Source organism: Tinamus guttatus, unplaced genomic scaffold (genome assembly GCF_059628265.1).
Source record: "Tinamus guttatus ecotype Peru unplaced genomic scaffold, ASM5962826v1 Tinamus_guttatus_pri_ptg000138l, whole genome shotgun sequence".
Classification (NCBI taxonomy): Eukaryota; Metazoa; Chordata; class Aves; order Tinamiformes; family Tinamidae; genus Tinamus; species Tinamus guttatus.
The window spans coordinates 28,569-1,182,001 of NW_028288672.1; the positions used below are offsets into that span (position 1 = coordinate 28,569).

A 1,153,433-nucleotide genomic window follows, 5' to 3' on the forward strand; every position below is an offset into this window, starting at 1 on the left:
GGGTTTTATTTTATTTTGTTTTGTTCTCATTTGTAGAAGCTAGTAGCAGCAGATAAATTATGGAAGTGAGGGATTTGGATGAGTGTGAGCAGTCCCTGAGGACATGGAGGGGGCTCTGCAGCTTTGGAAGGCTCATGAACAAGGTATCTGTTGTGCATCTGTGTATTCCCTAATAACTTCTTAATTTAGGGGTTGAGTTATTCCAAATTTCTCAGAGAGGCAGAAGTCACAAATATAATTAAGTTTCTGAAAGTTTATGAAAATATGTGATAATTAGAAGACAGAGACCTTATAAATGTCCCAGCTGTGGGAAGAGATATGATGCTCATATGCTATTAAATCTAGAAAATCCACGCGGTCTTCAAAAATATCCAACTGTGAGAAATCAGAGCTTACAATCAATTAGAGGATGTGAACCTATAGGAAACTAGGCATCATTTGTTCAAGAATGGAATTACTTATTATTAATTTACAGCTTTTAACACTTAGCCAGTGTTTGCTGTGAAGTCCATCCCTGCATTATTGTTTTTTCGAATACATACTGAATAGGATTGTTTTTAATAAAGCTCCCATATGAAATAAAGATAGTGGAAATCTTTTCAAGATCATGATTTCTCAAGATTAATATTGCTTTTGGGCCATTTTTTGGCTTTCATAGCTATCCTGGAGAACAGTTTTCCCACATACCCTCCCTCTCTCCCCTGCCAGCTCTCTCTATAAGCACTGGGGATCAAATGGGGTTGATATTATCCTCTATTATACACATAAACACCATATACCAAAAGAATAGGCCAAAACAAGGAGAGAAGTAAGCTACACTATTCTAGGGCTGATGCAACTTGTTACAAAAGGAGCTCTGAGCAGCAACTCACAATCTTAACTTGCATTCACCGTTATCAGGCTCCTCCAAAGCAAAGCTTTTGTTTTCTGGGCTTAGCTAAAGACTCAACACAGCCATCTTTCCTTACAGTTCGTTATTATATATAGTAGTTGTATTATGGATTTCCTAATGAAATTTCCAGATATTTTAATAAGAGCTGATGCAGAATTGAAGTGTCAGTGAAGTTGAGTAAAGGAACTAAGTTAACAGCAAATAATGCAATGCTATTATTTTCTCTGAGTGTTTTATACCATAGCATCTCTTTCCATATTTTGGTTTATTCATGTTTCTATTTATTAGGCATTGTTTATGTCCTTCATTATCAAAAAATAAATAAATAAAATAAAATAAATCTTGGAACATTTTTGCATGGTAAAATAATACAATGACAATTAAATCTCTACCTTGCTATTCAAGTAGCTCCTTGAATTACTTTTATCTTCTTAAAAAATGGAAAATATTTTACCTTTTGTATGAAAATAATCCTCTTCTTTGATACACTGAGTGCATCACACAAACAATTAGGGTGACAAAGATGAATACAGATTGAACGAGCCATTTATGAAATAAAAGATGCCTGTCTACAAAACTCAGCTCTAATAGTCAACCAGTTAAAAAAGGGGCCACAAATGTGAATGTGAATATATCTCAGAATTGTTTTCATTTTGCATTGTGTCTGCCAAAAGGAAGATATACATCTTTACCCTTATATCTGGAAAGCAGTTAGACCTCCTCAGCATCTTGTATTTGTATTACTATGTTTTAATGACTCTCTTATCAAATTTAGACAACTTCTTGAGGCTGTTTTTCTATATGAGAAGCAGCAGAGTAAATAATCTGATGTATGACCAAAATGTAAGAACCTTTTCCTTATGGCAAAGTAAATTGTAGTGATTTTTCACAGTAGGAGGTGATTGACTCATATACTGATTTTATCTGCTTTGATAGGACAACAGTACTGATAAATACCTTTCTACCTATGGCATCTCTTTAGGACTGATGCGAGTTGCAGATGCTTATATCACTATAATGGCTTCTCCCTTGCTGATCGCCTTGGTGTCCTTAACCCTCAGGCAATGCTCTCCAATATGCAGTTAATCAAGATCTTACCTGTAGTTCTTGATATTTCAGCTACCTAAAATAAACATCTGCTTCTCATATCTTCGCTGTATTCTTTTGTAGCTATTATGAAGAAAACATATTTATTTAAAAAGAAACTGATGATACCAGAAGAAAAATCTGTTAAAAGTATCCTTAAAGAATACAAAATATTGGGATTTAAAGTAACATTGAAGAAACTGGATAGCTAAAATTCTCTTTTAAACATAACAGGTTTTCTAGTTAATTATACTGTCTTTTGCTAGTCCCTCTTTTCTAATAGTAATTGGCATGAGTTTTAGAAGTTTGATTTGTTCTTTCTGTTTAGAAGAACACCTTTTTTTTCTGTGAAAAAGATTTTCTGTCATTGTTCATAAAAGGCAAAGCAAGTTGTTTCTGCATCAAACCTTTGGTGGCACTAGAGCTTTAATTTTTTGTTTTTATTAAATATAGATGAGGTGTTACTAGGAAGGCAATAATTAGATAAGTGTTATGTGTAATATACTATCTTTCCTTTTTAATATTTATATATATATAAACATTTCTCTATTTTATATATATTTTATATTATTTATGTATGTAACTTTTTCTCTTAATAATGAGTGAGGAGGGAGAAAATAAGAGAGAAAGACCCTTTTATCTAGTTTCACTTATATCAGATGTCATTGGATATGCATTTGGTTAACTAATATCTAAACTGACCAAAAAAAATCCCCTAAATTAGTGAAGGGCAGTTTTATGAATAATGTTCTTGGCATCTTGAAGCAGCTGTTACGTATGGTAAGATGGTTACAAGGGAAAAATTGAGGTCTTCCATTCTAAATCTTCAGGTTTGTGTGCTGTTAGCTCTCTAATGTTGTAGTTTATTCTGTGTTCATTTCTTTTTGCATTTTCAGAAGTGATTTCAATTGAATCATTTATGGTTCTTCCATTCAGATTATAACAGCTATTTTGGAGCGGATAACCCTCAATGGCTGTATATGAGACATTGCCCGAGGTGCTTCCAAGATGCTTTTGAGCTGGGTAAGGAATACACTGAGCGTTGACACATTCTCGAGGCACTATAGCATGGATTGAGAGCATATGTCTTATAGAATGTATTACCAACCAATTATTCTGTGCAATATTGACAGAGGGGACTGTAATACCATTTTCTTTTGAAATGTTAAACAAAACAAAAGAAACATTAAAAAGTCAGGTATTTTCAAAAACAAAATAGAATATCTAATCTGCATGCTGTAATTCATACGTAAAAATGAAGATATCATTACCTGCTTATGATGTGTCTACATTTTCTACAGGAGCCATTCAGTGTATAATATTATACCAAGGTCATGCCATTAAATCACCAGCATACTGGTGATGTAAACTGTACTAAGATATTTACTGTGATTTCAAGGCCAAAGCTAAGAGTTTCTCTTTTAACCAATACATTACTTCAAGGCTAAAACTTGTGTGCAGCCACCAAAGACAGTACAGACATGGGGTGTTGGAGTGGGCCTATCAACTGAGTGTGCATTCAGTGAAGAATCAGAAGAAAACTTTCAGTGTCTTGTTGAAGAGCCTGTTGAGGAATGCAACGATCAGGACAGTCTGGCATAGACTGTGTGATGGCAAGAGCTCCCAAGAGCTGGCACAGAGATGGGTCCATGATCCACTTCACTCCTCTAAGGCTGAGCAATGATCAGGGGGAATGCATACTATGTCATAGAAAAGGATGCTACTCGTGTCTGTTTAATGATCTTTGTGATTTCCAGTCTTTCTAAAATCTGGCTGAATGGGCTGCAATGTCTCCAGGATTTTTACTGAACTTAGTCCACTCTGTGTGCTGTCCATAATTTCAGTTGCAACTTAACAAAGATAATAGTGCCCTGCGTGTGAAGGGCACTGTTTTAAAGCCTATTTTTTTTGTTAAATGCTCAAATCTTAAATGCTTCATCTCATGTTGCAATTAAAGCTTTCTATTTTAAAATAAAGTATGCAGGAAAAGGGTTCCTTTTAAAACTGCATAATTCAAAATTAAACCATAGAGGATGCTGCCCTTTAAAAATATTCTGTTTTGAGAGAAGGTGCTGTACAGTGGCTACTTCATTAACTCTAGTAAGTTATAGAATGCATGAGGCAAATAGTAAATAGAAAAAATAAACCTTACACAGGCAAGTAAATAGTAAGCATGTTGTGAATATAAGGGAAGCTATATTAATCTGCAGTTCCTGCCAGTGTCCCACCCCAGCTGTGTATAGATGGGCCTCCAAAGTGTTAATTCCTCATAGCAGTAAGTTCAGAAATAAATTTCAGATTAGCTTGCAGTAATCCACTTCATCCTCCTGAACAAAATGTGTCTTGTACCACTTAATATTATCTCGCTATACCTAGTAATAGCTAGAGCCTAGATTTTTTTAAAAAAAAAATATCAGGCACTAGTAGACTATATTATAAATGAATAGCTTATAAAAATATTGTTTTATGTTTTAGAATGACAAACAGGTATCTGTTCTGAGATATAATATAAATTTAAAAACAATTTGCTCCTTTACTTATTTAGGATTGTGGAATGAGGTGCTTAAATATAATATTTTAAATTCTGGGACTCGTGTTGCCATCTGATGCAGGTGTAGATCTATTTAAAATATAAGAGTTTTCGGGCTTAAAAGAAGACTGCCATAGTAGTAAAACCATTTTAATTTATACTTATAATGTAATCATTGCTTATTTTCTGCATGTAACAGTTTTCAACTCTTTATTTCAAGTTGTGAATAATTTTTAAAGCATCTGCATTTATCATTTGTCTGAAAAGTATTTGTTTTCCCCATATTAGTTTATTAGCAATAAAGATTCCCCATTATTGAAATAATATCACCCAGTATAGAGCACATTCTCTCTAACTGTGGAGATGCTTTGCTGTTTGCTCTGTGTATACTGTATTTTGGTGGTAGCTCCCTTTCCTGCTTTCTACAGGAAGAGTCACCAAAGGAACAGGTCAAAATAATCCATGGTGGCCTGAATGAAGCTCCTTATTATCAATTTTTGTGAATTTGTATCTTAGGACTTTTGCAGAATTTGCAGAATTTTTACTGTGGCTTCAGGATAAAGGCAAACAGTTTATGTGGGCATGTCTGACCCTTTATGAAGGAGGATTGACTTACTGAATTTAACTGTGCATTTAGGTCAGACTTTCAGAAAGTGATAATAGAAACTCTGTGATCCATAACTAAGTTTAATTAATGTCATGTGTTCAGTAATCCTAGTTACAAACACATCCTTCTTTGAAAATGGAGGAGTAAACAATTATGTGTTGAGTAGAGTTTCTCTTCCTTTAAATATTTGTATATTTCTTCCTCAGCAGTATGAATAGAAAATGAGGAAACGCTCATTAAAAGAATTCTGGAAGGCAAGAACGAGTTTCAGCCTTAACACACTGTCCCTGGGTGCCTCCTCATTCAATGCAGTGCATCTCAACTCTCATGTGCTCACTAGTTTTACTGGTTTGGCATCTGTGCTAGTTTCAAGTATCACCAGTGTAGGAGTTTGTAGGATCTCAGATTTGGAATCCCAGGTATACTTCTTTCCTAGGTAAGAGATTCCCCGTGTCATAATATTGTCATTATAACTACTCAGTAGAAAATCTCAGTTAAAGAGCTGGTTGGGCGAGAGCTGGAATAGCTGCAGTGCTGGTAGTCTGGAAGCTCTTCTGCTTGTGCAGTGTAATCTCTTCCCCTTATAACTCCCACCCCCACCTTGAGGATTCCTACTCTACTGCATTTGGTGAAACTCATATGTTTTCCCCAGCTACAAGAGCTGTGAAGGGTTCCTCCGGAATATCTAAGTATAAATATCAAAGTGTGCCTCCAGTTGCTAGGCTATTTTTAGTCAAAAGAGTGGTTACCAAGTCATGTATAATTGTGTAGCTAAATGTGTCAAAGCAGCTACTGCAAAGATAGGTGCTCCCTGTAGCAGACTGAGTGTACAACGATAAAATGGCCTGAGAGCAGCGTTCAAAGATTCGAATTGTAGAAGGGGCAATGGCTGGATAAGCAGGTATGAGGGATATGATCCATGACTACAACATGGAAGGAGGAGTTGGAAGGTATTTGACTATACTATCCATAGCACATGTGACTGGCATACGATGTCATTTTGGATTTGTGTTCCTTCAGAATTTACCAGTGGTTCAAGGGATCACAGTGATCTTAACAAAACTTCCATTTCTTCTTATCTAATTCCTATACAGCCTTTGTCAGTAGTGGCCAAAAGCTATTACCAACTGGTGGCTGCTGTGTGTGAGAAAGCGAAATGAGTTCCCAATGGGCAACTGTCCACATGACAGAAAATGCTGGCACAGCTCTTTCTCTATAAATAGAAAAGCGCAGCGAAATCAAACCAGAACAGAAAGTCAGAATGATGGTAGGAAGAAGAGCAAAATACTACAGTTGAAAAGTCAAAGAGAATAGACTTTTTTACAAAGACATCGAGAGTACTAAGTAGGTGTGATGCACTGAAATAAATGTGAATTATGTTGCACATTGATTATTCTAAAATATCCATGCCATGCTGTCCTTTTTATGAACCTGTTATTAGCAGAATGAACTGAAGAATGTGGTTTGGTCAAAAATGATTACAGCGTCTTAAAGTACCACTTGATGAGGTACATGAAGAAAAAAAAAATAGGTACTCATGGAACTCACAGAAGGAGATGATCAAATAGGTGCGATGTGGTGATTTTTATGTTAGCTGTGTCATGTCACAAAATAGAGAATTTAACAGAGTCTTTTTAGAGAATATCTTCTAGTACCGTGGTGCTGAGCTTGCATCAGCTGAAGATCTGGGGCAGATTTTGGGGACTACATGCAGCTGTCACTAGTCCAGTAGTAAAGAAATGTGAACCAATCGTTGGAATGCAGAGAAATTATTTGAAATTATCTGGAAAGAGTAATTAATGAAAATGTATCCATATGTATTCACGGAGTGTATGTATATTGAGTAACATATAATCTATTTTGGTAGATTAAAAATGGGAATTTTTAATGCCACCTCAGGCACATAGAATGGAATCATAGAATCATAGAATCTTAGAATGGAATCATTGAGTGGTTAAGGTTGGAAGGGACCTCTAGAGGTCATCTAGTCCAACCCCCTGCACACGCAGGGTACCATTAAACATAGGACGACTCGGCTGGAATAATCTGCTCAAGTGACTGGTGGCAGACGACCTCCTGAGTAACAAAAAAGTAGCAAAAATAAAACACAGTGAGCCAGTGCCCCAGTGGACATTGGCAAAAGTTTGGGAAGGATAACCTAATAATAGATATTGTCTTTTTTTTTTTTTTTTGTGATTAAAAGTTAGCAGTAGATTCTAAATTCATTAGTGAAAATGGCTAATGTCATCTCCTGTGCCACAGCATTTAGCATTTTTCTGTGATTTTATCATTGCTTTCTCTTTTATATCTCTCACACCTTTGCTTCTGCTTGACCATCAGAGAAATGCATTCATTCCTACTTTTCCAAACTGCAATCGAGGCATCTATTTCAACACCTTCACCAGCCATTAGCCTTGTCAAGGAGCTTTCAGGTGCTCAGCATCCCTCTTCTAATGCTTCACTGTAACAGGGATATTTGCTGAAGAGCTTCCCTGACAAAGCTATTGCTGGGACACAGCCAAATGGTACGTGCACCCCTTGTGTCTATGTTGCTGGAGATCTGTGGAGTTAGATACATGACCAAAAAAAAAGAAAAAAAAAAGTGAGATATTTCAGTAAATCTCTCTGGGGATAAGCAGCTTAGAAATTGTTTGGCATGTGCTATTCCACTAGTTGGAGATGGAATGCAAATCTTAACAGGCTGAAAGAAAAGGGGAATTTTTGTCAGTGGAATTTATTCAGAAAAATCTTTCAGGGAAGCCTGTGCTGGTAACTTGAGACAGCTTCAATATTTTATAAATCTTTATGCAGGTGACAAGTCAAAAAAAAAAAAAAGGCAGCTATTTTTGAACAGGACTCACCCTATTTGAAAGGTCCAAAGCTATTTAGAAAATACAAAAAGCACAGTGAACCATATTTAGTACAGCAAGCGGCGTTGCCAGGTACCACTGTCCTCCCAAATGGGAAGTCTTCTGGAATCCCTTGTTGCTATGAGACTAAATATCGCTGTACAGTGTGAGCACTGAACCAGATTTTGCTCCCACTTACACCAGCGTGCATGTAGAGGGACTCCCCTGTGGCCGGGAAGCACAGTGCCAGATTCTGATGTCTTGCTTATTAAAAGGTCTGATTCAAAGCCCATGAGTATTTTGCTAATTCAGGAGCTTCAGAGAAGTAAGACTAGTTTAAAAGTGAAATACATGGGAGTAGGGCTGTCATTTTGAACTTTGAAAGGAGTAAGCAAGAGGCTCTGACTCACTGGCAGAGTGACTTCACATACTTCCAGTCAAAAGAGTAAGTAATGTGTTGTGTAAAAATGTTTACAGCTTTTCTCTCCAAAGTTAGTGTTTTCAGGCTGAAAGATATATATTGTTTATCCTGGTCTGCATAAACTCTTAAGTCTGAGATAATTCAAAATCTGTTTATCGCTAGACATAAAAAAAAAAAGTTCCTTTTTTTTTTTTTTTTCTGTGATTGCCTAAGCATAAAATGTGTGGCTTTTCTCCAGACACTTGACACTTTTTCCTTTCCCCGAGAAGACAAATAAACAAATCCCAACTTGAACTGAACCCAAGTATGGCTAATTTCAGAATGAAAGATATACAAAGGGCTAACGCTGGTGTAGCTATGGCATAGCTTTAACATTGCATTGCTGTAATCTTCAAATGTAGAAAACACGGCGAATGGGCTTGTCGGGATTTGCGTGAAATTTAAAATTCAAAAGATAGTTGCTCTGCGTGTTTCTCTGTGCTGTCGGTGAAAAAAACCTCGGGTGGAACTGGACACAGATCAGCAACAGCAAAGGAGCTGTTCGTCCAGCTAAAATATTGCTCTTTTATTAATCCGTGCTCCTAAACATCTAGCAAATTCTCACTTTTTTCATGAATAATATAAATGGCAAGCATTAAATAAATAAATAAATAAATAAAGCCTTTAACGGAATAGCGCTGAAAGCAAAGCCACGACTGAACTCGCAGCCATTCCCTTACTTCATGTCTTCAAACCCCTCGGCTGCGCTCCGCTCCAGCGGGGCCGGGTAGCGCAGCCGCCCGGGGCAGAGCCGCGCTCTGCGGGAGCTGCGCGGCCCGCGGCGTCGGGAGCGCGGGGCTCCGCGCTGCGCCCGCGATCGGCGCCTCCCGCGGCCCCGCGCAGCTGCCCCCGCGCGGGAGCAGCGCGGCCGGGACGGCGCCGTCGGGGCCGCTCCCGGGCAGGAGCCGCGCGCCCCGCGCAGCCCCGCGCCGCAGCCGCCGCCGGGAGCTGCGCGCTGCGGCAGCCGCTGCGCGGCCGCGGCCCTCCCGGCGTGGGGAGGCGCGGAGCGAGCGGCCGGGTGTGTTTCGGGGGGCAGGATGATTTATGGCGTTATTTCCTCCGCGCTGCCTCCCGCGGGGGATGCGGGGCAGCCGCGGAGGCATCGACGCGCGGGCTGCGCTGGCTCCCGCCGCCGGGACGCGCGCGGGCGCGGCCCCGGGCGGGAGCTCCGCGGGCAGGAGCCGGGGGGCGGCGCGCGCTCCCGGCGGCTGCGCGGCCGCGGGCTGAGCCGCGGGAGGGGGCGCAACAAATTGCCGCCAGGCGGGAGAAGTTGCGGTGCGGGGAGGTCCCTCCCTCCCTCCCCCCCGTCGCCGCTTCCCTCCCCCGTTCCCTCCTTCGCTCCCTCCCTCCTCCCCGCGCCGTGGCAGGAGGCGCGGAGCGGCGCGGCGGCCCCGCGCGCGCGGCAGAGCGGCGCCCGCAGCCCGGCGATGCTGCAGCGGCTCCCGCGGAGCGTCGCCGCGGAGGGCCCGGCCCGCGCAGCCCCGCGCAGCCCCGCGCGGCGCCGCCGCCTCCTCCTCCTCCTCCCGCCTGCCCCCGCCGCGGCTCCTGAGCGCTGATTCATGGGGCCCCGGCGTCCGGGGGAGCAGAGCGCGGCGCTGCCGCCGCCGCCGCCGCCTGTGCGCGGGGTGTGAAGCCGCGGCCCCTCCTCCGCAGCCCGCGCTGCCCGCCCGGCCCCGCGCGCACCGAGGGACGCGTTGATGCATCGCCCTGGAAATTCATTGTGTGACTTTGTGGGCATTTACTGAGTTTCAGACCGAGATGCAGCTCTTGAAAGCGCTATGGGCACTAGCAGGAGCAGCGATCTGCTGTTTTCTTATATTTGTCATCCACTCACAGTTTCTTAAAGAAGGTAATTATATCTGCATGTCTGCGTACCCTGTTCTTTAATGCCAAGCTCTGTACGAGGTGTCTAATTATTTTTTACCGTTTCCAGTATGTTCTATTTACAGCAGTGGTTCCACGCTGTTATTTTTTTTCTTCCCTTTTAAAGCTTTCTCATTTTTGTTCCTTTAGCAAATAGGTAGCTTTAGACTTGTATTCTTGCTAAATGTGTGCGTGTATATATGTATCTATGTATTTGTATAATGTTTGCATCCTGTGTTTTAGGATCGGTGTTTCCTTTTCCTTATGGGGCATGGATAGTGTGTAGAAAATATTTGTTGCTATCAGATGACCAAAGAGCAGTAGTCATCATGGGAGTGTTAATAAAGCAAAAAATCCTAACAAGTAAACCTCTTATTTTTATACCAAATCAATAGGCATCGTCTCCCTGTTCCTCGCTCAGTGCGTTTTCAATAGATGGCACTAAAGTTCTATGGAAAGGGCAGGGCAGAGCAAATCCTGGGCATTCAGCAGCTTTCCCTGCTGCCCCGAAACTGGAAGAGGCCTTTGCCTGATTTCAGGGCTCCTGCTTTTTCCACCTTGCAGTGGGAAAATTTGGATTCCAGTTTACTGGAGAAAAGAATTCAGGTTATGGTGGTTTCTTCCCCCTTCTTTTTGCTTCTAGAGTTGGGCAGGAAAAAAAGATGCATTTAGTTCTGTGGTTAGATGAATTTTCTTGGGGAGTAACCCTCTTATTTTGTTTATCTTTTTGCTTTCCTTCCTCAGGAAATTTACTTTTTTTTCCCCCCTCTCTTCTGCTGATATAGCATTTCTGCGTTTTTGTAAAGCAAACCGAAATACAACTGTGAATCCCAGAACGTGTACATATATTTTGGTTGTGTGGGGAAAGAGAATGCTGCTTTTGAAGCAGTGTTAACAAAAACAACACTATTATATATGAGTTCTTTTTTTCCAACACTGCAGTGTAGTTCAGCTGATAACTGCCTGAACATTGAACACAGCCCAGCTTTGAATTCTGGCTGTGCAAAACATGGTAGTGGTGGTGGGGGAACTTCAGTGTGATTGGGACAAAGTTTCACTCAAGACTGGGCAAAGTGACAACCTTGCGGCCACGGAAGGATCGCTGCTGGTGTTCGATTCGGTGTCAGGGCAAAACCCCACGAGCTGCACATTTTCAATGATCTTTCTGCAAAATGAGCAAAACCTGATTTGCTTCATTCGGTTAATTAAGAAGAGTTGCCCAGATATCCACGCTGAGCAGTGTGCCAGAGATTTCTTCTTTAAGAAATAACCCATGCTTTAATTGCTCTCCGTGTGTAATGCCTCCCACATACTCACTTCCTTAACATGCTTTAAAATGCTCCTACTAGCATACTTACATATCTCTAATGAGATGACTCTTTTTAACAAGACTTTGAAGAAGGAAATATTGCCAGTCCTTTCAGGCTGCTTTTGTCAGTATTTGCCATTAGGTTTCGTATTTTTTGCTCTTTTTCATGGTTTGATTTTTGAGACCTCCATTACCGTAAATAATCTAAGCAGGAGGAAGCATTTTGTCTCACTTAAAATATTTCTTCTCACCCTGTAGGAGTAGAAAGCTAGGAAATTTATACAGAAAAGCAGAAACTGTGGCCACACACTAAGTGCTTTCACAAATTTCACAGTGCTTTTCCTGCAGCATTTATAGTCACTCTTACTGTGGACTGCATAAACTGATGTACTCCTGAGCTGCTTGGATAACTTAATTGCATCAGTTTGTTTATTTTTGTGAACAAAATGTTTCTGCTTTGTTTAACCCTGGGAGCTATATACTTACTGTAAATACAGATTGCATGTATTGGCTGAGTTGTCAGGCTTTCCTTGATGGGTGTTAATCTTCACAATAGCATTTTGAACCCCTTTGTATAATTTCTTCAGCAGTGTTTGTCTTCCTCGATGCAGTTTCAGGAATAACACTGAACAGTTTAGTGGAACTGATTGAAGCTCCATATGGTTTAACTGAGTTTTTCCTTTATGGAACTTTTTAATATCTAATAAAAATGATTTTTAGGGGTAATATATTAAAATCTAAGCATGTGAAAGACATAAAAATACATAGGAGATTTAACTGCCTATGTATTTTTTTAAAAATTGCAAAGATTTAAATTTTCTTTAAATACTTAATATTTAAATCCCTTGTAAGAAAACAAGGGAAATGAGTATGAGGAAAGGATTAACAAATGATTACATTTTATGTCTCCTTTACTAGTTTGCTGAATAAATATATATAAAGAAAAAACGTGTATGTTAGATGGCTGCAACCTTACTTTCAGAAGTTTTTTTTTTTTGGATTTTTCAGGAGATTTTTTTTTTGGATTTATGTTTACATTAAAATGTTATGAAAAGTTAACAATGGTATTTCTCATTGCATTTAACATTTTAGACTGTTGGTTTCCTGGCAAAAAGATTAATTTCCCATTGGAACCACATGGAGTACATGGGCTCATCGTTTGTAACTCAGATGTGTGGTCAAATTCCAAAGTTAAATGCTTAGGTTTTTTTTAATAAGTACAAAGGGTAATTGCCTGTATGACCCAAGCAACAAGCAAGTAAAACCGCAGGTCACCTAGTCTGGTCACTTTAGCTGATACTACACATCTCCTGAGACAATTTGACAGTACAAATTCACACACCGAGCATCTCTTTTTAGTGTAAGACAACTGATTTAAGAAGAATGGCATATCAAGTTAATTAAAGATATGTGTTAATTTACTAATAGACACTCTTTCCATTTTTGCATGTTTTGTAATATTTGCTGATAATTTTTCCAAAGGCAGGTGTTAATAGAAAACTGACATAATGTTCACTTTTCACAACATCTCAAAATGATGTAAATAGCACCTGTCTTTTTCTGTATATGCGTTTTACTCACTTGAAATCAGTGATGTTATCTGTTATGTTAAACTCTTGCCACTTACTAACGTAAGTTTTTTTTTTTTTTCAATATAATTTCAGTTGTTTTGCATGGTGGTATAATGTAGTAGTTACATTATATCCAGCTAAAACTTATTATTGGAACCACGTGCTGCCACTGTCAGGTGTAGAGTTTTTGTACCATTAATTACTCATTTTAGTTCCTATGTTGAACTTACATTTCTTCCAAGTAGACCTGTTCTTAAAATATTTTATATACATCTCAGAACTAAGGCAGTTTATGTAGTATTACAGTACTGAAGTTCAAAGCATGTGAGGAATAGTGAATGCCTTTTTTGAGATGAGTGGGAAAGAGCTGTTTAAATGTCTATTTTCATGAATATGTTTTTTTCAGGCAGCGAAGAATGGGTGACACAGGGTGCCATTTTTCCACACTTAGGCTTTTGTGTGGAAATACAGGTCGTCCTGTGGCTAATCCGTTCCCCTATGTCCAATCTGTCCTTCAGTGTTTCTAAAAGATGAATAGAGCTGTGAACCGAGAAAAGGGTATTGTGGTATGTAATTGCAGTCCCATGCCTGTCTGATCTCCCTGCAAAGCAGTTTAACATGCTGTAGTCACTTGCGCTCACTATGAAGAGGTGTCAAAATTTGAACGATTTAAAACTTTTTGCAAGGAACTGCAAGGAATTAAAGTAAGAGATTAGATTCATTACCTGCGTCTGATTTTAAATGATATAGAGCCTCTTTAGGACTGGGTAGCATATTTTTACCAAGAGAAGAACTGTAAATTTTTCCAAGTTGGTGATACTATACATCTTACTGGGGGAACTTTTTTGGCCCAAACAAATGTCCTTTGCTTCAGTACAACATTTTAACCACTCAGAGGGATGATGGGTTAAGAATACGTTTTCAGAATGTGTTTTTTTTATCCTGCATAAAGTAGTTGAGTTAGGGGATGACTTTGGAAGGGTTATATATCCAGCCAGGAGGCATGACAGATTTTAATGTACGTTAAAACAAAACTTGTTTATTTTATGAATGCTGATTAAGAGGCTGGAATGTCTAACCTAGGAGGGGTGATTCAGTATTTTGAATGGTTTATGACTTCCAAGTGCTTGGACTACACAGAAGTACGGATTCAGTCTCATGAATCTCACTTAAAGTTCAGAGGATCGGACATTCAGTTTGCAAAACCACATTCTCAGCCTGCTGGCAAGATACTCTCTAGTAAGCTGTGTAAAAAGGATGATTTTCCATTTATATCCTGCAGCAGTTGAATAGAGATAAGAGAATTCTGGTGTTGTGTTATGATTATAAACCAGAATTTTAGTATCACATGTACAAATTTAGTATATGCTTGTTTATACAAATAGGGTGTCTCTTTTATCACATCTAATTCCATATTTTTAACACATCTAATTTCATAATTTTATTATATATATATATTTATTTTGGGCAAAAGTTACACTCCTGTTGGCAATTTTCTGTCAAACACATTTTGACAACAGTGTCATGCTAGCAAAAAGAGATTTTGGCCCTCAAACTTTTGCTGCAAAGAATTTAAATGTGACTCATGATGGTTGATAATATTGCCAGCCTTCCATCTTTTAAGCATAGAAATGACTTGGATCAACTGAAGAAAGAAAGAGGATTGTTCCTAAGAATCTAGGGGAAGAAAGGGAGTTTGAGTTTATGATAGTGTTCTTTATTTCAGTTTGCTTTTTGAGCTTAAACTGTGTCTCAAAACAGTAAGATACTTTGCCTAGCAGATGTGCTGCATATGTTACCTATATATAGTAGAACTAAGTTGAGGACAGTGTGTCCCAGCTTCAGATTTTTTTAAAGAAGTTTTGTCTCTTCTGACATACTGTAATACAGTTCTTGTCTCTAGTTTGTGTTTTATACATTGTTTACCGGTTTGTGGAGAGGCGAATATGAATCAGATTTTCACAGCAGCATATCATACTAGAGAGGGACATTGTGTGCAGACATAGAATGTTTCTCTTGCTAGCCAGACAGCAGATTTGACAGGTTAAAAAGAAAAAAAAAAGCTAGAAAGAAATGTGTTATTTTGTCTTAGCAATTTTGCATAGTTTTTTGGCAAACCAAGTAAATTTACGAAGACTCAGGTCAGTTGCTGTTTGACAAGAAGGAGCCACAGCAAGACTGAAAAGAACAGAAGTCCTCCTTTGAAATTGTGAAGAACTTTATTTGCAGTGTGGGGGAAAAAAAAAAGGTGTTTTCAGAGTTTTTATTTTTTTAAAGACTAGCTTAGAGGTAAGGTAAGATTAGAGTGGCATAGTGATTAAAGACGTTATGCAGGCAAAAATAATCTTCTTTTTAGGGGCTGAGTGAGGGGTTATTTATCTGGCACTTGCTGTGCCAACGTGTGCCAAGGTTGGAGTGTATCATACTTTCTCCCCACAGAAGGCAGCTTTAGATCAGTCTTTGCTTTTGAGTAATGAAAATGGAAGATGTGCATGTTCTTTATAGAGAAGGAAATCATAGATGGAACAGAAAACCCTGCTTTTTCTCATTGAGTTTGATGCCAAAAGGAATTAGCCTTTTTGGTAGCCTTTTTATGACTGCCTATTTTTATGCCTGCAAAGCACAAATGAGGAATTATTGACCTTTTGCAGTATTTAGCAGCACGCTACTTATTGTTGCAGGCTGTGCTATAGGCTGGTATGATTCACATTGAACAAAAGTGCTTGCTTATTAGATATGTTGACAATAATTATTTTTCTTGTTTCGAAGCAGGCCTTCTATTCCCTTGGCGTATACTTTTGATTATTACTGTATCAAAAATAAAGGTGGAGTAAAACCAAGACACACATGCAAGGAGATCTTTTAAACCAAATCTAAAACAGGCCACAGGAAAAGTAAAGAAGAAGAAGGAAAAAAAAGGATTTTATCCTTTTCAATGTAGAAGCCAGTGTAGAATTGGAATGTAGAAGCCAGTGTAGAATTGGCAACTCCTTTGGTCTTTTGGTCTTTAGAATGAATTCACATATAAAATAAGAGGTGTTTTGGAGATATGTTAAAAACTTTCATATAATCATATTATGAAAAGGAATAACACAAGATTTTTTTTTTTTAACTAAGGATAATGATAGCATTTGTTTTTTGGTAATATTTAGATGTTCCAGATGAAGCTCACTGAGTATCACTGACCAACTTTAGTGTATTCTCATACAAGTCCAAGCCAGGGATCTATTACACTTAGTATGTGGATTTTCCTGAATATCTCTTTTGCTCAGCAAATATGTGTTCTCACCACTTGTACCTTATATTGGTAGAAAATTCCGCTTAAGAGCAAAATCTCTTTATTTACATAAATATACTTGGAAATCCGACACAGTATAATGAATCTACTCATTCATTTTATTTTACGCTTGGCAGTACATCAGTTCACAAGTAAATGCTTGTTGGAACAATAGATCTTCCTACTAATTATTGTTAGCCTTGTGAAAAGCAGTGAGTAACGTGTTTGAAATATATCCAAACAGCAAATTAACACATAAGTAACTAGAAGAAATAATGTAATGGATCAATACATGTTGAAATGTTTTCTGAAAGTAGTAATGTGTGTTTTCTTGAGGGTTATTTATTTTTTTGGCTGAATGGAGAAAAGTAAAAAGATTATGTTCATCTGTTAGATGAGATACTGCAGTGATAATAGACCAGCATATTGTGAACCTCAGATTCTCTCTGAGGTGCCACAAAGCCATGTAGTATTCCAAATTCTAGATATTTAATTGCAGTAACACAACTGAGGAAAGATGTAGGCCAATTGAAGTGATTCACAGGAGAGCAAAGGGTATAACTGAAAATTCTAGAAGATATGACCTAGAAAGGAGAGCTGAAGAGGCTGGGGTTATTTAGTTTAGAGAAGGGACTACTAACAGGCTAAGACTTTTCAGTGGGGAAAACACTGCCTCAAAAGTGTTGCATAACTTTTATGTGTAACTTGCATAAAGGCAAACTGTGCTAAACTAGCCAACAAACTAATTTGAGGAAGATTTAGGTTAGACATTAGGAAAAAAAGTGTAGTCAGGGGAATTTATGGGGAAAACTTACCAGTGGTGAGGATAGCTAAGCACTGGAAGAGATTACCTTGGGAAATTGAGAAATGATTCTGCTTTCAGGTTCCAAAATATATGTTAGGAATAACATAGGACAAGTTGAAGCAGAGAGGCAGACTGGGTGACCTCTTGAGGCCCCTTGGAGCCTTATGCTTTATACTTCTCCAAAATGTTGGCTTACCTGAAATGTATTTAGAAAACTGAAAGTTATTTAAACATCTGACTTCTGGGCAGTTTCCTGTTGAGTGCTGATGTGCATAAGCTCATAATAAGTCACACTGGGATCTGAAGGGGTTTAGGGGACAAAGCCGTATATAAAACTTAAAGAAACAAACAGTGGTTTAAGCTTTTTGATTAGCCAAATGAAGTCTAAAACATTTTCTTTTCTGGAGTTGCAGATGTAATGAAAAAGAAAGATCTCATAATTTATGCTACATTGTTTTGATATTAACTATGATATCTACAGGTCACTCTTTTTAAGTGTCATTTAGGTCTCTAGGACTTGAGGGCATCTTGAAGTAGGGCCTAGCTCTGTCCCTTTTGCTTCATATACAAAGAGTAGTGAAATTAGGCAATTACTGTCATTTGCTTGCTGGTGTCTCTGGTGTCATTCGCTTCTGGGGTGAGGATTTAGCTTGAGCATTGTTGAACTTTGCTGTTGGGTTCTTGTTATTACAACACCTGTGGTCCACACACGGATGGCATTAGGCTGCTCGGAGAGGGCAGCCCCGCAGCTAGGAGAGCAGCCAGAGACTTCTTGGAGGGTCCATCAGCCAGGGCCCATTTGGTGCTGTTTGTGGTTGTGAGCTTTGCATTCATTGCTGTCTCTAGTGGTGTACACCTTGGTGACAGAACAGTCAGTTTTTATAATGTCTGTGGGAATTTCCAAAAGTTATTCCGAAAGAATAATGAGCAAATGGTGCTGACAGAGGATGAGCAGGAAAACAGTAGTCACCAGCATTAAATAGAGGTGGCCAAACCTAGATATATTCTGTTGTTGGAGCTGTGAAGTGTCATACTCCAAAAGTGGTTCTTGAATCAATCCTGGAATTGGCTGGAATTCGTTCATGCTGCTGGAAGGGTTACACACTGCAAAGCTGTTCTGCTTGGAGATGCAGAAGAGCTGGATGCTAGTTACTGCTGCTGTGAGCAGTAATAACATTCTTCTTTTATAGAGGAGATAGAAAAGCTTTGAGAAGTTACTGTATCTTAAATTAGTTTTTTCTTTTTCTTTTTTTTTACCGTTCATATTAGTTTGCCAAAATGCACCCACATTTTATGTGGTTCTGAGGTGGGTGCTAATTAGTCATGACAATGACGGTGTATAGTATCTTTTGTACGTTGCTACAGCTCTTATTGTATTAAATTACACGGTTCTCTGCATAATTCTTTCAATACAAATTTATGTCTTTGAGGGGAAAAAAAACCCACTGCTGCTGCATTATTCAGAGTGGTGCGTGTTTTGGAGATGTGCACAGTGGAGCTGGGAACAGTCTTTAGCCTCAAGAGAATGAAACAGTTGTTTGATATGGTCGCTGCTTGGGTATCACCTTGCTTATGGCTATGAAGTAATTGAGATTGAACTGAAATGGTTGTGAGATGCTTCCTTTTTGTGTGCATCAACAGTTTCCATTATCTGTTAACACTTTTAAAGTATTATTTAGTCATTAAAAATAATACAAAAAAAAGTGTTTCGTCCATTCTGGTGTTTGCTTTTGATTTTCTAAATATGTGCTGGAGGATGAAATAAAGACTCTTCAGCTTCATTTATTGCAAGATCTCGTAACTGTTGTAAGCATTTTTGCATGCGTGGCTATAAAACATTATAGATTCTACCAGATGCTGTCTTAACTTATTTTATAGAATTATAATGGATGCTGACAAATCTTTTGAGTCAAGTCTTTTTTCTTTTTTTTCTTCTTTTAACTTTCCATTATTTAGACTTAAATTTTAGTAAGACTTCATAGACTTTAAAGCCTTTATAGCATGTTGTGCCTCTTCACCAAGGCTATAACCAAAATAAAAGTATATATTTTTTAATTATTTAAGTAACAAGAGGCATGATATTCAAGTGTGCTTAAAACCTCCAACCTCCCATTGCCTGCAATTAGAGATTGTGTGATAAAATACATGTTTTGAGCATTTTCTTGGCTATGTCTAATGACTGATTCCATGCCAAGGCCCAACAGGTTTACCACTATTACTGGTTAATTCATAACTAGAAAGTATCCATTTGATGTGTTATATATATATCACTTGCAGTGCTAGTTATTTAGAAATGTTGTATTGAATTGGGGCATAAATTATCAGCAATTTTTTCTTTTTCTTGAGCCCAAAAGCATTCTGCAAGCCATGCACCGCTCTTCAGTTTAAATAAACTGTTTCTGGTAACAGCTTTCAGAAAATAATCTCTAAGGTTTGAAAACAGAAGGAAGCAATACACTTACTTAGAGAAAGTAAGTAAAATGTTCGACATTAGGAATGAAATCTCATTTCCATTTAAGTTGAAGGTGAATTTCTTACAGTTTGTACTGAGGCCACCGTTTCTGCTGTTAGGTAGCATGAGGTTGTACTGGGCTTTGGCTTATTGACTTGGGAAAGCTACCTTTCCTATCTGTAAAATGTGTGGAATATAAATAACTTATCATTGAAAGAAACTGTTATGGAAGCTGTTTTCAGCTTCAAAGATATCATATTAAAAGATATACCTCAACAGATTAACAAGAGATTACAAGATATACCTCCCTGCTCAGGCTCTGCTTAGTATTGCAGTTCTTTGTGCCATATTGAGGCACTTCAGCTCCTGGTGACATTCCCTTGCTACTGGTAAAATGAGATTATTTTCCCTACTCTGCAGATGCTAAAAATTAGGTACGACTATTGTGTAATTGAATACTCCTGTGCAGTGAATTATCAGTGATAACCTCTTTTATCTCACACTGAAGCCCTACCTGGAGCTGGAGCCCCTAAATTAGTCACTTTGCAACTCTAAAAAAGTTTGCAGTTCGCAGGAGGAATGCAAAAAAAAGACTGTTAAATTATAGTATACATGAGAAAAGAGTCAAAATGATAGAAGTTAGGAGCTATCATTTCTCCTTGTCCCTTCACAGGCTTGATGCTTCTCTCTGTCCAGCTAGAGTTGCCTAATTCCTTCAGCATCCTTGTCCTTATCCCTCCTTGTCTCCCACACTCACAAAAGTGGATGCAACTTCAGCCTGAAAACATATGTGGGAACATGGGCAAAGAAGGGCAAGGGATCTCCTATGCTTTCCTGCCCAAGTTTTTAAGCTTTCTGAGGAATAAATAAATTATTCATTTTGTCTGTATGCTTGTGCAGATTTGAATATTCCTTTATCCCATATAAAAATCTCCCAGTCTGATTTTTAGGTTGGAATATGATTGACCATGTAATTCAGTCCATTGGGCTTTAGGATCACAATATTAGCTAACGAATTACTAGTGTTCAGCTTTAAAAGTGTTAGACACACCTGAAATTTTTGTTTCTAGTGCTTTTCCAGTACTAATAGACAGAACATTAACATGAACAAGGATGCACTAATTGGAATTTGTGCCCTTTTTGTAATTCTCTTTTCATCGCTGGATAAAGATTTTTCACTAGATCACAGAGAGCTGGTTGCAAACTACCAGGCAACTGGTCCCTTAGGAGAACAGGACAGATGCCCACGTTGGGGACACTCAAGTGTCTATATAGCTAAGCCTGTATATTTTCATATGTAGTTTATTGTTGTGTTGCCCTTAAGTTTTCTCTTGCAACTTTGTTAGCTCTGTCTTGGTGAGAGCTACAACGTATTAGATTGATAATAATTCTCAATATTAATTGTCGTTGACAGGAATTATGTATATTTAATCATTTGTATTATGGTGTAAGATGAATGCAAAGTCTATTTGTAACAAGTATTTTAACGAGTAGCTTGAAAAATGACTTTCGGTTCACAAGTGGGTGGGATTTGCAAACCTCCCTTTTTCAGCAGACAAATGATGAAAGTCAAAAGGAATAGCTTACCTCTCAGATTCATTCTAATGCTCTTACTTTGTGACATGATGTTTAAAGATGTCACTTCTGTCTGTAGCTTCATATAATTCCTGCTCCCTGTAACAAGAATTGCAGACACCTGTGCATCTTTAGGAAGCCAGGTTCCTTAATTCAGTAGAGCTGTCCAGTAGTAGACTGACCTGTCAAAACATAATTTCGGTGCTAAGAAAACAGGGCAATCACATTTTCTTCTTCAGATTATTCTTTTTTTCAGAGAGAGATGAAAAACATAGTTAAAATCTCAACAGAATTAACAGTAACAACAACAATAAAAAGACTGCCGTTTGCATCATGCTTTAATTTTCTAATAATTTATAATTATAAAAGTGAAACAGACAAGCCCTTGCCAATAGAACTACTTATTTATCTGACTGCTTCTGGAGTTTGATTATATTTTAAAATGGTCAGGGTTAGGCAGAGGTATGTTTGGTAGCTGTGGTTTAATCATGACCTCTTTCTGTAGCTTTGTCTTTTAGTATGGGCTGTAGCCATATAAAGTAAGAAGACCCCAGTCCACATTAGAGAAAAGATTATGTACAAATATAGTGGAAGTAAAGAATATATAATGTGGTCTCAGTCTTAGTTTATATTTTGAAAACCAAAAGCTTGCAATAGTAACATGTAAGTTGTAAAATCTTTCTGCATGATATGTGAGGTTTAAAAAACTCTTGCTTGGATGACAGGTTTCTCAAGTGTGGTCAGTAAGAGTGTATTTCTGACAGTTTCTAAGTTTGGACTCAAAATGTTTACAGTTGTGTACTGAATGCACTGTTAAGTTATGCACTGGTAAATTATGCAAGCCAAATATTTTCCAGTCAGATTTCTAATTGTGCTCTTCGCATTTTTTTTTTTAAACTAAAAGATAAGTAAAATGTGAAGATGTTTTGTAGTGTAAAAAATGGCTAATTCTTATTTCTAGAACAAACTTGCCAATATTATTTTCTCCTTGAAAATTCAGAGTTAAATAATACAGAGCTGTGCTAAGCAGACCAATGATACAGTTAAGTAAGATTCCTGTTGCTGTTTTACAAGTTCAGTTTTAATACTGTTCACGATAAGAGTAGGAAACTGTGATCTGTTTGCCACAAACTGCTTTGCTGTTGGCTTTCTAATTCCATGTGCAGCCAGACTGAGCAAATTACATTTGTGGAGCAATTTGCAGGGTCAGTTGTTTAACTAGTTAATTTACTACGTATCTGAAATCTCAGCAAGGAGCTCTTTTTTTTTTTTTTTTCTTTTTTTACTTTCATTGCTGCTTTTACATCTAGTTAAGAAATATGGAAAAACAGTAACATGTGCTGTTCCCAGCCATCGCTTAATGCTTTCTAGATATCGTTGTGTTCCAGCCAGCTCTACTGACAACGGCCAGTGGCTTTTGACTCGTGGTGCTTCTAAACCATTTCACTTTTGAGGATCAAGACTTTGGCTGATCTGCGATAGTTGAGTCTTACAACTTGAGCTATTCTTTCATGCAGGCATACTAGATTTAAAAATAGATCTTATCTTCAAATATATTAAGTGTAATAAGAGAAACTGCTTTCTGCTAGACACTACTAAGATGCGGAACATCCCTTTTCAGCTTCAGGTCTATTGCAAAGTCTCTGTGCTTTAGGATCTCTGATGATGGAGATGCCACAGGCTCCCTGGATTTTCATGCTGCTCTCATCTACAATGTCTGTATTTCCTCTGACTGGATGCTGTGATATCAATCACTCTGTCATGTCAGAAGGCTGGAGTAGAAAACACAGGCATGATGAGAGCTCTTTAAAATGCTAACATACTTAACACAATTAAATCTTAAAAGATAATACTTTGCATATGATTTCTAGCTTGCAGTAGCAGAATGCGTTGAACGGCAAATCGGAAGGTGGCAGTTTCTTGTCCGTAGTACAGAGGAGGAGGAGGAACTGCTGGGAGCCCCTGGGACTCACTGGTTCTACCCAGCCGTGTTCCTTTGGTGGTGATTTGTGTTTGCATCCTTGTGTCCTCTGCTGTCCTTCTGGTACTGCACCCTGTGCTCCTGCTTTGTTGCTCCAAAATGTCATAGATCAACACCAGGATTGTTCTTGAACAATATTAGAGTTTCCAAATGATGCATCCATGCCCATTGCTGTTCCAAATGATGCATCCATGCCCATTGCTGTTCAGCTACAGCAGTGTTCATGGAGCTCTTGACCACCACATGGAGCGCTTGGCCCAAGGATGGGCCAAGACTTGCTCGATGTCTTGGGGACACAGTTTGTAACAGTGTGTTCAGCAGACAGACTGCTGTCTCTTGTCATGTTGCTTTGGCTTCCCATTCAAAGGAAGATGCATAAAGGAGAATGCTTATTGATTTTCTGTTTTTTTAAAGGCATCCTAAAAGGCATCCAGATCTTTCTCGTATAAGTTAGAGAAGACATTCAAAGAAGTGTGCCTTCTGCAGTACAATTTCTGACAGGAGAGCTCTAAAGGAGAGCACTGTCAAATCTGACCATAGAGACAAAACTGGTAATGAAAAGCCAGGCTTTAAACCTTTTTGTTTGGTTTAAGACACAGGGTTCTTCCTGTAGTAAAAGTATGTCGAATGTTTCTGAATGTCATGCAGGTTGAAATAGCTAGTCTTTAAAGTCTAACTTTAAATGCCACAGATAGAAAGAAATCCAAAAGAGGGGATATGCAAAGTTGAACTATAATTAATCATCACTGGAGTGTCAGTTAGATGCTCTTTCTTAAAGCTGTGTCTGATGTGAAGGAGTCTGTTGCATTTTAGTGGTACCAGAAAGTTTTGAAAAGATCTCAAGTTGTCTTCAACGGCTGTGAGTCTGTAGAGTGCTTTGGAGCACTTCTCAAGTGACATTGATACCACTGAGAGATAATTTTAAAGAACTGCTTCCATCTCCTTTCCATCTCTTTCTTCCACATACTACTGCAGTGATGGAGTAACTCTGTAACATCGAATCTGGGGTACCAATCTACAGCAATGGACTGTTTTACCAGGACACAGAGTACAGATATCACTGTAGTATCCCACAGGAGAGGCTCGGCAGCAGTGAAAAGATAGTTAAACACAGTAATTTAAAAATAATTTATAGAACCCAAGAGCAAACTGTCCATGGTTAACCTGCCTTTTCCTCTAAATATCATGCTTATAATGGTGTTACAACAGTATGACTTGCATCCACAGAAGGAAGTAGAGGAATTCTTGACTGTATTTTATGAATGTAGATTGTATTGTCATCCATGAATTATATATGTAAATATAAATCACAGTTATGCAAAGAGTACTTTGTGTTCCTGCATATAAAAGACAGGTTGCTGGATAAATAGAAACATCCTTTGGTGAGAAGTAGTTTTCAGTTATGGTTTCTCTTTCAAAATGACATTTGATAGCACTGTGATGCATTGCTAGCAAATCAGTCGCCAGCACGCTTTTCTGACCCATCGAGCTATAATAGGGTGTACTTTTAAATGCTGCAAGAAGGTCTCTGCATACAGATATGTGCCACCAATCTGCTGGTGAAAGAACAGTTGTCTTTTCCTCCCTCCACGGCCACCAAAGCTTTACTTGGCATCTCAGTTGCATCGCAGTCCCAGCTGTCCTGAGCTGGGTGATGCTGCTGTGCTCATCCATGTAAAAAGTTTGCTATTTTAGTTCAGATGTTAAGATCAATACAATATTTTATACAAAGATGAATTTGTGTTCTGTGGTATTAGATAATTGTACATGTATCGTGAATATAAGGGAGAAAACTATTTCATAGTTCTGACGTGTAAGAGGCTAGTATTTTTTGATTAAACATTTATTAATATTCGTCATTAGATTTAAGGAATTTTGTATCAAGTGAGTAGTGATGGAAAATCATACACTTCTCAGCTAGTCAAAGATATTTGGTGTCTATCAATAATAGTAAACTATGAACTTGCATACTGAAACATATGCTGGTTAAAAGCCTTATATGTATTTATATGCTTCCTTTTAAGTGAAAAGTTACATAGTCCGAAGCACCATGGGCCCCATATATCTTTTGATCATCTCTGCAGCTGTTCTGTTGCTTCTCACCCTCTCTTGCCTTTTCCTCTTCCCACCTTTTATTCATCCAATTATAGTTTTCAGTTTAAACATCTGAAGTTCAATCATACCTCATGATAGTCGATCACATTATATTCTCTCTATATTCTCTCTATAAACTGAGTTTATCTTGTGTTTTTTTTTTTTTTTTTTCACTCCTGCTCCTATTAGAGGGTGTTCCAAAACCTTATTCCTGGAAATCCTTTTTTCTTTCTTTCTTTTTTTATTTCCCCTACCTTTTTTTTTTTTTTCCCAGCCTGAATGTGTTCATTACGTATGTCCATTTGTTATTTTGTGCTTTCCTTCTTTCCAGTGCTTATCCCTTCTGAGTTTAGGAATATGATCATCCTCCACCTCAGCTTCTGTTTTGCCACACTAAACAAAAAAAGGTTATTTTTAGGCTTAATTCATAATGTATACTTGTAGTTCTCATAATCATTTCAGCAGTTACTTAGTATACTTCTAAGTATACTCTAAATTTTAACAAAAGTATTGAACACTAACTTTTATATTTGCCTCCCTCTTTTCAGAAATAACTCCCCTATTCACACTTTTTAGGATTGCAGCTGTCATTTTACAGCCTTTTGACAGTGATAGTGTCTAGTTAATCTGTCATTAGTTAATCTTTTTAGCCCTTTTTCCTCTTCTGTCCTTTCCAACTAGTAAATTCCCAGTTTACAGTATCAGTTATTTTTAGTTCCTGCATACTTGGCTTCCCGCTTTATTGTTGTCATCCCATTTCTACTGGTCCAGTCATCGAAAACGCATTCGGTTTCTTTCTGCGTTGGGTTTTGCAGCTATCTCTTTACTAACAAAGCCTCTGAAATTTGTGTCTCGGAATTACTTTGAGCTTCTAATTTAGGTTTACATTAAAGAGAAATCAGCAAGAACGCCTGCAATAACATTTTATTTTGCACATAAAAGTGCAGGGCCAAAGAGTGAGATTTAAGATCTGATACAGGTTTAAGTTGACATTTGGAGGTTAGATTTCTAAGTTAAAATTGGTGGCTGTGTCCCTGAGAACTTAATCAGAGGTAATATCAACCTGTATGGCCAGCTATTTTTTTTTTCAGAGCATTTATCTTTTAAAATAATATTCCAGGCTTTCATTAGCTTTATTTCCTAATTAAATTAGATTTTTTTTCTGAATAGAACTGAAATTATAGGAGTTGGTTTAGATGTGGCAATTCATGTTTGAAACAGACACCTCTAATTCTGTATTCCAGATTTCTCCTTCCTGTTTATAGTTACAGAGCCATTCAAAAGAGTGTCTTGGTTTTCACGTAGATGGTTTAGGAGAACTATCTGCGTAAGAATTGCTGTAGTTATTTGATTTGTGGCTATTACTCAACAGGGGCTTTTTTCTTTGGTATCTGGTGTTATATCAATTGATATCAATGTTGATATCAGTGTTTATCAGTGTGAAATTAGATTTCCCAAATACCTGTTGTTCCTTTGGGAAGATTCTTTTACATTGCCCACATCTTTCATATGTGAAGGGGCGTCTCAGGTAGCACTCTCTTTTAGATGGGCTGCAGAAAGTAACATTTTGCTGGCTTTGCAATAGAGATTTTATGCAGTTGTGTGGTGTGAAACTGTCTAGTTTCCATTTCAGTAAGAGCCACTTTCCTGATTTGACATCAGTGCAAGGTTAACAGAAGTTCATGATTTTTTTAGGTGAACCTTGGCTTAGCTTTGAACCAAACACACCTTGAGGTCTGCCAAAATAAAGTGAAGGCCTGAGATTTTGAGATGTCTAAACCTGAAGCTCTCTGCACACTTTAGGGCTATGAACTTGTGTGAACTGCAGTAAGCAAAGAAAAAACACGTTTTCCTGTGAGCCATTTTCCATCTACACTTTTCTGATGTGGTGCATCCTTTATTCCATGGGCTGATCCAGAATTGTGTCCTGGTCCCATGGGTCAGAGACAGTGATGGGAACGTTAACTCCTGCTGGCGCCTTACATGTCTTCTCTGCCCTCCTGAGAGTTTCATGTCATGCCCTTTATAAGTGATGTTTGCTATCTTCTTTTGAAAATAGTTAATACACTTTTAAGTGGAACAGTCTTTACACATTTACAGCACAGTACAAACTATAAACTTGATTTATATGGAAGAACATATTTTACTGGAGAAGGCAGTGTACCCTAGCTGCCTATAATCTCACTGTAAATTCATAGGATTTTTTAATACTACAAACTAAACTACAATCGGGAGTTTCTGAAGAAGTATTTTGGCAGAGTTGTGTGCTCTCCTTTCATCTGTAAATGCATCAGCATATGCATTGCTTCACAGTCACTGCTGGTTAAGGCTTTCTGTTTTAGGTTGTGATTTTTTTTTTCTGTAAAGCATGTTTCACAAACGCTGCAGCCAAAACTGGAGTTATTTTTATGCCTTTCAGAGAGTTTCTTCTGTTGAAACCCTTGAAGGAAAAAAGTAAAATGGTGAGAGAGTTAAAATCCTGCAAGTGTGGTTTGCATATGCTATGACATTTTCATTATTTACTAACTAGAGAAGCTACAACTCTTTCATCGTTGGGATGAAACACTCGGTTGCGTGGCTGCAGTGGCAGCAGCAGCTCCGAGTTCAGCCAACCCGATTCTGGCTTGTGTTTCCCTGACTCAAACCCGTCTTGCAGGAGAGGAATATACAACAGGCTGGGTAAAATTTCCTCGTGTGTAAATATAATTTATCAGTTTCAGCAAGCAAACCTGCGAAACTTGATAAATGTCTACAAAAGACATTAAAAGGATAGCTAGAAAGCTTTCTTGGCCTGAAATTCAAGCAGCTTTGAACTTATCTATATGCTGTTTAATTGACGTCTTTGTGATACGACATTAAAATAATACTGTGCTCTAATCCTCTGAGAAGTAAGACTGTCTTTAACTACAGCTGAATTCCATGCTGCATAAATTAAAATGTGCAGTGCACAGTATCTTTTGTGGAGCTTTATTAAATGGCAAGATTATGCAAAAACAGAAAAGTATGAGAATAGATGTTCCTCTGTAATCATTAGTGCGTTGTTATCTTCCCTTTTTTTTGGACATTTAGGTCCAATTCCACTTACAATTAGCATATTATTGTTCAATTATTTCCTGCACCACTGTTAAGAAAAGCATACAAGGAATGATCTGTTGCCTGGAAGGGCTGAAATCACTGGCAACCCAGCTACTTCATACTGTCCAGAAGGGATGCGGGAGTATACATATATATGGGAGAACATACTACCTGGGCAAGAATCCCTCAGTAGAGAGAACTGCAATTGACCTCTGTGAGAATACTACCTATGGACTCCTTGTGTTCAGGAACAGAAAGACTTTTTGTCATTATTTTTGCTATTTTTATGGCTATTTTTGGAAAGTGTGAACTAGTAGGTTTGGTTAACTGTGAATATAGTTGTAGGAAGACACTGGCCCTCAAATCTGCTTCTGAGAGTCCAGCTGTGCACACGATGTCTCAGTGACTCGTATGCTGACCTTAATTCGTATTACAGTGCCCCTTGACAGTGTGCCAGCTGTGAGCAGGTACATGCAGTATAACAGGATCCACACTTGTATACTTGTCCTGGCAATGTAAAGCTTGTCAGCCTTCTTATAGTTACCTTTGCTTGTTGGGTACCGCATCAGCAAGATTTAATTGGTTAGTGTGGTATCTGTGTACTAACTGTATGTAACACAACCTATCAGAGAGGGTGGCGCAGAATTTCTCAACATATTTTTAAACCAGACCTCACAGTAAACCTCAGTGTATACACAAGAAATGATAGTTATCTTTTCATTAAATGGAAATAAGATTATAAGTTATTGACGTGAAGTATTATCAAAGAAGCTTTCATCTTCATATTTTACCATATATTTCAAGTATTTCTTGAGTTGGATTGAAAACAAGCAATATTAGGAAACAACTGGAATAATGTAATTACTAAAGAACTAGAACATTCCTCTGCCTTAAAAAAAAAAAAAAAAGTAATGGCTATTCCTTTGTTTAAGTGGAAACTTTTGCAGGGACAACAGGAAGGGACAAAAGTCACAAAAGTCACCTTGCTACACTATTGTTTGGTATGGGGACTGTCCTGTTCAGGTTCCAGTTCAAAACAGCCAGAATAATCTAGTGAAATGGTCAACAACTTCTTCACCATGGTTATGCTTCTTGGAGGGAAGCTGCTTATTTGGACCATACCCCAGCTTTGTAGCCTCTGGGGGTTACAGTCCCCCCCTCTGCTTTGGAGAGTTATCTTAGGATAGCACGCGGTTCCAAGACAGAGCCAAAGTATGTGATCCCATAAAAATACTACTTTTAATTTTGTTGTAAGATGAATGACAGTTTATGCTACCCAGAAGTAGGGATTTGCCTTTTGACATAGGCTTGTGGGGGGGAAGAAGCCTTTACTTCTTCAAACTTTAGTAAATGCAGTGCAGCATACTCAGGTGCTTTGAGCTGTGATATGGGAATGACTTCACAGATGTTCTCACATTGGAAGGGCATCCATTCATCCCTCATTTCCTTCTTCTGAGCATGGTTGAGTTGTATCTGTTATCTAGAGACTGCTTGTGTTTAACTTTGGTTTACATTAAAATTGCGAATAAATCTGGAAAAAAAAATGAAAAAAAACAGTCAATAAGTATGTATTTTATTTTTCGGCCTACTAATTACTGAATTCGAAGCTTGTGATAGCTATCTTTCCCTGACATTATTTAATGTGAAGATAATTGTTTGGCATTCATCTGTGGATTGATAGAAACAATGTTTCTGTCATCAAAGGTGCTAGTCTGAAAACAGGCAGACATGTCATGCTAAGAGAAAGCCATGGGCAAGCCATGGGCAGGTGAGTTTAATTTTCTTTGCCTCGTGAAGATTTGGGTATCTGAATAAGGAGAACAGAAAGAGCAAAGGAGTCATCCGAGTTCAGAAGGTCAGGTGAGGCCAGACTGCATATTCTATGTTTGAAAGGAAAAAGAGTGTATCTGATATTTCATCACTAATTCGTACTGCTAATTGGAACGACATCACAGTCTGGTGAGCAGCGTTTGTCAGTCACTGCAGGATACCACTTCATTTTTATCTCTTTTTTTTATATGTTGTTCAAAAAATCTTAAGAAGAAATTAACTGTGTGCCCCAAAATACTTAAACATATGAGTAATTTCATCCCTTGAGTGACTGTTTTTTAAAACTGTTTTGATTATCTATATTGAGAAAGATAACAGTTAGGACCTGATCCTGCAAACATTTAAAAGGGAACTTACAGTATGTATGCTCTTAAATGCTGTAAAGAAACAATATATAATTAAAAAAGACAAGAGATTATATTTTCAGTAAATAATCTGAGACCTTTTTTCTTGAAGATGTGTCTTGCCTGGCTGAGTAAGTGCTATGAAATTTTGTTCTGAGTAATATTACTCCCTCCATAGACAGATTTTTTTCCATTACCGAAACCTTTCTGCTAATTTTTATCCAAAGACTAGCACAAAAGGGATGAGGACTCTAAGCACTGCTATATTCCATCTAATTTTCATATTACATACACTTAACATATTTTTCAGCATCTTAATGAAACAAAATGCATCATCTATTACTTTGTAGTTTCAGTGAAGCACATAAAAGAAGAATAAGACAGATTGGTCTTGTTATTACAAAATATATATTTTCTGGTAGAGTAGATTTATAACTTTTTTAAAAAAATTCATGATTATTTATTATAAATGTTTCAGGAAATATTCATGTGTTTAAAGGAATGCCTATAGGTATTGCCTATTTATTAACCATCTGCTTTAGAAGTGGAAGCCTTATTGGTCATGTGCACAGCTAAAGTGCATATGGACCCACCACTGGGAAGTTCATCAAGCAAATCTATATGTATCCCCATGAAAGAGCCGGAGATGGGGTCCCATGAATTCTGCTTGCATCTCATTGTTAAGTATTTTGTCTCATTTGTGAAGAATGAATAAAATAGAGAAAATAATTACTAACTTGAGTAGATTGCATACTTTCAATCCTGTGGGGTCAAATCCTGGCTCTGGCTATACACATTATCCACACAGTTTGCAGATTTCACGAACCCAGACTTTTATGACTTTTCATTAGTCTTGTAATGGGCTCTTCCTGAGACTGTAATAGGTTTAGTGGCTTAGATGAAGAGGAAAATAGACAGTGCTAATTTAAACAGAAACCTGGCTGAGATCAATCCCTAGCTAGGCTGGAGCTCAACTGCCTTCCCCCAACTTGAATCCGCGCTGTCCTGGTGTATGTTCAGATAACTTAGCAGAGGGGGCTCAGTGTTGCACAGCCCTCTTGGAAGAATGCATTAAGTGAGTGAGTATCAACACTGCCTACTGTGCTTTGTCCTTCCTTCCTTCTGATTCATCTGTTGTTAAAGGAGAACGTAGATTGGACTGTGTCTAGGGTTTCCCCTGTGTAAGCAGGGAGAATAATCAAGTTGGCTCAGTTAATTAGTATTTGTGAGTTGCTCAGACTTTGCAGTGATAAGGTCCATAAAAATGCCAAGATACAAAATAAAAATGATTTACATGAAGGCCGTAATCCTCTCTGTCCTTTGTCAACATTTGCCTTGCATAGATTATTATGGTTTCATAGGGATATAAGATGTTTCTGCAGCTTTTCTCCTTGGAAGAATTTAAGATGCTTTATCGTGAATTAATTATTTTTCGCAGCATTTTATAAAGTTGATCTATATTTTTTTCTGTTCATTTTAACATCTTTAGAGATTAAACCACAATATATGTGAGTTGTCCATACAAACCTATATCCTGTAGGACATGGACCTATTACAGCTGTAGCCCTCTAACAGAAGGGTAATATTTTGCTTAGTCTTGTGTGGAGAGAAATTAGTAGTATCAGATAGATGTTTTGTTAAAGAAAGTTTAGGGAAAACTGTAAAGTGGGGAAAGTGTGTAAAGTTGGACTGAATTTGTCTTGGTGCTTTTTACTTACTTATAAAAGTAGCACTCCGAAGCTTCATGCAGTTCTCAGTAGATGTGTCTCCTACTGCAGGTTGGTGCCTCTTGACCCTTTTGTGCTCAAGTCACTGGAGGCATTGCAGAGACCTCGCGAATCCCATGTCCATTCCTTGGCCTCACTACCAAATTCTAATGAATTGTGGCACTCACAAATACTACAGTTGTACCCTAAACTCTCCCTGTGTACTTAGCGTAGGAGCCTCTGATTGCTCAATGTTCTTTTCTTTGAAAAGAAACTGTTCAGCACATCCTGCCTCCAGAAAGCATCTACCCTTTAAATACAATTAGCAAAAGTGCATTTCCAAGAAGATGCTTTTACTCTTCCCCAGTGCTGCAAGTTTGACTGCTCTAGCTATTGGCAATAGTAAGACCTTTCTCTGTCCCAATCTGAATATTTTCCATGCAGATTCAGTGTTATTGCTACATTCTGTAGTCACTGAACAGGCCAGCTTGTGAGGATGATAATGATGAGACATAAAGGTGACTTGTGGTCCAGGTAGGATATAGACATGGAGACCAGAAAGCTCCTTTTGATGCTGGTGATCAAGCTCAGCTGCTTGCACTGGTTCTGCAAGTGCTGCAGGTAGATGGGCACAGTCTGCCTTGGTGTCTGCCTGCAGGAACATTTTTAGGGCTGGTGGAAGTTGCCTTTGAAGATGCTCCTAGAGAGTTGTGTGCGTGCAGCCTGTAAAGCTAAGGTCATATTAAGCGGAAGGAGGAACAAAGAAAGAAGTAAAGCAGATATTAATGTGTAAGGATGAAGGTAAAGAAGCGCAAATAGAAGATTATGCGTTTGTTTGAGATTAGTATAAAAAGCTGTGCCAAATCAGGCTTTTATTTTTGTGGGACTTCACAGTTAAATTCATGTATAATTTATGTATGCTGTGGCTGTCCGTTTTATAACTGACTACTTAATATCTTTATGAGCCGTCAGATACTTTCAAATCATGTAACATTTTCATATGGTTATATAGGATTATGTAGGAGCCTCTAACAAATCCCTTATTAAATTAGTAAGTGCTTATCTGGATGTATGCAATGCATGTGTTGGCAGATTTTCACGCTTTGACTCTGTCTCAGAAAGTATGTCAGTCTGCAGAGCGATGAGTAAAACCGTTTGCTGCATAGTGTGTATGTTCAGAGACTGCATCCATTCAAGATTTTGTTTGTTGTAATATTGAGACATGTGTAGTGAAGCAGTGAAGTCTATATTGGAGAAGATTTAAAAGGTTCCCAAGAATGAAATGAAGCATTGGGCAATGGATCTTTTTGTTTCCAGAAGCCAATCTGAGAAATAATTTTTCTTGACAGTGACTTCAGGATTAGACTCTAGCCCTAGTCAATGCCTGGTCTTCTTCTTCTTCTTCTTCTTTTTTTTTTTTTTCTCAGATAGGTGTAATTATGTAATTGTGCATTTGTCATTTCCCGTCAAACACTTATTTTTTGACAGCATGGTATTATTGGGAGAAATTGTATCATAAGCACAGGTACATCTCTCTTTTAGATGGCATGTGCTCGATACATTTGCAGGATTGTGACAGGTCATAGAAGTTCAGTCTCTGAATACAAGATTCAGATTTTTTTTTATTCTTGAAGGATTTTTTTTATTTCTTGAAGAAAAAAACATTCACATAGGGAATTAGTTTTAAAATAAGAATATGTGGTGAAGCAAAGTACATTTGTTTCCATTTAATTGGGAAATTTAATTTTCAAATATAATTAATATATTGCCAGTATTTTTTTCTGCTTTTCATTAATTTGTAAAGAGTTTCTGATATATATCTGGATGTGGTTTTCTAAATAGAATCTTGGCAGACTTCCACTGCAAGCTAGTTTTTGCTGCTATTCATTAGCTGACTTATCAAAATAGTATAATCAATGCCTGTCATAACATAAATATATGACCCTTTTGAGTTGCCCAAGTGGCTATGTTTTCTTTTGTCTGAAACAAGTATTAAATTCCTAAGAGAATCAGAAGGTCAAATTAGCATTGGCACACTTAGCTTCTATCAGTTTGTCTATATGTTTTAGAAATATTGAATTTTTTTAGAGGCTCATTTTTCATAATTTTCCTTGTAACATCTAGGGACTTTTTTTTTTGCTGATAATGCATTACTGAAAATTAGATTCTGCTGAGACAAAAATACAGCATGGCTTATGAATACATAGTAATCAGTGGATGTTATTGAATGAGATGTATGACTTCTGTTACAGAAACTTAAAATATCTACTTAAGCATCATATTTACCTGGACAATGAATTGAAGGAAGCTGAAAGCTTTCAGAAAGACTTGTCTAACATTTAAATAATATCTAGAAAATGCTACTGTTAAATAAGCTCCTTAAAACACTGAAGTTGTGATTGATTATTGCATTGATTATAATTCTAAAATGATAGGGAAATGTACTGGATTCTTCAGGTTTTTGCATCTGGCCTATGATTTCCCAGATTTTTTTTCTTTTTATAGCTATGTATTTTTTAAAATACTGAACAAAGTGCTGCCTTGTTTAATTCTTTTCCTGCATTTTACTCTCATTGGCATAATCGGAGTAAAACTTTCTCTCAACAGAGCCTGACAATCCTGATTCTAACTTAACTGCCTCTTTTTCTCAGCCCATCATCTCTGTAATGGGACAAGGCAGTTGACTTTAACAAATTCCTGTTTTATTGCTTGCTTATATCTTTCTGTAGTTCTTGTTATGCACAGTGGCATAGAACAGCTGATCAAATTGTGTTGAATAACATCATGAAATTGAAAGTTAGTGTGTTTCACAGTTTGAAACCAATAAAGAGCCGCAATATTTCTGTTCACATGACTGCACTACTACTGAGTTTTTGGGAACCTTCTTGTATGTTTATTAGTATGCTGCATTGAGAGTAGGAACTTGTTGTGCTGTGTGATATCTGCAATTTTAGTGCGATATAGGCACATGATTATCTCATTTATTTTAATTTCATAGGCATTACTTTGCCAAAGGGAAAACATGTATTTATAAAGCCAGACTACATTCCTGAGGGCTTGTCAGAATATTCAGTACCTTATTACATTCGTACCTTCCTAACAAAGTGTTTGTGGCATGTATATAAAATATTTTTGTATTGCTGATATAAGGACAGTTCATATTATGAAAGGAAATCAAAAGGAATGATAGAAAATAGAGACAATATTGAAAACTTTAGAAAGTTCATGGATGCTTCTCTAAATATCTCTGAAAATACATGATTTGAGTTGTAATTTACATTGTTTTTTCCACAACTTAAATATATTTCAGAAGAAGCTGATATCTGAAAGACTATTTTCAATTTGAGACTTGAAAAATTGTTGTTTATTGAAACTTTGTTTAAGAAATGGCAAGCAATCTAGCAAAAAAGTCTGGTTAGAGAAATGCTGTGAAAAATAGGAACTCCTTAGACTAATATATTTATTTTATCCAGTATTGACCCCGCAGGACTGGCTACAGTCCTCCAACTAGATTTTGTGCCACTGATGACAACCCTCTGAGCTCTGCCTTTCAGACAGTTTTCAATCCACCTCACTGGCTGCTCATCTGACCCACACTTCTTGAGCTTGCCTATGAAAATGTTACAGGAGACAATATTCAAAGCCTTACTACAGTAAGTATGCAACATCCACTCTTATCCCTCGTCTACCATGATAGTAATCCCATGATAGAGAGCCGTCAAATTGGTTAAGCATGTTTTGATGTTTTGCCCTTGGTGAATTCATGCTGACTACTCCCGATCACCTTATTCTTCTTAGAGATGGCATCCATGACTAGCTGTTCCATCATGTTTCCAGGTGAGGCTGACTGCTCTGTCATTTCCTAGGTCCTCCTTCTTGGACCTTTTGAAGACTAGAATGACATTTACTTTCTTCCAGTCCTCAGGCACCTCTCCTGTTCTCCATGTCCTTTCAAAGATGATTGAAAGTGGCCAGCATTACGTCTACCAGCTCCCTCAGCACTCGTGAGTGCATCCCACCAGGATCAATTGACCCAGAGAGTCAAGTTTGCTTCAAAGATCTCTAACATAATTCACCTTTGTCAGGGGCATATCTTTTCTTCTCTAGATTTTCTCCTGGTCTTCAGGGTCTGCAGTTTCTGAGAACTAGTCTTAGCAGTAAGGACTGAGACGATTAAGACATTCTCTCTGCTTTCTCTGTAACATCCTTTGTCACCAACATCCTTACCTCGTTCCGTAGCAAGCCCACATTCCCCCTTTTGTTACTGATGTATTTAAAAAAGCCCTTCTTGCTATCCTTGTCCTCCCTTGCCAAACGAAACTCCAAATGGGTTGTGACCTTCCTATATTTATATAGGTCCTAATTTTTGATACCAATTGCATTTTCTAAGGGATTTAACATTTATGTTGATTAAAGAAATCTTCTAGAACTTATGTTGTAGTTAGAGAAGAGGAAACTGATATGCACTTTTACCACCTGTGTTTCTTCTGTAGTTTCAGGACAGGCAGGTCCTGTGCTCTTGTTTTATGCCTTATCTGACAAAGTGTACCAAAGTGAAATTAATGCTTTTTTTTTCTTTACTATTTCATTTACTTATTTATTATTTACTGTGTTGAAATCTCTCCCAAAATTTGATACCTTTAAGTTTCTACAAGTACTCTAGAATTACTTAACACAGCAAGACGATTCAGAAAAGAAAAAAAAGTAGAGGCAAAAGTTATATTGATATATTTGAGACCTCTTCTGTCCTTCATTCTAGCCATGTTTAGTGTCTGCAAAGATGTTAATGTTCAGGTTAGTTCTGTTCCTTCTGTGGAAAGGAGACAATTTAGGTGAGATGTGCGGAATTAGACTTCTGCATGTAGGTGGCAAGCTGATAGAAAGATAGAATCTTGAGAAACTTTACTCTTTTACTCTTTTACTGTTCTTTTGTAGAGATTGGCATTCAGTTTACAGAATAAGACATCTGCAGTGTTGACATGTAGCTATCTCTGTGTGATCTAAGATTCTAAGCTTTTATTATAGCCAGTGGAGATCTGGTTAATACAATCAGCGCAGTCCAAGGAATTAACTCATTTGAAAATATAAAGCTGTATTCAGTCAGTTTAATCTGTAAATTTAATCCTACCCTGAGTATATCTAATGTGTTTTCACTTCTGGCACTGATATTTTGAAGAAAATCTGGAAACAATGAACAGGCAAATAAAAAAAAAAAAAAGAGAGAGAAACAACCAGATTCCCTAGTTTTAGGCACTTCAGCAGCTACAAAGAAGCTGTCAGCTAGTTTATGCAAATGCAACTACAAGAATTTCTGTATAGTCAGTGGAAAAAATGGCTAAAATGCACGTGCTCGTCAAGTTCCAGCAGAAGTGACCAAATGTGACTATGAGGCACAGCCCGTGTACCAGGCACCTCTCTTCCTTTGAGCTGCCTGGCACTGGGGTGCTTCTCTGAGGTGCACGAGCAGAGTGGTGGCAGCCTCTGGAGGGAGCGTTTCTGCCTCTGCACACACGTTGCTTAGAGCAACTCCTTGTCCACCACTCTCCTCATCCTGGGAAAGTTGAATCCATTTTGTGAAAGAGTGACTGTTATGGTGTTTTTTGGCAGGGAAGGGGAAAGGCACCCCTTGTTCCTGGCAGAGCTGAACCCCAGTGCAGCCAGGGATTAAGGAGTTTTGGGAGCAAATCAAACATATAATGATCACTGCTTGATTTCAATCTAGTGGTTCAAGCAGTCTCTTGAAGCAACTGTTTGGAACTTCCGTCCCTGATCCTTTGATCTCTGTGTGCAACACATTAGTCACGTGGAGGTTGTCTAGGACCTGTTAGTTAGTGCTTTTCTAGTGACTGTTATTAGGTATCTTAATATTTACATTCCAAATTATATAAATATTGAACAGTGGTACCTTTATTTGTTACAATAAACACTGATCATAGACAGAATTAAACTACTGTACTATATTGGTAATAGCTTCAATGAGAGAAAAGTGTATAAATGGGCTTGTCCAGTAGATTAATATTTAAAGTTATTATTCTACAACAACTCAGAGAAAAAGTTCAGTACACCGTGCACTTTTTGTTTTAAACTGAGTACAGTTTACTGAAGTTGACAACTTAACTGTTTTTCTGTTAACATCAAGCTACACTTTACTCATATGCAAACACGCAATTTCAACCTTTCATCCATAGTATGCTGCAGAAGAAATCTTGGTGCTGCTAACATGCCTATGTCTCGTACTTTCTTAGGAGTATCAGGTCTGGGCAATTTCACCAGAGGTCTGCTAATTTTCAGGCCATTCATTCTTTCTCACTGCCCAATATAGAGCATCACTCCCTAAAGGTTAAATGAAAAGTACTTTGCTGCTTACAGTAAGTTATTGCTTTGCTGAAAATCTAGAGTCATTAAAAAGCTTTTCCAAACTCATTTTGCTGTATTTTGTGCTGCTTACGTAGTCTTCTAAGAGTTTTGCTACTAAGGCTGGTATAATTCCAAGTTATTTTCACAGCTTTTTTATCTGGATAGGATTTAGTTCTTAAGTCTTGTGACACAATTTAACCTAAAGTTTTGATTTAATAAATGTTTCTTATTAATGTTAATAAATAAATAATCTGAGACTTTCTTCTGTTGTGCCAATAATAAATACATGACATGTTATGCTTAAAATATTCTTTCTGGCAAAAGGCACACCATATACCTGAAGCCAAGAATTTATTGCTGATCTAAACAAAATTGTAGAAATTTAATCAAAATACAACAAACAGTTATTTCTAGTCTGCTTGCAAAGATACTAACAGAGAGTATAAATTGATACCAAAAAAAAAAAAGCCTCATTAATGGTAATACAGCTATACAGGAAAAGTTGCTCATTTCTGGTGCCCTTCCAATGTCAGTGTGTGCTGCCTCTCGCTGGGAACGGCAAAGTTCATAGTTAGCAGACCACATTTGAAAAATCTTTCACATTTTCTCCGGGCAAGGCTCAGATCCTTCTCAGGCCCTTCTGGCATGAATCTAGCAGAAAGGAGGGTAATCTAAAGGGCAGGCCAAAAGGTGAAATTTAAGTGAAGCTGTCTCAAACTAAAATCTAAGCTCAAGCATGTTGTAATTTACAGGAATGCATGACATCTTTTCAAACGGATTTTTTTAAAAGTAGTTCCTAGCCTGATCACAGTGGCTATTAAGGAGATTCCACTTTTCCTCCTCTTAAGAGACATTCAATATGTCTTTAGTGCTTCTTCATAATCATGATGTGTACGATAGATTATGATTCACACCAGTGGGCAGCACAGGAGCCTGGCCCGTGTTTGTTCCTGGGGCTCTGTCTCTGTTTTGGAATCACATGCTCCCTATCAGGGTTTTGGATCCCAATTAGTGATGATACTGATGTACCGAATGAGGAACTGGATTGTTTGGAAGGAGAGAGATTGCCTGTTGTCTAAAAAATTACAGCAGTTGTATGTTCAGCACATGAGGTTTGACAAGGTAGAACTGAGGCTACGTTTAACTGGTTAGTGAGAATTTTGCTTTGACTTGAAAGGGACCAGTAGTGCAGTGTAGCAGAAATGATAGAAGACCAGAGTAACCCGTATTTAACCACTTGGATCCTCCAGTAAATTGCTTGGTGACATATTTGTTATTTTCAAGTATTTTAGAGGTCAGGAACTTGAACATATGAGAGCACAAGAGAAGATGCAGGAGAAAAGGGGAAGACTTATAGTCACTAGTTGTGGAACATGTTGCCCTTCTACAGCAGCATCTGGAGTCCTTTGCTAGGAGGAGTAAAATGTTAAAGGTGAGTAAATGCTAAAGGAATAAATGTTCAAGGCTTCTTTGTCTGTGTCTCTCAGGAGCACTGTGATACTGACATTGTATGGTTTCCTCTTCCTCCCTCTAGAGTCAACTTGAAACTTTTTTTGCATGTTTACTGTTGTACGCTACCCCTTTTTTATTTTTCCTCCTTGGTCTGCAATTCCATTGCATCTGAATCTGTTGTCTGTGGAGTATTCTACATACTGGATACTTGTTCTTTCTTCTCTTTGTTACCCCTGCAACTGGTTTTGCCCACGTCTGCATTTCTTTTAGTGACCCTTGGTGGTTATTTTACAGTTATGGGGCTTCCGTTGTCCACTTTCTCACCATCTCAAGTGTTTACTTCTTTAGACCATATCCTGTGTCCCCATTTGCAAACCCTGTGCTCTCATACCAGACATATATTCCTCTGCACTGCGCTGTTAAGCTAGAATCACAAATATTTCCTTCAGCACAGAGTAACTACTTGTTACTCAAGTTGCAATTAAACTTATGTTTAGGGATAAGTTATGCCCAGATGTGAGCAAAATTGAAACAAATTGGGCAGCAGTCACCTGGGAAAAATGCTGTTTCCACTGAACAAGTTAAAACTTCAGGCAGGCCAAGGCGGGCCTAGACAAAGCAAGTCTGACAGATGTCAGTCCCAAGGCCATGTAAAGGTAGTGCAGGAACTGGCAGCAGCAGTGCTACCAGGCTGCTGAAGAGTAAAGAAAACAGTAAGTCTGGAAGAAAAATTGCTATGAAGAAGTAAGTCTTAGGAAGGGTGCATTGCGTATATTGTAGCAATAGCCTATTACTTGACATTTTATAGCCAATCTGTTTTACAGTTTGGGGATGTCTTTAGAATATTTCCTATTTTTCTCACCATAGCAGGAAGACTGTTGTCTGAAAAGTGTATTTTAAAATGTTTAAGAGATTGTAGTAAAGTCTCTTCACTGAAATAGATACTATCCTGGTTCAGTATTGAATTTATTTCAGTGATTATTCTGCCCGTAGTTATTCATGCTTTCTATTAGGCAACAGGGCAATTTGCTGAAAAATCTTCCAAGATAAGTGGTTTGGTGAGGGGGGGGCAAATTTGGTAAGAGATGAATCCCGTTGCGTTCCAGCTGATCCTCAAGGTTAGAGGGACTGGGAGTGGCTGGACTCAGCTCTTAATAGGGATAACAAATACTGTGTTAGCTATACACCCAACTCTGGTAGTATCGGATTCACCAACAGTCAGTCGACTGTACGTCCGATTGCCTTCAAAACAAGTGGCCAGGTTCACAAATAGCCCAATTTATTCAAATGCAACATTTGGAAAATAGGTTTCAGATGTTAGTATGGGATATTCTCTACTACAGTGTGGAGTTCTTAGCTAGTGCCTAGCGTACAAATGCACAGTCCTTACTCACCCAGAAGAGGAGAGAGGGCTCTCAATCTTGAGGAGTCTCCTCAGGCAATGTCCTGATCCGAGGGGAAGAAAGGGATCCAGCCTGTTGACTGATCCAGAAGTTACGATGGAATCATCCCTCTCTCCTCTTCCTTCTTCCTTAGTTCCTCTTCCTCTGTTCTTACCATACCTTTCTTCCTTCCTCCTATATCCCTCCTTAGTTCTCCTTTCATAGATTTTCTTTTACATTTAGGTGGAGCTTGAGTGACTCTAGTCATATTTATTTTTGTTATTCATTGATTTAAAAAAGTCTCCTGAGTTAATTGAAAATCTAGAGAACATGCTCAGTGAGATGGGTTTGTGTGTCAGTAATATAATGAGATTAGAAGGAGGAGAGTTTGAGCAAAGTCTATCAGAAGGAACTGATCTACCACCATTGTTTGTCCAGCACCAGACATCACACTATGTGGCTTCTCAGCTGCATAGTACCACCAGGTTGCCACCTCTGCAGGGAGTACAACAGAGTTTGGCCGCGGTGTCTTCACTCTGCTCCATCCACCATGCACTCATCAGCTGCATGGCACCATCAGAGTATCCCCTCCTCAGGGAAGCCAACAAAGGTTGGCCATGGTGTCTCTGTTCTGCTCCACTCTTCGTTCACTCTTATTAGTATGTGCTAGGAGGGCAGACTGTGTTGCCAAGGGAATCGTGGAGACGTAGATTCTGCACACACCAGCCATCCTGGAAGTGGTAACTGTCTCTCACCTCAAGCAAGCCTCTGTAATGCCAGACCTTCTGCTAGGCTCTATTTTTCTCTAAGTTCCCCTTTCTGGAGCAATTCTCTCACAACAAGAAGATGCTCTTCAAAATTATCATACAGAAAAATATACAAGAAATTTTACAGTTATTGGATTTCTGCAACTTTTTTACAAACTAGTGGGATCTATATAAACTGGTCCATCCAGTTTCATTCTTCCTTCTTATGTCCTACATGCATGTCTGCATAAAAGTGATTGTAAAAAACAAATTATAGTTTTGACCATTTAATTTAATAAGTGCTAGAATGTCAAGTTTTACAGCTTATTTATATTGCAGGGTTATGTGTTTAGTGCTCCTTTCCTGTTTCTCAGATGAGTATAATGGGACCCATTGAGGAAGATTTAAGTTAAATTAGAATATGAGAGAAAGTTTTTGTATTGAACAGCTTATAGTGTGACTAGGTGAAAGATATGAGGATGGGTAGAACAGGAATTTTAATAATCTCATTCTATAGCTGAGGGGACTGTATTATGATTGGTTGCAGGAAAGTTGTCAAGCATTATTTTAATTTATTGTTCTTGGAATAGTATCTTGGCTTTTCCATACTGAAAGCTTCATCTCCATCTGAGCTATTCCTTTAAAGGGTGTGTTGTCGTCACATATTATGGGTCTGGGACAGTTGCCTGTGATTATATGATTGCTCATGAATGCTCTGCTAATGGTATTTTTCCTGAAGAAAAATATTGACTCATTTGTTTTGAACTCCCACTCCACCCACATGTGGTAGTGTAGAATTATGTAAATTTTGTAAATGAGAAAAGTTAAGTTGTACCAAGTGTAATAATGTTTATTTAAATGTGTATCTCAGCCTGTTTTGATTAACGGTTGTGAAAGGCCTATTTCAGCACATATGTGAAGACTTAGGTTTTTATATTTGATCCTTAAAAATACCACCCTGTAAGAAATTGTAACACAACAGTGTGTAATAAGTAGGAGACCTTTCATTTCTAATTAAACAAATCAGCCTTACTTCCATTTATCAAATACAGAATTACCATAACATTGACATTCAAAGTTATTCATTTTAAGTTTTAACTGCAGTGCATTACAGTGCAGTGTACAACACATCTTGACTTAAAAGTCGTACTTTACCAAATCTAGACTAACGAAAGTCAGGGGTTTGTGTTAATTTTGTCCCATTCTAGCCTAGTTTGCTCTTGCAAGTGAGGTTTTATGCCTTTGCTTGATAAGAACTGCAGTGCACACTAGGAACATTCTCCACCAAGCTGATTTAAACTACACTTTCCTTTGGTTTGAAGTCTTTATAGATGGAGAGATATTATATTGAACTCAAGACATTACTGTATCAAAAAAATGTGTAGAATAGCTAAAAAAATGCTTCAATGCGCAACAAAAATGAGAATAACTTGGTGAGGATTTCTTCATGAAAGGCAGCAAAAGAAAGGAGGGAGTGTTGTTCTATTTCAGGACATCCTTTACTTAGGCTGTAAATGTATATTTATTATACTGTTTTTTATTTATAACCTTTTTTTTTTTTTTGTAGTGGCTATATTTATGGAAAAAAAAAACACAGAAACTTAACTACAAAAGATGCATTGCATTAGATGCTACTCCAGAAGTACAATACCCTGCATACAAAACTTAAATGAATGCTCATTTAAGTTTCAATATGGGCAAAGCTACAGAAAACATCAAGCTCTTATCATTACTATGTATATATGTATATCTGTATAAAAGTCAACTGTCTAAACAGGGCTAGTTAGCATTTGGGCACTTTTAGAAATGAAAAAGAATGAGTAAAAAGAGAAAATGCCTCCTCCTCCTTCCTCCATGTTTATGCCATTTGTGTCATTGCCAAGTTAAGAGTTGATATTCTCCCTCCTCTAACCTTGTTCTCTGTTTTTTTTTGTTTTTACTTCAGAAAAGAACTAACTTTTTTTCTAAAACAATTGTTTTTACTCAGTTTAGAAGACTTTCAAGTTGAATTGCAGCCTTTTTTCAAAGGACTGACTTTCCCGAGAATATATACTTATATTATTACATATATTTTTATATATATAAAATTTATTCTATAGATTATTCTATATATAATTATATATAGAATATATAATTATAAACTTTAAAGGATAAAACTGTGGCATTAGACTCTTCTGTTTACCTTTTAGTTTGAAACATTCACTTTTATGCTGGGCAATGTCATTCTGATATATGACTTTAGTGCCTGAAGGGAATCAGCAGGAATGAGTTGCACCAGGTGATAGAGGCGTGATGTAGAAGATTGAAATAGGGATTAGTGTTCTTAATTAGTAGGCATCTACAAGCTATAAATTAGAGCAAGCAGAACTAATTATAGCTACTTTTATATGGATTTGGTGATAAATACACCAAGGTTTAAGAGGCAATTTTAATGTGAAGAATAAAATAATATTGATAATGATACTAGTTTATATGATGTGATACAGATGCATTTCAAACATTCACAGATTAACTGATTTGATTTCTATTGTTATGCTTATTAGGGCATTATATTTTTTACCCAGTGAATGTTTTTGTTAGAGCTCTTTGATTTGCAGGATTTTTCTCCTTCTATTTTGATCTGGTGGTGAATTCTGATAGACAGTAAAGGCTGCTTACTTCATATTTCTAAATTTGGAGAGCATAGCAGAGAGTTTTTCCTTTTTTATATATCTGCATTGCTTTTTTGTTATGTCTTCTTGAGAATAAGTGTAAAGTAGGGGAAGTCAGACAGATGTGGAGCTTCTCCCTGATTTACATATCTTCACACTGGTTTTAGAAAAGCACCTACTCTTGGCAGATGTCTGTGGCCAAAGCCTAGTGGATACCACTGCCCAGGCTGTCTTGTTTCTCTGTTATGCTGGTCTATTCTGGATTAATAAGAAGTCATTGTGCATCATATAGCTTGAAAATGCATTGAGGTCTGGCTGTTGAGCAAATGTCTGGTCATTAGGGATCTCCTTATTTGATCTGTTTGATGACTTTAAGTGTGTGATTGTCTTCCTTATTTCTCTGTAACACTGTTATAAGAAACAGAGTAGTTTTGTAATGTGGTATGGCAACCAGATATTAGAAATTTTGTTGAGACCACTGTTGACTGATGTTTTGTCACAGCCGAAGCAGCCTGGGGGTGGAATGGAATTTCTCTTTTTTTGATTAGCAAGCTTTCTGCATTGCTTCCAGTTCTCCTTTACCTTCCTGCTTTAGCAATATACTTTAGCATCTTTTCTTCTCTTTTTTTTTTCTTTGTTTTGTTGTATTGAAACTCTACTGTAATTCTGACCCTCATTAAACTATAGGAGGCAAATATAGCTATATTAACACTGTGATCTGCAAGCACATCAAAATAACTTCTCATAACGCAATGGGCTGTTTAGGCACTTTTCATCTGGCCTAGTTCACATTCTGTGTCCATCATTCCTGTTGCAGAATCTATTGTTCATATTTTTTAATTGGAGCCTGTTTGATGGATAATGTATCTAGAGTTTGTTGAATCTCACTCTCAAGTTGAGTCAGTTTTAGTCCTCCTCACCCTCCTACTCCTCTTGACATTTCTGCATCAGAATGTAATATTCTCTGTAATATTCTCTGACTCATACTTTTTTTTTTTTTCTTAGGAGATCAAAAAGAATTCAATGTGAGGAAATCATATACACATGGAACAAACAGGAAACTTTCAGAATATTAGTGCAAGGTAGTGAGCACTTGTGGCCCCTTACTCTGTGGCTTCTGATAGTTTCCTAGGAAGTTATTTTTTTCCCTTGCTTGTCTCTTTGGTTCAAGAATCGGTAGATCTGAAAAGCAGACTGCTAGGGAGACTGTTCCCTTTGATTAATAAGTGAATATATTTGCTGTAGAGCCAAGAATGGAACATCTTGTAACTGTTGGCAGCGTTACTAAAAGAGTAAGTATCCTCATGGAATGGGGCAGAGCGTAATGAGAGTTTTGATGAAGAAGAAAGAAGACTGTCTTAGAAATGCTTTCAAGAGTTGCTGCATTACTGTAAACAGCTATCTATTTTCTTCTGGATGTGATCCAGTGACTGCAGGAACTAAACAAGTCATTTTCAGGCTCGTGTGATTCTGAAACTGGACAATTTTTTTTTTAGCTACTTTACTTCCTTTCTTCCTTTCTGACAGACTCTGCCTGACTTTATATGTCTAATGCCAGGAATGTGGCATTCATAATTTTTTAGCTCAGGAGCTTGCACCTGCTCGCATTTTTGATCCTGAAATGCTTGAGTTTGCACCACTAAAGAGAAATTTAGCATACCATGTAAAATGTAGGGGAAAAACTCTTTCAGTGAGTTCATTCCAAGATGAGCCATCACAAAGTCCTCATTTGAGTTCCTCCAAAGCAGAGGAGGTGGGAATTGACAAATGCTCCTGTAGTCTTTAAAATCTCCTAGTGGCTGTGGAGATAGTGGGTCAAGCCAGGTTCCTTCTTCTCCTCTACTAATTCTGTAAAAGAAGTAGCTGGAGCACAAAATGCTCTGGCTATGTCTGCAGTTGTGTTATGGCTGGGTGTCCTTCTCGAACATGACAAGTAAAAGCACCTCCTTGTGTTGGCCTTGTATTTTCTGAACTTGGGACAGATAACACTTCCTGACTGTGTGTCATCAGGGATCTGCTGCATCCAACAGATTTTGGAGGCTGCGGAAAACTTGGCAGCCTGTGTGGTTTCACACATCTCATCCTGCTCCTAAGCGTCAGAGCTAGCATGAGTAAAGAAAGCAGCGCTCTTGAGGAAACCGTTTGTCCACCGGTTCCGTGATCTGACAATATTAGCCATTTGATTCCTTCCCTTTTCAGGAAAAGCCAGGTAGGGAGATGAGGGAAAGCACAACCCTAAAACTCTCTATCTATCTAATCTTCTCTGAATTCTATAGATGTTTTTGATCTGGAACTACAGAACTTTAGCCTCTAAGATTCAGAGGTGGTTTGATGTGCATGTAGATACATGTCTTATATTTTAACTCAAAAATTTCTATTGAATATTTTTAAAAGTGTGGTACTATTAGGCAAAACTAGTAGTACAAATTTCCATTTGTAGAACCAGTGCCACTGGATTTATCAGGGGGGTTGCTAATACCTACATGTGACTTTCAGTGTTATCATAAGAATAAATGGGTGCTGTATATGTGGAAGAACTAATAAACCAGTATGAACTAGTAAGCCATTGTAACAGGTGTTATCAGTCTCATAATCTGAGTCAAGAGAAGTGACATTTTTTCAGATCAAGACTTTAAACATGCATCTACTCTATTAGAATTGTGGGGCTTTCCTGAATTAGGCCCTCTGAACATTAGAGACTTTTAGTGTCAAGGCACTGCCTGTTTTGATTCCTCCAAGCACTGCTGGAGGTGTTTTTGCACCAGTATGGTGCGAGCTGGTGGCGGGGGCTGCAGGGGCTGACGCGAGGCTGATGGACCTGGACTGTGTCCTCGACCTGTGTGTGGGGTCATGGGCTCCTAGGGGACATAGTCTCTAGTTGCTCACTTGGGATGAAGATCGGGTTTCCTGCTTGGCAGAAAAGACAAGAGTGGGAGCTAGGATAAATATTCGGTTTCCAACCTGGTGCAGCATTTCCATGTCCTTTCACCAATAAGAAGGACGAGTGATCTGTTCCTGAGGTGGCAGAACATTGGTGTGCCCTCCAGCTGATAGTCAAGATCTTCCTCTGGAGCTAGAGGGAAATGCTGTATCATTTTAAGGGGAAAGCAAAACAAAAAACAGCTTGCTGAGTGTCAGGCAGTAGTGTGTGTCCTCTAGCTGATACCAAATACTTGATTATCTCAGGCTTTTAGGAAGCTTTTACTGTTTCGGTTAGCACTGAAATACTTAATTTGTAGGTGAGCAGGTGATAGTTCCTGCTGTGTATAGAATAATGCAGAACTCTGATAAAACATGTTATTAATTTCTGTTGAAAATGGCTTAGTTCCTTTATAACACTGAAAAGAAAATTAAAGGCTGTCTAGTATGTTTTCTGCAAAATACACATATTATACCTTATCTTCTGTAAACAGATGTTTTGATGTGATTTCTTTTATCATAAATTAGTTTTCCAGTACTTCTTACATTCATGTATTTTTAATTATTCATAGTGTCTAAAACATTATTGTGTAACAAAATTAAAAGTTGATGAAACAAATAACCCCCACAAGCATCACTAATAAGAATCCCCCCTTCATATGTGGTTGGGTAGTCATCATGCTGATGAAAATAGTTGCTTTATCTTTGTAGCAAATGATAGTTGTGAATTGCTTTGACATATTATCTTCTATGGACTTAAAATGTCATTAGTTTAATATTTATTATGCTTCATTAACTAAACACAAGTTGCTAAATGATTTAATTTTCATAAATGGGAATTATCTTTGCATAATTCTAATAATTAGGACATATTACTTAGAACTTAGTTCTGTCTCTAAGTGAGAAGAATTTGGTTATTAATGAGAGAACCTGCTACTGTAAGGGAACTATTTAATGCAGTAGAGTATTTTTCTTTCAACTCAAGCAGATGGGGAAAGTGAAGTGGATAAAGATATAAAAGTGAGTAAGATGTTCTTTTAATATACATCTATTAATGTTGCTAATTTGGGTTAACATGACATATTTTATGTTTGAAAATCCTTTGGTGTCAGTTACCTTATTTCCTCAAATTGTTAGTTAGTTGTATATGTAGCACTTTATACCATAAGCACGTAAGCTACAATACACAAAATACGAGCTCTGATATTTAAAATAGATTCCCCATTAAAACATGCTTCCCTTTTAGAGGGATTATGTGTCTGTAAATGCTGTACTTGTCATGAAATACTGAGATTAACTTTCTCTGCAAGAAAACATTATATCATCCTCAGATAAAATAATTTCTTGCAGGTTGAGATACCAATAACATCAATGACTACTGATAATAAGGCTATTCTTGACTGTCTAGTAAATTAGCTATTTTTACTAACTAAGTTCCACCAGTCTATTCATGATGACCCGCCACATTTTGTTTGTTTGTTTATTTTTGGTAAATGCACCAAGTATTAGTGAGGATACAGAAACTTACAGTCCTCACTCACTGCTAGATTCCTTTTCTCACACAGCAGACAAGTATCTGCTTGGAATCATGATGGCTACTGAAGCCACGAAGGGACAGTGTCACCTTGAGTCAGACCTCACAAATAAGTTTCTGTGTAGCAAAGGGTTAGAAAATTTTGTTTATAAGTGAGGAATATCTTTTAGTTTGGCTCACAGTTTCACCTGTAGAATTTGGCTAGCACCTGACTGACAAAATAGAAATGCGATAATGAAATACAATAAAAGAGAAAAGGTTAGATAAGTCTTATTATTCAAGATGAATGTATAATGCAAAAACCAATAGTAATCAATAGCGAGATAAAACAAAGTTTTATACTGGCTTTAATAATTCAACAGTGTAATAGCATGGATAGAAACTTATGTTTTTAAAATGAGCGATTTTCAATTTACCCTTTTTCTTTAAAATATCTTTTATTTTTACCAGCCTCCAGTTGAGTTATAGACCAAGGAGAATAAACATTAGGGCTGCAATTGCACCAAACGTCCTTGCTGAGATACTGTATTTCATTTCTTGCAGATGAAGCTGTAATACGTGGGCTCAAATAACTCTTTAAAAAGTCACTGCTCTGAAGTCAGCAATAATGAAGTCTATGCTCTCTCATGTTTAGTGTATGTAATTTTCTGCTTATTATTAGGCAATACTGAGATAGAGATATTTTAAAGTATATTCTTTTGGAACTTCTCACATCTTTTCCCATATTCTTATAGGTTTTCATATACATATACACACATATATATAATCATTTTACTTTAGAAAACAAACACAATGAAAGAAAAATGCTCTCCCAGAAGTACAGGTATTTTAATTGTCCATCATTTTATAGTCAGAGCTTTTATTGATAGACTCATTCTCTGGCAGTAAAGGAAGAGGCAAAATGCTACTTGCAGGTGTCAGAGGTATATATGGGAAGAAGACCAGAACAGGGCTTCAGATGCAGAAGAGTGAGGCTTGCAAAGCATTCTGAGGCAGTATTGGTTTATTATGGGACATGGAAAGTCACAGTGATGTTGACACTTCACATGAGTCTGGATTCAGAAACCAAACTGTTTTTCACCTGAATTGGTAGACTTATTTGTTTGGTTCAGTAGTCACCTTGGCTTAATATTTCTATAACTCTGTTCCATAAAACTACCCTTCCCCCCAAATCCTTTCTTTTGGTAAGTAAATCAAGTAAGAAGTAAAATGTACATACTAGCATCTTCAAAGTGACTTAAGGTAGAATATTTTTTAAGTGAAGTAACACAAAGAAAGAGTTAACCAGAAAGAGAAGCAGTCAAACATATTTGCCCTCAGGCCCTTTATAAGGTCAAGACCACCTTGAAAAAAGCCCTGAGGCCTAAACTCTTGATTTTAGCCTCATCTTTCCTGAAAGGCTATTCATTAAAGAAACTAATTTTTTTTTTTTTCCCCACATGAAATAGTTGTTGCGATTTTCCTAAAGGGACCATTTGAAGTCTGTGTTAAGTCCCAAGTCTCTTGGACTTCCCTTGTTTTTGCAGCCTTTGGGAATTGTGGCTGACCTTGTTACATCTTTGAATAACTTGTTTTAATGTATTTTCCCTCCTGTATTTGAAGTGTGAGAGCAAAATTCTTTTCCCCTTCCCAGTGTGCTGCTCTTACCCTTTTTTTTTTCTTTCTTTCTTTTACCGTGAAAGGATCCCATGAAGTTTTCTGCAAAATATTCCAAGTCCTTAGTGGTTTTCCTGTTTGTCAAAAGCCAATACAGGGCAGCTGGTCCAAGAAGCAATTTAGGGGTGTCATATGGCTTTCCTTAGGTACTATTTTCTCTTTGTTTAATATATACGTCCCTGAAAGTTTTATAATCTTGTAATCACACGAAATGGGTCATGCTGGAGTATGCGCTTGCATGGTGGAGACTGATCCCTCTAAATCATAAATGTTTTCCAGCCCTAGCACCTCTTAAGAGAACTAACGAAGTAACAAATATCGAAGTTATTTGTTCATTTAAATGCAAACCAAGGTTTGATAGGGGAAAGAAAAGCCCTCCTTCATGAAAGTAGGGATTGACTTTTGATGCAGTCTGATATCTCTCCATTCTGGAAGAATCGATTTTTTGCCTTATGTAAAAGGACATAAACTTCACCCTTTTTGAGAATGAAGGCAGATTCAAGTTCACAGCAGTAACCTGTTTCATTCAGTGGCATGTTGAGCCTGTATGAATGTGTTACATTTTTATGCAAATATATTAAAATTTTTATAGACTAGACAGAGAATAAGTAAGCACTGTATGCTGAATCTGGTGATAGGGCTGTGAAAAGCTTAAGAGGAACTGAATGAAAAAGCGTGGACCTTTATCTGTCAGGCTACGTGGGATGCCTGGCACTAAAACTTTGTGGATCTTCTTGCTAATTTTATTCAGAATTTGGTATCCAAGTCCCTGTAAAATGTGCCTGCAAAAATAACAATTCTTTCTTAACAGACTGATTTTCTTAACAGACTGAGTAATAAGTACTGTTATTTTGCAGACTGCAATTGGAACTGATTATAACCACTGATGCTTTTCAGTTAAGTCTAGCTGAACTACTGGCAAGTTGTGTCATTTTTGTGCTTAAATGTTACCCTGGTAGATATGAAAGATATGATAATATGGTACCTTTGAGAGATACTGTATATTAGAAGACTCAGTAAACTATATAGATAGATACCATTTTACTTTTAAATATAGATCTTTTTTATTAGTGGTATGCAATTTGCACTTTTTTTTTTTTTTAAGTTGCTAGTGTTTCAGTTGCTGGCATAATACTGAAAAGTTATATTTCTTATTCTTTTATTTTTCTCTAGTCCGTTATGGGTAATTCTCTCTTTATTTATTTATTTTGGTTACCATGGTGATGGAATAATACATGAACTGTGATTACTGGAGCTGTAAATAAGGCTGGCTCTTTAAAAGAGAAATGTAGGTGGCTTGCACAGAAAGATTGTACCTAAAAAATATTCTTTGTGCTTGCAAAATAATACATGAATAAATGTATTCGAATAGGAGTTTCAGGGAAGACAATGGAAGAGCTAGTTTACCTGAGATCTTTAGCTAATTAAAGAAGGAACTTTGCAGTCTTTTGTTATTTCTTTATATTTCCACCTCAGGGTGCAAGTATGTATACATGTATTTTTAGTGAGTAATGCTTTGAAAATGATAGCTCACTGAAGGGAGGGGGGAAAAAAAGGGATTCTTTCTATACATCAATATCATGATAATGCAAATTTACGTGGTATCTGTGCATCCTACACCACACAAATTTAAACTAAGTTGAGTAAGTTAACTTTTCTTGTTATATACTTAGCAAAGCTATGAAGATAATTTCTTTGTCTCTAGACAAAGTCAGTGAGGGATATTTCTTATATTACTGTCTGTAAACTGCAGGGCCATGTGTTTGGCAAAGATAATCCAGTTAGCTTTTCATCTCCATTCTCCTTCCAATGGTACAACTAGAGACCGAGAAAAACATCTTTAATTCATATGCGCATGCATTAAAAAAAAGTTATTTTTCCAAATTGAAATTAGAATTTAAGTCCAATCTCAATTTTTATTATTATAACATCTTTGATACTTTATTCTGATTGTTTACTTTGCTTATATGCATGACATATAGTATTTAAATAAATGTAATTTTCCCTTAAGCTTTTTTTTTGTTGTACTACTCTGAAACTTTGAGCTTGGCGTAAAATGTATTGATAAAGAAGTATGTTCGTTATTCATGGGCCAGTAAGTCTTGGTGATTTCTCAAAATGAGTAACCATGGAAGCTTTATTGGCTAACATAAGAAAGTGCAACAGTAAATGTGTGTATGTGTATACATATAATGTGTATATATAAGACAGTTTTTAAAGGAAGCCTAAACTTGAGACAGACATTTTATTTACTTTTGTTACAGTCTTTTTTTGAATTTTATGATTCATTAAATTCTATTCAGAAAATCCATCAAATCTCCCACTTCATTTTTATTTTGTGTACCTTTCTTTTCTAACTGAGAGTTTGACACTTTTTCTGTGTTATATATTACATTTTAAAGGCAAATTTGTAAAGCGTTCAGTGATGGAATACTCTAGTAGGCACAGCATTAGAAGGATCACAGGTGGATTGCTGAACAAAGGTATCATAAAAATGTTACAACGGCAAGGTAAAGTCAGGTTTTTGGTACAGAGAAGAGCATGTTTTGTTTTTAATGTGATAAATTGCAAAACTGATAGGCTTTTGCATAGTATCTGGCACACATTCTGATTTCAGACTTTCCTATTTCTTGTGATTTTAGACTGAAAATGTATGTTAGCCTTTTTAGAAAAGTGTGCATCAAATATTTGCGGGCTATATCTTTCCTATAATAATCTGCTGCCTAATGTGTTTCTTCTGTTTGTCAGTATGAACCTCAGGCAGCTCTTTTCTTAACTTTTGAAATCCACATGAGGCCCTACCTCCCTATATGACAGGGAATGTATCCAGTTCTACGGAGTTAAAAGCTGCAATTTTTCTATTTACTCTTGCTTTCCCTCACTATCATCACAAAACCATAAGGTCAAATACATTAAGCATTATACAAAGGGGAGATTTCCAGCTTTGTGTCATTTAAACTTCTGAAATTTGGAGTCTACAAATTTCTTTCGGGTAGGAGCAGTGTTTTTCTGTCTAACTTCAGAATTTGTTTCAGAGGAACTCTTTTAGAATCCTTTTTGCCCTTATCTCCCTCACTTGTCTTCTCCTGTCATGCAGAGGAAATGAAAGAGGCAGCTAACTCCCAAAATGTATTCTCTTGATTTTGGTGCAACCTCTAAAATACATCAAATGTCAAGCTATGCCCACTGTGAGCAATTCATGAAGAAATTGCCTCAACGTTTGGATCACAGTCAGGCTTTTATTATGAAATAGCTGGCATAGAAAGACACCTTTAGAAGTGTGAAAACAAGCAACACAATAAAGTAAAAATGCTGAAATTGCACACAGCGCTTGGCATAGTGCAGCTCCTATCCCTTACGCTAACCGCTGTCTTCTACAACAGCCTCCAGCTGCCTGGAAAACCCCGCTCGCTATGGGGAAGTAATTTCTGTTGGTTAACTTTCATTTTAAGATGAAAAAAAAAAAATGTTCAAACTGGAATCCCATATGTGAGAAAACTCTGAAAGTTTTCTTAGTGTGTGTATGTGCCTATGGGTGTGCATAAAATCATCGTATGGAGCCCCTTTAAGAACTGCTTTGTAATGGAACACTTTTTATCCTATCACGGTCCATAAGTAAAATTCCTGTTATTGCCAATTGTTGACAAACAGACAGCTTAACAATCAAAAGAATATGTTCAGAGCTTCAAGCAAGAAAAAAAAAGAGAGAAGAAACCAAAAGTAAAATAGGTGTGCAAACAATTTATACTGCTGAAAGTTGTATTACTTCTACCTTTCTCAAGCTGTGGTGAGAAAAGACATCTCACTTTGGGTGTATATCTGTGATATGATAATACAGAAACACAGGTACTGCCTCATTTTCCCACAGTTTTCACAGAAAGTTTATATATAAAAGGTATGAGGACACAGACTACCACCTGTATCTCACTGAAGGATGAATTTAACTCCACAGATGTCGTCTTTTCTTGGAATTTTCTAAACTTGCTCAACCCATAAGAGGGCTCAGTAGCTCTTTACATATGAATTGCAAGAATCCTGTGTACTTTCTAGTATGTGGAGAAGCATATGCTGATATAATTGGATCTAAACTGCCTCCTCTCTTAAAACCAATGAGGGTTGTTGTTTGGACTTGGAAGTCACTATGGACCCAATTAGCTATCACCTGCTACTTCATATGGTTACTTATAGCTGTGTAAGAGGGTGAAAAACACTACCATGGTTTAAAGTCACCTCCTGCCTGACATGCTTATATGTCAAAGAGTATGAAATTTTGAAACAATCGAGTATCAAACAGTTGACAATTGGTATTTGTGATATCAGGTTTTGTAGGAAACTCCATTTTAATTTCAATGTAAATCTATCCATAGAAGCACTTAGAACCTTTCTTATTCTATTTTAATCTTCTAATGAGCTTGCAGAGGTAAGGACCCAAAAGCACTCATGTTATCATGAATTAAAAGTTTAACCCAGAATCTCATTTTGTCTCATGAAGATGTCAGGACAGAGATGTCAGGACACTTCCTACAGAAATCCCTACTCTAAGAAATAAATTACTGCATCATTACAGTTCTAGAAATAAAACATCCTAGCTAGATGGAGCTTGAACTTAGCCCTGAATGCTTTAGTGAAGACACAAATTTAGATACAACATTTGGAATATCTCTTCGGCTGAGCAGGGAATCTTTGTTTTTTTCAGCTAACCTCCATCATATGAATGTGTCTGTTCTTTCAAACAAGGCACTGAGACAGACTCACTCCGGTATCTGTTGATTTCTGCAGTTTTTGTAAACAGCATTTTCTTTATTTTATTCATTTGTATTTGTATGTTGATAACTTCTGTTACTTATATTTATGTATTTATGTATTTATTTGAAATAGCACTGGCTTTTAGCTACTGAGATTCACAGTTAGGGAGAATATATGTTATTGTAGCTCTCTTCTTGTTTTTTAAACCTGTCTCGTGAGAACATGGTGAAAAGATGCTCTCATATGATGTTTTCCTTGTTCACATTAAGTGCGACTTCATGTTACTTGCTGAGGCCAATGGATGAAAACCATTTTGACTGTTGGAAAACAGTGGAGTTCATTGCACACCTAGTCTTGTTATGGGCAAAGGGGATGCCCTGAAGGTAGAGATCTAAGAATTTGCTGTTAGTTTGATTAAAATCTTTGTAATCTAAATGCAATAAAACAAATAATTGTTGGCCCAGCCCACGACAGCCCCAGGGCTGGTCAGAGGTGGAAATGCAAAGAGCTGTGATAAAAGCTGTAGCTGCTTGCCTCTTGGCACCACATGAGCTCCCCTCTCTGTGCAAGATTCACATTTTTCTATTTTTTATTTTTATCATTGATAAAAATAGATATGATAATAGAAGCGTTTTATGGCCCTAATGCAGGATGATGCCAAGGAGGCAGGACAGCAATACAAAATGAATGGCCCATCCATGAACTGAAGGATGAACATGGGTCAGTGTCATCTCCTGCGGAGCAGCCAGAGCTGTATGCATTTTAGAGGGCATTAAACTTTGATTTTTCTGCCTTAAGTTACTGTACTTACATGGTGGCAGGAAAGAGGGTAGAGTTAAAAGGTCAGGAGATGACTAACCCTTTTCTCAGCCCCGTTGTGTCTTCCAGAAAAGAAAAACATCATGAGTTGGGGTTGGTGTTGGGACAAAGGGGTAATTTGTGATTTTTTGGTCTCTTGAAAAAATGGTGTTATTTTATCTAAGTATAATATTCTGAAATACCCTCTTAGATTCAGGGAAAAAAAAAAAAAGATTCTGGTGGCTTTCAGTGTGACTTGAATTTTTATGGTGTCTAAAGAAACAAGAAGAGCAATACATACTATCTTAAAAAAATATAGCAGAGCACAAAGAAGTCTTTTTTTTTTTCCTTTGAGGTATGATTAATGCACTAACTGACAGCTTAAAATTGTTCTTCAAGCCAAAATAGAGATCTGCTTTTTTTCCGTTTTTCATTGCTTATGGAGTCTTTATGTCTTGTTCGTAAGACAGAGGTAGTTTTGGTGTGAAGTTTTCTTTTAATATGAGAACAATGCTGAATTCTCATAAATTTCCAGAACAGGAAAATTCTCTCCTCAGTTAGCAATAGTCCTGGGCAATAGCAGCACTTCCTTCAGTCTGTGTTCCCAAAAGTAAATTATTGTGGTAAAACATTCTGCTGGAAATACTCTGTCAAGCTGCCTGCAAACAGACAGAAATGGTGTTTTGCCAATTAGACTCTGCACATTTTAAAATCAGAAGGACAAGAAAGACTTAGCATCCCAAATGGGTCTGAAGTACAGGTGAGTTTATCTTAATCCATCCTTCGCTGCAGAAAGCAGCAGCTTTCGCTCGCTGCACGGTGCTGCAGAGCAAATGTGCAGTTGTGTAGGTGGAAGCCCACGTGAGGCTGATACGCCAAGTCCTGCTTCTAAAGGGAATAGATGGGGCTTAACTACTCCTGTGTTAGTAAGCACTGAATTACGGAGAAGTATTAAGAATCAATGATCTATCAAATGGAGGACATGAATTTTCTATAAAGCTGTTTGTTCATTTACCTACTATATTTTTAGATTGATTTTTTTTCTGTAATGATCTATCTCTCTATATTAACTGCTTTATGGTTCCCATTGTGGAACAATCTTTCTGTCTTTTTTTAAATTCTCGGTTGGAATTGTTAATTTTATGAGTGTTTCTCTCATATGAGTGGTTGCAGAGTCAATCTTTTGTAATAAATCTGAGATACTTAACATAGAGACTTCTGAACCCTTCTCTTCTTCAAGTTAGTTAGGAAACCAGTTTGCAATTGGAGGGAGGAATTTGACTGGAATGTGACTCTCAAAGTTCAAGCGTGGATGAACTGTTCTCAAGGAATTAATTCTACTGTTGATTGAGTTAACTTCTGTTTTGCAGGGAGTATGAGCCAGAATGTTTGGAATCCATTTAGCGTACACAAAGTGCAACTGGCAGGATGTATGTGCATCTATTTTCAGTCCTGCCAAGCTTCAGTTGTGCACCTAGAAATGAATATTCTCAGCAAGTCTTTTATTCCAAAAGAGGTGGATTGTATTGCTCTGTTTGCATATCTAGTGGCACAGTTGAGGGCAGTTTGTGAAAACAGAATTTTCTGCTGTGTGTGTTGCTGTTAGCAGAACTGATCTTAAGAAATATTTGGAAAAGTGGAGAAGAAGGATGATGTTATAGATGAAGAGGAGGACTGGGATTTGGAATAGTTTCCTCCTGGCTAGTTTTGCCACATACATTGTGTGAGACTGTGAACAAGTCATGCTCTGTGTCTCTATCACCCATCTGTAAAGTGGCACAAATTATACTTACCTTGCAAAGATGTAGTAAAGCAAAATGAATCATATCTGAGTGGTATTTTGGGAGATTCAAACCAAAGATGCTATGATTTATCTTAAGTGTTGAGTAGGATTTAGGGTGGGGGATGTTTATTACAGTATACTGTGCTCATAGTGGAAGGAACATTTTGGCATCCTTAAATGTATTCTTTCAGTACTTGATTTCCTTATCTATTCTCACTCCTAGTCCTGTGCAATTCAAAAATCCGTCACCATACCCTTTTATTCAGCTACATTTCCTTCTCCAGTTGTTAAGTTTTCTCTGTTTCCTGCTGACCTTTGTGGATCAACAATCCTTTTCTTAAATGTGACACATAATGTTTGAGATGTTGACAGTTGTCCCTCATGAATTATCTTCTTCTGTCTCCTCCCTTATCCTGGAACAGCACAGTGGTGGAAGAAACTCAAGGTTGTATAAAATTGTCCCATTTTTTTTTTCTTAAAAGGAAAGCCTACCTAAGTTTTTTTTTTTCTTTTTTTTTCAGATTTTTTCTTTTTCCTGGCAATTCTTATCTATATATTTTTAAATTGTTTATGTGAAAAATGAAACAAATTCAGCGTTCTTAAATCTGCTTTAGCAGTTGTTTTGACACTTAATTGCTGATATATTTTTACAGCTGGAATTCCTTTTGGATCATACATATTCCATCATGTTCAAGACACTATGCAATGAAGAAAGTGCTTTTTTTTTTTTTTTTTTTTTTTCCTCTATTTGTTTGCTTGGTTTAATTTGTGGGGATTTCTATTTTCTTTGTCATGGATTATTAGTCTGTTTTTCTTTACCAGTCTCTTTCCATATATAGGAGGTCACAATATGTTTCTTTATTTTCACCACTGTATATCTGTGCTTTCTGAATTTGCATTATCCTCCTTTGTTTTTGTCCTTTGCATAATGAAATATTTGATATCAGTTCTCTCCTCATTGCTATATAGACTTCTTTGATTGCTATATAGGCACATTTGATTAGAGATTAAATATATGTATTACAACCTATGTGTTGTGTTTTAAAAACTGTGTATGTTCCATGAACTCAACCCTCAAAATTCATTAAGTTCAGAGAACTGTTTATTTGATACACTACTATAATTAGATAAAGTTAGTGAATGTTCAAAACATATCTTCATGTTGTAATATTAGTTTGGTGGCTAATATGAAGATGGAAAGAGTGCTAAGTAAGAACTTCTTAGAATCAAATTCAAAATGTTCTTGAATAACTGCAGGAATGGTTTGAAATCACTTACACGAAATTCAATAAAGACAAATGCTGACTATTACAACTTAGAAATGAGAAAACAAATGTTTATGTACAAAATGGGAAATCAATCTGTAGGCAACAGAACTATGTAAAAATATCCTGGTATTATAAAAGACAACAGATTGAAATTAATAAATTGTGTGCTTATTTTGTGTAGAAAGGGCAACTAACTCTATGGTATGAGACAGAAATGTTTGTAACACATGGGAGATAAGTGTTGAGTCCTCTTCAGGGGATGAGATGTCATGCAAGTATTTTGACTGGTTTTGGACATTATGCTTAAAGAATCAAATGGATAACTTGGGTGAGGTCCAGAGGAGAAAAAAAGTGACCAGCACCAGATATTACAAGGACAAAAGAAGGTGCACTGTTAACACTAAATAGAAAGGTTGAGATGTGTACCTGTTCGTAATAGGACAATATGTCTTCTGAAGTATGGAAAGTAGTTATAAACATTGATCAATTCTTTTTTCCATATTCATAGCGAATAAACCAAAAATAATTGCACAATTAGCACAATTTAAACAGTGATGATTTGAGTAGTATACAAGAAAACTCATCATATATGATGACATCTCATGTGTTTGTAGGGCATCTAAGTCTCTTTCAATGGAAGTTTAAAATACGTGAGGAAAATCTTTATCAATAATGGTCTAAGAATACAGTGTCCTCTCCCAGGGTAAGGGAGATGAGGCTTTTTTATTATGCATAGTCCTGTATTTTTATGATACTTATCTCCTCTTGCCTTATTAAGTGCTATGTGTTAGTGAGATGAGACATGATAAAGTAATCTTTGAACATACTTTAATAATTTTCCAAAGCAAGGTTCCTAGGGAGAAATGTTAAGAGGTTTTATCCATATATACAAATATATATACATATTCAACATGTACAAGTAAAATACCTATTCATACATGTAGAGGTAAAGCTTCATGCATATTTGTGTGTGTTTGTGTGGGGGTTTTATAAGTAAACAATGTTAGAACAAATACATGAGCTCTTGGATGCACAAATATTTCTTCAAGACTGAAATCAAGCAACACAATTGAATTATGTTCATTTAATATGCAGTTTAAGAATTTTTTTTTTAACCTGTGAGGCAGCAGAGACTGCTAGCAAATTTGAAGGTGTTAAAGTTAGCTCTGTGGGATGAAAAGAGACAGATAATGATTACCTGTGGAACATGGAGGAGTAATCTGGGGAGAAGATGTGAGAAAAATAGTGATGTGTCTCTGTGGTATCCATGATGTTCAGTATTTGACAGAGCTATGAGTTTTAGCTTCCAAGTTCATCTTCTAGAGATATTTGAAAAATCTCTGATGAGAAGCAGGTTAAGTGAAATGTAGCGGATGATTTGTGAAAAATCTTAACCTACTAAGTGGATGTCCCGTCTTGTACTGTTTTCATGTATGATTTCATTCTGGTATTGGCAGGTCTGTTCACTTTGACCTACATAACATTTTATTCAAACGATATTTGATGCCCTACATATTCATGCAAATGTAGGATTTATGAGTTTGGCGGCTCTGTTATGTGATACTCTTTGCCTATTAGTTGTGAGGAGGTATGCTGTATATTTTTTGTTCTGGGGGAAGATTTGTTCTCTGTGATGTATGTTGATATCTGTTTTGACAGCGAGTTTTTTGAGATGGAAAGTTGTTTTAAGGTTAGGCTTGGACCTGTATGAGAAGCTTTGAGTTCACCATTAGCTTTTTGTTGAGATGTGCGCTTAGGTCACACTGTTTTTGACAATTTGGTGACAATTCTTCAAATCAAGTTTAGTTCCTGAAAGTATTAATGTATAGCAGTTATTCTAGGAGTTTAGTATTAGCAGAGCATAAATGTTTTTGATGATAACAGCTTTTATAGATACTCCACTGCAACAAAAATAAAAGCAATCCCAGACTAAATATGACAAATTTGAATTAATGATTTCAAGAAGCAGCTATAGTTTACTGCAGCGATTCTTTTATTTGTGGATTAGGAGTCTTCAGTCTGGAGAATACAGTTGTGTCTCTGCCTTTCTAATTGTAATAAATGGAAGGGAGGCTCTGGCTAAAAGGCAGAAGAGTGTTGCTTTCAAAATAGTAAAAGTCACTATTCTATGCAATGGTAATAGGAGAAAGCTAGCATACAAGCATGATTGGTCCTGTGATGGTTTTTTGTCTGAATGTTGCAACTTTTGCTCTGTTTATGCAGCATTGCTGGAGACCACAGATGGAGACAAGGATGCAGCAGTGGTCCAACTGTCAAAGCCTATGGCCATTCTTGGAGCTCCTCAGAAAACTCAATGAAAAACCACTTTGAGACTGTAGCCACTGTGACACATAAAAATGGAGCTCAGGTTTGCAGGCAGGATTGGCCTTTCCGAAAGGAGAGTGCTCCCCTGAAGTGAGAAAACAATCTCCAGAAGACAGAGATTTTTTTACAGGAATATAGATCAAATCATTTATATTGCCATAACTCAAAGAAAAACCTATATAACATAGACCATATTGATGTGTAAGATTAATAAGCTTGGGTTTGTTTGAAGGCTTTTTGTTATTTTAAAATAATTTTCTATAATGCATTATTCAATTTGATAAAAAATGCTTCTAGATTCCCTTGCTTACTTGTTTTAAAAAGGCTATTCATCTGTGTCACAGCCACCTGAAGGAGAAAAGGGGTTTGCATTCAAACCTTCACGGTAGTACGTGCTTTGACAGACAAACGAGCGGGACTGTGGCTGTGGCCCTGTGAGATGTAGCAGCTCGCAGGTAGTAACCAGGCTGCTTTTGGAAGCTCCCGTCCATTGCAGGAAAACTGGCAGAGCCACCCCAATCACAGCAGTGTTTATTCGGACGATGCCAGCAATTTCCCTAACATTTTAGCTTAAAATGTCCAACTAGAGAGAGGTTTCTGTTAAGGCCCGTGTCTACACTGGTTTAGCCCCACTGGCTCAGCTACGAAGGATGCTCCTGCAAGCAGATCCAGCTGGGCAGGCAGCTCTAGCCACATCCTGCACAAACCCAGCAAAATGGGCATGTTTTTGGATCTGAAAACCATAGGAAGTGGTGTAAGAGGGCACATGAGGCCATTCTTTACAGGCAAGCTTGGGTGTAACTATTCATCTGCATTCACACTAGCGCTGTACTCAAATTTGGCTGTAGGATTTCTATAATGATATCCTATAGTACTTCTCTCAGAAGATTTGTTGGAATTAGGCTGCCTTTCAGGGTGGTGATAAATGGGGCCGAGTCTGGTTAGAGGCCTGTGGCCAGTGGTGCCCCGCAGGGCTCAGTACTGGGCCGGATGCTATTCAGATGTTCATCAGTGACTTGGACGAGGGCACAGAGGGCACCCTCAGCAAGTTTGCAGATGACACCAAACTGGGAGGAGTGGCCAACACTCCACAGGGCTCTGCTGCCATTCAGAGAGACCCAGACAGGATGGAGAGTTGGGCAGAGAGGAACCTTATGAGGTTCAACAAGGACAAGTGCAGGGTCCTGCACCTGGGGACGAATAACCCCAAGCACCAGCATAGATTAGGGGTTGACCTGCTGGAAAGCAGCTCCGTGGAGAGGGATTTGGGAGTCCTGGTTGGCAACAAGCTAACCATGAGGCAACAATAAGCCCTGGTGGCCAAGAAGACCAATGGAATCCTGGCCTGCATGAGGAGGAGCATTGCCAGCAGGTCGAGGGAGGTGATCCTCCTTCTCTCCTCAGCCCTGGTGAGGCCGCACTTGGAGTTTTGGGTGCAGTTCTGGGCTCCCCAGTACAAGAAGGACATTGAGCTTCTAGAGAGTGTCCAGTGGAGACCCGCAAAGATGATTAAGGGACTGGAGCATTTGTCATATGAGGAAAGACTAAGTGAGCTGGGCCTGTTTAGTCTGGAGAAAAGAAGGCTGAGAGGAGATTTGATTAACATGTTCAAGTACCTGAGGGCTGACTGTAGGGAGCATGGGGCCAGGCTCTCCTCCATGGTGGCTGGTGACAGGATGAGGGATAACGGGTGTAAGTTGAAACACAGGCAGTTCCACCTCCATGTGAGGAAGAACTTCTTTCCTGTGAGGGTGACAGAGCCCTGGAACAGGCTGCCCAGAGAGGCTGTGGAGTCTCCTTCTCTGGAGATCTTCCAAACCCGCCTGGATGCCACCCTGTGCTCTGGGTGTCCCTGCTGTAGCAGAGGAGTTGGACTAGATGATCTCTAGAGGTTACTTCCAACCTCAACCATTTTGTGATTCTGTGATTCTGTGACATGGGTAGGGAATCGTAGGAAGAAATTTAGGACTGACTTGTTTGCACTGGCACCATAGCTGAACGGTGGCCTGATTTAAGTCTGAAATGAATGCAAGCCCTAAGAATGACAAATGTGAAAAAATGCACAGATTGGAAAACTGGGAAACACTGTAACAGACAGCCTTGAAATGCTGATACGGGGAGTGAAAATAGCAATAATTAACAGCTTCAGTGGTATGTCAATCCTGCAGTTATGTGATCATCACTCTTTTATGAGTTTCCATGTATGAGAGTTAATTTTTAGACACCACGTTTATATATAGCATTGTGCATAATCATCACCAACTTAATGAATTTCATGCAGTTGAGGGGAGTTTGTGCTCCTGCTCAGAGGTACAGATGATGAGTACACAGGTATATGTAACTCCTTAGTAGTTACCAATGATGTAAATGTGTATGTAATCTGCAAGCTGTGCAGGTGGCAAATGAATTTCTGATTATAAAATTTATAAAATAAGTGAAAGAAAGCTTAGCCTACATTGTACTATGACTCATAGGAGCCTCTCTGTTTGCCTCAGTGAATGTCTATAGAGAGATGATCCTGGCTACATCTTCTAAAATTATAGAGCCAAATATACTGGGCGTCAGGATCTTTTCTAGACCTGTTCCTGTCACCAGAAAGGCGTTTTTTTTTCCTTTTTTTTCTTTTTTTTTTCCTTCTTTAACAACTGTCAGCATAAAATGTTAGAGAGAAGTTAGATATAAGATTGCCTAATGTTCAGTTTGATAAGTGCCATCAATTTCAAATATTCACAGGATTGTGTTCTGTCTCTACAATTAAAAAAAAGTAAGAAAAATGGATCACAGAACATTAGCATAATTGCTGTAATACACAGGCTTTGCATGCAGTCTATTAGTATTTTCCAAGCCATCCAACTTGTGATAATTAGCATCAGAGCTGTTTCTGTGTGATTTATTAGATAAGTACTGTGCTTCAAAACCCATATTTGTACAATTAAGGCCAGAGGTTCTCCAGCTCATGGAAGGCAACAGAAACTCCTTGCATTTACTGTACTTTGGGGACCTGAGAGAAAATAGTCACTAATGAGTGATAGCCATTTACTTTGAGACCGGAAAGGGACTGCTAGAACCTTGAGAGTCTTGACTTGCTGTTAAGGCTCCTCTGCTCTATGGTTGAATTAATTTGAACTAGCTGGCTTGAGGACTGGCAAATGTATAGCAGCCGTTAGGTTGGCCAGTCACAAAAACATTTACCTTGCCCTACAAGCCTTGAAGTCTGATATAGAATCCCGTTATAGCTTACATGCTCTTTTTTTCTTTTTCTTCTTACTATTTTTTCCAGTTAGGTAATACTAGCTGTGGCTGGGCCTTTGTACTGTACTGCAGTGTCTCGCTCACTATTATATCTGGATGCTGTAGCATTAAAAATAAATGAAGGCACAGACGGTACTAATCTCAGCGTATATTCCCACTGGGTCATTTTCTACACTGCTAACTGAGGCCATGTTTTAGGCCTGTCCCAAAGATGTCTGTTGAATTGAATATATGCTTGTTTGGCTACCGTTCCTTTGTACAGACAAATGAAGATCACCTATACATACATATATAGAGACAAATATATTTTTGCTGTTATTTTGCGGATGTCCAATATATTATTTTTACTTATATTACGACACCAAATGTGGTAGTTCAGCTCAGACCATAGCCTGTATAAATATATAAGGCACTTGTCAACATGGTTTGTTAACTTGGATACTAGACCATAGAGTGTCATTGAATCACTTCAGCTGGGGGGTGATTCTGATGTTCGCTCAGAGTGAGTTCACTCCCTGGCCACATCTCTGAAGATAATCAAACTGCCTTAAAAATCCAGAAAAAAAAAAAAAAAGTAAGAGTAGGAAAACATACCTGAGGTTGCACATTAGATTAGTGGTGAAGCTGTTTGTGTTAGTCTCTATGATGCTGTATTGCCTGCTCCTGGTTTAATTTTGCTTGGTTTAATTCTTCTGAACATTTGGTAAAACTCAGTCCCTCCTACTTTTTAGTAGCCACTCTCTGAATTGCTTGCAATTTCTCTCCCTCTTTCTTTTATGGAGTTCAGCTGCAAATAGTTTAAGTGATTTTACACTGGATATTGTACTGTAAAAGGAATATTATGTTGAAGTATATGATGGGATAACCTTAGGAGCGATTACTCTTTGACCGCTATAGTCTCTTATACACAAATACTGTGCTTACTGTTTACTAGCACTTCTGAATTTTTATTGCAGTACCACTGTTACTTCATAAGGCAAAATCATTTGTAAATCAATGTTCCAATAGTTTTCACTTTTATTTTTCTAGTTTTAATTTCCTTAGGTTGCTAGGTTTGTGTCTTGTTCGGTATATTGTTCTTTAGTTATCATCCAAAAATAATTACAGCTCTTAGTCTCTCATTTTTCCGTGTTGGTAGTGTTCCTACAGTCTGTTAGAGGATGTATTTAAAGAAAAATGGGTCTGAGTTTAATTCTGTGAAGTATAGAGTTGTATTATTATTTACATGGACATATTTGCTGTATAGATAACACATTAGTAAACTAATAAACCTAATAAAATCTAACAAATCTAAAAAAGTGAAGGGATAAACTTCATTGGATGCTCTCTTTTACTGTTGAAAAAATTCTTTTTGAATAGTGAAATTCTTTCTTCCGTGGTAGGGCATGTGCATGTATTCATAAATATTTATGTAAAAATTCACTTTAGCTCAAACTCACATCTTGTTATACTTGAGTGTTTGTAATATCGTACTGCCTAGCCTTGGCCCCAAATCATTTTGTGCTGTGCCAAACAGAAAAAAGAAAGAAAGAAAGAAAAAAAGAATTCCCACCCCAAATAGCTAGCAGTCCAAGATCAGAAAAAAAAAAAGATAAAGCAGGAGTAGAAGGAGACAGGGGGATAGTGTTACTTTGAGTGACAAGCTGTGGTTACAGCACATCAGCAGCCTATCAACTCTTTATGGAAAGGAGAGGAAGTATCTCTTACTAGATTGACTGATACACTTAGGAAAAAACAGATTTTCAGATATGCAGCAGATCTGAAACAGAAGCTAAGTACATGCTTGCTTGGAAGCTGAACAAGTATTTGATCAGATGGCTTGGGAGGCAACACTAGCTCGTGAGCAAGGTTTTACGTTAGCAAAGGGAGAATGGAGGGGTGTGACAAGAAGGTTTTAAGAAAACTTGAAAGGGGGCAATGAAGTTTTGGAAGGAGAGTTACTGCTGCTGCTGGTGGCAAACACCAGCATGTATGTGTTTGCAGCTTTGGACTTGTTAGGAACAAGAATTAAACTCTCTTTTAGTTTGAAAATCTGATATTTTCTCTTTGAGAGTCTGATATTTACATAATATTTTGTGAACAATTACAGTTAGTGTTCTGGAATATTTAGGAGTGCTTTTGCTTAGAGGCAGGTTTTATGTGTCCTGCTCTGAGCTTGCTGAAGCTGACAGAATTCTCTTACTGACTTCAGAGATTCAGGTCAGGTTACCTAGATACAGGGTAATGAGTTGCACAAAAGAAATATGGTTGGATCGTAATATATAATTGCCTGTCTACTGATTCCTGACAGTCTCTCTCTCTCTTTTTTTTTTTTTTTTTTTTTTGTAAAGAAGTCTGTTGAATGTTGCTGGAAGTCTAATTCCGTGGCCATGCTATCTGTTTTATAATTTTGTGTTTTATCACCTCAGTTTAGCACAAAGATTACAAAAGATGAATCTTTTTGCCATGCTGAATGGCTGCCAGATCTTCTTCCTAGGCTGCCTGCGTGAGTCTTGGTGCCTTGGAGAAGCAGCCCAAGTGCCCACATTGTTGTCCAGGGCTGGTTGTCTAAATGGGGAGATGGCCAGATCCACAGCGAGGCAATCCTGGAAAAGTCAGCTGGGATTTAGTTCACCGTGTAATTGCTGAGCAGACATAAACAGGACTGTTGCAGGTTGCCGTCTTCTTCAGTAGTTCAGAAATTTAGGAGCTCTGCTCTGCATCAGTCCTGTGCCACGTGCTCTAGGTGACCCTGCGTGTGCAGGGGGTTGGACTGGATGATCCCTAAATGTCCCTTCCAACCTTAACAATTCTGTGATTCTGTGATTTGCAAGCCGCTTGTGGGAGAGGAGGCCGTTGACAGGCAAGGTGCCTGCCAGCCAGAGCGAACACTCATGGAAGTAGCTACAGATCTTAAAATTTGAGATATCACTATATTTGTTTAGAAATTTTGGGTTACATTCGCTGCTACAAAATGGCTCACTCTGAAGATTTCTGAATATTTCCAGTTAGAAGAAAGAGTTACATTAATTCTATCATTAGTATACACATATGGAAGAATGTCCAAGGGCCAAGTGATGCATTTGGAGGGGAAATGACAAAGAATTTGTTATTTATTTTTATTTCTTTGTGTAAATTTTTCTCATTATTTCATGTTCGCATGATTTTTTTAAAATTATCATTATTTTGCCTGTGCTAATACCTGTATGTCTGTTAGAACTGTATTTGTATCCTAAAATTGAAAGAAGGGTTCATTTTCCTCCCTATTGAAAGAAGGGGAATATTTTAAATTATTTTCCTTTGCCCAGTCAGTAGAGCACCTCTGTGATCATGTATGATAAGGTAGATTAGAAATGGTTAGCATGTACCTGAACTATACATAGCTCAGGGAAATCACTAGTGCAACATAACTAACTCGAGTAATGCTGTTTCCATTTTAACTTTGATGCAGTCTTTGTGGACTGCAACTTCTAAATGTGCAACTTCTAGATATGGAAACTTGCTTACCCAATATTGTTGGATCTGTGTGGGTTCCCGGCGTTTTGCATAAATTCAAAGACTGTGTGAACGCTGAAGTATTATGACATTTTTAGTTACAGACAGACATTTGGAGACAATCAGACAAGTGATCTTCTTAACATGAATTGTAAAATGTGTTTAGTAGGTAAGGCTCAAATATAACCTCTGGACAACTGACTGAATGAAATGTCACACACACACACACACAGAATATCATTAAACTATTCAAGATATCCTGTCTTTGGACTACCAAAAAAAGTCTCGTAAGTGTGTTCACATCTGAATGAAATTCTTTCACATATTTTAAATTAGGCTATGAGTGTTCACATACTATTACTTCCTGTATAATTCTATTTGTCCCATAAATAGAATGAATATTTTAAAGTAGTGCATATGTAGATTTGGAAGAAAAACTGAGCTGTCACTAACATAAAATTTATTCTGGCAACTGTGATAAAAGTATCACATTTTAAATGATTTTGAAGGAGGGCTGTTTTGTTACTTTTTGAGTTTGAAATTGTGTGACTATGAGAACCACTGAAGCATATTGCACTGATTAAATGTAGTACTAGGGAGCCTCAAATGTCACAAAACATATGGAATACTAGGAACATTCCCCACTGTTTGAAAGGACTGTCTAAAGCCTTGATAGCCTGTTCTAACGATTGTGCCAATAAAATAGTCAGTGAATGAAATGAAGATTTGGTAGCTTGAAAATACATGAAACAAAGTTGGAACCGAAAGCTTGGGTTGCTGTGATATGACAGTTTCTTCTTACTACTCCTCCTCTTTTAAAGGAAGAATGAAGATTGTGGTCAGGGAAAGCCATTCACAAACAATTAGTCTTATTCTAGCAATAAACAAGCATCAAGGTTTGAATTTTTAAAAAAATAAGTTTGAGCACAGCTGATATTGTCATACATTTTATTTCAGTCAGGTCAGTCTTGCAGATGTGAATATTACTATTGTTAAATCAGATACATTATTTTCTCATTAAGTGTAACATTGTTCAGTCTAATTTTGGTGGAAAAAGAAATGACTGCTAAAACAACTTAATTAAAAAAAGTTATTTAGTTTAAAATGTCTGTAGGGTAGTGTTAAAGGAAGAGGGAGAAGACAGTTTCTTGGAAACAATCCACAAATACAAACAAGTTGCTCAGTCCCAGCACCACACTTCTCTTATGTATTGAGGGAAAGTGGAAAAAAGATGGGAGTTACTTATCAAATGTTTGAAATCCTTAAAGGAGATGCAGAGACAGTTGCTGAAAAATGTCCTAATGTTTTTAATTCTACTCTTTTCTTGCAGTTCCATTGCAACTTTACCTGATGCAAATGCAAAACCTTTGCACTGATTTATCATTCTTTGAAGCTGACTTACTTAGACTTTTTGTTTCATATTAAAAAAAATAATGAAAAGAGGGAGAAAAAAAGAGAAATAGTGACTGCTACAAGACAGTTTCTTAGAATCCTTAGAATAAGGTAACTAGCCAACTGCAAACCATTATAGCATTATAGCATTGTCATGTTTGTCAATTTAAAGATGTTCCATAAAAATAGATAAGTGCACTTTGGACTAAAATTTCTAAATACAATTTATTCATTGATTGAGGACCCTAGCATGTGATTTTGCAAATAGTTTTGGGCACAGATCCGACAAGTTCCTTTAATTTTCCTACAAGGGAATCTAAATTTCTACCCTGTCTTTCCCCAGAGAAATACCTCTTTAAATTCTTTTGTGTCTTGAATTGGCTAATGTTTCTTGGAGCTCTTAAGGTATAGACAGTTTGAGGACAGCATTTTACATAATCATTAAAAAATTAAAAAAAAAATACACCAATTATATGACTGTACTATGTGTGTAGGACTTACTGTTTGAGGATTTAGGCCTACTTATCAAATATTTATAGATTCAAAATACTATTCTGATTTATGTGACATAAATTATTGCTACTTATGCTTTAAAAAATTGAGGCATCATGTGATCTGGGGATTGTTTTGAGCCTAATCATCAAATCTTGTTTACACATGGAAGCTGTTGCAAAATAAGCTAGGATATGAAATTAAAATGTGGAAAGTGTTCTGTGCTCTCTTCACTTAAATTCTAAAGCGGACTAAATTACCCAGACAAAGAAATTTTTAGGACTAATGGAATAAGAGTGTCTGTAGGAAAAGCTATTATAGGTTGTTTTCCCTGGGTAGATAAGCCCTGAGTCAGTAGAGGAGCTGGGTTGAATCTGGGTCATCTGACTCCTGCTTGTGCAGTTAGTTGTCTAGGCTCTTTCTCTCCGCTAAAAGCCTCTTGTTGTGGAATTACTTTGTGATGTTTTATACATTTGCACTGTGATGTTAAAGATTATTATGGGATATCTGTAGTTATGATTTTATAGTATCCCACTGAGACATCTACTCAGCTAGGTTGCTGCTCCTGATAAAGAAATTACTGACCTACTGTTGGGTTATGGTTATAGTAATGCATACACTACATTTTCCTTATGTGCAAAGAACAGTCTTCTTTTTCTAATTTTATTATAATTTGGAATTAAAAAAAAAGTTATTTGCATTTTTCCTTTTTGAAAATAAGGTGACAATTGTGAATGGTGGCATTCAGGATTATGCAGATTTTAGAAGAAAAATATACTTGCAAAATCTGTAGATTGTATAGTATAGAAGATTTTTTTTACAGATTTTGGACATGAAAACTGTAAAATTCCATAGTTCACATTTAATAAATAATAAGTTCAAGGAATGGGAAAATGTTTTAGTAGCTAAATCTATTACCCTGAGTGAAGACTTCTTGGTTCCTTGTACTTCCTAGGGAAAAATCGATGCCTCACAGTGGTGTCTAAAACAACCAGGACAAACACCTTGGGATGGTCTAGAACTAGCCCAGATGAAATAATGAGCACAATTGGTATTTTTGAAATCCCTTCTCTCCATAACGATCAAGGTCCATGGTCAGGATGTCATACAGACTCCTCCCTCTGTGAAATGTCCACAGCTTCATAGCTACTACTGCACTTCTTTTGAAACATTGACTGACTCCTATTCTTGCCTTTAAAGGACTGCAAGCAGAGAAGGAGATATATGTTTATGTAAATGTGGGAGAGGAGATAATATATTTTCTAACTTAGAGATGATAAAAATAAAACTCTAGGTGACCATAGATCATTAAGGTGAGAAATGGCATTTACTGAGACATGTAAGAGCCTTTTGGCATGTGCATTTGGATTTTGAGGTCCAAATTCCTGGCTAGAATGCATATAGTTCAAATGTATTCTTATATCAAACTTCCTTTTAATTACCTAAAACATACATCTAAATTTTGCTCAATGACTAGGTTGTTCTAAGCAATGTAGATAAATTCTTTCCTTCCTTCACCCAGAAATATTGGATTTAGGAATATTTCTATAGGTTCTGAGCTTTTGATACTAATTCTCATCTTCCAAGTTTTTGTCAGAAGGATAAGATACTACAAATAAATGAAAAACTTCTGGAGCTCTATCAGAGCTCAAGCTCCCTGCTGAGACAATGTGAAAGATTTCTATGAAGTTTTTGCTTCTACCAATGGAAAAAGCTTTGTTCTTCCAAGTTGTTTATAACCAGTCTGATAAAGTTCATGGAGAATTTTAACTTTAAGAGAAAAAAATTGAAAAACACAATTAGCAACATGTGAGAACAACTCATTCTTCATAATGATGTTTTCTATATACTTACACAACTCAGTTATCAAACAGGAGTAGCATCTGCAAATTAGCAGGGTAGATGTAACATATACTACTTTAATACTTCTCTGCAATTCAGGCAATTTTACATGGTTATCCATATACAGGATGATGCATTTCTATAGTAGCTTGAGATTATAAGCAATGTTTTCTTCTGAAGAAGTAGTTAGGATTCTCATTCTATGTACTAAACAAATCTGTTGTCTGGGAGTAGTTTTTCAGAGGAATAAATGCTCTTAGAGTCTAGGAAAAAAAAAATCAGGCAATCATATTACTTGCAAACTTTACAAGCATTTGGTCAACAGTGTCTTAAAATACCTATGCCTCCTAACTGGTTGTTATGTTTTAAAAGAGAAAAAAAAATCTATCATCTTACACTTAGAAACAGGATAGAGAACCTTGTACTAAAGGCTTTATGAAGAAATGTATTTGAGGTCAGTTGTGATCAAAGATCATTATTTTGATGTTTATTGACTTATGTGACAGAAGCTTAGTAAACTGAAATAAGTGAAGACCCACATTGCATAATAAGTGTTACATGTTAAGAATTTACTTTTTTTTATCCTATTACAAAAAAGCTTTCAGTAACCAACTAATTCATTTCTTTGTTGGTAAATCTTGCAACATAGTCCAGATTACTGCAAGTTGTTTTTTAAATGGTCTGCCTTTTAAAATGGGAAACTGCTACAATTCTAGATGCATCTGACCAAAAAAGCTGGCAGGCAAAGTAAGTGCTTGCCAACTGGACTGTAAGGAAGACCGGGAAAACATTATCAGAGTTGTTGGGATCCTGGTTTCCTTGGGAGATCAGTGAGCATCACATGCTTGGGAACTGAAATTAATTCTCTGTGTGCGTTTGGATGTCCCATTGACTTGGCTGTTTGTTGGCAGGATTTGCCTGATTTTAGTCTTTTTCACATTAATGGGCCAAAAATGCTACATCACTGCTGTTTATTGCTGGACTGAACAACATGGGTAAGCTCGGCTCAGATTGTTAAGTAGTAACATTGAGTGATTTATTGGCCCCACCGAGCCTTGGGTACCAGAAAGTTCCCAAGGCCCAGCAGTTCTCCTGCAGGCACACAGCTTGTAAGTGCAGTACATGAAGGCAGTTTACAGAGGCCCCCCCCAAATTTATGTGACCAACTGACTTTTTATCTACATAGTTTTAGGTATTAGTTATTAAGCAGGTGCCCCTACTGTTTCCACAATTTCGTAAACTGCAAAATACTTATGTTTGAAAATATGTTTTCATCTTCTACTAATCCATGGATCATCTAAATCCATGGATTTCTAAGTACTTTTTATTTATTCTTTAATTGTTTGAAAGTATTTTTCCTTCCTTTGCTAATGAAAGAAATGTGTGTGTGTGTGTGTGTGTCTACATGCTTGTGTGCTAAAAAGAAGGATCAAAAGATCTGTTGTGTACTGCAAAGTGAAATTGGATGCTGGTTTGCTGGATTTAAAAAATGTTTCAAGTAGTTAACAATCACTCATGGGGATTCTCAGTAAACATTTGCAATATTTAAGACTTTGAATATTTAAGACTTAGCTTCTCTCTAAAATCCATGTTTCCTTTATAGATTTGCTCTCTTGATTTTAAAAACATATATCAAAGACAAAGCACTGATAATTTTTGCTTCTCTGTAGCTAGTTGAGGTCAACCCAACTATTTGTGTGCCCCATAGCTTCCAATTTTTGTGTGTTACCTGTTCCCCATACGGTAAAGTGGCATCTGCTTTTTGCTTGGAAAGGCCAAATTTGGTGAACTTGTTCAAATCAAAGTTTCAGAAGAAGGGAGAAATCTCCTTTCTTTCATGATGAGGCTTGGAAATTGAAGGTGAATCAAGCCCATCAGTGAATCAATGCTGTTCTCATGAGAGGGAAGGACTTTACCCACCTTCCTCTTCCTTTGGAGGAAGGAGGTGAATAAAAAACAAAAGTAATACAGAGGTAAAACAGAGATTAAAATCTATCAATTTCATCTTAATTTCATACAATTGTAAACACATTTGGGCCGTCAGCAGATTTTTAAGTTTAAAGCAATAGCGCTTATTTTGGACTGCATATTTTAAAACTTTTTTTTGCAATTTATGTAGTTAAAATAATGCAATTAGAAAATTCTATCATCACATTCATAGTTTCTCCGTTTTTTTCTGTTTTTTTTTTTTAAATACATTATTCTCATTGATGCTTTCTTTTTGTTTCAACTGATTAAACTTACAGTCTTTCATAAGACTCTAGCCATACTGGCATACTGATATGGAGAATGGATTGTTAAGCCTGTGGTTGTTAGATCACCTTGCTGCTGCTTGGTTCTTCCAGGCTGGAAGAGTGTAGATTTAATGAGATCCAGCTTTTCTGAATCCTCCAGAAACCTGAGTTCTTGTACATTCTTATGTTTTGCCTACTGAGATCAATCTAACTGACTGGTAGATTACAGTGATAATTCAGTTGTCATGCATGTATCTGGGCTGTAAACTATCCAAGGAAGATTTTACTGTTCTTTATCATTTACTAGTAGCATGGGGAAGGAGCAAAAAGAAATTCTGCTGTGTTATATCTAGTATTTTGAAATAATGTCTTTTTTTCTAGATTTCAGGTGTTTAAAGTTAGATGGGTTGTCGGTTGATTTTAGCACTTTGACAATGTCTTCTGATTATGAAAATCAGAACTATTTCTCTCTGGTATATTATTCTCTGCAGTACTGTAAAAATAGAGCCCACTGGAGTAGAAACATATTTATGAGGAAACTAGGAAAGATTTAATACACAAGGTTCATGGTAATAGATAAAATAGAGAACTGCATAATCTATGTGGTAAATAGCAGGTTTCTGCTATAAAAATGCTCATGTAAAATTCCCATATTCTTCTCAAAGCAACAATATTTTTATTCCTAGTGCTGTAACTAGATGTGTATTTCACTGGAATGAACTGTTAGATATTTTGAAATCCGATTTTTTCTGACCACAGTCATTTCCTGATTGCCAGTTATTTTTCTCCCTCCTATCAGTAGCTTTCTGAAGTAGCAGTCTGCTGAAGGCTGTGCTGTACCCTCATAAAAGAAGATTGCTAAACACCAGCCTCTTGTCCCATTTCTATCCCTGAAGCATACCTATTATTCCTAACTCCATGAAAAATATATTCTTTTCTTCTGTGCCCATGTGAAGCTAATGGAATTGCCTTCGCCTAAAAGGAGAGCAAGGGACATAAAAATGAAGCTATTTGAATGCTGTACTATCTATCTTCAAGCAGGTGATACTCCTGCAAAGTGTCCTTCCCTTCCTGCAAGCCCTGCCGTTGCAGTTATCCTTGGTGACTAAGATAGATGTGTTGATATTGGCTAATACCCTGCCCACAGTCTGCAACATGGATTTACTCCCAGTTTTATGAGTGGTAACTTGTGAGATGTTTTCTGCATAAGAAAAGATGGAGCATGCTGTGCTTAATATCATTTCCTGACATTTCCCAATGTCCTCATTTCCTGAATATATTCAACTTCGTTGATCTGTGATCGTCTGTTTTTCATGCATAGCAGCTTCTATGGCCTTTGAGTCAAGGAGAAATCTGCAGCAGAAGTACCATGTGTGTGCAGTTTATTTTTCTTCTCTCTGTATTTTTTTCTTCCAAAACATAGCACTACTGCTGTGGGGAATATTTGAATAATAACTTGAATACTTTAATAACAAACTGAATGTGTTCTTGAATACTGACCAGGCACAATATTAATCGTTTTGGTCTGTGCATTTTTCATATTTTATTGCTCCTTGAGTCCTCCTCTCTAGAATGGGATTATCCCTTCTAAAACAAATAACATGCTGCAAGTTGCTTTTATTGAAGTCCGCTTTAATTGTAATGAACTGCAATATAATTAGAAAGTGTTTATTGTGTTATGGCAACAAAGTACCAATCATGAACTAAAGTCTGACATTGGAACAGGCAGTTTGTGATTATTACTGTATGTCAGGATCTTCATTAATATGCACATTAACTGAGCATAATTGACTATAAGGCAGCTGGACAGTGGTAAAATATTTAGTAATGAACCTCTCACTGCAGTATTTTCTGCCTCAAGGAGAACAATAAAAGTGTCCACATTTTCTTTTAATACCCTTTAGTAAATGCTGGCACATTAGCTAGCAAAATGGTATGATCATGTGAGGACTTTGCAGTTTCTACTTCTCCAGATCACTAGGCTATTAATTCCAAGGCTGAAGATTTATGAAGGAAAGAGAGCAAAGTGTTTGCTGGAGCTGTGATCTCTGGTGCCTGACCATGTCATTTATAATCAAAATTAAAAGAACAAACAAATAAGGTAAGGCAGCTGGTTTTATTCCATTAAGAGTTAGGCTCCAAACACAGTTTTCAATTCATTTTAAGGTAACAATGTGTACTTCTAGGAAATCACTACCCATGGGAACAGAGGCTTTTTTGTCAGCATCTTTTTTGAAACTGATACAGAATCAGAGAAAGTATATCTTAGTGTATTGTTTCATTTTTCATTATTTTGATAAATAATATTTTTTCATTATTTTCATTATTACAAAACTAAACAATCCAATTCTAGTATTTCACAGTTTTTTAATGGTGTCTTACCATCAAACTGTTTACACTTTGTCATACCAGATATATGAATCTACATTTCAGTGATGGTAACTTAAAAATACACGTTAATAATAATGCCTCCAGTTTATCCTACATCTATTAGTTGCTTCAGAGTTATCAAAGGAATAATGTATTTTTTGTGTCTGATTTTATATGAGTTTTTATCGCATCCCATCACAGAGATCATATAGGTGGAACATAATGGATTAGATGCAACAAATTTATAATTAGTGGCTTTTTGTATTTTATAAGAGTTAAACCTCTCAACAACAAAGGACTGAAGATCTCAATTTCCTTCAAAAATCATAATTATTTAACTGCACATAAAATTATCTTGCGACAAATGAGAAACAATGTAATAGTATTGTGTTTATTATCACCAATTTCCACTGTAATCTCCCTTGTGTACTTTCATTATAGAGTGTTATCAGCATAATATACTAGAACATTACAATGGTTGTATTCTCTTAAAGTCTTTGGTGTTATTGCCCCTCAAGTTCTCGTTACCCAGAGCTATTGAGGTCTTTGTTTTGCACAGGCCTACAATATTCCAGTGTTAAATACAGAACAAATGAACTTTACCAAAGTACTTTCCAGTAGCCAATCCAGTTCAGTACTCTGAGTTTTGAATGGCTTTTAATGGATTTTGCTATATTTTAAATCTTGATAGGAATTTATTCTTTTAGATACAGCAAACTGTCATCAACTTTTTCTTTTTTTTAATGTTCTAAGGCTTAAGGAAAGGTATGTTCCTTCCTTTAATGTAGATTTTGAAGGATATATAGGAAAAGATCCTATATAGGAAACTATTTGCTCTGGTATTCCAGGCAGATTGATGCTAATAGTTCTATTTAGTAAAATTAAAATGAAAATAAATAAAATGTGTTGTTTTTCCTCCTGATTTTGTAATTCTTTCGGCTGAGAAGCTTCAGTTCAGTTGTACCATCTATAGGTATTTCCCAGATTTACTTTTTTTAAGTGGGATTTTGGTTTAAGCCTTGTTCAGCTCTTTATGTTTTCTTACACATGATTTATTTTCACAGAAGGGTCAGATGATTGGCCTCAGGTCACTGAGTGTGTCAGTGGCATCAGAGCCCGAGACTCTTCTGCTGCTCCTTGTGCTGCTAATTGGCAGTAACAGACTTTCTTATTTTGTGTTACTGCATCTAAAGAGGAGTTGCATCCTCAGCCATCCCCTCTTCCAGATGTGTTTTGTTGTCATGTGACTCATGTTGTTGCTACTAGTATGGCGGGAATGCAAGTGATAAGATTTTGGAGAATTTAAGGTCACTATCTTAACCTGTGAAATAACCAATGAAAAGCAGTCAGCTTAGTGTTTGTGTGTGTTTCTTTAGATCCTATATACTTACAAATAAAATATATCTTTCCTAAAATATGATGGTCTGACATTTAGATACTGAATTCTTAACAAATTTTATCTCTGTAATAAATTCTTATCTCCATAATGCATATATATATATATATATATATATATATATATAATGTAGCAGCTTTTAAACTGCATCTTTCTGTTAGAATTTTCTCTGGTTTGCCAAAGTTGCAGTTACCTAAGAAAACTTTGCAGGAACAGAAGAGACCTTCATTTCTTTCAGTTGTTACAGTGCAAGTCCTACTGTTTCCTGTCTATTTGCATGAAGTCAAGGGAGCTCCGTGGTGTTAATGAAAGGCTTATAAAGCCTGTCACGTCTTCCATCTGCCAGGAAGCTTAGGTAGGATTGAGCACAGAAAGCTCTTTCTTTGTCCCCTTCACCCTGTCCCCACACAGATCTGATCTGATGCAAGTTTCACAACCCCTAGATCCTAAGGACCCTTCAGAGGATGCATAGATTGCACCAACTTCTCTGCTAGGCTTATTAGAGCTATGCTTTATCCCTTCAGACCAGCAATAAAACCTGAGCTATGGAAATCAAATAAAGAGTTGTAGCATTTGGGAAACTAGGAGGTAGGAGGCATTACCCTCACATTTTCTCTTCCATAGCTCCATAGCTCATAGCTCCTTAAAACATGTTATTTCCATGTGTTCTTGTGAGAATTCTGTACTCTGTATCATAGAATCATAGAATCATAGAATGCTTGAGGTTGGAAGGGACTTCTAGAGGTCATCTAGTCCAACCCCCCTGCACACGCAGGGTCACCTAAAGCACGTGGCACAGGACTGCGTCCAAGCGGGTTTTGAAGATCTCCAGAGAAGGAGACTCCACAACCTCTCTGGGCAGCCTGTTCCAGTGCTCTGTCACCCTCACTGTTAAAAAATTTTTCCTTAAGTTCATGCGGAACTTTTGGTGCTTCAGTTTGTGGCCATTACCTCTAGTTCTGTCAGTGGCCACCACTAAAAAGAGACCAGCACCATCCTCTGCACTCCCTCCCTTGAGGTACTTACAGACACTGAATGACATTGACTTGTATGACAACCTAGATATTAGTGTTGGTTTTAAAAATTTGTCTTTGTGTTTAGTGTCTGTCTGATTTCTGCCTACTTTGGATAGCAAAGAGAGCCTGGTTATCTGCAATGTGGAAAAAGTAGTGGACTTTTCATCCACTATCTCCTCCTCATCCCGTGGATATCTGTCCTGATTTAGTGCTTAAAAAGATTAGCCTTTCCTTGAGATAGACATATACTGGGGAAGTAATTAAAAAATGAAGCACAGACCAGGCACTCTTCCCAGAAAACAATTGGAATTGCCCAAAATAACTTCCACCATGATTTTAATGATTTCGCATCTTGTGTCTGTCAGTTGGTGGGTGTTTATAGGGTTTGGTCACTACTAATTCATTTTCTCATAATATTTTTACTGCATAATAGTATGGTAATCTCTTTAAACAGTTGATCCTGAATGACCTAATTTTTAAACTGCTGGGCATTTATTGCTCATACTGAAGAAAATCTGATTAAAAAAATGTCTGTTCTGCAGCTGTGTGGGGGGAGGCTGTTTGTGTTTGTGTAGATCTGTCCGTCTCAAATACAGGCTGCCTCCTGTGTTGTTAGTGAGATTCAGGATTGTTCTTGAATTATTTTTTTTCTTTGTTTTTCCATCTGAGGAGTAAAGAATAGCACTGCTTTTATTCTGGAAAGAATAACAGCATTTCTAGAAGGGTTGGGTAGAAAAGGACAAATTTTCAAGTTGTCAACTGAGAGTTTCTTTAACTATTGCAGACCTTTTCTGGCAGTCTTATGTTTGCATCTCCAATTAACAAATAGGAAAATTAAGAATTTGAGCTCAGTGCAATCTTGTTGTTGTTGTTTCACTTGAGAAACACTTATATAAGAATCTGGGAAAGTAGCCTATCTGTCTATGTCTGTGTTTGTGCACCTGTTTTAATCATATGTTTCTTATGAACACATATTTATGTAGTTCTACAATAACAGTATTTTGAAGTGTACTTTAAACAGGAAAATCTGTTCCGTTAATAGATGATTTAACAAGACATTTTTACACGCGATAGCACTAAAGGCTAAATTTATCAGGCAGTGCACATAAAGATTGTTTCCAAAGTTCCTTTATCTGAAGTGATATGGCAAAAACTCTTGGCAAGAAAAAAACAAAACAAAACAAAAAAACTTTGGGAGAGTTGTGGCATAATTTATTGAAGTGCTCTCGCATTTTTCTGTCAAGTTGGCTCACAGGTTGTGAGTCTTCGGTATGTGAATTACTTACCAGGAAGAGAACAGCTGTTTCCAAAAAAAAAGCAATATGGCAAACACATAAGCATTATATGTAAGCATTAAGACATTATAGGATTACAGGGACAATTCTGCTCTCAGCCTGTGCATTTTAAGTACTGTTGCCACCATTCTGATTCCTTTTGCATGGTTCCATGCACGGCATGGAAATATCTAGTAATTGTTTATTAAAAACATAAAACTTTCAGCATGGGAACATTTTTCATCAGCTTATCACACTCAGTAGCCAGCCACTAAATATGATCAGTTTATATTATAAGTAAATCAACAAACCAGAATCAATAAAACAGAATTATGCCTAGTTTACTCTTTCTAAGCAGCTGTTGTTCAAGGATAAGATTTTTTTTTTCTCTTTTTGGAGAAAAATGGAAAAATAATTTAATCTATGCCTGAATTTTATTTTTGTTCTGCCAAATTTGTATACATGTAGTATTGTATGCATATATATAGTATACATATAGCATAGTATATATTTGTAAGAGTCTGCTCTTACAAATTTACATACATATATATTTATTTCTTATCTTTATTTCTTATCTTTTCTTAGAGAGTATCTGTGAATGAGCTTAGTAACAATCAACAGTCATTGTTGGACCTAGGTTCATGCTGTGTAATTTCTTTTCCACCCTTTTGCCTGATGAACACAGCTCCTGGGCATATGATACAACATATCTAGGTCAAGCAGTCAGATTAATGATATAGTCATGAAATTAAAGAAACATTTTATTTTCTTTGTTTATGTGTAGTCTCTCCATATCATCATCTACACGAGGGCAAAGTTGTTTTATGGTATAATCTAGTATTCAAGAAACACTGTAATTGTGAATCATTTCTGTGACACGATGGTAAAAATATGGAGCCAGCATAATCCCTCTTCAGATTATAAACAAATACTGTAATTGCGAATCACTTCCGTGACACGATGGTAAAAATATGGAGTCTACATAATCCCTCTTTAGATTATAAACAGAGATGTTCATCTAGCAAGTGATTGAGCATTTTTAGCTTAGTTCATCCTCACTTTGAGTTTGAAAGAAAGCAAATTAATCTTTGTCTGTCAATATTCTTAAATATTTTAAGTGAAAAATAAAACAAATCTTCTTAACATAGATTTGTTTTCTACCCTTTGGCTGTGCTCATTTTAATTAACATCAAATGTTAATTCAATGGCAAAGCACTGAGCTGGTCATTTTTTTACAAAAAAAAAAAAAAGCAGAAAAATAGATTTTTCAGTAAAAAGTTCTGGTATAGGATATTATGCATGTGTGTGCATAGGCTGTTTCATTAGCATGATTTCCAGCACTTAAATATGAGAGTCAGAAATAAATACTTTGCATATAAATATGCAGTATTATTGAGGTCTTTGGAAGCATGAGCGCATACTTTATCAGTCTGGTGTTAATCTCGAGGAAGAGAAAGTGTAAGTCTCCCTGGTTTTCCTGAAAAAAAGAGGTGTATTCTTTTTTTGAATTATTTGGATGAGGCTTTACTTGTGTTAATTAGAAAGGCAGAATCAATCTCATAGGAATCACAGAGCTGTAAACAATCCCTTGTCCTGTCCTTTTTTGTTTGCCCACATTTGAAGTAGATATTTCTCCTACCTAGCTGAGGCAGTTTGGCTGTTGGATAAAGATAAGTTAGAGTGAGCTCAAATGTTGAGCTTTGTGTTCATTTTTTCAAGTATCGTGATTATATATATTTAATTTTTTACTGTGGATTTTGCAGAGTGAAAATAAGACCTTCAGATTCACATTGATTTTTTTTTCATATGGCATTAAAAAAAATCAGAAATAACTTTTTAAATGAAGCCACTTCTTGAACTAGTTAGTTCAACATGAGCATCAGCAGTGACACAGTTGTAAGAGAGGTGCCACTCAAGGAATACGAAAAGTAATAAAAATGATAGTGACATTATTTTGCCTCATTATAAAGCAGTATCAGGACTAACAGTGCACTATGGCTGTTCTTAATACGGGAAATAAAGAAGGTAAAAAAAAAAAAAAAAAGAAAAAAAAACACTGAACCTGAACCTCTGGTGGGAAAAAATGACATACAGTCAGAATATGTGTGTTAGCTTCTTCCGGATGTGACTGAGAGGTGGTTTGCTATCTGTGTCTAAAAAGCTTAGTAATAAAAGGCTCTTTAATTTAGCAGAGCAAGTTAGTTGAAACTGAAGCCAGAAATTCAAATTAAATATGTGGCAAATACTTTCAGTAGGGAGGTGATTAACCACTGGGACAAATTGCCAAGAGAAACAAGTGATTTTTCCATCACATGAGATTGTCAAGTTAGAACTAAATAACTCTCCGGAAATTATTTGACTCTTGCCAAGAACAAATTACTGGTCTCAGTGCATTGTTAACTAGATGAAATTTTAAAGCAGGTGGTTGGACTAGCTGATCAAATAATTCTTTAGTTTTATAACGTAAAATCAGGAGGAATATTTTACCTAACTCCCATTTGTTGAAACATCATTTTGGGAAATTCATTGCAAGTTAAAACATTTCAACCTGACATATAGAGAAACAAAGCATTATTTTTTATGGCATATTCCCATTGATGCTATACCTCATTCAGAAGATGCTCTCTTGTGACTAGTCAGTCACATCACCTGGTTTTATTGAAAAACTTCATTTGATTTTTTTAGGTGAATTACATTTGGAGAAGCAGCTGTTTGGAAAGAGTCAATAACATTGTCAGTAACACTAAGCTCAGGAATCTACTCCAAGACAAGACTGTTAAATATTGACTTATAGAAGCAGAATCACTAAGTATCAGCAGAATTTAATACTGGTTTCATGGATCAAATGAGAGAAACTGGCGTTTAGACTGAGTGAAGAATCTTGTTTACTATGTAACCAACTAATTTACTCTCCCCTCTCCAATATGCAAAACCATTATACAGACATAATTGAAAGAAGGCACTTAGGTACATGGTTTTGCAGATAGAGTGTTGAAGGGTTTACACTTGGACTTGATGATCTTGAAGGTCTTTTCCAAGCATAATGATTCTAATTGGTATAGAAATCCTGCAGTACTCTTTAAACTCTCCTTTTATGTTTGTATGTGTATTTCAGTTGGCTGCCATAGGATTTTCTTCAGTACTCTCCTACACCTTCATGTACCTGTCATCTGCAGTTCATGTACATTAAGAATGTTTACCTGTTTGATAGATTCAGTGAAAGGGAGTCTATTAGGTTCATGAAAACATTTAAATATCAGGTGATGGTATTGTATTAGCGATCACTTGGGAAATTCCCGATTGAATTTGCTGCTGAGCATCCGTGTGTCCGAGTGTCCAACAGGAATGTCCTGAGCAGTATATTCTGAAATTGGCTTTTCAGTGATGCTTCGGCAGGCATCATAAAACTGATTTGAGTATCTTTTATGTTTTACTGCAAGGGTATTAATAGTAGAATTGAAGTTCTCAACCATTTAAGTTAAATGTATTATTGTGAGTAAGGTTTTATATACTTCCAAGATGCAAGAGTATTGTGTCACGTTGAAAAGAAACATGAAAGTCATGCAAAGTGAATTGCATTCTAGTCTGTTGGCCTTAGCAGTCACACGCCTGTGCTTTACAGCCTATTAGAAAAATTAATAAACTCACTCTCTGAATTAATGGATGCATTTGCAAGACACCATTGGACATAAATTTTGAAGCCGAATAATATTTACATTGCTATTTGTACTGTAAAATTAGTAGAGGTTATTAATTCTATCTGGTCTTTGTATTACTGGTTTTATACCATAATTACATGCACAGACACACACAGCCTCTTCAGAAGAGTGCTGAAACGAAGGTACTTAACAGTATATGAAGGGCTGAAGCAAATGTACAGAAGTTACCCTATCTGTCTATGTTAATTTTTTTTTCTTTTGCCTTTTGGTTGCGGTGCTCATGTGGGTGGCTTGCAGGAATCACTGCTTTTGCTATGATCATGCAGTTTTGCTCAAAGTTCAAGGAATATGACAGACCCTTTTTACTCTGCTAGGGCAGATGCTTTCAAAGGCAGAATGCCACTTTTTTTTTTTTTTAATATTGACATTTTCTTAGCTTGTGAAAGATGACATTGATGTTGCAATTCTTTTTCCCATGATGATGTCATTCTGGACAGGATGTCAGATTTTGTCACGAATGCTATGACATACATTTCTGTCATATGCATATGACATACTGTTATGAGAGATGGAGTGTGTACGGAAATGAAAGAGTGGAACAGAATTATGTATTAGTATGACTTAAAGATCCCTTATGATAATTAATATCTAAAACATGCACAATCTAACCTTTTTCTTCCTTTTTTCAGTGTCTGTGGCACATTTAGGTTTATTTCTTATTGTATAAGGCAACTTCCCCAAGACCTCTGTGTGTAAGTTCCTTTACTTCTTGGCCATTACCTTGGGTGAGGAGTAATTTCTAGAATCTTACACATTGCTGGAAGATTTTTTTAATATTTATTTTGAGTAATTATTTTCATGATTTGGGAATGACCTGGACAGAGTTAAGTTAAAACAAACCCAATCTCCTTCTATGACCAGATGACCCACCTAGTGCATGAGGGAAAGGCTGTGGACATGGTCTTAGACTTTAGCAGGGCCTTTGACACAGTCTCCTACGGCCTTCTCCTGGAGAAGCAGGCAGCTTGTGGCTTAAACAGGTGTCTCTTCACTGGGTGAAGAACTAACTGGATGGCCAGGCCCAGAGAGTGGTGGTGAGTGGAGTTAGATCCAGCTGGTGACTGGACATGACTGTTGTTCTCCTGGAGTCAGTGTCGGGGAGGCATCAGTTTACTGATGATCTGGATGAGGGGATTGAGTGCACCCTCAGCAAATCTGCAGACGAGACCAGGCTGTGAGGAAGAGTAGATCTGCTTGAGGGTAGGAAGGCTCTATAGAGGGATCTGGACAGGCCGTATTGATGGGCAGAGACCCACTGTATGAGGTTCAGTGAGGAAAAGTGCTGAGTCCTGCCCTTCAGTCACAACAATCCCATGCAGCGCTACAGGCTTGGGGCAGAACAACTGGAGAGCTGTGTGGCAGAAAAGGATCTGGGGGTGTTGGTCGACAGCCGGATGAACATGAGCCAGCAGTGTGCCGAGGTGGCCAAGAAGGCCAACAGTATCCTGGCTTGTGTCAGGAACTGTGTGGCCAACAGGGCCAAGGAAGTGATTGTTCCCCTGTACTTGGCGCTGATGAGGCTGCACCTTGAATACTGTGTTCAAGTTTGGGCCACTCACTCCAAGAAAGACATTGAGGCACTGGAGCATGTCCAAAGAAGGGTAACGAAGCTGGTCAAGGGACTAAAGCAGAAACCTTATGAAGAGCAGCTGAGGGAGTTGGGATGTCTGGAGGAGGCTCAGGGGAGACATCATCATTCTCTACAATTACCTGAAAGAAGGTTGTAGTGAGGTGGGAGTTGATCATCTCTCAAAAGAGCTACCTTTCAAATAGGAGAAGAGGAAGTGTCCTCAAGTTGTGCCAGGGAAGGTTCAGGTTAGACATCAGGAAGAATCCCTACATGGAAAGAGTACCCAAGCATTGGAACAGGCTGTCCAGGGAAGTGGTGGAGTCACCATCTCTGGAAGTGTTCAAGAAACATGGAGATGAGGCACTTAAGGACATGGTTTAGCAGGCCCAAGGGTTGTTGAAGGGTTTAGGGGTCAGTTCAATGATCTTAAAGGTCTTTTCCAACTCTAATGATTCTATGATTCTATGAAATAAATGGTAGTGCTCTTCAGATCAAAGAAGATGCAAGAAAACACATTTTAAACATATCTTTATGTCTTATAATTTAGTTTTAGAAATCTCATCCTATTTAAATCAGTGGCCCTTATTCTGCTTCAGTCACAGTGTGTTGAATATTGATCTTGAAAGGATTCACTATCTCAGAAGTGCTGAAGGGGCAGAAGGTGTCCCAGTTAAAAAATATTCAGTTTTTCACTGCCTGATGTTCCCCTATTATGGTAAAAGGTGTGCTGAAGAACGATGTGAATTTGCAATTCTGATGTCTTTTTTTTTTTGGCATTTACATCAGGGTAATTGAATGTAGATTGTACCCTGTAGAAATTAAAGATGAAAAAGATTTATTAGATTTTCAAGTGCACTTTTAACTGTATATTTTATACTTTTAGATCTCCCCAGGGAAGATGCTTCCAATTTCTGTGTCATGAAATTATAGTATAAACTTTATTAGAGATGTTTAAAAATGGGTTTTTATAGGATCTCCTGTAAACCCTCATATGATTATTAATGTTTCCTTGCATTGCTGTAGGTTTTCACACTTTCTTTGGCCTGAATGATCTATGTTATCTCATTAGAATGACCCTTGCACCCAAATCTGTACTCTACTATAAGAGAAAAGAACATAAATTCAGTAAACAAATGTGTGATTTTTCATATATCTTTTTAAGATAGTAGCATTTTTTGTTTGGTAATCATAAAATCATTAGGGTTGGAAAGGACCTTTAGAGATCATCTAGTCCAACCCCCCTGCACATGCAGGGTCACCTAGAGCATGTTACACAGGATTGCATATAGATAGTTCACTGATCTTTAATATGGGTATCCCAAGCCAGAAAATATCGTGCATTCTCAGTGAGTCATATTTGAAAAATAAATAATGGTGACAAGAAATTTTAAACTAAAATGTTGTTCTATAGTGCTATAAGAAAGCCTGTTTCAGTGACATTTTAAGATTATCAGTGAGAACACATCAATTTTTGGTGACAAGAACTGAACAGAAATGTAATCAAGAAAGTGTCTTTTTGGGTGTGTGTGTTTAATAACAGGTACTATTATTTATAGTATTTAGAGGAAATATACTGCAAAAATACAATATTTGTTTAGTAACACATAGTTGCTTGATGACAGTATGGCTGGAGTCATACTTTTATATCTTCCTTTTTTAATTTAAGTAATTGTTTATTGGTAGTAGGTGCTCTAAGCAGTTCCCAGTTGGTAGATGGAATCATCATAGAAAAGTAAAAGCTTGTTCTAGTGAGCATTCAAGGCCAGAGGCTGTTGCCTCAGAAATACGTGGGCAGCCTGCATTTAAGTGCTGCTCACCAGTGTTTGGTATCTGTTAGAGGAGTGAATATTCATCCTCAGTTCTTCTCAACCACATCTTTAAGACTAAACAGTGCGTTAAATAGTGGTAGTACAGACTGAGTCATTATCAATATCATTTCTTCCACAGCTGATCAGAATCTTTTACTCATACTAGCTTATTCTATCTCAGAGGAATTCATGGTTGGAAAAATCACACCATTTAGGCTATTTTGAATTTTGGACAGCACAAACACCAAGAATATCTGCTGTGAAAATATGCAAATAAGTATGATGGAACTGAGTAATTAATAGTGTTCTGCTTCAGTTCCTAGATCTCCCAGAAGCCTTTAGGTAAGCTGTTTCTCCCAGAATGTGCTATTATAGGAAAATCCTCCTTAACTTACTGGCCAAACAGGTGGGCATCCTGCTTCCCACAGATTCTAGTCTTAACTGATCAATGTGGTGACAGAGGAGTAATCACTTCCCTATCACTGGTGCCATTCTGTCATATATGTTCTCTCGGGATTGAGCCTTGTGCTCATTCATGATACAGCTTTGTGGGAATGTCATTAGGCTCCTTCCATTAGACCCCTTCCAACTCAAGTGGAAACACTTTCAAGTAGTTGTCAGCTCAGCCCTTTCACCGATAAATGTGGTACTGCAGGTAGTAAACTGCATTAGTCATTTTATTCCTCAGCTGTGATAGGTGGTGATGTGCCTTCCTCTATGCCACTGGTTCTTTCTACATCTAAAAAGCTAGATAAAGAATTGTCTCCATAACTTGCTTCAAGGTGTTTCAAATGCCAGAAGAACCGTCAGGGATCTTGTCAGGAATGTTCCTATATTTCCAACATGTAGCCAGGTTTTGAAAGAAGATGGAGTAGCTTAACCTCTTTTTTTTTTTTTTTTCTTTTTCCTGTAATTTCATCCTTTTTATACCTCATCTGACATGACAGCAATATACTCTGGGCTTGTGCAGTCTTGATATGGCATTCCATGTGCCTTCTTTCTTATTGGTTTCATAATGCTCAGAAAGATTATCTGTATTGTAAACATTCTTTGTTCTGCTGCTCTTGGGCATTGGGCTTGTCGGATGCCAAAGCGGTCTCTTATCTGTTTATATAGTATGTGCTGTGTAGCTCCTAATGGTTGATTTGCCTAATTGTCCTTTCCTGACAGGGTAATGAAGAACTCTGCAAGCTCTCTCCATCTGTGGCAGATAGTAGGTATAGACATCAGTCTACAGTTCCACTTATCTCTTTGAAGTTAATAGTGATGAATTCCTCTTTCCTTGGATAGGTATCTCACTTCACTGATCTCACAGATCAGAGCTGGTTGTCGACCTTGGCAATCAGTATATATATCATTGTCTCAGAGCTCACGGTAGTGAGATGACTCAGGCTTTCTCTGCACATTTAGGACCTCACATACCAATAATGCACACCAAATACATGTTCTACAGCTCATTCTAGAGAAAAGAACACAATGCAAGATCTCTTTTGGCTATGTAGTTCAATACAAATCACTAGCTGATTTAAGGAATGCTGCAGCAGTTACTAATCACCATTGTCAGGGGTTTACCCTTGAACTTCACTGTAAACCATGTGAGCCTTTTAAAACAGCAACTTGAATGGAAGGTGAAGAAGGAGGAGTTTCATGAAGTTGGTGTCTTTAATTTGAATGTCCAAAGGAAATGTCAGCACCAGAGCAGCTTTAGGGGTTCTGAAAGCTCTACCTCTCAACCCTCTGTCAGATAGAATGACCTTCCTCCAGTACGCTAATGCAATCCATACCTTAACCTGATTCATAAACTTACGGTGAGATAGCCCTTTGAACCTTCAGCCAACTTTTCCCCTATCATCTTTCTTTGAAGATACCTTTCTTCAACCAAGGGAGAAGGAGACACTTGGATCTTTGTGGATGATTCTTTATATAGGAATACAGTGTGTATACGTACACCCTCCTCCCCCATGTTTTTCTGTGATATGTCATTCTCAGAAAACATCCTTCCTTTTCAGAGGCACTGGTATTTTATTTAAGCCAAGGCTGCTTATCTTTGCTCCAGTGTATTTGCTAGTTCTTTTTACACTTTTAGCAGGCAAGCTGTCTCTTCTTTACATTGCCAGGATGGGCCTTTCAGGAAGAATCCTTGTTTGTCCATATGACAACAAAGTAAGCTAGATATCATCTGTTTCAACAGATTGTCTAACTGGGTAGCTAACTGTGTGAGAAAGTGTTTGTCTCCTGAACTGGAGCCACCATGGATTAACGTAGCTGTCTGTCTGTCTTCCACTACCTCCATCCGTGGCATCTGCAGGCTCCAGAACTAGCAGTCTCCTGGAGCTGTGCTTAGGGCTGCATCAAGCACCATAGGTTTGCTGAGTTAATCCACATCTGAAGGAGATTTCTTTCAGTCATTCTTCAATTTTGGATCCTGAGACTGTCCTTCAAAGAGTTGTTTTGTGGGGAATACTGCTTGGAGCAATGCCCATATAATAGAACATGAGAAAGAAAGATCACTTATCTCACATATTTCTTTCTTGGGTGATGTATCTGACTGTAAGTTCACTCTTTTGTTTCTTCCCCTTGGAGATTTTAAATTTAAGAGTGGAACCCAGGTTGGGTGAGGTGTCGTTTCACTATCTGTGCTGGAGAGGGAATGCAGGGAATGGTTTTCATTTGCACTGAACACTTCTGAAGCAGCACGGCCAAACAAAAGTGTTTTGAAGCAGAAATTACAGCCTAAATAACTTTTTTATTCTTTTGCTGTGGGTTTATGAAAGCAGTAAACATACATAGTGCTCCAAAGTTAGAGAAGATCCTTTGAGCAATTCAAGTTTGTCTGAGCTCTTGTATACTAACAGTGGTACACTGAATGCATACCACTTACTTAATAAAAAATAAAGTAACATATGATGTAACAGGAACTCATATAACATCAATATCTTCATTTGAGGAAGAAGAATTTGTTTCTGGTTGTAGCAGGGTGTTTTTTTTCTTTCTGTGTCAGTAACAAAAAAAAGAATTGTATGAAGTATAATGTAGAACATTTTACTTGTAGATGTTAATGTAGACATTAACTGAGTCAAGATCATGTAGTTCCTTACTTTTACTTGATGTAACAGTAAGAGAAGTCTCAGAATTAATTAATTCTCTCTTGGAATTAAGACTTTTTGTTTTTTAAAAAATCTATTTTTTGCCTGAGTAAGACAGTGATAAATTCCAAAGGGAGATGTCAGAGCATTTATGGGACTGAAGATGTTTCCTACTGAAATAAGCTCATATTCAGCATTAGTGGATAGTGTATAGCCCTTAAAGTGCAGAGACTTATGTCTAAATCTCTTTTCATTTATTGTTCTATTGGATTATGTTCATAATCTCTTTACCTGACCATTGCTTCAGTTGCTAGCAATAATGTCCTATGCAACTGTATAGGAACAGAAAAATAAATGCTGATTTTCTTAATTCTCAAAGCTGTCATTATTGCTATTATCCATCATAGTCAAAATCTTTCCTTGTACTTTTTTTGCTTGCCTGAACTATGCATAAGAATAGTTAAAGTTTAAATAAATATTTCAAATTTAATGAAATAATGCAACTCACACTATTTATGATGATATGAGCCTCCATTCCATTATTTGAAAATGTTCAAGGCATCTGAATGACAAGGACAAAAAATACAAATTGAATTTGAGCATAATCATACTAGGGAGTGCATTATGTGATGGAGAAATAAGGAAAAAGAAATTTGGTCAGTCAAGGCAAATTAGAGAGGAGAAGCTCCAAAAAATGTGCTGGAAGCCTTCAAAAGTCAGCAAAAAATAGTATACTCTGTTCGCAAGAGAAAAGTAAATACAGTGAAGAAATTAAATTGCCCAAAGTGATATTTGCATTCTATCCAGATATCTTAATTAAACAGAATGATTGTAAATGCTTATAATAAAATAACCTCTGGATATCGCTGGAAAGAAAATTTTATTTTCAGTTAAATATTTTTTAAATACTGTTTCTGCCAGTCAAGAAGCAGAGGACATGAAAATGTGGTATATGTTTACAGAAGTTGAAGAAGAGGTATACCATGTCTGTGTAGAAGCAGAATTAATACTGAAGTATATACAATTCTGCATTTTTAATCTTTCCCTCAAAGACATCAAATTAGTGGTTTCGTCATTTATTTTATTTTAATAGAATGTCACTGACTTATATGAGATGGAATCTGGGACAGTTTCCTGTAATAATCTTCAAAATTGAGCAATATAGCAAAGGGTAAAGTTTTCAAAATATTATTGTCTAAAGTATTGCCCAGGAAAGAAAGATAGGATTAGTGATGTGGTTTTTGGTTTAAGACCTTAATATGAAAGAGGAAATAATCTTTTTTTAATTTATGTGTTTATGGCATATATTAATATAACATTTTCAGATATCAAAAAAGTGGTTCTCTTCATGCTGATGATTACTGATTTTGTCATAGTGTTATAGAAAAGATCTAGGTTTCTTCTGAAGTCCGTGATTTAAAGTGTCATTTTAATGATAACGATAATGGGAATGGGATTAGACCCACTTAGTGTAGATTGGGTTTGATATGTAAGCTACTCTGTAAGAATGGCTAACATATATATAGGATATACTAAACATATATATATAAGATATTACTAAATTAATTGGGGAAAAAAGGATGGATCCAAAATTCTATAGATCTTAAAAAACCTCCTAAAAACAGCAAGATATTTATGTGTGCTTTATCTGTTCTTTATCTCCATCTCCCTTTTCAAGAGATTTGCTGAAGAATACTTGGCGAGGTCACTGCCAGTATTCTCTTGAGTGAATAGTAAGCAGGTATCTGGCCTTGTATCTGCAGTTCCCTTCAAGCATTTTGTGTAATGTTCATTTGTTTTAGCACTTACCATTTCTAGCCTTGAACTATTTGGGGTTTCACAGCAGTTTTTGTTGATGAAACGGTGGAAAACCTCATGCAATTCAACAAGGCCAAGTGCAAGGTTCTGCACCCAGGGAGGAATAACCCCAGACACCAGTACAGGCTAGGGACTGACCTTCTGGAGAGCAGCTCTGCGGAGAAAGACCTGGGTGTCATGGTGGATGACAAGTTGACCATGAGGCAGCAGTGTGCCCTTGTGGCCAAGAAGGCCAATGAGATCCTGGGCTGCATTAAGAAGAGCATCTCCAGCAGGTCGAGGGAGGTGATCCTGCCCCTCTACTCAGCCCTGGTGAGGCCGCATCTGGAGTATTGTGTCCAGTTCTGGGCTCCCCAGTACAAGAGGGATGTGGAGCTGCTGGAGAGAGTCCAGCGCAGGGCTACACGAGTGATCAGGGGCCTGGAACATCTGCCCTATGAGGAGAGGCTGAGGGAGCTGGGCCTGTTCAGCCTGGAGAAGAGAAGGCTGAGAGGGGATGTAATAAGTGTCTATAAGTACCTCAAGGGAGGCAGTGAGGAGGATGGTGCTGGCCTCTTTTCAATGGTGGCCACCGACAGAACTAGAGATAATGGCCACAAACTGAAGCACCAAAAGTTCCGCATGAACTTAAGGAAAAATTTTTTAACAGTGAGGGTGACAGAGCACTGGAACAGGCTGCCCAGAGAGGTTGTGGAGTCTCCTTCTCTGGAGATCTTCAAAACCCGCTTGGATGCCACCCTGTGCCACGTGCTCTAGGTGACCCTGCGTGTGCAGGGGGCTGGGACTAGATGATCTCTAGGGCTCCCTTCCAACCTTAAGCATTCTATGATTCTATGAAACTACTATTCATTGATGACATTGGCTGTTATAAAACGTACTACTCCACAGCAAACTTTGTTCTAAAAAAAATACTTTTGCTCTCTTGAAGATTCAGTGATTCTTGGCAGCATTTAGCAACTACAAAATTAATCATTATCATAAGGGCTATCTCAGTATGATGGAATAGCGATTGCCTAAGGCATCATATAATGTATTTTGCATATTTTTGTTTGTATAAGACATATAAAGATGTTGCTGCATCATCAGGCCTTTGCCTCATAAATTTTCTTCAACATCAGCTAATTTCTGAAACTCTGAAAAGCAAAGTCTAATAACTCAACAATATGATGTACTGGATTGTTGTTTCATTGGAGCAATATGTGGAAGAGTTTGCCTTGCATTGTGGCAAATTTCACAAAACCAAAGCTGTGTTCTAAATAAACTTACTGTGGCAGGCCAGATTAGCCAGGGATTCCCAGCTTTGGTCTGCAGTCATCACTGGTCCACTGCACAGTGGAAAGTAATTTACAGCAGTGAAACCATACTAAAGTATAGTTTAACATTTATTTTCCTGTGGCTATGCTGAGTGCTTGTAGAAAAAAAAAAAAAAAAAAAAAAAAAAAGTGCAGTGATAAACTAGTCCAAAGAGTTGGAAACTGCTGGCTTAAGTTGTTGAGTAGAGCTGTTATGACAGGTGTCATGTTGAGATGTAGATGTGTTGTTTGCTTTCCGTGTCACAGTCAGGGGAACACACATTTTGAGTAGACAGTTTTCCAAAGTTTTGTATCTCTTCCTATATGGCATTGTGAAATAGTGATGGCAATAGTTTGTCTTTTGAAGTATTGTTTCGTGTTGCCATATATCTTCTTTTATTGATATCTAGTGATACATATTTTTTCTAATAAGAGGGGGTCATTAGAATGCACTGATTTTAAGGGAGAATGCCAGCCTTCCTTAATTCAGTTAGTTTAACAAAGTTAGGTTATGCTTCCATGTAAGATAGTTATCGTGTTATGGACCTGATTCCTATGAGTGCCACAAATGCACTCAGTGTTCCTTTAATGTTGTATTTTGCATTTAGAGCTCAGATTTAGCTGGCAAATGTGAAAAATCACATGTTGCCAGAAAACTCTCAAGAGACAAGCTGCAAAGTCTAAAGAACACAGGTTTCCAACTAAGGTTGACATTGACTTCTTCTTAGAGGATTTTCTCCGAGAACATAATTTTTAAACTTGTACTGCAAAATGTAGGTTAGTGTTCTTGTGATATAGACTTGTATTCTGCTGTTTTATTGTGTAGAGGGAATGCTACTTTTATTTTTATTCATCCTCTTCCAGTGTGACTCAGAAGCTTGTGAGAGGACCCCAGCAACTGAAGAACAAGACTAAATTGGAATTGTATCATTTTTGCATTTTTTTTTCCATACTGTGGTTTTACATATGCAAATTAGTACAATAGAAGGACATGTTAAAGATGGCATTCAACCACTTGAATCAACAGCAATGACTTTGTAGACTAGACTTTTTGTTGAATCTGGACAGTTTATGCTACTAGAGAAGTATTATACAGGGTTCTGGACAGTTCCCACCGAAGGCAGTGGAAAAATGGCATTGTCTGAGTGAGTAATTCTGAAGAGCATTCTGCACTCTTGCTCACAAATTCTGTTTATATATCATCTGCTTTGACTGCTATCAATGTATTACAACACACTTCCTCTAAAAATACCGTTCCATTCAGTGATTAACATGTGGCATGTTGTGGCATATCCTGTACAATTAGCTATTTAGCTTTATTCAGGTAGTTGCACAACTTCATTCTGGGAACTAAATCTCTCTCCTGTCATTAACCTTGCCATCAATTGGAATTCAGACCGATGACAGATTTTGTGCATGGCATCAGAAAGGAGAAGGTGACAAATAAGACTACACATCGCTACTATATTTGAAGGGGGAAAAACAAAAATATTTTAATGAACTGCCTGCTTTTTGTTAATTAGTTAATTTGAAAGGCACAGCAAGTATCTTTATATGGCTTTCAATAGAACAGAGATGTGTGATTCAAAATGCAAACACAATCTTTGTGAAACATTTAAATAATCAGACTTTATTGGATTCGTCTGTACAGCAGTGAGAAAACTTTCCAACTAAAGCCAAAAGAAATGTCATATTGATTAACATCAGCTACCTCTGAAGTCTGATAACTTAAAATGTAAGTTTACCCACAGTTAAAATGACTTATTATTCTGTTGCCTTATATTTTTTTTCTGGAGTGAAAAGAAAGAAATGGAATGAAATGCCACAGATTAAAAGAAATAATGAGTCATTCAGGCAATTTCTATTAGCCTCTTTGCTATATGCAAGGAACTTGTGTGTGGATTGGAGGTAGCAAATGAAAATGCTGAGTATAATTTGTTTTATGGCTCCTCATAAGGTACAAGGCAAAATGTGGAGTCTATTACATTTTCATTCAAAGTACACCTTCAGGGCCATTGCTTCAGATCCTCATTAAACTCATTCAGAGTGGATTTCTTTTTAACCAAGGTCGCAACAGTTTTCTTGCAAATCTTTGGACACTGTGAATGGGAATTCATAAATCCTGACACTGGGAAGCAAAATTGTACTTGTCCTGCATTTAATAAGGAAATAAAATTTAAAAACAAACAAGCAAACAAAAAAACCCCCAAAAACCCAAAACCAGCAAACTTGTTTGGCTTGATGGTTTTAGAAGTAGGATAAAACTTTTCCAGGATCAAAAAATAAGGCTATTTATTTATTTATTTATTATAAAGCAGGTCATAATGCACTGATGATGTCTCCTGCGATACTCATCATTTATATTTCCAGTAAGCTGGCATGTTGCCTGCAATCGCTTGTCAGTTCTCCTTTCATATGGTCTGTTAGTCTTAGGTACTCACCAGTTAAAATACATCCTAAATTGCTTCCACAGAAAACATAGTAATGGTTATGTTAAGAGACCGATTTAAGAGACCTTTTTATTTTTCTTTTAGTGTATTTAACTTCTTGGAATGGAAACCTATTATTTTTAATTAGGGAAAAATTTGGTATGAATGCTAGTCTGAATATTTTGGAGTGTGTTCTGAATTTTGTGGTGTTTTGTGGTGATGACATTCTCTGTTTTGAAACAGAATAAAAAATCATAATGTGAGCTGGTATAGTTACATCATTTGATATTATTGACCAATTATTACTGTTTTACTTGTTTTCAGAGAAGCTAGAGCCTGCACAGAAGGCAAGGGTAGTATATGGTATCAGTCTTCAGCTGATGATTCAATGAATTTACACAAGAGTAGAGGTGAAGTCTTCATAGTTTGCTTTTTCATGAGGATATGCCAGTTACAAGATTTTTTTTTTCTGTTTTAATTAAATAGACATTGAACCCATATCCTTAAGGGTACATAATACAAAAGAGCACTTAGAAGTTAAAAGTGCCGAGTTGTTTGCTACTGAGTGAGTACCAAAAAGCTCAGGAGGGTCTTTTCAAATATTTTCTTAGTTTTCCGCTTCTCCAGTGCTGTCTTTGGTAACATTTTAATCACAGAGTGTTTCATATGCTTTGGAAATTTAGCAGACTTCAATGCAAGTTTCTGGGTATATGGGATGTGTAGAAGATGCAGAATTCATTTTCTTTTCTGGAGACAGATGTTGATTCCCCTCTATTAGGTGGTGATGGAGTATTTTTCCCTAAAAGATTTATTTTAGCTATTCCAAGGATATTTCTTTTTCTCCTTGCGAATCCACAAAGTTCATGTTTTCTATCTCCTTCACTCAGTGACCTGGTCTCCAGATTTCTATTCAGCCTATCAATTGTTCTTTACTTAGTTGAACGAGATGGTGATGAATGTTGCATGAACAGGTTTTTTTTTTTTTTTCATTCTCTCTACGTCTGTTATGTTGGCTGCGCAGTAACTCGTTGGCAGCGGATAAAACTGAATGCAGGAAAGATGGCATCTCCACGTCTATAACAGGCACTCTGGAACCAGCTCTCGCAGATCCCTGCCCCACTTATTCCTGATCGCTGAGGGAGGCCACATGCCTCTAGTCAGCTAAAGTGCAGATGCTTCCCCATGTTAGCCAGGCTGGGGAGGATTAAATGCTCCTCTGTGGTGTTTTGTTTGGTTTAAGATTACCTCTTAAAACATTACAACAGTTGTAATCATCAAACAACATCAATTTCAATGCAAAAAGTAGGCGCAAAGCAGAGATAGAGTTTCTTGTAAGTGGTTGGCAATTTCAGAGAGTTTGGCACGCTGAGCATGAGGACTGTGAGGCAGACTTCTTGAACAGGCCAGGCACATTTCACCAAATCTATGAAATGTTTTAGTATAAGGAAGGAGGAATACAAAATCAAACTTGTTTTGCAGCACGAGTGTCACATCAGCAAAGCAACCAATGCACTGTCCTGTACTAGCAGTCGCAGTGGTTGTGACTTGCTTACTGGCTGTACATGTGTAACTCACTTAACTTTACAGTGATATTTTTAAGGTGTCGTTTGGACCTAAAGCTGTTCAGGACCCTCAGCACCTGCTGGGTGTAAAACTGAGACAAAATCAGGGAACTGGCAGAATGGATCCATATGAGCTCTTCTTGGCCAAACAGTGAGTGATATGCAACAAAATCACAAATAAAAATAAGTGGTGAACCATCATATCTTTAACAACAGAAGAAATAGAATTAAAATTCTTTGCAATATCATAATAAGGGTGTTATACATTATGTTTTACAAACATGTGCCTTTGCCAATTATGGAATCATTGCATATATGCAATTTTTTTGCACAGAATGCAGCAGAAAAAAAATAGTATTAACTATAAATTTACCTTGCTTTGTTTTAAAGAAAACTACAGAGGCAAAGTGAACTTGGCATGGTTCCCTTTGGGCAAATAATGATGCTCTGACAGTCTTGGTAGCAAGACAGTAAGTTACATCTATGTTTCCATGTTTAAAAAAAAAAAAGAAAAAAGAAAAAAGAAAAAAAGGAGAAAAGAAATAGATACTCTTTCCCACTTTAAATACGTAACAAGCATGCACCCTGCAGTCATGGGATTCCAAAGGAGGGTGGGCAAGGAAGAATGTCAGAGTGTTTATCATACAGCTGTGCCAAAAGTAAAGGCTGAATGAATGAGATGGAGATTAAAGCCAGTAGTCTGAGCCTGTATTCAATCACTGCAGTCACTCCGTTTGCCTCCTGCATGCTGATGAAGTGTCATGAATGGTCCCATGTACTTTCGTTCCAATATATTTCGGGCAGTAGTGATTATTGCTTGTACTCAACTAAAGCTTGAAATAACTGGCAAACTCTTGCTTAGCAACACAAGACCTCATCTTCTCTGTTTTGGGGCCACTAACTCAAAATGCGTTACGTCTTTTTATAGTTAGTGTTAGGAGGGGTAGGTACTTTATATTCATTGCTTTTCTTGATAATTTAAAGAAGAAAACAACAAACTGAAGTCCACAAATAACTCTGTTCCGTAAAGAATTATTGACTGGTTTATGAAGCCCAAATCCAATTTCTTTTATCGTACATTAAATGTTCTACAGTTGGACTGCATGGCAGCTTTTGTAAAGGTATTACCTTTATATGTGTTGAGAAAATAGAAGCACTCTACTTTCTTAAAAACAAACAAACGAACAAAAAAGACTCATAGTGTATTTTGATAAAATTCTTTAGAGGATATTTCTATGTTATTAAATAATTTCATATCTGTACTTATTTTAGCTGCTTAGACTTTGGTTTATATTCCTCAGTGAGCTCAATCTTAAAAGAAAATGAATGCACATTTGTTAAGTAAATGACAAAATAGAAAGCTTGGTGTGCGTTGTAGATCTTCAGCATGTGAACTGCAGAATTCATCTGAAAATGAAACAACTCTGTAGATTTCTAGGTTTCTATTTTTGGTCACCACAAGATGGCAAAAGAAATGAGCACAGAAATGCAAGGATGAGCGCGTTTCATAATGATGCACTCGGCATTCACACTTTATGCACATCAAGAGAGAATCCAGGCACAGCAGGGGTGACAATCACTCCAACAGGCTTTTGAAATCGAAGTACTTCCTTGAGAATGTCTTCCCAGTGCTAATTACACTCCTCTGTTGTGGTTCTTATATTGTGCAACGTAAAATGTTTACACTGTCACAGAATACAACTCTATCACTGGAAAAAATGGAAGGCAAAATAATCAGATTATCAAATAGATTTATTTTCTTTTATGTTTTGATGATTTCAAATCTTTGTGTGCTAAAATATCAAAATCTGTCTCCTTTGTCACTAGGGGACTTTGGCAAAGATGCTAATTTTTCACCAAAGCCAAAGTCTCTCCACTCAAGAGAGCTGTTAAAGTGGGGAGAGGATTGGTTACCTACATATCTTGAGGATTATTTTTCCTTTTTACTGATTTTTTTTTTGCTTGTGCTGTAATCACACGGTAACTACTGTCAATGATATTTTTTTCAACAAGAGGAAGGCAACAAAATTTGCAGAGACATTTCCTATGTCAAGATAGATACAACCCATTTATTAGTGCAAGTGTATGTACAGGCACACACTTATGTGTATATAGATGTATATACAAGCTCAATAATCACTATGAAAGTCTCAAATAGGAGAGGATACATAATGCCACTTAAGTCCTATATCAAAGGAGGGGACAGTATTCTTTTTTTTCTAGTCTGTGCCTAGCTATGGCAAGGTTTAGATAAAGGATTAACAAGCCATTCCAATCTTCTAGTCTTGATCTTCTAGTCTTGATCTTTTTTTTTTCCTCATTGTTAGTGTTGTTGAAAATGATAATTGATAGAAAGAATTGTTAAATGTAAATGCAACTGGGAAATTATTAAATATTCATTGTTCAGAGCACAGCCAAATTTCTCTTTCCTTGCAGTTCAAAGGCCTGCTTTTTCACTGCTTTGTATTTGTTCAGCCATTTACAACTGAGCACATAGTATGGGAAATAGTACTGCTGATCTGAATAGAAAAATTTGACCTAGTAATACTGTTTATTTTTTCATGCATAATGTAAATATATGCACAGAATGCAAGGCAGTAACTACACATCAAAGCATCCTTTCCTGATCTATATATTTCACACATTAGTTACTCTTTTCCTTCCTAGATATCTTAACATATACATATGTATGAACACACACATATATTTATACACACACATAGGTATGCAGGCATATGCATATATATGGGTGGGTGTACAAGCACACAATATGTGTGTCTATCTGGACATGCAGAAGCATCTGTATCTACATAATATATACACACAGACATTTATATACACACATGCATATATGTATGTATGTTCCTTAGACAGTAAGTTTACCTGCATGTTCTCTTTGTATACTACTGCAGATTTCAGTGATATGATATGATATAATAATGATACTCCATTTTCTCTGATGTTTCAGACTATACAGAATAGCCCAGAAGAATTTTAAAGTATGCCTAAATGGCACCAAGTCTAGTTGGAGGCCTGTGGCCAGTGGTGGCCTGCAAGGGTCAGTACTGGTCCCAGTGCTGTTCAATTTACTCATGAATGACTTGAATGAGAGCACAGAGTGCACCCTCAGCAAGTTTGCAGATGACACCAAACTGGGTGGAGTGGCCGACATTCCTGCGGGTTGTGCTGTCATTCAGAGGGACCTAGACAGGATGGAGAGTTGGGCAGAGAGGAACCTCATGAGGTCCAACAAGGACAAGTGCAGGGTCCTGCATCCCTGGGGAGGAGTAACCCCAAGCACCAGTACAGATTAGGGGTTGACCTGCTGGAAAGCAGCTCTGTGGAGAGGGATTTGGGAGTCCTGGACGACAAGTTAACCATGAGGCAGCAATGTGCTTTTGTGGCCAAGAAGGCCAATGGGGTCCTGTCCTGCATTGGAAGGAGCGTTGCCAGCAGGTCGAGGGAGGGGATCCTCCCCTTCTACTCAGCCCTGGTGAGGCCACACTTGGAGTATTGTGTGCAGTTCTGGGCTCCCCAGTACAAGAGGAACGTGCAGCTTCTAGAGAGTATCCAGCATAGAGCAACAAAGATGATTAAGGGACTGGAGCATCTGTCTTATTAGGAAAGACTAAGCAGACTGGGCCTGGAGAAGAGAAGATTGAGAGGAGATCTGATCAATATGTATAAGTACCTGAGGGGAAAATGTAGGGAGGATGGGGCCAAACCCTTTTCAGTGGTGGCCAGTGACAGGGCAAGGGGTAACAGCTACAACCTGAAACACAGGAAGTTCCACCTCCATATGAAGAAGAACTTCTTTTCTGTGAGAGTGACAGAGCCCTGGAACAGGCTGCCCAGAGAGGTTGTGGAGTCTCCTTCTCTGGAGATCTTCAAAACCCGCTTGGATGCCACCCTGTGCCACATGCTCCTGCATGTGCAGGGGGGTTGCACTAGATGATCTCTTGAGGTCCCTTCCAACCTCAACCATTCTGTGATTCAGTGATAACTTAAACCGCATATTATAGAAACAGATACATTCACTATTTCTCCAATACATATGTTTTATATTATTTTAAGCAGTTTGCGTACTTAAAAATAGCTTATGTGTACACTTTTATTAAATTCTTATGATTTTGTACTTGTACATTTGCTTTTCTAGCAGCGATCAGCTTTGTTTGATTAAAGAGATCAGAATTCAGGTATTAAGTGGAATGAGATTGGAATAAGCTTATCTCATATCAGCAGAACAGTGTTGTTATGGTAAGTTGATAATAATATATGAAATCAAGAGCCAATAGTAAACAGAAGCTGAAATTGGTAGATTAGAAGTGGTGAAGCCAGTTCAAATATTTAAAACATCAAATCATTGTCAGCCATAAACAAGCACTTATGTAAACTAGTGCCTATACTAGTTCCAATTACATAGTGGAACATGGATTTGTATATAACTCTCTCTTTTTTTTTTTTTGAATTTGCAACTTCTTCAGTTCATCCTTACTGTAGTATTCTTTAAAGTAACAAATTCTGCGGGATCTGATCTTGGCATGTTGTTTGGAAAGTGAACCATACAATCATAGAATGATTTAGGTTGGAAGGGATGTATGGAGGTCATTTAGTCCAAGAAAAGATACAGACACAGTGTAACATGGCAGTGGTGTACTGCTGACTTTACTTGATTATTGTCCTTGCAGCTTAGGACTGCTGAAAATCAGTGAGATGATTTACAGCTTCAATAATAATTTGTAGTTGCAGGACTATGAGATTTTAGGAGTGTTGTTCATGAGTAAAACTTAAAACATCCCAAAGAGTTAGGTAGATAACATCCCCTTTTGACACAGAGTTAAGAAATAAGGTAGTTAAATGACTTTTCAGAATTCTTACGAGAATTTCAGTACATTGAGCAGAACTAAAGCCATGTATTCCCCCTTGAAGTAACACCACTGCTGTGGCGTGAGCTCTTGTACTAGAGTTATTTTACAGTGTGATCCAGGGTCTCACTGAAAGCTGCAGTGATCTGTGGAAGCAGAAAGGAGGACAACTTCTGTCATTATACTTCATTCTGTGTTCATGCTGTTTAGAGTTAGCCACATACATGTCTCCTATGATTCCTTGTAAGCGCCCCAAATTGTGTACATATTCTTCAGACATTTAGAAATAGTAACCCAGTCTCTTCAGATAAAATGAATGGTTCTTAAAATAGAACTTTCACTTTAATATGAGTTTATTTGACAATGTCAGAATCACAGTCATTTAAGATGCGACACAGATTTGCTAAAGGGCTGATGCTGGGAACGTGGAGACTTTTTCGTGCTGTTGAAATTGCTATCTGTGAAGTTACTGGTAAAACTTCCATTGATTTTACTCGTAGCAGGATTAGCCATTGTGCAAAGATTCATGTTGGTAGAAAACAGTACAACTGTTCTTCAATAGATCAGGAAACATTTTCACTTAAGACTAGTGAAAGATTGTAGTTGTTTAATCTATGAGATTTCAGCAGGTTAGAATAACTGGATTTTGGTTAATACTACAGTTTTCTGCTTGATTTAACTCTGGGTTGCTTGAATTTGATGGTGATGTAGTGAAATTTCTGGTGATATAATCTCTAAAAATTAATTACAAGGTCAATAGCTATCACCTGTTGTTGTTGTTATTGCCCTGAATTAAATTTAGAGTTCAATATTTTCAGTTCTCTCTTGCACACTGACCTTATTTTTGTGAATATTGATGCACTTTGGTGGAATCATAAGTAAAACTACTTAAGCAAAAATGTTAAAAATAGTGTCTCAAAAACTCAACCATTCTTTTGAGTTTTTTTTTTCCCTTCTGTGACTTTCACAATAGTATTTTTTTAAAAGAAATATGTTCTGTTATGAAGGCATATAATACTTACATACTTACAGCAAAAGATAAGAATTTAAACATTTCTGACTCTTTTTTATTACTATTATCATTATTTTTATTGTCAACTTTGCCTGACCCTGTAAAAATTGAAGCCTGGGACTAGTTTCCTTGATGGACACCCACAGAATTGCCAGTGTCCCTACACGCTTGCAGGTTGTAGGTCTCCTATCTAACAAGAGTGTTACTGTTAACACAGTACTGAAGGTATATGGCAGTATCATACTGAATTCTGTTTGGGCTGTTCCTGTTTTTAAAAAGTGTAATTGTTATTTAACGGATTTCTCCTTCTCAATAACAAAAACACTTTTTTATATGTACACCTGGCTTATTTACATATTTCTCCTGTAATGAGGTTAAGTAATACTCTCTTGGTTATTCCAGAATGCCTGTCTGCCTATACTCTTCTCCTCCTAGCATGAGACAGATATGCACATTTGTGTGTGTAGACACATACGCACAAATAATTTGAAGCATGAGAACTGCTTACAGCTGTGATTAATGATTCAGTTCACTACCCCTAGCTGCCCCTTAGGTAATCTACACTTGTGTTGGCCTGTTTTCTCTGGAGATAGAGAAAATATGCCCTTACCTAGTCTTTGGCCTGAATAATAGGATTTCTCACAGTGTCACAATGAGTCTCCCTTTCAACAGCTTCAATATAAATTCAGATTACCTATACCTAATTAAAACAACTTTATTTGTTTGAACCTAATACACTTTGGATTTGAAGCATTCAGACAAAAGGTTATATGGCCTTTCAGAAACTCTTTTTAATGCAATATTTATTGCCAGCTTTTCTCTTCTGATTTCTATCAGCTTATCCTCAGTTTTCATTCAAGCTGTTATATTGCCACTGGGAAAATTAAAATAAGAAGGGCAGGTCATAAATGGTCAACAAGACCATGTATTTCTCATATACGTACATGGATTGTTTGATATCATTCAAGTTTTATTATATCGGTTGAGTGCAAACATTCATTCAATAAATCTCCTTTTTTTTTGCTGCTTTCTGCCTTGTCCCTGTGGGATCATTCTCCTGTCTATGAATTTTACACTTTCTTCTGCCTACGTAGTATTACCACAAAAACAGAGTACTAGAATCACTGTCCTAGTCATATAAATATATTCAACCAAAAAGAAGGAAGAAAGTGTTCTCCTTAATGTTAATGCTAATGATTCTTCTTTAGTATTTCCTCTGAGTGAGGAGCTGCTTGTGATTTATGATACACTTTATTGCAAATTTTAGAGGATAATATGCTACACTCAGAGAGCTACAATCAATATTTTCATGTTAAACGTCTAGGAAGTAGGTGGGGGAAAAAAAGCAAAACAATGCCAATTAAGGACATATCATGATTTTTGTTTTTCTTTTTTTCTTTTTTTCTTTTTTTTTTTTTCTTACAGAAGTTTTTCTTTTGAAAATAGAAGAACCCTTAGAAATCAGTGAGAAATCTCCTAACATAGGGAGATTTTCCATAGATATTTTTCCTTGGGTCGGACTAGGGATTATATATTGTAAACTAAAATTTATTGCATCTACTATGGTATTATAAAGAGCAGACTGACTAATTTGGCATTAGTATAATAGCAACTGTCAAGAGTCTTAGAAAATTTCTGTATCTTATGATTACTTCGAGAATCTTATGTAATCTTATGCTTCCATTTTGAAGTATCTTCATCCTTGGGATTGTATAGTCCAAGATACTTTTCTTTGACATACATGCATGTGTGTATTTACCTAATATATTTTGTATGTTTAGAAAAATTGTTACCTACAGTCTGTTCTGTAACAGTAGACTTACCAAAATGCTGAACAAAACAATGACAAGTTCTCATTTCAGTTCCTTTTTATTAAGGACCTTGATCTGAAAAATTATTATTTATTAGGCATTCATCAGGAAATTGATAGCATAATTTAACTTTTTATTTGCTAGTAAAACTGATAAGCAGTACATAAAAAGATGGACCTCATTATGGAGGGAATAATAAAAAATAAAAGGTTAATTTAAAGTTTTTTAAAAGGTCATCAATGTAAAGACTTTTTTTAACATTGTCTTCTGTATGAACTCTTAGCAAGTTTTGAAGCTTTACTTGCTCCGGGTCTATAAAGCAGAGGAGGAAATTAGCCAGCATGCTCATGCTTCTCTGTCCTGTTTGTGTAAAGCAGTCAAACCTTTAAAATTAGAACCATGATTCAAACTCATCATTTAAGCAGCTTGTCAAATTCTCTTTGGTGCTACGGCAAGGATATATTTATTTAGTGCTTTTTTTTTTTTTTTTTTTTTTTTAAACACAATGTGATTGTCCAAAACCCAGTGGTTTTGGACACGCAAAAAGATCCCCAAAACCCACAAACCCACAAATGGTTTTGTGGTCCCCACAAAAAGGCTTGTGCTTAGGGCTTTCTTCAGGTGCTGCTTAAGTGCTACAGTTATTAAAACCATACCACATCCTCAGCATAATTCCTGAATTTGGGAATTCAATTCTTTATGCAATAAATGTGGAAAGGTAGATACCTTTGAGGAACACTGCAGTGTTTCTGTGCGCTCAGTAGTGAAAAATCTGAATGCTATCCAAGAAGAAAAAGCAGACACGGCAAATACATACTATTTGTTCAGGCCCTTATGTGCTTGATTTGAGACTTCATGAAACCATTGGGATTAATTCAACCAGGTAACTGTCTTTATAGTCTGGCAAGAGAGAGGCACTTCCAGAAGTGCCTGCAAATTCAATCTCCTGAAGCTGTTGGCCTGAGATCTGAGTTTGCTCAGGCTTCTCTGCACCTGGAGGAGCAAGGATCTGATTTACTTCTGTCCATAGGACTTAAAAATGAGTCTGCTATGTTTTTCAGTGGGATTATTTATCTTCGAATCTAGTAAAATGTCCAAAATCATTGAATATTCTTGCCTCCCTGGAATTCCATGCTTCTTGAATAACTCTGTCTTTCATTCTTTACTTTCAAGGTATTACTAAGATAAGTTTTTATTTCCATGTGCTTATGAGTAAGCTGATGTATTCAGACGTTCTCAGTAAGTGCAGTACCACAGACCACAAAGTTATGAGAGACTGTTTTGGATGGAGAATCTTTATTCACTCTTTCCATGAAAACAATGGCAGAAGATTGACTTCAGCTGCTGGAACACTTTCTCCACTAATCATCTAGTGATTTTAGGGCACATCTGCCATCTACATTATGAAAAATATATGTTGCTTATTTTGGATTAAAATAGCAGTGAAAATCAGGTAGTTTTGGTTTATATTTAGTTTAGCAGCTTAAAATAAAACTTCCAGGAGCAAGTGAATTGAACTTAATTTTAAACACAAAGAGCATCTTGTTCCCTCATTGTTTTAATGCAAATTAGCAACACAAGAAAACATTTCCTGCACTGGATCATTGCCATCAGTGAGTGGAAAGAGAGTACATACTTGTAATGGCTTTTGCAAAAGGCATAGGCAGTATACAAAATAAACAGGTTTATTTTATAGAAATTACTTAGGTTTGTTATGTGTATAATTGATGATTCAGTGTATTTGTCCTACTAAAATGACAACCCTTCCAGAAAACTTTTGGATCATTTGAATATGGTCATTTAAATCTTTTCTTCATTCACAGGTATCAGTTAGCATGTGACACGTCTACAAGGTTAAAATATGAGGCAGCAGTTGTTTTTCACAGTATGTTTTGGCCTTCTGGTTTTCAAAACATTGTTGCAAACACTGAGTAATTACATTGTTCTTGTTGGGTACGCTCTACCTTTCTTCCTGCTTGATGATAATCAGAACTTGTGAGTTATTACTTCTACAGAGGTTTAAGGGCTAAGAAAGATTGACAAGATTTAATGAAATAAAATTTCCCATGAGACCTCTACTGAACTGTATTTTACCTCAAGTTATTGTTTATCTCAGGATCTTATCCAGAGTAGAACTGGATGCCAATAGGAAGGGCATTTATATGATTTTTTGATGTGTGTATTGTATGTCTAATTTTCATATTATCCTAAAATAATAAATAAGTCATAAAAAAAGGCATCTGAGAAGTTAAAAACACAGTTTACCTGTGCTGCTACATTTTACCTTCTGTCTACCTATGCTATGCAACTTGGAATGCACATTCCCTTTAACCGACTTCATGCTCCCTGCAGTGACATATTTTGCTAACATGACAGATTTGTTCTTTCACTATATATGGCTTCTGGCTCCAACAAATGTCAGTGGCATTTTAGGCAAATTTGTACTTTTATTCCTGTTTTTCTCAAGAGAAATATCAACATTTCACCTAATAACATCTTTTCCTTGTGGCTATTCCATTTGTTTTTTAAGCAGGTTAGCTTTTAATTTACATGTAGGGCTTGGTAAAGACTTGCTGGTTTATTTTAGCAGGGATTTGTTCATTTATTTATTTATTCATTTAAAAACTATTTCTCAATGTATGTAAATAAACATAGCTGAGTTTAATCCTAAATTCATTCAATTGTTTCCTGTTTTGAAATATTAAACCTCTATGAACCAGAGCAAACATTAGGCCTTTTGAGCTTTAGATTCTTCTTAGAGGAGCTCTGCGCTGATGACATTTACGGTTCATACCAAGAGTTGCAAGATTTCTTTAAAGAAAGAAGGGTGTGAATTTGCATGAGTCTCTCAAAACAGTGCTGCAGCAATATATATATGTACTTTTTTTTGTGTGTATGTGTGAAATGCAGAATTATCACATAAAACTGATTAGGAATATAAGAAATGACGCTGCCATTTTTTAAATCCACTGAATCTATATGAGTTTTGTTTTTTTTAATAGTGTGCTGAATAAGAAAATGAAAACTAGCCTTATGTATAGAAAATACTTTTTTCCTTATTTATTTACACATCATTGATCTGTTTTCCTTGGTCTTTTGTAGCCTGAAATTTCCCTTTGTATCAATTCTAAATGAGAAGCATCTTCAGAAAAAAGTCCTTTATTTTGGGATGAAATTTGTTTCTGTTTTTTTTTTTTTTTTTTTGTCATTGTTATATTCTAAATAATAAGTTTTACAGAGGATTATGTCTAGTTTAAAACAAAAAAATTGCTGTTTACTATAACAATATCAGGTGCAATAAATTAGGGCATTAGTCTTAACTAGAAAAAAAAATCTGAGAATGGATAGATTAATCTTCTGAGTGAATTTTGAATCTTTGCAGACTTTATTTTCTTTCCTGTGTAATTTCTTTCCTCTTAATGTCTGTGCTGTTTATGTTCTTGAGATGGCTAAGTGGTAGCCTGAAAATTGCAGTAAGATTAGTAATTACTAGGGGGACATAATGTACTGTTTTATCGCAGTGGAACTCTGAAAATACTTAAACTGACTCTTGAGAAGGCATTCATCATATTTTTCACCTGTTATTCATAATATTTACTTCACTATGAGTTCTACAGTGTGTTTTTCTTCAGAGCATACACAGTAAAAACACATGCATTAAGTCAAATTCTGTTCTTTTGCATCTCTAAAATCCAGAATTACTGCTTTTAAGATTGGGAAGATGCAGCAATCACATATTGCAGCAGAATATGACTTGAACATGAAACAGAATGTGAAAGTTCTGAAAAGCTCAAATGTTTTCAGCTCAGTAGGACACCTGTGGGTTACATGAGTAAATTACGATTATCCGATTCCAGTAAGAATAACATCTATACTCTATTGGCAGCATAATAATACCCTCAAGCAAAAACATTACAGACTTTTAAAAAAATGTTATATAAATGTGCAACCATGAGGAATTGCTGTGTGCAATCTATTAATTAAATAGCCACAGCATCTATATGTTTCAAGAAACAGATTTGCATCATATGAGGATCTTAAATGATTTAGTAAGCATCTTTGGTTTTTATGTCAGAGACTTTTGTAACCAAAACCTGTATTTGAATGAATATATTATGCTGAAAAAATGAAATATTCTTCCATGGCATAAATTAAGATTGGAACAATATTCTTATTTGGAATTTATTTTGAAGTCATGCTGATTCATTTGAACATACTTTTTCTGTACTGAGTTACAGAAGCCGAGCCAATTCTACTGTTAGTTTAGATTAGATAAGTTTTTTCAAAAGCTTTGTTGGAGTTGCTTGCTCATTTATACTGCTGAAAGTTTAACAAATTTTGCTATTGTAGCTGAGAAGTGTGGTTCTTTGGGACAAACCAATTCTTTGCCATAATCTCTTGCATTCTGAACTAAAATTGAAAAAGGAAAGGTAATTGGACTGCCTGAAATAGGATGATGTTCAAGGCAAGGCATCTTGTTTCAGGACATTTACCTTGAGGAAGGATATGTAATTTGAAAATATTCAAGTAAATCCTACTTAAATACATGCTTTTCCAAGGAAAAATAAATAAATAAATAAATAAAATTTGATATTTCGTTATTGTCTACTGCAAATAATGAGAGATACAAAGTCCTTACATTCCCACTTATTTCTATAGAAATGGTGGGTATTCAGCTCTGCTTAGGAGTTTTCATGGTGTTGTTGTCAGAAAGACTTCAGTATTGTTATAGAAAACTGCTGAACATATTCCTATGATCTGATTCTGAAAAAGCTCCTGCATTGTGTTCAGCCACAAAACAGTGGTTGAACCTAGCCAAGATTTTTAATAACATCTTACTTTATGCGTTTTGAACTAAAAGAGCTGGTGTTGCTAGGCATAAAATTGGTAGTGCGTGGAAAAATTATTCAGTGAAACTACAAAATAAGCCTGCATGTACAATTCAGAAGTAGAATTCCTGGATGAACACAGAAGCTAAAACCCTAAAAAGAACCATCTCCTTAGATCAATTTTTATTTCCATTGTGTCCACAGATGCAAAGAGAGGTTCATCTGATTTTGTTTCTTTAAATGAATTTGAGGCAAATGTGCAGCTTTTCAGTATGCATCAATTAAATATTCATAATATCTACAACTTGCTTGGTGTAATCAATATGGATTAGCTGGATTTTATTTTCTGTTATAGAACAGGGATGTTTTCCTCCACAGAAAATTAAAATATTATCCTATATATCTTCCATGTACTATTTGAAAGTTGTTCTTATGACAAATAATAAGCATCTTTTAAGACCTTTGTACTTTTAACCATGGCAAATAGTTAATAGCTGGTTTCAGAAATATGTATAAAAATACATATTTCATTTTACATTTTCAATAAGAAGATTTTTTTTTCTGTCAAGAAGTAAAGATCTTTTAAAGATATAATTTTACCTTGAGATACTTCCTGTATCACTTGTTAAATTTATATGCCTGCACTCACTGATTTGTAAGACTTCCCTGAAAGTTTTGAGGCTGAGAAGGGATATATCTCTCGCAGAAGAGAATTGAAGAACCGGAGTTGTTTCTCTGCTTTGTAAACAGATGGTGACAACACAAAATCAATTAATTTCCACTGAGATCTTCACTACTGAAATATACTTATAATAAATAAAATAAAAAACTGAAAAAGGAAAAAAAATAGAGAGGGAAAACTTATTTGCTTGGAAATATGCATCATTACAACTCTGAAAGCACCTTTATGCTAGGTCCATAAAAAAAAAAAAAAAAGATGTTTTGTATTGAAAAAAAAACTTTCAGGCAAGGATGACAAGGATGTGATGAATCAGAGTTTCTGATAATGCTTGCCTGATTTTCCCCAGGTTGTTTCATTCAGGCTGGCTGGTGGTGAATTGCTTTGTTTATTGCAAGTACATAAATAAGATCTTCCAGTGGTATTGAGTCTTTATGATGGTTCCATAGACTGTAGCCCTTAAATCTCTTGACTGGAAAAGTTCCAGGGAAACACTATCCGTCACTGCCTTCAGGTTCTTCTCTGCACTTAGGAGCAGAAATGAAGAATATTCAGAGGCTCACAGAAAAATGGTCCTTTGTTATTAATATCCTTGACCAGGAAGTATTTATATGATGGAAGCGGGAAGAGCTGTTGCAGCTCTACAATAACTACAAATTCTGTTCTGCTGCAGGACCAAGAGTAGTGAAAGAGAAGTGATCTTAAAAACAAAAACAACAGCAGCAAAAACTATGGAAGTTCTGAGTTTTTTTTTTTTTTCTCTCTCTTTTTTTTTTGATAGCTGCATGAAGTTTGGTGGAAGGCAGCATGACATTATCTTTGTGTACTAATTGCTCTCAGTTAGCTATCTCCATTTTCCAAGTTCCTCAAATAATGAAGGATGGCATTGTGCCTGGAAGAAATTATAGTCTGTGAAAATGAACAAAAGAAACAGCTAAAAACCAAAATAAGTAACAAATCGCCCAGCTACCTCAACTTGAGACTATGTAGAACTAAAACTGGGCAGATTCAGAAGCTGACAGGTGATTTGTAGACATGGGCACTGTTTGCATTTCTTGGAAAGCTTTTGCATTCACCAGTTATCTTGACATAAGGCTTCAGTGTCCTTTCCCTCTGAGTTTAGTTCCTACTCACCTTCAGCATGTTGTAAAATGTGATCCTTTCCACGGAGATGGGGTTTAACACAGTGATCTGCACACACTTCAGTCCTTGCCTGCATTACATGATTTACCCTGTCTTTTAGTGAAGGTGTAGGAGCTTCCAGATGGTGAGGAATATGGTGGTCCATGCTCCTAGGAGTGCTTACACATATCATATCTACACTTCCCCTTTTTCTATGGTTTCCATTCAATTTATATTCTCCATGCAGGACCTTAATCGTAATGTCCAAATGCCTAAGGGGTCAAGAGCTAAATAAATCTCTGACTGGGTCTTCTTAACATGATCTACTAAGGCAGCTGATGTTCTTGGGAGCAATACATCCCCTGCAACCCAGAATGAAATATAGTGGGGTGGGAGGAGGGAAGGAAGAATGCTTTTACAATATGTTTCTGGGTTCCTTTTCAATATGTTTCTGGGTTCCTTTTTTTTTTTTTTTTTCTGAAAATCATGTGCCTTTTGGATTCTTGGTAAACCTTTGCTTCATAACCCAGGGTCTCTGAGGATGCATACTTTAAATAAAAAGCATGTAACTCATCATCAGTATGTTTATGCTACATTTTTGTCTGTTAACAGGATAGGTGGAAAAGAGCAGAAGGTTAATGAAACTCAAGGGATAGCTCACCTTACTAGTGTACTTGTCAGGAGCCATCACCCTGTAGGATGACTTTAGCCTTTAGGGTGATATGAAATTCCTACATTTAGAAATGCCTGCTAACTATATATGTCATATATTTGCATATGTATGTATTTTGTTTAATATTTGTGTTTGTACTGCAGTGTAGGAGCTAAAGCAAAATTTAGGTGGCTTAGCGGGATGCTTTTGATGGCCCACAGTATTTTGCTACTTTGATTCTTCCAAAGGACGATAGAACAATAGGAAATATGCTGATTCTAACAAGAATGTAGTAGCAAAATTGTATTTTAAATGAAAAAAAAAGGTAGAATGTAGAAATATTATTACACTTTTGGATGTTTGTGTTTCTTTATGTTTGACTTTTGGTTTGAAAACAGATTTTAAATTTAAAATGTCCAGGGTATGTCTCAATAATTTTCATGATCTCAGTAGTGTTACTGTGAATATTACTTACAATCATATCAGCACAATATTTCATTTTTTTCAATCTTCAAATTTTATAAGAAAAAAAAAAAAGATTTAGTCAGTGATTTGTAGACATATTTTTCATATATTCACTTGATTGCTCATAAAGACAAAACCCAATAAAAATGCTATCTAGTACTGTATCATCCAGAAGTGATACGATAATACATCTGCCCAGTGTGAAGTGATAGCTGGGGTTATTTTCAGTCTTAGTTAGCACTGAAATTCCACAATGTATCTTTCTTGCTTATAAAAGTTAATATTTTCCTATATTATTAGCATACTTTCAGTAGTACCAGAGGTAAATCATTTTAAATGTGTGACTTTCACCTCAGAGTAGTTTTCTAAAATATTTATTTTTAATTTCCTATTTTGTCTTTTACAGCATGATCCAATTTCTGATTGAGGTAGTATTGATTTTCTTAGTATTTGGAAAAAGCAACATATATTAGAGAAGTCAATAAAAGCAGAAAGTGTTACTGAACTAACCAGGCAGTGCTATTTTGCTGTCATTTGCAACCACATTTTGCAGTTAACCATGGTTACATGGCTAATTTACTAAAAGAAAAAAAAAAAAAAAAGCTACTACCAATATGAGTCAGGTAGGGAATGAATTATTGTTCTGGTTAGATGAGGTAAGGGCCAAAGGACTGACAATCAGATCAAATGTGGGCCTAATGTGTTGTAAAGGTATCTTTGCAAAACATCACACAAATTAAGACAATTATATTTGTGGGCATTTGGAGAAGGACTTTCAATATTTTGTATTTTTTCTGTTGCCCATATATTTGCCCATTGCTTTTCAGAAGGTGCATCAATCCCACACCTTTTAAATCCCACTGCTGTAGAATCAGGTTGTTCCTTTACCCAGCCGACATAAACGTGAATGTCACCAGTGCGACCTCGAGTCTCCAGCTTTTATGGAACAGTAATCGTTTTCTGACAGAACCAGTTTGCAAGGTTTTCATATATCCACCACAAAGAAAAATTGTATGTCATCTCGGGTGTATGATATCCATCAGCTGGCGTCCCATTTGCGGTGGAGCCGTAGGGCCACGGCTCTGTTCGGTGGTGACGGATTGCCTGGAGTACATTCAGTGACGCTGGTACCTGTTGCTGGTTCTTTTTCCAGGTCAACTGGCTGCAGGTACATGTGAGATTGTTACTTTGGACAGAGATAGCAGTCAGCCCCGAAGGACTATAGCCCGACAAACAGCTCGCTGTGCATGTAAAAAAGGACAGATTGCCGGCACAACAAGAGCAAGGCCAGCCTGTGTTGATGGTAAGAAGTAAAGATCTATTTGAATAAGTTTCTACAGATAAAAGGGTGGTTGCAACTGGTAGAGTCCCATCAATTAATTAAAGCTCCAAAGCAGAAATTTTCATATGTCCCAAATAGCAGTGCTAATACTGCTGAAGTTCCAAAAACAGAGAATAACTAATAGTATGGTTATTTCAGTGACAATGTTTTTATTTGCATTTTCTATTTGCTTTATCACGATACGCACTTGAATGTTAAGGGCATGATACTGCTATATGCTAAGAATGGATTGTTTTTGTATGTGATCATTGGATCAGCAGTGAAATTGCAAAAGATCCTCAAAGATTTTATGCCCCTAGGAGCTTATGTGACCACTTCTGTGTGAGAGTTAATGTTGTTAGGAAGAATACTAACTTTATACATGAATGTAGTGTATGAAATAATCATCTTACATGCCCAGCATTCTTTCTGGGAGCATTCTTTCTCTCCTTAAAATGATGATTCTGTATGATTCACTGCAGAGGCAGTGATAGTGTGCAGCCTGGAAAATTGCTGACATAGAGGGAGGTATGAAAATATTTCATTTTGAAATCATTTTGTGAGACAAATGGATTCCGGTGTTACTGCTAAATAAGCCATTAACAATGATGCAATCTTCAAGGCAAGTCTGTCAGTGCAAGCGTATTAGCAAGCATTCATATTATAATTAAAAGTAAAATTAGAGATATATTGAAAATAGTTGATGAAAAACGGCATGTGTTGATCGAGACTGTTAACAGCACTAAAAAGAAGAAGCGTTTATACTGGAAATAAAATAAATTCACAATTGCCTTTGAATACTTAGTGGATTTGAGTATAAAAATGTACCACTCTACCATTGCTTCAGAATATTATTTTGCCCAGTGACTATCAAAGTAGACAGCTCAAAGGGGATTTCAGAACCTACCCGCAAAGCTAAATATAGAACATCATACATAGTCTATTTTTGTATTTTGCTTTCACTGGTTTTGGTACTTTGTAAGACTTTGTTTTTTCGTATCTATCCTAATGTGAGACAGTATCCAGTAATTCTCTTTTTTATTTTTGTTGAATTATAAGATAATAAGATTTAATTGCCTAAGAAAGGATTGTTTTTAATGTGTCATTTAGAATTGCAACTTTAGCGAAACTACTTGTTAGCAATTAAATAATTCAACGTGTTTCCCATTTTAAAACAAAGTTATGAGGAAAATATAGGATTTCTTTCATCTGACTGGAATTAACACATTTTACCTCAGTCAGTTATGGGTCTAGTCTAGGGTGAGATTCATTTCCTGTAACTCAGATGTCCAAAGATAGTTGTCCAACTTAATCACTCCAAGTTTTCTTTATACTCAATGCAGACCTTCTCAGAGTAGTTCATGTCATCCTAAGATCAGCTGTATTGCTCTCTGGTACTCACTGTTTCACTTCTTTGCTTTAAAAGATACCTGTGGTGACTAAAACAGACTTCAGACAGCTAAAATCTATATGTGTTAATAAGAAGAGATGACTTCTCCTACCCTCCACTTTTTTATTAGCTTAGTTTCCAAGTAGAGAAGGTTTGAGGTCATTTAATATTTGAATGGTGTTTTTCTTTCTTTTCTTTTCTTTTTTTTTTTCTTTCTTTCATTTTATCTGGAACTCCTGTAAAGAGGCAATTTCAAATTCTGCTTTCAGTGTGCATGATCATCATTTTATGCAAATAGAGAGCTAGATGATTGGACTAATGGTTAGGTGGTGTTGTGTAATCAGAGAGGGTTCTTCATGTAATACTTCACTTTTGAAAAATACGTGGGAAGTACATCAGTTGAAAAATAGAGGTGCAAATTAACTTGTGTGTCCACATATTAGCCATCATTTTAAAGCTTTCATCCATATTACTAATAAAGTGTAACCACCCTGTTCTTTATTGTTATAATTAGGATGTTACATAATTAGGATGTTGGGTCTTTTGCTAGGAATGATAACCACAAGATGAGTAAGACATGATACTTTTGCTTTCCTGGATGCTGGAAAGCAACGTTCAAAAAGCTTCATGGTTCCTAGAGCTGCCTAGCAACTAAGTTAAAAAACACAGAACCAGTCTTTGGTCTGTGATTTTTACTTATCATGGTTATTATGAAAACAGAGAGAAGTTTTACATGCAAACAGGGCATTAGCAAAATAATAATTTGCCTTAGAGACAGTAATATGGGAAAGAGTAAGCAAGCACTTTCTCTTGTCTCTAGTTTTCTTCTGTGAAAGGAAGATCTAGATAAACTTGTCATTAACTAACAAATAAATATTCATAAATATTTATTCATATTTATATTTCGTATACCTGGCCAGGTTAAGTTTGAAGAATAGTTTAAAGAATGCAAGCTAGAAAAATACCTTAGAATATATTCAGGTCTGCTGTATATTTTTTGGAGCACAGAAATACATGTCAATTATTGCAGCGAAGAAAAGAGTAATTTAAGGGCTCTCAAGGCTTCACAAGCACTTTCTGAGATTGCATTTCATGACAGAGGTCTTAAAATAAGTCCTGAGTTGATTATCAAAATTCACTCTGATTTCTACTGCTACATGAACGAGGGTCTTTTCATGGGAAGTGTGAGACAATATGTGTCAGAACTGGAATTCTTAAAAATGACTGCACGTTGTGATCTGCACAGAGCTTTTCTTGAAATATTTTTCTATTTCTTATTTATGGTTTTCTTTTTGTTTGTTTGTTTGCTTGCTTGTTTTGTTTTCTTTAACAGCCTTTAAGTATGACAGACTGCTAATGTAGCCTGAGAAAATAACATCAATATTCAGCCTGGGTTCAAGCTTCTTTTATTGTTGGTTGTGTCATTCCTAGACGAAAAACAAATCGTGATGTATATTTGGTATGCTTGATTGTGAAGTATTTTGTACTTGTGAATGTAGAATTGGTGGTGTTATGGTTTATTTGCCTGCACTTAGTTTTGTTTTTATTATTTAGAACCTTCATTCCCTGGTCCCCTTCTCTGAGATCTAATTCTATAGCAATGACCTCAAGTGCACTACTCCAGTAAGATATAATATTTTGCTATAGCATCTGATACAGAGTAATTTAGTTTGCGTGAATATGAACTAAGCTTCAGCATTTTTTAAGCTGGATCCCATGAGAGATAGCAATTGGAAGATAGCAATTACTGGTTGTTTATGTCTAGGATCTTCACTAATTTTGGACTTGTTTTAAAGCAAGAGACAAAAAGTTTTTAATAATAGTGCGTGTGTGTATATGCACTCCTGTGAAATGTATAGGTTGTGTTCTTTCACAGGAATCGTATATTTCTGAACTTGGCAATCCAAGTATTTCGGGAAATATAAGTACATTAACTGAGAAAGATTGGATGATGTTTTAAATATCTAACGCTAAATATACAATGCTATTAGTAATTCTAATAGCTCAAATTAAACAACAGTTTTCTCCAGAACATAGAATCAGTGTATGAGAAGAAAAGGGGGCGTTGGAGAAGTGGTTTAATAGCCTAAGAAAACTAGAATAGCATGTCTATTTGCCTACCTGACTTCTGTGATTAGAACATTTGGCTGGCTTGTATCAAGGAAACCCCGACATTGATCCTGGCTTCCAAGATTCCTCAGTTCTAAAAAGCCAGAGCTTAGGTAATTCAAGCTTTCAGATTGATTTAACTTTTTTATATATACATATTTTTCTTTTTTTTTCCCTTTTTTTTCTTGCTTCTCCTTTCACAAGTGTTCTAACAGTGTTATAATCTATAGAATCCCGCTTGGTATGGATTGTTTATACATTATGATTAACATGCTTTTCAGCTGGTATTGACTGATTTTGTTTAACGCGGAAACTCAAGATCCTTGAGGAAGCCACATTAGTTTTAATCAATAATTCCCTGCTCTTCTCATTAGCTCTAGCAGTCTATAGGGATGTGTAGGGGTCAAAACTGATCATTAATTGAATCCTAGGTCATGCACTTGAAACAAAGCTCTTAACAGCCAGGGACCTACCGAGCTTTGTCATTCTAAATACCTCTAATGTCTTATCCACATTTCCCAAAAGGAAAAAAAATATATTTTCAGAAACAGAAAATTTAACTTTTCCATTTGGAATATTCCATGTGTTTATTCATGGCTTTTATGCGGATATTTGCAAATGTTTTCTCACTGTAAATATTACAAATCCAACTTTGTTGCATTTAAGATATGCCCATTTGGCACAAGCAAATCAAAAAGACAAAGTAGGTTGTATTTGACATTAAAAGGAGACTGAATATTACTATGTAGATGTTTTGCTGTTTGTCCCTGGATAAATAGTATTAATTACACTACAGTGGAAGCCAAACAATTAGCTATTTTGCTAGCTAGTTATGAAGTTAAGTAGGTTATAACATGTATTTAGTTTTGCTTGCCTTGTTCTTCATACTGGAAAGGGTAATAATTACTCCAAACTGGAGGAAATTATGCCTGTAATGAACATTTGGAAAGAAATATCCTAGCAAAATATTCCTTTTGTTCACTGGAATCCATAGTATAATATCATCCATTTTCTGGTTTTCCTTCTTTTCTTCTTTTTTTTTCCTGGATAGGCAGACCCTTCCCTGTACTCCCAGTATGGCCATTAAAATTAGCAGTACACCATCCTGAAAAAGTCAGTTCTCACCACAGCTTTGGAATTTGGATGCTGATTTGTGTTAGCAACTAGGGACTAGTGAGGCTTTAGCCTACCTGGATAGAGAATTTTACTTGAAGACATTTTTATTTACACAGAGAGCACACATGTATCACAAACCACAGTCAATACTAATAATTCAGTGGTAGAATCAGAGCTAAGATTAGAACTATTACATTTTTAAGGACTTTCACTGAATGGTTAACTCATTACATGTCCACTGAGTGCAGAACTCCTGTCTAGGACATGTCTAGCACCTTTAAAAGCTTAGCTTATAAGTACTCAATATTGTATACCTGAGCGTGAGGACAGATAGACTAGTGAAGGAATATGTATGCAATGATTTAATACTTGCTTGGGAATATGCACGGAGTGATCCTAAGTTTACGAAGAATAAAGCTATTTTGTTTATGATCAGATTTTTTAATTATTCCTATTCCTCTCTTAAATCAGTGGTCACATATAATGCTGTGCATGCTATTTTTAGGATATTATAGTGTATTACAATAATAAAATATCTTTCAAGAAATTCACACAGTATAAATACTGTGAAAACACAGTGTTTGTAAGAAATATGGAAAGATAAGTTAGGTTTCCTGTCTTGACTGGAGATATACAGCAGGAATATACTAAAGACATGACAAAAAGCACTGCTTAGAAATGTAAAAAGCAGATCTGGGAAAAGAATGATTAATTGGAATATTATCATCAAGAACAAGTGTAAGAGCTGCACTATATTTGGAACTTTAAGGAACTGGCTGTGGCATAAAGATGCAGAGCAAGATTTTCCAAAATGCCTGGTGATTTATGCAGCATAATTCATTCTGCAGCAGTCAGATTGCAGAGAGCGAGTGCTAATCAGCTTGAAAGTCAGGACCATTATGGGTTCTCAGACCCCTTTGGGAGCACCCAAAATCATTCATCATTAAAGAAAAATGAAATCCACAACCCTCTATTATATATATATATATATATATATATATATATATATATACATAAAAAAGGAAAGGATAAAACCCAGACCTGCTTTTTGTTGTTGTTGTTGTTGTTGCACAGCTTGCTGCTTTCTATCAGCAAGTAGCTCTGTGGTCTTCTTCCATGATCTAAGAACATTTATGGAGAAATGTGTCAGAGACTTGGAGAATTGAGGATTAAATACTTACAGAATAATTTAGCGGATTATTTGCTATGAAACTATGAAGGATAGAAGAAACACCACAAACTGTTAGGAAACAGTGTGAATATGTAACGGAGATAGATATGGGAGAGAGTCAATGTAATTAAACTGAAAATAAAATACTTTTGTAAGCCTTGCATCTATAACAAATTGTGGCCAACTTCAACCAGAGACTATTTTTCACTTGCCAGCACCCTCCTTTGCAGTCGAAACTGGCATCACTTGCAGGTTAAGAGATGACTGTCTGTCTAAACGATAGTGCAGGGAAATATTTAGGAGAGCAGAATTTAATTATGTGATTTGGAAGGTGGCCAGGAACCAGGGGTTAACACTGGTACTGTTGCAAAGAGTGCTGAGAGAACTTTAATTGCCTCTAATGCTTAGTGCCTTCCTTTCACATTTCATTTGAAAGACAACACCTTCAGCCTCCCCTGCTTCATTGGACGCATTAGTTCATCAATGCCAGCAGCTTCATTTCCTTTAGTTCCTAGCTGTTTCTGAGCAGTCACCCATGCAGTCAAATCCTTTTCATCTACGCCTGCTGATGGCAGCTCCAGCCCAGAAAGATGGTTGGAGGTTATGTGGCATTAGGTTGTAGAACAGTTTTCAGAGGGAGTGGCTGGAAGCCTAATTACTACAGACATTTTAAACTGCACTGGATGTAATAGTAGGGAATGTATTATGTATTATGCATTAGCATAAGGGTGCACTGCATCAGCGGGTGGCATTTCCAGATGTGTGCTGCCCATCCCTGCGTTCCTAGCTCAGGAGTGTGGTCACCGTCAGCTGCCCCTGGGGACAGGGAGGGAAGAGCTGCACGTGGGAGGGCAAGTAGTGCCAACGCTGGCATCACCTTCCGTGAGCTCTGATGTTTCTCTCTCTTTGGGGATTAAAGAGAACATCGGGTGACAAGCTGAGGAGGTTTTCTGCTTCAGTGTAATGTGTGTAAACACTCCAGGCTATCAGCTGCTCCCACTGCCTCCTGGAAGAGCCACTGTCTTCACTGATTAGAGGCAGTTTAAGAAAAAAAACATAATGTTTTTACATTGCCCCCTCTGCTTGTCATCCCAGGTTCTCTTTATCTCCAAAAGAGGGGAAAAGGAGAGGAAATTTCAAAGTGATTCAGGTGTGAAGGTGAGCTTTTGTGAGGGGAACATATTCTTAACAGAATCTGGAGATAATGAACTTTTGTAAAACCCCCTTAGATACCTACTGTAAACACTGCCAATTCATGCCCAAATTTAAGTGGGATAGAACTATAGCTGAATGGCATTTGGGGCACCATGTGGAAGTAGCGTGGTGAAAGAGTGCCCCCTCCCCCACCATCCCCCCCCACCACCGTTCTTTTCTTCCTCCCCTATATAATCCCCTTTAGCAAAGAAAACCACTGTTTCCTTAAAGTGAATCAAGGGTGTAATATGCCTAGAAATGTCATTTTACAGCCATATACCACCTTATTTTTAACTTACATTAGATTTAATATCTATGATGGTGTCAGAAGACTCATAGAAAATGTTAAAATTGATTGCTAAATTAGTGACAACATTAATAGCACTACTGCATCCAGCACCTGGAACACAGTCGTTAATGCTAGACATTTTTGTGTGCCTCTTACAGAGCACTCTGCACAGGGCTGATTCAGAGAAAATATCCTCCTTGAGAGGAAACCTTAGCAAGCTACCTTTTCAAGGTGATGCAAAGGAGTTGGATGTGATTAGGGATTCACATCGTCCTATAGCAGGAGAAAAAAACTATTGCATTAAATCTGTTGTCTTCATATCATAACTACACTTTGGATAGGACTGTGTTTTTGATTTGCCTACTTTTTGTGTCGGATTTACCGTTGTTTTATTTTGGCGCTACCATCTATATGCAAGAAGCTTCACAGATAGCTACAATACAGTCCTTGGCTAAAAGCAATAATCACAGATATGAGTCCTTGTTTGTGTCACTATGCAAGGAAGTTAGAATATTTTGATACTCTACCCTTGCTCACCTCCTTTGGAAAGGCCAAGGTTAAACCCCCACTGAATGTGATGGAAGAGCATATATCCCTAGGCAAAGTGGGATTTCCAAGGACTGGATGGGAAAGAAGTGAAAAGGGCTGAAGGAAAAAAAAAATGTCTCTCACTGAAGGAAAAGGGAGGAGATATCAGAGCTAGGTTATAGTAAGAAAGATAAGTGGTGGTGTGAAAGTTAACAGGAGTTTGAACGGGCACAATAAGGATGAGTCCCTATGAAACAGATTGCCATTTGAAGAGAGGGTTGCGCAAATGATGAAGAGGGAGCAGAAGTACAAACAGAATAGAGATAGAGAACTCAGATAAGCCAGAAGGTGGCAAGAATTTGATTATACTTTCCATATTTTCTAAAGTATCCATGAAATGCCCTATTTATTCTGTAATGGTATGGTAAGTTCATTTTAAGTAAAGAAATAAATGAAACTGACAATTACTGATCTCCTTGACTCCTACTCAACTTTCAGTCAATTAATTCCCACCTCATTCCTTGAACCTCTTTCCCCTATAACAAACAATAAAGAACTTTTTCATCACTAAAGGTTAGACAGAAGTGCACAATCCCTTTGATGTGTTAACAATCCCCACATACCCTGTATTATACTCTTCAGTTATTCAGTACTCAGAATATATATATATGTATACACACATATCTGTATATATATATACTTAAGCTATTTAGTGTGGACCATAAGACCAACAGGAGGAATGCAAAGAGCTGTCAGGCAACATATGAATGTGAGGTTTCTAGAAGGACATGGCAAGTGTGGAGCACAGCAATGACGGAGACATAGTGACACAGAGCTGCTTAACTCAGTGGTTGGAGAGAGCTAGAAGAGGTAAAAGGCAGAGACACTGGAGACGACAAGACAGAGTTGTGTAGGATGAGTCAGCTGTTGGACCCTGCCCAAAGACCAGAAGTTGCTCACCCCAGCTAGGAAAAGATGCACGAGTCCGGATGTAGATGGGCTAGACACAGTGTCATCTGCCATAAGGAAAGTTTCTTAACAGTGAGGGTGACAGAGCACTAGAACAGGCTGCCCAGAGAGGTTGTGGAATCTCGCTCTCTGGAGATCTTCAAAACCCGCTTGGACGCAGTCCTGTGCCACGTGCTCTAGGTGACCCTGTGTGTGCAGGGGGGTTGGATTCGATGATCTCTAGAGGTCCTTCCAACCTTAATGATTCTGTGATTCTATGAACACTCACAGATATTCTCCTCCGTGTTATCCCCCAGTTTTGCTCTGTGCCTGAGTGACTGATACCTGGCAGAGCCTCCCCTAGATGGGCCAGCTGCCTGCTAAAAGGGTATCAGAAATTCGTGTGTGGCCAGAGTGTGAGCTGCCCTTGCAAGATTGATGATGCTCCCCACTGAGCTGCTGGAATCTGACTTTGCTGTAATGTGCAACAGGATTAGGGATGTCCACGTATTAGCTAATGCCATCAGTGCTTTCTGTGTGCCTTTTATCTCCAAGGTCTCAGGAACTCCCATGGGTATCTTTTTATTCTTTTTTTTAAGTCTCAGTTTCTGGACACTAAAAAAATCTCTCTCTCTCTCTCTCTATATATATATATAAATAATAAAATAATAATAAAAAATCCCCCCAAAATCCTATGATTTATTGCTGTTACATGGCATTAGTGTAAATAAATTAGGAACTGAAAGTCCACAAAACTCTTTCACCAGCAGTGTCAGTGCCTGAACAAGGATGACTGAGCAGGTAAAAAAAGTCTTTATGGAAGAAACTGGACTGTTCTTTGCAAGATAACCTATCAGCTGTAATTGTCTTTATGCTAAACTGTTAATTATACCCATGACAGTAGCTTCCAGGAGAAGCCAGAGGACTTGACTCAGGTTTAAACAGTGTAAGAGGCCATCCGTCTATTACAATGGCTAAACTAATTTATTATGAATTAAGTGGTGCCAGTTCTTTGTGTAAGAAATCCTAAAATGACATTGTGTCCAGTGTGCAAACAAAGATTATGGAAAAGTTTCTCTACTTGAAGTAGTTCTTGCTTCTGTTTTAGATGTTGATGAGTTTTAACTGGAAAATGAACATAAGTTTAGATCCTATTATAGAATTAATAAAATAGCCTGCTCAGACAGGGAGACATGATTCCTATCTTGAGATTCTTATAATTTAAAGTTCACGTACTTTAACCTCCTAGTCAAATTAAGAATGCTATGGAAGCTAATGAACCTATTTCCTTGAATTTAAATTTACTGGATCAGTACTCTTTTGGATAGATAGATATAATAAAAAATGATGGAATCAGTGCAGTGACACACTTCCTGTAAAAATGTATTCGGGGAAGAGATCTGGATTCATGTATAGAATAGTTTTAATTTTGCAAGTCTTTCTGTTAATGGTTTTCATTCATTATCTTTTTATGACAGTTACTTTAAATAATTAGTACCTTTTTCACTTTTAAGAAACAATCTGTTGCAAACATTTGTTTGGAATTGGGAGAAAAATAATAATATACATGTGCACCTATGAAAACCTGGCGTTACTTCTAGATCTAATGTCCTAGATGAGCTTAGATGAAAACCAGAAACCAAAATCAGGAGACTTTGTTCTTTTTACAATGGGATCAATGAAGTTTTGTTTTCTCTAGGGATGTGACCATGGTCTCTAAACCCTCGCCACAGAAACGTTAAATCCCTACACATATTTCCTACTGATCTGACTTTAGAATAGTTTCTTTCTGAGGTCATATGCATCTATGAAACTATTAGCAAGAATGTGCTAGAATATGTATAAATATCTGTCAGGGAACAAGTGGTGGTGGGTGTGAGTGAGACAATGCACTTCACTCGTGAGAAAGAAATAGAAATAGGTTTTATTGATGATTACAATGGTTTCACAAGGATCTATGGCAAGGTCACTTATTATTTACTGCATGGAGGTTCCAGGTAATACACAGAATTACCAAGGATGCCCTCTCATTGGGTCACGAGGTTCAGACTGGACCCCCTTGCTTTCCAAACTCCTTCTAGCATATATTTTTATCACTGGAATTAAGATATTTATATTTTTAATTTCTATACCCTTGCAATGTAAAACAAACAAACAAAAAAAAAAACATGAATAACCTTTAAAAACTTTATAGCAATTTCAGGAAACATAATTTCAAGTTGTCCGTGAGAACGGAAAAAGCACTTCTTTCCAGAAAAGTTAAGATGTTATTTTTCTTTCTTTTCCCTAACCTGTCCATTCCTGGACAGTAATGGCTTCTTGAGCATACCAAAGTATGCCTTTCACAAAGCCTCTTATATCCCAGAACTGTTGAGTCTAAATACTGTATTATATCAGCTAGAAAATAGGCCTTGGCATTTGGCAACCTCTAGCCTTGATAACCATCTGTGTCCATAATACATCCATTAATAGGATGTACTGTCCTCATAGCAGAATTTCATTAAGCTGTAGAGACAGAGTGGCTGAATAAGTATAGATAACAAGCAGCCTATAGTAGTTCCATTAACAACAAACATAGACATTTTGAGAAAAATCAGGCGTAACTATTTTCAAGGTCCCTCCCTGTTTTCTGTGAGATATTCAGTAGCTGATGAAAGCAAATGACTATCATTTTATATGTTTTATAAGGATAATTTAGATGCCAAAGTTTATTATTATTATTATTATTCATGGATTGCAGTAGAACATCTTATTGATGAGTACAAGGCTTTTCCATAAGTAGCACATAGCTGCTGGATCCCTCTCTATCAGTGTTCCGTTGATATAACAACGAAGTAATACTTTCTATATGCAGAAAAAGCTTTGGACTGGAACAGTGTTCAGTTGCATTTTTGCATTAGTTTTGGTAAATGCATTTTAAGAAGAGCAATGGAGTGCTCATAATTTAGTATATTATTTTTGTTCTTTTGTCACCAAAGGGTGCCTCATCCCGTACAGAGAAATTAGACCAGGTTCAAAGCAAAGCCTTTGACTTCTTAAACAAGTTAAAATGAGTAATGATAGAAAAAAAAGGAGTGAATGTACTTATAAATAAATGACTGGCAAGATTCTTGCTGTTAGTATTACTCAAGGGTATTATGGTGATGCACAAGGACACACAATAATAGTCCTTTGTTATGCCAGACACTACAGAAATACAAAAGAGTAGTTAGTCCCTGTGCTGAAGAGCTTACAGTGAAATAGATGGTTAATGAGAAGATGGATAAAGGATCAGAACTTACCAGTCGTAGCAGCAAATATCTTTTTACTATCCAATTTTATTTATTTTTGTAGGGCTGTAGAAAATGAGTGTTTTGGTGAGAGATACTAAAGAATGGAGCAAGCTGACAGCAAGACATGAAGAGATACTGAAGGGAAAAGGGATGGAGGGAAATACGGAGAGGGTTTGTGAGCTTGCAGTGAACCTGAAGCTAACATGTAAGAGCGAAGGACTTAGAGTCAATACAGAACAGAGAAAGTCCTCCTAACATTGTAACAACATGTTTGAATGTTCAAAGATCCTTTCTTGATCTGTTTTTATTTACTTCTGATTGATTTAGGGTATCATCTTACGTTGTGGGGCTTTCGCTATGTCCTCTTTCCTTTCTCTTTCTGCTACTTGTTTGTCATTATGTAGGTAATAATATTTAAAGCATAAAAAGAGGGAGAGTAGGAGAGAAGGGAAGATATGGAGGGACACAAAGCGTGAAGAGAGGGTGGAGACAAGGACAAGAAGGTAAGTACCATGGCCTGTTTAAGTAAAATTAGAGGTTGGCTAATGAGGTGAATCAAAAGGCAATACAGAGGAACTGAATAATTGCAGTAGCAATAGCACGATTTCCAGGAGAGTAAAAGCTGTAATTAGCTTTGAATCCAGCTGTAGTAAAGAGAATAGGTATAGATTCACCTGTAGACAAAGAGAGAAGCCCATTTTGTTCTCATATTTGTTATGGATGTTAGAACCTTAACCAGGAAGGTGAAACAGAAGAAATCAATACTTCTACACATCTCTGAAAATAGTCTTCATTTTGTCTTCCACTGATCATCTTTTTTATGTTTTTTCTTTTTTTATTAGAAGAATACAGTTTCCTTTTGACCACCATGCATGTTCCAATCAAATGGACTAATTAATCTTTGAAAGAAAGACATTAGAAAGCTAGATAAGTTAGACATGTTGATGCAGCTCCAGAGTTTCCTAATCACAGGCTAATTTTTTTTATTATTATTGTTACTTTTTCAGCCTTAACTTTAGTGCTCATGCCAGGTGTTTTAAACTACATACACCAAAAAAAAAGAGAAAAAAAAAATGCCAATGAGAGATGAAGGGTGAGAGATGGGATGGTGGTGAAGGGAAAGAGTCATAAGAAGGCAGCAAGCATTTAACAGTACTTCCCTGCTCTGCCCTTTTAATTTTGGTAATCTCAAACATTTCAATGTTTTAACTCTGTTCTTTTTTCTTTCTTTTCTATTTTCTCACCCAGCTATATATTTTTGATTTTAAAGCAGTAGAGCAAGTAGTAGAGGTTAAGCCATGTACCAATATGTTTTTCTTTTTTTTTTTTTTTTCCTATATGTTCTTTCTTCTCGACAGCCACTGGGCACTAGATTGATGTTTCTTCTGAAACACTTCCAGTTTCATTTCTAAATATCTCCTTTAAATGATAACAGCTAATCTTAGAGTGCATTATTATGCATCTACAGTTTTTCCTTATGTTACTCTGTTTTTATTGACTTTGGATTTCTTCTGCCGTTTTATCATCTAGTTTAACAGCAGTGTGAGATCTTGTTGTAGCTTTCACATTTTCTTTTTAACCACTCAGAATAATCTGGTTCCATCAGCATGCACGCCTCATTTCCAGATCAATAAGCACGATGATATCAGAACTTCCAGTTGTTGGGGACACCGATTTTTGTTAACCTGTGTTTGTTTTTTTTGTTTGTTTGTTTGCTTGTTTTGCTTTTTTCCTTTTTCTTAGTAAACTGAATAAACTTTACAATTTCAAGGATTTCTCAGTTTAAGAAAGATTTTTAGACTTTGCGTTATCCGTGTCATTTTTCCACCTGTTCCTATATAGAGCAAGCATACTACAAGTAGAGAGAGTATACTTGTGATAAGTTGTTGAACTAGTATACAGAGAAAATACTGCCTCCTTCTCTCCGAAAGAAGGGATGTGTGTGTGTGTGTGCATGCACATATATATATATACATATATATATGTGTGTGTATATATATATTTTTAAGAGTATCTTCCTTTCAGCTCCAGAATCAAGAATTTTGCCCCCCATCGCCCCCCTTCTATTTTTTCTAGATTGATGTTGGTAGTCAAAGCTGTTGGAAAATTTCTCCTTCTTGGAAAATTATCAGTTGAATATGCAGACCAGCATTTTACCAGCTTACTTTCACCATGTGATATGTTTAGTTTAGTTTAGTTTTGTTTAGTTTTGTTTTGTTGGTTGGTTGGTTGAAGTAGAGAGACTTTTAATTGATTGCAACATGCAGGGGATTTGTAATTTACTTCAGTTGTTAAGTGTTTGGAAATACACATCAGGATGTCTATAAGATATGATAGTTCATTGAAAATTCACACACACACACAAAAAAAGTTCTGTCTGGCTCTAAGAATCCCTATCCATTAATAAAGATTCTATACCTGCCAATTCCATAGCAACAACATGAATCCTGCTTCAAAACCTTTCAAATCAGGATTGTTTCTTTTCTACTAAATCATAATACCCTGAGGTTGTAGGATTTTTGATCAGCAGAAAAGTTATAAATTATCTCACAATCTATTAAGTGCCTGGGTAAAATAATTGACTCTGTAAATCTGTGCTTCTAGCCAAAATGACTTCTGACCCCAAATCTCTAATATGGCATGTTGTCGTATTTCAAACAAGCTGATGAGAATAAAGAGAGTTAGTTTGTGAGGTTTGTTTGTTTCCCTGACTTTCAACAACTCTTTGGAGATCACCAGTGGAAATAAGTGAAAATAAGTGACTTCTTGGATTAATAACCAGTTGAAACATATTCTTCAGGAAGAGATAGTAGAATGGTTAGGATTGGTTGAGTTTGTATTCTAAAAAAAATCTTTCTTCCCTTGGATTCTAGAACTTTTTATTTTTGTTGTTTTTTTGTTGTAAATTTTTAATATAAATTCTACTATTCTTACATTATAACAATTCTATATTCTATACATTATTCTTTGCATTATAACAATGTAAAGAGTATTATTTTAATTCTGTTAGTCTAGAAAGACAAATTTTATAGATGCTTTGAAGAGAGGCATTGCAATTATTTCATATTTTATGATTACTGAATTTTTTGTATCCCTTTTTCAGATTTTTACATGATTTTTTGTTCATTACTGAATTAATGCTATTGTAACTTGTTTTTGGCTTTTCGAAGCATTGAAAGAGAATATAAAGCCTATTACTTTTGTGGCATCATCGTTTACTGCTGCTGATTAACAAAGATTAATATTATTTTAAATTATAATTTAATTAGATATCAAATAATACAAACAGGAAATCAGGTCATATGTATACTATTAATGTATGAATGTCAAACTCAATCCATGATATTATAATTTTGCCACATTTAGGGTAACTTTGAGAAGAAATACTTGAAATAGTTGGCATTTAGAGCACATATTATGTCTCTGCCTTTAGGCATAGCCTAAGGCTCAGAGCATTTTTAGCAAGTGGAACTCTAATAGAATCTATTTTCATAAATAAAAACAGAATTTAAGTTCCTCTTCCTGGGGATTAGCTATCTGGGACTATTCAGGAATGTATTTATATTAGTGTTAATTTCCTTAGCATGCTAATTTGATTTTATATCACATTTGTATGCTCAAGTAGAAACTCCTTCAGGACCATCCCTGCGTCAATCTGCACATGCAAATACTTTCTTTGGTTCTGTTTAAGCTACTCTTGAAAGAAGTTTAGAAGAGTAGATCTGTAAAGTATTTGCAAGGGATTTTATTTTTCAGCAGTTAGCTTTACATTTGTTATACGTATTAACAAAGTAACGTAGTCATGTATTCCAATAAGCTTATCTTAATTTTATATACGATGTTGGAAAATATGGGCCTCTTCTTAAATCATTAGGAAATGAAATAGCTTACTTTTTATAGTTGATAAGAAAAATTAGCCCCATGGATCTCCTTCTAAGTACTGTGTCTGTAGAAATCCTTTGACAATCCCATTTTTCCAGTAAGGTTGAAGGCAAAACTTTTAGAAAAGACAGTAATAAGGAACAGAGATTTGGAAACAATTTTGGAGAAAAAAAGTAAAGGCTAGCAGAGAAAGAGCTAGACAATGTAGTGGAAGAAAACATTCTGTTTAGAGGGTGTAAGATACACAAACAAGAGGAAATATCTCATGAAAAATGATTTAAAAAACACAGAAAAGACACCATGTTCTGTTTTAGATATTGTAATTCAATAAATATAAAAGATGGTATTCAAAAAATAAGATGCAATAAGCCACATGCAGAAACAAATTCTGTGCAATAAGCTGGGGGTGTGGAGTGTTCCTGTTAGCATCACTTAGATGCATATGAACTCCACAAGTCTGCAAATAAGATGTGGGTTGGTGACATATCAGAGCTATAAACATGAAAAAGTGACTACCAGTAACTCGCAGAGTATATGAATTTAAAGGTCTGTATGGAAAGAATACAATTATTTGACTTTCTTCGTCAATGTATTAATTTTTAATATCTCTTACTTGTGATTATATATTAAGTAGATTTTTCCAATAACTTTTTTTTTTAACATAGAAGTCCTTATATATTTAGTCTTCTTCCAAAGGTTGCTGTCATCCCTGTTTTCTTGGCATTTTTGGCAAACCCCAAAAGCTGGTGTTCGAAACAGAAAACCTTGTTTTGTGCAGTCTCCTGGTTGTATAACTAATCTAATGAAATGCATCTTGAACTGCTAAATGTGTGTCACTGAAGGTCACTCAGAACAGTCCAGCAACTTGCTGAATTACTGCTTGAAACATCGTGTTTTCTTCTATGATGTAGCGTGAAATGGAAATGATGCATGAATGTCGGCTCATTGTTAAAATTTCACCCAAAGATCGACACCCAAGGATCATATCCCTGGCTTTGGACACTGGGACAGCAGAACTGCCTCCTAATTGCTCCTTATTCCTCACAGGATTTATGACCCCGAAGATATTCTCAGCCTACATTTTCACTCTTGAAGTTTTTTTTTTTTTTTTTTTCCCAGCAGATGGGAGCAGGAGGAAGGGAGCAGGGCATTTTCTGTTTTTTAGTTCAAAGACTAAAGAGGTCTTCACGTTTTTACTTTTTTTTAATTTACAAAGAACCAAAGAACAGTTTCTAAAGATGGCTCTAGTGTCAAAAAAAAAAAAAAAAAAAAAAAAACCTCCTCTAACATCTCTAACATCTTCAGAGCCAGAAAATTGGATAACACATCTCTTTATCAGTCTTTATTTCATTGTTTCAGGAAACTTTTATCTCAGAAAATTTGTGGCTTTTGCTCTTGAAATGAAACCATTTTTTTTCAATTATGTTTCTATCGTTCAGTCACAGCTGTCATGTTGGCTTTGAAATATTAGTCTGTTTCTGTAAAATAATAATCCTTGATCTTTGATAATGATGAACGATGAAGTTACTGGGCAGAGTCTCCCTACATATATGGTAAGCTTTACTTATGGGCTGTAACTTTATTTATGAAGGCAGGGCAGGCTTTTCAATTCAGAACAACTTTGCTCAGAGATATGCACGTGATGAAGGGGTCCTCTATATGCAGATTCCAGTTCCTGTGCAGGAATCCTGTCGTACCTTAACCCTCCCTGTGCAATATACAATTCTCATATGAGAATAATGGGAAACTGTGTTCTAATCCATACCTATTTTCTTCTCTTTCAATACTTTCCTGAAATCATTTGGACTGTGGTTGTATTGTCAGACTGACTGTATTTGATAAGATTGTTCCTTGTCATTGTATGACAAATGAGCTAAAAATGGTATCATAAGTTCTTAATAATACAAAATACAAATATGACAGGATCTGAAATGTTTTACTCAGTTCGGAGCACTTTCCTTATTGAAGAAACACCAGTAATGTTTTTAAATGAAACATGAATGGTGTGTCCTTTGAAAGATGGAATGATCTGCCTGACTGTCAGTAGCTGGAATATATGGATAGTATTGCCATAAATCTCATCACAGAATGAGATCTGAGATTGGTGTTTGCTGATAATATTGATTACTACTTCATCCCTATTACCACAATTGACTGCTTTGGAGACCATAACAATCACTCAATGAGTTACCAGGATTCATCAGTCAAAATGCACCACAATTTTTGACGGATAAGGTAATTTTAATGCTCACGTTGTTTTACACACAGTTATTTTAATGTTTTTAACATTTTTTCTTGTTTTCAAATATTTTAACATATTTGATTGTTTGTATACTGGATTAAGTAGGATTCATTCCATGATACATGCTGAAGTGTAATTGTCTGTAACTGCAAAGAAAATTTAACACAATAATAGAGGACAATCTCATCTAGCGTTAGTTTTATTGGGTGAATAAATTGGGGAAATAATTATATTTCCCAACATTATTCATGCTCAGATCCTCCACAAACAAATTGGATCTGTGCATATGCAACAGTTTTACCCTTTTTCAAGCTGTTAGATTTTATTTTAGAATTTCAGAATTTAGGATATAGAAACACTGAATATGATAATTTCCTTTATTGTTAATTGATTGGATCAATTGAGATGGTGGATGTCTAGATGAATCTAGGTGTCTTTCAGCAGACACTGTTCTTCTGGGGTTAGTAGGTCTGATAACAGGCTGCTGGCGCAAAATATTTAACAACAGATACCTTGGTTCTCAAGCCAGAGGTACAGTGAACAGCAAAACAAAGCACTTGGCAAGCATCATATGTTCCATTTTCAGTTCTCTAAGGAGATATTACAAACAAGAATGAGGGAATAAAAACTATGTATAGCAATTATCAGTGTTGTTGTAGAAGAAAGACATGAACACCTATCTGCAGTAGCAATATGTGCGGCACCTGTGCTCAGCACTGCGCTAGCACATGCTCTTCCTACTCTGTCTGTTTTTATGTTATTCAGAAAATAGTAGCTCTTTTTCATGTCCTGCCATGCTTTTTTTTCATGCCTACTTGGAGCACTTAGGCTTTCTGTTTCAGTTGGGTATTTGTTTTGTTTTGTTTTTCAGTTGTTACTGCCAGTTGTGAGTGATTAAAATTTCTCCTTAAGTTAAATGTATTTGCTAATAGGGCTGGATTTTATCAGGTGATTTGGGGAGAATTCTCTTGGTCAACTGAAGCATCAGTTAGATTGAAGTGTCACTCTGCAACCGCATTGATTTTCAGAAGTGTCACTCAGGTTGCTTAAGAAGGAATCGAGGGAGTTGGAGGCAGGGGGCAAGTGAAGTTGCTGTAAATGCAGTGCAAGGAAGTCATCATGTCTCAGCACTGCCCAGATTAGCACACAGCTCACCTCTTACACAGAGTGAATGCGTGTGGAGTGAACCCAGCTTCTGCTGCTGCCAAGGACTGCAATGCAAACAAAGCCAGCAAGGCAGCTGGAGCCATTTAATCAGATCTGTGTCTCATCTAACCTTCGCCAGAGGTGCCACATAAACAGAGCTGAATTGTGAAGAATAAGAGGAAGGGCAAAAACCTGTTTAAACAATTTCTTTTCGAGGTCTACAGAAATACTATTATTTTTACACTGCATCAATGGCATTAGCTACAAGGCATAAATGCTAAAATTACTGTGCTTCCAAATGAGAGCGGGATTACTATGTATTGTGTGAGAAAACAACTATTTTTTGAGCTTGATGCAGCACTATCTTTACTCATTTTAATATTGGGTCTATTTAGTTTAATGCTTATTGCTAAAATCTACAACCTCTGATTGAAAACTGAAATATCTGAACAATTTCCTAACATAATATGATATTGATAACATTATGGCTATTCAGACATATCAGCAGGTACAGCATTGAGTTAAGGTAGACATTTCCATTATAAGAATCAAAATATTTCCTGTAATGTCCAATGCAATGGAAGTGAGAACAGGTAATTTTCATTCAATGCATTTCTGGAAAAACAGATGAACTTATTATCACTTTTCTTTCCTTACCATTTATGTCTCTAGCCACAATGAAGTATTTATTACTCTTATTCTTTTCATGTATTGTCCAGCGAAGCAGCTAAGTATATCATAATACTGGTGGTTTCTTAACCAGATTATTATAGACAGCTTGCAGAAAGCTAGGTTATATTATAGTAATTTGTCTTGAATTTCATACCTCTGAAAAGGATTGAAATAACCTTAGTATAATTGTGTTCATATGTTCTCTATGGAGTCACGCTTTATGATGTGAACAGAAATTCACTCTTGGATTAAATCATTTACAGTACCCTCATACGTGGTTTGAAAACTGAGACTGAAGTTCTTGGTGAAAGTATATATTGAAAGTAATGCTAGCGTCAGTTAAACATCTTCTATCAGCTTTTTGTTTTATGACTTTGTGTATGTGGGAACAAGATTTCCTGAGCAATCTTACAGTTTATGAGTAATTTACAATTACTCAAAGAAGTAAGGCTAGAATAAATAAGGATACAGTATGTACAAAGAGGTTACCTAGAGAATGCAAGTTCTTCACAGCAGTGTAAAGCAGGAGGACAACTGAAATGGTAATAGTTAAGACAAGATATAAGGAGAATTTTTTCCATGTGAAGACATTCAGGAAGTGGAATAGGTTGCCTGGACAATTTATGCAGACTCTCTCTTCTTACTTGGAGGCTTTCAAGACCTGACTGGATAAAGCCCTAAGCTGCCTGACTTCAGAGCTGACCCTGCTTTGAGACTAGAGACCTCATGAGGTTCCTTCAAACCTGAATTATCCTATGATCCTATGAAATCCTACCAGCTTATCTATATGCCTTCTTTGACTGTTAAGGAAGCCTCAGATTTAATCATGTAAACTTGTATATTACAAGTTGTCTGTTATAACATGTGATGAATTCCAGCCTCACGTTCTTAACATAACTATCACTGAAAAGCTATTAGGGGTTATTTAAAGTATAACTAATCTTACTTAAATTAACTGTTTAAAAACTAGAACTGATCATCCTGATCATTCACTGAGGAGAATGAGGAACCTCGAGATGTCTCATCTATTTTAGCAAGCTGTTGTTGTATGTATTGCATTGGCCCTGGAGAGGTTTTTTCTCTCCAGGCAAAAGTAGTTGATAAAAGTACTTTAGACCAGGTGTCAAATTTTATATGGCTTCAAAAAAAGATGAGATGAGTTCACACATCAGCCTACTTTTCTTTACACTTACTCCCTCTTCCCACTGTCCCATCCTGCTTTATAGAGTCTATACCTAAATATAATTTGTGAATATAATATATTTATAATATAATATAGTGAAACTTTCTTTATAACCTTCATATGTAAATTAGTAGTAATGGTAACACTAGTGTCAGGATGATTGTAAAAATTAAACATATTATTCATACTGTTTTGAACTTTGCCAAAAGCTAAGGTTGCAGTAATAACATTATCATTTTTAAGTTAAATTCTTAAGAAGAAATTTGCTTACCAGATTATCATAGAAGGAAAGGAATAGAAGAGAGCTGGGTTAATACATTTATGTCAGTTTAGGATATTTTCTTTTTGCCAATTAAAATAGTGCAAATGTTTTTAAAGGGAAAATATGATATATCTAAGTAACAAATCATCTTTTGCTTTTCAATCATTTGAAATCATTTGAAATCAATCATTTTGTGGCCACTGACAGAACTAGAGCAAATGGCCACAAACTGAAGCACCAAAAGTTCCACAGGAACTTAAGGAAAAATTTCTTAACAGTGAGGGTGACAGAGCACTGGAACAGGCTGCCCAGAGAGGTTGTGGAGTCTCCTTCTCTGGAGATCTTCCAAACCCACCTGGATGCCACCCTGTGCCACGTGCTCTAGGTGACCCTGCATGTGCAGGGGGGTTGGACTAGATGATCTCTAGAGGTCCCTTCCAACCTTAAGCATTCTATGATTCTGTGATTCTATGATGAACTTTGAAGTTCAAAAGCAAAGAAAGGAATAATATAAAATATTTTACTTCAAAGATGTTTAAGCAATGTGTACTTTTTCACCCAAATGAGGGCCAAATAACCTCTAAAAAGAGCAGTGTAGAATTATATTTCATCCAGTTTTCGTTTACTGAAACCAATAGAAAAAAATACAATTTGTCTTCAGAACACTGGATCCTTCATGAATATACCAATAAGTCACTCAACTTCAGAAATATTAGATTACATGAATATGTATCTTCTGTAGTAGATATAAAAAATAGCAACAACAAAAATAAAAAATTAGGCATGTTACTTTGATGTTGCTATTCTACGATTCTATTTCTGAGTTTTTGAGTATCTGTAAGTATAGCCCACTGAAATGTTTTGATCCATTGAGTTAGTGCTATAGACATCTTTTAAATTATTTTCTAGGAATCAGATTATACCAGTCATCCTAAACCACTGATGGGAACACTTTAGAGAGAAAAAAAGAGATGGTGCTGACATTATGCTAACATTATCTTATCAAAGTACTTCCATACCATGAGCTGTCATGTGTAAAAGGTTACAGATACCTGACACAAAAAAAAATGTCATTTGATAAAATAAATTGCCTTAGAATTTAAAAGCAATAATCACTGAGAATCAGATTGTCACCCAAGAGTGTCATTTCTATATCCTTTTTTTTGGCCTGTAATCAATCTTTGCATGCAATTCTGTAGAAAGGTTGGAGGTATACAAGTAATGCTTAATTCAAAACCACTATAACCCTTCCAAGATATGAATTAAATAGGGTAGCAGTATTCTAAATTTGACAGGTTACAAAATTTGGTCATCCTTCTATAATTTTTACCTTTACTGTTTACTTCTTGGATTCTGAGATTTCTTTACTTCTTGGATTTCTGAGACTTCTAGGTCTCAGAAAACTCACATCATTGTTTAATCTCTTTATCATCTTAATCAGTTATTAACTGGGCACAGTGTTTCACCAAAAATAGTATAATTCATTTCTAAACAAGGTGAGATACTTGTTTAAATGAAGGAGTAAAACCTTTTTTTTTTTTTTTCTCTCTCTATCTTTTGTCTCACATTCGGAGTCTATTTTCTGGACATAAGAAAAATGAGTCTGCTTGTCTCTTGTGGACAGTAGTCCACATCATAAAACATCATGAATTATTCAGTTAAACTGGCAGACCTTTGGCAAGACAGCCTAAATCCTAGCCAGCAGACAAGCTGATTTACTTCATAGGTACATTCAGGACACCTGCAGTGTAATGATATTAAGTGTATTGAAGGAGCTTATCCTTTCTTATATGCAGAAGTGAAATATAGATAAATGTGAGATTCTGTTTCCAGCATTCTTAGCTCCTTACCCTTAATTAAAAGTAAAACTAAGTAATTCATAAGCTCCTGGCAGGTTGCTGATCGCTTTCTACTTAACATTTCTTTAAAATCTGTTTGAGGTTTTGTATTTTAATTATTGCCTTTAATAAAATAATTCTACAGAAAATAAAGTGAAAGAACATAAAAACCTGAAGGGCACCAACACAGGAATTCAGGGTTTTCCTACTAGTAAAGTTGTATTTGTTCGCTTTCCCTGTCATTTGTCTTCAGTCTGTCTTTCTCAAAGACATTACCTACATCTGTCTTTATATGAGATCAGATGTAATAGGTTTTGATCAAATCACCTCTGTAAATGCCAAAGTTTAGAAGAGATGAAAGAAAACATTGAGAACCATAAAAACATTAGAACAATCATTTCCAACACAGTAACATGTTTCAGTATAAATCCCAAACAACTTAACTATTTTTACTTAAATCTTAGAATCATATTGGTAATTCAGTTTTCTGTTTTCTATTTCAAAGTCTAGAAGTAAAGTAAACTGAGGAAGTGAAAAGTAAATGAAAATCAAGCCTTACTGATAAGGGTAATTTTTTTTACTGAGAAAGAGCTTTAAAATAAGTTTGCCAAAGCGGGTTGACGCTGAACAAACTCATGTTCTATGGGTGGCATTCCTTAAGTGTCCAGAACAAATTTTATTAATCTTAAAGTTCACTATTGCGTTTAGTAATATAATATTAATTATTTTCTTAGCAAAGTGGAAGAAATCTTGCTACAAAAATGATCAGAAACTTAGAGTATGACTTACGACGACAGTCTGAGTAAGCTAAGGGGCAATCTAATAGAAGCCTATGGGTGCTTGAACAAGAATTACAGAGATGAGAGACTGAAACCTGTCTCAGCATCATCTCAGTAGTAGATTGAGGTGGAATAGGTCATCCTGAGAGGCTGCAGAAACTCCGTCTTTCAATATTTTCAAGATTAAGATACATAAAGCCACAGGTAATCTGATGTAGATGATGATAGTCCTCCTAGAAGCAGGAGGGTGAATTGTTCCGTGTAGGAAATAGCCAGGGAGAGATTCTCCAAGATGCACAGCATTTGAAAACTCTTTAGGCAGATCAAGTCTAGCTTAGCACAGTTTCTCTTTCCACTAGGCAAGTCTACAATATTTACATCTGTGTTTTCATGCTCCAGCAAAACTTTCCTGCAAGGTATTGTCACACTCTTTTCACTCTTTAGCTAAGCAGTGGAAGAACAAAATGGATCAACTTGAGTATAGAATACTGCACAGAGTTTAACAGTCTTTAAGAAAGATGGTCTCTATTTAACTCTGCAGGTGTGAATAGTACTATATTAAATTCCTCTCCAACTTTTTTCCTTTTGGCTTCCTTTATTTCATTCAGTACTTGTAGTCGCTGTTGTTGTTATTGTTATTATTATTATTTGTTTGTTCCTCCTATAAGAGGCTCCACTAATGCAGTGACTGTGTTTCCTAATGGTATTCTCTGTAGGTGCTAAATACTTCATGAGCAGTAACTAGTTTGTCAGGCAACACTGGTGTTTGTTTAACAGTTTATCCATGGAGAGGCAGTCGTTCCTACGTAGTCATTCCCAATTCCTATCACATACACTATAGCACCTCAAATTATGTTCTGCTCCTGATATTGGCAATTTGACTTTTATAATACAGGTGGTTGGATCTAATGAGTAGAATGTTGTGTATTTTTTTTTTCTCTTTTCATTAATATCCTCTGTCTATTTTTTCAGAAGTATCCTTTTCTCTACTTCTAAGAGGTAAGAAATCCCTTCAAAACAAATTATGCTTTGCCATCTGCACAGAGGTACCTGTACAACACCTGTTACAATTTAAAGATGATTCAATGAAAGTGCAGCAATCCACTCACAGAAACCTGATAGAGATCGATAAAATTTTTAAACAATGCCAAGTTAAAGAGAGAGTTAAGCATATCAGTCTGTATGCAGAAGTATCAATTAAATGTCCAAATGCAAAATGCTTTTTTATGCATCAAAGTCTAGTCTGTATGTTAGGCTCAAGAGAGCCTATGGGATGTAATAATTAGGATTTTCTGACTTTTTTTCTTCCTCTCTTTTCATTAGACTTTCCTAAAAGTCCCTTTTAGATGAGACCTTTCAACCATACTCAGTAAACTTCTCCAAGCCAAGAAAAATTATCAGAGATCAGTAATGGCTCAGCACCCTCTGTGATGGCTAATATGGAAGAAACAGTGCTACATAAGAGTAATAACATGTATTTTTGTTTTTTGAACTAGTATAATCAAGGCAGAGGTTGATTGTTCCCTAGTTTGAGGAGCTAAGCTGGCATATTGAGGCTACTATCTAAATGAAAAAAAAAAATCAATACTCGTTTACTGAATTAAGTTAATTAAAGGAATTATTTAGTGCTCTATATATGCTGAGAAACGATGTTATCCTATTACTTACAGAAGTGTAACTCCTGGAAGATGTATACACACCATAGCATCCGTTGGCTTTTCCAGTTTTTACCTGAATGAGCTGTTGATGTCAAAAGCTCGGCCTGCGCTTCCGTTAGGTGACTCCATCCTCCTGTGCAGTGAGAGTTCCCCAAGATGCTCTGCCTGCAACCATGCAGCAGGCACCAACACAAAAGCAACCTCACCAGCTTCCAAATACTCCTCTTGAGTGCGTCCAGCTCCGGAGTGGTGCCCATTCCTGAATCATTGCAACATTTTGCTCAGCCTGTCTGAGCAAAAGCCACCTGCAGTCTTCCGCACAGAATTGCTATGGAAGGGCAACGCAGAGCTGATTATGTGCAGGACTCGGCTCTTGCGTGTTACGAGTGCCCAGAAACACCGTGGTGTTGGCTGGCACATCCGGTGGCTGGACACATATGGTTAGCAGGAAAATCATGGTCTTGGCTTATGAGACAATGTAAAACAGAGGCTGCTACAGCCAAGACTGAACTTCACTAAAATCCAAAATTGAAATGGTAAATCTGGGATAAATTCTAGCAGGACAGCGAGACTGTAGTTATTTTACCCTCATCCTGATACGGTAGAAAGAAAATAATCTTCTCCAATCATCATTTGAAGCCATATCTATAGTACACAGAATCACATATTTTCTTTATTGTCTTTCTGACACAAACTGTGCTTCCCATTCAAGAATATGACATTCACATTTTTTTTTTCTGTTATTTTCAGCTTTAGAGAGAAAATATATGAAAGCCAGTATCCTAAGTCTGGATTAACATTTGGATTAATATTAAAACACAATTCTTGATAATTTTCCTTAGTGTTTAAAACTTATTTTTCCTTTTTGTCGCAAGTAATTTCAAATTTAAAAGAAAAAAAAAAGATGGAAGTAAAGGGTTTGATCTGTTTTAGGAGAAGGAAAAAAATGTTCATACGGTATTTCTGTTCCAACATAGAATAGAGAGACTGAAAAATTGTTCAATGGAAGAAGTGAAAGCTTAGTATTGCTTAAGGATCTATAGATCTTTATTCCTTACTTTGTTGAATGCAATGTACTGATAACTTGTTTAACACAAAACAATATTTTTCTTGATTTCCAGTTTCTTACTGTAAATGTAGATGATATTTAAAGCCAGCGCACAAAAGGATTATCTCCACGGAAAGAATAATTTGTTTGCGTAGCTGTCTTTTTCTTTGGAGACAGAAAATGTTACAAACATCTGAGTACAGGCATGGTAGGAAGGGATAAAGTCAGAGAAGAAATTGAGCAGTCCAGTGAGAGTACAGGATAGAGAAATATCATCGCCTAACATTTTTGCCTACATTAAAGTAGGAAAGATTCAAAGTAGAAGGCAGCGCTCATGGGCAGATTAACTTGTGCAGAGCTCACGCTTGTAATGTTTCTAATACCAGGCCTCGTTCAGAGCTAGTTTAAATATATTCATATAACACGTCGGTGAGCTGTGTGAATATCCTGTTGAATGCAGAGCTGTGTGGCACTCAGTGAGATTCTTAATGAACAATTATGTCCCAGCTGCTTTCACAGATCCAGGCTCACCTGCTGAGCACACGGCATTTGGCAGAATTGCAGTGTAAAGCGGAATGGCTGAGGCCATCCTTTCTCTTGAAAAGGGCTCAGCATGGATTTTTTTTTTCATCAGATGCTATCTGTAATTGGGAAACTGATAAATACTTACATAATCCTGATTTAGAAGTTCTCTTTCAGAGAACTTGTGGGTTAAACAGATACAAATCAGCAAACAAAATGCAATTAACAAGGTGACATAATTAAACAGATACATTCCAGTTTCTCTAGGCAGTAAAAAAAAACGAAGTAAAGGTGACAATGTGATGTTTACTCATCGGATGACAAACCACCACTGCCACCATCCTCCATAGGGCTGGCCTTAAAGGAATGGGGAGATCAGAAAGTCCAGCAAACAGATGGCTAGCTGCTATAAACACAGGCTCTGGAGAGGTAGGCCATAATGTAGATGACTTGCAACATCTGCCCGCTAACTTTAGACTTATCACGCAGGTACAACCTACTGTGTGCCCAGAGAGAGGATGTTTTGTGGGAAGCCATTATTAATAACATCCTGAACTGTAGCTATATGCAGTGTAGAAACTCAGAGATTAAATTATCCTGAAATAACATGCTTGGCAGATTGAGTCCACCCAAAAGAGGAGTAGGAGGGAAGGTGCTCTGTGGTTTTCCCCACTCATAACATTCCTTCTGGAAGTTTGTGTGCTGTATTTAACTTTGCACACTTTTATTACATTTGCAAAAACAGCAAGAAAGCAGTGAAGTGCCCTCCTTTTCACACATTACTAGTAGAAGGTAAGTGATGCTCTTCCAGAAAAGGTCACAGTCTATATCTAATTGAGTGACCTAAGTGTTGCTGAGACACCCACGGTAGCTCTCAATGCTTAGTTCCCACTGGAAGCAAGATAGCTGTCTTTATGTGGCTTTCCAGCCAATCTAATTTATCTTCCTGAGGCACTCTGTTCATTTTGATGTGTGGAAATGCTCAGAGTACAACCACTCTGCACAGTCACAGATGGAATAGCAAATTCCCCAGCAGAGCCTTTAAAATGATTCCCTCATTTTCAGCAGTCGCTTGTGATTTTGGGTGTCCAATTTGAGGAATTCTGGGAAAACAAGAGGTTAACTTCCAAAATATATCAGCATTAACTGTCTGAATTGTATGAGCTGTGTCAGAAGTTAAGCATTTGATCTTTACTAACACAAGATTCAAATTAGAGAATCATGTAATTTTAAGTTTATGTGATAATAGTGTCTGGGTTACACTAAGAGACATACTCCATAAGTTTGTAAGAATAATATCAGTATTTCCTTTTAGCAATTCAGTACCTAAAAAAAGCACAGAAATTCTAATACAACAAATTTATTTTATTTTAGCCTTTTCCCCCTATATGATGTGGAACACACCTGGCAGAATGCCAGAGACAAATGCAGTGTGTACATTGTTACAGTACACCAATGCTCGGCTATGCTGCCATACCTGGGATTAAAATGAAGGAGGCAAAGAACATGAGCTACTTCATTTTTAAGGCAGCTCAGCTGAAGAAGGCATTCTAGTCTGTTTCCTTATTTTCTTCTCACCTACCTCAATAGTAGTTCATTATTTATATAGATCATTAAAGGACACAGCAAGTTGCACGAGAGTTGATAGCAAAGGCTCATTTTCAGTGAAACGAAGCCATGATACTCTGCAATGCCCTCCCTGCTGCGGAAGGTCAGTTATTTTAGACTCATACAAATTTGCTGCCTTTTCATTTCTATTATTCAAAACTGTTTTGACCAAAACCACGGTGAAATGGGTAAATGCTGCATGCAGCAAATACATAATCCTGTAAGCAGTTTTGACATCTACCACATTTAATACTTTTAAGCCTAATTTTGGATCTCACATACATCTATGCCCTTGAAACATCTGGTGAGCACCTCAGTTTTCATTTACTTCATTTTTGGAGGCTCTTCATTACTTATGAGGATCAGAAACAACATCCTTTCTTAGCTGTCCTGATTTACCAAGGCTGCTCATGGTCTGTTTGCACAAAGAAAAATGATTTCTTAGGAACAAAGACCATTTTCATAGTGTTGTTAACAGAAGTGGCCTTTAGTTCTGGAAATCCTTAAACAAATTCAATGGCTCATGTTAACAGAGTTGAGTGAGACTAGCAAGAGAAAATAATCCAAATATGCCGGTGAGCAAGAGAGTCGATAGTTATCATAACATAGATCTACAAGCGCCGATGTTGGGTCCAATAAACAAACGTGCACCATTGGCTTATAAAAAACATATGTTTTGACATATGCCAGCACATAAATCTGATCAGATGATAGAAATGTTTTAACAGGAAATATATATAAAATGGCTTGAGTATCTAGTGCACAAACGGAGTATTTACTAACAAAACATGAATACTGAGAACATGTGTCTTTGCCATTTAGGATTGTTGTTTAAATCTCTTCCTCCCCCCCCCCCCCCCCCCCCGCCCCGATCTTTGCAACAAATACACATTAAAAACATACAGAGAAAAGAACAAATCTCTGGAAAATGTAAGAGTTCTGTTTATAAAGATATCAATATACAAGAAGTCTGACCTGTTTTTTTTGGTTCTCATGCTTTCTGCTTTCTACAGCAATTTTATTTCAAAAGTGTGTCATAGACAAAGGGCAAATGTCTAGTGCTTTGAAAAACTTGGGTATAACAAATGTTTATGTGTTTTGTAAGGGAGCTGGTAAGAAATAGTCTCAGCATTTTGTAGTGGTGGTAGATGCATCATTTTGACTTGGGTTTTCAAGAGTGTATTTCATGTACAGAAAACATATTCAAAATATTTGAAAATATGCTGCCAATACCCTTTTGCAATTTATCTTTCAAAACTAGTATGTTCCCTCCCCACCAGATTATATAAAGTGAAAGCACAAATGATAAAAGTGATTTATGGACAAGGAATGGAGAAATCAGTTCAGAGTTATTGTTTCGTGTCCATCCACCAATGTGAGCAAATGACTATGGAGATTTTAGTTATTATTCTCAGTCAGCTGTAGCTCTATAGGGCAGTTTTTTTATTAATTGCCTTAAGGTTATGATGGGAAAATGAGTAATTTCTTAGAAATGCTCTTTGGAAACATTTGGAGTTTTTATGATTGAAAAGCCTGTGCTTTACAACAGACTGAATAGGATGTTTTCCAAATAGATTGTCCTTTATAGAATAGTTTCTCTCAGCATTGAATTTATTTAAAATAATAGCTCGTTTCTCCATGTTTAAGCAAAAGAAAAAAACATTTCATCTTACTGAAATCTCAAGTTGACTGCTGAGATTTTTATGAAGACCCATTCAATATTTTTCAAGTTTTTTATTTAATCAGTCTTTCTAGTGTCTATTTTGGGTCATATTCTCCTTCGGCTTACTCAAAACAGATCATAGCAACAATGAATGAATAAAAATAATCAATAAAATAATATAATATAAAGGAATAAATAGAAAAAAAAATCACAACAGTAGGCTATGTGAAATGATGCTTGCTTGTGTGCCTCTGTGCCTCCGTGCTCTGTCTTCACACATATTACAGTGTAGAAGAGATGGTAATAGTTGCTTTTCAACAATATCTGTTAACCAATTGTGGATCAGGTATAGGCATTATAGCAGTGTATTTAAAACAAGAAGTTTTCCAAAAAATATTTAATATTTGACATGGTAAGCAAGAATTAATTTATAACTGCCCTAGATACAGTAACTGCATGTAGAATGCTCATCTGAAGGGATATACTGAGGAAAAGCAACTACTATTTTAGCTCCTTCACTGTGAGCTAAAAAAACTTAGGTTGTATGTACTGCGCACAGATTTTTGGGCTCCTTGCACATCTCCCTTCCTCTGTGGATTCCCTCCGCATACACCCGACTTTTATTGTTGTTGTTGTTATTTTCCTCTATCTTTGTGCTTTATAAGAAGTTCTGAGAATTATCTATATAGAATTCCAGTAGGTATTCACATTAGGTTGTGAACATTTGTAATCCATGTTTTCTTGTTTTCCATGCTTCCAGAGCAGGAAAAAATTCACTGTAAAATTATTTTAATCTAATAATGAATTGTAAAAAGATATGCCAGGAGGAGATGAAAGAGGTAGTTCACACCTCTGAGAAAATTGGAATCACTTTCTTTCCAGACTTAGGTTTCAGGAAATATACTTGGTTTATGTCTTGGAAGTTTTTATTGCACTATAGCTTTTAGGAGATGTTTGATGCTGATTTCAGGTTTTAAATTAAAACTGAATTTCAGAAGTGTAAGATTCTAAATTAAAGGTGGTAACAGTTATTCTCTGAGCCTCTGTCCATTCTTGAGCTTCTAGTATGTACTTTTAAAAACTGCTACATTTCCCAAGTTGGGAATATTATGAGATAAAATATTTGTAATTGATAAATATCATAATTTGTGCAAGATTACTAAATTTCACAAACATTACTGATTTACTGAAATTGCTTTCATACCTTTTAGTCCCCTTAACATAATTCCATTGTGTAATGCCATCTGGATTATGAGATAATCTTGGTGCATTCATGAGAATGCAGATCACCAAGGAGACAATGAAAATTGCACATGTAGACCATTTGCAATCTATGTCTCATTGACATGCTGTGGAAAGTAAGGGAAATGTTTTTAAGATATAGCAGAGCTAAAGCATTCTTTTAGCAATATATGTAAAACCACTATCTTACAGGATCCAATGGATAACATATTCCTCAATTCTTCTATCCTCTCTTACCCCTTTGTGTTTCCTGGTGCAGCTGTGCAGATTCTGAATTTAATGTTCACACTAACTTATGTGGATTTATTACATTCACTGAAGGATGAACTTTATGATGTTCCATTAATTTGATGGTTTTATATATGAAGTATTTAATTTTGACACTTTTGTTCTTCAGTTTTGTAACTTTTTTATGTATAGCGACTTACTATTTGTCATATCTAATCAGTTTGCTGTTCACCATTCAAGTTTTTACTTTAGCTAGTGCCACACAAGATGGTCTTTTAACGGATTAAAAACAAAATTCAGTGCATTAAAGCTCAGATCATTAGTATGTGCAGGTCAATGATGACTGTGAACTTCTGTACTAATCTCCTTACATTGTTTAATGTGAGATTCAGGTTTGTCTTAATTTGCATAGATATAAAATTAATATTTCTCCTAAGTTTTTCCAATCCACATAAAAATCTTCCCCCAGTGCTTTCTTCTACTGTTGTGGGAGACTGGATTTAGTATCTGATTTTACCAGGTGGTTTCACACTGTTTTAAGAAGAGTGGTCTTGGTTCAGAGAAATCTACTTTCATTTTCCCCAGTTTGTGGGAGAGTGTGATAAAAGAATAACTGATTTTTCCTTTATACAAGATCCGTTTGTGTTTTTTTTTTCCTATTTATTATAAATTATCTCAATTCTTATGTCAGTACTGCCAAATATTTGTCCTGTTTAGCAGTTCACTCAAAAACATGCTGAAGAGGAAATAAGTGTTATTTTTTCTATAGTGTGCAAAGATCCTTTGGACTCTGGAGAATTGCAGGGAAGGGTTTGGAGCATTAGGGGATTTGTGAAGCAGAAAAAAGTGTTCTTTTCCCCCTTTTTGATTACGTTATCCCCTTTGTAATTTTTCTTTTTTTAACATTTTCAGAATATTTTCCCTGTAGCCGTGTTTATTACTTTTGTTTGTTTTTGGTTTTTTGCTAAGATAATTGTAGTGTCCCATTACGAAATTTCCTTCCAGAAATTTGAATCTACCTTATGTGTTGTATGTGAATCTTGTATAATATCATTTTGGTGTCTAAGAAAGACTCACAAAGGTGGATCCTTCTTTTCAATTGTTTATAACTTTACTAAATTTTATCTTTTTAGACTGATTTGTTTGTTTGTTTCTTTAACTCCAGCTGCTTGCTTGAGGCAAAATATGGTTCATCTGTTCCCAAGAAAGAGGCTAGGGAAATAGTATATTGTTCTGCTTTGTTAAGCATCAGACTAAGGATAGACAGAAATGGGAGGAAATCGGCAGTGAAAATAGTGGAGGGAAGATGGGAACTCAGTGAAGAGAATGGGTCAATGCTGAAAACCTAGAAATTAATTAAAAAAAAAAAAGTTGGGTATGATGAAGACAATTAGTCATATGCATTTAATTCTGTGGAAATTTTTAGAAAAATATTATCATACAAAGATACTCATGATTCCCAATCTATTTTTCTTTCTCTGTTAGCCAGCATCGATGAAATTCATTAGAGAATTTCTCATCTGTCTCCAAGTTCTCTATCCATCCATCAGGTTTGGAGTTGCCATCTCTAAGTTATATCCAAGTTTATATTATAGCAGGGATGTATGTAGTAAGGAAAACAGGGTCTGGGCACCAGCTTTAGCCCTGACCTGCAATTGTTCATGCTACTTTTTAGTATGGTATCTTACACATATCTGGCTTTGGCCAGCTAATGCTTTTCAAGATGATACCCAAGGGAGAACATGCTGGAAGTCCTGCCCAAAGAAGCCATGGGAATATGACAGAACTAAGTTTAACTCCCTCTCCAGTTTTCTATCAGTATCTGAACTGGCTTTTCACCATCAAATTACTCATGTTTTATACTTTTCTTGCTACGTACTCATCTATGTTATAGGTTGATTTGGTGCTGTACAGTGACATTTCTCATTTTTCTAATAGCTAATGCTCCTGTTTCCCCCACCCCCTAGATTCCTCACCTAACTAAGTAAAATAACTAAGACGTTGAACTATGAAGTGAGATTTCCAAACCAATCTTCTCTCATGATAGGCTCAACCCTTTCCTTTCATCAGGGCATTCAGTTTCTTTCAATCATCCAGATGTCTGTTTTCCTGATATTTATTGAAATATTTATTGAAATATTTGCTAACTTTGGCTGAAGTCAGCCAAAGAACTTTTGGGTTCAAATATTGATAGTGGGGTGCTTATTCAGAATTATTTTACAAGCATCATTTCTTTTGGAAGCCAAACTAAAAAAGAAAAAAAAAAGCTGGAAGAATATTATGGAGAATTTTCTGAGACCAGGTTGCCTGTATGTGTGACTAGGGGAGTGTGAAATTACAGGAGCCCACACTATCATATTGCGGAATATTCAGTGTTGTCTGAGAACCCCCAGTTCATTTGTGAAGTTAAATCTTCAATATTGAATTAAATAAGGAGAAGGACTATAAAAAATAAACATTTCTTCAGTGATATCTTTGAAAATTGAATTTTATTCCTACCTGTGTCACAAATCTGTAGGTCATTTTAGGCAGGTCACATCAAACATTTCGCAAGCCTTTTTTTTTTTTTTTTAGCTATTCCTTATTTTCTGGATTAACCTCAAATCTGTGCATGTGCTATTTGTCAATATGTCAGCCTAGCTTCACAGAAGGCTGCCCTACACTGGCAGGGCAACTCTGAGGCAGAAAGAAGGCAGTAAACTCCAAAGAAGTGATGTTACAAAATGGTAAATTCCAACATTCCAGGTCTCCAAGGAATCTTCTCTTCTGCTGATTTCTGTTCAGAGGAAGGGTTTTCTTAACAGTCTGTCTTTTCTCTTTACTAAACCATCTCATTGTTTCTTGTATCTCCTAGCTGTGGATCTAACTGAGGTGCTGATGAGAGCGTGCCTCTTCCACAGAAGCACCTCAGTGACTTTTATACCCCGGTGGCAAAAAAAACAAACAAAACAAAACAAAACAAAACAAAAAAGTTTTTTTTATTACTTCATCCACCAACACTTGTCAAAATACTGGAAGTGGAATTTATCCATTCATATTCATAATTAACACTTCTGAAAATTGTCTTTTATCTGTCCCAGTTATTGGTAAAGAATAAAGTTTCTTAAAGCAATTGGTTTATAAGAATTCGAGAGATCTTTCAAATATTATATATTGTTCCAGCTATAACTTTAGCACTTTACATGTATTTATACATGCTTATACTTTGTCCAAAATACTGATTTCACCTAAAGAAGCGTGCTTGAAGAATTCAAAATTTCATACAGGAAAGTATCCACTTCAGTGAATCATTAGTTTCTTAAAGATACGAAATGTCTTCCCTAAGTCTGAATAGCTGTTTATAAAAACACAGTGTCTCTTTGCCAACAGAATATTCTCTAGAGACTAAAAACATTGTGCTTTCCATGTATGAAATTTTAAAACGCTCTTGGAGGCAGAAATTGGATGCGTTGGACTTTAAAAATATCTGTGGTTTATATTTTACAACTGGGTCTTGTCTTATAAATACATTAATTTGTTTTAATTATTAATTAAATTATATTATTTCATTATTGGTCATTTCATCTTATAGTCATTAAAAGCAACTGATGTGAGATCCTAAAACTTTTTTACTTGAACATCAGGTGCATGTTCAGAAGGGAAATTAGGAAATACTTGTCTGCATCCTTTATTTTCATGTACACACAGTATACCAACAGATGCCTTCAGAATTGATAGTTCCCAATTTTTGTACTTGCCATTATGTCACTGATGTATATTTATCTTACTAACTTTGCTCGAATAGCAATAGTTTTCAACAGTTGTACATTGCATTGAAGCCTGCTGCTCAGTTAATTCAACTCCTGTTACCTTCTGGCTTAGCTGACAAAAGTGATCTACTTTTGGCAGTCAGTAATGCAAAGCTTAAATTGGAAATTCAGATCCTCAGGTCTTAAAAATAATTCCCTAACAATTTAGATCTGCTAATCAGGTTATTGGAATTAGGATTTTGTACACTGTGATGTGGCCTCACCTTGCTCCCCTGATTAACTTACTTACATTGCCAGATTTTCAAGGAGATTCTGCTGCAGACGAGGTTTAAAGCATTAACTTTAATGGATTAATCAAAATGAAAGACAGAAAGTGATCTGTCTAAATGTGCATTGATTCAACTCAGAAACATTTAAAAATGAGAACGCTACCGAGGCCCAGCAGATGTAGATTTATCTGTATATAAAACCTGAGAGACCAGTTCATTCTGAAAATAACACTGCCAGATTAGTGGATTAGACGTCATTTTCAAACCCAATTAGATGTGTTCCTCAAACAAATAGAAAGCAATTTCTCTAAGGGCAGATTTTATCAAGTGCTTCTCAATAGTTTCTGGGATTAATAAGTAGATTTATCACATTATTAACATACTAATACTGTATCAAACAAGTATCACTCTCCTTTGCCCTGCTGTAATAGCTACAAGTCTAGTATCATGCTTATTTTTTTCGGAATGTTAATTAAAACTCCAGGCATAAAGATGAGAAGGTCTTCTTGCTTTATTAAGTTGTAGTTTTATTTAAATTTTAGCTTCAATATTCCTAACTTAATTTTACATAACTTGTGTCTCATATGCTGAAATGATACTACTATCTGTGGATGCACTTGCAGTTGAACGTCCGATTTTGCTTTTCGGCAGGCAGGTGGCTGCCTTGCCCTGACTGTCAGTCTTGTCTCTAAACATGAGCCGATCATCAGCCAGTATTAGGAAGAAAAGTCTTTTGGTGATAAAATGTTGCTTAGTTGTCCAAGGGAATAGGAGTGGAAGGAGGAGAAGAGATTTCGTAACTATTTTTCATAACTTTTAGACTGAGGCTGAACTAACAGAGAATAATTTTGGAGTTTGTATCTTTAGATAAGAAGCTTTCCTTTGAGAAGCGTATAGGTTATAAGTCTTTTAAATAGTTTATAAAGCAGGCAGCCTTCTGTGAATACTGCTGTTTTGCATTTCGAAAAAATGATTTTTTTACAGAAAGGTGAAGTACCAAACTGTTTCACAGGAAAGCCAAATTTCATACTAAGTCGAATTCTTTGGTGGCACAATGGAGATTCTTGGAAAAGAATGCAATTGGTATATTATGTGTATATATATATATATATATATAAATATATATATATATATATATATATATATATATATAATATAATATAATATATATATAAATATATATATATATAAAATATATGTATATTATTATTATGTTTTTTTTTTCAGATTTAGGTCAGTTCTTTCTCAGTTAAAAGGTTTAAAAAGGTTTTCTTATATTACTATTATATTTGGAATAGTCATGAGTCAGAGTAGTATGTCCATATGTAGCAAACGTGATGATTCAAAGAAATTGTTTGCTCTGCTACAAAATATTGTCTATTAACAGTCTTGAGAGATCTAAAAAACAGACAGAAAAATCCAAGAATGGAGGAATGATTAAAATAAATATTTGAGTCCCTAGGACAGCCAAATATTATTTTATTAGGAAGAAGGTAGGAAAATAGATGCCAAGCAGTAGCTCTTCTGCAACAGCGAGAAAGCTTTCTAATCTTGTATTTCATGGCTCTGCAATTTTGCCACCTCATTTAGATGCAGAATGTTGATTCTGAGTTACTGTATAGTCTGTCAGACACCCAGTATTAACACCTGAATTATGTGAGTGTATTTTTGTGTGGTAGAAATGGTGAAGCAACTTCTACTAGAGTGTTTTTAATTAGTCCTCTGTATCTGTACACTATATTGCAGTAATATAAATGAAAACAATAGCTGCTTAGTGGGCTGCATGTTTATGGCATAGTGTCTGTCCTGGCTGTGTTTTAGGTATTAATTATGTATTTAAAGATATAATTTCCCCCCTTTTTAACTCATTATAGGTTCTGTATTTGACAAATTGTCCTTTCAGGACAAGGTGCTCATCAATTTCAGAATCATAATCATGACCATAGCCATCATTGGAGGTATCAGAAGTAGGCTAGGAGTATCAGGATATTTTTAATAACATTATTTTGTTTGTTTACCTAGCCTCACAATGGGGCTTTAATACCCAGCTTCCCTCTCATATTAATCTATTATATTTTAGGACAGCAGTAGCTTTGTGAGGCTTAGGGTAGTGGGTAACTTTTTCTACTAGTTGACACAGGTTGTGTTATTTTCAGCATGGTGACAGGTAATCAACGAAAGGAATGGAGAACATACTGAGGCTATTTTATAAGGTGTCCTGAAGAGCAAGTGACGTATTTGAAGCATCACAGCCAAGACAAGTGTTTAATCTATACCTGGCTGGTTGCAAGACCATGTGGCAAGTGCTATGCCCAGTATGCAGTCCATCCCACTATCCATTATCCTCTTTTAAAAGAAAATAATTGCCTATATTGTGTTTTCTTGATATTGTGAGATTATACATATGCCTGTGTAGGTGTGTATACAGTTGCATTCCCTGTGTAATACTTAGATTTGCTTTGGAAATATCTGTTGTATCATGTAAGTCAGAATGTTCTGATTTAGGCATTTAAAATGCAGCAGTTGTGAGCACTGGGTGCCTATGGAGTTAGGTCGCAGCAGCACAGGGCTGCACAGCTCGGGTTATAGGATTGCCTCCTTGGGCCCAGCCCAGTGAGACTTAAGGTTGTCCTTAAGGCACTTTGATAATTCCTTTTCTTTTGTTTATCCTGAAGTGTAAATTATCCTCTGAGACTTTCACTTGGAAAGATTATACATCCTATGTATAATCCTTCCCAGCCTTCCAATGAAAGCAACTGGGAACTCATTGGAAAATAAGCTTAGATTAATGAATTATAGTGATTATTAATTTATTTTATGTTGAAGAATGTGTTACCCTCCAATCCCTTTGGAGTACATTAGTTGACTTGCGTTTGTTTTGTATGTTTGTTTTTCTTAAAGAACTTGACAGTATTTTAAGCTGTTTTGTTCTTTGTAGAATGATGCTGTAAATCTCTGTCTTCATGGTTAGATTTAAGCCATTTTTCTTTGCATCGGTCTTGCTTTTAATCTACAACATCTTAATGTGTGGCACTGGAAACACATGATTTATTTGTGATAGTCTACTGCAGTGTAGGGTTTTATTTGCTTTATTAATAGAAACTCATCACCTTTACCTTTGCTGTGGGAGGTGAAAATGCTTCATTCTCTCTGACTCAAACAGTACTAATCTGCAAGCGCAATGGAGGCAGGGGATGCTATTTGTCATTTCTCTGCATAAACTCACACTGAAAAAAGATAGATATTAATACTTCAAGATAAAAATACCTAACTAGGAGCCTATATTTTTTTCTTACCCCCTGAGGAAACTAAAAGCGTGTTATATTATGTAGCATTTATGGTTTTCTTTTTTATTTATTGCCATGACATTAACTATAGTAATAAACTAAAGGTCAGTAAATCAAAATTCCTTACCTTTTCTTGATTAGTTTATGACAATTCTTCTCTCTCAAAGGCTGTGACAGTATGGTGGAGAATGGAAACATCAATTTGTTTGCCATTTTTATTTTCTGAATAATGTTCTATAAACCTAATTATGAAAAAGTGACAAGTAGTGACTGTACATGCTTGTTATGTCTGTGATTAATTTGCAAAGAGAAAAGACAGAAGGAAGGAGAGAGAGAGGAAGGAAAGATAGAAAGAAGGAGGGAGGAAGGAGGGAATGAAATAAACCTAAGGCCCCTCATTTCTTTGTTGATGTAATAAACTGTCTACCCTCCTTGAAAGGCTGTGCCCAGGTGTGTGTTTCTTAACTGCTGTTTCCATGCACGAGACATTCATTTAAGGAAAAGAAAAAAAAAAAAGTTTCTGAAGATTACTCAATTTGTGTCTTGGAAAGATATACAAAAATCTGTATAAAAACCATTTATTTGAATTTTTTTATTTGAATTGAATTTTAGACATATCATTTCTCACCAGGTAGACAGTCGGGTTTTCTTTTATGTTTCCTTCAAATCTCATTTGCTTCCTGACTGTAAATGCGACAGATACTTTGCTGACTCTGTGGTCTGACGCAAAGGACTGCTGGCCCATTTATGATTTACCCTACCTTGGTTAATTCATCCTGCACAGAGCTCTTTTTCACCTTTGCTTTTATATAATGTGGCATCCCAGAGAATTGGCTCAGGTAAACAGAACAGTGCAGTTTCAGAGAAAGGAAAAAACTTTTCCTTGTGGCACATCGGAATAGTGAGGAACTTTCAAAAGGAAGGGACCCATCCATAAATGCGCAGCTCAAATAACTTCAATTACCAATACGAATGTCAACTGAGTAGTAGCATGGGATAAGCATCTAAGACTCCTACCCTGTTACTAGAACACTATGTTTATTTTATTGATGTACACATTTTGCAAGTCTGCATTTACTTGTGCATTGATATTTTGACTAATCCATATTAATGAAATTATATACAGAAAACTGTAACTTAATTACATGGTAAGCAGGAATGATGCATTGCAAAGTCATCTTAATGTACTTGCAGGTCCCCAGAGAGTATTGGCAGCATCTGTTAATTCAGCCACCATTGTTATCAGGAGTGATTGGCAAAAAAACAAGCCCTCCCTCCTATTATTTTTATAGTTCTAAGTACATATTGCAGTTTACTTTTACTTTACACATGGAAGAAACTTGAACTAGAAGTCCATGATTCCATGATACATACTTGACTGAAAACTGAAACCTTTTAATGTGTGTGTGGCTTTTTTTTTTTTTAACATTCTCATTATTTGAAAGCCAGCAATTCAGAGTAAAAGGATTCAGACTTAATATGCACATCACTGGGTCCTTCCAAACGACACATTTACAATACATTTCTATGTGAAGGAGACTGGTGCAGAAAAGAGGGGAAGTGTGAACTCTAAGCACTCATGTCAGTGTTGTGCCTTACTGACTGGAGTGACCCACGTATTGATTTCCTTATCCTCTTGGATGCATAATGATGACATAGGATGAATACCAAATTTGTTGTGTGTTTGGGGAATAACTACTAATATTTAGGTTTCTGTTATCAAGTTTCATAGACATATACTGAAAACTTGATATTAAAAAGGATTAGGACCTAACAGAGGTAAATCTAAACTAAAAAAAAAGGCATCTGCAAAAGTCTGTATAAGTGAAAGAGCATATACCACATTGTAACACTTAATACTCACTTAAAAACAAAATCACAGGGAAAATGGCAGTGATGTAACAGGGAAGCCTGAATCGAAGTTTGAACTGAATACTCGTATCACCATCTAGGAAACAGGATGGCCAAAAGGCATTAGCAATAGTTCATACTCAACACTTGGCCTATTTTTATTCACTTGCTGCATGTGTGCAGAGGTAGGATTTCCAAAAGTGGTTTATGATAGAAAGCTCTGTTAATATTTGTGGCATATATGTAATCCATAGTCTTATATTAAATCCAGAAATGGTTATTCACATAGACATAGACATAGTGGAACTTTTTGCTTCAAAATGTCTGAGCATGAAAATTGTTAAGGATAAGGTATCTTTCAAGTGGCAATATTTTTGACACTGCACTATGCAGGGTTTCTCTGAGGAAAGTTGCAAGATCTTTACTTAAAATGCTACTGACAGAAACCTCAAACTTTCTATGTGCTGCTGGTCCCAGCATTGCATAAAGTGGATGCAGAAAAAATAATAAATTTTAGGCAAAAAACAAAAAGCACTAATGTAGATGTCCCAGAGGAACTACAGAACCAGGCACTTGGATTCCCATCCTCTTTCCAGGAAATCACAAACTAGTTTTATTTTTTCTACATTGTCAGTGTCAGGAAAAGCTGAGAAAGCAAGAATATGTCATTAATTTCATTATGCATGGAAGATTGTTTCCCATAATCCACTCAGATTCTGTTTGTCAGAGAGGATAACAGACCTAAAGCTCTTCCCTCAAGAGTGCTCCACATGCTCCCTTTAACTAGCTCTGTCAACTTCCATGGATGTCAGCGCCAGGGATTCTTACAGTTCTGCAGCTATCCGGAGTATTACTGAGTTCTCCTGTAACAAATAGCTCCTTTCTGTTTCTCTGATGTCTTCAAATTCTATTTAATGGCGAACAAGCATAATTAAATTAAGCAACCATATCATAAATAATACGGTAATCCCGTAATAAGTTTGAATCTAGTAGGGTGGCAATATTTAAAATAGGGAAGCAGCTAGATTCCTTATCAATAAATAAATAAATAGACAAACAAACAATAGCACAAAGCCTGAAACAAAAACTATACAATGTTCTGACAGTGTTGCTATGCTTTTTGGCTTCTGGACTATCAAAATGAGCAGCCTTTTAGCACTTTTGAAGGCTGTCTAGGAGTCACTGCTCTATGCGCTTAGCACAGATAAAAAACCTGGTTCAAATCAAATTCAATTTACAGAGGTCAAATTATTTTACTAACTGTCTTTGGAATATTAAATCATCTTATGAAATCATGTTTAGAATGGCCAAAATCTCATCTGCATTTGAAGATGTATTTCAGCATAGTTTGAATTCAGATATGTTCCAGTTTGATAGTGCATGCCTAAACAGTCAGGCTTGCATTGCAGGGACATGTGAGAAAGTCAGCAAAGTCATAGTTATAAAAACCTTTGTGTTATTGAATCTAGAGGTAACTGTGATTGTAATAGGAACTGATAAACATCAGAGAATTTGGTTTTCTCCTGCCTGATTTACAAGGACTAAGAGTTGAAAGATGCTTATTCTCTCTCTCCTTTTCCATCTCACTGTCTTCATAATTTTTTTGAATGAAAAGATACTTCAGGATGATACATAAAAGAGAAAAAAAATACACTGCACAAAAAGCAATTTATGGACCTAGTTTATTACCCATCATCCATAAATAATAAAAATGATAATTATGAATTTTTAAAACATTTTAAAGTTTTTACATTGTCAATACAATGTTGAATATTAAAGTACAAAATTACAGACCATCACTTTTTTATAGTATGTCAGCATGACTGTTAAGTCCATTCTGGAAAAAAAATGTTCTTTTGTAACTTGCTGATGGCACTATTTATTGTTTCTACGCATATATCTTGACCTGGTCCTGTCTTGCTTTTAATCCTTTTTAAACACTGCTGTATACTGCAATCCTCAAAGTGATTCTGAGGGCAAATCAAGGTACGTGAAATGAAGAGGATGCTTATGATGGAGTTCAGCTTGTATAGAATGAGTGTGCATGTGAGTCTAAATTAACTACTCATTATACAAGCAGAACACGCTGTTTTGTTAGAAATAATCATGAAGACTGAAAATGTTACTCATCTCAGAACAGTTCCAGTGTTTTAGTATTCAGAAACACTGCATCTTTTTTTTTCTTTCTTTCTTTCTGAGGAAATTACAGGTTTTCTGAAACCGACAGCTTTTATTTACATCTTTTGGAGACTTGAATCTTTTCAATAGGTGTAGTTTAGAGAAGGCATGTATTTAATGGGTACTGACGTCTGTTCTCAGATTTTAGCACTGGTGAGTTTCACAAGAATTTAAAGAACATGATAAGAACAACCTCCTTAAGGTGCTATTCTATGAGTTAAATTGTCTTTACAAAAGATTTAAAGGAGCTTTCATCTTTTGAAGCATTATTGGAAGGTTGAAGTTGCAGCTTTCCTGATCTTTTTAGTGCTATGTAAAGTAAAATCTGTTTCATAAGAATCAGAAAAAAATGATGTCATAACTTTGATTCCTCAGCATGTGCCAAGGTCTTTTAAATGGAAGGGTGAATTATGGCTATTGTCTCTAAGCATGTGGAGGACAAGAAAGTGCTCGGGAGTCGTCAACATGGATTCACCAAGGGGAAATCATGGTTAACTAACCTGATAGCCTTCTATGATGGAATGACTGGCTGGATAGATGAGGGGAGAGTGGTTGAGGTGATCTATCTGGACTTCACCAAGGCTTTTGACACCGTCCCTCACAACATCCTCCTGGGCAAGCTCCAGAAGTGTGGGATAGATGAGTGGACAGTGAGATGGATTAGGAACTGACTGGATGGCGGAGCCCAGAGTGTGGTGATCAGTGGCACAGAGCGCAGAGAGTTGGAGGCCTGTAGCTAGCGGTGTCGCTCAAGGGTCAGTTCTTGGTCCAGTTCTGTTCAATTTATTCATCAATAACCTGGGTGAAGGGACAGGGTGTCCCCTCAGCAAGTTTGCTGATGATACGAAACTGGGAGGAGTAGCTGATACCCCAGAGGGCTGCGCTGCCATCCAGAGGGACCTGGACAGACTGGACAACTGGGCAGTGAAAAGCCTCATGCAATTCAACAAGGCCAAGTGCAAGGTTCTGCACCTGGGGAGGAATAACCCCAGACACCAGTACAGGCTGGGGACCGACCTTCTGGAGAGCAGCTCTGCAGAAAAAGACCTGGGTGTCATGGTGGACAAGTTGACCATGAAGCAGCAGTGTGCCCTTGTGGCCAATGGGATCCTGGGTTGCATTTGGCACAGTATTGCTGGCACACCCAGGGATGTGATCCTCCTTCTCTATGCAGCCCTGGTGAGGCCACATTTGGAGTACTGTGTCCAGTTCTGGGCTCCCCAGTACAAGAGGGATGTGGAAATACTGGAAAGAGTCCAGGGCAGGGCTATGAGGATGATCAGGGGCCTGGAACATCTGCCCCATGAGGAGAGGCTGAGGGAGCTGGGCCTGTTCAGCCTGGAGAAGAGAAGGCTGAGAGGAGATCTGATCAGTGTCTATAAGTACCTCAAGGGAGGGAGTGAGGAGGATGGGGCCAGCCTCTTTTCAGTGGTGGCCAGTAATAGGACAAAAGGAAATGGCCACAAACTGAAGCATCTAAAGGTCCACAGGAACTTAAGGAAAAATTTCTTGATAGTGAGGGTGACAGAGCACTGGAACAGGCTGCCCAGAGAGGTTGGAGAGTCTCTTTCTCTGGAGATCTTCAAAACTCACTTGGACACAATCCTGTGCCACGTGCCCTAGGTGACTCTGCGTGTGCAGGCGGGTTGGACTAGAGGATCTCTAGAGGTCCCTTCCAGCCTTAAGGATTCTCTGATCGTATGATTTTATGAAATGGTCATTAAGAAATTGTGGAGAACCTGATGCTAAAAGGGATGCAAGGGTTCTGCCACTGCAATTCTGACATCCCCTGTTAAGATTGTCATAACATATTATTTAATGTTTAGGGAAAAGTACTGTTTTAATAATTAAATGGCTGACATTTGATCTTCGAAGGGTCCTGAGGAATATATGCTTAATGTAAGTCGAGATTGGTTTGCCACAATTCTATACACTCATCTTTCACTGCACATCCAAAAATTCTCATTAAAAAATTTGATAGTCTTACCTGTTATTTATATGCACTTTTACAATGAAAGCTGTACAGAAAGTCATGGTGCGGGTAGGAGATGCTTAAGATTTCTTGGTGGCTATATGGTCCTAATATTTGCAAGTAGAATATTACTTAGAATTTTATAGTAACCACAGTAGAAAGGCACTAGAGTGATTCATAATATCAATCAAACAAGCAAACAACAAACCATTCAAAAATATTTATAAATAGTTTCAACCTTTAATAGGGGAGGACAAAAATATATGAATTTCCATTTGCAGTGCAATCATTCAGTTACGTCATCATGTTAGGCCAAGACCTAACCAGCAGGGAGTAAGAAACTGGCTAATTTGAAAGAAACAGTATCTTTAAAAAGCAATTACTTTCTGTTTACTTTTTGTTTTGTCCACTTTTAGCTATATATTTTTTTCATCCATCATTTGATGCCTTCTCGTATGTTGTTCAGCTCATTTTCAAAGGACTAGATTGGGAAATGCAACAGAGACACTAAAAACCTCAGTAAAAATACCAATTTTTAGAACAATTTTAAAGTGTCATAGCGGTTCTTACGGTGAACCAACTAACACATTTTTTGCATAAAAGTAGTTACAGCATGATCAGAATATGAGGTTCAGTTTAATAGAGACATTCTTTACTGCTATAAAAATAGAGTTGGTGTGAGCTTTCAGCAGCTCAGACCAATTATTTCAACAGCATTTAGATCCCTTCTTTTCATATGGTCATCCTTTGACTGCATCATTTTGTTTATTTTTAAGATAATAAATGGTTCTAAATGCAGGGCAGATATGAAATCTCTACATTCAACATTTAAAACACCATAGATTTTGTTTTAAGAGCAATTATTTCCCAAGATGGTAAGTTTTAAGAATTTGAATTAATAACATAAACCATAACTGTGATTTTTAAAATTCTGAACAGAATGAAACTAACTTAGATCAAATGAGATTCTAGGGCAGTGTCTTTTTCATTCCTGAATTATGGCATATATACATTGAAAATTTTCGATGGTAAGAACACTACTATACCATTGACTCTTTGTTTTTAGTTGGACAAATTTATTTCACCACCTTACCTTCTGGGTGTTGCAATATACAAAATATAAACCCTCAGGTTTAGATTTAGATGTAGATTGAAAATTATTTTCACAGTTCTTAGATGACCTTGGGCAAGTTGACTTAGATACATCTCTCTCGACTTCAGAAGTCTGTATCTTCAGCTAATCATCCTTAGCTCCCACTGTTCTTTGGAGAGAAACAGGTGCTACTCGGCTTGGTTCATCTGAAGTGTTTTAGACAGCCCCTTTAGACGAGATAAATGTCTGAACTTGCACAGGATCCTCTTTGTTGCACTGTCCTTCAGGGAAATGAAGAAAATGGTGCTGTTCCGTAACTGCCTTATCAACATTTAAGATGGGATAAATAATAGCAATAGGTGACTGAACCTTGATAGTCCATCAGCCAAAAAGGGTCCTGATTTATCTGTTCCTATGGATGCACAACAGTACGGGCAATGAGTCAAACAAGAGGAAAGGTTGGATGAAAAATATATGATCGTAGACCAGGAGGTGGATCTAAAATGCTGATGCTCTTGGTGACAGCATAGCAGTATGGGGGAGTTGGATCACCACCACCTCCCCATCCCCGAATAAAGATATTTGCTCATGAAGAATAATGATACAAGAAGTTGAAATGAATCTGGAAAAGAAACCAGTATTATAAACCTTAAATAAGTACTCGGCACAAGCAGAGATTGTATTGTATTAAAATATGATAATTTATTATTATATTTAGAAAGACATTGTTCATGTAGTGAATTTTTAAACTAACTTCTACAGCTAAGAAAAGTTACTTCTATATGTTACAGTGATCACAAAAATAAATGGCAACAGTCACTGGCCACTAAAGTCATGTGTTGCCCAGTAATGATTATTATTCTTTAAATAGATTGTTCTCTATTTGAAGTCATTCTATTACAAAACTTCTCTCCTGGCTACGCTGATTGTCATTACAGAAATCCTCTGTATAGTACTCAACCAAATCTGTCATTTAAAGATTAGCTTTTGGAGATTATTTTTATATGATAAGTTAGAAAGCACTATTTGTCTGCTCATATGGACAAGTGTTTTATGTTAGTTATTTAAAATGAGAAAATCGAACCACCTGGAGATCTAATAAAATACTAGTCTTTCAAAGTCTAGAGCATCCTGCAGTCCACATATCAATATGTATAATCTCAAAATATATGTGTCGCCCTGTACAATGTTTAAATTGGAATGTAATCAAAATGTAACATTGAGCATAGTGTGAAGACCTGTTGTATGGTATTTCATTTTCATGTATTACTAAGATCTGTGCTAACTGGCTACATTAAAAACACAGCTCTCATCTTTTGGTTATCATCACAGGAAACTCCACTATTAAAATGTGCTTTTTCACAGTTGGCCTTAAGTGATAGATGTTATTCAATACTAGAAAAAGTGTGAGACCTCCTGAGAATTCATGTGAAAAGAAACGTAAACCTCCTATGTAGTTAATAGAAAGAGGCAGGCTTCTTCAGAGAGCAATACAGAAGATTGGGTCCCCCTTTGAATCATACCCTGGGGGTCTGCTCTCCTCTGGATGGGGGCGAGATCAGTCTCCCAGCTGAAGAATCTGAAGTTAACAGCCTAAAGCTGCAGCTCTTCCTCTTCTTCATGCTTTTGTTACCCAGTGTTGTGAGAGGGTTTCTCAGCTAGTGTGATGTGCTCCTCAAGGAATATATAGGAAACTGTCAGGGGATCCTGTTACTTCTCCTTAAACTCTACTCTACAATTCCTCAGAAATTTTACTCTTTAATGTCAAATAATGAGTCTTGGATCTTTTTTACACTCACATATATTTTGAGGGCTTACTCATGTTAAGCTTTTAAAAAAAAAAAAAAAGCTATTGTAAATACATTAAGGGAGCAAAAAATTTCATCTCCCAAGGTCTAACACAGTGAGGCAACTAGGAATGATGGAAAGATTTTGAAAGGGTGGATTTTTTTTTCTCCCCTTTTTCTCTAACAGTGAAAAATAAATGTCAGTCATAGCTAAGGTTGCTGAAGCTGCCTCTATGACATTGATTGACTGACTCTCTTGTAATTGGTTGGTTATGTTTCAAGGCTAAAACTGAAGCTACTCTAGCGCGTATAGGAATTAAAACCATATATGTAGTGAGCCAAGGATTGCAGTTTAATAGATATTATATTATTTCCTATGGATGGTTCTTCAGATGTACTGTGTTTTGAAGATAAATGAATTACAAGAGAACTTTTTTGTTGTTAACAAATTCAGAGGTGGCTGATCAGATCTTTTCTCCTTCAGGAATGTGAGAGTAATTTCAGTAACATGCAATCAAAGTGTCAGATTAGCAGAACTGAAAAAGTGAATACTTTTTTTTTACCAAAAAAAAAAAAAAAGGGGGGGAAGGGAAGGGAAGGGAAGGGAAGGGAAGGGAAGGGAAGGGAAGGGAAGGGAAGGGAAGGGAAGGGAAGGGAAGGGAAGGGAAGGGAAGGGAAGGGAAGGGAAGGAAAGGAAAGGAAAGGAAAGGAAAGGAAAGGAAAGGAAAGGAAAGGAAAGGAAAGGAAAGGAAAGGAAAGGAAAGGAAAGGAAAGGAAAGGAAAGGAAAGGAAAGGAAAGGAAAGGAAAGGAAAGGAAAGGAAAGGAAAGGAAGGGAAGGGAAAGGAAGGGAAGGGAAAGGAAGGGAAGGGAAGGCAAGGGAAGCCTAAAGTCAGCCAGTGACTCAGTCGGTGCCAATCAGAAATTTTTCATGAAGCCAAACTTCTCTTTCTTGTGTCTTTTTTCATGCCATAGATGATAGCAATTTATTCTATTTGTTGGGATATCCTGTTGGAATTTGTCTTGATCTAGGTGTTGACCTTTGTCTTGACATTTGAATAGTGTAATAATTATTGCATTTGATTTTTGTAAGGATTGACTGGTGGCACTGGTAATGCTATATACATTTAAATCATCTATTTTTATTTATTATGGTTAATATATTTTTAAATATTTTTCCCAAGATACAAAATTCCTAAGATGTACAGAAGAGTATACCCATAAAATACACGATTGCTGTCCCACAAGGCACAACTGCTGCATTCTTATGAGATACTATCTTTGCTTATTAGTAGGATATACAGCATAAAGCTCTTTTGTATTACCTTCTAGCTAATTGTTAACAAAAAAAATGTAAGACTTAGTGTATTTGTAAAAATTAGCAGCATTTTAGTATAATTTCATAAGGGGCATGGTACCTGCAGTAAATGTGATTATTCATTCCTTATACTCTTCACTGTTCACTTAAGCAAATAGCCTGTAGTCATCATTGTAAAAGTAGATGTGAAGAAGATTGCATTTCCATAATTAAAAATAAAAATCAAATCCCTCTTCTGTCTTCATTTTTAAATTGCTGCTGTCAAATTGTACAAATGTGCCAAAGAAAAATGATTGAAGTACTTAAAAAAAATCACTCATAATCCTTAATCTTTGAGGAATAATAAAAAGGTAGAACATTACAAATTGTTATTTCCTCATTCTAATTAGATTATACAAATCCTTAGTGCTTTACATGGGTATACTATGGTACAGCAACCATAAATCACATACATTTTTACACTGTTAAGCATGTGTAGAATAGCTAATAAGTAATTCAACAATCAATCTAATCAAACGGCTAAATCTTGAGAAGTAATATATTTTCAGTAAAGCTGTTTAACAGAAAAATAATAATCAAGATTATTCTTGTTAAATTAAACTGCCTTCCAGTACAGGGAGAATCTGTCTTGTCTTGTGTTAAAATGGAACTTGTATTAACATGGACTGTACTCAGCAATATTTTTCTTCCATGTATCCAACAGCTATTTTTATTATAGACTGAAAGTGTTTTCTCCTTGTATACTTTATTTTACTCATGATATTTTCTTTGACTTCCAATTAACATTTATTTAACATTTCAGGGCTCACTGATATGTCCTTTAAAACACTTGCAACGTTAATAGGGCACAGAGCTGACATTTGTCTACAGATCAGAACTATTTCACATTCACACTTTTGCTTTCAAAATATATTTTCTGGATTCAATCATCTTGTCTATTTCTGTGTTTTTCTGGCTTTAGTAAGCATATACCAAAGATAGGATACTTCTGATATGTGTGCGCCTGTGTATTTTTATAGTTCATGCAGCTTTAGGAAATAAATATATTCCTGATAGTGTATTCCTGAAGAGAAAGAAATCCTGAGTGATATCTCTAGAGAAAAAAAAGGAATATAATTCAGCATGCCTATGCTCAGATTAGTGAGGTTAGTGAAGATGTACCTGCTGAGTTCCTGGCCATTGGGGATAACAAGCAAACTTTTTTTCTTCCCTTGACTTCTTTTGTGCTTTATTGTTGAGTGCACCATAAAGCATCCAGCATTTGGATTTAATGTTGAGTATAGCAGCAGTGGCATCGTGATTGACAGATATGGTTACTGCCTCCCCCACAAGTGCTGCTTCATGCTCAGACACACTTTCATCTGTAAGCATCTGCAAAATGAAAAACTTATGTATGAAGTATATATGCTTGGTATCAGAGCTTGCGGTCTTTATTCTATTCCATCGTAATTACCTTAGAACACTTCAATTTTTAAGCAGCATGTATTTTATATAACTTTTTTTTAAAACAGGAGGCACATCTGACAGCATGAAAGAAAAAAAGTGTTGCTTAAGTGCATCTGCTAGTATGCTATTTATTTATATTTTTCTCATTAAATTGTTTTTAGAGTGTAATATAAAATCCCTCCAAAAGATTGTAATATATAGATGGCAAAGAAGCAAAGCCAAGATGATACAGAGATCCCACAGGCATCTGAAACAGAGTTAAAAATTATGGTTTTAGGAGACGAGCCTTGGAGGTCTCTAATTGGGCATCCAGCTAATGTGCTGATATAGTGCTGATATAGTGTGGTATATATATAGAGAGAGCGTATATGTATATGCATATATGCTCTGAAGGAAGTTGCTTCAGTGGCTTGAGTCCTCTGATTTCTTTTATAGTAGATGGAATGATGTTCAGGACTTTCCTGTCCAAGGGCATTTACTGACTTGACTCTCATGCAAAACTGAATGCTGTGAATTGTGCAAAAGTAATTCCTAACTACATGGCATTACTTGGCATGACAATGGGTTTTCTCTGTAAGCAAAACGGACAAAAACAGAAATAAGAGTGTGGATGCAGGAAGTAAATAATAATGGCGTAACTATTTTGGTATGCTGATACCAGTAAATTTCGCTAGGCATCCTCCTGACAAAGTTGTGCTATATATAAACTGTCTTTGCAGTCACAAGCTGAACACATCACAGAGTATCTGGATTCATTAGAAATACAGTATCATCATAAAATTGCTCTGTTTTTATGTGATATATTTGAAAGCAGTTTCAAAAAATAGGAAGAAATATAGCTGTAGATTCTTCAATTTGAACCTGTCCTTCATAACTGCATAAACAAGCTGTAGTTTGTCAATAAATAAATAAATAAATAAATGCTATTTATTATTATTGCCCCTCCATAAAGCATGGTCAAGAAGATTTAGCTGACCAAAATTTTTACTAATATAAATATGGATTTTTATACACCCATCTATCTATGTATTTATCTTTGCTTTTTCATGCTCATATATAAACCTACATAGATGAATATATGACAGACAGGCAGGTGAGACAGAGCAGAAAAAGAGGTTTTGATTTTCTTAGCTAGATAGAGCAAATAAATCTCGCATTAGATAGCCTGATTCTGCACCTCCTTTAAGTTTCCAATTTTATACTTAGTTTTAGTATGTCACGGGTTCTCCATCTGCAAGTTTAAAAACTGCAGTTATTAAGTAGGAGCAGAGAAGTTCCAGGAATAACCCATTACAGAGAACCTCACCAGACTTTAAAGCCCAGGGGATTCCTTCCTTCGATCTGCTTGCCGCTGGTCACATCTGGAGCTCCAGCCCATGGAGAGGCTGGGGTGTATTCCAGATGTGCAGATACACGCACACACACACACACACACACGGTCACACAGAGTATCTGGCCTCAGTCACATGGCCTAAACAGAGGCTCTACCCTGATCCCAACAGCCTCAATCCCCTGTTTTCTCCACCCAGTCTTCTGCCAAACATGCAACCCGCTCCTCCTAACTTTTTCCCGACCAGTCTCAATTGTACAATTTTCATACCCAAATGTGGCATTTCTGGTATTGCTACTTGAGCAGTTTTGGCCTTTTATGGTTTTGCTGATATGGTTACGTGCGTGCTGTGGCCTTGACTCCTCTAACTCCAAGTGCTTGGGAGAGTTAGACACATGCTCCACATGTGTCTGTAGTCTGGCCATTTCTCACACGACTCCACCTTTTCTACCAGTGACATTTAGACACACAAGCAGCTCTCATGGTGCCCTTGTTACTTCTGTCAGCTTTTCACACTGTTATTTGTTATGTATGTCCAGCAATTTCTCATGTTATATGCATTAGTTTCTCATGGTCTGTTGAGTTAGCTGAACCTCAGGCCAGCGCATCTGTCTCCATTCAATAACAAGCTCACTGCATATTTGTGTACAGATCACATAGGCACAGTTTATTTTGCTTGATTGTCGTGGATAGTACCTTAATTGGACAGCCTATTTGCTTCCACATCTTGATATTACAGAGTGATGCCTGGTGTGTTATTCCCATGTTACCATCATCACCACTATTGGGATCCTTCTTTCTTACTGGTTCATTTCATATTTAATGTTCACTTTTTCTTTTTCCTTTTAAAGCAGTTTCTCTACTTCACTAACTCTTAATTCCAATCATCTTGTAACTTAGTCCCAGCCAACTGACAAGTGTCAGCAATTATGAAATCAATGAGATTTGCAAATGTTGCACTCTGTTGAAGAAGCTTTTCATTCCTCATACAATATATGCTAATCTAGCACCATCTCAAATCTCTCCTATGTTGAAAATATTCAGGGCATTAGGACCAGTCTTGTGTCTTCTACACTAGTGCTTTCTTATTCTCTGTTTAAGAGACATTTAGTTAGAAAAAGGAACCATTGGTAGTGATGTTTACAGTATGTCTTTGAAGCTTTTGGGGGAAGTTTGAGTCCTCTCTAAAATGTTTTAGAGTCCAACTTGCTAACAAATACTCTTAGAAAAACATGTCAGATCTCCAAAGAAAACATTCACCTCTCTGTGTGCAAACGCATTTGAGCTTCTATGTGCAGTAAATAAATTCCAGGTCATTAATTAATTTTAGACAAATTCTGCTTAATTATATGTCTACGTTGGTGAATCTCTCCATAAAATTTTAGGTCTTATAAGTCCTCTGAGATATTGCTGATTGAATTTGGAGATAGAGGATCTTACAGATAAACCCTGAGCTTTGGCCGCCTTTCTGTAAAAGTGCTTTTTATAACACCTTCAGAGATTCACTGTGATTATTTTCTGTCAAAAGGAGGTAGATTTAGGCAACTATTATTAACATTAGTTAGGAAAAGTATTACAGCTGCATTTGTATACCAGATAAACTCCTGTGTTACATGAAGACACTGTGTTACATAAAGGCACTGTGGTACTTAGAGTCAAAAGAGCTTTCAGTCCTTCAAAGCTGACTTTGTAAAAGAGGGCCTTAGGGAGAGTGGTAATACCATAAACAAGTTTTATTCAGCCAAATATATTTTCATCCTTTCTTCTTCGCTTTACATGTTTGTAATTAATCCAGACTGCAGTTTAAATAATTTAAATGGTTTCTTTATGTTCTTTATCATAGTAATACTTTTATGGAAAATGAGAAACTTATGGATAAGCTGGCATTGTCACAGAGCAAAAGATTATGCTGTATTTGTTTTTTAAAGTGCTCCGAAGACTGTAAATTATTGCTGAAGCTGGTGTTTGGCCAAAAATACTGTTCCCAATCCCTAGCATGTTAACTTAATCACTGTGTCATACCTTTTGTAAATCCTAATATGGAGAAAAAATATGTTGATGACATCCATCCTGAGAAAATTGAAAGTCAGTAAGAACAAGTTTATATGCCACCCACATTACCTGGTGGAAATATATATATATATATATATATATATATACATAAAATAATAATACAGTGGATTATTTTTGCCATCTGTGTAAGTAGATCCTTTCAAAGTCATTTTTACATTGCTAGTGCAAGCTTAAAGAATAAACTTCAAGCCTTAGACAGACATTTGAAAAGGTGAAATGGAAGTGCTGAAGCAGAAACTATTAGTTTTTCAGTAAACAAGCACATGCTCTATGAATGGTCTTACTGACTCAGGATGAGTCATGGGAGATGACCATAGTTTGAGACTCTGTCTCTGAAAAATGTCCATGTTCTATCTGGGATTTCAACTGAGCCTCTCTTGTGAAAAATAATATCTTTAAAAATGTCTCTTTGTACATTTGTTACATACATTTTATATGTATGTATATATATATGTGTGTCTGTGTATATATATATGCATATGTGTATATATATACATATATATATATATATATGTATGTATATATAAATAAAATACATGACCAGAAAGAGTGCATGGAAAGGGAGAAGGAGAGAGTTCAACTGAAATGATTTTTATCAGCTTTCTTTTCTCCCCATCATTAACACCTTTTTTTCAATTCGCTATTGCATTCATAGTCATATATCTCCATCTTTACTATACCTTCGTTAACCTTTTAAATACCCTGTCTCAATACAGAAGTGTTTCTTTCGTTTAATTATCTGTTTAAGATTCACAAATGATAGCTCCTGCCATTTTGGCTTTTTGACATTTTTCACCCGCAGACTGTAAGAAACAGATTTAAGAGCTGTATTCTGCTGTTTTATGTTGCATTCTGATTTTAGCTAAAATAGTGAGGCTAGAATTCTGTCATTCATTGTCATTCAGGAGCTGTTTGAGTTGCGCTTTTGTGCTTGGTGAGATCAGCAGACCTCAGCTGAATTACAGTCTTGAATTCTGTTCTGCAACCATGTATTATCTTCCTTGTGCTGTCACTGTTTCTCCGTTTTAGTATGATCATAAAATACCCTAACTTGAACATTTTATACAGGAATTTCATTTCTTTGGCTTGTAGATAGGATCTCCTGGTTTGCAAGTCATTCAGTTCTCTTATCTATCTGTCGATCTATACATTTTAAGGCACACTCATCATGCTGCTATCCAGCACACAGATACCTTTCAAAACATATTAGATAGAAGTATTTATTCCACCATGAACTTTTGAGTGTATTTCATTCCTTTTTTTTTCTTGTGTCTGTGTGTGTGTGTCGTCTATGATGTGTTCGAGGTTGCATTTCCTGAAACATCAAGTGTTTAGATACCATTTATCAGGGGTGGTGTAAAATGTTTATATTGCTTTTCAATTGTTTAAGCATTTTTTTCCCTTATCAAATTATTAACAGCTAATAGCTGTTGCTATGAGAGTTGGAGAACCAAAGAGTGGCTAAGGCTCAGTGGCAATACAGCTATTTAAAGGTAATATCTGGTCTTTGCTCCCTTGAAGCTAAGAGATGTGGTGACAGGAATTGTAACTACTCATTCACACACTAACTTATCCCTTAACATGTAATACACTTAACGCAGTAGTGTCAAACTTCCCTGATCTCTAAAGTTTTAGTGAGTAAGGAGGTAGTCTTGAGTTTCTAACATGGCTCCATATCTAAAGTAAGCTGGTTCAAAGTCTGCATAGTGCCTTCCTGGGTATCTGGACAATTTATCAATTTTACCACTCTTTGACTGATCCCTACCTTCTTCAAAAACACAAAACACATTCTCTTATTAAAAAAAAAAAAAAACCTAAATGGATAAATCCTTGTCCAAATCATCTCTGTCAAGTTTCTGCTTATTTTCCTGCCGCTTTTCTCAGAGTCATTCTTTATATATTGTTTATACATAACACATTGGCATACTCCTTGTCAGAACTCCCATAAGATAAAATCTTAGCCTTCTTTTACAGGTATCAAATATCAAATAATCATCTGTAATTCTGATAGTTAATCTTTCTGGATGCAGTTCTTTAAAACTTACATTTAGTAGTTGTGAAAGTCTGCTGAAGAATTCCAAATTTAACTATTATATTTTCTATCAAAATCTTTAGCAATGATGCTGTGTGTATATTTTTAACTGTCATGGAGGTATAAATTTCACCAAGGTGTATGTGTTTCTTTGTCCCTTGCACTTTTTTTTTCATTTTGTGATAGTAACACTGTGGAATATGTATAAACTTGAGGGGCACTAGCCAAAATAATTCTTCGTTGTCATGCTACAGTCTTTTTGAACCACAATTTCTGCAGTATATGGTGTCAGTTGACACTCTCATCATTATAAGCAGTCTTTTATGTCGTACTTAAAAGTTTTCAATCTTTTTGTCAAAGCAATTATTTTCACTTAGACAAAAGGGTCCAATTTCCTAAGAAAATAACTGACAGTCTAATAACGTTTTGCATTCTACAGCACCGTTCTAAGAATTGCTCAGTACTTTGCACACATTAATGAATTAAACTTTCCAGTAACCTTATGAGGAAGTGTTATTATCCTTGTTATACAGGCATGGAAACATGGGCACAGAAGACAGAAGATTTGACAAGGACAGACAGCTTATCTGTAGAAAGAAATGACAAAGAACCCATATTCTTAGTCTCTTGTTTTGACCACTGTGTTAAGACTTTTCAGTCATTAGGTTCCAATATAAAGGTTAGAACATTTACTGATTCATTTTCAGGGAAGAGATGTGAGAAATACAGTATTATTGTATTTTCTCCAAGAGAGGAAGCTTAACCTTCTCTACTGCTCTCGTAAGGCATGTTTACTCATTAACAAGTGAGGGTTTATCACTTGGTAGCAATCTATGTCCATGTCCCTACTCAGCTGATTAAGAAAGAGAACAATGAAGAAGGATGGAGTGGGGAAGACCAAAAACATATTTCATGCTTTAAGAGCCAAGGCAAAATAAAGATATGTATTCTTTCTTCTTTCTTCAAAATTTTATTTCTTCTAAAAGGTATTCAAAAGAATAAGTTGAATAGGCAGCACTTCAGAAGAGCTCGATGGCGTAAGATACCTGTAGTGTGCTATGAATGCTTTCAGATTTATTGGACAATCCGTCTGAAGTTTCATGAGATGGCTGTCCATACCATGGCTCTATATCACCTTTTCAGTGAGTCACCTGTGCTTAGGGCAATGTTCATGCAACCTGACTTTGGATGATTTAATGAGTTCCGTTAGTCTCTTTAAGCACACTCTATCAGCAGTGGAGAGAACTAAGAGCTTCCGAAAGGAAGTTCTCAATTTTGTTGAGTTACTTCTGTGGAGGAACCAGTTTCTCTCTGGACAAGAAAGAAATCTTGGCTGACCAAGCTTCTTGCTTACGCGAACCAGTGAGCTACATAAATCAGGGAGTCTGCAGGAGAGATCTAGCACAGGGAATTGAATAAATATACAAGTTAAACTTCTCCCTAAGCACAATTTAGACTAAGCTTGAGGTGATTTTTTCAGATTGGAAACAAAGGCTGCCAGGTTGTCAGTCCAGGTGTGTCACCACACTTGCTGCAGAAGCTGGCGTTTCAGGAATGTGCAGAGGGATGTTCACCTAACATCTACAAGCAAAAGTGGGGACCGCATCCTACAATTCCAACCTCTGTTTTGATCTGATTGTATAAGGTGATGGACGTGCATATCTACTTATTGTCCAACATATGCAGGTCAACTTTATTTGAGTAGATGACTAGTTGAGTTACATCAGGCACTTACATTTACCTTTTCTCCCTGGTTCAATAGATAAAGCAGAAAAAGCACTGCAGAAAACCAGGAAGATGCATACAAATCAATCAAATAATAAATGACCAGGTGAGAAAAGCTTGTGTAGTATTGCTTCTGTAAAGCTGCTAAGACATTGGTGAATTAGACTTCTAGATCATATTAGTACCTCAAAGAAAATGCAAAACACTAGTGCTTTCTCTCACTGTGAGTGGTAATTCTGTAACCTTGTATTAATATTTTTTACATTTGCTTTATGAAATTGACAGAGTATTCTCTGATGTGTAACCAAAAGTGATTAGTTCATTCTTAAAAAAACTCTTCCCTTACCTGTCACCTCTGAGAACAGTCTGAACTCAGAAGCAAATTCTGTATTTTGCGTCTCATTAAAAAAAAAGGAAAAAAAATCCAGAGTATGTCTTTAATAATTTACCAAAGAGTTTCATTTATATTGGTTTCTGTTATGCAGTTTTTACTACCTTCAGTAAGTTTATTTGTGTGTCATTGATGGTACCATCACAAATATTTCCGTTCTGAATACGATGCAATGGGATCTAGTTCACTTAGTGAAAACAGTTTTCTTCACTTTGCTAGAGCAGCTAATGACAAATGAAATTCAGTTATTCAGTTTGGTCAAAAGAAGAAATATGAGACTGAAGCGATTGATGAGACTGATACAGGGCAGGTGAGGTCTGCTAGCTTTATGACTAAAATAAATAAAACAGGATCCATTTCCTAGGGGCCCTGGTTAGAGGTACTTAATACTATGAAATTTTTACTTCTCGAATACTATCACTTTGCAGTATAAGATTTTTTTTTTTTTCATTTGTATTGATTCACAGTTCCTAAATATCTACCGTAACTCATTATTTTCAACTTCATTTTTTTATTATTATAATAGCAGTATTTCTATTTGGGTTGCTTTTAATTAGATAACTTATGATTTTGAGAAGCATGTTGAATTAGAAGAATTTTTGAAACTTTCTGCTCTTTAATGAAAATACCTTCGTAGGTCTGAAATTTATCATTAATTTAAATTGTAAGATGAACAGCCATCACAGTTTAAAATCCCTAATATCTTGGAAAAGTTGCTGAAAATTATCCATCTTAGAAAATGAAACAAGATCAACATTTCATACTAGGAAAAATCATCAGTGAATCGAACAACCTAATAAATCTTGATAATCATCTAGTACTTTTATATAGATGTTCACATCAAAAACGGGACATGATATTGGCTTATATGTGCCCTAACGGGGCTATTAAAAAAAAAAAAAAAAAAGGAAATTAAATTAGAGACAGAAATAACATAATAGTATTGTGTTTTACTTCTGGAAACTGGAATAGACTCTGGACTATAGAATTTCAATAAGCGAATGTAAGGAGTTGAAACATGCTTTTGTATCTTTATGTAACTTTGTTTTGACACTTTCCCTTTTCGTAAGCTCTCCTAAAAACACGTTAAGCACTCATTTTTACACTTTTATTAAATGATAGTTTGTTACTACTCTAAGCCTTGCTGAAACATAAGACATATTAGGAACTGTGGGTTGTGTATAAGTTTTTATGTGGTTCTCATACAAAAACCGTATCATGCAGTCCTGAACTATAGAGGCAAATCACAGGGTTATATAGGGCAGGAGTATTTAAATACATGTTGGAGTGAAACTGAAAGCTAGAAAAATGTTTTATGAGAAGTGTTTTTTTTCTTTCATGAGAAATAAAAATTGCATGTAAGATCACTGAAAAGAATTCAGATTCAGAAGTCTAATACTCTCATAGGCTTCCTAGTATAAAATGCACTTCCAGGAGAGGAACTGCAGCTTCTGTAAAGGACTGTGTGAAGACAGCTGTGGAATTTTCTGCTCTGCAGCAAGCTGTAGGAGTGCTGTGCAGCCCATTCCTGTATATTCGTATGCTTTGTTTTTCCCTTATTTTAAGTCTCTGATTCAGCTGTTTTTTTTTTTTTTTTTCTCTTCCAAGGAAGTTACCTTGCAGCAGGCAATGTGCTGCCTTTGATATCAATCATATGTTTGCTGATAATTTAATATAAAGGAGAAATAATAGGAATTATTGTCATATAGTTAGTTCACTCTCATGACTAGTTTATATTTAGTAGGGAAAAAGTTAGAGCAGAGTTTTCTGAAACTTTCTTCATTGTCACAGCACTTCCTGGCAAATAATTTAATGTGATTATAAAAGCAAATAACAGCTTTTTGCAGCTCTTTCATAATCCCTCTTGGAGTCGTGGCCCTTGTTTGGCAATGTTTGAGCTTGAGGAAATTTAACATCAAGATACCAAGTCTGAACAGAAAAAAAAAAAAAAAAAAGGAAAGAAAAAGAAAAAGGATGTTTGAGGACCAGGTAGGAAGGAGATGAGAGGGAAATAGCTATGTGTGATAGATAGGTACTGAGTAGAAGAGGCTGGAAGAGATTGTATATAGATTAACAGCTGTCGGAAGATGAAGTCCAAGGAACACTGTGAGGTGTTGGCAGTAATGGGAAAGAGATCTTCAATAGAGATTTTGAGGTTAATGAGGAAAGGGAAGGAGTTGAGGACAAAGAAGAAAAAATGATAAATGGCCTCAATTATCTCCTTTAAAAATTCACAGATTTTTTTTGACAGAGATGGAAAGAAAAGCTAAAAGAGCAGAACAGCTTTTATAGGCCTGTGTCTCCAAAAAAGAAAAGCTTTAATAGTTGTAAGTAACATTTATTATCTCAAATTTTAGTGGTGTGCTTGACACACAATCAGTGATACCACTGTTGTATCAGGTTGACCTAACAGTCGATGGTATACATGAAAGGTGAATGCTCATTACTTCACTTCTTAAATTATCTTTCCAAGTGAGCTGCTTGTGATCAAAGACACATAATTAAAGAATTAGGGAAGTTTACATCTAATAGACTGCCTGCAGTTTTCCACTGCACTTTTGCTGAGCAACAGTCTACTTTACATGATTGTCTATTATACTCATTAGGAATCTAAGCAAGCTGATTGTGTTTCTCCAAGAGGAAAGGAAATGAAAGCTAGAAAAGGTGTATAAGTTTTAATGAAATGAATGTGGTACATGTTCACAGCCTGCTTGTTTTCATTTAGCACATGAATCAACTTGTAAATTATTTTCAGCTTTCATGTGGTGTAAGGATCTCTTGCCGTTTTGGTTGTGCTTTGCTCAGTGGTTCGCGAGTCCTGGAGGTGGTGGTGTTCTGGAAGAGGCTTCATTCTCCCCTGACAACAAAAGTAACAGTGATTAGTTCAGCTTCTTAGTTGGGACTCTGCGACAACCCAGCTTGACATCATAAAGGCAGAAGGTTTTTTCTTCTTCTTCTTCCTCTCTTGCCTCTGTCTCTTCTGGAATGCTTTCTGAGCAAATTCTTTGCTTGCAGAGGAATTTCACATTCTCTTGAACTAGCTGATAAATATTTATGCCCAAGAACAACATAAAGCTTTCTTTTTGGATGCATTCCCATTTTACACTGTGTTGGCTTTTGGCCTGTTCCCTGTATTTAGAAAACACTGTGTATACCTGCATGCTTTCTTGACTCAATTTCCTATTCCTAATGGGTCTACAGCCAGTACTGCAAGAGAACCATAGTACATATTGCAGTACTTTCAATGAATCATCAAGATACTTAAATAAAACAAGCTGAAAAATTGGTTGCTTCTTTTCTAGGTGTGTAATCACATTTTATAGCTGTGAACTATATAGCTGTACCCAGAAAGGGATGTAGTACGCAGAACATAAAAACAATTGTTGAAGCACTTCATTAGTACCCTGGTAAAGCTAAGCAACTTTGGACAAAATCAGATAGAACAAAAGTTTGAATTCCTCTGGCAGTTTTCATCCAGCCTCATTTCACAATTACTTTATTTTTCTATCCCTTTTCTGAAATGCAATGCAGAGTCTGAGTTTTCCGCTTATCTTAGATTTTCATGTTAAATCTTGTGTACTTTCAATGGGAAATATTTTCATTATTAAAGAAATTGTTCTACCATTAATGAAATGCTGATGCTATCGAAAAAGCACTGCTTATGCAAGCTAGCTTCCTTTTTCCATTTTAAAAGGAGTAACAGTAGTTGTACCTGAATCTATGCAATCTTCTATAGTAACTTTGCAAGTCAGAATGCTTTGTAGCATGGTGGTGTTCCTTTTCCTCAGGAAATAACTTCTAACAAGTGATTTTATGAACAAAATACATAGTCTTATTGTACATACATATGTTACTGTATTTGGGTGAATTAAAGCTTTTAAGGAAGGCCAGGAAACTGATTCCTATACTGCATCTGTCTCAAGGCTGAATTTGATTCTCCTTCAAATATGTGCGAGACCAATAGGCTATTCCTGGTGTCTCCACTTTCATGTGTTCTGAGGGGTTGGTATGTGATCCATATAGATAGACAACTTACCTAAGATCCTTCCTAAGAGGATACTGTTGTCTTTTGCTGCAAAGGCAATCAGCATTTGTAGGTTGTCTAAGCCCAGGCAGTCTGAACAAGCCAGCATGGGTAGGCAGAGCTGACCAGGGAGCTGCCCAAACTTCAGTCCTCCATGTGATGTCAACCAGCTCAACTGCAGGATGGATTCAGTGGCCAGCCCTCTTGACCTCATGAGCCACATTTCAACATCTTCATATGGATGAGAGCCAGAACGAAGTGCTGCATGCTCAGCATGCTTTCATGCTGAGGATTTTCCTGAAAGGATTTTCCTGGAAACAATTTGCATGTGGGCTGTTGTAATGCTCCAAATCTTTGTTCTGCTGTGGGATAGGGGTGGGCTTGGTGCACAAGCCAGTACTATTGCTCCATTGCCCTCAGCAACCCAGCTAATTCAGTGGAGTTCTCTCTAGTGGAGAGCTCGTGTTGCTCCCAAATCTTTGTGTCAACAGACTGCTCACATAGTAATAGTCCCAGCATGTAACAGGATTCAAGGTGCTCCCGAGCCTTATGTGGCTACGTGTGGCTACGTGTGGCTGCATCTTGACATCTTGAGAGAGGGCTGATTGCTTTCAAGGCGCAGTGAAACTGAGATTAGTAGCTAATGGATAGTGTGAATACAAACACATAGACATCTACAAATAGGATACAGGATTGGTACTTTAGGTAAGAAACAACAATTTCCACTGTTAGGCAGAGCACTTTCACTGTTGCACAGTGTGGCCAAGTAAAGACTTCAGTAGGCACCTTATTATGACCACGTAGTTTTAAATAAAATGTTAGCTGAGCATTTGTTTTCATATAATTGTTTTGCAGATTGTTATTTTGCTTGTTATTTTCAAGAAAGAGAGAAGTAGAAAATATTTTAACATTTAACTATAGTTAATTAGAGATGAAATTGTCATTTTCCTGAAACAAATGGTATGAGTTGGAATGAACTTCCAACTTTGTTATTGATGCTGTTGTTTTGCAGGGTAACTTGATTGCTAAGATTTATTCAGTTTTGGAAGGTCAGGCTAATAGGGCAAGAAGCATATCTGTATAAGCTGTAATGAAAATATTTTTGCAGTAGAAAAGGGATTAATTTAGAAGAGGAAGGAGGAAGAGATTACAGCTTAAAATATGTAAAGCACAACAGAAATTGCAAGTAGTTGACTATTACTGTGCCAATTATTATTTTCTCACCGTTGCTATTTTCCCTGTGTCCGATGCAAAAGCAAAGTGTGTTTGTTTGGTTTTTGCAGACTACGGCTGTGTGTTTCAGTGACTTAATTAAAATTTGCTTCATGCAAATTGTTCCAGGAGCAGATGTGCCTGCCAAGCTGGGCAGAGAAAATGTACAGTGAGGTCACGAAGAAGGTGGTCCTTCATTATGCTCTGCCAAAATCTTAGCACATCCTCACTGAGCGTGTTCAGATGTAAAATTTCAGTCACTGACTATTTTATTTTTATATTATATTTTTCATTTCCTGCATTCCTATCTCTACTGAGGGGTGAAATCTGTTCTTCCCCTGTTAGCCAAGCAAAATATCAAGTGACAGTCTTTTGCTGATTTTACTAATACTATTCAAAAAAAAAAAAAAAAAAAGGTAGGTGCATTGTGTATGTATTTTTAAATCCTTATAGTGGCTTTTATCTGATAGGCTGATATTGAGGGGATAAAGAAGATACAGCTATGGTGCAGAGCAATCCATGCATAACATGACTTACATGCTTCAGTTTAAAGCTCCACTAATATTATGTTTCTACCCCTCCAAATCACTGTATATAGTCATATTATCAATTATGTCAAATTAGTGAGTGTCAGGAAGCTATCTCTGATTTTTGTATAAGTTGCATTTTGGTTGAGGATGAGCCTTGACATTGAAACTGATTTTTCATCAAGCCGTTACATTCTTAAAAACAGAAAGAAACCTTTTAGTAATTTTAAGGGGTTGGTGAAGGCTTAAAAAAAACACTTCTGATTAATTGAAAAAGTAAATATCTGGAGGTTACCTAAGATTAGGGTAAATGGAAAATATCTGAGGATTTTTTTTTCTTTTTCTTTTTTTTTTGTTTGAATGTAAATAAACAAATAAGCAAAACCCAGATATAAGATCATGTGCTTGCTCAGTTTGTAGGAGGAATAAAAACATCCACAATATTTTTAAAACAACTTTTACATTTCTTTTTTTTTTTTCAAATTCTATTAATTTTAAACTTCAATTGCCCATGGATCCAACATGAGCACCGCCACCCCCAAATATTTGATGTGTGGTACATCTCTGAAAGAAAAGTATATGTGATCTGAGACACTGAAAACCCTGACTGCTTGTATTGGGAAAGACATCTTCAAATTTTATGCGCATATGAGCTAATTAAGACTGCAATATGAAATAAATTCCTGGCAGTGCAGATGTTTCAGTTGCAAGAGCAATAGCTTGAGTGATTTCCTGCATGTTTTTAAAAGAAAAAATGTGAATCTCAAGCATTGGTCATGCACTCATTTATTCTGGCATAATGTATTACTAGAGGAAAAAATTGAAATAGGCGTATAAACAAATCTGTATACTTCCTGACTTTTGTTCCATTGTTTATTTTCCTGAGATCACTTAAGATTGGTAAATTTTAACTCCTTTCTTGGCTGAGATGCATTTTATCTTATTTAAATTACTATCAATTGAGTAAAAAAGTAGTGTTGGCAGAATTTCTAGTGAAATAACTTGCTGTTGATTAGGAAACCTGCTGCTTGTATCTGTCAGATGAATAAGCAAACTAAGTGTTTCTAATATAGCTTCATCCTAGACTATCATTTCTTCACTAACTTGTTAAAAGAGAAAAAAATATATATGATTTTTTTTTTTCTCCTCAGGCATCCATGCACAAAATGAGCATAAGCCAAAAGAGAAGGGGAGGGTGAGGGGTAGAAAAGGAACAAGTGAACAGGGAAATAAGTAAATCACAAAAAGCAGACAAAGAATATCAGTGTTTTTGTAGATCAGTCTCGCCTTCAGAATCCGGAGTGACCTTTCTGAAAGCTGAGATGAGTAGGCATCTTCAGCAAGGTTCATTTAGGGAAAAAATGGTCGGTTAAAAAACATAGTAGCAGTGACTATGCAATAGCTCCTCAGGGACTTCTGGGGAAGTCAAGCAAGATAATTTTATATTATATAAAGAATATTAGATCACATCTTTTGGGTCAAATATCTTAAGACACTTACTAATTTCTCCTTTTTTTCTTCCCTATATGATTGTGGGATGCGTGACTGATCACCTTTCCTAACTTACAGTAGGCATAGAAACTCAGATGTTTTTAAAAAAGGCCCTGAGGGCTATGGAGCTGTTTCTGTTTGACAGTCACGGGCTAGATTCCCTCATTTATATTTAACTGTAATCATCAGCTTTGGAAAGAGTTTCTAATTTTAAATATGTGATGTGTTTTTATCCTTCCTTTTGTCCTCAGAAATGGTATAATTTGCTTGGGTACACCTATATTTTATCTGCCAAAATGCTTGAGCCCCAGCGTGGGCTTCACACATGAAAACTGTGCTGCCTGCTTATGCTTGCTTGTTTGTCAGCTTTTTTATTAAAATATGGCCCTTAACCAGATTTTGAGTGTCATGCAAGTGAAAATGGTCTGTTTTGTAAGGCTTTGAGTATATATAATCACTTTCTGATGGGGATTATGATGCCTATTAACAAATTTACCTTAAAGTTGAAGACAAAGAGTAATGTCTAAACAAAAAAATCAGGAGTGTAATGAAGCATTACTTCTTGGACTGATAAAGACCCAGCTAGATATCTCTTTTGAAATTATTTATGAAATAGTGTTTTTTTTGTTATTTGTTTTTTAATTCAAGATCAATTTTTGTTCCAGCAATATTTTATCCAAACTGAAATCAGGCACCCACTTTTCAATTAATTAGCTGCATGTCAGAAGAAAAAAGATGGGAGTATAATAATACTTTGCTGCACAATTTTGACATTTGCTTAGATACATGTGCATTTAATAATCAAAAGGCTTTGTAATATGTCTGCCTTTACTGCTAGTACAATGCTAACCCCAGAGGGAGGGAAGAGTGAAGGGCAACAGGGTTTGTTCGTGTTTGTACAGATTGTTATCCTTTTAACAAAGACCAACATAAAACATACAAATCCATATGTTTGAGTTTGTTGCTGCCACATTAATTATACATATGCTTACAGTGTAACACGGTGAGGAATAATTTAAGATGATATAAAAAGAAAGGACTTTCAGGACTGCAGTCTTTGGCTTCAGTTAGAAATCCCAAATCTTTCCTTAGAATGTCCTTTGTTTAACAGTCTGTGAGAGAGATCATTAAGAAAACACATCCTTAGTAGCAGATTAACTACTCTCTGTATGAATATATGTTAAACACAGAATTGCAAAACATGTTAGATTTTCCAGCCTTGCAAAACATATTCATTTGTGTGATTTACCATTTTGTAGTTGGGCAGTTACCATTTTGTAGTTGGGCAGACAGATCATTTAATGGATAAATTTAACATGGAACTTCAATCTTGCAATGTTCAATATTGTAATAAACCTCCCTAAACCTAATGCATAAGTCAGTAGAGTTAACAAACTCTAGAGAGTCATTTAGCTAAAATAAACACCTGCATGTGGTCAGGTGAATTGCTCTCTAGACTCTTTTGAATATATGGACAAAGAGCTCACTTCAGTTACCTAGCTATAGGTATCTAATGAACCTGATCTCCTACTGTAACAGAAACATCAGCCAGAGGCTGGCATTTATGGCACGGAATTTAAGGGAGATTTCTGCATCTGAAAGCCCGTCTAGGGGACAGACAACCTAAGATTGTTTCGGAAAGCCCTAGATACCTGTGTGTTTATGGACAGAAGTCTAGACCTCCACCATTTACAACTGAAGTTCAGACACCTGCATTTGTTTATCCTAATTTAGCATTTAATCCAACTCTTAATCTGGTTAAATATGGATGGGATTTAGGTGTCTAATTCTGCCTCTACTTACTGTTGGAAACCGCGATGTTAGGCTTTTGACACAGTCCCGCTGTTACTCTTGAAAGTCTGAAAACAAACACCATTGCCTACATTATACACTATATCCCTGGGGGTTATTTTAATCTCCCATTGATGATCAAAATTTTGTTTCATTATGTTTCATAATCTTTTCTGTACGATTGAATGCAGTATTTTGAACCCCACATCTCTTAGATGTGGCGAAATTCAGGAAGCCAGGTGAGTGTCTAACAGCTTGATGGTCAAGATATTTGCAGCTTAGATTTAAGGTCTGCTTTGTTTTAATGGGGAAACCTGAGAAGAGGAATCCTGCTTCTTTTGTGACCGCCTCCCACTGAGCCATTGGCTGCGGCATATGTGTGAGGAAAAAAATCCCACAGGTAGTTTGTTCTTGCTGCCAGACCTGCTCGGTACATACACTTGAGTGTTACAACATCTGCAGAGCAGTGGAAGTGACTTGTCTAATCTGCTAGGGTTTAGTCACCAGACATCAAGACTTCGTTGTATGCATGTCAGCTGGCAAAAATGCTGCCTTTGCTAGGGGTTAAGATGATTATGGGATTAGAGAGCATTTTAACAGGATCTTTGAGAATCTCATTGGTATCTGAGCAGGTCTTGCTGTGGATTTATACCTTACTCTGCAAAGGTACATGCATGCCCACATTCTATTGAAGTTTCTATTTCTGCTTCAGCTTCTGAGTCCTGCTATAACTATGCAAATAGATAGGAATTATGTGTCTGACTGTTTTTGAAGACCTGGTGCGTAGACCCTAATAAATTGCACTCGGATGTAAGACTTCTGAAAAATAATCAACTTGAAAGGTATAGGTACTTAACAAAATTGGGCCACCTAAATTAAATATAGTGCCTAATTATGTAACTAGATTATTAAGTCTAGGTTGCTCCACTTCTAAAACATTACCCTGAAAGAATCTTTTTCTTGGTTTCCCTTTTAATAAAAATAACATGTTATTTTGCAGTTGTTCAGAAAAAAATAACTTAATCCTTTATAAAGATCTATAATTCTATATCTGAATATAGTAACAAAATGTCTGTCTTCAAAAATGTAAAAGAAACTTTAAATGGCAGGAGCAAATTTCCTAGAGGTATTTCCACTGATCAGAGTGTTACTTATATTTGTTAGTGGAGAGACTTCGCAACATACATCATTAAACTTCATCATCTGTCTAACCAAAGAAATCATTTAAGCAGACAAAAAGTGTTCAGCTTCCTCTTTGTTACTAGGGGCAATTTTTATTGGAACCATCATAGGGTATCCACATGCCTGAGAAATTCATTTTGCTGTCAAACGGCATGTGTAAGTGAAGTAGCATTTTCTTGTAAAGATTACAGCAAATTGATATAAATTAAGGTCTGCTTTCTGAGAAGGAGGAAGTTAATCGAAGTGGGATTAAAGCTATAGGTTGCTTTCATTCAGTAGAGGTGCTTCACTGATTTGTTAAATAATGGATTATTTGATGTAGTGTATGAGGATTGATGTAGGTCACTTTCAGCTTGCAGGTCTGCAGATTTAAAGAAAAGGGAGGAAAATATCAGTACATTACAGTCTTCCAAATATTGTGCAAGGAGAAATTCAGTTTATCTAGTATGGATGTCTAATTTAAGGTGAGCTAGATATTTGCTTATATATAGTAAATATGTAAGTGACTATCCATTCAACACCATTCACTTCGCACTTAAACACTATTTGTGTTAAACACTTAAACACTATATGTAAAAAATACAAGGTTATATTCAGTTAATAAAAATTTATATTGATGTGTCTGTTTTAGCAGAGACCAAAGGCTGACCACACAATATTATAGCATAGAGCCAGGAGGTGATTCTGGGGAGAAAACTTCGCTCTAAGAAAGATTTGCATCCATGTGTACAGATACATTTTGTTCAGATATATTAGTAAGAGTTACAAAAGCTTCATCAGTAGTCACCTCCCTTTTCTTGGGTAAAGAATCTAAATCAGACAAGGATAGATATGCCTTCCCTAAGATTTGACTTGATTTTATTCAGGAACCCACTTTTATTTGGCTCAGTTTTGAAATATGTAATGTGAAAACTTTGTATGTTTACTGGACTGGTTTTATGGTCTGAAGTAGCATATTTACTATGCAAAAGTAGGAAGTTGCTTGTATAATTGTCCAATTCATGTTCAGAATTGACCAGTTTCATATGTAGTTCCACTTGTAAATATTACCAGTGGAAACATTCTCAAAGTATTTTTTGCCCTATGTTGTAAAGTGTGAAAAGTACCAATATTTCTCTTCCAGAATATATCATTATACAAAGAAGAAAGAAGCAGAAAAACTTGTGTCTGTTCAGACTACTTCTTTCAATTAATTACAAATTGATTTATTGTAAATTATTTCTAATCTGTACAGTTATTCACTGTCACATCTTCTCACATATCTGCAGAAATTAAAAGTTGATGAAGACTCTCTTGGAATTGTCATTTAGTTTTATAATACCAAACATACATAAAAGATTTCTGGTATACATAAAACTTAATGTAAAACAATTGCTGAAGAGCTGCCCTAGCAGCTCTAGCATAAGTATGTATTTATGCATATTCATATCTTGTGGCAAAAGAATTACAGAGCATTCTTATCTCTTATAAGAAAATTCTAGTGATTAATTTGTTACACTAATAATTTATTTCCAGAATTTATTTCCAAAATAATGTAATTTTCACTAAAGTTAGAAATGGATATCTGCCTCAAGGTGTGCACAGTACATTTCCTTTTCCTTAGTGTTTAAGAATGTTCTTTTTGAAAATTACAAGTATGCATTTCAATTTTAATATGATTCTAGCATGTGGTATTTTATGGCAAAACACTTGATGTTAAACCTGTCTGCTTGTTTCATTATTTTTTTTCTTGAAAGTACAACCTATTTAGTAGATGGGCCTTCTAGCGGGAAGCTTTGCCTGGTTGCAGGCATAGTTTTATTCATTGGAAATGGCCATTTTAGTCTTGGAGTTAGAAAAGTTGACATGATTTGAAATTTGAATGTGTTTCATCAGTTAAGAATTGGTTCACTGAATGTGTGTTGAGAAATGAGCTGTCAGAAAGAAACTACTTGGTGTCGCTTGCTTTGTGGGACCCAAAACATTGTTCTGAGTCTTGTGGCAGAATCTGCATTTCTTATTTCCTATAGGCTAAAGAGTGAATTTTATCTGCCTCACTGATGAGCGTTCAACACCTGAAAGGATTTCTATTACTAATATCAGATTTCTGTCGGGCTTTGGTCAAGGCCTTGAATGATAACAAGATATAACGAGAAGTGAGTGTTTTGCTCATTATAAAACAAACTGCTTTGTGGAAAAGGACTCCGTGCTCACCTCGTTATGAGCACAGCCTTCCCTTCTTTATTCACAGCTGCAGGGTCTTCCTGTGATGTTTCATTACCACATTGTGACAGAGTGTTAGGATTCACAGTACGTGCCCTAGTTTTCTCTTCCTCTGAAATTGTATAGCAAAAGTCATGGTTCACAATCACCACATCATCTCATTTCATCCATTCAAAATTCTCTATGCTTCCATAAAATCACAAACAAAAACATACAATTCAGATAAACAGGAGAAAGAACTAATGACCTGATTTAGAGTCCACTCAGAGTCATGCATATTTTTCCATTAAGTCTAATGAATGGACTCTGCATCAAACTCCACATGCATTAAGATTCAGAAACTGGGGCAGAAGCTAGAACCTCTCAATTCTTAAAAGTAGGAATTAGGTGTAAGTAGGTTCCTTGCTAAGTGTGAGTTCAACCACAGCTAATAGGTGCATTTGTGTTTTCATAATATGTTGACAAATTTGGCTGTCAGTTTACCTAATAGTTATTTTAATCACACATTTTACAGGGTATCAGAGCAAATCAATTTCTGCAGTGTTTGATATGGTTAAAATATAGTCTTTATTACTACTAAAATTATTTACTGAAGTCAAATCTTTGAAGTGCTCTTTTTCATGCAAAGGAAGAAAAACACATACTATGAGGATGGAATTTAGTTTGACTGCCACTCATCTAGGACAAATTTGTACCTATAAAGGTCGGAACATTATTCCCTCTCTGATTGTTCCTTGCTGGTGCTGGCTTCTCCCAGGAGAAGGCTTCTCCTCATCTGGTATAAGAAGGAGTTGGATATTTTTATGGCTTTGTGATACAAAAAAAGTTGCAAGGAAGTCTGCTGTTCTCTTCCCTGTCTTTCCTTATCTTGAAGCACGGAAGCCATCAGAAACACCTCTTTCTCTCTCCCTTGAGTCACTCATACATGAACTGGAGGGTAAGGATGTTCAGCCCATCACTTCCCAGCAGCTGGAGCTCTTCATTCTCCCTTACTTTTCTTTGGAATTTCTTAATACTTTTTACTCTTTTCCTACAGTTACTTCAATAACTCTCTCAGAGTTCTCTACGTGTGTTCCCTACGCTTGCCTCTATTTTAAATTCATACTCCTTTTATGCAGAGCATGGGAAAAGAAAGAGCTTGGTGCCACAAAGGTCCGCTTATCCAGTATTGGTCTAAGAGAAGATTCTTTGGGGGAATTAGCTGTGCTCAATATTTACTTGAGAGTTTGCTCATGTTGATATATAATAATCACTGTTGTCCTGACTTCCCTTTCCAAGAGCATGTTGGTCATCATTCTTGGAGGAAGCCCTGCAATTGTGTATAACTGTAGGTGAGCAGTTGCCTTGTAGCTGTTAATTCAGTGCGATGGGATGTTCAGATTAGAGGTGTGAAGTTGTAATGTCTTCTCCAGGTTTTGGAAATGGCCTACCTGAATCCACTGACCTGCACACTCACTTGTGTAGTTCTTCTCATCGTTTCTTAGTGCCATTGTCCACAAGCTGTTTTGCTATTAAGCAAAAATAATAAGATAAAAAATGTGTTTTATTTGCACATTGAGAAAAAATGTAGGCTATTGCTCATACTTTGTAAAGCCACACATAAATCAATTTAGTTAAGATGAGAGTAACATTTGGGGTACATATGAAAACAAAGAAATAACAAGGGCTGATTTAATATTTGAAAAGAATATCAAAGTATTTTTATGTTGCTATCAATTCTGTTTACTTTGTTAGGATTTTTTCACAAGATCAAAAGCAAATGTGTAGCATAAATGACATAACCACTATGATTTGACACTGATGATATGGAGGCTTGCAAAAACACCTTCTGTTTTACGTTGTTTCAAAATGCTTGATCCAAATCCACACAAATCAACTGAATTCCTCCCAGTTTTGATCAACCACCACTGTGGTTATTGATCTGCCTATTCCTATTACCCACCTGACTCCCAATTTTCTGTAGTTTCCATCTTCCACGTTTTATCTCTTTGATTTTTCATTGGAAGTTCAGAGCAGAAAATTGCCTTTTCCCAGAAATAATCCTTCTTTGGTCCATGAAAATGTCACTCTTAGAATTCATTGATATGTAGGCAAATCATGAAGAAATGAAACGTGTTCAGTTAAGACTAAATCTTTAGAGAATTTTGCAACCAAACTCATTACATCTCTGAATAAAAAGTGTTTTTTTTTCTTTTTTCAAATTCAAACAATTGTTGATTTTTTTTCCCCCAGAACATCTCTGACATTGAAGCCAAATATTGACTGTCTTTTAGGGACCTTAGAACTATTGGAATTCCCATTGAAACAAATGGAGATGTATTTCTTTCTTAATACAAACAGCTCAAATAGCTTTGTTTACCATTTTTGCATTCTTTTTTCTTAGTGTCACCCTGACATACACTTTTTTTTTTTTTAAATGAAAAACGTAAACTTTTTTTTTTTTTTTAATTTTCCTGAGCCCATCAACCTTGAGCAGGTCATGGAAATATTCACATTTAATTGTTTTTAATTTATACATTATTATATTTTAACAAATGGTAGATTAGGAAATACTTTATAAATATTTAGACCTGTTACTTTGGATCATCACAATTTGAGATATTTATATTTGCTTTGAAATGTGGCAGAGTATTTTTCAGAGCCACTTTTAATACCTGCCGATTTGCTAACACCACCACAACCAGCAAAACATCTTAGAGGAAGATGAAATTAGGGATTTAGCCAGGCTGATTTCTTGTTCACCTGTAGCTCGGATGTTCCCAGATATCATCTCAGACAGAATTCCTCACTGGGAGACGAAAGTCTGAGGAGAAGGCTGGCTCAGGCTGATGTTAATTTATCTTTTAAAGCAAAGGTAAATTTGAAATATATCCGATGTGTATATGACAGTTCAGAACTGTGTAGCAATACCACTTGCTTACAGGGGAATTTTGCCTTGCTGTTTGAAGAACTCCTCATTTTTCTTATCTTTCTGAGTTCTATAATCAGATAAAAGGCTCAGGGTATATTGTGGGGATGGAAAGTGTAGATTATCATTGAGACTAATGCTGCTGCAGACACACCTGCTGCTAGCTCTTTACTTGCTCAGTTATCTGTTCTTGAACTATATTCACTTATACAGCTAGATACAGGAAGATGCTAGAGCTGTTCAGCTGACTTACTGGTTTTAATTCTGCATTCAGAAATAAAATGGATTTTTCCTCCTTTTTATGTGTTCTGGAACCATATTTCATATCATTTGCAAATATTTATGCAGTTCTTAACAAGTATAAATAAATCCATGTGTACTATATTTTCCAGCAATATTGGGGTGGTTTCTATTTTTTCAGCTGACATGACTATACATGTAAAAACTTTACCTGTAGACAAAATAGTGCATGACTGCTTTTTGCTGATGCGATCAGAGGAAGCTCTAGGTGGTGCAGATCCGCAGTTCATAATCTAGATGGGTAAAAACATTTTACAACTGCATCATTGTTTAAGAGTTTGTTTGATTAACCTTAAAAAAATCTTATAAACAAAAAACATTGCAGGTAGAGACTAGGTTTATATCTCTGTTTTTGGCACAATCTCTGGTCTCTCATCTTCATTGATATTAGTGAAAACTGCTAATAATGTTTATAAAGATAAGGGTTTGTATAGTGGAAGCCCAAGTGGAAATGGTCAATTTTTTTTTGCATTTAAACACAGTTAAAAATCTCCTTGTTATTATTCTGTGTGATATTAGAAATATTTATATACACTTCTTTGTCAATACAAAGAAATTGGTTTACTTCCCTTCTGCAGAAACTGATCTGCAGCTGTATTTCCAAGGAATTCGACCCTTTCAGGTTTTACATGATTACAATTCCTTTGATTTTTTTCTGTTGATGGTTGTGGTTTCAGTGACTCATTCTGGGGTGGAATTTTTCTGTTTCTTTTTTTTTTTCCCTTTATTTTTTTAAGATACATTTTCCAATTGATGTAATAGTGGTTGATAGCTTTAACTTGGAGTTCATTCTACCCAGTAACTATAATGTACTTTTATATCAGAAGTCTGGCATCAGACGGCATTTGCTGTCATTTTAAATGTGAAATTGGAAGAGTATTGTTTTTTTTTTACTTTCTAGGCAAAATCCACTACCCATTTAAGTAAACAGATGTTTTATCATAGTCTTCAAAGGGATTAGACTCATTATCAAAAATAGACAAAAAAAAATAAGAGGAATTCCCTGATTTGGAAAATGTTCATACATGCTGGGAAACAACATATTTAAAATATGCTCATGACAAATTAAAGCTCATAGCTTTAATAATAAAATCAGCATCCCAATTATGATCCTACCAGCACTTAATTAAACATTTGGTAATTATAAATTAGAACACTTTTTGTCATAAATAACTGTCACAAAAGACTAAAGGTGATTAGTAAATGCCTTTGTAGATTTTGGTATTATCCACACTAGAATAGCTTCTTTTGCAGATAAAAATGTGCCTGGTTTTCACATAAGATCATAAATTATCCAGTGACCTTTTCTGTGTGCAGATGCGTTCTTCAAACTTTCAAGTAAATTATCTTTGAAAAACAATTGAGGCTATATCATCTGTTTACCTTTGATACAATGTAATCATAGTTTCTCTTTAAGCTGCTGCAAATAGAATCAAGATGCAAATAAATACATTACAAAAAAAAAAGCAATTATTGGTAAGGAAGTTTTATGTAGTGTAATCAAGCATAATCAAATCGTAATCAAACATAATGTAAATCAATCCAGCATCCAGTACGTACATAAACTTGTTTCTAAAAGAAAAGCACTGTCTCCTTCACCGTGTCCTTTTTATCATTTAAGTCTGACTGTTTCAACTTATACATGATAACATAAACATTGGTACATTGTGACTTTTGTGAATGAAGATGCTTCCCAGTATTTTGCTTTGCAAATAAATCTACTTTCTGTTCTTTCATTTAGGTGTTGATAAAAGAACAAATTAATCTATTTAGGAGGATTTATTTTCTTAGAAGTGTCTTGGAATATTACTAAGTGCCAATTCTTTAGAATTTTCCTATCTATTCTGTCTTTTGTTAATAAAAAATCTTTTTTTTTTTTTTTTACGCTGTCATTCCTTTTCTTAGGAGGCTTAAAGGGCACGTACAGTGCTTAGTTTTGTTAAATACTGTGGGGAATAAATTATTACTATTTATTCTAGCGTGCCATAGGATTCTGTCAAATAACGAGCGAAGATTAAAAGAACAATATATTTTATAGTTAGACCAATGAAAGGAAAAAAAAAAACAGCTTGGAGAAAAAGAAAATCTACTAAGTCATCATTTTGATTAGAATAATTTATCTCTTTAGGCAGCGTAAACCACAATTGATTTAGTTTTGGCCATTTTCTACTGAAAGCTGACTTAGAACTCAATTGTAGATAGGGAGAGCTCTCCTCTTTCCTTCACAACAAGTGGTGAGCCTGTGCCAACAAAAGAGAAACCATTTCAGGGGACTTTTAGTCTGAGAGGGTTGGGAGTCAATAGCAGTAAAGAAATACATTGTGTTTGGTGATTCAGAGCTATAACATTCAGCAGCTATATAGGACAGGTGATTCTTCTTTGGTCAGTCTTTTCCAAGACTCTTTTAAACAAGAAAAAGAGTGTGCATATTGGAGCAAGATTTCTGTATCCAATGTCTGTAAAATTCACGGATGAAAAAGAAATGAGGAAAATTACAGCTTATTATACAATAAAAAGGAGAACTATTCTGTCATCAACAAAAAGTTCTTATTTATAAGTGGATGGTTACTTTTCACCATCATGCCTTATTTACCTTTTTACTAATCCTTTGTCCAAGAATTTAGTTCATTTTTGAAAGATAAAATGTTATCTCTTTAATGAAATCCATAGCACTATTTATTTTTTTCCTAATATAAACCTGGGAAGGACATTATATTTAAATTGCGACGTTATATTTAAACTACTAATCGGCAGAAGTGGGGCTGAGGGTACCTAGTTGGCCTGTGTGAACTCTAAAGAGAGAAATACTATTTAAAGTCTTCAGACAGTGATCCAGACTAGCTGAGGTAGACACTATGTATGGGGAAGTAGCACCAGAAATTTTGATCTCCCTGCAATCTAATCTCTATACTGACTGAAAGTCCAAAATATCAGGGATGGACATTTCACCAAAAAAAAACCTCTCCTTCAACCTTTCACTTAAGGTTAGTTGGAGCACAAATCTAAGAAGTGGAACAGAGTCAAATTGTTGTTTATCTTGATAGAAAAGCATCAGAAAGAAGGCCAGTTGTTTCCAGGGCATTCCAGGATGAGGAGAGCATGAAGAGTTTGCACCCTCTGAAACCAGTGCACAGCAAGAAAAGATGTAGGCAGAGACCGGCATGTATTTTAAATCTCATCCTCTGGAATATGTAGGCATTTTTAAGATTTCATTGAGTTCAGAAAGGTAGAGAATATTTCTGGAGCAATGTTTAGTATTCTTATCTCCAGTGGTTTGTTCCTGCTGTCACTGCATATAAGCAAGGATCCAAGAATCAATATAGTCTTTGGATCTTTAGATCCAAGACAGGCACAGATGAGATGCATAGTAGACTTTCAAAGCAAATCTCCCTGTCATCCCTAGTTACCATGCTTTAGTTACCAATGGAGCTCAAAAACTAAGTTGGAGTGGGCAAACTAGATTCTTTTTGTGTGAAACCAGACTGGAAGATGTGTTTCATTATTGTGCCTTGTGTGCTTCCATTGCCAATGGATGTTCAGTTCAAGGAAGGATGGATCTAGTAAACCCCAAAGTTAACCTCCCAAATGAATATAGGGTTAACATCGGGTTCTCGGTACCAGCTTTTTCATTTTGCAGGTTTATGCTACTGAGCAGTAGTAATTGTTTATATAGCTATAATCTCCAGATGCTTCCAAGGACCCCAGCTTAGCTGACTGGAACCATGTCTCCATGGACTGTTTGTGGAGTTTGAAATTCTAGTATCAGCAGAATTCCTCTTGATACAAATCTTGTCATGAAATCCAAAATAAGGAATTTTTGGTGGTCTGTTTTCATTATATTCTAATAAATATATACTGTTCATTATTTTCTAATAAATATATATTTCTTCTTAATTTCAAAATATTTTATGTGGAAGTCATAAATGTGAAAATAGAAATATTTCTCATGCCTGTTATGTGAACACTGGTGTATTATTTCTGGTGTTTCAATCCCATAACCTGAGAATGCTGTTAAGAATATTCCAAATGGAATAAAAATTTAGTAAAATAGATTTGTATGAATCCTGCCATTGAACACTACCATTGGGACTTCACTAGTGACAGTTTTTAATTCAGAGAAACCTTATCTAAGATTTAGTGATACCTGGTCAACGATAAGAGAAATAAACTCCAAACTACAATTGTGATGTCTTGGTTTTATTAAGTCAAGAAAGCAATGTCAGCAGTAAACCAGTAAAATGATAAACAGGTGTCTTGAGATCTGCCTTCCATTCGTTAAAATAAAAAGCATTTCCAAGGAGCCAAACCAAAAGACTTGCAACCTTTTAAAAATATTAATTTAAAAGATTAGAGTCCGGCTTTAACATGCCATACTATATTGATGGATTACATGGCATAAAAAATACAGTGAAATAATGTCTAAGATGCAGTTTTGGAGTGCTGTTCTTTAACAGATGCTTGCAAGGCAAGGGTTTTTTATTTTGTTTGTTTCTTTTTTTTTTTTTCTGCTTTATACCTTATCTGTTAGCTTGAATTGACAACAACCAGATGAAATCCATGGCTTGACCCATGCTATACCCACCTTTTTTTTTTGGAAGATAACTCTGTTATTGCTGGACAATGTGTGTGCTGAATTTTATTATGTAGCTCTTCCACATCACTGTGGAATATATTTTCTCAATAATCTTGAAAATTTATGCTGTTTTATTTTATGAAAGCTATGAAAGAAGATAAAAGTGTCTACTTCTGTGGCCCTTAGAACTCACCTTACTTTGCTTCTTTGCTTCAAAGTTCTTGATCTCCCAGGCAGCCTTCATTTGAAGATTGATCCTTGGAATAAGCAGGAGAAATTCCTGATTTTTATATGCTCTGCAGTTTTCACAGCTGCCACAGTATGAAGCTACTGCAAGTTTGCATAAGTTGTATTCCAAGGCTTTTAGCAGATTAGCTCTACTGTAAATTCAATTTGAATTCAAATTTTTTTTTAGATTCCAAATCGTCACAAAGAAGAGGTTTTGAATTTGTAGGTCTATATAGGTAAGTTAGATTGATAGGCCTAGAACATACTGCCTTTCACCACAAAGCTTTCTTTAAGTGCTGTCTCACATTTCAGGTAGCCAGGCTGGTCCTTAAGCAACAACTGAGTGGTTCTTCAGCAGCAGAACAGTAAATCAGTGAAACTGAAGAGCTCAGCGGTGAACAGTACAAAGTAGGAAAAAAGTCAGAAAAGCGTGTTTTGTTGGAATGCAGTGAATAGTTAAATGTTTCATAGAAATGATCCAATTTGGCCAAAATATCAAGAACAAATTATACTGGCAAATTGCCTACACAGCTTCTTAGCTGCAGGAAGTCTGGGCTTTCTGAATCTACAGCATTTCAGGAGCTGACCTTGTAACCAGCAGTTTTCATGCAGACAGCCTCAGGCTTTATGGTCTGATAAATGTGTCCCTTTTAGCTGAGCATTTCAGCATTTGGATTTTGTTGTTGTTGTCCTTAATCAGATTGAAACTAGATTTTGGAAAATTAAATTCTCCGATAAAATGGAATGACCTTCTGCATGGCTAAGGTGGAGAATAATCTTGTGATACAAGGGGAGCACTGTGATTTGCAGCAGCTGTTCAACTTTTCAAAGGTGTCTTCTTTTCATTGCTGACTTATTTATGCAGGGACTGATGAGGTTCCAATCAAACATGCGTAGTTTAAGTGCAGTGCTGGCAACCAACTCCCTTTTTCGCAGAATACTATACCTGAGGAACGTAAGCAGCCAAATTACAGCTTTAGGGTTCTTTTACTCACTTAGGTGACTGTATTGTCCACAGTATTCACAGTATCTGCAGGGGGGAGGTGTGATAAAATTCAAGTCAGGTTTTGTACTTCTGAAGCTTAGTGAAGCTAGGAATAGTGGCAGAGGCACTAGAGCTGGCTTTTGGGATTATTACAGAGTCCCAGCTATATACATTTACATGCAGTTCACGTTTGGGTGGCTGATGCTACAAAATGGCCTAGAATGCTTGGTTTTCTTAAATGAAAAGGAGATCCCGCAGAATTTGTGCTTGCCTAAGACACAGGTTGAGCTAAAGGTTCTTGCAGGTGAGTGAGTGTGTCATGCCAAATTCTGTTGTTATTTTGTGTCACCAGTTTGCTTACCTACTCAGATGCAGGATGATAGCCCGAATAGTATGAATTATAGAGATGTAAGCAATTCTCTAGTCTTACAGGCATACTCAAATAGCAGCATGTGTATGTAACACATCTGCTGCTGCACAAAGAAAGGAAGAATGTGCAGGACACTGAGGGACACCCATTAATCACTGATGATTATAATTGCAAATGGATGGTGTAATGAAGGAAACGAGAAAGCCTGGAAAATATCTTTTAGATCCAATCCCAGAGACATATGAAAGCGTTTATGCTGTCTCAATTTTATCACTTCTTTCTCAGAGAGAAATCGGGGTGGTGCTGTGCATTCATACACTACACATTTCCTGGAAAACAGAATATGTGTTTGCTGTATTGACTTCATAGCCACTTCTGAGGAAAGGAAAAAAAAATGCAGGATATCTTCACATGCCCTACAGTTTGGCGAGGATTAAAAAAAAATGTGTACTTTGTTGTTGTTGTTTTACCAATTTGTGTAAATTTTCCATGATTTTAAGCACGAAAAATACTGACAGTTTTATTACCTGTGGCATGAATGATTTTTAAGGCTTATGTGCGCTGAACTTAAATGCAGTCTCACAGGTCTTGTTCTGGGTGATTCATCTTTTCTAGCTGTTGGTTGAAGTAAGCAGCCTCATGCGTTAACCGAAACCAAGAAACAATGAACTCCAAGGGGATTGGTTCCGTTTGCATAGCTCAATGAAATATGATGTTTCTTGGAAAGGCATAAATTTTCAAATTCAGGAACGTTTATATTTCGAATGTGTTTATTTAACACACTTGTTTTTCCCTGTGGTAATTTTAAGCAGCAGAGAAGGGTACAGCTATAAACAGCACTATACAAGAGCACGCTTGCAGCCTTGGCAGGAATGTGCATCATCCTGGGCAGTGTACATAGTGGGTAGGGGAAAGAGAAAGTCCTTCATCCCTGGTATATTTGTGACCAGAGAATACATATGTGTGAAAAGTATATTTTGCTGTTTGCTCAAATACATGTGTAAAACTTTATGAATATTTATTATTCCTTCTTTTAACACTCCCTGGATATTGCCATAAAAAAAAAAAAAAAGAAAGCAGATACCAGAAAGCTGTGGATAAACTAGTAATCTAAGGGAGAGCTATAGACCAGAAGCAGAGGAGTTATGAAAGTACTGCAGCAGCCTGAACATCTCATCCAATTTTTACCACCTGTAAGAAATGGGTGGACAGAGGCACAGATCAGAAACTGTGTAGTCTTCAATCTTACCAGCATGGCAAGATGGATTGCAGATCCATCTCTGGGCAGAAGGGATCAGGGACAATCTTGTACTTACCCTTCTCTGTACCCAGTTAAGCACCCCTAATGATTTCTATGTTTCATCACAGTGAATGATTTAAGGTGGTGGCCTTCTTTTACTATAGGTAAACCATCTTCTATTATCAAGAGGAAATAATGGAGTAGATTTGCAGTGTTTCAGGTTACTCTGTAAGAAAATTCCAAACTTAGTGTTTTTTTTAAAAAAAAAGCCTGTAAGTTTTATACTTGAATCACTAACAGTTAAGGCAAAAAATTGAATGTTAACATAACGTGTAATAGCTCCATTTATATATTTGGGAGGTTGCCCCTTATAACAATCTGGCCAAATATGTAATCTGTAAAATGTTCTCATCCCTCTCAATCAGACTGTTAGCTCTGTAAATACCTGGAGCAATAGAGGGATCTAGAGAAAAAGGAATCATTCCCTCGAGAAGAGAGAACCTTTAAATCAAGGATACATGCTAGTCTAGACTCCGGACTTTTCAGTTTTCAGTATTCTGAGCTTAATTAACATTTCCGCCTCAATTTCCCCATTAAAAATGAGAAGCAATAAAATGCTTACCTTCATAGTCATAAGGATGTTCTGTTGGTAATTAGAGGCTGTCAGACAGAACTGCTGTAAATTACAGTAATTACTGTCCATTAATTAATTCTGTCAATTTTATATTTTATTGTAATGTATTTTTATAGTGCTATAGTGTTTAAATTTGATATCTGTAAAATGAACATTCATATTAAAAAGGAGTGAAAGAGAACCTTTTATTGAAATTAAAAAAAAAAGTTCCAAAGAAATATTTTATTATCATCTAATTTTGGCTATGGGATTTTGAAGGTGAAAAGTACTACATACTGGTAATTGGATATATTATTATAATTAAAAATGATAGAACAAATATGCAGGAGACATTCAGTATTTAAATTGAACTGCTTATTTTAGTGCAGAATTCAACATTTAATTGTAGCATTCTTTGTTGAACCAGGTGTATTTCCAGCAAATGTTTTGTGCCAAACAGAATTAAAGCAGAAAAGTTGACATTTCACTGGGAAGCAGAGGACTAAATACCAAAAGTCTGGATCTCCTGTCACTGGAAATGGGGCTTTCTTTAGCCTGTACAGCACTAAAATTATGTTCATGTTGAGTTTTTGTTCTTGTTGCTATCGTAGTATTATTTACAGTATTTCTATGCAGCAATGAGTCTGTAAATAAAAAGGAATCCTTTTGTACTAGTTTAAGTACACCTTACTCTAATGTTCTTTACATAGAGAAGGTTTCTACTGAGCGGAATGGAGACCAAGTGCATTTACGGGAACATTTCCGTGAAGAATCAACTTTGTAAGAGTTTTGTTTGTGGTTTGTTTGTCTGTTTTTTTCTCCAACTACTCTAAGATAAAGAATGATTGCTATGTTTAAAATGTATAAAACTGAAATGATATTGCTTGGATATTTTTTCTAGTTATGTTGTTCTGGAAGTAATTCAGGGCGATCATGCTATGATTTTGTCAGCATAACTGATGTGCAAACATGGAAAGAGAGCGTCCGCTATTTCCAGTTCCACTTTAATCCTTTTTTGCCATGGTTGATAGAATGTATCCACTTCAGACCTCTCAGGTAGAAAAGGACTGTGGAAATAAAAATGGAATGACTTTAGTTTTAAAATTAATTGTGTACTAGAAGTGTTTTAAATAATGAACTAAGTACAGTAGCAAGTTCTGCTGTACATTAAAAAAAAAGAGTACCCACCTTTTATCCATGGAACCTGTTTTGTAATGTAAAATCGATTAAAAAGCAGAGAATAAAAATAGAAGTACCCTTCATAAATACAACATCAGCCCATACAGGAGTTCTGGGACTCTTCAAGTGACAGGTAACATGTGCTACTCCCAGCAGTGCCATTATAGGAACTGCATGCAAATGCATATGTTTTTCTAGAAAATCTCTGTCTAGTTATCTACAATGCAATAAAAGGAAATGTGTTCCAGACTCCAAACACGATCTGCAAGAAAAAACTGCAAACAAAAATAGCTGTTTAAACAGTCAGCCAATGTCAATACTCCTAAGCACAGCATTCTGCTCCACACTATAGATCTACCAACCAATTCTAAAAATACCTCTGTAGAATCATGCACAAATACATGTTATCTTGCTTTGTGCCCTAAAGGTTGGAAGGTAAAAGGGAGCATGTTTGTGACTAGTAACAGAACTGTTTGATGTTTAGCTTACAGTATGCGTTCATTCTGTATTCTGTTAAAAAGGGCGGTTCTGATTTAGAAGCAGAAAAGTCTGCTCTCCCCCAGGTCTTCCTGAGGCACCCAATCCTGATTTTGTGGAAACTCATGAACACGCTAAACTTATCACAGTGAAAAGGAGAGCTGGAATAAAAGGTCATTCTTTGTAAGGACTATGAGCAGGGATAGATTTGTTAACAAAGTATCTCAAGTCTTACCCAGTAATTTTGATTTTTATTTTATTTTAAGAGTTATTTTGTTCTGGGATGTTTATTATTCTAGTAAAACATACCTTAAGGGAATAACAGCCATGTATCATTTGATGTTCTCACTTTGATAGTGCAAGGCAGACAAAGGTAACTCTGCTTCAAGGGTCTGGTTGATTTAGTCCCATAGGGCAGAAAGTTACCATAAAAAGTAATGTATTGGCACACAGCTTTCTTTAAACTGGGAGGAATTTAACGTAAGCATTTCCATTGATAGTAGCTATGGCATCATTTCAAGTGAGTAGACTGCAAGACATTTGGAGCTTTTTGGATCAAAGCTCCCTCTAAGTGAAAACCAAAGGGTAAGCTGTGCAGGTTATGCAACGTGGAGTCATGCATACCATACTGTTACCTAAGCCAAATGGCACTTATTCCTCTGATTTAATTTCTAAATTGATCTAAAGCATTGGTACAAGTCTAGGTGACAAAGACTTTGTGGTTAGAAAAGCTCAGTACAGTAAAGACAAATGGTAAAAAGCATTTTGGAATATTGTGCTACTGTTTAATCCTGTAATAGGAGCCATGGATCCAGTACAACTACTGGACTGCCAATCTAATTCATAATTGTAAGCAGTCTTCGAAAATTAGTGGAGAGAGCGTTCTAGTAACATTTTAGCTGCCTCAAAGGTAGTAGCACATTCTCTATCTTATGTAAGTAGGGATCAGTAATTTATCAATATCCCAGTGATACTCCAGTGCACTCAGTGATACAAAGGTCTGTATGTATTCTAAATTATTTACCCAAAACAAAACAAACAAACGAAAAACAGCAATTTGTATGTTAATGAAAAGGTAGATTTTTCTGCACAGGAATTTGAGTTTTGCAATGTCCCTATCTTTGTTTTCCCATTAATAGTTTGCTTCCCAAGCTGGTATGAGTCTACAATACTAAAGATTTTGTAGCTCTTCTTAGGCAACTACCAGAGCTTTGTTTTGGAGCTTTGTTTTGATGCCAAATAATGAGATAACTAATTATTTCACTTGCTTTAGAAATGTCGGTGTTGCATAATTTGAGAATAAAATTATATTCAGCAATGATCAAATATTTTTGGTAATCTGAGAATTTCTCAAAGGTTTATTTTCAGACACTGCCTGAGAAGAATTGCACAGACAGATCAGCTTGAGTCCATATAAAACAAAATTATTTTTGTTTGTAGAACCTTCTATTTAAAGGTGTCTATTAAGTGAGATGGAAGACATTTTTATGTGTTTGTGTTCTCTTTGTTGCTTTGAATTATACTGCTTGCATGTGTCACAGCAGTGAATGACAGACAAAATAGTTTCCTTTGTGGGTATATAAACAGTGTTATTTGGGTACTTAGGATTATCAAGCAGTCTTCACTTCATGTTTATCTTATTTTTTACTTAGCAAATTAGACTTTCATCATAAATGCAATCTCAACTACTGAATAATCTCAGCGTACTTTTGTTTACCTAATATTTTGAATTATGCCCCTTGCATTCAAAAGCATTTTGTCTGTAGTTACAAAAAAAGAGAAATATATATTAGATGAAGATGATAAGTACTCCACATTACAGTAGTCATTGGAGTTGTTTATTTTTTGAATTAGCAGTACTAAAAAGCTTCTTTCTGTGAATTTTAGAATGCAGAATACTAGGTAAAAAGTAGTCTTCTTAAAACTTTTCCATTTAATGGTCATTGTGCTGAAGAAAAAAAAATCATGAGTTCAATTTGAAGGTCTTTTGATCTGTTTCAGATCTTTTTGGGTTTTTCTTGTTGTTGTTTTGGGGTTTTTTTTCAGCTACTGTATGGTGCCCCATCTACTTCAGACCCCTATTGCATTTTATGTGATATTGGTATATTGAAATATTGAAATAATGTCCTTCAGCTCCTCTACAGATACCAAGATGGCTCAGTTTTTCTCCACCATGTGTTGTACTGGCTTTGGTCCATGCTGCCTACTGTCCTGAAGCTGGACCTGTGGCCCAACTGGCTTTTGTTGCTGGGATGAGGAGCGGAGGCTGAGCGGGCTCCATACCCATCTGTTTCCTGTAACAGCCAAGGAATGGGAAATAGCAAGCATGCTGATGATGTCATCATGCATGTCGACATGGGGGGTTGCTACACAGATCTGAGTTGCTTGGGAAACTCTCGTTTCAGTTCTCAAGCTGCCATGGCAGGGCAAGAGTCCAAGTAAAAGCCAGTATTTGTAGGAACTTAAATGCTGGGAGATGTGAGGTTGCTCTATTCTTGGTGACCTGTATCAGCACTTCTTGTAGCTGTGGCTCTAGCAGTGGCTGCAGGTGTAGTCCTTTCCCCGAGGAGTCAGGGAGTATGCCACATGGTACTGGTATTGGAACCTATTTGTATGCACCTTATTTTTAGTCTGTAATTATGCTGACTCCTGCAAATAAGATTTTTACTCTATCCTGCCTATGAAAGTATAAGCCACATATTGGCTGGGGGACATGATATGGAAGAATGGTCACATGGGATGTTCTGCATTGGATGATTACATCTGTAAGAGCACAAGTAAGTCTAAGAAGAGTGAGGTGGTCTGGGAAGTGTGGAGGAGATGTTGCTCAAAAGGCTATCCAGACCAGTTCCCTCCACCGTGTTTCTACTGTAGAATTTCATGGTGCTCTTAACTGTGCCAAAGGCTAAGTCTGTGAGTGAAAAGGGAATTTATCTGTGGATACTCTGGGGACACTGTCACAACACGGTGTGTATGTAGCCAAGAAAACTACATCTTTTAATATGTTGAAATGAAAGTCCTCGTAGATGGAAGATGCTGACTGAAGCTGAACATCTTAGAGACAACAGCCTGCAAAAGCTAAATGCAGCCACTGGGTGAATATTAGGAAAATGTATTACTACACTTTTGGCACAGGGGCAGTTTTTATTAGAATACTGCATCCATTTGTCATGTCCACAATTCAAGGAAGTGAGGCAAAAAATGGAGACACTTCAGAGAGCAGTCATGGTGGTGATGAAAGAAACATACCTTGCAGTATGAGACTCAGGAGCTCAGTTTGTACTAATCAAGGCACTGATTAAGAGTTAACCGAACTAGAAATCTCCTGTGGCCACTTCCAGCCCTAACTCTTCAATGTAGAGTTAAAGGAATAAATTGCTGTGACTTGGAGTTAGAAAAATGCAGTACAAACACAAGGTTTTTCTAACATTGGCAGCCATTTTCACTTGGTACAAGTCGCCAAAAATGTGGTGTGATTTGAAAATTTTGAAGTCAGGATTTTCTCTCTGCTTTTCCAAAACATTCCTCTAGTTCTGCTACTGATAGGGGAAGACTGATGAATTCCGACAATTCCTATGGGCTATGTTGTACAGGAGGTCAGAATACAGAATTACAGTGGGTCTTTCTGCTCTTAGAGACTGTCATCCATAAAATAAATTAACAACTCCTGTATTCACCAGTTGTATATTTTTTAACTTTACTATATTATCTTTAACTTTAACTACAAGTCTTTTTTTAAATTCATTTAGGTTCGCTCATTTTAATAATGTGTTATCTTCTTCACATAGTTTTGCATACAATTGACTTCTGCTTTATTTTGTTGTATTAGGACCAACTGCTTAGTTAAGACATGAACTGTAGGCATTGTATTTTTTTTGCTGTGCCACAGTGCCACAGTTTTTGAATTTTTTGGTTTCTGAAAATAACTGTAATTTTGCTAATTGTAAGATGTGTTTGTGTGAGCATATAAACAGAAAAGTTTTGTGACTGAAAAATCCCAATCCTTAATAAAAACAGACAGGATTTAGAGATGATTTAAACTGATTTCATTTTTTCAGTGGAATATGCTGGTTTATACCAGCTGAAAATATGGAATGCATACTCTTTATATCGGTAATGATAGCCATTAAAGTTGCATCTTGCTCTGGTAGTTTGCTAAAAGAAATCACAGGGGATGTAAAAGCAGAGATTTTAAAAACTGTTTGGGGAAGTTTGGAATTATACTTCAGAGATTTTTACTGTAGGATAGTCATTAAAAATTACATTTCTGCTAAGCCTTTGATGTTAAATCAGACTCAGTAAAAAATTGGAGATTTTTTCTAACAAGGGCTTATTTTTATCCCATGTACTGTTCAGACATTTCTCTGTACATTATGTTAAAAAATGTCTTTCAAAATCTTTCTTCTAGGTTACTTCTGGCCTATATTTTTCATTAATCAATTTGATAATGAGTGCTGCTTATTTATTTGACTGTCCGAAGTAGGGCCATAGCTAGCTTTCTTGACCAACTTTGATGCTTGAATCTTAAAACGCATAAAAAATGACTTCCTCTGATACGTATCTTTGACAAAATAGCCCACTGCAAGAGGAACAGACAAACTTGTGTTCATCACCTTGCAAGTAAATGTTAAGTCATATTTAAATTTCATATCATATCTTAAAAAAACTCAGTGATGTGTAGTCAAAATATCTACGTTCTGAGTTGAAGGCCTCTGACTGCACAAACGACTGTAAAGGCCCAAGCTCTTCACATTAACAGACCAGCACAGGGCGGGTTGCAGGTTTAGATGTTCTCAATGCCAAAACTCTTATCTTGCTGTTGAGCTAATATGTGTGGTCACTATGAAGAGTAAGCTAGAGGCTACACCTTTTGTAGGATGTGTTTAGCACACTTATGTGCATGAGTAGTTGTCATGACCTATGTATTAATTTTCTCAAAAATATATGAAATTATGGGATTAAAAGGAAAAGAACAAACTAAAAAGTATCCAGAAAAGCTGTCATGGAGATAAAAATTTCCATTTTGTCTCTGTTTAATAAAAGCCAGAAAAAATGTAGAGATAGAGAGTTCCTCAAGGCCATTCCTCACAGGTAAATAAGTCCATAGATCACTTCCACTGCAAGTGAGTTAAGATAGGGAAGTAACTCAGGATGAAACTGGTTGTTATCATCTTTTTTTTTATTATTTATTTTTCTATTTCCAAATTTAACATACTGCTTCACTAGAATAAATACATTTTTCATTTTTAACCTTGTCCAATAGAGTGGTTTCAAGTGAGCCTGACAAGAGGAGTCATATTCTTTCTCCTGAAGCAATGAATCAAAATACAGACAAAGCATTTGGATGCCTGAAACCAGAGATATATTTAGGAATTTCAGGAAATGAGTGTGATTTCAGTCACAATTCAAGAGTTATTTTGAAAGATGCTATGGTTGAGAGGATAGATGGTTGGAGAACTCTCCTGAAGTTAATATAATTAAACACATATTTATTTACAAGAGTGGACAGGAATGAGAATGCATTAGGCAGGCTCATTTGGTACGTGGCTATGCTAACGTGGGCAATGACCTAACTTAGGCTGAAATAAATTTTCACAAGAACTAAGGATAAGATGCAGCCCCTTCCATTCTAAATACAAGATTTGCTTCATTGACTTGCTTTACCTAACAAAAACATGTGCATAAAAAAAAAATTCCTAAACAAAGCACTCACTGCCTATGCTTTTGCCCTGGGGAGTGAATTAGGGAACAAGCACGTGGCAGATATTAGTCACGTTGCTCAGACTCTGCAGAAGGGCACTCACATACTGCAGGGTTGAGTGCTGTGTAAGAAGCTGAATGGAATACAGTAGTATATTAGCAAATCAGGCTTACTCATGGAAGATTTCATATTTGGTGGGGTAGGAAAATGTGGTGTGTGTGTGTGTGACATACCTCTTTGCTTTAGGCAGTACAGTCTCTGAAGAGAAATCCTTGCAGATCCAGTGGTGTGTATTTTAGTTATGAAAAAGTGGATCATATAGATGATTTTCATATAATAAGTAGAGGAAAATGAAGTAGGAAAAAATACAGTAGTTTTCTTTTTTGTTTTCAGATTCCTGAGGCAGTTGTAGGTTCACACCCTTTTATGAAACACTAATGGCAAACATGGTATATGCCATGGCAATGAGGTATACGGGGCTCATGCTGAATTATATAAAAGAATATGTTTTTCTTTGTCCTTAATTTTTCTGCGATTAACTTGTAATACAACTGTGATGCTTTCTAAATTAGTATGGAAAGATAAAGATTTTTTTTTCCAAAACTCACAGTACAAAATCTGAAAAGGCATCTCTAAGTACATATGCATGAACCTTTTTAAAATGCTATCAATTTAGATCTATCATGACAAATTCTTCTTGGGATAATTTGCGCTATTATGGCTATGGTACACCTCAGAGGAGCAGCAGAGAAATTAATGGTTCTTCTGAGATGTTCAGTTTCCACCCTTTGCCCCCCATCAACAGCTTGCAAAGCAGTAACTGAGAAATGTGGGGAAACATTGAAACATTTTCGTGCAGGAACAGCTGCTTCTAGAATGTACAGCTGGTGCAGGGCTCTTTATTATATATCCCTACTTCCAGAGATAGGAGCTGGAACTAGGCTGATTCAGGCCTGATCCACTATAGTAATTTCTGTGTGGCTTAGCCATAGCCTTTGTTATTCTGGGTCAGTTGATCAACACAGTAGGAACTGCAACCAAGAGCCTGTCCATGTTTTGACCAACTGGTGAGTATAAGCTTAGCAGCAGGCTGTACTGTGGCTGCTTATTCAGGGTGAAACAAAGGCACACAAGAGCCTTTGAGGGGTAGTTTCTTGTTTCTTGTTTTACTAGTGTGTGCTATGCTAGCGGGGGCTAGGGTAACTCATTCCAGACAAGGATGTGGCTTTTAGGAAATAACTGAGTTTATTAACACCTCACAGGGCTGTGTAGTTCAGGTATTTAGAATATGTGACCATCTGATACTGGAGGTGTTTGTTTACTGGGCAGCCAAATTACTCAAATTTACCCAGCGTCTTTTTATTACTGTAAAACGCCTTGATATTGCTTTTATCCACTGTTCTAAACAGTGTTCTGTATTTTTTTCTGACCATATCCCCTCTAGCTATCTCTTTGCCTTGTAGTATTGCCTTTACATTATTCTCTGGAGGGAGTAGAAAAACAATTAATCTTTTGCTTGTTGCTCTATAATTAATATTACTGTAGTGTCTAAGGCTTTTTGTAAAGGTCTGGACTTACCTCGTGGGGAACTTCAGTGTTCCTGTCAATGCCAATGTGGCAACTGGTTGTAGTAGTGGCAACACAGTCCACCAGTTCTTGATATCATATTGTTGCAGTGTCTCTGTCCTTCTCACCTGCAGTTCAGTGTTAGCAATATTTTTAGGCACGGCTGCTGCAAATGACTCAAGTGCCATCACTGTCCTTCTGCGTTCTGTCATCCGTACTTGAGACAGAGCTAAAAGTGCTTTTCCTGTTCTTTACAGCAGAGAAAAATTAAGCAAAACTTTCAGTGGAAGCACTCTGTTATTTCTCTACAAAATCCTGCATCTGGCTCTTAATCCATAATTCCCGATAGCACGAACTTCTTCCACACATGTTACAGAGGAGGAGGATCTTTTAGGTCACCTCATCCTGCTTCCAGCCGTCCATAGATTCACATAAGGCGAAGAAGCCATGTCACATCTGCACTGAAAGAGAGCATTATTTTCACAGAGCATGAGTGCTGCACTGATACTGGAGGGAAGAAAAAAGACCTTTTTCCTGTAAAGGGTGTGTGAGATGAAGTTGTAGCATGTCTGCATAAAAGGCTCTTTGTTTGCTGATATTCTGCTAATGGTGCTTTGAATATGAATGTTTTGCAAGCAAGAAACAGGCCATGATTCAGATTAAGTGCCACAAAGAAAACTGGAGCCTCACTGGGAGTGAAAGAAAGTCTTTGGCATTTTGGCAGTCTGTTTTTGAACAGGCTGTGCAGACTCAAGTAGTCAAGATCATGCATATAATACATGCAGTGTTACGGCTTAGTGTCCACTACAACTCGGAAAAAAAATCACATTTACATCACAGAAAAATTGCTGAGTGATTTGCTGCCAAATAAATTCTTTCCACCCCCCCCCCTTTTTTTTTTGTCCTCTGCCCCCATTGAAACAAAAGCAAGGCATAAATCTCCAGCAGGCTTGAAGTCCCAGCTAATCCATATATTTGAAATCATTACTACTGTATATCATACTGCTATCTTTATTTCTATAATCATCATTATTTCTTATCTGGATTATTTTGTATTTGTTGGTGAACTTAGAAAACCTCTTAAAATATGGTTCACCTTTACCTGATAGTAAAAAGACAAAACTACACAAAGATACAGGTAATTCAGTATTGTACTGAAGAGAGGCAGGGAGAATTAGCAGTTACGGTTTCTTAATCTACAAGTAGCTTGGTCAAGTAGCACTTTATCAAGAGGAACCCTCCAGAAACCCATTGCAGGTTTTGCCTATGTCAAGACTTATAAACTTGGTGCTGTTCATATTGTTAGAGAATACAAATATTTCCGGTAAGGCTTGCCCATTGCTTCTGTCAGCCAGAGTGTGTTGAGAAAGCATTTGCAGATGGTTGCTATTAGAAGGAACAATGACAATTTCTGCAGGTGAAGTATCTAACTTTCTTACAATCATATATTAAAGAGGTAGAACTACAATTATAAAACCAAAGTCAGTTTGTCATTTTTAAAAACACTTCAAACACAGCATGCATTAATATTTTTGTGATTATTATTATTGAATATACTTTTCTATGTAAAAGGGAAAAAAAAGCAATAGTAGGAGATATAAATTTGACCTGATTTATCTTTAGGAACACATAGTGTTTTGTTAAGCACACCCCTCAGCTATGCAGGGTTTAGTAGTGGGAGACCAATATGCTCCTATGAGAGTTAAGAAGGAGTTTCATAGGAATTACACTGAAGTCTAAGGAACAGAGGACTTTTGCCCTTGCACATTTAATAGGCTGCCATAAGAGTTAGTAGAGAAGTGATCATTCTTTGTTAATCAGTAGAGGATATCTTTCTAAAAGGTATGCTTTACCTCAATCAGAAATTACTGAGGTTATTATAGGAATTGCTGGGTTAAAAATTATGGCTTTCATTATGGTGGAGATCAGATTAGATCAGTATTATTGGTTGTTTCTGTCCCTAAAATCTATGATTCTATCACAGTGTAAAGAAAAGGGCAATAAAGAAACATAGGTTAAACCTTTCAGTGGCCTGTCTTTGTCAACTGCTTTTTGTCTGTCAGTCTAATTTTTAACAATTTCAGAAGCTGCTGCAGAAGCAAATGTGTTTATAGCACCTTATTTCTAGTGTCCATAACATGTAGAAAAGAAACTCAACAGTTATTATATATGTTCTTCCTGTGTCCTTTGGCCAAACCAGCATGCTGCTTTTGAAGAGCTCAGGGCTCCCGCTGGACATCAGAGTGGCTGTGTCATATGAGCAATCGCATGGCAGATGTTTCCCCCCACCTCTTTTTTTATCCTCTCCCACTTTATAACCAATTGTCTGATTTCACAGAAATATTTTTGGAAATGTTGAGTGGTATCTTCTAATGATGGTGGAGAGAGGGAGAATACTGGCCTTTAAATAACCTTCTATGGGTGTTCATAGATTTGCTGGATATGTTTCAATAAATAAAGTTTTGCTGTTAGATGAAGAAAGAGAGACCATTTATTCCTTCTAATCATTGGCTCCTTTTTATTGTAGTACAATTTTATATTGTAATTCATTTGAAGATTTTTTATGAAGCAAAATCTGATGCATCTTTGAAAATTAGATACTGTGTGTTTTACATTACACATACAAAGTAAAAACATCCCCACATTAGCTGGAATTTCAAAATGGAATGCATTATGTGTCTTCTTAAAATAGAAACCTTACATAAAATGTAAGACAGTCATTTGATCAGATATCAATTTGATATTTGTTTTTCAGATACTAAGACAAAAACAAAGAAATCTTTGCTCAGTTTTGGGGGTAGATGTTATCCAAATTAAGCACAAAAAAAGGAAGGGAAAAAATCCAAGTTTCATGTAGTATAAGTCCTAAGAAAGGAATAGAAACATCTTATGTTTATATGAAAAGCAACACTAAATGAAATCATGTCTTTATATGCCAGTCAGAAAGCAGGGTCTGCACAGTCGTGATGTCAGATTGCTTTCTGACAGATTTGTGATTGACAGAACTGTCCACATGTATCACAACCATGTGTAAAAGAGTTTCCCATTGACAGCTTAGCATTTGATGGCATGCTGTGTAAATTAACATTGATGCTGTATTTAAACCCGTTTGCACTCCTCTTGGTAAAACACTGGTAAATGAAAGCAGAAGTCATGACAAAAAGCCAGTTTCCAAGCTATCTAGAGCTCATCACCTCTATGATTACCATCACTGTGGCAAGTTTAGTGGGGAGCTGACAAAGAAATGTAACACAGATATATACTGTGTTTCGTGAGTTTCAGAAGAATCACACCTGATTATATTCATCGTATTCTCACTGTGAAGGGTGATCTCATGTAATTACCTTCCTACCTCTTTGTTTTCATCTGCTTTATTTGTTAAGAGTTTTCTGAATGTTTATTATGGCAGCATTGATTTATCTTAAAATCTGTAGCGTAACTGTAGCTTATTTGTACTATTGGATCAAAACAAAAAGTCACAGGCTGATCCAAAAGGGATTAGAATTTTCTGCAACACAGCATCTAGTCATATAAAATAGAGGAATAGATCATGGGGGGTATGTTGTAAGTACAGTCTTGTGGCTGAGTTTCTTTTTCTAAGACTTTAAATCATTCATATAGGAGTAGCTGTTGGTCTGCTACCCGTCGTAGTGATGATAACTCATATTTCAGATCGATTTGCTTGCATATTCTATTCTTGCACACATGGCGAAGGAGGGCAAAATTTCCCATTGCTGTGGGTGCTGACAAAGAAAGCCTTTGAGAACAGGAGAATTACTATGTCTTTCAGTGCAAAGGAAAAATGTCACCACCATGTCACACACAGCAGCAGTGCACAAGCTGGCACTGGACTGGGAAAGTACCAACGGCAGCGAGGGCCAGAGGAGAACCAATCTGCTAAATGCTTCTCCCTTGAATGCACACAGGGAATATTGACTGCATTTATCAGAACTGCCTTTAAGGGATTAAAGAATAACTGATTTCATTTCTAATGCACGTAGATTCTCACTGCTTGTCCATGCAAAAAAATGTAGTGCTGCCACATCAGGAGTGCTGTTTTTAGGGTGTTGGTTTTTTTTGTTTGTTTGTTTGTTTGTTTGTTTTTTTCTACTGACCATGATTTGCACATACTCAAAGCTTGCAATTCTTGGGGTCCTCCCTCCTCCTCCACAGCTTCCCAGTTTTATATGTGCACTACTTGGGTGCTTTACACAACACCCAAGATACTCATGTGGTGAGGAGTATCTATCGGCACAGTACTTTCACATTCTTCCTTTAAGTGCAACGCATCGAGACTTCCACTGCGCTATTCTGCATATATCAGGAAAACTTGAATTGGTGTGCTTAAAAGAAGAAAAAAAAAAAAAAAAGTTGATTTGTTTCTTAGCCTCCACTTACCCATATTGCCCTACTGACTTCACTGAATGAGCTGTGTAGGCTTTTCACCTTAGCTGCCTCAGTAGCTGTTTTTGTCCTGAGCTGTCCTCTTTTTCCTTCCTTTCTTGTCGTGTTCTTTTTTTTCTATTTTCTGTTATCTGTTTTCTTGCTACTTTCCGTTATGTCTCTCCCTTGTCTCTATCCTTTGCTGTTGTCTTCTTTGGTACTAAAATTGCTGTCCCTCTCCTGTTAAATTTGCTGTTTCGCGTGTGTTGGCAGCAAAGTGGAATGTGATGAAAACCTGATCTCGGAAGGCTTCTCTGCTGGCATATCACAGATCCGATTTTTAGCAAATTTTACTTTGCTTCCAGCACACTAATTGAATACAGCAGAGCAGAACAGCAGGGGACAGAAAGAGAAGACACGGAGTCCCGACAAAGACTTTCTCTAGGGGTAGGTGTTCAATTAGCATCCCTTATTAGACAGCAAATGCTAACTACCCACAGACAAAGCAGCACTAGATCATTCACAGATTGAAAACTAGTGGGTCTGTGCAGCTCTGGGTATTCAGGCGCACACTGAACTCCACGCATGTGTTGGGAGCCAGGCTGCCTATTTAGTTAGAAACAGATGAGAAGAGGCTAGCAGCATACATAATGCATTCAAAGAAAAGTCTAAAATGTGCAGCTTTTATCTGTATTTAGATACCTAGAGTTTCTTATATCCTCAGGCACTGATAGTCTCAGGATGCTTGTTATGATCCTGTGAGATCAAATGATACTGAATGTGTGTGTCTGTATGTATGTTTCTGTTAGATTGCTTTATAAGCAGCTGAAAAATATGGGGTATATTTGCTAAATTACTCTTCCTTCTAAGCAATTGTAGTAATTGCCAGAGAAAGGGTAGGGAGCTGACGATGAACAGAGATATACAATCTCAAATGAGAGCAATTATATGGGGAAGAAAATTGGCTGTTGGAATTTAAAATGGAAACGGGCATAAGCTGACTGTGAAACTAATTTATAAGATTTTTTTCCTTATTAGAATATTGTTTCTTTCATAGAAATGTCTGAAAAACTGGATGTAGCCAAATGTAAGATACTTATCATTTGATCACTGAGTCACATAGTGTTAGGTCTCCAAAGATGAGCTACAGAGGTAGAGGCCAGGAAAATACATGCTTGTTTATACACTACAAAAGGTCAGATATCTTGTCTTCCTGCACATTTAATCTCTTGTGTTAATTTTTATCATTTGTGTATTTGTTTATTGTTTGAGACATCATAATGAGGAAATTTTGCTATTTGGAGGCACCATCAGGAAAGAAGACAAGATTTGTTTAATTTCATCAGAATGATCCCTGACTCTGGGTTATACCTCAGCTTTTGTTCTTTTCTGTTTGTTTTGTTTTTATTTTTATTTATATTTTGCATTTGTATTCTTTTAGCTTCTGTTTTGTGTTCTGAGGATTTAGTAATCAATTATGATATTTTGGACTGTGCTGTCTATACTGATGTAGTTAATGAATAAGTTCCTATATAGACACAGCTTAATTGAGCAACCTCGCATGTTATGGCTCAATTCTACAGAATGATTCGTATTTGTAGCAGAGGTGCCCCTTAGGCAGCCTTAGCTTGGGATGGTACAGATGTTCGCCTAACCTGGATGTAGTCAAGACTTGCTCCTCATGAATATGCATCTTGCATGATGTCATCTGTACTAGTTATGGTAAATCAACTCTTTTATCCTTTTACAATAAGCAGATTAATATTGAAGGACTCTCATTCAAAACTGGGGAAAGCAGTAAGATCTTTCTCCTATTGATAACAAGAGTCGGGATGAGCTAAGGCAAAAAGCCTCTGCCTGATCTTTAAATCTTTTACTCTTCCTCTAGTTACTCAATGTTAATTTGTAGTTAGTGTGTTGTTGCCTGCAGGATCACTTTTTCTACACATTTTGCCACTTCAGCTCAAGTATCCCTCGCAAACTTAACAGCAAGAGCAGAATGACAAAATGGGTATCTAGACATTGCTATATTGCTGTTCCTAAGATTAAATAGTCTTCCGTTTAGATGCCCTATAAATAATTGACACAAGCGAAGTCTTTGTGAATTAACACTGCTTCCAATTTTGTAAGTGGGGCAGAATGCCTGCTGTAAAAGGTATCTAAGGTTTGTAATGTTTCCTTGTTGTATAGTAAAATAGATTAATGTTTGGGGCTTACATACATTTACAGTCAAATTGCTGCTCTAAAGACAGTTCATGATTGCAATGTCTTATTAAAGTACCGTGATCCAGTTTGTGTTTCTACTGGCCTCTTTCTTCCTGACACAATTTAACTGATACATGGTTTTAGAAGCCTATTACTTTGCAAAAAAATTGTTTTCATTGTTTAACTTCTCATATATATGTATTAAAACATGCTGTCTTTCTGAAGGAAAAATGGAGCAGGGAAAGGTCTCCTTGCTAGTAACCACCAAGAATTTTGAGACCTCGAAGAGGTTTTGCTTCCGCTGCTGCAGCAAACTTGTATGAGCCTGGGCAAATTGATTAACCTCTCTACAAAATGGGGACAATAATCATTATTTACCAGGCACAATTTAAAGTCAGTAAAGTTAAAAAGTTCTACATAATTTGGAATCCTTAATAAGTGAACATACATTTGCTCTGAATCTAGCAGAGGAGACGGGTTACACCTAAATAACATGGAAAAGTAAAAAAGAAAAACATAAGATACAGAGAACAGAGAGGTTATGATGGAAACCAGTGATGAGTTGGAAGTGATGGAGTATTAGATCCTGCTCAGAGTTAAATAGAAAGGAGATCATTAGGATAAATACATTTGTCTAGCTACATCAGCTATGGGAATCAGCTATGCTGATTAGTTTTCTTCAAAGTTCAAAGAGAAGAATAGTGCAGTAGTAGATGAAAATAACATATATATATATATTTTCTCCTAGACTATCTTTAAGAGCTATAAGTTATCAGAGAAAATATTTTGAAGGAGGACATCCATAGTTATATTCAACAGCTCCTCTACTTCAGGCATCTGGAACTAGCTTACAAACTAGCTAACAAACTGGCTTATAACAACTTTCCTTTCTTTCTTTAGCTTCCTATAGTATGTATTTCATTATGATATGCTAACAGTTACATGTCAGTTTTCATGTCTAGGAGTACTGTGTGTTCTGAAATCAATCTGCCAAATGATGTTTATACTAATATTCTTATTCAATGAGAAAGTAATTTTTTTTTTAATTACCAAGTTGCCTATGCGTAATAATCTTCCCATGTTCTAGTGCAACATGTTTTTAGATGGCTGCAAGCTTCTGCATTTTCTGCTGCTGAGTAAGATTTATCTCTCTTTTTGATGTCACAAAAAAGATCATACTGTTGCATTGTGAAATGCAGCAGCTCATAACAGACTGAATGAACGGCAAATGTGTGAGAAGAAAATTAAAAAAATAAAAAATCATCCAGGATGCTTTGAAACACACTTCTGAGTCAAGCATTCTGAAACGGGGATATCCTGATTGTAGACAGAGCCTTTTTTCTTTTTAACAAGTAACTGAAAATCCATTGCAAAGTGTTCTATTATATAAAAGAGTTAAGAACACTTTAACGGGGATCTTGTCATCATGTCACTGTAACCTCTGCCTGCCTGGAACCCATCCGAACAGTTTGTATGAGAAGCCCTTGGACAGGCTCCATTTGTTCCCCAGTTCCAACAGCATCATCCAAGAAAGCGGCTCTACCATGTGCCGAGCACCGTCGGTTCCCATTAGCTTCAGCTTAAGTGAGGGGGCACAGCCCTTCTTAGGAAACGCAAAGCAGTGTCAGATCAGATTCTTAAGATGAAATTCAGTCCTCTGCAGCAGATCTGCACAAGGCCTATGTATCATTTAAGTGCCACTTAATTCTTTATAATGGCGCTTGGAGTGGTTTCCAAGAGTCTGATAGTCTTTTTGCTGTCTGTCTGCACAGGGCTGAATTTCACCCCTCGTGAATATACACAGTGAAAATGCAACGGTACTGCCTCAGGAAATACATTGTATTCCTTTGCTTTGACTAGTGTAACTCAGTTTAAATTACTGATGAAAATCCTTGATGCTCTACTGATAAAATTGTTCTATGCTTTGTTCTGTATATTATATATTTTGCTCCACTGTGACATTCTGCTATAATGGGCAAACCTAAAAGCCAAAATGCAGGACATAATGCCATAGAGATGGCTCTGGCCTGTGCTTTAAAACTGTGCTTAAGCATGAGCTTAAGAGAAGATACCGTAGCTATAAAAGCTTCAGTTTCTATAGCAACGTAAGGGTGCCTGTAAGGCCCACTCTTAGCAAATGGTCTGGGTAGCAAAGCCTGGTAAGAGGGGAATAGGAGTGTAAATTGTGTTTGTGTGTGTGTATTTGTGGGACAAACATACCACTGTTATGTGTCTGTTAACATACCGTGAGTGTCACGTATTGCGGTCAGTGTTTAGTGCTGTTTAGGGCTGTTCCTGAATGTATAGTTTAATTATTGCTGTTTACCTGCCAATAAATTTATAAACTGCTTTGATCCTGATAAACTTTAAACCAGCTGAGCTGTGTAGGTTTCCTCACCCCACAGCAATAAGACACTTGAATTCTCATGGCCTAAATGCATGGCTAGCCTGTGCATTTAACACAGAAATTATTTAGATTTTATGTTCAGTTAGATGCTCTTGGTGGGTTCCAAATTTGTGTGGAAATAGCCAATACCCAGAGCAGGGACTCCATGTATTTGTGGTATAACAGATAGATCCATTCTCAGAAAGCAACCAAGCACACACACCAAGAGGAATTATTGGAGGAGAGAAGTATTTTTCAAAATTAGTTAAATTTATATTTCCAGGAAAACCTCCCACCTGAAAGAGTAGAGGCAATTAATATGCATTTTGCAGTTTAACTGACTATACATTTTTTAGTGATCCTTCATATTGTTGAGACATTGCTAAAAATAGCTATTCTGATACGTGAATTGCAAAATATATGAATCCAGGTAGGCAAGGCTTGTTGTTAATTTACTGAGCTTTTTCTGTAAAGCATTCAGCTAGATGCATGCCTTCCCTCAGGAAGGCTGAGAATATTAGCTATACATAGGAGATTTTACCCTTGAAAAATTCTACAATCCAGTTTGTGGTAGATTAATGCCAATGGACCCCAAGTGCAATCCAGATTTGTAGTATGTGTTACAATAACTTAGTGGATCTCCTTCAAAAAAAAAAATTGTGGTTATGAAAATTGTTTGGGAGTAATTCCTTCAGCGGTATATATTGCCTAATGATCAGTGCAAATTCCTATGTAGAGGTTTGGAAGCTAAAGTGTTTTTTATAATGAAAATCTTAATATGAATTTCAGATGGAGCTTTCACTGAAATAAATCAGTGTTCATTATGTTGCTAGAGCTCACCAGCAATCGTACTGGGACTGAGGACGCAAGTTGTTCACGTCAAAATATTGGAATGGATTTTATTAAAAGACTTTAAATTATAGTTCTATTTGTTGCCATGTTCTAGTGGCGCTGGGAATTGTATTCTTAAGTAGTTTCAGACAGAGGAAGTCAGGGAAATAGTGATACTGAATCGCACGTTCAGGTGAGCAGGGAGAGCTGGATCTGCCGCAAGGTTAAAAAGGCCGCTCTTCAGCTCCTTGGACCCAAGGTTAATTTGGAGCATCAAAAGCTTCTTTTACAGTTATCTTGCTGAACATTTTCCCTTGTGCATCTTTTTTTTCTGGGTTGGGTTTGTGTTTGCTGAAATATGCTGCATGAGAATGGTGTCACACCTCACCGTAGGGGAAGGCCTAGTCGGTGTCCCCATGTGTGCAATATCTGTGTTGTTCTGCCCTTTCGTGCTTGAACACCGTTTTGAAGAAATTAGGGTGGCTAAGCGTTCTTGCAGTGAAGCCCAAGACTACTGAGATGATCTCTGAAGGAGCTGTGGTCAATTTTCTGTGCACTAAGAACCTTGTCTCATTCTAGTCTCAGTGAAAGATGCAGTGTTTGGGGGTCCTTGTATCATGTAGCATGAACGCAGTGCACTGTTCAAGCGGGTGCATTTGTGTATATGCATCCCAGACTCAACACTCTACCAGAAACTCTTGACTTCAGCTACAGAATGAAAGAATGATGAAATGTTATATGTTAGTTATAATGCTCCATACTCTGCCAGAAGGCATTCAGATACTACAGAACAGACCACACACACACGTACTCTCACAAAACTACCCTCTGCCCTGCTGTCCCTCTCTGAGGAAAAAAAATCTGTGCCTACAAGCTCCTCTCGAACGTGTTTAATGCAGTCGGAGCTCTGTTGCTCCCAGACTGCCTGCTATGTGACCTTGACATTCTGCAGAAACAGCTTGCCAGAGACACTAGGTGCTAGTGGGAGCCACCAAGCACCCAACATGACACCTTGCAGTCAGGAAAGTTCTTGGCGATATCCCCTCCTCTGTTATAACAGCATAATAAGGTTTATGCTTCAGTCTTTTTCCCTCTGCTTGCTGTCTCCCTCCCCACAGTTTCTTAACCTTCATTTCCTTCAATGCTTGTCCTTCTTGCATTCCTCATTCCTGCCATTACCCATTCCTACTGCTGTGATTATCACAGTTTCACAGTCACTCCCTTTCACTTTTCCTTCCACTTGTGTATTATAGCTCTTCTCTCACCCCTGCGTCTCTCACGTCTGTTTACTCCTTAAGTTCTTCAGGATAAGAAGTGTCTGTTCAAGTCTGTGCAGGGTCTAACACACTGGATCTCAGCTTAAATCTCTTTTGGATACCATCATGATCAGTAATAGCAATTCCTCTTCAGTTGTTAGCACACTCAGCAATAGTTCACCAACTGGAGGGAGCATGTAATTAGAAAATTAGCTGATTTTTATGTTCTTTCTGCTTACACAAGGGCTGCCTTGTGTTTTGCTGTTGTTTTTTGAACTCCTATTTTTATTATGAAACTGTTTGGCACAGCAGGTGTTGTAAATAATTTTGTAAATTGCCTCAGGCTGTCTACATCATAACCTATGGCTGCATTATCAGATGATGAAAATAGTCAACTCTAATGAGAAAGTGTTCAGAGATAAGCGAAATGGGAACCCTTTTGCCAACTGTTTTTGTTTTTCTCTTCCACAGCACGAATTATCAAAACAAAACAGTGGTGTGAAATGCTTCCATGTTTAGAAGGAGAAGGCTGTGATTTGCTAATCAATAAATCAGGCTGGACCTGCACACAACCAGGGGGACGGATAAAGACAACCACGGTAGGCCACTTGTCTTTCTGTATTTCTTAAGTTTCTCTTCACTGCAGTTCACTGAAAAATAGAGGGGTTTTAAATCATGTTTCAGTACAGATATGTAGAGTCTGCTGTCTTAAATTAATTAATTAAATTATGTGTCCAAGTGGGTTCACTGAAATGCATACCCATGCTAACTCAAAGACAGGAAACATGTATAATTCCCACAGATGCTAAGAATGGCAATTATGTACAAGTTTACTTGAAAGGGATCAGTGGTTTATAAAACACTTATTTTCAGGCAGAAAAATGAGTCCTTTTGCTTTACTGTGCAAGAATTCTCCTATGCTGAAGGATAGGGAACCCATGAGTTCAGTCCAGCAGGGTGAAAAGAAAGTTTTCTTCAGAAACTAGATAAGAAATAATTTTGCTATTCCTCCTATGCTGAAAAAGCAAGTTTCACAGACAGAGCTTCAGCTTTTAATGAGGCAATAAGCAAGACCTAAAGAAAACATAAGAGAGTCATTCTTTTACCTTCCTTTTGGTCCTAGTTTGGTACTAAAACCTTCAAATATCTGGTGTCGTGTCCTGTACTTGAAGAAATTGTAGTGAAGCTGACAGTGTATATGACAGTGATAGTTGCTGGGGGCTTAGATTTCTAGAAAATATTCTCAGACAGTAGTAATTCTTTGACTTCAAAAAATATAAAATATCTTAACAGTAATGATACAGAAACTTTTTTCTAGACCTCTTGAGATAATATTTTCTCCCTATAATATTTTGTCTTTTTAAAAAAAAAAAAAGTTTATAGGGTGCCTGATCCCATATTTAAATAAGTGCAAGTTCAAGTTCTTAAACTCTACTTGCCATTCTACCATAAACTACTTTAGTGAGGACTAAACTAAGGCCCATCATTCCCTGAACACTTTTTTTTTTTTCTTCCTGAGCAGAAGATAGTCCCTAGTGCAAAACCTTTATTGTTTTAGAATGTCTTTATTTTGGAAAATTAGCATGTTTTCACTTTCAAAAATGAAAGATTTGGTGATATGTTATAATATATCTACAAAGCAAACTTTATGAATTATGATCACTGTTTGATATTCCTGTATTTGTCAGACATACTTTACTTAACTGACAGCACTGCAAAAGTAACTCAGTCTCCGAGGTGTTGCTTAAATATTGTTTGCCTTTAGATCTTTTTCATTCAAGTTATGTAATGGTGATATAAAAACAAATGTAGGAAATAAATATTTGGAATAGTAACATCAACTTCCAAGGACGAAAAGACCTAATATTAGGATAACTTTGACATACCAAAAATACTATCTTAAATCACATTAATTCAGAGGTATTATTTATATGAAAGGTGAAGCGGAAAATTCATGTACTGTGGCAGATTTCCAATCATCATTACAGTTCTTTTTTTGATGTTTTATGTTAATGGCATGACTGAGTAATGTAAGCAGGCAGAGGACCTATGCTTTAGTATCCGTCTTTAATGAAGTGATTCAAACTCAGTTTATATCCTTTCAGATTTAAAACCAGAAACCCAGTTCTGAACTCTTGGTTGTTTGTGTGGCTCTTTATTACTGCTAATATGAGTGGAATTACTTATTATTTTGATTAACATAAACAAAATCAGTCATGCCTCATCATGTTAAAATTATGTCTATGTCAAGTGCAGTATTATTAAACAGTCGTATATGGAGACATAACTGGCCTTGGTGAAGAGAGATTCAGCCCAAGAGCCAGCTGCAGAGCCGCTCTGAGCATAAACATTGATTTAACTTCAAGCATCTTTCAACAGTTGGTATTGTGCATACAGACACACACACACAGAGTGCATTTCAACCAAGCCAAACCAGAAACTCATAGTGTTTCAAAAAGCTCTAAATTCAGAAAGAGGGTGTGTGGGGGGAGAAAAATAATAAATAATACCAAGTTGCAATGCACTGTTACTAAAATCAGAAATGCATGTTTGGTCTATGGCTGCTTGGTTGAAGGATAAGGGAAGTTTGGGGAAATTCATTAATACATTAACCTGATGTGATTGTGATAAAACCCATTAAAAATAAAAGACTAAACACACTAAACAGAAATACCAAGAGATGTTATTTCTTATAGCAATACTCTTGGGTGAGTAACTGCTGTTGCAGTCAAGTAACTTTTATTTTTGATCCTAATCAACACACCTGAATTGCTGGGTCAATACTAGTGTCTAAGTATAGCAGAAATGATTAGCAGTGCCCTGGGATGGGCCAGGAAAATGGTCCCAGGAACCACGGGGTAGTTGATGTCCAAATATATTAATTGAATTACTACACATTAAATGTCTAATATTCAAAGGAAATAATTCTTGATCACATCTCCAGTGATAGAAGTATGAGGTCCTTGATTTGTTTAATTTCAATTTTGATATAGTTCTTAACCTAGTATTTACAGGCCCTTCCTGCTAATGTTTATTTATATCCCGAAGATACCTAGCAGTAGGTCTTGCATTATCATAGGGGTCTGTGTAATATAGCAGAGATATCACTGTTTGGTAAATGCTGAGGACAATCATTTGCTACCTAAGGCATGCTAAAGGCAGAACAGTATTGAACTCTGATGGACTGAGAGCAGCTGTTGTGACAACACCAGCTTTGCATTCATTTCAGACGCCCATGTAGAAGTACAACTTTTTAAGTATTGGTATTAGAAGTAGCACATGAAAAGGTAGTACTTACTAGTGGAGATCCGGTCTGGGAGATGAGTCTTTTTTAGTGTGAGAAGTCATCAAGTTAACTGTACTTCTGAAAAAAATATAAAAAAAGATGATTCTTTTTCCATAATGTCTTTATGTCTTTAATGTTTTTTTCATTTTTTTCCATATGAAAATACCAAGCAAACAGCAAATGCAAATACCATTTTTTTCTTCCAAAGCGAAAGTGCAATTTCCTAAGTTGTTTGGAAAGTGCTGCTGCCACTCTGTGCTTTGTGTCAAAATTATTTAGGCTTTCTATGCAGAGCCAGATTTTTTTCAATGCCTGGCACTTTTAGTAATCACCTCTGGAAATAATGCAACCAAATCGAAATTCTCTCCTCACATGGGTAGCAGTGTTTTATGTCCATTTTGTGCTCACTTTGCACAGCTATAAATGACTACACAAGGTGCAAGGCAAAGGAGAATCAGACTCAAAGTATACTCTAAATGGATCTGGATGTCACTTCTGCCCTGTCATCCTTTCTACAAGGTGTGAATGAACCAAGGATTTTTCATCTGCTAAAAGGCTTTTAGAATTGAGGATTGACTGGGCTAACTGCCATTCTATATATTAAGCAGCTGACTGTCAATACAAGGAAACAATATGGCAACTTGTAAAAGAAGATGCTTGTAAAAGAAGAAAGCAAGAGAATACTACACAATTGTTAGCACTTTGAAGACACTAAGTGCTTTTATATAGCAAATGTCCCTACAGTCGCTTTAAAATCACCTGCCTTACAAACTGTTCTGCTTTTGCTATTTTCTTTCCTCATTCAGTTCCTTCTTTAAAAAAAAAAAAAAAAGTATGTAGTTTCAATAATGCCAGAAGATATATCTTTTTTTCTTTTTTGAGATACTATTTCTCTTTTATATATCTAGTACAAAACTTGCCAGTGTCTAAATGAGAAGATACACAATGCATTGGCTTTACAGGGGAGATTAATTTTAGAACCAAAGTGTATATATGTTGTCAATGATCCATCACTACCTAATTGTTACTTAATTAATTCCTTCTTCTACATGATGTGATTTCAATGCATGGAGCTTAAGAGAATATTCATGCGCCAGTTCCTCAGTAGCTAACCTTTCTAAACCTTTGCAATTTTACTGCTAAATTAGCTGAAGTGGGAAATTAAGAAATGAAGAAGCTAAGAGAGAGCTCACAGTGGATAAAAGGTGTAATTACTCTGACATGGAGCTCAGTGCTTAGCTAGTAAAATTTACTAAGGATCTAACTTCACCAAGGGACGTGACTTTCTTAATAGAGTTTACTTACACACAGAGCAACTTAGCATTCCTTGCCATTAATATAAATGACATGCTGGCTGGGTTGGAAAGGCAATTTGTTCCCTACCCTGAGAAATACTATAGTTGTTTGCACTGGCTGCTATTTAAATGAAGATTTTTTTTTTTTTGCAGATCTTTATCAGACACAGATGTATGATAAAGATAAATTGGATAAGTTGAACCAGCTTCTTTTTCATCATTGACTAACCAGCAATGTGCTCTCATTCATATAATTACATTCAATTTTTGAAGTAAAAATAATTTTATATATATATGTTACATATTTGTAACATACCTGAGAATTTACTTTTTTTTAGACTGAAGACCAGCTGGAAATGTCCTGAGGCCATGGTCTAGTGGTCTGAGCTTGGGACTGGGAGCCAGAAACTCCTGAGCTCTAATCCCGGCTCTGACAGTGACTCCCTCTGTGGCCTTGGGTAAGTCACTAAATGTCTCTGCCTCAGCTTCCCCAGCAGTGAACATAAGTTCAACAAACCTTAAAAACCTATCTCATTGAATTTGGAGTTAATATTTTGAGTTGAGTCTTGAGTTAATATTTTAAGAGGTTTAGGAATTAAGAGTAATTGAAAATGCAAATATTGTTTTTTATAAATGTCCTTACTAGTTATTTAGACCTAAAGGGTGATGTTGATTGTTTATCAATCCAGTTAATTCCTGCCTCTGAGGATTTGCTCTCATCTACTTTTCCTGTTCATAGGCATATGATCATGCTGGGGGATGCAGGGAAGCAATGCAGTTTGCAGAGGCAACAGGACAATATCGTGGTGAGACCTGTGTTTCAGTAGAGATGGGCAGTCTCATTACACAGCTGAGGCAGGAGATTGGAAGGGAACCAAGTGCAAAGTGTGGAAGTGAAGACTGACTGATGCCTAATCTGAATAAAACCAAGCTATGAGGGTAGGACAGGAAAACAAAGCAACAAGATAAAGAGGAATCAGACCTTTCTTTCACCTAAGAGTGCAGCTTCATGATAACCTAAACCAATCTAAATCCAGACTGCCCCAGTCCTGTCCTCCCTTCCCCCTGGTTATATATGGCTGGCCTTTCACTTGGGCAGACACTAAGTGCTTTGGGAACTGCCTGGATAGCCAAGTTTTCTTGAAAACTGCCTGGAAAGCCAGATAGTTTTCAGCTACATAATTTCCTGAATGCAGTCCTCCAGAGCTGCACATGTACAAATGCTGGCTCAAGAAAGGGATGGGAATGCATGATTTAGGTGACAGAGAAAGTGGAACAGCACTGAAGTAACTCAGATATATGGCAGTTTCGATTATCTCGATCCAAAACCAATGAGATATGTCCACCTTTATCTACACACTTCCCATATATTCTGGACCATCAGCAACTGCTGCTGGGCATGCCTAGTTAGTTCTTTCATCTAACAACGCTATGCTTCCCCATTTGCACTTACTGAAGAATTCTGAAAGTTGTCCCTGAGATACAGGCATAGAGTTTCTTTCCCTCACAGGGAATACCTTAATGTACTTTTTTTGGAAGAATATATCTTAAACTGTGGTGGATGCTGTACTATTCTGTAATGGAGACTTTAAAATAGCTTCTCTGTTCTCTAATACAGGTTCACTGTTCCTTATTTCCTTTAGAACATTTGTAAGCCTAGAGATTATACTTGGGAACTTGAGTGCAGTCCCTCTGTGAATAATGTGGTGACTGATTGATTTCTGAAGAAATATTCATTTCTACTGATGGATATTGGACATCTCTGGAGCAGTAAAGAAACTTGAATGTCGCATAGAAGTCAATGAAATAATCTTGCTATATTTGGGAAGCAGCAAGACGTTGCTATGGTAAAAGACTCTGTTGGAGCAATATTCCTAGACCTAAATGGACACGTGGTATTATGGCTGAGGACAGCTAGCAAAGAGCCAGTTCTGATCAATGAGACATAAAAGAAAGAAATCCCTTCCTATACATTTGAAATAATCAACAGTAACAAAACGGCCAATTGCCTGTTTTGAAATAATGTGAAAATCACATTATTTCATGTAGACCAGATCTCTGAGAACTTTTTATTTCCTTTCTATTCCTCCCTTTTTCTCTATGAAAATCTTGAGAATCCCTGATAAGTTTGGTTTTTCTCCTGCAGAGAAATCCTCTAATTGTTCCAGCTAAAACAGAATTTGATTTTCTCTAAGGATAGAAATATCTTGTATGTAAAAGTTTATGGGGTCATGGGGAACTGATACATAGTTCTCATAACAGTACAGATAGCTTGCTTAATCTGTCTCCCTCTAGATGGGCCTTAAAGAAGACAGTCACCCCTTTTAAAGATAGTTGGACTGGATTGGATGAGGTTGAATGGTGATGTTTGTTATGTAGATTCACTGATTGATAGATTTTATTGGGAGTTGTATTTTGCAGACCTCTGTAGTAATTTCTTTCTTTTGCATGAAGCAAGTAATAAAGCTGGAGATGCATTTGGCCATTCCTTAAGGGATGATACTACCTCAAATCACAAAATAAGGGATTTCTGTAGCTGAGAAATGTGCAGGCCTGCTCTGGGTTAAAGGGGAATATCCTTTGTGTAATGTGCTGCAGTTTTAGGGCATACTGTTCTAGTTTAGGAAGGTATCAGATACAAGTCAATTCTATGAGTTCACTTGGCCTGTGAGATTGGTACATCTGAAGCTTGGACAAGGACAAAAACTTTATGATCAGAATTATTTCTGGGAATCGTTACATTTGACTTGAATTCATAAATAGTGTCTGAGCCTAGAGCATGAGCTAATGTGCCCAACTTTGCTATTCAAAGAGAGAAATAAGTCCTATCTAGATCTACATCAGGACATTGAGTTTTGTGTTTCCAGTGGCTCTATAGACATCTTAGGTATCTCTAGAAGACAGTTCAAATCTCTGCAGGCTAGTTTTTATCCAATGACAATTTAAAAGTGTATATATGTTTCAGCGATATAAGTCTGTAGCTTTTGTTTTAATCCTTTTTGAGTGTCTTATCTCCTGGGCTTGGACAGGCTTTATCCTGACTGCTCTCCATCAGATTTCATGATTTGTATTCCTTGCTTAAGGAAAGTTAAGTGGCTTAACTTTTGGAAGAGAAGTGAAAAATTGTCTGATTCAGGTCATTTGCCTGGTGATCATGGCATTCTCCTGTAATATAGAAGCTAGGAATTCAATTTCCTTTGCTCTAAATAGGCTATAAAGCCCAGGTTTCCTGCCTCCTAGATGTATAGTCTAACCATTAGTTCATTAGTTAGGCAAAGATGAATGGACCTGTTGTCATCATCCTTGATTGCCTGTAGGGAGAACATGTTTTCTGACTTCTTCTAGAGGCTTAGTGGTTCATTTTGTGGTACCTAAATCTGGGGTGTAACAGGAATTTTACATGTCCATCTCAGAATAGTCATTTCTAAGCATGGAAAAATTTCACTGACATGTAAAATTCAGACCAGTGATACCTAATATATTAAAGCCTTGAAAACCATGGTATATGAAAGATTGGATTTCACAGGCTTAAATGCTTATGTCCTAACCTAAGGATTTAGTCAGCATGCCTCATTCATTGTATTGTTTGTCAAATAATCATTAAAGTGCTTTTTCCTCAGACTTTCAATAGTAAGTTGGTGTTTGTGAAAGAGTAGTTTGGAGCCATTAGTAAAATTGAACCCATGCTCTGTCATATCTAGGCTACTGCAGGAAATCCAGAGCATCAGACTTGCATATATAGAGAGATGGGGTAATGTGCTTAGTGCAGGATAGGGAAGTGTTGTGAAAAGCATTTGTGGGAGGAAAATTTGAAACATGTAAATTTGATGACTAGCTTAATTTTTATAGTCACATTTTATGTCTATATTTTTAAGTCAAATCATCACATGTTGCTCTTTCTCCTTGCAATGATTTGACCTGGAGGAGGACAGCCTTCCCTTTCATCTCCATTTCATTTATTATTTGAGTACATAGATTAAACATATACTTGCACTTTTAAAGCATGGAAGTCATCCTGTTTTCAGTACATTTTATTATATTAGGCACAATTCCTTTCATCTCTGTTTTTCCTTTGTGAATTGCTGTCTTGTTCTTCTCATCCTTGCTGTGACTAACTCCACTGAAATCAATAGAATTACATCAAGAATGAATTTATCTATGTATGTAATAAGGCTAGCTATTAGAACCTCTAATTACAAAATACATGCTTTGCTGAACTGCAGTGTTTCTGTCATCTCCATCATTAATCGCTTCATCCTTTTTAAAATGTGATAAGAATATAAGCTCCCTGGCAGATGTTTGTAATGATACCAGTGAGTCAGGCCAAGAGTACTTTGGTAGCATGTTATCCAGCTGCTACACTCAAGGAGTGTGAAAGCATCTCTAACTGCATTATTCAAATGGTCATGCTGTTCTGATGTGTTGTCAGCTGGCTATAGTGAGACCAATGCATATACTTAGTAATGCAGAAAATCACTCCCATTCCATACCACAGAAATTATAGTTTATTTTTTCATTTCGGAAAATATAAAGAAAATTGAGCAAAACTTCCTCTAAGTGTAATTCTGTGACTAGCATGCGCTTGTTTTGGATTCAACAAATAAAACCAGGCTCTAATGAATGGCTAGATATGTTTTCTCTTTAATTATTAAATTGATTATTAAATTAAATTATTATTGCCTGTTACTTAGACATCTCATTAAAAGCTAGGAATGCCGTGTTTTATATTGCATATATATATTAAGTATGTCAAATTAATGAACTTTAAAATGAAACAATTTTTGAGTGTCTCCCAAAATTTTGCAGAAGTTGCTGACAAGGCATTTTGTCTTTTAGTCTTATTCCTATTAGAAGGTACAATACTGAGCATATTTGTCAGTTTTTAATGAAATTGCTGAAGTATCAGGAATTTGCATAGAAATAACAAATTTTTTAAAAGGAAACAAAAAACAGACATGCACAAAACATCTGCCATAGAAATGTCTGTATTCATATAAAGAATTCTGCCATGAAACCAAGCATTGCATAAAAACTTGGCACCATAGCTTAGCAGGGTATTATAGTTAGGTTGTAAAGAATGAAATATCTGCACATCAAGGTTTATGTGGCTTTTCAAGGAAATCTTCATTACAGTGCTATAAAGCTTAACCAAAATCATATAATCTAGCTGGAAAAAAAACTTATTTGCAGTTACCAGATGTAAAAATAATTTGTTATGTAGTGTATATTACATTACAAATTCAAATGTGTGGGGTTTAGTTGTAAAACTTTCTGTGAACAGTGGGAGTAATGAAGCCATATTCTTTATTCTCTGCAATCCTGATTAGTTTTCTTTAATGTCACCCAAAACTCCAAGAGCCCCAGTTCTTCTCAGGACTTAATGTATCTGGTTCCCTCCTGCATTTTCTGCTTCCCCTCGCTGCCATATCATGTGCTCCTTCTCACCTACAACCTACCTGTTGTATTTGGCCTTCTGACAGTATGAGCTGTGGTTTGTGCAGGCTATATTTGCCTTCTGACACTCCAGCTGCAGTTCTTCCCTCAGCAGGCATTCTAATAAGCATTAATTAATCATTAGCAATTTGTTTAGTCTGCCCTGATGCCAAACTTTCAGAGACTTATTATTTTTGTGATCTCTATCAAAATTAGTTGAAAGTGGTCTACAGTCTCAAATATTAACAATTTGAGAAGAGCCTTATCATAAGCAGAAGACAGGATAGGAATGTAGAATAGTGAAGTTAGAGTGTGTCACTGTTGATATTTTCAGATTGATTTTTATGGACTGATTTTACAAGTATCACATGCTTTTCAAGTCTGAAGTTGTCACAGCTTTTGTGACAGAATGATCCACTGAAAAGGCATAATGGAGCTCACAAGAGTATTATAAATGCTTCCTACATCTTTTTTTATGAGGCCTTGCTCCAGGCACAGTCTACTCACAAATCATGTACAGTTTGTAAAATTTTTGCTAGCATCAACAAAACTGAAGACATACTGTACTGTATTAACTACAGCATCAAATAAGAATCTTGGTACAGCTTTAAAATTGCAGCATGGTGCATTAATAAAATTGGTATAAGTTTTTTGTATGTTCACTCAAGAATAGCCCTGTAATTCCCTGAAAACATTCATGGGGTAAAAATGTTCCCAAACAATCTCTCTCTTAATACCCTTTTCATAGAATCGTAGATATGATGCCCTTTTCATAGAATCAAAGAATCATAGAATGCTTAGGGTTGGAAGGGACCTCTAGAGGTCATCTAGTCCAGCCCCCCTGCACACGCAAGGTCACCTAGAGCATGGGGCACAGGACTGCATCCAAGCGGGTTTTGAAGATCTCCAGAGAAGGAGACTCCACAACCTCTCTGGGCAGCCTGTTCCAGTGCTCTGTCACCCTCACTGTTAAAAATTTTTTCCTTAAGTTCATGCGGAACTTTTGGTGCTTCAGTTTGTGGCCATTACCTCTAGTTCTGTTGGTGGCCACCATTGAAAAGAGGCCAGCACCATCCTCCTCACTGCCTCCCTTGAGGTACTTATAGACACTGATTAGATCCCCTCTCAGCCTTCTCTTCTCCAGGCTGAACAGGCCCAGCTCCCTCAGCCTCTCCTCGTAGGGCAGATGTTCCAGGCCCCTGATCATCCTTGTGGCCCTGCGCTGGACTCTCTCCAGCAGCTCCACATCCCTCTTGTACTGTGGAGCCCAGAACTGGACACAATAATCCAGATGTGGCCTCACCAGGGCTGAGTAGAGAGGCAGGATCACCTCATTCGACCTGCTGGAGACGCTCTTTTAAATGATTTGAATGTCTACTTAGGGACACAGAGGTAGGCAGTTATTATAATCAGGAATATAGACCTTACCTACTGGTAACTACATGTCTTTATGCATGAGGGCATCTTCTGTAGACATGACAGCCTCAGTAACCATCCTCTGCAACTCCAGGAGAAGGTCTGATCTACAACTGTGGTCTAGATGCAGAAGATTTGACCTTTATATGCGGTCCATGGGGCCCATCTCTTCAATGCTAGCTAGCAATAGGAGCAGAAGTGAACTAACACATTGACTTCATATGACTTTCTCTAAGCAATTTAGAAGCTGATTTCAAGCAAATCTTATGGGAATGAGACAACCATGTAGCAATTACTGAAAAATATTTTCAGTTATTCATTTTCCATTAAAGGAGGGCTAAAAATCTTGTTTGCTGATAGTAGATGATAATATTTCCTCTGAGTCTCATTAGATATGGAAGGGCAGAATTTGTAGAGCTTCTTACAGTAATATGCTGCTGACCAGCACTGAGTATGTAGGCTTCATCGCACTGCACTGTTTTGTACTTGCTTTATTGTATTATGTAAGAAAAATCTAAGGATTTCACTGCTTAGCATCAACGCCCAAATTGCAGTAATGGTTTGGTACTCTTCAGATTCTCTTCACTTGTTTACATTCTGATTATGTTTTTTTTTTTCTTAAGTATTTCAAAAGGTCTCCTACCAGTGAATAATCAAACACAGTAAAAGAACTTCAACCTTCTCAATAAATGAACATGAAATGAAAAGAACATGAGCATCCATAGATATAATTCTACCTTTGGTAAAAGTCCATATTGTGTGACAGAGATAATATTGCTCACCAATTATTTCAAGCTGGTTGTTCTGAAGTGGCTTATTAGCAGTGCAGAAAGAAATTGCACTGACAGGTGTATTTCTTTGTTCGCTTTGAGTACTATGATTTCTGGAGCAATCCCTTTCAAACCCAATATTTCATTAGGATCTGATAAAAGAAGGAAGAATAAGATCCTAGAGCAAAAAATATTAGCAATCATCTACAACAGGAGTAATGCTAGTACTTGTAGCCTTGCATGTAGTATATGCTTCAGTAGAATCTTTTGGTCCACCAGTCGCTCCAGAAATCTCCACATAGCTCCCAGAAAGTCTTTTTGAAAGTTTCCTGGAAAATCTTAGATTGCTTGCATTGAATGTGCTGTTCACCACCTTGTGTTTATCACTGTGTGAGCAGACTTCATGTAAGTCCAGGGACAGGCTGTTCTTTAGAAAGCTAAAATAGAATTGAACTGCGTAAAAGTGTTGGTGAGACTCTACCTAGAATGAATCAGAACCCATTTTTGTTTAAGATAAGGATTCCAACAGATTATGGAGATGTTTGAATCTATGATTTCTGAGAGCATAGTCTATATTATAATTTTGTATGCTGATGTCCTCTACCTCAAAGAGAAATAAAATAAAGATGTGGAGAACTTTCATGGGTATTTTTCATATGAGTGTGTATCCTTTGTATACTTATTTTAGAGTAAAACAAATGGCCGCCCCTATCCCTATAGTTTTTGATGTAATAGACTCAAATTGCAGCAATAGCCAGCAAGCAATATATTGTGAAATTCGTGCCCAGAAAAAAAACAAAGAAAGAAAGAAAGAAAGAAAGAAAGAAAGAAAGAAAGAAAGAAAGAAAGAAAGAAAGAAAGAAAGAAAGAAAGAAAGAAAGAAAGAAAGAAAGAAAGAAAGAAAGAAAGAAAGAAAGAAAGAAAGAAAGAAAGAAAGAAAGAAAGAAAGGCTTGTAGACTAAATTGAGATTAATTTCTAGCTTATCTAGGCTTCTTCAGTGTATGGAGATTGCACATAAACGGGATGTATAACCTCAGAGATGTACCTGAACCTCTCCATTACTATAGAGGAATAGCAGACAAGCAAAATTAGGTGGCAGAATTTGGTAGCATTTTTCTCTAATCTTCCTGAGAACTGCATAACAATCATATCAACTATTTCATGTCTCCTCAGACTGGAGCAATGACTATTCTGTAAGCAACTAATGAGTGATCAGAACAGGATGCAAGTCCGGGTTTTCCACATTGCATGTTGAAGACTTCAAGTTGTTGTAAATACAAACCCTGTAGTAGCATATGTCAGTTGAAAGATTTAATCTTTCAGACAAGTTTCAAATGACATGGTTATTGGCCCACAGACACCTACTGGTGCTTTCAGTTGAGGATTTGCTCTGAATCTGCCTTGCCGTTTTATCGTGAACAGCATCTTAAATACAAGTAATCTCATTAATACTCTGAGTCCTCAGAAGATAGGACAGCCCTGATAAGGATAATCAGAGAGCTTTCATCCACTGTGTATGAAGTGCATGGTTAGATTTCGTTGGATGATTGTAAAGAAATGGCAGCGTGCCAGTGGGCTCCCCATTCTGACAGGCTGCTGCGCTTCCAGAGCTCTGCCCCTCCAAGAGCCTGTGGAAGTTGACTTGACTTGGTCACAGGAGCTGTATATTCTTTCTGAGGGAAGAAAGGGGGTTGATTGATCTTTTACAATCCCATGGAAACAAAATCTCTCAAATTAGGATGAGAAATGTAGGAATCAAATGAGGAATGTAGGGAGCACTAAAAATACATAACCATCTGAGAAGTCTAACAGCTACAGTTCCTTTCATAAAGAATGTATTTTTGCTACATATTTTGCTTTCTGCGAGTATATTTTCTTTGTAATACACAAAGTGCAATGAAGCCATCATTCTCTTGCCTAGTGGTGAAGAGTGGGCTATCTTTTTTGTCATATCCATTGCTAAGACATATTTCAGATAGACTGCTGTTAACATTTTTGGACATAAAAATACAAAGTTATGGATAATAAAGATGAAGGATCCATCATTACCATCATCTTAATAAAAGTACTTAAGATAGGAGCCCAGAATATATCTTATATGTCACTGTAATATACTAAAACAAAGGCAAATAAGCAAGAATGTAAAGAGCCTGCTAGGGCTTTGTTGGATTAATTTATGTGAAGATTTGCTTTAAATTTATTTTTGTATACCTTTCATTTTTTGTCTTCGGAAAAGTAGGTGATGTATCTGAAATACTATTTTAAAATTTACCTTCTAAAGAGAAAGGTAAGAGTGATTAAGGTTTTTTTGGCCTTTTGTTGTTATTCGGAAGAAGATGATGCATGATAGTAAGCTGAAGCTTTACAGGTGATATGAGGACTAGACGTTTACTTTTTAGGTAACCATGGTTCACAGTAACAGTTCTTCAAGTGAGAAATTCTACCTTTCAGTAGGGTGTGGGATGTGCACATGGCAGGAGAGAGGATTGGTGATGAGGGCAGGGGAGAGGATATAGCTGGGAGGAGGAGGCTGAAACAGAGAGGACAGAAGGAGAGGAAGCAAACGGACATGACTTTAGGTGAGGGAAGGAGGTGGGAAGACAGCATGAGAAGTAGAACAATCTGTGTCCTCTAGGATCCCCAGCCCAGTGGTTGCCATTGTGACAGTGTCAATTGCAGGTACTGACTGGATGAGATAGGGAAGATATCTCTGTTTTTTTTCAGTTTCAGAACTAGATTTTTAAGGTCAGGATATTTAGCTCCAGGGATCATTTTTGGTATGCTGGTTCTGTTGTTTTTAAAAGTCTATAAATGGCTATCTTTTTGCTCTTGTTTTGTGTTAGGTTGTCTAAAATGCAAACAAGAATTTCCTTTTTTTTTCTTTTTTTTTTCCTTTTGTTTCTCCTTTTTTTTTTTTTTTTTCTGTGAAGCAGAGGTATGCCTTGGGCAAAGGATATCAAGAAGGGAAAAAAACAAAGAAGAGGCAAAAAGCTCTCATTGATGATAGGTTGCTGCCACAGTAGGTCTATTTGAAAAAAGAACTGCAAATTAAAGAGAGTGTCAAGACTTATTTGTCTGTAGGACTTTTCAAAGCGGGCAGGTTCTTAAAGGCTTAGAATTTCTTTGGATGAACCTCTACAGACCTGAAATGTATCCAAACTGTCTGTTTTAAAAATCTTCAGATGGACATTCTCTAATTTAAGAGCACAAATCTGTCAGTGTTAGATATGTTGTAGACTCCACTCTCCGTAGGGGACACATCCTTCCTCAGCCTCAGTAAAGGCTTCAGTATTTGATTTAATCATACAAATAGACATTGAAGAAAATGCCCCAACTGAAATAAAAATCTGACAGTTACCTGTTTTCTTGAGCTTTCATTTTTAGGCTAGGAATGGATGATGCTTATCACATGTTTATATAAACACATGTGAATATTAATTGTAGTGCAATTACACTTCATGCCAACAGCTATCATCCTTAAGAATAAATGTAAATTCTTAATAGAATTTTGTTTTTATCATTTTCTCATTTAGATCCCAAACCATTTTCCTGGTTAACCATTTGGATTTCAAAACCAATTTCCTAAGGAAAAAAAAAGTAACCAAGCAACAACATTGACTTGTGATTCTTAATAAACTGGGATTTAATATGGGAACACTGATAACAGCAGTGTTTAGATTTTTCAGAACATTCTGCATTTCATACCTGTATTTATTTTCCCCAGCTTTACTGTATCATTCCTCTGGTCCAGTAAATTTCTGAAGTGCAGTTTGGGTGATGGAAATCAAGAAAGGTGAAAAATACTAAGGAAGGTGATTCTGTATTCCAAGTCATTTATTTTATTGCCTCCCAGGCCACTATATTACTGTCTGATGGAGGCAATTTCTTATTGGGCTATCAGATTAACTTTTCAGCATCATCATATTTCCAGCTTTTCCCTTTTAATACTCTCTACTAGTACACCGTAAATGAGGTATAGAAGAAATACACTGTTTTATTTATTGTACCAAATGAAGAAAAAAAGGCTGCTTTCATCTACATAATGTAAAAGATGTTGGGTTTTTTTTTTATCACTGCAGATGTTAGCAGATTTATGCCATGTAAATTGGATATGTTAATGATGTTCTAAAATGTTCTAATTCGTGTTTATTCTGTCATATTTTATTTATGTTTGTTTTCCAAAATGTATGCAAGTGTGATACAGGAAACATCAAAATCATAATCAAATGGCCAGAATGAAATATAAGGTTCAAGTTAACTACAGAATTATGTATTTTAATTAAAGTAGTTGGTAAATATATATTATAAATACTCAGAGGAATCTTAATTTGTTTAGCAAAATACTGTATTAAAAGATTTCTTCTACAGTTATATTTCAGGAATTATGTATTTCTAGCAAAGTGGACAATATGCTGATGATTCAGGGAAAGCATGTTGACTTTATAATTACTGATACTTTAAAAATATCTAAGTATTAATATTTATTAATATTTGAAAGTCAAAGCTGAGCTTTTGGAAAGTCCTTTCAACATGTTGTATGTAATGAATTGGAAGCCGATTGTGGTGTGAAGAATACGATTGATAACCACTAAACACTTAATTAACCACTAAACACTAAATTTTCCATTGCCTTGCAGAGTTTTCCCAAACACAATTTTGGCACATGGAATTTAGGTTAGATGGAATAGATCATAGAGTAGTTTAGGCAGAAGAGAGACTTGATTTTTCATAGAATTAATGCTTTCCTAGGTATCAGTATCAATGCTCACACATAGATATTTAATAGCAACACAAAAAATTTGAGATGCAGGCAGAAAGTAAAAGTACTAGGTAGAGGTGGAAAATGTGGTCTTGGTGTAATTTTGTTACATAAATATTATTTTACACTTAGTTTAATTTAGCATACTGGGATCATGATGATTCCTAGGAAGATGAATAATTCACTCTGCATTCTGAATATCATTGCATAGCCATATCTCTTAATCTTTTGTACAGATTTTGTATCACAGTAAGTTCAAGTGACAAGTGACAGAATTCATGAGCATACTAGTAAGTTTATGTCACACTGAAGTCAGGTTTTGAAATCAGGCAATCAGTAAAGACTGCAGCATTGTGCAGCATTTGTATATTTAGCTTGTGGAAATACAGGGTATTTTTTCATGACATTTGAAAGCCAAAAAGACACTGAATCCCCTGGGGTTTATTATTATTATTATTATTTATGTAGTAAGCAAGTATTCTACACATCACGGAACACCTCAAATTGTACTGTTTTGTGTGAAAACAATTACTGTCAGCTTATTTTTCACATATGCCATTCTGGTCTTTTTTGCTATCTGTGTTAATGACTTGTTTTAATTAGTTGCCTAAAGATTGTCTACATAACTTTCCATTAAAATCTTTATGTGCAGATTAATTTACTAGGATGACAGTGCACGAGGCTTGCTCAGGTCACAGAGTGATAACAGCTTTTATGGTGCAGACCCTCGAGATTTGTTCCTAGTTTCTGTGTATTAAACCGTGATCCTGCTGAAATCAATGGAAGTTTTCCTTTTCTCTTCAATTAAGTCAGAATTTCACTTCATTTTGGAGAGCTGTACAGTCCCCATGCTGTCATGCTAGGTGTGGCATCTGTGTCGTTTATCAATTGGACGTGTGATATTCATATGAAAAGTGATTTTGCAGTGGTAAAAACCTTGTTACAATCAATGTGTATTTTCAGAACCACCTTTGCTAGCTCTTATTTTTGGTTTATCCCATCATGTGTGGAATGACTTATATTAAAAGCATTTGTTTATTGCATATATCCCTCAGAAAATAAGAAAACACAGATTCTGGCTTTTTGTTAAAGCAAGCACTATTACACACGTAGCTGGAGACAGTCAGAGTGCACACGACAATCTGATTTAGTGTGCAGTTTTTACTGTCATAAATTAGCACGTAGTCTTCTGTGGACCTTTCACAAACTACATTGTGAATTACTGTTCATATACAACACATAGATTTCCTATTTTAAAAAATATTTTACTCTGTTAATAGCTTATTAGCCAGATTTGTGTAGATGTTTTCCATCTAGGGCTGTTTGTCATAAGTGCATATGTTCCAAAAAGAAACAACAACAACAAAAAAACCAGAAATATTAGATACACCAGTGTAGTTTTTGTGGAGCAAAACTAATGACAAGGTAGATTTACCGAAGCCTAGAAGTGGTTACAGAGAATAAGGTAAGATAGAAAATGGCAGAATTGAATTTAAAGGTGCTGACAGTATATGGCAAAGTTCATACTTTTTTCTTCTAAAAGCTTGATACCAAAGTTATAGTCATCTTTAGATTTCTCTTGAGCTAACTGCATGCACTTGTGCACTTGCTCAGCAGATAACCTGTGCAGATAGTGATTTTTGATAACATTTCAAAGGTAATATTTGTGCAAGGATGAACTGTTCTGGAAAAATTCCTCAAGTGAATGAGGTACAAATAAGTTTTCTCTGAAGACCAGGTCATTTTTTTTCAACTGTTTCATTTCAAACAAAGCTATTTTTGCCACTAACTGATCAATTATACTGTGTTGTTTTTCAAGTTTTGTCTATCGTCCTTATTTTTTATTTCTGCTAGTCTACAAGGAATTCTTTGCATGACATCAAAAAAGAGCTTCGGACTTTTGGACTTTAAATTGAGTATTTTCATTATAAAAATCAAAAAGAAAGGAAAAGAGTTTTGGTTTTTTTTTGTTTGTATAACAGTGGTGTAGGGAATATGCAAGTGAATACTTCTAATAATGCCATTTTAGCTCTTTTCTGAACACTGAACGGGTCCTGTATTACTTACTTATTGCTTATTCCTCTTTTCTACATTCATCTTCTGTATAATAATGCATGAAAACCAGTTCATATTAGGGAAGGTGACACAACTATTTGATGACATCACCTTTTAAAGATGCTTTCAGTATCTGAGTCCCTAAGAATGACCGTATCTAGAGATTTCACTGGTTATTTTCTGATCTTTGCAAATCGAGGTTGACCCAAATTAAGAAAACATTACTCATTTTGCTATGAACTGTGCCTTTACACATTATTTCTATTAATTTACCTTTATAGAGGGGTTAGTAACTACTGTTTCTAGCAAATTATGATTTGCTTGCTTTCCTTTCTGCTTGCCAGTTTTGGGAATGGCGTGTGCTTAATATATTTTAGTATTCTATTTTTCAACTCACTGCTCTCCTGAAAAAACAAATCAAATAAGCAACGAATTGGAGTCTACAGAAAGTAAATGGCAGATTTATAGCTGAGAGCAGAAACCTGCCTGTTTGTACTTGGCAAATGTAAATTTGAACACTCAAAAACTTATTTTCACTGTAATGCAACTAAATTACACAGTAACTATAGAGAAAATTCATTTTCTAATATACTTTAGGTACCAGTTTACCTTTCTTTCCTTCTATCATATGAGAATTTTACCTGTGATTTGGAACTTGGCCGAGATAACCCAAGTGGAGAGCCGATGTGTTGGGCGTGCAATGTTTTATTACTGCGTAGCACAGAATTTGGGGAATTGATCATTTGTCTTCTCTGCCCCTCGCGGCTCAGCTTTTGGCAGGTCAGCTCGCTACCCACAGAGACTGATTGATCTCGCTCGGCATGGAAATGGCAGGTGCTTGTTAAGCCCCCAGTGGGACTTACTTCAGTCTGCAGTGATTTTTCTGTCGTCTTACAGTACAGTTAATAGGCTCTATCTTTTGGTCGTTCAGTCTTCAACCAGCAACAAAATGGAGTCTGTTAAATATATCCACTATTGCGTGCCTTATTATGGTTATTTAGTGCCTGGTCACAAAGGCCTGTCGTTCAGAAGGGAGTGAGTACCTGTCAAACAAGAGAAGATTTCGGTGGTGGAAATTACCTGCAGTCCACATTCTACTATGTCTTAATGCAAATAAAGTACGAACAAAGAGTATTTCAAATTAAAATTGTATAAAAATCTCTCAGAGGAGGATTCAAAATATTGGCTTCCTAGGGGATGAAATTCCTCTTGATGCTGTATTTTAAATAACTGTGGACTCACAAATAAAGAAATACACTTCTTGCCAAACAGGAAACAAATCTTCATTTAGAAAGTTTTGCAAATCAAGTTTAAATCATAGATCCAAGCCACTAGAGGCTTATATTGCTGATGTTCTTCGTTTAGGATATTTATTAATTAATTTGAATTTTTGCTGAATCATTCACTGAATGTTAGGTATGTGCTTATGTCATAAACACTAGTTATCAGGTAAATTGTTTGGCAGTTACATTGTGTTTCTTTTTTAATGCTCTAAAACCAATTCTAAAACCAATTTTTAGAAAAAAAATAATAATAATTTTAAAATATTAAAACATCAGGTGGTGAGAATTCCTTCACTTTGCCCAGTATTGCATAAATGTTTCTAATAGTCTTTCATTAGAAAGTTTCACTATCCTTTTACGTCAGACTTGCCTATCATTGGCCGCCCATGGGATCTTATTTTTCTTCTGCTTTCTGGGTGGGAAAATGCATGACAAAAAATGTATAGATGTTTCTGACTGAGGCACTTCTCCACTAATCTTTTTGTTTGATTGAATATGTTGGACTTTCTCAATTGCTCATTAGGTCTGTTTTCATTCCATTAATTATTTTCTAAACTGTTCTCTGAAATCCCTCTGTCTTATCAATATTCTTCTGGATGACTCTTTTAACAGAAGTGAGCACGCTACTGTATTCCCAAGGCAGTTTTCTGCCTACTCAATAGGGAAGCGACTCCCATTATACATCCAGAGTGTACATTAGTTAAGTTTCATATAGGAAGTTATGTTCATTCCCATCACCATCTCACAGTGCTTTTCAGGCTTAACTTTTCTTGGAATATACTGTAACAGTACCATTCAGTCTTTATTTCTAAAGGCATTACTTCATTTTGACCATATAAAAATTCATATTTTTGTCAACTCACAATTCACCAAGGAATTGAGAGTGTGCAGTCACAAGGGAATACCTGCTCACAGTATTTGTATTATCTGTAAATTTTACCAGAGATGATAGGAAATTTTCATTTTGTTTCAAGTTACAGGTTACAAAGTGATCAATTTTCAAGGCCAGAGGCAGGGTTTCTCCACAGTGTAGGTTCTCTGCTATTTGAAATCTGATAGACAACTAGATAGTTAGTTTAATTCCATTTAATAAGTTTTATATTTTCTTTGCCATTATAGCATTAAAAACTCACGTGTCTTTTGAGTAAGCACAAGTTCTAAGATGATAGTTACCAGGAATTCCTTTGCATTCATAGAGCAAATATAAGCAATACAAAATAAAAGTTCATGTATAGTGTGTTTTTCTTTGTTATTTTCTAGTTTAACAGTAGACCGGGTAGAAACAGAGCAAAGTGAGGCATTGTATTTATTTTATTTATAATAGTGTTTATACAGGCATTATATTTGTACTACAGATGACATGTTCCTCTTTTAGAAGCTGTAGGAAGAAAATTTGAAAAATTGAAAATCATAGTATGACTTTTGGTGAATCAGAATGTGCAATAATAATTAGTGCTGGCTGTCCTATACTTGCTGCTAGTAATTTCTCCTGGAGATCTTTTGTGTCATGTGGTATGTACAAAACCTTGGCAAGGCCGAACAAGGCAGGGAACAAGACTCTTGTTCTAAAAATAGATTATTTACTAAAAAAAATGTGCTTTCTTCTTTTTTCTTTCCTTTTTTTTAATTTAAAGAATGAGTTTGTAGAGTCTACATTAAAACTGATAGCGTGGTTAAGTTTTGCTGTTGAAACATCTCATGCCTCACGGATAATTTTACAAATTAGCACACAATGCTTTTCTTTTGTGAAAAGGAATAGAACAGCTCATAGAGTATCTATCCCCAAGAGCTATTTTCTACTTTCTTAAATCTTTGCAAGTTTGAGCTAAAGCAAAGAAAAACTTGTATGAATTCCATGGTGACCGTAGAATAAATCTCCCCCCACCCTATATATTGTGTATAACAAGTGTGTAACTGTCCTGGGAAGGTTATTTCAGGAACACAGAAAGGGTACGAAAACACAACCATTTTTTTGCTTTCTTAATCTGATTATTTTCATAGTTTTCTTCTTCAGGCAGGAGCTTACTGATGCAGCTTTAGCATGCTTGGTGATTAGCTGGAGCTGATATCATGGCGTTCCTGCACCTATCTATCCTGACTTCATTGTAGGAGAGTGTATTCCTTTAGTTAGCTACCCATGACTGTGAGAAGGGCGTAAGATATTTACCACATCAAAGGCTAGGCTGTGTGAAATGTTCATCTTGCAGTAAAAAGTAAAAAAAAAAAAAAAAAAAAGCAGACCCTACTAAGTGTGTTTACCACCAAGGCATGACTTTTACAAGGTCTCCCTCTCTATGCAGAATCTCCAATTTATGCCGGTAAAGAACAGAGTTGCAATCATTGTTACTTTTCTTCCTATCCACTTAGAGCTGCTGTGTTTGATTTCTACACTTGTGGAAATGAAATTCACTGTTCTGTTCCTTAAGTCAAAATACCCAAAATAACAACCACTCTGCAGGTGTCTAAGAAAGAAGTACATCAAGTTTCTTCTATTTCTTGCAGAACAAGCAACATTCAGAATCTTACAATAAATCCATAAGTGAATGGTACTGAAGAGAAACACAGACATTCAAATATATGTAGAAAGATTGACATTCTTCAGACAGACATCTCAGACCATGGTACACAGCATTACAAATGCTACTAAACCAAATGTGAGTTCTAATATTGTTCCTGTTACTGTCCATGAGAATTGGCCTGAAGGTGGGCTAAATAAAAATGAAGTCCTAGGTTTCTTCTGTTAAAGTAAAATGAATGAACCTGGACTCTCTTTCTTGGGGTCAGGGTCATTTCTTAAGGTATCTAAACCATATTATCAACACTGCACTGCTAGTATAACTTTGGTGTGACAGCTTGATAAATCACCAATATCTTAAATTCCTGGAACAGAATTACATTAATTACATTAAAAAAGCAACATAATATGTGTTTAGACAAACTTAAGATGCATTTACTGAATTCTCAACAATGTCCTGTTTTAGCTCAATTATTTCAAATGCATCCCTGGTACTAATAAAATAAAAGCAAATCATCATTATGACTTAACAGACCATTTAAAAACTAATAAATTTGTATTCTTATACATGAGAGACTGCTCTAGCAATAAAATGTACTAAAATAAATGGTTTCTTCAAGTAGAGTAATATTAAATGACTTTTTACTCTTTTATGACGTAAAGGTATTTGTCTCACTTTTAGCAAATAGAATAAAGGATTTTTTTTTTTTTTTTTTTACCTTCTCATCACAAGTTTAAGCTTTTTAATGTTAGGTATTCTTTGAATCAGCAAGTACAATATGAAAAGTTTAATTGTATTCTTTATTTAAATAAAAATATATGCTATGAGAATACTGAGCACTAAAAAAATAGAGATTTTAATATCTCAGTTGAAGTAAAATACCTAAATCTGATTGACCAACCTCATGTTCTTTCATGCTCTGATCTAGCATAATGCCAGAAGAGAAAACATTGCCATTACATTCCCAAAGGCTATTTGCAGTAATTGTGAAACATTAGTCTCAATTTTGCATGAAACAGTATTTCATAGAATCATTTTAAATACGTAAATTGTAAATAATTGAAATAAATGAAGATGTATGTAGCTGTTCATTCGCCAGCAGACTTTTAAAAACAGGCCCTTTTATTTTATGCTAGATGAAGCAATACACGTGGAGTGCTTAGTTCAGTAAATAAAGAGGGATGATCTTCTACAGGAAAGTAAATCTTGCTTGAAGGTATAATCAGTACTGTACTCTTAGTGCAAATCCAGCTTATGTACAACGATACAGAAATCAGTTCAGCCCATTGGTGCCTTCAAATGTAAGACTGTTTTCAGTGACAAAAGGCACTACACTTAATAACTTTAACCTCGTAATCTTTTGGCTCTGCCTCAGAAAGGGCAGATAAATTCCCTCTTTAACAACATTCACAAGCTATCAAGACAGTAAATTTGCTTGACATGCTGCACCGTATCAAGTGCCAATAGGAAACACATCTGTACAGTAGAACTTATACTCTTCTCTATACTGAGAATATGTTTTGTTTTCACCTGAGGCATCGGGATTTAATTCTTGCAAAATTAGAATGCAGAATTGCTTGACTTTCATCCCCTTTGAGAAATACGCAGTCAAGAATCATTAATGGTATGCATTTTAAAGGTGAACAGTGTACTAAGTACTCTGTGTCTAACAGCGGGAGTGCTTTCACTGGTGAGAAGCAAAAGATGATGTGATTTTGTTCTCATTTCTGGAATTTAAATTCAGATATCCACTAAAATTAACCTACAATATTAAAAAAAAATATTGAAACAACCTTTGAAAGTTCGTGACTTTTATTGTTTTTAAGGCTTATTTCCTGATAAAAATATTTTCTTCTGTCTTACCTTCTTGCACTGTTGATGTTATAATATGTATACATAGATTACAAAGAGAGCCTGAAGATGTATATTTCTTACAGGAATCAACATCAAAAGATCAAGATTTGCCAACATTTTCAAATGGAACATCACACACACCATAATTAGCTTTCTATTCTAGGCACAGAATTGAGTTGTACCTGTTGGCAAATTCAGACTTTTTAAACAGTGTCTGCTTTATGTAACAGCCTTTCAATTATATGCACTAGCAAAAAGCTGCTGATATCCTGTTCTAGCAAGGTAGGTATAAAAGAACATTTTGAAGTGCCACATGAAATAGTGGTGAATAATAAGCTGGAAAATATGCTTAAGGAATAATTTTGCTATCATTACAGTGTACAAATTATACAGAAAAAGCTGAGGGCTCACATCTGTTTTTAGATCACTTCTGCGCAATGCAAGTTTAGTATTGTTGTTTGCCTACAGCTATTTTTGCACTTATTAAGAATCAGTCAATCATGCAACTTCTAAACAAAAGAAAAGCATTCAGTTTGCTTAAATCACTCATCAAATATACCGACTGTAATTTTCATATGCAAAATGAAAAAAATCAAACTTCTTATCTTTTTCCTAATGACATGTATTTTATTTAGTCTAACTAAATTAATATCTTTGTAAATGGATAAAGAGAAGGTTTGGTGATAGGTGATCAACTTCTTTTCATATTAGAAAAGCCTAGAATTGTATCTAGATTTTATTGTATCAATAATCATCTAGGGATATCTTCTTACAGTAAACTGATGTAAGCGTTTTTCAAAAAAAAACTATTCTGGCTCCAGCAGATTTTTGCTATTGCATTAGTTCTTTTCTGGCTATAGAACAAACTCAAAAAGTTAGGACAGGCAATAACTTTTCAGTATTTTTCAGTGGGAAAATAATTTTTGTGAATAATATTATGTGAACATTTGGTCATAAAATTTGAGGCTTGTTGTCTGACTGTCTCAGTACTGATTCTTCTAAAACTGTCTGTGTTGAACCTAAACCAGATTTAAACACATTAATTTGGGGAAAGCCATGTGAAGGAGTTTTGCATCTTAAATTCAGAGTGATGTTAGTTGTGGATGTCATTCCTTTTCCATGTGTTCACAGACTTCACCATCAGAGCAACTTCTGTACTTCATCACAGTTTACTGAGGCCACAAAGAAGACAGCTCACACAGGTTATACGTCAGGAAAGATAATATAGTTTGGAAAACAACTCGGGATCATAGAATCACAGAATGCTTAAGGTTGGAAGGGACCTCTAGAGGTCATCTAGTCCAACCCCCCTGCACACGCAGGGTCACCTAGAGCAGGGGGCACAGGACTGCATCCAAGCGGGTTTTGAAGATCTCCAGAGAAGACTCCACAACCTCTCTGGGCAGCCTGTTCCAGTGCTCTGTCACCCTCACTGTTAAAAAATTTTTCTTTAGGTTCCTCTGGAACTTATGGTGCTTCAGTTTGTGGCCATGACCTCTAGTTCTGTCGGTGGCCACCACTGAAAAGAGGTCAGCACCATCCTCCTCACTGCCTCCCTTGAGGTGCTTATATACACTGATTAGATCCCCTCTCAGCCTTCTCTTCTCCAGGCTGAACAGGCCCAGCTCCCTCAGCCTCTCCTCACAGGGCACGTGGCACAGGACTGCATGCTTTTTAACGTGTCATCTGATTTCTCAATATTCCAAGTTTTCTTTTCAAATGTGGATCAGAAAGAAGTGCAATTCTGAAATCAGCAGGGTTACATTGCCTAATTAAATATGATAAGAGGTTTTAGTTTTCAGTTGTTGACTAGACTCCTGTAGAGTGATAAAGGGACAGTTTAATTGCACATTAGGCAAGTTGTGATGAAAAAGGCACAGGCAGAATGAAACTCATGTAAGTAAAGTCATAGAGACTCCCATTTAGAATCTATGGAAATATTCCTTAGCACAGAGTCGTTTCTCTCAACTCTTCTACATTCTCTACATTCTCAACTATTGTATATCAGTAAATGAATAATGTTGTATAAGCTTTTGACTATAAAGTGAACGTAGCTGTAATACCCTGAGGATATATAGGTACTAGACTATAGGCAAGGTGAATTCTACTATTGGTGTATATAATGTAGAAAGCACCCATGTTCCTTCCAAAAAATCTTACATGGAAGAAGTGGTATGTAGTCTGTGCAGCATATGTATAGTTAATTGAGTGAGCATGCAGTGAGCATGCATAAACAGTATAAAGGATAAATATGAAATGTTCTCAGAATTAATGGTCTTAGTAAAGTATGACATGACTATATAGAATATGACTTTTCTATATTTCTTGCACTTTTTCTTATTTCTTAGTAAAAGAAGAATAACAAAATAAACCTTTAAACAGGTGGGGAGATTTGCTGGATTGACATCCAAGTCTTAGAAAGTTTGAATGCACCTCAGTTCTGTGACATACCTTGAAATAAATTGAAGCATTTCTTTGATTTTGTCGTTAAAGAGGGAAATGTTTTTTTCAGCCCTCACTAAGAATAAACTACATTGATGATAAGGTAAGCTTCCTGGGAACCAAAGTTCAGCCTAAATGGTGAAAGTACAACGAAAAGGTATTTGGTGAAGGCTAAATAATAGTGCTAAGGAAAATATTACTATGCATTCACGTAAAATTTCTTATGTATGTTTACATTGCTATTTATTATTGAAAATAAATCAAATCACAACATGATTCAAACACAGGGCATTCTGTAAGCAAACCAGTGATGCACAAGAAGTCTGTTGAAAGCAGAAAAAAAAGTCTAAAAGCAGAAGATTAGTTACTGAAAATGGTAGTAATTTTAAAAAAGAGTTTCAGTGTCTTCATATCAATGAGGAAGTTTAAGAGCTTCAGGAAACACCTTTAAAGTCCAGATCTTAGTTGCTTAAACTTTTATTAAGACAGGATGTAAAAGATGGATTTTCTTTTTTATAGGAGGCTGAGGGATATGGTTTAGCAGGAAGTTGGTTAAGTATTCAGTAATCTCCTCAAACACTGTCATTTACTTCTAGCTAGGTTTTGTTCCTTAGAGATTTACGTTTTTAAGTATAAAGACCTTTTCTTTCAAATTGATTCCAGAAACCCAAATTTAAGACTACATACCTATTCTGTAATATGCTGTGACATTTTTTACATTGTCTACTTTCTCCTTCAACAATATTATACCAAGGACAGTAAAATTCTAAAACAAATCTACAGCCCTTCTGCTTCGTTGCAGCAATTAGGTCTAGCAAAGTGACTCCCAAGAATGTCTTTCTTATGCCAGCGGCCACTTTGGCTCCCAATGGCCTTTAAAAATTGAGAAGAGAGGTGACAAAAAGGTGGAGGAAAGCATGCATGGCTTACAGTGGAATTATTGGTCTCAACAGACCACTTTTGGCATTATATAGTGTATATTGCACAAGCTGCCCTCTTTTCAAATGGGGTCACAGCTCTGGAGAGGGCATGCCAGAGGGGGAACTCTGTCATTTTTTGAAAGGGTTATTGAAGGCCACTCACTGAGTGCATGGAAAAATGAATGAGAATTTCAGAGCTGGGTCTAATCGGACTGTCTGTACAACAATTACTCTTATGACAAAGAGTTCTGGAACAAGAGCTCCAGAAGGAGGTCTAAGATTATAGGATTCCATTTTAAAATCCTTGCTCAAACAATTACTTCTTTTCATGAGTCTAGGATTTGTCATTTGAGAGATGAGTATTTGCAGGACATATTTGATGCAATAATAGTTATTTCTTCTTTTCCCTTTGTGTATAATATTCTACCTACCCCAGTGGTCTCTTTAACTAATACAGCTATATCCTCATAACTTAATGTTTGGATAAGACCCCCAGATTACACATTTTTTTCTAACAGAATCTATACTTGGAGTAAAAGCAAGTTGATATTATGATTTTAATGTAAATTCTGTTATTAAATTGACTATGACAGCACAAAGTTATTATTCAATGGCATGTGTATATGCTAAATCAAATCCTTTTTCCTTTATTTACTCTAGAAAAAGCTCTAAATTTACCAACTTAATTTCTGTGATGTCCTTGTTGAAAGATTCTGTAACATGATTGCTTAAAATGGCAAAAAGGATCATGAAAAAAGGAGTTCATAGTAAACAATTTTTAAAATCCGGCTTAATGTGGCTTATGTGAAGAACTCAAGGCAAATTAAAGGTTGTGAATTTTTCTAGATGTATGAATAGTGCATATTTACCACATGGGATTCATAAAATATTGCAGAAGTACCTTGAAAATATTGTGACTAACAGTCAAGCTGTTTGAGCTAGAACATAAGCTAACTAAAATAAGCTATCAAATGAAGGAAATGCTTTAGAGAGGGGATGTTGTGGCACTTGGAGCACTTGCATTTTGGGCACCAGGGATCAGAGGACAGAACTGAGCATTATCACATCCATACTTAGCACACATTGTTCAAATTCTCTTGAACATAAAAAAGCTTAAAAGAGTTAAGGGTGAATTTTCATGAAGCAAGTAAACAGAAGGCTCATTTCTTGTCAAGCACTAATGGATTCCACTAATGGCTGAATATGCCCAGGCAAACCCCATAAACCTGCAAATCAGTGAGTCTGGGCATCTCTGGAGTTAGGCCGTGCTTCCTGTTCTACAACAAGGTCACTTCAGATTTCTAGGTTCCAAGTTCTTAGGAGACATATCTTATGATAAAGTGGCAGGGAAACACCCACCTCATCCTTTCATTGCATCTGTTGCCCTCCTTGTTTTCTGCCTCCGTTCTCCATTACATAGACATGAACTTCTAGGTTCTTACAGAGATGAACCATCTTGTGCATAGCTAGAATTTGTATCAATCAATAGCAGCTTCCCTGACTATCTAGAGCTTAACTGCCAAACTAAGCTAGTCATCTAGATTTTTTTCTATAGTCATTGTAAAGAGGTGTATCCCCTTCTTGGAGTCATGATTTGATGGGATAGTGGGATGAATAGTGGGATGAAGTGCCCTGTGAAGAGGCACTCTTCAGGTTGCAGTCTTCCTGTTGATTGTAGAGATAACTTAAAGGGCTGGATTAATTTACATGCCTGACTGCTAGATATCTGTAATGAGTTGAAATATTAATCTGATGAAGTTCAATAAATGGAAGTGCAAAGTCCTGCACCTGAGGAAGGTGCAGGCTAGGCATTCAGTGTCTAGAAAGTAGTTTTGCAGAAAAAGGCCTCGGGGTTCTAGCACACAAGCTACCTATGAGCCAGAAATGTGCCCCTGAACCAGCAATGCCACCCTGAAGCGTTAAAGGCTTGGCTGCTTTAGCCAGAACATTGCCAACAGGTCAAGGGAAGTGACAAAGGCAAAAGTCTCCAAGATGATTTGGGACATGGGATATCTGATATATGAGCAGAGGCTGAGCAAGAGTTGAAGATGTTCAGTCTGAAGAAGAGAAGGCTCAAGGTGATCTGATAAATGTGTATAAATACCTGATGGAAGGAGTGAAGAAGTCAGAATCAGACACTTCTCAGTAGTTCACAGTGACAGGACAAGATAGAAAGGGCACAAGTTGAAATACAGAAAATACTACTGAAACAAAAGAAAAAGAATTTTGCTTGTTTGGTTTACTGTGGAAATAGCGAACCGCTGGAACAGGCTGCCCAGAGAGATTGTGAAGTCTCCATCTCTGGAGATATTCAAAACCTGACTGGACATCTGGACATGACGCTGCACAACCTGCTCTGGCTTATCTTGTTCTGAGCAGGTGTGTTGGACTACGTGATCTCCAGAGGTCTTTTCCTACCTCCATGGGTCCCTTTCTGTGATTCTGAGATAAAGTCTGTGCACAAAGGGAAGCAGAGGAGTAGAACTTTAACTGACTTCGACATTTGGATTTGGTCTGATTTCTCTAACCACAGACATTAACAATGTAGACATCTAACTGTAAGATATCTACCCTCATCTCTGTTTGTCGGCAACAGAGAGAAATGGGCATTTAGCAATGTGCTGACCTGTCTCAGGTGCCTATCTCAAAATAAGATGGATTGCTCTCTGGAGGACATTTTTTTTTTCCTCCAGTGAAGAAAAATAGAGCACAATCTCCAGCTTGTTCCAAAGTATTTAAAGGTCAGGTACCAAGAAAAGCATATTTGCTCAAGAAAAACAATTCAGATATTCATTTTACTTTTATTAACTACCATACATGTATTGTATGCAAGAATATGCAATAAATGTCCTATTCCAATATATATAGACTATTAACAAACATTAAATAAATAAATAAATCAAATGTTGAACAACTGAAAAAATGTTCATATTTTAATGGTTAAAATACATCAAATATAAATCTGAGAATTTTTCAGTGAAGTTTCTATGAAGTCATGGTAAATCACATTGCAATTTAATCAGGCATTAAAGTCCAGAATTGTGCATATACCCTAAAAAGTTCAACTGTATTCATTATGCAGGTACAAATATCTGTATTTGTTTGCAAAATTGATGTTTGAATCTATAAATGTGGCAACTGCTGGCACTATATCCAACTAGTGGGAACAAGAGAAAGAGAAAAAAAAGAAAAAAAAAATAAGAGAGGAGCTGTGCAATAGTGGAATTCCCTCAAGGAATACTCTGCTTCATCCGTTACATACTGAAGCCTTTTCAGAGGGTGCCAGACCTCTGGAAAGGGGATGCTGGAGGAGGAGCTCAGCAATGCTTTGAAAAGGTTCAGAGAATGTGTTTGTCACTGCACAGTTCAACTCTGCTCACCCCAGCTGCCCTACCCAATATTCCTTTGACTCTTACTTGCAAGAGTAGCTTTTTGTCCCCCGCCTGCTCATGTGTGGCCAACCACAGCCTGAAGTATATTGGATGCTTTCGTTACACTGAACACGCCTGATTAAATGAATTGTCAGTGTAATCCTACTGAATTCAATACAACAATCCTACTGAATTCAATACAACTTGTGTTTAGCCCACTTTACCTTGTAGACATCAAGGGAGAAGTGCCATATGAAAACAACTAAGCAATAGCCACTTCTTTTGGAAGATTTAGGCATGGTCTCCATTTTATGTTTCCCAGCAAGAAGAGGGAATTCATTTTAACTAGCCAAATACAGTACCATGTTTTGCTGACATCAGGATCAATATGCAAAAAGAGTAAGTGGGAGAGTGCCATTAATGCTGAGCATCATTAGACAGGAAAGCAAATAGAAAAAAATACATGTTTGTTAAATGGAAAATAACATGTATTTTAAAACACCCAACAGGTTATTGTAAGCAAAAGAGAGAGAGAGAGAAAAAAAAACTATTAAAATGCAATGGAGAGAGTCATTTAAATGTCAAATGTTGCATTCTACCAATAACAAATCAAGTAACTTAATGAGAGATGCAAGGATTACATTATTTTTGTTGTAGTTTGTTCCTGCTTTCAATTACAATGAAGGCAGTGCCCTTATTTTAGTATAACTGGTCTATGGACAGCAAACTCAGGCCAGTAATGAGGTCAGTGTTTCTAAGGTATGTTTTCATTTTCATTCTAGTTTTGTGTTGAGCAATTTCTGTTAATCATCACAGTAGCTCTTTAGGCACTGCAGTTAACACAAGCCTACATAATATCTGTATAAATATAGAACAACTGTTTCTTATGTGTGCTAAGGATAGAGACTGGTAGGAAAGAGAGAAGGAGAGGGGTGAGATGCTGGAAGATATTTCCTTCACATTCATCACCAATTGCTGTGACTTACCTGACCTGTGTATACAACAGTCAGACTCTAGCTACAGCACATATTTGATTAGAAAGGTAAAAGAGAAAGTAAAGAGTAAAGAGCATCATTTGATTATATGTATTTAATGCAGCCCAGGCTTCACTTAAGGAAGATAGTAAAAGATGTGTTTATATAAATTTCATTCTGTGCATTTTAAGCAGGAAAATACAGTTGTGTTGTCCCCGCTCTCCCTGCTCCAGCCCAGAAAGTCCTATTTTTAAACTGTTCTCATTCAGAGCTGGAGTTGCTACTTTTGGCATTGTTCCCAGAGTACTGCATACTTGGTGGTGTGTGAGGCATTGCCTCTTGGGGAAATGGGAGGAGGGAGACTGAATCCCAACATTTAATTCTTAATGATTGTTCTGCATGGTCAAGAGGAAACAGAGCAAGCAATGCTTTTTATTCATTACTTACTGTTATAGCTATTGGCAGCCAGCCCTTTTAATTTAGTTATCAATACCCAGTGTCTTTAATCTTCTACTTTAAAGGCATTCCAAAATAAATACTGGCCAATGAGCATCTGCTAAACAGAAATACTGGAAGAAATCTATGGTTTCAGACAGTGCTAGTATGGCTTACCAGTTCACACTGGTCCTGACTAAGAGTTGTTTTGTATTCTCTCGACAAGTCTTGCTTCTTTATCAGGATAATTTCTTCCCTGTTTCTCTGACAAATACTTGACAACTAATAATAGTGGAAAAATTCATAAGTCTTGCTAATAGATGAGCTTTTAGATTATCCTTCCACTTTCCCTGTTGATATAGGATATTCCTCTAAAGTACATTTTCTGTTGCTAAATCAAACTTGGATTTCAGTATCCTATAAAGTGGAGTTTCAGAAACTATTTCAGAAGTTAGCGTGTAACTAGAAAACTGTCCCTGACTGGAAAGTTCTCTTGATGTTTCTTGACTTTATTTTCACACTGTGGCTAGTAATTGCATTCCAGAGTAATGTATGATATAATTACTTTCTCTTCTTGGGAGTTCTGATATTGCAGGCTGATACTATATTTTAATTCTCCATCACTTATCCATGCTAGTTAGATGATAATCCTCTCTCTCTCTCTGATGACTTACCTGGTAGATTTTAAAATTTACTCCCCTGGAAGATTGCTTCAATCCAAAGCTTGGCTTGCATGTAGAACAGCATCCACTGCGGAAGAGGCTTTAACCAACATTTATATATGCAACCAGAAAATAAAAAGACATGCAGTGTTGTATTCATAATGTTCCTCTGAGCCTTGTCACCTGCAAGGGGTATAAAGAACAATTTTGTTGACCTGCTATGGGTGCCCACAAGTGAGCTGAACAGCTCACAAGATCTGTTGTTCAAATGGACTAAGGCTTCACTTCAGTTCTCCATGCATCTATGTCAAATAGTATCAGAGATGTCCCAGGTATACCTAGCCTCCTAGCCTCTTCCAAAAGGCATCCCTGAGGTCCTGTGTCATATCTGCCACTCCCATGAGGTCTCAGACACTTTAAGGCATTTTAAGTGTGTTAGGGCAACTGACTGACACCCATTGTTTTCACCAGCTGGTCCGAGATTTTAGATATCTAATTTACATGTAGATACTGAAATTTGTTTTCTCTCTTTATGAGCCAAATCTCATTGACCACTATGTCTAAAATTAGATGAGAGGAATCTCATCACTAGATGAGGTAATACTTCACTGTCTGAACTGAGATAGCCAGGAGTACAGGGTAGTAGGCTACTTTTCTGCTCTAGTACAGAGTAGAAAAAGAAATATTTGGAGAACAAGGATTTACTACTTGGCGTACTTTGTGTTGTCTTTTCCTTGATCACAGTTTACAGTTAACTTGACACATTATGTTTGATTACTAGGTTTTATTCTTTTTGTTACTTATTTTGTATAAAATTTACTCTAAAGGTGAGGTCAAACATGATATCTATCAGAATCTGATATATAATTTCTCTCACATTTTCCCCTTTGCTCTTATCAAAATATTGTCTGCACATTGAATGGGTTTCGCCAATAGGTTAAAGCCACTTTTGGCAACAGTCCCAGTAACACTACTGCAAATTCTTTTGCTCTGACTTGTGTCAATTTATTCATTTATTCAGTGATTTCTTTTCTGATACCCTATTTATTTTTTCCATGGTGACTTAAGTACTGTCAATTCTGGAGCTTTAAAGAATGTAACAGCAGCTTCACTTAACATTCACTATGATCAGGAAAGCGATATTAACCACATTAGAGAGAAATGTAAGGATTTTCATTAAAATGCAAGTGTCTTTTAAAATCTCTAAAACATCTTCATATTCCCCTTGGACTTCTCTGCTTGCAAACTGAGGAAGAGAACACTACAGTCTACTCCTATATCACATTTGAAAAGTTGTCTCCAAACTTCAAAGATTTTAAAAAATGCAATGAATGTGTGAAGCTGCAGAATCTGCAAGTTCTTACTTCAGGACATTTTCTAATCTCCAAGGTTCAGCTGAATTTTCAAGGCATCTTCTTTCAAGGCATGTGTTTTATTTTATTTTATTTTATTTTATTTTATTTTATTTTATTTTATTTTATTTTATTTTATTTTATTTTATTTTATTTTTTGTCTTTGATACACCTGGAGAATCCAGGCCATTAAGAGTGACTCCAGCATCTTCAGGAGTAATTTAGCCATGAATTAAAGCCTGTGCCCTGTTTCATACACTTACGCACTCCCACAGGGTCATTGCTCTGTCCCAGCTGATTAACTCATGATCAAGACCTCAATTCAAGGAAAAATTTGTTTAAAATGCTGTGCAAAATGCCATTTAAGCACATGCTTATAGATATGCTCTTCGAAATTCACTCAAAATATGCATTTACATTTACTGTTTTAAACAGGCATCCCTCAGAATCAGGGTGCATCTTTGTGGAGTGAAAAAGTACTGGTGATTATAGGCACAGATGAAGATTAACAAATCAGTTCTGCTGAAGTCACTTTTCTACTTCAGTCGTCTTTTTTCTTTTTGTAGTATTTACACTTCTTTTCCTACATTCCTGTTTTAAATGTCACCAGTATCAGATGTGACCTCTAGCAGCACTTTGCTGACAGTCTGTCGTTAGCTGTTATTCCCTCTTAGGAAGGGGCCAGCTAACTAGGTCCGAGAGTCGATCAGGGAACCTTTCCACAAGAAGAATTCCTTGTTTGTATGATGTGCTTCTCACATAGTTTGTTTTTTGTTCATTATTTATCTGACTTAGGATAGACAGGGATGGCTTATTTAGCAGCCATAAAAAGCAGCGACAATATTAAATTCTGAAGAGCTCTATACTGATTTTTTTTTTCTTTTCTAAAAGTTTTCAATTATTATTTGCCAGTCTTTTTAGGGGATGATAATGTACAGTCAGACTAAAACTTCCTCACTTTTTTCTCTGTCATTCCTGATTTTATATAAGCATATAATATATATATATATACACATATATACATATGCCATATATATGAGTGTTCAGCAGGACAGAAAAAGAAGAGTGATAGAACAGCTAGTGAGAAGGTGAGATAAAATATTGTTATAGATAGATGAAACAATATTTTCTTAGGAGAGTTAAACCTTTTTAGAATTTTTTTTAAAAGTATCCATTCAGCAAAAAGAATGCTGGTCACTTTTAGATGTCACGGAGTTGTGACCCGTCAGCTTCAATCTCCATGCCCTTGGAGCCAAGTTGGGTACATGATGCTGCAATCAGCGATGCCTTGGGAGGCTCAGGGCTACCACCGCGTGTAAATAACAGGTTCATCGGCTGACATTTATTGCAAGCAGAAAGCCGTAGGCATCCTGCAGGCCGGCATGCAGTGCAGTGCAACTCGACCACCCTCGGGTTAGAGGTTGGATTCTTTCCCTTAAGAAAAGTACGATCCGCTTGCCCTCCATCCCAGGAACTCCAGTAAATACTTCTTGATGAAGCCATCATAATTTCTGCTCCCTAAGTGACTGCCTTCACCTCTGTGTCAGACTCTGTTGTCACAGTGGCCTATTCAAAAACATCTGCACTTCAAGCAGCTGCCAATAAACAGCTCATTTTTTCACGCACTTCAGACTGTGGTGAATGTAAGGTCAAGCATTTGTGAGAGAAGTGTTCTTTAAAGCCTGAGAAATACTTTAAATCAGGTAGTTCTTTCTTCAGCAGATTATGATTCTTTGCTGAAAGTATCTGTATGGCTCGAAGCATTTAGTATTGTATATGCCTGTTTGCTGTATTAATTTTCCCCAAGTCAAGTTTTAAAACCAGAATAATCTCCCTTTTGCTTTATACAGTCATCATCAGAACTGTAGCCATTTTAAAATTAAGTTCATTTATTCTCTGTAAATATCTGAAGCATGTGATGCTTCACAAAACAAACAAACAAAAAAACACACTGTATTGCAATTAGTCTGATTTAAATAGATTTTTAGGAGGCAAACATACTTGCAAGAAAAATAATGGCCTTGATAAAATTACAGTGTCTCACTTGCAGGTCCTTTTTGCTTAGAAGTGCAGAACGAAATGCAGAGGGTAAGCAAATCAAGCCTTTAATATTCCAGTAAAGGGAAAAAAAAGTTTATTTGAGGTCCCCTAACAATTTTGGAAACTCCGGATTATTAGATCTGTGTTGAATTAAAACATGTAATGCTGATTAAAAATTAGGAGAAAATCTGTTAGGCATGTTAAGATCTATTAAGTTCCATAAATACTTCTATATAAATATAAGAAACACATTTCTCCAAACATTCCCATTATGTAGCTAATTATGAAATAGTGTCCTTGATTGTGTATATGCAATTTTGTCTGGACTTCTAAGTAGCATAGTGAAGGGTTTATTGCAAGTATGAGAAAGTGCCAAGCAAAACACAAATTATAATGAAATTTGGGATGTCAGCGACAATTAGCTGTGTTATGAATAGTCATTTCATATTCATTCTGGATAGTGCCATTTTTCACTATCTTTAATGACTGAATAGCATTTCAAGAAATGGAGATATAAATAATAGTCATGTGATGATTAACATGGCCTTTCCTGAGTGCTGGAGCACTTGTCAAGTGCCACGTGGGTTAGACCAATGACTAGAAAGTTAATTTTCAAACATGACCGGTTCAGTGTGTTTAGCAGGTCCATTTGACATTCTTACAAGATTGCTAATTTACAGGAAGATAAGTGTTTCTTTACTCATGCTACAGTTTCATCACAGAAGCTGATTTGCATAAATGTAAATCAGGACCCCAAATGAGGGGTGAAAAGCAACAGGGTTGTATTGAAGCAATGTCCCCAAGGACAGTCGCTTCCAATTAATTTTGGCAAGTGACTCTCAGTCTTGCTTTCAGGAGTCTTGCAGTCAGGACAGTACATGCTTAAGTCCTATTGAGAGACGACTGAGTATATACTTAAATGTTTTTTTATTTAGTCAGGATGGAGGTGGCCATGAGAATGAAGGGAGCAGCAACTGTCTGCGCAGGAGGCAGTCTTTGGCCATACAGCCTTATTCCATTTTGAATACTTGTTAATATGATTACTGTTTCTTAATGCAAATAGTGTTCTTCTAGTATTCCCTAGAAAGATTATGATACAATCTCCCAATACTATGTATCAGCTTGCATTCACAGTGGTGAAATGCTTTGAGTCTTTCATTCAGTACCAGTAGATGAAGCCACACAGTCTGCAGAACAACAATGGGATCCTCCCTGACTGCATATTTTGAAAAGAAAACCATGATTTCAAAAGAAGAATTACACAGCTGAAAACGCAAAGCCTTCAGAGAAAGAACCTCACTAGACATTTTCCTTTTAGATTATAGAATGATGAAAAAGAGCATAACTTTTGTTAAATTAATTCTGGAGGACCTCTTTTGTGTAAGTCTAATATGAAAGCAAGTAAGACAAATGTATTATTGCTACTCTCTCTGCTTCTCACTGATATTGCTCTTTTATTCAGTATCATGCTTCATCTTGCATTTGAGACAACTGGAAAGAAAACAGGTTGAAATTGCTTTGATACAGCATGGATAGTAAAAATGCTGATAAAGCATGTAGGTTAGTTGATCATGTCCATAGTCTGCATTATTAAAAACTCAGACTTATAGTTATTCTGGAATATGTGTTTTCATTGTCTGAAAAAAAAAAAAGAGAAAAAATATTAAAGCAATAGGGACAATAGGGAGGATGATCTTGTTTTGCAGTCTAGAAAAGTAAAGTAGCAAAGTATAACAAAAAATAAACAGCCCCTGGATTTGATGGAAGATTGTAGGGGGAGCCCCAGTGAGACTGTTCTGGCAGTTTCAGGTGGCCCTAGGGTCTCTGAATGCCCATGTGCATGCATATACCACAGATCCTAGTAGCACACAGACCTTTCTTGACTCTGGAGCATCCATTTCACTATGTTCTGTGGAGGGTGTTGGGGAATACTGCATATGCAAACTGCAGCCAGTGTATGCCCTAGGGAAGTCGTATGCAGCAAAGTTGTTTAATTAGCTAGAGCTTCTAACCAAAAATCTACCCATAATGAAGGAGATCACTCAGAATATGGCTAGGTTCCTTCAGTAGAGAACCAAGATAGATTCTTTTCTAATTTTTTTTTCCTTAGGTAAGATATTATACAAAATGTCAGCTGTAGAAAATAGCCTTGGATTGCATAATCATAAGAATTGTTTTTTAAGTAAATGGAAGGGTAAATAGAGGCCTATAATGAAGAGGACCATTTTCAAATAGGCAAGATAAGGCAGGGAAAAGTAATTGTTCACCTAGATGATTGAGCTCGGATTCACATTTCACTTGAATGTGAATGAGGCCTCGAATATAGTTTGCTTGATTGTGCAGAAATGTTCTTGAACATGTATCCCAAGCAAACAGGTAAAAGACATTGCAGAAAAGCTCATGATTGGATGAATGACCATTACAAATGAGACAGTGAAGAGAAAACAGAGAACCTGCAAAGGGTCTAAACAGACTGATAAAGAAACCTCTTAACTTGTAGAATAAAATGAGAATTTCCAAAAATTAAAGTGAAATGAAACACAAATGGAACATCCGACTTGACGGAGCATGTAAAAGAAGAAAAAAATGGCTAAGGTAATTAAAAATAGTAATTAATTTGTTTTTGTTTTCAGTAAGCATAGTGTTAAACAGATAGTACGCCTCTAAGTTTTAGTATCTTAAATAGAAAGCTCAGTATGTACAGACTGTTCTAGTGAAGAAGTGAAATTAAACTGAATGATGGATGGTGCATTTCTCTTAGAAACCCTGGTGGTTAATCAGTCCAGCAAAACATGGGGAGATAGTATGCAATGCAACTTGACAGTGCCTAACCCCTGCCTTCTCTTACAACCTCATAGTCACAGTGCAGCACCAGCCTCAGTTATGTGGTTTAGACTATTTAGCTAATCTGATTTATATTTGTCTATATCTAACTGTAATAATAATTCTTATTTCCCAGTTTACTACTTGCCTTCTCCCAAGGCTAAAACAAATATGATTTTAATCTAGCTTATTTGACCCAAAGCATTAGCAGCAACACTTATGTTTTATTTGTTTTCTCCTTTAACCCGAAGTTAGTAGTCTTATTATAACAATTTCCTGCAACTTCTCAGGAGTATACTCCTATGTTTATGTGTTTTTTTTTCTGTTATTAACTCCATCTCTTCTGCCGATTTACAGTAGCCCAGGCTTCAAGCCTGCCAATAAATATGAATTGCTGTGCTAATTTAAATGTAACCTACCATTGGAAGCATCAGGAGAACCACATCCCAGAGGGAAAAAGAAGTACTAATACCGTTGCACAAGACAGGAATGAAACTTCATCTGGAATGCTATGGTTACTTTTGCTCACCTATCAAGGTCATTTCAAACTGGAATGTGTAAAGAGAAGTATTGCAACGAGAATCAAAGGAAAGTCTTTTTGTGAAAGGAGAAAAATGGGCTTTGAGGATCATCAGTCTAGAGAACTGAAAACTGAAATGAACTGAAATGACTGTGCATTATACATTGGCAGGAAAGTAGAGGCCAGAGAGGAAACTGTTCTAAGGAGAGCACCAGTACAAGAGCAATTGGATGGTGTCAGTAGGCATGGACAAATGTGACCTTGGAATTAAAATGTTGCTGACTGTCTATGGTAGTAGGTTTTGGAAGAGGCTCATAATAGGAGAAGTAGGATAAGACAGTCTAACTGATTTTAATGCATTGGATGATCAGTGTGTGAAAGGGATGCAATTGTTTGATAGAGACAGGAGTCCAATTTCCTGTCTTTAAAGTCCTGTGTTGCTCTGCTTTTTAAAAGGGAACTGTCTGTGCTCTTTCAGTATTGGCCTTCCTCATAGCTACACTGTGTAAAAACTAAGGATCTTTTATTCACTTTTATTCACATCCAACTGTGTAAAACTAATCAAGACAGAGATTCAAATGAAACAGATTATATAATCCTCTTGGTATTGTATCCTTTCTCTTTTGTTCTATTTATTTTTTTCTTCTGTTTTTGAAACGAAGGATGAGGCTAATCACCAAATTGAAACTCCTTTTGCTAATACTTTTGGACTCCTTTAAATTGAATTTTGGAATGAACTTAAGGTTCATTAAAAAATGTTTCCTAGCTTCACTGCTGAGCCAGTCAGAAGTTCATATGTCCTCTTTTGGCAATTGGTGCTCCTAAAAATACTACATATATCAATTGTGTCCTATTAAATCAGGACCAAGATTGCCTCTTGTGTCTGCCTCTTGCCTGTATGGTCAAGGGAACAGGAAAAGCTCCTTGTACCCTTTTGTCTGTTTCACCTCAAACCCCTGCAAAGCCAAATACCATCTAGCTGAGATTTATCATCTGTCCTTCAAGTACCAGGGGGCAATATGAGGTAAGAATAACAGATGTAGCTGTGTGTGTAGTATCAAGTGGGAAATAACTCAGAGAAATGTTTTGCATTTAACTTTAAAACGTTAAGAGAATCACTTGAATGACTGTCAAGTGGAAGGTCATTCAATCCTTGGAGAAGGTAGGCCCTGTGCTGTGTCTGGAGATCAGCGAAGATACAGATGGTACAACAAGCAAGTCTGTGACCCAGAGCACAAGTCTATATCAAAACTGACTCCCAGATCTAAATACTTTCTGTTCAGTCTAACAGGCCCATGTCATTCGCAAGATGGTGTGCACTTATATATTAGAATTCAGGAGAGCTATATATGAAAAATGAGTACAGAGAATGGATGCCAGCTATCTTTTTTCCTATGCATATCTAATAAATCCACTTTTAGAAAAGTTGAAAAGGACTCTTACAAGCCAGAAAATATCTTGACATTATGTGGATACATATGTGTAGGAAAGGGCTTGGAAAGTTTCCCAAGCTTGTGAGGACCTTTTCAGGACTGAGAAAAATTACAGTTCTTACATTTAGAGAAGTTTAAATTGTTCTCTCCCAATAGACCATGAGTTGTGAATGAGGACATTCTGGGTGAAGGTACCACCACTGCCTTGCATCCTACCCACTCTCTGGAGGTCATAATGAAAACCAATTGGTAAACTGTTAGGGCTGATATAGGGAGACAGCACTTCAATTAGGTTGTGTTTGAACACGGCCACTGCTGCAGCCACTGACTGACAATAGCCATCAAAATGTGCACCAGCGGAGGAACTGGTCAGGTACAGTCTCTGTGGGAGCACCAAGACTTGCAAGAAATGTTACTGTATGAAATTTTGCAGAGCCTAAGCTCAGAAGATTACCATGTAACATTTTAAGAACAAATTCACCAAAGTTGTGCGGTCAAAATCTCAATGGCATGTACACAGGCATGTACACATTCTGTTAGCCAATGCTAGCAACCTTGCTAACCTTCTGGCTAGCAAGCCAGAATGCTGCATGACTAGGTGCAACCGCAACATTGCCTGATATTTGATAACCAATATTCCTAGCCAAAGCATAATCCATGCTTTCAACAAAGACTATTCTGTTTCCTTAGCACACTGTTTACATCATCTCCTGCCTTTTCTTTGTGTTTATGATGCTACTGTTCTTTTTAGCTTTCCAGTTTTGCTAATAGCACCTCACAGTTTTTGTTGCAAAAGCTGGTGCTATTAGAATTTGCATTATTTTACATACCCACTCCCAGTTTATTCCATCTGTGATTTTTTTTTACGTAGTGTTTTTACACCTTCTGTGTGTAACTGTGAAGATTTTGTAACATAAGTCTTATACAAGACCTTTTTCAAAGAAAAGAAATAGTCCATTGAGATTGGCTTATATTACCTTAAGAGGAGGTTTGCAAAGCTCCAAACATTTCCAGCCTGATCCAAAGAAAATTCACCAGAGGACTTCTTTTTCAATTAACACTTTTTTTCTGTGTTAATAATTTGCCAAGACTTTTCGCAAGTTATCTAGTAACAAATGGAACATGTGCTAGACAACTTGCATTTTCCTTTCGGAAAAACGATCTGATCAGCTCAGAAAGACCAACATAGAATGATGGGTATGAGCAAGCCAAAAAAAAAGTTAGAAGGTTCATTACCCAAAATAATGATGATTAAGCTACCTTTTACCAGTAATGAAGAAGCTTTGATACAATTCATGTTTCACAAAGGTTCTTTTCTTACATTCCCATGAAAGATCAAGAAAAAGGTATAAAGATCCCCTAGAAACTACACTGTTCTTTTTAATTGTAAGTTGAAATGAGAGATTTGATGCTGAATGATCTCAAAGTCATCCTTTCATAGATATATACAGATAGATTATGCAAATAAAATATTACTTTAAATTGTGTTTTAAACAAGGTAGGTCACATTTAAGGGGGAGAAGAAACTGTTCAGTAGAGTGTATATGTGTCAAGCATTTGTGCAGTAGACATTTTGACATCTCCTCTTCTATGCTGGATTGCATAGAAGCATTGCATTGAAATAATGGCAAGAGAAAATATTTTTTTCAATAATTAAGCTTGTTATGACAAAAAACAAGAATTACATCTGTGACTGGGGACCAGCACAGGTGAAGGAAATCTCAGGCTTTAAAAGCTTGTGGCAGCTGTCCTTTCTCAGTATTACAGCACTTTATCCAAAGAGCCAATGCAAATGGCATGAAAGGTCTATCCTTCTCCTCTGCATCTGTGATCAAGAGGGAGAGGGAGAGCTGGAAATTTTGAGATATCTTTCCTAGACATTTCCTCCAATGAGAGCTGTACAAACAACATATGTAGCTTTTTTAGAAAGAGAGCAATACCCTTAAGACACCGCAGTACCAACCCCCCCCCCCCTTTTTTTTTTTTTTTCCCTGTGGCTATAAGAGATGGGTGGTGTTCCCATTCACAGCAGTCATGGATCAAAACCGTAGAGGGATATGGGAACTCTAGCCACATAGAGGCCCCAACACTATGTCCACCAGAGCAGTGGTCTGGCAGGTACCCCCCCACAGGAAGATGGTATGTGGGATGAGATGAGGTGCTGCTCTGTGAACCTCCAGCCCCACTACCTTCATAGCAGTCAGGGCAGGGAGTTGTTGAGGCAAGTGGCAACATGGTGGCCTTTTTCACCATGGTAAGATCATATTCCTTCCTTATGCCTGCATTCTCACTCATGTGAGAATGGCTGTCTTTGGTGCACAGAGGTCTGCTCCAGCCACCTCACCTCAGAAAACCTCATGCAGCCCTACTCCATTGTGGACCCTTCAGGGCTTGTTCCTCCTGCCTGGTTTCAGTGGCCAACTTGGGACCTGGCCATCCCATGTGCAGCCAGAGGCCTGGGCCTCATGGCACCTAGCTGTGGGAGCAGGCCCCATGGTGTTCAGATCAGAACTCAGGAATGCCTGAGCCTTCAAGGACTATCTATGAAGGAAAGGGAGCAGGGAGCCAAGGGTGACACGGGCGCTAGCTGTGCTCTCACCAATAGGCAGCGTCTGAGCAGAGGAGGGTTAGCAATAACAGGTTCTGGTGACGGGTCAATGTGTCTAGACTTATCTTACAGAAAATCCTGATTTATGATGCACAGTATAGACTGCAATTAGCCATGTATACAAATATCATGTTGAAAAGTATCATCGAGTTGGAGCACCACTGTAAATTGTAACACCCACAGCACACTGACAACCTATTGTGCCATGTTGCATGTTCCTTTCAGTCTTTTTACCAGCTTGTTGCTTTTCAGGGGTGATTAGGAGAGGGAATAATTTCTGAAAAGGACAAGGACAAATTGTTCCAATGATAGGACAGAAGAGAAAAAGGAAATGCAGAAATATGATGACAAATATGATGTTTGGCTATGCTTCAGTCACTTCAGTGCAATGGTATGTAGTCTGCTCTAACTGCTGGCTTCTGAAAGAATGGAGGCTTCAGATTGCCACAGCAGTTAAAAACAAGACATCTGACAGGGAACAAAAGAACCTCAGGATTATGCAGTTTTGGTGGATCAACAAGATTAGATTACTTAAACTGGCACTGTCAGCACAAATCCCCTTCAGTTATTTTCTTTGGTGTCTTTATGTATTTCATTAGTGTAAGGTATGTACCACTCCAGAAGAGGTTATCCTATCTTACACCATAGCATGGTTTCTAAAATTATACAGCCTGAAGCAGCTTTTGAATTGAAAACAGTGTCTTTGTCAAAGAACAATGCTTTGTGTCATATAGGAAGACATAGTTGATCTCAAATTCAGAAAAAAAAAAAAAAGAGCTACATAGTAATTCACTCTGTAGGTCAATTCTGCAGCATGACTTCTGGTTTGAAGCTTCTTTTGCAGACAGTTTTGGAGATGTATTTTGAAAAAGGTTGCAATAAAATATTTCAATAAATAGCCTAAGATTACTATCCTCAGCTGTTGTGATTGATTGCTATATGCACATATACTGCAACCCAACTGGTATAAATAATGACCTGGTTATGTAGATTTTAAAACATTGTTCTTTATATTTGATATAAACTTTATGTTTGATACTACTAGGTTCTTCTTACCAGGAAAATCAAAGGAAACATGTGTAGGGTCATTCATACTGCTGGTTAACAAAAGGGTTAAATATCCATTCTTCAGTAGTAGTAAGCTTCGCTGAAGGCTGTATAATGTATTCTTGATTATATTTCTTTGTGATGACAAAAGTTCTTTTCAATAGGAATTCCTGTTTTGGACTGAGAGGTAATGTTATAACTCTTTGTAACGAGGGAAGAGTTGCATATTTTCATGCTCGATTGACCGTGTCCCCTTGCTTTTTGCTGCCTATATACAGCTTGTGTGTTTATTCTGATACCCTGGTCATGTAAACAGGTCGAAATCTCTAGGGTGGAGTATTTTGCTTGTGAAGAGCAGCCATCATAAAACTTGGAAATTAGGCTTCCTGAGGGCAAAGAGAACCTGTAGCAAAGAAAACTTTTTTTTTTTTTGGTTCAAACTTTAGTGAGGGTGTTAAGGAATCATGATGTACTCGTTAATCATAATTCAAGGGAACTTCAGAAGCATCTCTGGGAGTGTTTCAATTGATTGACACAGTGGAAAGAGGTGATTCACTAATCCTTTCATCCCAAGTGCTGTGGACAGAGCAATACAGGTTGAGCCATTGCAACAAAAGCTGACAGGCTTGACCTCTGTTAAGACCATAAATTCCAAGTTCTTTAGCAAGGAGCTGCGTATGCTTAGTATGTCTCTGAAAAAAAGAGTTGTCCAATTTGAGCTACAAGCATTTTATCCTGTTTTATCCACTATATATCAGAATGTTCTTGGTGTTGGTAAAGAAAATGAAGCACCGTTAGCTTAGTAAATTAAAGGAACTAGAGAAAATTACTTCTCTTCCTCATTGAAATGCATTTGAAGTGAGTTTTGTGAATGTTGGTTGCTTCTTCTGAATCTTATTTAAAGTTCCTAATTACCTTTTTGAACCTTAGTATCAGCTGTTGCTTTGTTTTTCTTATATAACGTCCAGCCTAAGTAAGGGAAGAGATATATCATATAAGTGAAAATGGAAAGGGGATATGTGAAAGTTAACAAAACCACTATAACATTTAGCATCTGCTATGTAACCTTTTCAAAGTTAATTTTAGTTAATGAATGATAGTATCATGATTTGCTGACAATGGTCTGCAAATAGCTGTTTGGTTCCTGGAAAGATTGGAAACCCAGTCCTCCTGAAAATGGCATTACCTGAAATTGTTCATGATTAATAGTGTGAATCTGTTAATCTTCTGTTGAAGCTTATGGGTCTTTGAAAGGCCAGTTGCACGATCGGAAGCCTGGTCTGGTGAAATGGTCTAGTTTGAGTCCTTATGTACAAAGTCTGTATAGAAAGCAGTCATTATTTTGCTTATGCAAACACTGCAATATAAGCAACTTCTAGGTGCTATGTTTTTTTTCTAGTATATTACATGGTCCATTCATTTCCCTTGTATTTATTTTTCTCAGAAGGCATTTTCAGATTACACTAAGTAAGTCGAGTGTATCTATACATTAGCTCTGAAAAAAATGAGCCTGTCTTCCACAATTCTGTACATAAATCAGGTTAGCTCACTAATCTTACAGGAAAGATTTTATTTTTGCCTTTTTTTTTAATATCTATTCATTTTCCATCCAATCAGTAGGCCAGTATACTTCATCCTTCGATTGCACCATACTTGAATTTGAAACAAATGAAGCATCATCTGCAAATATAGTAAGGAGGAAGGGGAAGAGTCTTCTCTACAGCTGGGCTGGAACACAATATAGCAAAAATACACCCTTGCATCTATATTTGGAAAATCCAGTAATCAAAGTAAAAAAGTTGTTAATTTTCCACTAGCTTTACTATTGAAATCAGCTATCCCATTACACTGTTTTGTTTGCTTTTGCATGCACTTTCTTTTGTCTAAAGAAAATATGATATGTCAGTTCCTTCAAATTATGGTAACAAGGCAAAATGTTGCCAAAACCATTTACTACATCCTTAATCTGTCAGGATTTATTTTCAATAGCAGTGAGTCAAGTTATATGATGTAAACGCAATTTGAGAGATGACAGGATTACGTACAAACCCCACTATTTGTATACTACTGTCAACATTTGCCCCATTTCTAACTCATTTTTCCCATGCTGTTACCAGTTTGTCTTCTCTAAGTATTTACATTTCACCCCATGCATATAACTGTATACAAATGACCCTGTCTTTGTACTCTAAATCAGATATAAAATTCAGTGGGCTTGCTGTGAACCATGTTTTCATCCATATAAAGCACTTTGTGGAGAATCAGCCTCCAGAGGATGAGAAAGCAGTAGTAATAATAATAACAGAACACCATATAGAAAAGAAAGAGCGTTAAAGGCTAAGAACCATGCAGATGTGGTGTTTGTCACTCTAAAAGAAATAGCATTAGAGCAAACAAACACAAAAATCACCTTTTTTCAATATAAATTGAATTATATTATCTGGTCAGTCACTGGTTTCAGTTTTTTAAATCTGTATTTCTACCATAAAATTTGATAAGTTGTTTAACACTGGGGAGGTGATTCCATCTTCATGGCAGGAGTTTAACCTAGATCTCTACTCTTGTTACTGTTCATTCACACTGTGGGGGCTGCTATGAAAATGTTCCTGATTTTGTTCCAATTTATTGGAGAGTGCTAACAAGATTGCCATGATTTGCACAAATCCATAGATACAGGGCAGACTTAGTAAAGGAGCTAATGAGCAAGCAAGGACTGCACTTTTCCATTTGTTTCAGGTCTTTAAAAAAAAAGACAGGATAGTAAAGGGAACTTGTGCTAACAATATTCATCCATATCCATGAGTTAGTAGTAATCTTATTTTAAATTATGTCTGTGCACATGAAATAATTAATATATGTATATCTATCTATATTTATATACATAATTAATCTTTCCAAAAGGGAATTAGACTATATTTTAAAATGTTATAAATCAGGCAGCTTGGAAATGAATAAAATGCATTTTTAATGATTTAAAATATTATATTATGGACAGCATCAATGAGAAACAAAGGACAAGTTGACTACCTCAAATGCCTGAAACCTTATCTGAGAGTCACATCACATGCTACATATAGTATAGCTTTCCTTTTTTATGCATCCCCTTACAGTGTCATCTGTTTTGATTTAAACAAAGAATGGAATGCATCAATTGTTGCCAAATATGTAGTCATACCTTTATGTTGAAGCTGTTTATTTTTCCCAGTAATGAAGAGTTTTTCTTAATTTATTTTGCTACACACAGCACTATAGAAAATTAATGGCGTAATAAGCTTAGAAAAAAATAAGAAGAGTTACAACATTCAGAAATATATTAAAGGAGGAAAATGTTGGGAAAAAGAGCTATTAAAATATGCTTCCCTTGAGGAAGTATAATATCAGCTTGCATGATTAATTTATAGCATCTCAAGAATTCACTGAAATTCATCTTAAACTTCTTTATGTGATCAATTCCATTTTATTGCTGTGAGATTTATGCAATAAGACAAATAAATGGTTGATTTATCTCACTGTTCCGCCTGTGTGACAAAGCATAAGACAAAAGGAATGAAGGGAGATGAGATCAACTGATATGCAGAAATAATCAATTGTATGATAATGCTTTGATTTGTTTGGATAGCTGTTTTAGGTATTTTTATTTATATTCAATTAAATAATTCCTTTTTTTTTTCATTCAAACCTGAATATTTTGTGTGTCTATATAGTTCCAATATTTTAGAAAGTTTAAAAATTATGCCTTTTGAATGAAAATGGAATTTCTTTGTTTAGGTCAAGAATATATAGCTCAACTGAAATAGGCTATAAACTTCCTGAGTGTTGCCCTGCAAACTGCCTGAACCAGATCCTAGTGAGACTGTTTCTGGGAATGAGCAGGCAGCCAGGCAGCCATCCACTTCCTCTGCATAGAGATTTCCTGAGACTGACAAAGAAAAAAAAAAGTAGCAGAGATGATGCGTGTTTAAGATAGAAACTGAAATTAAGTCCAATCAACACAAAAGGTTGGAAAAGGTACTGTGTAAAGGGAAGTTTTAGAAAACAGGAGTTATAAAACAGTAAAACAGAAGTCTTTTGTCAAAAGCTTCCGCAAACGTAGAGAGAAGATGGGGTCCAACGGAAATTTTGTGATAGACTTTTTCTGAATTTTCACAGAATCACAGAATGTTTAAGGTTGGAAGGGACCTCTAGAGATCATCTAGTCCAACCCCCCTGCAAGAGCATGCTACACAGGGTCGCATCTAGGCATGTTTTGAAGATCTCCAGAGAAGGAGACTCCACAATCTCTCTGGGCAGCCAGTTCCAGTTTCCAGTGCTGTCACCCTCACAGTAAAGAAGTTTTTCCTCATATGGAGATGGAACTACCTTTAATTTATACACATTAGCCCTTGTTCTGTCACTGGCCACCACTGAGAAGAGTTTGGCCCCATGTTCTTTACATTCTCCCCTCAGGTACTTGTACATGTTGATAAAATCCCCTCTCAGTCTTCTCTTCTCCAGGCTAAAAAGGCCCAGCTCTTTCAGTCTTTCCTCATACAATAGATGCTGCGGTCCTGTAATCAGCTTTGTTGCTCTACACTGGACCCTCTCTAAAAGCTCCGCATCCCTCTTGTACTGGGGAGCCCAGAACTGCACACAACACTCCAGGTGCGGCCTCACCAGAGCTGAGTAGAGGGGGAGGATCACCTCCCTCAACCTGCTGGCAGCACTCAATCAACTTTAGTAATATAAAATACCAATGCCATTGTTTCCTGTTTCTAAACACTCATTTTTGCAGATGTTTGTATAGATCAGTGCCATGCTTTTTAGTAATGCCAAGACTACATACATTACTCTATCATTAGAAGACATCGCAGGCCTGAATCCTGCAATGTGGAGCATGCCCAGAGACCCTGGTACAGAATGGTTCCCCATACACATGCGACACCCCACTGATACATGGATGACGACATATGCCCCAAGTGCTTTCCCTGTACCTCATTTGCTTCTATATGCAATGTATTTTGGTTTTTTTTTTTTTAATTGAAAGTCGGTTGGTGGTGAGGAGCAGGGCTCCTTTCCTTGGCAGTCCTGTTTGGTGGACAGCAGAGCACTGCAGTCAAGCCAAGGGCTGAGGGAGGCCAGGTCAGAAGCCCAGTGGAGGATTAGTTTGAGCAGCACAAAATATTTTTGTTAACTGGAAGAAGGATGAGCTCTCCTTTCCTCAAATTTTATTCACAGAAGTGAATATTAAAGTTTCTTAATAGTCTCATTACGCACATCTCCTTTTTAGTACATAGTCCAAGACCCCCTGTTGCTATCTAGATCCATGCTTTAACTGATAGCAAGATTTCATCTCCCTCACCAAATAGTCTGAACCTGTTACAAAGCACAGGACTACCTGCCATTTGACATGCTATTATTCCACTTGCATTTCAGCTAGCGGGTACTACTGATTAGGACTTTCAATGGAAGATAGGGATTCCTTGAAATGCAGTGTACGTCCTGCTTATGGAGGGGTTGGTTTCTAGACTAGGGGTGCTACATGCCCCTATTCTCAAAAAAGCCTGTAAAACATCTGAATTACTCATAAGTGAAAGTCTCAAAGGAGAAAATAAACCATCTCCTAACAAATAGCATGCAACCTTTATCACCAAGCAGCTAGGTCATATATATAGCTATTATCTGTCTAGCATAAATCTAGCATATATCTATTTTTTAATATCATAATTTATCAGACTGCTCTTTGCCTCTGCTATCAGCATAACCACAACTCTCACTAAGCCTTTACTTTTCCTTTAAATAAGCCATATGCACAAAACGAAACATCACCAAACACGGAACTTTTCTTTTTTATACAATGCGAATGTTAAAAGCAGTCTTGCCATAGTTGAAGTGCTGTTCAAAGCCACAGAGAAAGTTTTAGTACATCTGCTGCTCTTGCTAGCTACTCACTCACACCAGAAATTCCTCTTGTCTTGTAAGTGGGAAATAAGTGATGCTGAAACTAGGAAGAAGAGGGATCAGGAGAATAGTTTATAGGGTAGTTGGGATTTTTTTACATTTTCAAGATACTTCCCCCCCGCACCCAAACTGTATAGCTAGTCAATCCTATATGAGTTGTGTAATTCACATTGTCTTCCATAGAATTAAAACAAGAACCTGAAGTTGATATGCATTGAAGCACTAGCTGGAGTGAAGCTCCTCACAATCAGAGGCTGTCTCCCACTCACCTCTCATCCTGCTGAATGTGCTTTTTTATATAATTTTCTGCATGGACATTAGACTGACAAACTGTATGGTGTCCCAAAATAGATTTAAAAATAAATTGGGCTTTGTCTGTGTCCTAATCTGAGATATTCTGCGGTGGCAAGGAAAGCTGCACCAAGCTGGGAGGTGATGTAGAAAGCACTGTGTCACATGAAAGTTCTTGGGGCGCTGGTGTTCCCATATCCCTGTGCTGCCTCATAGATGGGCAGTTGTTTTCTCTGGCCATTTGTACAGGACTATCCTTATCTCCTTTTGGGCAGTGTACCCTGTTGTTGGCTGATGGTGGAAGAGGTGGAGCTGCGCCCCCACTCTTCTCATCAGTCTTTGTGCTTGTTTCAGGTAAATTGTGATGAAAGACCTCCCTGTATTTGGAGATGACCAGTGAGACAGCCTGTGTTGTAGAAAAGTAGCAGGCATCCTGTGCTATCTTAAGCAATTTAAAAACTTCATTGGTTAAAAAAAAAGTATTTTAGATGCTACGTGCAGTCCAAGAAGAAATAAAGGTTGGAATAAATTTTAAATTTGATTAAAACTGAGAAGAAGATAAAAAAATGGTAGCACTCCTTTCTACAGGCCCTTTTCCTTGTGTTTTGAATTATTTATTCTTCATTACTACAAGAAATATGTATCAAGTGCTATCAAAAAACTTATATCTTTCAAGCACTAAGATCATACCAGCAGTAAAAACAGTCAGTGTGTGTATTAGTGGGTCACAGATGCAATCCTCAGAGTATGCATTAAAAACTCTCTTTGTTTTCACCTTCTATATAAGCAGCTATAAAACAAACAACAAATATGATCCCCCTGCCACTTGGACTATTTTGTGGAATTACTATATTGGTTACATCTCATTTATTGTACCAATTATTAAGTTATTTAAATTAGGTACAATGAATACATCAATGAAGTAAGCTGGAATTCTTAAGAAAAATCAGAATGCCTCAAAATATATATATAATTTTTTTTCAAACAGAGGAAACTCAAGTTATCTATTTGGAATGTACACTGTATTTGGAGAATATGCTCTTCTGTTGTATGATTTAAATAATCAGAACTCATTAAAATATTTTAAAGGATGTCATTCTTGTCTGTTAGTAAATCATAGTTCTGAAGTGAGGCAAGATTTGAAGCTGCAACCTTAATTCATTTACTTTTGGGTTTACCAGAGTGGAAAACGTCACTTCCACTGGCCTTTAACTTAGCTTTTACAACTTACTGGAGGCTGTGACTTAGACTTATACCTCAGAAACAAAATAAAATTTAAAAGATACTTGAAATCCAAGTAAGTTATGTGAGATGTTTTACCCTTTAGTGAATACAGATAGTGGTTTTTCCCCAGAGGACAATCTCAGCTTTATTCTCTGGCAGACACAGTTATTCAGATAATAGGAATTTCAGTACAGTGGGCTATCAGTATTGGCACCTGCAATGAACTTTAACTGCTTTTAAAGAGTTCCAGCTTTTAAAAGTTGAGATGTGATTTAGCTTTATTATTTTAAATTTAGAAAATGTGCCGTGATTGCTAAAACACTTTTTAAAGAAGGATCCTTATATATAAGCAGGCAGATTCTGCATGTTCTGTTGATACTGTTTATTCCTTGCTTGTGTGGCAGAAATGGGCGGTAGTAAATTAAGAGTACCAAACAATTTGCAAGAAAATCGCAATAATCCCTAGGTCCTTTCAACAGAATGGTTATATAGATAGTTGTTTTTCATTTTATAGTCTCATAGTTATTTATCTTTGCCTCAGTTTATGCTTTGTCATTACCACTATTGTACAGAATTCATGTGGATCCAGGAAACTTCCATCCATACCTCCAAATTTATCAAGGTAATTCTGAATTTTAGTCCCACTTTCAAGCATATTTTCTGTTCCTGTCATGATTATTGTAATCATATTAAAAATACAGTCTCATTTCCAACTTCTAAGAATTGAATAATACGATTTTCAGCACAGCGTCTTTTTAAATCTCTTTTAATATTCTTGAGTGCATTCATAATCAATGTCTGAGTATGGATATCTAAACGTTATTCTATCATTACCTGGTTTCATCTGCAACATATTTTCCTGTTTAGTGTATTAGGATGTTCTGCCCTTTTTGGTGACCATTGATAGAAAAGCCATGTTTACATCTCTTTTCCATTCCTCTTGACACCCTATGATCATTGACTCAGATTATACAAATGTATCAAATTCCAGAATTTTAGCTCTGCAGGAACTAGTCACTAATATATAAATCCTCCTATTTTCGCGTATTAATTATATGTTCATGATTGTTTTTGTCACCTTCTTCTTCTCATCTCAGTCTTCCAGAACATCTTGTATAGCTTTTTTGAGAACATTTGGTTACATTTTTGAGAGCCAATCTGACCTAAGGCATTCCAGTCAGCCCTAAATGCCTACAGTGTGCTATGCTTCGCAATGAAAAACATCTGCAAAATGGCTTTGAGATTTCCGCTCCTTTTGCGCTTCAGCAATTCCAAGTGAAGTAAACTTCAATAGAGAAAGAAAATGAGGTCTCTTTTTGAATACACTCTTGGTGAGAAACATCTTTTGTAGAGAAATCCTTCAAAAATAGTGTGGACTCGTAAATGGTGAAGAAGAACAAACAGACAACATCACAAAGCCTGCCTCATCACAAAGCCTGTTGGCATTCTTTGCTGCTAAAGTAGATATCTGTCTTTTGTCTTGTGAATCCATACTTACAATTTCTTTCAGAGCATATTTAGGTACTTGAGGGTAGCTCAGTGATGTTTACTGAGTAGATATTCTGTTACACTACCATATTCAAATTGTGTAAGATCACTTTGAGAAATGATTTTGGCTCATTGGAACCAAAACCCATTCAGTCCTCTGACCTCCCTTTCATAATGCCTGAGGATTACAATCTTGGATTGATACAGATATGACCTCTCTGACAGTAAGACTTCTGCAAAAGCATTTTAGTAGATTTGGTGGAGTGATTAATGGAAAATGCATTGGAAGGACCATAAAGGGTTATAGGCTTGCTTGAACAGAGCTCTGCTTTCCTTGAATCCTTTAACATAATATATTTGTGTATGTACACTATATTTATGTATTGCATAAGTAAACAAACACACCTACTTGAATATTTTTATATCATCTAATTAAAAATAGACTTGCACAGTTTGATGTTCGTCACGGAACGAGTGGTGGTGGAGTTGAGTGGCATAATGCACTTCACTCGTATGAAAGAAATAGTAATATGTTGTATTGATATGGACAATGGTTTCATGAGATTCTATGGCAAGGTCACTTATTATTTATTTCATGGGGTATACACAGAATTACCAAGGAGACGCTCCTGTTGAGTCATGGGATTCAGACTGGACCCCTTTGTTTTACAAACTCCTGAGAGAAGAATGGGTGCAGCTGGTTCCAATCCCAAACCCAGACCTGGTCAGCAGAGTAGTAGAGCAATAGAGTATTGAATAAAGAATATTTGAATATACAATTCAGTAAAGTTTACAGGTTCAAAAAGAGAGTACATTATAGTCACTTATCACAGATCTGTTGCAGCAAGGATCTCTCGACCCCAGGGAATATCCCTGAGAGGCATCCCCTACTCAAGGGATACTGGCATGCAGCCTGCTGCCATGCAAGAAGAGCTCAGTGGCCTCTCAGGCTGTCCCATATTTATGGGATGATTGACTTATATTTCATTCTTTAATTTCAGCCAAATTTTGGCTGTTGTATGCTCAATTAGCCTGTATCTCCCCATCAGGATGCAGCCATCAGGATTGTTATTGATGGTTAATGTCTAAATGGGGGAAGAGATCTGGGAGGCAACCAGCAGGTAGTGTCACTGGTGGTTAACACCTGAATAGGGCTATGTTACGTGAGAAAAGTCAGGTTGAGCTAAGGAAGGAGCACACCAATCATAACATTACACTGTGAGGAATCCCATGAAGAAGTTCTAAGGAGGACCCAGTTCAGCTTCTTTGTACCTTGTAGTAAAGGTTAATATCTCTAGGTTATGGTAACAGCCATATTGCTTCCAGATACTACACTTAAATATATCTTTAATCTCCCTATCCCTTTCCATGATTTTTACAAAAGTGCACATCTTACTCCCTTCTCAAGATTTCCTTCTCAACTTCTTTATTGTCAGTTTATAGGTGATAGTTATTGACTATGTTTAGGGTGAGATTTGGCTGTTAGCCCATTTCCAACAGACCACTTGCCCATATTTCATTAGTAACTGAATTCTGAGAGCTACAATTCATACAGTTTTGTTCATAGTATGTTTGTTCATAGTCACTCAGACATAAATCAAAAGTATCTAATATGTTTTTAAATGTAGGTATGCTTACCTGTGTTTAATATCAAATTTGATCAGCAAATAAATAATTACATATATTTGGCAAAAGTTACAAGGAACATTATTTATCTCAATTATTTGTAATTTTGTAGATGTTGAGGGCTTAGCGGGAATTTATCTTCCTGTTTATCCTGTTTGTCTTAGCCAGTTTATCTTTCTTATTTTGAGACTGAAACACTTCTTTTGCCAAATTTAAAAACTTGCCAGCCAAAAGTTTTCTGCCACACTTTTCATTTTAGGACCCTATATGTTATATTTTTCATAAGCAAAATATACTTCACAGAGATGTCTGGGAAATAAGCCAATTTTAATGGTTTCAGCAGAATCTTCAGGGGAGTAGAATAGCAAAAGAAAATAGTGTCCTTATATTTAAATACATGAATGTCTCAAATTAGCACAGTAAATGGCAATTGACAGCTTCTGATGCATCTTGGCACTAGTTTCTAATCAAACTGTGTTTGAGGCTTTAAAACAAATTTTATTATCTTTTTGTTGACATTAATACAGGTCCAAATCTGTAGCTGCTGAATTATGTTTAGTTATGATTCATATTTTTTCCACATTTTAATGTTGTTTATGCTTTAATTTTGAACTGTCAGACAACTGTATATCTCATAAGTGAGCAGACTGTTGCCATTGCTAGGCATAATAGGTTCTTTTTGCAGTCACCGGTCACATTTAGATGGCACCATCCTCACCTGCAGTTTATATGTGCTTGGCTATGGGCACCAGGTCATCTTTGACAAAGATCACCTCTGATAAATATTGATGCATATATTCTTGGCTTATCCCAGCTAATTTCTGGATTATCATAGTGCCATATTTTGAAAAAAAAAAATAAAAAAAAAGGAATAGAGTTTATTTTTGGAATGTTCAGATACATAGAAAAATAAAAAGGACATTAATAAAATGTTAACGTTAGGACAAATTAGAATGGAAAAAAACACACTATGAAAATGTGTTCTATTACCCACTGATAAGCTTGTCTGCATTTTTAAGTGTATAAACACCAAGGACTGCAGGTTAATTCAGCATAGTTTATCAAAATTTAAAAACTAGACAGCAGGTATATTATAATAAAATCCCTCCCACTCCCATCTTTTGGATTGTATCCAGATATGAAAGTTTAAGAAGGAAGGGTGAAGATTCAGAAAAAATTTTGATTTTCTCTTACCCAAATGTTGACTCTACAATCAATGTAATAATTACTAGCATTTGTTAAAACTTGGAACTTTCATTTTTGGGGGACATTTGGAATGCAAAGGAGCCTTTTGATTGTTTGACTATTTTTTTTTTCATTTTCACTAGTCCTATGACATAGCTTAATGGCATATTAGTAGCATTTTTTTTTCTTACTAGAGTGTTATAATAAGATCTATCATCAATGATCAAATCCATTTTTTGGGGTATATTTTATTTTTTGAATGTTTTGTTTTTAAATTACAAGGGCCTAGTGCCACTTAACTTGATTAAAATATGTAGATCAAAGTGACCACTTTCTGTTCAGGAATGAAAAGAAGCTAAGCTAATTTACTAATTAGAAAAGCAGCTGTTTTCCTGTTAATAACTTAGCTTCAAATAAATTTGTCAAGGAAGATGAGAACATCATCTCCTCTTTAGAAATAGCATATCATACTTTTTTTTTTTTACTGGAAAAACAATTCAAGGAATATTTTTCTTTTTTTTAATATATAAACAATAATTAGTGGCATCCAGATTCATTCCTCAGTTCAACACACTTTTACTTACCATTTAAATACGTTAGGAAGGTAGTTGTTGTTAACTTTCTCTGTCATCAATGGAGAAACAAAGGTTCTTCCAAAGGTGAGGTTTCATTGCATTTATATCATAAATGGGTTTTAAACCAAGCAAGAAGGGGGAACTGGAGTGTCACACAGACAGGGCAATCAGTACCACGTAGCCAAAGTCAGATGGCATCCAGCAGGAGTATGGTAGTGGGGAAGTGAGGCTAGGATATGATTATAGAGGGTCCTCTCTCACCCCTCCTGGAAAACCTGCATGCTCAATTATTCCCTGAAATGCCTGTACACCAATGCGTGAAGCAGGACGAACAGGAGATCTGTGTGCGGTCCCAGCGTCATGATCTCATTGGAATCACAGAGATGTGGTGGGATAACTCACACAAGTGGAGCGCTGTCATGGAAGGCTATGTGCTCTTTAGCAAGGACAGGCTGGGAAGGCACGGTGGTGGAGTTGCTCTTTATGTGAGAGAGCAACTGGAATGCATGTAGCTCAACCTGGGGGTGGATGATGAGTGAGTTGAGAGCTTGTGGGTAAGGGTTAAAGGGCACGTGAATGTGGGAGTCACTGTGGTGGGTGTCTGCTACAGGCTGCCTGACCAGGATGAGGAAGTTGATGAGGCCTTCTGTAGTCAACTGGATGTTGCCTCATGGTTACAGGCCCTGGTTCTCATGGGGGACTTCAACTCCCCTGACATCAACTGGAAGGACAACACAGCCAGGCACAAACAGTCCTGGAGGTTCCCGCAGTGCGTTGATGATAACTTCTTGATGCAGGCTGTGGAGGAGCCAATGAGGAGAGGTGGGCTACTGGACCTCATGCTATCAAATAGAGAGGGACTTGTAGGAGACATGAAGGTGGGGGGTAGCCTCCGCTGCAGTGACCTTGAGTTGGTGGAGTTCAGGATCCAACGAGGAGGAGGCAGGGCTGTAAGTAGCCTTGCAACCATGGACTTCAGGAGGGCCAACTTTAGCCTTCAGAGACCTCCTGGGAAGAATCCCATGGGCTAGAGCTCTAGAAGGAAGGGGGGCCCAAGAGAGCTGGTTAGTTTTCAAGCAGCACTTCCTCCATGCCCAGCAACAGTGCAACCCTGTGTGTAAGAAGTCAGGCAGAGGGGGCAGGAGACCTGCGTGGATGAGCAAGGAGCTTGTGGCAATGCTCAAGCAGAAGAAGGCTGTATACAGAATGTGGAAAAAAGGACAAGTCCCCTGGGAGAAATACAGGAACGTAGTCAGGGAATGCAGAGATGCAACAAGGAAAGCAAAGGCACGTTTGGAACACAATCTGGCAAGGGACGTTAAAAATAACAAGAAAAACTTCTTCAAATATATTAACAGCAAAAGGAAAATCAGGGAAAACGGTGGGTCTGCTGGTGACATGCATGGGGCACCCTGTTTATGAAAAACATAGAAAAAGCAGAGTTGCTGAATGCCTTCTTTGCCTCGGTGTTTACCAAGGGCAGCCCATTAGACCCCCAGGCCCTAGGGACAAGAGTAGAAGCCTGGAGAGAGGAAGACTTGCCCTGGGTAAAGGAAGATTGGGTCAGAGAGCACCTAAGGAAACTAGATATCCACAAATCCATGGGCCCTGATGGGATGCACCCCAGAGATTTGTGTGAGCTGGCAAAGGTCATAGCTAAGCCGCTCTTCATCATCTTTGAAAGATCCTGGAGATCCTGGGGGAGGTGCCGGAGGACTGGAAGAAAGCCAATGTCACGCCAGTCTTCGAAAAAGGCAAGAAGGAGGACCCAGGCAACTACAGGCCAGTGAGCCTCACCTCCATCCCCGGAAAAGTGATGAAACGGCTCATACTGGCCATTGTCTCCAGGCACATGGAGGACAAGAACGTGTTCAAGAGTAGTCAGCATGGATTCACCAAGGGGAAATCTTGCTTGACTAACCTGATAGCCTTCTGTGATGGAATAACCGGCTGGATAGATGAGGAGAGAGCAGTGGATGTCGTCTATCTCAACTTCACCAAGGCTTTTGACACTGTCCCTCACAACATCCTCCTGGGCAAGCTCCGGAAGTGTGGGATAGATGAGTGGACAGTGAGGTGGATTAGGAACTGGCTGGATGGCGGAGCTCAGAGGGTGGTGATCAGAGGTGCAGAGTCTAGTTGAAAGCCTATCCCCAGGTTAGCAGGGGTTAGGGTTAGCGGTGTCCCCAAGGGGTCAGTCTTCAGTCCAGTCCTGTTCAATTTATTCATCAATGACCTGGATGAAGGGACGGAGTGCTGCCTCAGCAAGTTTGCTGATGATAGGAAACTGGGAGGAGTAGCTGATACCCCAGAGAGCTGCGCTGCCATCCATCCTGACCTGGACAGACTGGATAACTGGGCAGTGGGAAATCTTATGAAATTCAACAAGGCCAAGTGCAAGGTCCTGCACTTAGGGAGAATAACCCCAGACACCAGTACGGATTAGGAGTTGGCCTGGTGGAAAGCAGCTCTGCAGAGAGGGATTTGGGTGTCCTCGCTGACAGCAAATTAACCATGAGTCAGCAATGTGCCCTTGTGGCCAACAAGGCCTATTTGATCTTGGCCTGCATCAAGAGAAGCGTTGCCAGCAGGTCGAGGTAGGTGGTCCTGCCCCTCTACTCAGCTCTGGTGAGGCCACATCTGGAGTATTGTGTCCAATTCTGGGCTCCACAGTACGAGAGGGATGTGGAGCTGCTGGAGAGAGTCCAGCGCAGGGCTACAAGGGTGATCAGGGGCCTGGAACATCTGCCCTATGAGGAGAGACTGAGGGAGCTGGGCCTGTTCAGCCTGGAGAAGAGAAGGCTGAGAGAAGACCTGATCAGTGTCTATAAGTACCTCAAGGGAAGCAGCGTGGAGAATGGTGCTGGCCTCTTTTCAGTGGTGGTTACTGATAGAATTAGGAGAAACAGCCAGAAACTAAAGCATCAAAAGTTCCACGGGAACTTAAGGAAAAAATTCTTAACAGTGAGGGTGACAGAGCACTGGAACAGGCTGCCCGGAGAGGTTGTGGAGTCTCCTTCTCTGGAGATCTTCAAAACCCTCTTGAACGCAGTCCTGTGCCATGTGCCCTAGATGACCCTGCGTGTGGAGGGGAGTTGGACTAGATGACCTCTAGAGGTCCCTTCCAACCTTAAGCATTCTATGATTCTGTGATAAAAGCAATAGTCTTTTTTTCCCTAGAAGACCATCAGGCTAAACATTTTTTTAAACATTGGATAAGACTTATGCATTCTAATTTAAAAGACAGATAACAAAGACATGTGCATGTTTTCTGTATGCCTTAAAACTGAATTATCAACTCAAAATGTGTGTTTTTCCAAAAAAAAAAAATGTCCACAGGTAACAAAATGCTAAGTTACTCATTTAGATGCCCACAGGTCAATGAGATAATTAGAGTCCAGGTTTTTATTTTTCACGTAGAATTATCAAATAGTTTTACCTAGCACAAACAAATAACACTGTGAGACAGAAAATAAGACATCTCAGTCAGTTCTATTGCTTAGAACTGACTGAGATGCAATACAGTCAGTATTACCGCAATCCTAATTGCAAGCAATACTAATTATTTAAGCAATAAATGACAGCATTAATAGTATATATTTTGTATAATGTGTCTTGTTACACAGTACTCCTCCTGGATTCCAAAACAAAAATGTAATTGATTTATTCTGAAATGAATGTTTCACTTTTTGAAATAGATTTCCTAAGCAAAATTATCCAAGATTACTTCTAAATGTTCTTGAGCTAGGAAGCATTGACTCTAGCAGTGATAAAAGCCATTATGAACAGAGTTAATTGCTGTGGGAAGAGAGAGTTTCAGCTGAGCCTTGCTAGCAAGTATACCTGCTGGGGCAATTTTATGCCTGTACCTGGCACAGTGTGTTTTAGTAGCGTGGTCCTGCCTATCATGTTATTTCCAATGAAGTCCCTGTGAATGTAACAGAATCCCATAGTTCACACCCACATTGTCTCCCACACAGAACAGATTTTCTCCCCTACTTAAAAAAAGAAAAAAAAATCCTATTTTCTTTCCATTTCTGTTTAATTACGGGAAGGGGGTAGTGTCGGACAAGTGCAGAATACTCTTTGTTAATTGACCCTGGCACACTGACATCTCCGTGAAACTCATGTCTTAAGCCAGGGTTCTGAGAAGAATACGGTCTCTACCTTACAGTAAGAGCTCAAAGGAAATGATGTCATTTGTACATTAAACCTGTCCTATACAACGTCTAATCTTTGACCTTAAGGAAAGACTTAGGGTCATGACTTCTTCCAGCTGATATTTATGAAATGTTGGCTAACGTGTCTAGCGGAGTCAGTAATACATTTCCCCGCCCGCCCCCCCCCCCTTTTTTTTTCTTTCTGTTTTGTCTCTTGTTTCTATAGCATCTGAATTTTGTGTGATTTCTCATAAAACATTCTCAAGTTTCACCCACACAAGCCATCTGGACTGTAGTTAATATTTTAGGACCTATCCCCTTAGCTTTGATGTACTTTCTTGTACTGCTTCAACATGGTGATATCTCTTCCTTCTGTCTTGAGAACCTCCCCCTCACGAACCCAAACATATCAAAAGAATCAAGGACTTGATATTGCCAGCAGCTGAAGTCTTTCAAATCTCTTGCCTTTTTTTTTTTTTTTAAATTTGAGGAAAAATTATTATGAGAAGAAGAAATCTCTAAGGTTTCATCAGCAAAAGTCTTAACATAATGAAAAGAATAAAGTCCTAGACTGTAGAATATTATCGTAAAAAATAAGTTTCATATTAGTGGTTCTTGGAGCACTAATTTGTTGCATTTCATCATAACTCGGAAGCAGCACAGTGATAAACAGCAGAGAGCATATACCACACTAGATTTCAGTAATGACATTATCATTATCGTATCTTCTTTCCTGTCTTCCCCTGACTCTTGCTTGCTTCTCAGACTCATTGCGTTTCATCTGAGTAGCTGTTTTATGATCCAGTGAGGTCCATTCTACACCTATGACTGGAACAAGTGAAGAACAGAAAGCAGTGCATTTTAATCTGACTTAACCTAGAGGTGTCTCTTAAATAGCTCTGTCATTTTTGCAATATTCTCAAGGGTTGATGTTATTATTTTTCATTCTTATAATGTGAAAACAGGTTTGAAGAATAACAAAGGTCAGATAAATGCTTCTAGGAAACAAATTGGCAGCTCTCATAATACTTGTAATGAAATGTGCTTTGTGGAATAAGATGCTTATCTGGGATCTTATCCTCCTGAACTGCTGTGATTCTGTGGTTGCAGCAGTGACATTTCTGTCTTAAAAATGGGCCCTCACAAATGTTTCGTGGTCTGTCTGGTAGCCTTAGCTAACAGTACCATGACTGCTTGCTGCATGCATCTGTGCTCAGGCCAAATCAACCTTTTTCTGACGCTGAGATCACAAATAATCACCACATGTAGACACCTAAATTTGGGCCTCAAAATCTCTGAATCCAATCTAAGGAGACTGAAAAAAATGGCAACTGGAAGGGCTTTCTGGATTAGGAATCTCTAAAATCTGATTGAGAGAGATGGCTACAGTGCAGGGCATTACTCCCACCCTTCCAGGAAACACACAACACTAGATGAGGTGATAAGATTCCCCAAGACTAGTATCATTGTGTGATGCTGGTTGTCTTTTATGCATATAAAATTCATTGCAAATTATAGCAAGTTCCTTGACATTTGCCGTAGTTTATTTTTCCTCTTTGTTGTTTGTGTTCAGTCTGCTGCAGAAACCTGATCACCACAGCACTGCTTGCCAAAATATCATAGGAACAGATAGAATTTAGATCCAATATGCTGCACAGTGTACAGAGCTCTGCCTCTAACAGTGACACAGTGGTTGGTTCTTCAACTACTGTATTGTATACATTTAAACCTAACACAAGCTAGCAATGTTAATCAAACTGTTATAACCATAACGCATCTTGGTGTCTACTTTGCCACTAAGAGATTAAAAATGTTTCAGCTGAGTAATTCTGTCTCATCATCCTTAAATGCCCTGTCCTGTCCTTCTCCCGTGCATTCTCATAATTATGCCAAACTGAAAACTGAAGAATAAGTGTAGATGTAAAAGGTGAACATTTTAGTTGGGATTATAAAAAAGTATTGCAAAACATATTAAAAAAGCACTTCCTGAAAGAAAGTACAAGAGGACTAAATACTCCCTAGTGATCTATGGATGTATTGTCATTAAACAGAGCATGAACATATATTTCTGTATGCAGAATTCTCTACTTCTTTCTCTTCTCCCCTTGTCGTGTTGAGAAGTAGTCCACAAAAATATTCTCAAAGAAAATACTTTATTCTTCACCACACTTTCCACTGTCCTTTCAGAACATGTACTGCAGAATGAAGGGTTTCTGCACAAACTAGTTTTTAATCTGAAGCAAGTTAGGAACGTGAACTTCTCAGGGAAGCGTGGAAACATTTCACTTTGCTGAAGAACCTCAGTGTTTCAGCAGTAGGGTGTATCAGAGAGAGATTTTTTCACACTTTACAAAGGGTCATTGGAGTCAGGAGCCAAGTTTCATAAACTTGTCAACAAGGATGCAATAATTGTTAGTCTGGAAAGTCTTGTGTTTGCATTGAAAGTGAGGAGAATCAATGTTTAAAAAGCTAAACTCTTTTGTGCTGATACATCCTTATGTACTTCTACATGTTATAGGACTGTCTAAAGGCAAGTCTGTTTTAGGAAGATTTTATAAGATGTGGCCAGCTTTGCAGTGGACCAAGTTAAAAGGACCAAGATGGATGGTGGCCTGTCTTCTATTTATGTGTCCACATATGTTTGAGCTTTAGTGAAAACTGCCTTCACAGTCTTCTGTATGGGTGACTCCACACTATTTCTTCAGAAGAATGCAATGAATGTTCTTGTCTTTGTCCTCAAACAGGACTAGGAAAGAATATAAACTTTCCTGTATTCTTCTTTCCTTAACCCATACATACATCCCTCCTCTCACTCCTCCTAGTCTTCCATTTCTCACTTTCTCCTCAAGCCATAGACAAAGGCAAGATAGAGTAATTTTAAATATTGGCCTTTTTTATTTTTCCCCATAACTAGCATATTTGTAAAGATTGCTGGTTGAAAGTCATTGACTGTACCAGATTGCTTTTTTTGAATGATGTGACGCATGATTGCTGTCTTAACTAATAAATTGCCAGGTGGACTACATAAAGCAGGCATAATATCTGTTAAACACTAACTATATTCCATTCCTTCACTAGCAGTTGAGCTTCTTATTTAAAGCTCATGTTTTATGAGTCAGAATTCTCTCTTTTAATGGATGAAATATCCCTAATATTCCATCTAAAAGCATACTACATTTTTGATATATTATCATTGATATAGTGATAGTATGTTATATTACAATCAGTCCTAGGAAATCTCTGTCTAATTTTTATTGTGAGTGTGAGGCCAACCTTGTTCCAGACCAGCTGCCTGCCAATCAGATGTCACTCACAGATGCCCCTGAACAATTCTCTAATTAGAGATGAAAAAGTAAGTTTAGATTTGTGTGTAGACTTTAGCTGCTAGCAGATGTGAATAGCTATTTTTTCCATTCATTATGTAGCTTGGTAAACTTTAAAATAGACAAGATTTTTTTAAAAAACTTGGCAGATAAAACTCCCATCACCCTTTGTTTGAGATATGCTCCTACAGGTGCAATATAAGCCTCATTATATGGAAGATCATTATTTTATTTTTAGTAAACTCTTATTAACACACAGCAATACTCAGGGCTTATTTTTCACAAGAAGATTTGAAGTGACTGAGATTATCTCTATGATAAGATTTGTTGATAGGCAGTACATCCTCAATGTATAGTTATATAGGTATGATATGCAAAGGTTGTTATACATAGAGTTACTGCATTTTAATAAAAATAAACTCTTTAGTACACTGGTATTTTAGTCTGAACCTGTCCCCTACCTTAGAAAAACATCTCAGGAATGGTAATGCCTGATTATTTTTTGCTACCTTGAGGAAAGCCCTGGCTATTCTTATCAACTTTCAATCATATTAATATTGCAGTTGCTCTTATTTGAAGAGTAAAAGGAAAGCAGAGACACAGTCAGTTTTCAAGCTTATGATACTATGTCAGTTACAAATTTGTCTTACTTTTACCTCCACTAAGCCTTATGTAGATGAATAACTCTGACCATTTTAAAAGAGCAAGGACAAATCAGATACGATCAGGTGACTGGATCTAGACCATTAGCAAGGGTTATTTTAAGTGTGTTTCTTTCTTTATCCAGAGCATTAGAGAGATGAAAATTCCCTGTATTACGGCATTCATCATTACAAGATGTGTGATGCTGTTCATCATTTCCTCTTTCCCTCCATGTTGCTTTAAGGAGTTCAGAGCTTTCAGATGAGGACAGGATGAGACCTACCTTGCTGTTTTGTCTTCTTTAGAAATACTTCTTCAAAGTATTTCTAAATGCTATTCCAGTAGGAAGTCTCCCACTGTCACCTGCACGCTCAAGATCCTTGAATAGTTTAAGCATAGGTATTTCTGTTGGATTTGGCCACCTTCCTTGTATTTCCTTAGTGTATATTCAGATCCCGCAAACTAGCGTTATTAAATATGCCAGAACCTGGGCTTTTGAGCATGAGCCTCCTTTGTGCTCCAGAGTTGAATCTATTCTGGCTGGTTTCTCGGTTACGCTGTGTTAGTACAGCAGGTTCTATCATTTTTAATCATGGGAAGGATTAACCAATTAAAAGAATAAAGGCACTGCCTAGTGCCTTCACTAGAGCCATTACAGAGGAAGCAATGGGTAATTCAGCAGAAGGGATGTATGATCTCACCCAGCATATTCCAATTTTTCATACATTTAAAAAGTTAATACAAGACAAATATGATTTTTTCAGAAAAGGAAATTAATAATCAGTGTGATATTCCTGGTAGATGGTAAGTGAAAACTGAGAATATAGAGCCAAGAGTGATATTTAAGGACAAACAACACTTTTTCTATTTTAGTTCATGAGACATTAGTTAGAAAGTCACTACTATTTGGATTCTTCTGTTTGTAACTCATGAATGCTATTTTGTGAGATTACAATATATACTCAAAGCATGCCATCCACCACCTAGTGTGCTAGATTGCTTTTATTCATCCACTGTCACAGTTATTAGGTTTGACCAGTCTTACTATTCCTTTTTCTGCAGGCATAGTCACTGAACTATTGAAGATATCCTACCCCATGGCTGTCTCAGTAACACAGAAAAGTGTAGCATTTCTAAAAGAAACAAATTTCATGCTTTTCCTTTTCCTTATACCTGATAGCTACAGTCACTTTAAAGTTAGATTAACTTGCCTTTTTTGAACACTGAACAATTCAATTTGCATTTATGAAAAACAAGGAGAAAGGATCCCTCCTAAGGAGGTAAGGGAAGAAAACAGAAAAAAAAATCACAAGTACCAATGGGAGTTCACAGAAATACAACAGGTCTTTGCTACTGCTAGGACCATCGTGAAAATTTACATTTTTATTCCCATGAAGCATGAGGTATCTTGCAAGACTGTGTAAGGTTTTTTTAAAGCATTTTAATGCTTTTATTTCTCTCTTTCACCATTATATATGGTTAGTTATTCACGGACCTAGAACAGACAGCTGCAGAAGCAAAGGGTAAGGACATGCTGTTTGTTTGACTTACAGTCAGTTATTAAAAGGTTTGGAACAGTTTCCATTATGAACAGATTTTCTGAGACAGAGACTGGCCAAATCTATATACATCCTTGTGAATTGTTTTTTTATGGTAGGTTAGGGTTTTTTTTTTTTTCCAAATAATGGTATGAGGAAAAAAAAATCAAAAGTCATTTGCACTCATGGGCGCTATACAGAATCGTAAGATACACAGAGGCATTTTTAATCTGTAGTTGAAAGCGTAGTTGACAGTTTGGACAAATAGTTCAGCTGTTAGACAATACTAAAACTTATAAAATGACCAAATACATTGTATTGATCAAGAGAATTTTCAGAAATCAGTGTTGGAAACATGATAGACAGTTCCGAATTGTCATCCCAGTGTGCAAAGGAAGCTTCACTAGGCAGACAGGTAATAGCACTTTGCTACTCTGGCACAAAATGGCAACTTTGGTTCACTCTGTCTTTCATTTTTATTCTAAAAGTGCAGAGTGAAAACTAGATGAAATTGCTAAAGCTTTACCAGGCTTGAACTGGAATTGTTGATACTTATGTGGATTCCATTTAAAATAAAAGGTCAGTTCAGACATTCTTGAAACTCAGTCCTGGTTCTGAAAATACTTGCCAGCCACAGTAAGCCTGACTCAATTTTCTGATTTGTGATCAGAAACTCAAACATTCTATTACTAAATTAGATCCTAGATACTATAGTGGAAGACAAGAGGTTTTTTTTTTTTATTGATGGGAAGCCTGTGTAAGTGAGAGGGGTACCACACATTCCCACCACTGAAAGGTAACTTGCAAAGATTGTTTCTCTATCTTTGAATACAGGAATGAAATAGGGAAATACTTTTCTCTGTCTTTAGGTCAGAATAGCAGATAGTCTGCCCTTACTCCACTCCTTACAAAGTAAGACATATCAAGTGTACAATGGTGTTATTGCTCATCTATGCAAAATATCCTTAGGACATATTAAAGTCATCTAAGAACTACGATGAGGTATATATGTTCATATGAAATGTATTGTTTCTTATGTATTATATTATCTTTTGCTAGTTAGAGTAATGACCACTACATTACTCAGTTTTCCCTCTTGAACAACATTCTGTGGAATGTACTGCAGCCAATTATCATTTGGGCTTCTGTGACATAAACAGTCAAATATTGAAAAGTAGCCTTTTACACTGCAGTGCTAGGAGCCCATCCAGTAACTTTAAGTGCAACAGTTCAAGAGTCCTCCAGATTGTGCTCATCTTATTGACAAAGCAATGAGGTGGATTGCTAGACCATTCATTTTAAGATAACTTTTAATTTTGCCTCAATTTTAATGTCTTTTTTTTGTTGTAAATGCAGATGGCATATACAAGTCTAGAGCTCAACATAAAATTTCCTCTAGTGTTATAGAAAAATTCCTTTTAGCTGTAGCACCAGAGGACGGTGGCCTCAATAGAACATTAAATTATAATGATCTCATCTGGCTCCAGACTTTTAATAATCAGATAACTGATTTTGTTGTGTCATGTACTGTAGTAGAAACACAGCTTTATTAATGAGTAGCTGTAGATGTACAAGGTGAAGATTCAAATCCTGCACATACAACTTTCCTAATCTGTTAAGAGATACTGAAGTAAAACTGGGGCAAGTTGAAGGGTAGACGTTTATACTGAAGAGCTCACAAAAAGTAGAATCAAAAGAAAGGAACAGTTTTACCATGCTTTTTTTTTTCTGTTTTGCCTGACAGATCATGTTTCTTGCTATTTTATTGGTTTTCTAACGTTTTACTACTGATATAGGAGCTACAAGGAATTTTAAAGACCAGTGAGATTCATATGTAGGGCTGCTACTGTCATAGTGAAAAGCTTTTGAAAAACCTACTCAGCAGCTCACCTTTTGCCATTTTGTGGCAGAGTGCTTTGGTGGAGCACTTCTCAAAAGCTACTGCACATCTCTTCAACACCTGTGGTGATGGGAAATGCTGGGTGACTTTCCCATAGAGGGAGAAGGAGCTTTTGAGATTTTTGTCAGAGGAGGGCAAAACACACAGGGGAAGCGCTTCCATTTTGCCTTCCTGTTGCCATTTGAGGTAGGAAAAATGTCTTTCTATTGAGATAACAGATGATGGTCTTTGGATATATCAAGCATTTGGTGATTTTCCAATATACGATGTGGCAAAGATAATCTCAGCAGAAAGTCGGGAAAAAATATACTATGGAGAGAAAGCAACAGAAATGGGAGATTATAGCCAGTGCTGTGCAATGGGTGATATGCAAACAGATGGTCTTTCAGAAGGACACAGAAAGCTACAGTCTGAGCAACTGGGAAGATGGTCTGACTTTAATCAGGGACAAAGAGACTTCAGGACAACAAGGACCTTGTGCAGTGATACCTAATACTGACAGCAATCCTCTGTAATGATGAACACAAAAGATAACTTTGCATTGGGTGATTGAGGTATCCAGGCCCTCCTCAATATGATATTGCTACAAATTTCCTGAGTAACAGAACAAAACTACACCAAGGCACCTTTCCCAGATTTTCAAACACTTTTCTGTATATAGTTATATAATTTACAATTTTTGTTAAAATCTAATTTTAGTGAAACTTAATATTCTAGAAATTATTGCCAAACACCTTCAAGAACAACATTTAGACTTGCCTCTCAGGGATATGGTACTTTTAATGGTTTAAGCATTTAGAATAAGCAAGTCATTTCTATGGTCCATTTTGAGATCCCTCTTTTAGCTTGCTTGATCTGTTTTTTTTTTCTGGGGAATTGTTATTTCTGTGATGAGGAATGAAAGGGGATGAACAGGAGATGAGAAGGTAGGTATGCATTCGCTTCCTCTTCTTTGGACTCTTCATGCTCTGTCTCATCATCTCTGTCCTTTTTATCTGCTGTTCCTATTACCTGTTTTACTTCTCTTTTTCATGCTTTCATTAATAAATGATGTTTAGGCTTCCCTTGCTATCCTATACCTTTTGTCTTCTTTCATTCCATTTTCTCCCGTCATTGTCCAAAGTTGTAAATTCCCCTCCTGTTCTCTAATCTGTTTCTCTGCCTGCCATCACTTTATTCCAAGCCTGCTCTCCATATTGCCTCAGCGTTTTTAAAATGTGCAGTTCTCTCCTCTCTTCATCTCTCCTACTTTTAAAGTGTTGATACCATATTCACGCAGCAGGGATGTGCAAAGTGGAGGCAGGGATAGGAAGTTAGGAAGTAAGCTTTTAAATCCATGAAATGACAAAGCAGCAGGTATCTGCAAATGAATGTGATGATTGTACCTGAATTCATTCTCCATCCCTGGACCAATATGGTATAGAAGAGCACCACAAAAACGATGAACACACAGTCCATCAGCAGTTTATGCTGTTGCTTTTAGCTTTGAGCCACTTCAGCCTAATTCAGGAAAGACTGAGCTAAGTCAGCCTAATTCTTCACACAATATTAGTTTACTTTCAGCTCTAATAAATCATAAACTCTCTTCTACATATTTCACTGCCTAGGAAATATTGCTACCATAAAAATTATGTTATTTTTAATGGGAGGAAAAAATAGGGGGCATAGTGCAAACCCCAAGAAAGAGTGTAAAAGGGAAACATAACAATAGTAGTAATAATAATAATAATAATAAAACTTCAAGACAATTTCTCTTGCTGAATGTATATTTAAAAAGGGGAATATACCACAATAATCATCCAGGTTTTTTGCCTTCAGCCTGTCTGAGGCCATGTGCTTTGGAGATCTGATCACTAGTCCGAAAAGGAAAGGCTGTTTTCAAGATTTCTGGGGTGTTTTTTCCTGGAAAAGGTGAGAGGACAACAGCAGAAATCTACATACACTTCATGCCTTATAAGGAATATATTCATCTGTCTGTCTGTCTGTCTGTCTGTCTATCTCTCTATCTTTCTACATACATGTATATAGCCAGAGATAAACATATTTCAAGCTGTTGCTAAATTGATTTGCAGTCAGGTATTTCTTTCATTTACCTCTCTAAGAGGTAGGTTAAAAATAATCTAAATTCACAGCTTGATGGAAGTGAATTGGAATTTCTACTTCGTTTTTCTCTTTCATATTTGCTGTTCAGTATTTCCTGGAGATATTCATAGTATTTCCATCAGTAATGACAATTCTGACTATTTGGAGATAGGATAATGCCAAAGCAGAAAACAGCATTTGAACATTCAAACAGCATTTTGTAATAATAATTGTTATTTAATACACCTCAAAAAATTTTGCATTGTATATTTGTAATTTAGAAGCCATTTCTAAACTGTTATTTTAGATGAGCATGACTAGTTGTCCCCTAGTTGTATATATCATTAATTTCTCATTGTGTTTGTGTTGTCTTTCAGTGTTCTTGTTTTCTTCAGAGTGTAAACTTTTCTTCTGCTGTTTCTCTTTCAAACGACTGCATTTCTTTTCCTTTTCGTTTCTATTTTAATAACTGCTATTCCATTTTTCTTTCAAGAAGTTCACTAGGCAGTCATATTTTCCGTTTCACTTTTTGTGTACTGTGTGATTAAAACAATGTTCTGATTATATTGATTATTAATAATACATTGTTTTCATTAATTTCTACTTCTATTTGCATCACTAGAGGGCAGTATTGATCAAATTAGTCTGTAGAGCAACAAGTGCATGCTAGTGCTCATTAGTAACATAAAGGCAGAAAAGCCTTCAGTATAAATATTATCAGTTTTATTAAATGATCATGTCTTTCATGTCAATTTTTCACCATATATTTAAAAAATAGTACTCATTCTTCATGATCATAATATAATGCATGCTAGGTAATGTTATATGTAACTAATGCAGGAAAAGCAACATTCTGTGATATTATTTTATAAAAAAAAATGAATGTGCATGGAGATTAGCAGGGAGTAGAAGGCATTTAATCTATTGTAAACTTTTATTTATATTCATAACTGATTATAAATCCTGATCAAATTTTTGATATTTTTTCACATAATAAGTACAAGATATAGGTTTGTTTGTATATTGTTTCGAATTTTTGCTGTGAAAAGCAAATATCTTCTAACAACTCATAAACTTGTTCCTTGGAAAGAATCTCAATGCAGTGGCTTTTTAAAATAATGAACAATAAAGATAACCAGAGCTGCAAATTAGAACATTGACTCATTTGTTCTTATTGATTTACAGGTCTCCTGACAAATGCAGCAACACAGAATCCTCGTAGGAGTGGTTTAGGCTCTGTGTGAGCTACCTAACTTAGTCAAGTTTCACTGCTGTGGATCATCATCCGTTATATATCATCAGTTCAACTGTCTGTTTCTCTGTATCTCATCAAAGACAGCATAATTCCTCTGCATTACGAGCTAAAGTTTGTTCTACCATACTAAGGATCACTGGACTAAGGAATATAGATAAAAGATACGCTTGGGCATTAGCAATACGAAAAAGTTCATGGTTAATGTTTCATCTGCGTTACACACCACTGCTGGACTTGGTGTTACCAACTTGTTTTAATCCGAAGAGTCTGCTACGATGAAGAGTATCATCCCAATCAGCCTTAGAGAAGACTGTTTTGCCTATGGGAGGACACTGAGGTGCAAAAGAGAAACTCTTCCTGTGCCCTAAACTGTCTGAATTGCTTTTATTTTCTTATACTTTCAGTATATACAATAGACCAAAGAGCAAAATCTATTTTAAAGTGGACACAATCTTACTGTTATCAGAATGATGTCATTAAATTGTAGGGGGGGGTCTCCACAAAGAGACATGATTCCAGCTTTCACAAAGCTGAGCTATTGTTGTACAGCAGAACTCTTTCTGGAAAGCTGCAGTAAAAACTAACCCAGAGACCTGCTCTTGAAATGCCGCATCCTAGAGAACATAACGGAGCATCGCGAGAACACGACCAATGTTTGAAAAACTTAGACAAAAAGGACACAAACTGTCTACACAGCACCTTTATTCCTCTGTACTTAGATTGACTTTCTCATACTAAAATCATTTTCAGTTTTAACCAGTTAAACATGCCTCTTCTACAGTTCCATTTTTGATAGTTAAAGTTGGATAATACAGTATTTGCAAAGAGCATGTTTGGTCATCTGTGGCCTATGTCTCATCTGATACACCATTTAGCGCCAGAAAGCAAATTAAGGAGAAAACAAAAGTAACACTTGTTTGAAAGAGATCATTAAATGTATTTTGAAAAGCCTAAAGTTATATATTTAACAGTTTTTATATGTTGTATATTTGTAGAAAATCCTATTTAACAATTAACGTGATAACTCTGACAGTCATGACAAGTGGTTCAGAGTTAAGTTGTGTTTTATTACTTCAGTTGTCTCTGAAGTGACTGGTGTCATTTGCTTTCTTCCATTGGGACATTCTGGATGTAAAGCATGACCAGAGAGGACTGTGTAGAAAAAGAAAAGAATAATGTTGTTTATATTACATAAATGCATTCAACCATTGCACTGTTGGAAGGCATTTTTTTTTTGTCTTTATGTACGGATAAAAATAGAGTGTAAAATATTTTAATCATTGCTCTTCACAGCAAGTTTTTTTTTCCCTTTTTCTCTCTTTTTTTTCTCTCTCTGTCTGTCTCTCTTTCCCCTAGTTTTAGGTAATAGAGTATAAGGGTCAGTTTGCAGCCTATTCCTTGATCCCATTTTTCAATGTTTTACCTCACTGTTAGAAAGCCCACTTTTTTCAGCATTATTGATTAGTGAAAACTTAACAAAGATAGCAAAGACAAGAGGGGAAATGGTGATAAACAAATGCAAACTAAAACTTGCTCCCCTTTACTGTACCTTTCTGTGTATAAGTTTGGTACGTACTGCTATGATGCAAACAACAAATGAGCTTAATTTCTTCCTGGCAAATATATTTTGGTTTTAAGTATACTACCTAATATTCCAATTAACTTTTAGTATTATGCTAGTTCTATTCTACTAAAGAAAAATATATAGAGATTGTTCAAGTGACCATAGATGAAAAGGAAAAAAAAATGATTAAAAAAAATTGAAGCTTGTTCCAATACTGGGGCTTATTTAATGCAGAGTTCGCAGGAAACATGTGCTATAGATGATTTTGTCTTCAAGTAAAATAAATATATACAAAATTCTTATTTAATCTTAGGATTTCAACCAGTGTCAAAGTAGCAATTAAAGCCCAGCCACTTGAAAAGTGCTATGGACTGACTGCACTATAAATGACCAATGTCAGGTTTAAATGTCATGCAATAAATGATGGTAAATACATTTACTGTACTTGTAAACCTCAAGAGCCAGATCCCTCACTCTACCAACTCTCTGATTTGGTTTATTTTAAGGGAGTATTGTAGCCTTATTTAGTAAACACAGGACAACTAAAGATGTTACATCATTTTTGTTGCTTTACAGTATTCAGTTTTGTGTTGGTTCAGCTAAATTATAAAAAAATAAAGAAAACCCTTTTATAAGTGAGACCTTTGTTCGCTGAGCGTGACGTCACCATCTGAATTTCATCAGGTGATAATTAATGTGGGAGTATGGGGAAGAAGACTTAGCCAATGGAACTGAAAACTGAGGACAGGGGTGGTGTTTTGAAACTGAAATTATCCTCTTCCCTTTTCAGGTTTGGGTGCCTTCATTTTGGAGTGGATCTATGAACTGACATCTAAAATCTTTGAGTCATAATGCGCAATCACATTTGAATATGCCAGCTTATTTCCTTGTTTCCTGCATAATTCAAGTGCTCAACAAAAGATAGACATGTGTTAGTACCCAAGATCTGTTCTGAACAAGAAATATTGAAGACAGAAAGGTTGGGATAATTCTTCAGAGACAAATTATAGTTGCTGAGTCTCCTGTATGCAGCAACAACCTCAAGATACTTAAAACATGTTCTGTAATCTTTCCCCCCTCCCCAAAATGTACACTTGCAAATGAAGTAAACCTCTTGGCTGCCCTTGTCTGTAAATTGCTACTTTAAGAACAATGGTGAAATGTTTCTCTCTCAGGAACAATGTTTTCAGAATATCATATTCTAATTTTACAAAACCAAGTTACATTAAAAAAAAAAAAGTTTGTTTTTGAAGGTATTTTATGTGCCTCTTCCAGAGCAAAATTTGAAACACAGAGGGAAATGTTTTATTTGAATGATATTAAATATCCTTCATTTCTCATCTTGCAGAGAAGTAACTTTTTCAAAACACACTTGAAACAGAACATAAGAATACATAAGAATCACATAATAGCCTAATAAAAAACTACCTCTAGAAATACAGTAAACCTTTAAACAGATTGTGGAAAAAGCTGCTTTAACACTTTCTATTAGCCCAGACAACGACAGATATAACTAGTGCTTTAAATGTCTGGGATATCAAATGGAGCAAATATTAACACATGATAGCAATCAATATGACACATCACTCTGATTTCATAATTGTGCTTTTAGCTTTTTTTATTATTGTCTAGGCAAATCATTTCTTCTCTACAGTAGTTCAGGTTTTATACATGGAGAGTGTCCTTAATTCACTTATTTACAGAAATTATACTCACATGCTACTGTATAAATCTTTAACCCACGTGCTTACTATCTAATATCCATCACTACCTTCACTTCTAATTAGAGTTTCCGGGAAAAAAAAGAATTCAAGAGCCTAGATGAGAGGCAATAAGGTACTACTGAAATAAAAGGGTGAAAAATTGATTGGTTGTAAAGGAAAATCACAGCTCGGACTGCCTGAACTATTGAACCATTGCAAAGTAAAGCACAAACCAACACTGGATGTGGCTACAAGAAGGAGAAAAGAGGAACTAGAGGGGAAGAAAACAGAACTGGATTTTATCACATAAGCCCACATACAGTTCTATGCAAAATCTTTCCCTGTAAACATTAAAAAAGCATGTATTTCTTTTTCAACTTCTTTGTATGATACATGTTAAGAATGGCACGTATACAAATGACAGCGAAAGACGAGAAAAAAAGTAGTTTAGGGGTGTTGCACAGTGCATTATTTGATTGAAAAACAGTTACCTCCTTTAAAGGGATTAACTGAGAGATGACACAAAAATGTATGTCTTCTAGGTTTCCATTAGCTTAGGTTGGCACCTAACTTTCTGTAATTTCCAGTTGTTTCAGACAAACACTGAATGAGAAGATGTAGAATAATATCCACTTGGAATTGTCTTGGAATGAGCCAAATGAATACTGGGTTGGAATCAGCTTGAACTATTGCAAAATAGCCCTGGTTTCTGGTTCCCAAAGCAAACCCTTAAGGAAGAGGGTTTAATCTGAGGAGACTTCCTCTAGTGGAGAAATCCTCGGAAGGTAAAAAAGACCCTTACTATCACTCTGCTTGCAAAGGTGCCCCAAGGAGCAATTTACAGTTGACAAGGCTTGTGAGAGGAACTATCAGCCTATGTAAATTAGATTAGCTTTTCAGCTTGGAGACCAGCTTGTTATTCAAATGACTTCAAGATGGGCTAAGGGTATAAGAGATTTGCAGCTATTTTTATTCCCTCTGCTTCAGATCTGCAGAAACACTTCTCAACTGTACCAAAAACAGAAGAAACTTTGTGGTTGGAGCTGGTTAATGATTCTCTGAGGAGAATGACTAATACAAATGAAAGTGATTTGCCACCTTGGTGGCAAAAATCATCAAAGCCTGGAAAAGGTCATATGTATACTTGCTGCAATGAGAAAAAGTAACTTGTCTGTTTGGGGAGGAAAGTGTATTTTGTGATTTTTTTTTTAAATTTATACCCCCATCTTCAAAGAAAATTAATGCTAATGGAACACGGGAACTGCCAAAACAGTTCCACTCAGTGGTTCCTTCAGGCTGATATATGTCACATCTTAACTGGAATCTTTCAAAAAATGTTGGATCCTCCTGCTAGCAAAATATGGAATAGCCACACATGAAGCAAAGTGGCTACTGGTGCTCTTCCAGTTGCAGTTTTGTGTATGTCCTATATCATGGAAAGCTGTAGTCTTTATACATCTATTTTGCCTTATATAATTAGTGAAATTATGACTATGTAATTTTTCAATTCTGTTGTCTAAAATTAAATTCCAAGGTACCAGAATTGTTGATGATGATAAATTTCTGAGGCTCAAAAACTGACATAAACAAAAAACAAACTATTCTATATTTGCTTGAAAAAGATATTTGAATTAAGAAAGGAAATTAAGAAGGAAAGTGAACGGAAAGCAAGACCAGTGGAAAATAAGTGTTTTAATTTCAGAATTTTCTAAAAGTGTTTACTAAGTGTTAGAGGAACAAAAAAAATTAAAGCAGAAATGAAAATTTTTAACTAGTTAGGCATTTAATACAATTTATAATAGGGTAGTCTTCTTTTGAGATATAAATCCCTGTAAAATTTGAGAGCCATGGATAATGGTAAAAGGTTAAAAACAGTGATTAAAAAACAACAACGAAATAGGAGAAAATTAGAAGTAAATGAGAGCAGTGTGGAATATCTAAGCAGTGATTCAGACTATAGCTTCATATTATGGTCTGAATTACCATGATCAACTGTCTGCCTGTGTCTTCCTTAGCTATAGAGGAAGAAGCCTATACTCTTACACAGTCAGAGAGAGATGCAGATGGTCATTGTATTAGTCCCTACTCAGGCATATACTAATATATAACAAACACTTAAGGCAAAGAATGTAATGAAATGTTGGTCAGCTGTTGTCTGAAATGACTTAGTAGTGAAGATACTAAGAAAAGATCGGTGGTAGCAGCTTAAGTACTTGTTAATGTACAAAATCACACCATATCTAGTATATATTTGCTCATCTACATGCAGAACATATCCACATATTTTTTCCACATGGAAAAAAAAGGTGGACAAGATCTCTCCAGTGAGTTTGACACTGATATGTTTAACCAGGCTCCAAAGTAGAAATGCAACATATAGACTTCCTGCACATTTACTACATATTAGTCTAAATAATAGACTATGACCAAATAATAAAAAGGTATTCGGAGGATGAAAGAAAACTATGTATGAATTTGGCACAAATCACAATTCTTCCTCAGTTAACCCATGTATCACCTGTTTTTTTCCTCATCAAAGACAAGTTTATTTCTAGAATGATGAAGAGCCTAATGTGACAGTGATAATGTAACTTCTCTCCCCTTCAGGGCAACTCAAATGAGGGTGAATTGTGCAAAGGCAGGCATCCTAGCTGAGTAAATAACAATGATGTCCCCACTCTGCACAGGGAACCAATACCCTCAAAAATGAGAAAAAGAACAATAAATAGAAATGTCGCCCGGATTCCTCATTACCTCCTTATTATTCAAACTATTACAATCACAGGAGACCCTGCAATACTTAATAGCATTTGCAATCTAGTATAATCATGTATTTTTAAATCTTGTGATTTTAAGTAATGATTTTTGGTTTGTTTTGCCTGACAGGACATATTAGGCTCTCCTTCAACCCCTTACCAAAACAGATGGCAATGAGCGCACTGATAATTATTTTGTACCAGTGGATTGCATTAATTGCTACTTTATCCTCATTTCTTTATGAATTTACCCCTACTACCGTATTATCTACTATTTCTGGAATTTAAAGGACTCTTTTACAGAGTCCCCTCCTATGAAAGAAGAATGGAGAGACTAAAGACTGCAAGTTACTATGTCCCAGGCACTTTCACTGCATGAACTCTCTAGGGACAACAAAAATAAATGTGTGGAGAGAAGAAAGCTTTATCTCAGAGTAAATGAACCTTGCAGAAGGAAAAAAAAAAGTCTATTTAAGGCCTCAAGCTAGAAGTTTTGCAGGTGGAAGTCTAGATCTCACCAATAAACCAATCAATCACTTTTCCATCCAAGTAGTCAAGAGAAACCTCAAAGGACAGGGAATAGGTATAATATGTAAGGGCATTTTTCTCATTTTAAAAGTTCTGTTTTCTATTAACTAGTTGTTTTGTAGATGGAAAACATTAAGCCAAGATAAATGCAATAATTTCCAGAATCTTCTCAGTAGTGGAGAAGGAGTGCAAGAGGTGCAAAACCTAGTAGAGACTGATGAAGTACTGAAAGGAAAGACTTTGCTATAAGGACTTTCAGATAATTATGTGTAATAAAATATTTGTAGCTAGCCCATATAGTGCTGTGTCAAATTTAGTTAAGAGGCACAGCCCTGGGAGAGTTAAGGATGGAAAATATCTCCTAAAGTCCCCCCAGAAAAGCTTCTATACAGACACCTACCTCTACAGAATCAAGTTTTGCCCACCTGTAGAAAGGGCTGAGATCTTTAGCCTCAGAGGCCAAAAGGGATGCAAACGCAAAGCAATACTTACTGCTAATCTATTAAAGGGGAAATCAGATCTTTGGAAGATCATTGGTATATAGATGATCACAAAACTTATTCATTTAGTTCTCAGTAAGCTATACCATCCAAGTCCAGGGCTTTCAAATCCAAAGAACCCCTTTCAGAATCCATAACATATGTTATTAGTTTCTATAGGACTGTAACAATGTTTTTCTAGTGTTTATGAGGATTAGACTGCAAGCATGTCTTTAAGCTTCTGTCTCATGAGAATCAGAAAAGGAATGCATATTTCTGTTCTTCTCTTAAAGCAACAGCCAAGGTCATCTGCTATTTTGCAGATACCAGCCTCTCTTGAGCATGCCTATGTGTCACCTTTTAAATATTATGCTGTCAAATTTCCACTGAATGATACTGTCCCATAAACTTCAGACTTGGAAACAAGTTGACTCACAAAGCCATTCTGATGCAAAACTTCAGTTCTCTTCTTTATACCCAGAACTGGTGAGCCATGCAGAAATCCAAACTAAATAGCTTCTCATTGTAATCAGCCATACATGTTTCTGTGCAGGATCAAATAGTTTAGGCCAAACAACTAGGACAGAAACATTTAGTAACTGATCTTAGCTGAGATGGAATCTGAGTAGCCAAGGATAGACCAAGTCCTCTGCATTTTTAGGTCATTGCCAACACCAAATGATTCTCTTTTGTAAGATGATTACCAGTAAATTAAATACTTCTTTGTAGTTCTGGTCCCAAATATTTACTTCACTGCTGAGCAGATCTTGAGAATTACATCTTAAGAGGAATTATTGAGCACTTTAATTTCTGATTATGATGTTATTAGAGGTAACATACATGATGCATACTAGGTGCTAACTGTATAGTATACATGATCTATACGAGACGGAAAAGAGAAGCCTTTTTGTTTGCTCTGCCAGGGTGTTTCACTCTTTTTAGACCTTTTCTTGGAAGAAAAGAGTAATTTTGGACCACAAAAATGGAATAAAAGATACATCAAAACACACAAACAGCATGTAGCTTTGGTGTCAAGGAACGGTTCCTGAGTAGAGCAAATGGCCACACCTTTTAAGATCTTGTAAGTGATTAAAGAGATTCTTCCTGAGAACCCACAGGGTCTCTGTAGGGTTTCTTTTTTGCCACCAAGCAAGACATGAAATAATGTGCTAAATGGAAAGATAAGCATGGAGAGTGGGAGGGGAAGAACTGTTCTTTTCTTTTCTCCTTTTTTTTTTGTTTAATTATACCAATGAGTTTTGTCTGCTTTAAAAGCACCTGGTTCTTCCTTACAGTCTAATGAAATCTAAAGCTACAAGGTGGAAGCTTGCAGGATCTTGCTTTTTACTTACTCGAGGAAAGCTTTGTAGGTGGCTGCATTAAAAAGTCACTTTGTATTTTTGTTATAATGATTGTCGTCTTTTCAGGCAACTTACATGGCCAGCCTGGCTGCTTTCTGAGGCACGCAGCAAGCTTCATCTCATTTTTGTCCTATTTGGGAGCCACAGCAGCGTGTCAGCTGGTGACTGGTTGTAACCTGTTGGGCAAGGCAAAAACTCCCATCAGCTGCACAGCAGTGTCTACAAGCCGTTCTAGGAGAATTTTGGGGTATTTGGCCTGCTGTGGTTTCTGGTGTGATTATGGCAGGGCAGAGTAAAGCGCAAACTAACTTCAGCTGCTGATCATGTCTCTAGCTGGACATTTCTCTGGATTTTGGTGGCTCTGAGGTCATTTTGTGTAATCTGCATAATCTGCAGTTACTCTGTTTTGAGTGCCTTTCTGCAGAGAATGGGAGAGAAGTTTTTTTTTTAATGTACCTCTAACCCTAAAAAGGAAAAAAAATATGCTTTTCTAGGAGTCTTGTGCCATTCTGTCATTGGCAGTCTCATGGAGAAGAATTAAGAATCTAGATACAATCAGGATAAAGCTTGTTTGCTCTCTGCATATCTGTAAAGATGCTCTCGGTTTGGAAAGAAGTCGTTCAGCTTGTATGACAACCATTTGGGTCCAACAGTAATTTCTGATTCTCTGAAAACAGCTCTTCCTCAAGAACTGACTTGAACTGGAAACCAAGTTGGTCTTGTTAAATTTACTAAGATTATGCTAACACTGCTTAGAGCTGACAGCTTTCCCAAGGTTAAACTTTTGCACACTGAGAAAAGAATTCAGAAGTCTGCATGTAATGATGCCACCTGGTGATACTTGCCATAGTAATGCTTAGCTTTGTTATTTTTGCGGTTATCTCATAAAAGCCAGACTAGCTGATCAGAATTCATAGAAAATACTGCTATCAAATGCAGAAATATATTTCAGAGCTTTCTAATATTAATAATGAGAAAGTTACATGTCAGAGGGTCATGCTGCTTTCATTTTACCTTCCCAAACTTCCTTTCCACAAGGTGCACCAGTTCTAAGGGCATTAGGAACATGTCAGCTCCCTAGGGGGTGAGTCAGCTGCAGTGAACATACACTGGACAGTAATTTATCGCTCATCTATACAGCACGTATCAAGTTCCAAGGCAATATTCGTTTTGTTGAAAGGTTCATTGACCAATATTTCAGTCCTACCACAAGCTAAAATGGTGTGCTTGCTACTATACTAAAGTAATTAATTCAAAATGTAGAAAATAAAGTAAATATAAACCAATACTTACTTATTAAGGATACCAACAGAGAACTCCTACAGAGACAGATGATATTAGCCTATAAGCCTTTATAACTTACATGGTAATAAAATGGGGTTACAGTTTTGAATTAAATTGATAACATGACCAAATCGATTTCATTATTGTATCTGTCATATTTGCAGTTAATGATGGCTAACAGTGGAATAGGAACTGACAACAATCCCTGAAAAAATGTGCAGATGAAAATTATATTATATTGGCATTCATGAATTTTAATGCCCTTTTTTATCATGTTTTTTTTTGAACTCCTTTTTAAAATTTGAAGCTCACAAGAACAGAATTGAACTTTCTACACCTGTCTCAGTTCCTATTATTTCTATTGTTACAAGTTAATAGGTTTGAGAACAGAAGACATTTCCACTAACTAAAACAAAAAAGGCCTTGCTTGAGTGTCTCCTGTGAGTGCTTATGAGAGAATGGATGAATCTCCACTGCTCAAGCGTTGACATCACAGTCATTTCTCTTGAATGACTTGAGAGCTTTAGGACACTCAAATTGCTGTTTAGAAGACTGTTTGTGGTAGATGCTATTCATATTGATAGACTTTGGTCCTCTGGTGTGTAACTCCCTTTAATTTTAATGGAAGTTCTACAAAATTTTACAGAAGAATATACCTACTGTCATGAATCATCACAGCTCTATAATCCCATTAGTAGGGTTTAAATGTATGTGAGTTAAAAGTGTGCAAGTAATGAAATCCTCACCTTAGAGCTACAATTGAGAACATCAAAATGCTGTTAGATAATGAGATAACTTGACCTCTCTGCTGCTTGAAAATGTGACAAGACAACAGATATGTATTATAGGAACTGAAATACCATTACTCTTTCTATTTCAAGTCCTTGATTAGGAGTTCTTTGGTTAGAATTATGGAAAAATGGCTGATTAATATGGAGAGGCTGGAGGATAAATTTGATGTGGCAAAGGTAAAACTGTATCTTAAATCTTTGGGTCTTTCTTTATACATATTAAAAGGGAATGACATTGGAGCTGATTTGAGTGTATCATCTTTCCTTGCTTTCACAGGGGATTCCTCTGTTACAACTGGAGCTGTGAGAGCAATAAGGACAAACACATTCAGAGTAACTGTAATCCATATAGTTTAGATGGCAGCCAGAGAAAATTTTAGTTGATCATATGTGGGGAGCGTTTTGGCCTGCAAGGCATGTTGGACAGTATATAGGCTGTAGGGAAGCTTGATCATCTTCTGTGTTACTATTATCTCTACTAAATCTATTATCTACTGTCTCTACTATGTTATTATTAATATGATTTAAGTTTCTTCCTATTCTCTAGACACACTTACAAACTGCAGACTCTTCACAGAGAAAACATTTTTCTCTGTACATGTGGTCAACTTCTGCCAGAATGTGTGTGCTCTGGCTATTCAGAATAATATACTGGCATTTCGTATGTCCTGCTGTAAGAGTGATTTCACTGGCACGCAGCTCTGCTTTAAGAGTATGAAGTAAGAAAAAGTGGAAAAACACACAGGGAGGAGGCAAAAGGACAACTGTGGGAAGAAATTAGGGTTTCTTTACTGCATAATTTAAATGAACTAATGGACCCCTTGTGCCCTAAATCAAATCCATGACATGGGGTGTACTCTGCAGTGAGAGCAGCAACATTGCACATACCCAGCAGTGCATATCTAGCAGGGAAATTATTTCATTTGTGTGTTTTCAGACACTGGGGTTGTTCTCCCCCAGTGGCTCTACTGGACAATTTCATTCAAGAAGCTGCACAAACCACATGATCTCCTACCGACTGTAAGTCACGGGTGTTTTCTTTTTTCATTTTTAATTCTACTCACAGCTTTCTTTTTAACTGCAATACAGAGGAATTAGCCTATTACTCAGCACAATTCAATAGAAATGTGTTTAAAAGGAAACTCTACTGACCCTCAATGCCACTTAAGTAACAACTTGAAAAAAAAATAATATCCAAATTGAAGACATCAGTGTCAAATATTTTTCTATGATTTCTTGCTGAAAGTGCTGAGTCCTGGAGGAAATCAAGAAATCAGGCAAGTCAACAGAGTCTAGTTTTATTTACTTGATTTTTATTTATTTACTTTATTTACTTCTACAGCAAAATTCCCTTTTCCTCAACTCTGCGTCATCTCCTGTCTTTGAGAATAATTCTCTCTTCATTTAATTAAATAGAAATTCAAAAATTGAATTAAATTAGTAAGGAAAAGCAAGAATTTGCCTACAGCACTGTTTGCCAATCTCTTGTGTGATGGACATTTGTCTTGTTTTTGGATTGCATTAGTCTGAAAATAAGTTAATACAAAGAAAAAGATTGCCTGGTGATAAGGTCACACCCCCATTAATCAAAGAATTTCTCTTTACTGGAGATCATTAATATGCAGTCTAAGCAGGGAGAAGTTGAAAAATCCTTAAAAGGGAAAAATATGGATAATGTTATTGCTTTCAAACAATTTCACAGTTGTTCCTGTGTGGAATTCTTGTCTCCACCCAATTCCCGAATCAAAAATATCTTAATAATAGCTAGGACTTCATGGATGAAGGAATTAGCTTAGCACCCTATGTGGTTCATGGAACACATCTCTTGCTGATTAACCCTTCCCTAATTCAAAATGTTGAGAATTATGCAAAAACTCAGCTATCTCTGTTCAGGGCCACTGCTGGTCTTGCTGGTCTGGCAAACTATATGAGCCTGTGACTAGTAATGTGTCAACATGTTTCACTGTATGCAGGAGCTGGTTCTGTTAGCCACGTAACCACCTCTGCATAACACTGGGCATAAGGTGATGAGCTTTGCTGAATACTCTTTATGAAAGATTACTTGCCTGTGGAACATTTTACATGGAAAATGGAAAGACACATTTTCTCTTTTGCTTCTTTACAGCTTAGCAGACACTTATTTAGTTAAAGAGAAGGTGATGGCATGATAAGAGAACAGAAATTTTAACCTATTCCTGCCTTTGTTTGCACTATCTGCATGCTTGGAAGACAGTCATTAAAATGTATCCTTCTTACTTGAGTCTCTTTGCCAGCCTGCCTTAAAAGTGAGATTAGCATATTTCCCTATAATGTGTTCATAAAATAAAATAAATAAATAAATAAATACAAAGTATTTTTAGGGAACTTTGCAGTATGACTAGGTACATATATTTTTAATCCATATAATTCCAAGCACTCAATTTGACTAATGCTTCAAAATCCACGCATTGTTCTGCCTACCATTTAATGCATATAATGACAAACTACAGTAGCATTGTTTATGATCAAAATCTAATTAAAGAGTATTCAGGAATGAGAAAGGAATCAATACTTAATATGTTTTTTTCCATCTGCTTTCCTCATCACTGCTAACATGTCAGAGTAAATGTCAATACTTTGAACTCACACATGTGCTATGTTGATTTTCCACTGATACAGACAAGGTCAGTTGTGATATAGTATACTTTAAATCCCCTCATTCAAGTTCCTCATTTGATGGGTTGTTACGAGACACCTTATTTGAAAAATGACAGAAAATATAAATGAATGTCAAATGCTACGTCTAAGAGGTCTTTGAACAAAATACATCTTTGATTTTAAACAGAGAACCATCACCTGATTACATGTGGACTGTGGATTGTAGCTAAATACTTACTGCATTTAAGTTTTTCCATTGAAGATAGTATCTAAAAGCTAACAGTGTTATAGTAAATTTCTGTTAATAAGGTTTTAAAGTTTATCTGGTGAAACTCTAGTTGAAATCTTCCTGTGATACAGAAGACAATTTATAGAAAGCACAGAAATACAATTTTTATTGTTCCGTAAGGTTTTAGTTTACAGTCTTAATAATGGTAATTCACCTTTTCTGTTTTGTTAATGGTTCCTTTTGTTAAACTGAGCTCTTTTCTCCATTGTGCAGAGGTTGATATGATTACTTCATGCTAACCTGTTATTAAGGATGACTGTGGTCACACAGTTATAAGCAGCATTATCTACATTAAGGATGTTATTCCTGTTTTGAGTTTTCTCATTTTCTTCCTCCTGTTTACATTGTATCCTAACTCTGGATGCTGTCTACTATTTTCCCTCAGTGTTTGGCTATTGATTTTTTTATATGTATGAATATATTTTATTAATGTAAATATTAGTATAAATGCTTCCTAGAATTTATAGAAAGAATTAGTAGAGTCCCTATATTCCTGGTGGCCAACATGTTTGCAAAGAAATTTAAGCAACACAAGGCAGGCATAACAATACTGTAAAGCATCTGCAACTAAGAGTTCTAAGACAATAAGATGGGGCATTATTCTCATACAAATAAATGCAAATGGGTTTTCTGTCAGTGATTTTAAAAGGACTCAGATTTCATTCTTCTGTTTTGGCTTCTCTCTACACATTAAATATTGGAATAAATAGTGGTAATGAGACTCTGATTCCGCTCCACAGATATGAGTACTACTAACAAAGGTGCCCTCTGTGGTAAACAATCCATGAAAGGCAAAAGAACCTAAATAAGGTGAAGATCAATGAAAGGGTATAAAAGGATGGGAGTATATGGAAAATTAATCAATCTGTTTTTGTGGAGGTTACCATTTACCGATGAGGTTGTAAAGGATGTGAAATAATAAAATGGATCATTTGACTTTATTTTCTTGTGACCTTGGATTTCAACAAAAAATTTAGCAACTGATTTGAAAACATAAGTGATCATCAGTAAAGTGCTTTCACAAAGCTTGTATTTTACTGCATATTTTGTCTCTAGCTTTCTTTTTAATTCTATGGTGAACTCAAACTCATATCTAAGGAGAGGTAGGTATATTATCTTCTTTCTCAAATAAGCATAGTACATACTGACTGGGTGGCTACTTAACTTCCTTGCATTTTTTTTTCTTTTTATATAAAACAAATAAATGAATAGTGGCCTTAGAACTTTTCCTCCTATTGGATCTCAACTGCAGTAAATAAATGAATGTTACTCAAATAATTTTCGAGTGAAATAGTGATTATCGTTTCATTAAATTCCTTGTGAATGCAGCCTACATTTTTGCATCAGTGTTAGCCTTTAGAATTCAATACATGGAGGGAAAAATACATACTTCATCTGTTGATATATGGGAGGTCAGTAATTAGTTAAAAATATATAAATAAACAAAAGAATAAAGTGGAAAACGCCCTATGATAGATCATAGTCATACAAAAGACATGTTAAGAAAATAGAGAAAGGTCTAATGTTAAGGAAGTAGTAAGTAAAGTTCATCTAATCTAAATACATTCATCTAAAAACAAGGTATTTGAGTAGGATTCTTCATGCCTCAGCTTCAACTGCCTGCAGTACAGGTGAGCATCAGGTCTTCCATTATAGTCAGTGAAGATCTTGTCAGTACAGTTATAGTATGTTGAGAATAATTTAATGTATCCTAAAAGAGAATCAACATTGGTCCAGTGAATTTCCTACATACTGTTATGACTTTGTTGATTATAATGCATTCCTAACCACCTAGACATTACACTTACAGGGTACCTCCAGAACATGTTGTATATTCTAGTGCATGATATGTGTCAGTAGTAAGGGAATTGAATCTGTGTCTAAAGCCAATAGAGGAAACTTAACTGTATATCTTAATCCAGTGTATATCTTAATATCTAACCCACAGACAATAAATTTATAAAAGTGAATACCATTTAATGTCTTTTGAGAACTCTTTGTGCAACTATAGATATACGATTAGAACAAAATGGCGATCTCCAGGTCACAACTGTGACTGTGTTACCAAAGTGATATAGTTAGGATGCAGGGTATTCAGGGCTGTGGTGAGGACAGAGTTAAGCAAAGATAACCAAATTAATTGCTTAATTTCATATGATAAAGCTATTCTTGGATGAAAAAGCAAGAATATTGCACCTTGACACATCTCTGTAATTCAGTAACTTCCAGATCTTCCTATTTTTTGTTAGATTCACAATTACTTTCTTCTTCCAAAAAATTTATCTATCATTATTTCAACTTCAATGTTTCAAGATTAATAGGAGAATAAAATAAGACAATTCTCTCTGCTTTAGTTTAGCGTATCTCAATTCCCATGAGTACACTCTTTGCTTTATAGGGTAAATCATTATGATTTTATATTCAATTTTCCTGATTGGCCACTCTGTATTGATAAATGGATGATGTAGTTCCACTAAAATATAGAAAGTAATCTAAGATTGTTAATTTCTATAGCTAAAAAAAACCCTTACAAGATGAAGTGTACTTTTATGCTCATGAAATTCATGAAGCATTGGAGAAGATAGGCTACCTACAATACTAATTTTTTCCATCAAGAAGTTAAATTAGAAGAGAGAAAATGAAAGCATTCTATATGGAGTCTCTGTTATTCTTTCCATGGATCTCACAGGAGCTAGAGAGAATTTTTTTTAAATCATTTTTTAAAAAATTATTTACAAAAATGGTATATAGGATTGTTCTATCCTTTGCTAGCATAAATATGCTAGTCAAAAATGCTTTCATAAAATTTGTAAAGATGAAAGGTAGAAGATGTGTGTAAAGATGTATGATAATGGTAAGCATTAAAAAGGAAAAATAGAAAACTTTGTGAAAATGTCTTGCTCTGCTCTTGTAAATTATTTACCTAATGATAGGGGCAAGATCATGTCTAGTCTACTGAGTGTGAGGATATCACAGGTCTGATAAAAAAAAAAAAAAAAAGTAACGTTTAACTTCATCACAACAGATGATGGTGACAACTTCAAAACAACAGATCAGGGTAGAGACCCTGCTCCAGTGCAGTATTTATGTGTATTTGAGAACACTAGCAGCTATATTGAGCTCCCTTCCTTCACTCTCCTTTTCAGGTAATTGTTCAGCCATAATGCTAGCCATCTGATGGCTAGCAAGAATAACACTTTTCTGTAATGTTTTTGAGTCTGACAAGGCAGACTTGAACTATATTGGACACATCTCTGGACTTCACCATAGAAGTCTTCTATGATCTCCTCTTCCTTTGAAGTCAATGGAAAAGCTCTCACTGACATCCAAGGGGGCTGAGCTCTTACTGGCTTAAAAAGTTTTATGGGTTCATATGTATTGAGATATCTAATCAATAATCTGAGATTCAAACAGAAACATATAGCAGAATCACTTCCCTCCATGAGTACTGAATCAGAAGCTTTTTAATGAAATAATTTAAGTACTTTCCTTTGTGTAGACTAAAATAAATGACGGTAAAGGCTAAAGGTGCACTGAGGTGTTCCAATTTGAGAATAATTTATTGCATAACAGAGTAACCACTCTAACAATGTTAATTATAACATTTCAAAAAACTGAAATGCTTAAATCTAAATCATTTAAAGTTGTGTGATAGATATTAAGCACCTCTGAGAAGGAAAAATGCTGTAGGCGGTGTTCTTAATAAGTCTAATTTGGTTAATTATTGCCTGAAGCATTTCTGAACTAATTATTTACTCCCAAATGGAGCTCCATGTTTTCAACATAAAAGTACAAGATATTGATTTTATTTAATTTACAGGATACAGCACTAGACAGACCACACAGTGCTGAAGGTTAAGCCATTTATAGAAAGTCATAACCAGGCCCTCAGTGTCACACACAGCATCAGTGTGAAAGGGAGGCCCATGCTCCGAAACTCTGCACTTTCAGGGAAGAGGATTATTTGTCTCTGTCATCTAGCCTTTATGGTTCATTTAACATCTTAAATAGCATGTATAAATTAACTGTGTTTAATCGTTGCACATCTCCCAAGTCAAAGACCGCTTTCTTGTTCAACAAGGGAATAGGAGTATTTTAGCCTTTTACTTAACAAGACCTACATCACACAACAAATAATAAAAACTGAATAATGTCATCACATTTTATTATATATGGTCTAAAAGAGATCAGTTTTAAAACATTTTCTGCACATTTTTCTTCCCTTCTCCCTCTTAATCAATGGTCACTCTAAAGGTATGTAGATGTTGCACATGATCAAGAGAGATTGCTCATGATAACTGCAACAGTTTTGACCTCCTTCAGCAGGTTTGGGGGCTCCAGCAAAGGTGTTTAGACAATTTTCACCTGCCTGAATGGGTACAGTTTTTGAATATAGTTTGCAATGCATGAACTATTACAGATGCTAGTACTGTGCAAATCATGAACTTTTTATCACATCTTGTCATGTGTGATGGTATGCCAGGTTTTGCTAGAGTTTTTTGAGCTTGCTGCAATATAAAAATGATTTTAAACAATAATAAACACAATCATGACTCCTTAGTGTATACTGTTAATGCTAGAACTGCTCATTTAAACATTTTTTTAAAAATACCCTTTTTTTTCAGAAAAACTTTTCTTCTTCTGAAACTGTGATTTCTTGCTCTTTTTTAGTCTTTTTATGTGTTTTTTTTCTCTTCCATGCTGATTAACTTCTACTTAATCTTCTCCCTTCCATACTCTTTAACTTCTGCTAATTTCCCAAAAGTGCTCTACTTCTTTCTTCTCCCTCTGTTCCTCTCTTATTAAAGTTCACATTCACCTACTGGAATCAAACTGAAATACTGTTGCTGGGAGGAATAACACTATAGGCTTTCCCTGTCATTAATGGAGAGAGGTAAACCACTGGAGACGAATCAGTTTCTAGGTGGGTTAAATTGTTTCCTGAAGGTTCCTGGTTTCTTGGTCACTCAAGTTTGACTGATGGTCCTAACTTGGGTATTCTCAAGTTAAGCAGAGTGAATCTTGATCTCATTCATCTCAGTTTTTTTCCACAGTACAAACCTAACCTTTGTTTGACATGTGCCGCCTTTTTTTTTTTTTTTAATTTTCCCATTTGCACTGCTTGTCTTTACCTGCATTTGTTCAGAATGAAATCAGCCTGCAGATGTTCTTAGGTGTCCGTGCACCCAAACCCAATCATACCACTGGACTGAGTTATGCTCCGTGAGGAGTACATTTGTCCTCAGTTCTTCATATGGAAATCAATGGAGAAGGACAGGTGAATCCAAAGAACAGTTCAGATCACAGGTGAATTGAATTATCCCTTGCAATATCTTTATTTCTTCACTGTCAATATAGGCAAATTAATAGAGTGTTTGTGACTATGGTTTAATTGCTTTATTTTGATGTAATAAATTTCCATCCAGTTTATAACAACATTCATTCTCCTTGGCCAAATTAAAATCAGAAATTCTCTGAAGAAAATGTATTAAATTGCCATCAGCAAGGTTTTTCCATGACAAAATTCATAGAATATTTTTCTCAAAATAATGATTAATATAATATTATTCTTTTATTTCTGCATTATAAATCTGTCCAAGTATTAGGTTTTTCTCCACCACGTAAGAGTGAAATCCACTAAGGAGATTCATATCTCAACATATTAGTTTTATCAACTGTCTATATTCCTCCCCAACATTTCTTTCATTCTAGTATTGATAATAATCAAATCACTAGTCTCCTTTGATCTAGAAAGGAATTCTTTAGGAAGAAGATACACTCTGATCTGGAAGACATCCATCTACAGAGAGCAGTGGATATATCTGGCTAAGCTTTATGCTTATAGCAATATAATAAAATAACCATGAAAATGTACTGGGTCCCTCACAATTGCCACTTATTTGTTCATTACCAAAGGAAATAAGAGTAAGGAGAAACCTAGAGATATTTGTCTGGCCTTTCTGGTGTATAAAATGAATTAATATGAAAGTAGGCTATGTATAAAGCAAGCTGAACTCAAAACTAAGCTCAGGGACCTATTTTGAAGACCTTTGAATTTCACTTTCATTTTCCATTTGTAGGTGGGGTCCAGTTTGACCTAAAATGAAATATATTTGTGTACACAACATGTATATGTCTTTGAATACTGAAAGCGCAATTTCTTAGAACATTTTAAGGTCCTTAATGGCTCCTAGCGCCTTTGAAATTTGCTTCACTGCTCCTTGAAGATTAAATTAGGAACAATAGAATAGCTGTTAAGTATCTCTCACACGTTTGCTGGCTTATGAAGAATATACACTGTTCTTGGGTAACCATGACAAAATAGATCTCAGAAGCTCTGATTTTCTCTATAAACTGTTCCTCTTAAGCTGTTGAATTCACTGAAAGTTCAGGTTTTCTTTTTAAGCTATTTAAGCCTGTTGATTTCCATTCTCTTTCAGTGAGGTAGCCACTGTATTCACTTATAATACCAGGATTAAGAATTCGACACGCTCTATTACAAAGTGGTCATATAACTGTAAAGACATTATTCTCATACAGAGAACCACTGAAATAATGGTGTTTTATATAGCTCTCAACTAATAAAAACACTTTAAATAACAGTATGAACTTTAGCAAGGCATTGACTGATCAAGATCTCATGGTAGCTATCTTTTCTCTAAAATCTATTCATTGCACACACACCAGTTGACAAAAACTTTAGTAAAGGACTCATAATGTCTGTATATTGAATCCCGAGTAGCTGGATAATTAACAATGGTTCCAAAATTTATCATGTACATAGAGAAAATTGAGAAAATTAGCTTAATTAGTATAATATGGGTAAAATTGTTTCCTGAGTTTTGATTGTAACTTGAGAAAATGCTGGTAAAAAAGAAAAAGAGTAGCCAGATATTTTTTTTTTTAAAAAAAAGTGGTCATATGCCATCATTTGTGAATTGAAATGTATGATATTTCACATTTTGTTAAAAATATTCATAAGTGTAAAAAGTCCCAAACAAATCAACCAAATACACCTCATTATTTTCTTGGAAATGTCATTTTCTGGAACTGAGTGCTACCTAAAGTGAAAAGCTGTATGTGTTTGGTTATCTGTCGTCATGCTGATTTGTATGCACAATAAAACCAGCCTTAATCCAGAATAACAAATTTTATGTGAACAACCAAGAGATCAATGCATTGTCATTCTGGAAATAATACAGCAAAGATAAATTAAAATGATAAAATCAAGAGTTGCTCAATGACAATTTAGAAATGGGAAAGAAAGAAATACCTGAACAAATAATCAGGTGCAAATATTCCAGATGTGAATGTCTGAAGGCAGAATCCCTTCCTCCACCCTCAAAGATTCTGTTGGTTTTCTCTGAAATTTAGGAGCCATGTCCTCAAATGATTTTAAGTTTTTGCCACATATATCACTGTATTGGATTACCATCCTTATAAGGAGAAGCTTACTGAGGTTTCTTGAAGAAATTTCCTTTAATTTGTAGGAGGTACTGATTTTCAACATGATTCAAGAATTTTAGAGACCTAGATTTGCTTAAAGTAAACAAAATATTTTGAAATCTGATGTGGGTTAAAATTATGTTGGAAAATATGTAGATTTCAAAATCACTATAAAATTTCAGACCAACAGTAAATGAAATTACAGTTATTCAGACTGACAATTCAGAACTAATTACTTTTTTCACTATTTCTGATCTGGTCATTATTTGTTAAGTTACTTCATTTCCATTTAAAAGCACAGTAATGTTCTCCAGTAGCAGTGAACACATTATATTTTTAAATAATTTCAATGTAAATAAATGTAAATTTATTTTAGTGAATTAAAAATAATTACAAATAAAATTCTATCTTCTTCATAAGCCTCGTAAGCCTTTCTCTCTTCTTTTTTTCCAGTGCTTGTCTTAATTTAAAATAGAAATAGGAAATTAGTGATTTCTTCTTCTAACACTAGGTGGAGTTAGATTAACTCGTGAAATAATTCCCATGAGTCTTATGTATTTTCTGATTCTCACTTTTTTTTTTTTTTTCTCCATAGAGAGCATAACTAGAGAACAGCAGATTTTTATTTATTCACATATTTATTCCAGGGCATACATGGTGTAAAGTAAAGAGAGGTAAAGGCTTTGTAAACTTTATCTGTATTTAGGAGATCTCTACTGAGCCACATAGAAATAAATGGGAAAGAAGTAAATATTATTAATCCAGGGAATACATAGTAATCATTTACTCAAAGCTTTCAATTTAAAACATTTTCCTGAAAATCTACATGCCACATGGTGATATGTTTCCAGAATACCAACTTTTAAAAATAGTCAGCTTGAAATTTTAATTGCAGTCAGGGAAATAGAATTACATTTTATCAATTTGTTTAATAACAATTTTTAATATTAAAATTGCTGACCTGAGAGATCTGAAGAACTCTGAAAATTCCTCTTAGTCGATATGGGATTTGGTAGGCAAATAATTTGTCAGATACTGTCTAAATCCTGAGATGATTTCAGTTGTCTTTTGAGATATGTTTATACTGGGAGCTCCACAAAGAATTTATTTGGGAGAGGGGGATGGGATTCTTACGTTTTTGATTTTCTCCTGTTGTTCAAATGTCCATTGCCCTCTGCAGTTTAGAAGCTATGCATTATATTGTAGAAGAAGTGATTTAACATACACATGCTCTTTACTCTACTATGATCTCTTAAGCTAAATGTTTTGCTTTAATACTGCAGAGTTGTTTATATCTAGCTATGCACTATAAGCACTTCTTTTAGAGAAGCTCAGGTGAAAGACCATTTCACTGTATTTGGAGAGGAAAAAAAAAAAAGTGTAGGAATTTGAAATGTCTTTTAGATCCTGAGAAGTTGATTCTGTTCTCTGAGAGCAGCCCCAAGAGATGGAAGGCTGTATGAGAAAGATCCCACATTAGGGCCTCCCAAATTTAGCCTTTCAGAGGATGTTGTATCTCCATGAAAAAGTATCTACTCAGATCTGGGAACCTGTGTATTCACATTAAAACGCTATTAAGGATAACTGAGATAATAAGGATGAAGACATCCTCAGCAATTCTCACAGGTGTGGAAACATGAAAAGAAACACTTCTTCGCTACACCCATGCTCCTACATTCCCGAAACTATTAGTTCACAAGGGACAAATGTCAAGATCAAAAAGTTCAAATACAGGAAGCGAACAAGAGCTGTTCTTGAAAATCTGTTTGAAAGCAAAAATATTTTGCTACTTGTTTTAAAACAAGTGTTTGAAAAATAACAAGAGGAAAAGATCTGTTCCTTTTAATTATGTGCTACCTCATCCATGGCACAGAAATTTGTCAGCAAACAGTCTCTTGCACTGTGTACTCAATAGCACAGTGTAAGTTTGCATAATCAGCTGTATGAAGCAATTAGAGGTGAATTCTTAAGCTCTGAACTACCAAGCTATGCCTGCAACATGATGTGAAACTAGATAATGGAGTGTGCAAACATTCTTTCTTGCACACATACGGCTCGTTACACACAGATAAAGGGCTTAACACCATAGTGGGCCTTATTATCACATTTTCTGAGAACTAATGGGTTCACTTTAATACTCGGTACTAGCATGATGAATTTCAGAGAGATTCTAATTTGCACTGCTAAATAGTACCTTTCAAGCTCCCAACCTTAAAAACAGGATACTTGAAGTAGATCATGAAATGTCATCTTCCAAGTACCTTAAAAGTCTATGTCAGAATTCTTAAAGGGAGACATTATTTTGAAAAAATGCCAAAGATTCATGAAACTATAAATAGCACCTAGACACAATGCAAGAACGATCCATTAGAAATGCCTCAGACATCATTTATAGTTAGGTAGTCATTTAAGTGTCTCTAGAATAGAGTCTATAGTCTATTGTATAATATGTAGCTCTGAGCAATACTGTATTGCATTGTACTGCATTGCAATGTATGTGTCATTTGGAGGCACAAAGCTTATAATAATTATCAATTTGAAATAATATGTATGTGCAGATAAAGTTTATTAGTACTTCAATATTTCAGTGTTCTCTGGGTATATAGAAACTCTCCTCATTCTTCCTTCATTAAATGTATGTAAAATACGTGAGATATTTTGCAATCTTGCTACATGTTATAAAGTACACTCTTCATATTGATCTGTTTACAGGTTTTAAGTATGAATCCTAATAGGTATGAAAAACAGGAAGATTTTATTAATATTACTTCTGTGAATAGAATAAAATTTAACAGCATTAGCTTATTTCTATTTGATACTAATAGGAATCTCACAGGGTCAATGAGAAATCATTATTTTCCAACAGTTAAAAGTATTTCTCTTATTTAAGTAGATCTATTACAAAGTGGAGGATAGTAGTATATTATACAATCTGTATCTTGCAACCTCTCACTACAATGGAGTTTTTGTGTTTCCCTGCCATTGTTCCACAGGGCTTTGTCTTGCTCCCTTTTGTCCATGCACTTAATCTTGTTCTTCTTTCACAGCCAAAAGACTTTCATTGAATCTAGCATCTCACACATTCACATCATCATTCCCAATACAGAGGCATGGACTTTTATGTCTGGTGCTTTGTCCTTCTGTGATCTTGGTGCATCATCTTGGTGTTTCATCTTTTTTACCCAAAGTTTACAGAGCTGCTGGAAGGTACAACAGACAGCATTTCCCACCTATTCCATAAATAATATGAGTTTTAATTTAAGACAATAAGAGGAATAAAACCATTTATTTGACTACCTGTTCAAACTCATTAGTGAATGTTGATTTATTTGTGAGTGTAAAAGCTTTGTGCATACTGCCCATGTGTTCCTGGCCACTTCCACAGCCTATAGGTAAGTGTGGTTTTAACAGAGCAGTTGCGATATATGCTTTTAATCTATACTTTTTGCCTGATTTTCCTGATTATTATCTTAGTGGGAATTTTCAAGTAGCTCCTCTTCAGGCTTTCCTACTGAAACTGTTTTATTGGTATGAAAAACTCATACACAGAGCAAAGATGTAAATCAGGATCTTCTGTGTCTAAGGTGAGAGGTCATCCTGCAAGACACTGTGGTTCGTATCCCTTCTTGGTGGTGTAATAAGTAGGCACTTACCTGAAGAAAGTGGAATATCTTCAGAAAGACAGATTTTTTTTTTCTAATATGCTTACTCATAACTTCATGAACCTCAGGATGGATGATAAAATCATCATGCTCCTCTGTTATACACTGAGTACTCTAACAGTTAGACTGCCTTCATTCAGTCTCTGTTAGCTGGCTCATTAGAACTAAAAAAAACAGTTTGTCTACATGAATGATCTAGCTCGGGTTGATGTCCATCTTTTTGACTCTGCTACTAGAAGCAAGTCAGAGACAAAGAAATATTTTGGCCTTAGGTTTACAAGAAGCTTTGCCTTTTTAATTAATTAAACTGGCAGACTAAAGAATTAATTAAAATAGTTAGAACTGTATATACATTTCTTGCTCTCTGTTTTTCTCTCTATATATAGAAAGATTTTTTTAACATAATTAGCTAATACCAAACCATTTTTGATTAGCTTTGAACGGAAATCACTTGACTGAGATTGATGAACAGCAGAGAACAAACATAGCAATATGCACTTTGGCAGAACCAAGGCACAAAACTGAATGTGGCACAAAGGCAGTAAAACCAAAGAAGGAAAAAAATTGATGAAAACAAGTCATATGTGAATTTAGTCAAATACAATGAAAGGATAAAATTAAGAAACCTGAAATAAGGTGAAGAGGGTAACTGAAAAATAATAAGGGAAATAATGATATTGTGAACTGAAGAGAATACAGATTATAGAAATCCACCTCAAGATCAGTACTTTGTCAGAGAATAAATATTCTGCCCTGATTAAGGCAACAAGACAGAGTCTATGTGTTTGCCTTGGAGTCATCTTTGTGCATAGGTATCTCAGAGATCTTAGTAAAGATGCAGATATTCTCAGTTAATAAAAGCTGCATCTGTATTGCTTTATGCTTTTTCACTATATTTGTTTAAAATTCTATGCTCTATTTAAATCAGGTTATATTTAAGAGTTTTAGAAATTGCTCTGCTTCTGCCAGTTTTCTGACTCCTCTCTCCAACACTTAAGAGTTTAACAAATTCTGCAGCTAATCAAGAAGGAAGCTGAACCACACAGTGCCTAAATACATATTGATGATTGATTGCAATTAATTAACTGAACAAGAAGATGCTTCTTTTTATATTAGAGAATATTGAGCTGAAAGAAGAATCTTTCTAAGACCATATTTTCTCTTCCTTAACTTTAACCCTAGACAGGCACAGAGACAAGAAGATTGTGTACCAAGATAAAACAAAGAAAAAGAAATTTTACAAAATGCTTAGCCCCATCCTAAAATACTGAAGATAGCTATGTATGAAAAATGTACAGTGAATCAAGAGCTGTCTAACCTTCCCTTCTCTGTAGATTACATCGCTGATTTGTAGATGGCTAAATTTAGGCTAAAATTAGCTAAATATATCATCAAATTTGGACTGATTCAAGAGTTTTTTTTACTTTTATCTGTTTCTAATCTTGACTCTCAATAACCTCCCAAAGTTTTCTTTGCTCTGTGAGTTGAAATATTGTGACTTATTTCAGCAAAACCCGTGAAAGGATAAGAAATTAAATTACCAAGGCTATTTTTTAGGTTTGAGGCTTTGTTTAGTCCCAGCTGTGTCTCTAACACATTATTTTTTAAGAAGTCATACTCAGGTAACTATAAATTTCATACAAATGTTCTAGTTATCTAAACCAAAGCAATTTGTTTTTGTTACAGTAAGTTCTTTTTAACCCGCAGTTTCTCACTATATTCTCCTCTGGTTTCACTCTTCTTGCTCTTTGTATGTGAAAGATGCACTTTGTTTTCAAGGTTCTACAATGTCAGGTCAAATCTCTAATGTTGTGTGGAGTGGCCCTGCCGAAGTCACTGATGACTGTCCATTATTAGCCACTTCTGACAATTATGCACTTACATCCCAGGAACCAAGTTTGCCCTCCATATCCATACGTTAGTTCTCCAGTAACTGCTTCTGGTAGGCAGGCCTGCTACTAGGAATGGTGTCTGCTAGGAATGGTGTTCTGCTGGCCTGGACCTGCTGGCAATGGTTTTGCTCTGCCATTGCTTTAGGGTATTGTTTGCTGAAGATCTTTGAAAAAGATATATTAATGAGCAAGACTGAACCATCAGCTTACAACATGCAGCTTTTCTGAGCAGTATTTCCTGTCTTTTCACAAACGCTCAGACTCTCTTTGACCAAAACGTATTTATTGCAAGACCATAAAATTCAGCAATTCTGAGAGTTTTCTACATCCCATGAGTATTTATTCACTCACACTTTTCACATCATAAATGTAATTCTTTGATTTCCCTCCACAATATCTCTTTTTAATGGAAATGTAGGATATTACCAGTATGTATTTAAAGCTTGTTTTGTTCATATGGCCATTGTAGCCAAAACTTAGGTGCAATAGATTGTATATTAGCAAAGCTGAAGTTGTCTTTACTTGTCTGAAATACCACGATGAATGCTGCAAATGAACAAAGCATATTATGCACACAAAAACATGCAGAATTCTTGCCAAGACAACTGCAGATGTTCACTTAATTGACAATGAAAAAGCTGATATTAAATACTGAGAGCTACACATGAGAGAACTTATTTCACAGCATTTATGAACTTTACTGGTGACCTTCGAGATTCAGGACTGCAAGACAAGGAACTGACTCTAATCCTGGTTTTGCTGTGACTGGCTGTGATCTTCAAGCAGTCACTTCACCTTTCTATGTCTTCATTTCTCCTTTCACCCTTTGTCTCCTTAGAGTTCAAGGTCTTTGAAAGACTCTGTATTATGTGTTTGCCGCTTGCACAATGAAACTGCTGTAATAATTATAATGAGGCCAATTTTAACACTGCCCTAAATAGATGAATGAAAGAAAATTCCTAATTTTCTGTAATTTCAGAAAGAAATACTTGTTATTAATGTTCACGTGAACACAACAAGAGGAGCTGGAGATCGATCAGGCTCAGGTTTTCATTCTAAAAACTTTTTTGTGTGCTTTTTTTTTGTGAAATCAACTCACAGCCAAGCTGGACTCCAACCAACGAACAGAAAAGACAGGCTTTTAATCAGGCTTCTCTACAATAGAACACATCCATTTGATAAATGAACTAATTAAGCAAATGAATAAGTATAACCTACCACTGTGAATGACATTTATAACTATGAAAAAGCTTCAATTCCACATTAATAGTTTTAGAAACCAAGAGAATAGGATAGGAAAAAAAAGTTCAATTCATGAAACGCTTTTATGCTAATGGCGACTAACCATGGTTTGTGGTCCAGTATAATGTATGCTGTGTGCTTATAAAGATGACAAGAGGGAAAGAAGGCTGAAAAAGGCTCTCCCACTTCAGAAGTTTTCTTAATATCAGGCACTTCACAGATTTCAGAATTCAGCAATGACTCATTCATATGCTCTTTCTAAGTATCTTCTTGTTAAATAAAATGTAATGCCAAAGCACCATACCCTCATCTATCTTTCAATATCCCAAATCCATGTTAAACCTCTCTGGTACAAAAGCTTGCATGCTACAGAAAAGATGAGGAAAGGGAAGAAAGGATCTCAGACATGGTTAAAAACAGCTCTATAGCCTCACCTGTACTTTTCCTGTTTCATTGGGAAACACATTCTTTGAAAATGGAATGGAGGAATTTTATCACTTTGTTCAGGGAAATAGCAATGGTCACTGAGGCTGTGTCAATGTGCAGTCTCTTCCATGCAGAACACAGGAGTCTTTAAAATTGTGCTTGGATCAAATGAATCAAATTGAGGTTTTCTTTTAAGCAGAATACCCATATTAGCAAGTTGTATCACAGCATCTGTTACCGCAACCTTTTTTTCTCCACATGTGGTTAAGAATCATCAGTGAATTTTCAACCAGGAGCAGAAATGAGAAAGTGAGAATATTTGTACTACACTCATTGAAAAAATATCATCAAAATAAATTGCTGACCTGAAAGGAGAGTAATAGCAAGAAAAAAATCGCAGATTGTCCCCATCTTCTAGCTTGCTATGGAGATTTTTGCAAAGAACAGTTTTGCTCATTGTACATTCATTCTGAGAATGTCTTTATTTCATCAAGGTGCAGTGAGATATCAAGATGCTCATACGCATACAGGCAAATAATTTTTAAAATATTCTAACCATGAGTATTTCTATATCAGGCTATCAGAATGAGTGTTCTTGGGAATAGGAATTGGTTTGTTTGAGCTGGCATGGGAGCTTTGGTGAATTTACTTTGAAAGGAAAAGGCTGTTGCTTTTATGCCATGTTCAAGAAGAAGATTTAGTATAACTGGGTTTCTTTTTAGTACAAATGCGATATAGTGCGACAGGATTATAGAAAAAGAAAAAAAGAAACCCTCCCCTAAATTACAACACTCTTGACACAATAAATCACTCTTGCATATATTGCATTTGATCTTTGGTGCATCGTGACTTTATTGGGGTTATTTCCATTAGCCCTATTTTCAGTTTCTCCTATCTTTATGTTGGACTTTTCTGTCATCTACATGCGCAAACCTGTGCTTTGCTCTCTTATCCTTACACTTACAATATTAAGGAAAACACCAGATATCCAGAGAGTTAAAGGAGGAAGATTAAGGAAAACACCACACCAGAGAGTTAAAAGATAAGGAAACAGAAAGAGGGCTTAGTTACTCTCAAAATTAATTACAGTAAGCAATAGCAAAATGAAGGCAGAGTTTAGACCATTTTTCAAAAAAGATGCTGGGCTTGTATGAACCATATATTGTCAAAATTCCCTTTTGTGATATGTCAAATCTTGTACCATTGATGTTGCTGTAATGCATTATTAGAATAGTAACCTGTTGAAACAACTGTGGCAAGTAGAGTTTGTTCTATGGTTGACAAATATAATTTTAAAGCAGGTTAAATTGACTGTAAAGGTGCTTTATGGGTTATTAGCTCTCTTAGAAGCTGGAATAATAATGACTTTCTGTGGTTATCCTGCAAAATGTCCTGTAAAATAGTAACATATTCATAAACTACAGTGGTATAATAAATTATTCTTGATTATGGTAGTTTGTAATAGTGTTAAGGATCTCTGATACAGTTATAAGATTTTCAAAGAAAATGTAGATTGCATTTATATATCTTGTAGCATATTTTATGGATCATTTAGCAATTGTAAAATGTGAACGTTCTCTTGAAGCCTGTGATGTGAGCCTACACCTATGACACGGCATAGAGTTTGTCAACATTCACTCTGTGATATATTTAAATATATGTAGATTTATATACACACATACAAATATATAATAGAATAAGAAACAACTCAAGTTTTGCGTTTCATTCTGCCTTATAGGCAGTTGACTGGAAAGTGTCCGTTGAGACCAAAATAGTAAATAAAAGTGACATTTACATGAATTCGTACAATTATTTCTTATTCTTTAAAATTATGTCTTTACAGAAATCCTTGGACTCCACTGGCCATAGACCCAAAAAGGAATCACAGAGATATTTTGAAGCCAATTCTTTTCTCCTGGCAAGAAGTTCTATTGATTTCCTGGGACATCCTGATTTGTGAAAACAAAACAGGCTTCTACCCTTAACAACATATTTTCTTTTTTATTGTTAAGGGTGGTTGAGTAGCACATTGTTTCTTTTCTTCTGTACTAATGCTAACTGGCCAATGCATTAGGCTATGCGATTTCTGTTGTGGTACGTCTGCCTTTTGGCATACTCTGCCATGAGAGCAAGGGGTAGGAATTAAGCATCATTCTTTTTGCTTAATGTCTGTGCAGCCCCTGAACACACATCTGAGATGCCTCATTTAAATTTGCAGTAAGTTAAAGAGGACGGTAGCATAGAGAAATCAGAGCTAAAATAATCAAATATGTTGTATGGCAAGCAGAGAACACTGCTTTTTTGAGATAAAATATAAAGGAATATAAAATGCTAGGAAAAGTTACTTCGAAGTTTTAAGACTGCTGTCATGCATTCCACAATATCAGAGGAGACATTTTCTTTACAAGAAACAAGCTGACAGTTGAGACTTTTAGCCATTCTATTACCTGTACATAATAAAGCTAAATCCTGTAAGCAATACAGGTAACAGATGGACTAGCAGAGACAAATTATTTGTGATGTAACTGATAACTAGGTCAAAACTGAATTATTGTGAGAAATGGACAGCACATTAAAAGAGTAGAGAGTAGTTTGAAAGATTAGTGAAAACTTGACTTCCTAAATGAAAGCAATGAAAGAAAAGAAATACATCTTGTTATGAGCATGTAGTGATTCATAAAGACAAAATGCAATGGTAAACGAATGACAGAACAGATTTGTTTGTAATAAATATGGAGGCAATTACTGCACAACATACTTGTCCAGAGCGAACCATGACAGCTTAACCAAGCAGTGTATCCATGACATATTGTAATGGTTGCTATTAAAGCGATCTCTTGCAGAGATATGTTGTTTCCTGGACAAATTATTATTTACAAAATAATTTTTTTTTCTGCTTTGTATACATACAGTTGGATGCCTAAGGTGTGATGATGTCTGCGCTCATTACAGATCTCAAAACATACATAGTTTTATTTTAAAAAGTTACAGAATAATGAATACTGGAGCTGAATATAGCATGACTGAAAATGGATATGGCAAAGACAAAATTTTTCCACTGTTAATTTAAAAAGCCCTACCTCAATTCTCCTGATAGGGTCAATTATTGTCTCTATTTTCTTATAATGTATTGTTCCTTCTTTTTATAGCATAAATATGATATATATGTGTATATATGCATATATGTGTGTATGTGTGTAAATATCTATATCTCTCTATATATAGCATTTACTTTGGAAATTCACAGCTTGGTTGCTAAAATACTGTATTTTGTAATTGGGAATAAATGTTAATTGCTTGTAACTTGTTCCATGCTAAGAAATAAAGTCTAGTCTCTTTTTAGCTTTCCTACATGCCACGCTTTTGTTTCACCGACAAAAGTCTGTACAGGACGAACTTTTTACCAGACTCTAAAGATAGATGGAAGTTTCTTCAGTGTAAGAACTGATTGTTCTGAAGCATGCCAGTTTTATTCTATTCTTTTCTTTATTTTATTGAGCCAACTCTTCATTGTAGAGTGATTTTTACTCAGAGTATCCCAAAAACCTCACTCAAACCAATAATCATGTGTTGATAGGTGAAATTAGTTTCAGAATTCTAATGAAGCTCAGCAGCTGCGAGACAGACAGCTCATCTGAAGAGTAAATGAGAAAAATTGCCACTTTTGCTGCTTCCTTTAGAAACTCATTTACATTCTGTCAGCTCCCATTAGGAATGGGAACTGCGAATATTGAGGGAAATGTGCATGAATTCAGTACTGAAATGGTCAGTCGTGATCAATTCCTTCTTGCTTACAAAGCTGCCAGAAGATTTTGTGTAATTATGCCTCCTGAAAACAATGGGTGATAATCTGCTTGCCTTCAACTGTCTAACATTTTGAATTTAACATAACTGAAAGAGCAAATATTCAATATAACAAGGATAATAGAGGATAAAAACGTAATCCTAAGGGCAAGTTTTAAGTTTAGAACACACACACACATATGTATAAAAACATTTTTAAGTGACAGGAAGTAAAGAATAAAAAACCAAGAAGTTCCAAATCAGCATTATTTTTCCATGCAGCATCTGTGTATTCTACAGTCAAAAAGTGGGGCAACAGGATACCTAAAAAGTCACAGTGCCTCCCCATTTCTGTTTCTAGCTCTTTTTTTTTATTTTTTTTCATTCATCAATTTGTAGAGCTTCTATATTTCTCCTTATGTGACACTGCCGACAGCAGTTGCACACACTCTATTTTGTGTATCTTTGCACCAGAAAGTTACCTAACCTGGATCATCCCCTTTCTTCCTTATATTTTGGCAGAGCCCAGCATTTTCATATAGTTATCCTCATAATATCAGCAAATTTCCTGGCAGAGCCAATAGTAGATTAAAAATTTATATTATGCAGGTACCATCTCCCCTGACTCCAGGAAATATTTTTATTGAAATATATCCCACAAGGGGGTGATTATGTCAATGAAAGAAATACATTAGAAATTTAATCAGGAACATAGAAGGCAGTACATAAGCGAGCATAGGAAAAATAATGTTATTGAACATGAGTAAGTTATCGAACATGAGAAAGTGTAGTGCTGTGGTGTTAGATTTTTTTCCAATTTGGTTTACTTCAAACAAAGGTTGCAAAACATCAGTAATGACATAGAAAGGCAATACAAGGTGTTCAATAAATATTATTCTCCTTTACCTGAAGAACATTTTGATGACAAATTCATATTTTCCAATGGGAAAAAAACCTATAATTTTTATTTCAATTAGGAGGAATGTTAAATAGATTATTTTCTTAAATCTACACGGTTAAAGAATGTATTCTGATAATTCTAAGGTAAATGCATCTCTATAAAATGATATTTTTGAGCACTTAATGCTAAGGCTCAAACAAGTTCTTATAAATAGGGGCTGGCACTTCAAAGAGGATATCAGGATCATTAAGAATAGTAAAAATACAAACAGGTCTGTAATCATTCAACAATGAATGTGTTGAAGGGAATGGGGAGAAACTTACCAAGCAGAATATACTTGAAGATGACAATTGTCTGTAAGAAAATGATGCTGCAAAAGCAGTCATGATAACATCTAAATGAAGCACGGGTTGTGAGAATGACACAGTACAACGTTCTTGGTGATGCTCAGTGTGACTACAGAGATATAGCACAGACTTTGATTTTATGATTAGAAAGGTCAAATCCACTGCATACACCCATGCATATGGATTCTCACCTGAGGCAGTTCATCCAGGGTATCACCTGTAAATCTGTTCCATACTTCCATTCTTCTAAAGGACTAAGACAAATAGGAAAGAATTCAGAAAAAAAAAAAAAAAAGCTGCAAGAATGGCTCAAATTTTGGAAACCCCCATTTCAGAGCTTTGGAGAGAAGGGCTTAGCCAGCTAACCTTCACAAAGGACTTTAAGAAGGGACATGACTACATTCATACTCATTCAAAATACTGAAAAAATATTTGAAAACATTTTGTAAAACATTATGGATTTCTCATAGAAGATTATTTATTTCAAAGGGATAAATACACACAGTGAAGTGAACAGAAGCACAAATTAATTTAGGCTCAAGAAGGGGATGCTATTAAGTATTAGGATAGCAGGTGGACACTGGTAGACTCTCCAAGACTTCAAATCTTAAGCATATTTGTTAAAATAAATATATTGTGTTCTTTATGAGACATCTATGACAAAAATATTTAATGAAACATTAGCAGTATTTATGTGTATGTTTAAGATAAATTTAAGAAAATTAAAAGAAAACAAAAAAATATTATTTTGGATTTTTAGAATATTAAATTGCACTTAAAAATTTATATGCAAGTTTTGTTTCAGAAGATTAGTTATTGGTGGGTCTTAAGTTCTGAATGTTACCCTAAGTGATAGATAATAAATAATATCTTTTTTTTTCTTGTTTGTAAGTTTTTGCTTTTAATACCAATTTTTAATATATTATCTCCCAGGGAAAAAAAAAAAAAGTAGTTTATTGATATTTGTCTGAAATTTGTTTTTTTAAAGAGGGCATTTACATAGACAATAAAATCTGCCTTCATTTTTAGCATGTCTTGTTTTTTATCTTGGTGTTCATGAGTTAAGAAACTTTCTTCATTAATTTCCATATAGGTCAATGACCTATTTAACGGTTCTATACTGTAAGTGCTTTTATACTCTATAAATAACATGACTTATTAGAAATATTATCTCCAAACAGCAAACTATCTCCTAAAGAATGGCTGAGTTAGTAAAATGCATGTTGAAAAAATTTATTATGGAAATTAAGCTGATAATTATGTTTGCATTTCTCTGTGATATTTGCATTACAAAAGAATATCATCCAGTCAGAAAAGTAATATGAAGACAGACGTGTTATTATGAAATTCAACAGCCTTCATAACTGAAGACTGGCGTGACATTGGCTTTCTTCCAGTCCTCTGGCACCTCCCCCATTCTCCAGGATCTTTCAAAGATGATGGAGCGCGGCTTAGCTGTGACATCCACCAGCTCACACAGAACTCTGGGGTGCATCCAATCAGGGCCCATGGATTTGTGGGTATCGAGTTCCCTTAGGTGCTCTCTGACCCAATCTTCCTCTACCGAGGGCAAGTCTTCCTCTCTCCAGGCTTCTTCTCTTGTTTTTAGGGCCTAGGGCTCTAAAGGGCTGCCCTTGGTAAACACCGAAGCAAAGGTGGCATTCAGCAACTCTATTTTTTCTGTGTTATTTGTAAACAGGGTATCCACCCCGTTCACCAGCGGACCCACGTTTTCCCTGATCTTCCTTTTGCTCTTAATATATCTGAAGAAGTTTTTCTTGTTATTTTTAACATCCCTTGCCAGATTGCGTTCCAAACGTGCCTTCGCTTTCCTTGTTGCATCTCTGCATTCCCTGACTACATTCCTGTATTTCTCCCAGGGGGCCTGTCCTTTTTTCCACATTCTGTATACCACCGCCTTCTGCTTGAACATTGCCACAAGCTCCTTGCTCATGCATGCAGGTCTCCTACCCCCTCTGCCTGACTTCTTACACACAGGGATGCACTGTTGCTGGGCGTGGAGGAAGTGCTGCTTGAAAACTAACCAGCTCTCTTGGGCCTCCCTACCTTCTACAGCTGTAGCCCATGGGATTCTTCCCAGGAGGTCTCTGAAGAGGCTAAAGTTGGCCCTCCTGAAGTCCATGGTTGCAAGGCTACTTACAGCCCTGCCTCCTCGTTGTTGGATCCTGAACTCCACCAACTCATGGTCACTGCAGCCGAGGCTATCCCCCACCTTCACATCTTCTACAAGTCCCTCTCTAGTTGTTAGTATGAGATCCAGTAGCCCACCTCTCCTCATCCTGCATCCTGCATCAAGAAGTTATCATCAACGCACTGCGGGAACCTCCAGGACTGTTTATGCCTGGCTGTGTTGTCCTTCCAGTTGATGTCAGGGGAGTTGAAGTCCCCCATGACAACTAGGGCCTGTGACTGAGAGGCAACATCCAGTTGACTACAGAAGGCCTCATCAACTTCCTCATCCTGGTCAGGCAGCCTGTAGCAGACACCCACCACAGTGTCTCCCACATTCACTTGCCCTTTAACCCTTACCCACAAGCTCTCAACTCACTCATCATCCACTCCCAGGTTGAGCTCCATGCATTCCAGTTGCTCTCTCACTTAAAGAGCAACGCCGCCACCGTGCCTTCCCAGCCTGTGCTTCTTAAAGAGCACATAGGAGAAGCCTCAGGTAATTGGCATGATACGTATTAATTGGCATCATTTTAGCCAAGAAAGCTTTCTGTTGCAGTACTTTGTTGAAATTTATGAATTCTGTAAAAGTAGTTTGATAGAGATGGTATAAATTTTTCAAATCCATTGGTGGAATTGGCTTATCAGATGTGCAGTTCTTCAAGCATTGCTCTGCATGGTGCAGAGTTCCGCAATCGTGCTCAGCAAGCAAGGTCCCAAACAGAATATAATATAGCTTTGAATATATGGCTTTGTGATTTGACCTAATGGTGTTACAGTAGGCACTGCTCACATTTTATTTATTCATATATAGGTGAAGGAGATAACTTTGCTGATGTAGCTGCTGTCCACTGGGATTGCTGCTGGGCTGAGGAACCCACAGATGCCCAAAACTGTAATAGCCTTTCTTTTCAACTTAATGGCTAACACCTGCAGTCTTGAAACGGTTATCCATGCTAGGTGTTCTTGAGCCGTATGAATCAAAGCAAGAAACAAGCAACACAGGGTTTTGGGGTGACTCAACTTTAGGACAGACAGGTCTTACAGCATTTAACATACATAGAGCTTGCTTTCACTTAAAAAAAAATGATATTCTTGTTTTTGTTCCAATTCTTGATTAAAATAAATTTTAAAATATCACCTCAGTCATGAAATGGAATTACCCCTCCATGCAATATTATAATTATTTGTGAAGAATGAGAAGAAGGATGAAGTGATGGGCATATTAATGATGGATCCTTGCTACCTCAGGGTAACCATTATCTCTATTTTCAAGTTGTGAGGTAGAGAATAAGAATCCTAGCAGTGGAAAAAGAGCTATAAAGAAAAATGATAGTAGTTTCCCTACAACAGTGTTTCTCAGCCTTTCCAAGGCTGACTACTTATTCAAAGTTAAATTTTCATGACCCCCCTCTCTTACAATTGTTCTAAAAGTAAGTTTAAAAATGTATCAGTGGTAAACAAATAGAATTTATGTGTGTGCCTGTGTTTGGAAAGGTAGTTGAAGAATATTCTCTCTTGAGATTAGTGTGTTCAGGAGCAAGGGAGGGAGATTATCTTCATTTAAGATAGTAATTATGTTTTCAGCACTTCAGAAGCACCCTGTTGCCTCTCATGACACCATGGCTCTGGGAAGGTAAAATGAAGTACCTCTTCTGTACTCGTATCTATTAGATTGTATACTGTCATCCCCCTGTGTTTGGTAATGTTCTGAACCTATAAAACATTATCAGGCTGATCAGTGAAGAAACATCACTCTTTTTCCCACTGTTATTTAAAACTTCTAAAAGGTTGGAAAGGTTTGCCCTTACAGAAGCCATACCCTATTGGGCTATAATTGCATAAGTGCCATATTGCTCTGTCTTTAATTAAATACAGAACCAGTTTCCCTGGAGCAGAAATAAGACTCACTGGTCTCTAATGCCCAGGATCATCTATGACTTTGTTATTTTACTTTTACCTAAGATAACAAATTCCAAATCTTTGGGAACAGTGTGTGGTGTATTAAGGATATATTGCATATCTTCACTGCTGCCCCTGCTATTTCACAGTTCAGTTCCTTCAGAATTCTTGCATCAGCACCATCTGGTCCAACCGGTTTACTGCCCATGAGTTTTTTGAACTGCTCAATAACATCTTGCTTGGAGGCATCACCTTTTGTTAAGACCACCCATTAATCTCTTACCAAAAAAAAAAAAAGAAATCTGTGGGTCAGAATTTTCTCCGGTGCCATAAATATGGGTGTAAAAAAAGCTACTTTATTTTTATTTTTTTACTTGCTATGATTGCTTTGTTTTAACACTTGATACTTCAAGGAAGTGACAATAGTTTGCTTTCTGGTTTCTGAAGCAGCTTTAAGTTTCTTCCTGTCTCTTAAATATGTTTTGTTTATACTCAAAATATTGCCTCCTCCATTGTCTTACTCAGTCATCATTTTCTTTTTCCTTTTGTGCACATTTCTTCTGAATTTTATGAGATGTTGATAGATGTTTCATTATGTTTCATTTGTGTAATTATATCGTATTACTAAGCTTTCAAAAATTAGCATTGAATGAGCATCAAATTAATTTAGGGAAGTGGTCCTTCTGTGTGTGAATTTCTTCTTCTTCTTTTTCTTCTTCTTCTTCTTGTTCTTGTTCTTAATATTATTATCATGCATGTCCCTTGCTGTGAGAAGTAAGATACATTATCATACCTAACTTCTTACCAAGCCTGTCATAGGTTGGGCAAACAAACCTGCTGCAGCCCTGGTGGGACTGAGTCTGGTGGCTGTTGGGCTGCACTCAGCCTCCCATACAGTGTCTTGCAGGCAGCAGCCAATGAGAATGACACATGCAAAAATTGCCTGATAAGTCCCCCCCAGGACTAAGAAGAAGGGTCCCCCTACAATGAATGTTGCAGTGCTCTCAGTGAAGAACCTCGGATACTGTTTATTCATCATGTATCATCCAAGCATGCACACCCAGGTCTGCTTGAAACAGGCTGAAACTGTGAACTTGGGATCCAAAGGGACAATGGAAGGTGAATATAAAACAAAGGACAGGGATATATGCTAGGATGGTTGCATATAACAGCTTCAATTATATTATCAATGATATTTTTCTGTCTTAATTTGGTATTTTGGACTTTCAGACTGTCAAAACGTGAATTGAACTGACAAATAAATTCCTAGCTCTCTATATCTGGTGCATTTCCTTTTGCCTGTAACAAGATTTGTAAGCCCTTTGATCACGACTTGCTTCAATTCAGAAACTTTTAGCTGTATCTGTTTTGAAATAAACTCTATATAATTCTGTCATGACCCCTGTCTTCTCTCTGCTTCATCTCAAAAGCTCCATCTTTGTGAGGGTTCCCTTCACTACCCTGTCTTTCTGCCTATTTTCCCTTGTCTGTACTTCTCAGGTAAACAATTTCCCCATCACCTCTACTTTCTGCAGGGTTTTACTGACTCAGGGTGCAAACCCTCAGGCAGTAGCTGAAACGCATTAAGTGGATGACTTTCTCTCAAAGACACATTTGCAGCCCTCAAGAAAAAGAGAATTTGGGAATGGGTGAATGTGCAGACAACAGAAAGAGCAAAACTGTGGGCTCTCAGGATTTTCTGGTAGTACATTTCATACACCATCTCCTGCGAAAACTTTTTTCTTACCCAACACATTTAGCTTTTTACAGAAATTTCCATAATGCCTGAGAAATGCATTGAGGGCTCTGATGTTAACATGCTGTAAAGATGAAAACTGCTTTCAGTTGATTGTATTTTGTGAAAAAGCAATGTCAAAAGGAGGTTTGATGTGCCTCTGATGGCTTTTTGACAAGGAAAACATGAGTTTCAGAAAAGTTGATCAAATATGACCCTCTTGTTTTACACTTGCTGTAGCTCAAGTTCAAGACAAGCACACGTGAAACAACCGGAAAGTGCTAATACAAAATGTGTCAGTCTGCTTTTTTTATAGACATAAATTACTCAGTCTATTAAAATGTCTACTTATTTAATGTGATGCAAAGCAAACAGTGCAATTCAAATGGGAATTGTTATTGCCTATTTGGAATAGTTGTCTGTCTGCAATTCACATTCTATCTAATACTATCAGTAAATCATGCTCCCATACATTCTTCTCTTTTAAAGTACTTCCCTTATTCTACACAATACGGCCGGTTAATTTAAAAATAGGTGTCAGTTTTTACTTCACTTCACTTTCTTAATTTGAAAAAAAAGATAGCATGATGTGATCCATTGTTGTAAGCAACAATGTAAAAAATATGTTTTTCTGAAAAGTATTAAAGAACTGAGAAGAAAGATTAAAATCTTTAACCATTATCACATTCTAAGCTATTATGTCAGAGACAATACTTGATAGTATTCTGTTTGGCACACAAACATGAGCAAGTGCACAATTTTCTTTTTGAACCTTGATCTATGCATTTTAATTTTAAATGACTAGGTGTTATCATTTCACTCCTTCTGGTAGAAGACTGTTCTGGACACTGGGCGGCATAGATACTAGAGAATATTCTTTTTATTTGTCCTCAGTTATCTCTGTATAATTTCATATTTCTCTTAGATATTGTTCCGTATATGCCCGAAGTTCCATTTTCTCCCTTTGCATTCAGTTTTTGGTTCCTCATTATCTTCTTGAGTATTTAGTCAAGTTAAATATATTTGGCTCTTCTCAGTCTCTAGCTGTTGAATCCCTTTTTAGCTTCATCATAATATATAACTGATTTGCTTTTTTGATTCTGAAATCCTCAGAACTGTGTAATGTGTATACTACCATCAAAGAGGCATTTTCTGTAAAGATGAAACACAGGGTACAGCCTGGCTATGCAGTGATGTAGGACACCCATGACAATTGTAGTCATATTAATGGTAACAGCTGATTAAGATTCCAACCATAGACCCAGTCTTTCATAGGATACAGTGTGTCACATTCGCAGAAGGATTAATATTTCATTAACATCATCTACTCCCAACTTTTGCACAACTACTGAAGCATTTTTCACCACTACCAAACTTTAATACAAAAGGTGATCTGAATTTGAATAAGGTCCAGACTTCTACCCAAATATTGCAAATCCACCAGAATCAGCATCACTAATTCTTTAATAAAATAGATATTTTATGAAACCTGACAACATTAGTAGAGATTTTTTTACAATTGTAGATTAAACCTTTCACAGGGAATCACTAATGACAGTCAGGTTCAGTAGAACAAAGATTTCATCTAATATTAGTTTCTGGCAAGTCAATTTGCAAGGTTATTTTTGCAGATTAAATTAGCTATATTGGGAGGTCACCCTTGTGCTTCTAAATCAAGAAAGAAAGACAGATGCATAATAGCATAATGCTGTGGATGTATTATTAACCAATCTTTCACAATAAGGGAATTAGCCATTCACCCAGAAGAGGTGAATAAAATAAAAAGATATTTTATAACATAATAAATATCTCTAGGAAGAAGTTGGTAAAAGGCCAGATGAATATCACCAAGTGTGAAACCTGTCTGTATCTTACTATTCAATCTCTGTCTTAGTTAGGAGTCAGAGGAGCAAAATATCACGGTTTAAATAGGATTAGGATCTATGCATAATGGGCTACATGATGTAATTGAAATGCAGAAATGCAGATTTAAACTTTTGCCTTCTGCCTTAATTAATTATGAACTATTAGCATAACAGAGTCACTCAGTAGCTGGTGACTTAGAATGTCTAGTTAAAGAAAATAATTTGGGTTTGAAAATATTTTATAAAAATTCCACTGTTACCTAACCTTCTTGCTATAATTATGTCTTAGAGATTTATTTAAATAGGATTTACTTCTCAGAAAGGTTGTGGATGCAAGCACACAGTATAAAATGTGCACAGAGGATGGGAATAACTTGTTCTGGAGAAAAAAAAAATAAACAAACCGCATATGCTAAAGATGAGCGATATCTTGAATTAAATAATCCATTGTCTATTTTCCCTAAAACTTTTGTCATGTATGAAAAAAACTACATTTGAATCTCTCATTGCATTTGACTTATGCCCAAGGACTGTATATCTTGCAAGGCCTCCCTTTCCCTTATCTGAAACAATATAGTCTCTTATGGGAAAAAAAAAAAAAAGATAAATTGAAAGCAGTTCATTAGTTCAAATGTATATAGCTCCAGTGGTTTCAGCAGGGAAGTTCTTGAAATCCAGGAGCTGAGGTTCCAACCCACATCTTCTTCTATATAAATTATTCTGTCTCACTCAGTGAAGAAGACTCTTTTAAAGGGTAATTTCCAATATCAAATAACATTCACTGTAGCAAAATTACTTCAAAAAAAATGCAAGCGTCAAAAAATGAGATTGTTTTTTCTCTTTTGGGGAGGGCTCATGCCAATTAACCACGTTTTTCTTGCTAAGAATGTGACAAGTTTGGAAGTAATTAGTTCATCCTCAGAGTACCATTATGGTTATAGTATACTGGACATCTATGTACCTCTTACACTATCTAGAATTAGATACTGTTTCTATGTGACAGGGCAGATGTACCAAGGCATTGGGGCGTGTAAATCCCATTGAAGTCTATGAAAGTTTGGCTGAATGAACAAAAATAAGGTTTCTTTATGGAATAGCTGATACAGCATCCCCTCAGATACAGATATAGTACAATAATATATTACGGAAATACATTCACTTTATCTATGTTGGCAGAATCTTATAGACTTTGTTCAGTTTTTGGCAAAAATAAATGGAACACAGAACTGTAATTGCAATTTATATTACAAAGGCATCTTGAAGTTCTGAACGAGACTAGAGGATCGGTGTTACTAGCTGCTGAGACAGACTGAGTTCCTAAGTGCTTACAAATTACGTAAAGTTGATGAACAGAAAGAGTACACTTTGCAGATGTGACGCTGAAACATAAGAAGTGTCATTTCACCAAAGTGAGCCATCTGAAGTTTTTTTTTAGTTATTATTTACATTTACCAGCAATACAAAACACTAACAGAGAGGCAATGAGCATTCTTTTTCCATTCCTGCATTTAAAACAGTGAAGTCCTTGGCCCTGAGGCACTATGTTGATCCTCATAAGAATGCCCATAATAAATGCCATGTTTTCTCCTCTCAAAGTCATTTTTGCTTCCTCTGAAAGAGAAAATGAATGAACATTAGAGAAAGTTGTTCTTTTTTATAACAGTGACTAGTGAGTGCCATTTTCTGTTCTCCCACTTACCTGCCTCTCATTACAGGTCACTGCTGCGGCTCCTTTCCTGCATCTTTCACCTGACTTGTTCAGAGACATCACCTCTTCAATACTGTCTAATGTCTAATGGCCTAATGGCCACCTGTGCCAAGTGACTGCAGACCCTAACTGGTAGTGAGTGATGGATTGCTTTATTTTTACATCAAATGTGCATAATGGATGTGTCCTTCTTTTTGACGGCAAAATCAGGAAAGAGGAGGGGAATGTGACGATTATGAGAGAAAATATGGTATCTGAAAATTTTGCCAGTTATAAGTTGTGGTAAATAGACATACAGGGCTTTGAATCACCTTTAAAACAAACCTGTAGTTCTTTTAAGACAATCTTAGCACAGACTGCTGATGACTACAGGAAAAAACGAAGCACCAGTTTAGTGGAAGCAGCAGAAAAAAAATGAGGGGAAAAATCCAGGTTGCTTAATAAGATATGGAAGATTTTTGAATCATCATTTAGCCATCACTTCTTCTTTTCTTCCTACTTTAGTCTCACGTACTTCTGTTCTTTTTGCTTTCATTATTTTCTTTTTTCATTGAGCTATTCTCCTTATTAATTTAATTATCTGCTTTCCTTTTATTCAGTTTTGTCTTGTATTTGTCGTTGTAGTCTTTTGTCATGTCACTTCCCTGCTGTTTAACTCTTACCTCTTTCCCGCATAGGCAAAAGGAATATTTGCCTTGAGTCCAGTGAGTCTTGGACAGGACCATAGCTATTATTAAGGCTTTATATGATAGCTGAAAGATATTTATGTGATGATAATAACTTCCAATTGGTCTATGCCACTGCTGGTGCTGACCTGAGGAAAAAAAAAATCCTTATTTCATCTCTAATTTATAGAAGATTTACTTAATTGGCTCTGGAAGCTTTGTTTTGTAGGTGGAACACACAAAGACTTCCAAAATCAAGGGTAATAACTGCAATCTGTGTCACGAGATTGCTCACTGACTCCTAAGCTTTGCCCTGACATCCCAAAGACAGTCTTTCAGGACAGTAGAAGTTAAGAGCATAGATAGCAAATTCATGTACTAATACAATCACCATCACTACTGTTTTTGTTATATTTGTTACAAGTGAATCTCTTTAGACAGCACTTGTATGGCTTTATTCTTCAGTCTAGTCTCCAGTCTTTCCCATGAAAGGGAAAAGAATGTCCTTCTGGATGAAGACTCAAGAGAACATGGAATCATCCACTGAGACTAAATAAATTCTGTCCTCCCTTAAGAAAGGGGAAGGTGTACAGCTGCATGGAACCTATATTCTCAGGGAAGTTTTACATGCTTGCCCTATTTTCCTTTAATTTTTAGCATATATTAGTAATACAGAAGGATCAGTTCAGCAGTCTAATAGCAGAACAGAGGGTAGAGATGTATGTGTTCTGAGTTTCAATTTGGTGCTGTATGTGCTCTGGAGAAGATGGAGGAATTCAATCTCATAGCTACTAGACCTGAATTTAGTGAAGTCAAGGAAGAACCATCTGGCTGATGCATTGTCTGTCAAAGAGATAAATTATACCTTTACACACAGACACACACATACACACATACATATGTGTAGTTACTGAAAAGTGCAATTGATCTCAAACGTCACAACACAGGAGGATAATCTAACTTTATAACTAGTTTGTCTTGTCTGGATTTTTACACAGAACTACATAGAAGGCCTACATAGAAGAGAGTACCATCAAGAAGTACTACCAAAAAAAAAAAAAAAAAAAAAAAAAGAATCTGTTAAGCAGATTGGACACAATTAAATCTTTCCCCCTGCTGCTCTAAACATGAATCTTAACTTGTGCTTAGATGAATTTCAAAGACTAATTATCAATTTACTACTTCAACGGCTTCCTCAAAGCAGTATGAAGCATGTTCCAAGGGTGGTTGGAATTTAAATTTTGATTTAGTAATGATAGATTCACAGAGACCTTTCCCACTGATGGATAAAAATGAGAAATGCTACTAGTTTATTACTCGCACCTTTAATAGACTCTCTACTTATTTGGCCTGTTCCTGTAAATACTCCCTCATATATATATATATATGTATATATATGAATTAAAAGCATGATTGCAGTCCCACAAAATTAACAGGACGGTTCATCCACTTACTGTATAATAGTGCAAAAATACAACAGTATACAATCCTGTTTGCACCGGAAGAGCTAAAGCTTTGAATTTATGACAAGTTATCATATGGATTGTCAACTATACTAGTATATTTGACAACTCTTATTTATAGGATTAATCTAAATTCTTCTGCATCTTTCTTTTCACAATTACTCTTTTTTTCATAGGACAGAACAAACAATTTGCTCATATATAGAGATTTCTTTTTTCAAATAAAATGCCCATCAATATCTTTTTTTTTTTCTGAATTTTTGTATTTGTAATTATTAATTAAATTTCTTTTATCTTTTACACCAATTTGCAAATTGTTCTCTGGGAAGAGAGTTTCTCCACTGGCTTTTTGTAGAAACAAGAAACACTAGTCTTCTGTTTTAGAATGTAATTAACCTGTCTGCTTTCTTGGATGCATAGCTGTCTTAATATATAAAATTGCTCTATCTTTTGCTTATCATTCCTTTCCTCACGTCACTTTTTGCTTTCTCAGTGTAGCTGCATGTTAGGCTGCACTATAGACCTCATAACCACAATGATTCAGGAACTTCTTAAATCAGCTTCCTGGATGAAGAAAAAAAAAAAAAAAAAGAATTATGAAACTTTATCCCTAGGTTATTCTGTTAAATATCTTGAGTTAGTCTTTATGATAACCTTTACCAGTGTTGTGTTGTCTCCATGCCCATTGTCTTCATAGCTTCGTGCTTCCTCCACAGAAAACTACAAAACGGTTCTACAAAACAGAACTACTGTTTTGTGCTGTGAGGTCCTCTTGAGGATTAGACAGACAGACAGTAGGAGGTTTGATGCATTGTCACTTGATGGTAAATAAGGTAAGTTGATAAGTATGGTAAGAAGGTAAGTATGAAACCATGATTAAGTCATAAAAAAGGATGGATGCTTTGGTCAGAACCTTAGGTTCCAAGGCAGCTTAGGTGTTGAAAACACAGAAACATAAGTTGTACAAGACTCCACAGACTTTTTTTTTTTTAATCAATCCAAAATATAATGAAATCCAAGTAAATTATTAGAAAAGCACTTGGAATTTACAGTTGGCATTTGATGTGGATCTAATGCAGGATTTATCCTGGAAGTTGCCAAGGGCTACAAAATACCTCTTACTTCAAGTAAGTGGCATAATACAGTGCCTTCCTTAAAATTTATCAGTCCTAATTCAACCTGTTCCTGTCTTTTTCTTCAAATTGCAAGTTTTCTGGTTAATTCTTCTTCAGGCTCTTGGTTACAGTCTCTCTTTAAATCACATAGGCTTTTCAACTGCAACTATTCTACTTCGTATTTTAAATCCAGTAAAGCTTTACATTGATCTTATTTCAGTCCACCATTTCCATTGTTCGCTTAGAACTGCATCAAGTTTTTGAATTGCTTTATTTTCCCTGTCTGCTTCAATTTCTAGGCTTAAATCACATCAGTTTTACATCAACTTTTCAATCACTCTTATCTCTATTTTTACTTCTCACTTTAAATTACATCAGCTTTCATATTGACGTAATTTGTGTAATCATCTCCTACAGCTTATGCTTGGCTTATTGACTTAAAAAGGATTTCCAAATTGTATAAATCTCTGTGTATTTGTTATGCTTGCAATACCTTTAAGTGATATGTTGGTTTCGAAAATAAATTGAAAATTATTTTTTATGTGGAAAGATTGCAACTGGCAATGCAGAACTTTAAAATTAAAATATTTTTTCCTTAAAAAAGGACCTAAACTAAGTCTTCTGAAATTTATGGAAGTCTTTCCAAGTTACATTTAGGAAAATGCAAAGATAACATTTTAAAAGAAATATATATACACACACTATTAAACTCAAAGATACATTTTCATAGGAAAGATCAAGTATGAGGTAACTTTAGACTAGAGGTTAAACTTTAAAATGGATATAAATTATAGACTGGTGCTATTCTAGTAACACCCATTTCTAAACGACAAGATAAGTAATGCAAGCAAATGTAGCTTACATGTCATACCAGGCTGATCTGAAGGAAGGCAGGGCTGTATTTGGCTTTAACTTAAATCAGAAAGGCAGAAAAGATTGGACTGAAATGGCACATCTTCCATACAACTCATCTCATTAGTTCAGTAATAACTTTAAAGCATTTGTTCCCCTGTGAGTGGAAAATGACCAACTGAATCACTTGAATGCAGCCTATTAGTAACACAGACCTGTTATAATCTTAACTGGTCAGGTCAATTTGGAAATCTGAGTGAAATATTAAAGCCATTTTGTGAGTTGGTGGGGACAAAGCCTTTTGATCCAAGAAAAGCAAGGACTTCCCAAATCTAAGCCTGTTAAAAAGATTTGCTGAAGAGTGCTAAGATTCTCATGTGATGAGAAACAAAGAGCTGTTAATAGAATGCAAACAGGGTTGCCTTAGATTCACAGTAATGTTCAGCACGTTATGCACAACAAGGGCACTTTCAAAACATCTTAACCAAGACTGTAAAATAGGCTAGCAAAATGTACTGTACAAAATTATTGTATTATCACATGACATGAATAAGTGTCATAATAGATTGATCCTGTTTTTAACTTTGTGAATAACTTCTATAGAATTGATTCAGTCATCATTTTTGATGTACGGGAAAGCTAATTTTTCACATCTAACTTTACAATTCCAAGGCAGCTTTTAGCTCTTGTTATTTTTAATCACACCTCTTCTTAGGTTACAGTTTAAAATCTGTCATCCTGAAATCCCTAAAGATTACAGCGTTTCTTAGACTTCTGAAAATGCTTCTGCCTTTGGCTGCCTTTAGGGTTGAATCTAGAAGGAAGAGCACAGGGAAATGTGCCAGGTCTTAGATAGAAGTGAAAAAAGCTCTGCTGGGCCTGCTGTGCTTTGGAACGTTTGCCATGAAGGAATTATGTCAGTCATTATGTCTTGTTTAACATCAGGAAGAAAAACCCTGAATCAAAGAAGGAATAATAAAAGTTAATAATAATAATACTAACAATAGAAAAAAACGTATTAAAGTACACTTTTCCATCCCAGTGCAAATGTTCAGTTCTTCTAGTATATGGCCTCTGAGAGTGTAATCTATGAATATGCTATAGAATTAATATGGTTGAAAAAGACCTTCAAGGTCATCCAGTCCAACCGTAAACCCTTCAATATCATGCCTACTAAACCATGTTCCTCAGTGCTTCAGCTACACATTTCTTGAACACTGCCAGGGATGGTGACTCCACCACACCACTTGCCTGACCAGTCTGTTCCAACGCTTGTCTCGTCTTTCTAGGTAGAATTTTTTCCTAATATCTAAGCTGAACCTCTCCTGGTGCAACTTGAGGCAATTTCCTCTTGTCCTATTTTTGGTAGCTCTTCTGGAAAAGAGCTCAATCCTGGCCTCACTGCAACTTCCTTTTAGGTAGTTGTAGAGACCTATCACTCTCTAGTTGTAGTTGACCCTTCTCTTCTCCAGATTTAGTAATCCCAGCTCCCTCAGCTGCTCCTCATAAGGTCTGTGCTCCAGACCCTTCACTAGCATCTTTGGACATCCTCCAGTGCTTCAATGTGTTTCTTGTAGTGAGGGAACCAAAACTGAACACAGTATTCAAGGTGCGGCCTTACCAGCGCTGAGTACAGGGGGACAATCACTTCCCTAGTCCTGCTAGCTATGCTATTCATGATACAAGCCAGAATGCGGTTGGCCTTGGTCACTGAGCACACTGCTGGCTTACGTTCAGTGGGCTGTCAACCAACACCTCCCCATACTTTCTGCTGTGCAGCTCCCCAGCCACTCCTCCCCAAGCCCATAGCGTTAAATGGCATTATAGTGACTGAAGGGCAAGATCCAGCACTTGGCCTTGTTGAACCTCCTGCAGTTGGTCCCCACCCATCAATCCAGCCTGCCAGATTCCTCTGTAGAGCCATCCAACCCTCAAGCAGATGTACTCTTTGTCCCATCTTGGCATTGTCTGCAAATTTGCTGAGGGTGCACTCAATCCCCTCATCTAGATCATTGATAAAGATATTAAAGAGGACCTGGCCCCACACTGACCTGTGGGGAATACTGCTCATGACTGATCACCAGCTGGAGTTAAATGGAGGAATGGAGTTAAATCACTCCACCACCACTCTCTAGGCCCGACCATCTAGCGAGTTTTTCCCCCAGCAAAGAGTACACCTGGCTAAACCATGAGTGGTCAGTTCCTCCAGGAGAATCCAATGGGAGACTGTGTCAAAGGCCTTACTTAAGTCTAAATAGTAAGGCCACGTCCACAGCCTTTCTGTCATGCGCTGGACAGGTCACCTGGTCATAGAAGGAGATCAGGTTGGTCAAGCAGGGCCTGTCGTTCATGAACCCAGGTTGAATGGGGAGGAATAACTCCAGACACCAGTACAGATTAGGGGTTCACCTGTTGGAAAGCAGCTCTGCGGAGAGGGACTTAGGACTCCTGGATAACAATAAGTTAGCCATGAGGCAGCAATGTGCCCTCGTTGCCAAGAAGGCCAGTGGGATCCTGGCCTGCATCAGGAGTGTTGCCAGCAGGTTGAGGGAGGGAATCCTGCCCCTGTGCTGGTGAGACCGCCCCTGGAGTATTGTGTGCAGTTCTGGGCTCCCCAGTACAAGAAGGACATTTTGCTTCTAGAGAGGGTCCAGCGGAGAGATGTCCAGTGGACAAAAATGATTGACTGGAGCATCTATTTTATGAGGAAAGATTAAGGGAGGTGGGTCTGTTTAGCCTAGAGAAGAGAAAATTGAGAGGAGATCTGATCAACTCAGATAAGTACCTGAGGGGTGAATGTAGGGAGGACGGGGCCAAACTCTTCTCGGTGGTGACGAGTGATAGGACAAGGGGTAATGGCTACAAGCTGAAACACAGGAAGTTCTATCTCCATGTGAGGAAGAACTGCTTTACTGTGAGAGTGACAGAGCCCTGGAACAGGCTGCCCAGAGAGGTTGTGGAGTCTCCTTCTCTGGAGATCTTCAAAACTGGCCTGGATGCCACCCTGTGCCACATGGTCTAGGTGTGCCTGCTTGAGCAGAGGGGTTGGAGTAGATAATCTGTAGAGGTCTCTTCCAACCCCAACCATTCTGTGATTCTGTGATGGGCCTTGGTTGTGGCACACATGCTGTGTGGTCACCCTCAAAATGATCTGCTCCATAATTTTCCCTGATACTGTGGCCAGGCTGACAGGCCTGTAGTTCCCCCTCACCTGGGACCTCCCCGGTTGACAGGGCCCCTGATGGATGATGGAGAGAAGCCTTTTTGTCTTAGCTTGCAAAAGAAGCAAACTACAAAATCCTTAGACTTCACATTTGGTTGCCAGGTATCATCACTGCAGTGTAACTTTTTAAACTGCTAAAAGGAATGAAAGAGATAGATAGCAGAAACAGATTTTGAAGACATACAGTGCAGAATATAAGTAGTTTCTGATTTCCATCTAAATGTTTTGCACCTTCAGACATCACCCCAAACTGGAAGCAGCAATGGCTCTGCCCTGGCATGTTGTTTCTCAAAAAATATCTGCTGTTAGATTGGGCACTCAGCTCTGTCATCCATGCACATCAGGTGATAGGACAGACCTACTTCCAAAGAATGATGTACAGTACATACACCTGGCATGTGGTGGGCCTTACTGCACTGGATTGCTGTTCTAGCCAGGCACCGAGTACTATGCTGGTAGAACTGCTGTTCTACACAGACAATATGTGTATCATGCTTTCAGAACAAGCAGGTGTGGTAGAATATCAAATCACAGTATCTAAATGAATGTCCTAAATTTATAGAATGAGGGATTGGAGTGAGGGATTAGAGTGAGGCGTTTGGAATGGGATTAGGGGATTAGAATGAGGTATTAAGGAACTAGAGCAAGCTATTTGAGTGAGGGATTGGAATTAGTTTTAGGAAACCAGAGTGAGGGATTACGATTAGGGAATTTGAGTGAGGGATTAGAGTGAAGGATTTGGGGTTAGTTAGGGGACTAGAGGTGTCTAGGAGATTGGAGTGAGTGATTGGGAATTAGGATAAAGGAATAAGAGAGTGGAATTAGAGCAAGGGATTGGGTTTAGAGTGTGGGATTAGAGGAAAATTTGGGGATTAGAGGATTAGAGCAAGGAATTGGAGTGAGGGATTGTGTATTAGGGGATTAGAGCAAGCAATTAGGGATTACAGGGATGAGAGGAAGATGTAGTAAATCCCAGCAGGAATTAGAGGGAGCTATGGTTGGTATTATGATAGGCATTTTTGGAACCCTCTGCTGTATCATGATCAGGAACGTTTTCTGTTCCTGTGGTGAACTCTCTTCTGTCATTGGGAAGAGAATTGTGGATTTCCTTCTTCCCTTCCATCAGCTCCACAGAAAGGAGCTTTCATCTAGTTGGCATACCTCCTTTTCCACTCCAGAAATGACTCCCATTCTTTCTTTGAGTGTAACAAAGGTTTGTAACACAAACCTTTCTGGTTTGGTGACCTAGAAACAGGTCTGAGTGGCTGAAGTGACCAGTTCCACAAGACATAGAGCAACATGGCCACTTTCAGAGCAATCCACAGGCAGAAGTTTGTTTTAATGAAACATTAGTCAAATCATTTTAGGTAACAACAAATCAATACAAATCCAATGTTCATATAAATTACCAGCTTTGAGTACCTGACACACTTTATATATAATCTTGGCGCAATATCTTGACTGTGAAATTTGAGTATGAACTATTTTGTTTTTCTTCAGATCTATAAGATATTGATTGATCTATAAAGAATGTGCATTTGTGATATTGTGCATTATTATTAGTGATCACTAAGGTTGGAAGGAACCTTTGGAGATCATCTAGTCGAATCCCCCCCTACACACATCACGTCCCTCAACCTGCTGGAGACATTCTGTTTACTGCACGCCAGGATACCATTGGCCTTCTTGGCCACAAGGGCACACTGCTGCCTCAAGGTCAAAAATGGTCAATCATGGTCAAATTCAGGCACTGAAAAAATATAGTTTCTTAAGGGAAAAAAAAAAGATAAATTAGAAGCAGTTCATTAGTGTAAATGTATGTAGCTCCATTGGTTTCAGCAGGAAGCTCTTGAAATCATAGAATCATTAAAGTTGGAAGGGACCTCTAGAGATCAGCTAGTCCAACCCCCCTGCACACACAGGGTCACCTAGAGCATGTGGCACAGGACTGCATCCAAGCAGGTTTTTAGGATCTCCAGACAGGGAGACTCCACAACCTCCGTTAGCAACCTGTTCCAGTGCTCTATCACCCTCACTGTCAAGAATTTTTTCCTTAAGTTCCTGTGGAACTTTTGGCGCTTCAGTTTGTGGCTGCTTCCTCTTGTTTCCTCTTGTCCTATTATTGGCCACCACTGAAAAGAGGTTGGCCCCATCCTCCACTCTCTGTCCCTTCAGGTATTCATATACACTGATCATGTCCCCTCTCAGCCTTTTCCAGGCTGAACAGGCCCAGCTCCCTCAGCCTTTCCTCACAGGGCAGATGTTCCAGGCCCCTGATCATCCTTGTAGTCCTGCACTGGAACTTCTTGAGAAGTTCCATGTCCCTTTTGTACTGTGGAGCCCAGAACTGGACACAATACTCCAGATGTGGACTCACCAGGACTGAGTAGAGGGGGAGGATCACTTCTCTCATCCTGCTGGAGATGCTCTTCTTAATGCACCCCAGAATCACATTGTCCTTCTTTGCCATGAGGGCACATTGCTGCTTCATGGTCAACTTGTCATCCACCATGACACCCAGGCCCTTCTTTGCAGAGCTGCTCTCCAGAAGGTCAGTCCCCAGCCTGTACTGGTGTCTGGGGTTATTCCTCCCCAGGTGCAGGCCCTTGTTGAACTTCTTGATGTTTCTCTCCCCCCCAGTTGTACAGTCTGTCCTGCCTGGATAGCCGCACAGCACTTTGGGGTATCAGCTACTCCTCCCACTTCCTTATGCATTAGTGATTATTGCACTTCCTCTTGGTAATGCAATGAGGTAATGCAATGAGGTAATGCAATGGTGATGCCATGAGGTGTTCATCTGCCTAGGACTGTGACAGTCACCATGAAGGTGGAGGCTCCAGGTGAATTGAATAAAATGTTTGGCATAAACACTTTTTATCAGAATATAGCAGAAGACCAGACCGAGAGATGAATTAAAATAGAGAATGTAAGCTGAGAGCATGAGCAGGATCTAGTATCTAGTTCTAGAAATGGCAGCCACTCAGGACTGTTAAATCTCTGCCAGTCTGCAATATTAAATTGGATACATGTCTCTTTGAAGAGAAGTTGTACAAAGCTTAGGAATTCAAGACACTGTAAGCAGTGCAGAGACGCTAAGCCACTACTCTGCACAGAGGTGAATTTAATTTATCAGAAAAAAAGAAATATGGAATCAGGTAAGCACACCAGGATTAACAGTGAATTTCCCATTTATAACCACTTCAGATGAAACAGTGAGGGATAGCTGAGCATGTGGGCAAGCATATTATACAAGAAATGTAGATTTCTGTGTATTTGATAGACCTTCAACTGCCTGTAGACAAGCAAAAGTGAAAATCATAGAGCTGTGCGTTGAAATTTACCATTAAAAGTGTGGGTAGGAAGCGAAGGGACCATGATAGTGGTGAGGACACTTATTTTGTGAAGTAAATGTCTGAGCAGAAAACATATATTCTATTCCAGGAAATGGGAATGGAACACCATTTAAATATATATATATATATTTCATGTTTATTGTGTAATAACAGGTTAATGCTTATTTTAACTTAACGTGTGATCTATATTTAAATATCATGATCTGTTGAGCCACATAAAATAGACTATGTGAATCACTTTATTTTGTTTACAGACTTGAGAAAAATTAATTATTATCACTGATCACTTACAAACCTTTTATGGAAACATATTTCAAATTTTAAATTATGATTATCTATGAATATATAAACAATTATAACATTATATTTTGTGGGGCACAACTAGTTATTTTGTTTACCATTTGTTAGGGTAGTGACTCTTCTATCCCTAATGTTTATGATATTGGTCATTCTTTGCAATCTGTCTTCTCTGGATATCAAAGGTAGTATAGCTTTTAATAGCTTAAAAATTGTCAGTAGAACATACTTCTCAGAGTCACATGCATTTGCTGTTGCAATCTGAATATCTGTGCTACATATCTGTACTGTATAGTCTATACCTAATCTTGCCAATATCTATGTAAACCACAATTTCCATAACCAAATGACATGTAAATCAAAAGAGTTATACTGGAATTTAACAATACAGAATTTTATTGGGATATGTATTTAAAATTCTTCTGGATACAAGTAGATTGTAGTTATTCCTGCTTTCTTTCATCACATCCAGAAAAATAATCAGTACTCTTTATATCTTTTTCTTTGCCTTGTTTTCAGCGTGCAAAGCCATCACAGATATTTTAGTCAAGTAGAATATAAAAATAAGGGAGAGAAGAATATGAAGACAGTAATGAATATATCATGTTGCAAAAAGCTAGTTATTTTAAGATATCAGAGTTGTTTTCCAATTTAAAAATGCATTACTGTGATATTGCATTGCTTCACATAATGTGTTCATACAATTTTCTCTAATTATAAATACACCACAACAAAAGGTTCCTGATTGGCTTTTATATATTTCAATGGAGCTAATGCAAATTTGCAAATTTTCAATACAAATTTGCAAATACATTTTTTTCTTTATTTACTCTTCCAATTGTTCTGCTTACACAAAAATAAAAGAACATTGAGTCAGCAGTAGTTAAATTTCCTCTAGTATACTGGATTGTTAAGTATATTATGCAGTTGGACTAGAAGTACTAGTCATTAGAGTTACTGAATCTGGCTGGAAACAATTACATTAATTTCCATTGATTTTATCACAGTGCTTAAAAATGTTATCAAACATAAATGCATGAAATCCTGCTAGCATAAGTTTTTATTAAGGCTGCAAAACAAAACTAGACATCAAAGGAGAGAATGTAAAATAACCCACATTTTTAAAGGTGTAACTTTATTTTTCTCTAGGCTGCTGACAAATGAAAGGATATAGGCCTAGATTCAACCTTGGTGTAACTTCACTGAAGTTAGCTTAGATACACCAAAGATGGTTTTGCCCCAAAGGGTTTTACATTCATTTATTTTAAATGAAGTCTATAAATATTTTAAAATGAGAGTTGCCCTTCAGAATGCAGAAGTAGTGAGTATAAAAAGAAAGACATCCTGAAAGATAAAAGTAGATCTGTCTGAGAGGAAGTAGTTTAGGTCAGAAAGTCAAACAATTTAACTGTCTTTCCAGCCTCATTCATCTTATTCTCGTGTTGCTTACATAATGGCAGTAAATTAAATTCTGATGAAGATAGGACTGGGCAAGTCATATACCTCTCATGTTTCTGACTGATTTGGATCCTTTCTAAAAGCGACCGCAAGAGTCACTTTTTGGGTGCATTGTCATACTCAGAAGAGAAACAAAGAGCTTATCTCTTCGAGTACAGTACCAAGGCTAAAGATGATTAGAATGGTTGGTTTTACACGAAATTATAAGGATATACCTCCTGTCAGGGGCTACGGTCTGGATGAAGAGCTAGATGATAGGTCCTCTCTCAAAGTCTCTCTTCACAGTGCATAGAGACGGGAGAAAATTAAGGCTCATAGAGGACTACTTGACTCTGTTGTGGGAGTCTGAAGTTAATTTGTAAATGGATATAAGGATCAGTAGCTGTGTCCATATTGCTAGATAAATTGCAAGTCCATCAATGAACTTAAATACATGAATACACTTAAGAGTCCCTCTTTTACACTGTTGTTTGTTAGCCAGGTATATATCCTGTAGCATTTTTTTGCCTTCCAACTGCTGCTCCAGAAGGCTCTTGACCTCATGGAAATCCTGAGACATATTTGTCAGCTTTACATGAATGTACTAGATATCATAGGACATAAAATGATTGTAGATGTCATGACTGGATAACTGTATCTCCTCATCTTAGGAAATACAGGGAGGGTATCATTACTTTGGTTTTAGTGTGTGTGGGTTGGAGAAGAAGGCATGATATCTTTTTTCTGCTATTAGTTTGAAAGGATTGAGCCTGCTTGTTGTGAAGGTAGGGAGGAAATCATATTAACTTGAAGTCATTCTCTGAAAGAATGTGAGAAGCACTCAGGCAAATGGTGAATATGAATGAAATCCTGCTACTTGTTGAAGAGAGTAATAGTGGGTCCAACTCAAAAATAAGGGACTTTTTGTAGTCTGCTTCTGTGTTCTTATGCATACGCAAATCTCTTTTCAGGAGACGCATTCAGCAGAATTAGGATATGATAGAGCAAAGGAAAGTGTTTTGAGAGTTGTACCATGGCAAATTACCAAACCATACACTATACTCAAATGAGGAAGAAAGAGAATAGCCTCTTGAACAACCACATTCCCATTCCAGTGAATATATATATTCTACTGTCAGGATATTGCTTATGAACATTACTAATCAGAAGTGGATGTAGCTGCATATTTAAAGGCTTAACAATTTATGAATATTTCATATTTTACAAATAAACATACTAAAATAATTTACAAATACATTTGAATTAGGTCTCAGTTTTAATCAATTAATTCATTATCATCGTTTCCAGGAGAAACATGGAACCTTGAAACACACTGCTGAGAGCACATATCTACAAAATAGATTAGGAATGCAATAAAACTACATTAGCTACTCTTGTTACCGCTATTTCACAGTGGAAGAATTCAGTGATAAAAGTGAGAGTTACAAGGCCCAGTATCCCAAATGAGAGGAATATGAGAGTCTGTCAATAGAAAACACTGAGGAAGAAGGAGGTTATGGCTAAAATATGTGTAGTAAATATCTCTCTTTCCGTCGTTTAGGTGCCAAACTGAAATCTTGAGTTAGTTATCTGTGTAAGAAAGACATGCATCAGATCAGAAAACCTCTTCTAGAATGTTGGCATTTCAGTTAATCTGTTGAAGACACGTCTGGATAACATTTCTGTATGTCTGGCAGACAAGTAGAGATGCCACTAAATTTTGTGTGATAATTTTGTGCTTAGAATTTTTCTGTTGTTCATAAACTCTTCAACCAAGATTCACTTAAGGTTAACCTTTTGTTTCCCATTTCTCTGGAGATTGCCTTGATCTCAGTGTAAAATTGATAGGATAAATAAAAGAACAATAAACCGAACACATGAGTTTGCAGCACAGTGGTGAAGGAGTATGAGGTTCCAAAGCTAAGTTTCATGGGATTCCCGTGCATTTTCCGTTAAACAGTCTGAAATTGAAACAGTCCCCTGAGTCTAATCCCAGAGTTGACTCTGTTCAGAGCAGAAAGTTGAGCTAGAGACCTCCTGAGGTGCCTTCCAAGCTGAATTATTCTATGATCCTATTATCTTAATATTTGAAAACTAATGAGGTGGATGAAAACAGCTGCTTTAGAGGCAAATGAGAATTTATTTAAAATAATGGGTAGATATTTCCACTGAAGACTTATAATACACAGATGGCATTCTACATTGATTCTACTTTAAATTTTAATTCATTGTTTAAAAAGAAAAAAATATTTTATAAAAGAAGAAATTAATTAAATAATCACTAACATACAGCCTAGCATTCATGGGATTGGCTAGGCATTCTAACTGTAGATTTTCAAATGTGATTACCTCAATCATGGAAATATAATAGGCAATAATGGAGTGGTTAGTTAAGACATAATGTTATAGAGTATCTGAATACTCTGTTTTGGTGCTTTGGAGTTTGATTTCATAGAATGAAATCTTTACTTTTTCCTTAAATTCCTGACAGTTTCTTCTGAATTTTAGTTAGTTCAGTAAATGATCACTGTTACACAGGTAGTAGTGTATTTTGGGATCAGATTTTGCAGATTGTATTAGAGTGATCACTCTTCTGGAGCAGCAGCTGGACACACACAAGACTGGGAGTCTACTAGCTCTGCTGAATGACTGTTCTCAGTTAGCTGTTAGGAAGAATAGCACTGACTTCCCATACACGTGTAGTAGCAGTACACACACGTGTAGGAGCTATTACTGAGTTTACTTCCAACACTAATAAATTTGTTTGATCAATCCCTCTGAAAAAGGATGCTTATAAGACCAAACTTTTTGCTTTCTCTTATCTATAATTTATCTCTTGAATAGCAATTTTCATTTTGATTTCAAGACTAATAATGACAAAGGAATGTGTAAATTTACTATATAGAACTAGACTTCATTATTCTTAGATCAAGGAGCACTATGCTGTTTATAATTTATTAAAAACAGTGGTGCTATTACAGGACTAAATCAAATGTTAGCACAGTTCTTGTACAGTTCATGGACTCTTCTATTTTGTTATTTGGAATTAGTCTACCACATTAATAAGACCTGAGTGATCCAGATCTCAGTTCTAAACCCATATCTGGTACCTAGTCAGAGAGCAGATCTTGCTCGCGATGCATAATAACTTATCAGTGAGCTAGATTTATGTTTGTCTGTTTGTTTTTGTTAGGTATTACTGTAAACTGCTGATTTTCCTTTTCTTAAAAGAATACACAGAGTGTCTTTTTTCTTTTCTTAAATTAAAAAATGCCTGTAATCAAGTCTATCTCACTGTCTTACTAAAGCCAACATAAAAAAAAAAAATCTGTAGCTGTGCTTTGCAAGTAGACTCAATTATAACCATGCACTGTATTCTGACCTTTTTGTTGGTGCCCTGTATGTTCTTTTCACTACATCGAGGATATGGTAATCAGGCTCCTGACACAGGCTGAAATTTATTGATTGCATTATCCCTTAAATATTTTGTTGCACTGGCTCAGCTCTCTGTTCATTGTGCTGATTTTAAAATGTGATTCCACACAAAATAGTGCATGTCATTAGTTGGCATTAACTACTGAATACTTTAGGTATTCATGCCTAAATTGAAGAGTTCTTGATAGCCCTGCTTCTTTCCCTTGATTCCCTCTGTACAACATATATTATCTGCCTTTCATTGAAGTAAAGGGATCTTGGGAATATCAGAATCTCCACCTCCTGTTTCAGCACAGAAGTGAAGAGTGATGGGAGAAGAAAGAAGTTTGTTTTTGGACAGTCTAGATCTACCAAGTGATATTGCATCTGTTGAGTTCATTTCTGATTTTCTTCTTCTAAAGATATTTATTACAGAGAAGGATGCTCTGAAAAGAGAGGAGGGTATATCCATGCTTGGTTAGGGCACACTGTCTCTCTTTGTCACAATTGCCTGTGGAGTTGTAATGGATGACAATCTTGGGCTGGGGTGAAATGTGGCTTTGAACCATCTTTACTCCTGCCTCTGTTTCTGAGGCCTTTGTACTGGTCACGGAAGCTCTGGCTTCTGAACTATGAGAACTTTACAGGAGGCTTGTGGTATTTGCATTACAGTCCAACCTTTGCAATAGCTTGGAAATGTTCTCTTTTGCATTCTATTTTTATTTTTGAACGTAACCTATGTGACTCTTATTCATGATCCCTGTCCACATTTATCATAGCATAAACTTTAGAAATAAATTTTATCAGAGATGGTAGCTAAGGAAAAAATGGCAGATTGCGGATGAACTGGCCCACTGATTTCATAAAATGAATGTCAGTTCCTTGACAAAGTTGAGCTATCTTCAAAAAATAATATACAAATGGACTTTGCTCTAAGTATTGGAAATTATATGAGACTTATCTATATAATATGGATTTTCATGATTTCAAAGACAAATTTGTCTGAAACTAGCTTAACTAAGTGTTAAAAATATATATATATATCCTTAATTTGACGTGGAATTAACAGTCATGTAAATGTCCTTTTTTGTTCTATATCTACATAAATACATAAAAATATTTTTGTCTTCATTTTATTTACACATGGTAAAAAAAAACAATTGAAGAGAAAATAGATACTGTGTGTTACTAGGGATTTTGAATCAGAATATGGATGTCAGTTTCATCTGTCAGTCTGAACATTTACGTAGTTCACTGAATTATATGTTATTATGGGATGAATATCATGACTGTGATTGTTAATAACGGTCTATCTGCAAGGGATCTACCACTTTATATTTTAATAATGAAAACAAATAGGAATTTACTCCTAAGGAAAAATACATCATTATGATGCCACCAAACAGCCCAACCATATTATGCTATTACAATTGTTGTTTGAGAGACAATATAAGTAGCAGAAAAATGATAAAATGACAGTTTTAGTTTGATATATAATGTTAAGAACTCCTTTTATCTTAATAGAAACTCATTTAATAAAATCTAATTCTAAATATTTTAACACCCTTGACAAAAATGTTTTTATTCACAGCATGGACTTTTACTGAACGGTAGGCACGGAATTTGACAGGAGAACTTGTAATTCATTTCTTTAGATAATCAAGTCCTAGTTATCCAATGGTAAAAATCCTGCATTACAGTGTCAATTGTTCTCAAGCAGACTAAAGCCATTACAAAAGAGACTACAAATGTAAGTCATAAATAACACAAGAAGACCAAATAGAATGAATACAAGGAGGGAATGTTATTGAAGATGTGCATTTATGAAAACCATTTGAATTAGTCTGACCTTCTATGCAGCAGAATCTTCCTGCTGAAAATGGTGTAGGAGGGGTACCATAGACAGAGGAAGAGGAGGCACTAGAAAGATTTGCAAGTAACTCCTTTCTGAAATGATCTCCTGCATTTTCATGTGTGCAAATGCTTGAACAGTCCTAGGAGCCTTACCTGCATTACAGAGGCATGCTGAAAAGCTCTTCAGTGAACAACTTTATGCAATTGGTTAAACCAATACACAGCTTTATATACAAATGTATATTCCACATTTCTCTGTTATGTTTCAGTGAACTCTTATTACAAGATAATTTCTACATCAGGAACATATTCTGGCATGCATTATACTTGGAATAGATTTCTTACATGTATGTCTCTCTCTTTTAAACTCACGTTTGAAAAAAAATCCTTTAAAAACTGTTAATATAAAAGAGAATTTTGAAGTAATGCCCTGCGCTCCTACTCAGACACAGATTGACTCCAAATATTTTGATATAGAGAGTGCAAATATGTTTAAACTTCCTGTGCTGCTACAGCAAAAGGTAACAAGTTTCTCTTCTCTGATTTTCTGTTTCTTAATGAGAATCTTTATTCTGCCTTTTCTTTTTTCCCTCATTCTCTTCCCTTGACTTCTCAGACTCTGGGACTAGTACATTACTGTCTTTATGTTTTCCCACAGCTGTACCTTCTGAAACAGCATCTTATGGACAGGGTATTGCTACGCCCCTCACAGAAATCTCCCGGGTGACACTCTTGTTTATATTTGGAGGCTACCTTTTTTGCTTTTATACTTTAGGAGTAAACAAAAAAACAAAAAAAAACAAAAAATGGAGCAGCAACAGCAGCAACAACAAAAACTTTCTTTCAAAGTATAGTCAGAAAAAGAGAAAGTCCTGCCAACATTTTATATAATGTTTTGTTGTTTTGTGAATCATGCAATAAATTGATGATAAAGGTGAAATATCCATTTCAGCCTGCGGATTTCAGAGCCGTATCTCACCATGACCACTAGCCATAGGCTAATTATCTGACAAAACTGCATCACTGTGCAAATCAAAGTGTATGATTCATGAGATCAGGAAAAAAAGAACAAAGTGGAAGCAGAGTTACAGCTTGGTTATTATGAACAACTTAGGAAGAATGCAAAGCAGCTTCAAAGCCCAAAGTGTGTAGTTTCCTAAGCCAGCTTTTTTTTGCTGGAATCAGAAAACTAGTGCATTTTTGCCTTCTTTGTCTGTGCCAAAATTGTGAAAAGCTGGGCTCACTTTAGCTGCCAACTCCAAAGAGAGAGAAGCTCCCTACGCATCCCCCAGCTGAAGCTGTCACAATTTGCTTTCTCTCCTCATGCTTCCCCAGCAGTGAAGAGATTAGCAGCTTTGCATTTTCACTCTCTACTTTCTAAAGCAATACTGGGCTGGTGCTCCTTCTTCACTCTTGCAGTAGCAAAATTGCACTTCATTCAAAGCGTCATGAAACAGCTTATGAAGGAGAAGTTGAGAATCCCATCCCTGCTCTGCAGGCTGTTCCTGTCTTTTACACGGGATAACTAACAAGCATTTCTAAATTCTTGCAATGGAAAACTGGCACTTTCAAAAATGAATTTGCAATCATTCAGACCATGTTTCAAACTATAGAGTATAGAGCCAGCTATCAAAGTTTGAAAAAATGCCCCCCAAAAAAGGAGCTTTCCTAGCTTAAATTGTCATATCTACTGAGAGAATAGGAGATAAAATTTCATCTGATTTAGACTATATACATAAAGCTTTATCGATCTGAGAAGGTAATGTATATTTTCTTAATAGATTGCACAATTGGAAGAATATTTCCATGTGCATATCATTTGGAATGGTTCACATTGTAATTCTGAGCTTTTTAAAATATAGCCAATACAGAATAACAAGTATTGTCTAAGTTATTAGCACTGAGACAGTTTGCATTCCTTTAAAGAAATAAAAATGTTCCAAACAAAGTACCAATAGTCCTTATTGCTAACCCCATACAGGTTTTTTTAGTTCCTGTTGGACTGTTATTAGTCACATTCAATAACAGCATATTATAACTGAAATGCTAAGGAAATAAAGTAGGAAAGTCACCAAACGTGACACATTACAATATGGCCTACCACTAAACAATAAATCAGAATGCAGAATGATTAGAATGAATTTATTCTTTTATTCTACAATCCTTTAAAAGAGCAATTTATTTAGGCAATGTTTTGAGAATGTTTTAAATTATTTTTAAAGGATCTGCACAACAGCTTCCTGTATTGTATAGCAAGCTGCTACTACTCAAAAATTTTGGGGCTGATTCCTGGTTCACATGAGGGAAGTGTTACCAGTAACATAAAATAGATGCAAACATATGTTATGAAGTTAATGTTAAGATAGAAACAGATTGGGCTGACAACATCCTGGAGACTGCATTAATGAGTCATTTGCATAAAGTCACTTCAATGAAGAATGTTATATCCAGTTAACTAATTCTCTCAGACAATGGAGAGTTAGTTTAAAGCACGAAATAAAATATATAGATATATTCAGAGAACTGGTTGCATTGTAAAAAGAGCTGTCCTGTATGTGGTAGCATAAAAAGTAAGCAGTTCTTTCTGCTACCCCTCTCCATTCTCTGCACCAGTAGTTTTCTAACACCTTCTTTTCTTTTTTTTTTTTTTTTTGATAAGGATAAATGTCCAAAAGATTCTCTTATCTTATTTCTCACTTTTAATCTCAGTTTTGGGGATTTTCTATTTGAGGCATCTGTTATAACAAAATGTGCATGTGAGTGTGTAAGCAGAATTTTCAGAGCACTTCCTGATTTGACAACCATGAACTCACAGGGTAAAAAGAACATTTTTTATGATTATTTCTTCATTTATTTTATTGTTTAACTTGAAAATATTACACTCATGTAAAGTATTAAACATCAAATTGGAATGGTCTTAAATCTACCTTTTTCAAACTCTCAAAAAGGTATATAAGACAAAGGTAAAATAGCTATGAACATACAAAATTATCTTGGAAGATAATTTTGGCTGGCTGACTGATGCCTGAAAAGCATAAAAGTGAATAGCAAATTAAAATTACTTCCTGTTTTTACTTTACTAACTATAGTCCGTTAACTGTGGAACTAGGGTTATGTCTTTTTTCCATTTTTAAAGGAAAAAGAGGAAAGCAAGCCACAAGCCTTAAAATAAAATAATAAAAAAAAAATCACACAAGCCTTTTAACATAAATTTCTTTTAATAGTCTTTTTATAATTCAGGTTGTTTCTGCATTCATAAGCAGCAGCTGGGGTTGCTGGTAAAGAGAATCTCCAATGAAACAGCTTTGTCATTTTGTTATTGAGAATTAAGATTGCATCACGAAGGAAAAATTTCTCTTCACAGACCCAAGCTAAGATACAGCAGAGATCAATACCTGAAGCAAAACACGGAGGTTCACCAGGAAGAAGTGGACCTACCATGAAAGGGAAAAATAAACACAACAAAGAAGGAAGAGTGTAACAACAGTGGTATCCTTGAGAGAAGACTCAGAAAAGAATGAAACACAGAAGTCAGACATATGTCTTTGACTCATTTGCAGGGAATGAAAAATGTAATACAAATTAAAAGATAATTCATCAGATTTTTAACATTGGAAATTCCAAGACAAGACAAACATTTCCATACAGATCCACTATGAAGAATTATTATAGAGAATTTTAATTAATTAACACACATTCAAATCTCTGCAGTGATTGAGTTCCCAAGTGTTTGCTTAAGTATCTCTCCCTAGGCCAAAAAAAAATACAATTAAAAAAAAGAAGAATATCAAGTCTTTTTAAAGTGATACGTTAGAGCTGCTTAGAGTTAGTTATAGTTTTCTAGATTCAGATCAAGTTTTTGCTTCAGCCTGCCATGACAGGGTTATATCATATGACTAGCAGTGGGACTCTGACAGCAGGCAAATTTCCAAAGTGGAAGGAGAAAACAAACAATGAGTTCCGTTGGTTTCTATCTCTATTCCCTGTGATTGCTGTGAAATGTTGCAGTTTGAAAGCTGTAGTGGTGGTGGGGAGGGGGAAGGAGATATCAAATCAGTATCGTATTCACAAACAGTCTGTGGACCGCAGGTCCAGTCACCTTCCTAGGAGTGAATCGAGTTCCCAAATAGTGTAATCACCTATAAGCTTGACTCTGGCAGTATCAGATTCACGAACAGTCCATCAACTGTAGGTTCTATCGCCTCCCCCCAAACAAGTAGTTGAGTTCACAAACAGTATGATTTACTCAAATGCAACATTTACAAAGCAGGTTTCAGATGTCAGTACAGGAAATTCTCTACTACAGCGTGGAGTTTTTAGCTAGCTCTGATGTACAAATGTGCAATCATAACTCACCCCAGAAGATGGGAGAAGGCTCTCAGTCTCGAGTCTCCTCAGGCAGCGTCCCAACACAAGGGGAGGAAAGGGGGATCATAGAATCACAGAATCATAGAACGTTTAAGGTTGGAAGGGACCTCTAGAGGTCATCTAGTCCAACCTCCCTGCACACGCAGGGTCACCTAGAGCACATGGCACAGGACTGTGTCCAAGAGGATTTTGAAGATCTCCAGAGAAGGAGACTCTACAACCTCTCTGGGCAGCCTGTTGCAGTGCTCTGTCACCTTCACTGTTAAGAAATTTTTCCTTAAGTTCCTGTGAAACTTTTGATGCTTTAGTTTCTGGCTGTTTCCCCTAGTTTTCTATCAGTCACTACCACTGAAAAGAGGCCAGCACCATCCTCCTCACTGCCTCCCTTGAGATAGTTATATACACTGATCAGGATCAGCACATCGACTGATCCAAAATTTACGATGGATTCTTCCCTCTCCCTTCTTAGTCTCCTCAGGCAGCGTCCTGGCCTGAGGAGAGGAAAGGAGGCTCAGCCGATGGACTGACCCAGGGGTTACGATGGATTCTTCCCTCCTAACTTTTCATCCTTAGTTCACCTTTTATACTTTTCTTTACATTCAAGTGGAGCTTGAGTGACTAGAGTCATACTTAATATTGCTATTGATTGGTGTAAAAGTTTCTCGTTTTCATTTAAAGGTACAGTCAACCAAAAATCTAGAGTGCATGCTCAGTGAGGAGTGGTCATACCTCGGAGGAGGGTAACTTTTGGGATGGAGGTGTGTTTTGACATTATAATGAGCAAAGTTCAAGCAAAGTTCATCTGAAAGGAGTGATTTACCACCCTTGCTGGCTCAGCACTGAACATGTTATCATGTATCTCCCATTGGGCAGCTCCTGTGCGGCTTCTCAGCAGCCCAGCACAGGGAGTGCAACAGAGTTTGGCCGCGGTGTCTTCACTCCGCTCCATCTTCCATTACTCCCCTTTGCAGCTGCGAGGAGGGCAGATTGTGCTGCCCAGGGAACCGTGGAGGAGCTGAGTCCGTGCCTACCAACCATCCTGGAAGTGGCAACCGTGTATCACCCCAAACAAGCTTCTGCAATGCCAAAACTTCATTTAGGCCCTAGTTTTTCTCTCACTTCCCACTTTCAAACAATTATTCCACGATTGCTATTTTGAGAAGTTTGGTAGCCATCTTTAAAAGAATAATTCCTTTATTTAATCAATGCCTTGTTCCTTCTGTAGTTTGACTTGTTCAAATTAATTATTCATGTTCTGAGACACCAGTTAAATTGGATGCTTTTCATTCTGAGTATTAATTCTATCTAAATAATTGTTTAAAATTAAACTTTTTTTTAGTGTGAAATATGAACCATTTTTATTTTTCTCATCAATGGTGATTGATTATCTAATTCCCACAAATGGTAAATATCTACAATTGAACAGCAGTTAGATGACATAATTTTTATGTTTTAAATTGTTACATCCTTATGTACCTTTTTAGGATTCAGATCTCTGCAATTATTCCCTATGTGTCTTTCCAAATTTGGGAGTTTCTTTTAAGCTGTTTAAAACAAATAACCATGAAAATCTTCTGAACCTGACCATTTAAACTATATTCTTCTCTAAAATAATCCATTAATTAACATTAATTAGCTTGGAATACTTCATTTTTTTTTTTAATCACCATGTCATTGCAAGACAAAGTTGTGAACTCCTGACTTCTCATTTCCAGAAGTATATCTAGGAACCTTGGAAAGATTGACAATAAAGATTAAAAAAAAAAAAAAGGAAAAAAAATGCACATTTCTAGCTCTTTAAACCAGTAATTATTTGACCAAGCTTGCAAGGCATACAATAAATAATCTACAGCTTCAAACATTTTATTTGAAATTGGCAGCCCTGCTATAAGACATAGGGAGGAATCCCACTCCTGTAGAAATGAATTGGAATATTTCCTTTTATTAGTTTTTGGCAGGCAGGGGATGAAAAAATAATACTTATGAATGATATTATTCTGTTACATAGGCTGCTGAAAACTTTTGTTTGCTTTTTAGGATTTGAACTTGCATTTCAGCCTCAGGAGAATGTTCTTGTGCCAGACTATCACCAACTATCTCTGGACAGCTTGTGGCATACTCTCCAGAGTGATGCAGACATGTCCCTTGTATGACACTTCTATTTTATAACAAAAATGCAGGTGCAGAGTAAAAAAATGACAAGGTATCGTATTTAGCATAATTTCCTGAAATCCAGCCAAGAACTACAAAGAATATGATTTCATCTTTAGTCCTTTCCTACTCTGTGTCAATTGATACTTAAAATAGCAAATTATTAGGAAATGGTCATTTCCCTTCCGTGACTGTGGTAAGGTGGCAAGTACAAGTTATGGCAGAAAGTAGAAGTTGTTTCCCACAAAGACAGCTAAATCCATGACTGAAATCTCACTGTCAATTTTTGTAGTCATTTTACATTCTTTTCCAATGTAAAGCTGTATTAGAACTTTGGGATGTGACCAACTAATCTACTTAATACTTATTTAATTATCCCAGCACTCTATTTTATAATTCTCCATGAACTACTTAGATGTGAACTGATACCTTCTCAACACAGAGCTTAGGATACCACCTGCACAAAATTTAATCAAGGAGAAAATTAAACAATATAGGAAAAATGATGTTAGCTATATGGTAGCAATTCTGTCCATTTACAGTTATTCATGGAATGTATATCAATAACATTTTACATCTAAAGCTCATAATTTCATTATAAGCTCCAGTGAAATAAAGGCTGTTAAATACTAACTGAAATCTCAGACATAATTGCAGATGAGAGGAATGGGAAATGGGAATGGGTAGTTATTTTTTACTCCACTTGATGTATTACAAAGAAAAGATGCATTTATTTGGTAATACATGTTACCTTAAGAATCTTGACCTACTCAGTTAAAGTTCTCAGGTCAACAGCAAGCACTGCAAGAGCACTACAGGAGTGATATTGGTTAACCCTTGTGTTGAGGGTTAGATCCAAATCAGACATTGCAGTGGGGCAGACTTCGGTAGGTGTCAAGTGTTTTACCACAACTTCAGCAGCAAATACTGAATTGCCTTTAGATTATGTGCACTAGCTGCTGGAGACCCACATGAACATGTGAACAGGTACAATCTAGTCAAGTAAGAGAAATTTCAAGATCTGTTGTACTAACTGAGGTTTCATCAAGACAAATTATGTGTTGCCATACTGTTTCTAACACACCTGTGTTTCTAAATTATTTTTCTATGCTTACGTGACAAAAACATAAACAATTGTGTCTTATAGAGTCATTTTTTCCATATCTCATCTCAGTAGCTAACTCAGATCTTTGAAGAGAGTGCAGTTTCAAAGATACATCTGCATTTTTTTTTTAGTTTCGTGTTTTATCTTGACTATGTAATCAAAGTGGATATTTTCGACTCTACTTTGGACATAAAATAAAGCATTTCCACTTGTACTTGCAAACTATTACAATGTGTTGTTAAAATATAAAAAGTATTGAATAACATTTGAGTGATTTGAATCTTGCTTCTCTATACTTTCTAGAAGTTACATTATGTTAACTTGCATGCAACTGCCAGCAAGAATCTATTCTTACATCTTCATCTCCTCCAGCTTTCTTAAAGGAGCTGCAGAATCATTATATTCAGCTCCCTGTTTACGTGTGTTTTGTGTATTTTCAAGAAACACATTGATAAGTGTTTGGTACATAATTTAATTTCTGTAAAATTTGTATTTATTGATTTTTCTCCATTTCTTTTTTTCTTTTTCCCACACTTGATAATAGTTATTTTTCATCCAAAAGGACAAATTCAGTGCATGTACTGCAGACACGCAGTAGATCGAGCAGATACTCAATCTACTTAATATGGAATTGTGTTTAAAGAAAAACTGAATTTGGTTCAGTTTGAATAGTCTGGGGGGAAGCTCACCATGAGGTTCTGAGAAGCTCATCTGAATGTCATGAGAATATATGTGAGATTACTGTCTATGAGTATTCCTTCTGTATTTCTTTTTCTGCTAAAAGAAGCTGACAGATTGATAACTGTAGTTGATATGGCACTTAGTCTACTTGAATAACTTTTCAACTATAAGAAGTTTGCTTGCTAAGTATTTTTTTAATATCAGAGCAAATTTGAAATATACCACTTTTTACCCGTTAAATCAATACCAACCAAATGGCTCAGAGGTGTTACTTTATTAAAATTAACTCACTGTCATCTCTATATTTTAAGTGGGATATGAGACAAATAAAACCAATATATTATTCTCTTAGTTGGAAAAGAGGAAATGGCCAAATCATGATTGCAGACGTAATCTCTTTAACATGCCATCAAGCAACATCTGTTATTAGTTTCAGTTGTCTTGTCTCTATGAGCATTTGGCAGTGGCTAATAATTAAGTTTCAGTTTCCGTTTCCAGAATATGTAGCATTCTAGAAAATAAAAAGTATAATCCTGAGTTTAACATTTTGTTGTGATTAAGCCTATTATCACAGATTGTGATTCTGTGATTCTATTATGATCACAGCTGTGCTAAGAAGACTGTGTTTTGCTTTTATTTTCTCTTTGGCCAAAACTGGTTCATTCTCAATTTGGTTTTGAAATGGAAATTATTTAGGTTTGTGTCCAGTTTTATCTAAAACAGTAAAATCTGAGAATTCTGGAGAAAGACCATATTGGAAACTGAAATGAACCACATCAAAATACATCTATTAATCAAAACTGAAAACGTTAGTGGGAACATACCCAAGCAGGGTATTTTGATCTAAAATTTAAATTTCTGGTCAAAACAAATGACAGTTGTAGACAGGGCCTAAGTCCTCAACTCTTGCGTCTCAGTTTCACTTTAGAGCAGAAGCTTGATTGTGTCTTTTCTTAATCTACTTAATCAATTTATTTCCATTTCTCATGGAAGAATTGAAAGGTCTCCATTTATACAGAGACCTTTATTTAGATTTATTCTGATTTATTCAGAAACTGAATAAATCACAAACCTCAATATTTTTTTCCAGAGTAGAAAATGATCTAATCAATCAACCTCAGTAAAGTTAAAATGCTTCTTATCTGACTCTCTTTTAATTAAGACAAGTCTGCAATACTCCAAAGCACAACAGGTAAATTTAGGTTGGGTATCTCTAACATAGTATGGAACAGATGGACACTGATATGTTCTTGTTGGCCTTGAAATTACCTTTCAAAAAGAAGCAATAGATTCATAGATCATTTGACCTAAATATTGTCATATCTAAGACCTTTAGAAAAAAAAATACATTTACTTTGTTGTAACAAATTGACTCAACTGAAGGAACACTTTCTTGATATCTGCCTAGATATTTTGTAATACCTTCTGCAGCTTACAACTTGGAACTATTATTTTTGATACCATTACATATATTTTTTGTTCAAAAGAAATAGAAAAAGTAGTTTATCAGGCAACAACATTTTCAACTCAGACATTTGGATTGCGCAGGTTAATTTCCTGCATTCACATGAAAGTTCTGATATTTTTGTGCCTTTGTGTAATATGCAAAAATGTTGTCCCCTAGCTCAAGTGTGAGTGGAAGCTATGCTTGGGCACAAAGAAAACACTGAGCTTCATTCTTTGCACTCAGAAGAAAGAAGTCTGATTGTATTCATCTGGATGCTGACTTTATTCCTGCATGCTGAGAATATAAAGAGACTGATGGTGTGGAAAAAAAGAAGAGTTAAATTAAATTTTTCCTTCACTAATACATATTCCCTTTGATAGGAAATATGTAGGAAGTAATAAGAGTGGCTTCTCAGCACTTTTCAGGTTACAGTAGTAGATTTCTCTGCCCTACACTTCATCTTTTGAGCATACAGGGAGCCTTTCCCCTCACAGGAAAGATCCATCTAAGAGCTAATGCCCTACGTCATTTCTCCTCTAAGAACAAAATACTTAAACATTGTTTTCATGGAGTAACCTGAGTTTTACACTTTGCTGTCATCAGGAGAGGAATCACTTTGAGATTTTAACTAACTTAGTTGATTCTAGATTATTTTTATATATTCCGCATGCATTTCAAAGCATTTGAAATGTGAAATTGAAATTTGAAATTTGAAAAATTCATTTATAGCATATAAGTTTTTGTTCTTGTTTTGTCTCTTGTTGGAGAATGGAGATCTGTAGTACAGAATGGACTGGAGACCAATCTTCCAATTAAGTATGCATTTTTTGAGAGCCTAAATAAATCAGAGAAGATCCGTGAAGAAATTTTCAAGGTAATTATCTATCTGAGAGTGAGGACACTTCAATAGAATAATAAGGACTTTCCTAGGTCACCTAGATGTTTAACTAGAAGGTTGTATTAGGATAAGTATCTAATTAAAAATTAGAATTCATGATTTGAGCTGTTCTTATTAATGGTATTATTTGAATTTTAATCCACAAGCTATCCCTACCTTTGATAAACTTTAGAGATTTCCAGTAAAATCCGATGGAGAACACCAATGTGCTGTTTTGAAAATACTTATCGTCCCTTTTGCTGTTTTTATACACATGTATTCCTAAACTCCTCTCCAATGTTTATTACTTAACCTTATATGTATAATTTTTGTGCCTCTTTCAATCTTACCATACAGCAAGTGAAAAAAAAAAAAAAGGAAAAAAAACCCCTTGATTCCCCTAAATCCAGTGTCAAAGATAGGCACTTAGCAAATGAAACTCCTTCCAACTAATGCCATGTGTCTCAGACAGGTAAAAGAATTTCAGTCCAACCTACCTAATTTTGCACAGACTGTCTGACTAAAAAAATGAAGGAATCAGGCACTAATTGTGTGGCAGTATAGATTATTTGTGATTGTAGACCACAGTGAGACTTGTTTGTATCAAAATACTTTCAATTCTTAAAATAGAATAAACTGACTGGAAGAATTTTAGCCTCCTATCCACCCAAAAAACTAGTCAAATACCACAATACGAAAAGTTTAAATTACATTTGAAATAAATATTTCAAACACAATATAAACCATATGATCATTAAAGTATTAAAGTTAATACACTTTGAGATATTTTTATGAGCAAAGTTATGATGTGAATCTTCTTAGGAAAGATACAGATATAAATTGTGGAAGAAGGGAATAAAACATAATCAATACTGACTAACAGCAGTTAAAGGTTATATCTAAAACAGTGATTTTTTTTTAAATCCAAGCAAAAATTATTTAATAAAATCCTAATAAATTCCTAATAAATTTAATCATTGCGTAAATAACTGGAATATTTATATGAATTTTATAGTGTTGAAAAAGCTTCACTAGCTAGTGTTAACACGAGTTACTAGTTTAACAGTAGTAAAGCTAGTGTTAAAAGCTTCACTTTTTTTTTTTAAAAAAATAATGTATTAGAAACTTGTATTAGAGAAGTTAACGTAGAGATGGCATTTCCACAGTATTGGTATAGTAATACTTGCTTAAATTAATTGATCGTTACAATCTTCATAGACCAGTTTTTCAAAAATTGCTTTTATGCTTTAAAATGTCAATTACTGCTGCTTTTTTTTTCCAGTCATAGCCTTATATTTGGTGTTAGTCTTACACATACTGCAACTTGTAATTAACAAGAACTCATTTTTCTTATGAGTTATGGGGACATAAGGGTGAGCTTAGCATGTGCTGAGTACCAACTGCTATCAAATTTTCCACTTTGTGTTCAGTGTTAAATTGTTTCTAAGACTATAAGTACATGGATTTTCCAAACTATCTTCTTCTCTTTTTGATGCTGGGATTTGAAGAAGCATAAAAGGTGGGATTTGTGGTAAAATGCAACAGTGAAAAGATGACATAAAAAGTTGAAAATCTTTTGAAAGTGACAACATACCTGGAGTTTGACTCTAGGCTGCCAGGCTGAAGGAGAGGCAGTATATTGAGAGTAACAGGACTCTAAACAAAGCACTAAGGCTAGGTGGTGAAAGGGGAAGTAACTTTTTTTTTTTCTTTTTTTTTTTTTTTATGAAAAGGGAGGAAATTCTTTTTATTCCTCTTCCCCAGTCCCTTCCTATGACAACCCGTAAAGACAAAGCTGTGAAAATACTCTGGTCAATAATCTTCAAGAAATTCATAATAATTAGGGGCTGTTAGTGTATCCTGAATACAATATCAGCGAAAAGCTTGGCCACTGATGCAAGCCTCCTAGGATATATACAGACAGACTGATTTTTCTAGCCTAGTGAGAAGATGACTTCACTGAGTTGACTGAAAACCAAGCTGTTCATGCAACGCTCTTGATGATGGAGAAGAACCTGCCTGTAGCCACTTTAGTTTACGTGTTTTCCAAACTCATGTGGGCTAAAAAGAAGCTTGACTCTCTTATGAATTTGCAGAATCATATCAACGGAATCATCAAAAATATATGATCAAAATACTGTTTAAAAATAGTCCATGACCGAGTGTGTTGTAGCAGACTGAAACCTACTTTAGCCATATATTCATCTCTCAAAACTAAAATACAGATTATACTCAAAACAAAACAAAAAACCCACCTCCTCAATAAAAACAAAACAAAACAAAACAAGATTCCACACTAAGGGTTACATTCATACAGATGCTGTTAACTTGGAAATAAATAATTAAAGACCTAAAATAAAGATCAAAATAAGGACATAAAATAATAAAACAGTATTAAGGCTGTTGCCTTTCACCGTCTGACATAAATGAGTAATTGTTCTAGTCTGAGCTATAAGTTGGTACTAGGATCAGATATTAAGTATAGTAATTTTCATAATCCTTGTATATTGCATGAGTACTTCATTTATTTCACACTCCAGTAACTTGGCATTAGGTGTCTGTGCAATACACAGGAACAAGGTAATTTGTCACATTCATCTACAGTGATTTTGATGTTTCTTGTCAATCGGTTAATAGAAGGATCAAACATTTTTAGCTAGTTAAAAATTCTTTCTCCAGTGAAATTTAAATTTGTCATTGTGTATTTGGAAACTTGTTTTGTTATATGGGATTCTGTTCTTTGGGGGAAAACTACCCTACCAGATTACAATAGCAGTCTTTAATGAGTTTAATATATATGCTTCTTAAAGTAAAATTTCTATTAATTACTATCTTTCAAAAATAGCATTCCTAATGTGGAAAGGCTTCAGATATTTCCAAATTTGCATGTGTCTTTTTTTTTTTCAATTGTTGGTATCCCCTCAGTAGTATTGAATGTGAGAAGATGCAAAATCAAAAGTTTTATAGTAAGCTTGGTTTTCAAAATATATTTAACTTATTTTTTCAAGAGTGCTTTGAATGTTAGGTTGCTATTGTTGTCACAGTCAAAGAAGAGCAACTGAATACGCAGCACTGACAGAAACAGCTATTTTTTAAGCAGTCTTTTGTCTACTTTTCAGAAGAGTCTTGAATTAGTCAGCGTTATATAATCATGTCTCTTCCTGACATTGATGCTTGAAAGCTCTGATTAGCATTATGTTGAATTCATTGGAAACTGAGGTGGACAAAACTGAATAAAATTAAATGATGGATATAATATCTCAATCCTGACTCACAAAAATAACTGTGATGTGGTAGCAATGCAGTAAAACAATCGTTTATTTTGGTGTGGACCAGCAGACCTGAAGTCTTAGAGAAGCAGTTGAAGAACAAAATAGGTTATATAAATAGACAGATCTCTGTTCTTTCCCACACAGAAAGGTGATTTTATGGCAAGCTCCGTGAGTTGCAGGCTTACTTTCTACTAACCAAAGAAGTTATCTGTGTTACTTCTGCTGCTGATCCCAGATTATTCTGTGATTTTGCATTTTTGTGCTATTCATGGTGAATAAGCTGGTGGCAAAGGCAGGGAAATATTTTATGGAATTCCATCTGTTTCTTTAACCTTCCTATGTATTGCTATTCACCTTTATGGGATGGAGAATAGCTGAGAGATTGAATGTGATGTCTCTGATGCTGCAATTCACTCGTGCATAAACGAAAGAGAAATACATTCACTTTCTTATTTCCCTGAGTGTTCAGCAAGACAATCAGTGCAATCCTGTGTAACTTAGGGTGAATTACCTAACCTAAGGGTGTCAGTAAACTTAGACAGACTGCTGGTATCTTGCAGATCTGTCAGCTTTCTTCAGGCTTTCTTATCTCCTTCAAAGCTATTTCTCTGTCTTCTGTCAGGACTGGCATACTCTATTAAAAGTTAGGGATCTTTTAGTCTGAAATGTAAGAGGTCATCCTCACAGAAGCTGCTAAAGCATAGGAGATGGCAGGTCATCATTTCATTTGATATCTTGTAAAACACATGTCATACTATTTTCTTAAATTAATTCCTTTTTGAGCTAATTTTGGAGAAATAATGTAATCTGAATTAGAGCTCTTTTATGGATGGAGAATCAACCATAAACCTCCTAAATGCTTTTGAATTCAACAGGGCCTGTGAAGGACAATACATAGCAAGATCAAAGTGTATGGGAATAATGTATCAGTCCTGACTCATGCAAGTCACTCTATAGGGGAGATGATTGCAGTCAAACAGTCTCACAGCTAATGATTTAATTGCACTTTCTGTCAGAATTTGTGTCCGATTTTTGAAAGTAATTCTCTAGCTTCACTCTCCAGTGAATGGATTCTGGTTATCACATTTTTCCACAGTCATATTTGTTTTAAATGTAAGTACAAACAGCTTATGATCAAATGAATCCTTCACCTTTTTTTATAAATATTAAGCAGATTGAACTCCTTGGGGGTCAGTCACAAAAGCTGACTTCTTCCTACTGCTTCTACTACTTCTTATTGCTCTGTTCCACGATAAGTGGGGTGAAAGAAGCTGTGGTAGCAGAAAATTCAAAGCAGTAACTTAAATTTAGATATAAGATTTGTTTTCTAACTTTTTAATAAATTTGTAACTCCTCTTATGTTTTCTCATGTATTGGTGTCCTCCTTTAACTGTGGATTACAGAGATGAACATTATGTTCTGAAAGACAGAATCTGGCATTAGGATTTTCTGGACCTAAGATGTTATGGACTGACATCCCCAAGTTTTTAGAGTTTTTATTCGCAATTCCATAAACATTGTTTACACTGTTGTCCCTAGATATGTAATTTTATTTGTCTATATTAAAAGAAATTTTCGTATCCCTGTTCTGGGTGGACATGAATCGCCTATCATCAATCTTTCCTTTTCTTCATTTACCAGTTCTTCAATTGCTGCATTACCTGAAAAGTTTTTCACAAGTAGTGCAGTTCTACTAAGACTGCAAACGAGGCCAAAAAATCACGCCCTCTGGCATCCTATTAGAATGACACATGAATGAATGTTTAATTCCAGTTGCATATTAAAATCTGTATATTAACAGCTTTTAGTCAGTTTAATATGTATAATGTTGATTTTTGCAAGTTTCAACAGATTCAACTAAATGATCTATAGAAATCAAAATACTTTTATCATCATGCCTGTCAGTCCAATGTGGTAGCTTTTCCTGATCAAGTTATAAGCAAGTACAAAACATCTCTTTCCTATAAGCTCATGCTGATTGCCCTTAAGGATAATTGTATTATCCTTTTTTAATAGGTTATTCATCAAATCCCATATCTCTTTTTCCATAATTTGTCTGGGATCAATGTCAGGATGACAGACCTATAATTAGTTGTCTCATTTATACTTTTAAAATATTGGCATAACTTTAGCTTCATTCCAGTCCTCTGGAAATGCGCCAGTGCTTCAAGACTTATTGAAAATCATCACTGATGATCAAGAGGTCTCCTTATCTGACTCTTTAAAGCTCTTTGAGGCAAAATTTTCTGGACCTGCTGATTTAACAACATCTATCATGACTGTTATTTAGTATCCTTACTATTTCTTATTAGGATGCAAAGCCTTTTACTGTTAAAATCCCATCTAATCTATTTTTTTTTCTGCAAAACAAGAGAAATATATTCCCTTATGCTTATTGGAATAATTTAAAACCTCTTCTTCTTCTTTGCTATCGAAATAGTTATCCTTCTAAAGTTTGATTTCTACTCAACTATTTCTCCTTCAATTTCCATTTTTGGAGTTACATTTGGAGTTACATTTTGGAGTTTACATAAATTTCATTTTTCTTTTACATCTTTTACAGACACAGACACATACTCACTTTATAAACATACATATGCTGAATATAGGCTTCTAGCTTTTGGGGAATTTAGCTAAGCTTCTGAAAATAATCCTTTGGTTTTGCTTTGTTTTGTAAATCATGATTAAAGGCCTAATCTACTGTGTGTTTGAAAAAGCAGATTAGCTTGGTACAGGGAATACACAGGATTCCTGAAATGTGTTTCTGTTTAATACCTCTAAACTAATAATTAAAATGGATCAGACCCTTTTTTTCTGTGAGATAGAATCTGGTCTCACTTTTAGAAAAACTAGATACAAATTCAAAAGAAAATAATTATTTGACATATATTGAGTCCATCTGAGTACAGTACCACCGAATAAATACTAAGACAACCTTCTAAATAGTATAAAGGGCAAATTTAGTCGCAACTTCTTGCTCTCGGTCTTTTTGACTCTTAACTGCTTCCACAGTGCCAGTGCTCTTTTTTTTAAAGGAAGATGGAGTTTTTTTTATATATAAGGAGGCATATAAGATTGGACTTTTATTCTGAGTTTTGTTTTTCTCTGCGCATTCATCAAACTTGAAACAAATGCTATGCCAGAATTGTATTACATAATTTCAGAATCTTCTGAGAGGTGACTCAAGTAGCTAGAAGGTCTTAAGTTGTGTGGAAGAAAACACAAAGTCATTTTCAATAAAGTCAATGGATGACACAAATACTGCAACAGACAACTTTGTTCTACTCAGCAACCAGAATAACTTGTCCTTTATAAGTATATAAGATAAATGCAAAAACAAATATCAAATCTAGTTGACTTGAGCATGGACATCTTTGGAAAGCAACTAATCAGAAAGCCCTTTGGCCCTCTCATGACAGTAACTTGAGTCTACTGCTTCATTACTGAAATGCTGACTATGTGAAGTTCCTGGGAAAAAGATGACAGATTGGAACAACTTGACAAAAGAGATATGAAAGTATATTCCAGGTCTTGAGAGTGTGTCCTGCAGAGAGTTGCTTTTTGGTTTATTCAAGAGAAGTTTAAGCTGTGACTTCATCATAAACTAAACATACTGCAAATTGAAAGCTAACTGTTTAGTGTCTTCATGAACCATTGGAACAGCTAATCAAAGATAACAGCAGATTCTGCTTTACTGGATGTCATTTTTTCAAGGAAATATGACTTTTGGAAAAAAATAATATACCTCAGCTGGAAAAAAAAAAAAAAAAAAAAAGAATGCCGGTATGAAATGCAGCTATATGGTATAATGGTATAAACTATGTAAGATATTACATTATGCAAGATTAGCTGATCATGCTGATTTCTTTCCACATTAACATCTGTGAATCTAGTGAAGAATTATAACACAAATTGTACAGATAAAGAAGAGATTTCAAAGGATAAAAGCTCAGAGCAGTGTCCATCAAAATTTTAGTTAGAGAGCAAATATTAATAGTCTAATAAACCTGGACCATTGCGGTTAATTAAAATATTATTACTGAATTCAATGAATTAGTATCAGGATCTCTACAAGACAACTACTGGAAAAAAAAAAGTAAGATTACAACAGTAGAGTAAAAGTAAAGCAAAAATTAGAGTAAATAGAGTAAGGGTTTCTGAGTGAAACAAAGCATAAACTGAATGACTGGTAGAAACAGATGATGTCTCATGGGTTGCTTTCAGTTTGTTAAAACTAGGTGATGCACTTTGCTTGTCCTCTAACTTAGCATATTTGTTTATGTTTATGCTGTCTATGGTCTATGAAACTTAATGAGAAATATTGCCTAAGTTGAATATTGGATGTTCATGCTGACAAGATAATGTCACAATCAATACTAAGGAGCTTGACTTCAGGGGTTCACCTGCAAAGAGCATGTTAACTTTTGGAGCTATTCTACATTTAAAGATTTTAAATTCCCTCTGTGACAGATTTAACTCTACAAGCATTCAGGCTGTTTTTCATAAAGAAAAGTAGAAATCTTGGATTTTTTTTTAATATTTGTAGTTCACCTCATTTACATTTAGGTATTGCAGAAGCTGGAAGTAAAGTTGTAACAGGCAGTGACAGCTACCACAAAATGATTAGTTTGACTGATTTTTAAGTATTTACATTCTCACATGATGGAAGGAGAAGTTTTCAAAATGGTATTTAAATAAATCCATTTTCTATTTTAAAATGAAATTAAGGCATTGCCTGTAGCTCTGATACAGTAAAGAGCTCAATTACATGTGTACTTTGTACACATGAGTAATCTGTTCCAGGAAACAATCAATCACATGAAAGCAAACTGATGAATTTGGCTTACTGTAGGAAGAGTAGGAAAGTAATGTCCTAGGAGTTTAGGACAGGAGGTGAAATGATCTAGAATCTCCAATGCAAAAAGAACAGAAAAAAAAAATAGCTTTACTATTCATCCTACTAGCTCTCTTGGAAAATCTCTGTAAGCTGTGATTTGTCCATGGTAACCCACATTTACGTCTATTTTACCTCATGATCCCCTACAGAACTCATAGTTTTCTCAACTGTCAGAAACACAGTAGCTCTAGGAGGTCAACAGAATTATCATTGTGTTTTCTGAAGACATTAAGGAGAAGATGAATGGTGTGAATAAATGTATGCTGATCACCGAAGTAATTTTTATATGGGTAGTTCCCATGGCAGCTTGTTTTGAAGTTTTTGCTAGAGTTCTTGTAAGGTCTTTTTCCATTTGCAGGGTCCTTGCATGAGTATGGTCAGATAATGGAACTACAAGCATGAGAAGATTTTGTGGATTATGAATCCAAATATGTGCAAATTACACCTAAAATATTTTCTAAATGCACATGTAAGTACAGATGTTTTAAATGTGAGTTTCATAAGTACGGGATACAAAAGACTTGTTCAAAACTCAGTTAGTCATTGCTGACATCAAGAAAAACCCAGGAAACAAAATCAGTGAGGTTCTGGAAGATAGTGTCCCTTTTGCCTCTCTGTCACACACATGTAACACTGCACAGACTGTCGCTTCTTGGTACTTGCTGGAATATCCTTGTATGAAAGTATGAGTGAATGAAATCCATGAAACAAATGGTAGCAGGGTGAATGGACCTAGTTTTGTTTAAAAACAATACTGTTTGTCCCTCCTTACTTATTGAGATTTTACAGTAATTTCCCACTCTGGATAATGAATAAAGTAAAATCTTCAGGCTTAGGCTCACCAAGAGCTTACAAATGCATGTACAAATTTTTGACCATAATTGCATAGATGTAAGTATGATATGTCCACATCTACACCACTGTCTATGTCCGCTCAGTAAGATATTTGCAGTGTTCATCCAATGTGATGCTCACTTCAATTTCTTTTAATAGCATTTTCCTGAAGAAAGCAAAAGACAAAACTGAATAGAGAAAATGAAAGTCAGAGTAAAGAGGTATGTTCTTCTTTATATTATCTGAGAAATAACGTATATGAAGAACAGAAGGCTATGAGTATATTTAAGTAAAATTCACAGGTATATTTATATTAAACGTACACTTAGACAAATAATCTAGTTTCATAAAAATACATGTCTTTGTCCCAACCTATTTCTGAAAACACTTCCTGTGACTTTCTGCTTATTCACACACAATTCTAGTGATGTCATTAGAAACAACTCTGCAGTAACTGTGAGTATTTAGGACTTTAAGTTAGATAAACGAACTCTTGTACAGTCATCAGAAATGAAATGGGATTAAGCACCACCTGAATTAAAGCCTTTAACAAACTGAATGATTTAGAAGTAAGAAGTATAATCAATTGCTCTGAACTGTGGAATTGAGGTGTATTTTCAGCAAGTATATATTTAAATAGCTAATATGTAATACCTATTTTTAAATCTCTTTTTCTGGCTCTGTCTTCAGCTGAAATATACATGGACATATGTGTGCATGCACACATACAGAGACACACACACACAGACACACACACACACGTACAGCCCTAAAATCAACTACAGTGAAGACATAGTTCCTCATGTACAATGTAAATGTTCATCCATGTAGTCCATGAACTGCATTAAATTCATGATGCAGGGGACATTTCCATTGTATTTTATAAAACTTCTCTCCTTACTTTTGCCTGTAATAAGGAAATAGTAGTTTTATTTTCATTGATTTTCAATTAGCTATTCCATAACTCACATTTGCTTCTAAATTCTGTATTCATAATTTGGGAAATTGATGTTAGCTCTATTTCAAATGCCTGAATGCCATATCAAAAGCCATATTTCAAATGTCGGTGTGACAGTGTCTATTATTTATATATTGTATATGAAAGATTAACCTAGTAGCTAAGCTGTACTTCATTAATAAAATAAAAGCTTCTTAATGAGTGACATTTACAAGCTATTATAGAACAGAACTTGTTCCATAGCTAGGGAAAAGTCCTGTTTAACTAAAATTTGAAAAACCTTATTTCTTTTCTTCACTGTACTAATTTAATGACATTTTCTTTTTCTCTTTCTTTTTTTGTCTGTAAGTGCAGACAATACAGAAGATTCTGTAACCCTGTTCCTGCTCTTCTGAGTTTCTTACCCATTTAACACCTGAAAAAAAAAGCCAATGAAAACAGTGAATTTAATGGCTTCTTCATGTCTTTATCTCAGGCTGAGATATCAACAAAACTACATTTCTCCTTTGCAGGGGTCTTGATCGGATTGCAGAAAGGCAAGACTGAAGCACTGAGAGAGTAGGCTTGAGCGGCTGCATCATTTTAAGCAAGCCATCAGGAGCAAATATATGCACACTAATCCATAAAATGAAGAGCCTGTAGCCCTTTTAGCCATAAACTCTTTCATCCATTCCCTATCACATATCAACACCTATGCAGTTTATGCCTTTTTTTTTTTTTTATGTTCTGAGAAAACTTGTTCCCAAAAAACTTATTTCCAACATCCTTGGGGACTGCTGCACAAGGGGCATGTCATGGTGATTCCTGGCATCTACCAAGCAAGGTAGACTCATCAGCAAAGGAAGCAAAGAAAGAGAAGCTGGTAACAATTTGAAGGTGAAGTGTGGACTTTAGTGGAATTTTGCTTGTTTTTTTTTTTTTTTTTTTAATAAGGAAGATAGCTGAGTAAAAATGGAAAATGTGATGCAGGCACTGAAGTGTAGGAATTGTGGGTACCACATAATTCCAGATCATTCACCTGCAAAACTACTTATTTATAACTGAAGAATAACCTGATAGATCCAGGGTGAGAAAGTCCTAGAAACCTGAAATTAGAAGCAGCAACAGACTTCAGAAATGGTTTCGTTGATTCACACTTAAGCAAGTGAAAACACCTTTGCTCAAACTGGCTGCCAGGTGCGTGAGGACACTGATAGATCTCAATGGCCCAGCCTCACCCTGTTCATGGGCCCAGGAACCCGATTTCAGCTCAGCCTTTGGTTCTTTCCCAATCTTTGTTGGAGGACTGATGGTCTCCGGTTCTGGCATCGTGTGCCTGGTCATGGACTCCAGTGATGCTGACCTGACCCATGGCTTGATCATTTTTCATAGAGGAGAGTCCATATCAGAAAGAGAAGCTGAAAATATTTGTTTAAGACATGTTTGATATAAGGTGAATCTAAAATGCAGGACTCTTCTGCCAGTTGTGTTAATCATTAGATAGTAAAAACAAACAAAAGTTGAGTCAGTTCTATGTAATTAGATTCTTACCATCAAAAAGAGTTGATTCTGGTCTTCATTGGTTAGGCGTATCTAGTGTTTCTGCTGGCTCCTTCCAAGTTCATGTAAAGGGAAAATTTAAATGCCTGTGATTGCCTGCAGAAGCCTTCAGGGTTTACTAGATAAACGCTTTGTTGTGATCTTCTTTGAATTGTTTCTGCTAATTCCAAGTTACCACATGGACAAAAAAACCCTGCTTTTAGCTTGGCTTTGAGATTTCAGAAGAGTAAGTTTTAAAAGACTAAGGAAATTATAGTGACCAGACAAATGAGCTCGAGATGATCTCCAGATCTGAATCCAGATAAGATATATCACTATTTGGAGGTGGCATCCAAGCTCAAAAGAAAAAAAATCACAGAGGAAAGCTGTTGATGCTCCCAACAAATAAGCCTGCCACAAAAGTAATATCTCAGATATCTCATACAGGATATTAAAAGTCCAAACCCCACAAAATACATTTGAAAAAAGGAGTTTCTAAGAACTGTCTTAAATACTGAAAATCTCACAAGTCAAGTGACACAGGCCAAAACTGTGACTAAGACTAGATTAGTCATACAAGAAGATTTAATTATATAGCAAACTGTTCTTTATCAATTTGAAAAGGAGAATAGGGATGAATAAATGAGTCTCTGTATACCAAAGCTTGGATTTAAAGTGTAGCTCCATTTTCCTTCAATTTCCATGAATATGATGCTCATGCAGAAGATGGAACTGAGGACAGAATGAAAATGACGCTATACAACACTGATGCAAAACTTCAACTTAGGGCCACTTATTATGTTTAAAATATGGAGGCTTGAGGAATTGACCCTGGTGGCTAAAGCACTGATAATCTAATTCCAAATTAGATAAAATATTACCAATATTTTTAATGGAAAGGTACTAAGAAACTGCAAAATGTATTGAAAAAAATATTTTTTACTTTCTTGGTATACTTTGCTTATGCTCCCAGCTCTCAAACAGCTGTGTCATTTGGAATTTAAGAAAGAAATATACTCTTTGCTCTTATTAATGTGGATTTGTGGTGTTCTCAGAATTTTCTGCTTTCCTCTGCAACATAAACTTGTTGAGATCACAGAGAGTTTTATCCATCTCAGATCGTTTGCTTTAGCAGAGTCTTTGATGACACCCTTGAGCTTTCTGGCTGTGTAAAAGTATGTATATGCTTATGTTTCCTGGCCTAGTGTCTTAGTTCACTTAGTTTAGGGTGTAGAAAATTCTTGTCTCCTAATGTATGAGTGAATATGTGAAACATTTAAAATTAAAAGTATAATGACAATTGGAATGAAAAACTCACTATAATGATTCTTATGTGAAGGACTCTCTAGTCCTCTCTCTAGTCCTAGTCTAGCTGTCTATAAAAAATTTATCAGAACCAAAGTAAAGATAATGTTTGAGGAACAACTCTTGCAGAGTGACCCAAACACGGGAAACATGTGGTTGGCATTTATTTGGAATAATGTAACTGCATTTAAAAAGAAAAGCAGAATTTGTTACTGCTATGATTTTCATCATGGTAAAGTACTTCTGTCACCTAACAATATACAGCATACTCAAATGGCACGACCAAATAAAAAGTGCAAACTACTTGTTCAGACTTACTCTTCTGGAATGCAGAAACATGTGAGAGATATTTCAGATAATATCTTATGATTCCTGAGAGGAATTTTAACTTTTGTGATAATTCTGTACCAAAACAAACACTGTGTTAGAGATTTAAACTGTTAATAGTTGAACTGTTAGTAAAACCTGCAATCACAATAACAGCTAGTAGCGTTGTCAAAATGTCCCTATAAACACAGGGAGGTGGCAAGGTTCTCAGATAGAGTGTTATTTTATGTTTGAAAAGACATTTTTTTAACTTATTGGACCTTGTTTCTGTAGTAGCAACAATTACATTTTAATTAATTTGCACAACTCATTGTGAGTCTACTGAGATAACTAGAAACAGGAGGTAGATATTATAATGTATTTTGCTTCAAGCACTCAGCTTTGCATTAGCCAATATGCATTTTCACTTTTTATTTATTTATTTCTTAACTCAGAATATCTCCCATGTATGCTCCTATTGCAACATCAATCAAGGCTATTCATAGAACTTCATGGATTCAATCCACACAAAGAATGTCTTGAGACGTGTAAACACTCATTCTCCATAATCCAACTTCTCTTTGGTCAGTTTTGAAGCTCCGATCTGAGATGTTTGACTGCAGCTCTTGAAATCCTGGGAGAGCTGAGGAGAATAATTTGCTTTTTCATTTTTAAAAATGTGCTAGTTTGTAATAATTCTCCCCAGTGTTCCCTGTTATCTTTCTTTTTGATGTTTTAGTTATTATATTCTCCCAGTAGAATAAAACTATTACTAATTATCTGGTGGATTTAATAACCCTATGGGTCAAGAACTAAAATTACTCTGTGACATAAACATTAAAGTATGAAATAGCATGTGGGTAACTACATCCATCATAAGATGGACTACCAAGGACATCTAAAGTTTATTTACATACAAAAAGAGGAAGTCATTTAGTAAATAAGATGGGGCTTAGTGTTTATGTTCTTTTAAGCTTGCTCATTATGTTAATATTCTTACTACAGAAAGAAAAAAATAAAGTCCAAAGTTTCCTGAACTGTGTATTGTACAAAGAGATCTCATCACCTAAGTATCAAAAGTTTCTTTAAAAGTGTGTACTGCAGCCTGCTAACCAGTGTTGAAGCTAAAATATATAAGATAAATGAAGGTAGAATATATAAGATAAATGAAGCAATCCTTCTTAATGGTATCAGTGAAAAAGGAAGAAATATGTTCACCTGTGCTCCATATCAGTGTAATAAATCTCTTAGCTTTTATAGCCACATCCTTCACTATTTTATACGTAAGTATGTAAGAATTATATGCTGCTCAGATTTAAAAGAAGGATTCTTTGAGTTGCTTGCTCTCCTAACACCTAGCTCCCTGAACTGAAATAAATTCTACAATGTTAGAAAGAATAGTTGGGTATACTAAAATCCTTTACAACAAAGCCTGCTTCAGAAACAACTCTTGACCTTGCTCTGTAGTGCATGACCTTGTTCCAGAAGCTACAAGCTAAGAAAGCTTATTACCTGTGCATTGACAAAGACATCATATTTAAATTGATGTTAAGCACAGAAAATATCTCCCTAGCCTCTGAAAAGCCAAAAGCAGTAAGCTGTGTAGCAAGAAACGTAGCGATGCTCATTCATTGTTAATTTTATCAGTGGAAATATTTCTATTTTCTCCTTAACCTCTGTAGTATCATAACATTTTTTTTCTTGGAGATGTTTTTCTTTTACTTAAAAAAACTATTTCTCCTCTTTAAGAGCAGAAACAGGAGAGAGGACAATGCACAGCCTTGTGTGGCTGAACATGTTTTGATTACTCAGTGCCCATATGATTACTGAAATGGAGAAAAAGAATAACAGGCTACAATTACTAAAATAGAGAAAGAAAAGAATAACAGGCAGGCGTGTTTTATAAGACATAATACGCTACAGGGCAGATTCACATCTGGAGTCGTTTGTTTATTTGTTTGTTTTTTCTCCTGACCTTAATGGAACAGGAACACTTCACCAACTGAATATCTATCAAAATAGCCAGAAATGAAGAAAAGAAATTAAAAAGGGCAAGAAACATGATATAAAGATATTTTGTTCTGTCTTTCCCTTTTTTTGTCTTCTCTCCAATTTCCTGTCTTTGTGGAAGAATCATGAAAATAAAAGAGAGAATACAGTTTCAATGGGCTGCAGAGCACTGTGAGTTATGTTGTGATTGTCTTCTCTTTGCTTTCAGATCTACTACCCATTGTCTGGTAGGTGCAGCTCTATCATCATACCACACACTTTTTCACTTCATACCCTAAGTTATGATTGTATGTAGTTTGACTGTGACAGCTTTGCCAGTAACTCTTTTATCCCTCTGATGTTTTGAATATGATTTCCTGTTCCATACGATGCTTGCCTGTAGACAGAATTGGAGGCAATATGTGAAATTATTCCACACTATTTGTTAAAGGCAGAAACCCAGCTAATGAGATCTGTGAAGGAGGGATCCAGGGAGGTTTCATCAGGTGTAGAGAGGTGGCCTTATATCTGCATTATGTCAGAAAACTAGCCTTAACTGTGGTTTAATACTGTAAATGTTACCCACACATTCAGTCAGTCTTACTATTTAAGTTGTTTTACTCCAGTGCAACCTTAAGTCATGTTTGTAGTACGGGATGGTGCATTTGCATACATATTGTTTGTTTTGAAATAAACTTGGGTTAATAATTGTATGCAAGGGGCACCATTGGGAGTATAAAATACTGGAGGAATCCAGAAATGTAAACAGCAGTAAATATTGTTGTAGCATTCAGATAAATATTTGTGGTATTTCTGTGCTTCTGTCTTTTTGAAACCCTTTTATCTTTAAATAACCACCTTAAAGCATTCCCAAAAATGCTGAACACTTTATTATTAAAGGGCATTTGTATCAAGCATATTTTTTTTTTTTTGCATCCATTCTGCAGTGCCTAAGACGGGTTTCCTCCTTTATTTGCATCTCACTTCTCTGTATTTATATTTCCAGTTGTGACTTATTTTGAAAATGAAATGTTATTTCCAGAGCTTTTTTATTATTATTATTGCTGCAGAGGAAGTAAAAGCCTACAAGCAGATGCAAGGCATGTTCCTTGCAAATACAATAAAGCAATTTACATCTTTATTTGTAATGTCCTGCCATACATTTTTTTTTTCTTTCTGAAGAAAATAAGGAAATACTTTCAGAATAATAATTTTGATTTTGCTAATAGCATATTAGGCAATCTTCTAAGCAGAGAATGTATCTTCTGTTGCTTTTGTTACTGCCAGATTTGCACTAAATTAATGTTGTAAATTTGCACATTGCATTAAAGTTCTAAACTTGAAATATGGAAATGCTCAGGGAGAGTCACACAATCTTCAGCCAAATCCCTCTTGTTGTTTAAACTGTTAAAATTGTGTACAGTTATCTATTTATGGATGGCTAATTTTGGTTAAAACAATATTTTCAAACTTTGGAGTGAAGCTGCAAAGTCTGTTTCTAATCTAACTTGCTGTAATAAAGACAGATTCACAGGGAAATTCCATGTGTGTTAAAGATGAGCATGTGAATTTCTGCATGAGTGTACCATACCATACCCTATTCTACTAATATGTGGCTGGAAGTTTTCCTGTTGGAAATACTAGCTAATGAAAATTGTGTAAACAGCATTCAGATTCAAAGTTTTCATTTTATCTTGTGCTATTAAACTAATAATTTCCTTTAGCATCTTCAAAGAATTATGTATGAAAGAATATCTGTATCGACATCCACGAGAAATTTAACACAATTTCTCCTACCATCACATGCTCCTCTTCTCATATGAATTATTAAAAATCAGTGACCAGAAGAAAAATTCCAAGTGTCTAAAAATTTGCTTAGTTCTCATTTCTCCATGTACTATTTTTTTTTCTGTACAAATTAATTCTGCAGAATTTTAGAACAGATTTTGCAGTCAAATTTGACCAATAAAGAGAGAAGAACTGACAGCAATAAATGGCAAAGGTGCACAGCAAACAAACATAAGTATTCATTGTTCAGTAGACACTTCTGACCACCACAGGGTTATGCCATCTCACACAAAACTACATTTGACTTCTGGTTTTCAGTTTTCTATCCTAGAGCTCACCAGAAAACACGAAAGAATGAAATGATTCAGAGCTGCCCAAGGTCTAGCAAGCATGACCAAGTCATCTTAACAATTTTTCCTGAGAATTCCCCTTTCCTAAAAAAATGTTATACTACATGCCAATGGCATATAGTTTCTTTCCAGGTCATTGATTAGAATAAAATACTGCATTCAATTTGATTTAAATATTTGGTGTAGGGTTACATGCTATAGCTTTGTCTGTAATGGATGTGGTTGTCATGGGTAGGCAAGACTATTTCCCATGTATAATACTGGGTAAGAGAAAAATGATCTGTTCTATCCTCTGCCTCTCCACAGTGGAAATTTCAAATCTTTCAGGTTCTGTAGCTTGTAAGAAATGGTCCTTAAATTAATTATACAGTTTGAAGCAGGACTTTAATAGTGGTTACATACTGGATTCATATCAAGAACAACCTACAACTCTCTAAGTATCATTAGATATTCTTGGCAAGACAGAGTTTTAAAAATCTCTTCTTTTGGACATAGGGCATTGAGCCATATATGAATACTGGCAAATTAAAGGTTACATTAAAAAGCACAGTTATTGTAATTTCATTTGTTGTTAATGAGTCTCCCAAAAGACAGAAATGCACTGTCTCTATGGCATAGCTACAATTTATTGTGTGAAAGTGGGTTGAATTGTAGCACCCTTTTTGGTTTAGTGAGGTTTAAGTGCAGTGTTGCAGGGTGCTGCCTGTTATGGATCAGTGCTGGTTGTGTCCATGCTGTCACGTGTCATGATTAATGAACATGTCAACAGGCTTGCATTCTGCTGCAAGTGATTTCTGTGCTCAGTTCCTTTACTTCCTTTTTCTTTATTTTCAACATTATAAAATCAAAATCACAATAGAAATCAAGTATTTACTCTGAAATTTTAGAGTTGGACAGATTCGTTGTTTTACTGCTTACAAGTAACCTCAATTAGCTTTCAATTAATTAAACACTGTAGACTGGTTATGCAATGTTACAATATTTAAATATGTAAATTATGTAAAATTTTCAAAACTGATTACTGGTTTGTCATGTTATTATCATGTTCATGTGAAACATGTCTGTAGAAGGCCACAATACTTTTGGGAGATTCTCTGTAATTTTTGATTTTTTTTTCTTGTTTTTGAAGGCAACATGTGGGCATTAAATGAACATCTACCATCTAGGGAAGTTTTATATTTAAAGTCTTGAAAAATTATTGCACCCTTATGATGCAAAAGGAAATTATTGACATTGACTATATTTCTCTTTTCACACCCAGAGAATCTAAGAAAATGTTACCTTGATGAAGTTATGGGTATCAGTATTTATTTAATAAATATGATTTATTTGATGGAAAGAATTTTTTTCAAAGGAGAATTTCCTTGAAGTGCCACCAGCTGTAACATACTAATAAACATATGTTAATTTACTATGTCTTTTAATAAGCATTTTAAGAAAAGACAGCATTATGAGGTAGAAAAAATGCCAACAAAAATATCAGATGTTAATAGCTTTTTAACTATTTTTATGGCATTAGGAGCTCCTGAAATTTATGGCATCTGAATATATTAAGTCTTCTGCTGCTCAAGATCTAGTCTAACATTCATTATAGACAGTGAAAAGATGCAGGAGAATATCTTCTGCTGCTTGTGGCATTAATAAAATTAGGCTATTGGCTAAAGCATTAGCTACTGGCAGTGACAGATTCCAGGGCTGTGCAAATCTTTTGGAGGATACTGATCTGGTAGTTTCAGCTCTTGTCAGTCACAGTGTTTTCAAGTTAAGCTACTGCAGTAGTTGTGGCACACAACTAATTGCCATGCACTGCATTTATAGTTAAATTAAGGGGTATTTGAAAAATCCATGATCTACTTTTGGAATATATTTTAATATGTGAACAAGTGTGGATGATCTAAGAATACAACGCTGATATAAACCTTCTCCCACTGTGGAAAATGCAGTCACATCGTGCTGGATAGCATCATTATAAGCACAGTTATATATCATTCTGCTGCACGGTGCTTGTGACATGCCTGCTGTGTGGTTTTGTTTTGTACTGTCTGTAGCTAACCATCTCATCCAGGGCTTGTACTGTCTCTGAAAAAAATTAATGCAAGTGCCAATACCATGTGCATTTCAGAGTAAGGGAGCAAGGTTCCTCATCCCTGATATGGACAAGAGACCAATGCTTATCATAAAGGGATCCAGCTTTGCAGCTCTGCAGAATAGAAACACCAACACTGAACTGGAGCAGCTGACAGGTTTGTGACATTTGGAAGCAGGGACATCTTAATTATCCAGCTAATCCCATAAGGAGATGTAGTGTGAATTGATTAGTAAAGTATAATTTTGCACACTCTGTACTAGCTGCACACCTTGGCTTAGTTATTCAAAGACTCCACAAAGTAGCATGCATGAACCTACCCCCTTACAATGAAAGGCAATGCCAAGAGAAAGAGACATAGGTTCAGGTTAAGGGCTCTAATCAGAAATGTACTGTCAGTTCCTCTCAGTTACTTCTCTTCAAAGGAATGTAGGCATTTCAAGTTAACTCTCCCCAGTATTCATTGCCCTTTTCAGAGCAGCTAGAAAAGTGAATTGACAGCTATGTCATATTGCATACTTTACATTGGAGGACAATTTACAGACAGTGCTGTGGATTGCAAAGGAAAGAACATGAGGGAGAGATGAGGCTAAATACACACATAGCACACATGCATGCAGTCCTTCAAACACCTATTTATATATATGCAGCTATGAGCATGCTTGTATGTGAGTACCCTCTCCTGTTACCTTTATGATCAGCCAGTATAGCTGGCCAGAAATGACCAAAAGAAATACTCTTTGGTTAATGTAAAAATGGTTTAAATATGGATTTCCCCATGTACAGCCAAAAACTATTGATGAATTTGGATTATCCTAATAAATACTCTTAGTTGGGAGGGATAGGGAAAGAGAAATGGTGTATCTGGAAATGCAGTAACATTTTTTTTTTGAAACAGCCGTTTCTGATTATTTTTGTTTTGAAAAGGAAGAAGAGTGGAAAATTAAATAAAGGCACCAAAATGCCTAGAAATTCAGCAATTATGCTAAACATTTAATTTTACAAAAATATAGATATTTTATCTGACTAAATGTAGATTATTTTTGTTTCGCTGAAAGGACTGAAAAAATATCTTTCATTTCAGACTTAATTGAATTATCTGTGAGCTTGTAGCTCTTAGGTAAATGTTAACCTGAAGACAAGCTAAGCTACTAAAAACAGAGGCAATTCTGCCAGCTGTGATATTTCATGGTCATCTGAATATCTTTTAAAAATCATTGAAATAGCATTTTCTTTTCAAAGTGAAATAGCATTTTCCTATTCTCTATTTCTCTTTCTGCCTTTGTTTCATTGCCTGCACTTGTCCTCTCAGTAAATTTTTGTGGTAGTCCAGGAAGACATTGAAGCTGATTGTAAAAGATGAAGAAAAGGGAATAGTTTAAAAGCAATAAAATGGTATGAGAAAAGGGAATTGAATTAAAAAAAAATGCAATGTTTTGCAATGTGGTGCTAGTCAGGGAATAATTCCAACAGAATTAATCAGCCACAGTACAACAGGGACTTACTTTACTGCAAGGTTTAAAAGAGCCTTCAAGGTCTTGGGTATGCATTACGTGGGGCTGATCTTTCTCCTAGGAAAATCAACAAGGATTTTGACATTGGAATTAATGGGAGTAGGACTAGTCCAAAGACTATGTACTGGGGAAAGCTTAGCTATCCTTTTTAGGGTCAGATATGAGTTAATCATTTTGATGGAAGTGACATTTGGATGTCACTATGCACAAATTAGAGCATGCATGTAACCACAACATTGCTGGATCCTTAGCTGAAATTTGGCAATAAATGAGAGCAAATGAGTAAATAAAATTGTTGATCTATCGATTGGAACAATACATATCTCCAAATGAAAGTTAATCTCAGAAAACTTCATGATGAAGCTGAACAGTAAGTAGTCTCCCAGTTGCTAAAAAAATAAAAATCCCTGTAAGTCACATTCATAGATCATTGTAACACATGATTATTCATATCTTAGTTAAAAGGACAAAACAGGAAAAAAGAAGACAAATTATTAAAAAAAAGTGTTATTGTCTAACAATGAATTGTATGAGCAGCTCTCAATTTCCTCTTCCTGCTTGGAGCTGGGTGATAATAAGACAATCTTGTGAAGACACAAATTTATTTTTTAGAAGAACTGAGGGCTGAAGTTCACCTTTATTAAAACTTTAATATCATAATATTTAATGGGATTATACATACTTCACCATGATTAAAACTTTATATTTGATTGTTGTGGCAGGAGGTGAAGGTTCTGCAGTTGGTAAGGTAGCTCCCATCAGCAAGCAGAGCTAGTGCCCAAAGGTACATGTGCTTTGACTTTTGACTCAGCAGTAAACTTCTGACATAATCCTAATGATCCTAAAACTACTATTGCTCTTCACCTGTGATGGTCAGCCTGTGGGACCAGACTAGAGTTTGTGAAAACAAAACTGCTTGAAATTTCTATGGTTTGGATGCTGACACCTTAGCAACAGAGACTTTACAGAACCTCCTTCATGTTCTATTAGGCCATACTACTTGATAATGTGGAAACAGTCACAGATATACAGGGAAAAAAATCCATACTGATTAGGACTTATAATGTTTGATGACCTTAGAAACTTTATTAGTTGTGCTCTTTCCATGTCCTTTCAGAGAATTACAGAATGACTGAGTTTGGAAGTTACCTTTGGAGATCATGTCGTCCAGCTCCCCTTGCACAATCAGGGTTATCTAGAGCATGTTGCACAGGATTTCATCCAGGTGGGTTTTGAATATCTCCAGGTAATATCCAGAAGCAGAATCCACAGCCTCTCTAAGCAACCTCTTCCCATGCTCAGTAGCCCTCGCAGTCATGAAGTTTTTTCTCAAATTCAGGCAGAACTTCCTATGTTTCAGGCTGTGCTTGCCACCTCTTTTCCTAAAATATAAACCGATCTGTGTTTAAATGCTAGTTTTATTTCTTTCAGTACATTCTTGGACATACTGTCCCAGAATTATGAACAAAATTCTATCAGATTCCCTTGATCTGGATTGATTTAGCTTATTGCAAATCTCCCCCTACTGTGGCCTACAGTACATACTGGCATACCCTACCATAGTTTCCATTCCACAGGAGAGTGGGCTGAAAGTGTGTTCATTTCTCAGTTGCTCTCAAATTCAGCTGTGTTACCACATCTTACTGTGACATTGACTGAGGAGTTGAGTGCCTTGTTTCAATGTTTTAGAGATTTATCTCAGAACTTGTATTCTGCACAGACGGTTAAAATAGTCTAGGTCTACAGTATACGTTTCTGACCTTTATTTCTTGGTTCCCGGACGGCTTTTGGGATAACTTAGACAGGCCTGACTATCTCAGCTATGGCAGCCTTCTGAGGCCAGCTCTGATATACTGCATGTTTACTTCCACTACATCCAGTCCTGGATGGGCTTGTGACACTGGAGTTGTGATAAGGCATTTGAGGGCAATTTCAAGGCTATTTTCCTCCAGTCTGAGTGAGAAAAATCCTTCAGTCACTTTGACCCCTAACATTGAATGAGAAGCTTTAAAAACAGCGGTTATTACCTGCAGAACATTCCCATGTTTGGGTGAGCCGTTGTCTAAAAGATCTATTTTTAGTTTGATTTTGCATGCAATACGAATTGGTTTAAGTTTGTCCACTGATGATTTAACTTATTGCTGTTTTTGGTAGAACAAATCTTTTAAAAATTCTATTTCACATTGTAGGTATTGGGATAACCTCTTGAGATGAGCAGTTACATCTAATTTTCATTTGTATCCCAGGGTCATTTGTCTTAATGAGAAACATATCAATGCTTCAGTTGTACAGACCTAAGGGCTTATGTCTTACATTCTTTCCACAAGCGACTTACAAAACTTTGAACTGCACAGCTTTAGAAGTTGAGGTGATCTATAGAGTTCAATTTTAAAGCTATAAATCATGGTGGCAGAGGCTTCTGGTCAATAAGCTTATGTGAACTTGTTTCCATTTCTAACCTGCATTCTAACCATGCATTCCACACAAGTTCTGTTTTGTCCTTCTTCAGTGTCTTTCTACATTAACCTGGCACAAATATAAGAACCACTATGTTATATGCTGTAGAATTTGCACCATGGATGCTGAACAAAAATCCCAGTCAAATGCCAGTATTGATCATTTCTACTGGTATCAAAGAATGAGAAGCATTAATAAGAACAAGAATGTGATAAGCAACCATAGTGAGTTCAGTAACAGCTCTCAGTATTTGAAATTTCATAGATCCCCCAAATAATGACAAAGGATGGTAATTTAAAAAGTCTAATTGAAATATCTTGACCTGTGAGTATTCACTTCACACTACTAACACAATTAACATTTGCAAATCTAGATTCTAAAGACTGAGATCAGTCATGTTGCTCACAGAAAACAGTCAGAATAAAACTACACTAAATAATTTGCCTGTGCCATTTAAAGAATAGATTATTTTTCTGTCCTATTGCATACAACTAAAATGTATAAGAACTGAAAGACTCATCTACTTTGTACTTCTGACAGAGAAGAGTAGGAATCTATCTTGGGTTGAATTGTTTTTGTTTTGCCTTTTTTTTTTTTCATTTGCTATTTTTAACATTTGAGAATGGTCAGTTTTCTAAACACTTTAGGAATATATAAACTATGCTTAATGTAACTATTGTAGGAGTGGGTGTGCTACTGAAGGTAATTCTAAGGCTGCCTTAAAATGGTAAGGACTCCCATAGCTGATTTTTACATGAAGTGCCAAATGTGGTGTTTTACAGGTTGGACAGGCTTAAAAACAAAACACTATTTTCTTTGGTCTGTGGTTATATGTTATGAAATGCATGGACACATGATAATTCCTTTTTACTGTACATGACAGTATGTCTGACATTGCATTCTGTAAACAAATAAAGAGGTAGATGTTTGCTTTAGCAATGACAGAAAAATAAAAGGAGCCTTTAAAGCAAACTGAAGGAAGTTGAGGAGCAGAACTTTAAATCCCAAAGGCTTTCTCTGTTGCTACAACTGCTGCTTGATTCCTTTATGATAGAAGAGTGCATTGATGATGTATCTAAGCTTTTTTTTTTTTTTTTTTTTTTTTTTTTTGCTATTCAAACTATTGTGTGGCACTTAAAAAAAGAATTAGTCCTCAGGGTCACATATGATTCTCCTTCCAATGACCACTACTTCACACTAAATACATTCAATTTCCCTTTTGAATTATTATATTCATAGACCTGCAGATGCACATCGGTTAAAACAATTTCTTTTTGTAACTTCCCTGCCATGAAAGGCAGAAGGTTAAAATCCATCATGCCTCTTCACCAATACTCAAGCTTTTACATGCCTAAAATGCTATAGTTGATGACTGCTTTTTCATCATATTTAAATGCAGGCAGTCATGAGGAGGTAACTCTGTAAATATGTATTTCCTCTCTCCACGATTTCACATACCAGGCACAATAGGGATTCTTGTTGCAAAGCAGCACAGATGAAATGATGTTGAAAATGCTCTCATCTAATTCTACCGCTTTCATCCACTTAGCAATGTAGCATCAGTTCTCAGACTCAGCAGTCCAGCATCTTACAATCCCTCAGGGAAAAATTCTTATGAAGCTGCCAGTGTCTGGTTGGTAAATTATTTGAAATCACCAGAGTCCTATTCATCTAAAATGGCTTCAAAAGAAGAATGATGGAGTTCTAGACCTGGACATTCTTTTTTTATTCCCCAATGGAGACAGCCATCCAATAAAGGTAAATGGTTCTGGTAGTATAAGAGAAAACTAAGTTGTCAAGTACCCTTGTAATATTTTGTTTATAAGACTCTTTTCAGATTTTGGTCATCATTTTGTGGGAAAAAGGTCTGCTGTGGCAATTATCATTTAGAGTGCCTGAGGGGCTGATGGTCAGTCTCCTCATGCTAGAGGTATTTTTCATTTACCAAGGACATACTGAAGACTCAATTTACAAGGTGAAAAAAATCCATTTATAGAATAGGACACTTTCTTACTGTTACTAAATAGCAGGCCCATTAATATCTCCTACTGGTTTTCTGTTCTGAGATTGTTTGCTCCATGATGTATCACAAAGGATCTTTAGACTGAAATTACTAATAGAAAACTGAGATTAAATGAGAAATATAACAAACTTTTTACATTATTTCCTCTTCATTTGGGCATTGTACATTGTTGATGCCTACTCATTTGGCTCCTACATGACAAATCGTTTTTCTCTGAGAGGAGAAAAAAAAAAAGAAATTTTGGGCAAGAGTAGGTAGAAAGAATGCCATTTAATTAAATCAATTTATATGAACATAAAATTTAGATATCATCCATTTAAGACACATAAACTGTTAAAGGTGAGATAAATACTGCTCTACTTTTGCTTTAATCTTTGATGTTCATTGTTCCTGTTTTTTGTGCTAGGCAATCATATGCATCTCTGAATATTAACAGATATAGAATAGTAATAGTAATGAAAAATCAGAAACCACTTCTAAAATTTGGATAGCATTTAAAACCCCCTTTGACAGGTACAAGTGACTATATGTATTATATTTATACATTTTTATGATATTTTATATGTATATATATTTATATATAAGAAATTTGCTCTTACATCCCTGTACCTTTTTTTTGCCTCCTTATTAGGTCCTCAATGTTATCAGTGAAAATCTTTCAGCTAAAATCAATGAATACTATACTTCATAAGTTACATATGTTATACTTCATAAGTTACATGCATCCTTTGATCTGAAATTAATAAATTAAAAGCTTTCTGGTTTTCTAGTGTCTTCATTTTTGCTATTTGTAAGGGTTATGTCACAATTCTAAGCTACCAAACAGAATATACAGGTTACAAGTGTAATTTCAGTGGCTGAGTTCTACTAATATTTTGTAAATTTTTTCCCCTGTAGTGTTTTGAGACTTTTTTTAGTGAGGGAGTCGGGTGCACATCTCCATCTCAGGAAACGGGCCAAAGCTGTTCAAACTGATGAAAGGTCTCACAAAGGCCTGTGGTTTGAGTTATATAACTTTTATAATCATTATAAAACCCTATATTGCTACTAAAATTAGTGGTAGTGGTATTGCTGGTTTCAGTTGCAGACTAGGCAGATGCAGAGGCAGTTTAAAGCTATTCAGAAACACAGAAAACCAAGAGTAAGAGATTCTAAAGATTTCCCATTGGATTAAAGTCCTTTCTCTTGGCTTCACTCACCTGTTTCAGGGAATGATGTGGTGATGTCATTCTATGTAGGATCTCAACACAAAGAACCCTGTGTTAAGTGTAGATGCCAGTGACTGCTCTGGCTGGCAGTCACAGTGCTGCCTTTGACTGCAGATTCAGGAGACACTTTTTACTCTAGCCCTGTGCTCAGTAAATTCATGTAGCCATGTGAGGGAATCTAATTTATATATACTATATTTTGGGAAAGTTCCCTATCTATTAGACCAAAGCTAGTGCATGCCGATTATTTGTTCTTCCTCTTGACCCTGTTCAGAGAAGGCTGCAAACTTTACAGGCTCAATGATTAAAGAAGAAATATAGTCGTCTTGCTTGATAGCTTTGTGGTTAGGGCAGTCAGTAGCTAATAAATAATCTTGAGGTTCTAGGCTTTACTGTCAATTTTCTTTTAAATCCTTTTAGTCTTTACTATGAGACATAAATAGAGCTACAACTGAGATTTCCTTCATCTCCTTGTTGAACTAGGCAATCTGTCTGACTTCTTCTGGTTGACTGCTCTGAACCCATTTCATTCCTTGTATTTCTTATACTCTGCTCATTAATTTGTGGTTATGCATTCATACCAGTGCAATCTCTGAGGTTTCACACATTATATTATCATCTGCACTTCTTGCGTTGAAGACTGGAAGCCATGAAAGAAGGCCCAATAGAGCCACATGCTATACATGAAGGTGTGCATGCTTTCCTGATAAAAGAACTATTTTTGTGTCATTTCTATTTGCTACTTCACAAGTATTTTGCATATTCAACTATACTCTAATCGGTTTGAAATATATTTGAAATATGCAGGGCAGTTGGACTAGATGATCCCTAGAGGTCCCTTCCAACCTTAAGGATTCTATGGTTCTATGTTAAGTGTTTTGTGTGCACTGAATCCATTATTAGAAAGTAAACATTTCCACTGGCAAAAAGCCAGATAAGAGACTGATAATAGGGTTTGGCATACAGTACAGAGTAATAATAATTTGTATGCCAGTAATTGGAAGTATATAATAATGTATGCCATTTACCTCTCCAAATATGTCACTGATGAATATCTAAAAGCAAGTGCTTAAAGCTCTCCCCTCCAATATTTTTTAAAGAAATGATACTTTTTTAATTATTATTACGTAAAACACATATAATTTCTCACTTAGAAATGGAATTACTTTTTTTTCTTGGCTTTTTCAAAGTATATTTTTATGTTCTTTCCTAGAATTACTTGTCTTTTTTACAAATTTGCTTTTCTGCCTGGTGGCTTCATTTGGTTTTATTTTCATTGTTTTAATACTGTAGAAACAGGTAGCTTATAAAGCAACATATTAAAATGATAGGTAATTCCTGCTCTAAATTATGGTGCTTGCCTAGCTTGCATACAAACAAGTCAGCAATTGCTATTAATAAAATTCAAGGCCCTTTGTCCTTCTTTGAGAGAAAGAGTGGGCAAAACAGACTTTACTGTAACCTGGGAAGACAAAGGCAATAAAAAAGGGAAAGTGGTATGTGTAGAGAGGACAAGAAGACAGGGTTCATAAAATTGTAACATTAACTAACTTGTGAGCTGGAGTTTAAGGAAGGAGAGGTTGCCTTTGTCCTGTCCAACAGCTTTGAGCTGTCCAACAGCTCTCAAAATGTAGCAAACCATGTCTGGAAAAAAGTTACTTCACAATTTAAGCTGCTTGGAGGGCTTGGGAAAAAAAACTTGGAAGATGACAAATGACTGTAATTGCTGAGCCCTTACAGATATATGAGAGCAGTTCCATACAATGAAAAATCAAGTCCTTTATATTTCAAATAGTGCATCTACGCTGACTGGATATGGCCTGCCCTAACCTCTCTCTATCTCTGTTTGGTATCTGTAAATGGGAATAATGTCCATCCATCTCACAGGAAAGTAGTGAAACAGATTCACTGAGAAGTAATCAGAATATATACTGATAAATGGCCAAGAAAAGTCCATAGCAAGCTTAAGAATCCTTCCATGAAAGCAGGCTTTAAATACAGAGCTGTAAATATAGTTGGGATAGAGAAGGACATTTTATAACAAACAGAAAACAAAATACTACTTATCTACTGACTCAGTGAATATTGTCCATCAAGTGTTTTGTCTGCAGTATGGAATGACATAAAAAATAATATGTAATCATGGAGGAACACATTGTGTCATAATTCAGAATGCCAAAGCAAAATGCATTTTTGAAAGTTTTAATTATATAACTATCAAAATCCTCATCTTTTTCACCTTATTAATTTTCCTCGAATTAAGTTTTTGTGGTAATAATGTTTAGATGCAATCAAACCTATACAAGAAAGGAAGGAACAACGACAGGGCAAGTAAATAGTTCTTCAGATATCCTATGTACTTGGAAATGATACATTATCAGGGTCTTCCTAGCTTTCCACATTTATGAATGGGAGCCTAGCTTCTGTCTGCTCATCTCCCTGATAAATTAATTTAAATGTTCTCCTTTTTTTCCACCAAAAGGCTCCTTAAAAAGACAAATATTTTGCTATCGTACAACTCCAGTACATTAATAATCACAACTAAACAACATATGAAATTATCCTAGTTAAATTATACATATACGAAGGCATATACAGCTGCCTTTGTGGATGTTGTTTCACTCAGGAGATTTCATTGGGAATAATTCCTAAAGAGAGGCTTTAGAGGGGAGGAGGATTCACAAAAATAAGAAGATAAGAAGTGTCTTTCTGCAAGAAGTGGGAGAGGAAGAATAGGTAAACTAATTATGTCTATTTTATCTCTCATTCACATGTGCCATTTAAACTACATTAAAAAAAAAAAAACACCCAAAGCACTTTTTTTTTTCTGAAGCAGAATATTCTAGGTTAAGATTATTTCAGTGCGTATACAAACCTAGCATAAAAACTGTGCGATGAATTTATACAAAAGCAGGAGGTATATACAAGTCCCTCATGAATATGTTAACCTCAATATTGTATTAAGCTACATAATTCAAGGTCCTAAGTACATAGGAGTCACCTTCTGCGGGTGTGTTTTAGAGAAGTACATTTAAGCCTTGCTCTCATCATCACTAAGGAGTATTCACCAAGAGACCTTTTGCTTAGGAAGCCTGTTAGTGGTGAAAGATCATTCAGAACAACTGCTCCGGGCTTGTGCTCCAAGCAGTCCCTTAGCTCTCTTTAACTTCCCTGACTATACAGGGAACAAAAGGAGACTGGACTACGATAAAGTTATACTCAGGGAATATTCCTATATCTCTTAGCATTACAATAGGACACTGCATTATGGATTTTATTATTTTTTATCAATCTGGAAATTCCTCCTCTACACATGGAACACCAAAAGTGCAGAAACGTCTGGTAAAAACAAAACAAAACAAAAAAAAAAGAAAAGAAAGAAAGAAAAAAGAAAAAAGAAAAGATCTCAAGAGAGAGTCTTTTTCCTTGTAGTCCTTCCCAAACTCCCCTTCTCTCCTCCACCTCAGCCCTCACACAGGCCTTCCCCATGCCCCTGCAGCCACAGCGTTTAGGGAATTTATTCTGGGCTAAAAAGGACGGCAGTATTGGAGAAATTTAAGGTCAAAGGCTTGAGCTTGGTCTAGATTCCAGTTCACCTGCAGTGGCCACTGACTCACTAGATAGAACTGCTGCTTCCCCTCAGAGGGAAGTCAGTGATGTCTCTCTCAAAAGGAACAGGGTTTCTCCTGTTAGTATGGGGCTGTGCTGTTAACCTCATGTCAGTTCCCTAGGGAGTTCTGCAGGGAGGCTAAAAATGGTGAAGAGAAGACTTTAATGGGTTCTTGAATTCAGGGACTTGAGAGAGCTGCTACAGAGGCAAGTTAAAGGAAGAGCGGTATCCAAACCACCTCAGAGAAAAAGAGCAGAGCCTGATTGAGCCTGAAAGCTTGAGACCTAGCTAAGTTATGTCTAGGCTGTGTAAAAACATATAAGGAGTTAACGATTCCTGCTCAAAGAACATGTATTGGATAAAGAGCAACAGAGCACACAGAGGCAGCAACCTGCATCTAATTAAGCTTTTACCCCAGATGAGATAACACTGATCTAGGACTGAAGAAAAGAAAATTCTCTGCAAGGAGGAATAAACAACTTAATTCAGAGCATTCAGCATTCCTTTCACATTGGGCATGTTTTCTTTCTTCCTTTGCTTATTTCCTGAATCCTGAATGAGAAAATGTGTTGAGCAGCTGCCCACAACTGAAAGGTGGAAACATAAATAGAGGCATAGAATGGAAAGGAAATAATCTCAAGCCAGTCTCCACTGTAAGACCAAAGGTCAAGATTTCCCTTTTTTTTTTTTTTTTTCTCATATTCAGACTACCATGTATATTGTTTACTACTTAAGATGTAACTCAAAAAGCTTGGGGTTGTGGGGCTTGCTAAGTGAATTGTCAGAAGATGTCTGGGCCACTTCCCTTCTCTCTTTTTAAATTTATATTTGGATTAATAGCCAGGGACTTGAAACCCTTCATATCAACATCATAACAATTTTCAAGAATCTCTTAGCTGCCTCAGCTTTTTCTCTCTCTTATTGTAACCTTTGAGCTCTGTAATAAACTATGAATGCTGCTTTACGCATTTACCTTTCAGTTCAAACAGCCTTCACTAAAATTGTCAAAATTGTATATGTGATTTCTTCTCTTCGGATTCAATGTTCTCTATGACTTATACTACTCGACTCTTATTTGTCATGTTAAGGCTCACCTTTTGGTATATACCTGATCTTGGTGACTGAGGTATACCTGCCAACTTTGTAATTTAACTCTGACTTCATTATTATAGTAGTTCACATTTTATTTCATGTGCTTTCAAATGTATATTTTGTATTTGATGTGTATTTCTATTCTAAATATTAGATTATTTCCAATCCATTATTTTTTTTCACTAGTATTTGTCAGAAGAAGCATTCCATACATTTTTTCCTCATGATCTTCAAGTTCTTTCTGTATTTCTATAAACTAGTTCAGTTTCTTCTCTAGTTTCTCATAGTGTAGGTAGAATCACTTGCAGATAATATATCTTATGCTACTAGATTATAAATATAAATCATTCCACACAGAAAGCCGATGATTTCATTTCCATTTCCTTATAAGAGGAAAAACAGCAAGATTTCAACGTTGAGTGGACATTGTTTTAGCTATAGAGACTATTTTAGATGTTAACTAATGAAGCTATTCAGGAATCACTGCTGTTAACTCTGTTCTGCCTACTTCATGACCATAATTCATGAAATTCTTTGTGTGCTTTGACATATTCAGATAAAATTATTATTGGTAGGATATTACATTATTATAAGTAATGACATTAATGTTATTAAATTGAATTAGTTTCACACTAACTAAACAGAAAAATAAGGCGAAGCTGAACTGTTTATAATTTGGCAATATACACTGTTACGTCATTGACACAGAGCATGCCTTCAGTAATAAATTTCCTACCAGTTAAATAAAAACACACATGCCTATCAATATGACAGTGCACTAGGCAGGTGTATAAATGGAGTAAAACATCACTAATCATTGAATTGACTGTGTGAATATTTTGCTAATTTTGGAAATTAGGAAATTTGTAATTGTGTTCTAACTATATTGGTATATTTTTAATTACTTCACTTGCATCTGTGTAATTAATTTTGGTACCTTCTGAAACTGAGGTATCAACCTGTTCCTTAATAAACAGCATCTCTTTGTTTCTTGCTGCTGATACAAGAAGGGTATCACAGCAGGGGAAATGAGAAACAGTCACTTGAATAAGAGAGGCTGAATTTGCTAATTATTTATCTTTGGTGTAATTGTTTTGTTGATTTAGCTTGTTCATAATGTAAATTGAGGCATTCCAAATGTTTAAAACTGTGAGCATAACATAGTTTCATGTTAAACTTTTTTTTTTTTTTTTGCCTCTAAGGGTCACCACCTTTTTTAAACCAGCCTCAACATGAAACCTGTGCAGAAATTTCTGAAACAGCACATGCAGTGTAAGGATGGAGATCATTTTATTCACCACTAGAATATAGCTGCTTCTGAAGTATCAATCTATTTTCTGTGCACAGCAACGTTTTACAGTTCAGGGAAGAAATGAAGGATAACATTCGTCCCTTTTGAATAATATTCATCAATATAATTAGTTCACCTACTGTTTATTTAGTTCATCCATTAGACAGACTCCTTAAGATTGAAAATTGCATGTAGTAATTGCTCTGCTTCATCTGAAAGCCATATCACTAGAGTCTGGCTGCTTCATTGGACATATTATTGTAAAACAGTACCTACTGCCCCCTGAACATCTTGTTGTTCCTTAAAGCTTTTTCAGCTAAATACTGACCTGGCAAAATTCTTCTTGCCTTGTGATACCTAAAATTACAACTGTTGTGGATGCAAATTGTAAAATTTTGGATAAAACTCCATAAACCACTCTTTCACTCTGCATGAAGAGTCCAACCACAATTAAGGCAAATGAATGAATGTTTTAAATAAACTTCTATAAAAAGACAGAATATACTATAAAGGAATCAAGCTGTTGTCGTTTAACCATGACTAGTTTTTGCTCCACAGGACACTGGGGACCCCGGGATTCCCCAAGTGTGGAGATGTGGATATCACTAAAACAAGGCATATATTTATCTCCTGCAAAATGACAAGGGGATCCTTCCCCCTGTAGATTAAAGGAAAAATGAAACCAGTCAAGTCTATTGAGTCACACACTGGCTTCTAGGATGCCACACACATAATGTCTTGCCCTATGTGTCTTGGCTACCTATCTTTCTAACGATGCATTTCAGTGGGTGCATGATGGACTGTCCTTAATTGTCAAAGAATTATTTTTCACTAATTTCTGACTATCACAGAAAAATATGTAATAATAGCCTTAAAACTGTTTTAGGCACAATAACTCAGAGAGCCTCCTTTTGTTATTCTCACTGCCCAGTGTCCCTCTGAGCCTTAAACTCAACATTTCACTCTTCCTCAAGAACAGTGGGATAGAAAGTTTTCAGGGGTTTGAAAGATCAAAAGGTTTTCTAGGGGAGGAATATGTTATTTGTGGAGGATATGTGACATTTTTGTATGTGTTCATTCCTCCTCAGTCTGGTATTTATTTCTTCAGCAGCAGCTTCTGCCTGCTGGGCTCTGGGCAGCGTGGACAGGGCTCAAGCTGGTGCTGGGGAGGCGTTGGACACTTGCGACACTGTGTGGCTGCTGCCTCTCACTAATAAACCCCAAAAATCACATTCACCAGATTGAAGCTCCATCTCCAGATAGAACAGCTACTCCATTTTTTTTTTTGCTATGATATTTATTGCAATAGCAAATATGTTCAAAATTGCATTTTACACTCATGCAAAACCCCTGTTATAAAAACCTTGACACAATAGCTTGTATCTAAATATATCTTAGTGCAGAGTTTGCTGGAACAGATGAACACATACTACTCAGCTGTTATTCCACCAACTTTATTTAGTAAATTAACTGGTGACCTGTTAGCTACCCTTCTCATTAGTGACATTTCCATATTCCTTGAAATAAATTGCATCCAGGTTTGCTAAAGAGCATTTGGATTTATTCTAAAATTAATAAGTACATTGTGTGCTCATACATATAAATATGGTGGAAGCTTTTTTTGGAGACATTTTCTAACACATTGCTGAATAACATGAATCCAAAACTGTGCTTTATTGCATAGACTTATCTCTGCTTTTATCTGAAGGCATAACATTTATTTTTAATGCTAATGCATCCTCTCTGGAAATATCACCAGTCTGTAATGACATCTTTCTTTCTGTTTAAAGATAGCCCTTCTGGGCATGCTTGAGAGAACTCAGAAGAAAAAAAAGAGGTTCTGTTTGTTTGGCTTATTGCTGTTGTGTATTAGGATGATGAGAGATGAAATGTACAAAATGCTCCATAAAACTTTAACATGGTGCACACATAAATTAAACTGTAATAAATATAATTTGTCTCATTAAGACAAAAAGCGTGGTTTCAGGAGGATGGGGTCTAAATGAAGGTGTTCACATACAAAGTGAAAAGTTGAATGTTTGTGATGCATTCCTCTTGCTCATTTTTTTGGGTCACTTTGAGAGTTTTTTTTTACCCTATCAAAAATGCTTTAAGCACGAATATTTGTCACACAATAAATCACTACGGAAAAATTTTTAATCCTGGTCTTTTACAAGTTATTAAGAAACACCAAGTATCACTAGACTGAGATTTTACAAAGGCCAGGGAAGATGATAACACTTTTGCAGAAGTCAAAGGTGAAGGATATATAAGTAATAATAAAAGACTCAAAGTATCTCTTTGTTTGCCCTGTTGTGACTTTGATTTGGCATTCATGGAAGATGAAATTGGTAAAAACAGGGAAAAAGTAATTTGAATGGCAACATTTGATGCTGCTGCAGACCAAAGACTTTTTAAAAAACAAGGAGTTTTATGGACATTAATTAATTTCTGTGATGTGCCATGGTATGTAGCATAACTCAGAATAGATGTTAATCAGATCTAAGAGCAAGAGATCCTTTTACATTACATTTTGGAAGTGTCTTGAAAGGCCTTAGAGTTGATCTTTAATTTGGGAAGACATCAGGTGAATGATCTATAAAACCGAATAAGCTGTTCATTTAGCTTAATATCTTCTGCCTAGATTTGTAGTTTTACAGTGGAATTTCAAATGTTTTCATCATTGGCTGAGATTTGTATCACTGCAATAACAAGAAGCAGCAGGGGTATAATTAAGAGAAATGCAAAATATTTCTGAAGATTTTTCTTCAGTTTAAGATTAGTCTTAGCATGACATTCCTGAATGGTATTCTGGGGATAAGTATTTCCATAAGACAATGGTATATAAAATAGGCTAAAAGTCCCTTTCTTTCTTTGCTGACAATGGAAGGAATCTCACCAGGATGATCAAAATTGTTGTGATGAGACTTATTCTCCACCAAAGACTCTTGATCTCATAAGTTGATTTGAGTGTTTACAAAAATAACAGGGAATTTGCTTGCAGACAACATTTGGATTTAAATGTTGCTTTCTCCAAGTGCCTATTAACAGAATGGAAATTTGGCCTTAGAGTTCTTCGACATAACTAGGAGTCGGTTGTCAAAATTATTTGTCTATTGTTTGTTACATATATTGTATTAAGATAGTTCTGAAAAGCTAATTTTTTTTTGCGGGAGAAAGCATAAGAAAAGAGATTAGCGTAGCTAGAGAAAGATAATATGCATATGCTGAAGAACATTCAGATACACCATTAATGAAACTGTGAGGCTTAAGATTTAGAAATGAAAATGAAAAAAAATGTGCAGTGATAGAAATATTTTTATCTTTGTTTTCATTATTAAAATCCCAAAGTTTAGGTCACACACTTTAACAGTTCTTAGCAAATATCTCCAGTAGTGTACTGCCCCAAAAAATCCTAACTATACACAGTGGGTATGGTCTTTTTTTTCCCCCATGTCTTCCAATCTGAAAAGTATCTGATGTTATTACAATAAACACTCCTGACTTATGGAAAACATGGTGTTAGAAATCTCCAGCACTGTTTACTCCTCTTATTCTGTAGGAATATATTAAAAATAATAGTGTGCCTTGTTGTACATATCAATCAGCTAAAATCAGCATAATGCAGTGTCTCACTGAAATTCAATTCTTGCCTTACAAGATCAGTAACATGATGGGTAACTATGGTAAGCGCTGATGCTGAATAATACTCTAAAGAAGGATAATTTCAATTCACAGGACTCTTATCAATGGAAAACAAACAAACAACTTTTTAAAATTATTTGTCATTGATTTTTTCTTTGTATAAACCTGCCCCAAGGTAAATAGCATCATATATAATGCCAAGAGCATATAGAAGGCATGGAATATAGAAGATTTTTTTGTCTCTTTTAGAAACCAGAATTAACACCTTGCTCCTGTGCTTACTTAAAAAAAACAGTGTTTCAGTTTATGTTTTTGCAGGTTTACAGACTTAAAATAAATGTATATGCTTAAAGTTTATGTTTAAACTCTTTGCTATATTAGAGCTAGAATTTCCAGCAATTTACTCGACCAAGGCTTTGAAAAATGAGATATTAACACATAATATTTATGAGAAAAGGAAATGCAAGCAAGACATTCCTTTTCATTTTTTTTATGCTTTCTCTTCTCCACAGACTTTTTGTTCTTTTTGTATTAAATTTATCTCATTCGGGTCTTAAAATATAGTGCAGGCTGACTATTATCTTCTGAAGATGAGCATTAAGAAAGGAAAATAAGAGTAGGATGAAAGGGTGATAAAATTTCTGTAGTGAAAGTGAATAAAGACAAACTATAGGCAACAGTTAAAGAACACTAATAACCAACACTGGGAATCCAGACATTATATATTAATAAAGTTCTTTTCTTTTTACTTTGAAATACCATTATCTCAGCATTAGTCACAATAATAATGGTCCTCTTCACTGCCTGAAAATGCACACAGAACCTCTACAAAGATAATCACAGAGTTTTATGGGGATGCTGTCCTGCTCCATTACTGCAGTATTCAATTCAGTTTATCTGATTTTTAAAAAATAGCAATAGAACAGAGAAAGTGAATAAAAAATAGTAAAGGATGCAAGTTTAACTGGAAGAAAAAAGAAGTGTTCTGCATTGTGTGCATTACTGTGAAAAAAAAATGAAAAAGGAAAACTACATTTAAATATGTATTTTTTTGAACTTTAACATTTACCTCTGCTTTTTAGTGAATGGCCTATGTTTCTAATTTTAATTCTTGGAAGAGTTTGGTGTTTGGGATAAGAAAAAGATTAGGCTTCTCAGCTGAAATAAAATGACAGTGCTTCAGAAGACTGCAGCTATGACAGAGTAAGCAGACTGTTTACCACAGCTAGCATTCACTTTTGGGACAGTTATGGGACAAAGGATGCTATACTATTATTATTTATTTATTTATATCAAAGGAATTAGCTGTATGGACTTGCTGTTCAAAAGTAGAATTATTCAGTAAAGCTAATTTTAAATAGAGACCTCAAAGGTAATTAGCTGGCTTATCTAATAGACATCAAGAAAAAATCCATATTATGAGGACAGTATCAAGCAGTAATGATAGCTGTAGAATTTTAGTCCTATCTGCAAAGACTGCTCTCTGAGATTTTGTATTTAGTGTTACTGCTTGGGTCCTACAAACTGTGCTGAACACTTCCTGAAGCTTTCAAGCAAAACCTCTTTGTTTACTTGACCTTACAGAACTGACTGAAAGTAAAGACCTCAGAATATGGCCAGTGATGAAGTGGTAAGTGGATAGTTGTCAGCAGAATGAACTTATTTCTGTTACTATCTTGTCTCGAGAATCCTGCTTTGACTGAATAACCAGCATTCGTTGCACGGCAGCCTTCCTTACATGTTGCTATCCATGAAACAACTCTTGTGAATGTCATCTTCAGAATAACAGGTAAAAATATTTTCTCTTCAGAGTTTTCTCTTAATTTCTTCTGTTATTCTCTATTTACAGCTACAAATAAACAAAAACAAATAAACAAACAAACTGGTCAGACAATCAGCTTAAGATCTTTGCACAATTTCAGTATCGAATAGAGCTACACCAATGCAAAACTGGGTGCCAAAGCTCCTGAGCTAGATCTTTTAACAAGAATGCATTTTAGCAGCTGCAGTTTATGATTGCATTCCCATTCCTGCACCAGGCTAAGATTAGTGAATTCATGGTATTGCAATACTTGGTAAAAACAACACCCTCCCTGCTATGCATGTTACCAAGCACATCCCTGGCCTGAGTTTCAGGTGCCTTTTTTTATGGTTGTGTGGCAGAGTATATGCTGCCCCCGAATTACAAGAGATACCAGCACTAGCTAAACTCACAAGACCAAAGAGCCTGAGAGAATGCTAATGTGTTTCAGAGGCTCTGATTTCTGGCTGTGGACCCTGAACACGATGACAGCTTTCGTGCTGATGCTTCCCATCCTCAAAAGCCTGTCAAACCCAATTAAAAATTGCATGCTGGTATTCGCTGTTCATTGCAGTGGTAGCTTGCTGTGAAGATATGCTTACCTTCTACCTGCTACAAGTAATCTTGCTGTGTTTATCTTCTGTTCTGCTCCCCACGCATACACGTGCACACACATAGGCACACACACACACAAAACTCCTTGAACAAACACTAACTACTTACTCCATTGCCTATGTCAGTATTTCATTATGCATCTAATTTCTTGAATGCAAATTTGTTATTTTGATCTCAAAAAAACCACCACCCTGCATTTTCCCTTGCACTCCTCCTCCTAAAAATTACCTATTTTTACAATTCTTTTAGGCAGCACATCAGCTTATACGATGTTGCCTCAGACCAGACCTCTAATTTAGATGTCTGTTAAGAAGTTATTCTCCTTGTACTCTTCCAATAATGCCTCCTCTGTAGAGACATTTGGAATGTCGTTCTATGAAGCAATGTGATTACTGTCCTAATTTTGCTAAAATCAAAAGACTTTGCTGATCTCAGACTACCAAAAAGCAGTAGACCTTGTGAAGGAAATATATTTTGGTTTTCATCTTTCAGTTTTAAGTGAGAAAGATAATTGCTTGTTTATTTTAATGGAATATGTGAAAAAGTATTCTGAATGTATTTTATAGATGAGGACTTGAATATCTGAAAGATGTAATTTTATTTTTCTTCATCTCATCTGTTAATGTATTTTCAGTTTGACTGTATAAAGTCCTTTTGTCATGAAATTAGCTGTGAAATAAGATTGTGCCATCAGTCCTTACAGTAAATATTAAGAATGTTTCTTTGGCTATATGGTACAAATATAACGTGTAGAATTTCCTTTAAAATTGATTATTCATAGGGTCTCCAAAGGAACAAATATCAAATTTGTCCAATTCTCCTTTATTGTTACTGTGTTTGGGGAAGTTCTTAGAATGGAAATCCGTTAAAAATCACCAAGTACAAAGAAATCAATTCTAACTCAAAAGGGTCTGCATCATGGATAGCTGGCTACTGGAAGAGTAGGTGGTGGAGATAAAATATCTGCACATACACAAGAATTTTGGTCTCTATATCAACATTCAAGGGTCTTATAGAATGCGAAACAGCTTCATTAACGCCATATAGCATAATCCCTTCCAAAGCACCCTGTTCCTTTGTGGCACATGAAACAGGAGCAGTACATTTTCAGGTCCCCAGTCTGAATCAGTTCATATGGGGATCTGATCACAATTTTTCTGTCTTGGTCTTACAAAGCTACTGGTTATAAGAGAATCATATCTCTTTACTTTCTGGGCAGGTTAGATTTGCTCTAAGAATAGGTTGTTCTGGGAAGGTAAATGAGGGCAGGGTACTGCGAGAGGCTACAGTAGAACAGCGATGGAGCCTCTCCCTGTCACTAGGGATGTTGGCACCTCAGCATTGGAGCTCTTGACTTTGTCAGATCGCAGATGACTTCTTTGTGTTTGCAAATACGCAGTCATCAGATATTTAAAAGCTTGCAGCACAAGATGTCTACAAGATCCTACAGGATTAGGAGGCAGGTGAATGAGTATTTTGAAAACTGAGGACCATCTGAGTCTCAGACAGTGCTTAAAATGGCAGTTAAATGTCTGAAATCTGCTATGAGTCTAACAGTCATATTTATGGAATGAGAGGTGTATACAGACTAATTTAATTTCATTGCCTGGAAATTTAGTACTCCAATATAGAACTTTGGATATAGCAAATTACAGTATTGTATGAGGAAAGCTAAGGCAGCTATGCCAGAAGAGAGTGAGAATATAACGTGGGAGTTACAGACAGTACAGAATTAGTGCCAGTCTTCTAGTATGGGCGTCTTCGAGTTCTGCATTTTGTGGCTAATACCAGAGCAGTATGTGCTGACTATGGTAACTGATAAATATGTGCATATTCCACTCTTTATCTTATGCTTGAAATTAACTTAAAACTTAAAAGTGCTTCTCAAGGGTTTTTCTTAAAAATGCTGGGAAAAAAACAAAGCAAGAAACTAATGTCCAAAGATGTAAACATAAATTTACTGTAACTCATTTGTTTTTCACTTGGTATCTTTGGAAGTTGGCTTTATTCCTTGCTCATCTATAGAAACTAATAATTACAGCCAAAGTCATCCCAAGAAGGAGAAGGAATGAGTCACAATTCATCCAGCACAGCTCCTCTTCCCTTATTAATTTTGTTTGTTTAAATTGGCAGGTACAATCTGGAGTTTTATTCAAAAAAAAAATCCTGAAAATGTGATGTTACTTGCTAATGATTGCCACTAAGATGGCAAAGAAATTGTCTTGAATATATAAAATGCCACTGGCAAACAATTTTTCTTAAAAACAGATAGTCTCCTGAGTAATGACAGAAACAAAAGTAAGTGCCAATTGTCCTAGGAAAGTTTGGCCAATACAACTAGGAATAGCAGTAAATTTAAAAGTACATACATATTTACCAAAAATAATTCAAAACTGTATTTTTTATGATAAAGGATTAATATCCTACATATACTGTGCTTTGAAATCAATTAGTTACATATTTCTGAGGGAAAAAAAAAGTTTTAATACCATTTGAAAATAAATTAAATTCTCATTCTAAATTAGCTGAAGTAAAAGATTGGTGGCTATATAAAGAGAATTTTGTTAAGCAAGAGAAACTCTGCATTTCTGGTTGTAAGTAAAAAAAAGAAGAAAAAAAAAAAAAGAAAATAGAATTCCAGTATCTGTCCAATAGGATACTGACAGTGAAACTTGATAAAATTGAAATTTTTGAGAAAGAAAATTGGATGGAAATTCTTAATAGACTTTTAGAATTAAAGTATTATCATATCTTCATGTATTTCTTAAGAATAAGTTCAACATGTCCTATTTAGTAACTCCAAATGAGATTCACTATGATGTCTTCTCTATATATGAGTTAGGTGTCCAAGCTCCCTTTAGAGACTAAAACACAATTCACATAATTCCAGAGCTAATATATTGAAATTAGGTGAGAGGAACTTTGCCCTCAGAAGTCTTTGATGTCTTTTGGTTACCAGATGCATGTTTCTAGGCTATCTATCAAATGTATCACTATTAGCTGGGGTGTATCATGGTAAAGCCTATTTTATTTCTTGAGACAGATTTAGTTACAAAACAGGTCATCTGAAAGGATCACTTTCTGTGGAACAAGTTAGGATTTTTTTTAAGTTTAAGATTCCAGGAAAAGAAAATGGTTTCAGTGTTGTTAGATGGTTTTATTATAAACACTGTTCAAAATATTGGTATCAGAGAACTTGATTAGAACTTTATAAAACTTTTTTTACAGATCTTTTCTTTGCCAGAAAAGTTTAATTGCATATATGATTATTATCAAATGTTTATAGAAAGTAGAGGCCATTTAGAATTGACATTTAGCACATTACTATGGAATCTTCAATATTATTCTGAATGCACAGTTTGGGAATTGGTGAGAATATTATGAAAAATTCATGTTTGTCTAATCTGTAGACAATACATAATGCACTGTCTTAGATGTGCTATGGCATGTCATAAAATATAGAATTTGACACACTTCTTGGCCTGAACATCTCATTTTTTAGAACTGCAAGCTCAGACAAGGTAAGCAAAGAAAAGCTTGAGAAAACATTGCTGGTAAGCAAGATTTAACAAAGGTGACGGATGAGGAAATTAAACAAGAGGGCAAGCTAAAATATGCATTACATACATATATATATTTAGTAAGAATAAGATGGTATTTATGTTAAGAAACAAGAGATATTCAGAGTATAGCAGAAAGCATATACCAAGTACTCACCAAATGCTTATTTTCAGCAAAAAGGTTCAATATAGCTTCTTCCTAGTTTATAAATAAATAATAATTAAAAAAGAGTTATCTTTACTCTTGTTGATAACTCTGGGAACTTTGAAAGAAAATTTACTGGGGTCTGTTGCAGACATAATTCTCCCAGTCATAAATTCCTCTAGGCCTGAAAATGAAGAAAATATTTATGAGGGTGAGTTAACAACATCATAAACATGGACACGATACCAGTTATGGATTCCATACTGTAAAACACACCTTCCTCTCATTTGAGTGAATTATTATCAAGGGATCAACTGTCTTTTGGTAGGTCAATATCCAAGCGGGAGGGAATTGCTTGCATTATAATGCTGAGTAAAGCTCTACACAAATATACTTACCGATCAGCTTTTTAAAGATCACTATTAAATGGGGGTCTCCAGGGAGTCCTCTGCATACTTTTGCTGCCCACTGTGTTATTTCTTGCATGGTCTTTATGACGGCTCTTGTAGCAAATCCCTTACATGAGAAACCTTTCTGAAAGGTTCTGGCACAAAAACACTCTCTGGAGCCAAGAGTGCTTAGGGCCTTTGAGAAAAATCTTACTGCTTCTAAATAAACCTTTTGGCATGAGAGCGGAGCTGTTTCACAGGCTAATGGCACTCTGGGGGTCTGTTCCACCCTGTTATCTTACCTAGTGAAAATCTTCACAGAGAAATTATGCAGATGAAATTCTACGGGGCAGCACTTCTTGCTTTTCAGAAAAAAAAATAAAAGTGCTCCTTTTGGCTTTCAGAATAAAAATATGGAGTAAACTTCATTAACAAAAATAAACTTGAATAAGAATAAAGTTGAATAAGACTGGCTATGTCTCTTTCAGTTACAGGCCATCATGAAATCCAAGCTTATTTTAGCACTGCTGGATGTGGTACCTTGCTATCGTGTTACAGCTGCTTTGGTTTCATCATTATTTTTCATGAAGAAACGAAAAAAGTAACTCAAGAATTAGAAAAAAAAGTAGAAAACATTACATTCAGACTGACTTTTTAAGAACATCACCTAGCTTAATTTATTTGATTAAGGTAGGAAAAGGGGATGAGAATGTTGACAATAAATATGCAAGGTAAAAAAATCATCACAATTCTTCCTTTTCTCAGCTAAATCTATTTCATAAATTTGATATAATGTGTCCACAGATTATACTTCCCCCTTCAAAATCTATATTTTTAAAATTTTATTTATTTCTATATCCTTTACATATGCTTAAATAATTCCATTCTCTGACAATACTTCTTAATTTGCTGTCACATTTACGGATGTTAATTGAACTTTTTAAAAAAATCTTTATGCTGTCCTGAAACTTTGCTACCATCCTCTTTATTCACTGGTCAATATATAATTCAGACAACAGTTTATGTGTTTATTACAGCGTATGCTTCTTAATGCCTTCTCTCAAAGGTGGAAAATGAACAAGAAGTCTAAACTAAATTTCAGTGGGAAAGCCATATATCAATTTATTTTAAAAATCAATCAAATTGAGTTGTCTTGCTAACCTCATAACACCAATACTGATGCTTTATTTGGTAAAAGGTGGTGCTGCCTTTGGAACGAACTGCCATCAGACTGGTTTAGTCTGATTTTAGTGCAGGATCAGTTATATCCTTTTGACTGATTTATGAAATGTAGTTGTGGATGTGTTAGAGCCTAGACCTAAACTTTCTCTGAATATGAAATATCATCTGTGGAAATTTTATGCAAGGAAAGTTTTTTTATATGGATTGAATGTGCATGATTCAGAAGACTGTATACACTTTTTCTCTTTTACACCTCTTGATGTGCCCTAGAGATTTATCCTTGATAATCTATGGCTTTTTATGTCCAGTAAACTTGACATAATGAGTGCTCTAAAAATGTACCCTTTTTTTAATTCTTTCATCCTGAAGATATTGCATGCTGTTTCTTCAAAGTTGACAGTATTTTACTTGCCATTCCCCTCCTCTCTTTTTAACAAAGAAATCTCTTATATTGTCCTGCTGCTCAGAATTGTATCACATCCCATTATTATGAGAAAAAATGAGCTTCCTAACAGTAGGGATTAGATGACTTAATAACTATCTTGAATAGATGGTGGAGTTGAGAATTAGCATCAGAAAGTTGTCGCTCTGAAATAACAACAGTATATTCTTCTCTGAAGAAGTCTTTTAGTAGAACAGATGGAGATATTTCCTGAGGATGTACAGTGGTATTATATATTTATCTTGAAACAGTTCTTAGCCATAGGTTTTGACTTTGTTCATAAAAGCATAAGCGTCAGTACAGAGCTGAGTTAGTTGTAAATGACAGTCTACTGTCATTTACAGTCTACTAGCATGCAGAGAGCATATAAGTTAAATACTCCCACTTTTAGCCAAATTTCTGCTAGGGTATTCATACATGCAACAGTTGTTATGACCTCTACTATTGCTAGGATTCATATAAGCCAATTAGTGCCTCTAAATAATCTGCTTTACATTCATGTTCTGCTGGTATTATTTTATGTTCATAATGAACAAATATGAATGAATCATTTAAACTCATCTTTAGCAAGCAAATCTTTAGATTTGCTATGAAAAGTCTCATTTGTTCCTTTATTAACTTGAAATTTCATTTGATCTGCTTAAGTGTTGTAAGATATTTATCTATTTTAATAATAAAACTTCAACTTCATTTTATAACATGTTGCTTGCTGCTTTGAAATAATTTATTTAACATTAACAATATGCTTCCCTCTATGTCTACAAATGATGTAAATAATCACACAGGGAGTAAATAAATTTATTTGTCCATACATGATACAGTTTAGCTATGTTTCTGCATGTGAAATAAGGTAATATTCTGGGGATAGTGGATAATTTCGGTTTTATGCTTCCAAAATGTACCATCTGAATTTTGCTATGGGTTGTTTCCAAATGAAAATTCAGAACATTTTCAGCCATACATGCTACCAGGATGTATATCTAATATTCAATAAAGAATAGAATGCTTTTGTGAAAAATGCTGACTAAGCCTAAACTCTTCTTAGAAAATACTTCTCTTGCCATTGCTTTTTAGAAAGTCTAGAAAAAATCTTTATATGACTTCTCTGGTGGCTAGCTCTCTGATATGTAATAACCAATGTGAGAAAATAGTTAGAATCTCCAAATACACAGATCTGCATGAAGTCCCTAAAGTGAATGACAATGCAGTACTACCTGCTAAAATGTACCAGATTTTTGAAAAAGTGCAATTTCTGCTGGACTTTCTCTGTTTGTAAAAAAGCACAGTTGAACAGCAATTCTTAATTTTTAAGAGTATGTATTCTCTTCATCTTCTCTGTAATAATTTAGGCCTCTTCTCCATGAACACCCATGGATATATTCTGCACTGCCTCCTTAGTGGAGTGTGGTCCTCCACAGGAACTTCTGTCCTAGTGAGGGAGAGTGTGAGGGATGCAGGTTGGGGGAACATTCTCATCTCACATCCATTTCACAAGGTTTTTTGGGCCCAAATGTGCACAGCCAGGAGCCTTGAGAATGTCTTTATTTCCTCCCAGTCTGATGCTGCAGCTACAGCCCTTTGCTGAACATTCTGCCTTGGTCAGTTTTCTGTCAAGGTTTCCTTCACATTTTTCTCTCTTTGGACCAGAGATCATTGGAAAGAGAAAAGGGCACCCTATGGCTGGATTATACATGGCACAGAGTGTCTACATAGCATAAGTGTCTTCTAGACACCCATGCCACATCCGGGTAGGAGAACACTGACCCCTTCTCACAAAAGACAGTGCTAATGCAGATATAGTATATGTGTATTTTTGAGATAATTCGTATGTATAGTTGCCTACCTATATTTAGAAATGTAGAAGTACATATACATGTATACATGTACTTATCTCTTCATCTTTACTGTTCCCTAATTCAGTTCATTCTGATTTTTTACAATTTCTATAATACATTCTGCTTTCAGTATCACACTTGAACAACTTTTCCTCTGCTAAGCACTTATCCTTCTTAAGTCCTTCCTTCTTTAGTCCTTCCTTCTTTTCAAACTCTCCTTCCTGTATTCAATTTTAATGCCCACCCCAGCTTTATCTTCAAATGTTATGCTGATATTTGCATCCTATTAAGTTACATCATTTGTTGTGGAGTTGCCCAGCTGGTACATGTGAAGCACTTCTGTGCTGTATTCAACCTGCTTAAATCCTAAATGGATATGACATGCCAGTTTCCAAAGCTGGTGCAAAAAGGGAATCTGAAATTCACTTCCAATCACCCTGTACTCTACAGCCTAATGGGCATGGAATATAACTTCAAGGCAGTGTGCATAATGTGTGTGAAGAGCAAATCTACATGGCTAGCTTTAGAGTCACAATTCCTGAGATGTTTGATGTTGTGGGACCAGCAAAATATTACTAAGTGGTTCCTGATACTCCTTTTAAAAAGAAAACAGAATTTCTCCCTGTACAGTGACTCCACCTTTAACATATACATCTCCTGATGTCTTCCTAGGAATACCTGTGTCTGTGTAATGTGCGATTTTTTTATGTTACACAAAAAGACCTTCAAATAGCATACACCGCACTGAAACTCTTTTCTGACATTTGAAGTGAGTTGTAAGATATACACAAGCCTTCAAGGCACTGCATTATTTAAGACATTTGTAATCCTTATGCTAAACTTCAATGAGATGATTCACTGCTTAGGTGAATCCTCAGAACAGAATTAGATTCCTAAGTTCCCTGTACTGTGTAAGAGGAGCATAAGCAATTCAGTATAGGAATGTCAGAGTTCTGTTGAGTGACGAGCTGATAAAACTGAATTAAAGGCACAAGAAAGTGTTATGATTCAGCTGCTTTCCCAAGAGTAGGATGCAAGAATCAGACTAATCTCTTACTAGGTAGATAGTTTTCTCCACTCAAGATCCAGAATCCTGGAATACTGTCCTTGTGCATGGTACAAAAGCCAGATTTTTCTCTTTTGTTGTTGTTGTTGTTTTGGTGGGGGAGTACTAGGAGAAGAGGCCTGATTTAGATGAAAGATTGGAACTTTAGGCATAAGTGTAAAATGGTCCTATTTAGCTGGTGAAAAGAGAAATACCAACTGTAGTTTAGAGGTCTAGGCAAACTAGTGGAAAAAAAAAAAGTTATATATTATTGCATCACTCATAATTTATAATTTTACAGCTGTTGTGACTGGAATGTGACCATGGATGGCTTTAGGCTTTTCAGGAGGGTTGGGCCAGGAAGGCAAGGTGATGGAGTTGCTCTTTATGTGATAGAGCAACTGGAATGAATGGAGCTCAGCATAGGGGAGGATGAAGCATGAGTTGAGAACCTGTGAGTGAGGATTAAAGGGCAAGCCAACAGGGGTGACACTGTTGTGGGAGTTTACTACAAGATTCCTGGCAAGGGGGAGGAAGTGGATGAGGCCTTCTACAGGCAGCTGCAAGAAGCCTTATGATCACAGGCCCTAGTCCTTGTGGGGAACTTCAACCACCCTGATATCTGCTGGTCCACCATGTTCCTGCAGAACATTGCAGATAACTTCTTCATGCAGGTGGTAGATGAGCCAACAAGGGGAGGGACACTGCTAGACCTGATACTAACAAACAGAGATGGTTTAGTGGGAAATGTGATCATTAGTGGCAGTCTTGGCTGCAGTGACCACAAGATGTTGGAATTCACGATCCTGTGAGGAGGAAGCTGGGCAAAAAGTAGTATTGCTATCCTGGATTTCAAGAGAGCTAACTTTGACCTCTTCAGGGAGCTCCTTGGAGGAATTCTGTGGGCCAAGGTCCTAGAAGGAAAGGGGTCCAGGAGAGTTGACTAATATTCAAGCACCACTTTCTCCAAGCTCAGGATCATTGCATTCCTACAAGAAAGAAGTTGCACAAGGAGTGGAGGACACCTGCGTGGATGGACAAGGAGCTCTTGGGTAAACTTATGAGAAAAAGAGCACATACATAATGTGGAAGAGGTGCCAGGCAACATGGGAAGGATACAGGAACATTGCCAAAGAATTCAGGGATGCAATGAGGAAAGCCAAGACTCATTTGGAATTAGAGTTAGCAAGGGCTGTCAGGGCACTAGAAAAGGCTTTTATAAAATACATCAGCAGCAAGAGGAAGACTAGGGAAAATGTTGGACCGCTGCTGAATGGGGAGGGTCCCTTGGTGACAGAGGATGTAGGAAAAGCAGAGTTACTAAATGCCTTCTTTGCTTCTGTCTTTACTGCTAAGGCTAGTCCCCATGAACTACAGAGCCCGGAGACAAGAGAGAAAACCAAGACAGAGGAAGATTTTGCATTGGTTGAGCGGGTTTGTGTTGGGGATTATTTAGGCAAACTGGGCACACATAAATCTATGGGCCCAGCTGGGATGCACCCAAGAGTGCTGAGAGAACTGGCAGGGGTTACTGCTCAGCTGCTCTCCATCTTCTTTGAGAGGTCAGGGAGGGTGGGGGAAGTGCCTGAGGACCGGAAGAAAGCCCATGTCACTCCAGTCGTCAAAAAGGGCAAGAGGGAGGAACCGGGAAACCACAAGCCGGTCAGCTGCACCTCCATCCCTGGAAAGGTGGTGGAGCAGCTTTCTTTTCAAGGAAAATAAAGTGATGAGGAGTAGTCAGCACGGATTCACCAAGGGGAAGTCATATTTGATGAACCTGATTGATAGCCTTCTATGTTAGAATGACTAGCTGCCTGGATGAGGAGAGAGCCATGGATGTTGTCTACCTTGGCTTCAGCAAGGCTTTCAACACAGCCTCGCATAACATCCCCACAGGAAAGGTGGATTGAGAACTGGCTGGATTGCAGAGCTCAGAGGGCGGTGATAAATGCGCCAAGTCTAGTTGGAGGCCTGTGACCTGTGATGTCCCCCAGCGGTGAGTACTGGGCCCAGTGCTGTTCAACTTGTTCATCAGTGACTTGGACGAGGGGACAGAGTGCACCCTGAGCATGTTTGCAAACGATAGCAAACTGTGTGGAGTGGCTGACACTGCAGAGGACTGTGCTACCATTCAGAGGGACCTAGACAGGTTGGAGAGTCGGGCAGAGAGGAACTTCATGAGGTTCACAAAGGACAAGTGCAGGATCCTGCACCTGGAGACGAATAACCCCAAGCACCAGCACAGATTAGGGGTTGACCTGCTGGAAAGCAGCTCTGGGGAGAGGGATTTGGGAGTCCTGATTGACTATGAGGCAGCAGCTGCCCTCGTGGCCAAGAAGGCCAATGGGATCGTAGCCTGCATCAGATAGGTAGAGCTGATCCTCCCCCTCTCCTCAGCTCTGGTGAGGCGGCCCCTGGAGTATTGTGTGCAATTCTGGGCTCCCCAGTACAAGAGGGACATGGAACTTCTGGACAAAGTCCAGCACAGAGCAACGAAGATGATTAAGGGACTGCAGCATCTATATTATGAGGAAAGACTAAGTGACATTGGTCTGTTTTGCCTAGAGAAGAGAAGACTGAGAGGAGATCTGATCAATATGTATAAGTACCTGAGGAGAGAAGGGCCAAACTTGTCTTGGTGGTGGCCAGTGAAAGGAAAAAGGATAATGGGTACAAGTTGAAACACAGGAAGTTCCACCTCCGCGTGAGGAACAGGCTGCCCAGAGAGGTTGTGGAGTCTCATTCTCCGGGGATCTTCAAAACCTGCCTGGGTGCAACCCTGTGCCATGTGCTCTAAGTGTCCCTGCTTGAGCAGGGGGGTTGGACTAGATGGTTTCTAGAGGTCCCTTCCAACCTTAAGCGTTCTGTGATGCTGTGTGATTCTGTATGTATTTGCATATTTACATATTTATTCTCTGCCATTTTCTGTTCTAAAAATCTTTTCTTTTGCATCTACTGAAAACATATGGAAAGTACAGGCCTCTATTGATCATAGTTCCTACTATTCCTTGGGAATGGGGAAGCTGAATTCAGACTCCGGGCTTCTGCCTGATCTAGGCTTGTTAAAGCTTCCTTAGGCTTAAGATCACTGTGTAGGTGGCTTTGCTCTTGCCCACAGGCTGAAATTTAGATACCCGTAAGATAGAAAGTTGGAGTATAGCAATGATTTAGAGCTTCAAAGGCTGAGTAAGGGCAGCAGAATTAAAATAATATTATTATTTAAATGAAATGGCAATAATTAGATTAGAGACTATATCTTCTGGAGGCTAAAGCTGGTGTGATATCTTTTCTCAGCCAGGGGAAGACAGGAAAATAAGTACTATGTTTTCTTATACATGTACTCCTTCCTTGACCTTTGTGACACTAATGAAAAGAGGCAAGATGGTTTCCAAATTCATTATCTCCTTCATCTGTGGCCTACAGATAAATCTTTGCCGTAAAAGCGCAACCCCTTCTGTTTGTAAGTTCTAGCATTACAGTCATTCCTATTTGCATTTTTAAAAAACTCACACAAATATATATTTTTTTATTATAGTAAATTTTTAACAGATGAAACCAAGCATCATTATTAAATCCTCAAAGGCTTTTCAGTTTCTTTATGTGTTTACATAATATAACACAGCTTTGTTTTTAAAAAAAGTGTTGGGATGTCAGGAAATTTACGTAATTTAAAGCAATGCATTTTAATATGCATAAATAGTGTGTGATGTCCCTACAGTAACTCCCTTTAGTAATGTTCACAGTTTTAATTTGACATTTGTCTGAACAGGATCAAAATCAGTCTCCTCTCCTCTCCTCTCCTCCCGAGTACTGAGATGTCAAGTATTTTTTGTTCTCCAGCAGATTTAAAATTGCATGATTTGTTTTCATGAAACTGAATAAAGGTATGGAGGATATTGCAGTGAAAACTAAGGCTGAACTTGGTACTGAATGAAATGGAAGAGGGAAGCCCTTATTTTCAGGTAGTGAATTTTTCATATGCTGATAAATGAAAAAAAAAAATTGTATACCATTAGCAATAGCTAAAGTGACTCATAGGTCAAACTGAAGAGAAACGTTCCATTATTAACAATTGAGTCATGTGATTTTATCTGTTTGCAGTAGTACATTTTCTAAACTTGATATGTTTATTAAATAAGTAACTAAATACCATATCCATTTCAATGTTTCTTATTACTACTGCGGTGGAGGTGTGTCGTACAAGTAAAATACATGAAGGATGTTGTTAGTCTGTGTTCTGATGTAAAAAGTCTGTTTGAGAAGCATAGGAGAAGACCTTTTTTTACTATTGTTATACAATATCCTCAGTTTCCAGGGAACACTGTGTTCTTCTGATAATAATTGCTTCCACAACTCAGCATGTTTAAGAACTTTATAGTGAAAATACTTAAATCTCTTTGCTCTCTTTCAAAACACTTTATTTTGTTCCTGGAAAGATGGAAAATTGAATTATGAATCAATAAAATGAAAAAAAAAATAGGTGTAAGTAACCTGACAGCACATTTTAATCTGACAAATATCAGGGCAGCAATTTTGATGATCATGTTTATTTTGAGAATGGAATGCTTCATATGGCCTCATTTGTCTAAAAAACTTACACATGTGCTTATCTGTAAGTTACCCCTCTGGGTTTATCAAATCCCAGATGTGTACAGAGCACACATTTATCTTATTGAAAGCCAAGATTGTGTTTCTATGCTGCTTTGTTTTTAAAAGCATAGAGATTTGCAGTGAGAAAATATAACTGGGGTGAATATTTCCTCATAGAAGGTCTTCTGCATAGCTTCAGTTCTACAGCAGTATTTGTTTCAATTACACGTACTCCATGCATGTGTACAGAAATATTTATATTTTGGAAAACCATCTATGCAATTAGAAGTGGAACTGTATCAGCAGGAAAGATGTAGAAGGTTATTTGTACATTAGAAAATGGTGTTGCCTAATAGGAATGGAATGATAGGATGTAACCGTTGATATGGAGATCTTCAAGTCCGTGCTGCTAGGAATTCAGAGAGTACACTTCAAGGTTTGAAACAGCTGCTCTGGATCATAGTTTAAAGAATATTTAAAATCTGGTTGCCTACACTATTTTAGTGAAATATTGTTTATCCTGCAGTGGGACTTTCTTCCCAATTTTTGTCTTCCCAACAATTTCTTTAGAAAAAGCCTTCCAAATATTACAGACATACTGAACCTTCACTACTTAAATTTTAGACCTGGTAAGGGTGGAAAACCAACAGCATTATTAGACCTCTCTTGTGGGCAGCTCCATGTTCTGTTCATCAATCTGCTGTGCCCATTTTCTTAGCCCTCACTGGGAAATTAAATAATCCTGACTGACAACTGACACATTAATTGCCTTTGAGGGAGCACACCTTTAAAAAGCAGTAATTTAAAGTCTTCTGCTTTGGTGGAAGAACCAATTTGCAGCATCATCAGTCAGGGTTTTGACATGTAACTTTGCACTTGCCATTTTGTTAATAAAGAATCACACTCGAATCCTGAGAGAGTGTTTCCCTAAAGAGAAACTTAGATGTCTTTGTGAAATTAAGATGACTTTGATAGGGACATGTAATGAATGTTTAAATGAGTTATTAACCTTTCATGACTTCGGTGAGTGTTACTGCAAGACAATTCATCATTATATTGTCATAAACTGCAAAAAGGTGAATATCACAGTAAGACTCATTTATTTAAAAGTTTATTTCTTGCTAGTTTTAGTGCATAACAAAACTAGGCTCTTGTATGTATAAGATTTACTAAGATGTGTGAAATGATAATGTGTTGCTAATAACTTTGAGTCTGTATAGATAAACAAATGGAAGATTAAAGAAAAAAATTCAAGGAATTAATATTTTTACCGAAGTTTGCATTTTCACATGCAAACTGATTATTAACTTGTAGATTATAACAGTCCTTCTTTGCATCAAGGTAGCTTATGTATGTATAAAAATACAACTCATCAAAACATAGGTTTCATTTTGCTTCCTATGTAAATCCAATGAAAAAGAAAAACTTTGGAAAGTCTAAAATTGAAAATGTTGAGATTCAAATATATGTTCACATTTTGATGTAAAGTACCTTGTGACTACTTTTTTCCTATATTTAGATGGTGATGTGGGTCTACTGAAGCATAGTTTCTGTGATACAGTCAAAGAGCATAAGACCAGTACATGTCACAATAAAAAAATTGCAGCATGAGATTCCGGCTAACTGAAGGACACGAGATATGTATCATATGCAACTATTTTGTTTGAACAAAAAAAAAAAAAAAACTGTATTCAGAAATGCTTTTTTTTTTTTTTTATGAGTCTGGTTTCCTTCAGAAGTTACTTTTGTTGGATTTCATTCTTTTTTACCTTCCTAATAAAACAAAAAAAAATCTGAGGAATTTTTTGAGGAAGCACATTTTTTCATGCAGAGGAAAATTCTGCCCTTACCAAAAGCTTGTTTTCACTGCAGCTTTTCAATCTCTTTAGAACAAGAGGTAATAATAGGGAAACAATTATTCTTTGAAAACTTGTAGAGCATGTCATGTTTTTAGATCCTCTGTAACTTATCTGCAGCTCTCAATTAAATACAATTAATCAGATACATTTTCTATGTAAAAAGGGAGAGCTATATCTCACTGCAGTAGGAATGACTATTCCTGGTGCAAACCTCATACATTGCGTATTTCTCTTTACATAAGTGGAAGAGGATATTGAGTCAATAGTTTATTTTAATAATTAAAACAATTATTCAATTTTGGTAAATGATATATTGCAATAAATAATAATTGGTTCATGAAATATTTTATTTCTTTATTTTCAAACAAGTATTATAGATGATGAGAAATTGCCAATGCACTGAGGTTATTAAAGGCTGTATTATTTAGAAATATGCTGTGAGTATATAAAGAAATGAATAATGGAAAAAGTAATCGATGTGAAAAACAATCCTTGAGAGTGAAGACTTTAAATAATAATGTGAAGGAATAGCTAGGACTGGAAATGCACCATTTTGAGGAGGTGACACTTGTTTTGAAAAAGCTGTAAATTATACACAGTATGAACTGGAATCGAACAAAGGTATAAGATAATTATCCACAACGGGAGCTATATGTCCATTTGACACAATTCTATGACAATTACAGAAAGAATGCTGCCCTTTCCTGTAATGCGTTTGCTCTTGTTATTTGTCATTTTTGCCATCTTGTCAGCAATTTCAAATTTGAAAGTTAAATCATGGCAAATTGTCACAGTGGTAGTTCAGGCAGTGTTAGGACTACATTTATGTGATTGTTTTAGTAAATGGCTCATTGGAAAAATATTTTCTGCTCAGTTGAAAGTTTTGCTGCAGGGACTAAAGCATATGAATCTGAAATACAAATTCAAGTTATTCGTGTGTAAAAATTGACCTTTCCTTGATACATACTTAACAAAAATATCCACTAAGTTGACTACACTAACAAAGTTTAAGTGTGCATTTTTATCATTACTGTTGACAATGAAATTCACCTTCATTCCCTTCAAGGTTTTTGAAATGCACATAAATTTAGCTAAAATGTAAAATTCATAATAGAAAAGATCCTACATTTCATAGATTTTTTTAAAGATTGTTCAGATACATTTTTCTCATGTGCAGTGATCCAATATTTGTTGTTTTCTTTATTCTAAAGCAAGATATGAGAATAAGGAAAAGCAATTTTTCTGCATGATTTTTTTTTCTAGTTACAAGACTACCAGTTGTGAATGTGTATAAAAAACACACTAGAAATATTGAAGAAACTTGAGTTCAGAATTTGTCTGAGGTCATCATCAGAGACATGAAAACTGTAGGGAATTGTATCATTTCTATTTTTTGCACCTGTAGCACAAAGGAAATAAAAAGTATCAAGTCACAGATAGGCACCTTGGAAATATTTATTTACGTTTGGTGTCATAGGCATCTGACTCTACCAAGAACACAAAGATTATTATTATACCATGACAAGCAAAAAGGCGATCATGATACTGATTTTCCTTTTTTTTTCTTATCTATTCTGAATTTTTTTTTTCCAAATGAAATGGACGTTCAGCCTATTAAGACACTTTTTTCCATAATAAAAAAAAAAAAGAACATAGAAATATAGGAAAAAACTAGAACATTGTCAGCTATGAAAATACACTCAAAATCACTTCCAGCCCCTATTTTTCTAACACGTAAAAACCAATTTAAAAAAAAATATATTTTTTTATGAGATCAGTATCTATGTACCTCAAACAGTAATACAGTTGCTGAAACTGGGAAACATCTGGCATAGGTAGAGTTTATGAATAATAAGACTTTTTGGAAGTTGTGGGCTTTGCCTTGCTAACTGACCCGAACACTAGTAAAAAACTGTTTTCTTAGTTAGTCTGCAGGGAGGCAGCTTGGTTGCTGGCTCTATGTGGGGGTATTGGGAAAGAGACTTGTACATGATCATGGTGTTCATGCATGTGCAAGAGGGGTCCATCTAGAGCCACGGCTTCCTTCCCAGTACCTTCCTCATTGTATGGAATATTACTTCCACAGACTTTTGCTTTTTCTCACTGTGTAGGAAAGTTGCACAAAAGGCTTGAATTTAGTTTGTAGAAAAACTAGAACTGTTGAACATTTGTTTTTGCAGTCTCTGCTTGTAAAGATGCTGTGAGTTTTCACCCCACTGTTTGGAAGACCCTGACAAGGGAAAAATTGTGACTCTGTTACTAAAGGGAAAAAGTCAGAGTGGTCTTTGGGCAGTTTGATGACATAGTGTTGGAATGATTCCTGAGATAGGTACCTTTCTCACTAAAATTTACTGCGCAAAGCAGTGGTTAGGAATTTGGAACGTCCTATCTTTAGGACATCTCTAGGGTATCACGGCATGAAGTAAATTCTGTTCTATTATGCTGAAGCCAATATGATGAAAATGATACTGGAACCAAATTCAGCACATTTTGATTTGAGAAGAAAGCTACACTAATCAGTTCTCTTGTTTGTTACAAATATGCTTATAATATTATCTTTAGAAGTTCTGGCATTTCTGGCTTCTTCACTAAGAAGAATTGTTTCCTTTTATTTAGAATTTTTTTTTCAACTACTCTCTGCTTCCAAAGCACCCCGAATCATTTCAAAGTGCCCTTGCTCACCTAGGATTTTGCAACCACCTCATTTTGCTGAGTGATATCTCAAAAGATAAGAGGTAGTATCTCTCTGGGGTCATGTACATAACTAAAAAAAGAATTGAAAAAAAAATCCCAAGATGTCATGTTCATTTTTAAGTATAATCTAATCATTCCAGATCTTCGATACTCAGCTCTGTAAAACTACGAAGAGAAAAAAATAGAGTGAAAAAAACACACAAACAAACAAACCAATCAACCAAAAAACTTATCTTGGATATTCTGTATAGGAAGCTTAATATCTGGTCCAACAACTTCAGGACAAAGGCAAGGAGGCAATTATTTTTGTTCAAATCATCCTTATCCTTGCACTATATATATAGAACAAGACTAAACAGACCTTAATAGGAGGTAATGGACATATTTCTAACTTAAAAACATTTCTTGTATTTTTTTTATCTTTAATTAAGGCAATATTTAAGTAAAAAAAAATCTGTTAATTTTCGGTTTTATAGGTCAATCTAGAGAGTGGGAGATTTGCCTTTTCTCACTCAATACTTCTTAAACAAAAACAGTTGACCATGAGGTGAGTAACCCAGGTGCAATTTCCTTCTTGGAAAAGCCAAGTATCTAATAGCATTTTTGCTGAGATTTCTATTTGAAGTTAATGCTAGGTTTTAGGCAATCCAAAGAGGAGAAAATGCTTCTCAATTTTTCAGGTCATTGATATGTCAGGTTTGAAGAACACAGAGCATAAATAAGGCTGTGTAAAATTATCTGCTGGCTGGTTTATAATTTGAAAAACTTGGATTTTATGTGGTAGCATTTTTTTTTTTTCAGGGGTTGAGGGGAGAGTCGTGGACAAGTTAAGGATGTTTCTGGGCACGTAGTATTAGCATGCATTTTCTTATAGGTAGTTCTTTTTTGTTTGTATTTTGCTTGTAGGCAAAATGGTTTGAGGGAATATCCATTAACACGAGCCTACAGAAGGGATCTCCACAGCACCTTTCGGACTGCCTGTGAGGTATGAGACTTCTTATGGGATGCAGGTGAAGGAAATGTTTGGATTGTACAAAATTTATTATGGGATGCTCAAGGGAAGAGTCAAGGGAGGGAGAAGGAGCAATGAAGGTGATTTGGGAAGGAAAAAGATGGGAAAATAGAGTGATGAAAGGGTAAAGTAAAACATGCCAGTAAACATGCTGCTGGTATGGACACTTTCCTGGTCACGCCCTGTGCCTGATCACCACAGTCTGTCCTGTCTTCTTATTAAACTCCATTTATTACTGTTTTCTAGGAGTGAAAAATAGTCTATTCTGTGAGCATGTTGTAGCGGGGAGAATGGCACTAGGGTAAAGGATGTTGGTATGGTTTGTGCTTTACATAGTGCTTTATTTTCTGTCTGAGTTGATTCGTGTGGTTGGCCATGTGTGTATGAATGCATATTGTAATACATATTTTTGTCTGTGTTGGTGCCTATTGGAAAAACATGCCAAGCCTTGCTCCTGCTTGAAACTAGGGGCATGCAACTGCAGTAGCCTTACCTTTATAAAGCCACCTGATTCAGCAACCCCTAACAGCAATTAAATATTACTCATGACCCTAGGCTAGAATGACCCTAGCCATAGGGCCTAAAGATTATATACAATTCCAGGAATAATCTTAAGATCAAATTCATAAAACGTGAACCGGTCTGACTGCTCTGGATGTGGGGTTCTCCCACTGCAGAAGAGTTTGCAAGACTTCAATCCACCATTCTACTTACAGCAAACATGGAAGAAAGGAAAAAAAAAAAGTAAACAAAGAGCAATTTTCTTTTTCTTTTTTTTTCCCCTTTTCTTTTTAAATAACCTGTAGAATGTACTTTCAGTTGAGTGACTACATATGAAATAAGAAATTGCCGGTTTGTGTTGGCTGAAAGCAAATCCAGTGATCACTACAAAGACTTCAAATGGAGACAGGAGAATGTTACACACTTTGTTTCATGATTCATTCTTCTCAGCTGTCTGTAGGAGCTTATTTTAACAACCTGAGATTTCACAAAATAGTTGCTAAATGTACATGCAGCCAGACTTTTATAAAAGAAGCATTTTCTTCTAAGAAAGATGCATATGGTCCATTTCTCAATACTAAAGATAAAAAACCCTGAGACTACTACTGAAAAATAAGGGACTGACTGCTTCATCGTGCTCTTTTAGGGTTCATACAGTATTGCTGCCTCTTAAGTGTGTGGTTACTATGTTTAAATTAATCATATTAAGCTTGCCCATAGCCTTATAAGTCAGTCCTGAACATCAGTATTAATCAAAATTATTATATAAAGATAGTTGAGACCTTTAAGAGTTATTTTAAGAGAATGCTTATTCATATCTCAGATAAGACCTCCATGCCAATTTATTTATTTATTTATTCTGCTGCTAAATCATTGTCTTTCATTATTTTATTTGATTGTTTTATTCTGCTCTCTTCTTATAAGGAAGGGGTAGTCATAGCACTGTCAAGTAAGGGAGAAAGTAAGAAACACTCTTTAGTTATAAAGGACATCCACAAGCCAAAGCCCTTTCAATCTTTTGTGCGCAAAAGCCATTAGAAAATACTAAAGACCACAGAATTGGAGAAAAGATGAGATTATGCTTCTTTCATCTACCCTTCATCTTAGTTAGAAAATCACAGTGCAAAACTTAACAGAATTTAGTTCATACCTAACTAACTTAAATGCAGAAAGAGGGACAATGTACAAAATTGGAATGTGAAAGTTTCTGTGGCTGCTAGTCTATAGAGATATTTAGTTTATCTTATTTTAAAAAAGAAAATAAAAAGTTCATTGTGTCTCATTTCACCATTGTTCATCTCTCTAGCTTTCATAACCTCTTAACAATAGAATCATAGAATCATAGAATCATTATGGTTGGAAAAGATCTTCAAGATCATCGAGACCAAACATAAGCCCTTTAATACCATACCTACTAAACTATGTCCCTAAGTAAGTGCCTCATTTCTTGAACACTGCCAAGGACTCTACAACTTTCCTGGGCAGTCTCTTCCAATGCTTCACTGCTCTTTCCATGTAGAAGATCTTCCTAATGTCTAACTTGAACCTTCCCTGGGGCAACTTCAGGCCATTTCCTCTTGTTCTATCTGCGTTATTCTAGAGAAGAGATCAACCTCTGCCTCACTACAAATGGCATGTAAAAGAAAAGGATACCAAAAGGCATCAAAACGGGGAAGATAAAGATAAAAAATTATTTATCAGCTTAGCAGAATGAAACGTGGCCTACTGCAGCCATGCTTGCTAAACATTGTAATATTTTTAAACTGCAGTCAGCTCAGGAAATACAGAATGCTAATGTGATGACAACTAAAAATGCCTTTCTCTGTTGTGTGTCTTTTAGATGTTCTTTTTATTCAGAATCTTAATCTCACATGGAGTTGCATAATTTCTGTCTAAGTACCTCTTTGGAAGGTTAAATTATTTTTGGACCTAGACTTCCCTGTTTCATTCTCTTTTAATCTTACAGATTAAGCACGGAAAGAAAGTAGCTATAAGAGGTTTTTGATAGTGTGTAATGTACTTGGTATTTTATTTTTGTATATATAAAATGGGGATAGAAATTGGCAATAAATTTCTGATCTGTGTCAAATAATTTAGAGGGGGGGTGGTGTTGTCCGCGTACTACGTAGGATTCATTTTTGAGATAAATCTCTAACATTTTAGTTTGTGTTCACGTTTACATACACTAAAAAAACACAGCCACAATCTTTAGACACAGATCTCCAATGCTACCAAATAATATTTTCATTGTATTTTAGTTGGATAAACTTCTCAGATATACTAAATCTCTGAAGTGAAGCACTGATTTATGTTTTGCTTGAACTCCCTTGAGCACTACAAGAAGGCTCACTAAAAAGAATGTTAACACCAGGGGATTAGATCTGACCCTCCAAAACTGAGCAAGGTAAGTATGTTTTAAACTTCTACTTTTCAAGCCTCACCAACCCTTCAGCTAACCAATACTCAAAGCTTGACTATTTTGAGTAAAGTGTCTTGTATAAAGACATTTGGTTTTGTAATTTATAAGGGTGAGAAATTTTTTATTAAAAAAATGCAGTTTTTTATTAAAAATGTGCAGTTCACATTTAACTTCAGACTCCTTTTTGTCCCATTTTTTTTTCCCAATAACCTTTTTCTTTTAAATCCTAAATCTGGAGATAGTTTCCTGCAGGAATTAATGAATTGTGAGTTTTCTCCTTGTTTTAAATCTCAAGACTAAAATTAAATTGCGTGATTAGAATTGGCTTCCCATTGAGTTTTATTAGGACAAGTTCTGATTTCTATGCGAATCCCTGATGTTTTCTCATGTTCCATTAACAGGATATGTATTTTAGTGGCATTTTGTAATCCTAGAGAGTTCTGCTAAACTAATTATAAAGACATATAACTTTAGATTTATTTCAAGTAGAGCCTTAAAGCTACATCATATGTCCTCTGAAAGTGTATGAAAGTGCTGTATGTAGGCAGGGGTTGAGTGAGAGTATCAAGTCTTCTGTGTGGTCATTGCTCCAGGCTGCAGTTATCTACATGCTTAACAGAAGTAGCGGTGAATTTACATCAAAATATCTACTGCTAACTGACAAACTACTTTCACAGATGGCATTTCCATGATTGTCCCTCTTTCTTTTAAATCTCTCCTCCAGTATGAATAGTTGTCTGAAATCTTCCCGAGACTCAATAATGCAGTAACTCAGAAAATATTATATAAATTACAATTTAGCTCTGCTTTTGCTCATTGAGGATTCAATGACAAAATTTCTTGCTGCTCTTAATTTAGAAAGTGGCTATGTACCTTTTTTCCTTCTCTTTCCCCGTCTTCTTTTCCTTTCTTCCATTTTTTTCTCATTCAAACCAGCAATGACAAGAATAATTTAAGACACAACTATTGACATTTATTTTCCATTCCATTTATTAGTATTTGAGAATAAAAGAATAAGGTTGCATTATCCTGGAGAACTGCATGACTCATATTTGTGCAAGTACAATACTTAAATGTCCCTCAGATAAGAACATCACCAATGGAAACTGCAAGAAAACACAGAAAGGCTTGCTCTTACTTCGAGGAGATAAATAGGAGCTCAGGTCTTCAATCTTTATTATATTGTCTGTAACCCTTAAGGACCACACAGAATTCTCTCAACACATCTTGCAAAGCAAGAACTGCCATTATGTATGACTACTGAAAACTCTCTATGTTGATACAAGAGATTAAGTCTGAACACGAGTCTCTGGAGTGCTGTTCTAAAAAGATATAGTTGGTTCCCAAAAAAAAGAAAAAAAAAAGAGAGAAACTGTCAACCTTACAACAATCGGAATAGTAGCCTTTCAGATTCTTACAGCAAAAGCTTAGTAAATATGTTCATATGGGTGGAAATCCTGATACGCAAGGATTTTCACAGACATCAGAGCAAAGAATGTATTTTAGAATCTAGTATGCAAATTTCGTAGCTTCCAGGCATGTTCTGCACCAGCTGTTCTGTAGTGAAACTGACCTGAACAGTTCCTAAGCTACAAGTTATCCAATGATATTAAGCCAGTTTTGAGATCACAGACTTCAGATTATCCATTTTGCAGAAATACACCCTCAAGAACTTACAAGATAAAGTGTGCGCACCTACTGGGAAAATGGTATTTCTGATGCTTTTTGTAGTCTTTAAAAAACATCTTGAGAACATTACAATGTCACAGATATTCACCAGCAAAGCTAAATCATCCATAACTTTCAGCTTTAGCACCTCATACTCTTTAATACATAAACAATAAATTAGACACATAGCATATATCAAGTGGAAAAACAGTCATATAGAGAGAATTTGAGGTGTATTCTGTCTTTGTTGTTGCATCCAGGAACTATTTCAAGCACTAACCAAGGCTGCAAGAGATCACTGAATGGAAAATTCATAAAATATAGTTGAACTGAGCAGCTAACGGAGCAACATAAAATTATCATTTCAGCAGACACACACAACAGAAAGAAAAGTTTAGTGAAGTTAAGTTTATAAGTTATAGTTAGGGTGGAGATAAATGGAAACTGATAAATACATAGCTATACATAAAATAACCAAGTAATCAAAGAATAAGCAGTACAAAAATCAAAACTTAATTATAGGGCAAAGTGTTCTAATTATACTCAACTTTCAACAAGACCTTTTAATGAGATCGAAAGACAGTAGAGTCAAAAGTAATTGTTTTCTAGACAGTTTAATAGAGAGTTTTTACTGGAACTTACAATCACATAATAGATTTCAGCATTTGTATAAGTAATAACAACTTAACAATCTCCATAAGAAAAAAAAAGCTTGCTTGCTTAATTGAAAATAATGAATTATTTTAAAAATCATATAATTTAATATTTTAATTGTAATTATTTTAGCAATTAAATGTTTTTAATTAATAAATATATATTTTAAGTATTGAAAGGTGTTTATATGGAATATCTTTAAAATCCTTGCTACCAGCTGGTATGGGACAGTCAGGAACCTAATAATGATTAAGTGTACAGGAAGAATACCAAAATAAATGGACAACTGATACGACTTATAGTAGCCATTTGCTATAGGCACTTGTTTCTGACAAATGAATATAACCTAGTTCTGAAAAAACACATCCTTCTCAGTTGTAAGGAATAAAATGGAATTAAATGCTCAGAATATATAGTTAAGAAATATAGATGTCTTAGGGACATTTCTTCAGGGAACCACACAACAGCATCTTGAAATTATATTCATGCCCATTACAAGGATTTGAGAGTATTCACCTAATTATAAATGTTGTTCTATTTGAATCAAATTTAGAAATGGCTTGGTTAGTCATTATTATTGACACATTTAACTAGTTGGAAAGAATAAGAGATGATTTTCCAATGCACCAGACACTATTCCTCAGTCTTAACAACTCACAGTGCACTAACTGTATCAGTGCCCTGATCGCACTAGGAAAAATTGTAATAATCATAATATTGAGAGATCCTCAGGAGAAGAAATGCAGTCCTGGGTTTCTTTCTACTGTGAACTTTTTCCCCCTTTCATCACCTAAACAAATATATTTATTGCCTATTTCAGAGCACTTTCAAATGTTTTCCTATGCATTATACTGCAGTTATATAATAGTCACTAATAATATTCAGTCTAGAAATTAGAAAAAAAGTTTTTACCCTGTGTTCATGACGTTCTGAAATAACCTCCCAGTGGGCATAAAGCTAGATCACAATTCAGCCATTGTTAAGGTGCTTCTATGGAAAAATCTGCTAAACTCAATACTGTCCTTTCTTAGGGACATGGAAATTAACTTCATACCACTATGGTTTCCTTTACCCAGATTCTCTATTCCTCTTTTCCTAATATAGAGTGTTAATATTGCATTGGAAAAGACTATACACAGTTTATTCTACTTCTGAAAAGAAGGCATACATTATGTATAAATTAAACTTGATATTAAGTCATCTATTTTTTTGCCTTAAGATTCATTTCCTCATATCTTCAAAGCTGATCACATCTGAAGACATAGAACCATTTGTCATATATTTAATAACTTGTTTTTAATATCTTGTCTTTCTCCATTACAAAGCATAGATCTTCTAATTTTAAGAAACCTATTTTCTGGCCATGTAAATTTTGGCAGAGCTGTCATGGGTGCATACTTCTAGCCTGTAAATTGGAGTGCTTAAAACATGATGCATTCTTATTTTCCAGCATGTTTTTTTGTTTGTTTGATTTTTTATACCATTCTTATTTCTATTTTCCTTAAACTTATTTGAGAGTTTATATCAATCTTTCTCTCTCTGAGATGACATGTTAACTTCCTGCCATCCTCAAAATTTGCACAGTAAAGGAAAGACTTTTTTTTATCTTCCATGCATTGAAATTTCTGTTTGATTAGCATCAAAGTCTGTGCTGGCACATCTCTCAGGGTCATTAGAACAACCTTTACAACACATCCTATATATCTCAGAAAGGATTCTAGCTGTTCCAGTTTGTATAAAGAAATATTCACTGATTCTCATTAGGGGAGTTCCTAATCACAAGTCCTTTTTTAAATCCCTTTAAGCGATTTAATTCTTTGTATTATTTTTATCAGAAATGGTATCACTTTTAAACAACTGCTATTTCTGTTAGCTGTTGAGAGGTACAGAATCAACTGTAGATCTGAAACATGTTGGGCTTAGTGTAAGCCATACATAATCCTATACAGCAAAATCATCACTATCATTGCTGACAGTTCGCTTATTTCTTTACTCAATTTCAGGCCTGCAGTTAGTAACACCTTAATCAGCTGGATTAAAAAAAAAAAAAAAAAAAAAAGCGCACCCTTTATATCTCCTTAATTGTTTGGTAGCACAAGTCACGGAACTTTAAATATTTCAGAAGCCACTTAAAAAAAAAAAAAAAAAAAAAGCTATCTTTCTTCAGGGAAGACAGACAGGATGATAAAGAGAGGAACAAACATGTCTTAACAGCCTCATCATTTTGAGTCTATAGGGAAAGCTGAAAGAATTTGTGGAATCTGAAACTATCCTCCAGAGTCTCAGTTTTACATTAGAAAGTGGCTTTTTTTTTTTTTTTTACCATGCACTTAACAGGTTCTCAAGTGTACTCCTAGTATATGACTTAACTTTCTTGTTGAATGAAAAGGTTTTAGTGTCTGTGTGCCTTATACTACATTATTTATTGCACTTACAAAGTTCTGTAACTTTCCCTGGATAAAAGGAAAAACTTCACTTATTTCTTATGCTGCATTCCCTTCATTTCTAAGCAGTCCACATTTCCTCAGAAGTATTTGCCTTCCACAGTGTATTTATCAATAACACTGAATCAGAGATCAAACTACCCAGTTGCATTTTATTATCCTATTGTTGAACTGATCCTATGTGTGAAATAGGCAAAGAAAGGTCTCTCTCATGAGTTGTATCACAGCGAGAAAAAGGAATTTGGTGTTTTTATTCAGTCTTTTCTCTTTCAACAGAGATCTCACAATATTTCTTCATGACTTCCAGAGGATTCAAACCAGCAAAATAAATTGCAGCATTGAACATGTGAAACCAAAGGGTGGTGGCAGGGGCTATAAAATGCTGAGGAGGAAATGCTAAAGAAGGGAGCTCTTTTAATAACAACAAGCAATTTCATTTACAGGTGGGTTAACGTCATCGTGAGCAGTGTACTGAGTAAAAGCGGCAGGATTTGGGTAGCTGGGGCTGTCTGTCCTTTGGGAGGACACATGAGAACACACAGAAGGAATCACAGGAGGAGATGCAAAGAAAGAGGAGACTTCTTTCCTGTGAGGGTGACAGAGCCCTGGAACAGTTTGACAGGAGAGGTTGTGGAATCTCCTTCTCTGGAGATCTCCCAAACCTGCCTGAATGCCACCCTGTGCCACATGCTCTAGTTGTCCGTGCTGGAGCAGGGACATTGGACTAGATAATGTCTAGATGCCCCTTCCAATTTTAGGCATTCTGTGATTCTGTGAGACAGGAGATGAGATATAGGAGGACACACAAAACGAAATGTGAGGAGAAATGTCTGGAAAAACACAGTGCAGGAAGTACATGGAAGGAGATGTTGCTGAGTGCAAGGCTGGAAATGTACTTGTTGGAAGGAGGTGCTTCAGGGTAGGTAGAGGAGAGATGACTCTGAGACATTGCTGCTGTGGGGGATATTCCTGGGCAGCAACACCCCTGAGGGACCATGGCATGCAGGTGATCCCTTGGGTGCAGGGACACGCTTATGGGACTACAGCCTGTGGATGACCCGTGCTGGTAAATTCACCCTCAAAGGGATTGAAGCTTGTAGAGGACCCATGCAGAGCAGATGATCAGCAAGGAGCAGTCGAGAAAAAGCAAGAGACAGCAGAACAAAACCCACTGCATGTCCACCCAGACCTCCTACACTACCTCACCGAATTGAATGGGAGGGAAGGATGGCAACCCAGAGTGAAAACAAATGAAGCTGAAAGCAGGAAGAGGGAAGGAGCGGACTTAGACCAAATTTTAGCCGGGAAAGAAAGAGGAAACGTGCTTTATTGTATGTTTGTTTATTGTCTTCTTTGTTTCTCCGAATCCGAATATCCAAATCAGTAATAAAAAGTTTGTGTTCCAATTGGCAACCAATTGAAACTGGTTAATTCACGGAGCTGAGGCCCTTTTGCCTGTGACGGGGCTATAAAAGAGATTAAATTTTTAAATACCAGAAATTATTCCTTCTCAGAGGTGTTTTTTTATAGAACCACAGGAGGAGAAGCAACCCCTAAGTTTGAGAAATTCAAGTTGCTTAGTTAAGATGCTATTAACTGCGATCACTACTTACCCCCTTTGCAGTTGAAAAGATAGTTTAAAGACATTATTAGAAAATCAGATTAGGACTCTGATATCTACCAAAGAAAACTCTAAAAGTAAGTGTCCTCTAAGTACAAAAGCAGTAATATGAAAGCATACGAGAAAAGAAAAAAAAAGGTATGGTTATACATCAGAATAAGTAAGATAATTAAAAGCAAAAAGATATATATAGCAAGGCAGCAAGCATGATGTTCACTTTTTTTAAAAAAATCATATAATTTTAATGGATTACTAGTTTCTGCAACTGGAAAATTATCTAACATCTTCATAAAAGAGCATTGTTAGAGACCTTGCTCTTTCCTTGGAGGAATTCATGTCTATTTGAATTCTTAGTAGTAATGAGAGATCTTGTAGACATGTGAGTGGCCTCTTATAAGGTATTTAGATTTCAAAAAAGCTTTTAAAGATGTCTGCCAACTAAAGCTCTTTAAGAAAAAAACCTCCTAAGTGAAAGTTTGATGGCCAAATAACTGATTAAAAGGGTATGAATATTCAATATATAGCAAGATTGTAAATTTCTGCAAAATTCTTCACCTTTAGAAAGAAGGTAAAGGAGATGCATTTTCAAGACTGCACATAACCCATCAAATAGGGAAATAATGAAGCTGCAATTTAAAATCAAACCAAATGTGAGACTTCTCTGCTGACATCAATTTAAAATGTTGATTTCTTTTTGAGGAAGAAAATTGCAAAGATGAACATTGTCAGAGAATTGCAGAATTCCACACTCATGGAAGTTCAGTCCAAATAGATCAGTAAGACCTGTAATCCAAATGCAACTGCCAGTACAGGACTTTCTAGCTGTGGAAGCCTGTGTGTGAAGCTAGGAGTGCCTGCCACCGGCATGACACACTGACCTTCATAACTATTCTAGTCTTTCCTTTGGTGTCTGTCCTTGTTTGAGACAAAATACCCCTGGTATGAAACAGCATGGCAGATAATAAGGATTGTTTAAATATTCTGGATGCTATATTTTGAATATAGCTTCTTTTGAAATAAATTACAAAATTCTCATTGATCTAATTAGGGCACTTAGAATATATTCACATGTTTAATTAAGGTAAAATGTGAACTAATTTAAAATGTTGGATAACTTTGGAGCTAGCTTGCCATGGCCATACTGAAAAACTTACTTGTCATTTCTACAGACACAAAATGTGCCCTAAATGCTATTGCTATCAGAAATGTGATAGGAATGTGTGCTACTGGAAAAGAAGCAAAACTACCTACATTAAAATAATCTGAGGAGTGAAATTATATGAAAGGATCTTTGCCTTTGTTGTTTTTTTGTTTTTAATACAGTGTTACTTAGTTGTCTTTTTTGTGGTGAAATATCAATTAGTTTCAGCTGTGATTCAGTGTTATAGTAACTGCGGCCCAAATCATGACTTTACTTCAAACTAAGTTCTTTGAAAAATCATTGGTAGTGTTTATTGTGACTTAATTTTAACTCTCGACATATTGGATGATTTTTCTAACTAGTTATGATGACATTTTCCAACCAATTTAGCACAAATATTTTAATGCACTTTTACAGAAACTAGAAAAGATAGGCATACACTTTTTTAACGTAAACAAAATAGAGGTAGTATAGACAAAAGTGGCAAAGAACAAAAATGTAAACTCCTATGTTTTTGACTAATAAGCATTGCACTTTATAATTCAAAGTAGTGAAGAAAGGCAAGTTTAATGTGTTTTGCTAATGAGCTTTCAGCAATACATGAGCAACACAAGTTGTTAATTTTCATCATCAATGGAAAGAGAAGTCTTGTACTAAAAATTACTGCTATTCATCGTAATTCTAGCATTCGCTGTTAGGAGATGTGTCTTAATTTTTTTGTGGCATCTTTCTATGGTTTTACTAAATGGTCCATGCAATTAGCAATCCACATTCCCATTGCTAGATTAGAAGTACAGTTTTCTTTAAATTGTTAATTAAACTTAGTTTATATTTATCACCTATCTCAGGACTTAGCGTCCTATGAATAACTAGCCCAGCTGTATCATTTCATAAGGCAATAAAGTACTGTAGAAATATTATTCACTTAATTCATTAGCCTTCTTGGGAAATTCCCTCTGGCCTAGAGAAAATCTGTATGGCAAAATAGCCAGCCATCATTGTGAAATGATCACCAGTACTGTTATCATGATGGTAGGGAAAGACGGTTTAACCCATTGCTTCATGGGCTACAATACAATCCAAGTTTCATTCTAATACAGGAAGAATAAAACCTTGAGCAAATAAGCCAAATTCTTTGTATTCAATTACTTGAGTATAATGCATTACACATAACTTTGCAATGAATTTTGAAAAGTTACTTTGTGCACGACAGAGTTTTGTATCTGTTTAGTTTTTCCTCCGGTGCTTATCTTTGCAAATAAATACCACAGAAAAAACACCTAGAGTCATAAAATTATAGACAAATTTGTTGGAAAAAAAAAATCCATCGAGTGCTATCAAGCACAGTAAACTCCAACTGAGGGAATCCTAAATTATAATTCCTTAAGAGTTGAGACATATTCTAACTATCAGTGCAAACTTGCCTTGTTTTTATATTCTTCCCTAAGAATTCTCTCCTGGGCTGCTTTGGTTAGTGAAGGAGGTAGATACCCTCCCTTGAGGTGCTTATAGACACTGATGAGATTCCTCTCTCAGCCTTCTCTTCTCCAGGCTGAACAGGCCCAGCTCCCTCAGTCTTTCCTCATAGGGCAGATGTTCCAGATGCTCCCTCAGCAAGTTTGCTGATGGCATGAAACTGGGAGGAGTAGCCGATACCCCAGAGGGCTGCACTGCCATCCAGAGGGACCTGGACAGACTGGACAACTGGGTGGTGAAAAACCTCATGAAATTCAACAAGGCCAAGTGCAAGGTTCTGCACCTGAGGAGGAATAACCCCAGACACCAGTACAGGCTGGGGACTGACCTTCTGGAGAGCAGCTCTACGGAGAAAGACCTGGGTGTCATGGTGGATGATAAGTTGACCATGAGGCAGCAGTGTGCCCTCGTGGCCAAGAAGGCCAATGGGATCCTGGGCTGCATTAAGAAGAGCGTCTCCAGCAGGTCGAGGGAGGTGATCCTGCCCCTCTACTCAGCCCTGGTGAGGCCGCATCTGGAGTATTGTGTCAGGTTCTGGGCCACACAGTACAAGAGGGATGTGGAGCTGCTGGACAGAGTCCAGCGCAGGGCCACAAGGATGATCAGGGGCCTGGAACATCTGCCCTATGAGGAGAGGGTGAGGGAGCTGGGCCTGTTCAGCCTGGAGAAGAGAAGGCTGAGAGAGGAATCTAATCAGTGTATATAAGTACCTCAAGGGTGGGAGTGCAGAAGATGGTTCTGGTCTCTTTTCACTGGTGGCCACTGACAGCACGAGAGGTAATGGCCACAAACTGAAGCACCAAAAGTTCCACAGGAACTTAAGGAAACATTTTTTAACAGTGAGGGTGACAGAGCACTGGAACAGGCTGCCCAGAGAGGTTGTGGAGTCTCCTTCTCTGGAGATCTTCAAAACCCGCTTGGGCGCGGTCCTGTGCCATGTGCTTTAGGTGACCCTGCGTGTGCAGGGGGGTTAGACTAGATGATCTCTAGAGGTCCCTTCCAACCCTAAGCATTCTATGATTCTATGATTCTATGATTCTGTTGTGATGGTTATTTCCATGTTGCTGGAGAGTAAGAAGAAAAACCTAAACGACAAAACTAATGATAATAATTGTAATATGTGATCAAAACTCTTCCCAGCCTCCCCAGTTTATATAGAAGCAAAAAAGCTTCTATATAAAGCTAGACATTTTTGTCAATCTCATGATCTCTGTCATATTCAGATTTCTCATGCACCAAATGTAAATCATAAATCCAGTCCCGCAAAATGCTAAATCTAGCAATTATGAATATCGATGAAGCAATTTAGTACAAACTTTAAAAGTGTTAGAAAATTTTCGCATGCTATGCTCACTCTACCATGTATCTGTAGCTGGTAAGGGATCTCAACCACAAGGACTATCCTTGACTTGAGTGGTGTCCCTTTTCAAGGTGTGCAGCTCAGTACCAATCTCTGGAGCTGTGCTCATACTTTTGAGATAAGATGACTGACTTATTTTTGCATATTAGCTGAATTTTTGCTGAGACCAGCTTAGTTAGTCCTAGGATAATATGCTATAGCTGTCTCTGTTCCAAGAGTCCATCAGAACATCCCTCAGCAGGATGTAGTCGTATGGTTAATGCTCAGTGGGTAGAGATTAAGGAGGCACAACAGTCAGAGAGCACCACTGAGAGAACCAAGTGGCTAACGCTTGAATAGGCCTCTGTGTGGGAGGTCAGGTCAGGGTGCGGAAGTAGCACACCAGTCACATATGCCCTCCACCTCCAAAAGGGAAAAAAAGAGACAGAGACAAAACAAAACAAAACAAAACAAAGCAAACAAACAAACAAAAGAGCAAGGCCAACAGGACTGTGTTTGGATATTTGGCTAGAGGCTATTCTACCCAGCTTAGAGTACAGCATTTGTCTCACTGTTCAACCTGCACAGACACAATGTTAGATTTTCCATTCCCCCAAAGATGTCAGACAATAAGAAAATTGTGATGTCTTCTATATCTCTTGTAAACTTCTGAAGTTGATCAAATATATAAAAATATATGTAAGATTTCTAAAGTTAGAAGAAAAGAAAGCAAGAAGAGCTGTGACATAGACTAGTGGAAAAAGTTGCTACTCAAAACTCTTTATTCTAGTGCTGTGAAAGAAAAAAAAAATCTGCTTTTATCTGTGCACCTAGATGAAACCAGATATTTGATCTTTCCAGATGAATATATATCAGTTTACTTTTTGGAGCCATTCAAATATTGAAAAAAACATCTTCAGTTAGGATAACTTGGTTTTAAATTTCTTGTGAATATTTTGTTGGAATTGTTTTATTTTTAAAATATAGCATGATGATGAATCATGTGATTTATTCTTCTTCCTAAAAAGACTAGTTAGACAAGGAGCACACAGAGGAAAAAAAAAAAAAAAAGAAAAAAAAGAAAGATTAAAGAAAAAAGAAAAAAAAATAGCTTCTTTTAAATATTCTAAAGTAACACTTATTTAGGGAAAACTGTGTTTGACTACCAGGCCTCTCATTGTAACAAAACAAGCAGTTGAAGTAACTGGTAAAATAACTGCTGTATCAACAAGCTACGTGCATATTTCAAAAAGTCAGGATAACATTGCTATTCAGCATGCCCATTCAAACATACAAAACAGAATAAATTCTTCCACAGCATAGTCCCTAAGTGATAAAGATTTATTCATATTTTACCTTGAGTGATCTCTAATTAGAACTATTTGTGTGTTAATGATGCATAGTAGTAAAGTAAACAGAATGCTTAAACCTCTGTGGTAATCATGCATTTCTCAAGCAACCAAATTAAAAAGAAAAAGGAAATAATCTCTAAAATTTTTTTTTAAAAAAGAGTGGATGTAACAACATGCAAAATATTTTGCAATTTGATTAGAGCAATGAAGAGACCACTGTTGAATGAGTAGGACATGGAGCCATGTGATCTGGACACTTGGTCATTCTTATTTGCAAACAGTGGGAGAAACGTGTCCTCCTGAAAGTCATGGAAGAAATGTATCTGGGGCACAGAAACAGGGGGAAAAACAGGTAGCTTAACTGAATCATAAGTCAGATTTCACAAATATGTTCATGCATAATTTTCCCCTCCATTGGCCTTGTTCAGTGGAATGTTGGTTCATTCTTCTGCGGTAATTCTTACATTGCCATGTGTAGCCCTAAAGCAATTTTGTAAGAGTGACATCTAATGCAGGAAACAAATTATATTCTATCCTTGCTTTGCAGTAACATATACTGATAATGTGAACGGCTATAGAATGCTAGTTACTCCAGTAAAATTCAGTCACTCTTTCCTTAAAAGTTCTTGCACATAATACAGATTTTATAACAAAATCTGCTTTTTGTAAGGGTAGGTTGCAAATAGCAAATTGTTTTGCTGCCCACAAAACCTCATCCAGACATGTTTTCTCATCAGACAAGCATGATTCAGGTCTACATTATTGCCTACTTGATAAAACACATGGTCCAATGATGAATGTGCTAGATGAGGACACAGGACCTGGCAACACTCTCAGGGCTCTCAGAAATTTTAGATTGGAATGAATTCATAAATCATATTAATCAGAGAATGGCCATTTTTAGGTTGCTGCAATACTTTTTATATAGTCTGTTTTTATAGCAACAAATTGTTACTAATGAAATCAAATTACATACCGTAATCCTATTTATGTACAGTATGTACAGGAAAAGAAAAACAAAATCCTCTCTATTCCAAGATGTTTTCTGTTGGAAGGATAAATTAGTTTGCATTTTTGTTTTAGAGACCACAAGCCCTAAAATAAAGAATCAGCTTCTAATTAATACTTAATATCCTTGCAAGAAGACTCTAACTTCTGAAATTATAGTTCTGAGCTGTGATATGCATAAAATTTTTAGTTTATTTCACATAAACTAAACTGTTATTTCCAAACTAGTCAGTTGGTGCTGGAGGTTGTCTGGACTTTGCTATCTAATGCAGACATCCTGGCCTTTCCTTTAAAGCAGTCATGCATCTTCTAGGTTATCAATGGTCATTCAAACTGCTGTTCTCTTTGACTTTACTGTTAATGCCACTAGCTTTGCACCCTTTAAGTTTTTCTCACAAGCATATCTGTGACTTCTAGGCTGTTTTGGAATTCCTTACCAAAATAACTTGTATGACCTATGTATATTTTCATAAATTCCATATAAGCATGTAAAATAGTCATATCTGCTACACTGTACACCGGCAGCACAGTGTCTATGCTGCTGGATTAACAATGTAAAGAGTTTCTCAACCAATATTTGTCTAGAATCTGTGACCATATCTCCTCTTAGAGCGTCGTTCTTTTCTAGATCTTCTTTATGTCACCTTTCTTTCATTGCTTACTTCATCAACTAATACGTAATCTCTTTTGAAAGTCTTTTTTGTTTCAACTTCCTACAGAGGCTTAAGGGAATTGTAATTCCTGTTCCAAAAATGCTTAGTAATGCAAGAAATCAAGATATGTAACAACCAGTGTTCAAGAAAATACATTCCTGGAGGATCCAGGAGCAAGTAAAAGCTGTTCTGTTTAGATATTTCAAGGGAAATTTTCAAATAGAAATGTGCAGGAAAAATAAACCAGTGAAACTAGATATATGTTTTTATTGCATACACTGCTTCTTATCTATGTTAATTAAGGATTAGTTGTTGAGTCATGAGATCTCAATGAGAACATATTATTTTTTCCCCTTTTAAAATCTGTTGTTATTCTTGAAAATGCGTAAGTAGGAAATAACTCGATTTGATTTGTAGAATCTGGATGAAGCCAGTAGCATTGTAGTTAGGAAATGAATATTTATAAACTAAGTTAACCTAAGCAAATTTGTTACAGGATCAGTGAGACAAACACAAAACCCAACAGTTCCATGCAACCATTTGCAGTTATTTCATCATAAAAACACATTTTAATTTCTCATCTTGTCTGCTGTTGTACCTCCATAAAGTGCTTTGAGACACAGTTTTGATGAACACAACTCTATTGTGTTAGAGCTGTGGGAGTTACAGATGTCTTATCTATAGAACAATATGCCTTCTGGAAGTAGGTTTCTAACATGCCCTATCCAATAAAGTGAGCATCTCGTATTATTTAGCGGTAGAGATGTTACTGTATGTTCTTTATAATTCTTCCAGGTTGTCATGAATATCCCTGATTTTAGCTTATTGGTTGGCATACTTTGTTTATAGGTTGTGCACATTTTTTAAACGCATTAGTCTTTATCTAACACCAGATACCTAAAAAGGCATTCAGGTACCTTGTAGGTCTTTAAAATGAAACAGTGGTGAAAGCTAAACTAGACAAATTAAAGCAAACATAGACAAATTATAGGCAAATAGCTATGGTATATGTGTCAGTAGGCATACAGAGATTTTAATGAGTTAAATTTTATTTTCAGAAAAAAATGTTTTTGGCTAGTTCTTAGAGAACAAAGTGAAAAGATGTCCAAATTGACATCTACTTTTCTCTTTCTCCTGTGTAAGAAAAAACAGAGCTATTATTTAGAACGTCAGAAAGATATCTATAGAGTCTGTGCTAAATTCTCCTTTCTCGGGAAAGGTTACAGAGGTTGCTAGCCTGTCTAGACAAGAAAATAAGTTGATCATTAATAAATAACACATTGTAAAGGTGTTACAGCATGCATACTTCCATTTTAGAATATGTTTACTAGTGAGATTCTTGGCATAACATGCTTCAATAAGTTAGACATAGCTTCAAAAGGAAAAACAAGGCAGAATCTGTTAGTTAAGACTAAGGACCTATGATAGAACTGAGCCCACTGTTCCCCAGGCTATTAGTAGAAAGTAATAAATCTCAGCCCCCCAAAGCCAAGTATTTTTTTTCTGTTACTTGCATTCACTTGCCAAGTGGTCAAAAATATAAAACAAATATGAACGTAAAAGAAATAGTTTAATTTGTCATCAGACTGCTATGTGGATTGGTAAGGCAGAACTGTATGTTTGCAGCAGTATTAAAGCTGCTTTGCTGATAGGAATTTCTTGTCCAGGAAGAATTTAAAGTCTAAGTACAGAAGAAAACAGATGGCTCAAGACAGTACAAACAGAGATGGAAAATGTTCTGTGAAGGCATTCTTCTGATAATTAATGATAAGATTAGTTAACAAAAAGATAGGATAAATGAGATGCATTAAGTGTGTATGGACCTTCATAGTTTGCAAATAGGGGGAATTATCATGGCACTAAGTTTCTCTACCATCTTCTATGATCATATATCAGGCTTGCTTACACCAGGGCCTTCAGCTTTTTAACTGTGTGTGCAAGAGGGCTTTGTAGATGCATTTTCTTTGTTGTGAGTACTCCAAATGAGCTCGAGGCTAAATATAAAATGAACACACTATATGCAACACATGCAAAAATAGTGTTAAAGAAGATTGATGTTTGAAATTTCATCAGCACCTGAGAAATATCAAAGTTTAATTAACAAGTCATGCAATGGTGTATAGAAGCTTTGAATATTTATGATGGCATTATAATTTTTGGAAGGCACCAAGACAAGCATGACATGAAACTGGGAAATGTTTTCATTCATTTCAAATGTTTTTCAAAATGTTTTTAAGTGAATCAATTACAAAAAAATGAAAAAAAAAGGAAGAAAGGCACTGATTTTAAAATTTTAAACAAATAGAATGACCAATAAATGCTTAAAATATTTGAAAATTTTATCTCTAGTGGATTCTTTTCTGGGATTTCTTTATTTTTATGCTATCAGATATAGGGAGAGTATATGCAAACCAGTGTTCCTAAGATTTAATTTGTGCAAATAAGTATGCAAAAATGAGAAAATGTACTCAGTAAGACTGTAAATGCATCCTTAATTCCACTTCCAAATGTATATTATTACAGGGTGGTTTGTCCCAGTAACTTGAGGCAATCTCTGCGCATCTACTGGAAAACAAAGCAAAACAAAACAAAAACACCACTGCCAAGTTTTTTTCCCTTCCTTAGAATAATTTTATCCCCATATAATCATAACCCATATTTCTGTGTTTATCTGAGCTTCTCCTCTGGCATAAAAAATCTTCTTGCATCCTATATGAAGCAAATATGGCAGATGGTCTGGTATAGCTCAATTCTTTTGATTTCTAACTTCCAATGCATTTTAACATGAGAAAAAAAGAAAATATATCTGTGGGCACTGCAGAAAGAAACCATTAAATAGAAAGTAAAAGAGTAGTCTCCAAACTTACTTTTCAGCCACATCAGGCATCTTTAGATCATTTAAAAATCCACTTAATCTTAGTCTTTCTGAGTCAGAACATGTCTAGGTTTATCTTTTGAAAGGCATGCCTAGCCAGTCAGGAAACAACTTTGAATAGTAAAAATCCATATCACTTTCTGTCTCAGGTCTTCATGTTCCCTGCCTATCTACAAGATAAATCCTTCAAAAGATTTTGATACACAATAATGTCTAATTCTCTGAGTTTTTTTTTTTTTCTAGAGGTGATACAAAGAGAAGTTCATTGTTTTTCATTCATTCATACCAAAAAAAAAAAAAAAATAGACAGACTGTTTATTTTGAATATCTTACTCCAGTCTAAGTAGTGTTTACAGCCTTACATTCGCAACATTACAGCTGTTGTGCAATTTGTACTCGTAGTCCAGCCATCTTAGTATGTTGTCTTTCATATGTCACTTACTGGTGACATTAAAAAATATTCTACTATAAATTAGTTGATAGAGGATTTTGGATTTTTTTTTTCATATGGACTTCTACAGAAGTAGAGTTTTATTCCTGTGTAGGAGGAGGAAACAATTGCTTAAAGAAGGAAAGTGTCATCAGAAAAAGACTAACTCATAGTATTAATAGTATTATTTTTTCCTTTCAGACCAAGCTCTCTAACCTCCTCTTATTGTACCAAATATCACTATCAAATACAAAACCAAAACATTTTAAAGACATGGAGCTGCCTCCACCTCAGAAATCCAATGAAAGCATTTAAAACTAATCAGGACTTCCATGTGGACAGTTCCTGTTTTCTCTTTCCCTTTAAAAGGCATTAACTATCTTCAAGTGAAGTGGAAATTCCATTTAGGAGTTTAGGTGACAACTGAAGTATGAAACCACATGAAGCAATAAAGTATTGGAAAAAACTGAGTGCATAATTTTAGTCTACCAAATCGTACCCTCTCTTGCAGTCTTGCTGGTGGAAAATTCCTGGCATATCTGAGTCTTATTTAACATTCAAAGAACTGTTGAACCTCTTCTGGCATGGAGTTTTTGAATCTACCTCTTTTATGGCCTTTCTAGTCATAAGTTCACAATATTGCTATGGAAGATGGACTCAATTGCATCGGCTAAGTCAGATTTTGTTTAGAGAGAATGTAAAATAACAAAAGGCAAAAAAGAGGATTAAGAAAAAATGCTGAGAAAATAAAATGTACTAAGGAAAGACTACTAGCAAAAATAAAATATATCTACAGCTGAAGTATTTTTATGTACTAAGGCAAATGAAAGGAACAGTGATGCAATCTAGTCCCCATTCGGTCCTATATATGGGCTCAATATGGGCTGCCTTTTTTTTTTTAAAAAAAAAAAATCTAATTGAAGCTTAATTGCTCTTTTGCTGTTTTCATTTGCTTTGGACACCTTAGGATCCAGGGCAACCTTGACAAAATTCCACAATTCTCATATTAATCATTGCAATCTGACAGTACTCCGCAATGTTCAAGGTTGGTAAATCCCTCATAGCATTGAAACCTTAACTTCCAACATGAATAGTATCTTAAACTTTTGGGAGGTACTGAGCACCCTGAAAAATCTGCTGTGACTGAATTTTAGTGATGAGAGTTTACGTGTTCTGGTACATAAGCATGTAATTTTATTTAAATAGTATGCATTTCAATTCAGACATATTAAGTTATTTAAATAACATTTCTTAATGTTCAGAATTGTAAGAAATATAACTATACTGAAGTATGGGGAAAGAGTCAGTGAATCAAAGAGAATACATATCAAGGGCTTCAAAACTGGAGATAAGTATTATTTACTTATAGTTTGTTGGTCTAGAAGGGGAACACTTCAATTAAGTCAGGATATCGCTAAGTGAGATTACTTAAATTTCAAGCTCTTGTTGTGATCTCAGTGAATCTTACATTACATAGTTTTTCCATGTTTTGTTGGTGCTGTTTTTATGTATTTTTTTTAATCATTTTTTTAATGAGTTAGCGTAAATGAGAGAGGTCATTTTCCTGTAAGAAGACAGGGCATTTGGAGATGGGAGTGCTGTCCCTGTTGAGCCTTACAGCAGGCTATTGACAATCTCTACAAGATTCTCAAGTTGCATGAAATGTTGAAGATTAATAATCTTATTTGCAATGTCCTTTACTTTACAGATCTGTGCGAATGATACAGGCCACAGCTGGATCTAATTAAGATTTTGTTAGAACATATATATACAGGAGAATGATGGATTGACATTTATTCTTTTGTACTCAGCAAGAAAATATTACTTTATCTTAATCAAATGAAAGTGACTTCTTGAGTTTGCATTAAATAATGTGTTAGCATTATTTATCTCTGCTGAATTTTTAAAGGAAGAAATTTAGAAATATAAATATTTAAGTATTCAAGCTTTTTTTTTTCTTCTCCTAATACTCCAGCTATGAGAACAATGGCATGTTTTTTTTTGATTGTTTTTATGCTGAGATATATTTGACTTTTTTGTATTTCCAATAGTCAAATAATAAAATCTACATAGACTTTAAGCAGGTTTATACATTTCCTTATGCTTACATAACATAAACAAAAATCATTACTGCCAAAATCTAATAAATACTGTTCTCCTTAAAATAGGTTGGATTTTAAAATGGTTTCTTTTGGCCTGTAGTCAAAAATTTGCTCCTAAAATTTTATGTGATTTGATGGCAGAATATTTGGCTTCCTATTTTAGCCATTACCATTTGTACCTGGAAAATAGAGGTTACTGCTGTATTTGCTCTTCTATAAATGCTGTAAGTAACAGACAGTAACTCTGTATCAGTTTATTTTGCCTTACAGTTGACTTCGATGACATTGACAAAACCCAAGTAATGTGGTACTCAGTACTACATAATTACAGCACATTTATTTATATTAGATGCTTTAGTTGTACTTCATGCATTCTATGAATTGGATACCCAATAAAATATTTATCAGATGTCTTATAAGACATTGTTTTGGAGCAAATAGAAACTAAACACCATCACCTTCATATAAAGCAGTTAGCTTCTTCCCTTAGTGTCTGAAAACGTTATCTTTGTTCCAGGATTTAGCAATGTTTTACAGAATCATTTTTAAAAGCTAGTTGCTCCTTGCACTTACACTTAAAAACACACAGTAGGCTCATAAAAGGCAATCCTCCCAACTGTGGAGGTGTCTAATTTAATGAGAGATTTATCAGTTGAAGGGTTTCAAGCAGCAGTATCAAGTGACCTCCCTCAGGAACGAAATTCTGACTTTCCTTTAGTGAATAAAGTTTAAGCTACAGATCATTTGCACCACAAGGGCCCATTTACACATTTAAATAAAAACCCTGCTTATTCACAAATTACTCTGAAATGGAAGAGGAGTCAAACAACATAGACTATAGCGAAGACAGAAAGGTAGAAATGTGAGACAAAATCAACAGATAATATTATTTGTGATGAAACAATCACAGAGCTATTTGAATCACTAATTTTTGAGATGTTCTGGGGGGAATGTGGTTTTGGTCATTTCACTAATGCTGAAAGTTAGGACGATGCTTCTTTTCTTTGATTCCCCTTTGTTTTGACCTTTTGTTGTACTATTTAAGGGAACAGTGTGCTGCATCTGGATTGCATTCTTCATCTTATGCCAGCATAGGCATAAGCTATTTTTAGGCAATAGAGAACCTATGCTAAGCATAGGATGACAGGAGTGATGAAAAAAGAAAGTGAGGTCATCTTAGGTACCTCTATCACTTATCTTGTTTGGCAAGATTTGTTGTGGTCTCACTATAGCTACAAAGTGCTGATTATATGTCATTGCATCTTCATACACAAGCATATACACAGTCACATTAACCATACAGAAGTCCTTCGTCACGGTAGTGTCTTAAGTTAGAAGAAATTCTGAGAGGATACACTGAATTCCTATAGAAAAATAAGAATTACATATATTTCCTAAAAAATAACAAGGAATTCAGATCAGTTATATTAATGTACTCAGAAGGTCATGAGAATGTTCTAATTTTGAAAGATTTACTTTAAGAAGACATTTTAAATATTATTTTGTTTAGATATGAAGCTTTTGATAGTATTTTGATTAAATTACTGCAATCACAGGAAAATAATAAAATGTTTGTTGTTTGCCTATAATGAAATTAAAATATGGAAGTCATAAATATAAATATGTTAAAATTTAAATGCTACTGAATCACCATGAAAGTACCCTTAAATATGTCATCATGCAAAAGAAAAATATGCCTATTTAAAATCACTTTTGGAACTGAGATACTAAGTTTTACATTTGTCAGTCGTCTTGTTCTGTCATGTCAAAGAGGTTGAAAACATGACATAGGGCCTACAATTATTATTATATATTTTATATAATTATATATATTTTTTAATGTGTCAGACATATATATCTTTTATAAGGAACTAAATACAAACAAACAAACAAAACAAACGAACAACAACAAAAAAACTGTCTTATAACTCCAAGACATTATCAGATCATTTCCAGATACATTCTAAGAAAAACAAGAAAAAATAAAATCTTATTTGCCTTTTTCCTGCACTAGTGCTGTTTACATTGTTCTCAGGAAGAAACTAGCCAATACTAGCCAACATTTATATCCTCTATAAAGAACAGGGCTCACAAAGCTATTCGTGAACTCTTTGCCATTGAAAAGTCCTTAGAAGAGCTTGTTTTAAAGCACATCAAATTTCTCCTGTAAACTTTGCAACTGAATACATTGCTCCCCTTACTAGCATGGGCTTAAGCAGCTTGTACACCAGAATCCCAGAATATGGTGACATCAAACACATCATGTCTATAGGCTTTTAACTGATCTCATCCATTCCATTCTTATTCGCACTAACTTGGCTTTCAGTAACAGACATTACTATTATTAAGGCGCACTTATAGTCAATAAAGTCGTGCCATCATATATCAATTTTTGATAAGCAAATTCGATTAGGAGATTTTGAATAATTATACCACAAATGTATCTTTTTCTGTGGTACATAAAGTGTCATCTCCCTGCAATATGTCTTCTGAAAAAATTCCCCCAGAGAAATAAAACAATCAGTCTTACCTCCTTGAGGTGTAAGAAACAATGTAGTATACTGGGATATGCCCTATTATCCAAAGATTTGCATTATACTTAGTAAATTATGGTTGAATGAAATTGAATTTATTCTTTATCAAGTATTCAACAGATGCTTCTAATACCCATTAAATTCACTGTGTTCGGACTCATATTATTTTAATGTAAAAACTTATAAAATATTTATAAGGAGATGGTGCAACAGTACTTTTAATTATGTTTATGCCTTTCTGCTCCATTTAAAATATTTATTGCACCATGAGGAGATATGTAAATTTGAAGATCGAGAAAGAAATAAAGGAACTTTGTAGAGCTTATATAGATTATGCCAACATCAATATCTTGTGTTATTATATCGAATTAAAGCATATTGCTGAGAGTTAATTGGAAGAATTCCCGTACTTTTATCTTATGAGTAGCAAAGTCTTTACAAGGTTCAGCAAAGAAAGGGATTTCATATTATTGAAGGAGGAATTCATTTCTAAAAAAAAAAAGTTTTTGACTTTTGAGATGTTTGTGTTTTGTAAGCTCTTAAAAGACAGAAGTGCATTTCATCAATGATTTTTCCCATCTGTTTCAAAGTACAAAGAAAATCATAGGCTGCTTGACTATATACAGAGCTTCCTCCCCAAATTCCAGCATCAGCTAGGCCTCTATATCCATATCTTGGTTCAGTGCAGGCTAATGAATAGTAAGGTAGATCTCAATGGACTTAAGCTCCCAATGTTCTTTTGTGGTGTGACACATAAATAAAATACTACATGTATGTCTTATAACCAGGTCATTTATATGCCAAAGGAACAAAAACTGTGAGAAAGAAAAAAGCCAGTCCGTTATGAGCCATCTTCTCTTGTCCAGCAGAACCAGAATAAGATGAAACATATCTGAGATTTTCCACACCACAGTTCTGAGTAGGAAGTGAATGCAACAGCAAAAGGCATGAGGTAGTAAAGTCATGATTAGTAGAAGGCTGGGCTCAGAAAGGCAGTATCAGGCCAGAACATGCTGAAGATGGGTAGCAAGAACTAGGAAGTGACAATCAAAAGAACAAAAATTAGAGATAAGCTGAAATCACGACCTGAACAGTGGCAAATGGAGACGGAAGCACAACCAAGAAACCAAGGAGAAACAAGGAATATAACTTAATCTAGGAAGTTCTTTGCCCTTTGCCCTTTGCACTTGGTATTACATCCTCTCCATCAACAAAATATCATGACTATTCAGTTCCTATGGTTCCACGAGTGCTGGGCATTATAGCCCATAATCCACTCGTAAGACTCATAATCCACTGATTTGGGTTTTTTATTTGGTTGTTTTTTCTTTTGTGAATGTATGAAAAACGGAGTGTAAGAAGTTTAATACCTATATGTCTTTCTCTTACCTTCCCATGTTAGATGGGAAGACAAGCTTTAAAAATAATCAAGATATTGAATTATATTCAATAACTTGGCTCAAGAATATTCTGCTTGATATGACTGTGTATGACTAATTTAAACATTTTGCTAAAAAACTGAGGCATTTTCTTCTGAAACCTGTTTGCTTTTGACATTGACTATCAAAACTGGAAAGATCACAGAACCGCAGAATCACTGAACAGTTGAGGTTGGAAGGGACCTCTAGGGATCATCTAGTCCAACACCCTGCTCCAGCAGGGACACCTAGAGCACGTGACACAGGGTCACGTCCAGGTAGGTTTTGAAGATCTCCAGAGAAGGAGACTCCATAGCCTTTCTGGGCAGCCTGTTCCAGGGCTGCCACCCTGACAGTAAAGAGATTCTTCCTCACATGGAGGTGGAACTTCCTGTGTTTCAACTTGTACCTACTAGTCCTTGTCCTATCACTGGCCGCTACCAAGAAGAGTTTGGCCTCATCCTCCCTACATTCTCCCCTCTGGTATTTGTATGTACTGGTAAGATCCCCTTTCAATATTCTCTTCTCTAGGCTAAACAGACCCAGCTCCCTTAGTCTTTCCTCATCCAATAAATGCTCCAGTCCCTTAACCATTTTTGTTCCTCTGCATTGAATGGATGAACTGCATACAATACTCCAGGTGTATCCTCACCAGAGCTGAGTAGAGGGGCAAGATCACCTCCCTCTCTCTGCTGGCAACACTCCTCCTCATGCAGGCCAGGATTCCATTGGCCTTCTTGGCCATGAGAGCACATTGTTGGCTCAAGGATAACTTGTCAACCAGAACTCCCAAATCCCTCTCTGCAGAGCTGCTTTCCAGCAGGTCAACCCCTAATCTGTACTGGCGCCTGGCATTATTCCTCCTCAGGTTCAGAATCCTACACTTCTCCTTGATGAACCTCATGAGGTTCCTCCCTGCCCAACTCTCTAACCTGCCTGGGTACCTCTGAATGGCAGCACAACCCTCTGCAGTGTAGGCCACTCCACTCTGTTTGGTATCATCTGCAAACTTGCTGAGAGTGCACACTGTGCCCTCGTCCAAGTCATTGTTGAACTCAAGTTGAAGAGCACTGGGCCCATACTGACGCCTGCGGGACACCACTGGCCACAGGCCTCCAACTAGACTCACATGCATTTATCAGGACCCTCTGAGCTCTGCCATCCAGTCAGTTTTCAATCCACCTCACTGTCCACTCATCTAACCCACACTTCCGGAGCTTCCTTATGAGGATGTTATGGGAGATGGTGTCAAACGCCTTGCTGAAGTCATCCATGGCTCTCCTCTCATCCATCCAGCTAGTCATCCCATCGTAGGCTATGAGGTTCATCAAACACGACCTTCCCTTTGGACTTCCTCTTGGTGAATCCATGCTGACTACTCCTGATCACCTTCTTTTCCTTGACATGCCTAGAGATGGTCTCTATGATGACCTTCACCTTTCCAGAGATGGAGGCAAAGCTGACCAGCCTGTAGTTTGCCCTTTTTGAAGATGGGAATGTCGCTGGTTTCTTCCGATCCTCCGGCACCCCTCCATGACCTCTCAAAGATGATTCAGAGTGGCTGAGCTATAACCCCCACCAGTTCCCTCAGCACTCTTGCATGCATGCCATCCAGGCCCATAGATTTATGGGTGTCTGTTTTGCCTAAATAATCCCTAAGCCAATCTTCCTTGACCAGCAGAAAGTCCACCCCTCTCCTGGTTTTGTCTCTTGTGTCTGGACTATATAGTTCATGGGCACTAGCCTTAGACTCTGCCTTCTCTGTATCCTCCTTCGCCAAGGCAATCACCCCATTCAGCAGCCAACCCATATTTTTCCTAGTCTTCCTCTTGCTGCTGGTGTTTTTGTAGAAGCCTTTCCAGTTGTCCCTGACATCTCTTGCTAGCTCTAATTCCAAACGGGCCTTGGCCTTCCTCACTGCATCCCTGCATTCTCTGACAATGTTCCTATACCGTTCCCACATGATCTGGCCCTTCATCCACATTATGTATGCTCTCTTTTTCTCTTAACTCTTTTTTGTCTGCCTCCCATGCTCGACTTCTTTCTTGTAAGAGTGCATCGATCCTGAGTTTGGAGAAAGTCCTGCTTGAATATTAGCCAACTCTCCTGGACCTCCCTTCCTTCTAGTATCTTGACTCACGGGATTCCTCCAAGGAGCTCCCTGAAAGTTAGCTTAGTCAAAATTAGCACTCAAACTCCAGTGTTGCAATCCTACTTCTTGCCCAGCTTCCTCCTCGCAGGATCATGAATTCCAACATCTTGTGGTCACTGCAGCCAAGACTGCCACTAACGATCACATTTCCCACTAAACCATCTCTGTTTGCTCGTATCAGTTCTAGCAGTGCCCCTCCCCTTGTTGGTTCATCTACCACCTGCATCAAGAAATTATCTATCTGCAATGTTCTGCAGGAACGTGTTGGACTGTCTGTTCCTAGCTGTGTGGTTATCCCAGCAGATATCAGGGTGGTTGAATTTCCCCACAAGAACCAGAGCCTTTGATTGTGAGGCTACCTGCAGCTGCCTGTAGAAGGCCTCATCCACTTCCTCCCCCTTGCCAGGAGTCTTGTAGTAAACTCCCATGACAGTGTCACCCCTGTTGGCCTGCCCTTTAATCCTCATTCACAGGTTCTCGACCTGTGCTTTGTCCTCCCCTATGCCAAGCTCCATCCATTCCAGTTGCTCTCTCACATAAAGAGCAACTCCATCACCTCACCTTCCTGGTCTGTCTTTACTGAAAAGCCTGAAGCCATCCATAGCCACGTTGCAGTCATGAGTGCTGCCCCACTGTGTCTCAGTAACTGCAGTGAGATCATGGCCCTGCAATTGCACATGCATCTCCAATTCTTGTTTATTTTCCATGCTGCGTGCGTTTACACAGAGGCATTTAAGCTGGGCACCCAATATGCTTCTCTTTCTAGCTGAGGCAGCTGTAACTTAACTATGGGAACCTTCAGTTGTTCTCATATTTTGCTGTTTTCCCTCTCCAGGCTTTGGGCATCCTTCACTGGCTGTGGAGTTAGGCTGGCATAAGTGGCATGGCAGGCCATTCCCTATCTTATCACCTGTTACCCTGATGATAGCCCTCTGCCCCCTCAAATCTAGTTTAAAGCCTTCTCAATGAGCCTTGCTAGCTCATGACCTAGGACTACCTTCCCACTTTGGGAAAGATGAATTCCATTTGATGCCAGTATGCATGCGGCCATGTAAGGCTTCCTATTGCCAAAAAAAAAAAAAAAAAAAAAAGTTGTGGCAATAACACCAGCCACAGAGCCACGTGTTGATGGACTGTATCCTCTTGTTTCTTTCCGTATTGCTGCCAGCACCAGGGAGAATGGAAAAAGAGATGATCTGCACACTCGAGTTCCTGCTTGTATGACCCAATTCCCTCAAGTCCCTTTTGATTGCCCTTAGAATACGTGTTGCCACTTCTCCTCCCACGTGTAGGATCAGCAATGTATTGTAATAATCAGTAATGTCTTTGAGTCAACCAGGCTGGAGTGTTTCGTGGGGATGTCCTTACCCCGGGTCCAGGAAGGCAGCAATCTTCCCTTAGAGGAGGGTCCCTTCTACATATCGGAGCCTCTTTTCACTGTATTGAGGAATCCCCGATGACTATAACCCGCCTTTTCTTCCTCCTGCTGGTGGTCACAATATGTAGAGAAATGCTGTGCTGAGAATCTGCACTGTGCTGAGAATCTGCACCACCTGCCTTGATGATAATGTACTGGGGAGTGTTAGAGAATTGTCCTTGGCCGGCTGGGAATGGGGAGCTATCTGGGAATGAGTAGCTAGCCGTTTTGGGTAAACAACTTTGCAGAGCTGGGAAAGAGCCTATGCGGCCGGGACCTAGCAACCTCCCTAGCAACCAATCATAGCTAGTCCAGAAATCCCTCAGATGCTTGTAAGTATAAATATACACGCACTCTGGCTAATAAACGGAGCAAGATCTAAACTCATATTGAGTCCATGTCTTGTAATCCGGCTCAGCTCCTAACAACAGTACAGGAGGTTTGCCATTCAGGCTGCATTGATGTTTTCAAAGGAGGTGAAGGTGTTTTCACCACCACCTTTGCCATCCATTGATTGCTCTTCATCCTCCAGGGATTTGAACCTGTTGGATAGTTGTACCTGGTAGGATGAGATGAGAGAAGATTTCTCCCGCCAAGCCTGGACTTTTATCCATATATTATCATCTAGTTTCTGCTTTGTCTTAGTTGGAGGGATGGAATCTGGATATTTTTTTGTTGCTGGGGACTTCCCAGTGCCTGCTCCTGTTTCTTGCTCTCTGACTTCCAGATACTCCTCAGCTTTTCAACCTCCTCTTTTAGCTCATCTACCATGCTGAGTAGGTCTTCCACCTGCTCACATCCCGCATAGTTGCTATCCCCACAGCTGTCCAAAGGAAGCGTCAGGCTTTGGCACTCCCTGAAGCCTAACACCTAGACAGCCTCATGGTTTACCAGTTGGTCAGTTTGGGTCCCTGTCTCCTTTTTAGTAAGTGCTGATGCAGCCCTACAATGGGTAATTGCCACAGTGGGTATCCGGGGAGCTTCCTGCTGCACACCCTGCCTGCATTAAATGCAGCACTAACTGCCATGCCACGCTCTGGGTCGCTGCGCTCCCTGGGTGCTGCTCTCGTAGGCTAAGGGGTTGGGCCACCTTCCCTGCTAGCTGCGCCCCTGCTGCATCAGTGCTGCCTGGGGCCAGGAGTACCTCGCGCTCCCTGCTCTTGTGCCTGTGCTTCACTACGTGGCTTTTGGCTGCGGATTTAGCTCCTCTCAGAAAGGTTCCTCCACTCCAGAGCCGTTTCCTACAGAGTCACATAAGATATACCAGCTGAAGTGTTTGCACAAACTTTTCATAGACACCTATTCCCAGACCAGCTTGAAATTAAAGGAGTTTTCCAGCAGCATTAATTGGAAAAAAAGAATCTGCCTCAGAAGCAGTGATTGTGAAAAATCTTTTCCAAAGGCTTTTCCAAAGCCTGATGTTGTCTTTGTGCTACATAAGAATCCCAGCAGAAGGTAGATCTCTGGGCAGCCCCAAAGATTCACTGTTCTTAAGGAATGTTCCTCTAAAGGAGTTAGTTTGGAGAAAGAGAGCATGGAGGAAAGATCTTCCAAACCCCCAAAATTATGAAGGAAATGCCTCAGTGAAAAGAACTCTGCAGAAATCTGCTTGCTTTCACCTGCCCCCATGGTAAAAATTATTTTATTAGTATTGACCTTCACTCTAGTTCCAGTGTTCCTATTCTGGCACTTTCTTAGGAGACTAAGAGCTTCAAGTGTGTACTAAATACCAGAAACAATTCTCTTGTGTAGGTATTAAGTGAATATCCTATAGAAGTCACATAATCTCTTCCACTTTCTGTTTCATCTCCATTGATTCCTCTCCTGGTCAGATAAGAGACACTTCAGAATCATTCAGTGTTTATATAGCAGAAAATCAGACATTTGGATGCATCAGAACTCTGTCCCCTCTCAAAAATCAAAAGTCTAAGATGTGCTTATCTTTGCAACTCTGACAGCTGATGTTAAAAGCAAATAGATTTTAGAAATGGAAGGTAGGAGGCAGAGAAAGAAGCAGTGTTTAGCAAAATGTTTAAGATAGTCGTGTGCTATTATCTCAAGCAGAATGATCTTGAGCCAATTTAATAAGTGTATGTTACAATTGACTGAAAGGATTAATTTATACTCTTGAGCCTGCTCAGATGTAGAGCTAATAGAAAGCTGTCCAGGTACATGAGTTCTCACATACCTTTAAGCTCAACCAGAGATTCAAATGCTAAATCAAACACCCTGGGACATTTTGGAGGACTTGAAATGCATACAGCAGTGAGCTGATCATTCTGATCAGTAGCTTTTTATTCCCTTCCATAACAATATTGATAATGCTTAATGCTTCTTGTGTTAATATTTTGTTAGTATTCTTCTAGCATTTAGACAAACAATGTACTACAAGTTGTTGATATTGGTTAGATGTTACTCATTTTACTTTCAGAATGCAGAGCTCCTGCTCTTGAAATTAAATTATAGGAAAATGAAGAATATCTATAGTATTTATAGTTCCTTATCACTGAAGTGTTGGAGCTCCTTAATTTTGAATATGTTGATCCTCACATAAAGTCATCTGATGTGGAGTAGGAAAGTATAATGGGTGAGTCAGGAAGATTAAATTCACCTGGTTCTGCTCCCAGGTCTCGATGAATACTATGCACTAAAGAATTCTTGGATAAAATGTGATTCGGCAAGAGGATCAAAAATGAGGATTTGGAGCTTTCTGTAGAGTGTATTCAGCCCATACTCGATATGATATTTTGTTTTGTTCGTTGTGATCCTGTGAATTTAGCTACAGCTGCACCTATAATGTCAGTGGCAGCCTAGCTTGTGATCTCTTACATCAAGTGTCCCTAGAGGGAATGTGTGTGAATGCTAGGTTTTAAAATATTTGCAGCATGGCTGTCCATAACTCCTATTTCCCCAAGTTCTTAATTGTTGAAACCACTTTTGAAAGGAACTTTACTCGCCATGTTGGTGACAAGACAATTGTGTAAAGCTGATGAGAAACATGGCCCAGAACAATAGTTAGATAAGGAAGGATTTGAGCTCTTTCTTAGAGCTAGGGCCTAGCACTTGAGTGAAAAAATTGTTGACACAGGACAAACATAAGCTCAAAGTTAATACCTGCTTTTGGTTCCCAAGGGAGTAAGCAGCTCGCGTTTCAGTTCTGGACTCAATAAACCACATACTGGAAAAGTAAAAAAAAAAAAAAAAAAAAAAGTTTTAATTACAATCACCTTGCTGCTGAAAGTGCAACTGTAGGACCAATCTGTGCTCCTCTGGCACTGCATTGCCTCACTGTCTCCAGAACTGATTAATGTCAGAGACTTCTGCCCAAAAGTCTCTCTCATGTTCTCCCATTGACTGATTTTTGAGTATCAATTTAAAAAGTCTTATGATGGAGGCATTAATAAAGGAATCAAATTTTGGATGATACATAGGGTCAAGTATAGAGCCCCTGTCTCAACTAAATCCTTCAAATGGGGCTGAAGTAGGGATTATATTGAGGAGAGACCTCTGAACTAAAATTTGCTATGTACTGTCTTTCCAGTCACTCTGTTCACTCAGTTATTCACGATTTTCCTTCAGAACGACAAGTGAGAGAAAGCTCATAAAGTGAAGAGGTATGTCTGCTAATTGTTTATTTCTAACTCAGCAGAAATTATTCTAGGTTTTGGAGTCTTCTCATGGCACCTCTGTTTGTTACTCTGTTTTTCTTTTTCAGCTAACACAAATGTAGGATGAAAAGGCCTTGGGGAAAATTCAAGTGATTTATTAATTGTTGAGAGGTCATCAAAATGGACATTTTAAAATTATCATTCCATCTCTGGATATGTTTTTTTTCTTCCAGTCATAAATTCTTGTCAGGCCTCGTTCTCTGCACATGTACAGTGGATTTTTGAGAAACCCTGTAAGTATTTATGGTAGTCAGGTTTTCAGTGAATCTCTGAATTTGTTATTGCTAAGGAGCAGGAAAAAAAAAATCTTCTCTTTCAACACTAACTCTTCTGTTAAGAAGACAGCCAAAAATAAATCATTCTTAGCTCAGAAAATACATCTGTATATAGCGATACTACCATGCCTCCTCTTTTTCTTGTACAGCTGATTGGTAAATTCATTTGAACAACTGCAGAAAAAGAAGAGGAAAACTAACACTGAGGGGAAGTCAGAGGAGTGACTCCTTATGTCCTTGACCATGTTGCTTAAGTGGGAAAGAAACACCTTACAGTGACATTTGGGATTAACTAGAACCATCCTTCCCTATTTGTAGGTGTTGCTTTCCTACTGGAGGAAACGGCACGAAGTGTCAAGAGGATGCACAGTGTTCTGTAGAGGACAAAGAAGCCAGAAAGTACTGGATAGAAAATGTAGATACTTAGAAGAAGTGAGTCTGAAAAGTAGTGAGTTGGGCAGGAAACAGTGCTCAGTGTATGTTTGTAAATGCAGAGTAGTAAGGGTAAGAGTAAGAAATGTAAGAGTAGTTAGGAAAATACATTTTTGGAAAGATATTTTCAAGGCACTTTCATGGAGCTCTGTCATTTCCAAGTAACGGAAAATGTGAGTTTCCAAGTTCTCCATTTATTTCAAATGCTTGTTGTCTCTTATTCAAACCTTTCTTGCTCAACATCATGCATCTTGCTGATCTTTATTCTTGCTGCCCCAAGCTTCAGGTTAATTCTTTCCAGGTCTGCTGAACTCCCTTCAGATATTCTTTCTGATCATTTATTCACTTTGCCTTTCTCCTAACTAGCCTTTTGACTTATTTTGCAAACTGCTTTTTTCCTATACATTGAATTAAATTGTTGTGATAGAAACTAGACAATGTACAGTATTCTGGGAAAGTTGGTTGCTTAAAAGAAAGAAAACAAGTGGTAGTAATACATTATATTTTAATCTACTTCCATTTACCAGTGTACAGTGTTTGCAGTTGGAATCTGAACAGAAATTTGTTCTAAAGCAAAGCTGCTAAGAGCAAAAGCTTTTCTCAGTGTCTTCTGGGGCACTCCTTATTTCCTCTTTTCAAAACAACCAGATGCTTTTTATGCCCAGGTCTCCTAGTTGAAATCTGTAACTCATAGTTCAAAACCTCTGAGCCAAATGTATCCCCAGTGCAACTCCATAGCCTTAAATCTGTGCCTCTGTGTTTGAAAGCACTTCACGACACAAACTCCATTTTTTTTTTTCCTCCTGTAGCTGGCATTCTTCAGGAACTATTGCACACTGAGACAATTCATGTTACTAGGCTGGTGCCAGATTTCTAGAGTACTTGGAAGTGGCAGAGGATCATTTATAAAATTAGTAGCCCACTTTTATCTATTCACTTACAGCATTATTTTTTGAAGTGACCCATGCTTTGAGAAGGATAGGTGCAAATCTTCTTTTTGTTATAACTGAGTGATGCTGAAGCCTTGCTACTGAGTGTAAATGCAATGCAAAGAAATGCTAAGAACTGTACTGTGGAAATTTTAAGACACTCTTTTCTTCTCAGACAAGCTATTATTCTGTTTAATTTATCTGTGCAGCACAATGATAGCTGATTTCTTCCTCTAGAGAAATCTGCCTAATTTCATTTGTGTAGGAACATTCCAAAGCAGAATTCAATCTTATATGCTTTAGAGATCTAACCTGCTTTCATTGTAGGACTGATTGTGTACATATTCAGTAAAATAAGAAAAGAATAGATTTGTCTTTTTAAACTATTGCTTTCAAAATAATTTCTGTCTGGGAACCCATTACCAGTTCTTAAGAGAAAATTTCAATTTCAGTTAGTATTTGGGTAGTTGCACTCATACTGAATAATGTTATGCCTTTACAACTGATACATTAAAAAAGTTATTTGTGCTAGATGTACCATAATAAACATTGGACTTCTTAGTTTTAACATCCCTATTTAGGCAAGGTTGAAAATACAAGTTTTGCCTGTCTTCTTTAAGGTCTGTGTTATTTGACTATACAAACATGATGCATAAAAGGTAATAAAATATGTTGTCATAGTGTTTCCAAATGTACACATTTCTTAATGAGGCTTATGAATCTGGATGTGATGTAAAATACTCTTTTGTTTTGTAGTCCCATTAACAACATAGGATTATTTTAATCACTCAGAAATGGTTATCTTCATGCTCAATCAAGACTCTTAGACCACACACTGTTCTGAGAAAGGAAGAGAAAGCATAGCTAAGCTAGAGGCAACATGCCTGCTCTTGACATTTGTAGGCAGAATGCATACAAGGTTGCTGGCAACATTAAATGTGCTCCATGCAATCTGTTTGTAATGTTTTCCATCCAATGCAGCCTTGCAGCAGTTTGCTAACAAACAACTTCAGAAGAAAAAGCAGTTGCTATTGCCATGCTTCACCTGTACTATCTCCCTGGGCTGCTGAGTTCTGGTAGTGCTATCCCCTCTATGGCCTCTGGAATTTCAATCACTTGCCTTTTTTTTTTTTTTTTTTTTTTTGTTACGAGATACAGACAAAAAGATCTTTCTCTGTTCATTGATTTTTCTAGACTATATATTATTCTCCTGAATAATATGTAGTCTATTATTCTCCTGAATAATATATGGTGAACTAATGTGAACTAAATATGAAGAATTTATCAAATGGTAAGCTAATATAAGCCATCAAATAGCCTTTAGTTTAAATCATGACTGTACTTGTTCTTCCTCAGTATTCTCATGACGCCATTCTCAAAAGCCACTGTCTTGGACACATGGTACCTGAAAGTCCATGCAAAATGACACTGATCCACAACTCCTTCCTCAGGCAGAGCATACAGTTTTCCATTAGAAAATCAGAGTCAGTCCAAGACAAAAAATTTCCTTAGAGACTTGCTCTAGAGTCTCAGATAACTTCCCAGCAAACACAGGAAACAACAGAGCCTATAAAAATAGGTTGTTTAAAATAGCTAAAGATAGGATTTTCCACATCCTTCTAGAAGTTAGTTAGTGATTAAGGTGATTGATAGTGAAGATACTTGAAAGATATGTAGATACTTGGAAGATACTTAGTGATTAATGTGATACAAGAATCTGAAGAAATCTAGGTACTATGTAGTCCTGCTGTCTTCACTATTTCACTTCCTTTATTGAAACCAGTAATTTTCACTTAATACAACTAAGCATGGACTCTCTAAAGGAAACTTGTCTATCTTAGCATATTTTTTCCAGTATGGGATGAGTACAGGAAGATATAGAAATATAGCATTCTGGAAAATATTATGTTTTTAAAGATACTGCCCTAGTGCAGGGAAAATTATCGCAACAGCAACAACTGCTGTGGAGCATTGTTAGCATAAAAGTTGAAGAGCTGGGTCTTCAGCTAGCTTGATCACAGCAGACTAATTCAGTACAATGCATATCAAATAACAATACTAAAAGTCATACTTTTTTGCCTTTTTTTATTTTTTCCTCCAAATGTCCCCAAATTAGTTAAACAAGTATAAAATGGTGTCTGCTTACATGGGTTTCCTACTGTGCAAATCTGTTCACCTCATGTTGCTTTCCTTATATTTGGAGTGAGCCAAAGCTACCATTAACAGCATGATCATGGAGAGAAATAATCATAAGCAATTCAGATGGCTTCAGTGGGGTTAGTCCTTATTCAGTATTCACACACAAAATCTGAAATACTCCATCAGAGCTGTAACTTATATTTTTTAAGTAATTCAAAAATATCACAACTGTTCCTGTTGAAGAGATTCTTCCATCATCCGTTAGCGGGAAATATGTTAATCAGTGCTCAGGAGAGTCCATGATCCACCTAAATGCCCTCTTTTTCATTATTATAAATCTCTATTTCTATATTTATCAGTTCATATCTGCCTTTTCATTTTCTATTTTTGAGCTACAGAGCAAATGAAAAGTTCCCAAAGCCAGATGCATATAAAAATGAAATAGGTCACAAGTACTAAAGGATTGTTGTGACAAAATATGTAATAAAATATATATATTTCTTTTTATGTATGTTGCTTTCTTAATATCGGTTGGCTTGTGGATGGGTTTGTACAGTGAAGGAAAATATTAGGCCTTGTGTACAATGTCCAGTCCTTGATTAATTTGAATTATTAACCTAAAAAAAAATTTTAAAGTATTTCCATAATAAGCTTATTTCTAAAATGAAGGAGTACTGCATATTTCACAGTACAACCATATGGTAACACTGAATAACTATTTGCTTTCAGAACTGGGACATCAGCTCTCTCAGCTTTGCTTTGTAACATTTGCATCTATTTATTTTACATTTCCATCAGCCTCCACAACATTTACAAAGCCTGATTTGCAGAAGCAGAGATCCAGAACAGTGACACAAGCTTATCATTAATAATTTCCTCCCCTGCTTGGGAAGAAACTGCTTAGGATACAAACCCAATTAATTCCTAGAATGTTTCCCATGACAGATTTTACTTTTCATATCAATTGAATTTGGAACTTTTTCATGTCTGTCTGTCATGACACTAACTGTTCCTTGCAACTGTCTTGGGACATTTCTAGGGAAGTGGGTGGCTTTATTATCTCTGTACATAACAATAGATTTAGTTTGCCGTACCTTTACTAAGGAAGCTCAAATATAGACTTGGATAGGACTAAGCAGTAGAAACAAACAAACAAACAAACAAGGCAACAACAGCAACAACAAGAACAACAGCAAACAAAACAAAACAAAAACAAAACATAGTTTTCCCTCATTTTCTAATCAACAAACACTAAGAATTGACCATCAAGGAATACAAAGCAAAAAGTAGGAGGGCTGCCACAAGGAATTCTGAGCAGTCAGGAAAGGCACTCTACCTGAAGCCTGCCATAGCTGAAAGGTTATGAAAAGCATATGACAAATATGTCTGCTTATTTATATCAGTGGTACTTTGATAGAACATTGTTTCCTGTGAAAAATTTGATTTTTCACAGCAGTAGTGAACAGAATGCATAATGCTAGGTTTCATAAAATTACTGAAGTACTGACACCAGCCATTTCATGAAAAGCCTGAAGCTTTTAGACATTTCGTATAACGACTCAGTAGAAAAGTTAAATAGGGTAATAGAATGCCTATAATTCCAGGAATGACTTTAAGTCATATCATGAAATGAATGATTTCACAAGATGACTGTAAGATATTTATAAAATATTCCCTGTGAGCTATGAAACAGGTTCCATAAGCTGGGAGTTTGCCAGTCAGCATTCTAGGCCAAAGATAAATTGTTTTTGTGAATAGACACCACAGATTTGACAAATGATCAGAATTAAAATACCTCTTTCACAATTTATCCTGATGCATCTTTTGTAAAGAAATAGGTTTCAAAGTACAACAATAACAAAAGAAATCTAAAAATGGAATTTATTGCTCAGAGTAATTTCTAGAGAAAATAAAAACTATTACTGTCCAGGAAGCTGGCTGAAATATTTCTGGCAAAATGTGTGTTCATTGAAATATACTACTTTAATGAAGCCAAAATTTTAATGAAGTAGTATAACCTTGAATAAAATTTTTAGCCAGAAGATTCTTGCAAAACATTTTGCTAGTCACTGCTGAGGTGTGTGTATGTGAAAGGAAAGAAAACATATGAACTGCAGGTCTGATCTCTCTGAGCAAGAAATTAATGCAGCGGGCTCTATCAACTTTTGCTAAATGTAATTGATAAGTTTGCTCTTCATTTCTATGTGGAAGAAACAGTATGTTTGCAACCCTAAAGTTACCATGAGATTACCATAAAAGCTCTAAAGTAGCCATGGGTTACATACTACCAAATTAGTCTGCAGCACTCAATCAAAAATCAAAAAATAGGAAAAAAAAAAAAAAAAAAAAAAAAAAAAGCTAAAATCCTCTCTCAGCGACCTCACTGCTGTAAGCCTGATTTTAACATTTTGGGGTGAAAAATGCTTATGTTGGCTTGTTAGGAGGGAAGTAGTGAATTTTATGAAATATGTTGTATGGTCAGTGTGATTTTGATTAAATTATTTCGATAAGAGCTGTTCAGACCTTTCAGATATTGTTACTCTGCAAAGGTCACAACACCAAATGTTTTAGTCAGTTTCAATTGATATTGAAAAGCCTCTAATGAGCACATATCACAATAGATCAACTCGTTTCTGACTATCTAGCAGACTAGACTACCATCTAGTCTTTTCTGACTAGCAATAGCAACTCTTACACCAGAGTAGTTTAATAGATGGCAATTGAATTACACCAGTGGAAAACTGGAGTAATAGTGAGCATGGCCCCTTGTGTTTAATTATCCCTTAGAAAATCGCCTTTGAATCTTCCCTTTTAATAAGTTTTTCCATCACAACATAGAGAGGCAATGAAAGGATGTTCCATACTCTGAATAAGAAGTTCTGTAATTAACATCGGAGATAGAAATGAGCTGATTTTTAAAAGGTATATTGCTGAATTGTGATGTAGAAGTTGTTTTTCCAGTTAAATGGAAACCACTGAGAAGTAAAACTGCTCATCTTTTCATGAAATAGAAAGATTAAAAAGATAAAAAGTATTAGGGATAAATGACATTTTGATAAATATGCTGAAAGAATTAGAAGTGATTATCCAACCTCTGTTGTTGTATAATATTTTAACTTGCCTTAGGGTAAATTTAATTGTACAGTTTTGTTTTAAACCATTAGCTACATTAAAAAGAGAAACCTCTTTAATTGTACAGTTTTATTTTCAACCATAGATTACATTAAAAAGGAAACTCTTTAGAACTTGAAAGATAATTTTGCATAGACATATGTGTATGATAAACCATGTGTTGTAACCAATTGGAAGCACAGAGATATTTATCAAAAGGCTCTTGCTTTTGTAATTTGCTCTTGCGAATTACAATTTGTGAATCAATGTAAAGAAAAGAAATGCTACAAAAATGAGCGAGATCTGTGATACGTTAAGCACACACTGATCAAACTGATCACATGCTGATCACTGGTCACTCTTTACTGATCACACTCAGAAAGAAAAGAAAACGCCTGACTGCTTGTTATATTGTCATAATGTAATGACAATGTAGTCTTATTAAACTGTTGTTAAATTTGATTTTCCTAAGACCAAACAATATGTATTTTGATACATATTATGATACTATTTTCCTTCAAATACAAAACTGTATCAATAACATTTTTATTCTCTTCTTGTTCTCAAAAAGTTCACTTTACATTTTTGCAGATATTTCTCCCCATCCGCTATAGATTCTTAATAGATTTTTTTTTTCTTTGTTTGCAATTGTCATCAGAATTGTTAATGAGGTTTATATTCTTGGAAAAGTAAAATCAATGGGCACAGAACACATATAAAACCATATTCATTTTTATAAGCTCATGTCTTCTGTTCAGAATATTGCCATCTCTCTCCCCATCTTAATTTTATTGTATTAAGAACAATAGTTAAGATAACTTTACATTTTTGTTACAGAAAAAGAAAATGAAAATAATAAAACCAAAACACTTCAAATATTAAAACATTAATGTAGTACATGTTAAAAATGCAAGTATCTTTGAAACTTTTGCCTTCATCTGCATGGAATTTTTATAAGTAAATTACTTATAGGAGAAGGTTCTAAAGGATTTTAGAGATGATGACAACCAGACTTTATGTGGGAAAACAAGCAAAGGATTGGTTAGAACTGTTCTTGTTTTCCAAAATCTGTCTAATGCTGATGAATTCAATACATAGGTACTCTTGACTGCATTTTGATCCTAACATAATTATTCATGAGCTGAAGGCAAATAACAAGAACAACAAAACAAATATAGCATTCAATATTTGCCAGTGGCAATGCCATAGTACACATACAGTCTGGCCGATGGAAGTAACAAAAAAAAGAGTGATGAGATATGATTAAGATCCCTAGAGCCAGTCACTCAACTGGAAATAAAGAAACCTTTGGATAGTCTTTGCTCCCAGAAATGTTTCTTGATGCTACTGATTGTTTAGGGTACTTTCTGAGAACGCTCAATAGATCATGTATTGATTACATAGATGATCTAAGGGAAGAAATGTTAAATGTCTGGATAAAAGTAATTGTGCAACAGGCTTCTATCCTGTAAAGATTATGTGAATTCAGAATATGTACAAAGACATAACTTAGCTGATGCTGAGTCTCATGATTTAAGGTGTTTATCTATTTCACGTTAATTAATCTTGTCTAACTATCTTAGTAAAGGTATCTTAGAGGTTTGCACTTTGAAGTGATTATTTCTTTCACTGGCTGTGGATGGAAATTTGATTTTGAAATTTAAGTTTAAACACTAAATTAGGGCAGATGAACACCAACTTCAGATGCAAAAATTCCATCACAGGCACCTTAATCCACTTTTGGATGTGGACCAGGAGTATAATAGCTAATGGTTTTTAAATCTATCTTTTGGGTTGCTTTATTCTTTCTTTGATTGCAACAAGCCAGACCACCCTCAATATCAGACTTCCTAGAAATGTTCATAATGTTGTTTTGCAGTGTGCACTGCCTTTGACATGTCTGCCCTGATCATCATTACTGCCTAAGAAACAATTCTTTCTTTCTGAGACCCTGTGATAACAGCCCTTAGCCTGAGTTCAGCATCTTCCATATGGTACCTGTTGTTACACCTTTTACACCTTGATATACTGGAACATATTCTTGGAAATAAAGCACTTGTGAGGCTATGCTGCTACCTGATTCACAGCTTTGCCAAAAAAAAAAGTGTATAAGAAATGTCTTGTCATTATAAGGTCAACTGAAGTCAACTTATTACTAATTCAACTTATTACTACATGAATTGGATGAGTGTATTTTCAGTCTTCTAACTAAGCATTATCGCATTTCTTCAGTTCTGAAAACACTACTTTGTTGAGCACGTCACATGTAGTATTTGGCAGGTTAAGCAATTTCTGAAACTCCCCATTCTCATTTTTTTTTCGATGAGAAGTGTCTCTAAGTACTAAACCTTTCACTTTCATCATACTATATCTACAATGATTAATACAATTAATACACAGGATATGTACAGGATAAATTCATGATTGAGATGATCTATAGTAGTAATAAAGTATCTTGGGGTGTTATTAGGTTTTAATCTTACTTTTAGGAAGACTAAAATTCTAAATAATTAACTTTAACCAAAATTCTTTGCTTTTTTCTGTCGAGGTTCTGTATTTTTTTTACAGTTACCCTAGATTTCAGTATTCATCTTGCTGCCTATCTACACAATATTGTGTGCTTTTAACCTTTCTCCTGTGTGATCTGAAAGATATCCTTGTTTCAGAACCTAGTCCCACGAGCAGCATGGTCTTTTCTATTTGAAAGTTTGACTTCAGGGTCTCTGAGCTGAACTAGAATAACATCAATACTCAACCTGCTTTAAAAATCTCAGTACAGAGAATTTTAATAATTTTAGAAGCAACCAAGATTTGGATACTAGCTGTGATTTTTGGGATGTTCTCAAAGAGGACTGAAAGTCTTGTCTTCCTGTTCACATTACTAAAACCCTGAAAAATGCTTTCATATAAATGCTTTCATATAAAGCTAATCTGCTTAAGCACATTGTACTTGATGTTGTTTTCCTGTACACCTAGCCAAGCATATTGTCATCCTTCACTGTCAGGCTAAAGTCACTGGCATATAGAACTGGTAGAGAGTTTTAAATCACAAACTGGGATATGGAGATTAAGACTCAATTTGTTATATTTGAGAGTCTTAAGTGAACTGTATTATTTACTCAGCCTGACTATGAAACTGTTTTCTTGACACAACACAATAGCTCCTTTAGTTAACTTATAGTCTCTGGAAGACAAAGCTTTATATGTTTGGTTACATAGCTTAAATTTCATAGAAAATCTTTCTTCATTTTCACTGACTAGGACAGCTACTAAGCACCTAGACCCAGTGGAATGAAGGATATTAAAAGACTACTGTTTTTCTTATTACCGTGGTGAAATGTAGGACTCACTCTAACCACAATCACTTTGCTTTTCTTCCCATAGGGAAATAAAAATGGCAACTGAAAAGTGTTTAGATATTAAATATGGAAGAGAAACAAGCCTCATGGAAGAGTTCTGAGACTCTAAATAAAATGTTTCTTGTTAGGAGCTTATATTCCAGGGAATCAAATGCAGAGATATCTTATAATATTAATCATAGATTACAGTGCCACAAATACTACACTGAAATAAAAATTGAATACTCTGTATTCAAAGATCTTTTTTTTTTTTCAATTTCTTCATATTAAGTTCTGAAGTAATTATTCATCAAAAAAAGAAATTATTCATCAAGATGACCTCAGAAATTTGTTACAGAAATAGCATTTCTTTGGGTCCAAGTAATGCATTTTGGTTTTCAGACTCTGCTGTGATTAAATAAAGAGGTCATTTACTGAATCTTATTGCTTTTTTCCTTTTTTAACATTTATATATATATCAGTATAAAGAGAAGTAAAACAAACAGTGTAAAACAAACTGAAGTAATATACTGATACACAAGAGACAACATGCCACAAATTCAGAATTTCTCAAGGCAGAAACAGAAGCCAGATAGGAGCTTGCCTCAGAGGTAAAGAACATCACTTAACGCACAGAGCATACCCAACAGAGAGGGACACTATCAAAACTCTGAAAAAGAAAGCTTGAGTGGAGTCTGTGCTTATCAGACCTTAGAATCTACTCCCCAGACAAAATCTTTCTTTCTCACTCCTACTCCCAGCCTCCTTGATTTTTGGATGTCTCACAAACAGTGACTTAAAATGAAGTCTTAACAATCAGCAAGCACAAATCCATTGGAAATATTCTGTTGTTCCTCTAATACCATTTTTAAAGATTGTGTGTGTGTGTGTGTGTCTGTGGCTTTAGAATTAAAATTGATACTGAAATTTCAGTCCATGTTATTGCCAATTTTATTCAGAAGCAGGAACATTTACAAGCAAATCTATTAATCCTCAATGAAATGAGCAGTGAACTAGTCAGTCCTGATTTAACAAGCTTGTTAGATGAAATTTTGGATTAATGGAGGACATTTTCCTCAGAGTACTTTAAATCAAGCTTAAATCCAGCTTAAACAGCTCATCTCTGTACCTCCGTAGCTACTGGAGGTGGGTTATGGACCTTGGGGGCTTCTATGTCAAAGTACCAGCAACTGGGAGACTGGGGAGCAAGCGTCCAGCTACAGGGTGGACTAAGCCCAGCTTATGGAGTGATCCGCACTATAAATACATAGTGTATATGTCTCACCAATGGACCTTCATCTTGATCAAACAGAAAGGGGAAGAGAGTGACGCTGATGGTCAGATCTGGCCAGCTCTGTACACATGTGTTCATAACACATATACATATACGTACAAATACACATATGTGTTGTAAACATGTGTCTGTGCCTGTCGGGAATATGTGTTCAACCTTGCTACTGGTTAGAGCTGGGGGCATGGAGCTGCAGCAGCCTCACCTCTGTCAAGCTTCTGAATTTGTCTTACTTTGCTTAACAGTAAGGCTACATGACTCTCTTCCTGGATTCTGAGCATTCAACTGCATAGCCTCAAATATAAGCAGTCTACTAATCATTAATTTATCATGAAATCCAACAGGGAAGGTTTATTCCTCTACTAAGATTTATTCCTTTTTCTGCTCTTTTATTTCAGAGGATTTGAAAATAAATAGATGCTCTTCAAAGACTACAGCCAAGTAATTATTTTCTTTTAACAAGCTTATTAGTTTATTGATTTATGTTCAAGTAGGCTTCACAGTCATTATATTTCATGTGCAGTACATTATTTTTGGAAGAATGATAGGATGATTAGTGTTAGATTACAGTGCCACCATTTGCAATGCTACAGTTAAGGATCCGCCAGCATTTAAATTTCATACCCCTTTGGTTTGATGGCTTCTTATAACTTAGCTATTAAAAGTACTTTTCACTACTGTCCCATGAGTCTGTTCTTCAACAATTTAACATAACATTATTTCTACATAACATTATTTCTACAAGTCTGGCTAAGGGTAAAAAGAAATATCTTTTTTTTTTTTTGTAAATTCTTATGTAACCAAATATTACAACATTTTGAAAGAGAAAACAATATTTCCAAGGTAAACATCAAAGATACATTGTAAATGCTTAGCTGCCTATTGGATACAGAATATAATAAAAGGGAGATATTTTATATTTTCATTTGGTGCATGATGGAAAATATAGACCTTGAGGTAACTTAAAAATTGTCAGTATTGTCATGATAAAGACCAGTGAAGGCTTCAGAAAGGCTGGAAGCCTTCAACATATACACAAGATGCACTACATTATCTTTGTTAGGACACTTAGTCTAAAACAATGCCATCTTGGTGCCTGGATAACACATTTTAAGTTTCTTGGCTGTCCAAAAGAAGAAAAAAACATTTATATGCGATAGCTGCCTCTCATTTTCAGTAAGAACAAAGATACTGATTTTGCAATGCGATTCAGTCATTTATATTTGTATATTTACTGATATTTACATCAAAGGGATAAGGGCCCACTCTTCTGTATTGGTCTCCAGTACTGAAGCAGTAGTTCCCATACAGCTGAGTCAACTATGACATTCATCACATCTGAGCAAACATCTGCTCAGATATAAAACAGTGTTTTTACTCTAGGCTAAATGTTATACAGAAAATGGGTTAGTTTTCAAAACAGTCTGAATGCATTTTACTTAGTCACAATTGGTGCTGTTCTACAGAACTGATTAAGTGTAGCTATGCCCTATTACCTCTTGAGGATACGCTACTGAAAAAATGGAGGTTAGAGATTTGACAGACAACAAAGAAATTTTTCTTAATTAACGTCATGGAGGATGTGTGGAGAGGCTTAAGATTTATTATTTATATATGTATTTATATATATAAATATATATATATTTATATATGTTTATTTATATAAATAAGTACTGTATATATTACACAAGTACTGTATATATTATGTGGAAGATGGAGAGCCACAAGCAGAATCATCAGTATTGTCAGATGGGGTTGATACTCGCTTTTTGGAGGTTTGCTTTTCAGAGACTTGTATTTCAGAATGGGTCCCAACTACTTCATCTAGGAGGATGACTGATAGAAATCTTTCTCTGAGAGCATCCTATTTATCTCTGTCTGAGAGACGAATCAAGGCCAATCCAGAGTAAAGGACATAAAACAAAGCATTTGCAATAGTTAGCAGAGGAGCATATCAAACAAGATGGAGAAAGATATAGAATAGAGGACTAACTCGTAACAGCTAACAAAAGAACATTGGAAGTATGACTACTGGTATCCTTTGGACATTGAACTAGGATCACAATATTCACGAGGCCTTCTCTACTCTGCTGGGGGACAAGAGGAAGACAGGAAGTAAAGTTATATATCTGTCCTCATATTTTGGACAAGTAGTCTAAATGCAGGTGAAAGTGACTCCTTAGCAAAGGTTGATTCCTTTGCTTTCTCTCCAAGCCATCCTGAGTCAAAAGTACTCTTAAGATTTAGATTATGTTTCTCCATTTCACTGAATTCAAATGCTTGATAATTTGAGGAGTGCAGTCAGCAGTTTTGGATTTGGACCAAGGTGGGTTTAATCCTGCAAGTTCATTATGAGTCTGTAACTTAATGTAAATTGAGACCTTCCTATTATAGTCAAAGTCCACAGATTTGTTTGCTGAGCTCCAAAACACATCAACAGCTTCCCAGAGTGTTGGTGGCCTCAGTACATGAATTTATCCAAGTCTCAGAATTGACAAATAGCTGCTAGTCTGTGTTTTGTACTTCAGTTATAGTGGACTCATCATGGAAAATCCAATGTAGCATCAGATTTTATTTCAGTAGTGCTTCTCTAGCAGTCAATACCTTCTAAATGTTCACTAAACTAGTGAACATTTAAAGCAAATTCTACAGATGTCTCCAAAGTGAAATTTTATTCCAGACAGGGGTAAATTTGAGCAGTTGTTTAAATCTATCTACCATATACAGTTGTTATTTTTTGTTGTTGCTCAGTAGGAAGAATTGAATGAATTTCAATATAATTTTAGAACATGGAATACACTATAATAATCATTCAGAATTCTAACACTTTTACATTTAATGACCCATTGAGTAGAGACAGCAAACCATTTTCTAAGCAATAACCCTTTACAGGGTAGATATGCATCTATTGCCTTGTGTCTGATCTGAAATTCAAGGGATAAAAAAGTTATAACCAAGTGGTTCTACCCCACAAAATTGTGCAAATTGTCCCAATCTTTTCACTTGTTCTTTAGAGAAGCACAATCCAAATAAGAACAACATTTGATGCCCAAATGGGCAGGCTGTCAAGTCTTGATAAATGCAAGTTTGTTACTCCCTGGTCTTTACCATGTTTGTTATCATTTCTTCTGCAGAGAGGTGTGATGAGCTGAAGCAGCTAAAGAATGGCTACGCTTTCAATATAATAGACATCTAATGCAGAAAATGTCATTACAGCTTATGAGCTGACAAGTGCTATTCTTGAGGTCTTTCTCCATATTCTCTCTCGCCATCTTTTCTAAGGCATAAGCTTCTATTAGATCCTCACTCTGCCTCAGGCTAGGACCCAAACTGTTCTCCTTATTTATCCTGCAGAGGAGTGATAGGTATAGTAACACAGGCCCCACAAACAGCTTTTTGCAGCAGAGTCATCTTTCCTACTTATGAAAACAAATGGTAAAATTTTAGTGCCTTTTTGATTTCGTAGCTTTTCTTGTGCAAAGGACTAGTGTCTTTTTAACATGCTTAATATTTTGTGTTCTCTTTCATAACACAATGATGTGTTTTCAAGGTGGCATCAATTTCAGGCCTTTAAGTTAGAGAGACAAGATCTTTTTCTCGGCTCTTGCAAAGAAATCTTCTTCTTTCCCTTGCCCACAGGCATGTCCTTCAGAAGGAATACATCCCTAGAAACTTACAATTTTGATAAACAGTTAAACAGTTTTGAACCCATTTTATTTTATTTTATTTTATTTTATTTTATTTTATTTTATTTTATTTTATTTTATTCCCTTTTCTAACAACTGCTCTTTACCACTCTGTAGGTAGGCATAACCAGTTTAAGAATATAAAATCTAAGTACCAGATGCTAAAATTATCTATGACACTGATATATATCTAAAGTGTTACCACCCACAGTTTCTACAAAAGCCACAAATAACTTGTCTTCCAGAGGACTGGTATTTCCATATAATCCAATGCTTATTAAATGTGTAAAAGACTTATTTTTAAAATGAAAGAAAAAAATATTGCAATATTCATGTCTTTGCAATGTTCTTTGGCTACCAAATATCAAAGTATAGGTGAAAAGCATGCCCTTCAGTCTCTGTTCAAGGAGTGTTCAAGTGATATACATCACTAGCCAGTATCTGCTAAACAGGGTCTGTGAGACTGCTTACTGAGGAACTTTTTCTTGTCAGTATTGTACATGCCAGTCAGGCTCATTCAGTCACTAGCTGTAAAAGATTAATTAGCATTTGCAGTCTTGGTCATGCTACAAATATAAATTTGACATCTGCCTTTGGGAGGAGAGGAAACATTTAACAGCTATAGTTATTGTGCAAGCGCTATATAATACTATTATTTTGAGAACAGTCATTCTTTGGGAATGGTTATGGCAGGTGTACTATGGTATAACATGGTATGACTGGTATACTATACTAATTCTGTGTTTTAAGGGTCTGTTTAGATGTTGCACCCTATGTGAAGTATTGCCTGAGATTAGTAAAATGTGTTTCATATTTTCATGCTGGTTGTGCATTTTAAGAAAATTATCAGAAAGAAATATATTGTACCAGCATTTTTCTTCTGAACTGTTAAAGTGGAATCTTGCTTTGAAATTTAGTTATTAACATTATCATTTCAAAAGGAAACAACAGCAATGATCACATCAATGACTCATTTCCAGGAGGCTTTAGAAGCCTGATAATAACAGATTCATTTATTAATGTGGTAATTGTCTGGGAATAGAACCCAGCCCTAAAGAATTTCAACTCTATAATCCCTCATTTTCCTAGGGTGGAATTGAAGGAATCAGAAAACATATAGGTGATATAGGTCAAAGTTTAAGTCTCACTTCCACTGAGTTATTTAAATTAGATTTTTAAATTAATTTAAATTCAAAGAATCCAACAAAAACGGACAGAAATATTAACCTGTTTTTGCTGAGAGTGTTCAAATCCAAACCCTGATTCAGGAAGAAAAAGGGGTTGAATGGAAGTCAGAAGATGAAAGGACTGCTGTAGCATCTAGGACTACTTTGGGGATAAAATCCCCTCTTTATCTTCTATAGAAAAATACTTGGTTCATCATTAACCAAATCAGACTCAGACAGCTTTTTAAAAAAGTTTTGAGAAATTTAACCACAATTTAAAGTGGCTTCTTGCCTAGATTTACACTATAGACCCCAAATAATGCTATTTTAGGATTTTGATTTTACAGAAAAATATTTTTCTTCCTCTCACAGAGTCACACAGAGTCACAGATTCGTTAAGGTTGGAAGGGATCTCTAGAGATCATTTAGTCCAATCCCCCTGCACACGCAGGGATACCAGAGCATGTGGCACAGGGTGGCATCCAGGCAGGTTTTGAAGATCTCCAGAGAAGGAGACTCCACAACCTCTCTGGACAGCCTGTTCCAGGGCTCTATCACTCTCACAGGAAAGAAGCTCTTCCTCCCCAGCATAAACTTCACAAAAGATTCATTTGGAAATAACGACGTGCCACACACATAGATTTGTTACAGAAACATGAAAAGGCTATTTTTAAATCAGTTTAAACGTTGTCTGTAACTGTCTAGGGATCAGTACCATTGGCAGCGCTTTTCATTCTAGCCTTGTAAACCAGCTTTTCAGAAAGGACATTTGAATGTGGGAAAGATGGTGGATCCTGTAATGTAGAATGACAGTTGTTAAATTTAAATTTATAAACTAATACAAATAAATTGGCAAATTTCCCTGTGAAAATGCTTTTTTTCTTGAAGCATAAAATCTTTCCAATATAAAATCAGGCAAGTACTTAAGTATCTCTTTCCAAATTCAAAGATGTTAAGCCGCCTAACTTTTAATTCTAGATTCTTTAAAATTGCAGCTTTGTAGTTTTTGGCCCTAAAATCATATGAAGTAAGGAAAGTACAGAACAATAAACTTCTATGGATCTCAAGTGTCTATTTGAAAGGGTTTCATGTTCTGCAATCATAAAAATCAAATGCCAGAGTTGTGATTTGCTAGTATTTGTTAAGGGAAATTAACTGCTTTTTATTACTAATATTTTTTTGTAAAAAAAAAAAATACTGCAAAATGTGCAAATATCATAAGTTGAGGGACCTCATATAAGGTTCAACCTAAGGTCTATATCAAAAATAGCACAGACAGATTGGTATCTTCAGGAAAGCCAGACTGAAATCAGCAAACCTCCCAGGCATGTATCAAGAATAAAAAAGGGTCTTTTGAGGGGTTCTTCTGCTCCCTCTCATAGCAGAAAACTCTACTTCAGGTGCTCTGGAAGCACCATTTCCATCCACTTTTGTTGAAGGAAGCAAGAGAATGTATTGAGATTCTTCTGTCCTCCTTAGGTCTTTCATAAGTCATTACAATTAAGATTTGAAAGACAGTCTTTTATTCAGAGTTAATACCAATTCTACATGTATAACAGTACATCCTACATTTCTCTTTCTGTCAGGTCCCTGAGTGCACCAAAAGACCTTAACTAACAGGGACCTCCTCACACTTTCTGACCAGGGTCCCATTTAGTCTCTGTCTGGACTTCTTGCTCCATGCCTGAGCTTTGTCTTGGTCAGAAGAAGGAAGCCTGTCTCTAGTTCTGGAGAGTTGCTTGGAGACTCTGGATGGACCTTGGCCCTGGTCCAGTACCTTACTGAGCCTGCTGATCACAAGGATGTGACCGTCACCACCCTGGAGCAATGTCCTGTTGTTGAGGTCTCTGCCCAGACTATGCCGTGGCTGTCCTCAGATCATGGGGAACAACCTTGCTCTTGATGCTCCTTGTTTTCTCCAAAACAGAATTTCCCCTCCTCACATGGAATGATCTGCAGTGCAGATGTTGTATATGGATGTGGATTTGGTTGGGTGTAACTGTAGGGATTATAAATCATCCCCTATTCATGAAAGCAATGATCTATACTGTAAATTGCCATCAAAACTGGGCTTTGATTGCTGCTGAATTAGATCTGCTTAATGCAGATCTGTGTACAACAAACAATATTAAATACTGATGCTCCATGTTGCAAGGAAAGCAGAAAAATTGCATATTGAATTTGGCCAACGATCTATTCAATTTGCTATTTCCTCTCTGGCAATTAGTTTGTATCAGATACCACAATTATAATCTGTTTAAAAAACATTATTTTCAATCCCAAATGTTTAACAATGGATTCTAAAGTGGCAAGATTTATATGCATAATAGCATTTAATCCTAACAAAATTATTATAGGACTTATTGTTTAGATTCAATTACTCTTTTTTTTTATTAAAACTCCACTGCTATGGCTATTAGAAAAAAAGTCAAACAAGGAAAACATGGGCTGTTTGCTTTTGTGATAGCAAACACAGACAAGGTGAAGTGTTCAAAATTTTATCTTCTTAAGTCTTTTCCAACAAGGTTTCTCATGTCTGTAATGACAGAAAGGAAAACATTGCACCTATGTTCAGAAAAGCCAAAGGGTAAATCAGATGGAGAAGTTGAGCAGGAACAGTCACTATGGATGTAAATCATGTCTGGGTAAATCATGTCTGACCAACCTGAATGGACTCAAGATCAAAAAGCAGATTTATGTATATGGGCACTGCTTACCTTGGAAAAGATTTGGATGCGGTCTGCCACAATGCTTACGCATCCAAACTGTTGGTTGGACACATAAATGTGTTGGATGATTAGGCTCTATAGGCAACAGTTAATCGGTTGTGCTTGACCTGCAGGCTGCTAATAAGTGGAGTACACCAGAAGACTACCTTGAAATGTGTCTTGATTAATATCTTCATCTTGGAAGAAGCAATGGTATATCCCACAGAATTGGGACGGGATGTGTTGATAAACTTGAAGGCATGTAGAGAGAACCCTAGGCTGGAGGAATGGGGCAACAGGAATCTTATGCAATTCAGCAAGGACAAATACAAAGTCCTGTGCTTCAGAAAGAAAAAGCTTTGCAACAATACAAGCTGCGAACCGATGGTTACGGAGCAGCTCTGCAATGATAAGCCCCAGAGGTCTTCACAGAAAGCAAGCTGAATGTGAGGCAGCAAGAAAAGTCCAGCTGCTTCATGGGAGCTGATCTCTCTTAAAGGGCTGGGATCCCAGGGAAAGCAGGTCAGTGGCATCACCAACCAAGGCTTGTCCCACAGCACCCGGAGAGGGAGCAGGACCATCTGTGGATGGCAAGAATAGCCCAGATCACCAGACTAGTCCGTGCTAATGACTTGGAACCAGGTGAGGCTGATCAGGGCCCATAAGGACTACTAGCCCCTTCAGGAGCCCAATGCACAGCTACTGAGTCAAGGGAGATGTTCATCCCCCACTGCTCATTAGAATACATCTAAATACTGTGTCCAGTTACTACTTATCTCTCCCCTTTCCATACAAGAAGGGAATAAAGAAAATGGAGTGATCACCATGATGGTTGGGGACTGGGGCTCTGTGAGGGAACTGGGCTTGTGTTGAGCCTGGAGAAGAGCAGCCTGCCAATATCTCACTGGGAAGACTGAACTAGGTTTTTTACAATGCTGCATGATGTGAGGATGAAAGGCAAGGGGAATAAGCTGAAACAAGTATATCGAGGTAAACCAGAATCTTGCTCCTCTGAAGTGAGGAACAAGAATTCCTGCAGTTATGGAGCCTTGTAATAAGTAGAATAAATATTTCTGTTGTGCTGTCCCCCAAGAAGGAGGCTTCCTTTTGTAGTGCTGTAGCTCCAGGTATCTTTATAGGATGGACCATGGCACGCCAGGGTATGGTTTGCCTTCCTAAGAGCTTTTCTTATGTGACTACTTATACAAAGTAGAACACAGAAACACAGAAACAAACTAAATTTTTTTATGAACAATATTAAAAATAAAACCTTGATCTACATCCATATTTTAAAGTTATTCAGTATTAAATTCTTATTTTGAACATAAGACTTAGAAAACAGCCAATGAGATATGTCATAAATGCATTGCCTAAGTATATGAAAGCCAGCTAATGACAATGTGCTGACTAATGACGCAGCAATTAGCCTTAAATTTGCATTTCCACTTAGATATTAAAGTTGGATATTTCTATTTCTGATAAACGCATAATTTGATTAGTAATTGTACTTAGGAACAATTATAGCAAGAACTTATAGCAAGTTTTAGTGTTTTGGGTTTTTTTTTTGAGGTGTCTAGCTGAAAAGGATCCATTTTTTAGAAAAGATTGAACCTTGTTTTTCTGAAAAATATATTCAGTATGTCTACTTCAGAACTGAACATTCCACTAACTGCTATAAAAATAATTTTGCTGTGCTAACTTTCTGTGGTAAAAGATTCTTGCTAAGTTTCGAGAAACTGTTGAACTCAGATCACGCATATTTATGCATCCCTGCTAAGGCACTGTAACCGAATCTAGTACCCACCAAAGCTAAGGAATGGCTCTCTTCTCACTTATTTCATATAATTAGTATACCGGAAAATGAAAAAGGACTTGCTATTCTAATAAAATCTTAAGAACTGAAACTAAACAAACTATCTTTGAGGAAAATCTGTGAGTGATCCTAAAATTAAAGATTTTAAAATCTTTACCTGTATATCTTTTCCTTCTACCAATACTGCTTTTTACTCCAGCTGCTCTGAACAGCTTCCTGGATTGCTAAAATTCTACCCTGTCTTCTACTTGTTCAGGAAACTAGCTCCTTCTTTCTGTCATCTTTCATGTACTGCTTTTATCTTCCCTCTTCTTGACTCAGAAATATCTCAACCTCCATTTGTCCCACAGGCTACATTCCTGCTGTGAATCTCAGACTGCTTTTTCACATTATACCTAATCTGATTTATCTGACATTTCTCACTAGAAAGGGCTCTTCTGCTGCTCTGTTCTCTTTCTATTCCCACAGCCTCTCCCTCTTCTCCTTGCATTGATGTTAGTCATCATGTATGGCATCTAGTGCAGTTAAGCTCATGATTGCTAGAGCTGGTGCAGGAGTATCAGTGGGAATATAGAGATGTAGGCATACATAGAGTGGACTCTCCTTTCCAGCAGCACCTGACAGGTAGCTTGAGGCATGAAACACCTTCTCTATCAGTTCACAAGAGAAATATCTCCTAGTGTGCATGCTCAATTTTTTTTTTTCAGGAAGGGACCACTTCCCCCTCCTCCAAGCAGTTGACCTTGTCCAGAACACCTCAGAGAGGACAGAACAAGCAGTCAGCCTCCACTCTGCTCTCCATTGGGCTCCTTTTGTCAAAGTACTGACCTCAAATGATTTTTCTTACTTACCTTATTTTAGAATAGGCAGAAGATTGAAATGTATATCAGAGTATTTCCTGAATACTTCCTGAATTTGATGGTGTTTTTTTTTTCTTGTTCTTGCTTGTTTGTTTGTTTTGTCTCTGGAGTGCTGAATTTTCTTGATTTTCACATGGAAAATATTTTTAAAAAACATTAAAAAGTGTTAGCATTCAGAAAGACTAATCCTCAGGGGAAAAAAAAATGTAACAAGCAATTAATTTTACAAAAATATTGTCTTTTCAAGAGCTCACAAGTATTTGCTTTTGCTTTTTTTAACATATTATTCTTAATACTTTTCTTTCATTTCCCTTTTATTTCCTTTCAGCTTCATACAGAAGAATTTCCCATGGGAACTAAAAGCAACATGGAAGTTCAATCTTTCAGGATGAGGAATGTCTTAAAGAGGAGGAACAGACACAAACATGTTCAAATAAGAGAGTGTCAGATGGAACAAATAGAAATTTCAGGTAGTCTGTGAATAAGCCTGTGTCATAGCAGAATTCATGGCTTACCAATTTTAACAAAGACTGACTGTTGTTATATAGCACTTCTGAATTATGTGCTATAGTAAGAACTTACTTTTCAATTTTGTTGTAATGTTCTTTGATGGAAATAATGTTAGCCATAGGACGCAGCTGGTCAGTTTCTTCACTCACCTGTCAATCGGGAAAAATGCCAAAATATTATCATTGCTGGAATAAAAATGACAGCAACAGTTCATATTTTGATTTTCTGTTTGGAAAGGAATGCTGCATGTATGTAGCTAGGTAGATGAGAGAAATTGGTGATAAGGTACTGACATTACATGCAAGTTTACCAGGTAGCTAGAGAAAGTGTGCTATTACATACCTCATACAAATTTCTCCAAAATCCCTGATCCTACATACCTGAACTACAGTTTTGGAAGTGATTTTCCATTAGGATAGGCTTTTCATGTGTGTACACTGAAGCAAATTAGTTTGGCTTGTATGACACAAATGTTGACACTCATAGATTTCCATTCAAAGTTCTATTGATTTTTTCTATAAAGCCTGCATGGTTCTCCATGAAAGCTACGACATTTATTTGTGATTTGTACCAGGACTATGCCATGAAGTGGCTCTCATTCTCGATATATGAACTCCATTAGGAACATTAGGACCTGAAAATGAATTTACTTGATTTTGTGTCATTTTTTAAGAAAGCATTGACTCAGCTGGTGAGAGCATGTTGTAAATATTGTTTAATTTTGTTGGGAATATTTTTAGGATGACAACTTGGGAAGTTTTTTGCAAAGAGTGATTGACTAATTTTTGAGAATGACTTTTGGTGCCCCCAGCCAAAGTATATCCTTCTTTCTCTCCTTCCTTCCTTCCTGTTGATGGTTATAATAGGTCTGAAAAAAAAATGGAGTTAATCATCAGGAGAAGATTTATAAATAAAACTTGTGAAGAGATGGGTAATTGTTTTCTTTCCAGTAATTATGATGTATCCAGTTAAATGAAAAAGTAAGTTTGATATATTGTATTACTTCAAAACTACAGATTGAATGACTCTTTTTGTTTATAGGCAGACAAAATAATCATGAATTATCTGTAATCTGAGAGTTCTTAAGCTTTGACACAATCTTTGGCTCTATGTTTTTGCATTAAGTGAATTTTTGAGCTAAGTTCTGTCTTTTACATATTATTCCCTGGTCTTCAGGAGCATTCTCTACTCCCTTGTCTGCTCTCCAAAATGTTAATAATGAAGACAGATATTGACATATTTGGACCATATGATGGGGGTTGATTTTGACCTTATTTGAGCAACTCTTTGCACTGTCAAATTTCACTAGCTGAGCATGTGTCACAAGAAAGGTGCTAATACAGCTTGAAGATCTGTATATAATTTTCAGCTCTTCTTCAGACCTCACTTTTGACAGCAAGAAAATAATTTTTGCCACTGTCCTTCTCCTTGTTAGCAGAACTTAGCCTATTTATTAGATACTGAGAGTTTAAATTCAATATTATTTATAACATACTTTTTCAGTCATAAGATGGAAGAAAAAGCAAAAATAATATTTATTCCTTTTTTTTTTTTTTGTAAGTAATGATATCTTTGTCTTCAGGCTTTTGAAAGCTCCACTTGGCTGAATCTTTTTGTTTGAAATAATTAAATATTTTTAATGAGAATCAGGGACTTAATGACTCTGAATCAGCCCATGGAAGACCAAGTTGATTTTCTCTCACTAGCAAAGTTCTAGTGTAAACCAAAATAAAAAAGTGAGAGTGATTTAGGAGTTATAAATGGATGCTGTTCCCTTTCATTGTTCTCTCATTGAACAATGAGGCACACTATAACTGTATCTAGCTATTTATCCTTGAGTGTGTGAATAATTTAGATTAATTTAGCTCAGTCAGTATTTCTCAAGATTTTAATTTAGGTATCTTGGCAGTGTACTATACATTTGTGTGAGCACCTATGTCTTTAAAAGATCTAAATATGGTCTAATTGATAGGCCACTCTCCGTCATCTTCTAGAGGTCATGGACTGCTGGGAAAGTGCCAGAGGACTGGAAGAAACCAACATCACTCCAGTCTTGAAAAAGGGCAAGAGAGAGGACATGGGAAACTACAGGCTGGTCAGCCTCACCTCTGTCCCTGGAAAGGTGATGGAGCAGCTGATCCTAGAGACCATCTCTAGGCATGTCAAGGAAAAGAAAGTGATCAGGAGTAGTCAGGATGGATTCACCAGGGGGCAGTTGCGTTTCACCAACCTGATTGATAGCCTCCTACGATAGGATGATGGGCTGGCTGGATGAGGGGAGAACCATGGATGTTGTCTATCTCGACTTCAGCAAGGCTTTTGACACCATCTCCCATGACATGGGGAAGCTCATGAAAGGGTGGGTTCGATGAGTGGACATGGAGATGGATTGAGAACTGGCTGGATGGCAGAGCCCAGAGGGTCCTGATAAATGGTGCTGAATCTAGTTGGAGGCCAGTGGCCAGCGGTGTCCCACAGGGGTAAGTACTGGGCATGGTACCGTTCAACTTGTTCATCAGTGACTTGAATGAGGGGGCAGAGGGCACCCTGAGCAGGTTTGCAGATGATACCAAACAGGTGGAGTGGCCGACACTGCAGAGGTTTGTGCTACCATTCAGAGGGACCCAGACAGGTTGGAGAGTTGGGCAGAGAGGAACCTTATGAGGTTCAACCAAAGACAAGTGCAGGGTCCTGCTCTTGGGGATGAATAACCCCAAGCACCAGTAGAGATTGGGGATTGACCTGCTGGAAAGCAGCTCTGTGGAGAGAGATTCAGGAGTTCTGGTTGGCAACAAGTTAACCATGAGGCAGCAGTCTGCCCTCGGGGCCAAGAAGGCCAATGGGATTCTGGCCTTCGTTAGGAGGAGTGTTGCCAGCAGGTCGAGGGAGGTGATCCTCTCCCTCTCCTCAGCTCTGGTGAGGCTGAACCTGGAATATTGTGTGCAGTCCTGGGTTCCCCCATACAAGAAGGAGGTGGAGCTTCTAGAGATGGTCCAGCATAGAACAATGAACATGATTAAGGGACCAGAGCACCTATTGTATGAGGAAAGACTTTTGTCTATAGGAGTGTGTGGCTAATAACACACAACAGCACATACTAGGATTTGATTTATCAACTGAATGTTTAACTAAATCTCAGCTACTAATAAAAGGTCATTTCTCCTCCTAGTTCCTCTACAGTTTACCTTCAGGTTCTCTTTTCTGGAGGTACTTGTTTCCTAGTTCTTTCACTTGTTTATTATTTTCAAGCCATTTATTATTTTCAAACCATTACATGGTTTTGGTTAAACTTAAAGTGGCCATTTTGTTTATAGCACTTAAGCTTAAACTATGGTTATAGCCATAGTGTTTTTATGACTTCTAGCAATAATTTTGCTGCAATCTGAGATAAGCCGTGCACACGTACCATCCCACAACTGATCAGTAGCCATGAACTGAACTGATTTATGTTCATATATAGAATTAGGACATGAGAGGAGAGCTCGAGCTCAAGTCTAAACGTCACCATTGCCATCTCAGACATGCTGGTATTTCAGAATAAAATACCTTTTGCTCTGTCTAGCCAGCCACACCTCAACCAGTAAATATAATCTGTTTCTGTCTTTTCCTAGTGTCTTCTTCTATAAACTAAGTGATTCTAAATTTATCAGCCCCTGCCAATTGTCCTTTCCATTTATCATCCCACTTGCCATATGCTAAATTTTCTCCATCCTGCTTAACTGGCAGTAGCTGTACAAAAATTTTTTTTTTTGATTTGCTGTCAAAGCATTCCATACAGCAATGTTAATTTCTGCTTTCGTTTAGAATTAAACTAATATAAAATAAAATGGAGTAACTCCAAATTTACATCATTGCAAGTGACAGAATAATTTATGTCTTAGCAACAATAGATGTTTCTTCACTTCACTTAAAGATAACCCTGTAACTGTGTATCTACAGAAAACGTTGTGGTGTAGTGTAACCAGGTCATTAGCAGCATCCTAAATGCATCAGCACAGAACTCAGTATGGACTAATTTGTATTGTTTCACTGTGACTGCAGTGAAGATGTACCTCCTATAATTACAAAGTTATTATTAGCAACTTAGCTTTACTAAACTATTTTCATGGCGATATATCAAATTTTTCAATGCTTAATATATCGAAATTAGGGAAAAATATATTTTTCTTTTAGTCTGTCTTTCAGTAGAATGTTGCCACAATTACAAATGTTTTAAATGTTGCTGAAGGATCATTTTTAGACTGTCTTTGCTCAATTTATTATCACTTTAGAATCTGCTTTATTTCATGTCTTGCAAAAGCAGTACCAAAATGAGCTTAAATTTCAAAATACACCTTTCTAGCAAAGTCTATCAAACAGCAAATCATATTAAAGTACCTTCTGAGAATGAATAATACTAGAGCTGCAAACGACACAACTTCTGACAATATTCAGCCTGTTCCTTTCAGAAATGAAGTATGCTTAAGTCAATGTGGAATCACCTTCAAAAGCTCAGGATTTTTTTTCAGAAATGAAAATTGCTATACAATATGCATTCTGCAAAGATCAAAGCATTAGGATAATAGAAGCATGCATGAGATTCTACAGCCAATGGTTTGCCATAACTATTCCTTTTCACTGAATTAACTCAATATTGTATGGTATTTTAACTGTTTTTTCCTGGCTGGCACTAAATGGGATGACTGGATATAAGGCATGATATCACTTAGCAAACTTGTGAATGCCAACACGTGAGTCAATAACGTATGGTTAATTATGATTGTTCTTTCAAAAATATGTTATGATTAAATTTCGTGATTAGTGTGACAGAACACCATTTGTCCTGAGGTAAAATTTCACCATCTTTTCTATAAAATGATCATGCCAAAGGTAAATGAAAATATTTTTTATAAATTGGCACATAACACTCTAAAAAGCATAAAAAAAAGAGTCAAAACATGGGTCAGAAATTATAATAGAAGATTTTATGATAAATCTCACTTACTACTATGTCTTTCTAAGACAGGTCCTCTTCTTTTATTTTGCTCTCTGTCAAGCTAATTTCATGGCTTCTGTGGTTGTAGCAAACTTTCCTACTTGGTCGAATCTTTTCATTTCCATTGTCTCTTGGAAACATCTGCCTTCATTTCTGTACAAATTGTAGTTTCTTTCTGTCCTGTATCTTTTAAGGTATAATTTCATATTTGCTTAAATTATAGATTTGAAAACAGAGGAAAAAATCACCTAAATTCCCCATAATTAACAAAATTCTTTTTTTTTTTGTTTTGCCTTGTATGCAACTCTACTGTTGTATTCATTGCTTAAACCATAGCTTTAGAGGCATAAAGTATTTAATTAATAGATGTTAAGAAATTTAAACCCAAGGTTATGAACATCCCTAAGACTTGTAGCTGACAGTTAAGAGATGTACCCTAGGAAGTACTAAAAGCTTTCAGTATTCCATAATATTTCTTCCTTTTCAGTCATCTGTGTCAACCACCAGACACAGGATACACACCAAAACTGGGTTTTTAGAAGGACACTGTGTGACTTATTTTCTTATATCTTATTACACAAACAAGAAAAATATCATTTCTTTTTAATGTATGGAAGTGGCATCTATGCATAAATAAAAACATATTGGATTATAAATTTTACTGGAATTTGTATAAAATTGGTGTTTTGTCAAATTATAAATAATCATGCTGAAAGAGCATATCTCATAGTTTTTAAAACATTTTCTGCTAGCTGTCTTCTATATTGCAGAAGTACTAAATTCCAAATGAAATGCTAAAGAGTATTTTCTGAACTATATAGGAAAAATTATATGTCTCCTTTTCTACTGCATCTCAAATAAGGGACTTAAAATTTCAAATTAACTTAATTTTAATTCATATCTGAGACTTTTTAATTGGACTTAGTCAGAGGTTTTTTGAGGTCTTTTAATGACACAAAATGTCGTGCTGTGGGACTACCTTGGAGACCTTTGCCTTCAGAGAACAAGTGTGAATGGATAGAAATTCATGGGGTGGTTGCTTCTTTCCTTTTTCTTCCATGCTCTCTTTGCAGATTTTGGAACATTTAAGATCCATGTGAATGAAAAAAAAAGTGAACTATTTTCCAAGAGTTGTGTGTGTATGTGGATGTGAATAAATGGGAATATCACTCTAGAGAGAATTAGTAATATTTTCAGGGAACACCTTTCTCCGACCTAGCTTATTCATGGCTTGATGATGCAAACTACAGAAATCGTTATTATGATCCAAATATGTTCTTAAACTTGTACCTAAAACTGTGGGTAGTCCAGTTGGATTTACTTGCAGCATTCCAAAAAATCCTAACTGATTTTTTTTTTCAATGTTTTGATTGTATTTCTCTTACACCTTCTCCATTAAATACTGAGTTTGACTTTTCTCCTATCTCTAATCTTATTTATTCTTACACACTGTATTTCCTGGCATTGGATAAGTGTTTTTTTCTGGGTTAGTTTGCCTGAAAAATACACACTCCACATGCACAACAAAATAATTTCACAAGTATATTATACGCTGTCAGTCTTTAAGACTTCAAAACAATCTATAATGTGTATTAATATTTCCATTTAGAATTTTAAAAAAGATACTATTAACCTTAAACTTTTTTTCTCTGTGGCATCTACAGAAAAAAGAGGTGTGCTATAGAAAACAAAGTCTTGTAGCAATTTTGTGATGACTTTTGTGTGTGTGCATGTGTGTAATTCAGCTAACTCCTTTCTAAATTTAACTTCTGCCATGCATTTATCTTCCTGTATATTTGCATAAAATGATAACATACTTCAGAATACTTAGATGCATACTTTTTGTTCGATTCCTCTCTTTGCTGACATATGATAATATATTCCTGATTCATAAAGTACCCTGCTAAATCAGAACTTCAACAATTAGTGCAGGTCTTAAGATATTCTCTGCCTCTTGTTTAATTGCTTGATTTTGTTTGATTTTATTCACAAAATAATTAGCCTACTAAGTATCTAATTATTGCAACTGCATGCATTATACAGCTCGTCACCATTATGTAAACACTGCATTAGGGATCACTGTAACGTTTGAGATATTTGGTACCTGACCTATTAAAAATGTTATATTTTTGAGGTTGGCCGTTTTCTTTTTGTGTCTATATGTTTAGCTTAGTTTGCATAATATTTCAATATTTTTTTCACTGGACCCAATTTCTAACTGAAAGACAGTCTTCTAAATTGGGATATGGATAGAATCATAGAATCACTATGGTTGGAAAAGACCTTTAAAATCATTGAGTCAAACCATAAGCCCTTCAATACCATACCTGTCAAACTAAGTCCCTAAGGGCTTCATCTACACACTTCTTGGAACACTGCCAGGGATGTTGATTCTACCACTTTCCTGAGCAGTCTCTTTCAATGCTTGACTAGTCTTTCCGTGTAGAAACTTTTCCTAAAATTTAACCTGAACCAGAGGAGCCTGGCACAACTTTTGAGGCCATTTTCTCTTGTTTGTCCTCCTAGATAGAACATCCCCTTGTTCTACATCCTCCTAGATGTTCATCTTTGTTCATGTTCCTCTGGAAGTCCATTTTTTGAACAATCTTCTGAGGTCCAAGACCAACAGACTCTTAGAACATTAGTCTGAGAAAGTCATATCAGTATATTTCCTTTCAAGTTTTTTTTTAAGTTGAGATCAGCATATAAGAGAAAATATATCATGAAGTATAATAGAAATTCCTTAGTTGACTGAAGGGGTATTTTTACATTCATCAGAGAATAAATGTATTTATTCACTAAAATTTCTTATCTTAATTTATTATAGGGCTACTGTTTGTCTTCTGATTGCATAACATTTCATATCCAAAAGCTTTTGGATATGCTTTTCCCTTCCTTCTAACCTAATCTAATTCATTCCTAGTATAGGTTCTAAGTTCTTCACTTCTTTTCATTCGCTGGCAAATATTTTCTTTCTTTTATTCCAAGTCCATATTAGATACAAAAAAAAATAGTTCAGCAACATCATTTAAGAACTGCTGAGAAAACACAGCGTATTATAAATTATACCAAATAGATTTCCCATGAATGACTCAGTTTAGAAGATGACTTTGACCCTTGCTCCTTGAGGAAAAAAAAAAAAAAAAAAAAAAAGAAAAGAAACTCAGACGGAAAAGAGTATTCAAGGTTCAATCGACACTAGGCCAACTGGGAACTAGAATGCTGCATACAAAAGGAATGCTTAGCCCTTGAAATATGAATCTTTCATTCACTTATGCCCCCTTGCCAGAAAAAAGGGTGACATTGACAGTCTCCCAAGAGAGCTTCAGCTATTCCTTCTCTGGATTGCTGGATGAGACGGATGGTGGTCATGACAGGTAGAAAGTGTGTGTCAAAGAAAATAATGGTAAACAACAATCTATACTATTAAGCTATTTTATATTAAAAGATCTACATATGTTAATTATTTGGAGTAAGGAATACCTCTAAACTACTGTATTTTTTTTTCTTCTTAAGCTTTTTTTTTCAGTTCAGAAAATCAGTTTTGAAACTGCCTAATTTTAATTACATTTTAATTGCATTTATTATTTTCTTGTAATTGGTTTATTGCATTATTCTGAAAATAATGATTGGACTAGCTTTCAAAAATCTATTACAAATATGTTTATGCTTTCTGTCCAGCACTGAATAAAAAGCAGAGTTGTGGTGAATCACTTTTGTATTTCTATTATCTGCTTCTATTAGTAGCATGGGACATTTCATTTTATGATGGACTGTGTAACTGTTAAAGAAAATGATAATTTAAACCTCTGTAGAGTTTAAAAGTTCTTATAAAACAACTCAGTATTATAAAGAAAGCTACAGTATTATAAAGAAAGCTATATTTGACTCAGTTTAAATGAAATGCAGTAATCTGTGCAAAAACAATAACATTTGCTAGCTGCCTTGGAAATCTTGACATAATGTCAGCATCCAAAATGGGCAAGCTATAGTCTGCACAATTCTAATTATCCTTTAGATGGCTTTGCCTGATATTGATTGCTGAGCATAGTTCTCACACATAATAGTGATTTAAAAGGATAATTCCTGATTAGGTCTGTGAAATATTTATCTTCACAGTTATTACCCTGCTGCTTATAATTAAATGACATGATGTTAGATTTGCATGCAAATGTACATCAATAGAAAGCATAAACTGGATATTTATAGAAAGGAACTGTATATTCACTGCTCAGATATGGAGCTAAATAGCAGATGAGCTTCTTTTTTTTTTTTTTTTTTTAGTGTATTCACTACAGATTTGGGATTTGGGCAGGCAGAACAGTACGTGTTTGGGTCTTCAATTTTAAAAGGATTTTATGCTTACAGTGCATTAAGCCAAATGGAGAGAGCACTTTGGATCATCTAGAACTACTGTTATTAGAGAACAATTAGAGACCTATTTTTTCTGAAAGATGGGTGATAAAAGATCAAGGACTCTGTGCCCTGTCATGCTGATGCTCAAGAAGAGGAAGCACATAGCTAAGTCTATAGATAAACTAGTCCCTAGATAGCATTTGCTAGAGAGTTGATTTTGGGCATCTGTGTGATCTTGTCTTACTAACATTAAAGGCCATTAAATATTTTTTTCTTTTGTTTGCTGTCTGTGTATCATGGTTTCTGTAAGGATTCTTGTCACCATGTTACCACACGCCTTCTGTCAAGAAAAAAATGTTTCTGAGTCTATGTTTAACACAAACAGGTAAATATATATATATATATATATGTAATCTGGAATATGAAAGTGTGTGGAAGCTAGCCATAAAATGTAGCATAAAGATAGAAGGAAAAAAACTTGTATTTTTCCTCTGCTGTGATGCAGTAATGCAAAATTTGTTTTCGCTCTAGTTTTACATCTTTCTTTGTTGTTAAAATGGTTGGGTTAATACTGAATTACTCTAACTATTGTAAATATAATCAGAATTTCCAATTTCTTCATTCATGGACTATAATTGTTTTCTTTTTCTTTTCTAATTTGGTAGTTTTCTGAACAAATTAATAAGCTCTGAAAGACAGCACCTTGTCTTTGTGGTGCTTGTCAGAAGAATTTAGGAATGGTTATTTCTATCTCCAAATAAGCAATTGCATAGCTAATGACTAGCCAGTGCCCCCGCAGGGGCCACAAAGAATATTAATACTTAATTAAATATCTAATTTTCATGTGTTGTTTCTTCAGGACAAATAGAGGACCCTGACACTCTGGAAAGTCATGCTGCCATTCAGAGGAAACTGGACAGGTTGGAGAGTTGGGCAGAGAGGAAACTCATGAGTTTCAACAAGGACAAGTGCAGGAACCTGCACCCGAGGAGGAATAACACCAGGCACCAGTACAGATTGGGGGTTGTCCTGCTGGAAAGCAGCTCCTCAGAGAGGGATTCAGGGGGCCTGGTTGACGATAAGTTAACCATGAGTCAGCAATGTGCCTCTGTGGCCCAGAAGGCCAATGGGATCCTTTGGGAGGAGTGTTGCCTGAAGGTGGATGGAGCTGATCCTCCCTTTCTCCTCAGCTCTGGTGAGGGCACATCTGGAATAGCATGTGCAGTTCTGGGCTCCCCAGTACATGAGGTACATGGAACTTTTAGAGAGGGTCAGGCATAGAGCAATGAACATGATTAAGGGACTGGAGCACCTATCATATGAGGAAAGACTAAGTGAGCTGGGCCTGTTCAGGCTAGAGAGGAGCCTTTCCAGCTGGAGACTTAGAGAGGATCTTATCAATACGTACAAATACCTGAGGAGAGAATGTAAAGAGGATGAGGCCAAACTCTTCTTGCTGTTGGTCAGTGACAGGACAAGGGGTAATGGATACAAACTGAAATGTAGAAGCTTAATCTCCATATGAGGAAGAACTTCATTCCTGTGAGGGTGACAGAGCCCTGGAACAGGCTGCCCAGAGAGGTTGTGGAGTCTCCTTTTCTGGAGATCTTCCAAACCTGCCAGGATGCCACCCTGTGCCAAGTGCTCTGGGTGTCCCTGCTGAAGCAGGGAGGTTGAACTAGATGATCTCTAGAATTCCCTTCCAACCTCAACCGTTCTGTGATTCTGTGAAACCAGTTATACAGCAGGTGGAGTGCTATCCTAACTTTCTGATCTCTGCACTGGGGTATAGGATATTGTCAATTCTGTAAATCTGATTCCAAATTTGACTTAATAGAAGATAATAAAACAAATAGAAAATACTTCATACTTTTTTATATATCACTTGTATGAATTATGGATACTAGGTACTTGTGTGATGATGCAGTGCAGATCCTTTTGGAAAATACTCAGTCTCTTGGAAGAGATAGTAGCAAAGAATGAGTGATATACCCCTCTTGGTTGTGGATATTACTCTAAAATCTAAGTTTTAAACTGAGGCATAGGTAGAATTAAACTCATCCTGATTTGTACAACCATAGTAGTTCTAATACTGCAGTACTGTTACATTCTTACTCTTATATCAATAGCCGAAGAAGATAAATAAGTATGATCATACTTAGTTGGTCCTCAACTATTAACCAAGATAGTAACAGCAATTCCTCTTCCAAATTATTTCTAAGAAAATGTCAGGACGTTCATTTTGAGTGTTCTAGTGTGTCACTAATAATCTTCCTTCTTTGAAAATAGTTTCATTTTCATGGATAATGCAGGATTATTTTTAGTATGATAATAGTAGTGTTGCTGTTACCACATACTGGCAAGGTTAGGAGCATTCTTCCACTGCTCTGAAGCAGGGTTTTTTTAATTACCTTAATTTATCTAGTTTATTATATTATGTGTTTTCAATTCATCTTAATCCTACAAATTAACAAAAAGACACTCTATGATAGCATGACTTAAAAAAAAAAAAAAAAAAAAAAAGGCTCCTAGGAGAATCTGATGCTCTCTGGTGGACAGAGTATCTACCAAAAACAATGCGACTAAATAACAGAAATGCCATACAAACCCTGTAGTAATTTTAAAAGTTCTAGAGGAAAAGCCAAGCAACTCAGACATATAGATCATTCATCGTGTGGTTTACATGTTCACTCTATAGAATGAATAATTTTAAAGTATTCAGTAAAGGTGATCAATTTCTTTCTGTGAACTGTTTTAAATCAAAACAGTCCCTTAGACACTCAGAACTGTTAAATTTAAAGTCTCAAGTAATCTTACCTCTCATTTTTACCAGGTGCATGATATCCACAGATGTCAACTTTTGAAATGTGATACAGCAAGTGATCTAGTATATTCCACTCCCTAGATAAACTTACAATAGAACAAACCAACCAAACAAAAAAATGATTCAGGAAAAACAAGTAAGTTCCTTGAATTTTCAGCAATGCCACATTTCTTGCAGCTTACCTGATGAAATTTGTTCAGACACTGCAAGGTTGTAGGTCACTAAGAAAGTCTAAATTCAATCTACCTAAGTGAAAGGAGAAATCTGCATGTAGATCATATGGATTATTTGGAGAACTTCTGTGTCAGCCAAGAAGTATTTTCTGCCAGTTGCCTGTATTCAACTGAGTTGTTTCTGTTCTGAACCTTTTGTAACACAGTTCAGACTGCTTTCTGGTGGGAAGGGGAAAAAGACATCTAGAGTAGTTCTTTGTCCCTTCTATCTTTTTTTTTCTTTTTTTTTTTTCCATGGAGGTCAAGGTCAAATAGTCTCTTTAAATCTTAATCAGATATCACCACCTCCTTTCTTCTCTTGCCTTCATGAGATCCTGTTCTCTTGTAGAATAATAAAAGCCTCAATGTAGGAGCTGCAAAGGGAGTTCATCCCTGCAAAGGGAAAACAGAGATCCTGGAGTGGTTAGAACTGGAAAGAATAAAAGAAAATCAAATCAAAGCTTTTCTTGATTTAGTTCAACTTGTGACTGCTGAGCTTTGGGAATTCATTGTTTGATTTTTCATTCGATGAAAGACTGAAATATAAACAAAGTTATTTAAAATCATAACTTATTAACAGTTTTTGCTTACCCTTTAATGATAGGCTTATACTGATAGGCACCATATCTCATGGGTATCTACTCAAGTTTAAATATACATGTGTATATACATATATGAGGAGTAGCCTACATCTTTGATTTGCTTACTTTTTTAGAACAGAAATGTCATTACAAGTTATGATCACAGAGATAGTAACATTGGTCTTATTAGAACAATGTTATTGCTATTTATATGTATGTATGAATGCATTTGTATTTTAATTAGAAGACTCAGAGAACTCATTTGTAGTAGTTACTTTCCACAGATACAACTGACAACAATACAGAAAAAAAAATAGAATAATTAAAATAAACAGTGCAGAGCTTAAATAAACAATCAGGTTAATAACTATACTTCTTACTTATAAAATAAAATATAATTTCACTTTTAAAATAATATATATTTTGAAGCAGTTTGTGTGGTATCTGTAGCCTGATTAATTCTAGGTAGGATCCCTGTCTCAAAACAGAGACATTCAAGCTGCTCATCTGATTCTTCCTTAATGTCATTAATCAATACATTTCTACAGAAATGATGCACATTAAGCACAAAATAACACTTTCATTGAATTTTAGCCTGAAAAAAAAATGAAAATTTTTGAGTCTAAACCTTCTAAACCTAAAGCTTTTGAACATGGCTTTATAGACCCAGAAGGCTGAGTCAATAATGAGACATCTCAGAGGAGCTGAGGGTATACAGGTGCTTTGGACACCTTCCAGTTCCTCTGCTTGGAGCAGGGTCAGACTGCTCAGAGCTGTGTTCAGTCAGGTTTGAATATCTCTATTTATTTCTTTATTTTAATTTATGCCCATTACCTCTTGTTCTATCAACTGAATAACACTGATAGGATTGTGGATCCATCTTCTTTACCCTCTCAGTAGGTGTTTATACACTTTGATAAGCTTCCCACTAATACTTCTCTTTTCCAGGTTGAAGAGTCCCAACCCTTCTCATACAAGACATGTTCCAGTCCCTTAATAATCTTTTTAGTCCTTTACTGGACTCACTCCAGTAGATGCAGATTCTTCTTGTGCTGAGAAGCCCAGCAGTTCCCCAGGTAGACTCTCAGTGCTGGGAGTGCTGAGTATCAGGATCGGGTCATCTCCTTCACCCCACTGGCAATGTTCTGCCAACAAGATTCACCCAATAGTGTTAGAAGGACTATGAAGAAGAAGCTTGAGGTTAGTGTAGCATAACTATTTAGGCGATAAAAGCATCAAAGTCACAATACGATGAAATTGTAAAGCACACTTCTTTTGAAAATACATGCCTATATAACTTGACTTCAGTGGAACTTATCTGTGTACAGATCTAAAGGTCTAGATAAGCACATTCTGATTCTAGGTTTGTCTTGCACTTCATACAATATTCTGGAGGCCTTAATTTTAATTACTGCTAATAATATACATGATGTTCAGGGTATTTTGCTCTCTAATTCTGTGTCATTGAAAAATGGCTTATAACAAAATTTGACTACATAAGTTAACTTTTCATAAAAAATACCAGATTCACAAAGATTCACAAAGATGTCAGACTTTGGCTTGGGTAGGAATTATGTGCTCTCATAGGTAAGAACAAGAGATATATATGTCAAGATCTTTCTTTGCACGATGTCTATAATGTGTCTTTGGACTCAGGACTCCAAATACTACTGTAAACATAAGGAATTATATTTGGAGAATAGTAAGAAACATAAAGAGTTTAGAAGAGTTCTATTACTATCTGGTTCTGAGAGAAGAACTTTTCTACAGGAATCTCAGACAGATGAACTCTACACTCTCAGGCAGTACAGTCTATACTGTATATTCATTTTTCCTCACTATCAAGCATACCTGTAGGAGTTTGGCTGAAGATAGTCTGAGGCTCTGTAAACTTGTCTCTGAAACTGAGTGGACATGGTCTTCCTAGAGTATTAACTCTTCAAAGTTACTCAGTATACAAACTATACTGGGAAGATAATAGAGTAGATCATAGATCATCCTATTGCTTTCTTTTTTAATTCTGATGTGATCACACTTCAATATCAATGCTATATACTTAGTATTGCTCAGTTACAATTTTTCATGTATAAACTCAGTCTGAAAAAGGAGATCTGGGCAAATTCACTATTTTTTATTATTATTACAAGTTCTGCCAGCCAGGGTGTGTGCTCAGATGTAGTTTGTAAAATTAAAATACAAAATCTGCAAACTATTTCTAATAAAAGTTATATGAGCTATAAAACACTTTTAAAATACAGCTATATGAGCTATTAACATTAATGTTCAAATTCACTGAAATTATAATGTTTTGCCTGAAATAGAAGTCATGATATTTTGTTATCATAAAAATATAGAACTGATAATACTTTTTGACTATGCAACTTTCTATAGGAAAGGTTTAAGTTTGCAAATTATTTTTGAATTCATTTTTGCTTCAAAAACCTGAAATAAAATCATAGAATCATACAAGTGTATGAAATTATTATTTTTACAATCTCTCTGTTGCAAATATATGCATGATTTTAATATTTCTGAGACCGAGAAATGTGTTCTTTATTTCACCTTTAAGCTTTCTACTAACTCTTCTCTTTGTTAAAATAATTTCTTACGAAAGATTTAAAAAGCACAGTTTTCTAAGTATTAAAAACATCCTAATGCTAATGAAATATTTGTATGTTCCCCATGCTTCGAAGAATGTTTCTAATAAAAATGGTCACACATGACTTCATCACATTTAGAGATTCAAATAGTGTTTCAGTAACCTCAGAGGTAAATCTATCATAAACCTAATAGCTACAGTAGAAGTGCTAAGAAGTTAGGTAGGTAACAAAGCAAAATGTAGATAGTATATCTCATAGATCTCATATTTGTGCTTTTCCTCTTTTCACAGTTCTGAAAGAAGTTTATTCTATCTGAAAATAAGTTGAGCAAAGATGTCAGACTCTGTCTGTAATATAAAGAGTACATTTTGATTTCTTCAGAAATTATGCTATTCTGAGGACTGATGACCACAGTTAAACAAGTTATCAAATAGGTGAAAGTTACCCTATTCCAGGTGAGCTACCTGCTTCTTGCAGTAAAATATTCACTTATTTTTTTTATATTATAGATTAGTAGCACTTACACTGTCAGTTACAAACCTCAGTTGATTTGCAAATTGTTGCACTGTAATAACTGGCTTACAACGATCAACCTTAAGAAATAAGCTACTATTATACTTTGTATTGATTTCAAGGGAAGTGGTTGTGAATACCAGGTAATATTCACCTTTAAATAACTCATTCTGCATAAATCTGAATAGTAATTACACTCTCAGAACACTGCTGTGAAAGCAAAGACAGTGTGATTGAGATTGGAATAGCCATCAGCAAATGCATTAATACATTAAAACAATATAAGTAGGACACAATTCAATCATTAGTAAGTAATGAAAGTATTATATGAAGCTAAAAACACAACGTTATGATACAAGAATAAATGACCTTGCTTTAGCACTGTAAATTTTATGACTGTTCGCATTGGTACTTACAAAGAGTGTCTACTGAAGGGACTCCTGTTAAGACAGTGACTTCATGAACAGCCCTCTCTCTCTATATATATATATATTTTCCTGCAGAAACAGAATACAATAGCACTGGTTCCAATACACTCATGCACACTGTTAGTTACAATTCTCTTCCACTGCAAATGCCTGTATAAAGAAGTATTGGTAGAAAGCACCATATCATTGCTTATCCACTTGCTATCCATATTTACCGCCTGGGGGGAGGCGCCAAATAAAGAGCAAACCTTATTTAAAACATTCTGATAAATACCACTTTCAATAGAACCATTCCATTCTGGATTTTCTTTCATTCCCAGTGGGTCAGTTTTTATACATGTCGACCTCTTCTGAGAGTGTTCCTATATGCTTAGGAGAGCTTCAGTTCTCATCAATGACCCTGAACAAATGCTGCTATCTCATCTTTCCCACGCCTAAGACACTGAATTCTCTGAACTTGCCCAATGAACTCCCATGTCTGATCTCAAAACCTCTCTCCAGGGAAATGTGAAATTTCTGTAAGATGCTGAAAGATTTGTAAAGGAAAAATGCCAAGAAAAGCTGCTACCTTCTATCTAGAGCATCCATTTTAAGAACATTCTTTATCCTTTTCAAGATTTTCTGTATTTTACCTATAAAGAGCAAGTATCCTGGCTTTTACTGTTGCAAAATTCCATTAAAGAGAGTGAAATAAAATCTTGGTTCCTTTTGACTGTTTTGACTAATATAATTTTTCCCTTAGGCCGAGCATGACAGTTTGCAACCTTTTTACAGCCAAAGAAAAGGCAATAGAGGGAACAGGTTCCTCAAGGCACAAGTCAGCACTGCCAGAGGGGATACTAAGTGAAAGACTGGATTATTTTCAAAGTGATCGTATTATTCAAATGTTCACTTTATCCTATATGATCCTACACTTTTGGATTTCACTGTACTTTGAATGGCATTTTCTCATCCTGAAGACTTCACCTGAAAACACCATTCTGTTTGCAGACACTTGGAAATAAATCAGTGTTTTGCTCTCTAAAACCATGCTCAGAACTTTTGCAATATGATGGTTTATGGACATAAAATACTCCCAAGGAAAAAAATCTATCTATAGGAAAGCTGCTCGTCAGTCCTGACAAACACAAATGCCATAAGTTTCTAAGCCTCCTTCTTAAAAATGTGTGTCAAAGTCCCAACAGATCCAGAACTTCCTTGTTCTGAGCATACTGTGCATAAGCTCAGCCCACACAACTTCATTTGAGCTTCAAGTTTGTCTGACAATTTTATTGCTTTCTTCCCATGTATCCTCTGCACACCCTAAGGAAGTAACTTGCCAAAACCTGCATTCTGCAACACTGGCCATTTCTGCTGGCAGTGCACTCTAGGCTCAGGGACACTTTTTAGGTCACTGAGCTCTTCAGTCTCTTCTAATCCTGGAGTTATTGAGTTAAATACTACATGACCACTAGCCTGACAGAGTGTTTTTGTTTCACTGCTTATAAATGAGAGAATACTACACTCTCATCTGCAAAATCATTTGTGGATTTGAGTGCCTCCCTCCCCCAAAAAATGGAAGAAGGAAGTCAGCTTCCCCCAGATTAGAAAAGACGGTCATAGCTAAACCAATGAAACAAGGCACACTGCAAATATTAGTGGCAGATGATGATCTTACTGCAAGAGCTAGCCAAGGGCAAAAGATGGTCTCTGGATCCCAGGGGAAAATTAAGGGAAAACACATTAGGCTAATAATAGTAGTCAATAATTCATTGACTCCATCTTAATTTCCAGGAGAAATTTGTGGTGCAAATTATCAAGAAGCAAACAAAAAAGCACTAAAAAGATTGTGAAAATGTAAATAAGCAGCTTTGACAAATAAACCAATTAATATTCCTTATGACAATATGATTTCAATGACAATGAATGCTTTTCATTTCTTGCAAGTAGATAAATTTTGACTCCCTGCAGAGCTGACTCTGGAGAGCTTCTGAGGAGACCTATACTGTACATCAGTGTCATGAGTTAATTGAGCAATTATTGGGAGACACTCAATAACAGGTAAAGCTTTTGTTTCCAGATTAATTTACATCTTTTTTTTTTTTTCTGACAGAAATATTGGATATTTTTTCTTGGTCATTAGGCAAAGAAACCACATTTCATTTAAAAGTCATTGAAAAGTGAAACTGAAAGTTCTGCACAGCCCTTATATATGCATATATTTTTTCTTAATGGAGAAAAATGAAATACGCAATCATTTTCCCATCAACGATGTATTTGGAATTGCTCACTCAATATAGATTTCAAAGAGCCCTGAGGAAAATAAACTGACTCGTGATGATCTCCATTTCACATCAAGCCTGACCAAGCTGAAAAGGGACTGTTTTAAAGCACCTATATAAAATGTTTCTTGTTCTCTTCATTAATATTGATAGTGCTTTCACACCGTCATGTAGAAACAAGTAAAGCCTGCAATTTCTGCAAATCTGTGTGAGATGTACACAGTGGTGCATTGTGCACAGTAGTGGTGGTGAGTGCTTCCATTTGCTTCAATTTTCTGTTTGAACCATATTGTACAAAGTAGTATGAAATATTAAAATGAAAAAATAACATGGCAGAATCATTCTGCGTTCTGTTCTATTTAAAGCTCTTTTGTACATTTCATTAAGTCAATAATTTCAGAGGAAAAAAAAAGAGAGAGGGAAGGCTTATTTTGAGATTTTGTATTTACTTTTATTGATATAGAAAGTATAAATCTAATAGGATGTCTGAGGATGGCAGCAAAATAAAATGCGAATATTTCTGGGGTGAGGAGTGTTAGCTTGTTAACGTGGATCATGCCAACCAGAGCATGGAAAGCATTCATCAGTATCTATGGTGAGTTTGATATCCTCAAAACTACTCAGACAGATTTCACAGCTGTGAGTTAAAGGATGATTGTAGCTCTTGGGATTTTTTCTTTCTTTCTTTTAAATGATTTTCCCTATGCAGCTATGTCCACAAAAAACAGTTTAGTGAGACATATGTTAAATTGCATGTGTTCTCAGAATCAGGATTACAGTAGTAAAAGGCTTTTATTTCTAACTGCCTAATGTGATCAAGTAATTCATCCTGCTTGTGAATGAGTCATCTAAATTCATCTCAGGTATAAGTGGTCATAATTCAACTTAAGTCAGTGGAATTGCACCACTTACATCAACACTGAATTTATCTCATCCTTTCAAGGAGTGGTTAAGGAGAGCTCAGTGTAAAAAGCTTAACGTTGATTCAGATCAGCCAAGTAGAACATTATTTTATCACACAAAAAATGAGAGAACTTGAAAATTAATGTCTGAAAAGTCAAACAAATGTACATGGCTTCCCAGAACCATTAGTTTGACATGCATTGTTTTTCTTAAAAAAAAAAAAAAAAAAAAAACTCTATAAATTTATATAAACCTCTATAAATAAACATCTGTGCTCAAAAATATGGATTTGTAAAAATAAGAACTAATGAATTCTATGCCTTATGTGTTAATTCTAGAGCACTTTTTTCTCTCAGTTCTATGCTCTTTATCTTCTGTGATATGCACGGAAAGTGAAAGCATGTCTGTCCGTGTATTATGCTGACTTGAGAAAATTTACCTCAATATTTAGTGAATTTGACCAGAGCAGTTGGTGGAATTTCTTTTTTCCTTTTTTTTTTTTTTTTTAATATCTGTGTTTAAAAAGATATAAGCTGTTAATGAACTGTTTCCCTTGTATTTGGGACTGTGATGGCTATAACAAACCAAAAAAGTAAACTCGGCGTGGTTGCATTTTCCCTTAGGTCAGGGAAGGTGGTAAAAGATATACGATTCAGCTTTTTTTTGTTTGTTTGATTTTGCTTTTTCATAACAAAGCTTCCCAACAGAAGAGGCTTGTACTCTGCTTCATGACTGGAACAAATGGTGAAATGGAAACAATCTATTTTTGTTTATATACAGGGAGATAAATCATCTATGCATGTTATCTTAAAGGGCACATATATCAGTTCAGTCTACATTTCTTCTAGATTTACTAATTTCCCAAATGACACTGTTAGATGAGTTTTCTGTTACTTGCTGAAGGAAGCCAATAGCTGCATAATATATTTACATTATTTGCATTGAAGAAGCTGTCAATATAACTGAATAACTTCATGTTAAAGCAAGTTTTGAGGTATAAGGCCTCAGACATTATACTAAGTTTAAGGATAACAGTACTGTTTAACATGGTATCTGCATTGATTCTATTAGATCTATTAGTGAAAGAGAGGAGGTCTATCATCATAGAGGGGAAGTTAACATTGTATTTCTATTGTATACATCTAAAAAGACAATAAGAAATGAACTGTACTGTATGCAGTGAAAGACAATTTCTTTCAACCTCCTAATTCAAGAATCTTTCTTTTCATTTATGCCATGCTGCTTACAAGACCAGAAGGGTATACATACTGCTAAATATCTAATGATATATTACATTTCAATTGCAAACCACCTGAGGGGTGCCATGGGACTCTGGATGGTGCAGCCCATGCAGAAAGGCTACTCCCCAAGAGTTAATGAGCCCCAGGTGCTGCAGCCAGCAACACTAGGGGGTTGGTGCACCCTGGGGCCACCCCATCTAACAACTTCAATATTGACAATTGCAGACAGAAGCAACACTGCAGTCCTACACCATAGACATTTCTGTTAATAACCATTAATGGATATGTTGTTACCAGCTGAGTGTTCTGGATGGGTAAAAAATGGAATAAGCCACAAAGGCCTAGAGTGGACTCAGACACACAGCCACATGTCAGACCCAAGGGCTCATCTGTCAACAGGGATGTCCCTGCTGTCCCCAGTGTGGTGAGGACAATCCAGGGGAAACTATACCAGAGGAGTGGCCCTCAAGGAAAAGGCAAGGAAAAAGACAGATACTATATGGTCACTGTACCATGCAGTACTCTGATACATATGTGTATTTTCAGTTCTGTTATATTTCTAGCTTTGCTTCACTGTTAGCTTTGTTATAATCTCTTAGATTTAATAAATTCTCTCATTTTACAAATGGTGATCTGTTGAGCTCAATACAACTAACCCCAGAATCTGAAAGCACCCCAGATGCCTCTCTGGCAGTGCATCACATCACCATACTAGCAAAATATTGGGATGAGTTTATATGCACAGCTTTGGTCATCAGAAGCACCAGGAGAGAGGTTGCCACCCCTCCTGACAGCGATGTACGATCTTATCCTGCCAGCGCACTGGCTGAGCAGGAGGGAAATATGAACATATGTTAAAACAGCCACAGGGAGCTCAAATATGCAATGAGCGAATGAGCTTGCAATACAGCCAAAGCAGTGAGGCTAATTTCTACCCCTGCAGGAAAAGAAAAGGGTCAAGATATAAAGGTGTTGAGATGGGAAGCAAGACTCTTAGACAACTCTTGGAAGAGTCCAAGAGGTCTACAGGGTACCTGGTCCGTAGGAAGAAATCTGGCTGTGCAGATGCACAACTGTGGCAGATGGCAGGCCGAGGGATGCCACAGGAGATACGCTACTGCTCTAACTCACACTCACAGATCTTTCTGTCTGTGCTTTTTTTCCCACCATGAATTTCATGGATGGGAGAGGGACAAGGGAAACGAGAAGGATGTGAAGGAGGAAACTGTGGCCATGAAATTTTAAAAAGAAGGGACTGACAAAGGTTGCCAACAATACTCTAGATTGTAACTTGTGTTCAAAAGACAAATGCAGTATTTTAATGTTCCCTATGTCTTGAAGGAAATAGGATACAATCAGCTTGCTTCAGAGCAATCTTCAGCACCTTGTCTTACATCTATCATGATTATCCTTGTACGATAGACCTATCTATAATAGCCTCATATCTCAGTAGTCTGGCTTTTTTCCCTGCTCCTTGTGTGACTGTAAAAATAGGAAAAGAGGCTGTTCATCACTGAATCACTAATAATTACTTTCACTTTAATTCTCAGACCAACACATTTCGATGCCTTTAAAAAAAATAGACAACTTGTATCAAAGAACAGTGGTCATGGTCTTTGCAAAAGACTTCTATGTTCAGTTCAATAAAATCCATTTCTTTTATTTTTTTCAGAACCAGAAAAAAAATATTTTAGGTCTATTGCTTCATAATGTTCACTACCCTAGGCAGTTTTTACTCATCTTCTATCTGAGGTAAGTAGAAACAAACTTTTTTTGGTAAAATAATTTTATTGTAAACCTTGTAGTTTCTGTTTTATAATACCATAATACCTTTTTTTTTTTTTTTGAAAGGGCACATCTATAGTTATTTAGAATTTTTTATTTTTTTAGAATGTCAGATTACTCTATAGTACAGATTGCATATAAAATTACACTAACATTGTGTGAACAAATCAACATTTCATTTGTTCTACAGCACAATCTTATGACAGGTACCTACTGGAGATATTCACTGAGATGTCTTAAAAGACTTATGAATTTCATCTCACCTTTTTTTTTGATTTTTTGCAATGTGAACACCTGGACCTCAGCTAGTCACCTGAGGCTATGTTTATAATCTATGGAAAGAATATGCTGTATTTGGACACAATTATTTGTGAGTGAGAAGAGTCCCACTCCAGGGAAACTATTTCCTCCACTGTCTGATATAGATACTTATATTTTAGGTGTTGAGCAGATGAAACCTATTTTATCTTCTTGAGCTCCGTAATTACTTGTCCTTTTTATATGTTAACACAAACATTGAACAAACATTATTGAATCCATCTCCCCTTCAAATAATCCTGAATTAGAGTTACCAGAATAGAGCCTTTATATTTTGAATATAAGCTACACAGCTGATGCACTGCGAATGCCACAGGCCTGCTGTTCATCAGGACTGCACATAGTTGGCTTTCACTTATATGATGAGTATGGAAAGTCCCACATACTTTCCAAAACTTTTATTTTTTCTTGAGCATTCTTTTAAGGATTTGGTTTCAAAATAAGCACTCAGTATTTCATACCCCAGTAAATCTGCCAAGAATAAGTTGGCAGACAAGCTTGTTAACAGTCATTGGTTTGGGAGAGAGCTGGAATGATTCAGTGCATTCTCTGATTCAAACCACCCAACGGAGTAGTGAAGAACCGTATCTCCAGAGAGAGAGGAGTCAGGCTGTAGATTCAAAGGCACTAAGTAAGTGTGAAGGATGTGCTCCTTCCCCAGCTCATCCTGACTTCTCACACATAGCCCTGTTCAGGTGTTAACTACCACCTTATCTGATCCTGGTAGTTGCCTCCCTGATTTCTTCCCCCATCCAGACATTAACCATCAATAACAGTCCTGATGGCCCTATCCTGATGGAGAGATAAGGCTAACTGTGAGTACACCAGCCAACAGTCATTTCTGAATTGAAAGAATGACTATCAGTCAATCATCTTATCCCATAAATACGTGGACAGCCCAAGAGCCCATTGAGCTCTCCTTGCATGGCAGCGGGCTGCACGCCGGGATCTCCCCTTGAGCAGGGGCGCCTCTCAAGGATACTCCTCGAGGTTAAGACATCCTTCCCACTACAGATTCATGGTAAGTGACTATAGATCTCCTTTCTTATTTTGAGCTTGTAAACTTTACTTTGTTTGCATAAACCGTAGACATAAACCGTTGTCCAGGTCTGGGACTAGGACTGGATCCAGACGCACCCAGACTCCTCTCAGAAGGAGTTTGGAAAGCAAGGGGGTCCAATCTGAACCTCATGACCCAATGGGAGGGCGTCCTTGGTAATTCTGTGTGTGTCTTGAACCTCCGTGCAATAACTAACAAGTGACCTTGCCATAGAATCTCGTGAAACCATTGCCGTTACCAATAAAACCTATTCCTATTTCTTTCCCACGAGTGAAGTGCATTGTGTCATTCACCCCCATCACCATTCGTTCCATGACAGTAATAAATATTCATGGTAGACACAACTGAGAGCAAGTTTGAAAAGAAATTCCTCAGGTTTACTTTTGGATGACTTTACTGGTAAAATCTGAGCTGAGACAGAGTAAAAGTGTAGTACTGTATTTTCAAAGTATGTTAAGAAATTTATTTTCTTTGTTAGATACTATAGACATATAGTTTTTCTCATATATTTCAGTATCAGTGGGAAACAAAGATGGATTTTAGAAAGAGGAAAGCAAATAGCAGACTATCTGCACAAAGTTAAGATCTTACTGAAGACATTCATGAAACATGCTATTCTATCTTATAATAAAGTCAGTCCTTCATCCAGAGGCTTGCAATCTAAGTGATCAAAAGATGACAGTGCAGTTACTGGTGTAGCCACAGCCTATTTTTCTTTCTCATATTTATTTTCACCTCTATATAAAGTTGTAGGGCTATAAAGTACACCTGCACTATCTTCCTGCCTACAGCAGTCATGACCCATGCTTAAGAGTCTTGAATGATGGACACTGCACAGACTCCCCAGGCAATGTAACACTTTAGGGAGAAGTATTAAATAACTTCTCTCTCAAATCCTCGCTGCAATTTAGGGCCATTATTTCATGCCCTTTCCTACAAATGAAAACACATTGCGGCCTTTTTTCTTTGCAATAGATTTTTACACAACTACAGAGTGCTCTCATGGAGTCTCTGAATCCCTCCTTCCTGAGACTACCCATGCCTGATTTTTTCTAAACAATTGAGTTTTCCACTGTTCTTAGCATTAACAGTGCATTGCTTTCAATTGGTAGAGTCTGAATCAAATTCAGCAGCAGAGATTTTGTTGGAACAGCAAAGACTTATCTCATGGTCTATGGTGTCTATACTCTTATTTTAATATTCCGATATGATATTTTCTTTTTTTCATAACTTTGTTGATGCAGCTTGTGATCCACAACATGAGATAAAAACACTAAATTATATAGATTCAAGATGGATGCTCATGGGATTTGGCAATGGTGATATGAAAAGTATTTGTTCAAAATAAGCTAAGAATTGTTTTCCAGACAATGCTCACTATGTGATACAAATTTGTGCTTGCAGGTCTGAATTGAAGATGGCAAATATTCTTCTGAGTAGAATTAAAGTGTTAAATTGCTATAACACAAGACTTCAGAATTTACACATTATAAGGACTTAACAACACACAAGCACATGTACACAACACAGATGATCAGCTGTATTGTGTCATTACAATTACAGACACTAGGCCAAATCATGGAAACAGGATAGTTAGTAGCAGAATTTTAACATTTTTTAAATGTTCAGAAAGTGTTTCCAAGAATAACTGATAAACAGTGAGGTTTTCTTCCTGGCAAATCCAGTAGACCTTAAAAATTATTATTTATTTATGCAGGAGGAGCAGAAGAAAAATAATAATAATAAAAACTTACATTATTCAGCAAACCAATAAAGGACTAGCAAATATGTGTGTATATATATATATTTTCCATCTTGTAGATCTATACTCTGCTCCCAAGGTCAAAATTATTGTTCTGAAAATGTGCATCACGTTAAATGTACTTTCAGAACTCCAGCATATCATTACAGTAAATTTAATATGTTGTTCAGATACTTCAACTAAAAGTACTACATGCAGTTATTCTGCCTTCCAAGATCCTTGTGATGTTATTAACTCTATTTCACAAATATGGAAACTGAGATTCAAGCAGGTAAAGCTTTTGACTGAAATCAAATGACAATGCAATCACAAACCTCTAAATACCATTCTTATCTTTTCACAGACTTCCATTTTAATCACTGCCCCTAACCATGTACTGTTTATCTCCTCTTAAAAAGTTCTAGAAATAATACTAAGACCTTAATTTGTATTCCATTAACTAGAAGTTGTAATGGTGGTCTGTTTCCTATTATAGCATCTGTGTTTATATTTTAAATGGAGTTTTCTTTTAAAATGTCTCTCTGAAGTTGAAAAGTGATTAGGATTAAGCAAATCAAATTACGCTTTTGGTGAATCTTCTGCAAAGTAGGGTTAGTCCATTTACTTCACTGGGTTTTATCCAGTTTCCTTGAGGTAACAGAAAACAATCCTGCTCGTTTTGCATATTTCAAGGGACCATAAAGATTGTAGCACATTCTATTATAAAGTGACTATCATCTGATAATTCTGAAAGGCCTAGCTAGAGACAACAACTAAAATTAAACTTCACCAAAAAAAAAAAGTACATAAATAAATCTTTGTTAGACTGAGTAAACAAATTAAAAAAAAATCAGTTAAGTTCTCCTCAGTGAAAAAAAAAATGTTTGCATAATCTTGAGTCAAAAGCTATTTTTTTACTTCTGTTTTGTTGCTAATTTCTGTGGATGTTGCAGTTCGCAGTGCTTGATTTCTTTTCCAGTGCTGAGCGACGAATCTCATTTTTATCAAGGAATCAAAGGTGACTTGTTTTTTTTTTATTCTCTTGACAGGAAAAGAATTGTTTGGATTATGAATATCAGTTGGGTGCTGACAAGTGAAAGACATTGCCAGTCTTCAGTAACTGACTTATATAAAACAGAAATGACCTTGAAAGAAGAAGATACAAAAATAGAAAGTTCAATATATCTTTTTACACGACAGTTAAAATTCAATATGTCTTCTTGACAGTCACTTGTACGTAATCTGACTAAATAAATACTGTAAGAGTAATTAAGAACACAGATACATGTCTCAGAATCCTGTTTTTGTGTGACAAGGTTCAGCATTACAAAGCGCTAATGCTTCTAAACACTGATGAGTCTAAATGCTTTTGTTTAGAAAACTTAAAAAGAGGTATTTTAAGGTGGGTAAAATCCAAAACATTCTTAATACTATCAAACATGTAAAAGCTAATTATAAACTCTGTTCCTCTCTAGACACAGTAAATGTTGCAAGGATATTTGGAATATTTAGTGTGAAGCAGGGGATGGTGGGATTCCTGTATGGCAGAAATTCTTACTGGAGAGTTTAAGATGTAAAGAATTACACTGAAGTATTTTCAGAGAAACAGATGCAACATCACTTATTTATGGAATTTCAAGATGAGAAAAGAATTCTGGTAAAAGACAATTGATAAATGTGGTCTCGGGGGGAAAAAAAGAAAAAAAAAGGTTTTTTTTTAAATTTTCCAAGCCACAGACTTAGTAAGAAAAAAATGTTTTTTTTTTTCATATACATTATGTTTTATAGGAAAGAAAGCCAAAACACAGTTCTAGCACCTCTCAGTAATAACCAATAGGCCTGAACATTTCACGGTTCCACATCACAGAGCGGGGAGAAGCTAAGATGTTTCTAAAGAATAGAGACTGTGCTTTTCATTTTTTTTTTTCTTACCTACCTTTTTATTGGATCTCTGAGCTAGTGGAAAAACATTCAGAAAAAGTTCCACAGTCCTTCTTGTGTCTACAGGCAGGTATCCATTTGTTTTCTGAGGCTAAATTAGATTGACTTCAGGTGAAAGTAAAACAATGTATCAAGTAATTTGGTAGGAAATAAACTTAGATTTTTTTTTTAGTTTTAGAATATTTCTTAAAATTTAATTATATGAGGACTATCAAATTCTTATCAAATGTAGGCTATTTTAGTCTAGTCTGTTTTGTTTGTTTGTTTATTTGTGGATGTACCAAACAAGTATAGGGAATGTGTTAAAGGCACAGGGAGATATTGTCCCTGACCAGATGAGCTTACTAAAGAGGAGAGAAAGAGCAAAGTAATACAAATCACAGCAACTGACCCAGATAGTACAACACATCAGGTCCAATGCTACTAAACATATCTTGTGACAGTTTCATCTGTGCATTCATTTAATATGTTAAGACGGAAACCAAGCAAGGGAAAGAAATTATTTTCTCAAGCATAGTCTTGATTATAGAAGGCTGTGATAAGAATCAGTTCATTGCAAACATAAACTAACAACTCCAATTTTGTATGTATTTTGTATATGGGTAAATAATAATAACAACATTCTCCAAAACACAAGGTGAGATAGCCATAGTTCTTGCAAATTGTGTTCCTATAAAACTTGGTAGAGTTACACTTCATTTTTCTTCCTATGAAAATAGGCCTTATTTTGCTTCTCTTCATGCCAGTTACACATCATAGAAAACAAAGGACAAGATGTTAAACTTGCAGAAACTGTGCTAAAAATCCCTATGGCGGTCACAGCTGGGAATTTCTTAACAGCCCTTTTTCAAGACTGGAGTGGTGTTGGTTTCTTCCAACACCTCCCCATGACCTCTCGAAGATGATGGACAGCAGCTGAGCAATAACCCCAATTCCAACATTTTGTGGTTGCTACAGCCAAGACTGCCACCAACCCTCGCACGTTCTCGCACGCTTCTAGAAAAAGATTCTAGTCAATGTTGTATGTTCTTGCTACTCCTCTCCTTTCAGCCTAGACTTTCAGCCCAGTTTATTCTTTCTAGTAGTTTCCAGCAATCTACTGGAGGGTTCTACAGATTGTCATCAGAACTCATTTTATCAGACAGTGGTTTGAAAGGCAAAAGTACTTGTTTCTCCCAACAACACTTACGCAGGATTTTTAGATGCCATCAAGCAACACATTAAAAGAAGCTACATTACAAACCAAACATCAGAAGGTGACACAACTGAGGACAGTAAGCTACTGAAATAAGAATTGCGAAAACATTTTAATTTTTAAACTGATTAAAACATTCTAATGTTTCACAGATTGACTTGAAGTAATATTAATATGATAGGAAATGTGTAACATTATTTATAGCAGAGATGTGATTTTACAATTATTCATCATCAGTCCAGCCCTTAATCGTGATAATTGTGAATTGCTCTTGCTTACAGTAAAATTACACTGCTTCAGTGAGTTATAGACATAGAACACTTTTTAAAATATATTTGATCTTTTTGAAACATGTATTGGCCAGATGATGTGTTTATTCTGTACGAATTTACAGACCCATATGTACCTAATGGCAAAGAGATGAGATGGATAGTGTTTAGAAAACTAATTCAGAATTAGTTCAAGAGCACTGACCTAATTCTCAGACATGTAGATGTTAATGGCTAACAATCAACCTAGAGTTGCCTGATAAATCTCTGTTTTATGCAGCAAGAATCTGACTTTTAAAATTTTAATAATAATATTAATTAAAACAAGCATGATCCTTGAAGTATCATTTTATATTGCATGTCATATTTTTATAATTGCTATTAATAATATTAAGAGAAGCCAGCATGATTCTTGATTGTAAGGATCAGTAAGAAGTAGTATTGCTACAATTTGCTCTGAAAAATGTCATTATATAGCAGAAAAAAAAAAGATTTTTAAAATAAAGAAGGAAAAAGAAAGCCTAAACACTTGTCTAAGAGAAAGCATTTTCTAGGGATCAGAACAAATCTACTGCAATGTATTTTTCAATTTTTTTCCTGTGTCCTTCTCTTACCACCTATTGTACATTAAACTACAATTAGGTCATCTACTCCCCTAATGAAGTCTGGTTAAACAGGGAGAACTACAGTGACTTACTTCATGTGGTTAGCGATTAGATCAGATAATTAACTAGTAGAAGTGATTCCAGAAAGATATGTAACACAGGAACAGTGGCACTGTACTTAATAGCAGATTACATCTGTATGAGTATTTATAAAATTATTAAAACAAGAATCTTTTTTCAAGTGCCTATTCAATCGCTTATATTGTCATCAGGGCTCCAGCCCTACTATAAATAGATATGCTGATACGAATATAAATCTCTGCTTTAACTCACACTAAATTATCATTCTTCAGTCAGAAATTGATTAAATTTATAGCTCTAGTAACATGCTGTTCTGAAAACATCTACTCCACCTAAATGTAATATACTAACATTTAAATTGCACAAAATCTAATATGTTGTATTGTGAAGAATTCAGGAAATTCCACATCCAGAATTTAGCCTAATTGGTGAAGGTCAAGTCACGAACATCTGTCAATTCAACAGTTGATCAGCTGTACAATCAACCTGTGATTACTGGAAAGTATCCTATTTTGTCAGTCCAAGGCAACTCACTGAATTGAAGTCAGCTTACTGTGACCACTTTAAACCACAGAGTGAATAGTTTTAGGTTACAGTAAATGATTTTCCAGTAAGCTGGGTGTGAGATAAGAATGAATTCAATATCTAGAACCTTTCAAAATATTTGTTGAATATGTATGGGAGGATTCAAAAAAGGGAATGAAAGCATTTTCTCCTTATAGTATTTCTTGAATGACTTTAGATGGACTCATTTTCTGCTCCAAGAATTGTGGTGTAATTAGCACTGATATTTGAATAAAATATTTAGTAAAGAAAGTTTCAAGGATTTAATTAAAACAACGCATGTGTCATTGATTTACCAGAATGACAATAAATTGCATGATTAATGGCAATGTTGAGGGATAGTTTATGAATTAATTTTTCTAGGATCATATATATTCTTCCAAGTAAAGTATTTTAAAAAGATAAGAAAAGGATTAATAAAGGATTAATCTATATATCAGAATGTATGAATATCACATTCTTCATAATCACTTTTAAAGGCTGAAAAAAAAATAAAAACACTTCTGAAAATATAGGATTTTTTTTAGTGGGCTTATTTTGTTCACTTTTCCAAGAACCACTTGTGAAGCTGAAAAATGGGAAAGCAACACTATACAGAAGGAAAATAGGAAGACTTCAAGTTATGGTTTTGGTTGAGGCATTCTTATGTATTAATAAAAATATTATAAAGATCTATATTGATAAAAATATCATGAACACCAGGTGAAAAGACAAACACACAGCTAGACTGTGGCAAGTTTTGAAAAATCAAGTTTTGAAGGTCTGATGGATGTGGTGGACAAAGAAATCTGCAGAAAAGAAATAACTATGGTGTCAAAAATGATCAAACAGCACATAGGTTGATTTCTAGATTTTTAACAAACAGAAGTATTTTCATTGATCTTAGATGTTCAGGAGCCACCTTAATATCCCGTGTGACTGGATTGTCAAACAGAAGTATACTACAGTGACTAGTCTTTTTTTTTCCCTGTAGCTATAGAAGTGGTCCGTTGCTCCCATAAAAGAGAAGCATTAATACTATTTTGTTTTGAATGTAAACCTAAACACACTAGTATAATGATATAGCTAATAGATTATAATGGTATAGCTGTAGCCATTGCTAGTAGCAGGTCTTATGCTTGCTGTGCCTTATGCTCACTGTGCAAGGGCCCAAGCCCAGACTCTTAAACTTGTTATCAGCTTGTCAGGAGAATTTCCTGTGTTAACCAGAGCTTGATACCACAGATGTTTTGCTATGATGCACAATTTAAACAAGGGATAACTGCAAAGGCACTGGAAATATGGGCAGAAGTAGAAGCAGAGCCCAGCACCATGGCTAAGTCACCGATGGGAAACTATGGGTCACTGAAACAGTTCAACTTGAGGAACTGAGAAAAGGCTGTTTTGCCTTAAGAAAAGAAGTGAAGAAAAAAACAAACCAGCTGGGCACCATGATAAGGTACCTGCCCCACACATGACAGGTACCTTCAGAATCTTGCTGGACCATCTTGTAGCACCGATCTGGAGATGGAGGCCAGGGATGGGGAGTTGTCAGGGCACTCAGCCAAAAGGATAAAATCTGGTAACTAGTGGCCAGAATTAAGATGTTTGTTTCTCTGATATTGCTCACATTGAAAAGCTTTATAGTCTGGCCACTTTGATGACTAATATCATCAAGAATTGCATCCATCAGGCTACCTTTATGATGTTGACTCTGTGGTGTATACTCCCAGCTAAAGCAGCTTGGGGTGACTGACCATTTTGAGTATGTTCTGATAATGACGTGTAAGAACCAATATGTGGTGATAATGTTTAATACTGTGTAAAAACTATTAGCACAAAACCGTGTTGTAAATGATTCTCAGTCTAGTTCAATCTGTAAATGAATCTCTTGGTTACACTTTTAAACTAACCTGATTTATGAATCTTTTAAATACTCCCATCACACTAATCTCTTATTTCCTAACTGTATATCTATACCTATATGTATGTATATATTTATGTCTATACAGAGTTGCAACATACCCACTGTCAAAAGAGAACGACAGACATCATTAGATGGTGCATCAGATCTTAGATTGGCCAAATCACCCTTAGGAGCCTTATATCATATTGTTAAATAAACTGATCAGAGATCACTGTATGATTCTGAGGCCAGCTGGCAGGGGCTCACAGAATCCACACTGTACAATGTTTGACCCAGAGCTTCTTCAGGGCCCATATGGTATCTCCGTATCCATAATAAAAAAACTATAATTCTGTGTGTGTGTTTCTGTGTGTGGAGGGGGGATTCAGTTAGAAGCGACTGAGAATTTGAAGACATGTGCTGCAGTTAATTACAGGGATGTATTCACAGTAGTAAGCTGATGTCTTGTGTGGCCAAGCCTGGTGTGAAGGGTGAAGTCATGTAGTGGGTATGTGAAAGTACAAAACCAAATGGGCTCATGTTAGAGGACCTTGCAGGGCAGGAAAAGACAGATGGTGCAGTTTTTCTCTCCTATCAATGGGAAATGATCCGTAGCATGGGTTAACACATAAATCATGCCCAGGTGATGTCTTGGAAAACACTAATTGGAATGACTCAAAATATGCCACGGAACACACAAACAGTTAAGCAGTATGGATGACCAAGCAATCCGAGGCTGACTTCACCTCCTGGCCTAGTCTAATTTAACTGTACAGCTATAAGCTATCTGTTTCCATTGGCAATAAAGGGATCTTTGGCTGAATAGGTAGATTTTTCAAGGAATGTCTTTTTTTTTTAATTATAGAGTTTGCAGCCTAATGAAATTAAAGAATTATGAGCCGGGAAGTTAGGTAAACTAAGGTAATACAGTAACTCTGAAATCATGAGTGGATTTTTTTTCTTTTTTTGTTGTTCTTGTTTCTTTTTTTAATATGTTGAGCAATGTGCTGCTTAGGATAGACCATTTAGACTGATAGAATACATAGCAAAAATATAAGGGAAATTATTCTGATATTTCAAAAGACTTAGGTACATTGCAGTGCTTTGAATTTCTTTCTTTTTCTTCCTTTGCTGAACCATATGAGCTATCTAAATTCATTAGGATTTACTTTATAAAATTTATTATTACTTGGCTCTATAGACAGCCCAACTTAGCATTCAGTTGTCTGGAAAATATTCTGAGTATTTTGCTATCAGCACAACTGCTCATAAGTCTTCCAGAGTTATCTAAGTAACAACAAGCCAAACTGCATCAGATAGGGATTGTATAAATCTTTAATAAAATTTAAAGAGAAAATCAAATCGGCAGAAGTTCCTACCCTAGGCAAGAGTCTAAGATGAGGTTAATTAAGTGCATTGTGCCTGTAACTAATATTAGATAGTATTGCCATGCATGGGATAAATGACATGTTTCACTTAGTCAAATCTGTTACTCACTGAATCAAGGGATGTGGTTTCTCAAAACCAACTGGGTGGGACAGGGGCTTGGAGGAAGGGCAGAGGGAGCACAGCCCTGAGAAGGGCACAGAGGGGAGTAGTAAAGGTGCCTCTCTAATTTGAACTCTGCATGTTAGTGTTATTGCAGGTGGACAAATAATAACCATTTGTTGCATTTTAATTAACTTTTCAAGGTTTTATTATGACAAACAGTAAGATAGTGGCTCCACATACCCCGCCTGTTTTCTTTTACCTGTTTCCAGCTGTGGGTAAGGACTTCCTAGAAATGATAAGAAGTTCCTACCACTGGTTAGAAATTAGCTTATGCTACTGAATGCAAACAAATATTACAACAGGCTGAAGACCTTTTTGCTCCTATAAATAGCTTCTATTTGTGTTTCCCCCCCTCCCCCCCAGAGAAAATGACACTACTCAGTTAATTCGTCTTTACGAATACTTAATGATTAGTTTTAGAATGTGTAGTGGTGCATGTGGGATAAAGTACTTCAAGAAAACAAAAATGAGCTGAATCTGATCCTTTTTCATTTCTTTATTTTTTGTAAAAATAATTCATGTTTTATTTTTTAAAATTTAAAAATGTTAAAAACTTCTAAATTTTAGAAGTGAGTTTTTATTTTCCATTTTTTAGATTTTGCATTTAGAAAACAAAACCAAAAAAATCTTCTTTCTTTTTAAGATAGTTCTGTTTGAGAGCATTAAGCACAATTCTGGATCTGCTGAAGTGAAAAGAAGTGTCACGCACACATACTCTTTTTTGGAGAAGAGGGGGAGAGGAGTAAATGAACATGATTTTTATTGTTTATTCCCCCAAATCCTGCTATTTTTTAATGTGATTGATAACTTATGGTAATAACATGCTAGCTGTGCTTTCTCTGAAATTTATTCCTTGGATCTAGATCAAATATCCAGCTTTTTGGTTTCAGTCCATGCTCACTTTCCACTGCTCAGAGAAAGAGAAAATAGAAACTCTAAGAATCTTCACTGCTTTTAAGAGTCACTATCATGTTACAGACTTTTCTAAACTAAACTATTCCAATCATAACTTTTCTTTTGACTACCATCTTTTCTTGTGATACAACATAGCACTATTTTATATTTTGTAGCTTTGTACCTTGAGCTTTTTGTTTGTTTTGTTGTGTTGTGGCTTTCCCTAAGGGAACCTGTTGTGTGATTTTGTTTTACAAGTGCATCAGGCACCACACAGAGGATAAAATGTTTTCACTGAATTTTCCACAAAGATATTTTTCTTTACTTATTATAGCTCAGGATGCTGCTCTCACAAATACATATCAGCATCTACATTTTCCTTCTCTACCTGCTGCAATAACCCTCCTTTTTCTAAACCATATTTCAGTTGTAATCATATTAGCTATTCAAACAGGTTTGCCGATCACTCCAAAATATATATAATCCATGGCTTCAATTAATTCAAGTCATTTAACAAGTTTAGAGCATGAGGATGAATTTCATTCATTTTGGAAAATCGAATCTACAAAGTAACCTGGAACTCTTAGTTTATGTCTACTAAGGTATTTTATTCATGATTTAAAACTGGTTAGGAGGACTTTAAACTAGACGAGAAGGGAGAAGGAAAGTGTCACACAGACACAGCGAACAGTACCTCACAGCCAAAGTCATATGGCTTCCAGTGGGAGTATGCTAGTGGGGAAGTGAGGACAGGAAATGACCACAGAGGGTCCTCTTTTACCCCTCCTGGGAAACCTGCAGGCTCGGTTACTTCCCTGAAATGCCTGTACACCAATGCACGAAGCATGGGGAATAAGCAGGACGAACTGGAGATCTGTGTGTGATCCCAGCATCATGATCTCATTGGAATCACAGAGACATGGTGGGATAGCTCACACAACTGGAGCGCTGCCATCGAAGGCTACGAGCTCTTTAGGAAGGACAGGCTGGGAAGGTGAGGTGGTGGAGCTGCTCTTTGTGTGAGAGAGCAACTGGAATGCATGGAGCTCAACCTGGGGGTGGATGATGAGCGAGTTGAGAGCTTGTGGGTAAGGATTAGAGGGCAGGCTAATGTGGGATACACTGTGGTGGGTGTCTGCTACAGGCCACCTGACCAGGACGAGGAGGTCGATGAGGCCTTCTATAGTCAGCTGGATGTTGCCTCATGGTCACAGGCTCCGGCTCTCATGGAGGACTTCAACTACCTTGACATCAACTGGAAGGACAACACAGCCAGGCACAAACAGTCCTGGAGGTTCCTGCAGAGCATTGACAATAACTTTTTGACGCAGGTTGTGGAGGAACCAGTGAGGAGAGGTGGGCTACTGGACCTTGTGCTATCAAGAAGCTAGCAAATAGAAGAACTTGTAGGAGATGTGAAGGTAGGGGGGGGTAGCCCCTGCTGCAGTGACCATGAGTTGGTGGAGTTCAAGATCCAACGAAGAGGAGGTAGGGCTGTAAATAGTCTTGCAACCATGGACTTCAGGAGGGCCAACTTTAGCCTCTTCAGAGACCTCCTGGGAAGAATCCCATGGGCTAGAGCTCTAGAAGGAAGGGGGGGCCCAAGAGAGCTGGTTAGTTTTCAAGCGGCACTTCCTCCATGCCCAGCAACAGTGCATCCCTGTGTGTAAGAACTCAGGTAGAGGGGGCAGGAGACCTGTGTGGATGAGCAAGGAGCTTGTGGCAATGCTCAAGCAGAAGGCGGTGGTACACAGAATGTGGCAAAAAGGACAGGTCCCCTGGGAGAAATACAGGAACGTAGTCAGGGAATGCAGAGATGCGACAAGGAAAGTGAAGGCACGTTTGGAACGCAATCTGGCAAGGCATGTTAAAAATAACAAGAAAAACCTCTTCAAATATATTAACAGCAAAAGGAAGATCAGGGAAAACGTGGGTCCGCTGGTGAACGGTGTGGATACCCTAGTTACAAATAACACAGAAAAAGCAGAGTTGCTGAATGCCTTCTTTGCTTTGGGGTTTACCAAGGGCAGCCCTTTAGAGTTCCAGGCCCTAGGGACAAGAGAAGAAGCCTGGAGAGAGGAAGACTTGCCCTGGGTAGAGGAAGATTGGGTCAGAGACCACTTAAGGAAACTCAATACCCACAAATCCATGGGCCCTGATGGGATGCACCCCAGAGTGCTGCGTGAGCTGGCAGAGGTCACAGCTAAGCCGCTCTCCATCATCTTTGAAAGATTCTGGAGAACGGGGGAGGTGCCGGAGGACTGGAAGAAAGCCAATGTCACGCCAGTCTTCAAAAAAGGCAAGAAGGAGGACCCAGGCAACTACAGACCAGCAAGCCTCACCTCTGTCCCCAGAAAAGTGATGGAACGGCTCATACTGGCTGTTGTCTCCAGGCACATGGAGGACAAGAAGGTGTTCAAGAGTAGTCAGCATGGATTCACCAAGGGGAATTCATGCTTGACTAACCCGATAGCCTTCTATGATGGAATGACGAGCTGGATAGATGAGGGAAGAGCAGTGGATGTCATCTATCTCGACTTCACCAAGGCTTTTGACACCGTCCCTCACAACACCCTCCTGGGCAAGCTCCGGAAGTGTGGGATAGATGAATGGACAGTGAGGAGGATTAGGAATTGGCTGGATGGCAGAGCTCAGAGGGTGGTGATCCGCAGTGCAGAGTTTAGTTGGAGACTCCCAGTGAGGTCCTCCAGGGGTCAGTCCTCGGTCCAGTCCTGTTCAATTTATTCATCAATGACCTGGATGAAGGCACAGAGTGCTGCCTCAGCGGTAGCTGATACCCCAGTGGGCTGTGCTGCCATCCAGAGGGACCTGGACAGACTGGACAACTGGGCAGTGAAAAACCTCATGAAATTCAACAAGGCCAAGTGCAAGGTTCTGCACCTGGGGAGGAATAACCCCAGACACCAGCACAGGCTGGGGACTGACCTTCTGGAGAGCAGCTCTGCAGAGAAGGACCTGGGCGTCACGGTGGATGACAAGTTGACCATGAGGCAGCAGTGTGCTCTTGTGGGCAAGAAGGCCAATGGCATCCTGGGGTGCATTAAGAAGAGCATCTCCAGCAGGTCGAGGGAGGTGATCCTGCCCCTCTACTCAGCCCCGGTGTGATCACATCTGGAGTATTGTGTCCAGTTCTGGGCTCCACAGTACAAGAGGGATGTGGAGCTGCTGGAGAGAGTCCAGCGCAGGGCTACAAGGATGATCAGGGGCCTGGAACATCTGCCCTATGAGGAGAGGCTGAGGGAGCTGAGCCTGTTCAGCCTGGAGAAGAGAAGGCTGAGAGGGGATCTAACCAGTGTATACAAATACCTCAAGGGAGGCAGTGAGGAGGATAGTGCTGCCTTCTTTTCACTGGTGACCACAGACAGAACTAGAGGTAATGGCCACAAACTGAAGCACCAAAAGTTCCACAGGAAGTTAAGGAAAAATTTCTTAATAGTGAGGGTGACAGAGCACTGGAACAGGCTGCCCAGAGAGGTTGTGGAGTCTCCTTCTCTGGAGATCTTCAAAACACGCTTGGATGCAGTCCTGTGCCACGTGCTCTAGGTGACCCTGTGTGTGCAGGGGGGTTGGACTAGAGGACCTCTAGAGGTCCCTTCCTACCTTAAGCATTCTATGATTCTATGATTCTAAACAATGTAGTAAAAAAAAAATTAGTATGAACATGGACATTTTTTCCTCTGTCCTGGCATAGAGTAACTATGTGTAGGACACACGCTTCACAAAACATTGGCATATTTCTAAACAAAGTCAATTTATACTGCCTTCCAAGAGGATTCAGCATAAATCAGCAATTAATCTTTGTCTGTAATATACATTAATAAACCTAGTCTTACTTTTAAGTCAACAAATGTATCTGGCCTTGATGCTTTCAGAGCAGAGGTTAATAAACATATGATTAGTCTGTGTTCCTGATATGTTTAAAACTTCTCCGAGAAAGGCTGGCTCCTGAGTCACCGAGTTCAGTTGTTTTTAAGGTTTTCCTGAGGAACATCAGCAAGGCTTCCTTAGGATTTTAGATAGTTCTTCAGGATCAGTGCTATTTGCATTAAAAACGAACTAGGATTTGCAAGTAGACTTTTCATAAAGCACTATTGGAGCTTGCTAACTCTAATCAAACAGGCTACATTTCTACAGATTGCTTGATACAATATTCTTTGTAATTAAAATCCATTTTGTTCCAAGAATAAATTTTGTTCTTGGCCTTCAGAAACCAAAAGGAATATGGATACTGTTAATGAGGCTAATTAGCTAAGACATTATGTAAGATTTAAAATGGTAACTCCAGTTAACAATAAATGGAGAACGTCTTCCTATGTTGCTTTTTGAGGATTTTCTTATTTGCATTTGGAACACCTTCTTCCAAAGTTTGCTATTTTTTAGGAAAGAAAATATATTAATTAGCACAGTGGTTTTATTTATTTCTGTTTGAAAGCAGATTAGGTATAAATAGAAAATTCAGACTCAGGGTCTATTTAAACTTACCTCATAACATCACCCCAGAAGCCCTTATAACATTAATATGTAAATATGAAAACTACTGCCAGTTAATTCTTTTGACACACTGAACCTATTTTAGCTAAGAATAAATTTTAATCTTTTGTATTTTATGTTACATGAGAGTGAACTCCCACTTTTACTTTCCTTTCCTTTTTTTTTTTTTTTTTCCTGTTCAGCACACATTCTGGACAGCGAAAAAAGCAACAACAACAACAACAAAAAGTCATCAAATGACAGTTACATAGACAATAGATTTGAGTGGTCTAGGCAGCAGATATGGATTCTGGAATTTTTTAATTATTTTTTTTTTCCTCTCTCAAAGCATCTGTTTTCTACACAGTAATGAACACAAATTAGTGGTTGTTTATAAATATACAAATGTGAAACTACATCCATAATAGATTTCAAATATGCAGAAAGTATCCATATTGTTATTTGCTTTCTGTGTGATAACTAGCAAATCCATAATACAAAGTTAAATAAATAAACAACCAGACGGTCTGAATAGCATTAATGGAACTAGTGAATAGTCTCAGGGATATGATAGGAAAGAAGAAGGGAAAAATAAAATAAAATCCAGGGTCTGTTTTCAGGTCAGTGCAGCATTTTAGGTTAAAGTTATCTAGGGAAATTTATCAACATCCTTAGGATGGGGTAGTACAGAGATAGATATGGAAAAACTGCTTGAAATTGAGGTACTTCTTAGAGAAAAACAAGGGCCTAACAGAAGTTTTGGCCTTACAGAAGCTTGCGCTTGCTTGGGGTGATACACAGTTGCCACTTCCAGGGTGGTTGGAACACACGGACTCAGCTCCTCCACGGTTCCCCGGGCAGCACAATCTGCCCTCCTCGCAGCTGCAAAGGGGAGTAACGGAGGATGGAGCGGAGCGAAGACATCGCGGCCAAACTCTGTTGCACTGTGCTGGATTGCTGAGAAGCCGCACAGGAGCTGCCCAATGGGAGATACATGATAACATGTCCAGTGCTGAGCCAGCAAGGGTGGCAAATCACTTCTTTCAGATGAACTTTGCTTGAACTTTGCTCGTTATAAACTCATTTTAATGCCAACACACACCTCCATCCCAAAAGTTACCCGCGTCCAAGGTACGACCACTCCGCACTGAGCATGTGCTCTAGATTTGCGATTGACTGTACCTTTAAATGAAATCAAGACACTTTTCCACCAATGAGTAACAAGTATGACTATAGTCAGTCAAGCTCCACCTAAGTGTGAAAAAAAGTATAAAAGATGAACTAAAGAGGGAAGTAGGAGGTAAGATTCCACTTTTGGATCAGTTAATGGGCTGAATCCCCTTTCCTCCCCTCACGTCAGGATGCTTGAGACTGAGAGCCCTCTCCCATTTTCTGGGGTGAGTGATGACTGAGCATTTGTACATCAGAGCTATGTAGGAAGCCTGTGCGGTAGTACAGAATTGCCTGTAGAGACATCCCAAACCTGTTTTCTAAATGTTGCATCTGAATAAATTATGCTATTCGTGAACTTGGCTACTTGTTTTGACAGGGATCGGACCTACAGTTGACAGATTGTTTGTGATTCTGATACTGCCAGAGTCGGGCCTATAGCTACCACAGTATTTGATCATCCAGGTATCCGTTTGATACCACTGTGGTATCAAATACTCCCTCCTCCCCGCTCCAGATTTTAATCAGCAATAGATTTGCAGAAACTTTGAGCTCTTGAGTGTAAAAACTGAAATACTCAGTTGTTGGATGAAGAGAGTAGGCTATAACTGAGCAGAGTTTCTCTAGATCATAGTTAGTTCAGGCATATTATGGTAGAGTTTTTCATTTGGATCTCTCCCTGTAAGTTAAATGTTAAACACTCTGTACAAATTACAGATTTCTGATATTAATTGGACACTCATTAATAGGTGCAAATTTTCCTACTATAGTAGTAATTTATTAATATAAGAGGAATTTTCTGCAACAACAGTAATGTTACTTTTTATCATTTGTATAGAATTCTTTGTGCTCTTTTTTTTTTTGCATAAAATTTATTTCAAAGTGATTTTTGGATCCCTTTTTTTGAAATGAATGTAAAACTGGGGAAGAAGGAAAATTAACTGCAAAATATCCAATGCTGCATATGATCTATTATCTGCCCATTTATCCTTCTAAAATGTTTGCTGACATTTAGCTTGAACTGTTTCCTCCAAAGTATTCTTCCCACTTTTTCCCTTCCTCACATGCAAGCAAACAATATGTTTATGTTACAAAGAAAAATATGTTAATAGAGATTGTTAATGATCCTAATTACATTCAATTTTAACCTGGTTGTATTTCCTCACTAGTCTGTGGAGAGAGATAAGCACATTATAAGAGTGATTTTATCTCTTAGGCATATTCCCAACTTTATACCTGTATTGTGTGAGCACTGGCCTGATCCTGCAAAATACAGGTCATTCTTAACAGATTGAACAAAGTCCAGAATGTCTTCTAAAGTTTGTTGTTATGACATCCCATGAAAAGGACAGCCTCAAGGATTCATAATTCTTTAGCAAAACTGAAATATGCTGTTTGAAGGATGGTGCTACCACCCCTTCTGATGAAAGATCAGGATGTCCCCATCTGGGAGGATGATGAGGGAAGACCAACCTCTAACTTCTCTGTTTTCTCCCTTCCATGGTCTGACCTTTCCCATACTGCTGTAACAGAAACTGCTCCAGAAAGCTATCTAATATAACAGTAAGAATTTAATTTTTTGTTGCTCCTATACCTGGCCTTGTCAAATATTATCAGGCAGTCACTCTGCAAGAGCTGAAAATTTCTGAACTAGCACTTTGAGCAGGTGTTGTCACTTCTCAAGACTTAGTTCCATGTTTTCAGAATGAAAGTTTTCCTTACTGATTGCCAAAACAAAAATTACTATTCAAGAAATCAGACTACTTCACACAGATGTTCTTAACAATGCTCATGATAAATTGTAAACAGAGGAGTAATAGTCTGATTTAAATTATCTAATCAGATAATTGAGCATATGTCAAACAAGCAATGAAACTCAGTTTAAAGAATTATGAGAGATAAATGCACATGTCAAACTAGCCTTCTTTATGGAGGAGGAAGAACACCTCCATTCCTTTAACACCTCCATGCCTCTCTGGGGCTTACTGTTATAAATGTATTAAATGATTTCTGCTAGAAAGCTTGTTGGGTTCTTTTTATACCAGCTCAGTAGGAAAAGGATAAACAATGTGTAACATAGGATATTAGCATACATGAAGGTCCTTCAGCAGATGTATGAATTTTCCTGTTGATCCTGAAAAGCCTTATTCATAATTTATAAATTGGTTTCAGTGAGGGTATTCAAATCCCTATGATTAAGCACATGTGCAGATCTTTTCTGGACTGTGAAGATACAAATCAAATACAAGTCCTCAAGGGTATTTTACTGGGGAGAATTGGAAACTCAGCCAGTCTTGTTAACAGAAGTACAGATGCACAAAGTAAATGTAGCCATTCAGGGTATGATCTGGCAGAAGGATATTCAGGAATATTTGAGGTGGCATTGCCAGCTATAGTAAGAGAGGGAACACCTTTTAACTATGGATTCTTCAAATTGGGACTAATTCAGAATCAGGAATTTCAAGAGATATGTTTTAGTCTGCTAAGGAACTAGAGGCAGAACTGTTACATGGACAGAATGATGAGGGAGAATTACAGGAAATGTCATTCATAAGTATGTCTATTCTTTCTGTGACACAAATGGACATAAATTATGAATTGAATACTATAAAATTTAAAGGAGACTATGATATTCTCAGAAAAGACTGATGGTTTATAGAGATAATATAGTTTAGGTTATAACTGGTTTTAGGACTGCAGCCATTCATTGGGATAGACCTAGTATAAAATGGAAATATGAATGATGGATATACTAACGCTGGGAGTTTTGGAAGGGAGAAATAAGCTGACACAGTGTACCCTGGAAACTACAAAAAAAGGAAGCAATGCAAATAGAGATTGACATTTTGAAAGTGAATAAAATATATATGATAAAAGTAGCTGAAATGCTGAAATTTGCTGTGGTCAGAGGATGCATATTTCCCAAAATCTTTTTTGAGTTAGGCATATGTAAGTACCAAAATGAAAGTTTGATTTCAAGCAGGCCGTACCTAAAGGAATGATTTATATATATATATATGTTATATACATATATATATATGTAATGATATTTAAGAAGGCATTTAGTAAATCTCTTAATAAGAAATATGCATAGGTTCTAAAAGTTTAGAATAGAGGACTACTTTGAATAAATTGGTGCCATCTAAAGAGAAAGCTACTAGAAATAAACATTCTCCAAAATTACTGAATAAGTCTGCCCTTATGAGTTATTTCATCAAATGAAAAAGGAAAATTATGAATTACAGGCCCTGAGAAGGATGCTCGAAAAGGATATTAAAAATGCAGAGAGAGATGAAATAAAATTCTGAGAAGAATGATGAAAAATACTAAAACAGATAAAGGGGATATTAGAAAAGAAAGAGAAAATCGAAATGGATATGTATATTAAAGAGATGCTAACCACATTTCCAAAAAGATTTTGAACACTGCAAAATAAGACATCATTGAAGGATGAAGTTGAAAATATCAAGATAGAATAAGATACGGAGTAAAAGAGAAAGGAAAAGAGATAAACCATTAAATGGACTTTTCTTCCATGGACTGCACTGTACTTATGAGAGAGGAAGAAATCATGTCATCTGACATTACCTGGGTGTCCAGAATCTTGAATGTTTTTGAAGTCAGTGAAGAAGTATCACATGCGGGCACTGTACAAAAAATCTTGAGGGGAAAAATAAATTATCTGACCTTGATTAAAAATATGCAAAAGACACAAAACATGCACATAAAAACAGTTAAATTGTAGTTAAAGGACAGAATTTTCCAGAAATACCCTACTTCAGAAAAGATATTGCCTTTATTCGGTATATAAGAACACATGAGTATTTATGTTAATAAAGTTTGGTTAAAATTCTTGAAAACTAACCATACCAGTATAGTTAAAAATCTATCCAAACATGAAAAAAAAAAAAAAAAAGATTATGAATGGATTATGATAGTATAATGGAATACTGGGTCAGGAACACAGACTAATCTATCAAAAAAAAAAAGAAAGAAAAAAAAGAAAAAGAACCTAAAAGGATATTATATACTTATGGTCAGACTTAAAATCCTTCTTAATATTTGGCAATTTGTATAATGTTATAGGAATAAGTCATATTTTTATATCTGACATCATTCATGGCTAGAAGCATAAACATCTATGCAAAAAATCCAGAAAGGGGCTGGAACCACTCAGCCACAGGATAGCATTGCACAAGGGATGTCAAGAATCCCAGACTACATTCGCCACTCCTCACGCATCAAGCAGGGAGTCGCCTAAATTTACACAAACCAGAAAACCGGAAAAGGTTTGGAAGTCTTTTCTCAAAGAAGGAACTGAATCTTTATCTTGAATGAATGTATTAATCCAACAGGCTTGGTGTCTTCTACTTCTTCCTGTAACTGGAGAAAGTAATGACAATGTAATTTGTTTGGAACCTAATTTATCAGTCTCAAAGCATATTTATTTCTGCTTATCTATTCTGAGAAATACCTAATTACTAGTGCTGATAAATTTTGCACATAAGCTATAGGCATAACTACTTCCTCAATAAAGGACGAGTAATATAAACTTGAAAGAAATAAACAGTTATGTGTGTAAGAATTTGGTTTTGTAAAATGAGGTAGGTAAATACAAAGTTTAAGACTTTCCACAGAGAGATGGCAGCAAAGCAAAGTAATCTGAGGATCACTTACAAAAGCTAAGCTTTGTCACTCTAACTTCTAGTGTAAAATTAGATTTGAAAATGGGAAGAATCACAACATTTTATAATAGCTGCACAGCCATTTCATTCAGCTAGAATCTATCCCAATTTCTGGAGGTTATTTAATTCTCACTGGGCATGCCTAGATACTTAACAGAAGATTTTCTATTTTCATTCCAGTCCTCTGTGCTGATATTATATTCCTTTATTTACATAAATTTCCAATATATGTACCTTAAAATCTGTCTCTGCAAGCACATTTACTGCAGGAAGGAAAATGTGAAATAGTTTAGTCTTAAGTAGAATCACTGGATAAGTGGCTACAAGATTAAGTAATGCACTAAAGAATGTTGCAAAATGTGAAGTACCTTTACCTAGATAAGACTCTTTAAGTTCAAATCTCTTTTTGAAAATCCATTTATTAGGAATACACTTCCATGCCATCATCCATAGCTCCAAATTGCATATGAAAACTAAAAAGGTTAAATTTACAATATTAATAACAAAAGCATAGTACAGCCCTTGAAAACTTAGATGATTTTGTAGCAAAAACACTGCTTTGGGAATCAGAAAAGGAACATTTTCTTTTTCTCTCTGTCCTGTTAATTTCCTTTGCAAAAAATATATATATATAGCTTGGTAAGTGATGTGAGATTTAATTCTTTGCTATATATAATGTTTAATAAGATGTTTGGATAGAAGTTCAATATATTGTTATTGCAATTTCTTTGTGCTTCTGCTCACAGAGTGGTATGTGTGTGTACATCCATTTTTAGATTGCATTTTGAAGTGTAGATGAGGACAGAATTTGTCTTTCTTTCTTGGATTTTATGACATTCTTACTATTTGCAGAAAGTGTAGCATCTAATTTGAGAGTTTTGCTCAAATTTATAGGCTAGCCTAAACGCTGTTCCTCCTTTCTGTGCCTTGATCCTTTGCAATAGCTGAGTCCAGGCAGTAATCCATCCATCTGGAACTGAATCTTTTAAAAGTGCGATAAGCTTATTCAGAATTTCCATTCATCTCTTGCTGTGAATGTTTATATACAAAAGCAGAACGCACACAAAAGTCTGGATCACCTGCAGCTCTCTCTAAATGCAGCTGTCTGCCTGGGTCCGTCTGGGTTACTTTGCTCAAGCACTCTTAATTATATGTAAAAGCACTCTCCAAAGGCAGACATTATATATATACATATATATACATAATATATATAGTATAAAGCAATTATTTATTCAAAAATGCATGCTGAAGACAACTAGGAGTTAATGAGATAACAGGATTAATATTAGTCTACTACCTACTGCCTGCTACCCTGTATTAGATGACTGAAGAGTATTTGCTGGTCAGGAGGGGAAGAGTGAGCTCTCTGGAATAGATCCTCAGTGTTGCTGTGTTTCCATCTTTCATCTTTTCAATCTTTTTTTTTTTTTTTAATGCATCTAGGCTTTCATATTTTCTTTCTTTCCTTTTAAACTTGAGCTAATATTGATCAGTGCCTCACCAGTCCTAGCACTTTCTATAATTTTATGTTTCTTTTTCTTGCGTGATTTACGGTGTCCTCAGAGGTGTTAGCTGTGGTTGCTTGGCTGGGCTGTGACAGAGCTTGGGACCATGGACAGCAGAACCAGGGAGTGTTATGAAGTGAGCAGGTTGGAGGTACAGAAGGTTGCAGGCCCCAAAAACCCAGAATTGTTGACCTAATGTTGACATCCTGTCTGATGAAGGAAAAGAGTGAGGTTAGATATTCTAGGGCAAAACTGGTGCGCAAGAAGTTAGGTCTAACCAAAAACTGGCCAGCCCTCCTGATCCTAAAAGAAGCTTGTTCAAATATCCACATAGTCAGCACCTAGGAAATACATATTCTATACGACAGGGAACATCATAAGAGATTTAGGAGTTTCAGTGCAGAGCACAACAGCGCATATAGGTGATTGAACAGTTGTTGGTCTAGCACTGTCATCTGCAGCCAGCGGCTGATGCCAACTCCCTTTGTCCCACAGGCGAAGGTTCAGAATTACCAGAAAAAACAGCAAGGACTTAGTTCTGCTGCTTAATTTCTTAAGCTCTGTTTAGCCTAAGAAAGTCTAGAAGACATGTGAAATATGACTCTATTAGTAACATTTTCACTCTGATAGAGACAATCGAACAGCCAGCTTGGATCCTGAGAAGAGCAATAAAAATCTGTATACTACTCCCCTTCCCTTCCCTTCCCTTCCCTTCCCTTCCCTTCCCTTCCCTTCCCTTCCCTTCCCTTCCCTTCCCTTCCCTTCCCTTCCCTTCCCTTCCCTTCCCTTCCCTTCCCTTCCCTTCCCTTCCCTTCCCTTCCCTTCCCTTCCCTTCCCTTCCCTTCTTGTTTTGCCAGTGAACATTATATATTGTTCAGAATTGAATAGTAGACTGTTTTCCCCCCAGGAATAAGGATTTCTTAACAGAGTAACATCTGAAAAGATAAATCCTTTACATTTTTTGATTAAATTTGTTTTGGGAAAATGTTCAGTTTCTATTTCAAAATATATTTTGTCCGGTTTTGGATTACTTGCTTTGGTGTCTTAATCACACATTTCTAAAATATATCATGAATTTCCTTCTAAGGTAGGAATGGAAGGTAAAACTAGAAATATCACTTATATATCAGAAAAAAATGGATTATTTGTTTTTTTTTTTCTAAAATGCTCCCTTGATTCTCTCAGACCATTTATTTCATCAGAAATAATAGTTTCTAAGTTAAAGCTGTTTCCAACTCTCTCACATTCCTCAAAAAAATAAATGTGTAATTCATCTTATACTTGAGATGTTCAAAGTAGATTCTTATAATTTGTCTCCATGAGAACTTATTTTATAAAATCTATGATACTTAACTGCTTGTCTATTGAGATAGTCAGGTTAGCGCATTATTTATGCCATAGATATGGTGTGATATGTTTGAGCCACGCTGTTAGTATCTGACCACAGTTTCTCTGATGTTTTCAGTCTACCCTCTTAAATTAAAGCATTTTAAGAAAGATCTTAACAATGAAGTTCTTGGCAAGGTTCCCATAAACCTTAGGGCTATTACAATATGGTAAATGTACCAGACCAGAAAGTAGCTTCAACTAGCTCATAGCATATTTTCCAAATGTAAAAGCTGTGGCCTGACTGAACATGCCCACCAGTGCGGCAGCTAGGCGATCAATTTGTCTTAAATCCTGCCCTGCTAGGAAGACTATCCCATTAAATATGATGTTATCATTACTAGAAAATGACCTTAAGACTTTGAATGGACCTGACATTGCAGTCTCTCAGGACTTATCTGGGCTCACTTTATCCAATGGTTTGAGTTCATTTTAAAGTTTGCTAATTGTTCGTTTTAATATCAACTTACAAAATTAAAATAAGATTATTGATATAAGGCAGGTAAATAACCACTCTGATGAAAAAAAAAATGTTTATGGTTGTTTTCATGCCTATAGCACACTAGTTAAATCAAAAAAAAAATGCAGGTGCATACCAAAGGACATAATTTGGGCTCTTTCGTAATAAAATTCATCGGTTTAGAAACAATGTGGAAACTTCATGGCAATTGATGAGTTAAAAATAATAGATCCAAGAAGTAGTCTGACAGAGCTGGTAAGACTTATTCATCATAGCTAAAATTGGATAAAAGCACTAAAGGTGTTGAGTCAGAAATGATTTATAAAATGACAGGACTTTCTTGCAGAAACCGAACAATACTAAACACAGTGCTATCATTTCAACTGAATCTAGGCTGGAATTTTGTCCTCTACTATAATCATCACATAAGTTTCCTCTGAAATATTTTATTTAATTATTAATAATTTGATAATTACTGTTCCCTTTTCAGAAGATAGTGGATTGATTCACAGTCCATGGAAATTAATGGGAGCACTTCCAACTAATAGGAATATTTGCATCTCTTCATATGCCTTCTGATGAATCTCAATAATTCATTTTTCATTCCTAATAAAATTTTCTATAAATGAAAAGTAGATTTCTTTAACCACAGGTGCTTCCTTCACTGAGTACATCCTTCTTTTGATCTTCCTTTCTAGTCTTGCTTCAACATTTCCAGTTTTTGGACTGCGGGAATTGAAATCCTTTCATAGTCGTAGCACAAAGCTGAATCAGCAAAATTGAATTGTGAGACATCCTCACCTTTTAATATGGCATCTCATTAGAAAGTATCTATATTTATGTCAGAATATTTCTATGCATTCTCCTGCTATGTTTTATACCACCTGCTTGCACTGTCCACGGTCTTACTTATCTCTATAAAGCAGCTTGTGGGAAAGAATCCTTAAGGGGTGTAAATCAACACAGCTCTGACTCCAAAGGACTTATGTTAGAATACAGCAGTTTCAATTCTATTCAGCTTCTATTATATTCCATTGGATATCTACTTAGTCTTATTTGTAACAGGAGAATAAGGTACAGTTTTCATTTTCTATTAAATTTTGTGTTGAAATGACTAGTTTTATTTTCCAGCTTTTGTCTTTTACTTTATTCACCCCTGTTAAGGCTTTTGTACATACTGGTAGTGGTTCTAAGACGAATGTTCTAGGTACAGCAAGATGCAGCTGAAGTGACTTAAAAGTTAGAGATTCTTCTCTTTTTCCAGGCATCTGACTTCCATTGCACTGATCCCTTATCATAGAAATCCTTCTACTGCAAAAATTAACGGCAGATTATTAAAATAGGAAAGGTATTATTTTTTATTATAGTATCACAAAGAATGTCTTACATATCTGAAAAATATTACCTCTGAAGAATTCGCTGTGTGACATTCTGGTGTCTGGTGTCTGTGTTCTGGTGTCTGTTTCCCACTAACTTCAATGGAGCCAGGATTTCCTAAGTCTTGCAGACTGAATGAGCTGTGCTGCTTGTTAGGTGAAGGCTGAACCTGGTAGCCCACAGGGAGAGGCTGCTGCAGCTCCATGCCGCCAGGCCAAATCAATAGTAATGCTGAGTATGTATTCCCAGTAGGCACAGACACACACATATATGCATAAGTACATGACCGACACCATGAACAGCCTTGGACACACAGTCCTTCCAGAGCCAGGTGCTGAATCCTAACCTTTCCTGGTGCTTCATTCCTAGAGGTGCGCACATGCACACACATACCAGGCACACCAATGCTAACCGATCTCAGCTGACCCTCAGACATCACTGTTCCTCCATCAATTGATGGATTTGGTCAGGATTACCTGGTACTTCCAAGGAACTTCTCTATGATCTTCCCCTTAGAAAGGGCCACACAGGTCACTGCATCCAGTTACCAGCTAATCCGGTTTGATGGTTTGTGAAATGTTGCAATTTGAAAGCCATGACAGTGGTAGTGGTGGGGCAGGGGGAAGGAGATATCAAATCAGTAACGGATTCACAAGCAGTCTGCGGACCGCAGGTCCAATTGCCTTCCCAGGAGCGAATTGAGTTCCCAAGTAGTGTGATCCAACTATAAGCTCGACTCTCGCAGTAACGGATTCACTAACAGTCCGTCAACTGTAGGTCTGATCGCCTCCCCTCAAACAAGAAGTGGAATTCACAAACAGTATGATTTATTCAAATTCAAAAACAAAACAGGTTTTGGATGTCAGTACAAAAAATTCTCTACTACGGCATGGGGATTTTACCTAGCTCTGATGTACAAATGTGCACTCATCACTCACCCCAGAAGATGGCAGAGGGCTTTCAGTCTCGAGTCTCCTCAGGTGGCGTCCCAACTCGAGAGGAGGCAAGGGGGATCAGCTCGTTGACTGACCCAGGAGTTACAATGGTTTCTTCCCCCCTCACTTCTTAGTCTTCTCAGGCATTGTGCTGACCTGAGGGGAGGGAAGGGGGCTCAGCCTGTCGACTGACCCAAGATTTATGGTGGATTCTTCCCCACTCCTTTTCATCCTTAGTTCACCTTTTATACTTTTCTTAACATTCAGGTGGAGCTTGAGTGACTAGAGTCATACTTAATATTGTTATTGATTGGTGAAAAAGTTTCTTGCTTTCATTTAAAGGTACAGTCAATCGAAAAACTAGAGTGCATGCTCGGTGAGGAGTGGTCGTACCTCGGAGGTGGGTAACTTTTGGGATGGAGGTGTGTTTTGACATTATAATGAGCAAAGTTCAACTAAAGTTAATCCGAAAGGAGTGATTTGCCATCCTGGCTGGCTCAGCACTGAACATGTTATCATGTATCTCCCATTGAGCAGCTCCTGTGCAGCTTCTCAGCAGTCCAGCACAGGGAGTGCAACAGAGTTTGGCCGCGGTGTCTTCGCTCCAGCCTCCATTACTCCCCTTTGCAGCTGCGAGGAGGGCAGATTGTGCTCCCCAGGGAGCCGTGGAGGAACTGAGTCCCTGCCTACCAACCATCCTGGAAGTGGCAACTGTGCATCACCCCAAGCAAGCTTTTGTAATGCCAAAACTTCATTTAGGCCCTAGTTTTCCTCTCAGTTCCCACTTTCAAATAATTCTTCCATAATGTTTACTAGTGATCACACACTGACTTGTGCACTCTGACTGGACACATGGGCCATGTCACCCATGGTCTCGCTCCAGTTGCTGGCACTTAGACCTTCACACACTAATGCATGTAGGATAGAGGCACTCACAAAGGAAAAGAGTTAGGAAAGAATTTAATAGGAGTATAAGACAGATCAGGACAGATAGGATCATGGACAGATGAGCCACAAGGTACTCACCACATACGCGCTTATGTGCAGCTTGCCTTTTTTATTTCCTTACGTCTTTTGTCCCTTATCCTCTTATCCCTTTATTTATCATGTCTACTTCTCCTCAGACCACCTCCCTTTCACCATCTTTGGTTCCTCCCTTAAGCGTCTTGTGTAATTGTGTCTTGTGTAATTCCAAAACACTGTTCCCCTGCATCCCATAACATGTCCCAAATGGTGAGATAATGACCTTCCTGTCGGTCTAAAAGGCTCTCCAGAGAATTGGTGCCACTGGTTTCTCTTGCTGGGTTTCACACCTGGACAATAAGATTCCTGGGACAGCCATGGGAGGATCCCACCTGTGGAATCTCCCTTCTGAGCAGGCAATTTGAATTCCCTCACCCACTACTGCGTCTCTGTGTTCTTTTGTGCTTAGGGAGAGGAGCTTTTCATCCATTATCTAACAGTGCCAATGGTACTGTACAGCTGGTATCTTGGGAATGGTAAAGGAAGATATAACCTGACTAGTTATCAGGTTATATATTCATACACATATACACAAATAATATTCCATTTAAATAAAATAATTTCTTAATATTTTTAAGCCAATAAAAATACTTCAGATAAGGACTAGGGACTAAAGGAGAGATTTTATGACTTTGCAGGACATAAATGAGACAGTTCATCACTATGCTCTTATAGTACACCTTAATAGGGGTCATCACCATATGTGCATGCTTCTGTGTCATTTTTGCCACAGAGGACATTTACGCCTATACTCTATCAATCAGGTACATTTATGGTACAAATGGTGAATTTTTTTTTCTTTGATCATGATTTCTTGATACTGTATCTGTATTTCTTGATACTGGTACTACTTTTATCCGGACTTCATATTTATGTAAGCTTTCTTGTAAGCACTTTTAAAGAAAACAGTTTCCTGCTTGAAAATGGTTAAAAAAAAAACAAAACAAAACAAAAAAAACCCACTGTTTTAGGTGACCTCAAATTGGTAATTATTATCATCACTATGTTGTAAAATGTAGTCATTATTTTTACAGTAAATCCTGACTTTTGCATGAAAACACACAGGTCACACTCTTGCCTTACATACACACTATACAACAAATATAATGCAGAAACAAATCTAATTATTTAGCTGCAGTGAAAAATTGCTCTACAAAACTTGGGAAGCATCTGGAACAAACTTTGCCATTAGGTTTTGGAGGATATTCTTCTTTGCATGCATTTTTGACACAAAGTAAGAGACCAAACCTAAGCTCTGGTATGCCCCATCATCACGCTCAGTTAAAACTGGTGATTACAGTTGTACATAAAAGAACCTTGAAAAAAATCTGACTAATACCATTTACCATTTCAGCCCTTGTGCTTGAGGCCATTGGGGCAATTTTAGGCAGAGATGTTGTCCTCCTGCTTTCTTCCAAGATTTTCTTAATTGCATTCTTGATCTGATTATAAATCTTACATTTTGTGTGCCCGATTTTTATGAACATTTTGATTTCCAAAAGTGATAAAATTTTACGTGATTTTTGATGTGGATTGAAAGCAAAGATTACAGTTTCAAAATCATGTACTTTGGCAATGCTTCACATAATGCTTTGAATTCAAAAGAATGAATTGCTCTGACTGCTATTGACTGAAAATGCTTGCGGTATTGAAGTTTCTTTCTTTCCTAAAAATGGCCATACACAGAATTCTATTCATCTTTGTGCTAACGCTACAGACTTTCTACCAAGTCTCTAACTTACCTCTCTAAGTACAAAGTAGAGAGGTACAAAGTACTTAAAGTACTTCTTTGGCAATTCAAAGTAGAATGTTTGTTAATGAGAAGTATTTTATGGGAATCAATCAGCCTTTCCAAATACTTCAAAAGAAATATCTGTCCTTTGTGTATGTTTGTTTTAAGAAGTCCCCACTGGAAAGCAGTTGAAAGAGCAGCCATATCACAATTGTCATCTACAGATATAATGATATAGAATATATTTAATGCCTCAGTGGATAACTCCATTTTTCAGTTTGATTTTCCAAATAAATCTTCATTTGTTGCTAGGATGTATATTTTTCTACCATGTTAGATAATCAGTCTGAACAGAAATCCAATTTTAAGTTAATCAATAATAAAGAAGATTCAATAAGTTGCATAGCTTTTAGTATGTCAACCAGTATGTGACTAGCCTTTCATTTGTTGTTAGAAACAGATCTTCTGACATGACATTGAAGCTCTTATTAATGATGTGCACCTGAACTGCTATTATTGCCTTTCTTCTCCCCTCCCCTCTCTTTTTTTTTTTTGAATGGCAGAATTTTATTGTTTAACCCAGAAATTTCTAATTCTAACTCTGAACCCCAAGATATGTAACATTAACGAAGTCTTGAAGTGACTATGTCATGTACTCTGGTAGGTTTATAAGCAGAAGCATATAGATTACCCCTGAAAATTATCTATTTGTCTATTACTATTTCCCAATATATGATTGTTCCCTATGGTATATTTTTGTTTATTTATTTGATTTTAAAAGGATAAAAATTATTGACTTCACTAGTTCGCATAAACTAAATCTGATGCATGAGAGTGTAACGACTCTATCCCATTGATATTCATATTTGTTTTTCTTTTATAGTTTTTATTATTATTAATCATAACTGATTTAAGTGCTAAATAATAGCTCTGATTTCTTGATGTAGTTCTATCTTACAAATAGTCAAAAATAGTCCTATTGCTTTGATAGACAGAAAGCGATTAATTCTGAAACAAGCCTGAGTTTCTATTAGCTTAATATAATTTCTTTAATACTATCCAGTACCAGAGTATTACAGGAAGGTGTTGAACGGTGTGACTAGTTCCCATATAATAAATTACCTGGCAGCTCATTGTTGCTGGAGACATCTCTCCTACTGCGTAACAGCTCTCAGGAGCTTTCCCAGCCTTGCAGCCTGTGACAGTATGTAGAAGCAGTAAAATTATTGCTGAGCATCCATAGTAGGGCTGATGTCTTAAGTGGATTAAAAAGTGACGATAGATATCGGTGAGAGCAGGTCAGAATTCCTTAAATATGTTTTGGTGCTTGTATTGACACTGTGCAGTCTTCTGGAAGAGGTAGCAAGTAGTATGTTGTATGTCTAAGACTATCTGTATGTGTGTATGTACACACATTGTGTGGGTGTAGACATGTAGTTTATAAATAAATTCTATGGGCTCCATTTTGTCAGTTCATATGTTGTGTGCTTCTAGGAGAAGCCAGCGGCCTGTAAAGCAGTAGAATATGCTTTACTGTTGCGTGTTTGTGTTTATGCAGGTCTTTGAAAGAACTTTTTTTTGACACTGCTACATTTAAATTTATGTCTAGTTTGCTAAATGTTATCCCAACCTCTTTTGATTGTTGCTTCTCAAGTATTACCTATAGAACACATGTTTTGGAATACTTTCCTCCAAATACCTTAGCTATCTTAGACTATTTTTTTTCTTTTAGCTCTTAGCTTTTAGCTTTTTTTTCTCTTACACTTAGGTGAAGTTTGAGTGCCCCTAGTCATACTTACTTTTGTCACTCATTGGTACAAAAAGTCTCTCGAGTTAATCGACAATCTAGAGAGCATGCTCAGTGAGGAGTGGACGTTCCTTGGAAATGGGAAACTTCTAGGATGGGTTGTGTATTGGTATTATAATGAGATTAGAAGGAAGAGAAGTTTGAGAAAAGTCTATCAGAAGGGACTGATCTGCCACCATTGTTGGACCAGCATCAGACATCACACTATGTGGCTTCTCAGCTGCATAGTACTACCAGGTTACCACCTCTGCACGGCACCATCAGGTTACCACCTCCATAGGGCACCCATCGAAGTCTGTCCATGGTGTCTCCATTCTGCTCCACTCTTTGTTTACTCTTATTAGCGTGTGCTAGGAGGGCAGACTGTGTTGCCAAAGGAATCATGGAGAAGCAGATTCCATACATACCATCCATCCTGGAAGTGGTAACTGTCTCTCATTCCAGTCAAACCTCTGTAATACCATAACTTCTGCTGGGCCCCAGTTTTTCTCTAATTTCCCCTTTCTCAAGTAATTCAGCATACAGTAGTGTATTTCAGTTAGTGCCTGTTGCCACTTGTCTTATCACTGGGAACCACTCAGAAGAATCTGTTTCTGTCTTCTCCCACCTTCTTGGCTCTTTATACACATTGACGAGGACACCTCCAAGCCTTCTTCAAGTTCAATCTTAGTTCTCTCATCCTCCTCCTATATGTCAGATTAATTACATTTGGGCCCTTTGCTAAACTGAATCCAATATGCCCATATCCCCCTTGTACCGTGGAGTCCCTAACTGGAGACATTACTCCAGATGTGGCCTCACAGATGTGTAAGAAGAGGGGAAAGAACACCCCTCTGATTAGGCATCACTTGGCCTACTGCAGCCCAGAATATTTTTGGCTTTGGAGGCGTTAATGTAGGCTCTTTTTTTTCTGACTTTGCAAGGTACAATCTAAAGCAGTAAGATTACTGGACAAGTACAGGAAGAAGTACCTGCCATCAGTCAATAGTGAAAGAACTCGGTATTTCTCTAAATTCTGGAGCAAGGCAATGGTATCAGATATACTGCATATCCTTGTCAAATAAGACACATGTCTCTACTTCTCAGACAAGCACTGACACCTCAGATTAATGACGATGTTGTCAGAGGAGTAAAGGAGCTGTGCCAACATTTATAGAAAGAATACTCTGGCACGAGAGAAGATGGGATGATGGAGGAGGAATGGAAAGGGCAAAGTGAAAGAAAATAGCTGAAATAATGTTTTTCTTCACTTCTTGTAGACAAAGCTCAGGGAAGAAAGAATCAAACTGGAATTCTCCTTAACATTCCAGATCATATAAAAATGTTCTGAACTTCACAGATCAGAGGCAGATATGGCGTCTGACCTGCAATTATTTAAGTGCCATAATCCCAAACTGCTTACAGAACAGAGAAAGCAGGTGATTGTCTCTGCTTATGGATGTCACTTCTCATTAGACCTCATCTCTATCCACTGACCCTTCCTTATGTAATACTTTCTAACACATAATCCAGTGTATCTATTGAGCTATCAACATATTAAGTAATACATTCCCTCTCTCATTTTACATATATAAATATACACATTTGATTATCCAAGTATTTTTATTCATGGACAATATAGCTGTAGCTTGGGATGGTATGGCTATAGCCCTGTAAGGGCTAGTTAAAAGTTAGAAGAGAATAGGATGAAGTGTAGAGAAGTAATTAGCAGAGGAGCAACTCCTGAGGCTTTGTGAGAAAAGGCAAGCTATACTGCCTAGGACGTTACAGGTCCAATTGTCCTTGGTTATTAAATATGTAGTAAGTTTCCAGTGCGGACAAGTAAAGATAAGATGAGCTGAGAATCACAGAATGCTTAAGGTTGGAAGGGACCTCTAGAGATCATTTAGTCCAACCCCCCTGCTCAAGCTGGGACAACTAGAGCATGTGGCACAGGGTCGCATCGAGGCAGGTGTTGAAGATCTGCAGAGAAGGAGACTCCACAGCCTCTCTGGGCAGCCTGTTCCACGGCTCTGTCGCCCTTGCAGGAAAGAGATTCTTCCTCACATAGAGGTGGAACTTTCTGTGTTTCAGCTTGTACCCATTACCCCTTGTCCTGTCACCGGCCTCCACACAGAAGAGTTTGGCCCCATCCTCCCTACAGTCTCCTCTCAGGTACTTGTGCATATTAATCAGATCTTCTCTCAGTCTTCTTTTCTCTAGGCTAAAGAGGCCCAGCTCACTTAGTCTTTCCTCATACGATAGATGCTCCAGTCCCTTAATCATCTTTGTGAGCCTATGCTGGACCCTCCCTAGAAGCTCAATGTGCTTTCTGTATGGGGGAGTCCAGAAATGCACCTGATACACCAGAGGCAGTCTCATCCAAGCTGAGTAGAGGAGGAGGATCCCCTCCCTCAACCTGCTAGCAACACTCCTCCTCTTGCAAGCCAGGATCCCATTGGCCTTCTTGGCCATGAGGACACATTGCTGACTCATGGTCAACTTGCTGGGAATCAGGACTCCCAAATCTCTTTCTGGGGAGCTGCTTTCCAGCGGGTCAAACCCTATTCGGTACTGGTGCCTGGTGTTATTCCTCTTCAGGTGGAGGACCCTACACTTGTCCTTGTTGAACCTCATGAGGTTCCCCTCTGCCCAACTCTCCAAGCTGTCCAGGTCCTTCTGAATGGCAGCACTGCCCTCTGGAGTGCTGGCCACTCCTCCCAGTTTGGTATCATCTGCAAACTTGCTGAGCGTGCACTCTGTTCCCTCGTCCAAGTCATTGATAAAGAAATTGAACAGCACTGGGCCCAGTACAGACGCCTGCAGGACACCACTGGCCACAGGCCTCCAACCACACTCGGCCCCATTTACCACCACCTTCTGGGCTCTGCCATTCAGCCAGTCCTCAAACGACCTCACTGTCCACTCATCCAGTCCACACTTCCTGAGTTTCCCTATGAGGATGTTATGGGAGACGGTGTCAAAACTCTTGCTGAAGTCAAGGTAGACTATATCCACAGCTCTCCCATCGTCCATCCAGTCACCTCATCGTAGAAGGCTATCAATCAGGTTTGTCAAACACAGCTTTCCCTTGGTGAATCCACGCTGACTACTCCTGATTACCTTCTTTTCCTTGACATACCTGCTGACCAGCCTGTGGTTTCCCAGGTCATCCCTCTTGCCCTTTTTGAATACTGGAGTGACGTTGGTTTCTTCCAGTCCTCTAGCACTTTCCCCACTGTCCATGACCCCTAGAAGATGATGGAGAGTGGCTGAGCAATAAGCCCCGCCAGTTCCCTCAGCACTCTTGGGTGCATCCCATCCGGGCCCACAGATTTATGGGTGCCCATTTTGTCTAAATAATCCCTAACCCAATCCTCCTCAACCAGAAGCAAGTCTCTGTCTCTCCTAGTTTTCTCTCTTGTCTCCAGGCTCTGTAGTTCATGGGGACTAGACTTAGCAGCAAAGACAGAAGCAAAGAAGGCATTTAGTAACTGCCTTCTCTGCATCCTCCATCACCAAGGCACGTTCCCAATTCAACAGTGCACCCATGTTTTCCCTAGTCTTCCTCTTGCTGCTGATGTATTTATAAAAGCCCTTCCTGTTGCCCCTGACATCTCTTGCTAACTCTAATTCCAAACAGGCCTTGGCCTTCCTCGTTGCATCCCTGCATTCTCTGACAATGTTCCTATATTCTTCCCATGTGGCCTGGCCCTTCTTCCACAACTAAACACATTTGCATGTCTAAATTATGTAGATCAGTTCAGACTTTTGCCTTTTTAATAAACATATTAAACAAGAGAAAGCTTAAGTTTTCTTCAGAAAGATATCTTGCAAAAACTAATAGATTTCTAAAACAAAGTTGAGACCCTCAGATGAAAAGCACTGTGAAGTATGCAGAACTAATTTGACTGGTATTACGTTTTTTTTTTCTTTAGACTTTTGCACACAAACTTTTATTTGCCTAACTTTGCACAGCAGATGCGGTAATCTTTTCTGGGCATACATTCTGGGCTGAGAACCTTAGAGGCTTGAGCTTCTTGAGCTCAGCACATATTTCGTGTTGTGTAAATATGCAAATCTATGTGACCAACTTGTGGAAGCGTTAAATTTGAATCAGGCTTCCCACAGACAATTTTAAGTGCTCTCATCCTGGTTTTGGAGGAGGAGTTTCTCTTTGTTCTTATAGCAGTTTCACAGCTGAAATACTATAACAGGCCATCACAAAACCTAACGCTCACAATGGATTTTCTCCTGCTGTTCAGAAGCAAAAGTGAAGGGCAGTGTGAGCAGTAGGAGATCAGCCTATCTTTACTTGATTTAATTCTGTCTGAGTTGTCTCCTGTAAAACCTAGTGAAAACTCAATATTGTCAGCATGGTATAGCAAACTATTCAACAACTTGAACTTAGAAAGTTCCAAATGATTGATTTTTTCTTCTACCTGCTCTGCATAAACCTGCTAGCCAAATGTGTTTAAATTAATAAGAAACCAAACTCAAAAGAGACCCCTACTTACAGGTTCCTACACTTGTTTGCACATCACTTCTATTCCTAGAAAAGAGAAATAGGAAGTAACTGAAACTGCAGACAGTGTGAAAGACACATCTCGGCAACAACTCCCAAATTAGAACAACATGAGTTTGTTAAAACATTCTCCTTTCTTTGCAGCTGCCCTGTTTTTAACATTTTAATATCAGCTTCAACATTTTTAATGTAATATTTTAACATAAGCTTTAACATTTTAGATAGCTTGAACAACATTTTCTGTCAAACATCCCAAGATTCTAGAGCCTCAGACTTCAGATGACAGGAAAAATTTATTCTTTTATCTGTTTGGTAAGGTTGCTTTCACAGCTGATGAAATGTCATCATCTCTGGAGACTGATTACTTAACCTAAACCAGGGTAGTCACCTGCTCTGAATCACTGTCTAATTGGGTATATCCTTCCTTCATTTTTTCTCTAGCTAATAATCAGTCCTTCAGTGCACGTTGATTCATTGTGTTAGTCAATGTATTCATTGCATGAATAAATTCACAAAGTAAAATTGCTATGACAAATAAAGGACATTATTCAACTTTTATTTAATACCATCAGAGACACATATGTTACTTAAACCAGTAACATGATATTCACACATTTTGACTGACCATTTCAGTAACAGATAACCTTTGCAGCTTGAATTCAACATTCTTTTAGTCCCTTGATTTATCAGATACAAACAAGAATGGTACTGTCCCTCTTTCCTGTAAGTATCAGGAAAACTGTGGGTTTTTTTTTTTCCATTTTAAATGATGTTTAGTTTATATTTTTTTAAATCTCTCTGGAAGATACTAGAGTAAAAAAAAAAAAAAAAGTAAAAATGGGATTGTCTGATCATCCCTGGAAAGAAGCTCAAATGAACTGGAAAGCATATTTGTGAAAGAGAAAATCAATGGATACTCAAATTACTTATGGCTATAGTAAATGGAGAGTGGACTGTGTTAAGTTTGTATGTGCTTGTCTGACGGTAAATGAAACATGGCATACAACTAAATGAGGGACTTCAAAAGTGATCCTGAAGGGTAATCTTTTAGTTTAGAACATGGAAAAAAATGGATTTTTGTATGGGTCATTCGGATATTTTCAATATCAGTCCAAATATGTTGATGGCGGACAGTGTTAGTTCAGGTAGTACATCGACTACACTGCTTCTTGATCACCTTTGTACCCTTGAGTACAAAAGATAAACTATGAATATCGTGGCAAAATTTTATAAAGTGACCTTAGGAAAGAGCTTCTGTTTTGTACAGCCCCCCCCCCTTTTTTTTCTCTTTTTAATTTAAACTGGGCTATCTGTCAGTGACCTCAACCTCTTTCTATCTTGCCTGTCAGAACTATAAAGAACTTCCCTTACTTAGAATTACTCTTTGCCTTGGGCTTGACAGTAGCTCTTCCCTGAGCAAAGGGCAGCAAACTGCTGTGTGCTGCAAGATGCAAATTGTCATCATCTGCTTCCATTTATTCTGTGGAGAAGTTACCCTGTGACAAGCCATATGACTACTTCAGCCTTCACAAGAATGTCCTCCTACAACAGCCTGCACACTCTGGCATGAACCCTTGCACAAAGAGCACGAGCAGTGCCTCGAGGATTATTCTTGTCTGGAGAACTACAACACTAATAGGGAGTGCAATGCATATGTTTTTCACCACCTTGCTTGGCTGCAGAATCTGCAACATAATTTTCCCTTTTCAAGGGAGGATGATAGGCCCAGAACCATGCAGGATTTAGGGAGGTCGATAGCTGCCCTTCCGACTTTTTAGTCATTTCATATTCATAAATTTTCTCATAAGTGAAATTCCTAAATCCAGCCTGACACTGTGAGAGAGGAACTGATAACACCCAGAACACTGAACAACATTAGATTAAGCTAACTAATAGCAGATTATGAAGAAATTTCAAGATAAAATCCTTCTTGCTGAAGTTAACAGTTATTTTCAAAAAATAATTTGTTTCCTCCAAAGAATAAATTTTGCAATTTTGTGTGAAGGAAGTCTTCATTTAACATCTTAAATCATGATACAGTCAACGGTGCAAGATAATATTACCTTTAAAAATGGTGTAAAAATATACTGCTTCTCTTATGGACTCAGGTGCCTTATTGCCAATTTGAGTCAAGTGACTGCGCAATTTATCCAAAACTAGTCTCATCCTTTTCTTCTAAAGCACAGCCAAAGTAGTCTAACAGGAATTCACCTTTTATATGTAACTGATTTTCTTGTTTAGTTGCTACAGTATTTGTCAAGGAGGTGAAAAATCCTTGCATGAAGGGAAGCGACTCGCATCTTTTCTCCTCAGCAGAGTGCCCGATGACAGGCTTGAGGAAAGGTGACTACCTCTATGTTCATGATCTAAGCTAGCAGAGCAGAAAACAAATTTCACAGGGCAGAGAGTGAATGAATAAGCAAAAGGTCACTTCTTGAAGAGGGTGGTTTTGATTATGATATGTGTTCATAACATTTATTCATTTTACCCAACAGTTTTTAATGCAAAATGCAAAAGCAACCCCTTACTTCTGTGCTGCCAGCAGCACTATTCTCTGTACCCAAGCTATTCTAAAGCTAACTTGTGTTTACATGGGCTGCAAAACACACCCGTTAACTATAGCACAGACATCTTTAAGATAGCTGTGTTTCCTCAGGCATTGTCTAGACCTGGGCACACAACTCCAGGCTCCAGGATTCCCCTAAGGAATAACGTTCCAGTGCCACAGTGTTCAGTGATGTGATACCCAAGTCTGCAGGTCTATGTGACTAAGCATGTAGTGTATAACCCTATAGCATATGGCTAAGTATAGTAAATAATTGATGTAAACACTTCAACAAAGCAGCTCTTAGCAAACTTGCATAGCCTATCTACCCCCCTGTTTATCCATTGTACGTGGGACAAAATCAAAGCTATGACATTTCTGAAGTGCCTGTCCGGAATACTAAATTTCTAGGAATAAGCAATTGCAGAAAGCTCCAGTATCCTCAGAGCTGCTGACATTTTCAGCTTTTGGATTATAGCACAAATAGCATCATTCTTTGTATAAGGTGTTGCCTGACATCGGCAATCAACTCCGTCCGCCGAGGCGGCCAGGCACGTCCAACCCGTGCCCGGGCCAGAGAGCACAGACACCAATATGAGGATGCTGCAAATGGCGTTTAATATACGCAGGCTGGATCTTATAAAGGTAGCGAAGGCGGAAGCATGCCTATATAGCCAATAAGCGTTGCTCTTTACCTAATATGGCATATGCCTTAGTTCCCTATTCTTCCCGTACATCGCGAGATCTTCCGAGCGCCGTACCCTACATCTCCCCCCCCCATGTTAATCTAAATATCCTAAATATCACTACTTTGAACAAGCTGCTAATAGCGTACATTGTGACTGCCTTGTTTCTGTGAGCGTCGTAGCTGATGCAATACATAGTGGGTTATACATGACAAAATAGGCATGCCGCAAAAGACACCAATCAATACCATAATGATAATCAACCCAAGCTTCCACAATCAATTCAATTGAGCCAGGATAGTAATCATGTCCAGATACTGTTGCCTATGCTCTCAAGCCATCTCCAGTTTCCTGGGTTACGTCTTATCATCTGTAGCAGATCTGATCCTACGTTTTGAATGTCCTCCGACCTCTTGTCGATCTTCTCGTAGTCTTTTGTGGTCAGGCAACAAAATGTTAGGTTTTTGAATGTTCTGGACCGGCCTCCCCCCACCTGGAGAATCTCGAAGATTACGTTGATGGCCTCGTGATGTGCTTTGAGTATCTTGTTGACATCCCTAAGACCTGCCGCTATCTGTTGAGACAACGTGTTTACTGCTTTATTCGTCCGCAACAAGTGACAGGTCGAGCTTTGAATTTTGTATAGCCCTGTTGATCCTAAAATCGGGCCGAGGCAAGTAATATTAGCATTCACCAGGACGAGGAATGGTGCCTCGCTCATATTACCCGGTAAAAAACACCAGGTGACATGGGGGCAAAAAATTTTACAAGGGTTGGGGGTATTTTGTCTGGTGGTAGGTATGCAGCAGCCAGCAAGCATAGCGCGCTAGAGCAGGAAACGTTTCAGGTGGGGAGAATTATAGTACCGTTTGTCCATCTTGTACCTGAGTGTCTAACAAGTCTTCGGGTATAATCCACTCCCTGTTTCCTTCATCATCCCCGCAGCTAAATCTTCCCACACCTCTGCCTATATTTATTGTATTATAACTTTCATAGGTGGCAGAGGGGTCTGATGTAATCTTTCTCTCCCATTTCTGAGCCTTCTGAGTGACTATCTCTAGGTACCCTGTGAAATTCACATGATGGGAGCAGTATGTCACATTAACATATGACCCATATGGTGACCATGATTCCCCATACACTGTCCCACTAGGCAGTATTGTGAGATTTGCTGCTCTTCGTGCCATTAATTTGCATAAAGCGTTATCTGTTAGCGAAGCCGCAAAGCTTACAAAAGCAAAGCATGTTAGTGCATTGTGTGGAAGGAGCGTTTGTAGAAGAAGTGTTTGAAAGCAGGAACTGAGAGGAAAACTAGGGCCTCACACAGCTCTGGCATTACAGAGGCCTGCTTGGGGTGCTACACAGTTGCCACTTCCAGGATGGTTGGTATGCACGGACTCTGCTCCTCCACGGTTCCCTGGGCAACGCAATCTGCCCTCCTCGCAGCTGCGAAAGGGAGTAACGGAGGATGGAGCGGGATGAAAGCTCCACGGCCAAACTCTGTTGCACTCCCTGTGCTGGGCTGCTGATAAGCTGCACAGTGGCCGTCTAATGAGAGATATACGATAACAAGTCCGGTGCTGAGCCAGCAAAAGTGGCAAATGATGAACTTTGCTTAAACTTTGCTCATTATAATGTGAAAACCGTACCTCCATCCCAAAAGTTACCCGCCTCCGAGGTACGACCACCCCTCACTGAGCATGCGCTCTAGATTTTTGGTTGACTGTACCTTTAAATGAAAGCAAGAAACTTTTCCACCAATCAACAACAAGGTTAAGTATGACTTTAGTCACTCAAGCTCCACCTGAATGTAAAGAAAAGTATAAAAGGTGAACTAAGGATGAAAAGTCTGGAGGGAAGAATTCATCGTAACTCCTGGGTCAGTCGAGAGGCTGAGCCCCCTTCCCTCCCCTTGCGCCGGGACGCTGCCTGAGGAGACTCGAGACTGGACGTCTTCTCCCATTTTCTGGGGTGAGTGATGATTGCACATTTGTACATCAGAGCTAGCTAAAAATCCCATGCTCTAGTAGAGTATTTCCTGTACTAACATCCGAAACCTGCTTTGTAAATGCTGCACTTGAATAAATCATACTGTTTGTGAACTCGACTATTTGTTTGAGGGGAGGCAATCGGACCTACAGTTGACAGACTGTTCGTGAATCCGATACCTTTTTTGATATCTCCTTCCCCCCCCACCACCACCATTACCACTACGGCTTTCAAACTGCAACATTTTCAACACAGGTTGAGATCAGGACTTTCCCCTTTTTCCACCCCGGTGGGGAGGCAATAATGGGATGCGCCTCTCGCCCTCGCCCATTGTCGGGCCTAGGATTCTGTGTTTCCTGGTCGACTCCATACAACCTGTATCAGCAGGATAACGCAAAGAGACCCTTTCCTCGTCTTGCCATGTCGATCGTTTGTTTTGCTATTCTCCAATATTTCCTTTTCAACCGGACAAGGTGCTTTCTTAGTAGGTCGGGGTCCAGTCGAATCCTCCATCACTGAGGTGTATGGGTTGTGAGGTCATCCCACCAGCCGTTCCTCCTAAAAGCCACAATATACAGCTAATAATAACAGTAACACTTCTTCCTCCCATGTTGTTCTTCTGCAGGCTCACACTTTCCACAGCTAGGGTACCAGCTGCCTGCCTGCTACGTTTGATGTATGCGAGTTTACTTCCAGCCAAGGTCTCGCCCATTTTTGCTGGCACCCATCTGGTTCCAGTATCTGTAACGACACAAGCATACCCTTTTCCCCAGGTTATTAAGCCCAAGGGTCCCGTCCATTTTCCCGTGTTCCAGTCTGTCAGCATCACCTTACACGGACCCGACTTTACTTCTGTCAGGCCTCCCTTTAGCCCAGCCCTGTGTTTGACCATCAGAGGGACTAGGCTATCCTGGGGCAATCTCAAAATTTTAAAACATATTCTGCTCTTGCCAATTTTTCGTTTTTCGTAGCTGGCGTTTCAGCGTTTGGTTCATATGTTCCACTATGTCATGGTCCTCAGGATGTAATAGTATGGTGAAAAAACAATCTTTTAAATCGATTATTAAGATGTCCCAATCATTTTGAAAGGTTCTCGATTTCCATTTCTATTTATGTTTGCATAGCTTCAATTTGGTTTCCTCCCCAGAAATTGCTTGGGATTTCTGTATATTAAGGAGGCCCTCGCTCCAGTAGCATTGAGGCTTTTACAATTTGTAAGGACTGTTGCAGGTCCTTCCATGTCAGTTGCACTGGAGCTTGGCCATCGCTTCATTCTTGTTTCCCATGCTAAAGTACTTCCCTAGTCTCTTTCCAAGGATACAAGTCAGAGTACGGTTCCCAGTCCTCCATCGGTGGGGTGGGTGGGGACGCCGTAGTCTGAGTTATTCCTGACTTTCCCACTTTCAAATTCTGGACTTTCTTGTTGTGCTTATTTAGCCCTCTCTGCTGATATATATATTACACAATAAAGATCTAAAAACCACAGATACAAACAGCACAAACACAATTTCCATTCAGTGGCACGACCTCACGTAGCTGTGCACTCCACTAGTGAGTTCCACTGTCTCAATTGCCTAATCCCATCCTCGCTGCCAATTAGGTTGCGAATGGGTTTGGGATTCGGCAATAATCACACAGAACAAAGTGGCTACGGCTATTCAGGTGAAAGCACGTTAAAGAAGCAAAGTATGCCTAATTACTCATGAGGTAATACTTGTCAGCAGGACACTGAGACTGAACATTCTCTTGAGTTGGCAGATGAGAGGGTTGCTGACAGGCTCCCAACTCAGCGGGCGTCCCCGCAGAGACAACGTGGGTCTCAGTGTTAGGAGTCTCACCCCTCCTTTCTCTCTGCACTGTCTGTTTATGCCCGGTGCATCCTGCCACGTAGGGCCAGTACGTGCCAGCAGGCAGACCAGGGGGCGGACAAACTCCGCCTTCAGTCACATAACCTTCCCTCCTGGGTGCGCAGGTGCGCATGTCAGTAAATTGTCCCAGTCGTCAGTCTGAGGGTCCTGCCTTTCTCATCTCCCTCCCTCTCGGGTGTTTGACCTTCAAACTAATTTAGAGGATGTTTGCAGTTAAGTTGGCTACAAGCCCGGTCGAGCAGCCGCCTTCAGCTGCTTTTGGAGGAGGTCGGCTCTGAGCCTGGCTGGGCAGCCGCCTCCGCACTCCTTATCGCTCAGCCTGGGCAGGCAAACATCTTCTTTCTCAGGGTCTTGGATCCTATTTTGCACAATAGTTTTATGACTCTACAGATCATACAAATTTCCACCTTTCAACCATACCTCGTGTCGGCATCAATATACAAAGGATACAACACATAATAGAGATGAACATAGCAAATAGAAATAATAGCCCTAATAACGGTTTCCGTCCTCACTTAAAGCATTACAGTTCTTCAACCCCTACTTTTAAAAGATGAATCAAATTCCTCTGCACCTCCCTCCTGGCTTTCATCAAGCCTTCAGCAACATAAGTTTCCTTGATCTCATTCACCTTCTCTTCCCCAGCCCCCCTTTCTCCTTTTTTCAAGGCAATCTAACAAGCGGAAGCAGGGGCACAGACAGTGTAGGCGCCGCAGGTGCAGGCACAGAGGCAGGCACGGGCGGGGGGGTTAGCGATGGATCTCCAAACACCAGCGGTTTTCAGTGGCGTGGCGGTCCCGGTCCTGAAGTGCTTGCAAAGGCTGCCGTGGCTCCGATGGCCACTTTGCTTTTGGCTTTCACATCGGGTTTGAATACTAGGTGGGGCTCGGCTTTGAACCCATTCTCTCTGCACCAGATGGAAAGCTTGCAGAGGGTCTGTTCATCAGCCTCTGTCTGCACTCCCACTGCTTCGCTCTTCCCGAGCTCCTCCCGTGCTGCCCTCCAAGTCTCCCTCTCCTCCCTTGCTCTCTGGAGGACCTGCCGTATCACTCCCCATGTCTTTAGATCTTTCGCACTCCCTTTAGACATACCATATTCCGTTAACGCGGTGGTACATCTCTGCCAGTGCTGAGGGAATAAAACTTCCCCGGCACTGTTAACCGCCCCTTCTTCAAGGAGCCGCTCAATGCAGCTCTTAACTGCGTTCGATTTCATAGAAATCCCCCATTCACGAGCACACGATAATATGACCTTGATTATCCCTTCCATGATCCGGATCCCTCGACCGCCTACGGTCCGCCGCCTCGGAGTATCACGTCGGGGTCACCACTTGTTGCCTGACATCGGCAATCAACTCCGTCCGCCGAGGCGGCCAGGCACGTCCAACCCGTGCCCGGGCCAGAGAGCACAGACACCAATATGAGGATGCTGCAAATGGCGTTTAATATACGCAGGCTGGATCTTATAAAGGTAGCGAAGGCGGAAGCATGCCTATATAGCCAATAAGCGTTGCTCTTTACCTAATATGGCATATGCCTTAGTTCCCTATTCTTCCCGTACATCGCGAGATCTTCCGAGCGCCGTACCCTACATAAGGCACAGGAGCTTCTTCAGCATAATTTCCGTATGCTCAGGCTCTCACTGCTGTCACTTCTCATTGCTTTTAACCAGCTGTGCACACACCCTTTGCTGCTGGAGGCACAGAAGGCTCTTGGAAAATAAGAGGTGGACACAAGGGTTTCCTATTATAGGAATATGGTAATCAATTTAAATTATGGAAAAAAAAAAAAAAGACTGGTAAGTGTTGTTGCTAGAAGTAACTTTATGAGACTGGGTTCATGAAGAAGTTTTATGGAAGTCTTACAGGGAAACAAACAGGAATCTTACCTTTGTCTGAACTTCACCATACTATATGGAGAACATCTGTATGCAGAGTCAGGAAACTTTAGTATCAGATATAATCGACTTGGATAAAAAAAATACACTGGAAGATACTTTTAAAAATATATAAGCATTGTAAAATCAAACATTCAGAAAATAGAAAAAAGAAATTAAGACCATCTTGGCAACTGTAACTTAGCTATATCAAATTATGCTTTATGTCTCACGTAATATGCTGAAGTGAGATGATCATACACTACTTCATTGAAATGGCTTTTATTCCCATTCAGTTCATGAGTTCTCCAGTTTTCAGAGAACAATCATTTACTTATAGTTTTAGATTTCTCAAAATACCTGTTGGTATGAAATTTCCTAGCTCTATTTCTGTCAGTATATAAGGCACCAAGATGTTGTAATTCTGAAGAAATGCACTCTACCTGATGCAGATGAAAGTGAAAATAGCTGAACTCTCAATATGCTGAAGCTTGCTAAGAGACATACTCAAGATAAATTCTTTTCAAAAAGTCTTAGAATGGGGCCAATCTAAAGAACAAGTCCAATGCTATATTATGTGCCAAGAAACCAGTTTAAAAAATGGTATACATCCCCTTCCTATTACATATCCCAGTTTACAAAGCTGGGTACATCTTGAAGCTGCAAATTAATACCGAATATAAAAAATATGTTAAATTATGGACATTTCACATAACGAAAAGGCCAATTACAAGTTCTATGGCAAATCTCACCATTAATAGCCTCATTTTCCTTAAAATTTGACATCAATAGAAGCACATTAAACTATGCTGTCTTAAGACGAACTTTAATAAAACCCAACAACGCTTGCATATTTCTGCTTTAATATGGTGTCACTGTGCTACAAATCTTCTATGACAGAATTAAAGAGTGCAAAGTGTTTGCAAATGGAGCCAGAGGCCTAATTCTAAATTTTGTGTTGATGACGTGAACGCTTCTCAGATCATTACGGTTTCTCACGAGCTCAGTGTACACGCATTCAATGTGTATTTACAACTTCCCTGGAAATTAGGTCCCTTTTCTCTCTGTGGCCATAGATGTCTTGGGTCTTGCTTCTTGTCACTGTACTTGCACTTCTCTGGTGCCTTTTGTGCTTCACAGCTTTTGCTTCCAGGCTTTGATGTATCAGTATACAATCTCAGCTACAGCAGATCATCTCTAGCTGCAGGTTCCCCTGTTGTGGAACTAATGTCAAACAACTGAAGATATCTCTTGCGGGTCTCTTTGTAACATTTCATCATCTTGCCTTTCAGCCACTCACCGTATTCTAACTTGCCATAAAGAACAGCTCTGGGCAATCTCTTATCAAAATACGTACCAGATGTCCAAGGCTGCATAGCTGAATCTTCAGGAAAATCATACAGTGTAGAATAGTGCTTTAAGGCTTCAGTGTCTAGGATCTAATCCTGTCATTTTATGCTAGCAGATGCATGAAGAAAATGCATGTGGAATTAACTGATATGCTTAATGGAACAACAAATAGTTCAGACTTCGTAGCTGTACAAAATAATGGTAATGACAATTTTACAATGCACATTGATTTTTGTTTTGAGTTAGATCTTCTTTTGGACAGGATATTTTAATCTTCAGAAAAGTTTTATTGGTGTTTACTCTCTGCTGCATGTCTTTTGTATCAGATCCAGAGTTCTGAGAGAGAGATGGCTACAGTAGCAGAACTCATCTGCAGAGATCAGTGCTTTACTGACAGTGTTTGATGTTGGCCTTGACATGTTTTCTCCTATTTTAAGGCTGGAACAGCACTTCTTTTTCATCTTGATAGTCAAGCTAGGCTTCCAAAATAGCTGGCTATGTGTTGTGTCTTTACTGGGGTTTATGCAAGCAATACATTGGTTGTTGGAAAGTAGATTACATGTGGCTTCAAAAATTTGATTAGGCAATTGTCTCTGAAAGTTGAAAGCTTTTCAAACTTTAGTGAGGATGATTTTTGCTGTTGTCTCTAAGAGCAGAAAGCAGCATTGTTATCAACACGTGGCATTTGTAGAGGAGTCCCAGGCAAGCATTTTGTACTGGTATCATGATGAAATGGGGTTGCTTTTCAAAATTCCAGTCCAGTCAGAGGCAGAGCCTCAGGGACCTGACCAGCATAGATCATAACTGGTGCATGGGCACTAGGCATTGTAAAGTGAGAGAGGGCTCTCCTCACTATTCTAGCCCCTTATTCCTTGGATTCATGCAACCTGTGCTTTAGTGACAGGATTACTGGATGTCACCCCCAGATGCTGACAGTGAAAAATACAGAGGCAAAAGGGATGAACACCACATATTTGGATGCAGGGTGAAAAATTATCTAATTATGCTGATCACATTTCACTAAGAAAACAAACACATCAGCATGTTTCAAATTACTATTTATTAACACTTCCAAAAATCATTTTGCTGGACTTGTTCCATTAATACACATAACTTTTATGTAGCAGCTTGCTCGAAGTTGTTCTCCTGTAGGCTCATGCCTTTTCTTGGAAGCAAACATGAAATTAAGGCTTTATCAGTGTGAAATGGGACTCCATTTCCAGCACCTAGTGCTCTCTATGAGTTTTCAAGTTTGCTACAGGGATACCTGAGGAGTCTGAATCCTTAGTAATCACAGTGGTGTTTTCTATTCTGCCCCCAATACTGAGGTTTTAGTTATACTCTCCTACTATTTCATTGTTACTTTAGCAGCATCTTCACACTTTACAAAATGACAAAAATATATTATGACTTTGCAGGCTAATCAAATCACTGTAAATGCTTTCTCAGCAGGAAAATAAATAAATTGTCTCCTTTTGTCAGGTGTTGATCCTTAGAGGTGTCTCTGTGTTGTGGTATGCATATTTTCGTATCTTTCCAGGTCTGATTAAATTCAACTCTGGGTTGGATAATCAGAATGTATCCAGAACTACAGTGGACAAAAAGGTGGGAAGGAAGGGAAAATATGCAAGTGATTTTGATGCAGCATGTCTACTGGGTTCGGGGTGGGGGGGAAAGCCATTTGGCTCCCATTTGGGGAGTGCAGCTTTATCAATTCTAATAACTCAGGAAGGATAAGCAAGACTTACTTCCTTTCTTCCTTTTATAGTGATTAGTTGACATGGTTGAGAGTGGAAAATTTAGTGTAGAAAAATCCATTTCCATCTCTGCAGTGTAGAGGTCATGTGTGTCCAGCATCTAAATGTTTTAAAGCTTTAGTCTGTTTTTAATGTTCACATTGTGGGGATATTCTTTTTTTTTTTTTTTTTTTTTTTGCCCTCATATGGTTGTCTTTTCATATTTCACATGTTCTAATTTGTTTTATTCTTTCTTCCTGTGTGCTATGCAGGAAGAGATATTATGGCTCTTCAACATATTTTTTTTCAAAGACTCTTTTATTAGTCTATAATTGAATTAATATGTGCTTTGGTGAAAGTCCCACATATTTAGGTTTTTCCCTTAAAAAAAAAAACTGAAACAAAGGGCTTCCTTAATAGTTGCTGCTGCTTATAATGTGCATGCTGTGGGAATTGCAGAAGATCTGCTGACATTTTCTATGGACTGAAATCTTTCAATTAGTCTAATCTGCTGGCTTTAGTAGGTGAAGAACAGCACTATTGGATCAGTTCAGCATTTCTGGGATAATCATAACAGAAAGAGGAAGAAATGGAAATTTACAGCCCCATGAGAAATTATCTCTGCAGTAATTGAATATGATTTTTTCTGTATTTTTTATCATTGGAGATTCAACTCTCCTGTCATTTCATGGTGTTGAGTGGAAGCATTTAGGGAAAAAATTATCTTCCTCACAATGAAATGGACTTCTGCACAATCATTATATATTATCTTTTTCTTTTTCTTTTTCTTTTTCTTTTTTTTTTAAGTTTCTTTTGGTTCAACCAACATTTTAAGTTATGCAGAAATGCTATCAAGTCTCCTGTTGCCTGACATGCTTATTAAAAATGTACCAGTTATAACACACAGGCGCAGATTTCCCCTTCCTCTATATTCTCCCATCAATTCACTGTGGCTCTTGGCTGATCCATTAAAAGGACAGAAAGCAGCAAAAGAACAGCAGACATTACACAACCAGTGGCATCCAGGCATTATTACCCTTTAATATGTCAGTGTTCAAGGTACTATAAGCCACAGCCTTAACTTACTGGACAAAGTCCTACTGATAGAAAGTAGAACTGTCTTGTATTTTGCTGAGATAGCAGAATAAATCCACTTAAATTTCTGATCTAGTATTTCTCAGCTAGTTGATATATTCTCCTTTTTCTGTCAACAGAGAGAACCAAGAACTTCTGATGACGTATTTTAGGTGTCTACTTTATGACTAAATGTACGATGCCCTACAAGTAACTATTACTCTTTGATGAAATAAAATGGTTTAGTTTACAAATGTGTGTGTGTGTGTGTGTGCACGTGTGTGCGTGTATAAAAATTATACGTTTTTGGAAGTCAAAGACATTATACAATCACAGCTTGGGGCTGTTTGCTTTAGATAAAACAAGACTAGATGTTGTGGAAAAAAATACAGGATGCTTAATGCCACAGGAAATAGGAATTTCAATCTATTTTAGGAAAAACAAGGATACTCAAACTGGGAAAAAACAATATATTTAAAACTTTTGGTGCTGCACCTTGTGAAGGAGCCGACTCAGTCCTTCTGTTCCTTCGTTAGGTATGAACCCGTAGTTCCCAGCCCCTTCCCTCTTTCAAGAGGCTTTTAGTGCATGCACGAAGGCTGCTTCCTTTCAGTGTGATCCTTACACTTCCTTCCAGCGTGAATCCCCGAGTTCAGCTGGGCGGTGCAACCGCAGAGACAGCTGCTCTTCGAGCCCCACTTCGGGCGCCATTTGCGGCCGTACCGAGGAGCATGGTCCCCGTGCCGGCGACCCAAACCCCTTTATCCCGGGTTAAACACAACTTACAGAGCTCCCCACCCCGGAGCAGCCCCCGCCCTGCCCGGCCGCACGCGGAGCCCAGCAACCAACCAGCCAATCAGCGAGGGGATCCCGCGCGAGGCCGCCCAATGAGCTGCCTGGTCACGCGCTGGCCGCGTGGCTGCAGCTCCCGCCTCTCCTGCTCAGCCCCGCTGTGCCGAGGAGACGCGGCGGCACCGGCCTCAGGCTGACTGCAACATTTTGGAAAGTAAGTTCTTCTCTCAGGAAAACTAAAGAGTTAGTAGAGGTTTACAGCTGTATTTAGGGACAATCTTGAGATATGTAGGAGTTACAAAATGAAAGAAAATTATAGTAGCTTGGAGAATGAAAGATATGGAATAAGCACCCTACAATGATTGATGAGATAAACATGAAGTGATTTAACCACAAAAGTGAAGAAGAGCTTATTTGCAAATGACCAACTCTGTAAACTTTCTGCATACGTGCAGGTCACTATGCACATGTACAATAAATTCAACATCTTTGAACATTTTCACTGAGAATTGGATTTTATGGCTCAGTGACCAAGTGTGGCACTAGAAAAGCCATTAGACTGATTGTTATATTTAAATTTGATATAAATAAATCCTGGATTTCAAAACCTTTTTGTATATTTTTCTTCAAATTCCTTCTGTGTGAGATTTTCACCACTAGAAAGAAAAATAAGCTTCCTGGAAGAGGAAACAGTATCTTTTATTCTTAATGATATCCCCCTGTTTAATGACCAGATATAGGTTGTCTTCTATAAGAGGACTCTGCAACCAGTCAAACAGATTATAAATAGGAAGATAAATTTTACTGTGATTTTTTCAATAACGAAGGACAAATCTCTAGGCAATTTAATGATTTTATTTTGTGCATAAATGTATACATAAAATACGTGTTTCTTGGAAAGCTGCATATCCTAGATTATCACCGACTCTTTATATATATATATATATACACACATATATATTTTTTTGAGGTAACTCTTAAATGAGAATCCCATCTTCCAAAAAAGAATTTTGGGCCATCATTCAATGCACCAAGAGCAGCAGAGCTCTGCCATGCATCTCATGTCTTTTGACAGCTTAGGGGCGTAATTGCCTAAATTTCTGTTGCTATTCCCACTCCTGTAATCCACTCCTATCCTCTTCCTTCTCTTCAGGTTATTGTGCTAGCTTTCTGATAAGTGTTACCAGGGAGAATGATATATCAGTCTTGCTAACCTCAGAAAAATAAACTTTTTCGTAAGCATACTGGATAGCTTGCAATATATGCTGGCTAAAGCCAGGAATCTTAAAGTTCTCATCCTTGCCACTGGTAACAGGACTAACACTGTCAAAGTAATTAATGGTAGGTGCTGTGGTAGAATCAGATGGCTTTATCACAATATCCTTTTTTCAGTTACTGATGTCAATCTGAGTGGGATTGATGCTGTAAGGGAAACTGTTGCCAGAACAAGAGCATACCTAGATATTTTTATTGCTTCATCAAAGTAAACATGCAGTAGTTGATCCTTGTTTGATCTTCGGCAAAGGTTAGCTTGGACTCCTGAATAGTAAGCTATATAAAATGAAAAAACCTATACATTTTTCTTTTGAGGGCAGACTGAGCATATCACTGTAGGAATTATTCATTCAGTATTTGACTATTTAGATGGCTGAAAAAGGTCTGACTGATTTATATCTAGATCCAAACTTGTGCGTTTACCAAGGGATGTTGGCTAGTTGCACTTGGGTAAGAATGTTCTTGGGTAACTTGAATAAGAGTTTAGTTGCTAGCTTGTCCTTCCCTCCTTCCCTCTTTCCTTTCCTCCCTGCCTCCCTCCCTCCCGTTTCCTCCTCCCTCTCTTTCTTTCTTTTTACCTATATGGTATGTTTTTTACAACTGTGTGTGCTGAATTTTCATCAGCCAGATTTGTAACTTATAGTATTAGCTGTTTATTATTTGTAGTGCTACTCCAGACTCGGGTTGTCCTTTTAAATTCTTAACATGAAAATATATGAGAAAAAGAAAAAAACCCGAGGTTTTAAGAACTTTTAGGAATTGTAACTTCCCTTGGTAACTTTTGTGAGTGTCAACACATGGGAGAGAATTAATGAAATCAGTTCTGGAATACTTACCAGGATGTGTGCAGAAAATTTTGACTACACAAAATGTTGGGAGAAAAATAGAGCATGAAAAAATATCTTCTTATACAAAGACATTTCTTATATAGTGCTCATTCAGAAAAATCTTTTTGAACTCACCAGAGGGACTTCAGAATGAGCCACTTGCTTTTTCAGACTCCCTCCTCCTATCAACCCTACATAAGGCTGTCTCTTCATTATCATTATATTACTCCAAATGTGTTTGAAAAAAAATATTTACCCTACATAACTTTATCCACCTAAAAGTTTTACATATAAGCAAATCTAATATTTCATGTCCATTTATAGTCACTAGACCGAGCTATGTTCCAAAGGAAGTTCATCTTTCCTATCTCTGACTTCTTAGGTTAAGTGCTCTGTGGGGGAGTGTTTATTCCTTAATATAGCAGAAGATTTAAACTGGGCACCTATTTGTTGACAGCTAAGATTGACAACATGAATAACACAGTGAGAGGGCAATAGATGATAATGCCTCTCTTGAGGTTAGAGTGAGAGTTGTATCTGTACTTCTAGTCAGTATTACCCTATTTCTTCTTTCTCTGAATCCAATACTGAGCTATGTAATACTGGGTGAATAATTCCTAAAGCCTACCTTAAAATTGTTATCACCCTGGAAAGCATTTTTATTTGGATGGATGCATACTACACTTATATTGTTGGCCTCTTTCTGGCCTTGGTGGATAAGAAATATTGTATATATTTTAAGATTTCAAAATGGCCTGGATGATAGAATATCACTTAATGTATTCCCAAATTCCAAGTGTCAGCATATGTGGTAAAAAATTTTCTCTGCTTCTTCATTGCCTGTTTCCACCCACATTTCCTCTCTTCTTCTCTAGTATTTTTCAAATACAACAAAGAATTTTTAAAAAAGGAAAAGAAATGAAAGTACAACGTGCAAGATTAATACTGGCAGAAGAATAGACATGCATGACTGGTTGCTGGCAATGTCTCTGTAATGCAGCCCACATTTCTTCAGCATACTTATTTTAGTGTGATAGATTACGTTCTCTTTTCTGTTATGATGGTTTTTTTTTTCCTTCAAATGTGCTAATGTGCAAGTATTCCAAAAATTTTTAATTACATTTTGGCAGTTCATCGAACATAAACACTACACCCTCAATGAGCTTTTGGATGCTACCCATATGACACAAGTGGCAGCCTAGAAAGATTCTCAGCTGCATGATGTTTACAGATATTAATAGCTGTATTTTTAAAGCCATTATTGCAGGTCATCCTCATAACTTACAATTAAATATGCAGATGTTTAGCTTGTATCTTAGTATTTTTATGATACATATAGGACTGAAGAATTAGTTTAGAGAGGAACATATGTTGATCTTCTAGTATATTATTTTTAATAAAATTATACTGGGAGAGAGGCATAAGAGGGAAGGGAGGGATGTTTACATTAAAAATCTATACTGTTTCTTCCTAATTCAAGTCCAGAATTTTATTTAGATTTTTCTGCCCTATCTTGAAAACAGGAATGGTCTAAAGGGAAATTTATTTCAATTTGGATTATTTCTCTAATGGAACTGCTCTTGGCTTAAGATCCAAACTAATGAAGTACCTCCAAACACAGGAAATAATTCATATGTAATTTCATATGAAAAATGTGATTTCATATGATCAAACCTGAAAAGTAAATATCAGAAATTCTGACTTCAGGCACAAATCTATACCTAAATAAGGTCATAAAACAGATTTGTTTTCAAACTGTACAAGCTGATCACTTTCAACAGTTAGTGGTCAATACCAAGTTTTTTCTTATAGGTTTTTGAAAATTCTTATATCAAAGCAAATAAAAGGAATAGAAGAATTGAAGATTTTCTCCAATACTTGTAAATGATTATATAATGGAGTTCTTACACTATGCAGTTCAATTATTATTGGAGTTTCAGAAGTTGTAAGTCTGAAGTTATAAAGCACAGAATATATTGACTTCAGTTCTAAGCACAAAGGTAACCTCATTTAGAAGCTGTATTGTCACTTTTCTGTCCTGAGATATTTTTGAAATTATATGTTCTTGCTGAATATATCAAGCCTTAGAATGAATTTTCAGTGAAAATGGCTTTCTGTGGAAAAAAAAAAAACTAATTTTATTTTTCTGAAAAAAAATGTATCTACTTATAACACCAAAAAAGACCATTTTCTGTCTATAGCCTCTTGGAATCATTTTTTTCTGAGTACACATAGAATTATTATCTTATGTGTAACTGGTCAGCTCCTATAATACTGATATGGGTATACAGAGAGGTACTAACAACAGGAAAAGAGTTGACTTCAATACTTCTGAGGGGGATTAACTTTGATGATGTTTGGGGGACACAATCATGAAGGCTAGCTATGAAAGTTCCTAAATATTAGCCCGAGGACAAGAAATGCTTTAAAAATCAAAGGGTCAAATGAATTCATCAGACACCGTAATTCACACTGTTCTCAGGTATTGCCTCTGTGGATGTACCACTCAGAAATAAATTGAATGTGTCTTTTCCTTCTTTCTTACAATACCTCAATCACATGCTATCAGCTATCACGTTGCATATCGGCTTGGAGGAAGAAGAACATTCTGCCCCGTGTCCAGCATACAGGTTGCAGTCACTGTGTTGTTTGGATTTATTTGGGAGCAGTCTCACAGTATATTTATAATGCCTACAAATGAATGGTTTCCTTTCATAAGAGGTGTTCAGGTAGGCAAAACCTCAAATTCACATTTCCAGGTTGATTTTTAATGTATCAAAATACTAGCTCAAAATACTAGTGCTAGTTTTGAGAGGATATTTTTACTGCGCTTCATGCATCAGACCTAGTTGCTAAAGCTGTAGTTTCTTCTTGCTCACTAACCTACTGTGACACTGACAAGTGAGTGACTCAAGCAACAATAGCAAGAAGAAATAAGAACAACGCTGAAGGCCTAAGGATGATAAACGCCCCTCATTTTTGTCCCAAAGATCCCTTTAGATCAGAGGAAGATGAACCTGAGTCCTTCTTGCCAACTACATATGCAAATAGCCAGTGATCAATTAAAGAAGGGTGCTATTTTCCACAGCTGTGGGATTGTGATTACAAAAGGGATCGAAACATAGAATCGACTGAGGGAAGACCACCTTGCTAACTTGACAGGGTCACAAGAACACCAAGGAAGTCATTTATTATTGCAATTCATTAAAGAAAGGTTATAGTCATCTTTCTAATTACTTTTCTTACTTAGGACTGCTAACTTTTTCACAGATTGCTTGTCACTTGTACTGACCTCTGTATAAAATCAATACATATTTGCATTTTTTGGTGCTCATTACGGTGAAACATGACACTGTCTGAAAATAAAGCATGTCTTTCTTTATAATGGCAGCAAGGCATTAAACCAATGATGATAAAGGTTTAGATGGTCTCTTTTATTGCTTTATTGCTCTATTCATATGTTCTTACAGTACTCACATATTGTGACCATTTATGCTTACTATAGAGCTGCTGTAAGATGTTTCATAAAAACAAGCCAATATAATATGCAGATCATTCCGAGAAGAACTAAGATATTGTCTCCATTGTTTTCTTTCTTAACACATAGCATATTGAATAAAACAGAATGATCATGGAATTATTTCTAAATAAATGCACCTATCTTTTTTTTTTTTTTTTTTTTTTTTTTTTTAATAGCCAACTATCCAAACCTCTTTTTGGAGTTAAACAGTGATCCAGCACCATGAAAGTTGTCTTTAAATCTGGATTTAGCTTTTAATGTCTCAAATATTGAGCTCATTCACAGAATTAAGACTGTAAAAATTGCTAGAGTTCATTTGTTTACAGAAGTAAGGCTGGAGTCCTGTTTGAATATAAATATTAACTTTTGTCCAAACCCAGTCTCTTGTGATATGGCATAACGTTGCACATTACTCACTGTTCCCAGTTATGTTTTATCGTTATAAGAGCCCAAAATATGGTTACTCTATTGGGATACGAGACACTTAGAGATCTCATTCAAGCAAATAAGAGTTGCTGTGGTCCCTTCCAATATTAACAGAAACTCTTAGTGTTTTAGGTAAAACACCTTCTGGAAGTGTGATCAATATACACTAAGGAGAAAGAGAATGTTAAACTCTAAATGGTTCCAGAAGATACATAGATTACTGTCTGTCTTTCCCAATGAGATGACACTTAACCATTGTTTTGAAACAATACATCTGTGCAAAGCCTCTTCACTGCATCTTTCCCTTCTATACCTTCTTTGAAAAACACATAGTTCTAGAGAACATTTTAAATGAGGTAATTAGTAAAATAATGCACGCTATGAAAATGTAAAGAAAACAAAACCACGATCATTTAGAATGTAACAAAGGAACCTTTTTGTTTTGAGACTAAGATGGAAAAACAAAAGCAACCTTTTTCTTATGGCTCTGCAAAACTACAAGAATTTGAAAGCAATAAGCATTCAACAGCTATTTATATACATCGTAAATGTTTATTTGATTTTAGTAGCAAAGAGGCTAATTGCATCCTGAGCTGTATTATGAGGAACATGGACAGTAAATTGAAGAAAGTGATTATCTCACTTAATTCAGCACTTAGTAGACTGCCTCTAGAGTACTGCATCCCATTCCAGTCCACCAATGCAAGACAGACATTGACATATAGAAGTGCATTTAGCAGAGGGTCACCATGTCAGTTGGTCTGGAGCACTGGCTCTCTGAGGAGAAGCAGAGGGAGCTGGACTTGTTAGCCTGGAGAAGAAGCAGATTTGTGGGTACCAAACAGAAGCCTCCAGTGCTATGGGGAAGGTTATTGAGGAGATGGAGATGAGCTCTTCACAGTGGTTCATGGCAGGGAGGCATAAATTGAAACAAAAGTGATTCTCATAGTAGAAACCTTTTCCTCTTCCATGAGGAAAACCAAGCAGTGGAACTGGCTTCCCAGAGAGATTTTTCAAGACCCCATTGCATATAGCCCTCAGCAATGTCTCTTGATCTCTTTGTTGACCCTGCTTTGAGCAGAAGGTTGGACTACAAGGTTTTTTTCTACCCCAAATTATTCATTTTTCCTATGGCAATAGTGTAGACATGGTGGATGGGCCTAAACATATCACAGAATCACAGAATTATTAAGGTTGGAAGGAACCTTTGGAGATCATCTAGTCCAACCCCTCTGGACAAGCAGGTTCACTTAGAGTATGTTGCAGAGGATCACATCCAGCTGCGTTTTTAATATCTCCAGAGTACAGCCTTTCTGGGCAACCTATGCTGTCACCTCCACAGTCAAGAAAGTTTTCTTCAAACCGAGGAAACTTCTTGTGCTTCAGTTTGTGGCTATTGCCTCTTGTTCTATCACTGGCCACCACTGACATGAGTTTGCCTTCCCCTTCCTCCTTGACAGCCTCCCTTAAGGTATTTATACACATTGATAAGATCCCCTCTCTGCCTTCTCTTATTGAGACTAAAGAGGCCGAGCTCTCCCAGCCATCACTCCTCATATGAGAGATGCTCCAGTGCCCTGATCTTCTTTGTAGCTCTATGTTGGACTCTCTGCAAGTTCCATGTCACTCTTGTACTGAGAAGCCCAATACTGGACACAGTGCTCCAGATGTAGTCTAAAGAGGACTGGGTAGAGGAGGAGGATCACCTACTGGCAACACTCTTCCTAAAGCACCTCAAGATGCTTTCTTGGCCACAAGGTTACATTGTTGGCTCATGGTCAACTTGTCCACCAGGACAGCCAGGTCCTCTGCAATCTTGCTGGGGGTGCATTCAATACCTTCACCCAGGTCATTGATTTGAATAGGATTGAATAGCTCTGGCATTCACCAGTTTTCAATACACTTCACTGTCCACTCATCTAACTCACACTTTCTGAGTTTATCTAAGAGGATGTTATGTGATTCATAATGATGAACAGCAATTTTAAATATATTTGTAGAGAAAAAAAAATATATTTTTTAAAAATCCTGTAACAGAAGATATTTGGTATAAAAATTACAACCCTGCATTACTAGTTCTGGCTACAAATGAAGTATATACAGGAAAGGCATGTTACGACTTTGTGTTTTTACCAACTCATATATGGCATCATTAGTGCTTCATTTGTGGTTTAAAAGGAGTTTCCATTTTATTCTCTTACTGACCACGGTTTATCATTTTGACAAATCAGTGAATACATTTTTTCCCAAGGGATTGGATTCTGCTCTCAGTTATACTGGCGCTGAATACAGAGTAACTCCACTGAATGTAATACCTGAGAGAGATGTTATTTGAGAGTCTTGGAACCTAATAGATTTATTCTAGATAGTGGCTAGCTCAGATAAGAGCAAAATGTGACCTTTAGACTGTAGCACTTCTTTGACAGAAAGGATTTGTGCTAGGTAAACAAAGTTGGGAGAACTTTGCCTCCTCATTCATCGTGAATCATTATGAAAAGCCGATGACTGAAGTGCAGATTCTTCCCTAGGTACTTTCTTTCATGACAAGAAAAAGGAATGGAAAATTTAACGGATGTAATTTTTTTGGCAGTATGTTAAAATTGACATATATCTAATGATTTGTATTCATGGTAGAGTCTGAAACTACCAGGAGCTACAATTCATCATATTTCTAATTTTACAGAGGCACAGATGGCTGTCCACTCTAGTGGTCCCAACATTACTGTTAAACATGGAATAGAATGATTGATTAAAAAACGCAATCACACATTACTGCTTGTAATTATGATTAATATGAGTTTACTCTTTCTGACAATAACTCTTTCCTCTCTCTTTTACTATAGTCCTAAAAATTCGAAAAAGACTTAAGGGCCAAGTGAACAATCAATTTTAATTGTAAAAGCAAAAAATGCTTTTTAGCACTTTACTTTTAGGGTTTAGGTGTGCCTATTACCCTTCTGATAACTGGGTGGCTGCTTTTCATGTATAGCAATTGCTGATTTTGAGAAAGTGTCAGCTTATTTTTTTTGTATATTATCTTTTGCACTGTTTTTAAATGATTTTGCATGCTTACACTTTCAGTAGTGCCTAGTAATAGGATTTTTTAAGAACTTTGTGCATGGCTTTGAAGTTAAAAAAATTATATTACCTGAGGCAGTTAACATTAGTGGACTTATTTCTATTAATATTTTTGGCATTCGCCACAAGCACAGTTAATTAACTCACTTGGCTTTAGATAAAGTCTGTATTTCTCACTTAGAGGACTGTTGGGGCCTTAGCACTTTTACAGGAATACGAGGAGCTGAAGTGATGAGAACTGAGGAGCTGAAGTGATGAGAACCGAGGAGCTGAGGCGGTGAGAACCGGGAACTGAAGCGATGGGAACCAAGGCCACCCGGAGAAGATAACGCTCGTTAGCAACTTTTTAATGAACTAGGCCGGCCATAGCCAGATAAGCATCCGGGAGGACCAGCAATAGAGCATCGGAAAGGAATGTCAGCCAGCTGCAAGCTAGTTATGCATGGACACTATAGCTTAACCAATGAGAATGCTGTTGCTTAGCGCGTGTGTACGCTTACAGGTGATAGAATTGTATAAAGCTACACCGTAGAGAATAGTAAACGAATTGAACCTGCTTCACATTGAAGTGTCGTTCATTCCGTCTCGCGGGGTGGGCCTCGGCAGAGGACCCACATGGTCAGACAAAAATCAAACACTTTTTGTAATATTATGACATAACTTATGCGTGACTTGCTTGTCTTTGAATGAGCTTGTGAAATGTTACACTTAAACTGAACAGTATGTGTCTTAATTTGTCTCCAAAAATAACAATGAACAAAAAAATGTTGATCATTGGAACTTCTTTCCAAAATTTAAAAGAATCCTTGAATTGAGTCAAGACTTATTAACTTTGAACAAAAATGAAAAGATACACTGGAGTAAATCATGTCTAGGTTCTAATTTTTGTTTAAGCAACACAAAAGATGCCAAAAAATATGTTTGATCCCAATCCCTAAAGAGAGGAAGGAGAAAAGTAGAGGAAGTATGGGAAAAAACATGGTAAAGCTATGAGAAAATAGAAGTACGTTGGGATTCCTAAACTGCTGAATAAGATAAGACTGGAGAAATAATAATGTATTCAGTCCTACAGTTTAAACAATCAGGGAGATTCCTAGTTTAGGACACTAGCCTTATATTTGAAGACCTGAATGTCATTGTCTGTGAATATTTTCTCACTGCATTTTGGCAATATTTTTTCTCTTTCCTGTCTGTCATATTGAAATTAAGTTGGTGAATGGATACAGAAACCCTATGACATGTGGAGACTGAGGCAACACTAGACAGTATGTCAGTTGCCAAATAATACATTCTCCATTGCTAGGTGAGTTCAGTAGATCTACTCACCTAGTAAGGTGTTGAGGTATGAGGAGTTGTCCAGCAAATTATGACTCAAATCTGAGTGCTTAGCCTAAGAATAAGGACATCATTGCAGCCCTCATGTCAGCTCTCTTTCAAGTCATATATGCATTTGTCAGGTTATAATATAATTTCCAAATAGGGAATATAATATTTAGAGTAGAGACTTCAGAAAGGTTCTGCACATGATTTTTAGGATGCATGTTCAAATTAAGGTATATTGCTGCTTTCTTTTCAATAAAATATGTAAATATATACATATATTTAATTAGTCCTCAACCTTTTACAATAAATAATGTTAAACAAAGAGGTTAACACAAAAACAGGCACTATTTAGAAAAGCAAGTGGATATACACTGACTTCAAGGTTATTCTTTCCCTCTGCTATCTTTACCTTTTGTGATGTTGTCCTTATTTTCTATTTTTCTACTCATTCATGTGCCTGATTTTTATTTTTTTAAATCTTCTGGCTTTCCAGTCACTTTCCCTGTATCTTAGTCTTTTTGTTTTTTTAATCATTTTTTTTCCTGACATATTACAGTATGATACTATTTCTTAATGAGATTCTTCATTTTCATATCCTCAGTGGAACATATTTTCACCCCTCATCTTTTCTTCTGACACATGATCTGGTTTTCCACCAAGCTGCGGCAGCGTAGGTGGTGGAAATGCATAAGGGAGGAAGCTAAACGTAGCAGCTGGGCAAAGGCAGTGCACACAGGAGGTTTGCTGATTCAGAGCATGTCTTGCACTGCCATTGGCAAACAGATCTCATGAAGCCCAAGGCAGAACTTAGAGCTGTCTCCCAGGAGCAGAATCCTGAGGCAGCTTCTGTGGTCTTGCCACTGGTTCTCTGGGGGTGAATCAGGCAAGTACAGTTTTTCCCTTGAGTGTAGGAAGGTTTAGATTTTCTTTTCCTTTACCTGCAGGGATAAATCATTTTAATTTTACTTTTTTTTTTTTTTCCCCTTTCTTATAACTTGACACTTATTGCCTACATCTTTTTCTGTTTTTTTCTTCTTCTTTTTTCTTTTTTGTTTCTTCCATTCTTGCAATTCATGTTCATAAATTAATGAATTCATGCTTATATTCAGCCCATTTCCCTTCTCTTCTGTCCACGCAGGCAGTGTGCTGTTCTGGGCAAAACTACGTTAAGGCTTTGACATTCATCTGTGAAAGGACAGTTTTCTGGTTTTGAGATAGAAAAGATGAAACAATTGGGTCACCTTTGTTTGTTCACCTTAAAAAAGTGATTCTATGTCATGTGGGATGATTTGGAAGGCTTAATTCAGATGCCTAGACATAGTTAGCTAATGCCATCTGAGATGCTCTGCAGTGACTGAGGCATCCGTAGAATGCTGGTAGATACAGCACAACATCTGTAGAAGACTTGGGTACTTCTGGAAGAGTTGGAGACCAAGAGGAGTCCCTTAAAACATCTCAAATGACACTGGGTACTTATATGGATATAGGCTCCTGATTCAAGGTTAAAATAAGAAATGTTCTTATGGAAGATCTTAATAAGTAGAATTATTTAAATTACTTAAAATTATTACAGAGCTATGTTTATTTTAATTTTATGTTGAAGAAGAGAACCATCCTCTTTTTAATTTTCTGCTTAATGAGATCTGCTGCTTATGTTCAAACCTAACCTATTTTAACTTTGGGTTTAAATTCAAGTGGGGTCGTCTAAAACACACTGACAGAAGGATGGATGATACGATGTAATGTGATGTGCAGAGGAAGGCAGGGTGGTAAGACTTCTATGGCTATATAACGCTTTCCCCAGAAGATCATCATCTGTAATTACAACTGATATTTGCTGTATCACATGTTGCTGAAGGCTGCTATCAAGAGAGATGGCTAATAGGCTATTTGATTAATTGCTCTCCACCAGTCTCCATCTGCAGTGAGATTTAGCCTACTGTTCTTAAAGCTGGCTGAGGCATGCCTCACCGCAGAGTATCTCTAAAGAGCTGAGAAATTTTTCACAGCAAAAAAGTTGCAATTGAGGAAAAGAAAGATCTCAAGTATATGCAGTCACCACCAGGAGGTCATGGATCTTTGTCACTGACCTGAAACTGTGTTTTCCCAATGGCATAGTATCTAGATTCTCCTTTAAAAGAAAGCATTTTCAATTTCTAGTCTTGAAGAGAGAAAGAAAAGAGAAAAAAGAGAAAAAAAGAGAAAAAAAAAAAACAAAACCAAAATCAAAAAGTCCTCTATCAAACAAACAAATAAACAGAACAAAAAAAAAAAAAGGAAAAAAAAAAGTTCTCCAAAAGTTTAGCAATAGAAAAGAACCTCTACTTGCCAAACTGAATTAGGGCAAGACAATAGCATGGAGACAGCTGTAATAATGAAAGTATTACTCTCCTTTGTATACTTAGTACCCAGAGATGAATGTTCAGATATTTGTCCATCTGCATAAGCCAGATTTTAGAAGTGTTTTAACAAGCTGGCCTAATGCTGGTTAAAAAATAAAACCAGGGACTGCTTAACTTACCCTTACTGCATGTAATTAAATCTGTAACTAAAGCTTCTACAGGTATGCTATCCTATCATGATGTGTTTTGTTTTGTTTTGTTTTTTTGCAATGAATATTTTAACTTGGGAAAACTGATAAAGCATGAAGTAAAGTAACATGGTCTATAATTTTTGTCAGGAGACTGCAAGGAATAAAGGACATAAAGGGGCACATACTATATTTATTGTTAGTAGCAGACAGATGCTAAAAAGTCAGTGGATGGAGCAAATATCAAAATATGTAACATTTTGATATTTGCATTACTTGTTCTCAAAGATTATCTCAACTCTGCTAAAGCTGGTATAAATTGCTAGCTGGAGGAAGCATCAGCAGTGGACAACAATGTGCACCTACAAAGAACTCTTTATATCCCTGAATCCTAGCAACTAGCACCATACTTAGCAACTACCCTTTTGCAGCCTATAGTTCTCTAAGCAGAAACCTACAGCTCATTCACCTGGCCAATTTTATAAAGACTTTTCAAAAGACTTGAGTACTGAGAAAATACTTGGAGTAGTACAGTGGAAAGGTCTTACAAACTAAAACTTCCAAATTTTTTTAACAAGTGCATAGGGAGACAACAGCTGTGGCTGAGGCATCAGCTGCTTTGCCTGTACCAGATGTATACACAAATTCAGGCAGCAATAAAGGGCAGGAAAAAAGTAGCACATCCAGCCTGATATGAGACAATTCTCTATCTGGTGTCTAATTCCTATCTACAAACTAGATTTCCTCTGCAATGTATAAGTTTGGTGCATCTTGAGTCTTTGGTAATGTCAGGGTAAAGTTAAAACTTTACTCTTCGAAACAGTAACCTTATCATGTATCATCACCTGCTTATCCCAGTGATCACTATAAACATTTTGAGTATTTGACAAGATCTCTGGAACTTTACAGAAAATGTCTATCCTTTTATTTTTTTAATCGATTCCCAGTGGAGGAATTTTTATTCTAGTATCCTGATATTCTAATATAATCATATTTTATTCTAATATTCTAAAACTAAGATTTTAGTTAAATTGCAGCATTATCTCTCTTGAAAAAAATTTACAAATACGCACAAATATATATGCATATACACATGCATATATATATTTGTATTGCTCAAGTTTAAGCCTATCTGCATGATCAGCTGTGGGAAGTTTTCTACATGTGTATGATTTATTTACAATGTCTGTGATATACTTTATATGTTAGAATCACTATCACATTATTTCTGCACTCTTTTCAATAACACAGCTTAAATTACTATGAACATATTTTCAAAATTATTTACCAATCCAGTATATGTGGAATATAAGTGGATGTAATGAAAGAAGGCGATATCATAGCTCTTCCATATTTTTTTCCACTTAAGCACCCCAAGGCTTCTGCATTTCTTATTTATGTTTTGTGAGAAATTAGATGCTTTGTCAATACAAGCAAAGAAATGGCTAACAATATCCAAGAAAAAGTATAAAGAAAAAAACTGTTGTTTTCTACATAGCTTCTAGACAATATATTAAGTCAGAAAACAAATTCTCTGACAGAATTACTTACTTTGTAGAGCAGACTGTGAATTCTGTTAAAAATCTATAGTTTTGTGCCTCACTAATATTTTCCTATTGGGAATGTAAATCATTACTGGCAAATGAGGTTTCAGCTATAAAACTTTCTAGTTTTCAAAGCAGATGAGAGGGCTATTTAAAAAAAAAAAAAGATTATTTAAGTGTGGAAAAAAATGAAATATGCATGCTTCTACGTTAAGACCATACTTAGCATGATCCTTTGAAAAATATATATAGAGGAGAGAACATTTTTTCGAAGTACATATGGTAAGAGCAGGTGTGACTTGTACTTAATAACAAAGACATTGCTGGCATGAAAACCATGTCAAAGCAGAATGTAATACCCTGATAAAAAATGAAATATGTTTCTGCTTTTTTAAGAACAAAGCAAAATTACTATGTATCCTCCCATCTAGTCTAAATTAAACTTATAACAATCAATAGCAATGGGGAATATACAGCAAGACCTGTACTAGCCAACAGAATTTCCCATGAATACTGAAAAATCTTGTAGTCTTAAGGAGGAAAAAAAGGAATGTATTTGATAAAGACCCATATCTTAAGGAGAAAGTCTGAAAAATGTCTAAGTGTCAGAAAATAGGAGGGAATACTTAAAAAATCAGAGGCTTACAACACATTTAAAACACTAATATAGCAAGATGGTCTTCTGCCTGTTTGGTTGAAAGGTGGGAGAGATTTGCTAATCTACTGTGATAGCCAACTTTAATATATTGTGGTGCCTTTTCCACAGTGAGTATATACACAGAACAGTGGACCATTTAGAAGCATGAAAAATCATAGCATTTGTCAATGGACATGATTGGTGCCAGAAAATAGCAGATACATAAAATGGTGAAATGAAACAGAGCAAAATTTAAGAGAAATATTAGTGTCTTAAAGCTCTTGCAGAGGAGTGCCTCCAAAGGAACCAGTTTCAGTTTATCAGGGTATTCTTATACACCTCTTTGCTGCCAGCTGTACAGGTTATTTTTTTTTCCCAAACTTTTCAAGTATTATTCAGAGTGGGTGCACCACCCAGATACTGCTTACTCATCAGAAACAAACATACTATTAACATGCCAACACATTAAAATGTCTAAATTTCAGACAGCTGCACTGGAAAGTGAGATACACAAGCAACCTTTCTGTCAGGATTGCTGGGCTGGGTCGTTTGTTCTGCCTACGGGCTTTTCGGAGCTGCTCATTAGTGCCAAACTCACTTTGCTCAAAAGGTGAACATGCCAGTGTGCGTTTGGTGAGAGGAAAAGCATATGCCTCCCTGAGCGTTGAGCCAGTGAAAGCAAGACCCTCCACTTCTGTTGTTACAATTTATGTTTACTTCAAAGGAGAAACTAATTACGTGCTAAAACTGAAATTTGGATCAAAAGAGAAGTGTCTAAATCCAAATGGCTTAATTACAAATATTTTGCATTTATAATAGATTTATTTGATTTTTTTTTCAAAGACACACAGTTTTAAAAGAAATCCAAGAACTTATATAATTTTCCTTTTTCTTTTTTTTCTCTCCTTGCTTGTCTTATCATTTCTATTTAGAACAAGTGAGGGATGGGGAAAAGAAATAGCAGGAAATATGAAAATCAGTCAAAAACAAAATAATTTAGAAAATGCCTGAGGAGCTGAAGAACTATAGCGTGATTATAGAAGTGTCAGCACTTGTCAATATATAGACCCATCTGCTGGAAATTCTAGTTGGCCTCAATTTCATGGAGATTCTGAAAAAAAAAAAGTGAGAAACAGCCATATAAAGAAATTTGTGCATTTCAATATCTTGTTTAACATTAATTTTGAATAACTGCTATCACCTAGCATAACTCTACAGAGGCCAGAGGAGGGCATCTGAAACATGCAGCTTTTAAAGTAAATGCCGAGCATCATGCCAAAGAAATAAAACTTACAGCTTGACCATTCAGCTGAGAGCCTGAAAATGGTGTTCTTGAGACAATTACACCACTGAACTCAACCTTTTCATCTGACTGGGGCTTTGGAGATCGGAAAGTTAATAAGAGTTTAAGGTGATGCTCTAATGATGATAAGAACTTATTATGTGCGTGGCCTTGCTATCAGAGAGTAGTAATCTGAGTGAAAAAATGGACATGCAGCTCTTCACCTATGACTAGCTGATCTGATAGAAGACCTTTCTCTTATATTCTATACCTTATTATATTTAAGTTTAACTACTTTGAATCCCATCTTACAAAATAAAATTCTAATATTCTTCTTAGATATCACTATAATTATCTGGAATGACACAGGTCGAGCTCTAGTATCATCACAGGATTTACCTAAATCATTTTTGTGTGATCATTGTTGCAATATTTTCTATAAAATCTTTTTTTCTGACTTCTACCTTCTGACAAAGCAATTTCCCATGTGCACTGAAGCTGATGAATTGTTATTCAGACAGGTATCTATTGAAAGTATCACTTAAAATCTCATCTTGTGTTTTATAATAAATAAACTGGTTCAGACTATTTAGCATTTTTATTTAGTGAAAGACATTTATACATTTTCTTTGAAGTGTCTTAAGGCATGTATAAAAGTTGTGAAAGTTAAAAAGTCCTTTATTTTGAATGAGGCAATTTTTAGGCTTAAACACACCAAAAAGTATTTTCTGAAACTTTAGAATAAACAGGCATAAAATTTCTTCTCTTTCTCCTCTGCTATGTCAGTTGAAACATTAATTCATTCTTAAGTCTTATCCTTGGCAATCATTTTTCAAAAAAAATCTCAAGGAGTGCTGGGTGCTACAGCTGCAGATTCAAAGCTTTTCATTTATTCAATTCTGATTTATCTATCAGCGATAGATATTTATAGAAAATAGAGTTGCAAATAATATATAGTTCAAGTGCTTTTAACTCTTTCAAGGTATTACAGTATAGCTCTTTCTCTTACTAATATGTTTTCTTCAAGCACATAAAAATATAATTTTATGAGATTTACATTTTTTTTTCCTGAATTATTTTGCAGCTTAGTCAAGGGGAACAATTTTTGAAAGAAGGGAAAGACATAACATAATAAAAAGGACTGTGTAGCCCAATGGTTATGAGATGATCCTCATAAAGTTAAAACTTCCGGTGAAATAAGAAAAAGAACGTATGGAAAGAGAGAAAGAGGAAACAGGATGAGAAAAAGAGAAAGAGGGAAAGAAGAGAGAGAGAAGGAAGAGAGAAGGAAGAGAGAATCACAGAATCATAGAATGCTTAAGGTTGGAAGGGACCTCTAGAGGTCATCTAGTCCAACCACCCTGCACACACAGGGTCACCTAGAGCACGTGGCACAGGGTGGCATCCAAGCAGGTTTTGAAGATCTCCAGAGAAGGAGACTCCACAACCTCTCTAGGCAGCCTGTTCCAGTGCTCTGTCACCCTCACTGTTACAGGCTGCCCAGAGAGGAAAGCAGCGCATTACTACAGCTTTGGCAAAATTGGGTCTCATTCTGGAAAGGTGCAGTGCGAAGGGCCATTTTGCTCCACCTTTCCCTATACGTTGACAGAGCCGATTACAACTATAGCTCCAGTAACAACATCATACTATCGTTCCTGGAGAGAGGCAGCAGCCACACAGGCCCCGCGTGCAGCGCTGGGGCTGTGGTGGCTCCCCATGGCAAGGCCCAGGCTGCACTGGCTCCTGGTGGCCCAGCACCCACTGACTCCCCACCGCCTGTTCTGCCTGTGGGAAGGGGCTGTGAGGTGCGGGAGCCGCCGCGGCCCCGCCAGCCACGGTGAGGTCTGAACCTGGTGGCTGCCAGGTCACACTCTCACCTCCCACCCCAGCAGAGCTCCCCAGGCAAGGAGGGGCACACATCAGGCACACATCATGAGCGGGATAGGGCTGACAGCTTTAACTTTATGACCAGTGAGGCTTTTGTCTGCACTAATTAGTTAATTAGGAGTAATTGGGATTAGTTAATTAGCTACAGTGCTGCTCGGACTGATAACAGATCCTGAACTCTACATCTGCCGTGCATTCCCTTTGGCTCCGAACAAGTGTTTGCAAGTGTGTTTCTGTTGCTCTTCCTCAAAGATGAATTTCACAAAACAATGTTTCTCCTTTGGACAGGGTAAAATTGGATGTTAGTGGTAACCTTCCTGCAGTGAAAATATGACAAGGTAACATTTCTGGGAATCATATTGTGGTACACCATTCACAGACATTTTGCAGGTTATGATTTTTAGTAGATATTTTACCTCATAACCTGTTTGAAACTAGCTCACATTTCAGGATCAGATTTCCCTTGCGCCAAGAAGAAAGAAGGATGATGTTGCTATAGTGGTATGTATTTAAGATAAAAAAAACTCCCAATGAAAGAAGAAAAATATATTTTTTTTACTTGAGGACAATGTCCTAAAAAGAAATATATATATATATAAAATAAGGAAGAATCTGATCCATAGGAAAGATTTTTCTTTTTTTTTTTTTTTTTTTTTTGTTAATCATCTGCCGATAGATAACGCAATGGGAATAATAATGGTATGTCTGGGGTGAGAAATAAAGTATTCCCATTTCTCGTTCTTGATTTAGTATTTCAAAATTACTTCATTATATCATACCATATTTTGCAATGGACTGCATTGAAATAAGCTATTGAGCCAAAGGATATTACAGTGAGTGTTCAATAAGGGCAATGCCTTACGCAGTAATAGAAATGTCTGTCAGCACTACACTTACTTGATACAGAAGTGGCTCATGAAGCTGGAATGCTTGAAAACTGAAATGCCGTAAGAAAAAAAAAATAATACAGTTGACTGGTCTCCAAGTTCTTTCTTTCTTGTCAATACATATTCTTTTGTTGTTGAATGTAGTAACAGAGTATTAGAGCAATTGTTGCTTGCAACATTTCAGTTAAGGGTCTGGCAATATTTCCTTGAAATACAGCACCCTGGCTTTGTGGGTTTATAATGGATCTGTGAGATCTGCATTGTGTTAGAGGTCTTATGAGCTACTTTCCATAGGGGAAAATAATGTACCGATACAGCCTGCACATGGAGAAAAACAATTGAACTGAAAACTCAACCTTGTTGTCCAGTGAGAGAAAAAATAAATTCTGAAGTCATTAAAGCATGCAAATTTCAGAAAAGAAAGTAATGGTGGTGGGCTTTTTTTTCCCAAAAATATGTTCCATGTATGACAGCTGTAATCCAGCAAGTGCAATGACATCATGGGTCAACTTGCTAATTGGCAAGATCAAGCAAGAAGAGTAAACAGACTCAGCCTTCCCTGGGGCTTCTGCAAGTCAACAAAGGGCTGATTCATACTGCTTCCTGCATAACCTCCAAAATACAGTCATTACCAAAATGCTCTGCATTTTTGTGCAGAAAAACTATTTCTGTGCTGCTCAACTCACATTGCATCTGCCATTGCAAGTCAACTATCTGTAACGTTTTCTCTCCCTCCAAGTTACGATATCATTTTGGACAGTATACTTTCCAGCTAACCACAGGAATTCAAACAAACACTAGTCTGTTCCTTTCTGGCTATCCTGACTGATTAAAGATGATATCTCCCCTCATGAAACTTAAATTTCAGGAAATATTTGGTAGGCTTCTCACAAAAGAGAACAACAAGTGAACATCTACTTAACAATGATTTTTTTTTTTTTGGTAATTCTGCCGTTTTCATTTAAAACATATTTTCTTAAAAAATAAAAGTTAACATGTATCACTATATCATTTGCAGTAGCTTTATTTCATCTAAACTGAGTGGGGTTTTGTCCCACTAATCTCACATTTTAAAATGACAGGATCCCTTTTTAATGATCCTGTCAAAATATTTTTTGTGAAGATTTGCAGGCAATGTTCTTTTATATTCAAACTCATTTTAAACAAAGCTCAAAGAAACATACACATTTTTTTGCAGCCCCTAGATTTTGAAAATTGCAAGCTAGCCCCTAAGACAGTGGTTCGGGGCTTTAAAGAGGAAGTCAAATTAAATATATATATATATGTATATATATACACACACACACACACTTTTTTTTTTTTTTATTTGCATATGGGATTTTTTTTCAGCTTTCATTAGAAGTACCTTGTGTACTCCTTCCCCAGCTCAACCTGCCTTTTCACACATAGCCCTATTCAAGTGTTAACCACCAGCGACATTATCTGATCTGAGTGGTTGCATCTTTGATTTCTTCTCCCACTCAGACATTAACCAGCAGTAACAGTCGTGATGGCTGCATTCTGATGGGGAGATAAGGCTAACTGTGAGTACACCAGCCAACAGTCATTCTGAATGGAGAGAATGACTATCAGTCAATCATCTTATCCCATAAAAATGGGGACAGCTCGAGAGCCCACTGAGCTCTCCTTGCTTCTCAGTAGGTTACTACCAGGATCTCCCCTGGAAATCCTTGAGCAGGGACACCTCTTAACGATACTCCTCAGGGTTAAGAGATCCTTGCCAGATTCTAATAGATTAATGGTAAGTGACTATAGCCTGCTCTCTTTTTGAACTTGTAAGCTTTACTGACATAACTGCACAAAATCCCCTTAGTCATAAATCGTTGACCAGGTCTGGGTCTAGTATTGGATCCAGCTGCACCCAGACTCCTCTCAGAAGGAGTTTGGAAAGCAAGGGAGTCCAATCTGAACCCCAAGACTCAACAGGAGGGTGTCCTTGATAATTCTGTGTATATATTTTACCCCATGCAGTAAATAATAAGCGAGCTTGCCATAGAATCTTGTGAAACCATTGTCCATATCAATAAAGCCTATTACTATTTCTTTCATACGAGTGAAGCTTATTGTGTCACTCACCTCCACCACCATTCATTCCGTGACATACATATAGTAAACATCATTGCAGAACTCTGAAACCACCTATGCTCCCTTTTGATATCCTTGGTTTAGACAGCCAGGTTTCCTATGCAACAAATGCAAAGATGCAACAAAAGAAGAAATTCACCAAATCTTGTATGGTGAGCTTGGATGTGTCCAATCTAGTTTTTAGGAAATGCTTATGAAGTCTCAAATTCAGGAGTTAGGCACGTAATTCTAATGAGGAGTAATATGCCTCACTCTTCTCCAGTTTCAAAGCCATCTTCTGAATTAGATGTTAAATCTCTTTTTCTCGCTGGCACTGGCAAAAGGGAATAACCTCAATATTGGAAGCATGTTCATACTATGGCCACAACAGGTACAGAATAAAGTGTCCGCCCAGATGTCCTATGGAGAGAGTAGAGCCATGCAGCAGCAAGACTAAATGGGAGCTCAGTTTTCTGGAGTAGTCAAGACCTCAAAGGATATGTGGAATGAGAGGCACGACTGACAGCAGCTTTCAAATTTCTTGCAATTCTGAGCCAATCAGCTGCAGATGACAAAACTAGGGAGTTTATAATCTCCTCTCTGTCACCGTAGTCTGTATCTGAGAAGTAAGATAGACCTGAACAGTTCATTACAGTGAGAAGTTCATATGCCAAGCTTGAATACTGATGTCATTTCCAAAACCGGAAAGCACATAGCCACAAGTAGCATGGGAATGTCCTGAGACAAGAGGGTTGAGTTGCCTCTCTCTTCCTGCAGAACATTGTACAGATTGATATATAGATGAATCTCCATTCTTTTATGTTCCTTGCCTGTATTTGGGGGTTGCTCAGAAAACTGTTTTCAGTGTTTGAGGATGTTCAGTCATTTGTCAAATGAATTAATGTCCAGGAAAGTCAAGTCGAAAAATGTCAAGTAAAAAGAAGTTACTTAATTCATACATTGGGAAGCAGAGGTTTGCTTCAGAAATACATTCATAAGTTTGATCTAAACTAAAGGGGTTAAAAAGGTAGGTAGATATTTTCTGTTCATTCCCACTACTACTACGTGAATAGCATGGCATGGTTCAATTCTGAAGAGAAAAGGAAGAAAGCATTTCAATATAGATATGAAAAATCTCAAAAACAAAAACAAAATGCAGTCTCAATACAGTAGGAAAGAAGCCTATGAAACATGTTAAAAACTAAAAATTCTGTGAAGCACTTCAACAGTGCAAAATTTTATGAAATGTTTAACTGCTTTTGTAATTCAAGATGCATTACAAAATATATTTCTATACAACAAGGTAGAGAAACTCGTTATGCAACGTCAAGTGTTGTCTACACTTACAATTTTGAACTTATAAGCATGGTATTTGCTTTTTTTTTTCTGAAACGCTGGATTCTAGCACTGCTACATTTAGTGTGAATCACAGTGTGAATCTGTTTTCATTTAAAACAAAAAGGTTTTTCATTTTAGAGAAAAGCATGAACATAGAGTGCTAAAAACAAAAGCGAAAACAAGACGTGTCTAGTAAGGATGGTTTAAAAATTAGCAAATCTGCAGGATTTTAAACCAGCCAAGGCATTCATAGGGGTCCTTTTTAAACTCAGAAAAGCTGAGATTGTCAGTTATGCGCACACATAAATACACACAAATGACCGGGTCATCCTGGGGCCGGTGTCGCTGCGTCTCCTCCGCACAGCGGGGCTGAGCAGGAGAGGCGGGAGCTGCAGCCACGCGGCCAGCGCGTGACCAGGCAGCTCATTGGGCGGCCTCGTGCGGTGTTAGTATCCTGAGAGTTCACAGGCAACTCAAATTAGACATTGTGCAAAATGAAACAAAGCAAATGTAAGAATTTTTAAACTCATTCCTAAGAGTGAGAGCAAAAACGATGAAACTGTGCCTAAAACCTCAGAGGAACTTAAACATGCTTGATATAAGTCAGGGTGTCTCTCTGAACTTGGTGGTTACAGCACCGCATCAGGAAGTGAGGGGTCTCCTAAAGCCTGTTTGCCAGAAGGTTGAACGGAGAGCTCCTTCCGCCCAGGCTTAGCATGGAACTTCGGCCCCTCCTCTGAAAGGAAGTGTGTTGGGTAATGTAGGAATAAAAAGTGGGAAACAAAAAAAGGAAATGTCAGTTTGGCTCCTATTCCTAAAGTTACTCTGGTTTTAATCCAGTGTCATCTAATATAAAATACACAAATCCTTGGGGGACAAGCAGAACTCCAGGACCCACCCTGCATTTGCTCCTCAGGTTGCAGGAAGCTGACAGTGACTGTGCAAAGCCCCATGTTCTTTGGAGGCTTCAAGGCAGCCAAATTATTGGGACTGCTCCATGGTAGAGACTCTGAGATCAGCCTGAAAAGTTTTGCTTGGCAGCTGCTAATAATCTAGGAGGCATACTTAATCTGGGAAACCTTTAAAATACTTTCAAAATACTTTTTTTTTCCTATAAGATTTCATAAGACTTTAATAGTTTCAAAATATTGAATAAGAAATTCTCAAATTAAGAGTTTCTCTCTAGATGCCTGAGTCTGAGTTCCTGGGTTTTTGTTTGTTTGTTTGTTTTCTTTGTTTTGTTTTTCCTGAAAGTAAGGAGTTCAAACCAAAGCACCTTTGAGAATTTGGGGTTAAGATAATGAGAGGCAACAAAAGTTAGTCACTTAACATACACAGCTGCTTGGGATGCATGTCTGTCAGGCATTGAAAAAGCTTTATAAGATAAAAGGTTTTGATTCGTATGTATAGAAGCAAACAGCTGGGGTTGTTTTAGAGTTAGAAAATAGATCATGGCATGGTATTCACATCTTCATCTGCTGAAGGAAATTTGGCGGATCTCATCTACCAGCCCAGCAGTTCCTAAGCCACTTAGATATTTTTGAAAATGTGTTCTAAACTCTGTTACAACTGATGAAAACTGAAACTCCTGACATGAGTTTGGAGCCTGCTGGTGCCTGCTGTTTCTGACTCCTTGCTTCATCTGGCCCCTCATGTACTGCACTCCATGCTTTGAAAAATACTTAAGAATTGTTCTGTCTGTAGACACACTTGGAAGATGAAAACAACTATAGAATAATAAACTTTAGGATACAGTTATGCTTGATGATACTTCACAAAATATCCCTTAATAGCCTAAAAAATATGGTATTACTACAGGTAGAGTACTTATTTTAAGCAAAATTACCATACATCTTGATATTCTGACTTCAGCTCTGTTGAATGAAAGGGAACCTAAACACTTTCAGCTCTTCCCATTAAGCCATTATTCTTCTCCCTCTGTTTTGTATGTTGTGTTTAAAAATGATGTGTGGGATATGTGTGTGGAAGGATTTGATAGGTAGGATGTGTTCCCCTCTCTAAAATTGATTTTGGGTGTCATATGAAAGTAACTTGGAAAATCTTGTATTAGTAAAATTACCTAATTTGACACAAAATTGTTAACATTAAAGCTGTTCAGTATTTTTATATTTAGAGTATATTTCACCACAAAGTGCCTTATTCTACACCTCCCCATATAATGGTTTTCACATCCTATGAGCCTACCATATACTCTAGCTCTAGACTGTCTGCCTCATGAGTTCCTTTTCAAATTCTGTTCCCCTGTCCCTTTCCTTCTCATCAGTTTTGAATCCAAACTGGGAAACTTCCTTTTCTTTTTCCTCTGTCTGAGAAAGGGTGTAAATGATTAACTGGAGTGATTCACTGCAGTTAGGCAAGGGGTCAGTCCCAGGCTTTTTACTGAAATGTCTGATTCTAGCCAATGCACAGTATGTAGAAGGAAACAGATAGAATGGCTGTTTCATCTGGCTCTCAGGAGCTGGGAATATGTTCAGTGTAATTGGAAACTGAAGGGAATTTGTCTACTAAATCGTCTGACAGTGCACTGCAGTGATTTTGGGTGCTAATGAGGACTCTCTATTCAAACTCTCAGCTAAGATGCATCTGTAGTGTAACTGCAGATAAATTAAAGATGTTTCCAAACTGATAAGGTAAGAGCTATGTTCTGTCTCACTGGCTGCTTGTGACACGTTTTTTTTTCTGCAAATACCTGTTGTATATCTGAGTTGATGAAAGCATGAGTTTAGGCATAAGTGCAGAGAAGTTTATTTGACTGGTACAGAGGGCTTTCAATTGGAAATCAAGTGAAAAACAGCCATAAATAGTAGTCCATATGACAGCTCCGGGTTTCTGGTTTTCTTTCCATCTAGTAAAAAAATGAGTGATGTTCTCTAGTGACAAGCTCCAATCCAATGATTTTACACCCTTTTATTGAATGATCCCAATATACAAGAATGAATTAATGATTTGTCTTGACACTCGGTAACCATATTGTTAGTAAAAAAGTAGCCACTGCAAAAGATGCCAAATAAAACCTGTGATTTAAAACTTAACACTAGGAATACTGATTAAATCTCTTTTGGTGTTTGCATAACTAATCTCCCTAGTCTTTATCTGGGAGGACATAGATTAGAGCCAGGTTTCTGTCACACCTAGTGTACTGCAATGAGCAAGAAGCAATAATCTTCTGCAGACAGTTTATGAATAAAAACTTCAGTGCCTCTCTAACTGTATAAGAGATGAGCAGCAGTCCATAGCCATTCAAGAGAGGATTGGATAGTTGAAGTACTTCTATATTAGCTATAACAAGAGCTGGATCCTGTGTCTATCCTCATGTGTGATCTGTCCCAGGGCAGAAAGTTCTTATCCTATCCACTCATTGATTCAGAACAGCTGTACAGTACTTGGGACATAGCAGGTACATAAAATAGTTCTCCCATCCAAATCTAAAACAGAATTTGTTTTTATTCCATTTTATGTGTGAATGACCCTTTCTGGGATTGCGCTTGAATCCTACAACATAAAGTTGTGATTCCACATTCCTCTCATTTCCATGTTCTTGCAGTCACAAATGATTCCCCTTGATGTCCTCCTTTCCGAGTTCCAGGATGGCTCAAGCCACAAAAGAGTGCAGGTGTTAAATAATTCCTTGTAAGAATTAATATCTCTTTACTGCACATGCCAAATAAAGGAGAGGGCAGTCTGTCACCAGGCTGTGTGGAGAATGTGCCCTGCATGGAAAGAGCTGTGACATAAAGGTGTTTGAGCATGGAAGTACAGCTGGAGCCTGGCAGAGGTAGGGGAAGGAGCAAGACCTAGGTATTATCTCATCCATATTTCTTGCTGCAGTGGAATGAAGCAAGCAGTAATCAGCTTGATAGCATGGAAACACTCTGTGACAACCTATTCCAGAGATACTCTAGATCGTCATAATTTCACAAATGAATCGTATGAACTTAAAGATTATTTGTGTTGTGTATATATTTCAGAATTTTGCTGTTTCTTTTGGGCTCTGCTGTATATCTAACTGTGATTTTTTTTCTCTTGTTTAGACAATAGTAGTCCACTAACATGTTGCTCTATATGCATTTTTTCATCCATGCAGTAAATCAACAGGTATCCTTTGAATTGTTGAATGATATGCAATCTTATAGGAAATTTCATTTGTAGGAAATGTAGTCAAGATTTTGCAAGCTTTTTCCTCCAGCTCAGTAATGTCTTTCAAAGTTTTATTGATGCATTTGATCTCTGTATTGGCACAAAAGCAGAGTATGGTCTGCATATGAGAGTTTTCCTTCTCATAAAAAAAAAAAATAGAGAAACTCCTGAAAATAACTGGCAAGGGGTTGGATGTAACAGTAGATGTGATAAGTGACAAAAAAACCATTTAAGCCTATTTCTCAGGATAATTTACCAACGCAGTAGAATAACTAGTGTATTAGTGCATAAACAAATGGGACTGAAGTAACAATCAAAAAGCTTTTCTAACTTGAGCATCCAGGTCCAGCCATTAACAAGAATCTCATAGCTTTTGTTTTGTTCTGATGATCATTGATGTTCATCAGTCAACTGTATTCTCTGGCGTAAGTCAGTGAATGACCCTTCTCACATCTTGTAAGGAAAGTTTATTTTGAGGTATAGCATACAGTAGTAGAATTGGATCATGGTATTTGGGATTTTTAGGTCATCTTGTTATTGAGAAATCATATAATTTTCTGATGAATTGAATCTGTTAAACTGCAGTTCTCAGTTGCTCTCCTTCACTGTAGTAAGTGTGCTTGTGATGTGTGCAAGCACTCTAGATCATCATTTATCTGGGCATCTGGTAGAGATACAGGCAGATGAGATGAGCAGTCAGCCATCACATTTTCAGTTTCTGGTCTGTGCTTCATGACATACATAAATGAAAGTATTCTAACTGATCATCAAGCAATTTGCATTCCTGCTCATCTGAATCATTTTATGGCTAACAGTGTCATCAAAGAGCTATGATCTGAGTGCAGCTTGAATCTTTGTACCCAAAGATCATTTTTTCGTTTCCTCAAAACCCATGAACAGTACAATGATTCTTTTTCACAGGTTGGAAATTTTCTCTCAGCTGCTTCTTAAGTAAGTGGTGTTAATATAAATGTTCTTGGTTTGTCCTCATGGATTTGAGGGCAATTCTGTTATCATCCAGTGTCATAAATGTAGGCAACACAGAATCAAATAGTAAGGCTTGCTGGTCCAGTTAAGTTTTATCCAAATTTTGTCTGTGTCTCATCTATCCAAAAACAGGTTGAAAGTTTCTTGAAATAATTCTACCAGCAGTTAAATATATTAAAACATGGACAGGAAGTAACTTAAAATGAGTATTATGTGGTAACACGTGCAAATGTAAATTTTATTATTTGTGGTGGTGTATATATAATTTCAGACTGTCTGGAAAAATATAATGGGTCTAAGAAAATCAGTTCCCTGTCTAAAGCAACTTTTGGTAAAGTTCGTATCTCTTTTTTTAATATTGTAGCTCTGCAATATAACTACTCATCAGGAATGTTTCCAAACTCAGTAACATCCAGATGAAACTGAACTTGGGGATGGTTACTGAAAATTCTGGACATCATTCATTCAAACAGCACTTGATACTGAAGCAAGGTTATATAGCACACCTTAAAAAAAGAAAATCCATCACTTGTAATAAAAGCTGGGACATTTTCGCTGCTTTCTGTGGCATGAATTGTTGATGCACAGCCTGGCAAACAGAAAATAGAAAATACTTTGACGTTTTGGGCTTCTGTAATGGCTTCTGTGTGTGGCTTTCGGTCATCACTCTAGCTAACCTGGTTCATACAGAATGATTGAAGGATGTCATATTTCATGGATTTAAAGTGCAAGTGTTCTTTCTTGTGAAAACTGCAACTTTTAAAAGCCTTGTAACTGGGATGAAATGGGGTGGGGTTATTTATGGATGGTAGCAGACATATCCCTTGTACTACTGTCACTCTCTTGCCAAATTTCTATATCCTGTAAATGAAAATTTGAAAAAGAGGAATGATTGTCTTTTACAAAAAGGCTCAGAAATTTTTAATACGGCCCAAAGAATTGATTTTCACTTGGATTTGCTTTTAAGGAGGAATTTGAAGATTGTGACAAAAAGTCACAATCATAATCATCACATCTGGAATGGGGAATGCTTGGAATTTAACATAGGTATATGAAGCTGAATGCAGGCTCTGTGATGGAAAGGAGGCAGAGGTTAAACTTATTAAAAGGCAGAGTTGAGCTATTTACCATAATAAATGGCTAATCTTCTAGATTAATGTTTGATATTAAAAAAGCAAACAAAATTCACTTCTGCAACTTCCCCCCCCCCACATAAAAATAGTAACAACAACAAAGCAAAGAAACCTCCTAAATTAACAATGAGTTGTCAGCTTGTCAATTTTCAATTAAAGTACAACATTAATTATAGACTTATACACCATTATATTGTCTAAATCATTTGATAGTTTTTATTGAGATAATGAACTGAAGTGAACACTTTCATTATATGTCAAATTGACGGTACTTTGGATGAAAAGCAAGATGCAAGATAAAAGTGTTTTCTGCAGGTCACTTTGCTTTGCCGTTTCTAAATATATGCTTTCAATCTGTTATCTTTAATATTAATCCACCTTTTCATGGCTAGCCAACAATTACTAAATTTAAACATGCTCTATATTGTTTTATTTTTTAAATGTGTGTTACATAGGTTAATGGAATTATTAGTACTGGATTAGTATTGCTCCCATTTAAATTATCACATTTTAACTGCAGGTTTGTAATATGTTACTGTTGTACAGTGAATTGATTTTTATAGAATAGTTTCACTCACTTGAAAAATGCCTAGCCTTTTAATGAATTTGAATTACAGTACAATTAGATTCAATTTTCAAATAATCCATTTTAACTGTGCAGCATTAGTATGTCACTATTCGTTACAGAACATTTTAAGAAGCAGTTTTAATTATTTGGTAAAATAATATTTTACATGCTAGTGAACATATCTTATAATTAAAAGTAATATCCATATTTAAATAATGTTATAATTGCATTGTATATAATTTAAATTTTACTGAAGTAAATTACATCTTTGCCCTTTGCAGTCCCACAGCAGTTCCAGTGGATATAACTAGTGTTACTACTCTCCTGAATACATTTTATGCATATTTATGGTATATATTGTGTCCATTTAATTTTCAACCCTCTTTAGTATTAAACTTCCTATTCCCAATAAAGAATGGATTGACTGCTTCTGCAAGCACAATAACAGATGAGCATTTTGACTATATATTGAATAATTTGGAGTCAAAATATATTCTTTTTCCCCCTGCAACTTCAAGGGTAACCTAATTTTTTTTTCCCACAATAATTACATGATACAAGTCCTTGAATTATTTTTATCCAGCTAAGGGAGAACTACTCTTTTGCTTTTATTCAGACGACTGGAATCTTACTGCGCCGAGGGGTCTCGAACTTCTGTTCCTGGAGCACAGTGACAACCACTGGGCAAGTAGCAGCAGAAAGTAGGGATTTGCTCCTTCTCTTTTGTGACCAAGGAACTGAGGGGAGTTGTGGGCTGCTTTGACAACTGGTCATGAGGGAATATCTTAACTCTGTCTCCATGGTGATTGAAAAGGATAGCATTGAAATATTTTCTCCTCTACAGTTGGGATTATCGTCTGTTGTGTAAGGAAATTTGAGGTGTATGAGTCAGATGTGTCCTGAGCTGCAATTGAGCAGTTGTCTTTTATTGTCTTTTATCAGATACATGCCAGTTACACTAGTCGATGTTCACCACTGAGATGCAAGTTTTGTAATTTTATCTTTTCTTGATATAACGAAGGCTTTCAGGTTATATTTAAAAAGCTATAAAGTGTTCAAAGTATAGATTTATCCCTTTTTTGTTTGATCAGATAACCATAAAACCATATGTTGTCAGGTGGAAAATTTGACAATTACAAAATAGATTCTAATATATATGTTGAAAGAAGGGCAGCTGTCAGACATGATGTCAGTCTGTCTTTAGTGTGTATTTTCATGCAGTGCTTTTGGCATTTCTTTGTCAACTGACTTTCCAAAGTTAATAGACTTGATGTTTTCTGTCACCTCTGAGGAAATCTTAGGCGTGTCCTCGGACTTCTCCCTTCATCCATCAAGAACTTATCTGGTGTTGTGTAGCTGTAAATTCTTTAATTGTCCAAATTATTATTTTTTTATCCTAGCTGAATATGGGTGAAATAGAAAAATGTCCACAGTAAACCTACACAGAAAGAAGGGCATATATTGATTTCATACATAGGAAATGTCTTTAGTGTCAAAATTGTTTGAAGGATAAAATACCAATTGATAACATTTATTGTGCAGGAATCCTTCGTTACAAAACCAGAGCTAGGCATGCATATTTAAATTTTCTCTTTGAAACTACAGAAAAAATACTAATTTAAAATATATAACAATAGCATCAAAAACATTACATTTTGGTGCTCCAGCTTCCCCTCAGCCCCCTTTTTTTCATGGCTTATTCCTATTTTGACTGAATGTAAGTTAGAAGTTCTCTCTCAATAAAAGGCTTTGTGAAATCCAATTGATGGAATGGGAATCATTCCATTCAACTCTCAATTCCTGTCTTTATCTATCTGTGTAGAATATATATCCCCACAATTTTGCCATCTGGGGTTGTATAGCACAAACTTGATCTATACTGTAAATATGATTAGTGTGACAACTTGATATATAAGAGGACATACGCATTCTTTTTTTTAGCTCAGATCTTATCTTGCTAATTTTAATAATAAATAAAAATATAGGATAGAGCAGCCCACAGACAGACAGAGAAGCCCATATTCAGTATCCTTGAAAGGCAGAATAAGCATATGTATCATATGGGTATGTGTGGTACATTCAGTCCCCCACTGAAAACTGCTTACCTCCCTTCAAACCAACCTGTGCCCCTTGCATTTGTAACAGCAAGAGCAAATGCATGCGTTAGATGCATGCTTCCACCGATCTGGTAACCAAGTACAATTCTCCTGATTCTTCTTTGCTCTGAGGTAAGACAGCAGTTTGCTGCTGGTGACAAATTACAGTAGTTTGTTCATGAGTTCTTGGGCCATTCTTACAGTCCACTTGCTCTAAGAGGCAGTTGTGAGAATCAAGTTTCTACTTCTTTTGACCATCTTGCATTTTTTGTGTAATAATGACAAAAAGAGATTTTCATTCCTACTTGAGGTTCAATGCAATGTATTCAATACATAGTAGGAAGAGGCTGAATTTATGGCCTAATGATCAGCATCCTAACATGCTGAATGTGTTTCTCTGTGCAGCCACTGGAAGTGCAGCCATGACTCTGAAGACAGTTACACCTCAGGAATGCCTTCTTTGGGTATGAGAACTTAACTGTAAAGCTTATAACCTAGTCGTAGTGTACTATGATTTGCCTCATGTAGACAGGCTCTGTAGCACAACTGAATCGTCAGGCTACACAAGAGAGAATATATTCTCTCCTAGGTATGCAGAACCATTTCTTGGCAGAATTCAAGGGGAAAATCCTGTAGGCTTAATGGGTGAAACACACTCCTCATTTTGTACTGGTGATTTCTCCACAGCAAAAGTGAGCTGGCAGCATGAGAACATAGCCTGGATTAAGGTATCCTATTGCATTTGCTGCACTTCTTTGTCGTTTTATGTAGCTGAATTTCATCCTATATAGGCACATCCTATATTCATGTATATGAATTTCATCCTATGTTTATCCTTTCCCTTTGAAGGGAAAAGTTGTCTTTCTGTATTTTTTTTTGTATGTGAGCTAAGAAGATATTTTTATAATCGTAATTTTCCTCCCTGATTCAAATTTCTGCTGAACAGATATGTAAGTACACAAGATGTTTCTATGCATATACTGCCATGTACTAAGCTAATGAAGGCTTCTACAAATAACTGAGGACGTCTTAATTAAAGTCACTACAGTTTTGCACATTGGTTAGCATACAGAGGTAGAGAGGTAAATGTTATAATTTACTAATAGCTTAAGCTCCCCAAATAACAATATTGTAGCTAACACTGTGCTGAACCTGGAAAATTTATGCTTATGTGTGTGTTTGTAGGGGAACAGAAGTGTTTGTAAAAATCTGTACTATTTTGATAATAAGTAGCACTCCCATTCTTAAATAAAAATACAATTTTAGTTCTAGAATTTGCAGACAGCAGGTACTTCAGTATTTATAAGTTAGGTTTAAAATCATACATGTCATGGCTGTCTCATTTTTATTTGAAAGGATTAATGAAATATTAAATATTTAAGATTTCCAAGATCTTATGCAAGGTGTTAAGCCTGAGCAGTGTAGACTACGTTTACTTTATTTGATCTAAAAACATAAATATCCACCAATTTTGTGAATTTAAAGCAGTAAAAAATACGTACATACACATAACAATCCTACCTACAAAACTCTCTATATCCTTCCAGAGACTTTTAAACAAACATACGTTGTTTGTAATATCTGAGAATGAGAGATTCTTATGCCCTTAATTTCTGATATGCTTAGTAATTTGTGCTTTACTGGAAAGAAGAGGAATCCTTGTAATGCTTGCCAGAGAACATGTCCACAGACAAATTCATACAACATTCACTTTAAAATGGGTTTTGCTTTATAGGGCGTGGTCAAAACATGCATCAACCTGCTTCATATACACCATTTTCCTTTCCTTCATGAAAATGTGACATATTAATCTCAGCTGGACATTGACTGATCTTTTTCCTTCAAGTCTAAAAACTGTGCTTATTTACAGTTTTGAATTATAAAATTTGAGGGATGGATCACTGAATCGATGCAATTTAGAAAACAAGCAAAATATATAACTACTTTACCTTGGTATTTGTGGCCTGAAAAGTGTAAAGATTAACATGACATACTAAGAACACAGTGTTCAGACTTACAACAATTCAGGCTTTACAGATGTGATGGCAGGGTGTTTCAGTGTTAAAATTTGCTCATTTTCCGAATCAATTCATCTCTAAAGACCACAAATATAGGGAAAAAAGATAGGTTCTATTGTTTTTACGACAGTATTGTGTCATATTGTGAGTATTGTGTTTACAGATATATAAAATTCATTGGAACTATGAGGAAATGCAACTCTGTTGAAACGTAAACTTTTGTGGAAATATTCTTATTGTGTGATTTTATCCATTATGGGAAAAAAAAGAAAAAAAAATGAAGTATTCCAAGTCTCACTCTTTCATTTTTCAAAATGAAAGGTTCATTTTTGCTCACTTAAATAAAAAATATAAGCTGAAAATAAGCAATTTAGAAAGCAAAAAAGCATGACAAGAGAAAACTTCTACATGACTGAGATAATATTTAACTTAAAAATAAACAGCACATTATTATTATACATCATTTTCAATTTTTTGATTTTTCTGGCCCAACTTAGTACATTTTTTTTTGTTTTTGTTTTCAGGATATATCACTTTTATCCTTCATAACAGCACAGTACATCATTACAGTACAGTAAACGTACTGTACATGTGAATGAAGAGTGCTCAAGTTATTCTGAAAGGTCTCTAGGCTACATAATAGGTGGAAAATATATTCTACAGGTATTCTGCATAATCCACAGGAGACTAAAGGTCAAAGGCCATGTGCCCCCCTTATGATACATATTCAAGCTCAGTTTAGTTTCTGGCACTCCATTTTGGTCACTGCTCTTAGAATGTTGGGTATTTTGAACCATGCACTCCCCTGTTACTTCTACATATCTCAAAGCAAGTTTTCTCAGCATCTAATGTAAAAAGGCATTACATAAAAGCTGAAATGTATTACATTAATTTCACTTGCACCACTAAGTCCTCCTGATAGTCACTCATAGAAGATGAGCTAAAGGGCAGCTTTACAGTAGGAATATTTTGTGATAAAGCTAAGGATTCTTGACTTAGCAAGTATATGAAAAAGGTGAGTTTTGTTTGTTTTTTACCAGTTAAAGAAAGAGGTCACTTTATTTTGTGAGATCTCAGGTAGTTGGGAATAGTATTTCATTTACAGTTGACATGCTTCCACACAAGGGTGTTGAGGTTAAACCAGCACATTCTAGGTCAATGCATTTTACCTGTGTGACTGGAAAATAGCAGCAGATGTGAATGAAGCTAAAACAAGATGGTCTGGCACTTCATGCAATCAATGATTATACAGAATTAAAAGCTTGACATATTTGATCAAAGCGAAAACACAAATTTATCAGAACAGAGATGGCCAGTAATTACTGCCACTACAAGCTTCAGTTTTGGAGGGCCAAGCTACAGCTGCTGGCAACAGAATTAACCTTCACTCTAGAGGTTCTCATAATGATTTAGATTTTGTAAGAATAGCATAAATAATTCTGTTTAAAATAAAGCCCATGGAAATCACACTGTGGCAATGTAATTTTGCCAAGATGGAACTCTAGAATGATAGAGAGACAATGGGTTTGCAGAGAGGGAACAGCAGGACAGCTCATATGTAAGTGGTTGCACTGAGGCTGCCAAAAGAGATCTAATTCCATCTTTTTCCATCCAGCAAAATTATGTAGCACAAGAGATTTTGTAACTGCAGAAGCATTAATTCAGATAGTCTCCTACGTATTGCAGGGAAGAATCTAACTGTGCACTGGGAAAGGCTAGAAAAAAACAGAAATGTAAGCTAAACTCACAGATAATAACTTCAGCATGAAAGGGCTTTTTTTAAGCACTTGATGTTTAGCAGAAATCAGAATTTTTATGGTAGAACGGATTTCAGCATCAAGCTAAGTCACTAAGGAGTCACTTTGCACTGCAGGGTTTCTGTGCCGTCTCTCACATTGCAAAACAGAACCCTGAGTAGGAGACAATGGCTAGACAATAGCCATATTAGTAAGGAAGGTAGGGGCTGAAGAGAAGCTCCTTTCCATAGTCAGTTTATAATAAAAAGACATTTTAAAAAAATCCTGTTTCTTGTTGCTAATCTACCAGTGAATAGGTAAGCATTTTAAACTGCAAAAAAAAATAATAAATTTAAATTCATTTAAATTCAACATATTTGTATTCTCCTAAGAAAGTACTCATAAAGTGAATTAGGATGTGGTTATCTAAACTTTCAAGGGCCAAGGAAGAGGACTAGAAAACTGCAGGATCTTTACATGTATGTTCATAAATATTGATTTGTCTGACTTCTATTTGGATCTCTTTAGAGACACAAAGAAGAAGCATGCTTTGCCTTGAGAGTCTTAGTTTAAAATAAGCTCACAGGGAATTTAAGTCCCAGCCATAGGCTGGAACATGAAAAAAAAGTATTGTTTTATCTCAAGGTAGACTTGAAACTCCACGTTTTCTGGTGTTCTAATGCAACATAAAGGTCATTGTATTTCTCATAGCAATGCAAATAACAAGTAGTCAAAGAAATTAAAGTCTGCACAGAACAGGAATGAAGTATTGACATCTAATTTTCATTTATCAGGAAGGAAACCATACAATGATTTTATGGATTTGATTAGTGAATATTTCCAATGTTTTCAAAAAAAGGGGAAATCCCATTTTAAAATATCTTCTGGGGTTTACATTTTACATTACTGTTCTTATATTTGATAAACCACTGGAAATGGCCCCCAGATGATATTTACCCTTAATGCAGGTTTGCATACATAGTTTCTTAGTCTGTCACAAAGTTATAACAGTTATAACAGTTAAAAAATAAAAAATTCTAGTCATTTCAAATAAAATGAGGTGACTTTGTGTGAGAGTCTTGATGATCTACTCCTATCGTCATACTATTTCGCAGTCTAGGCTTAATAACTTACATAATTGCTTCAGGCTTATGACCCTGTGAAGCACCTCTGCAGATAAAGAAATAAAAATATACAAGATTCAAGCTATTATGTAAATGCCAGGATGATCCCCCATATGAAATATAGTAGTATTTTCATACATTAAACTCTGGTTAAAGGGTTTAGCATTTTAGGTGCTAGACCCATTGGTGCAGCAAGGCTTACAATGGGTTATATCTCTTATCATCATGGCTTGATTTGGGCTTAGGTATCTGTGCTCTGCAAACAATGCATACACAGATTTAGATTTTTTTCATAGGATCTCTAAGAGTCAACAAATCAGTTGTCTCAAGAAAACAGAGAGTGAAAGGAGGGTGGTGCTTGAGGCTTTAGGTTAGATTGAGATACTAAAAACTAGTTCTTTATTAAATCTATAGAAGGAATTTAAGCCAATAGCCTTTTAGTTAGCACTCTGGTTTGCCTGAAGAAGTTTTGACCTTTGTTCCTTACCTCTCAATTTATCACCGTGCTATTGGCTAGTCTGTGATGTTAGAGTATTGGAGAATGAGAGGAAAAAGAGTCCAGCGCAGGCTGGAAATCGTATCTTCTTTCAGTTCCTAGATCATAAGTAACCACTTCCAGGATGGTTGGTATGCACGGGCTCAGCTCCTCCACGGTTCCCTGGGCAGCACAACCTGCCCTCCTCGCAGCTGCAAAGGGGAGTAACGGAGGATGGAGCAGAGTGAAGACACCGCGGCCAAACTCTGTTGCACTCCCTGTGCTGGGCCGCTGATAAGCTGCACAGTGGCTGGGAGATATACGATAACATGTTCGGTGCTGAGCTAGCAAGGGTGGCAAATCACTTCTTTCAGATGAACTTTGCTTGAACCTTGCTCTTTATAAGCTCATTATAATGTCAAAACACGCCTCCATCCCAAAAGTTACCCGCGTCCAAGGTACGACCACTCCTCACTGAGCATGCGCTCTAGATTTTCGATTGACTGTACCTTTAAATGAAAGCGAGAGACACTTTCAAAAAACAATAACAAAAGTAAGTATGACTACAGTCACTCAAGCTCCACATAAACGTAAATATATATATATATATGTATATGTATATATAAAAGGTGAACTAAGGGAGGAAACAAGTTGGAGGGAAGATTGCATCATAACTTCTTGATCAGTCAATGGGCTGATCCCCCTTTTCTCTGGTCAGGACGCCACCTGAGGAGACTCCTTGAGACTGAGAGCCCTCTCCCATCTTCTGGGGTGAGTGATGATTGCACATTTGTACATCAGAGCTAGCTGAAAACCCCACACCGTAGTAGAGAATTTCCTGTACTGATATCTGAACTCTGCTTTGTATGTGTTACATTTGAATAAATCGTGCTGTTCGCGAACTCCACTACTTGTTTGGAGGGCGATTGGACCTACAGTCAATAGACTGTGAATCTGATGATACTGCCAGAGTTGGGCCTATAGCTACCACAGTATTTGATATTTCCCCCTCGCCCCTGCTCCAAACTGCAGCAACACATATATGTCAGATTTGACCAGCCTTACGAGCAGACTCCAAGGTCCTTCCCAATAGGAACAAGAGCACCAAGGGACAGTAAGTGAGAGCTGGTTGGCATTCTGGAGAATCTAAATTTAATGCTTCCATGAGTAACTCTTAAATACTGTAGTCTTTCTGTAGATGTGAATGTTGAAATAGTAGTGTAATGTGAGGTTCATATCATGTGTTTATATTTCTCGCTACCCTTCTTGCAGTGGGATAGAAGATTCATCTCCTCAGACAAGTTTCCATAAAAAGATACTACAGTGTTATACTAGAGAAATTCTAAGATAAATATACAATGCATGATTACATTCACAGTACTGGTAATAGTTGAGTTTACCTATCTTTTTACTTTGCTTGTGTAAAGTTCTTATCCTCTCCAAATTTGCTGTACTGAAGAGTATTTCTCCCTTTTAGCTTTTGTAGAATAAAAGCTTTTTTGTTCTAGACAGTATATAGAATGCATATATTATTCTACATACTTGTCTTACTATCCTTATTTATTTCTGGCAGGTTATCAAGCTTTTATTTTTTTGCAAGTCTTAGGAACATATAAATAAGATTCCAAACAGGTTTAAAAGATTAGAATGAAATAATAATAATAAAAATATTCTATTGCTTTAGAAATGCTATAATTCAATGAAAGATTTCCTTTGCTCCAAGCCTAGATTAGTGATTGTCCCATTTATTCTATCATATTAGATAGAAAAGACAGTCTATTTAAATGTGACAGAAACCTTTTTACACATTTCACAATAGTTGTCAAAGTCCAAAAAGAGATTTCTTCCAGGGCATTATTTAAAAATATGTACTCAAAAGCATTCTAAAACAGAAAAGCTGTTCTACAAGATAAAAATGATTTGAGTTTTTAAAAATAAACTACATTTTGAATTAAGGAGTAAGTTAGGATTCCAAGGCAAAATCTAATATAGTATTAAAAAAGAAGAAAGAAGAGCACTATTAAAAACCCCTTTAAGCACTACTTGTGCTTTGAAAATCATTTTTCAATATACTTGACAGTATATTTTGTTACTTTTCACTCTGAACAGGATCTTTGCTGACCAAAATAACTAATGACTTTGTGTAAGTTCCAGGAGGAGTTCTGCAGTCACGTCACCTCTACATGCACAAAACTTGGCTGATTTTTGCGACTCAAAGCTGCTTGTGGGTCTTGTCTTACCGCAGTTTGATAGCCTTATTCTAGGAACAGTCAACTTTGCTTTTGTGAAATTACTCAAATAAAGAGTATGGAATCTGTACTTCCTCTCCCAAGTCTTTTGTGATGAGATTTTCCCTGAGGCTTGACATAATTCCGTGACTAATCAAAAATTCAGTATTCATGATGCTACTGATTTTTTCGAAGAAAGATTTTATATTATTGAGGAAAATGTGTGTGTTTGTTTTTCAAATCAGGAATGTTTATTGTCCAAGTTTCTTCAATGCCAGAATATAGTTATTATTTTAATGGGTAGAAGAGTCTAATTAAACATATAATAGCCAACACAATAAGTGTATCGAAGAGTAATGAATGTTATTGTACTAGTAGTCAATTTTGTCCTGGGAATTCTCTGTATCAAGAACAGAGTCACACTATATTTTCCTGTTTTCCAAAACTATGGCATATCACAGAATCACAAAACAGTTGAGGTTGGAAGGGATCATCGGAGGCGCCGAGTCTGTGTGTTCCAACCATCCTGGAAGTGGCAACCATGTATCACCCCAAGCAGGCCTCTGTAATGTCAAGATTTCCATTACTTTTTCTGTAAGTACCCCTTTTTCAAGGAATTCTTCCACACCCTCTTGTATTGGGAAGCCCAGAACTGCACAGAATACTCCAGGGGCGGCCTCAGCAGAGCTGAGAAGAGAGGGAGGATCACCTCCCTCGACCTGCTGGCAACACTCCTTCTGATGAAGGTCACAATCCCACTGGCCTTCTTGGCCACAAAGGCACATCGCTGCCTCGTAGTTAACTTGTTGTCAGCCAGGACTCCCAAATCCCTCTTCATAGAGCTGCTTTCCAGCAGGTCAACCCATTATCTGTATTGGGTATGCTCTTTGGGTTTTTTTGTGTATGTTTGAAATCAATGAGATCTCCTTGTATCCTTCAATAGGAGAAAATGAAAACAGAATGTTAAAAAAGAAAATGTACTGAGACCATAAAAACATATTGAGAACCGCAGTTCTCATCTGGTATAAAATCAAGTCCAGCTTAGTGTCAGGAAACACAGTGATGTAAAATGTGGCCTTCAAGATACAGTTTTTGGGTGTGTGCCAACAGCGCTGTGAAAATAACAGTAAAGCAGAACACAGGTTAAAAAAATGTTAGGCATTTATCACTTTCTGTTTATTTGCCTTGTCTTTTTAAAACTTGTCCCCTCTGGCAAAACACTCTAACTATCATCCTACTTGTTCTTTCACTTTTTGCAAGAAAAATATATCCCTCATATCTCTTGCTAGAGATAGTTCAGTAAACTACCCTAGATAGGAAAAACAACCTTGTATTTAGCTGTGTTTATTTGCAAATGGAAAATATTTTTAAAGATTAAATATTTTCTTTTTTTGTTTGTTTTAATTTCTGGTGAAAATTATTCACCTTGATGTCCCTGAAAAGAATTAGAAGGGCTATAAAATGTTTCCCTTAGTTTTTTAATGACTTAAAACACTCATTTATGTGTGTTCCATATGATATCTATTTTTTTAATTAAAAAAATAGACTTTTATTCCATATGCTTTCTGACTTTAAATCATTCAAATGTATTATTGGAAGGAAAAGAAGAAGTCAAAAAGAAGGAAAACAAAAAACATAAAAATTGCATTTTAAAAAAACTATTTTAGTTTTAAGGGAAAAAGAGCAAAGTAAATCTAATTTTAGGCATCTCATCCAATTCTACACTCCTACTGTTAAGTTTCTAATTGAAAAGATTTCCCCAAAGTACATGATATTAGAGCAATGATATGGGTTAATTGCAGAATTTATTGGATGGCGATATGGAAAAAATTAACATGCATCACTGTGTAATTCCAATAATTTTCTATGACAATCCTATGTAATCACTACAATTTTAGTGCAAAATAAAGTAAGCTTTTTTTCAGAGTCAATTAAGGATGACATTTTGAAAAGCCCCGCTGAGAGCTGGACACACAGATTCCATTGAAAGTCAAAAAGAGTCGGTTTCCTGCTTTCCTAGAGCCCCTGGTGAAACATGGATTCTGTGGTTTTGTGGTGCACAGAACCTTATGTAAAGGGAGTAGAAGACAAGGACCTCAGTTCTGCAAACTTCTGATTTAAGTCATCCACATACAAAGTTGGAGACAAACATGCAGCGGAGATACATAGCTGCTATGATCCAGCAGTTCCCTAAATCATTCTTCAAGTAGTAATGGCAGGAAGGCCAAGTTGGTGGGTGTTTCTTTATGTAGATATCTGTGAAAACTCTGTAATGCATCCAGCTTATTGGCTCTTTTCAAGGACACTGTTACTGGAAAGCCTTTCACCATGAATGTTATAAATGCATTACTTGTAAATAAAATTTTAATATTTATACCGTATTTTCTTCTATTGACTATTTTTTATTCATTTTTTGAGGAAAAAGAAAAAAAAAACAGATATTTTTAGGGCACAAGATCATCTTCTGTTTGTTTTCCAGCCAAATGTGGGAACATGGGAAGAAAATCACCCCTTACAGAACTCAGAAACAAAGATACAGATTAGCTTTCTTGTATTGAGCTTTCTTCTTGTAGTATTGGTATTTTTTCCCTATCTATGCTTGCATTTTACATGTCTTCCAAAATTAGGATTTAGTCCACTTAGATAGCACTAAATTTTGTGATCATGGGTCTTTACTTTGAAATACGTGCTGATTTTTGTTGAGAGCTGGGTCCTTTCACCATCTGCAGATGCCCATTTCTAGATGTGATATTTTAAAAAAAGTCTTAACAGGCTCTTGATTTAAAGTACATACATAAACAGACTAGATCATCTCTTAAGGTCCCTTCCAGCCTTAAGGATTCTATGATTCTATGATAAATGATAATGGCTATAGTTGATACCAACTTTGTTAAATCATTACAAGTTTTATTACTAGCACAACCTTGTCTTGAGCTTCCATCCTTTGAATTGTCCTTTTGCTTTTTACCCTCTCCATTAAAACCTATATAGTAAAAATTACACACAATTTGAAAGTTGACTTTTCACTTTTGCTGTTTTATTTTTCATCACAGAATTTGTACAGAGAAAGAAATCTCTTTAGAAAATGGATCTTTCCTAGCTCTTACATTATATTTGGCATGGGATGTGATAGAAGTGGCAGATGTGAATGCTGATAAAACAAGAAAGGTCTGAGATAGAGACAATTCCCAAAGCTGGTAGCTAGACACTGCACTATAGCACTGAGAAGCATGCAGAAATTATGATCTTGACATGTTTGGTCAAGGTGAAAATATTTGCAAATTCATCTGCACAAGAAGGCCGGGGGGATATTGCCATAAGTTTTCACCCTTGTGGGCTTGGTTACAGTTGCTGGCGGCAACATCACCAATCCATCTCAAGAGGCCCTTGCACTTATTTAGCATCAGCAGCAGGAGAAAAAGTGAGCTTGGAGATGACCCAATACTGACAAGAGTTACTGCCTTTGTGAATAGCAAGGGGAGAGACTTTCCTTGAAGCTAGGTGTTTCTGTTAGGCACAGTCAAGCACCCAAAATAATATTAAATAGATTGCAGGACTTGGCCCAGTGCTTCCAGCATGAGGACGTCCTTAAAAATAGTGATTTTTCTTTATAAGTATTATTTGTTTATTTCAGCTAATTAAAACTATATTTTAAAAGTTTGTTATTTCCCTGATAAATGTTTGTTTTGGATACCTATAAAAATATGAAAATTTCAGTACAATCTGAAATTGATATGTCAGTCATACTACTTCATAGCCTTTCGATATGCTATTATGTTTGTGGGAGATCTGGGTGATTCAATTAAGTAACATTAACTTATGGCTCAGGATAGTCAAGGAAGTACATTCCTACTAAAAATTTGTGAGAGTCTACACAAATTTTACTACACAGATTTTAATTTATATGGGTTTATGTGTGTCTTTCTTGGACATATTGATCTTACGACTTTTCTATACTGCTTTCATAAATTAAATCATATATATATATACATATACATATAAATTACTACATCAAACATATAAATTTCATCAGATTCAATCCTCTAAATTCAGAAGAAAATACATAAAATATGTTAACAAAAGCAATAAATATAGTTTAAAAATAAGCAAAAAAAGATTAACAAATGCCTATGATCTCTACAGCTTATAGTCTTAGGGCTATGATCTCTAGTGGAATAGAAGTGACCCTTTCTTTCCCTCTTAACTGTAAACATTGTTTAGAATTAATCCCTCATTACTTACTGACATTCTTTAGTGTGTCTCAGTTTTGCTTTATCTACCTGGAGCTACCCCAGGTCTGGCTGTCCATTTTTCTGTCTGCTCAAGATACACTCAAGGAATCACTATACAGGATGCCAGTTTAGCTATTTAGAAAAGAAAGAAAATAGATGAAAGAATCTTTAGTAAAGGGTATACACGGCTCAGTCCCTCTAGGAACATGTTATTTTATGGCTTGCTTGGGGACAGAAGAAAGAATGCAGTGAGGTTCTCCCTCTTCACTGTGCCTCTGAAACTGTATCAGAAAGCACCTCTGTGTTACAATATTCAGGGAAAGCAGCAACCCAATATCTGTAAGATTCTGGATGTCATTTTCTAAAGAGAGGTTGAAGAAGTGGGGAGAGTCTCCCCTTCCGTTTTTTAGCATCCACCAACTAGAACATGGGCCATAGCAATCAGTTCAGAATGGTTGTGGAGGTAGCTTTGGTTCTTTATTTCTTTGCTTAATAGGAACACCAGAGCAGGGCCAACATCACATAGAGCACCTTAATTACTTTGCACAGGATGTCTTTGAAAAAAAAACAACTGCTGTGTAGGCAAGAAATATCTTACTGATAATGGGACATAAATGTACAAAGAGTGGTTCAAACAGCTATTTTATAGATATCATCAATCAGAAAATATCCTACTCTACCAGAATCTATTGTTGCTCCAAAGGGAGTGCTTAAATAAACAAAACCTTTATTATTATTATTTTCCTATTATTTTCCAGCAGAGAAACTGTTGATGTACTGCACCATTGTTGTGCACCCTTTCTTTATAAATTAAAAAACAGGCAGCACCCTCAATTTTTCATATTACCCCCATGCAAAAAAAGAATCTTAGACAACAGAAAAAAATTATTTTTCATAATGACAAGGGATTAAACTGACTGTTGCTCATTTTATTTAGCTTTTCTCTTTCTTTTCCTCTTTCTTTGACAATTGCACCATAACTTCTGGATCACATTTGCAGGTATATGTGCAGTGAATTTGTCTTAAAAAATGAAAGAAAAAAACAGTAATAATATTTGTGCAAATGATTGTGAGGACACTCAGACCAGTATGAGAGAGCAAGATCAAGGTAATGGTATTCTGATTTTTTTTTTTAAATCTGAATTAATGACTTAACTAAAAACAATGAAAAAAAAAGTTATTTTCTTTTCATGTTTAGGAAAGTTATAATAAGTATGAAAAGAGTCATTCAATTGCCAAACTGTTTTTTATCCTACATGATAGAGTGCTCAGACATCACTCTTTATACTAAATTGTACAAATTAGTAGTACTTAGTAGAACACGTCTCTTTCTATTCTTATTTAGAGGAAGTCAGCAGTAATTCCACAGAAAAATAAATCTCTCCTAACATTAGACATATGTTTAGAAATGTACTACATAAAAGTTAATATAATGATGGTCTTCCAAAAGATAAATGGAATGTGTCTGACCTTACCACATATTTTTATTACAACCTTTCTTCCATTCTCCATCTATATGCAAGCTGTATCAGCTAAGATTTTCTTTGCTGTCCTCTAGGTTTAACTAATCACTAAATAAGTTCAGAAATACTTTTGGAAAGAGTACAAGTAAACCTTCAAGAAATTGATGAATATCTACTGGTGGTGAAAGAACAAAATAAATGCATGCATTATGTCCACTAGACTCTTAAATTGGAGGTCGACAATTTTAACAGTTACCTTGACTACTTCAGCAGGCATTATGTAATGCATATCTGCTCCATAGATATAATCAAATCCCAATAGAGATAGGGAATCAGAACCCTGACTGTTACTTTATCAGGATGGACTGCTGTACGTTTTGCTTAGGGATGAAGCGAGTTGTGCTCCACATACAGGAAACATTCGTGGTAGCAAATATTGAGCAGAAATATATTTTCCACTTTTCGCTATTCAAATCACAGTTGGAATAGGTTTGCTGCATTTGAAATTAAGCATTTGTTCTGCTCTTGCCGTGAGCATAGCTGGTACTGTAGAAAGGCTCAGAAATGCCTGCTTTAATCAAACCTGCAGAATTTAAAATGTTCTTGATAGTTTCTTTGGTATAACAAGGGAAAACTTATTTTCAAGCAGCCTGAGAAAAATATATGTAGCTTTCTCCTGCTTTTCTGAGAGGAAAACATTTGCAAAAAAATTGAATTCTTGATAAATTCCTATTCTAAATTATCAGTTTTTTATATTCAAGGTAAAAATATTGATTGCATGCCTTTAGAGATCTCATATTAGCTCAAATTATGAAAATATAATAGCGGAAAACCACTACCTGGCACAATCAGGGAATGTTCAACATGGATGACAGAGGTCCTGCACCAAGGAATGTTTCCTGACATTGTTTATTTCCTGAGATAGCATAGTAACAGACTAGAATATGAAGAAAGATAATGATGAAAAGCAAGCTTATGTTTGCTTTTCCAGGGTCATATATCTTCACTGGAAACTGTTTTGGATCCATTAACTGGATATTAAATATGACAGACAGAATAGGTTCTTCTGAACATGCAAAGAGAGTCAAAATACCGCATTTGACCCACTATGAAATGAACCATTCTTGAGTTGTATATGACCTGTTCCTATGCTGAAAACATAGACTATTTTGGTAGAAATATATTTTTGGCAAAATGAGATTATTACAGATTTTAACTTCCATCTTGATTTTTAATTTGCACGTTTGATTAGCTACCTTTTAAATAATGATTGAAGCACAATAATCTCCAAAAGTTGGTGGATATTGGAAACATCTACTTGATGGGACATAGTTTAGAATTCAAGAATGGATAAAACTCTTCTGATACTCTGAGATACAGGTTATTGTAGCAATATCTTCTTGATGAGAGGCTGAGCTACTGAAATAATCAATGTTTCTTCTGATCTCTGTGTGAGAGAATGATTTATATTCCCTTTGAAATAAAAGCGAAGAACAGGACAAGAAAAGCTGTCACTTTGCACTCTTTATTGCCCTCTTTGCCCTACCTCACATATCAAAAAGGATATTTCACCACAAGATCATCTACTTGCCATAGGTGAGACTGGTAAAGAGTCATAAGGGCTATGTAAGGAAGCTAGAAAGACTTTCATGCCTTCAGAGAGATTGGAGAAAATGAAAGTGGAAGAAATAAAACGTTGTGGGACGGCAGCTGTTGGACTAATGTGAAGTAGATTGCTCCCAGAGAAGAACCCTGGGAAACAGGAAATCTCTCTACGAGCATAGCCTCTTCCATCAAAATTCTGTAGAAATTGTTAGAAGTCCATTTTTAAAGCAGGTTTATTAGGCTTTTTTTTGGAAGCAGATCAGAAGATTTACTCATGAAGCATCTGAACTGATAGGAATCTTGTGGCAACAGCCTCAGCTCTGCTCCAGAATGTGCCAGCCCTCGTTTATATCTCTTAGTATTCTATAAATATCAAATAGACTTGTCAACATTAAGAAATTTGATATTTACAACATCGAGAAGTTCTGAGATAATAGATTTCATCTTTAGTGTTACTGCAGTGAAAAAATCTTGACTTGTTTGTGAGTGCAAGTAATTGACAATGCTGGAGGCTGTTATAAAGCTGAAGGTTGGTTCCTAAGATGGTTATCTAAGGTTTAATTTCTACAGCCTTTTCCCTTCTGTGTGTCTGGCTCTGTGTGTCTGGCTCAGTCTGTCTGCCCCAAACTGTGCTCCAGAAGTTCTTCCCTCTTGCCTCCTAGCACTGTTCCTGGTTTTATTCATTACATCCAAGGAGAGAGCAACTTCCCTCCTCCTCCTGAAGATTTTCCAGACCCTGTGGTGCAGTTGTCAGGACAAGGCAAACAGGCTGCCTTTTCATCCTGCCCACATAGCCTCAAGCTCTTCAAAGGAATATTATACGTAGTACATGGTGAGCAAACAAAACATATATATAATTTGTGTTGGGGTAATACACAGTACTCCTGTCATTCTAGAGACTAGATGCTGCTCTCAGGCTTTAGCTTTGACAGGGATCTTTTCTCTGTTTATATGGAGAAACAGATGTTTACTTATAGATTTAATTATACGAAATCTAATTTTCACCATACAAGAAATGGTTTACAGAGATTAAAAGCTGGCAGTCTTTGGAGGGCATTTCTATTAAACGTTTGGTTAACAGGAACAATTGGTAAAGCAATAAATTGACATACCATCAAAATACTAGCTATTTAGTCATTATTTATTTAATTGCCTGGCTAGGAGATGGCTCCCCTAAGAATATCCTTAGGTAGGATATCCATGTGTTTAAAGCTGTACATCCTTTCAAAAGAGCCAGAAAAATGGTTGTCAAGATCTTCTTATCCTGAGATCAAGGTCTCATCGGATTAAATCAAACACTTGAGAAAACAGCCTAATCTGTGGATTGCCTGTATGAACATCCTGTCACCTTGAACAGAGTTAAAAAAATTGTGGGGCTGAATTAAGTGTAGGTGTTTCAAAACCTAGAAACTGTTTCATTAATCACCATGTAGCAATGCTTGAGTTTACCTTGATGTTTGCCTAGAGTTAAATGATCTTTGGAAAAACTGGTAAACTGCAAGCATTTCATTTTCAAGAAGAGAGAAGTACTGAAGTTAAGCACTGTTTCCAGTTTTATATCAACCCATGCAATAGGAAGAATATTGAAGCAGTATGTCAAGGTGCTGCTCCCCTGAGTTGCATAGTCTAGTCTGAGAGGTAGCTGGTTTCTGAAAATATTTTTCTGGCAACAAATACCAATTAGATTGTCCTTAGCATGCAATGAGACAGTGGGAAAGTGTCAGAAGTTTCCCTAAGTTTTGTGAAATGGACCTCCGAAGTGCTCCAGTCGCTGTTATGGTAAGGAGGGGTGAAAATATTCTGTGAAATTCAGAAGAGTATCTGACAATCTTTTTTTGCAAAGAACACTATTGTGGCAGGGATAGAGTCATGAGTTTACATGTAACATTTCAAGAATATGAGGGAATACATGCAGACTGTGTGGAAATTTTGAATAATTCTCAGGATGTGACCTTAATTTTATTTTTTTTTATTAGTCTGAACACCAAAGTGAATATATTTATTTTCTGATTAATATGATGTGTGTCAGTTCAATGCAGCAAAAATAACAGACTAATTTATAGGAGAACATAGTGTGTAGAACACATTTTACATTAGGAATATAATTTACTGAAGAACATGTACCACTATGGTATAGATCCTGAACATGCAGTCAAAATGGTTATGAATAGCAGAAGTCGAAACTCCGGGAGGAAAAATCTTATTTCCTTTCTATTTATAATAATATTACTGCTGAACTGTATCTACAGTTTTTCTTCTTTATGGTAATTCAGTCATTCTGTTATCCTCTGCTGCCATTGTGCTGATAGCACTTGCAGAAAATAAAGATTCCATCGTGCCAGTTAGTGTTAAATCACCAAAAAAAAAAAAAGAAAAAAAATCCCCTGTGTAAGTAGAATAGGCAGAAGGGTGAAGCCAATCAAATTCTTACCCAATTTCTATATATACGTGAAGAAATTATTATATTATATTGATCAAAAGCTGCATCATCAGACAATGTCAGATTGTCAGCCTGCTGTCAAATTTTTCATAGGCATCACAGAAAATAATTGTAACATTTGAGTTGAAGAAGATTTAAATGGGGTACTTCTGCACAAAGACCATCCCAAGCCTGAGAATCAGCACAGATGCATGAAGATTTTTTCTTTGAAAAGCCAACCAATGACTGCTGGACTCACTATCTTGATGGAAACATAAGTTGTTCTATTACTAGGGAATAATAAGAATTTCATACACTAGAAAGACTGTGATTGTGAGGACAAGAAATTAAAAAGGGGAGGTACAGTTAAAATATGTGGTGGACTGAGAAAATAAAGCCTTAGAGAATCTTTTGACAGATAAAAGAATATTTTTGTAAAGTGGAAAGAAAATATAAATTATCAAAGAGGAAAACACCTAAGTAAATATATATAAAGTATATAAAAAAGTCCTTTACTGTTGTGGAGGCTTGTTCAAAGACAATAGTACCTTGTTAGCAGATAGTTAACCACAAGGGTGTCAGTCTTTGCAGCAGATGGGGGACAGAGCCGAGAAAGACGAGGACTGAGGAACACCTCCCCCTGCCTCGTGTGCGACGTGTCTTGCCAGAAGAAAAGAAACAAAGCCAGACAACCGCGCAGGTGGCCAGATGCTGATTGGTTGTGCGCTTTGCAACACTTGTGTTAAGAAAGTATAAAAAGAAGTCGGTTTGGAAATAAAGTTGTCTCACTCTGCACCCCAGACTGAGTCCGTTTCTTCACAAGGTGCAACAAATGGCGCCCAACGTGGGGCACGAAGACTAGCTGTCTCTCCGGTTGCACCGCCCAGCTGAACTCCCGGGAATCACGCTGAAAGGAAGCGTAAGGATCAAGCTGAAAGGAAGCTTACTTTGTGTGCACACTAAAAGCCTCTTGAAAGGAAAGAGGTAAGCGGCTGGGAACTATGGGTTCATACCTAATGAAGGAACAAAAGGACGATTTAGAAGCTTCTCCTAAAAACTTGAAACCGCAAAGAAAAAAATTAGGTGAAGAAGAGCTGCAAAAGGTTCTTGCATGGGCTTCTAAAGACGATCCTTCGGTGAATAGTAAGAATGTTTTTAATCTGGAAAGATGGGACCAAATTGGGGTCCGACTGTGGGATAGTGCCACGCGCGGTGATAAGGCTGCTGCTAACCTGTTGCCACAATGGCGAGTTGTACTCGAAATATTGAAATCTCATAGTGGGTTGCAGTCGAACATAAATGACGGGATCGGGGCCCCTGCCATCCCCTCCGCGCCTCCTTTACCTCAATCGTGTCCTGATGAGAATCAGAAAAGAAAACGTGCTGCAAAAGCCTTTGCGGTACTGCCACCTGATGACCAGGACGATGATCCTTTTGGTCCGGGTCCTATTGACCCTGGAAAGGAGCCAGACCTATACCCCCCGGATCCTCACGATAAATGGGCCTCAGTAAAACGAGGAGCAAAACAGGCGGGGGATGTGGGCATGCTGAAAGCCTTTCCCGTTATCTGTGCACCAGACCAGAATCCGCGTTGGGAAGGTTTGTCGTATAATCTTATTAAGGACGTGCGACGTACGGTGACAGATCATGGCCTTGGCGCACCATATACCACCCACCTTATACAATCTCTTTGTGATTCTTCGGTTTTTACTCCCCATGATTTTAAAACTTTGTTTCGCCTCATTATGACTGATATGCAATACACGATGTGGGAATCGAAAATGAGAGAGCTTGCTCGAGCTCAGGGGGAGGAAAACCAGCGGCTGTCGAAAAAAGGTCCTTTACGGGCTGTTACTGTGGACGTGCTAATGGGGGAGGGCGATCACAGTGCTACAACAGCACAAGCAGAAATCCCCCCTGAGGGCTTGCAACAAGTTAAGGCACTTGCTCTCCGCGCCCTTAAGGCCGTTCCGGAGAGTGGTAAACAAAGACAACCTTTTGTTAGCATAAGACAAGATGCGAATGAGCCATATATGAAGTTTTTGGATCGGCTTAATGAGGCTCTGGAGAAACAAATTGATAATGAACAAGCACGAAGCTACATTTTTAAGCAACTAGCAGTTGAGAATGCTAACCCTGATTGCCAGAGAGTTTTGCGGCCACTAAAGGATCCTACTATTGATGACATGCTAAAAGCATGTATTAATGTCGGTACCAAACAGTATGAATATTCACTGATGGCCGAAACATTTGCAACAATGTCTATGAAAAGGCCATGTTTTGCTTGTGGCCAATTTGGGCATATTCGTAAATACTGTCCGAAAACACAAGCAAACAAAGGAGGAGCGCCTGGACTATGTCCGCGCTGTCACAAAGGACAACACTATGCTAATCAGTGTCGATCAAAATTTGATAAGGAAGGTCGACCGCTAGCCCCTTCGGGAAACTTCAAGCGGAGCGCGGCGGGGGGTCGCGCCATGACAGCAAATCACCCCTCAGAGTGGCTCCCACCGGGAAGCAGCCGCCGCTTGTGCGCCAGCACAAGCGGCAGCGCCGGGGTGGACCTGGCCACCACAATAGAAGTGCTAATTACTGATACATCAGTTGTGCTAATTCCAACTGGTGTCCACGGCCCCCTGGGGCGAGGAATGGCAGCACTATTGATTGGGCGATTTTCAACAACGAGACAAGGGCTGTTTGTGTTACCTGCAGTTATCAACGCAGATTTCATAGGAGAAATTAAGATAATGGTATGGACTCCGATACCACCCTGTACTGTGCCAATGGGAAGATATGGACGATATATTGATTGCTGCAGAGCAAAAGGAAACAGCAGAAGAGGCTCTGCATCAGATTACGCGAGCAGCATCAGCTGCAGGATTAAGAATTGCGGAAGATAAAGTACAGGAAAGTCCGCCTTGGCGATATTTAGGATGGAGAATTTCTGATCATCAAATTCGACCACAATCATTGACCTTAAAGACAGACATAAGGACTTTGAATGATCTTCAAAAACTTTTGGGAACTATTAATTGGATCCGTCCCTCCTTAGGGATTTCCACAGAAGATTATCTAGTCCAGTAAATCCGTTTGTAACCTGTCTAGTAGGACAGCCTGTTGATGTTTGGCATATTTCGTTTATTGTTAGTGTGCCTGCTTTGTTTCTTGTTATGTGTTTAAGGATAGATCATTTAATTAAGTCATGGCTGTTCAAACAAAAACAAATAAAGAAGGGTGAGATGTGGAGGCTTGTTCAAAGACAATAGTACCTTGTTAGCAGATAGTTAACCACAAGGGTGTCAGTCTTTGCAGCAGATGGGGGACAGAGCCGAGAAAGACGAGGACTGAGGAACACCTCCCCCTGCCTCGTGTGCGACGTGTCTTGCCAGAAGAAAAGAAACAAAGCCAGACAACCGCGCAGGTGGCCAGATGCTGATTGGTTGTGCGCTTTGCAACACTTGTGTTAAGAAAGTATAAAAAGAAGTCGGTTTGGAAATAAAGTTGTCTCACTCTGCACCCCAGACTGAGTCCGTTTCTTCACAAGGTGCAACATACTGTGGGTCTTTTAGATGATATTTAATATCTAAAAATCTATTACAAAGATTTATTAAAGATTCCTTATGGTAAAAAGCTTTTTTAAGAGTTTTTTGTTGTCGTTGTTTTCATGCTCATCTTAATTTTGAAATGCTCCTGCTTTCCAGGAAAGAACATTGTTAAAACAAATGCTAGAATTTCGTTAGTAATTACAATATATTTTCAATTTAATTTTAAGCGTATAGAATCAACCTTATGAGGTTCAACAAGGACAAGTGCAGGGTCCTACACCTGAGGAGAAATAATAACCCCAGACACCAGTATAGATTAGGGGTTGACCTGCTGGAAAACAGCTCTGGGGAGAGGGATTTGGGAGTCCTGGCTGACAACCATGAGTTAACCATGAGTCAGCAATGTGTTCTCCTGGCCAAGAAGGCCAATGGGATCCTGGCCTGCATCCAGAGGAGTGTTGCCAGCAGGTTGAGGGATGCGATCCTCCTCCTCTCCTCAGCTTTGATGAGGCCGCACCTGGAGTATTGTGTGCAGTTCTGGGCTCCCCAGCACAAGGGGGATGTGGAGCTTTTAGAGAGGGTCCAGCCATGAACATGATTAAGGGACTGGAGCATCTATTGTATGAGGAAAGACTAAGCAAGCTTGGCCTGTTTAGCCTAGAGAGGAGAAGACTGAGAGGGGTTCTTATCAATAAATATCAATGTAAAGAAGATGAGGCCAAACTCTTCTTGGTGTTGGCCAGTGACAGGACAAGGGATAATGAATATAAATTAGAACATAGGAAGTTCCATCTCCATATGAGGAAGAATATTTTTGCTGTGGGGGTGACTGAGCTCTGGAACAGGCTGCTGAGAGAGATTGTGAACTCTCCTTCTTTGGAGACCTTCCAAACTGGCCTGGAAATGACACTGAGCCGTGTGCTCTAGGTGAGCTGGACGTGAGGATCTCTAGAGGTCCCTTCCAACCTCAACCATTTTGTGATTCTGTGATTCTGTGAATCAGCTTTCTAACCTGAAATATCTTCAGTTATGTGAAGCTTGACTGGAATATATATATATATATATATATATATATATATAAAAACCTTCATTTTTACCTATAGCTAAAATAAAGAGAAATGTTTTTAGTGGACACTTCTGTAATTACTCAACATTATGTAAAACAAAGCCATTTACCAGAGATAACGACAGCATGATAGGACTCTCTGATGCTGAAATAATGGATATATATATTTTAATTAAGTTGAGGTTAAAAGCTTGGGAGGTGTCTTTGAATAGCTGATGGTATTAAAGACTTAAGAGGCCAAAGCGGAATACTTACATATATTGAGAAAGAAATTTCCACTATAATTTAGTTTAATAACTTGAAAAGATCAAAGGTTTCTCCTCCTTCTGTTTTCCATTCCACCTATTTATCCCATTAAATGTCAGTAGATTAATCAACAGCTCTTATAGAGTATCAGTTTTTATGTTAAGGAAAAATAAGAGATAATAAAGACAAGGAGAAAATCAAACAAGTATTTTCAAGGAACAGTCATCTCTATAATAAAGTAGGAACAAATTTAGCAATAATAAGCTGTTCCCAAAACAATGCCATAACTGAAGATCAGTAATAGATTTAAAATAAATAAATATATTAATAAATGAAGATAAAATAATAGGTCTTAAATTTTCTCCTTCCCTGGTCTATTTTTACTATATAATGAATTCTGTCAACAGAGTCCTTTAACCAGGCCAGCAGTGTATGAAATCAGTCTTGATCTAAATCTTCCATTACACACAGGGTAGGCCATTTTGAGTGCTTTGGGATAATAGCTAATAAATAATTATCAGATTAAGCCGACTACAGATATTGGTCCAATGACAAATATACTTCTCTCTCAACTGAAATCAGCATGTACCCTGCATCGGCCTAATAGGAGAAGAAAACAGGCCATCTTTTCATGCAGAAAAATTGATGTACATTTTAAAACATTGTCACACAGAAATGATTGCTTTACCTGCATTATAGAGGTTTCCTACTTTCCTCTGAAAGAGTTTATCATGGCAGCATTTGGAAATCAACATACAGGGCAGTCAGAATTGGTGTGTCCAACTGCATGTGTCTGTTCTGCCACTGCAGAGAGCAAGGCAATGGGCAGATAAGGCAGCATGCAAACACCCTCCAACACAACTGGCTGAAACTGCAGCTCACATCAGCAACTGCACAGAGTGACAAAAAATTTGTCACTTTACGATGCACCTCTTTCCATAGAACCTGGGAGAGTCCTGTGAAAAAAATGTTCAAATATATTTCTGATGAGACTTAGGCTACCATCTTCTATTTTATTCTGTAATATCTTCCTGAGTTGAGAATTTCAGAGGAGATATACTAATATATTCTGACCATTACACAGGACAATTATTGTAAGTATTCATACTGTTGAAGAAAGAAAATCCACTTAAATCTCTAGTTTTCACAAGAAATAGAGGTCATACAAGTGTAGCATGTATTACAAATTCTGTTCTGCAATGTATCCTTAAATATGTAAAGCTATTCTTAACTTCCTGCTAACTCTTCATTTAAAAATATATTTTAATATTTACTTTTTTATTTTACTTTAATGTGTCCCACATTTGAGAAAAAGAAGAAATAAAAAGGGTATCAACTTCTGTCAAATGTCAGTTAATGTGAGGCAGTGCAGATAAGGCAAATGAAAGTCAGTTTGCTGGAGATTTTCTGACAAGCTGTATATAGACTTCAAAGAGTCCTGATGAAATTAATGATTTTCATGTAATGCAAGGCACAATTATAAGCTCACTGAAGAGGAACACCTGAATTCTTCTAAATGTACTTAATAAGAGAGTGTTCCTAAATGTTACAGCGTTTTCAAAGGCTTTCTTTTAACTAAAATGTATATAGATTGCATCTGGTTGTTTACAATATACTTGTAACTAAATGAACCTGATAAACTCTCAGCTTGTAGAAAATGACACATAGAGAAAATGCATTTAATCTGTTTTTAATCTGTATTTAATGCTGAAAAGCAAAATTAGTACTTTTTTTTTTACCTAAAAAAAGGGATGTAAAAAAGGCCTATGTAAAAAAAAAGTTTTTACATACTTTCTTTTTGCCGGCCAGCAAAATAGGAGGGTAAGAGCATCGCCAGATTTGGGGATTATGCATGCTATCTCTCATTCCATCTATGTGTTAGTCACAACCTAGACATTAATCAAAATGATAGAAAGCAGTGCAAATGAGATGGCATAATAATGTAGTCTCAAATTAACACATTTGCTTTAACATTTGTTCACACACAAAATCATTGCAACTGTCAGATGATCCATTAGGCTGTCTAAAGAATGTTTGGGTACTTTTAAGCTGCATATATTACTAGACAACGGAAGTGTAAGCATATTAAAAGACAACACCCTTGCTGATTTGGGTCGGTAGTTCTTTGGCTGCCTGTAGCTGGTTAGCAGGCCCTTGCCATGATTGCACATTTGTTTGGGATCCAAGGTGGCTCACTAAACAGGTCTGGTATGGTCAGACAGCATCTTGGGGGCCACCAAGGGGACTATGAGCAGTTTGGTCATGACTAAGCAGAAATTCTCCTTACTTACTACAGGGCAAAGCACCAGCGATCACAGTGTATGTCCACAAATATGGAGAGCAGCCCTGCAAAATGAGAGCCAGGAATTCAAGAACCCAGAAAGAAGATGAAAAAGAGATGCCAAACTGGACAGGATGGAGGAAAGCCTTGGAGCGCACAGCTGGTGAATTCTGGCCAGTTCCGACTCTGAGAGGTTAATGCAGCCAGGAATTTCAGCTGTTTGGAAAAGATAGTAGAGCCTCCAGGCTCCTGGGGTTGTGGTACTGCTTCACAGGTCTGCGGATTAGGAATATTGAATGGTTTGAAATGACTGGTTTCCTTAAATGAGTACCAAAGAGACACTCTGGACTCAGACACTCAGGCACTATGGCTTTTGACCCCACATACTATAGTTAGAGGAACTTGCATATCTTAACTTTAAAAGTTTAATTACAATATCTGTCTAAAAATTTATATATATTTTTTTAAGCATGCCATTTGAATGTGCTTGCTGTATGCTTCCCTTTGCATCAGGGATTGGTGTTACTTTTGGCCAGGATCCTCATGTTCAGTATGTTCTTGTTTTAGGAGGCAGTGGATATTTTGTCTTTAAACTCATTATCTGATTTTGGTGTAGAATACAAAACCTTTGAAGCAGGACCCTCATAAAAACACAATACAATAGCTAGAAGAGTAAAACTTTTAAGAGAAGATTAAGTGAAATATATAAAACAAAATGAGTTTTATAGCAAAGTTTATATTGCACCAGGGAAGTGCAAACTCATTGCCCAAGGCAATAGAAAGCTGATTGATGATATCATGATGACAAATGAATTCTCATTTTGAATTCTGTCTGCTAAGTAATTAGTAATGTCATCAATATCATTACTAACTCTTCGTTCAACTTCATCAGCAAGCTGTTCTCTTTGCTCATTTTTCAGCTTCTCCTTTCTGTGTTTCAGTGAGAGGCTAGAGCTGCGGTGGGGACTAACAGCTACCCAAGAGAGCAACAAAAAAATTAAGTTGTCAGGCAGAAGTGGTCTGTTGAAAGGCTGAATTACATTTTAATAGCAACTGCATCATGCTACTTTTAACTGGTCACTAACCTAAGCATTTTTGTCTGGCATTTGTCTGAATTATATGTAGAAATTGATTTAATGGGAAGAAGAGATAAAATTCATGAGGAATAATTAATGTTTATTACTGAGGAAGTGACCGTGAAACAAAGCCATATTAAAAATATCTTCTCATCTTATTTTCTCATGCTTCTGTTGTTGAAAGCAACATTGCCAGGTAAGATGGCTAAAACATTGCCAACAGGTAACAAAATATTTTCTTCTTTTTCGATAAAATAAAATAAAAGAATTTGAAGTGAAAAATTGTAAATGTTCACAACGACATCTTTGCGACCAAAGTAAAATATGAGCATTGTTATAATAAGTGAAGAGAGAATATAGGACTGACAGGGTTCATGCTCTCCTTTTCTCTGCAAATGATTTTATATTTTAAGAGAAGGTGATTAAGTTATAGACACTCTCTGTTTTTGTTTGTTTGTTTTCAAAATAATTTAGGCATTGCGTTAATTCCATGGAATTAGGATTTTTTGAGTGATTATCCTAGTTTCACAAACAGACATATTCACCTAAATTGCTATTTGATATGTTAGTTCAAAGTTAAACTCATTGTTACATTCTGGATGCCTTAAATGCATAAGTTCCCTTTAAATCATGTATTAGGGTTTTAGTTCAGATAACAAACGTGATTTTAGATTCTCATAAGTATCCATCTTGTCTGGACTGCAGCTTTCATCACAGAAGGTGGCTTATTTCCTGTAGGTCATGTGATATAGATATAGATACAGATCAGTTACAAATTTGGCTGTTTAGAAAGAATTCTAACAAATTAATTGGTAGGGATGAAGAATGAAAGAAAAAGAATTCTACTTAATTCTGGAGTCCTTTGGAACAAAAAAGCAGACAGCTTTTAGTTAATGCAATTGGATTCCAAGATATTCAAAGCAGAAAAGGTGTTTCAGTTAAGATGTCCTTCAATGTTTTTATCCTTTCTCTATTCTTTTGTTTGTGTTCCAGCTTTGAATCACAGTTTTAATTGCTTGCTACAAGGAAAAAAAAGAAAAAAAAAAAAAGGCTTTAAATTTTCTGCAAATTTGATATATAACGAATATAATCCATTCTGGGTTACTTTTTTGGATTCTCCAGGATTGGAGAACTGGATTTGGATTCTCATCTGATATCTCAATAAGATAGAAAAACATTTTGGTTTTGATGATAAATTATTGACCTTGTTTCATCCAGGACAAGGCAGAAAAAAAAAGAAAAAAAAAAAAAGAGTTTTCCACCAATTCTTTGCAAATTGCAATTTGCATTGCAATTAAAAATTTCAAATACTTGTCTAAATCTATCTACTCTATCTACTGTGTTTCCATTACGCAAATACAAGACCTGTTCTTAGATGCAAAGTCAATGCATTCACAATCAACTTTTGTCAGTATTGAAATGTAGAATTCCTAAAACTGTCTTTCTGCTGATTTCTTGAAGTGAATCAGTGGGGAAATGGAGTTAAAGTTACTGAGAGATGATGAAATCTAAGTGCAAAATAAATATCTGTCTTTTTTACTGTTCTTGTTGAATAATATCAGAGATTGCTGAAAACTAACTTTTCAAAATTCATTAAAGATCAGTTTGTATAGCTGGAGTATCCTTCAATTTGTCTTATGTGTGTTTTTATCTATCCTACTGAATGCTAAAGAAAGTGAAGGCATCTTACAAAATGGTAGGTTCTTTCAGTTTATTGAGTTATAGGGATAATGGTCCTTGCTTTATATGAAGTTTCTTTGCTACGAGTTCTTCTATTTTTCATTAGTGATCCATTTAGAGCCTTGTTTTTTAATTGTTTATTGTTGTTGCTCTTGTTCGTTCATTTTGTTTTGCTTTCTGTACTCATGAGTAACATCAGTTTGAAGGATAGAACTTAAGAAAGGCAAAAAGCCTGTAGCAAGGTTCAAATATCATATCCCCCTTTCTAGAAATTCATGACTTAATTTTAGTCCAACAGCTAGTTTCAGGGAAACAGCTGTTGGCTGGACTGCTAATAGGCAAAAATTCGTAGTAGCAGTTAATTGAGCCTCTTCTATGTATGCATGACAACAGAGAGGCATGACAAGAGGAAAACAGTCATAGCATGAAAGGAAATTTTGAATGCAAGTGTGAAAACTAATAGGTAAAAAACAAGACATGCTCAGCCGTTTTTAAACTTTCTTGTTATACATGTAAGAGAATAAAGAAGATTGACAGTGCAGGCCCTGTGGTTGTTTCCAATCCCACTGCAAATCACTAGCTGACAAACCCAATGGCTCGGAACCTGGCAAAGACAGACAGTCTGATAAAGACAAGGCTTAGGCACCCGTTCTCGTTCAGACTCTTTGACAAGCAACAAAGGGGATTTTAAGAAGTCAGACAAAAATCTTCTTGTTTTGAGAGCAACTGGTATCCACTAATTTCAGTCTTGTTTAAAGTGTCTGCTTAACCTGCGGTTAACCGTTATTTGAAAGGTCAAGAGAGAGCTTTACAGTGTATTTTTCCCCTTGACATGAGTGTTAATGCTAGCTTAATTAAAATCCACTGTCATAGTTTGAAAGGGATTAATTTTAAACACCTCCACAGGGAAATCACATCCTTCTGGATATTTCCAGTCTGAACTGGTCTCAAATAGCTGAAAGGGCAGATTTTTCTTGAAGTTGAATGTGCTTACAAAATGTAAGGAAATTTGCAGAAATACATGTTGCAAGGAAAAAAACTTTAAGACATCCTTGTAAAAAGGATGCCTTGATTTTCTTTATTTTTTTTTATTTAATTTTCTTGTTTAATCTGTAAACAATATAAAAAATTATATAAATTTTGTTGCTGTTAAGAGCAACAGCATTATTAAAGGTTATCCTAAAATTTTAAGCAAGTAGCATTTTTAAGCTATGGACTCTTTCACTTCGTTTCAAAGTAAAGATCACTGCATGTAAGCCATCTATATTAATATATAAGAAAAATAACATTTTTTAGAATCTTTCTCATTTTTTCTCTGGAATACAGTAATAGCCAGTCTAAGGATTCATTTATCTTAGTCTCTCTTTTCTGGAAACTAATAGTGATAAAACTGCAATCAATTTCAAAGGGAATTCCTGTTAAATGGTGAAATAGGTTTCCATTGGAGCTCTGCAATATACAGTCAAGATAATTGGCATTTATTAAGAATGTCATAAGGCAGGAAAACAATTATCTGACATTTCGAGGTGTATTTCCACCATGCTTTCTGTGATACTGTGGATCTACTATCAGAGCCATGGGCAACTCAGACAAGATATTTAACACTTCCCTATAGTCTTTGGAACAGGTGGAAGTGAATTAATGTAAGTAGATGTTGTTCTCCACTTTTTTTAAAAGATAGGCAATAATCTGTCAGTAAAGATGCATATACCCTGTTCAACATCTGTCTAGAATGTGGCAAATAGTTAAACAAGGGAATAATGATACTAAGTGAATTTGTGAAAAGAGCTATGTCATCTGGGAATAAAAAAGATGAAGCCAAAGTTCTGAAGAAACTTAGATGTAGTGTGACATGAGAAGCAAAGAAAAGAGGCATAGTGCTGGAAGATATCACATAAGGAACTGGAAAAAGAAGCTCATATGAGGCAAGTGATAGGAATGTGCCTAAAGACAAGAAATGGCCGATATGTCAAGCAGATGGGAATAAGGAAGCTCTAAAAAGCTTAGGTAAGAATCAGTTAAGGATCTATGTGTTACAAGCAGAAAAATAAAGTAAAAGCTGAGATTGGACATCAGAATGAGAAGGACAGTGTATAGAGAGAAGGTGGCTGTTGTATGTTCATGAAAAAACATGTTCTTGCAGTTTGGGTGGATATTGGATTGAGCTTTGAGACAGGAATTGATTACATGATAGACGCTATGACTAGTCAGACTATTAACAACCTTAAGCCTCTGCAGAAACAATAGTACTTAGAACCCAAATAATGCTTTTGTTTTAAAATTAAGTTCATTTCTTTAAATTATGTGATGTCTCATATATGCATTCCTAATTGACAAGCAATCGATAGGATATTTTAGAATTTCGCCTAGTTTCTAGGCACCTAAGTACAGTTGAAAAATATGGAATTTAGCCTTTTTATTTCTTAAGAGTTGTAAAAGTTTTCTTCAAGTAAAGGTAGTAGTGTTTGATTTTTGGTCTCTCCAGTCATCGTAGATAATCATAGCTCAATGACTTCAATGCTTTTGAAAAAAAAATATTTAGGATTTAATTGTTTACTGCTACTGCTGTTATTGCAAATTAATCAAATGATTTATGCTATAAAATTAGAAGGGCAATCAGTTTAGAGAAAGCAAAGCAATCAAAACTTTAATCGTGACCTATCTCATACTTGTCACCTAAAGGACTAATACATCACAGACTGAATGCATGCAAGTGTGTCAGTCCTAAATTTTGTTGATGCTGCTAAAGTTATAATTATATTTTGGGTTATGTAGTGAAGGACATCAATTTTTGTTGCATATTTCCTTATCTATGGGAGACAGAAGACAGTTCTTCATGAACGTGTTGTGTCTGTCACTTAGTGGAACCATGGACACTTGGACATCATGTTATGGTAAAGACTTGCAAGAAAACTTCCTATTTCTTTATTTGCAAAGGATTATGCTGTGGAAGATGTCACCACTAATTTTGTTTCCTTGTATAGGAAATACTGGCTTATGAAATTATTAACATATTATGCAAATCATACTAACACCCAAGAAGGGTTCAGTTTGATAGGCAGAGTGCAAATCCATTATAATAATAACTGACGATAGAGAATTTACACACTAACCAGATATGGTGATTATGGCTCAAAAACTATGAAATCCTACAAGACAGGTCTATAATTACAGATATGTAAGTAAAATTTACAAGAGCGCTAAAAGCAAGATGTACAAAAGCACTTACATATTTTTCCAAGTCCATAACTACAGACAGTCAAGCAACAAAGACTGCACACTTTCGTAGGCAGTTCTGGTTCTATGTTTTCATATGAAGGACTATTTATATTCCAGCATAGTGCAGGGACACAGAAACTACCCAGAGCCAACAATCTCACTTTGCATTCCAGTTCCCATTCTTTATAGTGCCTGCATATATTCTAAGCATTTTCTGCATTCCAGGTATTTCCTCATAACACTGCTGTATTACTTAGATCAAATAATTTGGATTATTTGAATTTTCTATAGGATTTGTTCTTTTGGAATTTATTCTTCTAAATCACCTAAGATTTTCATATTAACAGAATTTCCTTCTTCCCTCCCTCCCTTCCACCCTCCCTGCCCTCCCCTGCTCTCCCCTCCCTGCCAGAGGAACTAAATAGGAAACATTAAGTCTCATGTATGTCCTTCAGAAAGGAGACTATTCGGTAAATAGATTAGGAATATTTCGACCCTTTTGAATGACAGGCTTTGAGTCAGTGAAATATTATTAATTATCAGAGACGGAGTAGTTATTTATTTATATAGATTAGAAGTAAAGGGGAAAGGAGGAGAGGCATACTGGGGAAGTATCAGCACTGGAGTATGGTTATATATTCTCCAGGTATGTGAGTGCATATAGCTTTTTTTAATGTGCTGTGGAAAATCACTAAGTGAATTCTGCTTCTCTATGTGAAACCTGGCTGCCACACAAGGCAGAAATGTAGAATTTGCATGTTGTGAGGGAATGGGTGCAATGACTGCTTGGTCATCAGACTGCTAAGAATAATGTGTTAGGTGGCATGGCAGATGATAGAAATATCTCAGTAATACACGGAAAGCTGAATTTCTTTCCCATATTTCTTCTTCCGCCAAATCATGAAGAGGTTGAAACTTCTGTAACATCCCCACAATAATGACCTGAGGCTTTCTTTGGAGCTTGTGGTGCACCAGCATTTTGCGTGGCAGTTTGGTTTTAAGAGATTATATATATGGCTACTGAATCACTTGCCACACGAATTTAATAATATACCTTATTTGAAGATCAGCGGTGCAGGATCTTTCCTCTTCTGATCCCAATGTGGCAGGCACAGCTCTTTGACACATCGCAGCAGTGATCATTGGCATGTGACATCATGATATATGACAAAGGATCTGACTTTGTGCCATAAAAACGTGTGGGACGGAAGTGTTACTGTGGGGATGAGCAAACTGAAAGCCCCGTGTGTGAGACTCAAGAGGTCTGCTCATAACATACTAGAACATCTTCTAGATATCTTGGTTTGTCTTTTGTTGCAGCGTAATACAAGGTTACTAACAAAGAAAAGGAATTAAAATCAAACTGCAGGGTCAAGTATCATTTTAAAATTACATATATATACCTACATGCATATATGTATATAAAAGCTCACGCATGCAGGTAGATACTTTCTTTATTTCTAAAGTGAATCTCAATTGTAAAGAACAAAGTAGTTTAAAGTTCCCATTAAGCACAACAATACCAAATATAACAAGAAATACTTCAGACTTCCAAAAAGTATAAACCTAAAGCTATTAAAAAGGTTGAATGTTAAATATTCTGTTTTGTTCTTCTAGATCTTTTTTATGGTAATGCTCATCTAACTTCTCCTTTAAATGTTAGACTGAAAGGATTCGAGCTTTGTCTGACCTTCCAAGTAACTTTAACAAAGAAGCCAATTCATTTTTCTCCAAATATACATGAGATAAAATTCATTTCTAGAGTGAAATGTCATGTTTGATATGGCAGGTTTTAGTCTTTACACAGTTTTTAACCTCGAGTTATAAACTCCATGTTAAGACATTTTGATTTCTTTCTGTATTTCAATTTATTGTTGTTTTATGAGCTTGTCATTTTTTGTGCATTTCTTTTAATGCTTTCATTTCCTTCTGTCATATTGTGCTCTATTTTGACTCTAAACAAACCAGATGTGCCTATGTTCAAGGTATTTCTTTGGGCGGTGGGGAGGAAAATTATAATTAGAAACCCTTCCTTTTAAAGACCAAATCCAGTTTATGTTTTTAAATGAGACAGATGAGAATAGCAGAGAAAAGGACCACAAAATATATAGGCTGAAATCCCTTAAGATCACCCAGGAAGAACTTTTAAATTAGTTCCAAGATGACTAATGATATATTGATATATTGCCCTGACAGGCAGAGGCAAGATTGTCACAAAAAAGAAAAGGATATTTTGTCCTTCCTTATATCTTATGGATATCTTCTAAGAATTGGGATTACAGAAAAAAAAAAAAGACAAATAACTGAAACGCAATCAAATGATGCCACAATCATCAGCGTATTCTGTGGCTAAGATGACGCATTAGATCTCTGAATAATTCTGGTCTTCAACTGTTAATTGTCATTGTGTTAATATCATTTTGAGTCCACTTCTCTCATTTTCCAAATTTCTTCACAGTATCAGGCTCAATGCAAGCATTACTTTTACAAGGAAAATTGTCAATAAGGAATGGATCAATTAAACAATAATGTTTACAAATAAGTTGTAATCAGTCAGGTTTAAAATGAAGGACAAAGCAAATACCACAGATTTTTTAGTGAGAGAAACCCCTGAGGCACACTCGTGGATGGAGAGTACCCCACACTAGGGAGGGCAAAGTGTACTTCCTCATGTTCTATAATCCAGGTTTTTTGCTGCCTCTCATATGTACATAGTTAGGATCAAAGAGGCAATGATTTATCTAGATTTGGTTCCATAAGGACTGAAATGTTGGGTCCTCGCACCTTCAGGACAAGTTCCTGTGTTGATCCAGGCAAAACTCAGCCTAAAGAAGGACTTGGACTTTCTAAACATAATTTAGGAATTGAAATGAATGGGACTTGAAACTCAGCTTTAGCTGCCTAAGAATGAATTTAAAACTCTAGATTTAAGCTTCTATTTTAGAAATATGATACTTTATTTTCATTTAAAAAAAAAAGGAATGGAATGGGATAAAGCCAGCTTTTCCTAGTTAATGCAAAGAAAGGTATTATAGTGGACTATTCATTATTTAGGGACACCTACAGATAACAGCCTGCATTATCCGTATGCAATCTATATTACATGATCTGCAGGAGTGGCAGAAAAAAGCACACACCTGAAAATCATGGACAAAGTAGCTGTGGAAAACATTATCCTTTCAAGACATGCTTGGGATTATCTTTAATTACTTTATGCTGCTAAGGGCAGGTCTAAAATACAGAACAATTGCTAATACATGAATCTGAGCAAATGCTCTGGATGTAGGCACAGCTTTTACTGATAAAAATGTGTTTCTTTGGATGTTGAATTCAGTTTCTTACGGAAATTAATCTGCATGACAAAAGCCCATTCTTGGTCAGAATTGCTGTGTCTACATTAGGGGCTTTGGTGATCTAAGAGTATCATTAAAAATTCCCAAATGCCTGTAACTGACATTGTTGTGCCAGGCAAAGTTTCTAGGGCAGACCCAATGCATAGTTGCCATGGTGACAAGGCAATTTAGAGTTATCTTCATTATTGTAAACATTTCAGCTTAGTGTAGTGTTCTGTTTGAATGTTCTATTGCAATTCAAAAATGTGAAGAAGTCTTAAACTGGAACAAGGCAAATGTATTTCATAGGTGAAGCTCATGTCTAGAGTACAAAAACATTTTTTATTTTTAGTTAACGTATATCAATTTCACAGTGAAAGAAAACCGCCATACAGAAAAAGTCTGGAGTGTCCTAAGTATTTAATTCTTCAAGTAGAAGGGCAAGAGATCATGTGTTACCTATAAGATATAACCCAGACAGCAACTATTATTATAACTATTAAGGTAAATGCTCGTCTTGAATTGAAGTCAGTGGAATTACTTTATATGAACCAAATTAAAGGCAAAATATCCAAAGTTTTCTAGAAAATTCTGGAATACATCCAGAGTTTCTATTTCTATGTAATATTTATTTTTATAAATAAATAAACATTGTGATAGTATAAGTAAAACTGTATGGTTACTGTATGATGTTCAGTTTGCATTTTATAGCAATAGTTTGTCTTAATGATCAGCAATGATTTTGTTGTAATTGAAAGATTTCAGGAGCAAAAGAAGTACTGATTTAGAATTTGAAAATTCATATTTTTTCTCTGATAAGGAGTCTTTTTTAGATGTGAAGCTTTCCAGAGTCATAGTATTCTCTTGGTTAATTTGCTTTCAAGAAGAGAAATATTTTTGCTAGCATCTCAGAATGTGTGTATGTGCACATTCAAAGAACAAATAGATTCCTTCTGTGGTTTGGTGGCTTAGTATACAGTTGTAAAAAGCTGATATCCTATGTCCTTGATTACCATACATAAAGAAACAGATATCTAAATGATGAACTAAGTTATTTGAAAAAAGTATTGTACCATGTGCTAAGTAACAGTAAGTTCTGTATAACACCTGAGGGACCAAACAATATGCCATGATAGTATAGAAAAAAGCAAACACATAATGACAAAGATTGGCATACATTTGACAAATAAGACTGACACCATCTCAAAGCAGTGCTAGATCTATCCTACATTATTTTGGAAATGATCAAGCAGAATGTTGTAATCGATAGTGTCAAAGTCAGCATTAAGATCAAGAAAATTAAAATGCTTGAGCAACCCAAGCCAGACAGCATTAATAAATCATTATAAACTGTAACTATAGCAGACTCTCTGCTATAGCATGATTGAAAAGCAGATGATTGTTATTTCCCGTAGAGTTTACTTCCTGCTAAATGGTGGTATAATTGGGAAGCTTTGACCTGCTTCATGGTTTTGTCCAAAAACAGCATATCTGAAGCAGCTCAATAACTACAAACTCCATTTTGAATCAAGGATATTTATTTAATAATGAAGGTAATGCATCCAATTTTAAAATATGATGGAGCAATTCCATAGCAGGACAAAGTGTTGAGAGTTTGAATAAACACAAGAATTACATCAGGAAAATATCTGATAAAATATAAACATGGAATAGAGTGAATAATACAAATGGTAAATAGATAATGCTGGAATCACTTTTGCCAAGATGCAGAAATACCTTTATAAGTATGAAAGTCAGCTACACTTCTAAGAAATAGGAATGAGTAGCAGTGACAAATCATCTAGCAAGACTTACGATAGAAATAAAAGGTCTTAGTGTCCCCATTTCTGGCAACATGTTTAGATTTCTTTAAAGCTCTCAGTTAAAATGACCAAAGTGTCATTTTAAGGCAGGTAAAATCAGAGAACAATGTCTTAAAAAGAGCTTTCATATACTGCAGAGTGTTTTTTTTTTTTTTTTTTTTTTTTTTTGCCAGAGACCTGTGTTTAAAATAAATTTGACTATCAATTGCAACTCGTGACAGCCAAACTCTCAGTCTCACATGCTATTCTGGGCACCAGCAGGTACGCAGTTTCTTTATTTCCTCTCCTGTGAAGGTGCTTCTTCTAAAAATGGTTTAAAGTGCCTTGGTAATTTATTCTTTTACTATATTTAGTTAAAATTCAAGCAATATCTTAGACCTTGAGGTATTCTTAACTAGAACCAAGAATATTTGAAATACAGGCAATTCTGCAGGTAACCGACATCTATTTCAGGCAATAAAACAGTCTAAAACTAAATGAATAAAGTGTCTACTTGATACTCATTGGCCTTGCCTTAAAAAGGCAGATAGATACTGTATTATGGATAATATGATATACCGTGTATTTCCTATAAAAGAAAAAGGCAGTGGACAGAAGTTAGATAGAACTAATTTTTAAAATTTAGATAGAAGTTAGAACTATCTATCTAACTTATAGAGTTATATTTTTTTTTAACATTCCAGTAATAAAAAATAGATTTATGTATTTATTTTGTCTATGGTGCAACCATGGAATCTAAAACTGGTGAAATCCAAATAGGAAACAGAAAACCACCTTTCGTTTAGGAAGGTCATGGTTACATGCAAACTCAGTTGTTTTCTTTTATGGTAAAATTCAATGTAGCTTTGTGGTTTATTCCACTTGGAAACAAGGTTTCTCTTATACAGGAACAGAGCATATAACCATTTCCTAGTTATACTTGCAACAAATATTTTGAAATTCTGGATGGTATTACAGCCATTTTGAGGTAAGAACAGAGTGAAAAGAAAATCCTTCGTGAGTCTTTTTCGAAGAAGGACACTAAAACTGTAGAGTAACAATCAATAAATATAGCATAGGTAAACACTCATACTAAGAAATGTAGAACATTTCTATACTTCACAATAGGTATATTAGAAATATCTAATCCAGTAGGAAAATACATAGAGAATGATAAAAACATGCAATAAAAAATATATATTATATATATAAAGAATTCAAAGTACTGAAAAAATCCGTTATGCAATCTATAATCTAATACACTTGTGAATCAAATCCACCATCCTTGAAAGTTTGGGTTAGAGAATCAGTGAAGCTGGCATTTCAATCAACATTTTAATGCACATTTTGAATAAGATTAGTCATTCAAATTTGTTCTAAAGTATTTTTAAAATATAGTAATGCAAAGTCCTCTTTGTGAAATGCCCTGACAAATTAGTATTTTAAATTCTAGGGAATTATGTTTCCCCTTTCAAAAACACTGAAAAAAGAGCATATTTGCTTCATCTGTGTTATATTGTGAATGATCTTATTTTGTGTTTTTATTTCTATCTGCCTAATCTCTATGCTTGACAGCAGCAGGAATCTAAAAAAATATTTCTGATGTTGGTCAGAGAAACTGCTTTCAAGGTCATGCAAAGTGTAAATGCAATCCAGTCTCCACATGATTACACCAGTGAGACAATATCCACTTCTTCACATTGGCAATTGTGAGGCTTCTCAAGCATGAACTATCACATTATTATCAATTCAAGATCATTTGATAAACATTCATTTTTCTAAAGTAAATAGTAGACTTAGATTCTCTCAACTTATTTCAGTGGATGCCTCTTAACTATAAAAAAATATATTGAAAAATAACAAGGAAAGGTCAAAGCCCATACACAATCTATTAGCATTTTGCTGTTTATTGAGTTTTTATGCATGGTTTAAAACTGAATTACCACTATATAGAGCTGAAATGCATTTATGCCCTTCAGGAAATTTCGTACATAAAAATTAAATTATATTATGGAAAGCAGAGACAATGCTAAAATATATTTTAAAAGTTGATTTTGAGTCCTGATTGTATGTGTTTCCAACTGTGTCTTCCAATTATTCAATTTTGTAATAGTATTTTTTTATTCATAGTATGATAACTATGATTGCAATCATGTTGTTTGTTTGTTTGTTTTGTCCTTTGCCAAGATTTCAGGGGACTCTTCAGTAACTGACATCCTTTCACAGCACGTGTTAAGGTTAATGAGAACTGCACATGCAAACTATTGCAAGAGAAAAACCCTGAATTTGCTAACAGGTCATCTCTAGATCACAGAGTATTAAAGACTCAGAGAGAGATATGGCCATATCAAGTTATATAACAAGTGTCACAGTAAAAATATTTGGAAAACTGAATTTTCTTATTTTGTTTGTTCTTTTCCGCTTTTCCTTTTATTCCATGCATATTTTTAGTATATGCAAAAGAGGTTTAGCAGTAAACAATCTCTCATGCTTTTCTGCAAATTTCTTAGGGCATATTTGCGTTAGGCTAACTTGACCTGAAGGGATTGCCTCTATGGAATCTAAAAGTAATCTGGGGCATGTGTTTGGCTCAAAAAAGTTGGTGTTTCCAAGATTTGTGCTGGCTGTTTTTCACTGCTTTGATTACCAAAGAAAGTCTTAATTTTGAAATTGATAGTGGGAGAGCTTTGTGATCTACAATCACTGCGTACTGTATTGAAAGTGCTATTCATTAAGAATAAGCTTTTAAATACTTTTTTTTCTAGAAAAGAAAGCAAACAAACTTCTTCACCTTTTACTGATGTTCGAATATACATCTGGATCCTCTTTGCGTGCAGTACTCTCAGACTTAGACACTTAAGCAATGGGAATTTGTCTGAGAAAAGACAAGGTGAGCAGAATATGACACCTGATCCTCCTTTTGTGTAACATTGTTGGATTTAGTGTAAATTCTATCTGAACAAATGACGACATTATTTTAGCTTACATAAGCGACTGAATCTGCAAGTCACACTTCATATCTGAATGACATATATATAAAAATATATGTTTAAAATGTTTTGACATTTGCGAGTTCTCTGAAAGTTGGATGTAGGGGAACTGTAAAGGCTGACGTGCAGAATCACTGAATTTCGATAAACAACTTTTAAGGAAGTACCTCCTTTACTTGAGGAAGTTCCTAGGACTGAGATACTGTTTTTAAATCTTACGGTTAGGCACTTGGATACCGGCATGGCAACCTATCAGCTCCATAAAAGTCAATACAGATCAATGCGGATAACCAATCATATTATTACATGATGCTCTATTGCTATGGCTTGGGCTATATATTCTTCTAATTAAAAGCTAAAAAACGAGATCAGATGCAGCTTCCATGAAGTTTCGGGTCTGATTCTCCACACCGCTCTAAGTTTCTACGGCACCAGGAGAACACCCTGCGTAGGGATTCCCTACAATTGGAAACTATTGCATCTCTTAAAGAGCAAAGTTCAGACCTTGTAAGATGTTACAAATTAACCTTCAGTGCATTTCAGGAAGAATGCCTACTAGTTGCACTTTGTCAACTGGCTGAACTTTAAAAAGATCCAGCTAATCTTCAAAAGCTTTTACTGTCTGAATTTACAAATTAATTGCAAAAAAACCCATGCAATTTTAGTAACACAGCTATTTTTATCTTTTCTGTTAAATGTTTGAAAATAACTCTCAATGTTATATCCCAGAAATGCTTCCTTTTAAACAGATAAATATGCGTTTTGCATTATTGAGAACATACTTCATAATGCTACCATTTGGGAATATTAGGAAGTGTTGTCTGACCTAAATATCTCATTTTATGATAGCAAAGAGGTTAAATTAGACTCTGTATTCTGCTTTATTTTTTCACCACCTTTCACATCTCTGTCCCTTGATTTTGCTCATACATTTTTTATCTTTAGTGCCTTGTTCCTTGTAGAAAAAGTTCTAATAACAAATACAGCTCTGTTTACTGGCAACAAGCCTCTGATATCCCATTCTTTCAAGTAAAATGTCTTTCCATGGGTATATTGTTCCTGAAAGTGACAGCTCAAGAGCTATGTCTAATCAATATATATAATTACCCAGAAAATGAAGAGTTGAGACAGTGGGTCAAACAAAAGCTAGAATATATAATGAGAAATATTTTTATATGCACAGTCATATACATAAATAGGAAAAATAGTTGAGGGTCTTCCTGTTTTGGTAGCTTTCATAACACTGATAAAGCTTTCCATTGTATTCTACTTTCTTCTTTGTCATCTCTAGACATAATAATAGTGTTGTGGGTGCATCTACATCAACTCTGCAGAACACATCACACCGACAATTACACTATGTGATTATTTTGAAAGCAGCACACACTAACATGTCTGCTTCTGCTTCTGCTGCTGCTGCGAAGGGAGAAAATATTAGAATCTTACACCTCAAACCCACAAACAATTTGATATTTTATATTCTGTTTATTTGACACACGCTATTTATCAGGAGCTTGCAATTATAAATTCCCACAAAAGTTATACAGAGTAGTTTGATAGTAAATCTTCCTGTAGTATGAGGTTCTTCACAAATGTCACATCATTTCAGTTCCTGATGTAAATTAAAAACAGTTCAGCATCTCCCATAAGATACTGATCTTTTTCAACTTCTGATGAACAAAAGAACTTCAAAACAACAAGATCACTGCAGCAAAAGAATTTAGAAGATTTAGTGTCCAACTTCCATCAAATTTTAAGACCTTTGCAATGTTTAATTTTGTATGAGCTGAAGGAATTCATTGGCACATTGATTTGAAGGGACAATTAGAAACCTCTGTTCTTTAGGATCTAGACTTAAAACTTGAATGAAATAGGAAATTAGGAAAAGAGAAGGAACTTTGGAGCAGTGTCAGTGAGGGTCTTCTCTTCGTTTAAAAAAAAAAGTTGCTAACTTTAATGGAGCTTATGTTTGCAGCTGTAGCTCAAGGCTAAAGCAATCTTAATCTCAGTTGAAGATCAGCACTGTTAGGGAGAGGATGCAGATGGCCATCTGACTGCAGAGAAATGTCTGTTGGGAACCAGCAAGGACGGCAATGTCCATCCTTGTTTTATCTTGCATGCAAGTCATCAAGTAACTGTGACGAAAGCTTCTGACACATTCAGCAATATCAGTAGAGATAACTGTCATCTGATATTCAGGGCATCTCTACCTATTTGACCTTGCTCTAATGTAATCTTCACAGGCTTCCACATTTTTTAATAGATCTAGGCAGATTTTTTTTTTCATTTTGAAATTAAATTCCACTGGCAAACTCCATCCTTAAATGCTCAATGTTTTGACTGTCTCACCACAAAACTAGAGCAAATTATGCCTCATAAAAATTGTGTTCAAGGGAAATTTCAAAATTGGTTTAGTGGTTTACAAAAAATGATGCAAAATGGAATTTTCCATAAATTAAATTAAATCTCAAGTTATTACTGTGCATGCATTGTGTAAAGCAGGAATCTCTATTTCAATGTTTAGTGATTGGAATATATGAAAAAGAAATAGCTGAAATAATTAGTTATTTTTGGTATAGCTACATGGCTTGGAGAGTGAGATGAATTTTCTTCTCAAGACGTTTCGCACTGTGCTAAATGTGGCAGTTTAGAGAATGGTTACCCTATATGCTAATATAGAGAAATATGCAATGTAGCAACACACAATTCATTTTATGTGGTTCAGTGTCAGTGTTAAATATGTAGTGCTTATTGTGAGTATGGCATTCTAAAGGGAAAGATTATAAGATGTATGTTCTGTAATGAAGGAATAAAGAATTTAAAATTTAATATATGTCATTTAAATTATTTTCCTGTCAGTTACAGGTTTGTCAAAATTATTCTTTTTTTTGTTCTATTTAAATAATAATTTTAATGTATCACTTGAACTAAACCTAGTGAAACACCCTCTAATGCATGAGATGATTCTCCCTCAATTGTGTATGATGTGATAGGTAAGTTCAGAAAAACTTCACTGAAATTCTTTTCTCTATGTACTGTTCATAAACTGTTTCACAGTAGGAATCCAGCTTTATTCCAGCGCAGACTCAAAATTCATCCCTGCAAGTAAGTGGAAAATATATATACATATATACATACACATGTAAGTGCATGTATATACACACATATATATACATATACATATACATATACATATACATATACATATACATATATATATATATAAAGGACCTTGGAGGGCTTACTTTATGTTGAGATAGATACCTTGGGAATGGTCTCCACAAATGTTTCCTAGGATCGTCTGATGTGTTGGGTAAAAATGGAAACTGAATTTCTTAAAAGCAAGAGTGGTCTACCATGTGAAATGCCATAGGCCATCGTGCCTATGCAAGCTGTTACTTGAGAAAGGTTCAGGTGTCTTATATGTCATGTATCTTACCAACCAGTCCTGTCTGGATGCCTTCTTGGGCATCTTAAGGCAACTCATATGGTACCAGATAACTGTTTTTCAATTCCATTCTCGACATCCACTGATTTTAAGAAATGCATAAACAACCACCACACAGCTCCAGGTAGATACCTAAAATTAAGTCCCTATTCTGTGAAGTTAATCACATTTTTATTTTCAGGCCCTTTATTGTTAGTCTCTTTTGAAGTCTAGTGCAAGCATGATAACACATTCCTATTAGGAATGGATTGTTAAGGAGATCAAAAGGAGGAAGTAAAAGGGTTCTCGAGAGGAACAAAGCTTCTGAAAAGAAAGCTTTCTAGAGTCCAATAAGACATGACATACATTTATAAAATACTCCTTATTACATTTCCGTTTCTGTTCACTATTAAGTCAAATCAGATGTGTGGTATTCTTTCAGTGTCATCCAGATCAGAACCAGTGGCCAAAGAACACAGAGACAGTATCAGACCATAAGGGCCATGATAGGGATTTCTGCGTCCAGTGTAGCAGGGATTTTGGCATCCATACTTGAATAGGAGAAAGTGGAGGAGGAAAATGGTTATGAGATAGGATGCTCTGAGGTGGAGAAAATGGCAACAGCAGAGAGTGGGATATAATGGAAGCTCAATTGAACTAGGCAGAAATCAACTATACTGACCATGTATTAACACTTTGATCTAAACAGAGCAGTCATCCTCAAGCATGGACTCAAGTGATTGTATATAATGTGTCTATAGAACAGAAAACTTTTTATATCTCCATACATAGTATCCTTTAAAATCCTTTTCTTGCTCTGTCTGGGTTTCTTACTCTGAGCTTTCTTTTCGTTCAAGGGTATGTGAATATGAAGTCAATTCATTCAAGAGATACCATACAAGACTCAGCATCTACAAGGTCTATTTTTTGAAAAATAGGTGAAATGAAGTAGGCTTTTGTTAATCTTCTTTGCGTACTAATAGACAAACAATCTTGTCACTGATTAAGAGCTCTTCAGTATTTTCTAAAGATATGTTAAAGAAGTGTGCTAGTTCAGAATGGATTGGTTCTGAATTCAGAGATCAATAGTAAATAGGAGATCCATCATCTAACACATTAGCAGACCTCTGCCTGGCTTTTTCCAGAGGTTTATGATTTAAAAATGACTGTGCTGCACTTACTGTGCATTCCAAATAGATGAAATTAGGCCACAAGCTTGTAACATAAGAAATAGATAAACAGAATCCTTTATCCCCCATCCTTTTGACAATTATCAGCTGACAGATTTGCTCTAAGCGATTCAACTATCTTCTTACAAAAAAACGTGGTTAGAATGATGGTAATTTGGTGGTTTTTAGAAGGATGTGTAGTACATTTATTATAATTTAAGAAAAATATTTTAAAAACTAAGAAAAGTATTGCCAGTAGGACAAGAATATTCTGTCTACCGTGCCTAAAAGGCAGCAAGACTTTATGTTCAAGTTTAGAGAAAGACAACACTTATTAGAGAGACTTAATTCAGTATTTCCAGTTAGATAAAATTCTCTTATTGATATCATATATATATCCTATATATATCCTATATTGATAGATAGGTTTGAAGAACCAATTTTGAGTAACACTGGAAGCCCCAAACTCCATGCAGATCAAAAGAAATTGTGTATGTTGGTAATCACTCTAGCTGAGGTCACTTACTTAGGTGACAGGATATTATTATGAACATATCACTTTAAAGATATCGCCTTGGTTTCTTGGTTTTGTTTCTGTTTGATCTTTTGGTTTGGGATCCTAAGAGGATAGAAGAACGAGGTAAGTGTCTAATCACTGGTTTAGCTGGTAACAGATGAACAATAAAGGTGCTTTTTTGCTTCCAGAAATAGAGCCCTGAAAAATAAATAAATAAATAATAAAATAATAAAATAAATGTAGGTCTGGATGCAATAAATGACCATTCTCAGAGCTTATGAAAAGCCAAATGGAATATAAGCTCTGTCAAGAGTCTCCACAGCATGGAAACACAGTGAGGCTTTGCAATCACTTTCCCTATAGGAACTATGAGGATGCCTTTCAGGGAGAGCTGAGCAAAGTAGGTGGGATTATACAGTGTATTAGTTTCACATTCTTTGCTCCTATATAGCATCCCATAAAAACGTGTTCAAAGGAACAACTACCAGCTATAAACAACTAATTTATCTCTGAACAGAAGAGAAATGACTGACAAGTCTTAGATTTGTTATCTATATTTTATCCTAATATTTCTGAGGAAAGCTTGCTTTCTAAGAAGAGCCAGAACCTAGCAAGCAAGTTACTAAAACAGTCAGTGACTACAAATAATACCAAAGGATCATCTTTATATTCAAAAGAAAAACATTTTTAATATTAATTAAAAATGGCATTATTTCTGACCTACATCTGCATAGAAGTAATAAATCAATAGAAATAGCAAATCGATAACAAGACTTAACACGAAATTATTAGAGAATATGGTATTTTCACATCTGTTTCATTGACTGAGGCATGTTTTTTTTTTGAAATAATAGACTACTATTTTTCCTGATTCTGCAAGAAGTTCTGTTCAATTGCATATAGAATATATACCTCCCAGCCACACACCCCCTGAAGCATTTTAGCCTGATTTTAATGAATTCTGGTTGTATCACTTTTCTGTCAGGTCATTTATTTAAGCCAAAACCAAGAAAAAAAAAATGATTTAACAATCCAGGGAACTGGATTCCCACCTCCGCTCTTTTTAAAGATAATATATAATAGACACAATTTAAGCCTATATGATAAAGCATTCTGACATTTTTAATGTACAAATATCTGCATAGAAATCTGATAGTGGGGTGTAAAGACAACAGACTCAGACTCTACTCAGTGATATCCAGTGAAAGCAGAAGAGGCAAGGGCCACAAATTGAGAAAAAAAAAATTCCTTTAAAACATAAGAGAAGAGCCTGGAGAATTTGTGGAGTTTCCATGCTTAGAGGTATTCAAAACCTGAGTGGACACAGTCCTGGGAAACTGCTGCAGCTGACTCTGCTTTGAGCAGGAGGGTTGGGCTGCATGATCTCCAGAGGTGCCTTCCAACCTCAGTCATTCTGTGCTTCTTCAGAAGTGAATAAATCAATAGATGAAAAACTGAGATACATGCTTGTCAAGTTTCCGTCAAAAACAATGTCACCTATAGTGCAAAGTGCTGAAAAATAGAAAAACAGGTAGAAGGGGAAAGTGATAGATTACAACTTACCATCTCGAGGTTTTCAAAATGGGATGTAAATGTATATATGTATAAAATACATATATATATATGCGCAAATATGTGTATGAATCAGGCAACATAATCATAATATAATTCAGCTGGAAGGAAACTCTGGATATCGTTTGATCCAACTCCATGTCAAAATAAGATCAATCTATGTCACTTGATCAGAGTTTTGTCCACCTGAATTTTGAGTATCCCTGAGGATGGAATTTCTAGAGCCTCTTAAAGCAATTTGTTCCAGTGTTTGATCACCTCCATGATGAAAACATTTCTCCTAATAACTAATCAGAGCTTCTTTTGACAAACTTTGTGTCTGTGACCTCTCATGCTATCACTGTGCATTTTTGAGAAGTGATTGGATTCATCATCTTTTTAGCATCTCAGCTATACATGAGCATAGCTGTAAGATCTCTCAGCCTTCTCTTTTTAAGACTAAATGAACCCAGTTCTGTCAATCTCTTCTTGTACTTGGTGCTCCAGAGCCCTCATCATCCTGTCTAGCCTTTATTTCACCACAAGTGAAATAGGGCTCATGCTGAAAAAAGGCTCACTGACGGCTCATGTTCAACCTATATACAAAGACCATGTCTTCTACTGACAAACTGTTTTCTACCCAATCAGTGCTCTTCTTGTGCTGTTGCAGGAGATTATTCTATCCCAGATGGAGTACTTTTGCACATACCTTGCCTTTGATGAACTTCATGAGGTTTATTTCAGCCTATTTCTCTAGTCTGCCAAGATCCTTCTAAGCATCAGCCTTTTTATTGTGTGTATTAATTGGGTCTCCAAGTTTGGTATCATCTGCCAATTTACTGAGGGTGCATTCCATCCCAGCATCCATCTCTTAAACAATACACCCTATAGTCAGTCATCAGGAACCTCTACTGATAACCTTGACTTTTCAAAGAGTAGAGTAAGTGGCCTTTGAGTGATCTCATCTAGCTCTTCCATCACACTTTGTTGCAATCCATTATGTCCAATAGATTTGTAAATGTCCAATTTGCTTGTGTGGTTCATGGCTCTATCTCCTATTTTCCCTATATTGCTTCTTTCCCACAGCCTCTATTCTTAGACTGAAAATGTATTTATAGAAGTCCTGCTTCTTGCCCTTCACATCCCTTGCTAATTTCAAATTCAGCTGAACTTTGGCTTTCCTAACTCCACACCTGCAATTTCAGACAGTATCTTTATATTTCTCCTTGGTATCCCATCCCTTCCTTCACTTTCTGAGTACTTGTGTTTTGCATTTGAGCTCAGGTGGGAGTTGGCTGTTCATACATGCCGATGGCCTGCCATGTCTGCATGCCTTTTTTTCATGTTAGAATGACCATTCGTGTACTTTGAAGAGGTTGTCTTGAAAATTAGCTGGCTGCCTTGGGATGCTGCCCTTCAGGGAAATCTCCCACTAGATTCTGTCAAACAGATCCCTGAACAAGCTGAAATCTGCTTTTCTAAAATCCAGAGATGCAATTATACTATTTATCATGTCTTTTTCTATCAGGATCCTAAACTCTGTGAAATCATGATTGCAGCTGAAAAGACTGCTATTGACCTTCACATCTCTAACCACTTCTTCATTATTCATGAACAGTAAGTTCAATGAAGTGCCTCCTTTAGTCAGTTCATGAATGTCCTGTGTCAAGAAATTGTCCTCAACTCTGAAGATTTCTCGGATTTCTCCGATGTTGTCCTTACAGCAGATGTCAGGGTGGCAGAAGACCTTATGATTGTTAGGGCCTACAGTCATATGCTGGTGGAATGAGGAAGCTTTGGCCATCCAGCAGTTTCTCTTCCTCAACATGGAAAAAGAGTATGGATTCTTCAGAACTGTGTCAATACAGACATATGCAAACATATAAGTATTCTTACAAATACATGAAAACACACACGTTGTTCTTCTTAGGTTCTATTTATGTAATCTCTATTTAGCTCTGTATGGTTCCCAATGATGCACACAAAGATATAAATTCATAATTATAAATGGATTTTTTTTAAATCCGTCTAAAACTGTGTAGCTTTCTGTGTGAGAATGAATGCTAGCAAAGAAACAATGACACTCTTATCTTGTAACTCTATGTGTAATTGATTTAATATTTCTAGATATACAAAATATACAAAATATAAAAATTCTATATGATTTCCAGCTTATTTTGGTGTCCTTCCTGTTTTTTTTTTTTTTTTTTTTTTTTTTTAACTTGAAATGCTTACTTACAGGCTACTAATATGCTGACCTTTGCTTAATGTGGTATTTTGTGGGCAATTGATACAATTTGCTGTTCAAGTATTTGTGACCAAACTCACTCCTGCTGGAAAACCATTGTTTTTAAGCCAACTACAGCAATCTAAATTTTCCAGACACCTTAGTACAGACAAATGTGGAAGAAAAAAATGTGAGAGAAAGCAAAGCAAAACAAAAACAAAACTAATTCTCACTTAAGCCATTTGACTGCAAAATTAAGGTCAAGTATTAGTAATTCTCATGACAACTAATTTCTGGTATGCATCAATCCATAAATTCATTAGATACATAGTTATTTTCCATCTGTTATATAATTCTTTTATTTGAAACATACATATATATAATGGTGCACAAATTGTCCTCACAAAGGTAGAAATAAAATTGAGTCAACCACTGCATTCTCTTGTTTGTATTTTTTGTTTTTTATCAGTGGTATATATGAACGTATGTTCATTTTTCTTGGAATATATATACTTCTATCTATCTACTGTGTGAGATCTAGAAAAGCACGTCCTAGCAACGAAGCTATTTTAGTATTTCGTGTGTTACAGAGAATCTTAATCATGTATTACTAGTTTTCTTACACTTCTTACACTCCTCTTCTGGTGCAATCATATCAGTAACTAGAACACAGTTAAAATTAAAATGCCTTCTAGGAAGAAAGCTTAACTCTGGATTGGAGAACATGACTAAAGATAATTGAAGAGATGTTATACAAAACATCACAGAAGACCTCCAGAGATGGGACACACTCAACCTCCACATGTGCGGTAGGGTAAATGTAATTAAAATGATTTCTGCTCTGTAGTTTAATTACTTATCATGAAAAATTCTAATAAGTATCCCCAGAGACTATTTCATTACTTAATAAATCTGGGAAGAAAAAAAAATGCCTATCAATGATTAAACTAAAACTCCTGAATGAAACTAAAGAAATTACATGCCCCTGTACAGAACTGTCATTTGCAGGATGCCTAACCCGAAATTATATCAAATCAATATCATCACACTCTGTGCTAATGCACTACATGACTCAAGGAAGTATCAGTGCAAGAAGGTCGGAGGAGAACAAGCTAGTGCTACCCTACTGAGAGACTACATGTTAAAATTACCAAAGGCTCAATCCTCCAATTTATTGAACAATTCACAAGTGTTGTTGAGTGTTTTATGTTTCCAGAGAAGTTGATGAGACTACCTAGAAAAGAATCATTTTCATATGTAAGGACTTCAGAAATGGTCTTAAACAAGAAATCTAGGAGTAGATTACTTCGATGGATTAAAAAAAGTTACATAACTACTTTGTCTTCAGATAAATAGATGCTATGATCAAAGAATTTTCTGGATTAAAAATAAGAGTATATGAAGAATACCTCAAAAAAGTGGAGATCTGCAAAGATCAGAAGAGATGTACAGGCCTTTTGACCTAATTTATGCCAATCTACCAGAGAAAGTTTGTTTGCAATAGAACAGGAAACACCAATAGTTGAACACATTTCTAACCTGTTAGCAATCAAAAGACCATACACATCTTCACATGCTACATGTAAGATCAGATATGTCCGTGAGTTGGCACAGAAACATCAGTTGCTGCTTTTCTTTATTACTCCCAGTAGACAGGACATCTAACTCCGCTAGTGTTGAACCTGGCAAACAAATTTTGGCAGTACGTGTCATATTTATTTGCAAAACAATCACTTTTATTCCTTCTTGAGCTTTGTGTGTGTGTGTGTACTTTTGACATGTCAGGCTGGCTAATTCTTTAGGAACATATTTCCCAACAGTTATAAGAACAGCACACAGACAATTAAATCAAGACAACCTATACTGAAAATATTTCATCGAGAAGCCCCTGCAGGGATCCTCATGATATATAAGGATCAAACAATTTTGTGGATGCTATTCCTATACTCTAAGCACATAGTATAAGCATCATAAATAGCAAAAGTTCGCAAAAAAGAAACATGCAGATACTATGTACCTCAGAAGATATGGATTTTGATATTCTTCTGGGTAATAAATCTCAGAATTATGTTGCAATCTCCAACTATTTCTAAGTGCTATCTATTATGTTTTTGTGAGAGGCATTATTCTTTTCATCCTGTCAAGCCCAAGTTACTTTTAAATCTTACCTAGTAGAATATATACAAAGAATAACATCTCTTGATCTTTCATGTGTAACTGTTGTGCTTTAATTTTGAAACTAAAATGGCCTTCCACGAAGTCTATCACTTCACACCAGTAGAAGTAAAAAAAGCTGTGTTTTTATCACCTACTTGTAGCACTGACCTGTGTGGGTGTTTCCTTATTCAGGTGAAGAAGTTTGTTTTTCTCCCAAGAGAGTGACCAGGAATTAATACCATTTCTTCTGTTATTCCTAGCACTCTTGATAGGCAGTTTGAATTGTGATTATTGGCTGGAGGGTAGAGTTAGAGTATTAACTGTGAGAGCTCTTAATACAGTTTAGCCTCCTGAGGATATATGATATAGGACTTTGAACTGTATCAATTATTTCAGCTGTATGAAGCTCAGTACATATATGTGCATATATATGCACTCTTTACCTGATATCAACAAAACAATGTTGATTTACATTTTTTTTTTTGGAAAATAACAATGGCATTTTTTGTAATATGTGTTTTTTACTGCTTACATGGGAGAGACTTTGATGTGTATTTCAGATAAACGATAACATTGATAGCATTGCACATTCAAGTTGTTTGTTTTTCAGAAGCGGACAATACCGTTCGTACTGGTTCCCTTTATGATCTTGTTCATGGGTATTGTGACCTCTGAGTGAGTGATAGGACAAAAACCACATAATGCCAAATCAAATTCTGCACCTGATCAGGTGTTTATTTTCATAAAATCCTATCTCTTTCCAATGAGAAATGTATGCAATAGGCCTCAGTCATAGAACCATAGAATAATTCAGGAAGGGACCTGAAAATTGAGTTACTAGTAGCAGCAGCGCATATGGCAGTCTGCTTAAAAAGTGCAGATTCCCAACATAATATAACTGTATGTGTTCCCAACTCCTGTACAATGTTTGGAGAACATGAACTCTGCAGAGGCCTCTCAGTCTTGCTCCCTGTCCTCTCATAATTCTGATTAGTGAGAGAGAGAGGAACAAAGCATAATAAATGCTTTTGTCACATCAAAAAATGAAAAAAAAGTCTTTTATGGATTACATTAGATGTTCTAAGTTTAATACTTGAATAATGTTTAATACTTGAATAATGTTAAAGAAAATAATAAACTTTTCTAGTGGAAAGACCAAATAAAAATCAGTTTGGTTAAAGGCATGAACAATGAATATTAAATAATGAAAGTAAGAAATATTTTTATATTAGTTTGTTTCAAAATTAGTTTGTTACAATCATTAGGATGTGCCCTGATTCCCGAGAAAAAACATTTATTTTACACAAACATAAAAATGTTGTTCTGTGTTTGACTATTCTGTCTTGCCAGATATCCTAATTTTCTTAGGATACAGAATGGAGGATTTTCAAATATGCATGGTGCTGGTATAACTCTTCACCACTAATTTTATACAGTCAAAGCTATTATTTGGCTGAATTCAGACTTATTGAGTGCAGTGTGTTCTTGAAGCTTGCAGTTTGAAAGTACGAGCCCTTTTACAGGATTTTTTTTTAGCATGTGGTTTGAATGGAGCAAATTATCTCGGGTACTGATTTTAATTTTATATATCATTTTCAGATGAGTAAGAGGGTAATGATGGAGTTCAAAAGGGTAATACTCATATCGCAGTTAAGACAGGAAATTACAAACTGTTACTCTTTGGGTGCTAATTCATTACTTATTATAAAACAGTCTGAATAAAAAAGGTCAGGTAGTGGCAGCAACTCGTAAATAGGTTTTGACATGTTTTAGCCTTCCTGCTACTAGCCCAAAAATTCTAAATGTGACAAAGCGGTGAGATGTAGCTCTGAATATCTGCTGGTCTGACACAGAAATGTCTGGCAAGAGATCTAAAAGTAGTTTTACTGAAAAAGGCTTTACAGGATATTCTGCTATCTAGATTTGGCAACTATTCTTACTCCCATTGGACATCGACCTTCTAAGAGACCTTTAAAAGAGGTCATTGCAATAGATAGATAAAAACTATCAGGGATTTGGGAAGGAATTTCATTTGTATGTTTGTTTTCAATTGCAGATACTGCTTGCACTAGAAACGGTTTGGAGGTTTAGTCCAAACCTCTGGAAACATCTTTGAGATGGTATAGAAGTATTTAATACCTGATTCGCATATATTTTGTTTGATATGACAGAAGTGGGTGTTCAGTGACCCTGAATAAAGCAGAATCAAATTGATGGACCCATAAATGTCTAAAATGCGGTCTAGAAGTGCATCTTGTCATTCAGTAACAAATGCTTTTATTAGCACTTGCTTTGTGGCCGGGCTAATGGAGATAGAATAGTACAGAATTGCCTAGAAATGCAGAGCACAGATTCAGTTTTACAGCATATGTCTACCTTATATTGCTGATAGCGCAGGGACATATAATTCTTAATGAGAAGGTAGTTGCAAGAATCAGCTAATACTTAAGTGCATTCACAACACAAATTAAAAATAGAAATCTGTAAAGCTATAATTGAAACATACAATCTCTGCTTATTGCAGATGTTTTTATTTTCTAGTTAGAATTTTCTATTGTATTTGCAGATTCAATCTGATGCACATTATATTCCTAGAGGTTTAAAGGTGTTATTTGGGTCCATCTGGAGTGGATGATGTTGATAACTTCATTCACAGACTGCTATGTGGCAGGTGTGCCACAATATTTCCTTCAGAACATGACCTGTGATCTCCTAATGCAACCAGTAAGAATAGAACATAAGCCATATGAGAACACAACCTTTAAGTAAGTAAATAGAATTTTAAAACATTTGAGATTTGTCATTTCTGTTCTTAGTTCCTCATCAATCAAGAGTGTTAATTCAAGAATGAAAACTCTGAATAAAACTATATTTTCTTAATTTTATAGTATGGGAAACTGTTTCCATATGCATATATGTATGCATATATACTTCATTACAATTCTACAAAACAGACTTTCCCTCCAAAGAACGTATGAGGCAAAATATTTTTTTGCTTTCTGAAGGTTATGCCTAGCCATTTCTGAGTATAGGATTTTAAAAGTAAAAAATGAGTCAAGCCAGCTGAAAGGAAAAGCTCACAAGTCAAGATCAGTTTTAATTTGGATCAGCAATTTGACAGAAAGTAAAAAATCATGTGATCATTTGATCTATACACTTTGAGTATCACTTTCAAAACCAAGCCATTTCAGGAGCTTCTTTTACTATGTCTTTTGCCTTGGGAGTTTCAGTGAAGCCCAGAATAAGGACCTCATAAAACTACAATATACATATCAAAGTTTTTTGGTTCTTTAAACAAATTGGAGAGACTTTGAATATATTCTTACAGATATTTTTCACCTGCTCAGACCAAGGGAAGTTTTCCCCAGAAGAAGCTAGAGTTTTTTATGGTGCTTTTATAGGACACTAATTCCTTTATGTAGCATAACAAGGTCGGTGTGGTCGCTTTAAGGTTGTTCCTTATCTTAAATGCAATTTGGAAGTGAATGTTATAGCAAATTAACAAGTGGATCATAGCACTGCATGTTGTTTGCTAACAAGTTACCATGTATAATTCTAAAATTTGTCACTAGGAGCTAAGTGTCACAGTACACCTGAAACAAGCATAGAAAAAACACCTTTCTGGACTTAGAGAGGTGAAAAAGTATTTTAACACTAATGATTCATTTTCCTTTTGCATACCTATGTTTATTTTATTCCTTACCTCTCTCTCAATACACTCAACTTTTTATGTGCACTAAATTTTTAAAAGCAATATGTTTAAAATATGAATGCAAATTTGAGTAGTGATTGATAGTAGAACAACTTCCATTAGTTGTGAAATGTAACATCAAGACTAGGGGGAGAGAGGGTCATTGGGAAACTGTAAAGCACTGCAGAAATGTATCTGGCTGCCCTTACTTTTGGATCGAATACCTTGGGAACAAAAGCTAAAGACAGAGAGATAGATTAGATCTCATCCTCATGCGTGGCATGACTGCCCTCTAATAATTGGGGGAATGGAGAAAAAGGAGACAGAGAGAGGTTATTGTTCTTGTAAAGACATGGAAGAGCAGGTTGAAAGAAAAATGGATTTTAAGGAGATGCAGGAAGAAATGGAAAGGGTAGCTTGGAAAGGGAATAGCTGGGATTGTAATAGAGCCTGAGCTTTATAAAGAGAAAATGGACTGGCAGAGGATATTGTGCAAAACAAGAAGACAAAGCTACAGAGTGCATCTGGTCAGGAAATCCCAGAATCTTCATCTTCTCCATAAAATCCTGTCACATGCAGGTCTTTGACATGTGACCAGAAGCCACCCGCATGTTTAGGGAGAATGCAATAATGAAATTAATTTGGGGAAATTAGTTCAACTAGTGCCTACACATTTGAGATTTCTAAATCTGAGAGGCAGCAAGCATTCAGGCTAATGTCCAACTTCTCAGTGAGACTAAGATACGGATCACAATATCCATTCAGCATCTTATTTCATAGAGATAAAATCTAGGAACACACCAACATATCTAATTTGTTATAGGGATCCTTAAAAATAGTTGCTGGTAACACAAGACTTCTTGTGCTAACAAAGAAGCACATCTTTAGTGAGCCCTTTGTAATTTAGCAACTTTCAGTTTAATCAAATCGGGATTTTAGAAGGTAAATAATGCCCATGAAATGTCAAGTTTGTGGTCAAGCAGTTTCATGGAGTCCTTTAGAACTGATTCTTGATTTTTGTTGCTTTGTTTTTGGTTTTGATATTTGAGGAATAATTCCAGTCCTTTAACTAACCACTCCTAGAAATGGACTTACATACTTTTTTATGCACTGGCTTTTTTTTTTCTTCCTATAGCTCCCATGTAATTTTGCCCTTTTTAACTTTAATTCCTTCACGTCTAATTACGCTCTCTTGTATCAGGCTAAATTATTCCTCTCCTTTCTTTGTGTTTACTGCCTTTAGATGTCTGTAGTTGTTTATTATGTACTCTCTTCACCCTAACCTAATTACTTCACTAAACTATTTGTATTTATCCTTTTGATCTTTTATAATAACTAAGGGCATTCATCCTTCTAATCATTTCCATGACTCTGCTTCAAGTCTTTTTTCTGAGCTTTTCATGACTTGCAAAACCTTTGCTTTATTTTTTTCTTGTTAAACACTAATTTAAAATGTATATTTGATATCTTAGCCATGTAAGTAACCACTCCCTTATCCTTTTTCATGATTTTTAATAAGTCATTTTTCCTCATATCATTTTTTTTCTTTTTCTGTAAATCTGTTTTTACATCTGTTGGCTTAAGTGTGGTTATTTGCCCTTTCCTTCACTTGTATTTTGCTGTTTCTAACTAGACTGTTGGATGGATAAGGAAATATGGAAACGGAGGTACATTATCCAGCTATCAGTGATTTCAGATTCAGTGACAGAAAACTCTTCTAGGATGTGTATCCTCTGTGGTCACCTATCTGCTTTGACTTCTGGGTTTTTTTCCCATATGCATCACCTGCTTTTATATAGTACTGTCTAGTACTGCCTTTAATTGTGACATTATTTTTTTGCACTGTCACATTTTGCACATACATACTTCATCTTTCACACAGAGTGTGTTTTCTCTTTTGCGTTTCAACAATGTGTCAAATAGTTTTACAGCATCTGCTGACTGATGATATTCCACTGTGGAAGAGTTTGGACAAAATTAAAGGTGAATTACAAAGATATTTTTGCAAAAAGCTTGATACATTGGCTGAAATGAAAATGAACTTGTTCTCTTATTTCACTGATTGACAAAGCTTGTCGAAAAGACAATGCATTATAATCTTTTAAACCTTTCTGTCGAATACATAGCTGTGACAATATCTGTTGTAACTAAATATAAATTAAAATGCATCTGCAGAAGTGTCAGAAGACATGAGAAGAAGAGGGAGCAGAACAACTTAGCTAGGTAATGGCTTTTGCTAAACAGACTTTCGTTTCTACCTGCCTGCATAATTTTTTAAGGGTGTGCAGCTGAATAGGAATGGAATGTCTGGAATAGGAAGACTTGCCTATTATATTGCATTAGACAGAAATAAGGGGAGTGGAAAACATAGATTTGACCTCAGGAGAACAGGTCCTTAGAAACAGCAATCTTCTGGCTTCGCTGAAATGTGAGTTGTCCTTTTTTCCTTTAACTAGACTACAATTCTTTGAGCCTGTGTTGATGTGGGGGCCTTCAATATGCAGGGCTTATTCTTTTCTATATAAACATTTACCACATCAGTTACCAGTAGTTTTTCTTCAACTCTCTTTCCTTCTCCAATTCACACATGCCTGTTAGAGGAAGGACAATTTTACTAATGATGAGTGAAAATTTCTGCATTATTTTTACAACACATATAGACTCAGCTGAGTTGAAAAATCTCAGCTATTGAGTCTTTCATTCTTTTTGAAGTCATACATACTTTCCTACACTGCTAAACTTTCAGAAGAAAAAAAAATTAATTTAGTTTATTTCATTAAAAAGTGGTGACTCACTGTGGAGTTGATATATCAAATGAAATACTTCTGCAGATCTTAAAATACTATTTTTAATTCATTAGTCTGTTAGTGAAATGAGATGATTTTTTTTTCTCTAAATTACCCATTGCCAACCAACAGAAATACTGAGTTATTTCAATTTGTTCTAGTTTCCTTGAATTGCTGTCCTTTTTTTATCTCTTGCCTGTTAGCCTTACAACAATCACTTACAAACAATCCTTACAATATAGGTACATGCATACATTCTGATATTAATTTTAGGATCATTTAGATTCTTTTTGTTTTTGTTTTAGAAAGGGCATGTACTTGGGCAGCATTTTCTAACTTTTTCATTGTATTTTTCATTGCCTGGTGTGATTAGTCATATATGAGAAAATATATTTTTTTTCTTCTTTTATGTCAATTTCTTTATTTTAACTGAATGCCCCCCTTTCATATGCAGACCTCTTGCATGATACTTACTGCATCCCTACACACTCAGGAAAAACAAAATCCTTCTTATACCTGGCATAGTCTACATCTGTTATAAATCAGAGAATCACAGAATCACAGAATGATTGAGGTTGGAAGAGACCTCTAGAAATTATCTAGTCCAACCCCCCTGCTCAAGCAGGGACACCCAGAGCACGTGGCACAGGGTCAGATCTAGGCAGATTTCGAAGATCTCCAGAGAAGGAGACTCCATAACCTCTCTGGTCAGCCTGTTCCAGTGCTCTGTCACCCTCACAGTAAAAAAGTTAATGAGAGTAGGAAAATCACATCTCTACAATCCCAAGCAGATATAAATTTGGGATATAATATGGGAATTTACCTATTTGGAGATTAAAAACTATATCAACATGGAACATAAAGTATAGTCTTAAAGCTGTATATATTTAGGCTTAGGACAAAGACTGAGCCTTGTCTTCAAGCAAGATATGTCTTCAAGCAGTAAGCTCTAAGATCAAGCACTGAGTATTTTTATGCAAACTTGTATCTCAGTATGATTTAAACTAGTCCACAAGTACAATTCTAGCATTAGCTTCCACTTCCTTTAATATATATACCTAATTGTCTTTAAATTACACTTAAATTTTTATAAAGATATGTATAAAATGCATTGAGAGGTGACAATAGTTTAGGAAAAAAATGGAATCTGTATTAGTTTTTCTTATCATGAATTCAATTTAAATAAAAATCTTACAGCTGTAGTTTTACTCACTGCAGGTATGGGCTTTGTGTAATGAAAGATTGAGGAAGGACAGTCTTTAGAGTGTTTCACTCCCTGGGAAACTGAATAACTATGTCTAGTTGTCAGAGTGTTTTTTATACAAACAAAACCAGCTGTAAAAAAAGGTGATCCTCAGGGCTTGTTCTATTTTATCCATGCTGTTTTACATTCATTACTAGGATCTGGTCTCAGTTGCTCATTTAGCATTCCTGGAGAAGAAGAGTTCAAAACCTGGACTCAAGTTTTAGAAAAAGTGCATGTTTTTTTAAAAGCAGCATGATATGCTTTTTAAATTTTGAGATCACATCAAGTTTTGCAGGCACGGGGAGGCTTCTATTTGCTTTTGCTCCAGCCCCAAAAGAAGCTTATGAAGGTCATTCACTTTAGCAGTTTAGGTAGCATGATTCTGCTGTTTTCATCTGCTCACAGAATATAAAGAAATACTTTTAGCATTGCTGAATTATACATGACATACACCATGAAATGAATAGATAGTCACTTAGAGTGATTCAGTAAATACTCTAGGACATCTATGGCATTAAATTTCAGAATCCAAATTAAAGATTGATTTTAGTTCAATTAGATTTTAATTTCATATATCTCTGCATATTTATTTCCTCAAACTGTTTCTTCAAAAGAAGGAAAACACACCAAAATTTCTGCTTTCAGAATAAAAAATGTACAGTTCTGTTGCTTCAAAAAAAATCCATTATGTGGATTCCTGATGAAGCCCTGCAACTAATGTTAAAATGTGCTTTAAGTATAATAGGTATTTCTAAAGCATGAAGCCAGAATAGCAGGTTGTGCAAACAACAACAAAAAAAAGGTCTCTGTATTTCCCTGATTTAATCGTTTATACAATCTATCAGACATAAGTCCAAAAGAATCATTGAAATTATTGAGTAAGGTGGTAAATGGATGGCTTTGCACCAGTCCCCTCTCCGTTTTTAACAGAATTCTTTTGCAGAAAAAAAACAAACTTGTGCAATTCCTGTATAATTGGAGGGGGCAAAAAAAAGATGCAAAATTTTGAAATTTTTGGCAGACTGGAAGATGAATTATTTCAGTAATTTAGATTTCTTTTACCAGGAAAACATGGTTTTGTAGGACAGAATTTTATAGAGGTTACAGTAACTAAATGAAAGTGAACTGTATACTGAGAAGACATAGACATAGAAGCAGGAGAGAAGGAAAATTCTTTTGTAGCTCATATGTTCACCAAATCTATCCCTTTGTATTTCTATAATGGAAGAACAAATTCAATCTCATTTAATATACTGAGTAGTATATGCGGTATTTGCATAAGAGTATTCCCTAGATTTTGTACAGTAGTTGTTCGCTTTTTGATTTTGAAGAATCTACATAACATACTCTTCGTCTCTCACTCCTATTAATACTCTTCTAATCACATTCTCATTTATGTAGCACTTAGAAGGTCCTATTTTATGTTGTGGTTGTGTGGTCAGTTACACAACTACTGGCTGCCTCAGCACTGTGCATTCTGCTCAGACTGACTGGCAACACTGGATCTGCTGACAAGACTGGCAACCTGCTGAAGTTTGAGAATATAGGAACATTATTGAACTGCTCCCAAGAGCAGAAGGTCATGCCTGCAACCTGTCACAACTGCTAAACAAGAACTAATATTTCACAAAAGCACAGCTGGATGTGATGTGATGGGACACTTTGAGAAATCTGACATAAATCCATTCATGCCATGGAAGTTTTAATCAGAAAAAATTCTTCATTATCTCAGAGCAAATGAGGTAAATGATCCTGAACAGAAGCTGACTTTCTCCGGATAGTCTGCAGGGATTGCTTAGTAAGAAGCTTAAACCAGCATCAATCCATGTCAGTGAAACTCACACCATCCAGAAAGGTGATCATCTTCAGTGAGCTTGTAAGAAAACAAGGGACTGAACCGCATCAGCATTACCTGACAAGACCAATTATTCCTATCTACGCAGCAGAAAGCAATCAAAACAGAGCAGATGTATATTCAAGGATGCTGAGTATCACTCCTACAGGAACAAAGGTCACATCAGATGACATTATTAAAGGGCAAAACTGTTAGCAAAGGAACATGGCAAAGAGTCTCAAGTAAAAAAAAAATCCATGGATAATGAGGTAAAGGACTTTTATATTCAGAGTGTCTATGGTAAATTTTGAGCACCGAAGCATTTGCAACAATGCTTGCTAATTCACATAGCTGAAAAATTGAATATACTCCTCCACTTGGAATGAAGATAATCACTGAAGGCACATTCTATTATTCCTTTTTTACCTTTTTCTCCCAAATTCTCAGACTTACCATTTAATCTTTGAGGCTATTGAAAGCAAATTGTTATCATGGGAAACCAACAGACAAATACCTTAGGCACCCTCTTTGAAGGAAAACTACTTCTCATTGTTGGAAATTGTAAATAAAGAATCTGCTTCTGAACTTCAGCTCAAGATTGCTGCTGAACTTCAGTATCTCTTTGTCAAGGAGGTCTTTAAACCACTCACAAAATGGGCTAAACCAACTGTACCAGCTGTACTTGTGAAGAAGGTAAGCACATTGTAATTATAGCACTCAAGCAAGACAAACATCCAGAGTCTTCTGCCTTAAACAATGTTTTCCACTCAAGCTAGAGAATAACTCTGTAAAATTTGATCCTGTTCAAGTGAATGATAAGGACTCTGCAAATTTGTGAAAATCAGTCACAATGATCAAGTTGTCAATGATTCAACCATCAAATATGGGTTTTGTGTTTTTAGAGGCACTTTCTAGCCCCTAATGTAAACATGTGCTTTCAGGTGCTTCAACATATTCGAGCAGTATACCAGTGGTGGGTATTTAGGAGGATAAACTTAGTAACCAATTTCAACAAGTTTTCATTGAGCTTTGATAGTCTGATAGCCATGTCAAAAATAAATAAATAAATACTCTATAGGGAAATTGGGTAGGGATTATCACCTTCTTGATATACTGCAGTTATAGACGGATTGTACATAGGTATGGATGCAAATAATACAAAGTGAAGTTGTTTTGAATATCTCTCAGTCAAGATACAAACCAGGATTCTAGATATTCCTTCTAGAATTTCTGCTACATCTGCTATCCACAAGAAGCAATGATCACTAAACCTCCTGCATGCGTATTTGACAAGGTAGCTCCAAAGAAATGGGCTTTCTAGCATGAAGTGATTTTCAAAAATGTGAGCGAGTGATATGAAATTCCAATCTATCTCCCACTCTGACAAACAGACACTATTGATTCCCATGTTTTATGTTCAAGTCTATGGCATCTCAATCTCTGAGGCATGTTACCAGATGGGAATGAAGAATTCACCTTTTACTTATCAAGAACTTTGACACCCACTGGATGAAGCTATAGACAAGAATAGAACTTGCTGTTGAAATTCAAAATGATATCCATAGTTACAAGTTTGGGATTTGTATAGATCACAAGTTTATCCCAGAAACAGACAAGCTGCATTGACAGTTACATCCTGATGACCAAGGATATTCTTTTTGATAGCACAGATGTTTGCAAGCCGGAAAATTTGGCATGGTGAGCTGGATGCTGATGTAATGATGCTGATGTATCAGCTCTCTGACTGGTCTGTTTAGGTCAGAAATGATTGTCAGTGATCCAATACACGCTTCAGTTTGGAAAGAGGGCCAGAGGTGAAACTGGTCGTTGGAGTTTAAATATTTTCTTACGACTTTTTACAACATGATCAGCGTGTGAAAAAAAAGCTTCATGTGAAGAAATATTGCTCTTTCTGACTTAGCCATCCTAAAGACCTACTAACAAATTTTATCTATGTCAGGGTTTTGCTTTCATGGAAGCATTGCTCATGAATCAACACATGTGGAGAGGGTAGTAAATTACTGTATTGTTTTTCAAGCCTCCTGATCTTCATACCCTTGCCAAGAATCCATAGCTACCTCATTGATCTCTTTCAGAGGAAGAACTGATTTCAGTGGGTTTTCAGTTACAATGGTTCAAGATAATTTATTCTCATCACAAACAACTACTCTGACAGTCGTGCTTTGCCATCCATTTGCAAACCATGCATCAGTGAACACTGAAATATTCAGTACAAGAACTGCCTTCATTTCTGACTAGTTGAAAGATTTGAAGTGAAGATTTCAATCTACAGTTGAGGTGGACTGAAAACTGGCTAAACTGTCAAGTTCAGAGGGTAGTTATGAAGCAGCTTTGTCCTGTTTCTCCTGAGCCTCAACAACCTAGAAAAATGGGCAGAAAGTGTAATTCAGCAAAGGGAAAAGTGCTGTATGTACAGAGAAATAACCCCATGTACAATTGAAGACCAACTGGAATGCAACTTTGCAGAGAATGTTCTGGGAATACCAGGGGACTATGCCCTTTTGGCAAAGACCAGTAGTTAGCAACTTCTTTGGGCCATAGATGCTACGGTCCTGATTGGAGTGACCTCTTAGTCACAGTTTCCAAAGGTAAATTATCTGAGCCTTTTGGAGGATTAAGGTTGTCCACAGTGGATGGAGGATAGCATCATCAAAGGGGAAGAGGAGTATTATACATGTACATGGTAGGTAATAGTCTTGTAGGTCATGCATTATCTAAAGGTCTTGCTAACTGGATTAGATACAGTTTTCTGTTAGACTAGAAAGAATGGAGACCACCTCCTGTTGATACCTCTCACAATCTGTGTAGCACACAAAACTTGCCAGGCTCTTTTATGAATTATTTTTGTTCATGTGACTGACAAGAAGCAATACAAGGACTGACAAGGAGAGTACAGCACTAAAGAGTAGATCTTCCCAATTTTTCTTTTATGGCTATTTTAAAGATATTGAAAGCTTATGAGGCATTTCAATGTGAAATTAGTCTGTAAGTGCTGGTATTATTGTAACTGGGACAATAATAACTATTGCATTTTAATTAGATTGTAAAGATGTTAATTAGACTAGCAGTATTTTACTGGATCCATATAAAATAGATATTTTCCTGTTTTTCCTTTTCAACAGTGCGGTCCCAAAATCATAGCAGCAAACAGCAGTGCAAAATGCTTACCAGTGACTGTTGTGGTATGGGAGGACACAGCTTTAACTGGTATTTCTACAAAACAAAATATTTGCATAATTAATCCCCAGCATGACTTGTAGCACTTGTTCAAGAAGCTAGGATGCTGATGATATATCACTGCAGCTTTCCAATTAAGGTTTGAACTGATTTGAGATATAATGCATCTGCTAGCTGTATTATATAATGCATCTGCTAGCTGTATTCTCTTCCAATTAAATGATACAGCTGTTCTTCTTACAAGAGACATGAGTCTAGTTCTACTGATTCCAAAACTGCCTATTGCCTGCTCTATGTATATGTCTGTCTGTCTACATACTGTATATGTGCATGTACATGTATATTTGAAAGCTGAGTATTTTGATTTGATGAGAAATGGAAGTCTCCTCCCTCCCTTTTATAAAAAAAAGGTGGTCCTTTATAAGAAAATGATTATTGCAGTTCTTATTGCGACTGTTATCATGGGTGTCACCAATGACTGTTACTTCTTAGTGACTCAAATATTTACATTACACCCGTTTTATGTTCCATATGGGTAGAATTACTAACAGATCTCCCAAATGAGCATAATTGTTGAGGGCACAGCCAACATGGCTAGGAACACAATCAAAACTTTCTGCTATGAATAAAATTATTAGTGAAAGGAACCATCTACTTTAAGCTGGACAAAGAATAACTAACGCAATTTCCCTAAAGCTGTGTCCTGTATGTCTGCAAATCTGCTCAGTACAAGAGCAGATTTGACTGAAATTGACTTCTGAATGTGAATACACAAGGTCTGTTACAGCCTTGAACAAAATCAAAAAGAATAACAATTCCTAGGATGATTTCACAGAAGGTTTAAGGTTGGAAGGAACCTCTAGAGATCATCTAGTCCAACCCACCCTGTTCAAACAGGGACATCTAGAGCACATGGCACAGAGTCACAGCCAGGTGGATTTGGAAGATCTCCAGCAAAGGAGACTCCACTTTATTTTATTTTATTTTATTTTATTTTATTTTATTTTATTTTATTTTATTTTATTTTGTTTTGTTTTGTTTTGTTTTGTTTTGTTTTGTTTTGTTTTGTTCCCCTAAGCTCAACTTTAAAAACACCCTAATTATTTCATAGCTCATAGGATGCCATAGTAAAGGATCTGATCTTCTTTACTAAGATGTAGAGATCAAATCAAAGTTTCACTTAAGTCTCAAGTATTAGTTTACAGCATTTCTATAATTTATTTTATGGCTCTCTGAGATTTTTTGTGATGCTAATAATTTTTTGAAGAAATGTCACCATTCACATGAAATGCAATTACATTTTGACACTAACCATTTTGATCAAGTGAAGTCAGAGACAATACTTGCATGTATTAATACTTTATGAAGAGAATTTTTTCCTTATTTCTGAATATGTGAGAGGAACTCAAAGGACTCGATATGTCAACAGTGTCAGAAAGAATTTTTAAAAATAATACAGAAGAGATTCACTTGATGACATGAGCAAAGCAAAAGCCATTCAGGTTCAAGCTGATTTGACAATTATGCTAGTAATATTTTTTCTCTAGCTACCCCCAGTGTTTTATTTCATAAAATCCCTTGAATGGCACTGTTGTCTTTCACCACAGCTGTCTGTTTTGCATAGCTGTGATTTACTGTCTCTTTAAATAATAAAAAGGATAAATTAAAGATAAATTTCAGGTTACACATTGTTATCCAGCATGCATGAACCCACTCCCAAACTGCTTTCTCCATCCTTTAAGACTCGGTCCAGCCTGACAGCAAAAAGAGACTGGCCACAATGTGGATCTATTTTGGTGAGGGAGAAGAGGGAGTGCTCCTTTATTATTTGCGTTGTTTTTTTTTTTTTTTTTATTTTTCTGCAACAGAAAACCCTTTCCACGGTATTTCATGCCGAATGCTATTTAATGTCTCCAGCAATAGAGCAGTGCTTGGGAGCTCCACTTACTGTACAGTAAATCACAATCCATCATAGTAATCTAAGACATATACAGTGAGGAATCTCTTGAGGAAACATTCTGTGAAGTCAGCACCATTTGGATTATTAAACTGGAAACAAAGCATAGCCTAAGCAAAATGTTTTGTTAGCTTTCTCCAGTAATAGTGCAAGATAACAAAGACCTAATTTCGGTTATGCTGCATTTCTCTAGCACTTATGCAGAAACTTTCCTGGCATATGTTTTTCAGCTTATATATATATAAGCACCTTGTTATCATTCCTCTGTATTTCCACCATTTTTTTTTCTTTTTTCAGACAAGCATCATAAATAATCATCAGCTTCTATTGCTTCTCTATTTAACTATTGAAATCCTCTATTCCCTGCAGTCTTTGAAAGAACAGGCAGCTGGGAATTTGCAGGTATTCCTAAAACTAATTTTATCATTTCTAAGACAGCTGTTTTCTGCACAGCCAATTGTACATCAGCTTTTTAAATTGTAATTATAAACATAATATTTAAAATTACACATGTCACTTTATATAGAAGATTACTGTATTGTCAACAAATGTTTATAAAACAGACATTACAACAAAAAAGATTATGGGGACAGCTACTAGCAACTGATACTGCCTAGAGAGGTGGCTTTGCCTGTGACTTGTTCTTCTTATGTGTCATATGTTTGGAGGGTGGATATTAAAAGTAAAAACAACAACAACAAATCATTCTGTGAAATTATTATATATTTGTGATCACCTGTCAAAGGAAACATGGTAAGAGCTTGCTAGAACATGTTGATTGAGTATCTTTTCATGGATACTCAAATAAGTGTTATTTTTAGCTCTGAAAAAAAGCACAGAATAAAAGCCCATGCTTTACTAACATAAATGCCCATGTATGTCTTGAGTGTCTATTATTATACCTGACATAAATAGGGGCATACAGACCCTGGTGATCTGATGCCCAGATTAGAGTTCCAGCTCTAATTCCTAACTACGAGGTTGCCATCGTGTTGCAGTCCTGCAGGCTCCAGCATAAATCTCAGTGACTGCACATGAAGCACTCCACAGTGTGTAAGGGAAAATGTTCCAATCCATTATAAGGCACTATGAACATTTTCTACATGGGGAATTATGTGCCATCTATTTCAAGGACATCAAAGGAACTAAGTGAAGCATAATAGTTTTTGTATAAGTAGAACATACCAAAGTCTTGCTAATGCTAATCACTGAAGTATTACTAAGGATCACTTCCTCTGACACTGTCATCCAAAGAAAGGTGCAATATGTCACTTTTCTTAGCAGGAGGAACTTAAAGCATAACATTCAGGTTTCTGGTATTTTTCCTTTTATAAAAATATCAAAAATTTTTATCACAGAAAGGTGGACATAAGTGCAGTCTAGGCTCATGCTGGTATTTCTGAATTAAACATGTCTTTGGGATTTTCTCCAAATGAACTGAAACCTATGATTAAGAAATCTCCCAAATTCAGCAGAGTCTCTTTGTGGATTTATCTGTGTTAATGATGTGAGGTTGGCAGTTTTGATACTTTAGTTTTTAAAATTAGTAATTCTAGAAATGCAGAACAAAAAATCTTCCTTGGGACTTTTAAGATCCAGGAGATACCATGCCTCCTAAGGAACTCGGTTAATCAAGCATGGATTTTCAAATGCTACCAAAAAAAAAAAAAAAAAAAAGGGAAGAAGGTCTTAGGTTCTATCAACCTCATTTTCTCAAAAATCTCAGTAGTGGACCTTCATCCTTAAATAAGACATTCAAGTCAAGTTTATCACCTTTATATTACACAGAATCACAGAAAGATTGAGGTTGGAACGGACCTCTAGAAATCATCTGTCCAACCCTCCTGCTCAAGCAGGGACACCTAGAGCAAATTAGCAAATTAATATGTACCTAGAGCATATTAAACAAGAGAAAGTCATTTTAGGATAGGCAACTACAAAGCATGCACTTACTGCTAGTGAGCAACGAAACAGAGCTTTGTCATTGTTGACATTATCAAAACAATATCAATTTAATTGTAGCCAACATCCCTTGGCTACAATGGCTGCAACACCTTCTTAGAAGGGGGAAAAAAAATCATTCTTCAAGAATTGGGGCGTTTTATACAGACTACAGGCATTGCTCAGAGTTGACTTTCCTTACCAAAGACAAATTTAGAAATTGCAGAAAATAAAATCAGTGAAGCCACTCAGTCCTCTTCTCCCTCAATTCATCTTTTTTTTTTTTTTTTTTTTTTCCCATGGATATATTGGCTGATTGGAAGGAAGGTATGAGCAATGAGCATCACTGTCAGCATTAGAGACAACTTTATATTAGCAAAAGCTCAACAGTCAGTGTGTTCCCACACACATTGGAACTGGGCCCAGAACAAGAGCATAAACCTGGTGTTGCGATTTGATGGGGGGCCAGATTGGTAAGAGACGAATCCCCTTGCGTTCCAGCCAGTCCTCAAAGGTTAGAGGAACTGGTGGTGCCTGGACCCTTCTCTTAATAGGGATACCAAATACTGTGTTAGATACCCCTGATACGCCCAACTCTGGCAGTGTCGGATTCACCCACAGTCTGCTGGCCATCGGTCTTATCGCCTTCCTAGGAGCGAATTGAGTTCCCAAATAGCGTGATCAACTGCAAGCTCCATTCTGGCAGTATCGGATTCACCAACAATCTGTCGACTGTAGGTCCGATTGCCTCCAAGACAAGTGGTTCAAATAACTGCATGTGGTCCACATGGTTATGTGGTCCACAAGACCACATAACATAACAATTCTGAAAATCATTCAGTATACTGGCATTCAGTATTTTTGTCAAATTAGAGAAGAAGATTGAGTTAAATACGGTATCCTTTTCACTTTCCAGAAATTTATTCTTACCTTTGAGATAACTCAGTGGGTATCTGAGACCTCCGAGTCATTACCTAACGCAGCAACCTCCAAGACTGCTATCTTCTTATTCAAATTGTGTCTGACAATCAAGAGATGTGATCTATGATATTCAAAGAAAAGTCTTATTTCTTTCGTTTCTCTATGACTTTGTCAGTTCACTGTGTGCAGTAGAGTTGTTTTCCCTTTCAGATAGAGGAATATTTCAAGAATGAGTGATCTGAAGAAATATGATTTTCACAAAAAGATAGACTAAAAAATAAATAAAATAATGCTTCTTGGGAAGCATTGGTAAGAAGTATTTTGGAAGTATTAATCTCAAATACATTTGCTTCTCTGGGAAAGAGAAAAATGGATTTGCTTCATAGCTCACAGTCATAAATATTCATTATGCTTCTTTTTGTATCTGGAAATGTATCAATTAATTAATTAACTATTCATAGAAGTACTTCATTTTCCCCTTTCCATACAAATTCTTTTCATATCTGAATTCCTCCTCTTGTTATATGTAAAACACTTTTGCCTCTACATTATATGGCAATATGAATTCCCATGAATAAACAAATAAATAAATAAATATAATCTTGGTTATGGTCTGTGGAAGAAGGAGAAAAGAGAGGAGGAGAAAAAGAACTATGAGTCAAAATTATATTGCCATGACTAAAATATGCTTAACTGTCATATCTGAATGGTATGAGGGTGTTCAAGAGTTATGCAAATACTTTGCTATCTTGTGCAGTGTTCAGGAGAATGGTTAAAGAGATGGAGTTACAGCACTGATGAAAAAGGCAGTTGCATAGTTGTAAATAATATATTCATGCATACAGCTTCATCTAAACATGACCAATTAATATCTTTAATATTTTTCTATGATTTAACGATAAGACACACAGTTTGCATGTAGGTCTGTAAAAATGACTTCATAACATTTTTTTCAGTCAGTTTAGCAAAACTGAAGCACTGGTCATTTAAAAAATCTCATAGGATATTTCGACGTTTTGCATCTTATGTGTATATTTGTGAAGGAAGCAGATGGAGAAATTCAGAAATTTCACTGAGCATTATTTTCCACACGTGTTTATGAGAACCATTCTTAAATTACAAAGAACAAAGGGACACAGATGAAGGAGGTAGCACTATATACAGATGTCGAAACTGCTATTTTTACCACCTCCTTCAAAAGAAAAAGACGTGTATGTGTGTAGACATATTTTTTTATGTATTCATATGCATATGATTTGTGTATAATCATATATACATATGTACGTGTACATATTAAAATAAACATATATGTGAACATCGGATTTTGAAAAGCTAAGAGCTCATCTTTTGAAATGAGGAAGCCACAAAATATTAAAGATTCTCCAGCATAAAAAGCTAGGCTTTTGAAACACAAAAACACTCATCTAGTGTTATGTAATGCTTTAAAATTGGAAAGCTCAGTGTTGTTAAAACAGATTAAATGAAACTGGAAAATAAATCTCCTCTGTGCCTGCTGTGTCCTCTCTGTGTTGTTTTTTCCTGTCCAAAAACTTCTAGTGGCCGTTGACACTGCCGGTCCCTCTGTGGGGAAAGTCCTGCCTTTCCATCACTTCCATGGCCTGACTTTGAGTCTGCTTCCCTCAGTGCAGTGCCATGGTCCTCGTTCCTGTCCTTGATCCCACCTACCCCATCTTGTGTTTTCAGAGGTTTTCAGATCTGGGCATGTCTGTCTCTGCTTTCCTCAGGGATTTTGGCAAATACACAGTCTTTCTTTTTGCTGCCCAAACTCTCATTTATTTTTCAGTCCAATATGCCATATACAGCATACATAAAGTAAATTATGATCACAGAAAGCAAGCAGGTGCATTATCCAGTACACACATACACAAACACACTACTGCTATATCTACATCTATTTATCTAAATATCTACCTGTACACATGCACACTGTACTAAGATTTGAAATGTATATTTTGCTTCCATATTCTGTAGAAAATAATATAAAAAGATGTGAAGTATAATCACTACGTTTCTATATGAATCATACATATATATATGTATACCCATATGCAATTCTAGGATTAATAGCAACTTTTCACTAAATAATACTTACCTATTATTACTTATATGGTAATATAATAGTGTATTTATAATTTATAGTATATTACAAATAAGTTGATAATATATTATAAACACTCAAAATATTTGCTATAGATTTATTTTACTATCCCTTGTGATAAAAGGTGAAAGGGGAGCTTTCTCTGCATGGGTGAACTTAGTGATGAAAAAAGCTTCACCTACAGAAAAGTAAAGGTAATTTTTTTTTTTAACTTGTCCTTTGTGGACAAAATCAGGGATATTTTGTGCTGTAAGCACTGCACAATCCTGCCTAAATAAAGGATAAAGTTCAGATGGGTGGTACTGGATTGCTGCCTGCTTGCCTACTTTTACAACCTTCTTCCTGTCCATAATCTCCTCTGTTTCACAATAATGATGGGAAGATTTTAATTACAGAAAGTATTTTCTCCATCTTTTCTCCATAATTTTACTAATACACATTTGATTTGGTTGATCAAGGCATTTTAGACTTTGAAAGAATCTCATCTGTAACATTCACAGACAACTATTCAATGTCTTATATGAAAAAAGTCATTTCCATTATAAGGATCTGATCCCTTCTTTCTTTCTTATGCTAACTTCAAAGATTTTCTGGCAATAAATAGATAGATAGATAGATAGATAGATAGATAGATAGATAGATAGATAGATAGATAGATAGATAGATAAAGCCAGACTATGTTTTATATGACAGATAGAATAGGTGTCCCTTGAGACAGGAAGAACAATGTGGATGCTTTATATTTAGCAAAAGTTATCCTACTGTTTTGCTGAAGGACCAAAATTAAGTTGCTTGCATTCCATTTACCTTACTTCAGTGGATGGAACTTGTTTTAGAGAATGGAGCCAAAAAATGGAGCATTCTCTTATGCTCTAGAATGAATTGTTAATTTAAAAGACAATGAGAGAAAATACAATATTTGAGCAATTAAATTTAGCTAATATAAAAACCTATTAATCAATTGAGACATGAATCCTGGGGATAAAAGGTCACAGAGGTTTATGGTAATTCAATGTATTTATCTGCTTTCAAGTGAGGTGTAAATACACAGGCGGGACTGAAGGTAATTTTAATATAGATTTACCTCTACATTAATGTATTTTATATACGATAATTAAAAGTAGTGTATTTCTATGCAGTTGTCACTCATGTCCAAAGATTAAAATACTGTAAAGTATGGTCAGTGGTCTTATATAAAGGAAAACCTGATGAGGTTTATGAATAATCTGCTTGGAATATGCAGAAAAGTCTCCCATTGCTTTCAATGGGTGCTAGAAAATACTTCTTGCTACATAAACATTCTCTAAAATTACTAATTTTTGCAAATGTTTCTTGTTCAGCAGCAATAAGCAGAAGAATGATGGAGCTAAAAACAGGGATAGAGAGGTAATAGATGGATATAAGAATACATGATGGATCTTGGGGGAGGACTTAAGAAACAAATCTGAAAAAAAACTATAAGTCTGGATAGTGTTGAAGCTTGTGCTCTGAACTACAGAATGTTGAAGTGGATATGCAGGGTAGGCCTTTATAATCTTAATATGAATCTATAAATCTCTTAAATTGATTTTACTAGTTACCAGCTATTTTGGTGTGGGAGGAAAGAGAATTGATTCAAATTTATTCTTGCTTAGTACTTATGATGAGCGCCAGGACTATGGATATGCATTAACTTAGGCAACTCAGTCTGATGGGTACTTGAACAGGTGCATCTTTGTACTATGCTATAACTACAGGGTCTGTAGCAGCGTAATCATATCTGGTATTAACTTGTTTGGTTTGAGCTGTATACTACCATGGATATCAAGGATGACATTTAATGAAATGAAGAGCTCTGAGCTGAATGCTTTCTGGGCTTTTGGAAAAAGATTACATGTCTCTCACGGTGTTTCGGTGGAAGAGCTGTGTAGCGTAATGTTTTCTTTATTTATCCCCATAATTGACCATCACATCTCAGTAGCCAGCATTGTGTGAAGAATAGGTGAGAATTAAGCTCCCAAGTATATGGGTTACTTGTAGTTGGTGAAAAATAAATGATATTTATTCTTTTTACAGTAATGTTTATTTACACTTCCTGTGCATTTTCATTTAGTTCCTTATTCCCTTACTGCTCACTTTTTCCAATTATTTGTATGCACTTTGGGTTTTTCAATTACCTCCATATTACCTATTTGGGGAGCATTGTTTTAAATGTCTACTTTAACAGCACAATTTGCTTTGACAGAATGATTTGTAGAGCTGCAGCAAGCCATTCACCGGAGATTTGAAATCTTATGCACAAACTCCCTAATCTAGCAAGCTTTAATTCACAAGCTTACTGCCGTTCCTCCATTAAGGTAGTGATGAAATGCAAATCGGAAATTGTTCTGTGGAGCTTCTAAGCTGCTAAAAAATTCAGAACTGCTCAAATCCTACAGTTCTGTAGCATTTACAATGATATCATTGTATCAGAGTCATCATTTTCTTTTAACTGGGATAAGGTAGAGGAGTGTTTAAGTGCAAGTTGGATGATAGCAAAAGAATGAGGAAGTGAGCAGTGACCTCTGCAGCTGCATCAGATTATTAAATCCGTTATTCACTCTCTGCTTTCATAGTCTCTATATTCTTTTCACAAAGGCACATTTTCAGCTAGAAGTAGGGAAACACATGTGATCCCATCTTCACCACTGGCCTTCTAGCTACGGCAGATTACAGGAATTTGTCCGGTGCATTCTGAACTGGAATGCACCTGCAGGTACAACATTATAACCCAGCTTCTCATTATTTGAATTAGTGATATAAGCAATCAGTTGTGCATAAAAAACCGCTGATGCCTCATTTTCTACTACTGTGCAAAGAGTTGAAATCTCAGCTTTATTGCAAGGTGAGAATAAGGGTCATGATAACTGGTATTTGTTACAAAGGAGAGATGAAGAGTGATAACAAAGTTAAATTTAAGATAATATTTTTGTATTGTTAGTTATGAACATATTGTCTTGCTATTTTGTTCTTTCTTCCAAAATTAAATTGAAAGCACAAGTATAAAAAATGTTTTCTATGTGCAAATGAAAATTGACAAATCACTGCATTTTTAACAATCTGCATATTTACAGGAAAATGCATATATCTTATTGGCATCTGAGTTTGTTTTAGGACATATAAATATTCAAGTTGTTATATTTCATGCTGAGACCTGAGTTTTATTTTAGTTGCACAGATGCGGGTCTTGTTCTTGATATTTATTGTATATTGCAATGGATGGCAAGATCCATTACATTGTCAAATACAGACTTATGAAAGGCACTATTGAGTTTTTATGTAAGTGGAAATTTTTCAATATAAAGAATTCCACTGCCTTTCCAAAATGAATCCAATTCCTAGTTCATATTTATTATACATAGCAGATTTATAATTCTCCAAATAGTCAGATTAGACAGAGAAGCACATTACGTCAGGTACATTGGTGTTTATCAGGTCTATCTTTTCAAAAAAAATTATTCCTTCATGCATACTCATCCTACTTTGTTTAGTCCTATTTTGTTCCTTGCAACAGCTTTCAATATCTCAAATAAGTCACAATGGTGGTGTTCTTGACATCTGAAACATCTCATGGGTGCCTTCAGGTTCTCTGTCTATTTTTTTTCCTTATAAAAAAAAATATTTTATCCTAGGAGACTTGACCAGAATCACTATGTCCCATATTCCTATCAGAAGTTAATGCTCAATCTTTCTCGGAGCTCCCACGTCATGTTTTAAAGAAATTGGAAATAAGAGTTATAAAATCAAACACTCCTGATTTTATTTATAGAAAAAACAATCTACTTATTTATACTTCCTTTCCATATGCTTGTTTGTATTCTTAATTGTTCATTAGGCTTGTTAAAGGCCTGAAGAGGTCTTTTCTCCCTTCTCACTTTCAAATGAATGATTCACATACAAACTGCTACTATATTATTTAGCCACTAGTTTTTTCACCAACCTTTTTGAGGTTGAGGTCATTTAAATGACTTGTTGAAAAAAAAAAGGAAAAAAAAAGATAGGCAGCAAGGCAAGGCAAGCTATCAGAACATTAAAATATCCATGATAATTAATTTAAAAGAATAGAAATATTTTAATTAATTGATGTGGAAAATATTTAATAACTACTTAATAAACTGAAGATGATTAAAGGTAATTTCCATTATAATGTAAGAAATACAGACAATAGCTTTTGTGAGGTCCATACAAATATTTTAGAATAATTTCAGCGTTTTAACAGAGTTCTTGAATTTCTTTCCAATGGATTTTTAAATATGATATAGCATAAAATATGTAGGTCTAAACCTTGACCTTGCTGGTATAAATGTCTTTGGCACCTACCCAGGCACACTGACTTTGAAATCTCTGAATTTGAAATTGCTTGCAGAAAAATAATGCTAAATATCAGAATGGAATGTATATATATATGTATTTTTCTGTTATCTCTTATATTGAATAATTAGTTTTACTGTGAAGAAGAGAAGATAAGCTATTATTTTGAACTGTCCTGACATGTAGCAAGAAGTAGCCTGCACAAAAAGAAATTTACAGTCCCAGTATCATTTCAGGATCCCTAGGCCATCTGACCTAGGGATTGGTGATAAAAGTCATCATTTTGCCATTTATGATCTGTTTGATCACACATGGGTTCTGTTAAATAAAACTCTGTTTCAACAGACAGATTACAGCAATGGTCTGTGTACACATTGAAGGGTTAAACTTGGATTTCTAACAACAGGAGAATGGATGTCTCTCAAAACTGTCTTTGAGTGTAGCCTTCCTGTGGCCCGACTTCTAGAAAGTTAGGCAAAGGACAGAGTTGCCCAACTCAGACCAACCAGATTAATCATGTAGGAGACAAATACCAAAGGTAGCATTTTCTGTTTTGTGATTTTATTATTTTATTTATTTATTTATTTATGTGGAAGCCAGAGGAAGATGAAAACCACAGTGGCAACTGCATCAAACATGAGGCTTGTGACAAGCATAGCCATCGATTGCTTGTTCCGATAAACTGACATAGAAAGCAATAAATGGTTAAAACAAGGGGTTCCAGGTATGGAATAGCAGCTGCGGGTTCCGTGGGAGCTGGAACTAGAGGATGAACCACCATGTGCAGGGACTTATCTGCTGGCCTGACATCTCAACCACACAGAAAGTCCTCTTCTCTGAAACTATGTATCATCCAGAAGCCAGCCTTTTGTGGGGTTCCAAGCAAACTTCCAACCAGTGATTTTCAACAACAGTAAACTGAGTTTGAGTGCTTAGTAAAAAACAAATCTTAAACATTATATTGATCTTGTTTTCTGTCCTTTTTGTAGAAATGCATGGATACAGATATGCAGCGGAATAGCATTGTATTCTAAAATAAATAGTTCTGTTCATAAATAAATCGATAGATGCATGTGAGTTTAGCTATAATATTTTGATTTGGTCCTTTGATTAAGGAATCTAAAACTTATGTCAAGCAGTTAAACAGAGCAGACGCTTAAATGAAGAACATGTATATATTATAGGTTTCTTTCTTTTCTCTAGCAAGAAATTGTGGTCACTAGAATAGACTGTTGTTCTATTGTAAGGAGTCAAGTAATACAAGGAGTACAAGGGAATTTCATCTAATGGAAATTCATAATTCAGTGGTTACCTGTCGTATTAATTTGAAGACTTAGATGTTTCAAAATGGCCATTTATTTGCTCAGGATTTATTATGGCCTCAATTAAAATTGTTCTGTCTATAATTAGTTTAATTGTTTATACTAATATGCTTGTTTTATATATATATTTGCTTGATTAGCAGCTTTAATCCAATTAATAAAATACACATAAATTTCATCAAATTGCAATCTGTGCCATGAAATCTGAGAATTTTGATAGCTTCAGAGAATATTTTTGCAAGCAGTTAGACTCTGTTTGCAGATTAAAATAATGACGTGCATTTAACTCTATCTGTCCCCTTTCCCCTCTCCATAAAAATATATAGACCCCTAAATTAGATAGCAATAAAACAGTGGTTTAAGTCAAAAGTGGTGATCTCAGCTGCCACCTAATGTTAGTGACAAGTAAATTTTTGTTTGTGACAACCTTTTTTTTCATATAAATTTTTATTTTAAACAGTCCTTAAATACCTGAAGCTTTTCATCCAGAATATGGCCATAGGCACCTCAGACTTCAGATTGCTGAGATATATACTGTCAGACAAATGTGCCTGACTGGAATCCAGAAACTGGCACTTTTCTGTGTAAGTCACCTCTGGGGCTTAACCTCCTAGTTTTTTGGTTCAGAGAATTCCTAACATATAGTGACAAGATCAGGCAACTCACAGAATACAGTGGGAGCTGCTGCTTTCCTTTCAGATGCTACTACTACCACCGGTTTATTTCTATAATAGCTTAGTGGTTAAACCATTTTTCCAGGAGGTAGGAGACTTAATTTCATTTCCTTTTCAATGAGCTGGGATTTAAGCTCACATCTGCTGCTTCCCAGAGAAATGCTGTAATCATCAAATTGTAGATGAGGAAGGAAATGAGGAAAGCAGGAGAGGATTAAAAGACATCCTTAGCCTGGCATCCACAGCTATGCCACTCTGGTAAAAGACAGCAAGTTCCTTGAACCAAAACAGGGGAAAAGCACACGAGTCAGCATGTTTTTTAGCCCAAAGGGCTTTTCCTGGTGGGTGAGAGGACTCAGAACTCAGTCCTCCTGTTTATAAATTTTATCTTGAATAGTCTTTTTATCAAATTCAGAAGTAGCACTAACGACAGGGTCATATTCCTTAATTTCTGTTATAAATTTTAGGTTTAATTTACCTGGAGATTCCCATCAGGGTAAGAAAAAAAGCTATTTCTGTGGAAATCCTTGCACAGTGACCTACACTATATAAGTATAATATGAGTATGCTATTCCTGAAGCACTTTTTATTTATTGCTTACTTGTTTACATCTTAAAGAATCATAACTTTATCATCTGGATTATTTTGGGAAATTTAGATCATTTCAGATCAATTCAGCTAAATCATTTAGATTTAGCTTCTTACAAATATGTAAGAATAGCTCCATATGATTGAGTAGTAGAAATTACATTTTTGAACTAAAATTAGAATTTGTCATTGGAATATGTAATTGCTAAAATTTCTTTCTTGGAAAATTCATTTGGTACTGATTTAGAGGTCCTAATGCATACTATTCCTGAAATTTGCCCCCAAATATATTGTCAATACATTGACAATTAGAAAAGACGACAAGGACTTTCCATGCATTCTGAAAATTGTGCTATTTTATAAATTGCCATAAGTGACTACAGCAGCAAACGATCCTGACCTCAGGCTTTTTCTATTAGTCTTCCTCTTTTGTTCCTTTCTACTGTTTGTCCTGTTTCTTGTGAACCTGCATGAAACATAAATCCTCATATAGTTTTTGATTAATATTATTTGCACAAGAAAAGATGTTAGTTTATGTGTTATTAGTCAAAAAAATTGTAGCTCACCAGGAGTGTAACTACCATACTAGCTGATGGTGGTTTTGTCTTTTTTGTCCCACAGAGAGGCGGAAATTTTGAATACTTAGAACACAATGACATAAACTGTCATTACAAGGAACTGAAAAACTATTTGAAAAATATTGATTCTGTAAATTAAAAGACTAAAAATTCTTTAAATATTTTTCCTCTAAAATGGGTCCTCTGTTTAAAAGGAAATACCTTCAAAAATGAACAACTAAAAGTACATATTTTTTTACACAGTATTCTGAAAAAAGTTGGGCTTTTGGCATGACAGTTGGGCTTTTGGCATGACTTTTTTCTACATTGATATAGAAAAAGTAGTTCACATAAGAAGGAGAACCTGTCCTTATTGCACACATATCAGTGGAGTGAAGGGCAGCATGATGCCTGTTTTTTTAAATGTGACCTCGTTTCTCAGTCAAAATAGAAATATGAACATACACCGTGCCTTACACCTAGTGTTTAAGATGAATAAAACACATTAGAGTATGTTACAAGCTTGTGAAAGAGAGATTATCTGAGTGTCTGAGTTACAGATAATCTTCTTGCTTCAAATCTTCAAATATAATAAAAAAATTTGAAGTCATTACTTTGCAGAGCAGGCAAGGATAGCTAAGCTTCACAACAGTTATATTACAAATAGTTAAAAAAGTCCCAATAAAATCCACAAATGTTTTCAGCAGTTGTTGGAACCCTACAAAAATGACAACCTTCCTTTCAAGAACTACTCTGTCCAGTTGAAAATATAAAATTTCTAAACTATATATGTAACTGACTTTCTTTCTTTTGAAAAAAATCTTTGGTGTTTTTTAATTAATTGAAAATGTATATGACTGCGAATATTTCACATAAGATTCGCAATTACTTTGCATTTCAACCCTACTCCGTGAAATCCTCATCAGAGCCAGAAGCTAGTTTTGTTCCACTCCTATTGACATTTTGTGTTTTTAGGTCTATAATCCTAAAATTATTTTCCAGTTTTTCTCTTTGAGAAATTCTACCTGTCTGTAGGCCCATACTTACATCCTGCATTATGGCACAACTAGACTTAAATGATGCATCAGTCTTGGCTTGGCCCTAAATGAGATGGAGATTCCAGCCCCCTTTATCTGATGGTATTTATTGTGCAGGATGATTTACCTTACCTTACCTTACCTTACCTTACCTTACCTTACCTTACCTTACCTTACCTTACCTTACCTTACCTTACCTTTTTCACAGCATTTAATAACATTATAAGGTTTTAGTTTAAACAAACAACACAAGTGACAATTTTTACATAGAAAAATAATTTCAAGAAGTAGAAAAGCTGCAGACTGAAGATCTATCACTCGACGGAATGACATTGCATAGCTGTCACCCTAATAAGTTATCAGAGTTGCCGAAATATCAATTTGGCACATAGTTTCACATGGTTGCCTCCATTCCTACATGAGGCTTATTACTTAATTCTTCTGTCATTAGGAAATTAAATCAATGATTCTAGGCAGGACTGGAGATAGCCTAATATTTATATTTAAATTAACTATTAATTTTTGCATCAGAAACAAATTCTGATGCCTGAAGAATCCAGAATGGATAATGAATAATGATGTAGTCAAACTTTATACAGAAGAGAGGAAGAGAGGAGCAAGAATAAATATGTAATAGTGAGCAGCTCTTTATAGTGTAATTATATCGATCTTCTTAAGAAAAGGTACGACAAAATAACTCAAAACAACAACAAAAAATGTAGATGTTTAATTAACTGTAAAAAGTAACCTATAGGTTTTTTTTTCATTTGTGTCTTTGCTGCCCGAATCTATCGGAAAACAGTGTCTAATTTTTAAACTGTTAAACAGCTATTATCTGTATTTCTTCTATAATGTTCTTTCTGGAATAAAAGAACATTTCTTTGGTCTCCTGATTTAGTGTATCAGATTAGTTAGAAAATATGGGAAAAATTACAAAGCTATGTGATCAGGCATCCAATGCATAATTTTATGGCTACATGAAGACCACGTTTCAAAACCATGCCAAGTAAAATATGCAAAGAAACTACTAAGAAGTCTTAATGCTGTGCTTGACTATGATCTGGCAGAAAGGAAGGAGAAGAGACAAGAAATTTAGAAATATCCTATCTTGCAGATCCCCTAATACTTAAGAACTTCTTAAGAATGCTAGGCTGGTTGAAAAAAAGTGACAGAATAAGAAAACTTTGGGAATGCCTTTCCCCAGAACGAATTCTCTAACCATTGAAAATGTGGAGACGAGTGCTCATGTATGAAAATACAAATCAAGGGATGGATACCTTTAGAACTGTCAGGATGAAATGCACCTGTATCAATTCTTCCTTTCCTGTACTGCGTTGTCCTTCCTTGGCTCTTATCCATAGATGGAATTACCTGCATCACTGCAGCGTGTTACAGAACCTTTATTTTCATTATTTTGTTCACATAGCTAAATTCACAGCTGTTGCTCTGAAAAGTCCGCAGCCTGTGATATATCACTCTTAATGTATGTGACCTGAACAGATGATCAGTGCAGGTGTCACAACCATCTGTATTGGATTTCCAAATTTCTGTAGCTTAGAAAGATCTAAAGAAATCCCAAATGAATGGCAAAATTCCTGTATTTTCCTCTGGACTGCTTCTAGGTTGAAAAAAAAATATATAGAGATATTTTGGAGAAAAAATTGGAAGTATGACAGCCTTTTAATGCAGTTCTATGAATCTTTTCCATCTTCATTTTGGAGCTGAGTCCATCTCTAAACAGAGTATGTCCAAACTCCACAGCTAAATATTATTTAGAGGAAACTGTGACAACATAAATCAGGAAGCTTATTTTCTATATGAGTGACCATAACCAGAACATCATAGATTTATTTGGAAGAAAAAAATGACACATTTCTTTGGAGGAAAAAAAAATGAACTTAAATGAAATTCTTCAGTATTATGGTAGGACATCTCCAACATACAGTACATCTCAATATTGCCTGTGTTCCAGCAAATGATATGCCAATGAGAGGAGTGTGAGTGCCTCCAGTTTCCAAGGTATTCAACAGAATATCAGCAGTCAAGGGGCTAGAGCAAGCTTGGTGGTAATTTCTGGAGATGTCAGGAAGTCATCTCAGTGATTTCCTATTTTGTACAATTGCAATTGAAAACTTGGCTTGTTTTTGTGTGGATTTATTTTGTTCTTAAAATGGCATTGCAAATCTAAGATCCTGCTGATCATGTCAAATGCAGCCTGTAGTTTCACAGTTAAATAGAATGGAATTGAGAATACTTCCAGTGTTTGTCCAAGTGTTCAAAATTGACGGAAGTCATACCTTAAAGACAGGAAATCCTTTTGATTTTGTTTAGCACTATTAAAAAAAAAAAAAAAGGAAAAATATTTGGGTATTCAAATGTTCTCATCAGGATCCTTCAAGTTTGGGGCAAGTCTTCAGCATGCTTTTGTGAATTTCACTGAAACATCCCCCTCTGAAGACCTTCTGAATATTTTATTCGGAGTCTACTTTTGTGATTTCTGTAGCATATCAAATTGGTAGACTGCAAAAGAATATACAAAAATTTACCAACCCTTCACTTGAATGGTAGCATTTTGATCATAGTTTTGAGTTGACATCTCTACAGTAGGATACAATTATCATCATGTGTTACCAGTGATAACTTTTCTTTCTGCTTTTGATTTAATTTTCTTGATTATCATCATTTATAATTTTTCATGAAGTATGTCATACAGTAAAAGAAAGATTCTAGGAACCAGCTGTATCCTGGTTTTATGTAGCTGCCATTCTATTCATCATAATACATGTATAACAGCATTATAAGTTTCATTCCACAGATTTCACTAATTATCTTTCAAATTACTACAGAACAATGCTCTCACTTCTGTCCAACTAACTTTTGCTCCTCACCAGCCAAACGGATCTTTTTCTTTTGATCTTTTACTAGAGATATCACTCAATATCATTATTTGTCTTGTCATATTTTCAGTTTCACAGCTCTGAAAGATGCCTGACTATCCTAAAGTCAATGACAGTTAGAAGCCTACTCTGCTTAGGTGTTTTAGTAAATTTCTTATATATTTATTGGCATCTTTAGGTTCTTTTGTAAAAGGTACTCATGATTATTCTGTAGTTTCCTTTTGTCTTATATTGTAATTCTTTGCTGTACAGGCTGTTTCACCTTGTTTCAACCATGTAGAGTACTCAGCACAAGAAGACAGATGTTTTGTCAGTTATAGTATGTTACAATATGGTAAGAGAAAGGAAAGTGTTGGGAAAAAAGCAGCTTGTACCAATCATAAGGCTATTTCTTTACAAAACCATTTATAAACCGAAAGAACATTTGTTGAAAAGCTAATAACGCTCCTGTAAGTGTATTCCTGTGTAATAACACTACTCAATCACAGCACTATACAAAGACAGTAGTGCTGGATATCTGGCATACTTATCTGGTAGCAATCCATTAGTGGCATTGTGAGCAAAAAAATCACATTTCTATATCGAATTAGAGGATCAATGTTCAACTTGCTTAGACTTCATCACAAGGAAAGCATTTCACAGAGGAGTGCTTTCAAATATTTAAAGAATAATTGTGGGCAAACAACAAAAGAGTCTATCTATTAGTCCATAAAATTCTGCCAACTCAACCAGAATGAATTTGGCCTTTAAACTGCATCTGGATTACTCTTCAGTTGCTACTGAAATTTTCAAGGACTTTTTTATGTCTTCTCTGAGGAAATAGGCAAGGAGTTACAAATTTGTGGAAATCAGGAAGATTCCTTATAATCTGAGAGAACTGTGAGAATGCAAAGCCTAATTTCTTAGTGATTTTAATGTTGACAAAACTAGCAATAGATTTCATGCTTTACAAAATTAGTTTCAAGAATGCTGATCTCAGTGGAGATCAAATCTGGGAAATGCTATGGAAATATCCTCAAAAAGTAATAACCAGACTAAGCAAGGTATTCTTGAGTTATTGCTGTTCTGGAGCCTTCGGACTTACCTGTTTGTTATCTTGCTGATGAACTCAGTAATAGGGTAGTACAGGATTTTGTGAGATACACATCAAAGCTTGAACAAAGCTAATTCCTGACTATCAGTTTAAATTTACCCTTTAGAGTTTTTGGCATTTTTATCATAAGGATGAAAATGTAACTCAGCATTAATCTCAAAATCAATTGAATCTCAAAATGAATGCAGGTTTGTGGAGATGCAAGAAGATCCAGAATCCTATAAACATGATAGTGAGCTGTTGGATGGTTTGAGGCAGACTTGACTGGCACAAATATGGCTTTAAGTCTACAAAGTTGTTAATTAGCTACTCCTTTTATTTTTTTTTCTTTTTTCTACAGTCAAAATGTAAACTAAACTGCAGAATGGAGAGATACTTATTAATACATATTACCCTCAACTTTAAAGTTTGTTTATGAATGACATTCCTAATCTGTGGACTTGAAATACCTAGGAAAGATGGCAGACCTGTTTGTTACACTGAAAAAGTTGTTACAGGCAATAGCAAGTATGCCATATGTATGACTTATGAATTTATTATTAGGCTCCTTAAAATGTTAACAGTAAATCAAAATACAATACTTTCACAGTTATTAGTCCATGTATAGTATCACCATTACTAGTAGTCTAAAATAACATCAAAAAAGCTCCTTGTTAATAATAATATGATTAAGCTTGTAATATAAGAAAACTTGATATCTATAGCTTTTCTGTGGTGTTGTGCTCATAATGACTTCAGGCTGTAAGGCACTATGGAGTATAGAGTAAGGCAGGCTGCTGGAGTACCGTGGTGAGCTGTTAGTGGCCTGAGCTGTTCACCAGGAGAACTTGATAGGTATGTTGGGGGTCTTTTTATTTATTTATTTATTTGTTTGTCCTTTTTTCCTTTTTTTTTTACAGAGCTTAACCTACGAGGCATGAGGCAATATACTCTTGACCACCTAACAATTCTCTAAACAAACTGAACCCAACCCTGTTTACGGAAATTTTAGATAAATTCAGAGACTGCATTGTTAGGTCAGTACATATTCCAAAGCCTTTCAGTAGCAATGCCAAAAACCCTTGGTCTACAGTTTACTTTCCATTAGCACAGCACTGGGCATTTTTCTCTAGTTATTGAATGATAAACTAATCTTTAAAATTGCTTCTTTGTACAAGAAATGGCATAAGTGTCATGCTAGAATTTGGAATTTTCAAATATATGAATGGAGAGGAAAGAGTATTTCCTTTTGAATTTTAGTATTCAAATTTCCTCTGACAGAAAGAAGGGACAGAATAAGAAACGTAACTTAAAAAGGAAAAATGTAGGCTGCTTCAGCTTCCAAAAAAATCTTATTCTCATAAGAGAATGAAAACTGAATGTGTTCTCATCGTATAACTGAAGAAAGAATTCAGTCTAATTAAACTATAACGAAACATCAATTTTGATGAGACAGAATAAACATAGTTTGCCGATTTCAAATTGCATTGCTAAATATGTTTTCTGCTTGCTGGCATCAAGATTCTGTGTTCACTGTGGGATTATCCAAGAAAAACAAACCATGAAGGAAAGAAACAAAATTTTCTCTAATTGGAATTTAGTCTGGAATGAATTTTTGTCCTAGATCTTTTCCTAAGAGCGAGAGGAAGTAGAAAAGGATTTATGTAGTTGAATAACAGAGAAGGATTCAGGAGAATAAAACTAAGTTGCTTAATTTAAAAATCAGAAAAGTACCAGAGGCATCCACCAATCGTATTGCATAGACCAGCAAGGATCTCTCTCTCTCAAAAAAAAAAAAAAACCTCACCTATACAGTAATTAAAACTAAATCACTTACATCCTTGTCAGAAGATATCAGTTTTCTTCTATATGACTGCACCAAAAGCCCAGAAATCTCTAAAACATTATGGTGAAAAAGAGGCATTAAAAAAAAAAAAGAAAGAAAAAAAGAAAAGAGTAAAATCCAAGAGTCCTTTAGGGGCAATGAAAGTGAAAATTTTTGTCCCCAAAATTCAGAACGTGAATACGCACACACACACCCGTCCATATACAGATTTTGAATTATTTAGCCTCTAGGGACAAGATACACATATTTACCCAGACTAGATGAGGGATAGGTAAGTTTGTTTTCAGCTAATGGTTACTTTCTCTCTCTCTCTCTCTTTTTTTTAATATGAAGATTATCACACAGTCTTATTTTTCATGTTAATGTCCACAGCTGGTATTACATAAAGATTTTCAGCTCAGTAACTCTTGAACAAAAAAATAAGGCAACATGTTCTTGTCCAGGTTTCTGGTCTGAAATAATGTGTGATGATACCAAAAAATAAATAAATTGTAATCACGATTTGTCTCCGGTATGCTTCCTAATGTGAATTGGAATGGAATGTGGACCTGAACATGGCTTGAATAAGTCAGAAATGCTTACCAATGTGATTCAGGTTTGGGAATTTATTGTATCTAGCTATAAGCATATATACTACATGTATATTTATAAAGCTCTGTTCCATAATTATTCAGCACTTCTGTGTAGTAGCAATCACAATGTTTTAATAAATGTATAATAGATATTCAAGCTTTAGTAGATAGCTTGTTCCATCACTTGTCTTTGACTTTTTTTTTTTTTCTAGTCATAGTGAAAATGAAAAATACATCAATTGTTATTTTTCTACCAAAAGGACTCACACAAAAACAAATCCATTCAAGACAGTTTCTCATCACCCTTTTCACGGTAATAGTTAACATTTTTGTTGCCCAGTGTAAATCAAAATCTGGAAAGAAACTTGCTTTTCTTTAAACTGTTCTTTTCTCTGGAACATTTGACAAAGATGCCAAGTTAGACAGCGTCCTTGATATTAACTTTCTCATCAGTTCGAAGGCAGATCACCTCTTATAAAATAGTTCTGACAAGTCTATCGGAATGTCAGCTTTTCTTTCTGCATCTGTATTGTGAGAAAGTATCTGTATTTTAAGGGGCTCTAATTTCAAATCTCTCTCTCTATAGGGGCAATAGGCTCTAATCGTTTCTGAAGAGTATTTTCATATACTAGTTTAGCAACCATTTTACTGGCAATGAATTACAACTGTCTGTTCCCGGTTATGCAAGTCATCTTTTCTCTTTTGCTTTAAAAAAGGCAATTGAGTTTGAAAGTTTAAAGAAAAGATATTAAGAAACATCACATGTAATATTGTCTTTAGCATTTCTTAATGTTTTTCAGATAACTGAAACACAGCTAAGTTTTGCACTAGTTGTGGTAAAAACATGAAACATTTGGAATCAAACTACAGAATGCAGGCAATGTATATGCATGTCCAGTTCTATATTTAAAAATAAGAATGTAGTATGATGTCCATAAGAATGGTCTTCTTGAAAATATGGAAAATATGATGTAAGTTTAATGACTAGTTGTTAAATGCTTATAATGCCACTTGTGCATATAAAAAAACTTTATGGCGGGATATTTTATATTAAAGTTGTATTCATGAGAAGTTAATAAACATACCGGACACATTTTATGAAAACAATTGTTATATAATCCAGAAAGTGAATAAAATTAGTGTGGTTCTAACCATCCACACATAAACTTTAAAATCTTCAAATCATTTATGAAAGAAATGTGGATATAACTGTACCTCATTAAATAGTCAAATGCTACATAGAACTTTTCTTCCTCTGATTTTGAAATACTTTTTTTGTCTTTGTTGAGGAACACTCTACATAGATGACAATGCAGTCATATTGATTTTAATATAATATTATTAAAATATCACATTTAATAAGGAAATCCTCAGAAAGAATGTTCAACGAGCACTGTGACAGCATAAAACATCACCCCAGTTTTAAAAATGCATTATTATTTTATAAGGCAGTCCCACTATGTACAACTCCTAAGTAAAACAGATGTGATCTAAGAAGAAGTTAGACAGATTGACATATTTCTGAGCCTTTCTTGTGTATTTCCTGTAATGAAGCTGTAATTATAATGCATGTTACAGGTTATACTGATGATCTGATAGAGGAGGTTGTCAAATTATACAGCACACAATCACTCAATGACACAATGGAACAAAGAGTGGAGAAGGATTTCCAAATCTGCCTACATCCCATAAGTTTCCAGACAAAATGTGAATTCCAGAAGACCATATGTCACACTTAGGCAAATTAGACATGCATATGTTGAGGACAAGAAAACACCCATAAAAAAATAAGGCACCAAACTGTTCATAAGTTATTAAATGGGATCCAGATCAATCATTCTGTACAACTGAGAACTGAGAAGATATATATTCCTAACTATTTCCAAAATAATACATTGCTTCCACTTAAATTTCTGCCATTTTATAATCTCAGTTTGGAAAAAAAATATCTCTATCTATCTATATCTATCTATCTATATCTATATCTTAAGTGTGCAAAGCCTATTTTTGAATGGACAGTGACCTGCTGAAAAAAAAAAAAAAAAAAAAAAAAGAGAAAAATATGAGTATCTTTTAATCACTTTAAAAATGATTATTTCAAAGAAGCCACAACCCATTTCACAAGTACAATATAACACAAAAAAAAATCATCAGTAATAAAATTACTGATGCTGGCATGTCAGCCTGGATGACAACCATGCAAAGAAATCAAGACATATCTTTAATGTACCTGGAAAGTTAGGTTAATGTATTAGAAAAGCAGTCAATTTATTCAACAAATCCTTTGGGTGGCAGCATAGTCTATCATTTTTTAGTGATCCATACTGGTGATCTGCTTGCCTTGGAGGTGTTTTCAACCTTTGTAGTGATCTGTTTATTTGAAACACTATTCTCCCTGAATGAAATATTCAAATGATCAAGATTTTTGGAGATACTTAAAAATCTTTATCTTTTATTGATATTTTCAAGAAAAAAGATGAAGAAGAAGCATAGAGAGAAAAAGGAGAAGATGGCAGGGGAGGAGGAGGTGGGGAAGAGAAGGTGAGGAAGGGGGTGGAGTAGGGAAAGAAAAGGAGAAGGATATAGAGATTCCTTAACTGCAACATTTATAGGATTACATAATTGTGATAAAAATATTTAAGACTTACAAAATTAGATATCTGCAATGTAGTCACAAATATCACATGAATGAGCTAGCTAGCAAGGACTCACTCATCCAAGGACAAAAACAACTATTACCAGGGCAAGAGGCACCCCATTTCAAAACAGATGTCCAAAAAGGTCAGATGGATTGCACCCTGAATTGCTTATTTCTCTCTATTGCGTGCAAGACAATGTCTAGAGTGGACAGCCAAGTCTTTCACTTTAGAAACTTCACAGTTTTCTAAAATTATATAAGATTAATCCCCTTTTTAATATAATTACTTTTTACTTCCTCTTCTACATCATCAATTATTTGAGAACCTAATGACAGAATTAATTTTAGTTATAGCAATTCTATATGATAGAATTTGCTCCACTGTATCCGATTGTTCCTGAACAGGGAATTTAGGTAGAGATAATGTAAACACACAGAATTTGTCCAATATATCATTGACTATAATGACTTAGTGATCTGGTAATAGTTTTTGGCCTTCAACAGTGGGATGCTCCAGCAACAAAACTCTTTCTGATTCAGACTAGACAGATTAGTGGAAAAGAGGTTCAGACTAGACACAGAAACACTACTGTGCCCTGCAGTGCTTGGGATGTCCTTGGATGTTTTCATCTCTTGTACTGGTCATTGCCTGGCTTGTTTAGTTTAGAAGCCCCTGTATGACAGTGAACATAACACAAACATGGGTTACACATTGCTTTTATTCCCATCCTAAACTATTGAAATTGATTAGCAATGCTGTTTAAAAATATGACCTTGTAGAAACATATTCGTAATAATCATTTCCTGAAGAGGAAGTTTAAAAGGCCATATGTTAGACACAAAATGTAGCTAGTGCCCAAGTTAACTCAAAAGCTGTAGCATTGTCATTGTGAATAGAGTATCACTGCTCACATCCTATTATAAAAATATTGGACTTTTCTACTCTGAAGATTAAAAAAAAAATAGCTGTAATCCAGGCCTTGTCTGACATGATGTTTTTGAAGTAGAAGCTCAGAAACTTTTGTGTTTTGCAGTAATAGGATAACATGGAATGATAGTTACAATAATTGCTCAACTCCTCTGTTACTTAGCTGGGTTTGTTGTTGTTGCTGTTTTTTTTGTTTTGTTTTGTTTTTAATTTTCTATCCTCTTTCCCTCTCTCTTCCCCAAGGAAAATATTAAAAGAACTACCCATTTTTGGAAAACAGACAGACAAAACAAAAAACAAACAAGAAAAAAGAAAAAAAAAAAAAAGAAAAAGAAAAATAGATCCCCAGGTCCAGCCTTTTCCAGTACATGAGGGATACAGATGACAATGATCTGTACATATGACAATATTGAACACAAAAAAGATATGCCAGGTACTCAAGGAAAGATACAATAAAAGCATTATTTGGTTGACTTGCAAACTGGAACTTACTATGAAGCTATTTTCTTTGAATAATGATGTTGAGGGAGCGAGGGTCATGTCATTCTCAAAATAACTAATTTAAGACATTTATGGAAACCTTTAGAAAATCAAAATAACCACATTTTCCCCCAAAATTTCTCTGTTAGTTTTAATAGAGCAAGCCTTGATTGCCTATTGTCGATGTATTATTGATGTATTATTTGGGCCCAAAGAAAAGCTAAAAGGATACTAGATGAGTGCTTAGAATACACTGCTAATAGAAGATCCACAGTTACTCTTATTAAAGCAAACATTCAGTCTGAAGCATATGAAGTGTGTGACTCTTCCATATAGGACACGTATAACTAATAGACTACAGTAAGAATTTTACATGACACAAAAAGAAACACTGAGTTCAGGGAAGGGTTAACAAAATATAATAAAGAAAAGTACACATAATAAAACCTAGCCAAGATAATGTGGCAACATTAAAAAAAAAAAAAAAAAAAAAAAAGAGGAAGAGGAAAAAGGAAGAAAAGAAAGGGAAGGAAAGGGAAGGGAAGGGAAGGGAAGGGGGAAGGGGGAAGGGAAGGGAAGGGGGAAGGGAAGGGGGAAGGGAAGGGGGAAGGGAAGGGGGAAGGGAAGGGGGAAGGGAAGGGAAGGGAAGGGAAGGGGGAAGGGAAGGGAAGGGAAGGGAAGGGAAGGGAAGGGAAGGGAAGGGAAGGGAAGGGAAGGGAAGGGAAGGGAAGGGAAGGGAAGGGAAGGGAAGGGAAGGGAAGGGAAGGGAAGGGAAGGGAAGGGAAGGGAAGGGAAGGGAAGGGAAGGGAAGGGAAGGGAAGGGAAGGGAAGGGAAGGGAAGGGAAGGGAAGGGAAGGGAAGGGAAGGGAAGGGAAGGGAAGGGAAGGGAAGGGAAGGGAAGGGAAGGGAAGGGAAGGGAAGGGAAGGAAAAGGGAGGAGAGGAGGGGAAGGAAGGGGAGGGGAGGGGAGGGGAGGGGAGGAGAGGGGAGGGGAGGGGAGGGGAGGGGAGGGGAGGGGAGGGGAGGGGAGGGGAGGGGAGGGGAGGGGAGGGGAGAGGAGGGGAGAGGAGAGGAGAGGAGAGGAGAGGAGAGGAGAGGAGAGGAGAGGAGAGGAGAGGAGAGGAGAGGAGAGGAGAGGAGAGGAGAGGAGAGGAGAGGAGAGGAGAGGAGAGGAGAGGAGAGGAGAGGAGAGGAGAGGAGAGGAGAGGAGAGGAGAGGAGAGGAGAGGAGAGGAGAGGAGAGGAGAGGAGAGGAGAGGAGAGGAGAGGAGAGGAGAGGAGAGGAGAGGAGAGGAGAGGAGAGGAGAGGAGAGGAGAGGAGAGGAGAGGAGAGGAGAGGAGAGGAGAGGAGAGGAGAGGAGAGGAGAGGAGAGGAGAGGAGAGGAGAGGAGAGGAGAGGAGAGGAGAGGAGAGGAGAGGAGAGGAGAGGAGAGGAGAGGAGAGGAGAGGAGAGGAGAGGAGAGGAGAGGAGAGGAGAGGAGAGGAGAGGAGAGGAGAGGAGAGGAGAGGAGAGGAGAGGAGAGGAGAGGCCTCTTGTAGACACCTCAAATCTGTGCAAAAATCAGAACTGGAGAAGCACTGAAAGAACAGCCATGGTAGTGAGAAGATGAATGAAGCTTTGGGCAGTAATAGCGAACATGAAGTAAAGACCAAATATAAAAATATGTGTTAAAAAAAAAAAGAGTAAAATTTATGACAGAATTAGTAAATAGTGTCTTTGATTTCATTACAAAAAATGTGGCTTTCAAGTCCATGGTCTCATAAAGAAGCTATGTCACTGGAGTAAAAAGAGATAAAATGTCTAAGGATATCTTTGTTTCTCAAAAGGGAGTATGGAAGACTTTGAACAGGACAGAGCTGAAAAATCCACCTATTACACAACTTGTTGTAGTACTACTCTGCCTTAAGGTAGAACCTATATGTCAGAGATGAAATGGAGTGTTTACCCTTGTTTCCTATTGTAGACTAGGACTGTATCTGATTTGGTTTGGTTTGGTTTGGTTTGGTTGCTTGTTTGTTTATTGTTATATGGATTCAAAAGAATTAAATGTCTATATGAAGACACTTTTCCCACACACAGAGAAGAACTCTTTGCGGAGATAATTGATGCCAAATATTTTTGCAATTCCTTCATCTATCCACAGTGTTTGGAGTGTTGCTCTGAGAATAACGGAAAATACAGTTGTTTGTGCCCCATATCTCTGCAGAGGAAAATGCAAGAAAATTCAACAAACTGAGTGTTGCTACACAGATTATTAATGTCTACACAGATCGGATTAAGATTATAATGTCTGTGCAGATTTCCTATCCATATGAGGCTAAGATGCAAAGAGTTTTGTTCAGATTTACTGTCTTCCCTGCTTTGATATGACTGAATGACATATAAAAACTTTTATAAAATTTTTACAAATGGGTGCTCAAGTACTAAAAAAAAGAGTGATGGGAATCCTTAAACGACTTTGTCTCAGGGGAGGAGGTGTTTGGGCCATTCTTTGATACTCCCTTTTTATCAAATTTCTTTCAGACAGGATACTTTTTTTTTTTCTTTAAACACAGAAAACTGCACGCCCCTACCCACTCCCACAAGCTCCATATAGGTAAGTTCTGCACAGTAAGGAAGGAAGATGCTAGCTATTGCTTCCCCAGATTTTCATATTTGTCTTCTAGCAGTCTGAGTTTCACAGAGAGAAAATGTTCTACCTGGTTTTCTACCCTTTTACTCTTTCTAATGAGGGTGTCCAGAAGATGATCAGATGGATTCTGACCCAATATAAGTATGTTAAAAGCTAATCCTTTGTGCAAATGTAGTATCTAGTCATATGCATCTTTAGTTTGATACCTTTCGTTTGCTCTAAATACAATTTTCTAACTAATCAACAACCACACTCAATAATTTACCCTTGACTGTAAGCATTTTTAAGATTATAAAGTTACCAGCATCATTCTTAAATATACCTCCAGCACTGCTTAACCTGTGCCTGCCCCAGGATTAGGGGAATAAAGACATTTTTATGATCATACTCAATGCTAGTCAGATATTTCTTCAGCAGTTTTAACAGAGACAGAGATCTGTCACCAGACCACAGTATTGCAAACATCTGCCTAGGTATCTGAAGCATTTCACTTAATTGTCATTTAATTCAGATAAAAATCTGTTTTTTGCTTCTATTTAGTCTAATTAGGCTACCTGCTTCTGAAGAGAAAATATAAACAAGTCCTTTTTTTATATATTCTTAGTGAATGTCCTGGCTTTTAAGTGCATACATTTAAAGGTATATGCTGAAACAACATATAAACTTCAAACAAATCCATGGCAGAAAAATAAAAAATAATAATAATAATAATAAAAAGGAACCATTAAATTTGGTTTATGAATGCGTACTTATTATTTCTCTCTTTGTTATTCTGGCCTTCCAAGGGAGCTTCCTCTAAGAAAGGTTCTAGATAGGTTCCCCTCAATGCTATCTTTGGAGCTTACCTCAGCAGGTTTTTAGACTAACTTTTAAAATAAGGCTAGATGAAGATTCTTTGAGAAATACATTCTGAAGTTTTCAGAAAACTGTTGACACACTTACTGTATCATTTATTTTCCACAGTGATAAAGAGGAGCAGTAAGTTACGCTAAAATTTTGCTAGCGGTTGAATCTCCTGGACACTCTGAGTCCCAAATACAGTGGGCTATGTCCATGAAGCACAATATGGGCCAGAGAGACAGAGTTCTTTTAATCCACTGATTTAACTAATAGGTTATAGAATACGCTTCAATAGCTGAAAATAAAATGAAAACTTTTAACAGTCACTGAAATTAGAAACTGAAAAAGAACTTCATAACTTTAAATGTTAAGTCCTTCATCCCTTGTAGCCTTTAAGGCAAAATGTGTTGTAATTTCTGTTGTTCGCTTGTCCAATAAGAAATAGGTATTAGCCCAGTTTAGAGATATCAATTTTTTGGTAAAATATACCCAAGATTTCCTGAGATTTTATTAGTTCTTCTTCTGTTTAAATACTAAGAATATATGAGGCTCTGAGATGATATAAATGCCATAATTATCATGCATGAAAACAAAAAAAAAATGCATTTTCAAGCTTTCAGCTAATAAAAATGTGATTTCAATTACATGGGTATCTCTAGTAATGCAAACTAAAATAACCAGACTATAAAGTCATAAAACACCTGTTTCTGTATATTCTAATCTATCTAGTTTCAATATGACACTTAAGAAAGGTGTATACAGCCCTTGAAATGCCAGCACACATTGCCTGCACAAGTTCAACAGCTTTGCATGATGGAAATGAATTTCATTTGGTTCACATATGGCACAATGTATGGAAGAAAAATGTGCAAAGGTATAAACTGAACTTTAGCCTTTCATAAGAAAGACATATCCTTGTTAAACTGAATAGTCCTTTTAATCCAAAAGTAGCACAATTCAGGTGTTCCAGATGTGCTGAAATGCTAGTGGAATGCGAGACCATCTTAGATGGGCCTCAGATTGCTTATGTGATGTAAACTTAGATGTGCTATGAAGATACTGAAGGACGTTTTGTTTCAATTTAAGTAGTTAGAGCATACAGTGTATCAGTCTGTTGACTATGAAGGGAATGTGTTCAATGAGCTAAGAGACAGCCACATTAATCTCAAGCCTACCATAAGCAGCACTACAAGGCTTGTCCAGGGCAAACTCTGATACACCTCTTCTAGCCGCTCTATGTTTACAGCTCAAGGAATGGACAGGAATTAAGCCTACGTGCCTTTGCTTGCTGGGCAGAGAAGGAAATAACACGAAGACGGTGCACTGCATTCTCATGATCTCATCTAAAAGTAATCAACTTTTTTGATGCTGTAATACCCATCCTCCATTGAAAATTCCCATAAATAAAATGAGATGTCCCATATGCTTCTGTTTTAGCTTTAAACATTTAAGTAAATTAAAAAAAAATAAAAAAAAGATTTTTAAGTAAATCACTTATTTGGCATATTTCCTTCTGCAACTAAAATGCTCAGAGATAGTTAGCCATTGTTTAAAGAATCTAAAAGCTTTTCACAATTTTCAGTGTTTGTCACAACTACAACAGGAAATCATCTAAATAAGCAGGTGCAGTATTGATCTTAAATGTGCTTTCCTCACCTCTATCTAAGGCAAGAAAAGTACTAAATTACTGGTAATTGAACAAGAAAATGAAAGGGCCATTGTTCTGTACTCAGATATAAAGTTGAGAACATGTAATTCCAGATCCATTTGTTTTAAATAGAATACATATTTAGCATTGCCATTCGAAGTCATTCTAAAAAAAATCAGGATGATCTTAAAGGAAAAATCATCAGTGAATTACTGCACAGTAGGGTACAAATAAGTTCTTTTGAAAGATCCTTTCTTTAGGAGCTATAACCACCCACACTGGGAACAACTATAACAGTCATGATCATAAACATTTTGCAAAGAGCTGGTTTAATGCATTTTTATTGCTATTAATAACAAAAATAACAACAGCAATAACACAATCTCATCTTTCAGCAATTATTATAGTCATGACCAATCTTCTTCCTCACTTTCTCCTCTTCAGATAGTAAGAGGGATCTCATATATACAGATCAGTATTGCTGTTTAGAGAGCATCAATTTAACCTTCTATCTTGAAAATAATTCTGTATCTGATGATAATTGTGTCTTCAACTAATTGTGAATGAAAATCACATACAAAAGTTAAAAGGTTGATGCTAGAAATTTTAAAGAAGTTTAAGATGATTTATTCTCAAATTCTAGAGGGATTTTATGCTATGGTATGATTTTCAGAAACAATAAAAATTGGGACCGATTTATTAAAAAGGATAATAATAATAATAATATAATAATAATAGAGTGAACTCAGTCAAAAATCTTCTCACACTCATTTGTGAACTCAGGCAAAAATCTTCTGTTTCTTTTCATGCCAGCAATACAGCTGGCAATATTTATTACATCTCAACTTATTTCTTTTCTCTCTCTCTTATTTCTGTAAATGTTGGCGGCTGATATACCTCTATTGTCAACCAAACTATTTTACATACTTCAGCTAAACCATTCAATTGTTTTAATGTAAGTTTTTATGAACATGGAATTTTCAGGATAACTTCTTCAGGATTTTATTTTCTAATAACTATCTTCAAATAACAAGGTTCGGTTCTTAATGATCTCCAAATATTCACCTGAACTTGTTGGATGTTTGGTCCTGCCTCTGCTTCTTCAAATCAGGTTTTCCTGACCTGAGTAAAGTGCGTAGCTGGCACCATGTTCTTTGAGGCTGCCTTCCTCAGGGAGACGAAATTCACTGAGAGCTGCAATGTCAATGTTGACTCGTGATAATTCGTGGACAATTAATGCAGAACGATGCTCAGGACGTCCACTGTTCGCTGTATCAAGCATGGTTCTGATGTTCCAACATGCAAGTGTCATTCTGAACACAGCTTTGGAGGCAGGTGTATGCCTTTGTCTCTTTGTCATTGTTTGACCGCATCAGAAGATGCCCGTTGGCCGCAGCTAGCCAACCAGGTGGAGGGTTGAGACGAGCTTTGGTTGGGCCACCTTTTCTGGGCCCCTCTCCATGTGGAGAAAGCAGTGCTCTCCTTGAAAAAGGCTGCTTGATCATTCAGGATGTTGCCGAACAAGACTGTGATCTTCAGGGTCAAACTTGAGCGACCAATGTCCTGAACCTCCTGCATGCAGGGTTGGGTCTGCAGCTTCCAGTGCACCTTATCACCTGCCTTTTCGTCCCTCACCTGTCACTACAGGGCTTTACAAATGTGGGTGTATCCTTTCAGCTTGTGCAGTGGATTTTTTAGGTGAGGCTGATTGTGCATGAAGCTGGTCCCACCCTTTACTCCCAAGGTTCATCTGCCAGGGCCTAGTGAGCTCAGACAGTGGCAGTGAAGTCCTCAGGACGTAGGTTTAGTTAGAATATTGTTCTCTGAGATGGATGGCCTTACAGGACTAAGTGAGCTTCATCTGCCTGCATTTGGGGTTAGAGTTGTCCTTCTCCTAGGATGGTTGCCAGGAGGCTAGCGAGCCCATCCTGCCCGTGGACACACTTTGTTTGACCCTTCAGTTGAGGCCTGTCTAGCATGGGAGACCTTGCCCAAGGCATATGCCACCACCAGCATAGCTCACAATCTCATACGGGCACGCAAGCTCCTCCTCTGTGACAAGAGGATGTCCACAGAGAAGTGAGAAACTAAGTAGTCCAGTTATAAATTTCATAATTCTCTAGGTAGGTCTGTTCCTCTAGGATATAAAAGATTGTTCTTTTAGGTTTGTTTGTTTTTTTGCTTATGCCTATAGTATGCTTACTGTTTGCTTACAGTATACTTCCGACTTGTCGGTTATTAATTTTTCCCTGCTCAAGAAAAAAAAAAAATCGTATATAATAATATCTAGGATTTTGTTTGCCTACTAATGGTGCTCATTATGATTGTCCAACACTGAGATATTCAGATTTTTCTGTCTCAGATGTACGTTTTTGATAACACAAAGTCAACTTCATCTAAAACTTTTAACATAATTTTTCCATTGGAGCTTTTAAATGTGTATGAATTGAGAGGTAAACAAAGAAGGAATAATTATTTCATGCAGCTGGTTTGTGTGTGGTATATTTGCGTGCCAGATTTAAAAATTCTTTAGCCTGGGGCCCTGTAGGTCTCTATCTCTAGACCTCTGCATTATTTCCAATATTTTGTTAGCAATTCTTACTAAGATAACTAACAATCCAGCCAGGGAAAAAAAAAAAAAAAAAAGATTAATAAAAGCTATTGTTTTGGTAGCTATAGAAGAAAAGAGGATAATGGAATTCTGAAGGTATAAGAGAAATACTCAAAAAAATAAAAATAGCTGGCACCTCAGTGCTTGCCACAAAAGTTCCAAACATCTGTAGGAGTTTAACAGCTAAATGGTCATTTGGTGCTTAATTAGTCAAGGTCATATTATATTATATTTTATTCTATAGAAAACTTTATATCATAATAATCATTGACATGCAGAAGAGAGAAAACTAGGGAAAAACTCACAAGACAAATATTATTAATTATATTTTATGTGTCACTGAAAACTGCTTGTTATTACAGTTATGAGGGTGATATAAAAATAGAAGTACAATGGAATAGATTTTATCTGTGCTGACAAATATTTCGCTAAATTAATAATAGCAGTAAAATTATAAAACTACTACTATTTCTGAAAAAATGACCATATAGCATGCAAATGAAATTATTCATCTTAATGTGAATGTCTTAATAATCTAATAAGTGCATAATATGTGCATAATATGTAAATATGCATCTTAGTCACTTTCATTAATAGTTATTTAATCAAACAATTTAGCTGTTATTATTTCTTGATCAGCTGGTGCTTCTTATGTACAGTAAACATAGTAAATGATCAGTTTGCCTATGTGCTGGAATGAGGACAAGACATGTTAGCCTAAGAGGAGAATCTTAATAGATAGTTGCATTTTAGAATGTTTAGATATGGCATGGATTTATCAATTAATAAATTAAAACTAAATAGTTTTTTCCATATAGAAATTGGAACTTTTTCATGGAATATACACATATATCTTATTTACAAAGATGTGAAATAATTCCATTTATAACCACAACTTGATTATAACCAAGTTATAGAAGAAATACTTACTAAATAAAGAAGTTAAAATATTTACCTCTGTATTTTCTTTAAATTATCCTGAAATTTTGTTTGAATTTGAAAATCTTTTAGAAAGCTGAAGAAAATCAATCATATATATGGCTATTATAATTGTACTCTTTTTGTACTTGCACTATTTGTATTATTGTACAAAATTGTACTGTTTATATGTAATATATATATACAACTTGTATTATTTGTATACAAATACAGTTATAAAGCGCAGATTCACAATTTTTGGCAAAGCATCATTTTTACTGGAAAACGAGTCGTTCAAATGCCAAGTCATAATTTAGCAGACAGATGGGGACTTCATAAGAGGAGTTCTGAAGGGTACTTCGTGAGAAGGCCAAAAAAAATAGATAGTTCTTATTTGTCTTGTTACATGTTGGTGTTACTTTCTTGGAAAGTGCCACAGATGATAACTACTTAGAGAAACCTCATCTTAAGATGAGAAGCGGGGATGAATTGGATCTCAGTTTCATAATTATTTTTGTAACTTACCTACATTAAGGTAATTGAAAATTTATTGCTTGGCTAAACAGACTGATTTCTTTTAAGAAATTAGCTATAAAATTACTATTAACATTATTATCTACATAAAGCAAATAGTCATAATCTAATTTGTCCTTAATTTAATTAAAAGATAGCACTAGCCATTACATCCTTCTTTCAAATACATTCTAAAATTTCTGTAGTAAATTTGGAATTTCTATTTATCTTTAAATCTAGGAAATCCACTTATATATGTCTCTCCCCTTTTATAAAGCAAAGTATTTTATGTTTTCGGTTTGTCTTCATACATTTGAATATTAACATAACCTTAACACTTGAGAGTCTAAAATGCCTTGAATTCCTCCAATTCCTTCAGAAATGCCTTAAAACATGTTGTTTTCATCAATACAATATTTGATTTTGACATGTTAACTATAATAGTAGCAATAAAGACACACACACATACATGCAAAAATTCTGATTGGCAGGATAATTGTTTCAAACTATAATGCTAGCACAATCAGTTGATCTCTTTTCAGGAGAAAGTGAATGAAGCAAATCAGTTATTAAACGTGATCTAAAATGTGAAAATCCAATTTCCTTTGGACTTGGGACATGGGACCGTATATCTGTTTCAGCCATCCTATCTGTTATATGGAGAAGATAAACTTACATAGATTTTTTTTAACCTAAGATCAAATCCTGAATTCTTTTTAGAAAAAGTGCTGCAAGATACTCACAGAACACTTGTTGAAAATAAGAAAAATTATATTCTCATGTGGAGTCCAGTTCTTAGTGCAAGCTATTCAGATGCCTTCAAAATAGTAACAGGAGTCTCTATTACAAAGATACTTGCAATGATATCTTCAGCCAGACTGTATGAAAGTCTCCACATTGCTCTTATGTTCAGTTCGCATAACTAGTTGGTTTGTGGTTCTACATGACCACTCTGGAACATGCATGATCCATCCCACTGCTACTGGTTATCTTAAACTGTATACAAAACACATGTTAACTAACTTTACTATGTACAAAAGACCATCCTATTTGACCATGTCTGCATCTGCCTTTTGACTATTTACAGGTGTCTCACCTGTGTAGAATTTGGTCAGCTCTGCAGTAGGAACCTCTTGTGGAATCTCCAGAAAGTCCAGATTCTTCTCCGGGGTTTTAATCAACACATTGAAACATATAATTTAGTGTAGAACTACAGGTGCTTGCTGACGAAATACTTGGGACAGTCCAATATTTCCACCAGGAGAGCTTCTATACTAATGAATTGAACACCTTGTTGTGAAGGCAGCTGGTACTTCAGTCAATCACCTTGTCTCAGGTCAGACAGACAAGACCTATAATAGCAGTCTTTATCTCATCTATTCAAATGACTAGTTAGGGAGTTCCTGCACCATCCAGAGAATTAAGTCTTACGTCTTAAGTGCACTAGGTATGGCACAGCCCTGACACACTACTACCTCACAGATGTAACTGTACAGAAAAAGCTAGAAGTAAAGAGAAAGAAAAGGGAGGGGAGGGTTGCAGGAGAGAAGGAATGGGAAGGAAAAACTACAAAGGCTATAACTCTTTCCAATCCTACTGGGAAAAAATGCCTTGAAATAATTTTTAAATGAAGTTATAAAAATTAAAACTTTAACATTATATTAGTACTTGTTTCCTTTTACGAAAACAGTGCATTTTCTTGGCAGTAAGTAAATTGAAGTCAATAATTTGAATGACTAAGGGATCTGCAGAAATGGGATGTTTAACTTTTAGATCAATGACATTGCTTCTGTTCTGAACTTGGGATTATGCCATATGTACAGATTTTTTTTTTCTAAACAATTTATCAATATCAAGAAAATATTCCACCGGAATATATACTTTGAGCTGAATAGGAAATTAATAGAAGCCCTGAGTATTTGTGGTGATATTTAAGTTGATATTATATTGAATATTTTTTAATATTTCCATAAAATAAAATTGCTTGTAACACTGTGTATCCCTTCTGTTATTTTGTTGCTCTCAACAGTTTTTTTATAGCGTGAAAGTTTGCATTATGCAGCAATCCACAAAGCTAATATCATACCACTTAAATAATTACACACCTGCTCTCTCTCTGATATGTGCACCTCATTCCTATTAATATTAACATGAGCAAAAATCAAGCAGATAATATACCTTTGAACATATTCATCTACCGAGTATATAAACACTAATAATAATTTCCTCACTGTGAAAGGTGGAGTTAGAGGAAGCTATCTTATTTTCTCTTTAAAATTCAATTTAAAATGTAATGTCTTTTATTGGTCCAATATCATTGATTAGGGAAAAGATAAAGTGGGGAGTCTAAATCTCTTTTGAATTCTTTGATTTTACCTCAGTCTTCTGGGAAATCATATCAAATTAAAGAGATAACAAATGGGGCCTTTATTCATTCAGAGTTCCCAACATATTCATTCAGAGTTCCCACTAAAATGGTCAAGAATAGTAAATAACTTCATTTTTGCCTTGAGCGTGCGTTCATATCTTTGCCTACCTACAAACAGCAGAGGATTAGTCATCTTCTGTCTTGATGTTAGGATTTATTTCACAATAATAAAACAATGATGGTGTATGTCCTTTTCTGATGAGAAGGACAGCACAGACTGATAGAAGACAAATTAAAAATAAAGACATATGGGTTCCATTTCTGGAAAAAGGTTTTATTTTACTTTATTTTTTCCTGGAGAAGTATTCTGTGTTTCTATGTCTAACCTAGGTATATCCGGTTTACTTACACTACAAATTGCTTCTAGAGGGAATTCTGTTTTGCTGTTTCTAGTAAAGCTCAGTATTTAGTATAATGGATCTTGAATGCTATCTGGTGTCTACCTTTGCTGCAATAATTAGGCCCGTATGCGGTGAATTTCACTGAAAGAACACTGTTGTGTCACCGGCCATAGGTCTTCCATGAACCTGTGGAAGAATTGTTTGAAAGCAGGAACTAAGAGGAAAACTAGGGCCTAAATGAAGCTTTGGCATTACAGAAGCTTGTTTGGGGTGATACACGGTTGCCACTTCCAGGATGGCTGGTGCGCACGGACTCAGCTCCTCCACAGTTCCCTGGGCAACACAGTCTGCCCTCCTTGCAGCTGCAAAGGGGAGTAATGGAGGATGGAGCGGAGTGAAGACACCACGGCCAAACTCTGTTGCAATCCCTAGTGCTGGCTGTCTAATGGGAGATATATGATAACACGTTCAGTGCTGAGCCAGCAAAGGTGGCAAATTACTCCTTTTGAATGAACTTTACTTGAACTTTGCTCATTATAATGTCAAAACACACCTCCATCCCAAAAGTTACCTGCCTCTGAGGTATGACCACTCCTCACCAAGCATGCGTTCTAGATTTTCGGTTGACTGTACCTTTAAATGGAAGCGAGAAACTTTTTCACCAATCAATAACAATATTAAGCATGACTTTAGTCACTCAAGCTCCACCTGAATGTAGAGAAAAGTATAAAAGGTGAACTAAGGATGAAAAGGAGGGGGCAAGAATTCATCGTAAGTCTTGGGTCACTCAACGGGCTGATCCCCCTTTCCTCCCCTTGGACTGGAACACCGCCTGAGGAGACTTAAGAAATGAGAGGGAAGAATCCATCGTAAATTCTGGATCAGTCAATACGCTGATTCCCCTTTCCTCCCCTTGGGTTGGGATGCCGCCTGAGGAGACTCGAGACTGAGAGCCTTCTCCCATCTTCTGGAGTGAGCGATGATTGCACATTTTTTACACCAGAGCTAGGTAAAAACCCCATGCTGTAGTAGAGAATTTCCTGTACTGACATCTGAAACCTGCTTTGTAAATATTGCATTTGAATAAATCATACTGTTTGTGAACTTAACTACTTGTTTGAGGGGAGGCGATCGGACCTACAGTTGACAGACTGTTTGTGAATCCGATTCTGCCAGAGCCGAACTTATAGTTGATCACACTATTTGGGAACTTGATTCACTCCTAGGAAGGCGATCAGACCTACGGTCCACAGACTGTTTCAGACTGTGAATCTGATACTGATTTGCTACCTCCTTCCCCCTGCCGCCATCACTACCACTACAGCTTTCAAACTGCAACATTTCACAGAACCTTGACTGGGTAAGAGAGTGTTTTTCTGTGTAACGATTAACTATATCCGAGAAGAGTGCACCTAGAGATACTGGCTTAAAACTCCTCTTTCATCCCCATGTAGACATCCTGCTTATACATTTTTTTTCCCCAAAAAACCCATAGACTATAAGATCAATGCTACTCACTGGCTCTTGACTCCTACTGGGTAGTGAAACACCTCATGAAATTCAACAAGGCCAAGTGCAAGGTCCTGCACCTGAGGAGGAATAACCACAGACACCAGCACAGGTTGGGGACTGACCTTCTGGAGAGCAGCTCTGCAGAGAAAGACCTGGGCGTCACGGTGGACGACAAGTTGACCATGAGGCAGCAGCGTGCCCTCCTGGCTAAGAAGGCCAATGGGATCCTGGGGCGCATCAAGAAGAGCATCTCCAGCAGGTCCAGGGAGGTGATCCTGCCCCTCTATTCAGCCCTGGTGAGGCCGTATCTGGAGTACTGTGCCCAGTTCTGGGCCCCCCAGTACAAGAGAGATATGGATCTACTGGAGAGAGTCCAGCACAGGGCTACAAGGATGATCAGGGGCCTGGAACATCTGCCCTATGAGGAGAGGCTGAGGGAGCTGGTCCTGTTCAGCCTGGAGAAGAGAAGGCTAAGAGGGGATCTAACCAGTGTATACAAATACCTCAAGGGAGGCAGTGAGGAGGATGGTGCAGCTTCTTTTCAGTAGTGGCTACTGATAGAACTAGAGGTAACGACCACAAACTGAAGCACCAAAAGTTCCACAGGAACTTAAGGAAAAATTTTTTAACAGTGAGGTTGACAGAGCACTAGAACAGGTTGCCCAGAGAGGTTGTGGAGTCTCCTTCTCTGGAGATCTTCAAAACACGCTTGGATGCAGTCCTGTGCCACGTGCTCTAGGTGACCCTCTGTGTGCAGGAGGATTGGACTAGATGATCTCTAGAGGTCCCTTCCACCCCTAAGCATTCTATGATTCTATGATTCTAAATCAATACTTTACTGTATGTGTAAGCTAGGATTCTGTGACTCACTAGGAAAAGATTTGACCTGTAGGTGGTTATAATTAGAAATACAGTTTCTCTGATCACAATATTAACTATTTGTTAACGCTGCATAATAAATCGCAAGGGCAGCCAGCAGAAACAGGCAAGTAAACTTTGTGTGGGAATCTGAAGGAAGAGAGATGGAGGAAGAAAAGCACGATTTTCTCTCAATGGGAAACTTTTATCTTCACATACAAGGCTGCTGCTTCATCTGTCTCCTCTGGTATCTCTAAAATTTACCTACATATAGGCCGCTGTAGGCATCCGATCGTTGAAATTAGAAACAGTCAGAGGAGAAAGAAAGAGAACTCCAGTCTGTTGGATCCAAATTGACAATACTCAGAAGGAGATGAAGCATGGTGGCCAGTAGCTCCCTAGCGAGTTACAACGATGAACCATTTTACAAATTTGATTTATAATCCCAGGACAACCTGAGACAGCTGCTGAGGCAGCAGCTGAGGCTGCTCTGAAAGTAGATCCTTCTCCATCTGAATGTACTGGTTTTTACTCAGTGAGCAGCACTGAGTTGAACAGTAAGAGTGCTTTGGGGAACAATCTTAGGAGAAGAGTGACTAAAAAAATGGATACTTACATGGTGTTCTTCAAGCGATGTTTTCTAAAGAACACAAGAAAGCATGCATAGGGGCAGACATACAGATATATAATAGCACTGAGTGGATAATGCTGGCAAGCACAGAAGCTGTTGAGCAGAAATGATTCTGTGCCACAAATATACTCTCATGAGAAAGGTTTAAACGAGAAACAGTGGTAGATGGCAACATACGGCCATAACTAGGTATACAAATGTCTGGGGATAAGAAAATGATAAAAACCATACTCTTGCTCTTCTTGAAGGAATCTTAAGATAGATATGAAAGAAAAATATGTGAGTTACTAACTTGTGAAGCTTATATGTCTGCATACAAAAATATATGAAATTAATAAATAAACAGGATGGGCTGGAGGTCTTAGTACATACCAAATTTATGAGCTAACTAGCATAGCAGAGAGCTTTAGATGAAGCAACTTGTCCAGATGTTCCTGTAGAAAGGTACAGGATAGCTAGGCAACCATGAAAGAAAAGCTACAAATTACATACAAATCAAAATTGTGCTTGGGTCAAAGTTGCAGTGTGAGATAGATCTGTTAGAAATGTATAGGTAAAAAGAAAAGGAAAAAAAAGAAGTCACAGTGGTACTTAAGATAGGACTGTGGATGTGGATAGTGTGGGTAACACCCAAAAGTCAAAGGGAAGGGAGAAGGGGTGGGCTGCCCAAGTGGGTGATGCTTAGGAGGAAACGCCCATGAGGTGGACGAAGTAGCCCATGGGCTCGAGAAGCAGTCATGAGCTGCGTAAGGCTGCCTGGTATTATGATTTATCTGTTGCATTAATAATATTGAACCTGATTAATAAATCAATTAACAACCTACATCCTGATTTGCTTTAAATTATGTGAACTCGGCATTTTTTCCCTGGGGCTGATAGTGAAAAGGATATCCTTTTCTGTTCTTTCCTTTCTCCTCCCTTTTTTGTTTGTTTCATAAAGAAGCAGAACTAGGACATGGTGATGAGGTAGGATTTTAACTACTTTAACATCCGTTGAGAAAGGTCAAGTCACAGTGAAGAAGTTTGTAGAATGGAATGGATCAACTTTTGATCAGAAAATGAAGAATACAACAGGAATGGATTTTTGCCAGAAGGGAGAAAATGCAGTTGAAAACTATCATGAAATGAGTTTGTGATTCTTAGGAAAGTTAGTAGATATCGCTAAGAGTAGAATAATGTAACAGAATGCATAAATAACAGAATAAAGTTACAGTAAATTCTCTAATCATCTTGTGAGACTTCAATTACTTTGTGAACCACCCACTTCAAGAATCTTAGCTTCTTGCAGTGAGTTTGATACACTGAGATTGATGTTATGGTAAGTGGTAACTGAGACTCGGTGCTTTTGAGAGAAGGTACCCAGACAGCTTCTTTACTACATGCTATTTCAACCTATTTTGTACGTTTCTCTCTTCTGGAGAAATTTAATGGAGAGAAAGAATTTGCCATATCAAGGAAAGCCTGGAGATAGCATATGGAGTTAGTTTCCTGACTATTGTTGCAACATATATGTGTCTACAGATTTTCAATATAACACTGAATAGCTGCAGGTTTCCTTTTACTGTGACAGATGAAAGTTGACTGCAAAAGCTGATTCCTAGCTACAAGATTTTTTTTGCTGTTGTTGTTCCCCAGATACTGAGGTCTGTGACTTCCCCTTTGATTCATACTACCCAGTTTCATACAATTTGAATGAGGATTTTTCATATAAGATAGTTGTTACTTATTGGACAATTTTATTTGTTAGATTTGTTTTTAGATTCAAGTTATATTTATTTTTGTTTTCACTCTTATTACAATGTCATATCTTCAAGAAAAATTTAAGATGCATGAGTATAAATTATTAAATAATAAAACCTCAGAAAACTTCATTGTTTATAACCATAAATAACACTTAAGGTCTAGAAAATGTGTTTAGGCTTTTTGAGATCTAGATTCCTTTTGAGCCTCTGTTTGAGGACACTCAAGAATCCAAAGGCTAAGGGAAAATCCACAGTTGGATGGGAATGAGAAATTCCTTATTTTTTTCCAAAGTTGTGTCAGTGTGTAGAAGTGAATAGCACATACAACATAGCAATAGGTGATTTAGTATTTACAGTTCCTCTTGATTCATTTTAGTCTACTACTCTTTCATCTAAGATAAACAAACAATTTTAGAGCTTTGAGCTCTGAAAAAGTAAAATATCTGATTAGTTGGTTAAATGTCCTTGACTCTTATAAAGTTGGTAAAAGAGTACTTTAGCAGCAAAGAGAAGTTGTGGAACTTACTTAGACATTTTACAAAGTATTCAAGCTAGAGAACTTAGCATATGAAGTGTTTGTGATGCATAACTCTCATACATAACAATATCCCAAAAGCTGGGTGTAAACCTTTATTATTAATTCAAGAAGACTTCATGAATTTGGATTTTATTTTGTTGTATTCATTCAGTTCTTTCAGCCTGAGAAAACGTCTCTGTCCCTTTGAAATGTATGATCTTTATGGAATTGTCATACATAGTTGAATCATCTTACAATGTGTCCTTTTTTCCTAACTAACACACCAGCTTTCCTGCTTATATTTTATTATAGTTCATCTTCAATATATTTTCTTGTATTTGTATAATATTTTCATTGCTACTAGCAACGTTCTCTTTTTTAAAAAAAACTTATTATTATTATTATTATTCAAACACTACAGAATACATGGTTTTTACCTAAGAGCTGTTTCAATTTTTATTTGCTTATCCAGAAATAAGATTCACTACTATAATTGAAGTAGACTGGCATATAAACACAGCGTTCCCATTACTGTGTTGGCTCGAGCATGAGATAGGATTGAAAAAAAAAAAAAAAGGAAATCCTATGAAACAAAAGAGATACAGGCAGTCTACTGGGCCTGTTATCCCTGTAAATGTCGCTTCAAACCTACACTGAAAAGGTCACTCTGTCTTTTTGGATTACAGCAATGAGTATATGGACTTCAACAGAGCTATAATTTGTATCTATCTGATTCAAAGAAAGAGAGAAATATATATACATATGTCTACATGTATATATAATCTTAAAGGAAAGGAAAGATTCCTTTAGGATTGCACAGCTGAAACATCTGCTTAGTTTCATGACTATTTCATGAATTACTATTCAGGTAATTATCCATGTGTGCCATAAAAGTGTGTCAGTAAATAATCAAATCCACTTAGCACTAGGTATTGTACCTCTACTCTCAGAAATTTCTTATTCGGATGTTTCAATAAGTAAATGACTATTTTGGCCAGTGAGTTTGTAGATAAATGAGCCTTTCACTGAGAAGACTACAATGCACTATTTATTTAAAAAGCAGAATATTTTTCCACAGTGTGAAAAGATCCCACAGTGTGGAGAGATACTGTATTAGTAGGACTGAAGTACTAGATAACATTGTTTTATAATTTCCCTGACTAAAGCGTTGAATATTCATGTATTATGCTTTATCCTCTGTCAAAGAGTAAGGAGTAATTGTGAAAATATCTAGATATTGGGCACAAATTATTAATTTCAGAAAGGAAAATGTTCACTCTAAAGAAAACTTTTTTTTTTCCAAATTTTCAACTTGTGGATAAGGCAAACTATGGAAGATATCTAAACCACATGACGAGATTATTTATACATCCCTTTAAAATTCAGAAATAAACATGTTGTTGAGAAAGAACAATATTTAAAAAAAAAATTTCAAGTATAGCATATTAATTAATAGAAGTTACAAGAAAACTTAATCTTCTTTTTGCAGTAATTTCTCAGCCAGCAATCAGAGTCTTGTTCCTTGATAAACCTCAAAGATGCCCAGTTTCAGGAAAGCAGTTTTCTTTTAATGGGCTGAGTAATGCTGACAGTGTTCCACTGAAAAATTCCTGTCTGTATGTTTAAATTCAGGTTTTAGAAAGATTTTAGGCAATCTGAATGCAGTCAATTTAAAGCATCATGGCTCTGGGAAAAATCCATGGCAATAAATGCTCTATTAAATTGTAACATCTCTAGTATATACAGGCTGAAAGGGCATGTTTTACATTACATTAATCTTGTTCTGTTGACTGTGCCAATACAAGCAGATGTTTTGCCATTTTTATTTTTATTTGGCAGATATTTAATCCATTAAAAAAAGGATAATCATTGCCATCTTTTTTTACTGAGGTAGGAATGTATCATTCAACAAATCAGTCTGTTAATAACCTGGCTAAAATGGAATACTGTAGATTAACATTTAAGTAGCTATTTTTTTTTATGTAATTGGATCACCCACATCCCACATGAGAGTCCTTGTTATGGGACTATTATGGCTTTCAGAAGGAGATCTTGGAAAATTAAAAATAGCATCTTGCAAAAATTCTGTTCAGTCACAGGAGATGTTTTCTTGTTTTGCATGGATAGGTAAGCTGTTTCCCACTGAAATTTAAACTCCAAAGTATCAGTACTCAAGGACTCATTAGACAATAACTTCACTGCAGAGTACAGAAGTTTTATAAAATTCAAGAAGTAGGAAGAGGAGAGATCCTTTAAGTGATCTTTTATGTACTTTTTTCCCCAGGAAAATACTCTACAAAAGACAAAAGATGATCTATGTAATTCTGTGCATGGATTCTGTAGGTATCTATTGGTTTGGATGGAGAAAAATAATTATCAAGCCAAAGAGAGGAAATGCAAAGTCTAATAAGCTAATACATGACAGCTCACCAAAGACATAAGACCTCTGGAGATTAGCAGACTTGTTCACTCTGCAAGGACTGATGAACTCAGGAGATGCAGAGCCTCCCAACCCACACAAGACTACTGATGTACGTGAATGTGAGCAACCTGACTTGGACCACATCTGGGATGTGACTGCTGTATGCAGACAGAGAATACAGGATTTGTGTGCCTCTGAGGAAGCAGAGGATCTTCTAACGCACTTTGTGAAAATCAGCCTGGGACCCACAGGTGCATCAGTATGATCCTCCACTTTCAAGTACCTCCTGGAATTGGCTTTCCATCTGCTTTTCCAACCTTGTAGCTACGAGTGAATATGAGTTAGCAAATGTGCTGTGCAGATAATTTTCTGTTATTGATATTATTATAGTTTGATTCTGTTAAAAGAAAAAAACACAGCTTAATAAACTAAAGGTGTTTTGAAATAATGGTAGCAGGAATAGATCACAGCCAATCTCCTTTTGGGGAAAAGGAAATTAGCAAGAAAAATTTCAACCAAAGTTGTCTGATGGTGCTTAGTGTAAAATACATATCATAGTCTATAGCTCTAAATTGAGGTAGCTCTAAAATCTGTTACTATTTTTTTTCTTGGATACACACACTTTGTAAGCACCGAGGAAGACTGAAAGACTATAAACACAATCTTGAGAAACAAATTATATTCTCAGAATCTATGCTGGTGAAATTGCAAAAATGCAATGTACACAGTGATTACTGTAGTCATACTTATCCATAAGCTAACTGTAAACAAATTGTCATAAAAAATAATGCAGTGAGTGAATAAATGAGTGATTAAAACTAATCCAAATCATTAAATTAAATCTAATCCAAATCATATAGTAAACTTTTCAGAAAAAGTCTTAGAGGATTATATAAAAAATATAAAACTAGCAAAAAAGGAAAGTTTAAGAAACTCTGTAGCCAACTTAGATATTTAAGTATCCTGATTATAAAATTTGGAGACATTATTCACACTGACAAGGTGGCTGAGGTACCACAGTTCTGATGAAATTTAAATTAATAAAAAAAGGAATGGAAGAAGCTCAAAATTATTAAGAAACAAAACTTTGAGGATTTTAAATAGGCAGAGTACACATCTGATTTATATCAAGCATAAATATTTTAGAGGATCATATGAAAATTTATGGAAGAGGTATTGAATATTAATCAACATCACTGACTAATGAAAATTCTATATGTGGCTTAGTGCGCTCTTAAGTCAGTTCATTTATACAATGAACTTGCTAGCTAAGAGAGGTATCTTACCGTCTAGGTGTCCATATTGGGATGGAGCTTCCTAAATCCTGCCTGAGGTCTACTAACTCCAAATCTACTGTCTTACATTTCTCAAAAAGAAAACTGTTTTCTGATTTAGCTGATATGGATTGTAGAAGACAATCAAACATGAAATCACACTTTTGAACTCCCCAAACAATGATTTTAAATCTTTAATCACTTAGATTGTTGGAGAGATAAAACCTAAGGCTACAACTGCAGTTAATTAAAACTTTGCAAAATCTATATGGAAAACGAAATGCTGCCTACAGATAGAAAATTAAGCTGAGGTAAGCAGAATTTTCTTTGCACACCTAAAACAAGGAATCCATTAGATTCCTTAGTTTGAGAGTCTAATATAGTTAGAAGGTCTAATATAAATCATTATCTCACTCACTGGTGAGCATCAATTACTCTTGTGATACGTAGGGAAACCTGGCACTACTAAATACTTAAATTCTACCACCTACTGCTTCATGTGGTTGGCTTTTGAAGTAATCTTTTTGACTGATAGCAGTGAATTAGGGGTTTGATTTGCATCCCTGTGTCAAAGGTAAAAGGGACTATCCGTGATAAAGCTATCAGTGAGAATGAGTATCAATAATTGCATTAATATTTCTACCTTTCTATCATGGAATCCAGTTCACTGAGGTTGAAACACACATACAAATGTTCAGTGGAACACCTAATTTCTTATGAAACTGTTTGAGCCAACTCCAAGCATGGAACATAGCCAGTAAGTATCTGTATAAAACAGAGAGGTAATAGCACTGTAACCATGTCTATGACAGATCTATGACAGTAGTGAAAAAAAAGGTAATATTTACACGTGCCAATCTTTCACACTAAAATATTACTCTGTCATCCAAACTTATTATTTTAATGCAATGTACACAGGACAAACTTATTTTTTGAATTTTTATTTTTTAAATGTGTCAGTTGTAATGCCTAAATCCAAAAAAAAAAAAAAAAAAGAACATCGTATGATGAATACTGAGCTAAACGTGAAACCTGACTATGCTGAAATAGTCCATTTGCTGTGATTCTAGAGGATTCTGTAATACTGATCAAAAGCAGCTGTTAGATCCAAAAACACAAAAGAAGTGAATCCTTTCAAATACGGGAAGGAATATAGATCACTATTGTGCTTTTGAAAACAGTTTTTGCCATCCAAAGAAGGAGAGCCTGTGTACTCACTACAGGGATAATATTCAAACAGTTCATAAACTGGATGGTGCTTTGTTTTTTCGAACTATATTTGAAACTGCAAAATAATTGCATCCTATTGTCAGCAACAGGATCAAAATTAGCATTTGTATGCATTAGAACATCAGATTTTGAACTCACAGCGTTTATCATGTTTGATGGAAGACTAATTAAATGAATTATGAATTAAGCAAAATTTGATATTACAACTGAGGATGGCCAAGAGACAAGTCTTATTGTAGTTTAGATAGTAAAATTTAAAGTAAAAGGAAGTGGATGGTTTGTTTATTTTCTTTTTTTACTGAGAAAGCAGTTGCTCTGAATTAATGGAAGGTCCAGTTTTATTTCCCTCCAGAGTATGAAACAGCTTCAGAAGATATTGCAGCCTTCCCTCTCTGTGTCACTTTGCTTGGGCACCTTTTTATTTGTGCAGAGTTAAAAGTATAAAGGAGATATCCATGACTAATACTCACAACAGATAGCTTAGACAAAGAAGCTACTCAACTAAGCATTAGTATTTTCACCATCTCCAGTATCATAGAATCATAGAATCATAGAATCATAGAATGCTTAGGGGTGGAAGGGACCTCTAGAGATCATCTAGTCCAACCCCCCTGCATACGCAGGGACACCTAAAGCACGTGGCGCAGGACTGCATCCAAGCGGGTTTTGAAGATCTCCAGAGAAGGAGACTCCACAACCTCTCTGGGCAGCCTGTTCCAGTGCTCTGTCACCCTCACTGTTAAGAAATTTTTCCTTAAGTTCCTATGGAATTATTGATGTTTCAGTTTCCGGCCATTTCCTCTAGTCCTATCAGTGGCCACCACTGAAAAGAGACCATGACCGTCCTCTGCACTCCCTCCCTTGAGGTATTTATATACACTGATTAGATCCCCTCTCAGCCTTCTCTTCTCCAGGCTGAACAGGCCCAGCTCCCTCAGCCTCTCCTCATAGGGCAGATGTTCCAGGCCCCTGATCATCCTTGTAGCCCTGCGCTGGACTCTCTCCAGCAGCTCCACATCCCTCTTGTACTGTGGAGCCCAGAACTGGACACAGTACTCCAGATGCGGCCTCACCAGGGCTGAGTAGAGGGGCAGGATCACCTCCCTCGACCTGCTGGAGACGCTCTTCTTAATGCAGCCCAGGATCCCATTGGCCTTCTTGGCCACGAGGGCACACTGCTGCCTCATGGTCAACTTGTCGTCCACCATGACACCCAGGTCTTTCTCCGCAGAGCTGCTCTCCACAAGCTCGGTCCCCAGCCTGTACTGGTGTCTGGGGTTATTCCTCCCCAGGTGCAGGACCTTGCACTTGGCCTTGTTGAATTGCATGAGGTTTTTCACCACCCAGTTGTCCAGTCTGTCCAGGTCCCTCTGGATGGCAGCGCAGCCCTCTGGGGTATCGGCTACTCCTCCCAGTTTGGTATCATCAGCAAACTTGCTGAGGGAGCACTCTGTGCCTTCATCCAGGTCATTGATGAATAAATTGAACAGGACTGGACCAAGGACTGACCCCTGGGGGACCCCACTAGCCACAGGCCTCCAACTAGACTCTGCACCGCTGATCACCACTCTCTGGGCCCTGCCATCCAGCCAGTTCCTAATCCATCTCACTGTGCACTCATCTATCCCACACTTCCGGAGCTTGCCCAGGAGGATGTTGTGAGGGACGGTGTCAAAAGCCTTGGTGAAGTCGAGATAGACGACATCCACCGCTCTCCCCTCGTCTATCCAGCCGGTCATTTCATCATAGAAGGCTATCAGGTTAGTCAGGCAAGATTTTCCCTTGGTGAATCCATGCTGACTACTCTTGAGCACCTTCTTGTCCTCCATGTGCCTGGAGACAACAGCCAGTATGAGCCGTTCCATCACTTTTCCGGGGACGGAGGTGAGGCTGACTGGCCTGTAGTTGCCTGGGTCCTCCTTCTTGCCTTTTTTGAAGACTGGCGTGACATTGGCCTTCTTCCAGTCTTCCGGCACCTCCCCCGTTCTCCAGGATCTTTCAAAGATGATGGAGAGCGGCTTAGCTATGGCATCTGCCAGCTCCCACAGCACTCTGGGGTGCATCCCATCAGGGCCCATGGATTTGTGGGTATCGAGGTTCCTTAGGTGCTCTCTGACCCAATCTTCCTCTACCCAGGGCAAGTCTTCCTCTCCACCCGCTTCTTCTCTTGCCTCTAGGGCCTGGGGCTCTAAAGGGCTGCCCTTGGTAAACACCGAAGCAAAGAAGGCATTGAGCAACTCTGCTTTTTCTGTGTTATTTGTAACCAAGGTGCCCATCCCGTCCTCCAGCGGACCCACGTTCTCCCTGATCTTCCTTTTGCTGTTAATGTATTTGAAGAATTTTTTTTTGTTATTTTTAACGTCCCTTGCCAGCTTGCCTTCCAGACGTGCCTTAGCTTTCCTTGTCAAAGTTAAATGACATAAAAGGAGTGTGCAGGCCTGGCAGCTATCAGTTGAGTTGAATGGCTCATCTTTCAGAGGTCTTTGCAATAGGCTGATAGCGCTCCTAAATTGTTGTCTTCTGCATCTTTATTTACTTATTTATCTATTTTCTTAGAATTTTTTATATTTTCATGCCACTAGTTTTCCTTTTCTACTCTTGAACTGGTAACTATGCCCATATCAGCAGTTTCTCTGATACCTTTCTCTGCATTTTAACTTTTCTTATCTTGCATCTAGCTCTATTTCATGTACTTTCTTACAGCTTTTATTCACAGCCTGGCAGAAGTTTGAATTGAATTCTAGAAGTTAGAATTTTTGCAGAAGTTTGAGTCTAGGTTAAACAGCCGGACCATATCAAAATCAAGTCTACAGTCATATACAGCTGTACCCTTAGGAGAAAAGTTACAGGTGTCATTAGATGATATGGATATCATACAGGAACCTGGAGGAGAGAGGACTAATAATACCTGCTTTCTTGCTGAATCAAAATCACTTCAAGGTTATTGTAGCCCTGACTATTGTGTTATATAGATATATATATATATGTGTGTATATATATGGAATTCACTATATATTTCACAGTCTACCCTTACTTCACGTTCAGCATACTGTTGATTGTGTTCTGCTAGAGTCTGTTTTCTTGCATGAGAAAAAAAGAATGCATCTGAGGCATATCTAAGACACATAGATAATCTGTATTGGTACAAACCAAAGATTATTTCTAATGATATTCTAAAATGTGCACAAAAGAGGAAGCATAACTGTAGAAAAAGTATGTAACTATACTTTGTATTTTCATAAATATTGCAGCTCAGAGATTTTCTAGACCAATATAATTTCTAAAAAATCTAGTAAGGATTTGTGGTTTTTTTTGCATTAACTTGATCAATTTATCTTTCAATTCATTTTAACTTTTAGCATCTAAAGCACCCTATGGCAATGCGAGTAACACTCTGCTTCATGTTAACTAAGCACACAAAAGTTATTCTGTTAAGTGTGATCACCTTTTCTGTTGTTTTTTCTGGACCTTTCTTCTTTTACAGTGTGTTTTCTTTTGAGAAGAAGGAGTTGGAACTATGATTTGTGTGTGAGATGATAGATTTATGTTGGTGGTAGTGGTTAAATATTCTTGCTTACCCACCTGAGAGGTCTTTTGACTAATGAGTCTTTAACTCTTTGTTTTGAGAGAGTATTGAAATAGGCATGGCAGTAAAACTAAGAGCTAAGCCTATGTAGAAAATAAGTATCATCTTCAAACCTCCCAGATAATTATAAAAGATTAACCTTTATCTTTCAGAACTAATTCACAACTGCTTAAGTTAATCCTTTCCTGCATTTCATCTTAACCCACAGGAAAATGCTGATATCTGTTTATCCAGTAAAAGGGATGCCATGTCTTAAAACAAAAACTTATTCCATTGCAGCTATTCTTATCTGCTATCCTTAAACATAAGATTGAACCCAAATCTTGCTCAGCTAAAATTGCAGATATGATTATAAACTTCTTTTGGAAGTTTAAGACAGAATTTAAAGATTTCTTTTTCAAAATAAAAACACCATTTTATGTACAAGAATATGAAAGTTAGTCTAGAGATCTGTTTTGTTATTCTAATTTCTTCTCTGTTGTTTTCATACTCCCAGGCTTCTGAATTAGAAAAATGAGAAAAATAATTTCAAAGTAAAAATTAATTTAGCTATATCCCAGTAAGAAGAAGATAGATATTAATAAAAGAATTTTTAATGAAAGTAAATCCTCTGCAGAAATTGAACCCATAGCCTTTCATAACGCAGTCAGTTACCCTGTTCACAAGGCTACATTAAGCTAGTAGCACAATGGAGTCAGGTGTTGTATTAGCCAATAGAGGATGCTCTTTGATCCCTATGAATATAATAAAAATATATTAAGAGAAGCAAAGTAATTAAAATCTTGCATGGTTCTGTAATGCGGACAAAGTGCATCCCCTAGGTCATTCCAAGAACTATGTGCCTGCAATTTAATGACATTCAGAAGAAATATAGTGTACATCTGCCCCACTGTTATAGAAACACTTGAAAAGAAAGACAATGTGCTTTTTTTTTTTTTTTTTTTTGGCTTCAACTCTTAAATTGAATTTACTATGATGACTTTTCGTATGTCATATTATCAGGAAAGCTTTTTCCAAATACTAATGACACTTAAATATTTGGAATATTAATTGCTGCAATGTATACTCAAGGTATTTAGTTGTTAGAACTGAGAACATTGTTAAACTGATATCTATTCTGCAATTGTTATAGGAGTTTATCACTAATGCCTGAACTCTTTTTACTTTAGAAAACACTTCATCTTAATATTCAATGAAAAATATTTTGAGCAAATTCCTTCCTACAATAAACAGGACAGCCTTTATTTCAGAGTTTGAACTTTGGGCATATGTAAGGAATGACAGAGCAAGTCCAGAGAAAATGAGTATCTATACTTGTAAGCACCTGAATGTAAGAGTATGTGAGAGCAATGGAGTTGATTATGTATCTGCTAATTCAATAATGCCTACGAAGTGAATATAATATACCAGGTAAATTTAAACATGTAACAAAAGCACTTTTCATTCTAGACTTCCTCTATAATCTGTGAAGAAAAACAGATGTGTTCTAAATGTCAGCTTTCATTGAAATACTATGAAAAAAGACTTTGGGAGTCACAAAATTTGTTGCATTGCAAATACAGGAATATACTCATAAATCATTTGAAAATATGACCACTAACAAACTGGCAGCCTGCTTCCAACTCCCTTGAGAATGATTTTTGGACAGTTGAGACTCTAACTTAAAGATTTAGTTCAAATATTTTTCCTGGATGGAAGATTCACTGATACTTCCAACTCTTCAGAAAGCTGTTTAAAGTCGTCGTTTTTGGTTTTGTTTTGTTCCAAATTTAATGAACACTTAAAAGTGTGGTTTAGATAAAGTATCTAATGAGCCATCACAGAGAACCTTGCAGCCAGGTTTATCAGAAGCAGTCTCTTATTCATTTTAGACAATGAAACACAATCAAGAAAACCTCCAACAGTATGAGGATGCTTCGTTTTATTTATCAGGGCTGAAATCGGCCATTATAATGTCAGTTCCTGCTCCTGCTCTGTTTTAACAGCTTCTGGCTATGGGCCACTTGTCAGCATTCATTTCTGAATATATTTCCTATTCAAATGTATTTTTCAACTGAGAGAATTCTTTCAGCTGCCAGAAGTTTGATAAATATGGTATTCAGGTAGGTATATATATATTATAGAATACTTAAGGTTGGAAGGGACCTCTACAGGTCATCTAGTCCAATCCTCCTGCACATGCAGCGTCACCTAGAGCACGTGGCACAGGACTGTGTCCAAGTGGGTTTTCAAGATCTCCAGAGAAGGAGACTCCAAAACCTCTCTGGGCAGCCTGTTCCAGGGCTCTGTCACCCTCACGGTTAAGAATTTTTTCCTTAAGTGGAACTTTTGATGCTTTAGCTTCTGGCCATTTCCCCTAGTTCTATCTGCATGTATGTCTATGTATGTGGAGTAACTATATGCAAAGTTAACTGGGTTTTCTGGAATGTTGGCCTGTTTTGCCTTCAGCATTATTGTTGGGAACAATTTGTAAACATTACTGAGCAGAGTGATCCAAGAGGAACAGCTTTGCAGAGCAAAATATGCAGTACTGAGAATCTGCCATGCATCCTATATACATTTTGAAAGTTTTCACTTTAGACGAGCCTTATTTTACTCCCAGAGATGGATTGGCTGTTATCACTTTAAGTACATTAAAGGTGATCCCGAAGTCTCTTTTTTCTTTCATTTTGTTTCTATCTGAAAGGTACCCAATTCATGAACTTCAAAACTATTTGGTGTTATGAAACAAGGATTGGTACTCAGAAAGAATCAGTCACTCATTTTGGAAATGTCTTAAGGATCAAAACTAAAATGCTAATATAGAGATACCCATAGAAACAGCCATCCTGCACTCCCCAGTTTTCTTAACGTCCTTTTGCTAGTTACTTGAAGTTATATTAAAGGTTCAGCTATAGCTTTCTTATACAAGATCTCAGTACTCACTATCTTGATCTATTGCACAAAAGAGAGATAAATGGGACCACTATATGAATTCTGAGTCTGCATCTGTGGTTTTAATCAGATTCAGAAAAATATTACACTTGCTTGAACTGGTACAAATATATCAATGTATATTGTAATTGAACTGTAATTTTAAAAATGAATAGAAAACCATTTTGAACTAATTTGCAACACAAATGTGTGAAATAAGCAATAAAATAAAATAATAAAATCTATAACAAACATGAACAGGATAACTAGTCTGGCAAAATGAACAACCTATTAAGAAAAGCTAAATAGGATTCATGCTTTTATTCTTGATATAGTCTGCAGAGTATAGCAGGGGCTGTTGAATAATAATATTTCCTTCATCTCATTACCAGGGATTTATCTGGAATAGGTTCTAGTATTCTGATTAAGAAGAAATAGTGTAGATGGGTGTTACAGAGAAAAGCAAAAGTGGAAAATCTGGCTTCATAATTACCTTGTCTGCAAAGCACAGTATACGTAAGATTTAGATGTATATTGAGTGCGCTATGACTAACTTCCTTTTGAATGGGAAATATGTTTGGATTTCCTCCTCCAAACATCATCTTTTGGAGAGTGAACTTCTTCTCATTTGAGCATCTAAGAAAAATGGTGCAAATAGAAGTAATGATGAATTGAATATGAAAATGACAGGAACTAGAAGCAAGCTGACTGGGAAAGTGGGTATATTTTCAGGTATAAAAGTGAACATGAAATCTGTGTCTTGTTCCTTATTTCCCTTCAGGGTTAAAAAATGTTTTAGTTCTTCAAAGCTATGAAAGACTTACCAGTGTTTAAGTGTTAAACAATGTAGTGCTTAGTCATAGCAAGGCTCATTTGTAGTGTGGTCTGTCATAAGATCAAATGAGCCAAAATATTGGTTAATTAATATCTGCGACTAAAAAGAAACTAACTGAAGCAACATCAAGGAAGAGAGCAGACTTTGGTCTATTTAGAGATCTAATTGGAAGACTCCCGTAGAACATAGTTTTGAAGAGAAGTCCAGAGAAGTTGGTTGATATTCACTGATTGCCTTCTCTAAGCTCCAATTGTCCATCACAGTGGGCAGGAAATCAAGAAAAGGAGGCAGAAGGCCTGGCTGAACAAGAGTTCCATGGTTGGACAAGAGCTCCAAGGAGAGGAGGAAGAAGAGACAGGTGCCCCATCAGAAATCCAGTGAGACTATCTGAGCATGTAGCGGTGGAGTTAGGAAAGTCAAAGCCCATTTAGAATTGAATCTGAAGAGGGATATGAAAGATAATAAGAAGACTTTCTATGAGTATATCGGAAAGAAAAGGAATACTAGAGAAAAAATGGGCCCACTGCTAAATGGGGCAGTAGCCCTGGTGACAAAGGACATGGGAAGGCCTTACTTGTTTGAGTCTTTACTGGTAAGGCCAACTGTTGGGAATTCCCAGTCTTTGACACCAGAGTCTGGAGCAAGGATGACTTACTCTCATTGGAAGATGATCACTTTAGGGAATATTTAAGCAAACGGAACATACACAAGTCCATGCAGCAGGAGCCCGTGAATGCTGAGGGAGCTGCCTGATGTCACGGTGAGGCCACCGCTGATAATCTTTGAAAGACACTGGTGATCAGGGGAGGTTCCTGAGTACTGGAAGAAAACAAAGGTCACCCCTATTGCTAAGGAAAACAAGAAAGAGAATCTGTGGAACTGCAAACCAGGCAGCCTCACTGTGTGTGAAGGTGATGGAACAATCAATCCTGGAAATCATTTTCAAACACATGAAGGGGATGAGGAATACTCAGCGTGAATTTATGAAGAAAAAAAAAAAAAGCCTTTCTGAGCTGATAGCATTCAGCAATGAAATGATTAGCTTAATAGATGATAGGAGAGTAGTGAATGTTGTTTATCTTGAATTTAATAAGACTTTTACCACTGCCTTTCAGTGGAAGCGTTATTGAAAAAATGATGAGGTACATCTACATAACTGGATTTTTGGATGGATTGAAAACTGACTTTTGTTTCTATGTCTTCCTAGCCATATGATGGTTCTCCTCAGACTCTCTCCTTTTTGCCCAGGAGATTTCTGTGATTCTTCAGAGCTGTGGAATATGGCAGCTGTCTACAATTTGTATATAAAAACTATTACTGACTAGCTTCATATTCAATCATGTACCTCTTTCACACCAATTGGTCTACAAATGGTGTTCTTGCAAACTTCTTAAAAACACACTTTTCTGCAGGTGATGTCCTTCCCTCAGTTGTCCCTACTCATTGATTACACACTCTTTTTTTTTCCTCCTCATGTTGATAATTTTCTCATCTGTTTCCAGTTTCTCCTCTGGGTGTCCAGTTTTCCTAAATTTATGGGTGTCCAGTTCGCCTAGGGATTCCTAACACAATCATCCTTGATCAGCAGAAAGTCTTCCTCTCTCCTGGTTATCTCTCTTGTCTCCCAGCTCTGTAGTTCACGTGGACTAGCCTGAGCAATAAAGACAGAAACAAAAAAGGCATTTAATAACTCTGCCTTCTCTGCATCCTCTGCCACCAAGGCACCCTCCCCATTCAGCAGTGGACTGACATTTTCCCTAGTCCTCCTCTTGCTGCTGGTGTATTTATAGAAACTCTTCCTGTTCTCTGTGACATGTCTCGCTAACTCTAATTCCAAACAGGCCTTGGCCTTCCTTGTTGCATCCCTGCATCCTCTGACAATGTTCCTATATTCTCCCATGTGGCCTGGTCTTCTGCCACATTATGTATGTGTTCTTTTTCTCATTAAGTTTACCCAACAGCTCCTTGCCCATCCACACAGGTCTCCTGCCCACCTTGCTTGACTTCTTTCTTGTAGGAATGCACTGATCCTGAGCTTAGAGAAAGTGGTGTTTGAATATTAGCCAATTCTCTTTGACCCCCTTTCCTTCTAGAACTGTTTTTTATTCTTATATTCCTTAATTGCAAATAAAAATCTAAATGAAAAAAGCCCTCTGTGAACTATCATTAATGCTGAAGATTTCATATCTGATTTTCTTATTTCCTAGTCCTTTTTCCCTGCTATTTCTTTCTTTTGTTTTGCTTTCCATTATATCATTATAGCTATATGTAATGAAACTCTTTGGGGCAGAGATTAGAGTAGGGTAAAGAGTACTAACAGATTGAACAACACTATCAAAAACAACAAAAGGTAGACAAGGTAGGGTAAGAGAGGAAAAGAAATTTCAGACACTTTTATTGCCTTTATAGAGCAACTTTGGTTTTATCACCAAAGTATAATGATAGATCTCCTACTAACTTTAATATATGAAGGTCACAGATTAGAATTTATTTTAGAGTTTAAAGTACTTGAGATAAGTTCTCCCTAACCCCTTCTATAAAAATCCCCTTTTTCATGTTGAAGACCTACAGTGGATTTGATATTAATTTTAATCAAAAATTGAATTGGTAGAAAGGATTTTATTTTTCTTTTTGACAGAGATTTTTTTAAAAGAAGACATTTTAATGCCTTACAGAATGACCTGAACTTCATTGAGTTATTATTTTGTGCAAAATCACAATGAGAGAGAAGTATGATTGTATAGCTCTATTTCACAGTTAGCTTGATTTTAAAAGTAGGTCATTTTAGGAAAAAAAATAAATTAGGAAAAAATTAAAGGAATTAGAGGAATTTTCTTACATATTTCAGACATACAGAAGTGCTTTACAGCCATTGCATGGATGATCAGCCCACCAAATGTGGCATTTGCTGTATTAATATCCTTGCTTTGATCCTACAGAGGATGCATTCACACGAGTAATATTATTTTCAAATATATTGTTGGAATCAGGTCCCATTTCTTTCCTGTAATCCATATGAGATTTTAAAACTGAAAGGAAGGCCTTTTAATAAGCTGATCTGCTCTTTAGCTGAAAACTCCAGTAGTAGCTTCTTACACCGATTGGCCCACCTTGCTTCTCTGCCCTCTCGTTCCCCGTTCCTGTACCCTGACTAATGTTTTCTCACTCCTGGCAAGCAGCTGGATTTATTGACTTTGCAATGCCATGAGGGTACCTGGCTGTGGTCTTTACCACCACACAATATATGAACAGATCACAGCTGACTTTCCTGGTCAGAAGTTTGTGAAACAGAGTAGGAATGGAATGGAATGGAATGGAATGGAATGGGAATAGAATAGAATAGAATAGAATAGAATAGAATAGAATAGAATAGAATAGAATAGAATAGAATAGAACCTTCAATTTATGAGCTTCCTCATCTGCTTCGGGCTCTAAGACACAAATCAGCTCTGAGGCGAGATCTACATTTCACCATTTCCTTGCAGGGCATTTGAGCTGGGACAGTTTGTGGTGCAGGACTAGTCCTTACCTGTCTGGTTCACAGAGCGGGCAGAAGGTATTTCTGTGCAGACTTATTCCCTTCAAGTGATAACCACTTTGTAAGTTTCTAACTGATGAACTGTTAAGTAACTGATGCCAGTTACTCTTTATGCTCTGTATTCCATATACAGTTAAATATACTCATGCACACACAAGCACATTCTCACGCATGTATATGTGTAGATAAAAATACAGAACATACATTATCACCTCAATAAATCTACCCACAGGGTAAATTCAGATAAGAGTCACTACTAAAAGAATTCTGTTTTATAGAGCACTTGTAGTTTTGTTTTTCCCTTTTATTCCCCTGTCAGCTCCCTTTATATCTACTTTATTTTGTGCTTTTCTCTACATCCTGCCCTGTTTCTTTATTTGAGTCTGTCTTCCATATCCTTTGTCTCTACGATTCCTCTTCGCTTCCCTATTCCTAACTTTAACTACTCTGCTTCCCTGCCAAGCCTGGAAATACCAGCGCTTCTTCTGCAGAGGAAAGGCTTGAGACTAACAGAAGAGAGTTCTCTCTCCAAGGCAGACGCTAAAAGTTTTCTGATCTACAATGCTAGAAAATGCTGAAAACTGTCAAAAAGTACTGTGAAAGTACACTAAAAAGTACACTAGCCAAAATTCATAATCATTGAAAGATTTATTGTGAGACCTGAATTTTAAAGCAGTTCTAAAACAAGTTTGAAACAGCAAATTGTAGTGCTACATAAAACCTAAACTTGTTTTCCACACATCCTTGGCACAGGTAGGATTTGATATTCTAATCTTTAGGCCATAGACTAAGCCTGGCAGAGCTAGTACCTTGCATTTCAGAACTCCAGAAATATTTAAATATACACAGCTCAGAAAATAGTTTTCACATGTACAGAATGCTGAATTGTAATGAGAAAGCCTAGTTCAAGTTATTAAAAAAAAAAGTTCAAAAAAAGTTCAATCACAAGATGACTGTGAATACTTAGTCTACTGTACTTTAGGGAATGTACTTATAAATGTCAAGAATCATTATAAAATATTTACACAAACCAATGTAACATTGTCAAAATTTATTTGAAATTTCATGTTAAAAAAGAGAAAATCAGAAAGATGATATTTTCAGGTGCCATACTAGTGTATCTTGTGAATGAGAATATAGATAAAACAGACTGGAATACTTATCCTTCTTCTCTTACTTGCAAAGTATTGCATTTCAAGAACCTAGATCTGAGAGGTCATTTCATATTTTGTGCTAGAACATATATCACTGCTTAAAAATTATTGTTGTCATTTGAACCATGCTGCTTCAAGAAGTGCGACCGCTAACTCTCTATGTTCAAAATATTCATGTTGGCCTGATCATTTTCCCTGAAAGTGAGTGGTAAAAATTCTACTCATACCAGTGAAAATAAAGTCAGATCAGACACTTTTAGAAACAACTGAAACTCTTTACACTGAACTACTTTTATTTTAAAGAAAAAGAAAAAGAATCTTGCTGTTGCAGCTGTGAAATATTTTTATTTAACAATGCTGAGAAATGTCCTCATTAGCAAATTTTAAACTGCAAATTCATATGCAAAAGGTAAAAGGGCTTGAAACAAATATGTTCTGCTTTTGTACACTAATTTTTTTTTCTATTAACTTATAATGTTCTTATTTTCCTAAATCCCTCTGATAAAGTCAAAATTTCCTCAGACAATCTTTAATTCTGGATAATCCATACAGAAACCATGATATTTGTGCTCCAGGCATTTTAATTAAATGTGTTTCATATGTTTCCTGAAGAATCTGCATTTTACTTTGAATTAATAACATTTTTTCAGCTACAAATTTTCAAGATTTTACCAGGTTTTTATTTGTCTAAAATTTGATCAAACAGTGGCATCCAGTGGGAAACGTAGATGTGCATTCCGGAGAAGTGTAGCTATTGACATATGTATCAGCTATGTTCATTTTATAAAAGGACAAATATTAATAATCTATGAAAAATCCAAAATATTTTTTTTCTAATTTGTAATATTTTACCGTATTATAGGTTTATTAAGCTGGCTTAGTCTTTGCAGCTTCAGCTGGAACATGACTTCAGTCTGTCTCTGCTTCCTTTAGTTTTTTGCTGTACTGTTTTCATTTTATGATAGCACAATTTGAATCATTATCAGTTTCTGACAGTTGCTTCTGCTACTGCTATCTTCCCTGAACAAAAGGTACAGTGTTGAATACAACCCACTCGTGATGATGAGGAAAACAGGTGATTAATGCCCTTGAAACCTAATTTATCACGGACTGAACACACATATACACATTGTGTCTCACTTAAGTTTAAATTCAAGACCATTTAACTGTGCAGAAATTATTAAGAGCTAACAATTAAAAATAAAAGTAAACTCTTCCAGGATCCTATAGCAGAAGAGATAATTAGAACATGAAATGTTTGAGAAACATTAATCTTCCTAGGTTCAGGTCCTTCCAACTTGCTCTAAATATGCATACATTTTTTACCCCAAGAGAATTTCCACTTGTACAAAGTTTTCCGCTTGTAAATATCAATCTAATCAGCCCATGGCAGTTTACATACATTTAATGAGAGAACAGTATATTTAAAAGAAATGATGTCACTGACATTATCTAAATACTGTTCATATATCCGAACAGAGTTTTGAGGATTGAAATTGAAGTAGCACCAGCGTCATGTATAACCTACATATGGTTTTATGGATATTACATTTCTAGAGAGTAAAATTTCTTATCCTTGGCTTATATAACAATCCAAAGCCTGTCTGAGGTTAAGCTGAGGAACATGGAAACACATCTTTGGTTTGGGTACACAGTCACTCTGTTATCCTAGAGGAAGGTACACATAGCATTAAAATAATAGAAAAACTTGCCACTAGTTTTTGTTGTTTGTTTTTGTTTTACCAGAGAGAAACTTTGCTGCAAAGGAGAGACAGAGGCTAATAGTAGATGAAGATATGAGGTAAATATTGGTGTTTAATTGCAGTCTTTATCAATCAGTGCAAATGTTAGTGGTAGCTAATTCTTATTCCCCAACACAAATTCTCCTGCAGAAGAGTCAGTGAGTTAGTTCTCCTAGAGATTTCAATGCATATAAGTAGAAGATCCAGTTAGTAATATGAATTTACAGAAAAATTGTCACCTAAAGGAAAGCCATGTGGGGAATAAATTTTAAATGGAGAAAATCAGTTAGTTAATACAATCTGTCCTATAAAGCAACACTGCTATATAAGTACATGATTATTTTAGCAATAGAAATGCTGAATCTATACTCAAACATAAAATATATTATTTAAATTTCTGGAAGCATTGTATAAATATTCTATTTCTCCTTTTCTGAATTATTTCCATTATTTACTGTGTACTTATATTGTTCTCCCTCCTTTGGATGCATAATCTGTAATCCACACAGTGTAGACCTGTGTAAACACAGGTAAGACTTTAACGCTTTCCCATGTTCAATATACTAAAAAATATATATTGCATATTCTATTTAATTTAGTTGTATTATTAAGGTCTATTTATTCCTTGCCACTTCTCATCACTTGCTTTCTTAGACAGAACTCTAGATAGCATCTTTTTTAGAAATTCCTGGTGAAGGCTTGACAAAAAGCTAATGGGGAAACAGAATCAAAGAAAATCAGACTGTTGTTTCTTCCCCAAGGTAGGGACTATCTGGCGTACAAACATCCAGGGCATCCTGTTTATGGTGCATCTCTCTAACAATTTATTAATACACTGCTGCAATAACAGAAACACATAGATTGCCTTCAATAATCTGGAAGAAAAATGCCTGTTTAACATAAGAAATGATAACAATTTGATCTCTCTGCATATAAAGGTCTATGTCTTCTGCACACAGTTTTATAGCAATTTTACAATGATTACAAGGACTTTCAAGCATAGAAAAAATCAGAAATTGTACTAACAGGAATGGGCATCATAGTCAGTTGACTTCCCTGACGTGCAGTATTGCCATTGTTAATAAAAGGCCAGAAGGTTTACAGTTTGCAAGGCCTCAGGAATAAGGCTTGTTAGACTTGCTTTTCACTTTGTCTGATCTAGTCTTGACTGTCCTGGAGCTTTATTTTCACTTGGTCTCCTCATGACTGTGATCACTTAGCTATATATATATATATATATATATATATATATATATATATTTGCTTATCTTTGCACAGTACAACAATGGTTCTTTGTTCTATGTAGAATGAGGCATTCATTACCATAACACTGAAGTGTGGAGAAAAATGTATGATATCAGAGGTCTTGAGAAGTAAAGATGAAGGATGTGGTATACTATATGCATGGTGTGATAAAGGAGAGAGCACAGGCATTACTAGGTATGCAGTGGCTATAAACTCTCCAATGCTCAGTTAAAAAAAATGCAGATCTGGAGCTGAACAAAACCAGTTTTAGGCATAAAAAAGAGAAACAAGAACAAGTACTGAACGAACCTACATAAAATTCACCATATATATAGAAAACTAGGATATACCATGAAGTTCTGACAAATGAAAAAAGAGCAAAAGTATATTAGTGAGTGTATAAAAATAACTTCAAGTACCCACCACAGGATTCATCCTAGAATGAGAAAAATAAGTCAATTGGGTCAGCATTGTTTTGCTTTGTCCTTGCAGCTGCAGTGCTGAGAGGCCATGTGCCTTCAACTGCTGCTCTTAGGGGTGTATTTCCAAATAGAGCCATTCTGAGGCAGGGGCCATGAGAGCTATTCTATAATAAAACTCAAATTAAGATCATGATGGAGGAAAAGGAAGGAAGGAAGGAAGGAAGGAAGGAAGGAAGGAAGGAAGGAAGGAAGGAAGGAAGGAAGGAAGGAAGGAAGGAAGGAAGGAAGGAAGGAAGGAAGGAAGGAAGGAAGGAAGGAAGGAAGGAAGGAAGGAAGGAAGGAAGGAAGGAAGGAAGGAAGGAAGGAAGGAAGGAAGGAAGGAAGGAATTCTGGGTATTTTCAGTGCAGAGTTGTGCACTTCCCTTTTGCATTCTAATTTTATTTTTGCAGCAGAGGTGTTGCTATCTGCATGTTGTCTTTGGCAGTTTGTCCCAATTTTATATTATTTAGGGAGGTTTCCTCTAATTAAATGGCTGCAGTTTCTGCATGATTTATTTCTCTTATTCATCATAGCTTAATTGCTTCCCACCAAGAGCCAGTTGACAGAACTGTCAAATTTCTTCACTTGCTTCTCTTACCCTGACTCCCTGATTCATCATCTGCCTTCTAATACACTCAGCACTATTTCTGACAGGCTGGCCAGTAGGAAAACCTGTGCCATTGCCAACATATTTTTCATTCTTCACATAGCTTTCTTTTTCTTTCCAGCTTTGTTATTGAGCTGGGTTTATAGATATTTAGCTGACTGGCCATGATCTGTGAAAACAGCTGATAGAAATATGATATGAATTTGCAGTGCCTTCTCTCTCAGCAGAGTCAGCATTTTCTCTTCAAAACACTAGCTAGATCTAAGTTGGGCAGCAAGTGTTTTACTACAATTACTCTCTCAAGGCCTGTAATGACAACAATATCTTGCTATAGAGTAATCTGCTTACTTGAATTCCTTTATAACAGGGTTGCAAAAAACTTCAGAAGCAAGTAGTAGTTCTCTGCAGGAGAGAAGAACTAGTGTTGCTATGTTTATGAGAGCTTAGATATGTAGAGGGAAGACGGGAAGCAGGGACTGCAGAATTTTAGCACTAATAGGTACAAATTTTGACAGATTTTTTTCTCTTTTTCTTCTGAAAACCTTGGAAAAAATAAAATCAACTGCTCTTTAGGTATGTTCTTCTTCATTTTGCATATTGTAAGCAGGAGATATCCCCTACACAGAGCTGGGTTTAGAGCTTTGTTTAAGCAACATTTTCAAGTGTTTATATTGTGTAAGTTCACTGAGAAGACTTACGGCTGTAAAGCAGCAAGCTTCCAAAAATTCAACTGTGTCTGTGAGCTGAGTCAGTAAGCAAGGTTTGAAACAATGCAATTACACCTGTCTCATGTAGGAGAGTAATCCACAAAGATTTATTTTGTGCTTCCTCAGAAATGTATCTGATTAATTTTTGTTTACCTCTATTCCCCTTCGTTGTGTGTTCTCATAAGCTCCATTCTTAATCATTTTTACATCTTCTGCTGTACTTTTGCTTGCATTGTAAGGAAATCATGTTTTCTATTATACAGATGTAACTGAGATCAGAATCTAGTCTATCATATTTACATAGTATGCAATATATCGCTTATGACACGACAGCAGTAGTATAAAATATTTAGATAGCTGAAAGTAAAAAAATATATATATAAAGTTGTTTATTTCTTCCTGCAGCAGATCAAGGGAGAAATGAAGACCAAATGACAGTGCTGTTAAGAAACTTTACTATGAGGGACGTGATGTACAGCACCTAATGACCTTCATTTTGCATAATTTGGAAATCCAGGTATGTGGAACTTACGTAAATACCACTTAGATAAATCAATGTTAAGGCTTAAAGACAAATTAGAATGTAGATATTCAGCTCTTGATATCCTCAGCAGTGATTTAGGCACAATATGACAGTCAGGAGGATCCACCAAAAAATTCTAGGTTTCATGTAAGTATTGAATTAAGCGCTGCAACTAGACACTTTCAAGAACTTGGGAACTAAAAGCTCCTCTTCTGCTTACATGCCAGAGAAAAATTAGAATAGAAAAAAAATAAGGTGATAGGAACATCTGAAAGTCCTCTAGTACAATCTCCTACTGAAAACAACTGTTTTCAAAGTCAGGCTTGGCTGCTTGAGCCTTTTCCAGCCAAGCTCTGAATATCTATAAGGGCAGCAACTACACAACCTCTCTGGACAACCTCCTCAGGATCTTATCCACCTTTGTGATGAAGAATCCTTCCCTTACATGCTATTGGAATTTATTTTTACTGCAGTGTTGTCACACTTGATCTTCTGATGTGTACCTCCGGAAATTTAACTCCATCTTCTCTGTAAATCCCTTTTAGACAGAAGAAGATTTTTTTTCAGCACACGGTTAGCTTTTTATTCTCTAGGCTAAACATATCCAGTTTTCCTAGCTTTTCCTTGTATTTCATTCAACTCGTTGGCCCTCCGCTGGTCTATCTAAAATTTTTTGATATTTCTTTTCTACCCAGAAGGTGTAGGAGTGTAGAAGTGTAGACATCAGATTCCAAATGCAACCTCATGAGTTCAGGTTGTTCCATCATAATGGATGGAATTTATTTGATTTTGCAATCTCTTTTGGCAGATTAATATTGAATTAGACCTATAACACCTATAATAATTTAAATTGATTTGGACAATAACTATTTCCAAGCCCTTTCCTTTTGTCTCTTTGGGAAATTCATGAGTTCATATAAACTTTGAAATCTTCCTTTGAATAAAATTTACTGAGATCATCAAAGACCCGTTCGAAAAACTGAAAGAAGCAAGAAAATAAAGCTTTTTTCCCTTACCTTTAAATGCAGCTTTTGCTGTCCAAATGCTACAGTTCTCTTTAAACTGAGAGGGAAAGAAATTTATCCATTACTATACTAGCATTTTGGTTATATTTATTATATTAATAAGTACATCCCTTAAACTATTCATTGTCTCTTTCTTATTCAAGACATATTATTCTGGCTTTTCAGAACTTTTAGACTGACTTTGTTCAGGACATCAGACAGTAATACTTCTCTTTAATCCATTATATTATGTAATATATTACAATACCATATTTCTCAGTATTTTGATGTGAAAGGATGATGCATCCTTGGTCCTCTGCCCTTTTCTGTATGATTGTCTTGAGATTACAACTCTTGACCATGGAGGGAAAAAAAAACAACTGTAGGTCTTTGTAACAACACAAGCTTATATGTTTCTGATGCCATCATGCTACACAATCCAAACCAGACTGCTCTCTACTCTTCTCATGCAACCAAGTAGACAAGATTTGCAGTACTAGGGCATGGAAGAGGAAGCCTGACTTCATTCTTTGGTCAAGGTGGTCCTCACAGGTTCAGAACATATCGTATTCTCTACTCCTGTCTGAGTGACCTAGCTTCAGCCTTTTTTTTTTTTTTTCTCCTGTCCTTTGGTGGCATATGTCCTTCTACATAGAATTACATCTCAAAATGAATATTTAATTTTTACATATGCACTTATTTTACAACTCTTTTCTAACAGTCTTTCAAATGGTTCACTTGAAGCTTTTCCAGATATTAGCATTGGCAAGGTAAAAAGATATTTTCAGATAGCTTGGCTACGGACTATAACAATAAATATAGTCTAGCATTACAGAACAAGATTTTGGTATTTTCATAAACATAATTGTAGGAGAAAAAGTCCTATCAAATTTTAAATTCGAGCATCTGGAGATACTAAGCAAATTTTACTGGCATCTCATTGGAAAAAAGAGCTTAATTCAGGAAACATTATATATATATATATAAAACATATATATATATATACACACACACACACATTCATACATATATATACATATAAAAAAATGTATATATATATTTGCACACACATATATGTGTTTATATATGTGTGTGTGTGTCTATATATGTATATACACAAGTATAATTTAATGGTAGTCCCTTAAACTTTTCCAGATTACTCTTCCAAGCATATGTTGTAGGTCCTTTCAACATTTGTTCATTTAGGGGCATACTCTGCTACCTAATATATGAAAACATGTTAGTAAATTATTAATACTGAAAATGTTGAATGGCAAAGCTTTCATAAGGCTTATTATATATTTTAAATAAATCAATCTTCCATTATTTCAATGTTCCTCTTTTTCTCTTTTGTTTATTATTATGCATTTTAGTTACGAATTTCTACCTGTCTCTTATTTTGTAGGCTAAAACTTATAGAAAGCTATACCTGGACTGCAATATAGTGACTAAACACCTCTGCAGCAAAAGCCAATTAGTTCCTCAAAATAAGTCACTGTAACTTCTGCAGGAAATTCAGTAGAACAGAAAGAAGCTAAAGAAGTTGGGGAAAATAAATAACTTAAAATGTTAAAAAGAAACACACAAGTAGTTCACTCTAAATTCTCTAAAGTTATTCTCAGACTAGATATGTAGAAACTACACGTTTAACTTGTTTGCAGAAAATTTTGAAAACTGTAACCACTGACGCCCAAAGAAGGTACACTACTGTCAAGGTTTTTTTTTTTTTTTTTTTTTTTTTTTTGTTGTTGTTGTTGTTGTTTTGATTTTCATTTTTCTGGCCAATTCTCTGTTTGTGAATATGATACTGATATTTATCAGAACCTAGATACTAGAAATCCTGATTTGAAATGATTTCTTTCTTTACTCATCACTTTCTAATAATGTTACAAACACTATAAAAAAGGAGACTGCATTCTCTAAATAAGAACAACTTTTTTTTTAAATTACATCTATTAGCTCATTTTTACTTATGCAAATGATAATGAGCTTTCAGAATTTTTATAATGATCTGTTTATTTTTAACAAAATCAGAGACCAAAACTTGTAGCTAATTGAAAATATTAAGAAATATAAAAAAGCCTGAATGTACTTGAAGTACACCATGCATTTTATTTTATTATGGCCAAAAGACTACAAAAAAATATGTGTTTTTGTGAACATATGTACAATAACAATAAATTTCTCTGTAAATATTGACAGATCCTGTCAGTTCTGGACTACAGCTAAAGCTGAAGCTTTTCAAGTAAGATCCAATTATCCTTTTTTCCTATCTATCTCTGTTGCTCTGGTAGACTTGCTTCATTAGCAAAAACTGCGTGCCCCATTGCAAAAAAAATCTCCATACTGATATGCATTTTACTACTCCTAAACAACTAGGGAATAAGAAAATGAGATGGCATGTTGCTGGTTATAGTAATATACATATCTCTTGAGTATGCTTTGAATTCATATATTTATAGTATACAGGATCATTGTTGTGAACAAAAGTCCTTTTTCCATCTGTTTATCTTTAACTCTTGTGTTAAGATGGAAATTCTCTGGGTATGATCTGACTAGTGGCTTCCACTAATTTCAGAGGAAATTAGGAGCAATTGTGATTAGATGATTTAAATCATCTGAACATTCTATATTATTTTATTTTTGTTCTGTGTCCTTGTATTTAGATGCATTTCTTTCCTTGGAAAGCAATTTCTTTTAGTGCTCTGGTAACCTTCAAATACCACCAATTATGATCTCTTTTGGAATTCATTCCTTAACATCAGGAAATCTCAAAACCTGTTTTATTTGCCTTTTTTTTTTCCATTGTAGAATCAACATAAGCAGCATGTGGATTTTGTTTTGTATTCAAATAAAATAAGAATTATAGTAAATATTAGAAATATATTAAAAATTACAGTATTTTCAAAAAACTACACATTTTATGACTAGTCAGATTTTTTTTCACTGTGTTGAATATATCCTAAGACTAGATAGCCAGTACAGTTCTGAAACACTGTTACTATCTTTGAATCTGTAGCAGTTTTTTCATCTGTACATGGCACATTATCTTGCCATAGCTCTGTGCCCCATAACGGGAAGAAATACGGAAATTGTTAAAGCAGAGCTGATACCAGCAAACACTAAAATTAACTGGAAATTTCAATATATTTTGTGCAGTCTTGCCTTAGATGCAGCATACATTAAAAAAGGAAGAAAAAAAAAGGAAATATGTAGAAAGGTAGTGGAAAAGGAAAAAAAGAGAGAGAAAAGGGAATAGATGAAAAGAAGAAAAAAAAAGAGAGTTTATTCTTTTCCAATAATGCTAGTGTAAGGATTTTTGCAACAAAAATGTGGCATAGAAAGGTAAATACCCATCTTACAGAAAACAAACAAACAAACAAAAACACTACAAAAAGCTATTTTAGGCAATATAAAGTCAACAATGGCCTTTCAGTAGATCAGCATTTTCTTCTCAAAGCCCTGAGTATACATATATTTCTTGATAATATATTTGTGCTTTAAAATGTTTAATTATATTCACCTCCTGTTTGCAAAGCTGTGTTTTAGGATATGAATTATAAGCAAGCTGGACCTCTTTCTTTTTACTCTATTCTATTCACTGAAATATAATTTAGAAACAATTTATTCTTAGTAATGTGAAAGCATTCTGATAATTCTTTATTGAAAAGGATCTCTAACTTGACTGAAATGAGAGAAGAACATACAGCTGGAAATATCAAAACGAGAACAAAAAAGTATTGGCTTTGGGCTCAGAAATAGATGTAATTTATTTCACTCTCTTATTAGATCATTTGGTGTTGGAAGTGTAAAGGAACATATGATTTTATCATATCTTTTCCAGTAATTTTCGTTGCAAGAAGTGTGACCCCCCCCCCTTACTCATCTCACACTTAAAAAAACCGCAAGGTCAAGAGAAATTAAAAAGATTGATACAAGATCTGGAGACAAACTGAAAGATCTGACTCACCATGAGCATAATTCCACAAATCAAAATATCTATTCATCATTTTAGAAAGACACCTTGGACAAATAACTCATCATGTAATATAGATGCTTTGTTTAATACTTTAGGTCATGTGTCACAACTTCAAATGACAAAACACTGAATATTGAAATTTAAAGCAGCAAATAGCTATAAAAACACTCATTATGCATTTATTTTCAGCTAGAAGGAAAACAATCAATTCACAAAATGGTATTCACAGCTGAAATTAAATGGTAAACTGGCAAGGTGCAATTGGGTAAGTGTCACAGTTATTCATGGTCTAGTATCTAAGTGAGAGTTTGTCTGCATTTTAATTACTGGAGAGCACTTAACTTCTAACTCTGATAAAATATAAAGTACTGGTGGCCATAAGTCATTATGCTTTTATAAATGAAAGAAATGGGCTTTATTATTTTTGGATAATAAACAGACCAAGTATATATTTTCCAAGTATTTATTGTTAATAAATACTAACATATTATTAAGAGCTTCAATTTTACCACTTTGATTTAGTCAACATAATTTAAATAATTGATGAATAGTTTTATAGTAGAAAAATGTACTCAGATGAATTAAATTTAATAAGCATTATTCTCAAAACTCCAATGAAAAAATATTTTTCTTTTCTTTTTACAAATTCAAGGTTATTTGGAATGCAAAAAGGTTCACAGATAACATATTTTAATCATGAGAATTAACACTATATGAGGGGATTCTTATGACTGTGCACAGGTCTGTGAATGTGCAAAACTGGACTCCACACAGGCTTACCTTTTTAGTTTTCCTCAGGAAATCATGGTAGGATTCATCTGATTTTATTTTCTAATGTCTGGAGATAACCACCATTGGGCAGTCCTATGGAAATATATACTCTTGCCTGACATGGGCATGTCAAATAGTTTAGATAGGCAGTCTCCGAATATTTCTGCCTCTTTACACGGAATGTAATGGGATTTCAAGGTAATAACTGTGGATTTGTAAGTCAAACTACATAAAGGCAGCAGAGACTCTTAGATCCTACCTTAGCTGACAAAAAAATAAAATGACTATGGTAAAAACTGTTAAATACATGCAAGAGGAGTTCTACTTTGCATTTACTATCTGTATCAGAATGCACTTGTAATTTTAGCTCTACGTGGAGCTAGACACTTAAGATTAATTGACTTTAATATAAATTATGTTCTTTAATCCTTATTAAATGTACACAGAAAGGTACTGAATTGCAACTAAATTAATTCTCTAGAAATCTGCAGAAATAAAAAGTTTACTAAAGCAATTTGCCATTAATTTTAACCCTTTTTGACCCATGTAGACAGAAAGTTGTCTTTGATGATAAATACTTTTATTGGACATCTTCACCTCCCTTAAAAAATATATATATTTTTGTGGTACCAAAGCTGTCCTTTAACCTAGAACCAACTATGATTAAAATAACTTTTTTTTTCCCCCTATATACCTGTAATGTCAAAACATTTATCAGAATGGTGCATCATAACACTTTTAATATGTTTTCATCTGGAATTGGGAATGCTTTGTGCAAAGGCATTCTTTGTCTATAAAGGCTAAAAATAAGTCTTTTCTCTATTAACTTATTTTGAATTAAATAGTGCTAAATAAAAGGTGAAAAAATCTTTTAAATCTTGGATGTTTAATTTTATATTTTAATGAGAAACTGACCCCTTGCACTCTTCATCACTGTGGAATAATTACTATCTGCTATTACTAACACTTCCAGAAATACATGATCTAGTCAGGATTAGAATTAACAAACACAGCTGATCAAGATACCGTGAACATGCCTTCCTTAGAGTTAGTTTCAGCTAATATTGTTCACTCATTAACAATTAGGCACTACTGAGTTCACTTACTGAATATTTACTTGATGATCAGCTTTTTTCACGGGATGTGACATAAACTGTAAACTAGAATAGGGGAATGTAACTATCATCATGTACAGTAGAAATCTGAATGATATATGTAATGGTAACTTAATAAATTGATAACACTGTACTGAAGTGGAGTAACATTTTTTTTTTCCTCCAAGGTAAAAAGCAACATTACTGTTGGCCAAATAGTCAGTAGCATTGGTCAGTAGCAATGAAGAATCTTGGTCTACTTTTCCCACACGTTAGATTATATAAACACAATAGGAAACAAACCAGGGAACATGATTATTAATCTGGTTAGATTCAAGTTATTTCTTAAATAATAAGCTCTTTTTTCTATCCCTCATCTGAAAAAGGATATAGGAGAATATGAAAAGTTTCAGAGAGGGATGAGAAATGTTCAAAAATATGGATATGTATAATGAAGAAGGATCAGATTATATGTACCTTTGGTCATAAAACAACAAAAATTGCAAAAAATGCCTATATACTCTGAGCAGTTACTCTTTATAATTCTCATTTCTATTCATTCTTCATTCCTTACTTCTACCACTTCTTCCTTCTCATTCTTTTTTATATCAGTTGGTATTATTGTATCAGATCAACCTCTGTCCATTTTTAATTCTCTTTTCTCTTTAACAGTGAGTAAAGTTCTTCAGCACTTGATGTTAAGATTCCTTTCACTGGAGCTGTCTGAAAGATGAAGCATTTTATCTAAATTAGCACCATAGCCTCTCTCCACAGATGACAGAATGTAGTACATACCTCTCAGTAGATGAAGAAAAAAAGTTTGTTTGTTTGTTTGTTTGTTTGTTTTGCCTCTCTACTGTGTCTGTCTACATAATGAAAGGGACAAATAACTCAGAAATGTTTCCCTCAGTAACTGTAAAGTGGTGAGGATAGAGGCCAGAGTTCCCCAAGCAGCAGCTCCTCCTGCTATGCTCTCACTACAGCCTATTACAACACCTAGGTATAAATGGTAAAATATTAATCTGTGGCATTGAAACAATAAAGAAAACACCACTCAGGAAGAAAAGGGAAATAAATATTTTCTAGGAATACCTGGTATAATTTTAGTTTTAACTATCCTATCATTTTACTGCTGAGAAGTTGCTAAGGGGAGCATATGAACTCATCTATACTTGTTCTAGGGCCTTAGTTAAGGACTTGATCTATATCTGTATCCACACTCAAGGTCATCAGACTGGTGTGCTAAAGAGCATTTAAACAAATAACAGTTTCTTAGGTGTGTAAGGCTTTCCATTTATAGTGGGGAAATAATTTTGGTAATGGGATAGAAAATTATTCGAAATTCATAAATTACAAAGTGGAATCTTGAACATATTTTTATCAGTATATCTTAGATTAAATCAATTTAGATGATAATATAGCAATAGAGGACTATCTGATATATATTAAAATTGGGCTTAAAATAATTGTCACATTATAGGAAGTGCTTCCTACTCCCAATGATGATTATGAGAAAACTGACAATTTAGCAGGAACAAGAATTTGTTTGGGAACAGTAAGAGAAGAATATTTTAAAAGTTTAAATGACATAATTCATAATAGAAAAGAATATGCATTTGCAAAAACAAAACAACAACAACAAAAAACCCTACAGAACTAGCAAACTTCTGCAAAGTTTAGAATATTTCTTTTCAAGCTGAATGGAAAGCTCAAGTGATGATAATAAGCCTTTCACTCTTTCACATATGCTTCACTAATTGGAACATGCCAAGCAGACAGACTCAGGCCTGGACTACGAAATGACATCTTTGCCTCAAGAGTGTATTGAATCTGTTATATCATGGTCTTTCAGAAGTTGTGTAATCTCCTATTGGTAGCCTGAAAACAGAATAGGAATAATAGGGCTAAGCAATCACTCATAAAGTGTATTTTTTCAGGCAGTCATCTCAGCTGAATTCTGTAAGTGCCTTCTGGCAGCTGATTAGTCCAGTGGAGCAGTGATTCTGCTTGTACAGCTTGAAAAGGGAATGTCCCAATATGTGTATCATTTGGCATCTCAATACTTGCATCTTGCATTGAGGAGTGTTATTTCTAGTTAGCAGTTATCCAGAGATGTTACAAAACATGTTTTTTTTTTCCTAATGTTTTAATTATTTTAATTTCCTTTTTCTGTAGACAGTCCATTGTATCTAGTAAGTAATGTGCAGTCTGGATGCTTGGAGGCAGGTAGTTCCCACTGTAAATATCTGTGGTGTCTCACATACCTCTACCTGTAGAAATACCATAAATCAGTAACCAATATATTTCAAATTCAGAAAGCTATTTTTGATAGACAATACTTTTTTTTTTTTTTTTCCCAAGATGTCTTGATTTGACAGCTGTAGGGGATCACATTTTTAGCTGGGATAATTTTCGCTTCTACTTTTTGCAAGGAAAATTGTAATAGCTGTGTGGCATTTGTTAGCAAGCATGGTTTCTATTAAAAAGCCTGTATCACTTCTAAATACCAAGAACTTGCATGAAGACAGGTGACATGGTGAATTACTTTTCATCTGCAGTCCATTTTCCTGTAAACCTGTGACTCATCTAAGATAATTTTTCTCTTCTGTGACACCGTGAGAAAATAACAGGATTCTCATGGTCATGAACAACTCATGTTCATAATCTTCAGTTTGAGCTGTAATATCTAACTTGAGAATCAGTAATCAAGAGCTTTTCATGACTTGACATGAAGATGTGACCAACTTGAATATTAATTTTTTATCCTTTTCTCCAACAATACTTCCGTATGTCATAAAAATATATATTTTTAAGCAGAAGTGATTCTTACTTTTGTCACGAATGGAAGAACTGTTTCCTCACCGTTTATGTGCATAATACATTATGTTCTGTAAAAGAGATTTTTTGGAGGAGCAGGGAGGTAAGCTCACTGGAAGGGGGGAATGAGGTATTGGGTTTCCCTGGGTTTGACTGATCACACCTAGTGGATATACTTTTCTGGAAAGGAGGGGATGCATAGGTAGTAAAATGTCTTTGCCAAGGTCTGAGACTGAGACCCTTGGTCTGAGACTAAGAATAACAGGGATTTTGCTTGCTGAAGATGCTAAATGTAGACCTTAGCACAGATAAATAAAGAAAACTATTCCCATTATGATAAAACAATTTTCAGAGAATAGAAGAGAGCAGTACCTATTTTTCCAAGTTTGTCTTTAGCATGGTTTCATGCTATGTAATTCTGCACAGCAGAAGACTCATTTTGCTTACTTAAATAACAATATGTCATTTTAATAAGGGGTGTTTTTTAAGAACCACTAAAAATTCCTTTGCAGCTTAGTAGGCACCTGTAAAATTAAGGGTTTATATATATATATATATATATGTCATGTCCTAAAAAAGTACAATATAAAATGTGGTTTTCTAATAAAGTACTTCTAAACCCTAAAACTGATCACCATACAAATGATCAAAGACTATTTAGATTACACTTATGAATTTTTCTATGGGTTTGGGTTTTTTTGATATTATTAATGATAATATAATTCCACTATAAAACCAAAAGCAATTCACTGATAGTGAATGGTACATTGATGGGTTTTCTGAGTTTAAGTGGAAGTTAATATGCAAACTAAATATTCTGATTTTCATACAGTAGGAATACATTAAATCATTTTGCACCTGGGTTATGCACAGTCAAACTCAAGCATCATTTGTATTAAGTATTATTTCAACATTGTGCCAGGCAATGATTTAAATGAGTAACGAAGTCAGGAAAATGGGATGCATGTGGTTTATTAAAATTCAGAAGATCTTTTAATAGTAGGCATTGAAAATGAGTATGCTTAAAGCATACAATATAAGTCAAATGAATATCAGTGTTTAAAACCCAATATTTTAAAAATTTTTACTTCTATTTTTACCTGTTTTATTTCAGAGGAAGTTTAAAGTCCTGTATAGATGTTGAGGAAATTAATTTTAAGTAAATACATAATTAATGTTATTATAAGTAAATATATAAGCACTTTTTCAAAAAAAAAAAAATAATACCACAGAGAAAGGAAATGAATATTTCTGATCATGTTTTCCTTGCAATTTTGATGCCAATGTAGGAAAACATGACTGACATTACAAACATTGAGGAAGAGTTACATTTTCCTTTTTCTCAGTGTCTGTTAAAATGCTAAGTCTAAACATGAAGTCTCTTCACTCCTGTACATTTATTGGTGATTTTCTAGATTTATTTTCACATTGATTCATTCATCGTCCTTACCCTGAAGGTTGCTATGTTGTTTTTTCACATGAAAATTATTCTGCCCATATTAGCATTAAAAAACAGCACCTCACAACAAAGTAAGCAGGTTCATTTTAAGCCTGATTAAGGACATATATGCTTTAACTTCCTAACAAAAGCACTCTATATATCGCTTCTTAGTAGAAAAAAAATACTACCCAGAATAATATATTAAAAATCTGCAGTAGAATCTCTAATGCAAAGCATTTAGTCCTTTTCTTACAGTAAAAAGAAGATACAGGAAGTACTCCAGAGAATAGAGTGATAGAACCATGAACAGCATTTGCTTGTTGTACTAAATCAGAGCTATTGACTTTCAGGCAAATGCTGGTTTTTATCAGCTCTGCCAGGCAGTGCATACATAAATCTAATTATTTGTTGTATTAAACTTAAAAATAAATACACCTACCAAAATTAACATGACAATGAAGATAAAAACTTGTCTGGAACTACAGAAGAGGGATTTTAAAGGTAAGGCTGAAATCCATCCTTCACTCATTTTGCTGTGACAACTCCTTTTTTAGCCAAGTCTTCTCACTACTTTGAGGCCTTATCTCTTGCTTTAAGCCCCATTCAGAAATGGTAAATTAATGTGTACTATGTTGAACAATGATGACTTTGGTAATAACAGATCTGGTCTGGCATCAGTGACCTGGATTTCTCTTCAAAGTAAACATAGCACCAGGAAAGTTCATTACCTCTAATGTGGGAGAATACCTCGCTAATGGAGATTTTCCAATGGAAGATGGGTACGAGGAGTGGAATTAGGGCAAAGGGGACAAGATTACTGTAGGTCATGAGCTGGAGAAAAGAGGAAGTAGGAAGGAACAAAACTGAAAGCAAGTTTGGCCATGCGGAGTGAGATGTAGGTGTGCAATCTGAATTCTGTTGGTCTGCTGCTCACAATATCTGTGATAGATTGTGAGCATACACATGAGTTTTTACAGTCCCATTGACCTCTAGCTGAGCCCGGATATTTAACCTGGCACTTTTGAAGGGATTACTGCAAATGTTACTTTAAATAAATAGTTCTGAGCTGCCTAATTCTTCACCAGAACAGAGTTAGCCAGTTCACTATAGCTGCTGTAAGTATCTACTCTTCATGAGCTCATGTCTTCTCAGCATTGCTATCTTTTAAGGTAGAACAGTGGAAGTCCCCTCCATTTTACATTTTCTCTGAAGTTTAACAAATTTGCTTTTGTTCTATCAGTATATGATTGTACAAATTCTGCTGTTGTGTTGCAAACTTCTAATATTTCGTGAAGCTCTTAGCTGCTGAGCGAACATCATATAGTAATGGTAAGATAAAGGGGTTTTTTTGTGGTTTGATGACATTGAAGATTTGCCTGTATTTGCCAAAACTGTATTAATATATCCACCAAGCCACATGCTGCATGATATTGTTCTTATGCAATGATAAAATAGCTAATACAACAGTTCTTTCTTCTAGCAGGAAATGAATAACTTGTATTTTTTAAGTAAGAATAAGGGTTTTGTCCTAATGCTATGTTCTTACTGTCTTTCTGTGAGGTATTTATATTGTCCATAAGCACAAGAAATGTGAGCTTTTTCATATATTTTCATATCTCTGTGAGAGGGAAGACCACTATGATCTTCATTTCAGAAAGAAAAGTGAAAGGCTACAAGCATCTGCCTCTCAAAGACTTGTACTCTATTCCAAGCAGATAGCTGGAGAGGAATGAAGTGATGATAATACAACAGATTTAGTCATAAACTAAGTCCTTTTCTGCCTCTAGTTTGTTACTGGTTCTTACCCTTGTAGGAGGATGTTTTAATACCTAGATTTGAGGTAACAACAAGCTATGCATTAACATTAGAAACAGATATGAAAAAAATCACTTAAACTATTTGAATTTGTTCAGTTGAATTTTCAAGATCCACTGATATCAAGAAGTAACAGAATAGACAATTTTCTTCAAAAGAGTATATCCACAAAACTGATGATGAAACTTTTATTTGGGAATGGCTACAAGGCAATCTGTGAATACTCCCACATAGTGAAATTAAGCAGACAGAATTCTGCTTATATTTAAAATTGACCATATAGTTACCATTTTATTCATCTGTTGTTTGCACTATATTTGTTTCTATCAGATTATAAATTTAAAAATGTAGGTGCAAATAGTTACCAGCTTAAGATTTAAGATTTCATTTATGTTAATACAGATATAAACCACAAGTAAGTGGTTTTATTATTTCCACAAGTATAGAAACTGATATATTAAGTTGTCAAATCATAGACATGAACATACTTTTAAGATGAAAATTACAAATAGCTATGTAAAGACTATGAATGTCCAAGAACTAGGTGTAGCTAAAAGACTTAAGGGTCCTATCCAGAGTTTTACCGCTTAATTTCACTGGTTCCTTAGCTAGCAATTAAAACTATTACCATCTGGGGGATTGTTTACTGCCTGTTGTAAAATAGCTTTTTAAGATACTAATAGCAACTTCAGGAGACATTAGTTAGTAGCCTTATTACTGCTGACCAACAGTCATCAACAGATTCTGTGTGAAGACTAAGCCATGTGTTGATCACTTAAAGCCAAGCACTTGAGGATTTGAGCTAACTATGAGATAGAGAGTAATCCAATTCTCCAATGACATCAAATGTCATTCCATAACAAAAGCCAGTAATTTTTTTCCAATAAATATTTTCCACTAATGGTCATTCTTTGGCAAGCAAAAATCTATTTAATTTATGTATTTTTAAAGAACCACAAAAAGTCTTTTTTTTTTTATGCCCACCCCATTCAGCTGATTTGGGGTATACTACAAGAAATATAGCCATTAGAAAGTAAATATTTTTCGGCTTGTGCTAATGCAATGATGCTTTTAAAGAGTCAGCAACTCTTTGTAGCTGAATAATTATATATCATATTACTAACATGATAGAACCATCTATAAGTGAGTGGCAAGAAACCATCATAATGGATATCCCTGAAGTTAAAACTGCAATAATCACCAATCTCTCTAAGTACTCAAATAAATAGAAGAATCACTCTGTATTTTAGGGTGCTTGCAAATATTGAGGTAGTGACCAAGATGTAAATATTCACAATCATGCTTATGTAGAATTACTGTTTGGAGGGGTGGCCACAGAAAAGAGTTTTCTATTATTTACTGCTATGTAAACATGTACTATTGGAAGCAATGTTCATGCATATGAGACTGAAGAGTAACATCTTATGTCTATCCATACATTTAAGACAAGCATCTTTCCTGTCAGAGCACAGTGATCCTTTGAATCTCTGTTATAAGGTGCTGCATATAATATGACTTGAGGATATAAAATCACTGAGGCTAATGAGCTGTAGTGGAAACTGTCTAAAAGACAGTTTCGAAATACCTTCAGCAATATCATCAACTGATCTCTCCTAATCACATGACTGTATCAGGAATACTTTAACTTAATTCTGTATTTAGCATGTACCATGTCTGGTTATAATGGCAGAGGCTACCACCTATTCGGAACTATGTGGGGCATGATTTCTTGTCGATGAATATGCCTACAATACCTGTTTGACATTTGACCGAATTAACAAATCAAAACAAAAAATACATTTGATCCTTACATGGTTACTTTAGTGGAGCAGCATTCAAGTCCATACAGCTGTATTTATTTACACCTGTTCACGGACTGATCTTATATTTTCAACCCAAAACTAAGGAAATGAATCACACTTTATATATGTTGATTTATGGCTTATTGTTGATTTATTCCACTGGAAATAAAACAATTTGTCAACTATCCTTTCATGTGTAACTTCTTCCAGTTCACTTTAAGATTTTGAAAATATAAATGGTAATGCTAACAGAACATTGGACAGAACTGATACTCTCAGTGGGTTAGTTTGCATCCAGTGATTCTAGAGGAATCAAATTAAATTTGCAAAAGCAGCAGCAGCAGCCCTGGATTTCATGTGATCATCCTTTATTAATTAGCATTGTGAATATGGTGAGAAGCACACATTGCTACACAAAGATAAATTAAATGCAGACAATTATGCGTGTCTCAAGAAATCTGCAATGTACAATAGGAAACTGTGACACATCTCAAACTGAGCTGTACATTTCTGTTCAGTGGGACGCTCCCTGCTGATGCAGTGCCTTTTATCATGTTGCAGCAAATTACTACCTTGTCCCTTTGCTGCACTGCATAAACTGCTAAAATAGCAGAAACCTTGCCGCCACTCTCAGATATATGCCTGAAGAGAGAAACATTAAGCTACAAACTGAGAGTATCCTTAGAAATGTTACTGCACAAAACAGGAAAAATATATTATCATATGAGTGAAAGAGAGTGTTCTTTTACAAGGTTCCCCATTCCCCCATCAGTTTGGCTTTGATTTTACACTTTTCACAAAACTTCCCTTTATATAAAAATTGTTAGGTAGCTTAGAAGTGAGAAGTGTAAAAAGTACTAGTTAAATTAATGTGGATTAGAATTTCATGAATTTCTATGTCTACCCAGGAACTAAACTCTCATGAAAAGATCACATAAGTCACTTTCAAGGCAAGTAATTATTTTACTTATGATAGTTGAAAAACAATATTTAGAGTATGCTTACTTTCTGAGATTTCAAATTGAGAAAAAACTTTTATTAGTGTGTTAATATTTCATTCATAAATCCAAATATAATAGGAATAGTATAATCTAAGAATAGTATAACTTATGCTGAACTTTACTTGTGGATTTCATTATGATGTGCTTTACAGAATTACAGATTTTTTTTGCATGATAATACTGATTTAAAAAATTAGAGGACCTCATAGAGTTTATGTTCCCAGGTCAGAACTTGTTTTTGTTTGATTTTGTTTTATTTGAACCATTGCTTCGCTTAAGTAAATAGTGATCATATGTTCACATATTTCTCAGTTTAAAAACCCTCAAAGAAAGAGAGGCTTTGATTTTCTACCAATTATTACAAACTACTCCCTTTTTTGTTTTCCCAGGATTGTCACTTCTGTATGTTATGTTGTCATCCTATTGTAGTTAATTCATTTTTTTAATTGAATTCCATTACATATACTGTTCCTATTGTAAATACTTGTTAGCGTCCTTTGTAATATTAGAGTAAAAATAATTTTGTGTTCATATAAATGTCATAATGTGTGATTTCACAGAAATGCCACTTTAATTCATTATTTTAATTTACTAGCATTGGCTATATGGAGGGAAAAAGATCAGGAAAAGAATGTTTCCATTCAAGTATTTGAGAATTGCTTGCGATTTCTATTAGCCATGAATAGTTTAAGGAAACAAATACTTCTTCCATAAATAATCAGAATGAGAGGAGTAACTTAAGTGTGTGGAGGCAGAGTTCTCTGAAACATGTTCAAATCTTTCTGGACTTTCATTAAAATTATCTCCTAAGGAAATATTCCTCAAATCCTTAAAAACTGGAGAAGTCAATACCTCCAAAGTATTAAAGTAATTCTTTTAAGGACTTATGATTGGTTTCATATTTTTATAGCTAAGAACTGATATTATAGTCTACTGATGTAAAGGACCCACAAGTTACCAAAAATGAATTATTAGTGCTTAGTCCAGATTTGTATATAGTACAATAGAGTTCAGTTTTATTCTTAAAAAAATTTAGTCAAAATGCAACATATGTCAGAAAGCATATTCCAGAGTCCAGCATGTCAGGATCTATCTTCTAGCTAAAGAATAAAAAGTTTATGAAAAACAACACATGAAGACAATAAGAAAATACTCAGAGTACTTGCAAAGCCAAGATTTTGGAAGCAAATGCCAAACTGGGAATTGGAAGTGCACGCCCAAAACTCAATATCCAGTAAATGCCTGGATCTTTGTCTCTTAGACAAAGAGACATCTAGTCAGACAAAGAGACATCTAGTCTGGAGATTTGTCTCTTAGACATTTTTGCCTTTAATTAGCATGGATTTACAAAAGAGAGAGAATGAGACAAAAGGTTATATAAGAATTGTGCTATTTTATGCCCTTTTGGGTATTTTTTTTTAAACAACAAGAGTGAGCAGTATAGAATGCTAAACATCATCAGCTTTAGGTTCAGTTTATTTTTAACTGACTTTCAATATTTAAATGTCAATCCATAAGGCATCTCAGCGAGCGGTATTTTCCTGTTTGTACTCTTGTGGATCCATGTTTGACCTTCTAGGAAATTAGCAACTTGACAGATGCGTAGAGCTCTATAGGGTAGAGTTTTTTGGAAAACAACAATTTTTTATATATTGATGAAAATGTGAAATCTTCTTTTCTTATAGCAAAAACTCATCTAGTCACCATGGGAAATCTTGGAGTGCAAATGGGAAATACTGTATAAGAAAGAGGGGAAAACCAAGGTATGATAGAATGGGAACAGACCAGCTTCATTTTAAAACATCTGTTTAGTAAATAGCTACTGTTCAGCTATTAATACGGGATAAAATGCAAGTAGATTATTGAAGCTCATTGAGGAAATATGGTGGTCAATGTGAAAAAAAACATTCCTGCTGGAATACTGAAAGAATTTCTCAGTGTCATGTACAGGCACCATATCTGTGAACATTCAATAGAATATAGGAATAGAAGAAGAGATTTAAAGAAAATTGTAACCATAATTAACATTTTCTTCAAGGTTTTTTATTTATTAGATAGCTGCTGATATGGAAATATATTTATATATATTTCAGGACCACTTTAAAAGAAGTTTCTTCTGGATAGCGGAAAAGAAACGGGGTAAGGAAGAACTCATCTAATATGAGTATAATATGGAGAAAATTGAAAGAGACAATGTTTTGTGTTGACTCTATGGAAATACGTTAATAATAAAGACCATGTCATCTATAATTCATTGAATTACTTATTTTACTGTTTCCTTGGGTAACTTGTTAAAGATGTGTTTTAGGATACTGTTAATGATGATAATGATATCAGAAGACTGATCCATCAGTCAGATCATCAGTCAGACTGATCCATCAGAAGACTATCCAGATCAGATCAAGTTCTATCAGATCATGTTCTTCAACATGTGTCTTATATCTTCATGTTTTAAGTGAAAGAAACAGATAATTTTACAACCAAAAAAATACTACTTAATTTTGGGGACTAGTCCAAGGAACAAGAAATTGAGTTAAGGGCTAACCAGGGCAAACAGTGAGATCCAAGCATTTTGGAAACTGTGGATTTCTACAGCTGAGTCTGAGTGAACAGGGAGAAAAAGGAGAAGTTTCCTGAAGAACTGGAAACAACCTTAAAGATTATTAAAGCCAGTTTTAGCAGCTGTTTTGGAAGCAGGTCATGGCTTTGAAAGCTGGTTTTATCCACCTGAAAATAAACTGTTTTGGGGATAAAACCAGCTAGCAAAAATTATGCTCATGGGTACCATCAGATTGCCTCATCTATAGTTGCAGCTTCCTAAGACACAGGCATACACTGATTAAAATGCGTGTGAGGCAAGGTCCTCTCTGTCTTCTCTAGTAACGTCAACAGCTCCTTCTCTTTGATTCCTGCTGCATTCAGGGTAACAAGACATTGCTAGACGAAATAATGTTTAAATAAATAGGATTAGGATTACAACATCAATCACAAAAATAAAACAAGCAAGCAAGAAAGCAAGCAAATAAATGAAAAAAACAGTGGGCTTCAGCACCATTTTCTCCCATAAGTGAATCCAATTGATATGGCTTGAATTTTGGCCAGCTCCTTATTTCCAAAAGAAATAACAATACCAGCACTGTGACATTGCAATGCTGGGAAACACAAAACAGTAACAGAACAGTAACAATAACAAAATGAGTATATGGTGCTGTTTTGCTGGAACACAGAAAATGTATAAATCCATCCTGCTTACTTGAAATACTCAATTCACAAAATTGGTTCTTGGGGATAAATCTAATTTCAGGATCAGACAATGACCAGGTACTGGAACATAATGAAAATGTCAGAAAGACTGTGCAGTCATCAGACGCTAACATGCAGCTATATTTTAGTGTCAGAACTGGAGCACTGCAAACCACTGAAATGTAAATGAGAACTCTGATGTGTGTGTAGACACATAGAAATATCAGCTCAGGAGTATGGTGATACAGATACAACTGTAATTTCTTTAACATGATCTGGAGTAACTGTGTATAAGCATCAGAGGCAGATTTATTCTGACTTCAGAAAGTATCTGCTCATTTGGAAAAGCACACATGACTATATTCATGTCAAGAAGTGTAATGAGGAAAGAAAATTACATAAAATTAATTCATCTTGTGACAGAGATTATAATAGAAGTAGAGATTAACTCTGTGGAATAAAATGGTCTGGTATTTAATTCTATACTTACATGTCTTAAAATAGATCTGTGGAATCCAGAGAGTCAGTTTTAATGTTTGCATTTTCATTTTTTTTAATTTGTAGGTGGTTTTTGGAGAAGTTTGAAACCACACAAATAGATACTGTAACAACTCTTTTTCAAGCTATATGATTTCATATATTATACTTTCAAGGCAGCTGTGAACCAAAATGCTTAATAAGGCATACTTTAAAGTATTATCACCTTTTGAAGCTGTCAACAATACAGGTTAATCGATGCAATTTCAAAATAAGACTAGTCTGCATTTGTACAGACAAAAAAAAATGGTGTTTAGAAATACTTCAGATCACAAAAAATAAATTCATTTGGATAAGTGTAAAAGTCAATGTGCTTTTCATATTGTAACTAGTCCATTTTGTACAGTAAGTGTCTTTTCACACAGAATCACAGAATGGTTGAAGTTGGAAGGGACCTCTAGAGATCGTCTAGTCCAAGCCCCCTGCTCCAGCAGGGACACCCAGAGCCCATGGCACAGGGTGGCATCCAGGCGGGTTTGGAAGATCTCCAGAGAAGGAGACTCCACAACCTCTCTGGGCAGCCTGTTCCAGGGCTCTGGCACCCTCACAGGAAAGTTCTTCCTCATATGGAGATGGAACTTACTGTGTCTGAATTTGTATGCATTTGGTTTTCAATGTGGTTTTCTAAACAACATTGCGATAAATTGCTATTAGTCATTATCAAGACTCAACTGAAAATCAGATTATCTGATTTTTTAATATTTAAAGTATATTTAAATTGGTCATAACACAATTTGAAATGACACAAAATCAGACAAAGCAGATAAAATAAGAAATTCAAAAGCACTGAATAATAAGAAAAACAGAACCCACTAACAGGTATTATTGGCATTTGTTTTCCCTTTACCACCAAAAATGTCCAAAACTATGGTTCTGAAGATAGAAAAGCATACTTTGACCAAATTGAAATCTATCAAAGCATTTATTCCAACTGGAGATTTTTATTTCTAAATATCTGTTTCATTTTGCTGGCAAGGTTCCATTAGCTCTGACCCGTGAGGCTTAGTGGACTAGCTCTAGTTGGCTGTGAGTATGCTGCATTTTGTGATATGCTTGCTTTTCGTACAAACAACCTACAAGGTATGCCAACTGCTATTCTGCTAATGCCATGTTAGCAATATAGTAAATTACCAGCAGGATCGTCTGTCTGCAGAGGATGTCCTCCAGCTGTACCTGTAAAACATGTTTGCTTTTGATACTGACAGCAAATCTGGGCTTGAGGGAGCCCCAGTGATCTGTCAGAAGCTTAAAGGGTTTAGAAAGACCATTGAATTTTATAAGGATTAGATAATAGAGTTACTTTTTTTTTTTTGACATGACTTGCACATGAGGCAATTCTTGCAATCTTTTTATGAGAAAATACCCAAATGATTCAACACCAATTTGCTTTTTCCTAATGTCTGAGAGACTGATCATAATGCGATGATTGCTATTTGAAAGACAGAAAAGAGTAGGATATCATATCAAAATGTCAGCAGCCTCTTTGTGTATACTGTTTGCAATGAGTTAAATGTTCCAAACCAGGTAAAAGAAGAGAAAAGGTTAAAATTGAGAAAAAGAGGTTGACCTTATCCTTTGGTCCCAAAAAGCTATGTAACTCACAGTAAATGGAAAACTTACAGTATTCTGTTACTTACTGTGTTATAGATATGCCTATACAGCAAGCTACGAAATTATAAATGTGCAATATAATGAGGATATAAAATAGATTATCTTCATTGGGGTCTGAGAATCAGCTCCTGAAGCACAGAACCCTTCTTTAATCACAGAGATGCAGATTTTAATAAAAACAACCACAGATGTTCGAGTTCACATTGTGAAGTACCATATCATTTACAAATGTCTTCTTTCCGTAAACCAGCTTCTTTCTTTCCCTTGCACCAGCTGTTGCTGTTACCAACTTATTTATTAGTATTTTGTATGATGTTGTAAAATAGTACCTGGATTTTAAACAAGCTGTTTCTTAAAAAAAAAAAAAAAAAGAAGTAGGAGGAAGATAGGCAAAGAAAATATAACTTTGATATATAACTTTGATATCCACAAAGTTTTTTACTTACATTTTCTGACATTTTCATATGCAGCGGATAGTTTTTTTTCTGTAATTGTAATGACTGTGTGATAGACTTTTAAACTCCTATTTATCATGACAATGACTGAATGGTTGTTACGTTTATATTTTCTTTTGTAAGAGGTAACAGCCTCTAAGACAAAGGCTGGAAGCCTGTGGTGAGCCATGCCTTGTAGCTGTAGAGTTGATCATGGATCCCAGGGAGACATGAAGTAAAGTCACGCTACAACATAGTAGTTGCTCGCATAAGGCATTCATCCATCTTGCAAGTGCCTCTTAAGTTAAAACCGACAGTTAATAGAAAAAATAACATTTCAAGTATCCATTTTGCAGATGTGTCTGGGTGTGAGTTTATATGAACCATAAAATAAGATGACAGCTGAAATTTAATCCACAGGAACTAGTTCTGAACATGGTATTCTTCCATATGGAACCCTGGGCCCTGTATTTGTTTTAAAGGGAACAACAGGGAACACTTTACCCTCTACCATCTGTCTGGAAAAGATATAATTTGGCCATAAAAAGTGAGGAAAAACATGAGAATCTCACAGGAGTGCTAGCAATATTGATAACTTCAGAATATATATTCTATTCTATATTCTTCAGAATATATATACTATTTCTGCATAGAGATTTCTCTCAGCATGCCTCATCCCCCCACCTATGAAACAGACATGCATAAAAGCTACTGCTGAACTTGACTACTGAAGTGCTTCTTACATGTTTCTGAATGTGCACAACACCAGGCAACCCTTTCTTTGCCTTAGTGAGCTTATCTACCCCCCAGCATCACAAGCAACCAGTGTCCGATAACACGGTACACTCGATAGTGCATCCCAGAATGAGCAGTTGGGTAGGCACTTTGGGACACCCGAGTTGTTGCCCCAGTTAAAGAACTGCAGAGCACTGTGGAGAGAGCTCTTGGTGTCCAGCAGTCTTATGTGGGGGGACTTCTCAAACTTTTCCACTGAGCATAGCATCCTGTTCTGACCATTAGGGAGACTATCCTGAGATCAAGACTGTAAATAGACTGCAGAAAGTGAACTAGGAAAAAAAAATAATAAAAATAAAACACCTGCTCTATTCAGAGCAAAACAACATAGATAAAAATCCCAAAATGAAAAACTCAGAGTTTGCTCCAGAAGCTGCACATCAATATACTAAAACTCAGTGGGAGTAAAGGGAAAATACACAAGCTGCCAGCTACAGTCTATAAGGCTGACACCCGTGTGGCAGGTGTAAAACAGGCACAGCAGAGCTGCTGGAGACGCAAGCAGGCAAGCTGAGTACTGTACAGGTACCTGGTTAAGCTCTGAGTATTTTTTTTTTTCCCCTGGATATCAGCTTCATCAGGAATAGGAAAGGAAGCCTGCAATCACGCACAAAGGCAGTACTCAGCTATTTCAAGAGGAGCAAAGTCACTACAAAGAAGGCAGGAAGCCTTGTTTGTGCTGAGAAACGTGAAAAAAAAAAGGAATCCTTCTATCGGAGCTGGCGTCCTCGTTTATCTGATGCAGTGGCTGCCTGCAAGCTTCGCACACGAGGTTTTGGAGCCCCACTCTTAATTCTTCAGACCTACGATATAGTTACTGCAAATGAGAAAAGAAGAAGGAGCTTTCTTGTGTTTGCTGTTCTCCTATTCTGGTAACGTGTAAACATCTAGCCTTTTGGAGTTTGTCATTTAAAAACCTCATTGATATGGGCTGGCAATCTCATCTCTGCCTTTATAACAATGTTTTAATCCCTTAGAGATGTATATTCCTTCTCTGGAAGAAGGTCAGTCATGTGGAACATTCTAGGCAGAAACTTCTTTCAGAGAGAGTTACTTTAGGGATGAGCCTGTTTCTTTATTCTAATATATTCCTTTTTTGGTGTCAGTGGGCTCTTATTCTTTATCAAAGTCAGAAGACTGCACATACTTTCTCCTCCTTATATCTTCCAGCTTTTAATCCAATAAAGGAAAGGCCTTTAATATTTAAATTACATTAAAGTATCACATTATTTTCTTTTCTTTCCATCTTTATTAGACAATAGAGTTTTCCCCAGTTCAGACTGGAGGATTTTGATTTTTGCTTTCATTATAGGGCCATTCTAATATAATGCTCCATTATTAACTGATCAGAAAAAAACTTTGCACTGAAATAATTGCTGTACCTGAGTACCTCTAAGATCCTAAAAAGAAACTTTCCCATATCTACATTCGGTTCTGCTGTTGTTTTTGGTCTTTCTACCATTCCAGTGACACACAAACACTGTGAAGGTATTCAGCATTGAGCACCAGTGGAGGGCCATTGCAAATCATCCCTTGGGCAAGTCTATTTAAAAATCACTTTTAGTCCACTTTCTAGTTGTTTCAAAGCAGAGGTGGCCAAAGGAGTTCCCACCAGCAGAGTGAATAATGATTGAGGTTTATCAGATACTTTGAATTACTATAAAGGGGTTATTACTATAAAAGGATATAAAATTGAGGTTCCAGTTTTGTTTCCCAGTACCTGCTGGTGCTCTTCTGGGATGATCTGAGGTCGGGACCTTCCTTGCCATGTTTTCTTCTCTCCATTTCCTATTCCTCAAGCACACTTTATAAGCTTTTAGGTGCTATATTACTCTGTGAGAACTATGCCATGTTGACCCCAGTCAGCTAGACATCACTTCAAGTTCTGTTCTACTTGCTGTAAACAGATTGTGAAAAGCAGAAGTTTGCTATTATCACAACCTCAGTTTTGAGGTAAGTAACACACTTTGTTGCAAGATCTGTTTTTCACTTGCCAGCTTATTTAAAATAGTTTTAGGGGCCTCCAATACTGTTTGAATATCAATGCCTCCTGATGATTGTAATACATTTTGTACCTTATGGCATGCAGTAAAAAGCACTTGCAAATGCCTATCTAGAGCAGGAAATGAATATTTTGACTAAGAATTACTGAGATTTGCCTATTGAAATTTTTATTACATATTTAACCAGAATAATTCCTCACAAGACCTGCTGTAACCTATGCCTGAGTTCATCAAGCTGTTTGTTTCTTCACTTTTTTTTTTTAAAGTAATTATTTACTCTTGGAGCTTGTATTTATAGGCTCTAACTTCATTTGTTACAGTGGGCTTCCCTCTGTTTTCTGACATATGAGGTGACTTCTGTATTTTCTTTTATCTTAAAATTCTTTGTCTTTCCTTACAATTTAGTTTTCTTTGCAGCTATCGAGTGTCTTTTCTTCATGCATTCAGTTCCTAAATCTTAATTCTCCAGTTGTCTGTCCTGAGAATTGCCTCTATCAGTATTCTAGCCCACTAGGCTACCTCCAGTTTCCATTTCCCATATATCTTCTTTAGCAGGCTAGTTTTCTCCTTGATTGTACTTGGATTCCTATTGACCTGTCTGTCTATTGACCTATTTCCTGCGACCTCTTTTCTTCAGGTTCAAATTCTGCTGGGTCCTCTTGTCTTGCTTGGATTGAAGTTGACCACTGACAAGTTCCTCTGCTGCTTGGCTAGTCCCTGATCTGTACTTTGCTTCTCAATGAGCACTTAGGCATTTGAATACCTTTTTATTTATTTTTGTCAATGTCAATTCTGAATCCATCTGTAACTCCAGTGACACTTCCTTGTCAGCAATATCAATTACAGAGACACCTTCAATTTGTTCTTTATCCATCCCAAAGTTGCAGCGCTCAGCCACCTCAGACAAAGGCTTAACAAATGTGTGATTGTGTAAGTTGAAGTGTATAGATGCAGTAAATACTTCTAAAAATTCCCTGGCAGAGCATCTTCTCACATTTGAAATATTAAGATCACCTTCATTGATATGAGGTCTATGTCGATTTTTGTTTGGAAATTATTTGGCTCATTTGGAATGGAATGGCAGAATGTTGTGTACATAAGCACAAAAATTTCCTCTTCCAGGGCAAACACAATACTGAGGTATTGTTGTATTTACATATGTCTTATTTAAGACATAGTTCTGTGTCTGGTTAATAGAAACTTCAGCAGATCCATAGGATCTTCAGCTTCAGATTGGAAAGTCCTGTAACATCTGCCATTTTCAACAGTGAGATTATTTGTTTTTTCAGACTTAGTTAGGCTATTCATTCTCTTTGTGCTCTTGCTTACATGATTCGGTAAAGCATAGATATACCTGGAGAAGGAATAATAAGCAATACTTCTTTTATATCTTAATCAAAATTACTTTTTTTCTTTAATTTCCAATTATTTTAACTATGGTTAAATATAAGTTTCTGAATAATTAATTGCTACATAAAGCAGAAAGTATACAATGTGGGAGAATAGGAGGGGAAATATCTATTTTATAGACCCATGCCACTACACTGGTACTTTTATGTAAAAAGCATTAGTAAAACTTCATATATTTAATTTATCTGTGAATAAAGTCTTCATGACTTAGGAAACTCCATCAAAAGCACTTGATACATTTTTTTATAAGATCCAATTTAAACAGTCTTAACAGTCTTTGTGTTTTGATTTTGATTTCTTTCTCCTATCTACCTATTGCACTATAGAATTTCAGATCTGTTCTATTCCTTGAATATGTGTGAAAGTTTTAGAAATGAGTAAAGATTTTCAGTGAAAGGAAGTGGAAATAAGGAATAACTAAAACTCCTCCATAATGAAAAGTCCTAGCTTCAATGTCAGGATCTAGCATAACCCAGCAGTTTTATAAAGCAAAAGATTAAATGTCAGTTATTATATTCTGACCTCTTGTGTTGTAAAGAGCTAGGAATTGACAATTAAAAAATCAATTTGTACAATAATGCAATTATTGACATTTGTTCTAAAAGAACCAGAGGACTGGATAGTAAATCATTGTTCCTCTGCCCTCTGCCATATATATTGAAAATGTTTTGCTAAAGCTACTTTTTCCCACCCAAGAAAGGTTTAAATTTTTCTTATATCATGCTCAGTGATGAGGTGAACCAGGTGAACCAACATACTTCAAAGTCCCCACACTCCTTCCTTGCCCCAAAATAGTTTAAGTCTATGACCAAATAACTGGATACTAATTTGTGAAAATGGGGTTTCTTCTTCCATTTATATCATTTCCTAGGGCTTAATAGATGATAATCAACCTCACTATTACCAGAAGGCAACAGGTAGGAAAGAAGGACTCTAGGTTTGATACATATTTATACATGTACATATACATATGTATGAATATATGAATATATTAATATGCTATTTTCTTACAAAAAAAAAAAGAGTGTTGCAGCACAAAATGCAGATAGAGAAAGATTCCCCTCCTAAAAACAGGTAATTCTGGAGATACCTCTGTTGTATTTGAGACTAAATATCTTACTGTCCACCTCCTTTTTTGTCTTTTGTGAGGAAGATAGACATCTTTACCAAAAAACTCGCAAAAAGTTATCAGACTCTCCATCATGAAGTAAGCTACACAGAGAACAGAGTTTGAAATAATTTTATGGCTGATAGTTCATATCACACATGAGCTGAATTAATAATATGGATATGAAGAAAAACAATTTATTAATGTTAATAACTCCTCCAATAAAATTTCCAGGAGGACCTATAGTGATAAATTGAATAATTATGAGTATAATTATGACTAACTAGAACCATAATTTCATGCTAATGCAATAATAATGACACAAAAGTGTAGATCATGAATTTTAACTGCTCAGTTATTTCAAATTTCCACAAGGAGAGACCAAAAAAAAAAAAAAAAAAAAAAAAAAAAAACCTCAGACTTAAAATCAAATTATGCTTTGCTGTCAAAAAACCTATTCATTGCTAAATCTTATTTTAATTAGCGATCTAGTACTACCTTGAAAACAGGAAATGGATAGTCTGTGGAGTACATCATGAACCATCTATTAATCTTATGTTGCTTCTGAGAAGGAAAAAAAAATAGAATTATGATTAAGTTAAACAAAGAATTGTAGTGCTGCAATTTTACTTCATTTCCTGGGAAGTGTATATAGAGTATAATGATATCAGTAAAGCTGTGCACATATTTAATAGTGGTGTGAAGAGCAAGCTGCATCCCATAGACAAATGTATCTGGAAGTTAGGCTAATTTTCTGCCAAATTAGTTTATTCTGGGGCATAATGAAGTCAAAAAAAGAAAAAAAAAGTAGTTGGTGAAACCAATTGAAAGCAACCAGTTTCGTTGTCAGTGATTTAATTCAAAAGCTAATGTATCTCTCTGGCTTTAGGATGACTTGGACCAATACAACAAATACAACACAGAGTCCAAGCTGATTGCTGCTGCTTTGTTTTAGCATGTATTTAATGGATGCTACCGATAGTGTGAGCTCTTAGTCCATTAAGACTACTGGGAATTAAAATTAAGGAAGTCATGCTAATATATAATACCTGAGAACATGCCTCCAGTTCTGTATCTTTGGTTAGGTAGAAAAAGGGATATCGGCTTTTTCTAAGCAATATAGAGAAACAACCTTGGCTGCAAAGACTGTTGTAGTCAATGACTGTAGCTTTTTACTCTCTCTGTCTATGACTTCAAACATGTGAGAACAAACATTTATAAGAAGAAATATACCTATGATATGATTATATGTTTCTCTGATGACTTGATTAACCCAAATGGCCTACAAGAAAAAGCCACTGGTTTGTTCTAACCACTGAACTCTGGGTTTGTTTGCAAAAGCTGCAGTTGGCATGGGCCAAGCTCATACTAGGGAGTTTGCTAACACCGTAGCCTAAAGACTTTTGCATGGCGGTGTTTAAGCCCATGTCTGAGCCATGTTTAGCTAGAATAGGTAGCCTCTGATTTTCTTTTGCCTCTCCTGGAATGCAGTTTGACTTGATACAGCACATCCAAGGCCATGGCAGAATTGTGCCTGATTTGTTTTCATATATCTCAGGTCAAACCATCCTCTTTGCAGGGTTTATTCTGACCATAAAGTAAACTTGACAGATTTTGAAAATAAATTTCACAGAGAGCTTAGAGTGCTTCTAATGGCACCAAAGTATTCTCTTCCACAGGAAAAATATAGTCTTAGAAAATTGCTTAGTCTATTAGTAACAGAAACAGCAGAAAGTCTATGGCTAAAGTTATATAAAAAAAGAAAATTGTCACAGCCTGACACTAAGCATTCTTACCTATATTCTGAGTTCTTGTGTAATTTTGTAAACTAAAAAAGTATGAACTCAGTTGCAAAATTCTGATATATTTCAATATCTATTGTTGATAATCTAGATAATCCCTCGACATTCTTCAGCATCAACTATATAAACCTAGTTCCATCAAACATAATTATGAGCAGCAAATTTGTCCCTGTGAGTTAAGTATGTGCTAAAGATACATAGTATATCATTAAAAATGTTACTGAAATCAATTTGGTTTAGGTTTATGTACATAGTTAAATGTTATCTCATGCTTGAGGGCTTTGTTGAATAGTGATGGAAAGCTGAATCTAGACCAAGTCAAAATATGGAAAAAGACAAGTAAATCTAATAACTGAAATTTTTCTCCCTGCCACCCTATCTGTCTGTCTGTCATCTGCATGCTTATTCTAAAGCTGCAGCAAGATTAGAACTCCTCTGAAATAAGAACTTTTTGTGAGTTAAATATTACTGTGTTTAAATTTATGACGAAAAAGCAAAATGGAAGGGGGAAGAAAAGAGGAAGGGAAGGAATATAAGAACAAAAACTGGTACCTAATTACTTTATTTACTTTAACTGATTTATGATCTTCTTTGATAAGCACTTATGATTCATATTGTGCTGCAATAAGCGATTTCAAAAAAAAACTTTACATTGTAAAAATTGGTTGAAATAGAGCAGAAGTAATGAACAGTAGAATTCATTATGTAAAGACACAGCACTAGTTATATCAGTAATTTTGATAAAGAATGTCCAATATATATCTTCAGATGTGTGAGTGCGGAAAAGAGAAATTGCACCAGTGCTTGCAGACAGGAGAACCAGAAGAACCTCCAGCACTGTTTCATGAATGTCAACAAAGGTGTGACTTAGCACTTTCAGTACGTGACGGTTTATATAATTTAATTTTCTTTTTACTGGGACAAAGATTCTGTTTAGAGTAAACAGACAGAGGAATCTGTGTTCAGTAGCCTTCTGGTATCTCCAAAATGCATGAAAATAGAATGCTTATCATGAAATATGCATAGTGAAAGCCATAAAGCCCCCAAAATTAGACAATCACACCAGCTATACAAAATAACAAATGACTGAATTGAAATTAATCCTAAAAATTGATGCTAAGATTTTTTTTTAATTAAAAAATTAAAAATCAGATATTGCAACCCCTTAGTTTCCTGAACGTTAGCCTAATGCCTCAGATTTGGATCATCTGTTTTTTCTTATATTTAGAGTTTCCAGAAACATTTCTTTTTAGCAATTTTCTATTTTTGAATGATGTCTGGTACAAACTTATGAGTCAAGCTTTCATTAATAAGTTATTTGCCTGAAATCATGAATGTGGAAGGACATGTTGCACATGACCACGAATTTGAAGTTGATACACTCATTCAAACACAGCTTTCCTAGAATCCTAGGTAATCTCATACTTGGACTATCCACAGATGAAACTGTTTTTTATATTTCTAGAAACTCAAGAAAATCTGAGAGACTTCTTTTATAGGTAACTTTACATACTTTAAAGCATCCTTTTATGTCCGATGATATACCTGGGAAAAAAAAAAAAAAAAAGGAAGCAATAGCCATGGACCCACAGTTGCATAAGGAAACATAAAAAGAGTCTAGCTGCATGCTCAGCTTGAGAATACTCAAGATATTCAATCCACAGAAAAAAACTTTTTTTTAATGCAGTTATTTTCAGTTACCATAGGCCATTACACGTTTTCTGAGGAATTAGTAGGGAAATGATTAAGAAATTAAGAAGAGAAATGAGAAAAGATAGATGCATGAAAGGAATGTGTGGCACAGTGCCACAAGGGAAAGCTTCTAAATAATGATATTAAAAGTATCTGAGAAATAAAGGAGGTTGGAAAACAAGCTGCAGGATCAAACCAGGATAACTGAGAAGACTTTCAGAAGCATAAAGAAGATGGAAACCAGCATGAGGTATGAATGAGAGGTTGCTCCAAATTCTGCCAGAGATTTAACTCTCATCTGAATGTCCTAGTTTCATCTGAAAACTAGAATAGGGTAGAGCCATATTGTGTTTTACCTTCTTTTCTGGTATTACCCTGTATGACTCCCCTGAAATAAGGAACATTTAAAACCCACTATCTCCTCATCAGTTTTCAGCAGTTGGCAATACTAGACTTTAATTTGTAATACACAATGTCAATCTGATTTCTGTACAGTGAAGCCAGGTAACATTTCCTCTTACAAAGTCAGATAGAATATAAAGTGAATCTGATCAAAGGCTGATAATTACTGTAATTCCCAGGAATGATACGTGTTTGAGAAATACTGAGGAGGGACTATTTAAATGGATAAATTTCCAATTCAAAGTCTTTTTTTTTGTCAAGATTAATAACTTTAGTAGATAGAAATGAATACAAAGTAGATAGTACATGCCTTATGCATTTTTTTTTTCGTTTTAATCCAGCTATTGAGACCAAGCCAAAGAATCTTGCAATGCAATCTTTGAGATTTGACTTAGCTTGATAATGTCTTTGGGAGGAAAAAAGCTATAAAACTCAGCTCATGGGATTTTTGATGCATTAATATGTAAAATTTTGTTTTTGTCTCACACATCTCAACTGACATTTTTAATATTATTATTTTTATGTTACATTTTATAGTTTCAAAAATAAATTGTGTTTGCTCAGGTCTCTCCATGTTGAATAAGTGAAGCTCTCTTTCCATCTGAAAACAATATCTTCATTCTGTCTTGAGTGTTTCTTATCTTTGTTCACGTTACTTATGCTGGTTGGATACTGTTGGGAAATGTGTTTTCTTGATGAGAATATGAAGTTAGAAGTGAATATACTGTCACTCTGTTTTTTCATGCTAATCTATCTGAAGTATCAGCACTACTGAACACATTCTAAATTTTGCACATGTATATAGAGGCCAATCTATGATTTCAAGTAATTAGCTATTCCAAGTGACAAAAGGAAAACAATCAGGAATTAAGATTGCTTTTTTTTTAAAAAAAAGGTTTAAGAATTATCGAACTACATGTATTTTTATAAGATAACCATAAGAAGTTCTGTTCGCTCTGAGAAACTCATACATAAGAGCAGGCACATTTTCTGCAAAAGTTTTAACTTGCGATATTCACATCCCCTTTCTCTGACAGTCTGAAAAATGCGTCCAGCTGTTTAGAAGATATAACTCTTTATCACTTAATTTTCTTTAGTGTGAAATAAAATAAAGCTAAGCACTCCTACATTGGCTTTCTTTTCATTACAGAGAAAAGTCAGGGCAGTAAACAAATGTAGTTTTGGGGAATGGCATCCTTTCTTCAATATGGGTAAAAAAAGCACAGACTAGGGCAAAAGACATACTAGCTCAAATGCAGAGCAACACGTTTAAGATCTCCTTTTTATGAAATCAGTGCCTAATTTGTACATTAACATTTAGAGGAAAAAAATAAAGGAGTTCACTTATCATGAAGAAGTGTTCACCAATTAGAGGTTCTGGTACTTTTGTTTATGTCAAGCATAAACAAATGAAAGAATTTTGATGTGTTTTTTTCCTGAAAGACATGTAATCTTTACTCACAAGGTTATATATATCACACCTAACATAGACACTTATGCTAGGAAACACTCAAGACAGAATGAGGTTATTTTTCGAATTTCAAAGAGAATTTTGTTTGAGACATGTAAGTCCATAAAACATAAATAGCATTAACGCAAAAGAAGGTTCAGCAACAAAAGGGATGATACTTAGTAATTATGCAACAACCATGAGCCAGGCCCTGTTTTGCAAAATTTCACTTTCTTTCTCTTAATGTTCCCATTCCTTATTTACTTTAGCTAGTGTACTTGCAGAACAAGGTTGCTACTTATATTAGTACAGATATCAAAGCCTGATTTAACAGATCCATGATCATTTTGAATGAAGTATCCACCTTCCCTCCAGTTGCCTTCCAGAGCGTGTGTCACTTTTAGTTCCTCTGCTGTCTCTTTAGGTCTTACAGCATTTCCAAGCCTGGTGTAAATGACTTGTACCTCAGGGTGTCTCAAATGATAGTATATATCTGTGTGAGGGCAACCGAATTAAGTCACAAGTATATTTTTTGTGCATATAGGTAGATTTTGTGCATGTTGGTAGTTTTCAGGTGTTTGCTTAGGGTCGTTGCAACTGTGCTATCAAATGATCTGCAATGTTATCGCCCCTTATCAAGCAATATAAGATATATTTCCAAAGACATCTTAAACTATGGAAATAAAGTCTGTTTGCTCTTTATAGGATAAATACAGAGAAGAGAGACAAGTTTTTATAGAGAGGGATTCAGAAAACCCACACTGAAGTCCTTCTCTGACTTCTTCCATTTGTTATATAACGAGAAAAAACTCCAGTTTAAAACATATATGTTTTATATTTACATTTACGTTGTGTGAATTTTCTCGCATCTTCCTGCAGACTAAAAATATAATGTCTGATTGTATCAAAGTTTTTTTTTTCAAAGATTATGAGACTATGAAAATCTTCTGATTTGTTTCCTCCATTTTCCCATATTTAATAGAGTATAAAATATTTCAGTATAATTGAAAGTTACTTAAATGTTCGAATCCAGCCTTGTGTTTTCTCTGAACATAATGATGATTAAATTTTCCGTAACTATGAATAAGTTCTTTCTTGTAACTGGTAATAAATTCAGGCATCTTCAAACTGTTGCAGTAAAATTTTTGCTCACAGATCTTAGAGTAGATAAAATCACACAATCATTCATCATGTCCATATTTTGTAATTCCAAGTAGAATAGAAGATTTTTTAAAAAATGTTCACAAAATTAGTCATATGCTGGAGAAATACTGAAATTAATATACACTTAATGTTATGTATAGCAGGATAATTCTGTATCACACTATGATACCATTAGCTAATCACAACTAATCAAAAATCTACAGGTGTTTCTTTCATAACAGAAAAGACAGTCAATCCTGATATAGAATAGACTGGGTGAATGCCACTGGAAAGTAGTGAGATGACCAAAGAACCAATTGTAGATGGTCCTAATCAAAGAGGTATTTCTAATAGAGAAATTGCAGCCTCCTTAAAAAAAAAAAAAAAAAAAAAAAAAAAAAAAGTGAAGTTACTTTTTTGCAAGTAAAAATTGTATCCATTATGAGAATGCTGCAAGGATATGTTTCTCCCAAATTTGCATAATGTGTTTTCTGTCTAAAGTAGTCATTTGCCATTATATACCTTTTATCATTTTTTTGAGACTTCCTACTGTAAAAAAGTCTGCTGGGGTTTGTTTCTGAGTGTGAGGAGAGTAAATTTATGTTGTAATGGCCTTGGCCAAAAGTGTTATGACATCCAGAAGCACTGATGTTAGGAAGGGGGCTCCTGCTTTGAAGAAAATAAGAAAATTGAGGTTTATTATTAATTAGCTTCATGTTATTACCAGGATGAAGGTCCATGCTGGGTCCCAAATGGCACGTAGGGCTCATTTTTGTCTAAAGATCATGTATACAAATCCTTTGCCACCTGCTTATTTTTTTTTTTAAAGGCAGAGAAATTATGACTGGAATCAGTAACCAGGGTGTACCAAACAGTGATTTTAAAACTCATAATAAAACTCATTTTACCAGAGTTACCCAAAGTTTCTTTGAAGGAAGGAACATGTCAGGAAAACAGCTCAGCTCCATATGCTGAGGCTCCTACCAAGAAGATAGTCAGATATTTTCTCATCTTATGGAAATTTAGAAACAGAGTTATAAAAGAGAAATATATAATTAAAACACAATATTTTTCTGCATGCATTTTAGTATACAGGCATGGGTAACAAATTCCACCTTAAAAATTCTGTGAAAAATATTTGTATATTATGCAATCATATCCACATTTAAATAAATAGATAAATAAATAAAATATTTCTTAATTACTCCACTATCAAACTTGTATTGAAGAAATAGAAAAATTCTAAATCACTTTAGGGTGAGAATTTCTAAAAAATAAATACATGCTAAGAAACCTGAGAGGGAAATGGGACTTTTAACATCATCTTTTGTGACAAATGTATTTCTGACTAAATCAGATTTTCTAACCGTATAATCCCTGATCAAAAAATAATACTTCAAGAATAATACATTCTCATTAAAAATCAGATCTGTCTTCTAAAGATATTGTAATGTATTAGTAGTCCATTATAAACCAAGAGTATTTAATTCTATATAGATTAGTGTAGTTCTCAAAAGAGACACACAAGGGCATGAGCTAAACAGAGACAATCAATCAAAGTTTACAAGGAATATACAAGGGGTTTAACATGCTGTTTATAGCAATATATCCAATTACTGCTGGTCTGTTTGGTACATGTATTATGCAGATTTGGTGCCTTAGAGCCACACTTGAATCTTTTTTTCTTAAGACGCTATACAAATATAATGGCCATATCTTAATTGCTGCTGTCAAGTACCAATATCAAATTTATTGTTTGTGTATTTTGAAGTTTTCATTAACAAATGGAAAAATGCTTTGTCATTCCAGCTTTAACAGGAAGGATTAACCATGTAGCAGATACTTTTATAAGCTGCCTCCTGGCCTTTCATCACATCTCTGGAATAAAGAGGAAGCTGACTTAAAAATGATAGATACTTCCACAGCTTTTATGATATAAAACATGCCGATGCAAACATGTAAATAGTTGCATGTTCAAAATGTGTTGATTGCTCTGTAACTCTTATCACTAAACATAAGCACATGGAAGCCCTTTCTCTTTTTTGAAAAAAAAGTTTTAAGAGGCCACTCTGCCTTGTCCCGAAGTTGCCTAGAAGCATGCGTAAGATCAGTTATTATAAGATGTTGATCTTCACTAACAGTTCCATGATGACTTAAAAAGATTCTCAAGGCTTCCACTGTGTTCATCTCATATCCTGCCTTTACACTGTTGTTATAGTAGCACAGTCTTTCATTTCAATTTCAGTCATCATTAAAGTTAGAGTTTTTAGATTTGATAACTCTGAGAGAGATGCTTTTGTAATATTTTTACATTCTGGCATAGAATCATAGAATCATAGAATGCTTAAGGTTGGAAGGGACCTCTAGAGGTCATCTAGTCCAACCCCCCTCCACACGCAGGGTCACCTAGAGCACGTGGCACAGGACTGCACCCAAGCAGCTTTTCAAGATCTCCAGAGGAGGAGACTCCATAACCTCTCTTGGCAACATGTTCCAGTGCTCTGTCACCCTTACTGTTAAGAATTTTTTCCTTAAGTTCCTGTGGAACTTTTGATGCTTCAGTTTCTAGCCGTTTCCTCTAATTCTATCAGTAGCCACCACTGAAGAGGTCAGCACCATCCTCCTCACTGCCTTCCTTGAGGTAATTATAGACACTGATCAGGTCCCCTCTCAGTCTTCTCTACTCCAGGCTGGACAGGCCCAGCTCTGTTGCACCTTGTGAAGAAACGGACTCAGTCTGGGGTGCAGAGTGAGACAACTTTATTTCCAAACCGACTTCTTTTTATACTTTCTTAACACAAGTGTTGCAAAGCGCACAACCAATCAGCATCTGGCCACCTGCGCGGTTGTCTGGCTTTGTTTCTTTTCTTCTGGCAAGACACGTCGCACACGAGGCAGGGGGAGGTGTTCCTCAGTCCTCGTCTTTCTCGGCTCTGTCCCCCATCTGCTGCAAAGACTGACACCCTTGTGGTTAACTATCTGCTAACAAGGTACTATTGTCTTTGAACAAGCCTCCACATCTCACCCTTCTTTATTTGTTTTTGTTTGAACAGCCATGACTTAATTAAATGATCAACCTATCCTTAAACACATAACAAGAAACAAAGCAGGCATGCTAACAATAAACAAAATATGCCAAACATCAACAGTCTGTCCTACTAGACAGGTTACGAACGGATTTACTGGACTAGATAATCTTCTGTGGAAATCCCTAAGGAGGGACGGAACCAATTAATAGTTCCCAAAAGTTTTTGAAGATCATTCAAAGTCCTTATGTCTGTCTTTAAGGTCAATGATTGTGGTCGAATTTGATGATCAGAAATTCTCCATCCTAAATATCGCCAAGGCGGACTTTCCTGTACTTTATCTTCCGCAATTCTTAATCCTGCAGCTGATGCTGCTCGCGTAATCTGATGCAGAGCCTCTTCTGCTGTTTCCTTTTGCTCTGCAGCAATCAATATATCGTCCATATCTTCCCATCGGCACAGTACAGGGTGGTATCGGAGTCCATACCATTATCTTAATTTCTCCTTTGAAATCTGCATTGACAACTCCAGGTAACACACAAACAGCCCTTGTCTCGTGGTTGAAGATCGCCCAATTAACAGTGCTGCCATTCCTCGCCCCAGGGGGCCGTGGACACCAGTTGGAATTAGCACAACTGATGTATCAGTAATTAGCACTTCTATTGTAGTGGCCAGGTCCACCCCGGCGCTGCCCCCTGTGCGGGCGCACAGGCGGCGGCTGCTTCCCGGTGGGAGCCACTCCGAGGGGTGATTTGCCGTCATGGCGCGACCCCTCGCCGCGCTCCGCTTGAAGTTTCCCGAAGGGGCTAGCGGTCGACCTTCCTTATCAAATTTTGATCGACACTGATTAGCATAGTGTTGTCCTTTGTGGCAGCGCGGACATAGTCCAGGCGCTCCTTTGTTTGCTTGTGTTTTCGGACAGTATTTACGAATATGCCCAAATTGGCCACAAGCAAAACATGGCTTTTTCATAGACATTGTTGCAAATGTTTCGGCCATCAGTGAATATTCATACTGTTTGGTACCGACATTAATACATGCTTTTAGCATGTCATCAATAGTAGGATCCTTTAGTGGCCGCAAAACTCTCTGGCAATCAGGGTTAGCATTCTCAACTGCTAGTTGCTTAAAAATGTAGCTTCGTGCTTGTTCATTATCAATTTGTTTCTCCAGAGCCTCATTAAGCCGATCCAAAAACTTCATATATGGCTCATTCGCATCTTGTCTTATGCTAACAAAAGGTTGTCTTTGTTTACCACTCTCCGGAACGGCCTTAAGGGCGCGGAGAGCAAGTGCCTTAACTTGTTGCAAGCCCTCAGGGGGGATTTCTGCTTGTGCTGTTGTAGCACTGTGATCGCCCTCCCCCATTAGCACGTCCACAGTAACAGCCCGTAAAGGACCTTTTTTCGACAGCCGCTGGTTTTCCTCCCCCTGAGCTCGAGCAAGCTCTCTCATTTTCGATTCCCACATCGTGTATTGCATATCAGTCATAATGAGGCGAAACAAGGTTTTAAAATCATGGGGAGTAAAAACCGAAGAATCACAAAGAGATTGTATAAGGTGGGTGGTATATGGTGCGCCAAGGCCATGATCTGTCACCGTACGTCGCACGTCCTTAATAAGATTATACGACAAACCTTCCCAACGCGGATTCTGGTCTGGTGCACAGATAACGGGAAAGGCTTTCAGCATGCCCACATCCCCCGCCTGTTTTGCTCCTCGTTTTACTGAGGCCCATTTATCGTGAGGATCCGGGGGGTATAGGTCTGGCTCCTTTCCAGGGTCAATAGGACCCGGACCAAAAGGATCATCGTCCTGTTCATCAGGTGGCAGTACCGCAAAGGCTTTTGCAGCACGTTTTCTTTTCTGATTCTCATCAGGACACGATTGAGGTAAAGGAGGCGCGGAGGGGATGGCAGGGGCCCCGATCCCGTCATTTATGTTCGACTGCAACCCACTATGAGATTTCAATATTTCGAGTACAACTCGCCATTGTGGCAACAGGTTAGCAGCAGCCTTATCACCGCGCGTGGCACTATCCCACAGTCGGACCCCAATTTGGTCCCATCTTTCCAGATTAAAAACATTCTTACTATTCACCGAAGGATCGTCTTTAGAAGCCCATGCAAGAACCTTTTGCAGCTCTTCTTCACCTAATTTTTTTCTTTGCGGTTTCAAGTTTTTAGGAGAAGCTTCTAAATCGTCCTTTTGTTCCTTCATTAGGTATGAACCCATAGTTCCCAGCCGCTTACCTCTTTCCTTTCAAGAGGCTTTTAGTGTGCACACAAAGTAAGCTTCCTTTCAGCTTGATCCTTACGCTTCCTTTCAGCGTGATTCCCGGGAGTTCAGCTGGGCGGTGCAACCGGAGAGACAGCTAGTCTTCGAGCCCCACGTTGGGCGCCATTTGTTGCACCTTGTGAAGAAACGGACTCAGTCTGGGGTGCAGAGTGAGACAACTTTATTTCCAAACCGACTTCTTTTTATACTTTCTTAACACAAGTGTTGCAAAGCGCACAACCAATCAGCATCTGGCCACCTGCGCGGTTGTCTGGCTTTGTTTCTTTTCTTCTGGCAAGACACGTCGCACACGAGGCAGGGGGAGGTGTTCCTCAGTCCTCGTCTTTCTCGGCTCTGTCCCCCATCTGCTGCAAAGACTGACACCCTTGTGGTTAACTATCTGCTAACAAGGTACTATTGTCTTTGAACAAGCCTCCACACAGCTCCCTCAGCCTCTCCTCACAGGGCAGATGTTCCAGGCCCCTGATCATCCTTGTAGGCCTGTGCTGGACTCTTTCCAGCAGCTTCACATCCCTCCTGTACTGTGGAGCCCAGAACTGGGCACAGTACTCCAGATGTGGCCTCACCAGGGCTGAGTAGAGGGGCAGGATGAATTTCATGAGGTTTTTCACCGCCCAGTTGTCCAGTCTGTCCAGGTCCCTCTGGATGGCAGCACAGCCCTCTGGGGTATAAGCTACTGCTGAGGGAGCACTCTGTGCTTTCATCCAGGTCATTGATGAATAAATTGAACAAGCCTGGACAAAGGACTGACCCCTGGGGGACCCCGCTAGCTACAGGCCTCCAACGAGACTCTGCACCGCTGATCACCACCCTCTGAGCTCTGCCATCCAGCCAGTTCTTAATCCACCTCACTATCCACTCATCTATCCCACACTTCTGGAGCTTGCCCAGGAGGATGTTGTGAGGGACGGTGTCAAAAGCCTTGCTGAAGTCGAGATAGACGACATCCACTGCTCTCTCCTCATCTATCCAGCCGGTCATTCCATCATAGAAGGCTATCAGGTTAGTCAAGCATGATTTCCCCTTGGTGAATCCATGCTGACTACTCTTGAGCAACTTTTTGTCCTCCACGTGCCTGGAGACAACGGCCAGTATGAGCCGTTCCATCACTTTTCCGGGGATGGAGGTGAGGCTCACTGACCTGTAGTTGCATAAAGGCAAAAGTTTGTTTAATAGCTGTAATTTTTAATTTTACAAGCATTTAGAAATATTGCACAGCCTTGTAAAATAATGAAAAGAAAAAAAAGTGTATTTTCAATGATTGTCTACCGATGTTACCAAGCAATGCTCCTGTAGTTATAAACCCAAAGTGAACACTCAGTCCAGGTCAATGTGCAGGTCTGCCTATGATCTCTGAACAAACATGCATTATTTTCATCTTAACTAGATGAGGAAAACCATTAACTGCTTGAAATACAAAGACAATATACTCTAGTCATGGATTGCTATAACAGGACAAAATCCTAGAAAAGCAAATAGGCTACAGGCAGCAGCTCTACCTCTTCAAACATGCTGCTGCTACTTCCCAAAACTCCAGAACTTGCCAATTTCCCTCCTACTCTCATCCAAAAATGGTTAGAAGGGAAAATCAGTGCAGATTAAGAGAAAAAATGCAAAACCAAAAAAAATTAAAAAATTTATAGTATAGTATAGTGTACTACAAACTATATATATAATATAACACTGTTACACTGGGTAAACACGATTGACCCTATTGACTAGGGTCTATAACACTGTCCTTGGTATAAATAGGAAGCAGTAACTAGCTTACGTGTTAAACAAATAGTAGTAAAACAGAAAAATAGTATAGATATTTCTCCTCATTCTGTGTTAGTACCAAATAAGCACTGTTTGCTCAGCTTCGGCTTACTGTGTCTACCCAATGTTAGCAGACAGGAACTGCATAAGTTAAAGTAACAGAGTGATAGAAACAGATTGCATCACTTTGTACCACTGATTAATCCACCTCCGAACCTTCAACAAAATTTTTCTCTCTCTATAAGGACCTTTCTGTCTTCTCTATATTTATTGTAAGCAAACAAACGTCATTTCCATAGTTTGAGATGTCTAATAATAGGCTTTGGAAATATATATTTAGATATCACTTGATAAGCGGTGATGACACTGCAGATCATTTGATAGCACAGTTGCAATGACCCTGGGCAAACACCTATGTGGTAGCAAGGTAAAAAAACAAATAAGTCTACAAACTTAGACTTAAATACACAGGTATTTCAAGAGCTAGTGCTGTCATCACCTGTTGCGTATAATAGGATTAGTTTCAAAACAAGGTAAATATTTAATTGCTAGATCTGAACACATCTTTGGAGAACAAAACTAAAAAGGATTTTGATGTTTATATGCTATCAAAAAAAGTGAATCATCCATTAGTTGCTGTGATATGCTAAGATTAAGGATATTACTGTAAGTAAATTAGTGACTGACAGAGTAGAAATTATTTATAGAAGTCTATGATCATTTAATCAATCATCAAGCAGTTAGAAAACATACTAATGAATATTTACACTCTGTTAAAAATAGAAAAAAAAGAAGCTAAATACCATGGAAAGCATATGAACTAATAAACTTTATTAACAATAAAAGGATTATTATTGTATTCTTTCCTCTCTATTTCGTTATGCATGTTCAAAATAAATCTGCGATATTCTCTGTGAAAACCTGAACCCAGTGCCTGTTAAATTCACTGGTAATTTTTTTAGTGGTTTAGTGAATTGCACTGAGTATGCCTCTCCTGGAACTGCTTCTAACAACTTCAACTGAGATGCAGGTATTTAGAAATTTGCACTTGCATCTGATTACTATGTTGAAGACTTTGAAGCCTCATTTCACTTTCTTAACTAGTAGCTTTGTTTTTCTCATTTTTGATGGCCATAAATGAATGAATTGGTGAAATGAATTCAACAGTTGCAACTGAATTGTAGTTGTCATAAATCATTCAAAAGATTGAATTGTTTATAGACTTCTGAATCTTAGGAAATTGTTATAATTCAAATCCATCTATAAAGACATAATTGTAACTTTACTGAGATAAATCAAATTAGTATAAAACCTTCACTTTGGGAAAACAACAGTGATTCAGGCCCTTCATATTCTTTAAAATAAATTGCTTACAATACATTTAAGCATAAATGACCATTGAATTGTGATGAAAGAGCTAGAAATTGATTTTCATTTTAATTTATTTGCTTCCTTTATCAAACTGTCAAAACAGTAAAGACCATTGTGTGATGGAATAATTTACACAGTTGTGATGAACCCATTTTCTTCTGTCAGAGTCAGATTTTTGCAGTGTTCATTAAGTTATACCACTGGTGACATTATGTAAATAAAATTGAAACATGTATTTTCTTCATTTCTTTTGAACAATTTTTTATTAAGTTGTGATACAGAGTTATCATTTGAATACACCAAGCTGAAAACAAAATTGTGTAAATTAAATAGTTGCCTAAATACTAGAGAATACTATGTTTATGTTATGCAAGAATCCAGTTAAAAAAAAAGTTAGTTATTTAATGAATAATTGCTTTAATAATAATGAATAACTGCTTTAATGAATAACTGCCTTAAAGCTGTCACCCCTTGAAGACTACATTCCACTATCTGGTGTATTGATTAAAGGAATCTATTCTCATATTTGGAAATTATGATCATTTTGTTAATATTTGAAGCGTTGTTTAAAATTTCATGCCAAGGTCAGTAGGAGTTGAATTGTCACTGAATGGATAAACTTCATGTGTGCACTAGTCAGGAGAAAAAAAGCTTGTACAAACTTATTTTTTTGTCTTTGAAGAACTGAGGCAGATCTGAAAGAAAAATTGTATTGTGTCTTCAACATTGTCAACAAATGGTTCATTGAGCTTTAATTGCAGCAACAAATTCTAGCTGCAGTTTAACTTTTTTAATAGTCATGATCATGCATGCATTAAGTTCTGAATTCTAGGGTGACTTCAGGATTATTAACTGAGAGAAAGGCTTGGTTGGCATGAAGGGTAATATAAACATGGCATCAACACAATATTATTTGCAGTGAATCATATCTCAGAATAGATAGACATTTTAAACATTGTAGTATGATGTGTTTTATCCACAGAGATGTTCTGATATTGGCAGGACTCCAAGAGGTGCTCCAATAGGGAAAAAAAAAAAAAAAAAAAAAGAAACAGCAAATCTTCATCCACTTGGGTCACAAAAGTAGTGGCTCTTTTTCTAACATGATTGCTCTGATGATTCATATTTATCTCCTAAAAATCTGTCATTGTGTTATATATGGTACATGCAACTAATGACTGCATGTGCTGTTTGGCTCCCACACTGTCATTATTTTCTTTTCTCCTATTGTATTCATTCTCAAACCTGTCAGTAAAGCTGAAATTTATCTCTGCCAGTATTGCTGCAGAGCTTTCTTCTTCAGAGGGCATTCTTACCTTTCTAAGTACTTAACTTTCTTCATTTGCTATCATCAAAAGTCAAATTCTGATGCTCAGTCTCAGTGATGCTCAAACCTCATAGCAAAGATATAAAAATGTTGATAGGTAAGAAGATGATTTTCATGGAGTAAATCACTATTATAGTGTTAGCTCCCCTATGTTCTTCCTGTACTGTATTCAACAATACAATACTGAAATAAGGGAAAGATTTCCAAGTCGATTTTTTTTCTGAAAACAGAAAATTGTGAGAACTGGAAATGAATAAAGTGTATGTACCCAACTGCAATTGCTTGAACTTTTATTTATTTTTAATTTAGTATTCTTAAACTTGTTGTTAGGTTCAGAGGTAGGTCAGAAGACTGCTGTTGCCCTGAGTGTAGCCTGAGGCTGTAGGCCAGGACCCCACAACAGCCCAGCCTGGAGCTGCCTGAGCCCTGCCATGGTTGTTAACCAGCCTCTTTTGGCAACTCCCGTTTGGCGCTCTCAGACTAACTTCAGCCCCAAACTACCTTGCTTAATTGCCTTAACGAGGACATTTATTGGATATGTGCTGGCCAATGCACTCTGTCTGTTTTGGTGCGTCCAAACATTACACAAATGCTAAACTTCTCCAATGAATCCAAGTTTTGAAAGATGTGGCTAACCTACATGCTGTCGCTCTCCAAATATTTTTATGGGTAAAACAAAAGACAATATAAAAACACAGAGCTGTGAGTTTAGTGCTAGTGTATTTTTTCTGTTAATGATCTAGTAGTTCAAAATAGAAAAGCCTCTTTTTAATATAGTAAAAATTGTTAAATAAGAAAAGTGTTCCTGGTATGTACATCTATCCTCGTGCTGTGCTCACCCTTCCAGCAGCGCACTGAGCCCCATAGCTGATCAAGCCAGGTTTTCCTCAAGAAGAGCCCAGGAGGAGCTGGGAGCAATGTAAGGTGCTCCCTTCTCTGTCCTGGGTTAATTCAAGTTTATTTTTTATATGCACCCCTATGTCTCATCGGAGAGTGACCTGACAGACACTCCTGGACTCAGGTCCGCAAAGGACAGTTGTTTGTTAGGAAGGAGCTCTCTCTGTTTTCCAGACCATTTCTACACCCTGTGACTAAGAATGGCAAAAAATATATTTTCTGTGCTATGAATTTTATTCTCATTTATATATAAGCTGTCTAACACCTGCTTGCATGCAGTTGTAAGACTAAAGGGATTTTTTTTCTTTTAATACACTCCATGTTGTGTACTGAAAGATCAGCAATATTTGGAACAATAAAATATGTACATATGCTGTTATAAATAACTTTTTTTTTGTAAACAGCAAAATTGCAAATCTCAACAAACTGTAAGGTATTCATGAAATGTAACAAACACTTTTTTTTTTTCTCAGAAACTAATTAATGGTGAAGTGATAATGACAGCAAATACTTTTCCTTTGAATGGATCTAATATTTTAAAATTATTATTAGCAACAACTGATATTTTTGGCACAACTTTAAAGTTCAGAATGAAAAGAGGTTATTACATATTTGTTTTAAATTCATATCTCATGGCAGAGAAAGAAAGACCTGATCTTTGAGGTTCCTTTAATTCCATTTAAAGTGAACTGTTCCATCACTTTGTAGGGATTCATGTTTAATTCCCATGTCATGGTGGCTTAATATACAGTTGTTGATTTAAACATGCTTTTTGATAATGAAAGCAAATGAAACCATAGCGAGAAGGCAATAAATCTTTTATGACTATGTTTTTTATTCATATGAAGGAGATCCTTGCTGCTAGCTTTAGAATTGAACTAGAAATGCATATAAACACAGAACTAAGAATGAATGAAATGTTTCAGTGATTATCACTGTAATCCTGTTGTGATAACAGATTGAATCTGGGAGGGGGTGGGATTGATTATAAACGAGATTGAAGGTTCTGTATTATCCTATTTCTGTAAATCTTTATATAACCAGCTATCATTTCAGGCTATGTTCTATTTTTCTTTAGGTGTATTAAAATATATAAGAAGTAGCTGAACTAGAGAAGATGTTTTCATTCTCTTATTTTCATAGAGATTATCATTATCCAAATAAATCTAAAGAAAATATGATTTAAAAACAGCCAATTTTTACCTAAAATAATAGTACTAATAATAATAAAAAATAATTCAGTTCTCCTTTGTGATTTACAATACTTTGCTCACAAAGGCTGTTAAACAGCAGCTTTTCTACTGATCCTTGTCGATGACAAAAATCTACAGGCCTAGACCTCGAAAGAAGATTTCTTTTTCCCTTACTTGGATAATAACCATTATATGAACAGAATCTTCTTCATGCACCATGTTCTCATGAGTGACCATGAGTCTGATAAAAGAGAAATGAGAGACAGTACATGAGAAGAACAAATAGAAGATTTTTCCCTACAAGCTGAAACTTCTGGTATATGTCTGTTGGTAAGCCTTTACCAAAAAAACAAAAAACAAACAAACAAAAAACTTTAAGAAATAGCTAAGGCTACCTGTAGTTTTCAGATGCTTAGCAAACTTTTTATGAGCTAATTTGATTCTTGGAAGCATGGCTAGCCATGGCACTAGGGACTGACTCTATGGATCTTCCTTTAACTGAGACCGTGCTGTGATGTCCTGAGGTGTTTAGAAATCTGCAACTCACGGAATTATCATAATGATATATAAATCTTGTTTTTTACTTTACAAATAAACAAATAAATAAAATAAAATACTTAAAAAAATAGTCCCTAAAAAGGTTTTCTTAGAACAGAAATGAATGACTTCGAAATATGAATCAGATACATATGCTGTAGGATTATCATCCTGTATGCTCAGAGATCCTGATATAGTTCATCTTAATCATATGGAATTTCTTCTTTCTTTTCAAAGTGACACCTCTGAAAATAGAGGGAAAGTTGGCTCATGATGACACCGCATCAGAGTTATGTCGCTGTGAGGAGACCCTGGAAGAAGAGCCCTTATGCCTAACATGTTAATTGCAGATGGTTTCTATGGGTGCCATGAAATCACTTTTTCTAAAGGTAATGATGCCAGAGCACTGCCCCCATAGTGAGCCTGTAGTGTCTTCATCCATTGATATTTTTCTTTCTATCCACATTTCTGGGTATCACATGAGCTTCATACTGTTTTTTTAAATGTGCCTTTCAAAACTCTTTGTTTCTTTGCTAAAATATCCCAAGTGTTGCCTGAGATACTGTGAACACCTAGGGCAGCTTCTGCATGCATATCCTGGTGGGGACTGCCAGCTGTATGCGAGATACTTTCATCACTGCAGGACTGGAAGAAGGGCAGGGAGTGTGTTGGGAAGTGAATTCCTCAAATAGCCGATGGAAATGCATCTTGGGCATCTACAGGCATCTACAGGCACTTGGACTTAGTTTTCTCCATTGTCACCAAATGGCTGTAACCATAACAAAATGGAAATGAAAAGGTGGTGGCTGCCCATCAGAGAGTTATTAAGGTCTGACAATACACTAACTAACTTCAGCAAACAAAAAGAAATCATGTTTTCACTCATTTTGACAGCAAGATATGGTATTGATATCTGCTCAAGAAATATTACGGTGTCAGTTCTGACTGCATTTAGTCTGTCATCTAGTCAACTAACTAGAATGCCTCCCTATTTTTTATTAGCTTGCTTGCTTTGAAACTGACTAAGAAAGCTTTTAAAATTAACAAGTTCATTCTCTTTCAAATGTTTCCTTTGATCTTCCTTTCTTGTCTAGCAGTGGTAACTTATATTAAATTAGAAGTCATCCCATTTTAACATTGTGACTCTCCTTATCTGTTGCTGAGGAGTATTCTCAGCTGTTGCTGAGAATATTCCCTTTATGGAATGTCTTACTTTATATAAGGTTCCAGTTTCACTGAAACCTTGGGGTACTAAAGTGGCATCCTGCCCAGGCACCAGTGAGTTTCACTTCAGCTCTGATTTTTAGTACTCAGTCTGTACTGTCCTCATGAACATTCCAGAGACTGAGGGCAGGTTTCTATACCAGAAAAGAGGAATAACTTATACCTTCTGCAGAATTAACAAACCAATTCCATACTGCATATCAACACCCTCTTGCATAAAAATTGTATTACTTTCCTTTTACTCTTGGCCACTCCTGCTTCATAACAAAACAGGCAAGTTTCATGCAGGAATTTGTGCTACATTTTTAGTGGTAGTCACAGTTTAGTACTTGCAATGATAGAGTGATGATGAATCTGGAGGCCATCTGAGTAGAGTAAGGGTCAGGATCAGGTATGTGTATTAATCTTGATGCCTCATGGCTCTCATGAGACCATTTTCATACAATCTAGAATGACAAGAAATGACTTCAGACACTTAAGACATAAATGATCACATTAGATGCCTTCCTCGAGGGACTCTCCTTTGGAAAGGGTATGCTATATTCTTGTTTCCTGTCCTTACGAGTAGGAGATTTGTTGCTATCGTGTGGGGTTTAGCATAAGATTGATTCATCAGTCTTATAAAATCTGATGAAGAGTCAGTATAAGCAAGTACTGACGTCATGCCTTTTGGAGGAAGTCTATCTCCATCAGTCTTAGCACTACAAAAGTATTGGGAGTGAGTCCAACATCCCAGGAAGGAATAGAAAATTACTAATTGTTATTAGACAGCAACAGTATTATTAAGTAGACTTTGCTGTACTAATTAGATTGTTTGGAGTATCGTAACTGAATAATAACTGTTAATAATAACTACAAATCAAAATATCTGTTTGCTATATTTTGTTTAGATTGTTAAAGTATTAATTAGAGTAACAATAAATTCTTGGCTCCACATATAAGGTGTGCTCCTCTTTGCCTATAACAAGATTTTGACTGTAACAGTAACCATCTGTGCCTTGTTGACCATATGGTAGATATGGCAAGTGACTTCTTTGTAATACTGTTGGGAATGCGTCTGACAACAAATCTTTGAGACAACAGAAGGTCCCTACAGGTAGAAACTAGAGCTCCAATCTTTTCCAATTTTTGTGTGATTTCTGAGACAGAAAAAAATGAAAAATGAGATGGCTTTTGTAGATCTCTGTTTTTTTAAGACATTTTGCTGACATTGAGGTATTTATATCCTGTGAAGTGGCATGAAAACCTGAAGTTTGCTGAACTGAAGGATTGCAGTGAGTAAAGAAAATTAAGTCCATTATTAGTGTGCCTATTTCAAGCAGGAGAAAAAAAAAAAAAAACCTATTCTGTCTGCTGGGTGTAGATCTGGGCACGAATAGCAGGTCTGCTCCCCTGCCAAGTAAACAGCTTGATTCCTTCTAGAATAGAGCCCAGGAGCACATTCAAATCCCCATAAGTATGATCAGGAGACTACAGTCCTGGAACAAAACAGTGAAATAACTTAGTAATACAGATTTGGTTCTGTAAATCTTCCATAAAATGATGATAGTTATTCAGATTCAGTCGAATCCTAGCAACACACAGCAAGATGAGCTTCTCCAGAATTTTTGAAATTCCTAATTACAAATTTTCTAATGTAAAATTATTTGTTTTAAAGACAATGTCACTAGGACAGATTTTTTTTTTTTGATATGAGGTGAAATTTCTGTTGAGATGCAGAGTCTAACACGTAAGCTCCATGCTTCCTTTAATGGTAATGGTTAAGAAATTCATGAAGTTATGAAGTTTTATTTTTCTGCTCAAGGAAAAAAAATCTTAGCTCTCCTGCTGCCCTCTGTAGGCTCACTTAAGGAGGCACCTCTATTTCACCTCTTAACAGCACATAGTGCGCAGGGCCTGCCAACAAATGGCTTGTAGGATGCTTGAACATCTGTGAGTTCTTACCTCACAGATGTTCCTTTAGCTACATGAAAGAAATCCCTTGTCACCCCTCTCCATGCAATTCCAATTCTCAACTAATTACGAGTTTGTGTATAGTGATGATCACTCCCAAGTGTCACTGAAAGAATTATGAATAGAAAGTTTATGCAAATGAAACTCTGCCTGCTTCTCTTCACCAGGAGCTGGAGGCAGAGTATTTTCCCACTGGGACACCCATACTTTTTGGGTTCTGAATAATATTTTCTGCAGAAGTAGACACGTACAACTATTCTTTCTGTTTATGTGGGAATGTAGAGAGCGTCTTACCCTGGAACAGACTTTTTAAATGTTTCCAGCTTTTGAACTAGTACAGTTTTACAGTAGAGGAAAGCATCCTGTGTTTAAGTCTATTTATGAGAGACTTTTTTTTTCTGACTTATAATTCCCAAATTCTTAAAGATAATAAACAGACCGGCTTCTCAGAACTGCAGGCTATATTTATTTATTTTTTTTCATGAACAAACAGTTCTGGGAATAATGTATCTTTTCTTTCCAACTCTAATTTCAATGTGAACTTTTTATATGATTAGCAATAATTTATGTGAGAACATTTCAATTCATCCATTTATTTATAGTATGAGAAAATAAGATAAAGTTAACCTAGAAAGATTAAACTAATAGCAAGGGAAAAATGCTATTTCTTTTCTCCAGAAAACTTATAATGACAGCTATAACTTTATCATAAAAATATGTGACACTTGATAAAAGATGCTCGTACTTTCTCTCTCTTTTTTTCTTTTTTTTTTTTTGTAAGTCTGAAGTTTTTCAGTTTGGAATCAAATGTCACACCCCGTATAGACCTTCACAGCTAAAACACAGTGGCTGAGCAGTGAAGCAAAAACTCATCTACAAATATAATGACAAAGCAACAGAGGCAAAGGGTATATTTGATTAGAAATGCAAGTAGAAAAAAGCATCTCATTTTTGACTTTCGAGTTAATATTTTTATACACTGTATCTAATTTAGGGTGGCATACAATATAAAGTGTGACCAGTAATTGTGATAACTGTCATTGATTTGACATGGAAGAATTTTTAAATTTTATAATTGAGTGCTCTAGTGCCCACAGCTAAAGTGGAGGAGATTTTTATTTAAGTGGCATGTCAAGCCCTTTGACCCATTTCAGTCAGGGGCTGAAATTGGAACAAATTTTAGTGAATAAAATTTCATTCAACTTAGGAAGTTTTCAGAAGGGAGAATGTAGGAAAGAAGGAAGGAATGGTATTGACAAAAAGAAAGAAATGGCTAGTTCAAACAGGAAATCAATTTTAGTTATGCTATCGTTGCTAATAAGTTTTATTTGAGGATGAGCAAATTTAAAAGAGGAATGTTATTTTGTTGCATTGGAATATACATACCAAAATAATTTAGGCTGAGATATGGTATTTAAGAGGACAAAAGCCTAAAACCATAAAATCACAAAAGTATTACAACAGTAAACATATTAAATTGATCTTCACAGAGTCACAGAGTAGTTGGGGTTGAAGGGACCTCTGAAGCTCATCTGATCTAATTCTCCTTCTCAGACAGGGTCACTTAAGCAGGTGAATCAGGATCACATCAGGAAGGTTCTGAATATATTGAAGGGTAGAGATTCCACAGCCTGTCTGGACAGCCTGTTGCACTGTTTAGTCACCCTCACAGTGTTGGTTTCGTGTGTTTAAGAAGTTTTCCTGTGTTCAAGTGGAATTTCCTTTGTTCCAGTCTGTACCCATTGCCTCTCCTCCTGTCCCTGGGCACCACTGAGAAGAGTCTGACCTCGCCCTCTTTAAATCTGCCCATCGGAGTATTTATACACATTGATAAAATCCCTGCTGAGCTTTCTCTTCTCCTGGTTAGATAATCTAGGCTATCTCAGACTTCCTTCTATATCAAATATTCCAATTCCTTTATGATCTTTTGATTCGTTCACTCCAATATATCCCTGTCTGTCCTTTAATGGGGACTTGAGGACTGTGGCCTCACCACTGCTGAGTAAAGGGAAAGGATCACCTTCCTCAAGCTGCTGTAACACATCTTGAAATGCAGCCCAAGTTACCATTGGCCTTTTAAAAAAAAAAAAAAAATTTGCTTTGAGGAAGCATTGCTAACCCATGACCAACTTGTTGTCTGTCAAGAACCCCAGGTCCTATTCTGCAAAACAGCTCTCTGTCAGTCAGCCCCAGATCATACTGAGTATGGGGCTATTCCTGTGCAGGAGCAGGACTTCATGAGGTTCCTCTCGGCCCAATTGTGATGGATATGTTCCTTCCCCAGCTCAACCCCACTTTCCACACATAGCCCTATTCAGGTGTTAACTACCACATTATATGATCCTGATAGTTGCCTCCCTGATTTCTTCCCCCACCCAGACATTAACCATCAATAACAGTCCTGATGGCCCTATCCTGATGGGGAGATAAGGCTAACTGTGAGTACACCAGCCAACAGTCATTTCTGAATTGAAAGAATGACTATCAGTCAGTCATCCTATGCCATAAACATGGGGACAGCTCGAGAGCCCATTGAGCTCTCCTGTACGCCAGGATCTCCCCTTGAGCAGGGACGCATCTCAAGGATACTCCTCGAGGTTAAGACATCCTTCCCACTACAGATTCGTGATAAGTGACTATAGCACGCCTTTCTCTTTTGAACTTGTAAACTTTACTTTGTAACTGTGCACAAACCCCTTAGCCACAAACCGTTGACCAGGTCTGGGACTAGGATTGGATCCAGCCACACCCAGGCTCCTCTCAGAGGGAGTTTGGAAAGCAAGGGGGTCCAATCTGAACCTCATGATCCAACGGGAGGATCTCCTTGATAATTCTGATAATTCAAGAGTGTATCTTGAGCCTCCATGCAGTAAATAATAAGTGACCTTGCCATAGAATCTTGTGAAACCATTGTCATTATCAATAAAACCTATTCCTATTTCTTTCCCACAAGTGAAGTGCGTTGTGTCACTCAATCCCACCACCACTGGTTCATTGACACCAATTCTCCACCTGTTGAAGTCCTTCTGAATGGTACCACAACCATCTAGCACATCAGCCACTCCTCCCATCTTCGTATCATCTGTAAACTTCCTGAGGTACATTGGTCTCATTATCCAGGACATCCATGAGTATGTTAAACAGTATTGGCCTCAATAAGGACCCCTGAGGGTCCGCACTAGTAGTTACTGGCATCTAGCTGGACTTTGTGCCACTGATCACAAGCATGTGAATCCACAAGTTCAGTCAATTTTCAGTCCACCCCACTGACCACTTGGAAAATAATATTGTAAAATAATAATTAAATACAGGCTAGAAAAGTTTCTTTTTTTATGTTTCTTTTGAATAGGTAAAAACTGTAGATATTACTATGCTCTTTTTGTCCTGTTTCTTGTTGCTTCTACAAGGATTTAAGCCACATAATGCTTTGATACTTTATATGTGATCTGCATATATTACTTCCTTGACCAATTTATTTGCATGGATTTTTCAATGACTATAAACTTTGAAAGATATTTAGGAAAAGACAAAATGATCCTAGTTTTGCTAACCATGCAAAAAATGTCACATGAATGAAGACTAGCTGGATTCTTCCCAAAAAAATCTATTATTATGTCTCTGTATAAGAGATGAGAGTAAGATATTTTATGCATAACAACTTATTAATAAAGGTGTATCTATCCTTTTGCAAATTAAAAAAAAATCAGAAATATGGCTTATAGATAGCCATTTAAAAATTACTTATGCAAACTAACATTGAATTATGGCATTCTAATAAGTTTTCTTTATCATTTATTGCCACTGATTTCAATTTATTGCTTAAATCATCTACTATTAGTTTAATTCTTAACTGGACTACAGAAATAATGTGAAATAAAGAAACTAGAAGTGTTATGATTCATCACAAAACAAACCGATATGCATCTGGCCATTTTCTTCTTATATATGTTTCCTGGCAAAAGGCAGAGAGCAGGGTTTTACTGACTGGACTATGCCAGCTTCTCAGTGAATCATAGAGAATTTGCTATTGTAGAAGTTGCCCATTCACAAAAATTCTTCTCATGCAGTTAAAGTCTATTTTTTCATCCAACAAAGAAAATTTTGTTTTATATGGGCTTGTCTTTTGTAATGCTTTGAGTATTATCTGACATATTTTTCACTCACATTCTAGTATGTTATTATTACAACAGATTAACATATCTTCACTTAAATATATTATATATTTCACAGAAGGTGTTATCTAAATACAAGAAATTAATTTAATACAGGCCATGTGAAAAATTACCATTTGCACTTTTGGGAAAGAAATATGTTATTCATTTCTGTAGTTACACTGTGTTAATTCTTACTAGAGTGTACATTACTCTTCTTATTTGTCAGATAGGCAATCATAATTCATCAATACTGCCATTCTTACGTTTTTCTGTTGTCCCATTTTAGAAGTAAAATGCAGGAATGTTCCTTGCAGTATTGATTTTCCAGCAGAGGATCAGCGCAGAACAACAAAGAATGAAATGGAGCAGTACTGACGGCCAGAAAAATGTTCTTTATAAATTGTGAGGAGAATAAAGCTGAAACTGCCTCTAACAACCTTTCTGAAACAGCAAATCTAGTGCTGGGTGGGAGCTGGATCAAAGTGACTTTTACACTCCGTGCTGTGATACACAAACTGATCTTCCCTAAAAATGCCTTTCTCTGATGGTAAAGATGTGAAGATGTAACAAAGAGCAGGGGAGCTGAGGCTTAAGAAAAAATCTTGGCAATTGGTAGGTGCATAATCCTCCCAAACCTGTGAAAGGCTTTTCGCTCACTATCTGGGCATAAGAATGAGGAAAACTTTAATTTACAGCTCAGTATACTTGGTGATATTAATAATACTTCATGAATCAATACCATCTATAGTTAAAATATATTGTGACAGATGATCCGACAGATAATTCTTCTATGATCAGAAATAGGCTTTTTTATTATTTTTTTCTCCTTATTATGTGCTCAGCTCAAAACTTGGTATAATATCAAGGAAAATGACATTTTTGTGTTAGTTTATGACTTGATATTGGAACTATCCCTTCCCAGTGATAACGTTAGGACATCAGCATTGTTTGAATATAAATTCACTTTTAATACATCATAAACAATTTGAGTACTGTGTTAATTCTGTACATATTCAATCTGTACCAATGGATTTTTTCTATACTTCTACCTTGACTTTTTTTTTTCTAGATTATTTATTTGACTGAGCTGAAAATGAGTCATGTGACATTTATTGGGTTTTCCTGGGTGATTTCAACTTTACATAAAACCCAAACTCTTTAGCAAGAGAATAGACCCTGTCAGCCAAAAGGAAAAAACCTCATTCTCTGGTTGTCTTGCATTTCCATCTGGTGAGTAAGGGATGACCCATTCACTGTCTCTTTCCATGAACTCTAAGGGTGACTTAGCACTCTCTTTTAAAAGGGATTCAAAATTTTTCTTCCTGCAGTAGATATCTCCTGTGTTAGAGCAATTTAAAATCAGTTTGGTCAGCCTAACTGTTTTTTAAAGGGTGACATTTGTTTTTTTCTCTACAGGTAGAATTTCCTCAAGTCACTGAAAATTTTTAAAATAAATGATTCCTAGAATGGGATTTTTTTCCCCAAATTATTTGGAGCTGAATATTTGACATATAATGCATGACATAAAACCTAGCCTTATAACATCATAATGCAATACTGATAAGATTTGCTACAGTTATTTCTCAGAACTCTATAGCAAAGGTTGAGACTGTTTTGAATGCAGTTGAAATAGCCAAAATAGGGGGCTACATGAGCTTTGGCAAGATCTGTGATAGGATGATGAGAACCATGATGATTTTTTTGTGGCCTAGGACTCCTGAAGTTGCTGCTCTATTCAGAAAGAAAACACATGCAATGCAATATATAAATGCTAATATAAATTAATCCTCAGAATATGTAGATCACTTCCAGTGTTATTTCTTCTACAGAAAGATTGGAGAATAAAGTTAGACAGTATATCTGAATAAAGAGGTAAAAAACACTGCTTTACTCAGAGATTGATTTTCACTTATACACTGACTGTAAAACATGATTACTGTAAGACTGAACCAATCATTTCTTTTAACAGTACATTGTTTCAGTATCCGTAGCCTGAATATAGCACCTTTCTCACTGATAATCCCAAGGGCATTAGCAAAGATATTCTATACATAAAGGTCAATCTTATGATTATAGGGAGTTTACTGTGACTAGAGGAGTATGTTCATAATATGAAATAATTAATATCTAGAGCATTCATAAGCATTCATATTTCTAAAAAAATTAAATTTTTGGAGTGTGACTTTTTGTCTAATATTTTTGTAAGATATATAAAAATGGCAATAGGTAATTGCACAGATATATGCACTAGATGATAATTTGTGAGACCTTTTCAGTAATAAACCAAGAATGATTATGATGATGCACTGCTTTTGCCAACAGAATATATACTACCAATAGATTACACCTTCTTCCTCCTCTGTCCCTGCAGCTGCTATATTTTTGCCTGCAGCTAAGCTTATTAAATTTTTAGGGTCCCCAGACTACTCAGTGCTGTAGCTTGTCTATATTTAATGCTTTCAGCATGTCATAACTGAGTAACCTAATGTTCACACTGTAACATTTTTCTGTCTTCTAAAAATTTACAAAATTCATATAATCGATATTAATTACAAAAAGAAAGAAAAAAGGGAAAAAAAAAGCATAGTATAGTTAATGCACTAATTTAACTAAATATGTTTTAGAACTACCTGTATTCATGAATTATAGTGAAAGGCAATAAAACGAACCAAAATGATATAGCAGAAAGACCTTATTAAAGAATTTACTCCACCCAGGCAGTTAAGAACAATGTTCCACAAGTAAAGGTTTTCTGCTGTCCACGCAGCATTTTGTGGCCAAGAAAGTGTATTAACTCCTGGATTAGTACATAAATATTATATTATGCTATTAAGTTGTTAATTTGAAAGGTCATCAGTCATAACTTTTTGTTTTGGTAATTCTCAAAACTATTCGGCCTATCTTGCCATTATGCCATTGATTGTATCTGTGCTTCCCTGATGAATGTACGTAAAAATGAGGAAAGACTTGACAAAAGTAAAACAAAAAAAGGTACACACTGTCACCTGTGGTCATTCAGCTTGGCTACTATTTCAAGTCTATTTCCACTAATTATTAATAGTCATTAAATATTTTTTCTCAAATAAAATGCCAGCATATTTGGTTAAAAACGTGTAGATTTACACCAAATGCAAATTTCATTTGTCAATATTTTATTTTGTATGGTACTTCATACACTACCTAAGCATCCAAAGGAGGTAGGTCTTAGGTTAATAGCTCCCAAGAGCTTCAAAACTCTTCGCTATCACCTAGGAATGGTACCACGCCTTGTCCATTTAGGCATTTGCATTCTTAACAGACATTTCTTGGGAGTTCTGTGTTTCGGGATGTCCTAGCTTGGTAAGGTAGGTGAGCCCACTGAATACTATCCATCTGACTGATAAACTGCAGAGAACTGAATACTGGTCTTCCATATGTTATCTATATCTTTATCATAGCTAGCTAGTTTGTTTGTTTGTCTATTTGTTTGTTGTGGAGTGAGGTAGGCTGGGGAAGGAATGTCAAGTTGCCTCATTGTTTTGTTCAGCATTGACAAGAAACATTTCAAAACATTTAATTCTCCTTTTGAAAAAGAATTGCTGCTTCCTTTAGGTGAGCTAGAGGCACTGTGCCAACTCTTCCCAGTTCTCAGAAGAAACAAAACTATTTTACACCTCTTTTGGATAAAATCTCCTTCTTTGATCAAAAGGCTTGTTAAAGGGCCATGTCCTCTAGGCATCTCTGTCCTCAAAAAAACCTGTTTTTTCCTCTGTAGGTGCACTCCACATTTACAGCCCTCTAAAGCCCTGTTGGACACACACTGTACTGGAAGGCAATTTAGTATGGTGATTAAAATATTATATTGGGAGTTAAAAATTTAAATTATCTTAAAGAAAGCAAGCTATAAACCTGCATTCCCCATTTCTCATGCAATTGGGAATTCTTTTAGAAAAAGGAGCTCTTCCTTCTGCAACTTTTGAATACAGCAATGGAACATTTCTCCAGATAACCCAAATTTGCAGACAATTTCAAGAGGAGTCCAGATGTGTTTTAAGTTATGCACAATAGAATAAAAAATTTAAAAGTTAGATCTAGCTTCTATTTCTCCATACGCATTAGCTATCCTAGTATTTCTTCTTATTATAGTATCAGTCAATCTTTTAAATATTTTTTTCTCCAAATGTAGCAGCACATCAGAAGAGTGTTAAGAAATGTAAAAAATGGCAGGTGGAAAATTACTAGATTAACTAGATCAAATAAACCTTCTGCTTTTTGATTTTTTTTTTCCTAGGTAATTCGTTACTAGAATTTAATCCTTAGAGCAGTGCAAACTCTATAAAGTTGCTATTGCCTGATTGCAGGAGTTACTCTATTCAAAAGGCCCAGAACATCCTTACTCAAATGACCTATGATAGCTCAGAAAACTTTGGCCAATTAACCATGGCAATAAATGTAGCAATATGTTTTACAGATCTCTTGACTTCTCCTCAGCTTTCTACCCAAAAGCTTTGAAGCTATTGTACATGGAGGAGAAACACAACTTTAATGCCATTAGTTTTTGTGTGTGGAAAAAGATTCATTATACTTACATCAAAAAAGTAAAGCACTTGTTAATTCTTTAAAACCTGCTTTGCAATCAGGAGAAAATGAAATTGTAAAACGCTTTTAACCAGGACAATGTGATTTACTCAAACATTATTTATTTTAGTTTGCCCTTCAATCTCATTTAGTGCATGTATTGCCTATGGCTGCAATCAGAGTTGCTTAGAATTCCTCAAAACAGATTAAAGATCAAAATCCTTCTTAGTGCCAACTTATTGCATAGTAAATACAAATTCAATACCATCAGCAAGCTTTAATAAGACTCAGATGTTAGTTAGTAAAGACATTGGAAATCAAGAAAAAAAAATGAAGTACACAAGGTGACTCAGAACAAAATATTGAAGTCTCTTTTGTATTTTTGGATTCTGGTTAAAGCCGTGAAGTTATTCTTGTATACAGAAATTAGCCACAAAAGATATAGTTCTTCACATGGAAATTTAAGCCAGTTTACAATTCCAGCTATTGGATCTACTTTTCCAACTATTCATATATATAACTTTCAACTTTCTTTCTGTTTTCCACAGTAATTTCAAAACATTCACTACTAACATGTACTATCAAAAATAAAAGGAGAAAAAGCTAACATTTTCTTTATTTTTTTAAATGAAATAGATGTTGATCACATATATTTCAAGATAAAGAAAAATATCTCAGAATTATGGCTTGTTTGGTATTTCCAAATGTCCAGGCAGTTTCCAAATCAGCACTGTGCTTATGGTAACCATATTTTCTGAAAATATTTTCTTAAAACTTGCTCTTTTTAAAATAACTTTGCTACTATTCATACAGCTTCTATCACAGTTTAAAAATGTGCTATTTACTTCTTGACTATGATATTTTCATACAAAAACAATTATCATTACTAGTGTGTTACAAAAAAATCAGCACAACTGAGTTTTGAAATAGTGTGCTCTCTCATGATGCTGTCTGCCTCGGTGGAAGCTACCAGAAAGAAGAATTTGGCTTTTTTTTCCCCCATTAAGCCACATGTTTCCAGATAGATTACTCTGAAAAACTGATACTCAGCCTGTCTAGAACTTATTCTTTAGGACATTATTAAGAAAGAGGACACAGTTTTGGAGAAAGAAGCTGCAGGCTGTGCACCTGTAAGTACCATGGAAGAGGTTTCTGTCAATCAGTAGATACACTTTTGATCACGTAACAAGAATTCATCTATCAGATTATGCCCACTGAGACAGTTCATATGTTCTATCATGTGGACACATATATGTGCCCGTAAAATGAGGAGGAATGCATTTGAGCATTTGTTGGATGTACATCAAATTATGCAGGTGTGCAAACAACTTTCATGACATGAATTATGTTCCCAGAGAGTCTTGACAACTAATGAGAGACACTGTATTTTTTTACAGCCCAGAACTTCTCAAAATAAAATTATTTCATTTGTTCCAAATGAGTGTGTATGTGTGTTTGCTCATTTGTCTTCATTTTGACATAAAGCAAAAGAAAAAATCAGTTCAAGAACAAACTGAAACTATATTTTTGCTTCTGTCAGCAAATTAATTTCCTCTCAAACCTCAAATCCAAACAAATGTCTAACATAGCATAGAATTAGCTGATTTTAAAGATGATGTTTTTAAAGGACATTGGCAGTCTGTTACTGATGAAAAACAATGGCAACCTAGCTCTTTTTATCTTTTAAAAACTCTGGCATAAAGGCATTATACACCTGTGTGTTCTGGGTACTACTAACATAGCCTCAGGTTTATGGATATGAAAACAGAGGTTGCATTGACCAAAGCTGTACCATCTACTTTGATTTCTAAAGTCATTACTGTCCTTGTAGTATGCATGTTTAGCTTGATTATCCTCGATTACACACATACTAATAAAGTTATGTCTCATTAAAGAAAGAAAAAAAAATCCTTTTTATGCTATTCATACATGATTTACATGTTCCTTCACAAACTTGAGAGAATGTACCTATGTATTTTAATAAATATGTGCTTTACTGTCTTGTACTTTCTTAACAACAGAGTAATGCAACTTACAGGAAGTATATGCTTCAGGCTACAGTAAATGACAATCTTTTTCATGCAAACAAAAAGAATAAGAAAATATAGACTGTATTCTTTAATAAAGACATTTTTTTTTTTAGAATGATTAAGGTCCAACTTTAGAATAAAATCTTGAAGCTTACCAATAGAGAGATTTCACCACTGTGCCTTCTGGGAGATACCTTTTTTGTTCTATCAATATCTCTGTCAGGAACGTCGATGAGGTCTCTTTACATGGTCAAAATCCATTTGTACATTGTGTACGCATCCAAATAATGACTTTGGCACTGTGAAGCACAGTGCTGTAATACCTTAAAGTCTTGACTGGGGGAAAAGGATTCACAGTACTGGTGACTAAGTTGCACTGAATGGTGAGATCTAGTTGTCTAAGAGTGGCATTCACAACAGCTGATATCTGAAATGTTTATGACAGGGTATGTACTAGAATGGATTTTGGAACTAACAAACAGAGGGATGGAGAAAAACCTTTTTAGGGAATAGGATTCAAAGTTTGCAATCACTTCCTCCATATAAAGGCTTAAGTTGTACATTTGGATACTGCTGTAGGCCCCTATTTTTCTTCTTCTACAGCCATGCAAAGAGGAATTGCTAGTGTCCAGTTCTAACACAGCAGGCTAATAATTGGCATTGCTGGCATTGGAGTTCTGATTCCACCTGAACCTTAAGGGTTTGAATTCATATCTTCCATATTCCACAAGAAGGCTATTTGCTGCATGCAACATGTTTAATCTCTCTTAAAAGAAATTAGGGAGATCAGTGTGTATGTAAATATGTATAAGGATATAAAAATCCTAACACTAGAAGAAAGTAAGGGAAAACAGATGACATTTGAATGAGAGAAGAGAGTCCAGGCTCTCAGAAATACTTTCTTAATAACAAATGACTGCCTAATATTAAATTCATTAACAGTCAAGCAAGAAATGGACTTAATTTTCTGCAAATTTGGAAACAGCTTTATCAACTTTTTTAAAGAGCACCTATTTATCACTACCAAGACATTCCCATTGAAAAGACTGATTATGTTGTGTCAAATTTTTGTATAGCAAATTCAAACCAGCTCATGCTGCAAGGTTCTTGCTATTCTTTAACAGTAAATTCATAGACTTTAGGTGAAGTCTGTCTAGAGCAAAGCCAACAGGAAACACTCCCACTTACTTCAGCCAAGGCAAAAGTGAAGACCAGTGAATTCTTTTGGGCATCTGGTATACATAAAATTATAAAAGAATATAACTGCATATAGGATCACTGTATAAATATCATATCTAATGAAGTTCAGACATGCTAAAATGTCTTTATTAAACAACAGGTATTTGTCTTCTCTATCCTAGACTTGAAACTTTTATTATATAATAAACACATAGTATATTCATCATATATCTAGCTATGCATATTTATGACTGTTACAGTAACTGTAAAACATATTAAGCTTGTCTAATACAACTATATCATTTTGTTAAGCAGATAAATAGTGATACAGAAGAACCCTGGTTAAGAAAGGAATTATGAGACATAAGCTAAATATTAATCTTACTTCATTTTCTTATGATGATGATGAAAAAATGCAACAAAGAAAAAATACAATAGCAGCAAGATAAGAAGATAAGAGGTAAGATAGGGAGTGGTGGTGAAAGTGGTGCCATCATGATCATACAAATTTATAAGTTTAGCCATTAGAGCTCTCACTGAAAAATGAAGTCCTTCACATAGCAATTTTTTCGATATCACCTTCGACTACCTTGAACTTTATAATCAACCAGCCTGAGATAAAAAAGTTAGCGTTTTGAATGATATAATCATTTAAAATGTTGCTTATGAGATACTTCTGTAATTAAAATAGTATTTTTATTCCTTTTTATCAATTTAATGTTGAGAGGTTTTTTTTTTTTTTTTTACAAAGTATTTTTTTGAGATTAGATTAGATAATTTTATGATTAGGTCATCACTGTGCAGCTTTGTTACTGCCACAGCCTGTATAAAACAAGCACTAAGTCTCTAATTATTTTAAGATGAATCATTCCATTCCTTATAGGAAGGTGTCTACTCCTTATATAACAAAGAGTTATTATACATACTCACTCATTTACAGATGTGTAGAATAATAGATTTCTGGAGTGGACTTCAGCTGGTGTCAAAAGAAATTTGTGAGTGCACAAGTTACAGAACAGAGTTATAAAATCCTTAGCCATGCATTCTAATATACTTTAATTTGTAAGATGAATATTCTGTGTCATAAAGACTGAGTATTTGTTTAGGTTACTGAGCCTCCTTTAGGCTTTTCTCTGCTGCTCAGCACCCTAGCAGCAACTAGGACTGCTAGTACTAGGACTAGCACTGGAAAAGGGAATTATGCATATCAATATGGTGTTGTTAAGTCTATGAGGATGATAAAGCTTCTCAGTCTCAATTTGAAGTTTTAGGGATGGGACTGTTTTCACTGTCCTACTAAAGTATTTATTCAATGTTGGCAGCAAATACCCATAAAAGTTTTCATTATTTTCACAGGTACAGAAGCTGTTGTTAACATATTTACATCATTACTGTGTATCTGCCTTTTAAACTTCAGTATAGTTTAAAAGTTCTCTTCAGAACAGATACACATTTCTCTACATCTTGTGATTCAAAATCCTTACATACAAATCGATTCAACAGAGTTCTAAAATGAGCAAGGTGACAAGTCTGGTTCTTGCATAAGCATTAGCATTACAGAGGTCTGGCAAAAGGAGCAGAACAGATAAGCATGGAGTAGATAGTATATTTTAAAGGAGAGGACTGTGGACTTTTTCTCCTTTATAATAATTACTTCAGTAAGGCTTTGTGTCTGAGCAGAGTCAGTGCGGTTGCTTTTTTTTTATTAGAAAGGCTGTCAGCATCTTTTAACTTTTACATCAAATGCAAAATATGCATCCTCTGAAATGATATTCCTTCAAAATGGAAGGATTTTATCTTCATAATTGCTTAAGCCTAGCAGATTTTACAATCAGGATGATGGTAATTACCTAAGAATATGTAAGTGGCTTACAGAGTAAAAGCTAATTTAAAGACTTTGCAAGTGTTCAATGAACACAAAGTTTCAGAAGCAAAAGGCAAAGTTGGGTGGAAACAAAAGGCTATATAAGAAATATGGGAGTCTTGCATCCCACTGACCTATTTTTGCTGTCAAGCGATTTGAATAAATTCATAAATCTAGTCCTATTTTTGCTAGCATTGTAAAAGAGTTTTGATTAAAGAGCTTTGCTAAGAATGGTTTTGGATTAACATATGATTGCACTTATTAAGATTCTTTTTAATACTTGATTTTCACAAGTGATGTGGAGAAAATTTTCATGTCAATGCCATTTCTGCAAAAGGATTTTCAGAAAGGAAAAAAAAAGTCATTATAACAGAAGCTTATCAACCCCACAGGATACTATAGCAGTATAGACTTGGGACTGTAAATGGAACAAGCCATTAATTACTAAGGGAAGATATTCAACTGAGTTACTAACATGAAGAGATGTTGTAATCACATGCAGTAAAAAAGAAACAGTAGAAGAGCCTGTGGCAGGTAGCTCTGTGGTACTTAGATTTGAACTCTTCTAAATTACAGTCTATTACTTCAATAAATCAGATACATCTTATCAGATGTGTATTATCTTTAGAATTAGCTCCACAGCAGTGAGACTTTCTTGCAAAAACTACTGTCAACTACTGATAATAGTTTAGTAAACAGAGTTGTGGCAGCTACAATGTAGGAGGTTGTGTTGTTTAATTGAAACTTGACAAAAGATTTGAAATTCTAGTGTACACAGCTGTTTAGGGTTTTTTAAAGAAACCTAATGAATTTTTGAAATCACAAAACTAAAACAGTGATGTCCTTCAAAACAGATTTCCTATTAAATTCAAGCTCTTTTTACACTTTCAGAATTAATCTGGGAAAGAGATAAACAGGAATCTCTTGATTCGCGGGTATAACAGTCGTATAGGTGTGTATTTTTAGAATAAAAATACCCTGAGATTATCTTTGTTGGACTTTTATGATATTATGCAATGTATACGGCATTGATGAAATAACTCTTTGCCGATATCAGTAACTACATCAATAACTATATAGTACAGAATATAGATTAGGGTCTATTTTCCAAACAGGTATTCAGTCGCCTTTTTAAGATGCCAAGAGGCATAGAATCCATATCTTCTTTAGGTATTTTGTCTAGTGGTTAATACCTTCACAGTTAAGAACACATGTCTGATTCCTACTTTGAAATAAAATGAAACTTGAAGCATGAATCTTTGTCTAACTCTATTCCAAGCATTACATCTTCCTCTAACAGGAATTTCCAGATTGACCTCGTGACCTCAGTTTTGCTTAAGACCTGGTCTGCATTTTTATGTAATGAAGACTGGGGTAACTGTGTGGAGAGAAGTTTTCTTGGCATGCTTATGCTAATGAGTGTGTATCACATTCATGCTCATCTATGCTCCTGTCATGGAATGAGTGGTGGTGGTGGGGTGACACAATGCATTTCACTTGTGTGAAATAAATAGTAATAGGTTTTATTGATATGGACAATGGTTTCACAAGATTCTATGGCAAGCTCACTTATTTACTGTATGGGCTACAATATATACACAGAATTACCAAGGACACCCTCCCGTGTAGTCATGGGGTTGAGATTGGGCTCCTCTTGCTTTCCAAGCTCCTTCTGAGCACTATGGTCACTCACCACGGATCTGTTAGCATCTGGCAAGGATCTCTTAACCCCTGGCAAGGATCTCTTAACCCTGAGGATTATCCTTGAAAGGTGTCCCTGCTCAAGGAGAGATCTTGGAGTGCAGCCCACTGCGATGCAAGGAGAGCTCCATGGGCTCTCGGGCTGTCCTTATCTCCCCATTAGAATGCAGCCATCAGGACTATTATTGATGTCTGAGTGTGGGAAGAATTCAGACAGACAACCACCAGGATCACATAATGTCATTGGTGGTTAACACGGGAATAGGGAAAGTCAGGTTGGGCTGGCGAAGGAGCACACCCATCACAGCACCATGTGAAGTAACTAGATGGTGGGAGACTGTGTAAGAAAAGAGATCAAACACCTAACTGCATACAAGAAAATAATTCTAGCTTGTCTCCTGCAACTAATATGCTGTAAGGATACCATGTTCTTGCATGCAACTATATTAGTCTCCATTTGTTGCTGTAAACCACACTATTTCTGCTGTTTTTTCTTTATTTTCATAATATAAACTTTGCTCCTACTTACTTTTTTAAAGAAAAAATATATTTATATACGTTCTGTATATAAAAATCTGACCACAATTAAGTAGTTCAAGATCATTCTGTAAATCTGTGGTAGAGTCAGGAATTGCAGATAATTTTTTTTTTTGAGATTCAGATGAGTCCCAGAGCCACAGGATACATTTTTCCAATTGTCCTTTCTTTTCTTTTCTAGTTGATGTATTTTTTTTTGATTTTATCATAATTCGATCTTTGAGCAAATGTTTCTCAAGTTGGTTTGTATATAGATAGTATCGGTGGGGAATATTTTGGACTAAGTTTCTCGATTACCTATTGATGGCTTGAAATCACAACAGTAACCCTGATAGCGCACTAATTTCATGAGGCAATACAGTTATACCACACAAAGTGTTAAAAAGTGGTTAACGAATAAGCAGAGGGATCAAATTAATTAAGGAAAGCAAAGCTCCCCCCAAAAATTCTTTCCTGCTTTGCACCTTTTCTAAATTATCAATTGTTAAAATTTTTTTATAAAATCATATTGAGGATAAAGAACATTTTTATATAGAATTATTACTTATAGAAAATATTTTTCTTCATACTTTTGTTTTACTTATTTCTGTAGCATGAGAATAGACTTTGCATATAAATAATGTATGATAAAGATATGAAAAACTGCAATAGGAGAAGAATGCAATAATCAGGAAAACAGGTTAAGATTATCATATTTGTCCTGTTTCTCATTTGAATATATAGATATTTTGAAGTTCTTACCCAAACAAAATTTTCAATGCAATCTGAATAAAGCCTGAAGGAGAAGGACAAGAATTAATATTGTGAAAACAAGCATTTTCTAGCAGCAACCTACAGTCAGTTAAAAGTCTCAGGTTCACTAGAATCTTAACCAGCTTGGCCTTGGTTGTGGGTAACAGGACAAAGATTGTTATAGGATATATTTTTGTAGAGAAATGAAGGAAAAAAAATACTTTATGGATATATTCATAGGAGAAGGCTATTTAACCCTTCTCCTGTGAGGAGAGGGTTAAGCATACTGAAAGTTGTTTTTCATTGTACTTTATTCCAGCATTTATTATGAGTGTAGGTTGCTGAGAAAAACAAACAAACAAAAAAGCAACTAAGGATTTTACTGTTGTGTATGTATATCTAAAATTTAGAAATGAATAATAGTATTGATAGTTCTATATTTCTAGATCCAAACCATACTGTTGTAAGAAAATCCTATTAAACAATTAATCACGATATAATAATTTCTGAATAATTTCCTTTTAAATTATTTTATTTTATTATATTTATTTATTTAAACTATTTTAAAATGAAAGCTAGAGGAAAATGGGATATTGTCAGGAATAGAACAGAGACATAGGTCATTGTGCAGTGTAGTTGAATATTCTTCTCCTAGCAGTATAGGAAAAGAAAAGAAACATTCTCACAAAATATTTCCTCTGTAGAGAATGCATGCAATTACGTTTAGTATATATGAACTATTAGGATATGTTATATAATACACACACACACACACATGTACATACATATATATATATACACACACACATCCATATATACATAGGTATACTTGAGTAGTTTTTGCAGTGGACAATTTTCTTTCTGGAACACATTTTTTCTAGAAGCTTTTCTATATATTTTGATTTTTAATACTCTTTTTCACTAGAAATCTCACAACTAGTAAATCAAAATAAGTTAATTTCATTTTTTTCCAAGTTTGTTTTATCACTGTTTTAAATCAACAAAAAGACACCTAAATTTAAATGGAAAGTTAGGAATTTAAATAGAAGTTAGAACTCTAAATAATCTGGATCCTGCTATCTTTAAAATGTCTTTAAAATAGCTCAGGTACAGTGTTCTGAAGCAATCTTAAGATTGTGAGGTAGCAAATGGTTGACCAGGTATCATTTGTCTGTCCTCCGTAATTTAGTAGTTACTTTTTGAATCATGAAAAAAGTTCAAAATCTATGCTTGATAAATTTAGTGTACAACTTACTTCTTTGTTTAAACACATGCATACAGAAATAAGAGTTCGCTAGGGAAATTAGTAGGTTGGGGTAGCCACAGACACACATACATATTCCTACAAACAGGCACAGTGAATGACTTTCTTCCCTACCAAAGATATGGATTCTTCATTTGAATTCTTGGTTTTAATGGAAACTTAAGTCAGCAGGCAGAGCTACCATCCTTTCCCTCTCTGTTATGTGAAGGTACCATCTTTTTTTCTCCTATCTGAGCTCAGTCTCCTTCACCTTTGCCAAGATTACTGCATTGCTCACCTGTACTGTTGAAAGTTAAAGTGCAGTACTTCTGCTCAGGTGTGTTGGTTGACACAGTGACATGGTATTTTGCAGCACGTTTTTCAGCCTTCCACCATAGTATTTACTGAGGCATTAAATGATGCTGTTTCTGGTTCTTGGAATAAAGAGCCAGAAGGGATCCCCTCAGATGTTCTATGCTGTAGCTCACAGTGATGCCATTGGCCTAGTGAGATGAAATTCGTGAAAGCTTATGGCACATGCAATTGCAGCCCCTGAAACACTTAAAAAAATCTTATTTAAAAGAGAGGAATGTTGAAAGAATACAGAGCTATAAACACAAAAAGGCCAATTGATTTATTATGCCTCTGCACCAGTGACACTTGTCATGTGGTAAGAAAGATGGGATATTCAGCTAAGTTTTATTTGTCTCCCTGGTTCTCATTACTGTAGTTAATATCTGGAAGGAAAAAAAGCCCGGTCTTAATGATCCAACAGCGCTCTCTGGTGGTGTGAAACAAAGGCATGTTATCCTCGGCAGAAAACTTGCAGAAGTCCAGTATACCAGTGTTTGAGGAGAGATAAGTGACAGGAATTCTCAACATGTTCTTCAGTGATAAGAAAAATGCAGTAATAAACAACTCTAAAACCACCAAGGCATGAAATGTGAAACCTGGCTTAGTGAAGGCAATGTAAATAAAAATATTTTAAAATAATATTTCTTGTCCACAGCTGTGTTGGATTATTAATGTTCACAATATCTTCATCAGGTAATGCATATCCAAACTTTGAGAAAAATACACTGAATATTAGTATATTTTTCCATGAAATCATTTTTGAACTTTAGGAAATAGTTTCCTGATTGATTTTTTTTCTTTTATGTGTATCGGCCATAAGTGTCAAATATCTTAGCTAAAGGAAATATTTTGGAAAGACTAAGGAATAATTATAAACCAGGGCCATTAAGCTGAAGAATTCAAAACAATATCCTTTGCCAATTCCTCACAAAGCTTCTGTCTTGTATTTTGAGTACATAAAATTGCTTTGAATAAAAGTAAATATATTATCCACACACACACCAGAAGGATATATCACTTCTTAGCTGAAAAGCAGATGAGGGTATTGTATACATTAGGCTGTATTAAAAAAAAAAAAAATCAGGCTTTTACTGGTTGGGGCTCAGTCTCTGCAACTCAGAAGCTGTGCAATTTAATAAGTTTCCCAACTAGCATAATGTCTAATTCTTTTTTTAAAATAAAGTCTAAATATAGTCCTTGTTATTCTAAAGTCTAAAGAGACAAAAGAGATGATTTCTGAGGAGGCCATCTGTGCAAAGACATCCAGATTCTACCTTCACCAAACTGCTACTCAAGGTTTCATCATGTATTTTACTCCTTCAATTATCTTGCGGCAGTTTTGTTTTTGTTTGTTCGTTTGTTTGTTTTTAGCTTTTGGTATTTCCTGAAACCATGGAGACATATAGAAACACAGGACAAAGCAGAAGAAAATATAGAGTAAATATTTTTACAAGGAAAGTAACCATAATCTCTGATCATAGAGAAAAGTTTTTCTCTATACCTCAAGACTGTATGTTTAGCATAGGTAACAGTGTATTAGAAATGCTATTACTGATGACATCAAAGCAGTAAAAAGTGTGGAGAAGTGCTGGTCTAGACCACTAGACTAAACTAGAACAGACCTAAACTAGAGTAGACCTGCTGGTCTAGACCACTAGACTAAACTAGAACAGACCTAAACTAGAGTAGACCTAAGAACCATTTAAGATGTTCATTAAGAGAAATGCATTCTTCATAAAGATGGGATTTTTGAAGAGTCTTTAGACTGCAGAAGTATAGAGGCATGTGCAAAGAATCTTTTCAGCAAGAAGCAGGGAAGGATGAATATGAAGTCAGTTTGTATCTTAGGCTGCATAGGAGAAAATCCACATTTAGTTCTTTACTTTAATGAGAGGTGACAATAAGGAAGGGACTGAGTTGCCTAAGCATAGACATTATTGTCATTTGGGGTTGTCCAAGGGTAGTCCATTTGGTATGTCTTTTTCAGCCATCCATAAAAGTGTGAGTTTCATGTAAATCCCACGTTCTCCAGCGCTGACCAGATGTTCTTAACTATCTTAGGGCATCTCAAATGGAGCAGTACTATTTTCTTTTGATTATTTTTTCTCTTCTCATGCCTTGTGTGCTTCTCTGAAAAGACAGGGATGAAGATAAGAGTTGTTCAGAAATTTTTGTGGGGAAGATGGAACTGTATTACTTGCTTAGCTTATAGTGAATATTATATGCCCAGAGCCAAATATAGATGTATCACTATATTTTATCAGGTACAGATAGAAGAGGCCTAGTAAGCAACCAGTACTTCTAATAGAAGTAGTAAGCATCTTTCTCCCTAAAGTAGAGGCAGACCTGTAAAAAGGCACTTGACAGTCATTGTTCATAGTTAAGAGTGAGGTTTGGTGACAGTCACATTAAAAGAATAGAATCTGTGAAAATAAAATAGGTTAAAAAGAAGTGTTTTTTTTTCTTTTTTTTTTTTTTGACTCTTAGGACTATCCTACTCATATTATACATACACTTTAGGAATATGTTTTAGACAGTGTTAGATTATGTTCTTTCTAGAATTCAGTGATGCCTTCAGGACTGAAAAAAAAAAAAAAAGGATTATTTCAACTGCGAGAAAGGTTTTGTGACATTATGGGTTTTTTGTTTTGTTCTGTTTGTTTTTCCACTAGTTGTTTTAGGAAGAAAAATGAATACATTCTTAAACCAAATACAAATATTTTTATTTCTTTTTAAGCATTCAATGAGTTTTTACACTTCTTTTGAATTAAAGATGACTCATTTTCTCAATTCCAGGTCTTTTCCATCCACTACAAGCTTCGTCCCCTGTACAAGGTTCAGATGATGTGAAGAGGGAAATTCTGCTTCTGAAAGACATCAAAGAACTTTTTTTTTTTTAAATTTGAAACTTGTAATATTTGGGAGAAGGCCTGAAAAGGAGGCAAGAAACAGGAGAAAGGACTTATAAAGGGTCCTCAGAAACTAGCAATTGTCACCTATATTATTTATTACGGAATCTCAGTGGAAAATTAGTCATTGCAGAGTCTCTGAGCTGCATGATATGTATGTGTAGTAAATATTTCTTATGATACATGATTTATAAAATATTGTAACAGTCTTGAAAATAGTGTAGCATTCCCCCTCATCCTATGATAAGACAGAATGTTTAATTTGCAATGAATCCGCCCTAAGGCCAAGTACTGAATGTTTCATTTACATTAAAAAGCTTTGAGGAAAAGATCAACACAAGTGATAAAAAGAGACAGGAGAAGGGAGGGCGAACAAAGAAGTGAATCAGAGTAGTTACATTCGAGATAAGTTAGGTAAATCTTTGGAAATCAAATGCTACTGGAAAGAATGAGTGGGCAAAAAAGAATACAAATGAAAAAATCAAGGGAGTGTAAATCCTGAAGAAATGAAAAAAGGTGTGAATTGAAAGGCACCTTCACAAGCATAAGGCAAGGGCTTATCAACAATCTCTGAGCTTGTTTATTATTTTACAGATTCCTCTGTTTCCAGTTTCGTAATCAATAACTCAAGCTTTGATTTACAAAAAAAAATCTAATTTCTAATTTTTCAGGTTTAAATTAATCTGAAGTTAAAAATGAAAATAGGTAAAAGGGACAGATTTGGACTACCTCTCTTTTTCTGAAGTATTAAAACAATTCCTGAATACTACGTTTTTGAGATACCCTTAGTTTACAACAATATTAGGTGACTCAGTATCTGTAAGTTGGTCACTGTTTGGGGACTGATATACCAAATTAAGACTGACTCCCAGCTGTGAGATTATAAACAGACAAAACATAGAGATGTAGGTACTTTCCAAGGCCATGAGTAATTTTAAAACCGTTTATTTACTTATGAAGAAACTATGGATAAATTTTGATCTTTTGCTGTTTCAGACCAATGGTGTTAACACACACACAAAAAAATCCACAATGTACCATGGTATGATTGCATAGCATGCTAAAAAAATAATAATACAGCCTTAAATTAAATGTAAAGAGTATATGACATAGAAAGAGATGGGACTTTATTCAATCTTGGGAAGACGGGGATAAGCGAAGATCTTGCTGCTTTTCTTCAAGACTTAGCCAGACTGTTCTGGGAAGGAAAGGAGGAAATGGACACAAGTTGCAACACTGGAATGGGTGTAATCTCTTGGAGATATATAAAATTTGACTTGACTCCTTAATCATCAGGTAGAACTTCATGTTAAATGTAACAAATCATATGTGATCCTTAAATAAAACAGTTGTCTGTTGTTTCTTTGCTTTCCTCCACAAAATGGGTCTTTTTTCATAAAATGGGGGTATTAGTGGAAAATTATATATTCTGTCTCATGCTATATCATTTATTAAAAACATTTAATGTATTCAATGGTAAGATAAATTTAATAAATGTATCTATTAATCTCCTGCACAGATTTGCCAAAGTATCTTTGCTTTTGTAATACGGGAGAGGAACAAAGGGAAAAAAACAGAAGAAGATACTTGCTACAGATTCTTAACACTGACACCTCCTGAATCCAGATACCTACAGATATAATTCATTATAAAATCACAGAATCAGAGAAAAGTTGAAGTTGGAAGACACTTCTGGAGATCATGTGGATCAGTCTTCCGTTGAAGGCCCCAAATTAGTTTTTCCAAGGCTATTTCCAGTGAGGGAGATTTCAGCTCTTCCCTGGAGAATCTATTTCAATGCTTCATTGGTGCCACAGTGGAGAATTCTTTTCTCATATCCAGGCAGAATTTCCTCTAAGGAAGAAGGAACTTGTTCCCCCTGTCTTTCGCTCTGTTATAGTGCATCCTAGTGGAAAGCAACTCCACCATCACTGTAGCTTTCTTTTAGGTACCACCTTAGAGCTCCCCTGCCTGCCGCTCGCACAGCCCCACCATGCCCCCAGCGTTTCCAGTACCACAGGTCCACTTAATATGTTTCCAACTCATTAAAAAACATTCGGCGGGAGATCAGATCAAATGTCTTGCTGAAAACAAAGTGGATGATGGCCACAGCTCTCCTCTCATACACTAAGCCACTATTTCATGATCAAAAGAAATCATGTAGACTTCAAAAATATCTATTATTTTAATCAAGTGTCACTGGCATGAATTTTAATCAACCAATGATGATATGAATTATCTGACTTAATTACCTGATTATACTATGTTTAAACTTTCTATGACCTTTTCATATCTAATTTTCATATCTAAAAGGAATTAAAAACATCTATCATAAGATAACCTTTTATAACATGAAATCATTTGCTTTTTACAACTGGTTTAGTAAATTTAGGAATCTATTACACACTAAATTTAGATTGCAGAATCCTTGCCAATAAATCTTTGTGTTTTTGTGGGGTTTTTTTGACATAACCGATACTAAATGTTGAATATATTATGCATTAATAATGTTAAGAGACATCATACCCCATTGAACAACTATATTTTTATCAGCACATTGAAAACCAGATACTTCCTTATGGGACATTTACTTTTCTGAGTAACCCTCTTGAAGGGTTAGAATATTTTAGCAGTGTTGTGTATTTTTCAAAGCTTGCATGAATGTGCACTTTGGGTTATACTTGTACGTTTGGTTTCAGAAAAGGAGTTTCATTTGCAGTTATCAAACACTTTGACTTCACAGTTTATCTTTTTGCTTTCATACAGCTCTTTTATGCTGAACATTCTTGTTTTGCTTATAGAGACGCAGGGAAAATAATACTGTTAGTGGTATAAAGTAGGAAACAGACATAAGATTCTTCACGGTGTGGTATGAAGTAAGAAACAGATGTAAGATTCCTCACAGTGCTTCTTCTAGTTTCTAAATGATTGTGTTACTTGAATTTATATTTATTTTTTCCTAAATTCTAGAGTAAAAATCCATGAAAATGATAAAAAAATGGATTTTTTTTTTCCAAAACTCTGTCCTAAACTCCCAGCAATTTTTCTATGACTGGTAGAAGAATAAGTGGATGGTATTTTGTCACAGGCTTATATTTACATTTCCAGCTGAGTAGGATGAATAAACTCATCACAAAATTTTTCTCTCGTTAATCAGAGAAATCACCCTTTGGTGATTTGTGTTAATGGATGCATTAAGTTTATACAACAACACTCTAGACTATTTAACATCAACTGAACATGAGCTAGAAATATGTGAAAAAAATTTTCCCTTTTTAGGAATTAAATATTGAATCATAATTTTAAAATATCTACTAGAGAATAATTAGTCTCAGACTTGTTTCCCACAATACACTAGAAGGATATCAATTAAATGGGTTTAGGACTATATAAAAATTGTTTATTGCCATTTCTATGTATGCTTTTTTCCAGGCTAGATCCCAACGACAGGTTTATTGTTTTGATTTGTGTTTAGAAGCCTAGGTATTTTAATTTGAATATTTAAGAAGTCTATTTGAAAAAGTTTATTAATATCATGAGACTAATCAGATTAAGAAAAGGAAAAATGATATCTCATCTTTTCCTACCATATTTCTTCTGGCAGTCCCAACACTGTTCAAAAATTGTGTAGAAAGTCTTTCATCACTTCAGAAAAAAAGTACTGTGAAGTATTATGCCCAGAATAAGGAAGCCGCAATAAAGGAAGAACAATTAATGACTTGAGTATACATAGTTTCAAAATTGTTTATAATTTATTACATATATATGTATGTATATTTGTTCTAGATGCTTTATTATTTAAGTTTGAACATATTTGGATGGGAGAAAACTAGGCTGCAGCTGTCTTCAGAGATGATCTGATCAGTCCCTCCGAAGTTTGGCAGAAATAGGCAGACCTAAAATCTATTTCCACAGATGTTTCTTAACCTACTTCCTTTTTCTCTATAGCTCTCTCTCACTCTCTTTTCTTTTTTTCATTTTCAGTGATGGATATTGTGCTTGTCATAGAATCTTTTTCCTAATGTCTATCTTAAATAATCATAAATGCAATTCTATCCCATCTTCTTTATGTCTTTCAGGAACATATTTGAATACACTACGACAAACACCTCTAAACTGAACAATTCCACATCTTCCAATAATTTATGAAACTAATTTCTAAATCCATAGTCATTTTCACAGATATTCTCTGGATGGTACTTCTTCCCTTTAAGTGACAATTTTAGACAGATTCTCAATCAAATATTTAATTAACTATTAAATTATTTATTTAATTGCAAATACATATGGAGTCTCATTTACATCAAGTGAATGAATTTTACCCATATATTCTGAACTAGGGTGTATGTTTGTAATTAACTGATATCCTCATACATTGTAAATTGTACTCTGTTGGTGCTGAAAGACAAGAAAGACATTGAGACCCTGGACCATGTCCAAAGAAGAGCAACAAAGCTAGTTTTGCTTTGACTTGAGCATTCATTCATTCATTATTTATTTGAACAGACTTTATATAACACTTACAAAAATCTAAGAGCAAGTAATACAAGGTAGAACTATTCTTTTCAATTCTACAGAGAGCAACCAATGATGCATCTATTTTTCCTAGTGGACAAGACTCTGAGTCAACTTTTAATTTTGTCGGTTTATTCGTTTGACCCCCGTACCCAGGCCCCAAAATCACATGTATATATTCCTACATAACTTGGAAAACTGCAAAAAATCGGTGCGGGGCAGTTGTGAATTATTTTAACAGTATTACCCAAAACTAAATTTTGGTAGTCATAGCAATCACTCACTAAATTAACAATTTTCCTGTTTCTTAGACTAATAACCATAACCCAATATTGAGTTCTGAAATGATTTAACATCTAATGCTGAAGCTAGCAAGAGCTGTACTGGTGTAGTATTTACACTTGAAGATAACTGACAGGTGAGTCTGTGAATGATGCCAATGCAAAGCTTACTGTTATGACAGAAAAGCTGTTCAATAAAATAAGAAATCAAGTAAGATTTCTGTCCTCATATTGTCTCAGTCTTTATAGGTCGTATGTATGCATTGTACCGAGAACAGTGCAAACACTCGGGGAACATATCTGTGTTTCGATGGATGCTGTCAATCAATGTGTGCCCCTGAAAATGAAAAAGAGAAATTGCTGTTTGGGAATGATTTGTTATTGAAGTTCTGTCCACTTCTAAACTTAATCCATAAAACCATTTGATGCTGGTGAACGGACTATATTCCATGTAGTAGCCTGATAAGAGAAAGTACAAAATACTGTTATTTGTTGCCACAGGAAGATCCACAGCTCCTGTTCTCTGTCTAGCATTTGAACTGTTTTCTTGGATTTGTTTGTTTGAATAGGCTGTTTTTATGACTAGTCACCTAACTGCTAGTGCAGCTTGTTCTCAGGTAACAGTTTTAATTTGCTTTGTATGGAGGCAAAATCCCTTTGAAGAAAAGAAAATAAGTGTATTTTAAGTTTCATCCTACTTTCTCTGCAGCAGTCCTTAAGAACAGTAGATAATACCAGAATTTATGGATTTCTACAGGTAGAAAGCATTGCAAAAAATGATTTTTTTTTCTCTAAAGAAAGTTTCAAAGGACAAAGGAATACTAAAACAAGAAAATTCTCATTTTGAGAGATTGCTTAGTATAAGACCATATAAAGCTCCTATGTGCTATGCAGAAATGAATAACATTTCATAGTAATACATGCAAATTTTGAACCACGTCAATAACAATAATACAATATCAGTATTTGCTAGTAACTTCTACTGTTTCTGAATAAGGCAAAATCTCTACATAATGGCAAGCCCTATTGGCACTCATATATGCCATTACTCTTCCAAGGTCTAAGGATAAAAACAGGTTCAATATTAGGGCTTAAAATTTTCCGTCTCTCCCTCTAACATCACATGGGATGATCATTTTCAAACCCATTTCCTTTTTCCGCTATTTCTGTTATGAACTTTCTGGAGCAAAGAAATTCATTAATAATCCCTTGCAATCAGACACTGAACTTAGTTGAATTTACACATGATATTACTGTAGAAAATTGCAATTAACCAAAGCCAGACACAATAAAGGACAATACACTGCAAACTTTTAATGAACTTCTGTTCTTTCACAGAATACCTTGCTTATGGTAACACTCACTGAATCCTGTAGTTTCTGGTAATTTGACATTAATTACACACCAAAAACTATAAAATAAGAAATAAAGAAATCTGAACAGATTGCAGAAGTGTAAGGCTAAAAGGATTTCAAGAGACCACTTAATAATATATTCTAAATGTGTAACATTATTCCTTATTGGTTTGCCTAAATTATAAGACCTCATCCTTTAGGCTCCATCTTTTACTAAAGCAAACAGACAAAATCTGTCTTGTGTAACCCACAAACTCTGAAAGACAACGTAATTTAATACCAACAATTCACAAAGATATTTAAAAGAAGGCTTTTTGTTAGTTTGTTTGGTGACTTTAACATAAAAATATGTGATAAGTATTTTTAAATAAACAGATTTATTACAAGTAAAGATTTTTGTCGTACAATACATTAACCTGACAGGTTTTTTAGGAGAACATGTCCTGGGCATGTGTTCTTCTGAATCTTCCACCTTCATCAGATAGTCTTGAATGTTAATTTTATGTATACTGTACTTATATTTTATGTATGAAAGCAGTGAGGAAGGCTTCTTGTGTGAGGAACAAAGGAACCATAATGTTGGGAAGACTAAGGCAATATGAACAAACAGTGTCTACATGCTGTGACAAAGACCGCAATGGAACAGAATCTGCTATTCTGATAGGAAATATAATAACGACCTTTGAATTTCTACTTCTTGCAACTGTAGATGCAAGATTTTTTGTCTTTAATGAAGTTAAATGAGTTATAATTAGATAATGATGCTTTAAAAACAGAGACGATGGGGTTCATGCCCCTAATTTTAGATATCTACCTAGTCATCTAACCTTTTTATAGTTAATATATAGGAGACACTGCTAGGTGTTCATTTTTTTCCCCACATATAAGCGTATTCTACAATGAAGAGATGAATAATCCTTGAGAAATACCTTTTCTTTCTATAACTGTAAGAGCAGTTTGTGTGATTAGCCAAAATTAAGATGTCCACGTTATAGGGATCTGAAGGTAGCTGAGTTGAATCTCATCCATAGTATCCATATAATTCTATGATAATTGAAGTATAAATTTCAGATAAATTGTGAAATGGAAAATGATGAACCATCATGAGTATATGAATAACTCAGCTGGTAGATTAGTAAGATTTATGTTATCTACATACATTTGGAATTGCACAAATACAATAGGACATCTATTCTCAGTCTCCTATCCTGAATTTATCTTAAAGAAATAAAATAAAAACATAGACTTGCTTTCTTTACCTTCTTAGAGCAACATGAAACTCCACAATGGCTATTTCTTTCTCTTTCTTTTTAATTTTGTACAAAGCCCAGATTAAAGCATGGAAATACAAAGGAATCCTATGTTTTGTATGTACATAATGGTTTCCAAAAGATCCACATTAAATTAATCCATGCATTTAATTGCTAAAATACTTCACTTTTATTGTTTAAATCTAAATATTCCATTTTGCTATTTAATTTGCTCTAAAAATGTAATAAATTTAAAATTTATCCTGAAAAGCCAACATATCTTTCAGTTAACTTGCAATAAATAATCAAATGCGAGATGTCAAAATGCGCTTATTCTTAAGTATTTTGCCATGAACTGTACTATCATCTCAGTCATGGACTTTGTTTGCTATGCAAAATTATTCTCTGTCGGGGTCATCCTGGGGCCGGTGCCGCCGCGTCTCCTCGGCACAGCGGGGCTGAGCAGGAGAGGCGGGAGCTGCAGCCACGCGGCCAGCGCGTGACCAGGCAGCTCATTGGGCGGCCTCGCGCGGGATCCCCTCGCTGATTGGCTGGTTGGTTGCTGGGCTCCGCGTGCTGCAGGGCGGGGCGGGGGCTGCTCCGGGGTAAATTGTGTTTAACCCGGATAAAGGTGTTTGGGTCGCCGGCAAAGGGACCCTGATCCTCAATACGCCCGCATTCTCTTCAGACAGTCCATGATCGGGATACTCTATCTGAATGTAACTTTTCCCTGTGTTTTTCTCATTTAGGTCGCAGTTTCACTTTGTAGTTTTGTACCAGCCAAACCCATCAGACAGATCCATCAGTTTGAAAAGCTTTTTGATTTTTTTCATTTTCCAATGCATCTAGTTAAAGTTTCACAGTAAGTGACAATTCTACATGGTTATAGGTATGGAGATGTACTGAACTTGCTACACATGTGTTGTAGAGTCATTGCAAGTATCTCAGATCTTTAGGATATATTTTATCTACATGAATTAAATGTATTTCATAGATACAGTAGCACCAGGTTATAATAGGTTTCCTGTGCGGGTAAATATTGCCTGTATCTGGGCAGCAGGTCTAATTCCAGAATTGTTGGCACATCTCTACTCTCCAAAAATCAATATATTATAAAACAAAAAAAAGACCTAAATATAGGGCACAGGAGATGAGCACACAAATCCCTCTGATTAACAGGGTTTGTGTGAATTCCTCTTTAATGTCTACCTTAAAATTTTGCTTCTGAGATTCTCTGTTTGTGGTTGTACTGATTGACATCAATACCTAAAATGGCTTTAAATGTCATTGTTATGCAAAGAATACACAGATTTATTGCTACTTTGTGTTGATAATTCCTTGAATTCTGCATTTCAAGAGTGTTTGATGGAGATTCAGCAGAGGATATATTCCAGCAAGCTGCCTCTTAATCTTGGAAACTGAATTATTATAATATCTCCATCTGCTAAAACAAAAACAACAACAAGAAAACTGTACTGTGTATTCTCTTTAATATGTTTGTATCAGCCACAAATCTAAAGAATTACCTTATGCAAGCTCAAGTCTTAAAAACATTCTGGTTTAGCATCCAAATACATTTTTCATCTTCTCCATTCTCCCCCTCAAATATTTAGCTGTTGTTATGGCCTCGATCTACTGATATTCATAATATAATACCTACAGAACTATGATAATTTTTTTCCTAAATTCGTTTGAGACAATCTAAATAGTATGAGAAATACACATTACAAAAGATTTTGAAGACAAGTAGAATGAGTCTTTAAAGAAATAGAATAGTAATTGACACTTTTCAATACAGATTTTAATGTGTTAAAAGATATATAAAAAAACATAGTTTCTAGCTGTCTACAAGCTAGAATCAATCAAAGGAAATTTTTATAGAGTATTGCAGGTTTTGATCATATTATGTCTTTTGTTATACAGGCTGATTGGCATTCTTAGACTTTTATCTACACAAGGATTAATGGTATAATAAGTAAATACTGTGGGACCTTTATCATTAATTTCCACAGATGCACACTTATAGAAATATTTTAAAGACAATTTTGTGAAACAGAACATTTTCCATGATTGGAAGAACACAGATGGCTAGTAACAGTGGGCCTTGCAAAGTATAGGTACCTTAGATTGTGTTTTTCAGATATGTAATTCCAAACTCAGGCATAGGCAGTTCAAAGGCATTTTGAATAACTAGACAGTTCTCTAGGAAGTTCCAAAATATGTCAAGAAATCTGATCAAAATTACAAAATGCTGAAATAGATATGTCTGCTACTCAGCATTACATATCTAGATTTTTGGGGGGGTTTACTTTGCAGAATGAGTGAAGTTTTATAAAGGAACTTTAAAACTCTCATTATTACATGAAGTGAGATTTATCTCCTTCAAACGTTAAAGAATTCAGGTAAAAGGGAAAAAAAATCTTATGCTTCATCTTAACCCTGGTAGAATGGATTTAGAGCCTTTGAGTATAGTAAGATGGTATATTAAGTTTTAGACTACGGAGTTCTCTGTTACAGTTAAGATGTAACGGCTGATATATGTTAGTTGGAGAAGATATGCAAGCTGTAAGACTTAATCCTTCTCATTAACATTGAAGGAAATAGGTTTGGAACTGAAAATGCAATTTAGTTAAAGAGCTAAAACATCTCAGATTGTCATTTCAGAAAAAATAGCTCTGAAATGGGAAATGAGCAGGAAAAAAAATTAAATTGGACATAAAAGCATGAGTGTCACTAAATGAAAGAATTTATTGTGAGTCCGTAATTAGTTCTGTAGTTTACTTGGACTAAGCAGACATTACACAGATTTTGATTAAAATGTGATACTAATAACATGTCCAATAATAATGACTTGGATATAATCTAGATATGCAAAAGTAAAAAAAAAAAAAAAAAAAAAGGCAAAGTGCATTTTTTAGTGATTGCCAAAGTTCTTTTTTTTAGTAGGTATTTTAGTATGTCCACAGGTTAATTGTAATGTAAGGTCTTCAGAGTCTTGAAAGGTGAAAGAATAGTTTGCTCAAAATAAATGAATCAGTGTACACTGATTTTTAAATAGCAAGATGATCTCTAAGAGAAATGTGCACATTGGAAAAGTTGTTCAAAGTATCATAGAGCAGAAGAGCAGTGAAAATGTCATGTAAATATTTCAAGTCCTTTGTGTGTTTTCAGATCTCTCTTTTTATTTGTTCTGTAAGCTTTTTAAATTTATTTTTTATATATGTATTTTATGTAAAATAAGTAAACATAACAGTACACATTAAAATATATGTAATTAATATATTATTGTATTTAATTAAATTTAGTAAGTGAAAAAGTGAAATATATTAATTGAATAAAAATATAGATGAAAAATATATAGCCCCTATACATTGAAAAATATATATATACGCGTACATAAAATCCACACAGAAAAATAATCTTTAAATATCTGTTCAAAAATCTGCAGGCATGAAAAAGATTTTGATGTGGCATTTTTTTTTAATAATCATATAAATAGACACTTTTTCTAAAGTCACTCAATTACTGGATAATTACAAAATATAATATATAAAAGTTCTAAAAGAATTAAATTTTATATTTTCTTTTAATACAGTGGTCGCAAGATTGATTTCTCACCTGCAATTCCAGTAAAGAAAATTCAAGAACAAAGCCGGAATTATAAAATTTGATTTGTTCAGGTATGATAAAAAAGAGTTATTCTGCCCTGATGTGAGAAATACATGCAAAATTCAAAAAGTACCTATAAAATTCACTTGAAAAGGAATGGATATCAGCTGACCTTCCTCTTCCCTTAAGAAGACCACTTACCCTTTTTTTTAGCTATAGCTTTCAGTACAAACTGTGTTCAGATCCTTAACTACTGTATGCTGTAAGTTTTCAGAGTTACTGCCCTCTAGAATCAAGAGCTTGGTCGAGTAGATACACACACCAAAAACACATTGCCAGGGGCTGGATCCTTCATTGCATGGAATAAGGAGCCAAAAGGAGAGGCTATGTATGAGAGTATATAGGACAAATGTTACAGTTTACACAGAACTGTCAGAGGATATGAAAAGACAGTCCTGGAGATGATACACTTCTCCTCCAAGGTCATGCATCAGATACGTGCTCATACGAGAGTATCCTGTGTTGAGATGTTTTGTAGAGCTACTGTGTAAATGAAGATACGATATCTACGTTTTTTTCAGACTTCGTCTTGCATACAAGTTTTCATACAAATCAATAAGAATTTAGATAGAGTAAATACTAATAAAGATTTCTGTTTGACTTATTTCTGCTGATAACAAAAGTAGCTTAACCTTTTAATGTGTATGATCAATAACAGTAAACTTTAAAACCTTAAAAAGTCTGATAGAAAAGTGACCCATTCTTATTTACAGCTTGTTTCTAATGATTTTCTGAAGTTTTTTTTTTTTTTAGTGCTCATTTTAAAAGATCTATAAAAGCTTACCGGAATGTTTACGGCCACCTATGTGGAGGCCTGCTTTGGAGACGGAAGTGCTGAATGCCTTGGTAGTGGACGATTGACCACAAGGACGAATGTCTTATCAGCAAGGAGCAAAGCAGGAAAAGGAGGAGGACAACAACAGCATGTGGAATGTCTTGTCAGCAGATGAGGAACAAAGCAAGGAAAAGAAGATAACCACAACTGCACGGCTGGCAAGATGCTGATTGATTGTAATCTTTGCAACACTTGTGTTAAAAGAGTATAAAAGGAGTTGGTTTGAGAATAAAGTTGTCTCACTCTGCATCCCAGACTGAGTCCGTTCTTTCACAAGGTGCAACAACCTATCTCTACAAGACCTACACAAACATAGTCCTTTTTCACTTCAAAATGTTTATATATATATTTAAATAAAGGTGTATTTTCTTCTAGGATAAAATTAGTCTATTTATCCATGGGTTTAGTTAACAAAGACTTTCTAAGGTAACTAATCAAGCATAAATATAAGATACCACCTTTCACTGACAATTAGACCATGCAGGGCCAAAGGATAAGGATTCAAGAGTGTTATTTAAAAGAGAATATAACAGTGTACTAAAAATGTCTTTGACTACCTGCTCATATTTGTTTCAACTCTATTTCATTTCAATTTCATTACCCTCCTGATATGCTCTAAAGGACTCTTCAATTAATGTCCACTTACTGGTTAGCACGATTCTGGAGACAACAGTGAACACAGTGGAACATAGTAGATACAGTTAATATTGACAGAAACATCTTGAACCTCCCACAAAACAAACAAAATAAGAACCTCAGACTTCTGTAAAATTTCTTTATTAGTCATTGCATTGTGCAAAGCCTCCTACTAAGCCAAATAAGTAGAAAAGTGAGGAAAATCCTATCTTGAAAGATGCTGTAACAGTTTTCTAGTTTTCCACTCTAATTTTATGACTTGGTAATTCTGTTTTTTAAGGAGCATTGGTCTTTATCACTTGCCAGAAGCGCAGAATATAGACTTAATGTTTTTGTTCTAAATCATTTGTCAGATAAGTTTTTCTCTTCATGGTAGATACGGAGAGAGCTCACTTACTGAACAAAATAAAATACACTGTAATTGAAAACAGCTTTCAAATAAAGAAGATAAAATATAGACAAGTGGGTAATTATGAGAATCGTTAACTTATTTCAGAAGATGAAATATTTGAACATCCTGATGACTGATTTATTTGGGATCATGATCAACAGGCGCTGTGTATTGTAATACTATACCCAGCAGAGGATTTTTGAAGCAAAATAATGTCCTTGTTGTGTTTGCATGGTGTTATTGTTATACAAATGTCAATACATATCAATATCAGTATATGTTTATACTAATATGAATAGATACTTGTATAGATATAGGTATACAGAATCTGAAAAAGCTTCCTCAACTTTCTATCGATTCCTTCATGTGAAAGAATTAAGATTTGCATACACAGATGGAGTTCTAAATTACTAAATTCATAGATGATTTGCAACAGTAAAACTAGGAAAGTGTGTGTCCCAAATTTGGCGTTAGTATTTGGAGTAAATGCTGTGTCAAAGCAAAAGTGAAGGGAATGCTTTTAACTCTCTTAAGTCTATTGAGCACCGTAACTCTGATTTCTGGAAGCTATTGTGGCTTCACAATTTCTAATGACTATGTCTCCCATGTCTCCCTTTAAAATATAGGCAACACTTGAATGCAAATTAGAATAAATATTTATATAGCAAAAGGAATATTTATTACTTTGCAACAACAAAATGGTTGAAATTTTCTGTCCTAAGGTTTCACTTTCTTCTTTTGCAAATGTTCCTGTACTTTCCTCTGTATCTTGTACCTCTAATATATTCTGTATGTACTTATACCTATGATAATAAAATCTGCTTATGGTCATCATTTAAAGGAGCTGCAAAAAATAATTTCTTTATATAACAGTGGTGTTGACCGATGGCTAAACTAAAATTACAAACTTCTTGAGGATTATTTTATGTGTTTATTTCAGAGCAGACCTCACCTGATAAATACACCTTTAGAACTGTTTTTTTTCTCTCTCAGTCACGAAGTGAGATGTGCTTCGCTGATGTCTTTACACACAGAGACAAGACCTCTTAACTTTCATGGAAATCTTGCATATGTGTAAAACATCTACCTTAAAGAATATCTTAGTGAAATTCCTTTTCCAACTTCTTGGTATCTTTTAAAATTAACCATCCTGTCTAGAAGTTACTCTGCTGGCCATTAGGGTTAATATTGAAAAGTTGTTAATAGTTCAGGTCTTTGTGCTTGTACTGCATTCTTGGGATTTGTTGTTGTTGAGCTATCAGTCACTTTATACGATACTAAATACTAGATATGGTGAGAAAACATCCGATAAAGCAGCTCTTCAGTTCTGACAAATATTAAAATTTAATACAATCTCTGTATGAAGTTTGCTTAATCAAATGTCAGGAAGATCTTAAATCCATCAGTAAAAACCTTAATTCACCCAGGGGGCAAAATCAACATTGAAGACAAAAATCCCAGACAAGAAAAGAGCCTTCAAGAGTCGCATTTGTAGTGCCATCTGCTTTGAGTTAATTGTTCTCAACAGGCTACTCAGCTGCCATTTAGTCTCTGTATTACTTACTGGAGCACTGAATACATGAAAATATGTAATGAGCATTAGCAAAGTTATGATATACTGATAAGACAGTGTGATTGGTATACTTACAGTCCACCAATATAAATCTTATTTTCTTCTCTCCAAGTGAAATACCAGTCTTTGTGTATTTATAGCTATTAATTGATAAACCTGATATGTGCAATTTTGATAGGTAGACATATTTAAAAGAACATACAGTAACACTTTTGCTAACTCAAAAATGATTATTTTTCTCAGAGACTGAAGTTCTGGTCAAAACTTCTAACAACATAGGATTATGTACTATATCAGAAACACACTTAAAAAGTTGGGAAGTTATGGCTTGTTCTTGTGTCTAGTGAACTATCCTTTTACTCCATTGTGAAATTATTAACCAGGGGAATCTTAAGATTTGTATGAGGAGGATAATGCAAAGTGTCTATCATCAGGATGCTTCTGTGGAAACAAGGTCATTTTGGAACCTTCAGTTCTATTTGTTATTGCTTCTTATTCCTTCTTTAAAAAGCTGTTTATCAATATGATCTTACCAAAGGAGAACAAAAAGAAATATTTTTGTGTTAAAAGTAGAAAAAGTTTGAGAGTCTAGAAAGAATAATCTGATAATAGACCCACGCTTACATTACTTCTTTAACTTTAAAGGGACTTTGGTCATTAGCTGCACATCTATAATAAAGTGCTAAGTCTATGGTACTAATTACTACTAAATGGTATTAATAAAGCTGTTTATCAAACGCTTGTTATCCTTGTTATCCTGTGCACAAGCAACTGTAATGCCGCTTCTTCGGAGTTAAGTGCTTGTACTCCATCTTACGCTCTGTGAGAAAACTCCTAGTTTCTCTCATATGCATTGCACACAGAACAAATGCCTGAAATGGTGATGGAAAGTTCATGATATTGTGGAGTGCATGGATATAAAGTATTATTTAATTGGAGAGAGTAAATAAGCAGTCTTCCAATTTGCTTAGAGAGTGATACGTCCTAGGGAAGAGCTAACTCCTGCACAAAAAGTGAACTAGACAAGCTTTTATTTACAGATTTACAGCATGATAGGCTGTACTTGTCTGATCAAACCATAATGCTAATATAACTGATGAGTACAGTAGTAGTTACTACATTTTTAAGTTTTCAGACACCAACCAAGACTGATTTCTTCAGAGGAAAAATTGCATTCAGCAACAAAACCCTGAACCCTGAAGTTCCAAAATAACTAGCCAGGTTAAAAAACAAGCTAACAACTAAAAGTTTAATTCAAAAAAGTATACAGAATGCTCTGTTGAGTATTTATTATGAAGTAAGCATGTATTTAAGTTCAAACATATGGCTGATTCTTGCTGACTTGTGAGATTGCTCTTGTCCTTAAAGTAAGTGATCTCTTAAAGATTTTTCTGTTTAATCTGTTTCTACTTGATGAAGTTTCAAGGAACAATATTACTGAGTCCCTACCAGCATGCCACCTCTCCTATTTGTGTGCTACCCTGTTTTTCCTTCCACAATCCCTTCATTCTAAAACAGAGCACTGGAACAGGCTGCCCTGAGGGACTGTGGAGTCTCCTTCTCTGGAGATCTTCAAAACCCACGTGCTTTAGGTGACCCTGCGTGTGAAGAGGGGTTGGACTAGATGACCTCTAGAGATCCCTTCCATCCTTGGGCGTTCTATGATTCTATGAAAGGCTTAGATGAGATATGTTGCAGAACACAAGCTTACAGCAAGTAGAGGATGACCTGGAGGTTTAACTGTAACTTGAAAGTCTCTGAATAGACTTCTCTTAGTCACTTTCTGACATGTGCTACATCTTTAAAGGTAGACTGAAGTCCTGCAACAGCCTACAGGACCACAGTGGAAGCATGGAGACATCTAAGTGTTGAGTCCACAATTTTGTTTTCTACTATTTAGCTCATGAAAGGAGTGTCTGGAGGATTCAGACCTGCTCTAACAGCACACCATTCATCAAATTCCAGAAGGATTCAACTATGGAATTCCTTAGCCGTTTGCTGTGGAGCACAGCCATTTCTTAAACCAGGGTAAGTATCAGAGAAATTAAATGTTCAATGCATAATGCCAGTTTTTAAAAAGGTCACAAATGTGGTCTTTCTGTACTTGTTACACAAAAAAAATTATGAATGAAAAGGTAATATCTCTCTTTCATTTATATACCCATATTAAAATATATATACATGAATTTCCTGGTAGTTCAATTAATATTTTAACAGTCGAGAAATACAAATTCCTGAATTAATACAGGTAAGACTTGTTAGTAACACAGTACCTAAGGTACCAGGGGCATCAATAGGTCTTCGCAAGGACAGGCGCAATATATGCTCTGAGACTGGCTTGGGTTTATTTTATACTTATCATCCTCACAGGCTGCTGCATAAGAAAAGAGGCAGCATGACTTTCTGATGGGAAATCACCTCTCAAATTTCCCAGTATCCTTCAGAAGAGTTATACATGCAGATCTGGTTTGATACAAGGCACTTGGACTTAGAAAAGCTGCAGAAAAGTCCTATTGTGGGGAACTAAGCTGTAACTAGACATGAGAAAATCTTTCCATGGATTATGGAGTGGTTTAAGACAGCAAAGAGAGAATGGTAAATAGAGTGAGTTTTCACTCTAAAGCTAAGCTATCACTGAAGATCCCAAATAGAACAGCAGCACAGTATTGTCATAAATGTTCTGGAAAAGTATTTAAATGTGGGACAAAAATGTTTTCTGATGGTGCAGAATTATCAAAGTGCAGTAAGGCCAGCTGACACAACAGCTGACTGAAGAACTAACCAGGATCTTATGACAGTAAGTAATAAGATGATAACATGTCAGAAAATATACGATATGGTTTAATGCAAAGTAAGACTTTCAATTGTTAAGACAAACTTCAAAAATTTCTTTATGTGAAAGAGTTTTATTTAGAAATTTCTTTATAATCATTACTGCGTTGTTCACAGGCAGTCAGTCAAACAGTCAAAAAGACAGTGCTTGTTATTATAGAGAAAGATGCTCAGGAAGTTCACTGTGACACTGCACAACTTGATGATATGCCCATACCTTCCACATGGTGAGAGCCACTCAGAGAAATTATTAGTAGATAATCTTAAAACTCAAAAAAAAAAAAAAAAAAAAAAAAAAAAAAAAAAAAACGCTTTGTCAGAGCATAAATGGAAAACATTTGCAAGATAGGTGTAGAAGTTAAAAAATATAGATCGGTTTAAAAAGTCATAGAGAACAGCAGCTGGTAAGTGCAGTAGCCTGAATATACCTCTGTCCTCAGTACTTGTAGAGCAACTGATAGCATAAAGCTGGAGGATACTAAAGTAAAGTCATCTCACTTTATTCTTGTCCAGTTTCTGTTGGTCTTTTTCTAATCACCTGCTACTGGCCTCTGTCAGAAAGCAAATATTGATATAGAGGCACCTTTTGATCTGATCTGACTTTTATCTTACCATTTTCTACCGCATATTAAATATGAAAATAACAAGACAAATAATGTTCTACTTATTCTATTTATATAGCTGACAATGCTAAACTATTTTTGATAGTCCCACTGTATAATATCTGGTTTTATTCTGTTTAGCTTAGATTTTTTTATAAATAGAAAATTATAATTCACCAATGACTGTAAGCAGTCACCTAAGAGTGTGATCTGCAATTTTTGTGCAATAAATTTTGAAAGAGAACGTATTCATATGGAAAGCTAACACTTATGGAAAGCTTAGGATGATCACTCTGAAACTATAATATGATCTAAAGTAAAATGAAAAACTAGCACTGTAAAAGAATATCGAACTATCCTATCACTGTTTTAGTCTGAAGGAGAGAGAACTGCTTTAAATAACATAAAAGATGTTCTGATCAATATTATAATGAAATTTAATATTTGATGTTAGATTATTAGCATGTAATGAAATTGTCCTTTTATTATTGATGCATAATCAGTATTTTAATCAGATTCATCAATGATATCATCTCTAGAATTCAGTGCAGCAGGGAAGTGAATTGCTGGATTGCTAACAAACATATTATTACTATATCCTTTTAACATAATCTTTAGTTACTGACATTATAGGAAAACGATTTTATAACTACAGTAAGAACTTAATACTTAGTTCATTAAAGTGAAAACATTACTGCATATTTTTACGTTTAACAAAAGGAAATATGGAAGCTTTTTTTTAATGTAGAGATGTCCAAATTATAATGTTTAAAATCTGACTTGACAGAGTGGCTGTCATTAATTTTATTTATAACTTTTTACTACATGAGAATATATTTTAGTAAGTGGAATGTGAAATTATGAAAAGGTTTTCCCACAGAAAAGAGAAAACCTGAATATCTAAATTAATGCAATTTAGGATTCTATAGTACTATAGTAGATACTAGGTACTATAGTAATGCCTGAACTGTGATTAAAAAATATTTTTTCTGTAATAATTAACAGCTCCTCATCCTGAATTGGAATAAAAACTAAACTAAGTAATGATATATAAAACAATTTCAGAAATTATGACCTAAAATTCACTTTTACTCATATAAGGTATATCTGAGCAATCCTTGCTCTTTGAAACAATGGTGTAGATTATATCAATTTCTTATCACACCTTTAAAACCAGAGAAATCTTTAAAAAAAAAAGAAAAAAAATCTTTGACTACAGTCTCAGAAACTATGAATCACACTTTTTTTTTTTTTGCCTTATTTTAAAACAAAGCCATAGTTGTAGACAATATGCATTTCTTGACACACTTACCACTATGTTTAAAAACCAGGATGTGAAAGTATAGCACATGGAAGTACGTACAGAAGGAAGGGAATAACGGGCAGTGTTCGGAGTTTAAGGAGTATTTTGTAATTCCAAAGTAACATCCATTTCAAACTTTCTTCCTTTTTGACTCTTTGCAAGTTAAGCAAACTTTTTAATTAGTTCTAGAGGCTAATTGTTTATCAAGAATACTATTTGTTTCCTGTTATCAATGCTTGAATATTTGTATCAGGAATATTGATATAAAGTATCAATCTGATACAAAAGAATACAGTAAATATTCAGTACTGAAGTATTTATGAATTTTCTCTTAAGCTAATGTCTTCTGATAACCTCTAGAGAAAAATAAGAGTGAGAGAATGTGATTTTTGGCATCAAAAGTGATCCACATCTAGAGATCCAGATATGCTCAGGCTCGTAACTTTTTCTGCTCTCCAGTTTGCATGACTTATGGTGAACTTGCTGTTACTCTAATGATCTGGTTAGTGTTTTCAAACTTCAGTGTTTCTGGTTTACACAGCTCACATTGACTCATTATCACATGTAATCACCACCTCAAAGCAGACTGAAATTATTACCTCTTGTTTGCTTCTCTGCTTTCATCTACCATTTTAAGTGTTAGGGAGGTCTCATGCTTGTACTAATGAGCGCTTATATCTCACAATTTTAAATCCATCTTAATTCTCTGAACTTTGAGAGATATGGTTAAATTTGGAACTAAGTATTTCGAAATTGGCTTTTTCTTTTGAATACAAGTCAAAGACACTATTTTGTAAAGCAGGGAAAAACACCTTTTGCCTGCATTTCCTAAAGTGTAGATTCAAGCAGTTTTAACACAGAGAAAGAACTCATCTTCTCATAAGCAGTTTGGCTACTAAACTGCTTAGTTGGCTACTAAAAATATCAGGGTCAATATATATTTGACGTTGTTTCTGATTTTTTTATCTCTCTGGATATTTATGACTGCTGATTTTGTCACAAACGAGCTTCCTCTAGATTATTCTTTGTTAGATCAGTCTTTTATGTGTATATATATATATTTTAAAATTGTTATAAAGCTCCCATTCATTTCTTCTCCCCCTTGACCACTAAAATATGTATAAACTATTAAAAGCAGTAATTATTTTATTTTTAAAAAACACTATAAAACTAGTGAGATCCCTCATCCTATGTGTTGTCTCATAACAAAACAAAAAGCATGACTTTTTAGTTTCTTCAAATTAATGATTTTGATAAAGCCACAATTCCGACAACAGTTTAGGAAACGAGAGAAAATATTACCCAGTGGGCATGTGTGTGAAGCACATATGCAGTCAAGTAATAACTAAACTAGAATTATGGTGCTCTCCACTCACTTATTGATACAAGTCCATATGCTTATATCTCATTTTCAATACAAATTTGTCTGAAGACAGCAAACTAGTCTGTTTTTGTTCTTTGCAGAAATCAAACTTACCACTTTTAATCATAGTTGCCAACTTCTAGGTTGTCCTTCACATCTCACTGGTCAGCTAACAGTAATCAACACACATTACTCACATAGGACTCAATTCTAATTACTCTTCTCAGCCTACAATATAAACAATCAGTGATGCATGATCTGAATGCTGACTCACTTTTTAAGCTTTGGAAGTTTTCTGAGTTGCGCTCCAACCTCTTTACAGACTAATCCCATGTATATGAAATGCAACCACAATGCGTGCACCAGACTGAATATATCATAAGTATATTGGGTTCCAGTGCTTTTATTTAGACCAGATAAAAAATAACGTTCCAAAAGACATATGGATTACATATATTCATATATATAATATATACGTATAAATATTAATATTATATAGATATATATGAACTATATACATACTACCCCAAAACTAGAATCTAGTTGCCTACTTAAATTAATATCATTTACAGCTGTTTGGGGATGCCACTAGGAAACATTGTTATTTTCATAGCAACGACATGGACTGAGTTAACAAAGAAAGATATAGGTCTAAAGGCTTTGCTATGGTTTCTTTATGTGGTATTATTTTCTTCATCTGTAGATTAAAAATAAAACAGTGAGAAAACAAACACCTGTCAAGTAACAAATGATTGTTTGACTCTTGAAAACGCAGCAGTGCAGGGTTACACAACGGAAATTACAGACAGAGGTGGAAGTAATCTAATGAAAATGAGGGCGGGCGCACACAACTGTATTGTTTCTAGTTAAGCATGGTGGAGAGTATTTACGGCAACAGTGTAGCATTAACAGGAAGAGGAAGTTAAGCCTTGGGCTAAGTTCCTAAAAAAAATAAAAAATAAAGTTTATCCACAAGCTCTGCACTGTATGTAAGAAAATGTATTTCTTGAGCTCAGAAAGGTTCTGTGGGCAATTTTCAATGCAAATACTGTTAATGGGTAGAAAGTGGGAATAGAAAACTATTTTTCTCTTTCCCAGTTTGTACTTTTTTCCTAATTGGAGGACCAAATTAAAATAGGAAACGATAATAATTGTATTACTTTCTCTTTCTAAGCTCCAGTGCTAAGCTGAGGAACTGGAGTGAACTTGCAAAGCCATAATTCTCATCCTATCTGCAGTAAAAAACAAGGCTGCTTTCCCTGTGCAATAGAAATGTTGCGTGCCCTTTCCCTTAAAAAAGCAAAAACTTAAAAAAAAACAAAACCATTAACTTTCAGTAGCTGTGGCTTTTTAAGCAAATGTGCAGAGATATAAGAAATATGTGAAGAAAAAAGAAAAAGTAGTAGAATGTTACTAACTTCAGTTTTAGTATTGTCGTCATTTAACACAAGTGCAACATAAACCACCTCCAAGAACATGGTGCCATCATAAGGCTTAGGCCTACCTCTATTGCTAATGTTGTTGAAACTCCAGAAGGAAACTTTAGGAAAGAAAGTACCAAAGTTTCTGTTTCCCTGCCTTATAATATAAAGGATGTTAATGGGAATTAAAATATGAGTAATTTTAGAAAAGAGTTTTAAAAGGGGGAAGTTGAGGAAAAACAAATAAAAAAAGCTTCACTGTGTTGTTAGGCCATATAATTAAGTCCTTGAATAAATTAATGAGACTTAGAATATAGGATGTTTCAACTGTGGGTTTAGATGATGTCAAAGCTATTGCAGTTATTATTTAAAAATATAGAAAGGGTATGTGTATGTCATATGCGTATGTGTGACAAGCAGGCTATTTCACATCTTCCTACTGCACTCTTTTCACATCTACTTCATTCTTCCCCACAGTGGCTACTGGAATATTTTCCATAGTTTTCAATGACATTTTTTACTGAATGGAAATTTAATCAAGAAGGTGCTTATTTTCTCGCTGTCTGTATTAATTAAAGTAATAACTTTGTAAACCTTAATAAAAATGCTTGAAATCCATCTTTAAGTAGAGATATAAGAATAGTTGCCATATCTGGCCTTGTGAAAGGGGAGGGTTTCCCAGCGGGCGTTCTGGGCTGAATGCACTTTCCATTATTATAAAAGCTCATCAACTGAGGTTCTGACTGGTACCTGCCAGGAGGTAGTTTGGTAGTTTGGTAGTTCTTTGTTTTGCAAAGAGAAGTGTTTTTGTATGATCTTCTGTTTTATTAATGCTAACTGGATGACAAGGATGATCAGGGGCCTGGAACATCTGCCCTATGAGGAAAGACTGAGGGAGCTGGGCCTGTTCAGCCTGGAGAAGAGAAGGCTGAGAGGGGATCTGATCAGTGTATATAAGTACCTCGAGGGAGGCAGTGAGGAGGATGGTGCTGGCCTCTTTTCAGTGGTGGCCACCAACAGAACTAGAGGTAATGGCCACAAACGGAAGCACCAAAAGTTCCAGAGGAACCTAAAGAAAAATTTTTTAACAGTGAGGGTGACAGAGCACTGGAACAGGCTGCCCAGAGAGGTTGTGGAGTCTCCTTCTCTGGAGATCTTCAAAACCCGCTTGGATGCAGTCCTGTGCCACGTGCTCTAGGTGACCCTGTGTGTGCAGGGGGGTTGGACTAGATGACCTCTAGAGGGTCCTTCCAACCTTAAGCATTCTATGATTCTATAACTGATGAAGCCCCAAAGTCCAATTTTTATCATGACCATCAAAGAAATGTGAGAAAAAGAAGAAAGAAAAAAAAACAGGAAGAGAAGGAAGACAAAATTATGGATAAGAATTTCAAAGTTATATTTTACAGTTGCCTCAAATTCTTTAGTTTATGTGTGGGAACATGTAGGGATTGGACTAAAGATAAAACCTCCAGAGAGATAAAGCAAAAGATTCAAACTGACATAATTTGCTCTTCTGTGAAAATGAAAAATCAATATAAGGCATGATGTTACTTTTCAGTTGTGCTAACAGAATGATACCTCGCTTCTGTAATCATCTATCAGTGATAAATTATCCTGACATGCAGCTGAAGTAACCATTTCATAATTCTAAAGCAAAAAAAAAAAAAAAAAAAAAAAAAAAAAAAAAAAACTCTGAAAATGAAAATGTGGAATCCTGCAGTAGCACAGCTCAGGATTTCTGAGAAAAGAATTTGACTACCAGTATTTATTTCCAGTGCATTCAAAAGAAAGTGTTTTCAACTTTGCTCCTTTTGCGAATAAAGAACATTAAAGAGAATACATTGCAGTTATATGTAATTTCTCCTCTTCACGGAAATAGCTTTGCAAACCTAAGTAAAGGGTCCCCAGAAAGATTACTGAGGTCAATATAGTGTTTAATATGTGTAGGAACAGATGCAACAAAAACAGGGCTTTGTGTGTTATTTACTGGAGTGTCTCTAAACCTTTTGTTTAAATTTTCCTGTAAGACTGAGCACTTGGTTCTCCCTTATGGATGTGAAGGGTGAAAAAATATGGCCTTTCCATGTTCCTCTTTTGTTGGTGTGTGTGTGGAACTAAAGACTCTTAGACTGTCGATAGGGATAACATTAACAATGACAATGACAAAATACGATAGAGAAGGTGAGACAACTGCAGGACAAAGCTAGAAGGATCTAGTCTTTGTTATGGAGGAGTGATGCACTTCACTCATAAGAGAGAAGCAGCAATATATTTTTATTGAAGTCAAGGGTAAATAAGACAGTGGTTTAACAAGATTCGATGGCATGGTTGACACAGTTATTTATTGTATAGAGTACAGAGTTAGATGGAATCATCAAGGAGACCCTCCCGTTGAGTCACGAGCTTCAGAGTGGGCCCTCTTGCTTTCTACACTCCTCACAGGAGTCTGTGTGCAGCTGGGTCCAATCTTACTCCCAGACTTGGTCAAAGGTTTGTGTCCACGGGATTATCACAGAATCACAGAATGGTTAAGATTGGAAGGTACCTCTAGAGATCATGTAGTCCAGCCCCCCGACTCCAGCAGGGAAACCCAGAGCACATGGCACAGGACTGCATCCAGGCAGATTTTGAAGATCTCCAGAGAAGGAGACTCCACATCCTCTCTGGGCAGCCTGTTCCACTGCTCTGTCACCCTCACAGGAAAAAAGTTCTTCCTCACATAGAGGTGGAATTTCCTGTGTTTCAACTTGCACCCATTACCCCTTGTCTTATCACTGTCCACCACAATAATTCTAATGTTTTAGGTAACATTTTGGCCATCTTTGGCTTCTTCTAAATAGGATTGCTTCACTGCTACAGTGTCATCAGTAATACATTTCTGTGATCTTGGAATAATGCCTGAGACTGTGTGACCAGTTGAAAAATGGCAGCCTCAAGATATACTCAAGATTGGTGATCCTAGGAAATAATTAAGTTCAAAAGAAGTGAAGATTCTGCCTCCTTATGTTGCTTTCTACCTCCAAGAAAGGCTCAGCTGGGGAGGAGATGTTAAGAGGAATGTGATTGCATTCTTACAGCTGTAAAAAAATTGGAATTTGTGGCATGAACCAACTCCTTTCTGCTTGTAACTTCCATTCTTCAATACTGTTTCAGGAAAGGAGGATCTAATTTAAGATATTTCACTTCCCATCCTTTTCAAGATACTATGACATGCTCAAGTACTGTTCAGCTTTGTGGCCTTGCTTTAATATAGACCAGTGAGACAAGTAACCTTAAGAGCAAAACAAACTCACAATCTGTATTTTAGTAGATCATTTCAGGAAATGTAAAGTTACACAAAAATTGAATAGGTATGTCAGTCAGACAGAACTCTTAGAACTTACTATGTTACTGGCAAGTTGATAACCTGAAGCCATAGCTTGGTAGAGCATTCGTGGCGTTCGTTGTTGTTTGTTTATTTTTTCTAACAAGTTTAATTCTTAAAGACTGTTATAATGATACATTTCAGAATAAGCTTCATAAACTGTTGTGGTTTTCAGCCCTGGGAGATTTTATTTATTCTGAACATGGAAATTTGACTTCTTTTTCTGAAGTCTGACTGTTCTTCTTGGTATCTGGCTGGTAATAACTGCTGATCTATTGTATCTTCTAAATAAAAAGAATTTATGGTCTCTGTCATTGATGTTGTTAGTGTTTTTATTTTATTTATTTATTTTTGTCTGGAAAAGAATCGTTACAGAATCAAAGTAGTGTTAAGGTTGGAAGGGACCTCTGGAGATGACCTAATTCAACACCCTTGCTCAAGCAGGGACACCTACAACACTCTGCACAGAACACTGTCCAGGTGACTTGTGAATATCTCCAGAGAAGGAGACTCCATCACTGTAGGAAAATTTTTCGAGGAAAAGGAAATTAGAGAAAAACTAGTGCCTAGCCGAAGTATGGCATTACAGAGGCTTGCTTGGGGTGAGAGACAGTTACCACTTCCAGGATAGTTGGTATGTGAGGAATCTACTGCTCCCTCCACTCCCTCAGCAACACGATCTGACCTCCTAGCACACGCTAGTAAGAGTAAACAAAGAGTGGAGCAGAATGGAGACACCATGGCCCAACTCTGTTGTATTCTCTGCAGAGGTGGCAACCTGGTGGTGCCATCCAGTTGATAAGCCACATAGTACAATATTTGGTGCTGGACCAACAATGGTGACAGACCAGTCCCTTCGGATGAACTTTGCTTAAACTTTTCCTCATTCTAATCTCATTATAATACTAACACACACCTCCATCGCAAAAGTTACCTGCCTCCAAGGCATGACACCTCCTCACTGAGCATGCTTTCTAGATTTTTGTTTGACTCGAGAGACTTTTAAACCAATCAATAACAAAAGCAAGCCTGCCTAGAGTCAATCAAGCGCCACTTAAATGTAAAAAAATGTAAAAGGTGAACTAAGGAGTGAAGAAGTTAGAGGGAACTCCATCGTAACTTCTGGGATTGGCTGACAGCCTGAACTCCTTTCAGAACGCAAGGGGATTTACCTCTTACTGAATTTGCTCACCCCTTCAAACCGCAACAATCACTTCCCTGGACAACTTGTTCCAATGCTTCACAGTAAAGCTTTTCCACATATTCCCGTGAAGTTTTATGTGTTTCAGCTTGTGGATGTTGCCTCTTTTTGCCGGGCACCACTGCGAATTCTGGCCCGATCCTCTTTACATTCTTCCACCAGATGCTTATACAAACTGATAAGATCTGCCCTTCCTCCTCAGGCTAAACAGCCCCAGATCTCTCTGCCTTTCCTTGCATGAGAGATGCTCCAGTCCCTTTATCTTCATAGTAGCCCTTTGCTGGATTCACTTCAGTAGTTCCATGTCTCTTTTGTACTGAGGACCCCATGACTGAACACAATACTCTAGATTTGACTTCACCTGGACTGACTAGAGGGGGCGGACCACTTCGCTCAGAGTGCTGGCAACACTCTGCCTAATGAAGCTGAGGATGCTGTTTGACTTCTTTCCCTCAAGGATACAGTAACCTTTTCGTCCACCAAGACTGTCCTTCGTTTCAGACCTGCTCTCCAAAGTGTCACACCTCAGCATGTATTAGCACCTGAGGTTATTCATCCCTAGGTAAAGGACCCTACACTTGCCTTCACCGAGCTTCATGAAGTTCCTCTCCACCCGTCTTTCCAACCTTTTGAGATTCCCCTGACAGCCCAGCGCTATGTTGTGTCAGTTACTCTTCCCACTTCTATATCCTCAGCAGTTTTGCTGAGGGTGCACTCTGTCCCATCATCCAGGTGACTGATGTAGTCAAACAGTCCAGGGCCTATTACTGACCTTTGGGGTCACAACTGGCTACAGACCTCCAACTTGGCATTGCACCACTGAGCACAACTCTTTCAGCTTTCCCTTTTAGTCAATTCTCAGTCTACCTCACTGACTGCTCATCTATCCCACCCCTCCTCAGCTTGTCTACAAAGATGTTACCGGAGACTGTTGAATACCTTGCTGAAGTCAAAGTAGACAAATTTAACTTTCAATGTCAAGGAAAACAAAAGTTCTAGTGCTTTTCCATAGATGTTGCTTTCATGTAATAGACTATATAAAGTATGCTGTTGCAAGCAAATGACTACGCTGCTGACTAGGTTTTGGGCTGGGGATAAGATAAATGAAGAGGACATGAAAGATACTGGATGTAATATGAGAAATTGCTGACTATAACAAGTAGCAGAGAAATAATCTTACAAAAAATATAGACAGCAACTATTAGAGATGGCTGTATTTCAACTGTCATTAAGGGGGAGTTATGTGAGAAATAGACAAACTTCATAGATGTTTGGAAGAGAGAATTGACCTTTTTACAGTACAATTTGAAAGACCAGTATGCAAGACGTAGCACCAGCACTATATAAAGCTGAGGTTACCAAGGTAACAGAAAAATACTGAATTTTGGTATGCATATAACAAAACCTAACAGGAAAAAAAAGTGATTAGTGCAGGTGGTTTATGTGGAAGGAGAATGGGATGGAGAAAGGTTGATGCAAGGTGAATAAATAGAAAACAGGATGAAAAGGTATGTGACCAGTGCTATCCAGTAGTACCTGGTGGGCAGTTGTGCACTTGGTCATCAAAGCTGGAGCAGGACAATATGTCAAATCTTTTGTTGCTATCACACCACAAGTCAAATCCACTCCTTCCATGAGGACAAGGGAGTGGAAGAGGGGTGGGATGGGATAGGGTGCTTCTATGGCCACTGACAGAATGGACTGATGGATGGATTGAGCATAGGTATCATTGTGTTGCTGATTGTTTCAGATCCAGATCATAAAATACTTTAGACAGAATTGCGTTTGGATTATTGTTTCTTTTGTTCTATTTTCAACTCAATTGTTAGAACTTTATTATATTAGTAATTTGGTTAAAGATTGTTCAATGTAAATAGCACTATAAAGGACTATAGCACTATATTCAAAATGTTTATAGCATAAGACAAAAATATGGACAATGGATTGTACTATCTTATGGAAAGGCTATCTAATTTCATACTCTCCTCAGTCACTTATTTCACACAAGGGAATTTCTAATTCAGAATTACTGCAAGATATGGTAGTACAACACAGATTTTCAAAATTGAGTAGTATAATTCTGCTGTGAATTAGGGCATGCTACATTTCCCTCATTCTGTGAAATGCTGTTCAGTGTTCTTTGATATTTAGAAAGCATTTTTTTCTTCTTTTTTCCCTAGATAAAATAAAAGTCAATGTTCATAAACAGCCACTGTTAGATCAGTTAAAATGTATTCAGGACACAAGAAATGGAGGTAAATAATAGAAGGACAATGTCTCTTTTTCAGTATAGATTTTTTTTTCTATCGATTCATATCATCGATAGTGCTTGCATTGTAAAATATTTGCAAGGTAGTTCTGTAGTGTCAAGATGAAAGTGATTTTCTCTATCCTTGAAACAGCATGCTAGTTATATAGCAGCGTCCTAACAAGGACTGCTTTTCCATAGAGAGTGTGCAGCATCAGTGTTTACTTTCAGGGAATCACAGCATTACAGAGAATAGTTGAGATTGAAGGGACTGCCGGAGCTGATCTGGTTCTACTCCCTGCTCAAGCAGGGTCATCTAGAGCAGGTTACTCAAGGTCGTGTTCAGCCAAGTTTTGAATATCTGCAAAAATGGAGACTCCACAACCTGTCTGGGCAACCTGGCTCCATCTTCTTTGCATCCTCTTTTCAGATATTTATACACTTTGATCAGATCCCTCCTGAGCCTTCTCTGGGATAAACATTCCAAGGACTCTCAGTTTCTCATATAGAGAAACTTTAGTCCCTTAATTATCTAGTGGTCCTGTGCTTTACTTGCTTTGGTAGCTCCATGTCTTTCTTGTGCTGTGGAATCCAGAACTGGAAACATTATTCTAAGTGTGACCTCTCTAGTGCTAGTAGAGGGAAAGGATCATCTCCCTTGATCTGCTGGCAGTGCTCTTTGTAAGGCAGGTTGGAATACCATTAGCCTTTGCTGCAAGGATACATTGTTGGCTCATGCCCAACTTTTCCATCAGGTTCTCCATGTCATTTTCTGCAAAACTGCTTTCCAGATGGGTTTTCCCACCTCCCCTCCTTCTTCCCTCACCCACAGCTAATACCGGTGCATGGGAATATTGTTCCCCGAGTGCAGGACTTTGCACTTTCTTTTGCAAAACTTATGAGATTCCCCTCTGTTCTTTTTTCTAACCTGCTGAGGTCTACCCTTCCACTTTTGTGTCATCAGTGAATTTGCTGAGGGTGCATTTAGTTCCGTCATTCAGACCATTAATGAAGCTGTTCAACAGTAGTGGATCCAGCATCAGTCTTTGCTGGATATTGCTAGTTACTGGTCTCCATGACTGGAGAACAGTAGACTTCCTGATGCTGATCACAGCCCTCTTTTAGCCGAGCCATTCAGCCAGTTTTTACTCTAGCTTTCTGATCATTTTTGAGCCTTTAGCCTGCATTTCATCAGCTTTTCTATGAAGATGTTATGGGAGACAGTGTCAAAAATCTTATTAAGGTCAAGCTAAACAACATTCACTGCTCCTCTCTCATCCACCAAGCCAGTCACTACTGAATTCTTTCTTGTTGCCCTTCATGTCACTCACTCACCAGATAACTCACACGGGCTTTAGCTTTCCTGGTTCCTTTCCTTCATGCTCAAACAGTGTATCTATATTCCTTACACCACATCATCTGCCTCTTCCACCTTTTGTATTTTTTTTTTTTTATGTTTGAGTTTAGTCAGGAGCTCCTTGTAACCACTCACAGATTTCTGATTCCTTTTGTTTGTTCCCCATGCTGTGTGCAAGCCCAGGCAGGCACTTAGACAGGCACATGAGCATGCTGTCTGCCTAGAAAGAGTCCTTCCCTGTCCCTGCCTGATCCTGTAGCAACTTCCTTATTTACATGCGTATGTCTGGAGTGATTCAACCTCAGCCTTACTGTGCCGAGTAGGTGTCCCCTTCTGTCCCCTTCAGTCCAGATTATTTGGTTTCCAGCCTTGTCTACCATTTCTTTACCTGATGTTGGTCAACCAATTCCCTGCTGTCTGTGTGTCTGAACATTATGTTTTGTTTTGTCATAGCCCTACAACTTGCTTTCCTACTCACTCCAGTAAATCATTTTTTTTTTAACCTGGTCTATATCCATTTAAATTCTTCTGCAAGTGGAAATACATTGTAATACATCAAATTCAAATAAATTTTCACTTCATTAGCACAATTATTTTACTTAAAAATGTATTAACAAATTTGAAAGCTAGTAGTAAGAATTTGAGAAGAATTAAACAACAAATGAAACTTAAGATGAATGTTCATAGCCAAAAAAAACATATATTGCAAATAACATTTTGTGTGTGGAAAAATGACAGTCTTTCCTAATTATTTATAAATTTTTTTTTCTTACTAAATAGGATCAGAATCTTTAAAAAGTGTCACTGTGTTCCTGTCACTATTGCTGTGGAAAAGGTTTGGGGAGTTTTCTTTCTCTCATAAGTTTTATGGTAGTAGAGCAGGTTGGATGACAAATGCTTATGGTTTTGACACTTACTTAACCTGAAACAAAGACTAGAAAGCCAAGTTTCCTATTAGAACCATGGGCATAGAAGAAGTTGCTCTGCTTGTAGAATGATCAAACCTCTTCCCAACAAGAACAGAGGGAGGTTGGGCTTTTTGTTTATTTATTTCCTTATTTATTGGCTTAAACATAGCTCCCCTGGATAACTCCTACTTAGGGGAAAGGAAGTAGGTTCTTGGCATTATAAAGAAATTGTACTGGTTTTTTTCTTGGTATTGAAATCCTGCTGGGAATACTTAATCTTCAGGACTACGTATTGTCTCTAGCTACTAATGATAAGAGTCATTAAGAACTTAAGGTGCGTCAGACATAAGATTATTGACAGAAAAAAAAAGTATAGGAACTATTTTATCTTACTAAGAGAGGTGGTAGTCAAATCATTGGAAAGTATTACCTGTGAAAGCACTGCTGCATTCCAAGCCTCATTACAGGAAAAAAGGAACACACATACAGATGGAGGAAAAAAATCCGCGTTCATTCAATTAATGCTTTAACAATCTCACAGTTCAAATTATTTGATATAGAAAAGTCATTTAACATTTTACTTTTTCTTCTTTTGATTTCAGTTAATTGAATAACATCAGCCTGTTACGAAGAAGATTTCAAAAGTCTTCTTGGCCATCTTTCTATTAAATCATTTCATAGACAAAAGCTTGAAAACTATGAAAGATATTTTAATAATTTTAATTTTGATAATCAAGACCTCTCTGATTAGAGAAATATTGTAAAGATAAAAATCAGAGAATGAGAGTTTTCTTGTGAGAAGAAAATTTTCATGTGATTTTTTAAAGTGCTGAATAGTTAAAGAAAATCTGAATATTTTGTTAATTAATTTCATTTTGGCCTTGCAGCTTCAACATCTGTTTTGCTCTTAGACAATTTATGCACTTTTAGGGAGTTCACTGCCACCTAAAATGTAATTGGAGATTAATGTCCAAATTCTGCTGCCATGAATAGGCACATGGGCAATATCATTTAAAGTTTTAGGACAAGTACTGGGCTTTTAAATAGAACTTGAATTGATCTGCTGAATCTAACAAATTAGATGAAATAAAATCAAAATAACCTTTGTATTTGGAATGCATATAAACTTTCCACACTGTAATACTATGAAGTTCTTCGAGAGATTTTTGATGTCTTTGAATTACCAGTTTACTATGACACACAGATGTGACAGTTGTTGGAGGTAGGTAAACAACCATAATCTCTTGAGATGTCAGCAAAACTGATGGAATTTATGAGATGCTACATCTTTGTCTCCCATCACAGCTTTGATTAAAAATTGAAAGATATTTTCAAAGCTTCAAAACAAATCTCTTTCTTAGAACTACAGTTACAAAAGAACTCTAATTTCCCTTTTTTCATTTTTTTTGGCTTGTATGTCTTGTTAATTTATCTTTTCATAAATATTACTTTGATTTCCAGTACTGGAATTTTGTATATAAGCTATTTAAATATTGATTGATTCCAGTTAATTGCAATAAATTCTGCATTTTGATATTATTTGAAGATAACATTAAAATTCTGAAGTTACTATTATAAAAATGTACCACAGACTAGAGTGGTACAACTTCAAAAATATAAGTATTTTTCTGTCAAACAGAAAAGCAGGAAAATAGGTGAGCAGAGATTTTCAAAACTGGATAGAGTTCATGTAAATATCTGCAGGTATAAAACCAAGAAAGGCACAAGATTCATTTGAGAAGCAGTTTACACTCTTTTCTCAATTTTACGGCAGAGTTTGACTTGGAATCCAGTTCTCTTCTTTGGCTGTTTCTCCAAAGACAAACTTTTGAAACATAAACTTCTGTACTAAGAGCAACTAAATATTAGAAAGCTAGCAAGACAACTGACAGAATATAGGAGTCATTGATATATCTTTCCATTAAGGTGAAGTATGAATGTAATGGTCTTTTTTGGTGGGCATGGCAGGCTGTCTCACTCTATACAGTTATATTTAGATATAGTATTCTTCAGTCTTCGTCAATGCCTACTTCTGAAGCTATCAGAAATGGTTTATTGGAAGAGCAACTAAAATACAGGGCTGGAGATGAAAACCCTTTGAGTTCTCATCCTTATTTCATTCCAAGGCAGAACCTCATCTTGTAAAAATTACCATGGCTCCAATGAGAATTCTGAAATTATTCGTATTTATGGCTGCAGAAGATAAAACGTGATGTTTAATATTAGCCAAAATTTACTGTGTGTAATTACAGTTATTGTCAACATTTTAAATAGAGGACATTTCAGCCATGGTTAGAAATGCTTTTCTTAATAGTTTTTATATTTTAGTTCTTCTACTTGTCTTCCTAGTTTATGTCACATTTTTCAGCCATACTCATAAAGGGCCAAATCTGGCTGTCTTTATATAGAGGCAATCATAGCATGACTACAATTTTCAGGGTACAGAAGGTTAAGGAAAGCTGCTGGCAATCTGCATCGCTCCATACTGTGTGTCTATAACATGAAGTACAGCTCTGGTCCAACTCTTGACATATGCCAGTATGACTGTTCTGGGGGAATGCTAGCTGTGATTTTAAAAAGGTTGAGGTTTCCCTGACCAGTCCCCTCTGCATTTTTGCAAAGATAACTCTGTCCATTTGCAATGCCTCAATTTGTAAGATGTTCCTCATTTCCTCCTTCAGTTCTCTATCAGCTTGTGGAAAATAACAAAAAAAAGAAAGTCTACATAGTCCTTCCATCTTTATATGAAAGTACATTTCAGTGATATATACAAGTTTGCCTTTCATCTAGGTTCCTCTTCCTCTTCATAGAGAAGATTCAAAAGATTCAAAAATTCAGCCTTTAATAAATAACCACTTTGTATTCACTGATCAGAAAAGCTTTTTTTCTGCATCATTAGCAGATTTAGAATTTGTTCAGTTTAAAGTCTATGCTTATATCTGTCAAGCAAATAATTCATTTCCAGATTAAAATAAACCAAAAGTGTTTTACAAGTTTTGTATTGATTACATGCTCATTTTTGAATGCTACCAAAAGCAAGTGCACAATAATTATTATTCTAAATAGACAGAGCGTAAATGTTATACATTGTTTGCATCAGTAGCTACAGAACAGCACAAACATTCCCTTTTCTGTTTAACCAAGCCCTCATTCTTGAAAAAAAAAAAGCTCATCTTGCTCTGTTTGGTATTTTCCAGTTGGATGAAGGGAACTGCAGGTAAGAGTCTCTCATTAGAGACATGTCTGATTTAATTAATCTTTAATTATTTTGCAAAACAAATGAAAGGATAGCTTTGATCAGCAAATTTATTTGCAACATTTATCAACTAGCTGATCTTTATCACCCATCCAGATGACAGTAAATCAAATGCATTCCCCTTTTCAATTCATGGAGCAAATGATTAAAGTGTCCATAAGAGTCCCTATCCTAACTAAATCTAATTGTGTGTGAATAATCAGTTCAGATGTATGATGAATGTACCATCATAGAATCCAGTCCATAATCAGATCATATTTTGAAATAGACTTTCAAAAGACACAATCCTGGATTTAAATTCTATCATATTTCCTTTTATCGATTTTGTGAATCTGCAGTGAGTTAGGTTTTTTAACTTAAACAAAATAAGTGTTAAAGCAGTCTATTAATAAAGATACTTATATAGTCATCCCACTATTATTAATTCCTAGCAATGCCATGAAAGCTAGTCTTATGACAAGGCATAAAGTTGTTTACTGTTCTGGAACACTAATACACAGGCTTTTGCATCTGTAATTAACTATTTTCTTTTTTTAGCACTTTTATTCCACCTTCTTTCCTTCCTCCTTCCTCCACCGATCACCTTTTACAACTGTAGAAATGCTGGGGTGTTTTTTTTGTTTGTTTGTTTGTTTGTTTGTTTATTTGTTTTTTTTTCCATGAGAGGATATCCTATAACCTACAGTCATTAACTGAATTCCAAAGAATGTGCCTTATATCCATTATTTCCCCATTTCTCATTTTTCATTTTCTCTCATATGAGGTCCATTTTTTTTCCAACATTTTTCCTTCTTGTCAAGTTGTCGATCTTTTTTTTTTGCATTCTTTTTCTTCTTCTTGCTTTGTCTCATAGAAAAAGGTGTCCAGATTATTCATTGGTCTGAATTTTGAGAAATTGTGGTTTTCCTTTTCTAAGTTTTCCAGTATTTTATTTTTTTATTTTATTTCTATTGATGAGGTCTATTCTAAAATTGATAGAGACTGAATATTATTTCATTGATAAATAAATATATATCCCATTAATTTCGTTATTTTTCTTTGTTTCCTCCTTGACCTTTCACGTCAACTTTTAGTGTTTCCTTCATTTGACTTTAACAGTTGTTACGAATTCCAAACACAGATATATATTTTAGCAAGAATCATCTCAAGTCAAATGCAAGTATTGGTGTAATTTATTACAAAAGCTTTATTAGGCCGAAGCAAATTGCCATGTTTTTCACATGATATAATTGTTTTTTTAGACTGTTTTTACTTGAATAGCTTTTCTGTATTCAACATAGAAGAAAATCAGACCTGTGTATGTTTATCACAGACTACAAAAGATACTAAAAAATAAAATCGTGCATTCTCTTTCAGAACACATTTGATCTGAGATACAATCTTTTGACCTGTACTGTTCTTAAATATTTATTACCCTTTTTTTTTCTCCCCTGGACTTTTAAGATCCTTTATTTATGGTTTCCTGAAACTTTCGTTTCCAGACAAAAATTTGTCTAGAGAACTTAGTTGAAAATTTCAAACCTTTAGGAATTTGTTCTTTATTATGTAATTAAATAATTAAGAAATAACAGGACAAAAAAAAAGCTATTATTCTTATTTTAATATAACCTTAAATTGCATCACAGTCTATTTCATTTCTTTAGCAGTATGCTTACAGAAAATGAAACCCTTTTCGTCCACTTAATCTTTAAAAAAAGTCTTTCTGTTGAAGTGGATTAACATATCAAAAGTAGAACAAAAACTTTCTGATGAGTTTTTCTTAGCCTAATAATTAACAGTAAGGGTCTTGAAATGACTGAAAACAAAGAATTTTGAAAAGGAGAAATGAAACTCTGTATATATTGTCCCCCTCTACAGTACTACAAAGATGGAAGAAAGAAGATGAGGTTCACATAGGAAAATAAACATCAGAATTAAGAAAGCTCTATTTCTTCCCAGACACTTTAAAAATGCAAATATACTTTAAAAATGCAAAATCTTGACATACAATGCTGTTCTGGCTTTGTCTTCATTTGTGCTTTTTTATTATTATCATTCATTATCCAATATATGTTATCTACTTGGAAGGTGCCCCTAGTGACAAAGCAGTTTCATTAACTTAACCATTCTTATCCACAGTAATGATATATTTGGGTGAAATGTGTACTCATCTGAAATGGATTCTGTAGTTATCAGAGAAATTGCACCCATCAGATGACAGAGGCAGATCTTGTATGAATGCACATGCATGTCAACCAGCTATATTAAAAAGCTCTGCTGGTTTAAACCTGCTCTATACCTGACCCCAAGTTATTTCAGAAGACTAGATGTCATCCATGACCACACTGCTGGTCACAGAAGATAAGTCTCATATATACCTCATGCACTCATACTCATATGTACATAAGTAGAGAATTTATGGAAAAGTCATGCTGTGACCTTAGGGCAAAAAAGGAACGAAAGGAGCATGGAAAAGTATTTCCAAATGAATTAAATAGATGCTTCACTAAGTCTGTGGCAGTATTTGTTAAGTATTTGTTAATTTGTGTGTAAATATGAGTAGTTCTTTAAATATTTAGAATTGTTTAGTTTATTATTACATTTTTTTATTATTACAGTTAGTAGAGTATTTAATGGGGCATTTTGCCTGCCTTTCTTAACATCATATGAGGTGTTTTCATTAAAATATTAAGCAAGTCATTTAACAATGCAAACTTTCACATTTCTAACTGAGAAGCAGATGTTTTGTTGGAAAATATATTGTTTCGAGAGAGCAATACATTGGCACACTGGCATAGTTTAAGACCAAACGACAACGTGAAAGTGAAATGGATTTGTATACTGAAGTATTTTAATCACAGATGTATGAGATTTTACAAATCACATGAACTGCCTGTTCCATGGGAAATGCGATGCAGTCCCAGAGAGAAGCTAGGTGGGTCAATTTATGGAAATAGTCCTGAGACAGAGCCATGAGGTCCAGTGCTTGCTTTTTCTCTGCCCCTCAGGTGTCCCAGAGGTCGCAGAGATGGTCCTGGATCCTGGAGAAGCCACTACCTGGAGTCTCTCATCTACTCTGGTTACCAACATTTTTAAGGTTTCCTTAGTTATAAGACTGAGTATAAAGTATTTCATTGATGATGAGTCTTTTCAAATTGCTATCAATTTCTAATTTGCTCTTAATGATTTTGGTGCTCACAATTTGCTTGTTCTGAATACATGGGGACACATTTTCATCATTTGGATATCTATTTTCTTGTGCAGTCATCAATACCCAAAGAAACTAACTACTCAGCACAGTGTTGGGTGCCTGAATAAACTGGAATAAGAAAGTGAAGATAGCGAAGAAAATGAAGAAAATCAGGAAACAGTTCTCTGTAAATATCCCCATCCTCTTCCTTGTCTGCTTAGAGAAATGAGAGACCCTTGTCTGAAAGAAGGAGGACTGAAAGCCATCTGAAGAAGATAATTTTCTATAACATACCATCTTAAACTGTGTTGTTGTATTTACTAAACATAAAATAGGGCATACAAGCACATTAAATGTCCTTGTGGAAGTCTTTTTCTTAGTCAAGGGGAAAAGGTAATGTGCCACTCAAATGTAAGAATTAAATATATGAAGACTGATAGAAGGAATCATAAGTTAATGAAATCAAAGTTAATGAAAAAAACTCCCTTTAGTATTACTAGAGACATAATTTCATCTGTGCTTCTTTGCATGTAACAGAAATAAAGGGTTATAGTAAACACTCAAAGGAGTGTTTGTAGTAAACACCCAACATAACAGATAGTAAACATCTAATAGGATACATCCACACAGGCACCCAGCAGATGATGACATCATAGTCCCTCTTAACCATCACCTTTCAGTGACGCTGCAGGACATGTGCCAAAGAAAACACCTTTCAACAGTGCTCCTTTGCATGGTAAAGGTGACCTGAAATTGTAGGTGTGGGTTAAACTCAAGAAAGTATAATTGAGCAAAGCCAGTTCCTGCTGCCACTGAACCTGTTGCCCAGGTTCACAGTAGCAGGATGAAGCAGGAGGGTGAAATGGGAGAGTAAAGACCCCAGTATGGCATGCTAATTCCTATTTTGGAGGTGGCTCTTCTCTGACTGAGTTCGACTGTGGACAGAGGGAGGCTGCAAATTAACAGCGTAGAATTAAGGCTGTAAAAGATTATCTAGACATACTTCATACTTCAAGTTCAATAATTTTTCAATGTTTTACATAGATTAAAATACCAGTTTTGCATGACAGTGTGACATATATGCTTGAAGCTAAACTATTGTCAGAACTGGAATAACTTTATTTAATTTGCTTTTTAGTAATGAAATACTACCAATTTCTGTTGAAAGAATATGTTTAGTACTTCTGCAGTCACGTTTCCTGAACACAGATACCATGCTCTTCACATGACTTCATAGGTACAGGATAGTCATGTTGATGAAAACAACACATAAGCAGACAAGTTCTTTATAGTCATTTGAGAGCCATAGGCAAAGAAAATTACCATGTTAAACTTTGCACAGGGTCTTGATATCTTTTGACTTGAAAATTAGGATGATGGTACACTTGGACAAAATATAAATTATATACAAATGATTGCTTTATATTCCAATTGTTCACTCATTTTACACAAATACTACAAGCGCAGAAGGAGAGGCAGAGGAGAATTATACCCAGGATATCCAGGATATCCATGTTCAGAAAACATATATTATTGCCTTTGTAGAGACAATTTAAAATCTGACTAATATTCTTAACAAGCAAATGTTTTCTAAACTTTATTGTGTTGAGATTCAGTGCAATTTCCCTTTGAAATTTCAGTTGCTGAACCTATTCACTTTTTGTGAGGATTTTAGTTTTTATTTTTCAGTTAAGTTTATAGCTCTCACGATGGCAGAACATCAAACAATGGACATAGAATAAAATGCAAAAAAAAAAAAAAAGATCAAATCTATTAGTTTAAAAAAACTTTTTTTTATCATTCTTTAGACATTTTATGACTTGCAGGGTCTAATGCATAGTTTGTGAAGAGTTACAGCTGGAAACTCTGTGGACTGTGCTTTGTTGTCTAGATACTGTTCTGAATGATTTATGGACTCTAGCACTACCTTAAATCAAAGGAGGTAAATATGGTAATGTTTCTTTATATAGATCTAGGGGTACAAGTTTGCTCAGCCTAGACTCACCCAACTGAATACCTGGATACTCAGATGGAAAAGCAGAAAGGGATAGAGGTAATGCTAATCGGGTGTCCATTACCTACTGTGGAAGAATTGTTTGAAAGCAGGAACTGAGAGGAAAACTAGGGCCTAACAGAAGTTTTGGCATTACAGAGGCCTGCTTGGGGTGCTACACAGTTGCCACTTCCAGGATGGCTGGTGTGCACAGGCTCAGCTCCTCCACGGTTCCCTGGGCAGCACAATCTGCCCTCCTTGCAGCTGCAAAGGGGAGTAACGGAGGATGGAGCGGAGTGAAGACACCGCGGGCAAACTTTGTTGCACTCCCTGTGCTGGGCTGCTGAGAAGCCGCACAGGAGCTGCCCAATGGGAGATACATGATAACATGTTCAGTGCTGAGCCAGCAAGGGTGGCAAATCACTCCCTTCAGATGAACTTTGCTTGAACTTTGCTCATTATAATATCAAAAACACACTTCCATCCCAAAAGCTACCCGCCTCCGAGGTACGACCACCCCTCACTGAGCATGCACTCTAGATTTTTGATTGACTGTACCTTTAAATGAAAGCGAGAAACTTTTTCACCAATCAATAACAATATTAAGTATGACTCTAGTCACTCAAGCTCCACCTGAACGTAAAGAAAAGTATAAAAGGTGAACTAAGGATGAAAAGGAGGGGGGAAGAAACCATCGTAACTCCTGGGTCAGTTGAAGGGCTGAGGCCCCTTCCCTCCCCTCAGGTCGGGACGCTGCCTGAGGAGACTAAGAAGTGAGGGGGGAAGAATCCATTGTAACTCCTGGGTCAGTCGACAGGCTGATCCCCCTTGCCTCCCCTTGCGTCGGGATGCCACCTGAGGAGACTCGAGACTGAGAGCCCTCTCCCATCTTCTGAGGTGAGTGATGATTACACATTTGTAAATCAGAGCTAGCTAAAACCCCACGCTGTAGTAGAGAATTTCCTGTACTGACATCTGAAACCTGCTTTGTAAATGTTGCCTTTGAATAAATCATACTGTTTGTGAACTCGACTACTTGTTTGGGGGGAGGCTATCGGATCTACAGTTGACAGACTCTTTGTGAATCCAGTACTACCAGTCTTGAGCTTATAGGTAATTACACTATTTGGGAACTTGATTCACACCTAGGAAGGCGATCGGACCTACGGTCCACAGACTGTTTGTGAATCCGATATTGATTTGATATCTCCTCCTCCCTCCCCCCACCACTGCCACTACAGCTTTCAAACTGGAACATTTTCTCACCTACTCTGTCCATTTAATACATCAGCGAGTGTGTCTCAAAAAGATCAGCTCCATAGGGCTTACAGAGCTATCTAGCTAAATCAGTGTATTCAAACAGGTATAAACATAGTTGCACAACCAAAGTACAGAACCAGAAGTATGAAATACAATATTGGCATAGGTATTTAACGTATCGGTACATATATATCATAATCTGGTGAAAATAATTTCTGCGTGGTTTGTATTATTATCAAGAATTAATCCTGTGACAGATATTTTTATCCTATGAAAGACAAGAAATGAATGATACCTTCTGCTAGCCAGCACTAAGGAATATTTTAATCAGATTGCCAAGTCTGTTGATTCATCATAACAGTTCTGTCAGATCACATCAACTAAAATTGCTCTTGAAGACAGATACAGTAACCAAGTAATACTGATGCATAAATTAACTACCCTAGAAAAAAAATAATCTAATGTAAAAAGCTTCTTGACACATTTCTTGACAGTAAATAAAATATTATGCAATGATTACACTCTAAATCAATAAAAGCAGAAAACTGATCTATAAAACATTTAACAAACTAATCTGAGTGAAACAAGCCCAGGCTCACCGGTCTATGTGAAAAACTGAATTACCGCCTCTTCAAATTCATCAAAAATACTTTGGTACGCTCCTTTAATCAGAAGGTCATTTAAAAAAATGACAGGCAAAGAGTTATTTCTATTTTGAGCTTACTACCTTGTTGTGTTTATATAAAACTGTGTGCATTGTCCTTGTGTAAGTACTTTTCTCTCTGACCTTTTCAAGAATATAGCAAATAAATCTTTCCTTGGCTTTAAAGTGGCTGTCACAAAACACCACAGAGTTCTAGGCTTGTTGACCAACAATTTCAAAACAGTCTAATCAATTTGGAAATATTTTTCTTTAAAATTAATAAATGTCAGTATGAAGTATCAATTTCAGTAAGATTTAGCTTGGTTTCTCTTGATTGGGAATTATTCTGTGGAGCAGTTATTTAAAGCTCATTTCCAGCCCAGGGAGTGACTAGGTAGGAGTTTGCCCAGTCTCAGTTTGAAAGCCCTTCATTTGAAAGCAAAATTGTTCATACAATTTTACCCTTACTGCCAGCACTTCAGACTCAACTCAGAATCTCACATTCAGGCTACATATTTTCTTTGCTCTGACCGAAATGAGATTTGGTCAGCTTCCAGGATCCTTGAGTTGTGATGTTCAGAGTCAGGTTTGAACAATCTAGGTAGGCAGTGAGGGAATATTCGGAAGGGAGAAAACAAAACAGAACAAAGCAAAACAAACAAACAAAAATGTTTTGTGGGTATTTTGTCAAAGAAGTTTTTGAATTTTCAAGATGAAACTGTTTTCTTCCGTCTCTTAAGAAAGCACTAATGATGTCAAATATATGCTGCAAATTTACGCTCTGGCTTGTACCTGTGATTGTAACGAAACTAATCAAAAAGTAAGGCTTCCATCTTCCATATATATATATATGGTTGGCAAAGTGTGAGGTAATAACCAAGAATAGGATGTTATTTAAACTGTGTTGTAGTAGGTGGGTTTTATTTCACCCAGCTTCAAACATCTGAAGTAAAAAAAGCTACCAAACAAATCAAGTATATGAAGCTAAGGGTTGCTGTGAGACGGGCTGTGTGTAAGGGTGTTCTGGGGCCAGAGATTACCTAGCAGAGGTTCTCATGTTTTGTCAAAAATGAGGGCCCGTTTTAGAATGGAAGGAATATCTCAGAGCGAGTTGGCTGCTTATGTTACTGCTGATTTGTGCTACAAACTGTTTCAAAATAGGTGTGGCATTTCCTCAGGTTGCTATAACCTGGGAACTTGAGAAATTAATTCTAAAAAACTTAATGTAGCCTTCAAGCTTATAGCTACATCACTGAATATAAAAGTAAGTATAAGGCCAAATCATTTTCAAATTAAAGAGAATCATTTTAAACTGATGTTAATAGAGGGATTTAACTTAGCAGGGATAAATTTAAAAAGCCAAATTACTGTAACTACTTCCAAAGATAAATAGTCTCCTAAATAGTTAGAAATCTGCAAGAGAATAAAGATTCATTTTATATGTAATAAGTTTTGTTATAAATTGTGGGGTTTAATCTGCTTTAAATGCAGGACCAAGTCCTTAATAGTATGTAAATGGCTCTTTCTTTCCTTGATGTTATCCTGTAGCGTTGCGCAGTTACTGAACATCTCTTTAGTGTGTAGTAGGTCTGATTCTCCAGTGCATGGTTCCTTCTGCAACTATCGCATTTGCATATATTTTGCAAAAGCAAAAAGATCTTAATCTGCTTTTGCAGATGTGATTACAGGAGTAGGAAATTAGGGGTTGTTTTATTGTCTTTTGTTCACTAGCCATGAATCCACCACTAGCCATCATAACACCATGATTCTGGATTTAGTCTATAAAAAGTTAGTGTAGATTGAACTACTGTCTAAATAATTTCCATACATCTTAACTGGTGCTAGTACTGGAAAATGGAATAAATATAGTTCTTCAAACCACATTAATTATAGTTTGCCCTATGGCTGCTGTGTTTTGTTCTAAAGCAAAAAAAAAATTTTGTTTTCATTTTATTAGTGTTAATTCGACTCTATTGACTTTCATGGCTTTATTCCTTGTCATAATAGGTGTTGTAACAAAAATGAAGCTGTTAGGAATATTATTGAAGCAGACTGGTGTTATTTAACAATAAATTACTCAAAGTAGGTAACTCTTCCTTCCGTAATTTGTAGCACCTGGTAGTGGTCTGACATTAGACCTCATCATATCCTTTTTTCACATCATTAACCACAACTAGAAATCACAATTTCACAGTAATTGAAGTACTGCTCTGCAACAGTGTTGCGGACTCTATTTTTTAGGGATATATTATTTTGAAATGTTTCAGCTATGTTTAATCGGTTATGTTTTTAAAAGACTTCAGTGGAGGGGAGGAAACACTAGAGCATTGGCTCTCATCTGAATGGATTTAACACACACTGCAGATAGCTTTTACAGTATGCAAATTTAAGAGGGATGATACTAGCATTCAAGCTCAGTAACATAATGGCAGAAACCTACATGGAGTAGGTTTTACAATCTGAAATACATACAAGATCTCTGGACTATGAGAAGGAGGGAGCAAAACATCATAATGTGCAAATCAACCTAGAAGAAAGAAAGAAAGAAAAAGGAAGGAAGGAAGGGAAAGGAGGGAAGGAAGGAGGGAAGGAATTATGTGGCTGCTTCCCAACTCAAGATGATTAAAAATCTATCCTGCCTGATCTTAAAAAGCTTTCTCATTCAAATTGTGAAGGAATATGACAATCAAGCAGTTTCCTACACTATGCCTTAATATCAACATACCTGTAAGGTAAAAAATTCTTCAGTGTAAGAATACAGCTAAGATTTTTCTAGTAACTTTTGTCATGCATTTTGTTTACCAGCTTTGAAGGTAGAGGGTTTACAATTTGGTAGAACAGTTAAACAAGTGGCTATAATCAAATTTCATTGAAACCGTTTAAATGCATTACAGTATCTTGAAAGTACTACTGAAACAGTTGGAAGTGTACTTTCTTCTGGCTAAGAGATGGGAAATCAATTAGATAAATGGAACTCTTACATCCACTTGTTTCTATTTCTGCCAAACCACTTCCTATTTGAGAAGCAAGTTAAAGTGGGATATTCAGAAATGGGAAAAAAGAAAAAGTTGTTTTTGTTAGGCTGTTTGTGTTTTTTTTTTTTCGTGTTTTTTTTTATGTCTTCTAAACTGAGTACCTGCTAAGACTGAAATAGCTATATAACAGTGATCTTCAGCCAAATCGAAAAAAACTGCTGGAAATTCCAAGGCTTCTACTTTTCTACTTCAGTGAGATGACCTGTCTTGTCCAAAGGCCAAGGCTCTAGGCTCTAAACTCCAGCAGTATTTAAACCCCTTTTGACTTAATAAAAAATAAATAAAAATAATAAAAAATAATAAAAAAGGCTGCTGTAGCTATGTGCTGAGGGCACTAACAAGTTCTACAACCCCTTCCTCCAGCTCCTTGGGGTTTGGCACCTTGTGTTCAAGGTCGGATCTAACATGGTGCATCTGTGTAACCTGTAATCAGACTGCTGTGTAAACAGTTAAGTTGTGAAAAGAAGCTGTGGGGAGTTTCATGTTGGACCTCCTTCCCCCTTGCTTAGAGCTACGTTTAAGCTCAGATCATTGCCCGTAGCCCTTGTATGAGTTATTTGCAGCTGTGCTTCTGCTCAGACTCGTACCATCTGGCATCTCTGATTTGACTTTCTGGCCTCATCCCAGACCTGCTTTGCCACCGTGGTCATGATGGCAATCATAGGGCTCTTGGCTGACACTGCTCACTGCTCTAAATCCTCTGCTCTTCTTGCACGAGTGCTGTAGGACAGTGTCCTATGTGGGTGGGGTCACTTCTTTGCCTGACTTGTTGTTCCTGGTACCCCTTCACTTGCGGAGCAGCCTGTGATTGCCCTGGCAGGAGAAAGCTCCTTTGCTGGATCAGTGGTTTTGCTGAACACAATGTAATTTAAACCAGAGTGTGAAATATGGATTTTTTTTTCTGATCCTGCTATTGAGCAAGAATTGATCTGCATTGCATACTGAAATCTCTTACATAACAGAATAGCTGGTGAACTTTGCCAAGTACACCTGTACTTCTGATAGATCATCCTTCCCCCTTGTGTTTCCTAGGAAGGAAAGATACAGACCTTCATGTAAGTCATGTTTGCCTAATTTAAGGGAATACATACCTGATGTCACAGAACTCTCCCTTTTGAGCCACCAAATTTAGGAGAATTTGGAGATTTAGAATTAGCCTTAAAGCAGTATTTTTATTCTATGGTACATTGTGTTTATTCCCAGTAATCATAAAAACAGAGGTGACCAGAAAATTTCCCTGTTTTTCCATCAGAAAAAAAAAAAAAAAAGTGTTAGCTTTTTAGTAGGAACACACCAATATACAATGAATTTCCTTTAACAAATGATTCTGCACATCTATAACAAAGTTTTAGTCAAAACTGAAGAGCATAAGACTAGAGAGCCCTGGCTGCAGAACTATCTGGTGACCGCAGTGTATATCCTGCACAAGTTCTCATTGCCATTCCAGCTGCATGGCCTGATACATCAAGAATCCCACTTTTTAGTATTTCTTCCTGCAAACAGTTTCCTTCTTTGCACAAATAAATGTTTATTTGGCCAATGCAAAACTCATGAGGAGTTAAATAATATTGTCTTCCTGTAGAGTATGAGAAAGACAACTAATACAATTACTGTTTATTTGTTTGCATAAAGTCACACATCTCCAAAGCGGAGACAAAATGGACTATTTTATGCTGTGTCCAGGCTCACAGTCTGAGCAAATATCAAGTCAAGGACTTATCTTTCACTCTACAAAATTAACAAAGAGAGCCCAGATAATTTTTTTTCTTTCTCTTTGCTATTGAAGATTTTAAAAGTTCATCTTCTGTCCCAGTGGAAAACAGAATATTTGAAACTAGTTTTATTCCTTATTATAAAATATGTTAATATTATGATGTTATAAAATATGTTAATTGTATATGAAAATCATCTTGTTCTAGTTAGAGCTGGAGCTTGCAATCATCTTACACAAAGGTATGCAAAGCTGACTGTGTCAGGTTAAGAATTTAGAAAAGAAAACAAAAAAGAAAAATAGCAGCAATCAAATTAACTGAAATAATTAACAGTTACAAATAGCCTTTAGCATAACATAGACTTTCAGTGGCCTAAATGTTCATCCAAAAGTTAACTCATTGATGCTTGGCTTGCTTTGACTTAATAATTGCTGCAGGAATGCAGCCTGGAAATGCAATTAAATCTAATTGCAGAGATAAGATAGTAAGTAAATTGCAAAGATAAGATAAGAAAGTAAGCTAACCTTTTAAGGCTGAACCTGAAGAGTTGATCTACTCATCTACACCTGCCTGATGAGGAGTCATTTTGTGTTAAAATCTGTGTGGAATCTATGGAATTCAGGTCACATACATTTGGCGGCATCGCAGCGTATCGGTCAGTGTATTAAATTATCTAGTGATTATGACTGAGGTGTTTTGTTTGTTTGTTTTGTCTTCTGTTCTTTGACTTCTGCCATGCTTGGGCACCCCAAAAGGAGCTAACAAGAACATGTGTAGCTGCATGTAAAAGACACACAAGGTATAAAGGCTGAAGGAAAAGAACAAGATAAGAGCAAGGATGTGTAAATAGGAGTACATCCTTCTAAATACAGTATTGGGAGCAGATGGGATCAAGTTTTTGCGAGGGGTTGAAAATAACATGAAAACAATCAAGCATGAAGAGGAAAAACGGAAAACAAAGACAAATCTACATCAATTCCAGCTTCTCTCATCAAAGCGCTCTCGAGCTTGCTCACCTCAGGGTCAGCAATGAAGTACCTTCAAGGACCGTATCCATCAGCATTAGCCATACAGCATCTGTTCTGTGATACTGTATACTCATAGGTAATTCAAATCTAGCTGCTAAAGACTAATAGGTTTATATGTGTAGTGAATATGTAATTATAGCAACATATTTTGTGCAAAAATTAACTGCTGGTATGAAGTTTGTTGTCTTACTGAGACTTGTTTTTCAAGCCCTATGCAGCTGGCAGTGTTCTTCTGACATGAGTGTACTGCGTGAGTGATTTTTTAAGTAAATCTGATGTTGTGGATATTGTTCTTGAAGGACTGCAGAGAGCACAGTGAGTTTAGGATTAATTGAATAATTTTAAATACTTTTTTTTTAATTGTAAAAATATAGATTTTATATTGAGATTTCATTGTGTTTGTCTTTTGTCTCTCAACAGCTGAAAGTGGAAAGAAGTAAGTTCTAGCATAGTCAAAAATGCAGAAGAGTTTCTAGTAGGATCTGATGGCAGGAATTTCTTTGCCTTAAAGTTTTAAGATCAGCATTTTGACTGGTATGTTAAGACTATAGTACTAGTATATATATATGTATAGTATGGTGTATTAAGACTATATATTTAGAAGAGAAGGCTGAGAGGAGACCCCATCAGTGTCTATAAGTACCTCAAGGAAGGCAGTGAGGAGGATGGTGCTGGCCTCTTATAGAACTAGAGGAAACAGCTGCAAACTGAAACGCCAAAAGTTCCACAGGAACTTAAGGAAAAAATTCTTAACAGTGAGGGTGACAGAGCACTGGAACATGTTGCCCAGAGAGGTTGTGGAGTCTCTTCCTCTGGAGATCTTCAAAACCCGCTTGGATGCCACCCTGTGCCACATGCTCTAGGTGACCCTGTGTGTGCAGGGGGGTTGGACTAGATGATCTCTAGAGGTCCCTTCCAACCTTAAGCATTCTATGATTCTATAGATGCCTATGCCTTAAGCAGAGGGGACAAGAAGATTTTTTCATTGATTTTAACAGTAAAAAATCAAGAATTGTTTTATAACCTGGTGATTTTTTGAAAATTATTTTATTCTACAAATTCCTCTTAGGAAATGTTGTCTTTGCCCTTATCCTTCTATGAAAGCCAATTATTATTATTACTATTTTATACTTCTAATTTTATTATTATACTTCTATAGCACACTTCAATATGCTGGAAAAATAGTCAAAAATTATCTATGAATCTTCTATCTAAATAATAGAGAGTTTATTTAGCCTTCTTCATGAGAATATTCCTTTTTTGTTTTCCGAGGAAGAAGATATCATAGGAGAAACATTAGTTTTCTTTTTGTTTTCCATTTTGTGTGAAATGGTAACAAGTTCACTTATTATAAATGGAAATGTTTTTAGTTCTTTGGTGCTACTCTAGAGTTTTAGAGCTGTGTAATATTGTGTACATGAATGGAGTCTTCTGTGTGACAACACAGAAGGTCAAAATGTACAACCCAGAAAAAAAAAATCTACTGGTTAAACACCTACTGGCTACCATTTTAGATGCCTTCTTCAGCACTTGTTAATAAAATTTTTGACTCTCTAAAATTTTAATCTCTAATGTATTAACTGTGAAAGCTGTAATATATTTGAAATATTTTATGTTCTTTCTTTCTCATGCTAAAGGAATGACTGTAGGTTATTCAACTAGTCAGAACAAAGATAGACAACCAGATAGACACCAAACTAGATAAGTTAACTACAGAATAAATTTTTATCCTAGAATATATACACCATGTTCTTGTTAGGTTATGTTAATAAATACAAGTGAAAGGTACTCTCTTGCATAATACTAAAGAAAATTGCTTTCTTTCTCTCTGTCCTTTTAATTTTAAGACTTTGATGTTCCTAAATGAACTTATAAAGAAAAGTGAAGTTTGAAATAGGACTCATAACTCATTTTGTCAAGCTGATGAGAAATGTTCTTTTAAATTGAAAGATACAGAAATAAATGATTACTTTTTTGATTGATGGACTTCATTATGTTGTTCAGATGCAGAAGGGGTATAAAATAAATCTAACTGTAATAACTTTTCTTCTGGATAATTTTATTATATATGTCGTAATTAGAAATATACATTTGGTTAATGCTACCAGAAGTAAGATTAACACTTAGTATACCTATGAAATATACTATCAGTGACATTTAAGGCATACTGAAATATATATGATTAAATAAGACTTTAGTTTATGACATGGATCACATATGTCCTGTATTTAGACTAGAATCTAACTACAGTAAAGAGGAAATGGTAAAATATGACAATACGCCAATAGCTGCTTCACAGGCACATTGGCCTTTTCTGCAGACATTTATGTTTGGAAAGAAAAAACAGCTGGTACAGTCTTTGATACAAACAGTGGTGTGTAGTTTGGAGATGACAAAAGATAGAAACAGGATAGCATTATGGTCAGTTCAAATAATATTTCCTCTGATTATTTAAAGCTGTTTTTAAATAATGAATAGAGTTAATGAGGTTCCATAAGAAATTGAAATAATTTGAAAGAGAGGCATCTTGTAATGAGAGAGATAAGATGAAGACATAGCAATTGTGAGAGAAGAGGGAAGAATGGAAGAAGAAGATTTGATGGGAAGTTTTGTGAAAGTGTGAAAGAAGAAAAGGCTGCAAGGAGGTGGAAAGTAGGGAAAGCAATAAGAAGGGAAAGTAACTCTATGAATATGATGATGATAGAGAGGAGGAAAATATTGTGGAGTTAGGGTTAAAAAATAAAAATCAAAAATTAGAATAACCTGATAAGATATATACAATTTTGTTGATGTGAGTGAAGCTGAAGGCTCTGGACTACCATTGATCATATGTCAAGGTGAAAGTCTGCTGACAGAAGTTTCAGTCTAACCAAAATACATATGTCCTTGCCCTCTAATCTGCTGGGGAGATGGAGAAGGAAGCCCTGCTGTTAGCTGCATATTCATGATATGGATTAAAACTGCTAGATGCTCCAAAAAAATCACCTATAACAGAAGTCCCAGGAAATTGCTCGTTTGCTTCCTAACAGTGCTGTGTTAGGCCTCTGCCAAGAGGAGCTCAGAAGCATGATATTTTTCCTTTTCTGTGAAAATGTGTGTACATACTGTTTAAAATTTCCTGTCTCTGAGTAGTAGAGCTTGGAAGCTAAAGATTTATTTCCTGTGAGCATCCATGTGAATAAAACTCAATCACTCAAATGTTCAAGAAGAGCAAATACAAAGGATTGGGAGGATGGCTGTAGCAAATATATTTCTAAACACCTTTCAATTCCTAGGAAAAGGTTTTCTTATTTTCTTCTAAAGTTTGTCACTTCATTAGTATAGGAAAAAGCTAAGGTATGGTTACACAGCATGCTTTAGGTGGTTTTAAATGCAAAAAGAAATAAACTTAATAGAATTGCTAACAGCACTTTATATAGGAATGCTTTTTTCTCTCTCACTCCTTCCTCCACTTTTTTTTTTTTTTTTTTTTTTTTTTTTTTTTTTTTGTTACAGTAATTGCTGTCTGAGCCTCAAAGGCTAGAAATCGTTTTTCATCTCATGCATGAAGAATTTTAGTCTGATTGATGACAGCTATGGAACCTTTCCTTAGTCACTAAGCTGCACTAATTTGCAAGCTAAAACAATATTAGCAAATTGTTAATGATCCATGAAACTTCTGCGGCAGCCTTAAATGTTATGCTCAGAACTTTCTTACAACTAAAGCAGCTTACCTAAATTCCCACAATGGACACAAAATGAACTGGCATTTACAAAACAAAAACAGCAACAAAAACAGCAAAATAATAATTGTACGTGTGGCAGGCTTGGCTAATGCAGTACATTAGTGTGAATAATTTGTATTGAGGGCACGCGAACAATTAAAATTAAAACCCAGACTTCGTTTGTAGCATTTGGATTTAATTTTCATGTTGAGTTAAAGCTGGTGCACACATTTCCTGTGTGTGCTTAATGGCTGTAATTTTCTTCTATTTCAATCACTGTGTGACTGTCTTTTAAAATGAACTGCATTCCTTAAAAAGGAAAATAGAGCAAATTTTGGAAATACACCTGTGAATATCACTTCCCCTATTTAAAGAAAATCACTTTGTTTTTTGGCTTAATGGAGCACCAAATACTACTTGATAATGTATTTTAAAGTGCTTTGAGAAATTCTGTTGACTGAGCAATATTTAAGTGGTTTCATGTCATCAGAGCATGTGGAGGGATGGTCCCAATCAGCAAGTAGGAGTATGAGAAAAGACATACTTTGTTTTCATGAACTGACTGACCAGCAAAAGGAGATTGATAAATATGCCCTTTTTAAGCAGATATGTGATTCATTGTAGAAGGCTAGAAGAGTTTAAATTAAAGAATTGCTGTTTAATTAGTCACAAATTATTCAAAATATTATTTCTGTGAAAAACTTGAAGATTTAAAACAAAGTATTTGTGTGTTTCATATGAAAAACCTTAACTATCACTTTAAAACAAAAGCAAAGTAACATGTCAAACCATTCTAAAACCACAAAAAAATTATGTATAATATATATAATGTATGTGTATATATATATATATATAAAGAGAGAGAGAAAAGTCAGAGATAACTTTGAGTGACTTCAAATAATTAAGAATTAAAGTTTAATAGGAAGACTCTCATAATTGGAGCTCTAAAATAGACTAAGCAAAGCAGATTTCTTCTCTCTATTCTTATCCTTATATTTGCAGAGAAGGAATTAACAATATTGCCCAAGCATGATGTGTTATTTTATGATAGCTCTGCTGTATTTCATTGTATGCAGCAATGATATTATTAAGCATATTTTCTTTCAGGAAATCCAAAAGGCCCTCCTGAAGGACTTCTATACAAACCCATACAGAGATTTTGCCATTCCAGAAGTCTGGCAATCCAAACTGGAGCAAGATGAAGCTGAATGAATACAAGAACAGTAACAGGTAGTGAAATATTACATGTTCATGTAGATCATGTTCATCTGTATTATCTTTTGTACTACTGAATGATTTCAAGTTGTTGAAACGTCAAGCAACATAACTTTTTTTTTTTTTTTTTTTGTCAGCGTTATTAGTTCTTGAATTTCATGGTCACACAATAGTTTTATGCCGCAAAATAGTTTAAAATAGGCTTATTCTTGTGCAATTTTGAAATTCTACGGAAAACTATTTTTATTTTTGGTCACTATTTAACCATATGTATACATACCTCCACATTGGTCAGTATTTAACAATATATATACATTTTCTATTCATAACTGCTATGAATTCTCTATTAAATATTATTGTTATTAGTTTTTCTCAAAAACATTAGTTTATATCCCATCAATGTGAGGTATTTATTTTCATGAAGAAGAAGTGTATGATGTAACAAGTTATTACTTTTTTTTTCCTTTATAAGCTATATAGAGATGAACTTTTACAACTTTCATCATCATCTTTTGCATTAGGCTTCTTCCATCTGAACTGATGCTGAACGTAAGATAAATGTAAATTCATCAATATTTTTGTAGATGAAAGAAGGCTGAAAACAAGAGCTCAACTTACACGTATCATAAATCTAATACATTGCAATTGTATTTGCCATTTTTTTTCATTAAAGTAGGGGAAATAACCATATCATTCAGGTGAGCTAGTGTATGTTAATAGCAAAAGAAGGATAATGCTATTTGAACCTTCACAGAATCAGACAGACTCACAAAATGGTTGAGGCTGGAAGGGACCTCTAGAGATCATCTAGTACATACCCCCTGCTTCTTTCTATTTATGTTCAACAGAATCCACTGTCAGAAGGGTGAAAGATAAAAATGACTTTGAATGCTTTGTCTTTGTGAGAAAAAATGCTTGAGAAAGAGGAAATTAGAGAAAAACTAGGGCATAACAGAAGTTATGGCATTACAGAGGCTTGTTTGGGATGAGAGACTACTTTCCAGCATGGTTGCTATGTACAGAATCCACTTCTCCAGGATTCCCTCAGCAACACAATCTGCCCTCCTAGCACACACTAACAAGAGTAAATGAAGAGTGGAGCAGAACAGAGGCACCATGGCCCAACTTTGTTGGATTCTCTGGGGAGGTGATAACCTGATGGTGCCGTGTAGCTGATGAGTGAATGGGGGGTGGAGCGGAGTGAAGACACCACGGCCAAACTATGTTGTACTCCCTGCAGAGGTGGCAACTTGGTTGTACCATGCAGCTGAGAAGCCACATAGTGTGATGTCTGGTGCTGGGTCAACAATGGTAGCAGATCAGTCCCTTCCATTGAATTTTGCTCAAATTTTTCCTCATGCTCATATTATAATACCAATACACAACCCCTTCCCAGAAGTTATCCACTTCCAAGCAATGACCACTCCTCACTGAGCATGCTCGCTAGATTTTCGATTAACTCGGGAGACTTTTTAAAGCAATCAATAATGAAAGTAACTATGACTAGAGTCACTCAGGCTGCACTTAAATGCAAAAGAAAATATATAAAAGGTGAACTTAGGAGGGAAATAGTAGGAAGAAGGAAGAAGGAAGAAGGAAGAAGGAAGAAGGAAGAAGGAAGAAGGAAGAAGGAAGAAGGAAGAAGGAAGAAGGAAGAGGAGAGGGAAGACTCCATTGTAACTTCTGGATCAGTAGACAGGCTGAATGTCTCTCCTCCCCTCAGGTCAGGACACTTCCTGAGGAGACTCCTTGAGTGTGAGAGACCTCTCCCATCTTCTGAGCTGAATGATGATTATGCATTTGTACACAAGGCACTTGCTGAATATCCTACACTGTAGTAGAGAATTTCCTGTACTGACATCGGAAACTTGCTTTGTAAATCTTGCATTTGAATAAATTGTGCTATTCGTGAACTCAACTACTTGTTTTGAAGGCAATCAGACCTACAGTCAACAGACTATTTGTGTACCTGATACTGCCAGAGTCAGGCCTATAGTTATGACAATATTTGACATCCCTGTTAAGAGATGAGTCCACCGCCCCCTGTCCCTTCAAGCTTTGAGGAACAGTTGGAACGCAAGGGGATTCATCTCTTACCAAATTTGTCCCCGCTTCAAACTGCAACAGTCTTTCACTGGGTCTGGACAAAAATACTCTTAATTGTACATTTTTTAATATAAAGATCAATCAAGCAAATCCTTTATCATACAAGTCTGTTTCTATCAATGGATTATCTGATAAAGAAATAAACTAGAAGATTTAGATACAAACTTGAATAAATAATGCTTAAGTTTTCTGTGGCTGGAGGAGGAAAAGGTCAATGTATATCTCTCAAAATGTGTCTAAGAAAGAAAATTGTGAGAGAAATTCTACTGCACTGAAGTTAATGAGAATTTTGTCTTTAAGGTTAACAAGATCGAGGTTTCACCTTTTAGTATTTATATCTCTGCTGCGTGACTGCTATGCACTAATAGAAAAAGCAGAGAAATGATGAAGCAATAGTTAGTGTGTGGAAATAAAGGTGTAAAAGGACACTGCTAGAAGATATGATGCTGAATCATCAGACCTGTCAGTGTGGCCTTTTTATTTTAGGTTAGGTAAGGAGTGAATTATAAAAGGCTGTCGGGATTAAAGAATAGATTGTTTTATTAAAAAAAAAAAAAAGTAAAAAAGTCAGTCATTTTGAAACCTTTCCTCTAATATACCATTTGATGTCATATGAAGTCTCTGTCCTTTTTTATGCAGAAATACTTGTCAATATCTCTCTGACATAGGTTGTAGCACTTCATGAGCATGAAGAGATGGTGTAGTGTGACATTTCTGGATTTTTAAAAAATTTATTACAATAGATTTTGATTAACAACAGCACTTCATTCTGATTACCGACAAGTCACAAGATGATGTGTGGATATGGTGACTTACCACGAAATATACTTTAAAGTGAATTGAGTTTTGTACAGTTGAAAAAGTGTAATGTTATATTGCTATGTTAGAAAGGGATTTTAACAGTAGAACTAATCAAACAATCCAAGAATTAGTATATCTGTGTTGTTTGATTTTGCACAAACATGAAACTGTTCTCTAAGCAATTTTTCATTTTACATTCTTTTGTTTTATTGTGGAATAAGAGGAGAAAAGGAAAAATGAAACTACATAGAGTCATTCCTACATACTCTGAGACAAGAATATCATAAGATAGTGTTACTAATGTAAGAAGCATAGGAACTACAGTATTTTTCACAACACACTTGGACTTCTATATGTTATTTTCCCAGTAAACTCTTTTACTAGTTAAGTGAATGTTTTATTTTAGAATTTTGCAACATACAAAAATTCTGCAGAACCAGAAATGTGCTCCTCAATTTTTCTTCGGTGGGCTTAACATTCCATTCAACAGCAAATAATATTTGGGACCTGACCTCTATGGCCCTTTTAAAGTCCAGACTCCTCGTGGCTGAGTATATGCTTCTCTTTCTCAAAGCAAATAGTTTTAACAGAAGCTTTCCCCATAGGCAGAAGTCACTGAGAACTCTTGAACTCACTATTATATATGACAGAGGCTTGTTTTTTTTTTTCTTACCTCGGTGTGTGATCTTAGGATCTTGGTTTATTTTTTTCCTAAGCAAAAAGTCATGTAATCTTTTGCCCATCTTTAAAACCTTAGAGTAGTTGTAATGCTTGGCAGAGACAGAAGCCCTTTCTAGACCTTGAGAAAATATTCCTTTTATGTTTAAAGTCTTTGGTTTCATCTTAGATCCCAAATTAAGTTGAACTTCTGAACAAAGTCCAAGGGAATGAAGTCCAACTTTCCCATAAATTGCTCATAACTTGAAATATAGAAAAGGAACAAGTTAAAAATTAAAGAAATGCCACTTTTTGGTAGATTTGCAGTGTAATTTAACCTCTGTATTTTTTTTTACCTCCACATTTATTTTAACCTCCGTGGTATTTTTTACTTGGTCACTGTGCAGTGCAATGTTGTTAGTCTATAAGACCTAAATTCTGCAGCTTCTTTGTCTGCAGATGGGAAAGTGAACTGAGGATCTATATGAACAACATGGAAGTCAGGCTGGCAAGTGGTGGCTGTAAACAAGATAAATAAGTGGAAAATGAAAATATTTTTATATTGAAATTATTTTTGCCTTTAGTCAATATAATTTGTAGTTTCACTCCTCTGTTAGAACTATAATTAAGCCTGGAATTGAGAGGAAAAAAAAAAAAGAAAAAAAAGTGTTTTCTTCACTCTAAGATATAAAAACTTGAGAAAATATATATTCTTCCAATGAAGAATCTTAACAAAACTACAGAAGTGAAAGTTAACTTATCAGACAATTAAGATTTATGTTCATGAGTGGGTCGTACAATGACTGTGGAAGTATTTCTAACAAGTCTGCAATCATGCTGTAACCTGTATCAGAATAGAAAGGAGAAGAACAAACTGCATGCTTCACCTAATGTGAAACCCAATAATATTTCCATAACTTTTTTCCCTAAGTGGGAGCTATTGTAAATTATTCAAAGTAAAGCATTATTATGTTGCACCTTGTGAAGAAACGGACTCAGTCTGGGGTGCAGAGTGAGACAACTTTATTTCCAAACCAACTTCTTTTTATACTTTCTCAACACAAGTGTTGCAAAGCTCACAACCAATCAGCATCTGGCCACCTGCGCGGTTGTCTGGCTTTGTTTCTTTTCTTCTGGCAAGACACGTCGCACACGAGGCAGGGGGAGGTGTTCCTCAGTCCTCGTCTTTCTCGGCTCTGTCCCCCATCTGCTGCAAAGACTGACACCCTTGTGGTTAACTATCTGCTAACAAGGTACTATTGTCTTTGAACAAGCCTCCACATCTCACCCTTCTTTATTTGTTTTTGTTTGAACAGCCATGACTTAATTAAATGATCTATCCTTAAACACATAACAAGAAACAAAGCAGGCACACTAACAATAAACGAAATATGCCAAACATCAACAGGCTGTCCTACTAGACAGAACATGTCCTGTCAAATTTGATTGGCCAGAATTACCCATATGTAGGTTTTAGCTTGGGACAGCATCCACTGCTGTGTGGATGATGTCACGGTGGTGTGGATGATGGTGATGACTGTGTTAAAAAAGGCTTAATCCATCGAGCAGGTACCCATCTTGGCCCTGAGCCTGTATTGCCAAATTTCAAGCACAGAAAGACCGCGAGGGTTTACACCGATGGATGGTACTGGTAAAATGCGCTGGCAGTCTGGGCATGACTGTATGATTTGTCTAGCTTGTTCCTGAGTCAACTGGAACGACCTCCGTAACGCTTTTGCATTTTGGTGATAAAAGTCATGCGACAAACGTGCTTGTGCAAAGCGATCTGGCAGAACTACAGCTCCTGCAAGGCTGTCTGCTTGAGCATTACCTTCGCTAATAGGTCCAGGCAGTGAGGTGTGCGAGCGTACATGTTGGATAAAGTACGGATAAATCCTTCTGTTTAATAGCCATCTAAGCTTCCAAAGAAGCGCAAAGAGGGTCTCGTTTGAAACCTCTTTTAAAAACGAATGTTCTAACCTAGAGACTAATCCTGCAACATAGGCAGAGTCTGTTATAATGTTAACTGCAGAGGGCCATCGCGTAAAGACGCGGACGACTGCAGATAATTCCACTATTTGCGGTGAACCTGTGACAACATGTATGTCGCTCTCCCAATGCCCTTCATCATTTCTCCAGACTACAACTGCACGACCTGTCCTACCCGAGCCGTCAGTAAATACTGTAAGAGCATCAGGTATTGGCGTAAGGCTCAAATGGCAAAGAGGTAATAGAGAAAGAGAGTTGAAAGACTGTATGATTTTATGTCCTGGAAAGTGAATACTTATCTGTCCTGGATAATCTGCCAAGGCACACTGAAAAACAAAAGACTGGTGAGTCAAAAAGGTTAATTGTTTTGTATCAAGTGGTAAATAAATAATATTAGGCTCTGTGCCATCTAGAAACATCAAACGCTCTCTTCCTTTTTGAATAACCATTGCAATCATATCAATAGCGGTGGTGACAGTTTTGCCAAAATTATGAGGCAGAAACACCCACTCTAAGATTATTAATGGACATGCGTCCTGTGGTATCCATTGTGCTAATAAGCCATAAGGTTGGAAGCTAGAATAAAAAACAAAAAGACTGACAGGATAATTCTGCTTTCGTCTGTGAACAGTCTGAGTGGTTAATTTGTCCACAACTTTACCAAGCGCAGCTCGCGCGGGAGGAGTGAGCTTTCTTGAGGATGTCAAACTCGTGTCTCCTTCTAAGAGCTTAAATAGAGGATGTAATTCTTCTGTGGAAATTCCTAAGGAGGGACGGATCCAATTAATAGTTCCCAAAAGTTTTTGAAGATCATTCAAAGTCCTTATGTCTGTCTTTAAGGTCAATGATTGTGGTCGAATTTGATGATCAGAAATTCTCCATCCTAAATATCGCCAAGGCGGACTTTCCTGTACTTTATCTTCCGCAATTCTTAATCCTGCAGCTGATGCTGCTCGCGTAATCTGATGCAGAGCCTCTTCTGCTGTTTCCTTTTGCTCTGCAGCAATCAATATATCGTCCATATAGTGATAGATGAGGACATTATCAAAATATTTGCGTATTGGGCTTAAAACTGCTGCCACAAATTGTTGACATAATGTAGGACTATTTTTCATGCCTTGTGGCAGAACTCTCCAATGGTATCTGCTATGCGGTTCCATAGCATTGATGGAAGGTACAGAAAATGCAAACCGAGGTGCATCTTGCGGTGCAAGTGGAATGGTAAAGAAACAGTCTTTCAAATCGATTACTATCAAAGTCCATGTTTGAGGTAACATTGCTGGAGAAGGGAGTCCAGGCTGTAAGGCTCCCATATCTTCGATGACTTCATTGATTTTTCTAAGGTCATGTAACAGCCTCCAGGAATTATTTTTCTTTTGAATTACAAAAACTGGCGTGTTCCAGGGGCTTGTAGTAGGAACTATATGACCAGCTTGCAATTGTTCATCTACTAACTTGTGTAATTGCAGCAGTTTATTTTGTGGAAGGGGCCACTGATCTACCCACACTGGCTTGTCCGTTTTCCAAATCATGGGTGGGACCTGCTGCTGGATAGTGACCCCTAAGAAAAATCCGTGCTTAACTGCATGCCCCATTGACTCAAACAGTCTCTCCCCCACAAGGTGATGGATCCAGGCAATATAAATGGCCTAATGTTTGCAGTTCTTCCTTCTGGGCCAATAATATTTATCAATCTTTTGCTTTGCATTGGAGTACTCTGCCCACCAATTCCTGAAAGCGATGTATGTGCCTTAACTAGGGGTAAACTGTTTGGCCATTGTGAGGCAGCGATGACTGTAACATCTGCTCCACTATCTAAAATTCCTTGTACATTAAATTTTATCAGTCCTGCTTGTAGCGTACAGGATATCTGCGGGCGATTCATAGTTATCTGTTGAGTCCAGAAAATTTCATGCCCTGTGGACCCAAAAGAGCCTGTGCCATGGTTAATGTTTGCAGCGTTTGGTGTCTGTGGTAAAAAGTATACTAATTGTGCTATTCGGCTTCCTGCTGGCACAGTACAGGGTGGTATCGGAGTCCATACCATTATCTTAATTTCTCCTTTGAAATCTGCGTTGATAACTGCAGGTAACACAAACAGCCCTTGTCTCGTTGTTGAAAATCGCCCAATCAATAGTGCTGCCATTCCTCGCCCCAGGGGGCCGTGGACACCAGTTGGAATTAGCACAACTGATGTATCAGTAATTAGCACTTCTATTGTAGTGGCCAGGTCCACCCCGGCGCTGCCGCCTGTGCTGGCGCACAAGCGGCGGCTGCTTCCCGGTGAGGCCGCTCTGAGGGGTGATTTGCTGTCATGGCGCGACCCCCCGCCGCGCTCCGCTTGAAGTTTCCCGAAGGGGCTAGCGGTCGACCTTCCTTATCAAATTTTGATCGACACTGATTAGCATAGTGTTGTCCTTTGTGGCAGCGCGGACATAGTCCAGGCGCTCCTTTGTTTGCTTGTGTTTTCGGACAGTATTTACGAATATGCCCAAATTGGCCACAAGCAAAACATGGCCTTTTCATAGACATTGTTGCAAATGTTTCGGCCATCAGTGAATATTCATACTGTTTGGTACCGACATTAATACATGCTTTTAGCATGTCATCAATAGTAGGATCCTTTAGTGGCCGCAAAACTCTCTGGCAATCAGGGTTAGCATTCTCAACTGCTAGTTGCTTAAAAATGTAGCTTCGTGCTTGTTCATTATCAATTTGTTTCTCCAGAGCCTCATTAAGCCGATCCAAAAACTTCATATATGGCTCATTCGCATCTTGTCTTATGCTAACAAAAGGTTGTCTTTGTTTACCACTCTCCGGAACGGCCTTAAGGGCGCGGAGAGCAAGTGCCTTAACTTGTTGCAAGCCCTCAGGGGGGATTTCTGCTTGTGCTGTTGTAGCACTGTGATCGCCCTCCCCCATTAGCACGTCCACAGTAACAGCCCGTAAAGGACCTTTTTTCGACAGCCGCTGGTTTTCCTCCCCCTGAGCTCGAGCAAGCTCTCTCATTTTCGATTCCCACATCGTGTATTGCATATCAGTCATAATGAGGCGAAACAAGGTTTTAAAATCATGGGGAGTAAAAACCGAAGAATCACAAAGAGATTGTATAAGGTGGGTGGTATATGGTGCGCCAAGGCCATGATCTGTCACCGTACGTCGCACGTCCTTAATAAGATTATACGACAAACCTTCCCAACGCGGATTCTGGTCTGGTGCACAGATAACGGGAAAGGCTTTCAGCATGCCCACATCCCCCGCCTGTTTTGCTCCTCGTTTTACTGAGGCCCATTTATCGTGAGGATCCGGGGGGTATAGGTCTGGCTCCTTTCCAGGGTCAATAGGACCCGGACCAAAAGGATCATCGTCCTGTTCATCAGGTGGCAGTACCGCAAAGGCTTTTGCAGCACGTTTTCTTTTCTGATTCTCATCAGGACACGATTGAGGTAAAGGAGGCGCGGAGGGGATGGCAGGGGCCCCGATCCCGTCATTTATGTTCGACTGCAACCCACTATGAGATTTCAATATTTCGAGTACAACTCGCCATTGTGGCAACAGGTTAGCAGCAGCCTTATCACCGCGCGTGGCACTATCCCACAGTCGGACCCCAATTTGGTCCCATCTTTCCAGATTAAAAACATTCTTACTATTCACCGAAGGATCGTCTTTAGAAGCCCATGCAAGAACCTTTTGCAGCTCTTCTTCACCTAATTTTTTTCTTTGCGGTTTCAAGTTTTTAGGAGAAGCTTCTAAATCGTCCTTTTGTTCCTTCATTAGGTATGAACCCATAGTTCCCAGCCGCTTACCTCTTTCCTTTCAAGAGGCTTTTAGTGTGCACACAAAGTAAGCTTCCTTTCAGCTTGATCCTTACGCTTCCTTTCAGCGTGATTCCCGGGAGTTCAGCTGGGCGGTGCAACCGGAGAGACAGCTAGTCTTCGTGCCCCACGTTGGGCGCCATTTGTTGCACCTTGTGAAGAAACGGACTCAGTCTGGGGTGCAGAGTGAGACAACTTTATTTCCAAACCAACTTCTTTTTATACTTTCTCAACACAAGTGTTGCAAAGCTCACAACCAATCAGCATCTGGCCACCTGCGCGGTTGTCTGGCTTTGTTTCTTTTCTTCTGGCAAGACACGTCGCACACGAGGCAGGGGGAGGTGTTCCTCAGTCCTCGTCTTTCTCGGCTCTGTCCCCCATCTGCTGCAAAGACTGACACCCTTGTGGTTAACTATCTGCTAACAAGGTACTATTGTCTTTGAACAAGCCTCCACATTATTAGCTTAATGGAAGAAAATTAATGGAGAAACTAATAGAAAATTCTTTTTTAAAAAAGGTAGCTGAAGGCAATCACAGCTTTGCCTGATAAGATTTATCTTAAAAAGATTAAAGTTCAAACCCCTTTTTTAAAAATCTTTTTAAAAATATATATATCTGTATGCTGACTACAAGCTTAATTGTGCTAATCTATGGAGAGAGAACACTTTATAAATGTCCACTGAGAAAGCAATACAGAATGTTTAGATAAATGGTTTTAACATAAGGGCAAAAATACAAGGCAATTTTTCTTTCCAAATAGGAAAATAATATCTAGGATTTAAAACTAACCTTAAGGAGTGAATTAAAAAAGTATTTTAAGGCATTAACATAACACCTTCTTCTGTTTGCTGTTGCAGCTGATTCTTATTTTGTTTTTAATTTTTAGAAGAGTGGTGGAGAGAAAGTGAAATGGAAAATGATAGGAAAGTATAGCTGAAATTGTAATGACTTTGGCAGTTTCATGTCATTTCAAAAGCCTTCTCTTACAAGATAAATGCTCTTTTGACCTTCTAATTTGTTTATAGATTACAGAATAAGTTCAACTGCTTGTTGCAATGTCACATCTTTGATTTTAAAGATTGTTGGTAAAAATGTCTGTAAAGCCAGTCTTTTTGTCCATAAAATTAGATTCCCTAAATTAGATAAAAGAAAACATGTTTTTCTAAGGCTTTGACAAAGTCTATGTGACTAAAGATAGCCTAGGTTATTTTTTAGATTTTTTAGGCAACTTAAATTGATGATATGCCACACTCACATTTAGATTCAGAATATTAGTAGTGGTGCTAATCAATAGTAGTAGGAAGATCTCTAACGTAGAATGCAATCTTTCAACAGACGGTATGAAACATGTTAAATGACATATGTATCATAGCGTATTTAAATTGATAGTGTGAAAGCAAATCATTGATGCATCTCACTGCTTTTTTGATAAAGCTAGTAGTAAAACTCATGCACCTATTCCCCAATCTATAAAAGATACATCAATATCTTCAATTTGTGAGGTTTAAAAGTATAATGGAGGCGGAATGTGGAAATCATTATTGACATCTTTTTTAAGATGTCCATATATTAATCTTTTATTTCTAATCAGTGAAAATAAATATTTTTTGTAAAAAAAAATCAAATTTGTGAATATCTTGAAAGTAATCATTTTGGTCACTTAGAAATTAAATATTTACTAACTATTTGTCTGGAAGATAGTCTTTTTTTTCACTTACGTTTACTTCCTTTTTTCATCTCTTCCTTTTGTACACTAGAATTAAATTCAATTATTACAATATGAGTAAAGAAACTCAATAATATTTTCAAAATGAATAATAGCTAAAAATATCCTTAGATGGCAACTGTTTCCTTTTGAGAAATACATAAAATTATTGGTTTTAATTATTACATAGAAATACATAAAATTATTGGTCATTTAAAAATATCATTATGTTATGATTGTCATACAAGTTATCATTGTACAAAATAGAGCAAAATCATTCTTTGTTTCTGCAAAATCTTGCATAAATATTATTCTGCAGAAAAAAAAATGTGGAGTTTATTCTGGAGACCCGTTTTAAGACAACTTCAGTTTTTCCCATTGGTTAAGATTATTTTAGGATCATGCCTGCTGTGTGTTCAATATCAGGAACTACTATGTCATATAGTCATGTTTGAATTCTCTTTTTTTAGCAACGGATCATCAAAAGTTTCTCTCCTTGCAAACGATCTCTGCTTCTTCAAATTTTTTTCTGGGAGTCTGGAATGTATGCAGAAAATGGAATACAGAATAGTATTATGGAGAAATGGTCAAGTCAGTGTTAAATCTTGTCTTTTCCTGTCGCTTTACTGGGAGGTAAAGTATGACAAGAACGATAGGAATGTTCCGTCTTTGTATCCCCATTGTTAAGACAAAGTCACCTTAACTTGCACACTTATCAGGGAACTGGTGGACATTTCTTACATGCAAGTCTTTCTACAAAAATCATAGTGAAGAAAGAAGCCAATTTAATTTATCATGTGATTCTCCAAAAGACTTGTGGCCTCCTTCTGTTAATAAAGAGGAATTAGAAATTTAATTTCATAAAAAGTTAGCACTTATTAATGATAAGAAGATATTTTTAACATTGAATTACCAGGATATTAGTAAAAGTTAAAAGAAGTGCCAGCCATTTTAATGGTGTTATTAGCTGCAGTTTACATTTGTGCCCATTAATCCTTGTCAATATGATTTCACAGAATCACAGAATCAAAGAATGGCTGAGGTTGAAAGTGACCTCAGGAGATCATCTAGTCCAATCTCGCTGCCCAGGCAGGGATACCTAGAGCACATGGCACAGGGTGGGTTTAGAAGGTCTCCAGAGAAGGAGACTCCACAACCTCTCTAGGCAGCCTGTTCCAGGGCTCTATCATCTTCACAGGAAAGAAGTTCTTCCTCATATGGAGGTGGAACTTTTGTGTTTCAACTTGTACCTGTTACCCCTTGTCCTGTCACCGGCCCCCACAGAGAAGAACCTAACCCCATCCTCCGTACATTCACCCCTCAGGTATTTGAACATGTTGATTAAATCTCCTCTCAGCCTTCTGTTCTCCAGACTAAACAGGCCCAGCTCGCTTAGTCTTTTCTCGTATGATAGATGCTCCAGTCTTTTCATCATCTTTGTCACTCTACGCTGGAAATCCCTCTCCACGGAGCTGCTTTCCAGCAGGTCAACCCCTAATCTGTACTGGTGCCTGCAGTTACTCCTCCCCACATGGGAAGTTCCTCTCTGCCCAACTCTCCATCCTGCCTAGGTCCCTCTGAATGGCAGCACAGCCCTCTGGAGTGTTCACCCAGTGTCCATTCCATCCAGTTTTGTATCATCTGCAAACTTGCTCAGGGTGCACTCCGTGCCCTCATCCAAATCATTGATGAACAAGCTGAACAGCATCGGGCCCAGTACTGACCCCTGGTGGGACACCACTGGCCACAGGCCTCCAACTAGACTTGGCCCCATTTATCACCACCCTCTGGCTCTGCCCTCCAGCCCAGTCCTCAATCCACTTCACTGTCCACTCATCCAGTCCACACTTCTGGAGCTTTCCTATGAGGATGTTATGGAAGACTGCGTTGAAAGCCTTGCTGAAGTCAAGATAGACAACAGCCACGGCTTTCCCATTGTCCATCCAGCCAGTCACCCCTTCAAAGAAGGCTATGAGGTTCATCAAACATGACTTTCCCTTGCTGAATCCATGCTGACTACTCCTGATCACCTTCTTTTCCTTGACATGCCTGGAGATGGTCTCTAGGATGAACTGCTCCATCACCTTTCCAGGGATGGAGTTGAGGCTGTCCAGCCTGTAATTTCCTGGGTCCTCTCTCTTGCCTTTTTTGAAGACTGGAATGACGTTGGCTTTCTTCTAGTCCTCTTGCACCTCTCCCACTCTCCATGACCTCTCAAACATGATGGAGACTGGCTGAGCAATAACCCCCACCAGTTCCCTTAGCACCTTTGGGTGCATCCCATCTGGGCCCATGGATTTATGGGTGTCCAGTTTGCCTAAATAATCCCTAACCCAATTGTCCTCCACCAGAGGAAAGTCTTCTTCTCTCCTGGTTTTCTGTCTTGTCTCTGGGTTCTCCAGTTCATGGAGAGTAACCTTAGCAATAAAGACTGAGGCAAAGAAGGCATTTAGTAACTCTGCCTTCTCTGCATCCTCCACCACCAAGGCACCCTCCCCATTCAGCAGTGGACTAAGATTTTCCCTAGTCTTCCTTTTGCTGCTGATGTATTTATAGAAGCCCTTCCTGTTGTCCCTGACATCTCTCGCTAACTCTAATTCCAAACAAATTTCATTTTGTGACTTGTTATATTTTTTAAAATAAAATCAGCATGTGGATATATTTTACTCCTTTTAAGAAATGTCAGGAAGAATACAGCTGGGATCCATGAAATGTAGCCTTTGATTATAGCAAATGTTAGACATTAACAATGAGTTGTATTTTCCATTCCTATGAGTGCCTTTCAGCCAAATTCTATATTGTTTTTCTTCCGTTGCTGGGGGTATGGGGCATGTGTGTGGATAACGCATTTGAAATGACAGAGTGGTTTTAGTTTGGTTTAGTTTTGGTTTCGTTTTTCTGCTCTGTTTGGCCAAATTCACAATGGGTTAGAGAAGATACATAAATGAAAAGACAAGCCTTAACGAAACATAGGAAGATACCAAATGTGATTAAATAATAATGTGTCTTATACAAACTGCAAAGAGCCATACATAAATATATAACTAAGTGATTTTGTAAAATATTTTCTGTAAGTGCACCTGATAAAGTAAAGTAGCATTACTGGACCTGGTACACACTCCAAAATGAATGTATATTCACAGGTTATTTTCTTAGTGGTATTCTTTAGGCTGAATTAGTTAGAAAATTAGTAATCTTTCTCTTGTGTGAGCAAAGGCTTTCTCGTTAGAACATATGGGTGAGAGCAGACAGTTTAAAAAGGCAAACGCAAGTAAATTGGGAAAATGATTTTTTTTTCAACTGCAGATGACTGTACCAGAGACCATTAGGAAGCAGTAAAAAGCTTGGAAAGGTACATATGGAGAGGTGTAGGGATCAGGCAAAAGGGGTGGACTGTGCAAAATAAAATTTCAGCATTTCAGCTACGCACCATAAATATTCATTAACGCACTGGAAATATTCTTTAATACTGTTGTGAAACTTTACTTGATTCTTGCATCACTCAGTGAGCTAGGCTTTCACATGTAAAGCATATCCTGCAGGTAAAATCCATTTGCCAAAGCAAAAGCAGTTTTGATTGTTCAGTATTCCAAACAAGAGCAAGGATTCAATCACACTTTCGCTTTTTGCTTTGTATATGCTGTTATACACTGAGTTTGTTAGTCATCTAGACTACCTCTGAAGAAATTTAAATAAAGAGAAAAGAAGGGAGAACTCAAGAAGGGTGTTTCTTCTCAACCTGTGAAGCCTGTCTCTAACAACATAACTATGAATCATAGACTGGAGATGTCACTCTTGCTGTACACAACTCAGAAGGACTTAATCCAGAGAACTCTGTTTTAGATTCTGAATGTATGAAATAGAAACAAGCCTTCCTACCTGATTTTGGGTACAGAAACTAACCTGAAGCTTCTAAAATCAATTAAGTATTTTTATTGATTTCAATGGATTTGGATTAATTCTCTATCTAAGAAAAGTGATATGTAAGTAAGTAAACTTAAGAATAGTGGTGTATATTTTTTATGACTTCCTCAGGAGCCTTCTACATTAATGATTCTTATACATAAAATGACAAAAGTCCTCCTGGCCTGGTATTATATGATAACATTAATATTCTGATGAACCGCCCAAGAAACAGGGTCTATAAATCTCTCAGAAATGCCAAAATGCCTACCTGATTCACATAATACATTCCTTCTTTAATCTCTGCAGGTGTGTGGTCACCTGCATATTTCACTCTCATGTCTACCTTTTTTCTTTTTTCCAAGACCATTAATGAATATATTAAATAAAGTCAGAACCAGAATATACCTCAGAGATTTACATTAGTAAGCTATCTATAACCTAATAGTTGCCTCCTGGGAAATATCCCATTTTTTTTGGTTTAGTTAGTTCTTTATCCATCCTCTATTTCTTTTATTAAGCTCCATTCTCTGCTGTTGAACTATGTTCTCTCTGTGAAACCATATCCAACACTTCACTGAATCCGAGATAACTTGGTGTTCTCTAGAAAGTCAATTATTTTATCAAAGAGCAATACTTTTTTTTTTTTTTTTTTTTTTTTCCCTGTGCTGGAACAGGAAATAAATACTATGGAAACAACATCTAAAATGGAGAATTAATCATATGAATGAAGTAATGTGAAGTAAAAAATCTCTAGAAAAATGATGTGTAATTCTGTGTTCAGAAGAAAAGAGGAAACAATGGAACTAGCAATGCTAATACCTGAGATAAAATTAAACATAAAATTCCAGAGGAATTTCAAGCCAAAAAAAAAAAAAAGTTGAATTGGTAATGAACAGGAAGATGATCCTGAATCCCCTGTATACAGACAGAGCTGAATTACTAGAAATAAACTGGCAAGCTGAAAGAGGAAGATCAATAAGATGGAGAGAATTTCAGGAACAGAAACCAAACCCCAAACCTCTATGCCAGATGAGAGCCATTACCGTGCTCTGTGTTACTAAATACATACGTTTCCATTTTATAGGTGTCTGTGGGTTCACAGAGGAGTTAGAGTTTGAGAAAAACTTTGTAGTCATTTTTACTGGCTAGATCAAGAATCTAGAAAAAAATAAGTGTTAAATCTGTGACTGACCCCAGCATGTGAAATTAGGCTCCATTGCCTTGTGTAGAATTGAAATGTTTCATGTTGTCTTTTAAGTTATACAAAATGGAGTATCTCAGCAGCAGAGTCACCTTGTTATAGGTCTAACTGCACATTGAACATTATACATTCACAGAAAAAATATGTACATGCATCATTCTATTCATAGGTATGAAAAACACATAATTTGTGTTATATGTCTCTAAAATAAAACATCCCTACTTATTTTCATAAAATGTTTTAAGTGTATCATTAGACCTCTGGGCTGCTTGAAGTAATTTGGAAGCAGTCTTAATGCAATCAACTAAATAACATTGACTTATCAGTCAACAAAAAGACATTTATGCCTTTTGGCTACTATCAGGATAGATGTTTGCACTTCATTTCTATTACTAATAAATTAATCCAGGCCTACTACAGCATATGTAATTAGCATTTGGTTGATCGATTTGTCACCATGAGATGATCCCGATTATGTTCTTAATAATCAGTTGACTCTTAATTGACTTTCTTTCATTACAGCATAAAGAGATAGACATACTGACCAAGGTATAAAAATATCTTAAACTGCATTGTAGTACCAGTGTTTTTCTGGGCATAATCATCTTTGATTTTTATAGAAATCTAATTAATTGGTAAAATAGAGAGATTCAGGTTAATTACCAAGTTCTTCTGCCAGTGAATAGTAATCAAAATGCAAAGTGCACCATGGTATTAAATATTAAGAGAATTAATGAATATGAAACATAGATCATTTGTTTCAGCAGGAAACAGAAAGAAAGCATTTTTAAATACAGATACTTTACACATTCTAATGTGGAATGTATTTGTGAGTTATGTATTTGTCTGTGTGTGCTAAATAGAATAATGACCATGGAAAAAATGGTACAGTTAAAAACAGGAAAATAAAGCAAAATCATGTTAATAAAAAGTCAGAGCTCTGTAATGACAGAAGACAATCTGTAAGAATTCAAAAATAATGATGGAAAAAATGTTCTCTGAAGTTATAACTTGGCTACTTAGAATTTTTTTGAAAACAATATAAAATACTCTCCATTCCAACATTTACTGTTAATGTTCATATCTTTCTAGGGAAATAATCAGCCTCATTCAAATGCCAAATTGTAGAATATAAACACAAATAAAAGATATAAGGAACAAATATTAAGTAAATAAATCTGCTTTTATGTAATTCATTCACAAAATTCATAGTAAATGACAATATATTAACAAGCTTGCAGAGTGCAATATGCCAGTGGACAATCATAGCCTCAATAGCTTCATTTTTTAAGTAAGGCTGACTGAGCAATATGCCAAGTGCACTTAACCCAGAGTGGACTAAGCAACACGCTGAGTGCACTTAACCCAGAGTGAAGTTCTCAGGGAGCTCTGAGTACTTAACCCTTCACTAAGTACCTAATAAGAGCAGAAACACTGCATTGCCAAAATAGCACTGCTTTTTTTCCTTGGTTTCTTTTCAATCCCAAGGGATGCAGCCAGTACTCCCTGTTCCACTGGTCTTGTAATCTATCTGTCTGCATTAATTACTTTTCAGCTCACCCTTTCAGCCTGCTTCTTGCTATTTTTTTCCTTTTCTTTTTATGGTATGATATGATGGGACTGTGGTTGCTCCAGTACCTTGTGGTAGAACTGATCTCTTCCCCTGCCTTTCTTTAAAACAGGACCCAACAGACTGGAAGCAAATTAGGTTGGACACTAAGGCTGCTTGCTCCCATCTTGTGGCTGCCCCTCTTGCTGGTTGTTTTGAAAGCTTCTCCAGAAATGATAATTCTGATGTATTTGTATGTATCTCTTGTGTTCTTATGTATTTTCTGGGAAAGCAGCAACCCCCACAGCGCCCCTGAGACTCCACCTCAGCCCAGAGTGCAACAGCCAGAACAAGGTAACACACAACTTCACAATGCAACATATTTTGTACAGTGCCAGAAAATAAAAATGTAGCCAAACAAATCAAGTAGTTCTGCCATTTATCAAAGAAGGTAAATGATTCTTTTGGCTTTTATTCTTCTTTACCCTTGATTCTGTGCCCCATTCCCTTAATCATTCCCATGATCACTACTTCCTACATCACCACTCAGGTTTATTGTATACTGTGGAGAGTTTGTATGAAAATATACATGACCCACTTGATTTCCTCCATTAAATACTTATCTTTGTAATCCTAGCTCTCTTTTCAATATCTTTTCTCTTTCAAACCATCAACGTTCCCCTTATACGGTCTCCGTCTCTTACCATGCAGGAACTTCCTCTATTTTTTCTCCTCTGAGAAAAAAAAATATCAAATATTTTGTGACCTCAACTTTGCTTTTTTCCTTCCCTCCTCTTTCTACTTTCTTCTTTTTTTTCCCTGTCAAGTATGCAGAATTTCTCAATTTCTCCTTTTTTTTTTTTTTTCCTAACACGCACAAGCACCCTATAGGGATTGTTTTTAAACATGAAACAATAAAATATATTTGTAAGGCCACAGCACTGAAGATTTTACCCCCATTGTGTATGTATGAATTCTTTTCACAGTCGATTTGACTTTGGGGTTAGTATCTCAATAAATCTTTGCTGAGCACTGAATCATTTTTCATTTTTTACTAGTGAGTGGGAAACCAGATTGTTTGATGTTAAAGAGTTTTCCTTCTGCATGTTCAGCATCATAACAAAAACCGAAGTGGGACAAGTGTTTCTAACTCACCAACTTCTGACAGGGGCTGATACTAGCGATCAATGATCAGTGGATTGATTTATAACAAAATATCATTGTTTGTTGTTAATTTTAAAATACATTTAGTTTGATTATTAGTAACTTTTTTCTACTCAGAAAAGAAGAATCTCTTTTCATGTAAATCAGATAGGAAGGGATTGTCTTGTCTCAACACTGATGTGCCATTTAAAATAATCTAGGGTATGCGTGACATCTGCTGGCATATGTGGAACAGCCTTCCTGGGAGACTTGCACCCTTCTGAAGAAGCATGTGCAGCCCAGGCAAGATAGCTAACAGAGTCTAAAATAGGACTAGGCATCTATGTTTAGACAGTTAAATGCTGCCTAGCTTTAGTTCAAACTAATTCTTCAGTTAAGATCTTAAAAGATTTTGTTGTTGTGACTACTAAAGTCAAGGCATAGTGACATAAGTGCGTTTATATTTAAGATGTTCTTAAAATAATAGATGTGTGCTAAGAATAGAAGGAGAAACCCACATCAAATGAGAATTAATTATAAGATATCTTCATGTACAGTTAAAATCACTTTCCCAATCCAGAACAGGCTGATTGAAGTTTTGGAAGTTATAGCACAGAGAGGAGAAAAAAGTATGATCCTGATTAAATGTCAGTTTGAGGTGCTCCAAGTCCTGCATCAGCCTGGCTCCTTATCTGACAGAATCTTCCTTTGCCTCAATTTATTTACCAGCAGTCATTTCCTTTTGGCTTTTTGGAATTCAGTTCCTATCCAGCCGATGATACTTCTGTGTTTCTGTTGACAGTTTTCATTACCATAATGGGCATCCATTCAAGGATTATATGCTGAACATATGGATTTGCCTGCAAAACACACACCAAATTCTTCTGCTATTGACATATATTTAATTCAGATCCCTTTAATTTTCTTTATAGTTTTATGCTGCCAATTTAATTTTGTATAAAATATAGTTTGATCTTAATAATATGAGTTTGACCATATTTGCCACTTACCTTCTGCTGAAATTAGCGTTATCTTTGCATAATTTATTATCTAGGTATCTTGCCTGGCTAAATGTCTTTTAAAATTTCCATAAGTATAGAAACAGTTTTGCTTAAAATGTAATGCAAGAGATTAATATTTGTATCTATGTGTATCTATTTCCTTCTTGTCCATTCAACCACCTCCTTTTCCAGTTTTAAGGAACTCAGGCCACTTTTGATATCCAACACATATAGACATATACTGTGTGTATACATATACATAGTCTGTATATATACACATATATACACACACACTCACACACAACTCTAAATCTGGTTAAGGTTTAATCTGTTTTAAATTTGGTTTCAGGAACTGCTTATGTTAATTAGCTTAATCATCTTTTGAGTGAGAACTGATGTTTGCTGATTTAAAAATTTTACACCTTTTAATTATCTGTATGGTGCATCGAATATCAATGAAATTAAAAAGTATAAAATCCAACAGTATTCACGTAATGGCTTTGAATTGAAAAAAAAAATGGAAAATGTAGTAAGTAAAATGTAGTACTTCAGAACTTCAATTGACGTCTCTTTCTGTCTCTCTCTCTCTTTTTTTTTTTTTTTTTGTATGGGTTCGGGATCTTTTTTGGTTTTTTTTTAATGTTTTTTTCTTCAGGTAACAAAAATCCAAGCCATTGCTCCCATTCTATATATTTAGACTATTCATTAAATATTGTGTCTTTAATTTTTCTTCCTCTCATTTTCATCTATGAGACATCTAGCCTACATTTCAATCAGTCAGTTGCCTAATTCGTTTACAAAGCCCCTATTCAGGTTCCGGTTACTATCAGCAGCATGTCTTAAATCTGTGCTCTATACCTTTCGATGCCACCCAGGGATGCCGCCCTGACCTATATATCCCCATCACACAGTTTTGTAGGTGCGTCTTGGAGGACTGCAGGCATCCTCCATGTGTGAGATACTAATCACCCTAAGACATCACTTCAACTGCACACCTGCACAGCTGCAATAGCTAGACAACTTGTGTTTTTCCTCTTGGTGTTGTAACTATTTGTCTGACAGTTGTATGTTGTAAATTCTTGTTGTGAATTAAAAAAAAATAGCAAAGCCTGGTTTTGTACAATGAAATGTCTTTGGGACTCAAGAGTGTATGTGCATTAGTGCCAGGAACTGTATAGTGTTTGAAGCACAGAGAATTGTTAAGAAGAAACAATTGCACCTTTGCTATTTACCAGTGTATTCCCTAGATTTGTCCACGAGTCACTTCATAGTTTATTTACCCACATTTTATTGGACAATCTACCCCTTTTGGGAGAGCCGACATGAGACTTTAGAGTCCTGTACATGACAAGAGTCTTTTGGCATCTGTACTTCGCATTTTGAAATCATTACTGAAAGGAGTAAGATGGAGATAATCCAGGAGTGAAGTCCTTGATGGCCTTTATAATCTCAGCAAACACACCCACATACACAAAAGCAAGATTCTCCAAAGGTTCCTTTTTGCTGAGCCTGTTGGATTCTCTGCACTGTACACTGTGGAATGGTTCAGAAAGGAAATAAGAAAATGGTTTTGTAACAAGAGTGTGCAAGATAATGACAATAATAAAACATTTAGAGAGTCAGGTTTGAGTTCATATTACTCTTCATGCTAGCTGAAACTTGTTATACAGTATATTGAAGTATCTTTCAATTTTGCAGTATATTGAAGTGTCTTTATGTTGTGTTACATTTAAGAGAAAAGATACCATTCACACACTTTGAAAAAGAGTTGACATATAATAGCATCAGCACGGCACAATGAAAAAAAAAATGTTAAATGGTTTTATTGCTCATCTTTCTGCTAAAGAGAATCTTAAAAATGTTATTACAATTATACTATTTGTTTCACTTTGTGTCCTACTGAAGATACTGCCTTTTCTTTCAGCATCTGCTTTCCCACTTTTCAGAGACTCAGTTCACAGAGTCACAAAACTCAGATAAGCACCAAATCTGTATCTTAGGAACTTTTAATAAAATGTGCTGGACACCGGTAAATTCCAACCAGATCCCAAAGATAGACCAATCACACTTGCAAGAACCATTGATGATCACATATTCTTATGGTGGATCTGCTGTCTGGGATTTTCTTATAAACAGTACTTTGTGTTTGTTACAATAATTGCCTGAAGCCTTGCTTGTCACCTTCATATTTGATGAATCAAATACAAACTAGTTCCTTGGATGATCACAAAAAATGATTATACTGTTAGTGATGTAGATACATATGAAAACTTATGATATCATCTCATTTGTTCTATTATGAAGAATTAACAGTCTTTACAGACACAAGTTTCTTCCATGTTTCATTCAGTTAGATTTGATTTAACTGGAAGCTGAAGCTTTCTAAAGTATTGGAAGAATAGCTCAGAAGAATTTCTAGAATTTTCCAATTAGAAGAACTAGAAGAATTTCTAATGTAATGGAAGAATCAGTTCCAATATTATAAATAAAACCAAGGGATCCCTTTTCTTGATTATTAAATGGTAATTCTTTTGCCTCCATTTTTCCATGTTCTAGTTTTTAGATGGAGCTGGGATAAAAAGATGACAGGAGAAAGCTGACAGGGGGAAGGGGTGAAAAGGCAATAGGAAAAAGAGAGTATATGGGAAAGAGGGCATGTAGGAAGTTAGATGAAAGCAGAGAAATGCTAAAAGGGGTAAAGGGAGAAATGAAGAAGGGGGAAGAAGGGGAAAAAACACCCTTCTCAATAAAAAAAAAAAAAAAGTTTTGTCATTTCTGTGGTTATGTTATTGTTTACTGCTCATTAGTTGGAACTCTGTCACATATTTTTCTTCCAATGATTTTTCATTCTAAATTCTTCAGCAATTCTTGCAGAAATATGTATTAACAGAAAATCAGCACTATTTGCTAGTTGTTCATTATTTGCTTTTTGTTATTCTACAACTTACCATATTTTCGGTCATGCAGAAGAAATAACACCCTGTGACAAGGATTGCCAATGCTTCAATATAAGCAGTAAACAGTTCTAACAAACTGCTTATCATGAACTCTATAGCTGAAAAATAACAGATATGCTTAAAGGAAATCAGGATTGACTGACAAATAATTTACCAAGCAAGAAAAGAGCTGTATATCAGGTTGTTTTTACTTACAAATAAATCTTTTTACTTCTCCTTCTGTGAAATTTATTCCTGTATGGGGATTTAGCTCAAGGCCTACTTACTACTTAAATCCCATGTAATATAGCAGCTTTTGCTGGACCTGTGACAGGGTTTAATTTCAGCCTAGCGTTACTTAAGCTGAGCAGGCAATATTTCTATCTGGGATCATGAACAGGATTTTTGGAAAACTTAAAGTAAGGTCAGTCCTAAAGAAGCCATGCTAGTTAGCCTTGAGAGCTATTTCTGTAGAAAATCTCTAGACAACGTGGCATGCTATATACCTTATGTATCTTGAAAAAGATGGTTCAGACCAAGGGTAGCTGGCTCCACCTGAAGCCATATATGCAAGCTTGCTATATGAAAGACAGGGTAGATTCACCTTAAAGCCTGACTCAGTGTGGAAGAAAACTCTGCAGGCATATCCACTTGAGGGATTAAACAAATGAAAGCTGAAAGTCTATGTTCTGAGGCTCATTTGTCATCATATTAGCATTGATCAGTATAGAATTTATGATAGCAAATAACAGCCTCCATGGTCCAAAACACAGCTGAGATTGAAATTTGTAACTTAAGAGACTTTTTTTTTCTCTCTGTCATAGGTCTCCCTGAAAATTGTACACTCAGGAACACCTGCTGCAACTCAAAAGATGGCAGAAATGCCTTGAAGATTACAGAAACTGAGAGCAAAGGGAGAAAGTTTGCATATATGAGAATTTACAGTGCTGAAAGCGGTTTACACAGCAATTAATTTATATTTGTATAATATGGAGAGAGAATAGTTTACCTACTAAATACTCTCTGTTAACTCAATTACTATACAGTCTCCTTTTTTGTCATAAATATATGATCCTATCTTTGAATTAAGATAGTGAAAATGAAGATTGGCTTTTGAAATATTTATATTTTAACTTTATAGACAAAGTCTTTTTTAATGAAATCTTTTAGTTATTACCATTTGTCACAGAACCTCAAGCAGAAACACTTCCTTTCCATAAGGAGAAGCCATTTATTTCTGTGTTGGAGTTCATGTTAGACCAGAAGAGTAGGTATCAATTTTGGTTCAATAATGTTCTGTCAACCTACATGCTCTTTACAAAAAATCAAGCTCTTTTCAAGGAAAATTATACTAGTTTTTGATATAGTGGACCGTAATTTAGTTTCTGCAATTCTTTTGTATTCATATAATTACTTTTGGAATTATCTACTCTTTCCTTTCCCATACCTCCATCTCTTTGCAATTCCTATTTCTTCTCTTCATCAGAGAAGGCATCTTGTCTGCCTACCATACACCGAGGCTTCACTTCTGGCAACTGAATACCAAAAAGTTTCCTTAGTATCAGATTTTTCTGGAGCTTTTAGTCGAGGCACTGACTCCAAATTTCACCACCAGGTAAAATTCCAGTTATCAAAATAGAATGTGCAAAAGCAGCTGATTAGCTTTCCTGCATGAATCTGGATGTGACCCTTTGCTTCCTTATGCTTTGCCTTGGCTATGACAATGCAAATGTCAGCTCCAGATCTAATCCCCACAAAAGCAACTGAATCAAAGCTTCCAAACCCATCTCAATTTGTATCAGTTAACAATAGTCCGTATGTCCTATCAAAAGGCTTTTTTTTTTTTTTTTTCCAAATTCAGTGTAAAATGGACAACAGTGATACACTCTTTTTTGTTTGAAAAGTTTTTCCTTTATTTATTTTTGGATGGACTATGAATTCAACTGTCTGGAACTTGTATTCTGCAGTTGGTTACTGGCTGACTTTTAAAATAAGATTTAAGGAGATTCCAAAGGATGCTCAAGAATTCTACTGAAATATACCCAAACAATCCATGTGACCTTATTTGTGTCCTTTCTGTTAGCAGTCACACATGATTAGATGCACTTTCAAAGCTCTCGGATAACTAGAGCGAAAAAAAATAAAGAACACAAATATAGTAGCTATTTTATCAAATGCTATTCCTTCTTGTAGGCAAGAGGTTGTGTAATTGTGAAAACATTATTATTTGTATGATTTTTTAGAATAATTGTGTATCAATTCAGATTTGGAAAAATAAATCTTCCATTTATCAAACCTTTGTTTGTCAGAAAAATAAACAATTTGCTTTTTGCCAGTTAATCGAGTGCTATTATCAGTGTGCAGCACATTCTGAAAGTTAAACACTGTCCTAACAGGATATATACTTTCCTAATTGGAAAGGATATATTTTGTGACTTAGGAATTCAGTAAGAGATTTTAAAGCACTCTTAAAAAATCCCTAGTTGTGTTATTTATTTTCCCAAGATATTTCCTTTTTTTTTTTTTTTTTTTTTTTTTCAGAAGTGTTGTCAGAATTTGCTCAGGATTTTCCAAACTTGTCTATAGTTTTTCTGTTTTAAGACAGATGATGTTACTGCATGGCAGGAGATAGCAGCCCGTGCATGGCAAAGAAACACTAGTATATACCATTAGAAAGGGTCTCACATGCTCAGTGTGTACTGACCATCTGTATAGTCTCTACATGGAAGATCTAATGCTTTCTAGAAGTACAAGATGAAAAAGTGATTTTTTCTTTAGTAAAAAGAAACAAAGCAAAAACCCTGCTATTATTGTATTTGAGTGACTCAGAATACTGTTTGAAGAAAGTGGCCTTTAAAGAGTTGTTAATGCAGTTTCTTCCCTAAAGAAATAAATAAAATACAATAAAATAAAGGTCAAGTTGATGCACTCGATAGATCAGTAGGCATTCTGATGGCAGATACCAGAAAAGTGAAAACAACCCTGGGTTCTCTTTGGCGTTGTAGAAACAAACATACTTAAGATAGATTGGTGAATAAAATGGGTATCTTAATAAAGTAATAGAAAGAATTTGGAATGATTAGAAAATAATGCTTAATAATAATAATAATAAAAGTTTTAATCTGGCGTTTGCAAACATCAAACGTGACAGAATTAGTTGCCACTGCTATTTTGACTTTCCCATGCTGAAAAATTAAGAGAAAGACTCAGTCCCCTCCACTAGCAAAAAGGATCCGAGAACACAAAAATGTGTATTTCACATTTGCTGTTGTTGCTCTTGTCATATGATTCCCAGCTCTGATATTGACATTCTGTTGCTTAGTTTCTCTGACCTGAAACTTTCTACAAACAATCTATAATCTCTATATTAAAAAAAAAAGCTAATTATCAACTTTTATACTTAATTTATGAAAATGAATGACATTTGGAAAGTGCTTTAGGGTAAACAAAGAGAAGGTATTTACAGTAAAGGGAATTCTTCTATTGAAGACTTTCTTTTGGATGACAGTGTTTCAGAAGCCTGCCTGAAGTACTAAGCTAGGTGTTCCTTCTTTAACCCAGATGAATTCAAAGTAGCATAAGCCAGGAGAAATGTAAGTTGGGCTGTTCAAGAAAAATCAAATAGTCTTTGGCTATTCCAGATCAATGAATAGTTACTGATGAAAAAATAATAATTTTAATTAAAAAAAAAAAAGTGACACATTAACTGCAATAAAAGAAAAAAAATGTATTTGGAAGTGAAATGCACAGTTAAAGAGAAAAAAAAATCCATATTTAACCTAAACATTAAAGACCAACTTTTTAAAGCACAGTGTCAGCATATGCAAGGCCGAATGTGTAATTTTCAGAATACTATTATTTGATCTTGTACTTTTTTACATAACTAATGATGCATGCAAAGGTAATGTGTACACAAGCATAAATTATTTGTGCTGAGGTTCACCAATTTAAATTACATTATTTACATACATGCTGAAACAGTGTTTGGCAATGCAATGCATCCTCGTTGACATGTGTCAGTGAGTGGTTTGGAAGTCTGATTAGCTAATCACTTTGTTGAGAAAGATTTCCTCCTGGAAATGATCATGGCCAGGTGCCTCTTTCATATCCCATCCTTATTTTTTGACAAGTATTATAGGTCACTTGGAAAGCTGAAAGCTCAGCAAGCCTTCATGTTTAGAGAACTGAAGATGTTTTTTTCTCCCTCAACAAAATAAGACTCAGTCTGTAATAATTTTTGTTTATTTATTTGTTTGTTTACGTGTATCTTAGTATACTCATAGTCACATTTAACATATATAGTTCATTATTGCAAATTAGGGCAGTTTTTTATAGAAGCTTTCAGGGGAACATGAATTAAGTTTCTTATCAAATCAGAGAATGTAAACAGTGGTGTGGTCTTAAGCTTTGCTCCTAGTGTTTCATTGCAACATGGAATGCTTCTCTATATAAAACTTCAGAAGAGAACGTGGTCATGCAGATCAAGTTCTTCTGCAGACAAAGAGTAAAGGTAGAAATTAAACTCTTGCCTTATTATATCTTACTGTGAACACTGGATAAGTTCCTCGGCAGTCATTAGACTCCATGACTACTAACTCAACAAGTTAAGGATTTGTTCATAAATGACTGTCTGATTCCCATGTTCATCCTACTGTATATCAATAGCTGAATCAAATAACTGCTTAGGTAAAATTAGTAAACTGCATTTTCAGCTTGTAAATCTACATACTTATGTAGTAATTGTTTCAATAATCTTTCAGAAGTGTTTAAGTATCTCGGGAAGACTATCCACTGAAGAAAACCTCTATTAGGTATTTAGTGATTACTTAGTCCTGGGCTACAAGGTAGGGTGGAGTAACAAATATATTTCTAGATTTCCTTCATCAGACTTTACTGGACAAAGACTTAGTGGATGTGTTTGTAATCAGACAGAATTAAGGAAGGATGGAATTAATGGTAATGTAAAGTTGCAACCTCTAGAAATTCCTTTTAGCAGTCTCATTGTTAAGTCTACACAGACACTTTTGTCTGTAGTGACAGTACTGAAAATTAGGAAAGCATAAATTATAAATGTGTTAACATTTCTTTTGTACCTTAGAAGGTGGTCGATATAAACTATGTTACGTTTCGTACAACAATAGAAGTGATAAACAGCCTGCAGAGTGTGTTGAGGGAAAGAAGAAATTGCTGTGCTCTATCATTTTTTCACAATGCTGCTATTAATCAGGAAAAAGTGTCTGGCTCTTTATTTTCTAAAATGGTAGGAAAACTGCTGGCTGCATGTAAGTGAGAACAGAAATGTTTTTAATTCTTTTACATACTGTATTTTCTGTTTCCAGGGAAACTACTCTCTATTTATATCTGCTGATAACAACTCCACCATTAGGAGATCAGCTGACAGGGACTTTGAATATTATGGCGAAACAGAGGGAGAAATAAGAAAATAATTGAAAATCTATGTGATATTGAAAATAATATTACAATATATATTTCTGGATTGGGTGATTTTGGACAACTTTTATCCTGGCTTTCATCCTTCAGGAGACTTCTTCTGTATGCTGGCTATCTTTGAAGTAAGACACACCATGTACTGTTGTAGAAAAATAAATAATATAAATATTAAAGAAAAATACGGCTCAGTTGGCTGAAGCAAATGCTGAAGAGTTCCCTCAGGCTGTCATGAAAACTGGCATAAACATTATATACAGGAGAACTGGATGAGTTTAAGGCTGAGTTTCTCTGCAGGAAATAGCTCATGTCTCTTTTTACTTGGGATTGCTAGCCTTCATGCATCAATAATGAATGAACAGAAAAAGGAATAGCAGAGGTGACTGAAATTCTTGCCAGCTTCTGCCTATTTTTCATAACTTCAGAATTATTCTGTATTGACATGTGAACCGAACTATAGAGAACAATCTTGGAAGTTGACCTTGCACCAAGAGGCATTTGGGAGATGTTACTATGCAGTCAAATGTTTAATATTTGTCATTAATAAGTAATTCTTAAAAGTGATTGTTTTCCAGGCATTAGATATACAGCTTTTGAAAAAAATCAGTCTTTGTGTGACAAATACAGAAAAAGGTGTTCACACAAAGAGCAGAGAATATGCAGCATGGAAAGGAATGAGGTAGGAGATGTGGAAGTAGATGAAAATGAAGATAGGGTAACTACTTCCCTTTCTGTTAGTGGGAGAGGAAACCTGACCCACCCCATCCCCCCGCCCAGCTGCTCTTATGACCTGGTTACTGTAACAGGAGCTCCTCCTCCTGTTTTGGGCTCTCTCTTTTGGGCTTTTCCCCCTGCTTTGGGCTCTGTGCATTCTTCACATTGCCTCAGCTGAGTAAGGCAATAGAGATATAGCTTTGTTTATAGAGTAAGAAAAATAAATTTTGTCTTCCCTTGTTTCCCTTTTTTAGGTGCTTTGTAAATGTGTTGTGTGCAAATCTTGATACTATTGCCAAAAATTGGGTTCACTAGTCATTGTTTGTGTCTATGTGATAAAGCTGGCTACAAAACTCATGCTCCAGCACTAGTTGCCCAGATCCATCAAAGGCAATGCTGAACTTGGCTCTTAGAAGAGAGGAGACATTTTTTATATAATAATCCTATTTTTAAAGCTTTAGAATCAATAAGAAGCTCTAAAAATAGCTTTGCCTACCCTAGTAAGCTTATACCAAAGATGTAGTAATACTGTTTATAAAAAAAAGGTATATAGATAGAGCCTGAGTTAAACAGTGCCTTAATGAGGTGATGTACCTTGAATTTATTCCAACATTATTTCTCAAGCCTGTGGTTAATTAGGATAAAACCACCAGTTTTATGTGAATATTGTATGCTGCAGAGAGACTGATAAAGAGCTTAATCGAGGGTAACCAGTTCTTCTTGTTTTGAATAAAATCATCCTCAGAATGTCCTGGTGTTTGAAAACTGATGGAATGCTGAAAGGTTACTTTCTGTAACTGAGCTTTTCCAGCTGTTTTGATTTTTTTTTTTCCTGAGATGCCTGAAGCCATGTTTCTAGCACCTCTTCATTTGTAGCATGTGATTATGTTGATTCAATCACTTTTAAGCACATGAAGAAAATTATTGATAATTTACCAGCTGCTTTTTGAGAACGAATTTGATCTTTTAAAAGAGAAGAAGAGGAAGAAAGATATCATACTTCAAGGTCCTTAACAGACTGTAGAACTCTATTAAGCTGTGTGCATTTTACAATGGATGGTAAAATGATTAACAACCTAAAACTGCTAATAGAGTGGTATAATTTCACTTATGACAATGATACAAGTTTTTTTTTTAATGCTAAAAAAAAAGACATCACTAGTAAGTTATATTCTCTTTGTTTGAGAAAACTAACCATTTCCCTTTTTACAGCATTCCTTTTTGAAAAATCACCCAGCTCACTTATTTGTTTTAATTTAGAAAATACTTTATGAAAAATGAATGAACATGTTAAATGCAGCTGTTTTGAACAGCTAATCCATTGCCTAAATCTTTTGTTAAATACCTTAGAAGCAAAAAATGACTATGACAAACCTTTTCTCACTAGAGATTTGAATTATTGTCACCAGAAGGTGGAAAGCATTCTGTCCCAATAGTCACTTGTGAAAGAGTCGTCATGAAAGAAGTAATCACATTACTTTGGAAGTTCTCTCTCTCACACTCACACACACACATATATACACAGAGACAAAAAAGCCAATTAATAAACATGAGAACCTATTCATATAAAGCTTACAGAGCTATAATGTTTATGTCTAATATGGTGTAATCATTATACGGTGCAAAAATTAAGTTAAAATAGCAGGAGAAATAAATACTTTCTAAAATATATTTAAACAAATATGTAATTATATATAAACAGATATAAACTAATTGTCAAATATGTATGTAGAAAAGAGCTGTTTTGTTATATAATACACCTTGGATGATGTCTTAGAAATAGCAGCAGCGTGACAAGCACCAAATAAGTTATTTAAATTGTGACTTAAGTGAGATTCCAAAGTTAAAGAAAAAAAAAAAAGTAGCCAGAATAATTTTTAAAGAGGGAATGATACCAGGAAGACTTCTGTAATATTCATATCCTCTGAGGTGGCAACCCCTACGTCCATTGCTTTACATAATAGTCTTCTATTCTTTATCGATTTTCCTTTTATTGGGGTTTGGCTGTTGATGTATGCTCTGACCGACAACCATTTTCCTTTTGCAAAAAATCAGCTTCTTATCTTAATTAATTTGTAATTAATGAAAATTTAATGAATGAAACCGGAAACACTTCGGTAGCATTTTCTGTAGTGATAGTAAGAAATATCTTCTCTGAGGGAGAAACAGAACTGGTAAATCAAAGTCATTGCTCCTGGATAAAGGAATTCTAAACTCTAATCTGTTTATCATAAGAAAACTTCACCAGTCCTCAGTGTTCCCTGAAATAACTGTAAGTATGGAAAAAAATGTATTATTGTTGTCTGGTTTAAGTTGATGACTGGATTCCTACTGGAAATGTCTTTAACGTATATGAAATTTCTTTATGAGCTGTTACATATTGTGAGGCTCTTTTTTAAATTTCATTTTGAATATCTATGTTCTTTGTTCAAATATTTAATGGTAGTATTTTCTGTTTTTTTTTTTTTAATTTATCACTTTAGAAAATGGACTTATTTTTCAACGCTCTTCTGGAGGGAAATATTGACATTGATAAGCTTTACAAATTTGTAGGGTTGCTTACTATTAGGATTCCTGCATGGCTTAGTGCAGATGTATGATTATAAACTTTAGATTTTTATAATAACCCACATCTCACCTTTGCAGAAAACTGATGAAACTTTTTAAAGAATTGATCTGTCCATAATTTTGTTTCTCCTTATGGCTGAGAAACATCATCTGCAAATTTCTATTCTTTCATTTATTTCACTCTGCCTATTTAACAATCTGATGAACTGCAGAATGAGCTCAACAGAAAATACCAAAGGGAAAAAAAAATATGCTCAGTCCCAGGATATTTATTTATGTAATGTGTATGCTTGGGAGATTCTAAATCAGTTATTTTTCTTCGTAACGTCTATAAATTCTACTCATTGTGTATCACTACCAACTCGCAGCAATCTTATCCACCAAAACCTGCCATAGAAAATCAATTATCTAATTGCCACGGTCAGTTAAAAGTAAAATTAAATGGATTCTGTAATAAGACAAGCTATCTCTTAATGATTCATGGAATTTTGATGAAAATAAATTTCCCTTTTTTTTAATTGGTGGTCATACAAAAGAAATTTTATCTGGTAAATTTAGAATTAATATTGACTGAATGGCTTATAATTAATAACACTTTTTCATTAAAATGAATGCACTGGGAGAATATTTGAATTGTAATATATGTTGAAAAAGAAGCTCCAAGATAAAATATAATTGCTGTAAATAGTTGTAATCATTATTTAGTGATCATGACTGCTGAAACCTTAGACTAGCAATATTATTGTTGTTGTTTCCAAAAACAGCATGAGGCAGTTGAAAAGAATATATATTTTTAAAGATAGAAATCTTAAAGCTGAGGTTCCGTTTTATAGTTGAGAAGATCTAAAAGTTCAAGGTTACTAAGAGTGGCAATCTTGCTTTCTAACCTTATGATTTTGCCCCTTTGTTGTATCTATGCCACTTGTTGACACAAACGGACTCACTAGCTACCCTCAGCTCAAAAAAAAAAAAAAAAAAAAAAAAAAGGAAAAAGTGCTATCTGCCAGCTCTGCGATCTGACCCACACTGCTCCACAGAGGAACTCATGAGCCAGTTATTAAGAGGAGTGTGTTTTGACAGCACTAAGCCATTGTATCAACACATACATACTATCAAACTTCCCTTAAGGAACTTAATGGGGAACTTCCAGAGCTTGTAAGGGAAGATAACTTCTCCAAATCCATAGACCAAACATGAGAGTTTTTTTGTTTGATTGTTTTTCATCATTTCACTTCGGTTTGCAATATACTCTAGTCTCATTGTTTTTTATGCTTAATGATTAATGATTAATAATAAGAAGAAAACTTTTAAAGTTCTGTCAAACATTATGAAAATATGGGAGTTATTCTAGCCAGTGTGGAAGTCAAGCCCTCCTGCAGAAGGACATAAATTGTTTTAAGGGACTCTATTTAAATGAGGGCAAAAAATTGAAGACAATTAAATAAAAGCAAAATTACAAACAAACAACCAGAAAAAAAAAGTGGTCTTTTAACAAGAAAAGTTAATTTGCATCTCCAGAACTGAAGAGACCTTATGAATGTGAATAATGCATTTTAACATCTTATTACCATTTATAGTATATTTTAAAAAGATGTATATCTTTCCTTATGTATCTCAAATTGTAAAGAACCTGTCTTATTATGTTCAACATTAACCACATTTTTCTAATTGCTATCACAAAGTGAGAGTCATAGAATCACAGAATGCTTATGGTTGGAAGGGACCTCTAGAGGTCATCTAGTCCAAACCCCCTGCACATTCAGGGTCACCTAGAGCACGTGGCACAGGACTGCATCCAAGCGGGTTTTGAAGATCTCCAGAGAAGGAGACTCCACAACCTCTCTGGGCAGCCTGTTCCAGTGCTCTGTCACCCTCACTGTTAAGAAATTTTTCCTTAAGTTCCTGTGGAACTTTTGGTGTTTCAGTTTGTGACCGTTGCCTCTAGTTCTATCGATGGCCACCACTGAAAAGAGACCAGCACCATCCTCTGCACTCCCTCCCTTGAGGTACTTATATACACTGATTAGATCCCCTTTCAGCCTTCTCTTCTCCAGACTGAACAGGACCAGCTCTCTCAGCCTCTCCTCATAGGGCAGATGTTCCAGGCCCCTGATCATCCTTGTAGCCCTGTGCTGGACTCTCTCCAGTACCTCCACATACCTCCTGTACTGTGGAGCCCAGAACTGGACACAATACTCCAGATGTGACCACACCAGGGCTGAGTAGAGGGGCAGGATCACCTCCCTCGACCTGCCAGAGATGCACCCCAGGATCCCATTGGCCTTCTTGGCCACGAGGGCACGCTATTGCCTCATGGTCAACTTGTCGTCCACCATAACACCCAGGTCTTTCTCTGCAGAGCTGCCCTCCAGAAGGTCAGTCCGCAGCTTGTACCAGTGTCTGGGGTTATTCCTCCCCAGGTGCAGGACCTTGCACTTGGCCTTGCTGAATTTCATGAGATTTTTCACCACCCAGTTGTCCAGTATGTCCAGGTCCCTCTGGATGGCAGCACAGCCCTCTGGGAGTATCAGCTACTCCTCCCAGTTTGGTATCACCAGCAAACTTGCTGAGGAAGCACTCTGTGCTTTCATCCAGGACATTGATGAACAAATTTACAGGAGGACTGGACCAAGGACTGACCCCTGGGTGACCCCGCTAGCTACAGGCCTCCAACTAGACTCTGAGCCACTGATCACCACCCTCTGAGCTCTGCCATCCAGCCAATTCCTAATCCACCTCACTGTCCACTCATCTATCTCACACTTCCGGAGCTTGAGCAGGAGGATGTTGTGAGGGACGATGTCAAAAGTCTTGGTGAAGTCAAGATAGACGACATCCACCGCTCTCCCCTCATCTATCCAGCTGGTCATTCCATCATAGAAGGCTATCAGGTTAGTCGAGCATGATTTCCCCTTGGTGAATCTCGAGCACCTTCTTGTCCTCCACATGCCTGGAGACAATGGCCAGTATGAGCCGTTCCATCACTTTTCTGGGGACGGAGGTGAGGCTCAGTGGCCTGTAGTTGCCTGGGTCCTCCTTCTTGCCTTTTTTGAAGCCTGGCATGACATCGGCCTTCTTCCAGTCCTCCAGCACCTCCCCCGTTCTCCAGGATCTTTCAAGGATGATGGAGAGTGGCTTAGGTTTGACACCCACCAGCTCACTCAGCGCTCTGGGGTGCATCCCATCAGGTGATCTCTGACCCAATCTTCCTCTGCCCAGGGCAAGTCTTCTCTCTCCAGGCTTCTTCTCTTGTCCCTAGGGCCTGGGACTCTAAAGGGCTGCCTTTGGTAAACACTGAAGCAAAGAAGGCATTCAGCAACTCTGCTTTTTCTGTGTTATTCATAACCAGGGTACCCATCTCATTCACCAGCGGACCCACGTTTTCCCTGATCTTCCTTTTGCTGTTAATCTATTTGAAGTTTTTCTTGTTATTTTTTAACATCCCTTGCCAGATTGCGTTCCAAACGTGCCTTCGCTTTCCTTGTCGCATCTCTGCATTCCCTGACTACGTTCCTGTATTTCTCCCAGGGGGCCAGTCCTTTTTGCCACATTCTGTATACCGCCGCCTTCTGCTTGAGCATTGCCACAAGCTCCTTGCTCATCCACGCAGGTCTCCTGCTCCCTCTGCCTGACTTCTTACACACAGGGATGCACTGTTGCTGGGCATGGAGGAAGTGCCACTTGAAAACTAACCAGCTCTCTCGGGCCCCCCTTCCTTCTAGAGCTCTAGACCATGGGATTCTTCCGAGGAGGTGTCTGAAGAGGCTAAAGTTGGCCCTCCTGAAGTCCATCGTTGCAGGCCTACTTACAGCCCTGCCTCCTCCTTTTTGGATCCTGAACTCCGTGAACTCAAGGTCACTGCAGCCGAGGCTACCCTCCACTTTCACATCTCCTACAAGTCCCTCTCTATTTGGTAGTACGAGGTCCAGCAGCCCACCTCTCCTCGTTGGCTCCTCCACAACCTGCATCAAAAAGTTATCATCAACGCACTGCAGGAACCTCCAGGACTGTTTGTGCCTGGCTGTGTTGTCCTTCCAGTTGATGTCAGTGGAGCTGAAGTCCCCCATGAGAACCAGGGCCTGTGACCTATTTTTCAGAAGATATTACTGAGAAATTTCAATTGGATTTTTTAACTTAGAAAAAAGATCTGCTTGTTTTGGGCAGTCCTGAAGAGCAACTGAGAACTGCTTTGTTTGGGTCTCCTTGGTATTTTTCTCTTTAATTATGCTTCAGCTCTTAATTAAAGCTAATTCCTGTTTCTATCATTCCTGTTAGAAGAACAAGATTATTGTGCATTGATTTGATCAGAAAGTCTGGAATGTTAAAAAACATATTGCTACCTGATGTAATGAAACAGGACAGCTTTGAAATGATCAAAGTATGTCTTTGAAATGATTGTCCACTGTAATCAGACTGTGACACAGCAGAATTAAACAGTTGGTATAATTTGAAGTTTTACAGCTGAGCTGCTCAGGATCATTTCTGTAAGGTGCTTTGATGTAGTACTCTAGGTATTACATCAATAGCTTTTCAGGCATATTGGAATTTAATTAATTTATTTTCCGTCATGTTATTTATTTATTTATTCCTTTCTTGCTTGCAGGGGATCATCTCCAATATTTCATCAGGAAGTTACTGGCCTGATAGGGGTCACATCATTCTGACCTTCACTTTATAAGAAGAAGAAAGTAAGAAAACCAATTTATCTCATTCATTACACTTATTTTAACTTATTTATTGTTTTGTAGGTAAAAGCGTGTGTTCAGAAAAGAAAATGAGATATAAGTTCCTTTGTCTCAGATTTTTACTTTACTCTTTAAAAAAAAAAAAAAAATAGATAGTCTTTAGAGCTAATCATGTAACACTGACCGTGCTTTCTAGTATTTTGGTGAAATTTTTCATGGGTGAAATAGGGGTGAAATATGTCTAAAGTTAGGAAATCAGGTTTACTTTGTAGCACTTGAGCAAGTGCTACAAAGTAAAGTCTATAAAGTACAGACTTTGTACTATACTTTATACTATAAAGTATAAAGCAAGTCCTGTTATCTACAAATGTAGGTAACACTCCATTCCATTTTCTCTGGCACACGGTAGCAAAGGAAAATAAAGAGAAACAGAAATGATCAGACAATAATAAAAGTTGATGCATCTTTAAAGAAGACCTTTTGACATGATTTAATAGCAAAATGAATAAGAACACCTAGTTCTTCTACAGGTTCTGAAATTGCATTGATTTAATGGGAGCATAAGATAATTTGCGTGTACTTACTGCCCTTTCCTCTTGGGATATGTCAGTTTATGATGATTTCTGTCATTGGAAGCCTCAGTCACTGACAGCTGTAGTTATTCCTCACTTCTCTGGATTTAAGACAGGTGCATCTCATGAGGTCTGGGACACTCAGAATGGAGATTACAGTGCTTTCTAGTACTAGCTCTATTTGTATGTAATAGCCATTTGAAGCAGACCTTGTTCATTTCCAAGAAGCAGAGATCAAAATTCACAATACTCAGAAAGCTGTTAGGATTCTTAAGCTGCAAAGAGAGGCTTCTTCTTGTTTTTATGCTTTCAGACTTTGCACTTTTTATGTATATGTATAACTTCAGCAGATGTTCCTGCGCTCTTCTCCATTCTCAAGAAAAGTTTAAACCTTCATGATGTTACGTTGTTCCTGAAGTTTCTCTGTTTTTTGAATAGGAAATAGTGTCTATCTTGCCTTCAGCTTCCATTCTGATTAGGGAAGGCACAAGTATCAAAACTTAGTGCAGTGCCTTAATGTGTGTATGCATACATCCTATACTGGAAACATAATGGAATTTTTCTCGTGTTGCTCAAAATGAAAATACTATGAAGAGATTTGAAAAACACTGTTTCAAGAAGTTTGAAAACACAGCACATTTTTTCATCCCTGAATCTGTGGAAATTAAACAGCATATCATGCTTACTAGTAGAAGTGAAAGTCGTTTAAAACTGCTTTACACTTGAGTCAAATCAAGGCAATAATTCACAATACTCTATCATCTGCTATAGTTATTAGCCTTTGCTAAACTAAAGCATTCTGAACTGGCACTTTTTGGGCATTCTAAGCAAACACTTCTGTGCTTGCTTTGCCACATGCAATTGCCCAATAGCAGAATATCTGACCCATTTTTACTTACATTTTCCACCCATTAATCACAATTGTTACAATTTGTTGAGTATGAAAATTTCCCACCCTATCCAGTTGTACTATTCTTTCAGCCACATGTCATGACATTATTGAAATTATTCTCCAAAGCAATTTCTCTAGTAAATAATACCTCTGAGAATGCCATTTTGCAGAAAATGAATTAGTATTTTTGGCAATAAAGTGGCTTTGAGTCTTCTGCCAGTTTTACTGAAGAGAGATGAAGCAGGGAGATATTCTCCAATGTGATGGAGAGCAAAGAATGAGTCCAGTGACAAAAATGTATTCTTACCATTTTCCCAAATTAATTTGATTCACTAAGCCAAAAGAAGAGTGCCATTTTTAATTACTTAGATCCTGATTCCTAGTTTAGCAGACCTGTCCTCTTTGCACTGCACTAGCTGTAGCAGCTGGGGGATGGTGTATCCTGCAGCATCAATCAGAGCATCCACATATCTACTGTGAATTATACTGGTCAGTACTGGACCTTAAGGAAGATAATACAATTATCAACAACAATACAATGTTATAGCAGACAAAGATGACTGGCATGAAGCAGTGATTGGCCAATACTTCCTCCTCCACGAGAAGGACTCTCATTGGTTGAATAATTTCTTCGTTAAATTTCTGATGGAGTGACAGGTTGTGTTTTAGAAAAAGGCATCCAGGGTTTGGGAATTTTGAGGATTGGATAATTTGTTGAATCACAAGGTATACAGTGGTTATTTACACATATTGCCAATAGTGCGTGTCTTGCTTCATCATCTGAATGAGATTCCTTTATCTCCCAGACACTGAAAATTGTTATGTTTACTTGGGGCAAATTAAACTGCTATCAGAAATTTTTCTGTGCATCTGATATGTGCTGAAGCCTTAACTTTCTTTTTGAAAACTGAAATATACAACCCTTTTAGTCTCCACATGTAAAACAGATTTTACACAGCCTTAAATCTTGCATGCTAAATATAAATACACTAGGATTATTCCCATTTTGACGAAGAAATCAATATATTAATTCATTGTGTACATCAAGGTACAAATGTGTTCCTTAAGCATAACTGTGAAGATATCATCTAGCACAGTTTAGTTGAAACGAAACCAGTAAATCTTAATTAAACAGAAGTCTGGCGTCAGAAGTGGGCTCTAAACTAATATTTATTTACTGTTGTGTTGAAAATGTTGCAGTTGAAAGCTGTAGTGGTAGTGGTGGTGGGGGGGGGAAGGAGATATCAAAAAAAAGTATCGGATTCACAAACAGTCTGTGGACTGTAGGTCCGATCACCTTCCTAGGAGCGAATCGAGTTCCCAAATAGTGTGATCCACTATAAGCTCGACCCTGGCAGTATCGGATTCACGAACGGTCCGTGGACCGTAGGTCCGATCGCCTTCCTAGGAGCGAATCGAGTTCCCAAATAGTGTGATCCACTATAAGCTCGACCCTGGCAGTATCGGATTCACGAACGGTCCGTGGACCGTAGGTCCGATCGCCTTCCCAGAAGCGAATCAAGTTCCCAAATAGTGTGATCCACTATAAGCTCGACTCTGGCAGTATCGGATTCACGAACAGTCTGTCAACTGTAGGTCCGATCGCCTCCCCCCAGACAAGTAGTCGAGTTCACAAACAGTATGATTTATTCAAATGCAACATTTACAAAGCAGGTTTTGGATGTCAGTACAGGAAATTCTCTACTAGAGCGTGGGGTTTTTAGCTAGCTCTGATGTACAAATGTGCAATCATCACTCACCCCAGAAGATGGGAGAGGGCTCTCAGTCTCGAGTCTCCTCAGGCGGCGTCCTGACGCAAGGGGAGGAAAGGGGGATCAGCGCATCAACTGATCCAGAATTTATGATGGATTCTTCCCTCTCGCTTCTTAGTCTCCTCAGGCAGCGTCTCGACCTGAGGGGAGGGAAGGGGGATCAGCCTGTCGACTGACCCAGGAGTTACGATGGTTTCTTCCCCCCAGACTTTTCATCCTTAGTTCACCTTTTATACTTTTCTTTACATTCAGGTGGAGCTTGAGTGACTAGAGTCATACTTAATATTGTTATTGATTGGTGAAAAAGTTTCTCGCTTTCATTTAAAGGTACAGTCCACCGAAAATCTAGAGCGCATGCTCAGTGAGGGGTGGTCGTACCTCGGAGGCGGGTAACTTTTGGGATGGAGGTATGGTTTTCACATTATAATGAGCAAAGTTCAAGCAAAGTTCATCATTTGCCACCTTTGCTGGCTCAGCACCGGACTTGTTATCGTATATCTCTCATTAGACAGCCACTGTGCGGCTTATCAGCAGCCCAGCACAGGGAGTGCAACAGAGTTTGGCCGCGGAGCCTTCACCCCGCTCCATCCTCCGTTACTCCCTTTTGCAGCTGCGAGGAGGGCAGATTGCGTTGCCCAGGGAACCGTGGAGGAGCAGAGTCCGTGCATACCAACCATCCTGGAAGTGGCAACTGTGTAGCACCCCAAGCAGGCCTCTGTAATGCCAGAGCTGTATTAGGCCCTAGTTTTCCTCTCAGTTCCTGCTTTCAAACAATTCTTCCACAAACACTCCTTCCACAACTGTACCTCTGTTTCTCTCTTTCTTTCTCTCTCTCTTTCTTATTTAAACTTTTTTTCTTTACATTATAAATCTACACCTTTATATAAAGCATATGCGTGAAATGTGAAAGCAGCTGATTAAAAAAAAAAAAAAAAACTCTTGTTATCTCTTTTCTAACATTTTTTTTGTTGTTGTTCTCAACATTTTTTTGCACTTAGCAGAACTGTATAGTACAAAACTCAAAATCATTCCACTTGAGTCCAGACAAGTTTAGGTAGACTCTCTTTACTTGTAAACTGAGTGATGAGTAAATTGCTGTTATAAGTCTCACAGCCAGAAGCTAGAAGGAAAGTGTTTCTGTCAGTAGTTCTTCAATATAAATTGATTGCAATCTGCTATCTATCCAAGTACAAAATAAAATTCAAGAATTTCATTAGAGAGAAAAGATCAACATACAAAGAATTTAAAAATGGGATTAAATACATTAGTCCCTTGAGTTTTTTCTGCCTACCTTCTATTTAAAATAGTTCTTTTAAAATGCATTTGGTAGGACTACAGCTATATCATAGTCTCAGTGTAATACACTATTATGTTACTTGTTGTCCCTTAATCCTGCAAGGTAAGTGTGAAATATTAGAAAATGGAAAAGAGTAAATTTCTGAGTTCTCACAAATATAAAAGACTGCACAGTATGCAAGGTTAGAGAGGTTCCAAATCACAAACTGTGGATCAGAGATACCAATGTCACCTGGCTCTATTGATGTTAATGGACCCATCCAAACTTTTATTAACTAATGTGCTAAGTGTGGATACTGATGTGCATGCTGTCACAAAGTTTCAAAAAGCATATATAGAAAAGGTTGTAAAATTATAAAACTTAAAAACCTCTTCTTTTCCTAACATTCTGAAAAAACTGGAACAGGTTGCCAAGAGAGATTGTGGCATCTCTTTCTCTGGAGATCTTCAAAATCCACTTGGACACAATTCTGTGCCACTTGCTTTAGGTGGCCCTGCATGTGCAGGGGGTCAGACTAGACGGCCTAGATGGACTAGATGTTCTCTAAAGGTCTCTTCCAACCTTAAGGATTCTATAATTCTATGATTTTGAAGAGAAGAATACCAATATACATTCTTCTCTGAAGACTACACAGAAGTATAAAAATGTGGGAATGTCTAGACAATCAGCCTCATCTTTAAATATTTAAAATATTGAACTATTTAAAATACCGAACCATTGTCCATAGAGAATAAAATTTCTCCTGCATCCTAATATTTTCTTACATCTGACAATTTGATTGTTAAGGTGATAAAATAATTCATATTTAAACAGAAATAGAAATAAACTACTGACTTTTAATTTCATCTGTTAGTGTGCTGAATTAAATCATTTAATCATTTAACCTGTTTATGATTTGTAAAAGAATGCACTGTTTTTCATCATAGCTAAAAGCACCATATTCCAGTCCCATTATTATTGTGTTGAATGCTTCATATAAATATAAGAATCAAGAAGAGCACAAGGACAAAACAGGGGGAATTGCTGATATACCACATGCTTGTGCTGACATTCAGAGACCTCAGCAAGTTGGAGAAATGAGGAACCTCATTAATTTCAACAACTGGAAGTGCAGAGCCGTGCATACAGAGAGGAGTAACCCCTACGCACCAATACAAGGCTAGGGGCTGATCGGCGGGAAAGCAGCTCTCCAGAGAAGGACCTGGGGATCCTGGTGCACAACCAATTGGCCATTAGGGAACAATGTGCCTTGTGGCAAATGTGGCCAAAAGAAGAGGATGTGTCCTTAGGACTAGGATTGCAAGCAGATCAGCACTGATGAGGCCACCCTAAGAATACTTGGTCCAGCAAAGACATGAATGTGCTGGAGTGAGCCCAATGAAGGGCTATTAAGCTGATCAAGCAACTGAAGCACCTGATGAATGCGGAGAGCCTGACAGCTGGGACTGGTAAGCCTGGAGGAGGGAAGGTTCAGAGGACTCTTATCAATGTGGTAGGGAAGGACAAGTAAAAGAAGATGAAGCCAGACTCTCCTTGGAGGAACCCAGTGAATAGACACAGGCACAAAGGTCACAAGTTAAAATAGGAAATTCCTTTTTATTACTATTATTATTATTATGAGAGTGAAAAAACACTGGAGCAGGTTGCCCAGGGCAGCTGTGGAGTCTCCATCCTTGGAGACAATCAAAACCGGAATGGGCATGCCCCTGAGTCAGCTGCTCTATCTGACCCTACTCTAAACAGGGAGGTTGCACTAGAAGATCCCCAAAATTTGTTTTACAGTTCCGAGAGTGTGACAATACTGTTCTGATTTTATTCAAAAACCTTAAATGTTTTTAGTTTTTAAGTCAGTACAGACCAAAAAAAAAAAAAACAAACAAAACAAAAAAAAACTCTAGCCTACTTTCCTATCAGAACATGATTTTTGTCAAACCAAACTTTTTGCTAAAGTATTGCATGTATCAAAATGATAGACATTTCTCTGTCTTCTTGGGATGATCATTGTTTTCAGAGTCACCTCTTGCACACCTGAAAAAACAAGTGACATGTAAAAGAAATACCTAAATAATATATTTTTTTGGTGAGAGGAGGGCAAATCTTTAGGGGTCTGGAGGTCTTGTTCATCTTTGTCACTGTTATTTTTGTTATTTTGGGAAAGGGTTATATAGAACAAGGGATACTTCAATATGGTGTTGACGTGGTGCAATGTCTTCCCAGTTTGTTTGCTTGAAAAAAAGGCTCTCCTGGTGGTCAGAAGTAAGAACTACATTTTAGTGCTCTGTCTGAAGGTATTTTCTAAGAAAGAGAAATCTGGTGGAAATATACTGAAATCTGGAGAAATATACTGAGAGAAGATCTGATCAATATGTGTAAGTACCTGAGGGGAGAATGTAAAGGGGATGGGGAAATCTCCGTGATGGCTGGTGATAGGACAAGCAGTAATAGGTACAAGTTGAAACACAGGAAATTCCACCTCCGTGTGAGGAAGAACTTCTTTACTGTGAGGGTGACAGAGCACTGGAACAGGCTGCCCAGCGTGGTGGTGGAGTCTCCTTCTCTGGAGATCTTCCAAACCCGCCTGGATGCCTCCCTGTGTCATATGCTCTAGGTGTCCCTGCTGGAGCGGGGGGATTGGACTGGATGGTCTCTAGAGGTCCCTTCCAATCTTAGCCGTTATATGATTCTGTGAAATTCATGGACTTCAGGAAGAAAAAAAATGTAGAAAAAGGAAAAGAAGGATATGCCAGACACGATATTGAATAAAGTCAGATAATCCAATACACCGTTCTACGCTAGGTGTAGTTAGCCCTAAAGTAAAACAAACAAACAAAACCAAAAAATAACCCCCCAAAACAATCCTGAACCACATCTGAATCAGCTCATAAACTACAGCAGCTTTCAGTCCAGTATAAGCCCAGTCTAAACATACTTTAATGTGTGGGATCTAACATACTCATTCATCCACTTGTAATCCACCACTTCAAGTCTTATAGAGCCCCAGGCAAGTCCTGAAGAAGGAGCTCATACAGACAAGCAATAAAGGACAGAAATATCCAGCTACCAGTATGAGAACATTTTTCACAAAGCAAGCACTCCGTCTCATATCTCTCTGTCCTACTCCTCAAGGGAAACCAACAAAATACCCTCAAGACACGAACCTGAAAACTGAAATTTACAGCTCTGCTGTATAGAAAAATTTTTGCTGTATAGTAAAAGACACCATTTTTACGATTCATTACAATTTCTTCCACACCTTGTGTTATGGCAAATTCTGACTATTCCACAAGTATATCTAACTCCATTTTTTTTCCTCCCCCACAGGCATTAACAACTTGTCCTCTCTGTCATGTTATTTTACCTTATAATCTATGACTACTCTTTTATTTCAAATTGTCATGTTAACATAATTGGATAATATCAAGCAAGTATCCCCCACAATATTTAGGCTGATGTTTACTGTATCTATGTCATATCTGAAGCAGGCATGAATTCCTGGACATCATGGGAACTAGGTATAAAGGTCAGTGGTTAATAAGTCAAGTTTAATTGTCCGTAGCTATGCACGAACTAATAAGCAAAGTGCCTGAACCCACAATTGTAGTCTATGAAAATCAGAGAGTCACCATAGCTAGAGAATGAGTTTGTTTATTTCAAAGTAAAAATCTGATGGCTGGTCATTAACATTTCTATCTAGTCTCCATTATCTGTACAGATTAGAGTTCAAGTGAAGTTTAGATTCCTGTAACACATGTAAACTTCCACATATAGGTTCTTAAATGTAGGAATCCTTATCTCAAAATTTATCTCACTCTAGGGTTTTTATTACTCAAATAAAGAAGCCTACTGCCATTTCTGATGCCCATGAGTATCTTAAACATCTACATGGGGTTTGTTGGTATGCACAAGAGATATCTTCAGTCCCCTTCAGCAGCACCTGAAGGTCAGAAAAATTATTACCATCTAAGAATACCAAAAACCCAAAAGACAAACAAACAAAAGAAACAAAAACCACACACACACAAAAGAACAATAACAAAAAAAAAAATCATATATTTAGGCAACTGATTCAGGGTCAATATGTTTATCTAGCATCAAACTTTCACTTAATCCCCTAAATACAAAATCAAAAATGTAAATACAAAATGATCGAGGTACAGGAAACTAGAACAAAAACAGAGGTTGCATCTTCTGTTACAAGATTTATGAACTCTAAAACATTACCCTTATGAGTATAGAAAGTGAAATTTGAACTGTTCTTTTTGGAAAGTGAACAAAATTTCATGCAGAGCGTGCACCAGATATTTCTGCATAAAGTAGGGTTCCCAGTTTTGTTGTCAGTTTGTAAATAAATTCAAAGATGTATTATAAAATGAAGCAAACTCTCCAGGAATTTCTAAATATACATGGTATGGGGTTATAAGTAGCCTTGATTTTATGTGCAAACTCCTCAGAGTCTTTTCATTTTCTAAGAACTGAATCATTTATTTGCTATAGTGTTATTTGATACTTCTTAAGCTTGATACGTTTGAAGAACTTTGCAGTTATGAGTATTTATTGAGTGGATTATTCCTTTATATATCCTTTTGTTTTTTTAATACAGTCAGCAATTCAGTCAGCCCTTACCAAGAAGAAAAGAGCAAAGAAATATAAAGATTTATAATTAGTAACATATAAAAGAAATGATAATAAGTGCACATAAGGTGAAAATGCAAATCTTTCTTGTGCCTTTGTAGATGAAGGTGTTGGGAATCAGTCGTTAATCCTTGGAGATTTCATTAATGAGCCAACAAGAGTATAACAATTCAGCAGATATTTAATAAATACCTAAAATATGTTTATACATCTGTTGCCCTTTCTTTAGTGACTTATAATCAAAGCAGCCATTGTATCTCTCTTGAGCAGAAATGTTTTGAAGGCAACACATGCATTTGGAAAGATTGAAGAGAATGAATTGCTAGGTTTAGAAGAATTGCTCTCACGGTAGATCTCATGCAGGGAGGGTTGACTTTGCTGTAATTTAGAAGGTTTTACTCTTTCTTATCTCAGTCACTTTTGCTCCGTTATTTTAAGAAACCTGCTGTTACCAATTTGTAAATTATTTTTGCAGGATTATTGATTTGTTTTGTTTTATTTTTCTGAAAATCATCAGAATAGAATTATCCAAAAGGATATTCCACCTTGAGTTAAACAGCTACAGAAAAGTAAAATATATTAGTATCAGAGGATTAAAAAAAATCCTAATTCAATATGTAAAGAATGGGATCAAACAAAATTAAATCATGAACTTTTTCAAGACTCTTTTAATGTAGTGCTTCTATTTCAAATTCTCCAAGAGCTCTTCAAGCAAGTGCTTCAGCATAAGCCTACATTTTACTAGAGAGCCTCAATAATGGCTATTCTCTGCATTTTTTTTCTCTACAGATTTTGTATCTGTTTAATATGATTTATATTCCATCTAGCTTTTCCAGTCTGCTCAGGGACTCTCCAATAGCAAAGTAGTAATTGCTATTGGAACTGGGTGAAGATTATCTCATCTACTCTATCTGCAAAGAACACATAGTTTAAAATTATTATCCAAAAAGTGAAATTATATTTAATACAAATGATTTATTCAACAAGGAATCCTACTTCTATCCATTTGCCAAGTCTTTCATCAGAAAACTTCTTCCTTCTGCCCATCTCTAAGCAGGAACTTAATGGGATATTTCTGTCAAGAATATTCCAATTTACAGTGAGTAACTTTTGTTACATTAACTTTACCTAGACAAATATTTCTTAAGAAAATAAATTTGGAGAAAAATATTGGAAACTTGACTTTTCTGCTTTTTTGTTTAATATCTAGTCTGTCATTGTGCATGTCTGTGGTTCTCTCTCGGGTAGATTTGAGTCTGGTCTGCCAAAGGGACCAGAATTAGGAACTTCCTACAGCAGCTTGTCTGCAATGTAGGATGCATCTTCCCCTGGCTTTATTGCAGCTCGTGCTTTAATCCTTTCCCCTTTCTTTATCAAAGCGTATTTGCATCAGAACATTAACCTCAGGATGTAAACTAGGGGAGAAATAATAACTCAGAGTGAAAATACACTGCTTTCCCTTTTTATCACTTCCACTCCCCCACCGATTGAATCATTGGCATGGCCAAGTTGAAAGCATCAAAATTTATTTACTGATCTACGGTCAGACCCATGTTTACCCAGAAGTATTTTTTTCATGCTCTCATAGCGATAAAATGGCTGAAAGAATTTTCCTTTACTATTAGAAAACAATATTAGAAATATTAGTTTTAAGAAAGAGGCAAAGCTTTAACAGTTTTTAACTATATATATATAAAAATCTTTTTATTAATTTCTGAAAAAGTTTAAGCAGGAAGGTGGTCTATTATACAGCAAAGTTAAATTTAGATTTTGTTGCTACTGAAAGCTGTCATTTTACAAAGAAATGTAAATTTCTCAACCAGGAAGGTGCTGACTTCCTCATTTAACCTTTATTTTTAATGAGATCGCATTTCCCATAAATAGCAACAATTATTTCTCCCAAAACCTCTTCCACCTTGATTTTCAAAGCAGCAGATTTTATGCACATACTATGTCTACGTATTTTATTTATTCCTATTTCAAATTAAAATGTTGCACTTCCAGTAATCTGAAATGTAGGTTAAAATATATCTGTGATCTAAATAATGTTTGATCACATTAAAGGTTTACTTGACAAAAAAAGTAACAAACTGTCAGAGAAATTATCAAATTTACATAAAGGAAAGAAAATAAACATAATGCAGAAAAAAAAGCAGAAAGAGAACAAAAGATTAAGAGAGAAGGGAAATAACAAGTAACATTTAGATTGTTGTGGTGCTGACTGAATAAGAATACTATTCTAAACTTTGATTCTCTCTAACTTATCCATTTGAAATCTTCCTTCAGAGTCTTTCTTCAGAAATATTTTAAATAAATAAACTAATGTAAAACTAATATAACTTATGATTTGTTAGTTTCCTGAGCTTGTATCTGGAGCTCACTCCTTCCCCCCCTCCCTCCCAGCAATTATTCCTTTGATTGTCTCTTTGATTTTTGCTCACTACTGTTTTTTTTTTTTTTTTTTTTTTTTTTTTTTTTTTTTTTTTCCTAAGGCTTTCAACTAGTGATGCAACTGGTGTTCATCTTCACCACTCACATCTATACATCTATTTATTTCGCTCAAGTTGTGAGCTAGCCTGTTAAAATCTCTGTGTCCCATTCAAGAACTCACAGAAGCTGTTCAGGACACACATTCTTTCTCTTGTTTGTTAATTGCCTGTTTTAAGCTTCTGAAACATTGTTTGCATATGGATGCAAGGATACATGTGCATTCAACATGTGCAGTAGCCACAAATATAACCTATGCTGTAATTTTGTAATTTTTTTCAAGCTTTTTCATATTAAAGAAAAAAAAACACTGAAATAAATATTGATATATACCTGACTGTTTGCTGCTCATGCAAGATGGTAATACACTTTTCTCTATAAAGTTCAACAGGGAGATAGAAGCACTGAGAGCTTTCATGTGATTCCCATCGGAAATGCTTGTTCTCTTTCTACATGTCCTGAACAGCTGCCTCGTTTGGAGACCGGCTTTCAAATAGCTCAAACCTCGTACAAAAGTAAGGAGAAAGAAGGAAAAGAAGAGAAGGAAGGGAGAATGGCAGGGTGGAAGGAAGGAAGAAAGAAAGACTAACTTTTCCTATCCTATGTGATGTTGCTAACGAATAATTTATGGGATTTTTTGACAATTTTTGATTTTTGATGCAATATAACTCACTGCTTGTTCTGCATTTGTCTATGCCGTATTTCAAATTCTGATTTTACAGTATTTTCAAATGGATACAAATCCCTTATTTACACTGGGAGATATCAGCTAAGAAACAAACTTGGCATTTTTATTATTATTATTATTGGTGAAGGTGTTTGGGTTTTTTTCCTTTGTCTTTAGTCCCTCCACATTATAATTAGTAATCCTTTATGAGAAAATACTCTGGCCTCTATAGACTTCTTGTAGATCATTTTTGTCAATCTTCCTCTTTTTTTCCTACATCTAGCACAGTGTTTTCATGGTTTTATTTATGCAGCTTTTCCTACACAAGAATAATAATAATGATAATTATATATCTTTAGTGTCCCACTAGTTGTGTTATAATTAAATGCTTAATTTGAATTTTTCCTATTTTTTCCACTGCATTTTTAGCATTCAGATGTTACTTATTGAATATTTTCTTTTCATAATGTTAACCTGATTTCCAGGCAATCAAAATTTTTGAATCATTCTGAATCCTGAATATATATGTATGTTTATCTATTTCTTTCATTATCTTTTGAGCTGATTGAGCACTAGTTTAGTTTAGAAGATCTCAAAGATAGAAGATAGATTAAACACCTACAAGTACCTAAAACAAGAGAAAGTTTTAGTGGGAGTTCACATTTTGTCTGACACCACCCTGAGATTACGAGTTCTAAATGTAGATGTCTTCATATATTCTCCAAGTATTAACTCCATTCATGGCCAATAGACATATTATACATTAAATAGTATATAGATGTGTCACCTATTCCAAAAGTAGATGCTTAATATACTGATAGACATCTCAGATACTGTCTTAATCTGAACTGACTCGTACCTGTGAGAACTGTGTTTCAGCCAAAGGATTTTTTCGTGGGACTCACAATCAACCATAAGAAAAAAAAATCCCTAGAGATAAGATTTCTTTTTTGTTTGTTTGTTTGCATAATATATTTCCCTATTTTATTTTACTTTTTCTTTTCTCTCTCTTTTCTTTTTTTTTAATTAGGTGACTTTCACTGGAAAGCGCTCAGTCAGTGAGAATTAGTGACCTGGTATTTGCTCCAGTAACCAGAGAATAGATTTTTCATTTCTGAAAAAGTGGATGATGCCTTCCTATATTGGAGAACTGCAGGAAGCTTCATGATCTATGTCCTCAGTTTTGCTCAAGAAATACAGGAGGTTTCTGAAGTGCATTGATGATAACTTCCTAAAACACAAGGTACCAAGGAGCTGAACGAGGTCACATCTCAGTCCCTGGAAAGGTGATATATCAATAATTTTGGAAACTATTTCAAAACATATGCAGGACAAGAAGGTGTCAAGCAGTCTAGCAGTCAACTTGTATTTACAAAGGGGGAGTTGTGCCTCACCTAATGAATGAATAGCCTTCCATTTTGAAATGACTAACTTACTTAATAAGGGAATAACAGTGCTTGTCTTTTATACTGTTTGTAGCAGAGGTTCCTCACCATTTCCCATAACATGCTCACTGACACATTGATATAAATATAGCCTAGTGGACAGTGAGGTGCATTAAAAACTAGCTGAACTGCTGGGCTTCAAGGGCTTTGATGGGTGGCATGAAATCTAGCTGGAGGGCAGTGGCTAATGATGTGTCTAAGGGGCTCACACTTAGGCCAACACTTTCAATATCTTCTTGACTGGATGATGGGATCTCTGAAGGCATCCTCATTAAACTTACAAATGATGATACAAAACTGGAAGGAATAGCTGATGCTCTCATATCAGAGTTTCAGTGATTCTGTGATCCTATATTTGGTTTTGAAGTTCTGAGGAGCAGACACTAACACTCCAGAAGTGTCAGTTTCAGTGATAAGTTGATGGTTTCATGAGAAATGTATACAGATTTTGATATGACCAAATTAGAAAGAGTACATTCAACTAAATCCATAAACAGTGTGAATGCCAGGTAAATGATTTAAATGAACATTTAAGGACACTGCTCTGGGACTTCTGTTCATTCTGTTGAAGGCTTTGCCTTTTTTTTTTTTTTTTTTTTTTCCTTTTTTTTTAAATAAACAGAGATTCTTTTAGTATAGAAAGCCAAAGACTGAATTCTATGTTTTTTCTCTTGTGTACAGTAACTTTGATCTCAAAAGTTGTTTTTTTTTTTGTTTGTTTGTTTGTTTGTTTGTTTTGCCTAAAATGTAACAGAAGGGATAAGGAATGCCCTTTCTCATTTTGTCTATAGAAGAGTTTAAATTGAAAAAAAGCCTATTAATCTTTAAAACTTCTATTGTAATGAGATGTCACCTGCTGAAAACTCTTCATTATATCATCTGAGTAATACTCAGATGACATAATAAATACATCATAAAATAAAAATGTTCTTAATGACAGTCAGACAATATATTTCATCTGCCACCCAAACCATGCTAATCTCATATAGCACCTTTAATAGACAAGGGAAAAAAAAATAAAAAGCAGAGGATGATTAAATTTGGTAATCTTTCCATGACTTCCATTCTTAGGTTTCTAATACTGAATATTTTCTACTACTTGTATGCTAATTTGGCCCTCAATGTTTTATTAGATTTAATATTAATTTCATTGTGAACTTTGCCTCATTACTCATTGGCTTTTTAGCAGTTTCTATGAAGTAATTTTTTTAATCACCATTTTAATTGATTCTAGGTTCCTGTATACAAGGAGATTACCTTATTTTGTTCTGGGCACAGGTCACATCCTTTCTTTTAATGGCTGTTGTATTAGACTTCTCAGCCAGAAAGAAACAAAGAAATTAGTGTGTGGCTAAATCTGAGATGAAAATTAGCTATTTTGAAAAACAAATCTCTGATAAATACTACAAGGATTTATGGTTAAATTTACAGGCAGCACAGATGGTACTTGATGACATTTTATCTCTAGGGGAAAAGTGTCCTTTTTTTTACACTAAAACATCAACTTTTATAGGTTTGGAATTATTTGTAGAATAATGCTATGTATGCAGCAAGTGCATCTTCAAACTGACTGTTAAATCCTGTTGTCAGGCTGGAAGATCTTTCAAGCATATACTGCATTTTCAAACAAATTGCATTTTCTTTTTAATATAGAGCATGAAATTCATATGTAAATATTGAAGGAAAACAGTGTCTAATCTCAAGCTAAAGTCCACCTTTTATTCCTGAGTTTGAAAACTTTCATGTGAATTTTTGCATATATATGTTTGTAAAGGAAAAAAATTATTCATTCAGCAAATGCTAATCACTGTTATATGACCAACTTCATTTTCCTTTCTTCATCTTTCTTCTAGTTCTTACTTTCAGTAAGCTCATGATTTTGTCAAGCAATTCTTAACGAAAATGGGACACTCATATGAGAAAACACTTTTGAGAAAAATATTTCCCCTTGTCTAAAGATCAAGCTGAACATCCCAAATAGTCTTCCATGGAAAGCATATTATGTCACTTTTTGAAGAAACATTTGCTTTTTAGACTCATTATAGAACATGTTTTCAAATATGAAGTCAATAAATCACATTATTTAGGGAACTATTTCTGTATTAGAACTAGAGATAGAATGTAGATGATGTTCCAGCTTCCAGCACAGTGAGAAATGTTCAGGGTCTCAGGTGCCAAAATCAGACATAATTTTCAATTCTTTTTGCTCATACCTGTCTTCCTTTTTTTGACCACAAAATTAGCACAAACTCAATCAATGATTAGTAGATCTATATTGTCATGCTTCAGTGAAAACTGAAACAAACCACATTTTTCTACCCACAGTTACGACTAAATCTATGAAATGATTTCCAGTTTTACAGTGAGACATACCTTATTTATTTCACTGTTCAGCTTTTATCTTCTTATTTATACCTAACTAAGCAGAAATGAAACATAGACATGGTAACATATGAATCCTGAATCCTAACAATCATATTCTATGTCCTAAATTTTTTTTTGATAGTTCAGAATGGATTTAAAAAGGAGATAGAAGCAACTTGCCTGCCTTGCAATTTTTCAATAACAATCCATGTTTGTGAAGTCAGTTCCACTGTAGAGGAACATAAATTAAATCTTCTGAACACGCACCAACCCAGCACCCAACTATGTACAAAAACAGACTGAGAGATGATTAATAATCAAAAATATTCAAGAATGGAATCACATTTTGGTTATCATCCTGAATGGTTAAAAAGCAGTTTCAATGTCTGGAGTTTTGCCTGTTGATAGAGGTAATTGAATTCTTCATTATTCTTAAAGATTTTCATGAGAATTTTTAGCTTGCATATGCTTAGCTACCTTTAAGTGCAAAGAACACCTGGAAAAAATTTGTTAATGTAAACTGTATGCTTGTCTGTATACATGCAAACACATTGGCTGTGAATGTAATGTAAAATTCTTCTCTATGATAAAAATTCAATGCTTTATGTTCAGTATTTTTCTGTCAAGATAATTTTATAATATCAAGAATGAGATTTGTCCCATGTTATGTTACAAGTATAATCCAGTGAGGTCCAGTTTTTGAAAGAGAGGAAAAGTTATTAAGCTTATTAAACTTTCTTTTACAATCTACAATATGCTACAATAGATAATGATAAAGATATAGTTCATTCCCCTTGAAACTTTGAATGTTTTGAAGCAGAATGTTTCCAATAGTATTAAAAATGTCATTCTGTTCTGTGGATTTCACAATATTTTATTTACATAAGAGCTTACTACTTTTAATTCTGTCCTTCGATCACATTTACAGGAAAGTATTTGATTTAAATGTCTTATGTATCCATGAATGTCATTAACTTAAGAAAGTTAAATAACATAAGTAGCATAAGACTACAATAAATCTCTTTTCACTACCCATTTTCAAATTGGATTTTTTACCTTCTAATTTCACAAAAAGATATGTGTTAGGTGCCAAGTTCCCTGATGCAATTTTACAAAATACCGAGCTACATGATCATTTTTAATTATGTTACTAGCTCCTGTGAGTTCAATGGGACTAATAATTTACTGGATTAGAAAAACAAACTTGTTGTTTATTTTACTAGAACTAAGTGCTCAGTGGTGTGCTGAAATAAACAATTTTTATCAAAAGTACCTAGACCTTCATCACAACTCAAAAAGTAACACAGGAGACCTAAATTAAGTGGGGAAAAATAACAACAACAACAAAAACAACAACAACAACAACAAAAAACAGGACATTCACGTCTTCCTTAGACAACACATTTTGGGCCACTCTTTTAAAAAGTAACTAAACTATCTTACTATTTTCGGTGAGGCTTAAGTTGAAATCAGTGGGAAATAATTTTAGAGGGTTTTACAGGGGAATCCTATGACTAAAAATTTTCGCCTTCATTTGATAGCTTCAGATAAATGTACGAGGATTTTCCCAATGTAATCTCAATTAACAGGATATTTCCAGAATCTTCCCAAATAATTAGCCCTGGAAGACTCTGAATGAAATTGAATTTTTGTGAAGGAATTTAAACAGAACATATATGAGAGTTAATTTTTGTGCCTAAGTAAGAGAGACTAAAATATAAGTACTTTTTTATTCTCAGAAGACCCAGCTTTAATGTGCTAGTAAATGCTTTCCAAGTAAGATTGAATACTGAGTTCTCACTTTTTTTTTTTTTTTTTTTAATATTAAAGGGGAAGGGAAGAAAGCAGACAGGGGTGAAATAATTCTTTCATTCTGGTTTTCAGAACTAGTTAGTAAGTAGAAAACTGACATGTTCATGGTTCTGCTCCTGTAGACAAACTGAGAACTACTGAAAATCAAATATAAGGGCTCATGGGATTTTCATGTCTAACCTGAAAAGATCAGGATTATTTCAGCTCCTGATTTTATTAATTCAGAGAGTCTAGATGAGCCTATGAGTATGCATACTAGCCATTATATTTGAACTGTCAAACAAAAGTTTCCTTCCTATTTGCTATTTTTTTATCCCACACATTCTTTGAATTTGTAAACATCAAAAAGGTTCCCTACATGTTAGGATTATACAACAGAGTATGGTATCATTAGTTATAAAATATAATGGTTCAGTCTGAGTTCTTTCTAAATTTTCCTGATCTATAAAAAAACACAAACATGGATCTTTATCATGCCATGAGCTAAATTTAACATTGTTTTGCAGATGCTAGTATCTACTGTGTTACAGTTGTTGTGGCTGATGTCTTTATTTATAGAAAATCTTATTGTTATTTGTGTCCTTGGTGGTATGAGACGTAAGTAGAAAAGTGGTAATATGATTGGTAAAGCTATCTATCTGCTGTATGCCAACTATTACATCTCACTCCAGAATTCAGGAGTAGTGGGTCTTTGGAAATAAAAATAGTACATGATAACACTTAATACATAAGGAATAACTGGGATAAAACTTTTTTTTTCTTTGTTTCCAACTACAAATTTCATTTCAGTTTGCTTTTTCATGAGACAGGTTCCTATGCTAATCACTTTAGGCAGAGTTAGTGCTTTCAAACTAAACTGAAAGGATTCCATTTTATTTTGTTTTAAAACTATTTTAAACTTAGAGCCATTTAAAAATACAAGAAGTTTCTCTAATTTTAAATGTTTACAAGCTATTTAAAGTTTTCAATGAAATCAAATATTTAAACTCTCACAAAGGACTTTGGGGAAAGGAAGAACTTGAATGAATTTAGAAGGGGAAAAGTTCATTTTCAAAACTTATAATTAATTGGTTGCCTTGGGACTGAAACTAATTAGGACAGAAATAAGAGAGTAGTTTTCTTTCTTTTTTTTAATAGCTGTGTGCATTATTTGGTGTGGTGCTCATGTGTTTTTCCTGGTGACTTTCTAGTGCTCAAAAATCAGCAGGATATTCTACATGCACTTCTTCTGCTTTGGCTCAAGCACAGTAGTACATCACCAGCATTTATACTGCACTTCTTGGGAAAATCATCATAAGGCACTTTACATAATAAAACTAATCAAACCAATGAAGCACACCTGGAACTAACATCTCTGACAGCAATTCAGTATGTAGTCACAGCTACATCAAAAGACTGTGCTTTCATCCTGGATTGGTGTACAGGCATTTCAGCGAAGTAACCGAGCCTGCAGGTTCCCCAGGAAGGGTGAAAGAGGACCCTGTATAATCATATCCTATCCTCACTTCCCCCACTACCATCCCAGGATGCCACCTGACCTAGGCTGCGCGGTGCTGTTCGCTGTGTCTGTGTGGCACTCCCCTTCCCCCTAGCCCTCTTAACCAGATTGGACAGCTTTTTGGCAGAGACGTGTGCCCTCTTGCTGAGACGGATCCCGTCATTTCCCACTAGCTGGTGGTCATAAAACAGAGTCCCATGGTCACAGAAGCCAAAACCCTGTTGCCTGTTTTAGTATTAAAGAAAAAAGAAAGAGGTCATGTTTCTCTATAATAATCCCAGGGCCAATGTATACATTAAACAAAAAATGAAAAAGAAAAATAATATCTGTCTTTGAGTAGTAGATAACATGCAGATCACACTTTAGTAATCGTATTGTAATAGCTCTGACAAAGCCATACAGAATATAATCCTATGACTAGAGATGTAGTGTTAAAGAATATGCTAATCTAATATGCTATAGGCTATTAGTTTTCTTTGGTTTTGTTTTACATTTTTCCTAAATTAATATTTTGTTACTGCACAATCAGAAAACTGGGCATATCTGCTGTTAATGTTTTGCAAATAGCATTAATTTTTAAACTAATAGGTGTTATTACATAGATTTTTGGTATATGTTTTCTTTAGCTTCTATTAACATGGATTGGGGGTAGGAAGTATACTATAAATGTTTGATCAGAACTATGCATATCTTATACATGCTTCATAATTGCAGTTTACATTTATATGTTGAGAAGAAAAACATATCCTTTATTATTCTTCTAGAATGAATCTTTGGATTTGGAACTGGAGACAATTTATGCTAAAATTGTCTCTGAACTTTAGCGGATAAAATGTACCATTTTCTAAAATGCATGGAAATAATTGTAAAAATAAGTTTATTTCATTTTTACATTTTTTTCTGGATATTGTAAAATATATGTATGTATAATTAAAGTGATTTATTTCATGTAAAATAGTGTTTATTTCATGCATTAAAATCTTAATCCAACATTATTTGGAGAACTTAGCAATTGAGTGAGACTGGTGAAACTGCTCAAAATTAAAGACCAATAGTATCATTGGGTTAGAAACCTCAAAATCCTAACACTAAATCCCCCTCATATTCTGAGTACACAGTTTATAGAGAAATTGCTAGTTTACTTTATCCATACACAAAAATAAGTGTTAAAAAGGGGATGTAACATGTATATTCTTTTCAAATGGATGACTTAAGTCCCTAAAAAGCCCTATAAAGTCTGTAAAAATACCAATATGCAGACTGATTTTTTTTTTCATAAAGGTATAACCTTTATGAAAGGTTTTGTATCCTACACATATACGGAACAACTAATCCTGGATAGCCATTTCAAGGCCCTTGCAGGAAAATAGGCTAAGCAGAAGTAGTTCGTATGGATTCACAAAAAGGCAAATAATATGTTTAAGCAATCTGATGTCCTTCTTTGATGGGATAACTGCTGGGCAGATGAACAGAAAGCTGTGGATGTTGAGTTCAGTAAGGCTTTAGACACCATGTCCCGTAAAATCCTCATAGACAAGCTGATAAAGTGTGGGCCAGATGAGCAGACAGTGAATTGAATTGAAAACTGACTGAATGACAGACTCAGAGTTGCAACGAGTAGCATGAAATCCAACCCAACTGGAGCATAGTAACTAGCAGTGTACCCCAGGGTTAAATACAGGACTCGGTGATGTCTAACACTTTGAGTAATGATCTGGATGATGGGACAGAGTGCACCCTCAGCAAGTTCACTGACAACATAAAATTGTGACATAAACTAGAAGCTTGTGCTGCCATCCAGAGGGACCTTGACAAGCTGGAGAGATGAGCAGAAAGGAACCTCATAAAGTTCGACAAATGGAAATGCAGTCCTGCACACAGGGAGAAGTGACCCCATGTGCCAATATAGTCTAGGAGCTGAGCCGCTGCAAAGCAGCTTTTCGGAGGAGGTCATGGTGATCTTGGTGCACAAGCTGATCATGAGTCAGCAATGCACCCTTGCAGCCAGGAAGGCCTAAAGAGTTACTAAATGGATAGGGTTGCAAGCAGGTCAAGGGATGTGATCCTTTCCTTTCTAGTCTGAACAAATCTTCAGAGATCTCTTCATATCTGAATTATTCTGTAATTCTGAACAGTAAGTTGGGGAACAAGCATACAAGGATATCTCCACTGCTGAAGGTAACAATGATGACATCAAAAGGCAGTAAACTGGAAAGACTAGGCTAGAGTGCAATCTATGTAATACTTTGAACTGAAAACACCAGAAGAGTTCATATGCTGCAGGACAGACAAATGTTCGACCTGCAGGTCTGTGGCAGACTGTGTTACTGGAGGTGGGCGAGAAGAAAGAGAGACGAAAAAGAGATAAGCTGAGCTTTTGTCTTTCAAAGGCGGCATTTCAGGAGTGCCGCTCACATCAGCAAGATTGCCCTCTACAGTACCAAGTGAAAATCTTAGACTGGAATTTTGGAGTTTGTGATGCAGCATTTGAATGTGATTCTCAACAGAACAATAGAGTGTTTTCATTTATGGTTTGGACTTTAATTAAGAAAAATGTAAACACATGCTTTTAAGTACTTTTGAAACGTGGAACCTTCATACCTTAGTTGTGGGAATAGAAGTGGGAATCATACGAGTCAGGAAATATATATGTTTGTATTTTAGGTGCTCAGTTTCAAAAGCATTTTATTTAAATCCTTAGGACAATTATTTCCTTCAGGTAATTACATACATTACATAAATGATGGCATGACAAAGACTGGTTACACGACATCCAGTTCACAAACCAAAATATTAATAGTAAAAATCTCTATGAAATCGGAGAAAAATACTGTCTGACAAACAGTGAAATGTATTCGTTGCTTCTAGCTGAATAAGGGAAAAAAAAGAATATTAACCCCTGTTTGTGGAAAGTCTGATCTCACACATGCCATGGCAATTCTCTACAGTCCTTTCATTTTGTTTCTTCCTAGAAAGTGCATTAAAATTGTGTCCCTTTATATCTCTTTATATAAAACACTTTCTAAATTCAAGCTGTTGCTAATGTGATTACTGATGGTATGAGCACACAAGGGGTGTTTTCTTATCCCCACATTTAAATTCTGCATACTCTTTCCTCTGTTTCATTTACATGCTGGTAAGTATCTATGTAATTCCTCACTTCTTTTATCAAGCACATGAGGAAGCCATAGTAGAATCATATACAACTTATACAAATCTTCTTTAGGAAATCAAATCTGTGGCTAGAAGCACAGACAATGAACTGGATAGACAAGACATAGAGTACATTTCTTTTTCCTCAAATAGAAAAGTACTCTCCCAATAAAAAAGAGACATTTTTCACAGTTAAAGTATGTAGCAGAATCTTTTTTTTTCCTCCACATTAAGAAGAAGAGTGCAAAAGGATATGTTCCTTGTCACTTGAAATACAAATTTCTTGACTATTGTTTTTTTCTTTACACAACCAATGTATCTCTGTTACACTTTGTAAAGTTTTGGGGAGTCTTTCTGATTTTCTTTCTCTTCTCATGTCTCCCTCCCACCATATTGTATGGAGCCTCTTTTGTTCTTTGGTTGCTCAGATACATTTCTATGCTGTTGTTTTGTTCAATTTCCACTGGAATTTCTTCTTGATATGTACCTCAAATCCTTTTATAACAGCACTTTTGTTTGATTGTATTGATTGATCACAGCAAAACAAATCAGTCATTTTAACTGTGCAGAGAGTTTTAGGAGCATTTTATACTGATAAAGTTGCAATTTGCAGGAGATGCCATCTGCAAGCAATGTTGTTTTCAAACAGAGTTACAAGCTGTTAGCCTTTTACTCTACATAATTCAAAATGTAAAATCAAAAGTACCTATTGATAGATTTCTAAGTCCTTAAAACAGTTCTGGTTTGTGAGATAAACTATATTGAGACAAAAGTTGATCAACTGGTCAAGCATGTGGTTGCCTTGCAGAGATCAAACATTTTGTGAAAAAAATAGCTAATCAACTAAGCAGATACTCACTGTTTCCTTGCTGCACTATTTGAAAACTGTGCATTTATTGTGTCTCTTCACTGTGTTTGCAGATCAATTCAAAATTCAAAATAATAAACAGCAAGCCTATGCAAATTTCTCATATATTTGCCTAGGATCCCAGAACTCAGCTAAGTTATCTTAGATTTTGTTGTCCTCTCTGAAAACTGCAAGAGGTATGGCAGGTGTGGAATTACCTAAGATGTTTTAAAGGCTTTGAATGCACAGGAGTCCACATTGTCAGTGTTTTTGACATTTTGAACAAAGAAATCACATCAGGTGAAAAGCACTCTCTTGCTCCTGGGGTATGCTATGCTGATGAGGAGGAAGACAGGCATTACCTTAAAGGTCTTTTCCAACCATAATGATTCTATGGTTCTATGGGCAATAAAAAACAAAAAGAGAGTCTCACCTCCAGAGTGCACTAATACCTTCTTCCTTAGGATCTCTGTTGCAATAGCAATCCAGCAGTGCAAATCACTCTTTTGGGACAGACCAAGGAGGAGGAAGAGAAAAACTGCAGCAGGAGGTGCTGGTAGATCTTCAGTGATTCAAGTGAGACCCAGGTTAGCTTTCTGCACCTTGGATCCAGAAATTAAGTAAGTAGCTTTTGAATTGCTTTGGGGTCAAGTTTTTTCTAGCACAAATCACTGTAGCAATGAATTTAATGAGGAATGTACTGATATACAATTTTCAGATTCTCACAAATGTTAAATTTTATAATGTTCTGGTAGGCTGAAGTTGGGTTATCTATCTTTCTCAATGTAAAATGGTATTATAATACAAGTAAAATGGTGATTTGTAAGTCAACAAGATTTACTCTTATCAACATGCTTCATGCTGATTGATTTATGAATAAAATTGATTTATGAATATACCAAATTAAAAATATCTTTTATATACATACATACATATATATATATGTAAAACATTCAGTTTTTAATTTGAGCCACAAAGATTTTCAATAACCTTTTCAACACTTAATCTCCAAAGACAAGGCTATTCTAGATATAAAAGAAAACAAATATGTATCTGTTTGCATAGTGTCATCTGGACAGACACAACATCAAGCACGATTTTTATTGCGTAAATTGCCTGACACACAGTGAGATTGTCTTGGCTTAAACTTGAGTGCAACACTCCGAAAAATGTCTTGGTAACTCTAAGGTGAAATTAGAAATATTCACAAAGGACTCTATCAATGTAAAGGTTGGAATATTTCCATGCTACCAATGGAATAATTTGTGCTGTAATTCTTATTTATTATAATAAAGGCTTTGTAGGAGGGATGTCAATAGTTAAGAAGTCTTGCATAGTGCCACAAAAAGATTGGCTTAGAGATCTCTTAAGTGATTTGTATTGGAGCTTAATTACAGAAAAATTGCAGACATTATTCAGAAACAAATTGAATCACTATAAAACAGTGTTGCAAGAACAAGAATAGCTACATGACAGTCCTAGAGGCTACTCCAAAGCTGCCAACATAATTGTCTGAGGAATCTGCCAAGGAGACAGATGCTGCTGATGGAAAATAATATTCCATTCCCTGTCATTTAGTTATACCAAGAGTCTAACCTAAGACATACAAGAAGTGATACTGTGTTCTTCATTGACAGGCATTGCTATTTCATATCTATCAAAGGTGAGTACATTTGTGTTTTCCTAGTTCTCTCTTAGAAAAATTGCTATAGGAATTCTGTGGCTCTCAGAAACTGATCATCTCTACTCCAGCACACAAATATTTTTAAAGTATGATCTAATAATTAATAATTAAGTATTAATTAATAAGCCTAATAATTAATTATTTTAGCAGAATCATAGTTTAACATAGTTTAACTTTTCAACTCTGAAGTCAGCAGGTCAGAACCATAATTTCATGTTTGTATTTTTGATCTCTTATTGCTTGTGGAATTCCAGAAAGAACTCTCTCTGGTTATGGTGTGTAAACTCTGCTGCAATCAAGAAGAGAACTTAAAGCAGGAAGAGCTCTCTTTGCTCTATGATGTTGCACTTTCAAGATTTATGAGGCTGCAGCCTGAACTGGAAGCAAAAATACAAACGTAAGCCCTAGCACCCAAAATCCCCTTTCAGAAGGGATCGCACAGCAAGCACAGCACCTAAGATTTATGCTATGCCATTGATCAGCCAGTGCACAGTCAATCTAATTCTTCTGACTTTTTGAACTCAGTGTATATACATCATCAGACTGCTCTTTGTTGAATGTATGGAAGACATGCTCCTTAGTGAAAGGAACCTGAATGCAGTTGAGGCTTCGAAACCTGCCACAAATACAGTATATCAATCAGATAGAACCCCAGAAGGAGCATGGTTGGTAAGGTGGAGGAGTTTACCTATGGGGTGTTTTTTTCCTGAAAAGTGAAAACCAGTGGAGAATTTATAATGGATACAAAAACTTAAATCCTGTGTAAACAGAAGTTGTTTATTTGTATTTTTGTCTGAACTTCAGAGTTTGGTGAGGAATTCACAAAAAAAAAAAAAAAAAAGGGCAAGAGAAGTAAAACTTCAAAATGTAATGCAATGTCTTTTGTTGGGAAGCAATTAATTTTAATTCTAATTATATTATAGTCAATTATATTTCTATTATAAATATAATAATTCTGACTTTCTGATGTAATGTGCACTATGCTATCATCTGTTTTGAAAAATACTTTAGAGTCATTACAGATTGCTCTCTCAAATAATTAGCTAAGTGCTTATCAATGATCAAAAAGTCAAACTGGACACCAGGAATTATTAAGAAAGAAACAAAGAATAAAACAAAAAATGTCATAATACCACAATGGAAACTGAAGTTTGTCACTATATTCAGTAGTGTGCATCTGTCTTGTCCATCCATCTGAAAAAATCGCATCATAAATCTGAAAAAAGAAGCAAAGAAGAGCAAAGCAAATGAACAAAGTTATAAAAAGGCTGCTGTACAAGGAGACTTTAAAAGATTTGCACTTTTCTTCCTGGGCAAGAAACAATCGAAAGACGGTATGATACAGATTTATAAAACCACAGATGGCATTAAAAAGATGAACAGCAGATATTTATTACTTAGTTTTACCAGAGAACTAAGAGGAGCCCAAAGAAATGTTAGTCAGCAGATTTAGTAAAACCAAAAGCAGTTGTATTGTCATACAAGTTAAAATTAGTTGCAGACTTACAGAAAATGTAAAAAGTTCAAAATAAAAAAAAAAAAAAAGGAAAAGAAGTTTTACTGAATCATAGAAGAGCTGATGTTGGAAGGGACCACTAGAGATCATCTAGTCCAACTACTCTGCTCAAGCAGGATCAACTAGAGCACATTGCACATGACTGTATCCAGATGGCTTTTGAATATCTCCAGGAAAGTTGATATTAAGATCTTCCCCTTTCCCCTTCTTTTTACACTTCAGCATATGCTTTCTTCCCTCTTCTTTCCCATCTCCTTCTCTCACTGTGCCTTTGACAGAATGAAAGTGCCAAGCAAGGTTTCTGTGTCAGTGACTCAGTAAGGGATGCACATCTTGTCTGCTCATGCACATCCCTAGCTGCTATTCCAGTGCTACGGGATGCTATTCAAGGCTTAGGTTCCTTTGGACACCATGGCATACAAAGTGATTCCTAAGGACAAGTCTTGTGAGATGAGCCACCTTGGGAGTAGCCTGTGCTAAGCTGTTTGCTCTCTAAGCTCTCTCAGGGCTCTGCACAGTCATTTTACTCTGGATCTGAGCATTAAAATGGGGAGACAGCTGGTGATAGCTCAAGGCAGCTGTTCTCTTCTCTGTCTCCCTGCTGCCAGGACAGGTGGTCTCTAGAAATTATCTTGTTTGTTAATAAACGCATAATAGAATTGCATGCACTTGGTTACATTTGGCAAAAATCTAACACTTCTGTCAGTCTTCATCAAGCCCCTGCCATTCACAATGCTGCAATAACTAGGGACTGAATTAGTGCGTTCCTGGTTCAGTACTTTTGCAAAACAGATCAGGTATTTGGACCAAATCCTGATAATGACTAAATTTCGTTGAGTATCTACACTCAGACTGTTTGGTTTTAACTTACCACTTTTCTGATCATTCTTTTGCAGTGTCATCAAGATGCTAATTTCCAAGCTACTTTGTCCAAATTATTTCAGAATTAGGTGCAGAATTAAGTGCACTCATTCCTGGACTGCAATTATTTCTCAGTCTTCTATGGCTTGTTTGTTAAAAATAATAATACAAATTCTGCTCACTCTTCAGAAACATTTATTCATTTTCTTTTTCTTTTTTTTGCTTTAGAAAGTAAAATGAGGCAAAACAGAGCCCTACTATCTTTTAAAGTAAAAAACACTGGAATATGAACTTCAATTCTTCAGCCTCCAAACGACTGTTAAATTGTTTAGCACAGTTCTTCTAATAACCTCCCTCTGATGGCTCCCTTTTATATGCCTTTGGAAGTTGAATCTAATTAGAATAGCTGTAGAACTGTTTGGCATATGTCTCATAAAATTCTTTACCCCCTGCCCTCCTTCATACTTAATACCTCCTAATTAACTCTGAGAAGAAAATGAAAAGGAACACACATATCAGTTTTCACTCAGACAAACATAGAAGAGGTCTCCACAGAGTACCATTAAAAACCACACTCACTCAAAATGAATCAGTTAGCAGAAAGAGGCAGAGGAGGAAAGGGAGAAAGAAAGAGAACACTTTTTTTATGGAATTGAACACAGATCTTCAGTATTTAAAAGATGTGTTTCTGCTTTTAAATCATGCAGATATGTCTGTCTCTGTATTTCCTAACTAAAGATGAGTTTTTTAATCCTAAATTATTGTCTTGATATATTCTTAATAGACTGTAAACATCATTTTTCATGGGCTGCGGAAATGAAAAAAGAAACAGTGAGCAAAAGAGGTAAAATGAGATGTTAACTACACGAATATCTGTGAACTTCTAAGATTTGTCTAAGATGAAAATTTCTAAGCTTATATTTTAAGCTTACAAAATTGGTATTTTGTAGGCTTTGATCAGGAAATTTTGAATATGCTTCCTGAACTTCTGGGGTCAATTTATATATAAGCTTGTAAGCTCCTAGGATCAATGACTGTATTTTATTTGCATGATGGCTTGCATCTGGTTAGTAACTAAAGCAGTTAAACTGTTTCTAATTAATTCCTAGGTGTCCATCCTCTTCCTGCTAGCTGAGATATAAAACTCAGCTATTTATACAGCATTATGAAGAAATTCTTTCTGTATTTCTGAATTTTCTTTTTAAATTCATTATTATATTTTTCTCAAGAGTGACTTGAGTTATCAGATTTATTTCTTATTTTGATTAAAAGAAAAATGATGGATAAATAGCAAATGCTTGCATTTTTAATAGTAATCATTCTAATAGGTTAGGTACATTCACATATAGTCCTGCCCAGTTTTTTAAAATCACCTATAGGTATTCATTTGCACCATAATATTGCAGAATTTCATTTTATAGCATTACTGCAACTTTAGCACATGTGAGATATATCACATAATCACATAAATGGCCATCTGTTCCGTTTCTATATTACATCATTTTAGAGAAATTCTTGTGATATATGAATTCCTGAAAAATGAAGGGAAGAAGAGAAAGTTGAAGGAAAAGAGGGAAGCCAGAAATGCAGGAAGAAAGAAGGAAGAAGGGAGGAAAAGAAAAGGAAAGGGAGGTAAGATGGGAAAGAACAAACAAACGAAAGAACGAAGAATGGTTCTACTGAGTTCTCCATCTCATCCTTGTGATCATCATGCTGGTTTCAGCTAATAAACATTGTGTAAAAATTGTGTTTCTATCAACTTTATCATTTTTTTAAATAATTTTTAAAACATTCCTTTAATGTAAATGTAATAATACTCTCCTTAGGGGAACTTGTACTAGCAGTGAAACAAGTTCAAAAGTAAATCAAATAAACTCAAAATGAAATAGAAAAATGAACTACCAGCATAAGAGGATGAGGCTAGAATAGATTGTTTTTCCTAAAACGATTATTTTTGTCTACTATATTCAACATTTGCACCCACTCTTTCTCCCTAAGATTTTGCTTGTTTTCATTCATCCATCTACTCGCGTGGTTTTCATTCATCCATCTCTTGATGCTGATTATTTATAATGAGGTTTGGATAAAGACTGTCACTTGGTAACAAACCTTTGGAAATCTAAAACCCTAAGTGACTTTTGAAAAAGACTGAATTGATATGAATGACTAGGTATTATATCAAGAGAAATGGCATAGAGATCGTGGCTATCTAACTTAATACAAACACTGATAATTTTTACAACAGTTCAGTGCTTTTCTAGCAATCGTAAAAATGTTAAGTTTGTCCTACTTTATCATTCTGGGGCTATATTCATATAGAAAGGAGCGGTATCGGCTAGATAGCTGGTAGGGCGAGCAGGAAAAAGTGGAGCCCTGGGTCTTTCAAGGTACTGTTACTCTTTATGCTCCCTTCAAAACTGACACAAGCACTCATGGGGCACCGTGTTTTTGCTGATTTGTTTCCCACCAGTAGCTTATTAACAGTTACCAAATTGATCCTGCAAAAATTTCTACTGTTTTCAAAAGGTCTTCCCAAGGATTCTGTGTTCAAATATTCTGAAGCTGAGAAAAGGAAGTTTTATGAAACGCACCATTATTTAACTCTGTTTTCTCTCCATCCCCTCTGACGTTATTCCTCTCTTAATAATAATAATAATAAAAAGCCTAAAAAAAGTCCTTCTGGATTTCTTTCTGTGTAAAACAACTGTTGAGATGATTGAGGGGAAAGAAACTAGTACCTCACTATCTCATCATGCCTCAGGGGGAAATTTCACCCTCATACAGGCAGTGTAGAGTGTTCCTTGCTTTAAAGATCTTACATATTTAATATAATATTAAAATATTTAATCTGGTATGTTTTAAGCTGAAATTCTTGCTTTACAACCCGTAGAAAAAGAAAAGCTAATTGCGAAGCGTCTGTTATAACCCTTTGGATGGATCTAATGTTTTAAAATCTTGAGTATCTTTCTGTACTTAAAAGATAAATAAGCAGATGATGAAAGCTAGAAACAGGAAAATTGAAACACAAGTAACAAAAATGTAAAGAGTAATGAAAAAATATGGAAGCAAAATTAATGTTTTGAAGGAAAATGCTTAAAATCACTAAATATTGCATTAAAACTGTTGATCTCTAGGTAAATACCTAGCTAAATTTTATTAAAACATACTATACTTATGCAATTATGTAAAAAGCTAGCCTAAGCCACAATATCTCTTAAGTAACATCTACCAGTAGATTTTATAATCATACAATAAAAATATAATAAGTAACAATAATACTATTAATAATATATGGATCTCAGTTCTTCATGACATCTATGCTAGTTAGGGAGTGACATAGTTACTTGTTGAGCTTATAGTGATGATTCTTAGACTTTGACTATAGTGAGGTGCAAGTAGGACATACTGACCTAGTAAATCTCAAAGGGAATTTCTCTCAGGTGAGTTCCTGTGGAGTGAAAATTTCAGCCTAAAACTGAATTCCCATTGAGGAATCCTTGCCCTCAAAAGCTTTGTTATAGGATGCTGATTTTTTGTGTTTTATTTTTTATTTTTTTATGGAGTAGAATCCAATTTATATGTCCTGCTAATTCTGCAAAGCTAATTAACTTGGTTCTGCTTTTTTATTCAGTTTGCTTGAATTTAATGCTTATGTTTGGTAAGCAGACAGATAAAGAGATTAATGGGTATTTATGACTGCTCATTATTCCCTTTAATATCCATGTTGAGTAGTGCAAGTTCAGATTACAATTAAAATACTTTTATGTCATCTTAGCTTTAATTGACTGAAACAGGCAAATTGTATTTTGATTCTGTCTGTAAAGTAACTGATGGTCACAAACCATTTATTGAGAATACACTTAATCAATCAGCTGATTTTTTTGAATATTTAGAAATCATTTAAGAATAAGCTTGTTCCCTACTGGAAAAGTTACTGTAAGTTCTTCCACATTCCTTTCTCTCTTTACACCAGCTAAAAATTTGTCCATTAAAATGCACTAATATACTAACAGGACACTAAATAAACAATTAGTAATAGGTTATGACAAAGCTAAAATTCTCTTGGAGAACTTGCAAGTTCATAAAAAAAATAAAACAAAAAAAAATACTGCAAGTTGTATGTAGTATTCAGACAAAGAGCTCAGTCCATTTAATCTAATGTATTAATTAATTCATTCATTTAACTGCATCTGCTTCAGAGAAAGCAAAAGTCAAAAGAAAGGGAAACATGACATCTATAACTTCTGTGCCAGCTGTGAGCAAAGTCTAGCCTAGAGCAAACTGGCTTCTTTGCAGGTATAAATTGCATTGAAAATGTCAACACCTGCCATTTTGCACTTGTGTTTGAAAGCAGATGAAAAAAAAATACTTCAGATTTGCATATGTAACTACTTGATTCTGCTCAAAATCAGATTATCTTGGGGCAAAGTTCACAAGTTGTTTTCCACTCACATACTTTTTATCTACAACCTTTTGCATTCTCCTCAACTATGTCTTTCTGAAAATCTTGCAATAGCATTTAAAACTAACAAATATAGCTTTTTCTCAGACTTAATCTTTAAATCTAGTCATGTATTTTCACTCTGTTTATGTTTACACCTGGATGTTCAATATAACTAACTTTAGTGAAGTAAGTATGACCATTATGCATACTTTCAAAAGCTTTACACTATTGAAATTAATAAGGGGATGAGGAAAAGTTATTGTGCTCTTCAATGAGATTACTTGGATTTCAGGAGGCACAAGAGCATAGAAACTAAGAAGTGAATGATAAAGTACTCTTTGCTAAATCCTGTCAATAAAAATGGCTCAATTTTAAAAGTCTTAATTCTCTTTACTTCCCGATTCAATAACAGTTCACGGGTAATTTCTTGTTTTACATGTACTTGAAAACAACAGGCAAAAGAAATGGCTGAATTTTGACTATTCAAGAGGAGGAATTGCTGATGAAATAAGATCAAGATAAGTGAATGGAGAGATGAACTGAAAACTGAATTGCTGGGCTCAAAGAGTTGTATCAGCAGTATGAAGTCCAGCTGGAGACCTGTCACTAGTGGAGAACCTTAGGGGTCAATACTACAGCATGATAAATGAAAATTAACATTGTATTTAATGATCTGACTGATGGCACAGAGTGGCCCCTCAGAAAGCTTGCAGATGATACCAAGCTGGAAGGGTTACTGACAAATCAGATGTGTGTGCATTTGTCAGTCCTTAGACATTCCCCTTGATAAGGAAATATTTTTAAAATATTAGAAACAGAACTATCTATTTAGAAATTTACTTCTGTGAAGATGGTCAGGAGGTTTCACTTTAGTGGACAGAATGATAATAGTTCCCTCAAATTGATTATACCTATCACAAAGATTTTAAGATACCACAAGAATCTTCATATTGAGCAGAAACAAGTGTTACTTATATACATGAATAAACACTTTCACACATACAAATGTGTGCATATGTGTATGTATAGAGATTTGTAGAAATTTTTCCACAATAAAGCTTCTCCAACTTTTAGTAGAAAAGTTGGATGAGTTGTTCCGTATAAATGTTCACTGCTCCTGGAAAATTGGTAGCAGAGTTTTGCTAACTTTAAAATAACAGTTCCCCTGTGAAATGTTATTTTTCTTTTTTTTTTTTTTTGGTAATTATCTTAACAAATAGTTATGTAGCTATTTTAATTAGAGTTTTAGTAATCAAAAGGAAAATTGATGTGCTATAAATGTTTTCATGCGATTTCCTAGTGCTGTGCAAATTGAAGTTTAAATAACTACTATCTGGAGCTAGAAAAAAATAGGTTTTCTTTGCTTCCCTTAACAATAGTATAAACTATCCAGAATTCAGGAGGACTTCAAATGGAAGTAAATCTTATTTAAAAGAACTCAGTTAGAACTGATATAGAAATGCCTTTACATGACATTGGCATTTTATACTGAAGATTGTAAAAGAACTCAAAACATTCAAAGAAATTGAAACTATACTTACTGGTTTTGAAGTAAAGCAAAGATGGTGCATAAAATTCCCATTAATCTAGATGGTAGGAACATTTGCTTAAGCCAAAATAAGCAGATTGTTAACAGAGTTCAGCAGCAGCGGGAGAAGGAATTCAATCAGTTCTGTCTTCACCAGTAGATAGGTAGAGGGGAAGAAAAAAAGATTTTAACCACTGGATTATATAGATATGCTAAGCAGTAACATGAAAACTATATGAAGAGTCTCCCTAGATTGTATCTTCTGACATACAGTTTGGGAAATTTATGCTCACACCTGTGCAAAGAATTTTGCTTTACCTTTGATAGCTCAGACAGCTACAATAAGCATAGAATATGGGGGAAAAATCTAAGACATTTCTAAGAAAAGATTCTTATTATTTATTTTTATTATAATATCTACTTATGGTCAGAGCTGTCTTTCACAGTCAAGCATTAGGGAGCCTATGAGGTAATCAACTTGCATCATCACTGGGAATGACTATAATCTCTGTGAATTAAAACAGAAGTAGTTAAAATAATTTCTCTAGCTAATGAATTATGATGTTAATTGCAGTGTAATTGTATTTATGTAAAAATGTAAATGTAAAAATGAAAATGTAAAAATGAATGTAAAAATGAATGAAGATGATGAGATGTCAGTAAATCTTTCAAATCTTAAAATTTCCATTTCTGCTAATCTGAACTAGATTCTGATTGTTTTTTTTTCTCTCCTCCATCAGCTTAGTAGGACATATTATTAATTGACAAGTTTTGTATTTTTTTAATTAATGACATAAGACTGATGAGATTAGGTTGCAATGACTTTGGTTTTCAAAATGTGTAAGCAGATATTTTACTGCCTTACATTTTCATATGTAAATCTCTCAGTGACTGCAGGCTTGTTCTACTGACTATACACAATGAATGGCAGATAGGTGATGGCTGCTGTTTACTGTTTCTTTCAGCTACACATTCTGGTCAAGCACGCGCTAGGTATGAGATCCATATTATTTTTCCCATACAGCAGTCAAATAAGGCCATTTCTCCTGCAGAGATATTTCTAACACTTATCCATACTGTGCAGAATATTCATACATATTTGTAATTTAAAAATATTAGATGGTATGCAGCTATTCTTAGAGTTTTATTTTCCTATTTGTTTCCTGCTTCTAATTTCCTGAACAGCCTTCATGGAAGAGATGGAAACAGGAGACTGAAGCACACAGCTCTAGGACTTATCTCACCAAACACAACCACGTAAGCAGAGTACACTATGTCACCTTCAAAATGAAATATTTATTATGGAACAAGAATAAATTATTTCCTTTCTGTCACATACTCATTCTTTTGCAAAGAACATAAATTGTTGAAATTTTCATCCATTTCTAGCCTAACTTTCGATAAGTGAGTTTTAGTATTTTTCTATTATGTACTTCAGTATGATGGGGACTTAATAGGTAAACTTTTCACAAGAGCTTAAATTTGCTTGGAATAATGTGTCCCACTCTTATGCCTGAGTCAGATTTTTGGTCGCTATACCCTGCCCATTAGTAAAGGAACAAAAAGGAACTGGAATTTTCAACTAGAAATGTTTCTAAACCATGCTTTTTCTGGAGGGCATATAGATGGCATTATCCCTCTGTCTGGGAATCCTTGTGTTCTCAGAGGTTTCTTCCTATAAATACAGTGAGAAGGGTAAGGTTTAAGCAGAGGTTGCTGGAATGATGAGTATCATTTTAGTTACCGTTACTAGGCTGTATGATGCAAAATCACCCAACAAACTCAGCATCAGAGCGATGTTAAGAAATCATATATCCTCTGTCCACCTCTGAAATATTGCACCGAGAATAACTGTGAATGTCTTAGGATGCCTCTACTGATTAGTATATGCATTCCCAAGGTTCTGGTCCCTCAGACATCCAGAAAGGGGTCTGGCTGAGGCAAGCTGTGGATTTCTTCTTCTTTTTTAATAGTTATTATTTATTTTATTTTACAGAACTGTGGAATCATTTAGGTTAGAAGGGACCTCTAGGTCATCTAGTCCAATCTCTTCTTTAAGTAGAGCCAACTTTGAACACAAATCCAATTTCAAAGTCAACCTTGACATTTTCTATTCAAGTTTTGAATATATTATGTTATATTAAATTCAGGAATTGAATTTTTACAGTTTCTCTGAGCTTGAACAATGACAACCCTCAATGTGATATTTTTTCCCTTTTTATTTAATTACTATTTCCATTGCTACAGAGAACAGTCATTACCTGTTGCTGGGAGCCTTCAAGAAGAGTCTGCCTCTGCCTTCTTCATAACCACTTGCTACATAGCTAAGACAGCAATTAGATCCCCCTCAGGCCTTTCCAAGTTTTTAACCAATACTGTCTGCAATTTCACCTCAAGAAAGCTGGGAAACAAGGCAGGATGCATGACACACCTAGCTATCCCCTTGACAGTATATCCATTTTCTCTCCAGCCAGTTGTAGCCATGGTATTCTGTTTGCTTTTCAACTGATAATATTAATAATAATCAACAGCAAAAAAAAAGTACAAAAATTAATAGGCAAAAATTAAAGCTTGCAGAACATCTCAATTTACACCGAATTCATGTTCCCTTTGAAATATTGACTTAAGATTTCTGCAACTTTGATTTACATTAAAGCTTGTAGTATTTTCACTGAGAAACAAACAAAAAAATCTATTCATTAAATAGATATGAGTTTCAAATCTATAGGATAAATACATATATACATAGAGATAAGTAAAGATGCACTTAAACATATGTATGTATGTATATATATATATATGTTTGTTTTAGTAGCACTCTTTCCAAAGAGTCAGACTGGTCACAGCTCTCCTATCTGCCCTAAAAATGGGAATTCACAAGCAAAATTTAGCTATTTATACTTGTTATTTTCAATGGGGAGTGGTAAATTACAGTAGGTGAATAGGAAATAAATTTTAATCAAAAGGGACCAAATTCTTCCCTCCTTTTAGCTGTAAAGCCCCATTAATGTACATTTTATTTCTCATGAAAGCTACTAACAATCTTGAAGATTTCAAAGCTCATTCTAGCAGACAATCAGACAGCTCAGGAGCAATATCAGGAAAAGAAGAAAAAGCTGTCCAGTTTGATAGTGCTTGAGTACTGATGTGGTGTGACTGCTTAAGATGAGGTCATAGTTCAGTCTTTAAAGTCAGGCTGGTAAAGTTATTTATTTTGATTACTGAATTATTTATTTCCGTTCACAAATGGGCTTTGATTTTCATAAGTGTATTTGTCATGCATCATTGGCTGATCAGTTTAGCTAACAAAATCCATCTCTGGCTGCCTGACTAAAGTCTTAGTCATGCAAGGCAATGAAGTTGTCATCATTCAGCATTTCTGATCTTTGTATAAATGACTGAAGGCTTCAGAAGACCAGTGAATAACAAATTATAAGCAAAGCGGAGCAACTAGTTTGTTTTGCTAACAGATCTTCACACACTAATACAGATCATCCCTGAGGAGACCTACTTTGATATGTAGGATCATGGAAATAACATTCTCTCACTTCTTTATTGGGATCAACAAAGAGTTTCAAAAATCAAGGTTGAACTAAATGTCTGTTAGAAATTTGAACAAATGTTCATGAATACTGAGCACTATCAGTCCCACCTGAAATGTAGGTCTCAAAACAAAGAGAAGTGGGGGAGAGGGAAGAGAAAGAGAGAAAAAGAGAAGCAGAAAAACAAACAAACAAACCAAAACAAACAAACAAACAAACAAACAAAAAACAGATGTTCCTTTTCTATGTTGGAGTTGAGAGTGCAAGACTTTTATAAGCAGAAATCTGTGTAAGCCTCCAGTTTCACAGTAACACAAGTTGAAACAGTTCCTGTGTGGTGCAATTCCCCTTTCCCACTACATATTTTTCTTTTCTGTATTGATACCTATCTGAAACCTAAACTCAACTCTGCCATGACCATGAAATAACTGTTTTAATAATGGAAAAACAGCACTGAATTCTCTTAAAACAGTGAAATAGCTACCTTTCATATGTCTGCCGAGAGATTTAAAAATTCAGAAAATAGGAGATCTAGTAAGTTATATTTAAATCTTTTTATTTTATTTTTAATACTTTTCTTTAAAACATGTATTATAAATTGTTTCATGCTAATGACACTTACATTTTGGCCCTATATTCAAGACAACCAGCAATGAATCGCTTTGCTAGAAAAGCTCTAGGTAAGGCCAAGCAAATGGAGATGACTATAGGCTTAGAAGTGTACTCTGTGGGAAAAGTACATGGAAACATGAAAGTTATATAGAATTAATTATATTGGACAAGGTATCACATAAATACAAGCAAATTATTACACAGTCTGGGTAAAATATGATCTTTACCATTCCTTTTACCTAATGCTAAATTTTTAGATGGTTTGCCTGAAAATAGACACTTCTCTGCATGTTGAATTCAAAGATATCTCATTATCAGGAAGTGCTTCCACTTTCAGAACCAGGGCTCTTGATATGCTACAAGCTAGGGAGCTCAAAACTGAGCTAACATAAAACATCGGTTACTTTTGAAAATTTCAGATCTATGTTTAGTACGAAATTCTGTGGATTAAATCTTAAGAGAAGATTTTATGTGTCCATCATACATATGTAAGTTAAATTCTCATTTTCTCAGTGATATTTTTAGTCTCATTCTTGAAGATCTGAGACAAACTTTTGTCAAATACTAGTGTTTCAGTTTTGGGGAAAAATATTCTTTTTTCCTTCTTATATTATAATTCTATTTATTCTATTTATATCTATTTATTCTATTCTAATTATTTTCCTTCTTATATTATAATTCTAACTCAGGAGATAATGTCACTGTGAATGCAGATAAAGTACAGCTTTTATGTTATTTGGAAACATTCTAATAATTCAAAGCATTGAAAGATGCTCAAGCAAACTTAAATGGTGTCACAAAGAAAAACACATCACATTATAGATAAAAGAGTGAGTGACAGTAAAGATGAATGTGGCACAAATTGCTTTCAGTAAATTTATGGAGATATCTTGAAATTCTGTATATGCAGAGGGACTTGAATGAGTCTGGTTTAGTTAGGACACAGAGTCAGTTTACGTGTGGTCTTTAAAATACTGATGTCACACTGGGCATTCTTTTGCTTAATTTTCTACTTTATTGAAGTTTTGCATCATTCCCTCTAAGTAGTAATGATAATAAGTAAGCTTAAGATAAGCCATAGTTATTATGGCAGCTTGGACTATTAGGTCCCCAAAGAAGTGCCCAAGACTCTACTCCATGGCATTGATGGCAGATTTCAGAGCTGCCTAATTAGCACTGCATCAAACCTGCATGTAAGGATGAAAAGGAGCTTGCAGTCACTTTTTGACAATGCAGATGAGTAATAGAAAAAACAATATTAAATTATGCTTTTCAACAAACTGTTTCAATAAATAAAAACAAGTGTTTTGCAAAATACATTTTAAAACACATTCAGATTTTTGCATGGTAATGGAAAACAGTTATTTCAAAAGAAAATATAAACTGAAAGTATCATTACCTCCATGAAAAAATGCCAACACTGGCCTTTTATCTCAGGAAAACGGCACTGCAATTTAGTCTTCTGAATGTCTAACTGAACTGAGGTGCCACTCAGAACAGCTAGTGTAAGGCAAAAAAGTCCCAAATTCAAAATTAACTACAGTCAAAGTGAACATATCCATTTACATGGAATGTTCCTTTTTGTGTTGGTAGCCTGGAGAGCAAAGAACTTCATTAAGCACTCACCTGGAAAGCCCTGTATTTTTACTGATCTATGTAGAACACTTCAGACCTTGCGCCAGACTTACTTAGAGTACTGTTGTGTGTGGAGGGAGCTGTTGCATCCTGCAGCTCCTCCCTCTATAGACCAGACTTATTTTCGATGCAGGAATCCGACCAAGAATTCACAGAAGTTATTCTAACACCCCTCTAATCAATCTTTGATTGCCCCTTCTTTGGCCTCGTTTCTGTTGATTCTCTTTTCTATTGCCAGACTTCCATTGTTCAAAAACATATATACAGATATACATACAATATGCAACTTGATCTTTCCGTTATGGAATGAATGAGTGAGATCTAGAAGTACTTTTGGGACCTTCATTCACCAGCCCAATAAAATTATCTGCAGAGAGAAACAGATTGGAAGGGCACATTAGAACAATATATTTTGAGACAAAACCTTGGGACCAAGCTAATGACTGGTGTTTGAATGGGATTTTTTTTTTTTAATCATGAGATTGACTAGAAATTTATTTTCTGGAGTATAACAACTGAGACTATTACCAACAATAAATTGTTTGCTATGAATGGGGAGATAGAAGGTACAGATACTCTGACCCACAATGATCTACAGTTTGTGCTCAAGAAAACTTAAGGATCAAATCTAATATTCAAAGAAATAAGCATGTACATTTCATGGACTTGAGTACTTCCTATTTTAATAAAGAAGAACATGGTCAAAAGAAGTTGAGTAAAACTCAAATGAAATTTCTAAGAGCTTTACTACACAGAAAATATATAGACACTATAAAGTATAAATTGAGACCAAATTTTAGCTTCCACGTCTTCTTCATAGAAATAAATCCATAAAAATTAATAGAGATAATTGTCTGAAGAATACTAAAATAACTGTGAACTCCACTTTCTGGCCCTTCTTATCACCTATGTTTTAAATCCATGCCCAAACTTCATTTCCATATCTAGAACAGCTTTCTCCATGTTAATCATGAGCCAACTTAATGGAAATGGAACAAACAAACAACAAACAAATCAGACAAACTAGACTAGAACCTCTCCCCCCAAAACAAACAAACAAACGAACAAAAACACTACTTTAAATTATTTTCTCCTGCTTACTTTCTCCTTATTCTTGTGATGTTTCCATCTGTAAGGAAGCCAGAGCAGGAATAATTAATTGTATTCAGTGAGAAGTAATGGCTGAAAGTAGTGTTATGATTTGTTATTATGCAGCTTATTAGACTGGAAAGAAAGGTGCAAAAAAGTAAAGTTCTTCTTCATTAGGAAAGCTATCTATCATCATTTGATAGGTTTTTAGTGAAGATGTCAACAGTAGAGTACTGTTTAAAATTAGGAAAAACATATTATTATCATCTGCCATTCTGTTTGAAAGAAGGTAAATATGTCCATTCAAATGGGATGTGTGACAGGAGAAAATAAACCTTCAGCTACACTAATATAGCTCTTGCACTACTATAACTATTTTACAAATGCAAAATATTCTTCTTCTTTCTTTTACCTAGATTGCCATTGTATATCATAATATCTCTTGAAGTCATGTTTGCACTGAAAAAAAAAGAAACATAGTGAAGGCTTCCTAGGAAATAATTGACCCAAGCAGGTAAAACTGAAGTTCAGAGCAGCGCTACGGTAAGACAACAGTGTATGAGTAAGCAGGTGCAATCATGTTACTCTGGTGTAAATATATACTGGTGTAAATATATACTGGTTTTGTATTAGTTTGCTCAGAGCAAGACTAGAAAATGAATCAATTCAGATGTTAGTTCAGAGATTAACCTCTTTTCCCTCTGTCTGTTTTCACAGTACAGGTATAAGAGGAGTCCTGGAATGACCTGTGTTTTCTTTTATCTTAACAAAACAGTGCTTATTCTCATTGATCCATAGGCACTAAATAGTGAACATACATAAGAATGCTACCACATTGGAATGCAACCAAATTCAGATCAGTAAAAACAGATGCATATACTTCAAAGGGCATTCAAAAGACAGTACCACAGTTCTCAAGGAAAATCTTTGATTTGTTCTTTTGAGATTCTTGATGTGGGAGAATGCTCGAGAAGGAGGAAATTAGAGAAAACTGGGGCCTAACAGAAGTTATGGCATTACAGAAGCTTGCCTGGGGTGAGAGACAGTTACCACTTCCGGGACGGTTGTTATGTATGAATTCTATGCCTCCACAACTCCCTCAGCAACACAATCTGCCCTCCCAGTACACGCGAATAAGAGTAAATGAAGACCTGGGCCTGTTCAGCCTGGAGAAGAGAAGACTGACAGGAGACCTGATCGGTGTCTATAAGTACCTCAAGGGAGGCAGTGAATAGGATGGCACTGGCCTCTCTTCAGCAGTGGCCACTGATAGAACTAGAGGAAACAGCCAGAAACTAAAGCATCAAAATTTCCACAGGAACTTAAGGAAAAAATTCTTAACAGTGAGAGTGACAGAGCACTGGAACAGGTTGTCAAGAGAGTGGAGTCTCCTTCTCTGGAGATCTTCAAAACCCACTTGGACGCAGTCCTGTGCCACGTGCTCTAGGCGACCCTGCGTGTGCAGGGCGGGGGTTGGACTAGATGACCTCTAGAGGTCCCTTCCAACCTTAAGTATTCTATGATTCTATGATTCTATGAAGAGTGGAGCAGAATGGAGACACAATGGCCAAATATTGTTGCATTCCCTATGAGGTGGTAATCTGATGGTGCCATGCAGCTGATGACTGAATAGGATGGTGGAATGGAGTGAAGACACCGTGGCCAAACTCTACTGTACTCCCTGCAGAGGTGGCGACCTGTTTCTACCATGCAGCTGAGAAGACACATAGTGTGGTGTCTGGTGCTGGACCAACAATGGCCCAGCCAATCAAGAATGAAAGTAAGTGACTAGAATCGCTCAAAAACTGAGTGACTAGAGTCATTCAAGGTCCACCTAAATGTAAAACAAAATATATAAAAGGTGAACAGAGGAGGGATATAGTAGGAAGAAGAAACTGAGAAAGAAGGAAGAGGGAATTGGGGAAGAAGAAAGAAGGAAGAAGAGAGAGGGAAGATGGAAGATGGGAGAGGGAAGACTCCATTGTAACTTCTGGATCAGTTGACAGGCTGAACCCCTTTCCTCCCTTCCGGTCAGGATGCAGCCTGAGGAGGCTCCTCAAGACTGAGACTCCTCTCCCATCTTCTTGAGTGAGTGATGATTGTGCATTTGTACACTAGACACTTGCTGAAAACCCCACACACAGTAGTAGAGAATTTCCTGTACTAACATCAGAAATGTGCTTTGTAAAGGTTGCATTTGAATAAATGCTATTTGTGAAGTCAACTACTTGTTTGGAAGGCGTTCGGACCAAACAGTTGACAGACTATTCGGGGAACTGATACTGCCAGAGTTGGGCCTATATTTGATCATACTATATAGGAACTCGTTTCGCTGTTTGAAGGCAATCGGACCTACAGTCGACAGACTGTGAATCCAGTGCTGCCAGAGTCCAGCCTATAGATACCACAGTATTTGGTATCCCTATTAAGTGAGGAATCCAGATGCTCCCAGTCCCTCTAACCTTTGAGGATCGGCTGGAACGCAAGGGGATTTATCTCTTGCCAAATCTGCCCTGCACCCCTGATCAAACTGCAACATCTATAAAAAACTGCTCTTTGTAATTCATTCCTACAGGACTATAAGGTCCCAATGTACAATATTCCATCCTTAAGATATCTCCTCTACTTCCTTTAGCAGGATATATTGATACTTTACAAAATACTTTAGAAAACTTGACCTATTTGTTTTTGAAACTTTTCCAATGTTGCAGTTGTATTTGCTTCTTAAGAACATCTGCATGAACACAGAATCTTTGTTCTTTGAAGATGATCTGCTCCTGCTGTTTCCCACCTGAAAATCATAATCCTGCACTTGCAACACAATAATTGTAGGAATGATTATGATTTTTCTTTAAAAAGATAATCCCAGTTTCATAAGAATAAGGCTTGGCTAAATCTCTAAGGAACAAAGACTCGTTGTTTCTGCAAGTAGTCTGATTGAAGCAGGGATGGAAGCGGCAAAGGATTCACAGAATTGTTTCTAATTAGAACTTGTTTCCTTTCCAAAAGCTTTCTATGAAGAGCTAGGCAGCTCCTTACACGTTTAAAATTGCAATTTGACCAATACTGCTCCAATACTTAGAGATCTGTTGATTTAAGATATATGACTTTGTTCATCACCAGTAAATGTGATATAATTTAGCATTAGGCAAATCTGTAGAATGAAAGGATACTTCCACATTTTTGAGTAAGTTTTTACAGAGTTTCCCATAGTGACTAATGGTCATTTCTTGTTCTCAAACCGTGGAAATAAATTAACATTTGAAAATGTGCAAAGGGGCTAATTTTAGTCTCAAATGTCTCCAAGTAAACTTTACTCTCCAATGGTCTAAAATCACTCTATAGCTGTTTCTAATCAAAGATAGATTTTTCAAGGAGGTGATTCAGATCTGAAGTTCTGAATCACAACCCAGGGGGTTTGTGCTTTATAGACATCAAGAGATCAGGCTAAAGTTATTCATTAAGAAGGCCTTCTGGCAATTCAGAATTAGGCCAATAAGTGTTTTAAATATCAAACACCTGTCATTTCTTTTTCTCCCAGGATTGTTTGGTCTTGCAGTGATGCATGAGAAATAGGTCAACTTGTATCAAACTACCAGACAATGCAAAATCGTATGTTCAAAAGTCTTTATGCATTTTACTTTATAAAAATCCAAGTAGACTTGATTTGAAGATACCTTTGTTATCTATTTGATTATAGATACTCGTATTTCAGGATCCAGATCATGGTGAAATTTATTTATTTGGAATTGCAGATGCAAGTTCATCTAAAAGATAAACTGTCATTCTACGGGTTATTAGAGTTTATAGTATTTACTGGAAAAAAATGTGTGTGCTATTATTCTGGATAATAACTCTGATCTTTATTAAGGATTCTGTTATGATTAATAGAAAACAGAAACTCTTTGAAGCAGAAGTCGGAGCTCCAGGAACGTAAGTTTTATTTTTCAAACAAAAAAGGCTTTGCATGCATTATTGAAAAGAAAAACCTGAATTTACAAATTTTACAGAATTTACAGACAATAAGAATACTGTACTCTCATCTGAACAATCCTAAATCTATAAGTATTGCTCTGAGCAATGTGAAATGTTGTATCCCTGTGTTAACTTGGAACAAAAAACAATGACAGTTTACATATCAAATTTGACAGTTCCTTGATTTTGACAGCAGACTTGAAGATGCTAGAAGAGCTCAGATCATCTGTAGTGACTAAAAACTCATTTTGTCATCCTCACTAAAATGGAGTTAGGTAACAAAGCAGTCTTCTGCCACTTTCAGCTAAGGAACCAAGCTGAACAAGCCTATCAGTGAAACTCAGTAAAATGTGTTCATACATTAAATTCTCAATGAAAGAAAGTTTGGAAGACTTTGTAATTCCCTTTTCTAATTTAAGGGCTACTTCTCTTAACCATAAGTTAAGCAAAACAAACAAACAAACAAAAACACTTGCTATTTATAAGTTTATAGATGGAAAAAAACCCCACTCCCATATTGCACACTATATAATATTAATAGGAGTTTAACAAAAAAGTTCCATGGAAATACGAAGAGTAAGAACCCATTGAAATGAAATGAATATTGAAAAGGCAAAACCATGCAAATAATACACATCAGTATTAAGACAACATACATCTGACTACAGGATGAAGTATGCAACATGCATAAACACCAATACATTTAAGGTCTAAGTGTAAATATACACATACATACAAAGACAGGCTGGGCAAAGATTTCAGATTAAGTCAAATATGTTTTTAACATTTTCGCTAAGAGGGGCAAAAGCTAATTTAAAATCAACCTGTTGGTACATTAGTTTCCATCCCTTCTGATGCCTAGTCTTGTTGCATTGATATTAATATTTGTTTATCTAAGCAAACTTCCTGTTTGTGATAAAATATGTATGACATTAGAGTAGACATCAAATCTCAGAAATATAGTGCTATGGATTAAAAATAAAGTGTACTTAATATGCTATTAATCTATCAGATTATTCAAGAGATGGAAGCAATTTTGCTTAGACTGTCAACAAAGCAATTATTCTGATTCATGTATTTTTGGAGGAATTTCATTTGCTGTGCCTGTTTGATCAAACATGAATTCAAAGATCAGTTGCCAGTGTATAAATAATCCCAAAACATAAAGGAGTCATAGAAGCAGTGTGTGTAAAGACAGCTTTGAATAACAGAAGTATATTCTTTGCATAAATCCTTTGCTTTGAGATATGTTGTGAAGTAAGACAGTTTAGGTCTTTTGTAGAATGGAAAGGCTTATTACTCTAGAATGTTTGCTTAAATTATAATATTAGCAGAAATAGTCCTCATGCTCACACTAAGATCATATTTATATCGTATTTTATGGATATAAAAAGAATTTGAGGATTTATCTTTCAATTGTTTATAAACCTTGGGTCTTCTAATTAAAGTGTAGCATAATGTGACTAGTTTTTTATTACTTTTTAATTAAGAATTTGTCTATATCTATATCTTCAAGGCTTCCACATTGCATGCTACAGAGGAGAGAGAAAGTCAAAGAACATACTAAGGTTTGACTTCTCAAGTGTATTGACAGAAAGTAAAGGGAGAGACTTGGAGTGCAGAGACTTCTGGAGTTCACCCTCCTGTACATGTCCTGAAGGAACAGAGATCACCTATCTGACAAAATGAGAGAAATTATAATGGGTGCTTTTTTTTCTACCTGTAATACGGATATCTGCTTCTGATCTTCTTACCTCGCTCCGACTAGAATCAATGGAATCACTATCCAGTCAATGCAGGGGTGACTCATTTTACCTTAAAGTAGGTCAGTTAAGCAGTTCAAGGAATAATGCTTATTTTTCCAATTTAGATGTTAAAGGAACTATAAGACAATTATTTCTTACACAGACATCAATATTTTAGATATTTAAAGCTAAATATATAAATCTATAAAAACAAAAAGGAAAGGAAAGTACAAATCTACAGTCACAGACAAAAATCGAATTTGAGAAAAAGTAATACAAATCTCTTTCTACAACAACTGTTTAACTGATCCTAAAAGGTAACTTTTATCCACAGTGTAACTCTCAATTAAGATAAATATAGTTTGGTCACAATTATCTCAGATATGTGTGTTCAAGGCAGTGCATAGTACAGAATTTTGCATAAAACAGGGGCATTTTAAATGTTATCTGGTATACCATCTTTTAAACTCCACGCTTTATAATTTCTTACAAATCAAAACCAAAAACACAATTTATTTGTTTGTTCATTTCTGTGTTTACTTTATGGGTTTCATGCAAAAAAAAGTGATGAGGTCCCTCAATGCATAATAACATGTAATAATTTGGGATCTGGCCCCAGGTTTGAGTTCGACTTTGTATTTTAAATTAAGGTAAAGTATTAACTTAAATTATGAATAAGAAAAGATTTGTGGACTTAAGCAATGATTAGCAACCACAAAATGTTTTTTAAAATGGGCAAAAACATTTGTTATCCTTAGTGGAAAGTATTTTTAATGGTAATCATTATTATGCAGCCGGGCACTTTCAGCTTGCTCTATCTAGATTATATTCTTTGATCTAGGACATGACTGTTAAATCTGCAAGTCAGTATTAGGGAAGATGTGCACTTACAACTTGGTTGGCATAGCTGCCTCTGCATGACTCTGAAAACTTAATTGGTTTCAGCAAATCTCTTGCATTCAATTATGGGTCACTATATGCTATTACTGTTGACCTCTTTATTGGAGAAAGTTATTAAAGTAGGTATGTTTGTGCACTTGTACTGTAGTACAGGAAGTTTAAACACATTTTGTGGGAAAATACAACAGAAATGAGTAAATCATTTTGATGACTCAGGCCCTAACTGCATGCCTTCATAAATTAAACTGTATTTTTTAACAATAAAGGAAATACAATATGTGATGTAATTACTCAAATCAGGTGTAAGTTAACTTCCCTGTGTTTCATTAGCAGGTCATTTTCCTATAAATAATACCAAATATTGGTTATAGTGAGTCGAGGCTTTATTTCAGGCCATCTTGCTGGACCTTTTGATGATCCTAAAGACCAGTACTGAACAGAAGGGGATGGACTCATAAATCCGGCACTCACACTACTAGACTAGACTACCGATAGACATAATGATAATCAGTATCCATTCTATTCTGTATGAAGGGTTGAATACCTCTGTGCGAGTCAGTCTGATATTTCCAGATGCAAAGGCATGGTTTCTAGTCGACAGTCTTTAGGTTGATAGAATCCTCCACTACAAGAAGCAAAAGTACTATCTGATGCTACTAAAATATCACAGGAAATATGCAGGATGTGCAGAATGGAACTGCCTGAGGAAAGCATAAAGAAATCATGGGGATGTAACTAAACCTAACTAAAACTACTAAAACTACTCTGTAAACACTACATTTTATTTCTATGAAAATTAAAGGGAGACAGAGTAGATTAACCAGAATTAAAACTGTTTGTGACTGCATTTGACACTTAACAAAGAGATGTGGGAGTAAATCTCAGCTAGCAGAATACACCTCGTTATGAGTTTCTTTCAGAGGAGGTTCAAAGAATGATGCAGCCCAAAAAGAAACAGCAATGAGGACAGTGACAAAAAGGAAAAGTTACACCATTCCAAAATCTGCAGGGCATTTTCATTTATGAAGGACAATTGGACTCTTGCTTAGCACATCGCTTGCACAAGGTAGCTTTCATTCCATCTTTCTGGCATAACTGTGTCAGGCTTCTTCAGATATGCTATGATCTGTATTACTATTTTTGTTATTTCTTCAAGTCTTCAGATAATAAAAAACCCTCTCCTCAGGTACTTTAAAGTTATAGGCATTAGAAGTTTCACAAGTCTCAGCCTTTGCATAAGACATATTTACCCTATCTATTTTAAAAGAAACAGAAAATTTAGGAGCATCTGATTCTAAGAAAATTTCTGAAAATAACAGAGAAATTGTCAGCAATACATGGAGATAAAATATGATTTCCTAATACTTCCATAAAATCTTTAATGATTTCCACTGGTGAAAAGCATGAGTGCCCTGGTATGAAAGACACTGAAAAGAGCAGAGATACTGAATGTCTTCTTTGCTTCAGTGTTTACCAAGGGCAGTCCTCTGGAATCCCAGACCCTAGAAACCAGAGAAGGTGCCTGGAGAGAGGAAGACTTGCCCTGGGTAGAGGAAGTTTGGGTCAGAGAGCACCTAAGGAAACTCGATACCCACAAATCCATGGGTCCTCATGGGATGCACCCAAGAGTGCTGCGGGAGCTGCTGGATGTTATTTCTAAGACACTCTCCATCATCTTCAAAAGGTCCTGGAGAATGGGGAGGTGCCAGAAGACTGGAAGAAAGCCAATGTCACGCCAGTCTTCAAAAAAGGCAAGAAGGAGGACCCAGACAACTACAGGCCAGTCAGCCTCACCTCCATCCCTGGAAAAGTCATGGAGCAGCTCATCCTGACTGTTGTCTCCAAACATGTGCAGGATAAGAAGGTGCTCAGGAGTAGTCAGAATGGATTCACCAATGGGAAATCATGCTTGACTAACCTGACAGCCTTCTATGATGGAATGACCAGCTGAGTATGTTGAAAATGTTGCAGTTTGAAAGCCGTAGTGGTAGTGGTGGTGGTGGGGGAAGGAGATTATCAAAACAGTATTGGATTCACAAACAGTCTGTGGACTGTAGGTCCGATCGCCTTCCCAGAAGCGAATCAAGTTCCCAAATAGTGTGATCAACTATAAGCTCGACTCTGGAAGTATCGGATTCACGAACAGCCCATGGACCGTAGGTCCGATCACCTCCCCCCAAACAAGTAGCCGAGTTCACAAACAGTATGATTTATTCAAATGCAACATTTACAAAGCAGGTTTCGGATGTCAGTACAGGAAATTCTCTACTAGAGCGTGGGGTTTTAGCTAGCTCTGATGTACAAATGAGCAATCATCACTCACCCCAGAAGGTGGGAGAAGGCTCTCAGTCTCGGGTCTCCTCAGGCGGCATCCTAACCCAAGGGGAGGAAAGGGGGGATCAGCGCATCAACTGATCCAGAATTTATGATGGATTCTTCCCTCTCACTTCTTAGCCTCCTCAGTCAGCGTCTCGACCTGAGGGGAGGGAAGGGGCCTCAGCCCTTCAACTGACCCAGGAGTTACGATGGTTTCTTCCCCCCTCCTTTTCATCCTTAGTTCACCTTTTATACTTTTCTTTACGTTCAGGTGGAGCTTGAGTGACTAGAGTCATACTTAATATTGTTATTGATTGGTGAAAAAGTTTCTCGCTTTCATTTAAAGGTACAATCAACCGAAAATCTAGAGCGCATGCTCAGTGAGGAGTGGTCGTACCTCGGAGGCGGGTAACTTTTGGGATGGAGGTATGGTTTTCACATTATAATGAGCAAAGTTCAAGCAAAGTTCATCATTTGCCACCTTTGCTGGCTCAGCACCGGACTTGTTATCGTATATCTCCCATTAGACAGCCACTGTGCAGCTTATCAGCAGCCCAGCACAGGGAGTTTGGCCGCGGTGTCTTCACTCCACTCCATCCTCCGTTACTCCCCTTTGCAGCTGCAAGGAGGGCAGATTGTGCTGCCCAGGGAACCGTGGAGGAGCTGAGTCCGTGCATACCAACCATCCTGGAAGTGGCAACTGTGTAGCACCCCAAGCAGGCCTCTGTAATGCCAAAACTTCTGTTAGGCCCTAGTTTTCCTCTCAGTTCCTGCTTTCAAACAATTCTTCCACAAACAATTCTTCCACAGGATAGATGAGGGGAGAGCAGTGGATACCATATATCTGGATTTCAGCAAGGTTTTTGACACCGTCCCTCAAAACATTCTCCTGGGCAAGCTCTGGAAGTGTCGGTTAGATGAGTGGACGCTAAGGCGGATTAACAACTGGCTGGATGGCAGAGCCCAGAGAGTGGTGATCAGCAGTGCAGAGTCTAGTTGGAGGCCTCTAGTTAGCAGTGTCCCCCAGGGGTCAGTCCTCAGTCTAGTCCTGTTCAATTTATTCATCAATGACCTGGATGAAGGGATGGAGTGCTCCCTGGACAACTGGGCGGTGAGAAACCTCATGAAATTCTACAATGTAAGGTTCTGCACCTGAGGAGGAATAACCCCAGACACCAGCACAGGCTGGGGACTGACCTTCTGGAGAGCAGCTGTGCAGAGAAAGACCTGGGCGTTACGGTGGATGACAAGTTGACCATGAGGCAGTAGTGTACCCTTGAGCCCAAGAAGGCCAATGGGATACTGGAGTGCATTAAGAAGAGCATCTCCAGGAGGTTGAGGGAGGTGATCCTGTCCCTCTACTCAGTCCTGGTGAGGCCTCATCTGGAGTATTGTGTCCAGTTCTGGGTGCCCCCAATACAAGAGGGATGTGGAGCTGCTGGAGAGAGTCCAGCTCAGGGCTACAAGGATGATCAGGGGCCTGGAACATCTGCCCTATGAGGAGAGGCTGAGGGAGCTGGGCCTGTTCAGTCTGAAGAAGAGAAGGCTGAGAGGGGACCTTATCAGTGTCTATAAGTACCTCAAGTGAGGGAATGAAGAGGATGGTGCTGGCCTCTTTTCAGTGGTGGCCACCAACAGAACTAGAGGTAATGGCCACAAACTGAAGCACCAAAAGTTCCACAGGAACTTAAGGAAAAAATTCTTAACAGTGAGGGTGACAGAGCACTGGAACAGGCTGCCCAGAGAGGCTGTGGAATCTCCTTCTCTGGAGATCTTCAAAACCTGCTTGGGCCCAGTCCTGTGCCACATGCTCTAAGTGACCTAACGTGTGCAGGGGGGTTGGACTAGATGACCTCTAGAAGTCCTTTCCAACCTTAAGCATTCTATGATTCTATGATTTATAACATCATGCATGGTATTACGCAAAAAAATAGACAAGTTTGCAGTTCAGAAGTTTTCACATTCATTCCATGAAGTGATGCTTGTAGGACATTAAACTTCCCATTGTTTACTTCCTCAGTGCCATTGTTTATGTCTCAAAATGCCAGATCACATTTATGTCATGAATGTGGTTCTAAACAATTACACACAAATATCACACCATGGATTCTACACATACAGATACAAGGACTCCAGTAGATTAATCTTTGCTTTCTTATCAAAAAATACCATGCATACAATACATAGAGGTTTCCATATTTTATTCGAATAACATGCAGTTCCAATTCTAAGTACACACCTTATATGTAAAATACAACATCATTAATTTAATTGATCGCTATGGAAACGAACTGTGAGAAAAATCATTTTTATTTCAAAACTGTAATATAAATAATTCTCCCGTTGCTTGTTAGGATTAGTATTTTAGGTACATTATGTGACTATAGAGCTCAGAAAGTTACCCCTTTTTCCTTTTTTTTTTCTTCACACTTACTATACCTATGTACAAATTAGTTTGAATATTCCGATAAATATCCCCAAGATATTTCACACACTGAAGCAGAGAATAAGATGACTATATTAATATTTGTATAAAGGGAGATGTTTACAAAGTTTCAAAATAAGTTTTTAAAAGATGAAAACTGTTTGCTTAAGAGTTCAATAAATTATCATTAATGTTAAACACATGCTCAGGAATGTTAAACACACTCAGGAAGTGATTTGTAATGAAGAAATAAATGATGTTCACATTTTCGAAATGTAGATTCCTGGTCACTATCTAGGTGTACCATCCTCACTCACAGAAGTACAAGTCCCGTATATAAGTGTTTGTGAAATTCAGTTCTTAGTAGCTGAATATCAACTCTTACCTAAATGCGGGGATTGTGGCTGCATGAATACACACTCATGTGTTTCCAGGATGTTCATCTCCGGTTAAGAAGTGTGATGTTGTTAACTCATTCTCCAAAATTTCACTAAGAGCTACTAGCTTTGATTTGCAGCCAGGTTTTTCTGCTAGTCCTTGGGTCAGAAATCACACTGAAACAGTTCATACCTGAAGAAAGCTGATTCAGTATAGAAAGATAGAAGAACATCCAAGGCTCTGTCTATAAACTGGTAGACAGTGTAAATGGCTGAAAGAGAACTGTTTCGTTTGAGTATTCAAAATACTTCTGTGGAACTGGAGTTGTGATATAAACACAGGAAGCACGACTTACTTCCTGGACAGTGCAGAGCTTTGTCGTAGGATAGCAATGCCTCTAGCAAAACACTGTGCTACAGACACTGCCAAACTTGGATTTTCAATTCTGAGTAAACTTCCTGTTTTGAAAGCTAAGAAACCATAGCAGCCAAACCCTAATTCTTCCTTCCAATGCCTCAATGTCTATTTTTCAGTCCTCTGTCAACCCTGTCTACTGCCAGGAGACTGCAGACTAAACTAGAAATGACTACCACACTATTTAAGAAATTCAGCAAACTTTTAGTGTTTTTTTGATTAAAGTAGTAGATCCTGTACTATCTTGCTTCCTCCAAATCAAATCTCTTCACTTCTATTTTCTTTTTTTTTTTTTTTTTTGTTAGAGTTTATGTGCTTCCTGAATGGAAAAGCACTAAAGGAAAGTGTAAAGACCTAATCAAAACACTTGGTCATAAGAGTAAAGGCTCCCTAGTGAAGAGACCTGGAAAAAATGAGACATGAAAACAGAAAGATTGGAGATGATTTGAAAAGAAGGTCAAAAAATAGCCTTCAGTACAATATTTTGATCCTCAAAACTCTCTCAGATGCAATTTCACATTGGAGCATTGAGAATTCCCAAAACAGCTACAGCTTCCCAGGTATCTGAACTTGTACGCATGTGCAGGTAACTATCTAAAGATATTTCAGGTCCGAGAAACAGAAATATCCAAGATTTATGACTACTTATGGTAATACAAACCCCAAAATAACATGAAAATCTTCTCTGCCAATATGAAAGTTCAAAATAATTTTGGCTCAATTTCTGATACAATCATGTCATTCAAAATGCTTTATTTGACTACATCTCACAGTTTTATTGGCAGTTTCAGCTGAAACTCAGTTTTTGACTTACACTTGCTCCTGAAAGTGGTCATGCCAGCTCACAATTCAGGCCTATCAGACGTGTAATCTTTTCATGGCTGTGACTGAGCTGACTGTTCTGGGAACATCAGAATAGTCACAATTCCAATGTTATTAATATAGTCGTGTAAAACCAAACACCTATGAAGAAAATAAAGTGTATAGAAGATACTGGTTCAAATGTGACTAAATCATAATATAAATAATATGCATCTTGCAATTGTCTGTGTTGTAATTTGTGGGTTAATAAGATAGTTCATACATCATTATTTTGATTTGCCTCCATTTTTAATATGAGATAAACTGACTTCTTTATTCAGGTGCACAACACTGTGACATATTAAATCTGTTTCTGACATTTCTTGAAAGAATAATGAAAATTCATATTTGGGAAATTCTGTATCTCGTGCTTATTTAAGGTGATGCAGCATGTGTGAATTGTTATACTACACTCACCTTTCACTTCAAGTGCTACAAATATTACTGGAGACAGATATTTTCACACATTAATTAGCAATTAAAAACCTTATAAATAAAGTCAATTCATAAATACATGTCTTATTAAAATGCAAACTATTATTCCAGATGACTTTTAAATAAGAAATGAAGAGAAATGCTAAAGACTGACGACTAACCATGCACGAACATCTTCAAAAACAATTTGTTGAATATTAATGAACTGAAAATGTCATTTCTGGTCCAATTACTACAAGTAATTATTATTTTTTTTTTTAATTACAGAGGAAGTGGAATTTTAATAAGGTCAATTTTACAATTGTATTTTTTTAAAAAAACTAATTGTATTGTCATCATGTTATACAATAAATGGAATTAACTCCATAGCATATGTTGGATTTAATGTAAATAAAGTGAAAAGAACTCTGTTAATTCAGTAAGAAGTGAAATTTTAATGAGATCAGGTTTGTGTTGAAATGTGAAAAACAGATTTTAGTTACTGAAGTATCAGTTACAGTATCAAAATCCCAGATTCAATTACACACAAAAAACCCTCAATATTTTCTGTATGGAAGGATTAAGAGCAAACAGGAAACTATGGTTTATTTTGAAATATTTACTGTGTAACTTTCAAGTTTACTGCGATCATAAGAATTAATTCCTCGAACTTGAACAAATGTAGTATTTTTCACAAATATGTGTTATAACTGCAGTGTATGTCAGTCCTTTACTACAAAAACAGAAGTAAATCAGGACTTTATTATATCTGGAAATTCTAAAGCTCAAGTGTGAATTTTGCACCCTGCTATTTAGTGTATATATTTCAGAAAGAGTCTCCTTACTAAGACTTCTTTGATCTAACTTTATAGTTAGTTAGAATTCAGGTATTTTCTCCTTTAACATAGGGTATGAATTTTAAGATTTCCCCTTTAATCCTGCAATATGATCTATCCCAGACAGCTCTGCCATTACAAGCCGAATTTTCATAACGGAATACCATATCCGCACTCATAAACCACAAAGTACATATGAACTATTATGTATAAAAGTATTTTTATATGCAGTCATTCTGTAGATGGAGTCAACATCAGTGGGTATGTCAGTGAAGCACCATGGCATTTACTAATTTGTAGTCGATAATTTTATCCTGATACAAAGTCATTGTGTTGAAATCAATGTAATCTGTAATATTACATATATATATATATAAGCGCTTAGCATTTATATAATAAAATGATAAATAAATGATTTATGCATGTGGGATTCTGAAGACCTTATCTTTAAAGGCAGGAAAAAAAAACCTGTAATGGTCTTTACCCAGAAATCTTTTTCTCTCCTCTCCTCTCCTCTCCTCTCCTCTCCTCTCCTCTCCTCTCCTCTCCTCTCCTCTCCCTTTCCCTTTCCTCTCCTCTCCCTTTTCCTCTCCTCTCCTCTCCCTTTTCCTCTCCTCTCCTCTCCCTTTCACTCTCCTCTTCCTTTCACTCTCCTCTCCCTTTCACTCTCCTCTCCCTTTCCCTCTCCTCTCCCTTTCCCTCTCCTCTCCTCTCCCTTTCCCTCTTCCTTTCCTTTTCCCTCTCCCTCTCCCTCTCCTTCTCCTCTCCCTTTACTTCTCCTCTCCCTTTACCTCTCCTCTCCCTTTACCTCTCCTCTCCCTTTACCTCTCCTCTCCCTTTCCCTCTCCTCTCCTCTCCCTTTCCCTCTCCCCTCCCTTTCCCTCTCCTCTCCTCTCCTCTCCTCTCCTCTCCTCTCCTCTCCTCTCCTCTCCTCTCCTCTCCTCTGCTCTCCTCTCCTCTCCTCTCGCTTTCCCTTTCCTTTTCCCTCTCCCTCTCCCTCTCCTTCTCCCTCTCCCTCTCCCTTTCCTCCCCTCACCCCCCTCTTTTCCCCTTTTCTCCTTTTCCCCTTTTCTCCTTTTCCTTCTCTTTTCCTGTTTTTATTATTATTATTTTTTTTCTTTCACTGGAAGACAGCTGCAACTTGTTAGGAGCTAATAGCTCCTAAACATCCAAAAGTATGTTCTACTTAGAAAGAATGAAGTACTGGTATATTGGTCAAACAAATCTTTCTGATAAAAAAAAAAAAAAAGAGGAAAATGTTTGCAGCTCTTTCATGCATTTCTTCATTTAACAATTTCATAACAGGAAATGGTAAAAAAAAAAAAGTGTTAGCATCAGAGGACAATTTCATTGGTTAAAGCACATTATTTTGTACTGTATCCAAGCATGCATCTACTTGTCTATCTATCTATCTATCTATCATATCTATCAAATTGTTTATTTTTTTTCTTCTATTTCCATTCCCAGAGATTGCTGCCACATATTCCTCTGCTCTTCTCTCAGCTCAAGTAACCTATGTCTTTTATACTTTTTCATGCATAATACTCTTTAGACTTGTAAATAATTTTTATTCATTTTCTTTGAGACTTACTCTAATATTTCAAAAACCATCTTAATATAAAATCATCTGGAAGAATGTCTTAGCTGGAACATTCACAGTTATAAATAAGACCATTTTCTTTATCTGTATGCTTGTTCATGTATTCTTTTCCTATGGCTATTTTGCAGTAATAATTATTGATTAGGATTCTATTTGTTTCAGACATTTCTGACATTTTCAGAATAATCATGAAGCCAGTCACAGTCTTTGGATTTCCTATAACCTTTCCTTGCTTAGTAGTATCTTTAAAAAGTAATAACCTATGTATCTATGTAATAACCTTTATCATCCAGATCATTAATAAAAATACTAAGAACTTGGACTTGGTACAAAACTGCTCCTTGACAAAATCCATTTGACACATCTTGGGACGCAGGTAATTTTGAATAGCGTTTTCTCAGTTAAGTGTATATGCCCATTTCTATCATATTATCAATATTGTATTTCATTTATGTATGTATGCAAATGACAAATAAGAAAATATCAAAAGTCTAACTATCTAGCAGTATATATGAAATGCCAAAAAAAAAAAAAAAAACATATTTAAAGTTCTTAAAACATTTTCATGGTTCTAAAGAAGTGAAAATATCTTGCTGAAAGAAATCACTGCTGGATCATAAAGTAATAGATCAGTGCTTCCTTTTAGTAAATAAAGGAAATGGATTAAGAAACAAGTTTAAGAATCAGTAGCACATAATCCCAGGATTATGCTGAACATTTGATTTGCAAACATAGCATGTTAATTAAAGACATGTAAACAGTAAATTAACCAAAATAATTTTCTAGTCTGTGTGTGTGTGCACATCTGATATCCATATTCAATTTATCCAATTTGATGACTTCCTCATTAAAATGAGGAAAAGGTGTTTTCTCAATTATTTCTTTTATGTCCTCTAATCATGTAAAGTGAACAAAATAGCAATAGCAGCATGCTGCCACAGCTTGAAACGTGCTGTGCTTTAGTAGTTCAGCTCAGTCGAAGGACATTTTAGAAGCATAATTGTGTAGTTTTGTAGTTGGCGTCCATCTAGATTTGCAAGTTTAATAACTTTTTATCATATTTTTTTGTTTATCAAGCATTCTGGAAGACCATGTTGTGAAGGATGTGCTCCTTCCCCAGCTCAGCCTGACTTCTCACATGTAACCCTATTCAGATGTTAACTATAATATTATCTGATCCTGGTAGTTGCCTCCTGATTTCTTCCCCCACCCAGACATTAACCATCAATAACAGTCCTGATGGCCCTATCCTGATGGGGAGATAAGGCTAACTGTGCGTACACCAGCCAACAGTCATTTCTGAATTGAAAGAATGACTATCAGTCAATCATCCTATGCCATAAACATGGGGACAGCTCGAGAGCCCATTGAGCTCTCCTGCATGCCAGGATCTCCCTTTGAGCAGGGACACCTCTCAAAGATACTCCTCGAGGTTAAGACATCCTTCCCACTACAGATTCGTGGTAAGTGACTGTAGCGCGCCTTTCTCTTTTGAACTTGTAAACTTTACTTTGTAACTGTGCACAAACCCCTTAGACATAAACCGTTGACCAGGTCTGGGACTAGGACTGGATCCAGCTGCACCCAGACTCCTCTCAGAAGGTGTTTGGAAAGCAAGGGGGTCCAATCTGAACCTCGTGACCCAACGGGAGGATCTCCTTGGTAATTCTGTGTGTATCTCGAACCTGCATGCAGTAAATAATAAGTGAGCTTGCCATAAAATCTCGTAAAACCTTTGTTTTATTATCAATAAAACCTATTCCTATTTCTTTCCCACAAGTGAAGTGCATGGTGTCACTCACCCCCACCATCACTCTTCCTGTGACACATGCACATTCATTGTCCAATGGAGCTAGTAATGCTTACCTGGCGTAGAAAGGATCAGTAGACATCAAGATTTTCATCTTTCTTTTGTTTAAATGGAAGCAAAGACTTCATTAATTTCAATGTGCAGAACAAGTTTGAAAGTAATCCATGACACATGGAGGAACAATTCTGAATTCAAGTTCAGCTCTCTAATAAAATGTCTTTAATCCTTTATGGCAGAAGGTTGGTTATATTTCTCTATAAGACACTGAAAAGCAGTATCTGGGGAAAAAAAAAAAAAAAAGTATTTTGCATTTAGAAGAAAAGGTAGAAGGAAAGCCAGACAGATCTCTTTCCAATAGCTTCTCATGTGACAAACAGCAACAAAGAGACAATCAAATATATTGCCTACTTATCTGTGATTATGAGTCCAGGTTTGTTCCAGTCTTGTTCCAATACAGGCTTGTTTCAAACTTGCTTGGCTTACTCTGAACTTGTCTTGGCCTCCCTGGAAATTTTTGTAGCTTATCATGGTAATCATCTAATGTCCAGGTAAATACTATGATCTACTTTGTTTTATTTTTTGCTTGGCTTGATGTAGGTGGTATAATATTGAGCTATATGCATAGGGAGATAGAGATATATGCAAATACCAATGTATGTAAAATGAACTGCCTTGGAATAAAATGTAGCATAGGGGACTAGCAAGGCGGGATGACCTCAAAGGTGTGAAAAATATTAGTGCTGGTCAATTAGTACTGGTTGAGATCTCCAGAACTATAAACAGCTCACCAATTATTGGTCAATTTAGTCATGCAAGGAATACAGGCTTAAAAATGGGATAAAACCAGTTTTGGGGAAAACGAAGGGCCAAAGAATAAGTATCCAACCTATAGGAAATATACCACAGATAATTCCAAGCAGTGAAGAAAGAGCAAGGTTTCAAGCTCATCAGCTAACATGCTAAAGCAGATTCTAAAGGGAAGAGGAAGAAAACATCAGCGTCATACTCCCAGTGAAGGTCTGGGTATTCAGATGTCCTCTACATACCCCTGTATACCCACACTGAAGCTACTGACCTTAGGACCCAGAGGGGGAGTGGACAAATAAATACAGCACCAGATATAGGGGCACATACCAGGCAGTTTGTGTGCGTTTATTATTCTAACTGCATAAAATTTGAACTTTAATGATTAATAACTGGGTTAATAATAATTCTTTGTCCAGGCTATTAGGATTTTAATTAAATTAACAGTTTAATTAAATTAATGTGGCTTTGCATACAAACATATGCAACATATAAAGCGTTCTTTTTGCTCATATAGAGAGGGCTCTTCAGATTCTGGTGAGCAACCTGGACATGAGACAGGAGTGCAACCTTTCTTCAATAATGGAAAACTGCTTATGCTTATTTTACACAAGGAGAGTCAGTAGGTTGAGATATATGACTGTTCTCACTTGTTCGAGTGTCTGAGGTTCTGTGTCCAGGCTTGTTATAACTTGTTATAATTTGTTATATTTGCAGTTATAATCTGATAGAAAAGAGATGTTGGAAAACTGGAGAGAGACCACCTGGAGAGACCAAGATGATGAGTGAACTGAGTCATTTGCAGCAGGGGAAAGTACCAAAACAGTTTTCACATTCACAGTGGTTAAGCACTGGAAAAGGCTGCACAGAAAGTCTATGGAATTAACCTTGGAATTATCCCAAAATTGATGAGAAGGCCCTCAGCAATGAGATCAATATGTGAAGTTATCCTGGCTTTGAGCATGAGGTTGGACTCGTCAGCCTTCATAAGTACCTTCTAACAAAGTGTCTCTATGATTCTGTGACAAACTTCATTTTAATCAAATGTGATGCTCCAGCAATATACCTGTTTTAGAAAGTTTCATAAAAATATCATCTAAACATATATATAATACTGGGGATGGGAATCAGCATGAGCCATTTTGGTACAAATAGTAAGATGAAAAAGCATAAAATATAACAGAGGAGAAGGGATTATAAAGACGAGTTAACTCAGACTTAATTACAGCTTTGCTAATGGTAATACTATCATATCTATGCACCCTGTACTATAATTATCTTAATAAAAAAATGACATGAAACTTGAGGATGATAGCTGTGCACAGCTTCTGATAATAAGGAGTTCCTTATTATCCACCACATTCCTAAACCACCATTTTTATTTTTTTTAAAGAAATCCAGTGCTTTTCTGGAACATTCTTTTTTTCAGTATGTTTAATTTTCATCGGTAAGCATGTTGTGAACAAATGCATTAATAAATAGAAACTACGCATACACTTTTTTTGTCTGTGCCTATACAAGCACACGTTTATTGCACAAATATCATTCCCACTTTCCAAGAAAGGTGGGGGTTTTTTTTGGAAAATAATATAAGGGATTTTTCTTTAAATGCTAGTATGGTTGTTTATAATTGGTATTAGATTTTATGCTTGTAATATGAAACAAGAGTATCAATTGATAGTAAACGACTATTCAGAGGCAGGATTACTCCTCTCACCATGCTACAAATCACAATTTTGGGGAATATATAATAAAAATTGATGAAATGGCAGAATTCTTCCTCATTCAAAAGTCCAGGACTTTGTTATTTAAGTTTTAAGATACAAGCAAACTGTGGAAGAATGGACTGAAAAAGCGCAAACGTAGAGAAAGACTAGGGCCTAAAAGAAGTTTTGGCATTACAAAAGCTTGCTTGGGGTGATACACAGTTGCCACTTCCAGGATGGTTGGTAGGAAGGGACTCAGCAACTCCATGTTTCCTTAGGCAACACAATCCGCCCTCCTCCCAGCTGCAAAGAGGAGTAGCGGAGGATGATGCAGAGTGAATACGCCACGGCCAAACTCTGTTGCACTCCCTGTGCTGGGCTGCTGAGAAGCCACACAGGAGCTGCTCAATGGGAGATATACGATAACATGTCCGGTGCTGAGCCAGCAAGGGTGGCAAATCGCCTTCTGGATGAACTTTGCTTGAACTTTGCTCATTATAAGCTCATTATAATGCCAAAACACACCTCCATCCCAAAAGTTACCCGCCTCTGAGGTACGACCACTCCTCACTGAGCATGCGCTCTAGATTTTCGATTGACTGTACCTTTAAATGAAAGCGAGAGACACTTTCACAAATCAATAATAATGGTAAGTAAGACTATAGTCACTCAAGCTTCAGGTGAATGTAAAGAAAAGTATAAAAGGTGAACTAAGGATGAAAAGGAGCGGGGGGAAGAAACCATTGTAACTCCTGGGTCAGCTGAACGGCTGAATCCCCTTTCCTCCCCTCAGGTTGGGACGCTGCCTGAGGAGACTCAAGACTGAGAACCCTCTCCCATCTTGCATATTTGTACATCAGAGCTAGATAAAAAAACCCACGCTGTAGTAGAGAATTTCCGGTACTGACAACTGAAACCTGCTTTGTAAATGTTGCATTTGAATAAATCATACTGTTTGTGAACTCAATTACTTCTTTGGGGGGAGGCAATCGGACCTACAGTTGACGGACTGTTCGTGAATCCGATACTGCCAGAGTCAAGCTTATAGTTGATCACACTATTGGGGAACTCTATTCGCTCCTAGAAAGGTGATCGGACCTATGGTCCACAGACTGTTTGTGAATCTGATACTCACTTGATATCTCCTTCCCCCCCCCCCCCCACTACAGCTTTCAAACTGCAACATTTCACACAAATGAGCAAATGAGTGTTCATTTTTGATATTTTCCTATTGAACATTGTTAAAGTAACTAATAAAAATAATTGTTACAATAATCTCTTTATTGTTTTGGGATATATGGCCCGTCTTTAAAAGTAATGGTTTAACTCAACTACCATGAGATCTGTGAGAACTCCCATGTGTTCTTATCCATCTCTTCTGATTTATAATATTTCAAAAAAATATATATATAAAATATAAATAAATAATAAATATAAAAAATATAAATCAAAGAGAATATTTAGGGGTAAAAATTACATGTGATGGAAACAGTTAACATGTTTTGATATGATGATCTTATTTTCCATTCAAAATATATCTCAGAGGCCTGTCAAAGATTTTTTTCTTTTTGAAGATTGCAATAAATAAAAACAATGCAATTTTCATAAAGCATTTTAATTTAAATGTGAAAATTTCAACAAATTATTATTAATGTCTTAATATTCAGTAAATATATGAATATACATTTGCTAAATATATAATTATACATTTAATAATTAAGATACAGATAATAGTTATCCTAGATATAAAATTTGTAATGCTATATAAATGAAGTTAGAAGGACAGATAGCAAGAAAGCTTTCTTTTTGCAAATATAATAGCACATTCAGTTTCCCAATCATAAAAAAACACAGAATTCACATTATCAAATAATATCTAAAATACGATAATTTGGCATTGTTTCATAATCAACATATCCAAACTAAAGCCAAGAATACAGTAACAGCATAAAATAATGATGCTAAAACAAAACAAAACAAAAGCAACAATAACAAAAGCAAACCAACAAAGTGTACAATTCGATTTAAGCAGTCATATGCAAGGACTGGTGGATGACAAGTTGACCATGAGGCAGCAGTGTGCCCTCGTGGCCAAGAAGGCCAATGGGATCCTGGGGTGTGTTAAAAAGAGCATCTCCAGGAGGTCGAGGGAGGTGATCCTGCCCCTCTACTCAGCCCTGGTGAGGTCATATCTGGGGTACTGTGTCCAGTTCTGGGCTCCAGAGTACAAGAGGGATGTGGATCTACTGGAGAGAATCCAGGGCAGGGATGCGAGGATGATCAGAGGCCTGGAACATCTGCCCTATGAGGAGAGGCTGAGGGAGTTGGGCCTGTTCAGCCTGAAGAAGAGTAGGCTGAGAGGGGATCTAATCAGTGTATATAAATACCTCAAGGGAGGGAGTGCAGAGGATGGTGCTTGCCTCTTTTCAGTGGTGGCTACTGACAGAACTACAGGAAATGGCCAGAAACTGAAGCATTAGAAGTTCCACAGGAACTTAAGGAAAAAAAATTTAACAATGAGGATGACGGAGCACTGGAACAGGTTGCCCAGAGAGGTTGTGGAATTTCCTTCTCTGGAGATCTTGAAAACCTGTTTGAATGCAGTCCTGTGCCACGTGCTCTAGGTGACCTAACGTGTGCAGGGGGGTTGGACTAGATGATCTCTAGAGGTTCTTCCCAACCTTAACGATTCTATGATTCTATGATTCTATGACTTATTGTTTTGCCATCCCTTTTTTTTTTTTTTTTCCTAGCTTCATCCTCATCTAAAGATCAGAGAAGTCTATGAGAAATGCTAAAAAACAAAATGTTGTAATCTGAACAATATAAGATACTGCATAACTCTGACACACAAGAACTCTTCACTGGGTTGTCCTGACTGCCCTTCGTACTCCAGTTTAGAAAGGAAGGTAAGTGCAATATAATATTCATCACCCTCACAGAGACCTTCAACTTTTGAGTATCTCAGATGGCACTAGATATGTGTTAAAGCAACTGAATCACACTCCAGACTTCAATTTATTCTGCTGGGAACTCAGATACAGTGAGGTTCAATCTACCATACTTATATATCTATTGCCATTTAAGATCCCTTTGGGTATCCTACCTGGCTTCTAATTGCTCTTCTAGAAAGCCATTGGACTCGTGTCATATCTGGCTAAGTTTTATTTTTTTAGGCTTTATGTGGCCATGAAAGCAAACTCAGCACTACCTGGAAAATAAAGAAAAAGTGTGTGTACTAATAGATCAAGTCTTATGAGGAATGAAAAGTATATATGGTTCAGTTGTCCAAATATAGAGGAACAACTGAGATTTGTCTTATTGACCAACTGTGATGATTTGGGGTCTACATGTCCTATATGGGGTGTATAGCATACTTTTAGATTTGAAAAAACGTACTACAAAATGGTAAGATTTTAGCATAACTCTTGATGGCAGAGTGGCTGACAAAAGGCTGATATTGTGGTGCTTTGGTGAAAAAATAAATTTATACCAGGGTGCTAAACGTGAGAAATTAAAAGACTGTTCTGGAAAGAACATAAAAAAACCTACTATGTGCTCAGTTCAATCAGACGGAGGAATTTTGTACTGCTTGCAAATGTCACACTGTTTTTATTGTAATGAACCAAATAATTTATAAATGCCATAAGCTCTGAGGTTTATAGCTGAACCTTCCTAATGGACTTTTCTGTTCTGGGATTTCTTTATCTTTGGGGATTTATTGTTTTTCCTTAAGCTGTGCAGTATAAACTAATTAATAGTAATTAATACTGTTAAATTCTAGTGATAACTCTCAGTTATTACTCAGGGTCAAGATATGCAAAGCATAGACAGTAATCATGTTAATGACATTGTTTCGGGCTGAACTTGTAATTAAACTTAAAGCAGTGTCTGAAAGTGTTTACAATGATTAAAATAATATTTGACCTAGAGTTTCAACTTAGGAAAATCTTAAAATTAAACCTTGTTTCCTTGAGATTTAATTATAATTTACATGCATATTCATATCTGTCAGTCTAAATATATTCATGCTAAATAATCCACTGAGATATAGAGTATTATCTTCTTTATCGGGGCACCTTTTTACAACACAAGCAGCAGCTGTTTGTAGTACAAATGAAAGAGACAAAGCATATTACATGGTTATGAGCTTATCTCTCTCCCTCACACATGCAAACAATGCATATCATAATAGTAAACAACACACCAGAATTAATTTTAAAATTTTACACACAAAATTACATTTTTAAGCATGACCCTGGGGAAAAGAAAAAGGAAGTAAGAGCTAGTCCATGACCTTGAGAAGGATTTTTGGTTTGCTAAGCTAATAACCATCCCTTGTTAAAACCTTTAGCATGTTAAAATAATGAATACATTCCTATATGTCCTCCCCCTCTACTCAGCTCTGGTGAGGCTACTCCTGGAGTATTGTGAGCAGTTCTGGGCTCCCCAGCATGAGAGGGATGTGGAAATTCTAGAGAGGGTCAAGCGTAGAGCAACGAAGATGATTAAGGGACTGGAGCATCAATTTTATGAGGAAAGCCTGAGTGAGCTGGGCCTGTTTAGCCTAGAGAAGAGAAGACTGAGAGGAGATCTGATCAATATGTTTAAGGACCTGAGGGGAGAATGTAGGGAGGATGGGGCCAAACTCTTCTGGGTGGTGGGCAGTGATAGGATAGGAGGTAATGGGTACAAGTTGAAACACAGGAAGTTCCATCTCCATGTGAGGAAGAACTTCTTTCTTGTGAGAATGACAGAGCCCTGGAACAGGCTGCCCAGAGAGGCTGTGGAGTCTCCTTCTCTGGAGATCTTCCAGACCCACCTGAAAATGATCCTGTGCCACATGCCTTAGGTGTCCCTGCTTGGGCAGCAGGGTTTGGACTAGATGATCTCTAGACGTCCCTTTCAACCTTAACCATTCTATGATCCTGTGAAATCTAAAATCCCTTTTGTATCTATGTCCTCTTCTTTCCTGTTATGTCACCTATTTCATTTAGACATATGAATAAAAGAACAGAGCCTACTACCATTGTTAATTCAATATCTGTTGCTCAGAATTCTCCTTAAATATCTTCAGCTCCTGTCTAAAAGGAATGATTAACACTCATATTCACTTTTTTTTTTAAAAAAAAACACATTTCTTTCTTGAGGAAACTTTATACAGTGGAGAGTCCCACAGAGCATTTTTCCCTGTGAAATTAGCAGAACACACAATGCAGAAAGGGCAGGAAGGAAAGTGTAAGTCAGTTCATGTACCCATTTGCGAGTTCATCTTCCATGGCATTATGTTTAATTGCTATGCAACACTTACTTGCACAGGACAATATTTAATGAATCCACCATTAGGATTCAGCAACAAAGAAGTAAATGAATAAACCCAATCCTGATGCAAGGAATGTCCTCGATAAACACTAAAAAGAAAAAAAAAATGTTGATGAAATGATCATGGACAAACAAAAGGAAGAAAGAGCACATTCAGTCCTGCTCTCTTATAACAAAAAAATAAACCAAAATCATAAAGAGACAAATGGACAAGACATTAATCTTTTATGTATGGGCAACAGAAAAGGCTATACTAGGTTTATTCATGTTCTTTTCCTTCCTTCCTTCCTTCCTTCCTTCCTTCCTTCCTTCCTTCCTTCCTTCCTTCCTTCCTTCCTTCCTTCCTTCCTTCCTTCCTTCCTTCCTTCCTTCCTTCCTTCCTTCCTTCCTTCCTTCCTTCCTTCCTTCTTAGTGTTTTGACATCTGAAAATTATCACACTGAATTTGGTAAATTCTGCTCTATTATTAAAAGAAAGTGTAAAAATCTGGGCTTGTTCGTTTTGGGTAAAGGATAGGCAGTTTTTGTTGTTGTTGTTTGTTTTTTTGTTTGTTTTTTTCTAGCGTATGTGCATAATATAGCTGTATTGTTGTAGTTACTGTTCATCATCACTCATACTGAAATGATGCCTAGTTGCCATTCTCATGCAGCAGGACCCAGTTACAGCATAGAAACACTCAGTTAAAAGGTCTTCTCTGGCCCTGGTCTGTGCCTAAATAACCTCTGCATACACTTCTGCCTGAGGACCCATCATCCTTAAAGCATAGCTGATAAGATGTTTTTAGGTTAGATATTTTAGAAAGCAGACAACATCAATCTTTTTTTCTCTAGATTAAACTACATAATCATAGACAATGCCAAAATGATGAAAATCAAAGAATAATTCATCATAACAATCTCTACACTATTACAAATAAAATTCCATTTGCCTAACAATATTTAGCATTTGATAAATCTCATCAGGGTGAACAGGTCAAAATACCAAACAATTACTATCCTCAACACGTCTTTAGTATATGAAGAAAAGGTGATTGTTTGGAATGCTGACAGTTTCACAGATACATTTAAGGTTAATGTAAAATCATAGACAGAAAATGAATTTCATAATGTAGTATGTCATAAAAGAGAAACAAGTATGCTGTGTATTGTATGATATATAGCAACATTAACCTAGACAAGAAACATCCAAAGACTTGCCTAGGAGTAGCATCCTAGTTATTCATTTTACTAACTTATTCAATGCATGACCTTGTGTTACTTCAGTGATTAATTCTGAATTAACATTAACCTATCTATAAGTAAGTGTCACTGAATCGGAGTCCAGAGTGATCTCAATAATAGATGTCTAGGCTGAACTAACTCCATATTAAGCTTTTACCATCTGAGCACAGTCAGTGATAAGCCAATTTAAAAAACATTTAATTTAAAACCAATTTGCTTATTAACTGAATTATCCACAAATTTGGCTCACAGAAGGATTTTGTTCAAACAGCAGGTCAATGTAAAGAGATTGCCAGAGATATGACTATTTTTCTCCTGGCTAATTTTAAACTGTTAAATCCCTCTAAAATGAAAATGTAGTGGTGACTCCAGTGATCTCCATAATAGCATTCCCAGCAGGTTTGCTGATGTCAGTTCCGATGAAGGTTAGACAAGCCTTATGACTAAATATTTGGAATGGAAAAAATGTTTTCAGTTTTCAGTTCACTTTTACTGAAGCCAACAACTTGCAATCTTGGCCAACAGCTTACAGTTTTCAGACATTCTTTCATATATAATCCACATCAATTTATTAAATATATCAGTTGCCTATTCACAATTACCCCTCCCTGCATCTTTCTCTGGAAGACATAGCAGTCTCTTCCCAAAGCTGAATCTTCTAATCTGAAGAAATCTCTTTATTCTCTCAATCATTCTCATGATGGCAATCAGCTCCAGAGTAAAACTTTTACACAAAACTGTCAATGAATATCTCATCAATTCAGTTAGTGAATCCTAAGAAATATCAAGCTCAATCTAAAGTAGATTTTTAAAGTGCAGATCAGCCATCCAATCATTGATGTTTATTGCTATTTGAAATGTGCTAGAGCGTGATGCGTGGCTGTTGTAGAAAGGACTAAGTCTCTTATGTGTCCTTACCCATAGCTTCCAATCTTAACAGAAGTCTCAAATTTGTTGGGCCATCCCAACTACCATTAAACTGTGTGCCTTTTCTGTTACCCAGAAATTAGGGACTGGTTATCACATCTTGATGCAACAGAGAGAAATGAACTTCTAGAAGATTTTCCCTTTTTCTGGTTGAAAGGCATGAACTAGTACTTCAGCATCTGTGATCATTAATATCAGTACAAAGGAGATGAAGATATTAAGAAATCACACTGTCAGTATTATTTTCTTATCTGTGATGAAAACGATTCTAAGTTATTCAAGAAAGTTGAGAATTCTCTCTACTCTCCAGCATTAAACTCATAAACAATTCTGCTGATAAAATATTGAAGGGCATTTTCCCTTTTCTTTCTTTTTTTTTTTTTTTTTTTATTAGAAGGTTATATTTTCCCCACTTTCCTATATCTTATTCAGCCATCTCAAACTTTGTCAGATAGGCTGATTCATATTACATTTCTTAGGATATACATCATGTTTGCTGATCTTCAGAAGTGCTTGTTTATCTACTTTTCCAAAATATTCATGGACAAGAGCATATAAGACAAAGGTAAAAAAGTATGGATAGTTTACATCCACAAGCATTAGATTTTCCTCATAAATATCAATTGCATTTTAGTATCCAATAAGGAGTTTACTGGCTTTATTTACATAGAATATTTGTATATTATCTGAATAGATTAATTGATTTTGACTACCTATGTTTTTTTGCCTTGGGTTAATTAGAGGTGATTTTTAAAATATTAAGTTTTCACATAGATGCTTGTGCACGTATGCTGCTATTCATATACTCATATTTATATTAGTTATGATATTTATACACTCATATATTTTATATTCATATAGAATCATAGAATCATAGAATTCTTAGGGTTGGAAGGGACCCCTAGAGATCATCTAGTCCAACCCCCCTGCATACGCAGGGACACCTAGAGCACGTGGCACAGGACTGCATCCAAGCGGGTTTTGAAGATCTCCAGAGAAGGAGACTCTACAACCTCTCTGGGCAGCCTGTTCCAGTGCTCTGTCACCCTCACTGTTAAGAAATTTTTCCTTAAGTTCCTATGGAATTTTTGATGTTTCAGTTTCCGGCCATTTCCTCTAGTCCTATCAGTGGCCACCACTGAAAAGAGACCATCCCCGTCCTCTGCACTCCCTCCCTTGAGGTATTTATATACACTGATTAGATCCCCTCTCAGCCTTCTCTTCTCCAGGCTGAACAGGCCCAGCTCCCTCAGCCTCTCCTCATAGGGCAGATGTTCCAGGCCCCTGATCATCCTTGTGGCCCTGTGCTGGACTCTCTCCATCAGCTCCACATCCCTCTTGTACTGTGGAGCCCAGAACTGGACACAGTACTCCAGATGCGGCCTCACCAGGGCTGAGTAGAGGGGCAGGATCACCTCCCTTGACCTGCTAGAGATGCTCTTCTTAATGCAGCCCAGGATTCCATTGGCCTTCTTGGCCACGAGGGCACACTGCTGCCTCATGGTCAACTTATCATCCACCATGACACCCAGGTCTTTCTCTGCAGAGCTGCTCTCCACAAGGTCGGTCCCCAGCCTGTACTAGTGTCTGGGGTTATTCCTCCCCAGGTGCAGGACCTTGCACTTGGCCTTGTTGAATTGCATGAGGTTTTTCACCGCCCAGTTGTCCAGTCTGTCCAGGTCCCTCTGGATGGCAGCACAGCCCTCTGGGGTATCGGCTACTCCTCCCAGTTTCGTGTCATCAGCAAACTTGCTGAGGGAGCACTCTGTGCCTTCATCCAGGTCATTGATGAATAAATTGAACAGGACTGGACCAAGGACTGACCCCTGGGGGACCCCACTAGCCACAGGCCTCCAACTAGACTCTGCACCGCTGATCACCACTCTCTGGGCCCTGCCATCCAGCCAGTTCCTAATCCATCTCACTGTGCACTCATCTATCCCACACTTCCGGAGCTTGCCCAGGAGGATGTTGTGAGGGACGGTGTCAAAAGCCTTGGTGAAGTCGAGATAGATGACATCCACCGCTCTCCCCTCGTCTATCCAGCCGGTCATTTCATCATAGAAGGCTATAAGGTTAGTCAGGCAAGATTTCCCCTTGGTGAATCCATGCTGACTACTCTTGAGCACCTTCTTGTCCTCCATGTGCCTGGAGACAACGGCCAGTATGAGCCGTTCCATCACTTTTCCGGGGACGGAGGTGAGGCTGACTGGCCTGTAGTTGCCTGGGTCCTCCTTCTTGCCTTTTTTGAAGACTGGCGTGACATTGGCCTTCTTCCAGTCTTCCGGCACCTCCCCCGTTCTCCAGGATCTTTCAAAGATGATGGAGAGCGGCTTAGCTATGGCATCTGCCAGCTCCCGCAGCACTCTGGGGTGCATCCCATCAGGGCCCATGGATTTGTGGGTATCGAGGTTCCTTAGGTGCTCTCTGACCCAATCTTCCTCTACCCAGGGCAAGTCTTCCTCTCCACCAGCTTCTTCTCTTGTCTCTAGGGCCTGGGGCTCTAAAGGGCTGCCCTTGGTAAACACCGAAGCAAAGAAGGCATTCAGCAACTCTGCTTTTTCTGTGTTATTTGTAACCAAGGTGCCCATCCCGTCCTCCAGCGGACCCACGTTTTCCCTGATCTTCCTTTTGCTGTTAATGTATTTGAAGAAATTTTTTTTTGTTATTTTTAACGTCCCTTGCCAGCTTGCCTTCCAGATGTGCCTTAGCTTTCCTTGTCGCATCTCTGCATTCCCTGACTACGTTCCTGTATTTCTCCCAGGGGGCCTGTCCTTTTTTCCACATTCTGTATACCGCTGCCTTCTGCTTGAGCATTGCCACAAGCTCCCGGCTCATCCACGCAGGTCGCCTGCCCCCTCTGCCTCCCTTCCTACACACAGGGATGCACTGTTGCTGGACGTGGAGGAAGTGCCGCTTGAAAACTAACCAGCTCTCTTGGGCCCCCCTTCCTTCTAGAGCACTAGCCCATGGGATTCTACTGAGGAGGTCTCTGAAGAGGCTAAAGTTGGCCCTCCTGAAGTCCATCGTCGCAAGGCTACTTACAGCCCTGCCTCCTCCTTGTTGAATCCTGAACTCCACCAACTCATGGTCACTGCAGCCGAGGCTACCCCCTACCTTAACATCACCTACTAGGCCCTCCCTATTTGATAGCACGAGGTCCAGTAGCCCACCTCTCCTCGTCGGCTCCTCCACAACCTGCGTCAAAAAGTTATCGTTGACGCTCTGCAGGAACCTCCAGGACTGCTTATGCCTGGCTGTGTTGTCCTCCCAGTTGATGTCGGGGTAGTTGAAGTCCCCCATGAGAACCAGGGCCTGTGACCGTGAGGCAACATCCAGCTGCCTATAGAAGGCCTCGTCAACCTCCTCGTCTTGGTCAGGTGGCCTGTAGCAGACACCCACCACAGTGTCTCCCACATTAGCCTGCCCTCTAATCCTTACCCACAAGCTCTCAACTCGCTCATCCTCGACTCCCAGGTTGAGCTCCATGCATTCCAGTTGCTCTCTCACATAAAGAGCAACTCCACCACCTCGCCTTCCCAGCCTGTCCTTCCTAAAGAGCACATAGCCTTCCATGGCAGCGCTCCAGTCGTGCGAGCTATCCCACCACGTCTCTGTGATTCCGATGAGATCATGACGCTGGGACCGCACACAGATCTCCAGTTCATCCTGCTTATTCCCCATGCTTCGCGCATTGGTATACAGGCATTTCAGGGAAGCAACAGAGGCCACAGGTTTACACATTATTTACACATATTTACACATTATTAGTTACATTTATATATTATTATTTTATTTATATATTATATTTTATATTGTTATTGTATTTATATTAGTTGCTAGTGAGTAAGAAAAACCTAAAATCTTTGTTAAATGTTGTTAATGTTAGTAATTATGTTTAGAAATTTTGTCAGACAGACATGTCTGCTTGCTCTTGCCGTATGGAATATTGATTTGTATATCCACAGCACTAACAAAGACTGAATACTGGGAAATAATACACTTTGACAACTAGAAAAATAGTGCAAGTTCTAGTCATGAATCCTGGAAGAGGTGAAAGTCAGAAAAAGTGAGCTAGGCTGTACTAAGACTAGACTACACTAAGCATACTAGAAAAATCAAAGAAGGAAATTACATTGCAGAATACCCGAAACAGTTTGGAACACAACAATTTTGGTCTGCCAAATTCACACATAAAGAGAAAACTGCCATTTTCTGTTCACTAGATCATGTCGTGCAGGTTCTTTTCTGCAAAGTTTTCATCCATCCATTTTTGAACAGTTTTTTTCAGAGCAAACTAAAAGATTTTTCATTTGACTCTGTTGAACTTTGGGAGATTTCTATCAACCTGTTCCTCGCTGATTTATTGACCAGTTACATGATTCCATCTAAATGATTTTACTTTTTCATGCTTTACCTTAATCTCTTTTTGGTTTACAAATAAACCATCTCATGATAGGGATCATTTTTTTTAGTATATGTTGACACAGTACTAAGCAGAATGAACTATTTCCTAGTAAAGGATCTAAAGTTTCTATAATTCAAGCAGTACATTGTATTAATCTTTTAATGCAAAGACTCTTTTAAGAATTTCCCACTTGAGAATTATTTGTTCATAGATAGCTCAGAAACAAGGCAAGCTTGGGCAGAGGAAAGATAAAATTGAAATTTGTCCTTAGAGTAACAAAGATTTACTACTAGAGGTAAGCCTTTTGGAGACAGGTAGGTAGGTAGGTAAGTAGGTAGGTAGGTAGGTAGATAGATAGATAGATAGATAGATACTTTTATTTTGTTTTGCTTTGCTTTTTTTTTTTGTTGTTTTTAGGAAGAGGAATGTATTTGTGGGGGAAAAAATGCTCACAGCGGGGCCAGTGTTATTGGTTTCCTTGTGTATTTCACATGTCCTAATGTGAGCATCTGAGCAGGATATTGCAAGGACACTGAAGGGAAAGTTGGGAAGCCTCTTTCAGTGAGGAGTATCTCTTTACAAAGGAAATAATGTGTTATATATTATAACAATGACTTTGAAAATGTTTTATATTGACAGAGCCTTTATATATATTCACAAGAATAATGTCTATTCTTTATTTCTCTTCTTGTTCAGCATTCAGGTCACCACAGTTGGTTTCAGTCCTATAGTCTGGAATAAAATGGAGTCCAAGACACATTTCAAGGGTGATTGAATCACCCTTGAATCGATTTGAATCACCTAAGTTAACGGACTGAAGAAATCTTATATTTCAGTTCTGAAATAATGTTCACTTTTTTGTGATTTCATTCTGCTAACAAGGTTTTCAGTAGTAGCATCTTAAGCTCAGTGTTTTAGTCATATTCAAAAATTAGTTTAACTAATGAGTCATAATGAAAACACATTGAAATTCATAAACTACATATTTACTATGAAAAAAATCTGTGTTTTATGTCTATTCTACCATGCATAAAAAAAGCTCCTGATTAAAAAAAAAAAAAGAAAAAGAAAAAGAAGAAAGAACCTGAACCCTCAAAATACTTTTATAGAAAGAAATTGTCATTGGGGAAATGGAACAGTATAAACAACTATATGTAGCCATATTCTGAATAATTGTACTGTTCTTTCTGCCTAAATTCAAAAGACAGCTCTATGTGTTGAAGAACCATGCAAGTATATAAAAGAAAATGAGCTGTTACAAGTATATATTAATTAAAAAATATATGTTCAGCATCTACCGATATTTGTTTAAGTATTTGTCACGTTTCCTTTTCCTTGTTTTGCTTTTACACTCCAAAGAGTGTACTGTTTTGTTCTACCACTGAAAAATTGATATAGATGTCTCAGTAATATAAATGGATTAATCTTTTATTACTGGCCTAGATTATATCTTTAATTCATCCATAGAAGAGAGAGATAATTCATTCGTTTATCACTGATAAAATCTTTAATAAGTTTCAAATCTAGCAATATCCATATAATTATATTTTTAAAGCTATTAAAAATGATACATTTAGATATAATGGGCTTATATCAATGAACATAATGAGCTGGCATTTCCTCAGATAGGTTGAATATAGTACATGAAGCCAAGAATATTCTTCCCTATAATTTGTAAGAAGTTACAAAAGAAGGAATGAACTATCATAAAAAGGCATATTGATTTTACTTTACCAAATATTTCCTTTATGCTTTGGTGATTGTTATTTTACATTTATGTACAAAATAAATGCTTTCAAGACCTTGTGAATAAAGACATCTAAGTTACAGTAATTTTTTACAGTACTACTATAAGTTACTCTTCTCATTATTTAATTAAATGCATTTAAAAATGAATTGGAGTAGACAACATGATTTTTTTTTACTATGTTATAGTATAGAAATCATGATTAAAAGTTCTACCTGCACAGTTCCATGTATGAAAAGCAAATACACAGGCATGAGAGTCTCATCAGACACAGATGGGAGGACTAGACTGTACAATAAGAAAAATTACAAGGGATAGTTTGTTAAAATACCTCCAGAATTTACATGTCTTCTATAACCATGAGTTAGACATGAGCATAGTGCTGGTTTGTATTCCAAACTTGAAACTTTATCCAAGCAGGCACTGGAAACCATTTTTTTAGTAGAAAACCCTGACTGCCAAACATAAGTACATTGGAAATTGTGTATGAATGTGTTCCTGACAATGGTTGGGTTTGAACCAAATCTGTCTATTCATTAGGTCACTAGTTACTAGTTAATACAGGACAACATAGCACCAAAAATCACTTTTATGTTTCTTGATGACTAATCTATGTAAGTTAAGAGAGCTGTGTTTTAGGACTCTTAGACACTTAATTCCCTCCCCTCATTATATATTTTGTACTTGGCTTCAAATTGAGAATTTCTCTCCAACATGAGCAGTTTCATCCTAGGATCTGCTAACCAAGTGCCCAGATGTAGATACACAAATGGATGAAGAAAAGTATGTGTGTATATATATATATATATACACACACATATACACATACATATATATATATATATATATATATATATATAAGTTAAAGGGCGGGGGGGCCTTGGGAAATGATCACATCTTGAAGAATACCTATCAGAGGCAAACTATATTTCATTTACATTTCTCCTTAACTGCATACAATTTCTTATGCCTGAGCTCCCTAATCCTTGGTGGTTAAGAATATGCTACTCCAGCTTTTCTAGCAAACCAATATTTGTACCAATTAATTCTACTAGAATAGAATTCTATCTAGGGTGTACTCAATCATGACTGGTATGTTGCTTTGTTTTTCACAAGCGTAACATAAACCCTCCTAAAATCAGAGTAACATTCTGTGAATTAGTTTTGAACGCTCTTTTCCATTTATGCTACACTTTGTTGGAAATTCTGAGAATTTCCACTCTCAAATGAGAAAAGACTTGCTGATAAATGCCAAAATGCCAGCTCCTTATCTAACGACACTTCTTCAAAAAAAGAGAGTTGTTGAATATTTTACCATCAGAGTTCACATAGTGCATAAACTGATAAAACTGAAACTCACTTCAGCATCTCATTTCAGCAAATTGCTCAACCTTCCTTGCATAAAATTTCCAAATTTCTCAATGATCTTAGCTGAGTGTGATTTATTTAGTCAATTAAATGTAAACAAAACAGATAATTGATCTCAGGAAAGATCAATTTTGAAGACCAAAGACTAAATGAGTGAAGCTTTTTCATTAAGAATTTTTGAATTTAGATACCTTTACACAAGAAGTTTTATTCTAGTCCCCCAAATCTTTTTGAATGTAGCTCCTCATGTCTCTAGGGTTGCCCCTTTATTGCTTTACAGTTAATTATGTGCTTTTTGAGCTTATAGTTGACAAAGATACAGCAATGTAATTACCAGTACCCTTTCCAGAATAAGTACATTTATTTTATTTTGTGATCTTAAGAGATAGAGCTATGATCTAAAATATCTGCCTGTCTGTCTATCTATTACCTAGTTATTTTGTCAATTTTAGTAATTATAGTCTGATTTAATCACTGAGTTCTACAGTCCTTTTTTTAGTTCAAATGAAAAAAAAAACTGAAAATCATGAAGTTATTAACTTATCTTATAATTATATAATTATAATCTTATATAATCTTATATATTATATATTATATAATAATTATATGATTATATATATAATTATATGATTATATATATATAATATGTAATGTGTAACTATGTAATGTGTAACATAATATATAATTATATTAATATAATTATAATCTTATAATTCATAAGATAATGATAATAAATCATTTTTTAACATTTGGTTAATCAGACAAGATTTTCAATGATAAACATATCTTTCATGTGCCTTTATACATCAGGAATTCGTACATTCATATAACCATTGAGACAGATAGTGAGATAACTATGGCAAGCCCAATTGCTTTGTTTGTTCATTACATTATTAGTTCAGGTTGTCTCCAGAAATTTTACTCTTAATAACTATTAATACCTATGAAATCCTCCGAACACAAACATATTAAAAATTCATTGTGAAATTCAAACTATTTCAGTGTCTGCATACTCTATATTATCCTAGCTCCATGACATTCTTTTGCTAAAAGCAAGGACCCTTTTAAATTAAATCAGTAATAAAAGTTCATATTGAAAAATATGTTAGGACATGTGAAAAAAAATTATGAAACAAAGCAATCTAAAAATACAAAGAAAAAAAGTTTTAATTTCAATTACGATGTAATTCATACAATTTATATAACAGTTATAAGTAACTAACTCTATCCTATACCCTGTTAAACCTTGGCAGCATGAATTGGAAAAATTGTGGCCATAGAAACAGATTGCACGTTATTACCCAGATGGACAATAAACATGTCGCAGAAAAGCAAATGCTGTTTTTCATTTAATTTACTCTTTGAGTTGTAAAACAGAGGGGTATTTTAAACCAAAGTAATATATCTAAGGTCTGCATTTTGGTATTATTACTAAAACAAAACTACCTTTGAAACTCAAATTAATAAAAATATTACATTATTGATGATTAATAAAGCAATAGGAATCATATCAAGAACTGAAAATGACACTGAACAAATATCTTTAGCAGACATTAATTCAATGAATTATTCTACTCCTTCACTCAGTTCAACCTAGCAGAAAACCTCAAGGATGCAACCATTTCCCTTAAGCTGGGAAATAGCTGGTAATTATGAAGCCCAGTGTCTCTTAAATGAAGCAATGAGATACATACATACATATATATATATATATGCATGTAATGCATGTATAGGAGAATAGGTCTATTATGTTAAGTTAATTAAAAGAGTTTAAGTTGCTCACATTTACCCTCCAGCACAGATAATTTGTCTAAAGACTCATCTCAAGAACTTCTAAATCCACTGGAGTTTCTAATTAAAACTATATAATGCATAAAAAAGTCATACATCCTTATGGCTACTTTGCCTATGATGTTTCTCAGTAGTGTTGAACCATCACTGTACTTTCTGTAAGCAGGAAACATGCCACTGCAACCTTCTACTTACACTTTCCTTCCAAGAAAACAAGACTCATTAGATAATTTATCTTGTCCCAAGAAAGTCTGAAGTCCAGTAAGGTGTTATGGCCATATAAGGAAAACTTCCCCAATATAAATGATTAACAGGAGGCGACAGATTAGATTATTTGAATATAGTACCCTAGAAAAAAGTTACACAGATTTTAAGGAAAGATGGAAATCTCCCTGGGACAAAACATCCATGGTTATATAGGACATCTGAATTCCAACACAAGATCTTATTTGAAGGTTTTAGGCTTAAAGCAACTAGATTTAGTAGACAAAACAGAATATGCATGCCCAGTTCCAATGGGAATTTGATCAGTGTAGAGTTTCACACGCTTGTCATGCTGCCAGTTACTGACTCCTCACCAGATCTTCCACTACAACCTGTTTATAGCTCATGATAAAGACTTCCTAGCATACTAGGAAACTATTAGGAAAATTCCTTATAGAAAGAGCCACACTGTCATAACTAGACACCAAAATTAATGATTTTGGTCTTCAGTAACTTCCCTATACCACTGAAGGAGAGAAGTACTTCTGAAGAATGGCGCAGAAAGCCTATGCAATGCAAGGGATGTTTCACATCTCTCTGAGAATAATTGTTACTTGAATGAGAAAGAAAATTAGATATTTTCATCTACTCGGCAAAAAATTTCCACTAAGCTCTTTGGATACAGAAGACAGAGGAGGTTGTGGCATAGATAGAGGCTAATGAGTACTGCTGCCAAAAAAGGGACAAGGAGAAATCACGGTATCTTGAACATTTTGATCATTTCATTGGAAATTCAAAATTGAATTTTACATATGTTTAGGTATCTATGCTTTGTAATGTATTATAGTTTTCAGTGACTTTCATTCTTAAAGTATATATAAGTTGAAAATTAAAACTAACCTGTGTGAAAAAGAGCATTGCAGGAATTAATTCTTGCCTTACATTATAAGAGTTATAAGGAGCAAATTCTCTACTGGCATATCTTCATTTGAAGTTAATGAAGTATTGTCAGGAGAGAATGTGATTGTTGTTCCATATCTATTTTGTGATTGTTTTAACAATAAAAAATAGATCCTGCATTTTAAATATATTCTATACCCTATTTTTTCCATACCAACCTAATACATTACAGAGAATGATTTCTTTTTCCTGGCTAATTTATGTAGTCTTGCAATCCACCTTTAGTCTGTTAGAAACTACAGTTAGTATATTTATTTTTCCTCCAGTAATTACGATCAAGAATTATTTGTATTGCTGCCTTTGTATTTATGTTGTACAAATTATAAAAATAAATCAAAATAAAGAACATTTCTCCACTTATACTGGAAAATGATATGTCTTCATTAGACTGAACAGTGCTGTTAAGTGATATATCTACAGCTTTTAGAAGCTTTTTTGAACAGCTGCCCTTTCCCTGCTTTTACAGTGTCATTTTTTTTCTTTTTGTGCTGATTGCTTTTTCATAACTGTACAATGCATCACGTGATTGAAACTACCACCTCACTAAACGTAATACACCAGCCATTGATTATGAGGTGAGCTACATACTATATAAACAGTGAATTGTTTTACTCTGTCATTGCTTAGCTAAAGGTTGTTCTTCAGAAGTTTGTTTTCCATTGAAAGACTACATGGACCAAATATGGTTCATTATCTCTTCCTCTTAGAATCATGCAACACTCCTGTCCAAAGAAGAAATACTGACCAAAGAGAGACAAATTTGAATTTGCTTTTAGGAAAAGAGTTCAGACTCTTCTTGTGTGGTAAATTGATAGTTTAAGTCTATCAAAGAGGATTTCCTTACCCTCTAAGTCCACCCCTTGCAACAGCAGGATGCAAGGTCATACTCTCATGAAGATATTTGCACTGAGTTGACTTAAGTCATTATTAATAAGTGCCTTGATGCTATCAGCTATACATAAGATATCACCTGTGCTACAGTTTGTATACCAATGAGAAAAGTAAAATACTTCATTAGACGCCTGCCTATTGGCTGGTCCTTTAAAGGTTTTCAGGTATATACATTATTCTTCCTTTACTTCCATGTTTACCTTTGCTGGTGGAGGGAAAGGACAAATACCTAAACCAGTCAGAATCCAGGCAATTCTAACTTTAAACTTTCATCTCTTTCAAAGGAGATCTTCCACTAAGATGAAAAAGACCTAAGGGCAGAAAAGCACACTTTCTTTAGTGTGACAAAATAATCAACAGTAACTTTAAGCACTGTGGCCACCATCAGTGATTCAGGTGCTCAGCTTGTTCCAAATATCTGAATTATATAGTGCAGAACTAAAGGTAGAATCATCCCCAAAGGATGTCACTTTAGGAATCTCTCTCTCTTGGTTATGGCAAAATGATTCATAGTTTAAATTAAGAACTTTTAGAGCCCTGAAGGGTAAAGCTACTTTGTTGGCTTCTGTGATTCTCAGAAGTAATTTTTCTTTCACTCAGTCTGTGCTGTAAAATACATAGCAGGCAGTGCCTTTCATGAAGGAATAAGAACACAAAACCTAAGTTGAGGCAGTTTTCAGAATAAAATCTAATGGAAACTCTCAAACTTTGACAGTGTCTCTTTTGTAAAATATGCAGAAGTATCTAGGATTTTTTTCATAATTTTGTACCATTCCTCCACCTCTTTTTCTAATTGCAATTAAGACATGGAATTCATATGCCTGTTGACAACAAACTGTAAATGAAGACAGACATGTAACATAACATAACATAATAATATATAACATAAATACTCCCTCAGTTTCATTGGAGACCACTGTCAGGACAGTGCTTTGATTTGTTATTCTCTGGCACTATCTTTTAGATATTCCATACATGGAGAATGCCATGTTTAATAGCAAAGTTTATTTTGAAGATATTGAATGCTACACATGATTTTTGATTTAGAAGTGTGATCCAGCAATATACTGAAATGGAGCAGCTCATCCTAGAGACCACCTCTAGGCATGTCAAGGAAAAGAAGATGAGCAGGAGTAATCAGCATGGATGCCAAAGGGAAGTCGTGTTTGACCAACCTGATAGTCTTCTTGATGGTATGAGTGACTGGATGGATGAGGGAAGTGCCATGGATGTTGTCTACCTTGACTTCAGCAAAGCTTTCGACACTGCCTCTGATAGGGAAGGTCCGGAAGTGTGGGTTCAGTGATGTTCAACTTGTTCATCAATGACTTGGACAAGGGGACAGAGTCACCCTCAGCAAATTTGCAGATGATATGAAGCTGGGTGCAGTGGCCGACATGCCAGTTGGCTGTGCTGCAATTCAGAGGGACCTAGACAGGATGGAGAATTGGGCAGAGAGGAACCTCATGAGGGTCTTGCACCCAGTGAGGAATAACTCCAGTCACCAGTACAGATTAGGGGCTGACTGCTGGAAAGCAGCTCTGTGGAGAGGGATTTGGGAGACCTGGTTGACAAGTCAACCATGAGGCAGCAATGTACCCTTGTGGCCAAGAAGGCCAATGGGATGTCCTGGCCATCTTTAGGAGGAGGGTTGCCGGCAGGCCGAGGGAGGTGATCCTGCTCCTCTCCTCAGCTCTAGTGAGGCTGCACCTGGAATATTGTGAGCAGTTCTGGGCTCCCCAGCACAAGAGGGACATGGAGCTTCTAGAGAGGGTCAAATGTAGAGCAACAAAGATGATAAGGGACTCGAACATCTGTCCTATGAGGAAAGACTGAGCAAGCTAGTCCTGTTTAGCCTGCAGAAGAGAAGATCAGGAGGACATGTTTCCAATATGTATAAATACCTGAGGGGAGAATGTAGGGAGGGTGGGGCCAAACTCTTCTCGTAATCTCTTGTAATGGGTACAAACTGAAACACAGGAAGTTCCACCTCCATAAAAGGAAGAACTTCTTTACTGTGAGGGTGACAGAGCCCTGGAACAGTCTGCCCAGGGTGGTGGTGCAGTCTTCTTCTCTGGAGATCTTCCAAACCTGCCTGAATGTGACCGTGTGCCATGTGCTCTAGGTGTCCCTGCTTAAGCAGGGGTGTTGGACTAGATGATCTCTAGATGTCCCTTTCAACCTCAAACATTCCGTGTTCTGTGAAGTGTACAGTTCAATCATAATGTCATTATTGGTCCCTATAATATGCTCACTGTCATGATGCTGAAAGGATCCGCTCTCCAGGAAGGAATATGTGGGTTGAAGCTAGCTCAGGTCCGTTGCTCTCTTCAAAATTCCCTTGTTAGTTGTTCAGGTTTTATACCCTATGCTGTGTTGAGCCATGCGTACATTTCCTTCTTGCTGAGATGGCTTATCACAAGGAGTTATTCACATTCTTTTGATCAGATCAGGAGTAAAAGTTTATATCAGCTGATCCACTCAACAGATATATCTCCTTATCTAATGCAAGGGTCATCCTCTGGTGTTGAGATAAAGTCAAATTAACCAGTCACATCCTACATGATTCCTGAGCTTCATGGCCATCTCACCCTTGCCCATCTCCTCTGAACCTTCTTCCATTGTTGACATTATTGGCCCGTCATAGTGAGAAAAAAATAAGTGCGACTATTACAGATAGCAAATCACAGAGGTTTTAGTTAAGGTAACCATATGTATTATTCAGAAGATTTTGACTGAGCTGATATCAAAAGTACAGTTAGAGGTGAATAAAAAAAATGCACAAGGCTGCAAGAACCTTCATACTTTTACTGCCCATCCTCTCCCTGTTCCCCTCCCTGCCTTTTTTTTTGTCACTTCTCTATCACTTGCAGATCTCCCTCTTCACACATTCATATAGTACATTACTGAAATGTAGTATATTAAGAGATGTTTTTTGTCAGGAAAATACTTTGCCAACCTCAAATGTTAAAAATAACACATAAAATCTTGAAAAGTAATTATCTGAAAAGAGGAATATAATCATTTTTAAAACATGCTTTTATGTCCCTTTATTTTGTCTTCTAGTCTTGAAGCTTTTGGATGGGTTTGAAGGCTACCTTTCAGCTTTTCTCTGTAAATTTGAGAGGAAATTTAGCTACATTAATAATAATATTTAATAACAATTAAATAACTAACAATTATGCATAACTACTGGAGATAAAATTTTTCCTGAGATAACTTCAAACAGGCTGTTGAACCCAGCTATCCGTGTATGATCAATTTTCCTTATGCAATAGAAGACAGACTTTAATAAAGAATGAAAAACATAATAAGAAAAAAAAACTAAATTATACTTGCTAAAATAGAAATTCTAACTCTTGTTTTAGATTTATTATGGGAGATTTTTGCCTTGGTAGAAATGTCTTGACCTGTATTGTGACTTTAAAACATTAATTTTAATGCTCTCCCAAATAATTAAATGTATAGCAGTATTTTTCAAGGTTGTTCTATTGCCTCATTATTATGAGAGACTGGAACCCTGACGATATTCTATTATTTAGTAAAAGCATTAAATAACTGTGGCAATGATTATCGCAGCATTTTTGGGAAGGGAAGCCTTATCTTCTGATCTTCTGTGCATAACCATTGTAATACAGATTGATAAATCTTATACAAATGTCTTCGCTTCTCTCGTAACATAAGTGACTGAGCAAATGAAGGGCAATAGTAAACAATGAGTGCGTACACATAATTCATGGAAAGGAGATCAAGAGCCAAGAGCAGCAAACGTAAAATTTCTCTTCCCCATTGTCAAGAAAGCAGCTAAAGGAGAAGATAAACACCAGAGTTGTCTTTGAATTTACGGTGCAGAATTATCACAATAACTGTCTGTTTCCATGCTTCTGTAGTTCATCATAAAGGAAGCTTATTCCACTTCCTTAACATTGCTTCCTTTCTCAGTGTTACATTTATTAGAAACAGTTGTTTTGAAATAAAGTATATTTAGGAATGAATAGGACTTGTAAAAATATATTATTTTTGAAGAATAATACTGATTCAAACATTTGAGAGTCTCTTTGTACTTACAGATTACCTAAGCATCTATGTTCATTTCCATAATTCCTTTCACTTGAGGATATCAAATCTCTTTAAAAAGCTGAATAAAACCTTACAGCTTTGAGTGAGGTAAGTAAATACTACTATCCTCATTCTCCTTATACTGAAGCACTGGAAGAGCTGACTTGAACTAACATAGTAGTGATCGAATTAGATCCTGCACATCATTTCATTCCCAGTTTTCTGGCTTATTCGATATGGCAAATCATTTTGACTTACTGAATGTTTAATGAAGAAACTTGAAGAAAGAACAGCTGGTATCAAAATAAGTTTTACATGTATAAAATGTCTAGAAATGAACTCTAACAGTTTGCAGTAAAAGTTTGCAAACAATATTTACTCGTAACAATTCTCAGATAATAAGGGATTATTATAAAATATATGAAAGGTACATATGATGATATAAATTTCAAAAGTGGCTGTTCTGTATACCTCCAACTTGGAGGAAGAAACCTGATATATCTCAAAAGAGTTTAGTTTTCATAAAGATGCTCATCTTTTCAGTGTCCTTAACAATATAATACATCCATCAGTCAAACATCTGTAGTTCCTAAGCACTTTTTTAGTTAACCTTTATACTCTTTGGGTCAAATAATGCCTGTTTCATAGCATTTTTATATTGTGCATGCTTTAGCTGTAATGAAATAAGTAGGATAGCTCTAATGAAATAAGTAACATTTGATAAAACTTTTGCCATTAACAGAACATATTAGATTCTCTAAAATAATAATTAATATTAATAATTAATACAATATTTTCTCTTGTAGTACTAAGCAAAACAAAGTTAAAATGATTATAAACAGGACGCTAATAAATGTAATTAGAATGCTGAACCTTACTATTGTTAATATTAATACACAGTATCATTTAATAGCCCAGCACTAATAATGATAGTTATAATCAAAAGCTTCTGGCAAAATGAAAGCATAATACTTTTTTTTTTTTCAGATGGCATTGTTTTAATTGACCTACATAACTGTATCCTTTTCTAGTACCATTATTATGTAAAGTTCACATGTTTTTTATTTCAGGTCCATTTTCCGTCAGAATATGGACATTTTACAATTCATACGTGAAATATTAATCTGCGAGCAATGCCTTATTAACACAACCCTCTGTACTGTGCAAAGACTAGACTATTAATATTAAAAGAAGAAAGGAAAAAAAAAAGATATAATCATCATGGGACCTGTCAAGCTACCATTTTATAATAGCATTGGCTTTTTAGGCACAGAACATATTCTTAATATTTGGTATTCATTATGTTTCACATAGTTTAGCTTATGCTTCAAATATAAACCTTCTTTCTTAGATAATTAGGGAATCATAGAATCATAGAATGCTTAAGGTTGGAAGGGACCTCTAGAGGTCATCTAGTCCAACCCCCCTGCACACGCAGGGTCACCTAGAGCACGTGGCACAGGACTGCATCCAAGCGGGTTTTGAAGATCTCCAGAGAAGGAGACTCCACAACCTCTCTGGGCAGCCTGTTCCAGGGCTCTGTCACCCTCACCCTCACTGTCAAGAAATTTTTCCTTAAGTTCATGCGGAACTTTTGATGCTTCAATATCCAGCCGCTTCCTCTAGTTCTGTCAGTGGCCACCACTGAAAAGAGGCCAGCACCATCCTCCTCACTGCCTCCCTTGAGGTACTTATATACACTGATTAGATCCCCTCTCAGCCTTCTCTTCTCCAGGCTGAACAGGCCCAGCTCCCTCAGTCTTTCCTCATAGGGCAGATGTTCCAGCCTCTCCTCATAGGGCAGATGTTCCAGGCCCCTGATCATCCGTGTAGCCCTGCACTGGACTCTCTCCAGCAGCTCCACATCCCTCTTGTACTGTGGAGCCCAGAACTGGACACAATACTCCAGATGTGGCCTCACCAGGGCTGAGTAGAGGGGCAGGATCACCTCCCTCGACCTGCTGGAGACGCTCTTTTTAATGCACCCCAGGATCCCATTGGCTTTCTTGGCCACAAGAGCACACTGCTGCCCCATGGTCAACTTGTCATCCACCATGACACCCAGGTCTTTCTCTGCAGAGCTGCTCTCCAGAAGGTCAGTCCCCAGCCTGTCCTGGTGTCTGGGGTTATTCCTCCCCAGGTGCAGGAACTTGCACTTGGCCTTGTTGAATTGCATGAGGTTTTTCACTGCCCAGTTGTCCAGTCTGTCCAAGTCCCTCTGGATGGTAGCGCAGCCCGCTGCGGTATCAGCTACTCCTCCCAGTTTGCTATCATCAGCAAACTTGCTGAGGGAGCACTCTGTGCCTTCATCCAGGTCAGTGATGAACAAATTGAACAGGACTGGACCAAGGACTGACCCCTGGGGGACCCTGCTAGCTATAGGCCTCCAACTAGACTCTGCACCGCTGATCACCACTCTCTGGGCCCTGCCATCCAGCCAGTTCCTAATCCACCTCAGTGTCCACTCATCTATCCCACACTTCTGGAGCTTGCCCAGGAGGATGTTGTGAGGGACAGTGTCAAAAGCCTTGGTGAAGTCGAGATAGACGACATCCACTGCTCTCCCCTCATCTATCCAGCCGGTCATTCCATCATAGAAGGCTATCAGGTTAGTCAAGCATGATTTCCCCTTGGTGAATCCATGCTGACTACTCTTGAGCACCTTCTTGTCCTCCATGTGCCTGGAGACAACGGCCAGTATGAGCCGTTCCATCACTTTTCTTCATAGTGATAGTGTTCTATCACTATCTTTTTTTTTTTTTTTTTTTTTTTTCCCATTAAGAGCAAGAACTCTAGGCTTCTGTTAAGCTGAATAACTTTTTCTGCATTAAATAACATTAAAGTAACGTTCTTAACACTTGGAAGAATTGTATGGTTATTGTAAATTACTGTAGTTGGACATTCCTTCATCTGGAAGCCAGCTGAGAAATGAGGCAACAGACTTGTTCACTGATGAAAGTCACAAAGTAATTAGGTGATGAATATAGATTAGAGTACGAAATAGGTTCAATAGAGGAGAGAGGAGATGATGAGTTGACATATTTTTAGACTCTACCATGTAAGTAGAAGATGTTCCTCTGTGTGTGTGTGAATGCATGTGTTCTTAATAGATGAAAAATGCACAGTTGTGAGTTGTGGATGAAGTCTTCATTTTTAGCTGTAATTTAGGCCTGAACATGTGGTGCTTAGGACTTTGAGTCTGAATTTCCTCAATTTGTTTTAACTTCAATTTAGTTTAATTAGTTGAAATATTTGGCTTTTTAAAAATGTGTAAACATTTGTTTTTGAGTACATTCTGAACTCAAACATATTCGGGTTCATAACTTCATCAGGAAGGAAGTATTCTTCTTAGAGTAGGCTCCTATATGTTATCAATATCTGTGCTCATTTATACCTAGTATATTTAGTAGAAAATTTTGGGATGACTATGTTCTGAACACGCTTTATAAACCTTAGATTTTCAACAAAACATTCCAACAGAGACTATTCTCACATTTCTAACAGTCAGCAATCTTCTGGAATTTCCATTTAATCAAATTGGCAGGTTTCTGTTGAAGCTCATGTAACTTGACAAAAGAAAAAAGAAAGAAAAAGAAATAATATGACTTTTTTTAAAAAAATATTCACTTTTTTTAAACTGCCTACTAAAAAAGGATTAAAAACCCCAGCATTTTACTTCATTTTTTTTAGAATGTCTGTTCCTTTAACCTTTTTCCATCATGAATGTATCCTTGAGTCACTGGAGTTTACTGCGCCGTCATATAGATAAATGTCAGAGATACTAGCCATTAGCAATTTTTTTCTGAGGAGAAAAAGAAAGAAAGAGAGAAAGAAAGTATTGTACAAAGAAATGCTTTTCTTGTGTTCTAGCTCAACAGACATATTTAGGCTTTTCATAAGTTAAAGGGAAAAGTAGTGAAAACCTCTCTGCACACAGTGCACTCAAGGATTAATGGGGTAACTAATTCATGGTGTGACTGAGTTTCTGTTGATGGCCACTAGTACAGTAACACAAGCAGTGCTTTGCTTGGTCTGGCAATGGCCACCATGTCCAGTCAAGGGCCCCATGACAGTTCAGAGTCAACCTGCAACCTTGGATGGGCAGGTTCTGCACACAGTGCACTCAAGGATTAATGGGGTAACTAATTCATGGTGTGACTGAGTTTCTGTTGATGGCCACTAGTACAGTAACACAAGCAGTGCTTTGCTTGGTCTGGCAATGGCCACCATGTCCAGTCAAGGGCCCCATGACAGTTCAGAGTCAGCCTGCAACCTTGGATGGGCAGAGGCCAAGGTCAAGGGCCTGAGCTTTCATGTGGCTCCCAAGAAAGGAGGAGGCCCTGCAAAGTCTTTCCGCAGCTCTTCCTCATGCTGCTCTTCCCAACAGCCTGATCCATGGTCATGATATTGCACCACATCCGAGTTGTCCTTGAACACAGACAGCTACACTCTGATAATGGCCCTGAGAATAACTGATAACCCAGATACACTCTTTTTCTTTTTTAATCTTCTTTGTAGCTGACAGAAGAGCAGAAACTCTAGAAGATGTCTGGATTTAATGTCTAACACAATTTATTTCTGCTAGCTCATCATTTCATCACAATGACTTCAACACAGTTATAAGGAAACATGCACATTAGTTTTCTAATACATGTTTTAGCAAGCATGTCCTACAGCAGTAGACATGCATGTCCTAGAGCTGCTTATTTTTTATAGCTACTCTCACTCAAGAATAGCCAGAAAAAATCAGAAAATCATTTAGGCATTATATACGTAGAAATGTGAAAAAACTGAATTAACATTAATACAAAGTAGTTTTGTTAAACTAATAACAGAGTATATTTGTAACAAAATTCCCAGTAAATTTCTAGACAATGTTTTATAATAAGATAAATGCCTCACCACATAAAGCCAATAATGCTTTACAACCAGAGCAAAGAGTTTGACAGGACAGGAATAAACATATTTAGGACTGGAGAGACTGTATTCCTTAACTATAGCATCCGTTTGAGTCAGTGAGAAAGAAAAAAAAAAAAAAGGGGGGGGAATAAAATACAGGAAAAATGTGATTTTTAAGACCAGCAGCTCCTTTAAATTCCTTTCATTTGTTTTTTTGGCTTTTTTCTTTTGGAGATAGGCTTGGATAGGGAGGGTAATGACAAAGAAAAAGGCAGGGCAGAGAAAAATATTGTTTGGAATGGTAGTCCATTTGATTCCAGAGAAGTCTTGATCATTTTTGAAGACAAAAAATAGTCCCATAAACTTTTAATTATTACAAAGAATGAGGCAGTGTCATGACCATCAGTGTTAGAGCATTCATCAGATATGCATCTACAACTGTGTCTGTGAAAAGCAACCAAAGCTAAGGCTTATGTTATCTTTAAGCTGTTATAAATCTTAGCTAGAGACCAATGAGAAAAATGCATGAGTAGCGTGGTGATTTTGCAATGTACTGTGGTAATTTAGCAGTGGAGAAGCACATCTAATTTGAACTTAAAACAAATGTAAGCCATCCTTTCCAGAAAGAATATAAATAATTCACCTTGAAATAGATGGGACTTTCTAATTTTCTTGGCATAGGAAAGATGGGTAGAGTGGAATGAGAGCCATACTTCAGAGAGAATCTGAAATTATAGATATTTCATATTTTCATAAATAACACTGTTACATACAGAATAAACTAGTTAGATTATTATTTGTAATAATAAACTGAAATAACAAGAAAAGCTTATTAAGTCTCCAAACTCTAAAATTTATTGTTTTGTAGGAACTTTTGCTCAAGATTATAAATGTGGATTGTAATTCATTATTATTTTGGAGGCAGTTAACTTTTAAGCAAACGGTTCTTTTTATAGTATACCCATGTCTTTTTAGTTTAATATGATTCTTTTCTAAGCAAATAATATACTATAATTTAGAAGTGTCTTTCATTTCTAATGCCTACAGGCTGAAGCTTGTCACATTCTCAGAGGCTTATTTAATAGGGTTAGTTGAATTCAATGTAGTGTCAATGTATATTAGTCCAATTGTTCAGCGATACAGAAGAATATTTTACTCTCTTTTGAAGGAAATATCAGTTGTGTATAATGACACACATCAAAAAAAATCAAGTTGAAGACTGTTTCTTATAAAAATAGTTACTAATTTTTTAAAGTGAAGCCCAGACAACAGTGTAAATAATCATAGGCTGAATTTTTCCCTTCGTGGTTTATAATAGTAACTTTACCTGAATCAGAACAAAGACAATACTTAGGTTGTGCTTTTACAAGAGATCCTTAAAGGTCTTGAATGCTTGCTTTCAAACAACCTTTAGAAATATCAAACCAAGAACATTCTGTCAACTGCATTTTGACAACATAAGCGTGGACAAACCAAGGATAGACTCTCCTCAGAATAAAGTGGAGTCAACGCTCCACAAAAGGAGCACATTTGCTCAGCAATCCGTCAGTGAGCACTGCAGCACTTCAACAACACATAGAGCCTAAACCCTGCTCATATATTCTCACTAATTCTCTTCATTTTTACCTCTGTTCTTTCGAAAGAGTCAATCAAGATGAGGAATATTATAATAACTCTAGCATATTTGGCATGTATGTTCTCCTGGCCTTTTGGGGAGGGATTGCTTTATGACTGGTGACTTCTTGTTAGCATTAGAACTCCTGCTTTGAAGTTAGAAATACAGTTTTGTGACATTGTTAGGCTTGTATTCTTCCAAATGTTCTCAGTGAGTTTCTTAAAAAAAAAAGATATGTCTGCATTTTGTTCCATCACTTGCTGTGAAAAATGTTAACAAGCATTGAAATAAGAATTAGTACAGAATAACTGCTGGTATTTACCTGTATATTCCAAAAGTAAATTGACCCATGGGGCAGGTCCTACAGCAAAGGAGGAACAATTTGGCCCAGTTTGGATTCTTAAACTAAAAATAATGGGTTATTTGTGTGTAAATGAGATGTGACTAGAGTAACTTTAACATTAAAGAATCACATAAGCATTACTAATAGCTTTCACTATGAGCTACTTAACAGCAGAAATTCTTTTAAAGCACCAATCTTAAAGTTGCATTATGTACACTTGTTCCAGAGAACTATAGCAGAAAGTCAACATTAGATAGGCATCTGGTTTTTAGGTTTCTTACATTGTCACAATTCAGTAAAATAGGCTATTATTTTCTCTCACTTCAGGAGCATAATAAAATCATGACTTCTTACTCTCAAAAGTGTGGCTCTGCAAATGAGCTTTCTCTCAAAGAAATACTTTGATTATTCTGTAAATCTCATTTTAAATTTAGGATTTGCAGCAAAACTTTTCCATTTTAAATGAGAGGAATGCAAATATGACTACTTTCTTTTTACATGGGATCATGGAGGAGCAATATTATTTTTCAGTCATCTAAAATCCACTTACTATTTAGATTAGATGAGGAAATTCTTAAGTCAATCACTACCGCAAAGCTTTCCACTAGTTGAAAAATAGAGTTGAGGAAGGGATAATTTATCTACTCCTTACTTTCCCCAGTTTCAGCCCAATGTGGTTGCAAACCACAATGTGGTTGCAAACCAGGGTAAAAGTTCATTGTGGAAACAATTTCTAAGGATCTGGGAGCAAGGGAATCTGAAGAAAATTAGCTGTGGGTTAGCCCAGATTAATTCTATAAAGAAGAGAACACAAAAATTGTTCTGTCTTTTGAATTTCTACTGGAGCATGCCATTTTGAAACCCATAATCTGGAGGTCAAAAGCTTGATTAATTAGGTATAAAATATACATATAGGTATATGGGACATAAACTCCTGATGCTGACTTGGACACATTGTAACATGAATGTATGCAGAGTGTGGGTGCTATAACCATGAGGCATAATAGACTACCAATACCAATGGAAAATGTAGAAGGGAGGAGATAATAAAGTCATTTCCTTCAGCATATATTAGGTCTGTTTGTCAAATAAGCATATGCATAGCTTCATCTTCTTCAAGAGAGGAAGAATAGAATAACATGCTAAGAACAGCTAAAGTTAATATGAGTTAAACCTCAAAATCGTCTTATATTTAAAACTTATTAAAATTTTATTTACCGTGTGGCAAATTTTGTAAAGAAAATTATACTTCTCATTGAGGAAACATTCAGAATGTATGGGTATAGAAATGTGAGAAATCTCTGAACCAAGGCTCAATGTTCTTTATGGAAGTTTTGTACAAAGTTGTTCAGTGCTGTTTTGTTAAAAAGACTATTCAGAAAGAAAGCTGATCAGTGAGCAAAAAAGGAATTTTACAACCAAATATGACAAAGTTGCATTTGCTCTAACTTCAGGCTATCATAACATACTATTCATATAGTATACTATATAGCATGCTAGTAGAGTAGGCTAACATATTCACAAGGACTTCAACACAAAAGCTTCAAAAATATGCTTATTTGCAATTTGATTTTATGCTTGTATCAGAAGAGAGAAGACTTAAAGCATAATCTAGAATCATCCTTATCTGCAATGAATGTGTAGAATTGAAAGAAAAAAAGCTCAACAATCAGTACCTTTTCTACAGAATCCTCTTTCTGTATATATTCTGCAACTGGCAGATGCTAATAGACCTTAGACACACAATTCAGAAATAATAAAGACAGTGTAGCAGAAAATTGACATAGCCATAGACTTAGTATTCTGCTTGGGCTAGATTAATGAGCCTACTCAGACTATGCCCCCGAGAGATTTGCACAGGACAGCCAGGTAGATAATATTTGTCATTTTAGTTATTTTCTGAGATGCTTACATAATCACAAGATTCACAGAGGCAGGGTTTAAGAGAGACCCAGTATAACTAGGGAACCAGAATTTGTGTGAGCTGTGTTAAATAATTATCACTGCGTTTTGCAGCTTTCTCCTAATACAGTCATTAGTCCATGCAGATGGCTGTTCAGATCTGGTAGGATGTTTGTCTGACATGATCACCTCTTGAGCAGCGATTCTGGGAAAGGTAATGAGGAGCAGCTAAACAAGCTTTCGCAGGTAGGTATTCAAAATATGTATTTTCCACTGTTGATTAGCAGGTGTAAAGTAAGAACCATGCCATGCCCATCTCTATTATGTTTCAGATGTAAGATTCTATTCTGCTTTAAGATTTTTGTTGTGAAAACACTATGACATATGTCTGATTTGAATTCATAGACTAAAAGTTTTTTTTTTTTTTTTTTTTTTTTTCCATTTTTCTGGTAAGGCAAACACGTACATCCTTCCAAAGCAATAAATATTATTGTCTTTTATAAAAGCTCTTCGGCAAATGTAGTGTTTTCAATATTTAATGGTCATGGGTTTAAGTTAATGTGGTTCCGGGTGTTAAATTAATAATTGTAGTTATAGATAATGCAAGATTGGAGAATGTAAATGTTGAATTATTTATATTTTTTTATTCTGTTTTGCTTTGTTTTATAATAGGGAAGCAGCTTTCCAGTACAAAGTTCAAGTTATATAAAGTACTGCTCTCAATAGTTCTGCAGTTGTTTTGTTGTACTGAGCAAATTTTGATACCATAATGTAGAATAGCATGACATGTGATTGGATAAGAGAAGACAGGTCTTTTTTACAACTGCAGCAGCATGGCATGCTTCAAGTCTTAGATCTGCATGAGAAATTAAGCATTGATGAAAAGATGATCTGAAGCAACAGTTGGCCCACTACACTTACAGACCTAACATTCTGATATATTGTAATATGGCCTTATGGTATTTTTCATTAACTTCAAGTCTTCCCAAGTTAGCATCATCAAGGCAATTCTATATACCACCCTGATCACCAAAGACTGTATGATTAATTCTTTGAAGAAGTGGGGCATTGATGTAGGTCTGTATCACCATTTTTAAAATGTGAAAGACAATTGGATATTACAAATATTTTACAATCTCAGCTCTCCTCAGTTGTATTATTTGATGTCAAACATTCTTCAAAATAAGAATAAGGAACAATTTTGCACAAAAAAATGCAAATAATTTCTTGGTGGAAATGGATGGCTGTCAACCACTGTGGATCCTGAAAGTCCATTCAGTTGTTTAGCTTCCCTGAGAAGTTTCAGTTTCTTTCAGTGCTGTCTTAGGCCTATGTTTTAAGCCTTTGCAACAACTTAGCGTTTAAAATGATAAGTAAGTGATGCAAATTCTACAGTCCATATCCCATATCATGTTGATTTTTAATTTTATGAGTAGATCTTTTGTTCAAGCAGTCCTTTTGCTTTGACAGTTTTATTCATAAAAGCAGAAATCTAGAGTCTGTGGTATAATAGTGTTCGGTGGTTTTGAAGTAATTTGCTATCTGCGTGAGCACAGCAGCAAATCAATTTCTGTTTAGGACATGAATATCACTGTGCACAATATATAGGTCAGCAGGTGCTCAGCAGGAACTATAAGCTGTATTTACTTGCAAACAGCTTACCACAGAAATTTGGTTCTTCTGTAGCTCTCTAGATAAATCTACATTTAGTATGTAGTAAACCTCTAAAGAATTATAGGTAAACAGATTTATATAGAGAGATAAAAAGGCTGTTGGGCAACTTTTCAGCACTAGCTTAATAGAATGAGGATGACCTCCTAAGACAACAAAAATGTTAGAGTACACACTGTTGCATACACACTGCGTTTAGGATTGCGATGGCTTACAAAGTAACCTCTTTCTCGGCTACATCATATACCTGCTGTTCAAAATGTGTTTTTAACAATAGATCTGATTTTTATAGTAATGGATGCATGGAGATTTTCTGTATGGCACATCAAATTTTGGTCTATTTTGTACAGATCCATAACATTAACAGTTTTTCTTTTTTTTTCCACTGACATCCTTTTTTTTTTTTTTTTTTTTTTTTTTTACCTTATTTCCCCCTATATTCCACTTTGTTTTTTCTTGGGTAGTTTTCTTCACTCCTGGCTTTCACCATGTCTGTGTTTTCAGTGCTATTTGCCTAAATGCAGATACTTTCTGCCTTTTCAGGCTCATTGGATGTGAGGCATGAACAAGGCTTGTAGATTTAACAGAGAACCAACTTCAGAGACCTAAGGCTTCTGAGAAGTGTTTGAAGGCCTGGTGCTGTGATCCCATGTTGAGTCACAGCGGCTCGTAGGTACCAAGTTTAAGCAGCTGAGTACCACTCCTGTAGTCAATACAGGGAGATGACATTTTGACATTTATAGAACAAAACACCATGCACAGGGATATGTCTAGGATACATGAGTTGGGATCCGTTTCTGCAGAAAGATTAAGATATCTGAGGGGTCTATTCACTTGCCTATATTTAGTTCAACTCTACATATCCTAGGATATTCCTGCCTGGTCTCTAGCTCTCTCTCCAAGAGAGCAGAGTTTATATAGTAGCCGTCAGCTGCTTATAGAGACCTACCTGTCTCAAGTGGCACTAGACACAGAATCTTATGAAACCCCAGATAATGAGCTTCAGAAATCCTGGATAATTAGATCAGCTAAATAATTTTCAGCTAAATTTAGGACATTCAATTTAAATAGTAGTGTTCTTAGCCTTACACAAGCTCCTGTCTGATATAAGCAGCATGTGGTCTTCTTTTAGCATCTGATAGGGAGAGCATGTATCTCTAAATGTGTCTTCTGTTCTAAAGCAACATAGATTTATACTCTTGCATGTCTCTGTGATGGCAGTATCACCACTTCTGCTATGTAGCCAAATGAAGAGAGTAAGCCAATGTCTTAACTATACTAAGAAAAATAGACTGGCAATAATCACACCATATACCAAAGACAAGTTTGAGCAGGTCCCCCCCCCCTTTTTTTTTTTACTTTAAAGAGTTTATTTGATTATGTATCTCTAATATGATTTATTACCAGAACACAGCTTCAAAATTATCACCATATTGCTCATAAAGTGCTCCCCAGACAAAACACTCACTAAATTAAAGTAGGTTGTAGAGCTGCACAATTCTTTCCCACAAACAAGAACGGGAGCTTAAAACTTTCTTCACTACTTTCTTTTAAAAAAAGTTCTTAGTGCTACTTTGAAAACTATAACATAATTGTGGAAGTTGTCTCATATGTGATAACCTCTTCCCTAATATGCCATCTGACTCATTTCCGTGTAAGTCTACCTAGAAATCTGCTCATAAAGTGTAGTTTTAAATTTCTGAGTAACAGAAACAAAAAGAACAGTCTCAGTCTTGCAAACATATAAACACTGACACAATGACACACAGACACAGTCACAAGCCAAATTCAAGATTTCCTCATTTGTACAAAAAAAAATTCTTCTGAAAGAGCATCCCTAGTTTGCATGATTTATGATATTCTATTTCTTGTTGTCTCCTTTAGTTTTGGGCATTCCTTAAACCTATCTGTAGAAAAAAATAATAAGTAGCTTTATTCCTTTTTTCTGTTTCTGTGAACTGTAATTCCTGTGAATTATTGACATTATGTCAATATATGTCGAAAGTACTCAGCCTCTGAAGACATGTATTTGCAAGTGGAGGGGAGTAGTAGGGAGAAGACATTAAACACAAAACCAACAGCTGAAATGTGGTCTAAAAATAAAACAAGGACAGATGGTAGCTCCTCAGAAAGAAATCCTGATAAAACTTCATAGATTCTTTAGACCTTTTTGTCAGAGTTTATATGTATGTTGCCTCCCCCACAGACAGTTGATATTCCACCCCTCTCAAGCAAGGAACTTGAGAACCAGTTCCTTCAGTTTGAGTGCGTACCCTCTGCTGGAATGTTGTGTTGTAAATCTTTAGTGTACAGATAACTCAGCTTCTGCAAATGTGTGTGCAAGTATTCACATTCTAAAGAAATTTTGGAATAGCAATCTGTAGATGAGGAGCTAAGAAGCGAAGATACATAATGAAATGACATAATTAAATGAAGATAATTAAATTCCTATAATGGATAAAATCAGAAGTTATCAGTATTTCAGAATGAATTATGTTTTACAGTGAGAAATTATTGAAACAAGTATAATAACAAACTAAATAATAAATAATTAAAAATGAGCTCCCTTTCTCTCTCAAAAAACTCATTGGAGAAATAAGAAGGAAAACTGGGAATTAAAAGAAAGTTTGAAATAATAGAAACAAGAACAAATGTGCCTTGGTTTATTAATCTATTCGGTTCTTTTAGTTATAAAACAATTTACATGCACTCATTATTGACAATATTTTTGTATCTCCCTAAGGAAAAAACACACCCAGAAGCCTTATTCAAGAAGATTAAAGAATTAGGTTACTTACAATTTGCTTAAAAAATATTTATTTATTTATTGTAGAATCAAGACATGACAAAATGGAGGTAATTTTTAGCACATCTTTGAGCTGTGGATTTCAGTTCAATTTTCAGGAAAAATGCCTGAAAGCAAATAACTGCTTTCAGTTTTATCCTGTGTGGTTCCTTACCACATGATGATAAGTGTCAATTATTGTCAATTGAATAACAAAGGCAATAATTTATCAATATGTTTAATCATATACATAATATAGTGAGAGAACCATCTGCAATGACAAATATTTCTCAGAAAAGCATAAAAAAGGTCCATTCAAGTTATGAAAACATAAATTTACTTTTATTATATTCAAATACTCAACAAACAAGAGCTATGAATTCTTCCACACAGTGGCAATCTAAAATTCTTGCTATTCTGTACCTGTACTGATTTAAGGAAGAAAGTGAGAAGGTTTCAACTCTTATTTTTAGCTGCACTGCCAAAATAAGATGCCTCTTGTTCAATTAGTTTTTCCCTTGTTTTTAATGTTATATGCTCAAGGCTTAATACTGGAGTGTAAAGTAAGATATTCTGGGGAAGACGCTTACTGTACTAATTTTCATCTCTAAGAAATTTTCTTATTGCTAAGTTATAAACCTTGAAAAATAGGATTTATAATATAAGCATGGCTGAAACCTTGAATGTAACTGTACATATGACACAACTATAATTATCCTCTGTGAGAAACATAATAACATATCCTGAAGTCATAATTTGGTCATTTATTTTATTATAATTGCCCCTTAATATTTGTTTAAATGAACCTTCACAATTTTATAAACAACATGATCTTCTCACTGAAAATTAGACTGGTTTGTCATTGGGTAGTACTGGATTGTTTTGTCTATCCTTGTTCCCACCGTTTAATATAACTGCAGTCATCTGAGACTGTTGTGTGATACAGAAGCGAGGACTAAGGACTGGGAATAGATTTCAGCTCTTCCTGATGGAGCACTAGACGTTCCCATATCTGGCCTAGACGACTAATTTTGGGAAGTTTATAGGCTTTAGATGCCTCTTGTGTTTCTCAGACACATTAACAAATTTCAAATTGTAAGATCAGAAGAATTAGATCATTTATTCTGGCCTGGCTATAGCTTATGCAGCAGCTTTTTTTTTAGATTTTTTTTTTTAAATTACAACTTATTTCTCCTTAATTTTAAACAAAGAAATTTCGAGAAAAAAAGCCCTTGATTTTCCTATGTAATAAAGTTGATTTCAAACCTGAATATTCGAAGTATTATTCATTTCAGCTATGGAAGAGGGAGAAAAAAAAGGAACTAATTATCAGACATTTATTTGAGCAGTTCCATTTGCATTTAAATTCACAACCCCCTTTTTCCCAAGACAGAGCAAAAGCATATCAAGGCAAATAGCTTTCCTACAGTTGGTCCCCCACAAAATCCTCAGCTCAGTCTACAATTACACATTGCTTTTCATTTTACAGCGTTTTTTCTTAATATATTTCCACTTCATCCCCTCAGACTGAAGGTTGCTATCTGTGAAACACATCTTTGTTCTAACACTACTCTTTGCAAAATTATGTATCAGGTTATATAATGCAGGCTAAAGAGAACTGCAAATAATAGTCCAGTGGAAAAAAATATTTTGAAAAGAATTCTTCTGTAAAAAAAATAAATAAATGAAGCTTATTAAAGACTTAGAATGCTTAAAATACCAACAGATAAAAATATATGTGCACATCCATTACTAATTTTCTTACTACTTGAAGCCTACAAGAGCTTTTTAAACATATAAAGTTTATTTCACTTATGCAGTGGCTGTCGCACATACTCAACATAATCACTCCGAAAGACATTGTGCACTACTCAACATATCTAGGGATTGGTCTGAAAAGGTCTAAATTGTAGTTCTCACTTTCACCACGCTTTTAAAAGAATGTGTAATCTATTCAGTCACGGCAATTTTTCAAATTACCAGCATAATAAGGATGCCAGCTTCTTTTAAATACATCCCCAAATCCATCAGGAACACAGACTGAAAATTTCTTAAGCTTTTAAAGCTCTGATGCAATGAAGTAAAATTAATATGCAGTGATTAATGAATCTGAAATGGGTCTTTAAATGTTTTCCATTGCTATCTAATTTAAAAATTACAGTGTAGGCTTAAATTTTATCTTCTGATCTTAAGGAACTTTTATTTAGAATATCCTCGCTGAGTGATCAGCTGCTGCTTTAATTGTTTCTCCGTGAGTTAATTGAAAGAGTGGGAATGTCTTCCTGGTTTAGCAGTGTGAGAATGTATACCTCGCTCAGTCAAATACAGGGTATAAAAATGAACAGCTGACAAAAGAATTTTCAAGAGAGAATTCAGGTCGTGAGTGCTCTCAACCCACAAATTCCTTTCTGGTGACTGGGGATGCCCAGTGTCATGACAGTGAGCATTTTATAAATATCACCAAAGAGGATCACATTGGTATTGTGATTGAACTGTATATTGCAGTTTCCGTGTTTTCCTAAGTGAAACTTCCCTTACTCTTGTAATGTGATTTCAGCATATTTATGTATCATTCATCACTCAAAAATCCTATGTAACATGAAATATCTTCAAATAAATAAATTTTGTTATTATAATTAAATTAGAACACATTGTGGAATATTTAAAAGAACCTGGTCGGAGAGTATTGGACTGGAAAGCACCCTTGAAAGTCCTAAATACACTTTTTTTTTTTTTTAATAATTCACCTCATCTCGCTCTTTTCCCTTGTCGGTATTTTATCAGTATGATTTAAAAAAAATTAAAAAATAAATTAAAAATCTTCATGCAAAGCAAAAGAAACACAAATGATTTTTTCAGGAGAAGCAGAGGGATACTTCCCTGGGGCACAAAGCCATTATCACATATCAGGCATCAAGACAAACCATGATTATGAAAATTAACACAATGCTAGGAAATATTGTCTGTCCTGTTTATGAATAGCACTTGAATAAAAGTAAATAACATTATTTAACAGGTTGATGATCTCTGTGAAGCAAATTCAGCATTCTATACTGTGAAACTGAGGAAGGTTATGCTTAGACATCCAACTGAATATGGTTCAGCTTTCAGTTCTCTAATACTTTCATTATCAGCATTGGAACAGGTTGCCAAGAGAGGTTGTGGAATCTCCTTCTCTGGAGATCTTCAAATCCTACTTGGATGCCACCCTGTGCCACGTGCTCTAGGTGACCCTGCATGTGCAGAGGGGTTGGACTAGACGATCTCTAGAAGTTTCTGATTCTATGATTCTATGTAGAAGAAATATAGAACCAGTCTGGTGAAAACATCTATTTTCTCATTGCACATATTATTTTATAAACATACTATACCTTCTTTGGATTTTTAATTGTAATTATGCCAAAGATTTAGAATGTCCTTTTCTTACATTTCCAAAGAGGAAAAAAAAAAAAAAAAAGAAAGAAAATTGATTTCAACTATTCAACTAAAACTAATTTACTATTAATTTATTAGAACTGCAGCACAGTCATTTTGTTATGTCATTAAATCTGAACATCAGGTAGTAGGCATTTTTGAAATATGTAAATTAATATTTAGAAAAAACAAAGCTGCATCACAAGAGGAAAAAAAAAACAGCTTAAAGCTAGGCTAAAGAAAAAAGTATGCAGATAAATGTTCTGCTCCAAAGAGCCAAGATAAAAACAAGCAGAGCCAAGATAAAACAAGCAGAGGGCCAGAAAGGCTAGAAGAAAAGGAGACCCAAAATCTAGGCTGACCTTTTGGGCCCTGAAATGAGAAAGTGGGAAGTTCTTATACTCTCCTGGATTATATCTGCCTTTACCTTAGAAATGCTTCATGTAGAATCACTTCACAATGCATAACACAGCTTAGAATGCATGCATCTTTTGGAAATATCTTTGGTCTATAATTGTCATGATTAATAGATTATCCTGGTAAGAATATTATCCTTTCTGACAGGCGATCAAAACCAAAACAAACAAACAAAAACATAAAGCATCTTCTGTAAATGTGTCCCTTTGGACTGCATGTATTAATGAGGTTTGAAAAGGGAAAGACAACACTCTATGAAACAGTTGTTAAAGAACTAAGGGTATTTAATGCACTGCAACTCACTTCATATACTTCTTCTTAAGTATACTTCTATACTTCTTAATTATGTCAATGATTTTCTTTTGAAAAGGTCCTTTTTTTTTCCTTTTTTTTCTGCATTCATCCCTCACTGGAATTCTAGTAAATCATTTCATTCTTTTGTGACCTTTATACCTTTCTATATAACTTACATTTTCATTGTACTTTTATAGAAAGTGTCTGTCAGCTCACAGTTAGATCAAAACACCTTCAAAGTCACTTACTCAAAAAGAAATACATAGGTTCATCAGTATTATATTCCATTAAGCATAACAAAGCTTATTATATGAATTCCCAATACTAAATAATTTCCAGATCATCATCTGAGTTATTAGTAAATATTTTCTGGAATATTTTACTTGGATATTTCAAGCACAATTAGATTTAATAAAACGTAACATATTGAAAGTATACAAGGTTTTCTTTATATATAAATATCATCATAGCAGAGGGAAAATGTAGAATATTCTTTGATGAAAACGAAGGTCTACAGATGATAACAGGCTGGAGCAAATGATAAAAAATTAAAGGTCACAGCAAGCAATGGATTCCCGCGTTCTACTGGAATCTGTTGGTAATATACTGGGAAATTGCTGCTGTGTACCCAGCCTTCCTGTAAGAGAAAGCAAGAGAGAAAACAGTGCTGAGAAAGAGAAGGTAAATGCACTGCTTGAGACCTGGCAGCTAGAGCAGTCCTGTCGTTTTCCAACAGAATTGCAATCATTACAGAGATATCTGCATATTAATTTCCTCTTTTTAAAGCACGTTCAATCCTTTAGTCTCCTGTCGGGGGCAGATAAGGCTTTCTTCATTTTTTCCTGTCATTTTATTACATACCCCTCCGTAAATGGTTATAGCTCAACTGCATCTCTGTTTACTTGAATGTCTGCAACTCTTCCAGTGTTCTCAAAGCAAAAACAGAAGAAAAGCCTACGAATCTTATTTTTATTTTAAAAACAAAACAAACATACACACAAAAACTGAATTCCTCTGGAAGTATCAGCCAAAAAAGTCAACATCCTTGCTAGTAAAACTTCTGCGTTTCTGCTTTTTTTTCCCAGAATTTCATAAAGTTTCAGAAAAAAAAAGAAATAAGGATGCTGCCAGGAGATATAGCATGCCAAATTTTGAAACAGTGTCTTCTTCTGAAGTACCTACTTCAATGTTATGTAGAAATACTGCATGTGAGAAATGATTTACCTATAAAGCAAAATAAGATATTTTCCTCATCTATAATATTTTTTTTTCTTTGTGTTCACCATTTTCCTGGGATTTTACACTTGTATGTCAAAAGCTTTCTGAATAGGCAGGTAAATTAAATCTTTTTTAATATCAGTGATAAAAAGTCACACATTTCTTTGTTATAGTATGCACACTCTTAAATGTATGATGTTGATTATACTGCACGTGAATTTTATTAGTTTATTGTTACCACACTCTAAATGTTGTTTAAAATATATTCAAGCTCATTTCATTAATCCAAAACAAAGAACCCTGGAAAGTCACTAAAAAATTTAGGAAGTAGTATAACAAAGTTAATTATTGCTTTTTGTCTATTTTTTCATATTTTACATAATCTTACTTTTTCTAATAAACTTGATACCATCATACATAGTATTTAATCATTAATTATGAAGAGGACTGTCTTTTACAAATAAATTTCTATAAACTATATGTATTATTCATCTTCTTATATATATAGAAAGGTACATTCAAAATATTATGCCTTTTTTAAGTTTCATCTTTGAAATCTATGTTAAAAAATACTAGCATTCCTAATTGAACAAATTTTGTTTAAACAAATGGTTGTATCCAGTAAAATCATAAATGTAAGAGGTTAAAGGGTGTTAATATATTAAATACTTCTACTAGGAAGTAGAACTATTTTATGTTATTGCATCTTCAATGTAGTAGATTTTACTACATACTATTCTGATATTCCTTGTGGAGGGTTGGGATGAAAGCTTCATAGCCTAAATATTAAGATAAGATTTTCTATTGAGTGTAATATGAGTTTATTCCTGTTGTCTATATATGTTAGAATAACATTTGTTTAAATGATAAGGTTGCCAAAGATATTACCAATTTTCACAGAGTCACAGAAGGGCTGAGGTTGGAAGGGACCTCTAGAGATTTTCAGTTCCATTTTTTCACTAATCTCCACAGGATATTATTACAAGCCCTTTTAATTATCATATACAATAGAGACAGCTTTATGAAGCTATATGAAAAAATATATATGTTGCCAGTTTTAACTGAACAATTTCAGGAAGAGTTCCAAAAAGGTCTGTATACCCAACAGATTATTAAAATTGCAAACTTAGTTTTCCATTAATGTTTTCTATTTTGGCCTCTTAAAAAGAGTGGAAGTTGATTTCAGCAGAACATCCTGTGGGGAAATTAGTTCATTTTGCTAAAGTATCTTAATAATTACAGTGACATCAAGGTTAATTGCTTAATCTGTATTGCCATAGTGCAGTCCTGTCAAAATCCCAACACAATCTGTTCTATAGTTAGTGCCAGAATATCCATATATAGTGCAAGCTGTAACCTAAATAATAAAAAATTGGTATGATTAAAAAACAAGATTTACCAATGTGTATAAAAGGTGGTTGATGAAAAAGACAGACTTCAAAAAATTATTTATTAAAAATATAGTACTTTAAATTCTTTGAGGAGATAAAAACACCTGAGGTGGAAAATAACCTCAAGCATTTTTTGACCATTCTTCAGCTACAGAATGTGACTTCTAGCCAAATTCATCAGACTTGCATCAAGTCTGATTTTCATAACACACTACATCATGGGAGAGGGCATTTTAACCAAAAATCTACATTACTCTTTTCTAGTACTGAGTATTGTTTACAATTTAAGTTTTGTGTACAAAGTATTCAAATCAAGTTATAGAAAATGCTCTTTTCATGTGTATACACTCAAATTGAATACAAACACACTTCATTTTCACATTTCAAAGTACTTACTATCCATCTATTTTATGTTTTTACAAAATATCAATAGATGATTAATGTGGCAGTTAGTTGAAAATACAAAACTGATTGAAGTTTTGCATAATTGAAGTTGTGTGCATTCGAAGTTATGCAACAACTTTCTTGCAAAATTGTACAAACTCTATAATATTTAAGATCAAAAAATACTATTATATGTTATATGATAACCCATACGATGTATATGTACAAATAATATATTGTACTGACGCATATATTTACGTCACATAGGCGCCTATATTTACGTCACATAGATTCTAGAGACAAAATAAGTTAGATACGGAAATGCTTTATCTTTGTAAATAATTCACTTGGTAAATTTTAGAAGAGTCAGTTTCTTAAAGCATTAACTCAGTCTATCATGAATTCAAAAATAAAATGAGTAAACCTTTAATTTTCCTGCATTTTACTTGTTATTGCCTCTTACTCAATGTTTAATCATCTCCAAGGAAACAGGATTCAACTCACAGCCTGCAGTAGTTTTCATTTAAATGGTTCTCAGCTAAACACCCCTTTAATTTTAAATGCTTATACTACATGGCAAGAGTTTATACAATTTACGAAGCGCATACGATCACAGTTAGGAAGGACTGTTATTGCAAAATTTCGTGTGAATCTCTTTCACCTAAACAAAACCCTGTTCTTTGAATTCTCCCTAAAAAGGCAGTTGATAACCTGGTAAGTTTATTTTGTCAGTCAAAGTGCAATTAGTAACCTGCAGTATTACAAAACAAGAAAGCTAAAGGGTAGCACAACAATGACTCTATGCCTGCATAGAATTGCAGCCTTCTTTTACTTTTCTGTATGAGTCAAAACAATAACAACTTGCAAAAAAGAAAGTCTCAGGAGACACGGCAGATTTTAACATGTTCATAGCTGAATATTATTGTTTGTTTTCTTCCTTGTCACCAAGAATACTGCTTAGAAAAGTTTATAGCTCATATGATATCACCCCAGTTGAAACTGGGCAACAAGTAACAGGACAATTATGTGAATACTTCTGTGCTTTGTTAATTTCTTATTGCATTCTATTTAATACTTCTTTTTTTATAAACAATGCATGGATCTATTTTTTTCTGTTCCTGTGAAAAACTCTCCAGTTTTCTCTCAAAAAGTATATACAGGGGGATTGGAGTGAGATTCGTATTAATATTATTAACATAGAAGATTTTAAAAACCCTATAGACAAGCTTTAGTTCAGTGCTTCTCACTTTTGATAGGAAGAGACAGTCACAGATAGGTAAGTTCTTTTGTACTGTTTAGTATTGTGTGCCTTCAGATTTCAGCAAGAAGTTGAAAGGAGAGAGAGTATTTCTGCATGTTTATAAAACATTACTGAATATTATGTAAGGAAAGACCGATTACTTCATATATAATACAAATCTGGCTTATTATTTAACTATACTTCTAGGCAGATCCAATCATTTGACGTACAGTATTAAAGAATGTGTTTACAAGGTACCTCCTGTCATTTTCACTATGGAAGTTATCTGCTGTTCAGCCTTTAAAGGTCACATAGTCTTGGCTTCCCTGACTTAATCAATATGAACTACATGTCTCTGCATCAGAATAAACAGCTACTGCAGGTTCTTCTTTTTCCAGGTGAACTGCTGTGCTATTCCTGATCTCTCCTTGCATCTGGGTCAGGTCTTTTCCCACATTCATAATCAGTGCATTGAGTGACTAGAATGAGTTTAACGACAAGCAAGACACTGGAGCAATGCTAATGCAGTAAGTAGTATATGACTGATTGGACAACCTCAGCAAAAATTGATCTTTCTGTCACCCCTTGGAGTCCAACTAATGTTGTGTTGTTTTTTCAAAGAGACTTAGGTCTACTTGATAGACTTGTCCTCGGGTATTTCATTCCAGTCTCAAAGGGAGTAAGAGATGGAAGTGATGCAGAAGGTCACTGACTATTGAACTGAAATTAATTAAAAGATCAGCAAGACTTCAAAATATTATTATTATCATATAACTATTTGGCCTTGATTCATTAGGCTGATGTTACCTATTCACTGCTAAATATGTTTATTGTATTACAAGAGTAAGACTTATCAATTTAGACTCTATCACATCTACAAACTTGCAGTTATAAGAATTTGTTCCGATTTGCAAGAGAAGGTGTGCTAATTAGAGGCAAAATATCCTTTGAATGTTCAAGCATTTGGAGATTTGTATTTCATCATTTTTTCTGCAAATTGTGAAACTGACAAAACATGTAACCAAAAATCATACTTAAATTTAAATAAATTAAAAATAGGTACAGATACTATAGGAAAAAATATATATATTGATGGCTGTTTATGATCTTGCATAGTATTTATGCTTATGGAAGCTTTGAAATATAGATTTGCCAAAACACCCTAAAACTGGCAGGTGCAAAGAGAAATATCTTTTTTTTTTTTTTTTTTTTTTTTGAATTGTGTCAGGGTCATCCTGGGGCCGGTGCCGCCGCGTCTCCTCGGCACAGCGGGGCTGAGCAGGAGAGGCGGGAGCTGCAGCCACGCGGCCAGCGCGTGACCAGGCAGCTCATTGGGCGGCCTCGCGCGGGATCCCCTCGCTGATTGGCTGGTTGGTTGCTGGGCTCCGCGTGCTGCAGGGCGGGGCGGGGGCTGCTCCGGGGCGGGGGGCTCTGTAAATTGTGTTTAATCCGGGATAAAGGGGTTTGGGTCGCCGGCAAAGGGACCCTGCTCCTCAGTATGCCTGCAGGTTGCTTTCAGGATTCTTAAACCTTTTTTTCTTAATGAACAAGACATATGCAAGAAAAGAAAGGTTATTATAAGAAATACCCACTGTTTAACATTTTCTGACGATTTCTGTCACCATTGAATTTGGTCAGCTTTAGTTTGACTGGTCAAAGAAATAGGAAGTTGACAAAGTGCAAATAAAACTAGATGTGGAATATAAAGAAATAGAAACTAAAAGTTTCAGGTTAAAATGCAAGTATCTCTGCCATATTACTATACTATCATACTAGAGAAAATAAGAGAAATTGTATGTTTCATAACTATTTGAACAATAGGAAAGGAAACCAGACTTCATGAATTATCCTGGGAGATATTCTTTGTATCTCTTTCTTTACATTTAAAATACAAAACAAAACACGAATGACCCTGCTTTGCATAATTTTTGTGCTGCTCCTGAAGACTTGCCTACTATGAGATTAAGCAGGAGGAAGTAGTGATGTGAAATAGTCACTTCCCTGGTTCTCTGATAATCACTGTTTTCTCAGTATTGTCCTTCCTGAGGTCCTAGAACTCTTGTTTTTGTTGGATGTGAAGCTAATCTACTTGGGTCAGAGAAAGAGTCATAAAAGTTACTAAAAGCTATGTAGGAATATAGAAAGATTGCCTAAAAATAACTAGGAGCACTACAGAAGCATTTCTATTTTATTTGTCATTTGCAATTTTCAGCAGAATATATCCTCACTAAGAACATATACATGTGATATATGCTATATATGTTATACATGAAAGTGTAGAATCCCAAGATTTTCTAGGACTCCGAAGAATATTATTTGGGGGAAATTAAAGGTTCATGTAAGAAGGATGGGAAGGGTGGTTTTTTTTTTTTTTTTCCCCTCCCTCTGCTGTTTTCTGAAAATGGAGGAAACAGGACTGAAAAGGAAGTCCTTTAGGAGAGGTTAAGTCCATTCCATGCATTCATGAATCATGATGTAAAATAAATTACTGATTTTAAATGTAAGTATATAGTATAGTGGTAGTATTGTCAAAACTCTCTCTCTTTTGTTCTTGCAGTGTTGGCTAGCACAGAGTACTGCTTGAGTCTGCGTAAATAGAAGTTGTTGTAACCTTTCTTTACTGAGGAATCAGCACCACTAAGATTGTCTGAGATGTTGTAATAACTACAGTGAATATATTTGTTAGAATTAATTTCTTAAGCCTTCTGTGAGTCCCTATTTCTGTCCAGCATAATTCAGACCATTTCTTCTGACTTTTGATCATAAAGAACTTCAGCTTTTTGTCACAATAATTTTATTTGAGAGACTTGCTATAAAGATATATTTCTGGTTCAAATCCATAATCATACTTATCACTTCCACCCCTTCTCACGAGCAGATAATGGCACCAGAACCTAGATTTTCAGTCATTAATTAATTTGCATGGTATTACAGGGGTTTCTGAACTTTTAATGTATTATCTGACCTTATCAGTAATATTACCACTATTTTTTGCAGATCATTTTCTCTCTTACTATCTTTCACTACCAGTATTAACATCACAAAAAAGTATAAATCTAATCATTGTTATCTCAGCACCCAATTAATGCAAGCAGAAGCCTATAGTGAAAAAAATGAAAAAGATCCTTGGCGTGAGGTAAAAAACTAAAACTAAATTTTATACTACTGCTCATATTTCAATAGATGATACGCTAACTTAAATTCCTCTCTTTGTTTTGTTCTTCACTTATATATTGCATTTCTTTAGCTTGCATCTACTCTCCTGATTTATTTCCCCATTTCATACCTTTTTTTGTGTTCTAAGCTGAATCTCTAAGCTGAAACTCAGGATAACTAAGGTAGTCCAGAAACCATTTCCGGCAGCACCAAATCTTCATTGTTCAGTGACTCCTCTTCCACACCAAAGATCTCACAAACATGGAAAATCAGCCCTCCGTAAGAAAGAAAAACAGCATTATTTTTATTTTTGAGGTTTCCATCTGAATTCATTAGTTGAAGAATTAATAAGAACAGTCTTATTTTTATAAAGAAAAATATTCCTTAATGCTTTTACATATACCCTTCAAAAGTTATTAAAAAATCCTTTGTTTTGGGTTTGACAAGTCAGCGTTCTCTAAGCTATCTTCTATTTTTTTAGAATAACAGATAACAAGACTGAAAGGAGGCTAAAAAATGTCACCTGGTCCATCTCTCTGCAGTTCAAAGATGACTCCTGGGAAAGTTTTTTTATCTAGATTACTGCATAGTTCCAGCAGTAGTAGTATTGCTATTTATTATTAATAGATGTGTTCCCCATTTGTATTCCATTTGGATGACAAAATGCTTAAAAGGCCAGTTCTTTAGAAAATATATGTGAAGAATTATGGCTTCCCACAAGATCTGTGGTAAATTTCCATTATTCAGTTGTCACAAAAAGTTCCTCAATGACAGGAAAAGTCTCTTTTATTCCTAGGTAGTCTCTTCTACCTGCCCTAGAGCTTTATTGTGATACACTGATGCTGTAAAGGGTAAATATACCATGGCCCTGGTACTGCTAAATATAGCATCATAAATTATGACTTAACTATAATTTTTCTTTGTGTCTTCTTTTTATTGTTTGTTTAGGCATTTTTAATTGCATTTGGGGGAGAAAAATCATCAGAACCATATACTATTCTCCATTAGGGAAACTTTACACAGCTCATGTAATCATTTTTACTTCACTTATGATTATATTATAACAGTAATTAGATTCTAAAAGCAACCAGTAGCTCACTGACATTTTTAAATGTACCTAGTATTTTACCTCTAGTATACATCAAAGGTATGTAGGCAGTTAAAGATAAAAGTGTGAGCCTAGAGAGATTTCAAAAGATTTTGCCTAACTCCTTCAACAAAACATTTCTTTATGAAATGATTAGTGTTTCTGGTCCATAGCTGTCTGTTAATCTTCAGAAGTCTAAACTTTTCTGTGTTTTTATTTTCAGTCTTTTACACCACCTGAGAAAAACTCTTAATAGGTTAAAACTGTGAAGAACTTGTTTTTGTAAGCAAGTGATTAGATAGACAGAGAGGGACATAATTCCTTCAGCAAAATTCCATTTCACTGGTGCAACTGGCATAATGACAAATAATGATGCAATATCTTCTCATTTGATTAATGAGAAATACTTGCTTGCTTAAGCAATTTTCCTCATTTTCTTAAATATAAATAGATAAAGCCAAGTAACTGACCTTGGAAAGAATTATCAACAAAACACTCGGAAACTGTCTGCTCCGTTCTAGAAAACTTTTATATTGTATCCCCATAATTACCTACAGCAATGTCCCTAGTCTCTACGTTGGTCTGTCTAACTCAATTTTTCAGGGTAAGTTAGGCTTAATTCTGTCAGCTGTCTGGGCCATACAGAGCGAGTGATAGCAAATACTGCAATGAGGTGCTAAGATCATTGCTTGCAGATTAAAAACAAGCTTTTTATATCGCTGGTGCTAAACAAGAGTTTTTCAGGTTCAACGTTTTTGAAGGCAGGGATTGTCTGCCAGGTGAAATATCCCTCTTATAAACCAGGGTAAGAATGATGAAAATAAAAGATCCGTCATTTCCACTATACTCCACCCCTCTGCGGTTCTGCGTTTTCTCATGTCTTTCCCCCCCCCAAAAAAAGGATGGGGGGAGATACTCCTACTGTTTGTCTTTTTGTACATTAAGAAAGATACTCTGACCAACTAGCAAAAGCTGCCTAAGTCAAAAGGCTAAGCTTCCTGTAGTCAAGGGAGAGAAGTGGTTCCTCAGGGTCATTCTGGTCTGGAGTGCAAGATGAGACTTTTAGACCTTTGCTGTTAGGTCTGAGATCATGGCCTAGCTCTGCACCAGGGCAAGTTGTGTACACCAGGTTGTACCCTTTGGCCATTCTCTCACCCTTTCATGCCGTACCTTGCCTGGAAAGGATGCCAAGATCTGAAATAAATCTCGTGGTCTTTGTATATGGTCTGCTGTGGTCTTTTCCCTGTGGCATAGGAGGTGTGTACCCCAGGGCACTCATCATGCAGTTTAGTGAGAGAGCTGAAACACCACAACTATATATCTTGTTTCACAGTGAAGAAGCTTCTTTATCTCCTTAGAGAAATTAGCTTTTAACTCAGTCATGTAAATTGCTAGAATACATTTAGTGACAGTATTCACTTAAGTCACAGGCTCTTCGCAGAATTCAGTGACAACATTTCAAAAAAGAAGTGGTTGATAACAATTATTGGTCAAGTCAACTCTTAGATCACTGATCCCCCACTTATCCTTAAGAGGGAACACTGATTTCCCACTTAATCCATCAAGAAAATTAACAATGCATTGTCATTTTGCACTCATTAAAGGAGAAGACTTGCCCTTCTAGGAAAGAAAAAGAAAGGAAAAACAATACCTGGCGAGACTCCTATCAGGAAAAACACATGCTCAAATTCTATGTTGAGTGTTGAAAATTTTCACAGGCATATTGTCTGAGGAAATGAACTAAAAAGCCTCACTCTGAATGGCATTTTTTTAGATCCAAACAGAAAAGGTCATCCTAAAAACTTCTACAAGATTCTACAAGATTCAAAACCATCTCATTTTTATAGAAAGAAAAATAGCAAAACACACATACAATTCTCCTAACAAGATATTTTCTTGCCAATGGGTTTTCAACTAATCCAAATATTCTTATTTACTTGAAAGTGGTCTGAAATCAAGCTTTTCCCACATCACCAAATTCATCATTAAAGACTATTAAAACTTGAGTGGTTTCCATTTATTTCATCACAGAAGCATTTAATTTATTTTGCCTCTGACAAGAAAGCAGAGCTGCTGCTGACTCACTGCAGGGTTGCTGCTTGTTACTATAACAATAGCTTTTGAAACAACAACCCAAAGTACCAATTTTCTAAGTTTTCTTGCCAAAAAAAGGAAAAATCTTGAGAGAGAAGAAGAAACATTCATTTTATTTGCTCCAGGATGTTCATCAAACAATTGTTGCTGACGTAACTGTAGTTAATTACTGCAAAGAAACATTTTGTCTGTTGAAATATTCATCCTTTTGACACTCGGGTCTTATTTTCCAGAAGCCGTTAGTAATGGATAATAAGGGAATAGAAATTAGTGAACTCTAAACTGGATCTTTTTCTAGTTAGACTGAAATAAAAGGCAAAGTGAAAGAGCAATTGAAAATAATTATCAGAGGCAACCATCTTTGCCCCCCACTCCCCTACTCTCCTTTTTCCACTCGTATTCCTTCCTATCTCCCAAGGATGGGGACCGTACAACCTCCCTCCCTGTTTAAAAATTGTTTCACTATTTAGGCACCCATATATACATATACACACATATATATAATATATATACGCACACAGATATGCAGGTATATATACCTTAGCTTTTGGCTAACAAATTTGGAGATGGCGAAGTACTGATGATGATTTTCTTGTGTTTTAGGTAAGCTGTAGAACAGCTGAATACAGGGTCATTGGTTTCAAACAACAGGCGATTCAATGTCTGGAAAGACTGAGAAGGTAAGAAATAAGCTGGAATGTGTTGCTGGCTGTGGGGGTCCTGGGATTGGGATAGAAATGATGACACGAGGGTATATGAAATGATGCCAGCTGCAAACATGTCTGATGGTTAGTGACATAAATGACTGCATGTTAATGCTGGCATTCGTTTAGTCTTTTCTTCAATTTCATCACTGCTTTGAAACCATAGAAATCTATAAAAGAGCCATAACTCATACCTTCATACAGTGTACTACATTGGAAAGAAGAAAGTAAAGAGGAAATCATATTGATATCTGTTCTTTGTATGCACCATTTATTATCTGTGAATTGAAGCAATGTCATCATATTTGGGGTACAAGATGACTGTGCTACTGAAATTTCTGATTTATTTTATTTGTGAGTAATGTTTTACTACTCTCTTCAAAGAGAATAAAAATGAGGTAAGTCATAAATTTTTGTTGCTTAGAGAGATATTTTACCAGATAACTACATTTTTGTCATGAATTTGAAAAAAAAACATGGATATGCAAGTTCTTTGAAGTATAATTGTATTTCTTTAAAATATCACTTCATGCGATTTGCAGAATCACCTCTTAGCTTATAAAAACAATATTCAAAATATTTTTTGGATATTCTTATTTCTCAGGGTTGCGTTGAATATTTTTCAATGGTAGACCTCTTCTTTTACAGTCCATGAGTTAACTAGCACTTTTACAGCAACACTGAAGAACAGACTAAAATACTTTGGAATGAGGATTATATCTCCATGGAAACCTGCCAAAGGCAATTTTTTCCACCTATTGTTTACCAGTAAAAGTAACATGGAACAGATTTACATGGCAGTTGAGAAAGCATGGGCAAAGGTTTTTTTTTTACAAAATGAAGTGGGAGAGAAACAAATTGTTCCTCAACAAAGAGATTTTGCTTATTGAAATATTCAAATATGGTCTCTCAGCATCAGGACAATATGACACTTGTCAGAGTACTCAAAAATAAGGTAACTTTTAGTTCAACAACAAGCTGATCCTTGATTAGAGTGTATAATATTTTTAAATGCCTTGCTTATATCTAAATTTCTTCATAACCATATTGAGTTGTCTATATCCATACTTCTTTATTTTAAGGTTTATCATGATCAGATATAATGCTATATACATACATGCATAGACTTAATCTGGCAATGGCTCTAGGTCATATTTTTTTACATTGTAACCTTTTCTATACAAATCTCTTACATTTGCATTTTTGCAGACTTCTTTGCTGAGTTTGGCAAAAAGAATCTCACTTTAGGCTGAATTTTAGTTGCATGAAATTCTATTCAGTTTTTTTTTGTGATGTAAATGGAGGAGAGAAGGAGTAAGAACAGGTTGTGTTTGTTACTGTATAAATCCCAACTGCAGCATAGGGCCCAACTATCACCATTTGTGTAAAATATCTGCAGGGAAAACACATGGCACAGAGATCATTCGTAAACATTTCTTGTCAGCCCCGCTTCTCATGTTCAACATACCAATCCCAAATTCCTCTTAAGGCAACATACTGAACAGTATTTTCTGAATATGCAGGTGAGGAAAATGGACGAAGTTTCTTGGGAGTACTATCTACAAAAAGCACTTGCACCAGTGAGTCTGTTCTCCAGTTAATGTTGTTACAGTTACTTTCCATCTTATGTAGGAGTACTGACTAAGGACAAAAACACACATATAGAGGCACGGAGTCCTCTCAGCAATCTTATCTGTGAGGTGCAGGCTCCTGCTCTCTGCAGTGCATTTCTTATGCTGCATGCTACACCTTGCATTTTCTCACCTGGTCAACTTGTACGTAATCTATCCTTGTTATGTCTGTGAAGCCATCAAGAACCACAGTTTTACAAGCCGTTTTTTTTCCATCAGTACTTGTATTTCATGTCTTTCCTGCTCTGTATCAGAAGTAGCTCAGTCCCTGACCTGGCCTTAATTCCTCATCCTTGGAGTGAAAGAAGCTTTGTACTGCTGAGAAGCTCTGTCCCTTATGGGGAACAATGCGGATGGTATCATGTGGAAATGAACTTTCACACAAAAGTATATTAATTATAGCACTATTTTAAAAAAGAGAAGTGAAATCAGTTTATTTACACAGGGAGAGAGTTTCTGACTGGGGCTAAGATGGAGAATGCAGTGCAGGAAAGCATTGCACATCCAGTAGCTAGAAAAATGGAAAATCTAAAATCCAGACTAGAAATAAAGCACACCTTTAGTAGTAATGGTATTTTACTTATCATAGAGAACCTGTCAATAGATGTAAAATATTATATTTCATTTTCAGCCAAGGCTGAACATCTATGCTTTTCCTGTGTGACAGGCATCCTTCATGGTACACCTGTAGTGTACATATCCTGAGTGTGTATTTTCAAGCAGAAATGTGTTTTGGAACAGAAGGAGAAACATACTCCTGGTTGTCTCGGTCTCCTCTGGAAGAAAAACTAGCAAGCAGGAAAGTGAGGACAACAATGTGCTCCCGTCAGTCCCTTGGTCCTGTGATATATGCCTAGGAGAGCATCTAATCTTCACTGTAGATAAACCTAGGTGTCTTATCTAGCATACAATGTGGCTTAAGCAGAAGTCGTGACTTTATTGTAAAGTTTAGGGCATGAACTATGACTTATGTTGAGCAGTTGGACCGTGTTAACAGAGGTCTCTTTTTTTGTGAAAACTTATGAAATTATAAATATGGAATATGAGTTGAAATAATGAGTATTGGCTTGAAGCCAAACAGGGTACTCATATCAACACAAGTGATATAGCTATTTATATATCTATTTATTTGTCTTTGTGAGCTCCATTCTGCCTCTCACCACTTCATCGGTGAAAACACGTGATGTTACTTAGATTAGCACAGCAACCACTAGAATTCCTCAATAGCAATTCCACACAGAAAGCACAGACAAGCAAAAACAAATGATATGATAAATGTCTGCTATGACAATTATGTAAAACCTCTACAGTTTTCACCAAGAAATTACAGATAGGTGAGACATAAACCCTCTATATTTGGAAAATCAATGAGGAACCAGTAAATCAGGCATTATTTTTCTGTTAGATTCTGCAGAAATTATCAGTTTATCAGAAGAAACTTTCTATTTTCTACACAACAACTTGACACAACATGAATGCGATTTGATGGTAAAATAGTGATAAAGTCAGCGGTGTAGAACAAAAAGGTACATCACAAAATAGGCAGAAAAACTTAAGCACCAAATATAGTATCTTAAATGCTTCAGACAGAGTTCAGTTTCATATGGGCCCCTGAAGTAGCAGCTTACTTTCATGGAAAATAAAAGAGGTGGGATCTATTGAAATATTATTGTGTTTCAATAATTAATCCCAGCATTATCTCAAAATGGGCGTAAAGAAATATAGGACAGAGTAGACAGGTAATGAAAAAATATGTATTGTCCATTTTGCTGTTGAACTTTGCTTCCTCAGACACCTTCCTCTGTGTTATGCTCAGAACATGCAGCTACGCTGATGTGCAATGAATATCTCCGATATTATGCCATGAAAACACCATTCTGGTGAAGTGAAACATAATCATCGTTTCAGATGCTTGGAACTGAAAACAATGCATACAACAGTTGCTTCACAAAACTACAGGAGTCCCTAGAAGACTCACAGTAGAACGAACTTGCTAGACAGAATGATGTGGTCATTCTTTGACACATGGAATCAGGACAAGACAACATTTCTTCCCTTAATTCTATTTGAGGATTTACATATAGTCTTTAAGTTCTATTACGTTTCCACTATGTTCATGCTATAATTGTCCATTGACTGTACTACTTCTGGGGCAAACTGTGTATCTTGGCCAGATTAGCTCTGAAGCATGTTTTATTCAAAGCTGAAGGAAAAATATAGGGAAATTATCCTATATCATTAATAATATTACATCTAAATATTTTCCTTCTAAAAAAAATACAGAAAATAAAAGGGTCTTATTCCAGTATTTTGGGTGGGTTTTTTCCCCCTTCTTCTTCATGTAACCACATTCAAGTTTATAACATCTAGTAATTTATTTATTTAGTTAGTTAGTTGGGATATCATAAGTAAATAAAATCTCAATTTTAGGTATATATTTACTTTTGTTCTACTTGATCACACCAAATTTTTTTGCTGTTTGTTTTTGTCCATAAGCTGATTCCTCTGTAACACTATGTCTTCTTGAATACCTGTCGGGGGAGGTTTCGATACGATCCCAAGAGCGAGATTAAGACACAAACGGGGTCAAATGCCATACAACCTTGTTGGCTTTATTCTCATCAGCGCAGTAGGACAGAGAGAAGAAGGGAAAAAGAAGGATAAGCAAGCAAGTGGGAGAGATGCAACAAGATTAAAGTTACCACCACCACCAGTCCAGCTAAGTGTCCTTGGCTCCACTTCGGTGCAGGTACAGGTGCCTCAGTGCCTCGGTGCAGGTGATGTGCACACCTTGGTGCAGGTGATGTTCAGGGAAACAAGCGTTGCAGGTCATGGTCTGGGCATGGCGGGGAGAGGGCTGCGCATGCCAGTGCGGGTGATGTTCTGCCCTGGTGGAGGGGAATACGGGCTCCTTTTATATCCCCCTTCTCAAAGAGTCCTCCCACTTTCTAGAAGTTTTCTGGTACATGTTGTTTGTGTCATGTGTGTGGTGCTTTGATGCTCCTCTTCACCCGATTGGAATGCAAGTTGCTCTGGTGGGCACTGCTTAGTCAGGTCTTGAACTGAGCTTCCCAGAGACAGCATGCCAAGGCCAGGTAGACAGCTGATATTATAGTCGTCTTCTCAAGTGTAAATGGTGAGAGATAATGTCCTTGTTTGGGTCTTGAGCTGGTCTGCCCAGAGACAAGATACCAGGGCGTTGTTCAGGTAAATGGTGTATCAGCAATGTCGAGACAAACACAATCCGTAACATTCTCTAACAGTACCTTTGTGTTCTTTTTAATTAAATGTTTCATTTGGCTCAATACTATTCATTTAGCACCTTATCTCACTTTTGCTTTGTCTGGTCCATTCATATCTTGTAATAATTTTATTGTATCATAGCTTTTACTCAACTTCTCAGTTTAACCAATGCCCAGTTAGGTTATGAAAATAACCAGACCATGTTAAGATTTGAAGAAGATCTAGCTTATTCAGGCTATATGGGTGTATCCATAGTTTAGCATGTTTGTAGTCTTTTAAGTCCGTTTGTATCATCTGAATTTGTGTTTATCCTATAACACAACAATTTTCAGCTGAAACTGCAAAGTAAAAATCCACTCCTGACTGCTTCATCACAAAAAACTGCTCTGAAACTTAGATAAAAGAACATGAAACAAAGGCTGTCTGAACTGATCTGTGGGAATATATTTTCACCAGAATAGCAAGGACTTCATTGGGGGCTTACAGTTGTGTCTGCTGTCTACACAGATTTTGCAATGAGAGTCAGCAGAACTTTTCACTTCACATATGCATTGACTACAGCAGTGTAAATATTCTTAACAAAATTCAATACTTAATCATAATATTCGAGTCACAATTATTAAAAAAGAGAGTTACAAATGGAGTGGATTTATCACTTCTACAAGGGCATTGGTAGTACAAATTTAACTGGTCTGCTTTAGAGAAAGATTTCTGATGTTGACATTCCCTGCCAGGAGAGCACAAGGTTTAGGAGAAGATGACAGTACTGAATAAATGCAACATCAAGGGACTGAGAATACGCACCAATAGGCACTAGTTAGCAGGTCACTTGGAAAGAGAACCTGCTGGATGCAGTCATTGTGAGGGCACAGTGACAAATCTGTCATCTGTCCACCAGCAGAGAAAACACACAGGAGACTGGATGGACTTCAAAGAGTACCTGTATTAGTAAACAATTTGGAAAGTGATAGCTTAACTGGAAACTGCTACTATCAAATTTTCCTTGTCCTTCCTCTCTATCTCCTGTTCCTAAACCAGGCCCTCCCTCAAGCTTTAAATATTACCTTACAGTGTTTCAGAATAATATGTAGTTGTTGTTCAGTAAATTGTATAAACGCCTGCTAATATTAACTTTTGAAATCAGTTTTGGCCAATTTATTTCCAAATGCCTAATGGGAATTGTAGCAATATCCTTCCTTGGAATTCCAAGGAGACTCCAATGCTAACTTACCAGAAGCTATACTGATGATAAGTAGGCAAATAAGAAAATAATTTTACTCAGTAATTTCTATTTTGTCCCATGTTCATGAATTTTCAGTATACAACTCTTTTCTATCGCTGATGGACACTTTTTGTCTCTATTTTAGCTTACTAGGCCTCTATGATAAGATTTCTCAGAGGGTAAAACATTTTTAGCCCTACTGGGGCTAAAACCGGAGCTAAGAAGGTTTTAGCAGCATTTTTAAGGTTTTTTTGCTTGGTTGGTTGGTTGGTTGGTTTTAGCAATGAATTTCTGTTATAATATCAGATAGTCTTGTTACATCCAAGATCTCTGCTGTTTTTCTGCCTAGTCAAAGAGAGAGCTTTGGGGGGCAAAATCTAACTGTATTATCTATACTTTTTTCTGCATATTTATCATGAAATATAACCATGCAACTCAATCTTCATGACAACTTTTTTTAGATTATGTTCTGATCTAGAAAGAGCACTTGTTTGGTCAGAAAAGTTTGTTCTTCCTGTTCCTAGTAGTCAGAATGTCTCATTACTGCTCATTAGTGCTTCAGGAGGACGTTTTAGCGATGTGAACAATCATCCACTGGAGTCAGATGTTTTCTTGAATTTCTGGTAAGTTTTACAACATTAATCATTTTCAGTGTCTGTAGAATTTAGCAGTACCAACAAAGAAAGACAGATTGATTTCCAATTGTTTGATATGGCCTCATATTATTCCTCCTTAAAGAAAATATCATTTTGGTTCCTTAACAGCTCATATAATGTTTGTCATATATAGCTCTTCATCAAATGTGTGCTGCAGGCATTGTGGGCATCTTAGGTGATACACATTATTATTAATGACATTTGCTACTCACCTATGGGAATTGTCTTTATTTATGCCACCAGGCATCTATTAGCATGACAGGATTGGAGGACAGCAAGTTAAACAGGTCATATAATCAACATCTGCAAAAATAACTCATTTATCATGCCCATGTCAAATTTGCCAGAAACACAACCTTTCTGGAAGCAAGAAAGAACCACAAGAAAGGTTAATGGATTTAGAATGCTGTCGAAGTCTTAACAAATAAGCAGTTGCAACAATGAACTTATTTAATATTTGCCATACTTAGTGTTCTCTGCTTGTACAGAGTAATTGAATAATCTATTTGCCTTTTACTATAGCTGAATGACATCCTATGGTTCAAACTATGTTCAATATGAATAAATGTTCTTGATAAATGCTGAATAGAAAAATGCATTGGAGTGGAACCAATGAATTGAAAAGCTCATTTAGGACCTGATCCTGTGAAACACAGAATGAGCCCTGTAAGTGGTTATTCTCTCAACTTCAATTAAGAGCTTCTGTTTATCACCAAAAATACTCATCATCTTGCAGAATCGAATATTAATAAATATTAAGTCTGGTAAAAAAAAAAAAAAAGTACGCTTTCTAAATTTTCCATATTCAAAACAGAATTTGAAAGCATGAGTAACAGGATATTCTGAAGTAAACTCTTATCTATCAAAACTATACTGTTCAATTTCGCTGTCACTTTAGTTAGATATTCAAGATGCTACTGTAATTTGTTGCTGCTTCACTGACTGTTTTATTGTCTTAATTTTAATTAATGATGGAAATGAAAAGTAACTATAATACAGCATAATACAAAAGCAGGATATTAGATGCATCAGTCATGCATATTTTATTTCACTGGTATAACCAGTTTTCTAATTTGCAAACTTAGATTTGCATATAGAAGCCTCAAATTAAATGAAAATAGTTGTGAAGGAAAAGCTTGTTTTTGAAAGCTCATCTTATCAATAAATTTAAACTCAGAAACAGAGGCAGAGTATACTTCTTTCATGATATTATTGAAAACTACATATATTGAAAACCACAGCATGCCACATTAGTTTTATAAGGTCTTTGGGATTTTATGTATGGCACTATCAATTTAATTAGTACATTCTTACAGAAAAAGAAACATGATAATTAATGAAACATTGCATTTACCAAAGGCTCATTAACATGTATTTTTATAGTCTCTATTCTGTTTAACTATTCAAATTTTAATCACTCGCCGAATGGATGGATGGACACACATACAAAAAGAACTTCTGCATTCCACAGGAAATGGAAATACCAAATAAACAAGGGGATGTTTTTCTGATTATTCTGTTTCAGTTAGAACAACAACAACAACAAAAGACATGAATAACACAATCCACTTCTCATAGGAGATACACATAGGTAGTTTGCAAAGGAAAATATTTTCTAATATTCTACATTAATGATATCTGCATAGTAACCCCCCCCAAAAAAAAATCTTATGTGCTACAAGTTATATCTGAAGACAAACATATTTCCAGATGAAAATTTCATACACTGAAAGCAAATTAAATTCTAGCATCATGTCAGGTACACTTGATCCCAGGCAAAAATGATGCATTTATGATTGGTTGAGAATTTCTTTTATAAAACAAACAAACAATTGAAAACCCAACAAAAGTCATATGATTAATATTATGTTTGAATGACCATTTCAGAACAAAATAAAAGATTCTGGATATTTATCCGGAGGTTATGTTTTCATCCTGGCTTCAGAAATTTGTATGACTTTTGTTATTTGTTAATTCTGTTAACTCAGTTGTATTTCCTTTGATGCAAGGCATTTGCTCTCTGTTTCCATGTTTGTTTTCAGTAACATGTCTTCTAGCTCCTTTCTCATTTTGTTGTATGTTTCTGGAGTGTGCTGCCTTGTGTGCACTTTCATCGCAGATGTGCAAACTGTTCCTGGTGGGTTCTGTGCAGGTACTTGAAGTCAGTTTCTCCTGTGAATCAATGTGTGTCTGTTAACTGTTCATTCCTTTGAAGCTCTTTCTTCATCATCCTCCAGGATGCATCTTTGCTGAAAGACAAACAAGGAACTGCAGCTTCTCAAGAGCACTTTTCCAGCCCAAAATTAATTTGTGCTTTTTATTTTATTTTATTTTATTTTATTTTATTTTATTTTATTTTATTTTATTTTATTTTATTTTATTTTATCTATTTATTGCTCATGAGATCTCATATGGCTCTTTAGTTGACAGTTTTCCTGTTGTTTGAGACGGCAGTTATTCACTGATTTAGTATCACAAAGCTTCTCTTCATCCTTTCTTTGACTAAGGAAGTGGCTGCAAGCTTACATATAAAAAGAAATGATGTATCACTTTTTACTCTCCTGCTCAGAGTTTTTAAAGGATGGGGGAAATTGCAAAGTGAACCTGCTCAAAGTGGCATTCTTTTATGGTGATCTGTAGAGCCAGAAAAGAAGAGTCTAGCTAGGAAAAAAAGGATCCCATGGAAATTCTGCTGTGCAGCTGCCCATGACTGAAGCCAGGGAAACCAGCAGCCTGCATAGAGCGTTTACCTACGTTCCTTACGAAAGTCTGTAGCAAAATATGTGAGGTGAGTTGCAAGAGAGAGGAAATTATGTTGTCCGTAGAGAAAAGGAAGTCCTCTCACTCAGGCATGAGAGATTTTCTTGAGCCACCCCTGTGACTGCTGTTAAAAAACGGAAACAAAAAGACAATATTTCACTCTATATTGTTAGATACAGAGGAGATGACACCTCCTTAACGTGTGATGGTTATATCAAGGATAAGAAAGTTCTTATTGAAGAATATATTGTTCATCCACATCAGGTCTGTCTCTATAGCAGTTTCTGAAGTTCACATGATGCAATATCACCTCCCAGGGATGCACACAACACCCCATTCCTTCATGATAGCTCACTTCAACTAATTTCCACCGTAACAGCTCATAACTGTTTATGATTAGTCTGATAATAGTATATGAGCATGATATAACTTTTTAGGCAGCTTTTAGATTAGCAGTTAAAAATGATAGAGGCAACATCATTAAAAATGGAGCTTTTTGCGATCGTTGAATTATTTAAAAAGGGATACAAAATGGTCATGGCCTTTCCAGTGAACACAGAAAATAGTTGAGGAGGTGATACTGATGCTATTGCGTAAGTTCATTTTACTGTCACCTTGTGTGCCATCACAGCTTTCTGTCTAACTTAACTCATTTGCTTGTCTAGTTGCCACGAGCTTTTTAGGATAGGAGCTGTTTCCTGTTACTGGCTTTTTCCAGTGCAGAAGGGCCTACATCATTGAGTACTAATACAATTACAAAGTGTTGAAAATCCATCAGGAAATTTAAGCATCATCGCTGTTCCAAAATCTTGTTATAGCTAGCCGAAGACTACACATTCCAAAATCTGTCACTAAAATAGCTAAGTGATTAAGAGACTTTATTAATAGTGTTATGCAACAATTTAATTCTCTTTTTTTACCTGCAATTTCCCTGTCTCTTTCTAATAGAGATGGACTATGGGAAAATTTTAATGTGCCATACACTTTTACTTACTTCAAACATACTGCTTTTTGTCGTCTTTCCTGACATCGTTGTGTAATCTGCAGCTTTAAGCAGGATGCTAAAGATAGTGTGACAACCTTTCCAAACAAATGTGCTGTAAACAAAAGAAATTGGTTTCCTAGCAATAGGATCCATGTGAAATCTTTCTGAAGAACTTCATCCCCCAGTCAAGCTTCTTTCAGTCTAGTGAAATGCCTGCAAGAAAACAACAACAAATAAATAAGAGTGAGAAATGGTGATAAAACCGACTAGATTGAATGTAGCTGGGAGATTAAGCACTTATATTCATATCACTTGGAAGTACCTACTTCCTAATTACAACTTAGAGAATGCTTACAAGAATGGCAGTAAATGATGCCAAAAATCAATTTTTGTAAACTTTATATAAAATTTTAAGTGAGAATAACAGCAATAGTAAATTACAGAACAATTGAGAAAGCATAAACTAATGAGAAATAAGATAATATTTATTTCCTCTGTTAGCCCCCTACTTCAGACCTGTTGCTCCTTTAACTGACCCATTTAACTACTTACAGAAAACTATATCCATTCATACATGCACGCATTCACATATGTATATATCCATGTGTATAGGTATATCAAATATATCTTTTCAACTATTCCATTATTTAAATTTTTATTTAAGATATGAATTTGGAGGGTTTTTTCCCTCTTCCCTCTCTGCTTCTCTTGCATCTGGCTGAGGACAAAGTATGCCAAAAACAGCGTAGACATGGAGCGCAGGAACTAAACAGATCTGTGGAGAAGCACTCTAGCATAGTGCAAATATACAGGATGCAATCTGGGATAACATTTTGTTCCTGATACTACCCGGACTCATAAACACCTGCTAATAAATGTTCACCTGAATTTGTACCCAGAAAGACTGTATGACATGAGTAAAATGTAGTTTTCAGATGCAGGACTAAGCCTGGAAGTGAAATTTTGTCATTCTCTAGTGCCTTTGATTAATATACATATAATTTTATTGGCCAACACAGTAGAACAACTGACTATTTTTGAAACTTTACTGTCTTTAAACATCCATCTATACTGTTTACATACATGTCTCATGTGTGATTAGACTTGTGTTCTGACATGCCTACCCAGCATTTTTGTTACTCAAATTGTGTGTCATGGAGATGATGATCTACAACTCAAAGCTGTATTTCAAGGTGATTTTCATGTTTCTGTCTTGTAAATCTATAGAAATAATAAATATATGCAGAAAAAAGCTTAGCAGTATGGGCCACACAAAAAGATCAGACCAAAATTCCAGCATATATATTCATTTTTCTCATTAGGACCAAACCTGAAAAAAGTAATTTCTACTTTTTTAATAGTTTTTTTACAAGTTCTGATATGCCGCACGAGCCACCAATATTTTGTCTCAGGTGCACTGACAGAACATATCATTCGCAGTGATTGCTAGCATCCTGTCAGTTCGTTTCAATGCTGTCAAAGTCAATTATCCATTGCAAAGATGCTTGGTGCAACTGTCATTGACCAGAAGTAACTGAATTGAACAATACGAGCATCTGACACAAGATTGCAAAGCCTTGAAGCCAGTTCTCAGACTGTAAGAAGACCTTCATGTGTAACTGAAAAATATTGGTGTAAATAGTATTAATCTGAACATGTGCCAGTTGTGGAGACCACAAAGGAAGTGCATGACCCTGAGTGATTATTAGATTAAAGCCAATATCATCTTTAATTCCACAGTTAATAGAGTGAAAAAATGTTAATTTTCAGAGATATTTCATAACTGTTTGATTAGTACTTATCATTTGAACATTTTTATATATACTTTTAAATGGTCAAGAGAATTATCCAATCTGATCCTAGATAAATATCAAGGTAAATGAAATAGCGTCAGGATGGTAACTGACGTGTTATTTATTAATGCCTCTAATTGTATTTATGTGTTTGTATAGAGTTTGCAAGGAAAGATAAGGATGGGTTTAAATGAAGAATCCTTTGTAGAACTCCAGTTTAATCAATATGACAACAACATAAAACTTAAATATTCAGGTTTAAGATTCTTAACAGCCAAAATGATCAGGTTTCAAATGTTTTTCCTAGATCCATGCTTTAAAATATGGGTAAAGCTAAGGGCGGGTAAAAAGCAGCAGTAAAGCAGATACTCCTTACCTATTTGCATCTTCAGTGAAATGTATATACTGCAGTATGTGCTGGATGGATGATCGGAAAGCCATCGATGTTGTTTACCTTGACTTCAGCAAGGCGTTCGACACAGTGTCCCCTAACATCCTTGTAGGAAAGCTCCAGAAATATGGATTGGAGGAGAAGACAGTGAAGTGGATTGAGAACTAACTGGATGGCAGAGCTCAGAGGGTGGTGATAAATGCAGCCAAATCTAATTGTGGCCTGTGACCAGTGGTGTCCCACCAGGGATCAGTACTGCGCCCAGCGCTGTTCAACTTGTTCAACAATTACTTGGCTGAAGGGACAGAATGCACCCTCAGCAAGCTTGCATATGACACCAAACTGGGAGGAGTGGTCGATACTCCAGAGGGCTGTGCAGTCTTAGGCAAGTTGGAGAGTTGGGCAGAGAGGAACCTCATGAGGTTCAACAAGAACAAGTGCAGGGTCCTGCACCTGGGGACAGATAACCCCAAGCACCAGTACAGATTAGGGGTTGACCTGCTGGAAAGCCGCTTTGTGGAGAGGGATTTGGGAGTTCTGGTTGACAAGTCAACCAGACTTGGTTGACAAGTCAACCATTAGGCAGCAATGTGCCCTCGTGGCCAAGAAGGCCAATGGGATCCTGGCTTACATCAGGAAGAGTGTTGCCAGCAGATCGAGGGAGGTGATCCACCCCCTCTCCTCAGCTCTGGTGAAGCTGCACCTGGAGTGTTGTGTGCAGTTCTGGGCTCGAGAGTCAAATGAGAGCGACAAAGATGATTAAGGGCCTAGCCCATCTATCTTCTGAGGAAAGACTAAGTGAGTCTCAGCCTGTTTAGCCTAGAGAAGAGATGACTGAGAGGAGATCTGATCAGTGTGCATAAATACCTGAGGGGAAAATGTAGGGAGCATGGGGTCAAACTCTTCTCGGTGGTGGCCAGTGATAGGACTGGGGATAAGGGGTACAAGCTGATACACAGGAAGTCCCATCTCCATATGAGGAAGAACTTCTTTCTTGTGAGGATGACAGAGCCCTGGAACAGGCTGCCCAGAGAGGTTGTGGAGTCTCCTTCTCTGGAGATCTTCAAACCCACCTGGATGCTACCCTGTGCCACGTGCTCTAGGTATCCCTGCTTGAGCAGGGGGGTGGGACTAGATGATCTCTAGAGCTCCCTTCCAACCTTTACCATTCTGTGATTCTGTGTGCAACACTTCAACTTCTTTTTTAAAAGTATAGACACTAGCCTGGACACTAATGCCCCTAAGTAGTGGCTGAGAAGCTCTGAATGATGAGAAGAGTCTGAGCAGGCAGCACAAGGGGAAAGTCAAGGGAAGAACCAGCTAAGGGAAAGTGCTCAGCACACAGGCACGAGCTTTTGTCTGCCTCGTTTAGGTTCATTTTCTGGAGAAGTGAACTCATGATTTGAATATGGACAATTCATCCCTGCCTGGGAGGGGGGTTGGACTAATTGAACTCTAGACCTGCCTTCCAACCTCAATCATTCTATGATTCTGATATTTGCATAATTTGCTAAAAGCATGGCACCTGCATTCTGCCTGCTCCAATATTTCTGTTAAATACTTTTTTTTTCTGAGTATTTAAATCTCCTCTGGATCAATCCTCTTCATCCTCATTTTTATCGCTAAGACAGTTAGTTGAATGTTCGCATATGGAACATTTAAGATTTCTTTCTCTGCCTGAGGGAAACATACACTCCTAGATCAAGGGCACTCTCAGTCCTCTCTTTTGAAACTGTTGCATTTTTCATGCAATAATCAAAGACTATTCAACCAAAGACAGAAAGAAAGGGACAAAATATGCATTTGTGAATGTGTGTGACTTTCTACCTTCTTTATTAAAGCTGTGATTCAGAGGAAAAGAAGACATTCATGCTTTAGTTTCTGTTCCAGTAGCTTTTTTGTTCATTTGTTTTGCAGTTGCTGTTGTTTGATTATTTGTTTTGTTTTTATTACTTTTATTTTGGTATTTTTAATGTGAAATCATAGAACATACTTTAGAGGAGGGCTTTCCATCAATTTGTTTCCAATAATGCAAAACAGAGGTTTCTGATACTTTGCCTCTTGTTGCAGTTTGAAGGTGGAGGGCAAATATAGTAAGAGATGAATCCCCTTGCGTTCCAGCTGGTCCTCAAAGGTTAGGCGACTGCAGATGGCTGGACTCATCTTTTAATAGGGATAACAAATACTGTGGTAATTACAGGTCCAACTCTGGCAACACTGGTTTCATGAACAGTCTGTCAACTACAAGTCTGACTGCCTTCCAAACAAGTAGTCGAGTTCACAAATAGCACAATTTATTCAAACACAGCATTTACAAAGCAAGTTTTGGATGTCAGTACAGGAAATTCTCTGCTACAGTGTGGGCTTCTTAGTTAGCTTTTAATACACAAATGCGCAGTCATCATTCATCCAAGAAGATGGGAGAGGGCACTCAGTCTCAAGGAGTCTCCTCAGGTGGTATCCTGATTTCCCCTTTCTCGAGCAATTTGTGCATAGCTCATACTGGCCCAGCTCCCACAGAACATGAATATACAAACTAAGTCTTAAAACTCGGAAGAATTTCTGAATCACAAAGCAAGTCAGGCACATTCACTTTTACTTTACCTTTCTGACCACATTAATCTGACCTTTTTTTGGTATGTGCAGTGTTTTCTAGAGTAATAATACAAATGCTTTATAACTTATCCAGAATAGAATATATTTAAATAGAAAAATGATTCCAAAACAACTTTTTTAAAAATAAAATCATAAATCTGAGTTCTATTTAGACCACTTTGATTAGACATAGAACATGTGGGACATACAACAAGCCAAAACTGCAGATACTGATCGAGACCCATGAGAATTAGATGTTGGTCAATAAACTCTATAAATGATGCATTGAACTCCTGTTGGACATGCCCAGAAAAGAAGAACAAGATGTCTATAGCAATGTAACTTAATAAATAAATAAACAAATAAATATAAAGACTTTTACAGGATTTGGTGCCATTAAATGGCAGCTTTGAAAATGGCAGTTTTCAATATCAGTGAGCAAAGTTAGAATAAATCGGAATGTAAATGTCTTTGATCTTTTGTACTGCCAGCTCTTGATGTATTTAGAATCAAACCCCTAAAATCTTTCAGCTCTGATGTGACAACCATTAAAATGATGAAGAGGTATACCCTTTTCACTTATAATTATATAGCACAAATTTGTGGCAGCTACTAGTGAAAAGTTGTAAATCTATCTTGTGAAAGCTGATAAATAAATAAAACTCATCAGTCTGCCTAGCTGACATGCTTTCTGAGATGGTGGCCAAAAAAAAAAAAAAAAAGGAGGAGGTAAAGAAAATTGGCATGAATTGTTTAGTTAAGTGTGGATGACACAAAATATATTTTCCCTAATTAAAAAAAAATCTTAATAATTATTTTTTCTTCTTAAATTTTCTTCTTAATAAAAATTAAGAAAGAAAATAATCTAGTAAATTATTTGTAAAAATGTAATAACAAATGTAGAAAATCTTAAGAAGCACTCTTTTTCCCAGGCGTTATCAAAAAGTTATTATTTGGATGTAAGAAATCAGTTATTTCTTTATGTGAAGAAACTGAGTAGTCATGGAATTGCACATATATGTTATGCATTATTTGCAAAACTCATATAGTCTCTAAAAAAAATAAATTCTTCAATGAAAGAAAGCTTTATACATATTACATATAGTTTAAAAACACATCATATAGTATCTTTGCCAAGGGTCCAGTAGTTCAGCAGTTCCTTTTTTTTTTTTCCCCAGAAAGACTTCCTCCCATACAGTAAAGATCCTCAAGAAAAAAAAAATTGTAAGTTGTAGGATCTTTTTCTTGGAAAAATATTTGTATAGGGTAATGATTACATTAAGTATTTTTGCTCTGAAAGTTCGTAATGGCTGCTGTACTGTCAGTGCTAGGATACCTAGCCAATTGTCAACAATTTAGGGACTACAGAAAAATCGCTTTTGTCTTGTAGATAATTCCAAGAGCCTGCATTGGCTGCATTTGATCCCAAATAATAAAATTTGAAAACAAAACAAAAAGAATTCAAATTCTATTGAAATCAAAAACAATTTGACAGGTTAGTGGGCACTCAGTTAAGCCCAGTAGTAAAAGCACATAATTAACACCTTCATGCAAAAGATCTTCCTTCTGTAAACATATAGTGTAAACATATAGCAAGAGAAAGTCCTTGCACCAGTTCGCTCAAAATTATTGAAATAAAGCAAACTCCAGGCAAAGAATGCAAGGAGGAAAGCTAATACATAAGAAGGTGAAATCGTTCGTCCATGAATAGGAACTCAGTAGGAAAATTGAGAGTGCCAATACCTCTCTTCTGTGGCTCTGCAGCTGCCCATTTTGTAAATTGGAGGCTTAATGTCACAATCAGCAACCTCCTGTTAAAAAAAAAGTCACAAAGTAATATGTACCCTGGAAGACGTATATCAGTCTAATGCTTACCTAACTACAGTGAAACCATGTAATGGGAAAATAACCTGATGCCAACAGTCAACGTTGAGTTATACTCCTGCAGATTTTAACTTTCCCCCAACCCCAAAGTGATACTTACAAAAGACTCCTTCAAATCCATTCTTCTGAGGCAAAAGTACTGAAAGGATACTGATTCACTGAAAGAAAAATATGTTTCATAAAAATGCAAACAAAAGAAAAAATAGAGTAGCCTAGTGAGCAGTGGGATGAAATAAAAAGAAAGAATAAAACTTAAATAATGAAATTTCTTTCAGGAAAGAAATACATCTAAATAGAATATTTTTTTCCAGTAAGTGTATCCTTTGTAATTTTAATAACAAATTAAAAGAAAAAAAAGAAACAAAAAAGGCAATAGACATTGAATGCTTATTACAACCCCACTGCTTCCACTGAAAATGAGGATCTAATCACATTGCAATGAATCACATTTACTTCTACTTTCATTTATGTGGGAACATACTTCTCAAACATAACTTTAATGGAACTTTGATGGAGTCTTGAAATTTGAAAACATGATAGCAAAGTAAGAGGAAGGCTTTTTACTCCCTTTAAGAGCTTAAGCTGGCTTGGGCCATCTATAATGATAATAAAGGAATAACTCCAGGTATATCATCTTCTTATCATCTAGAACCTTAGATGCCTATCTTGTGTGCCATACTTTCAAAACACAACACATATGGACTCTTGTGTAGTAGGAGATCTAAAAATCTGCATGTGAAGTTTGTGTTTCCTTTGTTCTGCTTTTTACAAAGCTTCTAGCATGTGAAATTACTATTTGTGAAGAATAAAGAGGCTGGATTCACTACCAATAAATAAGGCACAGAATTTATGGGAGACCTTCAGATCTTTAGAGTGACAGCCAGACAGAAGAGTGGGTACTGAAAAGGTCCATCTTGTCCTGAAGGTCAGAGAGAAAATGTGAGAAAATCTCTTTAAGACACCTTTAGAGCAAACTCAACCTTGAACAGACCCTTTTGTCTTCTCGTGGCTGACAATTTTATTTATTGATTAACAGACACCTTTCACTGCAGTGTCCTAGTGTCGCCAGTATCCTAGAATTTGTGTCCTAAGTACTCTTTTAAATATACATGCTGTAGGATGATTGTCTGGTGACAGAGAGGTGATGAGGAAATATTATTACTCCATTTGCATTATTGTGTGAGCTATTGCATTAAACCAGATTTTAAAACTTACTCATATTTGGATAATGGTGACAGAAATAAGCTTCTCTAAATGAGGCTGATTTATAAAACACTTCAATGGATTCTGGCCTCTTGTCTTAACTAGAAAATGACTTTACAGAGGAAATGACCTGATTACATCCAGTTTAGACAACTAAACCACCTGGGCAGGATCTTTCCATCAAATGGTAGCCATCTCTGTGAAGGCATCGGGTGACCAAATAACTTCCTTCTTCCTTCTCCAAGTATGTGTGATGGTTAAATAATACAATATCTGCATTTTATTCTGTAAGAAGAATTTATTGTGCTATTTTTCAGATAGTGGCATGCTGAAAGCTCTTGATCCTTTTCACTATTTTTCTACCTGATTGTAAGAAAATGTAATCAAAGAAATGTTTGGAAAAAACCTAACTTTTGCATGAGCTCCAATTAAATTGTTTTTCTGTATTGACTCCCATGCTTTAAAGTGTAACTTTGAGAAAAATTAGCATACCAAAACTTGAACCTTTTATGTTCAGCTGAGCTTTAAAGCTTGCTTTAATTCTCATCTTTAAATGATTAATTTCTGCAGAGTTTTATTTGTATTTGTTTTTTCACTCTTTTTTCAGCATAAGTTTTACTTTCTCTCACAAATCTACTGGTGGACAACAATATAAATATTTATCTATGATATTTATGTTTAGAATGTGAAACTCAAAGAGAAGGGCTTGGGTATACATAATTTCAGAGATAATTTTTATAAGAGCAGAGAAAAGAGAAGAGAGAGCTTACATGCCACAGACACAGCTTATAATCTTCCTCGTAGGAAGTGTAACTTTGTTATGTGCTTTTTATGATTGTCATACAACGTCTAACTTAAGAGAGCATCTGCCTTTGCAATGACAGATTCCCGAGTTCACTATAGGAGCAGGGAAGTTGAGGAAACATTCATGTGTGCTGACTCATTTGTCTAAGGTACACAAACATACTGATATAGTCCCAGTAAAATTAACTAACTGGGGCATTTTTTTTCTTTTTTTTCTTCTTTTTTTTTTTTTTTTCTGAAAAACAGTTCAGGATTTGCACTGATGAATAGCACAGCATGGTTTGAGCACTAGAAAAAGATTAAGATAGAATAGTTTTTTAAAGAGTTTTCTTTTTCCTATTTAAAGCAGCACTTAAAGGCAGCATTGGCTATATCTTTGGCTTCTTGAAAACCTGATGAAAAAGCAATACATGTCTATACATATATAAATATTTACACTTATGGGAGGAACAGTTCTCTGAATTTCTGACAGACTGCTTCACTGCTTACTGGAGCTTGGAGAGCTGCTACTGTGCAAAATTTGCTTGCTTATTTTATTGATAATACTTTTTTTTTTTTCCCTAGTGAATGCAGAAGAAGCTGCCATATCTACAGATATACCATTTACAATTTTTCTTTCTTGATGCTTAATCTTGTGAAATACAGTACAAAGATTTCCATGTGACAAGATAGATAAGAAAAATCTTCCTTAGCAACCAAAGATAGAACTATTCATGCAGAAAAAAAACTAAACAAATGATTTTATCACCTGAAGCTTGAAGAAAGAAGATCTAAAACCTTTACAGATATCCCAGGACAGTGGAAAAAGAATTTAGGAAAACTAAAAGGGAAATAACTTTATACGTTCCTTACCTAAGACTCAGCCAACTCTAAAGTGTTTGGTGTTTTGCTTAAAAAAAACTCTTACAAAAAAAAATTACAAGAAGAAAAACCCTCTTTTTATTATCCATTATATTAAATTATCCACCAGTATTATCCTTTGTATTTTATAACACAGATTTGAATACAAACATGGATATATATAAACACAGCTCACAGAGAGAGGATAAATTACCAAATCCCATAAGTGCAGTATGGGGATTAAGTCAAAAGGAGTGATAAATACTCATTCTTCCAGAGTTTTTCTAGTTCTAAACAATGGCTCCATAAGGAGTTATCCTAAAACAGTGAAAAATTCTATGTTCAAATCAGTTGTTTTGCCACAGTCATTTATCAAACAATAAATGTATTTGACTGCAGCTCTAACATAAGTGCTTTTTAAATTATTTTTTGCTGAAATCATTTTGCCCTAATGAAAATATGCTTAATGACATTAAATTTCAGTATTTCTTTTCAAATCTAGTCTCATAGCCTGAGCATTCAGGAAGTTGGAAGTAATGTTCATTTCTCTTCATTTCTAGAGAAGCTCTCGAAACGTCCAAAGTGAAAGCTTCATCAGAAAGATCATTCTCATCATCTCTCTCCGCTTAATAAAATGTTTGCGCTAAAAGATATTTGTAACAGGAATGGCATAGGAAAAAAAAATCCAAAATATGCTTTTCTTAACTGTAATACATGAAATCAGTTCAAATGTTTTGAGCCTTTCTAAAGATCCAACTTGACTTCTTCTCTTTCAGCTATGTTTCATGACCAGGATGGTTCTCTCAATCTCAGTGGATAATGATTTAAACTATGTTAAAAAAATGGCAACTGAATATCTGATAAGACATGATGCTAGCCTGTTCTTGGAGTCTTATCCATTGTGATGAAGTGTTTTAAATGCTGAATTTCCTGGCAACGAATGCATATCCCAGGTGAACAAACTGATTCTAGTTGTATTCTTTCATTTACATCACTTTATTTTCAGTAAATAATTGAAAGCAAAATATTTTACTAAATACAGCGTGATACATATTCAGATCATTGCTTCAATTAATGAAAAAAAAAGAAAAAAGAAAAAATATTGGAGGTTTTGGATTGTAATAAAATTCAGGGTTTTTGTTTTGTTTTGTTTTGTTTTTCCATCTCCATCTAATTTTTTTCCATCTCCATTTTTTTCTAATTTTGACTTCAGTAACTGAACTGGAAAATTAATTCTTCTCACACTCTTTCTTCTACATTTCAAATCTTCACTCCAGCCTTTCTGCTTTGCTTCTATGTAATTTGTGAAGCCTTAGGTTGAGATATGTGCTAGTACAGATACTGTCACGATTTTGGCCTTCAAGTGTTTTCCACTTTCAAAGTACCTGAAAAAATGTAAAGTTCTGTGTTATTCTCTGAGAGAAAAACATATGTGATTGACAGAAAATTATAATGGCATTTCAAATTCACACAGTAGGTGACAGAAATGAATGAAAGAACAAGATAAACTTTCCCATAGCATTTGAAAATTCTAAGTTTTTTTTTCTATTCTTTGAACATTGCAGACTTCAAAATTCATCAGGTTTCTGATTTGGTTTCCTTTTTGTTTCATTTCTTCTGCTAAGTCTGGAGATTAAGCCTTAAAAATATATACTTGTAGCTGCTCTATGAAAGAGTAGAAGGTTTGCACTCATATAGGCTCTCTATAGGGAACATGATATGGAAGTTTAGGTCAAAAATAACGTAATGATAAGGCATTCCTAAGTCCAAAAGGACCCAGATCACACATGTCTACGTTTGCCTAGGGGTTCAGCAAGCTAGACATGTCACAACAGTGCATTGACTGCAAAGACAACCAACAACCTACTTGGCTGCACAAGCAGGATCACCACCAGTGTATCAAGGAAAATGATTTTCCCTTTCTACTCTGCTCTTATTAGACCTCATAAAGAATACTACATCCCATTTTGGACCCCATAGGACAATAAACTGGAGGAAATTCAGTGGAGGGCCACTTGTAAAATCTGGGGAAGAGATCACTTCAGCGGTACTGGGTAGCAGTCTGCAATCAGACCAAAATGGAAGTTAAAGGAAATGTGGCCAGGTTCTTTACAACGAAGCCTGGTGGCAGACTAGATAAAACACCCATAAGTTGAAAGACTTATCCTCAGACAAAATATAAAAAAACTTTTCCCCCATGAGGACAGTCAGTGGAACAGATTGCCCAGAGACTTTGTCCTGTTTGTCTCCATCTTTGGAGTCTTTCAAGACTTGCATGTTCTAACCTCACACCTGGCCCTGCTCTGATGAGGAAGTTGGATTTAACCTGAACTATCACAAACTCTCATGAACTATCAAAGCTGTCTGAGGCATGAGGCCCAGGAAGAACTGATATGACTTGGCGCTTCAGCAGAGGGTGCCCAGCTTTGCTTTTCTGGAAAAATAAGAACAATTTCTGGGCAATACAAACAACTTAGGGTCTCACTGTAGACATCTATGACTTGAAAAATTTTGTTAGAGCATGGCTACTAAGAAGAATATAAAAACAACTAAAGGTTTAGTCTTATGCTATATGTCATTATTATTTAAGAAAACAATAATAACTGACCCATATTTAAAATAAAATGAAATACAATAAAAGAGTTGTCAGAGTTGTTGACATTACTGAGGCATAGAGGCAAGCAGAAATAAGGAACTGCAAATGTTTTCCAGGATCTAATAGTGGACCTGGAAAGAGGTCTTTTTTTTTTTTTTTCAAGTTTTATTTTTCAAAAATAAAATACTATATAAAACTACATAAAACGAACTGTTGTCTTGAAGAAGCCTTCATAGCACATAGCATCTGATGACTATCAAGATAAGAAAAACGTAATGAATAAGCAGATTATTAAATATTATTTGTCATGATAAAATGTTCTGCATGAAACTACAGCACTGATATTGTGCTTACAGTACTGAAATATTGTAAAGAGATAAAGATTTTTATAATATTTGCTTAAACTCCCTATATTCCTCCTTAAACCATGGGATCAATCTCTTAAAAATAGAAACAGAATTCTTAACCCAGTTAACTCAGTCTAATTAAATACATTTTAGAGCATTGTGAAAGACTTGTTTTTGCTTTTTCTTAAAGATTAAAAAAAAAAGTTGGAGCCTGTCATCCAGAGTACTAGCATTAGTGAGACTATGATTTAAACAGATCTTACAAACCTCTTCTCTAAGTACTACTAGAGATTGCTAATTTAATCATAGATTGACATCAAAGTTAAAAAATAATTTAAAAAACCCTCTATCTGTGAAAAATTTGTTTACTCTCAAAAGATAATTTTATGTGGATGTCATGGAAAACCATGATTTTTGAAAAGCATTGCTGTTAAATTATCGCCTACTGCTTAACATAAAGGGATGTTCCATAACAGCAGAAAACTGGTGTCAGCTCTCTGAAAGATTATTCAAAATCTCTTTTTCAACTGGATGCCCTAGAATAGAAAGGTTGATGCCACATTCTATTATACATCTATGATTGCACTCATTTCCCAACAGAAGGAAAAGCTTTTAGTGTCAAGCTACACAGTTTGGTTTATGAACAAAAGTTTTTCTGGAAAACCTAGCCATCTCCAAAAATCATGCTGTGAGAAGTTGCTTTCACTTAACTTCAGACTGCAGATGGTACTATCTGAGCTGAGCTAGTCATCCATATTTCCTCTTGAGGTAATGGGGGCAAGTAGGTGCATACAGGCTGTGATATGTCTTAGGGTCAGTCAGACAATATTGTATAACTGCCTCATCCCACTGACAAAAAGACAAAAATTATGTGTTTAGATGCTACATCAAATCTAAGGATCCTGTGTGGATGGCAAATAAATTAAGTCCTATATACTGAGGTCTAATGAAAGAAATTCTACCTGCTCTTATACTTTATTGTACAATGGAAGATGCCTCAAAATATCCTACAGAGACTTCCTTTAACTGTGTTAGAGCATAGAAGTTGTTTAGCAAAATACATTGCAAAACTGGGACTGCAGATAATTTAAATGAGTCTGACTGGTAATGCAAACATGTTTAGTATTTTAGTATGACTAATTAGGACTAGCTAGTCTTCCTGTAAACAGGAACATTTTCATACCATTTTTTTATCATTTCATAAGAAACAAATCAGTTGCTAGATCATCAGTCTCTACCTTTTGCCTGTAATGAAGCTAAGACATTTTACACTACATGAGGAGCTGGATTTTATTTTTACTAAATATGTCAGTGGATGCAATAGGAGAAAAACAAGTCTTGTTCAAGTACTAGAAGGTGCAACACAATACTGGGCAATAGTCCAATTGATGCTGCAAGCTACTACTCTGTAAGAATACATAACTAGACCTGCAGTAATGTTTTCCACCAGTCCTCTGAAACATATCTTTCAGGCTCATTTAGAGGGCCATGAAATTAGGGTACCCATGCAGAACGGATGCTCTTCAAGTCCACTTGCTGCCAATCACAGAAAAAAAATACAAGTAAGCTTAAAAATAAGTATTTATATTCAGAATAATGTCTTCTGTCATAATTAATCCGGATAAATAATTTATATTCTGGTGTGGATGTTGAGCTTAAGGAATATAAAATAAACAGTGGTGCAATCTAGACAGAAACAACTGTTTTCATATATCTTCTTCTGATGCAAAAATATATATTGAAAAAAATGATCAAGATACAGAAATACTTATTTTTATAAAAAAGAGTAAGATGCACTCATTGGCTCAAAATGAAATATTTACTTTCTATCTGAGGATCTTTGAAAATAAAATAAACACTGGAAATCAGGAATAAGAATTAAGCATTAATCCTAAATACATAAGATTGAAATAATTACATTTTACCCATCATCTTACAAATTTATGTTTTCCAATGTTTCTACCAAGCAAAAGACATAAAAGTAAATGAATCAGTTCATCTTCTGTAACCCTATACACTTAACCCTTAGTCCAATGATAACAAGATATTTTGGTGAAAATCTCTCTCTCTTTTTCTCTGTAGTTTTTTCCAACTCAGTATTTGTTATTTGATCATTAATTAAATACTTGTGCCCGCATCTTTTAATTCCTGGGTGAATGAAGGTTTCTAAATGTCTAGCTTAGTGAACAATTTATGTTGTGTGACAAAGTGGAACAGTGGAACTTCAGCTTTCATATCTCTAGTCACTTTAATGACTGAAAACACTGAAGTGGAAATTTTAGGTTTATGTTCAGAATCCCTCTGTTAAATAAGGATGGTCGGTGTCATTCTTAACATGTATATCAGCAAATGTATTGGTGAAAATATGCAGGTGAAAAACTATCACTGAGCCATGATTTCACATTTTTCACACCCAAAATTATTTAGGAAAATCAACCAAAGTTCAAAAATAGAACAACTAATGAATGTTAGAGCTACTGTAGGAAATTACTTTCTTATCTTGCATCTTTTAAAGATTTATAAATGATTCTCAAGCACTGAATTGTTCAGGCAATTTACATAAATTGATAACAGACAGTTATTTTTTTTATAAAAGAATCATTTTAATTACATTCAATTAATTAATTGTCCCTCCTTTGAGTTTTGTATCTGTACAGCTATTAATCACAGGTCTTATTTTGAAGGGAGGGTGGCTGAATGGTTACACATTTCTAAACATCTTGAGCTCAGAGGTGCATTTCCTGCTATGAGTAGTGTTAGTATGGGAGGAAGGCAATGGGAATGCTACAGCCCATTCAATTTTCCCAATAATTCTCATGAACTTCTAAATTTGTAACTGTATTATATACTACAAATGCTTATATTGTTGTTCTCTCTTGTTTCAAGTCTTGTTTTGGTACATCATTGATTCATGAATATTACATCAAATTGAGTATGTATTATTTTTACATCTTGTCAGATATGTTGATGTGCATGTTTTTAGTCCACATTTTTAACATTCCTCTAAGTCTTTTGACTTTTCTTGCTTTAGGTATAGTATCTTTTGTAGTACTGTAATAACATTTTCACTCATATAAAATAATGCTTTGCATCATCAAAGAAATTTGCACACAGTAACTGAGTAATCTGAAGCACTATCTGCAGATGAATTTAAAGTCCTGCATTTATGCTGCTTCTTCCAGATCATTAATTAAGTACATGCTAAATATAATGAGATTGAATACTGATTCCTACAGTGCCCTCAATAAATATTTTTCAGCATCAATATATTGTTATTTATCACTCCATCTTTATAGATACTTAGTCAAGGCTTAGGTCTGTAAAATTATTTTCACATCTGAGGTTCTGTGAATTATTCTCAGTTTCCAGTACAAGAACAAAAGTACTAAATCCTGGAATCCATACGAATTTTTACTTTCTTCATGAATTTGGTAAATCCATCAACAGTGAACAGTTTTGTCCTACATCTTCTATGCTCTGTAAATGGTTTGGATGAATTGGGTCAAGATTTCTCCAGCTATATGTGCGTGCACACACACACTTATATGCATGTGTAAAAAATACATATTTGAATTACATTTACACTTATTAAAATGGTTTATTGGAAAAAATCAAATATGAATATCTCTTAAATCACTGACTTTTCACTGTATTCCACTTTTAGTTCCTTTATGTCTTAGTCATATATAAACTTAGACTGCAATTCTGTTCATTCTCCCAGTATCCTTCTTAGTTTCTCTAGTAAAGGATTATTCAGCAAAGAATTCTACAATAACTTTTCTTAAAGTTGGAACAAACGCTGTATTCCTGCCAAATTTGTATTATGTTTTTTCTAAACATCATGTTAATTCTAGTCTTCTTTCCTCCGCATAAGTATTAATAAGTCTCAGAATCATAATCCAAACACTTTTTTCTTTTAAGAAAATAAAACTTTCTCTAATGTATGTGACTGAAAAATGGCAATGCATTGGAGGCTTGAAATAGAAGATTATTGGTAATCAATATTATTTGTAATCAATATTTTTTCTATTTCTATTTTCCTATGTGCATGGCAAGACATCATAACTATAATATTAATTTCTTAGCTAATGCAAAATCAATCTTATTTTCAAATTTCTTTTTACATAGGTGTATAAAGTTATTTCCATTCCTAACTGTCATTTAAAAATTTGTCTTTAAAACAGGACCTTGGGTCACCTCCAGTCAGGAAGTATATTTCCCTTATTCTCTTTTCCTATATCTGTACATTCGTAGGAGTATTATTCTTGCACTGTCTTCCCAACCTTGTTAGCACATTCTTTGCAGGCAGTCCATCTGCTCTTCACACTTTTTATGAGGCTCACTTTTATTAATTCTTTAGTAAAGCCTTTCTATTATAAACATTAATCAGTTCTGCAGCAATATTGACAATCCCCACATGCTGATTCCATTTTAAACAGAATATTAGTACTGCGAACATCTGCAGATCTACATGTAGCAACAGTACAAAATAGATAGTAATGATGCAAGCTCCACTAAAACTGTGTCTGGAAGCATTACAGAGAGCCACAGCAGATCACTTTTGCCTAAATATTTTGTGCTCCCCTATTTCCATTAAATGCTGCCAGTGAAGGTTTAGTATATTTTTCGGCAATGGGAAATCCTGCCTAGAAGCAGGTAGAATATATCATTTATTCATTTCTCATCGGCCATCAAACACTCATCAGACAGTACTGACAGTGGGGCACTGATGAGCTAGCTTGGATTAAGACTGGCAAATTACAGATGAAAGGTTCTTATCTCAGATGAATTGACTTTAGTGTTCTTTTGTTATATTTTGTTCTAAAATCATCATGGCAGTATTGCTTTCTGAGTATGTGTTTTCTCAAGGGCATAAGATTCAGTGAACAAAAGAGTCTGGGACTGATTGCAATTCACACTGTACATATGAAGGGAAAGGGGAAGAAACATCACCACCTTAAAAAGAAGACTGAACGTGTGCATATACTTTTTGCATTTTCGCATTTGGACTTTTTTCATTCTTTTTTTTTTCCTTTCTTGCTCTTCACTACTGAAAATCATTGCAAAGCTAGAATATATCCAAAATTTGGGTCAAGAAGAGGAACAATATTTTCAGGCATCTTTTGGCTGAAATCAAATTTGGAATATAGGCAGTACATAAATGAAAAAAAAACACATAAATATATTTTTTACACAGAATGGAACTAAACCATCCACATATTTCAAGTATTCTTTATAACTTACTAGACTAGTAGGTGCATGATTAAAATAATGCTGTCTTTATTTTTCAATAATTAAAAATTAATTTTTAATTAATGCTAACCCTTTCATGAAAAAAATATCTTGAAAGTGATGACAGACTTTGTCTTTCACGTGCTACATTATGTATAACTGCGTTCTCTAGGACATTGCACACATTTCTTAAATTTACTGTGGTAAATCATATTTCACTTATTTTAGGTGAGAAGAAATCTTGAAATTAAATTATACTGGAAGAGTGAATTACCATTTTCCAAAGAAACAAACCTGCTTCTACTTCAGTTATCCCTGATTAAAAACAGTAGAGGTATTCCTGTTTTCAATTTATGAATGAAGATAACTAGCTCTTATATTTAAAATAAAGTATATTACACTTCTAAATGTGTTTTTATTGTGATGATAAGGACAGAAAAAGTTGACTAGGAAAACATCTTTTTTAAAGCATCTTTTTTAAATTTTAATTAATTACGTAATTCAAAACTGAAAAGTTCTTTAAATATGACATTCTTATATCTTATAATCATCCATATTATATGTAATGCTATCATAAAATGTCAGAGGAAAGTCAGAGACTTGCAATTTTTTTAGAAAAGTGTACTGATTTTGGTTTTATTCAAAGGATTTAAAATACGATACCTTGTATCGTAACTATGACATGTAGTTATGACACAAGGTGAAATCTCTGAAACTATAAATGACTTTGTTTTTATCTACAGTTTCATGTACACATAAAACTAACTCATAGAACAAAATTATCTGTAATTATCCATAATATATTAAAGTTAATGATTTAATCATAATCATTATTATTATAATTAATTACAATATATCCATAATCATCTAGACAGTTGGAAGCAATTATTAGCATCATGAGTTACATTTCGAACATTGTAATTTAGTTTGGTTCTAATTAAACAAAGGTAACTGCAATAAATAAAAACTTCACATTACTCTCTTTACATTATTACACAAAACCATATCATGTCAGCAAGTGGACATTTCACAAAATACTGGTGCTTCTTAATATCTTTTCATATTATTGTGCTTTATCTTTTCTTTCTTCAGTCTTCTGTTTCTTTCTTCAATTCTCTTTCATTCAGTTAGAGATGAACATTGTTTAGGGATCTTGTTTTAAATAGCTCTACTGAAAAAATGTGTTTTTGAAAGGTCTTTTTTTAATCTATCAATATTTTGCCTATGCATACAGGATATTTTAGATATTTTATTACCTAAATGCATTTAAAAATAAATAAATAAATAAATAAATAAATAAATAAATAATGCATTCAGATGCATTTTTTATACTTAAATGGAGAAAGGCATTGAAGATAGATATAGAAATTTGCCATAAATTGAATGTTAAAAACAGTTTACTCTTGCCTGCCTTGATAACCTTGATGTTTCACATTTTTGTAATCGTAATCAAAGTACTTCCAAAAAAGAATACAATATAATGATATTCCAGTTTATACCTCTTCTAAAGAATTGTAAGTCTTCCCGATAGCACATTTTAAAGAAGATATTCTGTACCCTGACCTTGAATCTTAAAAAGAATAAAGGATGCAAATAATCTTTTATACTTTAACAAGTTGTAAGTAGAGCTCCGCCCAATTTAGAGGTAAGAAATTGCTCTCCTGGGTTAAATCATATCCTGCCACAAATGATGTCCCACAACAGACGATTAGGGAAAGCAGAAAAAAGTGATTTATGCAGAATTTATCTTCTAGTCTGCCAGTATCCCAAAGTTTGACCTCTGACAGGTTAGGGATTTCTTAGGACTAACTAGTTGGAGAACACCTCTGCAAAGGGGAACTTGGGAGTTCTGGTGGGCAATGAGTTCACCATGAACCACCAGTGTGCCCTTATGGCTAAGAAGGACAATGGCCAATCCTGAGTTCCATTAAGAAGAACGCTGCCAACAGGTCAAGGGTGGTAATCCTCCATTCATCCCTGGTGAGACCATCTTGTGTACTGCATCCAGTTCTGGAAAGACATGGAGCTCCTGGCGCAAGTCCTACAAAGGTCTATTAAGATGACAGAGGAACAGAAGCATCTCTTCTATGACAAAAGGCTTAGAGACCTGGGGCTCTTCAGATGGAGAAAAGAAGACCGAGGGGGAATATTACCAATACATGCAAGTGTCTGAAGGGAGGATACAAAGAGGATAGGGCCAGACTCTTTACACTGGTCCCAGCAACAGGACGAGAAGCAATGGGCACAAGCTGAAACACAAAAATGTTCTGTCTGAACAGGGAGAAAAACTTCTTTATTGTAAGAATATTGTGACAGAGCACTGGAATAGGTTGCCCAGAGAAGCTGTGGAATACCTTTTCATAGAGATATTCAAAAGCTGTCTGGACACAATCCTGGGCAATGTGTTGTAGGTGACCTGTCTTGAGTGGGGTGTGGATCAGATGATCTTCAGAAAATTCTTCCAACTTCAATCATTCTATGATTCTGCAATTCCTGAGCTGAAGATCACATTTCAAATGTGCTTTATGTCCTTGATGGACATGTAATCTGTTTTAAATTCATTACATTTTTGTTTTCTTCAATAATTTCCACAAGATAATTGTACCCTGTATTTGAAAATAGTTAATTTCATATAGTTTAATTGTATCACTTGCTTTTTTGTTTGTTTGTTTGCAAATGAGAAATGTGTCTTCTCAGTTTGCTTTTCAGTTCTAGTCTGGATGCTGTATCTCTTCATGAAACCTTTGTTATCTACAGAGCATCTCATCATGTCCTGAAAAAGCCAAATGATGAGAAAACATATGACAAAGGGAGTCACTGTGAATGACTGTAAAATATCCACAACTAGATGAAAAGTTAAAGTATGTTCACAGTGATATATTCTAAAGTAATGAGGCAAGGAAAGGAAGCAATTTAGTTAAATCATGAAAGGACATCATAATACAAAATGTTTTGAAGAATGGGAAAAAGGTGTTTGTCTGATTACTAATGTTACTGAATGAGATTAAAATGTGTAATAAATATTAGTCGTCTTTCTCTTAACATAAGAAAACAAACCAACTTCAGTTTTGTAGTTTGAGTTGAATAATGTCTCATTATATACACAGAATATCAAACTAGTTTTCTGATTCTGAATATAAAGACAGTTTTCTGCTAAAATATTATAGTGGTTAAATCATAAAAATCATCTTTCCAATCAAACCGTTAAGTTACACATACTTGTGGTGATTATTTCCGAAAAACAACATAAACATGGGAAGGGATGGGCAGAAAAAATGAGGCAATTAGAGATAGATTGTAAAGTTTTCTTTATAAATACCCAGCATTGTAAGTGAATGGAAAAAAAGAAAAGAAAAGAAAAGAAAAGAAAAGAAAAGAAAAGAAAAGAAAAGAAAAGAAAAGAAAAGAAAAGAAAAGAAAAGAAAAGAAAAGAAAAGAAAAGAAAAGAAAAGGAGAGATAAGTTCAAATGAATAAGAGCACAGTACTTGCCAAAAAAAAAAGAAAAAGGAAATAATGAGGCACAAATTGTCATGGAGCAGAACAGCAAAAGTGGTTTTGCTGTTCTTTAAATAAAGCTGTTAATCAATGTATTTACCAAAAGCTCTTAAAAGCTTACAGTTTAAGGAATCAGACCAGCTAAGGAAGAAATAACAGTAAGAGACGGATTGCCAAGGCACATTGTTTTCAGAGCAGAGTTGTGAAATTTTATGGCTAATTCTGTGGGAATTGTACTGACATCAGCTGGCAAAGCTGACAAAGACTGGCTTCTTTACAATATTAGTTGCGCCAGCTAACAGCTTTCAAATCTGTGTGAGCTTTGGTTTTCTGAGGATGAAAATACCCAGGAAGCATTCACTACTCATAGGTGAGATGCAGGCAAGTTGAAAAATCTTGTATTGATTCACATTGTGCTCTCTTCAAGTAGATTGGCTGCACTGCAAAAGAAATCAGTGCAGAGTTGGCCCAAAATACTATTTTTACCTGAGGGCAGTGTAACATAGTTTCATGTTTATGTTGTTCACAGGTATTTTATGAATCCTAATGTGGTGCAAAGAAATATTTTAAAATATTTAACATGTTGAGAGTTTATCTAAATGTAACAACTCTAGATAGATAAAACAAACCAACACTTCAAAAAGTTCAAACAGCATAGCAAAAGAAAAGGGTCATATAACTGTGGGTGAAGTCACATCACAATTCTGACACTTCACTTCTCTCTGTCAGCATGGCCCACCTACCAAGTAGTCACCTAGAGAAGGACTAAAGCACTTCAGAAAAATGCTGGTTCAGAAGTCAGTGGAGCAGAGGCTGGAGCTTGTGTTACCTTCCTGTTTCACTTGGATTTTCCCTAGGTTTTGTTGTAAATCTGATTCGCTGTACTTTGAAACTGTCTTGAAAAAAAAATCATTTTCCGCAAAGAAATTACAGTTTCCAAATCTTCAAGTAATCTTAATCACTACATCTGAATTCACATCCAAAGCACATGTGAACAGAAGCTTGTGCAATGTCCAGCTGTCACAAGTCCAGCAATGCCCTCACAATTAGATCTGCACACCAAGTGTGTCTGAGCGGTGCTGAGACATTCACCAAGGCCAGCCGTCTCCCTCAGCTCTCTCTGCAGACAAGAAAAGGAACATGATCCCACCAAAAGCATAACTCAGAGCATCTAATGTTCACTTGATAAATTACAGGCATTACTCTTACCTAAGTTACTCTTAACAATGGCCAAACATAGCAAGGTCTGTGGTCACAAGAAATATGAAAATGACGTCTCTGGAATTTGTTTTCTGTTTTACTTAAGTGGTATAGTTTTTGTGGAACAGCCTCACCATGAATTAAAGGATCTTTTCATTTTTTTCCCCACATGGTTAATTGTTTCTTTGAGATTTCAGGTGTATTTATGCAAAACAATAAAAAAGAATTTATTATAGTTCTAAGTTATCTTTCCATAAAGATAACATTCTTAGTATAGGTTATAGTTTACTTAAACATATATCCCATATTTATACAAAATCAGTATGACAGCTGTAATCATATGTTGCTTTAAATAAACAAACTAAAGTATTTTAAACGTCATCAATGACTCAAGATGCTATAGCTTGGAATTCCTAGGCATTATTTAGCAAAACAATAACCTTATGATGGAAAGCCACTTTGCTAGAAGTAAATGCCTTGTGTTGCCATAGCCAGTTGCAGAAGAGACTAGGAAAGGTTTGCAAGTTGAATTCTCAGATTCTGTCCTCTGATCACACAGATTTTTCTGCAGCCTGTCTTCCAACCAGCTGTCACACAGCCAGTAGTAGCTTACGCCAGCTTTTAGGCTATGATGACTTCTCTGCATGGCCACAGATGGGTGATGGATGATTCCTGGCAATGCTATGAATGATTATATATTTAAAAAGATAATGATAATTAGGTAAGCATTTGGGAGCTTTTCTTTATTCTACCATTTGCCAGAGAGTTGAAGTCAGGTCCTGATCACTATCAGTGTGGAGATGTCACGGAATGAGTGGTGGTGGGGGTGAGTGACACAATGCACTTCACTCGTGGGAAAGAAATAGGAATAGGTTTTATTGGTAATGACAATGGTTTCACGAGATTCTATGGCAAGGTCACTTATTAGTTACTGCATGGAGGTTCAAGACACACACAGAATTATCACCCTCCCGTTGGGTCACGAGGTTCAGACTGGACCCCCTTGCTTTCCAAACTCCTTCTGAGAGGAGTCTGGGTGCGGCTGAATCCAGTCCTAGTCCCAGACCTGGTCAACGGTTTATGTCTGAGGGATTCGTGCACAGTTACAAAGTAAGGTTTACAAGTTCAGAAAGAGAAAGGCGCGCTACAGTCACTTACCACGAATCTGTAGTGGGAAGGATCTCTTAACCTCGACGAGTATCCTTGAGAGGCGTCCCTGCTCAAGGGGAGATCCCGGCGTGCAGCCCGCTGCCATGCAAGGAGAGCTCAATGGGCTCTTGGGCTGTCCACGTATTTATGGGATAAGATGATTGACTGATAGTCATTCTTTCAATTCAGAAATGACTGTTGGCTGGTGCACTCACAGTTAGCCTTATCTCCCCATCAGGACTGTTATTGATGGTTAATGTCTGGGTGGGGGAAGAAATCAGGGAGGCAACTACCAGGATCAGATAATATGGTAGTTAACACCTGAACAGGGCTACATGTGAGAAGTCAGGATGAGCTGGGAAAGGAGCATATCCGTCACAGGAGATTTCTCTGTTTTACACTTTTTAGTCTCCCTTTTCCTCCCTCCCTCCCTCCCTCCCTCCCTCCCTCCCTCCCTCCCTCCCTCCCTCCCTCCCTTCCTTCCTTCCTTCCTTCCTTCCTTCCTTCCTTCCTTCCTTCCTTCCTTCCTTCCTTCCTTCCTTCCTTCCTTCCTTCCTTCCTTCCTTCCCTACAATTTTCCTACTGTAGGAAAAGAATTTCTATCTGTTCCTAAGAAGCTTTTACCTGAAGACTTAAGGGTTTGAGAAAGGGAAATGAGGGTTGCTCTCAACAATATTGCATCCAAATTTTGTTTAGAAATGTTTTACCTCTTAAATATAGTGTGGCCCAGAAACTGTAGATTTGTTTGCTTTGTTTCTATAATGAATAGTAGATCTGGAGACTTGGAACAACCAATACACTGCTGATTTGACACAGAAATCTAGGTTCCTTCTCATGAGAATGACAAATTATCTCCTTTGGATAACAATGGAACTGAGAAATTGTCTCCCAAACCTGTCAAATACTATCGGGCACTTCAGTGCGAACTAGAGCTTAGACATCACATATAAGTTTTTCTCTTATTCCTAGATAAATCAGTGGGAAATTTGTGATAAATGCTTTAGGATCAGTATCTGTAGTTTAGAAAAAAAATGAAAATATATATATTTTATGAAGATATATATATATATAAATATAGGTATTTTAATTTATCATGCTGCAAAATGATCATTTCAGTAGTATTTGAACGATTAACTCACTAAGCACAGGATAATTTTGAGGTCATGCAAAGAATTTTGGCTTGTCCCAGTATTTGCCACTTGCTAGAATGTGTATTGCAGACATTCTGGAATGAAGTGGATGCCACTCATATTTTTTCCTGAAAAAAAAAAGCTAGAAAAAGTATTTTCAATCAATTATCAGAGGAGTGCTAATGTCATGTTGTCCTTTTAGAGGTATTGCTGACTCAAGGAAAAAATGGGGTCACAAATACACCTTTGTCTGTTGTCATATCTGTAGAGAGACTTTTTGAAGCTTCATTCTGACTTCATTACTATTTATTCTGTTCTTCAAGCATATTTGGAATAATTAGGCACCTAATTAAATAGCCAACACTTAATCTTTCAGATTAGACCCAGTTCACATATTTTCCTTGTTCTTTGTATATTCCTTTGCGAGTTTATCATCATCACTATGATCAGGTTTCGTATTTGACATATGTTATGACAAGATAATGTACAGTAAAAATGCTAAAAACATGTTGCACATTAACCTTAATGACACTGGGTCTAGTATGATAACGGATGACATTAGACAGACGAAGTGCCAAGATAACATCATTGAGAAGACAACAGGATAACATTTTATTTTAATAGCATTTTAATTGATGCTTAATTATGTAATGGGGTTGTGCATAGTGTGCTGTGGAAGTGTAATGCTCCTCAATAGAGGCTATTCAAATGTGCTATAACAGAGCATATTAAACTGAGTTTTTAACCTCCTGCTGTTGCTGTTGGTAGAAAAGTGCTACTGTGGAGGAGAATGACAGGTGTAACAGTACTAAGTTAGCATTCTCCTCTTTGGCTAAAAAGTCAAAAATTAAAATTGAATTTGCTCCAAATAATCCCAGAATTCATTGTGCAAATATTGAATCAAAACAATCACTTTTCATGAATACGTGATAGCCAATTTACACAGTATGACACTTCTAAGGGCTACATAAAATCAAGGCACCCTTGTACATACCACACATTAGTGAATTAATTATACATATTTCTGTGCAATATATAAATCCCCAAAAGAACTATGAGCAGCTGTGTAGGTAAGTATCTTGTAATTGTACAATTGTACAATTTCCATGCTCTGGAATAGTCATTTAGAAGCAGCAGGAGAAAAATACTCTTTGAAGAACAAATACATTTACAGTAACATACGTACAATAAAATTTATAGCAATGTAATTTGGATTTTCACAATTTTAAAAAGGAGGAATGAACATAATATGAAGAACAGAGAGAGGTCTGCACTATAACAAAATATTTATAAAGTGATGTCTCATGTTGTCCCTGAGAACAACACTAATTTGATTAAGATAAGTACTGGAGTCTGCCAATAAGTCTAGTGTCACCTATCAGGCAATCTCAGTGAACAGCAAGATTCATAGATTTTAAGTCCAGAAGAGACCATTAGATATTCTATTCTGATATGTTATAGACCACATTGCCAATACATTTCACACATTGTTCTCGAAAACTTGTATTTGATTAAAGTATATTGTTCAGATTGGCATTTATTCTTTATTTAAAGACATTGGGTGATAGATCATCCAATATTCTAGACTGACTGTCCCATAACTCTTAAACATTTGTATTTTGCTTTTGATCTAAATTTGCTCAGCTTTAGAGTCTAGTCACAAATTCTTTCCATGGCTTTCCCCTGATACATCTATAGGGACTGCATCATCAAGCAGATCATCTGCTTGGTTGTTTACTTAGTCTGAATTCCTAATTCTTTGCAGAATCACTAGTTTTGCAGACCAGCACCTTCCTCCTATTCCTAATCTTCTCGCCTTAGTAAAGGATCACACATTCTGTCGAAATAGCGCATATTCCATGTTAATCGGCCCATACCACTGATCAATCAGTGTTCCTCTGTGTGACCACCTTCTCTTCACCAGTACGTATCAGGAAATCTAATCTCTGTGCCCCTGGCAAATGTCACTGTTTCATTTTGAATCAGGGGGGCAGGGGAGATATAAAATACTGTGGTAGCTATATCAAATACTGTGGTAGGCCTGTCTCTGGCAGGACAGGATTCCTGAACAGTTTGTTGACTGTAGGTCCGATCGCCTTCCTAGGAGTGAATTGAGTTCCCAAATAGTGTGATCAACTATAAGCTCGACTCTGGCAGTATCGGATTCACGATCAGTCTGTCAACTGTAGGTCTGATCGCCTCCCCCCAAACAAGTAGTCGAGTTCACAAACAGAATGATTTATTCAAATGCAACATTTACAAAGCAGGTTTTGGATGTCAGTACAGGAAATTCTCTACTACAGCGTGGGGATTTTAGCCAGCTCTGATGTACAAATGTGCAATCATCACTCACCCCAGAAGATGGGAGAGGGCTCTCATTCTCGAGTCTCATCAGGCAGCATCCCCACCCGAAGGGAGGAAAGGGGTTCAGCCCATCGACTGATCCAGAAGTTATAATGGAATCTTTCCTCCTCTTTCTTTCCTCCCTAGCTCACCTTTTATACTTTTTTTTTTTTTAATTATTATTTTTTGATTTAGGTGGAACTTGAGTGACTGTAGTCATACTTACTTTTGTTATTGCTTGGTTGAAAAGATCTTGCTTTCATTTAAAGGTATAGTCAATCGAAAACAAAAGAGTTTGGCCACAGTGTCTTCACTCCACTCTCCGTTACTCCTCTTTGCAACTGCCAGGGGCCAGATGGCAGTGTCAAGCGAACCGTGGGGGAACAGCGCCTGTGCAGAACAGACCATCCTGGAAGCGGCAACTGCGTATCACCCCAGCAAGCTTCTATAATAGCATAACTTCTGTTAGGCCCTAGTTTTTCTCTAAGTTCCCACTTTTCAAGAAATTCTTCCATAGTCACCAGTAATTAAATATATATTCTATCAATCACCTCCATTTGTCCAATGGAGTCTTAGAACAAATCTCTGCAGAGAAGTCCTAGAAGCATCTCCAAAGAAAGAAATTCTTAGCTTACAAATGCTGATTGTGAGCCATAAGTTAGGAAGGTCTTAAAATCTTTGACATGTATTTTATGGAAACCACATTCTTACTGTTATCAAAATATTATGCAGATATTATAGTTCTACTTGAATAAGGTCTGGGGGATTAAGCCATTTCCAGTTGCTGACTATAATTCTCTAAAATTTGTTAAGAAGAAAAGAGGCCATGTGAAGGAAAAATCTTACATGATTTAGGTATTGAAATATGTGGGGTCTTTGCCTTATCAATGTTATTGAGTCCGTTACTAACCATTTATTTTTAAAGATAAAAAATATTGTCATGCATATAGCTAAACATCTTAATTCATGGTCATCAAGTTTGGGGTGAAGGGGAGTGGTAGACTGGAGCTACAGTTATATTGATAACATATGTTTCTGATTAAAAAAAAAAAAGTAGGCAAATGTGAGATGCAGTTTAGATACTGTACTTTTCCAGAACACTATACTTCTTTCTACTATGAAAGCTCAATGCATTAAGTTAGAGTCTAAATAAAAGTCTGTTACTGCACTAAATTCTTGAAAAACAAATCAATATAATACTGCTTATAATGACTGTGCTTTTTCGCAAGTCAACAAATTTCCTATTAATTAACCAGTGATTAAAGTCAGCTTGTGAAAATTAATCACAGTCTGGAAAAGTCATTTGTCCTTGTGTGCTTCATTAGGACAGTGTTTGCCCTTCAGGCAAGAAAGCAGAAAGCAAATGCCAATGAATTAGCTGATTAAACTAGAGCTACAGGGAACTGTTTGCCAGAGATTCAAGCTCTTTCTTACAAAACACACCCACTTCTAACTTACATGCTTTCTGCAGTTTGCCCACTGGGCAGGAGATGAAATAGCAAATGAAAACTCCTTGTTGATCCACTAAACATTTCAGTATAACCCATAGAATAAACACATACTGTTCAAGACACAATAGAGAATTATGCCCAGAAACATTGTGAAACTGAGAAAGAGTAAAGACAGAATCTCCAAATATGTGCAGTTTATGTATTAAGGTAATTTATTAAGATTTCATAAAATACATAGCATTAGTATTAGATTCCTCTCGCTCTGACCCCCCCCCCCCCCCAAAAAAAAAGAAAAAACAAAGAAAAGTTATTAAATATGTCTGGCTTTTGGGTGGTTGTGGAGCAGAGACTATTATTTTGAGCAGAGACTAAGAAAGCTAAGATCCCAAGATAATGAATTAGCACTTCCTGGACATTTAATAAGATAAAAAAAAGAATTAAAAGGAAAATCAAGGAATAGCTAGAAAAAAAAAAAAAGAATTTATACTATATGACATTTAAATAGCTTCCTCAAGAAGTAATTCAATTAATTTACCTATTAGACAATAATAATAAAAAAGGGTTTTCAACTATAAGCAAGAGAGGACAGAGAGGACACCTAGATATGATTTGAGGATACTGAAAAGGGACAACAGTTTTCTCCTTCCAGAGAAAGGTTATTGCTCCTTGACCTTCCCCTCTCCCTAAAATAACAAACAAACAAAGAAACAAAGAACTCATTTAAAATATAAGAAGCAGAATTAATGAAGATTCTTTGTATTCAGATTTGCATCCAGTGTCTCCTATAGCCTTTGTGAGTCTGCTCCTTTAGATGTTTAACTATTTTAACCAATAATAGACATCTAAATAGTCTCAGATTCCTTTATATCTTCTATCCCCCTCATAGTTTTCCAGTTAATTCCCATGTACTCAGCAGCTCCTCAGTCCTGTCAGGTGCTTCCTTTCCTCTCCCTTCTGCCTTCGCACACTCTCAGTGCCTTTCCCATGTTCTGTAGGGACTTGGCCTGGCTGACACTGCTCTGGAAATACTTGTGCTTATTGATGGATGCAAATAGAGCAGAGAATTGAGCTCCTTGATTTTCTTTCAAGAGGATTATTGCTAGGATCTCTCTCCTAAGCACATTGTCTACTTTCACCAAATCTGTAGAAACTTACTATTTTTGAGACCTCTATCCTGCTATCAAATTTGGTTTTAAATAGGCTGGAAGATTAAAAAGTTATTAGGGGCAGAACTGATGGATACTGTTGCACAAGCTTCATTCCCCTAGAGAGAGAGTAAGGCTAAAAGTAGAAAATGGAATAATGCTTCCTAAATTGGAGACATCATCCAGCAGGTTAGGACCACCACTGTGTGTAAGAACAGAATTACAATACCTATTAATAGGCATCTATGCTCTTTAATGTCTAACAATGGCAATCTGCATAAAACCTTGATAGGTGTCCTTTTATCTGCTGAAAATAGTTGTTGAACAGTCCAAAGGTTTTCATTAGGATCCAGCTGAATGCTATTCAAAATCTTATAATGTGTACAGAAAAGGCAGAAACTAATCATATTAATAATTGGAATCTTATTTTGAAAAGTATTCCTAGAAATTGGGAAATAAAACAAATTGGTCTGAGAAAATACTGGAAGTTTGATCTACATATTATGTCTTCCAAGGAGTCTTGATCTCTAAGGTCACTGAACAACGGAGCCAGCCTTTTAACTCCCAACTCCTACTTGCTCTTGAAGCATTCAATCTTTGCCAGTGGCTTGATCATAAGATGCTTTAATGCTGTATTTTATGATTCAAACCCCAGGATAACTGGCTTCTTCAACTATTCATTTCTCCATATTGTCACATGGCAATTGATCCAAAGACTGCCAAATGGTGGCAGAGACCACAAATCATAAATAATACACTCTATTGAATATCGTACAGTTGAGGATGAGAACACAAGTCAGTACTGATGATTTGGGATTATATGCCTAAGTCTTTCATTAAATTGCTGTAGTTACCACGGAATCAGTTTTCTGTGTTACATTTTCAATTTGTACAATAGACCAGATAGCAATACATGAGAATGATTGAAAAAAAATCACCTAAAAGTTTTCTTCAATTTCCTAGAGCTTTCTATAAATGTATTTTATGCTGTTATTTTTTTTAACATTGGAACCTTCAAATGATTCTATAATCACAAATATAACCTAACCCCAGAGTGATGTTAGAAACTCAACATGATTCTAGAACCAATGTAATTTCAAATAATTGTAAGGCATTTGAAAAATAGTGACAAAAAATAATGCAGCATGATAGATTTCACATAAACCATACACACATAAAGTGGCTATGAAAGCTGACTTATGATAAGGAAGAGAATAAATTCAAAGACATGGAAGCAAAAAATAATATGAAAAAAATAGTCTGAAGTTTTTCTCTTATAGTGTCTTTTTTTTGAAAACAGAATACCATCCTACAAGCATTTTAAATATTTTCAAAATTGACTGAGATCTATGATGTTCTATATTTCTCAGAATAAATGTTTCCTTTATGTCCATTTGTAAAACTAATAACTGTAAATTATTTCTTTTTGTATTATTTGTAAAACCTTGTAATATTTGTAAAACTAATAACTGTAAATTGTTTCTTTAATCCTCAAGAGAAAGCTCTTTCTGGTTGAATAAATGCATGTTTAATTAATATCATTTGTAAACAAAATATCTTCTGCACTTTTATAGTGTGCCTGGGTGGAGAAAACAAGGGAAAATAGGGGACTGAATAACATATTTTTATATCTTTATGATGTTATTAATGATTTTTAAAGAATAATTATGTAATTTACATGTTTCCAATGCTTATCTCATTTATTGACTCCTATTTTTATTGTTCAAATTAATAAAATTTCACTTCAAGTTACCAAGTCTGCAGTTGTGTTATCATGCTGCCAAATTGTACTGAAAGTGAAAGAAGTCTTCCAGGTATAGAAGTTACCTGCACAGGTACTTCCAGTCATGAGGACTGGGACATTTTCTGAGACCCCACTTTTTGATAAAATTGCTATCAGACCAATTAATCAATTCAGAAATAGTTCACAACGCAAACAAACTTGATGTTATCATGAGAAGCACTGAGACAACCTCCAACTGCCTCCTCCTTCCATTTGGATCAAAATCATGAGGGATGACAGAAAGAAAAGACCTTGTAAAGTCGAGAGAGGTCTCTTCTCTTCTTCCTTCTTTGCACTCTTACTTTGTCTCTTCTGATTGATGGATTTAATCTCTGCTAGGTTAGTGGGGTCCTGCACTGTCCTTGTAGCTGTCTTTCCTTCTGTCACCCTTTACAAGTGTAGTACTAGAATAATGGATTTCTGTGGATATGGAGCCGCACTGACTTCTATAAAACAGCTCTTATTTAATAATAGATTGCAGATTGTGGATAATTTAATAACGAAGATGTTCCAAAAATGCAGAGACAAATCTGTGGGACCTACCTGTACCTGTACCTATAAAGAGAGATGATTCAAATAGATAGATAAAAGGCACTGGAAGCTGGGAATCCTCTAGACCATGATGGAGTGAAAAAAGCAATCACTTAAAAACTTGGGGAAACAGAATATCACTTTACAGAGTAAAAGGATTTCAAAATGCTGTGGTTCTTAATCTCTATAATCTCTGTTCATGACCTTGAGTTTTTGCTTTTGTTTTTGTTTATCTTTATTGAACTATAGAGAATTTGTTTTATATTTTTTTTTTTTCAGTTACACATGTCATTTTTTAAAACCAGGAAAACAACAAAAAAAGCAATCAAAAAATAACACAAAGTTATCCATTGTCTAATGCAACAAGCAACTCATGGTAATAAAGATCCTGAAAGGGATATGACCAGACACTTTGTGTTACTCTCAGAGCTTTTTGCCTTGTAAACTCAGAACTCTGTTCTGAAGTGGTAATGATTTGCTGAATGGACCGCTTCATTCTAAGAGAAAGAACTATAGAAGATGACAAATCCGTATGCTCAGGTAGTAAGACTGTCTTGCAAATTGCAAAATAACAATTCTTCTATTTAAAATAAATAAATAGCATACACAGACAGGAAATAAGAGGAGCTAAGAGTACAAATAAGAGGAAATAAGAGGAGCTGTCTGTACAATTCTTCAGAATTAACAATTTTGAAATATTACCTGGACACAAAAGGACTATGTCCAGAAGGTCAAAGTTCAGCTGCATTTAAGACATCAAGGACAACAAGAGTTTCTACGATTACACTGATAGTAAAAGGCTGAAGAGGGAAAAGTGAGTGTATTTCCAGATGGGGTGAGTGATTTAGTAACAGTGATCAAGACAAGGTTCAGGTATTCAACATCATCCTTGCCACCGCCAACCAAGCCTTCACCAACAAGCTCTCCCAGGTCTAAATCCTTCAAAAAAGGTTTCAGCAAGGAGGAGAGCTGCCAGCAGTAGATGAGGGTCAAGTCTGGATTCCTTGAGGGATTCATACAGATCTGTGGGGCCAAATGGCCTGAATTCAAGTTTACTGAGAAAGATGGCCAACATCTGCATCTGTCAAGGGTCACAGACATCAAGGTAGGTTCCTGAAGACTTGAAAAGGAACTACAGGCCAGTCTTTCTCAGTCTGGTCCCCGGAAAAATCATGGAGGAGGTTGTCTCAGAACACATATCTGGGCATATGGAAAAGGTCATTAAGACCTGCCATATTGGATTTACTAAGGTTAAACCTGGCTAATCTGATTTCCTTCTATCGGAGTGAAAAATGGGGTGAAATCAATATGCTCAAGAACCAGGTTACCATCCCAGAGGAATAGGCTATCAGCAATGTTATAAAATTCAGCAAAGACAAATGCAAAGTCCTTTTCCTGGGAAGGAAGAACCACTAACTCAGGTACAGGCTCAGGACTGACACATGGGGAGCAGATTTACGGAAAATGAGCTGAAAGAATCAGCAGTGCCCTGGCAGCCAACAGCATACTGGACTGCATTAACAAGTAGACTGAAGGAAATTATTTTCTTGTTCTTCTCAGCACTTGCTAGACCACATCCAGAATGCTGGGTCAGTTTTTTAACACTGCAATGAAAGAAAAACATTATTAAACAGGACTTAGGTACTTGCCTTATTGAAGAGTTTGGTGAGTCTTGTTCAGCCTGGAAAAGAGAAACCTGACAGTACATAAACCTAGGTTTTAAATGTCCTGAAAGAGATGGCATTTCCTGTTGGCATTTGGGAGTTCTGGTTGACAACAAGTTAAGCTTGAGCCAGCAGTGTGCTCTTGTGGCCAAAAAGGCCGGTGGGATTCTGGCCTACATTAGGAGGAGTGTTATCAGCAGGTCGAGCAAGGGGATCCTCCCCCTCTCCTCAGCTCTGGTGAGGCCACACCTTGAATATTGTGTGCAGTTCTGGGCTCCCCAGTACACAAGGGACATGGAACTTCCAGAGAGGGTCTAGCATAGAGCGACAAAGATGATTAAGGGCCTGGAGCATCTATCTTATGAAGAAAGACTAAGCAAGTTAGGCCAGTTTAAAAAGGAGAAGAGAAGATTGAGAGGGGATCTGATCAATATGTACGAATACCTGAGGGGAGAATGTAAAGAAGTTGTGGCCTCTGTGGTAGCCAGTGACGGAAAAGGGGTAATGGACACAAATCGAAACACAGGAGGTGTCATCTGCATACTAGGAAGAACTTCTTTACTGTGTGGGTGTCAGAGCCCTGGAACAAGCTGCCCGGAGAGGTTGTGGAGTCTCCTTCTCTGGAGATCTTCAAAACCTGTCTGGATATCATGTGCTCTAGGTGTCCTTTCTTGAGCAGGGGGGTTGGACTAAATGACCTCTAGAATTCCCTTCCAACCTCAACCATTCTGTGATTCTGTGATAAAACATTGCTCCTAGTCCTAATCCAAGATAATTTTTTATTATTTTTTTTCAAGAGAAAAGAATAGTTAGTATTCTGAAGAAACAGTTATCAGACTTTTTTATGTATAATCCTAATGGTTATAATTCCTACCACTTAAAAATGACTTCTTAAAATATGAGCGGGGAAATAAATGTTTAGTTCTTACAGTTAGATTTCCACAATGAACCCAGAGATCTTGGCGCAACAATCTATAATAAAACCTTAAACATACTAATAAATGATCTGAAAAAAAAGATTAAATAGTGATGGGATTAATTTTCCGCTGGGAAAATTTATTTAGACCAGTCAAAATTAAGGCTGTCTGTGAGGAGTAGAAGAATAAGTTCACATCATACTGAATGATTAGGGATAAAGTGGCAGATGGAATACAATGTCTACAACTGCAAGGACATGCAAATGGAAAAAAAAAAGAAAAAAGAAAAAGAAAAAGATAACTCCAAGTATAGATATAGACAATGGTCTCTAAATTAGGTTTTGCAACAGAATGAGGTCTTAAACTCACTAAATACCTCTCAGTGTACACCAAAAATGTTAACAAACTTCAGGATCCAGTTAGTTCAGACTAATATGTTTAAATCCATATATAGCCCATATAAATCCATATATATTTACCTTTATAGCTCGAAAACTGTATGAGTATTATGTTACTCAGCCTAGTAAATAAATAAATAAATACAAATAAAGAATTGGTTACATTAATTGGTTGGCAAACTGACAAGGATTATGAGAATTATAGGACAGTTTTAATTCAGGAAAGATTTGACTATGATGCCTCAAATAGCAAATAAGATTATAGGAATGACAGAATTTTGTAAAATCAGGAATGATAGAGGAAGATTGATTAGAGAGTGACAACTGAGTTTTCATAACACATGCAAGAACTTATTCAGGAAATAAATTTAAAAGAAAAAGACAAGAAAACAAATTTTCACTTAACAAAGTTACCCTGTAAAACTCATTATGATAGGATGTCATGAAAGTCAAGAAGAGGTTAGATAAGCTCATGGAAGATGCAATGTCCTCTGCAGGAATTTTCTAGACTGCTACTTTCAGGAAGCTTGAAGGGAAAAGATTAGAGAAAAGAAAGTTTACACGACAAAGGTTGCTTTGTATGTACAATTCTTTAAAATGTTTTTTTCTAAGTATCTAGTGCCATTTACATGACTAAATGGATCTTTGATAACAGAGCTAGAGAAACCTCTCGGTTGGTATTGTACATTTTTACGTCGTGAAGTATGTAATTTAAATTAATATACTTAATTATTTCTTATGCCATGATCAGCTGCTGAACTTATGTAGAATAACAACGACAACATAATTATCACTTCTACAGAAAGAATTAAAAAAAAATCTCTTTTTCCCAAATGATATGCTTACCTGTCAGTGGAAATCTTCAGCATAGAGAAAGGATGAATGAATAATTCCTAAAAGTAAGGATAAAAATCTGAGAAGTGGTTTGATCAAATGAGATTCTGCATTGGGTGGTCATCATCATAACCAGATGTTATTAAATGCTTAGACAAAAGTTGTATGAATGCTATATTTACTGAGACAAAATGCAGGTCATCCATCCTGGAAAATCCTTTTCTATTAAAAGTAGCAACAGACTTTTAATTACTATATCTGTTTTAATATGTATAAAAATATTGCTTAGTCAAAGCTAAATCCAATTCAAGATGCAACAACAGCAGCAGCAGGTCCAACCTTCTGCAAGAAAATGACAGAACAATGAGAAATATACAAATTCCTACATCTTTCCATAAACTTAAAAAAATCAAGTTATTAATTAAAAGACCGATTTCTGAAACTATAAAATGAGAAAGAGGAGTGGGGATCTTCAGTTACGATACACAAACCATTTTTCAATTATTGAAAAGCATTGCTGCAATAGTTTTGCTTTCTGTGGTCAAACGGGTGTTTTAGAAAGAGATTATTTATAAAATATCAGGACAGAAATGCATTGGTCAAAAATTCTATGTGTCTAGTGGAAAAAAATCAAATTTGTCCTCAAACACCTGCAGATTCTTCTTATGTATCCAGAACTCTGGTATTTGCTACGATAGACCAGACTACTTTGTGCTTGTGAACATCAGTTCAGAAGTGATTTCTTTGATTCAAGGGTTTTATTGTTTTGGCTATTCCTAGTGCTTCACATAGCAAGCATCAGTGTGAAAATATTTTAGAAACAGTATTTCTCCCAAAGGAAAAAAAAGAGTATTATCAGCCTTTAGCGGTATCTTTTATAATTGTTAACCCTGTCCCCATCTAGGGGTATGTAGCCCAGAGTTGTTTTGATGTTTGTATGAATCCTTTGTTGAAGGAGTATATGCTATGTACAAACTCAGAAGAACTAGTCATCTCTGCAGCAGTTCAGTGTGAACTATTTGATTTTTTTCAGGCTTGTTCTATACCATTTCTTTTCTTTGAGCACTGAGTCACTTGCTTTGAGTCTTTTGACCAAGGACTTCACTTTCAGGGTGAACTGAACCCATAAATTTGTCAGCAATGGAAAACGTATTAAATTCATTAAAATTCAAAGGTCAATGCAAATTTTTGTCTTTAATGAATGGACGGATTTGCTTTAATTGTTTTTATTTGATTTTTATCAGATGCTCTGCACTAGCAATAATATTCATTCTTCTTTGCTGGCAATGGACAAAGAAAGGGAAATAGAGAAAATAATAAAGTCATCTTCCTGATTTCTTGAATGACTACTTCCATATCTAATGAACTAAGAATTCAGTATGCAGTCACTTGAGGACTGCAGTTTGTTTTTTTTTTTTTTTTTCATCAAATGCTAAGTAATTATTCATGATCTGAACCTCTTACAGTATGGCATAAATCTTCTCATTCTGTCTTACATGTTAAGCATACAGCAAGACCTAATCAAAGAAGATGAGTTTAGTATTGGCAAGGTACTATGAATTAAAAAAATAAGGACTAACAGACAATGAGATGAGGATTCCTTCTCTGAAATGTCCAGACCTCAAAAGTTCGAACATAAAACCCCTAGTGTTGAGAGCAGCAGTTTTTCCTGACCAGATGAGTCTTTTCCTGAGTGCCATCTCCTCAGTGATTCAGAAGTTTAGGGAGCACTGAGTGTCCAGTGAGGGAGGGAGGAAGACAGAAAGCAGAAAAAAAGGAAGGGAAATTAAGACTCAAAATGTCAAAGAAAAAGGATTACAATGCAGACAAAAAACATTGAGATATGGGAAAATAAGCTAGTAAAAAAAGCACAGAATGGACTGGGACAAAAGGGAGAAATTCCAAGGAAAAGAGTGTTCACATAGAGACTGTAAGGAGGAATAAAGGTATTCAAGTGTTTTTATAGAATATCATATAGACCACTTTGCTATATATAAAATATTATAGTGTTGAATCCCAGAAAGAAGACACTAAACTTGAAATTGCCTGCATATGCTTAATTGATTCTGGGCATACAAGTATGAATGCAATCCATTCTTCCTCTCTTAATTTTTTATATATAATTTTTGTTTATCTGTTTGGGATTTTGGTTTTATTTTCTCCCTGTAGCACACTTTTTGGTGCAAAATTAAAAAGATCAATATTTGGAGGTCCTCTCATTTATTGTACTGTGTATAGAAAATGAGAAAGAGAATTCCTGGGAATGAAAAAGAATCAGTATCTCACATTGAGCACACTTGCTATAAAGGAGCTGTTAGGGTCTGGATAATCCCAAATACAGATGGATTCTGAATAATTAACATTCCAAACTACACATTTCAGTATGAAGTCATTTAAAATTCTCATAGACTTAAAACTTGGCTAAATTTTGGTTGAGGTTTATGACAACCACAGAAATATATCATGGTTATTCAAATAAGCCTTTAACACAATTTCAGAATTGCCATCATAGATCCAAAGAAATCACAGAGTTTGAGGCCACTGTCTCACCTGTCGTTCCTGGTTAAGGGTCACCTCCTTTCTAGTCACCTCCATTCTGTTTCCAAACCTGCTTTATTATTCTGGACATCTCAAGTTTGTTGAATGCTTAATGAGTATAAACCTGTGTACTGCAGTAAACAGAATCTTACTAGGCAGTTCACATCGCAGTCTTTTAAAATTCCTCTTAATGATAGAAAAATCATAATTAAAAGAGAAAATGCCTTTATTTTACTGAAATGTGAATTTCCAGAAATGATCTCTTATTCTTGGAGATAAGTATTAATGAAATAATCATGCATCCTTCTATCTAAGTCTTACTACTGCTTGATTTAAAATTATTTCAGTAATCTCTGTTATTAGCAAATTCACAAATCCAGATAGCTTCCATGATAATGTACACCTCTCTGGAACTGAAAACCTAAGGGTGAATCTACACTGGTTTAAAAGTGATTCTGATCAGGAGCAACTGCTTTTGAGCAGTTGCCTCAAAGTAACTGCTTGTAAGATAAATTCCGTAATCATCCAATTTGCTACACTTCTTTTTATGTCACAAAGCACTTCCAGACCACATAACCCAAATTCTTTTGAGAGAATGCCAAAGGAGAAAAAATCATTCCAGAAGGGTACTCCACCAGCTATAGGTAGGTACACACTACATGGAAGATACAAACTAAGGCAACACTACTCCCTAAGGTTTATTGCTTTCCAAACTGTTTCACCAAATGAAATGAAGAAGCATGTGTTTATAGTCATCTTTCTCAACAGGTCTAGATTAAGAAATTCAGTGTTGAGACTTCCTGAGACATTAAGTGCTTTTATCTGATTCAGTACTGTAAATCTCCCTTGCACAATGGGAGAAAGCCATTTAGCCAACTAAATTCCACCTAAACTGTAATTTAACTGCCTACCTGCCAGCTTCTACTCTTAACAACTACCCAACCTTTATCCTCATTCATGTTAATCCTTCAGGTGCTAAAATCATTGTGTACTTCACTATTTAGCTTGCAAACTTCATTTGTACATGAATATATAAGGCTCCAGAAACACATGGAAATACACAGTGGTAGAAAGATACGCATCTATCCAAAGATAGAATGTATTTCCAATTCAGGCAAAGCCATGTACACTTTTACTCAATGAATCAAATGTCAGATTTCGACTTCCTGTCCTTTTCTTAGCCCCATACATTATACTTTTATATTACATGCTATTTTAGTCATTTTGAATGTAAAAACAGAACAGCAAAAAAAAAAACAAAAGAAAAATAATTATTGTATACAGCCACAAAAATTCTGTGGGGTGTTCAGAGGGTATTTGGACAAAATACTACTCCAGGCTGATACAACTAGTCTTCCCTAGAGGGAATAAATCTGAGCATATGACATGAAACATATGAACCAGTCCAGGAAGGAGTACTTCTAGATGTGTATGAATACAGTCTTTTAATATAGTTACTCACCACCCTTTATAAGAGAGAGAAATAAGAATCAAGAGTTATTTCATCTCATTCTAATCTACATGCCTGAGACGTAGATTGCTTCTTTGAGTCCTATTTCTGGGTGTCTTTTTCTCTCCACTGCTAATATGGAGAGTATGAGAACCCTATTCCATCCTTTCCTTTCAAGATTGTCTGTAACCTATCCATCAGCCTGGTTACTGAAAAACAGAAAACTTCCCCTATATTCTGCCATTAAAAATATTCCAAACATATGCTGTAAATTATTAAGTACCACCAGACAAGTCTAAAAAAATCGGCAAAAAATCAATTTATTTGTCCTTAATGACTGAGTACTTGCTTCTTTATCAATGAAAAATTGCACAAAAAACTACATAGTTTGTCAGCTGCCTGGGAGGCTGTCTTCATCTTTGCCATTATTTATAAAAGACAACATATATAACTGAAATTATCTCACAGTAAGCATTTTCTTTCACAACCCTTTGCAGAATTAAAAATAGTCTTACCAAACAACTACAGAAATAAGACATGGGGCAAACTCAGCTGTAGCATCATGCAAAGGACACAAACCAAGCAAAACCAACATTTCTTCATCCGGGTTGTCATTAGCTTCCTTCTTTGCTAGTTACAAACTGCTATGTTGGAATCTATTTTAGCAGAGTCACTAAGGTGCAATAAGGGGAACATGGCACAAGGGATGCTAGCATCATCATGAACTGACAGAATCCCTTTGATTTAGCAGTAGTTCAATAACTGAAACCAAACCATAAAATTTTTAATAACTAGATCCCCAGAAGTTCCTCTGAAAAGACACTAAAAAGATAGAGATATATATTCCCATATGACAGTATGTTTGGGATCACAAGTTGAGCTGAAATCCTATTTTTTTATGTACTGTGCACAAACCAAAGAAAGCACTAGAGAAAGGAAAAAGCAACATTCTGAAGAATTCCTCATAGTACCATAAACACGAAAAAGGAAGGGAAGGGAAGGGAAGGGAAGGGAAGGGAAGGGAAGGGAAGGGAAGGGAAGGGAAGGGAAGGGAAGGGAAGGGAAGGGAAGGGAGGGAAGGGGAGGGGAGGGAAAGATAAATGTTTTTTCCTTTCTGATAATGAACCTAGTGCAAATATGGAAGTAATATACTAGTATGAGGACTTTTTTGACAAATAAATAAAGAAAATTATTTGAAAACAAGCATCTTACCTTGCTTACAAGTTCAATTTTGAACATTTTTTACAAGAAACTTTTCCCATATAATGAGAGGCAAAGGCCAGTGTGGAAGTGTTTTGTTTGTTTGTTTGTTTGTTTTTTCATAGTTGTGGATTTTTTTGTGTGTGTCTGTGTGTAAATAAAACACCTGTAAGGAGTCTGACAAGTCTGACAACAGTAAATGTACTGTTATTATGATAGTATATATCTCCTGTGTTTCTCTTCTTTCAGTATCTCTAATTTCCTATACTTGTCTTCTGCATAAGCCCTTAGAAAGTTCTCTGTAGATTTGCATACTTGCCCTAAAACAAGCAATAAAAAATCATTTATCACATTCTCCCTTTATAGTATTTATTATTATTATTTCTTTAAAACAGATCATCTCATTCCAAGCAAGTTGTCCAGCCAGGTTAGATAAGTCACCTAGCAGACCTCTTCACTGATTACAAACTGACAGACTAGCTTACTGATACAGATATGGCTAGTTTATACTTAAGACTTTAACTTTCAGACAGAATTCACTAAAACAAAGACCTCTCTAATAATTCTCCAGGTGGTATGTCATCAGGAAACTCCATAAGTCCAACCCTACAAAAACAAAACAAAACAAAACAAACAAACAAAAAAACACCTACTATTTTTAGCAACAGTAATACAAACATACTGAAATAAATGATCACTCTGGGTTTTTAGAAGGGAATATTAGCTATTCTTCAGGCAATCACTATATCAACCAACTCTGGGGCTTTAAGTGACTCAGATGATGAAGTCCTCAAAAACTCTCCATAAACAACTATCTGAACAACTTATCTGCATATAAACAAATATTAAGATCATCTAGAATGTTTACAGCTTGAAAATTTACAAGACACCTGATAGGTCAAGCAATACATTTGGAAGGCCACTCATGAAGTTTTTGACTTTTGGGATTTTTTTCTGATGGTATGTTTATATACACTGCAGACAAGAACTAATGGGCAACGTTAATCATTTCAAATGTTCCCATTGTAGAGACCAAAACCACAGATTGCTTAGTACTCTAGCAAATCACTCTGCTTTTTACTGGAGAATTTATTTTTTAGTTCCCTCAACAGCACTTTCAGTGCATTAGAATAAATTAAATTGAATATTGGATGTGTTGTACTAAAAAGAGAGCCTTTACGAGAATCAAGAATTAGATAAAAAACTATTGCATGCAATGCTGCTACTTTGCTTTCTTTTCTTCTCCTTTTTTTTCCACTCCCCATTAAGCATCCCCTAATTAAGCACATGTCTATAAAAGATAAATCCTTAACATACTGTCCTGAGATTCCTCTGAGCAGATGTGTGGCCTTTGTCAGGAGGCATCCTTATGGACTGAAACATTTCCGTTTAATAGTTGTGACATTTTTCTCCTCAAAAAAATAATTTTCCACAGTTGGTCAAGCTAATTAAAATACTTATTCAGAGCCCAAAGAAGGAATTAGAAATACATTCATCCAAGAAGAATCCAAATTATTGTTGCAGTATTTCTGTTGTAGCACTTTAGTACTTATCACCCATGTAGAGGTTATGCATTTGGGTATTCTTTTAGTTCAGCTAATGGGTATAAAACTTAATGTTCTGTAATATATAAACTTATATACATCTATGTATCTATATTCATGATAAGAAATTGAAAACCTGGTGCTTCATTTTTCAAGCTACTATAACTCATCAGGCATCATGAGTTCATAAATAGTCGTAGTTCCTTGGTGAAAAAAAATAAATTGTGAAAGAAAAAAAGCTAACAACACACTTAGAAGCATAAGCTTTCTGAGTACATGATGATTGAGAGCCCCATTTCTTTGGTCTCTGTAATGACTTATGCAAACATTTTCTTTCATTACTGGCTCTGTGGGTTTAAAATGAAACACATGTTTAAATACTTTTCTGAATGAATCCCTGACGGAGTGACTTGACTGCAGAAAACGCAAAGAATTGCTAAGAGTTATATTTTCTAACACTAGAGAAATAACACTGCAAGTAGTGTTTAGTAAACAAAATAACTTGTTACATTTGCTTTGTCTTAGAGCTGCTATTTTTATTTCAGTTCATTTTTTATTTTATTTCTCTGATATTATCATAGGATGTTTAATCTTACATAATTTTATCTATCTAGAAGTCATGCGTTGTCTAAAATGAAAACACACATCCAGGGATTTTTCATCCTGCCTTTTCTATAACTTAATTTTCATTTTAGGATCTAATAAGCCATGCTAAGGAATGGGGAGGGGATGTCCCTGTTCATTGGTTCTGATTATAATTAGAAGATTAATTTCAATTAGATATGTTTCTTTTAGATACTTGAGAGACTTGGCAGGATTTTTTATAAAGCATCAGCTAGTTTTATGAGAGGTAATGACAACTTATTTTAAAAGGCATGTGTTCCTATAATTTCCATTCATATCTCAATGCTGATCTCAAAGAATTTCAGCATCTTCCAGAAGTATTTTGAGTTTGTTTTGACTGGCATTCAGTCATATTGTGTATTGCTCACTTCCTTCATTTTCAAGTTAACATCTTCTTGCACTGTCTTTGATATCTTATTTTCTTCAAACAGTTTTGCTGAGGTCTTGCTTGGTTAAAAGTAGAAAGAATCTTCTATGTATATAAATATATACTTAAAAAAAAAGAATTATATATAATCAAATAAAATGTTGCTAAGTATGTAAAAAGCAGACTAGTGTTTATTTTTATTGCTGACTTCCTTGAGGGACACAATTTTACTCTAAGAGTGTGAACTGCAATGTAACAAATAGTTATGATTCAGATGTATTGAGCAAACATGAGTCTGAGCAAGAAGTCAAGAGTCAGGGCCCTCAAGGCCCTGACAGGACCTACTGTCCCTACCATCCTCACCTGTGGCCTCCATGCACACCTGCCCATGGTCCTTGGATTGAACTGAGGTGAAGGCATCGCACTGGGTTGTATTGAGCAAGGACTTCCAGAACCGATTATTTAATCTGGGCTAATAGGCTAAAATCAAATATTAATAATGTAGATCTCACAAGACATCTGTTTAGTCTAATATACCAGTCTTATCTGAAAATCAAGAGCTACGGACTGTGCTTTCCCCTCTCTCCTCTTAGAAAAAATAACAAAATACAAAAATTTTTGATTAAAAATAAAAACAGAGCTCCTTATTTGAAAATTTCAGTAACTTGTAAATGTTGCTAGTCAACATGAATTTTATCTAGGACAGTTTTCATCCATTGCCTTATGAACTGTGTATCATTTTATCCTATATAATGTAAGAGTAAAATCTTACATAAAATAAAGTGTCATTTAATCAAATTCTATACTGCTACTGTAGAAGAAATCAAGACCAACTCCCCATAGACATTAGAATTTTAGTTACTGATTTTATTTTGTTCATGACTTATAAGAATATATATATATATATTAAAAGACCACTTCACAAACTTTACCAGAATCTCATTGCCGCTCCATGTTCACTTATGAATTACCTTGCTAGCTTGGTTAGCTGCCTTGCTATCTGCACTTTCAATCATAAAGTTCTATTTTATAGATAATTCTCAAATTAACTATTTTTAATAACATAGATTTTAAAAGCAGTATTTTCCTTCTCACTGAAAAAAATTTAATTAAATGAACCAAAAATAAATCAAGAATTTAAAATTTCTTAATGATTAATCCAACATTAAGTGAAGAACAAATATTTTATGAAGATTCTCTTTCCAGTACAGACTCATCTCTGGCATGTTCACTGAAAAAGAACAGAGTATTACACTTGATCATGTCATTGCAACTAGAAAATCATTGTCTATTTAAAGTGACATTTCTGAGGAAAAAGCCTTTTTTTTTTTTTTTGAATGATTTTGGATGAATGATTTTCATATTTTTCTCCTCATATAAGTATAGGATATTTAAAATTTTTCTTTTGGTTTTACATTCAGACTAAGAAATTTTCTCTTAAGCATGTATATTTTTAGTAACACAAGTTTTAAAAATTAATGTAAGTGAGTTTCCAAGGCTAATTGTTCCATTTATTTGAAATTAATAGATACTAAAATATCTATGTAATACTCTTAAAGGATCTTACGGCATATCCACAGTGCCATCCTATGACTTTTACCCCTTTCCCTAAAGATGTTGTTCCAACTGCACATAAGAAGTTTATACACAACACTGAGCTGGGCATATATGCACCCCACAGACAGATACCCTTAAAGGAGAAGGAGAAAAAAAAAAGTACTTTAAAAAGTTGTAATTCTATAAACTGCTTAGAAGTGGGATTGTCTCTTACTATGATTGTTGCGGTCAGAACATTTATAGCCAACAGAAGACAATGTTTTAAATATTTTAAATTATTAGAATCACTATTTCTGAACAATGTTTTAAATTCAGCTAAGATTGACAGTATTGGGATAGATTGGGATAGACATGATGCAAATTTTTATACTATACTACCAGATAAATGATATTTGCTCTCTTATGCAAAAAAAAAAAAAAAAAAAAAAAAAAGTGAAGTTATACCTTTAGTTTGTGCTCAAATCTTTCCATCTTAAACTTCCGACTTTGAAGCTTTAAATGCTCTTAATAAAATTGTTCTGAATGGAGTCTATAACTCAAGACTTTACAGAACCATGACTACTCCTTTTACCTGTAAAAGATATATTCCTTTTAAGGAGTATGAGCTCCTTGTAATTGGGAGCTTTCACCCCCTGAGTGTAACAGATGGTGACAAACTAAGGGTAAAGGCAGCTCGATTTAGAGAGTGGTTTGAAAGAGGAAGGCACAGATCACCTCGGAATAAGGAGCAATCAACAAGGAGTAGAAACAATTTCCTGAAGGAGCTGTGGAAATAAGAAAGACTCGGTGAAGACTGCCCACAGACTGCTGGTTCTCCAGGAAGAAGATAGTGCTGTAGAAGATCTCACAGAGTGGAAGAGGTATCTAGCCTGGACCTTGAAGGCATTTTTGTGTGAAGTCCAGGGCGTAGGGGAAAAAAAGGTATCTACAGAAAATATTTTGTAAACAAAACACAAAACAGAAAAGACATGGGGCTCAGAGCTGAGTTGCAAAAAAAAAAAAGTTATTCTAAAGCATTTGGCATTTGATAGAAAATGTCAGATCCAACCAGTCTGTAAAATGTGTTGACCAGTTATAATCTTCAATTTTGAATAAAAATAAGTCTTCATCTTACACCACCTTCCCTTTGCATTGTACAAACATGGAAAAATGTTGCCCTCTTAATAAATGTTTCCCTCTTTTTAGATAAAAAAGAGAGATCCTACCTGGATATCTCTCCACTGCTTTGACTTTATACTTTTAATGTTTCAGGGAAAGTTCAAAGAAAATCATACAGAACAGTCTATTCCAAGTGTCGCTTTTTCTTATATGTCCCATATTGAGCTAGTGCAGAGTCATAAAATTCCTAGCTATTCATCACTGTTTCACTTAATTGGGATTGCTTTACTCTCTAGTCAGTCATTTTGGTGAGTAGTCCACTTTTTTAAAAAAAGATAAAAATATCGTAAATCACTATTTAATTTAAAGGCTTCCTCAGGAGAAGAATTTAATGAAGCCTAAGCAGCTGTGATTAGGAAAGTGAATTGAAATCTTTGTGTCTCAGCATCTCTAAAATTGTAGGCTTGGGAGGAAAAGTCTGTTTGAATAAAACCACTGATAGAATAAACTACTATACAACTATATGCCTTAGATAGATAGAAAAAGTCTATTTAGCGTTCCCTCTGGATTTCACATCTTTAAGTAAGGCACTTTATTTTCTAAATTCTTTTATTTACAATACATTTTCTCCTACTGTTTAGTTCTTTCTAGCTATCTACTAATCATTATAACTGCATACACAAAACTGTTGGTAACTGATAGTTACATCCTAAGTTAGATGTGAACATACAGTACTGCACAGCTGATGTATAACATTAGCGCTGAGGGCTACAGTCCTTGGTGGTGTTTAGTGATGCCAGTCTTCATCAAGTAAAATAATGTTCCAAACAGTCCTCATCATCCTGAGTTCTCTAAGAAGAGTGTGATATTCACCTTGATCTTCTCCATTTGCTCTCGGTCTCTTTGTAATTTTTTTTTTATATATTTTAATACAGTCTGCTTAGGAGCTATGTTTCAAAAATGGTCCCCAATTACAGCAATAACTCCTGTTGATTTCCCTGCTACACAAGGTACTCCTGTAGCAACTTATGACCGACTACTGTGATTTTTGCTCTGGTACCATCCTATGACCTTTTTATTATAGGCTCACAGCTCACTCCAGAAAGAATAAACACTTGCTATTACTGTAACTAAAACTACACTAAAATAAATCTAGGCAGTAGGTACCTGACTTATGTTACTTGGCAATTGCCATCAATCACAGTTAAAATGAAATTAAAATACATTAAGGTCATGGAAAGCCCAGTCAGGTCCTGGGAGCCTGCACTGTCAGATCAGCACAGAGCCTGTGGCTGTTTTACTGGAAGCTCTTCGGGCCACTCAGGAGCCTGAAGATTTACAAAACTTCTTTCTACCTGAGGAGATTTTTCCTGATGAAGTTTTCATGGAATCACAGTCTTGCTGTCCTGCTGTTTCTCTGAGCGGAAGCAGTAAAGAAACTGGTCAATACTGAAGACTTATTTTATTTTATTTTATTTATTTATTTTCTGTCCACATAGGAGCATGGGCTTCATCCAGAACTGTGGAGTTTGGAATTAATAATATGGATATGATAGATTCACTACAGGAAAGATGACTCTTTCTTTGGCTGTTTAGCAAATCCTAAAACTATCTGAGAATTGCTAGTATAATTTCACCTCACAACAAGTTCCTCAGCTGGAAATGCAAAGATACTCTCTAGCTGAGGGGGTGTGGGAGTGTGGAGGAGAAAGACAATGCTACAGAGAATTGTTCATATTCTCCATGGCAGAACTACAAAACCTCACCTTCTTTAAGGTGCCAAGACTAAGACTGCCTATAATTTTTCTGCTCTTCGGAATATGTTTTTTTTGCATTTCTTCTGTGTAATGACCAACTATATCAACTATGTTCATTGTAACGTCTCTCTCCTTCCAGATTGTTCCTCTCCTTTTTATTTCCTTTTAAGCTCCTCTTTGCAGTTTTGTTATCAGGATTTTTGCTCAGCTTCTTTGCTCTAGATAAGACTCTGTAAATGTCTTGCATAATCATCTTCCTATCTTTAATATGTGAGGTACAACACTTTTTTTCTTTTTGTCTTTAAACTCATCTCTGCTTTCTCTTTCGCCTGTCTCAACAATTTATTAATCATTATGCACTATGTTTTCTATAATGAATGAAAGTCTTTCGCACAGGTCATCATGTTAGGTGAGACATATGACAGCATAGCCATCAACAAAAACAAGAAATGTAGAATTCTTGGCTATATGGTTTTGCTGAAAAGTTGACCGCAGGAAGTCCAATTAGATTTTCCCAATTACTGGTTTAGATCTTTCTTCTTAAACAGAATTTTACAATATTCATTTCAAGCAGCAATCAGAAATCGGGTTTAATAAAGGCACAGTCTATACATATTTGAAAGCTTCTCTATGCTGTTCTCTACAATATTTGCTCTCTACAATAGCTATATCTTTCCAGTGTGATTTATAATGGATGGATGTATTTCTACTCAGATGATTAAAAAGTATTCATATTAAAAAGTCAATTTAATTGAAAGGCAATTGAATACTGGGATTCAGATGCATATGGAGACTGCTTTAGGTTGATCATTAATAAGACTCAGAATACAATATCAAGGATATATTGACAAGCCTTGCTGTAAGCATAGCCTCAAGGTGACAGCCATTCAAAAAATGTTTGATATTAGCAGAACTCAGGATTTGAGTTTTTCTGAAGTACAAGTCATAGAACAGCAGTAAACAAATGATTTATGGTTAGGCAACCTAAAAAAAAAAAAAAAAAAAAAAGTGTTCTGTAGTGGCTGAATGACATTCATTCAAGGACAGAACTAAGAACCTTTCTGGTGTGTATATGTGCAGGTACATACACTCTAACACAGAGGAACAGCAAAGAAATAATTTTATAAAATCAAGAGGAGAAATTAATTAGTGAAAAATGGGAGTATGAAGTAGGAGAGGATTGTTAAATGATAGAAACTCAAAACCTCACAGGTACAAAGTTGTAAGATTAGATCAGAAGGAAAGATTAGATCAGAAGGAAACAGCTACAAAGTTAGGAAGCTTATTGCAAGGAACAATTGTGTATACAAAGGCTGAGCAATGCCAGGTTATTGCTTCCATATAAAACACAGCTAAAATTTATGGGAAGTACTCTGCTATTCACTTTTAAACCTGCAAAAGCTTCTCTTGTGTTATGAGTGTTACGAGGTTTAATCACAAACGCGCCTCTTGGGCTTTATAAAGTGGCAATGGAGTTTGAGGTGGTTTTTTTTTTTAGACTGTTGACTTTTTTCCCCCCAGCAAAGTGGTAGAAAGGATAAAGCAATCTTTATTTCAATATTTTCTGTAGATTCCCAAGAACATGTAACAGACAACAGTAGGTATAGTGCACCATAATTTTTAGCGAGGTTATCTACAAATGATGCTAACTAGCCATGGATATATTTTACTAGTGGGAAAGAGGAGGACCAGAGCAAAATAAATAAGATTAACTTCAGTCCATCTTTAGGCAACGTTTTAAATGAACAAATTAAGTATGATATAAAATGGGAATGGGAAGTGGAGACCAATCAAGACTATAACATTTTCTAACTTCTATCTATAAGACCTCTAGAATTTGATGGGGGAAGTAGAGGGTAGGGGTGGAAAATTGTTAGCTGTTGTGGTTCCTTGGCTTTTTTATGCCCTCTCAGTGTTTATGCATACATAGAACCTATACTATCTTAGCTTGTTAAAGAAGAGATGGAAAAAAGTGAAATTCCCTGAGGTATTTTTATATCGTCTCTTAGTACCGCACAGTCTTCATAATAAGAAAAATAACACACACAGAAATTTCTTGGTAACTGTGTGTCTTTTTCTGTCAAAGTTATGTTTCAAGAACATAATTCTGAAAAGAATAAATGTGAATTATCAGAAGGATTTTGAAATCTACACTCTAATGCAATAGATTCAATACGGATAATCCAGTATAGAAGGATTATTTTGCATATGTTCATAAACTTCTCACTTCTGCTTATTCACCAGGGAGTGTAACATAAATGTTTTGCATTTCTTCAGTATTTTTTGTCTTTGGATCTAAAAGCACTTTATGAACATTAATGAAGGTTCTCACTACCATAGCTCATTCCTGAAAATAATCTTCTCTCAGTTTTGCACATCTGCTAAATATGATTCCTAACGACCTGGCAAAGCAGAAATGCTTTTAAAGATAGTATGTGTACACATACAATATGTAAGTAGCTTCCAACTCATTTTTCTTTCATGGTACCATCTGTACCATCAGAGAAAGTACATCCCCACAGATTGTGGTTTTCCAAAGCAACCTTTTTTGTAATAGTGCATCTAGTAGAATGTTATTGTTTTAACTTTGTTCAGTCCCGCAGATCCTACCAGCGAACAATTTCAAAAGCTTTAAAGGGTATTTTTTTTACCATTTAAGCAGTGTGCTCAATTCAGACCTGAAAGAAGGTAACTCTTTTTACTTTGGTTTCATATGCCTCAGATCCCTCCTGATTTCCACATGTTCCAGTCCTTTCCTTAGACAGAAATGCATAAAATATACACATACATGTGTATGTGTGCATGTACACACACACACATACACACATATAGACACACAAAACTTTATGAAAACTAAGTGATTACAGAACCTTCTACAATCACCAGTCTTCACTTAGAGATCTCACCAAGGAAAAAGCAGAAAGAATTAAGAATTTTAGATGTCATGAGATTTGGGCCATGTTTTCAATATTTCCGCAAGACGATGTAATCAGTATTTTCCATAAAATTCTCCATAGGAATTGGTCTTTGTTTCTTCTGTACTGAGACCCTTCCTTTCTACAAGAAATACATAAATATTTACTGGAGCAGTGACGCAAGACATTTCCCACATACAAGATGTTCTGTTGACTAATGTATTAGGCTGACTATTAGAGAAAATAAAAGGTACTGTAGTCATGTCCACAGGGGAAAAACAAACAAAAAAACCACATGATTTCTGTTATAGTTGTCTCAAAGAAGAATTTGGCTCATGTTTATAAACTGTAGGCCAAGTTTTGTGTTCAGTGAAAATCATACAAATATGTTGAGCTCAGTGGGGCACCACAGTCTTGCTGTGAGCAGAATTAGATCTTGTGACTATAGTGCCTCGTAAAAGATAAAATATACTGTTCATAACAGAGTGCTATTGTAGTCTCTTGACGAAGTTAGAACTATTAAGGACAGGTTTTTGGAGACAGTAAAGGTGCCAAACTTACTGTGAAATTAAAGGATGTAGTATAACCAACTGCTCTGTAGATTTTCACATAATAACTGTTTTTGTGCATTTGTTGGTAACTTCTTTGCTTATGCATTTATTTATCTTGTTTGGAATAATACAGATGTGGGTAAACTAATCTGACTTTTATGAATATATGATTTCAGTATGATAGTATCTGGAAATGTAGCTAACATCAGTAAATTTAAATATTATATTTGTGACTCCTGCTTAACAGTTCAAAGCTTGGTAAATTAAACATAGCCATATTAAAAAGTCAGCTCTGGACACATTGTTAAGATGGTAACAGAAAGACATTACTACGTGCCTTTGGGGCATATACTTAATATAACTCAAACACCCAAATATATATGTAATCCAGTACACAACACAAAATATTCAATATTACTCAAATAGGAAAGATTAGTAGTTTTAGCTTTGAGTTACATTGGCTGCAGACACTTAATTTGCTAAGATTCATCAAGTGAATTAGATACTTGTTTTAATAATTAATAAGTTCTGTCTTATGCGCTCTGTAATACATTTGATTTCATTAAATGCCCTTGTATAAATTTTAACTTAGAAACTATTGCATCTTATTATGTCTCCTGCTACAATCATTCTTTCCTCTTCCCTCTTTTGCTTTGTTTCTCATTGATTTAATGCTACATTTAAAACAAATATTTTGCATTCAGACTCTAAAGTACACTGAGTTAGGACATTTTCATTGGTTTTCCACTTGAATACAATGAAGGTTTGATTAAGAGAATTTATATTTAGGATTTTTTGAACTAAATGCCTAACTACAGGCACTGAATGTGAACCCGTTCAACATTATTCCATTTCACTTGTGTAGCTTCCACCTATGGCTGTACTTGCCTCGGGACTGCTGCGAAACTACCTGTGATGGTTATCTAGGCATATTACTGAAATATGATCCATCTGAAACCAGTAAAAAAACTCCTCAAACTTCAAGAGTAGCAGGTTTTCACTCCCCGATTTTACTGAGACATATTCAGAAATTGAAGCGGGGACCTCTGAAGGCACATGCAAAGCATCATTATTTCTCCAATAATAATTATTCTATCAACAGTATTAAGGCAAAATAAAGGGTGAAATAGTACGTACTGAATAAAGGATCTGTATGCTTTGTCAGCGTTTATGTAACCAAAAGCTGTTTTGACATTTAATTTCTTCACTATCTCATTCATCCCCTAATGAACAAATTATTTTTTTTAAGTCAATGTTAATATGATTATGCCAATATAAGCATCTCTGACATTCATGCTTAATCTGGAATAAAATAGCCCCATCTTTACTTTTGTTGAATTTGCATTCAAAATGGCCATTTCTGACATCTGATCTAGATGCTCATGCTCTAAATGCTCTTCGAATCAGGAATTTCTTGCACAACCTGATAGGAACAGGAGACTTATGTTCTAGGAAGAGAATGAACCTTTTCCATTTTTAAGTAGGTGGATTTAAACATGTTTATTTCTGAAAAAGGAGGAGAAAAACAAAAGGACAAGAATCATTTGAAATTGTGCAAATGAGTCACATCTTACCTACCTGAAAAATGACCAGAACAGCAAACCACCACCTAAATGTGGAAAAAAAAAAGATAACAATAAATAAACGTATACTTGAAAGAACATCTGGACCATTTTTTTATACCTACAAAGCTAGGGTGATTTTGGGAGCTACATCAAGATGTAGAAGAGGAGAAGGAAGAACATCTTATATAGTCCACTCAAGTTGCAAAGCAGCACTGCTTCCATAATTTTAAACATTCCTAGAAGTCATGATTTCAGGATCAAACAGTGCCATTTTCTGTAAATGTTCTAGAAAGTTTGCCTATGCTTCTGCAGCAGTCCATTGTAATAAAGCCGATGATGTATAATGCAAGGATGAATCAGTTCAACCTTAAGAGCTGAAGAGCTAATGAGGGGTTTTTACTGTCTTTAATTGCCTACTGGAAAGGTATAAAAAACAATATAGAAGGTACAGACAGAACAGATCCAAGCTCTTTCTGGATGTGCACCGTGGCAGGATTAGAGGCAATGCACACAACTTTCAGTAGGTGAAATTCTGATTAGGTATTTGGGGGGAAAAAAATCACAATCATGATAGTCAGATTTGAAACAGTTTCAGAGTTCCTTTACCCAGAAAGGTTGTGGAATTGTCGTCGATGGACATATTTAAAATTCAACTAGACAGGATCCTGAACAACCTGATATAAATTGTCCCTGCTTTGAGAAAGTAGTTGGACCAGATGACCTCCAGAAGTAACTCCTAGCCTGTATTATCACAGAACTCTATGTTTAACTAACAATCACTTCAGCAACTGTAGACATTTCAATTCCTAAGTTTAAAACATTTCTTTCCACAAGATTTCATTTTTGCACACTAAAATGTTTCACAAGATGGACCAGTTTTAAAGAGTGTGTATGCTTTAGAATGGCTAAATAATTGCAATGCGAAAATTATTACAGCATTTTTGGTACTTTCCTAATTATCACTTCTGGACTATATTCATAAAAAATGACTCTCATATTTTATTAATGTACCTCCTCTAATTGCATTCATACATAAGTAATTATAAATTTTAACTTTTATTCATTAAATTGAAAAGGTTGAAAGAATTGCGGACAGAAATTTTCCACAAGACTATTTCAGAAGCAGTCTAGATAAAAAAAAGCATACAAAAATCTCCAAAAAAAAAAAAGCCCTTGTACTTAATTGTTGTGTTTATTTCTTAAAATACTTACATCATAAAATATATATAAAGCTTTCTTGTTGTATTAAGAATCACTTCCTACAAAAGAGTCTATTGCATTATTTGAATAGTCAGTATGGTTTCTTTCTATGTGCTGACTTTTTTAAATTTATTTTTGGTAAGACTATTTTCCTAGGGATTAATTAGATACAATATTAGGAATCCAAACCACAAAACAAGAGGCAGAAAATAAAAAAATAGTCCTGGTCAAAAAACTGAAAAAAGCGGAGGGCCATTACAGTTCTCTTGGATTTTGCAAATAGACAAAGAAAATAATCTGAGCTAAAGCTCTGACTCAGAAAATCCATAAGTACATAAACACAGATTTACTTTCATTGGGTTCGGTTCCAAGCAACAAACAAGGAAGGCAGTGATTTCGTGCAGTAGACTTCTTTCTTAGTCAATGGCAGAGGAGATAGTGATTAGCTTTTCTGTCAGGGGTCCTTACCTCTTATTTGTACATTTGTTTTTGCTGTTGCCACACAGTTGTCTGGTATATAAAACTATGTTTATTGTTATGTCTTTACCCTTGACAACAGCAGCAATAGCTATCCAAAGTCCATCTCCGATTCTGCTCCTTTCCCCGTTTCTATAGCAGATACATGTCATGAGACTTCTATTTTCTCTTCTAGGGGACTGAGAGACTGAGGAGGAATTTGCATAAAGGATTAGAGGTAAGCAGCTGACAAAGGAAACATGGATCAGCCTTCATCTTGGGAGAAATGGGTTAGTTGGGAAGGTCTCTAAGAGGGGGGAGAGGATACAAGTCTAGTGAGGAGAAAGGATAAAGGAAAGGATCAGTCTTCTTTCCTACTTATTCTTCATCCCAACATTTTATTCTCTTACTCCAGTAAAGTGTTAAAGCCTGACAATAGCTTCCCAAGACACATTCTAATCCCTGCCCATGTCTCTCTTTTTTTTTTTTTCCCCCTACGTCCTCCTTTTGTCATTATGCTCAGTAGACACTGCCCTGATGCTCCAATTCACAGGCAATGAAAGTTGCTCGGTCAATACTATCAAACTGAATTTTCCCGCCTCCAAATACTCTCAGTCACTAATTCAGCAAAGGATGTTTATTTGGCTGTACACTTTAGCACATCGATAAATTTAAATAAAATATTTATAAAACTGGTTTCCTAAGCTGGCGCATGTATCTTTACCTGATTACCTGCCACAGAATGAGAGAAACATAGAAAGAAACATAGAATTACATGGTTGACGGAAGGGACCTCTAGAGATCATCTAGTACAACCTGCCCTACCCATCCCCAAGCAGGGACACCGAGAGCACGCGGCACAGGGTCACATCCAGGCAGGTTTTGAATGGTGTCCAAAAAAGGAGACTCCACAACTTCTCTGGGCAGACTGTTCTAAGGCTCTGCCACCCTCACAGGAAAGAAGTTCTTCCTACATGGAGTTTAAACCTCCTATGTTTCAACCTTACACCCTTTACCCCTTGTCCTGTCACCGGCCACCACCAAGAAGAGCCTGGCCACATCCTCCCTACATTCTCCCCTCAGGTCCTTATACATATTGATCAGAGCTCCTTTCAATCTTCTTTTCTACAGGCTAAACAGGCCCAGCCCATCATCCATTGTAGAACACTATCAGGTTGGTCAAACATGACTTCCCTCTAGTAAAGGGAACTGACTACTCTTGATCACCTTTTCTTTCATATGCCTAGAGATGGTCTCTAGGATGAGCTGCTCAATCAGTTTTCCAGGTACAAAGATGAGGCTGACCAGCCTGTAGTTTCCTGCGTCCTCCCTCTTGACCTTTTTGAAGACTGGAGTCATGCTGGCTATCTTCCAGTACTTCGGCACCTCCCCTGCTCTCACGTTTTCCTTAGTCTTTCTCTTGCTGCTGATGTATTTATAGAAGTCCTCCCTGTTGTCTCTGACATCTCTTGCTAACTCTAATTCCAAACAGGCCTTGGCCTTCCTCATTGCATCCCTGCATTCTCTGACAATGTTCCTATATTGTTCCCATGTGATATGACCCTTCTTCCACATTGTCTATGCTCTCTTCTTCTCTTGAAGTTTTCCCAAGAGCTCCTTGCCCATCCACGCAGGTCTCCTGCCCACCTGGCTCAACTTCTTTCTTGTAGGAATGCACCAATCCTGAGCTTGTAGAAAGTGGTGTCTGAATGTTAGTCAACTCTCCTGAAGCCCCTTTCCAACTAGTACCCTTGTCTAGGGGATTTCTCCAAGGAGGTGTCTGAAGAGGTCAAAGTTAGCTCTCCAAATCCAGGGTTGCAATCTTACTTCTTTCACAGCTTCCTCCTTGCAGGTTCTTGAATTCTAACATCTCCTGGTCACTGAGCCAAGACTGCCACCAACGCTCACATTTCCAACTAGACCATCACTGTTTGTTAGTATCAGTTCTAGCAGTGCCTCTCTCCTTGTTGACTCATCAACCACCTGCATCAAGAAGTTATCTGCAGTGTTTTGCAGGAACCTCCTGGACTGTCTGTTCCTAGCTGTGTGATTATCCCAGCAGACCTCAGGGTAGTTGAGGTGACCCATAAGGACCAGAGTCTGCGATCATGAGGCTTCTTGCACCTGCCTGTAGAAGACCTCATCCACTTCCTCTTCCTGGTCAGATGGCCTGTAGTAAACACCCACTGCAGTGTCACTCTTGTTGGCGTGCCCTTTAGTCCTCACCCACAAGCTTTCGACTCACACTTTGTCTTCTGCTATGCTGGGCTCCGTACTTTCCAGTTGCTCCCTTACGTAAAGAGTAATTCTGCCACCTCACCTTCCTTGCCTGTCCTTCCTGAAAAGTCTAAAGCCATCCATGGCCATGTTCCAGTTATGAGAGTTGTCCCACCATGTTTCAGTAATTGCAGTGAGATCATGGCCCTGCAAACGCACACACATCTCTTGTTCCCCATGTTTATTCCCCCTGCTGCATGTGTTTACATAGAAGCATTTGAGTTGGGCTCCCAATGTGCCTCTCTTTCTATCTGGGGCAGCTGTAACTTGACTATGTGAGCCTTCAGTCATTCTGATATTTTGCTGTTTTCCCTCTGCAGGCTTTGGGAACCCTTTACTGGCTCTGAAGTTAGGCTAGTGTGAGTGGCATGGTATGCCATCTCCTACCTTATCACCTATTACCCATTGAATCTAGTTTAAAGCTTTCTCAATGAGCCTTGCTAGCTCATGACCTAGGACCACCTTCCCCCTTTGGGAAAGATGAATCCCATCTGATGACAGCATGCTTGCTGCCATGTAAGGCTTCCTATTGCTGAAAACCCCAAAGCTCTGGCAATGACACAAGTCATGAAGACACGTGCTAATAGACTATATTCTCCTTTTTATTTCCATATTACTGTCAGACCCAATTCCCTAAAGTCCCTTTTGATTGCCCTCAAGCTATGAGTTGCCACTTCCTCTCCTCCCACATGTAAGATCAACAACAGATAATAGTCTGTGGGTTGAATCATGCTGGGAGGTTTCCTGGTGACATCCCGGCCTCAGGCAGGCAGTAGACTTCCCTTAGAGGACGGTCCCTTCTAAAATAGGACCCTTTGTTCCCTATATTGAGGAGTCCCCCACAACTATAACCCCCCTTAGCCTCTCTGACTATATTAATATTTTTGGAGGAGAAGGACTCTTGCCTTCACTATCCATTGGTTGTCCTTTGTCCTTCAGGGCCTTGAACCTCTTGGATAGGGGCACGTGGTAGGGTTAGATGGGAGAAGGATTTCTCCTGCCACCTTGAGGCTGGACTTTTTTCCATTCATTGTCATCCTAGTTTCTTCGCCTTTGTGTTGGCTGGGGGATGGAATCTGTTTTTTTGTTTTGTTTTGTTTTGTCTTGTTTTTTTTGTTGTCATTGTTGCTAGGGACTTCCCGGTGCCTACTCATGCTTTTAGAAGGCCAGAGCTTGGCAAACCAGTCTGTCTCCCTTTCTGATTTGCAGATACTCCTCACCTTTTCAACCTCCTCTCGTAGCTCTGCTGCATGTTAACCTAAGACTTAAGTTTCAGGAGGGAAAAACTCCCCTAAATTTCAAAAGAATTTACTATGTTGTGAATTATTTGACTTTTATGGAAGATTGAAAAGATGAGTCAGAAAAATAAATAAAAAAATGGGTAAAGTTATGGCTTTACTGAAGTCAAACACAAAATTTCTATAGAATGAAATGAAGTTTTCATGTCATGTGTTCAGAATGAACAGGACAAGCATTATCTTTCTGCCTCTTCTCACTTGTGAGATCTTCTTTAAACACATCAGTAACAGAAGGAAGACTAGGGAAAATGTGGGCTGACCACAGGATGGGGCAGTGGCCCATCCACTGATGATGATATAGAGAAGACAGAGATACTGAATGACTTATTTGATTGAGTCTTTATGTTAAGACCACACCTCAGGAATCCCAGACACTGGGAGAGAAAGGAAGGTCTGGAGAAAGGAAGACTTTCCATTGGTTGAGGAAACCTCAACAGAGGATGTGCAATCTGTATCACTGAAGGTATTTAAAAGCTATCTGGGCAATGTCTTGGATAGTCAGCTGTGCTGAACCTGCTTTGAATGTGAGAGTTGGACTAGATGATCTGTAGAGGTCCCTGCTCAACCCCAATGATTCTGTGATTCTCAATAGACATATTTCTGAGGAAGGTACAAACCATTAAAGACAATGTAGTTGATATTATTGTAAAGAACTGGCAAGCTTTTGTTGAGTTGTTTGTAAATAGGCAGAACAATTGCTCTACCTCTACTTCAGTGATTAGAAATGTTAATGTTATGAGCCAGAAATAGTAATAACTCTCAACAGAATCTAGAGGCAAGCTGTTAGTTTGTTTGCTTGCTTTTTTCTCTTCTTTTTTTTTTTCATAAATAAACTTTATATTCACAGCTTTTTGCATTTCCAGCACAATTCTGCATTCTTTCTCCAAGGAGATTCCTTGTTAAGGTAGAACTTTATGACTAGAAAAAAAAATTCCTCTGCCTAGCCTGTAAGTGATATGGTCCACAAATCTGTTACAATGAATACTTCAACTGTCAATCATCTGTCATTCAATACATCCTCAACCACAGAACGCTTCAAGTCTACTTTCATCAGTTACAGGGCTTTAGAGCTTTTTAGTATATGTTGATGAAAATGATTACACTTAAAGGTAAATTTCCTCCTAAATATAAGCTCATAAATGTTCAAAGTTCAAAGTTCATACTTGGGTGAGAAGTCTGTCGTGCTGAGTTAACTATATATACAGAGAATATGCCGTATCCATAGCTCTCCCATCTGTATTACCCTGTACTTTCAGATAAAATCCACAGATTTTATGAAAATGATGTGATATAATAATATGTGGAATCTTAATCTTTAAACATAGGTTGAAATGACTTATTTAGGTAACATAAATCTCTCTTCTAGTTTCTCATAAGTACTAAAGTGCATGGAAGAATTCTGTTAAGGACAGTAAACAATAGGTTAAGATCAGATCAATATACACATACTGATGAATTAATAGATATTTGCCAGCTCTCAAAAGAGAGCACATAATTACTCTGCTTTAAGGGATGACCTTAAATTTCAAATGAAGGAGAAACTGAAAATTGCTTATTTAATCAGTGCTATAATACTTCTTAGGGACTATCTGTCCATATTAAAAGTACAATATCACATCTCACTAAAATAGGCTTTTTAGCCTCCGTTTAAGTGTGTAGACAGGCATTATATTTATCCTAGTGCATATAAGGGCAGAGGAGATAACCATTCTCTGCCTTTAAGACCAATTGGCACATCAAGACTTCTGCAGAAATTTCATCTTTGTAAGGGGAAGAATGAATGTCCAAGCACATCTTCTATAAAACTGGAGAACTGGGAAGTGCATATTCCAAAGATGTATATGGTTCTAAGAATGCATATGATTTCATTTCTTGCCTAGTCTGAAAATATTATATAACAGAGACTGATTTTTTTTTCGCTTGGGCACTTTTATGTAATCACCGTGATAGCCTTCTGGAGGAACTCAGATTCATTTCTTCACTTATTTTACATGAGTGAAGTTCTGCTTCAACCAGTGGGATGCATTTATCTTATTGAATTATCTTTTGGGATCATCAAAAGGAGCATTTACTTCATATACACATGAAGGAATAGTATAACCCTTCTGTGATACATGAACATATAAAACTACAATGTTAATAAAGCTTGAAAATAGCATTTTTTAGAATTAGAAAGACAGAAAGACAGACAGTAACTTTCTACTCCAATCTCTTATATTGTCTAGCAATCCTGGTATAGTTATATCCTCCCCTGAAGGATAAACAAATCTTTTACAGACAGTGCTGGGTCTCTGCTTAATGAGAGTGGGTGTTGTACTGCCCCTGGCTGGTTCTAGACTCATTTCTCCTGCTCCTCTCCTGGACCTAACCAGGGAGGCCATGCAAAGGCAGTACCATCTACAGGTCTGTCTAGTCATTTGACCTCAGTGCCATATGTTGAGACCTCTTTAGAAGTACACACTAAAAATATGAGAATGGGAAAGGAGAATCATAATATTATAATAGAGAAGTTCTGGGGGGGAAGGGAAAAAAAAAAAAAAAAAGCATGCCCTCTATATGAAAGGGGGGGAATTCTTGAAAAACTATGTATGTAAAAGGATTCTTAATAGGATAACTATCCCTTGTCCTATTTGTCAAAATTATCTCAAATATTCTCAAATATAAGTTTCATATATTCCAGCTCAACCTCTACAATCTTTACCTAAACCAAAGGATTTTAGAAATTCTTAATCAGCCTGTACTCATTTACATGCATAGTCCATTGACATCACCTACAGGAATGAAGGTGTTCAGGGACTAGCTGTCAGAGCCTGTTTTTGTCAGCCATGATGCCTACATTGACTCCACTTGTTGCTGGACCTTTTCCTGACCCCACTAGTACAGACCTCCTTCCTCACTGATCTTCAAAATAGATCCCTACAAAAAAAAAAAAAAAAAAAGTTTTTTTTTTTTTTTTTTTTTTTTACTAAGAAATATACAGTGGTCAAAAAAAAATAGAGTAATATGAACAAATCTGGTAGACTTTGGTAGGGATACCTTGCAACATCTCAGCTTCTGGAGTTGGGATACAACTAGACCACTCATACTGCTTGTTAGTTGATAAATGTCTCAAGGTGATTACATTTAGATGTAGCCAAGAAAAAAATCTATCACACTTGTGCCTGAATTGCTCCTCAAATCCATAGAAAAACCTGATTTAGCCTGTGCTCCTGATTCTTAATATGCCATGTTACAGCTTGTTTTCTACCTTCAGGGTCAGCCCTAAGGGACTGATCACATCCTTCTTTGTTTCTTGTGACTGAGGATTGCTTCACAGACCTGTGCTCCTTAATCTCTTTTTTTATGAGAAAATGTCACTGTTCCCTGCTCCAGCTGGCACAGTGGCTCCTTGCCACCATAGACATCATGTTTGTATTTGGGTGCTGCAGGAATATTATCTGGGCTCTAGATTCACCTGTCTGCCTTTCTGTGTGATTGATCTTGATCTGATAATATATATTCCTGCAAGATGATATCGGATTAAGGGAATAAAGGGACTAAGACACTGAAAAATCATAAAATACTGCAAGTGTACCATTTCCTATGTGAAGTTTTATCCTCCTACAGTTTAGAGCTTAGAACTACTCAATTTTAGGCCTTTGGAGAAATATTTTGTAGTTCTTACCAGGAAGTTAGCCATCTCTTTACAAATAGCATTTTATGGTATTATGGGAGCACTGATAGAACCTTAGCAATATTATTGTGCCTGTGAACTATGATTATTGATAATTGCTACTGCTGTGTATATATGTTTGGTCATATGACACAGCAAATGCTACAGAAATAGCTCTGAATCATACAGGCTCACTGAATATCTCTCCATTTTCTTTGCATCAGAAAAAAAAAAAAGGGTTATTTTAAAAAATAGATGATAGATTTAAGCACTGTTACTTTCTTGGAAGTATTCTGGTATTCTGTTTTTGCGCAACAATGTTTTGAAGAGGACATTGCTACACTACAACTATCTTTTAAATGTATCAGAAAATACAGATCTATTTAACTTCTGTACTTGCTTCATTTTATGTCCACAGTGCTTTTCAATAGCTCGGCGGCATCTCTAGCCAGGAAAAACTGCCCTGGTATAAAGGCATTTTAAACGAAGTTAGGAGATCCAGCCTTCTACTAAGAAAAACACTGGTCTGATCAGAAACCACTGCTCTTCCTCTTCCTTCTCTTCCCTTCCCTCCTCTTCCTCTTTTCCCCTTCTCCTTCCCCTTCCTCTCCTTTTCCTGTTCCTCATCATTTTGCTGTATTCAAGCCAGAGGAGAAGGCTGCATTTCTCCCTTCTTTGTTGCCACCTAGAGGAGTGAGGACTTCATGACAGCATGTTAAATGAGGAGCAACCAGGTCCAACAAGGGGGAGAACAGGCAGGATTTGGATCTGCAAACTAATGTAGAGATGCAGGTTGAAATTGCCTGCTAGACAGACAGGTGAAGTAACAGCTCCCATAGCAGAGGCTAAACTCACCTAATGTGGTGGGTTAGACTAAATGCATTCTCTTACAAGCCTGTTAGCAAGAGGCAGGGAGAATTTAAACATTAATTCCTTACCTCAGTTCATTAATATTCCTACTGTTGCTGAGTCTTGTGGTTTGATGGGGGGGGGGGGGCAAATTTGGTAAGAGATGAGCCCCCTTGCGTTCCAGCTGATCCTCAAAGGTTAGAGGCACTGGAGGCGGCTGGACTCTTCTCTTAATAGGGACACCAAATACTATGGTAACTACAGGCCCGATTCTGGCAGTACCGGATTCATGAACAGTCTGTTGACTGTAGGTCCAATTGCCTTCCCAGGAGCAAATCGAGTTCCCAAATAGTGTGATCAACTATAGGCCCGACTCTGGCAGTACCAGATTCATGAACAGTATGTCGATCATAGGTCTGATTGCCTTCTAAACAAGTGGTCAAGTTCACGAATAGCACAATTTATTCAAATGCAACATTTACAAAGCACATTTCAGATGTCAGTACAGGAAATTCTCTAATACAGTGTGGGGTTCTTAGCTAGTGACTAGTGTACAAATGCGCAATCATCACTCAGCCCAGAAGATGGGAGAGGTCTCTCAGTCTCAAGTCTCCTCAGGCAGCGTCCTTACCCAAGGGGAGGAAAGAGGTTCAACCTGTCGACTGATCCAGAATTTACAATGGAGTCTTCCCTCTCTCCTCTTCCTTCTTTCCCCGGTCCTTCTTCCCCAGTTCTTACCACATCATACTTCTTACTATATCCCTCCTTAGTTCACCTGTAATATATTTTCGTTTAGGTGGAGCTTGAGAGACTCTAGTCATACTTATTTTCATTATTCATTGGTTTAAAAAGGTCTCCCGAGTTAATGGAAAATCTAGAGAGCATTCTCAGTGAGGAGTGGTTGTTCCTTAGAAGTGGGTAACTTCTGGAGTGGGGTTGTGTATTGGTATTATAATGAGATTATAAGGAGTAGAAATTTGAGCAAAGTCTATTGGAAGGGACTGATCTGCCACCATTGTTGACCCAGCACCAGACATCTTATCGTACTGTGTGGCTTCTCAGCTGCATGGTAAGACCAGGTTGCCACCTCTGCAGGGAGTACAACAGAGTTTAGCTGCGCTGTCTTCACTCTGCTCCATCCACCATTCACTCATCAGCTGCATGGCACCATCAGATTATCCCCTCCACAGCAAAGCCAACAAAGTTTGGCCATGGTGTCTCTGTCCTGCTCCACTCTCATTTGCTCTTATTAATGTGTGCTAGGAGAGCAGATTTTGTTGCCAAGGGAATTGTGGATAAGTAGATTCCGTACATACCGAGCTGTGGTGACTGTCTCTCGCCTCAAGCAAGCCTCTGTAATGCTGTAACTTCTGTTACGCCCCAGTTTTTCTCTAATTTCCTCTTTTCATGGACAATTCTCTCACACTGAGAAAGATCTAATTTGTATACTTACAAAGACAGGGATCTGCACTAATATGTACTGCAGTTTTAATTTAAGGTAGAGACTGATATGTCTGAAGAGTTCAAAGAAACTGTACAACAAAGAGCTCTGACTCTTGTTGGAGGCCTGTATTACGGATTAATATCTCAGTTAAAAAAAGAAGATTAATTTGTAATGAAAAAAGCTCCAGATGATGTGGAAACACCAAAGCAATCATGTCAAAAATAAACAATCCTACCCTATTTTTACAGCCGTCCAGACAAAGATCTTGTCAATTAATCATATTCCTGTCACAAGGCAAGGAAACTTTAAATGCCATCAAAATTTCAAGAATCCACCAAAGGAAGCTCTCACTTACTGTCCAGGAAGAAAAATGAACAAATGCAAATACCAGCAAGAGCCGGTAGGAAGTTCTACAGTCAATACAATTTTGGAAACAGAAGAATAAAAGAACCACTTGGGAAATGCTTTGTTCTTTCCAGCTTATATCAGAAATATCTCATGTTTTGTCCGTGAGTGAAGCTGAATTATGTGCCTTCATGTACATTTGGAAAATGTTTCATTGAAGTCACTGCTTTAAACAATACCTTAAACAAATTAGCCAGAAGCGTAAAAAGTTTAACACCCTTTAAAGAGCTTGGACATGCTTTCAGATTATAAGGGAACATTCATTCATAGGAACAACATTTTCTCTTTCTTTCTCAGAATAGTCCACGGAATCAGGCATGTAGAGACAAAGAACATATTAAAAAAATCCATAAGACCAAAGCATGGAATATGTAGTAATTTATCCCTTCCTGTATGCAGTTTTCCCCTTTCTTCCAGGGATTTCCAAGAGTCTGATCCAAAACTTACTGCAGTCAGTGGAAAACATTCACTGCCTGTCAAGCAGTCCTCAGCCATAGAATCTGGATTCCTAAACAAGGTTTTCCAAGACATTTTGTATGGAATTAAGACCCTATTTAAAGAAACCTCCACAAAGTAATCTACATTTAATAAACCTGTTTTCTGCATTTTAGGAGTGTCAGACACTTTAAAGTCAAGTGTCTGACAGGAGTGGTAATGCACTGAATGCCTTCAGATTTGCAGTTTATGGGAGAGGAATGGGTTTGATTTCTTTCTTTAAACAAATTGATATTTAACCTTTACAGCTATTCAAGACCCCTATTGCTGATAGTTGTACTTGTTAAACGTTGTCTGAATTTTAAGCAAGTCAGTAGTACTTCAGGTTTTATCACAGCTATTTACTAGAGTGGAAACACTGACCTCCACATGACAGTGACAGAAAGATGCCTTTTTGAGCCATTGAAGCTGGATTGCACATCAAGGACTAAGCTCAGCTCCTTAAAGATATTTTAGCAGTGCAACAGCTAACAATTTCTGTGTTCTTTTTGTTTGTTTGTTTGTTTAGTAGAGTCCTAAGGCACAGATTATAAACCCACACTCCTTATGACATGTGTTGAGAAACTTGTATGTTTAATAATGAGATCCACAGAAGAGAAGTGACTGATCACCTTTATGTTTTAGCAAAAACAAACAAACGAAAAAAGAACAAAAAAGAAAAAATGAAGATGGATCTTATTCCACCATAGCTACCAACTTGATTGGCTAAGCACAGGATGCCTACACTTATGGCACCATTCACTTTGTTCTAATACCTCTACTACCTTGCTAAAAAAGAGGCAGCATTTACACAGCACAGTGTAATACAGTGATGCTACTCAGGTCCCTAAAAACTGCCTTCGGGCTCATTAGACCATCTCCTAGTCTAGTCATTAAACTTCAGCTAGTCTGGATCTGAAAAAAAACATTCTAAAAGGCTAAATGAGATGAATTATGTTTCAGGAAGGAGTCCGTCAAATTTATGAAATAAATTATATGTAGCTGCATCTGGTAGTACAAAGGGATAGGATTCAGCAATCCAGGTTTCCCTAAGAACCTAGATCTCCCCCATGTTAATGAATGCCTATCGATACCGACAGTAGCACAGTCGGTATTACTATTTTTTACACGGCCTAAATGGGCCTGAAAAAGCCTTGGCATTAGGACCTGCTGGTGCCATAGAGGAATAAAAATAGTCTGTTCAAGTTTGTTAGTTTAATAGTAGTGCTAGTGTGTGTTTTGCCTAAGTTTATTGCTTTAAACTTGGGTTCCTACAGGGCTGTAGTATCTAAACAGTAGTAGGCACATAATGTGATAAATTGCTTATGCAAAAAGTCAGACTGGTTCATGATATTTAATGATCTGCTCTCTAACTCGATCCTCTCAAATGAATGCCCAATATCTTCCTCTCAAAGGGGAAAACAGGTGCATGGTCCCTGCTGGGTGTGACAGGGAATCTAAAACAAATTTTCTTATTCTGTTAAGAAAGAGAGAGAGAGAGAGACATAACAGTGACTTATGGATGCTGCATGCTGAGCAAGGGATTATTCACAGCAAATATTGGGTGGAGAAGTGCATTTTCAGCCCCCCTTGAGGGTCTGTTTTGTTTTCAGTCATGAGTCATTTTGAAAGATGAAAGGAAGGACAGATATCCTAATTAAATGGTTAGGAGTTTTTAGGAGCTTAAGAACTTGCCTCAGACTTGTTCATTAGTCACCTCTAGCCAAGTATGATCTGGTTAATGGAGTCCTCTCCCAAGGGTAAGTACTTAACTGAACACAGCTCACTTTTTAATCCATCACTAATGGTGTAGAGCTACTTATCATTTGAACAGTTTAATAGAACACTTGCCCAGGATATGGGAGACATGTTCAATTTCCTTTTAGCTATATCTCCTACTTCACAAGGTCATACTCACACTAGTGGAACAAGAAAGAGTGAAAAAGGACATGAGAAAACAGCAAGCTTCTTTTCCGTAGGGTCACTGAGCAGATAGAAATGCAGGAGTTATGAAGACTATAGAAGATCAAATAAGATAAAACCTAAACATGATAGTGCCTAAAGATGGTCATTGCACTCTGTGGGAATGTCAGGTTTGAAATCTCTCAGTTTTTACCTGGGTCTCATGTCTTCTCTCACTTAGAAAATGAGTCTTTTAATTATCATGTCTCTTTCTCTCTATATATATATATGTATATAAAACATGACTTCTGCCATATGTTATTAGGTATTACTCATGTGAGTAAACTTTTACAATGCGAGATAGAATTAGAACTAAACAGCATGGTGAAGTTTATGTTCATGATGACAAACACCTTGATTGCATACAAATGAACCTGATTGTAGAGGAAAGATATCTGTTGTTTAAGCAGATGTGCAACTTGTGTTGGTTAAAAAAAAAAAAAAAAAAAAAAAGAACACTTGTCCAATTGTCCATGAGCAGAGCAGGATCTCTACATCAGAGGCTTTTTTCCTAAAAAAACTTGTTATTAAAACACATGCACTTTTTTGTCTATTTACTTTCATTTCTACCTTCAAATGGTGGCATCATTTTGAGTGCCAATTCAGATTGATGTCATCACTAAAATGATAAGCCTGTGGAGTGTCACTTGGTGAATGATTGACATTGGGTGTATAGTGAGTTCTTATTCTGTCAGACTTTGGCATGTTTCTAAGTGTCAAAGTTAATCCACTGCCAGCTATTTGACAGCATCGTACTTAGTGCCTGATGCCAGTCTCCAAAACATGCATGATTAAGGCTGCATACAAATGCTGCTTATTCAATTGAATAAATAACAGTTCTGCTCACATAAAAAAGGTGGAATCTCCATTCTCCATACCAACATGCTATTTTCATAAAAAGTAGTAAATCAGGGCATGGGATACTCATGTGCTTCTGCTGAGGGCTGAAATCTTTGCAGGGCTGTTAGTAGCAAGAAATAGTAGCCACATGAGATGTAATGTCAGCAAGAGAGCCCTGGTAATAATCAGCAGTAATTGCCTTGGCTGGACAAAAGGAATAATGTGTCAAGTTCTCAACAGTTTGGACTTCACATAGTTGGGTAGGACCCTAGCATCTCTTTTAGAATCTGCATTTTTTTCCAGTAGTTCAATAGCTGAAAGCTGTTCTTCCAACTTGCCCTTGATCCCAAGAAATGTAAAAGGTCTTCTACAGAGTACATAGGAGAGAGGTAGAAATGACATTTCTAACCTCTCTTCCTGAGGGATGGCTGCCTGGATCTATGCACTGCCCTGTATAAACATTTTCTTCTTTTTCTTCCTCTTCTTCTTCCTCTTCTTCTTTTTCTTCTTCTTCTTCTTCTTCTTTGTCTTCTTCGTCTTCTTCTTCTTAGCAAAATATGCCTAAAGCTGTTGTGACTAAAACAAGTCAGAATGTTATCAACATTTAAATACTCTATCCATCTTTGAATTCTCTTTTTCCTTAACACATTTTTCCTCCAAACCTATAGTCTGCTTTCTGTACACACAGCTTTGTAGGAATTTTGCAAATTCTGCAGAACAGTAAAACATGGAAAACATACTACAAGAGACTCAAGGAGGCAGGGCAATGGGGAGGGGGTAGGAATATATATAACAAGATGATCAGAGAGCAGAAAATGGACAGGAAGAGAAGATGAAAGAAAAAGACAGTGTTGGTGTAGATAGAATTTTCCTATTAGATCACAAATAGAGATTTAAAAAATCACAAGCCTTGACCATATTCCTGTCATATTCTCTTCACATTTCTTAGTATCCCTCATTTTATCCCATATGTAAAAAATTGAAAGCTCTTCATGTCAGAGATTTCTTTTCAGCCATGGGGGCCCAACTACTGACTGAGACTTTTAAGTGTCAGAGAGTATTAAGTGTGAATACATATTTTCAATACACATACCTATATATAAGCACGTGTGTGTATAATCTTATAAATAAGAACAATTTGTCTGTTCTGTGTTCATTCTATCTGGAGAGTTTATTTGAGTGAAAAATTTTTGGTTTTATGAAAGTTTTTTTTTTTTTTAATTTGCCTGCAGGATAAAGATATGGAATAATTTGGTTTGGGTTCTGTAAACTAATTCAAAATATTTCTTTTTGTGAACTCACTGTGTACAAGCTGTTAAGATTTATGTTTTTTATCATGGGAATAATTCTCATGGGTATCAATAAAATCCATTTCTCCTCCTAAACTTTATTATCTATGATCTAACTTTCTAATTAATTTTCTCCTCTAACCTGTGTCTTGGATTTCTGACATCAGTGTAAAAATGGAGTTAACATAGGTATCAAAATAGAAAATGGAGAGAGCATGTTGAAATGCAGAACTGAATAGAAATGTAGTCAATTCTTTTACCTTAGAAATTTCTGAAAATTCTAATATGTTCCCTTAAATTGGATTATTTTTGGTGTTTATTCTGCATAAGTTTTCAATATTTCAACACTTTATTCCCTTTCTGTGAAGAAAGTTATACCGCAATGTTCTATCTTTTCTTGGCTTTAATAATAGCATGTTGTTCTGGGTCTCATAAAACCATTGCACATCTGGATATTCTCAGACTATTTTTTTGTCCCCATCCTATATAAATTTGAGTTGTTTTTATATTTGTCCAGGATTTTCAACTATCCATATCTCTTTGGTCTATACTACACAGTAGCTTGACCAGGCTGCTGTGCATCCAGAAGTCTCAGACATGTCCACAGTGAATAGGCATCATTTTGTTCCATAAAAGCAGGGAAATGGCTGACATGTCTTTGTATACACAGGCAATCTGAACAGGTCCAGTACTCTCAGAAAGTCTGCTCTCCACTGTGCACACTGCATATGATCAGAGCATGTGTATGTGAGCAGAGCATATGCATGGAAACTCTTAGCCTGAAAATACTGCATACACTTAAGCTCTGGGGTTTAAAAGGATTTTAGCACACGGTGATATTTTTCTCTTTGGGAAATATTAGACAAACAAGTGACAACCATTGTTGCCATCCTGTGGAAAATAAATAAAATAAATAAATAAATAAATAAATCTGCTAATAAATTTTGAAGTGTATCCCACATAGGAGAATTTAATTCTTCCATGCATTAACAGGTATAAAATTGGACCCCAGTCATGCAACTTGCTTGTTAAGCTGCACAAAGCAGTCAATTTGCATGCAATGCACTGCAGGAAGATAAACATTGCATTACACTCTGGCTTCCCACTTCCTCTCCCAATAATGGAGTCCCATTTGTCACTGCTCACCCACTGCACTATATCCTCATCTCAGCACCAGAAGTCTCAGCACCAGGGAAGACAGACATCTATTTACTGATTGTACCTGGTGGCAGTTAGACTCTTACCCCTTAGCAAGCAGTGCTTGATCCTCTTAGTCACTAAATTAAGTAATTTGTAATATATTCTTGGCTAGAGCAGTGTGGCAAGGGAAACAGCATAGCAAAGAACTGGCAAAACTTATCCAGAACATGTTTATTGTTATCACTGTTTAAATTCTTCCCTTATGTTATTTGTAGCTCAGCTGGGTGATTCTTATTTGTACAATACTTCCTAAAAAAAAAAAAAAAAAAAGGCATGTTTTCCTGGAGGAAGAGCATGGGTTTTAAGAGCAGGATAATCTAATATCTTTTTTAGTGCAGAGCTGAGAACATTGAAAATAGAAGAAGGTATGTGTTTTTTTATGTCAGCAAAGTGTTACAGTTGTTACAGGCAAAGGGGAACATACATACAGAGAAAAAATGTATTGCTATTCTAATTAATGTTTTAACAGCCTTCACTTCACTGTGAGGACCATGATGTTTGAGATGTCCAGCATTAAGTTCAGTATCATTCCCTAACAGGGTGAAAAGAGGGTGCACAAACATGCAGGGGATGGATAGGTAAAAATATTATTTAATGTGAGTATAAGATACACTGAAGTGATCACCTCAGTGCAGGTGCAGGACTAGGTCAGGCAAGCGTACTGACCAGAAGCCTGTTTATACTTAATTAGCTACTTTTATCCCTTTTGTGTTTACTGTGATTATCTTTTAATCAAACAATCTAATACTTGTAAAGACAAAATCACATTTACTGAGCTACACCAAAAACTTAACACTTTCATTATAAATACTAAAGAGATAAAAGGCACAAAATGAGATACAGGAGATACCTTTTAAATATAGGGTTTTTTTTTTTTTTTTTTTTTTTGGTTTGTTTTTTGTTGATGTGAAGGTAGCCAAATACTGGAAGAGATTGTGCAGAGGGGTCTTGGAAACATTCAAAACCCACACAGGGGTTCCCACACAGGACACAGATCTGAGCAATCTTCTGTAGTAGAATGTAGCAGAAACTGCTTTGAGCAGGGGGATTAAACTGTATTGTCGCTTCTGACCTCAAATATCATGTGAAATTGTAAAAGTGCTAAAAGAGAAGTGAAAATTACTAGTCTGTGCTCGCTTTTTTACCTCAGAAGGCACTTACATCACCATTTCTAATACAATGAATCCTCTGCTACCAGGAAATTAGTTTTGAAACCCAAATTAGGAATACCTTGTCTTCCTCATCATTCTTCCTGCAAGACTACATTCCTCTGTTCCCTCTCTAGAGCTGTGTTCTCTGATAGCTCATGATGAACACATTACTCTTTTATGGCATTGCCTGTGTATTTTGAATTCTCTTCACTTTCTTACAGAGCTAGGTGTATCTAGTCATCTATTGCTTTAGTAATGAAACTTTGCTGATCTCAGATATCCTCTATGCTTAAACTATTACTACTACTGCTATTTTCTATGTACCTATTTTATATAATACAGAAACAATCCTTCTTCTGAAGGATTATAAAGATATATAAAATATATATGTATTATAGTATATATATACACTATATATAATATTATATAGAGAGTTGGACAAATAAGGGATAATGAAAGGGAATGAAGAGCATTGCAATGCTATAAATTTTTGCCTGAAGTTTTAAACTTGTTTGCTGTTGTTACTTTGTTTGTTTCCTAACCATGCCCAAAACTGCCTAAGGATTGTTGTAAAGCTGTGAAGGAATTTTTCTGCTAGGGCAAGGTCTTTATTTGAGAAGATATCAAGTTTTCAACTTGGGTAATTAGAGTTTTCTTCTGGCTTCTGTGCCACTTTTTGAAACACTTATTTTCGATGTACACATTTGCTGGAGTGTGGCTTGTATGACAGACTGTGATGGGAGTATGAGTTCGTGTGCTACTGTTTGTGTACTAAACCTACTTAAGAAGGTTCTTTGAAAAAAAAAATGCTACAAACTGCATGAACCTACTTACACAGCTTATGCTATATACAAAAGAGCTCAAGTGTCTAGGAATCCACCAATGTTTGGAAAAAAGGAAAAAAAAATCTCAAAGAAAATAAGGCAGTTTTGACTGAAATGCTGAGATTTTAGGGGAAATTAAATCACGTAAAGAGATACTAAAGATGCATTTAAAGGTTTCGACACTTTTTAAGTGCTTACTTAGCAAAATATATCTTCTCCATGTACATGTTAATTGTCCTTTCACCAACTATTTATGCAGGAAATGAGATAGGAATAACTAAGAGATTGGAGAGTTGTATGAAAAGCCACTTTTTTGTTTTTGTTTTGTATGTTTTTTGTGCATGCGTGTGTGTGTGTGTGTGTGTATAGAATGGGCACCATTAATGATCCTCTAAGAAGGTCAGATTGGAATTTTAATCCCAGGTTTCACAGAATTGCAGAATCACAGAATGGTTAAAGTTGGAAAGGTCCTCTAGAGATCATCTAGTCCAACCATCCTGCATAAGCAGGGACACCTAGAGCACGTGGCACACGGTCACATCCAGGCAGGTTTTGAAGATCTCCACAGAAGGAGACTCCTCAGCCTCTCTGGGCAGCCTCTTCCAGGGCTCTGTCACCCTCACAGGAAAGTTCTTCCTCATATGGAGATTAAACTTCCTGTGTTTCAATTTACACACGTTACCCCTCATCCTGTCACCGGCCACCACCGAGAAGAGCCTGGCCCCATCCTCCCCACAATCACCCCTCAGGTACTTGAACATGTTGATCTAGTCTCCTCTCAGCCTCCTCTAGTCTCCTCTCTTTTCCAGACTAAATAGGCCCATCTTGCTTAGTCTTTTGTCATTTGATAGGTACTTCAGTCCCTTAATCATCTTCGTGGCTCTTCGCTGGACCCTCTGTAGAAGCTCAATGTCCTTCTTGTACTGGGAAGCCCAGAACTGCACATAATACTCCAGGTTTCTAGATGATGATCCAGAACTAGAGAAAACCTTAAATGCTACCTGTAGACTTAAAACCAATATGACCTAGCTGTCAATCCACTTGCACTCAACCTAAGATCATCAACTGAGGTCCACGTAATATAATTTTGGAGGACTTTTTGATACTTCTTACATATGAATTTACTTTTAAAAGGTTTATATTAATTGGTAGACCATATGGGGAACTTTTTGCTCATTTTTTAATGAAAATTAAATTTAAAAAGTAAACTTTTTATGGTATATTTCTTCTTCAGACTTCTGTTGCTTTTTCAGCTCTCGCTATTGTCCCAAATCTGATTTTAAGATGTAAATAGTGCATTTGATGTTCGATCAATTTTCCTATTTTTCATGACACATTTGTTTTCCTACACCATTTACCTGCATCTGAAAAAAAAAAAATGCTTCATGAGGTACCAGTACTTATCTATTATTCTACAGTACATAAAAAGCTTCAAAGCACTCATCAATCTTCGTACAAATCAGAAATTCTTAGGCAAATGTTTTATCATTTTGTTTTGGCACCTTAAAGTCAACTGGTATAAGAGGAAATATAAAGACCTTATGATGTCAATCTTTTTTTTAGGGTCTTCACTAACAAGTTAAGTCACTCGCACGGCTTGCTTTTCCGCGGACTGAACGAGCACAGCTTTCTCAGCACCCTTTTGTATGCAATGGGCTCCACGGCACTCATTTCCATCATTTCCTTCCTTGTACTAAAGCCTAAAACTCCCCAGTACTAAAACCAAATAATTCTCCAGGTACAGTCTCATAGAGTGACATGAAGATCTAGTCTGCAGTTAAAGGTAAATAATCCGTTCCTTCCAAGTGCTGGCTGCTCTCTTATTAATGCAACCCAAATATGTGATTAACTTGCATCACTCCAAGGGCATCTTTTTGGCACAACTTATAAACCTTTTGCATAAAGCGGATATTTCAAGAATGTGGTGAAGAAAATCCTAAAATTGAAATTCTGTAATATTTCTGGTTACCTCCCTATTCCAGAAGATATTTGCTTGTGGATATCTAGAAACCTCAAACATAATATACTAAAAGAGAAATAAAGGACATCATAGAAATATTTTTTATTTACTTCCAAAGTGACAAATATTTGAAGAAAGACTTGTCTTCCCCCTTTTAGATTAATTAAAATCCAGGGAAAAAACAAATTTACTCCAAAAAAAAAATCCACTTCAGTCTGAATTATTTCTTTGAGGTATCTCTTCTGCATGCTATACAAACTATGGAACATTATAAAAGTTGGTTAAAAGTTTAAACAGTATCATGGGATTTCTGTCAACCTACATCTCTAACAGTTAACATCCATGTTTTTTAATCTAGTATTGTAAATTACACTATCAATTTATATTCAGTAAAGGAAAAACTGAATTAATGTATTCAGAACTTTTAAATGACCTTTGTTGTTTATCTTCAGTATTGTAGTAACAGGTGTGCAAATTGATAATGGACAGTCCTTTAAAGCTGACAAGACAGAACTGGTCTGTGTTGGTTCTACTGTTTGGGAATTTGGATATTTTTTTGGTTTTGTTTGACTGAGAACGGAAGAGATGCTGCTGAGATCTGTAGACCAAGGTCTTTGCATGACTAATAAGTTTAAATTTGATGCTATAGCATTGACAGATGCTCATTTGAAAATATCTATCATGTATGTAAAGGCAAATATCAAGCAGTACTTATTAAGAATAGGCCTTACTCTTGAGAATTAGGATGAATTTGAAAAGAAGAAAAACAAGATAAAATATAGCAGACATGTCAGCAATGAAAAATGACTGTGTTTCTATAGACGTGTAAGGAGAGGCCTACATTTTGCATTTTATGACTATATTCTCTAGATAAGACATTTAAATTTCTTTTAGTTGGTGTCAGAATTTATTGTCAGTCACATTTTATATGTAAAATGGAAGTTGGTATAGCTTATAAATAATTAATACATGAATAAAACACCTGTAAAAAACGTGCAGTCAGTTCATACTTTTTATACAATCTGGCAAGAAAGTAAGTGCTCATTCTATGCTTTATAATAACATAACTTTGACAACATTACTCAACCTATGCTACTTCTGTTTGTAATATTTTTTAACTTCTATTTATTAGTGGAATCCAAAATAATACTATGACCTAATTATTACTTAGTAAGCTAAATGTGTTCAGGATCAGAATTCAGTATTAAAGCAGCGAGAGAAGAAAAGAATGAACATTGAAAATTAAAACACATTCAAAAAATATGTTAAGGAACACATTTTCTCTACTTGCCACACTGCCCACAACTCAGATGACCAGATGACCAACTCAGATGACATTAGACCATGATGCCTTATAAGTGCACTAGCTCTGTTATACCTCATAACTAATGAAAGATTCGCTTTATTCTTAGAAATGTATTAAGTCTTTCTTTCTTTGCTGCATATTATGCATCTCAGAAATTATTTCTCTGGGGAAGAGATAGGTAGAATGAAGGACATTAGCATGAACATGGAGCTGAGGAAGCGGGATTTTCTTTTTTCTAAATTACAGGGGAAAAGACAGGTAATTTGAGTACTGACCCTTAGGATGATAATTTTATTAACTTTCTGTGGCAACTTTACTGAAGTGCACTTTCTGTTTTGGTTTGGTTTGGTTTTGACTTATAATGAAATATTGTGAAATTGTATTTGTAGTGCATTAGCTGCCATTGTGAATCTGGAAAGTAAATAACTTCATCATTTGCATTTAATGTAAATTAAGCATGCCCATAGCATTGGTTTCATAGTGGTGAATGTGTAATGATCCTGCCAGGTTTGAGGTTACAAATGTTTTTGTTACTTTATCTGGCTGTAACGAGAAGTTGTTTTTATAAAGGCAATCAGAAATGACCGAGAGAGCTGTCCAATTGCACTGAGTACGCCACTCAACATGAGTGGTTGATCTAATGGAAATATCTGACTGTAAGAAATATTTTCATATACTTTTATTTTTCCTTGCTCCCATAAATTCAGTTTGAAGATTGTCTTGTAAATTCAGTTCTTCACTTTCTGATCATCAGTGAAACCCTCATAAGCCGTGTTAACTGGTGGTGAAATATATTCAATTGTACTGACTTTGCAGGTGCATTGCTGTGTTTGTCAACAAATAATTCTGGATTATGGTCAAAATAACCCAATATTCTGCTGTGTCAAGGTTGTGTGTAAATAATAAAATATTGTATTTATTGTGTTTACATCAATTTACTCTAAACTGAGATATTAATTCTAGTTACTCTGAATTGATCTCTGGAAATTCCTATACTTCATGGGACAAGCAAGGAGCCTGGAATTCTGAACATGGGCACTCTGGGACTCACATGAGCTGAACTGAGGTAGCAGTGAACTCTCCTCTCTACCCTCCCCAAAAAACATGAAGACAATTAATTATTTATTTGTAATTAATGAAAAAAATGCTTTTTTGGGAATCAAGTTCCTATTTTGTTGCAAATTAGGCAAGATATCTGTTAAGTATAAATAAGTTTTATCATGAAAGTTCCATGTACTCTGGTCAAGCATTTTAAATTTGTATGAAATACACAGATATTCACTTATTGATACACAGTCGAAATATTTTGGTACTAGTTTTAAGGATGATAAGGGAGAGTGACACATTGATTAAATATTTGGAATTAGTTATATGTTTTAACAAAGAAAATTACACAAGTGGCAAACTCAGCCAATGCATTTGTTTGAGAGGGCATTAACCAATGTATTTAGCATGGTCTGGGGTATAAGAAAGGGGTGCTTGAGGATCAGCAATGTGCCAGTATTTAATATTTCAGTCGCATTTCAAATGCAGTAAATCTTGGCCATCAATGCTCTAGTAATCTCACTACGTGTTAAATCTTTGTATATAAAATTAATCTTGGCTCACTTTCCCATGAAAAGCAAACAACAACAAAAAACAATAAAGAAGTGATATCAAAAGTATAGATATTTCTCTCTTTTTGAATTAAAATCTGACCATTATCTATTTATGAGCACTCTAGCTGCAATTGTCCTAGTTGGATATACAGGGGGCCATAATTTCTTTCTGTTGGAACCATTCCCTGAGGTTTGGAAGCCTGAAGCCTGGTAATTTAGCTCAATTTGAAATGGCCTCCAGCTATTATGTGGCCCATGAAGCCAAAACTATCAAAAAATAAATAATAAAAGTGACTCTGGTATTTGCAAGAGTCTCTACTATACAGTTATAAGAAAATGATTTAAGAGTAATTTAAAATAAGACAATATTTAATGAAATATTCTACTGAGGAAATACTGATACACTATAGTCCTTTATTCGCATTGAAATTTTAACAAACCACCTAGAGAGATTGGTAACAGGCAAAGATAATTTTTTGAGGATTTTTTTGAGGCAAATTCCTCAAAAAAAACCCTCTAAACTGCTTGTTAGTGACGAATATTTTACAATTTTAAAGCAGCAGAAAAAATAATCTATGCATGAACGGGGATGAACATTTTGGGGCAACATTCCCCAATTAATTTAAAGCACACCAAAGGCAGAAGCATTCCAAAGTTTTTGAATCTTCTCCAATACATACTTTCCAAAAGAAGATGGGAAACTTGTTCAAGTTATTTTGATTATAGCTTCGATTAAAAGGGTTATATTGAAAATAAAAACTATTTGGAAGCATCATATAAAAAGGATGCCTTGCAGCATACTGTCTGGAGAGCTTAGGTCCTGAGACAAAGTCCTCCCAGCTGTCCATCATGCTGCTGGCTTATGCTGAAATGAAATTACCATCTATCACCAAGAAAGTGATCTACTCAGCAAATCATGTATATCATGTCTGATCACAGATGAGACTCCTGAAACAATACATGCCCATCACCACATTTCATCCGTGTGGTTGAGGCCCTTCTTGGATGAGATTGCTTTATAGGTGATCCCAAACCAGGTGATTTGAAATAACGACATCTCAGAAATGCGATGGTAGGGGGACTTCCCCAATACAATAATTTCCAGTTTCTTAATAGAGCATGTTATAAAAAACTTTCAGAGAAATTGCACAAAAATAGAGAATAGATCAAAGAACCAGAATTAAATAGAAGTAGTGACTGGAATGAATTGAAAGAGAAGCGGAAAAAATATACAAAAATTATTGCTGGTGCTGAATTTCTTGCCATTACTGCCCTGACATTGTATGCATGTATATGAGAACTTTAAAATGGATGTCAAATAGACATTTTCAAAGCAATAGCCCCTTTCAGGGGGTTTAGTATATATTAATGCTTTGGACAGAGATTGGTATTTGGATATTTAAGATTTTAGATCAAACATGAACTTGATATTCAATGAGAATAATGAATTCTAGATAAATACTTTTCAACTTTTCTAAATACAAACAGACTTTTTAAAAATGATCAAAAAATACACATTTGCAATTATTAATACAAATTATAGAAGGACAATTAGATCAAACCAGTAAACTCCTACATACGAGACAGATGATTTTAGAAATTAATTAAGTTTAAGTAAGTGACATAATTTTAAGTGATCAAACACACACAAAACAAACAAACAAACAAAAGCTATGCACATTTCTAGAGAGTCGTTTTGTTAGCAGAGAACAGGTTATCATTTACAGAACAGAAACAAAAACCTGCACTGGCCTGAACTGAACTCAAATATATTGTTTTATGGATAGCATCACTTTCAACAAATATCATCTAATTCTCTCTTCTAACACCCTTCTTTAAACAGACTATAAGAACACATTTGGGTTTATTTTCTAGTTTTTCTGTTTTTAGGATAGTATAGATGTCAGTTTAGTAAATCTCCACATTTTTATAAGCAATGAGATTGGATCGGAAAACTATAGGTTCGAATAAAAATAAATGTAGCTATAACTCCTTTAATAGCCACTTGAGGCAGTGCCACCCTGCATCACATTAAAATAAACTTGCTATTTATGAGAGAAAATCTTAGTGTTTAAATTTTTAACTCATTATCATGAGTTGATGATAAATCTAAGATCTCCTAACTTAGAGTTTAACATAACTGCGAAATGTAAAGAGATAAGTGGTAAACTTAGTGTTTACCATTGCCTAGTAAATGTGAAAATTGCAAAGTTCTTTCTCTTCAATAGATTCTATTGCGTTCATTTTATTGCATGTAACTATCATTTATTGGCTAATAGTGGATTTAAATCAAAAGACAACTTTCCTGCTCAAAGTCTACTGCAAATCCTGTAGAGTCAGAGTATTTAAGGTCATGATGTTCATGGTGGGGAATACTTCAATTTAATTTCCTATGCAACATATTTACGTTTCTTCAGCTGCTTCCTTTCAGCTTTACAAAAGCCACTGTACCTATAAAGCCAGAGAGAAATCAGCCATTTCTAGTAGAATTTGAAGACTAGTTTACACATATTTTCAGCCATATGTTATACGGGATTATAAAATCGTATGAACAAAAATGAAATGTATAAATGTATAATGCTGCTTTTATAAGAAGCATGACAGCGTCTGGAAATTCATTCAAAAAAAGTATAATCTGGATCAGTTAAGAGCACACTGTATTTTTGCTCAATACTAATCAAGTAAGCAAAATGGTGGGTACCTAAAACAGATACATTGACAAGGACATATACAGACAGAATTGCTTAGTTCTGCTGCTTATGGAAGAAAGAAGATGATAAGAACAGAAATGCATACAAATATTACCAACTCCTCTGCAGGGAAATTTTATGCTCTCACTTTACTACTGTGCAAATGAGTTTATAATCTGACCAGTTGGATTATGTCTTTTTTTCCAAATTATATAAGAGCTGAAGAAAAATCAGGAGATCCAAAGAATAAGAGTAAGGTAGGGCAATCCTTAACTTTTCAAGGATGTAACAAAGAAGATCACAGAATCACAGAATGGTTGAGGCTGGAAGGGACATCTAGAGATCATCTAGTCCAACCCCCCTGCTCAAGCAGGGACACCTACAGCACGTGACACAGGGTGGCATCCAGGCAGGTTTGGAAGATCTCCAGAGAAGGAGACTCCACAACCTCTCTGGGCAGCCTGTTCCAGGGCTCCAGCACCCTCACAGTAACAAAGTTAGTTCTTCCTCATATGGAAATTTGACTATGAATGCTTTGTGAAGTCCTGCGAAAGCACATCCTTGCCACGAGTGTGCCAAGAGAAGCAATTATTCTGGCTGAGAGGAGAGGTCCAAGAGTGTGTTCCACGGATGAGCAATTTTCCTCCTATAAAGCTCAAGGTGACTCCCTCAGGTGACCAAGATGTCCCAACTTGTCGCCTTCTCCATACTTCAGAGCTGAGAAAGGATTGGGAGAACAAGTCTCTAGGGAGTAAGTTGACACCCTGAAAGAAGGAGGAGTTATTCTGTAAGGGAGCTTTTGCTAACAAATTTTTATTCACTGCAGCATTTGAAATGTAAACAGTTAAAAATGTAGCTTCACTGAGAAACCAAGAATTTTTATCTCATAAGCACCATATAGAAATAAATATGATATCCATTAGTACTTGTTAAGAGTATTGAAAGAAAGGAGCAGGACAGAATGGAAGTATTGTTAGAATGTGGAAATATTGTATATGTATCATTTTTCTATCTAGTCTGGACTTCACACACAGCCATTTTACACAGAAGTTGCATGTACTGTATGGCAATATATAATGAAAGATCAGAGAATAGAGCAAGTGATGCATTTTAATCCACTTTTGTTTCAGAAATGTTGTGGCACAGCACCATCTGCAGGTGTACAATCATAAATTTAATGTTCTTGGTATAGTCAGATTTTGTTAATATCAGCTGTCTTTTTCTTAGCACTGATTTGGTCTTTGCTTTTGCAGAAAATCCAGTAGGTAGTGATATGGACTTTTTCAATAAATAAAAGACAGTTAATAAAAGATAATTTAAAATAGCCTGGAAATGAAGAGTTAAAATTATTTTTAGCATACATTCGGTTTGAAAGTGCTTTTGTTTTGAAGAACTGAACAGACCGACTTATTTAGCTACATGTTTAGAGTAGTCATGTCTTATATGCAGTCAGTCTATATTCATGTGGATATGACCAAATATTTATTATTGTTGTAAAATATTGGGCATTATAGTTCTAAGCCTGACCAAAAATGAGGAGGGGAAGGTAGTCAATGTGGTTGTGTATGATACAGTTGGTAATAAGCCTTACTTTACATCAGTCTAATTGCTTTACAGTGTATCGTTTACAAGTATTATTTCTGTATTGCTGTGCTACTACCACCAGGAAATAACTGCTATTCTTAAGGAACATATTTTTGCCTCATTTTCTTTCCCCTCTATCATCTCCAATGCCTCGTAGGTGTTTGAAGTAGAAATACTGTGTACTTTGAAAACTAGCTGAGTGATTATATGAAAAATTTGGGGGAGGAAAAATATATCAATCACTGTATATCAATTTACTATTTGTGTTTATTCAATTTCATGATGAACTCAGTAACAGAGACTATGTACCAGTAATACAGCCTGAATATTAGTTATGATATCTGATCAAATTATGCAAAAAATCACTAATTTTTATAATGCAGAGATTTTCATAAGGATATGTAGTCTTCCAGAAAATATACAATGATATTCCTAGATTCTAAATTATTATAATTACACATAGGTTCAAAACAATTGGAGCTGGTCATGATATACGATATAGTGGGAACTACTACAGTAGTGAAGACCAAATGCAAAAAAGAACTAAAAATTAGAACATAGCAAAATACGCAGATCTATAGCTATTTTGTAACTCTTGCCACACAAACAGAGGGGCTTCTAGAGGGCTTCTGGCCTAGCGATCCGCATTTAAGTATCCTGTAAGATCTCAAGAGTTTTCCTACATCTGTTTAATGTGTGCTTTTACCTCACAGAATATTTTTTCTGGGTATTCTCAAAATAAGAAAATACAGAAAATGTAACATGATGTTTGGAAGTAGCAGAACTGTTTTCCTACATATTTGTTTAAGATTTTCAACAACAACAAAAAAAACCCCACTATACTGCACAGGTGTGGGTGGAAAAAAAAAAGCAGCTGGGTGTTTTTCAGTGAAGCTGATTTTTGCCAGAAAATATTGACACATTAAAATGGAAACTATGGCTATAAATACATAGGGTTGGAGACATTTCAACTGGGAAAGATCATTATTTATGTCATCTCTGATATATCTTACTGCGGTTTTGAAGCATAAAATGTCCCTTTCTTTCTTGCCATCCTTCCATTTCTCCAGGTGTCTCCTCCCCCTTTTTCCTGTTAATCATTTGTTGGTAGAATTGCCTCATCTGCCATTCTAAATACCATATCACCTACGGTAACATTTAAAAGCAAATATACAAAGCAAAAAGTTTCATGACAAAAATAGAGACGGACCAACAGAAAGGGAAAGAGAATAAATACTTGGGCTGCACAGACACTCGGTAATTATTCAAAGAGAAATGATTTCAGAGAGTGGGGGGAAAAGAAAGTTTGTTTCCTTTTTATGCAATAAATTCAAGTCCCTTCTACAACTAGTTCAGCCCAGGAACTTGAAGTCTCAATCTCTGCATCCTGCACAGACATCTATCTGATCGTATCTGAAGTGTCGTGCAAACTAGGATATTCTTGAAATCCTAAGATTCCTAGGCAGGGAAAGAATATTCCCTCCAAGTTTTGCAGAGCCAGGGCCTCATAAACATTTCTTCCCAGAAATATCACATGGAAATATGGGACCTGAAATGGTACATTTTGCCATATATATAATAAGAAATTATATGGTTGCCCAAGTCCTTTATTGGTGGAGAAGGAAGCTAATGCATTTGTGGCTGTCTCTGCTACACATCAGAGGTTAGTGTCTATCCTTTTGTTCAAGGGACATGGTTCTTGACTCAATGAACATGCAGTGTAAAATGCATTAGAAAGCAGAAAGTGAAAGAATGAAGCATAGAGTTAAACTTGTGAGAGTTATGGCTGTCAAAACACAGGCCAATCATCATTCATGTAGAAAGTATTTGCTTTGTATGTTTGTTTTTAATTAATATATTAGAGCAGACGGGGGCAGAGAATGAAATGGTGGAAGTAATAAGGTGATGCTACCAACAAAGTGATTAGAAGTAAGAAAAGGAGAGGAGACACTAGGTGGGTTAGAAGGACGATGGGGAAAGAAAGAGACATTCATTTTATACTTCAGAAGTACAGCAGCATATCAGAGATTGTGCTAGTAATGAGTTTACAACACCTTGCTGAAGCAACTGAAATTTTGCAAGCTAAAATATAGGCTGGAAATAATTCTTGCAGACATGTTTATCACATCATGAATCCCCAGCAAACACCTTTATGAGGTCTTCCCCTCCATTGACTTCTAATGATATTATTTGTATCAGTCTTCATGTAGCTTCACACTAGTGTCTTCACAGATTTGCATGAGCACTGTTTGACTAGCTTGACATCATAACATCACTCTCTGTTTTAGATGACAGTGCTTTGATAATTTTATGGCAATAATTAAATCAAACCAATTTTGCTCTAAGCCTGACAAGACAAAATGTCAACAGTTTAGTTAAAATTACTTGGAGAGGGGCTAGAGAGGAGGAGTTAATTATTTGAAGGTTAAAACAAAAAAAATACATTGGGGAAGGAAAGAAAGACAGTGAGGAAAGCACATACACATCCATGTGTTAGACAGGTAAATAGAGCTGTCGTCTGTAAAATACAGCTGGGTATACATGTATATACATGCACATGTTTATGTATGCATAGAAGCGGGTACTTGCATGGCTCACATTTGGTAAATGGCCTGTGATTAGTGCTTGTTAGAAATAATAATAGTAATAATAATAATAAAGGAATGGAGGTGTAGACATGATGCTCCAAACTGTCAGGAAGGCACCTGCCCCAGTGGATGATGCTGAGGAGGGATGCCCATGAGGTGGACAGCGCAGTACCGGGAGTGCGGGCAGCATGGGGCAAGAGACGCAGCCTGGGGCACGGGATAGTGCATCCGCTGGGGAGTAGTTGCTCAGGAGTGCTCAGGGATTTGCAAATGTTAACATTTCCTGGGTGCCTCGTATTGTCTGTTGGAATTCTAGAGTTCACTGATTGCCAGTTACTTACATGTCATTAAGAAACCAGTAAGTCACTTCGATACTGACATGGTTTATACTTTGTAAATTAAAAATTTTTCCATGCAATACCTATGTATTCTCGTAGATTGAAATATCTTCTGCTTTACATATACAACACCCCCCCGCCCCTCTTTTCTCAGCTGCGAGTTTCATCTCTATGACATTCTAAATAGGAAAAATATTAAACTTCGAAATTTATGCCCATAACAGAAAGTCCAGTCAGTTTTACTACCAGCAATGTCCCTGCATTGCTTGTGGTGGAAGCCTAAGCTTGAATGCTAAAGCACACATTGCCCCCTCTATACTGCAGCTAATCTTGCATGCACTCTATGCAGCCTGGCCACCTGGATACGGGATGAGGAGGAATGCCCTTCTAGGGAAACTGACAGGATGATACTCATGCATGAGCATCAAGGACAAGATTATAAACAGTCTCAGTTTAATGAGTCCTCTTGAGACTTGGATATTGCAGCTCTGGTCTTTCTGTCACTCATCATTTACATAAGGAATCCGTTTTAGAATCTAGGGATGTGGCAAACATTGAAAAATATGCTATATCCAAGCTTCCTTTTTTAGGTAAATATACACAGTTCACCTGTTAATTGAAAACAAACAAACAAATAAGCAAACAAACAAACACAAAAAATGCTCCTCAGCACACTTACCTAGAGATTTCTAAAATAAGTAAACTATGAATAAAATACTTTGAAACTGGTACTAACTCATTTTATTTTTCTATCTAAGATCAAATGTATAATGAAGTGCTATTTTCAGTAAATTCAAAGTACACTAAAATAAATTTATTACTTTTCATCTGAGAAGCTACTACTGTAATCCAACAGACTGTAAACAAAACTAGAATAGATTATAATCTTAAATAGTTATAAATCTTCAAACTCTATTTTGAGTTCTTAAGCAATCAGATTTGAAAACAATTGAATTTAGGAAAATCTAAAAACATACATATGGGTAACAGAATTACATCAATTTTCCTTAAGTTATCAGTAATAAGTGTAATTATAATCCTTTATATTCTGTATGCTTAGATCCCTACCATAGGTGAAATATCATAAACAAATAATAAATATAAGGGTTATAATTGTGACTATTAATTTTTTGCTATTACCAGAAGTGGATGAGTACTGAATACAATTCCAGTGAATTATTTTCCTCATTTAATTAAATAACCACATTATTTATTGCTTAATACTTATCTCAGATATCATAGTTTTCTACTGCTTTTTTTTTTCATTGTGAGATGTTCTTTTTTCCTCAATTTTTCTAAGTAAGAAGTCAGACATAAGCTTTGATTTTTCAATACTAAAGGAAATGTGAGCTTTGACACTAACTTAAATAAACGTATGATCAAATCCCTGAATCTTTGCATATATACCTTTTATGTAGTAAATGCTGAATGAAGTTGGGTATTAGCATATACATATATCCATTTTGTCTGCAATTATAGGTCTGCAATTTTGTAAACCTTGTAAACAATATATAGAAATGGTGAATGCAAGTTTTAAAATAAGTCTATTCAAGTTTGCTTTTACCCAAACCCTATCAATCTTGATATATCTTATCCAGTAATACCAATGGTTTCTGATGTCTTCATTTTATAATGTAGATATAATAGGTTAACTGATTTGGTAAACTGTTGTAATAATTCTACAATTCATTTTCGCTTTCTTTTTTTAATTACTCTATTGAACTGGGCCAAAAATTAGGTAAACTTATTATTGTGCCCCATGACGGAAAAAAAAAAAAAAAAAAGTTACCTCGTTGAAAGAAATGCTTCTTTCTCCCTTCCTTCCTTCCTTCCTTCCTTCCTTCCTTCCTTCCTTCCTTCCTTCCTTCCTTCCTTCCTTCCTTCCTTCCTTCCTTCCTTCCTTCCTTCCTTCCTTCCTTCCTTCCTTCCTTCCTTCCTTCCTTCCTTCCTTCCTTCCTTCCTTCCTTCCTTCCTTCCTTCCTTCCTTCCTCTCTTCCTCTCTTCCTTCCTTCCTCTCTTCCTCTCTTCCTCTCTTCCTCTCTTCCTCTCTTCCTCTCTTCCTCTCTTCCTCTCTTCCTCTCTTCCTCTCTTCCTCTCTTCCTCTCTTCCTCTCTTCCTCTCTTCCTCCCTTCCTTCCTCTCTTCCTTCCTTCCTCTCTTCCTTCCTTCCTCCCTCCCTCCCTCCCTCCCTTCCTCCCTTCCTCCCTCCCTCCCTCCCTCCCTCCCTTCCTCCCTCCCTCCCTTCCTTCCATCTCTCTCCCCAGAAAACCAGAATAAATGGAAAACCTGTTGGAAAAGATTACTACCTGTTGTGGTAATAGCATAGTTACTGGATTTTTTTTGGTAGAATTATGTTGTGGTTATGTGAATTCTGGAAAAAAAAAAAAAAAAAAGCATATGAATTCTGAGATCTATTGACTTGACAATAAATAGAACAGCATATTAAAAAAATATATAGTCTTTTGATGGTGAATGTGAACCAGGAAAGCATATTTTTGCTAATATATTTTTCTGCTCTTTACTTCCAGGCTTGAATTCATTTTAAAGGTTCTTCTCTGCTATGTTTTGTTAATTGATTTTGTTACAGGCATCTCCTCAAACCTCTCTTGATGCTCTTTGCATTTAGCTGCATTTGCTGCTCTGCCAGAGCAGCACTATTCTTCTCTATAAGTACTTTCTTTCTCTTCTTCGATCTCTCTTTTTTCTCTCACTAATTATCTCCACTTTTTCCTGAAATTCGTTTTGAGTATATCAAATATACAAAGGAATTATGTAGTAATGCATGGCTTTAGATCAATTAAAAGTTTGTTAATGGATATATATATATATTTTTCCCATAGAGGCCCTTATTTCCCTGATGGGTAAGCGGTGAATAGGTGTTGTGTGGCTGGTTGCAGAGAAACAGATAACCCATTACCAGAGAACTGCGAGTGAATACTATAAATTGGGGAAGCTATACTGTTGTTTCTTCTGGACTAATTCCTATTACACCCCAGAGAAAGACATTCTGTTTATAAACAGAACTGCTCTGGGAAGCTCTGAGCAAGTACAGTCATTCCATTCTTCACTGGTCCTCAGCAGAAATGGACAAACTTTGTGCCAATATTCTTGTAATGGTGTGGGGGGAAAAAGCCTTCCCAACACAATTGTGTGCTTGTTTGTTTGTTTGCTTACTTAATTATTTTCTTTTAACCATATTAACAATATGCTGAGTGACAATAAGGCTGAGTGACAAAGTGCTGCCTGATTTCAGTGTTCCTGATTTTAGCCTCTAAGACATTTAGCTTCAGATTTACAAGAAACACAGGAGGACAGAACAGGTGAGAATGAAAAGGAAAAAAAAAGAAGAAATCTTAAATGCCTCCTTATTCCCTTTCTTGCTCTAATACAGCCTTCTCCAACAAGAGCAATTAGCATATGGACTATTTTATGGAAGATGATATACACAGCTGTGCATAACTCATACAAAAGTGGCAGATTGTATTTGCTATCAAACGAGCCAGCAATCAAATTTTCAGAGGGATAGCCTAAAACTGTTCAGGCAGAGAGAGAGAATGTGTAAGCATATCACACCCCTTGGGAATACATTTTGTTATATGCCTTACCCAGAGAACTATAGGTATGTTCCAAGAAAGCCTTATCTACTTCTGTCAATTCTTTTCAAATTTTAATATACGTAAGTGTTTTAAATTTATGTGTATATTTAAATATACATAAGTGTTTTTTCACAAAAAGAGCCATGAGCAGTGTTGGCAGTGTGTTCTAAATGTATGTTGAAGGAAAAGCAAAATAGAATAAATATGTAAGTGATTCTAGAGTTAAAATTATCTGATTATTCCATTCCCAGTAGAATAAGAAATCTTCTAGATATCTTTATACATCTTTCATTAAGAAAACAACCCTTTAGCAGTATACCTCTTCACAGAGAAGCTTTCCATGCTTTGGCTAATTTGAAAAAAAGCCTGCTGATTCATTTAAGGCTGAATGTAGTAGTGTAGTGTCTGATTTCAGTTAGATACTGTTTTTTTTTTTTTTTTTTTTTCCCAACTGTGGACATACTTGCTATAATGATAGGAAATTAATCAACATGGTCTGTACATTAAGATATAGTCATGGCATGGTTAGGGCTAAATCCTACTTGTAAGTAAGAATCAAATATCTCATCTAATCAGCCTTTGAGATGCTATAGAGAATTTGTGCTTACATATACAGACAAGGAGCAAACATGCACATTGATTCAATCAGATTTATCTGTCCTTTATCCAGACATCTCTTCTAGGCCAGTGGTACAGAACAGCTAAATGAGTTGCCTAATTTTGACTTTTTTTTTTTTTTTTTAATAAACTCACACTGATGGAGACAGGAACTACCAATACCAATCTTTGGAAGATTTAATACATTTTGGATGATTGCCCTGGCTGCATTTTGATGGGCGTGCTCCTTCTGCAGCTCCATATGATCTTTCACAGGTATCCTTATTCAAGTGTTAACCACCAAGGACATTATCTGATCCTGATGACTGCCTCCCTGATGTTTTCCTCCAGTCAGACAGTAACTATCATTAACAGTCATGATGGCTGCATTCTGCTGGGGGACAGTCTGCTGGACTCAGGGACACAGGTAGCAGCACAAAATGGCCATAAGTCGATCATCTTATCCCATAAATATGGAGACAAGCCCAGAGCCTGGTGAGTTTTCCTTGCAGGACAATGGTGTTCACACCAGGATCTCCCCTTGAGCAGGGATGCCTGTCAAGTTTACATCTCAGGGTTAAGACATCCCTTACCAACAAAAGATTCATGGTTAGTGAGCATAGCATGTTAATTCTAAAACTTTGTAAACATTACTAAACTGTATCTAGGATTAACTGTGCACATTAACCCTTAGAAATAAACTGTTGACCACTGTGACGCTGTGACTTTTATTCACAGAGCTTTTAGACCAGTGCTACTTGTCAAAGATACTCAGAATTTCACAAAAACATTATATCTAGTTATGGTAAATATAATATCCTGCAAGCCCACACCATTCCCTGAAAATATACTGCAAAATTCAGAATCTTTTTTTTTTTTTTTTTTTTGTCTTCTCTTCTTTAGAGAAACTTGAGGATAGACTATAATTCACTGAATTAGCCAAGCTGATAGTCCTGCAATCTTACACTATTTTGTTTAATGATATATACTCCGCAGGCTTTAGTTTCCTCTTGTGATTAGTTTTACTGCAGCAGTATTTATACTCTGGCTTCAAGACTGCCTTAGAGGATTCCTACCATCTGTTGGCTTATTCACATGTGGAACTCTGCTTTGGACTGTATTTCATGGTGTTATAATACCCAAATGTGTAGATACTAAGTGCATCACAGATATTTGGCAGATATATGAGAAAAAAAAATCTTTTGATGCTATTTTTTCATTATATATATATATATACACAAATATATCTTTTTTTTGGTGGGGGGGGAAGGTTGGAGGCAGGAGAGTTCAAATGTTTTATTATCTGTTACAAATGCCTTAATTTTGAAGGGTCCTGGTAGTCACACACTTCAGTTGAAGAGACGATTGGCCTGATGTCGCCCAGACATTTTGATGTCTCCTGATGATACAGAGGGAAGCCAGTCTTCTATTTTTACCCTTGCCCTAAGTGTATACCCAATAAGAGTGCCAGTGTTCTTTTTACGTCTGAGTTGTTCCTTTAATTTTACTCACATGAAAACATAAGAAAACAAGTATGCACCAAACACTGGTTTGCTCTACAACCAGACCAGATTTATGTTGTGCATCATGTATGTCTCTTTTAGAATTTGAATGCCTTTTCGAAGAAAAACTACCAAACTTACAAGGTAGTTTTAATCAGGTGCTTCATCACAGTACTAAGAGAAATATCAAAGAGCTACATATTTATGTCAACTCTACATCAATGGTAATCTCTTCACTTTATAATAAAGGCATAAAAAATTGCTCTATATATTTAGTTCCACCCTTCCCTCCAGTAACTAAAACTATGCATAGCTAAAACTAAAACCATAGCAATAGCTATGTCAGATACACTCCTTTATAAACCACTAAGCTGTTTCATTGATATTTGAATATATATACTTCTCCTGCAGTGAAATTCTGCTGTATTTGGTGAAGAAAAATCAAATATTGTAATCTGAAGAAATTCAAATCAATTTGTGAGTATTATTAACTTCTGGTAGGATTTCCTGGGCATACACCAAGATTTTGTTACTGTAAAGACTGAATAATAATATTTTTAAAATTTGTCCAGTTAGCACATTTATTGTTTTATTTAAATCAAAATCCCTAGAGTTCCTCTTTCTAATATTTCATTTCTGTACAGAGGTGTTATAAATATACTTGCTAGCTTTGTGATTTTAAACCCATATTAAACTTTATACTTTCAGAAAGGATAAAATATCTTTGTCATTTCTTCTACTTTTAAATCTGATAGACCCATCCAAAAACTATGGCCCCGGAAGTCATTCATTGAAAACTTCCCTTTGTGCTTTGTACTACAGTGAATTAAAAAAAAAAGTTGATAAACAGAGAATTAGCCATCACTACATACAAAACAACATCAACAAGTGGCTAATGTGTTTCCTAGGATCATGGAACTGCTGTTTTGAAGCAAACTTGTTGGTCCATTAAGAAGAGCATCCTGCATTTACAGTGGTAAACTGTGACCGCAGTATACCACTTGATACCACAGGGGAATGAATACTGTTTGGAGCCTTCTGAAAGAATAAAGAAAGGAAAGAAGGGAAGAGAGAAAAAAAGGAAGAGAGAAAGGAAGAAAGAAGTAAAGAAAAGATACATAAGTGAAGTGAGAAATGTTGTATTCCCCAGTAAGAAGAATTCTTGCAAATGAGTTTCTGGCTATATGTACTCAAATGCAGAATCTCATAAATCCCTTTGATTTAGAATTGAGCAACCTACAAGGGTTTCCCGAGTCCAAATTGGCAGTGTGTCTATATGCATGGGAAATTTTGTTCCTGACATCACATCTTGTTTCCACTGTAACATCACTGGGTAATGGCCTTCACTTCCAGAATGCAGAAATCAAAGCAAGCTTCATCTAAAGGCCTGCGTTTGGAATGAAATATGCATTCTTCTTCATTTCCTTGTCTCAGCTTTGTAAGGAAAGTGTTCAGTAGGTAAGATATACCTTTTCCCATGCAAAATACAATAGGAGATATAAATTACATATCTCTGTCTTCCAAAAAAATAGTTAATATAGTTTTTAACTAATTTTTGAAATTCATCCCATACCTTATTCAGTTAAATTCTAAATATAAATTAATCAGATCCACTAATACAACTTTGGGTTGAAAAAAAAGCAAACAAAAACCCCCCTTGATATTCTTGCAGTCCCAGTCCAAGCCTCCTAATCTTTCTAAAAGAAAACCTTTATAGTCACGCTAAAATCTTCAATATTATTTAGGCAACTAAATTCTATTCATATCCTTAGGTGCCTATGAGTAGGCATCAATTCAGTTCAAGCATCATCATAACTTATTGATATCATGCTATTCTGCCATTTTAGCTTTCTCTGTAAGTCCTTTCTGCCAGATTCTTCATCTCGAGGGGTTGAAATCTATATGTTGGATTTACAGATGTTTGTGTCCAAACCTAAAACTGTAAGTTCTAGAGAATATGTAACAATGACAATACAGCCAGGCTCAAATGGTACCAGGTACCACACTCAAATATGTAAAACCTTTTCAGAACATTTCCCTCTGTTGCATAAATTCACTGTTTCTGGTGATGTCTGCAGAAAACATTGTTCTTCAGTGTAGGTATTCCTTCTTCATCCACCTTAAGCTTCCAGTTTTCAATTATATTGTTGGTTTGAACTTCTCCAGTGATTCCGCACCCTGTCTGCTAAATCACTTCCACAATACTTTCATAATGTCTTTTCCAAGACAACGCTTTGAGCTGGTCAGTAGGAAGTTTGTTTCCAGAAGTGCTCCCAAAAGCTCTTGTTTTCTAGCCCAATCTCATGACAATGCTTTAGCAGGCCTTTCTTCCTATTATACTTTGACACTCTCCCCTCAAATACAACATAAACCCATGACATCATGATTTGAAAGATCAGATATGATAACTATCTCATTATCTTGGCCATATTTTAAAGAGATTTAAATTAGCAAATTATTTTGATAAATAGTTAAAAGGCTGAAAGACATGGTCATATGAGGCCCAGAAAAGACTGAAAGAGTGTGTGACTGCATCACCTACCTAACATAAGGTAGGTGACAAGGTAGGATGTGGAGCACCATAAAGGGAGGTAAAAGGTTGCCAGGTTACTCTGGGGCAAGCTAGCCAGAGAAAACCAGCCAGGGAGATAATGGGAACCTGAAAAACAGGAATAGCTTCTGGACACTGATTGGTTACCTTATGGCTGTTAACAGGACCGGACCCAGATAACGACAGAGTCAAGGGATTGGCTGATGGCTTGGGAGAGGGAGCGTGAACAGCACAGCAACAATGCATGCTTGGGGGGCATACATATGCTTGTAGCTACAATAAAGTTGCTTCTGGTTCTTAACCTTGAGCCCCTGCTCTTCAATGCATCCACAGTAGGAAATCGGGAAGAAAAAAAAAAAAAAAAAAAAAGAGTTCATGATAAGAAGAATTTCCCTGTGTAGCTACAGGATCTTGTCAGGTGGGCTTACCACTGAGTTCAAGTATTATTCCATCAGAACTATGCAATATTAAATAGAATTATGCAGTGGCTTATGCAAAAGTAAATTTTGAGAATGCATTTCTCACATTTTTTTGCATAATGGCTATTCCCTTAAAAAAAAAAAAAAAGGTAAATCTTTTCCTGAAAAGAAAGGAAGAAGTTCCTTAATAGCCTAATAGGTAGATTGCCCGCAATCACTGTGAAAGAACATTTATTTGCTTTATTATTATTATTATAAGAAACTTTTTGGAGGCATGTCATGTGTGCAAAAACTTCAACATTCATTATGCAATCAAAAATACTGAAGTTGATTATGAATTTTGTCAGGTTCAATTATCGGGAATCTGAATTCTACTTTTTAGACCATATCTCTTCCATTGCTAAACAGTCATTTTATGACAGTCCCTAGTCTTTGACCTACTTTCAAACTTTCAGTTTCTCTTTGACACAAATCCAGAAAAGGAAAAAGAAATTCAGCAAACAAAGTACAGAAACTCCACATATTTGTTGTGCTTAAACAATTCAGCTTTAATTTTCAAAAGAAGCAGGAAACTAGACAAAAGACTCTTAATCAGCACTTTCTATTTCCACATGTCAGGCATGCTAAGACAAAACTATCTTCCCTCAGGAAACAGGGAAAACTTTTGATTGTTCTTTAGAAAACTCACCTTTGAAACATGTTTCAAATCTCAACTTCCTGATTCCTTGAAAACACAGAAGTGCCCAGATGAGAAAAAAAAAAAAAAAAAGATTTGGGGACTGGAGGACTTTCACATTTTTCAAGTGAATTTGTTCTTTCGATTTTCTTTTTTTTTTTTTTTTTTTTTTTTTGAGAATCAGTGATTTTGTGTCTTTTAAGAAGGTAGGTAAAAATAGGGAGTACTTTTAAATTTATTCCAATTTCAATTTATTTCATTTTTTTCTTTTCCCCAGAAACACTTGGGAAAATTCAACTCTTTGCTAAAGACAGAAAAACAGATGATTCAAAGCTGCAAATGTGATTTAATAAGACCTTTGAAACAGAGATCAAATCATATTTGCCAAAAATGAAGGGAAAATTTGAAAAATATAAACTTTTATTCAGCGACAAACAACTATATCTACTGCTGAGATGCAATTGTAACACCTCTTGTCAGCTACAGGAATGTACAGATTTAATTATATTTATACAATTAAACAGTTAAAAGAACTGCATAGTGGTCATGAATTGCCCCTGCATATAGTTACTAATTTATGGACAAGTGTAATTCTTTTAACAAACGACTCACACAGCCAAGAAGAAAGGAAGGATTAATAATATCATTATTTTCAAGTGTATGTAATTTGATGGAAGTGATATCTAAGCACTGATGATGTTCCATAGATAAAAAAATAGCTGTGGAATTCAGCCTACTTGCCTTTTTTTGTTCCCTTTTTTACAATTTTCTCTAATGATTTGATCAATTTAAATAAATAGCTTTAAATAGCCTCTGTGTTTGAGGTGATTGATAAAAAGATCTGATTTGAATAAGATAAGTAGTAGTATGGCAAGATGCTTTGTATTGAGTGCGCTAAACTATATTCATTTCATCTTTTTTGTGTTTCATTTATTCATAAACTATGTTCTGTTATTGAATATAATTCTTGAGATGCTCTTTCATAAATGGAGAGGGTGAAAAGCAGTATGATTCAAGGTCATTTCTATTATCCTCTGAATATTATGGCGTTCTCCCACTGCATGCTCTGTGAAGTCCTTGTCTCAAGAAATAAGATCAGTTCTGCTCTCTGTCTGTTAGGCATCCACAGTAGTACAGCTCCCTCAGTGTCCTGTCTCTCACAAGCACTCATAGTAGATGCATACAGAAGGGTATAAGAACTGCATACAGAAGGGTATAAGAACTAGGTGAGTAGAAAGGGATATTTTCTCAAGCATGATCTCCCAAATTCTGAAAATCAGTAGCTTTGGGGCTTCCAGATTAAGAAGTGATATTTTTGTCTGTCTCTATTGTCAAATAGCACAGTACCAGAATTTACCCCTAGCCCCTAGTCCTTTGGTTGGTTGACTCTGCAGCTATGTTTTCTTTAAAATTAAAATAACAGCTTTCTGTTCAGACAAATCCTGGATGATATTCTGCAAATAGGTCACTCCATGAGCTGCTCTTTAGACTCATTATGGATTGAACTGCACCAGTTAATTCCTACAAAATCCTGCAATACTGTTCCTGTCAGAACTGTACCCTGATACAACCCTGTCTGCCCTCATACCATTCCCCCAAACCTTACTCCCACTGCTTCTTTCTCCAGCCATCACAGCCCTCACACAATCCTTTTCTCACACTATAAACTGGTGAGAAGAAGAATAAAAAATACTTCTAAAAATAATAGCAATCTTTAAGTCTATGGGTTACTGACTGAGTCCCGCAAGAGATCTGGGATAGTGTGGATGCAACAATCCACTGTAGAGACATCTAGTCCTAACCAGCCTAAATGCGAGCATCTCTATATTACTTGATTGTCAGAGCTCATTTTCTGGAGTGAGTTGCTTTACCAACATAGAGGTAGTCTCAGAGTATCTTTTCTTAGTAGCCTCTAATGGACTTCTTGTCTATGAATCAGCTTAATGCATCTCATAAATATCAAAATTTAAAAAATAAAAATAAAAAAATAAAAAAATCCACAAAGTTTATTGAAATTACATGATAGGATATGGTTAAAAGTGCAAAGTAAGGAGTGTGGAGCTAAAAGCCTGATAGAAGTCCACACATGAGAAATTTTACTTTGAGTTATCAAGGGACACTTTCATTATACTCCATTTACTATGTTCCTGTTTTTTCAGTTTTTATAGTTTGCTCAGTAGTCTGTTTCATGTTTGTTTGTATTAATTTTCTTTCTAGTTCTTCTTTTTCTCTGGGCTGGTTGAATCCAGTAATGTAACATACCCTGAAGCCATCCCTTTGAATTTCAGGTTGTGGAATACTGCATAGCAAAAATGGACAATATCCTCTGGAATTAGAAGAAAATATTTTTTTAAAAAATCTTATTTTTAATTATTTTAATAAAGATTCACCATAATGTAGCATATATACATCAGTCTTGTATTTAGGTAAGACAATGCTTTATGCCAAGATAAAATATATATGAAGAGGCATGAGCACAGGAGAACGATGCAAAAATATTCATCATTGACTCATAAATCACCTCCAACTGCAATTATATTAATACTGCCCAGAGTACAAATTCTTTATTACAGAGTGAGTGGTCACAACATAGTGGATTTTGGGGCTAAGTCATCAGCCCCATCTGATGATGATAGATGGGGTTGATGGGGCTAAGTCATCAGCCCCATCTTCAATCTCTAGTCTTCTACATTACGTCCAAGTGGGCTTTTCAGTAGTTGAGAGATGAGCAGAATTGCTTTCACTTTGCTGTTACTGCTGGATCTCTCAATGCAGACAGTGAATAATGAGTTACTGACATCTCTGCTTCACAGACTGGCAAATTGCAGCACTGAACTTTCGCTCTGTCACTAGAGAGTGCACTGAGACAGGTCATTTAGGCAGAACAGGAGAACAATAGCTCTAAAGGATCAAAAAGAGTCATTAACCTGAACTATTTGTTTAAGAAACTTTCTATGTTAAGGAAAATAGGAGATTGCAATGTACAAGCTCTTCCATGGCACTTATATTAAAAAAAAAAAAAAAAAAAAAAAAAAAAAAAAAAAAGTTGTAACAGCATACTAAACATTTTAAATTTGAATGCATTTTTAAGTGAAGAATGATTTTTATTTATCTTTAAACAAATTTCAGTACTTATCTTTCTTACATTTTTCTCTTTGCTTTTAAAGTGGGAAAGAAAACAGGCTTTCTTTTTAAGGGGTCAGAAAGTGTTTCATAATCATTATTCTGCCTATGAAGACTTCTAACACTACATGAAACCAGTGGAAACTGCCACTATTAAGTTGGTTAGGTCAACATAACATAAGGCTGTCCATATCACAATATTTACTCAATAGTGTTGTCCAAACACCAGAAAAGATTGAAGAGTATTTGTTATATTATTTAGAGACGGAATAATTAGCCTGCTTTTATTAGATTAGGAATTGGATTTTGTAGGAGGCTGGTCCAACAACTGGGTGCCACCTAAGTTAGAAAATTCTGAGAGTGCTCAGGTAGGTAAAAGCTAGGTAAATGAAAAGTTCTATATGGGAATGGTGAGGTTCTAAATAATATGTTGTGTGAGGTGCTGGAGAAGAAGAAATAGTTATCCTATAGTAATTCTATAGGATTATAGGATTAGAATTTAGAAAACAAGGGCACTGACAGATTCAGAGAAATAGAAAAAAAAACAGTGGCAACAGTTATACTTATATACATATTCTGTACAGAGAGGTACCAGATTTTGAAAGAGGGTGGTGAAAAACTGAAGGCTTCTTATGAGAAGTATCAGAGCTGAACTCCTGAAGAATAATTGAGCCTGTTTTTCTTAACATCAAACCTAGTCTGTTGGGTTACTAGCATGAGAGACCTGCAATGTTTGTATCTGCTTGGTCAGGATTTTTTCATGCATAGCCCACTTGGATCACAAGGAACACCTGCAAAATTCAGATATAAGTCTGATTCTGTCATCCTCCAGAATTTGTAGCTCTTGGAGCTTAAGCCTCTCTTGAGTAGTGGTTGAGTTTAAAATGGTTTGGCTGAAGTTCATCAATGACCCTGCAAACTCTCTATCTGCTTGCCAAACTGGCATATTTCTCAATGAGATGGATATCATTAATGCCACTGGGTTCAAAGTCTTGAAATAATCTGCTTCCGTTGGCTTAATCTTACTAATTAAAAAAAAAGAACAGAAATCTCTTTTCTGGATTCTCCCAATACTCAGATATATTTCTATCTCAAATTCTGTGGGAAAAAAAATGGAATATACTGTAAATTTTAGAATAAGTCATATTCAAGAGCACATATTGAGGTCATATAGTCCAGCCTCTTATTCAAATCTATGAGACCACGCCAGGTGATGACAGCTTTTTGCAGCCTGGTTTTGAAAACAGTCTGAGCAACTTGTTCTACTGGCTGATTGTCTTAATGGTGAAAAAGCGTTTTTCTTTTCTTTTTTTTTTCCTTACTACAGAACTTTTATACCACAATGCCATTAGACTATCACATTTTTACCAATATATTCTACTATAAACTGAATGGCAAGATGTCTTAAATCACGGTTTGATTGTCTTCTGGTACAGCGGAAGCCAATAGGTATTTCATAAAGGTTTTGAGTGGTTATCTCATTTCTTGTTTTAAAACTTTTTCGTCTTTCAACAGATCATTTAATAAAAGTTAAGTAGATGTAAAGGAATAAATCATCAGTTGTAAAGGTAATCTTTATTTTGCACACACACACTTGTGTGTGTGTGCAAAATAGGAGTGTGTGTGTGCAAAATAGGAAAGGACTTAGAGCACAGTCATAGTGTTTGGAGAGAAATCAGAAAATGCAATGACTATTTAATGATTAAAATAGTAGGACATACATGACACTATCTGTATACAGATAACTGGAGGGCATACTGGATAATAGGACAATTCCATCTTGGGAAAACCTAAGGTATACCCTCTCCTCTGTCAGGCATTGTTTAAGTAAGTCCATCGACTTCACTCTCTTGCAGGCATTACATTTCTTTTGTCATTAAGTCTAATGTTCAAAAGAAAGAACAATGCATGCCATTGTTCACAACATGTCAGTTACTTAGCATGAACTGACCTGAAGGTGATACCTAGAAATGAAATAAGAACAAGGATCGCTAAGATGCTATAGTACTACACGTCAAGAAAAAACACAGCATAATAATATGATTGTTTATTTGTATTTAAACCTATGACCCATTGAAAGTGAAGAGGGAATGCTATTTTCATTTTCAGTATTTCCACTGTGTTTAATAATACCATGTTTCTTTTCATACACAGTATTTCCTAAAATCTATGCCCTGCAATCAAACAGTATGAGTTTCCACACATTGTTAAAGAAAGAAATGGAGTGAGGAAATTTTGAATAAAACCTCTCCTATACAGATTATTCTTTTTTTTACTTCTTTCTCACTGACTATTTTAATTACATGTTTTGCTAAAAAAAAAAGTCTGAGAATGGATTCCAAGACTGAAATAATGGGAATGGCATTAAGTATAAAGAAACAGGTCAAAATAGAGGAAGTAAAATAGATATGAGGAGAACAATGAGAAGTATGAAAGGAGCCAATCCATTAGCCATTATGAGGACTGGTAATAGTTGTAGAGCAGCCTACAATGCACGAAAAAGCCATGATCTCTGAATACTCTCATCTACAGTGAGGACTCTTCTGTGAAGCAATCCTCTCCAGTAGACAAGGCTTACTGGAAATGACAAGAAAGGTAGGGCATATATTAGACTTCTTTTTTTTGTATGTAACAGTGTATACCAGAATAATATCTACTGAGCCTAGAATGGGAAACTTGCTGGTCAGCAAAATGATTGGCATGATCTAAACTTGGAGCATCTCTTGAGCTAAATCAATTTATGATAGAAGGAATAAAAGTTAGAAATGCAAGGTAGAAGCTACCTTTTGAGGGATGTCCATGAGTATTGCCTCGGTCGGCTTATTATTATATACAGAGAAATAATTGTTAAGAGCTTCATAAATAAAGCTTTAAAAAAGGCTATTTAATGTACCCACTTTGCCAGAGGCCTCACTTTCTTTGTGTGTAGGATTTTATTTAACTGATGCATCAGTGAAGGATGATAGTTTACTCAGATTGCCGTTATTAGAAGAAATGATAACGTCTAAGTAGCAGGAAAAAAAAATAAAAATAAAAACCTATAAGTGCTTCACCCAGATGCTTTTCACTCTCTCAGAGATGTTTTCTATGGAAATGCATAGCTTCTTTCTGTAACTGCTATGAATTACAATATACCTTATGAAAATGCCTTTGTAATTCATAGATAAAAAACACTGACAAACTGTCTCACAAACCAATGCACTTTTATATTCTGTAGTTATGAACCGGATACGTGCAACTTGTAGTCTTTAGAGTGCAGGCCACAATTCAGCTGCCTGGTAAACTACTTCATCTATGGTACAAAAAGTTGGGGGAGAAGGCATTGAGTTGTGATGATTATAAATACAACTCAATTGTCAGAATCACAAGTAGTACTTTGCTTACACCAACACTTCAGAATCAAAATAAGTGTTTTGCAAATGCAGACATGCAAAACAATATACATTAAAATCACAAGGAGGTAACACTAATTTGGGGCAAGGACAACACTGTCATATTCATAAGCTTCTAACGTGTCAAAAGGATCATGAAGTTGTAAAATCAAAACCATAGGAGATGATAGAATTAGACGGAAGGAACTGAACATGCTTTAAATAACTAATGAAGTACTACAGTCTTCGTTGACAAAACACATGCTATCTGAACACAGCAAAGAGTGCAACACGGAAGTTTTGCCACAGGAGAATTCAGAATGAGGCAGTCACAAGGACAACCAAACCATTCAATTATAGAAAATCTAAAATTAATTTACTAAGCGGGATGATTATAGAGGGTGGATACTGATTTTTGTTCCAGGATGTCAGCTTTCTGTCTCTCTCTCACATACATAAACCCTCTCTTACATGCATTCGGTATGGACTACACTCACACCACTCTACCCTCTGGTCTCACTGGGACCAAAACCATGGACTCTGGGAAACACTTCCCCACCTGGTCAAGATGCTCAGCTGGTGGCTGCTAACAACGCTCTTGCTCCTTAAGCTCAGCCTCTACATAGTGATGGATGTCCAGGGACACATTCCTCCTCTGCAAGCCCCACAGGACTGCTGTCTTTTCCACTTACTGTTTTCTAATTCAGATGGTGGATGCAAGCCACAAATTGTCTTACTAATCAGCTAGCCTTGGGCCAATCTCTGTCTTTCTCCATAGCTAAAGCCAATTAGTGGTCATTACTTTGGTCATTACCATCCTCTGACTTTCAGCTCCAAAGGTGTTTAAAGGATATAAAGTTGTTATTTGCCACCTGAGCTTCTCTCTTACTTTCCTGACATAGCTAAACCATGAAATAAGGCTGGTACAATCCAGAGCTCTACAGCAGGAACCGCCTCCCCAAACTCTTTGACAATTGCTTATACTTTAATTGTTTTACAGTGCATCTGAGAACCTCCTCCTAAGTTAGAAGTGAGCAAAATTTGGGGTGGGATTCACTCCACGACAAATCTTTTAAGGAAATATTTCCCTGAAATATTTGTCATGTATTCTGAATTTGTTATTATACTTATGTATAATATATATTCAAACTTCCAGATATACATTGTTCAAAATTTTCAAAGAAATCAATTTCAGATACAAATCAAATTATACATGTGCCAAAATTAATTCTTTGCTGATGACTTAGATTAAAATAAGTTGTATTTTACACAGATGTGAATGAGCTACATAAATTGAGCTAGGACAATTTACACAGATTCACATTTCAGAATTGTATCAGCAAAGGATCTAAAAATGTGGTGCATATGAAAGTGCACTAGTGAACTAGTGAACTAGTTGGTTTGCTAGTGTTAATTGTTTTCTGACAATTCCTTTCAGAAAGTATCTTGAAATTTCCCAGAATTCAGAAAAAAATTGGGTGGAAATGAAACTTTTTTTTTAATTAAGGTCAAAAAGATCATTAAACAAGAGACATAACAAACTCTGAAACATTTATATTTTAATTACTTTCCTCAAGAATCAAGATTTTATGGACAGATAAATCTCTGGAAACTGTAACAATCTGGAATAAAAGGTGACTGTCAGCAGAAAATTTCCTTTGTTGCAAGAATTATAGTTGATAATAGTTGTACCAGTTTAAGTATCACAGTGCCACAACATGAAGTTTTGTCCTAACCCTGCCTTCTCTACTACCTCTTCCCACAATGCATGTACAAAGGAAAACTTTGTTAGCTTAGATACCAGTACTACATTTTGCAATTTCTAATACATATCTGCAGACCTTAAACTTTATTAATCAAGAAACATTTTAAAATAACTTTTTTTTTGTGAAATTCTGATGACTTTACCAATTTTTTGTGACAGTATAAAGAAAACCTGCCCCCTTGCACTTCTAGATACAAGGGATGAATTTCTAACAAAGTCTATCAGAATTTTTTTCAGGCTAAAATACTTGATTTTGCCTAGTTGTTTACAGAATCACTACAGAATGAGAGCCTTCTCCAAGAAACATTCAAATCAGAATGCTGTTGAAGCTAGGATGGTCGAAGGAACAAAGGGTATGTCTGGTTTTTTTTCCAGACACATTATCTGGTCTACAGAGTAATCTCTGTAGACCACACACACAATATAAGTGTATGCCAACACATTTGTATTCCCAAAGTATCTAACAAATATCCTGAAATCCAGAAGAGATCTATATCAAGGAAATATCTTTTTGTCCATAAATGCCTTTTTTAGTGGATACTTCTATAGTGACATCAAAAATCTCTTTGATTTTAGGATAATATACGATATTTTTTTGTTTCAGAAAACAGGACCTTTGCTTTTCATATGCATCTCTTCTTTTTATCCTTCTTTCTTATGAGGTCACGATTGCCACTGTTACCCTTTGGTGTGTGGCATTGGAGAGCATCTGGCTGTGCTTATGAGGTCATTATTGCCACTGTCACTCACTGGTCAGTAGCAAGCTATAGCTGCTGTGTGTGCTTGGGAGGCCACTGTTAATGCTATCATTCATTGGCTGTTGGTGAGCCAGAGTATCTGGTTATTCTTGTGAGGTCACTATTGCCACTGCCACTTATTGGCCTGTGGCAGGCCACAGCTGCTGGCACTGCCTGTGAGATCATGATTACCACTATCACTTACTGGCCAGTGGCAGGTGTTGCAGATTGAAAGTGGTGGAGGTTGTTGTGGAAGCAGGAGATGTCAAATACTGTGTTAGCAATATGCCCAACTCTGACAGTATTGGATTCACAAAAAGTCTGTCAACTGTAGTTGAGTTCACGAATAGCATGATTTATTCAAATGAAACATCTCCCATTGGGCTGCTGCTGTGTGGCTTATCTGCACCACAGCACAGGAAGTACAACTGACTTTGGCCACGGTGTCTTCACTCCACTCCAGCCTCCGTTATTCCTCTTTGGAGCTGTTAGGAGGGCAGATTGTGTTGCCTAGGGAACCATGGAGGAGCAGAGTCCATGCCTCCCAACCGTCCTGGAAGAGGGCACTGTGTATCACCCTAAGAAAGCTTCTGTAATGCCAAAACTTCTGTTAGGCCCTAGTTTTTCTCTCAGTTCCCTCTTTTCAAACAGTTCTTCCACATCAGGTCAGTGCTGTTGTCTGTGCTCGTGAGGTCACAATTGCTACTGTCACTCCTTGGCCAGTGACTGGTCAAAGCTAATGGCTGTGCTTGGGAGGTCACTATTGCCATGGTCACTCATTGGACATTGGCAGGTCAGAGCATCTAGCAGTACTCATGAGGTCACGATTGTCACTATCACTCCTTGGCTAGTGATAGACCAGTGCTGCTGTCTGTGCTTACACTTGTTTGCTGTGCTTCAATTCCCCTGGATATTTCCTATTTATCCTGGATTATTAACCATTTTTGACCTGTTATGCTTCCTGTAACCTGTCAACCTTATTAATATATAGTTACTTGGAGTTATTCTTATCCTTTTGTTTTGTTTTGTTTACTTACAAAATTTCAGTCACTTCTTTGAACAGGTTCATGTTTCATTTTTTCATTAAATCAGTATTTATCAAAGCTTGTCCTGGCCTCCTTTTCAACTAAAATATTCTACAATATGTATGCATTCTTTCAATATGAAAAGTCTTTCCAATATCTAAAGACCACAAACATATGCTTCATAAATTCTTAAAATTTATTATCATTTCAATCAAAAAAAAGGAAAAATATTAGAGTAATTTAAATTGGAAGAGACCTCTGGTGATCACCAAACAGTGTAAAGGCAAAAATTAGATCTTTCCCTTAAATTTCCCTTTTTAAGACTAAACCCAGCTCCCAACCTCTCTTTGTGCTGATGTGCAATCCTTCTAGTCATTCAGGTACCCCTCTTCTGGTTTTGCTTCAGTTTGTCAATAATTTTCCTATAACAGGGAGCCTGAAATTGAATAATGAATGCATCAGTGCTGACCGAGAAATGGCTAGCAGATTAACAACCTTTCAGGAAAGGATTTGGGGATCTGAACATGAATCCACACTGAGGCACTACCACTTACAATGCTGGGTTAGCAAACTATAACTGCAAGTGAAGAAAATCTACTTGCAGTAGAGTCCTCTCTGTTTGGAATTCGTGAAGGCAAGGTTGCAATACTGTGTCCACTTTTAGCTCCTTCTAAAAGAAAGATATCAATAAACTTCATAAAGTCCAGCAGAAGGCAACTAAGATGCTTAGAGGACTGGTGCACATAACATGAAGATGGGGTTTCCTGAGTTTGCGTACCCTGGAGAGGAGAATACAAAGGGAGCAGGGGAAATCTCACTCTGCTGTCTTCCACTATCTAAAAAGAGGGTATAGAGCAACCTAAACATTACATATTTCTCAAAGATGCACAGTGAAAGAACAAGAAGCAATGGTCACAGACTCCAGGGGAAAAAATAAATCTTTAGAATTGACTTGACTTTCATAAGTGTTTTGCAAATAACAGATCAGACTTCTCATCTATAAGTAGCACAGATGAAGTTAAGAAAGAGACATAAAATATCAAAGAACGGAAGAAAAAGTATAATGCAGGAATGGAAGTGATTTGGCTGCACACAAAGGTGTGAAGCATCTCTGTGAAGAATTCATAGTTTGGCTAGATTTCACCTTGAGGTATATGAAAATATGGTCTGTGGTTACCTGAGAGCTATTTCTCTCAGGTAACACTGTAATCAATGGAAACACAGTCAATACAGTCAAGGGAATGTAGAAAGCAATTCCTCGGGAAGAGGTGGGAACCTGTGCAGGCCTTGAAGCTTACAGTTTTAGCATGATAATTATATACTTGATATTTCTCAGCTCTTCCACAACTTACTACAATCAAGCTGAACTTTCTATTTGTTATAGTAAATCTACTTCTGTAAGTGCTAAAGGGAAATAAATTTTCTGCATACACATAAGTATGTTTTTTTTAATAAATGCATTCTTAAAAAGAACATCTGCTAACACTACTTTCTCAATGAAAAGTAAATCAGGCATGTTACTTGTCTGATTCATGCAGCTAGGCTAAAACATGTCTATAGTTGTGAAATAGGGAGTCATCTTGCCTGACTTTAAGCGTCGACAGCATTGGCACTTCTCCAGAGACCAGATGAATCACTCTGAAGACCTCATTCATTGTATTGCCTAGATCTCCATAGATTATTATGATAGACATCTGACTGCTAACAGTGTGTTTCATGCACTCTCTGAGAAATATCTGTGTTTCAATGCAATTTGCAATTAAATCCATCTTTTTCCATAGTCATAACGGAAAGACACCTCTTTTATCAAATGAAAACTCATCTTGTGAAAAACTGAGATGTTTGACTAAGTGTTCTTGGAAAAAAAAATGCAACTTAATACCCTACCCGAAAATATGGAGAATTTATGAAATTACTACCCTAAAAGATTGAAGCTAAAGCTTCTAATAAGAGCATGTATTTGATCAGAGATCAGAAGCATTACCATGTATGACTGATTATAAGTTACACCTACAGTGCAAGCAAAAACAGGCATTTTGTGATCTGTTTGGACAATATTTCCAAAACAGTCCCCTGCTCCCGACGGTAGCAGGAAGTCTGTAAATCTCACACAGCCACGGTTGTCTCACTGTGTAGATGTATGAATTGCTAAATTAAACTCTATGACCTGTCTGATGCAGGAAATATATCTAGATGATCTTACAGTTATATGCGCCAAATAAAAGGTCAGGGTTTCAAGTAAATTATCTGCTGTTTTCTCTCTCAGTCAGTTAATATCCTCTGCATGTTATCTTACAGCTTTATAATAGTATCAACCAATAACGGTAAACTGCTGTCTTGGCAGTCTTGGTATTTCACATGTTCATAATTTGGTTTGTGTGAACTGAAATTGGTTTGGCATGATCTTACAACCAGCAGAGGTAACAGGAATGATAACCTTAACTAGGAGGAAACACCCAAATCAGAATGGCAGAAGTACTGTGCTTCTCTGGGTATGGAAATGGACATGTGAAAATGGATTAACATATGGCATGGATGAACATATGGAGATGCTAGTATGATTTCCTTAGGATAAATTGTGTGAAAAGGGATACTGAGGTACAATGTCAAAGTTTTCTGCCATTTCAATTTCCCCATTCTAGTTTGACTGATACAGAATCACTCTTTTCTAAGGATCTCTTGAGCTTGCTTTCTGGCACCTTTTTACCAAGCCTATAACATAAACTAAATTTCCACTGTAGAATATCTGACATACAAGATTTTTTTCATGTTGTGTTTCTAGTAGTTGTATGACATTCTCTGAAGCAAGCTTTAGGGTCAACGTAAGCTTGCTTAATTTACGAAACAGGAAAGCTTAAGTTAGCTTTAATATTTTTGGCACATGCAAACCTCTTTTAAAAATAAACTGAATTATACAATATCCATCTGGAGAGAGGGGAGAGAAAGTAATTTCCTCCTAAACTCCTGTTCATTTCCTGAGCATGTAACAATGCAAAATTAAAACCTGATAGTGTGCATTGTAGAAATAAAGGAGGACATCTGCAGATTTGAGACTCTGATTGATCACATTAGAATCTGATCATAAGGTAAGCTAGATATTCTTTTTTCAGTTTTTAGATCAGTAATTGTGGAATCAATATATTCACTGAAACTGTTAAAAAACTGAAAGTTGCAACAGCAGAAGTTTGCCTATTTTATTATTATATACCATTGTTGCTAATTTTAACTTCTAGTTGTTCATTTTTGAGCTCTGGTTCATGACTTTTAAGTGAAAATAACAAGGAGTCTAATTAAGCACTGCTAGAAGAAAAACAAATCCAAAAAAAAAGAAAGGGGAAAAAAAAAAAAAAACTGTTTCCAGTACTAAAGGCACATCTGAGAATAATATCGAGACAGCTGGACAATTTTTCTGCTTCTTTGATGTACTGATGATAAAAGCCATTATATACAAAACAAAGTCAATTGCATACTTATACAATTCTAAGTGTGCCAAAACCATAATCAGAATCACAATTAGCTAGTTAACACCTTCCCTCACACCCAATGCTATTGTATTGTCTTTGAGTGATACTGAACAAATGTACCCTTCTGCATCTGTTCCTATTGCAACTGAGCAGGAAAGCCTACCCCAACAGAGAGTTTAGGAAACTAAAAGTGGGAATTAGAATTTTAGATACTTAGCTGAAAATTTACAATTGTGTTACTTTCAGCTTACTTCTTAAACGTGGAAGTGCTAAACTGATCTATATACCAAGGAACTCCAACGTTTAAGCTTAGATATCCCAGTCCCTGAAATGGCTCCTTTGAATGTTGGAAGTACCTCAACTCCTCAAGGCTGAAAGTGAGTTAAAGAATACTTCTCTGTAAGGTTATTATTGGCTTAAACTTCTTGGTGTAGCTGAGAAAAATAAAATTTTGACATTGCTAGTGAAAGGCGATTGACCTTGGAGGTCAATACAAGCACACAATGTCAATCCTGCAGCACAAGGCTGTGCTGCAGGAAGGGGCTGGCGAAGCACTGGAGCCACTGCATAAAGCATGGGAACAGTACGGGAAGATGAACCTGGCGTTTGCTGGGTCACACTCCAAACTCCTGCCCCAGCCCCATGCTGTGGCACATGGGAAGGAGACATTTAGAAACAATTAAAGCAGGTCCCAGGGCTTTGTAGGAAGGGATCCCAAAGATGTTTCTCCCGGTTTAGAACTTAGGATGCTGACAACTCACTGAGACCCACTAACTCTCTGCTTCAGAAAAGGCTTCAATGGCCCATCGAAAGGAGAAGGATGAGAACAATATCAGAGAAAAGACAGATATTCCCATGTTTTCTTGTACAGTAATTTAAATTGCACTAGTAATGAGATTTTTTTTTTTTTTGGTTACAGTTTGGACTATCAGTTAGCAAAGTTGTAACTAAACAAATAACAGTTCTTGTTGCATTTGGATTAGACTGTTAAGATTTTAATTAGGCTAAAGACAAAGTCTTGAATTTGTGTTTATACCATGTTGTCTTTTCCTCATAATAAGATTTTGAATGTAATACTGGCCATCACTCTGTCACACTGTTTGACAGTCAGCATTTGAACTGACATGCATATACACACACACAGCCTGGCATCAGTAGTACCTGTCAGTATCCCTTTGTGTAAGGGCACTGTCCTGCTTTTAAATAGTGGTTAAAGCACTTGCACACAAAGCTAGAGAGAATATTTATTTCTGCTTTGAAAAAGATCTAGTTTCTTTCCTTCTCCTTCCCAGGGCAGACATCTCCCTGCCAATATGCTGGTTTCTGTTACTGGGAATGCAAACCATCCTCCTCCCTGCTGGGTAGCTAGGCACTAGGATTTGAATACGAGTCCAGATTCATCTTCTCTCTCCAGAGAACTGGGTGATCTTTTCTGCCCAGTGGTTCCTCTCCAGGCAGACAGAAGCAATTCCACAACCCAGAAGGTCTTTAGATGACTTCTGTCATTTTTTCGGTGATCTTCTTACATCCTGTCACTCCTGTAGAATGCAACATGCTCTTAAACCATGACTAGTAAGAATCAAAAAAAAATCTCACATTATTTCAATCACTTCAAACTGAAGACCCACAGATATGGAGACAAGTTTTCTTAGGACCACAAGGTTGTCACACAGATCAGGACAAAACCTTGTTCAAGTTCTGTACAGGCCAGATGTGAACAGTTTTTTCTATGTACTTTTCACCTTGAGACACTCCTAGATTGGCAGTCAGCAAATGCTCCTATCCAAGAACACTCTTGCAAAATATACTGTGCAGATGGCCTTGGACCTCTAACAGAGGAAGAGCGTGTCTGATGAGTTTAGGTGCAAGCCAAATATCCTTCTGATACTTCTTCTTGGAAACAAGTAAAATATATGGAGGAGACCCTCACTTTATTTATTTATAATGAAATCTTTTAACCTATCTAGCAATTTCTTTGCCCCTGAAAATGAAAAAAAAAAAGTGCAAATTTCATCTATTTTCAATTCATTTTATAAAGAAAATTAAACTTCTTCATAGAGCTGAGCAAAAATATATCAATATAAATTTTTCAGTGACTATATGTTGTCTTTCAACATCATTTTATCAGAGTTGGAAGACATGCATCCATTTAATTTATACTTATGGCAATAAGGAACAGCTAGAATGCTTGAAGACTGACAGGAAAAAAAATAATCCAAAGACAAGAAAAGACATATTTGAAGATTAATAATTTTTATTATTGTCTTCTGTATAGAAATCAAAAATTTGAATAAGACCAGAAAGAATAGGTAGCCTGGGTATTATAAATATTTTACAGTACACAGAGAAGCATGAACTTCACCCAAGGGGGAATGGAAAACGCACAGAGATAAGTCTGTATTGTGTCTAGGATTCATATTGCCTACAATACATCAAAGCTAGGAGATAAGTAGCTCCAATGGGGAATTTATTGTATCTTAATATAGGATGAACATCAGTTAGTCATCTAGCCTACCTCTTGAGTTTAGGCAGTCAACTTTCAAATGATAAAGACTAGGTGGTAAAAAGCCAAGCCCATGTCTGCTTCTTCTAGGAATAATGAAACAATCAACACAGATATCCCTAACAATAACAAAGGAAATGTGACATTTTTTTTTCTTTGGCAACCATTATGTGGATAGAAAGCTGGAATTAATTTCCACTTTTGCGAAATACCAGCAGTGGACTGAAGGATTTGGAATATTTTGAGAAAAGGAAGCATGCTCTACCCTGTGTGGGAAAGAACAAACAGGTTGTGTCCACACTGCATATCAAGTAGACCACATTTGTGCCCTAATCCTTGACCACACTGTTCTATCCACCTTGTAGTTCCTTTGGTGGTCTAAGGACAATCTGCAAGGTGTGTAGTTTATTGCACACTATCCAATCACTGAACATTCTAATGAAAAGATTCAGATTGGAGATATAAATATTATTATACATATAAACCCGTTCTCATTTTACCTTAGTTTAACCTGATATTTAATTCATTGGAGATACTCTTCATCTGAGCTAGAAAAATCATCATGAAACTTTGTGTAACACCAATAAAAGTTAGGAAACTCAGGGGCTCATGTTATCCTTAGGTGTACTTTTTTATTTAGAGTACTATTTTGGTGCTTCAATATCTATTGCTTTGTTTAAAAAAATAGAGTTAAAAATGGGATAGTGCAACTATAATGAATGAAAATCTCCTCTTTTTCTCCTGCCAACGGGTAGTAGCTTATCCAGAGGTGAACAAGAGCATTCATTTCAGAATATTTGACTGAAAACCTAAGAAACTCTACATTTTTCCTATTCAAAACCAGTTTTCATTAATTATTTCATTTTTTAATTGAAAATTGATAGACTTAGGAAGTAGAACACCAATATCCTGAAATACTTTCCGATTGGAAATCATTGGAAATAATATAAATAAGGGAAAATATGTCGGAATACTAGAAAGGCAAAGGTTATATTTGCTAACAGAGACCAAAGACAACATCAGTAAATTTTGTGGGAAAAAAAAATATAAAACAAGTATTTTTATCCTCCCCTCATGGCATCTTTTCCAGTCTTTTCAATCATTTGGACCTCTACAATTTCTGCAAAAGATGGGATCCATACAAGAAAAGATCTGATTATGAGTTAGTTATACTCACAACTCACAAGTGAGATTAATAAGAGCCCTACAATTTTAGAGCTATCCCTAATCTCAGACACCTAAAACAAACTATTCCCATGACATTAACTTTTGCATTTTTACTACTTCCCTTTATTTTCTTGCTTGACTTTAACTTTAGAAAATGCAATAAAATGGCATTTTATGTTATTTATGTTGTTGGAGTTAGAAGTCTATCTACCTATCTTATTTACTTCTATGGAGGCACTCTGAGAACTGAACACAGGATTTTTAATTGTTCATTCATGTGAAAAAATATGCTAACTTTAAATGACATATGAAGTCCCTGATCTTTGTAAAGAATGAATCATTAAAAAAGAGCCTGTAGCAAGTCTGGAGATAATGGTTAACATTACATTTTCTGAGGGGTTTCAATGTAGGAAATGACTCTAAAGTCTTCTAAGAAGGATTATTTGTTTAATCAAGTCTTTTTCATTTAACTGATAAGCACTGAGAAGTATTAGCCATTATTTTCATCTTTTCAAGCTAGATAGAAATCTAAGGTTGTAGGAATGGGAAGGGCTGATAAATATTGAAATCAGAGTTTGGAAAGTGGAATTAAAATCTGAAATACAAAAATATTCTGTCTTACAGAGTATTTCTAAGACTTAGGAATTCCTAACCTTGGGGAAATTCTTGTATAAATTGAATTTTTAGATTCTGATTAACTATGATTTTTATCTACTACTAAAGTGAATGAAAATTAAGTAATATTATACAGTTCTAGATAATAGGAAGACTAATTATTTTAACTGTGTAACTTTATTAATTAGAACTTTGTGATTACAAGACAGTTATATAATAGGTTAATGAGCTGGAAATACATAATGCATTAAAGCAATTTCCAAAGTCTACAGAATATACCTCTGATATTGTCCAGTGACAAGCAATAAAATATAAAATGGAGTATTAAAAGATCGCCAAAGAATGTTTTATGTCAACCACTCTGCTGTTTTGTGGAGGAGGAGATGAGTCACAGCCACCCTTCAGCAAGCGTGACCTGGGTCTCCCTGAGCCCTAGATGAAATATCTGTGATTATTAGAAATCATTCCTTGTGTGGCACCTTATACTATGATGTGGCTGTTGCTTGCCTGAAAACACAGATGAGTTTACTTGGGAATGTTCCAAGGTGCAAGAACTGCTCAAATGACCTTTAAGAACTGAATAACCTGACAAGAGTAAAATTGTCATAGTTTTGCCTTTGCTAGCCCTGGGAAAAAAAAATCTAGAGTGAACTAGAGTGAATTATTTACAGAATTATGTTGTATTTTATCACAAAAATCAAAACTTGAACCAAACTATCATGTGGATGATCAGGCAACTAGGGCTCATGACTAAGCTGGGTGCTAGTGAGGCAAGGATGCCGGGGTGAGGTGAGGTATAGTCTCAGTGCCACCCAATCCAAAGATTTTAGGATGGAACACCTGGGGAAAACTTGTAGTTGAGTCTGGAAACCGGTCAAAAGTGAATGAATATGATCCATGGAAGAGTCAGATTTATTAAAAATGTTTTAGCTGGTAATCAGCTAACATCAGCCCCACTCTTTATCCTTGTAGACTGTTAGCAATAGCCAGGAGCCCAGGTCATGTATTAAGTGCTTTTGGGAAATTGCTCGAAAAAGTGGAAATTAGAGAAAAACTAGGGCCTAACAGAAGCTTTGGCATTACAGAGGTTTGCCTGGGGTGAGAGACAGTTACCACTTCCAGGATGGTTGGTTTTTATGGAACCTACTCCTCCATGATTCCCTTGGCAACACAATCTGCCCTTCAGCACACACTAGCAAGAAAAAACGAAGAGCGGAGCGAAGACACCACAGCCAAACTCTGTTGTGCTCCTTGCAGAGCAACCACACAGTTGATAAGCCACATAGTATGATAAGATGTCTGGTGCTGGGCCAACAATGGTGGCAGATCAGTTCCTTCCAATGGATTTTGTTCAAACTTCTCCTCATTCTAATCTCATATTTACCAATACACATCTCCATCCCAGCAGTTACCCACCTCTAAGGAACAACAACTCAGCACTGAGCATGCTGCCTAGATTTTTGGTTTACTCAAGAGACTTTTTAATCAATCAATAACAGAAGTTCTCTATTTGTGAACTCGATTCCTTGTTTTGAAGGCAGTTGAACCTACAGTTGACAGTTTGTCAATCTGGTGCTGCCAGAGTCGGGCCTATAGTTACCACAATATTTGGTATCCATATTAAAAGATGAGTCCAGGAGCCACCAGTCCCTCTAATCTCTGAGGTTTGGCTGGAACACAAGGGGATTCATCTCTTACCAAATTTGCCCCTCATTCAAACCACAATTGTGCTCTGCAAATTAGATAAAACAGATTTCTCTTAATTTTATGAATAAGTTGGAAAGATGCTCAGAGAATGCCAGGGAGGATATAATAATGTTAATTTACTTTTTACTTTTGTAAACCCTTTTTATAGAAAACATTATGAATTAAGGCTTTAAGCCTAACTTCGATTTAAGGGGGAAAGCAAAGGAAATAGAGACAATAGCAGAAGAGTGACAATGAATTATGACAGAAACTTCACGAAAAACAAAGAAAAGGAAAAAAAAAAAAAAAGAAAAACTCTTAACTTGAAAAACAGCTGAAAAAAAACCTAAAAATTATCACAGAACAAAACAAGATCAAATCAACTTACTTTAAAAGGAATAGAAAATAGGGTAAAGAATAGATCTAACCTAAAAGCAAGATGATGTACTAAGTATATCCATTTACTCTACCTATAATATTGCAGCTTTATATTAGTGATAGATACTAAAATAAGAGCTCTGCCTTGGAGGAGTGTTCCTCTAACATTAGATTTCTTTGGCATTCTTTGAAAAAGGCTCTCAACACACAGGTGTAATGAGACTTTCAATTTCTTGCTGTTCTGTATTTGAAACTTGTTCAAGTTTCAGGCTTAATAAGCCAGCCATCTTTTAGTGTTTCTTAACTTCTTACACATTTATAAATTCTAGTATAAAGTTTTCTTTTTTTCTGTTAAATTTATAAAATATTTTGATTTCACTGAGTCCTTACATTACTTATTTAATTCGTTTTCTCTTCTCTGTGGTTAATATTTTCCCTAAGATTCTTTTAAAACTATTTCTTCAGAAACCTTTGCTTTTTCTGAAAATAGCTATTTGAACTTCATTGTGACCCAATTTATTTCTGCAGGTCAAAACCTTCTTGTAGGTTTTCTCATTCTTATAGGAGAAAAGCTAATTAAAAAAAAAACAAGAAAAAGTAAGTTTTATTGTCCTCTGTGTACATCACCTAGAGAAAAGTAGGGTAAGCTTAAAATGTGATGTATATGAATTTGTATTGTTTATACTGGCAATATATATACAATTGGACTTTTTTACAACATATTTTCCATTCAGCTTCACAAAGGAGAGATTAAGATATTATATTCTGTAAGGATGACCAGTTTGAAAAAAAGATTCTTGTATTCACGTGCATAGATATTCTTTAAATTATTTCCAGAAAACTAGAAAGAAATTAAATTTGTGCTTGAGAAAGACTTAATTAAGTGTAGTTATGTTGCTCCATCAGCTACCAGAATGTCACTGGTGACTTAAAAAACATGTTATGTTTTAAAAGTTTCAACAGTCCTTTTTGTTAGTCCTTTTTGTTATTTGTTGTGCATATTATTTTGAAAGGCCATACTCATATTCATGTTGGGTGTATGGTGATAGGTCTGTGTTGATGCTTGATGATTGCTACTCAGTACAATACAGTGAATAGCAAGTACTGTCATGCTTGATCTGTTCTGGGGCTACAGGCTTTCTTCCTTTCCTTGAACAAGGCTGATATAATTTTGGGTTACAAACCAAAGATGCTGCTCTTTAGATAGTGTCTAAAGGCTCAGTCTGCAAACACCAAGTAAAAGTAGCCTAATTTTTCTTAAACATTAAAGATTCCTAAACATTAAAGATTCTTCTGATTAGTCTAAATCTCATCTCATTTTGTCTAAATCTAAATGGCAGGGGCAAAGACAAACATTAATTTTCAAAGGATAACTCTTTTTCCTTTTTTTTTTAATAGGAAACTACTTAGAATATCTGAAGAATTTCAGCACATTTTGCTCTTCAGCACTTACACACATACACACACAGTGAGGCATGCTGCCCTTTAGTAGTACCAGTCAATCTTAGGAAATTTTATCTAGTACTTAATAGATTGTTTATGATGAAATAAAACCATTCCAACATTCTGGTCTGTGTGGTCTGATGAGCTGTATGTTTTCTCATTTATATAGTATATAGTAAAACACATAGGATCAAAACTACTGTGAAGCATCTTCTCATCCAGGTTAAAAAGGCAAACAGTCAAGAAAAGACAATTCTTTAGCCTAAAGCTTGTTTACTCTGAAAATTTTTCATATGAATGTTTCATTATATATCATAATGGTACCAGTTTTAGAGAAGAAATCACTGAGCAAAATTATTTTTTTCTAGACAGAAATGCCCAGATAATTCAGTGAGAATACTCTTGTTTCATATATGAGACATTTCCACTGAATATGTCTTGAAAAGATTGAAAGCTTCTTTTCTCCTGATTGTAAGGATCTAAATTAGCATAATCCATTTTGAGATGGACATTAATTTTAAAAAAGCCTGATAACTTTTAGACACTAATATTTGAATGATATATGCAATTGCTTTTTCGGATTTTTTTTTCTCCTTTTTTCCCTTTTTTTTTTTTTTTTTTTTTTTTTGCTTTTGTTGCTTTTGCTGTTGGTGGTGTTGGTGGTGTATTCTACCCACCAAACTTGAGCCTGGAAAAAAGCATTTTCTAAATCATGAGCAGTGAGCAGGACAGTGTTCCCTGCACAGTAGGAGTGGGATCCATCTTACCTGCAATTTATTTTATTCTGTTTTTTTTTAGAGGTGATCTTAAACATAGGAAGATAGACCTGACTAGTCATCTTTTTTTTTTTTTTTTTTTTTGAATATTATACTTTGGGAGTTCATTTGATATACTGCATATAACTACATTGAGATCAGGTGAATGGAGTCATAAAAGCAATTACTTCTTTCCTTTAACTGTAAAAGTGTTCTAGATGACTTTTTGGCTGTAGACTTTTACACAATAGACTTCTATTGCTGGGTAGCTGAATCTCACCTACCTGTGTGGAACTAAATATGTACATAACTTTATAAAGCAATGTGAATAATGGGAAATTCATACACACAGTGTATTGGATTCTAGCCTCTATTCTGGACATTGCATTAGACATTAAGTAGTTGTGGTGATAAAAGAGGCATAGCCCCTGGAAAAGAACAAAATGGGATTCTCTTATTGAAGCCGAGTCTAGTTTTCTGTTACTTCTGTCACAAATCTTGTTTTCCTTTTATGATTAAATATTTTAGCTCCAAGAGAGCAAGGAAAGATGCCCCTGGGCAGTCTAATTCAAGCTGTCCATTTTTTTCTGGGTAGTAAGTAGCGTAGCTTGAGATTGTTTCAGTGGATGCTCTACAACCTAGAACTCTTCCTTCTATGTTAAGTGATTTACCCAAAGTAAATATTATTAGTATGGCTATATAAGTAAATAATATTTCACAATAATACAAAGAGTATGTACAACTGTGGCTTTGCATAAAAGTAATACGCTCTGGGAAGAATCCAAACACATCCACATATGTCGTCTGCCCTACAGTATACTGAATACTCTGCCTGGTTTCTGTTGTAGTGCAAATTCAGAATTATATACATAGGAGAATGTTTACCTGAAATCCAAATTTTAATATCAAAAACGAAAACATATTTTGAGTTCAAAAAGAGTTTAAGTAAGAAGTGATTTTGGTTTTGATTATTTGCATCACAGATTCTTTAACTGCTAATCCTGTTTTAACTTCGAACATGACTCCAAAAAAATTACTTTAAAACCATATTATAAAAGCAGAAAAAATAAATTGGATAATCTATTCTTTATTTAAACTATAAAATCATTTGTAATGACATAAAACCAGTATGAGCTTTTCAAAATTTTATTAAGATCATATTCTTCTCACACTTATTTCAATATCAAATGCTATAATCTTTTTCTCATATGTCACAAGTCAAAATGAGCACAGGAGTGCACAATAAATTGACTGCTAATTAATGCTGGCACATCCTTTAAAAAGTTTTCTGTTGAATTGTACTAGTACTGTAAAACTGCTTAAACGTAGCATTATGTCCATGATAGGTTTTAAGTGATGAATAGTATATTTACTGCCTTAACTGATCAAGTTAATTACCTATTTAGAAGACTAAAAGGAAAATGTCTTCGGTCTTTTTCTATTTTCCTTTTTGATATATAAAATAGCAAAGTCTTATTACCTTGATTTTGAAAATGTATTTTGATTCACTCTTGATTTATAATCTTTCCTATGGGTTTTTAGGTATACCACTCCTGCAAGTAGTCATGTTCTCAAACCCATTGATTTAGTCAGGTAAATTAATAAGAATTCATTTTGCCCTGTAATTACTTTTTGTAACGTAATGTAGAGGTACTGTATTCATCAGTACCTTTGGGTAATGCAACTTTTTCTTTTTTTTTCAGTTTTTATTTTTGATATGTGTGATCCTGTACAAAGTATGAATTTCAATTTCATGCCATAACACTAGCATTTGCCATTCCAAGGTGCAGAAAACCACAGGATAGATCGTCCTATGAATCTAATGACTATTACTGCTTTCTAAAATACATATGTGTTACCACTCAAGCATCACCACCTCTGTCTCTCAGTTGGTATTGATAACATGTTTGGCCTTTCAAGTGACATCCGTAAGACACTGGGGTTTTCAAGGAATGATTTAACATTTCAGGATCATTATCTGAAATATTCAGATACAAAATAATGAAGAAAAAATATGACCCAAGATCTCCATTATTTTGGACATGGGACTGATGCTTTCACTGATGCTTCAAGAAAAGCGCAAAGTGCATAGTTGATCTGCTGTCCCTATAAACAATAGTATCATAACACAACCAAATGAAGAAAAGTTTAATTAAGACACATTTTAGCATCATGATTCTACTTCTTCAGTTCCAAATCTCAGTTTTGATTCCTGTCTGTTTAGCCTTTTCTACACAGGGAGAAAAGCCATTTTTCTTTCTGAATACATACAGGAGTCTAAGTGGCAGGAATTAGATAAAACACCAGACAGCCTGTTAGGTCTGCAGATCCTATGCTGCTCCCATAAGTGCTGCTGAAAAGCTGCTGTTATCATATTTGAAGATCCGCTGAAAAATTACAGCCACTGTAATGAGGCAGCAGTGCAGGTGGGAAGACTGAGGGGACAGATGCTGCCTATGTCTGATAGAAAGATAGGAAAAATATGGTAGGAAAACTTGATTTATTAAGTTGGATCAGATTTATTATTACACCTAATCTGAGCACAGGATGTCTGCTTGATTGCTGTTGTGGGTATGAAATAGAAACAAGAGACACACTCAAAATAACTGAGAATGCTCAATGTCTTTCAAGTAAAAACGATTAAAGAGAACTACTAATTTTGGCTGTCTGTATACTGTGCCGAATTGCGCTGTTTAAAAACTAATTGAGGAGACAGTAAATTAAAGACTCTCTCTGAGCTAGAACTGTGGCTTTAGAGTCTATATATGTTTTGTTCTCTTTATTGGGCAGTATTCCCAGTTATCCCAGCACTATGAATGATATGGAATGATTTTGATCTCTGCAAACCCCTATAAAACCCGACTGCACCTGCTTTGGATAGCCTATCTTTTTCAACAATATAGTTATTTGGAAGAGTTACAGTTCCATCTAAGAGAAACACGGCACTTCATCCTACTGAGTATCACCATCTGTGGGTAGGTTTAAGTTCTTCTCTGAAGAATTTGGCTCATTTCATGAAGCCCTTAGGAATGTTCAAATTCTCCAAGTCAAGTGTTCTACACATGAATATTATTCATATGTTTTTTAAGGCACCCCAAATACAATTTCTTCTTGTACAATCAGTTATGAGTTCCTGGATAAGACAGGAACTCATAATACCATAGTTTGACTGGTGGCCTACACCAGATCCAGCTTGTGTGTAGATTCTAGCTGTTGTAAAGCTGTCAGCTTTGCGACTATAGGACAACTTCAGGGATATCATGGAGGAAAAGTCTGCTGAAAGGCCTAACACCCACACAAAAATTTCTATTTGGATGTTGGGACAGAAGATATGACTGTTAAATTATTTTCATATGGTTTACTGTAAGCATATTGCACATTATGTTCTGTCTACATCCTGCACAGGACCCAGCACCCAAACTTCTGGAGGAGAAATTGTGTCTCCATGAGACTACAGGGGCCTTCTCAGCCAGAAACCTCCAGCAAAAAGACTAGGTGAACAAAGTAGCAGCCCCCTCATGTGGCAGTGGAAAATGTCTGTTTTCAAGCTTTGCTTTTAAAAGGACAAGCAACCCTAATTAAAGAGTTTATTTTTCCTTACTTAGAACTTCATATTTTAAGTAATCTTTCTTCTGGTAGTCAGTCCTTCAGTCTGTCCTTGTGATCACATCACATGAAGCAACTGTCTTTAGGATAGTAGCTTGATGGCAGAAGATTTTCCCTTCTAGGCCTTTAAAAGCTCATATACATTTTTAAACCTCTTCACTGTCTCTGGACTGCAGCAGCTTGTCCAAATCTCCAGTAGTTCCTCATTTAATGAAGGTTCACAAATATTTTTGTTTTCTCTACAGTCTACAGATGCATCTCTTCCTCCTCTTCACATACATTGACAGAATTGAGACTGCTATCTTAGTTTTTATACATTTCTGGTGCATTTGGCTGGAAGACCAACATGATATCAATCCAGACACCCTTGCCTATTTCTTTTGTTAAACTGCCTCACAATTCAAGTGCAGCGAAAAGATGGAGCAGTTATGGTACCGAATTGTCGACACACTATGTGACAAGGAAAAAGAAAGTTTTCCTACCTTGTCTTGCCTTTGAAGATAGACGGCACTATTACCCTCTTCATGTACACCAGAAATGTCTATAAAGTCTTCAAATAAATTTATGAATGTTTCAATTGTCTTGTGTTTGTCTTTTAATGTTTTTTTTTAAAAAAAAATGCCAATAATTTAGGCATTAAAAAAGTGATTATCCAGATTCCTTTTCTTTTCTGAAAATCAACACTTTAAATAAATATTCAGGATTCGTTTAAAATTATTTTTTAATATCTTTAAAATGTACATTACTAGAGAACGCTCATTACCTAATTCAGTAACCCGACAGTAATTAGCTAATTCTGTGAGACAATTATTTATACCAGTAGCTTTCTATATGTTTTTGATACTAAGATTTGATAATGAGTTTGATTCACAGAGGCTGTTACTGTTGCTCTCATGCAGAATGAGACCATTTCAAGTGTCACCTTCCTTTCTCTTCCCTCCTGCTAGCCTCTTTGCATTTATTGACTTATTGATAATATTGATAGTATTTCAGTTTCTTTAAGCACATTTCTTCTAGTTATGACCCCAAAATAAGGTAGTACATTATGTAGCCTAACTTAAAAGCAAATAACTTGTATTTATTGTTTTGTGTAACTGTTTTCTGACATGACAAACAAAAATAATATCATGATAGTAAATTTAAACATTAACATGAATGTCTGAATTGGAGAGTAGGGATGCAGAAAAGACACATAAGTAAAAGAAACAGAAAAAGTTTATAAACAGAAAAGTTTATGACACATGAAGTTTCTTTCAGCCACTATGATACTTAAAATTATCATTGCTGAAGTTATAAATGAAAACAAAAGAACAACAAGACTTTCCTAGATTCATATCCTTTCATTTTGCAAAGTAAACTGTTTAATTGCTACAAACAGCTTGGCCATATGCAAAAAAAAATCACAGTATCTATGAAACACATTCAGGATAGCTTTATATATGCATTCTATATTTGCGTGCTATCTGGTCACGAGAAGGCACATTTTAAGTAATAATAATAATAATAAAATGTTATTACTGATCTAAAAGGAAACAAATAATTGAGGGTTATATTAGGCAAGGGAATAGTTGTTCTTTTCAGAAAAGAATTTCTTTTCAAGAAAAGAAACTTAGAAACATCTGCCAGCATTGTTGAAACAGAAGAACCTGCTTGTTCAATCTGATTGTACAAGTATGACCTTTTAGCATAAAGGTTGTAAAGAAAAACTCAGATGAAATACAGCTTTCCCTGACTCATTCCCCTCCTTTCTGATACTCATTTTCAATTATACTGCCAAGATGCCTGATAAGGTGATGGTGGTAGTTCGACTATGGAGAATGAAGGAGGCATAGTGATGGAAGTGGAACAAAGCAAGGTTAGAGTTTCATTAATTTGAATGGAACTATTTACGCATTAACATAAAATACATCATTGTGCAACTTGCAAAGTGAGAGAGGGGGAGGAGAGGGCATATCTTAAACATGTAACAACTTAGTTATGTTTTACCGGTTTGAGCAAATCTAATTAAAAAAAAAAAAGACATAATTACACATTTCATAATAGATATTTTTCACTGAAAAATTAATGAATGGCTTACCTAAACAATATAGCACCTGTAACAAGCACAAACAGAAAAGGATGAAAAATGTCATTCAATTAATGAAGAAAATATCCAATTCCTGGTTGCATCACACTATCTAACAATATGCTTTTAGTATAGATCTGCTTGGATTGGTTACGATACTGTTGTCACAGTTTGACTTCCTTTGTAGTAAAGCTAATCTAAGGCTGGTTGTTCTTGATTTAATCAAGCTTTTGTCTAGGTTATTCAACTTCATTTTTAATTTTTTATCAATTAATCTGTAATTGAGTTTTTGTTTGAAACTTTGGATTTATTTAATTCATCATGGTGTATTCTATACCAGACTATGGATGCTAGTCATATAATCATAATGGTTGGAAAAGACCTTCAAGATCAAGTCCAACCATAAACTTATCACCACCATGCCTGTTAAACCATGTCCCTAAGTGCCTCATCTACAAAATTCTTGGGGATTTGGGATCCCCCCAAGCAGGGATGGGGACTCCACTGCTTCCTCGGGCAGCCTGTTCCAATGCTTCAACACTCTTTCTGTGTAGAAATTTTCCCTGATATCTAACCTGAACCTCCCCTGATGCAACTTGAAGGCCATTTCCTCTTGTCCTATCAGTAATTATTTTGGAGAAGAAATCGAGCCCCACCATCTAGTACAATCTTTCACATAGCTGTAGAGAGTGATAAGGTCTCCCCTGAGTCTCCTCTTCTTCAGATAAAAAAACTCCAGTTCCCTCAGGCACTCCTCATAAGGTCCATGCTCCAGACTCTTTTCCAGCTTTGTTACTCTTCTTTGGACACCCTCCAGCACTTTAATGTCTTTCTTGTGAGAGGCCCAAAACTGAAGACAGTATTCAAGATGGGGTCTCGCCAGTGCCGAGTACAAGTGGGGCAATCAATTCCCTGGTCCTGCTGACTGTGCTATTCCTGATACAAACCAGGAGGCCGTTGGCCTTCTTGGCCACATCGGCTCCCTGCTGGCTTATGTTCAGCCAACTGTTGACCAACATGCTCAGATCCTTTTCTAACGCTCAGTTTTCCAGCCACTCTGCCCCAAGCCTGTAGCATTGCATGGGTCAGAACGCTATCATCCTGACTATATGCACGTGAAGATATCAGATAAATAGTTAGTTGTGGACCTGTATCTTAAAAATGGCCTAAAGTTGGAGAAGAGTCATCCCACTCAGGCAAGCTTCATCTTCCTTGTCTGAGTAGCGTTTTGATGTAGTAGAAGGACATTTGAAAATTGAGTGTGACAGAAGGAAATTAACAGAAGAGGCAAGAAAGACTTTGCAAGTATAATTTTTTTCCTGCATTCCAATGCAAAAGGAAAGATTTGCTTAGATCTCCATGGTGAAACTTAATTAGTCAGACATTTTTGGGGTGTAGAAAAAATTTTCCTACAATCAGAAAATAATATCAAACCGGAAGACATCACTTCATGAGTGAGACTCATTCTTGACAGTTAGTGGTCTTGCTTTGTTCTTTGCAGGACAGAACTGAACAGATTGGCCTAAACTAGTGTGGCATCTACCTATTAGCCTCACTAGGAAGAAAAAAAAAAAAAAAAAAAAAAAAAAGGTAATGTGATTTACCAGCTGCTGCCTCCTAGATATCACACAGTCCAAGATTTTCCTTACTTTTGATGAAATAGCAGAGAGTTTTATCTAATAGTCAAGTTTATTGTCCAACTCTCTGTGATCAATGCCAAAGAACTCCTTTGTAACAGTAACACTTAATTCATTTCAAAATCCAACCTTTTTCAGGAAAAAAAAAAAAAAAAAGGTAGATGCTATTTTAGTCTACCTATTCAGGACTCCTCGAGTAAAGGCATGCAGCACTTGCTTAATGAGAAGAGCCTGCAATGGACTCCAAGCCTTGGCAAAACAGCACAAGAGAGTTCACAGTGATTGTTAAGTGCACTGCCCATATTCTTTCAAAATTGTTGCTGTTCTTGTCCAGTTTTCTTAGAACTGTACACTTTTATGAATGCACATGACATTGAATCAATGGACTTTGCTTGTTTTGTAAACTATTTTATTTTCTCCAGATCCATGCACACATCTGTGTTTCTCAGTTATGAAATTTTAACTGTCAAACTTCTTCTGTTTTTAAGCACGACCAAGTCAATTTAATTGTTTTTAATTGTAATACTTAATAAGTGTATATGGTTTCTTTGACAAACTTGATATCTCTTTTGAATTCTAGTCATATTTTAGGGCATCTGGGTTAATTTACTAATCTGTCTCATAATATCACTTGCTTGTATGAGAGGGATTTCTGTTCCCTTAAGCTTTGTATTTTTTTTTTATTGTACCTAGGGAAGGCATTTTTTCTTTGCCAGATGTATTTTTTAATCTACTATGCTATTACACTTATCAGATTTAGTAATTGTAATGTTCCCTAGGTAGAACTCTAATAATTACTTCATGGTAAAATCAGAAAGGAACAGATATTCATAACTATTCATTACTATTTTCAAATATTTCAAAATAACTTAAGTAAATATATGTCCATCTTTGATGACTACCCAGACACACAGGAGCCTAACCTTATAAAGAAAAGAAAAGAAAAGAAAAGAAAAGAAAAGAAAAGAAAAGAAAAGAAAAGAAAAGAAAAGAAAAGAAAAGAAAAGAAAAGAAAAGAAAAGAAAAGAAAAGAAAAGAAAAGAAAAGAAAAGAAAAGAAAAGAAACTTCAGAAAGATTATATTAATGGTGTTGAAGAGCACTTAAAGACTTTGACTTATTCACCATTTTTGACATAAAGTAAAATGAGATGATGACATGGTACTTCAAAAAGAAACCAAGAAAAAAATAAGGTGCATTTTGTGAATTGATGAAAAAGCTAAAGCTAAAACATATCATTTTTTGGCAAACCTACTAGAATCATCAGCATCTGTCTTTCTTTGGGACAAATGACTTCTTATTTTTCTAAATTTTCTTTTGAAAACTTATGCTGTTGCCTAGCACTGTCCAGTTAATATGCCCATCAACGATCTGTCTAGGAAGAAAAAACAACAAAAAACAACAGCAACAAATGTAAATGCATTGTTGTATTCAATGCAGTTTGCAATACAATGAACCAGGTGATAACAAGGAAGTTGATGAATTCAAGTCTTTCACAAATTATTGGATTTTTCTTTTTTTGTACTAGCATTCTCTACTTAAAGTTTTTATATTTAACAAAAGGATACACATGAGATGAAACGTATGGGTCAAAATTTATTGCACATATTTATGGAGTAAAAATAATTAACTTTAACTCCTAGTATTTGCACAATGGGATTTTGCATTCTGTGATTAGATTTTTTTTTAATGGTCAATTCTGACGTCTTAATATTTAAAAAGAATCAGAATTTTTTTTTCGCCTATCAAAAAAGCTGACAACAAAGCAAGACATCATAATGGTCTGAAATAACAATATATCTGATATATCTGCTTTGCTCAGTGAAATGGTAACCTAACATCTGCAAGCAAGGAAATGCTCTTTAATGAAGAAACCAAGAGCAATCTTACAAGTTCTGGTGAGAGATATAGATACTTTTACTTTATTTCTTTCACTGCTTCTGCTGTTAGTAAAAGTCTTGTAATCTATTCATGTGAAAAAAAAAAAAAAAAAAAAAAAAAAAAGACACAAGTCTTGGAAGTGCTGGTATCAAGGCTAATGAATCTCTGTTAAAAATTGCTATTTCCTGTAAGAGAAGATTAAGAGTCAGACTATAAACTTTTCATATTTCCCTTTCCATTGGTTCTTGCTTTCCAGCATTAGGTTTCCTTCAAATGAACTTAAAGTATTTTTGGGCGTGGAATTTTTCACTGCATAGGTTTTGTGAAAGCAATATATATTCTTACGCCAGTGCCTCGGTATTTTCTTCTTGATTTATAATTCATACAAGTTATGTGCAGAAAGATAAATTGATTTCTGCTTAGCTGTTAGATGTTGTCATAGAGGAAGATTGCTTTTTTCATAACTAGATTGGTAGTGAATGGCAATGAGACACTTTTTTTTTTTTTTTCCTTCATATCACCACTTCAGTACAAGAGGAATGAAAAACAAGGCCGAGGAAGCCATTTCTTTCACTGTTGTCAAGACAGAAAACCAAACGTATTTTAAAGCTTACTGCTAGCGATGTCAGAGAGATTGATTCTAACTTTAATTAGCACTGGCTTGGAGTGAAAACCCACTATTGCTCTGTGCAGTTTCACAGAAATGGTGCATATCTATGGTACCCAAAGTGCCAACATTCTTTTCTTCTATTTTTTTTTTTCCTTTTTTTTTTTCCGCCTGATACAGAACTGACCAGAGTTAATTCCCAGCAACAAATGACAGGCATAAAGCCTCAGCTGGCCATTGCGATTATTTACTAGACACTTACCTTATTATGTGTGCTCCCTCAGGGAGCAGGTACAGTGGCTGCGATGAGCAGGTTTGTCTGCCCCAGCTCCAGAACTGTCACACAAGAAATAATAATTATTAGCAGAGATCGGTTAGCCTTGGTCCCTGGGCTTCTGAGATTTGTGGCTGTTGTTTATTTGTACCTGAATAGAGTTCAGGAGTTTTAACAACAGCAGAAGCAACAACAAATCAAGTTGCTTGGCACTATGGTATCAGAAACTGCGAGTATACCGGCATAAATCACTTCTCTGGTGCCTACACTAAATCTATTTAATAACCATGATGTGTAGAATATGTCAATTATCATTGTATAAGAATTCATAATGACAGTAAGTACTTACCCCCTCAAAAATGGACAACCATATGTTTGTAATTTACATAAAGGCTACAGGAATTTTGGAAAGGACTAAAAATTCTCTGAATCCACTACATTTCTAAAGCTAATACAAAAACATGCAAAGTCTTATCATTTATCTACTTATCAATGTCAATTCTTATGGAATTGATTTGAAAAGAAGGGAAGGAAGGTGAGAGTGGCATGCTTTGGCAGATAGTATTAAGTGCAGAATCACATTTCATTATGTTTCATTAACAGTAAGCAACCTGTTTCATAATTCAGTGTTAAGTGCCAATTATTACAAGCACTCTGCTTATTACTTTACACATGTTAATAACCATTATGTCTTTAAAAAAGTTGAAGATGAATTGGGAATGGCAGACCAATTCTTTCTGAGGATAGAATATCTTCTATGAAAAATATTCTACCTGCAAACAAATTTAGTTTCTAGTGATGTTTGAACTGAGGTGACAACTACTTACTAATATTTTGCCTCTCGGAGGACCTCACTCTAAGCATTATCTCTCATGTCAAAATCTTCCTCCAAAAATGCACTAAGTAACAGTAGGCAGTTCCCTTCCTCCAGACTGCTGCCCTGAATACTATTACTAGAATTTTTCTCACATCAGTCATGAACTCAGATTTTTTTTTTTAATTTGGTGAAGGACTTCTAGGTCTCAAAACTTACCAGCATTTAAGGTCTGAAAGTCAAAATATTCCTACAGCTTTATCTGTATATTATAATTGCATTTTGAGAGAGAAACTCATTTTATTTTGTGCCTTTATGTCTACCTTCTCAGTCCTCACATTTTTTTTTCTGATTTATTCTATTATTTGAAATATTGGAAAAATGCTAGCAATATGTTCTCTTCCTGGAGTGTAGTGCTTAAAATGGATGTTCTTCACCACAATACAACTTAATGTTAAACACAGTATTATCTCTTACCTTACTTCCTATAATTTTTCACTAGGTATCCTAAAGAAATGTGGTTATTCCCTGAAGATAATTTTCCAGAGATGAAGCAGCCTGTTCATGCGCAAAACACTGGGGTCTTGATTTTTCTACAAAACTCCATTAGATGAAAATAGAAGTTAATTTATTGAAATAATTCTATTAAGCTTTTATCTCATATGTCATACTGATGGATGTTCATCCTATCCTAGTTTTCAAAAACAGTTTTATTAACATAGTCATCAACACATGTAGTTTGGAATAAGTTTATACTAGAATTTACTCAAATATGTTCAATTGACGACAGAAATTATATATGCATTTATGCTGAAAAAGAAGCTCAGTAGTAGATTTAATAACTATATATATATACAGTGATTATATTAACAGTGATCTTGGTTCATTTTTTGCTACTCTCCCTAACCATCAATAACACACTTATACCACTTCCAGAGAAAATTTGAGGCACTACGTATGAGACTCTGTCAAAGTCTTGTGAGATCTTCCAGGTGTTTGTAGGCACTGGCTCCTGTTCTTTTGTCTTTACCCTTAGCAGAAAAAAAAAACGTTAAACTCAATATTCTATATTAAGATGAAAAGACAGAAAAAATGTACGTGACTTTAGAAATTATTATTTCTAACAAAGCTATAAGAATATGACCTATATAATACTATTACACACTTTGCACTTTGACAGTAAGTTATTCATATAATAGAAAAGTGCAAACGAAAAAAGCCAGAGAAAGCTCCATCAGGTACCTCCTGCTGTCTCCAGGAGGTCTCACCCTAATGTCTTGTGGAATCCAGGACAAGTATTGCTATGTAGCAATTATGCAACATGAGCTGCTGTAGTAATTTAAGTTTTGCATAAGAACATTGTGACCTCTCTCAGATCTATTCTATGTCTGCATGGTAGCTGCAAAGAATGTAGTCATGATTAATTTTGCTGTGTGGATATGTTTCAGTAACACAGCGTTGACCTATTTATAATGGCTTGACTAGCCTGTGAAATGTCTGTGGTAAGTTCTCAAGTCACAAAAATGTAATTATGCTATACAGTGTATAAATTCATCTGTTAATGCTATTATTTTATTTTTAAACCAACCTACTTTTATTCTTTAGAGATCTGGGATGCAGCTGCACAAAATACAGAGACTAAGATTTCAAGCACATGCCCAGTAGCAATAAAACTTAATCCCTGAGGTTATTAGACACTCTTTAGGTAGACCTAAAATTCATAAGCTGGTTAACTAGCAGCTTTTATATATGGAACTTTGAGATTCATTCTCCTTTGCATTACTGCATGTAAAATAAAGGCTGATCGAATGATTGAGTAATCAGGTAATGAGGTTAAGCTTAGGATTAGGTAATGAGGTTAAGCTCAAGAAGGATATTTTTTTTTCCCTGGAGAGCTTTGAAAATGTTTAATGTTTTATTTTCTTGTCAAGTAAATCTAAAATTGGAAAAGTAGAGAATATCAGTAAGGAAAGAAAAAAAATCAAAATACGAATTCATAAATATCACAACTATTGATAGAAAAATATGATTTACTAAATGTTCTAAACATTTAGATTGAAACTTATGTTGAGAAGAAATACTCTGATTTCTTTTACTAGAGACTTTAGATGACTGAGCAGACACTGTCAAAGTAATATATTTAAAAAAAAAAAAATGTTTTCAAATATCTCTTCTCCAGTTTGAGAATATTCTCCTCGATTTCCATCATTTCTCTCTGTTGATAATACTATATCTACTAATATCAAAGATATATTTAGAACTGGGACCTGTAAATTAGGATTTTTTTTAAAAAAAAAGTAGGTTTTACTGCCTGGTTTTAATATAATGTATTTGATTGGAAATATATATATATATTAATTCCTTTAAAGGGAGAAGATGATTTATATTTGCATTGCTTTTATATTACACTGAAATCCGTAAGGCATTGTATTACAGAGTCACAGAGTCACAGAATGGTTAAGGTTGTAAGATATCTCTAGATCATCTAATCCAACCCCCAACATTGTCCTGTAAAATTAAAGAAGTATCCAGTTAAATTCTTCTACATGAAAGAGAAGAATGAAAATGAGAGCAAGTTCTAATGTACGAATAGTCTTCTATTCAAATGAATGTCCCTTTGCAAAGAGAGGACATAGATCAATAAACCCAGTTTCCATCAACAGAGTATTAGTTGATTGATGAGACCCAGATGAGAGAGAGTGGTGATATCCTGAGCACCACAGAATGCATCCAATGAATTTGGGGAAGACAAAGTGAATGGTTTATGATCTATTTTTACAAAATGTGGGTGTTGCATATGCCAGATATCATCTATCAGTAAGCAGACTTCGTTAAAGTATCTAAAGAGGGGTTGGGAGAGAGCGCTAAAATTGCTCAGCAGCTGAACCACAAGAATCTAGCTCTGTGAGATGAAAATACTCTGTGTCCAGAAATCACTCCAGAGTGGTTAAAACAAAAGTATTGTAGTAGTGAATAGTACAGAATGCAAAAACCACATGGTCAAGTATGAAGGAACTAAATTAAAAAATTAAACATAAAGATCAAAAGCACTCAGGAAGAGGGAAAAAAAACCCTTAAATTCTCATCTGAAATAAAAACTCTAGAAAGCAGATTAAGAACTCATGGATCTGGTAAAGCTTTCAAAGACACAGAGACAATTTTGTCTGTATTTTAAAACTGTTTCTCCAGAGACCTGTGTGTTATTTAGGCATGAACATGCTTCTTCTAATCCTACTGCTATGAAACTGCAATAATGGAGTTAGAAAGACTCGCCATGATAAAGCATTATTTTAGCTCCACTATAAATTTTCCTTGAAAATTTACTGTGGACAGCCAGCTTCCCCTTTACTTCACTACAGCCAGTTTAGAGAAATGGTAAATAATCTTTCATAATACAGGAAAGGGAGACTGTGATTGAAAGAACTGAGTAGGTACTGCTCAAGGAATAATTTATTTTACATGATTGCATCTTTTTGTATTGCAAATTATTCAAACAGAGTTTAATGTTTACCAATGAGTTTCTTACACAAAATGAATTAAGAAGCAGTTTATGTGAAAAATTTAATATAGTTCAGCCCACAGATTGATTATGAACACCTCACTTGGAACATTAACTATTCAGTCACTGCTGTTCTTGATGATCACTTAAATCACATGATAATGTTTCCTTTTCCTGCCTGAATGTCTCACAAATCAAAAGGGAACTTTCAAGAGGCTGCAGAAGTACTTCCTTCCTATTAAGCAAAGGTTTCATAACTGTGGTCAACTGCGCTCATCTAAGGCTATTAATAAGGCTGGAAGTTTGTCTTTTTAGGACTTGAAGGTTCTGATAAAAAATAAACATGTAATTAGGGAGGAGAAGATAAATTAATTCTTCTTACAGCCTTTTCTTCCTTTGAAAATGCCTGCAAACATGAGCATGTTGTCAAACCTCTTCCTTTGGTGCAATCATTCTGTCAGACAACACGGCATCAGGTACCTTAAGCACAGAGAAGCTGCAAGGCCAAGAGTGACGGGTGGCTCTGAGCAGCTGAGGTGACAGTGTGTCCATCACTGAATTTCAGTTGTGACTGTGAGTCAGCAAAAAACCTTAAACTGCCATACGGCCATTTAAAACCCATCATCTCATTGACTGCAGGTAAGCCTGAAGGCTCATGACATCAGGACTCCAGATGTGTGCCTAAGGCATGCACAGTTAATGTAAGAAAACACTCCAAAGAATATAAATAACTAAATAGAATTAGGCGACAACTGAGCAATAGCAGTTCTGAAGCATTTATTTTTCTAGTATGAGTAATATAACAATATCCATCAATTTTTGAATTTGATAATCCTGACAATATTCTATACAAACTTAGGGTTTTTTTTCTGGGTGCTAGCTGACAGCATAATTCATTCAAAAACCCTGCACACAAGTTTAGAATGGTGCCAAAAGCCCGAAATGGAAATATTGCTGTTTCATTATATTTCTTATTATTTCCATGAGTGTATGGTAGGAAGCAGCAGAGCACCGATTACAGCTCTATCTTTAGACAAGCCATCTGCTACCTTCCCGTGGTTCTCTCTGTGTCTAACTATTCTGTGAACACCAACAAGCGAAGCACACACCATAGCCAGCAGTACCACTGCCTGTGGACAGCTGAGGAAAAGATCAGTATTTTAAATAGGTAGAGCAGACATCTGTGTAGGAACAGCATGATGGGTTTTATTCCTGAGTCCCTCAACAACTAACAGTTTTTATTATGGACACATCTATTCCTTATTTTCTATATTATTAAATAAAGATGTTAGAGAATGCTGGAAAATAGTTGTACGTCTCTGAATAGGAGACATTTATATTTTGTTGTTGTTGTTGTTTTGTTTGTTTTTTACTATAGTTCTTTTTTCCCAGGGTATTATTTGAATTAATTCTCAAATCTAGACTCCATGCTTCCTTATGTGATTCTGCTCTCTGTAAATGTGGTTGGACAGCTTTTCAACTACCTTCTTTTATTATGTATGTGTTGCAATTAGATGTTTTGTATTGATATTTCATTTCTTTTATCTTCCCAGTACAGGCAAATTCTTGATCAGTAGGAAATATGAGCCTAAGAAAAATCTGCCAACTCTGTTTCATTAACTGTAAAGTTATACATGAAGACTGAATTCATAGCACTCATTTTGATGCAGTGTTGAAATAGCATCTTTGTTTTAGATAATCTAGAAGCAGATATTATCCTAGAGAAGTAATCGCACAATTCTGTAGCCCGAAAGAACAAGAGTTTCAACTTTATGTGTAAATTACGGTCAACTGATGACAGGGTGTAAACAGGCCAGGTTATGGAATGAAGACTTGAAAGATGACTCAAACTTAAAAGAAATATCAGCTTGTTGGAGAAAGGGAGACTGCGACACCAGTTGGTCATCGACAAGACTCGTTTATTAATCTTTCCAAGCTGCCTTTTATATATTCATTAATTAGCTTCATGCATATTGCAAAGCTTTAGCTCACGATTGGTTGCTAGGGGGGGTTGCTATGTCCTGGCCGCATAGGTTCTTTCCCAGCTCTGCAAAGTTGTTTACCAGAGTCGGCTAACTACTCTTTCCCACATAGCTCCCCATTCCCAGCCGGCCAAGGACAACTCACTAACACTCCCCAGTACATTATCAGCAAGGCGCAGGTGGTGCAGATTCCTAGCACAGTGCAGATTCTCAGCACAGCATCCCTCTACATCAGCTCTATAGTTTCACTGTATTAATAAAGAAAGAACAAAAAGGGACTGTCCAATTTATAGTTGCTAAGTTTTTTTTTTTTCTTTCTTTCTTTTTTTTTTTTTTCTTTTTAACTGCTTATCACACCAACTGTGCAGATAGGTAAATCTGACTATTTTCTGTTTTCCCTTTGGTCCTACTGACCATGAATGGACACTTCTATAGCAAAATTCCCCCGTCTTATTTTTGGTAAACATTAGGATGAGACAAGTAGAGCATCCTGTAAATGCTTGTTTTACTCCACTGATTGTAAAGGAGTCTGATTAGGTCATGTAGACGCCTGCTTTGTAAATATCTGAGGGTGAGATGATCCAGAGCGTGACTGATGAGGCAATGCCAAAGTACTTTTCTTAATTCATGTCTTAGTCTGAAGTTCTCTGACTCTGTCATTAGTGCCCAGCAGGTTGTGACAGAGGCATCTATTTCCTTTGCATCTCCCTCAATGTGTTTCTTTTCATTTGGCAGTTCTGGACTTTTCTGTTCCATATAAAATGAATGTTTGAGTGAACAGGATATGACTGAAAGATGAAAGGGAGTGATTTCTATCTTCTTTGTGTAATTAACTGCACAATCTTTTGTCTCTGTCTTTTCACTTCTCCCTTGCTGAAATTTAAAGAGGGCAAGTAAACATCTCATGGTTTCTCGTTTCTGCTATTTATTGTGATAAAAATGGTTTAGCAGTCTGGAAACAGGAAGCTATAAGAGTATGTTAAAAACTACAGAAAAATAACACAAAAAAAATAAAATCAGAAGAAAGAAAAATGTTTTTTGTCAGCTCAGGTCTTTGCACCATTGAGAAAGGTATGGATAATCACTTGGACTCTGCAGCTCTTTTGCTTGTTTCCAGAGCTTCTCCCTGAGGTTGGTGTGATAAATACAGACAATTTGTTTTCTCCATCTGACCAGAACACCTGTTTTAGCTTTTGGTTTTGTTGTACGAGCTGACCCATCCACTCAATCTGTGTGATACATCTGCTAGGGCATGGTTGCTGTTAATAACTCAGAGGAAGAGGATCAGCACTGAAGTAATGCAATTAACAGAGCTAGCTGATAGCCTGTCTTTTTCACTTTTACATTATGCCCAGTATGGACTGCCAAAGCATGATGGAGTGCATTTTTAGTTTGATTTATAGGTTTGGTCTAGCAAGTTTCTGGTGGCTTCTGAAAACCTTAGGGCTGCTTTAGTGTGCAAGCATTATTTAAATGTATACTCATTCCTTGCATACAAACTTTAATATTTTTTACATATACACATATATAAGTTATATATAGATACATTATTTGCATGGATATTAACATCTGAAATGAAAGCAGAAATTGCAAATATTATCTGAAAATCCATAACTTCTATTAATGATATGGAGACTCCACAGATCCATGTCCTCAGCTCTCTCTCCACACAGTCTTGTTGAGAAATAACATGAGTAGGCTGCATTGCCTGTGATCTACTATATGACCCACATTTGACAAGTGACGGAAATCATTGCTTCTTCTTTTTTTTTTTTTTTTTGGCAGGGGAGGGTGAAAGGGAAGGCCTGGATATAATACATAAAAATAGCCTTGGTGAAGTCAAAAAGTGATTATTGAAAGTTTATCTATTTTTTCACTGAACATGTTTTTGCTAAGGAGTCAAAGAAAATCTTCAGCTCTTGAAAAGTTTTGGTAAAGTTTGAATATGTTTCAGTAAGATAGTTAAGCCTTAGTTAAATGGAGATTATTGGACTTGTGTTGCACAGTAGGGCACACTAGATGATATATTTTCCTTTTCTGGGCTAAAGGTCTATGAAAGTATGACTTAATAATATTCCTATAATTCTCTAAGCACTGGAGCAAAGCAGGAACAAAATTTAAAATCTTGCATGAAGATTAAATCATTAATATAACATTAACAAAATGCTAAAAGAAGACATAGTTTCTCACAGCCCAGCCTTTAATGCTAAAAATGTTTCCTTAACTGCACATGCCAACTGCAATAACTAAAATATGAGGAAAAGTGGTTTCTGGAGAGCTCAGTGAAATGTGTTATCATTAGTGGACTTTTCTTCTCCTGAGATATTTCTATGTTACTCTTTTCTTTTAAAATACAAGCTGAAGAGATTGCCTGCTTCTAATTAGTAGTTCAGCAATCAGATAATTGACCTCAAAGTTCTCCATGCATAAAAGTAAGGATTATTTTATAATTTTACATTTGGGGCATTAACTTGGTGAAAAATACCTGGGGTCCACAATTTCCCAGCCTTTGCTACTTTGATGAGATAGCTTGTGAGTGAATGGACCAGGCAGTCACTTTAGCACAGATCCTCAAATATATTTATAAATCTAGTTGTCACTAAATTAAAAAAAAAAAAAAAAAAAAAAAAAAAGTTTTTCTATTAGAGCAAAAAAGTCTGAGAACTTTCACCACATTTTCTTCTTGTTACAGGAGAATGAAACAATTGTAAAAGCCATGTGGAAAATTCAAGAAATAGTGCTACAAATGACTTAGAAATACTAGTATGAGAAAGACGATGGAGAAAAAAAAGAACAGCAAAAAGGAATGAGAAAAGGAATATAATATTTATTATATAAAATAATGACATGACATTGAATGAATGAAATAGTTGAAAATACAAGATATAGCAGAAATAGAAGAGAGGATGACTTAGAATGCATTAGAAAAGGAGAGGATGAGTTAGGATGAGTTAGAACATAGGGAAATTATGTCCATATCTTTTGATGCTTCACAGCTATGTCAAGTTATAGTTTGATTATAGTTTATAATGATGGGCAACAAAAAGGTGGCCGGAGAAAGGGTGTGTGCCTAAGGTGTGTGTCAGAGAATATTATTTGAAGTGCATATTTGTTTTCTGCTCTTTATTCACAATAAACATGATATGTGGTTACTATACTGACCTTATAATAAATACTGGTAATTTATAGCCAAATAATATACCAGTTGAGAAGCAGACTCTTTATAATTTCATAGACTCGCTATCATTCATGTTTTGCAGTATTTCCTTTTTTTCAGAGTGTTTGGTGATGGAGGATAAGGGAATGGAAATTTACTGTTGAAGTGCGTGTGCAAAAATTATTCATGGCACAAGAAAAAGAGGCCATCTGTTAATTTTCATCAGGGTGCACAGTGCAAGAATTTTGGTTTAGTTCCACCACTGGACTTAAAATCAAAGAACAGAACAGTCTCTTGATGCATGCAGTCATTTCTTGTAAACATGTTTTTAAGTGTTCCAGTTATCACTGCCTGGTTTTCCTTAGTGGGATTGTCCTGTGCACCAGGGTATAAGCTGCTCTTCATCCCATTTGAATTCTGAATTCAGTCTTCACATATGTTGAGGGGCCTCTTTTTCCCTGAAGCAGAGAATTCAGGGACTCTGAGTCAGATTATATTAATCATCGAACCCCTAAAATGCATACTACCCAAATACACTACCCAACATGGTGGACGCTATTAATTGCTTCACAGTTGTTTACAATTCTCTCGGTATGAAATCTGACAGTATGAAATCTTTTAGTGAGAAGAACTTAAATGCTGATTTCTCATCAGGATTAAAATTCTGGATTCATTCACAGTATAGAAAAGCATATTGCATTGATAAGTAATTAATATGTACTGTAAAGACTGTATCAGACTAATAGTGTCCTAAATGATCAATATGCACATAGGGAAAATTCAGAGAGCTTGCCTTATGAAGATAGAATAATAAAGCATAAATGCATTCTGCTAGAAGTAAATGTAATAATACACAATGTTAACAGAAAAACTTTTATATTATAACTGATAAAGCGCAACAAATGAACAAAAGAACATGTAAATCTGTCAAAGGATTCTGGGAAAGTAGGTTAGCCAAAATTCTCAAAAAGTTTCTTTTTGTTATCTTCAATTTTAAAGAGTCAGCAACTAACTCTGGAGAAAACAAAACCAAAACAAAAACAACAACAACAACAACAACAAAACAAGAACAAAAACTGTGCTTATAAGCAACATTTTCATAACATATAGCTTGTAGATGATTTCTGTTGGAAAGACAGTCTTAATAACTGTTAAAAAGTATTATCAATTCCAGATGCTATCACTGTACAATCTCATGTACCGTGAGTTGCTTGCAGTTGCAAAATGCTTTCATCCTTCTTGTAAAGTGGAATTGAGCAGTTGCCCCAAATATATCCTGTCAACAAAAGAGTATGCAGAGAGTTTTTAAATTCTACAGAAAGGTCTAGGATATTTTCTCATCAAAGATCCATTCTTCTCAATCAGTCAATATACATAAATTCATGTCTGTATGCAAGTATTTCTTTTTCTTTTGGACTCCATGCTAATATTTCCCTTGCCTTTACTGTTCCTCTGCTTTGCTTATGTAAGGAGAAACTTAAGAATGCCAAAATCTCTATGAGCAGAAGGCAACTGCGGAACCTGGCTAAGCCAAAAGGTCTTAGTATAAAGAGCTATTGCAGCAGAATGGAACCACTGAGTTCAGTTGGCCCGTAACACATGACTAGCCCTCCTGTCACAGAAGGGCAATTGCTGAAGGCAAGATGAACCTTGGTATAGCTTTTATCAACCCTGCAAGTATATTTGATTTTGTTTAGACAGGGACTAGCCAAATTGCTGATTAAATATAACCTTTAAGTCTTGGAATATCTACTGACCAAAACAACTGTTGAACCAAAGAACTGCTGAGCTAACATAGATCAGACAAAAATAATGGAATAATGATGAAGGAATAAGGCACTATGAACTCTGCTTATTTTCAAAAAATTAACTCCCCAGAGCTACATCTGCAGAACAAAGCCACAGTGACCAAGAAAACAGTGACTGGTTATCTCCAGACTGAGCAACAGACTCAGGAAAAGCAGAGGTCAGTTGGGCAAATTGAGAAAGCAAAGAATGGAGGACCACAGCTCAGTGTTTTGAGGAAATAAAAGATGGCTCAAAGATTACTAAACAGAAGAAAATTACCATTGCAGACCACAGGAGTTGAGATCCAACTTCTGTGGAGACAAATTTTCCTTCCAATCCACCTTGACACTCCTGGTGGGATACTCCTGGATACTACATGACATGAATGCAGACTGAAAGTACCCAGAGATCTAGTGAGCTTTAGAAAATGGGGAGAATTCAGAAATTTGGGGCTGAGATTGCCGGTCATAGCCATAATGCTCTAATGTTCACTGTTCTAATGACAGCATGCTGCTGAGTTTGTAGTAATCCAGCACCACTGACATTATCATTAATTACTTATTTTATAGGATTACTAAGTGCTTATTATCTGCTGTATTGTGATTTGAGGGAAGGGGGAAATTTAGTAAGAGATGAACTTCCTTGCATTCCAGCCGATCCTCAAAGGTTAGAGGGACTGGGGGTTGCTGGACTCTTCTCTTAATAGGAATGCCAAATACTGTGTTAGCTATACACCCAACTTTGGCAGTATTGGATTCACACACAGTCTGCTGACTGTAGGTCCGATTGCCTTCGTAGGTGCGAATCGAGTTCCCAAACAGTGTGATCAACTATCAGCTCGACTCTGGCAGTGTCGGATTCACCAACAGTCAGTCGACTGTAAGTCCGATTGCCTTCAGGACAAGTGGTCGGGTTCACGAATAGCACAATTTATTCAAATGCAACATTTGGAAAACAGGTTTTGGATGTCAGTGTAAGAAATTCTCTACTACATTGTGGGGTTCTTAGCTAGTGCCTAATGTACAAATGTGCAATTGTCACTCACCCAGAAGATGGGAGAGGGCTCTCAATCTTGAGGAGTCTCCTCAGGAAATGTCCTGATCCGAGGGGAGGAAAGGCGTTCAGCCTGTCGGTTAATCCAGAAGTTACGATAGAATCATCCCTCTCTCCTCTTTCTTCTTTCTTAGTTCCTCTTCCTCCTTTCTTACCGTCCCATTCTTCCTTCCTCCTATAACCCTCCTTAGTTCGCCTTTTATATATTTTCTTTTACATTTAGGTGGAGCTTAAGTGACTGTAGTCATATTTACTTTCATTATTCATTGATTTAAAAAAGTCTCCCGAGTTAATCGAAAATCTAGACAGCATGCTCAGTGAGTAGTTATTCCTTGGAGGTAGGTAACCTCTGGATGGGCTTCTGTATTGATATTATAATGTGATTAGAAGGAGGAGAGTTCGAGCAAAGTCTCTCAGAAGGGACTAATCTGCCACCATTGTTGGCCCAGCATCAGACATCACAGTGGCTTATCAGCTGCGTGGTATGACCAGGTTGCCACCTCTGCAGGGAGTACAACAGAGTTTGGCTGTGGTGTCTTCACTCCACTCCATCCACCATTCACTCATCAGCTGCATGGCACCTGCTTCCCTCTGCAGGGAAGCCAACAAAGTTTGGCCATGGTGTCTCTCTTCTGCTCCACTCTAATTTTCACTTATTAATGTGTGCTAGGAGAGAAGATTGTTGCCAAGGGAATCAGGGAGAAGTAGATTCCACACATACCATCCATCCTGGAAGTGGTGACTGTCGCTCACCTGAAGCAATCCTCTGTAATGCCATAACTTCTGTTAGGCTCTAATTTTCCCTAAGTTCCCCTTTCTCAAGCTATTCTCTCACAGCTACCATTCTTGTAATTATCTTGTTGCCACAATTGCCAGTTACTATCAGTTGTTTTAGCTTTATCATATTGGATGGTTGTTGAATTGTGTTTGTATTTGCTATTGCTATGCTTAAGCACCAGACATTTAGTAACCTTCTGGTGTGTTTTTCTATGGGTTCTAAATTGCTTATGATAAAAGTATCCACCTCTGAGCTCCATGTACTTAGACATAAATACAGACAGCCAAGTCTCCTTCTTCCTCTCCAGCCAGTAAAACCTGAAGTTCACTAGCGAAAGCACACAATCCGTCTCTCCAGTCTACAAGCACACACATGTTCCCAGACCTCATGAAGGCCATCATAGCCCTTCTGTCTGTCTGAAATGCCTACATGGATATTTGTCCCCTTCACACACTGTACTACTCGATGTCTAGTCTGACTTAAAGTTTTCTAGTCTATTACACTCCCATAACCCCACAACATAACAGCTTAGGGGAAGACATGGACATTCCATCCCTTGCAGCAGCTTTGCCCAGGCACACAGGCACTATAACCTGTGGTCCCTGCTTCAGGGATGGATCCTGAGACACTCACTTCTCTTTCACTCCACCCATCTCCGCTATTTGGTCCACATGAGACATGGGTCTTTCAACCACTGGTCTCTCTCCAGTGGTCAACCCTAGGACCCTCTCTCAGCCTAGTTGTAATACAGATGTGGAGACCATCATCACCCAAGGTCTGACACCAACTGCTGCCCACACTCATTCGCTCATGTTTGTCTGGTTGGCATCTAGACCTTGTAGCACTCACAGATAGGATACCGAGAGAGATTACTTGCAAATATAGTTAAGAAAAAATTTGATAAAAAGATAGGGTAGACAACGGTTATCAGGCTCAGGATTGATCAGACAAGTGTACTGACTGGCCTTTGCCTATACACAGCTGTCCCTTTTTATACCCCTTCCTCTCTAATCACTCCTTTCTTCCTCTTCAAACCCTTCCCCCAAATATTCCTCAGTAAATTTTGCAGAGTCTCAGAGATCCCTGTGAACAGCATGAAATCATGTCTGCCTTTATAACAGTTTAAAACAGTTTCTCCAAAGCTATTCCTGGAGTTCCTTAATGATCTACCAATAAGTGACCAGATATTTTTGGTCTTTTTCATTGTCTTTCTTATCACTTGTCTATCAGGTTTGCATTGTTCCTTTTTCTTTATCACTTCCCCCTTTGCTTTCAATCATTTTTGCTCTGGAGAGATTCTTGTTCAGATAACCTTAATGAAGCAGATGCTCTCACATTCCACATACTCTTACAGATGGTTTTGCTTGAAACCTTTAGTTTGAAAGAGCATCTTGTACATCATTTAGTGTTTAACTGTGTTAAGCTGTGTCATGTCAGATTAAAAGCAAGTACCAAAAAATGAATACTGAAATCTCCACCTTGCCAAAGAGCCAATATTCAATGTCAGTCACCATCAAAACAACCTGTGAGTCCTGGAAACATCTCTTCTCATCACAGAACAATTTGATCTGGAGTCTTATGAGGATGAATCTCTCTTTCATCCAGGCACAATATCAAATCCATAGATACTTGCTGGGCAATAAACAGCTGATGGATTAATTAAGTTAAACCTGAAAAAAATTACAGAATGGCTCCCCTGTCTCTGCTGCAACACTCACAGATACTTTCTTTGCTTTTTAGGAATTCAAGGAAAAGTCTTTCTCATTGTGCCACTGAGATAATGTAAAGTGTGTTGAGTTGAAGTCTAATTAGATTTGACATTTTAATTGAAGAATGATAAATGTCCTTCACCAAACTTTGTAGAAACTGTTCACAGGTGACTGCTTGCATAATAGATTTAATCAACAGCAGCCTCAAGATACAATGTGAAACTCTTTTTAGTCACAACTCAGAGAATGCAAAACTTTTCTGAGGGAGGCCTTCATGTTACTCTGATGTGAAATGTATATACTCTTTTGCGTTATTTTCATTAATGAACTGTTCATTACTCATTTGGTTATTTGTTAGTGTTAGATTATTTATTGTTATGTCTGTAAAAGTTTACAAACATTTGCAAATGAACCCAAATTTTATCTAAAAAGTAATAAGAATTTTGTAGAAGCAATACTAACGAAAATACCTTTTTATTTCTTTTTTTTTTTTCTCCAATGAAGGGGAATATTGAGTGTATTTTCCTATTACATCTGAATTATAAATAACTTTTTGTCTGTTTTCACAGAAGAAAGGGGTAGAGCACATCTCCTCCTGATCAAGAGGTATCAGTCAATGTGAAATTTGGTCCCTGAACCACCTCAAATTTCCTGTTTGCTTCACTGCAACAAGTAATTAACACATTCCTCTTCAAGCTCCCTGCAGAGATAGTGAAAAAATCTCCAAAAGCCATCAGATAAATTACCACATGGATTTGCCATGTTATTTACATGCCACAATTAGTATTTTCCAATTAAACTTCTAAATTATTATGCATTTGTTGGCTGGAACAATGTTTCAGAGTCACCCTAGTCTTCCAGTATTTTAAGAGTGCCTCTACTACTGAATTTTAAAGGTCAGAAATACACAAACTTGTGGGAATTTCTAGTGGGTTAGTGGGTTAAATGAATTAAGCACCAGAATGTCTGTGCTGCTAACCTAAGCAAGAGTTAGGTATGCCTGTATAGATTTAGTCATGAACAATTAGAAATAGTTGTAGTTTCTGATCCAAATACAGCTTCCTTGACTGGAAACTCCCTTAGGAAATTCATCACAATGGAAATAGATTTCACTTGTTAAATGTTAGAGGCAAAAGAGCATTGCCAAAAAATCTATATTCAACCAAATATTTTCCAATATTTAAAATGGTTAAATAGTCCTGTATCTGACCATTGTACTGAGACTGACAGTAGCAATTATTCCATTTATCAGTGAAGTGATGTGTGAGAAGAACACATATTTGTCTGGGGTTATTCCTCCCCAGGTGCAGGACCTTGCACTTGGCCTTGTTGAATTTCATGAGGTTTTTCACTGCCCAGTTGTCCAGTCTGTCCAGGTCCCTCTGGATGGCAGCGCAGCCCTCTGGGATATCGGCTACTCCTCCCAGTTTGGTGTCATCAGCAAACTTGTTGAGGGGGCACTCTGTGCCTTCATCCAGGTCATTGATGAATAAATGGAACAGGACTGGACTGGGGACTGACCCCTGGCCTGTTAGCAACAGGCCTCCAACTAGACTCTGCACAACTGATCACCACCCTCTGAGCTCTGCCAAAGCCCCATGGTGCTAGTTGATCTAGAGAAATAAAGAGCTTTGCAACTGGCTTGTTTTCCATATAAGACAATGTATAATTTTAAACCACCCTGCTTTTCACTGTTTTTTTTTTTTTCTCTTCTTTTCTTTTTTTTTTACCTGCTTGCTAGATGATCAGTGATATGCATTACTGAAAGATCTCCATCTTTGGCTTGGCACAATATTATACATCAGTGGATGTATACTATGTAATGTCTTAACATTTTTGAAGGATTTTTCAGATCAGAACAGGCGCTAATAAAGCCCTCCTAGTTATGCTGTAGAAGTACATCTTAAAACAAGATTAAAGACACTAGCTGTGAGGCAGCAATAGCCATAAAATAAAAGGTTGTGAAACTAAAATGAATACATTTGTTTTGTGTTGATAGGAACAGAGTTTGACCCTTTGCTTAGATGCCATGTGTCGCAGATAATTTTAATCATACAGTAGTTATTTATATATATTTATGCAATCTTCAGGAGAAACTGGTAAGCTTTAATGGACCTCTTGTGTGGAGAATGAAAAATGTGTAACAGAAGAGTTATAAAATGTGAGTAATAAAATGTGTAACAGAGAATGCTCCCAAGCATCCAGCAGAGCAGGTAGCTGGAGGAATGTCCTTTCTAAAATTTCAAAATCATTTTCACAGGATTTGTTTTCAGAAGAGGTCCAGTTTCAGAAATTGTTGTCCTTTCTCCTTAACTTAAAGCATTCCTGCTCTTACTATTTCTGTCACAGATTTTAATAATAAGACTCATTCTCTGACTGCTATTGATACTGGATTGTCTTGGCTGTGTTAGAGTAGTCCCGCTATAGTTATTCTGTCTGCTTGCATTTCAATTTTGATAAGTTTTTCTCACCTTATACAAATTTTCCCAACGTACTTTCTCACTGTAATGATTGTGGACTTTCAAATAATCCCATGTAGGAAGCAAAAACAGTCAAGCAAGTGCATAGACATCAGTTCACCAGAACCCTTTTTTTTTGTGTTATATGAATGTGTTTTGATATGTTTAATATTTTTGTTGATTTTGAAGAGTTTGTGTTAAATTCATATGATAAATTGCAAAATCAGTGTCCATTTGGTCTGTCCTTAGGTACAAGAATTGAAATCTTATTCTTATCATTAATTTATGTAAGTTGTAATTTAAAATTTCAGATACGGCTATGTTATAAATTGATTGAAAAATAAGAAAAATATTAACAAATAATTTCTGTCATTGTAGGGCACCACTATTCACAGCTGAACAGTATACTACTAACCCGTTATCAAACATCAATACATGAGAAAATATAAGAAAATTAAGTGGAACTGCATTAATCCTTGTGAAAGAAGAAAAAGCCACTATGCAGGCATTTTTCTTGTCTCTTCAAAACTCTTGTGAACAGGATATATGTGTAACTGGTTCTTATTGCATCACTATTAGTTTAATCAACAGCTGTCCACTGGAACTTAATGAGATGATTTAGACTAAACACAGATTTAGTCTAAAAGCATAAGATTTTATTATTTTGACTAATAATTACAAAGGTGAATTGTCTGCAGTATTGAATATTGAATAAATGAGAAAATATTTTGTATCATTCATATCACTGACTTTACTGTAACTAATATTGACCATACTTTTTAAAATCACAGACAGATATGACTTAAGGAAGACACTTACTTACAATCTTCTCAACCTCAGTGGGAGGTCTGGTGTGACCCAAGTCTCAGTAAAGATATCTCTTCAGGAAACTGAACCACTTTTGTTCTTCCCTTACTGAGGAACAACTGGTAGTACTGCACTTAATCAGGTTAGTGCTCAAAGGAAATTTATTTTCATTCTTCTCAACATGTATTCATTCAAACATAGTCTGCAAAAGTCAATGGTATGACAAGCTATATATAGATTCACAACTTCTGCTAAGGATATATTTTTAAATGAGAATATCTTATTTTTAATGAGAATATTTTATTTTGTAGGCCACACCCGGAATATTGTGGCTACACCGTGTACAGTTCTGGGGACCCAGTACAAGAGGGAGGTGGAACTTCTAGAGAGGGTCCAGCATAGAGCAATGAAGATGATTAAGGGACTGGAGCATGTATCATGTAAGGAAAGACTAAGAGAGCTGGGCCTGTTTAGCCTGGAGAAGAGAAGGTTGAAAGACGATCTTGTCAATATGTACAAATACCTGAGGGGAGAATATAAAGAAGATGGTGCCAAACTGTTCTCAGTGGTGGCCAGAGACAGCACAAAGGATAACGGATACAAATTAAAACACAAGAAGTTCGATCTCCATATGAGGATGAACTTCTTTAAGGGTAACAGAGCCCTGGAACAGGTTGCCCAGAGAGGTTGTGGAGTCTCCTTCTCTGGAGATCTTCAAAACCCGCCTGGATGCCACCCTGTGCCACGTGCTCTAGGTGTCCCTGCTGGAGCAGGGGGTTTGGACTAGATGATCTCTAGGGGTCCCTTCCAAACGCAAACATGCTGTGATTCTGTGATCTTACATTTCTGAATCACATGTCACTGTAGGTGTTCATAAATACTTACTAAAAATAGCCAAAAGTATGATATGTAACATTAGATCAGTGCTTTAAAAAATTTAGACTGGTTCTCCTATATTTTGCATATGTTGCTATGTTCAAAGATTTTCTTTCAGAGAATTAAAAAAAAAGATATACATTAGAATGTGAACTACTAAAGTAATATATACAACCTTGTAGAAAGAAATATTAAATAATTACCTCTAAATTGGTGAGAATTAAACAATTAGCTTGATGGGATAGAAATCCTACAGTTTTATATTGAAATTTTACTTTATCAGTTTCATAATTATGATTTCTTATCAAGATCACTCTTGACCTCTATGGAACATCATTTATCAGAATAATGTTTACATTGTGGTAATTAATGCTTTCAGCCCCAAATATTATTCCTATAAAATATAGAATAAAATTGAACTTTCTGCTCTACAGCATCATTACGTCCTTGTTGTGGTAAATTCAGTGCTTTGAATCCATTAATTTTTCATTGTGTAGTGCTATCATCCACTGCTTAAGATTAGTTACTGACACATTTATCAAAGGATGATAAATGAGCTGTCCATTCAGACGTCTGATTATTTGACCTTTATTCGGTTAAAAGCACAAGGGACTGACAGTGTTAACTGTTTGCTAGTTTAGAATGAAATTGAACTCGGGAAATGCATGTTTGGTATTGTCTTCAATAGTACATTTTTAGTCCATCTATTTATGTTTAAATTAAACAAAGCAAGTTTTAATGTGAAGTTATGTGGAATGTCCCAATTCACACACGAGTTTGTTTCAAATTTTTCATTATTTTATAAGAATCCTTAATTTTAAAAAGTGCCTTAGACAGAGAACAGTTTTATCACTAGGCTCTTGACTGTAGTTTGTCCTCCAAGAAGCACATATGCTTCAAATAGTTTGAAATGTCTAATAAAAACATGTTAGTGTTCAACTATTTTCATGCATTAGTTCTGTCATCTGGATGACAGTAATTCTAGGAGAGGTCCTAAACTCAAAGTTTAACTTTTCAGTTAAGTCCACCAATTAGAATTAAATTATTCTAAATATTAAAAAAAAAAAGTTTTCTACTTTAAAAACTGACTAATTTCTGCATCTCTGACTATGTAAAGTAAGATGAAAATTTCAGATAGTAGATATAAGATAGATTTGGGCAGTCCGTAGGGATTATCTGCCAAAAATCTTGATAATGTTTGAACAGCTGATTACAATTTATTGGGATTCTTGACAGAGCAGCCTCATAAAGTTGTGTAAAAGACATAGTAGATATATTGATATGGGGGCTGCTTTAGGATTAAATCTTCCAAATTTAGATCACTATATGTGTCCAAGCCTCCACCAAAGGTTAATACACTTCATGGGGTGTTAGGGTCTGATCTTGCTTCATTATGGAGAAATTTCAGATATTGAAGGACTTATAAGGGGCATGGGACACTACTACATAGGCAAATGAGTCACACCATGTGGTTATCTCAGGGAATGTCTATTTTAGGTTGCCAAAGTTAGATAGGATTCATCCTGGTTTTGCTCTCCAGTTATTGATTCTGTAGGCGAAATCCCCTGTTCCTTAAGGATATTAAAATAGACGGGTTTTTTGGTAAGATTTGAAGGAAAACAGCCTTTCCACTATATTTATGTTTGGAACTTTTTCTTCTATACCATTATATCATTGTAAACAAACCTACTTGCATTTAGTCTCCCCTGATTGTCCTCCACGAGGCACTAAACCTACAAGGCATTACATTCATTTTCTGTTTGTTTTACTCAAGAAAGGGTACATAAACATTCAAGAACAAGACTGGCACTGGGAGAAGTAGTAACAACCACTATTCTAATTGCTGGTTTCTATCACAGTAATATTCAAGTCACCCTTGTCTCATTCAGTCTAATCTAATTCATTTAACTTTGGTTTAGGCAGCACACCCTCCCTCTCTTTGAAACCTGTTTTAAGTTCAACTGAGTTGTCTTTTGAGAGTGCTTTTGAGAAGACTTTTGGAGGTGAAGGTTACCGGAGAAGGTTACTGGAGGTGACATGAGACTCACACGTTTATATTAGGCTGTAAAGCATATTGCTCCATTTATAAAAAAGAAACTGAAATGTAGAGTTTATTTGCATTCCCTAAAGCCAAGCCACTTTGATTTGATTGCTAGCCTCCGGTCTGCATAGCTAGGTCTACATACATAATCAACAGCAGTAAATCTTCAGAAATTTATTGTACCTAAATAATGTCAAAATATTCAGAATTCAGACATGCTTGTCTGTTCATTTTATTAAATCATTTCTCTGCTACCAATGTTATCCTGCTGAGAGCCTTACTTTCAAAGAAATACTTTCATGCTGACACTATGCACACTTTTATGGTTTTGGAAGATCAGAACGGACTCTGCCTGCCCTTTTCCTTTAACCTGCCTGTCTGATAGTGGTGTCATGCGTAATAGCTACTAGTGACAACCAAGTATATTAGTCTGTTTCCATTCCAGCAGACTGTCTGATAATCCATCACACTCTAGTACTCTTTTGGGCAGTCCGTAGGGATTATCTGCCAAAAGTCTTGATAACGTTTGAACAGCTGATTACAATTTATTGGGATTCTTGACAGAGCAGCCTCATAAAGTTGTGTAAAAGTCATATACTGCAGGGAAGGATGATACTTTTGGATTTAACATTCGAGTCTGTAGGCAGTTCAATATGATGTTAGATACAGTGTTCTACCAATAGTGTTTATTCTAACTTGTCTGAATGACTTTTAGTGTTGGAAAAGGCTCAGTAGGTTTCTGCGGCTTTCACTCATGCTTACCTAAGAATTCTTTTCATCCCTGTAAGCAAGACAATTGTTTCACAAAAAAAATGTTGCTCTTTAGAAACCTTTTGTTATATGTCACACTTTTTCTAGGCATGTAAAAATTGAAAAGTCTATAAATCACTCAACAGTCAATCAATTAATGGAAGCATATGGCTTTGGAGAATACCATGAACAGACTGCCTAATAGGAGGCTATAGGATACAGTTTTGACTCTAGTCATATTTACTTTCGTTATTCATTGTTTTTTTTTTAAAAAGTCTCCTGAGTTAATCGAAAATCTAGAGAGCATGCTCAGTAAGGAGTGGTCATGTGTTGCTGTTATAGTGGGATTAGAAGGAAAGGAAGCCTGAGCAAAGCTCATCAGATGGAACTGATCTGCCTCCATTCTTGGCCCATCAGCTGTGTGGCACCAGCAGGCTGCTACCTCTGCAGGGAGTACAATAGAGTTTGGCTGGGATGTCTTCACTCTCCTCCACCCTCCATTCACCCTTATTAGTATGGACTAGGAGAGCAGATTGTGTTGCCTAGGGAGAAGTGGATTCCACACATACCAGCCATCCTGGAATTGGTAATTGTCTCTCACCTCAAGCAAGCATCTGCAATGCCAGAACTTCTGTCAGGCTCCATCTTTCTCCAAATCCCACTTTTCTCGAGCAATTCTCTCACAAGGCAAAAATACACTAACTCAAGCATTGAAAATAATCATTGAAACATAGGAAAAAAAATTGGAATGACCACAACATGTGATCAAGTTCATGCTGTTTTAATGCAGAATCAATGTGTCTATTACCTTCCTGACAGAAGGTCCTGACACACCTTTCCGGAAGTGCAGCACCTTAAATGGGTTTATACTGCAGCTGTGACCTTAATAATACTGTTCAAAGCAGACTAGTCCTTTTTATACATTTGTGTCTTTAGATCAGAATAATTATTAGCTGATTAGTTCTTCCCCTATTCTGTATTTGTGTGTTTATTTTTGCCTAAATGCATTCATTGAATTGCATTTTGTTTGTTTGTTTGTTTTTTGTTTTTGTTTGTTTGTTCAAAACTTTTCTGGATGATAAAGGCCATTTTGAAGTGTTGTCCTTTGTGTTTTCACCCTCTCAAACATATAGGACCTAAGTGTCACCTGAAAAATAAAAATAGTTGTTATTTCAATTGGCTATCATATATTAATACAAATTCGTAGTGACTGATGTCTGACCCAAGACAAACATTTGGAAAATAGCACCTTACACATTCCTAGGTGGCAAAGAATAGTATTGTATGTTTTACCTAACTGTGTACCCATTTATACACTTGCATCCAATGTAATATTTCCTTTGCTTGTTTACAAATATCAAATACAAAGCTTTTCTAAGGTCAAAGCATAATTTATTCTTATGCCTAAAGCTCCCTAGTCTGTCATAAAACAAAATTAAATTGCATTGACATGACTTGTTCCTGACAAATTCCTACTGGCTGCCATTCATCTTCTTTTTTTCCTCTGAATGAATAGAAATAGTTATTTGTTTACTTATTCAGTATATCTGTGACAGGAAAAAGAAATAAAAAGAGCTTCTACTTCATAGTTCTTCCTATTTTACCACCAAGAAACATATTTTTAGTCTTCTAGAAGACTAAAAATCTTCTTCAAAAGTAACTGCTAACAAGCGTACTTCAAATCCTTTTCCAAGTATTGCAGTTTAGATTTTGACAAATCTAGCTTCTTTGAAGCCATCTGAATCATAACAATACTGTATAATCTCTTTTTCGCTACTTGCCACTTTGTGACTGCTATTAATGGAACTAGATGCCTAGTATAGGCCTAGTATGGTATAAGATTGATATTATTTTCATGATTTTAATTCAAAGGGCTTCCATTTTCTTATCTGGCTCAAACTTCATTTTGATTCACTTAATATCTTTTTTTTTTCTTCTTCCTTTGAGGAAGGATCTTACTATTATTAGTCTTACACATCAGCTAGACATGAAGCACTTCTTATAATGAAAATAATTCTAGCATGAAAAGTTTTTTAAAAAGGGCAAAAATTGAAAAAAAAAAAAAACCTATAAAGTTACCAAAAGAAATGAAGGCTTAGGTGACTCTTTCTGTCTATTTAGAAAGGAAAGGTAGAGCAAGATTTTGAAAACATATGCTCCACAGAAGGGTGCTTTTAAAACGTGGTTGCAAGATGGTAATGAAAAAGCTCTTTCTTGGGTAGAGAGCAGTATTTGAGGAACTAATTCCATTTAAACACTTAGGGATAATGAAATGATGCAATTAATATAACTAAATTTATATCAGGAAATTCAGACAGAATGTTAGGATTTTCTCCAAATTTACCACAGCTATATTAGAGGAAAGGAGACCAGGCAAATGCAGATGTGGCTGTGGAAAAAATGAACAAATGGAAATAGCATGTGAAAATAACTTTAACCAAGAGTTAGGAAGTTCTGATGTGAGTAGCGATACCTGCATATCTTTATAATATAATGATATATTTATAACCTTATGCAAAAATTAGGCATTAAAGTGGAAAAAATGGGACTCCTCGTGTAGAGTATGAAATCAAAGTATAGGAATCAAAACATAGGAGAATCACTGTTAGACACAAGAACTGATAGCTGAACTCCATTGGAAAATTAGAAAAAAAAAAGTGTGGAGGATTGCACAGTGTTGAAATGATTGATTGTAGTAAATTGAAGCAGTAATTACTGAAAATTACTTTTGAAATAACATGATTTAAGGCAACCAAAATCCATCTAGATGAAAGGATTGGTAGGGATAAAGCTATAGATGTTTATGCTGTTACACTCCAAATATCGTACTAGGAAAAAGAAACATGTCTTATGTGCGGACTTAAAAATTCATGTTTAGACTAGTTAATATTTTAACAGTATAACAATCCAGTTTTCAATTACAGAGAAGTCTTTTTATAAAAATGCTACACAAAACCTGTTATTTATCCTTTTCTTTGTTGCTGTACTCTTCAGTTCAATGACCCTCTATGTCCTCAGGTTAACAGTTTCAAACAATCTTTCTCATCTGTTCAGCACTGGTAAAATCACTTCTGAAGTGCTATGTCCAGTTCTGGACTCTTCAGTCACAAGAAAGAGGAGGACATAGGAGGTACTCCAGTGAAAAGCCACATAGATTATTAAGGGAAGCAACAAATATGTAAAAGTGTTCCTTAAGGATAGCTCTTGAGACTGAATCTCTTAAATATAATTTTAAGAACTATAAATAAGAAACACATATGTGAACATGAAATCTTTGGGCAGCAGAAAGATGGTAAGGTAGTGCCACTACAAAGAACACGAAGTGTCCTTACAAACTAAAGTGATAGACATGTGGTTAAATTGACTCATGAGAAGTGCAAAATTAAGTGCTTAGGAACTATAAGTAAGAATTTGTGCTCTAAGCTGAGGTGTCATCTCTTGAAGATAATAGAAAACGAAAAAGATCTGGGTGAGTAGATTGACTGGAGGATAATTATGAAGCGTTAATGTAATGTTGCTGTAAAACTAATGCATTTTTTGAATGAATTAAGTAAGTAGTTTCTGGAGGAAAGAGAGAATTGTCTGTGCTATTGTACAAGCTGTTCCTAATACACAAGGGCTGACCAGGTATAATGAAAAAAAAGTTTTAAGTTGGAATTAGAAGAGCTAATAGGATGATTACAGTAATGGAGTACAGTACAGACATGCTCAGGATTTATACAGTTAATTTAGCCCAGACATATGTAGTTTGAAAGAAGTTACAGTAAGCATTTTAAAATACTTCCGTGATTTTGGAAAAACATCCAGTTGAATGATGTCAATAGGACAATATCACATTTCCATCAATTTGTTAATGAAGAAATTTAGCCTGAAAAATAGACATTTTTTAACATTTAAAAGACTAAAAGCCCTAAAGCAAATTTATAAATAGCTTAGCGAGGCCATCTCTTTAGGACACAGACCTCTTTTTGTACTCCGTGTATACCCTTGCATCATGTGGTTCATATCTTTGATATTACACAGATAAAAGTTCAACCCTGTTAGCTGCTCCTCCAAGGGCAGTGATGCACCTAGGTCCTTTCACTGTCTTAGCTAGCTCCTGAACAACATCTCATAATAGCGGGAAAAGGCTGAAAACAAGTAAGTACTGTCCACATTGAAACAGATTTTAGTCAACATTCATCATCATTAAGAAAGTGCTGTGCTTCTAAACAGTTCATTAATGTGAATTTCTTCCATATTTTCATATACATTAATTAAAACATAGCATTATGGTATGGTGGGTTCCTTTATCACTCCAGTTGCCACTGGGTAAAATACAGTGTCTACTCCTTAATATACAGGAGCAAGGCAGATGGAAACTGAAGTAGAATTTTATGTGCAGTTAAAAGTATTGGGGGAATTTAAGCAGTTCAAAGATAATTGCCTGGGCTGGAGGCTGGCCAGAATGAATTTTGTTCTCACTAATATGTCCTTTGGATATCTAAAGATCACATTTTCCCATGTATTTGCTTCTATACCTTGCTGGACAGATGGTGTCACCAATGCAGCAATATCCATATAATCCATTTGATATTTGGTCAATAGAGTGGACTGTACTTAAGGAATGCTGACTTCACTTGAATGTGGCACTCAAAAATTATAATTAAAAAAGTTAAACTTTAATATAATCTGTATAACATTGTCACTTTCCAGGACTGTGCTAGTGTTAATATTAATTGACTAACTTTAACTCTCTGCCCAAAAGGTTTAGTTAGATAAACAAGCTCTGCAAAATTCTTCTATCAAGTTTAATTTAAAATGCTATTGTGGAAGCTGATAGAAACTATTCCTGCTAATCCCTGAGGTTAGTTAAAGTAGAATATTTTTGTATTAAGATACTGGCTTTATTTGAGAGCAAGGAAAAAAACAATCACTTTTAATTAGGATAGATAAAAAATTAGTTCTAACTTCTCTTCCTCACATTTGCATGGGACCTTTGGATGCAACTTAGCTCATTAGACTGTTGATGGCTGCTGATGCAAGTGGTCTACTGGAGGTAATTAATGAAGATTTGTTCAATAAAGTGTGACCTCCAAGTTTGTCATTTAAGACTTCAGACTCCTCTGGAGACACAGAAGACAAGCCTGCAAACAAAACTGCACGCTTACAAACAGTGCATAGCAGTAGAAATCTGGGGGAGAAAGATAGTAAGCCACTAACAGCCTATTTGATGGCCTCAAATGTGATCAATTCTGGTCCAAGTAGGTAGGCAGATAAGAAATTCACATTTTAAACCTTAGAAGTTAAGCAAATCACCCCCAAATATTTTTTGTCTTTTTTTTTTAACTCTTCCCAAAGCCTTATTAAATACCTAAGAGTCAAAGCTCAATTAAAATCAGTGTGACATTTGGTGAATAATAGAGAAAATATAGTAAATAAAAGTCATAGCAATCATAAGTAATCAATAGCACTCAAGAAAAAGTTAGTGTCTAAGTACAGATATTATTGACGGAAGGGCTAAGCCATCAAGGATAGTAAATATCACATGGGAGAAACCTCAATGGATAGACCTTGAACAGAGAAAATAAATATTATTCAGGAACTATTTTATTACTATAGTGGCTGATGTAACAGACAGCAACATTAAAATACCAGGTTAGAGCATTAATTCTAGAATTACTTACTATTATTTGAATTCTAAATGGTGTTCCAGGCAAACCACTAAGTCGTTAAAATAAATTATTGAATAAAGGAAGAAAAAAAAAGCTGGTATATTTTATGGGATAATGTCATAAGAAAGCATGCTAAGTCTTGCATTACTAGAGTTTGAATATATAACAATAGTTGATATACTATATTATATAAGAATAACAAAATAATTAATGACAGTGACTGATGTAGAAAGCAATACTTTGTCTTGCACAGCTACTGAATTATTACAATATTTGAGCATATTTAGAGCATTTTATAGTTAGAATCAATGTCTGAAATCCACTAAAGCTCATCAAGCTGGCAAGACTAAGTTAAGGTAAGATGTGGTCAACATCACAAACAGCCATGTCATATTTCCAGGACATAAAAAAAAAAAAAAAAAAAAAAAAAAGGTAAGATAGCAAATTTGAATGGTGTTACAATGCAATAAACATTAAGCTGAATCCAAACTGTTAGATTTGAAAACTTGCAGCATTAAAAGTACCATTAAACTATGAGTCTCAGGACTACTTCAGAAGTTTTATTATGACTATATGCTCTGTTTTGTCTCAAATCTGCAGTGAGATGAGAAATAGAGTCTCGTCTTACTAACTTTGGTCACTTTTCCCCGTTAATGTTACAAACACTGTAATTCAGAATCTGGAAGAATGCATACTTTAACAAAGAACTCAAGATTGAAAGGAGCTGCACATGCTAGTGAAGGTGAAGTGTGATATCTTGGGCGAATTAAATAAAGTTTTTTTTTTTTTTTTTTTTTTTTTTTTTATGGGAAGATGATGACATTTTACTTGGAAAACACGAATCAATACATGTGGGATAAGTTTACCTGGAAGGCATATATTTGATGGAAGGGTAGAAATCCTGAAATGTAGGATGATGAGAATAATTTAAATATGATAGTGACTTGAGCACAACACTTGTGAAGAGGTAAATGAAAGAGAAGGGATACCTTTAGCTGCCCACACCAGGGGGTAAAAACTAGCATTTTTTCTGAGGACTAAATATAGCTGGTCTTGAAATACTTTTCTCTATTTAAGAATCTAGCTTATTATTAGAATTAGATAGAAAAATGAGAAAAATAACTTTCAAAGAGCAAATATTAGCAATACTGAGAGGAAAAAGAATGAATATACTATATTACAAGTATGTACAATTATGTAAGTAAAAGAGAGTAAAAGAGTATACAGGTTATACTCTTAAGTCCTGTCTATACTTGAAATTCATCAGTTATTTGACAAGGACAAAGGAAAGAAGTACCCTAATCAATGCAAAGAAAACATTAACTATAATTTGTACTGGTTAAGTCTACCTGTACTCAAAATTAGAGTATCATAATCTCTGAAAACCATCCTTGAACTAGTCTCTACTCAAGGCTGGCAGTAGGATAAATACATGGATTTCTACTTACTGTTTAATTATTAATTAATTAGGTCTTGCAATATGACACATGAAGGAAACTATTTTCTGAGTATCTCTCTGGGTCAAATCGTAGCTGCACAGATTCTTTTTGTTTACAACCAGGGGCAATCAAAAATGATCTGATCTGATTTCCTACATAAATAAAGCCATTTATTTTTGTCAGGTTATAGCTGTACTGAATCTGGCATCTTAGGGATTAGAAATAACAAAATAGTGCATTTTGGCTGAAGGAGATATTACGAAATACATCTGTATTGCTCAGCAGTAATCACGATGGAGAATCTTCATGGAGACAGAAAGGATGCTGATAGTGATCCTCTGCTGAACTATGGTCACATTGAAATTGTGCTTCTGATTTTGAATATGGTGTTTTGTGATATAAGGTTCCAGTCACCTGACTGCCAGTTCTGGCTACTAGGAGGAGCTTGAAAGTCCCTTCCCAAAGCCACAAAATTATCTTTCAAAATTGTTTTTCAATAACTTTATTGAAATACACAAGGACAATGATGTTTTACACAAATGCATGTATATGGAGAATACTATGATCAAATTAACAGACAAAAGAATCTGAGTAGTAAAATTTGTTATGCTCTTAATTTTACAAATATTTTTAAATTTAAATTTACTCAAAATTTAAATTAAAAATATTTTTGAAATTTAAAATTTAATAAAAATAAATTTAGGAGGTGGCCAGTATAGGGAAAAAAATTGACATTGAAATTCTTCCATTATATCTACAAACAGAAACGTGAGTACTAGTAAGTTTGAAATAAAATAAAAATGTCCCAAGGCAGAATTTTAGTTTAACATTAATAGAGTTAGTTTATCTGCAACATAAAGCTGCAATAATACAAATATGCCAAGATCATATTTCCAGATCTATTCCAGACCTATCCTTAGTCTATTCCTGTTATCCTCTGTTTTCTTGAATTATCTTTATTTTGTGTGATGTGGCCAAACTAATTCTAGTATCTCAGAAACTTTTCCTTTTAGATCACCTTCCTACATTTATTTGCCCTTGGCAACTCTTCCTAGACCTTGGTCTCACTTGTTTTCTTACATTTGTAAAAGATGTTCTGCAGTATGCTAAAACAATTCATCATTTTTACATCCTTTGGACATAGTTGTTCTTTGGATCGAAGAAGTCCATTCCATCACTGGGCAACTCCTCTCACAGTGGGACAATGCAGCTGCTATGTTGTAGCCTAGCATAAAATGATGTATCCATTATTCATAAAAGGACTCAGACCTGAGAGCACAGGGTCTCAGGGGCTGGTCTGGGCTTGGCCAGAGCTAGGGCAAGCTTATTGCCTAACTTGCCTCACGGGCGAGTCCCTGTTTCTTTCCTGTCTGAGCCTGAGTTCACACTGTCAAAATTAGTTTGTTGTCCAATCCAAGGTGGTAACCTCCATGTATAGCACAATTAGAAAATATTAGTAAATTTTTATTTTTATTTTTTGACTTCTTAGGGGGTTGTTCAGGCATTAATTTGTCTGTTCTATGTTTCCATGCTGTTAATAGGTAACTTTGTCAATAAATTAATTGTTTTAGCCAGCTTAGAAAGTCTGCGTAAAATAATGACAGTGCTTTGCTACCTTTACCCAAAGAATCAGAGCTAGTTGGAGTATCCATGCAGATGCTGTATTATATCACATATTGTACCAAAGAGCATAGTTTTAAGCACAGTGGTAGAAACAGGAAGTCAATACAAATTTCCCGTGTGATAAAAAACAGAAGTGAAATATCCCTACATATAAATGCGCATTCCTTTTACACTTTCTAGGTCAGGAACAGTTTTCCATATCAGTAGTCCCTTTCATTTTATACCTCTTCTATATTTGAAGAGAAAGACTGAAAAGCAATATTGACAGCAACTAGTACTAAGCACAATTTAATGATTCGGGTTTAATGGTTTTGCTCTATATTCCCTTTATTGTAACCAAGATCAGTAAAAGTTAACTTGACACAGATAAGATAGCTGTCATGTTTCCTACAAAACCTTTATGTTTTCTGAATAGCTATTCATAGACCCTCATATTTCATGCTAAGACTTTTTTTCATTGCTAAGGCTTTGTAAAAATCAAATTAAGTTTTGTAATTGAAATTGTTTGAAAGATTTCCAAAGAAAGAAAGTAAAAAGAGAAAAAATGAAAGAAAAAAAATAAAACAAAAGAAAAATAAAGAAGAGTAAAACAAAAGAAAACCCAGATGGCCTTTGAAATGTTGTTCATTAGTCTTCTTTCCAGATTTATTTGAATAGATTATGATTGCTTGTCTAGGGCTGAATTATTCTCCTGCCTGCTTATCCTGTGGTTACTATGGCCATGAAATAATAAAAAAAAAAATCATGGATAATGATATCAGCTCTTCTATTAAAACAAATTTACATTGTTTAAGAGCAGATGGCTATATTAACGCTTAGTGAGAAAAATTGTCTTTTAGAATTCATTTTGAATTCTGTCAGTAAGCCTGAAGTGTAACATTCACAACCATTGCTGCTTTTGCAGCACATTAAGCTTTTATGAAAGTAAAAGTTAATTACATATGATGACTAAACTCCAGGGATCATAATTAGCTGAACTGAATGACTGCACATCAGTAATTAAATGTCATTCCACTTCATCGTACTAAGCCCTAAACCCAACCCTTAAAATGTCATAGGTCCTGGAATCTGTTATATATATAGGGCCATTTCTTCAGAGAACATGAATGCAGAACACTGTTCAAAATATATTAAGTGGAAACTATAGTTAGGTGTTAGGTATAGAACTTACTCATTGAACAGATTAACCTTTATCAAATGTTGTCCATGCAAAAGTAGTTTTACTTTGGACAGATTTTTTTTTTTTCTCTTAGGTTTAATCTGTAGGGACCCCTGCCTTCCCTCATTAGGCACAGAATTCTTTTTCTCCTCTCCTCTCTTGCCCTCTCCTTCCTTCCTTCCTTCCTTCCTTCCTTCCTTCCTTCCTTCCTTCCTTCCTTCCTTCCTTCCTTCCTTCCTTCCTTCCTTCCTTCCTTCCTTCCTTCCTTCCTTCCTTCCTTCCTTCCTTCCTTCCTTCCTTCCTTCCTTCCTTCCTTCCTTCCTTCCTTCCTTCCTTCCTTCCTTCCTTCCTTCCCCTTCCTTCCTTCCTTCCCTCCTTCCTTCCCTCCTTCCTTCCCTCCTTCCTTCCCTCCTTCCTTCCCTCCTTCCTTTCTTCTTCTCCTGCCTGATAGGATGTTTGAGTTCTCTGAAAAATATTTTGTTCATAAAATATACAAAAATAAACTGCCACACAAGTCTTTGCATAGGGTTTGATTTGGCTGATGGATATGAGAGTGAAGACTTCATACAAAGGAAAAACATTTGTCTTAAGTAGAACAAAGCATGGTGCTCCACTATAAAGAGTATTGCCATGCAGAACTTGTCAGCCTTACAATTTGTCAGAAATTGTCAGCATTATATACTTGCCACTTCAGTTGCTAAAAACCTCTGTTTTGATATCTTATTTCATTTTCCATGTCAAAAAGTATGTATTTAAAAATATCTGGATCTTCCTGGAGGGAGGCAATATTTAACATCAGCTTTCCACTACTTATCTCCAAATACTGTGAAGGGAATTTTAAAGAATATAGGAAGGTATCTGTAAGATGCTCTCTGCCTCTGCTGACTATCAAGAGAACCATTTTAACTTCCTTATTAGGGTTATGTTGAGAAAATAAATTGATAACATAAATATTTTTCTCACTTACCCAGCTCAGAATCCAGGTTGCTGCATTATTTTCATCCATTTTGAGTCTAAGGACATTTCATATATTTTCACTAAGTCAAAAATCTTGCATGAAAATCTTTAAAATATCATTTTGTATGTTCAGTGCATAAGAGATGAAGTGTAATTGCTTTTATGTAGTACAATTTGTTTTTGCTCGGCTGGATTAAGCAGCCTACTACCATATGTCACCATTTCTTCCCTTCCATTCACCACCTGAGACAATACTGGCCATTGCCAATATCACAGGAACCCAGGTCCAGCGCAAACAGATGGTCAAATTGTAGAGAAGCCAAATTTGGAGGATTTGTGGAAGTATTTTTTTTCTATTGAAACACTTTGACATTCAAAAAAAAAAAAACAGTAGGAAGCTTAAACTACTAAGAAATCTTGACACGTCTTATACAAAATCAAAATAAATATGTTTACATTCTCTATGCTTTGGTCTAAACTTTGTTGAAAAAGAGCACACATGAAATTCCATTATGCTTGTGCATATAACAACCCCACTTCTCCCACATACTAAATCTCAGTTGCACTATCTACATTTAAAATAGGACTCAGACACTTGTAAAATGGCAATTACTTAACAGAACACCATTTGTCAGTTGTAAGATCTGCCTATACTTTCCTGATGTGCTGCACATGAGAATTAATATATGGAGCTTAAAATTAAATGAAAAGCTGAAGGATGCACACAAAGTTACTTGTTCCTGCATAATTTGTTAAGCCACAGTAATGTATTTAATTATTTGTTCCTGTTCTAAATAACTATTAGAAAAAAAAACAAGGAAGAGAGGGAGGAAGGAAGGAAGAGAGGGAGGAAGGAAGGAAGAGAGGGAGGAAGGAAGGAAGAGAGGGAGGAAGGGAGGAAGGGAGGAAGGGAGGAAGGGAGGAAGGGAGGAAGGGAGGAAGGGAGGAAGGAAGGAAGGAAGGAAGGAAGGAAGGAAGGAAGGAAGGAAGGAAGGAAGGAAGGAAGGAAGGAAGGAAGGAAGGAAGGAAGGAAGGAAGGAAGGAAGGAAGGAAGGAAGGAAGGAAGGAAGGAAGGAAGGAAGGAAGGAAGGAGAAACAGGTAGACAGGATGGCTTTGCTAAATGTCTTTCATTATGATCTATGACATCACTGTATCACTGGTATGTTGTCAAAATGATTTTCGAAAAAAAGTCAAGGTGATCTTCAGCTTCTAGAAGTTTGTTTTTACCATGAGAAGCCTAGGACATTCCTTGACAGATCCAAATTCTGCTTCTTGCTCTCTAGGTCTTCCATTACTTCATAATTCCCATTTTGGAGAATTGGAGAAACAGGAAGCCTCTATGAATCCATGTCTTCCTATAGGTCCTGCAATTTACACAGCTTAAATGGCCTTTTTTAATACAAAACTCTGTGTTATACTCCATATGCATGTCCCTAAGGCTCTGATAACAACTATGAAGACCATGAGAAAGTTAAAGAAAGATTATATCAGTTACTCTACAAAAATGGGTGTATAAGCAGAAGATAGCCATGTATGACTGGGAGAGTAATCCTAGTTGACCTCTATCCTATATAGAAATTTGAGTTTTTATGGAAGAAAAATAAAACATTTTCTCTACAAAACTAAAGTCTTTGTTACTGTCTCTGCTGAGCTGACCCCTAGGACATCAACTTTCAGCCTAACAATTCTGCAGTCTGTTTCTCATTAAGAGTCCCAATAAGTATCAGTGAAATGTATGGTAGTCTGAACAATAGGAATTTCCAAAAGACATTGTATTTATAAAATGTCATCCGTTTCGTAGAATTCAAAATCCAACACATTGTCCTGGTTTTAGGGACCCATATAATTTTTGATTCTTAAAATACATTTTTTTCTCTCTCTCTCCTTTCATCTCTCTACCATTGCTATAAATATATTATTAGTGAAAACTTTCTCAGAAAAAAAAAAATGTGGTTTAGTTTCAAAAGGAATTTAATGAATAGAAGGATTGGTGAGTAGAGGCAGAATTTTAATTGGTACAAGGAGTTTAACAGATGCTTAAAATGGGCAAGATATGTCCTCAGATGTTGAAGTGCTATCACAAAATGAGATATCTGTTACAGGGAATGGAGTGTTAGGGAAACAATCAGCTCATTATTTTAAAGAAAGCCAAAAAACCACTGTGACTGGAATTAGACATCTTCTTCCAAAGTTTTATATACATACTATCCACATTTTTGTCCTTGTTTTTCCAGTTTAATACATCAAAGAGCAAGATTCTTGACAGTCAAGGTAACTGCCCTGGAACAGGCTGCCCAGAGAGGCCGTGGTGTCTCCTCTGGAGATCTTCAAAATCTGCCTGGATGCCACCCTGTGCCACATGCTCTAGGTGTCCCTGCTGGAGCAGGGGGTTTGGACTAGATGATCTCCAAAGGTCCCTTCTTGCCTTAATGATTCTATGATTCTATGTCAAAGTCTCTCTTCAAATAAAATCAAAATCCTGAGCTACAATCTCTCCACTAAAATGGTACCATCCTTTTAGGTGTCATATCTACTTATCCTGGCACTGGATTTGATCTTGAAATTTGGAAAAGGAAAAGGTGACAGAATGAAACTCATAATAAAAGAGAAAATGGGAGCCTAATGTTCGGAAGTGGAAGAAGAACACATGACTTTGTGTTCATTTAGGGATTTGATTTGTTCTCCCTCCCAATAGTCAAGCCCAAAGTTTATATTTGAAAAACAGAATTGTTCAATAGTCCTTGAGCACTGCTGAAGACTGAAGAGATTTTGTCCTGAACAAAGGGAAACAAGTAGAATACAAAAGTAAATGATTAAAGTTAAAATACATGGAGTATCCATTTATTATGGATAGTACTAAGATAGTGCACTATGCTTCTAAGTCACTTCTTCACATATATACCAGATCGGTAGTGACAGAAAGTGTCACCCTCTGATGGCTATTCAGTAGTCTGTGTGAAATGATTTAGTGGTGTTAGTCTCACTCCAAATGGACAAGTATCCACGTGGCAAATGACATTTATTGTAATTCCTGTGTGATAATATAAACAGAGGGGAAAATGTCTAAATGGGTCTTGAAGACTTTTAAAAAAAGACTGGAGATGGTCTCTCACAGTTAGGGTTAAGGTCTATTGGCAGAAATTTATAGTCAGATAGTTGGGGAGTGGTTTGAAAGGCATGTTGTAATCTGTGTCTAATTAGATAGAAAATTGTAGCCTTTGGCATTACCAGATACAGTCCAAACTCATTTAGTTCTATTGATATTAAACAAAATACAAAAAGAAATGTAAGAAAATGCTTCAGTATATTCAGAAAGTTTTACATATATAAAAACAACTCTTCATTTACCAAACACAGAGGCACTGAGAGGCTTGGAATGGTGTTCAGAAAAGCTTATTTCATCAGTAATGGTAAAGAAGAATCTCTCTCTCTTCTTACCTAAAGTTTTAGTTAAAAATAGAAGGGAGATTCCAGACTGCAAGCTTATTTTGGGGGCTGAATCTGACTGTCTGATAGTGATAGAACAGTGATTAAAGTTTAGTTTTTCTCATTTCTTATTCCAGGTAAATCCTCCAATACCTAGGACACTGGTTAGCTTGTCTTCAGTCTAAAAAGCATTTGTTTGTCTTCTTTCTTAATTTGCATAGAAAAGCTGAAAGGTCTAAGTTTTATTCTGTAGCAAAGCCAGTCTAAAGTCTCAAGTTCTTACATAAACCTGAGATCTTGTTTTCAGCCTCTAGCTGTGAATCTGAAGCTAAATAATAGAGTAAAAAATCGGTTATGTAGCTCATAGCCTCAGTGTTCAAACTTGCTGAATTATGACTACCATCCACAAACTATTTGTGAAATTAAAAACTATTCTCTGGAAGGCTATGTACTCTTTAGGAAGCACAGGCTGGGAAGGCGAGGTGATGGAGTTGCTCTTTCTGTGAGAGAGCAACTGGAATGCATGGAGCTCAACCTGGGAGTGGATGATGAGCGAGTTGAGAGCTTGTGGGTAAGGGTTAAAGGGCAGGCTAACGTGGCAGACACTGTGGTGGGTGTCTGCTACAGGCCACCTGACCAGGACGAGGAGGTTGATGAGGCCTTCTATAGTCAGCTGGATGTTTCCTCTCAGTCACAGGCCCTGGTTCTCATGGGGGACTTCAGCTCCCCTGACATCAACCGGAAGGACAACACAGCCAGGCACAAACAGTCCTGGAGGTTTCTGCAGTGCGTAGATGACAACTTTTTCATGCAGGTTGCGGAGGAGCCAATGAGGAGAGGTGGGCTACTGGACCTTGTACCAACAAATAGAGAGGGACTTGCTGGAGATGTGAAGGTAGGGGGGGTAGCCCCTGCTGCAGTGACCATGAGTTGATGGAGTTCAGGATCCAACGAGGAGGAGGCAGGGCTGTAAGTAGCCTTGCAACGATGGACTTCAGGAGGGCCAACTTTAGCCTCTTCAGAGACCTCCTTGGAAGGATCCCATGGCCTAGACCTCTAAAAGGAAGGGGGCCCAAGAGAGCTGGTTAGTTTTCAAGCAGCACTTCCTCCATGCCCAGCAACAGTGCAACCCTGTGTGTAAGAAGTCAGGTAGAGAGGGTAGGAGACCTGCGTGGATGAGCAAGGAGCTTGTGGCAATGCTCAAGCAGAAGAAGGCTGTATACAGAATGTGGAAAAAAGGACAGACCCCTGGGAGAAACACAGGAACGTAGTCAGGGAATGCAGAGATGCGACAAGGAAAGCAAAGGCATGTTTGGAACGCAATCTGGCAAGGGATGTTAAAAATAACAAGAAAAACTCCTTCAAATATATTAACAGAAAAAGGAAGATCAGGGAAAATGCGGGTCTGCTGGTGAACGGGGTGGGTACCCTGGTTACAAATAACACAGAAAAAGCAGAGTTGCTGAATGCCTTCTTTGCTTCGGTGTTTACCAAGGGCAGCCCATTAGAGCCCCAGGCACTAGGGACAGAGAAGAAGCCTGGAGAGAGGAAGATTTGCCCTAGATAGAAGAAGATTGGGTCAGAGAGCACGTAAGGAAACCCGATAGCCACAAGTCCATGGGCCCTGATGGGATGCACCCCAGAGTGCTGTGTGAGCTGGTGGATGTCACAGCTAAGCCACTCTCCAACATCTTTGAAAGATCCTGGAGAACAAGGGAGGTGCTGGAGAACTGGGAGAAGGCCAATGTCACGCCAGTCTTCAAAAAAGGCAAGAAGGAGGACCCAGGCAACTACAGGCCAGCGAGCCTCGCCTCTGTCCCTGGAAAAGTGGTGGAATGGCTCATACTGGCCATTGTCTCCAGGCATGTGGAGGACAAGAAGGTGCTGAAGAGTAGCCAGCATGGATTCACCAAGGGGAAATCATGCTTGACTAATCTGATAGCCTTCTATGATGGAATAACTAGCTGGATAGATGAGGGGAGAGCAGTGGATGTCGTCTATCTCGACTTCAGCAAGTCTTTCGACATCGTCCCTCACAACATCCTCCTAGGCAAGCTCTGGAAGTGTGGGATAGATGAGTGGACAGTGAGGTGGATTAGGAATTGGCTGGATGGTAGAGCTCAGAGGGTGGTGATCAGCGGTGCAGAGTCTAGTTGGAGGCCTGTAGCTAGCGGTGTCCCCCAGGGGTCAGTCCTTGGTCCAGTCCTGCTCAATTTGTTCATCAGTGACCTGGATGAAGGCACAGAGTGCTCCCTCAGCAAGTTTGCTGATGATAGGAAACTGGGAGGAGTAGCCGATACCCCAGAGGGCTGCGCTGCCATCCAGAGGGACCTGGACAGACTCGATAACTGGGCAGTGAGAAATCTTATGAAATTCAGTAAAGACAAGTGCAAGGTCCTCCATTTACGGACGCATAACCCCAGACACCAATACAGGCTGGGGACTGACCTTCTGGAGAGCAGCTCTGCACAGAAAGACCTGGGTGTCATGGTGGACAAGTTGACCATGAGGCAGCAGTGTGCCCTCGTGGCCAAGAAGGCCAATGGGATCCTGGGGTGCATTAAGAAGAGCATCTCCAGCAGGTTGAGGGAGGTGATCCTGCCCCTCTACTCAGTCCTGGTGAGGCCACATCTGGAGTATTGTGTCCAGTTCTGGGCTCCACAGTACAAGAGGGATGTGGAGCTGCTGGAGAGAGTCCAGCGCAGGGCTACAAGGATGATGAGGAGCCTGGAACATCTGCCCTATGAGGAGAGGCTGAGGGAGCTGAGCCTGTTCAGCCTGGAGAAGAGAAGGCTGAGAGGGGATCTAATCAGTGTCTATAAGTACCTCAAGGGAGGGAGTGAGGATGGTGCTGGCCTCTTTTCAGTGGTGGCCACTGATAGAACTAGAGGAAACGGCCACACACCGAAGCACCAAAAGTTCCACAGGAACTTAAGGAAACATTTTTTAACAGTGAGGGTGACAGAGCACTGGAACAGGCTGCCCAGAGAGGTTGTGGAGTCTCTTCCTCTGGAGATCTTCAAAACCTGCCTGGATGCAGTCCTGTGCCACGTGCTCTAGGTTACCCTGCATGTGCAGGGGGGTTGGACTAGATGACCTCTAGAGGTCTCTTCCAACCTTAAGCATTCTATGATTCTGTGATGATTTTATGATTCTCCAACTCTGCAAGCTAACCTTTCTTAGCATCCAAGCTATCTAAGAATCTGAACTATTTAAATAGTTATTACTTCCCAAATCCCTCACTTCTGAGTTAGCCAAAATACATGTAAATGACTCCCACAACCAATTTAACCATGAGAAAATTTAATTTAGAAGGATTCCAGTTATGAGAGTATTTTGATATGCTAGGTGAATTGACTCAAGATAAGATTTATTGTGTCTTGTAAATGCCTGGTTTGGCTATAAGTACATCAGGACAGAAGGAAATACAGCTAAGGTTCAAGCAATAAGTTTAGCTAGCAGTCTTTTTTTCTTTCTTTCTTTCTTTTTTTTTAAATCAGTCAAAACAGTAAAAATTTTACACTTATGCAAAGAAGTGTGTGTTTTCAGACACTAGAACTTTCTTCACATCATCAGGTCTACTCTGAGCTCACAGTACTATTTAGAGTCTATTTTGCTCTTAGCTGGTCAACCGGTATCCTGATACTTAGTCTAGCAGTTCTTAGAACTAAATCAGACACATTTGACAGATGCCACATCTGATTAGACTGTAATACAGTTAAACAGATTCCTCTGTGATGGCCCATTAGAAACATGGTTATGAAGAAATTACTGATCCATAAAGAACTGTCTGTAGCAAGCCACACTGGTCTTTTTATATCACTTGTCATTCTCAATTGAGAAATATGGTACTTTATAATAAACAAATATTCAGCTTAAAAGTAACACAGAAGAATTTAAAATAAAAACTATATTGAACCATTTTATCTTCTTATACTTCACTGACTAATCCTGTTAAGGGAAGAATTAAAAACATCTTCCAAAATAAATTAAAAAATAAAATAATCTGTAAAACTCCTTTAGAGTTACTGTTGTAACATTATGAGAGAATCCTTATATATATATAAAAGCATTATGGAAAACATTACCTAAAAATAAATGTATTTATATCAAGGATAACAAAATAGACAAAATAATTTTAAAAAATAAATAGAGTAAAATAGTTACATTTTCTACAAGTAAAGACAATGAGAATAAACATGTCTTTTTGAAAGATATTTTTTCAACAAAATCTATCAGAATTTTACCTTTCATCCAAACTCTCCAAGAATGAACTTTAAATAATTCCCTGTAGAGTGCACAGGTAGACATGCATGTATTTTGAAAGAATTAAGTTTACCGACTAACATGGGCTACTGACTGGCTAAACTGGCTAAATAATTCCAGCTAGGAAGAGGTAACCATCTTTCCTTTTATCCATAGGCAATGGATAGCTCAGATACTTCCTTGTAAGATAGGAATTGCAGAACTGAATCCAAACCAGAACTTAGCTGAAGTTAGGCCTACAGCATTTTTAAACAGTATTGTAAACACTAAGGTACATGAACAAAAGGGGACAATAGCAGCGGTTCTATAGGAAATACTGGGAAAAAATAAGTGCTTTAAAAATATAAGGGATTGCTGAAGAGCAAAAATATATATATATAATTTAATATGCTACTTTAAACAGAGAGTTTGTATATCTTAAGCTGTATTCTTAACCAGACACTATGAATCTAGACTGTTTTCTAGATGAAATGCTTTGAAGTTCTACTATATCAGAGCTTCTGTCTAAATAAAAAGGAAGATGGCTACCTACTGCTCTCTGCTGGCAATATATGTAGTCACTTATGGATTAACACTCTTGTAGCAATGTCTGTAGCCCTAAGAAGTCACGCATATATTATAGAGATTGCAACGAAAGATCAAGGTGATCTCAGAAAAAAAATGCAAAGGTTATTCCAATTTTAGCTTCAGTGGAAGAGTAGACTACTGGAAATAAACACCATTTAATTATAATTTTAAAAAACTATTTTAGTGGTTTGTAAGCTCAGACAACTACGATAGAGTTCTCTTCAGTTCCCATGGTCAAGGTGTTGAC

General features: G+C 36.2%; 1 protein-coding gene and 1 long non-coding RNA gene across 6 annotated transcripts; one reads left to right on the plus strand and one right to left on the minus strand.

Annotated features, from left to right (window-relative positions):
* The first annotated feature begins 10,080 nt into the window (after window positions 1-10,080).
* Window positions 10,081-291,548, plus strand: TAFA5 (TAFA chemokine like family member 5). 4 transcript variants are annotated; one of them, XR_015913211.1, is made up of 6 exons: window positions 10,081-10,273; window positions 114,538-114,687; window positions 217,296-217,423; window positions 221,744-221,863; window positions 287,827-287,919; window positions 289,276-291,548. XR_015913211.1 is itself a non-coding variant. In XM_088521906.1 (4 exons), exons 1-4 carry the CDS (start codon window positions 10,183-10,185, stop codon window positions 289,282-289,284), a joined length of 378 nt encoding a protein of 125 aa, XP_088378032.1. In that variant the 5' UTR covers window positions 10,083-10,182; the 3' UTR covers window positions 289,285-291,548. The 4 variants fall into 4 exon arrangements, 1 of the variants encoding a protein (XP_088378032.1); XR_728821.2 differs by lacking the exon at window positions 287,827-287,919; XR_015913212.1 differs by lacking the exon at window positions 221,744-221,863 and having other exon boundaries at window positions 10,083-10,273.
* Window positions 165,396-849,583, minus strand: LOC148595234 (uncharacterized). Of its 2 annotated transcripts, none has more exons than XR_015913213.1 (2): window positions 849,565-849,583; window positions 165,396-165,717 (listed from the first exon to the last, which is right to left on the minus strand). It is a non-coding gene; the product is annotated as an uncharacterized LOC148595234 (long non-coding RNA). The 2 variants fall into 2 exon arrangements; XR_015913214.1 differs by lacking the exon at window positions 849,565-849,583 and adding an exon at window positions 435,976-435,993.
* Between the last annotated feature and the right edge of the window lie 303,850 nt (window positions 849,584-1,153,433).

What these genes read in the sequence shown, in the direction of transcription:
- TAFA5 (XM_088521906.1), top strand. Translation starts at nt 10,183, where the DNA reads ATGCAGCTCTTGAAAGCGCTATGGGCACTAGCAGGAGCAGCGATCTGC. An exon ending in CTCACAGTTTCTTAAAGAAG is followed by an intron (nt 10,274 to 114,537) that starts GTAATTATATCT and finishes TTCTTTTTCCAG; the next exon opens with GTCAACTGGCTGCAGGTACA. An exon ending in AAGGCCAGCCTGTGTTGATG is followed by an intron (nt 114,688 to 217,295) that starts GTAAGAAGTAAA and finishes TCTCTTCCACAG; the next exon opens with CACGAATTATCAAAACAAAA.